Source organism: Falco peregrinus, chromosome 5 (assembly GCF_023634155.1).
Source record: "Falco peregrinus isolate bFalPer1 chromosome 5, bFalPer1.pri, whole genome shotgun sequence".
NCBI lineage: Eukaryota > Metazoa > Chordata > Aves > Falconiformes > Falconidae > Falco > Falco peregrinus.
The window spans coordinates 81,359,884-82,498,882 of NC_073725.1; the positions used below are offsets into that span (position 1 = coordinate 81,359,884).

Consider the following 1,138,999-nt stretch of genomic DNA (forward strand, 5'->3'; position numbering starts at 1 on the left):
CCCCAAACTGCAACAGAAGAGCACTTTCAATTGAGCATTGAAATTAGGTGCTCCTAGCACATGCTGGGCAGGCAGCAGGGCTTGCGTCCACAGGAGACTAGGCACATTGCTGTGTGCTCCTTGCATTGTTTTCAGACATTCTTCTCTGTACCTTCCCCCAAAAAACAAAGAAAAGCTGGAAGCTGTGTTCCCGTGTCCTTCCTCACCCCTATTTTGCCGCCCCTTCAGCTACTTTCTTGTTGCACAAAGCAGTTGGGATGAGGGCAGAAGAGTGCCGTGTTTCTGAGTCATTACTTTGTTTTCATGCTGGGTACTTGCCCTGTGTACTTTGCTCAGCTCCTAAGGGTAGCCTGATACTGCTTGGCACAAAGTCAGTGTATGTTTTTATAGCAAACCATGCCTGAAAGAAGGCAGACCTGTCAGGGTGGAATTGAAGGGCATTAGGAGGACTTGGGAGTCGCTGGGCAGAAGACGTCAAAGCAGGCCTCTCCTAATAAATATTGTGGGTCTGGTAAGTAGGTAATGGTATGTAACAGGGAAAGTGTTGGGGTTTTCACATGATAGATAGGCCTAAGGCAGATCCTAGCGTTTTGAGTCAAGATCTGGAGTTTGAGCTTTTCCCCATGTTGGTACAGCACCAGAACAAATCCCACTTTCTGGAAAGCATGAGAGCATTCTCGTTCTCTGACACTCTCTGTGATTGAGAATGGGTTAAGAGAAAGGTCTCAGGTCTTGCATTCATTCTGGATTTCTGAAGCTAATTCCTGGCAGCCCCACAGATTTCCTGTGTGATTGGGGTAATATTGCTTTGTCTCTCATTATCGAGGTTCCCTTAATAGTTCCATGTTCACGTAGATTGTTTATTTAGATAGCCTGTTTTAAGGAGTAAGACATAAAATATTAGGGCTTTATGGCTTCTCTGTACAGGTGAATGTGCACGTCCCATCTTTAGTCTTTGTGCTGTGGCAATGCAAATGATTACAGCTAATGAGCCAGCTGGTTCAGCATTGTGAACTCAGGTTTGTCACACCCCATGGCAGTGCCTTGCTGCAGGATAGTTTTTCACTGCCCCAGAGGCTGTTTAGTAGCACATCTTCAAAGGGAGCTATTGAGACTGAGGCCAGTGGTTTCCAGATAATGTATCTGGGCTGTGAAGCTCATCGCTCATGAGCGATTCTGTAATTTTCTCCAGGGACTTTAGATGCCTTGATGGTTTGTGGGGGAAAGGAAATCCACAAGTTTTGAGCAAGCCCTTCAGATACACATGGTGACCCTGAATCCAAACTAGAAGGCAGTGAGGATCACTGCAGCAAGATGTGGTTGGGGAGCAGTGTTTCATCTCTGACTTTTTCAGAAGATGCAGTATTGAATGGAAGAGTGTGTTTGCCCTTCTCTTCTGAAGAAGGCTGGTTGTGAAGGTGGTGGGATATCAGAGAGGGAGGTCCAGGACTCTGCTTTGAAGCAGGGGGAAGAAATCCTAACTTACATCTCCTGTATCCTTTGAGTGCCCAAGTTGCTGGCCTTCTTTCTTCATCTCTTCATGAAATTTTTCATGTCGTCTTTCCATTTGGTGTTAGGTTGAAATGCTGAAGTGTGTTGCAATATCTCATTATGATCAGCTCAGCAAGTACTCAGGAAGCTTGGCTGCAAACTCTTCTGACCTGGACATCAAGGTTCTGTGCTTTAAGTCACCTCTTACAAAACTGAGAATAGAGCCTGCCTAAAGTTTTTCTGGTAAATTATTTTTTTCACCAAATTAATGCACCTTCAGAGAGATCAGAACAGTTCATAACTGGAGACTGAATTTGCTAAATAGCCTTTGTCTTTCCACAATTTAGAAGTCAATCTTGCTAAATTTCAACACTTTCAAAAGTGTTTAGAAATCTTAAACATGAAGTTTTCAAGATATTTCTAATGTGATTCTTTTGAAAGTTTTAAAAGTATGTAAAATTTCATAACATTGGTTCAGGATTAATGAAATTTTTAGTATGATCCAAACATGTTTTTAGTTTCATTAAGCTGTTAGTGTATTTTAGGTGGTAGTGGTGGAAAAATACAAGTGTTTTCATTTCAGATTAATCTACATTACTACTACTACTACTGCTGCTTATTACTATTATTATCATTATTGTCATCATCATCCACATTTTGGTAGTGAGGCAAAAAAACAAAATACATGCCCTTCTGCAAAGTTAGGATATTGCCTTAATTTCACATATCCCTTCCAAATACAGAATAGATCAGGGTTTTCAGCTTGTGCCTCTCTCTAATGCCTGCCTCCAAAGGAGTGCTAGTTTGCAAGGTGTTTGTGTAATTTAAGGCTAAGAGAGTGTGTGCACTGCGCTCAGTAAGTGTGACACAGTGAAGCAAGGTCAAGCCCAAGCAGCAGAGACAAAGCTTTTGCTGTCTTATGCAAATTGAGGAGTTTTTCCTACCAGCAAGCTGCTAGGAAATACAGCTCCATGTTGCTGGAGTGGGAAATAATGCAGTGTCTGAACTTTTAGATGGGTAACATCATGAGAATATACCTTTTAGCTTTTGCTTTTTTGGTTTACTTTCCCTAACGTTCAGAGGACCAGACCTTCTAACAAAGTTAGTTACTCAAAAGCTCCCACTAACTTTCTCCCCATGAGGAACAAACATGAACCTAGTAGAAAAACCACAAACTGGCCTCCATTTAATCAAGTGCTTATTTCAGGGAAAGAGTCCAATATAATGCAATTACAGACACCAGTGTTTTTAAAAGACATTCCCTGAAGCCCAAACACTCACAGAGGAGAAATGCCAGGCAGCAAAAACCTCATACAAAGCAATGATGAAAAGGTAAGAGGGAGAAAAACCCTCTCTGATTCTTTTTTTTTTTTTTTTTTTTTTTTTAATACCTATAGTTCCACCCATCACTGCTGCGAAACATGTGTTTGCAAAATAAGGTGATAGAAGCAGAGAATGCCAACTCAGCACTGTGTGTGAGGACCCATCTTATTTGCAGTATCCATCCTATGTAGCAGGCTGGTATTTAACCATCCCCAAAAGGAATAAATTACTGTATTGTACATTAAATTGCATACATGGAGATTTAATGTAATAAATCTCATAATTTATTACATAAATTACATAATGTAAATTACTGTATTTTACATTAAATTACATACATGGAGAAACCCAAAACTGCTAGAGGACAAAGCAACAGTAAAACAAGCATACCCAAGTGCCCCAGCATCAGTCATGCTCTGCAGAGCCATCAGGGTAAGAGGCAGTGGAAAGTGATACTCACAGAACTCCACCAGCAGATACTTAGTTTCATTCAGCGCTCTGTCAAAGTTGCTCTTTTTCAGCAGGAGTACGTTGTTCTCCTTTTTCATTTTGGGGAGTTTGGCTTTCTTTGGATTTGATTTGTTTGGGCTTACGATGTCCGCTGCTGGGAAACCTGTGAAAAACAATAATGGTAGAAGGAAAAAATGTTGTGTCTTCATCTTGTCCTGCCTTTATCCAGTTACCGAGAAAGAAAGAAGCAAAAGAGCACTAAGCAGCAGGGTTTGCTGCTCAAATGGCAGCTGTTCTATCAGCCAAACTAAGAAGGTGATAAGGTTGATAAAGGAGTCTACTACCAGTGGAGCCAACTGTACCTTTCCACAAGATTAATATACTTCCCCATGTTTAGCAGTGTTTGGGGGAAAAAAGTATACGTAGGGTTGGTGGGTTTACTGTTTCTGTAAATAATCAGAACCCTGGGTGAGAGAGCGCAGAAGGAAACACACCTGCAGAAGCACCAGTCCATTCATAGTGTACTTCTCTAATTAGCCTGCTTTTGACACCATTACCCAGCACAGAGTTTCAGACAAAATAGTAAGTGAGATGCCTGGGACAGTATTTGAGGGCTGCTCCTTTGCCTAATACTTGGTTGTCTGTTGCACTTCTGGAGCTATTACTATGGATCTGATTCAGAGGATGCTGTGGTCAGGGAAAACTCTCACTGCTTTGTTTATATAGTTCTAATGTCTTCAGTGCCTTGTCTGTAAGGCTTCCATCTCTGCCTGAGTTCCAAGTTGTAGCTCAAGATACTACTTTGTGGGTTAAACCAGATGATTTTGCCATTGGTTTTCAGTGGTAGCACAATTTCATGCAGCTAATACCTGTACAGTAAACTGAAGGGACCAAATGTACTATTTCATCCTTAGGATAGCTATCAACTGTGTGAACTAGCTAGTCTTTTCAGATCATTTTAAGAAATATCTTACAAAAAGATTAAGAAGGCATAATTTACTAAGAAAATATTATTTCTGTATCTGCCACTCTGTAATTGTAGCAGAAATATCTTTGAGCCTTAAACTGTGCTGAAATTTGTGAACTATACACCCAAAGCTATAGCCTCTCTAGAGGGGACCAAGTATTCTGGTGGTTGTTTTGTCAGCACAGACAAGGACAGAGCTGACTTGAGGACATGTGGGTCCAGATTAGTAAAACTAAACTGATAGTTGAAGAAATTGCCTTCAGTAATGACTTCCGCTTGAGGAGTGGTGAGTGCTGCTTCGTTCCTTCATGCCCTTAGACTAAAGGATGAAAAATCTGTTATCAGGACACTACTGCTGGAAGGGAGTGTTTGTGATGGTGGTTGATGTGGTAGCCTCCATTTTCTTGAGGGTGAAGGATCTTGGCTGGCACATTCCTTCAATTTAGGTTGTTTTCATGCCTGGTGTGAGCGGGGCTGGGTTTCAAGTGAACTCCTTCCTATCAGTCTCAAAGGCTTTGGATTGTAGTGCACCTTGAGCTGTGTTCTGTTAGCACTCCTGGGCAGTGCTTAATGAAATCAGAGGGAGCTGTGTATTCAGGCTGCTTGCAAGATAAGATCGAAGGTAAATACAGATGCAGAAATCAGGTACTGAAAGATAAAAAAAAAAGGCAGAGAGATAAGTCTGCTGTTTGACTTTGTGGTCTTTTTCTCCTCGCAACAGGCTCTTTTCTGAAGATGTCTTTCAAGTAACATCCTAGGAGGGTTAAAAAGCATCTTTCAGAAGTAAAGGAAAAAAACTAACTGGGCCCATTTGATCTGAACAGGCCCGGTTGTAAGCTCAGAACACAGCCTGAGGCTGCCAGAGCACAAGTAGGATGACAAAACCATTTGCTTAGAGAGCTGGTGTTCTCCTGTCTGCCACTGAAACAAATAGGAGTCAATTCAAATCCCTTCTGGAAACCTACCAGGAATTAGGCATCATTTTGGAAAGGGCTTCTGATGTCTATGTTCTGGAAGAAAACTGCAGTAAGAGGAGGATCATACAGCAGTCAGTCCTGCCAGGGCAGATTTACAATGAGGAAAGGAGTGGGATTTAGCAGAACTGAACACAAAATTGAAACTGGTGGAATACAGTGTTTTCTTTCTTTTAGGCATACAGCAGATCAGGTCACAGTTCTGCACGTTTCTTCATCAGTGCTAACTGCTTCTGGCTCTTTCATTTTGTGCTTTACTGTTTGAGAGCTATGAAAAATCTGCCTTCTGCAGAAGTCACAGGCCACAGGAAATGTTGGATGCACGATAAATGTAATTCTTGAGCATTCTGCTTTGTTACCACTCACACCCTGGAGATCCGTTGTGTGGTTGACAGCCATTGACACATGCCTCACGTGTGAGCACCTTCTGTTTACATTTCTCTGGTTTGCCTCACAAATACAATGATTTTAGAGTCATGTCAGTTGCTGTTACTTATTGGCATTGAACGCTTTTAAACTGTCATTACATCTACACTTGCAATACATAATGCTAGAGTGAAAGTAACTGTATTATCCCTGGGAGGTCGGTGTGTACTGTTGGCTATTAAATAAGGAGAAGGTTGTTGCACAGAAAGGTTTAAAAGCAAAGCTGGATCCATTGAATTGAGGGAAAGATTCCCTTAGATTTAATGTGGCGGGTACATTCTTAAGGAATTGATTACACTCAAAACAAGTTTATCAGAAGATTCTGCATCTGTGAGTAAAATCCAGTTTTCTTGACTTCCAAAGCTGGGCTTTAAATAACTGCAGTATCATCCGTTCTGTCTCTTCTGCATGTACCTGTATGTAGCGTAGGAAAGACTAGGAGAAACTGGAAGCGCTGGAATTTTCTTTGCAAGTTTGTTTTACAACATGTATCTTTTTCAAAGTTGCACACTTCAGCTGAAGTGCAAAGGAAATGGAAGTTTTTGGCATTTAACGTTTGCTTGCCTAGTGTTTATTTTGTGTTCATTCCATGCCCCTAGTGAAAAGAGAACTCACAAGGAAATAAAAGTTTGATGAGTTTTATTGGTGTGTAAATTCAGTGTGAATCGCCATCTAGTGTATATTTAAGACATAGCATAATTACAGAGACCATTTTAAATCAAGGTGATAAATAGTGTCCTCAAAGCACTAAGTAGCAGCATTTTATTTTTGTAAAGAGGCAAAGTAAAATACAAAATTTACAGGAATCAAGAGAGAGAGATTTAGAAAAGGACTTTCAAGTGAAAGTTTAGAGATGAGATGCGTTTCATTCATCAGCTGACAAAGATTGTAATGAAAAAACAGTGCACAGTCTCTTTGCTGGAAAAGGAAGAATGCTTATTTTAAGAATCACATAAAATAAGGGGGAAAACTGGAAGAGGTGTGCAAACAACCTATTTATTCAAGCTGATTTGTGTTAATTTATTCAACATCACAAACCAGACAGCATCCAATACCTGGCTGTTTTTAAATGTGTTTTCTTTCATTTCAGATGATAGATTCCTGTAGGTGTGCATCTGATTTTTTGCCCCACTGTCTGATAAAACATCATTTATCATGAGAAAATTTATTAAATCATGGATTCCTCAGTGTCTGTGGATTCTCAGGTCACCTTGCAGATTATTCCATGGGTGCAGCAGGCTTCTGACATCTCAGATTATTTCATATTATGATGCTATAAACCAGTGCAAAAAGGAACGGCCAGAGTATTTCAACTTTGCAAGTGATGTCTTAGATGAGTGGTCACGACTGGAAAAGGTAGTATTTTTCTTTTACTTCATAGACATTGGAACAAATCTCAGATGATACAAATCAGTTTTCCTGATGGATACTAGGTAGTATGAGCTGCGAAGTAGAATGCAATATTTTATTTTCTTTGTCAGAAATATAGGTGTCACTTTAAGAGAGTAGTTGCCAGGGTTGATTTGCCTGGTCTGGAGTTATGTTGGATTGAAATGAAACCTTTCAAGGTTTGTCATCTCATTTTAATACATTCTGCTGCATTCTAGGATGGAAAACAACCAGCAAATCCGGCTTTTTGGTGGGTAAATGATGAGGGAGAGGAGGTGAAGTGGAGCTTTGAAGAGTTGGGATTTCTGTCAAGGAAAGCAGCTAATGTACTTTCTGAGGTGTGTGGTTTGCAGAGAGGAGACAGAGTTAAAGTAGTTCTGCCTCGTGTTCCTGAATGGTGGCTACTGAACATAGCCTGTATGCGAACAGGTAAGTGATCTTACTGATCTCTTGGATGCAGAAAGAAAATAAACAGAAGATACGAAAAATATGCTAAATTAATGTGAAAAAAAATGGGGCAGAAATGTGCTGCTGTGCCCTGTACAATTCAGCTTTTGCGTAGAAGGAGAACTGGCAGCACCCACACAGGAACCAATGAATGCAACATTGTGCTAGGTGCTGAACAGACATGGCCAAGTTAAACAGCATCCTCAGTTGAAGCCAGTGAAGGTTGAATGACTGCAATCTAAGACCAGATTTGACCAGATACATTATCAGTGTGGACACTTTTATTGCAGTAAGTTATGTGTCTAGACTGGTTAATAATTCAATACAATATTATTTTGCTCTGCTGTTACAGTTTTGCAAATTCTTAGGAAGAATTTGACCCATTGCATTTTTAGACTGCTAAACATCCATGATGGAACAGTTCAGTATCAACAGGAACATGATCAAATGTTTTTTGTCCCACTTCTAAGCTCTGTGATTCTTGCAGGTTGTAAATGGAGTTAAGTCTCAGAGAATCCAGTTCTTTTGTATCCAGGATTTACTGGACTATGATGTGGAAGTATCTTTCAGTGTCTCAGTGCCTCAGATTCCCAACTGTAAAATTTGGTAGACACCTGTGAAGGTGCAAGAAGACTGAAATCAGTCTGTAGGTAAAGTCTATTGAAATGCATGGGAAAAGGAGGTATAGAAATGCACTTAGTTGATTTCCACCCCTGAAAATATGATTTCAGTCCAGTGTACTCAGTATCCAAACTTACGTTTGTTCACATTACAAAATGAATCCAAGCTTGAGGGATTTGTTGACTGAGCAGTGTATGTAAGCTACCTGACCTCAATCTGTTTATCCCATACCCGAGTTATTAATTTCTTATTTAAATGAATAATAGCTTTATTCCAGATGAAAATAATCCAAATGAATAATCCTTATATGTATACTTAATTAAGGAGATGGTAATCTCAACGCTTCCTTCCTGAGTTACAAATCATGAAGGAAGTGCTCAAAACCACTCTAAATCTAGATCTTACTCATGATCTAGATACCTTTAATATGGATGACACAAAACTTAACATCCGTGTTTCAGGGTTTGGAAGTCTTTCAGAGCCAGATGATCCCAGGTCATTCCTAGGCCACAAATTCACCCAAACTCTGCCTTCAAACATGAGTTATACTTGACTCCTCCCAAAGCATAAGTTTTTGGCAAGTAGTTCAGCTTTTCTATGGCTGGGGTCATGTCCTGTGAACATAATAAAGAGAAATGGTCAATTTTCTAAATTGCTTGTTGCTTTTTTCCAGGAATTGTCTTTATTCCAGGAACATCCCAATTAACAGCCAAAGACATCTTATACCGACTCCAGGCTTCAAAGGCCAAGTGCATCATTACTAATGATACACTGGCACCCGCAGTGGAATCTGTCATGCGCGAGTGCCAGTTTCTGAAAAGCAAACTAATTGTAGCCAAAGGGAGCAGAGATGGGTGGTTGAACCTCAAAGAACTCCTTGCGTGAGTATCCAGATGTTTTACCATCATCCTGTGAGGTGAAGGAAGCAGTGTCAGTCTGGTGACATTTCTGAGTTTGGGGATTAATTTTCAAACTACAAATAAGTTACATTTTTGCATCCCTCTGCCAACTCATTGTAATCATTGCATTAAGTACTAATCCCTTCAACACAGTTTTTGGGAACTATATTAAGGTCTTTCAGCTTCTTATTCAGCAGCCTGCCAGCTTTTAAAAGCTCTTCTACTGTGATCACAAGACAAGCACGCAGGATGCTAATCTTGCAGTTGTTTTGTGCGTGTCTTCTAGAGCCAAGCCTAATGCCTCTTGAATTCAATGAGAAGATAACCATTGTCAGCTCTTGGTGCTCAGCTAACATAGTATCAATTATTTCTTCCCTTGACTGTCTTGGTAGCCCAGATGATCTGAATTGTTTGTCAGTCTCTTGAATGTAAATGGTATAATACATGTCTAAGACCATCTTATTTATCATAATAGCCTGAATATGGCCCTCATTGACTTCAGATTGGGAGACAGTATGTGTTGAGGCAGAAGTTGCTTTTGCATCTACCTGCTGTTCTGTAACAAGCACCTTGCAAAATAGTTGTGGACAAAGTCACTAGAATATGCTGTAGGTGCTCACACCTTGAAAGTTGTGGCAGACAGAGCGCACTTGTGACTAGCAAAATGTGCTCTCTAACTCTTACCTGTGGTGTCTGATGCAACTGTCTATTTAGTGAGTTCATGTAGTTTTGGGCTGTTTTCCTGTTTATCTCCTAAACCTTAAAAAATACTGCTTCCTTTGAGAAAAACTACACATAGTAACTGTCATATACTGTTTCTTCTGAAGGGTGACATCTGCTGACCATAAATGTGTCAAGACAAAGAGTCATGACCCAATGCTGATCTATTTTACTAGTGGAAGTACAGGCTTTCCAAAAATGGTGGTGCACTCCCACAGCAGTTATGGCATCGGATTTGCAACCAGTGGCAGGTATACCTTGCATTTGCTCCCAGTGTCCTGATGTAAGTGACATGATCACAATTACATTGAAAATATGACCAGAAAAACTCCACTAAATGTAAGCATTTCACGAGTACAGCATCTTGATTCTTCCTCACCATTCCCCCTCACAGTGCAACCCTTGTTATTAAAAACGTTTTGAAGACTTGAGTTGAGATCACTAAACACAGTGTTCTGTTGCTCAGAGAGCTGGCTGCAGAGTAGCCAGTAAGGATAACATCCTTATAGCAAAACCAGATAAAGTCTAGTGCTTTAGTATTATATAAAACTTCCTTGACAATCAAAACAACCTTGAACCATAGCATTATACCTTAAAGGTTACAGTTCAGTTTGAATCTGTGGCTTGGTACTGATTTGTTTTCATTGAACATCTTTTGTTTATGCTTCCCAAGGAGTGAGAAATTTCATGAAGATCAAAGGATATATTTCCCAAGGCATTCAGAGTTGGAAGTTGGTGGTATAGAGTGCAGACAAGTAATGTGGTTAGTTTCCTAGAGAAACAAGGTGTGATTCAGCTGATGTCTCTAATCCACAATGGGGGGAAAGCCTACTCCAAATGATCTGTTCAGATTTTGATCTAGATCCAGATTCTGCAACTTAAGCCAAGGATGTTTTGTGCTGTTCAGGAGAAAAGCAAATGCTGGAAATGTTAAACAGGAAGGAATGAAGGGAAATAAGAGAATGTTTAAGATTCTTCAAAGCTTACAAACTTTCTAAAGAGCAGCCCCACTTGCTGACACCACATCTTCTAATTCATGCCCTTTAATTATGCTGTGACCTGTGCCTGAGTCACTCACTCTATGAAGCATTATTTTTATCTCTGCTTTATCATCAGGTACTGGATGAATTTGACTCCTTCAGATATAATGTGGAATACCTCTGATACTGGCTGGGTAAAATCAGCTTGGAGCAGTGTTTTTGCACCGTGGATCTGTGGATCGTGTGTCTTTGTACACAATATGCCACAGTTTAAACCAGCACTTATTGCTGAGGTAAGAGTAACATTTTATACTGTGAGTTTCATTCCCATTTTGCGTAGATGAAGCAAACAGGCTGGGCTCCAGTGCATGAGTACCCACTGCTCTGTAGCAGTACTTCCCACATCCCAAGTGAACATCCCTCCCTTTGGTGCCCAGTAAGCTAGAGGAACAAGTGTTTTCCCTCCTGGCTAGGCCATGTGACATGGCTGCAGTCTAGAGGAGACGTGGTGAAAGATGCAGGATGAAAAGAACTCGGGATCACTGCAGTCTTGTCCCATGTATAGCCTAAAGTTCACTTCAGATTTCCAGCTACTCTGGGCTCAGAGTGAGCATGGACTAGTAATCAGAGTATGGCATAGACCTGAATAGGGGCCCTGTTATCCTGAATTTTCAATGAGTTGCCAGAATGCCTAGTCCTCCTCTCTACCATTTTGCACCACCAGCCAGCTGGCCTGTTCTCCTCAGTATTGGCCACCTGTGTGGAGAGGAGACCCAGACTTTCTCAAGAACAAAATATGAAAAGCTTTGGCCTAGTGCACTATTGTCACTTAGTCTTGAGCCTGGGACACAGTCACCTTGGGAAGCAGAAAATCTTAATGAGCTGCTACTGTCAAATGTCATTTTTTTACATGAGTGACTGTTGTTGGACAGAAAGTACTATATTTTCTGCAGCAGTGGGCCTGACTGTTTCAGCCGCTCCAGTTAGGATTCATAATCACTAATTCATAGTCATTCTCTGTGTTGAATGTATGTTGCGTTTTTATGGTTTTCATTTTGCAGACATGTGAGCACATAAGTTGTGTTCATCACCTGCACATTTACAAGGTCAGACCCACCATTACGTTTTCTTTTCCACAAAATAACTTTCTATTTTTCTAGACTCTCTCAAGATATCCCATTACTGTCTTTTGCACTGCTCCCACTGCCTACCGCATGCTGGTCCAACATGATCTGAGCAGGTACTGCACCTCTGTTTCTTTCAGGGTTTGCAAAGAGAAGCTGGGATATAATGCTGTGGCTGACTGTTTAGTTCCTTATGTTGCTTATTTTTTTCAATTAAATGAGATCTAATTAGCAAGATTTGCTCTCAGAAGAGAAAGCTACATTCTGAAATATGAGAATAACTAGTTACACCTTAGGCCATTCAAGCTTCAGGAATGGGCCTTTGAAAAGATAGCCCAAGGGAAACAAGTGAGGTTTTTTACGTTGTCATTTCCTCTAAACTTACAGTTCACAGTTAAATTTAAGTGAAGGTTTTGTGCAGCACAGGATCAGGGGTTTACTGGATTTGTTTCCATATGCCTGAGTGAAGTGAGTGGTTAGAGGACTTCCACATGCTGAGAGTTATTCGGCAGCTGTTCCCGCCAGTTTGTTAACACTGCAAAATACTCAGCTTATGAGAAGTAGTGAGTGTGATTTGTAGAGTTCTGACATCTTCAGTAAGGTACTTACTCTTCTTACATAAGTCTTTCATCCCGACAAGAGCCAACCCTGGTTTAGCAGGGAGCTCAGGCTCTGTATTCCTATTCAGCCTTCCTTTTGCTCTAGAAAATTCTGTGTCTTATTTCATCTTGAATGTTGGCACATACTCAGCTTTCCATTAATATCTGATGTGCTTATTGAACTTTGTCCTTTTTTTGTCAGCTCTTCCTAGAAAACACCTTTGCTTACTCTTTTTCCAGAAAAAAAAACCCTACTTCCAGTGGCACAGATAAACCACATTATCTTCAGTGGTAACATGAGCAATCTAGGAGTCCAGTCCAGGTCTGTGTAACAGGACGATTATTGTCATTTCCAAAGTAGCTTGTGAAGTTTTAGGCATACTTACTTCGGAAGTTGAAGGAGACTGTTCAGATAAGATCATTCACTGCTGTTTCCAGTAGTTAAGAAAACTATTTTATTCACAATTCCTCTCAAGCTACAAGTTCATGAGTCTGAAACACTGTGTATCTGGAGGGGAACCACTCAATCCTGAAGTGATGGCAAAGTGGAAAACCCAGACGGGGCTGGATATCTATGAAGGTTATGGCCAGACTGAAACAGTATGTTTGCATTATTTCTTGCAGTATGTCCTTTCAAAGGTAACAATGCTAGAGGCACAGTATGCTTGATAAATTGATGGAAAAGGTGAGAATCATTTGAATGAACTTTTTTTAAAAAAGACGCTATATATAATTATGGTTATACAGTTCCAAAATCAACTAGCTGCATATTTTAGTGTTATAGTAGATCCCTTCATCATCTTTACTTAAAAGGCAAAACTAAAAAAATAATTTGCTCTGGGTATCAATTTGGCCTGTCCAAGATTTTAATGAAAAATATTAAATCAGTTCACATCCCAGACTTCTCTGTAAGTGAACATTAACGAAGCTATTAAGAGTCAGATTTCACGCATTCTCTCCTCTTACCCTTGATATGGTCCCGAATTAATTGTTCCATTATTGAAATAAGATCTGTAATGATTCCACATCTGCTGTCTTGCGAAGTCAAGTGTTTGCAGAAGAACTCACTGGCTCAGACTGAGCACAGGCAAACTCGTTCCACAGGGCTGACCTGAAATGCCTCTCAACCCCTCTCTGATGTGCTTGAGAACCACAATGCTTTAGTCCTGATTCAGCTCTTGTCACAACAGTCATGAAGAGGTGTTGTGCCTAATGCAAACAATAATAAAATTGACAAGATGTTACACAAATTAAAAAAAAAAAAATCTATTATGCAGGTGACAATATGTGCCAATATGAAAGGAATGAAAATTAAACCTGGCTCTTTGGGAAAAGCTGTTCCCCCTTATGATGTGCAGGTATGTTGATACGCCACATCTGAGCTCAGCTGCAGTTGTGGGCACAAGAGTAAGGGAATATTGTCTGTGTCCCTTCTCTGTCCTGTACTGTGCTATAACAGATATTTCACTGAGCTGATCAAAGCAGTAACAATATGTCCTTTCTGCAGATCATAGATGACCATGGGGCTATTCTGCCTGTGGGAGAAGAAGGCAACATTGCCGTCCGAGTTCAACCAACAAGACCATTCTGTCTGTTCTCTGAGTACTTGGTAAGTCTGAGTTGGTCTGTCTGTGCCTGCTGAGGAGCTCAAGAGAGATCCAGGACAAAGTTCTGTTGATTACTCAAAGAGCAGAATTTCATCCAGGATCCACACAAGGTCTCACTAGGTTGCTTGAGGGCTTTGAGCCTGATCAGTCCATTGTTCTGCTATTCCAGGAACAGACTGATTGGCAGAGTAGAACTTCAACAGGTAGAACTGCAACATGAACCGGGGGTACCTTGTTCCAGACCTGTACCCGGTCCTTTGGTTAAGGATTAGTGAAGGAGGCCAATAAAGACTACTCTAATGTGTCAGAAGCTCAGGGAGGCTTTCTGAAAAGCCATGTATCTTATTCCCTCATACCACTGTCAGAGGTACACCAGATTGATCTTTTAAATCTTTAAAAGGGACACATTCCAGCATGCACGTATCTCTGGTGTCAGAGAAACAATTTGTACAGTTGCCTGTCATGTAGATGATGGGCACAAGATCTACAGCACAAAACCCTCAAGTGCAGATGATCATATGGCATACATAGAAGTAGAGGCAGACGTAATCTAACATTATTATTTGAATGGGAATGCTCTGCCCACTGAAAGCAGAACAAGCTTAAAAAAAAAAGTGTCAGAAGAATGGCCATTTTGGTTAAGATCAAAGGTCCATCTAAGCTAGTACTCTGTGATGGTAATGAGTTGTAGTACATACTTAAAAGAAACAGTTAAATATAACGAGTTTCTCCACTGCATTTGAGCCATCATGTTGAATAAGCTTTGGGGAACTTGTCTGTGTTTTTAATACTCTTCTGAACCCCCATGATATTTGGATATTTGTAGCATCCTCAAACAACTTACACGAAATAATTGCTTGCTATATGATAAAATCTTCTTTTGGTTCAGTACTATTACTTCAGGCTTTCATTATGTCTTCTTTTGTCAGGGTGTTTTTTCTGTGTAATCTAGACCCGATAGATCAATGTAGATGATGAAGTTTTTCCTCTAGGTCATCTCATTTGTGTTTTGGCTTTGAAGCTTAGGGGTGAAAGTTTTCCATTGACAGGAGGTTATTGTGACAACCCTTTGCAATGATAAGTCATTTCTCTGAAGAGAGAGAGCGGGTTGTAGAGTTTAGTAATTTCTGATGGATGGGCATTTTGATAGAGCACGGCCTTTTTTCCCTAGAACATGAATCCATATATACACAAATGCTCTTTTCCACCTCACGTATTTCTACCACAAAACTAATTAAAATTAATTGAAGACATAAAATAGTATTGAACATAGTTTGAGAACAACTTAAAAATTGTATTGACCCTTTTTAGCACCACTGCAAAGTAAATGCATTACATTTCACTAACAGTCATATGCATTTTTTTAAATGTTTGATTGTTGTCAGGGTAATTCAGAGAAAACTGCTGCCTCTGTGTGTGGAAATTTTTATGTCACTGGGGACAGAGGGATTATGGATGAAGAAGGATATGTCTGGTTTGTTGGAAGAGCTGACGATATAATTAATTCTTCTGGGTAAGCCAGTTGCTTTTAGATTTGCTCATTTGCCTGTTAAAATTCAGTCTGGAAAGGCAAATTGAATAGGTAGCTTGCTACACAGCTGCATCTACATAAATACTTGCGTTGCCATTATATCTGCATTTTCTCCTAGGTATCGTATTGGCCCATTTGAAGTTGAAAGTGCATTAATCCAGCACCCTGCAGTCTCAGAGTCAGCTGTTGTCAGCAGTCCTGATCCAATTCGAGGGGAGGTAAAAAGAAAAAAAAATTATATATATATATATAAAAATGCACTTTATTCTAAGGATCAGGCTCCCTATACATACCAGGCTTCCTTGGAATTAAATATTTTGCAGATTTTTGAAAACAAAATGGGTTAAAAAATTTTTTAAACTATACCTTGATAGAACTTAGAATTTCAGAATTATTTTCCTCTTTGCTGGGCTTGATGTGGAGAAAAAAAGTTTGGCTCTTCTGACTGACTGTAGCATCTTTTTGTCTAAGAAATAGAATTTGGATTATTTATCTTTTTGTCACTAAGCATGGTGGCAATGATACCCAGAGTGTTTAATTTTTCTTCTTATATTTTTCAACTTTGCAACATTTCTTTGAGGGTGAGATTTTCCGCTGTCTTTTTTGCTGTTAAAATTTTGGAAAGTCTAGTAGTGTATAAAGTTAAGAAGAAAATAAAGTGGAAAAACAGAAAAAAAATCCTGTGCTGCAAAACACATCCTTCATAACACTGTATTCTGTAATAAACAGACAGTGAAAAGGAATATTAAAGAAAAAGCTCAAAATTTTGGATTGTGAGTTTTGATACTCAGTTTTGGCAACAAATATATTCCTTTATTCCCACATCTGGAAGTTAATGGAGTCCCTTAACTTTTGTGGCACAGGTAGTCAAAGCCTTCATTGTTTTAGCTCCTGCTTTTATATCGCATGATCCAGAAAAATTAACTTGTGAGCTTCAGCAACATGTCAAGAAGCTGACTGCACCTTATAAATATCCGAGGAAGGTAAGTACTCCACAAAAAGATGGGTATCAAAAATTGAAGTTTTTGTTCTGCCTTGGCTTCTTTTCAACTGCATTCTGACAAACACTCCAACCATAGTTAAATAAAATAAAATGAAAGTAAATTACAGGGTCTGTTGCAACAGTAGCCTTGGGTTCAATGTATGTCCTAGAAAGGACCGAAAGGGAGGAAATCGTAATGTAACTGATCTTTATCCAGGTCCAGTATTCCTTTTATGAAATCTAGGGTTTTCACAGCCACTCAAATGGGCAAGGCATCCAGCTCTTACCTTGAGCGCTGTTCAGACTCTCAGCCAAAGCAAAGGGGAAATTCCTGCTGGCATCAAAGGGGTTGGAATTTTCATCCCTTACAACCAGAAAAACACAACTCCCTGTCCTGACAGGTGACATGCTTATCTCTTCAGGGTTGTGGTACTTGTCCCCGCAAGTACTGCCTGTGTGGACAGCTAAGATACATAGCAAGGAATTTCACCATCCCAGCCCCAAGCTGTGCAGCTTCGCATTTTTTTTATCCCAGCCATAATAAAAGTGTATCTTTCCTTGCACCTGGGAGATTAATCAGAATGTATTTGGCTAAAAGTGACTATTTTTGCCTTTCAGGTGGAGTTTGTTCAGGATCTGCCGAAGACAGCTACTGGGAAAATCCAGAGAAAGGTTCTAAGGAACAAAGAGTGGGGAAGAGTATAACATGACCTGGAAACGGAGGAGAGAAAATTGCCCTCATCTGTACCAGCTGTAGCTCATTACACTTCACATGTGGTCATGACCCAGAGCACTAGGAGAACATATGGAAAAACAGGCTACAGAAGAAAAAAGATTATACTCATATGTGTGATATTAGAACCACTTTTGCCATCAACATACAAATTTTCAGAATGCAAAAGTGCAAGTAATTAAGAATGAGTAATGGGAAAGAAGGAACAGATTTGGGAGCTTACAAAGGTTTAATATTTTTTTTACTGGAATTAGTATAAATGGCTTCCTTAAAAAAAACAAAAACGTGTAACTGCAACATTTTCATAATTACAAATAAATGAGAAATTAATTAAAATAATCTTTGTCCTGTAGTGGGTATCAGCAGTGAAGTGATTCTCTCTTCAGTAACTCACTGTAACATTCCCAAATTCTTTCTGACTGGAGGGAAAGACATACTCTTTAACTACTTCTCTTCATCTTGATGAATTTGTGATCTACTTGTATAGTTCAAGTGGGGGAAAAGAGAAGATACAAAGTGCTTTAGGTTAAGGTGCAAATTATGCGCAATTAACAACAGTGTAAATGATTACAAGAAAAAGGTTACTTCACAAAAAGAATTGTGCTGCCTGGTCTGTTTTGTGCTATGTTCTGTTCTCCTTGTTTTGAGAGAAGCAAATGATAAAGCAGAAGGGGTTTCATTCCAAATCCTTCCTGACAGAGCATCCAGGTTTCACATCTGCAGATAAAGGCTAAGCTTTACAGTGCCTCATTTGGGATATGCATGTCCTGAAAGCCGAATGAACCAAACGAAGAGGATCTACCCTAGTCAGCTCTCAATCTATGCTGTCCAGAGCAAACAGGTCAGGAAAACATTATTTGTCTGAATTCCTAGTGTTGCTGATCATTGAAAAGAAGCAGATGTTACTCAAATCAGGAAAATAATTTCTGATTCTTGCAGCAGTTTAGAGGACTTTGCCATTACTGGGACTTTTCCTCAATTTCCTTACTTCATTTTCACCTCTGAGTTTGTGGATGAAGAAGTGCTAAAAACTGTTGAAAGCTCTCAAGCAAAACTTTGCAGACTTTTTTTATAGACTACTAGGGAATCCTGGATTTAAAACATTTTTCATCTTGCCAGTCTTGAATACCATTTCCAATCCTGAATACTGTTCCTTAACATTCTTTCTCTCCTCCTTTCTTTAAGGGCTATTGTATAGATTTTGTCATTGCAGTGCTCTGAAATCTGTAGATTATAGCTACATCATAGAATTAGAGCAGACTAAGAAATAAGAAATATCTTGCTATGTTTATTAAAAAGAATAATCTAAATGATGAGGCTTTTCTGTTAAAGGAATGAAAGTGGATCCATGGGGTTTGGCATTAACAGTGGTCACAGCCTCAAAGAAAGGTTACATTTAATGAAAACCTGGCAATCTGGCAATCATTTCCTTAAGTAAGAAAAAGCAATAAAAATTAATGTATATCCCATAATATGACATTAAAACCCTTTATTAACATCCATTTTCTATGGACGTATTTAGGGAATATTTAAAAGACTATTTTTAACAAGTAAAACCTTTTCAGATTATTTTTTTCCACCAGGCCCTGTTAATAGAGGTTTTGATTTAAAACGTAAGTACCATCTGAGTAAGTTTCTGCTCTGTAGTTCTGCTTCTGAAGTGGGTGGCATTTAGGGACATAATAATACCTAATTTTATATCCGTGTCCTATGATTCTTTCTCAGGAGCAAATCATATCCTATAGGATTATTTACAGCTGGTCAGTATTTCTCTACCATATTCTCCATGTAGCATGGAGAACACCGTGAATTAGTTTGTTTTGACAGAATATGTGTTCTGGGGGGGAAAAATCTGCATCCAGATTTTTTATGCTGTCAGATATCAGTGAAAAGATTTAAGTTGTGTAAGTTCTAGGAATTTGAGTTCATTCACCTGATAGGCAGATTAAATATTACTGTAAAAGCTCCTGCTAAGGAATAAGGAAATACTTCCACTGTTAAATAAGTTACTTTTTCTTGGGCAATACAATTTGACCAAAAGTGAGATCCATGCCTCAGAGGTGTAAGGATAAGTGGTTACGGTTGAAGATGTGGGACAAGTGGTAAATGAATGCAAAACAAACTTAAAAACCTGGGACAAAGGGCAAAACTTTGCAGCTTTGCTCAAGCCACAGAAGTTCCACATGGAAAAGAATTTAATCAAGAGTTTACCTATAATTTTGCTCCTAGTTTGTGGATAGCTTCATCCTTTGTAAGAATAGAAAAGAAAATTTACCTGTATTTCAACAGTCACTCACCTAAGCTTGTATTGAGTTTAGTAACTTGTGTTTAGTAGTTGAAAAAGCAAAATCAGTAGAGGGACGCAGGTTTTGGAATTATCATAGGTATCCAGGACTCCGCTGGCTCCTGCTCTGACTGCAGGCTCTTCCAGACACAGGCCAGGGATTTTTTTTCCCATGTTTGATAATCTCCCTGTGCACTTACGAGAAGCCTCCAAACAAGCATTAAATTTTTTAGAGTTGAGCACAGTTCTGAAGCAATCTTCTAGACTGATGAAAATAATAACAACAAAAATAATAGTAATATAAAAAGAGAAGCAATGGGAAGGAAGGAAGGAATGGGACTGGAGAGCTTTTAGGATCATTGTGATAACTACGGATGTAAGAGGGCATTTACAGCGAGCAAATGTAGAAGTGTCTAAATCAAATTTGGGGACCTATATAATTGATTACTGAAGTGAAGATTCTTGGGATCTATGTGGTGAATGGGTATATCAGTCAGGAACTGTTCAAGCTAAACCAGTGAGAATATTGATGGAAGTAGTCTGGAAACATCCTTCAGCTCCATGTGAAAGAATAGAGAATCAGCTACTGAATGCTTCGCTGTAAGAACCAGTAACCTCCTTATAATGCAAACAGTAACATCTGATGTTATGTTTGTCTAAGGAGAGTTGTGAGCGATTAGCAGCCCCAAAGAACACATAGGGAATCTGTAAGGATCAGCTGAGCTACACACAAGATACCGGTTCAGTACAACACATTAGGTCCTTAAAAATCTGGTGGTATAAAAAAAATGAAAGCAAGCAGGATGGAGAATTTCACGTTTAATTGAACTGTTAAAAGCATCACTTTGGCTGTGACTTCAGTTAATAACTCATTAATTCATAACTGAATTGTCTTTGGATAATCTCAAGGTTATTTTTTTGTTTGTTTGTTGCAGGATTCATAGCAAGAGTTCTGATTTTCTTATATAGTCTACAGCATCTACGTACATCGTCTTCTGCCATGAAGCTGTTTAAATTACAGACTCTAAAATCCTTGTGGACCCTGAAGCCTCCTCATAGGACTTTCCATGGACACCCCAGGCTGCTTGCCTCTGATGTATATTCACAGTACAAGTCTGTCAGGCGGGGTGAACAGGAGATACCAAAGTACTTTAACTTTGCAAGTGATGTGCTGGACAAATGGTCTGAGATTGAAAAGGTAGAAGATTTTGTTGTGCAGATGAGATACTTTGATTTGAAATGTCATTGAAATAAGTTGGGGGTTTTTCTTTATCAAAAAAAATCAGTTGCCAAAACTAATTTGCATTAGGAAATTATACAAAATCTCATTCTTTCTTGCTTGATTTTAAAAGTGTCTCTGACCCTTGGTGCTCCCTGTGTAGGCAGAAAAAGCAATGGTGAATCCCTTTGGACTTTGATTTAACCTCAGAATGGCTGCGCTTATTCCTTCTGCATGCTATATTAGATAGTCATATCATAAAAATAGAGGTAACAGAACAGTAACATTGCATGCGAAGGGAAATCCTCTCACCAATGTTTAATTGCCTGCCTCCAAAGTGCATTCTGCATTTGTCCAGATGCCCTGTAGTCAGAGACCACTGAACTCCCCTCTTCCTGAGCTGTCAGACTAGAAGGAGTCCTGGGACTCCCTGTCCTCCTGTTGTTTGATTTTGTCCTCTGCCTGTGCTGCTTCTGTTTAACAGTATTCCACAACTCCTTGCAGAATATCTGGAGTATTATGTGAAGTATTTCATGTCATCCATTATTTTGTAGGAGCATTAATGCTCAGCATAAGGCTTAAACACTGAAATAGGATCCACAGTAGGATTTGAGTCTGGAGACAGTTGGGCTAGTAAACATTTCAGGTTCAGAAAAGGAGAATTTGTTGGGAATATCTGAGCTTGCCATAGCAAATCTTGATTCATTAAGGACAAGGAAAAAATAATTGCTTGTATGTATATGCCAGTTGTGAAATACTCAGATTTTCCATAATCTGCAGATATTTGTGCATTATAATTTCATGGTCTTCCAGAATAAAATTTGTGTTTTGGTTTTAAATCTCTGTGTTTTGTAGGCTGGAAAGAGACCATCAAACCCTGCCTTGTGGTGGGTAAATGGAGAAGGAGAAGAAGTGAAGTGGAGCTTTGAGGAGCTGGGGTTCCTGTCTCGGAAAGTGGCCAATGGGCTGACTAAAGTATGTGGACTGCAGAAGGGGGACAGAATTCTTGTGATCCTGCCACGCATCCCAGAATGGTGGCTGGTGGTTGTGGCTTGCATGCGAGCAGGTCAGTGAGCATACCTGAGACTGGTAAAACTGGCTAACGCAAATTGGTTGAGAGGATCAAGACTTTATATAGCTTATAAAGTTTATAAAGGAAAAGCAATGTAATAATCTAGTGAGTGGCCGAGCTACCAACTATGCAGGCAATCAATGAATACGCAGTAGGTGCCATAGGACAGGTGGCCTGTGCAGCAGGCGTGGAGATGACAGAAGGCAGGGAAGAGTCATGGAAGTCACAAGACAGTTCCACATTTCATTCCTTACAGGAGAGCACAAGCAGCTGCATTACTCCACTATAACTATTTGGCTTGGGAATGTCAGGGCAAATTCATCTCAGAGGTCAGTTTGAGAATAGTTAATAGTTTAGGTTCTTAGAAAAGAATCAGATATAAAAAATGACATCCCATACTGACTTTATTGCTCTTCCAGGAATTGTTTTTATTCCAGGAACATCCCAATTATCAGCCAAAGACATGTTATATCGACTCCAGGCATCAAAGGCCAAGTGCATCATTACTGATGACACACTGGCTCCGGCTGTGGACTCAGTGGCATCTCAGTGTCAGTCTCTGAAAACCAAGCTAATGGTGTCCAAAGGCAGAAGGGAGGGGTGGCTGAACTTCACTCACCTGTACAAGTGAGTATGTTAGTGACACCGCAGTCATGATGCAGAAAGCAAACCTATTCTCCACAAGTGCTCATTTACAACTATCCATCAACTACAAATACTCATCAAATGCCAACATTAAGGTGGTAATAGTGACTACTTGATTGCTGATCCATATCAGAGTTGCATACTAACGGTGATCTTGTTCTGGGAAGTTTCTATCCCGTTCTTCTTAAGGGGGGGGTCTGTCTTTGAGGAAGTGTAACTCCACATGATTTCAGTCTAATCTGGTGAAAACCTTCTGTGGAGCTTTTGGGTGGGAGTTCTGCATTATGCCATACTTCATCACATTGTGAAGCCTGTGTAAAGCAACCACTCATGATTACGTTCTCTGTTTTAAAGACACCAATCTGCTGACCATTCCTGCGTCAAAACAAGGATTCAAGACTCAGTGAGTTTCTACTTTACCAGTGGAACCACAGGTTCTCCAAAGATGACTGAACATTCCCAGGGTAGTCTTGGTTTCAGACCCCTTTTAAGTGAAAGGTATGAAAGGTTTGAGCCTGGTTGAACATGGGATAATTGAAGCTGCGTAGTAGAACTGATGAAAAATTACTGGATAAGAAATACCAATGTATGGCCCCAATGCTTCTTCTTCTGAAATCGGACTAGAAACTCCAGCAGATTTCTAGGGGAGTAGGATTACCCCCAGTGTTACCATTTTTCAATGAATACCTCTTACCCTTTCTTTAGAGTTGTTGAAAGGATAGCTATCAGCTGGGAATACTTTAGAACAAAGAACTAAGAGATACCATGCTGCTTGAGCTGCAAAAGCTTTGTGACATGTGTAGATGAGCAGAGGCTGAGTTTATGTTGGTTGCACAGATCACCCTGGTCCCTCAGCAGCCTTAGAACTGAAATACCTGGTGTCCAACACAGCACCCATGAATGCTGCTGCTACAGCCCTGTCTTCCTACCTAGTGGAAAGTCACTTCACTGAAATTCAGACTGCTCTCTTCCCCTTACTTGGTCCTGTGTTATGACTGACATCATATATGTATGGATGTGTATATATATATATATTTTTTTAATGGAAATGTATAGTTAGATGCCCTTTTGTCCTAGAGCTAGCTCAAAAAATAAACTTTCTCAGAATGCCCAGTGCATCTTGTCAGAAGATCTTGGGCTTGTTTTTTTTGTTTTCTGTTTGAGGTTTGGGCTTTTTTTTTAATCAAAAATTGTTCATTATCTTATCAGTAATATTTTTTTTTCTGCTTTATCAGGTACTGGTTGGATTTGACTCCCTCAGACATGATATGGAGCACAGCAGACACAGGTTGGGTACTAGCTTCACTGACATCTGTTTTTGATCCCTGGGTTTTTGGATCATGCATCTTTATACATAAGCTACCACGGATTGAATCAGCAACCATCCTAAATGTAAGTAAAAACTCATGGAGATGTGTTAATCTGAAGGAAGAGTGCAAAAAGAAAATTCTTAACACCATCTATTAAGTTTTATGAGGGTTGTGTCCATAGTTGTGTTTGAGATGCTGTATCCATTGTGTAAAGCCCCTATTTGCATCTGTAATGTACACAGAAAGGGCCAAACCTGCGGTTCATTCATACATTTTGCTCATAGCTGAAGAGCACGTGAATGCAAATCATCCAAAAGCAGCCCTAATTGCTTGCCTTTTGTTCTGGTGACTGTGGAAGTAATATCAGCTGTTATTAATGCAGACTGAAACTGCAGCATTGCTCTGCCCACACTGGCTAAGATGAAAGCGAAAACCTCACTGTAATGCAGATAGAGACAGCCTTATTCTGGCCGTGCTCCAAACGGTGCCGTCTGGGTGTCACGTAAACGTGTTAGCGTGAGATTTTGTCCGATCAAATATACTGTGAATCTCTGTGTATTACACCAGCTGTAGGAAGGTTTCTTCGCAGCAGAGAGCATGGTGCTTTTTCATATGTCCATCTTGTTGTTTAACTCGCCAGACTCTCTGCAGATTCCCCATTGACGTGCTGGTTGGTGCTCCAACATTGTTCCGCATGCTGGTGCAAAGTGATCTTTCCAAGTATGTAAAGAAATTATTTACTAATATTTAATTTACCCTAACTAAACTTCAGTGAGCTCCCAGATCTAGCTGCTTGACCCAAAATAGGGTAGAAATTTAGTTTAGAATATCCTTTGTGAAAAGATGTCATACAAAAATTGTGAGTTTTGCTGAGTTTTATGATCAAACATGGAGAAACTTGATGCTTTCCCTCAGAAATTTGAGACTTTCACTACTGAACTTCGTGAGCAAATCCCTGAGGGGATGAGTGACTACCTGTTAAATTCTTTATCATAATTTTCAATTACCACATTAATTATCCATGCTTTGGGAAGGAATGTCATCCTAGGAAGTCAGTGTCAACATAAATGTGAGGGAGTGACTTGTGGTAGTTGTACAGCATCCCCTGCTCCAGTTCTCACTGCCAGCCACTGTTCCTTCCTCTCCTCTTGCATTTTCTCACTTGGGCTGTTGCAGAGGGTCAGCAGTTAGGGCCCTGGCTCAGCACATTGCTGTGTGGTTAGTTACAGGCATGTCCTTAAATCCCAGCTGACTTCAGCAAAAATTTTACTTTATTTTTTGTGTGTGTTTGACTGACTACTACTACTCATTTGTATAGTGTTGAGCACAGACTGATATCCTTGCTGTGTCAGGAGCCAAAGGATCAGGAATCCTCAGATTTCTTCACTTCATGGCAGTAACTCTCCTAGTAAACAGCTCTCCAGTATTATTTGTTTATAGTTGGATGCCACTTGTCTTGCCCAGTAGATTGAAGTACTGCCTTCCTTGTTTTTTAACTCCTGCGAAGCTACAAGTTCATGAACCTGAAGCACTGCATGAGTGGAGGAGAGCCACTCAACCCAGAAGTCATGGAGCAGTGGAAAAGCAAGACTGGGCTGGACATCCATGAAATATATGGCCAGACTGAAACGGTATATCTGTGGGGTCAATATTCTATGAAATCTTCATAATTCCTTTTTGCTTTATGATGTTTTAAGGTTTGTTTTGAAAGAACACAGCCTGTTTCTTCCTTCATGTTCTTGTGAATGTTTTGATAATCTCCTTTCCTTGAAAACCTCTGAAAGAACACCCCTACATGGCTCTTCTCACAGAACCTGCCAGAAACGTGGATTGTTGGGTGGAGATGTGATCTAATATTTCCATAAATGTCCTTTAGCAAATTCCAAGTGACAGTGACAGGCAAGAGGGCAGAGTCTGAATCTATGGAAGACAACTGGTTAGCAGAGGGCATGAATTCTTTGCAAATAATGGGACAGGATTCTTTCAGGGAGTTTCTTGAGTTTGCTTATCTGTTCCACACAGCACTGACATATAGAATCCTATTAATTTTAATTCCTTACTTCAATATTATTCTAGAAAATACATTTAATGAATTAAATGTGAATGTAGCAGTTTTCGATTGCAAAACTTTGTTTTGATTTTTACAGGGAATAATCTGCTGTGTTTCTAAAGGAATGAAGATTAAACCTGGATCAATGGGGAAGGCAGTTCCCCTTTATGATGTTCAGGTTTGTTGGCTGCTCTTTAGATTGTTTTGTTGGTTTGTTGGTTGGTTGGGTTTGGTCCATCCTCTGCCCCCATTGGACTAAAATATGTGTTGTTTTCCATTCTAGATCATAGATAAAAATGCTAATATTCTGCCTCCAGGCCAACAGGGGGAAATTGCTGTCAGAAGCAAACCTGTAAGACCACTTGGTTTCTTCGCTGGATATGTAGTAAGGACTTTATTTTATTCCTCACCACCACTAATATCCCCAAAATGTCTCCAATTTCATAGTGGTTCAAAAAGCTGAATATTTTTCACCAGTTTATTATTAGAGGAATTTGTTTGTTTGGATTAATGAGATGTTAGAAAAGGGAAGAGAAGAGTTTGCTCAAGACTGAGTTAAAAATCTTTTTAAAGATTAAAAATGTTTTTCTAAACCTTTTTTATTGTATTTTATAGCAATATTGGTACAATTCTTGAACATCCTTGACTAAAAAATTAAGTTCCAGTGCATTTAACATTATGTGCACTGTAGCATGCTCAAAATCTAAACTACTGTTTGTAAACCACTTTGAGGATAACCCTAAGAAAACTGCAGAAACTGAACGTGGGGATTTTTACGTCACTGGAGACAGAGGGACTGTGGATGAAGATGGATATTTTCAGTATATTGGAAGAGACGATGACATCATCATTTCTTCAGGGTCAGTTTGCACACTTCCTTTCTAAAGCTGCCATTGTATAATCTTACATGTGTTCCTGGTGAGCTTCTAACATAATAGTGCTGTGATGAATGTGTTGACCTCTTGACTTAGGAATACTTACTTTTATTGTTAGCCTTTCATAGACCTGCAGTATCATCTTGGTGATGTCAGTGGCATCTCTGTATCTGCTTCCCCTGCAACATCTCATCTGCTTGGACAAAGAGTAAAGACTTACATTGACAGAGGAGGGATTTTAATCTACTTTGGGTTTTGACTAAAATTTAAGGCTCTCTCTATCGGACTCAAAGAGCATTTGAAACATTTTATTTTTAACATATTGAAATGAAACAATTTAGTGTTTTATGGTGGGATACCATAATGTGGCATCAGCTGGTAGTGCAGACCCCAGCTATCAGGATGGGATGGAGCTCTAGTTAGGAAGCCACAAGGAAAGGGGAGAGGTAGAGAAGTATCCACAGCCCCAGCAATTCTTTACCATGTGACCACAATGAAATGCTCCCGTGTTCTAACACAGCCAACTTTCCCAATCTGCCTGAAGTTTCTGTAGTTGGTTGTTGGTTTGGTTTGTTTTCTGGGATTTCTTCTGCAATATGACAATTAAAAAATATCTGGTACTGGTTTTCCAGCTCATAAAACCAAATTCTGTATTTTTTTTTTCCTTACCTAGATATCGCATTGGGCCATTTGAAGTAGAGAGTGCCCTGATAGAGCACCCAGCAGTAGCAGAAACAGCTGTTGTCAGCAGCCCAGATCCCCTCCGAGGAGAGGTAATGATGCTGAGCAGTGCTAGGGGAAGCAATATGTTTGTTTAAATGTGTAACTATATAAAGCAGTTCCTACTTTATGAATAATGTACAGCTGTAAGGCAGTCATGTCATCATGGATAATCCTACTTGGAGTGATGGGCAAAATCTCTTCCCATTTACATGACTTTGCTCTTCTTAGTTTCTTTTCATCCCAAGAAGGTTGTCTCTGTGGAGAACATTACAATGATATTTACTTTCCCTTTGTTGTTAAGCACTTGCCTAGACAATGGAATTGTCTTTTCTGGCTGTCTTGGTATAGCTGAAGTTATACTATAACTGCCTTAGAATTAGACTTGGGCTACACCTATGGAGAAAGCACAGTCCTGTGCTGGGATGATATGGACCTACTGTCCTCAGTGTGAGCTTGAGAGGGAAACCACATGTCCCTCAGCTTCAGGGAGAACTCTACAGAGACACCTTATTACTCCTAATTCTTGACACCCACTGAGAGGACAGAGCACGTGCTCTTGCTTTGCAGTGAGGACAGGAGAACTGTGCTTTCAACTTTCTTTTCTGTACATGCATGTGCAGAAGCTGGGCATTGTGTTGGTTTCTCTGTTCCTCCCTTTTGCACGTCATGACTGGACTGTGAGCAGTACTGCTCACTGGTAACCTGTATATTAGCTCTTAAAAATGGATGGTGTCAGGTCACTTTTGTTGATATTACCTTACAGGTTGTGAAAGCATTTGTGGTCCTGTCCCCAACCTTTTCATCCAGTGACCTGGAGAGCTTAGCATGTGACTTACAGGAGCACGTCAAGAAAACTACTGCTCCGTATAAATACCCTAGAAAGGTAAAAGCTTCCGAGGAAAAGCTTTAAACCAGGGCATCCTTCCATAAATCTCAGTAGAATTATTATTTGGATTTTGATGATTCACCTGAAAGACAGACATAAAGATTCAGCTAGAGCACTGGCTTCACAAAATCTTTCCTACGTAACATTAGCTTGCATTGTTTATCATGCATTTGAGTAAAGTGTTTAAACCTCTCAAAAATTTCTGGGCTCTGTAGGCTATCCTAGGTAGATCTGCATGTTCTAAGTCAGGCTCACAATCATAATTCTCCACTTTTTATTTAATCTTCAGCCAAGCACTCTCTGGTGACTTAGGGTAGTACCTGGCTGAATTTGAATAAGTTTTTATCTACTGGTCCTCACAGTTGATAAATAAGAGGAAAGCCCAGGAGGATTGTTCAGCCTGGAGAAGAGAAGGCTCTGGGGAGACCTTACAGCAGCCTTCCAGTGCCTGAAGGGGACCTTACAGAAGCTTTCTAGTGCCAGGAAAGCTGGAGAGGGACTTTTTACAAGGACATGTAGCGATAGGAGAAGGGGAAATGGCTTTAAACTGAAGGAGGGTCGATTTAGATTAGATATAATGAAGAAATTCTTCACTGTGAGAGTGGCGAGGCTCTGGGATGGGTTGCCCAGAAAAGCTGTGGATGCCCCATTCCTGCGAGTCCTCAAGGCCAGGTTGGATGTGGCTTTGAGCAACTTGGTCTAGTGGAAGATGTCCCTACCCTTGGCGGGGGAGGGTTGCAACTAGATGATCTTTAATATCCCTTCCAACCCAAACCATTCTGTGATACACTTCAGGTTTCTCAGTAATCCTGGCACTACGGGAAAAGAGCTACTAGCGTGCCTCAGTTCACTTGTGTAGAACTTGTAGGGACTAAGAACCATTGAAGACTTTATGCCAATAACATCCCTTTTTTCTTCTTTTTGTCATTCATCTCTGACCTCAGATACCATTTAGGTATTCATCCTTCTGTTACAGCTGTCATGTTACACAGCTCAGTTTGGTTAGCTGACAGGCAGCTACACAGATAGCCAGAGAAATTGTTTCGCAAGTGGCACAATCTGCTGGCTTCATTTGGCTTGGATGGGATCCAGTAGACAAGCAGTCCTTACTGATAGCAGTCCTTAGTTTTCCACCTATATTGAGAGGCAGTTTTCGAAAACCAACTCTGTAGAACATGCTACATTGTTTTCTGTCTTTATTTAGGTGGAATTTGTCCAAGAGCTGCCAAAGACAAACACTGGGAAGATCAAGAGGCACGAATTAAGAAACAAAGAGTGGGGACGGATGTAATACTGTTTGGAATTTAACAGAACTTCTTTCACTCCATTAACACCATATAAATTTCTCTATATAACTGCCCTCCTTCTGATCTGTTTTTGTTAAATGCCTGTGCATCAAAAACTATAGGTAACACCAAGATGTGATGTTTGTACCTGCTTGCAAAGCATCTAATGTCAGTACCATAGTTGCAGTTACTGAAGCCCTGCTGGGAAAGGGAACAAAATATACACTCCATTCTAGTCTGAATGCCCACAGGTTCACCAGAATTTGGCTGGTGACCCATCTCTTTTAGATGGTATCCAAGATCAGTGAGGAGATACTGCTGATGTTGATTTTCTAAGCTCCAAGCTGGAGAAAAGGCATGCATGGATTTGAGTGGTTCAAATGCTATGTCCTTAAATGCAGCATGTTTAAACTCAGCACAGCCCTCCTATAATCAACTGAAGATGGAAAGACTTCTCTTTATTGATACCACCATATGACCTCCATAAACCTTTCTTGTTTGACATATGTGTTGATGACAGGCAGTGCCAGCTTCTCCCATGCTTTATCCACAAATATTCTGTTGTACAAAGTAGCTTTGTTGCTCACCCCCTGTTCTGATCTTCACACACAATAGACAGAACTCCTGTACCACTTCTGGTGGTCTTTAAAATGAAGTATGCTGTTGGGCAGGTGACCCCATTTGTAGAACAGACCGTGGTTCTTTGCCATAGTAGACACTTGCTATAGGACCAGTCTATTTCTGCAGCCACTTAAAGGTGAAACCAGAAAAAACTCCCTTGACCTGGTTTGGATGGTCACACCTGTTTAACATTTCACTCTTAGCTTTATGAAGCAGCATGTACTGGAGTGTACACACACTTACTTCTTACAGTTGCACATGGAATAGTGGGCCAAACTTTAAGGCTGTATCTGTTCTTAGCTGTTCATCCTCAGGGTTTTTTTTAATTTTGTGTACTCAAAAAAGATTTCATTTTCTGGCATGAATTTTCATTATTTGATAGAAACATCTCCAGCCTTGGAGTCCCCTTCTGTTCATTAAATAAGAAGAAATTGCTGGAGAACAATAGCATCTTCAGGCAGGAAAGAAGGTCTCTTACAGCTCTGTCTCACTGCCTGTAGTTCTGTGTCTATAGCAGCTGTGAAGTGAGATTTGGAGAATTTTAATTCTGAGAAAGTAAAATATTTCATTTCTTAAGAGTAAACACTTTGCTTATGTCAGTGCAACAATTTCTGTACTAGCAACTGCTGAAATGAAAGCAATTGTCAATAAATGTGTTTACTTCATTCTTTTTGACAGTAGCTTCATTTTTTGTAATGCTCCTTAGCGTTTCACAGAGATTTCAGAAAATTTTTCACTATTTCATTCCTAAGGTTTCTAGGAGCATTAGATTACATGATTATAAAACTAATCATTAGTTTCTTGAATGCACTTGTTTGGGCATGCCGCTTGTCACTGCCTTGAGCTCTTTTCTATACCCAGTTCAGTTTTCTTTAAAAGTCACGTACTCCTGGGCCATCCAGGGGCTCTACAGCTTCTACATCTTTCTGCTTGGTTTCAAACAAACAACAACAAAAAAAAAAAGGTGTCTTAAAACAACAAAAAGTCTGCAAAAAGTGGAATGATAAGCAAGTGTACAAACTGGAATTCAGAGCTCCTGGAAATTATCTTTGTCCCTGCAGTTAGCTGTTGTTTGGGCAGTTAAACTCCAGTAATGTCTGAGGACTGGGAGGTTGATTTTTTTTTTTTTTCTTCCCTCACCAAATTTAAGGACCTAAAAATCAAGCAACTAAATTCAGAGTTGGGAAAGTTCAGAGCCTTAAAAAAAAGGTCTGAATGAAATTAAACCACTGAAGACATGAGTTTTACCACTGATTTCAGTGGGGTCATGACTCTAGACACTCTAAATTCTACTGTGGCTCATTAGAATAATTTGCTCCAGGCTTCAACTCTAGAACTGTCACCTACGGTGATCTCTTGCATAGCTGACCTTAGAAATTGGGTTTCTGTTGAGCTTTAGTACCCAGCTTTTTGCATGAATGGGCTGGGATCACAGTAGAGCAGTCTGCCAGGTTATTCATGCCATGTGCTGTGGCTGTAGTCGGTGAAGTGCTCTGCTCTGTGCTGCAGCAACCTCTTATCATTGATATTCAACACACTTTTCTGTCTCATGTCCAAGGTAGATGGTTTGTTTAATTCTCCTTCTTTGCCCAGGATCAGAGAATCACCAAGACATTTCCTCTGATTCATGCAGAATGATTTCAGAGACACAAGCTTGCAGCTACAAGCAGTTGAAAGCAAAATACAGCTCTCTAGCACATGGCTTTCTTTAGGAATCACAAGTTTGGAACTTAATTGGATTGTATCATTCTGGCTGAAAAATAAAATTTTCAATAGACTAGCCTTTCCTTTTGAGACCTCCTCACCATCCCTCTTACGGCCCAGCTTCAATTTGATGTTATTCTGAAAGACAATAGAAAAGGTAATACCTGCATCAGAAAAGGTATTCTGTATCAAATATATTTTGATGCATGATTTCCTGAGAGTTTAGCTTCTCATCCCAAGCCTATGGAAGGGACATGGTGACTTGGGTACATATGGTCTCTATAGTGCAACATCGTGATGAAGTTGCAAAACAGCCTCATTTTTTCTGGTTTGGGTTAGATGGGGGCTGGCAGTTTTGTTGCAGCAAGATTCAAACCCCACATTTTTGGTGGTAGGATGAGAACCATGTGTCAGTGTCCCCTTCTTTTGAAGGCATGCCTCTTCCAACAGTGAGCCAGGAGCGGAATTCTCAGTGCAAGGTTGGGAGTGTTTGGCGTGTTTTTAAACTGAGGCATGTTGTTATGCATAGTATAAACTATGAACTTGCATAAGCAACCTGTATTTATACTGAAGACTGTTCTGAAATAGACATGAAACTAAGACCCCATCTTTTGCTTTAAGAACCCCTCTGAGGTAAATGGAATGAGAATTGAGATTATATTCAGTATGTGAGAAATAATTCTTTCGTATATGATGCTATCATACGTCATGAAAACTAATACTTTCAGAAATTCATAGTACATGCTTAGTGTTGCATGTATGCATATATACTCTGTGTGTGTGTATATAATAGTGTGTATGTATTTTGGCACAAAGAATTGCTCTGCTTGCATTAGTAAGAAAGTTAATATTTAGTTTTATGTCTAGAAATCCTTAATACATTTCCAGAATGTGTTTGGAACTTGGTCTTTCAGATTTGCTGGATGGTGATTTTTGTGACTTTGCATATGTTATTTTAGCCAGTTCATTGAGCTGGAGCATTTTATAAGTGATCGACAACTTCATCTCCTTTCCCACAATACAAACAGTTGGAATAAAGATGTAAGGAAAAACAGAGCAGCCATTAGCAGAGTTTGGCTTCAGTTATTCATAAGGCTTTTCAGATTGTTGATGTAAAACTAATTATTGTGCTATACTTGATCTGAATCTTAATAGTCCCCCTGTAAGATTACAAAAGAACAGTTTACAAATTAAATGGATGTAAGCATATCTGTGTGAGAAGAGTTCATTATTGAAAAGATCAATTAGAGAAGAGGCAATTTGCCAAATTCAGCTTCTAGTGTTAGGTTTAAGGTGCAGACCAGAACTCCCCATCAGTGTCTGAGCTCCCATCAGCTGTGGCAGTGACAGAGTCCAGCAGCAGCTTGCTTCTCACTGGATTCCTTTACAGTCCTAAAATCCAAACTAAAGTTATCTTCAAGCACAATCTCACGTGCTTCTAGTGAGTTCAGAAAATGAAATCTCCCATGAAAGCAAGAAGTTTGTTGAATGGGATTCTACCAGAAGAAAACAAACAAAATAAAGTTGTGGTCAAATCCGGCTGCAGCAGGGCCGATGAGCCGGTGCTGTGCACAGCTCCGTTCTCTCCAGTCAGGTTCCCCTTGAGAGAGGGGAGCTGCCAGCACCATGCTCCTCTGCTTTTTTTAAGGCCTTGTGACTGCCACACATTTTGGATAAATGGACTCAAAAGAAGGTAGCACACTTTGCCTCTTGAATTTGGGTATTTACACTACCTTCCAGTGGGTGATAGAGCATATGGATATGTTTCAGAAAAAATGTTTATCTCAGCCTTTTATGATGCTTTCATAAACGATCAGTATTTGTTTACCTGTGGTACTTCTTAGGCGGTCAGGTGCAGAGGTGAGATTAGGTGCTGGGTTCAGGGTCTAGGCATTCACAGCTGGATTCTTCAGACCTCACTGCCTGTTACTATTGTGCTCAGACTGGCTGGCTCTGGACAGAGCGCATTATTTTCTTAGTAAATGGAATAACAGAAATTTGAAGGAAGCAGAGATTATTTTGTGTCCGTCCCTTAATCAGATTAAATACTTCCACAAGTTTTTTTTCTCTTACCATGCTTATGATCTGCAGCAAAATGATACTAAAGGTAAATCTCTTCTACTAGGTGACATAAAGTTACACTCCTGAGAGATTCCTGAAGGAATCGGGCCTATTAATGAATGGAAAGAGGATTATGTTAATTCACAATGTCCACATCTGCTTAACCCCATTTGTAATTTTTTTTTCCTATTAAATGCTTCATTTATGGTTTTTTTCTCCTCATTACCCAGCTTTGGATGAATTTTAATTCCTCTGATGCACTATGGGATGTGTCTAATAGAGGCTGGATAAAATGTGACTATTCCACCTCATTTTCTCCATGGATTATGGGATCATGCATCTTTTCACATGGCATACTGCAGTATTGCACAGCAACTATTTTAAATGTAAGAATAAAAACAGTGGGTCATTGAAAGCAGAAGTTGTTGCATTAGTGGGTTATTAAGGCAGGGCATGAGGGGAGACAGTGCTGTCAGCAGAGTGGAAATTCAGAAACATAAATTCAATTTTTGTGCCACCCACAGACATGGATTGATCTATGCAATACCACAGATTTTTTCTTTGTAAAAACGAGTAATGAAATCTCCCTCTCCACTGTAAACTATCTTGAGGCATGGCCTGTTCCCACCAAATAACGGTGTCACTGTCTCTTTGATTTTTGCTTGGTGTTTGCCTTTTGGAGTGCCCGTGACAAGAAGTTTCAGCAAGTTCACAGCAAACAGAACTGTTTTTTTAAAGCCCAGATTCTGTCTACATTTTGCATCACTCAGTTTATTGCATGATGTTGCAGCATGATCCTACCAGGTATTCCACCAGATCCAGGCTGGAGCTTTTTGCCTTAGTCCCATGCCACACAGAATGTGTCGTGCACTGTTGGAGAGTGATAATTTCAGAAGCTGGGATCCTCATGGGGACCTGCAAAATTGCCGTTTCTCCTTGTATGCAGCTGGACTATAGATTCAAACCATATCTTTCCTTCAGTGATTCTAATACATTTATTTCTTGAGGGGTTTTTTTCCCAACATATATGAAGTTACAAACTTAAGAGCCTGCAGTACTGCATGGGTGGGGGGAAGTCAAACCACACTGGCGTGATGGCAGAGTAGAAAAATGAGACAGGATTAGATATCTATGAGTGTTATGGCCAGACTGAGTCGGTATGTTTGCAGTCACTGGCATACAGTGAATATATCCTGTGGAAATACCATTACAAATGGCTAGGGTAGAAGTTCTCTGGAGAAAATTCTTAACCGAGACCAGACTGTTCCATGGTGCCGCTTCAGTGGTTCAGATGAGGAGAAACTCTAAATCCCGTAAATCCAAGTTTTTGGATTTGCTCATCCCCCTACAAGAAATATTAGTAGAATGCTAACACTAATGCCAGAACCCTGCTCTGCTGCCTTGCTTACACTGATACAGATCAGAGGACATTTCTGAGAAGTAAGTGGAGCCAAATTACTGTAAAGCAAATCTAAACCAGAAGACTTTCAAGCCCAGTTGATTTAATCTGTAACACCACTTTGAATGAAAACAGGATTTTTCCCACTGAGTAGGATCTTTTACTGATGAGGTCAGTACTGTTGTATGGATTTCTCTTAGCTGTGCTGATTTACACCACTAGATAAATGAGCTGAAAATCACAGTGAGAAAATGTTTTTAAATTAACATTGTATTTCTTCTAGATTTGTAGATCGTTTTGTTAGTTGCAAAATTACCCATTTGTATGGAATAACAAACTATATAAATTCAGTTTTCTTTTACAGAGTATTGTATGTGCAGCTCCTGAGGGGATGCAAATTAAGCCTGGAGCATTAAGAAAAGCAGCATTCAGGTACTTTGATGAGTGTAAAGCATTCCGGTTATTTCAGTCTGAAATAAGATAAGGCCATGGCACGACTGTTCTCTGTTCAACAGCGTATCACCTAACTCCTCGTGAGCGAGCTTTCTTTCGTTTTAAGTAATAGATGAAAATGGTAACATTCTGCCTCCAGGAGAAGGTGGCAACCTTGCCATCCAGATCAAACCAGTAAGGCCATTCTGTCTTTATGCTAGATATGTCGTAAGGAATCAAACACATTTTGGGGAATAAGTTCAGTTCACTGGTGACTTTTGAAGGCATCATAGCTGATCTTGGAAGCGCCGGGTTTGGATTACCACTGAATCAAAGATTTCCAAATTATTTGCCTAGCTCAGCTTATTAATACCAAAGTCTTATTTCCTCTCTAGGTATTGTATTGGGCTGCTTGAAGTAGAGAGGGAGTGTCCTGACGGAGCATCTAGCAGGAGCTGAAACAGCTGCTGTCAGCAGCCCAGGCTCCGTCAGAGGAGAGGTATGGACACTGAAATTAGGAGCTACCTAAAACATTTAATGTATGTGTGTATTGAGAGTAGGTATGTCTGTGAGGGAAATCTTGGCTTGTATTAACATTGTATTGTAAAGATGTAGACTGACATTTTCAAATACATTTGAGGAGATGACGAGGCATCTAACTTCCTTTTGATTTCAAAAAAATTAGGGGTGCCTAGGCCAGTTTGAAACTCTGGCAAAGGCTTCTCTGAATTCCAGTGAGATTCTGTACCTCGATGCGACACTCACTAGCTATTCATCTTAGGAAGGCCGTTAAGTAGATGTGGCCTGTCTGAATCACCTCTCTTCTTGAGCACTGTGAGGACACATGGCTGTCCAGACACCAGTGAAGAATTCCTGTCTGCTGGGAATGCCACTGTGCTCACTATGAGTAGTTTTAAGGCCTATTTGTGGAGCTCAACAAGTGATAAAAACCAGAAAGTTATCCAGTGTCTGTCTTGGAAACTTTTATTTCCACTGCCTTGAAAGAAATTTGATTGTAGAAAATTGCGTTATTCATCTTAGTCTTTCTGTTGAACGTTATTCATCAAGTTAGTGATTGCTGAGTGTTGCCTTACTCTGGCTCTCTCCTGTAGGTGGTAAAAGCTTTTATTGTTCTGTCTCCTGAATTTACATCTCATGATCTTGAAAAATTAATTCTTCAGCATGTGAAAAAAAGTTACAGCACCTTACAAATACCCAAGAAAGGCAAGTATCACTGAGTTTTGAATATACAAAGAGTACCTTGCAATGCACCCTAAAATTAAAACTCCTCTAATCAAACCCAGTAATCAGATTCAAAATCTAATCAGGTTATATTTTAGAATAGTAGAATTCTGCTTTTTTTTTTTCTCTAGTGGAACTTCTTTTAAATCTGACCCCATGCTAACTACATCAGTAAACACTGCTTAAGTAACATCATAGGCCTGTCCTGATGGGATCTGATGTCATCTGCTTACATTGAAAATACAGATGAACCTATATTAGATTTCACTGTGACTATGTACAGGGAAATGAAATGGTCCTTCACCTAATCAAATTGTGTCTATGAGCGTAAATTTGTCCTAATTATTTTAAACAAAAGAATCAGATTTTACAAATTCAATACAGTAATAAAATATAAATGTATTTCTAGACGTTTTTAATTAATAACTGAACAGAGAAAGATAATGCTTGGATGTTACAGTAGCAGAGGGTGTGAATACTGCAGCATGGGTGAAAACCTCAGCTGGCAACAGTCAATAGCCTGTCAAGTTCCTTAGCAGAATGGTCTCAGTTTCCACTGGCTGCAGATTTGTCAGGCTCAAAGGGTATGGCACCTCTGGGGGAATCTTAGCAGGATTTCCACATCTCATTACTGGTGGCAGTAGGCTGTGCAGAGGTAAACAGTACTATAGCCTTTCCAGGTGATGCAGGAATCAAACTCCACTAGCAGACTATCTGGAACGGTTGGAAAGAAAGCCAGGGCACCCCCGTTCAGAGTTAAACATGAATAGCTGATCAGGAGTAGCAGGAGAAGCCCACCTGCTGAAGCAGTGCTGTGCCACCTCCCACCAAAAGCCTTCAGAAAAGGCTTTGCTGCCTTTGGCTTCCCTCAGTTTCTGCACAGGGTTCCAACAACTGTCACACAGGGGTTCAAATTTCCCTTTTCCTGAGTAACAGCTTTGTTCTGGGAGACTAATTTTTCTCTCCTTGATTCAATCAGAACAGAGGGAAAACATGTTGTATATTTTAAAAGTAATCCCATTTTTGGAGTGGAATAACCAGAAATAGGATTAGATTTTTAAGTGCAATCATAAAAACATATTAAATGAAAAATGTCATCTGATCACAATTGCAGAATCTGATTCTTTTTAAGCACATTCAGATTTTAAATGTGAGTAAGTACTTTTTGGTGAAGTAATCCACTTTGAAGTGAACTAATCAGATTGTTCACATAATCTGTTTATTCTAGGTAAGTAATAAGGGTTTTTTAATATCATCTAATTATGACCTTGGGAAGTAATTGTTTTTAAAGCAATCTTAAAAATATAATCCTGAACAGAGTCTTGGGGTTTGGTACTGGTCTATGGTGGGCTTTAAACAGATCTGGTCACATTTTTCCCTGAGCCCCATTCTAGTGGTGTAAATTGCTCGTTACAGCAGGGAAGGTCTTGCTCCGGAGGTTTCCTCTCTGTTGTGGCCAGACTTTCTGTCTATACTTCAGGTCAGTCAGACTCACCAGCATGTTAATGCAGTTTTGTGAGGATACAAAACCTGAACCTGACTAGAAAAAAAATGAAGAAACAGGTGAATCAAAACATTTCTGTTCAGTGTGGGCAGGAGTCCTAGCACTGTCCCACTGGCCAGGGTTTCAAGCAGCCAGGTAAAGCCCTTTATTTGCTCCCTTTGAAGTTCAAGTTGTGCTCACATTCAATGGCACATGATTGTCCTGCACTACTGGTTTGTGGAATCACTGAGTCACTCAACTGATGGGCTCTGTTTCTCTAAAAGGTAACTCACTCTTTTTGTTGTGCACTGGGACTGATGTGCTGCCTGCCTACTTCATCCTCAAAAGACCCTGTAGCTTTTAAAATTGCATGCTTGCCACAGAAAAGGAACACGGCTTGGAATGCAGCTTTGTCAAACTGCAAAGTTACTTCTCTTTACAGATTAGTTGGAGTTTGTTCAACAACTACCAAAGATGATCCCTGGGAAAATCCAAAGGAGGAAACTGAGGAACAAAGAGTGGGGAAGGGCTTAGCTTTGCCGCTGTGCTCCTGGCCAGAACATGCTCATCCTGGACTTGTTTTCTGCCTTCTGGCATCCTGTTCCCTGTCAGTTTTAAGAGGTGCTGAACCACCTTCTGAATAAGAGTAGAAGACCAGTTTTTGTTCTGGTGCTTTGGGGTGTTTCTAAAGCAATATATTCCCTATAATCTTAAATGTATGTGGGAAAAACTGTTTTGAAAGTAATGATAAAAGAGAAGTCAAACTTGCCTTTAGCTTTTGCCTTTATTTTTGTATGTGCATTGTTATCACTGAAAGCCACAACATATGCAACTATGTGTCAAATATTATTTTGTGAGAATATTTTTAAATAATTATTGATGATCAGACTTCCAGCTTTAGCCAGCGCTGGGTCACATATAGTTTTAGGATTAAATATAACCAAGGATTTCCTGGACTGAGTAGTCAGTTCAGACTGTGAGATATTTCCATAACAGTCAAGCACAGTTACATGGGTACAGGTGCAGCAGAGGTTTAGATCATCCCTGTTAGGTCACATCTCACATTTCTTGTTGCCCCTGTGTAGTACTTGCACCTCACACAGTGCTGCTACAGCACAGCCTGTGTACTCTCTATTCTTGCTTCGTAAGATAGAAGTAATAGTTGAACTCTGTGACCAAGGTTGTATTTACTGGGAGCACAAAAACACCACTGAACCAAAAAAAGCCCACAGCTATTTATCTCAAAATTTCCTGGTTCTGCTGTAAACCTACTATGCAGTACCCATGAGCACATCTGCTGTTGCACCAAAAACCTGGGAAAATACCGAATGTGCTGTGTACTAAAGCTGTTGATGACCTTTCAGGACAACTAATTGAGTTATTAACTTGCTCACAAACACAAGTCCTAGGAGAGGCTGTACCAGGAGGGCTCTGAAAGGGATGTATTGCTTTCCTCTCCAGCTACACAGCACGTAATTGAGGTCAAAAACAAAGAGAAAACACATGCACAAAATGCTGCATCCATGTAGATTACATGAATCTAAATGGATCTGGGCTTGCATTTTCAACTATCCCCTGGTTTCAGTAGTGTAGTTCTTTAGGAGCAGAATTAGACCCCCAATGAAAAATAAACCCTGCTCTTTGGAGTATTTGCATGCTGAGAGGATTACGTTTTTTGAGGAAATTACAAAAGTGAGTGAAAGGAGGTGGTTTTGACTTTTTTTTGTTCATCAGTCCTTTGGAGATTCATTCCACAGCTAAAGTCTTTAGGCTGCCTCCTGTCCAAAGTGTTCTATTTGAAGTAAGCAAGACATGCCAGAGAGTAACTGCTTCACCTGCCTTTGGGTAGTTCTCTACTACTTTTGCATCAACAGCTGCTCTGAATTGTACTTTCTGGAAGCAGATGGTTACCTTTTGGTAAGCAAATGAGAAACTTCTCTGGAATTCATTGCTACTGCCATGAAAATCACTGGTCAACTTGCTTTTTTCTGTGTGTGCTGGTAGAAGGGTGCTATAATATGCTCATTTTTTGGGGGTTGTCATACTTTTTATTTGTTTGCTCTAGAACTTTGAGGACAAATTAGGCTGACCCATCTGTGTTTTTATCACCTATCATTATTGCACTGAATAATGGTTAATGACATTTCCAAACAGTAGCAGCTGTGTTGTGTGTCTCAGAATGTATTTACATGGCACAGGCAGCCAGGGGTTGTTGCCGTAAACCCCTGAGTGCTCTTGGAATTTACCCTGTTTTACCTTGGGAAAAGGGCCAAATCTGACAGTCTTGCAAACCTGTGAGCAAACTCACTCATTGCTTTCAGTCTCTCCACGTTGGGTTGAAGATGGGCTTCATACCCTCCCTCTCTTGTACACAGGCTAGAAGCACCATGGCTCTTTGTGTGTGTGTATTACACAGCTTGAAAACCACTTCGCAGCCACAGTAAAATGGGAGAAGTCATCTGCAACATGGGGAGAGGAGATGGAGTATTTTGTGCCCTGTTACAGAGGCTTGAAGTTCCTCAAACCCCAACCCAAACGTTCTTGTTCTGAATCTCACTGTATGTGCTCCTGAAGTGTAAATTCAAAGAACTGAGTGCTGCACTGTGTTTTTCTTCAGGTTTCACTGGGAATTCCATGTGGTTGTCATTGCCCTGTCCGTTCTAGTCTCTCTGACTAAATACATAGGCTTCCAGGCACCTTAAGACATAGTTATCGTTGCTCCCAATCTTGATGGAAAAATGGTAAGAGGAGAAGCAGAACCAGTTAAATAGCAGTCAAATCAGAAAAGCAGGGTAATTCTCTTTTCAGATCACCTTAACATCAGTAAACACTGTCACTTCAGGCAGTCTGCTGTATGCCCTTTTTAAAGAGTGTTAAAGTGAGACAGGTAGCCTATAATTACTTTAGCTTTGAGTATCTGCTTTTTCAGAATACTGTGTGTGATTTGGCAAGCTGGGGAGGGTCATCGAACAGCTTGTGAACCCTGCAGCAGTAGGTCAGGGGAGCTGGCTCTGAGTCCACAGCAAGACCCAGAGAGAGGTTGTACACGACTCGTGCAAAGACACCGATGCCAAATTGCATAGTTTACTTCTGAGTGATTTCAGAGCTTACATTCATTTGCAGAAGTGACTTGAAAGCTTTCAGATACTCCTAACACACAGCAGTTCAGCAGTTTTCCTGGAAGACTGGCCATGCATTGATGCCTGCAGAGATTCCACATGTGGGTTCTACCAGCCTGGTTCTGTCTCTGCATAGTCCGTTACCTCCATGGCTGCTATTCGTGCTTGTTTCTAACAGCATCTCTGACTGTTTCCTGACTCTGATCCTTAATTATACCCTTTGTTGCCTCTCTATAGAATCATTTAGGTTGGAAAAGACCTCATGTCCCAAAGGGCCACATCTACATGTCTTTCAAATACCTGTATTTACATACAGTCTCTATATATTATTTAGCCTATGCATATGCTTATGTGCTATCTTTATTTATCTAGGTCTTAGTTTAAAAATGTGTTCCCCTCGCAGGGCTTACTACCTGTGGTAGCAATACCAGCAGATTGTACCATGACTGTAGTAGAATCACGTAAACCAAGTGTCTTCATAATTGAATTGCTGGAGTTCCTGCATCATGTTGCTGCCCTCCAGAGCATGGATTTTCTGTCTCATCCCTTTGTCACCTTGTTTCGTAGCAATGAGACTGTAGTTTGAGTTTTCGTTGTCCTCCTCAGAGCTGATGGACCATGTCTGAACTGCATGTATTTTTTCCCCAGAAGTGTCCATCAGGTATTACAGATTATATTTATTGGCACCAGGCTTATGAAAATCTTCATATCTTTATCATACCGATTCTCATACTATGTTTAACTCCGAAATCTGAAAATAAAGCCCTACTGTTGCTATTTCCAAAGTCACTGGTGCCATAGAATGGAGTTATATATTAACGTATGGTGGATTATCTATTCTCCAAAGGCAGTGGACCAGAAATGTAGCCATTCATACTCAGTGTTCTTTCCATCTGCTCTCAACTTTTTCAGTGATTGTGCCTTTCTTCAGAAGATAATTGGAGAAATGAAATCTGCCCTCTTGGGCAGAAATAATCCGCGGCATGGAATGTGATGTGTAATACTACTGAAGGGCTACAACCGCTCAGACAACTAGAGTAAGCCAGGCAGAGGCAATACTTGCCAGGTAAGTACTAGGCAAGATACATGAGGAGAAGCTGAAAAATCTCACCCGATCACAAGTAACATCTCCAGGTAAGTATAAACTATTTAAATGCCCTGAGCAATTAGTTTTTATTTAGTAGTTGTCCAAATACTGAGTCTTCTCAAAAATGAAAGATGCTATCTCCTAATGTAAAAAAGAAATATTTGTAATGCCATATTCTATTCCTCTTTTTTCACGTGGTTCTCACTTTTATGAAAGAGGGTAGACTACCACAGAGCAGTTATGCTTTTCTGTTTTGTATCAAGCAGACTGAAGAAGTAGCTTCTTTCTGCAAGAATGTCTTTCTAGGTCTGAGTCTGCAGTCACTCGTTCAGATCTAAAGGAAAAATAAAACAGCAGCAAATTCCACAAAGATTTCACTGATGAGCTGTGAGTTCTAGAATAAGGCTTTTTTTAACGACCCATTAAGGGCAGAGATAAGAAGCCATATATTACAAGTAGACTACATGAAAAAAGAAAAAGCCTTCATCTATATATTTAAGTCTCTGAAGTGGAATGTATCCTGATCACCATGTTCCCATATATACAGCGCTAATTCACTCGGTTGCAAAGTGTTTTCAGGGTAATATACAACTGCAAATGGTATTTTGTGAAACCAAATGCAACTCTGCATATTTAAGGACAAATGCAGATGTGGCAAAAGCATTAGCCTGGTAAAAAAATCAATAACACAATGTAGAAAACCACCTGAGTTATTCACGATACTCTGCTGTCCAACTAATACAAGGTAAATGCTGGGGGGAGGAGGAGGCACAGTCTTTTCTTTGGACAAAAGGAAGGCAAAGCAAACAGCGATGTGGAATGTACTTCTGGTTAATGTTTATTGCTTTAGCAACAAAAACAACAAACAGTAAGGATGTTTATTGCATCTCTTCCATATTGGCTAAATGCACAGACCCTCACCCTTGCTCCTTGCTGGCTGGTGGCTACGCTGGTCTTTGAGTAGTTGTGTGTGATGGTTATATCCTGGATTCTGAGGCAAAAACCGGGAACAGAACATGGCATCCATGCTGCAACCAAACCTGTTTGCCATTACTAGCCTTGTAGGGCTGGGGGAGACAGCTGTGGTGCTGAAAACATGGAAACAGTCGGTACAACTCCTGACAAGTTCTTTTTCTTTTCTTTTTTCTTTTTTTTTTTTTTTAAAAAATCCAGCTGTTCACTTTCAAGCCTTTACTTTGGCTGTACAGAATAGGAATTGTCAGCTGCAAGTGGAATTCTCCGAGAAACGTGTGGATAGATGAAAAACCAGGAGACTTAAGAGGGTTACCAGAGCTCTAGCTTACCCCATAAAAACAGGTGGGATAAAATGGTAACTTGCTGCTCTGTATACATCTATTCCTTTTGGAGCCAACAGCTCATCTGGAAGTGTGCACATCATAATACAGTTATTGATTTTTCTGTCTCTTGTAGGAGGGAAATAATCATTAAAGAATAGTTTTGATAGTTACCATCTCCAAAAGCCCCCATATATCTGCTTTTGTGCCATGAAGATTTTACTTGAATTTCAAGTGTTGCGGTCCCGATGGAGCATCCAGACACTCTGCAGATTACTTCACCAGTATCACAAGACTTTTGCACCTTTGAATTTCTCAGATTATGAAGCTATCAGTCGTTGTGAACAGGAAGTACCCGAGTACTTTAATTTTGCAAGTGATGTGCTGGACAAGTGGTCTCAAATAGAAAAGGTAGCAATTCTGACCCTATAGATGCAGTATTTTTAGTGAAACTGTGTCCCTGTCCCCAAAGTCAAGTCTAAAACCATCACCGGCTTCAGCGGGACCAGATTTTCCTCCTCTATTTCTATTTTAACATAATCTTACATTGCAGAGAAAGGAGAGGGAATTTGCTTTAGCATCAGAGGGGACATGGTGCTTTGTGTCTGTGACGGATTCGGCAGTGTGCGCAGTGCTTGGTTCATAAAAGCCTCCCAAGTAATTTATGAGCATTGCAAATGAGGTAGATACACAGGAACTTATACATGCCTTGGGAAAGGGCTCCTTTAAACAAAACATGCTTAATATCCCTGCCCTAGGATATGTTACACTATCAGATTCCACTGCCTGGAGCATCCCCAAAACCCTGCAAGGAACTACAGGAGTCTCAGAAGTAACCAGCATGCTATTTACACTTGCCTTGTTTATAGGAACGAAAGGGACCATCAAATCCAGCTCTGTGGTGGATAAATGGAAAAGGAGATGAAATTAGATGGAGCTTTGAAGAGCTGGGATTCCTGTCCCAAAAAGTGGCCAACATGCTCTCTGGGCCATGCAGTCTGCAAAGAGGAGACAGAGTTTTAGTGATTCTGCCCCGAATCCCAGAGTGGTGGCTGCTGAACGTGGCTTGCATGCGAACAGGTGAATTGTATCATTCCTAATGGTCTGGAGATTGATTGTCACTTTCTGTGCCAAAAGCTGGTTAACAATTTGTTTAACAATTATATTTCTTATTTGTCTCTGTAGCCTGAACATTTGACAATCGAAGGGGCTGGTGCGGGTGGTCTCTTACAACTGGTGGATTTACCTTCATCACTTTTCTTTCACTTTCTCTGGCTTGTGTTGATTGTGTTAAATCAATTTGATGTAACTTCAACAGGCTTAAGTTAAAGCTGTTAGTGTTTACTGCTCAGAAGTTATACTTTCTCCTTCCATTGTGCCTGGAGCAAAAGATCTTGTAGAAAGAGAAGCTATTTTGTACTTCAGATCAGCACATCTGTATCCAAGTTCAGGTGGGGGGAGGGGTGTCTTGGTTTACCTTCTTGTCATTTCTGGATTGAATGGTGCTGGTATTCAACAAATCAGAAGCTATGAAGTGATCAGGACTGAAAGTGAAAAATACCTAATAAATTTCCAATTTTATTGCACTTTCAGGTGTTATCTTCATCCCAGGGACTACACAACTGACAGCACAAGACATTTGCTATAGATTGCTGGCTTCCAAGGCTAAGTGCATTATTACAACTGATGTGCTTGCTCCTGCAGTGGACTCAGTTGCATCCAAGTGCCAATTTCTGAAAACGAAGCTAATTGTGTCTGAAAGCGGTAGGGCTGAGTGGCTCAACTTCAGTGTTTTGCTCAAGTAAGTGCCTTCTACCTTAACTCCATTCAAAGTCATCTCTAGTGGAAAATATCTCATGTTGTTTAAACACACTTGCGCACTTGTGGTTCATTAATAAACTAGATGCCTTTGAGAGTGTGATAGAGAGGACAATTAGGTTTCTTTTCTATGAAGAAAGGGAATATTTGGGAATAGCTAAACTGCTAATTAAAAAATAAGTACAGTCTTACAATATTTAGGTTTGTTACATATGACTATGAAATAATATGGAAAAATAGACAGAAAAGCCTCTCATATAGACAGCTGTGGCCTATTTACCCTCTAAAGCTCGAAGAAAAATATTCTATACATATTATTCCAATCCACATTCCTAAAACTTGATGATAATAGGGCTAATGTCAATAGGTTTTCACTATGAAAGGCTGGAAGAGGGCACTGCAAAATGAACCTAATGTGTTTAGGAATCCATCTGCCTCACTGCTGAAAAGCAGCTACTAAAGTGCACCCAACAGACAGCTCTTCACTGCAGTGCACGGGACTGTGGAAGGGGTGGAGAGGCAAAGCGTGGAAGGGAAGCAAATACCCTGCTGCAATCTGCTCAGGGCCCAAGGGGTGATTTTACCAGCTGGTATTTTCCTAAAAGCATCTATGTAGCTAAAACCATTCCTTCAAGGTGGGATCCAAGCTCTTCAGTCACTTTAAGAGCTTTATAAGATGTGCCACGTGTTCTCACAACCATGGGTGTCTGAACCAGCATCACCTGTGCAGCTGACTGCACAGTCTCGCTGTATTTCCATCTGCTCCTTCCAACAATTGCCCATTTCAGTCCCTAAACAGGAAGACAGAGGAAGCAGTAACACTGCATTCCCAAACCTTCTAGAGCTACTAAAACATTCAATTTGATGAATCCTCTTTCCTGCTGGGCTAATATTCCATGGCTTAGTTCCATGGTAGAGGGTGAAATTGATTTGATAAAACCTAAATATTGTCTGGAACTGCATCAGTCCTGCAGAGGCTGTCGGTGGCGGTCGGGCAGCTAGGCTGTCTGGTTTCCCTGGATGGCTGCCTTGCAAAGTGCTGGCTGTCTGGCTCCAATCTTGCTCAGCTGTCAGTCTCCCAGTCTTTCCCAGAGTGCTGGGCTGCTGTCCTGCCTGGCTCGCTGTCTTCCCAGAACGCTGGCAGCCTGGCTGCCTCGTGGGCTAATTGCCCAGACTTCCCAGCTCCCCGTGTCCTTGGCTGCCTTAGCCGGCTGCTAGGCTGGCCGGGATGCTGCGGGGCTGTGGAGCGAGGGCTCCCAGGCAGCATGCCTGCCTGCCAGCCAGCACCAGGAGACAGCTGGCCTGGGGAGACAGACCTCCCATGCCCTTGCAGGCATGGGTGATGTTTGCATGCCAAGCAAAACCTTTGTGGACATCAGTCCTGGCAGCGAAAAAGAAACAGGTTTGCTTTCTCATCCTAGTAAGAGATGAGAAATACTTCCCTGTCATGTGCCAGACAAGCAGGAGTTTGAGCCTCCCCGTACTTCCCACGCATGGCAACGATAATTAACTAGTGGGACCACCTACCAAAACAAATGGTGGGTCTTCCCTCAGCTAATCACATTAAGACTAGAAGACATGCTCTCTGAAGGGCCCTGGGGTCAAACACAAGGTGCTGGGCCTTCTGGTGCTTGGTAAGGGAGGCAAATAAAGGAGAGCCAGTCGGCGTTTTTACTCTGGAGAAGGTGCCCACGGAGAACAGTTAACGAGCAGTATCAGCAACACTTTAATACAGAACTAGGAGTGCAAGAGTGAGGGGATCTCAGTAGTTTTATCCCTCACATCTCGCTAGCCAAACAGTCCTGTATATACTGGGCACAGAGGATCCAAGCTAAGTGTGCTGAATAACACCAGCCACTGTTTCGTATTTTTTAAGGGCTGCCCCCGCTGCCCATAGCTGCATGAAGACAAAAAGCCAGGATCCAATGGCAATCTACTTTACCAGCGGCACCTCAGGCTCTCCCAAAATGGTTGAACATTCCTATGGAAGCTTTGGTCTCAGTTTTTTTCTCTGTGGAAGGTAAAGTATTCAACTAATTATGCTTTTACAGCTCTGAAGTAAGCAGAAGAATTTGTGTATGTGATAAAATTAGGATAGATGATGAGGCTTCCAAAATATTGTACGTGTCATTCTTTTTGGTCTCTTCAGCTGAACTGTACCCACAAAGCAAGGATCTTGTTCGATATAGTGTATGGCTTCTTTTTAGAAACTACTTGTCTGTTAATCCAGGCTAAATAATGAGTTAGGATACCGTTTGGTTTTCTTTGCCATCCGTATAAAGGCTAGGCAAAAGGCATTTATTTGAGCTCTTGAATTTCATATCAAATTTACCATGCCTTTCTAAGCAAAAAACCCCACAAAAACAAAACAAAAAAGCTCCCTCACATCCTTAATTTCCGCTTACAGACTCCCTTACATCAGCCACCTTTGTCTTCAACAGGTACTGGATGAATTTGACTCCCTCAGACATCATTTGGAACATATCGGACACTGCTTGGGTAAAGGCAGCTATTGGGAGCGTGTTTGGTCCGTGGTTCCAGGGCACGTGTGTTTTTGTACATGCCATGCCACAGTTTGATCCAAGCGCAATCATAAATGTAAGAACACCATGCTGACAATGAACAGTTACTCATATTTCATGTTGTTTTCCAGGCAGGCCTCGAACGTAAGCCTCTTAGGTTTATGGGATTAGCTGTTTGAAGATGGTGATTGTTCTTCAAACAGGAATATAATACAGGAAGGATTTTGCAGCGTGATTCTTCTGGGCACAGGATATTACCAGCTGCTTCCTATCAGTAGGCGTTACTGGTATTACTTAAACCTCTCCCCTACTGTATTTCACTATTGAAATGATGAATGAGCTGAATTACATGTAAATTAATATTTTAATTACGCTGCTGTGACCCTTAAGAAAGGCAAGCCAGGAGTGGAAAACACTGAAGCTGTGAGATGGGCTTGTTCTTAAAAGAAATTATTTTCAAGCTTCTCGAGCCAATCTGAGGTTTTAATCTATCGCAAAAGGGAAGAGTGCTGTTCCCAAATGGCTCAAAGCACCTACATGGAAAAGTGTACATTCCTAACATGTCGGGGTTATTTGGGGATTTTAATTCCACTTAATTTCCTTTGTAAAATGGTAGTTGCTAGTTTGGGGGTTTTTTTTGTTTCAATTTCTTGGCCTTGCAAACACCTGCTTGCAACGTGCATGGCATTTTACATCTCTGCACAAAATCAAATTTGGTATTAGAGGCTGCTTTACCCATGGTGTGGCTGGAGTGAAGGTTGGTGAATGAGGGGTCTTCTCCTTGCTTTTATTTATCACTGCCTGTACCCTTCCCTGAGCAAATTTTCATTGCAGGCAGAAGTGAAGGTAAAAAAAAAAAAAAAAAAAAAAAAAAAAGGCTTAACTCTACCTGAGTGACTGAATCATCTGCTGGTGTTACAGGTGAGAAGTAAAGGTGTGTCAGAAAACAGACTCAGCTGAGATCTTTATTTTTCTGGCAAGGTACCCATGCCCTGTGTTGTGTCCCAGGTAAAGGAAGATATATAAATTTGCCAGTCCAAATCAACCTTTTAATACAGCATTACTCACAACTCAGCCACAGCTCATGGAGACAGCTCAGGACAGCTGAGGGACTTGCAGCATGTCTAAAGATTTGTGACAGTCTGTTTCAGAAAGTGTAGGGCTAGATAAAAAACTGGCACAAGCAAAATGTTCAAAAGAAACCTGTAATTTTAGGTGTGTCCGTTTTGAAGTGCCTGACTGTCCTAGGGCGAGATGTGGGCTTTACAGAAGTCCCCTGCAAAACTTAACATTGCACCTCCAGGGCCAGGGTCTTACACCAAGGGATGGTTCTTGTGCATCAGGTGAACATCAGGATAAATTAGGTACACCAGTGATTTACCACAGTCAATGTATGACCTCTTCAGCTGATGTTTGGGGCACTCCGTAACATTTTTCCTGAACACTGATGGTGATGGAATTACTTTTCCGTGTAAAGTGAGGTCTTGTAATTTGCATCCTAGTATGGAATAGGAAGTAATAGTAGCAAGGTTTTTTTTCCCCCAAACAATGCTGCCTAACCCTCTTTTTTCCTTTTTTTTTTTTTTATAATTTGTCAGACGTTGTGCAGATATCCGGTGACCACTCTGTGCAGCACCCCAACTGCCTACCGCATGCTGGTACAGCATGACCTCACCAGGTACCACACGTCTGTTAACACGGGACTGTGCTCTGCTTGTTCAAGCTGTTGCCTGGTTCGTTAACAGCGATTTCTGTGAGCCCTCATAGCCACTTAAAACGCTGAGCGCAGTGGAAGTTCTGTGTTGGAGTGGGAGGCAGGGGCTGCGAGGAGGCATGCCCTTTTCTTGGCACTGCAGAGAGGTGTGGAAATCCACCCTGCAGGCACCCCAACCCAGAACCAATTTTGCCCCAGGGCGTTACAGGCAGTAAATATGGAGGGTGGGATTCAACCCTTGAAGACACGTGTGCGGTTGCGCTGCCGTCAGCCCTGCACATCTCCAGTTCACAGCTTTGGCAGCCTGGTTCAAGCCCTACACCAGCTGGAGCCCTAGGCTTTATCTCAACCCTAACCCTAACCCTAAGAGAGTCCAGTCTGTCCTGAGGTCGTGGGGTTGGAAATACGGACGTCAGGGAGAGCAGGATGTGTCCCTTTCTGTCCCCTGATACGCAGCGATATCTTCTGTCTATGAAGGTGTGCATTCAAGGCGCTGAAGCACTGTTTGGCTGGAGGGGAACCACTCAACCCAGAAGTGATGGCACAGTGGAAAAGCCAAACAGGACTGACTATCTACGAAGGCTACGGCCAAACCGAAGTTGTACGTTCGTTCAGCTTTTTTGTAAAGGGTTACACCTCAACTGTCACTTAGGGGACTTGGGTATCTCATTCCTTTTGGTAAATACAGAACTTGGCCATATGTATTTAACCAAAAATAAAGATGGCATGGCAGTTGCCTACAAGAGAATTTATTGCTTTGCTTAGAATGACAGCTTGGTTATGATACTGCTTCTAAGATTACTTAAGTTGTAGAGTATCTTGACCTATTTATCTAAGACTTGTTTTGGCTCATGCAGATGGAAGATGTAGATCTTATGCTAGCTCAGCAGTGGGCATAGTACAAGGACCAGAATAGCCTCAGGAATGACAGTGAATACCTGGGCTCGTTGTTTGTCTTTTCCGACAGGGAATAATATGTGCAAATATGAAAGGAATGAAAATTAAGCCAGGTTCCTTGGGAAAGACAGCTTCCCCCTATGATGTTCAGGTACGTTGGTCCCCTTTTCTGTTTGCTGTTGATTTCACAGGAAGTAATACACAAGAGTACAACATACTGTACAAGTTTTGGTACCATACAGTGGTGTCCAGGGCAGGGTGATTTTTTTTGGTTGAGCTGTTGGCTGCTGAATAGTTTTAGAACACAGCTCTTAAAATGGGAAAGTTATAATCATCCATTTGCCGTTTCTGTTGCAGGTCATAGATGAAAAGGGCAGTGTGCTGCCTCCTGGGAAAGAAGGCGACATTGCTATCAAAATGGGTGCCAAGCGGCCATTTACTTTTTTCACCCGATACGTGGTAAGCCAATAGTGAATTTCCAGACAGACAGTTCAGGCCTGCAGCACGGTATGTATTATTTATATCAACAGGAGCAGATGCAACACCAAAGAGCTGTGGCCCTTGACAGAGTTTTGACTTAAGAAACTTCCATTCTCTCCCCCATTCATCTGCAGAACTGCTGTGTGATCTTCAGTTCTGTATCTGCCCTTCTGATAAATCTTCCCCTCTAGAAGCAAGCACAAGCTCTTGCATTCTTGAGACAGAAAACAAGTAGTGAAAGATACTATGGGTAGCGTCCCAAGAGGCAAAACTCATCTCTAAGCTTAAGGCTTCTCAGGATTTTGAATATTTAATTGTTGCTTGTTCAACAGGACGATCCAGTGAAAACTGCCTCCACAATCCGTGGGAACTTCTATATCACTGGAGACAGAGGGAGCATGGATGAGGATGGATACATATGGTTTATGGGGAGATCTGATGATGTCATCATCTCCTCTGGGTTTGTAGATTTCAGTTAAAATGCCAAGAAATGTCTAAAAAACAACCCTCTACCTTTCACCTCTCAGCATTCAACTCCTCTCCCCTAGGTACCGTATTGGACCATTTGAAATAGAGAGTGCCCTGATACAGCACCCAGCTGTTGTTGAGTCAGCTGTGGTCAGCAGCCCAGATCCCATCAGAGGGGAGGTAATTAGTGGTCCCTCGTATTCATAAAACACCTTGTGTGACAGACCTTACACTAGATTTCCACTGAATTCAGAAGACTTAATATAGCTATACAAACTTTTCCATCACTTTACCCAAAGAGAGGGGAGCAGTAGCTTGTGTATCCTGTATTCCTTTTTCTTTTTTTTAAATGAAAATGACGACTATAAAGGTGACTTTAGTAAGAATTGATGTACACTTTGACCCACTGCCTGGATATATATTCTTTACTTTAACAACATATGTTTACAGAAAAGGCCCTGGCATCTAAGAACTTTTAAGTGAAGCACAGTTTGAAACTTTTATCATGTATCACTTAGGACCTTTACTAATGTAAGGTAGAAACAGTCTTTCATCCTAATTTTAGATTTGCTTACACAAAAGCAAATTTTGCCCTGCTGCACAGGTATGATAAGAGCAAGCCTGCGTCACAGGCTACACTCACCTATTCTCATTTAATTGCCTGATTTGTTAGGTTGCTCCAGTTTAATTAATGCTGTATTTTTTATTTATTTTCCCTTTTTAGGTGGTAAAAGCTTTTGTGGTCTTGTCTCCTTCCTTCAAGTCACAAGATCCAACGAAACTGGCCTGTGAATTGCAAGATCACGTCAAGAAACTCACTGCTCCATACAAGTATCCCAGAAAGGCAAGTAAACATGAGTGTATTTTAAAATCAAAAAATAATCCCAAATACCTATTTTAACCCTGGGGAGGCTAGAAACAGAAAGATTAGACTCAGTTCAAACACAGTAACAATCAAAAAAAGTCTAATATGTACTGTGCAAGAAAATTCACAAGTATTATTTTAAAGATTTTAGAAAATAGGAGATACAACACAATCTAAAACCAAATTAGAATTATTTCCCCAGTCACCAAATTCTTATTTAAGTAGGATGGAAACCTATGCTGTTCTGAAAAAGATTTATACATTAAATCTGCTCATTTTACTTTTTTCCTCTTTTGAATCAGATTGAATTTGTCCAGCAGCTGCCAAAGACAATGACTGGGAAAATCAGACGGAATGAACTGAGGAACAAGGAGTGGGGACGGATTTAGTTTTGATAAGCAATCTAAAAAAGCCTATCCCTATCAACTTCATTCACAATTGACCTTTTTTATTACAAGTGCAAGCACTGACATAGGATTATATTTCACTTGTTAGCCAGTGATTGTGTAATAAGGCACGAGATTTAAAAACTCCAACTGTACTGTTTTTAAATGCTTGTGTTCTTGCTTAACAAAAATCAAGCCTATTAGCAAGGCATATGCAAACAAATCTTCCAGCCACCTAATGCTTTTCAGAATTAGGGTACAAGTAGAAGGAAGTGATTACCAGGTTGAAGAAGCAGCACATTCATTCTTCGAGACCAGATATTTAACTCAAAAGAGGCTTACTAATGTGGAAACGATGGTACTACATAATGAAGTTCCCCAGAATGGCCACAGCTCTTGCATGCATCCAATTTAAGCACTGTGCTTGTATGAATCTTGAAAGCCTCAAGATTTAGAAATTAATGTGTTAAAAATGAGTGTTCAGTAAATGCAAATTATGAAAAATCTGGAAGTAAAAGAATGCAGACATACTTAAGACTGCAGCATAGGCAGCATCTAAATATCAGACATAGGCTTGACAAATGAGTGGTAGCTATTCAGCAGTTTCTTCTGAAGAACTCTAGGTCCTGCAGGAAAGCAAATATGAGGGGGAAGAGGAGGGGAGGAGAGAGGGAAGGGGAGAAATGCAAACAAAAACTCAGAAACTATCCCTGACTCTGTCCTTAGTAAGTTAATTGGACTGTCTTGAATGGCGATCACAAATATCACCTACCAATAAACATTTACAGTTGCCCTCAAATGGTTCTTTCCTATGTGTGACCTAGACGTTGTTGGGTTTAATCCACACACAAAAAGTTTTAAAATTAAAAAAAACACCAATGGAGGTAAGAAAGCAGAGTTTTAATAAATGGGTGGTCAGGGAGACAGGACTAGGGAAAAAAGTCATCTTAATTTTCCAACTGCTATAACAATTTCTGAGATTAGAGGAAAATATAAATTAAACTGTTGAGACACTTGAACACATCCTTTTCATTAGACCAAGACGAGCAGCAAGTGGTGTGCTTGAAGATGAGTCTTTTCCTGTTAGGAAGGGGCTTTTACGCTAGAAATGAAATGCTAAAGCTAGACAGTTGTACAGGAAGCATAGTCAAAACCCTACTGGAAAGCAGGTTATAGCTGCACTGGATTTGGTTGGTTCTTAAAAGTCACTGGGATATCAAAAGAGCTGCTGTAACAGACACCAGAAAGACTCACTAACATTACTTTCAGCCTGAACTAAAATTAATACTGTAAAGCTAAAACTATTACCAAAAAATTCAATTTCATTCCCCTTAACCAGTATAGTATAATGGAGAATTTTTACCTAATAAATTTTCAAGCAGTATTTACATTCAAATTTTGGAGACCTAAGGGGGGGCGGGGGGGGGGGAACCCAAACTAAAACAAAACCCATGACTTCATCACTCACCCACCCCCCACCCCACGCCACCCAAGGATTAAGTCTTTGGAAAGAGCAGGAAAAGGCTATTTACAAGAAATTACTCAAAAGAATTCTGTTCAGTGATACAATATTTTCTTTGAACCAGTAACTGCTGTATGCACAGCTAATGTAAACACACATGTAGTTTTTGCTAAAGCCACCTGCAATGCCTCCACTGTACTTCGACTGTTCCAGAACAGTAAAATCTATCCTCTAAATCATCCCATAGTATTCAAGTATTTTGATCATAGCAGTTCTTCCCATTCACTTTCAAGACTTAGTGTATCCTTGTAGGGCAATGTGTGTGTGTATATATATATATATGTGTAATCCTCCATCATACAGGAAATTATCAGTTTTAGCTCATTCTGTTGTTCATACAGAAAAATGTATCAGAGTTCTGCAGCCACACAAGTTGTCAGATCGCTGCCTTAAAAATCCTCTGCAAGCAACTGTTTTTTCAGATCTCTCGCTTCTCCCAATACTTCCCGATAGAGCTGATTCTGCACTGCCTTTTGGTTTCTGTAGCCATCAGATGTAACAAAGGAGAGTCAATATATGTCAGGATGGTCACATTGACATATGCATGCACACACACACAAGCTTTTTGTGCTAGGTAAAGGCAATTCAGAAGTAAAATGACAGCAAGCTTCACCAGAAAGGTGATGCACTCACATCTGCTGTAACGTCAGCTCCACCTGCAACCAGCATTAAAATTCTTACACATGTGGATTTTAAAAATAAGATTTCAGAACAAAACCCACTCTCCTCTTTAAAATGCCCTTTCAGAACTCTAGGGCAACTTTTTTTAATAGGTTTTGATTGTGTTTACCTTTCCTTTCAACCACATTTCTACACTGTCAGCACATCATTCCTCTTGGGCTCAGCTTGTATTTCACCTTGATTCTTGTTCTCTTGTTTTACTTCTTCTGAGCTCTTCTCCTCCTCCTCAGTTTCTGGTTTTACTACCTTCGAGTTCCGTTCTTCTGTCAGACATGATGGGTTTTGTTGCGTGCTGTCTTTGTTGCTCTTTACCACCTCCTGTAGATTGTATTTTCTGAACAGAACATAGTCTCTCACGACACTCAAGCAACAGACGTTTTTTATTATTTCCACCACAACGGTATATTGTGGGTTATTAAGATCAACTTTGTTTTCTGGATTGAGGCTGCCCACAACTCCTGTAAAACAAGAGGTAGTTTGAAAAACACTGGAAAAAAATGCTTCAGAGCAAAATCGTGCCCTATTGAAATGATAAAAGTTAAGTGAGAGAAGGCAACATCCCCCTTGTTACCAATTACTCATAATTGCTTAAAATAGCACAACAGACCAGGACCCTTAGAATATACCACCAGTAAGACTGAAGTAACTGCACGCTATCCCACTGCAATTACCAAGAAACAAAATACTCTAGTGAGGTGGAGCTATTTTATGAGTTGTATATTCAATGGAAATAGTGACACATTATTTCAATATAGCATCCAGAAAGTCTGATAGCAGTCATTTCAAAGCACATATAACTGACACTCCAAATTACCCACAATGCTGTACTCTCTTCTGCTTGTTGTCTCTTAAGACCTTGACACCAACAAGGAATACTGATGTCAAGCTTTTGTAAGTCTTATAGAAGCTTTTGTGATTCAACGTACAGATTTTAAGCCACAAATACATACACCCATTAAGACCACTTTTAATAATCTGACCTACGTTACGCATGCAGTTGTGGCCTGCTTATACTTGTTCTTAGTTTTGTGTGAAATCCATACATACCTGCCAATTCCTTTATTACTTCTTCCCTACTCATATGACTGTTATTACGCGCTTTGTAAACAATCTGAAAAGTACCCTTATTAGGGGCTTTAAACCAAGGCTCAAAAAACGTTTCTGTGTATTTTTTCATATCCTCCATAAAAGCCTTGCAAGTTCCAGAAACTGGCAGCATGCGCAGAATGACTCGTGTTTTCTTCTTTTTAGTGGCATGCATATCCTTTAATATATGGTGCACCAGGTTCTCGGGTTCTGCAAGAAAAACATCTAAGTGTGAGAAACAAATTGAAGGCGTTTCCTGATTATCTTCCTTCCTCTAATTAACAGGCTGGGGAAACGCACGCTTGGCTGTGCTGCACTGCTGTCAGCCACACATCCTTTTCTGTAAAGAGCTGGTTCACTGTACTAAAATGGGATAATCCATGATTATTTGATCAAAGCAGATTCCTCTACCAGTAGTGGCTCTGCCAATGGCAAAACTCAGTGACAGTGCCAAGGGAAAGAGGAAACCCCGTCTGTCTTCGGTATATGAGTTTCCTGAAGTCACACTCCGTGGCCCATCACCAGCGTCCCAGGGCCGGTCACCAGCGCCACCAGCGCCCCTGGGAGCGGTGTAGCCCCACAGCACCAGCGCCCGTCCCACCTATGCCGCGGGTCCTGATGAAGACCACGTTGTTGGCGCCGCTCTCCACCGACTGGAACCGCTGCAGCTTCTGCTCGGTCGAGGCGCGGATCTGGCCGACCTCCTTCCTCAGGGCCGCCTCCACGTCGTCCTCGTCCTCCTCCCTGTCGCTGCCGGACAGCCGCTCCTCGGGATCTGGGAACTGCACACAAAGCACGTCCCTGCTTCGGGGGTTCGGGGGTACCGGGCCCCGGTGCCCGCAGCCCCGCGGCCGCCGGCGGGGCCCCGGCACGCCCGGGGCTGGGGGTGCCCGCATGGGCCGTTCCTGCCGCCGGCCTGCACGGGGTGGCGCCCCCAGACCCCCCAGCACCGCGCGGCCAACGCCAGCGGGCCTCCTCCGTGCAGAACGGGGGGCGGCCCCGAGCGCTGCCCCGCCCGCGGGAGCCGGGCCCCGAGAGGGCGGGTGATGCCGCGCCGCCGGCCCCGGGCCGCCTCCCGCCCGGCCCCAAGCCACCGGCCGGGCCCGCACGCACCTGCTCGGGGCCGTACAGCAGGTCCCCGTACTCGCCCAGCAGGCTGTAGGCCTCCCCCACGCACTTGCGCTCGTTCATGTTGCAGGTGATGAGGATGCCGCGCATGCCGGCCTCCAGCTGCCGCCCGCCGCCGCGGGGCCGCTTGGCCCGCCCGGCCGCCGCCGCGAAGTGCCCCTTGGGCCGCCGCTTGCGCGCCGACGGCTCCGCCGCGGCCATCGACCGCCACCCGCCGCCGCGCTCCGCGATGGCGTCAGAGCCGCGCCGCCCGCCGCCCCGGCCCTAGCGCCCGCCCGGCCCCAGCGCCCGCCCGCCGCCGCAGCACAGCGCCGCCCCGCGGCAGCCGGCCTGGCACAGCCCCGCCGCCGGGCGCTGAGGGAAGCACGGAGCCCAGGCGGCGGGTGGGGTCCCCGGTGCGCCCCTCGGCCGCCTTCCAGGCCCCGCTGGCAGCCGGTTGCTGCCGCTGGCAGCGCGGTGCCCCTGGAGGCGACAAAAACCGAACCCGCCGCGCCCGACCCGCAGGCCGCCGCTCGCTTCAGGCCTCGCACCTGCCGTGTCGGCGTTCCCCGGGCTCGGTTCTCCGCACTCGAGCTCAGCTGTGGCCAACTCCGGCCGCTCGTAGCCCTTGATGCTTCCTCTTCCCCCCGAACTTCGGCTCCAGCGTTAAAGGCTGGGTTGGTGCGAATGGCTCTGGGACAGGCAGCGGCCCGGGGAGAGGAGGGGCAGGGCGCTGGCTGTGGTGTGGGTCCACGGGTGGCGTGGGGCCTGCAGCTGTGGGGTCTGCAGAGTTGGGCCCAGAGCCGTGGGGCCTGCAGCATCAGGCAGAGCTGCGGGGCCCAGAGCCGTGGGGCCTGCAGCATCAGGCAGAGCCGCGGGGCCCGCAGCCGTGGGGCCCGGTCTCGGACACCAACCCGCAGGCCCCACGGGGGAGAGCTTCCCCAGCTTCCCAGCTTGCTCCTGAAGGCATCACAGTGGAGAGGGACCAGCTGAAACGGAAGCTCTTGACACAGGTAAGTTTAGGCCTGAGACACTAGAGAACACGCACTGACAGAAAAAAATCATGGTCCATAGCGCAGCTTCTAAAGGAAGGTGTCCTGTGCATCCCTGTCCCTGGGGCCCTCTCCGTGCAGTAACTCTGGAGCTTCTTGGGCAATTAAGGATGGGGAGAATTAAGTTCCTCTGCATTTTGTGAGAAGTGGTGGAGGAGACAGCTGAGCAGGCCTCGCTAGGGGCAGGACCATTGTGTTATTCACATGCACGGAATCCACTCAGGCTAAAGCAGGAAAAAAGGAAGCAATTGATGGAAGTATTTATCAGTTATAACCACAAAAGGAGGTGGCATTTACATCTTATCTGAAGTTTTGTTCCTGCAAAGCCTTTGAGGCTCATCTAATTCTACAGCCAGAGTTAGACATTGGTGGGATTATTGACCACACGTACGTTAAAAGGCACTAAATCTTTGCAGGGCTGGGGTTATGTGAAGGACTCAACGTACTGCTGAATTACAGTGATAGTCTCTGGAGCGGGGCGTGTCAGGACATGTTTGAAACACGAATTTCTACAGGCAGCTGTGAGAGGTGCAGGGGAAATCAATTAACCACTCAGAACATAACTGGGATACCTCTGTGGTAAAAAGTGCTGGGGGACTTGGAAATGCCCATTAGTGCTCAGGAAAGTAGTTGTATGCACTACCAAAATAATAGGTTACAAGTTAGGTCCCTGTGGAAGTTGCGAATTTCTTCCTAAAGTGGAAACCTTGCCTACGTATTCCTGGCACATTGCTGACAGTCACTGACAGCCATTGCTGTCATTTTCTCTTAACGTTTGTTTCTTCTCTGGGGTGGTGTGAGCTTCTGGGTAGGGAATCCTGTTAAGGCTGTTCCTCTGCCTCTCCTCTGGGAGGATTTCGCCACATGCATTTCAAAGAGCTGTTTAAAATGTCACTACTGCAGACTGCCTGTAGGTCTCCCTTTCCCACTAGGCAGAGAGCAGCTTTGTTGTTTGGGGGAATCTGTTTTGAATCAGTTTCTTTCTGCTGCAGTGAACATTTCAGGGAGCTGGTTAACATCTCCTTTGAGTGTGCTGTTGACAAACAGATGTGGCAGATCCCCGGGAGGGAGTTCTGGCAAAAGTACATGATCTATGTGCCAGGAAAGGCTGCAGCATCACCCTCAGTCATCACCCAGAGGACTGTTCTGCTCCGAAGATGTAGATGTGTATTAGCAATCTCCCTGCTGACCTGAGAGGCATGGTTTGAGGATGAGATACAGCAGGAGCCATTTAGGACTCTGGCAGCCAAGCTCTTATGAATCTTGATGCTCCAATTTAACCTACAGTGCCACTAGGTCCCTAGTGAGTGACATCCTCGCAGGAGAGAGAGGCGGAAGGTAGAGGCATGCACCAATGCTGCAGCTGTGCCCACAGTGGTGCTGGACTGTGGCCTGCATGGCAGAGGGAACAGCACATGTTCCCTCTTGCCTCTGCCATGGGAGCAGAGCAGAGGAGGCAGCAGTGCTGGAGCACCACATAACTGTGTGCCCTCTGAACATGTGGCAGAGCCCTTACAAAACCTTTCAAGTCACCAGGTATGAACAAAGCTGGTGCAGGCACCAGCTGCAGCATCCCAGGGATCAACACCCACTGTTGTCACAACTGAACTGGTGTGGTTCCTGAGGTACCTGCTGAGCTGTATAGTCACAAAGCCAATCTCACAGGGCTGTTGCTCCCGTGTTGCCCCAGCCAGAGCGTAACAGGTGTGGGTTGCCTGTAGCAAAGTCTTATGACTGTGTTCCTCCATGGGCTGGTGGGTGGGAGGAGGGGAGGAAAAGGAAACAGGAGAGATTTGGGACTCATACTTTCTACTTCCACGCTGAGCTCTGCAGAAACCTATCAGCTTTTCTCACTGTGCTGAACTTGGCTGCCCCTTGTGTGAGTCTAAGTACATGTAAGGAACACAGGAGCCTGTCCCTGGACACGGTAATGGTGCAGGAGCGGGCGTGTGGCCAGGAGCGTGAGATCTGTGTAAGGAGTCAAGAGCTGGGACACATGCAGAGCTGAGAGCGCTCCACTTGGTGGAGGCAGTGCAAGGTGGTGTGAGCTGAGGGGCAGTGAGCTGGGACTGACAGCCTTTTGACAAAGGAACTGACCCTCCACCCACCCCTGCAAGCCGCTGACCAGGATGTTTTCTGGCATGGGAGCGGTGCTGGTCTGCCTCCTGTCTGTCCACATTCCCTCTTCTCTCTGCCCCTCTCTGTCTTTCATTTGGCTGGGTTTATCTCCTGTGTTTTGTCATACACATACTGAATGTTACAGATACAAAAAATGTTGCTTTGCTTCACTAAAATCACATGATTTCACAGCTGGATAGTTATTAATTCAGTAAGAAACTAGCAGGTTTTATATTAATTTGTAAATCAAAGTCAGTTGTCAGTGCATGAGAATAAGTCCTTCAGAGTTTTCAGACCTCCTGCTAAGCTGATTCTTTGAGAAGTAAGGCTTTGCATTTTGGCTCCTTATTCAGGGAGTCTTTTAAAGTTTCTCTGTCTCATAAAGTGATGCTTTTTGCTGATCACACATCAAAATTATGTTTAAAATATCAATACTTAGAATCTTTTCAGGGCTTTGCTATGTTCATTTCATTCCTAGCAACCAATATATCCCCAGTGCTGATAATCTAGAAAAACTGTAAATATCTTTGTACCAAGTGACGCTGTGGTCAGCTGGTAATTAGTGCACCATTGCTGGATTATCTGTGTAATGTCTTGGTGTGCGCTGCTACTTCTGTACTGTCACTCAGCGTCAGAGATTTCATTTCCAGAAGGCAGAGCCAAAGTGCTTGGGTAGCGTTCAGTGCCTCTCTGCTGTATAAGGCAACTGAAACGTGATCTACAAGGTTAGTGGGGCTTATAGAAAGGAAAAGAATGTGAATTATAGGAAAGCTGCCACAATGACAAGGTTGTGTTGCTGGTTGAATGCAGGGTGAGGATCTCAGCTGCGTGATGGTCACTGGAGAGCAGGGACCAGACAATGGCCAACTGGAGCTCTCCTCAGCAGTTACTCCAGTTAACAGCTGGGACTGTTGTTCCAGTGTATTCCACTGTGTAGTAGTAAAAGCTGTTCTGAAAGGGAATGGCTAATACCAGGTTTGTATCTCTATCACTGTAGCATTCCTTGGAGAGGTAATCAGTAAGGAATAACCTTGAAGAGACTATTAGGGCTCTTGTTCCTGTGAATTTTTTACTGAAGATCCCACGTGCTATGTCCCTGCAGGCTTCCCTGAGAAGATCTATCCAGCTTTGCAGCCAGCACTGCCCAGTTCACATCTCTCCAAAGCCAGAAAACAACAGTACAGACCAGAGGTGCCAGAGTACTCCAGCTTTGCAGATGTGCTGGACAGATGGACTGAAGTGGAAAAGGTAACAGTTACTTGGCTTCTCTGATGCCAAAGTATTTAATGCTGGTTGTTAATGCTGATTATCTGACAAATCCAATAACCAAGACTCTGAGGTTATGTTCTGATTGCAATCTGGTGATCATCTCATGCAGTTTGAATCTGTAAATCCCTTAGGCCACATGCTGTCCTGTCCGTGAGTCCCAGTAGTTCTTTGCTTTCATCAGTAACTCCAGTGAGATTGAGCATGAATAAATAGTTGCTTCATAAATGAGACTGTGAACTGAACAACTCTGAACCTTGCATCAGTTCCCATCAGCCATGACATACACCCTACCTGGATGTGCCAGGGACATCGTTTGACCTCTGTGTTTTACTGCCTACCTATAAAATGAATGATAAATACAGTGTAATGTCAAACCTCACCCACTTATCCCAAAGGTTTGCATCAAGGACTTGGAATCTACATAACTGAACAACTTTGAACCCCAAACCAGATGTAAGCTGTATGCAAGGAAGGGAAATGTGGGGGGTGGGGAGAAAGTATAGGTCTATCACCTTTCTTACTACATAGGTCTGAGCTCTGTGGATGTTGGACTGGTTTTGCAGGCTCAAACTGTTCATGATGTGGTGCTAAACGCAGTTACATCCAGCCTGGCAACAAGAACAGAACGGAGGTATCACCTGCCTGACACAATTGTTCCTGTTGCAGGAAAAACAGGTTTAGGCAGGCTGTGAACAAGGAGCAAGCCTCTGGAGAAGGTGTTTTGCCCTCTGAAGTGCACAGATAAAATCTGCTCCCCTGAAAATGAACCTTAGGTTATTTTACCTTCAGACAAATAATAAGGTGTCATATTCTTGCTGCCCCAGTGAAGCTTTTGCTCAGGAGGTGACATACTACACTGCTACTGCTAAATGCATTGGCCCCCTTTAAAGCACATTGCATGCATCCATTTGAGATCACTTCACACATAAATTAGGTGAGATTAAAGGTCACACTGTGTGGGCCTATGCTTTTAAAACTGTGATTTAATTTTCAGAAGTACCAGACAGGCCCAATTCCAGATGAAGTTGAAAATGAGCTCTGAGGGCTCAGGAGACTCTTGAGCACAACCCAGAGGTACTCGCATTCATCAGCTGCTTTGTTGGCATGACCTGAACCAGAAAGATTCTTCTTTCTCTGTGCTGATTACTTTATCACCTCTTCAGAGTGTAAGATGAAGAACTCGGGAGAAGAATACAAATTTAATTTCTTAAATGACATTTACAGTTCTTTCTAAGGGAGAATTCTCTGCGTCGTTTGGAATCAGTGGCAAATTTCTGTTGATTCACAGGTTTCTCCAGCACTGAATAAGTGATGAATGCTTTTCTTCCTCAAATTTAAGGTAAAGGCAATGTGTTTCTAAAATGAAGCATTTGTACTGTACCCTGTTGTCCTATAGGAGGGGAAAAAAGACTAAACCCCCTGCGTTATGGTGGGTAGATGGTGCTGAAGAAGGGCTGAGGTGGATCTTTGAGGAACTGTCCAGGAAAGCAGCAAATGTACCCTCTGATGCCTGCGGCATGCAACAAGGAGACAGTTACTCTCATTCGGCCCGGATCCCAGAGCAGTGGCTGGTGAAGTTGGCTTGCGTGAGAACAGGTCAGTAAAAGCATAGAAATGGTATGGAGGTACAGAAATTGTGACTCAAACTGATCTCTGCCATTTAATACACTCAGAACTACCAACATGCTAATGATGATGAACTAGTGTCATGCTGGTTAAAACCACTCTTCTTCGTGCCAGGTTTTTTCTTCATGGTACCTTTAGGACTTTCATGCGTGCTCTAGCTGTTAAGGAAACCCTGTGAGGCCATGTGCCTCTGTCATTCTCCTCTTCCCAGGCACTTGTGATTCCTCACATATGCACCCTCTTGCTAACTTGCAATGAAATTAGCCCACAATTAACAGAGTGTTTCACATGTTCCCCTGTGGGATCTGTTCAATACTCGGCTCCCCAGCATTTACAGCCCAGAGCATCCTGGTGCCTCACAAACACTAGCAGTATGGCTTGTGAGACAATGGCTATGTTTACCAGCAAAGAAGTCAAGTCCAGAGAGATGGCATGTTCCAGGGGCAGTGTTTTCAGAAAAAGGGAAGTTATTCTGTTATTTTGCTCTCCCATGATCAACAGAGTATTTGCTAGCTTGTGTTAATCCTCATGTAGCATTTAATCCATCAAAGAAATCAGTGTATTTACAAATTTAAGGCCAAGTCCTGCTTTTAGTACAGCTCCGTCCCACTCAAAAGAACAAAATAAATCTGCGTGCAGGTACAGGTGTCATTCGTAGATGTTGAGAATGTTTTTCCATTCCCCTTCCTTCCCTTCAGGAGCTGTCTGGATTCCTGGCACGCAGCAGCTGACAGCAAAGGGCATTCTTCATCGACTGCAGAAATCCGAGGCAAAGTGTGTCATCACTGATAATTCCATGGCACCAACGGTAGACTCAGTGGGGGCCGAATGCCAGTTGCTGAAATTCAAGTTGCTTGGGTCAAAGGGCCACAGAAGAAGGATGGCTGAACTTTTTAAAGATCTACTGAAGTGAGTAAATACCGCTGTGAGAGCACGACAGCAAGAAAGAAAAGCACAATTGTTTGTTTTGAGTAGGAAATGTTGGCACACACCAATATATTATTTTCACTCTTTTAGGCCTGCACAGTGGAAAAATATCAATGTTTATGATACTTTTGTTTGCTGCAGTTATTTTGGCTAAATATTTTTAAAAATGTGTAAGTCACACTTTCAAACCACTTTATTAATCATTTTGCTTATTTAAAAAAATGCTCTTTCTGATCACCAGTGTGTGACCACGAAGTGTCAAGATCCGGTGGGTATTTTACCAGTGGAAATACAGGATCTGCAAAAGTGGCTGAACATTCCCACAGCAGCTATGGCCCTGGCCTCACAGTAAGCGGAAGGTACAGATACCATTTTAAATCAGACATATTTCTGTAGCTGGTCACATAGCAGCAGGAAGAGAAACAAGATTTTTACCAGAAGCTTTTGTTTCAGTAGTTCAAAAAGCAGCAGTTGCTGTACATCCCCAAAAGTGGTGGGTTTTTTTCCTTAAAAAAAGGCAGTTTGAATCCAGCTGCCTTAGTTTATAATGGTAGCAGTCATATAGTCACTAACTTCTTTTTAACATTCATTCAACTTTTGGTAAATCCTTCATTGTGTATAGTTATAGATTGCCCATCAGCACAAGTTTATGAAGTCCACACCATAAAAGGGAGTGAACCCTGGGTCTGTCAGGCTTCTGAATTCATGTGTGTCTGGATTAGACACAGCTCCTGCAGGAACAAAATGCTCATGGTTCAGAATCTTTAAATTTATAAAGCAATGTTGTTTATAAAATTGATATGACAGTGCACTTCACTGTTAACAGGTAAAGAATTAAATAATCAGAAATACCAAACTAGAAGTAAACAAAAAAAAAATCCTCATCCCTAAAAGTAAATTCCACAAAACCCCAGCACTCTCATACATATTCATGCAACACCATGTTCTGAGGTGGTGTTAGCTTGTCTGTCAGAATAATTTTTCCCTTAGAAAAATGCAACATCAGCCTACCCTGATGACACCCTCACTATGCTGTGACTTCGTCCTGCTCAGAAATTCAGCCTTTTCTAATCGCCATTTACCCAAGACATGGATTTGCTTCACTGGCACATCTCTTTGTTATTTTAGTATTTGCCTTGTTCCTGCCAAATAGAGACTGTGGATTGTTTCCTTGTGTTACCAGGTACTGGCTGGACTTGACTTCCTCCGATATATTTTGGAATGTGTCAGCCACAGGCTAGGCAAAGTCAGCTTGGAGCAGCGTTTTTTCACTATGGAGTCGGAGGGCATGTGCATTTGTACATAAGATGCCACACTTTGACCCAAGCATTGTCTTTGAGGTAAGTGAAGCAACAAACAGCACTATACTTCCTGTCTGGTCTTGCCCAGGTTTTCATTTCCCCTGGCACTGCACAGGGGCAGTACTGTCCACCAGGCAGTAACCAACCAGTTAGTTAAGTGGTGAGTGCTGCAAATACGTACCCCAAAAGAAGAGCATATTTGGCATCGGAAGAGTTTCATCATATACTCTGCTCTGGATTTGACTACACAAACCTACAAACATCCATTATTAGGTCTAAAAGCGAAGTATACAAGAAAATGTTTTGGGGTTTGTGGAGCACTTTGGTGGTGTTACTAAAAGAGGTGTCAATAACAGATGAAAGAGAATTTCAGTTCCCTGCACCAATAATTCAAAGTTAAGGAGTGAAGAGGCAGCAAGGTTGAGTATCTTTAACAAAAGGCACCAACATTATATTCTCTTAGATCCTGCACACACAGTTTGTTCGGTATTGCGGTTTCCTCCCTTTCCCAATAGATGGAGTTTGTTCAACAGCTGCCAAAAACTTGGTGGGAGTATTAGAAGAATGACCTGCACCAGAGGGAGTGGAGAAAAGATTAGAAGCCCGTGTTATTTTTTAATAGGAATTTTTAAAAAGTAAGATACTGCAGATTTACACAGTAATGGTGGGTAAAAAACATTATACTATATCCTTCTTAGTTTAGGTTTGAATGAATTCTTACCTGATTCCCACCACCTGGCTGTCTCAGGTGCTATACTAATAGCTAATAGTATAAAAGCAGACAGACTGATACAAATAAAATGGGAAACTCATGTACTCAAGTGCAACAGGTGATGTGTGTTAAATAAAGTATTTAATGAAGCGTCACCAGCATTTTATCTTTATTGTTATTTAAAGGATAAAAACCCCCAGAGTTTAAGAGAACACTATTGCTTCAAGAATCACTTTTGAGAAGTGTGCCAACTTCTACATACATTTTTACAATTTAGTTATCGTTACAAGTATATTTAGAAAAAAAGTTTAAATAAAATCTGTGTCATTAAAATATTATTTAAGGACTGGACTAGTAAAGAATTTAAAATAACATGATAAAGCGGAAATTTAAGTTTTGTAGCAACAGCTGCTCATACTTTAATTTTAGCACTTAGTAGTTTTATCTGTTCACTCACACTTCATTAACAACATACTTTATGACATACATACTTTTGCATGCTTGAGCAATTTCCATTTGTATCCATGTTAACCAAGTGTCATTTTTGTCCCATTCTCAGAACATGTATCTGACCTCATTTGACTGTCCTGATTGTATTAAGATTGGTCAACTTACTGAGTTTAAGATTGGGACAAAATATTATCAATTTTCAAGTTCTCATAGAGGGTCTAAGACACAAATATTTTTTATTGGAAGAAGTTCCTAAATTACTAGCAACAGTTCCAAGAGAGGTCAAAGCACCTGCATTCACGGCGAGACCATTAGATTTCTCTTTCAGAAATGCATATTCCCACTTGAAGTATCCACAGCCTTTCTTACTACCTTCATGCTTGCCAACAGGACAACAAAAAAATGCTTTGTCATGATTTGGACCGGCACTTGACACATACAGTTTTTTAGCTCTTCGACCGCACTTACACAAAGGGGGAGTTGCTTTTCCATTTTTCACAGCTGTTACAGACCGATTTGAATTGACTGCAGAGTTCGGAACGACAGGAGGCACTTGGGGCAACTTTGAACTTCTTAAAGGTAAGGAATGATCAAAAGATGCAGTTTTCTCTTGATATATAGCAAAGGACTGTTTTTTTGCTGGTGGGAATGTTTTTGGACTAGTTGGCTTTCTTTTAGGAACCTCCGAAGGAGTAGAATAATTTCCAGTTAATGCAGATTGTGCTGGAATAGCATTTACTTTTGCAGATGGTAACTTAAAAGCTGAAAAATCTGAAGTCTGCTTTTGTACCATTCCTACATTATAGATCGTAGTATCAGGACTTTTGTAAATAATCGATTTCAGAGGTTCCACGGGTGCTACAGTTTTCTCCAAACTTTGATTATCTGAACTCATTGCAGCTGATTGTTTTGAAGCTGTTTTTTCTTCAAACACTGTTAAAATATCTGTACTTGAGTCATCTTTGAATTGAACACAGTCCGAATTTTGTTCATACTGAGATTCTGGTATTAAAGCGACATCCTCCCAGTCAGTCAGCAGAGATAAGCAATCAGAACTGGTACTGATATCCTCATTGGAGATATTAACTGAGGAGATGGTAGTTGAGAAGAGCACTAGTCCTGATCCATGTCCTGGAGGGCTATATCTGGCTGTGCTCAGAGGCTGCCCTTTGCTCAGTCCTTGCCAAATGCCTGCTGATGCAGTAGCAACATTGGGAGATTGCTGTGCCCGCTCAAGAACAGCAAATCTGCCAGTAGATACGGTTGAAGAGCTTCGGGATTGAGCATTTAACTCAGTCCTTGAGCTGCCACTAGGTACAGCGTGGACATCTGCAGAGGAATCTGTGCAAGTGGTCTGTTGTTCCTCAGTTTGTACATTAGAATTTATCTTAATTCCAGCAACACCATTCTGGTTTTCCTCAGCCAGAGAATTTGTTTTACAAGTTCCAGCTCTAGATGTTTCAGGTCTGCTGTTACTTCCCAGTGGAGTCTTGTCAGTGAAGTTTACAGTCAATGTTCTGGAAATTAAATTGTTCTTTGGATGTACCTAAGGAGTCCATAAACAAAAGGAGATTTTGGAAAGTGAATACTCAGAAGTTTTAGAAATCAACGGACAAAATTAGTAAGTGTAACAGCCTAGGGATGTTCTGTTCAATTCATAGTCAAGATACTGTCTTTATTATTTGAATAGCTCACCTTTCATTGTATTCCAGGCTACAAAGCAAGTGGAAGGGAAGACACGAAGTAGTTACTAACCTTATCCAAAGATTTAGTAACCTTCAGCACACATCCATCACAAATCAGCCTCCAAGCAAGACGGGCAGTATTCCGAGAATCATCCAACCCTTCAAATGTATGTTTATATTAATGTCTTCTTTTTAAACTACTATTGGGGATAGTTCTTATTAGAGGAAAAATGTGATCTAGGTAAGCCTTACATAAATGACAGGGATTCAGAGAACTCTGACAGTTACCTAGTTCAAAAGAGGGAAGCAGAAGTAAAAAATTCCAAAGAATTCCCTGTGTTGAAACATCTGAGGATCAATCCATAGAGCTGAATATTATCCACAATTTTTAAAATCCTTTCTCTGTTTTATTAATCATGTCCCAAAAAAATAACCATATTGTGCTGGTATTCTCTTACACTAATATGCTGTCCAGAGCTATCAGGTAAAACCAAGTTTCCTTATCCATCCCCCACCTCTTTTCTTCTGCACCCTAGCAATTCAGAAATTGATCGTGTTGAACATGCACTTGATAACACTAGGAGAGATTTCAGAAAGCATGAGGTTAGAAATTACAAACTCTGGTCTTTGAAGCATCTAGCCTTTCTTCTTTTGATGTTTTTGCTGCACAGAATATTGCATGACCTGGAAGCAATAGCTACTGTTTAGAGTAATAACTAGCTATTACTAGCTGCTTTAGTTTAACTAACCGAAGCTAAATAGTAGCTATTTAGCTTTATTGAAATACATATATATATATATAAAAATGAGGATCATCATAGCATACTTACCAGAATGTTCCCGTCCTGCAAAAGCTATGCCCAAATCCTGCAAAGCACCACTTAGCCCTTTAGGCTTCCTATTATAGAAGGCCTAAGGAAAAAAATGCAGGTGCTTAAAAAAGCATTTTCAAAACCTCTTCACAGTGAAGTGGAAACCATTTCAGAAGTATCTCCTTCTGAATAATAAATCTCACAAGGCAATTGTACGAGTCAGGTATCTTCATTTTACAGTTGAGATAAATAATCGTCAAACTGTAAGTGACTTACTGTAATAAATTTGAACGGAAAGAACCATGAATCCCTTCTTTCAGTCTTAAACTAATCCAGTCTGTCTTAGCTCTGGAGTCATTTATTTGCACTTTATGGCTTACGTTGATGAAGGCCTTAACAGAGCAGCATTGAAGAATACAACTATAAATAGTATCTTGAGATGTTTAAACTGTTGCATACTGCAAAGTCATGGACATTAATATATTTGGCATAGGTATAAATTCTTTTTAAGTCAGAAAAATACGGTAATGCAACTCACTTGTGGTATCTCATTTGATCACAAGGAAAGGGAAATAGTCATGCTGTATATCTTTAGAGACCTAATCCGCTACCTAGGTTAAGAGCCTAAGCTCTAAGTGTCAGGACAGGTACACTCCTGGATCACCCTTTGAAAGTTAGGTGCTAGCCTGCATGTTAGAACTCTGTTGCAGTGTACACTATGTAAGACAATACACATTCATTTTTTCAGTATTATTCACCCTATTCAGAATACACTTTGTGGTCCAAGTGCAGTTCACATGTTAAACCTTTACATACCTCTAAACAGATGATGATGATGACTACTTTCTACACAGCAATGTAAGGCAGCAATAAGATCACACAAAATGAGGGAGGTTAGGAAGCAAGCAGAGCAAAAGATGTGAGGAAAGGAAGAGCAGTTCAGAAATTCTCCTAGGATTATCATTTGTTTATCTAACAGGAACACCAGGTAGTTTTCATAGCATTAAGATTTCTATTAAAATTCACACAGGTCTAGGGCATGTGGTTTGTTACTGAGTGATAACAGCATGGGAAGAAAACAGAAGGGTTACTCTAGTCACTGGAACAGACAATGTTGGCTTGTAATCTCAGATGCAGTTAGCCTTTGAGATGATAATACAGGTATAAATGTTTCACAGTCTGTCAGTCTTCTCACCCTGTATGTTGCTTTGAGATCAATCCAGGAATTTAAAATGTCAGGTTTTCGTAGCTGCTTCCTTTTACACTCATACTGCAAGCACACACCCAGGTCCCAATCTGCACAGAGAAAACCCACAAATAATCCATCACTAAAGAACTGGCCTAAAATCTACATAAAGGGATGTAACATCAGCATACTAGCAGTGTCCTGTATTGCTGGGCAGGAAGCACAGGCTGATTAAGTCTTTGTACATGAAAAGCAGTAGGGTTGCTGCAGTGGGACATCAGGGTAAGTGAATGCCTGTTGGTAAAAAATTACTTTGGATGGGTAAAGATCTCTGAGACCTCATTAAATCACTTAGACACATTAGGAATGGTGACACAGTTCACTGTATGTAGAGCAGAAAAATGTAACTGTCAGACCCCAGAGACAAAGATGTAGCAAACAGATCAGGTTTCAACAGATTTCGTATTTTCAGTCTTACCCCAATATTGCAGGTATTTAGTATCTAAGGACAGGGGTTTGGCTCACCAGACGTGAGGACGCCATCTCACTAGCGCCACCTAACGTTAGTTTTTTATGTGTATTACTCTGCGGAAAAAAATGAAAATTTTGTTTACCTGTCCAAGTAACAAAGGTACATGCTTTTGCTTCTGGAGTAGCATTACTTTGAATATCTGTAGTGAATATGATTTTCTTCTCCTTTTGCATCTTTTGAACCCATTTCATGAACTGTGATAGACAAATGTTTAGAGGGACCCCTTCATCAACTTGATCCTTCATGAAAGAGAACAAGAAGTATGTATGTGCTAATATACACTGAAATTCATTTGAAGTTCATTTGTTTTTGGCTCTTTAAAAAGCCTTTTTAAATAAAAGAGTAAATGACAATTATACCGGCATAAAATAATGCTAAATAGCAATTATACCTGTGTTATGCCCGTTAGTTCTGTACAAAATTCAGAGAGAATAGGATGCTCCTGGGGCTGGACATACGTGTGGAATTCCGATTCAATCTCTCCCGTCGAAGTGTTTAACAGGACTGCTGGGAATTCGACTGTGACGAAAACAAAAAAAGGAAAACAAAAAAACCCAACAAACCCAAACCACCAAGGAGAAAGGTTGAAGCTGGTGACAGAATTGACTCCGTTTGCTTGAAACCGACGTTGAAATGTCACTTAAAGAGTGACAACCTTCAAAGCTGCCGCCCAGGGGCCGCCCGGCCGTCCCCCGTCCCCCCGCCGCCCCCGTGTCGGGCCTGGGCTGCCCCACCCCCACCCCGTCCCCCCCGCCGGGCCGGGGCCGCCGCCCGCTCACCGATCTCGGGCCCGCGCCGCCGCCCGTCCCGCCAGCAGGTGGCCTCGAAGTCCAGGACGATCAGGTACCCGAAGCGCTGCCCCGCCGCCGGCCGCCCGCCGCTCCGCGCCCGCCCGCTGCTCCGCGCCAGCCCCAGCCGCCTGCGGGGCGCAGCCACCGGCACCGCCTCAGCGGGACCAGCCGCCCCCCGACCCTCCGCTGCGCCGGGCGGCCCGGCCGCCTCAGGGCCTCGCCCGCCTGGACACCCCCGCCCACCCCCGGTGCCGGGGGTCCCCACTGGGGATCCCCCCCCGTACCTGGCCAGGCGCTTGGTGGCCATCTCCGCCCTCAGCCCCGCGCGGCCGGGCAGCCACCAGCCCCGAGCGGCGCCGCGGCCAGGTCAAACCTCCCGCCGGCGGCAGCGGCCCCGCCCCGCCCGCGCAGTCGGCGGATCGGCTGCTCTGGCCTGGCCCGCAGGCAGGCGCGGGTAGCCGCGTGCCGAGGCGGCCGTATCCCTTGCGGCGGGAGAGCCCGGCGTGGCTGAGGTGGGGTCCGCGGCCGAAGGCCCTCCTCGGGGGACCGGGGGAGGAGGGTGCGGCCGGGGATCGGTCCCGCGGCGTCAGGGCTGCGGGCGCTTCCCCCTACCGATGCTGCCCGGGGAGCCCCGGCAGCGGGCAGGCGCTGGGCCCGGCCCGGGGCGCGGCGCCCCCGCTGTGAGGGGCCGTGGCGGCACGGCGCCGCCCTGACCTGCCGTGCTGTCCTGCAGGCCATGGCGAAGGCCGTCTGCGTGAACGGCTACAGGAGGCCCGGCGGCGGCGCCGGGGGGCTGCAGCCGGCCGGGAAGCGGAGGAAGGCGGACGGCGGCGGGCGGTGCACTGAGGTGAGCGGCAGCGCCCGTGGCGGGCGCCGTGAGGGGGGCGGCGGGCCCGGCCCCACGGCCTTGCTCTTCGCGCCGCGTCCCGGTGCCGTTGCGGCGCCGGGGTGCTGGGCACTGCACACGCCTGTTCTGGCGGCCTGGCGGGAGGGTTGGCCGGAGGCGGCACCCGCGGATAACGGCCGGGCTTCTGCTCCAAGCAGTACGGAGGTGCGCTCGTTTGGAGTGTTAGGCCCTTGCGTCCAAGGAATTTTGTTAAAATGTAAACACACTGTCCAATACCGTTTTTTCCTAAACAAATAGGTCTTCAAAGGAGCATTGTGGCTGCTTAGTACACCTGAAGGATGCAAAGCAGCCCCAGCTCAGAGCCTCATGGTAACACCTCGCTCACCCCGTTACACGGGCCAGGAGTGAGCGTGTCTGACCTGTGAGATCGGTCTGGTTGGTACCTGATCAAACTGCAATTCCTGGGTTTGGCAGGCAGCCTGTGCTTTGTGACCTGAAACTCCTGCTGGTTGGGATTTTTTGCAAAGCTCTAATTAGGATGTATTGAAAACAGCAGTGTCGTTTCTTGCTTGTCTAACATAGCACCAGAGATGAGGGAGTGGCAATTACACCACCCTGTGTTATTATTATTATCAGATGATTCTTAACCACTTGAATCTCAGCGTTGTCACCTCTGTTTCGCTCTCTTACCCAAGGACAAATGGCTTCAAAAGTGCACCAGCTCAGTCCCACGTGGGCAGGCTTTCAAATTAATGAGCACAAGGCTTGTTAGCATGGTGGGTGGGGAAAACACAGCTTCTGATAGTTGTTTATGCTGGTTTTTCTTTTCCCCTGTATGCTGTGATGTTTTTTCATCAGATAAAAAAAAAAAGTATTTTTAAAATTTTTACAGGTCAAATGCACACCATTGGAACAGGCCATATGGTCAGTGGAGGTCTCCAAAATCATGCATTTACTTGCTGGTTGGCTTTTAGGAGAATTTGTGCATTTAGGGTTAAAGAACCATTGTGTTGAACTATGTGGTACAGTCTGCTCCATCTCATCCATTTGATGCTTTCTTTCTGCAGTTTTCTTGGAGTTTATGGCACCATCTTTTTTTTTCCCTGCAGGGGTCAGCAAACCCACCTGCCAGAACAGATCAAATAATGTAAATACAGTAAATGGGTTTCAGCAAAACCTGACGTGAAGTGGCTACATATAACACTTGCATAAATACCCAAAGCTCTACTGCAGCAAATGGATGAATGGGTTGAGAGAGCACAACATTGTGTTTGAAAATTGCATAATTTTTAAGTGTCCTTACTGCTTACATCTACTTGCATTACTTTTATTTAATAAATCTTTGAGGTTAGAGTACCAAGGTTACTAAAATATTGATAGTAAATTTAATATTAAAGTATAGCCTGAATGGAAACTTTTGCCCATCATGAGTGGAAAAGTTATTTAAAATGTAGTTGATTGTATCCATATAGTTTCCTTTTACTGTACAATTCACTTAATTTTTTTCCATGAACTTTTGTGATTGCGTTAAACCTTTCTTTACTAGTGTTTCCTGTTTTGCAGAAAAAGTCATCTCGCTTGTCAGCAGCTTTATTTGGTGACGACTGCGAAATCAACCGTGACCAGCTGTATGAGTTGTTAAAGTATGCAGCTTTGGGAAAATGCCACAATGCAACACAACCGAGGTATAATATTCACGTTCAGGAATCAACCCTGTCTCCTGTTCTCACGTGTTGTGAAAAACCATACTGAAAGGCATATAGGCCATGCTGGTTTTGGAATAGCAATGCGGTTACCATAATGACAGCCTGATTACATGGATACAGTTGTTGTTAGACTTGGCCAGAGACCAGAATTCCTCTTCTGACAAAAATTCTACCATTTCATAGTTTTGTTTTATGCAGTTACCAAAAGCTAAACAGTTTTGTGGAAGCAAAGAAGCTTCGCACACTGAGAAACAAAATACCGTGTTAAAAATATTAACACAGCACAAAAAATGTTAACACTTTTTGTGTCAGATATAATTGAAACAGAGTGTTCTAGAGTGTTTTGGGAAAAACATTTTAATCCCTTTTCCCTTTCTCAGGGGAACTTAGCAATGGAAGGGAAAGGCTGAGGAGGGTATATAACCTTGGATGGCAGAAGTATGGTGAAATGTAATGAATCTTGAAATGAAACTCAAGGCAAAAATTATCCCACTTGAGGTTTTTAGTAGTGAATAGAAAATTATTTTGTGAAACTTTTTTTGATGCATTAATTCACTAGACTGCATCATAACAGCTGAAGTTACTCACGTGTATTACATTCCAATGCATATAAATGAGGTGTAAGTATCTTGAAATGGTTCAGCAGCAGGATTTTGCTAAAACTCATTCTTTCTGTCTCCCATATTCTGTTGCTTCCAGGAATATGTGGCTGTTTGAGATAAGCTATAAAGCCTATTCTGATTGAAGTAATTTGGCACTTTGCCATTCATTTAAAGCTGGGCTGGTTCCAAGTTTGTTTTTAAGAGTGCTTGATAATTGTTTTGCTTTTATTTTTTTTTTAAACTGCAGCTGGTGCCGTATTTATCACCAAAGCCACCTGGCTGGTGTTGTAGTTATTGTTCTACATGAAATGAGCCAACTCCATTTCTACAAATTCTATTTGCAGTTCAGACACCTCAGAAAAGTGTTCCAGCATGTAAGTCCTCAAACTGTATTGCCATCTTCTAAACTTGTTCCAGTCCTGAAACAATGTCCCAAGGATTAATTGCTGCAGTGTAATTACTGCATTTTCCAATAGGAAGTGGCCATCTTTGACTCTCAAAGCGAGCTATTAAGAGGATCTATTTGTAGCTGTTGTCAGCTCAGAACAAAGGCCAAGGCTTTGATATTAGAAGCAGGTCTTCAAGCCTTATGTCTTTGAAGCCTTACCAGGTGAAACGTGTATTGATGTTTCAGTCCTCTAGGTGAAATGTGTATTGATGTTTCAGTCCTCTGACTGTTACGCTTCCTGCATCTTCAGGATGCCAGTGAGATTAAAAATATCTCAGTTAATTTTGGAATTCACTCTGATTGGGAGACTCTCAGTAGAGTTATGCTATTCCCACTGGTTGAAAAATCTCACTTCTACTATTTGCATTTTATTTTGCATATTTTACTTTTACTTTATGTCAAGTTTCTCCCATTTCCCAAAAAGATCAGTAAAAAAAATATTTTAATTTTCTGAGTTACAAGCAACGTCTTTGAAAGAAGAAGGAAGGAAGCACTTTTACTCAGACTGCTTGAGAAATAATTGTCCCTGAACTGCAGCAAACGCAAATCACAGCTTAACTGCGAAGTCTGGAACTTGCCTTAGTTTCTATCAAAGAAAGTCTTGAGGTTTGCCTTCTTGATTGTATCAGGCAAGGTTTGGTTTGTGGGTTTTTTTTTTTTTTAACATGGGGAAAACACTAAACGTATTTCCACCCAGCCTCCTCTAAATTTGGCTGGTTTGGGGATCAAGAAAAATCTCATTTGCTTGCTATTTCTGCTTCTGTTTCAAAGGCTCTAACACATCTCTTTTTTTTCAGAGATTCACATTAATACCTTCCACTAATTTCCTAGCCAGCCTGTATGGAGAAGGAGCAAACCTGAAACCTCAAAACACTGCACAAGGTATCTTGTTTGGTTTTGCATTGTCTCTTTCAACCACAGTGATTCACTTTCAACAGCAATTCGTGACTTCGCATCCTGTGCAGTCCCAGCATGCTGCTATGGGAAACTTGTTTACAAAGGAAAACAGTGGCTTAAACCATGAGACTGGTTACCCTAAGTCATTCAGTAACTCTGCTGGGCTTATTGTCTCAAGGAAATGCAAAAAGTAGAGAGCAAGTTTTTAACATGTTTAATCCAAAATTCTGATGCTTCGTTACCCATTTTGTGATTATTTTATTCTAAGAAGTATCTAATAAAAGATTCAGAGATACAAATTAGATTCAAGCTAAGTAGTTAACTCATTTCTTAGTTTTCTTTGTTATACTGAGCAGCAAGTCAAGGTAAAGAACGGGTGTGTTGACGATTGATTTCCTATTTTTACACTCTTTATAGAGGTGATTATAATCCAACAGGCTTGTAGAAAACCTGCAAGAGTCTACAATGCGAACTTCACTGAAATTGTTAAAAGTGTAACAAAGAATCTTGAATTCAAGTCCTAAATGGGAGAACGAACAGCTGTTACTTTCAATGTATTGACAAAGTCCTCTAGCATCCTGACTGTAAACCTACTGCACAGTCACAGATCTGAGATGTCAGGTATATTTTTCTTTTAAGTGCCATCTGCAGAGAATCACCTACAGGATAATTTAACTTTTTACAGCTGTGGATTCTGCTGTCACCTCAGTGCTTGTTTCTTTGCCAGTCACACTTAAGAGTATTATTTTTTCCTGCTAATACTTACGGGAAGGAATTTCACAGAGAAGGCAGAAGAAAAAGAGAACTTGTTTTACAGGTTACATGAAGTAACAGATGATTATGTTGTCATGTTTACGAGGCAAGTTTGTTCTCTCTATTTCTGAAACGAGCATGAGGCAGAGACTTGTGATGTGACTTGCTTCTGAATCAGCCAGCAGTGTCAGTAGCTGCACTGGGGGAAAGATTCAAGTATCCTGAATATCAAGTATATTTTTTAAATAAATAAATAAATATATAGTGTATACATTATATATAGTATTGTTTATATATAATTTTGTATATATAATCTATATTGTGTGTTTATATATATACACACACAATAAATGAGATAGAAACTGGATATTATATATAGAAACGAGGGGGAGAGATTTGTGATTATTTTATTCTAAAAAGATTCTAATAAAAGATACAGAGATATAAATTAGATTCAAGCTAAGTAGTTACTCATTTCTTGGTTTTCTTTGTTATACTGAGCAGCAAGTCAAGGTAAAGAAAAAATCACAAAAGATTATATTTATCTAAAAATAAACTGGAGACAGATAGGCTGTCTGTCTGTCTGCCTGTCTATCTATATCTCCAGTTTGTTGTTCCAGGCAGTGTTTTCCTTTGAAATGGTGTAGCCTCTCAGTGTGCATAATATTGCAGAAAACTGACTGCACGTAGGGAGTGTTACATGAACTTGACAGATGCTTGTGTATTTTACAGGTTTGACTTCCACCAGCAGTGACTGTATTCCTGAAAGCTCACACTTGCAATGTGATCCCATAATTCAGAAATACGGAGAAAAAAAACGGGGCCTTACTAGCTATACTCTAACTTTAGAAGAGCAGGAAAAAAATGACTATCCCATAAAAGGTCAGTTTTTGAGGGCTTTTGTTTGGTTGTTTTGTTTTGTTGGTTTTTTTGTTAATTTTGACAGTGATATGTTTGGTCATATAAGATATATGATGAGTTTTAGAAGAGAGCGATCTGTTTCTTATTCATGGCTATCTTTTCATTCTAGGCTCCCCTGGATGTAAGGACTATATATATACAGAGTGTGATCAGCAGAGGACGGACAGCAGCCCCCTCTTTGGTCTGGATTGTGAAATGGTAAAAAATAAATCTGTGTGGCCTTACAAAATACAGTCAAGCAACCAAACTTCTACCAGCTATTCCAAAGCGATCAAGTGTATTTGGTAAACCACTTCTGACATATTAGTATCTGCTGCCAGTACCTTCATTGATGGTACCAGTGCTAATGCAGGCATGGGAGGGACTCAGGAGGTGATTCTGACAACAAGACAGAAATACTATCTTGAGCAGTGCAGCAGAGAGCTCTGTTCTGCATTGGCTGTCAGAGCAGCAGCTGGATGTGCAGGCCCATCAGCAATGCTGCAGTAACCCCTGAGACTGCTGTGGAATTCCTCCTCCCAGCCCTCCCCAAGGCTTGGGAAAGGGAAGGTATTTCCCTATCACCCATCTGTCTGTTGGCCATCACAGTTTTGGCAACATGCTGTGGCAAGGATTCCTCCTTGAGTGCAGTTTTGACCTTGCAGAGATGCCTCTTTGGCATCAGCATTGAGTAACTAGTGATACAACCTGGGCTCTGCTTTTAGGTTGTACATGTTCTCTGGTGAAGGTGCTGTCAGTGACAGCTGTGCAGTGCGGAGCACAGACTGATTCTGTGAAATCAGCACTTCTTGATAATGGTTTTCTTTGTGCTGTGCTTGCCTCTATGTTTGCTGTGCTGATGGTGGGCATTTAACAATTACAATTAAACGTGCTACAGTATAAAACAACTAGCTATGAGTGGTCGATCTAAGTTGAGTAACTCCTTAGTAGTGATGCTGGCTGCAGCCAAAGCAGATGTTGGCTAAGGTGAGTGCAGCATCACACTGATTCGGCAGCTGCCTCTGCTTCTTCCTGACAGTGCCTGACTGCAAAGGGGAATGAAGTCACTCGTGTCTCTTTGGTGGATGCACAGGGTCAATGCCTCTTGAATGAGCTAGTCAAACCTGAAAGCACAGTACTGAACTACCGCACCAGGTGACTTGCACCTAAGTTTCTTATCTCTTTGTCTTCATGCAGCCCTTCCAAACGAAGCCTGTTACACAGGACCTTTCAGAAGGCTTTGGTTTGCACAGATGCCTACTGCATTTCATTCAGTGTTAAGAATAAAGTTCTTGCTATGTGATTAGAATAATCAACATTATGTATACACTTTCTGCTGCATAATGCCCGTGTGGCTACTAGGCAAAAGCATTACTGTTCTGCAGTGGTCTAGGAAAAGATGTTACAAATCAATGATACACAGTACAAGTTACTCTTCACTGCTGGCTATAAAATAAGATGGAAGGTAAGAGTACAGGAGCAAAGTCTGCGTCTCTCTGCTCTGTAGCTAAGTTTGCTCATCTGTAAGAAATTAATAGAGCAGCTCATTAGTTTGTACACATCTCTAGGGCTGGGCTCAGGATTATAACAAAAGCAGGCAAAACTCAAGCCTTGTCTTCTCCAAAACTGTGCCCAGCTTTATCCAGGAGGTGATGTGCCAATTTCCTCAGGTTGCGTGGAAGCATCTTCCACCATCAGTCTTGCAGTATTTCCTTACTTGTGCTTTTTGATGCTCACTGCATCACCTAAGAATAAGTTATACATGAGAGAGAGAAACTTTTGAAACAGATGTGGTAGCACCATAGCAGTTCAATATACCTGCAGTATATTCTCTTATGTTGGAACAGAAAGCAGTAAATAGCGTTCTGTCATGAGTCAGACTGAGTTTGTATTTTACATGCCCTGCTTGTAATACTCTGCAGTAGGCGCTGTTGCTAATGTGCTGCTTTCACCTCATTTGTTTTGAAGATTCTCAGGAATCACAAAGAAAATGCTTCTTCCAGTGAAAACAACGCTGTCAGACATCCAAACCAGACTAAAAAAATTGCTTCCCAATGATGCAGTATTGGTGGGTCATTCTCTAAATGCTGATCTTCAGGCTTTGGAAGTAAGTATGCTTTTAAGAGTATTTTTCCCAACCCTGTGATACTCATTTCAGACCTGAAAACGCTAAACCATTCCTCCTTTTTTATTAGTGAACACTTGTTAATTGCTTTTTATTATGAATACCCTTATGTCTGCAAGGATTTAAAAGAGAAAGACTCTCCTTACATCTATAAAACTTGCAAGGGGCTGTTCAGAACCTAAAAGGAAGGGAGAAGTCTGCCCAGACATACGTACAGTTGCAGCAGAAGCTTTACCTCTCTGCTTCAGCTAATATGTTTCTATGCTTCTAATAGCTCTGTCACAGGAAGAACTCACGCCCTTCCTATATTTAATTTAACCAACCTAAAATGCTTGAATCATAATTGAACTTTCTAACCCAATCTAGATTTTCCCTAGAGAGTGTTAGAAAGGAGAGTTGGGCTTGCTTCATTATTCCCCTCTGCTTGCTTTTTGTGGACCAGTTATCTATCAGTGAGAAACTGGCAACTGAAATGACAAGGCAGTGGAGTTACTGCCCAGTTCTAAATGACTGCTCTTCTTAAATTAAGCTGGTGATGTTTTCTCTCCTCCAGATGATCCACCCCAGTGTTATTGATACTTCATTGCTTTTTGCCAGGAATGAAGGTCGACGATTTAAACTAAAATTTCTAGCCAAAGCTGTTTTAGGGTAAGATTATTACTGTATTATCATGGGAAATACTAGAAACTGTCGTGGTAGGTCATAGGGTCTTGCTTTTCTACTAGTAGCATCAGAATTACAATTTTTTTTCATTAAAATTCAAAATAAAGGAGCAGGCTGTGCAAATAGACATGATAAAGAAGAATTAACTGCCTGCTTGAAACATCAGGCAGCATAATAAATTGGCTTCTCTTTGGGCTAGCAGGGATGCTGTGACCCAAGCAGATTTGACTCTTAGCAAAACTAGCTTTTCTGCAGGTGTGTAGCGGTACCAGTGTATTGAATGTCTTGCTGTCTGTGTGCAGACTGTGAGTTGGGTCATTGGTCATGGAAGAAGTAAAATTAACAGTCATGCATCAGAGTACCAAGTATTAGCACTGCTTCTGTGAAACCCAGTAAACATATGTTTTGTGTTTTGCTCAACATTGCAAAAACATTTCTTGCAGTAACTTTTAGGAATATTTCACAATAATGCTGCTGCACAGAACTGAAATCCTTTTTGGAGAGGGGAAAGCTATTTTGCCCAGAAAGGAAAAGACGGGATGTTTGTCAGTGTGGAAAAACAGATAACCTGCCTATATGTGTCATTTTGATGCCCTAGGAAGGAGATCCAGTGTGAACAGATGCTTGGGCATGATCCGGTAGAAGATGCCAGAGCTGCTTTGGAATTGGCTCAGTTCTTCATTGAGCAAGGACCAGCAAAGGTAACTATGTCTAATTAAGACTTCTGTCCTTAATTGCAGAATGTACAAGTTGTTGTGCTTATGAAGCAAACCATTCCTGCCCATAGTTTTGTTGATTTGAAAGAGAAAATGGAGCTGTGCTAGAGGCCTCAATTTTGACAGCTTGTTACTTTCAGCACATATCCAGGTATCTTAATGACCTGAGCATTGCCAGTGTTCCAGCACCCAAACACTGACATGAATCCGCATTGCTGCACTGATCGTGAACAGGGGCATTGTGTAAAGAAGGATCGAGACACTTCCAGCCTACAAGAGTGCCTGTCATTTTTCCACATGAAAGAAGTGACAGACCTTGTATGTTGTGGTGGTGATTCAGATGGGTTTATGAGCCTCTTGCTTGTGTCATTGCTTTCTGAGAGAACTTTTTCAGAGATGATTGCTGGTTGATGCTGTGAGTGCCGCATGCTTGAAAATGACAACAGAAAATAATAAGGCAAGAAATTAATGCCTGTGTTTCTTCACTACTGCGGAGTCTGCCTGCATGACTCAGAGAAAGCACATGCTTCTTGGTTAGCTACAATTAGCTGAGATGAAAGCCAGCTACTAATCTTCTTCCTTCCCCAAGGTAGCAGAACTAAACTTGGAGATGCTTCTGACAACTGAAAAACTGGCTGAGGTTCTGCAGAACAAAGCTGCATTACAGCAACAAGGATGTAGGGTCCAGAAACAGTTGAATGAGCCTCCACATTCATCCAAACCATGGTAATGAGGTTCTCAAATAATGTTTTTCCTGAAGTTAAATCCTCAGTAAAATCAAACAAGTGTCTCGTTTTTCAGAAGCCATCAGGATCTTCAGAGAGGCGCAAATAATTGAGCATAACACTGAAAAACATTCAGAAGTTGTATCTTAAATTTCACAAAGCATTTTCTAGGCTTCTTTTGATGCTGAATACATTTCAGATTTCTTTAATGAAGTGTATCATTTTTCTCTGACAAGTACTTCTTGAAAGCTTTTAATTCACCATGTTGGTAAGTACTGTGACTCACAGCTTTCTTCTCTCTGGTAGTTTTTTAGACTGCCTGCAGGTCACTGGCCAAAAACCCCTCCTTTTGGGCAGACTGGACGCTTCTGGCCTGTGTCAGAGTAACCTGAGCACTTCAAACAAACAGGTGACTGGACTTAAGAGTGGGTTGGTCTAAGCAAGCACCAGAGTAGTTCAAAGTTCTCGTTCTGGGGGTGGGAAGAGGAGTCCTATTTTAAAGGGCTGACTGACAGTACTGTTAGCAATACTGTTAATACCAGGTTGGCTAAATCCATTTTAACATTTCGGAAATAAGCTTTGATCCTCTACATCCTTTCATGACTCACTAAGGAAGAATTTTTGCCTGAGGGCTTCCTTGGACAATAATGAAAATTAAAGTTGGGAATTAAGTTCAACTAGTTTTGTTTCTGACCCTTTGCGGTACAATTGTCTTGCACCTCTTTGAGCCTTGTGTACTCTTGTCCCTCCAGATTCTTCAGAGAGCCTTAGAAGATGTTCCCCTGTCTGCATTCAGTATCATTCAGTTCAATTTGGGTCCAGAGTACACTGCATCTCACCTTCTTGCTGGCCTTTGTGAAGAGGTAATTTTTTTTGTGAGAATAGTCTTTATTGCTGAGCTTGGAAAGAGACATTTATCTGGTGGCACCAAGTAGTTAGTTCCTTTGCTTTGTGAAGTTCCTTCTCTCATCTGTGTCCCTACAGGTGAGAGGCAAGCTGACTGACATGCTGACAATTTACGCAGGTCCTTTTGAAGAAGGCATTTGCCTGAAGTCTGTGAAAAAAGAATTTGGGAGGTGTGGACCAATCCAGTCTCTTACAGTGCTAACTGAAACATACCAGGTGAGGAGCCCTCAAAGCATGAAACTTGCTGACAGGCATGGAAGGTCTGAGTAATCTCTTGGAAAGACAGGGATTAGAACCACTGAAATAACTGGTCTGTTTGGGGTTTTTTTCTGGTGGTTTAGTCATCAGCTGCAACAATTCAGGGTATCTAAAAGCTGGTCCACACAATGACAAGAATAAACACAGCTCGTGTAGCTTCACTGTGCTGTTCAAGCTAGAGGACTTTGTGCTGGAGAAGCTGAGATGCTTTTTGTCTCTCAAGAGAACTGATATGCTAAGGCCTTTAATGTAAAAGAAAAAATGTTATTAATTGAAAAGCTAATTGAAGGTTGTTTTTAACAGCTACAGTATATGGAGTGTTACATATATTACGCCCAAACCTTTTTATATTCTGTTTTTAAAAGAAAACATAACGTTATTGAAACCTGACTTTTAAAAAGGGAGGGCTAACGTGTCTTATTGATAAGCCTGAAGTATCTTATCGTTCTTTTTCAAGCCCTATGTCTGTATCCAGTACGAAGTGCTGGAAGCTGCCCAGCTTGCTGTGGAAAGCCTAAACGGAGCAGAGGTAGCAGGATCCTGCATTAAGGTAAACAATGTAAATAGCAAAACAAATTCATGTTGAGCACAGGAACAGTATCCAGTATGTCTCGTTTAACACCTGCTCACAGCATAGCATCTGGGCAGTGTCTGGCAGAAAGGAAATGGTTATAGCCCTCTTTTTCCTGGCAGAAGGGGGTGAGAAACCATTCTGACCTCCAACTGCAGCTTTAAAAGGAAGAGCCAAGTTAACAGGGTATTAAAATGCCATATACAAAGTATGGCATAGTTAATTTTCTAGTGTTTCTGCATTACAAACCTGATCTCTCTTCCTTTTTCATGAATAATTAAGTTAGCCTTCATTAGTTACATATTTTTCAAGGGAGGGAAAATAGCTTGTCAACTTCTGGTAATGGGAGAAAATATTTCAAAATAGAAGCTCAGAGCACAGAGCTGCTTGGGCTGACGTGCTGTTCCCGCTGAATCCACCCCAGGTCCAGAGACCTGTCACTGCAGCAATGCTGGACTGTGATGTTTTGATAAAGGAACTGGAACTGGATGTAGAAAATGAAGGCGTGATTTATGTGGCGGGCCTAAAGAAGTCATTAACGGAGACAGACTTGCAAGAAGAATTCAGCCAGTTGAAAGACCTGGAAACACTGTTCCTGCCAAAGGATCTCCAAAGTGGAAAGCACAGGAACTGCTGTTTCCTCAGTAAGTAGCTTCACATACAGCCTGCTTATTTCCTTCAAATAAGCGCATTCAGCAGCCCTTGGGACTTTGCAGAGACACAGCAAGAGCTACTGAAATGTGTGTATGCTTAAAGTGATGGTATTTAAAATACTCCAGTGAAAGCATGCTTTGTTTGGAGGAGCAGTTTACAGGTAAATATTAGAAAGGGAAAAAAAACCTGCTTTAAAAAAATTATCTTTACTTTGAAAAGTTGTAGGATAATTAATTTGCTCCGGTACTTGAAGCTACTGTGCAGCTTCACACAGGCAAGTAATTGCCCAGAAAAAAAGGTGAGGAGAACAACTGGATGAGTGCTGTTCCAGTTAACAGACATTTCTATAGTCTGATGTTTACCTGTAGCAAAATGAGGATCTGCTTGCTGCAGTGATTCCCGTTTCTCACCTCGGTCCTGCTCCATGCCCTTAGTCCTGACCTACATGTGCCAAGGAACAGGGCAGCAACATCACTGCCAAAGCACCTTCCCCTTCTCTTTGCGTTTCAGAATTCCAGAAACCAGAGAGTGCTGTGGAGGCCCTTGAAGTTATAAATGGATGGATGGCAAAGGGTAGCAGACTAAGAAGTAGAAACGCTCTTGCTTCAGGTCACCTCTGGAGATGGATTTGGCAAATGAATCACAGCCCTGGGAAGCCAGGAAGAAACATCGTACATGAGACAACAGAGCAACTGTCTGACTCTGTGAGTGTAGGGCTGTGCTGACGGTAGTGAGGAGGTACTGCCCTGGGAACCAGGAGTGCTAACTTTGAGCAGACCTGGGTGCAGAGCTGCATGTAACAGAACGGTCTCTTTCTGCTGGAGCGCAGAGGTGGCCAAGGATCCCACGGGGCCGTTTGGAGGAGCAGTATCACATGAGATAAATGCGGTGTTTGCAGGGTACTCTATAAAAGCAGCCTGGCTGCTCAGGGCAGTGAGTGATGCTACGCAGGAACTGAAGCCTGTACCACCTGAGAGCAGACAGAGCAACGTACAGTTGTAGCAAGTGGTATGGGAGTTGGAGGGAGAGAGGACTAGCTGTGCCGCCATACAGGAAAGAGCAGCTCTGTTGGCAGCTCTCATTTTAGCGGAGGAAGCTGCAGTGCCATGTGAGTAGGGCGTGTGGTTCTCCCTGCTGCTGAGCCGCTGCCCTGCCAAATGCCAGCCCCTAACAGAATCACTGCTCTCCTCACCTGTTTGACCTCTGACACTGCCCAAGGGTCAGTCTCGCCACACGCACTTTGAAGTGTGATTGCTACAGGTCTGCAGCTGAATTGGGGGATTTTAATGCTTATATTCTGTTATGCAGGAGCTGGATCTAAGGAAAAAGGTGAAGAAGTTAGACCACCGTATCAAAAAGCTTTATAGAAGTCTGCAGAATAACACCCTCTGCATTGTTCTCTTTCCTGGAGTGAACAGGTAACTTGCCACCTATTTTGCAAAGAGACAAGGAAAATACATAGAATAAGATAAAAATATTTGGCTATTAAAAATTAAAGCCCTGCACAAGGAAGTGAAAGCCTGAGAGACTTACTCAGTTTGACTTTCATGTTCAGCCAGTAAAACCTCAACAGTAAATTCTGCCTGTAAGCCATGTCTGATCCAGAACAAGCGCAAGTGCTGAAACCACTTATGTAGCTGATGGTCCAGAGTAGCAAGGCTGAGGTACACTGAATTATACTGGTTGTCTCAGTTCACCCACCTTCTCCTGCTGGATGTTTCATCGCTAGTGTTGAAGAGGTACATTTTATGTGCCCATGAGACAATAGACCAGAATTTCCACAGCAGCCACTTTTTTGGGGTAGTTTTGTATGTTTATTTTTTTAAAATCACCCAACTACTGCAGCCAAGGCACCATCTGCCCCTTGTTGCCTTGTGGTACCCTGATGTACACACTTCAGCCATAGCTGATGAAGGAGGTGGTTCGTTCCCTCGTGTGAGGGACAGAACTGCAAAAACAATAACACTTCCACTGAGGCCTTCAGCTTTCATAGCAAGTGGCAAGTCTAGAGCAGAGCTGGGCTTCAGCACTAGTATTAGAGATGCTTCTAGATGCGGTGGGCTTCCTGCATTTCAGGCTGTGGGGCCTGAACTGCCCGTCATTCACTGCTTAGTTATTAACCAGAGGTTAAATCTTTCCCAGGCAAGGCGCTAGATGCTGAGTACATACTTATTTCAGCAGCCTTCTGTTCTCTCACTGCGTCACTGTTCAGTCAAATAAAGGTCACGTTTACCCTTGCTTTTCTTCAGTTACCCTTCAACAGAAGGGATACCATTCCTTGTGGGGACAGAAGCCATGCCCTGAAATAGAAGCAGGGAGACAGAATTGCTCAGCAGCATCTCTTCTGCCTGGTTAGGCAGCCAGGCCAGGTTCCCCTCTCTTGCTTGCAAAGCTTCCTGAGAAGGATGGTGGTGCTGTATTATCCTCTGCACCAGTGTCCCTAGAAGGGAGATGCATCCCAAGCCTAGAGTGTGTTTAGGCTTAATGCCAGTGACAAGCTGTTTCAGGCAGGTTGCATGCCAAGGGCTGCTCTTGCTGTCATTTGCTCTAATTGTTCTGTTTCTAATAACTTTTTTAAAAAATTAGGGGTTTTTAAATAATATGTCTTCTTAAATAAAGATCATTAAGCTGTTTCCCACACATGCACCCCAAAGAATAGCATACAAAATGAGACAGTATTAATTCCTACCTTATTAGCTGTGCTGATTGCATGTGGCTGTGTGGCAATGGTGCTTGCACAAGCGCAGTATCTCATACTGCCTCGGTGTGCATCGGCCACGGGGGAGGGCAGAACTGAGGGCAGAACAGGTGGATTCAGGAGTTTGGATCCACAAGGAGCCTACAGGTGCCCACAGAGCCTGGCTCGTGTCCCCCTCAGGCTGCTGCGTGGGTTGGAAGGGAGCTCCATTCCAGCCTTGGAAGAGGTTTCTTGCAAAGGATATTCCTGTATTACCGCTTCCCAGAGGGCTGACAGTCCAGAGGAGGCCTCTTGAGTAAAAAGAACACCGAATAAATGTTGGGTGGGAAAAAAAAAAGGATAAAATAAAGTTTTCAAGCTGCTGACCCTGAGGGTTGCAGGCTTCTCACCACTCGACCAGCAAGCTTCTATGCATCAAGGCTGGTGTGAGCAGAAATAACTCACCTCTTGTTTGTGTTGCAGCACACGTGGATCACAGTCTGGCCTTGGTCTGATGGGAATAAAAGATGACGGAGGGAGGAGTCCTTGTTAAACTGCCAAGTTTTTAAGCAAAGTCTTTTGTTATGATATTTTTAATTACTTTAAATATTGATGTCTTTGTAAAGCTATCTTACCATAAGAACAATAGGCTTTCGCTCCATATCTTTTACAAAGTCTAAAAATAAAAGCTATTCAAAACATCTTAAAGCACAAAACCTTTTCCATTTAACCCTTCTTGTCATGGCAGTTTTCCTTGGCAGTGGGTGAGCGGGAGGAGCTGGGGACAAGCCCCGGGAGTGTTGCGTAAAAGCCTGTAGGATGGTAACTCGGCAAGTACCGGCCGCGTTGCCTTCACTGAACCATTGCAGGCCGTAAGGCAGCAAGCCAGGTTAGTGTCCTACCTGCAGCAGCTGCTCCACAGCTAACAGCTGTTCTCAGGAATTGTGTGGATTTCTGGAAGCGTGCTGTGCCAGCTCCTGCAGCAGAGTCTCTGCCCCCTTTCTGGGAAAGTGCTGTACTTAGTCCATGGTCAGGCACAATTGGTGATTCATGCTTCTTGGACAATCCCCACCCTCTCCTCCCTCCCTGACCACCCCCCACATGCCTCAAATGCAAAAAAAAAAAAAAAAAAAAAATTACAGGGTGGCTGTGGGAGGGGCAGGGGTCATTTTAAGGAAAGCACACACCTGTGTGAATGTCACACTAGCTGGGAGCAGTTGCAGTAAGCCCGTGCGCTACCAGCAGCGGGACGAGCCCATTTGCAACCTGACAGCTTCACAGACCTGTGCTTTGCAGCCATCGGCACCTAAAATAAAGGCTGCTTGAGCATTTCTTGTTAACATACAGAATTTCCAAGCAGGACACCTAGGAGAGCTTTTGGCACTCAGGAAAAAAAACCAAAAAAAAAAAGCAAAATTAAAAGGAAACGTTTGTTACATGGTTCTAACATGAGACAAAGGGATTTTCTTGATCTGAATTAGAATAGGCTGAGATGAAGTTGAAATAGTTACTTCAGAAGTTACTAAATACAGCTGATTGATAGAATATTTACAGCCTCTTACTTTCCACTGCCAAGTTCACTGTGCTGGGCTCGAGGAAAGAGCAGCTTACAGAGCAGAAGTTGGGAGCTGCTGTGTGGAGGAGCAGGGGAACATGAAGGCCGGGGAGAGAAGGGCAAACGCAGCAGTAGCCCACGGGCAGCCCCAGGAAGCAGGCAGTAGCTGCTCCCGTCTGTGGTGGTCACACCCAAATCTAAAGCCTCCAAAAGTCCTGAAATGAAATGTTACTAAGCAAGGTGAACGCAGCCATTTTTTTCTTCTAAAAAGATGCTTTACCCACTCCAAGTGAGCCCGGCATCCTTCCACCGTAGCTATTGGAAACAGGTAAGCATCAACATCGGTGCTACCACAAAATGCAAAAGGGAGTCGCGTCCCTTCACCCAGCGCTGCCGGTGCTCCCCACTGACCCCCAGCCCAGCAGAGACCACGGGGTCAGGCAGCTCAGCGGCAGGGGGCACATGGCAGACCGACCTCAGCACACACCCCGTAAGGGTACGTCACCCAGCATCTTGCGGACGCCTGCACTGCAAAGTTGAAAAAACCCAGCTAGTTTTCCTTCCATGCACGTAAAAATGATGTCGTCACCTCCCTGCAAGGACTAGTCAGGATTTAGAAAGCATCCAGGATTCCTGCTTGAGAAACTCTGGAGATGACAAATAAAACTAGCAAGAGTCCTATTTATAGGCATGAAAAAATAATTAATTTGTCCCCTTTTAATCGAAAATGCAAAAAGGACTTCAGCTTTAAATAAGACATTTTGTACAAAGCTTAAGCACAAAAAAGTGAACACAAACGTGTCATTATGTAAACACCACAAACATCACCCATTTGTCCAGTAACGCGCAGAACAGCGTGCAGGTTCCCTTTCCAGTGGATGAGATGGCTGTAGCTGTTCCTTCCCCGCCCTCCCCTCGGACCTTACCGGAATACAGGAAACCCAGAAGCTTTGGAACATTTACAAAGCTACAGTAGTCAGGATACATTGTGACTAAAGGAATTTTTTTTCTTTTTTTCTTCCTTTAAGGGATCGGTCATTTAAATATACAGAATTACAATAATCTCACAGGTAAATGAATGGCAACTTGGATTAGAAAAAGCACCAAAATATTTAATATACATCTGGCACAAATTCCACAAGAAGTCAGTAATGGACAAACCAATGCTTTGCTTATAAGAAAAGAAAAAAACCTCAGACTGCACTTAATGCTTTTCTTCCAAAAGGGACACGACAAAAACATTGCACTCAGGATTGCTATCAAGTAAAAACAACCTTCGTAGTACATCCTATTTGCATTGTGCCTTAGATTGCACATTCTATAAGATGCTGTTTCCATTCTGTTCCAGACAACAATAGCGAGCAAAATTTAAATACAAGAAAAGTAATTGTAAAACTACAAACCGAATGGGACTCAGTAGATGCATCATCTTGAACTTCTCCCACTTTTAGATGATGATTTCAAATTTGGCTACATCCCTTTAAAAAAAAGATCTGTGTGAAACAGAATTTACTCCAGCCATTTTCAAGCATTACATTTACACAGCACTTCTGATACTGCTGTCTGAAAGAGGAAGCACGTGTCTGCTCCACGACAAACAACACATTCATCGTTTCCCAGAGCGAGAAAATTGGATCATAATCGGTTATCTCTTGGGTAAGTCCAAAAAGGCAAAAACCACTCCCGACACGAATGGCAGATTTGCTCCTACCCACCCTTATGCTCCACTGAGGAACTGATGGAGCAGCTGTACTCGCGGGTGAGCCCCTGACAGCCACGCGAAGTGCGCTCTCGTTACTCCTTAGTCAGAATGAGCCCACTGGGTGCAAACACTCGGAATGCACCCTCTTCCACCGAGGGTGGCCTGAGGCTAACCCGCGGGCTCAAGACCCACAAGCGCGCGCACCGGGAACGCAGCAGCACCAGCCAGCCCGCCCAGGCGGGCCCTTCTCCCGTGCGCAGCCTCCCAGGGGCTTCACGCCCTCAGTACCAGCCGGTACGACCCCATCCAGCTCAGGACCCAATCCTGCCAGTTGCACCCATGGCTCTTGGAACTCAAGTTACTCAACAACCAACAGCACGAGGCCCTCCAACAACTCCTTCCAGCCCACCTTTTTTTTTTTTTTTTTAAAAAAAAGACTATTTTAAACTTATAGATAAGAAAGCAAGCATATTTTTAAGATAACTATGTTTAGCGTGACTCAAAAAGTCACAACTTCAAAATATTAAGCACTATTCTGTGAAGTCCTCTAACACGTAATACATACGGGAGTATAAAAACAGCAGCCAGCCCTCAGCTCCACTGATCCTCTGTGCAGGTTTGCCACCTCTGGTCACACGATCTCCCCTCTCATGGGCCCAGAGAAGAGCAAGAGTCAGCAGTTGTAACTGCATAAAATGGCAACATTCAAGTAAACACACTGGTTCAGCAGTAGGCAACCTTTAGACCAAATATAATTTACGGGGGGGGGGGGACGGGACGGGGGGACGGGGGGGGGGGCGGGACCCACTTTACAGCAAGAACATTGGAGACAGAAGGGTTTTTTCTGTCTGTGTGTGAAATGACATTTTACCCAGAAAGGGCTTATCTGAAGAGTGCAATTACACAAAGACAGAAGCTTTTTAAAAATAATAATAAAAAAATACTGTATAACTTCCAGAACCTGTTGGATTTTAAAACTTAACTACAGAAAGACTGAGGATTGCAAGAGTAGCGAGGAACCGCTGTAACGTCAGTGATTTAAGGCAAGCTGTCAGCAGGGCCAGCACGCACATCCACGTTCCTTTTACCTATTGTCTCACACGCATGCCCCCTGCTCTCTCCAAACACGCGCCCGTGCAGATAGTGCAAGAGGTCACACCCCAAAAGCAGCCCTCAAACTGGAAGAAGAATCTTATAGCAACAGTTGCTACAGCACAGCATCTATTTGGGATTTGCAGTGACAGTAACTGTGTTGTAGTTTTCTTTGGGGGAGGAACGCAAGGGACACAGACGTGTTGCATAAAAGAGACACCACCCAAATGCACTAAGGAATACGTGTGAGCACTGCAGCCACTCTGGCATCTCCAATACACTTGAGGACACTCCAGCTTTACTCAGGCATAAAGGTTTTATCCTAAGCAAGACTCTGGCCTCAGGGAGGAAAAGGATGCTCGTAGCCTTTCCACTTTTGCAGCTCTCATCTTTGCTGGGTGTTTCAGGTCCAGTCCAACATGGAACAAAATGCAGTATTTTTAATCAGAAGAAAAATACACTCCATGGCACTGCATCATGTGGGTTCCTAAAGTTTTTCAAGGGCAAATGAAAAGGCTGATGGCTCCCTCTTGGGGAGCAGCTGCTCCATCTTCAATTTATTGTCAGTACAGGGAGCCTCACCAGGGAAGAAAATGCGTGATGGTGAAAGCCCGAGCCACGTGCACCGTAGCTCCAGTCGGTCACTCTATTGCACTCCAAAACCAGCACCCAGGAGGACCAACACTTGTTTGCAGCTTGACTTGGCTCCCTTTAGAAGGGTTGATTACATGCATATTAAAAGCAGTATACCAAAAAGTATGGCAAATAGATAATACTTAAGTTGGGTCAATTAGGAAAAAAAAGAAAGAAAAGATTATTCATCCGGGCATGAGATCCTGGGAGAAAAGGATGGTAACCTTAAACTATTCAAGTCTGAGAACAAGAGGTAGAGATACCTATGTACTTCATGGTGAAGGAGTTGCAGCCTTCTGTCTTACAATCTCATGTATTTCACTTTAGTTGACAACATAAAACCAAAGATTCAGTCTTCAATAGTCCAGAGAGAAAATTTTAACACTGGTGGTTTTGTTTGCACACAACAAAATTTAAGCAGACACTTAGCTTTCAATACATATTTGAAAAAATATTTATGTTTTGCTGTATATTGAAACACCAGCCTAAAGAATTTTTGAGTTTCAGGTTAAGCATCTTCCTTTTTAATATGAAAGGCTAAATTCACATGCACACATATCGAGCAGAGTGAGCTCAGGGGAAGAACCGGGTGCCCAGTTTACTGAGGATCTTCTAAAAAAGGATCACCCTGCAGAACACAAGGCTGCAAGACCCAGAAGCTCACAATGACCATTATTTTCCAATCTGGGAATGATGTAACCTCAGCCAACAAATTACATCATGACTGAGGTGGCTATTAACTACCACGGTATTTCTTTAACTTTGCTGGGCTTTTTTTGGAAACAAGGCTTAGAACTGTAAGGAAGATACCTATGTTGACAGTGTCATGAAAATACGAAGGTCACTAGTCAGTGCACAGCTATGTCTGGGAACCACAAGTGACAGGCTAGTCCTGGCACCCGTGGGTTCTTCAGGCTCCAACAGACACGCAAGGAGTAAAATAAAAGTCACAAAGGCAAAGCTGCTGCTGCTGCCCCCGGCATGCTGAGCCCCGCACCTGACAGCCCCCCTGCCCGCAGGAAGAGGCGCCGAGTCTATTACCGACCAACCTGGAGCCACTCACCCACCAGCAGAGCGCGGTGAACTTGCTTCATGCTCTTAAACACGCTCAGCTGAAAAGCTGTAGTGGTTCAGAGGGTGATTCACGAGTAGATCAGCCGTGCCAGCCCGGGGAAGCCGGCACTCAGCAGACCGAACTGCCACAGCTTCAGCTGTCTGATTTTCTGCCACCTGCCACACCTTCATTTATTTTTCCTGTGGTTCTTTCATTACAATGGCACAGCATTAAAAAGCTATAATTCTCCATATAGAATAGCACCAGCAGCAAGTAAACTCATAATTCAGCATTCAATTTCAATTAATTTCCTCAGTCGTGTTTTATGGTCAGCATCTTTCAAATCTTTACTTGAATCAATATATAGTCTTTGACCTCAGAAATGCACCCACACAAGTAGAAATTAGCACAACTGAGCCTCCAGCTGATCTGGGAGCCAAATTTTAAAGGTATTGCAAACTATAATATGGTGCAGGTTGGTCAGTGTTTTATTACTAGGGACTGAAGTTTACAGGAGTTGTATTTCTTTGCATATAAAGGAAGGCAATAAAATGCCACAGAGTGTGGATGTCTGACCAGTTTTCCAGTATATTACTATACCTATATATAGTTATTTATCCCAAGTTGCAGCAGAATCACTACATGCATACTCTAATTAAAAAAGAACTTAAATAGTTGCAATGGTTTCAAGGATTTCATTAGCATCACTGCTCACTACAGTCCTGGGCCCTACACAATAAAGATTTAAATGATATAAAAATGAAGAGTGAACGTATTTGGCGTGTTCCACAGATACTCACAGTTTAACCATTAAACAAGCATATTTTCAGAGGCTCCAATATTGTGAAAAGACTTCTAAGAAACACGTACAACCCCCCACTCCCACACAGGTACACCAGCATTACAGTCTATCCTTGCTCAGGACCATAAAATCCTCAGGGAATCCAAGGGAAGGTCGGACACCCACTCTCACTTTCAGCACTGCCAAAGAATTGCACCTTTGGCTCCTGGTTTCAGGTGTTTAAGACTGACACAGGTCTGGTTTGCGTTCTGTAAATGGTCATTAAAACCCTGAAGTTAGGCTAAAAATAAACGGTACTTCGCTAGATAGATCGTTTGGCTGTTTTTGCAAGTATTCTACTCAACGGGTGGAGTTGCGCCTGCTGGGCTGAAAGCAGGGCTGCTCTCTTACACCGAACGGACGGGACCGAAGCCACTGAGAATGGTCTGTCCTTTCCCCAGCAGGAAACAAGATCTTCCCTTCCTGTGTGTTCACCACCACCGTCTTTAAAAAGCAGCTGTATTACATTTACATTTGAAACACTAAGATGGCTAAGCCTTGGTGTGCTACAAATTGCTTTCCTTACTGCCGTCCACATTCAGACCACAAGATAAACACATCCCTCACAGAGGTCTGTCCCTCGCCTCTGGAGCTGCAGTTCAGCACACACACAGCAGCCACCCCCACGATTCTGTGTGTGTTCGAGTAGTTAGGTTTTATACTCTGGACATTTAAAAAAAATAATAAAAGCCATGAACAAAGCATTTAAGAGCTGAATGAGTAGTCTCAAACTTGTAAATACAGTCTTCGTTTACTGTCAAACCAGTCTCCATTTGGAACTTTTGCTAACAAAGCAGCCTCTGTTCGGGAATTTTTTTTCCCCCTTTTTTTAAAATAACGGCACCAGCAAAAGTCTCGCCATAAATTCAATCATACCAGCACCAGTGACTCTGCCTGCTTCGCTCACCGGATCAGAATAAGGTTTTGCTGCCAAACCGCGCTCACGCCGCAATAGCTCGTAAGGTTACAGCAGCAAGGACAACGTTTTGGGGATATTCACCTCTAACGCACAGGTTCAGGGCTCCCCTCCCACAAAGGGACAGGCTCAGCTGCATCTAGAACAGCTCCATTTGTTCTCCACAGCTTAACATGCCTCCCAGCAAGAGCGTGCAGAAGCAGCATGGACCAAACTCTCCTTTTATTAGATGAAAGAGATGCTATCTGTGGCTTGTGGGTTTGCTTCGAAACAGTTTTGAATACCCACATTCTGTTAGTGATTGATGACCTCAGACCCCAGCTATTGCATAGGCTGCACACCAGCAAAGCCAGTGACAGGATTCAGGCAGATCCTCCTCCTCCTCTCCCTGCTAACCCCTCTGGGGCACAGCAGCTGTGCAAAGCACGCCATTCTGGAACCAGTGACAAGCTCGCTGCTTAAAATCTGCTTCCCCTTTAGCTTTAAAACCCTCGTATCACAAAAGCCATTACATGCTATGGATGACTGTTCAGGTTTGGTTTGGTTGGTTTTTAAATTGAAGCCGTTTTACGATCCTGAAATGCAGCTCTGAAAATAAAAGGTGTGCAATGGAAATGTATCAAATTCATTAAGCCAGTACTTAGCTCTATAGAAAGCCTTGGCAATCATCCCTTTTACCAAAAGGTGTAAAAAAGTTGACATACTAAAATTAAAAAAGGTAGCATCAATAACCAAAAGTTTCAACCAGTGTTAATAAAACTCCCTTTAAGTCACAACAGTTTCAACAGGCAAATAGTCCCAATACAGGCATTGTAAAATAATAAATTGACTCCTATCCAAATATTATCAAATCAGTCTAAAAATGACTCATCTACACTGTTGTCATTAAGAACACATTAAGAATTCATTTTGTCATCAGATGCAGATATTGTCACTCCAGCAAGTGTGGAGTATTAACTGCAATTCAGCAATTAAACATAGGTTTTAAAAAACTGGTTCGTCAATATTAATGCAAAAGATAGTTCCTTACATAGAAGTACTGTGCTTGCCAGACAAGTAAGATAATACTTCAGGTATAAATCAAACAAAGCAGAATTATACCACAGTTTTCCTTGAAGACTTAGGGTTTGTGTGTTGCTTCTGTCAATGTTTAGCAAACTAAAGAAGCAGAACCTTTGGTTCTTTTAGTCAAGTAAAAATATTCTCATGTAACCACAAAAATACAACTTCCAGAGAAAATGGAAGTCCATCAAGAAGTCCACTTTCAATAAAACTGAGGTAGTACTGCTCTTTTATTACATGATGTGTAAGAGATTTAGATACAAATCGCCATCTACCACTCAGTTGACTGACAGGTACAGTAATTTTATAAAACAATCCCAACATTAAGTTTGAAACTCCAAAAAAAAGGAATGATCTGGACTCATTCGCTAAGAGTTAGCTTAAAATGGGAATTAGCCGTATTACAAAAAAGCTGTCGCTTATGTTGGTTTTTAGAGCCTTATTTCCAGGGGATTAATGCATTTACAGTTAACACTGCTGTTCATCTTGGTATAAAACCTTAAAATTATTACAGCCTAAAATTTCAACAATGTAAACAGCACTACACACAGTACAGACCTGCCCTGACAGATGTAGTATGAAAAAACTTAATCTGGCACTGTATAATTTAGCAATGTTAATTTAACCTAACTAAAAAGGTCTACATTGTGCAAGAAATATCAGACTTACTTATACTAATCTGAAGTCTTAAAAAAAAACCCCATAAAACGCTTAACTTGTAGCCAGGGTCAAATATTTCAGGGCAAGAGTAAAAGGAATAACCAAAATTAAGAAAGTGCCTAAAACATGATACAGCATTTTAGAGCCCTTTCAAAGACAAGGCAGAAAAAGGTGTAAAGTAGAAAAATCTGGAGCCTCGGTAATTTCCAGAAACATCCAGAGTTTACATTTCATGAAGGGCAACAGGTCACTTTCGTCACTGCCGCTTTGCCGCCGCTAAGTCTGTTCCTCTGCACACAGGCCCTCTGTGTCCGAAGACGAAATACATTTGGTTTCCTCCTCCTTTTTCCTTCGCTCCATTTCCCACTCCACAAAGGTATCGAAGAGACTCGGCCAGGCCTCGTCCTCGCTGTAGTTGCTAAGGTCTGGTCCAATCACCTGAGTAAAATTTAGAAACATGTTCCACGTGTCCCGGGAGATTCCCTTGATTCCTGAGGGGTTCTCAATTAGGAAGTGCAACCACTGGTCCAAAATGGGGGGCTTGTTTTGGGTGAAGACTAATTTCCATAGGGCAATGGCTATTTCCCGATGTAGCGACCTCTGTCCTTCTTCAGAGTCTAGGCCAAACTGGAAGGTGAAACGATAGAGATCCTTGAATTTATCTTCCTGCTTGGCTTCGTTTAAGAGGCTGGGGAACCTTGCACAAATGCCATCAATGCTGTCTGCATTTATTGCTTTGCAGCCTTCGAAAAACTCCTTCCTATTGAGCAAGAGAAGAGAAATTAGCGAGAGCGCTTTGCACCAACCTTGCGTGCTGAACGCTTCCCACCTCCGTTCAGCTACATCAAACCAGAAGAGGGTTATCTGGACAAGACAATCGTGCCCCCAGCCCAGGTGGCACGATTTTGGCATCAGGAGCTACTGGAAAGAGAGTTCCCAGCAGTTCCTTGTGGCCTGGGGAACCACACACCCCCCTCGGACCTGCCGGGGCACCATTAGCATTTGCAAGATTTTTCTATCTGGTGCTCTGAGTACTTGATACTATCACATCCAGCGCCTTTCACATTAAAAAGCGAATAAAATTTACCACAGAAGAAATACCACATCTTTGAAAACACCACATTTACGCGCTGAAGTGCCATATATAAACCAGCTTGATTCGGTATTGCCCGTGTCTAAACGCCCATGCTCCGGATGAGCTGTTCTCACGGGACAGGGCAGTTCACTGGTGGCTTTCCTGTGGTTTTTGGTTGCTCTTCCAGCCTGCAAAATCAAAAGGGTGCCAACAGCGACGGTCAGCAAGGCACCTGCTGAAAAAGTGGAAGAGCGCGGCATCGCACGACAGAGGCGACAGTGCAGTGTATAAACACTGCCTGAAGCACCGGTACTATGCTAATTAGCCTACGAGTGATCTGGCCGAGCGGGTAGATGGTGAGCTCTGATTTCCCTCACACTCATGAGCAAGTGCGGTAGCTGGCGAACATGAAGCAAAGCCAGCAGGCTGACACGGGACAGGCTGGAGGGAAGGCAGGAGACGGGGCAGCGCTCAGGAGAACTGAAGACCACGTCGCTCTCCTTGACGGAAGAAGTCGATCAGCACTGGTATCATGGAGCGTGCCCTTAAACAAAGGTCACCTCTCACCAATAGATTTGTCCTCTCCAAGAAAATCAAAAATGACATTAATAAAGCTCATGGTGTTTGTGCAGCGACACTACTTGCAATTTCTTTACCACATTAGCAAATACCTGTGCCATCAGCCTCCAGTAAATCCACCTTTGCATTCCAGAGTAACTCATTCATTTGACACACACTCACATCTGCAAAAGCTCTGAAGATGCTGGAAAAGCCGTGTTCAGTGCACAGCTGAAGCTTGGTTCAAGGCTCAGCACACCGACGTGATTTTGGAAGTTATAAACCCAGTGAAAATAAACAGCATTACTCAAACCAATCTAGACAGACCCCAAAAAATTAGAAGATCATTCTCTCTTAGCAAGCCCCTGTCGGAAGTCTTTCCTTGCTCTTACCTGGGCATTGATAATCAAGCTGCGGGAGGCTGTTCTAGTCTTGGGTTTGGTTTCAGGTTTGGTTTTTTCCTGTTAAGTTTTAGCCATTCTGTTGTTTCCTGTAGCATCAAGCACGCTACAAGCCTGCTGCCTGACCCACTTGTCCAGAAGAAGAGACAGAACTTTAAATACCAATCACTTGTCAGCCAGTATGAAACAGCTACCAGTGTCAAAACCCTCACATTTCCTTCCCTCGCTATGCTTGAAAAGGATTACTCTTGGAAAAAGACATTAAGTGTAGCTCCGATTGGGCAGGAGTGTTTTTTCCACACAATGATAACAGTTGGTAGCAATTACTAAGGAATCTCACATTACTTTAAAGCAAAAAAATTAATTCCAGTGTCCAATCTCATCACCAAGATAATGCTGGGTACAGTAAAACTGCTTTTGGCAAATTAAGAATAAATTAATGTCTACAGAATCTCCCTACACTGTTCATCCTTAGCCGCATAAGGTCCAAAAAAAATATTTTTGATTCTAAAACCCACTGTGAGGGGAAGGGGAAAGAAGAATACCAAGCTTACCTTCTGCAGTGGGAGGAACTAATCTGACCAAAAGGCAAGTGTTAGAAGAAATAAGTAAGTAAAGCTAATGAGGCTGTTTCTCCAACATACAGATGACAGGATATACTTTAACATATGAAAATAATTACAAGTTCTGCAAGAACTAACCTTGTAAATTTGCACATGGTAGCAGCCTGGAATTTCCAAGCCAAAACTAGCACTTTAAATTCAGTGGGATCAACACAGAGGTCATTGCAAAATCGTTCCATTCCTTCTTCCAGTATGGCATCTTCCCGTTCATCCTTATACCTCCTAAATAACTCCCCAATCCTTTGGAGCGAAGATTCTTCTGCACTGGAAACAGAGTCTTTCTTTGTGTCTCCAGAAAACGTTGGAGGCTGACTAGACTCTACAGCAGTGTCCGTTTTCTTTGTCCCATTCACGAGTATATCTCCTGAAGACTTCCCGCAAGCGGAACCATGGTCATCTTTGTGAACTGCGCTTCTCTTACTATGTGACTTGCTGCCGGATTCCCTTTCCCCATTTTTGCTGCCAAGGGTAGAAGAAGGATTCTTGCACTTCGTGACACACTGGCCCATGATGTTGCAAGCCCAGCTTCTAGAGCAGTTCCCTCGCCGTCAGACACCCTCGCAGCTGCTCTTCAACACATCTCACCATGCCACTAGCGGCAGTCAACTAACCTGAAAAACAGTTTCAGAGTCAATCACCGTTTCTCCACAAAGAATATTGTAAGTATTAAATGCGGGATTACGTTTGCCAGTAAGAGACCGACTTCAGGATATTTAAGTTTTGCGTACTGAAAAGGAGCAGTGTACAGAAGGTTGGCATATGCCATAAATTTCAGGCAATTTCAGGCTGTTTTACCTAGAAATCAATGCAGCTTACTCACTGGCTGCAGTATACTAACGGGTCCTCATAAAGGAAATTCCTAAAATTCTTACTGTAACATAGGTTACAAAGAGGTTGATTCATGTACGGGCTTCATCAAGACAGACTACTCTAACCCAGAAATATTTTAAAGGAAATGGTTTTTAAAACTATACCCACACTTTATATATAGAAAATAAAACACTGAAACAAAGCAGTGGTGGGACGGGGACACTGCTGGGACAACCTGGCAGAGACTCCAGCATTAGATGTAGACTGGACCTTCAGCAAATGGGCAAAAGGGGGTTGGGGTTTTTTTTGTTTTCTTTTCTTTTTGCTGGGGGCAGAGGGGGCTGCTGGGTTTTTTAAATGGAGTTTGGAACCTAGATTTTTGTTCTTAAAACAGAGTGTGTTTGTGGAAGGGGGGCAACAGTCACTTTTCATGCAAGATGGCGTTTAGGAATTATTCATTGTTTCAAGTGGGCTCCTCCCTTCAGGTAACGAGACAGAGGGAGGGGGCCTTTTTAATGAAACTTTTTCAGACAGACACACATGCAGATAAGATGTAGTAATTCTAGTGCAGTTTAAAAAAAAATAATCAAAATTAAAGTGCCAAAATGATTTCATCACACTTTGTTTTCATAAATCACAATGTTCAAGCCTTGTATACTTGGAAAAGGTATTTCACTCACAGAAAAGAGTTCTTAAATTTTCCCTATTAAAACCAAACACTCTGACACTATCCTATCAGCATGCAGCCATGCCGTAAACAGTCCATTTCTCAGAAACATCAACTCCAAGAAAGCAATTGCTTATCATATTCCTCCTTTACCCACTTATTTGCATTTCATCTCTGCTGTCAGTTAGGCAAAAGCCTCAAACATAAAAATGGGGTTTGCCTTCTCTTTTGTTTACTGCTTCCAGGTTACAGAATTAGAACAAGAAAGAAGAGATACAAATTGAAAATGAAGACATGATACAGATGTCATATCAGTTTTTCTGTATTCCTTCTTGCATAAAGCTCTTCTGAGACCAAACCCCTCTTTTTAAGCTGTAAACTAACTTGGAACAGCAGCACCGAGTGCAGAGGAATTCTCCAGATATTAGGATTACAAACATAAATCTTCTCTCAGCCATTATACCTGTTTTGGCAAAACAGCACATATACAGTTTCATGAGCAAAAATAATATTTTTGCCAGTACAACTACAACAGCCAAGATGCTGGTTTCAACTACCTGGCTCCCCTTCCCCTCCCCAATCTCTTAAGCCCACAACCCACAAAACTAACAAAAACCTATTTTTAATCAGCAGAAGGAATAAACATCTGGCAAATCCTTTTGTCAGATTGCTTTAAAGATGAACTTTGTAGCATCATTTTTACAGGCAAGTAAAATACAACTTAATGTATCAAAACATAATCTCTTACTAATTTGTATTTTAAAGGATTTGTTAAAACACACATTTCCACATAAATAATCCAAAAGACAGTTTCACTGCTCCTTAGTACTTCACAGCTCTTTGTGAGCCGCAGAGTACAGCCTGGCACTGGTTCTTGGGCTGCCATGCATCTGAGCAACATCGTCTACTCTACACCAGTCATTTTTTTCATTACACCAAAACAAACAGGATATTATTAGGCAGTGTAAATTACTGCTTTGTGATTAACTCCCAGATACCAGCCTTCCCTCTCCCCCTGTGCCTGCACTCCCCTAAATTAATCAGAATTCAAACGCTCAATCTATACTAATTCCTGTTCTTCCATCAGTTTCTCAAAATCAGCTAGCACTACTTTGGCTAAGTTTTTCTTTAGAGAGAAGCATACAAGTAAAGGAACCAAATGAAAAAAAAATCCCGAGTAGAAACTAGTATTAGAGTTTAAAGTAAAGTTTAGCTAGTTTATAAAACTTATTGTTCAAACACATAACAGCAATTATTAGCTGCTGGGGATCCAGAACAGCTTTTCCCTATGGGCAGGTTAAAGAATAGCTGCCTGTTACTGAATGGCACCTCCCTCTGAAGTAGTTGGTAGTACTCCCATCACACACAGCCTAACAGACAGAGATTAATCCAACTCACTTTAGGAATCCCAATTTAAAGTTAAAAAAAAAAAAAAAAAGACAGTTTGCAAGTTAACTCACATCATCTGTCCATAAATTTTCCTAATGGCAGTGATTCATGCTGTCACGTTTCCTAAGCAACGGCTTGTGTTAATGATGTCAACAATCTAATACTGAAGTCTACAAAGTGACATCAGCAGTCTGATGAAACAGACTGGATTTATTGTCACTTGTGGTCATGAAAAGACAGCATTTTGATACACAGAGGGAAGGTCAGCTGGCATTATCAAACACCTGTATGTGAGCAAGTGTCCCAACAGCTGTTTCCGAAAACCACAGTAACATTAACACACAGAGTGCAAGTTAACAACGTCCCCCACGGTGTATCCCTCTAACAAGCACCTTCTGTACTCCAGCAGACTTGCCTGACAAGGAGCTGAGTGCTGCTCCTCAACAGCCACCGCCTGGGCTCTGCTAGCGCTGCTCTTCCCTGCAGTGCCGGAGTTCCTCCTCCTTCCTCCCTGCCGAGGAGGTTTTCGGAGCACAATCCCACTCGTTATGAACAAACACTAGAAGATACTGAAGTAAAGCTCCTGCAATTCCTCACTTTTCTACTACATGAAACTTGATGCCACATGCCAGATACTTTGAAGCACGCTACCCCAAAAATAGCAAAACCAGCTTGGGGGGAGGAAAAAAAAAAAAAAAAAAAAAAAAAATCAGACTGCATCCGCTGGCAGTTTGTGCATGTATCTGGTTTTGTAAGAGAAAAGTCTTTCAGCACTCCATCAGTTACCCTTTTATAAAATGCCTTCACAGAGCTGGATCCTCTTCATTTACTAGTCACCTCCGCTTCCTACGTGACTCAGGTTTCAAGGCATGAAAGGAACAAGAGCCTCGGAAGGAGATAGAAACAAGTGGGAGAACTCAGTCCTTTTGTTAAGAAAGGCTGGAGAGAGGATCCAATTGCAGTATCAGGAGCTGCACTGTGTAATCAGTGTTCAAGGAGCACAAAAAAGCACTCTCAGGAAAGCGAACAGAGCTACTTACTTAACTGTAGAGCAAAGCAAATGTCACGTCTAGGTCATGCCAATTACAGTCAAGTGAGCACAAGGATGTGCAGGGATATTTCTCCCAGCTAGATTGGGAACTACAAGCATAAAGTTCTCGCATACCCAGAGGTTATACTGGATGGGTGGCAAAGCACCAATTCCCAAAAGAATCATTTCCCAAGAGCAGAATTACTGTAACAGGTTTGTACGATGTACCAGCGACACACAAAAGGCAGCGCTGACCACTAGTTTTGCCATTCTACTAAAAAAGATCAAAATTCAGGGCTAAGGTTGGAATGTGCTCAGTGCTACAGGATGCAGCACTCCCAAAGAAGTCTGATTACTCAGAAAAGTATTGAGCAATAACCTACAGTAAATATGAATCACCAAGATGCCCATGAGGCCATCCTCCACACAGCTGGAACAGCAAAGCAAAGATCGTCAGGGATGCTCTCTGCTCCTTTTGAGAAGGGAGTAAGCAACTGGAAACACAGGAAGACTAGTGCTGGGTGATACAGCCAGCTAAAGGAAAGCCACTCTCTAAGAGCAAAGGATGTGCAGAACCTAATTGCTCAATACATTAAGCAGAAAACTAGGAAATATCGGAAAGACCTTGCTAATGCTTGGTGGGACTTTTTGTTTTGTTTAGAGGGGGCGGGAGGGTGGGGGGGGGTTGGTTTTGTTTGGGGTTTTGGGGGGATTTTTGTGCGGATCTTTTTAAGTGCTGTAAGGAAATTATTTTTTTCTCCAGTTTTACCAGACCACGTAACCCAAGATTTAACGGGAGCAAAACAAAGTGACTCAGTAACAATTCTCTGCCATATAAGCACCCCATGGCACAACTGAAACTGGCAGCACTCAAGTGGGGGAGAGCTGGCAGAAGGAGACAAGATGCAAAGGAGATATTTAAGTAACCCTGTATTTTTCTTTAATGACCAGTGTTATTGCAGTAATAGAAATTATTGGATACATCCAGACAATAACAAAACGCAGCCAAGCATTACGCCATTTAATAGTGTAGCATCAGAAGGTATTTACAATGAGTTTTAAAACATTGAAAGTACCAAGAAAGAAGAGGAAAAAAAATCCTCCAGTCATTCAAGAACAACTCAAAGACATATTTAGGAAATCTCGTAACAAAAGGGGACACAGCTCAGCCAACCATTAAATCCCTTCCCAAGTAGAAGTTAACTAGCTAAGGCAAAGATAACATTGCTAAAGCTCAACTAAGCCTCAACTTCTCACAAACCCTTAAGCACAGCCTGTAAGAATTCTACAGAATTTCACTATGCATTATTTACCTTTTAGCAGACTGGGATGCATGACTTCTAAACTAGCTGGGGGTAGGTAACAGCATCATGGGTGCCCCCCCTTTTTCCAGCTCTGAACAGATACACACAGCTTTCCACTGGGGAGGCACGAGAGGATCATTGCAACTGCTGAACCAGAAGCAATCGCTGCTCAAACAGTTGATGCTGGGCAAGTGATCGTGTAAGCAAACATCTAGTACTTACATAGTTTCAGCTACACAGGGAATCATTCCACTAGCTTCACAGCCTCCTTCAGGTTCCCTGGGTTCCACATGGAACACTGTGAGGCAAAAAACACACAAATCTTTACATTTAGAAGAAACTATGAAAACCATAGAACACACTAAAGCGCTCAGAAGCAACTATGCATTTAATAAAACCCTTCACAGCCCAAATCTATTTGTTGAAAGAGTCATTTTATAAAACTACTTCACTTTTTGACTTATAAAGTAGCATAACACCATTAACTCTTCATTGTCATATAAAGCATAGATCAGGTACGGAATACAACGGACAAGTTCAAATGTTTGTTAGGAGTAAACACACACTTCCGAACACTTTTCTGGCTTTCAGTATGGGAGAGTTAATTCCTCATTTCATGCACTCAGAGCAAAATAGAGGACATGCTACCATTGTCAATGCATGTTAGCTAAGCGGCTGTTTAATCTGTGAATGCCAGACAGCTGCTACCTAGCAAAGCATAATTTGGGTCCAGAAAGTAATTCTCTTTTTTTCATTCTCTAGCACATTCTTTTCCATGTTTGTTTTCCCATGTTCAGAAGAGCTGGCTCAACTTCACCTCTCAAATTCCCAGCTCTGCTATATAACTACGAGGCTCTGAAGAGATGACAGACAAAGGTATGTCTGGTTTGTGTAGCAACAGCTACAACCACAGCACCTAGTCAACACCTCTGTTTGTATCTGATCTAGGCAAAAAAAAAAAAAAAAAAAAAAGATAAACAAGAAAGCTCTGGCAAAGCTCCTCTGCTCTACCAACAGAAACATGAAAACGTCTTGGTTTTACAGCTCACCCGTAACAGACATGGAGCAAAACCATGTCTCCTCTCAACCATTTTTTAGGCATTTACTTTTGAGATGGATAGTCCAAAAAGTCTGCCTCACTTTCGATTTATATCCTCTGCTTCCAAACCTCACCTTCCACACAAACAGCCACCCTTCTGCCCCCCCGACAGCTCTCTCGGCACACGCTCCTGCTGTGCGGGTGTGCAGCCGCGCGTATGGCAGCAGAGCAGCTCCTGCCTCTCTGCGGTGGCAGTACTAGCTTGGATTTCTTTCTATTTGATCGTAGCATCCCATGAGTTTCAAGAATTTAAGAAAATGTAACATCTGGCACTTCTATGTTAATTTCTTCACCCCTCTGCAACCAAGTAATTCTTTTTATAAATCAGGAGGGGAGGAAAGAAGAGAAAGAAGGGAGACAGGGCACCGTGCAGCCTCATCCCCCTGTGACCCTGCTTAAATAGAGGTGAGGCAACATCTTACACTTCACACGTTCAAAACCATATTCATGCCAACTTTATGCAACAAACTACCTTTCAAAGAGATTTGTATTTCTTTGGAAGAAATCTATGATCCACCAGATCTACGTTTCCAGCTGACTACAGCACATGCTGGAAGCAGACACTTATTTCAAGTTCAAAAGAAGCTGAAGCTGATGGAGTTCAGCCGTATCCAGCAAAAACCAAACTTTTCCAGGTTGTTTGAAGTAGTTTCCACGTTGGCTGACCTGTACACACACACTGTCTGGAGCCAGAAGCCAGAAATTTTAACATCTGTTAGAACTGCCAGCTACAGCTCTTCCCCCATTCTTACTCCTTTTTATTCTACCGAGTTGCCCGTTTCACCTTTCTTTAATTTTTAATGCAGTAGCAAGTGTAAACTTCTGTGACAACACAATTACAGGATGTGGAATAAAAAGTTAGCATGAGTTAGCAGTTAAAAAAAACAAGCTCTTCAAGTCTGTATTTAAAGGCTACCATAGCACAGCAATGTGTTGTGGCTGACTTCATCCTAAATCACACCAGGTGACTGCTGCACCGGTAGAAAGAAGCAGCAACACTTTGATGGCACAGGCTTTAATTCGGTCCTGGGGTCGGGGCTGCCAGGCAGAAGCGGTACGCTACCACCACCCAGCATCGCCCTTGCTGGTGCGGGGGGAGCGCCAGGCTACAGCACCCCAGCACAGCCTGCACCGCTCATCAGTGATCCCACCCAGCAGCCCACTGGGAAAATAACTAGATGGTGTGCACCCTCAGGATTACGGAGGCGTTTGTTTTGCTCACCTGCCTATTTTTGCACCTGTGCCTGACTTCCCCCTGTGACTTTGGCTCCCCTAAGCACTGGTGCAGAGGATCACGCTGCAGAACGCTCCGTGCCAAAGCTGCTATCACCCTCAACACTTGTCCTCAGCCGCTCTTCCAGGGGTAAGAGCTGACGGCACTCTCACAAAAGACAACTTTTCTTTGCTTTTCTGTGGGGAACCAGTGAAGCATTAGTGATATCATTTCCCTCTGCAGCAGAAATTGAGAGGATTGACTCAGCTTGTGGAAGAGTTTACCGTGCAGTTAGGACCTCTATACTACAGCACCAAAGCACTTGGTGTATTAAGTGTTAAAGCATAAAGGAAGCTTCGGTCAGCAAAGCCATCACCTTATGGAAACTGCTTATTTCAAGTCATAACATGCCATGAAACTTTCTCAGCAAAAGCACTCTGACTCCAGCACCACGGGCACGTTACGGGCTTTCATCAGCCCAGCAGACACCTCACCACATCCCTAACCAAGCACTGTGCTAGCACCCATCAGCCACGCAGATCTGCTCCGCACCTCTGCTGCAGAAATACACCTATGCAAAGTTACTTAAGAGGAAGTCTAAAAACAGGAAAGTCCTGCTGCAATTAGTTAAAATGAATTATTAGTTTGTCAGGCTTCCTGTAGTTTAAGCACCTTTCAATGAACTACAGCCAGGTTATGATTTTGGGGGCATCCAGATGGCAACTTTGTCAGTCTGTTCCAAATCAGGGTAACAAACTATTTCTGATTAGCCTCACTCTGAGCTTTAGAAACAAACTGGATTTAGAAATCTGATCAAACTGCGTAAAGTTTGTCTCTACAGAATGCACCTGTATCAGAGCAGAAGCTGGTTATACAGATGCACGAAAAGGTACCACGTAGAGTTTTGGCTGCCACTAAATGGCAGTCCATGGGAAAACCAAGCCAGACAACGCGCATGTTGGAAGCCTGAATACTTTCTCAAATGAAATATAGATTTCTTTGAGAAAGACCATACTGGAAAGGCTTAACTAGTTTGGAAGGGAAGACAGGGGCAGGTACAAAAATATCTAATAAAAAATAATTCAAGTAACAATAGATACAGAAATTGCTTCACCAGGTCTACAGTCCACAATGCTGGGCCAGCTCTCAGCGCCAAGAACCAGAGCTGTCACCAATCCTGCTCCTAGAATAAACCCCAGTCACCAAGCAAAAATCTCTTAAACAACTGCACTTTGACACGGTGTGCTGTCACTTCACACCCAGGGCTGGGACATCAGGGGAGATGTTCCCATTCGAGACCCTGGGCAGAAGCAGCCTGCTTTCCTCGCTGTTGAAGGGCACCCTGCTCAGGCCGTAGGACACAACACCACATTTCACCTTCAAACTCCAACAAGTAGCCTTAAGAAAAAATGGAATAGATGTTTCAGATCTGTATAATTAGCAGCGCTGGTGAACTACAAAGTTAGCTTAAGAAAAAATTAATAATAATGTGAAAAATTATAGAGAAAGAGAGACTAAAGGCACCTTACCACTTCTTCTCATGAAAGACACATTCCTTAAGCAGCTTTTTCAGCAGACACCGATGCGTCATCCTCAAATCCCTCCCTTTCTTTTACACTCTCTAACCACACAATACCTTACTTACTGATTACTTCTCATTGTTTTTCCACTTGGCCCCAATAAAAAGTTTTAAATCCTTTGCTATTATGTGCTTCATTCTATTTTATTAGGTGGGTGGAATGATTTGCTAGGATTATGGTGTTTTCACAGAGTGAACCAAAGTCCAGTTAGCTAAATAGCATATAATCTTAGAAGGTGCCTTCAGGTGCTTCTCTAATGTAAATAAATTAATGAACTAATTCACAGAGCAGCAGTACCTCTTTTGAGAATTCTTTCTAGGCTATGAGCAAGACAACAGGTACAGGGGAAATCATGACAGCCAGACAATGTGGCTGTTCAAGATCATGCCACCAGTTTTCAGTAAAGCTGAAACCAGAACCCCAACCAGATTCCATCTGATTCTCTACCTCGTACATACTTAGACATGAACAAACTCGTTTATTTCACTGCACGTAACACAGCCCTGGATGAGTTTGAATCCATCACCTTCAAAAACCAAAGATTCAGTCACTGAACAATTCATCTCTGTCCACTTATAAAATATCAATCTTCCCCCTCTCCCCCGAGATCCCCTTGTCAAAGGCCCTTCAACTTTCAAGGTCCAGCACTTACAAAAAAAGCAAATAATCATCTAATCAGGGGTTGGTGGGTTTTTTCCCTTTAATGTGCAAAGGGTTGTAAAAGAATAACCCTTCTGAATTTTTCCAGGGTACACTGTACCTTTTGCGTAGCATGAGACACCTTTAGCACCTCTATGTATTATGAATAATTAAAGCAGCACATGCCAGGGGAAGAACTACTCTGTGCTCAGACACAACAGGTTCACATCTCTACAGCAAAACTGCAGATTATGGGACCAACAGAAACCATGACCCTCAGGTATCTGACACAGATGCATCCTGCTGTAAGCATCCGAAAGTAGCTGCGCTACAAATATTTACCTTACTCCGCCTGCCAGTTCTGTAAATTAATCTATGAAAAACTGCAGCTATCCTATAGCCAAACACGAATAACTTTATAAAAAACACCTTGATCTACAACCTGCTCTGTAACGGAAAAAAAACATTTAAACTGAGCTAGGTGTGCACAGATTTTCTTTTGCATCAAGTTAGCTAGCAGGCTTCACCTCGAAGCAACCGAAGCACCTTCATCCATTACATTCAGGCAGGAATCACTTGATATCTGTAATAGTAAGATAAGCTTTAGACTAATTGCAATAGGTGAATAATTTTATATTTCTTACTGCTCTCAACAATGAGGAAAACACACCAGTCACACAGGAAAAAAGGAAGTCCTTCCAGCAGCTCTGGTTAACAGTGTCCCATCTCCAGTACAAAGCAGCTGTGGGAACTGTGACCCATCCAGCTGCCTAACAGGGCAGCGAAGGGACAAGTCTAAAGACAAGAGCCAAACCGCCTCGTAAGATCACGCGCTCATAAGGAGTTTCCAGAAGGCCTGCCAGCCACCTCAGCAAGTGTAACAGTTTACAGGTTGCCGGCTGTAGGAATCACTCACTCCATGCAGCTGCGTAGGAACTTCCCCACCAGCTGACCACGTAAATACAGGAATCCTATTTACGTACAAAGAATTGCTCTAAGTGAAAGGACTGATGTCTGAAAGTGCTTTAAGAGTGTATGCTTGGATTTCTAAATTGATTGGAGTTTTTAAAACAGAAAATACATAAATTCATCCGCAGAGACCCTAGTTCTCTTTACTGATTTGAGTCCTGACTTCCCCATTACAGTGAACGACACTGACACTCCTCACTATACAAAGGATGCTGCAGTATTTGGATGTTAACTGGATCAATTGCTTCAGAGGAGCTCCTCTGAGTACTTGAGCTTAGGTCATCAGTTACAACAAAGAGCCTCAGCTTTCCTCAAGAAAACTGGTGGCAGCTTCAACTCACACACACATTTAGTTAATGAGTTTTTGCATATCCTGGATTTCACTTGATGTCCTGTGTCTCACAAGAGGCATAAGGTGCATACATACCTATCCTCTGCTTCACAACAGATAAATCACTAACTCCAACCACAGGTAACTACTTGAAGCTGGTACACGTCAGACCTTTGGTGCTTCCAGACCACCCATTTATGTGCTGATCCAGAGTACCAGAGACTTTCTGTGCAGACTCATTTGCAATGAAAATATTGAACAGTCAGCATATGACCAAAACCAAGTTTTAGGACATTTGTGTTTGTGAGTCTATTACTAAGCTACACACGCCTCTCAATCACAGGCGTGAAGATGATTCTTCTCTCTCCGTTTCAAATTTAATACAAAGGGATAAGACCGACTGCATTAGATGTTTTAAAGGTGCAGAAGGAAAACTTGCATTACACTAAAAAATTTCAGAGTAAGAACTAAAATCTGTCACTTTCTGCTACTACGTGGATGCAAAAATAAGACTGGTATTTTTCAGGGGGACATAACCATTTTGGTTAAAAAAAAAACCACTTACATTCACTAAATAGGAAAAGTAAGGCAACAAGTAACTATGACTGTCATACTGTGGCAGTCTGACTTTCTGGGAATAACAAACTGTGACAGAAGGTCAGTAACAGCATTCTCACATTTTGCTAAGTTTTGTCTTTCACAAAACAGATGTCACAGACAGAACAACATTCGTAACTATTCTTTCTGAGACACCAGAAGATTGTACTAGCTCATTCTCTTCACTGGCATCCTGTCTCATCACCTGTGTATGCTTTTGTGGGTTTCTCTACAGCATTTCTACTTCTGTGAAAGAGTTCTTGAATACCTACAGCTAAGTGGTCCCCTAACCATCACTATTCTAGTAGCAAAACATTGCAATTAAATAGCTTTTACCTAAAATCCAGGTTTTCTGCTTCCTTCGAGCTGCAAGTCATCAGACTGGAGAGATGCCCCCCAAGACACATGGATAAAATGGAGACATAACAAGTCTACATGGGTTAGTTCTCAGATTATCTTTTAGGCAAGCTTTGATTCACTTTCTCTCCCCCTGTTTGCTCTCTTCTGATTAACATGGACATCAGAATGTAAAACCATCACCAAACTGTCACACCAAAGCCACATGTGACAAGGAGAACCTCCCTATGTCACCATAAAAGAATGCTGGCATTTGTGCAAGGGAAGGCAGAGCTCCCCTTGGGTTTGCCAGCCACCACTCGACGGCCAGTTATCGACAGCTGAGCGGGTCCACAAAACCCTCCTGTGAAAGGGTGAAAACAAGGTACAAGCGAACAATGGGAGCACGTCTGCAAGTCTTGGCTTTTTCTGATCACTCCCTGGGAAGGCTTCAACCCAGATCTGTAATTATCTGACTCAAACTAGAGCCAAAAGAAGCTGGTGTGTGCGTGTAGAAAAAATGAGAGATAGCTGACAGTTTCAAAAGACACACTTGAGACAACTTACTATATAGAAAACACCAAGAAAACCAGCACAGACAGTTTAGTTGTGTCATATGTTTACAGGGGGTAAATTGCAGGTGGCTCGTTACCAGAAAGCAACATTTGTCTTGAACATTTGCCACGAAATTACCATTGTTTCAAGTCAAGTTACTATGTCATTACTGCTGAATAACTTTCAGTATACAATTAATCCATGTCACCAATGCAGATAATCTGCAAAACAGCACAGCCATTTAATTTAGTATTTTTACAAGGAGGAAGGGGGAAGAGACAAAAGAAATTATTAGACTTCCAGTAACCAGCAGACAAAGCCTATTAGTCAGAGGCAAATAAGAGGAAAGGAAGCCAGCGAGATAAGATGCAGACCCCTAGGGAGAAGCAGCCAGAGAGAAGGAGCCCAGGCAGGGAATTCTGATGAAGGCTGTTAAGGGGGTTCCCTCTTATCTTCTTGTCACTACCAAGTCCCTCAAGTATTTACAGATTGTTCTTTCAGTCTCCAAGAATTCTGGCTACCAATCTTCAGCTCCTTCTTTATTTTTAAGAATGAGGATGGAAGAAAGGACTGTTTTCCTAACACCCCATGCCTCTACTTTTACAGTCTCCTAGTCAGAGCACAGCTTTCCTGTTACATTCACTATTACAGACCCATTTGCCTAATGGAACAATAACATTGTTTCTGCACTTTGAAAGTTCTTACAAACCACCCAACCCCACCACCACGGATTTTAAGGTGCTCCAAGGCACTAGATTGTATTTATCAACACTTGCCCAGCACCAATGAAGAAAACGGAGTGCTACAGTGTGCGACAGTTCTGAGCACACCTGTACATCGTTCTCTGCCACGAGGAAATGCAAGTTTAGAAGAGTCACATCTATCCCCCATTCTTCCAGCCACTTTATACTCTCCTGCCCCAATACAAAACACGACATACTGGATTTTCTCCTGTTCCTTAAGCTGAACCAAAGAAAGCAGCAGAACCAGGCCTCTTCCTCATCCACACACAAATTTGTCAGAACAAGTCCCTTTGTCTTAGAAGTCTGTCAAACTGTCTGACAGCCCCTCTTGCTCAATATATACTGCTTTAACTAATGTCAATGACAGTCTTTGGTCAGCTGTTCTTAGTTTTCTCTCAAAGCCACCCGTTCAATTAACCTGATCACCTTTTTTTTTTTAATACAATTCATAAGAAATGAAAGCAAGATGTAATTATGAATGAATTTCCAAGATGAACAAATTATAAGAACTACTGACACAAATCAGAATTTGCTATGAACACAACAACGTTAAACTCCAAATTAAAGCAAGAAACTGTGCAGAGAAGGCACCTAGCCCAGCCTTAAAGATCCAGGAGCTGACTACTGATCATATTGCAAGCTATCAGTCTCAAGATGAAAGCAATTTCAAAAGCATCACATCCAGCACTCAAGTAGTATCAAAGCAGTAAGTTTCCCCATTAATAATTTTGTGAAATTTTAAGGATTGTAACCACTCATACCTGCATATAACCTGCTATTACGAAATAATCAGATTTTTAGAAATCATTACAACAGCTGATATTTGCAGCAACCTTGTAAAGCCAGTTGTACTTTGCAAATCTGAACTAATTCAATGCAGATCACAAGCTCTCCTTTTTCTGCTGATAGGCAGAAAATCTTTGCGTTAGACTGCATGCTGCCTTTCATGTAAAGGGCTACGAAGGTTTTCCACAGATGACTAACACACCTGTGTGGGAAAGATTTTAAAGACAGACTACAGAACTGAAAAGAGCATGAAGTCAGACCTCTCTACTTTCACATGAAATCTCAACCAAGGGACTATGTTTCCTTTTCCAAGGATTATCTTTCCCCAGGAAAACACCCAGCGCCGTTCAGATGCACTCGAAAAACAGCAGTACTCCGCCATTCTCGCTCCCTATTGCTAGCCCAAATAAAGCACTAATACCATAGTTACACATTAACTGTTTAACAAAGAGGCTCTCACACAGATAATAAGAGTGTGTTTAGAAGAGATGTCTTTTGATCAACTGTTCTCCCAACAAAAGGGACCAGACCAGGCAGCACAACTGCCACTGCCAGCGAGGCCCATCTGCAGTTTCCAGAAGGGTAAGGCAGCCCTGTGCTGTGTCTGTGCAGCTACACCCCTTCTTCCCACACACTTAACCGATCACCCCTTTAAATGACGCGTCAGACACTGCCATTTAAAAAAGGGGTTACCAGCTGCGGATCGATGCCGTATTCCGATAACTTGGCATCGGACCGCTCAGTTACCACTGTAACGTTCTGAAGGACAGCATTAGCAGCAGCGTTAACTATTTAAAAGATAATCAATGATTCTTTCCAGCAACCGCAGCACTAATAGAAAAGGCATGTTCTTTCCGCCGGTGCGTGCTGGGAGCACTGGCCGTGCCGGCTGTCCCCATCCCGGGGGGCGGCCGGGGGGGACCCGGGCAGGCTGCAGCCTTCCCGGGAGGGGCAACCGCACCCGGGGCAGGGAGCAGAACTGGAGTGAGAAGGAAAGTGGCTGCGCAGAGGTGGTACGTTCGCATTAGGAGAAGCTACCTGGGAGTAAGCGGCTCTACAGCTCCTGTCTCCGCCTGCGCCCGGCCCCCGGCCAGCACCCACCGCCCGGCCCCCGGGCACAGCGCGGCGCCGGACAAAGCGGCCGGTTCTCCAGCGCGGGGCCGCCCGCAGCCCGGCGGTGTCAGGGGACGCGCTGGGACCCCCAGGCGGCACACGGCAAAATAAAAAATATAAACCGGGCGGCGGCGGCAGCAGCGGGGCTCGGGGCAGGCTCGGCCGCGCTGCCCGCCCCACCGCCCCGCCGGCCTGCGCGGAGCGGCACCGGGCACAGCGCCCGCAGCAGCGCCCGGCACCGGACCGGCGGCACCGGGGCAGGCTCCGGCTCCCGGCCGGGCACGCCGGCACCGTCCCAGCGGCTGCCAGCCCCGGCGGCCGGCCGGGTCTGCGGCTCCCGAGGGGGGCTTCGCCGTGAGGGGGCAGCGGCGGCGGCGCGGGGTCCCCGGCGCCCAGCCGGCCCTGGCGGGGCTGAGGGGCAGAGCGGCGGCCCCCGCCACCGCCCAGCCTGCCGGCCGAGCGCCGCAGCCCGGACCGGGCCGAGCCCCGCGCCGTTCCCGCCGCCGTCCCCCCGCCCGCGGCGCCCGCAGCCCGGCGCGGACGGGAAGAGACATGGTCCAAATCACTCACCTCCCCGGCTCCCTGCGAGACTGCCGCCCCCGCCCCGCATCACTTCCGGGGGCGCGCAGTCAGCTGGCGGCGCCGCGCCCTGACGCAGCGGCAGCGTGCCCGACGCCGCACGCACGGTGAGGGCAGGGAGGGCGACGGGCGGCCGCTTCCCTCGCCCACCGGCGCGGGGGGACGGGGCCCAGCGGGGCGGAACCGCCGCGCGAAGGCGGGGAGCGGGGTCCCGGCGCGCTTCTCCCGAAGGTAAGGCGAGGGGGTGGGGAGCCGGCAGGCCCACTCGCGGGGAAGGGGGAGGGGAGGGCAGAGGAGAGGCTGGCGGCTGGGAGCGTTGGCCAACCCCCTCTGCTTCGCGCGTTGGTTCCGCCCCGCTGCAGGGGGCAGTGCTGCCCCGGCCGCCAGGGGGCAGCAGGGTGCCCGCGCCTGCGGCGCCCCCCGGCGGCCGGGCGGCACCGGGCAAAGACGGGGGTGGGGCGGGCAGCGCCATCTTAACACCGCTCCCCCCAGTGGCGCACAGCGTGTGGGGCACTGCCAAGCCCCACGGCCGCCCAGCGCCCGCCCGCATGCTGCTGGCTGAGGCCCTCGCCGGTGTAGGCCTGGCTCCCAGAGCGAGGAAGGTGGCGGCTCCGCTGCCCAGCCCCATCGCGGCTGTGGGGCAGCCCAGCTCCCGGGTGGTGTGGGGAAGGCCCTGTGCGACGTGAGGCCTCAATTGCTGGCCTGGGCCTGCAGCTCATATCAGGGAGGTGTCCTCTGCGCCCCCCCAGGCCTGAGGGCCTTGTCCCCACAGAAACTGGGAGAAGACTCAGGGGCAGATGAAGCGGCGCTTTCCCGGGCCCCACATGCCACTGCCTTCGTGCTGGCTGTGAAGCAGGAGGCCCCAAAGGCAGATCCATGCACCATCGGGGGAGTCTGGTGCAAACACTGTCTGAGGCTTTGCTGGCAAAATTGTGAGTGGGATTCACACACTTGATTTCCAAAAAACAAATCATTTTTTCAATACATGCCCTGCTATAGTTCATGAACAAAGGCTAAAAATCCGATCTATCGATGTCCTGGGACCGAAGCGTTTGGAAACCGAAGCAGTGGGTTCATGAAATGAATTATATTAAATGACCCACAGAATTAAGTAAGAAAGGGGTTAGGGAGGATTGTTTTTCTACTAGCGTTAATATTTATACCTGTCCTCGAGTTTGGGAGCATTTCCAATGCTGGAAAATATTTCTATTCATGCACTCAGTTGCATTTGGCTCAAAGCCAAGATATGAATAAGGTGCATAAATCCATACTGGCTTTTGTGTTCATGTTGTATCTTTGTATGCTTCTGTATTATATAAGTAAGGCCATCCCAGGATAGATGAGACTTCATCTTCTCTGCTAAATTTGTTGTACTGCATTAAAACCTCTTTCTCTGCTTGTAATGGATAGAAAACTAAACACAAAGGAGGAGAAAATGGTTCTAAATGGATGAAAGCATGAGCAATATTGTTGCACAAGACTAGGGACAAGTTCATATAGCTTTAGAGTTTACCTGGACACTGCTTGCTTTTCAGGAGAAAGCTAGGAAATATATAAAGCAATTTTTTTTTTGTTTCCCCTCCTCTTCTCCACGGTCTAAGTCAGCATTTCTGTTCTTCCTGATGCTACTACAGCACAGGAGCACTCCCAGAGCCAGTCTGTATGTCCTACTAAAACTGCGTAACACCTTGACCACCTCAGACTAAGAAGATGAAAACTCTGTGATCAAAAGCAACTAATTAAGGGTTTCCACTTCCATTTATTCAAATGAAGAGAATGCTGTAGAATTCTAATTTTCTGCAATTTCACTTATTTGAAATTACATAGGAAAACCAGCGATAAAATCCAAGTCCTTGCTTTTACTATTTGATTATATTCTCTTTGCATGCAGTTTCCTTTTTCTGATCAAAAGACCACTCCGTAGGGAAGAGAAAGCTTAAAAGAGATCCAGGCTCAGTTAGAAATCCACTAGGATGGCAGAGTTCCCATCCCAGCTGATGAACAGTGTAAGTACAAAGACTTATTCCAAGAGGCTGGTTGAGGTGTTGATCATGGCTTCACATCAGGGTTTCAGATCACTTCAATTTGCCAGCAGAAAGATACTGGCATGACAAAATCCAAAACCATGTGAAAGTCCCTTGCTTTCAGGTATTACTAAATAAAGTGATATAGTAACTTGGTTCTTTTCCACCAAATCTGCACAGATTTATGATTGCAGCTTGTAGATGGAAACAGTGAGAAACATGTGGAGTCAAATTAATCCTTGATGGAAATGTCTTGAAATTTACAGGCTTGTGTCACCGGTGGTAGAAGTGAGGATGTAACACCATCATGGAAGAATATGATCTTTCTTTTTAGTTTGTTTTTCACTACGTGAAGATGGACTATTTTAGCTGTGATTGAAGTTTTGCTATGATTTGGTTTTGGCTGAATCTTAAGTATGAATGTTCGATCAAGAATGAAAATCAAATCAAGTTTTCACTTTGCTAGGTACATACTGCAGCCACATGTGCTCGATGTTTGCAGGGTACTAGCTGTCACAGGGCACTAAGTCCTTGATTTGAGTTAAGGAAGATAAAATTACTTTTGTGGAAACTGGATTTTGAAATTTAGTATCACTGGAAGGCACGTGACCTGCCTGGCTATCACAGGCATCTGTGACCCCTTCTCTTTTCCCTGTGCCACAGGAACTCATTGTTTCAGTAGTTGTCCCTCAAGGAAATGACAGACCAAATTCATTGCTGCCTTAAAAACCACAGACTCATTTTGGCAGACTTGCACGAAAGATGAATATGGATTACTGACCTCTAGTTGCTGTGGATAGCTGTGAAAGGAATGATTGATTATCTGTCGCATTAGCAGCAGGAGAGAGACTGCAAGTCACTCTTCAGCTAAGTAGTGTAATTTAGCTCTTAAAAAAAAACCACAATGGCCAGATGCGAGCAATTTTTTGCATCTCTTTAAATAAACATTAGGCAAAGACTGCATTTGGAAATATGAGATACAGATTGTCATATAGGCTGTAGCTGGTGGTGTTCCATACTTCAATGTTGATACAGTATGCTTTTGAATTGTGTCATTTATTTCCCTAACAGGAATGCGATCATAGTTGGATTCAGAAGGCAGTCAGCCCAGCAGTTTGTTATTGTGTCTTTAGGACTCCTTGCCAGTAGCAAAGCAGCTGTCAAATAGAAGTTGTGTTGCTCCTAAATAAAACATTTTACATCTTGAGAAGTTCAAAGCTGCTTTTTTCAAATTATTTCACACAGAGTTCTGTTCCCCACTGTCTCCTCCCCTGAGCAAATATGGTTTCAGCATCAGCACTAAGTGTGTGTTACTAATGTGTGCCCTAGTTAGCTGGGATGTGGAAGAGGAGATCTATTGTTTTAAAATATCCTTTTTTTCCCCATGGGCTATTACTTTCACCCTTTGTTTCCTAAAATCCTCTATGTACTTGCTGCTGGCAGATTTTATGTTTAAAATGAGTAGCTAATGCTTGACTCAAAAACAAAGGATGAAATAAAGCAGACTTACTGCTTCAGCAAAGGAGCGGTGCAGACAGGAGAGCACTGGACACACATGCTTAGCCAAGCATCCCTGGCTGGGAAGCAGCTCTAGTTTAGCTGCTCCTATATAAGTAGTCAGTCTGTGCAACTTGCCTTCCATCCTAACTGCATTTTCACAGTGCACTATTGGGGTCGCGTTACAGTGCAGTTGACAGATTCCTTTCCTTATAAACTTTTAATTTAAATTCTAAACAAATCTGCAAATAGCAAAAGACAATTGGTGTTTCACTGATTGTTCAGATTATTGAACTTTTAGGTCAACCATCTAAAAATCCAAATGAATTTTTGTGTGTTTGTTTCCTGAAAGAAAAACTTATTACATTTTATAGTCTAAAGGATTATTTGTTTAAATTAATGATGAAAAAAGTTTGCGTCTTCATCATGCAGTAACTCATTAACTGCTCAAGCCTCCTTTGCAAGTTTGGATACAATGGGATATTTCATGTGCTTGATCTGCATGTTGATAACAGGGGTTTGCATGGAGATCAAAAGAACGATACAACCCTGCATTGTCAGAACTCTGCCACAGCATCCAGCAAATGCTTATTTGGGGAGGCAACGCTTGGCTTCCCTCCAAAGGCTTAATTCGAACAATCAGCTCAAAACCAGCCTGCAATCTGCCACTTTTCCCATTGATAAGTCTGTGCGTCCAGACCTACCTTTGACCTCTCCCGGTTTGTTTTGTTGCAGTAAACACCTGAAATTTGCTCAGCTAATACAACAGCCCTGTACTTTTTGTCAGAAACGCCTGTGGTTAACCTCTGTGGGCTGCATTCTGCAATAAAGTGAAGGGTGGTAGAAGTTAAACAATGGGTGTGACTACCACAAGATGAGTGTTAGTGGGAAGGTGGTGTAACATCCATTTAGCATTCCAGAGATGTGAAATATAATTATGATTTAAATGCCGAAGATTTAAGTTGCAAGATGAGTAACTACAAGGACATGAAAGCTTCCCTTATCTTCCTTTCTGTCCTACTCACAATCATTTTGCACACCCACAAAACTAATACAAGTAGTGTCACTTGATGAAGTTACACCTGATACATGACTTGTACCATCACTTACATTTCTGTCGATAAGGGCTCTGTTTATACCAAAGAAAAAAATCCCAATCTCATTTACAACATTTTAAGTTGGAAGTAATTTTGCTCTTGGTGGGATTATTCCCTGTTTATACTCCCACACAGAATCTGACACAGGATTTAAATTTCTTCCTATTTGCTCTCATCCTTTTCCGTGATAGATGGGGGCCTCTGTCTGTGAAGGGCTCCTCACACCTTCATTTATGCATCTTTGCAGAAATGGTTTATAAGCAGGTCTGTAATGTTAGAAATTGTTGACTAAACGAGCCATGGGAGCAGCTGGTTGCTGAATATATTTGAAAAGCTGCTTCATGTCTTTTACATCATTTAGCATATGTGGGAAGGAGAGCAATAATTTGGAAGTGGAGCCTATACCTAGATGAGGGCTACACAGTTCTGTATGAATTCCAACACCAAGAAATGAAAGAAAGAAAAAAAGTTCTAGGTGGGGGACCAGAAGCAACTGACAGGGAAAAAAAATATTGTTGGCTCTGAACTTTTAAACAAAATCTTTATAAACAGGTTCTTGATATGTTTACAATCCAAAAGCAACAGGTATGATTACATCTCCGAGCAAAGGGCATGCACTGTCCCATGTTGTGGCTTTGGAAATTGTCCCAATGCATAGATCAGAATTTAAACCTGTATTTTAAACATTTTTTTTCCCTGACATTATTCCTCTTGTTTTCTTTATGGACTACATGAAAACCTCAACTGAAAGTTTCTAGTGCCGTCAGCTGTTATTAGCTGTCAGCAGGGAACAAAGAGTATTACCAGCTCCGCCAGAGCTGACACCTTCAAATAAAAGTAGAGGGGTGAGGCCAGGAGGGGCTTGAGGTGAGGACGTGATTTAGGACTCAGCCTGTGCTAGGTCAGCCCTTGTAATGGAACTATTTATTATCTTTACAAAATATGCACTTGACAAAGGGGAGCAATGATTTTTCAGATACAGAGACATGTGTAGCTTTGTGCGTGACTAATTTTATTGCCTAAAATGGAGCTGTAGAGCGGATAAAGCGAAGCATTTATTCCAAAGTGTTTGACGAGTTGGGACTACCTAGCTATTTTATTGCAGATATTTGTTTGCTAGAAATACCATAAATATTTACGAAAAATGCTTTCTGCTGGGTAGGAAGAATCATTTTTATACCTGGGGGAAAAAATATGATTGGTTAAACATTTTAAAATACAAAGAGCAAATTAAAAATGTTCTAAGAATCAGAGAAAACCAAGTTTATGTCTGTACTTCTTAAGATCCCTAACAGAGTCATGAATCAACAAAAAGTCTTTAGATAGAGCAACAGTTAAGATAAAAAAGGCTAGGATTTAATAGTTTGGGATTTTTTAGCAAAACGAACTACAGCCCCAATCCTGCCTACAGGTTAGCATCTGTAGTTCTGACTTTGGTGAGGAAAAGATGGTGTGACTGACCGAAGCCACAAGAGACTGTTAGGAAATACCAGTGGAGCTGCTGTGGTGGAGGCAGCCACCTGAGAACTGTATGGCCTGAGAAGACTTTGGTCCAAAACCCTTTTACTACTGGCACTAACAGGAATTGCCACAGACTGCACATTGATGAGCGACAGCCGCATTGCCAAGCTTTCCGCAGCGGTCCGGGTGTCTACAGGTCTGATTTCAGGGTAGATTCAACCACAGTAACTAGAGCTCCAGGGTGGCAAATGGATCCTGTGACAGTCAGAGAATGTCCTGGCCCTGACACTTGTTCCTTGTCATATCCATGTACTTACTTTGCAGTGCTGCTGCATCTTCCATTTGGACAACGAGGTACCTGCGACAGCTGTGGTGTCCCTAAAGTTGAACTCATTGTTTCTGCAAATCTACTCCATGTCAGAAGTGTTGTTACTCCAGCAGTGGAGTTTGTTTCAGGGATATTTGTGGTCTGGCGTGAAACAGTGTCATCACTTACATGATAAAATACTCATTTACATGGAGTAAGAATAGGATTTCATTCTTGATTTCTGACAAAGATTCTTACTGCGCCTGCAGGCTGATTCAGTGGGCTCAGCAGGTACACAGCTCTCTGAAAATCAAGACATTCAGGACTTTCGTAAATCCACAGCTGGTCTGCCTCTCCTGCAGTGCTTAGATAAAATAGCTTTCATCACCTTTTCATCACATCAAACTCCAGCTGAATCATTACTACATACTGTAGTGGTGTCACAAATAAGCTCTGAAATCTACACTGGTTTTCAGCAATATCATGGTGGTTTTATGATGTATTTTTATTCAGAGAGTTCAAGATGCTTTGCAAAGATAGGGTCCGCATTGGTATGACAGCTTCACAGGAAGGGGGATGCTCAGAGTTTCGGTGACTTGCCCAATGTCTGTTGCAAAATAGCAGTGAAATACAACCTGGGCTTTCTTGTACCAGGGTTCTGACTCAGCAGAGCGCTAAAGGAAATGCTTAACTTTGAGCAAGAGCTCAAGCTGTTTGAATGGAGACAGATTTAAGTATCAGTTTAAATACTTTGCTGGACTTTGTCTTCAGCTTTCAACAGCTAATTATTGTTTACAGCTATTTCCGATTTTTTCATATAGCTCAGCATATCTTTAGATGGTAGAAATATTTTTTAACTAATTCAGTTGTGTGGAAAAGTGTACTGCTTGTTGGCCTTTTAGCAACTCAAATGTTAACGCATATGTTTGGGGGTTTGTGTTGCTTTTTTAGATGACACCAGTTACTCGACAAGAAGTTCTTGGCCTTTACCGCAAGATATTCCAGATAGCCAAAAAATGGCAATCGGCATCAGGACAGATAGAAGAAACTATTAAAGAGAAAGAGTACATTAAAAATGAAGCCAAAACATTATTCCGAAAAAACAAAAACGTGAGTGTCCTTACAGTTTTGAATTTCTGAATGGTTCCTCTCTTGCTCTTTGCACTGTCTCAGTGACTGGATACTAAGATATGAACTTAAGAGATGATTGCCCAAAATTTCATTCATCTTAAATGCTGGTGTATTCAGGCAATTGTTCAAATTTCACCCCTGAAATAGTAATAAGAAAACTCAAACCATTTCAGCTCTTCATTAACTACGTAGAAGTCTAAAAGGTACAGAGCTTTCACTAAAAAAATGCCAAGAAAAAATTAAATTCCAAAGATACTGCCTATGTAACTGAAGCAGTTTTTGATCTTTTAGCAAGTTAGCTAAGTGTATCATTACCCATGCTATGGCAAAGCTCAGTAGCTTCTTACACTTTTTTTTTTTCCCCCAAAGCAGCAATTATTGGCACTTCTTTTAAAAGAAGCACTTTTTTTTTTCTTAAGGAAGAAATTTCAAACCTTCAGAACCCTTTTGTAAGGGGCAATACAGACTCTACGGTAATCAAAGGTCCTCCTTGTAATTAAAGATCACAATACCTATTTTGGTCTGGGACTAAATGCAAGTAATGCAAAATCAAGAAGTGAATTTAAGTCCCAATTAGCACCACATTTCTCACTTCAAGGGGAGTTTCTGGATAGGATGATAACAGAATGTAGACTAAGGAGTCTCTTCCCTTTCTCCTCTAGCTACCTTGCAGAGTGACAAATGGGTGAGTGTGGTTTTTCCATGGATGTATTAGTATTTACAAGTGTATTGTCTTTTTACAGAGAAAATACCATGTTTGGGTAAAAACTTCCTTCTGTAGCCTCAGTCATGACAGCCTCTGGGCCTTAATATCCAGTGCCATCAAGCCCAGAACTGTTGAGTCAACACAAATACTAATGTTACCTTTTATGGATGTGAAAAATACAATCATTGTATCCTTGGGATTGCCAAAAAAAGCTAAAGAAAGTCATGTGGCTGTGCATCATTTACGCTTGAGCTTCCAATTGCTAATTGCTGTACTTGGTACAAAAAATTTGTTTGTATGATCTTAGGTAACAGATCCAAAATTGATTAAGCAGTGTATAGAAGAATGTAAGGCAAGAATAGAAATTGGACTTCACTATAACATCCCCTACCCAAGACCTGTGAGTATAAATCTAGTCACAAAGTCTTAAGCTATATCCACTTAGCTCTCACTGGACAATAAAACTGTAAGTTCACATCACTGTCACCACGCTGTGTTTTTTAGATGAGCCAATATTTAAGTGCTGTGCTACATCAGAGCCAAATAAGCCAAATGTATATTGAAATGTTCTCCATCTATCTTACTATGCTGTAAATTGGCTAATTTCTTCTCAAAATAAGAAGTGAAAGCCTAAATAGAGTTGCATGAGCTAAACTTCTAAGGCCTGTGAATATTTAGGCAGTCTTGTCCGACTGATAAATGTAGAAAAAGATTGCAATGGAATCAAATCTGTTAATCTTTCCACATAATAAAAAAGAATGAGAGAATAATATGTCTATCATAGATACAATCATTTTCATAGCCTACATTACTGGTAATTGTTCTCCTGGTCTTATAAAATCAAGTCTTATAAAACCACCTGCCTATGTTGCTGCTTCTTTCCCCCTGTTCCTAGAGAAAAACACGTCCAAGATTACTGACATGCTGGAAGTTGCAGCAGTGTCTTCTATTGCATCATTCAATACAGTTTCCTCACTGCCCAGCCACTTCTGTCTGTAGTACTTTACGCTGCCTCCCATAGAGACTTCCTCTCTACTCCTGTTGATTACATTTTCACACCTATAGTTCCCTTATCAAGGCAGTTATGGTCAAAATTATATTGTATCTTCATCAGATGCTTGACTAGAATATGATCACTGTTAGCATCTGTTTCACACAATAGCTTTTTCTTTTTCTCCAATATACAGAATAACTGCACATCTGGCAAACAGTGCTCCTAGAAATGGGTTTAAAATGTATGCTCTGCAGTGGCTTCAAAATCCCAAAGGATCAGTCTTAGATCAGCTCTCTCAGACAAACTGGATAATCATTATTTTTCAGATTCTAGAAATCTCTATTGCCGCTTGAGTCAGTGTTTTTACCACTGTTTGCACCTAAACAGCTATCTTACAGGCTGACAGCCTCAGCAACAATAACATCTGACTGCTAACACCTACATTTTTCAATCACTTAAGGGGAACACAGCTGCCTGACTCCCACTAACAGTCTGATGAAATACAAAGACTTTGTCAATCAAAGGGAGAGTCTGTCACCTATTGCTCCCTCTGCTTGTAAAGTCAATGACATTGATTGTGCATTTTAATATGGTGTATATAACCATGCCAATAAGGAGGCAGTCTTTCAATACATACAGTTCGGGATTATTTTGTGACTTGTTAGATAGGTATGAAAAAACTGCAGTGCTTTAAGACAATTGTTAGGGTTTTCTAGGTCATACGGTTCTGGAACATTTTCAGGAGTCCTATTTCAATAAGTATTTTATCATTACAGTCTGATATCAAGCTGTAGAACGAGGTTACCAAACCCTAGAATATATAGGATTTCAATAAACACAACATTTAGGGGCTCTAAGTTGTATCACTAATCACTCATAGCACTCCTCTTAGAAATCTAATTTCTAAGAGACAGTACAGTTGCCCCCTCCAAAGTGTGAGGAAATTATTTAAAACTCAGTGAAACCTAATCTGTATATATGCCTTCTTTTTCTTGTAGCTTCTCAGTTTGCACCTAACTGGTGGGATTTTCTTTTCCAGATCCATCTGCCTCCTATGGGTCTTGCCCATAAACAAGGCCGTACATTGCGACATCAGGAAAAGTTAAGGAAGATTTCTAAGCCAATATACCTGAAATCCCATGATGAACTTTCATAACCCTTCATTTAAGCTGTGGACTGCAATCCAGGTGATTTTTGTGCACAACTGTGAATGAAACTGTCTTGGTCACTTGCTGACACATTTCCTGAGGCCAAAAAGCTAATTGATACATTGCATATGATGGATAAGGTTGGTCTAATATTTATTACATTTCAACCACTGACTAATCAATAAAAGTAACACTTTTCAAGGAGTGAGGTGTGATATTAAGATTACTTTGACATCAGGACAAATTACAGCATGTTTTCAAACTCTGTTAATCTATAGCGGCATTCTCTAGTGGTCTGAGGATTATATATGCTCAATTGTGATTCAAGACAGTGCCTCGTGTAAGGGTCAACAAAAACGAAGAAAGTCCAGGAGAAGCAAGCGCAGTGCCTCCTGAGCTTCTACATGCAAGTGCAAATACAGTGACTGCATCATGCAGCTGCACTCCTTTCTCTCTTGTCCCTGCTCTGCCTGTTGTCCCTGGAGAAATGTTCCAGTTTGATGGTATCCTTATGGTGAAGTGTTGTTTCTAAATGGACAGTAGCAAAGAGACAGCAGAAATGCCACCACTCCTTTTGGCTTTTTGCAAACTGCAGAGGAGTGGCCTAGAGCCTCTATGTCAGCTTTTTTTCCCCTTTCCTTTGGAAAGGGTGTGAACATGAAACGCGAAGTTTGGAATGCCATTACACAACTTGGGGTAAAACATTCCAGTCCTGGGTTCCTCAGGTTCCCATGTACAGACTGACTGAAAACTCTCCCTTCAGGGTATCACGATGGGAGCGAGCTTAAGATGCTTTGGGTGTCCGTGGTGCGTTTTTACATGGTTAGCTTTTCCACATAATCACCACACTGGCTTTCTCAACAATTATTGTAATGTTAGGTTTTAACTCTTACATTATGGACAGAACCCCCAACTTTATTCAAGTATCTACAACTATCTCTTCAGTCTCTTAGGTCTGCGGGGTATTTCTGGTTTGCAGATGCCTCGTGAATGGAAGTGAAACAAAATTAATTTCCCCCTCACTGGCCACCAGTCGTTTTGGCTCCTTTTCAGTCCTCTGTTTTTTCCAGGCTGTTTACAAATTCTCTTCAGGGAAGTCAGGGGAGCCTTCTGCCCTTCAGGCTAGAAGTACCACTGAGACCAAGCTGTGGACAAGAGCCACACTGTACTGGGAGACTACATAAGCACAGCCAACAGCTGTGGGTTTAAGGACAGGTGGTAAAAGCAACAAGCTATTCCAGCTAGAAGCTAATGATGACAAAAAAGCAAATTTGGAAAATGCAGTGGATATTATTTCCTGTTAAAGCGGGCAAAACCAATGAAATCTCATTTTCTGAGCTCTCCAACTCACCCTAAACTCTCCAAGTCCTAATAGACAAATGGCAAAGAAATATTCTTGTCTACCTTAAAAATAAGTTAAAACTGGTCATGTGTGGAACAAAATGACAGTTCCTCCCCCAGGAATGTACTTGTAAGAATGAAAAAACTACAAGCAGATGAGAAAGTATGAGGAAAAAAGTGAGAACAGCGAGTCAGCACAACAGGTACCGGCTAGCCCAATTTCTCACTACCCTGTATGGCTCCAGTCCACAAAGGTATCTATTCCCATATAATTATTTCCTGGGAATGCCTCATGTGGGAAGTAATATGTAAAATGCCATTGTTCTGCCTGTCAGTGGGAGCTTTGCAAATTTACTGCTGCCAGGAAGACACAAAACTCCTTTAGCCTAGCAAAAGGGGGATGGAATAAAGACAGTAAAAACTAACATGATTATATACACTGCTTAATCCTTCACTGAAAGAAGTCCAAACACAGTCTTTTCCTGTCATTCTGCTATACCAGGGTAGAGACGTGTCAACTGAGCCAAACCAAACTGTGCAGAGACAAGGGTTTTGAATGGAAGCTTAGGCTCATTCTTTGCCATTAAACTATCATGTGAATCTTTTGGATTGTTAAAATTCATGTGGCTAATGAAGGTACTGATGTTGCGACTCATCAGGTGAATAAACAGTTATGTAAATGAGCAGGCTAAATGTACTGTCTATATTATAGTCACAACTCTGTCCTGAGCACGTATTGTAAGATGCAGATTATTTCAATGGAGCATCCCTGCAATTACAGAAGATTTACACTAAACTGAAATAACAACACAAGTCTGAGTTTATTTCTGAAGGGAAGTATAAATAAGCAATTTTTGAAAGGCTCAAGTAGCCTTAAGTAACTCAAATGAGTATCCACTTGCTTAACTGACAAGCCACTAAGTTGAACTGCAGTAACAGCATCGCATTATTTGAGATGCTTTAACATGCTAGATAGTCCATTAATTTTTCAAAATAAGTGTTTGAGAAATAATTACCTAGTGCCTGATCCTCATTACTTTCCAGCACAAGAAGGAAAAGACTGAAATTTGTTAAAACCTGAGGCTCTTCAGCTAAAAGGAAGAACTGAACCAACTCTTTTGTCAAGTCAGAAGAGCAAACCCCTTCTTTCACAGCTTAAGTTAAACTCTGTATGGAAAGGAGAAACTGAAATAGAGTTATTTGGTTTTGGAGGTCAAACTGGCAAACTACCATTCTGAGGGAGTTTCACAAAAAAATTTTCATCTGCAACTCAGTCCAACAGGTAGGCAGAGATGTCAGCTGGTACTCATTGTATTAAATTCTAACTTCTGTCAAGAAGTATCCCAACGATGGTGCGATATGTCATTCCTACACATTAATTTTAGTTGCAAAAAGATGTCCTAAAAACACTTTGAGTTCTTGAGAGTTTGTAATGCACCAGATCCAAGCACTCACTGTACACTTTCTCCTGCACTTCCTTAACTGTCTCTTACTCCTCTTCCAGTAAATACTGTCCCTTTCCAATTTATCACGCTAGTCAGGAGGTAACAGAAAAACTTAGAATAAAAGGATGACATTAGCTTTATATTCTTTAGAAATAAGTCCTGAGTTGCATGAACTCTCCTGCACGCTAACTGGTAGTAGTAGTAATGTGTTGGCATGATATCTGGCCTTGAATACTTAAATAATACCTCCTCTCTGAAAATTCTGTCCCTAACTCTATTATTAATAAGGTTGTAACTTATGAAGCCATGCACTTATAAACCCAAATTTAACACTAACATTAGCAAGTGCACAATCATTTAAGAAATGGACCCAGCACCTCCTTACTGAATGTGCCCCCTCAGTGTTGTCTAGGAGTGAGGAAATGCTCATTGAGTTGCAACAGTGACCCGATCTATTCCAAGGGAAGTATCACAGGACTGAAACAGGTTAAAATTAATTATCTGATCTATCTTCCTACTAATAGAAGTTTGTTCTTGTAATACCTGTTAGATCTGGAGAAAATAAGCAGCATGGACATCACTCCCTTGGGGCCCTACTGTGTAGTCATCAGAAATGGTATCAGTAATATCCATCTTTTATCCATAGACAGAAAGGTCATTTATGTGATCATACCTATAAATTAATTTCCAAGAATGCTAATTACAGGAGAGAACTACATCTTTCACTAATGTTTCTAATGTGATTAGGCAAAACATTCCAGCTCATAGGAACTCAAAAGTAGAAGAATTTGGGGCCTTTGTGCTGTCTTTTGTTTTTTCATTGTATAACTTTCCCTTTAACAGCCCAGCAGTGTTAAAATCAACAGACATAGTATTTTCTGTTTCTGGAATGGATTTTTGTACGGGTGAGGTAAGAGAAAGGTTTCCATCTCCTAAGAAAATGTACTAACCCTATCTGTCTCACAGCATCCCTAGCTGAAAACATCTCTCTGCTGTTCCTAAGGAAAACATCTCTCTTGCTCCGTAATGTCTATATACTGCATTTTTTGCCATATGCTCTCAGTTATTAGCAAGGCTGTGTATCTATGATTTCCAGTAATTACAGGTATTTTCTGTGATTTGTTTAATGAGAGCTTCTAATTAAGAAACAGAAATACTAAACCCGTAAAGCCAAGAATTCTACTACTACTATTACAAGGTACTTCATTTGTCCAAAAATGTTTCATATTTTTATTATGTCCATCTAACAGCTGAATTATCTTTTTTTTTTAAAAAAAAAATGCATCTCAGCCAAGAAACATTGTGAATTGTAATGTTTAACCAGCTTATCATTCCTCAGGAAGGTCCAGACAATGCTCAGGAAATAAGGTTGGAAAACTCATTTCAAAGAACCACAGAAAAATATCTCTAAGATATATATCCCTCAACAGTAAGTTCCAGTACTTTTTCTCCAATAGTAAGGGCAGCCCAGGAAATCACGTGCTTCAGTAATCATGGACTAAAGCAACTCAGCCATGCCTGATCCCTGCTGAAGGGGCAAGCAACAGATGCATGAAGCCTCTTTTCTCTTTTACAGGCTTCTCTCTTACCTATCTATTTTGGTCACATCTGCAAAAGCTTGAAATACATCTTTAATTACATTCTAAGAGATGCCTTCATTGCAGATCTAAACATTAACACAGAAGAAGCATTTAGAAAATCAACACAGTAACAAGGATATTGTACACAACATAGTACCAAAGCTGCTGTACATTCACAAGAACCACAACTGTGTCATTTAACAACCTATCCATTAGTGCTCGTTCACAAAAAGGCGTTAAAGAGAAACCCACATGGCAAGCTATCCCATCGTATTTTCAAACAGTTTAAAAGTTCCTTATCTTCATAAAATGTAATTTAGCTAGCATATACTAGTGAATCTGTCTTTTCATTTAAAATGGTTTAATTTGGAGGGCTGTGTTTGCAAGACTAGCATTATCTGAAGGATGAAGAAACAGTCCTCAAAGTTTAACTTCTCTTCATTTCAGTATTTTAAGAACGATTACTCTGTTGTCACCAGTCACTTGCATGCATACGCTCAAATCTAAATAGAAAGATCCTTTTGAGAGCAGTGACTGATCTGATCAATCCACAGGGCAGGATCTAATGGGCAGGTCCAGCCCCTTTGGCCTGCATGCAAAGCATCTGCAAAAGGAGGGTCATGACTGGATTGTGCTCTCTGATGCCACAGTGACCTAAATACTGATCTGAACTGCTGATGTAATAACAACAAAAATCAGATGCCACCATTTAAAAACACGGTAATTACCACAATGTAAAATATGTAGTAAATTTCAGTTAATTTTAATTACATGACAAGTACAAAGTATCTATGTTACTCTTACGAGGCTAAGAAAAGACAGGTTTTTTAAAGGACTATTAATCTTAATTTATTTATAGATCTTCTGAAACTTGATTCTCTTCTCAAAAATCATTGTCAGTTTGGGTGACTGGGCTCTAACATGCATAAACAAGTTTTATTTTTGTTATAGGTGCCAAATATCATTTAGTCTAAATTGTTAAGAGTAGTTTCTTCCTATCAGTAAGCTGAGACACCTGCACATCTCTATCCCCTTTATCAAATAAACAAATATCCATTAAGTGTCCTGACATGACACCTTTGCTGTAGTCACCATGTAACAATAAAGATGCACCAAATGCCTGCATACCGTACTGTTAATGAGGCATCAAATATGGTACACATGGTACATGAAGATACTGTACTAATTACCTATGTATATCTTTGTGCAGAGTAGCACTATACAACATACCTGTAACACTTCTTATCTGTTTTTTACCATTCTTAAAAGTTACTATTTTATGAGTATCTGTATAAAACAAACCAGTGGTTAATAAACAAATAATGAATACTGTTTTCAACCAGAAAAGCTAAGCACAACAGATAAATCCTATGACAAGAACCATATGCTTTAACGAGTAGTAGCGGCATCACTTAATGATTGTAGCAGGATACTAGGAATTGCTGAATTATAGCTGCATATCTTGACTTTGTGCGGCCTCGAGCAAGTCATTAAAATGCTGCAATTTGGGTAATGAAAAAAAAATACAAGATTCCAAATTAGTGGATGTTTATGCAGTGGGGTTTTTTTAAATGTTCGCCTTGATCTTTGTGCTTCTCTTGTAATGTGTACACAACAAGTCTAATGATGCATCTTTAGTACCTTCTTGGCATGCTGTGGGGATTAGTTAATGACTGCACAGCTCTTTGAAGATGTTCAGGCTACTTTATTTTTAATTAATGTTTGCAAGATGCTTTGAGCTTCTCTGATGAAAAGGCTTAAACAACTGAAAATTTTAGATGGTTATTAATCCAACATGCAAGAGGGCAAGACGAGGAAGTAAAAAAAGCTATGAGAGAAAGGAAAGAGCTCCATTTATTAGGCACCTGGGATATGTAGGTAAGTAATACTGAAATTAAAAAAGTTAAGAAAATATGAGACAAGCATACCGCTCTGAGAAATGGTAGGATCCCTATGCATGTGCTGTCTAGAAGTTTTCCATGAAAATTCCAAGGCACATCTTTCAAGGAGTGTCAGTTCCTATAGTTTTATAATACAGCTCTGGCAGTTCATTCTAGCTGAGGATTGGGTTTACGTGTTGACAACAGACTATTCTCTTATCCTTGCTCCTTGCCCTACATACTCCTGGGACACAGAAGTAGTAGGCAAATCCACAGAGTCTTAATTACATAAGTTGTGCATTAGATTCCCATTAAAATCAGCAGCAAAACTCTTCGGGCCCAATTTCATGGAACGAAGGAAAAAAAAACACTCTATGATAGCAACTAGGTGGTAATAATAGGATTTCACAAGATTTGTAATGACGTGGGTGGCACAGAGTTTGATGGGAGTTCTGTTCATTCTGATCTATGCAAGGGGATGCCCAGGCCTTTGAATTAAATTTCTGTTTCTAGTGTTCTGTTTTCAGTCATTCTTGCTCAGTGGCTGGGAAGGGCTAAAAACCAAAAGATTTGGGAGCTCCTTTGAAGTCAGTAGGAAATCATGATATAAAAAAAGACTGCAGCCATTGGGGAGTAAAATGTATCTTTTAATAACAAAATGCAAGGGTTTTTTGACTTGCGTACTCTCAGTCGTCTAACTGGCATAGGGCTGCCACACCTCGATTTATCCAGTGTTTCTGGGGCTTGTCTGAAGGGAGTTCAATTGAGAAAACATAGTTGGTTGAGTGGCCAGTAGTGGATAAGACACCTCTTCTTGCACTTGTCTTGTATACAGGGCATGAATAGATGTTCATGTGAAGAAATGTGGAACTTTCTCCAGGTTTCAGCCAAATTATGGGCAAAGAATCATAAAGGACTTTTGGAAGTGATTCTCCAATTACCAAGGATTCTCTATCCCATCGTGCACCTTCCAAATAAAGGCCTCTCACATAAGCCCCGTCTTCTGGAATTTTCTCCATTGTGTGCTCCTGTTTCATCACCTAGAATGATTAAACCATTGTTTGGTTTTATTTTTATCTGGAGTATATTAAATCCTGTAAGTGATAAGTCTGACACTACTCCTTTAAATAAAATTTCTTTTCATTTGAAAACTATTCCTTGCTGCCCCAGAACACGTTTACAGCTGTTCAAGAAAAACAAAATTTCTCTCCATTTTCTTACCTCAAATTCAAATCCAATACGGTCAATTGGGATGGCGTGTTTTCTGGCATAGTTTTGTAAAACACCAGTCAAAAAAGACTGAGTGAAGAAGAATCCTGAGAGCCAAAAGACTGTAGGTGGCCCATTGATGACCCAATCCTGAATTTGGAGAGAAAAAAACAAACGTAAGAAGAAAGACATTTGTGGCTTCACTGTGCCAATTCACCAGAAAAGGGATGTCTTTTCAGATACACTTAAACAGCACAATGAGATCCTAACCTTGGTGGGACCCCCTGGATGCTACCATTTGTTCTATATTTTTCAGAGACAACAAATCACAGATGTCAGTTATTTATGATGACAACAAAAATAATCACTTATTCTGAAACAACCAGAACTTAGTGCTACTGAGAAAGAAATTTCAAAAAGCAGCATAAGCATATTTTGGTAAGTCTAGATACTAGCCAGCAGGAAAAAAATAAAGAAAAATTATTACATTTGGACACTTTTATCAATATATCCTCTTTTGCAGTCTTGTAAACACCAATCTCCTAACATAAAAAAGGGCCAAATTTTCTTACATAGTGCCTTCACCAATCACTGTGAGGGCACTCACTACAGCCAACACGTCGGATCCTAGTAGAGGAAATCATTCCAGTACAAAGATACCAGACAAGGAGATCGCAGGCCAGTATCTTTGCTGGGTATCTCAAAGGAATTAGGAAAAACGAGGCAAGGGCAGAATGTCCCCACACTACTTTAAACCATTTGGAGTCAAAAGAAGCCCATATGCTACTCTGATCCAAAAAATGGAGAACTCTACTGCTTATACAAATCTTTTAGACACATCTTTCTAGCTTTCTCCTCCCCTGACTTGTATGAGATTCCACTATATCTCAGTACCTCATTTAAGGTACATCTGAAATTTTAAGTAATTTGAAGAGAGCACTAAGCATGCAAGTGAAATAACAGAAGGTTGAGTAAAGAATAAAACAACTTGTTCAAAAAGTGTGTAAAGTGGTGTCACTTTTTCTTTAAGTTGAAAGAGATTTACAGGCACATATAAAAAAATTAATAGTGCCTGTTATGAACTGTTTCTAAAGCATTTTCACACCTGGTTCAGTGTCCTTTGAGCAGGGAAGTCATTAAGACATCATTGCAAAGTAAAATGCATCTTCCAGAAACAGAAAAATGGAAATTGCCAAATGCAACACTGGATTAGCACCAAAGGATTATACTCTCAACTCACCCTGCTGAGCAACTGCCTGGCTAATTCCAGTGCTGTTAATGCAGCGTATATTTAGTCATGAGTATGTGCAAGTAGTTCACAATCGAGCTGTAAGGGTACTGCTGAGTGAGGGCAGTACTGACACACGTTTTACCTATTCAGCTTTCAGCTACCAAGGCCTTAGACCTGTCAGTCTCAGTTTAGCACACCTGGAAGAAGGCCAAACGACAGAGGAGATCGGACACATAACTTCCCAGTGGCTTCAGTGATGGATAGGATTTGGCAGCCCACATCGATGGTACTTTTCCCATTAGCATGCTGTTGAAAACATCTTCAAGTTCAGATGACATCAGCACTTGGCCTTTAATGGCTTTGACTAGAGTAATGAGGCTGCTCCGAACAACTTTAGTAAGCCTTCAGATAAAACAAAGAAATCATCATCTCATTATTTACTTCTCTAGCTGGCCAAAGACCTCAGAGTCCAACTTGCATGAAGGGCCAATCAAAGCTGGTGAACATTCTGTCAAAAATTCCTTATTTCACCTGTAGTTATCAGATCACTTACTTAACTTTGAAAAACAAAGAAAAAACACACAGAGAGAAATAAAAGACAGTGAAATTTCCCATTCTAGACAATGGAAATCAAGTGACAAGAGCTTTAAAGACTGTAGCACTAATTAACATAGTGTGCTGTGAGTACTGGGGCCTGGGTATGACTTAAAAAAAATAGGCTGCCCTACCTCAACACACCAAACTCAAATATGATTTAAGTTCATACTCCAAGAATATAGGTACTATTTCTACATTCAGGTAGTCATCCGCAGCTTTCAATCCTTTTCATAAGGTACATCCAAAGCAGAATCTATCACGTTAAGAACAATGTCTTATAAAAGGCTTGTAACTGTTTAAGGCTTGTGAGTGGCTAGCACTGATGAACACAAGCGTATTTCACTATTAGTAGTGCTACACAGAACACTTGGCCATACCTGTTAAATCGAATTATTTCTTGTCTAAGAACTGTATTCATGGACTCTTCGTAAAGTACCGGGTATACCTTCATAACCTCTTTAACATCAAAGCCATCTGGTAATTTGGATAAAATGTCCTGTGCCAAATCTTCAACGATATCCTGAAATCACAAGTTTGCAATGTACATGGAATTTCCCTTTTTTCACCTATTTTTATTCAGTAAATTCCACAAAACCCTATAGATTTTACATTTTTTCTATAAAACCACATAGGTATTTTAGTCCATTTTCCTAAAGAAATAATGCTTACATGCTCTTACTCCCTTTGTGCATCATCTTGTCTATCTCCACATGTGCCTGCTTGCTCCTTTTCCCTTCTCAATAATTTTAAATTTGTTAGGAATTTCATTGGAATTTGTAGAAAGGTTTTAGGTAACTTCTAAGGAAACCGGCAGTAGGGCAGACAAGCATAGTCCTACTGTTGCCACAATGAAGGAAAAGAAAGCATGCAGCATGGGGAAAATGGCAGGAAGACCATATGAATACCCCAGCCATGAGAGCAGCTTTACTTAGAGCATATTAGACACGAGAGAATATGATCACCAGACAACCCTGCCGGAAATGAGACTCCACCAAGTCCACTTTTCAAGAATCCACTTGTGTATAAAATACAGGATGACAAGTCTGAGGGGCTTGCAAGGTCATTTATCTGTGTCTCAAAGGGGCATCCTGAGCTGCCAGGACAGGATGAAGGAAACAAATTCCCAGCATCTTCACAAGCAGGATGAAGAGAAGAAATTCCCAGCATCTTCACAACCAGGTCCCATGAAGGGGTAGATGACAGGGAGGTCCATGTCTAAGTGATTCCATTCTGCCAAACTGCCCCTTTTCTTTGTGCCACGCAAGCCACACACAGAGTTACATGTTTGGGACTGTAAGAACTGAAGCAGCCAAGGGGAAGCAAAAAATCGTATCTCAAAACCCAAGCATTCAGTGAGTAGTAACAGACTGGAAGTGCCGTTATAGCACAGACTTCACCAGGAAGACAACTTCTGCCTCTAGCAGGCTCACATGGCTTGCCTGATAGCTGAATGACTTTATATAATTTCCTGGCACTCTGCAGTTTGTCCCCTAGTGAGAATGGCAGGGATGAAGTCAGGCCAGTGCACAAACCTCATCGCTGGAATGTGTAGACTGGAATGAAATGTCATACTTTAAAACTGCCTAGAGATGAATGTGATTTCAGTTGCTTTACCAACTGCGATTGTTAACTGTGCTCTAACTACCATTCATGACCGAAGCGAAGCACTTCACTGTTATTTGAAGTCATGAAAGGTGAAAGAAACATTCAAACTGCATGCTCTACTCAGCCAGGCGGGGTTGTGTGGTATTAACCTATTTGAATTAAAAGTCATTAGGGTATCTTCCATCTTTAAAGGTCCTTCTATGCCAAATCTGTCTGCTTCTCTTCAGGGACATTCACATCTACTCCCGATGCCACAGCCATGTGATGAGAGTTGTTGGATTACTCAGAGAACTAGAGGGCACACAGGAAAGGGCACATCTCCAGATACAAGTTGATCTTTCTTCCCCAGTTACCTGAGGGGACTTGCCACCTCCCCCTGCTTCTCTAGGCAAAGTCAGGAGCACTCCATGGAAAAGCTGATTAGTCTCCCGGTTATCCTTGGTGATGTCTGCATTTTCATGAAGTCCAAACACTTCAGGGTGTGTTGTAATTGGTAAACTCTGTATGTATTCAATGTAAGACTGTAAAAGAAACATTTAGATACCAGAAATCATGCAAGGATCAGTAAACCCAACTTGGACAGAACCTTCCTGTTTACAATCACATTAGTTCCCAGTTAAATCCATCTAGGAATTGTTCAATCCACAGAGATAAATGCAAAAGTTTTGAATGATTCAAAGACTCACTGAGGAGTTGTTCTTACTGCCTTCATGTAAGTAGCAAGAGAAAGCAAGACAAAGGATGTACATTGGAAATGCACAAGGAGCACTGGTAAGTCACAGAAGAGGGTAGGATGCTGTATGTATCACCCCTACAGCTGCAGGCTAGAGCACATTTGTTATCTCTATGCAGTTGTTAGAAGGGGAAAAGGGGATGAAAACTGAGTATACACACCTGCCATTCCACCTCCTCATCCTGATCACTGCTTTCAAGACAAAAGTGGTTGCCATAGGGTGCAGAGGTACCCTGTAAATTCCTGAAGCCTGACTCCTATTAGCTTTCTAGAACTGTACTGGAAACCAGCATAGGGGTGCATCAACAAACATCAGAATATTGTGTGATCACTACATCTCCATTGCAGTGTGTTAGATATTAAGTACCAGATTGATATTTCATACATAAGATATATTCTGACATGGCTTTGTGATCTCATGGGTTTTCTTTTCTATTTGTTGTATTCAGCAGATAAGGTTTGTATTCAACAGGTAAGGTTAGTTCCAATAAGTCAGTGAGAATCTACATCCATTATCTTCTCACCTCATATGGACCATGCGGTGGTATGTAGTAGTCATCTCCAGCTGCAAGCATATACTTGTCCTGTTCTATGTCCTTGGTATAGACTACAGAAAGTAGGGACAGGAGAAGACGCCTGTCTTTATCATCTGTTACTTTACCTCCGTAGTTACATTCCCCTGGGAAAGGACAAAGAAAACCAGGATGAAAAATTGAAAGTTAATGAACAAATAAAAGTTGTTTTGCAATAAAGTGTAGCTCCAGTAAGTTGAAGTTCCTAAGCTCCAGATCCTCAAAAGTTTTTAGGTCCTATACTTCAATTGATTCAATGGAAATTAGGCACTTTTAACACCTTTGGAACTACGGGGCAAATTTGTGTGCCTTGATGATAAAAAGCTTGAGGGGCACTATGAGCTGGTCTGAAAAACTGCTACTCGTGCCACAGTAAATAGTCTCATGTTTTAAATGACAGCTCTTTTGCTTGAAATTCTCAGAAGAATTTTTAGAACTGGCAAAATCTGAACAGTGCTATATAGCTGATCCTTGTCTTTTCCTTTCACACAAACTTAACCTGATCATAGAATCACAGAATAATTTAGATTGGGAAAGACCTTTAAGATCATCAAGTCCAACTGTTAACCTAGTACTGCCAAGCCCACCACTAAACCAGGTCCCTAAGCACCACATCTACACATCTTTTAAACACCTCCAGGGACAGTGACTCAACCACCTACCTGGACAGACTGTTAAAATGCCTGACGACCCTTTCAGTGAAGCATTTTTTCCCAATATCCAATCTAAACCTCCCCTGGCACAACTTGAGGCCATTTCCTCTTGCCCTCTTGCTTGTTACTTGGGAGAAGAGACTGATCCCCACCTGCCTACAACCTCCTTTCAGGCAGCTGCAGAGAGTGATAACATCTCCCCTAAGCCTCTTTTTCTCCAGGTTAACCAACCTCAGTTCCCTCAGCTGCTCCTCATAAGACTTGTGCTCTTATGTATGTATACAGTAAAAACCAAGGGATTACAAATATGCAACACCCTGTGCAGAAGGGGTTGGAGAGATTTAAGTAATAGGCAAGCAATGAAGGGAGGTTTACACCGATATAAAGTACAGAGAACAGCTAAAAGCTCACAGTTATTCCTTTAATCCTGACTCCCAAAATTCTTTTTCATAAAGTTAATCATAATATTAGCAAAAATCAAGAATGATCTTTATAAGGCTGACAAAGGAGGTGCCAAGAAGCAGCTATCTTTCTGGAGAAAGAGAACTGAACAGGCACAGCAACCAAGTTATTTACACATGTCAACACCTCCTGCTTTAAACTGATGAGTATTATCACACCCTCTGGTAAACTGCCAATGCTTACTGTTTCAGGATCATATTGATCAGCTAAGGTGAAATAAAGGCCATTGATGTTTTTCTTTTACATATATGAAACAAAAACCAGGAGGTTTGCTGGACCATTAGTAATTCTTCTAGCTATAAATGGCCAAGACAGCGATGACATCTGAGGGCTTGGGTTCCCACTTCTCAGTATGTGGAAGGCCAAGGAAGTAAACCTGAATGGAATCCACTCAATTTGTCAAGAATTCACCAGTTTATCACTGTACCAGCTGAAAGTGCCTAGGAAAGTCAATATGTTAGAGGGTGTAATGCCTGTACCTGTTAGATATGTCAGAGCTTCAAATGGGATTTCTTCATATTCATTCAGAAACATCTGGATTTGTTGCATGCTGATTCTGAGGTCAGATTCATTGAACTCATATGGAACATTCCAACCTGTTCAATTCAGAAAAGATACACAGGGTAATGGTGCACTGTCCTGATAACCGTACTCAGGAAATGATGGTATTGGTATTATACTGCAACTGCAGAACTGAAGGTAACAGCTGCCAGACAGTACCTAGTAGCAGCCCCGGAATTTATCAGGCTGTTTATTGCACAAGAGACAATACGACTCCATAACAATACTGTATCCTAAAATAATAGTACCATCTTTGTATTTTGGCATCACATGGTCCTGAAAAATTATATTTTACCTTAAGTAGAACACAGACCTACTCAGTACTTTAAGCTAATCTGTTGCTATCTGGAAATGATGAGAACAGCAGTTTTAATTCATTGATTATTTTAATTTTTAAATCAGTCTGCCCATCTAGTAATGCTTTTTGTATAGGACATTCAGAGTAAAAAAGTAAAATTAAAACAAACCACACAGGAGCATACTTCAGATAAGAAAATCCTTCAGAAAACCTATACTCCTAGAGTAAATAAAAAAATCGGGCTGTTGCTACAACTGTCCTTTCCCCAGACAGCCAGTCACATTAAACAGTAGATCATAGAATCATAAAATCATATAGATTGGAAAAGATTTTTAAGATCATCAAGTCTAACTGTTAACCTAGGACTGCCAAGTCCACCAATAAATCGTGTCCCTAAGCACCACATCTACATGTTTTTAAACGCCTTCAGGGTTGGCGATTCCACCACCTCCCTGAGCAGCCTGTTCCAATGCTTGACCTCTCTTTCAGTGAAGAAAATTTTCCTAATATCTAATCTAAACCTTCACTGGATGTTGCTTTTGAAAATTAACGTCTTTGTCACTTACAAAACCTGTATTTTTACTTTAAAGCAATGAATGAGTATCTTCATACTAGCAGTCTAGTGTTTATTTAAACAGCTGCCTACTAAAATAAGGACAGTTATTTGCAGTCAAAATATAACATTTTGTAACAGTAACCTGTTATGACAAAGAGTGGAAGGCTGAGAACTTAAGTGGAGAGCGTAAGCTTTATATAGCTATAAAAATGGAACCTGTAATTCCATACATTTCTATATTTTATGTGGAAATTCTATCTAGTTTCCTAAATATTTCAAGATTACAGAAAAACCTGAAGCACAAATCTTACAAATATGTATCTTTTCATTGCTGTGCTATGAACAACACAATGCAGCTACAGAAATTTGTTTCACACCAAGTAAGCATATGCACTAGCTTTGTTAAAATGAAGTACACACATAAATAACAAAAGCAGAAAGACAGATCCTTAATTATGAAAATTTAAAACGGAACTGGATTTGATGGTTAGTAAGAACTATGGTAATAAATTAGTAATTTAGTAAGATATAATTTAATGTAACTACTGTATAATGTATTTACTTGGAAAACTGGTACTTTCTAGTCCTCCCCCAGGGTAATACTTTTAGTAGCTTCAAGAGTAGCTTTGTCTGAACAAGAACCCCTGAAAGTAACAGCTTTTAAACTTTACTGTGTTCTGTGCAATACAGATCACACTCTTGTAATATTGCTAACAATACTGCCTTTTTACAGACAGGTTCCAATAATGCATTTCAAAACTACTAATCTTGAAACAACTTGCAAAATAATCTAAACCTTACCCAGTGAGCCAAAGTTTCTCCTTTCCTGCACAACAGCATGAAAAAAGCAAAGGCCAAACAGCAGTTTTTGCCACATTTCTGGCTTTTGGCAGCTGCTAAAGAACACAGGGTCAGAGATGGGGTCATTGAGGTATGATCGAAGAAGGTTCACTCGAATTCCTTTTGGAGGCTCATTCGTCATTTTGATGCCATTCTGGAGGATACTAACAGGAAACTTTTCTGATGGATAACTAGTTAACCACAATCTGAAAAGAATGTTAAAAAGCACATTATAAAAAAAAATAATCAATATTGACAAATCCTCAATATTGATCTGCAGAAGACTGTTTTATTGATTTCTTAACTATATTGATAACATCTACATTTGTTCTAAAATGCAGGCAAAAAGTAGATTATATTGGACAGGTAGAAAAGATAACATCCTAATTAGGTATCTTTATTTTATCACTGCACATAAACAATACAAATGTTATACTTAACTGTTCACACAAAAGAATTTTCATTTCTTTTTACTAATATCTTCAGCAAATGAGAAATACTCCCATTAAAAAGAGCAAAACAAACTCCTACCTGAACTCCTCATTGGTATTCTCAGGCACTATAACTTCCTCGCAGATTTTTTCCAAGGCAGGCATCCAGCTTGTTGCAAGATGGCAGTTCTGTAACACTACCCAGGTTCCATCAGTAATAGCCTGATAAATCATTTTTGCTGCTATTGGGCCCTGTCCCTGTCCAAGCGAAATAGTTTGAATGCTTGTGCCTCCCATGCCAACGTCATCAGCAAATTTTAGCAAACCTATGATGGTAAGTTTCACACATGCAAAGACAAAGTCTATTAGAAAGTAATCTATGTTGTATTGATCATTTTTTATACTATAAAAATTAAAGGGGCAAAAGTCAACAAATATTTTAGTAAATTGGAAAAAAACACCAAAGCACCTCAACAACCCAGAAGTAGGATCAAATGCTGTATCAGTCACTGTGTTTGAGGCATATGGTAAAATTTAGGTGTATAAAGTAACAGTAAAACCCCCACAAAACTAGCCAGGTGAAATGCCTGTTCTCTCCTTTAGCTCCGAGCGCTTAATTCCAGCCTGCATTCTAGTTGCTGTCTACTCTCTCTGTTGCATGGGTACAACTACTTATGGGGGTCGAGCTGTAAATTGGATCTTTAGATCTGGTTAAAAATAACCTTCCAGCTTTGCCATCAAAACCAGTACCTCCTGGAAATACATCCGTATGGTATGGCTCCATATTACAATTCTTTTGGCAGAAAACCAGGTTCACAAATAATCTGGGTGGCTATTGTTTAAAGGACATTTAACAGATGTGCTTTTAAGTGTGGTCATATACACCATTTAATTAGTAACTGAGAGGGAGGAAACTTTCTGGAGGAGGGGTTGCAACAAGACTGAGGCAAGTCCCAAACACCCACTGAAATAGTTGTAATGCATTCATAAATTATAAACTGATCTGGATGTTACAAGCTGTTAGATCCCTAAATTGCTGCTCAGACCTAGACGTTTTCTCCCCACTACATTCATGCTACCCTCTACCAATTTTACTACCATTGTTTATATATGGACACATGCAAATGTTTTATATTCCATTATTGCTGTATTTTACCTTAAAGACACTTTAAAGAACAAATGAAGGGGCCTACACTATTATCAGTTTAGTCACATTCAGTGACATTTAACCAGATTAAAACAATTTTTTTAATACCAATCTCACCTGCCATAGGATCAGCACCTGGTGATAATACAAAAATCAAAGGGGCACAACAATTTGAATCACTGTAACTTCTTCCAAGGTCAAAAGTAGGTGGTTCAATAAACGTTCTTCCCATATTTTCCACAATGAATGCCTGCACTGCTGGAATAATTTTGTCAGGTCTCAAACATCTGAGAATAACCATGCGATCCAACCCCACCAACGTGTTCCATGCATCTGGGAAGGCTTCTTCATGGGGTCTTACAGAGTCATATATTAGTTTCCACTTTGAAAAATTCTCTCTTACGTGTTCCATTAGTCCCTGGAGGTTTTTCAGACTAGATGCACGTACGAGCTCAGCCCATGATTTGTCAGACAGCCAATCTGGAGCTGGATTGGGGTGAGGATTATCAAGAGCAACACCTCCTGTCAGCAGGAAATGCCAAACCTCATCATCTATTTGGTCTTTTCCCTTCATAATGCCTACTGTCAGAAGGAAGGAGAATAACAGCTTATCCTTTTCAAACAGTGAACGACAGATGTTATTATAGATGCTTATAGTGAAATGCTCGGTTATATTTTTAATTCTCTCTTCTAGATCTTCACTTTTTTTGCTTTTAGCAATAGATTGAACATACAAGTTAATGAACCAAATCAATGAATACTGGTACATAGGTTCAATGTTTGCCAGATCAGAAATGCAGAAGAAGACAACAGCTGAATGAATAGCAACTGGCTTATATCCCATTCGAGTAGAATCTATCTGCATCTCAGTAACAGAGGAAATCTTTTGCTTTTCGGAGATTTCTTCAGATAACTCTTTGGATGAAGATAAAACATTAATTGCTGTTTCATCTTCTAAGATGTCTCCTTCTGAATTGGAAAGGATCTCCAGGATTTTATCTTCTATTTCTTTTAATTGTTTTTTGTTGGCTGCGCTTTCTATAATCAGTTTATTTTTCTTTTCTTCTAGCTCAGGCTTTTCCTCTGCAGCTACAATTCCAAGAAGCTGGTCCTGAAGACCAAAAGGTGTAATCATGAAGTTGAGTAGACAAACTTTTACAGCCACTTCAGGAAGATAATGAGGATTTCTTAAGTGGGTTGTCATATAAAACCTGAAATCTCGTGAATATTCAATTATATTTTCCCCTAATTTCATGTATTCTACTCCTTGTTGTTTGAATATTAGCTTTAATAAAATGGGTTCTATGAAAGCATCTAGTTCTTCACCAATATTTTCTAGCAAGACTGGTGTTCCAAGCTGAATAGCATTTTCTAACGTCCTCACATAATGTGTGTCAGATAGTTTGATAACTGACAGCCTGTTAGTTTTCTCCATATTTTTTACCCACTTGTTAGCTTGCCTCTGAGGATCTATCATTAAAGCCCATCTTCTTGAGTTAGAAACAATTATGCCATTGTCAATGGAAAAAGAATCAACTGGCAATCCAGCAATCTGCCACGCACGGATTTTGACTGGATCCCCTAATGTATTAGTTAAGCTAAAATCACTGGAGCATGGTATGTTCTTTTCACGGCACACGACCTGCCACTGCTTTTGACATTTTAGGCGGTAATCAACAGTAAAGGCTCCCAAATAAGCCACAGTTCCTGATGATAACAACACATCTCCTATAAGGTCTACATACCGAATTCCTAATAATCGTGCAGCTTCTGTCCACCTGTCTTTCTCTCCACCAAGACCACTAATTAGCTGTTCAGCTCTCACAAGCTTTTGTGAACAGAGTTCAATATTGTTTTCTAACTCTCTCTTTCGGTCATTCATGTTGTCAAACTCATCATTCAGAGCTTGGAGGCGATCAACTACTTCCTTAAGTTCTGCTTGTTTTGTTTTTAGCTTCTGCATGTGAATGTCCAGTAATCCTTCTGCAGCTCTCAAACGTTCACGCTTTGGGGCAACCACTTTTGCTACACGGTCATACACCTCCATGGCTCGCACCCACTTGCATAGTCCTTCACAGGCAGATGAGACATTTTTAATGACAGCTGGCTGAAAATCTGGATGGTCAATAAACCTCTCTCTAATTCTCTTCACTATAGCGGGAGGAATATTATCCTTGTCATACGTCTTTAAGCTCTCAAGGAATTTCAGATCTCCAAGAATTTTTCTAGATGGCCCCCAGTAGTCTTCTAGCATTTTACCTATATTGCAAATAATACTAAAATCAGACTTAAAAAATGCATGTTCAAACTGAAAAAAATACTTGAAACATAATATGGAGAATTAACATCAGTGATTTTGCAACAAAATTTTTCTATGCGACTACTGTTAACGAGTTTGGGAAAATCATTACCTAAAGAAATTCAGACAGAAATATCAGCATCACTAACCTATGTCATATTTGTTAATTACATATTAATTCTAAATCAACCAAGCAAAATAAGGGAAACAAATCACTATACAGTCTTTCTTAGCGTAGTTTATCAGGTAGGTCAGTAACTATGTGAAAGCATTCCTTCCTAATCTAGATAAAACAGTTTTGGATGAAAGGCATTTATAGAATTCTTATTTTCAGTCATGACGGGTTGAACTGTGGGGGCATAAGGTAGAAGAAAAACGAAAGAAGAAATTCTCTTTCCTACCTTGCAGATACTGTGCAATCCCACAATAACACCACAAACCACACAGAAAGAGCTTGTTAAAGTAATTACTTACGGCAGGGGTATAGCTAGAATTCTCTCTCTAGGCATAACTGATACAGATTGGTAGCAGGGATTAGAGGGGAAAATGCAGGCAAATGGTGCACAGCACACCTCCAGCTCCCAGAGCTCCTCAAGGTGATGCAAATTTCAAGATTAGGTCAAAGCAAGTTGAAGAAATTACTTTGTGCTGGTGACTGGGGTCATACTTACAAAGTCTGTACAACAGTGTCAAGCAAGGGCAGTATGTTACAAGGCAAAAGCAGCTCTTAGCTATGCAGCGTAATTCTAAGTCAGCGCCAGCAAAACGCACTTTTAGTGCACATGGTTGCATTCACACCAGAAGCACTTCACCAGCACAACACAGCAGTACCCCAAGCATTCCTAGGGCAGGGATAACAAATACTGCATCATTACCACTGCCGCTTGGATCAGGCTTTTTCTCTGGTTTAGTTCCCTTCATGACACAGATGCTCTCCATGACAAGCTTAACAGGACCAGGTGGATTCTGCATGGATTTCACAAGAGAGATATCTGAAGGATTCAGGGTATCAAGAGCTGCAAGCGCTGCCTCCAAAGCGGGCATGGCCTCAGCAAGGTCTCCTTCACATTCGTCCTGTGAAGACATTGGGCAGCAGCCTGTAAACCTTCCTACAATACCACATCTGCAACGTGTAGTGACGACCTCTCTACAGCACAGCCGCAAAGAACCTTCTCTGCTCCTAAGTACCTAATAAAAAGACTCTTCACAACATTGTGTTTCTTGGAGAGAAAACTACTTTCACAGTTTGCGCAGTTTAAACAGGGAAGGTTTGTAGAAAAATTACTAACTTCCATAAGCTGAACTGATGGCAGAAAAAGCCAGACAAGCTTCCAAGATCAAAGTCCTTCTGGTCTGACAAGGAGAATTAAAATACTGGTTTTATATGGTTGTTCTTAGTTAAATCTTACAGTGCTGATCAGGTAAAAACTATACACTATGTAGCTTAAATTCTTTATCATGTACTCAGGTCTCAGTAATTATCTATCTTATCTCTCACACACTACCAACTAGTTAAAAAAAAAATACTGAGGAATCCTGCAGCTTCCCATGGGAAATTCTGTGCTACAGAGATCTGGCTGTGGCAGTATCTCTTAGGTGATGCCTAATAGGGCTCCACGCAGCGCTACGCCAAATTACCTCAGCTCACTCTAAACAGTCTTTGGGCCTGGAAACAGTATAACCTCATTATTCAATCTGTTGAGAAGGAGAACATATTACAACAGAAATAAAAGTGATACTGCTTTTGGGATGTGAACTAGTAAGGGAAGCTATGCAGTACTATGAGATATAGTCATACTCCAGCCAAAATTTACCTTGTTTAAATTAGGAATATGTCATTTATCATCTCTTGCAACTTTGTTACTTTAAGTGCTTGAATCATCCCATTAATACATCATCACAACTCCTATTTACTTGCAAAGACTTGGAACCCATCATACTTCAGGCTCAAGCCCTTGTACACTACCTTAATAGCTTTAGCAACAGCTGCTGCTTCATTAGCCTCTTTTTCATCTGCTGACACCAGTTCCTTCTTTGCATCTACTTGAGTTGTTTCCTTTTCAATCTGGATCATCATTTTGTCTGTTTCTGCAGAAGTTCGAATCAGTTCAGGCTGAAGGGCAGTCAGTTCTTTCTGCATCTCTGCAACCTGATGAACATAAAAAGGAAATCAAGAAAGAAATTGTGTAAACATTACATGCAATTCACATCTTGATGTCTTAGAGAGAAAGGTCAGAAGACACTATACTAATACAATCTAAAAAGGGACATGATCTAAATAATTATTTAAATAGTAAAATTAGGCTAGAGAACTAAGAGCTGTTAAAGAAATCCTTTAAAAAAATCTGCCCATTTATCATCCATGTAATATGCTTGCTTTTTTATGATCCACTTAACTTCAATAATGATAAATAAATAAATTAATTGGGTTTTTTTCCCTCATAGTCAGTTTCAGCTTATGGAACCCCAAATAATCCTTTATTGCACAGGTGGAAAACAACATTCAAAAGAAACTCAGAAGGAAACAGAATTAGTGACAGCAACAGCTGCAAACTGGATGCTTTTCTTCATCCAGCAAGTATCTGGAAGCCCCTTTACTTTGCATTTTAGGAAGATCAATACCTGGATCACATGGCTTGAAACAGGGGGTTATTTACCTGCACCCTGATCAATTTCCTACTGGGAATCTACTCAGGAATTAATGTTTGTTATTGCCTTACAATATCCTTCAACTTCTCCATTATTTTGGAACGGGTAATAGGTACTAGGATGCCAAAGCATGGATTCTCCATATAAGGTTTTGCAAAAATATTGAAATTTGTAAGATTTAGTTCTTAAACATTTAAGGAGTACCATCCATTTCTTTTAGCTTTCCATTAAGTGCTATAATCCAAACTTACATACCACAATTTCTTGAAATGACTAAGAAGTAATTTAACTTTGCTGGCTTTCTATAGAAAATTATCAATAGCATCATGAAAATAGTGAAAAGGGAATTTAACAAGTTTTATTTTTATAAGTTTTAATCACCTTATACAGACCCCATACTAAAATATGCATATGGCACATATTCAGTGTTTTCATCTGAAACTTACTTGTGAAGACGCAAAGTCAAGTTTTTGAAGTCCCGTAAGATAACGAGTCCTTATCATGTCAACTTCTTGCCTTTTGCTATTCAGCAGAGTCTTAAAGGTAAGAATCAATTCTAGGTATGAAGTTGGTGTGACATAGTTGTGTCTTCGCAGTGTAGTGTAATAGTTGATGGAGAGCTCTCTCACACTTTCGTGGAAATATTTACACATTGACACAACCCTAGAGAAAATTTTTCCACATTACTACGAAAATACAATCTGTCTTTATGCTAATGATGAGGAAATTACTCTAAGCTTATTAAATTATATTAGTGAATAATTATGTACACATATATGTGTATATAAAAGTGAAGGCAGAATTGGTTTTTCCCCATTATAAGAAATATTTTAGACTCCTTTCAAAGAGTGGCCTGACTTTCAGAAACATCAGATTCATATATCTAGGTATCTCTTAACTTGCACTGAAATCCCAGTGTTGGCTTAGCTTTATCCATTACAAGGACAGTTTCCTGATCAAGTAAGTTGAGGGTGTGACTGGGAGGGGAGATACGTTTGACAGCTAAACTCATACTCTTTTCTAATGTCATCTTCAAGTTCAACTTCCTCTAAAAACTTGTTAGCAACCATTTCCAATGCATCTGTCGGCCAGGTTTGGAACCAATCAATGGTGCAGCAGTTTATCAGTGAAGGGAACATCCGTAATCGATTCCGAAATGCATCTCCAATAGGGCTCATGGCTAGGGAAAAAAAAAACAACCAAAAACCGAATAAAAATAATTGCAATAGTTACCTAAGGTTGTTTGCAGTTAGTAAGCAGAAAACACTAAGTTTAAGAAAAAATATTCTAAGAAATAACACACTGTATACAGACCTAAGACAATATGCAAATTTTTCTTCACCCTTTCAATAAAGAAATTGTACATAGCAAGGGGAGTGGCTTCAATTTTCCTGTTCTCCATCCTTGCTGCACCTTGCATTTTCTCAACAATTTCAGCTTTCTCATCTGCTGCAAAGATATTAGGCACATCACCAGTATTTAAAAGCATATTGATGTCTTCTAAAAATGCTTCATCCTTTATTTGATTATCACAGAACAAAAAGGACACATTCTTGTTACCAACACCTGCTTTCAGCATGGCTCGTTTAACATCATCTTTCCATTCATTGATTCCATAGGACTTCGTAATTTCAATTTGAAAGAGTTCAAAGGTATTCATGTAGGTGGCCAGCTTGGTAGCACTTTGTCGACCACTCCCACCGACCCCCACCAACAACAGATGTCCATTATCCTGTTTCAATACTCTGCATATCCTTGAGATATGCTCAATAGCAAACTTGAACATGACTAAGGACATTGGTGTTTTGCTGATGTTGTTGTATTCCTCAAGGTAGTATTCCATGACAGTTGTCAGTTGCTTTAAATCTGTGATTTCATCATACACTTTTACATTACTGTCTGGCTTCAAATAATCTCCAAAGAACAAGCTGCGAATATTATCATCAGAGATTCTTCCAGTAGGTGAGAGATGACTCAGTACCTAGGGAAAAGACAAGAATCAACAGATATTTCAAACTATTAGAGAATTATTTTCCTTAAAGATATAATCATTCATATCTACATAGTAATAATACTGTGGGAAGCACTGTTTTCCAGCTATTCCAGATATTACCCTAGTCTGGACAAAAAAAAAAAAACCACAACACAAAAAAACACCTAAATGTTGTAGGTTGACAAGCAAGTTTCCACATATGCATACTTCACAGACAGATTTTCTGTCAAATACAGGACAAGTTCCCAGAAGGTTTCTCAAAAAAGTATCCACTACTCCCATCGGCTCATCCAAATATTAACTTAAGGAAAAGCACATATAAATATTGTGCAAGACACTTATTCCAGATAGTCCTCTGTACCAACACAGAATCCTTTTGAAGTTATGAATCATTCTGATATGAAGTGATTTGTATTACCTTGACCACAAATATTCAATACTGAATAGAAGACCTTTCATATCTTTAAAATGCACTAATCGAAATAATTCAAAATGTGTCCAATACTAATGTAATCTCAATGTCTAAGTGCTTCTGCAAATGCATCAGTCTCATTCTTGGTCCCAGACATTATCCGAAAATACCTTATTAAAGCTCTGCTTGAAGCTATTTGATGTTGTCTCTTGTACCATCTGAAAGAATACCTTCCTGTCCTCCTCATCAACTAAGCGATCATAGAAAACTCGGTAAACCTCATGAATCCAAAGTCTGATCAGTTTATCTCCATCCTGAAAAAGCAAATACAAGAAACCAGGTAAATATAGCCCAGGCAGGATTTGTTTAAAAACAAAAGGACAGAAATGTCCATCTGGACCCTGCCATACCTTGTACTAAACTCAGTGGGAATCTTTCAATTCCAAGCCATTCAGCACATGGCTCCGCATCTGCTAACTTAACCAGCTTCCTCATCTAGTTACCACCTTGTCCTTTGTGACCATACAATCTGGGGCTCTTATGTCAAAGCATTTTTCTCTACTGTATCAATTCTCCCCACCCTTCCAAGATAAAGTACAGAATAAATCTTTAAAGATAGGGCTCACAGGCTCTAACTCAAGCCCTGCTCAAAACTGTTGCTGGCTAAGATTTCCTCTGAATAGCTTGTAGCTGTTTTGTTCTGTTTCTGCACCAAAATCATTCCCCTAAAGAAAGGAAATGTTTAATACTCCTTTAACCTGACATTTTACTGAAAATGGATGAAAGGAGGAGGATGAAAATTGTACATATCAGTATCCATTTGTAGTTTATGACAACTGGCGAACTTGGGGCTAAACTATTCAGTCTTGTTCACTGATGAGCTTGTCATTTGTGAAAGAGAGATAGCGAGTCTTCCCACGTTTGTTTCTTCTGTATATTTAGTTTGCAAGTTCAAAAGAAGGGACTGTCTGACTTGATGTACAGGCCTTAACAGATGAGCCTTGGACCTTGGGGCCCAACTGTAACACATGTAAAGAATATTAACAAAAAGGACACCTGTCTCCTTCAGAGACAGACTGAAAATCTATAACAAGGTATTCCAGGACTATCCTGATTTGAAACCTTGTAAATCTGTTGAAATCATAGTTCATTTATTTTGAGATGTTTACTGACTGATATTATAAAAGTAATTTACTTTTTCCATTTCTTTTTCTTACAGCAACATAATTGAACTACAACTTACTTGCAAATGAGTGTGTGGACAGAGGAGCACTCCTTGAATAACCCTGGAAAAATCCCGTAGATTAAAGACATAGTGGGATTTTGAAGGAGTTGGGAGAAAATTATCAACTGCCATTTTATAAATTGACATTGTCGCTTGGACCATCATCTTACCCAGCCTTAAGAAGGAGAAGAGATACAATTTTAACTTTTGAAGATAAACTGCAGGAGAAAAAAACTACAAAGGCATTACAGGAAATATATCACATTACCTTAGAAATACAGGCTCAAAGCCTTTGCTGAAATGCCAATCAGCAACTGCAGTAAAAATCTTGGTTAATATGTCATCATCAAAAGAACATATAGATACAATGTTCAAGTGCCGTGTGAAACGTCCTGTAATACAGACAAAATGATGCAGAAAGATTTAGGAATGTCCAAACATTTGTCCACCTTTCAGCTAGCATATTCTAGGATTGACTGGCACTCAAACAACAACATCTGAATCTGGGTCCAGCTCCATGATCTTGTTTCTGGCAAATTTCTGCTTCAGCAGTGATGCAAAACAAATATAAACACAGTTTATATTTTCTATCAGTATTTCACTTAGAATAACTGGTTTTAATATGAAAAACATAAATCTCCACTACAACAAAGCTGCTATTACCCACATTTAAATTTAAGCTTATATTAGCCCTGTTGACTGTGATATGACACAGTAAAACTTCACAAAATCAAGGATCTTGTTATTGGCTTTCATCTAAAAAAAATATATCAGTCTATACACTAGTAAATTTTACAAATTAACTGTATCAGAATTGTTATTTTAATAAAGCCTCCTTAGAGGACATACAGTAATAACTGTATTAGTGTTTATATGAAACAAAGCAGCATGAAGTGCCTTATTAACGGTGTAGCTGTAGCTACATTAGGGCTTTTACTGGCATAACTTTTTCATTAGAAAATATAATCTCCTTATGGTGATATGACAGGACTCATGGACTTTTGCAGGCAAAACGCTTGTAAGTAAATGCAGGCAGCCTATCTTAGCAGCAGGAGATACATTTTCAGAAGAGAACAGCCAGAAAGACTTGGCAAGAAGATGTACTCCCTCCCTTTTCCAAAGAACAAGAGATAGAAAAAGTGTCCAGTTCTCTAATTTTGGAATTGTCATCATTCAGAGTTTAATCAACATTAAAAACATTGTTTCTAATGTTACTTAAACTGCCCCTGGAAAAGGTACAGATTTGACCTTAAGCATACAGATTTCTACTTTGAACAACCCAGCCAGTGAACATGTCTGTACATCTACAAGTAATAGATAAATGTACAATTAGTCACCAGCAGAACTGAACCTGCCTCTTAACATCAGCCAGTTAAATAACTACTTGGCATAGTAATATATATCCTACCTGTAATATCATTCCTGCCTCCCCCAGGTGGACCCATAGCTGAAACAAGCAGTACATCTATGATATTAATCTTGGATGCATCTTTCTTGTCGTACCAGTGACCGTGATCAATCCATTGTCTGAGAAGCTCAATAGGTGGCTGGGCTCCATACACTTCCTTTGCAGGCATGTTTAGATCATCTATGGAGAACACAGACATGGATTAAAAATCCCTCAGTGTTTAGGAATTACAGTTTCCTTTCAAAGCTAAGAAGAAAAAATAACTGAACTAGAGGCAGAAAAAGGTGGTGTCTTGTTATTCTTGCTTCTCATTAAACTAACCAGAATCGAATGACATTATACTTTACAGGCATACTTATGGGTGAAGTTTTAACTTAATGTGGTTGGGATTTTGTTCTATTTTATTTCATGTCACACTGCAACGCTGAATGCACCATTCTGAAGACAACCGCCACTTAAACAGAAACCTTTCAGCAGAGGGCACTGCTAATCCTTCTTTGGATGCCTGAAAACAGCCAAAGAGCACCGAGGCAATCCAAAATTACTAGTCTGAATGAACCACTTCTTTTGCTTAAATCAGAATTAAATGATATAAAAACCCTGAAAAAGGTATCTTACCCACAAATATTATAGCTTTTTTCCCCGAAGGAGGTCCAAATAATCCTTTTCTTCTTCTCTCCAGCTTGGACATAATAGTATCCTGAGTTTGGTTAGCAGAGGTTCTTGCAGAGAAATTTATGAAGTTTGGGATGCATTTTTCCTTTGGAAGTTGCAATAGAAAATTGTTGGTTATAGCTGATTTTCCAGTGCCAGTGGGACCCACAAAAAGCAAAGGGACATTATGCTCCACATATGTTTTAAGAAAAAACATCTGCCTGGCAGTTTCCATTGTTGGAATGATCAGCTCAGATACCTATTACAGAGAAAAGTAAAACAAGTCCATGAAAATCAAACATCTAAAACATTCAACATGAATATTTGCAAGCAACTACAGGAAGCCTGTAGCACAAAAATTCTTTTACCTGAAAACCTAAGCTATAACAAGGCTCTGGTAGATAGTATGGCCCCACGTCTTGTTCAGTGTTTATACAGTAAATAGCACCACTAGTATTACCTATATTATGGTTCATAGACGCTATATGAAGCCTGGAAGGAGAACTGCAGAGTTAAATATGGCTTATTTCTGTTCCCCTACTGCGCAAGAGGAAAGGAACAGTGCTATGGAAATCTTTTTCTCTTCCTCATCTTCCACTTATCATTAGGAGCTGTACACTAGATAACAATAAAGATTTTAGACAGCAGAATGAAATGTAATCTTACATCTCTCATGTACTTAATAGACAAGGCAGTTGCAACTACAATGGAATGAAAAGCTGAACAAACATCACTTAAGTTATCTTGAAATTTCATCTCCAGAATAGGTACTTTTTGCAGACCTCTGCTGTGCTACACTTCCCTTGAGTTCACAGCTGCCATCAAAATGTGAGTGAGTCTATTTGGAAACGGAGGGGATCCAGGACTGTCAGTACTGCTCTCCATATCCCAAAGAAGTAGTAAGTCTCTTTGCTTGCTTTCTCTGATTAACTCATACTATACCATCATGACATCAACCACGGAAAACAAAAATGAAGGAATGGAAATTCAGGCTTTGGCTTTTTCCCACCAAGATTTCTATAGCATCAGATGCTATTACAGAGAGAAAAGCAGAATCAAAAATTTAAACCCCTAGCCAACCTCAGGCTCCATGTTCACCTGCAGTGCTGAAGTTTCAATATTGATGGTACCAGAATTAAGACATAAGCATGAACAGGAGCCTACAGGAGATTAACAAAATGTTGCAGATCAAACATTAAACGGCCTAATACAGTAGAATCAGAGCTAGCTAAGGCAGTTGATTTCTACGTCTAAATCACTTAATCAAATAATTATTTTCTATAATGAAAGATATCAATGTGAACCTTAGCCCCTGGGGAGATAACTTGCTCTTCTTTTGTGATGTACTCTGTCCACAGATTCCACTGCCCACTGCCATGCTTGTAAAAATAGAAGTCATAAACACTCCCTGTTAATTGAAAAACACAACATAAGAAAACCCACCAATTAAAGAACAAACTTTGATCATTTTAGTGTGAGGCATTGAACACTGTGAGATAATGAAGGCTTTCTAGTACAAAAGATACCCTCCCCCCGCCCCCCACCATTATCATTACCAAATTATTTTAGGTCAGATTCAGCTATGGTGTTCGAGTACAACATGAGGCATATGCTACTCCTGGTTAAAAGAGCCAGGAAAGAGCACCCAACTGTGCAGCCCAAGGCTTGGCAGATGGTGACTCTGCTGCAGACTTAACATCTGCCAGGCACTCTATTCTCCCTTAAAATGCCAAGTTTTCTTATTGCTTCATATAAAGGCCAGGCAAGTACAGTTATGAAGAAGCACCTTTTTCTGGAAAGATATTGTTTCTCGTAAGCTTCACACTTCTAGGGCGTGGGTTTTCCTCATTCATTCCCATTAGCAAGTTGCGGTAAAACAAATCAAATTTCTTTCTGCTGTCTGCATCGATGATCCCACCAACTGTCCAAACCAAAGCAAAAAGGAAAAGCCCCTGCAGCCACAAGGTGATATGCTGACTAGACATGCTTTCCTTCTCTTCTTCCTCGGATTCCTTTATTTCATCTAAAACACATATTTTGAATTTTAGTTAAATACCAGTTACAACCATAAATCCCAATTCAAAATGCATTTTCACAAAAGCATTGAGACAAACTTAGAGCATTGTCTTCAGTGGAACAAAGCCAACCTACAGAGTGAGGATCTTGTCTGTGCAAAATCCTGTTTACAAATAAAAATAAATGAGAAGAAAAAATATTTACCAAATATCCTAATTCTTTTCTTCAGATGCTAGCAAACAGCAAGCAAAACATACGGAATACACTCACATGATCATGTTCAGTTTTGTAATGACGTCAAATTCAAAAGCGCCATACGCTAGTCAAAGAACTATTATTATACTGATCAGGGAGATCACCAAGTGTGTTGTATGATCTCAACAGTATGGAATTCCTTTGGTATTCCCTCGCACCCAATAACCTGCATCTTACCATGGGACACAGCAGGAAAAAAAGAAAAATCAAAATGAGAAGAGTAACGCTTTGGGTACTTACCAAGCAGACAAGTATAGAGTTTCATCAAGCTGTAACTCAAGTGAATAGAGGACGTTTGTACAATGGCTTTGCAATGAAGGTGAATAAACTCTAAACAGGGCTGGACTAGCCACATAAACATGTCATTGACCTACCAGGAGAAAAGGAAATGGCTTTTAAACAATGCAGGAGTGCCACATTTCCCACTGTCACTCAATTCTCTCTCAATAAAACACAAAGCATCAGAAATTCTCCAAGTTGGCAGAGCGGGTTATCAGGAAAGGACCTGTGTCAAGCAGTACTTAAGTGATCACAAAGTCACACACTGTCATTATCTGATGCTGAAAACAATTTGTTTCTACCACAGACAAGTTTTCAGCAGGAATTTTGTTACCCAGACATCAATCCAGACAGCAGAGCAGTAGCGCAGCCTAGGAAGACCACTGCTTTGCTTGGGCAAGAACAAAGTTATTCCAACAGAACCAAAGATAAGGGCTTCATCCTCCCTTAAAAAGGACAGGCCCCTACTAAGGGCCCAGCACAGATACTGTGCCACAGAAGAAATTCCAGAAAGCTGGAACTGACTGGTACCAGCAGCAGTGCCACAGCATGCAGGTAGGTAATGACCATGGCTGGTGGTGTCTGCTCCATGAACTCACACAGGAAACCAGGAGAGGAATCATCACCTAGCCTTTTCACATGGGCTATATGCTGGTTAAAGAATAAACATTTTGCTTTGATGAACTAAGAAATCTATAAAGAGCTCTTCTAGTCTTGGTACTTCTATTGAATTTGGTCCTAATTTCCTGCAAAAACTCAAAGGGGGCCTTGTCAAATCACAGAAATCAAAGTTTTCTCCAGTTTCAAAGCTATTGTAGGCAGATCTTATTCTGATTCTTTTACTATATTTTAATGCCCAATAAAAGGGAATTTTTATTTTGATAAGATTAAAAGCTGATTCCCACCAACTTTTATTTGCATCTACACTGAAGATATACCACAATACACAACATAAAGAGCTCCCATTCATGCAAGCAATCGAGTACACAGAAGACTATTTCACAAGGATTCATGAGGTGACTAACGCTTTGAAGATCAAGCTGTTACTGATAATAATATCATAAGCCTGTTTAAGCTAAACTCTAGATGTCTTAGAAGAAGAATGAGTTCAGAACATTTTGAGTCTTCCAGTTTTCCCCACATTACATTTCTAATACATCACGCTAATACATTAGCATCTCCAGCTCTCAGGCACTTGCAATGACATTTAACATTCTTCACTACAAAATAATTTACAACAGCCTCTAGGAGGTCTGGGACCCTCTAAATCATTAAAGTACTTTAAAAAGTTTTGATTCTGCATGCCTGTCTTCAAGTGGGCAAACTGTGAGCATCACCTTAACATTAATCTTCTGAATTAGACCAATGTAAAAATTAAGTTTCGCACCAGCTCTCGGTGTTCTTCCTGCAGGTTTGAAGGCAATGTCTTCATGTAGGAATCCTTCAGTGGCTTCCAACCTAACTGTTGTGGGTCCATATAGACCATACCACACCTAGGAAGAACAAACTATGGTACAGGAACAGATGTGCAAGGTGGGACAGTTCAAGTTTGAATGCTTTCACATTACCTGCTGACAGTTGCTGGAGATGCCTCCTCCAAGTCTGCCGGCTCAAAGATTAAACTCATTTTTGAATTCATCTGAATTATTTCACCACTCATTAAGCATAGCTAGAAGAAGAGCATCACATAAACATGATCTAGTCATGTCAGTGCTGATCATCCAGTCAAAGTAATGACTGTCATAAAATCACTGAACATTCTACTTACTGCCACTCCTCATTCACTCATTCATATTCTCACAGCACATATTTTCTGACCTTGTCTCAACTTTTCTACATGTTACTGTAATGGCTTGCAGAGACAGAGAACAATGCTCTATCTTTAGATAAATCTGCAAGGATAAGCAGTTATGCCCTACAGCTTTTTTCTTTTTTTTTTTTTTTTTAAATATTTGTTCACTAAGTAATTTAAGCAAGTTCAGTGTTCAGTAACAGAAGTGAGTTTATATATTTCAGTTTCCTAAAGGGTCAATAAAAAACCCTCAGTAAGCAACCTGATTTCAATAAAGCAGGAGCAAGACAAAGCTTCTAGGGGGAAGTAACAGCTTAATATCATCTAATAAACCCACTCGTGTAACTGGGGAAAAAAGCAATGCTTTTAAGCACATCTGCCTTTCCTGAGTCTCACACCTCCTTTGACCAACGTGGTAATAATATTGCTAGTACTAAAATAAAGTATGTATATTAAAGGACAAGGTTACTGGCAAAAGTTAGGCTACCTTTTTATTATCATCCAGCACAGTGTTCAAGTTTTCTATCCAAACTGCATCTACTGGGCCATCAAAAACAATCCACTTCCGATCATCTGTGGTAGAAGATGCTTGTTCCCTGAAGGCATTTGCAAGAACTCCATCTGTCCACTCATGGCTTACAGGATCAAAACCGCCATACAACTGTCCCATAGTAATTGCTTTGGGATTAATAACTTTGTATTCAACAGCATATTCATCCATGGATTTTGCTTTGTAAAAAGACAAATAGATGAGCTTGAGAATTTGATAGGTTAGTTTCATTCAGCAATGAAAGTACAGAACAAGATTCTTGAGGATCCTACTTTAGCTGCCCAAGGCAAAAAAACCCCAGACATTTTGCAGCTAGGTAGCGGTAAGTATGAAATTCCGTTACTTATACAAGGAAAGCACAAAGTCCTATGTGCAAAAGCACATAAAAAAAGAAAAAGCAGAACATAATAGATTTTATATGTTTATGCGAGCTACTTACAATCTTCCTATCAGAGCCAGTTTTTTCAAGAGTATTATGCACAAATACAATGCTTAACAAAATTCAGAAAAGCATAAATACATTAGTATGTTTTACTATTCCAGTAAATGCAGACAAAAACACTTTCACACAAATGTATCAGACAAAAATAGCTCAACGAATAGAAATGTTCCAGTTGAGAAAGCAGAATATAGGACAATTAATAAACTGGGCATATCTCCACAAAGGAAAAACATTAGTCATAGAATTAACTTCATTTAATGTGAAGTTTGTGGCTGAACATTACCTGCACACAAATCGCCAAGGGCTCCAGCCAGCACTTTGTACGCACAGGTCTTTCCACTCAAAGGATCTCCAACAATCATGAAACCATGGCGCACCAGCATCATTTCATATATCTGTATCAGTGACAAGAGACTGGCTCTTTAACATAGAACAAAACCAGGCATTATGTTTATGAAACTTGAGGCATCTCTCCTGCACTCAGATGTGACAGGACAAAATATCAGCCAAATATCTGCACCAAAGCATTAACCCAAATCAGAAGGCAGTGTTATTACGGCAGTTCTCACTGATATAATTTAGGAAGTCACTGCCTCCAGACATCCTCCCTTCCTCCTTGCTAAATGTCATCCCTCAGCTGTAACAGCATCATTGTACAGGGTGTGAATGCACTAACCAGACACTGCAGAACACAGCCCGGTGCAAAAGCCTGAACTGAAATCAACGGTTACCAATGAAGCTAACACAAAGGGACTGAAACTACAGTTCTGAGGATGTGTCATATGACTGGTCCCACAGAGGCTGACTTTGGACTGCAAGAGTGGAAACTTGTTCAGTCACCCCACAAGATCTTGCCAGAACTCAGGTCAAAGCCTTCAGATCACCTTCAAACAGAGCTGTAAGAAGAACCACTAAGAAGATTTAAAATCTCAGGTTAAGGCAGGTATTTTCTGGTTGAGCTTAAATTCCTAATGAGTTAACACTACCCCTATTTAAATGAAAGATAAAGCATGGTTTGCAAAGCAGCATAAACCAAGTCTGAACATAAGCCATGAAATTTGAACTGCTGCTGAAGGGGCCCCTCACGATCCTGCCCCAGGCCATGCGTTTTTGCCCTTGACATTACACTGTCACTATGCTGCACTACTCAAAAGAAAAAAAGTTAAGCATTTTTTTAAAAGGTCACCAATACTAGTAAATGGGAGACCAATGGGAACAAAGAGCTGAAGGTGAAGCATAAGCAAGAGTGCAAAATGTCACCTCTTTCAAGACTTCTCAAGGAGACTATGAGCAGACTGGGAACAGGGCCTGACTCCCAGTCCAGAATTCTGTTCACTAGACTATGCTGCCTCAGCTAGTAATAGACTCAGTTTAATTTTCTGTCCTGAACCATAAGATCTACAATGCAGGTGCACATATTGGCTCCTTCACAGTCTGGCTGAATTAAAAAATTGCTATAAGCAAAGCAAGCTTTTACAGCATGATTTTTACTCAGCAAAAATATGCTGTTTGCAATATTTTATTAACTGATCGTGGAAACCATTAGGTATTCATTCATGTCACAGACAGTTAAGAGTGTTTCTGCTCTCACACTCTTCTTCCCCAGAAGTATGAGAAAATAAACCTGAATAATTTTTCCAATGAACCATGGAACTGGTTGAAGATTCATTTTTTTTATATTTTCAGTTAGTGCCTTGACAAACAGGTCGTAATCTGGTGTAGGAAGAACCACTCCAGGAAACAGGTCAGATATGATGCCCTGATAAGGAAAGGCAGAATAGAACACTATTTAAACACAGATTACAAAAAGGAAAAATTCCAAAAGCATAAAAATCTACAAGTAAAATAACACTCATACAGTTAAGAGAAAAAATCCTCAGCTGGAAAAACTTACTTCTAGGCAAACTGTAGCCACACAAAATTCTGTATGCATAAGACAGAAACGAGTGCCTGCATTTCTTATACACACAATGGTATTGTAAAAAGGAGGCTTAACCTTCTGCAAATTTGCCCCAAAAAGCATTACAGGAAAGGGTGTGAAAGTGACTGAAAGAATTTTAGTGATTAAAGAGAAGGCTATGTGTGCTGAAATTTCAGAGCAATGACTCCGTGTGTGCTTGTAACCTATCTTTTACGTCTTTAATATTGATTGCTGTGTAGCTCAACATAGTCTTTATTTTCTGTCAAAGCCGTATGCAAACAGGAACTTCCTCATTTTCATTCTGGCTTCAAATTTCTAGTTGAACTTAATTTAGTTGCCCACATCTCTTTTGCAACACAAAGCTAGAATTCAAACTCCAAAGAATAGTTTCCATGAATGAAACAGCAAAAATAACTTCTAGCAAGATACCTTGTAAAGTATTTTATAGAATAACTTAAAAAGCACCACTGAAAGTTTGTTTTTCAAAATAATCCCAACAACACCAAAGAGTGCAGACAGATCAGTGGACTGAAATAACTACACTAATGTAGCAGCACCTAGATCAAACTGTTCTAAATTAAGACAATGACCTGTTTCTGAGGCGCTTATAATGGACCTCATCAACACAAAACTGAAACACACCAGCCTGACAGCTTACCTGAAACAATGGCACATCCTGTGCCAAGAATTTGGCCAAGTTAACATCCAGCAAAGCCCGAAGTAACAATACACTTTCATTTTCAGTTGGGTACTTCAGTTTTAAGTTTCCTGCAGCTGTCAGGACAGATTTAACAGCACGCATTCCATAATCATAGTGATGCTGAGATGACAACTGCTCAGAGCACAAACGGTAAGTGGCAACAATTTTCTGGGCAAGACTGTGGATATTAAAATATCACATGTAAAATGAAAATATCTCACCATGCAAGGAAAATAATTTAAGTACCTATATACACACAAAGTAACTGCAGTGATTATCAGACATGTTAGCTGACAAGATGGCCCAAAACACCTAGGAAGTAAAACTGTAGATTCTGCCATGCCAGAGAACGTGTGTGCCATTTAGGAATTCTGTTTGATATTATGATACATTTTGCAAATGATCCTGTGTAGAGGTGCATATCTGTCAACATGAAGTGGTAAATGAGAATTGATGATAAAAGAAATTAAAAAGTACTTTCTGGAGAAACAGAACACGGACAGCCTTCCAGAATGACATGCCTCAAACACACATATATGCCTTATAGAGGAATGAGGTATATCAGACTCAACTGATGTGGAAAATTCAGCATGTCTTACCTCCGAGAGTCCAAAAATCCCATTGAATAAAGTGAAATTTCTCCAATCAAAGCATAATCTGGAACCATCATGGCAACTGTTCGGAACAGTGCCTGTAAGAAAAAAAGATACAAGCTTAGATGATGGAATATGGTAAGACATGTGCTTGCTTTTTAAGAATAGTATCTCTCTATAAATTCATGAGCTTCTAGAATTCAGGAATCATCAGAAATCTATGAGATTGCATTAATATTTTATTCTATTCTATTATGATCTTATCAAGAGGTTCAAGGGGCTGTACTGAGCACTGCAGGAACGAATGTATAGAAAGTCACAATCCTAAAGAACTATTAATAGAAGAAAGGGAGGTGTCATTCATCTCACTTTTATAATAGGCAAACTAGAACATGGTGTGGTTAAAGTCTTGTAAAATGTCACAAAAAAAATGTGGCAAAGCTTGGAAAAGAACTAGGACCACATCAGTCTCTCTACAGTATCTCAGCAACTTGCAAAGTTATAATAAATTTAAATTGGGATTTGGACCGCCAAGCCACTGTAAACCAGGAGAACTTCCACTTAGAGTACAGTTAAAGCTGTGAACTGCTATCAGAATGATTAGACTGAGACCTTTCATCTGTGCATTACGTACAATCCTTAAACGCTAAGGCTTAGCAAAAAGCACAGCAGAATACACTTGAATGGGTTATCAGCATCTGTGGCCATGGAGAAGCCCATGCCAGAGCTGGTACATCTCAAAGCAACTGTGGCTGTGCATAAGTCTATGCTGCAGCAAGCACACCCCTGGGAAGAGATTGTGGCTCATAGATAAGGCTCCACTTGAGGCAGGTACACCCCTAAGGGACTGCAGTCTGTGGCTAAGTCCAAGCCAGAGCAGGGGCAAGGGGAGGAGTTTATTGCAACGTTTTAACATTTGATTTATCCTATTGTCTGGTCCAAAGGGACCAGGCATGGAAACTGTAATGGAAATACCTTTAAATTCTTGTAACCCAGGACTTGAATTTCATGTTACAGGAAACCCCTTGTTACTAGCTAGGTGAGGAGCAACAGGAGGAGTTGTTGCAATCTGAAACCCTACAACCTGGCTCAAAGGGACCAGAAATGAAGACTGTAACAAGAATACTTTTAAATTGTTGTAACCCATTATTTGAGTTGCATGTTATAGGAGTTACTGTAGCAGGAACCACCTGAACCAATGGCAGACAAGCCTTACGAGAAACAGTGTAAGTGCAGCAGTAACCCAACCTGAGCTAAGCCCAGTAACTCCACACAACACACCAGCTCTCCTGTCCTAAGTGACCATCATAACAGATGGAGCCCAAAGTCATGGATTAAATTAACTCAATGGACATTTTGTGGACATTTATGGATATTTTACAGGCATTTCACAAGGGTGGTCCATAGACTAAGGGAATGATATCTGCATCTTATAACAAAGGACAGGAAAGGTGGTGATGAGTAATGAGGATGTACGGGTTCATGTGGGACCACCAGCAGGCAAAGTATTCAGCCATGTCCAGGAAAGCAGGGCTCCATCATCTGTAACAGTTACTTGGGAAGACAAAACGCCAAAACTCCAAACATGCTCTCCTTCCTTCTTCTTCCCCCAGCTTTATATGTGATCATGACATCACCATACGGTATGAAATATCCCTTCGGTCAGCTGGGGTCAGCTGTCCTGGCTTTGTCCCCAGCTAGCTTGCTGTGCACCCCCAGCCTACCTGCTGGTGGTGCTGGGTGAGAAGCAGAAAAGGCCTTGACTCTATGTAAGCACTGCTCAGCAATAACGAAAACATTCCTGAATTATCAACAGTTTCCAGCACAAATCCAAAACACAGCCCCATACCAGCTACTGTGAAGAAAATTAAATCTATTCCAGCCAAAACCAGCACATCACTGTATTATTTGATTGCTGCCTTGCTTTTCTTATTACAATAGATATTACCTACTATGTTAAATATCTACAAAAAAATCAGGATTCCAGATTTACCTTCAGATTATCAGGCAGCTCTGCTCGTCCAGCATACCCAGGATTCATCGTGATAAACACAGCACATGTAGGATTAAGAGAGATCTCTGTCCCTTCAAAGATGAATGTTCTGAGTTTGCGAGTAATAGCTTGCTGGATGCTAAGTATTTGTTGGGCAACTACAGATAATACTTCAGCCTAATACAGACAGAAAGATTGGAAAACATTAGAAACTCCGAGACAATATAAAATGGTTTTGTTTATATATTTTGATGGCTATATTTGCATTCCTCTGGCTCAAAATCACCCTGCAACTGATAACTGAGCCTAAATATTAGCTGCCTATTGAAGCGGTCCTCTGCAAGTTAGTGCAACCATTCCCTACTCAACCAACTAGGCAGGTAGCAGAGGCTTCTAAAAGCCTGCACAGGGAAATATGTGCCTGAATGTTGTAGACATTAAATTAGTGGGCAGGAACTCCCTCTGGAGGCCTCCAAAAGCACTTTCATCTCAGACAACTTAAAGAATTTAGGCTCTTCAGAAAGACTGATTCACTCAGTGCCCCAAATTGAGGGTAAACGTAAAAAATGGGTAACACAGCCTAGCACCAATTCTCAGAGCTTTAAAGTCTCACACGAATTCATTAAAAAACAAGTTACAGCAGACAACTGGAGAAATCAAGGTGTTAAAGATGCTAAAAGTAGAACTCTATGGAATTTCCACTTTTACTAGTACTTAAATCTAATTGCATCAAGATAACAACAAACTCAATCAAAGTCATTAGTCACCAAATTAAAAAAACAAACCCAAAAATTCAGAGTAAGACCAAGGAGGGGATTAGATGTGTCTGGTTATAGAGCCAGTTAACCAGGTCACTCAGTTAGTGACACTTGGCTAGTCACCACAGGAATCCCTCCACTGGGATTTGCCTGTCTTGTGCTGAACACAGACAAAAGCAGCCCCACAGCTTGATTTCTCAAGGAGAAGAGAAGGACAGTTCTCTCTCAACAAATGAGTGTCACATACAAAAGAGGAAATTGCACAGGAACAATTTTTTCAGCTAAAATAACACAGAACACAAGATTTCTGCAACACAGCACAGGTAGGCATGTGCTCCTACAGCAGGCAGCTCAGTACCTATTTCTGTGTCAGTGATCATCAAAACCAAGAAGCTATACTACAACTAAAAGTGGAAGATTAGCAATAATGCTGTCATGTCTGAATCTAAAACTTCTTGTGTCTTAAATTAAAGATTTACCATTTTATTTGTCTGAGTTAACACATTACCTCAATTCTATTGAACTCATCAAAGCAGGACCATGCACCAGACTGCGCCAGTCCCTTAAAGAACTTCCCCATTGCCTTGTAGTCGAGACCATCAGAGCAATTAAAGACCACACACTACAACAAAACCACAAAGAGAACATCTCTCAGTATTAACACAAAGTCCACTATAAAATTCTTAGCATATAAAATGGGAAGGGATTATTATTGCTAACATTGGATTATAACAATAAAATGCCATATAGTCACAGTCCTAAATGTGTGCTTCTTACCAGCTATTTCTATGAATAAAGAATAGGTACCGAACACGTAGTACTTGCTCAAGAATGAAATTTCAAGAAATATCTACATATCCAAACATAAACAATGCAAAGAAAAAAAGTTTGTATTTTGGTACCTGCTTAGCTACTGCTTTTGCTAGATCTTTTGTTGTTTCTGTTTTGCCAGTCCCAGCAGGTCCTTCTGGAGCACCACCAAGATTTAATTTCAAGGCACCCATTAATGTCCTACATAAACAAGAACACAGGCATTAAAAATAGTAAACTTTAACAACAGATTGTTTCTGAAGGGATGGATAAGTATTTTCCGATACGTTCATATACTTCCCAACTTCGTAGCTTGCCCTAAAAATACCCCAGTATTGTCTCATAACCGATTTCCAATTGTGGAAGCTCCATTCACCCACTCTGCCTACAAGGAATGTCAAGGCTTTGTGTTACATGCATCCACCTCATATATCCTGAATTACACAAGCAAATGCACAGTGCCATAAGCAAAATGACAGAGTTTGCATAAAGCACGTTCACCACATGGCACTCCTCACAACAAGAACTTGAAGCTGGCTTCATAAATGAAGTCAATCTTTAGAAATGGCTAAGAAAGTATAAAATTTCTTTCATAAACCTGGGAATCACCTTGCTCTCAAAGTGATTTTCATATTAAAAATGAGATCCCTGTGAACACTGGAGTGGTCTGACTATTTTACAAAGCCTCATTCAAAGCCTTTGCCACCAAAAATAACTTAAATTGTGCTGATTAGAATCTGTTTGCTCATTGCTTGTACTGAAACTGCATCTGGCACAGCTGACTGTGTAGTCTTAGTTTAGATTGAGCTAATCCTAATGAAAACCACCCCAGTTTACAGATAATGCACCAGCCACATGGCTCCTTCAACACAACTGCGAATGCCAAAAGATTAAGCATTTACCAGCACAGGCATTAACATAGGCACTTTACTACAAGTGCCCTCTACATGATGGTGAGTTCACAGCTCACAGCTGACCTTTGTCTCCAGGGCTCACCAGAAGTGAAATACCAAATGCCCTTGAATACTTCAGCCTTGGGGGATGAAGTATTCCCATTTCAACCTCTTGCAAGCAAGGGAAGGAACACGAAGCTAACTGCATTCAAACATCTATGAAGGGCTCTGTAATTACCTAATTTATTTTACAGGCAGGCTGTATGTCTTACTTCAAAGAAATTAATTGACCAGTGCTACTGTATAATTCTTCACAGTTCCAGTACCATCAGCTGCCAACCCTTTTCAGAAGCACATTCTTGGATACAACAGAGACTATTACTCTACTGGTGTAGAAACCTACACATTGTAAATATTTTACCACATTTGGGTAAAGAAGATATGCAAGATTTGGCTCTAAAATCTACAGGAAAATCTTAGCTGCTGAGGTTCCTGTTATTAGTAACTATAACAAATGAAAGTAAATACAGACCAATCAAAAACATGAAAATATTATTCATAGACAACATGGCTTTACCTATAACATCGATCTGTTAGTGGGGTTATCACCAGACGTAGAGAATTGCCCAAATATTCATAACCATATTTAGCTTCTGTTGTAATCATTCGCACTATTACATCCTTCTCTTCCCAGTAGTATCTCAGCTGAGAAATCCACTGGAAGTCATTCAGATCTGTGATTTTGTCTTCAACTAATTTTGCAACCACATCACGAGCTGCAGAGTAAGAGACAAAATCTTTGAAAAATTCTTCTTGAAAAATTGAAAAATACTTCTACTGTATTAGTTTACTTAAAATAATGTGTAAGTAAACTAGCATTTACTTATAGCTATGTAAAAGTAAATCAACACTTAGAGTAGTAGGCTGGCTTTCATGTTAGAAAGGAGTCTGCATCTGTTTTGCATAAAGAATCCGCTTAATTTGATCTAGATTCCAGTGCCTGTTCTAAGTAGACACAAGATGGTTGTGCAGGACTGAGAAATCTCCATTTTCCCGAAGACAATGTGAAATAACTCTGTAAAAGTTGTTTCAAGTTAAAGAAAGCATTTTAGCTGCCTCTTTCAAATAGTTCAACCAATGAATAGCAGCACTGCCCCAGATGTAATGAGAGTACCAGCAACTGCACATTTACCATGCACGTCAATGACAGTAAGAGCTCCAAGTGTCAGCCGGGCTCCACTGGACAGCTTTCCTCTCACCAACTCAACAATGTCCCCAATTTGTAGATTGCTCTGCTCCAAGAAATCCTGTCACAGAAACAGAACATAGGCATTAAGGCAATGCTGTAGCTAGCAGTTCCTCAGCTCCCGTGGGTGCAGTCATTGGAGACAGTCCTTCCAACAAAACAAAATAATGGAAGTCCAGGCGTTACACAAACATTTAAAATTCTTTTTCATATACTGACATTTTATTTTACTATGAAAACTTCAAAAAGCTTTATGGCCTGAAAGTAGTATAAGCAGAAGTCTTATCTTCCTAATAGGAATGACAAAATTCTACGATAGGAGATGAGCAGATTCCCTCTGTTGGGTAAATTTGGATTAGATTTCTTCTGTAAATTAGTAGTAAATTGTAAATTAATAAAATTAATAGAAATCTAAGCTTCTCCTAAATTTACTGTAAAAATTTTAAATTATTTTATTATTATTAAATGAGAAAGTTTAATGAAACAAAAGATTAATTTAGTTTTAATTAATGACCTGGACAACAGGACAGAGTGCACCCTCAGCAAGTCTGCAGAGGATACAAAACCGGGAGGAGTGGTTGACAGACCAGATGGGTGTGCTGCTATTCAGACAGACCTCAACACACTGGAGAAATAGGCAGACAGGAACCTTGTGAAGTTCAACTAAGGGGAAAGTCCTGTATCTGAGAAGGAATAACCCCCCATGTGCCAGTACATGCTAGTGGCCAACCAGCTGGGAAGCAGCTCTGCAGAACACCTGGATGCTGGTGGACACCAAGACAAACAAGCCATCAATGTGCCCTTGAGACAAAGAAGAGCAACAGCATCCTTGGCTGCATCAGGAAAAATATTAGCGGCAGGTCAAGGCAGGTGATCCTTCCCCTCTAGTCAGCACTGCTGACACCACATCTGGAGTACTGGGTCAGTTCTCAGCTCCTCCACAGAAGATGGGCATGGGCATACTGGAGCAAGTCCTCCTTTAGTTGGCCCTGCTTTAAAGAGGGGTTGGACTACATGATGTCCAGAGGTCCCTTATATTATGTGATTCACTGTTCTGTGACTCCTTCTCATTTTTCTTAACCTATGGATTGTTTAGGATATTTTCTTTGAAAGAAATGAGTATTTTCTGACTGGATAAGTGGAGTAAGATCTTCAAATGGTATTAAACAACATAGGCAAGTTAAACCTAAGATATTCAGCAAGGGTACAGAAACAAAGACCTAATATTAAAATGTAGTATTTGGTGTAAAGTTTATTAACACTTTTCTATTTCCACATTTAAAAATAAGCTCAAACACTCTGTTAACTCTGTTGAGAATTAATCCCCAAATAAATCCTCATCCACCTAGCTCAATTAGCATCAGCCAAAAACCCACTGAACGAATCGGAAATTATTTCCATTAATTGAGCATGCATTTGATTAGCCTCAATTAAGTAATACTTAACTGCCGTGATGATAGAGACACTACAAACACATAAAAAAAGTCTCTTGTATGAAACAACAAACTTTGCTGCTGCACCTTTATCACCAGGAAAATCTAGCGATAACAAGACAAATAGCTGCGCCATTCTGTAAAGAGAGATTTCTGCCTGCACGTTTCCCTGGGGCTTCACATGCAAAGACAGGTGTTAGAAATAAAAATACACAGTGTTTAACAACAGTCTATCACTTTTTGTTTGGCACTTTTATTTACACCAGTATCACTTGTAAATGTAGTAATACAATTTCCTTCAGTGGAATTTCTCCTGATACACATCAAGGTAAATGAGACACAAGAAAAAAGGAAACAGAAAATAAAGCACGCTGCATAAGTAAATTGTAGTATGTTGTTGAGTGAGGATCTTCTTTGCTAGAAGCAGCTTTTTATTAATTAATCAAAGTTTAGTGCTCAGAAATAGAAAGGTAGAAGAAAATCTTACCAGTAAAGTTCCTTTCCTTATAGCCTCAGACACTTCTTCTGTCCAGTAAATGGATGAAACACAAATAACCACCTGTCCAGGCCACTGAAGTACCCATGTTTTTCGAGGAACCTTAAACAAAAAGATCCATTCCAGACACAAGAAGTCATATAAACACATTAGATTATAGCACTGATAACAGTTACTTTCCCCAAATTTCTTTTGTCTCATTCTATAAATAAATGAGAATCAGCATGGAAAACTTTAATACTTTTTCTTCAAGAAATTCAAAGTTAAAACTTCAGACTGGTTCTACTGAACAAACACAGCTGTATTCCCACTTAGCTTCAAACATGTTTCCCTGGTTAAGAATTTCAGCAACCTATTCATATACAGTTGCTTATGAAATCTATTTTATACTGTAAATCAGGAACAATTACCTTGACATATCCTTTTATGCCATCTTGAATAATTTGTCTTACACTGGCCAGCATCATTTCCTCTACTTGCAAAAGCCATTTTTCTACCATTCCCTTCAAAAAAAAAAAAAACAGTTAAGAATCAATACACATTTCCTGATTATATTCCTCTTAAAGAACAAATCCTTTGAAATGTGTTAGGCTTCAATATGCTTCCTTCTGATCTGGGTGTGGTATATAGGAGGAAGAAAGGTTTAAATTTCCCAAATTCTGACGGGCAACACAGCAGTTCAACACTGCCTGAAGGCAGGTATATCAAGCTAACTCTAAAGACAATCCAGCTGAAGGAACAGCTGGATATGTTTCATATAAGCATAAACTAAAAATACACATCACAGATTGCATGGTAAGTTAAACTTGATCATTTTAACCCAGGGCATGTTTTCTTCCTGGAGGATTAAGGGAAAAAGGGTATCTAACTCACAACACACCCCACCTTTTATCTCTTTTTGGTTACCATACAGCAATTCAGCTCCATACTTTTACATTGAGAACAGCAGAAAAAGCTGGAACTGAGATAGAGCATTAGTTCAAAAGGGTTCTGAGTAGAAATAGTAGCATTGTAAGTTCTGAAAACTAATTCTTCACTGCCAGGCATTCATTTTTCCCTCATTTCTCTCTGTTTCAGCCATGCTGTGCAATGTTACATATATGTGTGTATATATATGTGTGTGTCTGTGTGTTTATAAATATATATATATTATCTATCTATCCATCTACATCTAAGAAGTAGTAAGTGCATAAAGCTGCGGTAGAGTGCCTAAAGGAATTTACTGCAAAACTGATATGTCGTCAAACTTTTTGTAGGAAATCCTTTTTGTTCTAGAATACCAGTCTGCACTGTCACTTCCTAAACACCTTTCATGATCTGATCCTAAATGTTTTATACCTCCTTCCTTCCAAAACATACACTTTAGGCAATGTATTAATCTAATATCATACAGTAAAAAAGAAAGAAAATTACTTTTGCATTCACTGGATAGATTTTATCTATGAAAGGAACACTTTCTTTCTCTGAACTGATCATGCCTACGATCTCCATATCTTCTGTGAACTCCAGTTTAGCAATTCCTTCAAAACACTTCTTTAAATGCGGTTGTACTCGAAGGGGATCCTTTGTTTCAGACAGTATTTCAAGCAGCTCATCATTAGACAGGAAAAAGAATCTATCAGAAAAGTACAATTAGTGAACTTGCACTTTCCAATCATGAAAACTGTCATTAACAATCTATTAATGCAAGACAGATAGAATCGTTTTTATTGTTGCTTAGGACACTAGTACAACAGAAAAGAAATTGCTATCTCAAATCCCCTTTCTTAAGTATTTTTTTAACATTATAAAACTCATCGCACCTGTTTTTTCAGAATTTCAATATGACCATCCTTTTATGATGAGAAAGACAGACAGGTTCTCAGACTTATTCACGAAAGCCCAGATATATCTATGCAGCCAGTAAGTACCTTGTAAAAGCATAGAATCCTGTTCCTCATAATCATATATAATTCCTACCACACACCTTTGCTCAACTAAAAAGGGTAGGGCAGAGACATAATTGCAAATCAGACATGGGAAGTTAGCAAGTTCCTTTAAAAATGCCCTGTAAGTGATAATGTCTTTCTAATCATAGGTTTATGCTGTGCTAGACAGATTTTGCCTCCCCACCTCTGCCTGTCCCTGGCATTGCAAATTTAACTGCAGCCAAGGCAAATTAATTATGTCTGGAGAAAGGAACAGATTTTTAATTTTTTGTTGCACTGGACTGTCCCCCACGTGCGTTTATAAAATGAGACTTTTCAGTTCAGTAGAAATTATTTGAAATGGCTTTCTGTCTCTAACCTAGGCCTGTTTAATTAATTTACCTTGGGAAAAATAATCTTTTCTTCTCCAAGTAAGTATTCAATCCTTTTTGAATGTCTTCTAAGAGAGTATTTGCTTCCTCAAGTCTGTCTAACAGCATGGGTTGTTCAGTTGCTGCAAGTACCTTTGTGTCTTTCACCTTTGTAAAAACAAATACACAGCAAAAACTGTTAAAAGTTGCAATAGGTTTGTACAGTAACATTGTTATCACCAATCACAAATCTATATATTATTCTCTGTAGTGTGCCTTCATGTTATTAAATATATCTGCATTATTTGATAGGTTTGCTTTCCAGATTGTCAATTTCACCAATTTGAACTTTACAGACAATGATGCAACAAGGAAATATTCACAGGAATTAAAATCTTTGGCACTTGCTCCTGTGTCTTGAGCCTGCTACATTTTTTTCCATTCACAAGTAAGTTCTGTCAAACTGAGCCACAGTACATGACAATTGTTCTCTGTCCTTGCCACCTAGGTTGCATTTTTTCTTTCTGATAACACTACTTGTAATTTGAAAGGACACACCTATTTCAGAACAGGCTTCATCATTCACCAAGTCTGAGATGTTAGATGGGTCTCAAGTTCTATTTAGTTTATTCTGATATTATTCAGATATATTCAGAAATTCAGATAATAATATCTGATTATTTCAACACCTTTAATTCGCAAACACACACCTTTAATTCGCAAACACACACTCCCTATGTTTTTGACAAACACCTCAGCTCACACTACCACTAAGTATCTGGCCTCTTACCCAACTTCTTACTTACAGGGAACAGAACAGGATATGCAATTGCACTTACTATCCCTATTACCTTATCCTGACACACTATCATCTCAGTACGTATTCATCAAAGTTTTGAATAACCATTCCCCCACATATTAGAGAACAATCATAGGCAAAAAAAAAAAAATTAGTTGCTCTAATAATGTGTACACCTTAAAAGCCTAATGCAAAATCTAATCGTATCCAGAGAAGTCTTTCTACAAACTGTTAGTGAACTCTAAAGGAGATCCTGAAAGCACAAACCATCCATCTTTCTACCTAATTCTGATAATTTAACCATACAAAAGCCAGAAAATTTAGAATTAAAATGTTACTTGAACTCTAATTTGTCCTGCAATATCCAGCCTTTACAGAAATCTCAAAGCAATCATGATACAATCTACCAATTTTACTGCAACACTAGATTTTGGTGGGCTGTAGGTAAGGGATTTTCCACTCCATATTATACATTCTTGTGACTTAAACACAAATAATTCAAGCTCCAGAAGAGCTAGTATATCTTCATGATAGTAATAATCATTTTACCAGATGGGGATAAAAACACATGCTTTTTTAAATGCAAGCACTTACCACTTGTGCCATAATATCCTTCCAGTATGAATCCACAACCCCGAACTTTCTGCCCTCTTCAGGCATTTGAGCTATAATGTCTTCTGAACTAAAAATTGGTTCCAAATACAACCATGTTGCCTGACATTTTAACCAGCTATCTAGAATATCCTGCATTAAACACAGCTTATCTTCCCAAGCCTGTAATGAGAACATTTGATATTTAAGCAAAATTGTATCAGTAATTAATCTACGCTGAGGAATCAGAGCACGAGTTGTTTGGTTTCAAATTAAAATAACAAAGAGAGAAAAATACCCACAGTTGAACAATTTTAAAAAACAGAAAAACTTCATTCTTCTAAAAACACTAACAAACACATGAAAATTTCTTATAAACAACAGATGTATTCTTTCACTAGCATGGTCTATGGAAAGTTGTGAGAGAACTGCCTAAATAGTGCAGAGATGACTAGCATGGCAATCCAGAATCTCTTCTTTTAATTCTACTGTTGTACTTTCTACCTCATCATCAATGAAATGATAAAAGCTTAACATGGTATTCAGCAGACTGAGTAAATGTCAGTTCACAGGCCCTATGTGGAGTGGGTTCAATGTTTGGCCCACCAGAAAAAGCTATTTCATGCAACTCTAGCAGTACAAATCAGCAGTAAAAGCAGAGATTCCTTCTGAATAAAGAATCTCAGACTGCATTGCTTTTGTGACTTTGACAGCCCACGCTGTAAGGGATATGCAGGGAATGTACTGCAGGGAGAAAACACAGCCAGCCTTTACTGTTCATTATTCTGCAAGAGGTACATGGAAATTGTTTAAGATAGCTCTGTATCAATCGTTCCTTTTCATTTCACTCAGCTTTACCTATGATTTGGCTAAAGTCCACAGGAAAGGATAGAATTTAGGTCTTAGCATTGCATACAAATCATCACTATTAGGCCAGAAAAAGTGATACTAAATACTGATGGAAAGAAGTCTCTTCTCTCTGCATAATCTTTCTATTAGAAATTCATCATCTTTAAGATCACATCTTTACAAAACAGTAGGACAGCTAAACAAATTTGAAACCTTATGGATCATGCCAATAACAGAGGATTACAAATAAATTCTCTCTCACAGCTGAGACACCTATGTCTTTTTATACAATGCAGCGGGATTTGTTTAAATCAACTGACCCATTCCCAAAACATTCAGCTAAAACCCCATGCTTGCAATGAATAGATTAGCAATGCAATTACCATTTCTTTAGAGGTAAAGCAAGCTTTGCATACCATTGTCTGGAAACCATTAATTCAAAGCTCTTGAAGAAAAATATGAATGTGAGTTCTTAGAAACAGTTAAAAACTATATAACTTCTTATCACGCCAAAACACCTTAAAGCACTTAAGGAAAGCTTATTACAAGACAAACAAGCTCAATCAAACCAGCTTTTCCTTACCTGGCATTCAGCTTCTATTGGTTTGATGAAGGGAGAGCCACACATTGTCTGAGTCTTAACAATGTGATCATCCAGCAAAAGCTGAATGTCATCAATTGCTGACAGGATGCTGGTGTTCTGTAAATACATCACATTTTGATAAGGGAAATACCAGTTGCTTTATTTCACTGCTCTTAAGCCTCACATTCATTTGGCTTCCTGTTCCCCCCTTCCCTATGATGGTTGAAGGTAAGAAAGCAGCAAGGCATTGAGAAAGCCTGCAAGATGTTTGAAGATATGAAATGGTATCTCCACTGTACATCTCTGTTTCGAAGGTCAAGAGATAGATTGTTTTATGAATGAGAAACTAGCCAGGGATGCTAGTGACTTCTCACTCAACCTTTTGCAGTATGATTCTTGTATCTTCAGGGCAAGTTAAAATTTCACTGCTGTCCAACTTTCCATACAACAATGAAGAAGCTCTCAGGCTTACAGTTTTGTTAGATTGAGTATGTTGAGATCACAAGTTACCCAGATACTAAGGACAAAATATAAGGGGATATAGTAATAGATAAATAGTAACAGAGACATTTGCCCAGGCTCTGGGGTATGATACCAGTTTTCATCATGCCACAATGAATCAGGTGTAACTTCCCTTTAATATTTCTCAACTGGTATTCAGAATCAAAGTAATTCTTTTCAACAATATATATGTATTGATTTGGTGTTTACTCACAGTATCCCTGTACTTCACCAGACTGAACTGCATATTGTCCCACTCAAATTTCATTTTCTCTATCGATTTCTCTAAGGAATACTCCTTACTCGCAGCTGCTCCAATAGGTTCCAGCCTAAATTGAAATCAAACATATCTTTGAAATGTTTTTGCAACATAGCCAAAGAGCAAAAAAAAGCAGTTGTAAGTAGAGTTGCATATCAGACTACAATTCATATGAATTTGTTAATAATATCATAGCTTTTATTTCAAGGAATATTTTTTTGCACTTCCAGGGTCACCAAGTTAGAGATATTAATATTAATTTGAAGATAAATATAGACAGAAAATTCTGACTGGGCACATAAAGTGGTTTAGGAATATGACTCTGGTTTTTGGTGCTTTTGTGCTACAAGAACAATTGACAGTTCTATCCATAGCCTGATAAAATACAGCTGATTTTACAGCACATTCTAACTGCACACAAAAAAACCCAAACAAACTATTAGCTGGTATCTGACATATGAAATACAGTGACTATCTAAAAAATGAGAATAAACTTCTTACTGATCAATGTATTTTGAGAGTCCAAATTCCAACATGTTTTTTAGAGTAGTAGTTTCATTAGGTCTGATCTCACATCCTACAATTTCACTAATCTGAAAATAAAATACGAATTAAAATCTATTACCAAGATGCATGTTTGTAACAGACTTCTCAAATGGCAAGAAATAAATGCTGAAGTAGTATTAATGCAACCTCCTAATTTGCTTTTCCACCATAAATTATTAACTCAGAGAAGGTCCTGTCTGTACCACTACAAATTTCAAAACGGGTTCTATCATGTGACAGGATAAAGGCTCTTCTTATTGTGAAATACAGAACTATTACCATATTTCACAGTACGAAATATATAAAGTAGTATAGTGAACGGCCAGTTTCTGTGGTAGAGTACCCTCAGAGTTAAAGCAGAGTTTCAAGTACCTGCTTCCAATGTCTCTCCTTCACTCCACGATTGCAGGCAATTGACAGGACAGGAAGATGCTGTTTAAATTTATCAAGCTTAAACTTCATAGTTTCTGCTAAGCGTCTAGGCCCAGCCAGATCTGGAAAACTCTTACTGAGGTTGTACATAGTCCTCCACATAGTTCCAATTTCTTCATTAATTTCATCAGCATTCAACTTCTGGAGAGATCCTGAATACGACAGCATAAAAAAAGCACAGCAGACACATCAGAATAGGGAGTTTTCCAGGGTGGTTTATCTATCGGTATTTAGAATAATTCTCCTTTAAATGGAAATCAATTGTGTTACAAAAAATGATCTTAATGCAAAATCCAATTCAACAACTGCATTTCACAGTTTAACAGCATTTATTTCTTCAAAATTTTCTCACAATTAATCAACCTCTTCAGCTTCTACTTAACTGACTGAAAAATGACATGTTTCATCAAATCAAATGAAATGAACATCAAAGCCTCACCATTCATCCATTCCTCAGATTTGGTATGGAAATTATATGCTGTAATCCAAAGTTGCTCAAAACGTTGTTTGTTTGCAATTATAGCTTGCAGTTGAGGAAATAGACTCTTCTCCAACCCAAGTAACTCTTCTTCTTTATGAATAGCCTTTAAGGGGAAAAAAATATGTTTTTTAAAAAAACATATCTTATTTTCATCAAAAATTCCTACTGTTTTTTAAACTTTTACATAGGTAATATTGAATACAGTTTTTTAAAATGTCATAAAGACAGCCAGATTTGTAGATTTAGGCCTGCAGAGTTTAGGTAAATAAGACAAATGTGTTCTTGAAAATTCCCCTAGGTATTTGTATCTTTTACTACTCAAATATAAAAGTATGCTTCTATTTTAAAAATAGATAATGCACCATGTCATTCAGTGAAACCAAGGCTCACAAGTCACCAACCCACTTTGAAACGGGGATGTAAGCTCCTCAGTCACATAGGCTTATAGGATGTATTTTTTAACTTGTGATTATTTCTTTCTGTGACAGAAAGATCTGGGAGTTCCAACCAAAACAGATATTAATTGCTGTGCTTATTCATGGTAAGATACTGTCTTTGTCCAAAAGACCTTACAGTATAAATCAATGTGCAAAGATTTAGAGTTAAAAAAAAAAAAAAAGAATTGCCTTCTTCATTTTACAGGTAGGGAGGTGAAGCACAGAGAAATACTGTCTGAAATGCAGACACTGAATTCAGATTGAGTCCCAAGTCTGCGCTTTTACGATGCCAACAGACCTTTCATAAAACTTTTAATCACTCAATGTGAGATGCAGGCAGAGAAACATAAGTATTGACATTCCAAGACAAATTTTAACTTCAAGTATTCACTAAGCTGTTTGTCATGTCATTTAAATTGTGTGGATACACCCTTCATCAGGATCATGTATTGAGAAACTTAATTACTTACCCTGATCTACCTATAACAACATATCAGTGCTGTTAACTGACATTAATTAAATGTACTAGATGCCTTTAAATCAGATTATGAGTGTTCATATGTAGGACTAGCAATTTATCTAAATCCTAAACTCATTTAATTGGTTCAATTTTTTTCTGTTGAACGGGACTTAATTAAAATCTTGATCCTTAAGGCTCCACATATGCAGAAATCTCATTGTCTCACTGTGATTTAGAAGATTAATTAAGCCACACAATGCCTGTGAGATCTCTCGTAAGTAACCATTCTGATTTCCCAGCAGAGGCACAACTAAGACAAACTATTCAACCTAGAACCACACAGTACAAGGGATGGAGAGCCCTAAATAGAATCTAGGAATCCTGGTCTTCAGTTTCCTTCTAGCATCTGAAGCTTCCCTTTTTGTGACACAACACATATCTAACGCCTATAGGCAACTTCTGGAAATGATACAAACAGTTGAAAAACATTTGGTTTTAATTAGAGGACAAGCAGAGGGACTGAAAACACAGCTCCAGCAGCACAAACACAATTCAGGGAAAATACCACTTCCCTAACATCCTGCTCCTGCTAACTCTGCCAGAAGAATTCTGTTTTCCAAGGAGAGCATCCTGCTACTACTGACTGCTTAGAAAAACTGAATGGCAGTATTTCAATTTAAAAAGCTCTCCAAGCTGTTTTCCCAAAAAATATGCTCTTAAGCTCAGTAGTAGGGACAACTCAGCATACAGGGATAAGAAGATATTTGCCACATGTTTGTGACTTTGGAAATTTTAAAGCCATCTTGACAATATATGGCCAGAACTCTGAAAAAAACCCCAAACAGGAACCAAACTTTTGCTCATCCAGCACACTGCAACCCACTCCATACTTGGCTAATCAATACTAACCTCAGATTCTGTTAGTGCATTATCTAGATTCTTATTTAACTCTTTAAATTTCTCAGCGTTGTTCTTCATTTCTTCTATGGTCATGACATCCCGCTTTTTGTAGCTTTCTACTTCTCTATTATAACCTTCAAGAGTTTCCACAAACTGAGAACACCTGAGGTAAAGATAGCTAAGGTAATATGATGTTCTGTTTCACTCCTTTTCAGGTTTCAATTATTTTACTAATTGTAACAGGCACTGACAAATGAAATCTGATTTCAATACTATAGTGTAAAGTAAATACAGATGCCAGTGAAAACCCATTAATCAGTTACATCAATACTATGTAGTTCATACGATTAGAATTCAAGGTTCATTTTCATATCTCCTAATTGATTTAGTTCACTTGTATTTGCTACTTTTTTTACTTGGAGAAAATAAAGGAAGAGTAAAAATAATGTAACAAAATTATGTGTAATGCTGTCCTAAGCAATGTAACAAGATAAGGCTATCAATATTCTACCAACATCCTTAATAATTCCTCCACTCAGACCTATTTAAACATAACAATATTCTAATTTACCCTCATCAACAGTATTTTTCTGAAATCTCCATGATACTGTAAACAGTTTCTTCCTGACTTTCTCATGTCCCTTCCACATTTTTCTTCTTTGACATTATCTCCCTTTAAATGAAAATTAGATTTTTCTTTTTTTTTTAAATACCCAGTGAAAGAAAATGTTTTAACACCATACCTTTCAAGCAAAACCATCTCTGCATGATTCCTCTTCTTACACAACTGATCTCTACTGTTTTCAAAGATTATCTCAATCTGATCAGGCCAATGGAGAACTGTGCTATTCAGGTTTATGTCATCATCTAAAATAAAAAATATGTAGACATATTGAAGAAAATACTTTTAATCAATGAGCTAATAGAATGGCAGTTGTGAAGAGTAGACAAAATAGCTAAAACTGTATCTAGGAATAAGCTGTCTAAGAAGCTACATATTTCAAGTTGCTGGCTGAATTACCTTCATTGCAAAGAGGACTGGTTGCCTAGAACAAGTTAGATTGTTAGCAAAACTCTAAAATCAAGCTAAGAATGTGAAATTCTCTGAATAAGACCTTAGCCAGACAGAGAAAATCAGTAAGAACAGCTATTTCAGAATATAAATTCTGTTCAACTACACACAGAGACAGACCACTCCTAACTAAATATCTGTATCTACATAAGGTGGATAGAAGCAAAGTTTAAACCATTTCTAGTCCACAATGTGTAAATGCTGAACTATTCACAAAAGCTAGAACACAGTAACCACAATGAGCACACATCTTCATATTTTGTCTGTTTGCTGCATGCACTTAGGTCATTATAACTAATTGCAGTCCACATGCTTATAAATCCAGCTACAAAGAATACGTAATTACAAAATACTGCGCATGCGAACACTCCAGTCCAAAATGTAACAGAAAATATCCTGGCTTCCACAGGCATCCTAATTTTTATCAGAAATAAATTCTAATAAACATGGCATATCATAGTTATTTCTATCACTGTCTGTTCTGAGAGTGTATTCTGTTTAAGGAGAAAGGATCATCCTGCCGCTAAAACGAGTATGCATTCATATAACTGCTCTTCACTTTTATGTATGGAAAATAACATACAGCAACTGTGAACGGCACATTTTTGCTTTGAACAGAAGTGCAAACTAAAAGCAACTTTTGCAGATGCTTCTTTCACCTTGGAGATCAGCCTTTATATTAACAAAGAACAGCAAGCTATCATAGCAGAAAAACAAAAGGTCTCCACTGACTTAATACTCAACTGCAGAGATGCAAGTTCTCACACTTTCCAAAAGCTGCCATAGAGTCTTTGAGACACAGCTTTTTAGATGGCTTTCACTGAAGACTTTTTATTGAATAACACAGAGGTGTGACCCCATTTGGCCAGAGTACATGACATGAATCTGATAATGCCTAGGACATTATCCAAAACACAGAAAAAAGCACTGCCTGTGCTGTATGCCATTTCTCTAACCATTCCTTCCTGCATTGCTACATTTTGGTCTCTAAAAAATTCTCTTTATTCCCTGTCTCTTGGAGCTTTCCATCAGCATTCTAGAAGATGCAACATTTATGCATGTCAGGCCCAATATCTATATATAATTATTTTCATATGGAGACTTTTATATTCTTTAATTGAGACATACAAGAAAGATTAGCATAGTCCATGAGGAATTCCAGTCTGTGTGCTGCTTCAGCAACCTCCTGTCTCAGTTTAAAAACAGTAACTTCATTGGATTTCTTTAAGTATGCATCAAATTCCACTAGCTCTTCAGTGTTCAGAGGCACCTCGCTCATTCTCTTCGCAATTAAGTTATATTCATTACAAATTCTACAACAAAAACAAAACAGACATATCACTGTGATCCTAAGTGAAGAGAGATGTAAGATACTATTAATGAAGTTTGCCTTTAAACAAGAATATTAACTTTCTTAATAAATTAACGATTCAGATTGAATACACACAGCAGACAGGCATTTATACAGGATGCCACTTTACTCTGTACAATCAGTCATACAGTCCTACTATGTTTACAAGAACTGATACATAATAGCATGATTGCTCAGTTGGTTACAAATTATAATTACCAGCATATTAACAGTTTCCCTCCTATAGGTTTAGAACTTCCTTTTCAAGAGCCAATCTGTTGCAGAAAGAAAGGTTTGGACTCACAAGAAAGAGCTCATTTCCACAGCAACTAAATCAGCTGCACAGTATGAAACAAAGTTGTAAAGAGAAAAATTATTAAACAATCAAGTTTATTTTACATTGTACACAGTAACAGAAAATAGAGAAAGGAAGAAATCCTGTTATTTTCCTTCTTCCCAGTGATAGATCTTCTTGTTCCAGATCCCAGTTCAGTACTGCAAATACCTATAGAGACGGCAGGCATGCAAACAGCAACCATACACAAAGGATAGGCTCACTTAACATTTCGAAGGCTTGAGTTGGTTTAAGTGTTCAGCATAAGCTCATTGTCTAGATCCCATCCACAGTAAGTGGAGGCAGAGAGGCTCCTTTAGACTGTAGTTCATCTCCACCTGGAGAAGCCCTTTAGACAGGTGGGTTAAATAATTTCTTCTACAGTGACTGTCTCTCTCCATTCACTGTGGAAGCATTCTTTACCTCCCAGAGTGTTTGTTAGTGTGTGTTTGGTTTTTTTGTTGGGGATTTTTTAAAATTATTTTTATTATTTATTAAACTTGCCAAAATATGAGGTCAGGACCATTGTTTCCCTAAGGAAAAAAAAAAAAGGGAAGAAAAGGAAGAAAAGGAAGAAAAGGAAGAAAAAACTCCAACATACTACATTCTTCATGTTGCTTTAGCTGGACATCAGCAAGGGAAGCAAGGACCTCAACCCAAATCCTAGGAGGTCAGTAAAGGAGGAAAAAACAACTGCATATTTCCAGTCTAATCTCTATGTACACCCTATACAAAATAAGTTAGATATCTATTTACAAGTATTGCTGTTCCTGTAAATTTTAAATACTCACTTCGGTTCCCCTGCATGTGTCTGGTCAGGATTAGAAAACACAGCAGATGAATAAAGTTATCTCATGCACAGATATCAGTATTAGTCCATGCAGACAGCAAGAACCACACATGCTAACAACACGTACCTTTTATTTAACTCTCTGTTTTCCATCACTGCAAATTCAATCAATCTATCTTTAAGACTTTGGGTCCGATTGCAGAGTTCCTCATTCAGTTGTACAGCATCCAGACAGAACAACGCCAGAGGGACAGTGACATGCATGGAAGCAATCTCTCTTTTCAGTTTTGTTAAGCTGTCAATCTTCTACAAATGGAAAATAATAAATCTGCTATTTTTCCTTAAAGTCTATAGATGAAAAATGCTACACTACAACTAATTAGTTCCCATCTGGTAAATAGATAATATATACCAAAGAGAAGAAGGAACAGCTATTTTTTATCTTTCCAGAGCTCAATTTGTATCCACAGATTCCACAACTAAAAGCTTTGCACAGCAATATGTCATATTAATAAACACCACAAGTTGCCTAAAGAAGTATTTAGCCATAGGCTGACTCAGGAATACAGAGAGAAAAGTAGACAGGGCTGACTAAGGACAGGACAGTCAAAAGACCAGCAAGCTGATTCACCAGATACTTTGGGTAGCCTTCCACTGGACTTCTACTGAGACTCAATAGACCTATAGAAGAAGGCCACAAAGAAACCTCCCACATTTACACAGCAGCCCTACAGCAAGGAGCTATGTAAACTGAGATGGGTTCCCAAGGGTAAAACAAGCGATTTGAAAGGGAGTTCTTTAGGCATATGTATTAGGAAGTCAAGTGTGGTATGTTAGCTGCTGTATGAACTTGTAACAGTTGTCAGTTACTTATTACCTCTGTTAAAGCTTCTAAAGAATGTCCTCCTTTCAAGAAATCTGTGACATCTTGCTGTGCATTATTGTTCAAAAGATTGCTGTATTTCCTATACATGTTTAAATACCTTAAACACAGAAGATCACAAAAACAAATATAAGACCGCAATGTGAAGATTCTCTATAACAAGAAACAAATCAACTCAAACTGTTTGTTTGAGTCAAATGGATATCGTTATGAACCTGAGGGTTTGGATGGGCAATGGAGTTAACAGCCAAAACTTACTTTTCTGGGCCAAGTATGTTGCTCTCAAAGATCTTTTCAAGTTTGTTCACATACTCTGAAAACAATGATTCATCTGGTTTGACTGTACCAAGAGTGAGATCATCTCTTTTTAATTCTGGAAATAGAAATCTTTCTACCTAAAGGGATTGAAAATACTGTAGTAACACATACAATAGAGGAAATAAGGTATTCTAATATCCATTCACCCACCACCTAAAAAAAATAAAATTGGTAAAAACACTGCAATGTGAAAAGGTTCTATTTGTAATTAACACTTGGTTACACAGTTTGCTTGCCAAAACTACATGAAAATTAAACTAAGGCTTTAATATAACTTGAATTTGAAGAAGAAAAATTCCTACACTCTCTTCTATAATCACAAAGTTCACACAGTTTGTGATACACAACCCTTATCTTGATCTTCTATTTGTCAGTTTCCTGCCTCATTCATAGCTTTTTATACCATAGACAGTTTTTATTCAAATTGTATTTTGCACTCAGCTGTAACTTATCCAGTACCTTTGGAAGCTCCTCAGCACTGTGCAGGATCTCCCTGAAGCAATGACTGATTAGATCCCAACATTCTTTCAGAGGTGGTTCAAAGACAATCTTGGGTTCTTCCACACTGAGACTGACTGTTAGTATCGGAGGTACAAAGAACTGCATTTCTTGATACAGTCCTCTAAAATCACTTCCATCCTTAGGGAAAAGAATGAAAATTGTATGTGCCAAAGAAATCAGCTATAACTCTAATAATTTTTAAAAGATTCAAACTTCCCCAGATCTCTTAACTACACAGCACCAATGGGATCTTCCTTCCCTGATTTTTATTCAAAACACTGATGTCCCAATACACAAGATTTTAAGGTGCCAAATCCTAAATGAATCTATAAAAATTGGAATTAGGAAACTAGATTTAAGCCTAATTGTCTTGATTTTCCCTTAAGTAACAGAAGTAAAGCACTAATTACCATACAGAACAAGTTCTAAAATACAGCCCCAATGCCTATAAAAAATAAAATCTAGAATCAAATGCAAGATGCTGAGTTTTTTCATTGCCTTGTATGGTTAGTAAGAACTGCTCTACCCCAAACTGCCTTTACAGTAATGGAGTCCTAACCCATGACTAGACTTGTAATGTAGATGTTACAGTGATTTAAAAAAAAAAAAAAACCACAAAAAACCCCAACACCCCAAAAACCCAACTCCCCCCCAAAAAAAGAAAAAACAACCCTAAACCCAAACCAACATGCATGACAAAAAAACCTAAAATAAAAACCCCAACCATCAGCAACACCATCATCACCTAGATGCAATGCTTAAGGTAAGGTTTGACAGCATATTGTGTTAAGTGTGATCCCCTGGTTGCAGCGCAGTATTTAAACTGCCTCCATTATTCTGTTTAAATAGATTTAATTTTGTCTTGGTAAATTCTGGGTGGTTTGAAATTTAAAGAATCAATTTCCACTAAGAGGCAACTTTATCATAGCCAAAACAGTGGTAAAAACTCTCATGGTGTAATGCTTATTATTACAATTATGTGCATTACTTGAAATAATACTGGGCACCCGTTTGTGCAGACAGGAACACTACGCAGATAAATTACCCCTGCAAAGGATTACATGCATGGCTATGCACACTTCTGACTTCAAAAGGGATTGATCATGTGCTTTCAGAAAAACATGTTTAAGTGTTTGGCCTGGTTAAGTCCAAGAAAAACAAAACTAAAATTAATTAAAAAACCCCACACACTCACTCAAAACTAGACTAGAAAACTCCCATAAAATTCTTGTTGTAACCCTAAGCCTGCAAAATGATTATTCAAAAAACCAGTTCTTGACCATGTAAAAAGAAGTCCACTGAGAATGCACATCTGTTGGAAGGAACTAGCCATTCCGTTATGAAGGCAAAAGCTACCTGGGATATTTTAACTTTCAAAGAGCATTACATTTTATGGCTATACAAACTATTATCTCTATGTAACACTGAAAACTATAGACATACTTCACAGCATATACCTTGTGGATCATAAAAAACGCAAGAAGATCCTCTAAGGAGTTAACCACCATCTCACGTAATTGTAACGACATTAAAGCTGCCACCGAACGGAAATAGCTTTCAACTCGCTCAGAGGAATCGCAGTCATTTTCAGGAGCAAAATGAAGCCATTTCCTTTTCTGATCAAGGAAAATAGATGCACAAGTTGGAATCCACCTACAATGAAATAATATGGAGACAAAGTTTTTAAAAGCTTGTTAAGTCTTATTTTGCACCTTGCAATGAAATCTAAGCTCAGAATGACACAATGAGCAAAATTCAAAGGGCTAACAGAGGCGCTTAACTAGATGTCAAAGGAATCTGTACCCACCAGGACTTAGAGAAAACCTGAGTTTTAAGCTAAGGATTCTTCTTAGAATGGGTCCCTACTATTAGTTTAAATCAGTATTAACAGACAAAATACTACTGACAATATTAAATTATTAGCATTAAATGGGAAACTTGAGTTTGGAAGAGATCTCAGATGGCAGAATGCAGTCACCTTGTATCATGGGCTATTAGCTCACATAATCTCTTTACTAAATTAATTGATTTCCATAACTTAAAAAGTTAGATTTTCAGTCACTCTTTTTATAGATTCAGACTCCAGTCCTCTCGTAGTTAGAAACCATCTAATCTCCAGTCCACATTTATTCACAGTCAGTTTATTCTCCTTTATTCCCAAGTACTTTTGCAGTTTCAATAGCTCTTCCAGCATCTAGATGTTTATTCCTCTCCACAACTTTCCCCTTTCTTTTGGCAGCCTTGTGGTTGGAACTACTTCATCACAGTCTAAGATCTGTTTTAAATAGGGAGCTTCATGTAAATCAGACCCTAAAATACTCTTATTTATCTACTGTTACTACAGTTGGCACTGACTTGTTCTGAAGAATATTGTGAGCTTCCATACAGTGTCTTCGAACGACCTCCTCAAATTCTGCAGGCAACAGTGGCAGGTCTCTACACAGCATTTCTTCAGTGCGAACAAATCTTAGATGACTATACCTATGGGAGTAAAACAAACAGTAGATATTTTAGGGAATTCTGTTTAAAAAAAATCCATGAAATATAGTCAGAAAGGTCTCATATATATTTATAAACACTAATAACGTAATTTCATTGATGCATATCACTTCATTGCTAAGCTGTCCGACAAGTTAATTCTAATGAATTTTTTTTTGCTATTGGCAAACAATAGGTGTCACAAATTTCATTCTGTACTTCTTATACTTAAAATTGTTTTAAGTTTTTGCTGAAATGATCAGAACAATTTCCTGTCCTTTTCCTAGAGTCACTATTGTATCCAGGCATTAAAGAACATACAGAATGACACCTACTGCTTCTATTCCATATTAATAGCAATATGTATCTTTTCTGGATACCCTGTGGGGAAAAAAATAAAATTTCTTCAGCAAGGCATATATCACAGTCTGCAACATACAACAGCTTAAATTCTTGCAAATGTTACTTAAGCTCTGAGGATTACTATCTACCATATTTATATTTATAAGAATACATATATCAATTTTCAGCAGTTCCCAGAACAATTTACAACCATGGACATTTGAAAGAGACTCAATTTTAAGAGTTAATTTTGCTCATTTCAGGAATCAAGATGAGAATTCCAAATCACTATTTACTTGAGCAGTGAATCTTCGTTTAGGGATAAGACCTTTTAACAAAGGGGGCGATCTTTCCATAGCACAGTTATCCATTCTTTACTGCGGACATGTAAAGCATGCTCATGCCTGCATTCAGAGTCTACAGGAAACAACCATTTTATGTTGAAATTCTTACAGGCTCAGAAAAAAAAATAAAATTGAAAACAGAACAAATTTTGCCACTTTTTCTCTATTGGCTTCCCCAGGATCTCTGTAGCATATGTAGGTAAGTCAGCAGATGCAGTCTAAGCCATAAAAAGAAAACATTCTCAATGTAATTAAGAGCTTATGAACAAGACATCTTACTGAGAAAGCCAGAGCTGTTGCAAAGTGGGCATCAGTGGATTCACTACGAACAGATTCCTTTCATTCCAGCTTTTCACTTCTTCATAACAGCTGTGCCATGGGACTGGTGCACGGACAACTCTCTGGGGAAAAGGGCGTGGGGTACTTGCAATAAACAGTCTCTCTCTTTCAGCTGGATCCATCAAGATGTAATCAACTAGAACAAATCATATATATCATGGTGAGACTGCAGGTATGGTCAAAACTTACAGATGAAAAACACAGTATCTCCATGGTTCAGGAAGTTGTATAATTCCGCCTATTTAAAACTTACACACTGTCATATAGTTACTTGCAAGCTTCTAGGATGAAATACAGGACTATAATCAAATTACCAATTTGACTACAAAATAATTTCAGAAAAAGAAGACAAGAATTGGTCCTGGTTCTCAAAACGGGGGACAGGAGAAACACCTTTTCGTTCTGTTTCCAGTTGAAGCACATTCATTTTGTGCTTCAATTCCTCATACACAAACTAGGGGCAGAACGATCTCCTTTTCAAGGATGCTTTTTAGAAGGCTTCTTAAATGTTTCTGAAACACTCTTACAAATCATCTGTTGCATCTAGGAATGATATTACATTCAAAGGGTTGATCTTGGACCTGCTAAGTGCCCAAATTCATGTGCTACCAGTTCTGATCAATGACCTATACATATGGGATTAACAGAAACTGGGAAGCAGACTCACTACCCCTTGTTGACATTAGCATTACCACCAAAAGCGATGGTAAAATTGTGAATTAATAAAAGGCAAATTAAAGGGTACTTAAAAAGATATCAGAGCCTATAGAAGGCAGAGTGAAAACCAATCAATCTCTCATTTTGATGCTGTCATGAATGAGAGGCCACACCTATTTACTGGTCAACATATTTAAGAAAATTGAAAGCAATTATTTCACATGGGGAAAACCCAATGAAACTGTAAGACTACTAGAAAGCAACTTAAAAAAATCTCATGTTCTACAGAACTTCCTCTTTCACATTCACTTTTAGAGAGGCATTACTGAATTTCAAGGATTATGACATTCTTTTGTATTTATTTATATATGATGATCTTCTATGTGTTGAACATGAGCAATATAATCATGCACATTAATGTGTCATCTAATTTTCCTTAATCCTGTAATGTCTTAAATGAAATTCTTTGAACTTGTGAAACGAACCCAGCGTAACATTGACTTCAGCAGTTATGACACAGATTAATTTGGCTGTTAATGTGTATCACTGACCTACTGCAGAATACAAAAAAGTTTGTCTGGGAAGTATCTGTTAAAATAGCCTAGTTTATCCTCTCCCCACATCAGGATCAACTATACTTACAGTGTTGTTGACTATATTTGTCTATCACGCACTCCAAAGCATCATTCATCAATGAATCAAAGCACATTCATCAATGAATAATCTGTTGCAGTGCTTCACGATCTTTATAGTCACGATCTATTTCTAATTTCTTATCTATTTTTTTTTGCTGCAAATTAAGATGATCAGTCCTTGTCAACCATCATTTGATCAATCACCTTTATACATCTGATGAGGTGATGCAGAATTATGCATTTTGAATGTGATTTGGATTTGAATTAGGAATGGGAAATGGTGTGCGTATGGACAAAATGATTCTATGCACCCAGAACTATAGTAATTTCTAACTTCTGTAGCTAAGTGATGGGATGTAGGGTCTAGCAAACAGGTATTTGTTGAAACTGGAATGTTATCTAGCACGATCACAGATTACATTCTCTCAGGTATCTATTGCAGTTCTACTAACCCCAAAGGGGTGCCAAGAATAGAAAGTAGACTTGCTTTCAAAGGGCAGTGAATGTCTACATACTCTGAATTACTAAGAGATTCTGAGTCTTACCAATGGCTTTCATGAGGCTGATACGATAGTCTGCCTTAACCTCTTCTTTTAAACTTGCAAGTAAATTCTCCAGGTTTGGGTTAGCAATAATGTGAGTTGGAATATGCTTTAAAATTACATTCATCACTTCCTTATCCTGAGGTGCCAGCATGTCTTCCTGCACTCCATTATATATGTAGTAACAGTACCTCTAAAAAATAATGTTCAAAATAATATATTTACTGTATGCATCTTCTGACAGATAATGAATTACTACAAAGTATTTTTAGCTTTTCTATCACTTGAACCTTTTCCGCAATTGAAAGGTGCTTGAATATAATGGATTTGGATATCTCTTGGTTCTTTGTAAACCACTGCAATGCCTGACATTTTTGCAATACTTCTGTTTTGATGTACACATATATACCAACAGAACTGAGTGCAGCATATACTGATCTCTGAAGTACTAGCCAACAATGTGAGAGGTTAAGAATTTTGGCAGATACTTCTACGCGCAAACTCATTAGAACAAAAACCAAGACTAAGCAGGTAGAAACAAATGGGCAAGGTGTAGACAATATTTAACAGCAGTTTGATATATTGAATATTTACAACTTCTAAACCTCATGTACTGCCCTATATATATCTACATATACTGCAGATGATTACTACTTTTATCTTTAAAAGAAATTCTATAAATACCTCTAAATCATTTCCTGAAGGTGGCTTTTCTCGCTTACTTATCTCCTTCTCATGTAAGTGCATAACAACAAATTGTTCTTCTGGGGTCAATGGTTGGTTGTCTGTATAATGTATGACGTGTAATTCTGGCGTATGAGCAGATGCACAGAGTGAAATGGGATCCAAACTGTTTAACAAAGTTGGTGTACTTCTGAAAAAGGAATATAAGTTTAGGGAATAAAGCAGCAGTAATGGATTCTTAAATCAATATGAACAAATGATGAGTATTATATAAACCACTTACACTGCACTGAGGACAAGTATGACCTATGAAGTATTTCAATCACTCATAAAAAACCTCAGTAAAATTGTGTAACATCTGACAGGCAGTACCTTATAAGCAATTTCATCAGACCCTAGACCTACCAGCACTATTATTCAGATTGCCCAAGATCTCCACCTATTTTCAGGTGATTATCTTACCAAAATCTTAACAATTTAAGCCAAAAGTTCAAATTTGCTCATTTGCGTAAGTGTTACACTACAGACTTCTTTTTCATGGTTATAGGCTGTTTTCTATAGGACTTTTGTCCACATTGCTCAGAATGAACAATACTCAGTCAACAAGCTTTTGGCTCCATACTTGATCTACTTCACATTATCAAGTCCTTAGTTGAAGAAAATCTAAATATCCCTTTTGTTTTTTTTCTAGTATTCATCACCATGTTATCTTAACAAGGAGTAAAAAAGTTAGTATCATAGCACTTCCAGAGAGGATTATTTCCTTGTTTTACTGATGAAGAACACAAGCACAAAGAAAATAAAAAGAAATATTTACTACAGCAGAGCACTCAATTTGACACAACTCTAGAAGCATTAGAAAGTATTTAAACCCTCACAGCAAAACTGAGACTTCATTTCTGCAATCTGTATCTCTACCAACTAAACTCTTGAGTTCTTAAGTCAGTAATTATGAAAGCAAGATGTTTCCTTTACCATGCCAAAGACTGAAATTTGTCCTGCCACAAAGAAGTAGTTAAAAGCTGCTGTCACTTCAAACACCACAGAATTTCAGTCTTGATGCACATACATTTTTTTGCAGAGACTTAACATTTCATGCTTGGATGCTTAACATAGCATCCAAGTAAAAAGAAATATTAAATCACAACTCAGATATCTAGACTGATTGTAATATTCTGTATCTTTAGAACATTACAGTACATACCTATCAGAATTCCATTGACTTCTTTGTGTAAGTTTGAGCTTTTTCCTAGAAGGATCAAATTCTTTCGAAGCTTTATGCACCAGTTAAGAAAATCACATACTGGAATATTTTTCAAGTAATGTATTACTTCAGACTGGTGAAAACCAGAGCTAACACAATCAATCAGATAATGAAGTAACAGAAAACTACAATGTTACAAGGAAGCCTTTAGTTTTGACCTAGCGTTTAGCAAGACACTAAAATCATCTGTTAAATAAACTTGCTGATTCTGGGACTATGACAGCATTTAGCTCATGCTGAAGACTTCAGTGCTTACTGACCTCCCTGCACAAACCATATTTTCTGCGCTGGGACTTTCTATCTTGAATAAAGAAAAAAGCACTCCTATAAGATGTATAGTTCCACCAAATATACTGCACATGAAAAATTTGCAAAGTACAAACTACTATTTTGTACTTTGTACAAAAATTTGTACAGAGTACAAACAAATAAACAGGTCTTTTAACAAAATTAACACATCACGCCTCTTCACCAAGAAAAGCACCATGACCTGCTTCCCACATCCCACCCATGTACTGGAGATATACACAGAGTAGAAGAACCAGGCGTATGTAAAAAAACTGTTAGAGATCCAATGAACACAACCAAACCTTTCTTAAATAGCATACAAGGGGACTATGCAGATATTGAAACTATTAAGTCTCATCTATCCCAGGGAAATGAAACAATTTCTAACACTTCAGGGAAGCAAAGCAACTATGCAGCATGAGTATACTCACATGCAGACTGACAGTATATAGAATCAACATGTTGAATCAACAGCATATAATATCTCACATTGTAGTATTTACATATACATGCACAGTTTACTAACCAGTAACATCAATTACATGGTTTAGATGTAAACAGTGTATTAAGCAACATTTCTTAGATTTGATCCTCAGGGAAAGATTTTAATGCCTGTCACCCATCTTGTTTTGCTATGCAAGATTTACGAATATGGACATAACAGGGGTGCACATCTAACTTGTTTCCGTTTTCCTGTTAGTACTAACTTTTACTTAGCAAAACTAAGAACCAACCTGTATTTCGTTCATTTCCTGCTTTGCAAACAATTCCCTCCAAATAATTGCATGTGATTATTTGAAGGGACGAACTTAACTAATTAATCATATATTGGCCTTACCTTTATTACAGTTATTCACGCTTTTGGCAATTTGTCTATGCTGACCCTGAAGTGATAAGCTCATAAGCTTTTATTAGGGATAAGCGATTTTCCCAAGGATGATGCTTTAACAGATAAGCAATTAGACATAAAAAGGTATAGAACAAGCAAGGCTAAACTTATAAACACATTCAAATACGGATACACGGTGAGGCTGTTCTCTGCTCTGCTGAACCCAGTGACGTCCCTGTCATTGAAGAGGACTTTAATTTGTGCACATTTTTCAATTTTAAATCCCGTGCAGTAAGAGTATAGTTATTAGCTATGGAGTCACTCGGGCTTCGGTAGTAACTCTGTTCTTTGAATGGAGCTGCCAAAGTCCATGACGCTCGTTGCATCAAAGGAGGATAACAGCTCCTCTTAACAACAAGCTGAAATTGGAGAAAAAAAAAAAAAAGCAGTAGTTTTACACAGCACAGTAATTTAAAGAGTCTTTTTAGAGCTAGAACTGGGTTAAAGATCAATAACTCTGACTCAAGAGTCATTTGACCCCCAATCTATTTTCAGATCCTGATGCTCCACACATGTATAAGAATAATTTTACACGGTGCTTCAGTAGGAGTACTTGTATGGCTTTTTGAATAATCAAAATATTTAACCCAAAATTTAACAGCAAATAATTAACTATAAATTCAAAAGAACAGATTTAAACTGCCAATGTTTAATGTCCAAATTATAACAGAAGTTGTAATGACACTTTTCTAAATAAAAGCAGCTCTACTGAAGGACCTGACAATCTGCTTAGTACTTTAACTTAGTAATTTAAATTATTTTTCCTGTCTTTACTTCAACTGCCAAAGGCGTAAGATGCCTAAAATCACGCTAGCACATATAATTTAGTGCATACCCTGATGCAAGGGGAGAGCACACATACCTGATACAATTCTGAAGGTGCAGCTGAAGCAGAAGCAGGTAGGGGCGGTAACTCCGGTAACCGTTTTGCATGACTCACGTTATACACAGAATTGTTCTGTGACTACAGAGAAATGAAAAACAACTTCAAAGACATTTATGAAATACACTCTTCTGAAAAATATTCATTCAGAAAGAACAAAGACTTTCCATTTTCATTGAAAATTACATATTGCAACTTTTCCAGTTTTAAGGAAATGGACATTCTGTGGAGTGGGTTCCTCATGAAAACAGGTTTTCAGATGGCACTGTTCTTTGTAGTCATTTGATAAAACTTCTAATCAGCAATATATGTCAGAATTAAAAAAAAAACCCAACATTTTTGTATCACTGAAAACAAATCAAATTATTTTAAATATTTTTACTTATACTAAAATAAACACTGGATGTTAAAACATGAAAGCCCACCAGACTGCCAAATTGACAGTGAAACAGTCCAAGTTCCAGAAGAAGCTATATTGCCAGGATGCCACTGAAAGAACAGATTGCTCACAAGGACTCTGCAAAATGTTTTAATACAAATGTCAGAATGCCTAATACATCTAAGAGCTATGTTCCACTTCCTCAAGATGACAATACTTTGAGGTGGCCTTCCAGGACCCAGTACGAAGTTCTCTAATGACATTTTCTCAGAATTATTTAGCCTCACAAGTGCTTCAAGATGTTTTTGAACAGCACCTTTCCTTAGTACAGGCCAAAACCTCACCCCTAGTTTCCTCTGAGCTCCAAAAAACCCCGAATTTGTTTAGGAGATTCTTGAGAAACAAATTCCCAAATACATAGCGGCACTATCAGAAAAAGGAGGTGGAAGTATGTGGCATCTGAATGCGAGTGAATTAAATCAACATGAAAGAGGAAGTTACTACTCAATATAATTATGTTTGAATAACAAATAATTGTTTACATAATTGTTATTACATTTTTAGCATGTTATTATTGCTTTCTGATATATGAACTGGAAAAGTAGGCAGCTCAAACCTAGTTTTCCAGCAGACAAAATTGTGCCCTCCTCAATACCAAAGTACAGGCCAGCCCATTCAGAAATAAAAATTGAGGACAGCCTGATCTGATTTACCTCCTTGGTATTCCCCAGCATGTCTGCACACAGACACACAGAAATCAAGACATTATCACTGCCAAGTATATTTCACTAAAGACAGCATCAATTGCTCTTGATTAATGACTAAAGGATTGGGCCTTAGGGTACTTTCAAAATGCAGTTTATTAGGAGATTTGTTCATTCTTAAAGGTACAAGGGTTATTAAGAAAGCCATTGTTCATTCTAAAATGGCTCTTGGTTTATTTTTTTTTTTGTATTTCAAAAAGTTAAATGCTTGACTAAAGGGATTCTTAGTAATAAGTATATTATAAAGGCTTAGGTCCAAAGAATATTCAACAAGAACAACTGTATTCAAGTAAGAGTTCTTCCAATGTCAAACCACTAGCCACCAGTAATGGCCAATTTCATCTGAAGTTTTGAAAAAGTTATTGAACTTTCACAGTCACTGCTGAAAAAACTTACCCTCAGGAGCCCCGGGCTCTGTGTTGGCTTCATTCTGCTTTGGGTTTTTTGTTTGCTTAGAAGTTTTTGGTCCTCCCTCTCAATACAAGCACACTTGTCGTTACATGCACTGGAACAGAATTAGAGATCATTTCAGATGCTACAGAAGGTGTCAAAACAATCAGCTTCCTATCCCAGCTGCCAGGAAGAAGAAAAATCTCAGCTCTCCCCTTCCTTGTTTACAACACTAAGCTTTCTTCCCCTCCAAACCACACAATCCCTTTTTCTCCATTCCTCTTCAAGCTCACTTTTCACCTTAATCTTTCAAACTCTCTCCAGATGTCTTTCAAGTAAGATTGTTTCCATCCTGCTTTTCCCATTCTCAAAAAAACTGTTTCTTCCCCACTACCTGTTCTCTCCTAATGCCCCAGGGCCTCTGGGCCCCTAATTATGGTTTACAGCAGATGAGCCATACATTAATTGCCATGACAAATAAGCACACGTCAAAAGGAATGGGAAAAGAGAGAGATGACCAGCATGCCTTACACATCCACGAAGTGCACAAGCGAGCAAGGTAAGAGCAGGTACTACCTGCAGGCGCCCTTGTTACCAGTCCCCCTGCCTGTTGCAGCTTGGTGAACTTCTCCGACACTCTGCCTTTCAGTCCTCAGCTTCGTTGCCCCAGTTACAGCATAGCTGAAGGAGCCTGGAGACAGGAATTCCCTCCTCCCTCTCTTCCCCCTGCAGAGAGAAAACAGCCCCTTTCAGTGCAGTGTTTTGCCAAGCTGTGGTCAGGGAGATTCAATTGTGGAACCAATGAGCAACTGTACAGGTTCATTTTACCTCTGAAAGCTACTGAAAACATAGTCCTAAGACATCTGAGATATTCTGACATTTGTATGAAAACATTGCACACAGCAAGGGAGATCCCAGAGCAATAAAGGCTATATAAAACCCAAATTTACTAAGGAAGAAGGGGGGGGGGGTGGGGGGTAATTATTTAATATTCCAAATCTTGAACTCAAACATCTCCACCACTTTTCCACCATTGTGACTCAAACTCCCTGAAGATCCGCTGACAGCAGGTGGGATACTTGTAGCCACAATTCCTCTAAGTCAGCTTGTACACATCTGCCTCCCACTCACAGTCATCACTATGTCCTGAAAGAGTCCTCTACCAAATTTCTTCAGAAATGGGATTTATTACCATCCAACATGAAATCTCGTGCAGTCTCCTTATACCGACCCTCAAGAGATGCCTTGTACATTTTCTGCCAACATAGTGAGACTTCCATTTTAACTTAAACTCTTTCCCAACATCTCTGGATGCTAATTTTCATCCCATTTTCTGTAAACTGTGAGAATGGCTGATACCCAAGTTAACAGCACCGTTTTCCTTGTATCTTGACCTAATACCAACTACAAGTGGAACATTGTTCCTGCCTGGCCACACATGAAAGCTGCTGCTATAAACTGAGCTGCTCTTTAAACACAAGGCAGCAGCGTGGGGTACAGAACCACTGCTGCTCATGCTGGAGTTGACAGTTGTTTGGCTAGTGTGCAGTAACTTTCCAAATACTTCGGTGCTGGTTTGCAACCTGAGTATTTTCCTACTAATTCGAGCTGATGCTGGCATGAAGACAAGCTCGATTAAGCAACAGTTTTAGTAACTACTGTCCCTCCATGCACAACTTGGATGCTTATATATGCACGCCCTCTGAAGTTAAATAAATTAACTTGTGTTGCTTGGGAAGCATTAAAAACAGTTATTTCATACATAAAGAGATTATATGTGAATGTTTAGCAAAGAAATAATTATGCATAGCAGGAACTAAGTTGTACAAGACTACCTCCAAAACTGCAGCTATGGCTTGTCTCCAGAACAACCACAAATTTTTAACTTTCAATATACTTCTAAACTCGGTGGAGCCATTGAACTTCATAGTGCCATTATCACTGTCACACCCCTTTTAGAAATGCATACAAAATCAACACACTGAAATTGAACTTTACATACACTAGTCTACTAGGCATATCAATACACAAGGCACTTCAATAGTATGATACAAACACTTCAACAGTTCAAGCAAAATAAACTTGCCCTCACCATCCTCTTGTTGCAAGTATCATGTGCTGGGCTTTTAGAACCCATGATCTAAATCTGCATTAATATGGAAATCGCTCTTTTACTCCTGCTTTCCACATAGCCCCTTGTATCTGAAGAGCTCACTGAAACCAGCACCTCAAAGGCACAGAGCTCTGACGGACTGATAGGTTAAAAACCTCAGGCTTTATAAAACCTCTCTTTGTAGTGGAAGACCAGCACACACCAAATTAAACAGGCTATTGATTTTGTTCTCTTTAAAAACGATCATTAAACCATTCACGTTCAGTTTTGCAATACTCTGAGTGGCATCAATCAAAAAGAGTGATTAAAGCAGTCACAAGACACACAAATATTTTACTGATTTCTGACTGTAATTTACAGCGTGAAAAATTCTGTGTAGCCAAACGCAGGAATTCAGTGAAGCTTCACACTGGCATGTAACACCATCACGCCGCCTCTGGAATGGGCCAGGCTGAACCCTCATGCCACACACCTCATCCAGCGCCACTTCCAAGGGGGACAGCCCCAGCCAAATGCTGGGACACCACAGGACGCACCCATCTGGCTGACAACCCAGCTGAATCTTCAAAGCCATTACTCCTCCCGTGGCGCACAGGTCTGCCATGCCACACGGCCACGCAAACACCTGTGGTGGTGGCAGGGCTGGGTGGAAACACGTGGGGACAGGTAACTGGGGGCAGGGGGGACACCACTGAAGCCTTTCACTGCTGCTGTCCCACGACGCCTCACGGCCCAAGTGCCTCAGTCACAGCTCATGGAAGGCTGCTCCTTCGCAGCCCCGGCTCGGCAGGCAGCAGCCCCTCTGCGGGGGACAGTGGGCTTAGAGCCGCCTGTCTGGGTGATGCCGGCCACGCGGGCCCTCAGGTGCAGCTCGAAGTGCGGTGGCACCCCGAAGCCACCCGCAGCCCCCCGCCACCTTGGCCTGCGGCACCCCCAGCGGCCTGCTCCCCTATGCTTCCCCGGGGAGCACCCGGGCGTCCGCATGTCCCCTCCCAAGTTCTCCACGGCTCGAGGCTGCGTCCCCCTCACCGCACATGGCCCTGCGACGCTCCCTGAGGGCACCCAGCACCGAGCTGCTGCGGCGGCGCCCGGGGGCTGAAGGGCAGGGCAGGAAGGGGGACGCGGAAGGGCACAAAGAGAAATGATTAAAAAGCCACTAAAGCTCCGGGTGTCCTGTGGAGACCTTCCCGGCGCCATCCTCGCTAAGTGCCCCGCCGCACCGCCCGCGCCACCTCACGGGTGCCCTGCCCCGGCCCGCTCCCCCCCTCAGCCTCCCCGGCCCTGCCCGCCGCGCCGCCGGCCCCCGCGGGGAGGAGACGGCGGCGGGAGAGGGCGGCGGCGCTTCCCTCAACCCCGGCAGGCCCAGCCCGGGCCGCGCTGGGCGTCGCATCGGGAGGGCGAGGCGCAGAGGCGGGCTGCGGCCCGACGGCCAGCGGCCGCAGGTGAGAGGGACGTCCCCAGCCCGGCGGAGGGAGGGAGGGAGGGAGGGAGGGCGGGGAGCGGCGCCGCCCCGCTCCGCCTGGCCGGGGGCTGCGGGGCGGCCTGTCAGCCCGGGCCGCCGCTCGGTCGCAGCGGGAGGGCGGGCGCCAGCAGCGGCGCGCAGCCCGGCGGGAGCGGGAGCCGCGTCCCCCTTACCTCCCTCGGCTCGGGCGGGCAGCGCGGCCCGGCCCGCGGCCACAGGGCTTCGGTGCCGCGCGGCCTCCGCCCGCCCCGCTCGCTGGGGAGACCCGCGCTGTGCGCGGCGCTACGGCCCGCGCCGGCCGCTGCTGCCCGGGGAGCCGCCGGTAGCGCAAGGGCCGCGTGTAGCGCCGGTGGGGGGGGGGCGGGGGGGCCGTGGCGCGGCTCCTGCCCTCGCTGTGCAGCGTCCGGCGCGGGGTGCAGGCCGCGGTGCCGTGCCGTGCCGTGCCGTGCCGTGCCGGCCGTAACGGGGCGGGCGGGCCCTCGCCAGGGACGGCTGCGTGGGAGCACGGTGCGAACGAGGGAGGGTCCCTGTGTACAGGCGGCGTCTCCGGCGGGAATGCTGACACCGTGCCCCTGGAGCGGTACCAGCAGAACGCTTGTCCTGGCCTTCCGCTGGCAGGGCCCCGCCGGCAGCAGCAGGTGGCATTTTCGTGGGGGAAGGGCTGATGTTGCCAGAGGTGATGTTGCCTTTAAACTGTCACAGTTCGTATCTTCAGAGCATTTGAACGCGTTTTGCCGTCTCACACGGAGCTCTGAAGCTGTCCAGGGTGAGGTTTCATTTCTGAAGGCAAGGCTACGCACAAAAACACCCCTCGGTAACGTGTTTCCAGCTGCCAGCACTAGTAGCGATAAATGGTCCATGTGGATAGTCAGAATTGATGGTCTTAATGGTGATTCAGCACCCTCATGGTTAAATACGGTTAAATATGGGGTTAGTGTTATAAGGGAAGGTGGGAATCACCTTGGATCTTGGTCCTTGGCTTTGGGAGTTTCCTAAGAGTTTTCAGGCACAATCCCCCTACACCAGGTACGCTTTTGTAAAAGTAATGTTTTAGACTCCGTGTATCCCATTAACGCTTGAAATCTACATTCTCTGTTTTTGCAAAAGACATATTTTGTTTTCGAAAAAACTTCTCTATGAGCCTGTTACTAATTGTACCTTAATTTTAAGGAGAATTGGATGGCTGAGTGAGAACTGGTTGTTCAGAAGATTCACAGTCGTGGCTGAGGATTACAACATGTCTAAAGAAATGCAAGAACTGCAGAAGCAATGGCACTCCGTGGTGCAGTCCATCCACAGCAACTCAAATGTCAGTCTGGATTATAATCCTATAAAATACATTCATAAAGTTACTCCTTTCATAACTGTTGAAATACCACACCCCAATTTATTTTATTTACTGGTATAAGCATTTGAGATAATAGAGTGGCATTTTATTGAAATGGTTGTGCTGCTACAAAAAGAACAAAAACTACAGTGCATATTTTTTTAAGAGAAAGGAAGTGTCTTTACTACAGTAAAATTTCAGCGTATAGGTGTGACTGCCTCTGTAAAAGGTAATTATTTTTTTTTTCTACCAGTAACATTAAATTCCTAACAACTTAGTGCGGGCATGTCTGTATCACAGTACTTATGCTCAAGAAATGAACAGGTTGCACATATTACTGAGGCATGGAAAAAAGAAAAATAATTTCTAAATATTATAGGATTTTTTCTTAACAAATACAGTTCTCTAGATCAAAGTCATAGTTGTTGAGACCCCACTGAAATCTGTGCAGCTAAATTAATTTGGATTTTTTACTTGTTTTCAGCTTGTGGTTTGTTTTTGTTTGTGGGGTTTTTTTTAATTTGTACAAGACTGGATGGGAAGTGCAAGAGAAACGTGTCTGTTGCTGGTAGAATTATATTTGCTATAAAGTTATCTACATTTTCAGTAAGTCCTCATGCTTTTGAAATTTAGAGGCAACAGCTGCCCTCTATTCGAGCTGCAGACTTACAAAAAGGTGCTACCTGTAGTTCACTGAGTAGCGGTAATCTTTAAGTTATCTATGACAAGAGATGAAAACAATCTGAAATGTTTTTCTTTCATCCACAGGTTGTTGCATTTATGAATTCTCGTGTTGGCCAATATTTAGATGACCATCCTTTTGTTGCCTTATCACTCCTGGTGTTTATTGCACTGTCTGCTATTCCCGTTGCATTTTTCCTGATTTTTGTTGTTACAACAGCCGTAATGGCCTGTATCGGTGTCATAGTCATGGAAGGTATTGTATGCATGCATGTATGTACTTAATCTGTTTTAAGGCATGTTGTCTTTTTTTTTCTTCTTCTTCTTCCTTCTGGAGTTCCCAGTTCAAGCAATTGAGGATTTCTGGATGTAGTCCTCAGGTCTCAGCAGTAGTGAAACTCAATAGGAGAGTAGTAATCTGATTAGGTGTAGTCTGTACGGGGGAACTCCTACTTCCCTTTCTAATCTCAACCACCAGGATAAACCTAATCCATTTATCTTGACCATGCATAGCTTTTATAGAGGCTAGCTAGTTGATTGCAGGAGACTGTTTTTCCCAAATGGTTTGAAGTTGGGGTTGTGGTAGAATGTCAGCACTTCTAATTTGTATATAAATTTGTGTAAATAACAAACTGATTTTCTTTTATTAGGTATTGTAATAGCCACAGGTGGCATAGCTCTCCTTTGCGTTCTGTGTGGCCTGGGTGCACTTTCACTGGGCGTTTCTGGAGTACTGAGTGTTTGTTATGTCGTCCTTTCGACTCTGGTCAACTACTGGTATGCGTCAAGGTGAGTATTGATGTCTTGATCCATGCCTGAATTTCAAACTGCACGACAGTACTATTGCATTTATTATTTCATTTATTTTAAGTGAGCCACTGTTGCTTAGTTATATAAACATTTCTTGAATGCTAGAGCATCTTTGGCTACCCTGGTGGCTTAATGTGTAGCATATAAATGTCTAGTCATCGATACATATTTTATTGAGAATTAATACGTGCACTCTTTCCTATTTAGGAAAGAGGAAATGTAAATAGTCTTTAAATGGGCATGTGCTAACACAACATGACATCAAGCAATAAAATACACCTTTGTCTCACTCAGAGTATTTGTTGCTTTAAATGTCATTAAAACGTTCCTAAACACTGGACTTTGCTTAGAGGATGAACCTTTTGCCATTCTTTCTGTATGGCGACCCAGCTATCTCTGCTTACCTGCATTTGTAGAGTAACGGACCAAAATTAGTTGTAGATTTGGGATAGGCAGAGAGGTAGTTAAAGGGACAATGTGACCAAAATAGAAGTTACAGGGTTTGCCGGATGCTGCACGCGTGCAGCTTGCCAGTGGTATCTCCCAGTGCTTTAGGCTTGGAGGCCTGTTTCGGCAGCATTACCGGAGCCAAGCTTTTACCAAGCGTCTGTCTGGGAGTAACAGGCGCTAGCAGGTTGCGCTGGAGTGCCACCTGTTGTCCCTTTAAATATCTACCAGGGAATGAATAACGATTATGGCTTTTTAAGCACAGAGAAGAGCAATAAGAAAAATTGCAGCTGCTCCCTCCTAGTCTGCTCCTTCATCACAGCTGTGCTTCCTGCACAGCTCTCAAGGCCACACAGAATTGCCTGTGGAGCCTGTGGTATTGTCAAGATGACAAGATGATGGCGCAAGGCCCAGTGTGCTTGCATTTGTTTCAGGACTTCATACCACTTGTCCAGGGCATGCCATCACATCTGTAATATTGCCCACCGATTCCAGAAAAGACTTCTTTTTTCCATAGCATATCTGAATATGCAACCCAACCTACAGATCAGCCATATTAACTTACAGCTTTGGTGTTAAAACAGGTAATATCTGGTCTTTTTATGTTCCTGTGTCTTTTGAGAGAAGCTCAAGTAGACCTGCAGCAGATGTTCCACAAGTCTCAGACAGGTTTACATCTCACACTGCTCACCTTTTTTGAGCAAAAAGTTAAAAGACTATAATCTTATGGAAGAACACGCTGTAAAACCTTTCTTTCCTTCTGACAGGGGTCAGATAAGGAAGCAAGAAGTTAATGGAAGTTTGCCACAGAAGAGTCCTTCTGTCTTGGATCTTTCTGCCAATAATGGAAAGAATGAATAAGTGGGTTTTTCCACACTTCCCTCATAAGCACTTAACCTTACTCTTCTGACCTTTGCTATGTAATTATTTACTCATCAAGCATTCAGCCTTTGCGCATTCCTTATGGGAACTGAAAAAATCAATAGGCATCTTACATTGGCAATGTAAAACTAATATTAAGAATAACCATTAAGCAGCAGTGTGTTGCAATATTAAGTCTATGTGCATGATGGAATGTTCCACAGAATTTGGTAAAGGGATGTAATAACTGCTACTGTTAAGTCAGTGACAATTGAGAGAAAGGGTAGGTAAATATTTGACTTCCCATTTGTTGCTGGAGTTCTGGATGTACTATCTTTTGAAATTTGTATGCAGCAGTTGGTCATTTTGATACATAAGTGTCAAAGTTCAGAACACGAGAAATGTGTTTTGAAAGTTAAAAAGTATTTTTAAGCCTTAACAGCCTTTGTTAAAATAGTATGAGCACACCATGCTAATGCTTTGTATTTATTATATGAGGAAAGCTGGGGTTTATCATCTGTTAGGTCATAGTATAAGCTTTTATATTATATACCTTAAAATGTTGCATTGTTCTGAAGGGATATTTTCCTTCTTCCTATTGCCTCATCACATCAATGGTATGGTATGCAGTTAGGTCTTGCATTTTTTCATGTTAAGTATTTAATTGCCTGTTTTGCTTCTCAGTTGTAACTCAGTTGTATGTCATTTAAACTTTTCATTTTTGCAAATGCCATATTATTGTTGAGCATTATTAAACTAATAAAGTTAGATGCTTTCTTAAAGTGCTGTTTGTTTAACCAGGTTGTCGTTACTCTTGCTTAGCCTACAGTAAAACCTCTTCCAGATCTACTTCTAGGAAGGCTCCATTTGGAACTGAATTCTTCTCCGTTAAAGTATTTTGGCTGGCCAGTAATGCTGAGCCACAAACTACAGATTACTCCCCTTCTCATGCCTGTAAAGGACATGCAGAATCCTAAGGGCTGAACTAGTGTAATACTCCGGTTTTGCGTGAACCAACACACTGTTTGGCTCCAACATGGAGTCAAAGTTTATCTGAGCCATAATGTGTTCTGCACAGTATGGGTGGTAACACTTCCAGCTGTAGTGATAAGCTGGCACTACACTTCAGCAGTGGAGTAAAATCATCCTTAGTCCTAATCAGTGTTACTCTCTGCAGAAGACAGACAGGACCTGATGCTAATTCATAAAGGGCTTGAGTATTTACTATATTACAGTTAAATGTGAAGGATTTACAGAATGGAGACCATAACAGGAGATCTCTTTCATAATTTACCAAGACAATATTTTTTCACTTGCTTCAAGGCTTTATCCCAGACTTTTTAACTTCTGTGTGGTGGTAGTAGTATACAAGCAGTAAGAAGAAAAAAAGCCACCAACAAACAGAAACAGTACTTTCTCTACTTCCCTTGTAACAAAAGCTAGTGCTGTAATAACTTTACATGACATACAGCCTGGAGATATCTATCTGCAAGGTAGAACAAAGGTTTTTCATGAATATATATACTTTTTTTTTGTGGTTGTTACATTGCCAGTATCCCCACTTCAGGATGAAATCTGCAGCTGCTGTCAATTACAGTAGAGCTCTGCCAGTTTACAGCAGGTGAGGGTCAGTGGTGGGGGATAGAATACTGTTCATAATCGCATGGTGCTGTAGAGTGATGCACATTGCAGCTGTAGGTAATCCAACCTAACACCAAATTCCCCAGTGCATACACTGGACTGCAAAAAACCTGAAAAATACTGCTGGTTGCAAGTGAAGAAACTCCAACAAGGTAGCATGTTGGAGGTGTTGAGGTGAAGGAGGTTTTTTGCACTGGCTGATAAATGGAATACATTACCCCTTGTGCAAATGGACCGGTGCCTGCTCTAAGAGTTGTGCAGTACTGAAATAACTGTTTCTAAGTGCTAGAAATCCTTACAGCTAGCAAAAAGTGAGCCTTGAAATAGCATTCTAGCCGTTACAGAATCCTCCCTGCCTCTCACCAGGCTACGGCCCCCCCACCATCAGGATACAGTTTGAATCTAATCTTACTTTTTCTGGGCAGTAATACCTTCAGTCTAGGAGTTTACAGGCTGCTAAGAGGACTAGTGGTTTTGAGGGAAATAAGGCAGAGGTTAGCATGAATGGATTATAACACAACCACCACCTCATTTACTTCACATTTCCAGTTGTTTGCCTTTTTTACTGCTGAGTTGCTGTAATTTGAAATACACCTTCAAAATAAATCCCATGTTTATCTCCTGTTCTCTTCTATCAGTCTACCTGAAATGAAACATGCATAACTATTACTGTGCTTGAAACCTCCAAATGAATAGGAATGGAAAAGGCACTTCACAGGAGGGAAATAACAATGCTTTTTATCACCCATGTTGCAACTTACCAGGCCAGAAAAACTCTAGCTTTCTGCATACTTATTCACACAGCTTGTACCTTTTCACTTGTAACATGATCTTGCTTCAGAATTAAAACAGATTAACCCCAATCTAAGCTCACAAATCTTGCTGCAATCTTGACTTCAGGTTAACATGGTTCTTTGCAGAATTCTATTGAACTGTTTATACTCAATTAGACCCTAAAACCAAAGCGTGCTCTCAATGCTGGGTATCTATCATTTTGTTTAAAGGATTTTATTTACTTCCAGACCCCGTTTGCCTCTCCAGAGTACAAGTTCATTGCTTAGTCTATTAGTGAATCCTGATCACTGCCTGAAGCACTAAAATGAAATTCTGCTCTCCCTGCAAATGTATTTCCAGCACTCCACTGCCAGCTCGGCAACAGGCACTGCCTTATTACATCCTAGCATCTCTGCCGGGTGGTGGTGCAGGGAGCATAAGAGCTGCTTTTTAACCTGCATTAACGGCTGCTGCTGATGCTCGGAGCAGTGGCTTTGAGCAGCTCCACAGAGCTCCAAGGAATCGGCAGCCTTTTTTCTTACAACATGGAAGATTCTTCAAGCTGCTGCTGGGGACCAATTTTTCCTGAAGGATGGATTTTAAAACAAATCCCAGAGCTTGAATAGCTGCGTCCCCAACAGCTCCAAGGCTGTTCAAAACTTTTCTCTACCTGGTAAGTGCAATAAACAGGTAAGTGAAAATATACATTAGTATGAAAGCTATAAAAGCACAGGCAGGAGGGAAGAAAAATCACTTATGTGAAACAGGTTTGTAGAAAGCCTGAACGTGGATATTATCCATAATCGATCAACATATGTATCAGATATGAATACATGTATCAAAACATACTCATATGTAAGTATGCATTTGAAATTGTGTATATACACATAACATGGAATGACACACACATCGGTGCTCTTCCCTTCTGTTAACGTGTGTTCATACACATGAAAAATGAGTGTGTGCACATTTGATTAGATACATGTTTTATGTAAACATTTATGAAAGCTGCTGAGAAAGCGCCTGCATGCAGCTAGCCACAGCCACACACACAAAGCACTTTCATGTGCCTGAGAAATCTGTTACTTGCATTCAGAGCACTCACTATCTGTTAGAAGCCAGAATATCCCCAAGGCATATCCTCACCAGTGGTCCTGGCACAGGTTTTTCCTGCCCACACCAGTCTCTGCAGGTGACCCCAGCATGAGCTATGGCAGCTTCATCCTGCCCACCCTGTTTGGTATCATCTGTCTGTGGGCATTATTGGTAACAGCCTGGTTATCTGTACAGTCTTAAATCTGGCCCTAGCAGTAGCATCCCAGATACCTTCATTATCAGCCTCTCCATGGTGTATCTGCCCTTCCTCATCCACCAGCTGCTGGGGAGCAGAGCCTGGTGCTTTGGGGAGACAATGTGCAAGTCATCACTTCCCTGGATGCCAACAACCAGTTCACCAGCACCTATATCCTCACCACTATGTCCATTGACTGCTACCTGGCCACCATCTACCCCTTCACCTCCACTTGCTTCAGGAAGCCCCCCCTGTGGCAATCCTTGTCACCTGTGCACCCTGGGTCCTCTCCATCCTCAGCATTACACCTGCTTGGATGTATGCTCAGCTCATCCCTTTGCCTGGAGGTCTACTAGGCTGTGGGATTCATCTGCCAGACCCCCAGAGGAACATTCATTGGTACACTCTCTACCAGTTCTTCCAGGTCTTTGCCATCCCTTTGGCTTCATCACAGTGGCTTACAGGAGGATCCTGCTCAAGATGGCCAGGTCCTCAGAAGCACTGATGGGCCACAGATGCACGAGGGCTCGAGCAAAGAGGCTGACCCATACAGCAACTGCCATTTGCGTCGCCTTCATCTGCTGGGCACCTTTCCACATCCTGCAAGTGGCCCAGCTCACCACGGCCCCACTCTGCTTTTCCACTATGCCTACAATGTGGCTGTTGGCCTGGGGTTTGCCAACAGTTGTCTGAACCCCTTTATATCTTGCTGGGCCAAAATTTCCAGAGGTGGCTCGGTGTTTGTGGAAGGCCATCTACTGCAGGGCTGGCTTCCCCAAATGGGAGCAAAAGCATGTGAGAGGATGCAATTGGGTCAGGACAGCCACTGCTGCATTTGGTGTCCATCTCTGGTAGGTATCAAGACCCACAGGATTTCAGGTGTGCCTCTACAAGCCAGCCACTCCTCTTGCCTGAGGAAACAGTTGGTGGCAGGCAGGTGAGCACCACACTACATCTCCTCTGGAACAGATCTTTACTTGGCCAGGAGTCAAGGCTGTGGCAGCATTTGGGCAGAAGCCCTGTTTAGCAGTGTTTCCTTATTTATATCTTCCCCGACAGCTATTAATTATATTCTCCCCAGAGGGAGATAAAGATCTTTCAAGCCTTTTATTAATTACCCCACATAATATTTTGCTGTAAAACCCCCGACAAGCAGCAACCCACTGCCACCATTTTCAACTTCATAATTTTCTAATTAATTTCTTGCTTTAAGCTCACTAAGAAGGAATTTGGACCATTCTGGATTTTTTTCTTGAAATATGGCTTAGGAACGTAACACACTTTACCATGGTTTTAACAAACTAGGACAATCATGTCTTCATGAATCATTTTCTGTCATTTTAAAGCCAACAAAACTACCCATTTTCCAGAATCAGCAGTTGTCAAGAAGCCCAGCAAGCATTCCAAAATATGTTTACATTAAAAGCAATCAGACTGATTTATTCTCACTCAGACAGTTCCATACCATCTAGGGGACAACAGAAACCCAAGTTAAACAGTAACTGCTTCTAAGTCACCAAGTGGCTTTGCAGTGGGAAGTAATGATTAGATCCTACCTACATTTTGAGAAATAACAGAACAGTTTCTTACCATTTGCAGCATGTCATGTGTGTGTATCATTGTGGCATTTCCTCAGCTGCCAGCAAGCTTTTAGTAAATACACATCTTGAAGCATATTGCTCAGGTTTTTAACCTGATAGTAGGTGGCTCAGTTCCCATGTGCCTATCTTAGGCAATTTTGAAAGGGCTTGACAGCAGCAACCACAGAGCATCCATTCTCTGACAGGCAAACCTCTCTGCTGCACATGGCAGCCAGAATCACTGGGCTTTACTTTCAAACCACTATTATTCTACTAATAGAAGGCACCTACATCCAGATAAACAGATGAAAACACAGGTTCTAAACACTTTCATTTTAAAGGAACATTTGCCTCCACAGTAAATCAAATTAAAGCTGCTTAAAGGATGCTTTTGTACTTCAAGATACTATGAAGGCCAGACCAAATTCTTAATCAAGAATACTCAGTTACTAGAACATACAACCTACTTTAACCTATTAAAATTTAAGTTACTTCCTCACTAGCTTGATTTGTTCCTGCTCTTATAAAGTAACTAAACATCAACACTGCAAATAAACATACATACCTATGATTATTTATATGCACTCTGCAACATGGGGGATCTTTACCTTCATCTCTTTAGATTTCCAGGAGCCATTAATTTTAATGGCACATTAATTCTGCAAACTACTACAAAACCCCATAGCCAGCAATCCCAGAGACAAGACTGCCTCCAGCAGCTTTTCAGGAGGCACTTCCAAGGACAGAGCAATAAAACCCTCACACCTGTCTCCAGTGAAAACACCCAAAAGCTTTAGACCACAGCTCATATATGGTTACACAGCTGAACGACTAATCCTTTCCCCTGAATTTCCTTCAGACCCTCATTTTTTGCTGAAGGGAGCAGGCATTGCCTAATAAATCCAGGATACACGGAAACAAGTACATTTATTCCAGCTCAGAGTCTGGCCCCACACAAACCATATCCTTCTGCATTTTAAATTGATTTTTCATCATGTAGTTCATTCTGTCATTAGCACTTACCAGGAGCTAAAGCTGTCAGCTCTCAGCCACCAGCAGGGAATGATGGAGCAGATCCACTCCTGCTGCCCTGACCTTTGCATGTTTATCAGTCACTGTCTTTTCAAAGCTTCTCACCATATCTTTTTAGTAAGAGCTGCTCTCAGCGCTGTGCCATCACCATATTAGCACGGTTTTGTACAGGGATACACTAAAGAAATAGGACTGGGTCAGCATAAACCAGGTGTTTTTGTTGGCACCAGTAAGGCCACCCCTCAAATGAGGGTGTAGGTTGTTTGGTCATCTGTGGTTTGTGTTGTGGTTTTTTTCTTTAAATTATTAAACACTGCAGTAGAGCTAAGTGGTAAGGGAGACTAGGAAGATGGTGCTAAGGTTCTGTTTTCTCAGCCACTGTCTCGGCTCCCTGCAGAACAACACCAGCCTAGCAGGGAAGCAGCAGGAGCCTTTCCCACCCCAGGAGCGCTATTCCCAATGGATCCCCAGCCTCCCCAGCCCCAAGGATCAGGCTCACTGGCCCTCACTTCAGACATAACAGTACACCAGTGGTCAGCCACTCCTGCAGCCCTAACCCCTACCTCCTAGGGGACCCCAACCGTCCTGTCTCTCCAAGGAGCTTTAGAACCACCAACTTTTGCCACAGTTCCTGCAGCAGCTGCCTGAGCTCAAAGCTGCAGAGACCCCAAGCTGACCCCATATGCAACAGGTTTGATAGCTCTTCTCCTATGCCTCCTCTCACTGCACCCTCATCCACACGCGGCCATCCCACATGGACCAGCAGAGGGACATCAGGCCTGAATGCAGTAAGGGAATCCCTTTATTTGTAAAGTGAGCTTAAAGATTCCACAGTTCAACAGGGGGCTGAGAAAGACCAGAGCTCAGCTCTTACAGGAAGGGAGAAGGAATGCACATGGCTGGGCTCCAAGTTAAATTATTTACAGAGAGAGAGAAATAATTCCTTCCTTTAAATGAGTTACATGAGTCTTCACTCAAACTTCCCCTATGGTATCCACAAATAGAGCACAACACCAGCCTGGGGGAACTATGGAGTTAATCCTCCCAGGAGCTAGTGACAGATCTCCTCTCATATGCCATGCCAGACAGCCTTCCCCTAAGCAGACAGGGTTAGCCAGGGCCAGGAACCAGGCAAGAACAACCTGGATGGCTGTCACTGTGTGTCACCTCCCCAGCTTAATACAAGAGAGAGGTCAGAGCAAGAGTAGAGCTCTTACCTACACTTATTAAAGTGAGGTGTTTTAAACACCCTCACTAAAGCAAATCTCCAGATTCATACAAGCAAGCTATGTATCAATTTATGGGAACGTTAGCTAGCATTTCCAAGTATTCACGGGACAGCCAACAATGTTATTTAGTAAATTCCAACTGCCCAGAGCAGAGGTTCAAACTCTATCCAGCAATAAGAAACAAAGACTTCTCTGCCTGAACATGCACTGATCTCTTCCTACACTTGAGTAAAACGGAGAAGGGGGAACATTAAGAATATCAGCCTTATTTGGCTCAGAAAAGCCAAGAGCCTGTACACTTAAGTACAATGTGCTGTCATATACATAAACTCTCTTCATCAAGCACCACTTTTTGAGCTTTTGCAGAAATACTTCATATTCCATTCAAGTGCTAAGTCAACAGGACTTAAGTACAGTAGGTGGTTTGCTGGATAATAGCCTAAGTAATCACCTCAACCCTAACGCCTACCAGGCTAATAGAAAGTAAGAGCTAGTTGCTCCAACAGTTCTAATGTGAAATTGACAGTTTCATTGTACTACTGTTGGCACTGTAACTGTGATTAACAACAGCATAAAGCCTTCATAATGATTACTCTCAGTACTCCATGCTCTCCTTGCATAAAATCCACATTGGTATTTAGAAAATGTACCCTGAAACCTGTTTTATTAAAAATAGCTTGTTGATAATGCTGTTACATGAAGCAGGGGCTGTGGCAGATGAGCCCCCTGCCCTGTACTATTTATATACAACACACAGGACAACAAGCATCAGCAGAGTCTGTCCACTGACTTGACCTGAAGCCCTACATGCTCAGAGCACATGGAGCTGGAGTGGTGATTATCACCCTCCCTGTTCACACCAAGTTGCCAGACAAAGTTTGACCCAAGAGTGCTACAGTCACAGTGCAGAGCACTCATCTCTTTTCATTCTGCCACATATAGTTGTATTTCCATGCCTCATTCCCTTGACAGTGCATACAGAATACAAAATAAAAAGCATAATTGCATGGCTGACACTGCCTCACTCCAAGTGGACTGTTCTACCTACAGATATTGCTGTCCTGGTCTGTACTGAAAGCTGCAAAGAACAACCACAGTGACATTTTAAGAACACACACTGACCTTTTAAAAAAAAAAGCACTTATTGCCCTGCTGAAGTTCTGAGTGCAACGCCTTTCATGCCAGGTGTCCTGGTTTCAGCTAGGATAGAGGTAATTATCTTCTTATTTGCTGGTATAGTGCTGTGGTTTGGATTTTGTATGAAAATAATGTTGATAGTAACGACTGAATCATCAGTGTGTTAGTAGTGCTTACACAGAGTCAGGAACCTTTGTTTCCCCATGCTCTGCCAGTGAGCAGGTGCCCAAGAAGCTCTGAGGGAGCAGAGCCAGGACCGGGGCATCCCAAAGGGCTATTCCATCCCACAGAACACTATGCTCAGTACATAAACTGGGGGGAGATGGCTGGGGGCCACCATCACTGCTCAGACACTGGCTGGGCATCAGTCAGCAGGTAGTGAGCACCAGCACTGTGCATCATTTAAGGGAGGGGGGGGGGGGAAGTTGCCCTTTGGGTTTTATTCTTCTCTCTCTCCTCTTCATTACAGTTATTTCCATTATTAAACTGTTCTTATCTCAGTCCACAGCTGTTACCTTCCCCCATCCCCCAGTTCTCCTCCCCATCCCACTAGGAGCAGTGGGGAGCAGGTGGCTGCATGGTACTGAGTTGTTGGATAGACAAACCACAACACCAGGTTACATGAAAAGAAGTGTCTTAGGCTCTGTAAAGAGATGCACATACTGCAGATTTTGGCATAACATGGATTTTTTTGAAAATAACTGAATGAAATCAGTCATGAACAAAAGCATCTGATAAGCATTTCAAAAAGGAAAGTGGCTGCAAAGTTCAACAGGAACATAACACAACAATGGGAGATTCAGGAAATTCAATATTATTAGCTCATCACTGAAGATTTTGCTTTAATGATGACTATTAAGAGGACAAGCAGTATTCAGTTTCATACATAGATGAAAGACCAGGAATATGCAATGGTCAATTAATGGAGTAAGCATGCTGCACTGAACTCCCCCTACCCTGACAGGCAGGGGAAAGCCACAAGAAAAGCAGAGGCAACAAACCTGAAGTGGACCCAGTAAACAAAGAAACATTTTTCTGCAGTCCATAATCAGCCTGAAGTATTTATCACTAAAATGACAGAGGCTGGGAGTAGTAGAACCAGAAATAATTTGTTAGTAATTAGCAAACCTATTCATAAGCCTCTTAAGCCCTTGGTTTTAAACCATTGGTTTTCAAAAGCCCCCCATAATCCCCGGCTGACTACTGCTGCAATACAGTATAATCTCATAGAATAAGAAGCATTACAGACTCAAGAAGCCCGAGGTTTAACCTTGACAAAGCGATATTGCTTTTAATGTGGCAGCTGTCTTGGTCTAGAGAAGTCTCAGCAAGAGATCTACTTGTCTTTTATAGCCAGTTGATTCATTTCCACCTTCACTAGCAGTAAACTTAAGACTGGTTGAACCTACACATTGCTCTCCCCACTGCTGCAGCACAGACTCTGTTAGGACATGCCAGAACCAAACTGAAGTGACTGACGCTGCTCTTGAAGGTAAAAGTGATGTGGCATTGAGTACTGCTACACAGATTGCTCTTTATCCATTACAGCCAAGCTACTACATGGAACACACATACTCAAGCACCACACAACATTCACTGAGCAGTTTCCTTTCACCCTATTGAAACCTTTATGTTCACCCACAATTGAATCTAGAGATCTAGAGTTTTTGTGATCTAGGTCATTACCATGAAGTAAATTCACAGCTGGGCTTTGATTCTGTCTAGTAACTGTTATAAGACACTGCTCATTTTCATATAACCCCAGCTAAACTAGTATTAGGTTTATACTATTTGGTTACTGCTGTAAAGGGTCTAGATGATGTCGAGCTACCAACACTAGGCTTAACAACTGCACAGTTAACCTGTGTTAAAGGAGCACTACTTTGTCTTGAACTACTGTTTTTATTCAGTTATATCCTTTTCTACAATCCTAGGAAAAGGCAGGAGAACTCTATGGGATCTTGTATTAAGAAGCCAGTTCTCACAGTATTAAGAGTTAATTATACCCTGTCAGTCATCCTATAACATGATTTAAGAAGCTGAAGAAACTATCCAGGATAGGGGAAACTGTCATTGTCACTTGAGTCTTATCCAAGAGGCTTTGTCTTTTAAGAGCTTCTGTTCTAGTTCTGCTCAGTGCTCTCACTGAAACTACCAATATTGAGAGCAGCATCACTGCTCAGTGAGCCACATGTCATCTTTGTCCAGTCTACTACTTCAAATGTTACCCAGCAACAACTCCACAGCTACACAACTCATCCAGGAGACTTTTACAGTCACGTTTCCACTCCAAGTTTATTTGTAAAAAACAATACACTAACATACCATGTTTACCATGGATGCTCTTCTCTTTAGGCATTTAAGAAAAGCCAAAAATAGTAGCATTGTGGCCGCCACAGAAAGAATACCAACAGCAGTCATTGTAATGACAGTCCATGCCTCCTTGCTCAAGAAAGCAGTCCCTACAAAAGATGCAAAAAAAAAAAGTGTGTGGAGACTGCTTTTCACTAAACCTACACAACATGCATTAGCACCGCACTGCCTCAGTACCTTGGGTTGCAGACCATCCTTCCGGCACGAGCAGAACAGGACCCTGCAAGCTCACCACTGCTGTGTTTACACCTGGCATCCCACTCCCTGCAACAGCAACACAGCAGAGGTTAACCCCAGTGTACAGCAGGTTATCTCGGATCAGTACAACCCAACATCTGCTCTGCCTTACCTCGCTTGCTTCTAGATGGCCTAGGGCATCTTGACACACACAGTGGGGAGTCTGGTTGAAAACGGTCACAGATCAGAACACTGCAGTGGAAGTACACCTAGGACAGAGAATGAGAGGCCCATTCACTTTGAGACAAGAACTGCTCCTACTTACTGCTCTAAGTAGGAGAATAATGTCACCTACTAGGCCAGGGAGGGCTTTGTCACCAGAGACAAAGGCAAAAGTCTTCACTTCCAGCCTTTGACGATAGTTGGCATAGCTGACACCATGCCCCACAGGATGGAACACTGTCCTGTAGCTGTCCAGGTCATATGCACACCTGCCAACAGGTAAGCAGCAAGTCAGGACAACAGGGTAGACAAGATTTGGGGCTTGATTTTCTTAGCAGCAGGCTAAAATTCAAGGTAGGAAGATGGCAGCACCTCTGCAAGTTCCAGCATACCAGGGCAGTACCTGGAGGGCCACCTCAGATGAAGCCCTTGTAGCTGGGGTTCTGCTCCTGAAGTATGGGGGAGAAGCAGCAAATCCTCCCACCCACTACCAAAGGTGGTGTCATTTCTCTGGCAGGGCACTCACCCGTCAACAACAATATTCCACTGAGGAAGCGAACTTGGATTTTGTGAAGCCGTTGCCCAACAGTCATCCAATACCAGATGGAGATTGGGATCATTGCGGTTCAGGACCTGAACTTCCAGGAAGATGGGCTGCTGTAGGTACCTCACAATTGGGTATTGATCATCACGGTATGGTTGCCTGTATGAGTCCTCTGCAATGAGCCAAAGCTTTGTTAGCTAAGTCAGTGTGCAGAGCATCCTGAAGAACATCTGTCAACAGCAGCTGGTCTACCAGCTGCTGTCAGTCCTAGAGCCACAGATTTAAGGCATCTGCCTGAGGTAGCATGAGTGGGAGGGAAGCACATCATTAGAAGCCCGTGCACCAGAACAGTTTGCTCATACATGCTTCCCACCCCCAAGCTCCAGCTGCTTCCCAGTCACCTGAGCCCAGGGTCAGCTTTACCTGGGTAACTTAGAAGAACCAAGGAGAGGGGACCCTGGTTCACTGAAGAAGCCAGAGGAGGAAGGTCATCTGCCCTTATAGTGAGGGAAGCATCACCATTGCTGAAGGAGCACAGAACTGTTAGCCTAGAACAAGGAAGGAGCAGGTAAGTCTTATGTTCATATATAGGATATATGGACTTTGTAAGATGTTTCCAGACACACCTAAGTTCACTGTCCCTTGAGATCCTGCGCAGCGGGAAGTCTGCCCATGATGCCCTCACCTCATTCTCATAAACAATCTTCTCTCCATCAAACTGCAGATGAATAACAGCATTAGTGAGGACATTCCCAGCATGTGAAGCCCTCCCCAAACCTGGCTACACACTTACCCAAAACCTGGTCCCACATCCATTCAGTGGGACATGAAACCAAACCCTGTCATTCAAAGAAGACTTGAAGGCTGGCCGGCACGCAGGATCTCTGAGCCTAAGCATATCCAAATCTAGCAGTGGTGTAGTACTGTCAGCAAGGATTTCAAAATCCATGTACCCATCCTGGGTGCACACAGCAGCTGCAAGAGGTTTACATGAGTTGCCATGCCAGTCAGCAACAGCTCAATCTGCCAAGTGCTGTTGTGTTCTTGCTAGATACATGTCCCTGTGGAGGGCTAGTTCAAGTACAAGTGATGCTGAAGGATTACGCTAGCAGCACACGGGCCGAGTCCGTGGCAGAAGTTGGTCACTTACCTATTGGTGCCTGCTGGTCACAGGGGCACTCTGGGTGCATCACCATTGCCACAGTCTCCCCATGGAAGTGAAAAGACAGTTTCAGAGAGGACATGTAGGACTGAAGTCCTGAGCAGCTCCCCTCACGTCGCTGGAAGACAAGAATTACTCTTCAGTGTAGCTACAAGAGCTCATTTCAACACAGGCACGCATCAGAGCAGTTTCACTTGCCCTGAGGCCATGGTGCTCTTCATACTCAACTCATTTATTAACTTGCACTGCCCCAGGCACAAACACCAACCTGGTCCTAGAGGAGCATTTTCACCACCAGCTGTCCCCCCCGCCCCCCCCCCCCCCCCCCCCCCCCCCGAGACTTCATGAAACCCATTACCTTTGAACGATGCTTACCTATTATAAAGTCGGTTCTCATTGCCCTCAGCAAGCCACAGGGCACATGGCTGGCTTGACAGGTATGTGCCTAGCCACAGTCATAGCTACTGTGCTCTGGCTCTCAGTAAGCAGGAAGGAATTGTGATCACACAAAATCCTGTGACTTGATCAGAACTCACCCTGGACTTCAAGACTCCTCTGTTAATATGTAGCTTGACCCCTCTCCCTGTGTCTAGACTAATCCCATTTTTCTGGAGCTGGTCCATTGGAATGGTATTATCCTCTACACCAACAGCTGTAAGGGTCCCCGGGAAGGCTGGGATGGCAACAGTCATGTGCGTTGCATTACAGATTGCTGGACCTGCAACAATATCCTTGTTAAACATCACACTAGTTCCCTCAGGGCAGAGGCAGGCCAGGTTCTGACCTTCTCCATGTGTTACCTGGTGCACAAATCATTCTTGACTCCACAGCCAGGCCATGTTCAGGGGGGCCATACATGAGCTTGAGTGCTACAGTATAGAGCACCTTATCGTTGTGCTGGCAAAGAAAATACAGAGCTCCATTAGAGTGCTCAGCTCATAGTCCATCGTAAAACCAATGCTGCAGGGCCATATACTGTGTCTGGTTCATCACTGCTACTATTCATACTAGCTTCAACAGCAGCTTCTTCCTATCTCAACACTCTTTCAAAAAGGCTCTGCTCATGAGACTGCCAGTCAGATGGTCACCGGACAGGCTATATCCAGATTCCCACTTCGGCAGATGCCCATCGATGTGCTGCTGTCTGAAGTGCACACTCTGCTTCCCCATTTTATCAGGCTGGGCAGTTCAATGACAGCTATGCCATCAGCCAGCTTTGCAGACACCAGCTAGGCAGAGCACTGCATCAGCTTGACATCAGCTCTGGCCAAGAGTCATCAGTGCTTCCTACAGGCCTACAGGAAGGATATACCCAGCCTCTTAGGGCAGCACTGCCTCCTCAGTGCCAGCTCTTTATTCCCCTACCTTGTAGGAGACAACTCCAGCAGCAGTAAAAGCCACCTGAAGGGTCAGGTTGTGGCCATCAGCTAGAAGATTATAGCCTTGCTGCATGGCTTGCCCAAGGCTCAGCTGATGTGTTCTGGTTCCATCATCAATTGACAGAGTCCAGGTCATTGGAGTTGCTGGAACCTGCAAAGCAGGAGATCCTTGCTTGGGAAGGGAAGGCGCAGCAAGGCATTACACAGTTCTTCACCCTGCAGGACTGCTACCTCACAAGCTCTACATTCAAGGTCCTTATATTGATAGCATAGAATTAGGCTTCCCAACAAGACAAGCACCCCAGAGGGAACTACTCCAGCTTGAAGACATAAGGCTCAGGTTTGGTCCAAAACCCTGGCATTCCCCCACCCTCCCTTTGCAAGGCAGAAGGCACATACCACATGCTCATCACTGAAGCTTGGAATAAGTCTTGGGAAAGTAACCTGGAACACAGCACAAGGGTTAGACCATAGGAACAGACAGCGGTCACAACCCTACAGCTAAGAAAAGTCTCTGCTATGGTTTTCCAGAGCAGACAGCTGGCACCAGCATCCCAGTTCCCCCTGCAAAAGGGCTGGAGCCAGACCATGTACATCATTAATGACTATTTGCAAACTAGCTCTTCAAAGAGCTAGGGTCATGCCAAGAAGAACATGCAGCCAACAGACCTCCCTGAAGCTGGCTGGAGCTTTCCCCAGATCCCAGCCATGCAGTTCCAGGAGACAGCCACCCTGCCTTGCAAGCCTCTAAACAGGATCTATAGCTCTCCTAGTCCCCTACTTACTGCCATCAAGTCTTTTGTACAGTTTGTTGCACCAGCAAAGAAAGGAGTAACGATTGTTGCACCAGCGAAGAAAGGAGTAACGATTTCATCTGCATGAACACTATCACAGTGGGTGCTGTAGGTTATGTTCTTCTCCTCTCCCATAGTGTCATTCACCAGCAGCTTCAATCTTAGCTGGTACTGACCATGCTATGGACAAGAGACATTAGAAAGAGGCAGCAGTACTCAGTACAGCACGAGGACAACTAGAAGTCACTGAAACTAAGCCTTAAAAGTTGTTTTAGAAGTTTGTACCAGACAAACCAAGATAAACTTATTTTGAGAGCCCTATAAAAAAAAATAATGCCAAGTTTTCTAGGAAAGCATGGGGCCACAAGGTTAGGTTGAAAGCAGAAGATACAGAGACAGCTGCAGGAGTCAAGAAAAAGCTCCAAGGGCTAGCAGGTTGCAGTGCCAGAGTAAACTGTTCAAGAAACAAGTTAATAAGTGCCAAAACCAAGACTCTTGCGGTATTTCAAATGCCTAAAAGCAACAGATACCAGTAAAGCCCCTGTTTTTGAGGCTAGTTTGGGTTGGTCTCCCAATTACTGTTCTACCTCAACAGCTATGAGCAACATGTGTTAATTGCTCTGTCAATATAGAGATGTAAACAAAGGGTGCTTTGCAGCTCTTGAGGCTAGTTCCCCTGCGTACAAAACATCCTTTGGAGTAGCTCAATTCCTTTACAGGAGGACACAACATTTCTGGCAGCATCTGAGGGGGTTTAATGCACAGTTGAAAGAAAAAGCATTCTAGTAGTTTTTTTTTCAACTCCTGGCACAAGCTGCTCTTCTAGAAGAGTTTTACATTATCAGAAGTATAATTATTTCTACTCTTTAAGAAAGATAGAGCTAGAAGTCTTATTAAACCCAGTCCCAGCTAGGAAAAAAAAAAATCCATAATCTATCACAGCAACTTCCCAGAACAAAAACCCCTTTACCTCCAGGCTAGTGCAGTTGACAAATGGGACAAAAAGCAACAGCTTCTCATAATAGACAGTGGGGTCACAGGACACAATCTCCTCACCACTCGCATCTGGGGAGGACAGGGAAGGTCAGCCATGCAGGCAAGCAGCTGCTTTCATGCTGCAGCAGGAAGGGCCAGGGCAGCAGTAGTACATACCAACAACATGCACATGCCAGGAGTAGTTGCCAAGCTCTCCAGAAAACTCAACTTCCATCCCATCCTCATGGCAGGTCACACGCTCTGCAGAGGGAAGACCACCATCAGCCTCCTGCAGGCACACCCCCTGCAAGCCCCCCAGCTAGCCAGCCCCCTTCAGAGCTCACTTCCACACCCAGGCAGGAGGAAGCAGCTCCAAGCAAACCCAAAGCTCACATCCACACCACTACCAGCCCAGAGAAGCCTCATTACCCAAGAGATCCTGATCCCCCAGGCCATCAGCACAAGGGGCTAAGGGCAGCAAAAAGCCAAACAGGAGCAGCAACCTGCAAGCAAAAGGACTAAAATGAGAGAGCATCAAGGAAAGGACCCAGCTCCCCATCCCACCCCAAGCCCCACTCACCACATCCTTGAGGTGCTCAAGCACTGCAGCTCCTCAGGCAAGCCCACCACCACAAGCTTGCTTCTTGGTGGCCCAGGGAGGATTATATAGGGCCCGGGGTCAGGCTCCACACAGGTGCAGCCTTTCTGCTGCCCGGGGGACAGAAAGCTTGCACCTGCCCCTCCCTGAGATGCAGCCTCCTCGCTGGGAGGAGGAGAACTCACAGGAGACCTTAAGGTAACAGTAAGCCTTCGGCAGGGGTTGTTATTTCCTTCTGGTTTGAAGGCATCTTTTTCCTTGCTGTGATAATGTACTCCCTTTATTCCCTTGCCAGATGTTGCATGGAAGAATGCACGTCTTTTTGACAGTTATTTTTTTAACGAGGAGATTTGTGTGCCACTTTGATTTTCTGATGATTTAAAATAATTCCACTGGGAGATCTGAATGTAACTGAGAATATTTTGTTCCCTGTATAGGCAAATCTGCAATGCAGATATGGATCTAATTAGGAGGAAAACATGAGTGGCAAGTTAAGGAAGAGAAGTCCTAGATCAGATCTTTAGATTGGAGTATCTCTGGAGGCTTTGGTTGGACTGTCATTGTCAAAAGCTGTGTGGAAGAGGCCTGGAAAGAAAAAAAATCCGAGATTTATATTACCTTTTAGCTACCACAATGCTTTTGATTTCAGACAGACTTGTAAAAAAAACCCCAAAGACTCGTATTTTTAAAAGTAATTGAATTCTTGAGATGGGAGAAAGCAAAAAGATAGATCATAGGAAAAGAGGAAAATTAATAGTATGGATGGTAATTTAGGAATGGGATGTTAAATTTGGCTTCAGGGAATAACAGATTTTGTATTAATGTACCATATATTAATGTAAAATATATCCATTTATATTTCATTTTACAGTTATAGACTGTGCCTAGAGCAGATTTTAGGGTTTCCCAGCCCAAGTGACAGTAGCTTCAGTTCTCTTAAAGACTTCAGAGCTGTGAGACAGAGTTTTCTGTTGTCTGCTGGTGGGTATTGAAGCGCTGGGAACTTGGACGGGACAACAGCATGAGCGGAGGCAGGTACCTGCAAAGCGTGTGGTTGCCATCGGTGCACTGCCTGGCAAAGCAGTAGGATCCATACAGGCAGAGCAGGTGGCTAGTGGAAGTGATTTGAAAATGTACATTCCTTTAACTCTCACCCTTGTGAGAACATGGCAAATGCAGAGATAAAGCCATTAGGCAAGTGGGGATACCAAGGGTGCACGATGCTGCTCACAGCAATAGGCAGGCATTAGCCTGGAGCAGTAACTGCACCCAAGAAACAGTGCCTGATGTTAGCAGCACAAAAAGAAATTACACTTCTGCTTTTGCCATCAATAGTATTAGCATGTGGCCAACCTTCGGCCAACCTTTGGCTAGAAATTAACTTCCCAGAGACTCCTAAATTTGCAAACATGGATCATTTAGTTTTCTTTTTTCCTTTCTTTTCCCCTTTCTTTTCCCCTTTCTTTTCCCCTTTCTTTTCCCCTTTCTTTTCCCCTTTCTTTTCCCCTTTCTTTTCCCCTTTCTTTTTTCCTTTCGTTTTTAATAATGAGATTCATTGTTTTCAAAAGCAATGAGCATACAGAAAACTAACAAAGCAAACTCTGAAGCCAGACACAAGCTGATCATATTATGTATCTATTGTTTAGCTTGGGTTTACCTAACACAGTAGGGGAAAACAAGTGTTTCAGGTATACATCCTTTAAAGAATCACGCAGATGAGTTATTTTCAGGCAAGCAAATCTGATATGAATTTAAATTTACTCGTAACTTCCCTGCCCCCAATTCCTAGTTTCATTGAGTTGTTGGAAAAGCCATAAGTCCCAGGGAGCTTTGGATCACATTCCCAGAGCGTGGCTGACTGGGCTGGTAAAGGCTCCATCCTGCACTATGCTGGAGCGATGCTGCTGGTGTGGGGAGGGTCTGCGGAGGCCGGAGCAGTGGCAGAAGGGCAGCCCCCCCCTCACCTGCTGGAGTCAGCTCAGGGGCTGCCAGCTCCCAGTGCCTCACAACATGCTGGGACTTTGTAGCTGGAAGGTGATGTTGGGCCAGACAACACTGAATGGGTAGGGCAATGCCATTGCCGCGGCCACCACAACTGGGTTTGCCCTGCAGTGTGTGTTAGCAGCTCCTAATATCAGTCTTCGAGTACACAGATTTGTACGATGTAATTCATCAGATTGTGCTAAAAAAATCAGTTGTAGCTTTGCTTAATGTGTCTGAATTTGAGCTTAACCTACAGAGAAAGCGTGACCATTCCCCCTGTTGAACTTGTAACAGTAGCTCTGGCCAGCTAATTCATGCCCTGAGACACAAAACTATCCCCATGGCTTGCTTTTTTTCCTGCTGCAAAAACTTGCAAGGTTTCCTCCTCCGGTTCTCTGCTTTTCTCTCTTACTTGCTTGATTTTCTAGCTTTAGGAGCAAAGGCATTGCTAAACACCCCCGAGCATCAGAGTGTTGCATACCGCCTGCGGGGAGCACAGGAGATGTGCTTTCCTACAGGCTTTGGTTGTCCCTGTCCCTCATGTGCCAGCAGCAGGGCAGTGTTTCCAACACCAGTGAGGCCAGGACAGCGTTTCCGACACCAGTGAGCCCAGCCGGGCTTTCCTCGGGATGTCTGTAGCACTGATGGTGATATCATGGGAAAAAAACCCCACAAAACCAAAAGGCTTTAGCAATGCAAAAAGCCTGAGTGCCACGTCAGGACTTAACTTCTGAGCGCGCCCAGCAAAAAAACTTCTTGCAAATGTCACTGTGATACCACAGATAATGTCACGGCCCCTAGCCCCACAGAAGCCCCACCGCCTGCTTCTATGTGCCCAGTATGGCCAGGCATCAAGGTGTGCAGGTGAGAAGAGAGAGGCCTTTGCTAGAGCTGGCTTTATTGCCTTTCAGTTTTAAGACTTTCCCTGCTGATTAGGGCCTTGATCCCGTACGCAGGCACCAGCGTGGGTGACAACCTCCCTGTGGGAACCGGGCTGCCCAAGAGGGCATCCAGCAACAGCCTCCTCGGGGACAGCCGTTTCCCCTCTCCAAGGAGTGAAGAAATAAGCTTTTATTGTTTAAATGTTGTCGTCATCTCTCAATTGTGTAGCCACAGTTACCCTGTGTGACTAACCTCATTCTTCTCCAAGCCCATTAGTCCCAAGGATCTCATTAGGCAAGCGGAGGCTCACTCGCCTCCCCTCGTATGGCCTTTACCATACCACGTTTGGGGCTTACAACGGTTGCAATGGGGAAATGTTGTGCTGGATAATGCCTCATGCAAAGCAGATGGCACAGCGGCATCGCTGTTCAGACCAGGCTCTGAGTTATCTACAACATACCTGATGATGCTGTAGTCTTTCAATCTAAATAGTTTGTTTAACTGGTAATATTTTATTTAAGACTGTTCTCAAAAAAAAAAAAAAAAGAGCAATAATCATAGACATAGCAAAATCCAATAACAAATCAAAGCTGCTAGTTAAATAATTCATTAGCTTACAACACCACGTACCATCACAACAGCATTTCTCCTGAGCCTGGTAAGACATTTCAATTGAAAGTGGAACAGTTTTGAAGTTCTTTTCAAACTCAGAAAGAAAAGCTTCATTCCAACTACTCAGGGAGTTTAAAAAGTTCACAATTTTGAGCTTTAGTCTCAAAAGAAAAACCTGCATTCAAGCTGAGAAATTTAGCTCATTTGATGTTGAATCATTTATTGCATTTTAAGTTGAGTTTTTTGGAAGGCACAAGGAAGAACAAATGCCAGGAGTTTAGAAACAGATGGAGATTTTGTTTGGTCTTTTCTTTTTTCTTTCTTTTTTGTGATGCCCACTTTTGTGACATAAATAATAATAAAGTGTGCGAAGTCCCAGAGCTTCTCTCCAATTGACCTGGGTTTTGCTTTACCTCTAATTAAAACTTGGAACTATAGTTCCCCACTTAGCATCACGCAGAGTAACTGTCTTTTAAAATCAGTATTTTCAGATGTTAGATGATAAAAATCACGCTGAGATCAACACTTTGTGCGCTGAATTAATTAACAGAAAAGCACTACTACCTCTGTAGTAGAGATTAATAATCTTAAAAATGAAAAGGTCTCTTTTACCACCAACACGCTTTCATGGCTGCAGCTAACAACGTGAAATGTCAACGTGCAAGAAAAATGCTGTCTCCTCTCTTCTACCAGGCGCTGGTGGTATATGCAGTATGTGCCTTGGTCATCATCTTGCACTTTTGAGAGTAAAAATGCTTGCGCTACCCAGTAAAGGAGATAAAATCCAATGGCATCAAGAAACAGCTAATCTTTTACATATATGTATTTATACACACATATATATACATGTACATATATACACACACACACATATGTATACACATGTATTACCTGTCTTTGTACTGCAACAGCTAGTTTTTTCTAGTAGCCGTAAATTTAACTCAGTGCAGAGCCTGGCTAAATAGAAAATGGAATAAATGACTGCATTTTCTATTAGAAAAGCATTAATGGCAGTGCAGGGAACTTGAAAAAGGGCTGAGGGTAAAACTGCCGTCTGATGCCGGGGGGAGGTTACCCTGGGTGAAGCACAGCCTTTCCTCACTGCCCTGCGATCCGCGATGGCACCAGGGATGGCTGTGCCAATGGACAAGGCAAAGGAAAACCAGGACTTTGGTTTGCGCCTACCTGGGCTGGCTTACACAGCGACGCCAGCCTGCCACGGGACCTGACCAGCTCGCCTTGTCCTCATGGAAGAAAAATGTTGGTACAAGTTTGTTCCTGTAAAGCTCTTCAATTCCTGCCTGAGAACATAATTAAGAGAACAAGCCCACTTGGAGGGGTCCCCGGTGTGTCACAGCGGTGGCATTACGGGAGGTAAATGAGGTGCCACTCCGTCCCGCAGCTGCCCCAGCTCCAGGCGATGGGTCGGTTTGCGATTGCTACTGCTTCTGTAATAGGGGCATCATCAGCAACAAAACCTGCCTGCTAATTGCTGAAGGTAGATTCTTTAAGATACAGGTTAATTCAGTTAGCCACAGAAAACAGCTTGATAAAAACTAACATTTATCTGGCAGCTGCTGTGAATGTGACTGGAATAGCAGATAGCCAGCAGCAGGCAGTCTCTCACTGACTTCTCGGCTACTGTTTCAAAACTGATCTTTTACATGGCTCTCTTGATCCGAAAAATTAGAAATACTAATTCTATAAGCTTCCACTGGTAGAGGTAGCCCTTAACACCACTGAAACCAGGGGAAATAATTGCTAAAGCAAGAAGTGGTTATGTAAGATGGGGACCGGACCCATCAGCTCCCCAGCCAGGACCGCAGTGCCCAGGCTGGGGCAGAGGGTACCAGCCCATCATGTTTCCATTTCTTGAATCCCCTGTGCTATCCTGAGGAAAACTTGTACATTTTTGGCACCTAAGATAGAGATTACAATACCCGTTAGAGAAAAGTATATTTGCCACGTGTTTGAAGATGCTCTGGTGGAACACAAGCTGCAGTGAACAGGGTCACACGCTGGGCTGTGGTTTTGCCTGCTGTGACTGGCAGACCTGCTGGCGGTTTGATCCAAATACCACCCTGGTCCTGACAGGTTTCCATCCCCACACCGATGTGTGTAACTGAAATGGCTTCATGGACGTGCCCGATTTGGCAGGGGAGAGGCTTGTTTGCAAATGCAGCAACCCTAAACGATGGGTTACAAAGGACTTCCCCAGCAAAGGTGACTGCTTGCACATTTCATCTTAGCGAAACTCGGCGATACTTTATTATTTAGGGTGAAACCTCGTTGTACTGACATTCACGGCCTTTTGAAGATGTTTTTGAGGGTTTTGAAGTGGGCTTTTTTTGAAGTTCAAGGTCTTTTTGAAGTTCTCCCAGAAGTCAGGGAAAGACACAGGCAGGATGAATGGATCCCCTCTACGTTTAAGTAGTCAGAGATGCGAGAAATGGTGAACAGCAGAGCTACCCTCCAGAAAGTGAAAGCCTTCCCCACCATCCGTGCCTGATTACCCACACAGAGCTCCAGGTCGGCTGTCTGCTAGGATGAACTTTGCCTCCTCCTTTCCATCCTCACGGGGACATCTCAACTTGTAATCATTAACGAACTATCCCCGTGATGGAAGGGTGACTGCGCAGTCTGGGTATCGTTCACAGCTGCTTTGGGCAGCCCGAAGTTGCCAAAAATGTCGAGCAGGTATCACAAAGCAGCAGCTGACAGCAATTTGGACCTCTTGAAAGAAGCCACTAAGAAAGACCTCAACACTTCAGATGAAGACGGGGTAACTCCCACCCTTCTGGCAGCGTACCATGGCTACCTGGAAGCTCTGGAAGTCATATGCCGGAGAGGGTAAGTGAATCAGCTTCCACTGCTTAAAGCTTGCAGCTCAAAACTGTAATTAGTGCTTCACGTTTCTAATGGCCCAATGACCTCAGACCCCAAAGGCTGAAAATCCCGGTCATTTCTTTTGATGCGTTGCCAAGAACTGTTTCTCTCCATCGGCAATGGTTTAGGCGCCGACCCCACAGGCAGGTCGGTACCTGTGGCCGGTGACGCCGCGCTGGCATCAGTGGGACCGTCTCATAGATGGAGCCTGCGGAGGGCAGGTGGCAGGAGCAGGGCCCTTTGCCCCTCTGTAATGGAGGAGCTGGCCAACCTCCTAGATTGGTGAAAACCTATCTTCGAAACAGGCTCCACAGGGAAATGTGACTTTAGCAAAAAATCTCTCCCGTTTGCTTGCAAAGTGCAGTCAGTAGGCACCCATGAAGATTTAATGCTTTCCAGAGGCAAGCCACAACTGATAGATCTGAGACAGGAACAATTAAATTGTTATTTCTCTGCTTTTTATAGTATTAGCAACAACCAGCACGCTAAAAATGATAATACTGTTTCAGAAGCTGTGGTAGGATCCTTGTAAACTTAGGTGGGGGAGACAAAAGGAAAGGAAAGGAAAGTTTTCTACAAGTTTATTTTCTAATAGTAGTATCTCTGGTATCATTTAAGTGTACTACGTGCTTAAAATGTACTATTGAAATGGTAATAGCCTCCTCACCCTCTGTACTCTCTTGCTTGGAGCCTACCTTTTAAGCTGTGATACTCTAAGAAGATCTAATAAAATAAAATCTGCTCTTGTGAACGGATACAGTTCATAAAATGTTCTTTCCGGGCTGAGATGAAGTTGATCTGTATTTTCAATCATAACAGTTTAAAGAAGATTGGATGGAAAAGTTGAGTAAGTATTTGGATGTATCTGAGTTTTCTTTTATGAAAAATAGAATTGAAAATATGGAATAAAAATGGGTTTTTCAAGGATTTGCTTTATAGCTCATTGAGCTCAGGTGTGGCTGTAATAACACAATAAAGCAGACCTTTGGACCGCACGCTTATTGCTGTTCCCTCAGCAGAAACGATAATAGACCAACGGTTTTTCAACTCATATAATTAAGGCAGCTCCAAGAAAATATCTAGAGTCAATAAAGGTTTGTCCCTGAACATCTAGAAGACAGAACAACAGCTAAGGAACAAATAACAAAATATTTTTTCCAAGATTAGAGTAAAAACTATGTCTTCTGCCATATAAGCTGATAGAAGTCACGGTGGATGACACAAAGATCAGAATTTTTATGTATTTGTTATTTAATGTATTTCTAACACTTTTTCTTGGTAGAGGACAGCTTTGGGACAGTATTGCCCTCAAAATCTTCAAACATACGCATTCACCTCTATTTTAATCCAAGATTCCTTGATACAATCAGCAAGCTGTGGCTGTCAGAGGAATGGCCCCACCGGTTTCCTTGGGAGAAGCTGAATTTTGGAAGATGTTCAGTCTGTTCTGCAGTCAATGTTTTCTTGTGAGAAAAGATTTTAATTCTTTTTAACAAATTCATTCTTTCCTTGAAGAGATTTCCTGACAAAGGCACTGAGACACAGGACGGTTTTCTTTAGAGTGGCTGCAGATTTTAGGACTGTGGAGCCTGCAATACATTTGGCCCTTGGGACATCCAGCAATGCTAACAATAAACTCCTTTCACCTTGAAAAAGTTTATCTTCACAGGCATCGAGAGATGTTTTCTCTGCTTGCTTTGCAGGTATGCAAATAAAGGCAAGACCAAGTAGCTCTGCTCTCTTTTGTGTGAGCTTCTTTCTTGGGAAAGCAGGGAAAAGAGGGATATAAGAACCCAAAGTAGATGTCAAACCTTACCCAAAGTCCCATTGAGCCAGAAGCAGACACTCTAGTCTGTCAATTGTTTGAGACTCAAAGGCTGGCAGGCTCCATGGGGACAAGAGACCGCAAACAGCTATGAAGGGACCCAGGGGAGAATGGATGACCCCACACTCCCAAGGCTCAGGATAATGCAGCCTGTTAGCTAATGTGGGAATTCAGGGATCTGGCACGCTTGGCCGCAGTCAGGCAGCTCCCCAGGGCAGAGCCACAAAAGCAGAAATATGTACACATGGCTTCCATATGTCTAAGTGGAGAAACTTTGATCCCCAGCTGCAACCTCCCTGCAGAAGTGCCTGTGCTCCCGCAGCCTGGCGCGCTCAGACCTGCTGCTCTTCCCCCATGTGAGCAGCTCTGTGTTTCAGCTCTGCAAGGGCTCCTGACCTCTCTCCTGCCTATGGCACTTCAGGCTAAAGGATGTTTTCAGGTTTGGCCCTTTAGTGCTTTTCTTCAGAGATACTCAAAGCCAGAGAACCAAGCCTGAAGGAGATTTTGTGATGGGATGTACCATTTTGTTCATAGCACAGCTGCTGTGGACCCAATCTCTGAGACATTGAAATGCTTGAACTCCCAAGAGTAGAATTCTCCTTGTAAATTTTCCCCCTGGCTCTGAAGTTATTAAAGGTTTTGGGATGCTGTGGCTGCCTTGGGTGTGGGTCACAAGATGACTCCAGCTCTGTTCCGAACATTGCTAAAGTTGATCCTGCCAAATAAGTATCAAAAGATTCAAGCTGATTCTCACCTGCAGGCAGCAGTTCAGCGTGAAGGCAGTGCAAGAGTTAAAAACAAAGCAATGTTTTCCACTGGGTTTAAATTAAACTGACAAGATGTGGTACTTTATTTTCAAACGAGCCTCTGCTTTTCAAACCCCATGAGCAAAAGCAGCTTTAGGAGAACAAAAGCGTTGAATTAAAACAAGAGTATCTATCTGAGCTTAATCTAATAGCAATGGAGAAAAATGTGTAATCAGGGCTTTACTAATCATTTACCTATCACCTACCAAAAAGGTTACTGCGTGGCTCATTAAATACGTATCACTGTGGCCAGTGAAGGATCCTCCTCATATTGCCCCTATATTGCAGCGCTATGCTTGGGTACATCCAGCTCACTGTATGCTACTTCCCTTCTCAGAGGTGATCCGGACAAATGTGACATCTGGGGGAACACACCTCTCCACCACGCTGCTTGCAACGGTCACGTCCATTGTGTTTCTTTTCTGATCAACTTTGGTGCCAACATCTTCGCTCTGGACAATGACCTCCGCACCCCCCTGGAGGTGGCTGCCAGCAGGGACCGCAATGAATGTGTCCGAATCCTGGACAAAGCCGCCACCGAGCAGAATATCCTGAATCCAAAGAGGGTCTCCAAACTCAAAGCACAGGCCCAGAGGAACGTGGAGAAACAAATCAAGGAATGTGAGAAGCGTCAAGAGAAACACCAGCATGAAATGAACCGGAATTACATAAAAGAAAAGGTTGGCACAGTAAATTCTTCCAGAGGGACGCACTCCAGGGTGAAGTTGCCCAGCCTCTTTGCTTCAAATACAACAAGTTCTTTCTCCAAAAATCTGAAAGATACCTTCAAACTGAAGGCAAAAAAGACAGCTGACAGCACAAGAAGCCGGGAAACACAAAGCAGTGACCAGCAGGGTGGTACAGGTAGGACAACTGTGATGCATTTGTTTGATGAGAAAGAGGAGGAGGAATTACTGAATGACCTCGAAGAGAAAGACTTTTCAGATAATGACAGTCAGCTTTCCATTTTCAAGCGGCCAGGTCTTGGCAAGATTGTATTTGGAAGGAATTTGGCTGCAGATTTAAATCCTGGAACTGTGTCTTCTGAGAAAGAAGATGTAAGCTTTAAAATGTCCATTGGGCTCTTTCAGTATGAAAATGCTGAGAATGGCAAGGAAGACAATGCTCAAAATGGTGCTGATACCCCTTGGCAGGAGGAGGAAGAAGTTATTTGGGATGACGAGGACGCGGAGAACACACCCCTTGAGGTATTTCTGGCATCACAGATGCTGGATGAGTTTCTTCCAGTCTTCATGAGGGAAAAAATTGATTTAGATGCCCTGATGCTATGTTCTGATGAAGATCTACAGAGCATTCAGATGGAACTTGGGCCAAGAAAGAAAGTCCTGAATGCTGTGAATAAAAGAAAACAGGCACTCCAGAATCCTGGAAAAACCGTAGATACTTGCTTATAAATTAACATACCCATTGCTGTAACCTGCACACAGAATCATTATGGTTTTACTTTCCAAAGAAGACGCGATTCTTTTCAGACGTCTGTTGAAGTGAAAGGCAAAGAGATTACCCATTGCTTTAGAAAGTACAGCAAGGACGAAGACTTTTCTCTCTGGATAGATAGCTGAGGCGAACAGGATGTTAATTGGAATATAATCTGCCAAAAAAAAAAGAATGTGAAGGTAAACCCCCAAAGGCTACAGATTTACAGCTTTTGCTCCCTGAACTCTTTATGGGGATTGGATTTCTTTTGGTCCGAATAACTTAAAATATTAGTGAAGGCCAGCCACATGATATTCCTTAACAAAGCCCTTCCTTTCTTCTCCAAAACCACAATGCAAAGAATATTCTCAAAGCTTGACAGCTTCGGGTTTTCTCCATTGGCTTCTGTTAGATCGTTACAAACTGCTCTTCCTGGTGCTGCTGCTATGTTAGAAATAGCATCTGAATCTTGATTTTGGCTGTGGTTTATTGACTCTAATAGCCTCCGAATTAACCTGAATAAGACTAGTTGACAGCAAGTTTTGTTTTCTTGTCAGTAGACTGTTTTTCTACTGTATTGATACTAATTTTAAAATACATGAACTATCTTGCCAAGAAATGTTCAGTGTGAGTTGTACATTCTTTTCTCTTGTTTTGTTACACTGGGCCCAGTTGCTAGCACCCATCACATCCTAAATGGCATCAAGACTGCAATACTTCCACCTACAAGAAGCTGAGGCTTTATTTTCAACATCTTTCATCTGTTGTGGTATATCCTCAGCTTGGTTCCTATAGGGTGCATTTTCCATTCAAAATCCAAGAAACCAGGATTCTGACCACACAGCACTTTCTGCTGGTTGTTGTCAGCCTTAGCTTGAGAACTGCACGTAACTGGGTACACACACACTCGGTGCATGGAAAGAGAAAGAAAATGAGACTGTGCTTCCATGGAAGCTCCTGCTCTTTGCAGGCTGGAGGCATTCACAGAATGCCTTCATCTCTCTCAGCCCTGTTCCCTTGGGAAGCCAGGACTATCTGATAAGAATTAATCATTCCCGTTGAGTTTTGTGAATCTAGTAAGGTGCTTGTAGCAGCCATGCTCTGGCTAAGACTACAAACTTTATTATTAGCGGGGCATTTACCTGTAAATCTCTTTTCTAGCTCTCCCATTAGTCAGCTATGATTTTTTCCGTAGGAGTACTCTACATTCATGAACGCTAATCCTAGTTAATGACCTATTTTTTTCATGCTTCCTTCTATCCACATCTTTTTGTTACTTCGATTTGTACATTCCTTTTCTTGGGTGGATTTTATACTGCATTCTTTCCTCCTTGGATTCCAGTACTTCCATAGGTTGATATTTTCTTCTATTAAGCAGCCGCATCAAAGTCTGTTCTGTGCAAACATAAATGATTGCTGTACTTAGCTCAGTAATTAAACCAGACAGCATCCCCCACACACACAGGCTGTATGTTACTAACTCACTGGGTTGTTTTCATTTTGGCTAAGAAATTCCAAAATGTTTAACAAAGCAAGGAAGAACTGATGAATTTACACATTTGAATGCATACGAGAGTAGATTTTGAAGGGGCAAATCCTGTAACTCTTAGTCACGCAATTGATGCAAAAATCCAGGGCAGATTGCTTCTCTAGGTCTATAATCCTTCCCTGGATGGGAGGAAATAGGATTTTCTATTTCCCATCCTGGAGATGTGGATGTTTCCTATTCCTCCTAGCAGCCCCAGAAGTGGCAAGCCCAGCCTCATCGCGCTCTGCATCTTCCCCTTGCCGCAGCTGCAGAGCCTGAATTCTACCAGCCCTAACAAAACGGGCTGACACCAGGTCTGTGCTACTCTGACGATTTCTCCCTAGTGCAGTTGTGAGCATAATGCACCTTATCAGGCCAGATTTTAAATAACCGGGTTAAACCCATTTATCCAAAAATTATTTCAAAAATTGCTAAGCATGCAAGTGCCCGTCACGGATGGGAGGTAAGAAAGAAGGCACCTGGTGAAATTACACTTTAGGGGGAATTGGGCCCCAAGTATCTCTACATCTCACCAAAAATGTGCCTCTTTGCACAATCAGCTGTAAATCTGCAACCTCTGACACCATGGATAATAGCAGAGACTATCTGCACATAAATCGATTGACTCCGCTGTCGCAAGCATCCACTGCATTTAGGTACATCCTTAGGTATTCGCAGCACCTCTATGGAGCTAGCAGGTACAGCACAAGATCTGTAGGAGTCCCTTGGCCTTCTGGAACTGCAGTCAGAGACTGAAGAAACCTGAAAGCAGCCCACAGGATGTTTTTAGACAACTGAATCTACCCCAATATATATATCTTCTCAAAATTAAAAAAAAATAAGTGCAATAGTGCTAGCCCTTTTCTTGCAGGGTGGTCCTGGAAATTGGCTTCTGGTATAAAGCAGCCATATGGAACCGAAGGGGGTGTGGAGGATAATAAAACCCCCACATTTCAGTTTTTCCCATCCACTCATGCTTTGTTGTTTTCCAAATTTTTTCCACCAATCCTTTTCTTTCTTCTATAGTTTGGAAGCATTTAAATTAATGAATCCTAGATGTGACTCCTTTGCAACATTTGTATAGCACAGTTCAGTTGAAGACACTTTCTGTATCACATGTGCAATCTTATAGCCTAACCTAAACCATATAACCACAGAATCCCACATGATCACAGTCCTGCCCAGTACAAGATTCTCCTTCCTTAAGGATTTAATACTCCACACTGGACAAACATCAAGAGGAGGGAATGTGCAGGACGGGACAATTGCAAAATTGAGTATCACAGTGGAGCAGAGCAGTCTCAGTTTATTTTTCCTCTTCCCATTCAGTGCTCACATTTACTCAGAGCAGACACTGCAACAACTTTCTTCCTAACCTAAAAAAAAAAAAAACCAAAAAAACACTAAACCCCAAAACCAAAAAAAAAAAAAATCCAACCCCAAAACCAGAAACAGAATCGACAACAAAAGAAAAGTCAAAGACAAGCAGCAGTATCTATTTAATTGTAACATAAATGCAAGTTACAAATTAAAGTCTTAAGAAATTGTGTAAGAGAAGGAAACATGGAAATTAGAGCTATTATTTCCCTTAAAAAAATAAATCTAAAATACAGCATCCAATTAACTCCCATTGTAACTGAACTGAATCCTATTCATGAATTCGGACACCGTGCTGAAGCCAGGCTCCCAGAACCTCCTATTGCCAGGGAAAGCTGAGAACACTGTGGGGTTTCAGAACCAGCTCTTTGGACTGGCTCCATCTATTTTTTAAAGTGCATAGTCTGCAGAAGTGTACATGTGAAAATCAACTGGATTTGTCTTCTTCCCAAACACAAAGCCTCCCTTCAAATTACAAATCTCGTTTTACAGAGGCACAGAACTGGGATAATATTGTCATAAATAGTAGTGCAAGTTTCCACACAGTTCTTGTATTATGGAACATCAATGGCTGTCATGTTTGTTTCAGACTAGTGGAGTTCTCCATCACTGAAGTAACAAGTTAAGTCAACACAAACACTTCAGAAATTACAGAGAAGAAAAAACATGTAAAGACGGAAGGGTAATTTTGCTACAGTTAGAAAATTAAAAAGCTTGAAGATAAATTTCTGTTTGTGTTTCTGCTGATATAAACAAGACCAATGGAGTTACATTTCTATTCACACAAACACATCCTTTGGCTCTACTCACTTACTGGCCTGGTACCCTTCCATGCTAAAACTCTGCATATTACAAACTCTGTCACTTACTGCTATTCCCCCTCCCTCCCCGCAACTACTTTACACCAGGCTTATAATTTGGAGTATAATTTATGTCACACCTGCACTGTACTCATTAACCTCTTCTATACTTACTATGTACCATCAAGGGCTTTAACACTAACTGCTTCTGAAGCTCCTTCTTGATGCTCCACCGTATTCTACTGGCATCATTATAAAATGACCATGTCATCTAATCCCTCCACAGAATTAAATTAACATTTAATAGCCTCCATGAAATATGTAAGTAGAAATAAGTTTTCACAACGCACAACTCCAGCCTGAGAGAGGAATTGGTTTCCAGGACAATAGCTGTTTTTCAGTAGATGTTCAATCTTTTGGAAGGCAATTGCTTAACAGCACAGAACTAGAACTTTTCCTTATGTAAAACATCACTGGGGTCCTCTGCCAAGGAAAGATCATGGAAATTCCTGCCCCAGCTAATACCCACTGGGATAAAAGAACAATTACCAATTGAAGTGTGGTACAGCCAAGCTGAAAATATTTGCCTGTATACTTGAAGTTTATCCTACTGAAACCAGTTTGTGCAGTTCCAACCTTCATGAAGCTTGGAAAAAAAAATATCTTACAAACATCACAGATTAATAAAAAAAAGCTCCCCACAAAATATAGATAAAACAAATAAAAACATGTTTTAGTGCTTACATTTTGGGTGACTCCTTGTAATATGAAAATGGCAGCATCCTACCCAGGAATGTACTAAGGAAGGTATTGAATTTCCTTCCAGTTAAGATGTATATAATATTAGCTCTGATTTGTTGCACTCTTAAGTCTTCCTGCACCAGGTCTTTTAGAGAAAGACAGAAATCTAACTGTATGGAGGTATCATTATTATATAAACTCCCACTCAGGAGCGTGCTATTCAGTGAAAAACTTGTGTCTGACAGCAGGGAAGGGGGAATGTCAGGGTGAAAGCAAGGATGGTGACTTCCAGATCCCCATCCGAGTTGGAAGGGAAGGGGTGTCCAGGAGTCTGAGGCGGGCTGTGTTCCCAGGAGACTGAAGACTGTTACTGTCACTGCAGCACTGAGGCCCACAGTTGCATTTAAAGTACCATCACAGGTAAATATGATGGCAGAGTCCATTCTCCAAATGGATATATTTTACACCAATATGAATTCCCTCTCTAAAAACCACAAAGTCTATCTATAGACTCCTGCTACAGAAATAGTTAAGGAGGAAAGGAATAGATTCCAGAATTATACTAAAATATGTAAAGATACCCTTGCTAGTATCACTGCAAACTTCTAATACTTGCCGTTATGTGAGAGATACATTTATTAGTAATACTGCAGGTATTGATACTTGCCCTTAGAAAAATGCAGAAATTAGTCAATTGCTGAAATTTTACTTTTCATTCTTGAATGTTCTAGAAGGGCCACATTCAGATAGGATTTGTGCCTTTCTTGTTAACAAAGGATCCAAGGAAACTAAGTGCAAACAATTTTCTTGGCCTCATCGGCATTGCAGACTTCTCTCTCTTCAGTTACCAGCTGACCATGAATCATAAACAAATTTTGCTGCTACCGTGTCTTCAACTGCCATACCTGAAAAAGAATTGAAGTCACCTTCAAACAGTTCCTCAGCTGTACAAATACTTCAGCATCAGAAAAGAACAGAAGGACTCAGGAAATTACCCAACTGGACAGGAACATGAATCATTCCCCATCCCAAACACCTAGAGTGTTACATTCAAAATTTATAGCCATTGTGTAACTGTTAGGTGTTCTATATAGTTAACGTAGAGGTATGAATCTAGTTTTCCATGTTCATATCACAGCTTGGCCCTTTTCAGACATATCATGCAGCTCAGACCACAGTAATCCATCACTGCTCCCCCTCTTTACCCGAATGTCAACACCAACCCCCCAGCACACTGTCACATTGTCTGAGGGTCAGACAGACTGCAGGGCCTTAACAGCAGGGCATTTGGGTTGGAGCGGTATTAATGAACGCCGCAGCCGCGCTGAAGGGCTGCAAAGTGGAAGACAGACTTCTTCCTATTGTTGGTTTGCTCTCCTATCACTTTTCATTACATCAGTCCTGCTAGATAAATAAAAAAGGAAAATGCAAATCACATTCTAGCTTCTTGGGGACAGTGCATTGCCACAGCAGTTTTGAAGATGATCAGCAGCTTTCCCACGCATGGGGTCCTAATAAATAACATGGCATTGTTTTCTGTCAGGCTTGTACACAGGAGGGGTTGTTCTTACCCAGCGATTTAAACACTGTTGTTTTCTCAGGCAGGGCTGGTTTTGTACCCTTCACTACCTCTCCCAGCTCAGCAAAAATCTCTGCCTGTGAAACAAATACATATTTATACACAAACGTGATATCCATACATACATTAAGAGAAAGCCATTTTCTGAGTGACTTCAGAAGAAGGAACTCCTGCAGTTCTGCTATTCTAGAACTGATTCCTTTCCATCGTGAAGCAGATCAGTATTCAGTCAAATAACACAGAAACTGGACAGAAATCACAGAGGAATGGAACATTTTTAGAGAAAAACAGCTGGCAGACTTAGGCAAAAAGCTTTGTGGTTTTGGGTTGGTTTTTTTTTTTTGTTTGGGTTGTTGTTTTTTTTTTTAACCACACACAGGTGGATAGCTTGTTACTTATCCCACAAAGCACATGATATTCCACACACTCTACCATATCTAGGCCTCTTATGTGAAATCTCAAAAGTGGAAGTTACGTTTGTTCTGCAAAACCATTCAAAGAAAAAAGAGAACTATTAAACTTAAGAGTCCCTGTCATCGGATTTCTGCAGATCACTGCCTGGCTTCTGTTGTACAACGTACATTATGTTGTACACAGAGGCACGATGTGTTTCAATCATGCCGAAATCTTACGGGAAGAAAGTTACAGGTTTAAATAAGTAATTTGAAAAATATTTAACATAACTACCAAACATTGCAGGAAATTTACGTCTTTCAAGAACAATACATTGTTATTGTACACAAAGGCCAGTGCTGTAAACGTGCTACTGTAATATGGTGTCAGGTACAGAGGTTGCACGGTTTTGGCATAGACACATAGACATCTCAGTCTGAAACCAATTTATCATTGAGCCTGTGCTTGAAAAGTGTCAACAACTGCATGTGATGCTCTAAAATGTGTTTCAGTGCAGCCTATCATTAGTACCAACTCATTTCAAATGCAAGCCAGTTGCCGTAGAACTGAAGATAGTAATTTAAGAAAACCTTACCCCTGACAATATAACATCTCCTGATTCTGTAAGAGCAGCCTCTCTGGAATCCACAAACAGAACAGACTTCTTCATCAGTTCATCGTCCAGTTCCCTCCAGTCTGGTCTGCTTGCTCCAACAGCTAAGACAACAAAAATGATGAACTTAGGAGGAATGTTCATAAATTCAAACCACATTCTGTCCAAAAGACATGTGTGAAGTAACAATGGACACTGTTGTGGAAATTTAATAATACAAACAATCTGATGTTAGCACTGGAAACATGTGCTTGATAAAAAAAAAAAAAGGATGTGCCTGAGCAACTGGGAAAAAGCTTGGATTTCTCTCAACCTGGCCTCAGCTGTAACACTGACATACACGTGGCCTGTTTCTGTAAGATGCCAACCCCCTAAATTTCCACTGATGCTAATGAAGGATGACATTGTGTCCAGCCCTCCAAATTACTCTAGTCATGCAGATGCTGCTGCTGCTAAAAGTCTTACACTCCCCGTAAGCACAGCCAGAACAACTGGAAGCAATTGGCCTTTGCATTTCAACCTGCTGGAGCATTAAACTGCAACTGTTCAGGAAGCAAAAGTGCGATGCTTGCTGGCACTGTTTCCAGCTCTTTGGTGTACCAGTCAAACTGCTCCCTCCAAATAATGCTGACAGAGAACAAAGGGACTTAAGACTGCTTAGCCCTTCATCACCTCATGTTCCCACAAGAAATTTAAAGATACATGTAACTATGTACAGGTATAAAACAAACAAGCCTTTGCCAGCAGCTTTGAAAATGACACCAATAAATAGGTGTGACAATCTTCCCTGCTTACAGAGGCAACTTTAGAATAAACAGCTATACAGACTACAACTTTTCTGCAGACAAACAGTAACCCGTTTCTGTGATTACCAAACTAACAGGGTTTTGTTGCTTTTTGTTTCTTAAACAGAGTTAACTAACATCCAATACAGTTCCTCTAAAACATTCAGTATTTGATTTGTCAGTAGACCACCCTTACAAGCAGACTCTGGGTAGCTAAGGCTTAAGGAAGTCAACTCCCCATGCCCATTATCTTCTCTACCTTTGTCTTTCATCAGAGCATTACCAAACACCCTGAATTTTATAGTCCTTTTATTTGATTTGGGTGTTTCTTATGTGTCTATGGAGAAAAAATAAGATTTGAAGAGTTCCTCAGTTCTCTAAGTATTGTGCAACAAAGACTTGCACATGCAGACAGAGTTCAATGTCACTAGTCAGGATTTTTAAACCTGTAGCCTTCTATTGTTTCCTTGCAACCTCATAAGCAGTACAAGTTGAGCAGATTATGGATTTTCACTTACCTGGAGAAAGTGAAAACAAATCGAGGAACTTTTTAAACACAGCAAGATACCACTAACAACTTGTTATGGGCTAAAAAAACACAAAAACCCACCAACAACCCAATTATACTGTAACCAAATGCTTTAAGTGCCCAATTGTTATGGAATAATAAATTCCATTTCCATGTTGCCTGAATGCCTCTTCAAACAGCATGAATGCCTCAATAAGAGAGGAAGGGGAGAAAAAAAAAAAGCAAAGAAAGGAGAGGGGTCTTTGTGTATGTGTTGCCTCCGTGACTGTAGACCTTAATTGATTTTGGTTGTGCTTCTGGCTTCTATGCCATGACATGAGACAGACAACAACTTTCAATGACAAAGGACTAAATTGAGTCTGAAAAATTGGTAGGATGCTGCTGGAACATGGGACCTTTATCTAAATTGTTCCCTTTGACAAGTTGCTTTTGTCTTATTACCAAGCTATTTGGTAAGTGCATAAGGTTGTCCGAACCAGGCCCACAATTAATAAAATAAACAAATGTGGTCATGTCCAGAGACTCCAAACAAGGCATAAAAAAAATCCTCCCTCAAATCTCACCATAATTAGACGTCGAATTATTAAGCTCTTAACAGAGTTACTGCATCTTTTTTACTCAAGTAAAAAAGTAAATCAATGTGATCAGCCCAAAAAGGACAAAGAGGAGGCTTACAAAATTGGTTGAAGAAAAGATGACAACTACCAAGGGAACATCCCAAAATCACTCTGGAAATAACACGTCTGTATAGGTTATTAAAATGGAGATCCAGGTGAGGTGAGCATCAAGTGACAACATGGTATCAAAGATGATGCACCACCGGGGGAAAAAAGCATATCCCATGCTCTAGCAAACATCCACTCTGGAATAATCAGGAGTTCTGGCTCCAGACAACCAGGAAGACATGGCTGGGGAAAAAGGACCCTCACTAAAGGCAAAAAGTCAAAACAGAAAGAACATTTGTTCCAAGAAGCACAGAATACCGCTTTCAACAGTTTTTGATGTGAAAATGGGATAATAAATGTATTCTTTAAACAATCATAACAAGCATACCATTGATATGGGCACCTGGTTTTACCCAGTCTCCAAATAAAATCGGTGTTGTTGCCATAGTGACTGTTATAATCACATCAGCCCCAGTAACTGCCTCCTGAACAGAAGAGCAGACCTGCACTGGGCCATTAACTGAATTCGCAAACTTCACTGCTTTCTCTTTGGTGCGATTCCATATCCTGACCTTCAAGGAAAGAAAAACAAAAAACAAACCACAAACAGATTAGTTTGGAGAACTTCTCCTTGCTGAAGCAGAACACTGTTCCAGTTTGCAGTGGATAGTTACACACATCCTAAAGGGGGGCGGGGGGTTACCCTTTATTGTTGTCATCATACAAGTGACTAAGTTTCATGTGTGTGCAGCTACATTTGAATGACTGTTTTGTGATGCCAGAAAAACAGCTCCTTGTAGAGTTGTATTTATAAAATACAAATATTTCCAATAACATATATTTAGGGGAAAGTCACAGAAAGCTTATCTAAGTATGGCATACACAGTAAGATTTTCTCAGACAGGGTGAAGAAGTCATCTGAAACAACTTGGTTTCTGCCACACACACCCCTTTTTAAAAAAAAAACAAAACAACAAACATTTGAGCAAGCAATTCTACAGCTTCTCAGAGTATTCTGAGTTCTGTAGAAACAGAATCAAAATACAATTAATCCCACAACTTCTGTGATGGGCTGACCGTGGCTGGACACCAGGTGCCCACCAAGCCACTCTGTCACTCCTCTCCTCTGAAGGGTGAGGGGGGGCAGAGAAAATAAGACTAAAAACCTCGTGGGTCAAGGTAAAGGCAGTTTAATAAAGCAATAACAAAGGCCACGCGCAGAAGCAAAGGAAAACAAAAGATGTTACTCTCTACTTTCTATCAGCAGTCAAGGTCTGGCCACTTCCCAGAAAGCAGTGCTTTAGTATGCTTAGCAGCTGTTCTGGAAGACAAATGCAATAATAAATGTCGTCGCCCCACTCCCGATTTCAATAAAATTGGCTTTTATTGCTGAGCAGCCACCATATGCCATGGAACATCCCTTTGGCCAGCTGGGGTTGGCCATCCTGGCTGAGCCCCCTCCCAAGATCCTGCCCACTCCCAGCCTGCTGGTGAGGGGGAATGTGGCAGAGCCAGCCCTGGTGCTGTGCCAGCCCTGGTGCCGTGCCAGCCCTGGTCAGCAGGAGCCGGAGCACCGGTGTGTTATCAGCACCTCTCTGGCTTCGGGTACAGAGCACAGCACCGTGAGGGCTGCTAGCTGCTTGGCCAGACCAAATACAACTTTACTGGCTATACTTCATTTATAATAAGTGCTCCTGAAACATAATAGAGAAAAATAAATGTATCCTGTTAAGATGTGTCCATTACCTCTTTAAATGCAAACAGTTCTGTGAAGATATCATAATGGCTATATGCTTGAACACCAGCTCCCAAAATGCACAGGACATCTGCAAAAGCTGGCATTAACAGCTAAAAGGTATCAAATATATAAAAAAACAATATGTAAGGACAACATATTTTAACAAATATGACAAATACATATCAAAATACTACAAAAGAAAGCAGCGTCCTTAGTCCTTTTAAACAAGGAAATTAATGCTTTTATCAAAAGTTAGTATTGATTCACACAGAACGATATTCAATTACCAGTATACAATGTATTTTTTTTTTAATGCAAAAGCTAGCATTAATAGCACCAAAGTACATCTTGGCTTAATTCTGATTTTGTGTTGTCCGATTCTTGAGATTCGGACCTAACATGCAACAGCACGAGCCAGTGCAAATTCTGGGGCCTTGGCACACTCAAATATTAGCATAGTACAATGTATTATACCTATGTGACTAAGTGTAAAATGGTAGTGTTTACGTTCTGCACTGGGTGAAAACAGGGCTATCAGTACTGACAGTGGTAGCTGTGTGGGTTAACTGGTCTTGGTAGCCCCACACTAAGCCTTCTATTTCAATTCACTGAAGCCATAAATTATACCACGAGCATATCCCGTCACTCTAAGAGCCATAGTATGTACACATCAGGCATTGTAAAAATAGGGATGGCTCCGAGGAACAAATAATAAAATTCAGTTCTCTAGTTGCTTTTGATTTACTGGTTTAGTTCTTGTCTGTGATTCACCAGTACTTAGCAGAGGAGAAGAGAGGGCTCCTGGAGTCCAGCCCTAAGCTATCCATGCATCTTGTTTATGCATTTGCTGTGGCCAATCACTTCTGTATAAAAAGCTTTAGAATTTTCAAGGCTCTCGACACTTATTCTTCTGCAAATAAATTGAAAAAAATCTCATTAATCCCATTTTTCAGTAGCGAGAACTCTTTTTAACATTCCTTTCAAAGACTCTGAAGCACTGGTTTCAAAGGTTCCTTACATAAAAGCATGGGTCTTTGAAAAGCAAATGCCATAAAGAGGACAGGATGACAGCTATGAGCTAAACTCAAACACTCCTGAAAATTTCTCAGAACAACAGACGACAATGAAGGATCTGATCTTGAAGTCCCTTCAGCAGCCAAGCTCCTTTGAGGCCAGCAGAGCTTTGACTGTGTAAAAATTGTCAGAACTGCCCATGTATAGAATGGCCAAGATGAATGAGGTCCTATAACCTCATGTCCGAGGACTCCATTCTAAATTGTTCTCTCCCTTGGTTCAGGAGAAGCTCTTGGGCATAGGTTCTTCACTCCAATTTTACGTCAGTGTGGCTCTATTGCCATGCATAGAGTCATGCTGGCATGAAGACTGCCACCAACAAAGCGGTGAGATCAGCCTTGATTCTGATACAAGGCTGATGGGTGAAAACCCAAAGTATTTCTCCTCTCTGGCCCTCTTCTTACTGCCTCATCCTTTCAGGCAAAGGCTAAAACCCTGCTGTGCAATGGATGGTGACTTGCTCTCTTCCCACTATTAGTGGCCCAGCCAAATACAGTTTTAAAGAAGTTAAAACCAACAATTTCCAATGAAACTGAAATAATGTAAAGCAACATACAGCAAGATATACCACACCCGTCTTCAGACACTTAAGGCTGTTTAGTCAGGGATAGTCATCTGGACCTCTTCCAGTGAGAACAGGGAAACTAACAGACAGCCACTCCTGGACAAGTCATCCATCTAACCTGGGCATCATCTATCTTAAAACGACCCATGCTGCCCCCTGAAAATGTGCTTTTTCCTCTTTCTGCAGGTCCAGTACAACCCACCTGTCCTGGCCCAACAGCAGAAAACTTACATCTAAACAAAATTGAATTTATCACCACAGCTACATCACCCAAAGCCATAAAGGAGCATGTTAAGACAAAACCAAAAGAAAGAAAATTAAAGGAAGACACCTCAGTAAATTCCCAGAGGAACGTGCAGAACAACAAGCCACAATAACATAGCTCAGATTCCTTCTCCAATCACATACAAAATGTTAAAACCAGACATAACTCACTCAGAACAGAAAATTCCCATTTTAAGTTTTCCCTGAAGGTACCTATGTTACCATAAATCTAATTTAAAGCTGTATTCGATGAAAATTCACGTATACTGAAAGACATTTACATCACGCCTTCCGGTCATTTTTTATACAGTGCCACTAAATCTGTCCTGACTTAAAATACAGAAGACATACCTTGGTAGCAATTGCAGAAACTGCAGCTGTTCGTTTTGCTGTAATGACACTGCCATCTAGAACCTTTAAGAAAAAAAAAGTTCCAACAGAGACAAATGAACACTAAAAATATGAGTAAATACCAAAACTTTTAATCACATTTGTGATTTATTACATGGCATAGCTAAAATATAAGAGTTGATAATTACTATAGCAAGCACAAACCACGTAAAAAAAAAAAAAAATCGCATTTAAACTGAGCAGATTCTCTGTCTATTCCAGTTCTTCCACATCATTCCACCAGCACAAACGGAGTGTAAACTGGCACAGAGTGGAACTACCCCTAACTCACACAGCTCTTAGTGCACTGCATTTCCCTGGCTCTGCAACACAGGAAGCTGATCAACATAGCTGCAATATTCTGCGCTCCAGTAAGACCAGGGACCAGTGCATGCTGGCAGTGGTTCACAAGTCTGCACTGCTTTGGTCTGTACAAATAGACGCCAGGGAAACACAGAATTCCTTTATTGTGTATCACACACAGCGGGGCACTCCTGCCTCAGTGTGGATTAGCTACTGTACACGAATTATGGCACTCAAAAAACTGACAGTTTTGGTCCTTTAATAATCCTTACTACTGAAGTGTGATGCAAGTGGTCAATATTCTTAAAAATTCCCTAAATTATTCAAACAAATAAAAAAAAAAGGAAACAAATAAGACTCTGAATACTGCTCCCCACAATGCCAATTGTAAGCCTCTTTTGATATAGCCTGAATATGGTTTAAGATCAATTCTTCACATGGGAAGGGGTTTTTTTTCCCTTTCAAATACATGGTAAACTTTTTCTGACCGCTTCTTCTAGCCACCCTACGAGCCACCAGAGTCCCTTCAAGACACAGGCAGCAGTGAGTAGCAGACAGCACAGTTTAACACACACGAAAGACCCCAGGCTTTAGGCCAAACACACTTTCATTGACGAGATAGGTAAAACTCAGGCCAATTTACACCAGCTCCAGCTTCCAAGAATCAGAAGGGACAGCTGACAGAGCATCCACAGAGAGGAACGCAGAAGCGCGTGTGAAACTCACAGCTTTTAAAGACCCATTTCTCGGGTCAAAAAGGAGGACCGTGGCCTGGTGGGAAGGGGCAGAGCTGTCCTTCTTGTGCTCGTAGAAAGTCACCAGCTTGGTTGTCAGCGCATCATCCGCGGCGCTGTAAGCGGGCATGACTCCTAGGAAGCTTGTGAGAGAATGACTCGTATTACCGACGTGCCCTTAGCACGGAGCCCACAGCCAGCGGCGCGGTAACACTAACCCGTTAATCGGTAACTCGGCACCAAGCACCTTCCCCGGTGCCCCAGCTCCCCCCACCACGCCGCAGGCCCGGCCCCCCGCTGCCGCTACCCCAGCTCCCCGAGGCGCAGGGCCCGGTCCGGCCCAGCAAGGCCACCCCGCCGCCCCTCGCCTCACCCGCCGTGCCGGTGCACCGGCACCACGGTGCGCACGGGCTGCACGACGCCCCCCGCCGCGCCGGCCGAGAAGTTGCCCAGGGCGGCCTCCAGCGCCGGCAGCAGCAGGCTGGCGCGGGGCAGGTGCTGCTCCACCTCCTCGGCGCCGATAAAGGCGGGCGCGGCCGAGCCCATGGCGGGTCACCGAGCGGACAGGACCTGACGGGACTACAGCACCGTGTTACCGCTCCGCCGGCCCGCCCCGCCGCTAAGTACTCGGCGGGACGCCCCCGCCCCCCGCCGCGCCCCGCCCCGCCGCCGCTACCCCCGCGCTCCCCTCACGGGCACCGGAGCGGCTGAGGGCCGCGCCCCCTCAGAGACCGCCACCCCGCCCCAGCCCCCGCTGCGGGGGCAGGCGGTCCGCGAACGCCGCGGAGCGGCCCCGCCGTGACTCGTTTACGGTTCCCCACAGCCACGAAGGGTGGAGCAGCCGGCCCGGTGACCGGCAGGCGGCGCTGTGCGCATGCGCGCAGCCGCCCCGGGAGCCCGCCGGGTGGCGCTCTGCCCGCAAGGCGTGACGCTCAGCGCGAGCAGTAGAGACAGGCCATTTGCTCGCATTTGCTCGTTAGAAAGTCAGCGCGGCGCGGGGCGTGCCGGGAAGGCAGAGTCTTCCCGCGGGACAGCCATCTTCTCCTCGCGGGGGCTGAGCTGAGGGGCGCGGAAAGATGAAGGGGTTTCCGGTGGTCGCGCGTTCTCTCTCGGTGAGAGCGACCTGGTGGCGTAGTGCGCGGCGGGGGGGAGAAGTGCCGGGGGTGACACAGTGGTCGTTCAGGCCCCGGCGGCTGCTAGGGGGCCTGACCGCAGGCAGCCCAGGGGCGGGCGTGAGGGGGCCGCGTTCCTCTCCACGGGGCCGTCAGCGAGGGCCGCGGGCGGGGTCCGAGGCAGCGGGTTCGTTCCGGTCGGCCGGCCGGGTGGCGGAGCGGCGCGGCGGGCCTGAAGGTCAGGCAGGCCGCGGGCCGGGCCGGAGCGGCCTGTGCTCAGGCTGCGGCCCGAGGGCGGGGGGCGCCGTGGGGGCTGCAGCCGGGGCCTCCCCCGAGAGCCGCCCGTGTGGCTGGAGGCGTGGGGGCGGTCTCTGGGGGGGCCTCTCGGCGGCTTGCGGCGCGGTGGTGCCCTTGGGAAGCGGCTGCGGCTTGTCCCGGAGGCGGGGGGGCAGGGAGCTCGTTCTGCTGCACAGAGGCTGGTGGAGCTGGCGGGCAGCGGGGGTGTAAGTGCTGTTGGGTCTGTGCTGCAAACGGCTCGGGTAGGGTGGTAAAGGGCTTCTAGGCCACAGTGTACTTGTGAGCCAATTTTAGACACGCACTAGTAATTAATAAATAAGTAGGCTTAGAGGTTAAAATGAGGCGTCGAGCCAAATTTGTGGTGGGAGAAGAAAGGAGTTTTTCCTAGACTCATTCATCTAACGGAGTCTGTGCCAAAGCAAGGGGCATTAGGTCATTAGTATCCCTACAACTGAGTGCAGCGGTGTTTGTCACTCAGTTTTTACTTTGAGATGTATGGGAATTAAGTTATTTTTTCAACGTGAAGAGTAATAAATAGCTTATGTTACAAGTATAAAAAAGCTTCCAAAAAGGCTGGAAGGGAGTAGCATTTCAGATTTGAAGTCAATAGTCTTGTCATTTCTGTTGCCAGCTACTGAAGGGAAGGCTCGTGCAGTGTTCACCCCTGCAATTTGAAGACTTCTGGCTATTACTCTACAGTTTAAGGTCTTGCATATGTGTCCTCCTTGTATGCAGCAGTCAGCGTGGGTAGGTTGGTGTTCTGAGAAGTGGCTTTTCAGGAGCTGAACCGCCTACACCCAATAAGTTAGGAAGTTGGCTCCAAAGTTGTGTTCTGTATGTGGGTTGCTGTAGCTGTTTGTGCAGTTAATTGCCATGCAGTGGTCCTAGAGTCAATATATAATCAATAGAGATTCTCACTGCATAACAGCAAAGCTGTGGGGGAGATTTCTTAGAGTGCTGTTTCTTGAACTTCCACAGACCTTATGTAAGTCATTGCACAGGTTCCAACAGTGATGTAAAACGTGATCAGAGGAATTACAAGGGAATCACTGTTTTTATTCTGGGGCTTGAAGTCATCCACTGTATTTCTACTTTAAAATTAGTTCCTTTTTCAGTATATAATGGAACACGTGATGAACTAATTCAAGAAATCCATTCTCTTATGCTTTCTCTTCTAGAAGAGACTTTACTCACTTAAAGTAGCTCCTAAAGTTACAACCTCAGCAACTGCAGAACGAGTGAAATTATCTCTAGAGTCTGAGGATCTTGAGGTCAGTATGAATAGTGGTATTTTTTATTTTCTCCTTTTTATTTTTTTTAAAGCTCAGTCAAAGCAGAACTATGACAGTACTTCAGTGGATGACTAAACCAATATTTTTTTCTTTTTAAAACAGATCACAAAATTACCAAATGGCTTAATTATTGCGTCTCTGGAAAACTTTTCTCCAGCTTCAAGAATTGGTGTGTTTATTAAAGCAGGCAGCAGATACGAAACTGCTAGTAACTTGGGAACTGCTCACTTGCTTCGTCTTGCATCTAATTTGGTAGGTGTTTATTCTCTTTGTTATTATATTGGTGGTGGATGAAATAGTGGAAGGTTTATGATTGCAAAAATAAACCATATTGTAAAAATTAATGTAAGGGATCTTATAAAGTGGAAAACGATGTATTTTGATTCTTGGTTACCTGCTTCAAGTGCAGGAGAAATGACATTACTTGCTGGAAGACAGGAAGCAATATCTATTTAGAATTATGCTCTCTGGTGGTTTCTTAAACTATGTTTACAATATATCTGTGTCAAGCTATGCATGTAACTTATTTAAGCTGCATTAAAAGTTAATTTGGGTGGCTGATACAAACTCAATTTTTTGTGCGTGTAATGCTTCTGAATAGTTTTTCTTGCTACTGCTATCAAGATACTTTAAGCTCCTTGTTTTCCTGTTCTGTGTCTAGCTTCAATTATACAAGATGCTGTGGGGGCACGTGTATATCAGCAGGTTCAAAACAGAATTGGTCAAGTTCATTGATAGCAGGTCCTTAAACAGTTGTTACTGGGAATAACTCCTGTAGGTACTTCAGGAATACCATTAAATGGGTTGTGGGACGTTGTATTTCAACAGCTGCTTCTGTTGCCTCTGTTAGGTACAGAACACTGGGCTAGAGATCCTGTGGGCTTGACCCACTGTGGCCGTTCTCTTGGTCCCTGTTTATCTTCATGGCTGGCTGGCTGTTGCTGCAGGTGTAAACACGACCTCTTTCACACACCAGCCAGGCTGTGACAATTAGAGCTACACAGCATCACTGACATGTCTTTGACTGCTGTTGTGTGGGTTCAATCCACATCAGTTTCAAGCAGACAAAAAAACCCCAACATCCCAGCTGCTTATTATCACTTTTCCAACTGCCACCCGAAGTTACTTTCCCCAGACAGCTGTCAGCGTAATAGTATGTGTAGGCATTCCTGGCCCTGGTTTTGACAAGCTTATCTAATTCAAAGAATGCTATTAAATGCAAACCTGGATCATTCTAGAGTGGGGCTGAGGAGCAAATATGTGAGTAATTATGGTGGAAAATCAGAGATGATAGAAATGATTGGGAGTAGGGATGTAGTAAGCTGGCTCAACTCTTCAAAATGGCTTCCATATAAATGAATAAACAGATACTGTTCCAATGTTGCCTGAGCAATGAACAACATCAGGAAAATCTGTTCTTAAAATAGTTAAAATTCTAAGTTGCTTTTTTTTGTTGTTGTGATAGACTACTAAAGGAGCATCTTCTTTCCGGATTACTCGTGGCATTGAAGCTGTTGGGGGCAGCCTAAGGTTTGTAACCACATGTAATCTGTCTTGGTAAGATGCAAACAAGCTATATGACTAAAGGAAATTTAAAACAATAAGCATAACACGTGGGTCGTAGCTCAGTGTGGTAATGGTACTTGAATGGTGAACATTGACAAGGAACATCTTTTGTCATTCTGTTGAGGTTCAAGAGTGCACCCATGACTTCTATTTTAAAAACACTTTTCAGTTAACAAAACGTAAATGTCATGTACCTGTAAGAAGTATATTTTGTCCAAAAAGCTTAGTGTTCTTTCTGTCTTTTCAGGCTTTCAGATTAAACTTCCTGAAGTCAGTAGATACTTTTTTTTTTTTTTTTTTCCTCCATCTTTTGTGAATAGATACCACTCATCATACTGCAATTTGGGGAACGATTCAGACAGTAGTTGGCTTTTGTGATTTGAGAGTTTAAAGCCTAGAAAACAAGCCTAAGAGAAATAAAAGAGGGATCTTGCTGTGCCTGCTTTCTTGCAGTGTATCTTGAAATCATCCAGTAAGACTGTTTTATATAGAATTTGGTTAAAAGCAGTGTCTTTTATAACTTGAGTCTACCCTTTTCTGTTCCTGTTAATCACAAATTTGTTGAAGCAAGTGGAAAAGACCAACTATGCTTTCTGCCCAAAGAGAATAATTTCTAAATTGCCTTGTTTGATACACATATACATTTTTCTTCAGGTTTTGATATTCAGCCTTACTTGTTGTTTTACCTTGAATCATTATGATATCTTAAATTCTGATGGTCACAAGACACTTGTTATTACTTGAATTCTTGAGATACGAGTTTTAGTTATTTCTGTTTCTGCTCTGTGTGTATTATAGCTCCTTTAACAGTCCCCTTAAGCAGATTTAATGTTAACCAGATATTCTAGTCCATATCTTGCTGACAGATTTGGTCAATGGGAATATGTATGAAAAGCCATTTCTGTCTTCTCTGCTGAAATGGATTTTTTTTTTTTTTTCTTCTAGTGTGTACTCAACAAGAGAGAAAATGATGTACTCTGTTGAATGCCTGCGTGACTATGTGTAGGTATCCAGATGTGCTGTAAATGGAATTACTGCATTCTTTACAAACTGCTCTGTATAAAGTAGAGACCTGTCATTTTACAGGGCAGGAGTAATGCCTATTTTCATGTCTTCATGATAAATCAGTAAATTACTGTATTAATATTCACCTTCTGTATCATGTTACTGAGCATACGAATGCCACAGAACTGAAGTTGAATTCTCATACTTTGTGTAGCAGTGCTAATAACTACTCCGGCTGGAGTGATTTTGTTGTTAATGTGTTGCTTACAGATTAGTTTGAATTGCTTTCAACTTCAAAAGAAATCCTCTTGTGTTTAATGCCTCTTTAACTTTTTTTATCTAGTGATACAGTAATGGAGTACCTTCTTAATGTCACCACAGCACCAGAGTTCAGACCGTGGGAAGTAACTGATCTTCAGTCACAAATAAAAGTTGACAAAGCAATCGCATTTCAGAATCCTCAAGTTGGTAAGTGTATTTCCTGATCCACTGCATTGGCTTAATGGGAGTTTCTTAAAGTTAAAACCTTTGGCAAAAATAGTTTCCCTCTTGCTCTGTCACGTGACCATTTAATTTTTCAGCTTTCCCCTGTTGATAGGTACGGTCTTTCTCTTGTTATGGAAGGGGGTTTTTATAATTACAGAAGTTTTTCCAGCCTGTGCATGACGTTTAGCAAGTAACATGCTGAAGACAGCTTACACTGTTCTCCTTGACAGCTTCCATTTTACCTTTTTAATATTTTTTTTCAGTACAGCCAAAGAATGTGCAAGTCATATTTGCAGCAGCTTGTGTTCTGAAAACAATATTTATGTATTACTCATGGATGTAGAAACAGTATTCTATAAAAGACCTCTTGAATTCGTATGGTTATTTTGGTATAAAACCAATATGTATTTTCATTACACTGAAAATGGATTCCAGCTTTAGGATCATAAATTGAGGTTTGTGGGTTTAAAAAACAAAAAAGCAGCAAGCAAAGCCTTAGCCAAACCAAGCTTATTGCAGTATATCTTGTGTTACTTAACTGTAGTCAGATATCTGAGTTCACTCAGGTAGTTCTACACAATAAACATAATTTGTACTGTTCTGTGAAGTGTGCTCACCTTCATAACCTGTTAAAAGTGACAACATAATGTTAGGCTTTGGAAAATCTCTGGCTTATATTCAAGTCTTACCATTTTTTAAAATTAGAATCGTGAACAGTCTTTGTTTTAAACTTGTATCAACTACAGGTTGCTTTCATAGTAATTTAGTATTTTCAGTTACGGTTACATTCAGAAACGGAACTATGAAGAAAGGAATGTCATCTTTTCTTCTGAGGAGAGAGTATTAACAAATACAAGGAGAATATAAAACTAGGAATGAGTAGAATGCTATTGGATGCAAGAAAAATCTAATGAGCAGGGAACTGAAGACACTAGCATCCTTCATCTAAATAGGGAGACAGATGAAACACCTTACAAAGCTACGAATGGTATTATAAACAGCCTGTTCTTTCTCAAGCTCAAGAACAAGGGGTGCTGACAGTGAAGATGGTGCTTCTGAAACTAAAAGGATGTTGGGGTTTGTTGTTGTTTTCTACTACTCCCCTTCCTCCAAACACTTATTTTATTTATAGCTTGCTGTTGAGGCCAAAAAGTGTTGAGTTTAGGCCAGTTGTCAGATTTTTGATTTATTTTTTTTTAACAAGTTACGAAAGAATGGAAGCCCTCAGGCTAGATTCTGCTGCACGAGAATTTGGATGACATGTCCATGTGTATTGGATTATTCCAGACCTGCTTATGTGGAACTTGGGGTCCTCAGTGGACCACAGCTCTGTTTCACTTGGGTAACATTGTTTCATTCATAATCTTCATTAAAAGTGCTCTTATGTTAATCCTCATGGGTGAAACTCTGTTCCTCTTAGGAGTGCTGGAAAACTTGCATGCTGCAGCTTACAAGAATGTTCTGGCAAACCCCTTATATTGTCCAGATTACAGAATTGGAAAAATTACTTCTGAGCAGGTAGGATTATTTGTGTTGTGTTATAAATCCATTTTCAGTTTCTTTATCAAGGGTAGATGATGACACTTGTGAGAGAAAATTAATTTAGTAAATATAGTCAGTATTTACTACCGTATTAGACTGGTGTTAAAATAATTTATTTCTGTGCAACTTTTAGTATTGGGTACAGAACTTGCATTCACATTTAGGGAGGTGGTTTTCTGTGTCAGTGGCTGTCTGTTGATAGTAAGGCTGTCAATGAAATGCAGATGTTCTTTAGCTGTCACTGGAGAATGCATGAAATGCTATTGTATAGACTATTCCTTTTGGAAGCAGCAGAGTTTGCTGCATTAAGAAGTATAAGGGGGGATGTCAGAAACATGCTTGCCATTTTTGTTCTTTATATAAAATACCCTAAATGTGAATTTACTGTTGCAGCTTCACCATTTTGTACAGAACAATTTCACAAGTGCGAGAATGGCTCTTGTAGGAATAGGTATGTATGTTCCTTAACGGACACTGCAATGCATAAGGGAAAACTACTGTACAAATTTGAGCTCTCTGTATAAGTAAAATGTTACGATATTCTTGAAAAACTTTTATATAACTGCTGTAGTTTTTCAATGCCATTACATGACTTGGAATAACTATTACGTTGCAGGTGTAAAGCACTCTGACTTAAAGCAAGTTGCAGAGCACTTTCTAAATATCCGAGGTGGAGCTGGTATTTCTAGTGCAAAGGCTGTTTATCGAGGGGGTAAGTATGTTTCTTGTATCTGTTCTGAATGACTGATGTTCTGTTTATTATAAATGTAGTAGTATTCAAAATTGCAACCAAAAGCTCTGTAGTTGTACTAAATGCGGTACATGGGAAGTTGACAGTTCAGAGGCATCTCCCATCAAAGCAGAGGATTATTCCCCACCATGGAAAGTTCTGGGATAAAACTGAACCCGTATCTCCAGCAAAACTACCTGCAAGGTCATTTATTCCATAAAGTGAAAAACAAGCAGGCTTATAGTTTCTCTTGGCATTTTTGGGAAGGTTGCTTTAAGTGTAGATTAAGGACTGTCTAGAAGAGGTGGTAGGCTTTCTTTTTAGGGAAGATCTTTGGAATGTTTTAAGGCTTTCATAAAAGACAAAGCAATGCTTAGCTCTTTCAAGAGAAAGCAGTATCTTGTACTAATACCAGTTCTTTAGTTGGAGTATCGGATCATTCTGTAGACACATGCAGGGGAAAAAGTAAGTTTCCAACATTTAATATTCGACTGGAATAACTTCGGTTTCTATAAAACAGGATAAATATTATTATGAACAGAAGGTACGCTATTTTTCTGGATATTTGTTATCTGGAGACTCATTGAGTTTTATAATCTCATACTATGTACGGTTTAGGATCAGGTTCAAATAAGGCGTAGTAAGGTACTGGGTTTGTGCTTGCAAGAAAATGTGTAAATGTAAAATACTTTTTAAATGACCTACAGTTTACTAACATCTTATTGCTGTCTTCCTGAGTGGACATGCAATAACTTCAAACCCTGGCTTCTCTGTCATGAAACTAAGTCCTGGCTAGAAATGTTTGCTTTCCATATCTCTGAATGTACAGTGGTTTCCAACTGTTCACTGTAATACCTTTTATTCTGTTGTATTTTTAGGAGAAATCAGAGAACAGAATGGTGATAGCCTTGTCCATGCTGCTGTTGTAACAGAAGGAGCTGCTGTTGGGAGTGCAGAAGCGGATGCGTTCAGTGTTCTTCAGCATGTTTTAGGTGCTGGGCCCCTTATCAAGAGGGGAAGCAATGTTACCAGCAAATTGTCTCAGGGTATTGCTAAAGCAACTACCCAGCCATTTGATGTAAGTTCAAAGGATTACTGTACTCTGATACTTTAAGTAAAATGCGTATTATCCTTTGAGAGGTTACTATCTCTAGCTAGAACCTTAATTAGTTCATTCTTGCACAAGTTAGAGTATTTCAGAGAAGCCTTCCAATCTGATCTTTCCTCTGCCCAGGTGGAGTTTAGCTTCCTATTTTAGATCCTAATAGTAATTATTTTCCTATGCTTGATGCCGAGTTGTTCTGATCCTTGAAACAATTGACGATAACATTTGTTTTGTAGGCTTCCGCATTTAATGTTAATTACTCTGATTCTGGCCTCTTTGGGATTTATACCATATCCCAGGCTCCAAATGCTGGGGAGGTGAGTTGCCGATTAGAACTTAAGCATTAACAACCCTCAGACTAGTGTGTTGATTTGAAATAGCGGCTGATTAATTTTTAAAAAAGTCAATTCATCTAAAAAAAAAATCAGTCTGGTTTCTTGTATAAGAATGGTGCATGTTGACTTGCTTTCTGGGAAGTAAAAATACCTAATATGAGCTACAGCTAGTAAAATACCTTGAATTGCTGACTGTAATTGCTGATTTACAAGTGTAAGCTTAAATATATTATGAGGAATGAGCTGGGTCTTGAAGCTGGCAGAACTGAATACTCTCATGAAAAACGGTGAGACCATACAAATTAATTTGGTGTTGCAGTTTAAATCCACGCTGGGTTTTGTGTCTCACTCGCGCATTTATTAGAGTGCTTTTAGTTTTGTTATAAGGCTGTTCAGAGTTGAGTTAAGGCAGACAATGCTAACATTACCAGCTGCTCTTCCCTGAAGTTTCTAAGATGTCAGATAATAGAAATAACATGTTGATAATGTGGGAGGAAGTCTTAAATGATTTCATTTTCCTCAGGTCATTAAAGCTGCTTTGAACCAGATAAAGGCAGTTGCTCAGGGTGGCATCACCAATGACGATGTCATAAAGGCAAAGTAAGTACATGAAGAACCATCTTGTGTGTTATAAAGAGAAATTTCTTAACGTGTAGCTGTGTCAAACACTTAAGACAAGCTCTACTGTACAGAATAATCGTTGTCCTGTAATTATTTCCATGGGTTCGCTGCATTAAAACTGAAGCACTGTCAGTACTCTTTTTCCATCCCCCCCCCCACCACCCCCCCCCCAAGCTATACTGATTCTCTGCTAGTGGTATTTCCTCATAAAAAGTTGTTAGATAAATGTCAATGTTTTCTGAAAACTGTTTCTATGTAAGAAACAGGCAAGTGTCAGCAGATGCTGTCATTTTAACCATACTCTGTAATATTAAGATTTATTTAAATTGGAATCCTAAATTGCATTATTTAGGTAATTCCCTTTTACAGTCACATTGCAGTAATTCTCAAAACAATTATATTAAGCAATCTTCTGCGTCTTCAAAGAATAGTAGCAATGAGGGTGTGTGAGTGTAAAGCACTGAATTAGTGATGTTACATCCAAGTGCTCAAAATACATGCCCCTAGGAATGTCTGAGATGAGGGAACATTAGAGATGCAGTCATGCCAACGAAGTTTTAGAGTTTCTAGTTTATAGAGGATTGTGCATATTAGTTAGGGCTTGATCTCCGTGTAGTGTTAAACTGTGCTGAGCCTCTAAAACTGTAGTTGTGCAATACAACAATACAGTATAGATTCTTTCAAGTAGCAAAATAAAAGTATTGTTTGTTGCATGTATAAAATATTTACAAGACTCCACATAAAGCCTATTCACATAAGATGTGATAACCCAGACATGTTTGGTTTGGCCTACTAGTAGCTAAATGGTGAATTTTATACCTTTACCTTTGGCATTATTAGTTGTTTGTTGGGGTTGTTTTGTTTTAGGGTAGTTTTTATTTAATTTTTTGGTAATGAAGCTGCCTAATGTTAGGGAGTTACACACAGTGCAGTGGCCTTCCCCCCCCTCCCCCCTCCAGTTTCCCTTCTGGAATGGCTTCACATATTTTCTATATTGCTCTTTTTTCTTTAGTGACCAAAAAAAAAAACCCAAACCCAATAACGAAATCCAGGGTCAGTGATATTTGCAGAGCCTTTCAATTCAGTCAAAAATACCAAGCTACTTATTCTATTGGAATATTTTCTGCCATTTTGTCTTTTAAAAAGTACCAGGAGAACTAGCTTATAAAAATAAGATCTTTACATGTAGCAGTGAGGCTGCGTGAAGCAGAAAAAACAGAATGGACTTGCTGTCTTTTAACAGAACACGGAACTATTGCACAAGGAGCCTAACCGTTTACATTCATTGCTGCCTTGTTGCTTACAACAAAATAGCTCTGCATACATCTGTTCTTGATGAGAAACTGGAATCTATTGTAAACCTAATTTTTAAACTTGGTAAGATTAGTTCGTCTAATTCCTGGGGTACCTGCACTGGTCACTTTGAACAGAAACAAATTCTGAGCTAAAGATCTTCTGACTCTGTGTGGTGGTGGATTGTTCCAAGGCAGTAGGTGTTCAAGTTTCCCTGTCATTTTCATGGTTGGACTATTTGTGGTGCCTGTTTCCCAACTACAAGAACCCTTCCATTCTTAGAAAGGAAAACCTTTCAAAAAGGAGAGGAATCTTGAAAACTTAAAAAGCACCAAAAACTCATTGCACATATGGGGGCAGTGAGGCAGGTAATAACAGGACTTACATGCTCACTCATCCTTAATGCTTTGTTTGATGGCAGAAATCAGCTGAAAGCTGCCTATTTGATGTCAGTGGAGACTGCAGAAGGGTTACTGAATGAAATTGGCTCAGAGTCATTGGTTTCTGGCACACACACATCGCCATCTGTTGTTGCTCAAAAAATCGACTCTGTAGCCACTGCTGATGTTGTGAATGTAAGTATATGTCAGCATCTACAGGTGTTCCTTAATCACTGGGTAAGTGTTTTTTATACAAAACTGTTGCTCATTTGTGTGTGTTTACAAACACACACATACACTATCCTTAAAAAAAAGAAAAAAAAAAAAAGCACCTCATTTACAAATCCCAGCTGGCTATCTTTTGATGTCTGTCTGTCTTTTTTAACAGAAGACCCTTTAATCCAATACACTGTAAAACTAGTGTAGCTGGGAGTATGTGAAATTCTCATCTGCTTCACTTAAATTTACCAAAACTGCCAACTAGTGTTCATGAAAAACTTGATATTTAGTTCCAGCACGGACACTTACGTGTCAAGGCTTTTAGGATTCCTGAGTCTGGAATATTTGATGTACTTAATAAAACAATTGGGCATTCAATGATAAATTGAATTTATCTATCTATTTGAGATTATCTTGCTGCTTGTACTTGAAGCAAACTTCATACAGAAATCCATCAGAAAGAAATTCTAAGATAGAAAACTTGGTTTTTCAGTCAGCATTAATTTATGTTGCGGTAGCAGTTAGCAATAGCTTTAGTAGTAAAGAGAGATCTTACGTAATTATTCTCGGAATGACTGTTTTCAAAGACCTTAAGCCTTTTATATCCAACTGTCACTGTCTTTCTGCCACTCTTGTTTAGATTATAAAGCAATAAGAAGCCAAATTAGAACCAAGTAAGTTTAGACAGCAAAAGGAAAATTGTGTACTTGTTGCTGTACTATAGTAGTGTTGGGATTTGTTGTTTAATAACTTGAAGTTGAGGCTACAGGCAGCAAGATGAACTGTTGTATCAAATATTTCTTGATATCCATCTTCATGATTTATTTTCAGGCTGCAAAGAAGTTTGTCAATGGGAAGAAATCAATGGCAGCTAGCGGGGATTTGGGGAATACTCCTTTTCTTGATGAGCTGTAAAAACCAAACTGGGATGTGGATTCAAGATGGACCTGAGGTCAAGTCACCTACATTCTAAATAAATTACTACTAACTTGTTATTTATGAATTAATTTCTTTGAGAAAATTAATCTGGAATATTTGTGGGCTTGCACTCATCAAATAAAGTGCTGAGCTCATACAATGTGTGTTGAGTTTTTTTCCACTTAAAATGGTACCCAAGATGCTGATAAGTCTGGCTCTGTACACTGAAGGTAAAACTACAGTGAGAAAATAAGATGACTTCTAGTTGATACAAAAAATAGATACAGGTGCAGACAAATACTGTAATTGCCACTAGTTGTCCACATATTACTGTATGTTCCCGAAAAGTTATTGATAAACTGTCTCCACCATCCTTACATCAAGTAAATGAAGAAACTTACCTTCAGACAAAGGTGAATGTGTTAGATCTTCAAGCTTGCAGATGCTATTTATCTGGGAGTAGCGGAGGTAGTGTTTGTGAATGTCTTCTCCACAAGTAGCATTGATAAAGACCACTTTGAGGGGAGGGAGGGCATTGCTAAAACAGCTTTAATAGAGCTAACATGTAATTTCAGATACCCTAGAACATTTAGATTTTTTGGAAGTCATGGCATGTATTAAATACAATATGACCTCAAAAATCTAGGTTTTGAAGTCAGGTGTTGAGCTATTCTGAAACAAAAGCAAATTCTTCCAGATAAGATGTATCTGATACAGAAGAGCAGGAGGAAGAGGAACTGGTCTCATTGTTTTCCTTAGCCCCGTATGAAGGAGGTCTAACACCACCAGTATCGAACTCAGGATTGCACAATGCCTCAACATCATCATGAAGTACAACATCACAAACATTGCCTGTGCCTACTCTAAGTGTCTGGCTGGTATCAGATATCTGCCAAATTTTGGATGTTGGTGGTAACTTACAAGTGAACTCAGAACAGTATGACTGGGAAGATGTATACTGAAAAGTTTCCAAGTCTACATCGTCATCATCGCTACTGGACCCGGTGTCATCTTCATCCTCAGCATCTTCACTTGTGCTGAAAATACACAGCATGGTATTACTTTAACATGCAATAATTCCTATAGCCATTTAGTTAACAAATTGTGGAGTTTTAAGTTTTTTCAAATACTTGTTCTGAAGTCTGTCAGTTCTGAAGCTTCTTGAATATCAAATTAATACTATTGTCCATAGTCCTTTGTACGCTATTTCCTTTGGACTCTAAAGTAATAGTTAAGTTCTGATTTGTTCAACAGAAAAGCAAGCTATCCTTTTCCAGCTCCTTCAGAATAGCAAATAATTTTATTTATTTAAACATAAGCTTAGAAGTTTAATCTCTTGGAAAGCCCCTTGCTGTGCGAGCTTCCTTTCTACTGTTCTAGCCTAATTATCTCCTTTTAATACTTCTGTTCCTTCCCCTACCTCTGAGGTTTCTTTTCTATTAAAACTTTGTGCCTCAGGAAAACTTCTAACTGCCTTGTATCCCACCTAGATTAATTACACTTGCTATATGAGCCACCTTTAGGATTGAGAGCAGCATACTTTAAAAAGCTTATGTAGTAGCTCTGAGAAGAAGAGTTTATTTTTCCTAAGGTTTCATTTTCAAAGTCATAACCATTAACCATTGTCAGTAGTTAGACTAATTAAGAAACAGATAAGCTTTTTACATGGCTGTGGCAATACTTCCATCTTGGTATCGTCAGCTGCTTGTAATTCTCTAGATCTTTGGCTGTTACAAACCAATATGGCCTCCTTGACTTCACCGGCATTATTACCAGCCAGACTTTTTATGCTCACTGTGGAGGTAGGAAGGGGCATGTCTAAAATTAGTGTTTCTTCTGACCCTGTCTTCATGAGAAAGGTAACTTTTCTGTTGGTATTTGTTTGTTTCAAATCACAGCTTTCTATTTCAGAAAAATAAATGAAAGAAAATCTTTAGACTAGCCTTTCATCCTAAAATATAAATGCTATTACACTACTACTTGTTTCTTGCTAGAATACTAAGCAAGGTGTGAAATTCTAGTTACGTACAATACTTAATACTTACTCAGCTGTCATCACAGGAAGCTTTACTTCAGGAATTAATTCAACTGCACTTTGCCAGTGTTGAGGTATTTCAATAAAATCTCTGTAAACTCTGATCTGTAGAGTAGTTCCTATAGGAACGTTGTGCAGGAGCTGCCCAAGCTCTTGCAGGGTCCATCCTAAAATGTTAGCATGCCCGATTTTTGTTAGAACATCACCTGCCAAGGGAGAAAATAGACAGCAATCCATTTAAGAAACTTTTTCAATTTTTTTTAATGTTTGTATTACAAAATACTTAGTCTTAACCACTGCACTTTCACATTTTTGTGTTTAGCAGCTCTTCAACTGGATGTAAATTTTTGTTGTTTTCTATTTTAATGAAGGGGGGGGTTAGCTCTGTTAAGAACTAACCTTTTCACAACACTAAGGAAAGCTGTGGTTCGCTGGTTTACTTTGGGATTTTTCTGAGTGAACATGCTAAACTTCAGATTGCCTATTCAGTGCTACCTTCCACTTCTGTGAGGTTTTTAGGCAAGATAAAGGTACCGTGGTGAATGCTCTGGTCAGGACTGCTGCTTAGGACCAGACAGCCTCCAGCAAGGTTGAGCTGAGGTTACATCGCTGCACTCCTAACGGTTCTGTTGGCATCTTTCCACTGCTCCCCTGTACCTTTTCACAGCTGGAACACCCTGTATTTTCTATCTGCTACCTACCCTTGTATGTCACCTTGCTGTTCATGTGTTGGTATGGAGCCAAGCGTACCCCTTTCTCCACAGTGGCTAAGTTTACCCAGGTGGAGGCTGGAGAATCTGTGTAACAGCCATGTCACCTGGTATTTGTCTGGGCCCCTGATTTTCAAGGTTTGACACTCTCCAGCTGCTGCCTGTCCCTCCACTCTGAAAACAACAAACACATGGGCACATTGCAAGATGGAGTCAAGCGAGGCCAGGGGAGTAGGAGGTGCCTACAAGAGCTGCTGCAGAATCTGAGGAGTTCCAGCAGAAAGTCTTAGTGATGTTTTTTGTCTTTGTTCTAAGGGATAAGGCTGAAAATAATGTTCTTACTACCCGCTGCTAGTGGAAAGCACTGAGCTGCAGTTTTGCAAAAAGCAGTACCGCATCCAAGAACAGTACAGAAGCCCCAGTACTTGCATATACTATGGGGTATAACAAGATGGGCTTTGAGGGATTGGGGGGAGTTGCAATTACTATGAAAACTTGTAGTTTTTGGAGAGTGCAAAGGGCAAGCAGAATCAATCTGCAGCAGACCACAGCTCTATCAGTAGTCTGGCAGAAACAGTTGAACAGAGGAGCAGTATCCGTGAACGCTATGTATTGAACTGCAACAGAATAGCATAGGGGATTTAAACAAGCAGTATAGCTGCCTGCTGCCGTGTTAGGCAGAGCAAGGAGCCTCTCTCCATCTGCTCTGTTTTGTTCTTAACCCTTTTGGGTTAAAAATGCCTGTAGCAAAAACTTACAGGCTTTAAAACTATTTACCTGAACTACTGACTAACATTTTTTCATTCACTTTTTCCACTAACTACACTTTCTACTCCATCATCATCACACCTTCTCTCCCTTCTAGCTTATCACAAGATACTGGTTCTACTGGCATGCAAAGTAGTTCTGGAACAAGAACCAGGATGGCAAATACCAAAAAAGCAACATAAAACATTTTACCAACAGTTTTATGTAAATTCTCAGTCTCAAACAGAAGGATAAATCACCTAAATTATGTGTTTTAAAATGTATAGACATAAATGTATTTAAGCTGTAAAATATCTGCAAGATATTCTGGGCTTTTAATATATTCTTTCAGGATTCTGTTTTTTCTGCCCGTACTGTCCTGGTAACACTCTTGAGCTGAGTCAAAGCCATCTCTGAACTGCAGATGTAGATAATTTTGCTCCTCTGCTCCAACATCTAGTCTGAACCACCCAGCTTTTCAGCTCATCTATCAGTTTTGTGATTGATGTCCTTCAGTGGCCGCTGAAGATTTATGTGGAGATAACCTCTTGCACTATGAAGGTATTTAGAGGAAACACACATACTAAGCAGCCCTGTATCTTCTTACTAGCATGGAGAATGGGGCATGCATACATACATACAAGTTTGGTGAATCTAACTATGATTTTAAGACATTGGTGCCTCTCACTACTACTGTTAATTTCTGCCTCCTCCCTGTTAAAGTCAGCAGATTAGAGCCAGGTCTTTCAAGCTATAAGCAGTAACAAAATTGTTTTTTGAGGTTTCAGTTTGAAATTGTACAGATAATACTCATCTAAATTAACTGAAGCAGTAAGTCCATAAAGACAAAACCTAATTCACTGGAAGAAAAATTTCTAAGCAGTGCATTCGTGCATCATGTTCTTCTCAAGTCCCATGCTCTGTACATTGTTATTAATGCCAAAATAAGTACACTGCCTGTGGTATCTTTAACAGATGGAGCTTCTATAAAATACTATCTTTTCTGCAAAATTTTACAGCTTTGGTCTTAAACAGAAAGTTTTTGTAAGTTCACTCTAATGTGAATTGAACAAACTCATCTGTTAGGTTTTTTTGTGTGTGTGGAATGTGGTGAGTTAGATCCAGGTGCTCCATGAAGCATGCTCGAATTGTTTCTTTTGGCTCCAAAAAAACAAAGATCAGCTACAAACGGATAATGTTTGTTAGCAGTCCTCAGCCCCCTTTAAACTGTTCAATATTTGCTCCAGTAAATCAAACACATCACATGCCATAAATAACGTGACTCTTTGTAGCCTTTTGAAAATGTTTTTGGAGCTTCCTTTTTTTCAAATTGGTGCAAGTAGAGCTACTCAGTTTCAGTGATTAATAGGCTATATTTTTTACCTTACAGATGTAAGCAACCAAATCAGTATCATATATATCTGCTTTTGTATACCATTGGGGCTTTTTTAGGGAACAGGTGAAAGCTATCAGCTCCTAAAAGAATAATTATTTTTAAAAGTACTCAGTTCAAATCCAAATCAATTTCTATTTTATGCTCAGAATTTTTCCACTGCTTTTTATACTTGGATCAAAAGTGCAAAGCCTTTTCTGAAAAAGAGGTTAAGAACTCCACTCGATGGTTTTTATTTTATCAAACAAGTAGATCTTTCTTAATTCTAAATCTTTCTGAAAGGTGTGAGAAGAAAGGACTGCCCAAATTATAAAGGTAGTGCTGGGAAAATTTTTCTAATTTTAAGATATGCATTTTCACTGTACAGCCAGTAAATGTCTAAATTACTTCATTACACTCAAGTCTTAGCTTCATAGATTTCTACGTTAGAGACAGTTTAATACTTGGTAATAACATAGCACGCTATCGTCCCCAAACTATATTTCATGAGTCTAATGTAATTGGTCTAGGGACCGATATGGAGCAGTCAAATTTACAGAGCTTTCAATTACAAGCTTAATATAGGTGCCTGATGTTCCACAAGAAACCTTAATAACTAGTAATAGTCCGTTAGTACTGATATGGCACATTTCAGGTTTAAGAGTACAGAGATTAGTCCATTGCCATTTTGTAACTATTCTGTATAATAAAGAAATAAAAAGCAAACAATAAGGCAAATTAATCTCAAGCCTTCGGGAAGTTTTGTGTTACTTGTAGAGTGAAATTACTTGAACAATAATGCACTGAAGAAAGAATGATATTATTCAAGTTCAGTTGTTATATAAAGCTAATAGTCAAACTATTTTTGGACAAACCTGCTGATGAATAGGAAATCTGTTTTTGCTGGAGAACAATATATAGACTTAAATCTTGATCTGATTACGAAACAGTCACCCATATAAGCTATTTTGAGATCACAGGTATTTCATTACAATGGAGTGCTGGCACTGAGCTTTATACAGTTTGTGCTAGTTTCTTTTCTCTGTAATTTTAAATTGAGTTTCTTTTGATCTGTGTAAGCATAAATAAATCAGAGACAGGCTCAAAGCATAAATGCAGAACAAAAATACTTTCAATGCTGTTAAATTTGAATATCACTGTTGGTTCTTTTTACCTGGTTTTAGCTTTCCATCGTTAGCTGCAGAGCTTTTCTCAACAAGGCTTGCTATCTGGAGATATGGCCCATTCTGTATGATTATGAGACCTAATCCTTGTTCACCCATTCTAATATTTGCCTTCAGTGTTGCAATCCGTGTGTGCTGAGAGACATCTTCCAGCGCTGGCAACTGCCCTTTGAGAAGTGAGAGGAAAATTTTACTAGTTTAAAGTGTGGCATCATTCTTCAATAAAAGGTTTAAGGAGACATTTGAGCAGATGCTGTACCCATTCTTAATTGTCCAAGCAGTTAAGACTCTCATCCTTAATTGCTTCTCTAGATAGGCACTGCCTGCTGAGTTGCTGCCAAAAAGCTGCAATAGCAATACTTATAAAAAGTTAGTGTACTCCATAAACTAGCTTTCCACAAATAAATATACTGAAGGTAGTTTTTACTTAGAAACTTATTTCTTAAAAAGTCACACATTTTACCAAGAGAAAAAGCAGTACCGCTGTTACTTAAGCATTCATTGCTAATGGCAATATATTCAGGGAAGGTACAGAGCAGCGTACAGAATAACAGAACAGAGGAGTTGTCAGCTATTAAGGACTTCAAGAAAAGATTGAATTCCTATTAAAAATTGATTTTTCAAATAAATATTTATAAAGGAGATTAATTTCTAAATTTTCAGCAGATTGGTTCCACACACTACTGCTGACATGAGGGAAGGGGCTGTACTTGCCACATTTAGCACCTACAGAAATAAAATACTCTTGAGCATCTGCTATCCATTAAAACACACAATACAAGTAATACAATATAAATGACATTATCCCGGTGTCTCCACCAAGAAATATAATAGGGTAATAAATTCTCCATCTCTCAAGCCTGTTCTCATCAAAAGCCAGGAAAAGTTAAGACTGTCACAAAACAAACTGCGTTCTGTTAAAAATTACTTTTTTTTCTCTGTTTTAAGATGTAATCTCTAAATGTAACTTCTGACTAGTAGAGTACCACCAGCGTAACTGCCTGAGACCATCTCCAGCAGTCTGGAATCACTTAATGAAAACTCCCACCACTTTACCCCTCTTTAAAATATGGAAACTTGGTCATCTTTCCAATGGCTTCAGTAAAGTGTTAGATCAGCCTCTAGATGACAGCACAGAATGTCTATAAAAGAACTAAGATTGAAAGTATAGGAACATGAATATTTGACGTATCAATTTGGCTGCAGAACCAAAAAACAGAGAAGGAAGCAGGAATTATTTGAATATTTTTTTCCTTCCCAATGAAAAATGCAGGATTTTTTGTTGTTGAGTAGAATACTACATTTCATTTGGATTAAATACTTAATTTACATGGTCATGCAAGAAAAGCAAAGGAAGACCCACTGTGGAACACACTTTCATAATAACAATTAAAAAAAGCGTACTTTAATTAGAAGGCAGAATCCTGACTTTGTTACTTCTTAGTGCATGAAGTTATCTTGCTGGACATGAGAGATTTAAAACCATGAAAGCTGGGACTAATCCAAAGCCTACAAAATATTTAGGATGAATGCTAATATTCACACTTTTAGACGAGACTCTTGTCTTTTTACTGTTCTTGATATGAGTCTATATAGTCTCCAAGAAAGGTGGATTTTCTCTTTTTTCTGTGCTACAGAAAGTTTAGACACTTAACAGAACTTCCATTACAGTTCCCCTAACACTGTCCCAGTTTTCTCCAACATCACCCTTCAATTCTGCAGTTTCTACAGCCAGCAGCATAGGATCTCATCCAATCCTCTTCTGTTGAAGAAACATCCTTTTCCTCTTTGTCATCTGCCTATGATTCTGTTCCAAATACTCAACCTCAAGAGCAGAAATGCCTCTTGACACTAAGAAAATTTGGGGCACTGGGGGCTCTGTGAAAAAGATAACGTGTTTGGTGGCACAAGGACTTAAAAAGTTTGAGATACTGAAATATAGCACTGGAAGAGTAATGCTGCAGCAGCAGTGAGGAGAAGGAAGTGAACAGAGGAAGAAATGACCAAAAGAGATGGATACTCACTCTTGGGTTCATCTTCAGCCATTGGTGAAGACTCTGTATGTTCCATTGAGTCCAGAGGAAGGGCTTTTTCTAGGAGCCAAAACCCCTGAACAGGTGTGTCCTAGGTAAGCCTCTTGGAAATGTGCTACTGGTCCACGATGGCCTATGGAGGAAAAGTCTACCAGTAGATGAGGAGGCAACAACCCCTAGCAACTGTTCAGAACGCTGGGGCAGGCAGGTTCTGAGCCCCACCAGCACCACACCAGTAACACAGGCACAGGGAAGTCTGGCGCGGGGCAGAGGATGTATCTGCATCTGGTGTATTGTTTCAGCCCAAGAGAAGTAATTTGATTTAGGCTGCCTGTCTGTCAGTACCGCAACCCTGTCTGAGGCCCCAAAGCTTCCTGCAGAACCCATAGCTGGTGGAGTCCTTCCATTTCCTAATAGTCATTTCCTAACAAACCTGAGCAAGATTAAATAACTGACTGTACAGCCTGCAGAGTATGAAGACTGGATTCTGTCCCTGTTTCTGACTTCATACTTGCCTGTGTATGAAAAGCCAATGAAAACCATATCTTCACTTTGTGCACCCTCTCCACCCCTCCTTCCCTTACTCCTTTTGCCATGAAGCTGAGTTATTTGGAGACAAATTCATTTTGAGGCAGACTTTTACATAATGCTTGTATTAAAAGCTATTTAAATACCACTTAAAGCCAGATTATAGGATAGTTGCAGGTGATTCTCAGAAATAACTTCTCAAGGCTGCTGGATTCCCATTGTTAGTGCAATATAGTTTTAAAATCTTTTAAATAAAAAATGGATTGTTCCCTTTCTTCCATGCACCAATTGTTCCCTTTTTAAAGGGAATAATTTCAGCTGTTTTTCATCAAAAGTCTTCCTATTTTCTCCACCCTTAAGAAAATCTGTCAAGACTAGGTGATTTCAGTAGAACCTAAGCACAGCTCTTGTCCTACTGATTGCTGTTGAACACTTTAAGATTACTTTACTAGTATCTCCATTTTGTTTGTATAGTCTCCCATCTACATAAAAGACTTACATAAAAATAAACAGCATGGACAGTCACCCGCTTGGCTTCCCAGTATGTTCTGTGTAGACCAGTTATGCTGCTCTGGAAAAAACAGGTGGGCGCTCACTGTTAGAACGGAAAAAATATGTAAGCTGTTGGGTATTTTTCAAGTATCTGTAAATGTGGGGGCTACTAGATTGATGTAGTTCAGCATTCCCATGCCCAAATCGAATTCCCACGCTACAATATTGAGGCCACAGAGTTACTGTGGCCAAAACTAGGCTGGTTTCCCACATTTGGGGCATTGTTCATTCTCTGCCTGTGGATTCTCCCACACTTCGATATAGCTGAATCCATGGGAAAGCATGTCATCAAAAATCACTCGGTTTGGGCGAGTTTTCCAGTCAAGATTAATTAGGTTTTCTCTCAAACATACAGCATAGACAGCAATGCAATGTAGCGCTTTTGAGGTGCTCCACAGCCAGATAATGTCTGGAGGAACCCCCAGGTTCAGTCCTCCTGCTTCCCCTGTTGTACCTTTGCCACAGAAGAAATTCTGAAATTTAAGCTCCTGCCTGTCCTTTCAAAGGGATGGAGAGCCCCAGCGACGGTCCCTCAGCCCTCTCTTTTACACAGAGCTTGAGCAACTTGCTCGTTCCCGCCCTCCGTGCATCGCTCCCTTTGGGGGCCAGTCAGGCCCTGCCCGGGGGCACCCCGACTGAGGGCACCCCGCCTCAGGGCTCGGGCCCGGGCAGGGGCAACGGGCGGAGCCCCGCGTACCTCGCCTGAAATCCACCTCTGGGGACGCGGGAGGGCGGCCAAGGACCAGTCCGCCGGGCCCCCTCGGGGGAAGGCGGGAGGGGACGAGGCGGAACCGAGTCCCCGCTGCCGGCCTCCCCTCACGGCGGGCCCGCCCCTCACAGCAGGCCCCGCCCCTCACGGCAGGCCCGCTGCTCATAGCAGGCCCCGCCCCTCACGGCAGGCTCGCCCCTCAGCCCCTCGCAGCAGGCCACGCCCCTCGCAGCAGGCCGCGCCCCTCGCAGCAGGCCGCGCCCCTCGCAGCAGGCCGCGCCCCTCGCAGCAGGCCGCGCCCCTCGCAGCAGGCCGCGCCCCTCGCAGCAGGCCGCGCCCCTCGCAGCAGGCCCGCCCTCAGGCGGTGGCGGCCCCGCCCCTGCGTCCGGAGCCCCGTGCGCACCGGCCGGCGGCAGCGCTCACTGCAGCCGCCGCGGAGTGCCCCACCCCTACCCCAGGCTCCGCCTACCGTCCCCACCCCGTCCCGCCCCTCGCCTCCCTTCGCGCTCGGCGCAGGCCGCCCCAGCCCCGCGCCCAGCCGCCTGCCCGCACCCTGCGGGCCAGCCCCGCCTGGCGCCCCGCCCGCTAGCGGCCGGCCCCGCCTCGCCGCACGCCGCTCCCCGGAGACAGCCCGCCGCGGCCTCCAGGCTTCCCCCTCCCCCTGGCGGCGGCGGCCCCGCCCCCCGCGGGAAGCCCCGCCCCGCCTGGGGGTGCGCACGGGGGAGAGTGGGTTTCCCTTCCGGAGTAACTGCCGCCCCCCCCGCCCGCCGGGTTCGCTTCCGGCTCCGTCCGGGGGGCCCGTTCCTGGTGCCGCTGCCGAGGGGAGCGCGGGGCCCATGGAGCCGCGGCTGTGAGGCGCCCCCGGCCCGGGCCCGCTGCGGGAGCCGGGCGGAGGCCGGAGCCGGGAGCCGCCCCAGCCGGAGGAGATGGACAAACTGACCATCATCTCAGGATGCCTCTTCCTGGCCGCCGACATCTTCGCCATCGCCAGCCTGGCGAACCCGGACTGGATCAACACCGGCGAGTCCGCGGGTGAGGGGGGCCGGCGGCGGGGACCCGCCGGGGGGGCGGCAGGCGGCCGGGTGAGGGGCTCCGCCGGCGCCCGAGGAGACGGGGGCGGGCGGGGTGCGTGGCCCGAGGCGGCGGCGGGGACCCGGGGAGGCTCCCCCTGAGGGGCGCTGCTGGGGCGGGGGCCGCGGGGCCCTGGCGCTGGGGCGGGGGGGCTGGCTTGAGGAGAGCGCGGGGGGCTGGCTGGCCGGGGGGTGGCCGGGCCGGGCCCGGGGAGTTGCGGGGGCTGCCCTCGGTGCGGCGAGCGGCGAAGCGGCCGGTCGGAGCTGGCGGGACCTCGCCGCGAGGCAGAGCCGCGGGTGGCCCGGCTGCCGCCCCCGCGGGGGAACGAGCCCCGCCGCCCGGGGAGGGGGGCCTGCAGAGCCACTCACCCCACTCCGCAGCCGGTGGAGCGGCGGGCCGGGGCGCCATCCCCGCCCGCGCCCCCGAGGCTCAGTCACCTTGGACAGGGAATCGGGATCGGCCGCTCCGAGCAGGTGGTGGCAGGTTGTGAATCTGCTGTGCGACACCGACGGTTCCCTTGTGGCAGGGCAGACCTTGCTGGCCTTGTCTCTTTCACTTCCCCCCCCCACCCCCCGATTATTTCCTGCGAGCTGATTTTTATCAGCTTTCAAGCCCAGACCCCATGTGGTTTTTATTTTAGAAAGTGATGTGGGTTTCTTTAAAAGAACAAGGATTTGTGCGCCTGTCTTTTTACTAATGATGTAATTGTATGAACAATTTATTTCAGCCTGTTGATAAGGACCTGCGTGTTCTGATCCATGGAGTGGGGAGAGATAATAGGAGGGCTGCTCTTTGGTCTCGTGTCCCAGAGAAACCTAAATTTCCGTGTCAGGAAAGGAAGCCATCCTTGCTGCAAACAGATGAAACTAACTTAGCCACCTTTTCCTAAACTTCTAAGTTCCAAGCGAACCACAGGTATAGAATAGAGAAAAGTGATCTTGGGGTAAAGGCTTCAGTCATAAATTCTTGCAGAGGGTTTAAAAAATTCTGTTTGTCTGTCTCGCGTGTAAGTGGGTTGAACTGGTTGAAACGGAGTCATATTTTCTTTATTCTGATGAGGCAGAGTATCAAAAATGTTGGATATTAGGGATTGATGACTGGGCATTCCCTTTGACCAGGCTTATGCTTATGGTTTCTTCAAATTGCTTCTAGTTATGTGGTCTAGAACCTGGTCTTTCCTGCACAGTCCAGAGGAGAGGGACAAGTCCTTTCCCAAAGTGCAGCATTCAGGAACTCCCTAGATGACTTCACTGTTCCTCCTGTAGCTATTTGTGATGATCTTGCTGCCTATGGCTATATAAAAAGAGTTGCTTCTTTCTTCTTACAATTCCATCTAGTAGCAGTGCTGCAGTAATGAGCCCTTCTTCAGCAGCTTGAAGTCAAATAAAATAATCTTCATTTTAAGTGTTTAAGTATGGCTTTCTTAGATCCTGCCTCATGTTAACAGATCCTATGCAATGTGCAAGATACTGGATTCTCTCTGCCTGTATAGAAATGAGATAACAAAAACTATTCTGAAGAAATTACTGGTGGAAAGAAAGGTCTTGTGGGATCTAAGCATGCTCCATTACATTCTGCATTAAAGAAGGCTGTTTAATAGCTCTTTATAATACAGGGTTTTTTTCCTGAAATATTACACCTAGAAATCATTAATTCGTAGTTACTTGATGGATGATTATTTAATAATCATCTGACATTTCTGTCCTGTACTCCTTTTAGAGGTGCAAATAACAGTTTTAATTTTAATTAGGCTGGCAAGCATGAAATCTGTATGGATTTTTTTAAAGGACTTCACTAGTCAAATAATGTTTTGACAGACCTAAGCCTTTTTTTTTTTTTTCCCTATTTTGAAGCCAAATTATTTGATAAAATCATAAAGGAGAGCTAACTGTCATCCTTCCTTAATGATTCTTTTGTTGATTTGTATTGATAGAGGATTCGATAGACTCTATCAGACTTCTGGTTAAAAGCAATATAAACTTATATTTGTCATACCTTACACCTGAAACGAGCCTTTTACTCAGACTGTAAAGAAAGGAAGTGTGAGGATGCCCGTTGAATCAAGGACTTCCTGTAGCAAACACTGTAGTATTGCATTGTGAGATAAATGCTTTTATGAGTGCCATTCATTACCCGGAGACTGCAGTGGAGAAGCGTGGCACGGGAGGACACAGCCCTGATGCTAAATCCTGTCCCGGCTGCTAGTGAGGTTCAGGCACTCTCAGCAGATGACCGTACTTGGACCACATTCAAGCCATCCAACTTCCGTATGTGCCACTAAGAAGTAGGGTTTTTTGAAGCATCCTGCTCTCAGCTGGTGAAAGAACCTGTTTGGTGAAAGAAAACACTTCTTTGCTTTACCTCTTGTGTTTTTAGGGTCATCTGTGGGAATTTTTCTAGATTCTGCTTCTACAAGTCAGCCTAGTACCAAGGAGAAAGGGGAGTAATACTGTTTCTCTGCTTGGCTGCTGTCCTTGGGGTTCTGAAAGGCAGCGTGGAACAGCCTGCTTTTCTCAATACTGCAGCTGTTTGAGAATTACATAGAGCAGAGGTCTTGGCAAACCTGGGAAGGCAGCACTGCATTGGCTCATTCAGAGCTGTTTACAGCCATTAAGGTTGGGAACCTGGGTTTACGTTTCAGGGAAAAAAAATGAAATCTGTTCTGATTTGAATGCTAAACAATATGTACATCTTAGTCCTGACATAACGATGATTTTCTGCTACATTGGATAGCAAAATAAATCAGTGGCTTTAATGCTTTTCTGAAAAATCTAGGTTGTTTTAATTTTTTTTGTTGTTGTTTAAAAGGAGCTTATGTTCTGAGGAAATTGATATAGGGGGAGGGCTGATTAGTCTCCTAAGTCTTGCTCTTAAAGGTAAGTTTTAGTAATTTGAAAAATGTTGGCTGTAAAAATTCTTCTCTAGCACTGTAATTAAGAGCAAAGGATTTCAACTGAAATCATTGAAGGTTTCAGATGCTTATCTGTCTTTAGGTCAGAGGAACTACACTTTTGTGGACATGGGTCCAAGTCTCCATTGGGTGCTTTTTCTTTGTGTAGTTTTGTAAGACTTGTTCATTAACTTGGTTTCACGTATTTCATGCACCTTCAAGATTATAAAGGAAAGATGGAATTCAAATGGATTTTTCTTTCAGAGAGTTCTCAGTGAGGTTTTGTTATTCATGCTGTGCGAGTACAGAATACTGATAACTCCAATCTGGAGACCAGCGGCTTCTCAGTATTCTTGCACTGACATCCTTTTCTTATCAAACTAGTATTCTATGTGAGAAATAGGGACAGAGTTGGCTTTAATTTAAGCCAATGCCTAAGCTCCCACTGATTTCAGTAGTAATGAATTTTGTTCCTGTATCTCTACATTGGTTTTGTGATGAACTATAAAAGCTGATAGTTTTGTCTCTATATGTTCCTTTTTTGTGTGGGAGGGTCTTTAATGATTTTGGTATTTTGTCTTCAGTAGGGGGGATAGAAGTTGCTCTAACTTCAGCTCAACCCTTTTGTAGGGAGAAGGGTATGAGTAGTATGAACAGTTGAAATTAGACATGTTAAAAGCTGTACATGTGGGGGGCGTTGACAAATTTCAAAAGCTTTTAGGGTAGGTCAGATAATTCAAGAGGATAATTTAATCAAATAAAATCCCCCTTCAGAAAGCTAAGCTATCAGTTTGTTTATGTGACTTAGTCATCCTTTCCTATGTAGCATGATTGTTCATTTGATTCCAATTTACAGAACAACGTGTACCTTTTTTTATAGCAGTCATTAAGTTAATATAGATGTCAGAATTTAAGGCTGCTCAACTCTGACGGGTAACTTCTAAAGCAAGTATTTATCACATCTTCTTATGTTGATACATCTATCACAACGGGAGACACGGTATAATGTTATGGCCAGGCCACTCGGCATATGCACGACAGTGCTGACTTGGGTGATGTTAGCGTTCAGCAGAGCTTCCAATTCCATCTTGAATCTGTGACCTAAGCGTCAAGGTCACTTACGTTAGAAACTACATTTTTCATTTAAACTGCCTTCTGTAACCATGCTGTGCAGTAACTGTCTGATGGTAAATCATAAATCTACAACATGCCGCTCATTTTGTCTGTTTTGTTTACAAATGCTGCCTTTACATGTATCTTCCAAAGTATTATGTGTAGTTCTTGATTTTGCATACTCAGCTGCTTTTTTATTTGTGAAATATGATTCCAGATTAGATGGTATCTATGGACGTATGGAAGAGCAAGCTAGAACCAGCAGGCCATTCCTCCTGAGGCAGTTAACTCCCTGCTCCTGTGAAATAAGTCATATAGTACTAAGTGGCTAATTACTGCTGTTCAGTATTACTCCTCTGCATGTGATAGCTCTTCTTGAGGAATTTTACTCTGCAGTTGCAACAGGAGTTGGAGCTTTATCAGGATCAGCTTAATGAATTATCACAGGTGATGCAACCAAGCAGTGATTCCCAGCTCCTGCTGAGCTTGAGAACATCTTACCACTGAAATATTTTTCTCTACTAGGAGCATTGACTATACATGGAGTAAACTCAAGACCACATGAAGGTACCTGAATGAACCAGTATATCTAAATAGAGTAGAACAAATAGAATAAACTAAATAAAGCATCAGCAACTTGAAAGAGGGTGTAAACTTGACTTCCAGCTAGCACTATCATTCTAAATACAGTTGACTGCTCAAAAAGTAGTGATATGTAAAAATCAGTATGGCATATTACCACTTCTGGGCTTTAGGGGTTATGCTGAGAAACTGTTAATGCACAGGGCTCCTCTGTGGCGGAATTCATGGTATAGAGCAATCATTGTGCTGTTCACTGAAGTAGATAGTGTTTTGTTTTGTTTCTTTGATGTATGGATAGTTGGCTTTTCAAAAACTCTTGGAAAAAGGGTTCTGGTGATCATTTGCTAAGCACCTTGCAATATACTCAAAATACAGTATGCTTCTCCCAGTTCTTCTCAGTAGAGAATGATGGGACATGATGGGAAGCAATTCTACAAAATTACTCTTTCCTAATGTTTTTTGTACTGTATGATGTGGTGACTGTGACAGGAAAATTTATTTGCCCTTTCATGAACCTGTTTGGATTGCATGCTGAGAATACAACCCCCCACCCCTCCAAAAAAAATTAAAAAAAAAAAAAAACCCAAACAAAAAACCCACTCCACTGATGATACAGAGAAAGAAGAGTTATGTACTATCATGCTCTAGAAAGAAACGACCGCTGAAAAGCAATCTGTAAAGCCATCTGAACATCAGAGTGTTAAAATTAGATTCTGGAATATAATTTCTAGGAAAACACTTTCCTTTTAGTAGATGCCCCCAAGTGTGGGAGCAAGGAGGGAAAGGTGGTGCTTTGTGGTGTGTTACTGATCTGGACAATGAGGGGATTAGGACCTGCGCTAAGATGCAGGCACTAACAGTAGTTGCATCTTAGAGATGTTGCCAGTGCCTTAAAAACAATACAAAACTCAAATAAGAACTAGTAAGGACTGCCAAGGAATCTAAACCCCATATAATCTGAATACTCTTAACAAGAGTAGCCCATTAATAGGTGTGCCTGGACTTGAATAAATTGACAAAGACAATGCTATTGACAAAAAAAAAAAATTGACAAAGACAATGCTATCTTTAAAATTACCATTTCCATTCCACTTCATGACTGTAGATGTCTTTCAAGTGAATGTAAAACTCTTACCAAGCAGAGTGTTTGAATTGTGCCTGGGTTCTGTAATCAACCAGGCCTTCAGGCACAAGGAAAATTAATAGTAAGGCATTGTTGTAATGAATTAATTTTGTGCTTGCTCAACCACTCAACATTGAAACATATGGAACTATTTTATGTGTAGGAAGAATCTCATGAAAGAGAGCTGTGTCAGCCTGGTTACTTGAGCCTGCCAGAGCAGAGATGAGAGAGCCGATTGTTTTTGGCCATAGAGGAACTGATGTTGTACATCTGCTTTTTAACAAACACAAATTAATACTGCTTCTGTTAGGTGACCATTTTGTTTTCTCTTTAGTGTGTGAAGCTACAAAACTGTTAGTTTGCCTTCCGCCAACTCCTGTTGAATTCTTCATTCTCTAATTAGTGTTAAAGAATTAGGTAAGAAGTACCTGATTATAGAGGACAGATCTGGGAGCCAGTAACTTGTATTTACCTTTCAAATCTAGCATCTGGCGTGACTGACTGTGGATGTTGGAAAGTTATTGTGGTAGTACCTCAGTTTCTTCCTCTGTAAAACAGAGGTGGTACTTTAGCGCAGAAATTCTGTTAGTGTTAGCAGCAAAGCTTTAACTGAATTTTTGTTTAAACTTTTCTTTCCTATCACAAACAGGAAAAAAAAATCTAAGAATACCAGGTATTACATTCATCTTTTCTGATAGTAGTTGTTTTTGCTAAGGTACTTGAGTTTCAGGTATTTGGAATAACTTTTTTCTTTAAAGTATTTACTTCACAGCAGTATGTACAGTCACTGTAGAGCAAAATTATATTCAGTATGTGCAGATACAGATTTGTTTTCTGTCTTGTGCTTTACTCAAGAAGAATTTAGTTGTAAATTTGCTTTATAGATGGTATAAACTGGGAGGGGTGCCTTGCTGAGGCTTCAGCTTTGTGGCTTCAGGAACTCTCTGAGTTTCACTAATAGTGATGATTTTGTAAATCAGCTTAGAGCTGATCTTAGGCGTATGTATTACATTTGTTGCCGCAGTATGACACTGAGATTAACAAAAGAATGACTTAAATATATGAGTCTTAAAAGTAAAGATTCAATAGCATGTGTTGCAAAACAAAGATTTAAAACTATCTGAAATAAAAAAAAAGAATCCTGTTAATGATGGAGGCTTATTAAAAACATTTGTATTGTTTAGTTTCCAGTCAGCACTTACATGTCAGCAGCATTATGTAAACTCCATTTGTGCTTTTGCCAAAGCAAAGAAGATGAGTAGGTCAAACTTAAAAGTTTGACCTACTTCTTTTTTTTATAGGTATCTCACAACAGCTCAACTTTTTCCCAATTATTTTTTGCTAGCCTTGAAACAAAGTAGAGAGCACTAACGCTTCTTGTCTGCTGCAGTATGTAGGAATTTTGTCTTACGTAGGAGTTCTTCGCCTAGTTCTTGAATTCTTTTCCAGCAATGGTTGATACCTGTGTATTTCAGAAGAAGGTAACTCATGGGCGAGGAGGAATATTGACCTTTGAAGAGGTTAAATGCTGCTATTAATTTTAAAATCAAATACAAAAAGATGTTTGTAGTATGGAACAAATGCAATGTGGAGGTTGGGTTTAGGTCTTGTACAAAGTAATTTGGGAAAATTATAAATTATTACAGATTTATAGTTTATAAAATTTTAAATGTAAAAATCAATTTCTTATTACACAATTATAGTTGTTACTGTGTTTCACAGTACCTAGAAATTTAGTCATTAACAGAGGTTTGGGGTTTTTTATCTATTGATTAATTTAATTTATGGAGCAGTATATGCAGGAAAAAAGTTCCATGGTGATTTTGCAGCAATCCCCTTATGTGTGCTCCAGCTGCTTTGCTCAATCTCACTTTTCTTTCCGAAGTCTCTGACTGATGGAGATACACACAGATCTGAAAAACTGGAGATATGGCCAAGAAGAGGATCTGTGCAGGGTACGTGTCTGTTCTAAGGAGAGGGGATACAAGCTAAAGCATTTGACTGGCAAAGAAAGCACTTATATTGGCCTCATTCCATATGAATCTGTATAGAGTGAACAGTCATAGGTTATATACTTTCTCAAGGTGAAGCTCTTAGTTTCTTCCTTTTATATCATATTTGATTTCCTATTTGATGTATTGCCTTGTATATGTTTTTTAGATTTTGTAAATAGAGTTGATGACAAGAGTTTGGTCTCTTGGGTACCTTAGGAAACATAATCTGATTGTGATGGTTTGTCTGTGGGACGAGTTAGTCAAGTATGAAACACTAGCTGCTAAGAGTTAGAGGCTCAAAATTCCACAGAGTATATAGAGTCTAGTTCCTCTCTTTGAGCAAAACATACTCTGTCTCTTATGTCTGAGTCCTTGGGATGAACTAAAACGTTCCCTCGTGAAGGCATCAAAAGCCTCCCAGGGATTTACTGCAGTATCAGAGGCCAGCATTTCCTATCCACGCAGTGTAGGGTGGTGAGCAACAGTTGGCTGCCACCCAGGAGTCTCATGGTGGCTGAAGTTCTGTGCCATAAATTAGAAAGCACTTTGGGATTATTAAGGATGACAGTCTCTCAAGGTGTAATGATTAATAACCCACTTACATGTTTAAATATTTGTCCAGTTGAAGATGGTTCATATTAGGCCTTGAACTTGACCATGAGCAATTCTTTGTGCAGTTGTTTGGACACTGCATTAGTAGGGCTGAGCTGTCTGCACTTGGTACATCCAAGAATTTAATGATCAAATGACAGTGTTCATAGGCAGTAAAGTCTAATAGTTTACTTTTATAGTGCTCATCATTGAGCCACCTTCCCAGTTGATAGGGTTGCAGTTCTTACTCCTGGGTTTCCTGTTCTCTTGCTGGTCATTGCCCAAGTTCTTGCCTTGTTTCCACTTCTTTTGCTGTGACTGCTATTGGCAGCAATGCAATTTAATTGTCTCCGAAGGAACAGGTATGGGATTGGAATAAGATGGAATGGGACAACTGATAGTTCATTGTGCCCCAGACAAAAGAGCTGCTTTGCGTCTAGATTCTTTCTACGCTCCTCAAACTGATGGCATATATACTAATGTTATTAAAATATCTCAGTGAAATTGCTTGCTTTCTGCAATAAAATCTTCGTATGCATCTGAAATGAGAGAGATCCTGACTTCCATGATAGGCAGGGAAAATGTACAAGTAAGGGGGAATGGTTTTATCTGTAACTTCATCAGTATGAGCTTAATGTATCAGACGTACACAACATTTAATTGTAATGTCTTTAGACCAAAGCAAAGTGAAGAAAACTGTAGGAGGTTGTCATGGACCTCAAGTTCCCTGAAGGTTGACTTTTGTGTAGAGGGCGACTTGTTTAACTTGAAAATTTGCTCTGATGTTTAGTCTTCTCTGTACAAAATAGAGATACAAATTGCAGTATAAAGAGGTATTTTTTCTTAAGCATAGACAGCAACCAACAGGATTCCCACAGTCAGCGGAAGCATCAGCTCCAGAACTGCCATGGTGGAAGATTCTGATCTCCTTTACTGTAGAGGAGAGAATGCACTGCATCTTCTGTGCCAGTTGATGTGAGGAGTGTTGTAGGTGTTGCGTGCTGTGGGGGAAGAGGAGTCACAAGGGTGAAGAAAACTTCCCTCCCCCCCCAAGTTGAATTCTGTTGTGAAACGAATCATGCACCTGAATTCATGTTTTAATGCTGTAGTTCTCCATTGTAGAAACTTGTGTGAGAAGAAGCATGTTTCACTGTCTTTTGAACCCACACTAAATTAAATTTAAAAACTATGCAACAAGATTGTACAGGAAACCTGAAAAGATTGAATGGCCAAGAATTTCTAATGTGGTCTCATAAATTCTTTCAGTGGAATATTATTGGGTCACTCAGCAATTAAAAGAAGCACGCTGAAGCTTAATAAATGAAAAATGGTGGAATAGAGCAAAGGCCAGGAGTAGTAGTTGCTGTTTCACAAACAGAAGTCTGTTGACTTATGCCCCATGTAATCTGACGTAAATGCTCTCTGTAAGTATATGTTCAGTAAGATGAAGTTGGTGATAGACAGAGCATTTCTCGGCTGTTTATACTGAATCTAAAATTAGAGAGAATTCTGTTTCAGAATGTCAGTATAACAACTGTATAAACATATGTTAACAGATATTCTTTGGAGCACTATATAACATCTGATTGCTTTTTAAGAATAGCCTCACTTGTTCAGAAAGGTCTGAGCCTTGCTGTTATGATAAAGTCCTATTTTATTTCAGTAAAGCACAAATTTAACTGTTCAGGAGGGGTCTGTCTTCTCTTATTCTAGCCAGAAAAGTCTGCAGACTCCTGGAGTCTGTTTTTGTAGATACTGATTTGTGATGAGGGAGAAAGTGTTACCACCACACAGACACCACCTGTTAATTGCCTAAATAATTCAGGCTTAAATTATGCAGGCTTCTAAAACAAGGACTTGCCCTAGCAAAAGGGATAAGAAAATACAACTTCAGGATAAATGCTGCATATGCTCCCTGCCTTCCTATTCATCTTTGCTTTTAATGCTTTTATTGTGATGGGAACAACAAATAAATGCCTAAATTTGAGAATTATTACTGCAGAAGAAGGTTGCTGGTTTTTTTGGTTGTGTGTTTTTTATTTACAAATTTGCCTGAGAAGTTAAAGCTACCTCTTATACTGGGGGGGGGGGGGGGGGGGGGGGGGGCTTAAAATGTTAATCAGCCAGAAAACTAGTGCTGGCTGTCCCTGAGGACAGACTGTATGTAGTTAAGCTATATGTCAGTCTTTCAGCACCTGAAGTGTTACTTCCAGAGAATAAATTCTTTGTTGGCCCTGTACCTAATCCCTCTGTAAAGTGCAGTTTAACCTGTATTGCCAGTTGTTACAAGCATGTCATACACAGATTTGGCAACAGTTAAAAAGTGCCTTTAGGAATAAAAACTAAGGTTAGGTTTTATTCCGCTTGTAATAGTACTCTAGTTGCAATGAAATGTGTCTTGGGACATTTAGGTGCCGTTCTTCAGTTAACCAAGGTGCCTTATGAGTAAAGCAAATCTAGCAGACAGAGATAGGGTCTTTTATATCCCACGTTAGTAGAGTGGGGGGAACTTGGGTGTCCAAGAAGGGTCTTGAAAGACCAGACATGTACTTAATCTTTCCAATTATTCTAGTTGTTCTATAATAGAAGGTATTACTTCTACCTGCAAGCTTCCTTTCTTATGTCCTCATTACTACAAATACAATCCTGCCATCAGTTATGTGATTTAAAGAAATTGCCACCAGATTGTTAGTACATTTTATTTGCTTTTTCAATATTTTGTTCTTTATTTAGCAAGGTCTGTTGTGCTTTCCAGCAATCTGGGCCTAAAATTTGCTCTCAGCAGTGGGCCAGGAGACAGGCTCAGCCGTAAGAAAGCATTCAAGCTTGTAAAGTATGTTTAGGCTGAGTGTTTGCAGGGCAGACACCTAAAATTTGCAAATATGTTTCTAACCATATAAACGCCAAAAGGCATTTCAACACTTGTCTCTTCACCTTTATACCACTGGGTGATTCATAAAGTGGTGGAAGAGCCAGATTGGTGGGTGTCCTTGGAGCATGTCTGACACAGGCTGAGATCAGTGCAAAACACAACAGTTACGGCTGACAGGGGGAGATGATCCTTACTCCTCCTGAATTTCATTTGGTAAAATGCACAAGCAAACTTGAGGGCAGGGCCAGAACTTGAATTTTTTCCCTGCCCTTGAATGCCCTTGTCACTAGGCCAGAGAAATTGCTTTAGACTGTAACACAAAAAGGTTGACAAATATTTCATCTCCATGAATAGAGAGAGAACAATAGGACACTTTATTTGGTGTGACTTGGGGGGTTTGGTGTATCTGTCCTGATCTGCTTGGACATCTATTAAGTTTGAAACTCAACTGACTTGGTGGAAGGGTGCTTTTGTAGTTATGCTGGAGTTAAAAACGGAGAGCTCTGAAGTCCAGTTATTGCCAGCCTGTGAAAGGCCACCTTATAAGACACCTGTGTAGAAGGTGATCCACTAAACTGTGAAGATCCAGAATTTCTGTGTTCTTACTGGTTATGTTGTCTTTGTACCAGGTGGCAAACGGTGGTGCTGCCATTACTGACCCAGCCTGGCCACCTTACGTCACTGGCTCCTATAGATGATGGCCAGCCTTGAAGAGCCTGTAGATCAACCATATGATCGTGAAGTGATTAGTAGACAGTTTCTGAGAAGGTTGGAGTAGGGTTGTGTGTAGTAAGGTTGTGCATTGGGTGGAGAGGTATCATTTTACAGCTCTGTCTGAAGCCAAATATAACTCTGTTAAAAAGAACACAAGCTCATCAGATGTTAAATGGCAGAACAGCTGTAGGTGTCATAGCTTCTGGCTTTCAACTGAACATATGGCATAAAACTGGTGTAGCTGACTAGAAAAAAATCACTTTTAAATATTGACACTGCCTTTGATCTTTCTTTTTTTAGCCAGTGAATTTTGTCAACTTTGAGTAGCTCTGTTTTGGTTGGGGGGGAAATGGAAATAACTATGGATTTTTTGTTTGTTTTTGAAACTAAATAAAACATTAAGTTTTATTCTTTTTTAAAAAAATTCTCTCATTTTTTTCCAGGCCCTTGCCACTTCAGGAACTGTAAAGGTTCTAGCCAGTGACAACACTATCCTATTGTGCAAATGCTTATAGTGTCAGAAAATAAACAACCTGAAGGATGCAACTTATTAGAGATCCTGTTTGCCAGCATTTAATTAATGCTGTCTTTTGAAGCAGGGAAGAATACCTTCAGCATGGGTAGATTTCTTGGCTCTTGGTACGTGAGAACACACAGGCTTTGTTAGGTCCTCAGGAGAGCTGTTCCTGTATTGTTGCCGGAGGACAGCTTTTTCAGTGTGTGGTGGTCCATCTCTTGGGGGGGGAGGTCAAAACAAAACCCAAACATTAAAAAGCCCTACTCCAATACACAAGCAGCATGGGATTGAAACTTGTATGCTGGAATTCAGAAATAAACTTGCTTTTTATTGCTCCAAATATCTGCAGTTTAAACATCACTTACAACTTGTATATCGTAATGATTGTCATCTGTAGTAATAAATTTTCTAATACATGTAAGTCATACGGATCTTTCCCAATATATGGCCCGGATGTTTTTTTCTCTTTCAGGGTGGAAGGAGGGAGGGAGAAGACTCTGTTTTTTGTGGAGGGGGGATTTGGTTTGAATTAGGCACGATACAAACACTGAATTGAAAACTTTTGAGAAAACTCAGGCACCAGATGGTCTTCAGCAGCAAGGCAAGCTTTTCTGCTAATATACCACAAGTCTTTTAACGTTGAGTTTAGACTTTAAAAATGAGAATTGTGCTGTTTAAAAGCCAGTAAGCTTTGGAGTTGTAAAGACTGCCAAAAATGGTACCTAATAAATTAAATTCTGTGGACATTAGATTGTTAAATAGAATGCAGTTGGTAGGTTCCCCATAGCTAGCATAGGATGTTACCTCATCAGCTGTTGCCAGTGTGAGTATTTTTAAGAAAGTCACTTAGTTCCTGAAACAAGAAAACATCCATTATATCTCTAGAGCAAGAAGGATTGTGCATTTCAAAGTCTGTTTGAAAGGAAGCGTTCTGATTTCAGAGAAGGGGATAAATGGAGTAGAAGAGACACAGCAGCTTATATAATAACGTGCTCTATCTTGCATTATTGACTTGAATTGCTCTTAAAAGATGCACACTAGATATAGTAAAGACTGCAAGTGAATCTAGGTCTTTATTAAAACTGACCCTTTTATATTGCATAAATACTTCTTAGGTGTTTGAGGTTTGTACCTATAAATATCCAGGGGGCATATGAATTGATCTTGCATCTAGCCGCTTCAAAGTGAGAAACTCCAAAGGTTTTCTTCCAGGGTTACAATACCTATTAGATTACTTGAGAGACAAATCGGACTGAATGCCAAAACCATAAGATCTGGCATACAAAGGACAGGAAAGAATTCATAATCCCTTTGTTCTGAACTCCTCTGTGTTCTGTGCCTTTGCAGTTAATCCTCTGTTATTCTTTTAAGCCTTTCTCTAGATCATCCTTTAACATTCATAAATCTTATTTTATTAAGTCTGGACTTGGTTGCCTCGTAATCTACTGGCTGAACAACATACTGGAACATCCGCAGTAAAAGAATCAATCTGTCATGCCACATCCTGAATACTGTACTTGCATGGCAACCTTGAAGTTATTTTAGCAGCCTAAGTGCTAAAGAGCATCTATTCAAACTACTCCCATCCCTCACAAAAGAAGTAATTATTTATGCAAGAACAGTAACAGATATGGTACTCTCATACGTGATTGGAAATGGGCAGTTGATCCTATCTTATATTTTGACCCTTTTTTATATTTATTTCGGTAAATCCAGTTATTATGTCGTCCTACAATAAGCAAAAAAAGTAGAGGAAAAGGTGTTTGACTTGTTTACTTAGCAGCAGTTAATTATGTGTATGTGCTATTTTACAAAATGCTCTGATGTGACGTTGGCTTGAGGCTGTAAACATTTTTGAATTGCTTTAATGGGTCAATGGCTGAAAATTCAAATGAGGACTAACTACGTTTCCTTTTACAAGGCTATAAGTCTGAGCAGTTGTAGGTAGAAAAAAATTCTACGAGCTAGCTATGCCTGTGGGCATCATTCAGTGGGACCTTACATACAGAGACCCTATGATGCTGTTTAACTACTATAACATGGACCATGCCTTTTAGAATCAAGAGGTCTTCCCCAGTGTTGTTAACCCTTTTTTCCTACCTGGTTTTGAAGTGCTTTGCAAACCAGCAGGATACTGTATCTTCTTCCTCTTCACACCAGAGGTGGTGCATATCCTGCAAAAGCATAGCTTTTTCCCTAGCCTTCTGTGCTCCTTACTCTAAGCATGACTATCTCATCATAAGAGAGGGTAATAGGGCCTGATTTCTGATGGTTTTACACTGAAATAAGTAGAACTAACTATATGCACCCTGGAGTACCTCCCATGCAATGGTAGAGAAGGATCAGCAGTGTCAGTTCACTGGATTTGGGGAGAGTACTCTGTTTCCAAGGAACTAATCCCTGGAATATAAAATTAACACATTTTCCCCGAAACAAAATACATATGAATAAACCTAAATAACTGATTCTTTCTTCCTCCTTTGTATAGTAACATCACTTAAAGTGCCCGTTGCAGGAAAATAAATTGCATATGTAAGGCTGGGAAACATCTCACTTAAACTGCCAAATTCCTTGGATGACTACAAAAAATTTTCTTCTTGGAAGTACCTCCTCCTTGTTTGCTGTTACGGGTAGTTGCATTGGAACTAATCTTACCGTGCTCTGTTTGTTCCTCTCAGGAATTCCTCGGCTATGCTTCGCTCACTTTGAAAGCGGTCTTCTGTCAGAGAGGCTTGGTTGCAGGCAAGGAGCAGCAGACATGTTAAAGGCAAGGTGGCGGAAGTCAACTTGATGGTTATCCTTAACACTGGTACAGGGAAACAGTCTGCCATGACCAAAACACTGCGTTCTTTTTAGACCTTTAAAGCTTCCACTTGGGTTGGGTAGCAAGCTATAGCTGCACACTAGACAGCTGCAGGTTCTTCCTCCTCTTAGATGGACCTAGCCCTTTTTCCATTCAAGTTTATTAATTGGATAGAACTTTGAAACTTTCCAAGAGCAACTTCATTTCCTCCTGTCCTTGTCTATGGCCCAGTAAGAGTTACAGGGAATGGCTTAACAGAGCTGCCCTATTTTACATGTCGGTCTCTTGCATGTGACTGTTACCTAACCAACAGCAATGAATGTTTTAGTGTGCCCAAATAACATAGCTCCATGTAATGTACTATGCTCATTACTAAAACATAAAACTTATTGGTGTCCTTGCTATATTGGCAGTGCTCTAAGATTTATGTCACCAGCACCTCACTAGGAACCCTGTAAACTGTACTCTTCCCTTAGCAAAGATGGTTTAACAAGTCCACAGTACACTAAAGAAAAGTGTCTTATTTGAGCAGAAATTGTCTGGCAGTCACAACTGGGCTTTCTAGCAGAGCCGTGCCATCTTATCAGGACAGCAAGGGAAGGACGGCGGGCAGGCTGTGTGGGAGCCATTGGATGTTTTAACCTCCACACTAGGCATATTGGCACATAATATTTATTTAATGTTAATAGTAAACATTTTGCTAAGGATGTGGTTGATACGTGGAAGGAGAAGCGAGGAAGCTGTTGTCACGGAATGGAAAGGGTTGCAGATGCATTTAAACCCAAGGAATAGCATTTCCTCTAAAATGAGAGGAAAGAGTAAAGACATTTTCAGCTGCAGACAGTAGGGGAGGACAGAGGAGGAGCAGGTACCCCAAGCTGTGTGATCAAGAGCAGTTCTGAGGATTTGTGGTTTGTATGTTCGTGTGACAGCGTAGCTGCTGGGCTCTTAACACCTTCTAGCGTTTGAGCCCCATCTCATCCTGCATCGTGCATTACCGTACTAGTTGTTTCTTATGCTATGGTAACCTCTTCACGGCAGTGGCACCTCTCTGGTGTTCATCTGGCACACCTGATCCTGTGTGTTCTGGCAGTCAAATAATAGATGAACAGCGAACATCTGAACAGCCCTTGTTATGCTACTGTTTTCCAGCTGTGGTATTGCTGTGCCACTTTTAATAATTCAGAAGTGATGGAGAGGTGGGGGAGTGGAAGGGCTGCAACAGTCTTTGTTTCTCTCTGTAGCATGTGATTCCTCCTTGGTGGCTCTGTAGTTGCCACGGAAACAAGGAGAGGGATGGCAACAGCACCGGGGCTGGAGTGGGACTTGTGGGGTGGGTCGGTGGCAGCTGCACGTCTGCACAAAGGGGAGAAATGAGGGCTGGCCTTTCTTTGGGTTGGTGCCTTTTCCCCTCTTTCCCTCAATGGTTTTGTGAAACTTAATTGTTACACAGGTGATGCTCACAAATGTTGGTGCATTTGTTAAAGACTCTTTTTATTACTGATTCTAGTTTTTATGCAGTGTCAGAAAGTGAGCATTACTGGTGTTCTGGAGGAATTGAGTGAGGTAATATAGGACTATGATCATGAGACCTTTCACTGGTATAAACTGGAGTCCTGGTTATAGTCAGACTGTCACTACTGGAAGATGGTTTAATGTGTTTGAAATGCACTGCCACTTTAGGGAATAGATTTGCTGGAAGAGACTAAAGACGACTTCACTGACATTTGCTCAGTGCAGCATTCTTTGTTTTGATGAAGGCTGAATCTCTTTTTTAATAATTAGAATATATATCCTAATCTCCTCTCGCAGTAGCTGTACTGACCTGCATAATGCCAATCTCAGAAGCTATGGAGGGAGAGGCATACAAGAGAAAGGGAGCAGTCCACTGCACCTCCTGGTTGTCGTCGTAGCTGCTGATGGCTGTGCCGTGCTGGCGTTGGGAGGTGGAGGACAGGGAGGCATGATTGTTCCATTGCACATGTTTTAGAGCTACATCCATCTTTAAGATGCCTAATCTACTAGTATTAGCTGTGCTGTTTGTTTTATACCTGTGTTAGGTGCTTAATTTTTGGCAGTCATGCTGGAATTACTCTGAGGGAACAACTGAAGACCTCTTTTACCTAGGGGCCAGAGTGGAACTAGGTGACTGGCTGGAGATGGACTGTTGGGCTGTTCTCTAACTACAGGTAGAAGGACACTGATTTAGTATCTCTGTCCTTCCTTTCAACAATAGACTAGATACGGTTAAACAAGATTTTCTGTAACAAGTTAGTTTGTTGACAGCTGCCTGGCAACTGTTTGCTTGATTGCTTTAGAATCAGACCAACACAGTAAAATGTCATGTAAACCCACTCTTTTGAATTTTGTGGCAAATAAATACTCTTTTTCCACACCAGAGACTTCTTTTGAAGTCTGAATTCAACAGATCTGTCACTATGGTAGGAAGCTATGAGGTTTAATTTCCTTCTGCTCGGTTTATGTACACAAATGAGGTATCCCTGTACAGTGAACTTAAACTTGAACTTCAGCTAAATTTATGAGCACATAATGAGGTTGTTTCTCCTAGTTACCTTTGTGAAACCTTTAGAAATAGTTGACAGACCTTCTCTTGCCCTCCATTTGCTTCCCTAGAGTCTTCAGACTCCAGGTTCAGAACCTTGAATACAGAGCGTTATCTACTTCAAATCTGTAGTCCATGAAGCAGAGTTAAGTGAAAATACTAAGTATGTGCTAGCAAAAGCTTAACCATGAAATAAAGTTCAGTATTTTTTTCCTCCAGAACATCAGATTCTGAAATCTAATTGCTGACGCTTTAAAACTCTGATTAAAAAAAAAAAAAAAAAAAGAGTGGATCAACACATTTGGGCACCAGAAGTGATGTTTAGGAAACCCTGCTCTAAGCAGTTTCTTGCAACCATCCTTATGTCTTCAAAAGGCATGCTACCCTGATATTCACGATTCAGAGAGTTTTGTTCTCTCTCCCCTCCCCATTTTCAGTTGGGGGTTTGTTGGGGGGTTTTCTGAGAAAATCAGCCTTTGGAGAAATAGATGTTGACAGAAAAAAAAAACCTGCACTGAAAAACAGTAGTTCAAGATGGAGTTCTCTTCTGTTTCCTCTAGATACGGCACAGGTGGGCTTAGCTTTGGTCCTCTCTGAATCTGACATGTTAAATGTGCTCTTGTTAATTGAAAAATGTCTTCAATATGAACTGCAAATTTCATCTGAAAAAGATGAGTTAGTTGTCTTTTTCTAAAACATGCTCAGCTATAGCAGGTATTCTTCAGTTTCAGTTAACACACAAAATGGAAGAGTCCAGCACAGAGGTTCTTATCACTGTTGCTTTTGCCCAACTTAAAAATGCACTAAATTGTTGCCTCTGAATTCAGGAAACATCTATTGAATGCCTGATGTCATTTTTATGAAGTTGTTCTGTAGGTTAGAACTGCAGTTTAAAAAAAACCCTACTTCTACTGTAAGTATAGTAATATTGTTGTTAAATCCTAGCCTTGCAGAGTGATTGGGATTAATTTCCTGTTCTATGATACTGCAGTGAATAGCCTCTTTATCCCCAAACTACAGGAAACTGCTTAGTGTTTCGCATGAGGTTCTGCAATGTGTGTGTGTTTCAAGGAAGGTGACTTTTAAAGACACATGCATATCTCCCCTCTGCCCCAGGAGCTGGTGTAAAATGGAAGCATTGCAGGTGATGGAAAAGCAACTGGGAAGCAGTTCATGTAAAACTGTGTACATTACAGCTATGTGAGCTGTGCAAGATTGCTTGTGTAATTCTGACTCAGTTTTGTGTAATCCCGGTGCACAGCAATGGTGTGATTGCTGTGTAGTTGCAGTAGAAAATGCCAATTTTGTTGGTCTTGTAAACAACACTTTCTGAAATTATTTTACTTCAGCTTTCAGCTGAAAATTCATCTCAGAATCTTTCAGTTGATGAATAGGTAATTAAAAGGATGTATTTGAATAGGGCTAAAATTGGTAGTCTAAACAAAGGTTGCAGGAATGCTTCAACAGAACTGATTCAGTAATGTTTTTGCTCTTGGTTCTTCTCACCCTCTAGGAGTGTATCAGAAGCACCACATTTAATAAAACACGATACTCTGCCTGCTAACCCAGTGGTTCTAAACTCAGAGGCTGATTGTGCTGGTACTCGTTGCTGAGGTGTGAGCAGACAGGATCTGAACACTTGTAGAAATTGGCTCAAGGGTGCTAGGAGGTGCATGCTAGGACTGGTTACCCTTTTGGCTATTGGCTTACTACTTTGTTTCATGCTTTTATGAATTTATTTATTTATTTATTCTCCAAGAAGAAGCCAAAAAGTATGGCAGTTGCTTCTCCTTCCAAAAGGCATGCTAAACCTAAGTCTTACTGTAATTGTTTCAAGTTGCCCTCTTTTTATTTTAAATTGGTCAACTATAGCAAAATTTACAATAATTTGTGGAAGGAGATGTTGACTCTAATGTTACCCGCTGTTGGGTTTTGCTCCTAATTTAGATAAAGGGCAGTTGTGATTATTTAAGAAAACCGCTCAGAAGAAGGGACAAAAGTGAGAAATATAGGACTTAATTGAGACACTGGAAGAAATGGATTTTAACCTTGCCTGTTAATTTTGAGTTGCAATTTTGCAAATAAAGCAAGCTTCACTATTAAAGCTTACTAAAAGCTTCTTTATGAGTCTCAAAAACACTGACTTGGATATTAAATCAGATTTATTTTTTTTATTTAACGGAAGGTACCTCATTTTGTGTAAAAAAATGTATGGTTCCTGTAACAGTCTTGCCCTTTTTCTAGAATCTTTTTGAGAGATGTTTTGCATAGATATCCCGGTTTGTGTGTGTAGTAGCTCTTTGCTGTCAAAAGGGCTGACCAGTCTCTTGCATAGAGGGACTCTTTAAAAGTTAATGTCAAGAAATGTTGATGGGGTTCTTTTAACAAATGTTCTTAAAGTCTTTGTATGAATCAAATGCAGTTTCTGCTGCAAGACTTTGAGGATTAAAGCTGTATTTACAGACAAGGGGGAAAAGGCATTAGACAATTAAAAGCATTTTAGGGGGCTGCAATTCATTTTGTTAGGTTATAGGAGTATTGCATCTTGCACAGATGAGGGAGTGATTCCCTATGCAACTCAGCTACCACTTTAGCTGATACTGGCAGGCTTTATAGGAGTACTTTATCCCTTTGATTAGACCTTGATTGCCACTCAAGAACCAGATACAGCTTGCAGCCATCTCACTTGAACTTGTGCAAGCGTATGATGAAAGAACATGAAGCATGTCCCCCTTATCCACTGTGTTTGAAAGGCTTATTAAGGTTCATCAAAGAAAGAATCCCTTATTTTTGGACGATTCTGAGCTTTGGTTTGCAGTTGAGCGCCCCTCAGAGAGGATTTTGAAAGTTTACTTGCCTCTCTGCTATGTATTTTCAGGTGCTCTCACAGTTGGCCTTGTGCGACAGTGTCAAACCATCCATGGACGTGACAGGACCTGTATTCCTCCACGGCTGCCTCCTGAGTGGGTCACTACGTTATTTTTCATCATTATGGGAATCATTTCACTAACTGTCACATGTGGTTTGCTGGTGGCTTCCCACTGGCGAAGAGAAGCTACTAAATATGCCCGCTGGATAGCTTTCACTGGAAGTAAGTGACCTCAACTACACAGTTGACCTGTATGCAGGATAAACTGGTGGACTCTAAAATAACAGTATAGTGTTGTCAAGGAGTGATGCTTAGGGCTAGACAAAACATTCCTTCTCTTTAAATACCATGTCTGAAGGGAAAAAAAAATCTGCAAAAAACACAGTTGGTATGTTAAGACACTGAGAGGGAATAATAGTTTGTGGGCCCAAGGGGAGAGAAAGGAAGGCCTGACCCCTTTACCTTCCTTGGGCAGTGACCTTAACTGACCTAAGAAAATGAGCAGGCATAGAAGAGGTCCGTCCTGAGTTGTGTGTCTGATGGTCTTTCATACTTCCCCACTCCCATATTTCCAGGACTTATTCCTAGCAGAATGGAATGACTGAAAATTCCCTCCCTGAGGAAGAGGAGGCAGTTGATACGTCTGAGACATTACAGTCTGAAATCCATCCGTGCTTCAGGTGTCTCATGAATACCTCATTCAGGGTTGATGCTGGTTCAGTCCTGCTTCATGCTGACAGCGGGTGTTTTATTCAGAATATCTGCATTCTAATTGGCTATGCAGGAGGATTGCCCACTGCAGAGCATCTGCTGTGCTTCACAGCACTGAGACTTTTGCTTCCCTAAGTGACCCGCAGCAGTGCTTTAGCTGGAGGGAGGAGTACCAGCGTTTTTCTGCCTCCCTCGATTCTGTTCTGTCTGAGCACCAGCCTAACTCCTCGCAGCTGAGCCTTCCCTAGCAGTCCCGTGTTTCTGCACAGGGAAACATATCCTATGGCTACTTTGGTGCAAAAGAAAAACAGTTATAACAAGTAAGGGGAATAACTTTCAAACTTCCTTTTCTTGGTGTGTGTTACAGGCTTAGCCCAACTGTGAAATGGTGCCTTAATGGTGGGGATGACAGCATGAAAAAACTCAAAACCTGAGGGCTTTTAAATTGACTTGAATTATGACATACCACTAAAGGTAGTGTGAACACTAACTAGAAAATGCAAGTTTGTGGTTTACACAGGCATAAATAAGGTTTAATGGAATTCTTTGACATCTAATGATATCTAATATGAATGAGATTTAACCTTGTTTTGGGGAAGGGAATAATATAAACTGCTGAGCTTCAACAAAAGTACTTCAGTGAGGCACTTGTACAATCAAAGCCATCCTTCTGACAACTTTGCTACACAGCATATTAAATTAATAGTGCAGCTCTTGCAGACAATGGAGCTATCAAAATGCTGTATCTGTTGTGATTGACTTTTTATTTTCCGGTGAATGATTTAAATAGCAGACATGAGTAGTACTGAATATTCCACCCCAACTTTTCCAGTGCCCTTGTTTATGTATACATATTTCATGTATATCTAGTGTATGCAGGGAGGGTTTAAACTCAGAATTAAGATATTTACAGTAAGTAAATGTCTTATGTATGTACTATGTATTAATAGTTGATACCACAGTTTATTTATTGAGGGTTTTTTCTTAATTCAGAGCTTGTATTTTGGGCATTATGTATTTTAATGGTGGGGTTTTTTTAGTATCTTCAATTGTCATATCCGTGCATCTTTAGTTTTCTACAACTGTGATGGTTAGTTCAGCCAAAAAATCTGATACCCTAAAGCTGGTTTTTTCCCTGTAGATTTCTTTAAGCTTGCAACAGGTCCATTATTTGAAGTCTAAATATAGAAGGACACTTTTATTTCAGCACTTGCCTTTTTGTTATGAGATGTTTAATAATGAAACATACTAATTTGTTCTTTTGCAAGTCAGAAGTATTCATAATTCTATTAAGATATGATCACTGCATTGCCACATTCTAAACCTCAGCATCTTTGATGCTCTTCTCCAGTACATAGGGCGCTGTGACCTTTGCATTCCTGATAACAATGATGATGGGAAATTTTATTGCTTAACTCACTTGTCAGAAAAATCACTTGTGAAGAAAAGGAACGAATAGGAGAAAGAGTTCTGGGGGATTGGGAGATTTTTTTGTTGTTGGTTTGGTTTGATTGGTTGTTTTCCAAAAAGTTGATGAGTGACTTCTGTGGTTCATTGGATGGCAGCGCAAGTTAGTAACTTATTTGTAGATTAGTATTAGGAAACATGCAGCCATGTGGAATCAACTTGGAATACTATGAACAGGTCCTTCCTGTGAAGTGCCTGTGCTGTAAGATGAAAACCTGTGTAACTTATTAGAAGGGGTGGGGAAAACTTCATAGTTGTATTACATCTCTTCTGCAAGCAATTTCAAGACTCCACAGCCTCGTACAGGCTGCTAACAGATACTCTTCTCTCAGAACTTTCTGAACACAGCATAGGGCATGCTGTCTTAGGCAGGCGAGGGAGTCTGCTGGGACTGCTAAGGGCAGCTCTGGCGCTGGCAGCTCCTTTCTCTGCAAATGCAAGGGTGTCTAGAGTAAATCGTCTAAGGCCAAAGGAATCCTCTTGCTCAGCTCTTTCCTTCCGACTCTTGACAGCAGCAAGGAGAGCCTGGTAAGAGGTCACTCTTGCCCAGTTCATGCTGAAATGTGTATATATATGTATAGCTTATATTTTTCATGGAATTTTTGCTTTTAATCTTGTCATCTTGGATGACTCTGGATTTTTTCGACTTACACCTATAAATATGAATTATTGCTGAGAGTGGTCTTGTCTATCTCGTTTAGCTAAGGGACACACAAAGGACAAAAGTTTGATCTGTCAGTTCTCTTTCTTGTATGTACCCGGAAGAGTATTTACTAGCACAGCACTTGCATCCTTTTCCAGTCATCGGTGATTTTTCCTGCACAGAAACTTGTCTTTCTGGCTTCTCCGCAAAACAGCTTTGGGGAGAGTAGAGATATTTTCCTCCTCCAGGTCATACTGCACGAGTGACAAAAGTTTCTAAAGGCAAATGTGAAAGTTTTCCTTCACCTTCTGTAGAGTCTTTCAAGAATCACAGTATTCCTTCTGATGTGATAGGTATTGTCACTTTGGGCATAGATACTATCAAAACTATCACTAACATTTGAGTCCCGTTAACTGTAGTACCGAATTCATACAACGTAATGGAGACTGGATTTTTTCTTGGTGTTTGTTTATGCACTGCCCAGGTCTTTGTGGTGTTTTTCAGTGAACGAAAGTGTTGCAAACTCAGCTGTGTGTGTGTTTTGATAGCAGCCAAAGATCTGATCAGCTATTCTTTTGCATGGTATTATTTACCAGTTGCTCAAGTGTGAGCTAACTGCCTGTTACCATTCCAGCTTCTATACCACTTCATCGCTAATTATGCCCTGTGACACAGTGGCACAAGTTGGTGGCAAAAAAGTAACCTGGCTTTGGTATTTTTCCATGTATCACTGAAACTGCTTTTTTGCTAGCCGTACTTCAAATTTATGTAACCCCCTTGCCTTTTCAGGGTGCTTATTGTGCCCTTTTCTGGTTTAGAAGATAGAATGAATCTATGGTAAATCTCAAATGTAATTTCCATGGTCCTTGAACAGATACTGTTAAGCTCTGAACATTGTTTCTAATTACGGAAACTTATTCTCTGCAGAAGCTACCTAGGTGGTCTTCTGTATACTATAACAGTCTTGGCTACTGCAGGAAATCACGGAGCTCTCACAAGATCTGTTTACATCTTACACAGATTCAGGTCTTTCACAAGCTGCAACTACTAGAAAGGGAATTTGTTCTGTGTCTGAGGTGCTTCTCTGAAATGTACGAAGGGAGGAGATGCTGGACAGAAAAATCATATTTCTGCCATTTTTCCAGCAGTTACCAAAGAGTCTGTCATTTCTTTTCACCTAAAAATTCAAGTGTTCATGAGCGTAATGGACTTGCTTTTTGGAATGCAAGTAAAAATGGGGCAGAATAATCACATTCTTAACTCACAGTAGCCATACTGCAAATGTCTGTCCCTGGTGTTCTGCAGTGAAGAAAGTGCTGCTTGAGTTATTAAAGATTTGTACCAGGTGCTGCTTTCTATGTTATGCATCTCTAAAGAGGCAAGCAGGTATTACAATGAGCCCTCTAAAGACTAGACCATAGCTTTTTCCTCCTTTTAATATGCCGTATCTTGGATTTTTTGAAGTTGTCATTGGATGCTCAAAACGATTTCAAGCTAAAGAATTACAGGAACTGTCTTTTTTTAACAGCCACCATTCAGAAGCAGACTAGAAATAATTGTGTTTTGTTACCTAAATATTTTTGTTAGTAGAAATTGTACTCATTAAGTGTCTTTTCTGGAAATTTTCCTACCCAGGGAAGAATTTGAAATCAAAAGTATGTACTCTTGAGGGAGAAGTTCTTTATGGGTTGCTGGAAATGTTGCTGGAAATTCATTGAGTTGACGCTACCAGATATGGAGAGTTGTGTTTGGGCTACAACCTGTATAAGAGATTTGTTTCCTTTAGCTTACAAATCTCCTTCTAAAAGAATACACACAAAGTTAACTGAGCACTTCATATATTGGATTTTCTCCTTACTTTCTTCTTTTTTTAAAATAAATTTGTCATGCAGACTTTTCTTAATGAAGTCTCAAAACTTTGCCATCATTCTTCTGCGAGGCTTCCTAATTTGAGGTAGGCTTTGATGAATACTTTTTTTATTTGCTATTTCAGTAGACTAAAAATTCAGACCACACTAAGAAGATTGCTTGGACACCCTCACAGCAGACCATGTGCACTGCAGTATGTGCAGTGGAAGAGGAAAGATGGCTGGTTAATGCTGTAGTAAATGTTTGAAATGTGTATGCGCATCAGCATTCTGCACACTGCCTGCATGCGCAGGATTTATTTTTTCTCCTGCTGTGGACTGAGGGAATGTTGAGCTACCTGCACCCTCCCGTCCTGCAGTGGGAACACTGGGAGACCCCGGGCACACTCCACTCAGCAGTACAGTGCTACTAGCAGGTCTCAGACCTAGGAGCACTGGTGCATGTATATACAACATGCCTCAAAGAACAAAGGTTTAGTAGAGAGGGATCTGTTCTTCAACTGTACCCATGAGGCCATCAGAATTTTTCCAGCTGTGTTGTACTTAAATATAATAAATTTAATCTTGAAAGTGCAGGTTGCTTTCAGAATCCTAAAGCTAGAAGTGTGTTATTGTTAAAATACTACAGAAGTTTTGTAAAGAACTGGAATGCTCATCAGAGACAAACTGGATGTAATGGAGTAATACTGGATGTAATGTAACAATACTCCTCAGAGTATTGTTCAAACTGTTACTAATCGTATGTTGCGTTACTAATTGCACATCAACCACTGTTTTCTGGACCACTCGAGTACGGAGATCTTCTGTGCTTGCACAAGTCTGCTCAAGAAACACATACCCAAGCTTTGTCTCCTCAGATGGACCAGCTGTTGGTTAAGATTAATTAAAAAAGGGGGAACATTCTTTAAGGATTAGATTGTGTAGTGTGGAATTACATGGACTGATATCATGTAGATTAAAACTTTCTAGTTTATTTAATGTTTAACGTCTGGTTGCTGGTTCTTTGGTTGTGTTTTAATAGATAGCCTAACGAAGGTAGCACTGTCCAAGAATGTAGTAACTATGCAGTTGCCAGATGTTTTTTGTTTGTGCTCTTTTTTTTATGTTTTAAAAAATAATCCGCCGGCTGCGGTTGCATTAAAAGCGAGAGACGAGCTCCCTCTAGTGCATTCTTTCCTGCTCAGTGTTGTCAGCTGAAAGGCAGGTTGATCCGAGGGGTAGCAGCTCTTGACTCAAAGTGTTGTGAAAGTTGCACATGTTTAGGAAAGCAAGGAGCGGCTGATGTTCTGATGTGGATCACGGTTTATGAAACTGTCCTTTTTTTGTTTCTGCCCAAGTCCTACTTGAACACTTCTTGAGTTCAGAATCATCATGCCCATACTAGTCTCTTTTGTAGCACAGGAGTGATTTTTTTCCTCAAAGCTGAAACCTGTGCTATGCAAATCATAAGCTTTGAGCATCAAGATATAAAATATATTATAAACTCTTAATCTTGGATAAACACAGAGTCCATTAAAAAAAAAAAGGTTTTAGTATGGGCGTGTAACACTGTAGCTGGGTAAATGGGAGCATGTGTATTTAGTCAGGAAAAGCAGTAGTGAAGTTACATTGAAAAATACTGAGGCTGCTCCAGCCCATCATGTTCTCATTTGGAAAAACTGGAGACTTTGTCCTGGTAAGGCCAAAGGGGACAGGCAAGCTTCTGAATTTATGTACCTTTGGAAAAGCAGCTGCAGCACTGCTGACTTGCACAGCAACCAGTGATCAAGATGATGGCTATTACTGTTGCTAGAGTGTTTTACTGTTGCTTGTTTGACTTGTGGGGAAGCTTAAGGAGGGAACAGCATCCCCAGTTTGTTCTGTCTCTTAGTGGTAGGGAAAGGGGAGACAAGGACAGCACCTGTGACCCTTACTAACAAACAAAAAGCAGCAGTCTGTTAACTGAGAGAAGACTGAAAAAATCAGCGTGTAATGCACTTTATTCATGTAGGAGCATTGTAACTTGGCTTGGATTTTCTTTTTCATGTGGCTGTGTTTATAGGTGCACTTTGAGGACTAGGAGAAGCTTCAGTGGTAGCCAGTGCATCATGTTAGGAGATGTCAGTATGTGGATTTTTGGGCTTGGTGGGAGAACAGAGCAGGTTCAGCCCCTTCCCCCCCCCCACCCCCCCCCCCCCCCCGATATAATTTAGATTTGGTTGAATAATGGGTATTGGGATGCCATGCTCCACTCATAATAAATTATGTTTGAAACAAAGTTGAAATACATAGAAGTGAAATAAGAGTAAAGCACTAGTAGTTGACTGAACTGGTAGAATGAGATAAAATTGTGTTCTTCTAATACTGATTAAAAACCTAATTGTATATTCTTGCATATACAATCAAACCGATTCAAAAGTGAATCCTTTTTATTATGAAGAATGTCTTGCCTCTTAGAGGGACCATATTTGGAAGGCGTTCCTTTGGTCAAGCATATTGCTACATTTGAACTAAACAGAGTTACTTATCCAAAGGGAAGGATAACAACCCTGGATGTGCCCTCCTGGATTTGATCAGTGTACTGAAATGTGCTGTGAGGAATGTTAGCCACTCTTGATACCTGAAGCCTTTGAAATCCATAATGTAATTCTAATTAATGGCTTTAATAGGAGTTCTGGTTTCTTTTTTGTACATCCACACAGAGTCAGTTGTAAGCATGAACCACGTACATAAGTCTAACTGTTCAGGTGAAATAAAAAACCTCATTGCTTGGTTCTCTTTGTTCATGGAGTCTGAATTTGAAGTTTTTCACTAAGAAGCTTAGATTAAACTGAATCAGAAAACATTCTTTGTATTCTGGTAGAAAATCTTAAAGATAATTAATTACATAAGGAAACATCCATATAACTAGGAAACTGGCATCTTTTAATCTAAAAGAAACTGTAATGACAACCTGTGTTTTCTATTTGTAGCAAACTTACAGAAAAGGAATTTGTGTGGAAGAATGGGAGAGGGCAACTACAGTTGGAAAAAAGACAACTCTTGACAGTAGAAAAGGAGTTTCTTCAATGTTGAATGTTAGTTTACCTTTACTTTGGGGAAAAATTAACTGAAGAAATAATGAACTCTGTGACTAAATTTGTGGATGATGGTAGAGGTACATCCACCAAATTTTTATTCTGTAAAGACAGTTCATGATCTAGTGAGCAGGACTGAAATTACAGTGAAAATTGGGGGTTTTTAGTTTTTCTTGGGAATAGATGGGGGATGTTTTAAAAGCATGATAATGCCTACTCAGTCCTTTCAAGCAAGTTAGGTAGTAGAATATCTCAGCTGTTCAGTTTGGTCAGAATACTTTGCTTGCTTGTCTGGACTGCTCTAGGAATGGATAAATATTCTCACTTTAACACAGCAGTGACTCTTTTTTTCTCTTCTTTCTTTGCAGTGATTCTATTCTGTATGGCAGCCCTAATATTTCCAATTGGATTTTACATCAATGAAGTTGGAGGTCAACCATATAAATTACCCAATAACACAGTGGTTGGGTCTTCGTATGTACTGTTTGTCTTATCCATTTTCTTTACAATAGTGGGACTTCTATTTGCTGGCAAAGTTTGTTTACCTGGCTGATGAATGTCTGAACTGCAGGACTATTTTGGAAAAGAGCAAGACATCGGAATTGCATTCTCAGGAGGATGCTTAAATCAGACTATGAAACACTTACTGAAAAGAAGAATGCTTTGACTTGTTCTCACTATGCACTTTGGATAAAAAAAAGGAGAGCCTTTCCCGTAACCAAATACAGACAACGTCAACTAATCTCCTGAGCATATTTTAATGCAGTCGGGTCTGCACTGTGATAGGAACTAGTGAAGAATGCTTTACACTGAGAAGCATAATGCCCCATGTTACTGTATTGTTCCTGTTTTTAACGTCTAATGATTTGGAAGTCAAAGTATTTATGAACTTTGTGGTAGACCAGAGGGTTGCAGAGGAATTCAAGTGAGGCTGGCCTCGCTGTTTAGGAGATTAGTATTTTACATCTTCCTTCTGATGAGCAAAGCCTTCGGCACCAATGTGGATCAATCTTGCATTACTGCACCAAGAAGCCAATAGATCAAATCATGTTCTCTAAATGTATGTAATGGCGAGAAGACATACATCCCCTCCTCCCCCATAAGTTCTAGAAAAACACTAAGGAACATTTTAGAGGGGGATTTCTTCCTTATATTTATATAAATATATATATAAATATATATATATATTTTGCTGATGCAGTATACAGTGTGTGTGTATGTGTGTGTGTGTATATACACATATATGTATATATATGTATATACACACAAATGGTTCCTGGAAAAGAACTCAGAACGCTTTGCTAGCAAAACACTGTGGTGTGCAAAACTAGAACTCAATAGAAAAAAGCCATTTCTCTGAAGGCCACATAGCTGAGAGTCTTCAGTTTACCTCATTCTTTGTAGCAGCCCTTGATTTTAACAGTTTTTGTAATAGGTACAAACGATCCCATGCCTTTCTAGGTGCAATTTTAAGTTAAGCTAAAATTCTTTTTATGGTAATTTATTTGTATATGAGGGTAGAAGGTGAGATCATGTCATACCTTAAAGTTAAAATCCTGATTTTGGGAAACTGACACTATTTAAATTATTAGCAACTGTTGTACAGAAAGTCTCTTTTTCTACTGCATTGTTACATTAGCATTCATACATGGTCAAGCACAGCATTTTACTATAGGTTAGCATTTCTCTAGCACATGTAAAATGCAATCTTTAAAGTCATACAAACACTATTCCACTGCAAAGATGGAAGAACTTATTTTTATTTTGAGTATTAATTCATCTTTACCAAAAAAAAAATGAGCAATATAATTGTTTAAATAATATATGCCTTGTTTACTAAAGCTGTAATTTTAAATGTGCATTTAAGGGCCACCCAAATTTGGAGTAAATATTCCTCACTAAAGGTAGTTTTATTTTTCAACACAAGGATAAACATTTGAATCCACAGATATCTTAATTCACTACTTAATCTAACCTTGCAGAAAGTACAGTTTAGTGTCCCAGGAAAGCTTCCTGCACCATCAGTATTTGTTTTCCAGTTAATACGTGGTTTACCTGAGATTCATTATGAACACAAAAAAATGGTATTTGTCAAGTGCTGTTTCATTGAGCTTATTAGAACTGCATTACTGAATAGACATTTTCCTAAAACGTTAGCGAAAGAGTATTTTGGAATGAGATTGTTGATAAAATATAATCAGTTCCCAAAATAATCACTTATCTGATAAGCTTAAATGTTTGAAATAAGATAATTTGCACAATTCTTTTAAACTGTGTGCCATTCAGACCCTAATGGGTCCCTGTCCTCCTCCACCTCTTCCCTCTCCCCCTCCCCAGGTATTTTAATATGAAAAGGTTATTTGCTGAATTAAGTTTGTTCAAAAATTTCAAATGAAAAGCAAACTTGTCACTGGAATGGCCTATAAGTGAACTTTTTTTTCCAGTCAGCTCACTCACAGGTAGAAGGGAGTGTTTAGGGCTCACTAAATTTTTTTTAAAGCATACTTGTCTGTAAATACAGCTGAGCACCTCCTTGGAAGTGATGGATTAAATATGATTTGGTTCCTAATTTAAGCCTTTATCTGCATGAGCAGTGTGAGGTCCCTAGTGATGTTGGCCCCTAGTGATGTGAGACAAAGTGCAGGGTTCATCAGCTGGTTGTGTGTCTAAATTTTTGGTGTTATCACTGTTGTATCCTAAGCTGAAGTATTCACTTTAAAAAAATAAATCATAAATTATGTTGGGGGGGAGCTCTTTATTTTCAGAAATGCCACTTGTAAATAGTTCTAGGAGATTTTTTTAACAAACACAGGTGGTGGCGGTGGGAGTTCCTCAGTTGCTAAGATTTCTTCTCCCCTTCGCAGCTTATTTCAGTTATAGTAACATCATGTATACAGTGGATTTAGGCTTAGATTAAATGGATCATAATTTAATAAAAAAAAAAAAAACAACACTTATTTTGGAGCATACCAAGACTGTGGCTGGCTGGCTGGAAATATATCTGATCTGCCAATGCTATTGCTATGAATTATGAAATGATAGCAGAGATTTAACAAGTAGATAGTTTAATTAAATATTTGAGCATTTTAAGTCCAGAAATAGATGCAGCCAACTGCATTTAAAATAAAAGCACCCGGTAATTAAGAGACAGCTGTCAACAGTTGCTTTTAATAAGGTCACTAAGTACTATATAGTACAGTATTAATTTATAGCAGAAAATCATATCTTGTAAACTGTATATAAAACACTGTTTTATGGTGCAATCATTTGTCAAACTTATGTCTGTTACTTTTATTTTAAAGTTGTGTGCATTCTTTTCATACCTAAGAGCATCACTGTAAGATCTGCTGAAGACTATTTATAGGTTTTATTTGCACAAGATTTTGTTTTAAACTACGGGAAGTTCGTATTGAACATGCCTAAACATCTGTAGACTTTTTCAGTTCATGAAAAGCAAATGTTTCCATGTGTATCTTCTCCAAAGGTAATCCCATATTTGTGTTGAGTGTTTACATAAACTTTTCTGATTCTGCCAGCCATTAATTGTAACTTTTAGAAGGACAGCTCATTTCATATGTCACTAAAGATTCTTATTTAGTCTTTTGCTTCAGAATTCCCCCAAAGGTTTGACATCCCATCGTAATGTAATTTGTGCACACTATGTTGTTGCACACTATGTTGTTTGTTTGGCCAACAAAATGTAAGATCAGAAGCTTGAAATACCTTCAGAAAGAAAACTAGTGGATTTGTCTGTATAAATCTTGCATTGAGCTCAGCTGAAATATTTGCCTGGAAGCTGTTTGTCTCAGACCTGGGGAGGGTGTGCTTCCCTGAACACACCAGTCTATTGAACGTCGCTTTCCGTTGTTAATCTTGCTGGCCAGTGATACCAGTTTCCCGAAGGTGCTGGTAGCCTGCACCACCACCTGAGCCTGGTCCTCTGGCTGGAGTGAAGCAGCCGAGGGCCCTCCTGTCATACCTGTGTTTCAGAGCCATCGTTTAACCACTTCGGAACACGACTGTAGATTACTGTTTGCCCCAACACACACACACACGATAAAAATGAAAGCTGTCCTTTAAAACCTTTGTGAAGGATGAAAATAATGAAGGAAACGGTGTCTGCAAGGGGTTGTCCTGCCTGGGCATCGTGTCGCTCGCAGCTTGACACCCAACCGCCTGCGTCCCCTGCCCCGGCCTTTACTGAGGATTGTTTTCTAATTGGTTTAGAACATTTTTCAATTAATGATTTCCAAACAAATGTTAATACAAACTGTATAAAATGAACATAATTTTCTTCACTTGTATTTTTGTTATTGAGCAAGTTTATCAAAATAAATTGTCTACTAAAGCGACTGGCCCCGGCTGCGCTGACTGGAACTGGCCCCGGGCCTCGCGCCCGGGTGGCTCCTCGCGCCCCCCGCGGACCCGCCCGCCGCCGCCGCCCGCTCCCGCCCGCCGCTGGGGCCGGCCTGTCTCCACCGGCAACGCCGCAACGCGGCGGGCCCAGCGGGGCGTGGGGCTGGGCTGCCCCGGGCCCGCACGGGGGAAGGGTCGGGTCGGCTGAGTGCCGGCAGGCACCTTCGCCAGAAGGGGCTTAGGGGAAACCCTGTCACGGGCGCGGTGGGAGCCCGGGCTTTCGGGACGTGTCCGGGCTGGGGGCGCGGGGGCAACGGGGGAGGCTTTTCCTCGTGAGGTGAGGAGAGGAGAAGCCCAGCGGGCGGGACGCGCGGGGTCGGGGAGCCGAGGGGCCTTTCCCTCATGAGGTGAGAGGCACCAGCGGGCGGGACGCGCGGGGTCGGGGCGCCGAGGGGCCTTTCCCCTGTGAGGTGAGGTGAGGCGACGAGAGGCAAGTCTGGGAGGGCCGGGAGGCTGCGGGGAGAGGGCTCCGCTGACACCCTTTGGTGAGCGAAAGGGCGCGGGTGGTTGGGGACGGCATGAGGCAGCGCAGCCCTGCCAAGTGAAAAACAGCATTTTATGATCGTTTTTGCCTTGACGTTGCTGCGGCTAAACCCGAGGGGCAGCTCACCTACACGGCCCCATCCCCGCCGCAGCCCCGTGGCGGCTCACACTCGTTCGGAGACCGCTGTTTTGCTTTGGTTAATCTTTCCTTCTGTCTGAGCTGTGTGGCTAGTCTCCCGGCAGCTGTGCGTACATAATTAACTGCAAAAAAAACCTTTAACAAATAGCTCTTGCAGGGTAGTTCCTAAATGTGTTTTCTATAGGTGGATAATTGTAACTCCTCTTTGCAGCTGTTGTTTAATTGCCTGTTGTCCCACATGCAGTGTAATTATCATATAAGTTGCTGACTATTAATACCTTTTAAAATAGTATGTATTCCTGAGGGTTTAAGCTTTTTACTCTAATACTTTTGTCTTTTTGCATTTTTTGAACAAGGCTAAGTTTATTCATCTAATGGATACACACATCAGGAAAATGGCACCGTTGTTGGACAATGATCAGGTTTTGGCAAAAGTTGGGTGAGGATACTGTTAAAAAGTCTTCTTGGGTTTTCATATATAGCTATAGAGTAAAAACTGTAGCTTGTATAAACTATGTTCTATGTCCTTTCAGAACGTTTGTCATGCATCAAATAGAGTGTGTAAACAAATGTCAAAGCATAAAAACTTCCTACTGAAAAAAACTTGTAAAGAGTTTATGATAATACGAGAATGTTGTAAGTAATCCCATGAAATTAATTGTCTTGTAGCGTGACCACAAAATCCAGTCTACAGGGTGATCATCCACCATGGCAAGATTTTACTATGCCTCATCTAGGACCAGATGATGGATTGCTGGTAATGTATATCACCAAGACACAAGATCTGCTGGTAGGCATGTTAGTTTTCCTGCTAAATGGAGTAACTAGAAAAGTAACACATACCCACCATAAAATACAGAATGGGGAATAAATAAGCTGATAGACAACTGATATGTTTCCTTACATATATTTACATATACACACAGACAATTTGATAGATAAAATCACTAAAGTCATTAAACTACGTATAATTTCTCTGCAGAGTTTAATCAGTCCATGAACACACAAAACAATAAAGGTACATCAACTGTTGGTACTGATTTTTTCTTCAGAAAAGCAGAAACCAATATATACCCCTTCAAACTCTGTGAGGCAGGTTTTGGAAATGCTTAATTTTTCTCCCTCCCTTGTAACTCATTGGGGTATTTATTTTAATTCTTTTACTAAACTCTCCTGTTTCTTGTCTTCCTGTCTCCTCCAGACTAACCTCTTCTTACCCTTTCTTTAGCTCACAATCAGGGAATATTCTGAAAGCTTCTTTTCCTTTGCATCCCACATCCAAAAGTGTATGCCAGTACCTAAAATTATGTTGTTCTTGGATATGCATTGCCTACTAGCAGCTGTCCTTGGGACTTAAATTTTTGTCACGTTGGAACAGCACATTTCATTTCTCATGCTGCATTTGATTTTTTCTATTTCATCTATAGGGAGTACAGATGAAGAAAATACAGTCTAAAAAGGTGCAAACCACAGAGGAATGGCTAAGAAACCACAGTTTAGAATCCTTGAAATTAACATTAGAGCATCTGGTAAATGAAGGCAATATTATTTTGTAAGTACACCACTGCCCTTTCTTTAGTCAGTTGTAATTGTGTGCATCTTTGATGTTAATTATACATAGTGTTCCAGGAACTCAGGAAATTGTGTTGAAGAGATAGAGTTTACAGAAGAGACGGTTACTGATTTTGAATCCAGACTTTCTGAGTAAGTATCCACCTTGTTTATGATTTTGGTGCATGACCTTCTATATCCCTATCCCCCGTGACTGCAGGTACTGCCTTCAATTTAATTTGTTACCTTTGGGAACTTCAGCATATCTCAGCATTAAATCCTTTCTGCTGAAATTTAGGGTAGGTGATAATTATATGTCACTACAGCTGAGGTTTTTTTAATGAAGATGCCTATTAACCAGGTTTTGAACTGAAGCAGTTAGCTCATTTTAGAAAGCTAGCTAGTAAATGGTTGGGTTTTCACAGGTAATACTGCATATTTGTGGGTTATGTTTACTGTAACTTGGATTAGTTTCAAGTCATGGATCTAGTCATGATCTGTGGAAATTAGAAGTTTTCTAAGTGAATTTTAAATTTATAAAATTAAGGAAACTTAAATTGAGGGGGGAAAAAGCTGTAATCGTGTTTTTGCTGGTTTTCACTCCTAGACTGTTCCTAGGTGTGCCACTACTTCAGCATACCTCACTGTGTTAGTTATGAAGATCCAAAATCTTGAGAAGGTCCACCTTTGGTACTTGGGCCCTGCACCATCTAAGCAAACTGTCTGCAAATCTGGTTTAAAAAAGTAGCTTTAGCACTTTGAAAAAGCAGAAAGGTGTTCCCCTTTATTGATTTAAACTTTATTTGCCAAATTGTAAAAACTGTGCTCATGGTATTAAAAATAAGTTGGTTGAACTAAAACAATTTTAGAGGACAGCAAGCATATTGTTTTAGCTCAGGTTATACCTGTTTTGAAATGGAATTATTAAAAGTTGTGCTGCATTTAGTCCGGTACTTCAATGAGTGTGCTGCCTTTCAATGACAAGATTGTATTTCATGACTGTTTTAAGCAATAGGGTAGTTTGTGTTAAACGCATCTGCTGCTGCTAACCTGTGTGTGATGAACTAAACTTAGTTTTGCCTGAGCTTCTGTCACTCACACATACACATGGTGAATACCCCTCTCCTATCTCTGAACAGAATAAGCCAGCAACTAAGGAGGAAACATTTCAGTGATCCAGTTTTCAAGACAGCTTCATATCTAATCAGTCAAACAGCTTTAAGGGAAGAAGTTTTTAAATGGTTAGCCCTGCCACAACCACTTGTGTGAGAACACTGAAAACAGTATTTTTAAATACTGTTTCTCACAGATTTTGCATATGTGAGAGAAAGGATGTGATGAAGACAGGTGGTTGATTGTTACATCAGTGTACAATGCAAGAAAATGCCTTAGCTAAATGTGTGCTATGCCTTTTGTCAGAGTGATCGAACTTTATCAGCAGCGAATTCAGTGGCTGTTGCAGGACAGCAGAAAGGTAACTTTAACTTTGCAGTATATTTTTACACTGGAACTGTATATGGCATTAAAGAATAAATTAACTTTTGAATGCTAGTGAAAAGTAGCTTCCAGAAAGCTTATGTATTTTCGTTATTTACTGGGAGTTATACATCATGCAGTGATACATATCTTGAAAATGGATTGGTTTTCTTGAACTTTCATTGGTATGCAGTTTTCTGCTTCCTAGATCCAGTCTTTTTCTTTCTCTTAGCAGTCTTAATCATCAGGACCTCTCTGCGATTTAGATGGGAGCAGACAACGCTGAGCTTAAGCTCTGACTGGAGTGGAGCTGTCTTGTAGTCCGTTGTGCCCTCTCTTGCAGAGCTGGTTAATCGCTTACTGTGCCTAGTCGTGCTAATGCTCAGGAGTGGGAAAGGGACAAAACTGCCTCTCAAAGGGGATAGAGAAAGAAGCAGCATTCCAGAATCTGGCTTCCACAAAGTTGCTTGGTTTAATGTGAAGGAGATTCTGTAGACAAAGTTATTTTTATCCTCTCAAATAACAAATAGTTTGTCTTGGGAAGGAGGTAATGTGATTCACTGGTAAGCATAAACTGGGAGTCAGGAGGCATCTCTTTTTTTTCTTTTTCTTTTTTTTCTTTTTTTTTTCTTCTTTTTTTTTCCTGTTTTTTTTTTCTTTCCCTTGGCTTTGTCACTGTGTTATCTTTATGCTAAAAAGTTTAAAGTGAAAATAAATACCTAATATTTGATTTTTAAATAGTGTTGTACAGAATAAACAGTAAAACTATTAAACTTTCAATAAGCTTAGTATTTACAGTAACTTTTCTCTTTTAAGGTGTTTGGCCTCATAAAAGGGACCAAAGTTGGACTTATGGTTGATGTGTCTCATATGAGTTATGGACCTCAACTACTGGATTTTCAGAAGGACCTCTTGGTAAGTAATAATAAGCAGACTTTGACAATTGTAACTTACTAATTAAGCTTTTGTGTAACTACAAGTCAGGAACTTAGTAGAAAAAAACTGCTTAAATTCAAAATATACAATACAATAGTTTTCTGTTGGAAAAAAGTATGTTCTAAATGTCTTTGAATGCTAATGTCTAGATAAAAACAAACTTCTCTATGTACTATAATAATAATACTCTCCTTATTAATATCTTGAAATTTCTCAATTCTTGTACTAGCATTCTCAATTGAATAAACTTGCCTAACAAGCAGCTGTAAGAGATATAAACAAGTTGCACATAGAGCTATTTATAGTAAATATTGTTTCCTTATGCTTTTATGTTTTGTGGCAACAAGGCACACTTCAGAATTTTGGTCAGAACCTTGGCTCCTGAAGTCCCAAAAGAAGCTTTTTCTTTATTCTGCTCTTTATTTCTATAAAGCTTTTGTATTAAGGAAGGAAGGTATAACGTAGCTGGTTTACTATCTAACTTTGAAACTTTGTACAATTTCATTTTCTGCATTCAGGAATTATTTTACATCAATTTCTATTACCTGCATTTTTCATTTGTGTGTTTTAAATAAAACTCCTTCAAGAAAACTTGATTTCCACATAGTCTGGCTTGCCTAGCCTTAATATCTGAACTGTTGTTTAGCCCTAACCATGAATATATATTAAACATTTTTAGTAATTGCTTTGTGGGTGAATATGCCCATTCTAGATCAGTATGTTGTTTCACATGCCCATCAGCTAAGAAGAAAAAGTGACAACAGTACAACAAATATTCCCCGTTTCCTGCCCCATTAACAAATTGGCTGGATCACCCCAGGTTTGCAGGTTCTGTCTCTGTACTCCTTAACAAATATTTGAATCTGTATGGCTTTTTATTGGAAGCTTTTCTCTGTGGTAGCTGAAGATATTGCTGTCAACTATTTTTAGGGAATTGCTATTTTTAGTCTTTTACATAATAACCCTGCTAGAAGCAGCATGGATAATAATGCATTAACAATTTTTTATTTATTAGTGCTTAATAGATGAACAGCTATGTTACAAGAAGCAATTGTACTGCCTCTCATTCAGTACAGAAATTTCATCTCTGTGGGAGAGTCCAAAAAATATCAATGTTCATGTGTAAGTAAGTTGATTTCTCTGAAAAATAAAAGTGTTTCAAACAAGATCCCCATTTAATTAGAGCAATTTTTTGTAGATAATAGCAGTTTTTCATCTTGTGCCTGTAGTGATTTGTAAGAGGGGGGAAAAAAGCAATGAATTTTAAGTGCATTTCAAGCTAGTTGTTCAAGCATGAAATATCTTAGTAGCTCCTGTGATTTGTAGTAATCTTCATGATCTATCTTATTTAACACCTGCAAATTAAGTGTACATATTCCTTTTTCTCCCCTCCTGCCCATCCCCATCCTCCTGCCCTCTCCTGCAGGCTACATGAAGCAAGACAGTGGATACAACAGCTGGAACCTGGTCAAGGCTGCAATTTGCTGAAAGCCTTAAAACATGTCTTTATGATGAAAGAACTGAATTCTCTGGTTTTTATTGTAGGAAGCTGGTAAATTCATTATGTGTCAACCAACTTTAGCTGGCATAAAGAATTGGTACAAGAATCTGAACTTGATGCAAAAATAAATAGAAAATTTAAGATCCAGGGTTTTCGTACTACTGAATTCCTGTATTGCTTCCCTTTTTTACTATTTATAAATCTTTTCTGATATGAAGCTACATTTTTTTGCTTTGCAGATCAGCTATCGCTTAATCCATTGAGAGTCTGCTAGCTCTAATTTTGCACCAATAAAAATCCTTCAGCATCATTAAGGGTGTCATGGAAAGGGTCCACATGTCTGGGAAGATTATATGATGAGCTAGATTTTGCTGTAAAATAGCATTAAGCATTTAAAGATAGTCTTCTGTCTGTGATCTTACTGGTGCTGATGGAAAACTTGACATGTCTGATTAAATAAATGAAACCAGGCTGAGACAGATAAATTATGGACTTAAATTCTGTAGTTCTACTGTCATCATTTGAAAAGTTGCGGTACTGGAGTCAGGATTATAAGAAAAAGACTACAGTAAGGATTCTGGAAGCGTTACCCTACTCCTAATTTATTTTGGGGTTTTTTTATTTTAAATATGCAAATAAGGGATGGTGCAAGTTTGGCAAGCTTGGTATTTAGTGTGATGGAGATTACGTTTCAGCTAATTTCCTGAACACAACGGTGTTCAGTTAAAAGGTTCCAAGTTTTGCTTAGGTCTGCTTTGAACAGAAAGCAAAACTTTATAGATAATGTGTGCAAGTGAAAACTTCCTTAATTTCTGTCCCTGGCCAAAGTGTAGCTGGAAGGAAAACTTTCTACTAACCATGAAGAACCCTCAAAACTCAGGGAATGAAAGCTCTGTGGGTTGCAAAGTTCTAAGCACAAAGTTTTACGTTCTTTGGTGCCTTTGGAAGACAGTGCACATCCTTACATACATTGAAGATCTGATTCAAAATCTTTTATATTGCCATTTGTCACAGGGGGAAAACCCACGATTCCTGATTTTTAGCTTCCAGGGCTATCAGAGAATAATTTAGAACATTTCATGCACAAGCTGTTAAGAACTGGAATAGAATCTTAGTGCTTTTATTGTCATTCAGGTTTTCAGGACAGGACCAAACCCCAGTAGTGGTACTTCAGTAATGGCTGAAAGAGAGAGGCAGTTAAGTTATGCTAAATGACTGGATTACATTCCCATGACCGATTATTTCTTTCCCACTTAGTTTACCTCCCTGTCTTCTTCAGTATGACCTTTTTCCCCCATTTGATTACTGCCATTGTTAATTCTTTTTTTTTTCCCCTTATTTATTTATTTATATCAGCCCTGACCAGCCTTTGGAAATATTGTCTGACTATGCTCAGCAGTGTATGCTGGGGAGAAAACTGCAGACTCATGCTGTTACATATGATTGCAGCAATCCTGCTTCTCTTGTAAGTAATTGTTTTAAAACTTACTTCCGTAAGTGTCCTGTCATTTGTTTCCTATTCAGCTGCAACATCTTCTCTCATAAACTTGAGGGGAAGCTAACATACTCATTAAAGAGTTCTTGATCTAGCATTGTATTTTCTTTAGAGCAGTTTTGCATACAAGAAAAGATTTGTTTGGAGCATTCATCTTGGTTCATACCGAAGCCAGAAGTGGCAACCAAGTGGTGTCAGCTGGCTTGGCAGCTGAAGGGAAGCAATTATTTCCAGATAATCATCCTTTGTGTTTACAGAGAAGACTTTAGGGCTAAGAGCTCTTTTGCAGGTGAAAGTGAAAGATGGGACCTCAGGTAGGCAATATTGCAGTAAGGACAAGTGGGTAGGGAGAAGGATCATAGGAGACAGAAAGGCAGGGAATTGGGAGTGAGATCATATGAGCATGGCAGTATGGGATAGGAATATTTTGGTATGGAATAGCATCAGGGCAAGACCTAGAAGCCTTGCTCAGATTATAGTGTTGATCATGAACGGTGGTTTAGATCTTAGCAGTGACTCCCTGAAGGAAGAGGACAGAAGGACAAGCAGTTACTTTTGATGAGCTTCTGCATAGGAGCTTGGGTTTAGGTGTTGATCGCTTGTTTAAGCTTATCCCTAAGGCATGTAGTGGCTTCAGTGGCAGGGAAGACGCCACTGAAATCCTGGTTTGAAGAGAAGATTGAATGCAGTAAGGGCATTGCAGTCATGGGGAAGGGGATTGTAGTGGTAGATGGTAGGAGAGAAGGAGATGGGGGAGGTGAAAACAGAAAAGGATTTAAGAGGTAATTACGAGCAAGGGAAGGATAGCCTAACATTTATACTTGTAGACTTCAGTGATATGCCTTTGATCTGCCTAGCACAAGCCTGCGTTCAAAGGAAGAGAAAGTGCCTGGCATTTTAACACAAGGTGAATGAACTTGACCCGTATTGCCTGTTTCACAAATTTCTTTACTGAATTAGTTTTTCAGCCTTACTAAAATAAGACTGGTAAGGAAACAATGGAAACATAGTTACTTTGGCTTTCTCATGACATGTACCTCAAAGATTCTTTCTGTCTCTAATTAAGAATTGAATACCAAAACTGAAATCAAAGTAACTCTTTTTCTTCCTATTTATATATGTAGGCAGTTCTAAAGAACTTTGCAGAAGCTGTAAGAGGCCGTTATCATTGCTACTCTTCAAAGGGAGAGGTAGGTGACAGCTAGAGAGGCAAAGCATTTTTCTCTTTTTGATGATTCTTCACGTTGAGAAGGTAAACTAATTATCATCTGTGTGGAAGTTTATAGCAAGACTTGGTGCTGAAAGTCTGTGTCATAGAAGTGCTAAGGATGTGTTCAGTAAACCTGTAGTTAATTTTTTCTCTGCAAGTGAAAATGCTTTCCTAAAAGTGCAATAAATTTTGCAGATACTGTTCGCTGACATAAAGCTGATTAATAGGATCAAAGCAGTGGCTTATGGTAGACCAATTCAAAATAATAAAATATTATCTTGTTTATAAAATGATGACTAACTTACATGCAGTGCATTAGATATATTTACACTCAATTCTGCTGTGCCAGGCAGTCTTGTATAGACGTACACACATCAGAGTAAGAAAGCTCTGTTTAGTTAGTGTTTGAATAGTAGTTAACTTTTTTCCCCCCTTTTTTTTATATGTACAGAATTTTGATAGCAGTGATTTTCGTCTGCTACTTCAGGAATCCCAGAAGGCTAAGGACCTACTCAAGACCATCAAGCAGAGTTTTCAAAGAAGAATTGGTGGTTCTCTTGTTAGTAGATTAGCAGATGTATGTATCTTTTTATTTTTAGGTGTACTTTGAAGTATCAAGGGTAGAAGGTTTTAGTGTTCACAGTATGAAAAAAAAATTATATGACTAATCAGGTATTTTGATAAGTGAACTTCGTATATTATATATTGGCCATCCATTGTAAGAACAAACGAAGGCCAAAACCAGTAGAGACATTTTGCTAGATGTTCTCCAAAATGCAGCAAGTTTTATAAACCAACCAAAATGCGATAAAAAGAACATTGTACCATGATCATAATGGAAATCTAAGAGAATAGCTACCCTAACAGTATGCATGGTCATTTGAATGAAGTTCCAACAGTCCTTTAAATGGGAAAAAGATACTTACTCCTACATGATTCAGATGGACACTTAAATCATCTGCAAAATCCTAAGGGCTTGTCTAGATCTATTAGTAGCATGGAAGTTGGGAAGCTACAGTCTGTCTGTTAGACATCTGTCTCTATGTTGGTCCTGTCTTATTTTGAGGATTTGGCACCCTTGGTAATGTTTCTATTTTTATGCCTTATTTGACCAACATACCAGAGGTTCTTACCTTGTTTGTCTTTTCCCCAATGAAGTAACTTCTAAGTGCTTTTGATGAAATATGGGTGTGGAAGAAAGAGAACCTCCTGTGATTCTGTGAAAGAGGGACTGAGAGCTTTCATTGGGTATCCTCCTGTATCTGGTCATCTGACCTGAGGCATCCTAGACAGGAGGAAAACTGGTTATTTGTGAATAATATTTCTAATTTTGTTTTCCCTCACCCTCCCTATTCTGTATATATAGAATTCTTTAATCTCTCTTCCAACCTTACAATTACGAAGGACCATGTAGACTACATACTGAGCAGAAGTCACCCTGAAATGACTTGGAAGGTTCTATATCCCTCAATAAAAGCATGTCATTTCAGAAACTTATTAGTCAAACCTTCTGTATGAAAAAACATCTCCACAAACTTCTTTCCATTCATAAAACAAAGGTCTCTTACCCCTTTTTGAAATAAAGGAATGCTAGTGCCCTATAGTAGATTTTATCAACTTGTTTCCATTGGTGTGAATGAAGGTAGAATGTGGTTCATTTGACTCTGTGCTCAGTGCAGGCAGAAAATGGAACAGTCAAGATTTGGTCTGTGTGTAATGGCGATCCTTTTGAGACTTACTTTTCTTAGAGAAACGATTGGCTGTTTTCATGCCAGTATGCATAACCACAATATTTTAATTTCCCCGTGGGTTTTTGCATTGTGGCAAGCATAGTGAAGTTAGTGGAACGTTGTCCCCCAAAACTGTTTTGCTTGTTGAAATCCCAGCACTTTAGTGAACATAAGTAAAACTATATTCCACGTTGAGTATTTTGGATTGAGGGTAAAAAAAAATTAATGCTAAAATTCGCAAGAGTTTTTCTTAAAATCTCTTTTAGGTTTCCATAGAATTTGCAAATACAACACCTTCCAACTTCTTACCAAAGCCTCCAAATCATGAAGGACCGTTAGTTATTCAAACACCATGTGTCCTGGCCAAAACCTCAGCGGACTGGTTGAAGACATATGGATTGAAAGGTAACACAGAAAGAAAAGCTTAACAGGTGTAGAACGTGAATTAAAGGCAAAGCATGTGTTTTGTTTAATTTCTTTGTTTCTTACTATAGCTAAAAAGTTAAACCTATATCAAGTTTTGGCTCCTAATGCTTTCTCTCCTGTGGAAGAATTTATACCTATTCTTAAAAAAACAGTATCATCAACTCTGCATGAGGTAAGTAATGAGGGCCCTTTATTTTTCTTGGGTTTGTTGGGGTTTGGGTTTTTTTTCTTTCTATTGCTACATTTTCCTAATTAAAATCAGTACTTTATAAGTTAGTGAAAGCCTGTAGAAAGAATTTAACTGAAATTTGAGTCATAGATTGAAATGAAATACTTAGACCATTCTTAAGAATGATTCTGGAAGGAATTTCACATTAGTGTAGCTTATATAGGCTTCTGTAAACACATAACTAAATTATTCATCCTTCTAGAAAGCAATGATGCAGTTTGAATGGTATGACGGAACTGTGAAAAATATCCATGTTGACCTGCCAGTGTTACACAACTATCAGGTGAGTTGTCTGTAGTGATGTGGCCTTGTCAGGGCTAGATTACCATCTAACTATTCCACATTAATTGTTCTGTTACATATGGACTGCAGAAATTCATGTGCATATAGCTGTCCATGTAAGTCTGAAGTGATTTGGTCAAACTTGGGGCCCAGATTCTTAAGGTAGTGAGGAAGGAGGCTAAATAAGAGAGTCTATCAGTGATGCTTATAAATACAGCAGTATGCATTTTGCAATCTATGTTTAAGAATGTACGTACATTATTTTACTCGTGTATGTATGAGTGCTTTAGCCTGTACATTGAAAGGATACAACACAATAAAGTACTGCTTGCTTTAAGAGAACTGTCTTGTTTCATCTTGGTTTAGCCATTAAAAAAAAAGTTTTGTTTTTTGTCTTATTTCTTTGAAAGACAAACAAGTTTTATGAAGAATGTCTAATTGTTACTGGCTAGACCAAGAAAGACTCGAGGCATAGCAAGAATGTTCTAGGAAGTAGTGTGGGAGTGCATTTGGTCTGGCTGAGATGGCGTTAATTTTCCCCATAGCAGCCATCAAAGCTGTGATTTGTATTGGTAGCCAGAGAGGTGCTGATAACACACCGGTGCTCCGGCTCCTGCTGACCAGGGCTGGCACAGCACCAGGGCTGGCACAGCACCAGGGCTGGCACAGCACCAGGGCTGGCTCTGCCACATTCCCCCTCGCCAGCAGGCTGGGAGTGGGTAGGATCTTGGGAGGGGGCACAGCCAGGACAGCTGACCCACACTAACCAAAGGGATATTCCGTGGCATATGACATCTGCTCAACAATAAAGTGAAGAGAAAGGAGGAGGAAGGAAGGGCATTTATTATTTACATTTGTCTTCTGGAGCAACCACTAGGCATACTAAACCTCTGCTTCCTGGGAAGTGACTGAACATCACCTGCTAATGGGAAGCAGAGAATAACATCTCTTATTTTCCTTTGCTTCTGTGCATGGCCTTTGTTTTTGCTTTATTAAACTGCCTTTATCTTGACCCATGAGGTTTTTTTCATCTTATTTTCTCCCCCTTCCCCTGCCCTGCCAAGGAGGAGAGTGATAGAGCTGCCTGGTGTCCAGCCAAGGTCAGGCCACCACAGCCTTTTTTTGATGCCCAACATGCACACAAGACAATGGCAGTTTTATATTAAGTGTGCTAATAGCTATAGTATTTATGAAGTGGCAAGCTCCTGTGCAGGTCATGGAGTCTGTTGGCAGCACTGCTTATCTCTTTATTTTGCTGAGCTTGGGAACAAAATACAAATGATGGCTGTGTGCTTTACCCTGGCATTAATGCCCTTGCTGTGCTGGGGGAGCTGCCTTCTGGAGAAGATGAGGGAATACATTTCCCTTTCTCTACCCAGGATTGATGTGGATGGTTTTATTACGCAGGCTTCTGAGGTCCTTGTTCACCCTTGTTACTTTCTTCTTGTTACCTTGTTCACCTGTTACTGCTGATTGGAAGTTGGGTGGTGTGGCTGGAGCACTTGCTAGTAAAGATCAAGGTGAAAAAGGTTATTGAGTACCTCAACTTCCTCCATGTCCTGGGTAACCAGGTCTCCCATTTCCTTCTGGAGAGGGCCCATGTTTTCCCTAGTCTTCCTTTTATCACTGACACACTTATAGAAACCTTTTTTTATTGCCTTTGATGTCCCTGGCCAGATGTAATTCAATCAGGGCTTTAGCTTTCCTAACCTGATCCCTGGCTGCACGGACAGTTTCTCTGCATTCTTCCCAGGCTATATGTCCTTGCTTCCACCCCCTGTAGGTTTCCTTCTTGTGTGTTATTTTGTCCTGGTGCTCCTTGTTCATCCATGCAGATCTCCTGGTGCTTTTGCCCAGCTTCATCTTTGTTGGGACACATCGCTGCTGACCTTGAAGGAGGTGATCCTTGAATACTAACCAGCTTTCTTGGGCACCTTGTCCCTCCAGGGCTCTGTCTCATGGTACTCCACCAAGCAGATCCCTGAAGAGGCTGAAGTCTGTTCTCCTGAAGTCCAGGGTAGTGATCTTGCTATAGGCTCTCCTCACTGTCCTAAGGATCTTAAACTCCACCATTTTGTGGTCACTGCAGCCAAGGCCACCCTTAAGCTTCACATTCCCCACCAGCCCCGCCCTGTTGGTGAGAACAAGGTCCAGCATGACACCTCTCCTTGATGGCTCTTCTGTCACTTGGAGAAGGAAGTTACTATCAATGCATTCCAAGAACCTCCTGGATTGCCTATGCCCTGCTGTGTTGTTCCTCCAACAGGTATTGAGGTGGTTGAAGTCCCCCAGGAGGACCAGGACTTGTGAATATGAGGCAGCTCCTCTCTGCCTATAAAGGGCCTCATCCACTCAGTCTTCCTAGTCAGGTGGCCTGTGTCAGACCTTCACTATAATCACCTGTCTCTGTCCTCCCTTTAATCCTGACCTATAAGCTCTCGGCCGGCTCCTCATCCATCCCCGAACGCAGGTCTGTGCACTCCAGCTGGGTGTTGACGTAGAGGGTGACACCCCCCTCGTCTCCTCTAACTGTCCTTCATAAAGGGCTTGCATCCTTCCATTCCAACACTCCAGCCATAAGAGTTATCCCACCATGTCCCCATGATGCCAGTAAGGTTGTAGCCCTGCAGGTGCATGCATGTCTCATAACTCCTGTTGTTTATTTCCCATGCTCCGTGCATTTGCATAGAACTGTTTAAGTTGGGCCCCCAATGAATCTGATTTACTGGCTGGAGCAGCTGGAATTCCCTTTTGTTGCTCTTCAGGTGCTCATGTTCTGTAGAATTCAGACATCACCTTAAGGTCTTCAAATTGATAATGCAGTAAAGAATGAGAAGTGTTTGAAAATATCATGTTTGTTTTATATGTTTTGTTATGAACAATACCAAAAAATGCTACTGAAGAAATGGTAAGCTTGCAAAAACTGTATTGTTGAAGCTTTTTTCCTTCTTTTTTTAATATGCTTGATCACTATTTTGGGACATGCTAGCAAGGAGAAAAGTGAAGAGGAAAGTTTATACCTTTAGACCCTTTGTTGCATTTTTATTATTGTATGTTTTTCCCATGGACTGTATTCTTTTATCTTTACCAAGAATGAAATACTGCAGCTCAAAATGAATGAAAATCATTATTTTTTTCATTACTGTGCTGTCACTTCTGCATTAAACATTTGGCAGTAAAAGACTTACTTGAAGTTTTTAACTTAGATTTTCGAATTTTTATCCATAGAAACTCCTTGCTAAAATGGTAAGAATCTATGAGAAAAGAATTGACTGGCTCTCTGTTGCTAGCAGAAGAATATGGGGAAATGTTATCGAAAGGAGGTATTGTACTTCAGTAGCCCTTTTTTTTGTGTATTGGTGATGATTCTGGTTTGACAGCCTTTGCTTCGTGTGTAAGTCAGCACCAAGGGATACAGGACAGAAAACAGTCAGATGTAGATGAAACAATTGCAGATATGACCAGTGTAAGCAATCCACTTTTGTAAAACAGATACTGATATTCAGCCTTTTTAATGATCCGGTGAATTTAATGAATCCAGTGGATCATTGGTCAACACAAAACTGCAATTTCCAGGAGACAGGCTTTTAAATTTGAGTTATCTAGCAAGAAAGCCTTTAGGGAATGTTCTGTTTTAAATTGCACATAAACAGAACCTGATGTTTCTGGCCAAAGGTAGTGTTTACAGGCAGCTTTCCAAGCCCATCCTATTAGTATTTATGCCTAGGGTTTTTCTGCACAGCCTCTCGTGGGTTCTTGTCAGAAGATGAGATTTGACCTATCACCTACCTTCTGCCTCCACTACTTGTTGAATTGCATTCTAGTGCCAGATGACAAATGTCACTGTAGACACACTCAAAAACCTAAGGTGTTTTTTTTTTACCCTGCATGAAGTTTGAGGTCTGACACATCTAATTATGTGTTTGAGGATTATGTTTGTTTACATTGTGTCTGAGACCGTATCCAACCTCAGTTGCACAGTTGCTCTTTTTGTCCCGTTTCTAAACCTTGAATATGAAGTTTCAGACCAAAGGAAGATAGCTGAGGCCACTGTTACTAGAGACCTTCTTGCTCATTGATCATGGATTTAATTAGCCCATCTGGCCACTGTATTGTGTTGGGAACTCACGTCCCACTGACTGTCCATCACATCTGCGATTCTTTTCATGACCACTGCTCCCAAGATATTCCCTGTCTATTATCTGTAACCATCCTGTATTGTCTCTTAAGCAAGGCTTAATACTGACCATACTGAAGAAGGCCATCATTAATACTTTTTCTCAAAGCAGGTAACGTGCTAGATAACGTCAGTCAGTTCGTAACTGAGCAACCAGTCTGTCACTGACTTGCTGGGAGAAAACTTAAGATTTATCTTTGGAGTAATACTACATGTCTTGCTGGAATGATGGCTGGGGAAAGGACAATGAACTATCCAACAGTTCTCCTTGGACATTCACACATTCCAGGCGTGTTTTGGATATTAGAGTATGGAGAAGAAAGAGGAGCTGTTTAGGGCTCAGCAGCCGCTATGGCACTACATGTGCCAGTACCCTGATTATTGCAGAGCTTAAGAAAGATAGAATTTTCTGTTATTTTTACTATTTTTTAAAAAAATCTCACCTTAGGTTTTGCAGATTCTTTTTCTTTTTAAAAATATAGATTCAGTGTTTATACATTCTGGTACATAGCTAGAAGATACTTGCCCTGGCAAGTTAGAGTACAGTGAAGATAAGAACGCGTAAGATTTTTATTCTTTTTTTAAAAAAATTAATAACATTTCTTATATAGGGTGGTTATACTTGTTGATATATCAGCAACAAACTCCATGTGCATCATCAATATCCAGCATTCTTTGCGACTTTTGCTTGAGGAACAAATGTCAAATAAGGATTACTTCAATATTATAGCGTAAGCAACTATTTAAGATTCTTTTAAAATAATTGTAACGCATTGCAATGAAAGAAGCATGCTGAGAGACGGTTGTTACTGATGGATACATTTTAGACTTTTTGAATTGTATTTAACATTTTGTGTTGAAGTAATTGCAAGAGTAGCACTGATTTATTGTTATTGGATAAGTGCACAAATCAGATGTATGGAGACCAGATTAGTAATTAGAAATCACTGGTTTGGGTGAGGCTTACTGGAACTCATTGCATCATGCCTGTAACAAATTGTCACCCTTCTGCATTGTTCATAACAGTATTAATTCACGAGTCAGAAGCTTTTATTGGAACTCAAGATGCCATCTCTGAGAATGTGCTTCAAATTTTACAGTTAACTGCAATACTTTTTAAATATAGTATTAAATTCTGTACTCAGCGCTGGTAGTCAGAAACATATGGCACAGGTGCTGAACAGCAGCTGGGCAGGTTTCTGACTGGCACGTAAAAGCAAGAGACAGCAGCTCATGGAGTTCTAAGCCTGGTGGGAGAAGAGAGCCCTTACCTCACTGGAGAGGTACAGGCAGTGTTGAGGGTTAGGGGGGGTTCATTGTGATCCTTCTGCTGAGTTTTTACCAGCTTTTGTTTAAGATCCTGTCCAGGAAAGAAGAATGAAGTCTGGCTCACTACCTTGAAAAACACTGAGTGATGGATAGATGTGAACAACTAAATGGTTTGAAATAGAAAATAGTTTGAATCAGCCTAACTAGATCTGTAATATCTCAAATGAGATTTTTCTTTCTCAGTGAATTTATTCTAACTCTTAGCTTGTTCTAAAGCATAATCTGAAAATTAATTGCTGTTATTTTTCTCTGAAAGATTTGGGAGTGACGTTGTGCCTTGGCAGCAGGAACTAGTTCCTTCCCAACCAGAAAACTTAGAAAATGCTTGGAGGTAGGATAAATAACTTTTCCGTACGTCCATATTAGGTGATCACAGGTACTGTGAAACGGATAAAATGGAGAAGCAGATTTGAACGGTATTGTGAGCAATTTAGAAAATTGATGTTTATCATATTGCAAAAATAGATTGCCACGAACTGTGTTCTACACTGATTGTTAATGATGGTTTGTCGTGAAAAAAACATTGTAAAGTTTAATATGTCTTAGTGACTTTGTATTTCACATGTATACAGAATATAAATGTGGACAGATATAGAATTGTCTGTGTAAGAAATGCACAGGTTACATAAAGAATTGAAAACTGCTTCAAATTCAACTGGGATGTGAAAGCTAAACTATGTTTTTCCCCACATACACTGGAAACAAATTCCAAGTTTCTGTTTGTGAGTCGCACCCTCAGCAGTTTTGTTACACCTCTATGGTTCATTGTTATTCCTGTAAATTCTACTATATTACAATTTTTCCACATAAAATTACGAGAGAATTCTTTCATCTCTGTGCTCTGAATCTTGCCTAAAACCTAGTTCAACCATGGTGGCAATACAGAAGGTAGAACAAAAATTTGGATTATTATATAATCTGGTTTGCTCTCTGTCAAAAATTTTAGACTCCAGTGCAATGTTATTTAAGATTCTTAGTTCTCTTTATTGCTCTAAGCAGAAACAAAAGGTTTTGTTGCTTCATTCTTTGAACTGTAAACATCCTTTTTTAGGTGGGTGTTGAGGCTGCAGTGCAAAGGAAGTAGAAATTTCATGTGTGCGCTTAGGAGAGCTGTGGAAGTAGACTTCAAAGACAAAGATAAACACAAATCACAAGGACTTTACCTGCTGACGACTGGAATACCTGATCAGGAAACAGTAAGTATCATCACAGGTTTTCCAGCTCTTCTGTAAGTTCCTATCAGAGTTAATCTCAATTTAATTATTCTCTTTTATTTTTCTTTTCCCTTTTTTTTTTTTTCCTTTTGGCTAGTCATCATAGCTTATTGGCAGAATACTTCTCCTTTACATATCTAAGACAGCACAGCTGTCAGGATCTCAAATTTCCATTTCTGTGATTGCTGTTCCTGTGTTGAAGGTAGAAATTATTAATGATGTGTGAATCAGAAAATTCAAGAGATGGTTTTGGGATTCCTTCCCCACTCTTTCTCTCCAGCTGTGGCCATCATTTCACTGCAAGTTTCTGAGTTTGAACAAACCAACTTGCATTTTTCATGTCATTTCCATACAATTCATGAGAACAACCCCACAAATGATTTTACAGTTGAACTCCATAGCACATTGTGTAGACACAGTTCCTGTTTCTAAGAACAGTAATCCATTGCTTGGATACATGTTCGTGGTGCATCTGCTCTGTGGCGGTTAAGCCACGTGAACAGCCTAGAGCTTCTGAACATACGGTAATCCAGCTGGAGTAACTATGCATGTACGGTAGGGTGTCTCTCTCTGGCTGTTGTTATCAAAATTCTGGGCAAACCTAAGGAATCATTAAAAGTCCATGTGGATAACAAGGAAAAAAGGATGCATACAAAAAGCCAAATGGATAGTTCCATCCCTACTTCTTTTTTTCAGTGCATGGCTAACTTGAAGTCCATGACCTGTGTCTTTGATTCTCAGAGCTACCCCACCTCACTACTTGGTTGCAGTATTGCTGTTGCTATTGTCACTGGTAATAGTGACAGGTTTTGTGTATATGCATGAATTGAAGAGGCATTCAGCTAATGGGGGTATGTTCCTGTACTGACTTGCTCAGGTTGGGAGTGTTCGAAGCTCATCTGAGGTAGAGGGTCACTACCGAGTTTTTATTTTCTTTTTTTTTTTCTCTCTCTGTCTTACAGCACACAATCAGTGCTTATGTGGCTGAGGTTTGCAGAGGTTTTGATTTGCAGCTTCATGTCTGTCTGTTCAGTTTAATGGAGGATGTTGACTCCAATGGAATTATTCCAGCCCGCTATGCCAGCCAAACTGAAACTGCCATTGCTTTTAAAGAAATAGTACAGGCAGCCAATGGGAGATTTCATTGGTTTGGAGAAGCAGGTATGTGAAAAGGAAAGTCAGCACATACTTGTTTTTCATTAATGAAATAATATTTATTAATGCTTTTCTCCACCCCTCACCCCCCCCAATCAAGTAATTAACTTTTTTAGGATGTGGTAATGCTATACTAGCACTGGGATGTAAACAGAGGTCCAGTTTGATGGAGGCTTTCAATTTTATTGCAAAGTATTATGATGCATTCTTAATGCAGTGATTTGATTTTTTTTTTTTAATTTGAATTCACTGTTTTCTGTTAGATATTTTAAAGATGCACTTTTAAAATATAATTACTACTGTGCTAGGTGCAGACTGCTTGGCTTACAGGAAACAAAGGCTTTTTTATTCTTTTCATTGATATTTGGCATGCTCTACAAATTGTTGTATGCTCTTAAAGCAGATATATTTTGTACTTTTAAAAACCCTGGCTGATTAGCATATATTTGATTACCAGATATTTTTGAAAGTGATGATGTCACTATTATTGTGTCTGAAATGGAAAAGGCAAACAACTACTCTCAAAAGGTACGAATTATATGTATCTTTTTAAGTTCTGTCTTTCTTCAGAAAATAATTCAACTGTGTTTGTTCAGCTGACAATGCAGAAGATTGGACAAGATGAAAATCCTTGTAAGATGGGTAGGAATGCTCTAGAATGTGAGAATAGTCACTGTAGAGTAGGTATGGACTAGAAAGCAGTTGTACAATAGGATTGCAGTGATTGGTGTTGGAGTAGCCATGGTTCCTTATCAAATACAAGGAGTTTACAACTGAAATTATTCTCTTTTTTGTTGCCAATCCTATGACGAATTCTTCTCAAGTAGAATTAACTGTCATTATAATTATGTACATATATAAATAAATACATTTTAAAGTTATAAATATTATATAACAAAGATATAATGTTGTGTTCCTATCAGTCACAGTGGAGGGAGGGATTGTCATTGGCACAATACTTTTGTTCAATTCTAAAACAATTGTTTTCTGAAGTATACTTAAGGGTGTAGAACTAGACCGTATCTCTCCATATTACATGCACATGAATTTTTTCCAAAGATACCACCTAATAAAGTGCCTGATTCCGTATAACCAGCCTGGCAGTACTGTTGTTGTTTCTTAAAAAAGTGTGACTAGAAAGATATGTGCAGTGAAATATATGTCCAGAGGTCTGAGCACCTTGTTGCATGCAAGCCTGAGTCACAGAAGTGTTTTTAAAAAGAAGAGTTGGTGATTATTAATTGGAATTTTAAAATATTTTGTTATCATTTAATAGTTGCATATACTTGGTTCATCATCTTCCAATTTGTTCTGGTCATGATATGCATACTGATGCTTTTTCTTTTAGAACATTTGCTCACAGCAGGAAGAATTTCCCTCCTATGTGTTTGAGCAAGCACAGTACAAAGGGATTTCTATTCAGTTAGAGGTTTTAAGCATTAACAGATTAATAAATTTGGTATTAATTTTATTTATTATTCAAGTAGTAAATACAGAATGCCTGTCTTTGAAATGGCATTTACTTAAATTTCATGGATATGAATTACTAAACAACGTGAACTTCCATTTCAGTGTGCATTCCTAGTGGAATCCTTAAAGCAACGTTCAGTAAATCAGTCTGTTAATCTATCTATACCAGAAGGAGACGCAAATGTGCTTACGAAGAAAGAGAAAAGAAGGCCACAGAAGCTGCCATCTCCTAAACCCACAGCTCTGAGTCTGGCTAGAATGGTTTGAAATGGTCCCATTTTTAATATGCTCTGTGTTTTAATTAAATACCCTACCCAACTATCAGATGCTGCTCTTTGTGAGAGAAGTGCTCAGGCTGAAAATTTGGAGAAATTAAAACAGGACTGTGATAGTACTCTGAATTTATATTTTAATTTGCATTCAAAATGCTACATATACCAAAATGTACAACTTATTAACTTCTGCTAAGTAACTAATTATAACGGAACCACACTGTAGTGTCTAAAGTTGCCTAAATAATCCCTCCTCTGACCTTAAACATTTAGCATTTAATGAAAGCAAAAGCAAAGCAGAAATGTGCTTTACCAAATTACATCTGTTTTACAAGTCCTTCTGGAAAGTACTGCATTTTACGGTATTCTACTCATTTACAGATGAGACAGCTGCAGCCGAGTAGCATGCATTTGGCCACACAGAGAGCCAGCATAAAACAAGAAATAGGATTTAGGATTTGTTTCCTGTCTGCTGTGCTCATTTCCATGGAGTTACACTACTGAGTCCTTTGGGACTTTGCTAATGTTTTCCTTCTTAATTTTGACTGGATATGCATCTGTTTCAAGTGGGTGTGCAAATCTGTAATAAATGTCCAGTGCCAGGGCATACCACTTTGTATATAAATGACTAGATACAGGACTTCCTATTGCAGAGGAGGTATTTAACTTCTGACCTGGAATTTTCAGGTCTCATCTTTGCAATGGGAATGGCACTCTTAAGTGTAGGTGTATTCATGTTGCAAAGACCTTTGTAGGTAAGCTCAAACAGGTCTTCCATGCTATCTTATCAGAACCAGCATATTCTCAACACCTCTTCACAAATGTAGGAAAAAAGTAATCACTCAGAGATATGACTACATAGCATAGTTTTACAGGGATTAAACTTGTAGAAAACTGACACTGGTTTGTCTATAGATGTTTGGTGACATTTATAGTAGAGCTCTATGGTAAATTAGATGTCAATTACTTGAAGGCTCTGTGGCACAGCAAAAGTCTGATCTTACAGTAGGGTTCAGCAGGTGTGCATGTTGTTTAGCAGACTGCTTGGCCCCTAGAGGACTGAGCCGAACCTAAATGAAAAACTACTGTTCTCGGCACTGGGTTTCCAAAAGTCAATACAACTCTGAGGAAAATACTACATAGTATATTGTATAAAACAGTGCCATTACCCTAATAGACTACTTATTCCAGTGGCAAAAACAGTCTAAACTTGTCTGCCTGTAGATGTTAGTCTTCAGTTTTATGGCAGCAGGTGAAATTGGCAAGATAATTAAAACAGAGCAATTAGAATTACTTAACCTAGCAAGAAATGGCAAATTAACAAGTCGTCATGGCAATCTTCTGATTTGTCAGAAGAGACAGAGTAAAACAAGAGTTAGAGAATAATGAAGTATAAGTTCCAGTTTTGAATAATGCAGTTATGATCCGACTGAAACACTTTATAATACTGTTTTATTATATGTGCTTGTAGCATAGTAAAGACAACCATGGTGGAGAGAGAAATGCTTCTGTAAGAGTGCCGGCATGGCGTCCTACTAGTGCCAAAGCAGAAATTCCACCAGGTCTGTATAGATCAGGGGCTTTTTGTCTTCATTTTTTTTTCTTTTGTTTCGCTTAAAAGACAGTATTAAATTAGAGATATAATTTAAGTTTTAGAAACACTTGTAATGTTAATCTTTAATCAGACTGATAGAAAACAATGTGGTTGCTTTGAAGTTACTTCTGTATGAGTTTTAGTTGTAATGTATCTAGCTTGCAAGAGGAAGGAATGCTGCACTTCTTTATAACTATTTCCAGGTCATATGATTAAATACTCATCCTATATCAGGAAATGTCAAATGTGTGTGGTAGAAAGTAGAGCTCCACTTTGTCCCATGCCTGAAGCTGTAATCAGAACTTCACTTCTCTTGGTTTTCTGTTCATACTTCATTTTTTTTCAAAGGCTCAACAATTCAGAGATTTATTATGTTACTAGTTCTATATATATATTTCTGCCAGTACTGTTAGATCCCATTGTAATCAATATGCTGTTCCATTGACTTATTTATGATCCAGTAAATGTCTGGTTATCTGAAGTGCTGACTCTTTCAACTGCTCCTGATATATGAAACAGCTCTTAAATTGATCCCAGTCACTGTTGGTCCCTTAAAGTCCAGTCGTTTCTCCTCCATTTTTGTAATTTTCCTGTGTTTTTACTTTGCATCTCTGCTAAAATCTGCAAATACTTTTTTTTTTTTTTTGCATTACATTTGAGTCTTGAAATCTACTGATTTGTTGAAATTAGATTGTGATATGTGGCAGCCCTTAAAAATCTGGATTTGTATTTGCATATGAGCTGCTTCATACAAAGTTTATTGGCTTTTCCAACAAATATTATGCTTATTCTAAATCTGTAATGTTTTCAAATTATGCCTCGTGACGTTCTTCCTGACTGTAATTTATAAATTTGTAAAGCTTTTGGTTCCATTTCTATGAAAATAGCATAAGTAGTTCTATAATATCGATTTTTCTTAACCAGTATGTAAGAAAATCAAGTATTTGTAATTGTCCAATAGGAAATTACAAACTGAAGAACAGGATTCCTAGTAAGAATTTTATCAAGCTGAAGTAAGTCAACTTTTTTTTTTTTTCAGCACAAGCAATTAAAGAATTGCCTCAGACTGAGAATAAAAGAAAACATAAACCAAGGAAGAAGCCAGAGTGTTCTGTGTCAGTGTTTTATACTGATGAAGGAAGAAATGTGGGTATGTGTTACCAGGAAGTGATGGGTAAAGCCTTTTTATTATCAGTGGTTTTATTATAAAACTGAGGATGTTAAGTCACTGACAATCAGTGTGCTTTAAATAGTGGGTGCAAGTAAGTTTAACTTACCAAATGGGGGGGGGGGGGGGGGGGCAGGGGGTTGGTGGGGGTGTGTGGTTCGTTTCGGTTTTTGGGGTGTTTCATAATTTGGGTTTGGGGGTTTGGTTTGGGTTTGGGTTGGTGTTCTGTTTTTTTGAAGTCATTCAGGATCTTTTGGCCAAAGACGCTCTAAGCAATAATGCTGTCGTCATACTTCAGGTGATTACTTTAGAATTTAGAAGATATGTTTGGAATTTTTTGAAGGTGACAATTGTTAAAAATAAGTATTTTTTTAAGTTTTAAACTTAGAGCTCCCAATATTACTTTTTTCATTTTCTTAACTAGGTACAATATACAGAAAGTATCAAAAAACAATGTGCGTAAGAAAGTCTGTTCCCTCTGTTACATTGCCAAAAAAAGAGGAAATCTGTTCAAGCAAAGAGGTATTTTGCTCCTTACTAATAAATTGCCATTTTAGAATTATCCATATGAATTAATATGAACATGTTAATCGTGATTCTGTACAATGTATTATTTAAACTGTTCTAATACTTACTAACAAACAGTTGCTCCATCTGTTTGTCTTAAAAGTGGTTGACCAAGTACAGTATTAAAAAGCTTAAACTGGAATTGCCCAGACTGATGTTTGGACCAAGCTGTACTCACCGAAAGAAAACTGTGGAGTCTCTGCACAAGAAAGTATCGGCAAAATACTGTACTATCTTCCCTAGTGTGGAAATCAATGTAAGCTTCTGCATATGTCACATACCTACATCATTGAAAGGCTTTGTATTTGTCTAAGACAACGCATGTTGATCAACGTTTGCGGCTTGCTAGTGTGATGTTCCCTTCACTCTTCCCTGGTCTTTCTAAATCTTCTGGTAGAAAGCTAGAGAAGGTCACTTATTCACCACAAAAAATATTTAGTATGTTTGAAGTGCAAACTGCGTGGGATCTTTAGAATGTATAGCATCTCCTCTGCTCGTACAGTGTGAAAAATAATTTTTAAATTAAAGTAAAGCTTTTAAAAATAATGTGTGAGTTGAAACTGGGAAAAGGTTAGATCTTGATTGTTTTGGTTTGTGTGATGGCTGGAGACAAGCCTAGAAAGTTAAGCCCAGGATATTATTGATCTGTTGTATCTATAAAACTGTCAGAAATAATGCAGAACGTGCACCTATCTGGTCAAATTATGTAATTTTGTTGCCCAGCACAACTGGCTGAGATGAGAACTAGACTTTCCTATTTTGGATAAATAAGTTATTTAGTAGCAACAGAGTTGCAGAAAATTTTTTTGCACTGTTTCATAGAGGTAAAGATGAAAAACCTAATCTGCCTATTTCTAATGCAGAAATTGCATATATAGCAGCTGAGCTCAAATCTCTTTAAAGTAAGATGCTCTTGTACAAACTGAATTTTTCCAGGGGGTTGTGAAACATCTGCAGGTTCAACCTAAAGAACTGGAAATCTACACTGAACAACTGGAGAAAGTGTTGCAGCGCTATGTAGAAAGAATACAGTGGCTCCTGTCAGGTACTGGTGTGCATCTGTTTTCCTATAAAGCACAACTTTAACATAAAATCTTATTGTTTACTATTTCTAATATAATAAGTCTAAACATAAATCTGAACCTCAAATATGAATAAAGGTCATCCGTTTTGCATTTCAGTGAAATTATAAGACATATTTCTATGAATGCAAGAATACAAGAGAATTCAGCATCTGTGTAGCTGATAAACATTTAGCTTGCTGTTAAATAATTAGGGTTGTAATGCAAGTTTTTCCTTTTTGTATGTTGTGTTCATGAATACAAGTTTCCTGGCAGAGTTTTCTATCAACAGAATATATGCAGTAACATACAGAAGCAAAATTAGCTTTTCTGTTTCTTTTGCTAAGAATGTGCCCTATTTAGAAGTTCAGCATCACTGCTGGTGAAAATTATTTTGGTCCCTCTGTTGCTCATAAAGATCTTTTTGGGGAAACAGTTTAATATTTTGCTGGATTGTAAAGTAGGAGCTACAAATTGTTTAATGCAAGTTACTACAATTGGCTAGTAATTAATGCTTGATAGTGCTAGATTTGAAATGGCAGAGGACTTTTCTATTGTTAACCTTTGAATTACCTAGTTGCCACACAGATAAGAATTTATTGTGTAGAAATGTGCCCAGAATAATCCCTAAAGACTGAAGATTTTACAGTATGCTCAGTAAAATAATATGTTCAATAAAATTAAGCCTATGTAATGACACTGAATTAATTTTAATGTTCTATCCCAGGCAGCCGAAGATTGTTTGGTACCATTTTAGAAGCAAATGTCTGTGTTTTGATTGATGCATCTGGTTCCATGGAGCCATATTTGCCACATATCACAAAAGAACTTACCTCTCTTATCTGGGAACAGCTGAGAAAAAATGAAGTCAGGTGTGATGAACTACTGATAAAGACGGAAATCTGCACTACTTCATATTATATAATAAGATTACTTAATTATTACAATAATACAGTACTGAAACACAAGTAATTATTATACGTTAGTGCATGATATGGATGTGACATGAACTGCTTTTCCTGTTCTTCTTTTCAACCAGCTTTTAATTCTGAGCTCTCTAAGGTTTGAACCTTATTTGCCATAGTCTAATGCTGTTTATACTTTTGGGCTCATCATTCCCATAGATTTCTGTTCATGTGGAGTGAGATGTGGTTTCTGACTCTTTCAAAGCTGAAGATTTTAATCCAATACTAGGCTCCTGGGTTTTGTTGTGGGGTGGGGTTTTTTTCTGTCGGGTTTTGTTTTGAGTTTGTGTTTTTGGGGTTTTTTACTTCAAAACTGGCTTAACCCAAGTGACTGATAGTATTGGTTAGGGTGAAATGTGGTCCGTCTTCCTCCTCAGGTTTAACCTGCTGAGATTCGCAAAAGATACAGAGAGTTGGAAGGAGTGTCTTGTAGGGGCAACTGATGAAACATGTCATGATGCTGTGCAGTGGGTGTCCAAGTTCCACGCTCATGGCAATACATGCATCCTTACGGCTTTACGGGTTAGTAAATTGTGTACCACATTTTGCAGAAGACATCATGTCTTGTGGTGATAAAACACTTACGGTTGATCGATAATGGAAAATTATTTGGTCAAAGTGTACAACATTTTTATGTGCAGAACACTGAACAGATCTGGAATCAATCCACTGTTTCTGTCCTCAGGGCTCGTAGACAGTAGAATTCAGTGCTCATACTGAGTTTAATAAAAATGTGAAATATCAATAGTTGCATTAGTATTTGTGTTCAAAGAATACTGGAGGGAGAAAGTAGCCAGTTGCTTAAAATGTTGCTTATGTACAACTGTGACTGTGGTATATTTGCCCTGAGCCAAACAGGTTTTTTAAAGAAGCAGTGTTTGTTGGAATCACATGAGTATTGAGTACAATTCTTAAACTTCAGTAACAGGTGACAAAACTTTTCTCTTATAAAAAAACCTCAGTATAAAAATTAACTAGTTAAAATAATCTAAAACAGACACTGGAAGTACTTGCAATTTCATGAGACTTAAAATTTGAATAAGGAAAAAAGACGTTGCCTTATAATGAATGATTCTTCTTCCAGACACTCTTGCAGAATCTTCTTATAAATTTTATGGAATTCATCATGAACTAAGTCCAATAAAACTGTAAGGCATGTCTGTATTACAAAAATGTCCACTGAGTCAATTACTGTAGCAAGTTTTTATAATACAAAAAGTCTAAACCCTAATGAGCCTGAGTTGCAGACATTAAGCATTTTTAACTCCCACAAAATGTGATGTAAAAGTCTTTGGTCAGCAGCAAAACCAGTTAATTTGCTTATTTCAGTGAGTCAGATTTTGGTGATGCCCTGCCTATGAATATATTGTCTTATGCTACAAATTATCTACTTGGTTTTTTCAAACTTGGATCTTCAGTCTCTTTCATACTTAGTGAGAATGAAAAAACAATACTAGCTTGATTAATCACGTGGTAAATACAAAACCATCTTAAATCATTGAAATAGTGTAAGTGTAACTTTTTGTATAAATGTACTAGTTATTTAAGCTTACTTTTTGTTTTTCAGAAGGCTCTCAGTTTCCAAGGTATAGAGGCATTGTATTTATTAACTGATGGAAAACCAGACACCAGTTGCAGTCTGATTTTGAAAGAAACTGAAAGACTGAGAAAGAAACAAGATATTAAAATCCACACCATTTCTTTTAGCTGTACAGACAGGTATATGTTCCTTTGCAAGAACAACAAACTCTTTAAATTAAAATTACTTAGTTTGTTTATTGTCAAAGAAGTTGTGTTATCAAGAAGGGCCATGTGCTCCGTTCACCAAACACCAGGACTGAGTTAGATATTCATGCATGTGGGAACTAGGAGCACTGTTCTGACACAGGTGATTGCCACATGGCCTGCATCTCCCACAGCTTATGTCCTTGAGAGAGTGGCCTTCACACACACACAGAAGTGATATGCATCGCTAGTCTGCAGCACTGAGGTCATTCCTGTAGAAGAATTTTTGACCCCCTCGTAGCACAAACTGACAGGCAGTGTTATTTCTGTTAGGTCCTAGGTTGCATCCCACTGAACTGTGAGATGGATGTTGCCACAACAATGGAATAGAGCTGTAAAAAGAGATCAAAAATTAAAAGAAATAAAAGGATCAGGAAGGTTAACGTACAACAGAAAATATGGTAATAGGAAAGGCAAATGATTTCAAAGCAGGATCTCAGAAGTGTGAGAGATGATACTCATGTCCTCCGAAGTATTTGTTTTGGTGTCTGATTTTTTGAGGCATACTTAGAAATTCTTTTTCTATAGCTGTTGTTTTCAGAAAAATAATTTTCATAAGTAAATTACTACTTTGTTGTTAACAGAGGAGCTAATGAATTCCTGAAGAAGCTTGCTTATCAAACAGGAGGGCGCTACCATTGCAGTTCTGGAGATGTGGATGGACAATTAGCAGCACACAGAATGTTGACAGAGGGGCTTGACGATGAAGACGTATGTTAAATAGATTGGTTCTGTTGTGTTTGGTTTTGTTTCATTTCAATTTAGTTCTTCATCAGTAGTCAAACTGCATTTAAAAAAAGGAAAATCATGAGAAAAATTAGTACAAGACTCCTAAGATACTTCACATTGACACCCAAAGAAGAAACCTTAATATTTGTCTTACCCTCTTTGCTAGTTGCCTTGGTCAAGTGACCAAACCCATGAAAGAAGCGTACAATGCAATACAGTTTTTGAAAGAGAAGCAAAAGAAAACATTGTATCTGGACACTGTGGGGTTTAAGCTAACGTTAGCTTTTAGTGTCCCTTCTTATCCTTATCATCTTGTATTTCATTAAGTAATTGTAAAATGCTTATACAGTGTTTAGCATGTTAATGCTTCAGCAGGATACCTCAGGGATTGCCACAGCAAAAAAATAGGTTAGTGAACAGAACCATATGCAATCCAGAGTTAATCTCTCTCCTTGTAAGACCAAGACCACCTCTGCAAGTAGATAGGAGTTGGGAGATTACAGCTTAGACTCAGTTAACCAAGTTGGTAGAAACTGAATGTAATGAATAGGTGTGAGTTTAAGTAGAATATTTTAATTCTGTTTTCAGGATCCAGTTTTCCCTTACTTTGAAGGAGATGATTTAAAGAAACTTACTGAAGAAATAGCAAAAGCTAGAAGTTTCTTAAAGCAGGCAAAATCTTTGAGGTGAGTATTTATCAAGAATCTTTCAATAATTTCTTTTTTATTTCATGGAGGGAAGACAAGAATATCTTGACTTTCAGTGTCTGCTATTTAAAAAAAGAATGGCTGTTTCTTTCCTTGTACTGTAAATTTTAGTGATTTTTTTGAGGCTTGCAAAATGATGTGCAAGCAAGCTGTCTGCTTCAGAGGGATTCGGTTTTACAGTCTTATACAGTTATCTACCATCATGGTAAAGGATCTGAGCAGATTCTGACAGTGTGTTAAACTTCAGGACTTCCGTTTTCTGTCAGTAGTTGTCTCTCCATTTCTTATGTCAAAGAGAAATTACATTAAGTTGTTCCTCTCCTTGCTAAGTTCTGTCATCTGCCAAATCAATATATTTATCTTCATATATATTATTAAAAGAGAAAATTTACTCTTGTTAATGTGATGCAGTGTTGTTTAGCACCTCTTCCTTTAATATGACCTCTTACTCAGAAATGTAAATTACATTTATTTTCCAAAATCTGTATGGGCTCCTATCCTACTTCATTCTGACTTCTCTTAACTGCATCGTCATCCATTCTCTGCTAGAATTATGTTCTCTGCATGGAGTAATGTGAGATTTTTCTTCTGTTCTCAAACAATCCTGTCTCAACCCATTTACTTTTCAAGTTACCATCAATCTCCCTTTCTTTTTGCCTCTAAAGACCTGTAAAGTTCTACTAGCCTTTTTCTGGTAAGATTCCCTAAGCCTTCCTCTTCACTCTTCTTACATTTCCTGATGTACTGAAGAATCTGAAAAAAATCATTCTCCTCACAAAGATCGCATCTCTCAATCTCAGTCTTTCTGCTTTCCTAAATAATTTGACTCTTAATCTTTTTGCTTACCTTATTAAATCTTGTGTCCACTGCTTGTCCTGTGTCTTCCCCTCTTTCCTTCTTTACTATGATTTGCAGCTTCCTTCTCTCTCCATAGAATAAGACTGTTCTGCAAAACTCTTCAGGTTTGTCTCCCCTTTTTTTTTTTCTTTTTCTCATCTTCTCTTCAGTGTCCTCCCTCAACAAAAGTTTCTTTTTCCCTTTTCTGTTAACAGTTATATAACAGATAACAGTACAATATGATGCCAGGCAAAGGTGTTCCAGTGGACTGCAAACAATCTAAGCATTTCTTGGAAGCAGCATAGCCCTGCTTCATGCCATCTGTATCTCAGTAGAATGAATTGGCTCGGCTGGCACACCTCCCTGCTGCTTCTGGTATCATTCAAAGCTAGTTTTCATACTTGCCTAGAACTGGAGTGAATAGTTAAATTGTATTGATCCTTATGTTTCTTCATGGTTACACTTCCTAACTGCCAATCCAGAACAAGAAATCACCATTTCAGTAGTAATAGCAGGCAAAAGTACTTGTGAAGTGCTTTAAAATTCATTATAACTCCTCAGTGAAAAGATTTTCTGTCACTCAAGGACACGGCTAAACAAAGATACAAAGGTACTATATGTCTCTGTGAAAAGCTGCTGTAATTATTTGGGTTTTGTTTTTCTTTCAAACAGGTTATTACTTCAAAAATGGAGTATAAACCAAAAAGACAATTCTGGCTTTCAAAAAAGTGCTCAGGTAAATAGTCATCAGAAACAGATCATGGTTTCTATATAGTTCACATATTTCAGTAGAAGGATAGTATTTCATAGGCGTAATATAAGATGTATTAATTTCCAGCAGTGACTTTGTCCAAAGCTGAAAACATCTGTAATTATTTTAGTTCTTACCTGAGCTAGTCCACAGCATAACCTAAGTTACACAAAGAATGATTCGAAGAGATCAGTATTTGGGTGAAAGGAGCAAGGCAGGCTGAGTATTTGTAGTTATTAATGGTTAAACAGCTAAACACATTAGAGGGTTAGGACCAGATGTAATGGCTGTAATAAAAATTTCTACATGGGCTGCATGATTTATCAGTTAAATGAACAAGACTGACTTGAAAAAGACCCCACTAACAGTAAAGACAGCCTCAGCAAACACTGGACTATTGTTACAAGCTTGTGGGAGAGGCAGCTGAATAAACTAAACCTCTCACAGAGCCAGCCTGCTGCTTTTAAACTGGCAAAGGAAAAAATACAGACAAGAGAAATTGCTTGGTGGAAGTACTTTCTCAGGGTTAAACAAGGCAGAAGCATTTGTCACAGAGCTGTTTGAGGGGAAAAAGTGGACATGCAGGCAGCTGCAGAGTTGCACTAGAGAATTTAGGCTTGCCAAGGTATTCATCAAGAAAATGGGTAAGGCAGATATATAGTGAGACTGGTTTTTAAATCCTTGTCTCTATAGCTGTAGTTTATATTTTGATTTACAAACATTGCCCAGTCATTCAAGGTGGGAGTGGGAGTGTGTGTGGAATCCAGTCAGACCCGCTAGTTAAGAGTGCTTGCTCCATGGAGAATGGAACCTGAGGCCTGTCAAGTATGGGTAGAATTCACTGTATAAGTGCTGATCACTGAAAAGAGATGCTTGGAGAGGAAACGGATATATAACCATCCTGTAGTAGTAAGAAAGTTGTTACAGGCATGTAGAGACAGAGGCCAGTGTTCCACAGCCACCTCTGTCTTTCAGCCTTCCCAGGTAAACTGTATTGCTTGTAAAATGTATAGGAAGAAGTTCCTGTTAATGTACGTTAGAAAGTATGTTAGAAAGCATTGTAGCACGATTGAACGTGTAATTAAGGAACATTGATAGTTAATCAAGTTCATTTATATTGTTTTTTCCATTACCATTTTGTCAAGGGTGATGGTGAGCCCATGCAGTTTATATATTTTGAATTGTATTTTAAAAACTATTCATGTGCTTGACTTCTAGGATGAAATTTTAGACAAAAGATGCTGAAGAGCTTTGCAATGGTCCCACTGCTTCTTTTCAGAGTGTGCTTAAAACTTCCAGCTTCAAGAAGAAAGAGGGAAGATGTATTCTTTGTTGTCTCAACTTCTGGCAAGAGAAGTTACAGACGATAAGTGCTGATGACTTGCTCCACTTGCAGACTTTGCAGGACTGCAAGTAATTCAAGCCCTGAACTCTCCAAAGTTTAAACATAAGTAGAGGATATTTTTCAATATAGCTAATACAAATTTTAATGTATGTATTTCTAATATAATTAGTAGTTATACAGGGTCACAACTTTTGTCTCTCTTCTGTTCTACTGCATCTTACTAGTAATTGCTTCAGTCAGTTGGTGGTATGTCCAAGATGATTTTTGGCAGTTGGTTTGAGACTTCTTTGCTGGTGCTCATTATCCGTAACAGATGGGACAGATGGCTGTGATACTAGAAAGAGGATTCTTTATGTCAGTTTTGCGTAGGAAGTCCAAGAAATAACCTTAGTGCAGAAAACAAAGCTTGGAATGAATGTTTTTGCCAAAAGAAGTTTGCTTATAATGATTTTGACTCTTTGCTTTTTATGTTGCCAGTAAAGAAAGATTTAGAGTTGACGACTGAGAAAACATCAGACATGCAAACAAGTAATACCTTATAAAGTCTGGTTATGTTTGTGTAACCAAACACTGCTAGTCTTCTAAGCCATTCTGTTAAATTCTTACATGTTTCCTGTCCTAGAAAGATTAAAATACGTTTTCAGAACCATATTAGAAAATCCAGTTTAAGCTAACTGCAGTAATGAGGCATATATTTTTCCAGTTGATTTATGAAATACAGTTGGCTTTTTTTACTGAGAAACTCTGCAATGACAGCTCATTAGTATTTTGTAGGTGTTTTACTGTTGTCTTTCAGAGGGTTAGGAATTCATCTCAGGTGTTTAATATATGTAATATTTAATAAAAATGGATTTAGACTGAAAAATTCAGATACTTGACCTGAGTTTATTCAGCAGCCATTTGCATCTCCTGAGTGCCAGCTGATGGGAATGACCATATATACTTTGATATGGGAGATACTATCTTTTCTGTCCCTCCATCTGTTTTCTCTCCATAAAGAATTAAAAATTCTTTCTGTCATAAATGTCTCTTTTTAGTGTTTTATGCTTGCACCAGCTGACTCCTGCATTCCATGTTAGTACCAGCCTACTGTGCAATACTGTAGTTAAAATGGTGCTTTGTGCTATGCATCACTTCTGTGTGATTTTATTAGTATATGTGTGGGTACGTGTGTAACTGCTGAGGTGCTTTGATATGAAATGTTAATTGTAAATTAATAGGTTTAGTTATATTCTTATTTGGGGTATGGAAATGTTAAATAATGGTCATGATAAAACGGGTGAATTTGTACTAACAGAAATGTTAAAACAGTAAATCCAGATAGAAAGGATGAGGTTTCTATATTGCCAAAAAGAGACTCCTATTTATTCCTCAGAGGGTTTAAGAAATACCACAATACTGTAGCATAGATTCTGAAATTCCTATAAAGGTCCTTTAAAAGAACCTTAAAAGGAAATATACTTATGCAGGTACATTAAATGATGTCAGAGACTCTGTGAAATAAGATAGTAATGCATGTCAGACTTGTAAGCGTGGATAAGCATCAGAATATTTTGGTATATTGTGTTAGATTGTAATCTGTCAAACCTCTCATTTACAACCTTTTTTTACCCTGTATAACATTCAGTGTTCAGATTTTACTTATTCAAAACAATTCTGTTTCACAGCATCTCTACAGACTGATCATCAGTGGATCCATGTAATCCTAAATTCACAGCAACTGGCACTAATGCTCATCTCATCACTCAGCTGTTGGTTTTGGTTTAGACTGGTCACTTGTTTCTGTGGGCAAAGCATAGCAAGTTTGTCTGGCTTGCTTGAGCACACTCCCTAACTTAAAGTAGGTGTTAGGAATTCAAGAGTCTTCTCTTTGCTGGTGGTGTGAGCTAAGGGTTTCTAAGTCTCCTGTTCAAGAAAAATGCAGCAGAAAAGTAAGGAGCAAATGTTGACATGAGAATCTGTGAGACCACAGAACCTATAGAATAGCCAGGAGTTACAGTATTTAGCCATTACATCCCATCCAGCTTCACTGCTTTTATGTGTTTTCGGGCTGTTGCAGCCTCTCTCCATACATCCTTGTCTTGCAGGTTGGTCAGTCCTGCTATCTACTCAGAGCAGCTCTTTCCTTTAAAATATAGTTCCTGTTTCCTGCTTATTACCTACCTGGAAACTCCTGCCCTACCTGCTCCCATCAGTCCGAGGGCTACTTAGTCTGGAAAGCATTTTAAGGAGATGGTTCAGCTGTGGCGACCTGATTGAGTGCTCTGTTAATGACTTTTCAATGTTGATCTGTCAGGTGTATGTCATTTGCTTTCCTGGTTTATGCTTCCCGGAATGCAATTCACTGTATTCAAGGCATAATAAAGGAGGAGTTTTATAATTGATAAAGTTGTATGTTTTTCTGCCAGCTTGTTTGTAAGTCATGTCATTGCTGTGACTCACTGACTGTGTTGATTTGCATACAATGAATTGAAGACAAACAGCTAAACCAGTTGCTACCTTGAAGTATGTGCTCTACCCCCAGTCAGAAGGGTGCTGTTTTTGTAGCAAGAGTGGGCAACTTCCATGTGGAACAGCTCATGGACTGCCATAATTTACAGTCAGCTTTCAGCTGCTAGTGCAGATGTTTATAAAACCTTAGTATGGACTGGCAGTTAGGAGCTTCTTTGTGCGTGGTTCAGCCATACTTGCTTCAGGGGACAACAGCCTTCAGAAGAAGGGTGGGACAGCTTGGCTCAGTACAAATTCCTCCATCTAAATATGCTTGAATCCGAGTCAACCCCAGGAAGTTCATGGTGCTTCTAAGGAAGATAACAGCAATAAGTGGGTATTATGCTGTGTCCTTTAGAGTTCTGTTCAGTCAGAATTTCTCTGTGCCTTATGAGCATGTTATCTACTATTAGTGTGTATCTAGATTTGTAACTACAAAGTTCCAAGACTTCAGACACCCAGAGATGTTTGTACAACTAAATCACAATAATTTTCCATCTCAAACAGATGCTTCTTAGATGTTTGCTTTCAGAATAGTTTGGTTTGTTTAGGGTTTTGTTTTGTTTTAAGAGAGAGGAAGAAGGGAAAATCCAGTTCCAGAAACCTGACAGAGTCAGAAAACACCCTGTTGCTTCACTGTCTTTGTTACAATAAAGAGGATCTAGGTTTTAGGTAACTATATTGAATGCACTAGTGGAACCACCGTATGAGGTGATTGATAATCTCTGACTCATATCATGTGAGACTTCATTGGTTAAATCTTAAACTCAGAATTTGATAGGTAGATTAGGCTGACCACATAAGCCACTAGTTTACATGCTTTCAGTGGTACAGGCTGTCTCTGTCATCATGGCCACATTTAATGTGGTATCGAGGCTCTTTCTTAACAGAGAAATAACTAGAAAATAAACTTAATGTATTTTAGAGGGTTTTTCTTTCTTCCTTTCCTACTTGGAAAGGTCTGCAGCTTGTGGTACGATTTGTGGGTTAACAACAGAGGAACTTTGGAATGGAACAATGGAACTTTGTAAATGAAACTTGGTACAAATTATGACAAGTTTTAAATGATACCTGACTGGCATAGCGCAAAACAGATCCTCCTCTTCTATCCATGCTAATCCACCTCCTATGCCTGTGTAACTCCTCCAATGGTTTTGGGGTATGAAAACAAACCACATAGTAGTAGTAATGATGAATGATGATTATTCTTCTCTCTTCGAGTGCAATAACCATTAGAAAACCTTTGAATTAAAAGGGATTGGTCTTCAAGAATCTTTTTTAAACCTGCACGCATATATATATATATATATATATATATATATATATATATCTTCTGTGGCTTTTTTTTTTCCTTTGCAATTCCTATATATAAGAAGCCAAGCTGTCATCCCAGCTCATTATACAGAAACATGGCTTTATTCAGTACAAGTTAATGCAGTAGTTTTATTCATGATGTGTTTATATTCCTTCCCTTCAAATATTACAAAAACTGACCCCTTTTCTAACAAGACCTAAGAGCTGATAAAGGGCACATTCATTGTTGCTATTAGGTTGCTTTATTTCTTCCTGTAATTCCACCCTGACTTGGCAATGCAGTCTCACAGTTATCATTTCATTTGACCTGTAAATCAATCTGTGTCACATGCAAAGCAACCATGAATCCAAAGTAAATGAGAACAATGTGACTTGAAAAGCATTTTATATGACACACTCCAAGGCTGTCGTTTGAAGTATTCGTGTGTGCTTTATTCCTTCCATGAGGAAATGGTGAAATATGCAGAACTGTAACAGAAATAAATACAGAAAGACACAGGAAAAAGGATGGAATAGAGTGAGAATGTTTATGTATGGTAATGAAGAACTGAGAGATTTAAGAAGAATCTTATCTCTTAGCTTTGCAGCTAGCTGTCTGAAAAGTATAGTAGAAAATCTTAAATTTTAAGACTTTTTTTTGGAGGAAAAACATGTTTAAAGTACTATGTATCATTGGTTTTAGAAACACTGTATCTGATAGTATTAAAAAGAAAAAGCCATTAACAGATGACAGGGGGTGAGAAAACCAGAAAAAGCATAGTATCTCTACTAAATGTGTATTTGTGACTTTCTTCTTTTGTTGTTGTTATATTGTACAGAAATGTATTACACTGTTATACAGAAAAAATGTTTTTACAAAGGACAAGCTGTTGAAATGCATAGTGATGAATGCTTAATATCTTTGCCTAACAAAAAATCAGAGGGCACTTACTGCCCAAAGTATCTTAACTTAGCCCTAGCATACAGTTGTTCTTTTTCTGTATTAGGCACCAAAAATATGCCTTTTGTCTAATAACAGGAATAAGGATCTGCATCCTCTTTTCCCTTCCAGCATGGACTTACAGCACGACATGGTTAAGTTGCTTTGCCTCTGTATCTTACTTTTCTAACTTAGCAAGGAATATGAACAGCGTATTATCTTGAAGTATTTAATATTGCATTTGAATGAAGCATACTTTGGGTATTAAATTAAATCTGTTGTTGCATTAATAGTATGTTGGAAAAATATTTTTAAGGATGACTTAATTCCTTAGAAATACTTGATATCTACCAATGCTTAGCATTTGATTATATGAAAAATATTCTTGTTTCCTTTCCCAAATTCAGATCCCATGATTTCTCATTTCAAAGCAAAAATTTTAAGCACAGCAATGTTTGATCAGTTGTTTAGGTTGGAAAAGACCTGGTGTTTAGACGAGACTTCCATTCTTCTCATGTCCATTAGCATGGCGAGACCTTCTGATTTAAATGCTTTTTAAGATTTTCTGTGAATGCCTCACCATTGTCACTTCTGTCGGCGTTCTGTTGCTTTAGACTCAATCCTTGTTATGAGGATGATTGGTTTTGTAGTCACAAATAACTAAATACCTTTAGTCAAAGTACTTACACCCTACAGCAGATCTGTCCGGTCTTCTTTGGGTTTGCAGAGAGGATCGGCAATGGTATGCTGTCCAAACGAGTCTCGCCACTCTGAGTTCATATGATTGTGTCAGTACATGTGACTGGGCATCTGGATGTGAACAAGTGCACGTGGGGGTGTTCAAACACATGATGAGCCTGGACGACTTTACTAATTCAGGGCTTAGATACAAAATTTTTAGTAAGTCAAATGAAGAGATGGTATTTTTATGCCACAGTTATTTCAGCAAAACCTTATCCTTGAGAGAGCTCAGTCTCTTGAGCTTTTCTGCTATTCTTCTGCCCTTGGGCACTGCAGAACATCCCATCCTGCCTATGACTCAGGCCAAACACCCAGCTGTCATTTTAACTCAGACCTCTGTCTAGCTCTTCATGCTTTGGTCACGACTCTGTTAAAGGCTCCTTTCTGTATGGTTTCTTCCACACAATTAAAAACCCTCATTCAGATTCCTATTACCTCACAGCTGGAGCATTACTCCTGTTCTGTGGCCTGGAAATGAAGATCTATGAAGTTAATGGGCCGTGCTGAATGAAAGATGCAAAGCCCCAGTCTCCGCACATCTATCTCCTAGGCCATATCTCTCTGTGGTCCAGCACCCAGCTCTGATGCCCACAGAACCAGCATGGGGCCAAGAGTGTACCTTTCTGTACCGGAGACGTGCAGTGTCTTGTCTGGCTTATGCCAAGTTGTTCTTACTCAAAAAAATCAGGTTTATCAGTGGATCTGTCAGCGTGTGATTTGAAATCGGCTTGTGTGAGGTTACTGGGTTCCTCTATGAAACACTTCAATTACATTTCAGCATTGCTTTACCGTCTGGGTGTGAGTAACGTTTTGATAAGGCAACATTTCAGAAACGTGGACCTTCTCCACACTTCTCTTTAAATAAACGGGCAAACTGTCTGACACCTTCCTGTTGTATTTTACGCAGTCATCTCCTAGAAGTACTGGGTGCTTTATTTATTTCTGTGTGCCTACATGAATTGTGAGTGGTTATAGGAGAAAAAGTAGAAAAGGGCAGTATAGAGTGATTCTAGACCAAAATGAAGCTTAAATCTTAATGCAGCCACTTTTATCTCTGTAACTTTATCTTCTGTTTCTTTCCAAAGTGCTTAGCAGGATGCAGTGAATAAACTTGGCCACCTCTTTTCTTCATTAAAAATGGGAGAATAAGTGTGACAGAAGAGGTACCAAATAGCAGTTCTGAAAGCTCTTCTGAGGTGTCTGCTTTTGGCTAGAGTGGAACCCAAAGCCAAGTTAAAATATTCTTTGTTGCTTTCACTGGGCAGTGAGGGATTGATAAACTAGGAATAAGCTGACCAGCTGCTTTGACTTGTGGAGTTCTGTAGTAGTCCAAGGATAGAACAGGCACTTCTTCTCCTGGATTAAATAGTAAAAGCTATCAGTGTTGTGGACAGCTCAAAAGAGAGGATCTGAGCTGGGTTTCGCACTCATCCGGCAGTCTGAGAAGTGCAGATTGGTGTGACAGGTTTAAAGTTTCTAGTTCTAACGCAGACTACAGGGACCCAAATATCTATATACTATGCTAAAATGTATTCACCTAGGTGTCAGTTTGAGTTCTTGTCAGCGCATGAACATTGTTATGTTTAAATTGCAAAGTCACCTATGAACTTGAGATATTTCTAACATGCAAACATTTTAAATTGTAGTCATTTATATTTAGATTTGGGAGTGTTTCTTTAGCATCTTAACTATGGCTTTGAGACCTAATTTTAGACACACCCATCTAAAAATGTTGGCCTTGATTTCTCATTGTTTTATTTTCAAAAGGATATGTGGTTTTGAAGTGCTTTAAAATCTTAGAATCAGAGAACTTCTATAATTATTAATCATTTACTTCGTTATTTATTTTAAATGTATTATTTAATAGTAAATCACCTTTCACCAGTTAATTTGCTGCATGTACTTCATTCATCTTGGAGGCTGGAGAACAACCCTTTTACCTGCAAAGTTAAGCATCTTTGCAAATACATCATTGGGCTGGGGAGGAAGACGGGGAAGTCAGGATGAAAGTGCAAAGTACCACTGCCAAACAAGATTTTGGTTTCTCTATCCAAATTTACATCAAAAACCATAGGTAGGAGGAGGAAGTATTTCCATTCACTCTGCTGCTAGATGAGATGTATCCTACCAAAGTTTCACACAACTGTGAGAGAGGTTCACTTTTAAACTTTAGCATTAAGAATTTCTTTCCTGGGTTTTTTTGTTTGTTTGTGTTTTGGGTTTTTTTAGTAGAGAACCCTTTTCTCCGTACTTCCTAAAAACGGTGTGAGATATTTTAGTAATCTAGTGCAATGCATCTACAGAGTGATGGTACCAATAGTATGTTTGTGTTGTCTAGCAACTCATCAATACTCTTACCAGGTAACAGTAAGAGACACCATCTTATCTAGAAGGGTCTGATGTGGACAAAATATTTAATTTTTTCCTGAAAAGGAACGTAAATTATGTACAAATTAAGCCCTGCCCTTTTCTGGCTCCTAGCCCAGCCACCAGCTACAAAGGAGCAGGAGCAGCAAAAGGGCCTGAGCACACGTGACCATCTCTCTGTCTGAGAGTACCTGATGCCCTTGTGTACTAGTTGTCCAGCAAAGAGAAATCTCACCGTCTTACTTGGACAGGAAGGACTGGGAGAACGCCGACATCCAGGATTCTACCAAGGGTACTTACTACTTCTTCACTATTTTAAAAAAACTAAAATGTTTGACTCAACTTTTTATGGGAGTTAATTTCTCATTTCTAATATTTGAAAGAATGGGAGCTAAGAGCAACTCGCACCACGTGCACTCCATAAGAGAGAACTATGCTCATCACACAGAATACATTAATAAATCAGAATAGCTCCCATAAATTTAGAGGAACAAGTAAGTTACTGATTTGGGAAATAAGTATTTTCTTACAGGAGATGTTTTACATTCAAAACTTGATAATAATTTTCTAATTCCATGAAACATTAATATATTAATGCTATTAGTGCTTTTTAAGAAAGAGATTTCTAGCAAAATCTTTAAATTATTTTTATACAACCTCCAGCTTACCTAAAATTTAAGGAGGTATTAATGACAAGTATTCAAATATAGACCATATTTCAAATATGTGTTTTTGTGGTATATGTGACAAACTTTGTTTTCCTTACAGTGTATAAAAATGTGCTTTTTCATAGAAGATGAGGCAAAAGAATTTTATATGGCTTAAAACTACTGTGTAGCATAATACAGAGATGCAAATATAGATTTCCTTGATTGAACAAGAGAGCATACTTGTTTTAGTTTTATTATATTAGCTCTAATTTAAATTTTGTTTGGAAATGAGGATTATTTTTCATTTTTGAAATGTCAGCATATTTTTCAATAGAAGGAACTTGTATTTTCCACTGTTATGCCACTGACACTGGTGTTAAAAACATGCAATAGCATGGAGAATCTGGTACTTACTTCCCTGTGTCTGCAATCTAAAAAACAACGTATAAAATAAGAAAAATATCACTAAAAAACTAAGCACTGGTAAAAATAGTCCGTAACTGCGTACTGTGGGCTGCGTTTTCTGTTGCTTTTTTAGTACTTTCTTTGTCACCCTGGAAGTGAGGCAGCTGCCAGTTACCAATCACCCCCAGTTTCTGCATAATCTCTGCTGAAGCCTGGTGTAAATGACTGAGAGCAAACTATGCTTAACTACCTACGCGCAGCTGGTGGACAGTGGTGTACACTCATGCGTAGGGATGTTGCTATGAGGACCCCCTCCAATTATGAGAAAACGATAATGATCCGCAGGAATTGGGTCTATATTCCAACATTAGACTGACGGGTGCCCAGTTTGGCTCTCACAGTACAGTGACTTAATTTGACTGATTTCAGACGTATTTATTCTGGATTTCTATTTGGGGACATAAGAGCCTAGATCCTAATGTGCAAAGGCCATGCAAGGAATCAGGACAACAGGGGCTGTCCATGTGGGAAAATTAACTGGACTAGTTTCTCAGAGTATATTGTGACCTGGAATACCAGTCACTTTAATTGCAGAATATGGGTGAACTTCTAAAAAGAATGATTATTATAGAATAAACTCATTTTTGATACAGAACAAAGTGTACAGATGGGCAACTCCTGTGGAATTCCTTATCACAGAATATTCTAATTAGTTTTCCCAAGTAGATGAACCCAGAGGGCAGAGGGCTTATCTCTTCTGTTCTTTGTCAATTTAGCTGTATATGAATGCCCTGATAGAACGATATGGACAAAAGTTAGTAAGAACTGGACAGAAAACTAAATATATTTAGCGTGTAACCAGAGAACTTTAAAATGGCAACAGATTCTTACTATTACTGAAGAAGTGTGACCCAAATGTGAAATAGTGTGGAATATGAAAGTAGAATCAAGCCTTTCTTATATTCCTTAGCTTATGTGTTTTTTTCCTGACTAGTAAGCTAATATCTGTTTGGCATTAATGTATCGGAAGTCAGTGAGTTTTCAAGGATAAAATGTTTGATGTACAAAGCATTGAAAAATGTAATCATACCCGTTAAGTTCAGGTAATTATAAAGTCTCTAAAATCCTGTAATTTCTCTTCATTTCTATACAATAAGAAACTTGTGGGTATGAGGAAAAGACTAAATCTTGAAATATAGAAATATTCAGACTCGTTACTCATTGTACATAGAAAACTCATCACCAAAATTATGAATGTATACATTTAAAACATGTTAAGATACTAAAAATATAGTGAAGTCACAAAAGGAGCATCATAACATTAAAGTTACTGCAATTACCCAGATCTGAGAGATGCAGGAATTTTCAGGAGCTCTTCTGTCTTGCAGTCGTGATGCAAGAAGGATCCACAGAAGAGCTCCACAGCAGCCAACCTTGTGAAAGCAAACTAAACGAGCATGCTGGACTACTGGTTGACAGAAGCAGGAAGACAGTGGTGACAGGAGGTGGAGGCTACCTGGGATACAATCTGGGATGTGCTCTTGTAAGGTCAGGAATTGCTGTGGTTCTGTTTGATGTACGGAAACCTAAATGGGCAATTCCAAATGGAGCAGATTTTGTCAAGGTATGTTGAAATTCCATGTTTAACAGCAGTGAAATAAAGTTTTACTACTTTTATGCATGTTAGTGAGGCTTCCTCTTAGGGATTTTTGATAAAAGCCTTTAAGGACAATAAGAAGTCATGGTAGAAGGTCCTCACACGCATAACTGATTAAGAGGTAGCAAACAGAGTGCAAGTGATGAGTTCCCTCAGTGTCACCAGTGAAGTTCTGGAGTCCTGTGTTGGGAGGTGCTTTTCAGCACATTCGTAGCTCACCTAGGTGAAGGAGTGAACAGTGAAGTGACAAAGTTTCCTGCTCAGGGAAATCCTTTTGAGTAAAAAGGTGAGAGCAAGACAGGACAATCAAAGTGACCACAAATTTAGAATGTCTGCCATGCAGAGAATGATGGAGAAAACAAAGACCTTCCAGTCCTTGGGAGCAGGAGAGCTCTACGTGTGGCATTGAGGCAGGTAGGGATTCACTGCTCATTGCCATTTGCAGGACAGGAAGGAAGGGCCATCAGGTGAAATGAGGAGGAGTCAGTTCAGTACAAATAAAAAGACGTTTTTTCATGCAGTGGATAAAAGGCGTGTACAAAGCCTCACCAAAAATGTACTTCCATTGGAGATTACTAAATAGGTAAGCTGCATGCGGCTCAAGAGATCCTCTGGATGAAAGTACTCGGAGACTGGACAAGTATTCTGGGGGAAAGTGTCACATACATCTGCCCTGTTCATGCTCTTCCCAGGGTACCCATTTATGAATACTGATTCGTTTTGATTCTTAACAATTCAAGGAATTTATTATGTCTGCAAAAGGGGGAGCAAAAGAGACCTCAAATTTTTAATGGTTCACAGCCATCTATGGAGGACAGCACCCCCCGCTGCTCCCTGATGTGAGGGGCACCAGCTCCTTACAGCTGCTTCACCCACTCAGTTCCGGGGCTCTGGGTGCACAGGGGCACGCTAGCACTTTCTGCACGCTCCTGTTATCTTGCACAAGTTCTAGCTAGACGTGGCTATCGTTCAGCTGATCTTGTCTGAGCATTCAGTGTAAGAACTCTTTGACACCACCACTAGATCTAGGAAGTTGAGGGCAAAGCTGAAGGTGATCACGGGATCTTTGTCCCAGGGGCTATCGAGGTGATGCCAGATCTTCTCCTGGCTACATCACCACATGGGACAGGCAGTAAGGGAGGCAAAGGGCGTGCATAATACTGCTCTGCATGGCTGTGCAGTGGGCAGAATACCAGATCAAGCAGATCTTTAATCTGACCCAGGATGTTTATTCTTAAGTTCAACTTGATAAACAGATTTTACAGAATATGGAAGAGAGAGATAAAGAATTATGGAGGAACCATTCAAAACCCATAAGCTTGATTTGTTAATGATATAAACCCACATAATCTGATTTATGTTGGTGGATTGATGGCAATTTACGTCTTCTAAAGGAGACTCATGAGATCTGACAAATGATCTTCTGTGAACAGGTTTTTTGTAATTCAATTTAAAAAGAATAAATATTACAAAGCATGGGTGAGTTACCTAGAAAATGGAACTAAGGAGTCCTAGTAAATAAAGTAATGTCACTTCAGAGATCTGAGTGACATTGATCAGTGATTTGGAGATCGCTAATATCATTTATACTGGTTAGTAATTTTAGCATTTGATTGAAGGTAAAAGTGTAAGGCAGCCATATTTGTGAAATACTTTGACAGCCTCAGAAGAAAAAAGTTGAGAGTTAACGACTGATAAGATTACCTCCTAATATTATCTCCAGCCATTTCCTTTGTGATTATTCTATCAATTTCAGTAAATTAAATATATAATATTTAGAAATACCATATTTCTGAAAAGAAAGGTATTATATTTTTATTGATATCTGTATGCATGTGGAGTATTATTCATATAGTTTTAGCTGGTATACAAAAATGCGATAAAATATTCTAAGCACAGCATAGGATTTGATACTAGATATAATGTGTGTGTGTTTTTAATAAAGAACAACATTCAGCAGTATACAGCATTTCATATAATGTGATCACAATACACTAATGTATACTAATACAGTATTAAATGCATATAGTGTTTACTTTTTTTGTTTTAATCTTGTACAAAACTGTAATTAAATTTACCATAAAGTGCACCTAAAATAAAGCTTAGATGTGCAATCTGGCAAATGTCTTTTTGCCCAAGTCAGATCTTAAGGGGATAACAGAAAAGGGATTCTCTTATTTGGTGATTCCATGGCAAACAGCTGAACCCTTCCTGCCGTGCTTTGTTGTCCCTGGGGCTTGACTCTCCAGCCTTCAAGCATATGCTGCTCCCATTCAAGCCAAACAAGTTTTGCCAGCCTGCAGGCTGCAGGACTAAGTGTGAAAATACGCATTATAATTGAAGCCAACAAGAGTCATTATTTGTTTTGCAACAAAATACTGACAAAATTCTTAATTGTGGATTTTTCTCCAAATTTATAATGTTTTATATAATGTTAGCTAAGTATTGTGAAAAACAGATCAGAATTATTTTAGGTTTTCTTAATAGCTATAGTTAATACTAATTCTATAGAGAATGTAATGAGCTCTACCAGTCAAAAATCCATTATTTTCTCATTTTACAGGGTGATGTGAGGGATTATGATGCAGTGTTCCAAGCATGTGATGGGGCTGACTGTGTTTTTCACGTGGCTGCATGTGGAATGTCAGGATTAGAACAAGCAAGTACAATTTTCATAACATTTCTTTTGTTATTCTTGTGAAAGCAAAAATTTATATGCATGTAGCAAAGAATGTAATTACATTATATTTATGTCAGACAGAAGTTATTCATAAAAGTCCAATCATCCATACGGGCAACAAGGGAGGTATTTGTTAAACAATAAATGTCAAAACATGAGACTAATGTACCACACAATATACTCTAGAAAAATGAGATCATAGATTTGAGATCTTGGATAAGAAGGCATATCATTTTTCTCTAGCCTGAAAAAGTGTGACAGTATTGCTCTGGAACTAATGTTGATGCATTTTCTTCTTGTGAACTCATAGTTGTGAGGAAACAGACCAGCAACTCCATATAGTTATGCTAAATAACAGTAAATTCACAGAGAGTATTATCAAAAAAGTAATGAAACGACTAATTTATTTCTAGGAACGGGACAGGTTGCCACTGGAACAAGAATTTGTGAAAGCTTTCAGGGAGCATAACCCTGGCCTGTTATTCCTGTTTCTATATCATGGATTATCTGGGGCGTGACAAAAAATTGAAGCATTATAATTTCCTTTAAGATGCATTTTATCTTTCATTTTTCAGCTTTATTTATTCATACACTGAACAATACAATGAACATGAGAACTACTAGAAATCACTGTATGTCAGAGGACAGAGAATTCTAACACGTGTCACAAAAAGACCACAGCTGTTCTAGATCTGGCAGTTGTATTGTGAATGTGACTTGTTCAATTAATTAGATATTCTGCAAACTCTATTTCTAGCTTCAAAAGAAAGATCAGATTGAATCCATAAATGTCGGAGGCACAAAAATAATAATTGATGGTATGTACCTAGTTTTTTTTTTCTTTGCGTCTGATCCAAACCATGAATTAAAAAAAATGTCTATTTGGATGTTTCCTCTGTTGATTTGGCTATAAAACGAGGCTCTTCTCTCCCTCCTGTCGGAGTATGATGTAAAACTAGGTGTACAGGTCCCGTTCAAACTGGTAGATTTGCCGCTGGTTTGAACTGGGGATAGGTTTTCACCCAGGACCTCATTCCTTGGCAGACCATCTTAAACTCTCCTCCATGTACTGGTTATCTTTTTCTCTTTACTCTGTGTAATAGAGAAGTGTTGTCCTTTTTCCTCATAGAAATAACATGAGAGATACCATAGTGTTTGTTGTGTTGTAAACATTTGATAACAGGATCCATAGATGTGCTAAGTATATTTAACTATTATTTTATCACATTAATATAAAAAATTTTCTATCCTTTCTGATCATCTGTCTGAATGTGATCCCTTTTTATTATATACTGATTTTTAACTACTGTCTCTGGAAAGTGTTAGTAGATTTCTTTCTGTATGAAAGAATGTCCAGAAAGAACATTTCGAAATGTATTGTAAATACCAAAGCTACTTTCTCTTTGCTTTTCCCTGAAAAACCAAATGGCAAGAAAATCAAAGAGAAAAATGGTAGAATCCATTTTTATTTAGGTACATTTTCATGCTGCCTGTGGGTTATTACTGGAAAAAGCAGAAATAATGAGAGTGAAATGGTATGCAAGTAAAACTCTAAATGAGTTAGAGGGAAGAGGTTGCCGCATATTCCCTTCTTCTTAGCCCAACCTCTGAACCCACAGAAACAGGTTCCCAACAAAGCAAGAATCTGGGAGGAGCATGAACCTGTTAATTTACATTTTAATAATAGATTTTTTTATTGTATTTTGTCCCAGATATTTACAATGCAGTAATTACATTCATTATTTTCAAAATGAAAAGCAAATGAGCCAACTGGACTGACTGCTCTGTAGATTCTAAAAATTCCTGACTTCGAATATTAATTCACTTAAACTTTAAAAGTATTGTTAAATCAAAAGAAAATTTATGCTATTAAAGTTTGCAATGACATATATGCAGCAGAATTTAGACATAGTAACTTAAGACCCAACTGGAATCCATATGAAGACTTTGTTTGGTAAATAATATTAATTTTGTTTGTATTTAAGGTACTGCTGGTTGGTTATATGCTAACGGCATGTTTTCTGCTAACATGTCATTTGTCACTTATGAACAGACTGAGACGTATGCATTTTTGTCATACGCCAGAGAGAGCTAGCACATTTTCTTACGTGACTTTACTTACCTGCACAGGCATGCATGAAACTGGTGCAAGAAGCCGTTCTGCTTACTGCTCGCTGCAGAAATAAGGGCAAAAATAACAGTCCACAGACAGGCTGCTCTCTGCAGTACTACCCGTATGGAAAGAAGCAGGGAGTTTTCAGTGCTACTGATCACAAGAAATGGTCTTACTTATTTTATTCGATTTGTAAAATGAATGTAAAATGTAAAATTCAGAAATGTTTCTGAAGTAAAGGAGGAATTTTTTCCCCCTCGCCAAGATAATTCCTCTGTCCAGCTGATTACCACAATCCAGTGGTGATATGACAGTTGCAGGTACCTAATCATAAAACACATGGTGACCACAATATGTAATATTTACATAACAGATATTTGGGATGAAAAATTCCAGCTGAATGAAAGATAATATTATATTGAAAGTTACTGTTATATTAAATAAGTTAATGTTAAAATTAAAATATTACTTTTTCTATAAGTGTAATGTTTGTTTTCAAAAAGAGAAGCTGCCAGTTTATGTGTTGTTTCTTTCTCTCTGTTTTTGTTTTAAAATAATTTATTTTGTATGCCATTGTAGTCTGCAAACAAAGAAATATCCCTAGACTGATATATACCAGCACGGTGAATGTGGTATTTGGAGGGAATCCGATTGAAGAAGGAGATGAAGAAACGGTGCCATATTTTCCACTGGAAAAGGTACGTTGTTCGTGTGATGGCGTGGCACTTACTGTGCTCTAAAGGACAGGTTATGTGAAGGCTGTTCTGAGAGCAGAAGCTGTTTTACTGTAGATCACATCAATTCCATTAAATTATTCTTCATTAATGGAAACTGACTCATGATCAGTGAAGAAATACTCAAATAATGCCTTTAATCTGCTATAACTAGACAGATGTGAGGTGACAAAACGTCTATAAATGCCTAAGAAAAGTGGAATATGACATTTAACAAGAATATTTTAAAAGGAAGGGCTTTCAGGGGAACTTCTGCTGTGTAAATACTGAATATTGAAGCCCCTGTGAGCTTTTTAATTGAAAAATATTGTTAACTATCAAATTCTAAGTCTTTATCTCACACATTTTTGCTTCTTTGAATTTCCCAAACCTTGCTTTCTTGCTGCAGGCCAGGCAGTAGTTACAGTCACCTCAGGGCTGCTCTGAAATACCATTTCCTTCTTTACTGTGATCATTTAGGAAATATTTTCTAGCTGCAATCTGAAGTCAGTGCATTCTGGCCACTCTTCCCACTTGTTCTTTCCTGCTCCCAGGGCACCACTTGCAGTTAAAAGCTGTAATTTTAGAACGTACACTTTGCGTCCAGGAATCCTAAATAGGACTGACTGCTACCTTGTTGGTGCCTCCTGAGACACTTAGTTGGATACGTCAGTTTGTGCACAGCCTGCACAGCACCTCAGACTTCTGAGAAAGCATTTCAGGAATTTGCAATTAATTGGATGTGTCTGAGCCCTAATCATACATTTTCTGTAATGGTGATCATGTAATAGCAAGCAGCAGAGGTAGGTGGGGCATGGAGGGAGGTGGAGCAGGTGGATTAAGCCACCTAAGAGTAGAAAAAATGTCCACGGTGGGATTTTTAGGTATAGCTTTTCGTATAAAGTATGGCAGTACAGAACTCAATAGATACGTAAATAGCCTCACGTGGATAAGTAATCACTAAACCAGCATGTACTAACTGTGTCCAGAATCCTGTTGTTTAAATACACCTGAGTGCCATTTTAAAAGTTGATTTATTTATAACTTTTAATAACTATTTATTTATAGCTTCCCAAATAGCTTCAACAAGAAATGGAAACGTTTTTAGGAAAGCCTAAATTTCTAATTTCATATTTAACTTACTGTTTTAAAAAACTTTTTTTCCAATTAGAAATTGAATGTTTTTCTCAAAATTATTTTATCTGACACATCAGAACATTTGGCTTGCTATTAATTTTTTCAGTACATCCAGTACAAAAAGTGAGTTAAGTAAATACTAGTGGACTTAAATTCAGTCTGAAGCTGAGCTTGTGCAACTAAAATATAGGTCTCATAAGTTTCTTTGTCATAAATAAAGTATGTATTTCCTAAATCTTGTCATTATTTCTCGTTTGGTTTTACTCGGCTGATGTCTACAAGCTGGCTAGATTTAAATGTTATCAGACATAAACAGTAAGTTTGCCTTTACAGATGCAATAATGTGGTTAAAATGTTGATCATATTCTGCCTTTCTTTATAGCAATTTAATCATTATTCTAGAACAAAGGCAATTGCAGACCAAATGGTTCTTGCTGCTAATGGAACTTTACTCAAAGGTACATATAAAACATTTGGGGTTTTCCTGTCATTAGTAGTGTTAAAGGGTATTCCATTCTCTGGTTACTCAGTTTCAATAAATAGTATACTTTAACTAAAATAAGGATTTATTTTGTTTGTTTCTACTCCTCCCTTTGGTGGATGATCAATTTTTTTATGTGTATACCCAGACAGATATGAGATTACATGCAGACAATAGATAGGAGAATTCAGAAAGTTTAACCTTACTTGTTCAAATCATCTTAGAAGTTTACCAATGTTACAATAGATACAGGATTTGTGCTTTTATTCTCCATTCAGTCTATCACTTTGAGCTTCTCTGATAACACCAATCTCTAAGCACTGTCCAATAGGTCATTCTCCTAACCCCCAAAGGCTTGCAGGTGTCTGGCAAGAATAATTGCAGTTTCTTAAACAGATTTGGCAACGTCAGGGTCATGTTAACTTCTAAAGTCACACACGCATGAACAGCTGTGTGTAAAAACCTGTCTGTACTTGACAAGGGAAATACTTTGCTTTTTCATACATATTTTGCTATTCCTACTGATCTCTCTGAACTGAAAAGTTGGCAAGCATAAATTAGGAGGGGATTCAATTTTAGCATCCTTAACTACTGAGCAAATGCCTACCACCTAACTTGCCAACGTAAAAGGTGTAATTGTGCCTTTTCTCAGGAGTCAGAGGAGCCTGCGTACTGATCACATGTAAAGCTTAAAAGCATTCATTTTGAAAGCCTCTGTTTAAGAGACCTCTTCCATTCCTTTGTGATGCCATTGAGCTGCAAGCAAGCAAGGTATCTAAATATACAAATTGAATTATCTTCCAGTACTGCATGTGTCTAGAATGATGGACAAATATGTACATTATAAACTTTTATCTATAATAAATAGCAAAACTCGGTCAAGCAGGAGGCATATCTGTAGGACAGCTTGGTTTGTCCTGTCCCTGTTCAAACTCTTCTGTGGTCAGAGGGATTCAGTTTTTCAGACTGCAAAGATCTGAAAAGTAGGTCTTTCACTACTATTGAATTCAGTTTTTTCCAGAAATGAAAACAAGTTACTAGGAAACTGAATCACATAGAATGGTCAGACTGATCCTTTACTTTCACAGTGTAAAATTCAGACAGTATACGTTGTCTGCTGATATCAAAGCTATCTGAAAATCCCATTTTGTTCTCTCTCCAAGGAGGGGATAAGCTCCATACCTGCGTGCTTCGTCCACCAGGCATATATGGACCAGAAGAGCCGCGCCACCTGCCACGAGTAGCCGTATGTGTTATGTAGTCAGCTGTGGAGAACACTACAAGTAGTTGTAAGGGCATAACAAAAGTGGAAGTACCTTGATTACAGTTTTTAACAATTCCTCCAGGATTTTTTTTTTTTGTTGCGAAAGCTTGGTGACAGGTCATATGATGCAAGATATAGCATGACGTGAGCATTGCAGAAATGGCAAGGATCAAGCTGTACTTCTAAGTGAAAAGAAAAAAATGCAAGGTTGAAACGCCATGGTAGAAAGCTTGCATTCCTGATCATTTAATGGAAATATTGTCTTTTAAATGTGCACTTTAGTTTCAGCCAAACATGATAATGTCACCATATTTTTACCACTGCTTATCAGTGCAACAGCACTTGATTTATAAAAGCATTGACTAGTCAGGTGGGTTTTTGTTTCTTGTGACACATTTCTTGTGTTATAATTGTACACAAATACAGCAAATTAAGTATTCAGGCTGAGCCAAAATGACTACATTATACTGTTTAATAAAGAAATAATGTATTTATTTCATGTTTTCTGTTTCTACAGCTAAATATCCAGCGGAGACTATTTAACTTCAAGTTTGGGAATCACAAAGTTCAGATGAACTGGGTTCACATAGGCAACCTAGTACAAGCTCACTTACTAGCTGCTGAGGCTCTCACCTCTGAGAAGGGCTATGTAGCTGTAAGTAAACAATAGAAACATTGTGTCCCAGTAGCTTTAGCTCTCCAATAGGTTTAGGTTTTGGTGCTTTTAGATCAAAAGTTCTCTGAAAGGTTGTGCGCTAAATCCTCAGAAATGGTGTATGGCTCTACAAGCACATAGACAGTGCAAATGCAAATAAATTCTGCTAATATTTTGATGTTATTTTTTTCTCTTGAAAATATTTCATTTCCTGTTTGATTGGAGGAAATAGAATTTTTAACCGGGTTAATTTCACCATCATACAAATCTATAGATTCTGCTATTCTTTTGAAAATAGATTCTGATTCTAGATGCATAAAGTTCCGAGCAACCAATTTAGGCATTCCAGTTTAATTTTCAGGGTTGAAAATTCCAAAATGAGATGTACAAAACGAATGGACAATTTTAAAAGGTTTTTTCTTTTTCTTCTACTGGTCATAATTGCAACAACAATTTTAGGACTGTGAAGCATTAGAGAACCGATAGTATTGCAGCAGCTGGTACATTCAAAGCTCCCAAAGGCTCCAGCTTCATTTGTATTGGTAGGAACATATAGATAGCAGGTACAGATATATCTGAACATCCCTCCATGGGCTGTCAACTAGTTAAGAGCTTGGAAGCTGTGCAGCTGTTTTAGAATGACATAATGCACAAACTCCCAGGGTCTGCTTGGGTGCTCAGGTGTTCATAGCGCTCACAGTTGGATGGGCTCCTCACCCACAGCACAGCTGTCAAGGAAATATTGCCTGCACATTTAGAAGGCTGGAAGAAGATAGACTGGAAGCCAGAAGTGGATTCAGGCACTGTGACGTGTCCCATGGAATGTAGATACTGAAATTGGTTTAATCAGAAAATTATCCAGAGTTGGAACTTGACCTCAAAAAGCTGTGTGTATTAAATGCTGTCAGCAGTGTTACTTCTGTTGGTCTCATGAAGGTAATTCCGTCCCCTGCACATCACCAAGAACTTAACACTCTGACAGTTGGGCTACTACATGGTGAAATCAAGCTCTGATCTACGTTACACCATGGTTAATCGTAATTAGCTCTACTACCCCCACGGGGTTACCCAAAAGCATGAGGCATGTTTGAGATCACAGTGAAGCCCAGTGAAGGTGGGTTGCTGATCTGATCTGTGTGCATTCACCGTCTGCACGCTGGTGTGTTACTCACAAAGTCAAGCAAGATATGTAAGTATGAGAGAGAAAGAAAATGCCTTCCTATGCATACTGGTTTTCTAATTGTGTTTCTTTGCTTCTTTAACAGAGTGGTCAGGCGTATTACATACATGATGGTGAAAACGTCATATTTTCTGAATGGATAGTCCCTTTAGTATGTATTGCACATACATTTAGCTCTAATGTACCATATGGGCCCTATTCATATCGTTAACTAAATGAAGTCTGGTGCACATTAATTACTCAATTATTTAACATTCAAATGAGTCCTGTCCTCCCTGCATACCTCAAAGTTCCGCTGGCTTTAAGGGAAGTTTTGGATATGCATAACTGTGAGTTTGGCCCTTCTTGTTCTGACAGAATTCAGCCGAGGGGTACAGAACCTGTCACAGTGTAAAGCAAGCTTACTGTGCGCAGGAAGTCCTGCTGTTAGCATCTGGCAGGCCTTTTATAACCATTGCTTATTTCTTTGTTCTGCCATCAACTGCAGCACAAAAGGGAAGGCCATTTAGAATCGTTTGTTAAAAGCTAAAAAGAGGCAACATTATATTTTCATAAATATCAGTCCGGGATTTCAGCAGCATGCTAAAGTTTTGATCCTGCCATGCCAACACAGAAAAGTCTTCCAGGAAAATTACTGCAGTAGAGTGATGTGCTTGTATCTAAATATAGTTAAGTGTATTATATATATATATATATAACATTAAGTATTCCAGCCTCGGTCACTTGCTACTTGGAAACAGCAAAATAGCAATGTTTCCCCTTCACCATCCAATTCCATTTGAAGGGCAGGAGGTGGGCACCAGAGAATGAGAAGTGGGCTTCAGTTGTAATTCTTGCTACCAGTACCGATAGGAAGATTAGCTGGAAAAAAGTTTAGATATGTGTTTTATAAACATTCTTTTTTCTATTTTCATGCTTCATTGACACCCTCAATTTGGTATAAATTCTCTTATTCTTTCCTTTTATACCCCTTCTAGTTTGAAAAATTAGGCTACAGGAAACCCTGGATACATATTCCTGTTCTCCTGGTTCATATAGCAGGTAAAGATAACAAAATACATACTTAATTATCGTGATATTTATTTTTTTGTTTTCTTATTCCTATAAAGCTACATAATAGTTTTATTAATGCAGGGACCCAAAATGTAGGAATTGTATAACTTAACATTATTCTGATCAATAATAACTGCTTATGCCATTTGGCATTAATTATACCAGATCAAGTTTAAAGACTGAGTCTGTGGTGTACTTTATAAATTAAATGCTGCCTTCTAGCACCTTAATTGCATCCTCTGGTAGGATCAGTAGGAATCACAGGATGTGCAATGTCAGCATTGTCTCAGTTTATTGTTATCCAGCTGTGTCTCATTAAGTAACTTTCTGTTTCACAGCCACTGTGATGGAGTATCTGCACCTGATACTAAAGCCAGTTTTTAGCTTTACACCTTTCTTGACGAGGAATGAGGTAAATATATAAAAAAATGTTTGTGTATTTCTGCCTAAAACTCTCATGAAGTATGTGGTACACCCTTTGGATGCAGACAGGATTGTCTGCATTAGAGCTCTGTTTTTCTGTTCAGGGCTTACACAGCCGTCTTGTAGCCTGATTTTTCCGTGCCATCCTAGCCACCCCTTATAAAATTGTCAGAAATTAATCCTTCCTTGAGGATTAGATGATCCAGAAGAAACACCCTAGAGGCGTACGACAGAGCAACTGATGTGGAGCTGGCACAGAGACGAAAATGGGCACTATATTGTTGTTTCCAGCAGGCTGTCCTATGTTGTGGAACTACTTGTTAAAGGAAGGTGGTCCAAAAGTACAGAGCAAGAGTCTCGGGTCAAAGTGCTGCCAGTTATCATAACACCAGGCTAACCAATAATTAGAAAACCCACTAAAAATAATTCTACATTGGAATGAAAAGCCAATTTTCTGCAAAAAGTCCCCCAGCTTCTGGACAAATTAATTTTGATCTAACATGTTTTGTACAATATTATAATTTATAATATAAGACAAAATTCTTTAAATTATCATCTAGTCTCTTACTGTGTTGCAGCATGTGACATACTGGGACACTGAAGGGACTGAATGGACCTCATTAACTTCTGCTGTAGCTTTTCACTTATTGCACAATTTATCTTTTTTTACACTTAGTTCTACATCTGAAGCAGAAATCATTGAGACTATGCAACTTAAGCACTTTCACAGGTACCATGCATTCAGAGGTGGAGGAGGTAACTCTCCAAAGTGCATGTTTCCCACTCCTTAGTGCGTTTCTGCAAAGCTGAGAGGCCATGCTGCTGTCCTCCAGTACACTGACCCAGTCCCATTCCGCATTTCTCTGCACAGAAGCGCCAGTCTGAGGAAAGCGTGCTGCTCTGTTGCATGGGATTTCCTTTGTTCTTTATCTCACATGCACAAGTGAGAAATGAGTGTCCTAAACTCCTGCACCCCATCCGCTGAGCTTTGGCTCTTCACCTGTCAGCTGCATCAACTCATTCTGTTAGCTCTGGACAGAATTCAGCTCCAAAATGTATACATTTTTGCATGCCTATATTAATGTTTTTAATTCCATTGTAATATCTTTGATGTATTTTCATCCAAGTTCTAGAAAATCAGATACTGAAGTCACTTTCGTAACTGTCCTTTTGGATTTTAGGTGTGGAACGTGACTGTAACTCACACTTTCCGGATAGACAAAGCACGAAGTCAGCTTGGTTACAAACCAAAGAAATTCTCATTCGCTGATTCCGTGGATCATTACCTTAAAACAAGACCTACTTGCCAAGAAGATCACATGTCCCTTAAAATGGTGCTTGCTTTTGGCTTTTTGTTAAGTTTGATCATTCTTTCTTTCTTCTAATATCAAATAACTACCCACCTGTTCCAGAAAACCTGATTTTATTTCCAAGTATTAATGATCTGGTCACAGTAGGTTCCTCAGTCACTGTGGACTTTATTATTATTACAATGACATCTCTCTGATCTCACTCAAAACAAAACAACAAAAAAATGAGTAAAAACACATCAGGGAATGTTTCCAAAGAACAATGCAGTGTCACAAAATCAAAGGAGTTCACTGCTAATGGGTGCAAGAATGGATCTTCGTTAATTGATTGCTTCCTGCTGAGAATGTCTAAAGATGATAACTCAGGAGGGTAAGAAATTGGAAGCAGAGGAACCACTGCAGGACTGCAGTGCTGTAACAAGTACAGTAGCTCCGATGAAGAAAAAGTTGACTAAACAACTCCTCTGATGAAGCCACGTGCTACAGCTGCTGCATGTTAGCATGAGAACGATGAAGACCTGGGAAATGGCACCAAAAATATGAAAAGTAGATGTTTATAAATAACAGGTGATGAGAGGACGGAAAAAATATTTATGTAAAATATTTTTATTGTTCAAAAGCTTTGTAAAAATGTAATAAATAACATTATGTGCATTTGTAAATCAAATTATATCCTTTCAATGCAATAATAAATAATAACAGAACCAAATGCTGGTTTTAAGGAGCCTGTGGGAAGGGGGGAGGGAGGAGGGCACGTAAGAAGACCTTGGAGTTCAGCAAGCTGTTACTGCTGCCTTGCCTTGTAACTGCAGCTAGCCACGATCCCGTGCTGCGCTGGCATGCTCTGTGCTTTCAGTGAATTGCCATCTCAGGGGGAGCAGGCAAGCCCAGCACCGAGACCTGAGTGAGGATCCAGCCTCTCTCTCTTCTCTCTTCTTAAGGCTTACTTGCATTGCTTCTTGGGTGGATTGTGCTACATGAGCTACACGTGTGAGTGCACTACAGGTACACATACTACCTGTAGCCCAGAGAAATTTTCATGAGGTTACCTGTTGCAAGGATGTTCTCAGAGAGCAGCTTTGCTCCCAGCAGGGAGCAGCTGCTCCCTCTCTTGCATCCCACATGGATCAGGAGAGCTGCACTTCGCAGGGTGGGCCACAGAAGAGTGACGGAAAAGCTCTGCTATCTTATTAGTTCCACTCTGTTGTGGTTTTATTGCCTTTGTGTCAGCATTTTACAGGATTTTTGAGACCAGTAGGTTTATGGAGCCTCTCTCATTGTATCTTTACATTTACAAGTACGCGGGTAACAGCAAGCCTACAAGAATAAAGCATTCTAACTGAATGACAATACACCGTGACAGGAAAATGTGCGAGCAACCACAATTACCACTGCAGCTTCTGTGAGCAAAGATTTGGTTTACTTTATTATTTTTTTTCTTTAAACAGACAGTTCTGTGTGCAGCAAAAGCACTAAAGCCTTGTCTCTGTCATATTTATATGTGGAGATTGTCCTGGTCTGTACGAGTGCAGCTCACCCTGTGCATCTTCCCTTAGCAGGGGCACTGCACAGCCCTCTCTCCTGTTCCTGACTACCTACTGTCAGGAAACTTAAAGAAACTCCGTATATAGCAGACCTTTTTCCAAGTTTGATTAGTTAGTTCACCATTTATCGATACAGAAGTGCCGCTGACTGACAGGCAAGCAAGCGCTGCAGGAGGTGCTGTGTCAGCCTTTTTCCCCTAGAAATGCAGAATAGAAACCTGCAAGAGTAAAGTTACTTTCCAGCTTGAGCATTTTAACTGTATTCAAACATTCTATTTGCTTTAAACTTAGTTGTGTACAAATCTTTCATATATTGCTTTTATTAGCCTAACAGCTCAGGAGCGCATCCCGGATGACAGCAGCACTTTTCAGAAGAGACGCTGGGCAGCTGACTGCAGCCCGGTGAGGAGTGCAGGTTGAGGCATTTTTTGGGATGCTTCTCAGGAAGGACTAACAGAGAAATTTTCTGGCTTTGTGTTTGCAAGTTCCCGTGGAGTCCCATCGTCCTGGTCCTGTAATGCCAAACCTCTGATTTGTTATTTCAGGTAAGATCCTCTTTACATCGCTGTTCTAACAGTGCTGATTGGTACTAACTGGCTTCATTCAATTGGTTTAGCGTTATTACAAATCAAGTATTTGAAGCTTTAAGACAACTTTAAGCATCAGTTCGGAACAGCCAGCTGTCTCATTTCTGTCAGTCTTTAACAAGCCTTAGTTTAAGCTGGCTGTTGTTCCAGTTACTTCTGCTCTAACATAATTGCAAGTGTGTCTTTAAATGATTAAAATTTAATACAAACATTCAGACACAGCACAGCTAAAATGGAAGAGGTAAACGTGTTCAAACTTTAATTTTTGCCTGGAACAGGTGTCTCTGAAACTCTGCAGCCCCTGACCCTTCCCACATCCTCCAGGCACGAGTGACCAGGAGCTGCACAGAGTCCCGCAGCCGGCTCAGAAGAGCAGGGACCTTCACGCCTCTTTGTTTATGGCTGTATTTCTTCTCTAGGGACTCCTGCTGCTTTGCAGGTGTTCCTGATGCTCTGTGTCTCTCTGCGCCATGTCCCGCCACCAATCCTCCTACCGGTAATCAAGAGACAGTGGTTTTATCCTGAACAACCTGTTCAACAAGTATCTCCGTGTGGACGAGCCCTTGATACCGACAGGAGACAGGATGCTTTCGTGCAGTGGTCGCAGCTGGGTGAAGACACATGGAGGTAAGAGCCACCATCGGATGCTGTGGGATTCCAGGGATGCTCTGGAAACCCCGGGATGCCGTGGGATGAGCAATATCCTAGGAAGGTTGTGGGATCCCAAAGATACTGCAGGATGAGCAATATCCCAGGAAGGCTGTGGGATCCCAAAGATGCTGCAAGATGAGTGAGGGGTGCAGCAGGCCCCCAGGGGATTGCGGGAGCCTGGGAGTGCTTGGGATGCCAGAGATGCTGCGGGATGAGCATGACCCCCGGGGTGCTGCAGGACCTCAGGAGCCCGATGTGGCTCACGTGCAGGAGGGGCGGCCGCTCGGGGCCGCACCTCGGGGTGGTGGGGGATGGTGGTGGGGCTGGGGGGGGGGGCACTGTGGACCTGATCGGGCTGCTGGTGAGGGGCGCAGGGGCCACTGCCCACAGCACAGGCCCCCTTGGTGCCCAGCCCCGTGCTCCCCTGGCAAATTTGCAAGTGAGATGCAGACGATGCCTGCGGGAGCTCGGGTGACTTTTAATCTTTTATTGTGGCACAGGGCAGGGATGTGGGTAATGGAGGAAAAGGGTTGCTACAGCCTCTAAAATGCCTTGTCGCTCAGTGACAAACCCTCAACCACTGCATAGATGGGAAAGAACCTCCATGTTTAAGTGATTCAGTATTACTTTTTGCTTAATGTACTCATTGACCCTGTCTGTCACACAGCAATTCTTTTATTCCAGTTCCCCTTGAAAGGGAGGGATTTGATAGCCTTGGTCTCTGATGACCCTCTAAAGATAAAAAGTAACTAGCAGGCATTCCACTTTCCTTCTGAAATCCTCACGTATCTCATTTCCATCACTGCCAATGAGAAAAACACAGTGTATGCTTGAGTCACATTCAGCTGCTGCGACTTCTCTCAGATGTTTGTCTTTGAGATAAACCGGGGACAAGGGGAAGGAACATTAACGGTTTCTTTTGCTCTAGGGTACGTTTTGTTCTGCTGCTGTTCTGCTTGGCCCTGCTTGCCTGGTTTTTAAGCACAGAAACTTAAATGCAATTTGTTTATCTATAGAGTTTTCCTAACCATTCAAGATTTCACGTTCAGGTATGGCCCTATATCACATCTGACCCCTAAAGGCCATCTTTGGGCTTGTGGTACAGACCAGAATGAACTAAGACCAGGGAGATACATTTCACATAGGCAGCAATTTCTCTTCTGCTATTTAATGTTATGGCCTGTACCATTATTGTAATTTTGACCCATTTGTGGAAAACATTTTAATTCATATTCTCTGTGTTAGGGAAATTTTTTTTGTTTTGTTTTTCTTTTATTATTCTGGATACTATTGGCAAATAAACATTTGGTCCAAAACATTAAACCTTTACTAACTGTTTTCAGGATGCTGTCTTTAATAGTATACAGACATTTTACATGTTTGTAAAATGTGAAAATTACGATTAAATAAACTCTTAAATAATCTAAGCAGAAAATTTAAATGGGTCTTTTAAAAGAAATCTTTGAAATCTGGAAATTTTGTAGCTAGTGTTTTGATTTTGTCTTTATCTCTCCTAAACAGGTTGCATTAAAATAAAACCTTGCTGCTGTGAGTAGAGCTTCATGTTAACATGAAACTCACTGGAATCGTCTGCATACAGGAGCACTATGGAGCAATTTTCAACATGGAGGAAAAATTGTTTCATGTGTCTGGTAACAGAAGACAGTATTTCACTGACAGAAAAGTTACACTGAGTGGAGTAGCAACACCCTGGCGCCAAAACTCTAACTCCAAGGTGAATGGAAATGCTGGAGCACTGAATGAAAACAATATGAGAGCAGTGGTGACAGGAGGCGGAGGCTATTTTGGATACAAGCTGGGATGTGCTCTTGCCAGCGCAGGAGCTTCTGTTGTTCTGTATGACATACACAAGCCTATCTGGGAAATTCCCAACGGAGTAGTGTGTATCCAGGTATGATAAATTATATTTTCACAACAGTTAAAGTCAATCCATTTGCCTTTTCTATATGTCTTACTAGTTTTCACAGAATCCAAATACCTAATTGTATACTGCAAATTTCAATAACCTTTGTAACTGTGTGAATATCCCACATGATTTTGCATCAACTGATTTTATTATATCTGAAATAAATGAAATAATGTGTAATACATAGCACAGAGAGCCCGCCTCTCCTCCTGGCTCTGTAGTACTCCTCAGGACCCAGTCACTGACCTCATCTGTGCCTTAGTATAATCACCCGTAGAATGAACGTTAGAGTATTATGAGGCTTAATGAATGTTTCTAAAGTCCTTTGATGTCTATGGAAGAAAAGTATGATTACCAGCAAGTACTAAAATAGGCCTAGTTTTCAGTCCCAGGATGTACAGTAAATACAATTTTATCTATGCATTCCCTCTGTGCTAACCCACCATGTGACAAATGCGAACCTGCAGCTTTCATTTCAAGTCCAAATATCTTTGCTTCTGTATTACAGGCAGATGTCAGGGATTATGATGCCATATTTGCAGCCTGTGAAGGAGCTGACTGTGTGTTTCATGTAGCTTCATATGGAATGTCAGGAAGAGAGCAAGTGAGTCCAAATAGTTTGGGTTTTTTTTCTGTGTATTGCCCACATTGAGGACGAAAGACTTGATGCTGTAACAATGCATGTTAGATTTTCTCTCTTCAAACTGTCCTGAGAGCCTGAATCCATGTCCATGCTGTTTTGGTTAATTGCTCTGCACAAACTGGTGCGCTAGCTGCAAGCAGCCTGCTTACAGTACTGTTTTCCTAATTGTGAAATTATTTCCTCCCCATTAGAGGCTCCACCAGCACCCTGGGAGGGCTTTTGAGCTTGAAATAGCATGGAAGAGTTCTTCAACAATGTGAGGACAAAAGGAAAACCAAGGAAGGCTGGTTCCCTCTAAAACTCTGATCCTTCCCTAAACTTTTCACGTGGAACTCCTAGGTGTAAGGTCACTGGGAGGAATAAAACCTGAACCAAATTATAAATTATTTTATAGAACTAAATTTTAACAACTGCTGTATTTAAAGTTTTGCCATTGGGTAAAAAGCTGTAAGGATACATTTGACGTAGGACTCTGAGCCACAGTTTTTATTATTAGAGTTATAAATATACACACACCCCTTGTTTTACCTTATTTAATAAAATGAACTTTAATAATTATCTTAGCTGAATAGAATAGCTCATTCAAAGATGTTTGCAACTGAGCAATGCATACTTGGAATTTCTTAGGGTAGAGGCAAGTGAAGTGCTTCTGAAACATGGGTATTCAGCATATTGCTGCAAGAGGTATAATAACTGGAAATGTATCTTCAGAAGCACCACAATTCTCTTTGCTTCAAGCAGGCTACTCTGTAAAAATACAGGCATAGTTTAAAAATAATGCTTTGACTTCTTGAAGTCTGAAACAGCAGCCTAAATTATCTTTTTTATAATTAAAGCACTAAACCCATTGCCTTTATTTGGGGACATTTATAACATCCCCCTGATGAATTTAAAAGGTATTATTACTTAAAAATGCACAATTTCTTTATTTTCCTAGTTGCACAGAGAAGAGATTGAAACTGTAAACATTCATGGAACAAGATTCATCATTGATGGTATGTCTCTAACCTGGCCTTTAGGTGTTAGTATAGCATATCAAGACATTATACCACTTAGAAAAAGCCAGTTAGCTTTTTTGTTACACACTGTTTTTTACCAAATACTTTACATGGTTGGAAGGTGAGGAAACATGTCATTGGGGCTTTTTATGCTCAGTTCTGCTATGGGGTGTGATGTGAGAGCCAGCACTGTAGCTCAACTGTTCCAGCTTTTCATAACTATCTTTGACCTGATGTCAGAATCCGTACCCCTGTAAGGAGTTATCGATTCCTCTGTGTATTCTGTAGCGGTAAACCCCAGTGGTACCAATAGCGTGTGCACAGGTAGTGGGCAGCCCTTGAAGCAGGGGGACCGGTAGCCACCTGCCTGGCTAGAGCTGAAGCCTGGCGCAGCAGGCTGGTCACCGCCCCCCTCCCCCCAGAAGCACAGAGCTACCTTACAGCACCCGAATTACGATGTGCCAGATTATGAAGCACTTGGTTTCGCACTGATGTTTTCCCTTTAAATATGCTTTGCATTTTAAATCAACTAGTCATAAAATGGAAAGTTTTGCTCTTTGAAGATTTGACAGTTTCTCTGAAAAAGGTCATGCAAACTTTTTTCCCGTATCGTTTCATTTTCCACAAAACTAATTTACTTTATGCATTGCCGCAGCCTGCAAACAAAGGAACATCACTAGACTGATATACACCAGTACAGTAAATGTTGTGTTTGGTGGGCTTCCTATTGAAGATGGCGATGAGGAAACCGTGCCATATTTTCCAATTGAAAAGGTATTTTGGTTGTATTATATTTTTAAGTTTCTCCTTTGTTTACTTTCTTGTTTCTGAAAAAGCCTGGAGTTTTCACAACCATGTTTTGCCTGACGCCAGAATCCAGGTACAAGAAGAAAGAAAACTCTTTACACTCTGTAGGTGCTATTCACAACCTTGACACATCAGGTTTACATACATTGTAGTGCCTATTTTTTTGTTTCCTATTTTGATTTTGGAAAGTAACTCATACAGTGTCCCATTAACATTAATGAAATTCCACCTGGACATAGGGATTGTGTTATATGGCTTGGTGCCTCTTTAGCCATTTGTTATTTAGATGATTTTTCTGTTTCTCCCTTCTTGAACACCATGTATATTCAGTGCAGAGCTGATATGGAAAAGCAGCCTATTTTTATATGGTTTTGTTGCATTTAATTAAAAAGGAGAAGTACTTCTGGGTGCTTTGCATACACAGTTGGCTTTTGTGTCACTCCTCTCTCCATCAAGTACTTCACAGTCTTTCAAGAAGTAGAGATGGATAGAGAAAACACTGAATATTATTTTGGAAAATATATCAAATAACATTTTCTCTGGGACAGTGCCAAAAGAAAGTGAACAAGATAATTCAGACCAATCATAATGCCTTCGAAACTTGGCTTTTGACTTTTCCGTTACCTGAAAAAGAAATCCAGATTACAAAGTAGTGATCAATTACATTCTTGGCAGCATTCAAAGCATACATATATTTATTGCTTCTCAAATGTGCTGAAATTAATTAACTGGATTTGCATAAACAAAAATGCTTGCCTACCTTAGCAATATGCATGTGTTTTATCCTAAACTAATACCCCACAGCTTCTGTATTCTGAGGTATTTGTTGCCATCTGTTAAGTAAAAACTACTGGAAAAGAGATGCCCCTCTGCCCTGTCATTTCAAGCATAGATAAAAACATATCTGCTTTTTCTCTGTAGCATGTTGATCATTATTCCAGAACCAAATCAATTGCAGAACAAATGGTACTAGCAGCTAATGGAGCTCCACTAGCAGGTACTTTTGTCTTAGCATGAATTCATAGCAGAATTTACTCCTTCTCTTCTTGTTCCTCACTAACATCCTATGTCCTCTATCAATCCTTAGTGGACCAGATTGTCCAGCAATTATGAAATCAAGTCATCTACCCCCTCTCACAAACTGAAATATTTTCACTTAAAAATAACTTTTAATTGTCTTTAAGTTCCTACAGTGTCTGTAAAATGTTTTAGCATGGTAACAATGAGTTTAGTATGTTAACTGAAAACATGAAGACAGCTATAAATTAAAAACAAGTGTTTAATGTCACTGTATTATGCAACATAAGTAAAACATGACTGCTGATTAAATTGTTACACCACCCCCACCCCCAGTTATATATTAATATCTGAAGAAGCCACCTGATACTAGAGCCTGGAATTATTTATTAGTGCTTCCCAAAGTTTTCCATGTTGAGGAAGCCAGTTACACACTTGAACACTTAAGCTCACCTGTGAGATACTATAACTGCCAGTGTAAAACCAATTAATGTAAAGTGCAACATGACTCTATGTGACCAAGTGATACTGAGCTAAATTTAGCTGTAGGCAACTTACAGAAAACTCTCTTCAGTTGATACTTGCAGAGGGCTATAGAGAGATATAAAGCCATTGATGGGCATTCCATCCCAACAGAATTATTTTGTTTTAAAAAATAATCCCCCCCCGCCTTATTTCCTCATCAGCTTTTCACATCAAAGACCCTCTTAATTTTAGGAGCATTACACAGTTCTGTGTTGGTCAATGAAACTAGAACCAGTCAGTGTTCCAAACACCCCATTTTGATCCTGTGACTGGGGCAGGATTGAATATTTTGCATGTTTTCAAGGACTGTTAAGAACAGTTGTTCGCAGAGGATGAACTGGCCAACTGACATATTTGGGAAGTGACTGGATTTTTATGATGTCCTCACTTTGTTCCACTGAAGTTATCAAGAGCTTCTACAGTGGTTCTAGTGGGAGCTGGCTGTGCCTACTGCTGAGGGGACCCTTTCAGCTCTGTAGCTGTAACTGTAGCGAGTTACTGTTTCCTATTGATAATTTTGTATGAGATTCGTTGGTTTAATTCCACTTTCCTACTGATAACTTGCTCACTTCAGCAAATTCATCACCACAGTTGGCACATTCATTGACTGCTTTGGCACCGAGACAAAGGACTGGCTAGAAAGAAGTTTTGAAGTATCCAGTAATTTCTAGGAATCCAGCTATGCTGGCAGGACTTCTCTGAATCTTCTCTTGCTATTTTGCATGTTCTGATTCTCCCAGCTACTAATTCAACACTTTTTGGTATGTATTATTTTTTAAGATAGTGAAGTTAATTTATTTCAGTGTTAGTTCTGCTGCCACAGTCTTTGGTTCATACAAAGACAGAAAGTAGTCATGTGAAAGTCACTTAAGAACAGTCTTACCAATTCTTCCAGGAGGTGGAATACTCTATACATGTGTTCTTCGCCCACCAGGAATCTATGGACCAGAAGAGCAAAGACACTTGCCAAGGCTAGCAGTATGTATTTTAATTTTTTAATCAGCAGAATTTCCTATGATATACCACAGTGTCACTTATTTGTGTTATAAATTGACCGACCTTCTTATTGGGCAGCAATTCAACACTTCAATTGCCTGCTGAGGATATTACAGCTTTTGTCAACAGGCATGATATTCTGTCTGTAAAGAATGTATAGTAAGTTAAAAAAGCCTTTTTAAAACACATGTAACTCCAGCTTCATAATTTAATGCTTACTATAATTATAAGATTCAGGCCAATCTATGATTTTTCAAATGTCTGCTTGCATGCAGCTTACACCAAATGGTTTAAAATATTAATGAAAAGGGATAGGACAAAATATCTTATTTCCAGTCTCAACTATTAACAGCTTTCACTAACCAATGAAACAAGTTAAGGAGTCCAAAGTGTGTTCTGGTACAATAGGTTACTAAAGGGCAAACAGCTGAGGTGCTCACATTTTACTCTTTTGCACTTGCTGTCTTTTAAACTGTAGGACTAGCACAGTGTTTGGAATATGATCCCTGTAGAATTATACGAGTCAGTTATTTTAAAAGCATTAGTACTATATAAAGTTACGCACAGCTTTGAGGAAAGAATAAATTTAAGCTTACCCCACAATAAATTCTTCTGTTTTATGGCTGAGGTAGGGAATTATATTTAAGTCAGCCAAGGTATAATTTATCATCTCCTAAATAAAATAATTTATAAAAATGGCAAGTGTCATTTTAGTTAAAACTGATATGTTCGCTTAGGCCCTGAAAAAAGGATAGTCTTTAAAAAATTCCACTTAAAATTTTAAGTTTATTTGTTATGAGCCCATTATGCCACTGTAACCTTTTGCAGTTTCTAAAATATAGCTGTTAAATGAAAAATGTGACACTTGGCTTTACCTTCCATTTTTTCCCAGCCAAAGCTATTTGTTAAATTTAATCCTATTTTGTGAATACTTCTGATCCACTCAGAACTGTATCTTACCTTTCCATACAATATTTTACTTATCCTTAGAAGAAACTTGTATTTTTTGTAAATTCAGGACATATTGTTTTCAATATGTTCTTTGATCTGTCAACATGAGCAATATTTTCAGAGGTCTCTGCACTTCTCTTGATTCTTTTTAATTGATTACTGGGGGGGGGGGGGGGGCGGGTTGGTTTTGTTAAGTAGAGACAAACCTACATTTAGCTGGACAAGAAAATGCACTGTACCTCACTTTAAAACCCATTTTGCTTTGGTTTCATGCTTATTTATGTCTACAGAAGAATATTGAGAGAGGGCTACTTAGCTTCAAGTTTGGGGACCCTTCTGCTAAAATGAACTGGGTGCACGCAGAGAATCTTGTACAAGCTCAAATACTAGCTGCTAAAGCTCTCACCCCTGAAAAGAACTACATAGCTGTAAGTAAACAATAAAAGCATCACAGTAGATTTCACTTGATAGTGGATCCTGCCACTGTATCCTGTACTATAGTAACTACTGTAGTAACAGTAATTAATGTTTTAGCTTCTGTTGTTGTCTGAGGGTTTAGTTGACAAATGTGCTATGAACAATGTGGGACACAGCAGCATTGGCTGTGCAGTGTGTTAAGAGTTGGAATATTCAATTCTGTAAGGGTATCTCCATCGCTGCATTTCTGTAATTTACTATTTGCCATTTCTGGAAGACGAGCAAAGGATGTTTGCTACGTCAGAAATGGAATTGGAAGTTCAGGCAGATTTATCCTCTGTTCCTCTGTATATATAGATGCATAGATAATGTTCTGAACTGTGATAACCAGGTCTTCCCGCACCATACGCAAATAAAAGCACACTTCATTTGGATTCATTGATCTAAATAATAGTTACAACTGTTTTCCTCCTTGTAAACAGTTTTTTATTTGACCTAGAAGCACTACCCTTAAAGTATATTAGAAAGATCTTTAAAGTAGATTAAAACACTTTTTCTAAACCCGTAAAAGCAAAAGGGAAAGAGATAACTTACGCCTTGGTTACACAGATGGAGGCTTACGGATTTCAGTAAGTCTTAACTAGACCAAGATCAGAACATGTCCCACCGTTTGGTGAATACATGTTAACAGCGCAAGTCAGATATGGCACCTTGCCATGCATTTAGTAATCTCCATATAGTCAGTATAGCCATCCTGTATAGGCACCTGTCCACCAATTTCATTGCACACTTTAGTGCACAACTGATTGAAACACGTGTAGAGAGTTTGTTGACTTGTATGTACATCCAAGAATATTTTATTTTGCTGTATTATTTTAAGCTATTCATACAGAATGAGATACAGAAAAAGAAGTAAATATATATGCATTATTATTTTTACTAACTTGTCTCTTCTCTACCTCTTTAACAGAGCGGCCAGGTGTATTTCATTAATGATGGTGAAAAATTCAACCTTTTTGAATGGTTAACTCCACTTGTACGTGCAGTATATACTTTATCTCCAAATACATTAATTTCCTTGACTATACAACTCCAGGTCTTGTGTGCATGTTACATTTGGTATGTTTGCTTTGGGTGTAAGAGTTCCATTCTGAATGTGGGTTTAATTCCTGCTTGAAGTCCCATGGGATTACCGCTGTAACAAAGCCTACCTAAAATACTGCATTAAAGCAACTTTCTTCACTGAGACCAAAAGACCATCTAAACCAGTATCCTCTTTGGAGCTGCCATTATCTTAATCTCTGGAGCGCACATCTGTTAATGGCGGATATTTTGGGTAGACAAAAACCATAAATCTTAATTATTAAACTGTAATATAAATTCTTTTCAAAAGATCATTTTATTGTTAACGATGGGCTCAAAACCATAAATGTGTTGCAATGCTAAATTAGGTATCAGGACATTGTGACATTTTGATCAACTAGTATGAACTTTTTTTTTTTTTTAAGACTGTCACTTGAAAATTACATCACATCTGCATGTGGCATTTAAGTAGAATCCCCTGAAAAATTGAAAACTCAAAATAGTAACAGCAATGATGAATTTTTCTGTTTTATCAGTAAATATTTCCACAAACATCTTATGTATTGAAACTTTAAAACCTTGTTGGAGGTTTCTGGTTTTTTCAGTCTTTTTTTAAATCTCTTTCAGTTTGAAAGATTAGGTTGCAGTAAGCCATGGATACGTATTCCTACTTCCTTAGTTTATGCATCAGGTAAAAATATTTTATCAACGTTTCTCTTTCCTGTCCACACTACCCTTATTCCTAATTGTAACAGAATGTTGTGGTTTTTTTAATTTGCCCACAGTTTTCATGTATAAAAATAATATGCTGTGGGCTCATAGAGTGTGCAACAGTTAGGGGTAAAGTTCAGTCTATCCAGTGTGTTCAAAACAGAATGATTTCTTATTTAAGTCCCACAAAGACAGAGTTTATGTAGGACTTCACAGATGTGTAACTTTGTATAAATATGAAAGGTTAAATGTAAAAATCCATGACTTCAGAGATACGCTGAAGAATATCTCCTTTGCAGCACGGGCAATTTCTGGTTCTCCTGTATCCCATGCTCTCTCCAGATTCAACCCCCATGTGCAGCCAAGACAGAATCCAACTTCGAGTATTGTTACCACATTTTTTATGAAGTCTCATGATCTTTTCACTAGACCTGTGACAAACCCTCCAAACCCTTTTCACACAAGCACCCTAATTCAGGCTGACTAAAGTATTAAGATTAAATCCAGCCCCTTGTGGCAAGTAGTCCCACTGATGCTGGTAACAGTGTCCTGAGCTCTTAGGTATGTGATTATCCTTCACTATTATATATGGTGCGAGATATGCTAAAATCATAGTAGCATAGCAATGTACTGTTCTTACCTCAAGTATAAATCTTTTGTTGTGCAGCCATGATAATGGAATACCTTCATCTGATGCTGAAACCATTTGTTGAACTGTCCCCACTGCTGACCAGAAATGAGGTAAAGTCTCTGTTTGTAAACTCCCCTTAATTCTCACAGGATGCATACATACCTGTTAATACTGAGCGATGATGTAAGGTTAAGTCAGTAGAGAATAAAATCCACCCAGTACTACTTCAGCCTCCAGTTTTCAGGGCAAATGCATGTTTTGTACATTTTAACCAATATATTCTGCTCCTGACCATGATCTTTGAAAAGATACGAGCTTATGCTTGCCATCTGGGAGAGGCTGCTTCGGCCCCTTCCTTCCAAGGCCCAGTATCCTGTATGGCTCTGGCTGTGCGGTTGGGCCCTAATTTCTGAAGAAATTTAGGCATCTAAGAGATGGCTTTCATCTGCCTCCTTAGGTACATAAACAAGAGTGCCAAACATTTTTTGAGGGTGTTTTCAAGATGGCGGATTCTGTTTTGCAGCTTTTACTGCCTATTTGGGCTTTCAAGATTCTCTTTTTGAGTGAACAACTTTAAAAATAATGTGACATAATGTCAATAGGACGTTGATATAATGTTGGGGGGGGTTATTTTACATTTCCTTTAACTGTGTTTTTGCTACCATTTACAGACTTTGTTCCAACTTCCTATGTATTCATATCTTTGTATGTTGACTCTTTTGCCCTATAGGTACAGAACATTTCTATAACTCATACGTTTCGAATAGACAAGGCACGGAGTCAGCTGGGGTACAGCCCAGAGAAGTTTGCATTTGCTGATTCCGTGGACCATTACATTAAAACCAGACCAGAAGCCCAGAATCATCATATCTTCTTCAAAGTGTTGCTTTCTTTAATTGTTAGTTCAAGTTTGATCTTTTTTTCTCTAAGATTTGATGGCCTTTCAGTTTTGCATTTTTTTAAAGAAACACAACACTGACTTGCAGGAAGTGCACGTACTCAGTCACAGTACTGCTAGCTGGATCATTCTAATCTCCACAATAGTTACTGGCCCCAATGCAACAAACAGGCAGTTATTTTTAAATTTAAAACCAAAATTCTAATGTATCAGTAGCTGTACTCAAGAAATTAAAATACAGTAAACAATTATGGCCAAATCACTGAAACACAGTAGACTCCAGATTGTTGCCTCTGTTTATTTCACAACAAAAAACCAACTTTCCAAGTTGGTTGCTGAAGTAAATGAGAACCTGCAGAAAGAACAAGAGCTACAGCCAGCCTACCATGCTTCACTGGTGAAGAAAAATGGTTAAAATAAGAAGAAGGTTTGACCACAGCTGCTGCCATGGCTCACTACCTTGGGGAACTGTGGAACAAGCAAAGGGACAGACAGAGCAGGTTACTGTAAATAACACCAGCTGTACGGAGAGAATTCACTGTGTACATTTCTTTGGTGAATTAGCTGTATCACTGCATATGAGGGAAAATAAAAGCATACTTGAAACTTCCCTGAAGTCAGTCCTGTGCCTCCGTGCACGCTGTTCCAGAACGGCTCCCTGCCCTGCCCCTGGGGTGCAGAGCCACCTCTGACAGCACCTCAACAGCTCAGCGGCGCAGGCGATACATGCAGGTAAGGTTTTTCACAAGTGTAAATGGTGTATTTAGTTAAATTATAAGTTATTAACTAAGTTACATTAGTTAAGTGTATTTGTGTCCAGTACTGAGAGGAACCTGCCGCTCTGAGTTTGCAGTAATCTCTGTACTGCTTCCTTTACCTTCCCTAGTTACTGAGGTCAACAACTAACAACGTAGTTGCATATCAGCTGAACTCGAGTTACAACTACGTTTTTGCAACTAATTTCTAAAGCGTCGCAATCCTACTGAGCAACGCCCTGCATTAGCTAAAGTGAACCATGTGCTTTTAGAATTAACTGTTAATGGGCCTAAAGCAGATGGGGTCTGGAACTGACCACTCCCTGCTCCCCGGCTGCTCATGCTGCCCCTTTTCCAGCCTGTAACATGGGGAGGGAACCATGGAGAGCATGGAGCTTGGGAAAGGAGACAGTGCCGGGGAAGAGGCAGGAGTTCTACGGGGATCAATGGCGGGGGGCGGGTGTAACCACAGATGGATTTGAGAATTCCGGAGGCGCGCAGAGCTCGCTCAGCCGCCTCAGTGCAGGGCGGGCAGCAACGGGCAGGGGCACTGCCCGTGGGCGCAGTAAGCCCAGCACAGCACGGGAGAGCAGAACTACCGACGCTAGAGTGGCTGGATGTGTTTCTAAGCCGAAAGGCAGGCGTGGCACGGCGGCCCCTTTCCCCCGCGCATTCCACAACTTCGCATCACTCGACGTTGACGCCCGTGATCAGCACCCCCTGCACCCCGAGGCGCGGTGCCCGGGCCGCCCCCGCTGGCCGCCCCCACGGCCTCGCTGGCCGGGCGGCGAAAAGGAGCCGCCGCCGCGGCAGGTACAAAACAGCTTGGCAGCGGTGGGATTCGAACCCACGCCATCGAAATGACTGGAGCCTAAATCCAGCGCCTTAGACCACTCGGCCACGCTACCGCCTGGGTGCTGATCCGCCCTCCAGGCCTCTTTCTGCGAGGCGGCGCCGCCGCGCTCCCCACCCAGCCCCGCGCGTCGCCCACCCGCTGCCTGCGCTATCATGACGCCCTCCGGCGCGGCCGCCCGGCGCCCTCCCTGCCCGGGAAACGCAACTACTGCGGACCGCCGCGCTCGCCGGCGGAGCGCTCCGTGCCCCAGGCCCCCGCCCCAGGCCCCGCCGGCCCCCCGCGCCCGACAGGTGGCGCCGCTGCCGCACGCCCGCAGCTGGCTGCACACGTGTCCCGGCCGCCGCCCGCGCTGACCCCCGGCCGCCGCCTGGGCAGGCCAGAGCGCGGCCCTCGCCCTCCCCCGGGGCCCGGCCGGCCGCCAGGGCCGGCCCCCGTCTCCTCCCGCCCCGCTCCCCCGGGGATTAGGCCGTCGGGCCGCGCCTCGGGGCGCTCTGACCGCGGCGGGCGCAGGCCGGCACCGCGACAGGCGCTGTTCCCCGCGGCGGAGCGCTGCCCCTCGGGCGGGCGCTGCCCCTCCAGAGGGCGCGGACCCCGAGAGGGCGCGGACCCGCTGCCCCAGGCTGCCCACGCTGCGGCCACGCAGTGAGGGCAGCCCTTCGCGGCTGTCTCGGCCCGCACACAGTCCTCGGCCTCCCAGGCAGGACCCCCTGCCTTCACCCCTGGCTTCTGCCGGCCCTCCCGGCGCAAGGGCTAGCGGCCTCCCCGCCAGCGGCTGGCTTTGGCAGCACAGCGGCCCTGGCTGCGCCATCTCCCCGGGCCAGAAGGCCCCTGGCTGCCTGTACCGCGGTGCGGCTCAGCATGGAGCGGCAGAGGCCGGTGGCAAGTGCAGCTGGTGGCCAGGGCTGCCTGCCTACTGCTGGCCCTGCCGCCCCGCAGCCTGGCTTACCTGCTGCTGCCAGCACGGGCATGGCGTGAGCCACGCTACTCCTGTCCACCTCGCTGGGGGAGCTGGGTTTGGCAGCCGGGGCCAGATTCAAGCTGTTGCTGGCGAGCAGAAAAACCGAATTATCTTACTCAGGGAGGCCTGCAGGAGGAATTTGTATAATTAGTTTGTGGACAGAGCTAAAACATTAGGACTAAATGCAGTGGAATTAAAACAATACAGAGAAATTGTCTACCACTGCTCTTCCCATAGGAAGTCATCCACTGGTGCTCCAAGAAGTTTTACGCATGCATACTATACGCACCTACCATATGGCTGAAGCGAGTTTTATGACCAACTGGATTTACCTTGTAGGAAGGGACTGGCACAGGAGTGTATAGGCACAAATTGTCAGAGAGTTAATTGATTTACAGGCAATTTTTCATCTGCATTTTCAAATGAATGCAGAACAAAATTGCTCTGAAGTTAGTGTTGTCTGGGGCGTGCTTTCCTTTTTCCTTTCAAAAACCACAGTTCCCTAGAACAGCAATTTCTAAACAACCTCATTTAACACAAGCATGCTGGAACTTTACAGGCTTCAGTGTCTCGGAAAATATATGTATGCATTGCTGAATGTACAAAATGAACAATATACTAGACATGCAAGCCACTAACTTCCTAGGTTTCCATTTTAAATTTATTTTTTACTATTTTCAAACAAAAAAAAAAGTGATTCAAACTCCTTAAGTGTTAAGAATACAATAGGTAACGTCTAAATAGAAAACTAAAACTAGAAGATGCAGCATGTCTGGGCTAATGTCTAATATCAATATACATCTTTAGTATTTCTTCAAATGCTTTTTTGTAGTCACCAGTTGTTCTTTTAAGAAAATGTTACAGAGAAGCCCCAGGCTTAATCTGGAAAATAAGTATGCCCTTGCATATGGGTACCAGAACTGGCTTATTTTAAAGCATGAGAAATGTGTAGCTCAAGATGGTATAACCTAATTATGTTCCGAATATAGCAGAACACTCTCCATGAGGATATATAGCATCATACAGCTGTATGCCACTGGTTGCCTTTTAGTCCACAACAGCGTTGTGTGTTTGCGTGAGTTTAAAGCCAGTTACTCTTGTGACTTGTTCTGTTGTGCTCAGGTACCATGCCGGTAACAGTATTCCAGTGTTATCAGTACCCTGTGATAGCAGATGGTTACTTTTTTTAACCATTATCAACAAATTTTCATGCAGTGGGAACCAGACATCTGGCTTCCACCGGGCCTTCAGAATTAATTTGACAAGTCTGCCCCCTTCTCAGGCCCTGCTGCCAGGCATCCTGATGGCAGCCCTGCCGGGTGCTGCTCTCCCCAGGGAGCTCAGCTGGGCTGCCTGCAGAAACGAGAAAAGGGGAGATGCACATTCTGGTGCTAATGGGGCAAAAGCGCTCAGTTTTCGATAGCTGTTAATATTTACAACAGTGATTTGCAGCTGGGCTATTAATAGCACCTCAGAGATTTTCTGCACAATCCACGAACACTGTAAATGTGTTGAATTTGAGCTTAAACTCTGCAGGAATTTGAGGCTACCCAGAAATGTGCCTTCAGGAAGCAGCATTGAAAGAGGGCTCAGTCAAGTCTCCACTTAACGTTCTCAAAGGAGCGCTGCGCCCTCAGCATAGTGCTGGAAATCACTGCCAAAATGTCAGGTACCCTTGAACTGCAGACAGCGTTCCTGTACACACATGCTGCTCCCTCCAGTGCCTAAACTAAAATGCAGTTTAATCTATGCAAGTAATGGCAGTAGCAGGCAGGTGTTCCTGGCAGAGAGCCAGAGCATCTGCTCAGTGTGTTTTTAATTAAATATTACTAATCTTCCTCCTGAAGATTATCTCAGCACTAGCATTGCAGCAGCATTTATCTCTCTGTTGCCTTCCTCTTTGGAGAGCACAGGGATTGTGCATTCTTCTGTCAGTGCTGTCACGAGTGGCAGTCACAAAGGACACACTCACATCTTCCAGTCTCGGTTTTATAACCCTTACTCATGGTAAAAAGCACTAATGAGGATTATTTACACAAGAGAGAGATTCAACAACAGTCAGAAGTGGCCGGCTCTTTGCAGGCTTCCAAGCAATACAATTCAACCGGAACCTATTTACATTTATTTCCATGTAACCCATGAAAGGATAAGGAGTTTGTTTAAATTTCCCACAATTTGTAACTTGGGAGAAAAGCTGAAACATAAGCGTTTTCAATCCAGAAGGCCAGTGTTTCAGGAAGAATGCTAATGTGGGTGCTTTGAGGAAACATGGTCTTTGGAACTTGCATTCTGATGCATAATTCTGCCATTTTTCACGGGGAAGTGGAGCACTGTGCCATTTAATTTAGCTGACGAGGCCAACCTGAAGTGCACAGTGCCCCCGAAGGCCCCCCCAGCCTACTCCCTCTGCCTTCCCCTTGTGCTGGGGTCCTGGAAGGCTGCCGTGCAGTGGGCCTTTCCCCTGGGACCACCTGCCCAGGGAAACCCACCTCTTGGCTCCAAATCCAAAGGAAGGAGAAACGAAAGGAAGCTCAGGCGCGGCTCCCGTGAGCCGCGCTCCGAGCCCTGGCTTCACGCGGGTCTCCAGCGCACCCGCTTCCCCCTTGCCCCGGGATCCCTGCATTTCTAACACCTAACGCTGCCAATCTGTGAGTTTCTTCTCACATTTTCATAGGTTTCCTCACAGGAATACAGTATCAGGAGACTCCCGCCGTCGCTACGAGCGGATGGCGCCCGCCCCGCGCAGCCGCTGAGGAGAGGGTGAGGTGCCGCCCGCCCGCGCGCTGGGCGGGAAAGCCGCGGAGGCGAGAGGCAGTGGAGGGGGGGGCGGGAAGGCGGTGGCGGGGGGCGGTGGCGGCGTTGCCCGCCTCCCCTCAGCAGGGCGGCTGCGCGCCCGCCTGCCGTGGGCAGGGCAGCGGCGGCAGCGGAATCGCTCGGCAGCGGAATCGCTCGGCACCGGGCTGGGCGGCGGGGCTGCGCCGCGCTGAGACGGTAGGTGCCTTCACGGGGCGGGGGCCGACAGCGGCGGGGGGTCGGGTCCGCCGAGGCTGCTGCTGGCGGCGCGAACGTACCGAGGGCGGAATGGGCGTTTTTAATTACAGAAAACGATGACTGGCTTGGCGGTTCGAGCTTGTAAAGGGCCGGTGGCCAAGCCGTGAGCTTATGAGGTGACCGAAAAATAACCTTATATAGTTGTTGTATTGGGCAGCACTCCTGCACTTTACGCCTGGAGGTAATGGCTCCATCCGTATATGTTACTAGGGCTGTGCAGTTAATTTTAGGGCACACCGAATTTAAAAGTGTGGAAATACTGTTTGTAACTCTAGAACCGGGGGGGGGGGGGGGGGGGGGGGGAAGGTCGTGGTGTGTGGGGGGCTGCAGGCAGGGTGGCGGGCTGCTGGCGGGGTGACAGGCCGGACTCCTGGCAGGGTGACAGGCCACAGGCAGGGTGATGGGCCAGCCAGCCGTGGGGTGACAGGCCAGACCCCCAGCGGAGTGACAAGCTGCCAGTGGACAGGGTGACAGGCCACCTGCGGGCAGGGTGACAGGCTGGACCCCCAGCAGGGTGACAGGCCGCAGGCAGGGTGACAGGCTGCTGGCGGGGTGACGGGCTGGCTCCCCTCCGGGACTGATCGTGTTTGGGTAGTTTTCCAAATGCCTCTGTAGGCGTACAGCATGGGTTCAATTAACAGCGCGGAGTACTGACCTTACAGAAAGTCGGTGATTGTTACTTGTCGGTGCATTAAAAGCCAGTTGAAATGACAGGGCTATTAAAGACAATGGAAGGACATTTTCAAGTTATCTTGAAAGTTCCTTTTATATCCTTGTGTTTTGGCTGCTGCTAACATAGTATTTGCTGGTGTGTTTGGCAGAAGGGTGGACTTGGCTTAGAAGGGTTGTTTCTGTGCCTTTATCGCTTGCAACTCTAAAATCCGTTGGCATGTTCGAAGCCACAGTGTGGTTCCTTGCACAGGGTTTTGAGTCTCAAATGCTTCGTACTCGGCTGGCATAGATGCACTCTCCCATTTGCTTCATGAATTTTGCATTGCTGCTCTCTAACACGCTCAGGCAAGTGCCATGTGTTATCCCAGCTGTGCTTGCAGACAAACTGAATGTCATTTGTGTCCTGCCGTTTGCAGTGATGACACACTGGAAGGGACCTGAAGTAAATGCTTACCATTAGAAGATCTGTACTTGGTAAAACCAAGTTTGTCAAAAGTAGCCAGTAAGCTGAGACATCTCTTTTTTTAATCTTGTTTTTTATCACAGCTGTTAACCTTGACTCGCTAAACCTGTTTTCTTGCCGGTATGCAGTGCAGATGGGAATAGATGTTTGTGTCACAAGGGTCAGCTGGGTGTTTGGAAAGCACAGTAGTTCTGAACGTGCTATGGGATGTTAACATAGCTAGTGGGATTGTTCCGGACCATGTTATATAGTTTTGTGTCTATAGTTTCTAAAGATGATAATGGTATTTTGTAAGGCACACAGCCTGCATAGTTGTTGAGGTTAAATTTCAAGTCAGTATTTTATAAGAATATTAATCTGAGAAGTGATTTCTCTCTTAAAGAAAAAAATAGCTTGCTACTGTTACAGGTATCCTACTAGATGGCTTTAGCTGATGGTGGTATTAAAAGGGGATTTAGTATTACACCAGTGAGAGCTGGGTCATTCTTGCTTTAATGCTTCTTTACAAGAGAAGATGGGACTTCTGTTCTAGGGTAGTTCCTGTTCCCCTGTCCTGTGCTAAAGAGGGGCAAAGGGCCGTTTCTGAGCTGAAACAGCCACTAAGAAGTAGTGGGAGATGCTCCAGTTGTCCCTTCCTTTGCTCACTAGAGCATTCCTATCGCTTAGCTCTTTGGGATGAATTAAGGCAGGTTTTGATGCTGAGGCAGCTGTGGGGCCTTGCTCAAGGGTCCCACCAAACCCAGCAGTGTTTTGTAACAACAGATACCTACAAGAAACAAGTCATATTCTGACAGCACTGTGATGTGAATTTTCCCCTCTGTTTATCTGTGTTTGCATATGCACTGCACGTGACAACACAGTGGATTGTCCTTGCAACACACCTGCTTCTCCTGGTGGTGTGACTCTTGGATATAAAGAGAAGAGGAGAAAAGTACTTTAGACAGGCATTGGAAAACCCCAAAATTAATAGACTTGAACAGATTTAATAACCAACTGTATCATAAATTATCTTCATTTTGAATCACGTAGTACAAAGTTGATTAAAAACATGGAATAAATTTTCCAAGTGGATTGGAGTGGGTAGTTTAAATTATAGGTTGTGTGTGATAATGCATGCTTGTAGGCTACATCCTGTTCAGTCTGCCTCTCTTTGCTGCTTAGCCCTAGGAAAGTTTCTGTAGTTCATATTAAAGGCTAGGTGATCAAAACATAGCAAAAATAACAGCAATTCCTAGATAGTACAGCTTTATGCCATAATGTAAAAAGTAGAGAATATAAGATGTGGGATGAAGCTCAGGCTGTTTTTGTAGGGCTTTTTGTTGAATAAACTGTGAAGTTTAAAGTAGTGTTTATGTAGTTTAAAGTTTGATTATTGAATTCTGTTTCAAAGAGCATGCTGTGTGAGGGCAGTTTTTAGTTAATACGCTTCCAAAGTAAACACCGCAAGTCCTTTACAAGAAGTGTGATTCTAAGAAAAACACAGAGAGTTTAATAAACACCATTAGCTTTAAATACAAACTGATTTGTGTGATGATTTTCCATTTACACAGCAAGTCACAGGGATCATGAATGCTTGCAATCCTTGCTGCATACACCTGCATTCTTGTTGCTGCTTCTTCTCAGTGTTTGCATGACCCAGTGGGTCTGCTGATGCATGTGCGACTGCAGCAGTAGAAATGAGTGCAGGACAGCAGTTGTGGGTAATGAGGCTAGTCCGGTGCTACAGTATATCCTGGAGTTAGTCCCAGATTTGAAGCATCGTTTTACATCTGCTGTTTGTGTGTGCTGACAAGTAGTAGAGGTTAATGTTCTCGAATACTCATTAGACACTGCTAGGATGATTGCAGTAAAAATGAGGGTAAGGTAGTGGCAGCTGAGGATACCTTCCCCTTCCAGTTATGTGCTACTGCCTCTTTCCCGAAATTACAGCTGTCATGTAGTCTTTGCTAGAAGAGCTGGTCATATGCATGTTCCAAATCTGCTTTGGTGCAAAGTCAGATGAGTTGGCTCAGACCTCTTTCAGCAGTGGTTTGCTGTAGGTGATGCTGCCTGATGTAGGTGGAGTGCTGGTATTACCTGTGGTGCTAGCTGAGCTGTGAGAATGCTACCACCATAGAAAGGCAGTAACCAACAACATAATATTGCTGGTGAAAGCTGCCATACAATAAGGCATTGTTTCTGTGGTGACCATGTTTTGGTAGCCATGGTGTAAGACCTGCAGCTATGAATACTGCTGTAGGAGTGTATCTATCTGTTAATATTTAATGGAGAAAGAAGGCTGAATATGCACAGGGCTGAGGACTAACAGTGAAGCAAAGCTGCAAACCTTCTTCTATAGTTGCCTTTTTGGGCTAGCTATGTGAAAATCCCTGATTTAGCTGGTTGGGTGAGGTTCCTCTAGAGCTAAGCTATTGATGGGACACTTAGAAGTGTCTGCTTGAAGTTGCATGTTGTTGCACAGCCAGTGTTGGGGCCAAATTTTGAAAATTCTAACTAATCCTCTCTTTTGTAGGTGCAGGTATTTTCAAAGTATCTATGTAGACTTCCACCTCTTGCAAGGGCTTTGATCATTACTACATTTCATTTTTCTAGCTTGGAAAACAAATGATACTTCCATTAGATAGATGTCGTAAGTAAGGGTGATACTTATATAATATTGAGAACAAATTAAGTGCAATACTCTGTAAGCTCAAATAGTTGTTTTCAGGGCTCCAGGACCAAATGTCTTTTAAGCTCTATCTCACGTGAAACAAATGAATATATGCTGCTTTTTGTAGTCTACTTCTGCCCTCTAATCAAGAACAAAACAAGGCAGACCTGACTGTAATGCTCACAGTACCCATTTGGACAGCCAGCAAAATTCAGTGGCAGACTTGCCAGCAAATATTTGTTTAAACTTGGCTCAATCTGTGTGAAGATTTGTATGATTATTTTGCATTCATCTAACCCTTTCCTGTTTTTCATGCAGCAGAGCAATGTGAATAATGAAAGCTAAAATGAAGAGAAAATGTTCCTATTAATTGGAGTGTGCCTGGAAGTTTGTGCTTGTGCTACTGGTTTCCAATTGCTTCAAAGAAAAACTCTTAAGCACTGATAGTGGTTTAAGAGCCATGATGCAGTTAGAACAGCCGCTTTATTATTCTTAAGGAGGGAAAGTACAGTAAAATCAAGCAGTAGCCCAGTCCCTTGTGTGTCTGTCCCTTTCCAGCCTTCCCGTGGGTAAGCCTATGCTGGCTTTTTATTCTAATCAGAGAAGTGCTTCTGAAGGGAGTCTCCTGATCATTTCAGCTCATTGCACTTTGAGTCATGTTGAAAAGCAGTCTCAGAGCTGGCAAACTAAACTCCTTGTACATGAAACTTAACTGGAGAACGTAGTGCAGCCACTGGTGGTATCCACTCCCTGAGATCGGACTAGGGTTAGTCTGAAGTAAATCCCTGAGAGGCGGATGGTGAGGATGTCAGACTCAATACAAACCGTCCTGCTCTTCACACCTGCCCCCAGTTCACCGCAGTATTTGTGGTGTGGAGGAAGCTGTGCTGTGTTGGTGCCCACTGGGTTCTTGCCCAGGTGTTGCATTCTCCTGGTCAGTTTTAATGAGTCAGGTTATTCTTTTCTGTGAGCTTGGCTGCGATCAGATTTGCCGATGGACCTCAGAATTGAATAAAAATGCAACAAGAAATAGTGGAGTGACCTGGAAAGCTGCAAGCAGGATACAGTTATAGGGGAATCAGATGTATGTTTTACTCTCAATAGAAGAAACAATTAACAGAAGTGTATAGCAGAAAGGTAATTTCACTTTGGTCTGTGTGTTCACTTTAATGTGGTCTGAGCTTTTGATGTGATTGGGTATTAAAGTCTTCACAGAAAGTCATTAAATTTGGCAGAGACAGGTGTTAGAGACTTCAGGAAATGACTCTGAAACCTAGTGATAGTGCAGTTAATGAGAATAGCGTTTCGGAAAATGTGAGCTGTGACCAATTATAAATACATGTGATAGGGGCGGATTATTGTTCTGTGAAGGTTTCTTTGCTTTTCGAAGCAGCAGCGCATATTAGATGAATCGTGGACCTGCTCCACTCTGGCTGTTTGTATCTTCCTCAATAGCTGGAAACCTCCGTAGATGTGTACTTGATCACGTGAGTGGGCTCAGCAGGAAAAGGACAAGAGTTCAGAGGAAGAAAAGAGCTTTAAGTGCAAGAGTGTCTGGGAAATAGCCTGGCAGTGTGGAAAAGGAGCCTCAGCTATGGAGAAGCACTCTGAAGCAAAGGCACCACGCTGAACAGGAGGCAGGGATGCTGGCAGGTAGCAGCTGTTTCCTACTTGGGCATATATCCCTAGCCGCCTGCTTGGCAGCATATGTTATACATGATAGACTAAAATGAGCTTTTGCCCAGAAGATGTAAAGTTACCCTATTCCAGGGGTGTCACAGCCACCTGCCCCCTTGTGTTTCAGAGGCCTCTTTGCTGAAGCTGTGTTGTGGGGGGGAAGGGGAGACAAGGTCTAGAAATGGGCAACATACCGCTGAAAGTAAATGTTGGTGTCCTACTGCTGATGGCTCTGGACTGTAAAATGTGGAAGAATACAAACTGTTTGCATCTGTATGGCTGGTAATGTGTGAAAGACACAATGCTGACCTTCTGTAGCTTGGGACTGTAGGAATTTAGTTTTGAGTTGTGCTGAATCATCACAAGCTGTTTCTAAGGTGGAGGCTGTTGGGCATGTTCCCACTGCAGTATCTCCAGGAGTGAAACCCAAGTGCCAGGAAAAGTACTTCCATGATTCACTTTTTTATATATATATATAACATATGTCTATTGCAGCAGTTGGGCTGTAGTGTCTGTGCTGTGCTCTGCCTCCCTGAAACTGGTGTCACTAATTTGGAAAAGCTACAGTAAGAGAGGAGACTTGGCAGAGCTGCAGTTCCCATACCCATATGGAACTTCCCATATTGTTTACCGTGTTTAATATTGTTTACATTGTTTAACGTGTCAGAAGACATTCTAGGTAAATATTTCACTGAGGCCACATTCTGGGTGTAGAAATAGTTGAACAGATTTTAGTAAAACCCCATGACCTGCCTGTCTCACATTGTTGCTTTTACTTTCAATTTGCATAGTTTACTTCTAAGCTAGGACCCAGGAGAAGCCAAACCCTACCTATTCTGTTCTCTCACAGTCTGGCTACTAAAAAGTTGTAAGAACCAATGTCAAAATCAAGCTTTCTGACTTCTTTGGAAAAGGACTGTTAACCAGGGAGAATGTTTTCTTCTTTTAAGCTCTATATGTAAAGCAAACACAGCTCAGAGACTTGATGCTGTTGAGCAGACTGCCGTATCTGCTGTCTTTAGAGTTGGAAGAGGATTGTTTAGATCGCACAAGACTGGTCCAAAGTGAAATCCTTTTACAGAGTGTGAAAGACAGAAGGGTTGAAGTACTTGTTACACATACCTCCTCTTGTCTCTGTGGTCTGCTGGTGAGTGCACTTGGGCAGCAGCAGTGGCATGGCAGGCCTGCTTTTTTTGCCTCTTTTGTACTTTGTCCTTCTGGGGATGTCCTGGATAGCCTGGGCAATGTGCTGCGCTTTTACTAGCATGCTTTCCACTGTGAACTGCTGGCAACAAGTGAGCTAAAAGCCAACTTAAGTCTCAGCAGCAGAGGCACAGTCTTCTATGTTGTCCTAATAATACTCCCTTCATTGGCATATATGTATGCAATATCCTTGAGAAGACTTGTATTGAAAAAAATTTAAAACCTGTCTGTAATGCTTGATGTAAAACTCCCTTGAGTTTCTAAGACCAGTATTGTGAAACTCAGCATTTCAGATAAGGAAGAATAAAAACATTCAGAGGAGAAGATAGGAGCATTAACAAATGTCAGTCATAAGCGGCAGGTGGTGTTCGTGGTCTCTCAGATTTTATAGAACTGTTCTGTACTTGATTATTTAATTTTCTCAGTCCTGTAGCAATTTAAAAACCTTACAAATTAAAAACCAAACAAAATTAAAAAACTGTTTGGAAACCCAGATCTAGCACTGAAGTGTTCAAAGCCACATGTAAGTATTTAGGTACTTCAGGATCATTTTTACAGAGCCATATGCAAATGATTCTTTTTCTACCAGTGTGCTGACATGAGTTTCATGCATCATTTGTTCTTTTATAACAACCCTTTTTTGTTTGTTTTTCTCTCCCACCCAGCTTCTTCCCTCCATTTGCATGTGCATTGGAGTAGTGGTTGTTTTAATCATTGCAGGAGTTAAACTGACCTCCTACAAACATGGCAGACGAAGACCTTATTTTTCGTATGGAAGGGATTGATAATGCTAGATCGACTACAGAGAACTCTGGAAATTATCTTGATGCTCATAGTGATGATGAAGACAATTATTTTATCTGTCCAATAACTGATGATCCAGTTTCTAACAAGTCTACTGGTATCAAAGTTGACAATTATTATAGCAACTTAGCGAAAACTGAGCAGTACAGTTCAAGCTCTTCTCCTAGAAACTCCTTTAGCTTTAAGGTAAGTATTGGCTCCAGCCTTCAATAAGTTTTTGGTTTTACTTAGTTGGCATGAGGCATTCTCTTAACTGCTTCATCTCTTGTAACTAACACTTCTCAACAACAATAACAACAAATCTTTTTTTTTTTCCAGACCTGCCAGTAATTCCATTAAGCCAATAGTCTGACACTGCCATGGAATTCCTTACTGTCCCTTTTGGTTCAGTGGGAGATCTTCATCTAGCGATCTTTGATCTAACAAACAATTCACTGCTATTATGATTAAACCATTTAAAAAGCAATATGGTGATTGGGAGGTTTGCAAGATGATACTTGTAAGCTAAATTGGGACCTGGCAGAAGATACTTTATTATGGATTTTGCCGAGCAGAGTTAACAATCCATAATGTTTTTATTTGTACATAAAATTATAAATTATAAAATTTTTATATAGAGAGGGTTTTTTATAGACGTTTAGGTTATAGCTCTTTCTGGGGCAGCTTTTAACATGTTGACTCTTGTGCTTGGGCATGAAGTGTAACACCGGCAGTAGTTCCTGACAGTGTACTTGAGCAGTGTCTGACCTTTTTGAAATGAATGGCAGTCACAACATTGCAGAGAGGTCAAAGGGGATGTAGATGGTGTGTCCTTGGCAGTGTGTCCTGTTCCACTCGACTGGCTCCCTTTGCACAGATCAGGTCAGGGAATGGAGCCTCAGGAATGGAAGTGAGTCACTCTATAGGTTAGATATTCCAAATATGCACCATTTGTGGTAAACTGACATGTCTCTTAGATTTTGTCTAGACTAGGATTTAATATATTTTATTAACACACTTCTTGTTATAAATATTAACATATGTTTAATAGATACTCTAAAATCTTGGTTATGCCTAATGCATGCTTTATTTCTGGAGAGATACCAGAGGGTTTATTTCAGTCAGCTGACATACTAAGTAACTCATTAAAAGTGAAATTGTCTTGTCTGCAGTAAAATTTTTACCAGGGCTAGTTAATAGAAACATTGAAAGGTAGATATTCCTAAGGAAGGTGAAGAGTAAGTATAGACAAGAGGACAGATTTTAGTGTGCGCTGTACCAAGCAAGTTAAGACCTGATAGGGAGCTTAGTCTTCGTTTGTGTGTACATTTTAGCATATACTAAATATTTGCCTCTGGATTTGCAGTGTGAGTTCTGAGTCATGTGGCCTGAGATAAAACTGATGAGGACTTAAGAAATAGCAATTATTTCCTCCTTACTAAGCTATCATATTGTTTCTGCAGAATACATGTGCCCATGCTTTGGTGTCCACAATGTCTAGTTTGGCATTTTAGCCCCTATCACAGATAAAATGCATTGAGTTGAGATGTGGAGCCAGCAATCTCCTTCTGCTGCTTAAGCTGCAGAAATGTTGGATTTCCAACACCATGAAGCAGACAGCCAGGACTGATAATATTTTAAACCACCACAGCCTGGTCTAGTCAGAGTCTACCTGTCGGACCCCAAAGCTAATGGCAGTGTGGGCTATTGATAGTTGCTATTAAGTCTCTGCCTTTAAACAGGACTCAGCAATGTTTAATTAGCTAGTTAATAGACAGGACTCTTTTAATGCATGTTTTCCAATTTAAAAAAATTACCAACTTACCTCAGTAGGTTTGTTTACAAATGTTCTAAGAATGAACTTAAATCGAAGAGTGGCTTTTCAGTGGAATTTTTAAAAAAAAAGTTAACAAAGAGAACAGAGACTCTTTGCCAATCATTTGTCTTATCACGTATATTTTCCTACTTTTATGTTTCTCATGCATCCTTTAGAATGACACACAGCATCGTTCTAAGATTGGCTCTGTGGTTGACCATAGTCGGGTAGGTCAAAAAGAAAATGTGAACACCATCTCTGATAGTTGCATTAAGATTTTTTGTGGTGTGGTTTTTTTTTTTTCCTTTTATGGCCTTTTTTTGTTCATTATTGTCTGGGAGAACTGCTTGCCTCAGTCTATAAAAGTCATCAAGTCAAAACTGGAAAAGATATCTGTTGAATGAAATAATACCCATCTTTAGATCTCTACTCTGAAATATCACTTCTTTTAAAGTGCGTATCTGTAGTTGTTTCTTCACAGTGTTCCCTACTGTGGATGAGAATAGAATGGATGCAAGACATCTGCTTAGTCTGTATGGCAGCCGTGTGCCTACAGCAGCAGAAAAACTGCACTGTTAGCACCGTTTCCATGAAGTCCAGCTTCTGTTTGTTTGAAGATTAGAATACAACTTTTGTTCAAAGCACCTCACAAGATCAAGCACAAGTAATTGATTTACTTAAATCATTACCTAGCATGGACACATACCACCTTTTGGAGAGGGACCCTACTCAAGAATGATTTGATATAGATAACTGACCAAGCAATTCTACTTGTTTCTGTCTCTTCCTATTTCTTTCATATATATCCAAGTATGGAATTCCCCAGTTCCATATGAAATGTGTATCATCACATGATCTGAGACAACTTCCTTTTCTTATGAAACATGTATGAAATCTTTTTCAGTATGTCTTTTAAACTTGTTTCATTTATTGTAATACTGTGTTCATTTTGTAGTTTTGTTGTCAGAAAGGGGAGCATTTAAGTTGTTTGCAAGATATGAAGAACTACAGCTGAAATAAATGAACAATTTAAAAGCTCAGCTGCTTCAGAAACTTGCTTGATGTCATTGCTAACGTGAATTTACACTGTATTTTTAAAAAGTTTTGACATAGATTTCAATTCAGAGAATTTAAAGAAAAAAGAAAAATAAAAAAAAAATAATTAAAAAAAGCCCTCTAATATTGTAAAAGTTACTGTTTCTGCATACCTGAGATTCAGAGAGACAGTAACAAAACCTCAGACCACAGTATTTCTTTACTAGTGGGGGTGCAGTGGCCTTTTCTTCTGCTCACCTTGCAGAAGGCATTTGAGACGTCACAGGATGATATCTTCAGTTCTCTCGGAACAGTACAGTGTAAAAAGAGGGAGATCAAAATGTTAAGTGAAAGCATCTAAATTGGCTGGTAGAGGAAGTTTCTTTATATTCCAGAAAACTCCTTTGGTATTTTTACTATTGACTTGGTGGAGATTGAAATAGCTACTTGTCTGGAATTGTTATAATCATCCATTTTTACAACATTCTAATTTCTTCTTTCCTATGCTGAGCACAGTTTGGGGGCCTTGGGTTTATTTTGCTTTGTTCATATTGCTCTATTGCTAATGGACTTTTTTATGCTTACACATATGCATACACACAACAGCATATGCTGTTAGTTACAAAAAGTTAAAAATCAAACCAATAAAAGTGAGTTAATGTCCTCTAGGTGTGCCTCATCACTATTTGCAGTGTATGTTAGAGATATTTGCAAATTACAACAGGTCTTACAAATTGTATTTGGGATATACTAGACCAGATTCTGTTCTCATAACTTTACAGTGGTGCAAATTAAACTGAGGCCTGATGCTTTATATTTCTGAACTGTGTTTCATTATACTTAAAGCTATAAAACATCAGAGTGTTCTTCTGTACTGCTTGGTCAGTGCTCTGAAGAGTGCTTTGGGGGCTTATGTAGTTGCATATCTTTGTAGCATTGGGATCCTGATGTGCTCTACAAAATGCTGTTGTTGTGAGTTGCTGCTGATTATAAATAACCTGCCAGTTTGTAACTTCTTCAGGAAACCTGGAAACATGCTATTCAGAAAGCCAAGCACATGCCTGATCCGTGGGCAGAATTTCATCTTGAGGACATTGAGACGGAACATGCCACTCGTTACAGGTCTGTGGGTCTTTCTGCTTTTAATGCTGATGTTAAACAGAATGTGCTGGTTTATGCAAGGACTGTGTTTGTGTAGTGCAGAATATGTGTAATTACATGAATGAAGAGCTGTCAGTAATGTCCAAGGTGAGTGTCTTAACTGAATCTCCCAGGAACATGTAAATACTGCACATCATAAAAAAAAATATATTTCAGAAAACCAGTGTCACACTCTTTCTCTCCCACCTTAGTAGTATTTATGAGTTTCGTCATGTATACAGGAAACAAGGCTGAAAAGTATTTTCTACTTGATTTATTAATGCTGTAAACTTAATCTAATAAGGAAATGAATTCCAATAAAGAGGCAGCATATTTAGTTTAAGTAGTTTAGGAAAAAAAGCAACATAATACTCTGTGCCTTTCCCAAAATAGCAGTTTCACTGTTGCCTGTTTATGCAGTATTGCTTTATGTGGCTGGAATTTAAATCCTTATAAAGCCCAGAATAGCTCAGCATGGTGTACGTGCTAAGACTGAGTTTGGCCCTTAAAGTATTCTCAGTGCTTTAGCACAGGCTTTGCCAAAACATTTACCCTACTGACACAGGTTTCTGGGTGGAAGGGGTAGGAGTTAGAGGCCAGTTAATTACCACTTAGCATCAGTGTTTGGGGAGGCCTCCCTTCCAATCACATAATGCTGTCAGGCAGTGCTTTTCTTCCCCATAGACTGCATCTGTCCCTGGTCAGCCACACAGTCCTGAAATAGTTTGCATATTTTGAAATACAAATAAGTGATAATACTGGTTTAGGGCTACTCGAATACTTAAAAAGAGATGGCTCTGATAATCCTATCTCCAGCACTTTTATCTGCTGCAGGCTGGGGTGGTACAGAATATATAAGGGGACATATGGGTGTCTGTATGCATGAAGTACTTGGTGCAAGTCAGGGGAAACAGGCTGGAAACAATCATGTGTTGGTGACTCAACCACTGTGGTTGTCGATTTGGCTTTTACTGTGTTGGGAATTAAGGGATGGGGAGTCTATATTATCATAGGGTTGTGCAGACTTGCTCCTCCCTTTGTGCAGTGTTGGGCAGTTCTTGGCCCTGCTGCTTTTCACAGCCACAGTTGGTGCTGTGTTCTGCTCACATCCTCTGCAGCCCTGTGGCAGATACCCAGCCAGAACCAGGTTTCTGCAAGCACAGGGTTGGAGGAGACAACCTGTCCAGTGTGTAGGGCATGGTAAGGCTCTTTCTGCCCTGTCATGGTTTAATCCCAGCCAGCAATTAATTACTACCCAGCTGCTCACTCACTCCCCACACAGTGGGATGGGGGAGAGAATCAGAACTCGTGGGTTGAGATAAAGACAGTTTAATAGTTAAAGCAAAAGCCATGCACACAAGCCAAGCAAAACAAGGAATTCATTCACCACTTCCCGTTGGCAGGCAGGTGTTCAGCCATGCCCAAGAAAGCATGGATCCATCATGCATAATGGTTACTTGGGCAGATAAATGTCATCACTCCAAATGTCCCCCTCTTCCTCCTTCTTCCCCTGGTTTTATATGCTAAACATGATGGCATGTGGTATGGAATATCCCTTTGGTCAGTTGGGGTCAGCCATCCCACTGTGTCCCCTTCCAAGTTCTTATGCACCCCTAGCTTACTCACTGATGGGATGGTGTGAGAAGCAGAAAAGGCCTTATTGACTCTGTGCAAGCATGGCTCAGCAATAATGAAAACATCTCTGAATTATTAACACTATTTCTAGCACAAGTCCAAAACACAGCCCCATACCAACTACTGTGAAGAAAATTAATACTGCCCCAGCCAAAACCAGCATGTGCCCCTAGTGTAACGCCTAGGCATCACAGAGGAGATTTCACGTCCAAGCAGATAAAGCCTAATTTGTAGTGTTGCAAAAGTTTTGCTTCTGTAGTAGGATCTGTTCATTGTCAACAGGATTCAGTGTCTTTTCAAAGAGCTATACATTTTCTTTTCCACCTGAAGTAAAGAGGGGAGGAGTGTGGTAGAAAGACAAGAAGTTTTTGTGTTGGAGTGGCAGCAACGCTTTGCAACAATCAGCCAGAGATAAGGAAGGATAGGCACTGGGGGTGGGAGGATTTGGGTTCCCTCTGCATTTTTCTAAGAGGTACATCTCCTGATTTTGCAGGTACAATGCAGTTACTGGGGACTGGGTTGAAGATGAAGTCCTTATCAAGATGGCTTCACAAGTAAGATCACTCTGTCCTTCATATTTATTAGCGGCCAATTTCCCACTTCCTGTTACTGAATAGTGGCAGCAATATGTTTTCCTCATACAGAAGTTTTGAAGTCTCAGTGTAGTTCTTTTCTCCTGCCTTTCTTTTTCCTCGGCTCATCCAGTATGTTTTGGTGTCCCAACAGCTTTTTCTCCCCAGAGTAGAGCAGACCATGGAGTCAGCCCTTCCCCATCAACAACATGAGGCTTTTGTTTGCTTCCCAGTGACCTCCCTCCCATTTCCTGCTGGCCTCATCTCTCTGCCTGCCAATAGTCCTCTATGTTGAGTGCTTCCAAATAATTTCTGCTCATAGGATGAACACAGACTGAATTTTTGGTATGTGAGGGTGGAAGCTACTGTCACTTTGCAATTAAATCATGGAGTTAGTGGTGTGTTGGAGTCACAGAATCATAGAATGGTCAGGGTTGGAAGGGACCTCTGGAGATCATTTAGTCCACCCCCCTGCTAAAGCAGGTTCTCCTAGAGCAGGTTGCACAAAGTCACATCCAGATGGGTTTTCAACGTTTCCAGAGAAGGAGACTGCACAGCCTCTCCAGGCAGCCTGTGCTAGTGCTCTGAGTTACCTTGCTCTGTGCTACTGAGGTGGCATCTGGGGAGGTGATGCTGTGTTTGGCATGTCCTGTATGGAAGCCTAAATGTGGAGAGCATGAGGTCTGCGGAGCCAGCTTCTCTAGGCAGTCACAACAGAGCTGACTCCAAACTAGAGAGAGAATTAAAACAGCTTCTTCAAAAGACATACCATGTCTGCCTCATGGGATATTGAGGGGTGGCTTATTCTCAGTGTCTTTTCCCCAGGTTTGTTCTTACACTGGCAGTGGGTTTTCACTTTGAGGAGATAGATATTGTATAGAGCCTGTTTGAGAACTGCTTTCTGCAGGATGTAAAGGGGGAAGACATGCTTGTGTCTCTGGTTAGATATTAACACTGTGGAAATGGCAATGCTGAAGTGTTTGGTTTTTTTCCCCCTAGCCTTTTGGCCGTGGAGCAATGCGAGAGTGTTTCAGAACGTAAGTATCTGCTGCCTTTATCTTTGTTGGCCTCCATGCAGTATTTTCTTCTGTGGTGACTGGAATTTCACTTGGGTGTGGTGGAAATTGTGTAAAGTGTGGCTCCCCTTTGGCTCCCCATTAGCTCCCTGTGGTGCCTTTCTGAAAGGCATAGCTGAGGGTTTTATTCCTGTTTGTGTGACTCTGGCCTCAGCGCAGCGAATGGGGTTCAGAAAGCAGAACATTCTTGTAAAGGAAGTACAAGCAAGCGTCATGCAGGTATCCAGTGAGCTTGCTTTGGAAAGTCAAGCCTTTGCCTGTACTGGAACTGCAGTGGGATGGATAATGTGCAATCATGTCTAGTTCCAGCAAGTATAAGACTACTCAATTAGCACTTTATAAATTTACGCTATTTTCACCATCTCTTGGAAGCAAAATACTGATAAAAGTACAGAGCTACTTGAAAAAAAGTACAGAACTACTACAAAAGCCAGTTCATTTCTGTGTTCCTGGTGTGCTAAAATATCTTTGATTTTGATATGGGGCCATAGGCGTGTACAGCCTGAGGGCAAACTCGAGGCTTAGTTAGGCAGAGAAAAGGGGAAGGAGTAGCTGGATGGTGCGGTTTCAACTTGGAAAGCCTCCCTCAGGTTATCCTTCCAGGGTTTACTTTGGGTCATGTATACCAGAGTAATCCTGACTACGGCAGAGCTTGAGCACTAACAGTTACTCTTTCCAGAACGGTAAAGCGTGGAGGAGGAACTTTGATTTCCTCACAGAGTGTTAGCAAATATGGTTGCGGGCATCAGCATCTAGCTATAAATCAGTTTGTGCTAGAAAAGTACCCCACCCTTTCCAGTCTCTGGAAATGAGTGTTTCCTGGAAAATATGCAAGTGTGTGTTTAAGGTCCTTCCCCCTTCTTTCCAGCTGTGGAATCCAGAGAAACTGGATTTCGTGTCTGGTTTCACTTCCGGAAAGAGAGAAACTCCTGAATAGTAGAAACATGATGTTTTGAACCTGAGCAAAAAGGAGGAAAAGTAACCAACTCTGTCCTCCAGTTTGGCAGTTTCAGTATCAGTTCGTGCTAGTGGTTGTGTTCTTGCAAAGCCAGATAGACACAGCAGTGAGTGAAGCCTAGGAAGTAACAAATCTTAGCCTGCTGACATTGCTGCTGACGTTGCTTTTAGCTCTTGTTATTTACCAAATTCCCCTTTACACAGTATCTTGAGTAGTGCCATAAACACAAATTTGTCTTTGCAGCTTTGCTTTAACCTCTTGTATAAAGAACGTGTAACTCATATGTCTGCTTCCTACTGCTGGATTTTCCGTAACTCTCAGCGGTGTACTGGTATTTCCCATCAGGAGTGCTCTCTTCTAGATTTTTTGCAACTCTGCAAGTTATTAGTCATGACAGTGACAGTGTTACCTGCACTTTGCTCAACGAACTTCAGAGAGTATTGGCTTTAGAAGAGCACATGAACTGGCTTGTTTTATGTGGAGAAATGTGTTTCTTCAGAGAACTGGAAAGGTTTCCAATCCTGGCTGAAATTCTTACCTCACTTGCTTGTTCCTTCTTTCCAAAGCCTCTCTTACAGCGACTGCCTGTCCATTTCTGCAGGAGGACAGATAATCTGAAGTTGCTTTGCCTTTAGGGTGTCCCCTGTACCAAGACCTCTGCACTGAGGTCTTGGAGAGGAAAGGAAGGAGGGGGGAGGGTTGAGAGTTTGAGTGCTGCTAGTAGTTCCTCAAAATCTACAGTTTGCCGTGGCACCGAGAAATGCTCGCAGAACCATTGTTACTGAGCAGAGTATGAGAACTACTCAGTAGCCATCTGTGCCTTATGCTAGATACTCTTCTTCATACTTCTCCTCCTTCAGACTGGCTTGGCATTGCTTTGGTCTCCAGCAATACCACTGCAGCCACAGTGGAGGAGCTTTATACCTTTTTGCTATCTTCTCTGGTGAATTAAGTTCTTGGGAGAGGGGGGCATGCGTGGGGGAAGTGCTTTCCCCCTTGTGTTCCATATAAATGGGTGAGGCTGCTCTAGGAAAGAAGACCATGTCTGCTTTGGAATTCTTGATAACTTGTGGGCTTTTTTTCCCATTTGACTTGAATGCTGGCATCTTCTGTAAACAGTGAGTACCTGCTTAATCCATTTGTTGGCAGCCAGCAGATCCTCTGTTGTCAAAGTTTTCCCTCCCCTGCCCCCCGCACTTTTGAGGGATCTATGGATTAAAGATTTGCACATCAACAAAAGTTAAAGGCTACATCATAAGAATTATCAGGTGCAGTTTTCCTTCTGGGAGCACAGAGGATACTTAGTCACCCCTGTGTGTTGAGAAGGCAGCAGTTTGCTGTTATCATAGGAGAGGCTTTTCTCCTCAGTTCACGTTGGAAAGGCACTCCCTGTTAATTTATGCAGGAAATAATTGTTGACATTAGAACAGGGTGTTGAGGTGGCACCAACCCCTCATGCTCTGGGGTTGAGGGGAGTGGAGAGGGAAAGGCAATGAGAAAAGGAGGAAGTTCAGAGCAGTAGCTGCAGTGCAACCAGATACTTTGGCATGTCCCAGTCACTCTTAGGGCATGTTGCTTTTTCCCTTGCCCCCTACCTGTGCTTTGCTTTTCACCTAGAATATCTGGTAAATGACTGAAGAATGCTTATCGCAGGGCCTGGCTCTGTCCACATGGGCAAAGGAATAGGAAAGATTGAATTAAAATTCATAGTTTTCTTTTCATCAGCAATTGATTTGTCTTTCAGGAAAAAGCTGTCCAACTTCTTACACACACAGAACTGGAAAGGTGCTTATAACTATGTTGCCAAGCAATACATAGAGAGCGTGGGTAGGGATGTGTATTTTGAGGATGTCCGACTTCAGATGGAAGCAAAACTCTGGGGAGAAGAGTACAACCGGCACAAGCCACCAAAACAGGTACATTCAAATATCTTGCTAAGCAAAAATGCAGTCTTGCTTTCCTATTAGATTAGTTTTCAGATTAGAGGGAATTACTTGTCTCACATTCCATTAAATTTAATTGTTTAGATAGATTCTTCTGCCCTACTGTGTTTTCCCTTTAAATGATAACTGATTTTTAATGAAGTAAATGCAGAAATTGCTTTATATTTCCAGCATTAGGAGCTATGTGTTTGTGAATGTCTGACTGTTCTCAGCTGTTGACCAAAGACCAAAATAAAATGGTGTTTGTATTGCTCCTTTTGATATTTACGCAGCTGCTTTTGAGATAACCAGAGATGTGACAGAATTTATTGCCAGCAGCAGTCTTAGTAAGCACTTAACTGTTAGTGCTCCAGGAAGGTAGAGGCTTAAATCTTGTAAACCTATCTAAACACCTAACTAGTGTTGATTTTTAAGAGCAGCTGCAAACATGAATAAATTTATGAAGCTATTCAAATACAGATTTCTGAGGGGTGGTCAAGAATTTTTCCAGAAAATGAAGATACTGTGGATTTCTTTCCTTCAGGTGTCTCGGTGACAATACTAGCACATTGTGTTAAGTGCAAAGCATTAAGATGTATGAAAGTCCTGGATGGATCAAATACCACACTAGGCTCAGGGTATCAAGAGAAGTCCCATCCTCTGTGCTAGGGATGTCCATAAACACATCAGATTGAGGAAGAAGTGGTTTTACTGCTTTGCTGGCTGTATTTCTGGTTTTTTGCAGTCCATGCTAAATGTTTTGTACAGCCAGCACAGCTTCGCGCTTTTCCATGCTAGTAAATTGGATAGCTGCTGATAAAAGCTGGCCATTGCATCCTGGGGAAAAACACCTCAAGCAGCAACAATCAGCTTCTTAAAAGACAAGAAACTAAAGTGCAGGGATGAAGGACTGCAGCTGTCTTTCACTCCCAGCCAGTAGAGCCTTTTTGTTGAGTACATGCACTGTATGTACCAACAAAGCATCCAAGCCCCTTTAATCCATGGCTAGTACTGGATGCCTGAGTGTAACTGGCTTCAAATGAGTGCAAGAGGCAGCTTGTAGGAAGGGTGCTGTACATGCACTGTGGTATCTTGGTTCCTGCTCTTGGCTCTACCACAGACTGTGTGTGATGTGACAAGATGCTTGGGTCAAGAAGTATACCTCAGTGTGGGGGCCTTAACAATGTAATAGCCAAAATGAGCGCTTCTGGGTATGCGGACTGTGTGCGTTGCCTCCCAAATGAGCGTTAGTTAAGAACTACCTGTCTCACAACAGCAAGGTGAGGTTATAGAGTGAAGTGCACAGAGAGGAATCTAGAAATCTGGAAGTTTAAAACGGCACGTGGGGGAAAAGATGTAAACAAAGCGAGAGTTGTGATGGTTTCTCCTTTAGGAATGTGTCTGGGTCAGAGGAAGGAGATGAGGCAGGGTACAGAAATACCTGAATGGTAGATGTCTTCAGTCCTCTGAAAAGGCATTTCTTCAAGTTGTGCAGTAGTTACTGTATGTTTTGCTCTCTGGGTATAGACTATTTGCAGTGTACTCTTAAGGTGCCCAGAAAAATAAAATAGAAAAGCAACACTTACTAAGAATTTTCAGAAGGATTTGTTGCAGAAGTGAGCTGTTTTGAAGTGACTGCTTTTAATTTATGGAATTCCTCCAATAGCCTAATGAGCATGTGACTCTTCCACCACCCCCTTGTCAACAGACAGATCTTTGCAATTGTTCAGCATTTTTCATTGGGAAAGTTTTCACAGCTGGGGGATTCACAGACACTTTGATCTGAAGACAGTATTCTGTTAGTCATTGTTTATCTTCTTTCCCTCCCCAGGTGGATATAGTACAGACCTGTATTATTGAAATGAAGAACAGACCTGGAAAGCCTCTCTTTCATTTGGAACACTACATTGAGGGCAAATACATCAAATATAACTCAAATTCTGGTTTTGTGCGAGACGACAACATTCGTCTTACTCCGCAAGTGAGTCTTTGTTCAGTGCTTTCCATAAAGTCTGCTGAAGGGAATTTCTTGGCTCTATTTAGAGGTCTTGCATTACTGCCAAGAAAGGAAACTGCAGGCTTTCCAGTACAATGCCAAATTAATTTCTCTTTTTGCAGTACATCTGCCCCTAATTTGGGGCCTGCTTTTTCAAGTGCTGAGTGCTTTCTTATTGCATTTCACTGTCTTGATTTTAGTTGAGACAAACATGGTTAATACTCTTTGGAAACCTTAAGCTCTTTGACTCTAATCATAATTGCAGACATCGACATATTTCAAACTCTCAGATTAAGGGGGGAAAGAGACTTCTCATGTAATATGTACTAAGTAGTCTTCTGGTGCCTCATGTAATATGCAAAAGGAGGTGGCAGATATCCAAGTCATGTAAATAAGAAATCTAGTCCATTTGCATGTAAAAATCTGGTTTTTTTCACTTATAACCTCTGAAAAGATCATACTGAGATTGCATGTAGAAATACAAGTACATATTTCATGTGATTCTTGGATTTTGTGCGAGAACTTTAAAATACTGGTGAAAAAATGCAGTGGTAAGCATAGCAACGGAGTGTTTTTACTGGGGTTTGAAGGTTTTGTTCTTTTCCTTTTTTTTCATGTATTTTTAAGGTATTCATCATGATGCTTAATGTAAGCAGAGGGTTTATGTTCTGGGCTGTCTTTTGTACACTGAATCAGTGCTATGCTTTCACAGGTTGGGAACAAAATGTTCCATGAGATTTGCTGCAGTTAAAAATGTTTGTATATCACCACCAGTCACCTCCCCCAGGCCTGGCAGTACTTTTTTGGAGGGCTTCCCAGAAGATTCCTAATGTCTCAGCTTCATGCCAAAGAGAAGGGTGCTTTATACCTGATTCTTGAAACACTGCTTTTAACAGTACAAATGTACATTTCGTTATCTGATACATGGATGTAGAGCCAGATCAGCCATTCAGGGGACCTCCCAGAGGGCATAATAGGGGAAAGAATTTGTGGGGATGCTCATGTTTACTTTTCTTTAAAAAATGTGGCAGAGCTTTGCCTGTTGCCAGAAGGAACCAGTGTCCCAGGACTGCAGAGCTTGGAGATCCACAGGCATGGCCAGGATGTTTATGCAGAAGTTACTCTGCAATGGCTTCAGAGCGCATTGTTGTTTCTTCTGCCAGGCAGCTCCCCACTTAAGCTGAAGACTATAGTGGAAAACAGAATCCCCAGTACAGGAAGGAGAAATAGAGCAATCTCCTCTCCCCTGCATGTTCCCACTGCTGCTTTTCACCTTACCACTTTTAGCCCATCTCTGAAGTGGTGGCAGATTAGAGAAGGTCTTAGTCTTTCGTTGCTTCCATCATGATGTTTATACCAGTTATATTTCACCAATAGGGTTATCAGACTTCTTTCTCCATTTATAAAAGGTGAATATCTGTTGCTGTTTTCAGTAGATCTCAGACATCTTCTGTGTTCTTCCAGGCCTTTAGTCACTTCACCTTTGAACGCTCAGGACACCAACTCATTATTGTTGATATCCAGGGAGTTGGAGATCTTTACACAGACCCTCAGATCCATACAGAGAACGGTACAGATTTTGGAGATGGCAACCTAGGTAAAATCCGTGATCCTGTTTCACATGCTAATGGATGCTTATTTTCTGTTCCTAGCTGTCTGCTGAGTAGCCATTACATGACTGGGTGAGCAGGCACATTTCTGAGGGCCTTGAAAACAGCTGGGGAAAGTTTATTGGAAGGGGTCCCTGAGCAGGGCCATTGTCATGCAAGGGCACATCTAAAATGAGAGCTAATCCTGGCTCATGTCTCCTGGTCTACTCTTAAACAAGTAATGAAATGAATGAAATTTCTTACAATGTAAGAGCAATAATTATGGCCTTTAATTTCCTTGCCACATTGCAGGAATGGATACAGCTGAATGTGGAGAGAGAAGCCTTGCAAATTTTTAAAGCTCCAAGTGTCCATGCATGTAGTTGTTCATAGGACACAGCAAGTTTTGTAAGCAGGATCAAATTTAGGCATGTCTCTCATGATGCAGCCAAATTAATTTTTTATTATATCCTGTGCGTCTCTTGCAGAGAGTAAAAAGCCCTTACAGGTGTTAAAATAAAAGGGAAATGGGTTGAGCTGTGTCTGTTATAAAGGACTTTTTCTTTCTCTTTTGATTTTTTAGGAAATGCTTTGGGACTTCTAGCTTTTGATAAGTAAACCATCATATAAACTTCAAGTAAACCCTTTATTCCCCTTTTTTTTTTTTTTTACGCTGTAGGTGTTCGAGGTATGGCCTTGTTCTTTCATTCTCATTTCTGCAACAAGATTTGCAAAAGCATGGGTCTTGCACAATTTGATCTTTCATCCAAAGAGAAAGATGCCTTGGATTGTAATAAAAAATTGATTGTAAGTGCTTGATCAAGAAAGTATAACTAAGCAGTATAGCTGGTTTATTCTAACTTTAAAAGTCCTGTAAATAAAAATAAAATATGCTATTTACATGGCAAATAAAGCCACCTTAGTCACTAATATTGCAGTTTAAAATACAGCAGTTTAAAGCTGACTTATCCATACTTCTCTCTGAGTTAATACTGTAGCTTTAATTAATAGAAAACCACGTAACATGTATATTTAGGACGAAGTATATCTTTGAATGCTGAAATCATTAGTAAGTTTAGTATCTCAAACTTAATTTGGGGAGAAAAAAGAATAGAAATGCTCGTCTTTAACTGATTTCAGTTTCAACTGATATTAGTGGGAATGGGATTTGATGAAATGTTTTGAATGAAATTCAGTTGTAAACAGAACTCTCTCTGACTGGAACAATGCCAGGACTTGATATTTTGTGGGAGTAGAACTTTTCAAAGCAATAGTTACATATAGATGTGTGTATTTATACCCACTCTTTTGTAGAGAACTCCTAATAAACATTCATGTTGGTTTATGTGGCATGCTTAGAATACAGAGAAGCATTATTCATGGGACTTCCTTGTTATTTTGCCAAGGAATCCGCTCAAACGATTCTCCGTGGCACAGAGGAAAAATGTGGCAGCAGCCGGGTGAGAACTGTCTCTGGTAGTCGGCCTCCTCTGCTCTTCCGCCTGTCTGAAAACTCTGGAGATGAAAGCATGAGCGACATAGCATTTGACTCTCTACCCTGCTCTCCTTCCTCAGCAACTCCTCACAGCCAGAAGATGGACATGCTTAGTGAGTGAGCCTCATACGTAACTTACTTGGGGGTTCCTGAATGCTTGACAGTGATTTGTTTTGTTGGTTTTGAATACAACAGTGTGTTGTATTTAGTCCAGAATACTTGTCTGTTGCATTCCTCTTTGAGCAGAAATAAAACTAAAAGAACTATGTAGATAATTTATGCACAGATGCTTCTGTGAAAAAACTGCAGTAAAATGATAGTATCTAGTGCTTTCTCCTCAAGCATGTTATTCTTACAATAAGAAACAAATACTTTTCTTCCTAGATTGGCCTGTGTTCAATGAAGTAGATAACTTGGTTCACAAAGACTATGATCAGCTTGATAACCAAAGGGTGAGTGCCTTTCCAACAGAAAATGACATTGCAGTTCTTTAATGAATGTGTTTTTAAAAGACTGCTTGAAGGCTTTGTTCAGTAAAAGCACATAAAGGTGCTCTGCCTGCTTTCATTGATGCAGGTCATGTTACCTGCATGCATTTGCTGTTTCTAATAAAGGAAGAACATTTAATTTTAAAATAGTATTCATTATTTTTTCTCCTCCAGAAACGTATTTGCATCTGGTGTATTTTAACAGATAATTAAAGTGTGTGTCTGTTACCATGCATGCATGTTGTGACTTTGGCACTTGTGCCAGCTGCTGTGGTATGAAAGCTAAACAGAATCCCCATTGATTGGGTCTCTGCAAATACTGGTACTGTGGGATGTTAGAGCACCTCACCTGAGGAGGCTGCAGTACATTTGCAATGGGCATTTTCCAACACTAGGACCTTAGTACCAGGGGCTGTTGGTTACTGTTTTAACTGGCTACCACTGAAGACTGAGAACTATTCAGTGGACTCTTGGTTTGATAAAGTGAGTCCTTAATGTTTTTTCTTTTTATGTATCTAAGAGAACACAAACTTCAAGAGTACCTTCTGAGTCATTAACTCTTGATCTGTCTGTCAGAGGTACATACCACACAACATACCATCATTTCCATCCAGTGTATCCATCTGACATATCTGATTGAACCAGCAGAAGGTTTAGCAAATGACAAGCTGAAATCCTTACAAAGGGTAGGGCTAATGCTGTGATGTTTTCTTCTTATCTCCTCTAGGATTCTGAAAATGGTGGAGACAGTGGGTATCCCAGTGAAAAAAGAAGTGAACTAGAAGATCTGGATCATAGAGAGAGGGTAAGAACCTGACTGTGGGTTTGGCAGAGTTGGACCTGTTAGTACTTAAACTGTTTCCATAAAAGAATCTTATTTCTTATCCCTCTTGATCTAGACTTTGTAAACAGAGGAAACAGTTGGGAAAATTCCCACATGTTGTAAAATTACTTGTTCATCTTGGGAATGTTAATGATGCTTCTACAGGAAAAAGACAATTTGTAACGAGGAGCTTAATTTCAAACATTACATTTGATTGCTTATTTTTCTGGGGTTTTTTTAAGATTCTGTATTGCATTTGAGAAATGTAGGTAGCTTCTTGTCATATGGAATCCATGAATATGATCTACTTTCGGATTAGTTTACGATTTACTTTCTATGACTCTATATGTCTTGAGATATTATAGAATTTAATGTTGTTGTTAGTTAATATGCAACTTTAAAATTCCTGTACGTTGGTTGGTTACTCCTTTAAAATACAAAATTAAATAAAAACTTTTTGACCTGAAGATCTTAACTAGATATTTCATTAGAAAATGAGAAAGAGAATACTGCTTCCAAAGATACCACTCCTTTTGTCACGTCTGAAGCAGCAAGGTCTTTGTCATGGGATATCCTGTTTACAGGATTAAAGCCTGGGTGTGCCATATTCTTTACCATTTCAGTATGTTTCTTTTTATACTGTGGTATCACTGAGAGGAAAGGATCCAGTGGAAGCTATTTTGGTCATCACTATTAATTTTGATGGATAGGAATAGTTTAGAGGGATAACTGGCACACATCAGTCACTGCAAATTAAATGATGCCAATCTTTACATTAATGTAGGGCCATTCAAACAACAACCGAAGACATGAATCTGATGAAGACAGTTTGGGAAGCTGTGCAAGGGTAAATCAGAAATGTTCATAGATGATGAGTTTGCCACTCTGTTTATCCTTTGTTCCATTCATCTGCCATCTAACTTCACATCACTAAATCAGATGTCAGTTTTCCTTCCTTTCCAGCTAAAGAATGTTTATTATATATTAACTTACCACTCTGTGTTGTTTTCTTTTTTATTTTGTCTTTATTTTCCACTTAAACAAGTACTGTTATAAACAAATTTTCACCTCGGTAACTAATCCCTGACATAAGTCAGTGATTATGCATGGGTTTTTCACTGAAAAAAAATTATATGGATTTTTTTTCTGCCTAACTAAATTATATTTCCTTTCTGCACTCTGTTTTTGGAATTATGTCCCATATGTGGTTGAGCGACTTTGTTTTAAAAACGTGCCATGTTTGAAATAACCTGATGGTAGCTCTCTTCAGTGTGTATCTAACTGAACTAGGGAAGACCAGACCTTCTTTTATGTTTTTACAAAATGTAGCTTCTGTGATACTTAGTTTCTGTGGCTATAAACTTAAACAACTCTATTCTGCAGGGAATTAGTAATTATTCTACAACCATTAGTAATTTAGTTACAGATTTCAGAATTTCCTTGTAGTGATTGTATGTTGCTGTTTCAGGAAATTGAAACAGCTTTAACATATTGAAAGTTAGGTGCCAGCATCCTTCCCTGTTGTGTTTCCTCTGTGTACCTCCAAAGGCTTTCATTTTGATGGGGTTGTTTCTGGCTACTGTTTCCCATTCTCCCATTATGTTGAAGAGTTGTTTGTTCTCAGTTGTGTTGGATGACCTGAGAAACACCAATGCATGTATTGCCTATCATCTTCTGCATTGTTGCTTTTAATTTTTCTAGAGTTGTAGAATGCAAGCAGCATTTAAAATGTTTTGAACTGAAATTCTGACCAGAAAAGTATGGGTTTAATTTTTTTTGTGCATTGATGACTTCAGTGCTTGCAATGTGCCTATTCAGGTGCTTCTTTTTAAAAGTACCTTTTTTGTTGATTCAGAACTTAAAGATAATGTTTTGCTTTGCTGATGTCATTTATGGAAGATATTTAATGTTTGGATTAGAAATAGAGGGCTTTACTCTTGTTTCTTTAGGGAAGAATAATAAACATTTATTCAGCTACTAACATGACTTTTGAAAGCTATGTCTTAAATTACAGTATTTACTAATAAGTAATAATATTAATGGAGGCTTTGATTTCTGGATAGTAATCCATATGAATAGTGTGGAAATTCTAATTTTGGATAGAAATAATAGTATATTCCCTATTTCAGGTCAGTGTGGAGAAATGGAATCTCTACAACTCTTCCAGAGTCCACATCCACAGACCATCCTGTGTTGCCCAAGAAATTCAGAGGCTCAATGCACTAGAACTTGAAAAGAAAATTGGGAGGTCAGTCCTTGGGAAGGTAAGATGGGTCTAGTGGTCCTGTTCTTGCCAGCTGGAAAGAAACGTCTTGTATTTATTACTTACGCAGAGGTGTTGCCCAGCATAAGTTATTTGTGTAAGTGAAAGTAAGTAACATGTCTATAGCTTTCTGTCACCTACTGATACTTTATAAGGGACATCTAAGCTTAGGAACCCATTAATTCCATCTGGTTTTGGACTTGCAACATCTAGACTCTTTTGGGAAGGACCCTGCTGTTGGTTCATCTGCCTTTCCAGAGGCATCACGCAAGATAGTGGGATAGATACGGTGTGCCTGACCCACATACCTTGCAAACAGGCAAGGTTGAGCTCCTGAAAAATGGCAGCACTGACCAACCCCTTTTTCTCCAGACTATCTCAGATGATTCAAATGTGAATGAAGTTTGGGTTCATATATGGGCTTAAGCCCACACTCAAAACGCACGGTGTAGATCTTCCTGAACATCATGAAAGCCTCAGATGCTCAAACCTTTTGGTTTGAGGAGACCTGCCTTTCCCTTGGGCATAGGAGGAAAAAACGCCCTCAAAATCCCATGGAATGTTTGGAATGAAATGCTGCCCCCACTAATGATAAGGATTTCAGCGATATGACGATTTTATCCTGGATAACCACCTTGATTTTCTATGCCTCAGGTTAATTCCTTTTCTGTGAGGGCTCTTGCTGTACATAAGTCTGTGACCCTTAGTCATGCCGTTTACCCTGCTGGCTGGCATGTTAGGCAGTTGTAGGCTGGGTGCTTTTAACTATGACTCCCTCCTAAAGGTCTCCAAGGCTCTAGCAGATATGCTGGGACATGCCCTTAAGACCTGGTGCACTGATGTGGCAACCTACTGGGATACTGCTTGGGGCACACTAATGTGGGAAAATGTTGTGGCAGCTACTGTCTTGCTGAATTAGCTCTTTTATCCCTAGTAGTCAAGTTTGTAAAGCTTGTATCTGAGCTTACAGAACTGGAGAGGGCAGCTACACTGTGTATAATCATCACTTTTTGTCTGTTTAATCTGCTCAGGCACAAGTCAGGCTCCAAGTCTGTGTGTTATCAAACTAGTCCTCTGTTCAGTCACAGAGGCACACAATTAGCTTTAATTAACTAGTCACCTCAGAGAGGTATTTTTGTGCCTTAGTATGGGCACAGGGCTTTTGAAGAATCAGATCTACGTTTAATATTTGTGTCCTTTCCTGTTCAATTGTGTTCTAGGTTCATTTGGCCATGGTTCGCTATCATGAAGCTGGGCGTTTCTGTGAGAAGGACAAGGAATGGGATCAGGAGTCAGCCCTGTTTCACCTCGAGCGTGCTGCAGACTGTGGGGAGCTGGAAGCCATCGTGGGATTAGGACTCATGTGCTCTCAGCTGCCACATCACATTCTTTCTGAGGTCACTCTGGAGGTAAACAGAAAGTTCAAAGAAAATTCCAAAATGCAGAATTGTGGTCCATTGTAAAAATAACATGAGAATAGCAGGAAATGGAGACAAAACAATACCCATAGCCAGGTGTTCTGTAGCCTTTTCAGAGAAAATAGATAACTTTGTAATTAAGCACTTGGACAAAGCAGCAAAAAACTGCTGCCTGTACCTGGTTTTGCCAGCAAATGACTGCATGCTTTTGGAAGTTTTTGAAGTGATCTTCACTGTTCAGCTTCTTCATTTCTTGTGTCTGGGTATGTTTCTCAGATGTACTAAACACTTGCAGCCATTACTAACTTGCAGAAACTGTTTTAAAGTGTGTCAAGTGTTAAAGGAAGGGATATTTTTACTTAGAAACATGCACTTTAAAGGTCTTGTTTGTTTTACTAGGACACGAGGGAGAACAGAAATAAAGGATTTGATTACTTGATGAGAGCAGCAGAAGCTGGAGACCGACCTTCCATGATTCTGGTGGCAAGAGCATACGATACAGGCATAAATCTTGGTTCAGACAGGTACTGTGCATGACTGAGTAACTTCACCAGTGGAGTACCACCAAGTTAGGGGGAGCAGGGGGAGAAGCCCTTGCTGTATGTCTTTCATATAAAAAGCTGTTTTGTCCTAAGTAAAACTATGAAGTAGTGTTTTGGAGTTACTTCAGGCTTGCCCAGGTATGAATAAAAGCAGGGTTTAGGCCATGATATATTACAGACAGAAAGTCAGAGATCATTTCCTCTGTTCGACACCTGCATGTGTGTTGGATCCACCTACGTGTTTGAGTTTAGCCCTTGTACCAAGGTTGCCCCATGATACCCAAGGTTTTTTTGCTCTGAAGTTGGTGGTAAAATTCCCCTTTACTTCACTGGGAGTTGCATACTGGAAGATCCTGGGGAAAAATGAACAGAAGAGTTATTCTAGAGATGTGGTACTCTAAAAATAAGTTAAAAGTATTTACAACTGCCATGTCTCCTCCTTAGTGATTTTTTGAAAGCACAGGGTTTTTTTTTAAATGTGAGGTTGTTTTTCTAATAAACCTTTGAAAGATGCTGTAGAAGAGGAGAAATAGGTGAAGTTGTAAAGTGGCTACAGGTGGGATGCAGTCAGATGAACAAAGTATTTGTCACAGTTGTAGTCTTTCAGTGCTCTTCATAACGAAAGTATGAATGGAAATTTCACAGGAACATTGTCTTAATGCTGAGGGTGTTACTTTTAGTTAAGGATGATTTTAAGCTTTAAAATGTTTAAAAATGCTTTTACCTCAGTAAGTCTTTTTCAATTTGGCCAGCACTGCTATCTTGGTAGGAGGGGTAGGAGCAACATTCTGACGAAGAAATAGATTGTGATTTGCCAAAAGGCCACACAGTGTATTGGTTTGATATTTTTTTTTCTAGCATTTTAGATGAGCTTTTAGAAGTGGCCAAATATTAATTTCCTTAGGTACCAAATATAATAGGTGGTGATAGTGGTTTTTCTGCTTTTGTATTGTAGCATGTCTTTGTTATTTGAGTTTTCTGTTTTACACAACAGTGAAACTCTCGGCAATTATGAAATTTAAAATAAAATTAATCTTCTCATTGAAGTGCACTGAGTGTTCTCAATATGAAAATCGTTGGGTTTAAGGTTATTAAACAAGACTCTCTGCAACTTCAGATTGTTTCCAAATAAGTTATCTTCACAAATATAAATGCCAGATGGAAACCATACAGCTAGTAATGAAGCTCAGACTCTGGAGTTGAGCAAGACACTTTAGTCTGATTCTTTCTCCTCTGTAATTACTGCATAAAGTGACCCCAGCCTAATTTTGATATAGTCATCTGATGCTGCAGTGTGGAGTTAGTGAGCCTCCATAAGAACATTTGCTTTCTTGGAGAACATCAAGGCTCTGAGAAGGTAGTGCAAAATTGAATTCTGAATCTCCAATGCAAAGTACATACGTTTTGTAATGCAACCATCTTCAAAAATTATTTTTAACTTCAGAGTACAGGATTGGAAGGAGGCGCTGTACTGGTACAACGCTGCACTGAACATGACCGACTACGATGAGGGAGGTGAATATGATGGCACTCAGGACGAGCCCCGGTATCTGCTCCTGGCCAGGGAAGCAGAGATGTTAATGACGGGAGGGTTCCAATTGAATAAGGATCCACAGAGATCAGGTGAGGCCTCATTCTGTTTCTATAACCAGTACTCCTGTTTTTTCCTTCCCTTTTCACCCAGCATGTACCCCCAAAATACATTTCCTACTTTCAGCTGTTATACAGAGGGTCAGTACCCTCAGATTTGTGGATGAAGCTGTAATGATGCTGGGTGATACAAGGCTGGAAGCAGTGAAAACAAGATCTTGCCAATGACTGGGGTGGTGGGTGGTGCCAGGTCCAATCCTGTGACACAATGAGTCACTAGGAAGCAACCTTCACTCCCTGTGAGGCCACTGAACTGCAGTTTGCTGCTTGTATTTTCAGTTACACCCATGACTCCCAGGCCCTATGTGACATTGTCTTAGTTGTTTGTGTAATCTGTGTGTCAGGCATCTAAGTCTTAGAATCGTCTTGGGGGATCCTACAGGCCAGTCCTTCCAAATAGAAGAGCCATCAGCAGCCAGTCATACAACTTTCAATTTGAAGAGCAAAAGCCAGATTCCCAGCTGATGTAACTCTGCTGATGGCTATTAAAATACACCCAAACATCCGGCCCTCTAGTTTGACCTCAGTTTCTCTTTTTGTCCTTTAAATGCTTCAGAATAAAGAGATGGTTTTTGTTTAACCACGATACTATTTCCTCCTCTAGGTGAGCTGTACACAGAGGCAGCAGAAGCAGCGATGGAAGCCATGAAAGGCAGACTGGCAAATCAGTACTACCAAAAAGCAGAAGAGGCTTGGGCGATGATGGAAGAATAACACTGCAATTAAGCAGTTCTTGTATATAATTTTTTTTATAGACTTGCTGCATTTGCAGCTAAAAAGATCTATTTTTATGTCACGTTACCAGGTTCTTTTTTCATATTTTAGTTTTCTAATTTTTCTTTAATGGGAGAAATCCAAATGTAAGTGGTATGTAGGGTGCCATAGCATACTTCTGCTAGTGTTTTAAAGCTGTAATACAGACACTTGTGCTTTTGTGCTTTTTTAGCTGTTTAGAACTGAGGGGCCTAGTTTTCCTGAAAAAAAAAAAAAAAATATTTGAAGCTGATGTTTAGGTTTCACATGTTCTGTTTTTTACAGAGCAAATGATTGGTGTGTTTACATTTTTCTTCTCCTCCTTGCATACAGAAAAACACCTTCCTAAATTTTCACTGTTTCTTCATCGGTTTTGGTGTATCTCACCAAGTTTGCATGTGAATGTACATTTTAAATTTAAGCATGCAGCTACTAATTTTAATAAGTAGTCCCAGTCTAGGGACATTTCTGTTACTCTTCTCAAACAAATTCCAGATAGAATCCTTACAGTTTGGGGAGGGCCTGGATGATGCTTCAGATTGCAGTGAGGATAATCAGGGTGGAATATGTTTTATCCATTACCAAGATGGCACATTTTTCCATCAGAAAATTGCTGATGTTCCTGGTGAGGCATCCAGCTACCTCTCATTTTCACATTTTGCACCATATAAGCAGCTAGTTGTATAAAATTCTACTGATCTTATGTGATATTTGTTCAATGATGTACAGTACCAAGATCTGTAATATGTGGGTAATTTGAAGTTACTTTTACAGTGACATCTCAATTCTCACTGAAGCTAGATAATCTCACTTAAAATGAAAATATACTTTCTACTTTCTACCATTTCCAGAGGGATGTTTGAAAAGCTTAGAGGATGTTGATTCAGCAATTTCTATGTATAGAAAATAATTTATCTGGTTTAAATAGCTTTTAAAATAGTGTTTTATCTGCAAATGGTATCAAACACTAGTTAGAAAAAATCGCTGTTTAAAAAATGCAGTATTATCCCCAAACACTTGAATTTCTGTGTCCTGTTTGCATAATCCTAACCAGTAACGGGAGGACAAATACATGGTGATGGTTGAATTATCATTGCATAGAGGTAAGTTTCTTCCAAATCCAGTGTTTTATTCCAAAGCGGCTGTGCCATCTGTATGGATAGTACAGAAGCTATTCCTATTTCTTGGTCATGGTTAACAGTCATGTTTTGCAGGAGATTAAGATGGAAGCTTTTGCCCTCTTGGCCTTACAGTCTCCTGGGGGTGTAAATTGATCTGAATAAGGGGCAGCCCCTGTGAATTGCTGAATGACCTGTAATGCTCACCAGCCTCACTTTAGCTGAGCTTTTAAAAGCATGCTTAAAACAATGCAGCCTGCTAGATGATGCAGTTGATTTCATTGGGACTTCTTGGATGCATAGCCCAGTAATACTAAGTTCTTGTAAAATCTAGAAACGGTTCAAGGAACAGAAATCAGTTCTTTCTTACCTGGATGAGTACCCACCACTGGGCTCCAAACTCGTGCTCCCCATTTACTCTTTCTGACAAGTGGATCTTGAATTAATTGTTTAAACAGCATGATGTTAGTAACAACTGCCACCATCTCCAAGGGGTGATATCCTGGTGGTTAAGGACATGAGGTGGGAAGATTTGAATCCTTTCTAGGAGAGAAGGAAAAGTTATCCTTGGGTGTTGTACTTCTAGGTGGGTGCTATAACCACCAGGTAGTTGTAGCCATGAGTAGCTTTGCAACACATGGCCGCATCTTCTTGTGGTATGATGTAGGGTGTGTGGGAAAGTAGTGCTCATGACCTTTTTATTTTGTTTTTTGTTTTGAGAGTGAAGGTGAAGGTCTTCACCTGTTAATGGAGGAATGCCTGATTTCTAGATCTTAGTTGGGCTTAGGTAGGTATTAAGCTAGGTACTGAAAGAACCAAATCCCTGCACCTAATATGCTAAAACAGAACTAGAGTTTGTAAGACAGCAAGTGAGGTGGATGTTTTAAGTGCCTAGCCAAAGTTCTGGTTTAGGTGCCTAAGGCCTCTTTTGGATGTGGCCTTTTTGCTTTTTCAGTTCATAGCATTAAAATATCAGCTCTTAATGAAAGGTGAATGTGCCATTCGCCTCTGAAGACAGCTGAATAGTCAGTGTTTTGTGCAGAACCAATACAGTGTAGGCCCTACAAAAAATTCAGACACAAGGATCTGTTTTCCTCATAATGTATCGATGCCAACTCTTTTGAGATCTTCTTTGATGAGAAAACATGTTTAACACTACCACCAACCATGTAAGGAGGAGAGGAGTGTGCCCATCCAAAATGTACACGTAAAGGATGTAGAGTGTAATTATTGATACTTTTTGTTGTAGGTTAATTTGCTAAATTCAGTAGTTGCTAAAGCTGCTGACAGTTCGCTGTAGATCTGATATGTAAATATGCATGCAGCCCAGTGAAAAAATTATGATTAATTCTTTGTTTGCAAATACTACTTTTTTAGTGATGAAGACTACCTTCTGTCCTAAGGTGGTATCGTTAGTTAGCTATACAACAGAAATGTCAATAATTTGAAAATGTAAATTGTTTACAGAAATATGCACAACTTATTCTATTACATTTTTTTGAAGAGGAAAAAGTAAATATTTGACATACGTTTGGAATTATATTGCTATATGCTATTGCTGTATTTTTAACCTATTCACAATGAATAAATAAAAATCTGTATTTTTAAAAAATGTTAAAATAAATCTGAGACTTGGCCTGCCAGAATTTACCCAGTTTCAGAGTTTCAGGATGTCAGTGGGAATATCGCTTGGGTAAGGACAGTGAGATAGAAGCCTTTGTTTGTATGTCAGACATGCAAATACTGATTGCCTGCATCACTCGGTTATCTCATTCACTTTGTCTGGTTTCATTATGGCTAGTCAATAAAGTTACTCTTTTTGCCACTTTTCTCAGTTGGAATTTTAGTTATTGGATATGGGGAGTTGTGGGTTTTTTTCTTTATCATTTTCCAAAATTCAATCCTACTATTACAAGCTTCCAGAAATCCTCTGTGTTGTTTTTGTTATTCTGTCCCTGATTTTATTTGCTTTCAACAGTCAGAAGTAACGAACTGGAAGGGAAAAACTAGATGTGTACCAACATAATCTGCTTTCCTCAAGAAAATGAAATGGTTGATGTGCTGTTCTATTTGCATTCAATTACACATGCAGAGTCTTTAAATAATATGGGACAAGATGTAAGGACTGAAAGTGCTCGTCTGCAGGACTGCTATGGAGGCATCCTTATGCCTTCGGTCTTTGCTTAGTCCTGAGAAAAGAATGGAAGTACTTGGCTTTCTGTGATTTGAGGTGGGAGAGTTTTTTGTCATGGCTACAATATCTAATGATACACTGTCATCTTCAGTATTATTTATTCCCTTTTCTGTTCAAGAATAAACTGTCTGATACCCTTTTAAGCTGTTAAAAATGGAGCTCTTACTGTTGCTTTTTTATTGCTTTGTTTAAACAGGTATAATTTATTTTTATATATTATTTATATATTATAATTTATAAGTATATAATTTAACAGGTATAATTGTGAAATTGTTCTTTAGCAAAAGCCCTTTGAAATAGCAGAATCTCTTAACAAAAAAGCCCCTGCAGGGCCTCTGCGCAGCAGTGACACTAAGATGAAAAATGACAAAATTTGGCCCTGCTATAGTTTGTCTTTAGCTATAGTTGCTGTCACTGAGAGCTGGAGTGCTTGGCAAGTGTAACAAAGGAAGTGGGAATAGCATCCATCAGAAAGCATGGACACAGCCAACACTTAGAGCTTATAAAGTGTAAATAAGAATATTTCCTGTTTATTAATTACTGGTCTGTTGGACTAATTTGAATCATCGCTCTTCCCCACAGGTACAGTTTCACTTCTGAGAGTAGAGTGACCACTGACAGACACAGGTGGGGCTTAGGTGGGCCAAATCAGAACTTCTCATCTAAATTTTAAAAGGGAGGATTTTGCTTGAACCTCAGGTTGGATTCAGGGCCAGTGCTTCTGGTGGTGAGTCAGGCTCTTCTCAGGCTGAAGTTCAGGGGCAGCTCTCCTGTGCGTTCCACTGCTGGGGACCGGAATATGGGGATGGCTCACGGGTGTGTGACCATCAGGCCTGGTCCCTAGTCGGGGATCTGTAACTGATGGAAGTGTTGGGTCCTTGCGCTATGGCTAACTCCTGTGCCAGGAAACCAATACAAAGAGGCTTGGTAGCTTGGGTTATATTGTGAGTTCTCCTCTAAGTTTTGGTGGGGTGTTTTTATAATTTGGAAAAGGTCTCATAATTACCATCTTACTTTGTACTGGTAAAATGAGAAACCTGGTGACTCAACTGCTACCCCCAAAGGGCAACTTGTGATCTTATCCCCTGTGTCACACATGGCTGATGTGAATCATCCTGGGTATGCAGATTTCCTTCAGTGTTCAGACATGTCTCTGTGGCCAGGCACACAAATATTTTGGGACCGGAGGCTTAAGCTCACCGACGGCCGGGCAGAAAAGCACTTCTCTGGGTGGGTGTTGGCAAAGGGACCTGCGGTGCTGAGCAGCCCTTCCAGTAAGGAAACCAGTTGTAAGATGTGCTCTGTGCAGCCTCGCATCTTCCCTCCTGCATGCCCCAAAGGACGGTACCCCATGTCCAGTGCTGCACAGGCGACACCTGGGAGGCCGCTCCATCAGGCTGCTGCCTGACACTGTACTGCCAGAACAGCTTCCAGGGGATTTGCTGTGTGAAGCCCATCCAGGTCTGCCCACCTTCTCTCCCTGCACCTCCCCCATGCTGCTCTGAAAAGCCAGGGCCATGGGAGGGGGATCAGCTCCCCCTGCTCTCAACAACCCCCCATCCTTCTGGAAGGCGCTGAGCCAGGGGTGGGAAATTGGAGCAGGGTCCCGTTGATGCTCACGCGTGTTTGCCGCTGTCCCCAGCACTCGGCGGCAGGGAACGTCATGAATGCCATCTTTTGTAGGGCGGTGCAAAGCTGCAGCCGCTTGGCAGACCCCCGTCCAGCCGCTCCCCAGGGACCCTGCGGGAGGTGCCAAAGGAAGGGGGGCAACTGGGGCTGCCCGCAGGGTTGCAGCAGGTTTATTGTCCCCTACCCTGTTTAAACCGGCTGCCACGGCTACAGCATGGAACCCGAGCTGGGGTAAGGCTTTGTAGCCTTCCCCTAGAGAAACTGGGATTTTTCTCCAACCCTCCCGCTCTAATGAAGGGGTGAGGGTAACATTAATACCTTCAGAAAACTTGGCAGACTTTCAGGCAAACAAGGGCCCCTCCACGTGCCACCAGGCAGCCGCGGTGTGCTGCTGCTGCGCCTTCGCACAGCGCTTGCACCGCTGCCGCGGCTGCCCCGCAACCTGCCCCAGGCAGAACGCCCCCCGCCGTAAAGCCCGCTGACCTTCCGCTTTGCCAGTTCAGTGAGCCGTAGCTCTGCACCAGAAAATTAAAATGCATCGTTCTTAGGTATATTTTTTCTTTTTTAGACCTTCGGAGGGGGTGCGCAGGGCCCGCCCGTACCGCAAAGGCGACTGTGCGGCTCCGTGGCACCCACGTGGCAGCGGGGCGGGGCGGTGACCCCGGCCCTGCTCTCTGTCCCGCGGTGTCCCCGTGCCCCCCGCGGCGTGGGGGCGCGCAGGGCGCTGCGCCCTCCCTGGTTGTTTCGCACCGCTGAAATTGCGCCTGCTTGGAGACTTTGGAGACAGGGATAAAAAAAACCAACCCCAAACCTGCAGTATTATATTTTTAAGGTAGAAGGGATATGTAGTAACAGGTCGCTGGGACTACCGCTTGGAGATAGCGGGGATGGGGGCTGCTGAAGGGGAGAGAAAAGGAAAGAAAAAAAAGGTGGCGTGGGGGGCTGTTCTGGAGTAAAAACGGTGGCGAAGGGAGCCATGGCACGGCGGTAGCGTGGCCGAGCGGTCTAAGGCGCTGGATTAAGGCTCCAGTCTCTTCGGGGGCGTGGGTTCGAATCCCACCGCTGCCAGGTGTCTTTTTCTTCCTCGGCGCCGCTGCGGCGCCCCCTAGCGGCTTCCCGCCGCCCGGGAGAGCATTGTGGGTAGGAGGAGGGCCGCGTCCCCACGTGCCGGCCGGAGTGACACCAACATGGCCGCTGCCTGAGCGCTGCCCGCCGCGCCGCGCACCGCCACCGGGGAGCCGGCGGCCCCGCTGCCCGCGCCGGCCCTCCGCCAGGTAGGCGGTGGCGGCGCCGATTTTGCTCCTCCCGGGGTCGCGGGGGCGGCGGGACCGCGGTGGGCGGTGGAGGGGGAGGAGCGCGGCCTGGGCTGAGGTGGGCTCTGCCTCTCCGGGGAGGGCGGTGGGGACGAGACCCTCAGAGGGGCTTGATACCGTGGCGAGTAGCGGGGCCGCGGCCGGCGGGGCCCTGACGGAACCGGCGCGGGTCGCGGGCGCCGCGGCGAGGCCCTTGAGAGGAGCGGGCGGGGGTCCGGTCACAGGCCGAGGCCCCTCGGCTCCCCTCACCGGCGGGCGGGGGGTGCCGGCCGCCCCTCACGGGGCTGTAGAGCGGCGGCACCGGCCGGCCCGCGGCCCTGCCCCCGGGTGGCAGCGCCGCGCCTCCCGCCCAGGACGGGCGCCGCTCACGCTGAAAATGCAGCTGGCTGCCCCTGGCACCGGCGGTACGGGGCGCCCGGGGGGGCTCGCTGCCCCCCGCGCTGCCTGCGTGGTTGTGCGTGGCCGTGACCCCCGCCTCAGCCCCCTCCCCCCCCCCCGCTGCCAGGCTGCTGTGTCAGGAGCAGGGAGGCTCGCAGGCTGCCAGGAACGAGGGAGCCGCTGACAGCAGGAGCGGTGGGGTGCGCAGGGCCCGCAGCTGAGCCTCTGCCCCGGGGAGCTGCCTGCGGGGTAGGGGGGGGCTTGGGGGGGGGGCACGGTGAGGGGCAGCGAGCGGCTGCATCCCCGCGCCTGGCAAAGCAGGCCCAGCGCTTTGCTATGCTACAGAAATATTGGAGGTGTTAAAGAAAGGGTCATGCTTAATGCATAATCTCTTAAATCCTGAAGAGATCTCCCGTGACATCTCCTCCAAAGAGAGGTCCTGGTGCAGAGGAGCCCTCTTTGGCTTCACCACCAGAAGATGACTGTGCAAAGCTGCTTGCAGACGAGCAAAGGCAGGAGAAATTTAAGCAAATAATTGGGTCAAAATTATAATTATCATAAATGCTTGGGAGGTGCTTCAGCTTTTTTTGCAGCTTCCATTTTGCTGTGTGCCGTGGGCTGCCCTGAGCAAAAGGATTGCGGCCAGGGCTGGAGTGAGAGACCCCTGCAGAGGAATGTCCAGGTGCCAGAGGAAATTAATGGTAGTGATTCAGGAGATGGTACTTTTCTCACTTTGCTGGTTCATTACCCATGCTTTAAGGCACTGATGTGGCAGGAGTTTTTGGCCTTTCCTGCACTGCATAATTATATGAAGACTTTCAAGTTTCAGTGTTGGCGCTTTAGGGGTCTGTTATTACTACACAATTTTAGGTATCAGTGAAATGCTGGAGCATTTGTTGCAGGCCTGGCTGAAAGTCTGTCTGTGTCAGGTGACATGCAGTTTTGCAGTTTTCCTTTTTACAGTTATATTAAACTACTTGGTAACAAAAACTGAAAGAAAGATAGCTCTAGTACCCAAGTGCTTCTAAGCTCAAACTTAGAGATAGGATTCAGTTGCTTTCATCACTGATTTTTACAGTTCTTTAACCACAATATTTTTCTTTGTTGGTTCTAAATTGGTGGTGTTACGGTCAGCTAATGAGTGGTTTCATTGGTCCTAGCATTGGTCACATTGCAGGACAAAAGAGAAGATTTATGTCACTTGCCCTCCTGCAAGCTGTTCTAAAGTTTGATGAGTTGTACTAATAACTCACATTATATTTTGACTTGCACCTTCAAAGAAAGTACCTTTTAAAAGAGAAAAAAATCTATCAAAAGGAAATTTGAAACTGCTGGCCATGTTTGCAATCTTCTGATGTTTATTTCCATTCTATAACTTTTGCAGTGTCATATATATGAAAAATGTAGAAATTAACACCATTGTGTATGTGTGTATATGATAAATGTAGAAATGAACACCACCGTATATGTATACATACTTTAGATGTAGAATTAGGTCTGCGTGCCTTCAGTGAAAGCTTCATTTTGATTCAGAAGATTCCTTCGAGTTGCATGAATATTATAAATTGTGCTGGGACACACTGCTGCTTATTTATAGACCTGTCATTCTGATATGCCAATAAAAGGAACTGTAGTCATTCTTTATCCTTAAGTGAATAAGAAAAAAACATAATCTCTGTAATATGTTTTCCTCGAGTACTGATGGCTGGATTCTAGATGAGATTTCATGTGTAATTGCGTAGGCAGCATTATAAGAGGGACTAGAGACCAGGTCCTTCAGGCAAAGTTTCTCTCCTTAGCTGAGGGAATCACAATTTCTGTTCTTGAAAGCAGAATAACTTTCTCAGGAGAGAGGGAGCAAGCTAGCAAGTACTTGACATTCAGGATGTGGAGAAGGGCAGGATGGTTCCCCAGCCCTCTCAGGGGAGTGAGGAAGGAGGGTTTGGACCCAAATCTCCCACCTGGGTGTTATCACATGTTCTCACACATCTTGGGCATCCTCCCATCATCAGCTCTGTTCTGAATGAAAACCACCATTGTTCCATTTTGTGCAGAGCTATCAGGCTGGCTTTACGTGAGCTTGCTGTATCAGGCTGCCCAGGGGGTGCGAGCGGGGAAAGCAAAATTGGAGCTGACAAATCTCATTTCTTTAAAACAACATATCTATGCATGTATTTCTGGGAAGAACTGAGTGCCTGCTTGCAGAAAACACTCTGATATCAATCAGATATCACATGCTTACAGTTGTGCAGTAACAGCCTCAGCCTGTAGTTAAGATACTGGCTTTTTGCTGTGAAGGTTTCACGTTTCTGCAAAATCGTGTCAAATATCAATCGGAAACGTTATTAAGTGGTGACTTTTCAAATACAGATGTATGGTGGGAAGAGCCAGGGATATGCTGGTGCATAAAGAAATGGAAAATTCCAGTTCAGTACTGGGAGGGGCACTTTTTTGGTAGTGGAGAACCTGTAAGTGAAAAATATGGAAGCATATTTCTAGGTGGAATGGCAGAAACAGTGTAAGTAAACCAGAGGTATTGCCTGATGGAAGTTTGTCCATTTGATGTTAATAACGCTCATATCCAGAATGCCTATCCAGCTGCTGTGAAGGGTTTCTTTGGTAACTGCGTGTACGTTAACGTGGTGTTTTGAGAAACCTGCACTTCTGTTGAAAAATACTGAGCTGCTTAAATTGTGTGGTGGCTTGTGTATTTGGAAAAAAAAAAGCCACTGTCTTGGATGTAACGTGAATGCTAGTTTCCTTCTTTTATAACCTCTCTGTTGCCAGTTGATCCTGGATGCTGCCTCTTTCTCTTCCTCCATAGGAGGTCCAGCAAAGAAACAAGCTGGCATCGAGGAATAGCAGACAGTGAGGGAGAGTTCCCAAACACAGATTGTATTTCTTTGCCTGATCATCTTTGTTGTTAAAACTTTCTTTGGTCAATTTGTGAGAGGTCTTTTTTTTTTTTTTTTAAATTTTATGCCTATCTTGACCAGTACTGGCTGATTATCAGTGTTTTCAGTGATCTGGACTAATAACACCATTGCAGTGGCATCCCAAATAATTTGTAAATCCTTTTGTCTTATTTCAGCAGGGAAAAACTAGTGTTGCTTTAGCTGAGGGATCATTTTTTATTCAAAGATCTGAACGAGGCATGACACTGACTCCAGCTCTGCGTTGAACATCATGACGCTTTGTTCAAGAGCACCTAGTCCCCAGTTAATATCAAACCCTTATTTTATTTGGGGTTGGTGTAGTTACGAAGTAAAATCTGTTGTTCTGATGGTTTGAAAGGACTTGAAGACAGGTCGAGGTGTGTATTTTGGAGCTCTCAGCCATACAGTCTGAAGGTGGTGGGTCAGGAGACAAGGCTGCAGCACGTCTACTGCAGGTAGATGAAATCAAGGTCAGCACATTCACAGATGAGAATATTGTCTGGTCCCAAGCGCAGGGTTTACACAGGCTTTTCTCTTCTCCCAGCTCTTAGCTGGGAGCTTTCTCCGTTACCTGCTTTCAAGGAATTTTTCTGAGAAGGGAAACAAATGAACAGTATGGCACTGTCCTTAGTGACGCTGGTGACTGTGTGTGGCAGTTGCAGAGCTCGCACGTGCTGGCTGGAAAGCCAGCTGCTATCTGCGTGTTACAGTTACACAGTATATAAAAGATATACGTTATTCAAGTACAAAAGGTCTGTCTTTCCTTCCCTAGAGCAGTGATTTAGTGCTCGCTTTCTTACTGCTGGCTTTCAGAAAAGGTACAAGAACTTGCCTATTTTTGAGACATTTGCTTGTCTCTTAGATTTGGTGGCAGTTGGTCAAGATTGTGGAGTGTTAGGGACCTGATCATGCAAACATGTACACTCCTTCGAAAAACAGATTACACTGAAAAGAACCGAGTTAGCTTGAACTAATACTTCAGGCTACATGGGGTACGTGGCACAGATGTTATGACTCATAGGACATTTCTGTTTTCTTTCAGGTTGTGCCAAGGAGTAAGCCAAGAAAAAGCTTTTTGTATCCTAGCATGGCAAATGAAGAAGATGATCCAATTATACAAGAGGTAAAAGTGCATTGTGGCAACAGTGACTGTACGTGAGGCTTTATTTATTTATTTACAATTATTGCAGTTCCCAGTGTTACATTGCTGAAACAGCGTGTCATCACCATCAGGGGTTGTCTTGCAACCAATGGCTTGCTTTGTGCAAGGAAACATGCTGTGTGGGCAAAGTATATGGCTTGCAGTATCTATTTTGCCAAAATAGTCTTGTCCATGTTGGCAGATCCAGCTTAGATTTTTCACCCTTTGTAATCTTTTTATGTCAGAATAGAAACATAGGTGGCAAACTTGCTTGTGCTGCTGTGTGTTTCCAGTGACCCTATTGCATGTCTCTGAAAGCTGTAAAAAACTGGAATGATTTTGATGAGTTAAATATGTTAATATTTAATATTATTACTATGATTATTATTATTATTATTATTATTATAAATCTGTTAAATATGAAGCTAAAATGTTTCATGCTTTCTGCTGAAACAAGCAGTTGTGTTCTGGTTCGGGACTTCTAAAAGACTGCTGTGTCCCAAAGAGCAGCCACAGTGTCCGCTTTATGTCTGAATTTACACATCAGAAGTACAAGGAAGGGCAAGCTCATAAGAAGGAGAAAAGCCATGAGAAAAGGAGTGGGAATTGTCAGGAGTATATATAAAGGTATCCAAGATAGCAGCTTCCATATGTGATGTGCATGAAACATCTGTAGATTTTCAGTGCTGGTGGCAAAATACTAATATTAAATCAGATTTGGTATGTGGGTGTGTCTTTGTCTAATTTGGAAAGATTTTATGACAAAATACTAGTACTGACGTTACCTTTCAGTCATTACTGCAAAAAAGAGAACTTCCACTTGCTTCAATTGTGATAACAGATTCACTTCAGCCATTTAGAAAAAGTTTTCCTCTTTCATTTCAGTTTTGGTTTGCCAAGCTTCCTTAGAGAGAAAAACCAGCTAGAGCCACTGTGTGCTGCCTCATCACAGTGGAGTTTTTTGTTTGTTTTTTTAAAAGACCAACTTCAGAATTTCATGTCAAATTCAGCAGAGAGAAGACCTTTGACTAAAGAGTCATGGATGTGTTTTATGTTATAAGAGTTTATAATGAAAAGCTAAAATTGTCAGTATTTGACCTCTGGGGATGGTGCTTTTTTCTGAGGCTCCATCAATTACAGCTGGCTTCTAATGAAGGTTGTTTGGTTTGCTTTTTAGATTGACGTGTTCCTGGCCAGAAGTCTACTGGAGAAGCTGTATCTGTTTCAGGTATTTCAGTTAACTTCTGTGCAGTGACAGTTTGTTTAAAATAAATTCGAAGAGCAGTTAACTTTCCTTACTTCTCTGGTGTGCCAAGATCTTGGATACAGGCAAGCCTGTTTGGGTCTCAGTCAGCTGAAATACTTAGTATTAAATCATTGCCAAGAGAGGAGTGGTCATTTATGGCACAGACTTGTCATTAAATCACTCCCTTTAACCACGCTAACAGAGTACTTTCAGTAGATTATGTCTTTTTTATCATGGTTTGGATAAATCTGCAGTCTTAGCCATCTTCTGTCATCACTGATTCTGTCATCTTAACTAAACAAATACTTATTTAGGACTGGCCCTATTTAAAATGTCATCAGTATTCATAAATTAGTGCGAGTCATCAGAAGAGCCCCCTTATGTTGTGGAGATAAAGCTAACTAGGGACTGAAGGTGGAAATAGGAAGGTAGAGGTCTGTTTTCCATTCTGCCACTGAATTTCTCTAATTATTTTACCTTTGTGATTCACTTTTCCCATCTGCAAAATGGAGAGTCTTGAGGCTGTTGGATGAAATCACAAAATCACAGAGTGGTTGGGGTTGGAAGGGACCTCTGGAGATCATCTAGTCCAACCACCTACTAAAGCAGGGTCATCTGGAGCAGGTTGCACAGGATTGTGTGTTTTGAGCATCTCCAGAGACGGAGATTCCACAGCCACTCTGGGCAGCCTGTTCCAGTGCTCTTTCACACTCAGAGTGAAGTTTTGCCTTGTATTCAGATGGAGCTTCCAGTGCTGCACTTTGTGCCCGTTGTCCCTTGTCCTGTCACTGGGCACCGCTGAAAAGAGCCCGGCCCCATCCTCTTGGCACTTGCCCTTAAGATACTTAGATGCATCAATAAGATCTCCTCTCAGTCTTCTCCAGACTGAACAGGCCCAGCTTTCTATGTTGTTCATGACAAATCAGTGATGCCCACTGGCAAGCCTGCTGCCTCCTGTACAGATCCTCTGTGTGGCATGTGCCAGCAGAGCACAAGTGGAGACAGCCAGACATGCTGGACTGGGCTGTGCAGCCTTGTCTCTGGGATACCCACAGTTGCCCCATGTCAGGAGCGAGCACTGGTCAGTGATGGGGCCCGCGGGTGTTCTGGAGAAATGTCAGCTCTGAGCAGGATGCTGCTATGGCTGGAAGATTTTATTTGGATACCGCTCAGCATGCCCAAATGGTTCAGAAGAGAGACCCATATGGCTAAACGCGGCTCTGGTGTCCTGACTAGCTAGCTACGTGTGCCCCATGTCCTGTAAGCTAACACTACTTGTATAAACCCACAAATATTTTACTTTTAGGTAATAAATGTCCAGAGAGTGAACGGTGAGGGATGGGGTTTTAATTGCTTCTAACATTGCCTTTTTTCTGCTGGACTAATGTGTGGTACCATTTTCCTGTGTTATAGTTTATTGTGACATGTGAGGGGCAGGGAGGGTGTTGTGTAGTGATGAAAGCAGAGGACTGGAGGGGAAGCAACAGGCTTTCTGGGTCATGCTCCCAAACCTGATGACTGACAGATCAGATCGGTCAAGTAATTTCTTTTCTTGATGTCTTGTACCTGTCTGCCAACTGGATCTACATGTGGGACAGGGAAGACTGAGTTAGTTTCTGTCAAGTTCTTTGATCTTTAAATGAAGAGGGTTTTATGAAATTGATTTGTTTTCCAGTATCCTATTCGTCCAGCTTCCATGACATATGATGATGTTACACATTTATCAGCGAAGATAAAACCAAAGCAGCAAAAGGTTGGTCATCATTTGAATCCACTCTGTAAAAGGTGTTTTATGTTGGGCAGAATGTACTTAAGCACATTGCGCTATTAAGCTGATATAACTATGCAGCTACTTGCAAGACCAAAAGTCTGTGCTTGGAGCTGTGGGGGAGTCTCGCAGTTGTGTCTGTAGGGTTGAGTTTACAATAAGAGTAGTTTATAAAGAGAATAATTAAAGCTGTGATGGAAAAGCCACTCAATATAGAGTCTCTCAGGGAAATGTAGTTACTGACGCTAATTCGGTCTGTAGGTGCTTGTACTAATACAACTTGATTTAAAAGGTCTTTACAATATACAGAACAGGTTGAGCTTTGGAGGCACACTCTGTCGTCTTAGTGTCAGTGCGGATCTTGATTTCTCCCTTGCCTGACTGTGAATTATCAGTAGTCTTTTTGAAATCAGTGGGATTGTATAGGTAGTGAAAATACAGCCAAAGCTAGAATGAGGCACTTGCTTGCAAATGTATCCCAGAACTGTGGCTATGATTTTAAAATGCCTTATTTAAAACCCACAGAAATAGATGGCTGTGATACTAGGATTTTGCTCTGGGAAATGGTTAAGGAGAGTGCTCGTGTGAACTTTGGAGTCAGGATCATGTTGTGTCAGGAAGTCTTCTATTAAAATCAGCAAACATTTGCATTGTAAACCCTGCACAGACTTGTAAATCTACCGTCTCATTCAGGCACTTGTAAGTAGTTCAGTTTACAAGTAAAAATAAAGGGGAATCAAAAATGAGGCAGTAGCTGTGATATACAAATTTATAAGGGCTTTGGCACACCCTGAGGACATATGCTGTGTTGTTATATAAAGAGAAATGCACTGCAGGAAAACGCTTATTTTTTAACATTTGTCTGAATTTTAGTTTGCGGGGGCAGGGGGGAATAGTTCTCTTTGTAACTAAAAGCTTGGAACTTGTTTCTGTGCTTCAACCAGCTTAAATTAGGAGTAACTACAAAGTCAGTGGTAAGTGCTGCAGTCTCAAACTAAACAGAATCAAGGCATTTACCTCTGAAGAGGATGTAGTTACTTTATATTCCTCAGTACCCAAATTAGAAGGCAACATGTCTCAGGTTTGAGACTCTGAATTGATGCTCAGTGATGGGGAGTCTTGAAGGATATTGCTCGTGCCTGATCTGTACTGATAAGTAAACTAGACTGATAATGTGGTGAGGGTATCCAACGAAGTGAAGGTGTATTTCAAGTCTGCCTAAAGAACTCTCATTTCTCTGCTGCCATTCATTTACGTGGGAGTTTGTGTATCTCTAGCTTATTGTTAAAAATGTCCCCATCCTAGAAAAACACATACATACACTCAACTTTATGTGTGAGATTTGCCCTGTGGATTTGAATGACACTTACTTATTTAAATTTGCTGTAAAGCTATGGAAATGTTAGCAAGCATGGGATTTTAATTTATGTGTTTGGGGTTCTGCCGTGGTAATTAGCTGTCTTTCATATTGTTTAGGTTGAACTTGAAATGGCAATTGATACTTTGAATCCGAACTACTGTCGCAGCAAGGGAGAACAGATTGCTCTCAATGTAGATGGCACATGTACAGACGAAACAAGTACCTATTCCTCGTAGGTGTCCTCTTTGCCTTCGTTTCCTTTTTGTGGTGAGCATAAAGATGTGTATGTCCACCAGGGCTTCAGGGAAAGGTGAGAGCACGTGGCTGTACAGTCTCAGGGGGTGCTTTGAACACTGTTACGTAGTAAGTATTCTTGGAAGTAACCTACATTTTTTGGTGTGCTTCATGAATTCTGAATTGCAAACAGAAAGATGAGTGTATGTATTTGTTGCAGTTGTTGATACTCCATTTTGAGAACTGCTGCTTTCATACCTGTAACATCTGTATGCCACATTGCCTGTAGAATACAATCTCACAGCGTTCATCTGTCTGCAGGAAGCTGATGGACAAGCAAACTTTCTGCTCTTCGCAAGCTGCAAGTAATGTTTCCCGGTATGCAGCTGCTGTTTATAAAAAAGGCAAGTTTCTTTTGCTTACCCCTCACAGCAGTGACACGCTCGTTTCAGGGTTAAAATAAGACCTGTTTGTTCTTTTGTTTCCAGCCTGTGTTTTAATTGACTGATGCCTCTTTAAAGAAAGGAAATTATTTCCTTATCAGTGTCCCTAGAGTCTTTCAGAAGGTCTAGCAAAATTGTAGATACTATATAAGAACACAGTGGGTTTGTCGCTGCCTCCAGGATCTTAACAGTGCATGCTGGCCTGAAGTAATACACATTTATAGCGTTAATTTATCATTGTTATTTGTATTACTATCTCCATCTAATTGTGTCTATCTCATTTTCCTGTTCAGCACTTCTTGCCCCCTCTTGTCTCCTAATGTCATCACAGGGTTTTGATCTGATGATCATTTGAAATGGAAATACATAAAATGTCTTCGGTGATGACTACTTTATTAGGAGTCTCCTGAACTATAGGTCAGGTCTGAGCCAGGTTGAGGCTCTCTGCAGGATCTGGTTGCAACACAAAAAGGAAAGTAACAGAAATAGGTCTTGGTCTTTCATATTCCTCTGAAATCCTGAGCACTGGATGAATTTTTCACTTCAATCTCTTTTTATGTTTTACTGTATTAAATACTTATGTTCAATTGTAGCTGTGCCCTTAACAGAGAGAGGGAGATAATGAAAAGTGCTGTCCTTGTGCAGTGGAAAAAAACAAATCTTAACTGATGTTAATTCTCTTTTTCAGGTGAACTTCACCTGACTCCACTACATGGAATTCTTCAGCTGAGGCCAAGCTTCACGTACTTGGACAAGGCTGATGCAAAACACCGAGAAAGAGAAGCTGCTAATGAAGGTAAATGCTCCGTAAGTTGCATTTTTCTGGGGGAGGTGAGATACAAGTTCTCTCTGTAATTTTACCTGTGAGAGTCATTATATTCTGAAGGTGTTTATTCTCACATATTGATTATAAGTGCATTTCTTGGATTGTTTTGCTGATCTTATTTTCAGTGTAGCTGCATAAATACCTTTGTGGGCAGACTGTTGGGATCAGCAGAGGGATGGGAGGTGGGTGCTTAGTGTCCAAGGGCAGCAGCAGGGAGGTGTGTCATCACTGCCACTGAAAAATTGCACTGCAGGAAACAGTATCTCCTCTCACAGCAGCAGTGTGGTGCTGTAATACTTGCATAGTTTGGCAAGCTGGGATTGAACTTGTGGTTATGTAGTTCCTAGTACTGCTTGCTTCCTGCATGGGCCCTCAGACAGTGGCACGTTGGCTTTGGGGTTTTTACTGCTGTGGTGTGTTTTATTCTGTTGTATTTTCTGACAGGTGGTGATTCATCCCAGGATGAAGCTGAAGATGATGTTAAGCAAATTACTGTATGTCCAGATTTCCTTTTTATGATAGTTCAGGCAACAGTTCATAAGAAAGCATGACAATTCATACAGGAATAAAAGGACAGGAAACCTCAGCTAGTCCTGATGACACAGGGTTTGGGAAGGGGGAAGCAAGACGGACTTGCCCTTGTTGCACAAGCATAAATATGGCACTGACAGCAAGGGGTGATTCACTGGATCCTGGGCCCTAGTTTCTGTTACTTATGTACCAAAAAAATAATGCAGGTGTTTTGTTTCCGCGGTTTCAGGGCTGTATTTAATGATGCCCAAATCTTCTAGGTACGATTCTCCCGCCCTGAGACGGAACAAGCTCGTCAACGACGTGTTCAGTCCTATGAGTTCCTGCAGAAGAGACAGGCAGAAGAGCACTGGGTTCATTTACATTATTATGGCTTGAAGGTAGGTGTATGTAGGCTGGCTGCTGAGGTGGCCACCTGGGCGTGAAGGCTCAGCCAGGTCTAGAACTATTTTTACATCTGGGCCCATGGGAATCATGAGAAGGTAATGAAGAAAATCAGGTTTGTAGGCTTGAACAGACCCTGCAGTGCTCTGTGCTTCCTCTGCTGGATAGTGCTTTGGGGTCTCTGTGTTGGAAAAGGTTTAGAACTGGGAGCTGGACGAACATGAAGAGGGATCCAAGTAGAATAATTGCTCAGGTCTTGGATTATGAACTGGTCTTTATGGAAAACTTGGGGAACCCAGTCAGTTGAGTGTCAGAAATTCTGTCTGTCTGACCCACATGCATCTCTGCCAGATTTCTAAGTCACGGCAACAGAAATGTCCCACATAATGTGACCATTGTTCGAGAAAATGAAAGCAGAACATCAGTTAGTGAGGTGGAACGCTTGAATAGTGCAGTAATGACAGGGTGGTCACAATTTGGAATGAGGAATCCAGCTCTCTGGCATTTTGTATGTTTTCAGTATGTGGTAGTGACTTTTTTTTTCCGTATTTCCAGGATAGCCGTTCTGAACACGAGCGCCAGTATTTATTTAGTCAAGGTCATGGCCTTGCTGAAAACACAGAATTAATTAAATCTCCCAGGTAATGGTTTGATGGTTTCCTACAGAAATTGCAGTAATTTGTTGGGATTGTTTTCAGAGTAATAAGCAGGTATATTCTTTAGAAGTCTGCTCGTTGGTAAGTCTATCCATGATAAAAATTGAATTGTTTAAAAAAATACAGAAATAAACTAGCCTTCAACTTACTCAGGTTGCTTGCTTTGTTTCCCTGTACTCTGAGATTAAAACTTGTTTTGACTTGGGATTGTAGCGTTTTGTTCGTTGTCACAACCCTGCATAATTGGGACTATAAATACTGTAAAGGAAAAGTAAAACAAAAGCTCCTTCTGGTTGAAATAAATTAAAACTCTGAAACCAATAACTTCGGTTGTTAGCAAATCTTATAAAACTTTCCTTTGTGATTTGTGAGACACACCTGAAACTACTTGAAATTTGTTCAGTTTTGTGCAGTCTTGGTGACTGCAGCCCTACAGGAGTCTTCCTGTGATGCAGTCAGTGCTTTGCTGTACTCTGATACAGCCATGGCTCAGGTACTGGTAAAGTGGCAGACTCTCCTCTCTGTTTAGTGGTGTGAGTGTATTTTTCTTAATATCTAAATTACATAGGTGGAAAACACTTTTTGCTTGTTGTGGGCCTGATTCTCTGTGTCACAGGACTTCACGTGACCCCTTACTCTTGCAGTTCCTCTGTTTGGATGCCTCTGTACAGAAGAGCTGGGATTCTGACTCCCATTTATTTCATACCTTCTCTTTGAGTAGATGAATGTCAGTAGCTTTTACTGGCATTGAATTTACAGAGGAAGATGGGAAAGGGGAGAGCTGTCTTTTCAGGCTAATGTTTATTTTTAGGTTCACGCAAGTAGGAATGCTCTAAGCAAGAAATAACAGTACTTAAACTTGGGAAGTCCCAAGACAAGCGTTTTAAGGATTTTCTTTTATTTTCTTTTTTTCCAGTGAATATTTAATGATGCTGATGCCTCCAAGCGTAGAGGAAGAGAAGTAAGTGTTTGTACAGAATGTTCAAAGTCCATGTTGGCTGGATGCTCTTTTTCATGGTCTGCAAATCTGCTTGTTTACCTGCAGTGACAAACCGATGGCTCCAAGCAATGTGCTTTCTATGGCCCAGCTGAGAACTTTACCCCTTGCTGATCAGATTAAGATCTTGATGAAGAATGGTTTGTAGCTTTTGTAGTACATTTGCACTTTGTGACTTCTAATTGCCTCAGATAAGGTACCTTTCCTAGTAGTACCAGTTCTGTTACCTCACCGGACAGTCTGTCTGGCTCTCTGATTCTGTGAAGAATCCAAATCCCAAGCCTTTCCTTAAGAACACCTGCTGTGCAGAGAAGAGCAGTAACAGCAGATCTGACTGCTGATGTATGTTTGCAGCCAACTTACTCTTAGAATAATTTCTGATCTCATGGTAGCTTTCTGGATACATCTGTTTCAGCAGGTATTACCTGGAATGTGGGGTCTGAGTATGAATCAGAAGTTGAAAGTTAATGCAACAAGCTGCACTTTGGCATTTTCTGGGAAGTTTTCAGTTGCACGCACTTCATGAATGTCATCTAGGAATTTTATTTTGTCTCTTCAGAGTTACTATCTGATGAGAGCAAATCCTGAGGACTTTGCCTCAGGAGTTTCCTGTCTTGTGAGGTATCTCTGTTTCCAAATATTGTCCAAGGCGTAGAATTTTGAAGTGTTATTAATGAATTAATTTGGGACCAGTTAAGCTAATCAGGTGAAACACTAACAGGTATTTTTAGAACAGATGATGACTGTAGGGCGAGGGGAGACTTAGTAGAACTTAGGTTTGGGGTTTTTTTTTAAGATATAGCTTTAACCATGAACTTCAACATAAATCATAGTATCCTAGATTTATAAATCTATGTCTTTACCTTGTGCACTGAAGAAACCCGTAATCTGGTGTGTATTTTGCCTTTCAGTGAAGGTGATGCCATTTGCAAATCTGATGAGTTTGCTAGGCTCTGGGACTGACTCTACGGCAGTTCTCCGCTGTATACAGCAGGTGGCAATGCTGGTCCAGGGAAACTGGGTGGTGAAGAGGTACGGCTAGTCTTTGTTACTGGGACATGGTTTTCTGCTTTAAGGAGAGGATCAGAACAATGGATTTTATATGCTCCTCTTCCTTGTGTCCAGAAGTAGCCGTGTTTGTAACTCACATTACTGTAAAACCTTGATTTAATGTTTGGTGGTTTTTAGTGCAGTCAGATATTCAAAATTTGCAGGGCTGATGTTAAACCTACCCCAGCTAAAATTATGGCCGAGCAGTGATGTAATCTGTATTTGCATTTAATTTATGTCAGGTTTTTGATGTTGTCTTTACTCATGTTCTTTTGTGAGAGGACTGTCCTAAATTCTTCCAGAGATTAGTGTCAAATACAAACACAGAAAATAAAACCAAAGTCAGCTACAGTATTTCTAAGCTAAATTCAGTCAAAGAAAGATCTTTGTGCAGTCACCTCGCTGTTCATCAGTGGATGCTGCTCTTGTCAGCTGAAAGCTACCCTCTGGAAGGCATTACCTGCTTAATAAATCAAGTGTGGGGTACTGAGTGTACCACATGAAATGGATTCTGTATCATTCTCCTGTTTTATCAGGATAAAACATCCCACTGGGAATTGAAGTCTGAAGTGCAGTATGGTGGTTTTTTTTTACCTGGGTGGAGCACTGCATGCGGAGACCTACAGTCTCTGAAGTAGCTGTGTGAAGATGGGTGGCACCAGCTACCAATTCAAGTGTGTTAGCAGGATGTGTTTCAGTTACTGATAGAGGCCTGCACTAGCAACATTCCTAGCAAGTAGTAACAACCGTCCTTCCAGCCATTCCAGAAGGAAGCTGGAAGCAAGTTAAAACACAGCTATTAGCATTCAGACTTTTTTTATGTTATAGCTGGTATTATATATACATATATATAATATAATAATTTTACATATTGTATATAATGTTTCTTTTCTACTAGTCCGAGGAGGATGTTTATACAGTACATGTGGCATGTTTGGGATGGTTGGGCACAGAGCAGCACATGCACTGTGGATTAAATGGAGAGGGGACGCATTTCTTTGGCCTGGGTTGAATCAAGATCATGAACCTGGGTTGCCTTAAAGCTTTGGAGACCATGCTAACAATGCCATCCAGTTGGTCTTGCAAGCAAGCAAGGACTCAGGGTAATGTTGGTCTCAGGGCTGTTTGGTTCGAGTGTGACATTTTGTAGTACTGTTCTCTTAAGCCGTTGATTGCTGGGAAGGAAAAAAAAAACACCTTATGCCCATACATCAGCATTTTGGCTAAATGCTGCCTTCAAGGCTGCGTGCCAGGTTAGCCTAAGCATTTCTTAGGATTATTCTGGTGTTGTTTACACCAGTCCAAGGGAGGATAGGTTTTGCAAGAACAAAGCAGAGCTTCTACCTGTGTTGCACATATCTGCTCACCACAAGGCTTTGCTTTGCTGGTGTAAGCCTTTTTGCACTAATGTAATTGCAGTGGCGTCATTGCACCAATATTAATTACTTTAATGAAAACCATGCTTTGGATAAAGGTGTAATTTAACTGCAGAACAGGGAGGATGTGCTTGTTATGTTAATCTTCACCAATGCCATTTTTCTGGAGTACCTAGTAACTAATCCGTCTTCCTTTTTAATCAACAGTGATGTCCTCTACCCGAAAGATAGCTCTAGCCCACATAGTGGAGTCCCTGCAGAAGTGCTCTGTAGGGGAAGAGACTTTGTTGTAAGTATGAAAGTGTTTGTTGTTTGTAAAGGGAAAATGCAGGTGGAGTTTGCCTCAGAGGTTGCAGCACTGCAAAACTTTACTGCTGTACTGCAGTAAGGTGTTTCCTCCAAAGAAATTACTTGTATTTTAATCCTGAAGGTGTGTTACAAGTCTGTCGTAGGAGTGTTGGCATAGATTGACATTGTGGCTGACTGGCAGGTTCGGATCATCTGTCGTTAACAGTATTCATCCCTTTCTAATACATGCTGTGGAGCCGCTATCACATAGCCCCCACAATGCAGGGCTTACAAGCAGCCAGGACTGGATAATAAAGTGCTTGTTTCTTCGGATGTATTTCTGTGGGCTCAGGACTGTGAGGTCTTCGGAGGGCAGTGTGGGTAAGCCCTCTGCTCCCTGAGCATGCACTGTTGATCTTTAAAAAGGACTTTATTCCCCAGAGCTGCTAATCAGTGAAAGGCCTTTGTTCCCAGGCACCTTTTGTGAGCAGTAGCTGCACATGGAAGTTGAAATGAATACAGGTCTTATAAACAAATAACCACAGCAAAAAGGAACAACCTCTGCATTGTTTATTTTCGCTAGCTATGGGAATAATTAAATTCCTAAGTGGTTCCTAAGTTCATATTCAGTTTATGGTTTCCACTTCATCAAAGAGAAGCTGACGAAGTGTACTGCTCTCATTTTTTTCAGTTAGACCTGACTGTTCCCCTTTTTTTGCAAATTTTGTTTGAGATTTAGCTCTGAATAGGAGCATGCTGTGCAAAAGACTTTAAGGATATTACAGTACCAGTGTAAGATAAAACTGATGGTGATTGGAACTGACTTGCTGTTGTGTCCTGATGACTGCCCAAGACACTGCCATATGGAGACCTGGATTCAGGTGTGACCCAGTGACTTAAGTCTTTAGGACACAGTAGATTAGGTGACACGTCATGCATAAACTTCTAGGGACCAGAAATTACTATGCTCAGTTAAGTAAGCGGTAGCGTTGTAGCGATTAAGATGTAAAGATAAATTATTTTCATTTGGATTGTTTCAAATATACATTGCATGAGAAATGGATCTGTGTTGATCTTAAAGGCTAATAATTTGCTGATCAGCTTTACAACAGGGAAAAAGTTAAGATGTTAGAAAATGGCATCAATGTTTCTGGCTTCCAGACAAAGTGAAATGCTTGGTCATGAGGTTCAGAAGGAGTATGTAATGCAGTATTGCATATGTGGAGAAAGTGTGTTCTAGCTTAAAAAGTGAGCTTTATTTCCATGTATGCATTTGTGTAAAGTAATTAATGAGGTTAAAAAATATTTATGGCCAGTAGTGACTTCTAGTGTCCACCTGTTCTGTGCTGTACTTTGGGGAGGAGGAGAAAGTAATTTGTGTCTTTTTTGAAAGCTGATGTTTTTTCCCCAGTTTCTTACGCAATTAATTCAGAGGACATAAGTGCCGTTGGCTCCAGTTGAGGGTATAGCTGCCTCAGTTGTGTGCAGATGCAGAGAGCTGACAGATCTGCTTCCTTTGGACTGCAGTTTCTTGTGCTTTAAAACAGAAATGCCCTGTGCCCTAAAGTGAGCATGGTGGGTTTGTGTGTTTGTGGGCTGAGAGAAGGATGCATGGATGACGTAGAGCAGGAAGAAATTTGCAGTAATGAGATTTTGAATTCTTCGCATTATTAATACACACAGACTGAAAGAGGTCATAGCCTACTTAAATGGAGACAGGAAGAAATCGAAGGTCATGTTCAGACAGTGTTCTGCCCGAGTCCTCGTGTATCCTGTTAGCCAGCTCCCAGCAGCTGCCTCTCAGGATGCTAGACCTTGGGAGGTGCTGTGCAGAGCACCTAGCTTTTCCATTACCTGGGAACAAGTATGTAAGTGACAGGCCATCTTGGCATAACTGTAAGCGACTGTGATAGACATTGAAGAAGGGAACAGGAACTTTATACGGGGCTGTGCACTGCAGAAAGGTAACAGTCATCAGCCTCTACAAGCCCCCACGTTAACAGAACTGGATGAAGAGTTTTTTAGGTTGGTGATTAGGTATGTGAGAAGCTGAGCCTCAGGTGTGACTCCTGGAGTCCCAGCATCACTGCAGTGATCTTTTGGGGTATTTTTTTAGAAGCTAAATGGAATTTGAGTTCAGGAGATTCTTTATAGCTTTTGTTGTAGTCACAGGTTCACTAAGGCAAACCATGGACTCTCAAAGCTTTGGTTACTGTGTTCATGGCTGTTTGAGGCCAGAAGGTGTTTTCCCACTAACCTGGCCAAGAATCTCCTAATTCCACATTCTTGAAAGAAATGGGGTTTCTGTTTTTTGTGGTAACATCATTGAACAGGATCTTTACTACAACTTCAGTAAAGTAACTGCCAAATACAGTTACTCAGTTTTTCTCCTTTTGTTCCCTTCCTAGATGTGGAAGTTCACACAGGACCGCTGGGTTGTGAGAAAGGAAGTGGCAGCAGTTACAAAAGTGAGTGATTTTTTTTCTTCCTAAATCAGAAGCTGGTAGTTAGTGTTGGGCATTGTCTCTACGTTGGTAGTGGATGCTGCTGCAAGCCTTTCCTCAGGTTCTCAGCATCTGCGTTACTGCTGACTTGCAGTGCTGCTCACCAGGCATGCCTTGGCTTTGGAACAGGTGTGTAGATACATACTCTTTTTAGAAATGTATCGGGCAACTCCCACAGTTACCAGGACTCCTCAGGGTATGAGTGGCCTTGTGGCTGAGCTGCTGGAATGCATCTTGTTTTCTCATCTGTCTCAGTGGAAAGCTGGACGCGGTTGGAATTAAGCTGACCGGTCGTGCACCCAAGCATACCAGCGCTTGTGCAGTCCAGGCTAGCTACTCTGCTTGTGGGGTGTTACAAAATAGCAACTCTTCTGCCAGCATTTTCCACTTGTCAGTATTGAAGAAAAGCTTTAAAGCAACTGGGGTACCTGAATAGTCTGTTAAAACTGACGAATAAGAAACATTTAAGTAAAAAGGACCAAAAAATTATTTCCTTAAAATGCAGTAAAATGGTAAAACACGAGTCAGTTTATGCACAGACCATCTGCTTGTGAAATGTAAGACCGAGTGCTGCTTGAATGCTGTGCATGTGTAGGTGCAGCACATCTGACCTGCAGCTCTAAACTAAGATTAACATTGTAGAATATGCTTCTCTTCACAACAGAGTCTTTTCATCTCAGTTTGGAAACTCCCTTTTCACAAAACATGCCGTGAGCTATTTGACACTCAGGTGATTAATCACCACTGCTCTCTGAAGTCCTGTGCTTTTAACATCGTGTGAAAGTGTTGGTGCAGCAGAGAAGGATGAGTATCTCTGACGTAGCTGGGTGTGTGTTCATGGAGGTGCCCCGTATGTGCCAAGACAGCCCAGCTATTCCTGTCTCGTGGAACAATGCCCATTGCTGCATGGCTGAGTATGTCCTATGGAAATTGACTGCCGTGTTATTTATGCTTTTTCTTTTTCTTTTAGCTTTGCCCAGAAGATGTGAAAGACTTCCTAGAGCACATGTCTGTGGCAAGGATAAACAAAGGTTGGGAGTTCATGCTCCCTTATGATGAAGACTTTGTTAAGAAGCATCCAGATATAGTCCAGAGGCAACATATGCTGTGGATGGGCATTCAGGCCAAGTAAATGACTTCTTTTATTTTGGGGATTAAGCTAAAACCAGAGAACTGTCTAGTACAAACTAAGTTCCGGTAGACATTGATGTATAATTTGATCTATATTGCCTCGAAGGTTTCCCCCTCACGGTGACCAGGCAGTGGTGTGGTGGGGGGTGTCAATACATCGTTCAAGTCATTCCTGTTCATTGGCTCCCTGGAGAAACTGGGTGTTCTAGGTGATGGCTAAAGCTGGCATGGCTGCATGCAGGCACAACAACTAAAAGTTTCCTGGTGTATTTTATCTTTGTCTTTCAGATTAGAAAAGGTCTATAATCTCTTAAAGGAGCACTTGACACCAAAGAAACAAGAGGCACAATCAGGTAAATGGAATTGTGCTTGGATCATCTTGAAGCACACGTGTCCCTCCATATTCCTGGGGGATGTTTTGGAGTTCCTCTCTGGTTTTGAATGTGGTGGGGACTGGTCTGGTCTTGTTTAATATTTTTCCTTCCTTGCAATTTCCTCTCTATTATTCGAGACAGACCTTGGTCTGTACTAACATAACTGATGTTGGGGTGAGACAAGCTTACTGTAGCACCCTTGTAGCAGAGCCGGGAGAGTTCCTTGGCAGTGGGGACTTGCTGTTTGATAGTGTAAAATCGGCTAGTTCTGTTACCCACTTCTTCATTTAAGGCAGCTTGCATGGTGTGAAGGGTGTAAGCAGCCCCTGAAGAGAGGACAGGGCCAGTGCACAAGCCTCACCTCTCAGTTCGCAAGCAAATACGCATGAGGTGATTTTTTTATTTTCCCTGATTTGCACAAGGCTCTCTGGGGGGTGGTTAAGGGCTGACCTGTTGATCAAGAAGGTGTTTGGCAGGGAGCTGTGAGAAGGTGTGTAGCTGTCTCTTTTTGACATCCTTCTCCACCATGGATTCAAGTGAGAATATTAAAGTAGCTGCTCCTAATCCTAAAAGATTGTGAAAACTTGAGATTCCAGAGAGCTTTAACTAGGTATTTGGCTTGCTGCCAGATGCTGGAGCCAGTGAAGACTATAAGCAGAACTGACAAACGAGCCTATGAATCCATTTCAATACCCTGTGTCTGATCTGCTTGGAAGAATTAGGTGTTGGGTTATTTGGAGAGGATTAGCAAGCCTAACAGCAGAGAAGCTAACAGCCTGTGTGCTGGGCATGCTTTTGCTTTAGACGCAGCACTCCTTCCTTTGGCATTGAGACTGGATTCCTCTGCCACCAGCACACCCCTTCCTTTCAGCTTGGGATAGCTGTGTGGGGAGAGGACACGGGCAAGAGGTGCAGGAAGCATGGAAAAGGGCTCCCTCCTGTCCCTTCCAGTGAGGATGAGGATTACCCCCATCACTGGGTAATAATACTAAGAGGGTCTCAGGCTTTCATACTGTGCACCTCATGCTAAAAGGGTGTTCAGGTTCACTGTTAGCCCCTTCACTCCCCTCGCTGTACCTAAAGGACATCCTTGTGCTGCCTCTGGCAGTTGCTGCAGCAGGCCCCATCAGCCTCTAGGTACTCTTAAAAAAAAAAAAAAAAAAAAGTTGATGGGCAAAGAAGCACTTGAGTCGCAAGTAGGGATGTATAAACAGTCTGTGCCTTGGGTTCCTGATTTGTGGAAAAGGCCCTAGTGACCAAACAAGCGGGCTTTGTCCTTGCTTCAGGTTCCTCAGCTGGAACACCCTTCCCCAAGCATTTGGCTTACAATTGTCAACATGTTTATCTTTAAAAAGAAAACAAACACCACACTCCACCAAAAAAAAGCCCACCCAAACTAAAGTAAAATTAATCAACAAACTGGGTTTATGCCTTACATTTCACAAGCAGATGTTTCCTTCTTTTCATTTCACTGTAAGCCCTTCAAGAAGCATTCTGCGAGACTGGAGGCCTGGTTATGGTGAGTTTTATGCTATCTTTTGTTTCTTCCTAGCTCATCCGTTTCTGGTTTCTGGGGAGCAAAGGGTCAATATGGCTAAAGCAAAAGTCAAGCAGAACTATGGGCAGCTGGAGAAGGAGTTGCAGAAGCAAAAGGCAGAGATGAAATCAAACGATGCCTCAGCCAAGATGGATGTTTCCAATATCCGCATTAAAGAGGAGCCTGTGAGTGACGAGGAGCCGATGGATACCTCGGCATATGAGGGCATGAACAACGGCATTGTCAATGGCCTCCATGCGGAGGACGACTCCATGGACTCTTTAAATGGCCACTTGCCTGGAGGCTGCATTGACCGGGTAGCCCAAGAACTGAAGGCATTTGTGTCCTCAACGTTTAAGAAACAATTTGTACTCACCCTGAGTGAGCTTAAACGGTTATTTAACCTTCACTTAGCCAGTCTGCCTCCAGGACATACATTGTTCAGTGGCATTTCGGACAAAATGTTACAGGACATGGTGTTGGACACTGGCTGCAAACAGATTTTGGTGCCTGTAAGTACGCTTTCCCCTTGGTGTGCTTTGGGGAGGAGGGGCTGGGGGGCGGTGAAGCATCCGAGCTGTGAAGCGTTTGTGTCCTGTGCTGGTGGACTGGAAGAACAGATGTGCTCTGAGTAACTGTCCAATATTGCATATGTTGAAGCTGCTGGAGGTTTGTCTGGCATCCTGCTTCTGGCAGGCCCTGCCCTCTGCTTGCTTCGCTCTGTGGTGAGCTGCGTACCTTAGTTATCTTGGGGGCTCTGTTTCCCCATCGAAGCTGCTGAGCTGCAGTGACTCACTGCCCCAACTTGCTCCTGTTAACATGATCTAAGGCAGTCCCAGATTCCCATCAGCTGTCCTGGAGCTGCACAAGCTCCTTCTCTCAGGGACAGGGACGCGGAGAAGGGAAGGTGGCACTGACTGCCTGGGAGCGGCACGGCACACCCAGCAGAGCCCTCTGGGAAGCAACAAACCGTATCTGCAGCAGGTTTCTTCGGTCAGTCTTTTTCCTCCTAGGCTGTGCAGAGGTGTCTTTGTTTCTTTGTCTTTATGGAAATTACATGTGTGATTGCATGAGACGGAGCAGGTTTGTGTGACAGTAGATCGCTTAGGAAAGGAAAAGGAATTGGCATCATGGGAGAAAGCCTGAAAGGAAATTAATTTTACAAGACATCTGGCAGTGCTGATTGGGTTGTAACCAGAAAGAGCTTGCGAGGCTGCTGCCTTTGGGGAGAGAGGAAAAGACACGTGTGAACTGCTCGAAAGAGCAGGCAAGGCAGAAGGAGCAGGAAGCAGGCAGGCTGATGAGACAGAGCCTGGAGCATGGGAGTTGAAACTCAGCTAAGGAGTAGGGGTTGCTAGGGGCTAGGGGGGTGTGTGCAGAAATAACACGTTCAGTCATGTGTAAAGTACATGTTGTGGCACCTGGGAACCCAGTAACAGACTTGAGGTGCCACTAGGTAGACCACCGATCGTGGTACTTTCTGCTTTCTCTCCTGACTGCTTCCAAGTCCTAGGGTAGTAATTTTTGCTTGGAACTGCCTGAGCGCTGGCCAGGCTCACCTTTGTACATGGTGTAATGTGTGCCTTCGCCATGCTGATGGTAAATAGCTGAGGTCATTGCTGCTCTGTTACTTGGGACTGGGACTTGCATGCTTTGGAAATTTGGGGATTTTGGAAATTATTCCATCCACTGTTTAAAGGCTGTGAGGAGTGAAAGTGGGATAGTTTCTTTTTTCAAAAAACAACTAAGATAAAATCCTCCTGAAGAGAGGTGATTGGGAACTTCCTTCTGTTCAGAAAAGCCTGTCATGGGAGAGCTGCAGAGGTGCAGAAGTCTGGAATGTCTCTTGTTGGAGGTCTGCTGTTCAGTTTTAGTTCTGCTGACCCAGAATTTACTGCAAAAGTTGAGGTCTTGTACAGGAGCCTGTATAAGCCTGTACCGTTATCAGCAATGTAAATCATTACCCCCAAGCCTCCCCCTGATGCTCCTTGCAGATGGCAAATGTGCTGGGGCTGGTTTTACTCTTTGCATGGGCTCATCCGCTTTGGTATTTCTTGATTGTTCCCCTGGACCATTTTGTCAGAACCTGACGAGGGTGCCTGAGCTCACGGAAAGCCTGGAGGGTTGTTTAGCGTGGGATTTCATAGATGCTCATTAGTTTTCTGTAATTGAAAGTGTTTTGGTGATAAAAATCAATGATCTGAGGTAATTAAAATGATGTTCTGTGGGGGGTAAAGACACTCTTGGCTTGCACGCTGCCCTATTACAGAAAACATGTTGCTGAAAATGACAATTGGAAACTTACCAGGGGGATGCAGGGTTTATTATAAAGCTGACCGACTACACCCAGGGTATGAGAAAAATCAGATTTGTGGGGAGCCAGAAGAGATGCCGCTCCAGCTGCAAATGAGGCCGTGGGGATGCCTCCAGGGCGCTGTGCTCGCCTGCGCTTTGTAGCATTCTCCCAAGTGGGAGGGAAAGCACATGGAAAGAAATAGTGAATTCTGGGCAGAAGCACCCAAGTGCAGTAGGCTGCTGCTGCCGTCACAAGAGCGGGGAAGCAGAGGTGTCCTCAGCAGACGCTGGCGTGGTGCTTGTGTCCAGAGCTTGCACAGGCTGAGCCTGCGTTTAGCTCCACGGGAAACGTTTGCGCAGGAATCTGCCTCCTGAGTATCTACACCCATTTCCTGCAGACTGGTGGGGGTGCACGGGGGTGGCTGGCTCCTGCTGGCTCCCTTCCAGTGGTCCATGCAGTGGCAAAGTTCTGCCCAACACTTGAGGATATTTTTGAGGCATCAGGAAATGATGTAACCGTGGCCAGCATCCTGCCTGGCTCCCGGTAACAGGAGAGGAATGCAGCCTTGCTCTTAATGGTGAGCCTTTTGGGCTAGCACCAATGCCAGGCTCCTGGAGACGTAAGCTCACCAGTTTACCTCTAGGATTATTCCAGCTGATAAGTTTTTTCTGGCAGACTTGGCCCCTTTCAGTCTGGTTTTGCTATGATGAGGCTATGATGTAGCCTGGTGGTGGCTATTTTTAGGGCGTGCTCAGTGCTTGCGTGAGACATCCCAAAGCCCAGGGCTCCTCCCCAGGAGCTTCCCTTTTAACGTGGCAGCCCTGGGGGCATGGGGCAGCAGTTCATCTCCTAAAAGCCCTGCACTAGTGCTGGAGGCTTAGAGCAGGGAGGGGCACAGGGCAAACGTTTTAAAGAAGGATTTTAAGACGGTGGAGAGCTGTTTCTAGGTGAGGCTGGGGAGATTAAGATAACAAACATAAAATGGCAAAGGGACGGCGAATGGCAAGAAGTAAGGCTGTTCGGACAGAGCAGCATGTCTCTTGAAGAGTCACTGATGGCATTTCCCACTCCTGTAGATGGACTGTATGACAGCAGCAAGCAAGCAGGGTGCTGTTGACAGCAGCGTTTGCAACAGTTTGCAGAGTAAGGCTGGATGGGAGGAGGAGATGCTGTGGGTTTTTCTTCCCAAGTAAGTATTGTGTTGGTTTGGAAGCTGTTTCCTCACAAATGGCCAGATAAACACAGCTGTATTTCAGACACGTGGCTGAAGCAGGCAGAGTTTGCACTCTGGGTCTGTGTTGAGTGACTTTTTCAGTGGGGCAGCTTGTGGCTGTGTGCTCCTGGTGCCCTGCATCCTGCTTTTCCTGCTGCAGCTGTTCGCTGGAGGGAGGCTGAAGTATTGGATTTTGTCTGCGCTGCAAGCATACAAAAGATACTGTTCCTCAAAGGCAGGTGTCCTTATGAGAAGAGAATTATGTCAGGTGTTACAAGCCTAATAAACCTGAATCCTGGCTCTAAACCAAGTGTAGAGCCTTGTTATATTCCAGCCATTTGGACCAATGTGAGAGCCAAAGCTGCTAATCCCACCAGGCAGCTCCCACTGGACAAAACTCTTCCCCTTTGCACTACGATCAGAGGCAAAGCATGAAAGGGAAGGCTGATCTTTCGCTCTGCGATGCACAAGTCTTGGCATGGTGTGAGAGCGACTGGGAAGAAAGGCTTGGTTCGTGCCAGCAGCCAGGATTGAGGGATACTGGAACAATCAGGACTGGCTTGTTAGCTTTTCATAGATGATTGATTTAGGTCGCCTGGGCGGTTAGCAGGGAATAAATTGTTAGTGACAGACAGGAGGAGACATGTCAGGAGTGGAGGCATACTCCAGCATTGCTCATTAGTCACTGCTCCAAGGGAAAGTGTTAAGGCAAATGCATGGTATTTTACTTTTTTAGGAATTTGGGGCATGGAGGGGGGGAAGGCAGCTGTGTTCCTTCCTGTGTGCAGGGGTGTGAGACTGCTGCCTCAGAAAAAAAAAAAAATTACTCCTCTAGCTTGGCGCATGGAAAAAAGAAACAAACCCACTTAGTTTTGGGAGCCTGAAATGGGCAAGTGTCTGGTTTACTGTCCATCAGTGTTCAGTCTTCTGGAGTCCTGTAGTCTGCCCCAAAACAGAGCTGACAAATACAGCAGAAGCACAGTGCTTGTCAGAAATGCTCACTTGGGATTTGTGAAGCAGGTAAACACAGGATAGAGTCTGAATCTCTAAGACCTGCCACTGTAAATGTGAAAACCTCCAGAAAGACCCTGCGGTGCACTTGGTGCTCTCAGTTGAATGTTGCTTTGGATGATCTGGAAGTAAATGCTGCTGACAGGAAAAATCTGGACACCTTGCCATGAAATACCGGCTAACATCCAGGCCCTGGGATTGTTCTGGTAGTGGGAAACTGTCACCATGCAAAATTCACAGGATTCCAGTATGCCTAGCAGTTCCCTTTTAAAGCTATGAAATAGCAGGTGGTGTGCCAGACATGGCCCCAGCTTACCCCACTGTGACCGTCAAACATGGTGCGGGCGTATCAAGGCACATGTCAGGGTGCCATGGGGCTTGTCCTCTGATCTGCGCGCTGCAGGGTCACCCAGCAGGGCAGGTTTGGGACAAATAATGTTTCTGTTGAAGTCATGAGCCTGCGAGAAGGTGTCTGCCCCGTGGCTGCGGGAGGGGCCACATCTCAGCAGGCACAGGGGCTGCCCCAGCGAAGTTACCCCTTCAGGTGTGGAATGGGAGAGGAGCTTGTGTTGTTTCAGTAGTTACTACGTGGCAGCAACGGTTTTGATGCAGTAATGGGTGTCCGGGGATACTGTATCATAGAATCGTTAAGCAGAACTCATTAAATAGATGGTTATTTTTAACAGCCTCTTGTTCTCAAGTTTCCTCCACAGACTGCTGCTTCACCAGATGAACTAAAGGTCTATGCACTTTGGGAAGCCGGTGACACTTATGATCAGGTAAAGATAAAAATGAGTGACATTCCCAAACAGATGTTTATTGAGCATTTGACATTGTTTGAATTTGTGTTTCTGGAACTGGTACAGCAGGTAGTTTTCCTGTTTCCCTATTGAAGCATCCAGTTCTCAGTAGTAATCTGTGTCCAGCTGAGAGGAAGCCCTTAGCTCGCAGGGTGATTGTTGCTGTGTCAAGACAAGGCAGTGTGCACAGAAACAACTTACGATGGTAATACATGTCAGTAACTAGCTCGATGGAACAAATAATTTTGAACCTGTGAGGAGAAAGGATTCTCCGATGCAGGCCTCACACGAGGATCCGGTCCAATATTATTATTTTTTCCTTTTGATGTTAACGTGACATTAACCAGAGATGAAATGATGCTGTTACCTGATGTATCTGTTTATATTTAGAACAGGAAATTATTTCAGCATATGTAAGCATCTCCTGAGTTGTTATTGCTATCAGAGCAATATATGCAAAATATGAAGTGAAAGGGAAGGCACCTGGAATGTGGATGGACAATATAACTCCTGTGTCCATGAACTAAATAATTTTTTATAGGGAAGAGTCAAGTAGTGTCCAGCCTCCTGGCTGGAGTGGACCAGGTGAACTCCCGTGGGAAGCATTTGAGAGGAGAATGTTGCAGGCCCTTCTTCAGCATGTTCTTGGACCTTTGGAGGTGCCCCAGGTGCAGGTCTGGCCACGGGGTATGGAAAGATCACTGAGGAGCCCTCAGAGGCTTGGGCACTGCTGGAGAGAGGTATACGGGACAGATTTGGGATTGTGAAGCCAGAATCCTCTAATGTAGTTCAGTGACTGTTCCATACAGACTAAGGCACGTGCAGTTTTGATCTGTAGAAAGACAGGAATAATTATTCTTCTCTTCGTATTTATGATACATTTTCTTTTAAAGCATCGCCAAGTTTTGCTTGAAATCTTTTCGAAAAACTATCGAGTGCGCAGGAACGTCATCCAGAATCAGTTGAGTCAGGAATGTGGAGAAGATCTAAACAAGCAGGAGGTGGATAGAGTGTTAAAGGTAAATTTCTATTCCATTGTGGGTTTGATCAAATTAATGCATGATTTTTTAATGCTTGGTTCGAGCAAAGGATCATACTTTTCCTTGAATTGACAAATGCTGAGGATGATAGAACAGTTGTTGTTGAAATGTGGACAAAACCTGTTTTCCAGCTTGTTTTCTTAAAAATAACACTTGTCTTCTCCTACCTTCTTTCCCTCCAAGAAGTAGTGATTGTGACTCACACATTGTTTTGTGTTATTGCAACAAATCAGTATTTGTCATCTTGGACCAGCAGAGAATAGAGTGTAGTAAATGAGATACTTCAGAGTTATTTTTAAATAATGTGGAGTTAAACGTGGCGGAGGCGGGAGGGTTCTGCACAGTGTTCCGAGTTTACCAGCGGACTGATGTTGGTTAAGGCTGGAAGAGCACAGGTGCCAGAGATTCAGAAGGAAATGCATTTCCTTCACGTAGCAGGGCGCTAAGCAGTGTACCAGCCGAACTCTAGCCACAACAAGCAGGCAAAGTAGGTGTTAACACATTTCATTGTGAATGTTTATTTGAATCCTTTCATCTCTGTCTTTGAAGGTGCACCATTTACTCTCTAAAGAAGTTTAAGATGTAAAGTACCACAGAGGCCATGATTGGCAAGCTTTAAAAGCCATGCAGTATGGCTAAGGAGAAAGTTGCCAGCTAATGTAATACTTTATAATCGGTGCTGGGCCTTTGGTCACTGTCACAATAAGACAAGTGCTTAAGTACTTTATTACATTGGGATCTGCAAATGGAATTTGCACATTGGAAAAATTACAGATCTCTTGCTGTGATAATAAGCAAACTGGTCTTGCTTGAAAGAACGTAGTTGTCTTCGCGTTAAAATAAGCTCAGACATTTCTGCCTGCTAGACAGTGTTTCATGTGGCTTGCCTGTGCTTGGGAGATTTGTCAGGTGACTAGATGAGCTCAGATATCAGCTCTCCTGGACTGCCTAGACAATGTACTGGCATTAGTTTTTCATGATGCTGTTGCTATTTAACAGATAACCTGTTTCTAGAAAAAAAACCTTCCCCTCCAAACCTGGGTACTGTTTGTATGTAAGTCACGAAGCCATTGTGTTGCATCAGGCTTCTTTGCCTTGAATGCATTTGTTGCAGAAGTAGGTGAACTTGTTTCTGAAATAAAATTTAGAAGTATGATTTAATGAAATAGGAACATTCTCTGGCTTCTTTAGCCACAAGAGATTGGGTTTCTCTTTGAATGAAATGGGATTTCTTGGCTCCTGTTTCCCCATCTGTGTGTGCTCCCTTTTTATACGCAATGGAACAGACTGACAGGGTTTGTATTTTTGCATCTGCAAATCAAGTCTGCAAACCCTCTTTCTAGCCCCCACAATTTATTTGTTTTTGCAATGTGCAAGTCCCAGGACTTTGGGGGAAAAGAAAGATATTATTCTCCCTTTAAGCTCCACAGCGTCAGTTCTGTAGCAGTACTTAAGCCTGTGTCAAATGCCCTGAGTGGGAGGGTGGGAGCAGAAGAGAAGCCGTTAGAACCCGAGAGACTTGGTGCTCATCTAACAGAAATAACACAAGGAGCCACAAGGAAGCCCACTTAGGAACTCCTTCGCTGTGGTGCTGACTGGCTGTGAGCTGGGCAGACGTGTGGTCAGAATACCAAAGCCCCGTTCTGAGCTCTGACATTTCATTATTGTAGAATGTTGTTTCTTAAAAGGCTTCGTTCGGATCCGGCGGCTGCTTTTGCGCTCCAGCACGTTCCTGCTGCTCCCTTCAGCCTGTGTTTGCCCCTTGGTTCCTTGTTCTCAGCCTCCCCGCAACCTTTCCTAAGCTGGCTTCTGCTCAATCCCCATCTTCTCCCCGCCCCTGGCCCGGTTTCTTGCTGCCATTGCCCTGTTTGTCCTCCTGTGGCCTCTCAACCTCTTGTGTTTGCCGTCTTCATTTAAGCTGGATGGTCTTCAGGGCGGGGATAACCCGCTGCTCTGGGTTCGTGCTCTCTCCCGTGCGCTGGAGAGGAGACTTCCCTTACTGATCCCATTGATGGTCCCAGAGCCAGAGGGTGGTTCCCAAGACCTTACAGACTTTCCCTTTCTCCCCAGGACTGCTGCGTGAGCTACGGGGGCATGTGGTATCTTAAGGGGACGGTGCAGTCTTGACAGTGGTGGTAGTCGCTCCCAGTGATCTCTAGGACAAAAGAGAAAACCTGCAGCGGGCGGCAGCGGCAGAGCCACGCCGCAGCCGTGGGAGCGTGGGGCAGGCTCTGACCTACTTTGGGGCACGTGGGCGTTGCGGACAGTCCTTGCCATCCCACCACACTCACACACGTTTGCATGGCCGCCTGGGCACAAGAGCAACTAGGAGGACAACGTGGGACCCTGTCTGCAGCTTGATTAATCGGGGATTTCTAATGTATTTCCATTCTCGTTCTGTTTCGTTATAAAAAATAAAACCATATACTGACACAGACGTGATGGAAAATCATGGTCTAATACTTTATTTTGTAAGTAATGCCAATAAATTAAATTTGTTTACAAACATCCCGGGTTTTGTTAAATACCTAGATGCTCGCACTTTAGTCTGAGCATTGCCACAGCCCTGTTTATGAAGGGAAGGTAAGCCGTGGTCACGGACGCGTTGGGCCAGGGAGGGGGGACAATCCAGTCTCTGCCCTTCGTACTGCATAGCCATGGGGCTCACCCTCGTCTGTGAGATATTTGGAAGAAGACCCGCGCTTGAAACTGATGTGGAATCACTGCTGGATTTCTTTGGGCGGCGCAGGGTGTGTTGAGGCATTTCTTGCATTGCTGTATGCAAACACAGCGAGGTAAGTAACTGAATGCGCAGTCCAGAAGGCATCCAGCTGTAGTTATCACACAGCAACAATGTGAAGCTTCTATTTTGTGTAAATTTTTTAATAAAATTTTATCTTGAAGGTCCGTTTTACTGCACTTTGTATTTGTCCAAGAAGAAACGGAGGCTGCACCCGCTGCTTTTATAGCCTCAAGGCTTACGGAGGAAGGAAAGGCCAGAACATTACAGCAGAGGTTAGAGGCAGCTGGTAAATGCTTTACATCGTGCAGCTTGTGTGATGGGGCGGCCGGGGGAGCTGCCAGGCTGCATGAGGTGCAGCAACAGGCCTTTTCCCTGCAGCCCAGCTGCGTGTGCGGCAAGGGCCAGGGGATGTGGTTACCTTACTGGTCCCGGTCCTTGCTGTGATTTCCGTCACATGAGAAGCTCAAGGGGATTCTGTTCATTTCATCTACTTATGCTCAGAAAAGGCCAAGGGGTTGTGGACTAAAATAAGCAGATTAAGGTAGTTAATCCAGGTAAGATCGACTAAGAATATTGTTACCATACTTACAGCATTTCACATTTCCGTGGAAAAGGCCTATTTTTAAACTGCTAAAACTACCTTAATTAATACACTAGTGTAGTTTATTGACTACATCGACATAATTGGGAGGTACTTTCGGTTCAGGCAGCTTTTGCTGCCTTTGTCTTGGCCTGCTGCATGCAGGGAGGGTGGATGCTTACCTGGTACAGCCCTGTTGTAGCGCTACCTACAGCTGCACCTAGAAAGCTGCTCTGGGAAGGCCACAGCACGAGAAGTTAGGGAAGAGCCCAGCCTTGGAGTTCTTTATTGCACAGTACGTACAGTTGAGCGTTATAGCACAGCCAGAGCTCAGCAATGGCACAGGTAGTAGCCAAGGGGAAGTTACATTACAGAAGAATCAAGTAGTTCTGTGGAAATCTGAGAATATTTTTGATATTTTTAAAGCACAAAAATTATATATATGAAAGTGCTCTAAGTTAGCCAACAGTAACAAACCACTGAAGATCACAGATTTAACCAAAAATTCTGAATTGCTTTTCCATGTCTCCTGGTCCAGCAGGTGTGGATTCTCTTAAAGTGGTGAGAAACAGTAGTAGTAAACCATTTGTGACTAACCGTGTCATGCTTTTCTCATTTAAGGTTACTGCTTCCCAGTACCTGACCTCCAGGTGCCGAGGCTCCAAGTGCTGGGGAAGCAGCGACGCTACAGTTACCCTGACGGCAGAACAGCAGCTTTTCTGCCTTTCCCCTCCTCCCCGCTCCATTTTGAAGAGCACAGGCAACCACCGCAAGTGAGGAGAAACGACTTAGTTCCCTCTGGATTTCTATCTTAGACAGGCATTTTCCATGTAGCATTAACTTTCAAATACAAACGTAATGGGAAAAAGGGCAAGACTAGATAACACAGGCGCCATCTGCACCACGTTTCCTGATCAGCAGAGGGGCGTGATTGCTAGTTACACACATAGCTTGACTGGATTATTTATTTACTTAGAAAAATACAAGATTCAGATTCCCATTTTTAAATAATTTTCATAATGCAATACGTGTTTTAGAGAAACTCCCACGATACGAAGTCTTAATGCCGCAACAGGAGGACAGCTACGCACAAGCTTCCCCGGGCACAACATAAGGCAGACGGAACTGCAACAGGAGCAGGTGAACTAAAGCTGAGAAACTGCCAACACTCTGTGTCAACTGTTTGGTATATCGCAGCAGCGCGGGCAGGGAGGTGATTCCCCCAGAGCTGCTGGCCAAATTAAGCTGAGACCCTTTATAAAGATAAGGATGTCACCTTTCATTGTGCCTCCGCCGCCTAATCTCTCAGCCTTTGTTTTATTCACACTTTGAAGCAGTTTTAAAGAACATACTTCATGTTCTTTGTTTTTCAGAGTTTGAATACAATTTATTATTATTAAGGAGTGGAGAAGGAGAGGAAGAGCAGGAACACAGTCCCGTTTTCAGTCAGGTGTGTCCTGGCAGTGTTGTGTCCATCCTCCCACCCCCAGGCAGCACGGAACAGGGCCACAGAGGCTGACACTGGAAGCAACAGACAGAACAACACAAGGTTTTACCTTCCTGTCTCCTTCAAGGACCTGGAGTTTGTGGTACATAAGATTAAAAGCTATTCCACTACATCAGTGCTACTACTAAAGTTAAATACCTAAACTGCAACTTTCTATCTTACCAAATACACATAAAAACGGACTTTGCAGACATTCCACCAAAGAACAGTAGATCCCAAATAACATACATCATCAATTCACAGTATCTTGCCTTAAGACAAAGTGCCCTACATAAGAAACCATACCTAAAAAGCCACGCAAACTTTACATCAAATCCTTTCTTAGTAGGAAGACAGTTCTACTAATCTGGGGGAGAGCTTAGTGCATGTGAGAACATGGTATTAGCTTAAACCAAGCACAGTGCAGGCTGCTAGGCCAGCTCTCCGCCTCCCTGCCACCGCGAGTGCAGCTAGACCGCTAATGTAATACTCAAGAAGCAAGGAACGGCTGCCTGTGATGCTTGTCAGGGGCTTTGTTCTTGTTCATCTTCTACATAGATGTAGTTACAGGGCTAGGTCATCGCTGCGAACCAAAGGAAAGCTTTATTCTCGTCCCTTGTGAGAAATACAGTACAGATTGCTTACGTCTGGTATTTTTGAAGTGGGCTAAGGAAACTAGTGTCAGTTACTGCTCTGGCCAGAGATTAAGTGTAGGACAAAGTAGTAGTGTAGTATTAAACTATGATGTTTGTTTGCCTTACAACCACTAGTTTGTGTGACGGTGCTAAAACATTAAATCTATTGCTACATAGGTACAGGGAGACTAACTGCTAACTAACGAGCTTGTTAACTACAGGTCTACAAGCCAATTTCAAAACATTCATTTTGAGTGCTCAAGAAATACATTGGTGCAAAGGGGCCCTCTGACATTTGTATCAAGTTTTTCCCCTTCTAGACTAACAGATTACCCATTCAAAGAAAATGCGTCATCATTGTGTCCAGCATTAGGGTTGAGAGGAGAGGGACTTGTACTTAGCTCTGTGTTCATCTATTTCTTCCTTTGTTTTTCTGATACAGCTAAAAATTTCCTGGAAGAGTGCTTTATATTCAGGAAGAGCATTTGTGGGAGAGTCACTTAGCTCCAGATTTGTGAATTCTTGATTGCTAGCTGAAAGATCATACTGGGTATTCCCCACATTTAGGTCTTTGGAATACTGCGTCAGTGTTTGTACGGCCTTGTGTTTAAAAGAATCTTCATCCATTTGACACTTCTTCAAAAGTTCCTCATACTTCACTTTCAGAGCATTATACTGAGCATCGACTTCATTAAGCACAGAGATTCCTCGCTGCTTCACAGCTTCAGCTCTCCTAATACATGTTTCTTCATGGCCCCTTAGGATGTCTCCCCCTGCAGCACTGCTTAAGAAAGTTTCGCTGTTGCTCCGTTTCAGTGCCTTCTTCTCAAGCTCAGATACAGTCAGAAATCCATCATCTGCCGGGCTCTGACCAAGTTCCCTTTCCAAAGACTCCTTGAATGAAATGAAGAAGGATTCTGGCACCAATTTCTCTGCGTTATGGAATGTGTTTTCAGACTGAAGAATCTGTCGCATTTCAGCTACCTCCACTTCTAACTCCTCTGCACGAGCCCGATACGAGTCACTATCAACAAGCCTCTGTTCAAGGTCACAGTTTTCCTTTACCATAAGACTATATTCCTCCTCCATTGTTACCCTCTTCTCTTTTTCTAGATTAAGCTGGGCTTGCAGAACTGTAACTGCCTTTTTTAAGTTCTCATTTTCTTCTTCTAGAGGACTTAGCTGACTATCCATCGAAGTAATCTTTTCTGCAAACACATGATCATAAACAAAATACCTGCAGAAACAAAATAAGTATTATCAGATGTAGGAAGCACAGCTGATAACACCTCCTCATTTTCCTGACCTGGGCAACTAATGACAGAATTAATCTGTGTGCTACCATACCTCCAAGTATACATAGCAGTCATTCGCCTAACCTATCAGTCCATTTAATAATCAGAACAGAGTTTGTAAATACTTATATGCCATCAAAGCAAGCCTCCAGGCTTAAGCAGAATGGCAGCTCATTAAAAGTTTCAAGTTACAGACGAGGTTATTGAATAACTAGACCTACAATTTAAGTTTAAATAAACATTCCCTCCATGTATCATCCAATACTTTCCTACACTCAAGATTTTTTCTGCAGCACTCCACTCTTGTAACTTTTGTCACTATTGATTGTGGAAACAAGCTGCAGTACTGACTAGGCAGTTCTGTAGGCTGGTATTGCCACAAGCCTTTGGCAGTCTGAAGGAACCCACTTATCTTTTGATTTGTCAAAAAAAATAACTTCTCTTTGGATGCATGAATTTATTCTACAGTTCTACTTCCATGTAGTGCTGAAACCCAGACACAAAAGCATGTTCTGCCTATCTGAGGAGGTGCTTCACTTACAAAATTATCTTCTAGGATTGAAGCTAGTCTGAGCTTTTACCCCAGGCAATTGCCCCGATGGCCATACTAATGCAGTTCAGCTGGGTAAAACTGCTCTAAATTACAAAAGCAGCCCACGGCTCCAGGCACCATTTCACCAGCTTAAGCGTCTTTTTAACCAACTTAAGTTCAGGAAAGCTATTGCAGAAATCCTGCCTTCCTTGAAAAGAAGCTACCCACAGACATCCAAGGAAAAGGTAAGTTACAGAAAATAGGCTGCATTTAGGATGTTTGTCTTTCAGGTTATCTGTGTGTGGGCTTTTATCTGACTGAGAACAGCGGGGTGCAAATTCCTGTAAGCTTTCTAGGCTACAATTTAATATGGTTGGAAACGCTGGGAGAGAAGCTTTCAAGATAGAAAGTGAAACCTGCTGCTCCTCTAGCACGAAGACTGCTGCGGTCTAGAAGCATGCCAGAAGCTGTGGCAACACCACACAGTGCAGAACTGCAGATGCTTTGCTAGTTGTGAACATTAGATATCTTTCTGCTAGTTTGTTTGACATCTATGCCTTAGTTTTTAAAGCTTTGCTTAAAATAATTTCAGGGTGCTCTTTGCTATGCAAGGAAAGTGTCTTACTGGCGAAGGTCATACAGCTCCTTCAAACATGAGAAACTGTGCATTGATCTCGGCTGGTCAGAACTCTCATGGCTTATCCGGCCTCGTCCAGACTTTTTCAATTCTTCTACTTGTCGTTGCAGGTCATCTATGTGTGTTTGCAGATTTTCAATAGTCTCTGTCAAGCTGAAAGGTGAAGGACTTCTGTTAAAAGCGTCTGAGTGTTTAGTCAAGGACAGGAGAATTTCCCGTCCCCTTATATTGTAGTTTCTCCTCCGAAGGCTGTGCTTTGGCCCCCAAAGACCTTTAAATAGAACTATCCTTTCAATTTAGCGGTATTGTAGGACACCACTAGACAAGAGGCAGCCACCCAATAGTGACACAAGCACACTTGGGCTGCTCTTTTTCATATTATCAACAGGGAGGGTGGTGGGGATCTACTGTAAGTTTGTTACCTTAGTATCTTCTGTTGTGAAGCTCTACTCTCTGCAACTAGTTTTTGATTAGTGTCTTCTAGTTCTCTTGCTGTCACATCCAGCTGTTCATAGACTTTGGCGTGCTGATCATTCATCTGACGCAAGAGCTCCACTTGCTTGGTGAGGTACTGCAAGACAGTATCGCAGTTACTCATTTACACTTGAGACACAGAGGCAGAACTACTAGCCCGCATTTTTATTCACATTCACAGAGAAACCGTAAGTTTCAGAAAAGGAGGTTCCAGTGGCTGCTTTGCTAAGTGTTCAGCTGAAAAGGTGCTGTCAGTAACTCGGTGAGCCAGCTCGTCTCTGTCGTGGAGGTCAACCCAGGCTTTTACCCAGAGGAGCCGGGCTTGCTGGTGCAGGCTGTGTGTCTGCCCTTGCTGCAGCTAGGCTTTGCCAGCAGCCGACCCTTCTGTTTGTCTGTACTGCAGTCACTGATGCAGCCTCACATCCAGACTTCAACAGTGCCCTTAACTATCCACCGAGTCCTTCTACAAGTCACCAACAGAAATTTTCTAAGTGTTGACCCAACAGGATTTTTTTAGCCTTAAAACTGAAATATTGGGTAGCACCATCCATAATTAAATTTATTTTCAGCTGACCTGAGTTTTTCCAGTCTGAAACAGCATTAGGTTCAGCAGAACAGAATTTAGGTTGTGATCACACTTAAGACAGCAGGGGGGCTACTATGTTTCAGGAAGGATCATCAAGTTATTGAGTTCAATCTTTAATTACTCACAGGGAGCTATTCCAGTTACGGTATTCCTAAACAAAGGTCTCCTGCCTCTTTTAAAAATTAAAACTCCACATGAAGTATTCTCATTTTAATCCTCTTTAGTTTTACAATTAACAACATAAATTGTTAAATTTCTTGAATAATGTCAGAAAGGTTGGAATTCTTGGTCTAAGAGCAAGGAACTCTTATATTGTCCCACCCAGGATAGGACTGATCCAGTTCTAAAAATCTACACAAGAATTTGCATCAGACTTGAACCAAAACCCTAAACTTTTAAATCTGAAATAATTTCTATATAAGAACAAAGTATTTCTTGATATATATTCTGTGTTTCTACATGCTACTCACTGAGAAGTAAACTTCAAGTAGGAATATCCAACAGACTTTTAGGCAGAATTACTTCTCTTTATATAGGCCTGTTACATATTCCAAACTTCTAATATTCTACTTAACCTTTTACCTCATTAAAAGATTGGTGGGTTTACATTTTAGGCAATGTAAGAACAGATAATAAGTTAATCTAGGACTAGTAACTGCTACATACAGACTTCTAGAAGATCAACACTATCGCAGTTGGCTAGATCCTTTTGTAGCCTGTGCACACATGACAGAGGATTTACACAAAAATAGTATATGGATTAGCAGCAGAATCTCAATGTGACCCATCTCTGATTAACTTTCCCTATTGGTTATTCTCAAAAGGAGCCAGAGATCTTCAGACTTTCTTCAGCAATACGAGTGTGGCTAAGCACAGAAGCCAAGGCTTTGGCGCCAGAATTGGATGTTACCACTTATTACAATGGGCTTTTGCAGAAGTTTTAGATTAATGGAAGAGGTGAAGCACTATTTTCTCCACCTTGTGTCTCCAATAGCCTCAGTGCTGGCATCAAATTGGCCTGGTTATAACCAGGCCACCAAAACAAAGTATAGATGCGGTAATCAGTGGTTCAGAAGTTCACATTTATTCCACTTCCCCTGCAACTAAGCACCTAACATGAAGAACAGTTGAGCCTTCTTATGTTCTACCACATGATAAAAGGAAAGTGTCAGTATTTCTGAAGTCTGACTGCTGAGATCAGATTCAGACAGGAATCAAGTTGCCCTTTCCATCCAGCATTTATTACATCTACAGTGACTAGTTAGTGGCACACGTGTCAGCACAGAGGTCAGATATAATGATCCAAGGCTGTAAAACACTTAATATGTTAGCGTTTAATATATTAGATGCAATCTTAAGCATCCAAAAGCCTTTGACCCTTCCTTTCCAGTGCAGGCAAGATAGTTTGAAATACGGTACTGATTTCTTGGCCAGTTCTAGACTTTGCCACCCATAAGATGTGAATTAATAGGGAAAAAAGCCACAAAAGATTTACAGTGATACACTGCACTGAAGAAAAGCTAGTAAAAAATGCAGAGCAGCTACAGCTCAAAGATCACCTTTAAGTTACAGAGGCAAGCACTTGAAAATTAGGGGGAAGGAAAAAAAAACAAACATCAGGCACACAGACTGGATATGCCACTTGCACATATATCCTGTGCAGTGGGGTAGCCTGTGTTCCCACAAAAGACAGAAATACAGGTATGAAAATAACTGACTGAACTGCTTTTACTAGCTAAAAAGCACTGCACCTTGCATATACTAACTTTATTCCCATTTGTTTCAATGAATTCCTATAACAATCCCTTGTGCCAGCAAGCTTATACATTCAGTTCCTTCTTGAGGTTCTCTCTGGGTATTTGAAGAAGGGGTTCATTTGATTTTTCCCCTTTTCTACTAGAAACTCAGATGCAAGAAAGACTACTATGAAGAAATAAATGTTTTGCGCTGCTAGTACACTTTTAAACTACACTGGGAAAATACAGATTAAGACAGGTGGTGGAACCAAGACTACAGCACGTTATTACAGCAGATACAAATATAGTCTACAGGTTCTTTGACTCAACACAGTTAAGCTGGGCAAATAAAGGTGCAGGCACTATATGACTTATATGTCAGAAGCATCACAAAAACTGTTCTCCCACCTCTCTGCCTCCTCTTGAAGGGAACTAATAGGACAACCCAAAATAAATTCCCACCCTGGTTGGCGGAGAGGAGGAAAGAGAAGAGAGGTATTAGATAAAGCCTTCAAAAAGTAGCATTGCACAAGTCTGGATTTGTTTTTTTGATTGGCTACGGAAAGCAAGATATTGAGAGAACAAATTAGTCTGTCACTGTCTGAGGTTGTCTGAACATACGAGTACTTGACCCTGCAACACACCAACTGTAGATCACTGCTGGAAGGACACTTCTGACCACTTCCTGGTGCTGAAGCTCTCTTCTGCAGTCAATAAATACAAACCCACCAAGACAGCTTAAGCAAATAAAGTGGCTTAAACCAAAAGGATATTACATCCTTAATGGCACTTTTCTATATGGCCTTAATGGCACTATTTCTATAAATTAAACGCAATTAGCAATAATATATTTTCCATTATTTCAAGACAGCGTTAAAATGCAGCTGCTTATTAAGTAGCTACACTCAATGATCCAGGCTAGTTATCCATAGCAAAGTTATTCTGTGTTATTTCAAAAAGCATGTAGTTACTGTGTTAAACACTTCTTAAACATGGTTGTTCATACAGGTGTTGAACCTTAAGTAGAACAGTATTTGTATAGCACCTTGAAGTGTTTGTCTTCTCTAGATCTTCAGAATTTATCTTTCTATAAAAACCATTCTCAGCAATGAGTTAAGTCTGCATAAGTAAATACATTTTTTTGTAATACTGTGGCACTAACATAAATATCAGCCATTCCAACCATTTTATCACAGAATGAATAGGATAACAAAGATGACATTTAGCACTTAATAGAGGAAAGAGCCAAGCATGAGGTACAAACCAGAAGTATCTTATTAAAAAACCCTGCACCCAGAAATCATGCACCACCTAACAAAAATGCTGGATTTATGTTAACATGAATAACTTTCAAGACACCTATAGATCTATAAGTATTAAGCTTAAGATTCTTTAAGTTACCTGTTACCACTACAATGATAAATGTTTATAAGGCTTAAGCTGCAACTGTACAAAATCCACGCACCATCTGTAACTGCATAAGTACTGCTTGCACAAAGGAACTCTGATTTTGTGAAAATCTAGCATATACTAGTCACAGTCCTGTGATTTGTACCAGAACCAAACTGAAATGCTGACTACATTTCCAATATGTTATCAAAGTACTGAATATTTAATAATTTAATTATTGGAGACCACACATTGTCCTCTAATAGCTGAAAAAAATTCATTATGCTGACAAATGGTAGGTCTGCAAGAACGTAGGCAGTATTAAAAAAAAAAATATCAAAAAAGAAATTGCCAAAAATGACCAGGTTTTTACACCAAGTAACACAAAGATGAGTGGCTTTGAAAGGATGGTTATGTTGGGGGGGGTGTGGGTGTGTGTGTGCTCCTTCCTGGAAAATACAGAATAATATATCTGCTACATCTTTATTTAGATGTTTGGTTTTGCTGGATTTTTTTGAGGTTTTTAAGCTGAACTAGACTGTAGCCCCCTTTACCATAGCAGTGTAGTGGAAGTGCATATCCTCAGATATTACTTAAATCTCTCCTGCACTTATCAGCACTTCAATTTCAATCCTGTAACCACTAACGTTTTCATATAATTTTTAAAATGATTGATTTATTTATCATCATATAATAGCATTTTACCTGGCAAGATCAGCAAAGTTTAGCAATAAAATAACTGAAGTAACTTTTCTGTACAAGAAGAAAAATACCAGTTATTTGTGATTAAACAAGCCAAATCCAACAGGAAATTGAACAGCACAAAGGTTCCTGTAATCAGACAAACAGTAATTAACTATGATCAAGCCTATACAGGTTCTCAATGTAGCAGAAATGGTTGAAGATTGTTCAGTGGTTTTCTTTAAAGTGTCCATCAGATGACAAGGAATTCAGATCGCAACTAAGTGCTATTATGTTGCAGGCCTCGATGCTTTAACACTTGGATCACTTAAACATTTACCTCGATCTCCTGCAGTTGCTCTTGATTTGTTGCATACATTTGCTGTAAAGATTCTTCTAGTTCAGTGTTACGGTCCAGCAGTGTCTTCCCAAGCTCAGCAGCAAGGTGAAGATCTAAACAAAGAAATCATGTTTGCATGTAAGTTCAAGCCAGTAATATAACTAATTTTAAAGCATTTCGATCAAATACATGAGGGTTTTTTAATTGTTGTTATAATTGCTTTAAGTTATTTTCAGTACCCAAATGGAAGTTAGCTTATACTTAAGTAGAACATTAATGTACCATCTATAATTCAAGTTTAAGCCAGTCCTGAAACCTAGAAGATACTCTTATATCATGAAGCTTCCTTAGTTCCTCCTTCAGTCCTTCAGCCACAGGTTAGCCACATCCAGCCATCTTCTCTTTACTTCCCACAACCTGCCTAGTACTATACCAGCATCTCTACCCAAGGTGTCTGTTAGCTACACTTCAGCATGTTTACAGCACTCATATTTTGGAAGAATAAGCATAAAAAACCCTGTCCGTGTTCTTCACCAAAGTGCTTAGGTCATTCAGGATCAAAGTGCTAAATAAAAGTTTCAGATGCTTTTTATGGTGAAACAATAATATCAAAAGATATAAAACTGATACAGAAATGTAGCTATTCTGCTTTTCAAGCTCATAAACCTAAAAGACAAGAACTGTTTTATGTGCTCCAAAACCTCATTTTATATGTCATTTGTTCTCAGGCACTTAATCTCAATTTCACTTCAGTCATCTTCAATCACCTCTGGGTGCAGTGACTGTAGTTGTTTCAAATTAAGAAGTCAGTCATCTGAACACTCAGTTTCTTTCTAGAGGGAAGCTTGATAATTCGTTCAACACCATCAGTAATGCTAGATATTCTATATAATTCTGTTTAAAGACATGTATAATTTAAAAGCTAACATAATGCAACAAAGAAATAAACCTTGGTGTTATTGCTAAAATTCTAAATACTCTGCACAGGGTATTATAGGTTAAGAATCCAACAGATTTCTAAAAATCTCAAATTTTCCACCTCCTTCCCATCACCTGGACCATGACCAGGTTGTCTCCTGCATACATGCAATATAATCTTGTTGTTTTCACATAGAGCTGTTATCACTAATGGGAGAGAGACAGAAGGAAAGTCAAGAAAAACTTAGATTAACTTCAAGAAGACTTAAATTAATATGAGACATGCATTGCATCATCAGTAGTTATAGCTAGATGAGAAAAAAAAAATTCCATTTTCATTTGATTAAGATGCCCTTGTTTTAACATGTTATCTTAGCTCTTTCCTGCCCTTTCCCAATTATCTTATCAGCTAGTCATTGTAATAGAACACTGTTCCAGGATTGTTTTGTGCTAACCTTCAGTTTGGCAGCCTGTCCAAAGTGATTACTCCATCTACATACATCAGCCAACGACCAGATTCAGACTTACAAGGACAAGTGAGTAGGAGCATTTGTCTAATAAGTTGTAGATGTCCAATTCTGGCAAAACAACAGCTGTGGTATTCTTTACACATTCTTTACAGCTACAGCACATTGCTTCCTACCTTAAGGTCAGATTCTTTGAATAAATGCCACAAAAATTATTTAAAACAAATCACACTGCATGGGAGTTCTTCTAAGTTTCAAAAGACGTATGGCTAGGAGCCACACGGCATTCATCTATACTTAGGAGTTTACACTCACATAACTTTTTCATTGTAACACCACTTGTTAAGAAACAGCCTGTTCTAGAACTGAGATTTAAAGTATTTGGATAAGGAAAACCTTAAGGCATCCTGCTTAAGTGTCTCCCATTTTTAAACAGACATTGTACATTCTTTACCCATGGACATAATAACTCCCAGTCAAACACCAAGCCATTTGTTCTATCACATTACAGAATACTGTAGTCTTCAAATCCAGTGAATCCATCGTCCTGTATAAAATGGAGCCCTGATTCACAAGTTCTCATACTACACAATTCTTTAGTGGGAGCCACAACCATTAAAACTATCAACAATACTAGCATCATTCAAGGCAAAGACTAAACAGTCCATTCTTTTATTTTAATAGAGTAGAATAAGAGCTTTAGAGAGGATTTAGGATTATGTTAAAGACATAATACATAATAGAATTACTTGCTGCCATTTCTCTTCCCAAAGTGAAAGTTTGTTTTGAAGTTTAAGTACATTTAGGAATTGATAGTTTCATTCTTAAATGCTCCTTCATATACTAGATCAAGTAGCACATACCACACAGTACTTTGAATACAATGTGAATAATAGAATTCATGTAATTATACTTACACACTCATTTTGTTCATTAAAACGGCAGAAGCACAAATGAGTTACTATGGGGAGAAGCATGCTATTTTCTAATTAAGGCAATTTGTTTCTGAGGGGGAGGAGACAAGTAGAAGAGCTAGAATTGTGCAATAAAATCTTAACTCCTACCCACAGAGAAAGCAAGAACTGGAACAATTACACCTCTTCTAAAAATTAAGAATTTGCTTTGCATCCATTTGTTAAGTACCTGTAAGTCCTATAAAGAACTAATTTTAAGAGTGAGATGTGCAATATGTTTTCCAGATACACCAGGAAAACAGTTAATTTCCACTTCTGTTAGAGAGTTACTGTACAATGGAAGAAGCATACTGCATTTTCTGTTGTAAATTTATGTAAAGTAACAAGTTCTGCCACAGACATGTATTTTTCCTTTTCACCATGAAGATGTAAGCAGAGAGGTTTTTAATAATGCAAACTGCATACCTGCAGATCTTCAGATCTTCATTTTAGTAAATCTGATCAGCTGTACTGGTGTTACAAGCACCATCACAAATCTCTAAACCAAAACAAGACTTCAAGGATAGGTCTTCTGTGATGCCAAACAGCCCCCACTTACTAGCACTTCTCCCCAATCTCTTCTGACAGTGTTACTATTATTGAGAAAAAGATAAAGAACAGTACCAAAATCCTTCTCTTCTACTTTTTCATAACCCACCTAACAAAATGGATCAGAGAATTTCCAGTCTAAAAATAAGCCTGTTCTTTGCAACAACAAAAGGTACTAGTAGTGCAAGACACATACGTAAGCCTGGTTGAAGTTTAGGTTAACTGTAAAATTAACACACACACACACCCCTTAGCTTATTTCCTACTCCATGTTCAGATTGCCCTCTGTTCTGTTACAGTAACAACAAAATATAAAAAGAACACTCTTATAAAAGAATTGTTTTTCGAAGGTCAGCATACTCCAGCAAAACATGGATGTTGCAGAAGGAAGGATGGCTGTTCCCATTCTTAAAAGAATTTCATGAGCATTCTCTTTTCATGGACAGCATGCCAGAAAAGCCCACCTCCATTGTCAAGGCAAAAACTTTTGGCGCATACAAAGACTGTCAAAGTTTTTACAAAACCCTACCCTAATTGTAAGTTTCAAAGACTGGCTGACAAAGACCACATGCTTGTTTCAGGGTGCTTCCTGATGTTTTACAACCTAGGTTCTCATAAAATTACTCCTCAGTTTTTAAACGTGCACTGATTTGGTTTGTGAAGTTTTAAGAGATGATCTTACTCCTCTGTTTACATGTATTAGTATTGCTTAGTCTTCAGAGAAGGAAGAGTATTTTTCAGATTCTAGAAATAAACTGTAAAAAAGATCTACAACAACATTCCTGTAAGGAATTTAGTCTTTGCATTTTAACATGCCCATCACTTTATTTTCCTCTCTTCCCTTTTAGCAAGGCTATTAGTCACTTCCATTTAGACTTGTAAAGAGAGAATCCCCAGAAAAAGATTGTTCAAATGTTGAAAGAGCCCTCAGAACACACTAACCTCTGGAACGGAATACCATTTCTTAAAAGCTCACAGCAGAAAGCCAAATGTTGACTAAAATACGAAATCAAAGAAACATCTGTAAGGCAAGAAGTCAGTTCTTCTGCATAGTGAGGTCTCTTTGTAGGTCTTCTACCACATAAACACTGACATAGTAAAAACATTGCTAAATCATGTCTTCAAATTTTCAGCTCTCTTCCTTTCGACAGTAAACTACAGTTTCAGGACCTTAGTGATTGGTTTGTATCATAGAGCAACAAAAACATCAAGAAGGGTACCTAAATACAGCTTTCAGTTAGCTATTTTATCATCAAAGTGTACAATTAGAGACCTATTCCTGTCTCAAAAAAAGTTTCTGCTGTTAGATGCCTGATCTCAGCGTGCAAACTGCTTAGCTAGGAAGAGCTTTCGAAAGTGTCTTTCTTTATGGTTTATAATACGGTAGCACCTACCAATCCCAAGAATTAACGTACTTCAACGTAAAATCAAAAAGCACAAGGCTGGAGCAGATTTGCAGGAAGCCACTTCACAGCTTTGAGCTGGCCTTTTAAAACGAACTCAGGATTAATATCAGAAAGTACAACCAAGTAAATACCAGTTATAAATGCCACTAAGCTCTTAAGGAAATTGCACGTTCTTTCCATATCATGCCTGTAGAAGATTTTTAGTGCAATTATACTTGGTGTATTCCTGAGACTCCTTGTGAGACAAGAATAGCATTTACCTCTTGCACATAGCGTTTGAGGACCTACTGACAGAACGACATACAGGAGCTGGATAGAATTCTGATGCACAGTGGAGTTATTCGTATATTTTAAGAAGGAAACTTAGCAAGCTTTTAATAATGGACCCGCAATTCACGGAGCACGGCTACATTTACAACTTCATCGACTGGGAAGCCCTTACAAAAGGGCTCAACAGGGCGCAATCCAGACACCCGCCGCGGTGCTTCCAGCGCCTGCCCTGAATCCTGCGTTCCGTCCTGTCAAGGTGCAACTTCCCAGCGAGCCGCGTCCCCCCGAGGCGGAGGGGGCCCGGGCACAATCCCGCTGGGCTGCAGCAACCCCTTCCGTCAAACAAAGACGGTGCAATCTTTATCGATAAAGCGATCCCCCTGCCTACACGCCCAAGGCGGCGGGAAGCACGGCCGTGAGGGGAGCCCGGCAGCCACAGCCGCCGGGCGGCAGCAGCCCCGCTCCAGCCGCCGCCCCGCGACCCCCGCCGCCGGCTCCAGCCCCCTCACGCCCTTCCCGCCGCCGCGCCCCGCGTCCCAACGGGCTGCGCGCCGCCCGCCGCACCTTCCCTCACACGCCCGGCCCGCCGCAGCCCCCTTCCCTCACACGCCCGGCCCGCCGCACCTTCCCTCACACGCCCGGCCCGCCGCAGACCCCTTCCCTCACACGCCCGGCCCGCCGCAGACCCCTTCCCTCACACGCCCGGCCCGCCGCTGCCCCGCTCTGCCCCGTCCCGGCTCACCTTGCTGCAGGTCCTGCTGGTCGTACCAGGGCTCATCCTCACGGATCTCGAACTCCTCCACCAGGCTGTCCGCCAGCATCGCGTCCCTGCCCCTCGCGGCGCGGCGGGGGGACGAGGCGACAGCGCTCACACAGCGAGTCCGCTCACGCCGAGCGACGGCGGGGCAGGGCAAGCCGGCAGCCGCTCCTCTCCTTAAAAGCCGCCTCCGGCCATTGCCGAGCGTTTCCGGACTTTGCCGAACCTCTCCCCCTTCTGGTCGGGCTGAGCGAGGCTGCCGCCGGCAACGTGGCAAGCTACGGCCACCCGCCCACCGCCTCCCCGCGATTCAAACACAACACCCTCACCTCCCCTGAGCGGAGCCAATGGGAAGCCGCTCGCCGGATAGATCGAAAGGAATCTTCACCAATCACAAAGCTACTTCATATCAAGCCGCCAATAAGAGCGAAGAGAGGGTTGGCCCGGGCTAATTACGCCCCGCCCCAGCAGGCGGTTGCGCAGCCTCCAGTCAGCGGAGGTGGGTCGGTGGCCGGGGAAGGGGCGGTGGTTGCCGGGGCTCGCAGGGGTTAATGGCGGGGAGCGGCTGCTGTGGGGTATTCCGGTACGGCTGCGGCAGAGCAGAGCTGGCTCAGCCCGGGGTGGGGCAGCGGACCAGGCATATGGAAGGCTGCGGCTCCTCGTCCCCCTGTGTTGGGACCGCGGGGAGCGCTGAGGGAAGAGCCTGTGAGGAGGGGCTCGGCCCCCGAGCCGCGGCTCCGTACCGGTGTCACGCCCAGGTGCGGGCCGCCTTCCCGCTCCCCCGGGGGGGCCTTGCTGCGGAGCGGAGAACGCGGCCCCGCCGGAGCGTGCGGCCGCTGCTGTCCCGGCTGGAAACGGCCGCCTGCGTCCCCGCGCCTGCTGGCGCTCGGGCGGCCGCCGCTCGCTCCCTCATGAGGAAGAGGGAGCCGTGTCCCCTGTCTGGCGACCTCCTGAGAAAAATCTACCATGACTTGCCCAGTTTTAGCAGGCGAACGCTTCCAAACTTCCAGTCCTGCAAGTTCCCAGTCTCCTGCCTCCCAGGAGCCGCAGCCTGGCCGCGCTCGGGCAGCCATACCTGCTGCCGGTACCTCCAGTGCGCATCTCCCCTCTGCTTCAGCAGCACTCCCCCCTGGCGTTACCCCTGGGGGCTGGGAAAGCCTTTATTCTTAGTTCTACCCTGTCTTAATGTGGCTCAAGTCATGGAGGAAGGATGAGGAAGGTAGTTGTGCCCAACCAGTTTGTCCAACCAGTTGTGCCCAACCAGGGTCATGTGCGTTACGCTGCAGCTCAGCACCAGGCACAGCAAGAGTGTGGTGTCAGCTCGGGCACTTCAGTCAAAATTTGTTACTGTTCAGGAATCCACTTTTCTTCTTTGGACTCATGCTCTAGTTTCTTTTTGTGAGTGTCATCCAGTGCTGGGAGAAATGCAATTAATACCATCATGTGTCTGGCTGGCTTAAGCAGTCTGTTCTTTTGGCTCATCTGTATTAACACGGTTGTAACCACTCAAAATTTCTCAAACTGATCGGCCCTCTGTGAGTCACAAAATGTCAACACCTGTGCTTTTAACCAGTTCAATATAGAAGCTGGCTATTAAGAAGAGGGAGGGAATACTCATGCATGATTTCATTGTAGTACAATTAAAGAGCGGGTCTTCTGGGAAAGGAAGTGTGGTACCTCAACTTCTAATTGAACCTATTTCATAAACAAGGTACAAGGCCAGATGTACCAATTAGTGTAAAGAGTTGTGTCAGATCCTGTGTATTATCATTAGTCATGGCACTAGATGCCTGTTTGCACATTGTTAGAAGGTTTTTGTTGAAGAAATCTCAAATTTCTTCTTTCTTTAAAATTTTCCAAAGCTGACAAGACCTTTGTTTTTTAAATCATGTAGGAAGGAATTGAGTCAAACATGATTTGAGAAACGACTGTTAGTTTGCTGGTAATGTTAGCGTGAAGCACGTTTATTCTTGGTACTTGTGGAATTTGGAGGAGATTCTCCTAATTCAAAGACTCATGCAGGGGGCTCCAAGGAGAAATAGAGATGAAAAGTCTGCCTTTCCAAAAGCACTAGTATCTGCTGCATAAATCACTTCATCAAGTATATTTGTGAAGGCTTGAATGTGCGCTACTTCAAAAAAAGTGACACTTGTCAGTAACATACTTGCTGTAACAACTTTCATAGTTGGTAATATCAAACTTACTTTTTAAAAGAAATGTTTCAAATAGGCATCTTTTCAATAACTTTATTCTTCACTCGAAGTTTCTTACTAAAAGCTTGTGAAACCAAACTTGGTACAAAAATGCAAAATTTCACCACCTGAAAATGGAATTGTCTCTACAGCTAGAGCTCTGTGAAAACTAAACTTGAAAATATACATCACAATGATGCTCAAGTATCTAAAAAATCAGTCATATTCTTACAAATAAATTTGCTTTAGAAAAAAGAAAACAATTCAAGTTGTCAGCTTGATTTTTTTTTTATATCTATAAAGTTATCTACTCTTTGCATCTTGTTTCATATTAGACCATCTTATATATATAGGCAAAAATGCACCCACATTTTATTTGCTCTTCAAGAGTTCATGCTTTGTGTTGAGGGGTGGAAAAACTGCCATTCCATCACCTGCCTCAGCCAGAATAGACACTTCTCCGGTCCCTACCTGATTGCAGCTTTTGCCTGGCCCTCGCCTGGTGATGGGGAAGTTGCCTTCTTCCCTCACAGCAGCCGATCTTCATCCACTTTGTAAATCACAGGAAGATTGGAAACAGCCTTGGTTTTCGTTTCCTGTGTCTTCATGGTCCTTTTTATGAGGAGTTCAGGCAGCTGCATATAGATCTGGTTATCAAGCTGAACAAGCAGATATTTAAACTAAGTACTTTGATGGCTATTGGAAAACTGCATTTAGGATAAAATTGTTAATATGCAGAGGAGCAAAGTGTGGACTATTGACAAAAAGCAGGTTGGAAAGCTCTGGAATTAAGTGTGTTTAGTAAGGCTGGATTAGAACCTTCAAACAGATATAAAGGTGAATGAAGTCTCAGTTAAAAACAGGTACGTGGGAGAAGTATTTTTGTATTAGGCTTATTAAATCAAATGTGGTCAAGGAGTAACTTTAGGTAGTCATTACTCTGCTTTTAAAAGTACAGGTTCCCTGGAGCTAGCTGGTTTCATAGGACAGTTTACACCAAACATGCTTAAGTTAATTGCTAGATAGATGGACAAAGTCAGCATCTTAAAGATCGTTGGCTGAAGATCTGCTTGATATCTTAAGGAAGTCTGTATTCTTGGGCTGAATCTGTTATTTGGACATATTTAAAATGCTGTACATGTGTTACTAGATTTTATTTACGTGCAGTCTTATACAATGAACATGTTTAAACTATTAAAAGGGGTTTTGATTGTTTTATGGTTTCTGTTCATATCTCCTTAGTTTATTAGGTGAAAGTAATGCTTCCATGGCCTGTTAAAAATTAACATTTAAAAATGCAAGGATAAAACTTGGGTTTTTTTTAAAGATATATCCATCTAAGTGCATGCTGCATTTGACATTCATAGCAATGAAATACATAAGGATATGAATTGAGTCACTTAATTCCTACACAGTCCATAATTTTAAAACTACGTAGCTAGCAAGAAAGATGTAAAATGTATGCAATTACTTTGAACTGTACACCAAGATCAGTGTTTGCAATAGCAGATATTTTATATTGAGTCTGTGCACCAGTTAGGAAAGTATTCTTTTACATTTTTGTCTACTTGTTCCATTGTCTTTTAAGTACTGATTATACTTAGAAATGTCACTGACTTTTTAATATTTTGCATCTGTTAAGTTTTGGTCTCTGTGTCTTAGAACTCAGTAAAATGTGTTTCTCATTTTTAAAAAAGGAAGTAAGAATGGGGAAGTTTTCCTCTAACACTCTGTTTCTACACCTCTGAAACAAGCAAATGTCCCATGTCATTTTAATTCAGAAAATTATTCTACTAAGTGTTGTAATTATTTTTGTAGCTTGAGGAAGAAGAGAGTTGTACCTGTGGAAGATGAAGTTCATTTTGGGAATTCATCCTAATGCACTGGCATATTCCATGACTACGTTAGGTGCTGGAATGATGAACAGTATCTTTAATTTCTACTACGTTAAGCTTTTCCTAAACCGATACAAAATTTCAGAAGTAGCATTTCATCAAGCACAGGTATTGTACAATGGATTATTGATTACCATATTGTGCTATGTCTCTGTGTAACCACAACAAAGTAATTGTTTTTACTTACTAATTACTTTCAGACGCACTGCAAATAGTTGTACAGTAAATTCATTTTAAATGTAGTTAATCTGTAAGCAACTGAAGGTACACATAAAGCACATTGTTTACAGTCTTTAGATTAAAAATGTCCAGACTTTAATGGCTGAAAAGATTTTAACCATTGATAGCTTGAAGTAATTTTCTAAACTAATCTTGCACCTCAGCTCCATAGATACATTTAACATTGGTGTTTTCCTATGGACTGTTTAAGTACCTAAATACTGCCTTTATTTTGCAAGTCATTATCCATGTGAGCAACTCTTGTCGTAAATGGTCTCCTGAAAGTAATGGGCCAGGTCATGTTTTGAATTACTTGCTGTGAGAGTAATATCAGGACTTTACACATCTGGGCTTTCATCTTGTAAGCTTCTGAGAGAGTGAAGTCTTGGACATGTGTAGCTGTGCACCTGCCTACTTACTCATCTTGCTTTTCAAAATTACTATAAACCTCTAAATACCTTTAAGAATTTGGCCTGGAGTCTGTTTTGACCTGAGAAGCTTTCATCTTTTTTTTTTGTTCTTTGAATAGAGATTTCTTTTAAATAAATATGGTGTATATTACTTCTGTGGTTGTATAAACTCTGCAGAAAAATCACACTAATGATAAATTCTGTTGTGTTTCTTAATTGTTTGTTGCAGGTGGTATTTATGATATGGAATGCCGTTAATGATCCTCTTTTTGGGTATATTCAAGATAACTCCAAATTTGCATGCTGCTCAAGACGCCAGTTTTCAATTTTATATGGAGCTCCTTTATATGCGTTAGCCTTTTTGCTTCCTTGGTTTCCTTGGAAACATTATGAAGAAGGTGACTGGCTAAGTGGTCTTCACCTCATTGTTGCATTATGTGCTTTTGATGGTTTGCTTACATTTGTGCTTCTAGCGCAGTGCGCGCTCTTTGCAGAAATTTCAACAAGACATGAAAGTAGGCTTCAGCTTATTAAATATAACCAAGTAGCAACACTAATTGGATCAACAAGCATTCTCTTTTGTGGTCTCATATCAGATAATATGGAAAATTTTGCCTGTTTTCAGGCTTTCACTGTTTTGGTCGCAGCATTAGCAACAGCTTGTATGTGTTACACAGGCAAATACAGTACTAGTCAATATGAGCAGAGGGAAATTTGCACAGAGAATGCTGATCAGGAAAACAGTGATGGAGCTCTGTCCTTGTCCTTGGTAATTTCATTGACCAAACAGATTATGACAGAGAAAAACTTTTTATTTTTTGTAACAATGAATTTCTTTCAAGTCTTCCACCTAGCCTTCTGCAACAATTTTATGATGATCTTTGCGGATAATCTTATTCCCAAGGATGTTCTTTCTTCCTTAATAAGAAGTATCATGTACGGAGCAGGCTTTATTTGTCCTCAGGTAGGCCGTTACGGTTCTTTATTTCAAAATATGAAAACATGGTGGTTTACTAGTTTTCATTAGTTTAAGGTATCCATTTACACTCTTTCTTGAAAAAACGCTGTATCTGGCATAAGCCATTGGCTGTACCAAAAAACAAATCCAGCTCACCTGTGCCCTACAAGGAGAAAGTGCCTCTGTGCACTGGCTAACCAAGCGTAAGGGTAGGGTAGCAAGAATGCACAAGCAGGCAGGCTTGCAGAGTATCTGTTTACAAGAATATGAGATGTGAATATGCAAAGAGTGAATGTTTTGTATCCTACAGGGTTTATAATACCAAAGTGTAAAGGAATGAAAAACATGATCAAGATAAAAAGTTTCTAAAAGCAAAACCTATAGAATTAGGATTTCTCTCCTCTTTGGTTTTGATTTGTAATAGGTGATGAAAGAATAATCTCTTATTCAGGAAGTTTCTGAGATAAACTGCACACAACAAGAGAAAAATCATTAGGTATTAAAAACATTGTTGAAATATGTGGTATCTCAGTCATGGGAACCAAGCAAAAGTCTAAATAACTGCTTTTGGGGAATAATATGTTCTCATTTATTTTGTTTGCTGGTTTTGGGCAGCTACATTTACTGGGTAGAGAGAGACATACTTTCAAGACCCCAGTCAGGGTTGGGGGAGGAGTAATGAACTGGAAAAAAAAAGAGAACCTAAACAAGTAATGTGTAAGAACAAGAAAAGCAGCAAAAATGTCCCACAGAATGTAAACATACTTGTCTGTAGTGAATAAAAAAGTTTTCTTGTTCATTCCCTTCTAACTTCTTTCACTGGATCTTTTAAAACTTTCACGTTGTTTACTTATTGGATGATGAAATTCAGGATACTCAAAATCTATGTATCCTGACTTTCATCATAGGTGCTGATGATGTTCAGAATTTCTGAAAATCAGGCTGTTAAATTCATTAAATTGCAATGTTTTTCAGTAGGTAATATGTAAAAGAAGATATGTGAAAGTGCAACTGGAATTCACAGCTCAATTTCAGTTACTCCTTTAGCTTCTGCATATATAACATACAAATCCTAAACGTACCTTCTCGTTCCCCTAACTCCTAAGTATCTATCATTTCAATTTTTATCATTCCCACAGGTTTAACTTTTTTTTTTCCTGTAACTCAAACAGCTGATGAACTTTGGAAATAACTTAGAAACAACAGAAATCAGGAAAGCTTAAATAATTTTACACTCAATATACAGCAGTCACTTTAGTTGATAAAATCAGTGTGACAGTGTGAAACGAACAATCTTTCAGAAAATGCATCTGTCTCTGCTCCCCAGAGACTCTTTGTCTTGAAGGTCACTGAACCATAGAGAGTTTGCTGTGACCTTATTTTTCTCAGGTTTTGTCCCTTTGAGCTCAAGATAGAATAAGAATTCTCTGGTGGCAATGTCCTGAACTTCATTTACTGGAAAAATACCCAACCCATGTAAAATAAAGCCCCTTCTTATGAACTGTGCTTCAGTGGCCTGTACTAAACTAGATTTCAGCTTCTGTCTTAGGTTCCGTTTAGTAGTGGGTGTGAAGAGTAAAACCTGCCTGCAAGGGAAACCTTGTTGCTGAAACAAACAAATTTAAATTTGTGTCATTAAGGTAGTATTTTTCTTAGAAATATGCAGTCTTAGAAACATGCACGTAACAAGGAATTTTCTAAATTACAAGTACTTCCTGAGACAGGGTTATTTCTCAATTATAGGGAGACATGGTCATGGTTTTTACAATAACAGACATTACATAATCTCTTATCGTTTCTAGTGCAAACACTTTTCTGCAAAATGCCTGAGAACAAGCAGGGGGAGGAGTATGTTTTAAGTTTCTTACAACCAGATTTTTTTCTTACATCAACTTTCCAGATTTGTTTTACCTTCTTGATCATTGGTTTAAGTAGAAAACTTGAGCTTCTTTAAAATAGCATTTGCTGCAGTAATCTTTCTCTGGTTTTGTTCTTTATGTTAAGGCATTTAAATGTGGGAACAAATGTACAATGAGAATTCTCTCCTGTTCTGTTTATTTCTGTAACACAGAAAGAGAAAATGTGTATTGCTATTGTGAGTATTTTTTGTGACAGTGTTGAGGACCACATACATGTAGGTGGTGACATAGGCTCATATAAAAAGAACATAATGCATTACAAAATGTCCTCTTTAAAGTGGAAAGCAAGGAGCAATAGAGAAGAGCTTACACTTTGTTCATACTATAATCAGCCCTTAATACCACTTTTATGAGTTTACTTGTCACTAGCTTCTTGTGTGGATTACTGCTGGTTAAGATTGGTGGAACTGAAATACACATTGTCCACTGGCATCTGCCTTCCTCTACTTGCTATTAAAGTCTCTAACTTGCTTCGATCAGCTGTCATGGTGAACTTGCTTTATCCACTTAGAAGTCATGCTTTATTTCTATAAATGTCAGTTAAAACAGTAATATTAATGAAAAAACAATTACTGAAAATATTTTTGATCAGCAGTTAAAATTCAAATGGCAAGGTGCTTGGTTTACAGTTAACATACTGTCAACAAAATTGATATTTAAGGGCTATCAAACATAAAAATCATGAGCATTAAATAATAGATGGGCAATGTGGGAAACAGTATTTTTCTCAGGATATAGTAGTTCTCAGCTGGCCAGTTTGAGTGAAAGGAGACCATTATTACCTGGTAGAGGTAGCATAGAGTGGGCCAGTAAACAGTTCTCTTTGTTCAATTCCTATTTTTTTTATTTTTCCTATTTTTTCTTTGGATTGAACTTTTTAGAAAGGGTTGGGTTTTGTTGTGCTTTTTTTTTTTTCCTTTAGTGGGTAGTAAAATTTATGTCTGGTCTGTGCTTTATAACTTTAATGCTGAGATAGTGTACTGTATCTTTTCATCATATATGTGTATGTATTATCTTTTCAGTGCCTTGTTCTTCTCAGTCACGCTTCATTGAAGAAGTTTGGTTATTACAGAATCATCTTGTTTTCCTTTTACTTGGAAGGAGTAGCTGCTGCTGTCATGTTTGTTCTAGGGCCAGAACACTATTATCTGTTGGCATTTTATCTCACGACAAACATGTAAGTAAATACACTTCCCTATTCATAGATACAGCTTAAATAATTCTAATAGAATGGACACTTACTTTTCATAGTGTGAAGATTTTGCTACTGCTTTTATGGTTTTCTTTCTGTTCTACTTGTCAGAAAAGTTGAGACTCCAGTTACAACTTCTTTTTCAGCTTTCATTTTATTCTGCTTCAGCTTTTTATTTCTGCTTAAAAAGAAAAAAAGGCTTAAATATGAACAGTAATTAAGGTTTGCAGCCACATGCCTCCAGCTGCTTATTGCTTTAACATGAGATTCAAGGGAAGCAGAAGCTCTTCTCATCCACATAGACCCAGAAGATTTTGGTAGAGGAACTCTTCGGAGACTATTTGGTAGGAAAGCCCAGACGTCATTTTGTATTGCATGAATACTTGTGTGTTGCACTGCAAAACAAATATCGGTAAGTCAGGTATCAGTTAGGTAACCAATACTCAGTGGTGCCAGGTAAGTATGATGCCAAGAAGTAGTATTTTCATGGAAGAAGTATATTGTGGTACATGGAGAACCTTATGTAAAAATAAAGACCTGTTTTTATCTGAATATTGTTATAGCAGTTCATTTTTATTTCTTTATTTTCTATTTCATTGCTTGCTTGCTTTCTACATGTTCCTTCCTACCCTCCTGTTCTTCATCTTTTTTTTTCCCCCGTTTCCATTCTTATTTTCAGTATTTCATTCACGGGCTACTGTAACACTGTGAACAATAAATTAAATTTCATTACCTGCATACTTCAAATGATGAAGATACATGTTGATTTCCCCAGGAAAAAATGTCTAAGGTACCTAAAGAGTGTATGTTTAAAGTGCTAATTGTTCAAAGCCTCTTGTAAGTAAAAGATAATCTCAGCCAAAATTTAATACCACATAGAAATCGTAATATTTGAGTTTATGGCTTCACTTAGCAGTTTGTTAACAGCTTTCTCTGTTTGTGTTTAAATGTATGTGTATATATATAAATACATACATAGGAATGCATATACAATCTGTTTACTATTCTAATTCTCCCACTTTGAAGTTTGTCTTCCATGTAGTCTCTCCAGTAATGCTCATGTCCTTTTCAGATTTCAAGAGAAAATTTTCAGTTCTTCTTTCTTCTAAGGTGTTTCTTTTCTCCATGTCTTTTTAAATTACTGATAATCTCAAGCATGTGTTTATGACCTTTTGCGCCAGTGTCCAGGAAGAAAGGCAAACCCCTCCCCCACCTTTTAGGTTTGCATATCAATTTCTAATTCTCAATTAAGAGCAGATCTAGTAATGCTTTCAGAACTGCTGTTTAAACAGACAAATCACCATGTTTTAAAGAACATCTCAGCTTTCTGTGTTTGCAGATATGTCCATTGTGAAAGTGTATATAAGAACTATGAACTTCTTAAATATTTTGTCTTTCTTTAGGGTAATTGTACAAGCTTCATTTAGTTTGTTCAATTTGCCTTTGGCAGATATTGTTGATGCAGATTTAATAAAGCACAAGCGGAGGTATGTCAATCGTAGCTGTTTTTCTTTAAATATGCTATCTATTTGCCACGTTACTGTTTCCTAAGTTAGATTGTGTCAAAGTAAAGACAGTAACGATCTTTGATCCTTGACACAGAAGTACTTTCGGTAAAAGCAACTTAGGATAAGTAGAGATAAGAACTTGAATAAAGTTTCCTGCAGTTAACTTCAGTAGTGTAATTTAAACAGATTATTAGGTCATTTCTAGTTTTAGTTATACTACAGTATAAGCCAAGTCCTTCAGGTTTTTGTGTTTTCATTTTTGTTAGCTTCAACAGAATTATTTTGTAACCATATACATCTACTGTCATGTATGGAATTTTCTGAATAAGGTCTTTCTAACATGGAAAAAGCATTTAGAAAGCTTTAGCAATGCTACGTGAAGTGCAGATTTCAAAGTCTAACTGGTTGCTGTTATCTCTCTGAAATAAAAATTGATAAAACCTGCTGTGACGTAGCATATTACAACTCATGGATCTTTTGGATGATTATCACAGTGCAGATAACTTTCTGTTGGTTCCATAAATATTTATGTCAGTGCAGATTCAGGTCTGGTCAGGTCACTGTATTAAAGAACTTGCCCCTCAAAGGTGAGAGCTATTGCTTTCATGAAGAAAAAAAAAAAAAGCCTCCTTTTTTGGTCTCATGCATGTAAAGTCTTAAGTTGTAATTAATTCTTCATGTACTGTTCAGTCTTAACTTCAGTAATTACTCAGTGTGCACAAAGTCAAACTTGAATCCAAGTAATTTCAGAATTGGGGCCAACCGATAGATATACCCCAGAGGTTTATTACCTTTCATTTCCAAAGAAATTTAAATTTCTTTGTGATAGCTGATCTGTTTGCTATAATGTATGAACTTTATAAAGCTAAGGATCATGATAGTTAGCATTTGCATAGTAACAAGATTTTTATGATCACTAATTAATACACTAATAAGTTTGTGTTTTGCATTCATTTGGTTTTTTCCCTAAATATATTAGATCACCACTTTCCTCTATGGTTTTTGGTACCAATGCTTTATTTACCAAGCCTGCCCAATCTTTGGCTCCAATGCTTGTGGTTACAATACTAAATCAATTTGGATATGAGAACCTGAATAATGAAGTTGCTCGACCTGATCTGAGGTGAGTTCAAAAGGAGTACTTTAAATCATATAAATTAACATGAAATAATCGTGTCATCTAAAAAGCAAATTAATCTGCAATAGTTTGCATCAACGGCCCTTCAAAAATATGAGTGCTTTAAAAATATTTTCCAGTTGGTTTATGTCTGGAAATAGAAATGTTTTTTAAAGAATAAATCATTTATTGAACAATTCGCAAGGATTTCTACCTAATTTTGAAAAACAAAGGATTTATTTCACTAGTTAACCATCTCCTGTTCTATTGCAAAAAAGAAAAAAAAGTTTGAGAACGCCTAATTCCTCTTACTACGATACATGTTGTCCTGACTCCTGTGTTTTGATTTGTAAACCTGCTTCCTTAAAATGTATAATCCTAATAGGCTTGCGTTTAAGATACATTTTTGTTTGAGAGACAGCAGTATAATCACTGAGGGAGGGAATTTGCCTCAAGTAGGAGTATAATTTTGGCTTCAATGCTACTTACTATTCTAATGGTAATGATTTCACTGCAGTCCCTGGAGACCTTAATACACAGCATAAAGCTGTGGTTGCTAGTTAGCACATTGGAAATGCATGGGCTTTTATAAAAACAAATTAACAGGGACTCAGTACACTGAAAGGGTCATAGGCTGTTTATTTATGACCAACAAGAGGAAGTGGCAACATGAGGAATAACTGAAGTCAGGACTAAAAGGTAAAAATTAGTCCTGATCACGATTTGCTTGAGAGAACAACATGAATATTCTGAGAACTATATAGCTCTCCTAAATTTTGAGTGGAAACCTTAAAAAGTACATAGAATACAATTGTATATGAACTTTTGTGGAGACAGGAAAGGACTGGTATATGTCACCTAATGCTAGAGGAATGTTGCCTATTTGAGGAATTTTCTAAAAAAATGTACGAGGAAAAGCGTGACATAAAAGGACAACAGGTGGTCTTCAGAAAAGCATCCTGACACAAGCAAAGAAGGCTTAACTTTGAGGATATGTGTGAGAACAGTTAATTCTATTTTAATACATTCTGTAGATAGCCAGCCAATGAGATGATGTGAAGAGGACGTGAACCTCATTATAATGTCAGATAAGATGAGTGATTTTTGCAGAGGAGTAGTAGGTTGAACTGGATGTGGATATGAGAGGGCTGAATATATTCATCTTGATGATTCAGAGAAATTAAGATTTGAATTCTGATCCCTTTTGATCAAAGAAATGATCCTTTTCTGGATGGATTTTAAATCACAGTAGTTATAAATCTCTTCCCCACACACCCCCCCACCCACACCCCCAGTAAGTAGCCTCTGGACTATAGCAACAATAAATTTCTTGAATATAGAGTTGTAATACTTTGAATGCTTAATCTCTAAAACCTCTATTTCCACTTGAGTCACACTGCGATTTGATCTACTTCACTAGGACAGGGAACAACATAAAAGTACAAAGCTGAGATCAGTTAATCAAAGAGCACCTGAAATATACTACATATTTCTCTTGCCCATCTCTTCAAAAATAATTTCTTAAATATAAAGCAGTCTGCATGTGTTTTTTGTATATGTATGTGTGAATGTGCATGTCCTTCACTTTGCAAATGGACTGCAGCATGGACATACAGTCCACAAAGACCAGACTACTCAAGATTGTTTCTAGGGAATCAGTTTGCCCATGGCAATGTACTCAGACCATTGACTGAGCTAAAATTACTTATACATATTAAAACCTTATCAGCTGATCTCAGATTTCAGCCATAGGCAGACGGCTAAAATATACTTGTCTCAGGACAAAGTTGTTGGAGGACAAACAGAAACTGAATATAGGAGATTGCTTAAAATATGTTCAAACTGTTTGGGGAAAAAAAAAACACAATTTCACATATGTGAATTATATGTAATGAAGTGTTATGACCCATGTCAATACAATCTCAGCTGTGTCCTTCCTTTTTCTCCAAAGCTGGCAATATCACGTGTTCTGGAAAGTGTTTACTTTATTAGGTGTAGTGGTAGTGAATTATGAAGATAGCACAGAGGACCTTTATTTTGCATTAACAAAATGTTTGGACCCTGAATAAACGTGTCTGAAGAGTTTCCAGCAATGTTGTTTACTGGGAGAAGATGCAGTCAAAGCCCATAAACTATTTGCTGAATTCTAAATAACTTATTTTTTCTTAAATTGAAAACTAAGCCATAGCAATAATGATGGAGCAGCTAATCCTGGAAACCATTTCCAGGCACATTAAGGACAATAAAATAATCAGTAGTAGTCAGCATAACTTCAAGGGGAAGTCACGCTTGACCAACTTGATAAACTTCTACAATGAAATGTCTAACCTGGTAGATAAAGGAAGGGCTGTGGATATTGTCTACCTGGACTTCAGTACGGCTGTTGACACTGCTTCCCATAAGATCTTCATAGGAAACCTTTGGTACAGGGGCTGGATGAGTGTACAGTGAGATGGGTTGAAAGCTGGCTGAATGGCTGGGCCCAGAGAGTGGTGACCAGTGGTAAGTCTAGTTGAGGCCCGTGACTAGTAGTGTACCCTAGGGGTCTGTGCTGGCTCCAGTCCTGTTTAACATCTTCATTAATGATGTGGATGACAGGGCAGGATGTTTGGTGGTGACACAGAGCTGGGAGGTGTGGCTGCTGATAATGTCAGAGGGTCATGCTGCCAGCCCGAGGAATCTTGACAGGCTGGAGAAATGGGCTGACAGGAGCCTCATGGTTCAACAAGGAGAAGTACAAAGTCCTGCAGCTGGGGAGGAACAGCTCCGTGCACCAGTATATACTGGGGGGCACCCAGCTGAAAAACAGCTTGACAGAAAAGGACCTGGGGGTCCTGGTAAGCACCACACTGAACGTGAGCCAGCAATATGCTCTTGTGGCAAAGAAGGCAAAAGGTATCTTGAGCTGCATTAGACAAAGTATTGCCAGCAGATCAAAGGAGGTGAGCCTTCCCCTCTGCTCAGCGCTGGTCCAGCCCACAGGGGAAGGGTATGTCTTTTTTTCCCCTTCTTCATTTATGTTATACATTCAATGGCATTTTATTAATAGCATATTGCCTTCAGAATGGGCTTCACAGATATTCTGTCTTTGGTGCTCATTTTACATTGTATCAAAAAAAATGATCTATCAAAAGCTATCTGCTGTGACAAATCATATATCTTCTGATTCTTATGCCTCCAGCAAAATTCTGTAAGATGACACTTCACCTGTACCTCCTCATTGTTCCAGTGATTACATTTTGGTTCTTCAGCTATGTGATATTATGACTCCTTGACATCCTCCGTGATCAGGATATTTCATTAGAGTACCAAAACTCCGTTAAGAGTACCAACCAACTATAAGTTGCCAGATTTTAAGCTTTGCCTGTCTTTTCTTGCCATCATGCGGTTGAGTAATTCACACATATATATTCCCTGCCTCAGTAAAGCCTACATTTCCGAGCAGCTTATTAGGGCAACTGGCATGTTACGAGTGAAATTCTTTTCCCAGAAGACCTTTTGAGACAATAATGCATCTTTGTCTTGGTGGCTTCTGTTACACTTGTATTCTGCAGACGCTCAAGCTGGTAAGATGCTGGTGAGGTTTTATACAGAGGGTAAAATTCTAGAAGAAAGGAAAATTTAGTCCCCTCTTTCTTTCATCTGTGAGGTATCATAGCACCTCCAGGTGGATGCTTAAGATTCATCAGAAATGAGAAAATGCTTATGAATGGTGATCCCAGTACTGTATTAGACCAGGCATTCCAAAGACCTAGCCTGTCTGTCTTTTCCTCTGTATTGAAGCCCTTGAACTGACCGTTAACATCATCAGCTGTTTACTTACCAGTACCAGTATTTACTTCTGCCTCAACGTGACTTCTTAGTCACAGTGATGCCTTCTTTCTTAGGAGCAATCTGGGTTCTCCTGGTTTTGCCTCTGGTATCCTAACTCTGAAGTGTGACATTTGCTGTGAATAGTGTATCTCTTTTCCAGAAGTTGTTTTTGCTTTTTGGTGTAACCTTTTTCACACGTGATGTTGGCCTGTATATTGTACACAATTCTGTATGTGTCACACAGGATTCTGTATGCATTAATATACACATTATACCACATTCTTAGGGAATGTGGTCACTACACATCAGTTAAGCATTTTGCAGTTAATACTAGCTTAAGTATTTTTAAATATCCTTAAAATTTGAGCAATAGCTTGCAGAATGGATGGACCTGGTTTGGTTTTTTCCTTTTGGTCTGTCATCACAGCAAAGCATTACCTGCCTCATATGGCTTGGGTTTTTTGGTGGGATTTTTTTTTTTTTTGGGTGGTGGTGGTGGTTTTTTTTTGTTTGTTTTGGTTGCTTGCTTGCTTTGCTTTGCTTTGCTTTTTTTTTTTTTTTTTCTTTTGCTCTTTGGTTTGGGGTATTTTAGTTTGGGGTTTGAATTTCTTTTTTTTTTTTTTTTTTCCTGTAGAAAAGATACCTAGTTTAAAATCTCCCTCTTCTGGAGAGCCACTGCAACTACAGCTAACTTCCCTTGAAGGTGTGCTCCGAATTAGTTCTTCAGAATGAAGCTTTTTTACAGTAACTTTACTTATTGGAGGCACCTCAAACTGTTAATGCTTTCGTACTGAATTACTGGACTACATCACATTCTATTCAGAGTGATATTAGGGCTGTTTAGTGAAAGATTCTATGTTTTATTCCTGCATATGCAAAAAATGTAGACATGGAAATTTCTGAAGTTACTGGTCCAGCTGTTACTAGGATAAAATCTGAGCTCTGCTCTTCATTTGTCCTAGTCCCTTAATGAAATATTTTCCTATTCCTTGTTCTGTGTACTATAGATATTTTTCATAATTCCTGGAGTAACTTAAGGTCTTACAGTACAATAAGTAATACTATTTTCTTAAACCAATACTGTTCCAGTGAGACCAAATCAGGATTGCACAGGTATGAGTGATTTGGTAATGTTCTTTCTTTTTTTTTTGTCCTTCCTGAGGTCCATGTATAAAGACAGAATAATTTTAGTACTGAAAACTGCAGTCCTCTTTAGTGTGCAGAACAAGCCAAGTACAGCCCCAGCATCCTGTTAACTGTGTCTTAGTCCTGTTTTCATCTTCAGATAGGTAATTTGTCTGTGGCCTCTCTGTTGAGTACAGTTAACTGTTGGCAGTTGTGATGTTGGTGTACATGATGGGAGCCTTTGTTTACTTGTAGGTGGACTGAAAATGCAATTGAATGCAGGCCAGTAAACAACATCCAAATAGTAAATTATTGTCACTGCCAATAAACATTGGCTATGGACCAGTGACCTGCTAGTGAATACCTCCAGTCTTAAATGCCATCGCCCAAGTGGTTAAGTAATTCACTTGTAACCCTCTGTTTTTTTGTTTCCTTTAGTAGCATTAGCGTGACTCCAGATAAATTGTGATCGTTGTGTGAGTGTGTCTGCTAAGGAATAAATCTAGGCTGCTTTGGAGGTTGCAAGCACTGTTTCTGTTTAATGCAGGGAGATAGGAATTGATTCTTTTATGATTCAGAGAAACTCTTAGGTTTTGTTCGAAAGCCTGCTCAAGTTTTCTTCACAGGTTTCAGGTTTTTTGGATCATGTCTGTAGCTTTTTCGTGAGTCTCCTGTCTTGTCCCTGAATGCTAAGGGAAAAAAGTAGAAAATAACATAAACTGCCCCATGGAGAGAAAGTTCATTTAGGGTCTGTTTCTCAGCTTGAGTTGACTTTCCTAATATTTAAGTAATTAGAATGCAAGAATTAACAGAATGCCAGTAGATAATGATTCTAGCTACTAGATGAATGCCTAAATGTATGCTTTGAGTTGTCAGAAAACATACTGTTTGTAAAAGGGAACTCATTCAACTCCTTATTTTATATTTTCTTTTTTGGTTCATATTTGTTGATGTTTTTACCTCTTATTCCATAGAGAAGATTTAGATGAGGAAATACCATGCATCCATGAGAATAAATGAGAATGACTGTTAATTTCACGTGTATTCTTTTTATAGTTTATATTATCTTGTAATAATTCATTTTAAACCAAATGCTACTTTTAAACAGCCCTTTACACCATACCTGAATTTATGCATTAATCACGACTTCCATCTAGCAGCAATAACAACAGACTATGGTGATTGCTAATAGCACAGATTATAACTTCATAAAATATTTTTTAATTAAAATGTTTGCTTCCATTTTCTGCTTTTCTTTCACTTCCTAATTTTTCAATCTTACTAAAGCTCTGTTCTAAAATTGGATTATATTACTTAAATTGATTTCTATATTATGTAATACAGATGGGTACTAAAGCAGTGAACAGGATTTCTTAGGTTGCTTACAGTGTATTAAAATTAACTCGAGTGCTAATTTTCTAATTTCCTCTCAGCTATTACGAAAGGAGCAAACAACAAAATACATATTTGTATGTAGAATTAGAAAATACGATTGAAGTACATCTGATATCTGAGATATTTATATTTCTTTTAATTATAATTGATTGGACACAGTAACATGTATATGCTGTATATATGTATACAATGTGAATGCTTTAAAAATAATTTGTTGTGAATTGACCGTGAAAGTTAATTTTCCTCTTCTTGAAAGCTGTTTTTCCCTCCTCTTCCCCAGTTTGTTTTTAGGTCTTCATGATGCCATGTTCTATTTGATCTGTCTGGTTCCACTTTGCATTGCAGTCATACAAATCCTGACGTGGACTCCCTTTTCAATCCAGAATAGTCATATGACAGCTGCGCACTAAATATGTAACTGTTGGCCAGTCAATTTTCTGCTGAACTGTACCACAAAAGAGTTTGTATGTTTTAAATGTGAAAAAGCAAGATCACATTAAATGGACTATTAGGCCAAACACAGTCTGAGCCATTTTGATAAAGTTTCATCCTTCAGTCTATATAGACTATAATGAAGATCACATTCAGCCTTATTGCTGAGCCTGCACAGTTTTTTTCTAGTGTCATTTACCTGTAATGGCTTTATCCTTAATTACTAAATAAAGTCTTTTCTGGTATATACTGGTCACTGTTAACTCATTTTAAGAATGGATATGGCAGAAAGGAGTCCCAACCCAGCACCTGGAATTCAAGGGAACTGTATTCTCTTAAGCTTACTGAAAGATGGTGGATTAATTTTGCCATACTGCTAAAATGGCAGATCTCTGAAGTTAATCTGGAAGAGCCTGGTGGATATCCCTCATGGATAGCAGGGAGATGAAGAGAAAAACATAAACAGTATCTAGCTGACCGATATCAAGACAAATCTGACAGCTACCACAGGAAGAGCCAAGAGTAATTAACTACGCTGTAAAAGTCTGCATAAAGCTAAAGAAGAAAAAGATTAAAATGCTGTTCAATGAAATGTTGCTGGATATGGAAAAGCCCCGTATGTCCTCACTGGCTTCCTGAATATCTGTGGTTGGTGGTAGGTAGATCAGTTTTCTGGCTTTAAATGGGAAAATTATTCTGAAGGTATCATATTGTTAGTACTTCGTACCGAATGTCATTGTGGTAAGAAAAATATTAGCATATGGATGTAGTAGTGTTCAGTTAGTTGGACAGATCTAAGCACACATATTGAATCTACCCACTTGGTAGTGTTACGTTGGCAAACTCATTTGATGTGCTGCCAGTTGAAGTTAATTTCTGATTAATCAAGATGAAATTAGTTAAATTCTGATTAATTCTTATCAAAATCTTTTCAGTTAAGCTTTTAAATGAATCCTGTGATTTTTATAAATTAAAGGGTTTTTGACAAAATTTCAGAAACCTCGAATCCTCTCTTCATTTCACATATGTTGTATGATAATATTAGCATGTTTGTAGTACTCCTGTTTAATAGTCTTTTTCCTCCAGTATATCCAGTGTGTAATTGTGTAATTGCTTAAGTATAATATAATCACTTCATTTTTATTCTTTGTTTTGCCTGGACAAACATAATTTTAGAAGCACCTCTCTTACAGGGTGCCAGTCACTTGGAAGTACAAGAAGATGCATTGTAGGTATCCTGATACTAAGGCTTTACATGTACTGTGAGAGGTAACTTGGAAAAGAAAGGAGTGTAAGAAGTTGCCTTGCATTTTGCATTTAATGAAGAGGTTTGAGATTTGAAATACCAGTGTTGAAAAACATAGGTTTTTTGTGCCTCAGTTTTTACATTTGCAGAGCAGAAACATTGTTTCCTTGCTTTTTTGAAGGGCAAAGTGCTTTCAAAGTGATGAGTGAAAAAGTAGGATAGTATTGTTAAATATTTAGAAATCCAAATGAGCTCTTTGATAGGAATATGAAGATTTATGTTAAAATGTAAGAAGCCAGAAGTGTGATGAAGTTTTAAGCTGCATTATCTGTTTTTTATCTCTGTCTTGTCAGAGATACCATTATTCATTTGCACTGTACATGCTAACAGCATTATGTACACATACTAGTGTCACTTGTATTTACATACCCAAAGAAATATTTACACAAATACCAGAGCAGATACGGACTGTGTGTTTAGATTCTGAATTTTAAAAGACTTACTGCATTGTATGTATGAAAGGCAGAAGGAGCAAAAGCCAAAGGACAAAAATCTGAAGAAATTTAAGTTAATGTGATCTTTGGTTCATTATATGAAACAGTCTTCTCCTTGACAATTCCTTTAAAATGGTAATAAATAAAATAATTTTCTTTTTCTTTACTGTTTCTGTTATTTCCTAAATCTCCTATCCTCATAGAATATGTATTTTGATAGATGAAAATGTTATTGTTCCACAAATAGGGTTTCTTAGATGACTGTTTGTTACTTAGTTCTAACATTAAGTTGTACAACTGGGAGAGTACTGTGCTATACAGCAGGAAAGCTAATAAGTGGTTTTACGAGTCCAAATTGTATCAAGAATTCTTTGCAATGATCAGGATTATTTTTTCTGAAAAATGTTTGGTAAAGGTACCATTTTATTTGCTGAAATTAGAAAGGAGTAAGGGGTGATATGACTGAAGGCAGTTTGAATAGCCACTATAAACTGCTGCATCTTTAGAATTAAGACAGGAAAAGTAAATTTTCAAAGTTTTCTAAGCAAGACAGCCTTCAGATACAAGAGGTTAACTGTGTAGAATAAGCTAGTTTAGAAAACTGATCTGAGAAATACAAATTATTTAATAGGTAAAATATTAATAATTTTCCAAATTTATTATTTATTTTTCTCTCATTTGTGTGTCCTATTTCTTTGGCTCTCAGGGCAGGAAAAAAAGTGTCTTTCATTGCACCAGTAGCCATTCCAAAAGAGGACTGGAAAACTGCTTTAAATTCAGGTGGTGGTCTTAATTAGAAGAATAGAAGGTTGGCGGTATGTTATGATTGACATCACTTTTTCTCCATTCCTCTGTCACCTACTAAACTTTGTTATCCTCTGCTAAACCTACATGATTGGTTTTGGCCATGAATCAAGTAAAGGATGATCAAAGGCAAAAGTTCAGTGTCTAGCAACAGCTGGTTTGTCTGCTTTCTCTCCTTATTAGCTAATAGTATTTGAGCTTTAAGTCCTGCTGTTGGAAAAATGCCCCAATTTAATCTTGATAATTTCAATGTCTAAAACAGTCTTATAACTGAAAAAGAGGATTTAAGTGTGTATAATATAAAATACGAAATGCTGTGATAACTTCACAGAATGAGAAATTTGATGCTTGAATCCCATTCTTAGAGTTTCTCTATAAATTCTGAGCATTTGGATTTTAATACACTGAATGAATTTTATATATTGAAAATCAATAGGTAAAAGTGTCTACTAGATTTAAAAGGATGTAATCCAATAGACCTTAAAGAATGTTAGTTTAATATAATAGTAATGTATCGTTAGAGTGAAAACATTGAATAAACTACAACAAAGTATATTTAATTTTAGAGTAGGAAAAAATGAAATTTATGTTTTATGGAGCTTACAGGCCTGCCTCTGTTGTACAACATGACCTTTCCAGTCTCCTGCTGTGCTGATTTTGGAACTGCTCAGTAATTCATGAATATACTATGTTGACATGGCTAGTAGGATGTTTACATTTGAATAGGGTTGTAAACTTAATGGGTGCTGTCAGGAAAGACAAGCAGGAAGGGAAGGAACAGTTAAGATAAGCCACATCTCCACGAATACTTCTGAGCTCTTGTAGAATTAAGCCAGCTCAGGGAAAAGCTCAGTGGTACATGCAGCCAAAAGAATTCTAGCTGGTTTTGTAAAAGAACATACAACTGAGGGGAAGTTGTCTTAGAGTGCTGGATAGACCCACAAGCTGGGCTTCCAGGGTTGCCTTTGGGGGAGAGGATTTTAGATCACAGGCTCCCAGAAGGTCAGGGGTGGAAGGGACCTCTGGGGATCATCCAGCCCAGCCCCCGCCACAGTAGGGTCGCCTGGGGCAGGTCACACAGAGCCACATCCAGGCGGGTTCTGAACGTCTCCAGAGGAGGAGACAGCGCAGCCTCTGCGGGCAGCCTGTGCCCGTGCTCCGGCACCCTCCAGGGAAAGGAGTTCTGCCTCGTGTTCAGGTGGAGCTTCCAGTGCCGCACCTTGTGCCTGTTGCCCCTTGTCCTGCCGCTGGGCACCACCGCAAAGAGCCCGGCCCCGTCCTCCCGGCACCTGCCCTTAAGGTGTTTGTAGACCTTGAGAAGCTCCCCTCAGCCTTCCCTGCTCCGGGCTGAACAGGCCCAGCTCTCTCAGCCTCCCCTCACAGGGGAGATGCTCCGGGCCCCCCATCACCTCCGCAGCCCCCGCTGGCCCCTCTCCAGCAGCTCCCTGTCTCTCCTGACCTGGGGAGCCCAGCACCGGACACCGCACTCCAGACACGGCCTCACCAGGGCAGAGCAGAGGGGGGGGATCCCCTCCCCCGTCCTGCTGGCCACGCTCCTCCTCGTGCACCCCGGGACACCACTGGCCTTCTGGGCCACACGGGCACGCTGCTGGCCCATGGGCAACGTGCTGCCCACCAGCACTGCCAGGCCCTTCTCCGCAGAGCTGCCCCCCAGCAGCTCAGCCCCAGCCTGCACTGGCTGGTGTGTGGGATGGTTCCTCCCTTACCTATCTATCTAGATTTGTTTAGCTTGAAGACCTCTTTCTAGTAATCACTTTCTTACTAGAAGGGAAAGTTGTTTTATCGCTGTACTTGATTGGGAATATTGCAGATTTACATCTTGGAATACATGAGGCTGTGCAGCCAGCCCTGTCACTGCAAGTTCTGCTCCAGAAGACCAGGCTCCATGTGATCCTCACAAAACAAAGGCAGGCTGTGTTAAAACCTTTGGGCATGTTTTGGACCTTTTGGACTCTAGGTAGCCAATCGATTATAGAAATTTTCCATCAAGAGAAAGAAGAAACACTATATAAATTGTTGAGGAGAAAGTAGAAAAAGAGTGATTCCTTTTTTTCTGGAAATCCTCTCCCAGCACACTAATTGCTTTGAGTGATGTATACATACACTTACAAAAAATATAGTTTTCTGAGGTTGTCCAGCAATTGGTTACAATTCCACCAACCTATATGCAAATGACAATACATCAAAATTATTACCCAAATATGCATGGATAGTGCGTTCTTTATAGCCTGTCAAGAAAAATATGCTTAGTATACAACTACTGCAGCAAAATATTAATGACAAATATAACACTGGGTAGGAATTTTGAAAAAAAATATTAAAACATACTCAGGTTGTATACTAACAATACAAAGACAAAAACTAGTGTATTTCTTAATTTATTTGGTATGCAATTCTTTATCTGTATTTTACACATGATGAAATTTAGATATGTTTTCCTGTGAACAACATGTAACTAACCTGAAGCAATTTTATTTATTGGTTTACACATCGTGAGCAGATGTCTGTTTAAAAAGCAGCAAATTTAGCTTTTGTCATTTTGGATTTTGATTATAAAGTTGTTTTATTCCTGGAGGGAAAAAATAAGCTAATCTGTCTTTACAAACAAGAACATACATAGAAAGAAGAGTCCTAATCCAAAGCCAAATAAAAAGAAATAGACCAAAAAGGCATCTTAGCCCATCTAGCTATTGGAGGAAAAAAAAAATCTTTGTGTGGAAAACTGTCTAAAGCTCTCATGTCAAAAACTTTCCTCAAGGATATTAAACATCAGTGAAAATGAACTGAACAGAAAAATCCTCTGGCAATATTTTGTTGTTGCCCTGGTTTTGCTGATTTCCCAGAATAAGCAAGGTTGGATGTGATCAGTGCTTGTTCAAAGGATCTTCCAAGTAGAAGCCATGATCCCACGGTGGCCTGACTTCCAGTGTCATCCTTACCAGGAAAGTAAGAGATGAGATTCCAGCCTTTCAAATCTGATCTAAAGGAAGGATATGGATTGCTTGTGGTTGTTAAGAAACATTTTCCTGAGATTAGAGATGATAACACTGATGCCATACTCTGCTGGAATTTGATTAATGAGATCGGCTTTGTCTAGATTTTCTTTCAGTTCCAGTGGTACCCAGTATTCCTCACTTTCTATGCTATTACCACAAACCCCCCGTGTTTATTAGAGTATACATGAGAACAGCAGTACCTAACCCAAACCCACGGCTTTTGTTCTAGCAAAGGCACGTGCTGCCGGATGAAAAGCCAAAAGATGTTTATTAAACTTAACCTGTCCAAGATTAAAATGTTCCAATAAACCCTGCCTGTTCTAGCCTAGCCTTCCTCTGTAGGGCATTAATTGCGTTAAGGATACATTTGTACCCACTAGCCTCCCTTACAGCCCGCTGCATCCCCATGCGTAGAAATAGGATGCGGGAGGCTGAAGCTCCTTGTTTCCCTGCCCACACGATGACTTCTACTTCCTCTGCATGCACATCCCACAGCTTCAGCAAAGAAAATCCTGGCCCAAGGGCCTTAGATCCTCCTGTGCAGTGACCCATGCTCCTGCTGCAGAGCCCAGGCCGTGAGCTTTGTAAAGGCTTTATAAAATAAAATGTTGCGGAAATTCCACATGAGCAGTAAGGTTTAACTGAGCCATTGCAAAATAGTTATTTACAAGAATAGCAATGTCTGAGGGTGTGAAGGCAAATTTTGTGTTTCAGCTGTAGCCTTTCATCTGCAGGTAGAAGTCCCTTTTAAAGGGTAAACCCTGTAATGACCCAATTTATCCTTAAATGACCGTGGTTTAGGTTTTTTTAGGAATCTCATTGCCTCTGTGCTTATTGGCCTTAAATGTCTGTGTACAGGGAAAACCTGAAGATCATGGAAACCAAGCACAGCTCAAGGCCAAGCACCACCTCCATCCTCCAGCATTTACTGCTGCAGCAGCCCAGAGTTTCTCTGGTTGGTGAACTCTTCGCAAAATTTTGAAATGAACGGCACTAATTCCAGGGAGGCCCTTTGGACTAAGGTTAACCTGAGCTACCAAGGCGGTGAGCGGGCGATGCCAAATTAGGAGCCGGGAGCGCGGCAGGCACAGCGAGCGCCCACCGGGACCGGCCGCCCTTCCCTCAGCGCCGCGGCCGCCGCGCCCCGCGCTCCCGCCCAGGGCACTCTGCGCACGCGCAGCGCGTGTGGCAGGGCGGCGCCAAGCACGTGCCCGCTGAGAGCGCGGCGGAGCCCCGCTGAGGGGGTGCCCGTGGGCGGCCGCCGCCGGTGACCGGAGCGGGGCGGGAGGAGGGTGCCGACGGCGGGGGCGGGCAGCTGCCGCCGCCAGCTGCCCCGCTCGGGTTTGAAAGCGGCGCCCCACGGCCCCGCCCGCTCCGTGATTGGCGAGAGAAAGGGAGGGAGCGGGTGCGCGCCAGGCCCCGGCGTGTCGCAGTGAAGCCGTCCGGCCGGGCCCCGCTGCCGCGGCGCCGCGCGTTCCGCCCCGAGCGTGTGTGCGGGGCCCCGGAGGGGAGCCGTGCCGAGCTGGGCGAGTTGCGTGCTGCCGGCGCCGCCGCTGCCATGGAGAGGGGAGGCGGCGGCAGCGGGAGGGGGTGACTCCGCGCCCCTTCCCCGATGAGACTGTGGCTGGGCTGGCTGGGCTGCTACACCCTGTTCCTGTGGGTGCTGAGGAGGAGGATGTGGTCTGGCCCTGCCAGGTACCTGAGGAGCCCTTTATCCAGGTCCCTCTACGTGAATATGATGGGCAGCCACAGCCAGCCAGCCCCGGGCGCCAGGGAGAACCACCAGGTACAGCCCCAGAGGCAGCCGCCCTTCCCGCCCCTCCCCTCCCCCACCCCGCCTTCCCTCCCCGTGCCCGCGGGGCCGGGCTGGGCGGGGGGTCCCCGGGTCCCCCCCACACCCCCCACACCCCGGGCGCTCCGCCGCGGGCACCGGGCCGGGGCTCCTCGTTCGCCGGGGCGCCCTGAGGTACCGTCCGCCGCGGGGCGGGGGATCGGGGCGGGCTGCGGGCTGAGGGGGGCACCGCGCCGGGCAGCGCCAGACAAAGAGAGGGAACGGCTCGGTCCTGCCGCGGAAAAGTTGCCGTGTTGCCCGCCCTGCGGGACGCGGCCGGGGGCGCTGAGGTGCCGGGGGCGCCCAGCCGCGGGGGGCCGGCGGCCGGGACGGGGGGCTCGGGTGCCTGCCGCGGGGGGGTGTCGCAGCGAGCCAGGCGAGACGGGTGGCAGCGCCGTGTCCCCACACCGGCCTCGGGGGGTGTCGGGACGGCTGCCGGGGCTGCCCGCCGCCGGTTTGCCTTCTCCTGGCGGGCTCTGGCCGGATGAAGTTTGCAGGTGGTGGGGAGTGGGGGTAGTAATCGCAGAGGCGGTTTTAATTAGTGCTGGTGTGTCTAGAGGAAATTAAAAGTGAGCAGCCGGGAAGCTGCGAAGCTTACGGCGGCCTGGGAACGGTGTTAGGTGGCAAACTGGAGATGAGTTTGCGATGTGATACGGCGCGGTGAAAGGTTAGTGCTATGTTTGGCCGGTGTAGGCACATGGATTAGTACTTTGTGGCGGAGTTAGGGACTGTACCCTGGCAGTGTCATGGGGGTGCGATAGGGCTGCATCGGGAACGTGTTCAGAGGTGCGCTACATTTTACCAAAATGCTGCTGAAACTCTTGACAGGAGTTCAGAAGGGCTGATAAAAACACCTAGTGCTGACAGAAGATACTGACTTAGTATAAGTAAAATATACAGAGCCGAGCTAATGAAGAAGACATAGCATAAATACTTGAGAACTGCTCTACAGGGGAAGAACATATTTATGCACCATAATTCTTCAGCTTTTCCCTTACTCAAGCTTTTTAGTGTTCTGGGTGGGCACTGACACCCAGAATCTTGATACTGATTCTTGTGTTTGCTGGGATTTAATGACCACAGTTTGGATCGTTCAGTACCTAAGTACAAAGAGATGCAGAATTTAGATTTACAGAAAGAACTTCTGGTGAACGAAGAAAATCTGAAAGTCTTTTGTCTTGTTTAAAAGCTGTACTAGAAAGATAAGTTCAACCAAGGAAATGTGTTATGGAGATGATAATGTCATTCACAGGTGGATGGTCTGTATACTTTATACTTATATACTGTATACTTATACATACTCTCCTTTTCTAATTTATTTGATCTATATTTTAACCCTAAAGTATTGATTATTTAGTAAGATTTTATGATTACTGAGTTTCTGGGGTTACTTGTAAGTGTTGAGGCCCAGGTACTTTCCACAGTTCTACTGACTTCATCAGTTTTACATAAATTATCTAAAAGAACATTTTCTTCCTTTCACTAATATTAAGCAAGAGTTGTCAATAATTGTAATCTTTATTATAACGAAGTTCTTAATTTCTTTCAAGATTTTTCTGCTGTAGGTTTTCTACTGTTATGCTGTAAGGCATTGATACACTTTCTGTCATGAAGCTGGTGGTCTGAAAAGGGTTCTTCATATATTGTACATGGAAGAAAATTCTGGAAGTAGTTCCAGAACTAAGCTGTTTTGCACAGGTTTTGTCATTTGAAATTTGCATTGGTTTTGTCCTGTGTTGCCTTTTCTTTTGATTTTTCACTTTTTATAGTTTGCTATTATTTCTGTTATTATTATGTATATCTATTGTTATGTAGGTAGTTGCCAATAAACTTACTGGCAAGATTAACCATGAAGAAGTTAAAGGAGGTCAGTGAGCAGTACGTTATTTCTGGGAACAAGCTTCTTTTCTCACAGTTATCACCATCATCATTCTGCCAGTGGTTATGGCAAGATACATCAATATTTAGGTGTCTTAAAAGACATGTAGAACTGTTGGTTTCCATGGTCTGATCCTGGAACAACAGATGACAGTTCAGGGCAGAGCCAAGGTGTATGAGCTCAGGTACAGCATACCTATAGTCATATTGCTAATGGAAACAAAGCCTGTGTTTCCCAAAGCTTTGATAGTTGGATACATTTTCTTCTGGATTGAAAATGACAATACACTGGAAAAGGTAGATCATTTGAGCCACCCCAAACGTGTTCGGTGTAACAAGGCAGCAGCCTCACAAATTAACCAGATACCTATCCTGGTGTTCTCCTCAGCTCCTCTGGATTGTTCACTTCTGCCAGGCTCTTGAAATTGGCTTCTGAAGATGTGTAGACAAAGTATGCAGGCTGGTGGTTTTTCATGACTCACCAGGGATCCCTTTTAGGTATCCCTGGACTATGCAGCTTCATATAACTAGCACTGCGCTACAGTGAGAAAAGAAAATGGGTAAATCAGCAGTCTTGGGGATCCTTGTGCCAGGCTCTATCATGTGGTACAGACTAGCTCAAAATCAGGTTTTTAGAGGAAAGGCTGACTGACTTGTGCTACCTACCACTGTGTTTGAAAGTGCAGTTGAGAGCCTGATTCTGCCAGAAATGTACCCATTAGAAAGTGGGTTTCAAAGTAAACCTAAGCAGGCGTATGTTCGCTCCTTGGCTGAAGGGTCTTGATGTCCCTTGCTACTTTGGGTCAGTGTTTAATGGAGCCCCTGTTTTATGAATCTGTCATAATGATCTTGGTGCGGCTGTGTACTCCCCTCTGCTTGTTGGCACTGTCACTGTGAAGCAGCAGGACACTGGAATTACAATCCTGTCCCATTATTATTTGAATTACAGTAGTGACTGGAAGTCCCATTGTGCTGAACACTGTGCAAACATGCATTAAGTGACTGTTCCTCCCCTGACAAGGTACAACAAATGTGAACGGATCAGGGTGTCAGCATGCATTTTGCATAGTATTGCTATAGACACAGTCCTCGGTCTTAAAAGTTCTTAAAAGTGTTGGGGAGTTCGTCCACCTGACTGCTGTCCTTCTACATGCATTTTTACAAGATGCTGTTAAAACTCTCCGTTTCTCTTTAAGATACTTACAACTCCCTATCTACACAATAAACACATGCAGCCAGATTAAGGAACATCATTGCAAGATCTGAGGGGGAGATACGAGAGTGTTAGCTGTAGGGAATAATTCTTGATATTAGAACACAGACAGAATGGCATTAGAGATTCTGTGAGAAGGTCTGACAATAACTCTGCGTAGGTGTAGGAGAGTGAAAAATAATAGCAATGTTCTTAATTAAAATTGCATTTAAAACTTTTTCGTGTAACTTTTGCATGTTGAGTGGAGGGGATTTTTAGCTTGGCATTGCAAGCTAGTAATGAACAACCTTTTGAATTTTATTATCACTGCTAATATTCCAGAATCCTGCAGCATTAGAAGCATTTGCTGGAGGTGCAGAGGGTGGCTGTGAGGGTTCTAAAATACCAGAATTTCTAAACGTTTGCCTTGTTTTGCACAAGTCTTTTGCATTTAAAATTATGTAAAGCAAGTATTAAAAAAGGAGTTTAGGTATGCCTTACACATGGGTAGTAAAATAGTAGGATATTGTATGGTTTATTACTTTTCCAGCTACATTTGATACCAAGAAGGAGTGTTCACTTTCTTTAGAATTAATTGAACAATAGCTTGTATACCAAAGTTAGGTTAGTTTGTATAGGAGTGGTTGTTACCAGGTAACACAAGCTGAAGGGAATAATTGGCTCCTTTTGGCTTGGGCTTTAGATTTTACCAATATGAAAATATAGAACTGCCTTTCAGCTGATACTGATGGCTTCCTAGATGTGGGAACCTGCTCCTTTGTTTAGTAGAGATGCTGGGAGGCAGCCACATAAACATAATTGTTTTGAAAGACTTGTGGACCTGCTTGTTGGTACTGGTAAGTGAAGAAACGTAGTCCAGCAGTGCTGTAAGACAGACAAGCAGTGGTATAAAGTATTGATTGGATTCTTTATCTCCTTTCCTGGAAAAATATTGCAAATACTCTCGCTGATTTCTTTCCAGAGGATGCCTAGGGAAAAGTTGAGAATGAGTTGGTAGAGAGAAAACAATGTTATCCCGCTTAATACTATTTTATTAGCATGGTGCTGTTCCACAGAGGACCTGTGTTTGCTTTCTAGGGAATTTACTCTGTAGAGTTCTTCAAAGTACAGGGTAGTAATTGAGACAAAAATTAAAAGCATTGTTTCTTAGCAAGTAATCAGTCCTCACTTGATTACAATTCAATTCTAAGTTAAATTAATCCAGGAGCTTGTTAAAAAGTCTGTAGGTAAACCTAAATTTTTGTATTTATGGAAATTAATAATAGCCTTCCATGTATTCAATTTGTTTTAACTACTTCTGGTTTTATATTGCTGAACTTCTTAATGATCCTTTATCTCTTTCTCTAGTGGTATGTCTGCAACACAGAACAGTTGTCTGAATCCCTTCAGCCTATTTTTGTCCAGAGTTACCTTGACCAAGGAACACAGATCTTCTTAAACAACAGCATTGAGAAATCAGGCTGGCTGTTTATCCAGCTCTATCACTCTTTTGTGTCCTCAATTTTTAGCCTCTTTATGTCTAGAACATCTATCAATGGGTAAGTGAAAACTCAATCTTAGGTAAACTAAATAGAGTTTGGATTTAGAGTTCTCAAGTCTTTAGTCCTACCCCTTGATCTGTCAGCTTTTCTTAAATATGTAGTTTTCCCTTTGCCAGCCTAACAGATCTGAAATGCCCTACTGTGCTCTTCACACCTAACCCTTTGAATTGAAGAATACCATTTCCAGTATGGGGGCACAGAGGAGGTAATGGCAATTAATAAGAGACAGTCAGAGGACTCTAATTGTATTTTATAACCATTACCTGTATTAATTTCCTTCTGAGTAAGAGTGTTCTCTTTGTCTCTTTCTCTGCTTTCTTTCCTCACCCTCCTCCCCGACCTTGCCCTTTACCTACTGCCTTGGTTGCTGTTGCGATTGTCCTCGTTGAAGGTGGCAGTATCCAGTCAGTTTTGTATTGCATCTAAAACTCTTCTACTAGAGAGTGTGTGCACAACCACTAGCAAACCTAGGCGGATTTCTAAACAGTGCAGAAGCTGGCTGAGTGTTGTGTCTGATAACACTAATGTGGAACAGAATTTTGTCCTTTCTCTTACTCTGTAAAACTTAAGTTCACCTCAATTTGTGTGTAAGCTGTACTTGAACAGGTAACTTCTGATGTAGCGTGTTTGAGTGATGAAACATCAGGAAGGCAGGAAAAGAGAAGCTTATAAACCAATATTCTCCTAGTGTTATTGCATCCATCTCTTTTGTGACTGCAGGGGAGTTTAGCTGTTTGTGGGTGCTTTAGTATTTCTTCCAAAAAACAGTGCCTTTTTTTTGCTCGTGTCAACCCATTCAGACGTATGTTTAACAGCTTATCAATTTTGACCTTAGGAAGTATGCATTTTGTTACATTTACCTGATTTCTCCACCATCCCCACCTCTGCGCACACTACATACTTCTGCACAGTCTGATATGAGGATAGTAGCTGTCTGCTAAGGCTAGAAAAATAATCTTTTCCCTTATTTTCTAACCAGATGATTTCATGAGCTTCCCTGCGGTGTTCTTCATTACTTGTAGCTTTATATAAAGGTTTCTTTGGTCTCCTCTTCCTCCTTTCTCTTCTATTTTTTTTCAAAGGCTCTCCAGTGCTTTGAATAACACCTCATAGTGCTGTTAGGAATAATAGCTATGAGCCAATTATGCAGTGTGGACTGACACAACTGTGCTGCAAGGGGGCCCTACTTAAATTGGCTGTATTCTGTTTATTTTTATACATTTAATATCCTGCGTTAGTTTTTTCTGTATGGCTTTTGTATACTCTGTTTTATGTATTTGTTTCTTTGTTTTTTAGTATGGTCAATCTTTCCTAGGCTGCCTCCTTTTCACAGTTTTTTTTATTCCTTGATTCTTTTTATCTTTGTTTACCTTTTTTTTTTTTTTTTTTTGCCTCCTTGAATGTAAAAGATTTCTGTTTGTTGTCTTTAACCTGCCATCCAACATTAGTTTAAATAATAGTATTTACCTACCTTCAGTCTATTACTGACCAGTTCTTCTTCCTCTGCTTGTTCTCCTAATTCTTTCATCCTCTGAAGTCTGCTATGACAGCTGAAATCTGTCACTGTGTAGTCTTCTAACAGTTACGGGCAGGTATGTCACTGACTTGATCCGTAAGGAATCCAACTGTCACCTCTACCCCATTCCTTAATGAGTTGCCTGTTTTCTATTCCACAGCTCTTCATGTTGAATGCAGGATCTGCAGATAGCAGCAAAAGCTGTTGTAATATAAAATTAAAAACAATCTTTTGATACTCCAGCAGTGTTACCTCCATTCTTTCTTTAAATCTGTTCCCTTGCTTCCCTCCTAGTTCTACATCCTATTCCTCATTCATTGTGCATAGTTCTGCATCTGCAGCCATTTTATTTCTTCTGTTATTTTATCTTTTTTCTTTTTCAAGGTAGGTGGCAGAGATTCAAATCTGCAAATGTGACAAATAAGGTTCAGCCTTTATCTTTCCCTCCCTTTCTCTCCCTCCTCCTCTCTTTTTTTTTTTTTTTTTTTTATGTGATCATTTTCTTGAGCTGCACCCCATGAGCTCTTCCTTACCTAATCACATTCCTCCTGAAGTCTTAACCACTGTAACTGCATGTGGCTATGTGTTTGATCTCTGACAAGTGCAAGGCAAGTTGAACTAGATTTAAAATTTATCTGGGCAGTGACCTTGTCTACTATTATGTGTGACTGGTTGCTGCCAAAGCACATTCTAAATCGCTTCATTGTCCTTCCCGTTAAAGTTCGTACAAAATTGGTCATTTCTTGTTTTTACATTTCAGGTTGCTTGGAAGGGGTTCAATGTTTGTGTTTTCCCCAGAACAATTTCAAAGACTGCTTAAAATAAATCCAGAATGGAAGTCCCACAGACTTCTTGATTTAGGGGCTGGGGATGGAGAAGTCACAAAAGTCATGAGTCCTCACTTTGAAGAAATCTATGCCACTGAATTGTCTGAAACTATGATATGGCAGCTTCAGAAGAAGAAATACAGGTATTGTACTGAATGCTTCCTACATCCTTTATATCAGACATTACAGCATGGTAATCTATTAGTAATATTTAATGCATGTTCAGTATTTTCAGTCAGTTCTTCTATTGTGTGATCATTATGGAAAAGGTTATCTTGTAGAAAAGCAGGAAAACAAACACATCTGATGTTCCCTCTTACCAGTACTTTTGTTACGTGGATATTCCCTATATCAGTTAAGACAAAATAGGTAATAACAGTTTTGAAATCTCTTTCTTCATAGCTTGCATAAATTGCTTTAATCGAGGGAGTCAGAAAGATGAAATTCCGATGAACAGTCTATCTGAACTGTCCAAAATTCTAAGAGGAAGACACAGGTACTGCAGAAAAAGCAAACTAAATCCTGGTAATAGGGATACCTCAATAATCTGTGTCTGTCTAATCCCACAGTACAGACAATCTTTATTCTTGCTATGCTTAGCTCCAGCTGTTAAGACTGAATTAATACTTAATAACAAAAACCTCAGCACTTTCAGAACTTTGTTCATGTACTCGTCGCAGCTCCTGGAGGTTCCTGCAGGCAGTAAATCTAGTCTTGTTGAGTAATGGTGAGTATTTCAGGCACTATATCCCTAGATTTCAACCCAAAGAATGAAGAAACTATAGGTTTCTTTTCTTCAGCTGTCTTTGAGTGGAAACATAACAGCTGCTTTGCAGTCCAGGTTTGCACAGTGGTAAGTCAGAGTGGATAGAATGCAAGCCATTTATCCTATTGCACCTTTGTTGTTCCTTGAATAAAACCGAAAATTCTTCTCTAGGACAACACGTCTTTTTAAAATACTTAGCGTTTTGATTTTTGTCTCCTTTTATTGACTGGTGATTGTAAGACAATATGAAGGTTCATAAGGCTGGATATATAGCCATGCCCATTGTTGATTTAGTTTTCTTTTCCAAAAGACCAGAAGCATCATGTCTGTCTCTTCTCGCTGCCTAGGTAGCTGACCTTACCTGTACTATCAACATATCCACACGGAATTTTTGTTTTCAGTGGTTCTCTCTGAACTTAGCTTGTGTTTAAGACTGTATCTCTTTCTTTTTCCCTTTGTAGGGTGCTTGGTATAAATGAGTGGCAAAACACAGGATTTCAGTATGATGTTATCAGCTGTTTGAATTTGCTGGATCGCTGTGATCAACCACTGACTGTATTAAAAGATATTAGAAGTGTACTGGAGCCAACTAGAGGCAGAGTCATTCTAGCATTAGTTCTGCCATTTCACCCCTATGTGGAAAATGGTAAGTACACAGATTAATAGCTGTTTAGGTAGGTAAAGAAAAAAACTTGTAGGATATAGTATCCCAAATTAAATGTATAATAAGTAATTGGCATGTTTGTATTTGTGCATGTTCAGAAGTCTGAATTTATAGGTAAATAGGCCACATGATGTCAGCAGTTTTCTTAATTCCCCAACATAGGTTGTTGGCACCAACAAAAAGCTCAAATATTGAAGTTACATATCCTGTTCTGCAGATTGCCACATTCGAGCTGTGTTGGAGCAACATGGGAAAACTGATCTCTGATTAGGGCCCTCTGCTGCTGTCATATAGGTAACCCCAGTTGTCTCTAGTGACTGACTCAGGAAAACCATCAGAACTGTCTGTAATGCTGAATAGAGCAGTTCAGGTCAAGCTGTGTCAAGTGTTCCAGATGAACCGCACCTAAAAATTCATAGGGAGATAATGTTCACTTTCCAACATGAGCTCTCAAAGTAAACTGTAGACCCCTGTGGTCATGGTTTAACCCCAGCCAACAACTAAGTACCACACAGCTGCTTGCTCACTCACTCCCACAGTGTGCCACCACCCCCCCTGCAGTGGGATGGGGAGGAGAATCAGGAAAAAGGTAAAACTTGTGGGTTGAGTTAAGAACAATTTAATAATGAAAATTAAATAAAATAAAAATAATTGTAATGAGGAGGAGAGAAGAATAAAACCTAAAGGGAAAAAAACCAGGCGATGCACAATGCAACTACCTGCCACCTGCTGACCAATGCCCAGCCAGACCCTGAGCAGCGATCAGCAGGCCCTCGCCATCTCCCCCCAGTTTATGTGCTGAGCGTGACATTCTGTGGTATGGAATATCCCTCTGGCTAGTTTGGGTCCTGGCTCTGCTCCATCTCAGCTTCTTGTGCACCTGCTCACTGGCAGAGCATGGGAAACTTGAAAAGTCCTTGATTTAGAGTAAGCACTACTTGGCAACAGCTAAAGCATCATTCTGTTATCAATATTATTCTCATGCTAAATCCAAATCACAGCGTTGTACCAGCTACTAAGAAGAAAAGTAACTATCCCAGTGGAAACCAGGACAGTCTAGTAATACAAAGCATCAGCCACTATTTATATTGTATTAGTAGCTGGAATAAAAAAGTAAAATTAGTGCCAAAACTCCCATTATTTCCCCTAGTTGCATTTTAAAGAAGCATATGAGAGATTTGCAAATGAATCTGTCCTTACAACTAAGCTTCAAAAGAGCCTAGAAACCTTTTTTTACGTGTCTGTCTATGATTGTGGATTCAGGCTGAGGCACTGTGAAGGTAGTTTGAATTCCAGAAGGCTGGTGTTCATCAGTCATCATTTGGACACTGGCTCTCCTTGAGTATTAAGACTTGTCTGTGGCAAGGCATGTATGCCTAGAAAATACAGAACTAATAACCTTAACATTTGGGCAATCAAAAATGCACCAAATCTCTTTTTCTCTTTTTATACACCAGTGGTGATTTGGTGGGAAGAGGAAGAGGGGGAGGTTTTAAGTACAGAAACAGTGCTGTCAGATGAAGAATTGCTTAAAGTACAGTGTTTGAGCATATAATTTTGTAACTGTTCTGAAAAGTAGTAAGTCTTAAATGAGATGGGGGGGTTGACTTAACACATCTGTGTAGTATATCAGGCATATTTAGTTATAGCTTCTTGTTCCTATAATGTGGAACAATATGGCTTCCTCTTTCTAAAATTTATAATTCCAAATAACAGCAGTATCATTCTAGCCTTTCGTTGGCATATCAGAAGTAGAAATTGTGAAATTATTTGGGTGGCTTTCTTGTGTGTGTGCCTTCAAACTATGTGCCATTGTGTTTTGCAACCGCTATTGCACCCAACATCCACTTTTCTGTGTGTTGCTGGGTAACCATGTGATAGACCACGTGCGACTTCCTGGCTCAACAGGAGGTAGATAAATTAAGGAAGAAACTACTTTTAAGTGCACTTAATCTTTCATCATTGATCTCCTACAGTATGCTGGGAGGAGAATAGTGTGTTAAATTTCTAAATCCCAAGGGACTGGGAACCTGTTCTGTGATTGTTGAACTCTGTCATTGCTATTGTTGAAAGTTGAAATGTGTTGTAAGATGTCTTGTAAACCAAAGTCATACTTTTGTTTGTGATGGTGAATTGTAGCAGATTAGTCATTTTGCTTAAGGTAGTTTTGTTCCCTTAATATGTTCTGAAACTTAAAAACATACTCAGTTTATCTGTTTACTACTGTTACGGGTATGGGCCCATATGAGTTAGCACACACAAAAGTTACTGTCATTCCACTGAAGCTTTCCCACTTAAGATCTGTTTAACTCTAGTCTAAAGAAGTAGACTGCCAGACTGTCTTAATGATGTACAAAATGATTTTGGAATTTCATTATTTTCATTCAGCCTTTCTACACGATGATACATTTTGAAAAGTGTTAGATATGTACATATGCTTTATATTTAACAAAAAAAATAGTTGGAACACTCAAAGAGGAGAACATTTCATGGCTCAAGTAACTTCTTGTAGCAGCTAATTAAAAACAGTTTGGACCTGCCTAGAGAGACTTATGAATTTTAGAGGGGGGAACAAATGGAGAAGAGATGAGGCAGGTAACACGTTTGATCAGTGCATAGATCAGTTTCTAGAAATGGAGGAATAGCTTTAATTAAAACAAGATATTTGAGTTATTGCATGTAACGTAATGGGAGGGTAATTGTTAGAAGTGTCTGTGTGACTGGTTAAGAGAACAAAGCAAGGTGGAGGAGGAGGTGAAATATATTTCTGTGCTTACTGTTTCTGGAATTACAGTGACACCTAGAGTCCAGAGTAGCTTAATCATAGACTTTCTGGGGCTCTTCAGAATTTTATTTTCAACATCCACAACAAAAAGTAGTGCACTTATTGCACATGTCTAAATTTGATAAGTAAGCCAGATGAAGCATATTAGACTAGTCACATAAAGAACATGTATTATTATAACAATATTTTTGGTAGGTATCCCATAAAATCCTTTGTATTTCCTAATATAGACATCATTTATATAAAGGCATTATTAGATAATATATGACTAGACTGGTTTAAGTTTCTCTAGAATAAAAAAGTCAAGAGAGGCCATACTTCAGAAGTAGTAAACCCTAGCAGCCTGGGATTGTGAAAATTTCTTGTTGAGCATGTTAATGTCCTTGTGATTGATTAGAAGGGTTAAGAAAAGAAAAGTGTTGATTCTGTCTTCCCAGAAATACTTGCTGCTAAATTGAGCTGGAAACATGGTACTATGCTAGATGGACCCTTGCTTTGTCTCAGTTGTCAGTTCTCATCTCGCTGAAGTGAGAAATGCTGTTTCATTTGTTAAACAAAGCCTTGCTTTATTTAAATGATGATAACAATAGTATACTACCTATTCAAGGTATGGAATATCTGTGTTTGTGTTTGTATCTGTGTTGAACAGGGATGTAGAGGCAAAAGTTGGTGTTCCAGGTAGTCTTGACTTCAGATAATAGGACTGGAAGATGGGGGTTTCTGTCTAGCAAGTGAATTTTAGTATAGCAGGAGCAACCTTCTTACTATGACCACTACTTTCCTTCTATAAATAGGCTAGGAAGGAACTCCCATCCCAAACGAGCTTTACCATGATAGTAAATGCCTCTCTACTGTCTGTTTTTTCTGTTTGCTTGTCTATAGAACACGTAAGTTTTGCTCTGTTTAAGCTGCTCAGTAATGATCTGTGTACCTGTACATCGATAACTATCACACTAACATGACTAAAACCAGAATTTCACCTATGAAATGAGTTTATTTTCTGTTGCTGTCAATCATCATACATCTTTCACAAATGCTCAATTCATGTAAAAGGAATACATGTAAATTTATGTAAAGAGAAAAAGACATAGAATTAAATCTAAACTGAAAAAGGAAACTTTTGTGAAGCATTAGCAGTCATCTTATGAAAGATGAAGTCTTTTCCCATGGTTCTTGTTCTTGCAGAATGGAAAATTGAAGTAATATATAATGTAAATGTAATGTACAGTGCACTTGGTTTTGGGTGAAGAACACTGCCCTGCAAGCTTTTCTCCTCTCCCTTTAAAGCAAAGGAAGTCTGTAAAGAAGCTTAACTTTTTCATCTGCCCCTTTTGCTTGCATGAAGAGTACTGAACAAATCTGAACTGCCACACATGCTCATCTGTTCTGATAAACAGTGTTATCTTCCACATCATCCTAGGGGAAAAATATAGAAGTATTTTGTTAGTGATGTGAACTTTTTTTTTATAAAGACAGAATTTCCTTTTTGAGGCAAACTCCATCCCTTTACTGTTTCAGTAAACTCCTTTCTCCCCGTTTAATCCAGTTGCTTTTGTCCACATGTCATCTACAGGATTCAAAATGTATTTCTTTTCCTCTTGGTTTTTCCTAATTTCCAGGGAACACAGAGGCAGTAAAACATAGCCCTTATTTTCACTGTGTTCATATCTGATGCTCAAACCAAGAATCGGGTCACGTCAACAGGGTCTTGGAAGTCTTTAAAGGGGTAATCATAGAGGAAAACAATAGGGGCTATATGGAAATAAATGAAGTAAAAATGTATAAAAATGTTTGACTTTGTTCTATTTCTTTTGTTTCTCCTTGCATCTCTGAAGTGGTGTGGTGCATGCTCAGAACAGGGGAAAATTTATACTGTTCCTCAAGAAAAGCAACATTTTTGAAGCAGGATTTTGAAGCCATTTTCTTTGCTTGCAAATACACAACTGCTAAAGTGAGGGGTTTTTTGTAACTTAGATGGCACGTGCAAAATTATTGTCATATAGTCATATAAGACTCATGGACATAAATTTGATGAAATAAGTTGTGTGGCTTTACCTGGTGAGGTTGAATGCTTAGTTTAGGCTCTGTATGTTGAAGGAGGGGGAAATATGTCGAAGAATGTTGTAGAGCTTTTACAACAGTTTTGTTACGTTTCTGTCAGCTAGTTACTCTGGGCTAAGGGAGCAAGGGGAACTACAATTGCAGTATTTTTCAAAAGCAAACTCTTAATAACTCTATGCATTTTACCAGACGGTCCAGAATCACTTGTTGAGACATCTTCTTGGCAAAACACAAATCAATAGAACATTTAATTTCTAAATGTACATATTCTATAAGGTATATAGTATCATATATATATATGCAATTTTAAATGTATGGGCATTTAGAATGCTTTATAATATCTTTGACTGTTGTGCAGAGTATTTTGTTTAGACCTGTGTCAACTTTAAAAAAAGAAAAATGTATTTCTAGAGGAAGTAGAAATGGTATACTCCTAAAAACTCAGCTTCTGTTTTTACCAATATTGAAATTTAGGAGAGATAGGTACTCACAGGCTGTTGGCAGTGTTCAGCGTACCTCTGCTTTTGAAGTTCTTGGGCTATTGCTTGAAAAATTTTTCGTCCGCTACAGATTTTCTGCAAATTATTTAAAATATTTTAGGTCAGTGCTACATTTGAAGTGGGGGGAGACATCCTTTTTTACCTTTTATAATTCTGATTTTTTTCCCTGTGTATGTCTTTGGGAATGTTATTTAATAACACTTTAAGAACATTGGCCTTGGCAGGCAGTAGGGTTTAAAATTGCATTAATATTACATCTCTTAACATATATACCTTCTGTACTGGATATTTAAAAGTGTAACTTCTGATTTTTATTCAAGAATACATGGTGATAGAGGTTCTTAATAGACTTGTTTTAAATACATGAGGGCTTACCTGAATGCACCATTTCAACAAACAAAAAATTAATAGCAAAACTTGTTATTTTCAGAAGTTCTAACAGAATTTACTTAAAACCTAAAGGAAGATGGTATTAGATATGGCCTTTACATAGACTGACTTTGTCCTGTATCCAATTCATTAAAAATAAATTATCAGTTAAAATTGGTTAAATGTAGATTTATTAACTAGTTTTGTGCAAATCTGAGGTGAAGCCTTAACAGCTCTGAATGTCTCTTTAACTGAATCATCGATTAATCACAAAATTGATGCCCAGTATACTTTAAAACAGCAGGGTGGAAAAAAAGCTCCGAATCGCTAAAAAAGCAAACAAAGTGATGACATACACTGTTCTCTGGTCTTTGGTCTTCATTCCCGCTTCTCTTTAGCAGCTTTGGTTTTAACTGGAGGGAGGGATAATAAAATGAAAAATTATTAAAACATAAGATGAGAAGCCAACTGCTAAGGTGGTAGAATAGTTAAAAGCATTGCTCTTCTACAACATCAGTTGGTAGGTAAAAGTCTTTCATTAGATCAGCGTATACCATTGGAAAAATTGCAGAAGTTTTCCAAGCATGTAAAGCCTTTTTCAGCTTCTGGTACTAGAAGTTTCAAGTATTTTTGCTTTGAGTACAGTGGGACCTGCCTGAAGCACTACCCAATTCTCAAAAATAAACCAATGGCATCATGGATACCAGTTTTTAATTTTTAAAGATTTTTCCCACATACTACTCGACCCCATTTAAAGAAAAGCAAAAATGAAAAAGACTGTTCTGTCTGTATGCTCAGACAGTGATCACTACAGCAAAGAACCATTTCACCATATTATAGCACTTAGTCCTCATTCTCATGTCAGCATCTCATTATTATGTAAAGATTCCAGTTGCAGCTTTGGATGTTTGTTTTTAACTAAACACAAATTTTGTTCAAGATTAAAAATAAATAGATACAATTTTAGAAAATAAATTCAGTAGTTATGTAACTTTTAATGAGGCACATTTTAATGTGTTTGTTTTCTATAAGCATAAAACTTCTTCCAAATCTCTGATATTTTAAATTTTACCAAGGTCTCTCATCTGTATATGTGTGGTATATGAGTAGAATTTCATTACACAAGCAAAGTCAGTCTGCAGTAACTTTACTGCAGCTCTCACAGATACTTTGACATTAAATATAAATTACCTTTACTGGAAACAAAGAGTTGATGACTTACGATGGTACTTCCTAGGTTTGCTTTTTGAGCGTGCTGTGATAGATAATCTCCAACTTGCTGGTTAGTACTCTCAGGATAATTTTAACTTTAGAATACCTAGTCTTTTAGACACTTTACTGAAAAAAGAAAGTTTGGTTGCTATTGGGAGTACAGGTATGTGCCACACAAGAGTTTGCAGATGCGTGCAGCATATGAACTTCAACTAGCCACTGTTTTAAAACTTAAATCATAAAAATTATGGAATCTAGGAATGTCTTTTTATTCTCCTTATGGAGATGTAAATCTAAGCAGTTTAAAAAATGAACAAAATCAGAAAAATCACTTTGAGCCTACCTTGTAGACTACAAAGAATGTGAATACAGTAGTGCTGTAGAGAAACAGTAAGGATGAGGCGATGATCATGAAGATGAGTTTTCCATTGCTGATCTGCTTCTCTGCTCCTTCATTAAAAGTGAGTGTTAGAATAAAGGACAGTTCTTCTGATTCACATAACTTTCTTAAAATTCTGCATTTCAGCCCCCTTCCTCTGAGGAATTAAAGACCTGACACCCATCAGTATTTTTCTGGTTCATTTTCAGTCCAAATTCCTCGGTGAGATCACTTGTTTCCTGGAATGTTTGCAAGGGCAATGGAGACTTGTTATTTTTGATTATGAACCATTCCTTTAGGGGTAGACAGAGAATGGAATCCAGTTTTCTGCTCTTGTAAAGGAATATCTGAATAAAGCTTTTGTTCAGAAACGCAATTAGATGAAGGAAGGAAGGAATATAGGGAAAGTAATAATCCAGCTAGGGTTTTGTTTTGGTTTTTTGCTATTTTAGGTATGTAGAACTGAAATGTAGTTAATGAAGTTTCATCACTTTTTTTAACTAGAAGGCAAATGATGCAAAGGTTCAGAACTAAAACTTTTTTCAGGTTGGCCCAGTGAATCCCCAGTTCTGAGACCCTGTACTCTGCTGCATCTATTTCCACTAAAAGTCAGTTTCTCTACTTCCCATTTTTCTGTTGATACTTCCTTCCTGATAGCCATTAAAGTCTTTTATGTAAGAGGATGTAGAGTGTGGTTAGATAACATGAGTACAAAACTTCTTTTGTAGAATTCTAGAGTCGTTTGCATCATATGACAGAACAGTCTAATTAGCAAATGAGGTTAAGATCCTTATTTGTAGAATCCCTCCATGGTTTTACTATTGATATTTTGATACAGACATACTACTCCTAACGGTTTTGTTGGTATTTCCATCTTAAATGCCATTCTTGAAAGTGTAAATAATGACAATATTTAGGAAAGAGAATTTATTTCTTAGAGTACTTCACTAAGAAGGAATGATCAACTGACCTGTCTTCGTTAGTACTGTTCCATCTCCTGTTTGTTTAGAATGGGGTGAACTTGAATCTAGAAATGCTATTCCACAGATATAAACAGCATTGTCATCTACAGTTAGATCATTGATCTGAAGTGAACTATTATTTCCTGATAAATGTACTGTGTACTTCTGATGATTTGTGCATCCAGGAGTACACAAATCCTGATGTTCATTAGTTAAAAAGCGAAACCATAGAACTTGAGGTGGGGTTGAGGAGCATCCAGAAGCAGAGAAAGCGCATGTGAGGAACACGGTGTGCATGGAGTAGTCAGCTTCCTGATATCTGGGTTGTGTTACAGTCACTCGGCAGATATCTGTAGCACCTGTTGAGAGTAAACAATTGGCAATGTGAGGGACAGTTATAAAGCAGGGCACAATGTAAAAGAAAATAAGATACTTCTGGTTCATTCAAGAAAAGGTGGGAGGAAAGGAGGAAAAACAACTGTGTTTCAAACTTGAAATTTTTAAGGTTGTTTCCAGCAAACTTTTCTTTTAGCCAATACCTACAGCTTGCCCATGTGTTCATTTAACAGTTTTGCCTATGTGGTAATGTGCTTAGGTTTCTGTTTTTCTGAGTAAGTGGAGAGAAGATTCACGTATCTGAAATAATGTGCATGTCGTCTTGGGCTCTGGAGAAGACCGAAAGAGTACTTTGTGTAGTTCCCTGCCTCAGATTTAGTCCTGAGTGTTTTGGGAGTTTAGGGGGGTAATGGACAGTGTGTGTGTATCATGTGCCATAACTGTAGATGCTCCATGGAGTAGTTCTGCAAGGGTTTCGCTCTCCTCTACTGATGCTGATCTGAGTCAAGTGAGACAGCCTGATGACAGGCAGTGGAAATGACATAGAGACATTTCTAATTTAGGAGTTTCATAACATTGATTAGAATTCATAATAGTTTCCTAGACAGTCTTCCACTTAATCACATACATTGACTCTGGGTTTCTAAGGATAATAATATTGCTTGTTAGTTCTGACATTTAAAAATGTGTGCAGAAAAAATGGGAAGGTTAATCAGAGAAGAGAATACTAATTAAGGAACTGAAATGTAATGTTTAATGTGACTGGTCTGGGATTATTTTTTTCCAAGTCCTTATTGAAATCCATATTTTAAATATTGTTTTAGTATATTTAATTTTATTCAAATAAACCGCTTAATCATTTAAACAAGGAGATTGAGATTACCGCAGTGAAAATGAAGGTAGTAGCTCAACAGCACCTTTTTCTACTTCCTAAAAAATAACAAATAAAAAGAAAAATAAACTGAAGTCTCTTAATCTACTGCTGATACACAATTTATAAGCCTGTCCATGGTAGACAATCAGCCTTGGCCCTGCATTTTTCTCACTGAGCGTTTTATGGACCAACTCCAAGCAGATTCAGTGTCTGTGACTTCTACAGGAACAAAATGAAGCTCTACTACTCTGTCAGATCAACATCAGAACCATTCCATAGTAGCTACAGCAATCTGAAGATTGTGGTAATATAGGTTGTTGGTGTACTTGCGCCCTGTACAGTGAAAGGCAGTTAGCTTGTGCTCCTGCAGTTGATCTTCTTTCCTACCTTACTCTAGGGCTCTGGGTGGCTTTGCAGAGCAGACCTCATGGCTTCAGTTCATGTAGATACTGTCTGCTGGACTTCCCAAACCCTCCCAAACAAGCACAGCTGCACTGAAACCATGCTGCTGGAGCATTCTTTGCAGGGAAGTGCAGTAGTATTTGACCCAGAAATCATAGCTTACAGGAGCGTTTCAGGCTTTTGGAAGAAAAAGCATTTGCTAACAGTTGCTTAATTTGGAAGTTGTATGAAGATAGCAGAAGTTAGCTTGATTCTCAGCAAAACTTTTCACCACTCTTACTTTGTGGCTATGCTGCAAATCATAACCACAGCATTTTCAATCTTGTTTAACTGCTATCACATGGGAAAACAGAAGAAGTTTAAAAAAAAGTCTTACCAGCACCGTACAGAATCCAGTCAAATGCCAGCATTATCACATTTTTTAACTGGCGCAAAGATGCCATTTCTCGTGTGTCTCTTGAAATGATTCTGCTTGAAGGAAGAGGAACTTAGGAAATCTCTGGAGTTGCAGAACCATCTGCATCACAAGATTTAGAACTTCCTGTTTAGAAGGGTGTTTACTATTGCATTTAGCAAATTGCTTAAAGGTACAGACCAAACCAGGTAACATTTGTTATTTGCGGATGACATTACTCAGAAAATGAGTGAAGCATTTTAGATTTTGAACTTCTGAGAGTTGCACCTGTAATCCTTCAGGTTATTCTGTTGGATATAACAAATGACAACATGGCTTTTAGCATGCTACGAGTGTTGGGCTTCTTAGTTTTATATGACCCTAAGCAGTCTTTACTGTGTCAGCTAGTATGTGGCCACTGGAGGAACAAATACTCTGTAGCAACCCATTATAATGTGGTGGTCTACTAATGGAAGCTTCACAGCTAATCATGATTTTCAACTTGCTGGCTTTATTTGCTATAATTACCTGAAGCCATCTTTGGCCAAACAGGGGACATAAAGAAGAGATTTTATAATGCTGGAAAATATCTTCATTAAATTGTCTGTCTGTCCATGTCTGCTGAACACCAGCCTCACTAGTGGAAATTACTTTTCAGCCAGTCTTGGAACTGCTAATTAAAAATGTAACAAAAGATAATCTTAAGAAGGAGCTGCTTGTGAACAATAGGCAAAAACTTGAACTGATCTTACTCTACAATTGGCTTGCCGACATCCTATCTGGAGTGGAATCGAATACAATCTGTGTAATCTGCTTTCTGTAAGAAAATGCAACGCACAATAAAGTTGGGTTTTTTAATAATTTAAACAAAACTGTTCTGTTTTCTCAGTAGGTGGCAAGTGGGAAAAACCCTCAGAAGTTTTGGAAATCAAAGGGCACACTTGGGAAGAACAAGTGAATAGCCTGCCAGAAGTTTTCAGTAAAGCTGGTTTTGCCATAGAGGCTTTCACCAGACTGCCATACCTCTGTGAAGGTGACATGTATAATGACTACTATGTACTAGATGATGCTGTTTTTGTCCTCAAGCCAGTGTAAGCGTGTATGAAGTGAATCTTCAGAATCTAACACAAGAACCAGCCTCTGAAAGAGGGGTTTGATTTATGGTTACTTAAAGGGAGGGAATTCGGGGACTGCCATGCTAAATAAATACCATGTAAGAAATTTAAAGGCCAAAATACTAATGTATTTCTTTGTAGTGCGATTAGGAAAAAAAGGTTGTTTTTTAAACAGACTCTTCAGTTGAGAGTTTCTTTTTTACCAGCTCTTAAACCAACAATGCATTTTGCAATCCAGCAGTAATGGGGGATATTTTTTTTTATACTTACCTGCAACAGGGATCAGATCCAAACAAAAGCAATAGTCCTAATAATGATGAAACTGATACAATGTGAACTGTTGTTAAAGAAATCAAGAGAAATCTGGCAATAAAGTTACCCATTCAGTTCAAGCCTTGTTGAATATAAACTGTTGAAATGGATGTTCTTCCATGCTGTTACTTTCTCTCTTACTGTCATTCTTCACATGTTTTTAATCATGCTAATAAACTTTTTTTGAGATGATGTTTTGCATTAACTTTTGTGTTCGTGTTTGTAACCAGTCATGCTTGTCTGCAGCAACTGCTCTTTGTGTTGAGAGTCAAGCTCTCAGTAGCAGCACAACCTTGTGTTTATTTAAAAGCATTTAAGTATTGTTTGAAGGGATAATAGTCCACAAAAAATGTATCACTTTTGATTGGGTTTCCTTCATGTTCTTCTCAAAGCCTCATAAATCCTCATTGCTTTTGCATATGCCATTTTCCAGCTAAAGGGATGATGGTAGAACTTGCCAAAACTGCACTTGGAACTGGTGGATTTAGTAACAAACTTTCTAACCAAGTTGTTTCCAAAGGCTTTCAGCTTAAAAAACTTGCAGGCAGTTTCTTGCAAATTTTGTGGGTCAAACTGCCTCTGAGGATCAGGCTATAGCAACCTGATTTTGAAGGCTTTGCTAGCTTGGGACATGTTCTTTTCTTCAGGAACACTAAATGTCATTTATTTTAATATGTCTTTTTTTGAAAACTCTGTTTAAAATGGATAATTTCTGGAAGTTGGGATGTAACCTTCCATTAAAGCATCAAGCGGCATCATAAGTAGTACAGAACTGGCAGGTGTCTATCTTATGTTGCTTGGAATGTAAGTGTGAGAGAGCAAAGAAACTTCAGCTTGTGTATCAGCTGGTAAGTAAAGAAAGAACCGACTTATCTTTTGCTTTTGAAGTCTAAAAAAGTTGTGTATGTTTTGGGTTTTTTTTTTTTTTGATTGGTGATCTTATGCCAGGTAGGGTGCTTCAGCGTATCTTTTTAGGTTTACCTTGGACTTCCTTTGCTTGATGGTTAGTGATTTCTCTTGCTAATTTAATAGCCTTTTATTCTCAGTTATCTATCTCTCTCTCTATATATACACACTAATTCTAAGTATTCTTTAGTATGGGGTGAGGGGTTTGACTGTTGTGGGGGTTTTTTCCCAACAGTAATTCAGGCCCAGTAATCGTCTCGTTTCAGCATGTGCTGTTGAATTTTGGCACAAAGTAGAGTCAGATTTATCTGTTGGAAAAATGAGCGATGTATGCTCTGGAGTGAATCCTTAATTATTTTTTTGTTGGTTTGGTTTTGGATTTTTTTTTGTTATGCTCTTTTGTACTCATCTAATAGTGGGGAAATATGTTACTTAATGTTAAATGAATTTAGCTTCATCTAGCACATATGTAGTAAGACAAACTTCTTCAAAGGTACTTAAGTGTTTTAGTGCTGCAGGTTAAGAATCACACAAGAGACTGTGCATTTCATGTCTCATATCTTTTAGTCCTGTCACTTAGGTCTTTAGTTTGTAATAGCTTTGGGAGGTTTTAGGACAGAAGATGCAATGTAAATATAGGGGGGAGTGTTCCCTATGATTTCCTGGTTTGTTCCCTCTATTTAAACAAGTATTCTTACAGTTGAGTAGGGAATTAAAATACTAAAACATGAGCAGTAACAGGAAAAGCTGTGAACAGAGTAAGCTTAAATTCAACAGGGTCAAAAATCTGCTTAGTCCTGTTGAACATTCGGAGTAGCCCCAAGGGACTGTACCTACACCTGTACTTACAAAATTGGAGCTCCTTGCGAAGGAAGGGGTGCAGCATGGCTCATTGCATCAGGGAAAGGATTTCATCTTCTCCAGACCTTGAGAGTGCAGTTGCGTGCAGTTAGTGTCTGCTTGTACAGCCGGTGCAAATCTTGAGCCTGGTAGTTGACTAAATTGCCTGAAACACCTTAAGATGTCCTCCAAGGGGGCAAGTGTTTGCTGGAGGTCAAATGTCCAAGTTTGTTTGTCGCAGGCCTGGGGACCCTGCCTTGTCCCTGTGCTGTCCCTGTCCTAAGGCACACTTTGTGGTCTCACTAACGTGCAGTGCTTTGCCCTGGAGAGTAACTAAACTGTCTGTTCTGTCGAGGTGTGGCACTGGATGTATTGCATCGCAGGAGAAAAAGGCTGTGCAAGGGCATGATCTAATCGGAAACTTTCAGCACAAAGGTGGAACAACTTCATCTCACAGAAACCACAGCCCCCTTTTGCTGGGTGGTCCCAGGTACAGTCCGTTCATTTCTGCTCCGAGGAGCCCAGGGCCACCTGCCTGTGCTCAGGGTGGGGAGGTGGGAGCAGGGTGCTGGGTACCACCAGCCTGGCCCCGTGTTCTCCTCACACAACTCGTTGAGCTCTCACCACCTCGGGAGGGGATGCATCCTTGCAGTCCCCCACCCTCCGAGCCCCCCAGCAGAGGAGACGTCTCCCCTCCCTCTGGCTGAAGGCCGGTGCTGTTGGGCAGGCACCTGCGCTGCGAGGCGGTGCTGGTCCCAGTCCCTGCCCCCTGCGCTGGGGTCCCTGGCTGGAGCCGCCCAGCTGTTGCACTGCCTGTGCGGGAAGGCAGCACGCAGCAGAGGCAGGTAACGTGCTGTGGGGTCCTGGGTCTTCCCAAGAACCCACCATCTCTTTCTTCTCTTCTGCCATCCCCTTGCTTTCCTCTCCCTTTCCAGCCTGACCCCCTCGAGGGGTCCTTCAGTATATATATTGCTTTTTTTCAGAGGTGCTGGGAGGCTGGCTGGAAGGGGGAGGATGGGCATTGGCTGTGCAAGGGCTTATCAGCAAGGCTTCTGATTATGAGGTTAGCTTTCTGGTTATCAAGCTTCAGATAAGGCAGCAACTGCATCGGAGTGAGTGATAAAAAGTCCAGGATTTCTTTACATGGAAGAGCGGCTGTTTAGGGAGCAAGAGAAGGTAATCTGGGAGCTCCTCATAACTCGAAAGTTTGTAGAAGGGTGACATCTCAGAGATCCGATTGCAGCATATGCTGCCATGGTGCAAGGAACAATCTGGGCAGGTGCTGGATGGGATCTGCAACAGATCCCCACACAGTGATTTGGGATTATCTAAAAGCTGCAGTGAACTTCTGCAAACAGACTGATTTCACTGGCAAAAGGAACTATTTCATCCTACAGGTTGTTTTATCAAGCAGGTTGATTTCACAGCAGATTTTTTCTGCACCTGGTAATTTTCTATTGGAGTTAGTCAGGATGAAAAAGCACTTTCCTTAGCATTTAATCTTATTACATAAGAATTTAGCATGCTGTAATCAAAACCCACTCCCTAATCAAAGTGAATGAGCTGGAATAAACAAATCGGGATTGACTTTGGTAGCATGATTTAAACTATGCAAAGTAATCAAACCTTACTGCAAAATTAATAGGGCAAAGGCAGAAACAAACACAAGAAACTTCATTGTCTAGGAAACCAGATACGTCTGAGTGAGAGACATGTACTGTAGTGCTCCCAAAAGAATAGCTGAAAAAGGTTTCAGTGTGTGCAAGAACAGGACAGAGGCAATAGCTTCTTAAAGTCTAATGTTTAAATTTTTCATCGTCTGTCAGTTTGAGTCACTCCTGTTACAAGACTGGAGTTAAGTATTTGTGATACTGAAGTGTTGCTAGAGGCTGTTGAAAGACGTTTTCATAAAAGAGTACCTTGCTGATATGTGAGATTAAGCAATCTGAAAAGGTGTTTGTATTTATCAAATGTTCAGATCTGTAACTCAAGCCACAGCAAAGAACTTTTTTTTTTAAAAAAAAAAAAAAAAAGGAGAGAATGAGTCCAAATTCAGCAACAAAAAGAAATGCAGAAATTGTGTTGCAGATAAACCCTTGAAATGAAGGAAAGGGAGAGAAAACCTAACAAAGTCATCTCAGGGTCAGAGCGTAGTTGGCCAACAGGGCTCTAAAATCAGAGACTAATCCTAGTGTAAGAAGCTGCAATCTGTAGAGCAGGGTATCATCTAATATCTCAGATTAATTAATTGTTTTACCTGTGGGGATGGTAACTCTCATGGCTGGGCAGAGTGCCAGGCCGAGGGTGCAGAGGCAGAAAATCCCCTCTGCAGTAAACTTGCTGCAACGTGGATTAAAGCAGCTCATGGTCCTCAGTGCTGCAGAGGGGACATAGCTGCAGGAACACGTGTGTGAGCGAGACCACCTCGGTCTCAGCTTCCTTTCCATCCCATTGCCTTATGGCAATGTTATCCTTGTCCTTCAGGAGCTAGATAGAAAGCAACACATTCATTTCATATAGGACAACTGTGAGACTGTCAGATCTTTTCTGATGAGAATCTGTGGTGCCCTGGTGAAAAGCTCTGGGTATCCTATTACTGCCCTTCCAGCTATTTTATCTTTCCGTGATCTTTATGCCTCATAGCACAGGGATAGGAAGACCTACTAAAACACATATTTCCATAGAAACCGTGTCCTAGCTGATGGGGAAAAATTGATGGTACGCTTCTCATGAGTACAGACCAGAGCTTTGATTTGTCTAAATGAAGTGGCATGGTCTTGAACCTGGTTTCTCAAATGTGTTGCTTTCTCTCTGCTTCAGGAGGGTATAAGGACATTTTTCCCCTTTCGGCAGAGTGATGGCAGCAGGGAAGGGGGGTGCTTCTTCACCCTCCCTGGAGCACTCTGCACTGGCACAGGGCAAGCAGGAGGGCTAGGGCATCCCACGGTTTGAATGCAGGTTCAGGAAACTTAACGAGCTAGAAAAAGCTTAGGGTTTTTTTGGAGCTTCTTTGCTATTTCCTTTTTCACTCCTTCTATTTCTTTTCTCTTTTATCTGAGTTTAAAAGGATTTGTTTGTTTGCTTTAACAAAACTGCATTTAAGTCATATTTAGGTGGAGTGTGGCTTAGTAAATAAATGATGCTACTAGGGGGAAATTAAGAGCTACTTGGTAAAAGGGAAATAAATCTGGCTGTACATGCACACTTGCAGACTTGTGTTTGCATAAAATTCCTGTCCTGGAAAAAGATCTAAATTAAAAATTTGGGAGCAAGCACTTCTAGATGATTCTGATTTCTATCTGTACTCCGTAGCTTAGGCTGTCTCTGATTTATGGCTCTGAAAGTTTTGGGTGAATATTGCCTTTTGACTTTGTTCTTTTAATTTTCCTTTTCAATCCAAATATCTTCTGATTCTAATAAACACTAGAAGAAATGTCCAGACTTTTGAAGATATGTTTCTTATTGATATCAGTGAATCATGCTGAGATTACACGCAGTCAGAACTCTGAAGGTAAGACCAGAACTCCTGTATGAGGGATGTATTTTGTGTGGATGGAAAAAGCTATGTGTAGTAAAATAGACGCAGTACTGTTTAGTAACTAGGACCATAGTCTCTGCTTTCTTGAATTCATGGAGCTATGCCAGCAAAGAATTTAACCAAGCTTGCTTATTTTTTAACAGCATTTTATTTTCACTGCTTTTTTGTAAATACGTTTAATCAAAACTGCATTAAATGCTTATAAATAAATTGTATGTCTATATATAGCTTTGATTTCTGCATACAATACAGCATTTTTGTAGAACAGTTGAATGGTGAAACATTAAATCAACTTTCAGTAATGGAATAATCTTTTACAGATTTGCCTCCATTATTACACAAAGCTGTGGTTAGTATTTTTATTTGATCTCTTTACTAGCATTTTATATTATAATTAAAAATAATATTTTGCTACATATATTTATAATTTTTTCCTTAGGATGAAGTAATAACTGGGAAGTATCTGAATGGTAATGTACAAAATTGTTCCCACTTGTGCTTCTAAAAGGAATTAAAACTCAATATCTCACCATAACTTTTTGTGTTCCATTTTTCATGTGCAGCTCTCCTTGATATACTTCATTTTCAAAGGTAATGTGTTACTCTCACCATCCTGGTTTTTTGGTATTATCTTGCACTTTAGATATGATCTGTTTCATTTCCACAGAAACAGGAACATTATGGATGGAATGAAATTGGCACATATGATTACTTTGATTTAGATCTCCTGTGAGTAGTATTTCCTCTTAACAAGGAAAAAGCTGTTTCTCACGATGAAGCAAAAAACATGCATAGAATGAGGCTGAGAATAAATGGCTGCTACAGTTTTCAAAAGTTTTGATAACTAACTTTGTTCATATGTTTCAGAATAACTTCTTAAGGAAATTAGGTGCAGTTCCAGCTTTCTGCCCATCTCCCTTTTTCAGTTCTGCTCCATCCCCCATCCATCCCACTTCCTTCAGCTCCTGGTGACTTTTGAATTATTTGCTAATTTTGTCTGGATTTGAAAGAGCAGTATAAGCCTCAAAGGCAATTCCACTCCTACATATTTTGAGAAAATCAATGGCTGTGTAAAGAAGACACCCTGTAATTAATGGCTCTGCTGAGGGAAAGGCAGCAGACGTTAGTCACCGCACTTCCCTTCTACAAGCAGATCAGAACAGGTATAATGGGGTACCAGGAAGCACATGTATCGCACTGGACTAGCCACAGCACAGCTTGTCTCATGCCTGGAGATGGTACTAATGGCAACACATTGGAAAATTGAGATTATTGTGGGTTGTTGTGGAGCTAGATGAAAAAAATCTATAACTAATTAATTCCGTTCCTCACTGAACCACGTGTTTTCATTGCATTAAATAGGTCAGCTGTTAGTCTCATTAGGCCAGAAAGCCGAATATTCATGTCATTGTGGTATTAGTAGCAGTGTTTGTTCTTCTTATTCTTGTTTTGTCTTGTAATGCGCTATTTTACATGTTATACTATTTTACTGGCATTATTGGTCCTGTTTTCTGTTACAGTTCTAATGTCTGGACAGCAGATATGCTTTCAAAAGTCATGGCATATTTTAATGCCCAGGAAGTTATGTTTACTCTTAGCAGCCTACAGGTTTGTGCCATTTAAAATGCATTAAAAAATTTATTTGAAAAACAACCTCTCTGCCAAAACTAGGTTGTCAGTGATAGAGATGACTAACAGACCTACAATGTAGCAGATGAGTAGGAAATAGGCATAGGATTGTCTTTTTTTCCCCTGAGATTGCAGGGGTGTGCAAGGCAGTAATAATAATGAAGCAGACCTTTTTGCTTTTCCTCTGATGGAAAGCAGACACTATAGAAGTTTTCAGGCTTAGTGATTGTTTCTGAATTGAGTATATTCCCGTGCTGTTTCTCCACAAAATGGCAGGTTTCTCCCAGATTTTGACTGTGGCTGTAGTTTTGCACTCTTTCTAATGGAATGAGAGGCTCCAGAGCATCCTACAAAATGCATCCACCTTTTCAAGCTCCTCTGAACTCTGTTTTTGTAAATTATAAATGTGGAAGTGATATAGGAAAAAGTCATTGTTCTTTATGCCTGGTCGTTATGATTAGTTATGAGCTGGCTTAAGTGGAGCTGTAGCCTGCTAATCAAAACCTGAGCCCCTCCCTCCTTCCTACGCGCGTGCGCACACACACACACACAAAGATTAAAAAAGGCAAGCGTCAAGTGTGCGATCTCTGAGCCTCAGGCATTCCCAAAAGCCCACGGCCATGTAGCTCCACAGCGCTTGAACCTTTTCCCAAGCTCCGTTTCACTGTCACAGCTAATCCAAACCTACGTGAGACTAATGCTGCCTCTTCCCATTTGATTAGATTTATTAACACTTTAATGCTGTAAGCAGGTGTGGATGCCCTAGACAACAAGGACCTAACTATGTTAATATTTGCTGGTGGCAATGCAAGCTAAGCAAAACCAACAAAGAACAGTTTCAATTCAAATTCCAAACCAATTCTGAAATAATTCTGTCAGGAATTAGAAGGGATTTTACTCCAGTCTGGTGCTAATGAGCCTTACAATGCTTTCTGTTCCAATGTTATAATTCCCCTTAGATTTTCAAAACAGGCCTGAGATTGTTAACGGGTAATGCAGTTTGATGTGAGAGAGAATATTTTTTGCCTTACTACCTGGTACAGACTTTTCCTCCCATCTAATTGCATATTTCCTTCCCTTTTTTAAGTAATAATATGCACACGGTACCTGATTTTTTTGAGCTCTTTAAAAGTTGCATTTTCACAGCTCTGCTGTGTGAAGCTGAAAAGCGTTATTACTCTTCTTTATGAAGTGAGAAACCGAGGCATCTTTCTTAAGTGGCTCACTGGAGAATGGCTCCCTCGCAAAGCCAAGAATAGGCTTTAAAAATCATTGCGTTTCAGAATTACATTTAGGTTATTTTTGTTTACAGTTAGTGTTGAGTATAGTTATTCTAGTTGTTGACAACACAGACAGTACAGGAGCTAAGCACTTATCTCTCCTTAAGCGGAGGTTTTCAGGGAGTAAAATGCCCCTACTACAATAGTACAAGTTTTGTGTATATTCTGCATATTTTTCTGTACTTCAGATGTCCATAAAAAGTTACCTGAAGAACCTTTTATACCAGCCTAGGCAACTACTATCCGAATTCCAACAGCTTGATCAGCAGCAGTTCCGAACTGCAATGAAGTATCTCTTCAACAGCAGAAAGGACCATCTTGTAAGTCACTTTGCACTTGGTAGAAAGACAAGCTGCTGTCAGTGGTTTGGATAAATGAGAGAGGGCCAGACTGGGGGTCTCGCAGTGCACACCGTGTGGTTCCTTAGCTGGCTTGGATTAGATTCCAGGAGCCCCTCTCGTTAGCTTGGATTTACTTAACGTAATTCTTGCTGTCTGAAAGTTTGGTGCCAAGTCCAAGTCAGTCATTGGGATTTTCTCTGTAATCAGTGGAGAGAAATGCATCTCCAGAGAATGATCTACCTTCCTGAGCAAGTTTCTACGGTAGGTCAGACCAGTTGTTCTCGGGGAATATCTGCTTCTCTTCAGTGGCTAGAAAGAGAGCCAAGATGACTAAAGAAGGTGAAATTAGTTATCTTCTTGATTAGTTACAGAAGTGTGCAAGCAAACTGTTGGGCAGTTTGGAGGAGAGGTAGCATAACGTCATTTGCTTGCCACTGTGGTGTGTTCCCTATGTGGCCCATCATAAAAAGTCCGGCTTAAAGTCTGTGAGTGCCACGCCAGGAGGATCACTCCTGCAGAGAGGACCTCCACCGCAGGGGTAGGATCGTAGCCTGGTGTAGGAGAGCACTTAGCATCTTCCCTGCCGCAAGAAAGGGCCTCCTGCATGGGTAGTGCTGAGAGGATGGAGATTAATATGGGAGAAAAGGGAGATTGACTGGCCAGAATAAACGGTGTGTAATCCACTATTCAGACAGTGGTGGTGCAGCTCCTGCTGCCCGAGCACACGGGATAGGTGTGCAGCATGCACTGGAAGACAGAGCAGTAGAGCATAAGCACTTTCAACAAACTACATTTTGTCTTCTCAGACAGCATACCCAGTTCTTCCAGGACTGATAATACTGCCTGAACAAATCACCAAGCCCAGGACTATCAGCTCTGAACAGGCTGTCCTAGACATGTTGATTTGAGAGACAGAGCAACCTAATAATCCATCCCTAACCAGGATGACGTTCCCTGGGCTTGGTTCTTTGACGTTACCCCATCTTCTGGAGGGGATGTGTGTAGTAATAGCTGCAAGAAATACTGCATGGGAAAATGTCTATTCTAGAGATGTCTATGTATTCAATTATGTATAAAATAATAACCTTTTGATTCCGATATACTTTCAATTTCCAAGTAACTAGTGCTTTCATGAGAGCACATGCTATAACTTCAGCCATTTGGATTATTTTTCTGTTTTTCATTTTGTCAAAAGATTCAAGCTGGTCTCTGGCCAGTGCCAGAAAGGAATTATCTGAAGTAATGCAACCAGACAGTATTTTGCAGCTATTTTTCATGAGAACAGCACCATATCTTTTGTAGAGTGCTTTCTGTCAGGCCTCAAAATGAACAATGTATTGAATTAATCAGAGAGACATTCTTTTAATGCTTTTTTGCTTGCAGGAAATGGGAAATGTTATTCTTGATTGGGGCAAGACTAGAGAGAGAATTTTTCAAAGCCCAGGAGTAAACAGGACCTTGTTCCTTATAACACTGGATAAATGCTTTCTGGCTCTGAGTGCTTTGGACTGTGTGGATATCCTAAGCCAGGTTTTGCGTCTGTCAGCAGTGAACTATCTCCAACCTGATGTCATTGGGAACCTCCCAAACGTTCTGCTGGAGGATGCTTTCAGAAACTTGTAAGCCATTTATTTTCCAGATGCAATTAATACTATGTAGTATTTTCTGACTATATATACCTTTAAAAAGAGGTTACTATATGGTCTCAGTCTCTTTTCCAGATAGAGCTTTCGGCTTCTGTGTTGCTCTTTCTAAAAACATTTGTCCATGTGTGTAATTTAAAAAAAAATAGTTAACTCATTAGTGAACTAAAATTCCCTTGTATCACTTAGATCAACAGTATTCAAGGACCTCTATGACAAAACCTCAGCAAATACACAGAAAGCTCTGTATGGCTGGATGAAGCAGATGCTACAAAAATCCTATAACAGGAGTGGTATGTTATGTACAAAGTATTTTCTTCTTGCTTATCATAAGAGAAAAACAGTCAGCAAAAGACCTACCCATTGTATTGAATTGTTTCCCAAATTCAACACAGGTCTGTTTAAGAGGAGCTGTCTTGAATAGCTTTGCTCCAGAATACAGTAAACATAATATTTTTGTTATTCACAGCAAATAGTTCTGAAAAGATGCTTGCCCTTCATCTCTTCTGCACAGAGCTATATGTGAAATCTTTGCACTGAAGTCCTTTTTCTAAGATTTAAATAGGATACAATTGTCAGGTACTCTGCACAGGCATGTTGTTCACTTCTAAACTCCTATTCAGTCTAGAAAAACAGATCTGTCTCAGAATACATTATCCAATGCACTGTTTAAAAATAAAAAAGAAATGCAGACGTTGAAGTTCTACTGCACGTGGCACTATATAATTCAGAAAAGGGATGAGATAAAACCAAAGGTAATTAATTCTGATTTTATGCATTTTGCCACATCTGTTTGCCTTGTTAATGTGCCTTAACCAGATGTGCCACAGCTGGGACAGTGCAGGACAGGCTCCACAAGGGGGCTGTAAAGTGGCAGCAGCACTGACACATCCCAGCAGTGCTGTCATGGGAGCATTTTACACTTTTAGATGTGTATGTTCTTCCTTTTTCCCTTCACATCAAAGGCAGAATGCCCACTTTGCTTCAGAGGAGCTAAATTTGGTTCCTGGGACTTATGCCATTTCAAAACATCAGACTAACCTATGAAGTTGAGAGAAGAAGTTCATGACACTGCTAGGAGGTGGCATCCCTGCCAGTGCATTACCGGGGAAGCAAAGATGCAGAACTTGCCTGATGATACTCAGCAGCCCTGGGAAAGTCCCACAGCATCAGACATGCTGAGTTACGTCTGAAGCATTAGTGAACCCTCAGCCTGTAAATGGTCACCCAGCTCAGAAGGGACTGAGTATTGCCGTACCTCTGGTACCTCCTGGTTGCTGCTTCAAATGCAAAGCAGCGTAGATAAGGTGATTCACTGGGTGCGGACTGATGGCCGGCTAGTTCTGGTAGTATGAGCTGCAGGAGCCATCAACCCTGAGCAGGTACAGCTGGACTGCTACCACCATCCAGGCTGTTGTCTAAAACAATCTAAAGCTCACTCAGGTGTATCTGCACACCATGTGTCACAGCATGGAGTGTGGGACAACAGAAGAGTCCTGCAATAGTCTGATTTATTCACTTCCTATGTGGCTAGCACTGGGACCACCTGGGAAAAGGGATCAGCGATCTGCAGAAGCAGCACCTTCCTCATTGAAGCTCAGCAGAAAAGAAACTTGAAAGAAGCTTCATATTTGTGGTGTTGATGGGGCCACCTTCCAAGCGTTTTTTGATGGTTTTGGTGACAGAGAGCTCATTGCTGTGCCTCTGTTGTGCCTGCAGGAAGGCAGAGGGGGCTTCTCCAGCATTGCCCCAGTGTGTCGGGCAGCCCCCGCCGCTGCTGGGTGAGCAAGTGATGACATGGCCAGTGCTGGGTCCTGCAGCTGGGGAGGAACCATCCCACACACCAGCCAGTGCAGGCTGGGGCTGAGCTGCTGGGGGCAGCTCTGCGGAGAAGGGCCTGGCAGTGCTGGTGGGCAGCACGTTGCCCATGGGCCAGCAGCGTGCCCGTGTGGCCCAGAAGGCCAGTGGTGTCCCGGGGTGCACGAGGAGGAGCGTGGCCAGCAGGACGGGGGAGGGGATCCCCCCCCTCTGCTCTGCCCTGGTGAGGCCGTGTCTGGAGTGCGGTGTCCGGTGCTGGGCTCCCCAGGTCAGGAGAGACAGGGAGCTGCTGGAGAGGGGCCAGCGGGGGCTGCGGAGGTGATGGGGGGCCCGGAGCATCTCCCCTGTGAGGGGAGGCTGAGAGAGCTGGGCCTGTTCAGCCCGGAGCAGGGAAGGCTGAGGGGAGCTTCTCAAGGTCTACAAACACCTTAAGGGCAGGTGCCGGGAGGACGGGGCCGGGCTCTTTGCGGTGGTGCCCAGCGGCAGGACAAGGGGCAACGGGCACAAGGTGCGGCACTGGAAGCTCCACCTGAACACGAGGCAGAACTCCTTTCCCTGGAGGGTGCCGGAGCACGGGCACAGGCTGCCCGCAGAGGCTGCGCTGTCTCCTCCGCTGGAGACGTTCAGAACCCGCCTGGATGTGGCTCTGTGTGACCTGCCCCAGGCGACCCTACTGTGGCGGGGGCTGGGCTGGATGATCCCCAGAGGTCCCTTCCAGAGCCTGTGTCATCTGGCTTCTTATGTCTTAGAGTCAAACCTTTTAAGAAATGTCTTTGTCGCTCAGCCAGTTAGTGCGTTCCATGTATTAACAGCCCTGAGGTGCTGAGGGATGAAGCATGCTTGTAGCCCTTACAAAAACAAGAGGCTGGAACTTCCAAATTTTGTACCTTATTTAAAAATAACAAAACAGGTTTTGGGGATCACATCTACCATGCTTAGTAATTGCCAGTCTGTTTCACTGAAGGCCACAGTCAGCATCCTTAAATTGTGCTAGTTCTTTTGTTTAATTTTGCTGTCCTATCTTTCAACTCTCTTAATATTCCTGAGGTAATATCACTTAAAAAAAAAAAGGCCTGACAGTTCTGCTGGGAGCATCATCGTCTCAGCTAAGGAGCTTAGATCTGTGTTTGCAAAAAATCACTTACTAAATGGGATTCTTCTGCTTCTGATATTTATAGGCTGGGGCTTTTTGGATACTGAAAACTCTTCAAAGTGCACAGATGATTTTATTCTAACAGAGTTGTGATTATCAGCGCTGCTGAGGAATGTGTTCAGAGGTATCACATGCTGAGCCATCCAAATTATGACACCTTGGAGAAAATACTTATTTTGTGGCTCCAAGTACCTGTCTAGTCAATAAATATTTTCTTGTCAGGGATATTTGGATCTTGATTTCATTTTCAGTCCTTGGGAGAATGTTACTAAACGAATGACATTTTTTAACTGTTACACAGTACTTTGTATTTTGCCAACCTATTTTTATATAGGTACGTAAATGATTTTTCATTTTCTCCATTATTGCTATTGCATATTGCTGAAATAAGTGGTATCATTAATTATAATATATAAGATATATAAAATGTTACAAAGTATCATGACTTCCTGATGTTCTTAAATAATACATTTGATTAGGAGAACTGAATTTTAAAAATGCTGCTCCATATTTAATACTATTGGTTTCATTTTTCCTGTCCCATCCATTTTATATTTTGACATCATAAAACATTAATCATTTTCATATGAGAAAACTTCAGACATTTGAAACACTTTCATTTTCATCAAAAAATATATGGGCTCATAAAAATGTAGTACTAAAATCCAGCTGATGGAGGGAACCTGACTCTCTCTGCTAAGGATTTTTCTGATTTGCAGATTTTTGTAAAATTATTTACCAATAACAGGTTACTGGGTACAATGTATTTGAAAAATAACAGCTTTCTTAACATTGTAGTGATTATTTATTTGTACAAAACAGAGTTCAATGAATCAACTTCTTGGGTCAGTGCAGAAAACTTATGGATTTTGGGAAGATATATGGTCCATCTCCCGTTAGAAGATATTCTGAAAATTAGTCTCGATGAAGTAAGTAATTTCATTGTTCTTCAGGTAACTGCGGTTGGATATATCATTGTCAAGTGATGTCAGCTACTAACAACGTGAACACAAATGCAAACTCAAACATGAAAAATAGGTTTATATATTTTAATTACTTAAATATGATGTGAATCCAAATCCATTGTCAACCAAATATTCTTCTCTTTTTGGAATTTGAAAGTGCCTATCATTAATATGTAATTATTTATCTGTATCAGAATTCTGTGACTTGTACTGAAAGATAGGGACCAATGACAGAAGAACCTCAAATTATTTGACAGTTTGGCAGAGAATTGCTCACTCAGCTTTGCCTTCAAAAATTCTGTATTATCCAAATCTATCTTCTACCTTTCTCTATAACATGAATGGAATAAGTTATTATAGAGCATCAAATATATTTTATTGAATGCAATTGTGTCATAATCCTGACACATGATTTTGTTTGCACTGGTCAGATAAGACTATTCATTAGCTATGACAATGCCACGAAACAGTTGGACACGGTGTATGACATCACACCAGAGCTTGCACAAGCTTTCCTGGAAAGAATAAACTCATCAGGATTTGATATGAGAAACACTTCAACTATCTACAGGCAAGTGTGTTAGATCTACTGCTTTTCTTTTGCTTTTATGGCTGTGTGTGGAGAGGATGAACAAGGAAGGAGGAAAGAGAGGAGCAATAAGTAGCTGATGGAAGTGTTGGTGTGGCATAACTTTTCCCTTCCAGCAGAAAAATCTAGGCTGAAATCCAACCCTGTTTAGCAACAGTGAAGAACTGCTACTTTATGAATTTTTGGAGGTGTGCCTGATTAGCTAATGCTTTGTCTCCTGCTGCGCAGTGAGGAGTTGGCTGTAGTATTAGTAGGAGAACTACAGCAGTATCTGGGGGACCCAGTCGAAGCTCCATCACATTGCACAGTGCCGCAATAAAACAGAGACATGAGTTGCCTTGGCTGTTTGAATCACAGAAGATAGGTGTTTTGTGGAAATCATGTTAGTTAGGTTTGAAGGAGGAAATTGTAACTCATGCCAGCCAGGTGTGCAAGTGGTTTTTCGTTGATGTGGGTGTCACCAGAGAGGTCACAAAGCTCATCCTGCTGTCCTCTTTGTCCTGCAGGGCAGAGACAAGCCATGCTTAAACACTTGAGACTGTTAGCATATAAGCAGAAAACTGCATCTTCAGGGCTGTCAAATCAGCACTGAACTTACTTTAACAATAATAAACGAAAATAAACTGCTCTTACTCATAAATATACAGTGAACATGAGCTATCTGCAAGAGTGCTGTACTCCACGTTTACATTTACACTGTTGTGTCAATGGATGTATTTAGTCCCAAGACACCACTGTCTGAAGTTATTTGTAGTCTCCTTGGGGGATACCTTGGAGTTTTAAACTAATGGAGAATATGCTTTATGGCTTCAGAGCTCCTGTCATTATTGCAATGTAACTCACTGACTTTCGTGAAGTATTGCTGATTGTTGGAGGTGTAAGTGGGAGAAGAATTATGCCCGCACTCCAAATTTCGATGTCAGAAATCTTAAAAATGATTTTACCACTCCAGAGAGGTGTCACATTCTCACAGATGAGAGAAATGCCATGCTCCATAATCCTTAATATATTCCATTTTTACAACACACTTATTTTATATTACTCATTTTAACCATACTGATGATTTAAATGCACTTTTACTTTTAAGGAGTAGTATTATTCATTGGTGTTAATCCCAAAGGAGATGAAGAGCCCTTGGTGGCTATGCAATAATGCATCAGAGAGTAATTATTTGTTATAAAAATGCTGTTATAGATGTTCTTTGATTTGTATGTTAGTTTGATGATGTCCATGAATTCAGATGGGCTGCTGAAGCAGTATTTTGTGATACTGCTAAGCAGGTTGTTGTTGAGGGACTAGAGGAACTAACAGCTAAGCCTTTCTGCGCTGCAGAATTTTACTGTTTGTGATAGTGCTGCAGTGTTGTCCACTGTTGATTTAAATCACATCCAGACATTATTGCCTAGACTCTGCCTACGCCTGCATCGTTGAATTGCTAAAAAACAGAGTGTAGCAGGAAAGCTGGGTTTTGGCCACATCTTTGTAGGTTCTTGTTCTGTGTAAATTATGAAAACAAAGGCTGAGAGTTCACAGGGACAGGGGATTGATTCAGGCTTCATACAAACAAATTAAATCACCGTCACTATAAAGTTTAAAGTCCAGAGGGAGTGATACACAGTTCAGACCTCTTTCTTTGCAGGGCTGCAGGTAATGACAGTAAATATGTGCAGGGGTTAAGTCAGAAGGACACTTACAGCAGGCGCTTACCCTTGGTGGTATGACTGCTTCTCCCCACCAGCTATGGTTGTGGTTGTGCTTTACAGAGGTTAATGGAAAAGCTGTCTTAAATAATACGGCACAGGTACTGTGAAGACAAATCAGCTCCACATCTGGTTCACGACACTGCCTTGCAAACTGCGGTGCTGGCACAGCTGAGCTAGTGAACCTCAACGCATTTTCTCCTAACCGGTGTTGAACAGGACAGGTCTCCAGCCATTTGCCAGTCATATGTTTGATGTGAAATACAGCAGGCTTTGTTTAAACCTGAAACAATAAAGAGGCTGTGTCAGGCTCTAGCTGCTGCTCTGACGCATGAATGAGTTACGTTGCATGTGAAACCCAAGTGGGATTGAGAGTTCAAAACATCCAATCAATCCAGAAAAGAACTCCGCAAGCCACTCTAGAAACCTATTAATAACTCTCCACCCTTTTCAAAGCAGAGATTATACTGCGAATTCTGTCAAGGGGAGTGAAGTCATTAGCTGGGAAAATCCAGCCATGGGCAGATGGAACCTGGAAAGTTAAATTTTTGACAGCACAAGCAATCTGGGTCAGGTTCAGCTGAATACAGAGAACAGTGCGTGTGTCTCATACCCCGGTTTCAGGCTGTGTGGAGTTGTAAAGATTGCAGTTTAAGGCACTAATGACAAATTACTCAAGTTTTGAGCACAAGTAGGGTATACCATGCTGTATTTCTGTTTCCTCAGAGTGACACCTTTTATGCCAGAAGTTAGCTAATGTATTTCTTCTGTATAGGCTGGGTTTATTGGTTTGCTTTTATGATGACATGGAACAGATGGATGCAGCTGTGGCCCGGGCTTTACTTCATCAAATGATTAAGTGCAATCACTTGAGAGGTTTCCAGGCTGAGGTTCAGAAGGTAAGTACAGTATTTTCTCTTCTTGCCTAACTTAATCCTAAAAACAGGGGAGGAGGGACTCTTCTTGAATATGGAAAGAAAAGAGTGAAAAATGACTGGGATTAAGAAATAAGTGAAAATAGTTCTCGAGCATATCATGCAAAGAATAAAAGCCAATTTTGTTTTTTTTCTTTTACAGTGCTCATTCTTTTCTTGTTCTGTTTCCTCCTGTTCCATACTCCTTTCACAACTGCGGTTCTATTTCTGAATTTTTATGAAGTGTGTGGTCACTAAATGGTTGCCAATGTCTATTCCAGAAACTTCAGCTAAAGTTTTGGGTGCTAATGGAAATTAGCTCTTGGCAGATATTTTTTTCCCCCATCTGCTTTTTTTGTTTGCTTTAGCTCAAATCTCAGCTACTGAACACTGCCATGCAAAACCAGACATTGAATGATATCGTTGGATCTCTGTCAGATGCTGTGGTTGGACTAACTTCAAGTCAGCTGGAATCTTTGTCACCTAAAGCGGTGCATAATGCTATTGCAACATTAAACCAAGTCTCTGGGTGGGCAAAAAGCCAAGTTATGATTTTATCCAGTAAATACCTCTCTTATGAAAAGGTATCTCTGATAACAGCTTTCCTACCTTCTCTTTTTAAAAGTGATTTTTTTTTTTTAACGATAACCATAGATTTTGAAAAGTTTAGTACAAGATTTCTTTTTAGTACTTAGTGGTCTGAAAATTTTGTTTGAATCAAATAAAACCATCCAAGACTGTACCTCCCAAAGTAATCCTCAAGTAACAGAGAGAATGACTATTTGTATTTGGCAGTTGTATATATTATTTTTTCTGTGTCACTGCCCTAAGCAGAATTTGCATGATCAGAGATCCCAGATTCAAATATATTGTAATGGAAGGAATCAGGGTCCTCTCTGAAGTTTCAAAATAATAGTGTTGATTTATTTGTTAACTTTTGCTTTTGAATGAGTCTACTGTTCACAAGCCAGAAAACTTTCTTTTTGTGCTGTTATCTCTGCAGGTCTTATCATTTTATAATGTTAGTCAAATGGGCGCGTTGGTAACTGGTATTAGCACCCAGTCATTCTACAGCATGAACCCGAAGGAGCTTTCTCAGATTATTCGAGGCACAACATCCCAGTACTTATCTGACTTGTCGCCTGCGCAACAGCAAGGGATCCTCAGGAAGGTGATCATGAACTCGAGGGTGTAGCAGGTTCTTTCTGTACAAGGGCACAACAACCAGATATGCACAGCACGATTTAAAATATTGTCACTGAGACGTGTGGTTTGGCTCGATGGTCCATATTTCTAATGTTATTTTCTGAACACCGAGTATATTTTGAAGGCTCTCTCTTGCTTAGTTCCATGGCAGTTTTAATACTGACATGTTTTTCCTTTATCCTCTTAAGAAAAATATTACACAGAGTAGAAAGAAGGGCAAATCCTGTAAATCTAAGCATCAGTTCTGAAATGCCATGTGTTTATCTGTTCCTCTCTTTAGATAGCTGCATCTGGAGATTTTTCTTCATCAGTCAAAGACATACAAGGAGCTTTCTTTAAAGAAATATCTCTTTCTGGGTTATGGAAGCAGACTGAATATAATTCTTCAATGATGAAAGAAAAAGAACTCAGAAGAAGCCAGGTAAAAATTGCTATACAGTTCCCATTCCACTGCAATTTAGTATGATGGAAGAATCAGAAAAGTGTAATACATGTATGTTCAAGGAGCATAGGTGAAAGGAAGGAACTGCCCCAAAATGTGTCTTGACATAAACAACAGGAGGACATTTAGAGCCTAGGCAGCATTATGAGACAATGCTGCAGAAAGGGGAGCATTAATATGCTGTTTAAAAGTCTTCAAAATTCTGCCACATACATTCTTGCTTTCCAGTACCGTATAGTAGACATTTACACGTACAATCGGCCCTTTGACTGTTCAGAGATGAAAGAGGACCAAGTGATATCCAGAGGTCCCTTCAAACCTAAATCGAATTCAGTGGTTGTGTGCCGTGGACATCTTTAACATCATCCCATAATGCCAGACAGTGATGTCTTGTCTTGTGAAGAAGGAATTCAGCACTGGATGCCAAACCTTTTGGTTGGCCAAGCTGGCTTTAGAGTGCATAAGAGTTAAGTGTACAAAAACCTTGCAGTAGTTATTGTATCTTCCAACTGGATTACCTAAGCTTAACTTTAATGTGGTGAGTTTTATTTCAGGCTTTGTATCTGTATGAATTGCTGTCTAAGAAAAACTATCCTGTTGACCTTCTAAGGTATGGATGAGAGTCTCTCTTGCAACGGGGTTTAAGTCTAGTTTTGTGATGAGAGCAACTCTGAGGTAAACAGTATGTGGTTATTTTGTGCTCTCTTATGTTTATTCATTCCTTGATACCACAGGATAATTCACCTTCCTCATTAAAAAGGGTCTCCAAATCAAAAATCAGAGTCAAAGCATTGCAGAGGTTTGGGTATTTTAAGGCTCAGTGGCTAATTTTCAATTTGATTACATTTTTACTTTCAATTACAAGAAATGGGAGAGGTGGTCAAGAAACTGTATCTTAGGACATGGTTGTGAGGAGTAAGGACTAAATCCTGCTCAAATATTCAAAAGATTGAACTTTGCTTTTCCTATCAGCACAGGACAGCTTGTGAAAGGAGTAACTTGTCAAGTCATTGAAAGTATGGGCACAGACATTTTTTTAAACAACTTTAAATTCTTTGAAATGAATCTTCATCTGCTTTCTCCATATCAGGTAAAACTAAAAGAAGACTTTGTGTCCATAAATATAACTACCCAATATCTAAATTGTAGTTAAATTAAAATTTGGTTAATTCTGTTTTTATTTTTTCAAAATCTTTTGTATGTGAACATGTCTGTTAAGATACTTTATTTAAGTCTTTTAGGTGTGAATTTGTCTGTTATCATACTTCATTTTGACAACCTAATTTGTCACTTACAAACTGCAAGAAATTCCTACAGTCCTTCTAACTTGCTAATTCATGAGTAATCTGTTTGGAAATGTATATATAAGTTTCAAAACCATACAAATGCTCTCATGCACCCAAATATAGGATGCTTCTTCTCTAATGTCTACAAAAAGAAAGCTCTAAACTACTTTAAAAAAAAACCAAAAAAGAAAACCAAAGAAAAATGCTCTCTAAAGAGATAATATGCAGTTTTGTATATACTAAACTATAAGCTGTAATAAACAAACTAAATTTTCATTCTTCCTCAAAATTTCTAAATGTTTATGATCTTGAATTTTTGTTGGTTTTAGGTTAATTGTTTGGCTTGGAAGTTTTGGAAAGTCTCCAATGCATCTATTCCTCCTTTCCTCTTACTGGTGCTTCCGTGAGTTACATCTTAACTACTTTATGTTACTGCATTCATAGCAGTACGTTGAGTAGTCCTGAGAGCACTTCTTTAATAATCTCTTCAATGCTAAGAAAACTGGTGATCCATAATTTATAAAAAGTGGTTGCTAACTGTAGCCAAAATCTGTGTCAAGTGAAAGCTGGTAATACTTGGTGTCTTTTAATATAGCCCATTTTTATCACAATTGTGGATTCCTTTTCATCCTTGAAATCAGTCCCCCTCGAAGCACTCTGTGCGCACACTGAATCACAGTGTGGTGGTGTGGCAGCAATGAAAAAGCTTGAAGTGTTGCTGCTTATACTGTTGCTGATGTCTGCTAAAATAAAGGTGTTAGTTCATTGGGCTTTCTTAAACATGTTCAGAATCAAAAAACTAACATAAATGTAGGTTTTGCTAGTTTGTTTTGGTTTGTTTGTTTCTTGATTGTTTTGGAGTTCCCCCCCTCTAGGTTGTGAGACTTGGTTTGTTTATTTTTTTAGGAATTTTTTTGAGAGTGGATATGTAAGACAAAGCCATTGGGTACCTCCCAAGCATACTGCTCTGTATGCTTAAAAATATTTCAGTGTGTTTAAAGACATTTTTGTAAGTTAGAAAAACTTTGCATTATGTAAATAGCCAAGTAATATTCAGTGACGCCTTTTTTCCTTAAAAAAAAAAAAATAATTGTACCTTAATAGGAACTCCTGAATTGTACAAATTGTTCATTCCTCTTTTTCTTAACATTTCTTTCTTCCTACGTGCTTAAAGGGATAAAAGGGAACGAGAACTATCATTTTCCTGAAATATTTTTAATTGAAAAGAAGTAAGAAAATGGAAGAATTCCATTTGAAAAGGCATTACTCTCTTTAAAAAGCAATGAAATAATAATAGAAAGGCTTTAATGCAAGGCTTTCTACATGCTACAGCACCAAGTTGTTTGGCCAACAGTTGCATGTTGCTTGTTGAGGGTCATCAGAAGTCACTGGTGCTCTTGCCTACAAACCCTGGTAAGGCTGGGCTGGCGCAGCTGTGGGATACGGCTTTACATGCAACGGCTGCCTGCTGCTCTGGGTGGAGAAGAACAGCATTTTGTTTAATATGGCAAGCCTTCTTGGACTTTGATAAAAAGGAGGCCTACTTTAAAACTACTTCTTGTCCTTAACCCACCCACCGCGTCTTCACTCATCACAGAATTATTCCTAAATAAAAGGAGGAAGGGGAAAAGTTTGTAAACTGTTGACAGTCTTGTTTCATACAGTGTTAAAGCATCTCAGAGCACTTCCATCTGCTTGCAGCTATTTATAACCCTCAGCCACTTTTTGAAGTAAAGTTCATGTGCTGATGAACTGGAAGAAGATGTAAGTTAAAGTGTGTATTAATTGCAACTTTTCTGGCCTGGCCAATTTATAATTTTTCAGATCCAGACTTGTCTTTAAATTCTTCTGTCATCATAGATTTTATGGGTGTGGTTATGCATGTATGAAGATCAGGTTTATATTCTGACACTGTTTAAATTCTTTCTGCAGGACTGAGTACCTGGAGTATGTTTCAGGCCCTTTGTGTGTCCCTTTCATTGGAAGTCTGGGGAAGATTGAGATGGACCTTTTCAATCCAAGCCTTCACAAAAAGAACGCTGTCCTGCAAAAAGTACAGGAGTGCTTGGTAGGTATAGCTGGGAGGGGTCAGCAGGGGAGGGGGAACTGCAGAAACAGTAATCTGTAACTAGCCACTGACAATTCCAAACTGAGTGAAGTGGTTGATTGGTTTTCTCTCCCTGTATTGTAATGTGGTGCATCACAAAGTTATCCTGCCTACTTGTACTGTCTGGTCCACACACACGCCCATGGTCTCCTGTGTAGAGACAGCAACCTGATACACAGGCTCTCCTGCTCTGTGGTTGTGTGCTGAAACTGTAGCTGGTGGATGCTGAGAGCCCAAAAGGCAACACACAGCGTGATGATTTCTTATTTAGACTATCACCTAGCTCCGATAAGCTTAGTGTCAAGGCCCCAAGCAACCTGGTGTAGCTGACCTGCTTTGAGCAGAGGGGGTGGACTAGGCAACCTCCAGCGGTCTCTTCCAAACTTAGCTGTTCTGTGGTTCTGTTATACACATACGTATTGCTGCACTGCGTTTTGTCCAGTAATATCAGTCACCACCTACATAAGGTCTTGACTTACCCATCTGTATTCTTATGAGTTTTTTGTGTACTGTTTCAGTTTTATTGTTCCCTGCTTAAGGAAACCTTTTTATAGCTTCCTTAAGAATTTTCCTTGACTCCATGCATGTTACGAAGTGTTCTTATGAAATGGCATTACTGACCATGGTGAACTGGCTGGGACAGCCTGGAGCTGACCCATTTGCACCTGGAGTTGTTCTCCCCTGCTCCAAGTGTTGCTAGTCCTGTAGAGCTGCGCGTGGCACAGGAGGCTCTATGGGAGAGGTGGTGGTACCAGCAGGATTTTGTGACTGCTGCTGTCTAGGAGCTGCAGCAGTCACACCAGTTTTTAGGTGGAACTTGTTCTTTGATGTAGCTGCAAATATTCATGTCCTTATACATATTAACCAGCTGTATAATCCCTTGTGTTTTGGCAGCTGCTTGAGAAACCCCTAGAGCTAAGCCTTCTGACAGCAAGAGCTTGTGGCCCCTTTGTCACAAGGGGCCATGTGAGGGCTCTGCTGCCAGGCAGAACTGCACCACCTCTGCAGGTGGAGATTGTGGCAGGAGATTTAGTTTTAACTAATTTTTTATGTGTGCTTCAATATGGAATAAAGAATACACTGAAAGCTCCGACAAGTGTTTGTTAGATATCACCAGTTGCATCGGTAAAAGAAAAATTATGAAGCAGTCTCAGCAGAAATCATAGATTAGGTTGCCAGTGCAAACTGTTGTCTCTTTGTTCCTTAAAGGGTCACAGAGCTTAAATGTGTTGTGGTGCAGTTGAGTGATAGAGGGCAAGAGCCAAGATGAGCTCTGCCAACAAGGTAAATGCTTCTTGTTTCAGAACGGCTCTGTTGCTGATGAATATGATGTTGACCTACTTGGAAATCTAATCTGCCACTTACCTCCAGACTTTCTGCACGACAGAATGTCCCTGAAGGCAATGGCAACAGCCCTTCATCAATTCAAACTCTGCCAAGAGCTCAGCCACGAGCAGAAGACTGAAATTAAATACAAACTCCTTGAGTTATATGGGTAAGATATTAGATATACCACCTTGCTTATGCTGAGGGTTAAACCATGCAAATACCAACCGTTTGCTTTGCCCAGATAGAACTTCAATGAAAACAACACAAAACAACTTCTATCACTGCCCAAGCTTGGGGTCTCTGTCCACTAGAATGACATTTCTGTTCTTGTGAGTAACGTGATAACTGCAGAACAAAATACATCCCCAGGGACACCCTGCATGACTTAATTCCCAGAGGAAAAGGTGAGAAAATATAATGTTAAGAGGAGGGGCAGGCAAACAGACTCTCTGGCATAGCAAGAGAAAGGGTGTTAGAGGCAAAAAATGGTGCAGGAATACAAAGAATGGGAAAATGGAAGTGGGATACTCAGTGTGCTGGTGTGAGGAGAGAAATAAAGAGGACTGCAAGCACCGGTTGTAATGGGAGACAGCTAGAGAAGAAGCAGAAAGATATAAAGTTCAACCAACTGAAAGAACAAAGCAGACGGCGTGTTAGATGTCATTAATGAGTCAGTTCAGGAGGCTGGTTGGAACCACACTGCTGTATCAGTCATGCAAAGAACAGAGCCATCCTCTCTCTGGCAAGAATATACTGTTTCTCTCGGCATTGTCTCTTTAGAAGTATCTTGCATTTGAAAAGGGAGACAGAATGCGTGGCTTCTAACCATCCGTCCCTTCAGCCCCAAAGTCTGTCACTTGATCATTTTAGTTGCTCATTCAGCTTCCTCCTAGTCAGTATTTTTCTAGTAATGGAACAGCTATATTTTCACCAGATCCCATCCCTACGTTAATCTTGACGCAGATCCATTTTATTGAATTGTGACACGCTGTGCTAAAAAATATATTTTATTTAGAAAATATTTGTCTAGTCAAACATCCTCGTAGTGCAGCAACAAACCAAATAAAGTTTTCTGTGAGAACATGCACGAGTAACAGATTTCTTACTACCATCTTCTTCTGGCTCTTGCAGGCTGAAAATCACTTACCCAAGTGTTTTAAGTCAACCACCAGCTGGGTTGGCTGATGTTTGTCAGATTTGTATAAAACAAATAGGCCAAACCTGCACAAAGCTAAGCTACATGCATTTTGAAACCCAGCACCACTCAGAACTGAACCTGAACTTCATTTTTAAGACACATAAATAATTTTAGCGTGTTATTTCAAGAGAGATGGTACCTGTCATAGAATTGATTTCTCATACAGCAACAGCAGTGGCATAGGTGTCATTAGATGTGGCTCTCCAAGGTGTTTGATCTGCCTTCCATACCTCTTGATGTTGCAGATGAATGAAATAGCAGACAGTAAAACCAGGGAGCTAATAAGGTATGGATTGAAATCTTCTGTTCCATCACCTGAGATTCGTGTTTCTGTCCCTTAATTTTAAAAGGCAGCATTAGCAGCAGACTGGTGGCACACCGAGTTACTTCCCGAAGTTGCTGAGTTTCAGAATGAGGGGAAAACTGTCCACTTCTCCTAAGTGTGCATGGACCTGTTACTCAGAAATGTTGACCACCCATAGCTGCTGCTGACATCAGGGAAGGTTACAGTTGCCCAACACTAATCAAAAACAGCCCCTGTGCCACTGCGAGTAGTTAAGCATTAGAATAGAGGAGGGTGGGATTTTTTTTATAAGCAAGTATGGGCAAGTATTGCGTGCTTGAAGTATCATTGGTATATAAGGACAAAACATTGGTCCTTAGGATAAGATTCCTGTAAAAAGAATGGGTTTGATTTTGGTTATGAGGTTTCTACTTCTCTTTTGATATAATCTTGCAGGTTATGTTGCTGTATGAACCTGATAGAAAATGGTAAATTTTCTTCTTAAAAAAGAATTATTTCTCCTCGCTTAATGCTGTAATGCTAAGAATACTATTGAGGGAGAGAGTCCTATTACCACAATATTTGAAGGCTTTTTGTGAATATATTGAGAATTCCACTAATGCCCTATACAGAGAGATGAGAAAATGCAATCTGATGTTAACAAGCATAAATCATCACATTGGCATAGAAATGTGTTTTCTATATGATACAGTATAAGAAAACCTGTGAAATTTTAGTATTTAGTATAATTTTGATTGCAAACATTCCTCATTAATACAATTTTCTGAATTATTTCTTCAGCTCCCCAAACGACTGGACAGCTGAAACAACATTAGATGTTGGACCATTCATAGCTCTGCTGTCAAAAGCAGAATTAAATGCCCTTGCTGAAAAGGTATGCTTTTATTATAATTTTTTAATTTGTAAAAGGTAATGTTAGAATTTGGATTTGTGAATATCATAACGCGGTCTAAATTATGTAACCTGAATGCTAAACAAGGTAAATAATTCTCTTGGCAGGGAACCATGGGTTAATGTTTCACACATTCTTGACTCCATCATAATGTCTTGAGATTTCTTCTTGAAAGTAATGGTAGTATAAGCAATTTATTTTCACATACACAATGATAATTGTACATTGTCACCTAGATAAAAAAAACAGTGCGTTTATAGTGACGCAGACTCAAAACATTTTTAGTACTTTACACCTTGCAGTGTTGTTTCCTCCATTCCCCTGCCTTCTAACCATAAAAGTATGTTTCTTATCTTGTTAATAACGGGATCATACTGATCACATTTTCATTTACTCATGTGGCCCTTTGCCCTAGGGGCAGCATAGCACACATAACAATAACTGATAGCCTCAGCATTGCACTTTGTAGTTTCTTTGCCCTCTTTAGTTCTTATAATCTTGTAATTTTTATGTATAGGAGTAATCTATACTGGAATGAGGATTTCATTCTTCAGCAGAAATATGTGAGCCCAGTCAGCAGCTTTTCCTCAGGAGATAATTCTCATAATTGACCATATAGTATAGGACTCAACTGAAATGAAGGTGTCTAGCAAGGTGGAGGAGAGGGGTCAAAAAGCCTGAAAAGGGTGAACAGGTTAAAGTTATTTTTCATAATTTAATTGGGTTTCTATCCTCAATTCTTACACTTATCTGGCAAATTTAAGATAAACAAAATAAGGTACTTTCTGTACTGTGCATAGTAAAATGGTGGAACTCATTGCTACAGGAGGGTCTGGACAGATTCCAGTCAGGCAGCGCTCAGGTGTTGCCAGAAGCTGAGAGGGCATACAAGAGAGAGAATCGCACAGAATTTGCTTTGTTTCTAAATTTTTCCCCCCCAAAACGTATACTGTTGACCTTTCAGTAGCAGCCAATTTACTCTCCTGAACATCTGCACTAATAGGAAGGAGGCTGAGCTGTTACTAACCCCTGCTTTGCTGAGGTCAGCACAAGTCTTTCTCTGCAAATTGATTTCTTTTAAAAGGGAGAAATAAGTCTTACTTACTCTTTCTTTCCTTTTGAAGTTCCCAGGTACCATTTTACAAATAGCAAAGACAATAGGACCAATTTCTTCATCTGAAGATCTTCTGTCAACTGTTTTTGAATCTGTCTCCAATGCCACTGCCGACACTGAATCATCTCTCACCAGACCTGGTCAGTATTGCACCTGGTATCTGTAAAGTGCGGCATTTAGAATGGTGTCAATTTGGGCTGTGATGGTGCAGTTCAAACACACTTTTTGTTTCACCTTGTCATCAAATACATTCTGAGAAGCCAAACAATAAAAAGTGAAGCACTGAGTAACTTTAGAGCTTCAGACTTTTAGCAAAAACAGTGAGTCTTCATTCTGTTGCCTGTAGTTGTCTTATGCATTGACCAATGCTGAAACAATTTCATTACAGAACTGCATGGTTAAGCATCTCCTGGAACATTCCTGAATGCATAAAGGAAAAAGACAAATTATTTGAATTAGATGTTTTTATTTTTACTTTTTGTTTATTTTTACTTTTCTTTGTAATATTAGTGAAAATCCTTGAATTAAAAACCTGTGAAGGTGACAAGCTGCTGTCATGCCAAAAGATTGTGCATAGTTAATCCTTTGCCAGACATGAGCATATGTTGATTTGGCTGTTCTTAAATCTGAAGTCGATGGCACTGTGTTTTGTCTGTCCAAATGGACAAAGTTTGTTACAATCTAAAAGGTATTTTAATTAGCAACCAAACTAACTATTACAACCTCTGGTGACAAATGGATCATTTTCTTTTGTATGAGGTACATACTTGGACTATATTCTATTATTACAATAACTGTATTCTTTCTTTTACTTGAAATTCACCCAGGCAGAATTTTTAAGATATGCCATCCTGTGCTGTGGAACACAACACTGCTGTGGGGCAGAGTTTTGGAAAGCATTAATGGGAGTTTAGACCCCGACAATAATTTCAAGGAGTTTGATATTGTCTGCCTTTACATCTTTGAAAATCTCCCCATTGGTTCTCTGCCTAACAGAATACAGGTCCAAGCTCCCGGCAAACCTTGAGCCACCATGGAAATCCATCTGCTTGTATAACAGCAACTCTGAATGACAGCTGTGTGTCTCTGGAAATGAATTTGCTTGTGATAGTGCTGTATTCTTATACAGAGACAGACAGAGGGTGTTCTACAGTTGTATTTTTGCGTAGCCTGAAAAAAAACATGACCTCTGTTGATCAGAGGAGTCATTACAGAATTATCATGCTCTAAAAAAGCAGAATCCAGCTGGTGTAATAGCAGAGTATTAGTCCATCTGTATGTATGGAGTTCACTCCTCCTTGAACAAGTAAACCACCAGATCATAAATCATATTTCTTTAGACATGGGCCACAGGACTAAAGGTTCAGCATCAGGTATTTCAGTGTGCTTGTGTCCTTATGTGTACTTTTTTGGCCTCTGGACCAGAGCAAAGTGAATCCCAAAGACTTCTCTAATCAGACTAATTCATGTCCAGTGCAGATGCAGAGCTGTCTCATCTGCACTGCAATATAAACCTGCTAGCGAAGCTGATGATCTTTGTAAAAGGGTAACTTGACTCAAAGGCTATGGAGGCTCGTCATTCTTCACTTGGGGTGCGTGAACTCAGCTAGGGGGGGGAGTCTGGGAGATGAAAAATTGAAGGGCTGTTTGTGCTAGTCTAAGAAATATTTCTGCAGTCCAAACATGATATTGAAGTTCTCTTACCAAGCATAATCTAATCCGCTCCACACAACTCACACGGTGGTTTCAATAAGGAATGAAGTTTTATGACTGGTTTGTAAATCACTAGAAAATTGCGTATATGAAAATGGCTCTAGAATAACACCAGGGTTCTTCATACTACCAACCCAGTGGTTTATATTTCCCACAGTCCAGTTGTGAGCTAATATTAATAACAGTAACAATTACCATTGACAGAGTTCTTAACATCTGTGTCTCCATCAAGATAAAAACAAAGGTGGTGCTTAAGGCAAGATGGAACATAGGAGGCAAAACTCAGGAATCGCGTGCTTGAGATGCTACCAGAAAGCAGTGGCAGTGCTGGAAAAAGAATTCAAGTTGCCTATCTCAAGCACTGAGATGTTACAATGTATTATATATATAATAGGTTCTTCATCAAACTAAATGTGATTATATAGCAAAAAGAAGAGTGAAGTAGCATCAAATACAGGAAGCAAAGCCAGGAGTCTAATGCGCATTTCCCGCTGTAATCGCGCCAATGTATCTGGTGTGTTACAAATAATAAAATCAATGTTTTTTCCAAGAACACAAAATATTAGGTTTTCGTGACTTGGGGAAGGGAACTGCATTGTGTCTGGATGGGTAGTATTTGCATGACAAAAGCTGACCTTTTGTAGCAGGGGAAAGTGAAACAATGCAGTTTCACAAGAGGGCGGTGTAAATGGAGAGCAGAACATCAGCTGGTACAGTGGAAGCCGAACATTTTCGTTTGCTCAACAGATTCAATCTTTTCAGTGTCCTACCCACTACTGCAGCTTCCTTTGATGCAAATAAATCCCTCCTCTGCCTCCTTTCAAAGTACAAATCTACTTTGTACATCCTCGCTTTAATTTATTTATCTGGGGGAGCTTAGCTCAGGCACAGCGTCTGTGAAATTCCTGCTTTTTACTGGTAATGACCGTATCTGAAGACATGTAGGGATTATTTGGTTTAGATAATTATTTAATAAGGTTTTCCTAAATAAGTGACAGGAGAGAGAGCAGTAAGAAACCACATTAGGATTCTAATTTCCGCTTTCCATCAATTTTGGAGATTATGTCAACAAAGACCAAGATGTGTTAAAACACACAATGGAAGCTGTCTCATTTGATCATGCATGGGGCCAGAACCTAAATAAGATTTTTAAATGGAGTTTGTCTGTCCAAACAGTTCTGTTGTAAGTGAACAGCCCTCTCTCGATCTTGACATTTTAACAACATGCTGGACTTAAAGAACAAGCACCATGTTTCTCTGACACATCCAGCTTCTGTCTTCACCTTGTTTAAATGTCAGGCAAGTCTTACCAGTCATACATCTTTGTCAGGGTATTTCAGAGTAAAAGGACCTTTCATGTCTGTTACTTTCCCGTTGAGCTGGATTCACACGTGTGCTGTTTAAACGTGAAGTTTATTCAGCTGCAACGTCTTTTTGTGAACAATGACATAGCTATATGGAGACTTCCACCAAGGTCATCCCAAAGATTTGCATTTGATTCTTACCACAAACAGTGGTTTTACCTCAGAATAAGCCCTTGCCTGGGTTTTGATGCCTTTAGGGAATTGGACTGTAAAGAAACTTGCAAGATATTTATTATTACTACACATATTCAGATTTTAGTTTTATTGTGGCATCCTGTATTGTAACTGTTCCAAAACATGTCTGCTCTTTTCTTTTCCAGCATGCACTGCCTTTGGAAGACAAAGAATATAACCCACTTCTTGCAAGTCAGGCAAATTCTAGTTTTACATCCAGGATGTTAATGATGTAAATATTTAAAGAAATTATTCCATTGCAAGATAATTAATCAATATCACATCGACTGCAGTGAATTAATAGTCTGTCACCCTCTTAAATCTCTGTATTGCTTTGATTTTCTTATTTTCAGTCTCCTTGAAGAAAACTCTTGCGATCTGACTTTTTTTCCAGATTGCATGGGAACCAGAGCTCCTTCTTCAGATGAAATTATTAAATTAGCGGAAGCAAATGTCTTTTGGTCAGTTCAGGAACTGGAATGCATGGATGCAGAAACTTTTGACAAGAATGTGGAACTTCTTGGGACTGTCTCTGGTTTTAACAGCTCCCAGCTTGTTGCCTTGAAGGAAAAAGCCAAGCAGGTAACTATCTTGTCTGTGAAGGAAAATTAAATCCATAATTTGATTTGTTGTTATTGAACTATGCAGTTCTAAAATAACTGTGCTATGGCAATGTCACTACTGCTGCAAGAATATCTATTGTTTATCGGAAAAATAATGTGAGACGGTGATACTCTATTGCCCTTGCTTTAGAGTCAACAGGCAAGTAGTTGTGAGCTATGAGCAGCTGAAAAACTTAAGTGCTTTTACTTTTGAATTGCTTTTCAGTTGCTCCTTGCTTTTCTTTCATGAATGAAAGATGAGCAAGCAGTACTACAGCTGTTGATTTGCCTGCTGAGAATTAAGCTCAGTGTGTTAAACTGTTTACATCAATGTTAAATATAGTTTACAGCAGTGTAAAACTCAACTGACTGAAAGAGACTTGTTATTAGCCGAATAAAGCTCGTTCTTCTGCCATCTTGTCATGGGCAGGGACAAACCCATCAGTGGGAAAATCTGGGGAGAGAAGAGACCCGCGTGCATTTAGTCTGTCTTTACTAGGGTGTTACTGGTGAGTGCAAGTTACGGGAAGACAGCAGAAAGACGACCTTTGTCTTTGCCAGTCCGTAGATTCGTGGACAGGCACAAGGCTGTAGTCTCGTCACCACTCCTGCAGCACCGCTGGCACCTCTTTCTTTCAGAGTGCAGCAATGCAGCTCCTCGAGCTCCTCGGGGAGGTCTCTGCCCTGGGCTCAGCCCATACGTGATGCCCATGCTGCAGCAGCAGTGTGGGAGGCTGGGACTAAAGCTTCTCCCTGTCTGGCACTGCAGCGCAGGCTGTGTGCCAGGATACTGAGGGCAGAGTGCTGTGCCGGGTGCTGTTCAGCACGCCGTGCCTAGGGCAGAGCATCAGCGAGGTGTGTGAGCTCCAAGCAGTGGGCGGACGTTGCTCCATCCCTGTTGGTGGTGGTGCACTCCTCCCTGGGGTGACCTCCTCCTGCTGCTGCTTCGTGGTTGCCGGCACTGCCAGGGAACAGGTAGCATCCCCTACATGCTTACATTTCAGCAGGGAAAAGCCTTAGGGTGCAGTAAGACAAGCTGTTTTGTTTGCAGAAAACCCAGAGGTGAAGAGGCTGCCATCCCCAGCCTGTCTTCAGCTTCCAGTCACCAGCATCTGCTGGAGGTTATCTGCTTCTATCTCTGCACAGTTAGCAACTCTGTAATCCTGTTCCATCAAAATGATCCTACATTTTAAAAGTGCTTTTAAGGCTCCATCAGCTCATTCTGACAGAATGAGGTTAGGAAGCATCTACAAGGGCAGTTGGTTGCAAGTAGTACGAGTGCAGATGCTTGGAGACCTGAGGCCTGTGACCTTCGGAGGAAAGCAGGAGCAGGGGACAAGGCACACCTGGGCACCATCTCCTTAAACCAGCAGCTGCAGACAAAGTGGTGTAGCTGACTGATGTTTGGGTGGATAAGGCCAACAGTGTGGGTTTTAGCAGTGAAGCTCAGCTTTTAAAATGCCTGAATTGCAGGTGCTCAAAGAGAAGGGGCACTAACCACATTTCTGAAGGCAGGTGGTGACTCTCTGCAATTCTGTCTCTGCTGCCTTGTTGCAGTAGGACAACAGCCCACTGCATCAAATGCATTCTTCTCAAGACAGCTTTTCTCTGTCAGCACAGACATGTGGGTAGGAAAAGGGGAAAAAAAGAAAAATCCTAGAAGAAATTAAATCCAGTGCTTGTCTGAAATAGTGGGAACTGAAATATTTTACAGCAGTGCAACATAATGGTATACTTACGGAGTGGTATCTGTTGTAGTGAAATTGCCAACAAGGTTAGTACACTCATATCCCAGCTATGTTCAGTTTGAAGATACACAGATCTGTAGTGTTCTGAACAGAAGTATATTCTGTCCGTGTGAGTGTTGTAAGATTGATTACTCCTAGACAAAGACAGACTTCCTATATATTAATTTGCAAAATACAACATGGTGTTACACTGAACGTGAAGCATGAGAAATCAGACTGTACAGGCAGATCTTTGACATTTTATGCATAATATGCTGCTATATTGTAAGCTAAAGGGCATCTGTGATTAAAGGTTTGATTAAGCTAGCTTTAATTTCTCCTAACTTGATTGATTTCCCCTAAAAGAAACTGCGTACTACTCGTGGTCCCAAACTAATTCAGAAAGTCTAGTTATCAGATTGTGTCTTAATGAAAGTAAGAAGCTTAGCTCACTTGTAAGTGGAAGGTTTCCAAGCTCTGTGATAGTAACAGATGTACGGATCTGTAGTCTCTAGGTGAATGAGGACAAAGGAGTGTTTCAGTTTCATGTGTTGTGTTAATTTATATCATGATGGCTGAGATTTCATCCAGCACTGTCAGATAATACTGTTTATGAAGTACTTCAAATTCTGTAGTTTATGACCTAGATCAGACACACATTTTTAACTCCATGTGTTTCATGTATCTGTTAAGCTAGAGAATTAAGAGCTTTAAAATTGGGCTAATGCTTTTTACTATCTATTTTCTTTGGAAAAGATTGAAATTTCCCAGGCTTAGACTCTTTTTCTGTTTCTTTATGACATTGTAAAACCAACATAAAAGATCCTGTGGAAACTCAGTCAGGGGGTACAAATGCAGCAAAGCATCTCTTAAACAAATCCTTAACCTGAGGGTCACAGTTGAGAAGAGCGCCTTGGCAGTCCTGAGGCCGCTCCGTGTTGGATGTGCACATTGGTATGAACAGCAGGTAGTCTGCAACTCTGTGTAAGGAATATCTTATTCTAGATATCTGGCCCTTTATTTTATGCAAGTTGTACAGCTTCGTATGTATCTGAAGATGCCAACACTATTTAGTAGGCAACTGCAGAGATACTTCATCAGCAAGTCCTTACTAGCTTTGACCTTTCTAATTTTTTGAACAGAAGTTAAATTGTAGCTATCCTGAAAATGGAATGAGTATTTCCATGAATCAGACAGCATGAATGATCAGCTTAGCCCAGGACTGGGCTTTTTGTTTTAATTTTATGTGTGGAGATAGCAGCACAATCGTGTACTAGAAAACTGTCATTTATTGACTGACATAAAGCAAAATTGCTGAATACATGCTGCCTTTAAAGGGAGCTTTTTTTTTTCTTTTTTAATGTATGCCTGTATTGTTCAAGTCATTTCCTCGAGCCAAAACGCAGTGTCTTTTTTTTTCTGTAAAGACAACGGGCCATATCTTGAGAGATACTGACCGCTGACTACTGCCTTCTGTCATTTCCAGCTGAATGTAATTGACAGTTCTAGCCTCTGCAAATTCAGCTTTTGATGGACTTTTGTTACTCTTCATTCAGGCAGACCTTTTCCTGAAATCACAATTTTCTCAGGACTGATCTGTGACAGCTTTTGGATCACTGTTACTATATCTCAGATAAAATTAAAAGCAGTGGAACATGTCAGTTGAAATACATTGGTACTGATTTTTACAGAGCTTTACATATTTAACTGTGTACAAACACATTTAAATGATTATATGAGGTTTTTTTAATATTGTACGTGCACAAACTAGAGATCAGTACTTTAGGAACTGGCTATTGTCTGTATTACCTGATTCCCTACTTTGATTTCTGTTTTCCTTGTCCATGACTGGGCCAGCATGACTGGTCACAAAAGCAATTTAAAGTCACCACTGCAGTGATTGCAGCTGGTGTAGAAGCCTGGGTAGTCCAGGTGCTGCTGTTGTGGTAGCAGTGTAACAGTGTGGATCTCAGCCCAGATTTGCATTTTTATTGGTTTTAGTGGTACTTGCTCCTACAACAACACTTCCAGCAGTCCCTGTGCTGACTTAGCAACAATCTCAAGCTGTAAAAATTGCAGCACTTTCAGGTAAACTAACGGTTATTAGTGCAGAACCTTGAAAACCTTCACAATACCCAAGTTCTACCTTTTGTGTTTAAAAGGGCATACTTTGAGTATTGGGACTTTTAAAAGCAAGGGGTTTGAGAATGGTGTATATAGAGGTAGATTCATAATGATCTAACGAACATTAATGAATTTCTTCTAAAGGTTTGGGGATCGCTGGCAGGCTGGAAGAGTTATCATATTGTTTCTCTGGGCCGCATTGCTCTGGCACTCACCGAACATGAAATCGAAGAGCTGGATTTACATTCTGTCGACACCATTTCTGTCCTTAGTCAGCAAACAGGATGGACTGTTACCCAGGTAAGTGTGTGCTCCTGGTGAAAGGTTCTGGATTCACACCCTTCGGGACTGAACTCCTGGAATCACCTAGGAAGCAGATGCAGCAATCCACACTACTCCCTGCTGCTTGTCTGTGGCTGTGACCCTGGGGAAAGTGGGCAGGTAGGTCAGCACTGCTGTCTGCCTGGCTGCTGGCTTTTTCTGTTGAGGTGGCCAAGAGGACATCAATCACTGTTAATTGTGGTGGTGATGGGTGTATTCTTTAGCACTTGCCCACTAAGTAGTAGAAAGAGGTCAGCAGCTCCTCTCACACTGGCCCCAGAATAAACACTACTGCTAGGAGATACTAGCCCTTCCTAACTAAGAGCGCTCACTGATGAGGTAGTGTGCCCCACAACCCAGCATCCATTGCCCTAGAAGCCTAAGTTATTAGCAGATATGCTCCTCTCAACTTGCTTCCCTTGACTAACTTCTAGTTATGTCAATGGGATTTTCATAATAAGAGTTAAAAGCTTCTATTTGTGTATGCAGATGGCAGCATGTTTCTGACTTTGTGACCCATACCATCAGGACTCCTCGGCTGCACAGATGCTGTCGTGGTGGCAGCCAGCTTTGGCAGAATATCATAAATCTGTTTAATAGTTTCTTGTTCTGAAGAGCACCGTCAGAAGGAAGCACTTGAGAGGCTTTTATACAGTGCTAGTTGGCTTTTGAGGCTTCCTGCTGTCAGTAAGAATAGTTAAAAGAGATTCATCCTGCCTACCTAACTTAAGTTGTCTAAAAATTAGGTGGGTAGTTTAAGCTAGTCATTTGAGGCTCGGAGTTGTGGATAGATTAGGAAATCTTGGAAGATGCTTGTTTCTTTCACTTTGTGTGAAACCCTTTGGAGGATGCCTTGGTGGCAGGCTGAGGCTAGACACACAGGTTTTAAATGGTTAGTTTAGGATGAGCACCATCCTAAATGACTTAGTCTTGCGAAGGCATTCTGATACTAACATCCTACTCATATCTGAAAACTAATCCTAAACACAGGTCACCACCTGTCTACGACAAATAAGACAAGACAACCTGACTACTAGAAAAACCAAAAAATTTATATTGATTCCCTTGAGTAATTTATGTTGTCTTTTAGTAATTTAATTTAATTGGTCAGTTTTGCTAGACAACTCAACGACTGTTTCTTCTGGTGAAGTGTTGCCTTGTGACCCGGCAGAAAAGGTACAGAATGCCTTCAAATCATTTGCCCTTGGGAAGTGGTTGTGTAATGGTGTCCTGTTTAAGTGTCACAAATGGGTTGTGACAGTGCTCCTTCTGAAGGCCATGGCAAAACTCCATTTAATTACATTGGGGAGGCATGGGATTTTATGTGGTAAATAGCTTCTGGTAAGATTTTGAGCTTCTAGTAACAAAATTTTCAATTATATTTATTCTGTTCATGGATGATATCTCACTACTTTTGTAGGCAAGATCTGTTTTGCAAGGTTTTCTAGAAGACTCTGGCCAGGCAATCAGTACACTAAAAAGCTTTGATTTAGTTGGATTGGGAGCTATTCTCTGTGCTTTGAACTCCACGGAAATCATGTCCATAAAGACCGCTGAATTCAGGTACTGCATTTAGTACTTAATGAAATATTAACTAGTATTTCAACTGATAAAATTTATTGTGCAGTTTGTTTCTCTTCAAGATTTCCAGAGCCTAAAGTACACTTTTTTACATTTTAAATGCTTTTAGAAAGGCAGTAGCTGTTACGGAAGGCATACACAAGTCGCTTAAAATATATTCTGTTTCAGGTTTCCTCTGCCATTTATATCCCACCGTTCACCTATTGCATTGAGAAACCCGGGTTTTTGCTCAATGTATTAAACATTTGCATGTAGTTTATGTACATGTATTTTAAACTGAAAATGGGTTTACAGTGTTATTACAACAGACTAAGTGTATTCCAGGCATATTTAGTATTGCAGGTAATCGCAGCCTGTAACGTTAACCTTGTTGCCTTTTGCAGTGCTGCTGTTGCAAGAATTGGCCTGTTGTTTTGCAGCACCCCTGTTCTGAGGCAGTTTAAGGTGATGACAGAATCTGTGTTTGGTACCACTACGAGCTGGAACAACTCTGTTTTACAGGAAATTGGTACTATAGCAGGTAACAAAACTCAGACTCCAGGTGTGATGGTTCTGAAGCAGTTGTTAAGCATTAAGAGACAGGTTAATGTAGCAGTGCATTTTTCTAGACTGGTGAAAGACATTTGTTTGTGAGAGTCGCCTGCAGGGACAGACATCCAGCAATTTCATTAGTGCTATGGAAAAGTGGTGGTATTCTCCATAAGGTTCTATGAATCAGCTCAAACCGACCTTGGGGAGCACAGCCTGAAGTCATTTGGGTCCTGTAAGTTGGAAAGGGTACATCAAAGAGGGCAAAACCAACCAGATTCAGACCCATTCACTATTTGTAAACCATGCTACTACAAGAGGTGCTGTACTGGGTCAGAGTGATGCTCTAGCTGACCAAGCACCCTGCATCCAACAGTGGGATAAATGGGCTGCCCAAGGAAGAGCAAAAGAGCAGAGTTAGCCTGGAGTGATACTTTTCCACAGTGTTCTCACAGCCTTGGGGACTTCCTGAACCAGAGGTCACACACAGTTTTGTTCATGGATTATTTTTTTTTCCCCCATGGTCATTTAACTGCACATTGAACTCTCAGAAATTTTAGCATCCCCTGTGCCTGAGGCAATGATTCCATGCTGTAAATGCCTAATGGGTGAAGAAGTAACTCCCATTGCATGCTTATGCTCCCTGATCTTGCATCAGAAGAGGCTGTGAACAAGCATTCCCTAATAACACTGTTTACAATTTTATTGATTTTTACCATTGTCTCTTTTCCAAGATAAAGTAACTCAGGTAGAGTACATTCCATACCAATGATTAAGGTCAGATGATTTCTAATGTTGGAATATAATGAAAGAAACAAAACAAAACCAGAACCAGTATCTCTCCATAAAGCACTGGAGTAAACCATTTATTAGATACTTTGTATAAATGCTTAGAATTTGTATTAGCTTAAAAATAAATCTAATAAAAAAATACTAACTTATTTTTGTTCCTATTGTGGGGGGGGTTTAGGTGGTTTGAATGAGGATGAATTAAAAGCTTTTGATAAAAACTTGATGCCGTATTTCCAGCCAACAGCAGTAAGACGTATACCTCCTGAAATTTTCCAAGTAAGAGCCTGATTACTGAAGAAGTAACCAAATTGCTATTGGTTTTACTCTACTATAAATAAACTGCAGCAGAGTTATAGTTTGGGTTTGGGTTTCAGCAAGAATATTTCTCTGTTCTGTTAAGTGAGAAGCTGTCAAGGATCTGAAGCATTAACTTACAGCTATATCATCTGTATTTGTGATGCCCATAAAATACGCTAGACAACCTTTATTCTTCAGACTGCATCCCAAGGAAAAAGCAAAGATCTAGGGTCAGAAAGCAGGGAGTGGGCACTCTTTCATCCATCACTGTATTTAGACCTGAGCTTTCTTCTCTGTTTATTAACATTTGCAAGGATGTTCTCTGTTGACTATGTAAGAGCTTTTTTATTATCCTAAAATCTGGCAACATTCTCCTGAGTTAGCTCTGGAAAACAGATTGTACAGGCAGATACAGATCGGAAAGGAATTATATCTAATTAGAGCAGTTCTGAATGTGGACCAGAAATTAGAACATGGATCTTGAGATCGTTGCCCCAGACTTTATTTGACTTAGTGACAAGATTAATATTCTGCCTAGGCTGGTCTCTTTCAGCTGCTGGGGCAAGCAATGTACTTATGGATAGATGAGCTAAACAGATAGTTAACTGTGTCAGCTTCTGTAAAAGGGAAAAACTCCTTGAACACTGTTCTGCACAGTACCACTGACAGTTTAGATAAGCCTGAAATGTCCTTAGGAAAACTATTTCTTTGAAAAACAAATCTTGTAGAATTTATTTTAAATAGCGTACATTTTTGTTAGTAAAGTGCGTTAAGTAGAGGCTTAATACAAAATTTCGGGGCCTGTAGGCATTCACATAAGTTTACTCAATTTAAAATATCACGCCGTTTGGCAGACAATGGAAAATCGAGAAATGTTTGCTCCATTGTCTGACCTCCTTGAAAGGGGAATTTAGTCTTTCTAAAGTAGAACCTGGATATAAATTGTTGCAGCAAAGAAAGCTTGTTGTGTAGGAGGGCTAAAATTCTTGTGACTGCAGAATGTTAACTAGAATCAAAGCAATCCAGCATGCTCAATGCATGCAGGCTTTACAAACTGGTTAATTGCTATGTGATATGATTACTGTGAGATTATGATTGCCATGTTTCATTTTTAAACACAAGGTTTAATATGACCAAACTTGGAAGATTTTCAATCTAAAAGAGAAAATTGAATAATGAGGTTAAAGCATGGGTTTGTTTCATCTCACTGTTCTGTTGCTAACTATAATCAAAGGTCAAACAGGTTCAAGTGAGGTTACTTGGGAGCAAATCTAAGAGGAAATAAATGAAAACACAAGAGGATGCACATTGTCATTAGTCTTTGAACAAATCAGAGAAGGAATGGCTGGAAAATTAAACTCTAGCAATATACTGAAGAAGTGTCCCAACACAGTGTCAGCATAGAAAGCTTCTCAAGCTGTCAGATCCCAGCAGCAAAGAGAAGGTGAAAGATAAATGAGTGGTCAGTGAAGTAAATGAATGCAGAGGATTTTTTCTAAGCTCTGTTGAGCTCTTTTATAGCAATGCTTTGTCGAAGGCTACTTCCCTTTATTCGAAATCTAAGACAGTGATGACTTTTGATTCCTTACCTGCTGTATATAATTGACAGCCTAAACCAATTTTTTCTGGGTTTTATTCCTCCTAGGCATTGTCCTCGGAACAGATAGCAAACCTGGGCCCTGAAAATGCTGCCGTGGTTACCAGATCACAGCGTGAGCATCTGGATGCATCACAGCTCCAGAGCCTTCAGCTGGCGCTGGATGGAGCCAGGACAAGCACCCTAGAGTCACCAGATGGTGCAAGCACTACCCAGGCAGGTCACACCCCAGCTCCAAGTGGTGAGTAGAGTCACTCCCTCCTCCTGCTTAGCCAGGAAGGACACACACACACACCAGTGGGGTAGATGGTCTTGCAGCATCCACCAGGATCAGACCTGTATTTTGAAGGTGTGCTACAGTGAATTTTCTAATCAGCTTTTAAATTTATGCCTCAAATCACACGCATGACCAAAAAAACCAGTAAGGTTCCTGTTGGATTTACCCACAGCAAGAGGTAATGTAGAAAGACCGTCAGATGGCATTAGCAGCTACGTGCTGCTAGTAGCATTACGTTGTGCTAAGCACTAGCTTGTGTAAAATGTAGTCTGAAACAGCTTTCCCCTCTCCTTTCCAATATTCTTTGCCTAAATTTAGGGCAGGACTGTCCATCTCTAGACCTTCAGATCACAACCTTTATCTGCAGCAGCAATGTGTTTGCAGAGCCACAAGTGGGAAAGGAAGGTAGCACTGGGGTGGATTAGCATCTTTATCCAAACTGTAGGACCCCCTTGGACAGTTTTTCCTGCTGTTCCCATCCTGTCTGAAATTAAAGCCTATTAGTACCTATGCTTCACTGGTTTAACATTTTGTTTCTCCATATTGCAGTTTATACTGGGCAAGTTGTCCCAGCAAGTATGCTAATAGACATTTTACAATGAGTGAGAGTTTGCACATAGGCAAGCCGACGTTGAGAACTTAACCCTATCAGACAGAAAATATTGTTGTTTCCAGTGACTCAGTGAGGTATAAGCTGTTGAAGAAGAGAGGCATGTTGAGGTGCTAAAATAGGAGTAAGGGGGACTAAATTGCTATGATGCCCTTGCTGGAATTAGAGCAGACCTTCCTAGAAGCACCTGAGCGGTGCTCTCAGCCTAGCTCCCTGCACGTATGACCTGTTCCCTCTGTAGATATGTCATAGGGAGGAGTCTTCTGGGTAGAGATCACCTGAGTTCTTGAGCTTCTTCATTATCCCTCTCTCAAGTGAGTACCACCCCTCTGAAACGCTTCTCTTCAGAGCTGTGTATGTCAAACTGGAAGTGACCATTCTGACCAGGGTCATCTTTTGAGCAGCTGAATGTAATTAGGATTCTAATGTTGGACGTGCTGCACCTCTTCGGGGTGGTGTAGGTAAGACTGTACTAGATCTGAACTGTATCGTGACACTAAGACGCAATGCTTTCTGCTTTTCAGGCGCTCCTTGTTTGAGTAGCTTTGGCATCTGGTTGTGCTCTGTGTTTACACTGCACCTGCCTTTCTGAATCCACGGCTGTTAAGTTTGAGGTGAGTTTCAGTAAAAGGTAGCTCTATCACAGAAACATAGGTCACCTGGAACAGTGAAAACCATCAGGGTGAAGGACTGTGGGGACCCCGTTCCTGCTTTGAATACAGAGAGAACAGTTTCTGAACAATTTTTCTGTATTACAAAGGTGTCTTGTACTTCTGTTAAACTATCTTAGAATCTAATCAGTGGGAAAGCACTTTATCTTATCTTTAGTGTAAAGCCAGCCTTAACAAAAGTATATTTAAAATTCCATGTAACACCAATCTATTACTGCATTGTTTCTTGCCATGTTGTTGGTATAATACAAAACATGTATTTTGCCTGTTCCAGTCTATTGATAAGAATTTATTCCCTGACTGCTTTTATAATCTCCAGTTAAAAGCACGTTGCCATTAACTTTCATTGGATTTTACCATTTTGACAGGCTAAAAATTAACGACAGCACTGGTGGGTTTAAGGTGTAAAGTCCAATTAAGCACACTAAATGCTTAAGTGTCCTATTTAGTCTTTAACACTGCAAATCAAGGTATGTCAAAAGACTTGATATTTTTCTTTGCTTTTTGATTTTCAGTGTCCTGGAGCTTACAGAGGAGATGCTAGAGATAAAGAGTTGCAGCTCAGCATGAATAGTAGAATCAAGAGGAGGCTCCGAGATGCCCGAGTGCAAAGTAGTTAATTTCTTAAAAGCAACACCTCCATCTGCCATCATGATGTGAAGTGTCCCCTTTCCTTACCTTTACTATTAACAAGTAACACAGTGTCCCTCCAAACTTCAGACAAATTTCAAACTGGAAATGGCTTACTGGTCTCATGAGAAAGTCACTGAAAGATAGGCTTATGTGTTAGGGAGGACCCTGAATGACCTAGGGGACAGGTAGCAGGTGACTGTTATTTGAAGGCTGTCGAATTGTACCCAGTGCTTTTTACATTGGCTAATTTGGTCACACTTGTTTTCATCTGTTGGATTTTCTTCTTATACTGTGAGTGTTCACTGCTCTGGTCAGAGGCTATTTTTCTGTGTGAGGTAGTAAAAACCATATTAAAAATTACTGCTGTTGCAGTAAAATAACTGCATCTCTGGGCTGCTGGTTTAAATGCTGCTCAGATAAGAAGTAATGACACGTTCTTCTAAGCATCTGTGAAAAATGTAGTTCCCTGTGACCATATGTATTTGACACAGAAGGCAAATGCACCATGGAAACCTGCTTGTGTTCATCATGAGATAGTCCCTTCACTTCAGGCGGGGTTGAAGCATACACCTGGCAGTAGTAAGGGAAAACTGTTCACTGGGTCTGCATACTACTAGGACTGTCAAGCCAGTACGTTCCACAAGCTGTATAATAACTAATGTTTCATAATTATAAACCACAAATATTTTCATGTGTTTTACCAACATATGGCTTACGTGTTTAATGTTTTTCATGCTGTGCCTGAGTATTTAAACAGTGGAAAAAAAAGAGACATTAAAAATCCTCTGCATGTGAACACACATTTTGATGTCATTCAACATGATTTTATGCCAAGAATGCATGATACAGTTTTCCATTTTGCCATTGCAAAGGTCTTTTATCTTTCCTAGAGTAAAAAGGGCAATGCCTAGACTTAAAAGTTTAGCTTTTTCATTTAGAGCTGTACTGTTGTAAATGCCTTTAAAACTTTTGGTTTTCTTTCTTTATGGCAAACATTACATCTAGCTTCTCGGCACTGAAAGCAGAATTGAAATTTTGCTACAGGTGGGGAAACAATAGGAGTGGGGCTCAGAGGGAGGGCTGGAAGGAAGAGGCTCGCTGCTTTTGCTGCTGCTGGGGAAGGGTGAATGTTAGCTGTTGCTGCTGTTGGTAATAACAGCTTCCACCACAGTCCCATATATTCTGTAATTCCTGCAGCAGCAGGAGCCAACCCGATTTTCAGGGCTCTGTTATTGGCGAAGTAGGCAGTGAGAGCATGGCTGGTTTTCACCCCCTTCTGCTCCCTGTCCCCCTTTAGCAATCTGCTGCTCTCGGAATTGCCTTTGCCTATAACTAACCCTGGCAAGCGTGACATGATGTTACAGATAACAGTATGTGCTTTAGTTTTGCATTTTATGAGCAAAGAACTACTATGGCTGTGAACTGCCTTGCACCTCATTCTCTAATTCTAAAAGATTCCAGCTTTTTCTGCTGCATTTCCTTTTCTGCCTGTAAACAGTAGATTGCGACATTTATTTAAAAGGAAAAAAAAAGTTTTATCAATCCCAGCAAATACATGCAAAGGCCCACTAAAACCGAAAAATGCTTCAATGGATCAAATATGTTATAAAGATTTATCTGTTTTTTCACATTAAAAAGTTCTGCCTCATTTCGATGTGAGAGTACTAAAAGGATGTTTGATTTCTAGAAACTGCCTGACTTGAAATCTGTGTGCACTTCAGTGAAGATGCAGGAGAGTATTTTCATAGTCAAGAAGACAGTCAGCATTTCCAGTTCAGCTGTTTAAGTCAGATACGTGACTTAGTATACCAAGCACTTCAAAAAAATCTATATGAGCTGAAAATGATCTTCTTCTGTCAATGTACCTGGGAGTGATTCCGTCTGCAATTATCTGAGTCAGAGTTTAGCTTTTAATTGGAGCAGGAGTGAGCTCTTTGTATTGTGCCATCTGTGCTGTAATTTTTCAAGCACAAGTGCTTTTAAATAGCTGAACTCCTTGATTATTTATTTATTTTATTAAATTAATAATTATGTTAATAACTTTGGCATTGCATGTACATTTGGTCAAAGACATATCTGTTTCTTACAAGAGTAGTGTAGGAAGGGTAAATGTGGAGCATGCACTTAATGTTGTACTTCATGGTGAGATTACAAATCCTACTCTATTCATAAGATGGTGTAAGCATCTTGGATGGTGAGTATTGTAGAAAAGCAATTTTATTTTTGCCGATGTACCTCTTGTAAAGGTCACTGATGGAAAAACCCATTCTACAAAAACTGATTCATGAGATACCTCCCTCAAAAATGTTGAAACTGAATTTCTGTGGGAAGAATAAATGGAAAGGAGAGAAGGAGATGGAGAGCACTAGTATGCATGGTATGTAATCCACTATGTAACCTGCTATCCATTCATGATCTAGCACACTTCCATTGCTAACAGGAAGCTGAAACCTGTACCCTTCCCTTTTTACTCCTGTGAAGCAAACCACGAAACCCCTTGATGCAGGCATCCATGCATAGGATACTGCTAGTCCTATGGATCTGTCCCCTGTGCATATGTATATTACATACAAAGTGCACATTGATCACTTTCACTGGAATGCATTCATGGGAAAAATGTCCTGCAGTCCCTCTCCTTTCACACCATCAGGATTTTGGAGAAGGATATACTAGAGAGAGATGTTGTGTAAAGATTTCTTTGATCCTTAAAAGAAATGTTGCTGTTTGTTGTAGGTGTGGGTAACACTTGTCTAAACTAAGCTTAATTTTTCCTATATCCTTTTAGTTCTAACATTTATATTTGAAAATGAAAAAAAAAATCAGATTAATGCATAAATCTGCTGCTGAATATATATCATGACAATCATTTTCTTATCTGCATACTGTGAGAATTGCAGCTCTTCTCTCCACTTGTCGCTACCCAGATGGTTGCTAGGCACTGCCGTACATGCTGCAAGATACGCATCCGACTGTTAACAGCCTGACATAACTGGTGTAGGCCTAGCTCTTCTGAGTGTTGTGAACCATGTGACAGCTGCCCCTGTCCAGCACTATGCACGAGGAGGTATTTAATTAATTTGATTGGATGTAGGATTCTTAAGGGGTTAACAGACAGGAAGAAATACTTGGTTGGCTTATTCTTTCAGTGCCTGACACCTTTATATTCAGAATCATGTTTAGAAAAGAGAAAGGGGCTGCTAGTTCTGTCTGGATCACCAACAGAGAAAATATGCCTACCACCTGGTACTGAGGAAATGCCATGTTTATGGTATCTTGAAATCCCTGAAGAAAAGAAAACAACTACCCATCCACAGTGTCTGAAAACAGTCTCTTGTTAAAGCAGCTTTTGTACAGTACATGCAATGTTTGACTCCCAGTGATCTTAATCTGTCACATCAGAGCTAACCAACTCCTATCAGTGTGAGACTCTACAGATACTTTTGTTTTTTTTTTTAAAAAAGCATCCTTCCTTAATTTTAAGCAGCCCTTTATGCTTCTGTATAATCTGCTGGAATATTCCAGAGGCAATTACGTACTGTGTTATGGTGGATTTAATTTACCACTTGACTGCTGCACCTATTTTACAGTCACCACCACCCAATTTAACTTCCCATAATGGATTGCAGCCCCATCATATTAGACTGGGACCTTGTTAGGGTCCCGCTGTCTGCCCATGTTGAAGCAGATGTGAGATGTGCCTCCCAGGTGTGCCAGCCAAACGTACCTGCGGTTGCGGAGGAGGTCTGACTAACTCCAGTGACACTCACAAATAAGCAAGGAATAGAACGGTCGCCTGAAATGTGTCACTTGTCAGGTAATCCCATAGTGCTGGCCATAGTGCACTTGCTGGTATTCTGGCTCTTACTGTGTTGCAGTTATAGATACCACATGCTGCTTCTGAGTCTGCACAGAGTCAATTATGGCATATCAGTCGAGGAACGGTAACTTGTTAAGCTCTGGTACCTTGTTCGCTTCTGATAGGCAGTCTTCCTTAGAAAGTAGAAATTAAATTTCAAATAATCTCTTCCTCTTCTTCCCCTTCCCCCCCCCCCCCAAAAAAAAAAAAAAAAAAAAAAAAAGCTGATATTCTAGGCTGGTACACAACTTTAAGCAGTGTGGTCTCTTTATCTCAGTGAAAATGTTTTTGGCAAGTATGAGGTTTTGGTTGGTTGGGTTTTGGTTGGTTTTTTTTTAAAGTAAGATCTGTAGATACATGGGCCTAAGGAGGACTAAGAACCTTGTTTTACTCCTTTACAGTTCTGATGAGTAGAATGTTATGTCCTGTGTCATATGATGCTTGCTCCACTGCTGTTGAGGTGAGGGATCCGACTTCCCTTTCCAGGGAAAAAACAGGAAGGAAACTGGATAGAAAAGACAGGTCTGCAAAGAATAAACACAAACTGCAGTGTAAGTTAAATTTCTTTTATTGGTATCCCAGAACATCTGAAACTGCACCTTAGAAACAGTATTTTGTGCACTGTTATACAGCATGCTTTTAAAAGTGCAGATAAATGACAAACCTTTCAGAGAACAAAATAAATCTGTATACCATCCAGGTATCAAGAACTTCATATTTTAGTAAAGTGTCTGATCCATTATCAGACTATCTTTGCATATTGTATCTACTCGGTCCCTGAACAGAGAAATTATGAGACTAGCTCATACACCCCACCTGACCTTCTGGTATCAGGACCTGTAGCAGTTTTGTACCATAGGATATTTTTATCAAAATTCACATCTGGTTCTTTAATTGTACCCAGAAATAGGTATCTAAAAATGGATTACATTTTTTCTGCAACAAATAGGAGGCAGCCCCATGTCCATCTGTCTCTTCCTGCCCCTTCCTGTTCAGCATGGGTCTGCTTTCCCAATCCGGATTAACGAGAGGATATTCTTGCCCTCATGATGCAGGAACACAAGGCATGTTCGCAGCTTACAGTCCAAGTGACTATACATTGGAGCATTAAATGGAGGAGCTGGGACTGCTGGATTTCTTGCTTTGCCGGCAACAGTGCAACATTTATTTTCTAGTGTTTTAACTGCTATTAATTAGCCTTTAAAATATTTAACAGCATCTCACTTAATATCTTGTGATCTTCTCTTTGGGGAACAAGGAGAAAAGAAAGACAGGCCAGGAGTAAATTCCTAGAGGACAAATATGAAAATAGTGGAAAATAGTAATCTTGTCACAAATACAGCAGGATAATATTTTCTAGTACTCCCTTTCCCCAATAATTTTAAACTGTTGTATAGAAAGGAACTGTATTAATTTATCAAAGAATAGCCATTGCTACATTTAAAATCATGTGTTGGTTTGATGCACAAGCTGAAGCTGCCCTAGGTTACCTTTAACTGGGGCCTGACGTGTTTCAATATTTAATCAGATGTCAAAAAACAACTTAGATCACAAACAAGGTCTGAACGTATCCTGCATGAACTGAAAAAGGGGTTGAGAGAGAAGGGATGTCAGCTCTCTGCCTTTAATGTATCTATTGAAACAGATTCCAGATATGCATCTGTCCATGTTTTTATTAGCTACTTTTGTTCCAATATTCATCCTTTTAGAAGTGTTTACATCTAACATACTAAATGTACGTGTTTCAATCAAGCCTGTGTCAAACAGCTGATCTGGCTAGTTCAGCCAGTGCTCTTTAAAACATACCTTCTGTGTTCAGACCTTACTGTTACACTTGTGTATAGTGACAGAAGTGCCACAGCACTGCAACCGCAGAAGTCGTACTTAACGTAGTTGCACTTTCTCCTCCACTGCTGCAGTCTATACCATGACGTGGGGAGCTCTGTCGTCTTCAGTACAAATTCTCAAATTACTGGATTGGGGTTAGGAACCTCAAGTAAGTTATCCTCAAGTAAGCAACTTGCTGGTAATTACATCAAATGTTATTTGATGACTAAAGTTATTCAATAGCTTTTCAAAGTTGCACTTTCTCCTCCACTGCTGCAGTCTATACCATGACGTGGGGAGCTCTGTCGTGTTCAGTACAAATTCTCAAATTACTGGATTGGGGTTCCTAACATGTATCCTCAAGTAAGCAACTTGCTGGTAATTACATCAAATGTTATTTGATGACTGAAGTTATTCAATAGCTTTTCAAAATAATTAGTCTATTAGAGTTCAAATCTATTGAACTTTTCAAATGTCAACATATAACCTCTTCTCTTGGGGCACTGTAAGATAAGAGGTCCTGTGGAGTGTGTCAAGGAGTTGTATTGCTGTATTTGTAAACAGTGATTTAAGCAGACAGGCTTTGATTCTTAATCTCTGAAAATAAGTAAATCTGTTTCTGTCACACTGTGGGTACTTATTAAAAAAAAGATAAGCTTGATAGGAGGTACTAATCAGTTTCCTTTTCTTTCAGGAAATGTGTAAGCCCTTTAAAGATTTTAAAGTTTACGCTACAATTTAAACAAGAAAATGAAAAGATTGGTTAGGTTCTTTTTCATTAGTTTTCAAGCAATACATAACCTTCTGCTGCAGGAAATTTTCTGCAGATGGTTGTGTACATCGTTCTGAAACAGTAAAGTCCTCGTGCTATTTCCTCAAACAGGGTGTGAAATGATGCGAACCATGAGATTTTTAAGAAGTAACTTGCTATAAAAAAGCAAAGCACCGCTGTTGAGCTGGGATAACCCGTTACCTATTTTCCGCAGTCCTTGGAAATCATATTCCTGTGGGGCTATTCCCACCGTGCTTTATTTTGCTGGCTGTCGGTTGCAGAGCGCTGGGGGTTGGGGCCCGGCCGGGGCGGGAAAGCCGCCCCTCACGGCGGGGGCTCCAGGCAGGGCTGGGCGCGGCGGGGGAGGAAGGCTACCGGGAACGCCTCGCCGCTGCAAGGGGCGATTCCTGGTCTGCCGGGAGGTTTGCCTGCTCTGGGGCTACTGGGCACCGATCAGTTAGCTGCTCGTTTTCACAAAACACGCCAACAGCTATTAAATACCAACTGCTCCGGTAGGCGAACGTCCGACGGCTGCACTACCGGCCGGGGCCCGCTGCCGGGACCCGCCCGCGCCGCCCCAGCTGTTCTCCGCTTCCAGCCGGTTAACAAAGGCCTCGAATTTATTCATCCAAAAGGGCTTGTGAAGAGTTAACGGCGAGACGGGGGCCGGGGCCTACTCGGCGCGGCGCGCGAGCGCGCGAAGCCCGCGCTTCCCTGCCCCGGGCGCGGCGGGGAGCCAGGCCCCGTCAGCGTTGGGCCCGGACGGGCCGGTGCCCTCGGTGCCGGGGGCGGGAGGGCTGAGGGAGCCCGTGGGCCGCCCCCGGCCCGGCACCCGCCCGAAGGCCCGCGGCCCCGCCACCCCAGTCAGGAGGCGGTGCGGGGCGGCCCCGGCGGCGGCGGCAGCGGGGCGGGGCCGGGCCGCTCCCTCCCGTTTCCCAGGGTGCACCGGGCGCGGTGGCTGTCTGGCCACGTCCCCGGGCCACGTCGCTCGGTGCCCGCTGAGCTTACGCCATCTTCGCTCCCCGGCTCCGGGCTGCGCCGCCGCCTCTGCCGCCGCCATGAACATCTTCCGCCTTACCGGGGACTTGTCCCACCTGGCGGCCATCATCATCCTGCTGCTCAAGATCTGGAAGAGCCGCTCCTGCGCGGGTGCGTGCGGAAGGCCGCTGGGCGGGCGAGGGCGGCGGGACCGGCCGGGCAGCTCCGGGCCGCGGTGCCTGAGGGGAGCCTGGCAGGGGGTTGGGCGCGATCGCCGCCTGCTCGCCGCGGCGGGGGGGCGGGGGGGTGGCGGGAATGGGTGTGTTGTGTGTGGTGCGATCGCCTCTGCCGTCCTCTCGCCACCGCTCCCCGAGGGGGGCTCAGCGCAGCCGGGGGAGGGGGGTCACCGCGGGGGGGTCTCACCTGCCCCGCTTGCCCGGGGGCGGCTGTAGTAAAGGGGGAGAGGCGGGGGAGGGGGGGATTGGCCCCCACCTGCGGCGGCCGCCAGGGCGGGAGGGCAGAGCTTGCCCGGGCAGGTGAAAAGCAACGATCGCTCCCTTCAGCGCGGGGGGACCGGCCTCGCATCTAACTCGCCCCTCTCCAAACCCAGGCTGGGGGGGAGGGCGGGTGGGCAGCTCGGGGAGGGGGAAGCCGCATCCCCCCCGCCGGGGGTGGTGGTGTGTGTGCACCCGCGGGCGCTGCGATTCCGTTAAAGCTTTAGCAGTTGCTATTTGTACTTGAGTCGCCGAACACCGCCACTTCGGCTGTCCCCGGGAGGGTCGCTCCTTCCTTATGTAACGGCCCGGCGGCGGGCGAATGAATGGGGAGGCAGGTTCGGGGGGGGGGGGGGTGGGGGACGCGTCCCCCGCGGGGCGGGCAGCCTCCTTGCCTCCCTCCCTCCCTGCCTGCCTGCCTCCCTCCCTGCGCCCGGCCGCTGGCAGAGGAGACGGAGCTCACTCCCTCGCCTTCCCAGACAGCGCACAGCCTTCCGATTGTGTGTTTACTGGGCAGCTCAGCGCCGCTCTGCTGCCTGAAAGCCGCTCTGGTGCAGCGCCGGGAGTAGCTGACTTGCACTTTGCAGATCCTGAAGTTTCCCTGGCTCTCCCCGCTCCCCTTCGCGCACCGGTCTGCGTTGCCGGCTGACCCCGACGCCCCCTCCTTCGCTTCTGTTTCCCGCTCCCGCCGCGGCAGTCACCGCGCTAATCACTCTGCTTCGTGCCGGTTTTAAAGCTCGTGGGGTGTTTTCTTGTTCGCACTCCCAGCTGCAGTAGGAAGCCGTAGGGGAGAGCCTGCAGGCGGCTGTGAACGGGCGTTCAGCCGGGATCCTGGCCTGCCCTGACGTGGCAGAGGTGTGGCGGGGGGGGGGGGGGGGGCTGGGTGCCGTCTGCCCCGCGGTCTGGGCGCTGGGGAGAAGCCCCTCACCCGCGGCCAGCCCGGCTGAGGAACGCCGCCGCTGCCTCCCCTGCTCTGTACCTGCTTGCTCGAGGTCCCTGTGATGTGGTTTGCTTTTTGGCTTCTACTGTACGGTTTGGTGGTGGTTGGAGGGAATTGCAGGCAGTTGGTATAGCTGCGGCATAGCTCGTTCTTTTCAGAAAGCTAGGAGTTGTTGTAATTCAAAAATGGCATTTCGGAGCGCTGCGGCTTATGTGGAGCAGGCTGCTGGCCCTGGAAATGTCGCTTCTGCTCTGGACTGGGGTTTGACTGTGAGCTTGACTTTGCCTTCTCTCCAGCGATCTTCTCCTTCGTTAGTAAGAGTGATTATTCTTGAAATTGGTTTGCCGTGTGTCCAAATACCGTTCAAATACCAAGTTACTGTGGAACAGATGTATCTGTAAAGTCTTCAGTTAAGAGCATGAAGAATTAGTTTAAGCTGCAACCTGAAAGGACTGAGAATGGGGAAAGAGATTTATGCTACAGGTAAGAGGAAGTACAGGTTCTGTATGTTTTCATATCAACTCACTGTTTGCTACTCGCTTGATTGTGCAAAAGAAGAAAAAATAGTAAATTAATAGCTTTGGTTTTAAACACACCTAAAGTAAAAACTGTGCTTAACTTTACAAAACAGTTCAAGCAACTGACTCAATGGTCCAAATGCAGTGGTAGCGCAGAACTATTGTTTCTGAGGTCATGGAGCGCAACAGCTCCTTCCTAATGAACTTTTCCTGGCTCAGGCGGTAGTGGAGCAGGAATTCTGTCTGGATCTGGCAGCAGAGGGCCTGGCCTTCTCCAACTCTTCTGTAGAGTTGTGTCTTCCACCTTACTTGAGAAATGCAGTCAAGATGGCAACAGGAGATTTAATGATCTAAAAACTGTATCTCTGGCTGTCTGAAGATGACAGAGGAGAAATTCTAGTGCAAGGCTAAAATTCAAATAGGGTTTTAACCAGGAGATTCTTAAGTGACCTTTGGACAGGAGGTTATTTACACAGTATAATACAATACAACCTAGTCCCATCTTTCCGCTTAAAGCAATCTGGTGTTGTTTTCCTTAAGTCAGTTGTGATTGAGGATCTCTTGTTACTGTGGATTTACTTATAAGAATGTAGACTCATACCAATCATTTTCTTTGATACTGCTTTCTCCAACACAGAAAAGTAAATGGGCCTGTATTATGTAGGGTCCTCAACTATTCCCTTCACTAGATTAATCAACATCCCTGAACACATACATGCATGGGCTCTTTCAGCAGAAAACATCTGCTTTGTTCATTTTCCTGAGCAAAAAAATGAAATGGGGATGCGTTTGTCTGGGATTGTTATCTTTGTGTCTTCCAGTTCTGAACCCTTAGGAGTAAATCCAGATCCATGTTACTTGTAGGAGATCAGTGTCTGAGGCCTAACAAGTCTTGTCTAGAACAAGAAGAGCACCTCAGAGGAGCATCGGACTGTATTTTTGGGGCTCCATCCTGTTCCTTGTAGTGGTTTGTTGTTGTCAGTTGTGGTATCTACTAATAAAAATTTTGTAAATACGTATTTTTGCATAAAACAAGTTGATAAAGTTGAATGCAACAATAACCCCCAGCTGCTAAATGCCTCTTATTAGAGGGCTTTCTGTGATTCCTTTACATTGCACGGTTATTAGAGCAGTTTATAAATTAAATAAACTTGTACCTCATGGTTATTGGTGACTAGGAAAATGCAGGCAATGCAAAATGCAGCTGCTTCTTTAACTGTGCACTTTTGAAGCAGCAGCAGCTTAGAAAATAAATAAAGGCTTCTAACTGATTGCTAAACTGTGGGCTGTGATCCATGAAGAGCTGGCAAACCACATGGTGCAGACTCCTCTCTTCTGGTTGCATCTGTGTGTGTCTGAGGCCTTTGTTCCAAGAGGAGCTCAGAGGCCTGTAAAAGCAGCTGGAAACGAGAGGGAGACAGCCTGTGTACCTCTGCTGCAACCTACTGTTTTCTGAAGACACATCGTTACCCGTTTTCTTTCCTAAGAAGTGGCTCCTCTAATTGCGGAAAATAGGTGAGGCTAGGATAATCTGCATTATTGAGCAGTCAGTATTTTCATTGTTTGACAAAGAATTTTAATTTTTTTTCCTAATTTAGTCAATACGTTGAAAAGAGAACAAAGGGGAAAGCAAATCAAGCTATGATTTCAGAGCTGGCAGGAAAACAGTTTTTTGCGTGACTGGTTATTTGGGTTTCCAAATTTAGAATTTGGAAAAATGTTTGCCACTCCAAGTAACAGCTCAAAAATAATTACTAGGAGCTGTGGAGAATGTAGCAGGTAACTCCATTATTGACTTCATGTCATAATTAGGAAATTCATGAGACTTGAAGAATCCTGTGCTTTCAAATACTGTCATGTCCAGACTGTATTTTCTAATCCATTCCAAGTCAAATTAGATTGTTTGCACTGCGAATTACTGCCTGAAAATTGATTTGCTTTTCTCAGTGTCATTTGTCAAGTGTTAAAGGTGACCTGCAGTTGCAAGGGTGTCAAATTATGTGCTGAATACTCTTAAAAAAAAGTAGTGTAGGTAATAAATGTATAATATTTTTGCTAGGTAATGTAGCTGTGTCTCATGTCTACTATGGACCAGATCATACGCTGTGTTGGAAGACTTCAGGCAGTACTTGGCCATAGGCTGCCACCAATTTGTATTTTCTCAAAAAAATGCCGGTTTATGTATGTTCGGAATTTTTTCTTTGAAGGAAAATTTTGCCTTTCTCAGTGGACAAATTTGTGTTTAGAGTTAGGTTGGGGATTTTTTAATTGAAAGTACAGGATTCTTAATGTTAGTATTTTATTAGCAGAACCGAAGAAGTTGTAGCTGATGGGGACCTCATATGAAACAAAACCTTTTTTTTTTTATTAAATACTTCAAAAGCCTGTGATGTTTCCATGATGAAGTCTTTCCTTAGAAGAATTTCCATTTGTAGATTTTATGGTTGTGATACACAGTTCATAGTAAGTAGTGTACACACTCCACAGCCAGGCTGATTGCATGCCTCTGCTTCTGCCCATTGCTCTTGACCTAACTCACAATAGCAAAATGAGGTTGATGAGAAAGTACTGCAATTTCAGCTCTGCTGTCTTCCCTGACTGAAAATGAGCTGAGCTTCTGAATTAAAGTTTCATGCTATTGCTTTTAGCCGGGCTAGTGTGCAGAAGTTGAAGGAGTTTTTTCACATGTGAGGATGAAACAAAATTGAGATGTTTGACTCTTCAAAACTTGAGCCCAGAGCTTGGGAGGAAGAAATAAAAACGCATTTGTTTAGCTCAAGAACTTAGTAATGTTTGTGGGAGTAAAAGGAAAGGGAGAAGGATGAGAATAACAGCTATGTAGTCTTAGTATATGGCAGTTGCCAAACCATGAGCCAGGGTCAGCGCTGTGGCAGGTATGTTGATACATTTCCTAAAGTTTTGAAATGCATCACATTCGTACAGCAGTGTTTACCCCGTTTCCTCGCCCCGTTTTTGCTAGGGTTACAGGTACTACTTGCTCCCATTTTGCCTGTCTCTCCATAGGTCTTTGATTTAAACTTTGAACCTTGCCTGGTCTAGCCTACTTAACTTCAAAATTAGTTTAAACTTGGCTTTAGGATGTGTTTCAGGAACATTTGACTATTACAAAGATTGGAAATTCAGTGAGAAGTACTGAAGGCCTTAATAAAAATTACAGCTTTGGGCTTGGGGGATGATGTGAGGCTGGCAATGGCTTTGGGCAATTTGTCAAGCATATTACATGTGTTTATGTGACAGTACATCCAGGTCCAAATTTATAGCCATTATCAATAATTAATGGATCTTATATGCTTTTTTGCTCTTCACAGCTATTTACTAAAAGAAAATAGCCTGCTAAATAATGTAACATAATTATAACTGTAGTGTGATGCTGTACTGTATCTGTACAGGTGGATTTCTTTGTCCTGTAGGTTTTGACCTTAGGACAGTGTTGGCTTGCTGGGAGGTTTTATTGGTACGAGAGTAGGGCACTGTCAAGTGTTGTAATGTCAGTGACCACACCTGGGATGCAACTGAGTGAGAGTGCTGCTTCAGCTGTCTTTGCAACGTAGCTCTACTTCAAGAAATGTCGTGTATTCTTTTTCTAAACTTTGGGAAGTGGTTTTTTTTGTGGGGTTTGGGAGTTTTTTGTTGTTGTTTTGGTTTGGGTTTGTAATACAGCTTTTGTTTTATAGTTTTACAGTCTGCATAACTGTAGGTTTTGAAGCATTGCTGTTTCCTGCTCTATTGTTGCTTGTGGGCAGTTGGGTTGTTCTGCAGGTAGTACATGAGGCTCACCTTGTAGACATTCACATATGAAAGCTGCAAACAAAACCCTCTTTTCATTGTTTCAGCCATTCCTGTACTTCATGTATAAACATAAAGTCCCTTCATTAGGGGCAGCTTCTTCAGCATTTCTGAGGCCAGAGTGAAAAAGGAGTTCAGTATAGCCTTTCTTCCAATTGCTTTATGGCACTGTTAATAAAAACCTTTATCAGAAATATCTCTGTATAAAGGGACAAGAATTTTAAGCCTTGCATCTTAACGATCTCCTAGAGAGTATTTTTCCCCTCACGTTTTTTGAACAGTATTTGCATGCTTAGCTGAACAGATTCAAATATTTTCACTCTGGATGACTGAAAACAAGAATAATTGGAATAACAAGATAGAGGCGCAGGCTAGGTTGTTTTGTCCTTCTGTTGTGACTCACCGCTACGTCAGAATGATGCTTCACCTCAATTTTCAGAAGCTTTTAGTGGCTGATAGTGCAAAGCTTTTATGCTTCTAACTCTCCTGTAGTGGCTGAAGTTAAGTGCAAGCAAATATTTTGAGTTTGGGGCTTTGGTCTGAAATTGAAAGTTACTTTGAAGATGCAGTGTAGATGTCTGTCATGTTAGCTCACTTCTCGCTTTTTTTTGTTTTGTTATACATAGCAACATCTGGTTTTGACTGACAGTAATTTTTTTCCCCACCGTGTGGTCAGTTAAGTTTCTGAATTTAATTGCCTTATGGTTTAAAATCAATGTATTCCTTTAAAGTCATGTTATTGGTGCTTGCATACTTTCTGATTATCACTGGGTCTGTAGTATCTGTTGCCCTTGGACCTTTCCAGCTATTCAGCATCTAAAGAATGCACTGAGGCATGTGACAGCACGCTGAGAATTGAAAGCTAATGCAGCCTGGCTGCATGGTGCCCAATGATAACACAGAACAGATAGTGTAATCTCCAAAAATACCACCTGTAAGCTATCTGCTGTGATGAACTTCTAAATCTTGTGTAGTGCTAGCACCTCCTCTAGTACAAGGTAACTTAAATTCACATTACTGAGCTATATGAACTTACAGTTCTGTTTGGACATCTTGGAAGCCTGGATTTTGTCCCAATTTTGTAATCAGCTTGCTTAGAAATAAAGGATATATATCCTTTCTCATCCTTGGCATCAAGTATTTTAAAGCACATCATCACTTTTTGAATAATTAATTATTTCCTTTATCACTTTAGGTATTTCTGGGAAAAGCCAGCTTCTGTTTGCACTGGTCTTCACTACCCGTTATCTGGACCTCTTCACTTCATTCATTTCATTGTATAACACATCTATGAAGGTAGAGTATACTGAAGAGTTAGAAAAGCTAGTAATGTTGCATGCAGAGTGCATAATTTCATTATTAAAAGCTTGTTTAAATGGCCCACTGCACAGTTATTACAAAACAAGTTCTAGACGGGCTTTGGATAAAGAATGTGGAAGATGGACTCAAAATCCTACTTTTTTCTACACTCTACATGCAATTTTTAAAAACTGTTTGGGGACTGTGACATTTAGAACAACTGCCATTTTGGTTATTGAAAATAAAAGCTTTGGGGAGAATGGTTCAAATAAATTGTATTTCTCAATTGAGACACTAGAGCTTAAGTAAATCTCTTTTTTATCCACTACAAGGTAAATTAGTATTCAAAATGCATTGCCAGAATTGCAGCTAGTCTCTGGGCAGAGGCTGATAAAAAGTTGACAGGAGTATACTTTTAGGAATGTAGCTTCCATTAGGTTATAGACCATGTTTGCTTACCTGCTGAATGTTAATGAGCTCAGATTTGGTTTTGTTGTTTCTTTATTCCTGCAATTTCTGGTGCTGAGTACAAGAAAATAAAGCGGTAGGCTGGGAGAGTGCAGCATGTCTGCGGCACCAGAACAGACACTTCTTTAATCCAGTTCCTTTATTCTTCAATTTTCTTGATGGTCTTCAACTTTAGTTTAGAGGATAGTATAACTTTGCCAGGAGAAAAGACTAGACAGTCAGCAATGCAAAATGCACTGAAGAATTAGGGGAATGATACTGTAAAACAGAATTTTAGATTTTAAACTCAGTCATGCTGTTGTCTTCTAACAAGTCAAACATGTATGCTTAAGTTTTAATATTGACAGTCTACATGAATAACTGTGGATTAAGTAAAATATTCTTGAAACACAAGCTTTTCCCCCCCATGTGATTTCTGAGAATATTAAAAGCCACTGTTGTGTGCACTAAAGGAGCAGCTAGGGTTTTCTTGTAATTTATGTGTATTGATTGTGATTCAGGGTCATGACCATGTCTTTTTGCTGCAGCCCTCCTACCCAAAAAAGGAATTAACATGACACTTGTGATACTCAACTTGATAGTAAACTTGAGTCTTGCCAGAAATGAAAGGGTCATCTTCTGCTCAAATCCAGTATTAACTTGCAGAATGGAAACCTCTGTTACAATTTCAAAGGTTACTGCCTGGAGAGACTGTTAGATGTAATTGGCTTTTCAGCCCATTATTGTAGTACCAAGACAAAGCTGCTTGAGTGTCCCAACGCAGCTTCTTGTCCTGTCTGCATATATTGAGGAACATACAACATTACTCACTTGTAGAGAACAGGAACTACTATACAAATAAACTAACCCAGAGCATAACTAGATGAACTTCCTAATCTGAGGAAAATGCTGTAATTTGCAGCAAAAAAAGTTTTTCATTTCTGTAGAGTTAGGATTTTCTTCAGTATTTTTAGAGAAATATTAATTAAACTACAGTTGATATCTTGCTGTATTTTTCTGTCAGTGATCATCAGATATTTAGGAAAATTAGTTTCTTCTGAGTTCCAGGAATGTATGCAGCAGTACACAAATTGGCACTATCTGCCTGCCTTAATGACCTGCAGACTAATTTTTGTGATTTATTGCATTCTGTAGCTTACAGTTTCTTTTTTGTGGTACCTGTATCTGGATATTGGATGCATTTCTGCTGGTGCACTCTGCAGTCATTTTTCTACCGTTCTTTTATTTTGGTATTTTTAAAAATGAAAATTTTTTGAGTGTCCCAAAACATGCTATAGTTCTCACGAAGAAATCTTTAATAAGGAGTTGGGGTTCATTCACACTTTCTTGGTATCTCCTATGACCATACCAATTCTGATCAGTTTACACTTGTAATACGAATTCCATATATCTGAAATCCTGTCCTGTGGTCCTTTATCTCCAGTCAGCTGGGGTGCTAGTGTAGTAGAGACTGTTTTGGATTCTGAGCTCCTTATTACAGTATTTGTAGTGTTTTGTATCTGTGAACAGTGCTTTTTTAGTGATAGGTATCATCTGCAAACAGTGGGTTTTTTAAATCTTAGTTTTCAGTTGTGAAGAATCTATATTTAATGTGATAAATGGTTTGGAATATTTAATCTTTGTGATGAAACTGAGGCAGAAGCTAATGTCTAGTCTGCTGTACTATGTTGTCTCCAGGACAATGAGCTCTGTCCTGATGATGGCAGATTGACCTTTAGAAAGGCATATGTTCTCTGTGATTCCGTTTTCTCATCTGTAAAAATAAGGCTATTTGCCCAGTCCACAGGGAAGAGCGATGAAGTCAACTGTACCATAACAAGTAAAAATGGTAACGTTAGACATCAGCTGAAACCAAAACCAAGTTCTGGTTCAGTGCTTCTAGCAGTCTGTTAGTTTCACAGCTTTTATGGCCTGTTGGTTGGTGAAGAACACTGTCCACTTGCCCCTCTTCAGATTTTAGAGGTGTTTAAAGGTCTAAATCAAATCAGCTAATTTGTGGTATGCTAAATGACTGAGTCTGGATGGGGTTTATTGAATAGGTTTTTAACTGCCACGTGAGCCACACCAGTCGCAGACTTTTTGAATGTAAAAAGACCACTCCCATCATTATTGCATGTATGCACATGCACATTTTTAACATAAATTTTGGGCCAGTGCTTCCCCTGCAATAGCAGAAGGGGTATTGCTTCTCCAGTCAGCTCCTTAGTTCTGTCTGCTCAGGGAAGTGTCCTTAAAGGAGCTTTGGGCAGTCACTTCAGCCAGGTGCAAGGTGATGCTTTTAAAGCAACAAAACCAGTAGAGCCCAGAGTCACTGGTTTTGAATTATTACTCTGCTGAGAAAAGTTAAATACCACGACATAGCCTGGAACTGCAAAAGCATGTAAACAAACAATACAAACAACAAAAAAAAGCAGCACTTACTCCTTTTAGTGCCTGGGAATATCTTTCTTCATTGAGTTTGATCTAATCCTGCAACCTCTGTGGGTTGTTTTGTTTTTATTTCCTTACTCTTCAGCTTATCTACATTGCTTGCTCGTACGCCACTGTGTATCTGATCTACATGAAATTTAAGGCTACCTATGATGGAAACCATGATACATTCAGAGTGGAGTTTCTGATAGTTCCTGTTGGTGGACTCTCATTTCTTGTCAATCATGACTTCTCTCCTCTGGAGGTGAGTTGATTGTGGGCAGGAGGTTATTATTTTTTTTCCAAAACATTTGGCACATGGAAATGAGAGTTTTTAGGCTGAGGAGTGCTTGAAAGATGCCCGTGTTTAGCAGGTTCAAGCTAATCCTGTTTCCTCAGTGCATCTCCACAGTGTAGATTTCTGTGAAAATGCAAGGTACTTCAGGAGACAGGCATTACTATCAACATCAGTTATTTTAAAGCAGAAGACTTATCATTTTCCCAGTACACTCTGATGGTTGTATTAATTCAAAAGTATCATTCCTTTTGTTGTTTGTTAAAGAAATGCCCCAGAATGCAGTTTGAATAGTTGGTGCCACCTGGTGAAAACAAAAGAAATTACAATAATTTTAAAATTTTGTAGAATCATAAATGGTCTAGAGTATTAGAAAGAATTGCATTGTATGTGAAATGCAGCTGTGTTCCTATCAGAAAAAAAATACTTTGAACTCCCTATAGTTACATTTTAAACGGGTGATTTTTTTCCCACGAAATAAGAGAATTAACTGTAGATGCTTACTTTAAGTGGACTGAGTTGTATTTTTATATTTATTAGAGTAAAGGAATTTTTATTGCAACACTTTGAGACATAATTTTAAATTTTGTTCTGTACTAACTCATTCTTTAAAAACCAATAGATTAAAAAAGTTGCAAGAACGTCAACTGATGGGTGCACTGATAAGCTTCCTCACGAGTAAACCTATGCCTGCCAGCTCGCTAGACAGGTGGTTTGGGGTGTTTGTTGTCTACTAAGAGAGTTGTTCCCTTGTACCATCCCATGGTTGATTATGAAACTTTCACTTAGTTTTTCCTGTACCAAGGATAGTTTGCCAAATACTGTACGTATTCATAACTTTGTTAGAGGGTGAAAAGTCAAGTCAAATCAAATTTCTTCTGTGTTTCTGTTATCTAAGACAGTTGAATATACCTGTGGTTGTTTTTTTCCCTTCAGATACTGTGGACCTTCTCCATCTATCTTGAATCGGTTGCTATTCTCCCTCAGCTTTTTATGATCAGCAAAACTGGCGAAGCAGAGACCATCACTACTCACTATCTCTTCTTCTTGGGTCTGTACCGTGCCTTGTACTTAGTCAACTGGATTTGGCGCTACTATTTTGAGGGATTTTTTGACCTCATAGCTGTTGTTGCTGGTGTGGTCCAGACCGTTCTTTACTGTGACTTCTTCTATTTGTATGTTACAAAAGGTAAGTAGTGCAGTAACTTCCAGCTTCAGGCTGCGGAATGTAGCAATTAACAGGTTCTGAGGGATCTGCTGTATCAGTATTACTAGGCTGTTAATTGTGTGCAAATTATTGCTGAAATCTTGATTTATCAAGTATGCTTTCTGCTAGTGTGGCATTTCTGAGGATTGCTTTTGAGTATAGATAGAATATAAACATGTAAATGGTCTGATTAAATTAGTGGACAAATTTACAGTAAGTATGGCTAAATACATGTTACTGTTGTCTTCCATTGATAACAGTGATCCTTATGCTTCTGACAACGTACACCATTTTGTGCAGATTCCATGCTTACAGATATCTTTCTCAGTGTTTTAAATACTTTTAAGAGTCCAGATGATTTTTGATCTGTTTATGCTAAGTGTAGAAGCAGTCATTTCTGCTGGGTGCATAGTAATTTTGCCCTCGTTCACATTCTACCTTCCATCATGTAACTACAAAGCTATATGGATGGGGCTGTGTTATTTTAGTCATAACTCTTAAGAAAGCACTGTCATAGCCTAGTATGTCCTATGGGGATGAAAAGTGAGAATTGCAGGGTGCCACAGTAGGGCAGGATCAGAATAGTTGTTTGTTCGTCATAGTTTTACCAGTATGTATTGAAAAGAGAGAGGCAAGCCCATTTCGTGACAGAGTGATTTTATGTGGTAGGTTTTGGTCCCTTTGAAGTTTTAGCAGCATGTGTTTCTCCTAGATCACATCTCTGCTTTGCTAACCATTTCCTTTCCTGCTTTTCCTTACAGTACTCAAGGGAAAGAAGCTCAGTTTGCCAGCATAAGTGCCAAAAAACATCACCAGCATCTGTCCTTTTGGATGCTTGGACAGAACAATCCTTATCACAAGCAAAGGCGAAGATGCTTGAGACAGAAAGTCAGAAACACAGCTCTTTATAGTGCAGGTAGTCATCAGCGGCTCTGTAAGAACGGAGGAAAAACAACCAGCAGATTTCTGTTTGATGCATCTTGCCTTTATCTTTTTTATTACTATGTATAAAGATTTTTTACATGAAGAAACTTATACTGTATTAATAAATTCAGTGTATGGTTTCAATTGGAATAGTTCCAAAAGTGAGATTTTTTGTGAGATTGTTTATGACCAGGAACAAGTGCAAACTTTTTTTTAATTTTCAAGGATTTCTTTGAAATGACTGATTATTTTTTTTTTTTCTGTTTGGTTTTTTTTTTCCAGTGCACAGGTATGTGCATCCTTGATGGATGGTAGTCATCTGTTCTTTCCCTTTTGATTCAATTTTCATTCCACTATATTTATTTTTTTTTTCCAAAAGGTGAATATATGTCAACTCTAAATCTGAAACCACCGATGTTTGATGTGATGTGCTGGTGCCCAGTCTTTGTGCCATCTGCTGACATGGAGTTCCTTATTTAAAATATATGTTGGTGCCAGAAGGGGAACAGTCACATCTTGTAGCTGTTCCCCTTCTAAAACAGGCTGGTGGCAAGAGGACGGTGAGGAAATCCCTCGGGGCCACAGGGATGGGCCCTTTTCTGTTTTGCCATGATATTTGGGAGGGTAATCCCAATAACGAAAGCACTTGGCAGTGCGGGTCGTGAAGGGCAAGAGATGTGGTTGTGTTGCTTAGTAGCAAATGCTTGGGACTGTAGTCTTTATTCAGGAAAAGAAGGTTAAATATCTTGGATGTGCTGCCCTGCTACACCATTACAGCTACAGAAATGGGAGACTTGTAAGTTGATTACGGTAATCCGTAGGTGATCACTTTTAAACAATAACTACATTTTCTTTTTAACAAATGCGTTATAAGCAACTTCCATGTTCGGCTTCATGTGGTTTTTGATGTCACTTTTGGACAATTAGGTTGGGTTTTTTTTTACAAACTTTTCAAAATCAGCAGCACCAGTTACCATTCTTTATCCTTTAAATGATTCCCCTTTTTTTACTGAGCTGTTGCATGATTTATCCTGTGTTACCATCCTCAATAAACACTTTATGAAATGGTGAAAATGATTCGGGTTTGGTTTTCATTCCTGAGTTAGAAGGTTTCTATTAGGCTGGGACCAGGTGATAAGTTGTGGTAAGGACGAGTCGCTTGACGTCATTCGTGCTGTCACTCGGTATGAAATATGAACTTGTTAAGGCGGTGAAGGATGGTTACCGCTGAACAGTGATGGTGACTGAGTTGCTTGTTCTGTAAGCTCAGCTCCAGCCCAGTGCAGGTGAGGGTTTGGTGCTTGTATCTATTTTTATCTTCAAGAAATAATTTACCTTCTCTAACTTAGTCTACCATCGGTAACCGTCACTAACTAGGGGCAGATACTATTCCTAGCCCCAAATGCGAATACTGCTTTTTGCGTGCGCAAAGCTAGCGCGCTGTAATGCTCAGGTGCTGCGCCGAGCGTCCCTCCCCGGCCTGTCCCCGCAGTGACACGCAAGAGCCGCCCGGTGCTGGCGGTAGCCGCAGGGCTTGTGAGCAGAGGTGGGAGCCCCGGTGCCTGGGGTGGTAATTTGCTTCCCCGGTGTTCGCTTTGTCCTTGGATTCAGTGGCAGCGTCCCTCTTGGCCGTGCTGTCCCGGCCCGTGCTCGGGAGGGGGCAGGCGCGGAGGGGCCGGGGGGAGAAGGCAGGGGGGCTGGGACGCGTCGGTGCTCGGCCCCGCCTTGGCCGCAGGCGCTCAGCGGTTCTGCTGGGCTGGTGGCGCCGGCGGGGCCGGGCACAGCCGGTGCTCCCAACGGCCCGGTGCCGGCCCGCCCCCGCTGCAGCATCGGGCGCCTGCGGCCGCCGCGCCACGGGCCGCCCCGCCCCGCGGGCCGCGCGCGCCGAGGGGCCGCCGCGCAGGCGCCCGGGTGCAGCGCCCCGCCTCGGCCAGCCCCGCACGCGCGGGCGGCGGGAAGGGCCGGGGCCGCCCAGGGCGCGTGCGCGGCGCGGCCCGGAACAGCGCGGGCGGGACGGGGGGGAACGACACACGCCGCCGTGACGCCACCGTGACGCCGCGTTCCCGTGACGTAGCGCCGGCCCCCGGGCTGGGCGGCGCGGCCGGGGGGCGAGGGGCGGGCGCAGGGTCCTGGGCTGGCCGTGACGGGCCGGCGCCGACGGCGCGGCGCGGCCCCGCAGGATGCCGGGGCTGGTGGTGTTCGGCCGGCGCTGGGCCATCGGCAGCGACGACTTCGTGCTCCCGGGGGCCTTCGAGCTCTTCGTCCGGCTGGTGTGGTGAGGCGGGGACGGGGCCGCCTCCCCTCAGGGGCCGCTCGCGCGCGCGGCCGGGGCCCGCCGGCGGGTGACTGGCGGTGGCGGCGCCCCCTCGCCTGAGGCGCGGTGGGGCCGGGGCGGGCGCGGCGGGGCTGGGGGAGCCCCTGGGCTCCTGCGGCCGAACGCTCCCGGTGCCTTGGCCGCCGCCGGCACGGAGCCCTCGGCGCCTGGTTGTATCTGTTCGCAGCTCGGCGCTAATGCGGCTTCCTTCCCTCAGGAGTTAATGGGATAATTCCTTTGTCTGGATCAGCCTTTGGAGCTGGGGAGATGAGCAGCAGCGCGCGGGGAGCCTCTTGCTCGGTCTGCGGGCGGCTTTGCTGTGGTGACTGCCGAGTGTTCGTGGGGTCCTTGTGTAACGGCTCCCTTTCTGTTCGCCCCTGTGCTCGGGTGGAAACTGTTCCTCAGGCGATCGCTTTGCAGGATGCACTTTCCCCTTCCAACTGTGACTTTTTATCATCTCACTTTCCTGTAGGTGGATTGGAATTCTTGTGCTTTACGCGGTTCATAAGGGGCAGTTCAGCTGTCCTGGGGGAGGATTACTCCACAGCTACTTGCTTGTCCTCCTCATTCTCCTGGCTTCTATAATATGTGCGTTATCTGCTCTTGTATACGTCAGTATGCAAGGTAAATAGTTAATAGTAATATTTTATATTACTGTAGTATGATTGTAATATATACTTTTTTTAATCTGGAGTTGACATTAAAAGAAATGCAAAAAAAATCAAGTGCTTTAATGGTAGTCAAACTTAAGAAACCACCTACCAGCATTAATATATTGGCTTTAATAGTATTATCTCCGTTAGTCAGGAATCTAATATAATAAACGGACACAGTAGCGTAGTGCAGCTAATGGTGATATGTTCCTTACCATCAGAGCATCTTGAAAACTTCATCTGCGTTCACCATTAATACGTGACCTCAAACAGAATGCTGCTCAACCTCTCTGACAGGAATTTAGGGGAATTTCTCCAAAATTGATTCCTCATCTGAAGTATCGTTAGCTTTGCCTCGCAAAGGAAGATTTGGTCATGTCATGTGGAAGTTCATCTGCTGCAGTGGGTTGCTTAGAAAAAATACAAATAGGAAAGGGTTCCATGTCAATGTCATAGTGAAACCAGTGCAGTAAGTACTGTTAAATAGAACAGGACCTACAGTTTGAAGTGAATTGAACAGAAGGATGGACCCCAAAGCAACTTCGAGTTATTTGTATAAACGTTTCATTTTGGGTTAAAAAATGCTAGGAAGGCCTTTTGCCCTGGATAGGCGCCTCGTTATCAAAGTAATGCTAGGAGGATGGATTTGAAATATGTGTGTGGTCTCTGGAGTAATAGATGAGACCCCACAATTTCTAATATATTGGTCCTCACAACACACTGTAAATAAAAGAGTATTTAAATCATTTAAGTGGGAAGAGTACGTGAAGAGAAACTATGATAGAGCAGAGATGTGGATGATAATCCTGGCCTTGACTCTATAACCACTGGATTTCCTACAGTTTCCAGAGGAGTGAAAGGAAAATTAGCCAAGTTATGCTATTTGTATCAAAGTTGAGGAGGTGAGAGATGTAACTGTAGATAGCAGGGAGAAAAGACCTTTGTTTACTATAGAAATACAGCTATAAGGCCATTATAACTAAGAAATGGAAGGATTCTGAGGGTGAATTACCAAGAAAATTGATGGTGAGGTGTCTTGGACTGTGGTTATAGTGTGTGGGTTTGGGAGCAATGGTTCTTGCACATCCTTTGCACTGTGCTGACATTGGCGTTAGTGATGCCAGTGGTGAACCTGACTGGAGAACTCACACACTGTTTTCTGGTGCTGGGAAAGGGAAAAAAGTTGGTTTTAGGAATCACATTCCATCTGGTTACAGCTGTGTAAGCAACCATGCTGCTGCAGTACAGGTTACAACCTGGGAACGGGAATAAGCCAGGGCTTTTTAAAACAGCTTTGTCACTGGATGTGAACCGCAGCTTTACAATTGGAGAATAGTTTCCAAAGTTGTTTTTGTTCTGCAGTGGTTTAAGCCTTTACAAATTATCCTGCCTACACGTGAACACGTGCACTCCACCATCTCATCACCCTGCACTCAACAAACTGGTTTAAGGAGCTGAGCTGATGAAAAATCACTCCCTTTTTTCTTGCCTAAGAGTGCTAAAAGGATTGAAGTTATTACTAAGCTAACAATACAGCAAATAGTCTGAGTATTATTTGTCCTGGTAATGGTCCTATTTTTGTTCTCCTGAATAAAAATGTGAATTAACTTATTATTTAGTGACTCAGTAAACAGAACTTCATTGCAGCCCAGCAAAGTAGCATCTAAAAATGAAATATTCAGCAAACTAAAAGTTAAATAGAATAATAATAAAAGCAGGCACCAAAAGTTATAAGGAGCTGTAGGTGAGCCAACACTCTGGTATGCCGCTCTGGCTTATGCTGAGCACAGCAGTACTGCCTCAGGTTTACTGCAGAACTGTCTCTGACTAGACAGCAATTTTGGGTATTAGTAGAGTAGATTCTAGGAATCATGACTATAAACCCATTGTTGTTTTTCTTTTCTCAGCTTCAGTGATGGCTTTCCATTACTGTGAAAATATTTCATAGTTTCAGTTAAGTTTTCTGCTTTCTGTAAAGCTCAGAAAGCTCGTATATCTGGGTAGGATCTTATGTACTTAAAATGCATTCACAAACAGTTCTTGTTTTAAATTCTCCCGGCAATTTCAGGAACAATTTCTAATCCAGGCCCAAGAAAATCACTTCCCAAGCTACTTTATACTCGCCTACTTCTCTATTTGCCTGAGTTCATCTGGGCTGTCGTAGGAGCTGTATGGGTGTCAGACAGCAGCGTGCAGTGTGAGAAGACTGTGATAAATGTCATCATTGGGACAGTTATTGCAAGGTAAAGGTGCCTCCCGCCTGGAATCTAAGCTTGATACTGTGAGTGAAATGGAAAGTGCTGCTTGTATGGTTTTTGTATGTCTTTATTGAAGGCTTTTCCAGCAGTTGGAGACTTCAGTATTTCTTACAAATTATTGTGGGTTTTCATATAAGGGTTTTCATTGTGAAAAGAGAAGAAATTTTAGATCTAGACAGCTAGAATGAGTTGATATCCTTTCCTAAACAGGCTTGAGCTACTTGCCTTGAGAGAGCACGTTAGAGTGAAGGAAAGGAGGTGAAGATCACAAAGGGTAAGATGGATAGATGGGAAGTTAGAAAACTGGATAAATGTGAAGAGGTTAGTAACTAGTTCACTTAACTGATAGTGAGAAATGGAGCCTTCACACCTCTGTGTTGCTGTTTCCAAAGCACAGGGCTGTGACTTTTGAGGTTGGTGCCCTGTATGGAGTGGGCTGACAGCCTTGTTCTTGTGCCTAGTGGGCTGAAAGCCCAATAACAAAACATGCACCCTGAACACGGTAACAGATGGTGTTCATACAGTATTTCATACCTAACTTTGTTTTCTGTCTGTCAAGATCTATAGTTGTGTTTTCTTGCATACTTGTCAGAAGTATCTGGGTTTACAGTCTTTTTATCCCACTTCCTTCTGTTTTGCAGCTGGGTTATCATCGTCTTTACCATCATTGGAGTTGTAATTGTCTTTGATCCGCTTGGGGGGAAGAAGACTTTTTACCTCACCAATGGTGTAAATCGGAACCTGGAAAGCAGTCAGTCAGGGCAGTTGCTGTATAATGTGAAGAACACTGCCACCAGGGTCTGGGAAAAAAGAATCAGGTTACTGTGCTGTTGCATTGTGCAAGACGATGACCATCGAGTGGCTTTTACCAGTATCGCAGAGCTTTTCCGCGCCTACTTTTCAGTAAGATAGAAAGCCTTTTTTGTGTTCTCTTTGAACTGACTCTGAATTTGCAGACGTTGCAACACAAGTGCACCTTTGTTCAGCCAGAGGTTCCTGCTACCTTGTGTGTTGAAATCAGGTTTTGAATATGCAGATTTCAAAAATAAGGTGATTCTCATACAAGGTATACAACACTGATTCTTCCCTTCCTTTAACAAAGGTTTCTTTCCCTTCACAAGCATGAAGGGCTGTGAGAAAACAGTATTCTTTCTCCTTAGGTATCTAGTCAGGAGAACAGGGGTGGGTTTCTTTTCCTCAGTATGTGAAGATCCAGGCTTTTTTTCCCACTGATGATAATGATGAGTCATACCCATAGCAAAGAATTGCACTGCTGTCTGACTGTTGAAGAAATGAGCCCCACAGTACGTTAAGGCAGTCTTCCCATTCCGAGCACTTCTGAGCATGTGCCAGACCAGAGTTTGCACATGCAGGAAGTTGCTTTTTGGAAACAGAGAACATTTGCCAAATCAGAGTTTACATAGTGCTGATTTAGCTCAAGTTCATGTCACCTACTGCTTGGGTTACTCGTAGTTCAGTGTGGACTTTGAAAACTGTTCATGATATCAAGACTAGTAGTTCTTGTTTATTGAGCAGTACTGGGTGATGTATAGCTACAGCCTCAGTGGTTTATAGGGTAAAGGTAATAAGTCTTTAAGCTGAGAGAGCTGCCCCAGATGGCTGAATAAAACACTTCAGCCTTCTCCTGTGCAAAATCCTTCTTGGTTGTTCTCAGTATAGAGGACTTAGAAAGCTTTTAACACAGTGATGCAGAACAGTGATCAACAATGTCTGGATCATTATTTGCTATATGGCTGAGCAGGTCCTCTGTCAGGTGTTAAGTGTAAAGTTCATATGTGGAATTGTCATTGGTCTTACTGAAGAAAACATTAAATATCTACAGGAGGGATGGGAGGTTAGATGCTGCTGTGACCTGTTTCTCCAATGCACTTGTCTCAGAGTAAAATGTATTTATATAAACTGAAAAAAAAAATTCCATGTGTGTTTTCTTATGAGATAGTTTTGTCGTGTTGAGGTGTGGGATGGTTTTAAGTGCTCTTTCATTTCTTTGTACAGGACACTGATCTGGTGCCAAGTGATATAGCAGCTGGTTTGACTCTGCTCCACCAAGAGCAAGATAAAATGGAAAGTTGCCCAAAAGAGCCTGAAGAAGTCCTCTGTCATTCTCCATCATCTCTTGTGGTAAGAAAGGGTTGTTGCAGCCTCTGGTGCTGTTACTCTGGGAGATGGTGCCAAATCAAATTAAAATGCACTTCTTTGTGCGGTGGTTTTCTGGTTTTGTTTTTTTTTTAACAAAATTAAACACTACTATAAAGATTCACAATTTAAATTATTAATAAATGCAGTGAAAACGTCTTGGTGAGTTTGCAGTCAAAACATTTCTCTGCTTTTGCATAAGTAGAACTTACATACGCATGGGGAATTAAGTGCAAAAAAAGGAACTGTTTAGGACATTTGAGTATTATTGAAGAGCTGGGAGAGAAAAGGAACAGAGAGAAAATTAATACTTAGTACTATTAGCATAGAACTGAAAAGCTAGTCTTTTAGTATTGTGGTCTGTTTAAATTATGTCTGCTGCAAATACCCAGACAAGGTAAGAAGCAAAAATAGCATCTTTTAAATGCTTGCAGATCATGGATTACAGTTTGCTAATTGGTTTTTGCTAGTCTTCTGTGGTAAAATGCCTTATAAATTGTTTTACCTTCTTTTGGTCTGTGCTTCATAGACGTATGTAATTCTACTTCAACCGATGCATTTCTGTCAATATCCTTTTGAATCCAGCCAGTATGACAGGGTCATGCTTTAAAAGCCTTTACCAGAGGGATCTGCTAGAGTGTTTAGTCCTTGCTTTGACATTCTTAAGTAATGTATTTGGAGTGAATGTTGTTTTCAGTGCTGAGCTTATCAGTGTGTAAGTATTGGAAGAAACTGATTTAATGAGAGCTTTTCAAGATACTTGAGCTGTGTAGCTATACAAATAAACACAGACTTTTCCTGGAATGAGTGGGTATTTTTAGTTCCTCTTAGACTTTGAGGTTTTCCTTTCAGATAGTGCATATTTCATTATGCCTTGATTTTTACTAGTCTGTGTTCAGGTTTTATTCTGGGGCAGCCTAACACACCTATTTTCCTCTCTCTCTCCTTCGTTTTCTTTCCCCGTGTCCTTTCAGACAGATGATTTGGATATTGAACTGGAGAATGCTGCTCACTATATGCTGTTTGCTGCAGCTGCTTATGGCTGGCCCTACTACATATACACCAACCCATTTACTGCACTCTGTAAGCTCAATGGTGACTGGTAGGTTTGATCAGGAGCTTAAAAACACATAGCTTCCTTTTATTTAACTAGCATCAGCAGAAATAAAGTAGTTTCAATAGCAATATTTTTGTTGCATTAAATTGTATCACTCTTGGAGTACATGGGCTTGACTATGAAGAGTTATTTTGAACAAACTCAGTAGAAGCAAAATTCCAACCTCTTTCCACCCTCAGAAACAGATTAGCTGTTTTTCTTTAAAAAAAATGCGATTGAGATAACTAAAATTATTTAGCAGAATGACAAAGGAAGAATTGGAGTTAAACCAAACATTTTAAAATGAGGCTTTTTAGATTTGCCTTCTGGGCACATATGTATGTATAGAAATAAAAGTATATCAGCAGTTTTCCCTGTCTTAAAGGAATTAGCAAGAGTTACCTGTCTCTCCAGCTTCTATTTTACTCCCTTTGCCTCCTTAACACAAAAAACTGTTTATAGTCAGTGCTGAAGTACACATAATGCCATGTAGGATTACTGTGTATTTAAGTGAGCACTGACATTTTTGACTGTAGCCATGATTTTCTTAATTAGTAACATGAAATACTGATGTAACCTACTGAAATATAAATTACTTGGAAAAAAAATATCACATGATAAAATGGATAAAACATGAGATAAGCCCGCTCTGCAGAATTTGTTTCGAATTTCCTTTTTTGCTTGTTTGTATTTTCTGTCATTGGCCTGTAGTTGTAAGAATTCTTTTCTTACTGCATTGTTTGCTCTGCTGATAGTCCTGTAGCAATGGTGTATTTGCCAGTCCTTGAACTGAAAATGCATGGCATGCTGCTCCAGCAAAACAACCAGGGGTGTGGTTAGAGGTAATACCTTGTACTAGAGTATTGGTACTATTGCAAAAAAAAAAAGCTTTTGATTCCTGGCAGAAGTCCTTAATCCTTCTGCAAATGTAACTGAGTTTGATTCCTTGAAAGGAAACCTAAAAAACTGGAACATGAAGGTTTTTTCTCTCCTGTGTTTGTTAGTTGCGGAAATAGACCAACAGATCCTGATATAACTGGCAGTGATCATCATAACTTTCACTTTGGATCCATCCTAAAAATAACAGGACTGCAGTACAGAGACTTCATTCATATCAGTTTTCATAACAAGGTAAACAATCTGGACAGGCATTCAGAAAAAAAACTTAGCGATTGATTCAGTGAAAGCAAGGGGTGAAGCTTCTAGTTTGCTTTCAGCATTTATAAAGTGCAAGATGCAAAGCCAAGTGAAAACTGGCCCTGAAACAGTCAGTTCTGATTTCTGATTTTTTTTTTTTTTTTTTGGTAAAGGAACAGCCACAAAACCATTGACATAAATCTGTCTCAGTATTGCAAAAAAGGCACTTGTAATGACTTGATAAGGAAATAATTTACCTTCTTTCCATAATGTAATAAAGAGCTCAATAAGAGAGCTTTCAGAAGGTGAGAACAAATGCTTGCTCTTATAAAAAGTTGGTGGCTTTACTGATTACATTTTTCCTCTCCAGATCTATGAGATTCCATTTTTTGTTGCTTTGGATCACAAAAAAGAAGCTATTGTGGTTGCAGTGAGAGGAACCTTGTCTTTTGAGGTATCATCCATCTGATATAAATAATAAGCTTTACAGAAATGAGTGAACTCCTGGAATCTAGAGGAAATTGTGTTATGCTGGCGCATGTTAAAAATACCTCACTCGCAGGGATGAGTTTTCCAGGCTTAAGTTGTAAGCCCTCCTGTCCTTGGATGGGTAATATTCCCTGTGCCACTGGAAGAGGGTATGGAAGGCAGGTGGTGGTAATTCCTTTTCGCTGTGAGTGGAGGTGTGTTGGTAATGTGTGTGTTTGCAGCTTGGAAATAATAGCTGAGATCAGAATTGTGATTGCTCTGTGTTTGCCTGGGGGTGGTGGTTTATGGTGGGTTGTGTTTTGTTGCTTACACAGTTGGAAGTCAGCTCCTTGATGTCCCCGAGTAGCAGAGGTGAGCCATGAAGCTCTGCAGAGAGGTCTGACAAAAGCTGTCTTGTTTGCAGGACATTCTCACTGATCTGTCAGCAGATTGTGAAGACTTGACACTGGAGGATGTCCTGGAGAATGGTTTTGTGCATAAGGTGTGTGGGTTTGCAGCTGTTGATAGATCATCTCAGCAGTAAGAAAACTATAAACACCTTTACAGAGTTTATATATAAACCCTATATAGGTTATATAGTTTATAAAGGGATCCCGTAGTTAAACAAGAGTATTCTCCTTGTGAGACAGATTGCACAAATTATTTCAGTGGCTTGGTTGTTGCATCAAATACTGCCTCTGGAACCACAGGGCAGAATTTGTAATCCTCTTGTCAAGACTTCATGTCCTTATTAAATATTCCAAAAACTTTTTAACCATTACGTACCAGATCACTTGGTTATAACTAGATCTCTGTCAGGAGCATGTTGAAAGAGAAGACCAGCTTTGCAAAAAGGGGGTTGTTCTGTGATGGTGTTGAATTTGAAGTATATATGTGTCACGCTTCAGATTAGATATACCCTTCTAACTTTAAGTGCTGTTTTGTAGGGAATAACTCAAGCTGCAAATTACATCTATCGAAAGCTAATAAATGATGGAATTTTAAACCAGGCTTTCACAATTGCTCCAGTAAGTTACCTTCCAAATAATGTTGTTTGCCAGAAAAATTACACAAAGCTTTTTCTGTGTCCATGTCTCAGTCTTCTCTTTCTGTGTATAGGAATACAAGCTTGTGGTAGTTGGTCACAGTTTGGGAGGTGGAACAGCTTCTATATTGGCGATCATGCTCAGGAACTCTTTCCCAACATTAAGATGTTACGCCTTTTCTCCTCCAGGAGGACTGTTAAGGTAAGAGAGCTGTTACTTGGTTCTGTGTCTCAGGTGCAAAAATTGTCAAGGTAGTTGGCAAATACGTTAGATGGTAACTCTGGGCTTGGCGGTATAAGAGTTTGTTTATACATTCTCCACTGGAATTAGATTTGGTCCTTTAGTTACAGCCAAGTTCTTGGGGGAATGTTACAGAATGAAATATATCTAGGGAATTCTGTCAGATAGTATAATTAGAGTTTAAATGTTTCAGAAATAGAATGCTCACCTGACTAGCCTACCTTGGCCTGTTTAACGTGCACAAACCCATACAGTCAGTGTTGAAGTTACTCTGTAGCAGGTAGGTCTGAAAGCCTGCAGAAGAACTGACTGCAAGTGCTGCAGCTGCTGCCATGTACTTGGATTTTTATTGAACGTGATGATCATCATAAGACTGAAGTGTGCATATCTCTTTAGTGTATCTAAAGTGCCTTTTTTTTTTTTTTAAAGCAAATCACTTGCAGATTATACTAAGTGCTTCATTGTTTCAGTCATTGTTGGAAAGGACCTTGTTGCAAGGTGAGATGGAAATATTTTGGAAATGATTGTCCTTCTGGGGATGTGTTAGATTGCAGAGAATAGGAGGCTTTGCTTTACTTTGTTCTGTGTGTGTTTAAACAGGTTAAGTATGCCCAACATGGAGGATTTAAAGAGGAGAATAGTGAGAATTGTGGCAAACTGCAGCAGACCCAAGGTAACTAGATGCAATTCCTGGTTAAAAGTCAGTGGAATTGTTACCTGAGTTAAGCCCCAACTTTAACAAAGTGACAATTGGTGTGTGTATTTTTGATCTTAGTGATTGGAGTTAAAATTGTGTTTTGGAACAAAAGCATGTGTTTTTAATTTGGCAACATTTGTGTTAGTCTCTTATCCTGTCAAGCTGTCTTGTTGGAAATTAAGATTCAACAAGACCTGGAAGATAACTGTGCACAACATTCAAGACCTGAAATTATCTGTTTGCTATTTTGCTGATAAAGGAAGCTATTAAAATACAAAAGTGGGGAGGCAGAAACAACAAAACAGCCAAAATTGTGAAATATCGGTAAGATTACTTTAATAACCATTTAGTACCAGTAAGTAAACAAATTGGCAGTTTCACTTAAATTTTACCTTGAGAATTCATTTGGAAAACAAGTATTTCTCTTGTTATGCTGTTAATTGCTTATCTCTTTTATACCATTAGTGAGAAACACTTCAGAAAGTGCTGGAACAGTGTGGTGTCAGGCAGGGTGATACTAGTGGTAGAGAGGAGTGGCTTAAACATTCAAAACTGCCATTTCTGAACATCTAAAGTTGAATCTGCCGTACCCACAAGATTTCCACGTAGTCCCAGGATAAGGAGTCACATAGAGGGCCTGGGTGACGTCATAAATGCAGAATAAGATAACAGACAGAAGTTACAGGTGCAAGAAAACTTACCTTCAGAGCAGAATCCACAGAGTAATTCAACTGGTAAAGATTGTGATGTTTTTCGTAGTGTTACTAGTGGCTTGGGTTAGGTATTGGTGAAGTAGACATTACTGTGGGGAAAACTCAGTAGGGATTTTATCAAAGAAGTTAGGGGAGTGCGTGCATACAGTCATTTTTAATCTTATAATAGTAGTTTCAGGTGGTGTGTGTGCAAGCGCACAGCTAAAGTTACTTGAAGAGATGCCAAACCTCAGTTTGACTGTGTTTCTTTCTGGATTCAGTACCAGATTTTGCTGCATGGATGTTGGTACGAAGTATTTGGAGGAGATCCAGATAACTTCCCAACTGAGCTGGATGGCAGAAGCCAAGATGCCCTCACCCAGCCGCTTCTAGCTGAGGAGAGTTTAATGGTTCATCGGTCACCTTCATACAACACCCTTGAGGATGAATCGCATTTAAATTCACCCCCTCAATATCCTCGTCTGTATCTTCCTGGAAAGATTATCCATATTGTAGAAGAATCCAGCTCAAGGAGGTAAGTAGAATAACAAACACCACTGGCCTGGTTTCCTGAAGTCGGCTTAAAAGCCGCTTCTCACTTGCAAAGTATGTGGTGTTTCCAGCTCTGTGTCTCAGCTGCGTCTCCAATACCCGTCTTTGGTTATTACGCATTAGCCAGCCTTTCAGTTTTTATTCTGTGTCTCCCTGCTGCTTTCTGTTTCACTTCAAGCCCTGTTCCTCTGTGCCTGTGTGCCTTTTTCTGCCCGCTCAGGTGATGATTTTAAATAGCAAGACTGTTCAGTCTGACTTTGGCATGCTGCAGCTCCTACATGAGGCAGCAGGTCTTGCACTCTCACGTCCTGGTAGCAGTCTTTGAGCAGCAGCATTCGATAGCTGCTTTCACTGTTAAGGTGCAGCGTATTTGGCGTAGTTCTGCCTGCAGGCACATTTAATTGCAGCGTTTCCAGCTGTTTGCTGCGGGTCAGAGGTGTAGCTCCTTGGGAGCCCGCCTCATCCTGTGAGAACATTCTGGTTCCTGAGCAAGGTCAGAAGTCTTCAGGTTCTCTGTTCCAGGCTTGGCATCAAGCACCAGTTCTGACAATTTCAGCCATTGTTTTTTGTGGTGTGGTTTGGTTTTTTTAGGTTGTGCTCTTCAGATACTAAATATACGGCAAGATGGTCAAATGAAACTGTCTTCAGCAGCATTTTAATAAGTCCCAAGATGATAACAGACCACATGCCAGATGTTGTGCTCAAAGCGCTGAACAGTTTGACTCAGGAACATGGATCGTGCATTTCTTGTCAGGCACGAGAATGTAACACCGATGTGGTGTAACCCAAGCTCGAAGATGAGGTGTGGGGGTTTTTTATTGCAGGTTTCAAGTATTCAGGACACATTCCACTTCCATTCCTAAGTGGATTTCAGTACTTTTCTCACATTGCATAAAATAAACAGGGGTGGTGATGCCCTTGCCTCTGCAGCAACCTCGAGTGACATTGTGCTGGTTAAAGCACAGATTCTCCATTTATGCTGAAAGTTGAACTTTTACAGAATGGAGCAGTGTGACAGGCTCCAGCCACGCCTGCGTACACTGGCACGGGCTGCGGCCTCGACGGAATACTTGCCCAGCACAGGTGCATGTGTGAGGACAGCTTGGCCTGTGTGTTAGAGCAGAGCTCTGTCCGACCTGGCATTTTAAGCGCTGGTTCTGCTTTGAATTCACTTCACAACGTTGTCTCTGCACCCCGTGACCCACCTTTGCAAAGCCTGGCAGGTGCTGCGGGACAGGAGTGCTGTGACCACACTGCTGCAGCACGTGAGGTGGCACCCGTGCAGTGGCTGGAGGTGGGTAAGTGAGCGAGCTGGTGGCAGCGGGCAGGCCACCCATGCTGGTTTTTAATCAGGCAGTTCTGATTGATTGCACTGTTTTTCTTACAGATAGGGGCGTGGCAGGGATGGTGTTGTGAAATGCTGCTCGGATATACATGTGCAATATTCTTTAATCTACCCGTCTTTTGTATTTGTTGATCCACATGATTATTTTTATTGATTTCAAACTAATCTCGTAACTACTTATAATGAGAAGGAAAAAAAAATTGTATTGTTCATATATATTAGTCACTAGCTCTAGCTCCAACTGTTGAGAGCGCCTACCTAATTCTGCCAAAAATGTACAACCAGTTGTACGGATTTTAAAAATGAATTTCTCATTTCTAGTGTACAACTATCTTAACTCTTTTTGTTTTAAGGCTCAGCAGCATTTCTTATTAATATGATGTGATGTGAGTGGGTGTTCTTGCTGTGATACTTAATGTGGAGACAAAATAAAATGCACTCTAAAAATTTGTCTTCTTACATTCAGGTATGCTGCTTACTATTTTATAGCTGTTCAGAGCTAGATGCAGTGCAGCAAGGTAAGTCCACACCAGCAGCAAAGGGCGTGGCAGCACCCCAGGCAGGCCCCAGTGGTGCTGCGGTGTCCCCTGCCACTGCCTGTGGAGCAGGACCAGCCTCTAGGGAGAGGAGAGAGCAGCAGGACTGCCTGCAGCTAACAAACACAGAGCATGGCTATCAGATTTAAACGGCTAAAATCTGAGGCATTTAAGCACAAGCTGTACTGCACCAGCGCCATCATTTTACAAACCATTAAAGTAACAGTTTAAGAAGAAAAGCACTTTTGTTTGCATACAATAGTGAAACAGGTGGGGGTTTTCTCCCCTGGCTCTCAGCAGCAGCTAGTAACAACTCAAATAGTGCAGGGCCTCTGAAAAAATGTGGCTGCGTACTGTATTTAATTCTTGTTCTTGTCAGGGCAGCACCGCAGGAGCTTGTGGTTAATCACACACGGCCCTGAGGAGACAAGCACACCACACTGCTGCTGGCTCCGGGAGAACATGCACTCATAGCAGTACAGGAATGAGAATGCTTGCTCAGAAACTCAGACGTCACCACACATGTGATTCAAGGATTTATTAAGTCATACATGCAAAACATACTGCTAATTGCATTAGCAAAAGATCAATGTAAAAATGTCACAATTTCGCAACTTTTAAATTTTGCTTTAGTGGTTGAAGGGTGTAGTTCAACATCATATTCCTGCCAGTTTAGAACATACAGAACATTAGCACTAATTTACAGAACCTCACAGACCCAAGTTACCATTATTCAATCTATGCTGCACACAGACATGTAGTGACATAAAGAACACTCATCTGCATTAGTCATGTTACAGTGGTGGGGATGTCTTGCAAATAATATTTGAGAAGATTCATGGTTTGTAGAGGTTTAAAATATAAAAATTACTAAAATGTGTAAAGCTGCTTCACATGATTTTTACACCTAGTTAATAAGACTAAAAGCACCTCAGAAAGCATATAACTTACTTACTGGGTCAGAAGTAACAGGAAAATGAGGATATGCTTGAATGTTCTACTCTACACAAAAAAAAAAAGAGCAAATTTCTATCACCAGAAAGGTTTTAAAATACAAGTTATATTGCTCAGTAAGAAGAGATTCTACAAGAAAAGCATTTACCACACAACAGTTGTGGGAGTGGCTGGTTCAGAGTTGTACATAAATGAATGCCCTCCTTGAAATTCAAAGGAATTTACCTATGGACACCAACCTCTCTTCCACTACTCCACCTCTGGGAAAACAGTCACCAACTTCAACCTGCACTAAAAAAATCAACTAATTCCATGTAACTACCCTGGCAGTGTAGTGTAAGTCATCTGTACAGTGTGGAAATACTGTCTGGCACTAGCATCGGCTCCAACCCACTATTTCATTAATCCACCACAATACAATGCTGTCAAAAGGACTAGATACACTTCAGTAAGAATAGTTATTTATTTATTTTTAAAATCACAGCAGCAAGAACTAGATTGCAACCAAGCCCTTACCAACGATAAAGCATTTTACACTGTGACTCGAGAGTGTCAGTCATTGTCAGAGATCCAGGTTTGATACACAACGCTAGGCAATGACTAGGTTGAGAAAACATTTAATAAGAAAACACATTAGAGTGCAGTGTTTTGCTAATTACCCGGTACTGTTACTTACTGTGAAAAACTAGAAAGTGTTTTTGCATTTCCTACCAGAAATTAGAGTCATCTTCAAGAAGAATCTTTAAAAAAGTTTAGTGCTTAGTGTTCGTAGCACAACAATGCAACTTAGTTCAGCAAATAGTTTGGCAACACTTAATTGAGCAAGAACAGGATTTTAAAAATAAGGCTTTACATAGGTTTGACTTTTCCGGAGTTTGCTTTTAGAAGAATGCAAGGTGACTTCCACACTTTTAAACAAATGAAACAAATTGTTGATTGGTTCTAGAATTTATGGAAGAGAACTAATTTATAACAGAAAAACTTGGCATTGAGTGTGAATGCTCCATTGTTCCGAGCAAAGCACAGGGTTTGGAGTGGGGTGGGGGAGGGTAACGTTTACAGCAGCAGACATTTTCTCTTCCTCTTCTTTACAGGAGGGGGGCACAGAACTGCTCGGATAGCTTCATCAAACACTGTCTTGAGGCCTCGCTGCGTAAGTGCTGAGCATTCCAGGTATTTCACTGCACCTGTGGAAAGCAAAAGGCAGTTTACAAAGCAGTTTTCCAGTTAGAGCAGTACCACTTCTAGCTAACTCCGCAACAAAAGCCAGGCCTTTATTTTAATTAAGGGTACAGCATCTTCCACAAGCAAAATTTGGATTAAGTCAACAATAACGCGCCATCACCATCATACCGATCTCTTTTGCCATGGCAAGGCCCTGTGGGTAGGTGATAGGAGTCAGCTTCTTCTCCTTCAGTTTTTCAATAGTGTCCTTATCATCCCGGAGATCGAGTTTGGTACCCACTAAGATGATGGGGGTGTTGGGACAATGGTGCCGCACCTCAGGATACCACTGCAAAAAAACAGGGGGGGGGGGGGGGGGGGCAGGTTTCCGTGAAGGCTCTGGACAGAAAGGCTCGGCGTCCTTCATGGTAGTCAAAGAGTAAAGGGAATGTAAGACCTCGTAAGGCAGTAGTAGGAAAGAACATACAACTGCAGCGAGTTTTAGTGAAGCCAACAGGTATTTTGACTGTGAAAATCCACCCTATTAAGGGCTGTATTTTCTCCACACATCACAGAACCCCCCACCCTGCACTTCCCTAGCCCTTGGAGACTACTCCTAATTGTGAAGTCTCCACCGTGCCGTACAGATGAGTTGTCTAAGGACATGAAAGACTGCAACAGCAGCAGCATATGTGGTAGAATGCTGGCTGATGCAAGAAACAAGTGTATCAACCTGATTCTTAGATGCGTTTGCTTTTTAATATTTTTTTTTAAAGTGCATTGAAAGGAAAGGTGCTGGTTGCAATTTTAGCACCTTGCTGGCTGAACACTCTTGAATTACTGTTATCCCATCAATGCATCAAGGATTCATCAATCCAATTCATACTTGGGAGTGTTTCACATGCCCTGAACTTCCACAGCTTATCAGTTAGGTAAATAGATTTCTGTCTTTTCAAACTAAATTTCAAATTGCCTGCCAAAAAAAGAATTTTTTTAAAACCACCTAATATTTTCCAGCCACTGTTGTAAAGCAAACAGTATGTCGAATGCTTATAGAAATAACACGATAGCAGCTCGTACTTACCTTAGCACGGACATTTTCAAAGGAAGCGGGACTCACAAGGGAAAAGCAGATTAAGAAGACATCCTACAAAACAAGGTGGTAGAAGTCAGCCCAGCAGAGCAACCCTTACAAAAATGGCATGAAAAGGCCGATAACCCCAGCACCTGTATCACACTTGCCACAGGCAAGGTCAGCGATACAGCTGCACACGACAGAGGGGCTTTCCCAGTGGGAAATCCATTCCCAGGCAGCTACAAGCAGACACAAAAGGGGGGACGACGCCAACAGACAGATCATAGTCAAGTTCATAACCAGCTATTGCAGTGGCCAGCCACTAAGATGCTTACACTGTTGCATTCCAAAAACTTTTTTTCCCCCTAAGTGTCACTTCTTCTCCCTCACCAACATTCAGAAAAAAAACCCCACAAAATACTTCAGATCCCTGACAAAACACAGGGAGCAATGAGGAGCCACCAGACTGGCTCCTAACCCAGGGCTGGATGCTCTCTGCAGACCCTAGAGTGATTTAAGCCTTTACGTGTAACTCATCAGCACAGGATGTTGCAAACACGTTAACCACTGGCACTGATTTTTAAAATTATGAATAGACTATTAACGTACTACTCTAGTCTTGACTTGCAGAGGCAAAGTATACAGTATAGAATTAAAAAAAAAAACAAACTATGATAATGTCTACAATTATTACTTCCATGCCCAAATCAGAATAATCTTGTAGAACTGTCACTTCTTCTGAATATCAGTAGAAAGATTTCAGAATTTCTCTATAACTAGATTAGGAGTGAGAAGGGTATTAAAAACCTCAAAGCTCCCTCCTTCCCCTTCTAAATAATGAGAAAGAAGAGAGAAAAGCGGGCATTTTTAGGGATCTTGCACATCTCCCTTTTCAACTGAAGGCAAAAGATCCTTAAGAGTAAATGTAGCTTAGAGCACATGTTTACACTAACTGCTGTACAGTGTACACTTCAACCTTCATACATGACACACTGCACTCTACAAGCACACAGAATAACTACAAAATTAATTGCCTAAGCTGATGAAGACTTATCATCTTACCGTATGACCCTGAGCTCAATAAGCATCTCTCGAACAAGCCCAGCTTCCCCCCACGTACCTCTGCATCCGTACTTATGCCGGTACCAAATGTGTTAAAGAATCAGATGTTTCAGAATGTTAGTTGATTGTGCTGCATTTCAAGGCATTTTGTTAGGTCAGCATCTGACATCTGCACTGCTAAGCACTTGCAACCCAGTTGTTCATGCATCACCCCAACAAGTTTCCGTAGCAGCGTCCCAGAAGAAGAAAGAAACAACATCAAATAAGGTGATACTATGGCCACTACTTCTGTTTTCCAATTCTGCAGGTTTGTGGTGACTGAAGGTCGGTCTGCGCATTATGCAGACTCTCTCCTTCACTGGCTCCAGAGATCAAAAAATCCAGTGTAACCACGTGGAATTATTCGTAGATTTCAGGTGTCTTTCACACTACCAATCTTCATAAATAGGAGGAAAAGGTATTTATTTGTAAGAAATGGTTTAGTCTTGACAACTCACAAGGAGATTTGGTAACAGAGTTCTCAGACTTGCAACTCGATAGTTCCAAGAAAAGTAGTTGTTTAAAAAATAGGGGCCAATTTATCACTATCATAGGCAAGACAAGATGACAGAACTTGGAACTGAAGTTTATTTAAAGTTTTACATACGGCAATGGGTTGATCTGTCAGACTGGAAGATATATTCTTACCATTGGTTCCTCCAACCTAATAACAGTAGGAGATAAAGTTACTCCTAAAATGGATTTAAGGGAAAAGGTTCTCAGGCAGCAATTTGTGCTCACAAGTACTCGCAATGTGGCTTTTCTTCTTAAGAGAGACGCTGCCCTGTTACTCGGCACAACCAACCACCTGCACCCAGACCAGACCACCAGGCTTCCCCAGAAACCCGTCGATGCCTGCCTGCACTGGCAGAGGGAACTTGCAAGAGCAAACCTCCAGGGGAAGCATCCTCCTAACTGAATTTTCTTTTTGCTTTGGTCTCCTGAACAAACACAGTTAACCACCCTTTCTCCCAACTGCTTCCTTCCCCAAATACTTTGAGACACTGGTAGATTTCAAATACATTCAGGAGAAGGTATTAAATTCCTGTATATTTTAAGGAGGGGGAAGAGAGATACAAATTAACTCCTCCACTAAGGCAAAGTCCTTCCTGTGAAGTTACCAGCTGCTGAACTGCTGGGTGACCAACTGAGGTACACCTACTGGCCACGTCACCAGCAACACCTGCTTTCACCCTGCCCAGAAGGTCCTTCAAGTGCACAAGAAACAGAGGGCCCCAAGAACATGTGAGGGGCGAGTTTCAAACAGCACAGTGAAGGAAGAGGGAGGCCGAACGCAGATCCTAAAACCTCGGGCTTCATCATCAGCTCCACCCTCCTCCTCTATGCTTTGTTCGTTTCATGGGGTTTTTGTCCTGTAAGTGATGATGGGTCTTGCATGTTGCGCAATCTAGAATCTGAAGACTGCTCCATTAGAAGTTAAAGACTTACCACCCTGTTTCATCCTCTGCTGTATAAAACAATCCAAATAACTGGAAATACTTCAGACCTTAACAGTTACACATGCTTGTACAGAAGCAATTTTTTTCCCCAAAAATATGCTTAGATTGACATAGAATTCTTTTGGAGTCTATCAGAAAGCCACAGTTATTTTAGCAGGCTTAAGACACGCACATGCATATCTTTTTATACCCTGAGACACTTTTTAAAAAATATTTTTATGATGTTAAGTAAAGCTTAAGTTCTAAGTATCCTATAAATGTTTAAGTATTGGAGAAAAACAGCCTTCCATCGTCTCTCTTCCTAGGAAAGATATATTTCGCATTTCTAGCAGAGATGCCTATAACTGACGAGTTCATATCTATCTTGGGTATCGTAACTGATGGGAAAGCCTAACTGTAAGAGTTAGTGAGCAGCGAATTAAGGAAAATTGTGAATTAAGACAGTTCTCTAAAAAAGCACCAGAGCTCCTTAAATGAGATATGTATTATTCAAGAAAGCAGTTATGCTGTGCAGTAACTGGCACAATTCTGCATTTTACATTATCAGCATTGAACATATATTTGACCATTAACAACAACAGTAATTAATGCAAAAAAAAAAAGGCCTTTACTTAAAGCATAGCCCCACCAGATATATAAGCAACAGCTCTGGAGACTAGAAAACCAGCGTCTACAAAGATTAACTGTAGCGAAGTCAAACTGGGAAGAAAAGAGCGGATTACTTCAGCATTTTCCTTACACAAGGAAAGATGCAGCGCACAGACAGGACTTAACCAGTTGCAAGCACAGAAGACAGAAGCACATTTGTAGTGATGTTACAGCACAGACTACAGTAAATAATAAAATAACCACGGGCTTAAGTACATTTGAAAGCTCCGAGCAGCCTCTGTCAATACCAATAATATCTTCATTCACTACTGCCTCTTTCATATTTGCAGCATCTTCACAGAGACTAAACAATATCAAGTGCTTAGCAGTGACAGTGTCAGGTTGCAGCCAAACATTAGCCTAAAAACAAAAACAAACCCTGCTTTTGGCAGACAGACCTTAACATCAATGGACTAGCTGATGGGACTATTCACCAAGGGGTTTTGGTTTTGTCTGGGGGGGTGTTACATTTAACAACAAGCATTCTAGCTGCTTCTGAGGCTGCAACTACACAAAAGCCAACAAGTATCAGTGCACGCAAATATGCAAGCATGCAGATTTTAACATTTGTACAACTGTACACACATCAAAAATTTAACACTACAGCTACAGCACACAGGACGAAGGAAGGTAGCTTGCAGTGAGTCACTAAGAAATCCAACTCCAGATGTGACAACATTGGCCTTGCGTTCAAAAAATAAACTTTACGTTAGACAAAGCTGTACAGATTCTTTCTAGTTTCACACTGTAGTTCTTACTGTTTGCGGATAGGAGAGCGGACGTAGTCTGTCATAGTCCTCTTGACCAGCTGTATCCCACAAACCCAGGTTGACCGGTTTTCCATCAACCATTACATTAGCAGAGTAGTTGTCAAAGCTAAATAATAAAATAAATTAAAAAAAGTTAGCTGCATCAGACTTGCAGTAAAACAGGGCACCCAAGGACTTTTTCCTACAGAGTTCTAATTGGGAACACTACAAACGGAAACATTTTTATTGCATCTTTCTGCTCCCCAGAAACAGTAAAGTTGTTCTTTAAATACTGAGCCTGGTTGGGGTAATGGAAGGAAAAAATAAGCACAGCAGACTTGGTCCAGCCTGTGCCGAAGTCATCTATTTCACCGCTCTTCCAAAGGAAGTGCTAATCTCAGTAACTGGGGGGAAGCAAGTGATGCACTTTGCAAACACTTTCCAGTCTTAGTGGGACATTCAACAAGTTAATCTGTCTCGTTTTGTAAGACTTAAAATAGAAGATACATGAGCAACAACCAAGGAATTCTCAATGCCAACAGCAGGTAATAAAAAAACCTGCTTACTAATGCTGCTAATCAAAACCCCCTCCAATGAAATACCAAAGTTAATTACCAGTGGCCAGTACAGGTGTAATTTTTATCTCACTGCTACTGCAGGCACAGAGGTTTTAATGACTTGTTAAGGCTAAATGAATGAAGTTCACTGGGAACACAAGCATACTATAATGCAAAAATCTGAATTTAAGACCAAAATAAGGAAACAGGAGTAATTACGACAAGGCCTTGGAAAGGTAATGCGAGTCATCTGTAAATCCCATTAGAATGTATTGTGTTATCTGAAAAACTCACCAATACTTAACAAACAGCAAGATAGCCAGATAAGCATAGACATATCCAAACAGGGCAAAGCAGCTGCTCATGTACAGAACCCTCCCCACACCAGGCACTCAAAAAGAGAACTACACTAATACTGATACTGACAAATCCTTACATGCAGGAAAGTGGGAAGCACCAAAATAAATGAGTCCCCACAATCTTGTCTAAGGAGCTACAGAGCTGTGGCTGGCTTAGCACAGGATGGGCAGTAGCACAAAAAAGTAGAAGGAACAAATAAAACAAAAAATCTCTAGTCATATAAGCAACCATTTCTGATGATACGATGTTTTCCAAGCTGTTCAGCCTTGGGACTGCTTATTATGAATGATACTGAAGACAGAAATAACACAGAATTTTAAAGAGAACAGCATCTGATAAAATGTTAGTAAATATTAGTCCCCAATAAACTCAGAGTCCCCAGCAGGCCTAGAGAGCAGAGGCGCAAAGCTGATGGAGCATGAACAAGCACTGCTATGACTGTGCTGAGCAGTAAAAGCCCAAAGTGCTTCTCCTTACACACACAGAGACACTCAGTTAAACACTGAAGATGAATCTGGGGGGTGCTCGCAGCCAATTCAAATAAGGAATATGGAACGGCAGTAACCACGGAGGAGTTGACAAAAATGAGTTCTTGGGATTTTATAAATACTTACACAGTGGGTATATATTCTCCAGGAAATGCATTGGTTGTGTAACTGATGAGTAGGCATGTTTTACCTACAGCACTGTAAAAAAGAGAAAGTTTACATGTAAAACACATTCACCTTGAACAATGAGAAATAATATTGCTTTTAGGGAAGAAGACCGATTACATCCAGCCACCCAAGGAACAACTGACTGTCAGTAGTCACTATTGTGCAAGAAAACAGCTAAGAGACTGTAGCCTTAAAACTGCTGGCAATACAAACACACCTAATATAAACATCCATTTTTAAAACTAGTAAATTACCAAATTTTGTTAATCTTTAGACAAAAAGAACCCACAAGTATTAATGATACTATTCAGTCAGATGACTTGCAGGTATTAGTACTCAACACTGCCTTACTCCAGCTCCCTGAATTTAAAGATGACCCTGAAAAGTATTTCCAGATACCTTTTACACAATACCAAAACTGTTATCTTTTCCAGGAAATGGTATACTTTCACATAAGTAAAGTTTGAAAAAGCTTGAAAATACTATTTCCCAACACACTGTTACTTTTGAGTATTTGAGGAGCAAATAAAAAAATAAGTATAATCCTCACAATATTTATTGCTATTGCAAAATTACCCCCCACATGCATTCATCAACTATTCAAACATTTCATTAACTGATTTATCTATAAATTACATTCCAATATTGGAGAGCTTGGAACACAAAACCTTTCCCCACCAATCCAACTCTGAACAGCCTCAAATGGGGGCAGGAGAAGGTTCTGTTCCAGGTTTCCATCAAAACTCTGGCAGCCAGCTCCTTCCCTCCCCGCATCTTATATCTCAAGTCAAACATTAGATTAACGACACCACTGAATTTGTGTTAGTTTCAGTCAAAGGGTTGGAAGACACAAGAGCGGACATTTCTTTTTTAAAATAGACCCTACAAAGTGTGTTTCTAACACTGCAGACGGGTTCCCAGGCTGGCTTCTCACTTGAAGCGCATAATCCTTTTAACAGTGCGAGAGATTCCAGGGGTGAGTGTGCAACTAGTTCCTCAAAAGCAATAGTGCCCAGCTAGCCTTACAGTCTTCCCTGATCACTCCTGATCCAGACAAACTCCCATACAAGGAAAAATGCATTGTCTTGCAGATGTTTTATCATACAAGGATTTGCTCAAAGCAAGTCAGCAGTAACTGTGAAACCATACTGTACTCACACATATAATCTTGCCATTAGTGTTAGGCTTGACTCACGAGCCTCCTGAACAAAATCTTTCACAAGCTGAAGGAACTCATTACAGTTTTAGTCTAGAACTACAGTTAATATAAAACCAAAACAAACAAAAAACCCCCGAGAACTAAATGCTATTACTAAAAATACCCTATTAACCTTTAGCTTCTGCAGAAGAAAAAAAAAAAAAGTAACTCAGCAATAAGCTTTAGTGAAGGGCTTTCTCCAGCTGCAAGCGTTTTGAGGCATTCCTATCTGAATTTTACTAGGTAACATCCACTTAAGTCACTGCATTTCTTCTCTTTATTTGGAAGCACGTGAACTGTCCCTTCCCAAAGGGCGTCTTTAAAACATTTAAAATGATTTCACACTCAATATTAACCAACCACCCTTGCCTAGTGACTCACAGTTTAAGCCAGGTTAAGTAAATTTGAGCTTTGTCACAACCACAAGTTAGCCCGTACGTTGTAGCTCAATCTGTAACAAGTGTCCATTAAACTTCAAGCAGTTCCATACTGCCTTAGCCCAAGACATTACTTGATAGCAGCATCTGACAACATCAGCTTAAATGCCTGAGCTATGGAAAAGTTGCTTCAGTGTGCAAAATTACCTAGGATTTTATCTTACAAGCCCATTTTTTAATTGTAATTTTATGTTTCTCATCTGACACCTAGCTTAACAACCCATCTGCTGCAGCTCACTCTGATCATACCAGGCAGTTTTCCACATTACTTTTCACAGCTGCTTCTAAGGAAACTAGATGTCAGCTCCTTGCACAGTCTGAGGCATTTGGTTTGGATTATTTTTTTTTCCTTTCAGCATGCACTCTCTTTTACCAAGACACAACAAGAGGGGGCATTTAACTCTGTTCTTGAGAAGCACAATCTCTGAAGGTTCTCCTGTAGTAACAGCCTTAAGACACACTTGTGTTCAAAAGCAGGGGAGGGATTTGCCCTTCAAAAACTTCTGTGGGAAAGAATCAGGGAGCAGAGAATGCAACTAACTAATTTAAACAGCTGTCAAAAGAGAAGATGCCATCTTATCTCTTGCACTAGCACTCACTGAATCTGTAACAAGCTGGAACTAGGAGTTAAGGGAAGCTACTCACTCCGCCTCCCCCATAAGGACAACTTGCTATTTTAGCTCCCTGAGCTATCAGTTAGATCGTTTGAATATATTGCTGAACTGCACTCACGACGCTATAAAGCAGGTTACTCTGGTCCAGCTTACAAAGGACAATGTGAAAACCTTCAAAATCCCAAGAGGGGCAAAAGCCATCAGCTTCTTTGGGAAATTTCTTTAGGCACAGAGGTTACGTGTTCTCACACTTCTAGAACCTGTTGGTCTGACGCTTCATTTTCCAGTAAGTTCATTACAGGTCATCTAAGCTGCTAACAAATTAATGTTGAACTCAACCGTTTTCAGCAGTGGATCAAGAACTTTTCTCTGCACCCAGGCTCCTTTGCTCACCTTGCACTGAAACTGGTGAGTCTGCTCTGGCTAATCAGAACAGCGCAGGAAGGAGGTGGCGAGAGATTTCATTCCAAGCCTGGAAGTGCCTGTAGTGTGTTTCTGCAGCACCAATCGGCCAGAGTAATTTAAACAAGAACAAACACGTTCAACAACCCTGTTTCAGACTTGCTCCATCTAGGTTTCCTGTTTCCCTTGCCTTTTGGCTCACCGCCCTACAAATCAGATCATTATGGTCACCGGCCTTAAAAATAAACACCAATGCCTACCATTATAAATAAAGTACATCCTCTAAGTATTTTATCAACTTTTTGATACTTTCAACTTCTGTATTAAAGCAACTCCCCTAAAGAGAGTTCCAACTGTTTGGCAAAATATAAATCTCTGTATGTAAAGGCCAAGACTAAGAAACTAAAATAACACCAAACCGAGATTAGTCATAACAAGATTTCTAGCAACTACTTAATCATAGCTCTGTCCACCCACTATTACATAAATGAAACTAGTAACATTTGACTGTAATTTAAAATATGGCCTACAGAAATCCAGTGTTTTAACCACTTAATAAGCAAAAGGCTTACAAAAGACGGTACCGAGTCTCTTACTGCTTGCAGGTACCATCCAGGAATTAATGTATTTATATAACTGCATATGTATTAATTCTTGAAAGTAAAACATGTCATCTCTTTCCTGGCCTTATTTACACTAACAAGCTTTATGAAGTTTCCCCACTGCATTAGAGCTGCCGGGAGCCACAAGACGCAATGAAAATGCCATTGGAGGACCTGCACCAGCATTTCTTCCACCATAAACGCACCAGAGCTGCACAGATCATTGAGAACCTCCTACCACTAAAAACTGCTTGGGAGAATTTAGTTCCCATTTGCAGCCATGGTAGTGGAGGCCAGCTAAAGTACTGACTGGTTTAATTCTGGAAACACCGATACCTGCAAACAGGCAGCAGCCTTCATAAAAAGCTTTATGTCATTTTTCTTTCTCTGATCCACGCGAACTACCTCCCTTAGCAGACACCATGCACAACAGCCCAGGTCTTCACTCAAATATTAAACAGTAGCTGAGATTCCTCTAGTAGCACCCTCAGATCAAAAAGTTCAGTATTCTTGCTAGAGTAGGTTTAGTTACATACAGCTCTGCCAGATAAGTTGTTTTACTCGCTGTGACACACCCTCTCCTAAATATGCTGTTCAGTACCTACAATGCTGCCTTTTTTTTTTTTTTACTTTACAAGTTTGGTAACAGAAGTTCCTAAATTTCAAGTCACTGTACTCTCTACAGATTGCACTGGAGGGACTTGATGTGTCCAGCATCTTACACAAACACTGCACTACATTCAACAAGGAGTCGATTACCCTACCCCCCGGCTTCTCAACAAATCTATCAAATCAAAGCTATCTCAACAAGCTATCAAATCAAATAGAGTATGGCTTTAGCAGGTAAGGCCTCAAGTTAAGCAGAATTCCCAACAGGGACTCTTAGTTCACTGCTCTTGTTCTTACAGTATTTCTATAATTAAAAAATGCCTACAAAAGAGTGCAAAGTGTGACCATTTCTAGTCACATCTAGTAACCGTTTCTCAAAAACGCAGAACTTCCCCGACATCACTGGAGACTTCACACCACTTAACAGCTGCCTTTTCAGAGTGAAAACAAAAGCTGCTAAAAATAACTTACACCAATGCTTTTTCTCAACTGTCAATCAACAGCAATTCCTGCAGTTACTCAAGTGGAGTACTCTTCATTTCTCCTGCACATTCCTACTGCTCTGTATCATCAAGAAGTCAAAGCAACAGTTGCCATTTATTTTTCCCCAACACCACCCTCACAGTGAAGAAAAAAGGGTATGATAGCCAACTAACACACATGCCATGTTTTTCTAGTCAAATTAATTGCCTAAACAGATACTAACCAAAGCTGTAAGAACAAACATGAGTTACCTATGAGAAAGCCTACACATTGACAAATTAAGAGAAGAATAATCACACAGGTACTTCTACAGCTTTATTTTGTTCCTAGCAGATCTTTGTGCAGGGTACATAAAACAATACCCAAGTTTTATATTACGTGAGCAAATCTTTAACTTGCATTGTTTTACAGAAACACTAAGGCTTTAGCCTTATCTAAGCCAAACACTACACATCTCCTAGAATACCTGTAATGGTTGAACTTTTGAAGCAGCGGCGCAGAGAAACATAGTTAAGTATGTTTTAAAAACACTGAATGGAGAATGATACAAAGCTACCAAAAATGAGCAACTGTACCTGAATGGAGCCTTAAGAGATACTTGCTTCTAACTAAGGAAGAAGGAAAACAAATTGAACCACTGTATTTTGTTCACACATATGTACAAAACTCAGGCAGAATTACACTGCTTTCATTTCCAAGACAAACAGCAATAAACATGTTAGGAACTGGGATGGTTTACAAAGCAAATGATGTAAAGAACTCTTTCGTTGAATGCATTACTGAATATTATACAGTTTGTCTGTGCTGAGTTCTCAAATCTAGTGGAGGAAGTAGACTGAACTTTTTTCCCCCACCCAAAATGATGCATTGCATTTATTTACAGCATTGCCACAAACACAGTTCAGTTGAATTAAGAAAAAAAAAAGTCGAAAAGCAAATTTGTTGGTTTTAAAAATCAATATAACCATAGTTATCCTATCTGGAATCAAAGAATTACTTTACTATGAAAAGTCTTCATTTGTCAAGATACCACTTCAAGTTCATATTGCTCAAAATCTTACACAGCAAGTCAAAACAAATCGGTCACACAGAGTAAATTTATCTTTCAACCATACTTTTTAGGAAAGGTACATCTTAAAAAACAAACCACAAAAAAAAAACCCCACACACAAATAATTTGAAGATTAAGCCACCACGTGAAATTGCAGGCAGTGGCAAGACCATTTAGCTACACTTCACTCCTCTGTCATCTACAGGAGTTTGCTGTGATACCAATTATGCTCAGCCTACACTGGCATTTTTGTTTCTCCTAAGGGGGGAAAAAAAACCAAAACCTCTCAAACTGTGTAAGACAAGTCTTGTTTTCCAGCTGGCCTATGATGCTCCCCTGAGCTCTAGCATCCAGTAAGAGAAAGAACGCCTCTGACTTGGGGGGAATAGCATCATGGAGGATATTCAAAAGTAGCAAACACACAAACTCTTTCCTCGCCACAATTCCAGCATTCCTCGCGTTGAAATCCAACAGCTAAACTTAAGTTACCTCTATCCTACAAAGCATCCTCGAGTTGTTTCACATATTAGCAACACCATATTAGAACGCTGTAGGTCTAACAGTTCTTTGCAGCAAGTAAACCGCTGATTATTCGTATTCCAAGTGCTTTATTAGCCCCCTTTAGGCAGGAGCCCCCAAGACCAGCCGCACACACTCAGAAAGCAGCCCCTGCTCACAAGCGTTTCTGACCCGCTTAGAGTTCAGCGCATTTCGCTTAGTTTTACTGCAAGAATCGGATGCCAAAAATTAAGCTACAAACAGCAGCGTGTTACTTTCACAAACGGTATTTCAAATCCATATGAAATTTCTCCTATCGTTAAAGCGCGGTAAGTTTTTTCCCCAGCACACCCGGCCCGCTCCGGCGCGCCCAGCGCTGCGCGGGACGGGTGCGGGGGGGGGGAGGGGGCGCCCCGCCGCCCAGGCCTCGCACACCCCCCGCCCGCGGCAGCCGCTCCCCTCAGCGCCAGCGAGTCACCCGGCCCCCGCCACAGCGCCCACCCCCGGGGCGCCATCCCCAGCCGCCACCCGGGGCTCGGGGGGAAGCCAGCACCGGGGGCCCCGCCGCCCCGGGACACCCCAGCGGCGGCCCCCGCCGCCCGCTGCCGCGGCGGCCACCATTTGCTCGCAGCGCTCCCCGCCGTGCCCCACGCTTCCCTCCCCTCCCCCGCCACCGGCAGGAAGCCGCGGCCGCCACCCACTCGCCCCCACCCCCCGCCTCGCCGCCGACCCCGGCCAGCCCCCGCGCCCCTCAGGGGCCGCACGGCCGCGCCCGAGCCCCGCCGCGGGGGCGCCCGCAACTTGCGGCGGGGCCCGGGCGTCCCGCGCCGCTCCCGGCCCCACGGGCCCCCCCTCCAGCCCCCGGGAGCCGGCGGAGCTCCTCATGGCGAGGGCCCGACCGAGGGATCCCCTCAGACTTACCCGTCGCCCACCACCACACACTTGATGGCCTGCATCGGGGCTGCGCCGCGGCGGCGGGTGCTGCTGCTGAGCGGGGCGGGGAGGGCCGCGCAAGAAGGGAGCCGGCGGCGGTCTCCGCACCGGGTCGCGGCCGCCTCCGCCCTGTGCCTGGCAGCGGGGACGAGGCAGCGGCCACCACCCAAGGCGGGGAGAGGGAGGACTGCGGGGAAACAGGAAGCGGCGGCTCCACTCACATCCGGCCGGGCTGCGCTCGGCCCCCGCGGCCCCGCCTCCGGCCCTGCTCGCCGACACCCCGCCCTCACGGGGAGCCGCTTCGGTGCCGCCGCTTCGGGCCTCTTCGGCCAGACGGCGCGCTGAGCCGAGCGGGCTTCGGACCGCTTCGGCAGCGCTCGGGTTTCTCCGTCGCGCAGGGAGGGCTTCGGGAGGGTTTCGGGCGCGCTCGGCACCGCTCACCTCCGAGCAGCAGCGGCCGCCATGCTTGTGCTACTAACCCAGTCCGGCAGTGGGGGCCTGCCTCCGGCTTCTCCGCCTCAGCACCGGGGAGGCCCCCAGGGTGACACCCCCTCCCCTTTTTTTTTTTCTTCTTTAATCAGTCAGAGCCGTACTGAAACGTGATGTCATGTGCTGGCGCTGCTGAGGCAGCAGGCAGCCCCGTGCGGCGAGCAGGGCTGGTGGCGGCTGCAGGCCGCGGGGAGCAGCCCCCTCAGCGGGGAGGCCGCGCTGCCGTCTCCGCCGGCGCCCGGCCGTGGGTGCGAGTCAGGGCATCACCCCGCACCAGCCGCCTGCACCGCTCGCTGCTGGTGTACTGACCCGGCAGCCACCCTGTCGCATCGCGACAAACCCCTCTCAAAACAAAAAGCGGCCTTCTGACACCTTCCGGCAGAACCCGATAGCATCGACCCGCAACCTAATTCTTCACATCTCATGAAGCACGTTAATGCACAATTAGGTTTGCCCTACAGATGTACTGAGCTGACGTAACTCAAGTCACCGGAGACGACCCGCAGCGTTCCTGCTGTGCTGCTGTGGGTAGATGCTCATTTGCCCCAGGCAGCCATGGGACCGTCCATCTCACCCAGTGTGCCAGCACAGCGTGCAGCCAAAACGCTTCCCTTCATCGACGGATCTTCACTCTGCCCTCCCTGCTCCCGACGTGCTATGACATTAATTAACTGCTGGCAAGTTTTAGACCAGATCACTCCACAGTCATTCTTCACAAGATGGGACAGCCCACTGACTGTCAGGCTACACGGAGCCTTGGGTTTCTTTTTTCCCCAAGCAAACCAGTTATTTTCAGGAAATACTGAAGTAAAAGTCAAGCAGAGCAGGTGTGATCATCCCAGGAGTCTTTTTAATTTCTACAGTTAGTTCTTGCCATAATTCTACTTAGCAAAGAAGCTTCTGGTTGGACTGATGCACACAGCCACTATTCCCTTTGTTTGCACTGCCACCCATTCCTCAAAGAAAGTATGAGGAAGGGGCCCGTGCACATGCTGCTTCTGCAAAGTGATGCTGAATTCACTGAAATTTATATAGTGTACCATAACAGGTGGTTTTCTAGTGATTTGATCTCCTAGTAATTTCAGAACATTTCTAAATTATTTTGATACCACACAGCAACCTGATCAGTGGACAGAGCATTCCCCAATATTTACTTCCATTTTTCTTTCGCGGAGCAAAGATAACTGTCAGATGGTTCACATCAGTGAGGAAAACATTGTAACTGTTGCTGTGAACTGAAAGGCTATTTTTGGAACACTTGAATATCCATGTTCCCTCATACAGATGGAAGCCGAAATGACTTGTCATTTCAGCTACGTATCCTTAAAGCCAAGACTGCCGCTGTCAATGACCTGGCAACTGTTCTCTACCCGGCAGCCAGGAGCTGCGGAAGAGAGGTGTGGGCAGTATCGCGCAGTGCTCCTGCTGTTCTTGGCTGCCACCACTGCTTTTGGGGCCTTTGAGATACTGCACAGAAATAGAGCAGACATGAAGACTGTCTAATTTTTGTTACAGTCCTGGGGAGACCCATCGCATGGGAGATTCAAGGCACATGCAAAACTGCTTCTTATTTTCCCACCACCTACCTATTCCTCCACTGTTTTTTGTTTTGTTTTGTTTTTAATCTAGCGTAAAACAAATGGATTATTAGTTTTTTACATGAAAAAGAGGCACAACAAAATTTACAATACTGTTACAAAATAGCATACAAAACCAGGGATGAAGGCTATAGTAGAGAAAATACATTGGCACAAACTGCTTTTATGATCTGTCATGAGACAAGCAATGTTTCAGTGCTCCTCCATCCCATTCTTTTGGGACTAATTGTTTTGCATTGTCAAAAAAATACTTGAGTTAAAACTCAAGCGTATACTTTGAATTTTTTTTTAAATTGACAGTTTTATACCCAATTGAATTTATAATCACCAACATTAGAAAATACCTAGACAAATATTTACTGTTACTCATTATAAACCATATTACAGTTTGGATAGATGATGATGGTAACAGATTTATAAATTTTTTCACCACACATTTGTAAATCTTTATTTCCTCAAATATGATAAAAAGGAGCCTTTAGGAATTGCTCAAAATTGTGTATTTGCAATCCTAGTTGGTATCTCTTTTAAAGTAACTTTCCTTATTTGCCCTGGAAGACAAATTGTTACTCGTGTGTATGCTCCTTAGAATACATGATGTGTTAATTATTCTATTATTAAATTTTACTATAGTTCACTATATATATATAGTGTGTATATATATATACACACTATATCTTACTATATAAGCATATACTTATTCTTGCATCTTTTTTAACTAGTATGTAGTGTATTTGTTTTTAAACAAACAAATAACTTCAATGGTGCTACAAATGCTTAACACTTAACAGCAGGTATGTTTTTTTCCCTGAGAACAGAGAGGAGAGTGTGACACGGGGAACATATTGAAACATTAGTTTGACAAAAAAGAAACTTAGAGAGCAGTATGAAAGGCAGGGCAAGGGAATGAGAAGTTAATAACAAACACCGTTGTATTATATATAATAGTTACAAATGCACTACACAGAGATGTGAAAAATAAATAATGAATGGCAGTAACAATAACCAATTATAAATCTTTCCATAATTCTGATAAGATCATGAATCATAAAGTTGAGGCTTAGATCAGTCCTAATATTGCTCCACAACCTTATTTTCTCTCATCCATTACAATTGTTGAAAGTCTTTTTCTTAGACACTAAGAGGAAATCATTATTTTAAATTGTTTTGGATACTGTCTGAATGTGTTCATTGTGTATGTGCTGGCACTGAAGGAGCATTTTTCTCCTTTGTGGATGGGGAGTGGCAGGGTAATCACGCTGATGCAATACTGGAAAGTTCTACTCACTATGACACAGACTATCAGCATTACAGAGACAATAATTATTTGCACTTTTATAGTATCTTTCATCCCAACTATTACTGTCTTCTTTAACATGTTAGTTCATTGATAAAGCCACAAACAAATGCACAGAGCGGTAGTGAGGGACCAGTATACACATTGTAGATACAGGGAAACATGTCAGTGAAATGAACAGAACACCTAAGAGTGATTCACAGGTCTGTTCTCTGACTTCTAGATGACACTTCCTGCTGACACCAGTTCTGTTCAGTCACCTTCAGGAAACAGCATGCTACAGTATCTAGAACAAAAGTAACAGCCTGTCTTTACCAATAGCATAAAAACTTCTAGGCACAAAAAGTTGTAATCTTAATTCACAGCTACTTGAAACTAGGGGGTGGACTGAAGTGCAAGAGCCAATTTTGCATGAAGCACAAGCATATCACAAAGTGTCAGAGGGTGGAATAAGGTTTTTGACATACTGCACTCTTCTCTCTTTAGATATTTGTAATAAAATCAGAAGCAAAAGACCCCACCCAAAACAACTGAAGAGAGATTTCTCTTACTGGAGAAAAATGGTGTTTTCAGATGCTTTTGCATCTTAAAATAGCTAAAAGAATTGTCTTTAAAAAGTTTCACTTAACGCTTGGTTTTATACTAATTTTAGATGGTGGTAAAAGTCAGGTGATTGATGATGTAGTATTAGGGGTATAGTAAATGGTAGAAAGCAATCTTAATGCACAGCACTAGGCACACAAAATTCCTTCCTGGACTCTAGTTCCACCTGTGGTGTTACCTGCCTTTCTGGCCTGTCACTCACTGAGCCCCTCTGCCTTCCTGCTTTTAAAAAATCAGGATAGCAGTACTTACTCAAGCTGTTTGGGTAGTAACTAGCACTTAAAGAATCACACCTAAAAGTTGCCTGAGATTCTGAAGTTTTTTGCTTAATGATCTTTGAATTCTTTAGTTACGTGTCTTCATCAAGCTAATGGAGCACACAGTTTTAATTAGGAAAGTGACACTATCACTGTGAAGGAAATTCAGAACACCTTCACTGAAGTTGGGGAGATACTGTGACATAAAATTCATGTTTGAAAATAACATAATCCACAAGCAGTGGTCTGCAATTTTTAGATATTCCAGGCAGACATTTTTTGCATGATGAGTTTCCTGAGTGTTGGAAAAAACCTGTACTAGCATGTGATACGTACGTTGTTCAAATATAGTACTCAGTCTGCTCTAGAGGAACCAAAGCCAGCAATAAAAAAGGAACCACAACTTTTAAATGTCAGCATTTGCTGCATCAAAGAGAACAAATTAAAGAAGCGTAACAATAAAATGTTAGTATATAAATCACTACATTAATAATGAAGCAGTGTAAAATAAATTCATCACATTCATGTGATATTAGCATAGATGATTTAACTCATAACATATACAACAGAAACAACTCCTGTATTTTCTTTAGGTAACTTCTGATAAATACCTCTTCTGTCAAGAATTTCAGTTATAAAAACCACATAAGGCTTTGCATTCACTTACGTCAACCCTCAGGTTTAGCAAGCAGCAACAGACAGTGCTTACTACAGTGAGAACCGTTGTTGAAAGCAGTGGGACTATGCACAGTAATCCCTGTATGTGGCTGTAAGCTTTCTGGAATAGAGACATCATTATATATTTATAAACAAGGACCTGAGACTTCTCTGTGTCACTTCATTTTTTTATCGCTGTAACTCCCTCAGCAGAAATATGGGAATAAGCCTTTTTATAACTGTCCACATCACATCATGCCTTGAGGTGAGGCATTGCTGAAGTACACAATGCGTAAGCTGCAAGTTCCCCTCAACTTCTACCTACCTTGATATCAAGCATTTCACAGAAATGAGCCTTAAAATATTAAGGAAAAGGATAAAGGTTTAACTATTACATAAGCCCCTTCAGTATTACTTCAGTATTTACTGCCTTCCACTGTCCAATCATTTTTCACATGAATAAAGACCAAAGGCTACAAGCTTTGACCTGGCCACTGGATTTGCTTAGAAAGATTTCCTGTTTCTTTTGCTCCAGGCTTGCAGAGCAGCTTATGGACTTTAGGAGAGCTAGCACCTAAAACGACCAAGTCTTCTATGGTCAGTTTGTGTGAGGACAGATGGATGGGCAAGAAGCCTGCTTCCCTCTGTCCTGCTGCACAGCTGTGACTCACATCCCAGCTAACAACTGCTCTTGGAGTGGAAAGCAAGGCGATAACCAGACAGCTTCAAAACCACATTAGATCAAAGCCAGAAATTAAAATCAGTGGTTCCTCATATAGCACAGTCAGCATTCGGAACAGAAATGCACATTTATTACAGAAATAAGACAACTGTCAAAAAGTGATGATATATTCTGGAACGTATTCCTCACTAGAACCATTTGTAGAAATTCTGAAGAACTTTTAAGAGGAATAAATAAGTTTAAACTAGCTTATTTTAGCATAAGTAGAATATAGAAATTGTATGAAAAAAATTACGTTTTTTTTTCTCAGTTATTGTATACTGATAAGCTGCTATGTAACAATTTCTGTGAAGAGGAAGACTTCCCAAAAACGTTTGATTTATCCTCCATTTCCTAAATATAGAAATTACAGAACTGTCCTGTTTGCAAAACAATCGAGGTCAATGACCTTTCTGTTTTACCAGGAGATGCAGTTGGGTGGCTGGTATTTCTGCTTACTTCTGGCAGCTAGGTATTTTGATATAATGTTAGACCCTGCTTTTATTAAACTGATGACAAATACCCGTTCCAATGAGGTCTTGTGCCTTTTTAATATTGCCTGTGTTGGAGTACCAATGCTCCTCAGTGCCAGCTGTGTGCAACAGGGTTATAACACAACAGCTTCTGCAAGAGTTCCTACTATTGGTAGCCTTCCATGTATCTATAACTTGCCAACACTGTGTTGTGAGAATCCAGTGTGTTGCACACTGAATTTTCTGACAGATTTTAGAGAGAGGGGGCTCTAAGCTTGACATTGTCACAAACCAAAAGAGTAAACTGAATACTTTTGTCACCAGGGTCAACAAGCTCTCTGAGGGGCGCCTGGGATTCCAGAATGCCAAGGCAGATCACTGCTGGGGAAGGAAAGCATGGCGTCAGCAGATGGGCTGCCACAGCTGATGACAAGTTTCCTTGCAGTCCTAAAAAACCCACTCACAAGAAGGGGTTTGTTAGGAACCATCTGGGTTGTTTTTAACTGAACAAAAAAGTACAGATCACAGGAGCTGAAGAGGACAAAATGTTTTATTGTTTAGGATGTTTTTACTTTTCCTCCTTCTCAAGTTTCTGTTATGATCTCGGTCTTTTGCAATCATTTTATCAATCATTTTATGCAATTTTTGCATACATAGGAATGGATATAAAAAGGCAACAGAAGGAAAGAACTGCAAGCATATATAACGCTAAACTCTGTCCCATATAAATACTGAGTGTTTGTAGTTTATGTTGTTATTTGTTCTTACAGAGAGTCCTGGAGACTTGATCACAAGCATAAGGATTACTCTGTGTTGTGCTCCAGAGCAAAGAGAGTTCCCTCCCCAAAAGCGGTCTATCCCAAGCAGAGGGCAGACAGGCACAGTTAAACAGGGGAATGCAATGAGATCATGTTGGTCCATGTGGTAGGCACGTCAAGGGCCTCATTTTCCATTCTTGTGGAAATACGGTAACTTAAGATCCCTGAAGGAGAACAGAGGAATCTTTGCACAACCTATGAGGAATTACTTTTAAATATAATGGATATACGTTGAGAATACTTACAAGAACATTTTGAAAATGTAACAAGTCAGTAATGTTGACTAGCAACATTTTTTCTTTGAATAGAGGAATATTTCAATATCTGAGAAGAAATTTCAGGTAAAATGAAATAAAACATGAAAAGACTTGAAAAGATAAGGATGTGCTTGCCTGATGCAACAGAGAAAGACGAGTCAGGGTTAGAAAGCAAAAATGGGATGATAGCATTAAAGTGATGGAAAAAGATCTCTGCAGCCATCAGCCATGGATTGCATGTCAATAGTTTTGAACTTCTGCACATTAATCAGTGTTATAGCTCAATTGAAAATGATTTTACCACCATGACAGAGCTGAAATCAAAGGAGGAAGTGTGGGATGGATTTGAGGTTTAGTTTCACTGTCAAAATAATTAGCTAATTTCCAAATCTTGATGTGACAAAATCTGGTGAATCTCTTCAATTGGTATTCAACTGCATTATCTGCTACTTTCTTTGTTGGAAAGCTAAAGAGTGTTTTATCAATCTCACTATTTAATTAAATAGATCCAAATCAATACCAATGCTAACTTGTTATTATGACCTAATTTATTAATTACATTGCCTATTTTAGTGTAAAGAGTAATTTATGGTTAATCAAGATTTTAAAATTGATACCATGTCATATCTATTTTGATGTGCAACATGAGCCAGAACTAATAAGAATCTGGCAGATATCTACTGATAAATATAAAATCTAATCAGTTTCCTGATTTAACCTTTATGTATCACATCACATTCCAATTTAAAAAAGCAGCTAAATGTCCTGTGGCAGCTAAATCACATTTGTGCATAGCTGTTGAGAAGACGGTCTCAGTATGCATAATAGAGAAGGGAATGGAGACGATCGGGAATTCAAATTACCTTGGAATTCCAGTGACGTCTCAGTCCTGTGCCTCCACTACCAACAGGATTATTAAAAACTTCAGATGAGGAGGAAAAAAGATACATCACTGTCTTCACAAACTGGACCTGCTAAGCTGACACAGAAGGGAGACTGGGGACACCACTGACACCCCACACAGTGGTAAAACTACTGCTGTGTATGTTATTTTCCTGCTTGCAGAAGCACTATACCTGTCTTTAGAAAACTGTGACAGAGGTTAAACCACTATGGAATCGGAAGCTGTTGCATGAACTTTAGGGATAATACACATAACTTCCAGTTTCTGTGTTTGTTTTTGTTTTTTTTTTTTTTTTAATAACTTGCTGTAATAACAACTTGAGGGATATTTTTTGAATGAACTTATGGGGAAAATGAGGGTATTATTTCAAGTTATCCACAACAAAAACAGTGCAGATAAGGTCCTTTGAAATGTTTGCTCTTTGGAATAGTACAGTTAGGCTCAAGACAACCAGGCACACAGAAGATACAAAATCATACATCAATCCTGGTGACAGAAAGGATCGTTGATTAAAGAACTAACAGAAGTCTGTGGCTAAAGAGGGATCTGAAGAGCTCTGAACCTGGTAGGATGCCCTGTGGAAGGTGGACAAATTCCTGAGAAAGCAGGTTTTAAGATACATTTTCCTTGAGATCTTTTTAATGGGAAAAAGTGGTGTTTTGCTTTGTAAAAGTCAATAAGATAATTGTAACTCTGAGACATTTAACTCCACAGCCTGAAATTCAGTCAGATCTACTTAATGACCTGCAGCTGTCCAAAGTTGGAGAACTGCGTCTGAAGGAAGTAGATCAGGGATTTTCGCACTAAGAAGGAGCTATCTAAGGGCCTGACATCCAAATGGATCCCTTCAAATCTTTTCAGAGGCTGGATGGGGTTAAAAACTGCGTTAAGGACAGCTCCACTCACAGGTTCTGCCATTTAAAACGCTGTTCTGCCCCTTCTGGGGCTAGAAGAGCCTGTAGCACCTCCTCACCCCCAACACTCACAAGCTCACAAAACACCCTGTATCCTTAAAATAGTCACATTCTCGAGAGCACAAGCTAGTGCCTGCAGTTTCCTTAATTGGGCTATTTACAATTTCCAGACACCCACAGGGGGTTTCTGCTCCATTATGCAACTAATGGGTTACAGACAGAGGGATTGCAGATAAACCCAGGAAGGCGCCCACTTTTGCTCTGGAATTATTCCTTCTCTGTGCACCAGCTTGATTTTCTGGCAAGAAAACAGCATTTTACAAGGAGTTTAGATCAAAATATTGATTTTTCTGTTTCATTTTAGAGTTATTAAAAGCCGATTGAATGGAAACCATTAGGGGGAGAAAGATGGGGCCGTCTTCATATATGCTAGTGGTCATCTATTCATCTTTTGGGGCATTTTCCCCTACCTGCAAGGCAAGTGTCATGATAATTTACCTCAGAGCATCCCCGGAAACATTTGCAAAACGTTTAAGAAATGTTAGGTATCACCTGTACTTGAACACTGCGTTGTAAATTCGAAGTCACTTCAGTATTGCTTGAAAAGCATAGGGAGTGACTCCTTGTGGAGGCAGGGGGCTTGCAGAGTTACCACCTAGCTGCGGAAACAACATTGCGGCCTCCCCGCTCAAACGCGGAGCTCGGTACCAGTATCGACGGGCCCACTGGGAATATCACTGAGGCGGAGGAGCGCGGCCCTGGCCTCGGCCCGCGGGCGCCTCCTCCCCGGCTGCCAGCGCAGCGAGAAGCGGATTTCAGGATCCCAGCGGCTCTCCGGTGCTCCCGGAATGACTTCGCGCCTGCGGAGGGGGCTGGGCCGTGAGGCGAAGGCCCTGGGGCGGGCCGGGCCGCGAGGGGAGGCGACCGGGCCGTGACGGGGGGCGCTGGGGCGGGCCGGGCCGCGAGGGGAGGCGACCGGGCCGTGACGGGAGGCGCTGGGGGGGGGCCGGGACGCGAGGGGAGGGCCCTGGGGCGGGCCGGGCCGTGAGGGGAGGCGACCGGGCCGTGACGGGGGGCGCTGGGGCGGGCCGGGCCGTGAGGGGAGGTGGCCGGGCCCCGGTGCCGCCCCTGTGTGCATGCGCGGCGGGGGCGGGCGGGGCTCGTGCGCTGCGGCATCCCGGCGCGAGCCGCCCCGACGTAGGGCGAGGGGTGGCGGCCCCGCCCGCGCCTGGCCGGCGGAGGGCAGCTCCCCGCTGGCGACAGCCGCCGCCGGGCGCGGGGAGGGGGCGGCGGCGGGGCCCGGCGGGGCCGCGGGCGGGTTTATATGGCGGCGGTTCTGTCCGTCCTGGCTGCCAGGCTCTCCCAGTCGGCCGCGGCCAGGTCCTACGGGGTGTTCTGCAAGGGGCTGACCAGGACCCTCCTCATCTTCTTCGACCTGGCCTGGAAGCTCCGCATCAACTTCCCCTACCTCTACATCGTCGCCTCCATGATGCTGAACGTGCGACTGCAGGTGGGCGGCGCGGGGCTGGGGGGGTGTCGGGGCAGGGCCTCTTAGTGCGGGGCGGGGGGGCTGGGCTGGCGCTGCCCCCTGAGCAGCGGTGACGCGTCCCCTCCCGGGGCTGGAGGGGCCGCGCTCCCTTGTGTCACCCGGGGGCATGTCGGAGCCCCCTTGCCGCTTTGCCACCTCCAGCGGGCTGCTGTCACCCAGCCGCGGTGACCTTAAAGGCAGACCATAAACTGCCAGTACGTGCGCTTTGATAGTCCGTTCTCGACGCCCTGCGAGGAGTGAAGAAAACCATTCCCTTCATCGGTTTGGTGGTTGGTTGGGTCTTTTTCTAAAGTCAACAATAATTGTAGCAGGGAGAACGTAGTGGTAGTTTTAAATAATAATGTCATTGCATGAAAATGACAGTTCAAATTGAATTTGCATCTCTCCCATCATGAGCCCGTTTCTACAAAACATGGAACTCCTAAAACAGCTCCGACCTAAAGACAGCAGGCACTTTCACCCTTGGTAGGGGTGAAGTTTCACAGGCACTGTGATGAAACAAAAGCTGTACTTTTAACTGAACTGGCAGCAGCAGCAGGCTGTGGGCCATGACAACAAACATCTGGTCTGGCCACAGATTTGACACTCTTTCTCCTCATAAACATAGCTGCCATGGCAGTTTGGGCATCTGGCTAGTGGCCAAGTGCTGAAAGAGAAGCCTGGTTGCAGTTTGTGACTTGTGAAAGGTAAGTTGAAATAGGAAGAGGTCAAAATGTGGTGTCTCTGTTTTATTTTTGGGACTCGTCCTACAGTTCTGAAGCTTGAAATTGAGCCAGAAGTTGTACACATAGCCGAGTAACCTTGGTGGCTGGGAACGCCTTGCCTTTGCTCGTTATCTGTGTTGCTACATAATAGTTCTCTTGTAAAAACATCAGCTTCTCATTTGACTGCAGTATAGCCAATACCCTCCAACTGCTGGTGCAGCCAGTCTGACCAGTTCCCTTTGGGGACCTGTGTGTGGTACATTGCTGATTTCCAGTGTTGTGTGCCTGATTTCAGCATGGGCTTCAGTTTACAGGGAGATTACTTAAATATCTCCCTTTAATGTTAAGCCTCTAATCGGGTGCAGTCTGCATTTCTATTGGTGAAGGGAAATGGTACTGTTACGCAGCAAATCCTCCTAGCTGCTGTTTGCTGACTCACTTTGATGCCTGTTAGCAAAAGAGAGTTTGTAGCAGACTAAATTGAAACTACAGCAGAAAGTTTCTATTTGGGTGTATTCCTACCCCTTCGGATGTGCTCAAGCAGCCTGTAGGGAGACTTGTCTGTTTGGATTACTGGTACTTTCTGCAGTTGGGTTATTCTTTTTCTTTATGTTATTTTTTTTCTGTATATACTGGGCACCAAGAAACTCAAATATCAGTGTAGTAACTTTCTGCATTCTTTCTCTTTAGGTCCACATTGAGATCCACTGACTTGTGACTTGGTGTGCTGCTTGCACTGTATGCTGCAACTAGAGTCCATTGCACTCTTCTTCAAACTCAGCCTGTCGTGAAACAGCAAAGCTATGCTCATTGTCTCTAGGAGTATGAAGAAAGAAGATTTAAAGCAGAAACAAGTACATGACAGTGGCCCAAATCATCACAAGGCAGCAGCTCACCTGACACACATGCATTCCATGTTGAACAATTCTCAAAATCATAGTAGCAGTTTACAAGAATTATTTTATTTTAACACCAGGAATTGTTCTCTCTTTACTACTATACCTCTGCCTTCTGTTGGCAAGGAAATGCCTCTGAGTTTGAGTGAATCAGCAGGGGGGAACTCGAGTGCAGCTGCTCATTGGAAGGATTCATTTCATCTGCATTTTTCTCCTGGGAAAGACAGTCTTAATGGGGTTTCTCACTGCATCAATAGTATTTCAGTAATGGGCTGGCTGGAGAAAGCTTGTAGTTCTGCTGGAGACTTTAGCCCATGCTGTCCAGGAGACAACTCTGTATGTTTTGCACACTTCTGGCTGGGAAGCTTGCAGTATAATAAAACACTGCAGTTTCTGGAATTAGAAATGAGCAGTAGTGAAGAGAATGAATTGCAGCTTGCATTTCTTAAAGAGTTGGAGTTTGGTGGACTTCCTGATCTCGATTCTATTCCAGTTGCCTCATGGAATGAATACTCTATGGGACTCTTAAACAACCAGAAACCGTGGTTTTTTCTTTGTTACTTAAACCTTGTATCTTCAGAGCAAACATTTGGATACAAGCAAATGCTTTCAAATATACAATATGTGACTAATCATTTTTACATCATACAGATAGTAATTTCTGTGCTAGCTTTTGCACTAGCAGGTCTCTGGTATGCAGTAGTGAAGGTAAAAAAGTACTAAGATTTTAGTAATTACTATTTTTAACATTAATAGAAAGTTAAATAATGGAGACAAGGTTGCAGTTCAGGTTTTAGTGAGAAGTAGACAACTAAAGTAAAAATTATACTTGTGTAATTGCTAGTAAAACTGGCTGTTGGAAGAATAGGGACTTTTTTTGTAAAGAATATCTGCATCTGGGTGGAGAGGACTGTGTAATCTCAAAACTCTGGGACTTCTGCAGGTCTGCCATTAACACTAGACTAGAACCCAATGTGATAGTTCAGCACAGATCCTTTGTTTTCTCTAGGGTTTGTATTAGTGGAGTAGTTTGGCTACTATTTACAACCATTTCCAATTAAACTGTTTCTTAGAGAACTGAACTCCTGCTCTGAATCCAACAGTAACTAATGTATCGGACCTTAAAACACTTCGAACTGGAAGGCTGTTCAGCAGTGTTTCTTTTCAGGGATGGTACTGCTCTAATTTAAAGGTTATCTCATGAGCTTTATTGAGGTACAACAGACACTATAAACAATTTTCTAAAAGAATGTTTTCTTCCCTTGAAAAAGTTACTGTTATCACTGAAGCATAGTAATAATTTCTGGGCCTGTTGACTTTGGCTTTGGGACAGACTTCTGACAACAGGGTTTGGCAAAGAATGGAGCAAGAATGTTGGAATCGATAGAGCCTGTGAATAAGAATTTGCAGGAATAAGCTCATGTCGGCACTTAGATGGAGAAGCTCATTGTGCAGTAGGTCAAAATTTGAACTTGGTGTCCAAAATTCTCAACATGGGAGCTGGTGGGCTTATGTGCTCTAGGGGTTTACCTAAAGAGGAAGGTATTTATATGGTAAGTTAGGATGTGTTTTCAGCTCACCTTTCACTCCAAGTTAAAATTTAGGACTTGATGCAGAGTAAAGTCATGCCAGTGATTCATGCACCAAGTATCCTTTTTGCTAGCTAGCTTGGTTCATTTTGGAAAGTGAGTAAGTGATGTTGCATTCAGTTTGAACTGAATTCACCTGGAAAGCCAGTAGAGTTTCTAACATGATGTTTAGTTGGGTGTTAGCACATTTGCATGGAGAAGTCCTTGATTATGAAGATGAGATGCTGGTTATCAGTTTTATGGGGAGAAATGTTGGAGTTTCTTAATCTTATTTGAGTGCTGGAAGTAAGATATACTGCTTTTTATGTTAAATCGTATGTTATGTTTTTGTTCCCATTGGCTGGCTATTTCTTCTGGATGTTAGATAAAAATCCATTTCCTTTAATTTAGAAAATAACTTTCCCTGGTGTGTACTTTTATTAATTGTTTAACTTCTAGAATTTTGATGATGATTACCTGTCACAAAATTATCAAAAACCTCAAAATAATAATGGATTACATGTTGTAAGTAATTATTTTGACAACAGTTTCCTCTTAAGCCATTCATACTATTCACTGCCATCTCCACTGCTGCAGTTTATCAGCCTTGCAGTGGTATTGACACAAGTGTTTGTGGATCAAGATTGCTGAAGTGATGTAGATCTGAAACCCCAAAACACCACAAAGACACTTCTGCAAAAGTCTGTGGCTTATTTGAGTTACGGTGTTGGGCTGTTGTCTGCATACAGCTTGACCCAAAAAAACACTTGGCAGAGCTGAGGGTAGAGGAATGAAGGTGGGGAGGGGTTACAGCCCATTTAAGCTGGCTTGATGGCTAAAGAAAACATGGTGCAACTGCATCTTAATCTCTGTAACTAGCTGTACAGGTAAAGAAATACCCTTTTCCTGTATGGTGAGCTGCTTTTTTAAAGTTGCACATGAACACAACCCTGCATCCACAACTGAATGCCTGAACTTTACAGATTGGCACAGCTGTATCTGTAGTTGTTACTTGAGACTTTGTTCAGCTAAATGGTTTGACCTGGAAGATTCTCTGCTTGGCAAACCATTTGGTAACCACATATTTAGGGAACTACAGTTACATACAACAAAAACTTGTAGGCGATATTGTCAGGTTAATAGGCAAGAGGAGTAGCTAAAGGCATAAAAGAATTAATCCAGTTTTTAACACTCCTAGTCTTCATGGTGATTTTAAAGGGCGGAAAAAAGAGGGGGACAGGAAACAATAACAAAACATGAGAGAAACCACCTGTAAATTAGAATTTAAATGTGTGTACAGTGGGGTGCCAAGGGCTATCTCTATTGATGACAAGTCTGTGCAGGAGTGGATCTTGGAATGCTGAATCATGCTATGTATCACTGTATGTCCAGTTTTAAGCAAAATTTGCCTTGAGTGGCCTTTAATCACTTACTACAGGATCACTTTAAATAGATACAATACAGCTAAGCGAAATGATGGATTTTTTTGTATATTATATGTAAATTGAACATAAAATATAAATAATGTCTTGAGTGGATTTAATCCATTTTAATGTACTTTGCCTTGGATTTTATTGCTTAAAACCTAAAAGGTAACTTTCTAACTTGAACATTCCTTCTGAAATTCAAATAAAGGATAGTTTGGTATGTTAAAATCTCATGTAATATACTGCACTTTAAACATGGGGAGGCCATAAATTGAAAGCGCTGTTCTTGCACTAATAGAAATGTTTGACTGGTGGCGACAATGCTCAAATGGCTTTTACTGTCTGGGGGGAGAACAGTGAACCAGAAGGATGGGCAATCCTTTGAAACTATGTATAAATCAAATGCTACGCGGTTTAGGCTACTGTTCTCTTCCTACAAATGCTTTGATATTAACTCATCTCAGAAGATGGAAGGTGTCTCAGCTAAAAACCAGTTCGTATGGATTTTCGTGGCTTCAGTAAATCAGGTGTGGAAAGCCTTTCTGAGCAAACGTGCTGTTAGGGCTGAGACTGTCTTGGATGATTATTACAGCATGGAAGAAAAACATTTTTAGTAAGGGACCTTTATACTGAACCAGGAGTTGCCTTTGTATTTCCAGTTCCTCTCTCATTTTGCTCCTCCTGTTGATGTTGGAAAGAGGTGTCTCAAAGCAATATGTCAGGGTTCTACTGAACACACTCACACTTTCTAAAATTTCCTTGATCCGTATCCAGACCCTTCCCGTGCTACATAGCGAAGAGTTCTATTTCTGCTATTAGAAAAGGAATTAAGTAAGAAAATATTCAATATTTAGAGAATTGCCTAGTAGTTTCCCTTAAATGTACACTTGAGTGGAAATTTACTATATGGTGTACTGCTTTGAAAAAGAAAATATACTTTTAAATGTATGTGTGCAGACCTCTGCATGTAGATAGAAAGTGGTTTATCACAGTATAATGTTGGAATGCTTTTGCAAATGCGTATTTACTTTCTGACATTACAATGCAAAATGCAGTAGAGATGCTGTTGTACTTCTCTGTGATATTAGCTAGTGCAATCTTGGAAACTGTGTGTTTGCATCATCATGCACCATGAGACAGTTTTACATGTAGACTTTTTTTAGCCTTTTGCTTTTTCAGTGTTGGACTGTTGGGGTTTTTCTTGTTATTTTATCGTTTTGTTTTGTTTGGGATTTGGTGTTTTTGTTTGTTGGGTTTTTTTTGGTGTTGGTTTTTTAGAACTGTAAAGACTGCACTTTCTTAAACTTTGCCAAAGTTCGCTTTCTTTCTCCTTTTCTTCTCCATCGCCCCTCCTTATAGGTATACACACTTAATTTTTGGAAGAAGCAAGCTTTTACATACTCTCCTGATAATATCATCTTATTGTAGAGTTGTTCCTTTTGGTTTTATGGCCTGGTCTTACCTGTATTTTCCTTCTCTTCGCCATCATTTCTCAGCATAAGCATATGCTGATACTATATTCCATTTCAGAAACTCTCCCCTGTAATTATGCATAACAAATTGACAAAAACCAAGTAGAGATGTGAGCATCCATAGTCTGCCATCAGGGTGTATGACAAGCGGTATATCTGACAGAGCAACAGGTAGTCAATGTGACATTATTTCTGCTTTTCCCCTTCAAAACAGGTGCTCTGATTAAAATCCAATATTTAATTCCAATTTGTAGTACCTCTGTCAGCTGAGAATAGCAGCTAGAATTCGGGGCTTATCAAACACTGAGGTCAAAACTTACAGGTACCCCAGCTTCAATACTCCTTAGGTTTTTAAGTTATTAGTTTAACTTTGAAAAATTCACAGGGATGTACTTTTGACATTTTGAAATACTTCCCCCCCCCCCCCCCCCCCCCCCCCAAGAGTGCATAGAATGAAATGTGTTCTGACATTTGTTTCTGTGATGCATAGTCAAAAACTGGGGGGGAACTTTCTAGGATTTTTAAAAATACTGGCGATGAATCCCCTTTCAATGTTTCAGCCTTCAAATCCTCTAACCTTCAAGGAAGATCTGCATTCGGTAGAATTTTCAAATAAACAAATTCTTGCCTATGAAAACACTAATATTTATGATCAGCTCATGTATACTTAAATACAAGGACATGGTTATCAATCTGCTGACAGTGTGACAACAAGAATAATACAGAAGTGCTAGAATAATGATATCCTTTACCACCCTGCACTAAGTAAATCCTGTTGGTGTGTATTTTGAAATTAATCCTATATTGCATTCCAAAATCTCAGTTATTGTAGTCTTTTTGGAATTGGTGATACAAGATTCAGACCAAGTAGATGACTATTTCATTGTTAATGATTAAATAAATTTAGAAGCGACAATATTTTAGAAAACAGCCAGAGGGACTTCCAGAAAGAAAATCTGTTTTGAAAAGAGCCAGTTTATTTAGATATTTAAGATCTCAATATATGTTTGCAAATCTCTTTTCTTCCTTATTTGTGGAAGATCTGTATAAACCTGTAGCAAAATGGTTAAAACCCCAACTTGTAAAAGTATTGTTGTTCTTTAATTTTCTGTTTGTAGTCAATTTTACCTGTTATCACATATAAAAGTACCTAGATGTAATTTAAGCTTTTGTTCTTAAAAGTAGGTATATTTAATGCTTAGTGCCTGATCCATCACTTCGAGTGTACCATGAACTTCCTTGAAAATGGGTTCTGCTACCTGCTGGTGACTAACACCAATTTTAAATGCTGACACTTAATGCATCCTGTAAACTGTGCTAATATCCACACAGAACAACTGTAGTCTATGGCCTTGGTCTTTGGCCCTGATTTTTTTTTATTATTATTATTATTGCATTGTGGGAGATGGAGAAGGCTGGTGCAAACCATTTTTGTTTGTTCCAGAGAAAGATGTTTACAACTTAGTACGAATTTTAGAAATTTATTGTAACACTTTTTAATTTGTGAGATGAGTTTCCGTAGTAAACTTGAAACCCATTGTCCTAATGAGGTCAATACAGACTTTTTGAATAATATAGAGTGCTATTTAAGCTTCCAGAAGCTGTTGATTGTGATGCTGCTCACTTTACCACAGGAGGGAGTTAAACATCAGTCTTTTAAATATTTTCAGTTACAGCATTGTTTTTTCTTAGTACAGTGCATTTCAGTTCATAAATACGCTGACTTTGACTTGTCTTACGGATTTTCACTGCAAATAGGCTAATGTACAAAATCAATACGCAGTGGTAATGTATTGTAACTGTTTACAATTGAACTCTTGAGTACCAACTGATGGGTTTTATCAAGCTATTTAAAAAAAAAAGAAATAAAAATCTTTCTAAAAATTATCTTCTGTCTGTGCTTAACCAAAGCGCTAGTTTTGGTGCTGCTTATTCCAATTTTTCACTGTATAAATTGTACAGATGTACTTAAAGAGATCATGTTTCTGACAACACAGTCAGACAGCGAGTGCTCTTTCAGAGATGCAATTTGAGAGATGTGTTTTACTGAACACCAAACAAATTTAAAACCTGTGTGAGAAGAGCTAAATGCTTTATATTTGGCCTTGGAAACTTGGTATCTGAGGTCTAGGCTAGCTTAATCACATTAAGCCACCAATATTCATTCATTGGCATCCTTTGCAAGCTTTTCTTTTTGTGACACACCTTAACAAGCCAGTTATGTTCAATCTAGTCCCAAGGTATTTCCTAAATAACTAGCTCTAATCTTGCAACATGGTTTGCTTTCCCCTTCTAACTGAAACTATGCTAAATATGTAGAATGGCCATAGCAACTCTCTTGCAAAGTCAGGATAACATTGCTGGATGTTTCTTTTCAGGGTTAAAATCACCTTGGTATTAACAGATATGTCACACCTTTTTGCTGATTAAAATATTCACATTAAAGGAGTGGAATAAACATGTATCACCTGCTTAATGCAGAGTAATTAAAAAAAACTAACAGAAACCACTCACTTTTCAGCTCTCTCTTCACAAAGTTGGTATCAATGACTTTTTGATTCTAGACTCAAAAGACATAATTAACTTAGTTTTTGTTTGATTTCAGGGTTCCTTGGTGCCACAAGTGATACTTTTTGATGAAGTATGTTGTTATGTGGTCTATTTATTCTGAAAAGAAATGTCATTGACAACCCTGAAAAAATGGCTGATACCTTGAGTACAAAATTAACGTGTAGTGTTTTTCTTAATCATGAATGCAGAAAGCGTATTTTCATTTAAAGCATGCATTTAAACATAAAAAAGGAAGGAGGAGGCAGAGAAAAGTGACTGTAATCATCTAAAGATCTGTGAAGTTTTAGCAGATGGTTAGACATCCACAGTTAAGAAAGGGCTATCAGTGCGCTCTCTGCTTCACTGTAGATTCCTCATTGCTTCTGGAATTCGCAGCACGCAATGAAGTAAGTTTCTAACCTCTTTGGCTGCCCATGATCTTCCAGCTACCTCGCTGATGTGATCTGGCCTTAATTACTCATGTTGTCATCACTTTCAGCTGGTTTACCTGTAGTTTTATATATATTTATTTATATAAATAGGCGTGATACCTGCAGTACATGGGGAACTTCAAGGAACTCCAAAAACTTTTGCAAATAAACTCAGGAACAAACATGCTACCACGTGCATATCCAGATCTCTTCCTGTTAAGCTTTGAAGTGTTTTGAAGTCAGATTCCAGTTGGTGGCCTACTATGCTACTTTGTGGTAGTCCGTCTTTGTTCATCTCCTAAGTACAGAACTCTGCAAAAGCAGCTTCTCTGTACAGGAGCCCAGATTTCCTGTACGCAAGTAAGAGATTGCCAGAAGAACCTTTTAGCAATTTAGACCCATCACAATATTTACCTCTTCAGTATGTTTCTTGGCTCTTCCCTATTCTGGCAGATATGATAGCAGCTTAAAATTGAAAGGAAAAACCCTACCAAAATCTCAAACCAAATACAAATACCAGATTCTGCTGAAGATACTCACATTTCTTAAAGAGATGATTTTTAAAAAGTGGATGGAGTCCTTTACCTTCCATTAAAAAAAGAAAATATTGGATAGGCGGCTTGTTATCAAGAACTGCAGTGTGCTTTTAAGTCTTTTCAGCTTTAGAAGTGCTATGTCTACTATAACAAATATTTTCTAGACATATCAACATACTTCTTTAGTTATCTTTAACCTCATAGTTCAAAGAAAGGAGAGGGGAAAAAAAGCAACAACCAAACCCAAACACATTTTGGAATTCTTTCAAGTATTATGTATTGTTGAAAGTATCCCCAAGGGCAGAGGACCAAAACGAACACAGAAGTCAAATGCTCACTTCTTGCTTGTTGAACAAAAAGCCAGCACCAATGACAAGCAGGACGTTTTTGATGCTCTTTTTTTGGGCCTAGAGGCTGGAGCCCTTAATCACTTTAGCTGGAAGTTACTCACAAATAACCCTTCTGAGCTCAGTAATCCTGTCTTGCTTCATATAATAAAAACAGTCTACAGCAGAGATTCCTAAATTGCCTGTCAGATTTTAGCCTTGCATTCCAAGTATTGTGCACTGCCTGCAAGCACGTATGACCTGCTCCCGAGTTAGAATAATTAAGTTTCCAATTTCTGGTCTTTGCTCCCCTCCTTTGATATAAAAGCATTTAAGATTAAAAAAAACCAAACCCAACAACAAAAAATTATGTTACTGTATAGCACCTTTCTAAGAGCTTGCCTGTACACCTTGTGGTGTCTGTCATTTTAGGTCAGGTTTGTAGATGCTGAATTTTCTATCAGGCTGAAAATCAGCCTACCACAAAAACTAGACTTACTCGTCAAGACAGAATAAAAATTCAAACCTTTTGCAAAGTTGGACAGCCTTCTTTTATCTTCTGTTCACTCTAGCTGGTTTCTGAGTGAGAACATCTGTACAGACTACAGCAGGTTTCAAGTCCTTCGATTTGCTATATGGTGTGTGTTCCCAACAATCTGTTAGTTAAAATAAAAGCTGTCTGGTCTGTGTTGTCACTGTCAGACATAATTTACAGAGCTCTGTCTCACATTTTCTTTCTGGTTTACAATCATTCCTTTCCAGCTGATAAGTGTATCTTCTGATTTCTTTCTATGTAGCTAAACTACTTACTTGCCAGTGCCAGCAAGCAAGAAGTCTGTAGAGATTTTCATTGCTGGATGTTTTGTTATGGTCAGTTCATCAACCTTCTTCACTACGTGCTCAATTTACAGTTAATTTTAATATATTTTCATAAAGTATTCATAAGGCATTGTAGCTGTTCCTGAATGGATGATTTAGCAGTTTCTCTTTCCTCACATAGGAAGTGTTTTTCCTGAAGGCCCCTATTGAAACAGCATTATTCAAATGTTTGATTCAATTTTCTATATTGCAATTGTTCCTTTAGTTACCATAAAATAATGCTTTTATTCGTGAAAATACCTCAGGTAAATCTTTTTACTCACATGTGCCTGTTAAATTCAGCAGCTGATCTGCCTGGGAGGGAACTGCACTTCTGCCTCCTAGCAGGTACTCTGGCTGTGATAGATAATGACATCGACAAGCTGACTCTTCTCAACCTAACATAGAAAACCTAAGAGGCAGGGAATAAATTCAAGGAGAAAAAACAAAAGACTAACCAAGAAAAAAAAAGTGCTTTGAACATTTTCCGGTCATTTTGCCGGAAACATGGGAAGAGATGATGTGAATCACAACTTCAGGCAAGACAGATAGGATCTGATTTTCATTTGTAACAGGAACTCTGTCAAATAGTTCAAATCCCACGGAGGGGGTGGGGTTAAATAAGGACTGAGAATGGGCTCAGAGGAAATGAAAAAGCACAGATATTTTACATTCATTTTATGGAAAAGGAAAATGACAATTTTACTGTTTTCCCCCAGAGTTATTTCTGTTGTCCTTCCAGCCTGTATACACCTTACAGTAACGCACAACTAGAAGGTGAAATAGTCCCGTAAAGACGTGGAGAAAGGAAGCAAGGTTTTCGTGTGGGTTTTTTTTTCCATTTCAGAAAGTGTAATAAGAAAAGAAATCTGATAGTAGGATTCATCTGTTTAAGTAACTTAAAGTGGTTTTAGTAGGACAAATCACAGCTTCAATCCTGTAATCCAATCACACAAGATCAGTACTGATGTCCAGCCTGGTCAACTTAATCAGAGCTCTGTAAGCATGAAAATCTCCCTATCTGAATGAAACTACAAGGTCTGGACTTGTGTGTTTAAGGGGAATATCCTTAAGTTTAGGACAGGTTAAATGTCCAGGCCTGTTGACAGTACAGCCAATATATTGTCAACAGCCAATTATCCTAGCAATTCAAATGGAGACAATACCATGTTCCTGAAATGCTCTGAAATTCATTGCATACTTTCCAAATACAGTACTCCTCGTAGAAAACCAATCTTAAAATATATGTGTATTATTTTGAAACAAAGAGTCAGCATTTACCAAGTGAGAGCTATAAAAATAAAATACACAATGTCCACAGTTAGAGCATATTGGATGGTGTTCTCAAACAGAGAAAACTCCTAGGAATTCCAGTTTATAAAATGGTATAATTTGCTACTTTATAAACTGATAACAGATTTTGCTAAGAATTTTTACATAGCTTTAGTCACTTCTTTTTTAATCTTGGATATTCTCATATGAACTGCACAAAGTCATTGTTAACAAAGTTATTACAGCTTATGTGAAGTAAGTATTACTTTGTTTTGGGTTTTTTTCCCCTGAAGTATTAAATGTTAATTTTTTTGTTTCTCCACTACACTTTGCTCACCTGTGATCTGCTGGCTCTTTCATTACTTTGTTTAGTTCAGCTGCTTGATGTAGGTGCTGCAGTTAAAGAAATAAAGTTTAGTATTTTTATCTACTACTAATGATCAAGAAAATATACTGGGCTATCTTCTTAAAACGGTGAGTTAATGAAGTCACACAATTTACATTAATTAGAAAGTCCTTACAATAAATTAGGCTGTTACAAGAAATGGGTATAAAAAAATATTTTCAGAGGTCTTTTTCTTTTCACAGTTTAAATCACAACAAATTATTTCAAATTGATCTGACAAACATTGTTATGTTGTAGTAATTTCTTATTACAGTAAGGAAGAATCCATAGTCAGTTTCTCCCAGTTATTCTAAAGGGCGTTGTGACTGACACACACATCAGCATAGTAGTAACAGAGTGTCTCCTTGTAATTTCCACTTACAACAGAAGACACCCCAACTAACATTGAACTAAATTCAATAATTCAGTGAGATTTTACATGACATTTTTTAAATTTGCTGTTATTACCGGTGGCTTTATCAAAGAAGTACTACAGAAGTGTTAAACAATTGCTGATTGTTAGCAGAAGGGGAGGAAAAATTATTTTAATGAGGCAGACTCCAAACTCAGGTGGAGTCTGCATCTAAACTTCTGCTAATGGGCTCTGTAAGGACATAAAAAAGGAGTTTCCATTATTCAACCAATTATTGAACATGAGTGGACATGCCTCTGTTCAAAACTGGACTGAAACCGATGCAGTATATCCACACCAACTTTGTAGCAACATTCAGAGAATCTCTTGCTCATCATACTCCCAGCATACCTCTGACCCTGTGATCTAGAGATAAAATACCATTTCATTAACATAAAATATGAAATTGTAGTTTTCTGACTGCATGTATATAACCATACAAAAATATTTACATATAAACATAGACATGCATGAATATCTTTGCTTGTTTAGCTCAAGGATAAATTTCTGCTTAAGTACTTTCCATAAATGATAAAATGTCCAGTAGCAAAGAATGGAAATGCATCCCCAAGAGCTACACGAAGCATGGTAAAAGCATACCTTTCTTTTCTGTTGGATTATTCTAAAATTAATATGGATCTTCCAAAGTCCCAGTGTGATAAAGATACTGCCTTACTCATTCCTATTGCCTACGGTCAGCATTCTGGAAGAACATCTTTAATTGATTAGCAGTTTAGATTTCTGAGAAGACTGCCTTATCTGCATTTATCTGTCATTACTTGCAGTTTCATAAACTAATAGAAACAATATTATCTCCTTTCTAATAGTTTCAAGAGAGCTTTTCATTATTTTAGCTGAAGAATTTGAAGAATAATTTATCTTTTTTTAACTCATATCTGTATATCTCAGCTTTACTAAAACAGAATGAAATACAACATTTATAGAAAGGAAAGCTTTGTACAAGTTATGCAGAAAGTCCAGACCATTTCAGGAAAAAGCAGCAGCTAGAAAAAGAACTGCCAGGCTACTGTTCTTCATAAAGAATGAATCTGGAAATTCTGCAGAAGCAATCAGGGCACTGAAGATTCAAATATAAGAAATGCCTAAAAATACTTCATGGAATAATTTAATCTATGAGGGAGATTAACGATTCTTGTCAACAAAAGTTCAAAAAGGTTTTCACTGAGAGAGAGAGAGAGATTATTTAAGAATATAAATAGGACTCAGATAACAGTCTATTTATCTTGCAAATGTGATGAAGATGTTGAAAAAATTATCTGTTTGTTTTAATTGAAGTTATCTGCCATCTTGTTTTTCAGGTTTGCAGCCCTCCATACATGCTAAGTTCTGGAAAAGCCTTACAGGTGGGAATAAAGAGCAAGGGCATGATTTTGTTAGTCATGATAATTTAGCTGTGCTTATTCTCCATCTTCTAGTGAAACGGCTTCTCTTATAGCTGGAATACCAGAATGCAGGCCTTATCAGGCCAGAGAGGAGAAAACACCCTTGCAGAAAAGAAGTCACTTGTTCTCAGCTGGTACAATAACTGAACTAAATACCCGAGATTCTCATGCATTTGAAGTGTTCTCAGTCAACAGAAGATCTAAAAAACTTTTATGTGAAAGTCTTTCAGGTATAAATGTACTGTTATTTCCTAAAGCTTTTGATTTTTCCCCACAAACATATAAGGAAATGGAGAAGATACTAGGTTAAAAAAAATAATTCTTTATCTAGTGTGAAAATGCTGAGCAGTACACATTTACTTGAGTAGCTTTATGGATTAAAATTGTGCAGTAGCTATATTAAATATGTGAATCATTTTTTCTATAAAACATGCTTTAATAGTGGTGCTAATTTGAAAGCAAATCTTCCACTTTCAAAATGTTTCTTCACCATCTTTATTTAATTTTGGATATTTGGAAATTTTCTACATTCTGCTGAATGGCATACCTGATCTAGACACCTTTAAAGGAGAGCTTGCATCTGTACAACTGAGATTGCTGGAAACTGAAAATATAACGAAGCTTTTAAAGACACACATAAAAAAAGGAAACAAAAATTATCTAATTGATTTACTTTCTAGGACATTAGTTTTCCAAATGTGTCTATTGTATTTTGTACACTAAGTAAATATTTTTTTTTACATTACATTGCTTGTTTTATCTGAAGCATGGCAATTTGCCAACCTTAGCTTTTAGTGATAAATTCTGCTATACAAAGAAAAAATTTTTATATCTGAGGCCACTTCCTTCTGCTATTTTATCATCTTCCTGGTTTTGTCCATTTTCAATAAATGCCTTTGTATTTTCACATCTTTATAAGCATGTATACACAGATCCTTTCCTCTGTATTAAAACTGATAGTTGCATGTTGGTAACGATCAAAAAGACATAGACTGTTGACTTCAATTTCACTGCACTAATATACTATATGGATGCTCTTATATTACAGGATTAAAACATTTTATTTAACATACTGATATTAAAAGTATTTCCTGAATTTTGGAGTGAGGTAGGGAGGCAGGTGTTAATGTTTCATAAGAAGGTCTTAAAATGGCAATAATCTCTGGATTCAGCTATATTTGAGTACTACAGATTGACACAGGGAGGCTGGGTTCTCACAGTGAAAATGCATTATTTTAAGGCATCTCAAATTTAAGCATATTGAAATTTAAAATTAAAAAGAAATTATGGTGGAGGCCAAACATCTCTCCCTTATCTGTCCCAAGAGGTTGAATATTTCTGCCCGAGGAGAAAAATTTGGAAAACTCAGCAGTAAGGAGAAGCCACAGAGATCCTTGCACACACAGTGGAACCCAAAAAAACTAGAGGGAAAGGAGAACTGAATTAGGGTTGGTCAGGGGAGAAGAATGAGATCAGAGGGAAAAAGTTAAAGTTGCAATGCAGCAAACTGGAGAAAAGCTTTTGGAACTTAGAAGAAAGAGAAGCTGTCCCTGATGTCACTGCCCATTTTAGCAGTCTGTCATGAATTCCTCTTTCCCACAAAAAAGTTACTAAGGATGTAAGCTGCAAATCATCATGTACTAATCTTTTTATGAAGATTAATTTGTTGTTGTTCTGCAGACTTATTGTTCTTTTACAATTATATTAATAGTCTAAAAATAATAAGGGCAGTTCTATCAGACAAACTACAAATTTGTTTCTTAAGAATGATTATTTTATACTGCAATGATTGAGATCGCAGAAATCCTTTTCTGACCTCAGAGGTATTAGGTACCAAATTAATCCTTCATGTAACTGCACTGAGGTAAATGGAGTTACATAAGGATTTAATTTGACCTGTCTCTTCCATTTCCTTGGAAAAATTCTTTGTTTTAGTGCTTGCCAAGTTTTAGCTTTGAGTCTCCCTTGCTTAACATCTTCTTGTACTTAAGAGACAGTTTTTCTTTCTTTAAGACTATAAAGAGAAATACAGCAGGAGAAAGACAATTAAGGTGAAGATCTGCTTTTTAAATTGAAAGTACACTTCGATTATGGTAAGAAAATACCAAATCCTTTTTGTTTTCGTATAGAAGCGTATGGGATTATCCCTACATCCATGAGGATATGAAAGGAATAAAACCAGTACGTATAGCCGTGACAGGGAAATTATTTAAGGGACCTTTTTCTTTCTCAAAAACAGGGACCTTTCTTGGTTAGAGACAGCAAGAATTTAAAATATATGTCACCTTTTAATGAAGAGTCACCTCCCCTTTTCAACTGTACTCAACAGGAGCTATGTAACCAGAAACAACCCACATGAGAAGCTGAAGGCATACCCTCACCAGTATACAACTGCAATTTCATGACACAACAAATGTAGTTTTTGGATGGTGACATGGCATAAAATTCTTTGTACAAGTTCAACCCACCAGTACAAAGTTATTTAAAAAACAAAACCCTCATGAAACAAGGAATGGAGAGCTGTTTACTCCCAATGACTTTATGTTAAGAGTTGGTATCATCTGTCTTCTGCTGCCTGTATAAAGCCCAGTATAAAGCTTGGTCTAAACACTGTACATCATGGCTGGCTAATCTTGATAGGAACGCAATTACATGCTCATCTTTGATCTTGATCAATTTATTACCATTAGATGATCTAATAATGCACAGATCAGACATTAACAGGCACAAAACTCTGACTATAGGCACAGTTTGTGAAGGGCTTGAGCATGAGGGGTAAGAAAGTGAAACTGATGGAGAGTCTGTGCTTCAGAGTAAGGTTGGAATTAGACAGGGATATTGTCCCCACTGACAAAGTAACTATCCAGCAGCCTGCCTTCCCTCTTTCCACACCATCTGTGTGTCACAGTCTACCAATGCTGCAATTGTGCCAACACAACTGTTTGTGGGACCAGAGTGTGAACTTAATAAATGGAATAATTCTGGTCTAACATTATTATAGACAGAATTTTTAAAATCTAGATTGACTGATCTCATTTACAGCATGGCTTCACAAACGGTTGCATGAACAGCTGAGAGGGCACTAAAAGTCACAATCATTACTTGCCAGTTCCTGCTCCTGTCTAAATTTATGGTTCCATATTTATTAAACCCAGGTTTGTGCACTGCTGACTAGCCAGCAGCAAGATTTGAGCCAGCTCACGTGGAGATATGCAATTGCATTTCAGACGCGCACTGGTGAATCGACACGAGCACCTGGTCTAACCCTTCTAACACTGTATGTCATGAGTGAGTCCAGCTTGTCACTTGGCTGCCGTATGGACCATGGGATGCCAGCACTGTTACACTGTGGAGTTAAGGCTTCACTGGGTGAGGAGGAGGAAGGAACTGTGGGGGCCTCCCCTGTTATCAGCACTACTACAATAAATCCTTCGACTGCTGCTATATGCTAAAGCAGGACTCTTGTACGGTCTGCAGCCCAGCTACAGCTCCCAGTGTAGGATGAATTAGGAATTTCAAATTCCCAGGCCTTGCTGAGACTGGAGAGTCCTACGTGATAACACATTTAACCATCTCAGGCTGGAGTTAGCCAGCAAAGGTGAATTCACAGACTGTGGCTACTTCTCAGGGCGGGAACAGAGTCTGGTCTTAATCAGTGCACTCTCCTTTGAGAATTACTTTACATCAAGTTCTTTCACTTTCCTGAGATAGAAGAACCCCCTCCAACTTCATGCAAAATTCCACTCACAATCTGCCTCAGCCCATGTCCTTTGAATGCAAGTCCTCTTTTTCTGTTATTTTAGGCACAGCTTTCATGCTATAAAGCATCCTGTTTGTGTCTAGTACTATGCATAATTGATACAGGTAGAACAAGTTCTAATGCAAAGCATATTTCAGATCATAAGCAGTACAAAGCTGGTGGACCTCCACAATCTTTAATGCATTTGGTTTTCCTCACTGGGACATTCTGGTGTTCTTTACTCAATGACTCGCCACTGCCCCTATCAGTATTACACAATGGAAACAAGCAGTGACCTCCAAAACCAGTAATATTTGATGCTAATTTGATTAAGCTCATTTGGAAGTCTTAAAAAAAACTCCACAACCTCAACACATGTCAAGAACTGGAATAAAAAAAAATAAGCTGCAAATAAAGTTCAGGATATGATTTAAAAGTTCACCTGGAGAAAAAAACCATGCAAAATTCTTAAAAGCCTCTTTTAATTTTGAGGGTTTTTACTATTTTTAAGGGAACAAGCTTCCTACCCATACAAAAAAGCACCATTCATAAAAGATGTTTGACTTGCTAAGCTTCAGCTTTTATGTTCCCCAAAGCAATATAAAATACTTGCATGTATTTTTTTTTTTTTATTAAATGAAAGATGCAAGCACTTTTGAAACCATTAAGACAACCAGCAAACAGGATTTTCTGTAAATGTGTTTTTCCAGCTGAGACAAATATGATATGTGTGACAGCATAAGAAACAATACATGGCTAAAACCCGTCTGCCAGACAGAGGAAGTCAAGGAGTTTGCCTTAGGGGTTTAAGAATACCAGCTTATTCAAGTACTGATAAATAAAAAAAAAAAGGGAGGGGGTAGAAAAAAAACACATCACGATGGACTAAGACTTTCCTGCCTGGAAACTATTAGGCAATGCTTCTTAAAAAATAAAAATTGTTTGATCATCCAGATTTGAAACAAAAGCATTCTTTAATACAATGGCTTGAGTATTGGTGACTGATTCTATCAACAAGTTACTGTCTTAGGAAATGTAACACTTGCACCATTTTTCTAAAAATGTGAGCATCTATGTGAGGAAACAGTAAAATAACCAAATAGTTCTAGTTACAAAATGTTGTACAACATCTGTATTCTTTAAGATGTATCTATATTCTTTGAGATATAGCTATATTCTTTAAGACATATCTACATTATTTAAGAATGTATTCTTAAGACTATACAGATGTTAGTGCATTTAAGATTAACAGCACTCCTTAAGGGTAACTATAAAATCCTTCTTACCAAATCTAACAGAAGTCACAATACGCCAGACTGGGAAATTAATGATGTCTTGACTGAACAAATAAAATGGGAACACCTGCATGCTGTATGACTACCTCCTTATAAGATTTCAAAGATTCTTTCTTCTTTCCGACAGTAAGGTGCATTATTCCATCTCTGTATCTGATACCGAGGTCTAGCTAGTCTGATGGCACAACGGCAGTTTACCTCTTTCCGCTTTGAGAAAAATTCAGAATTTTATTTCTTGCCTTTGAATACAATGTTACTATCTATTTTCCAATTACTGTTCACGTAATGAACACCATCATAGTTCATGCTTTTGATTAGAAATAAAAATTTACAAAATCTATCATCATAAAATGGTTACATCACTTAAACATTTACATTACTGAAAGAGGGAACTTACCAAAGTAAGATTAAGCTTATTTCTTTCTAAAACTGAAGAGGAATAATGAAGATGTTTTTTTCAGAATTTCCATTAACTTCCAATAAAGAGCAATCCAGAAAAAAGGGAATCCATTCTGGCTGAGGAAAGGATGTGATAATCAGTGGGCTTTCCTACTCCTGAATTCTTTAATTGTTAAAAAATAAAATTAAAAAAGGGAGGTGTTAAGGGTAATTTTCATTTTCATTCACTATTGCTTGGCATCTGGTTCAAACTGAAATGCATAGAAATGGCTTATTATTTTATGAGCTTTTAAGACTGCAAAAATTGATGTAAGGAATTCAGTTGTCTTCACTAACTCTCTGTGTAGGAACAAACGTTGTAACAGATGTGCTCCTAACCCCGTAAAATGAAAAATGACATGATAAATTACTACTTAGTAGAAACAGAATCAAAACAGATAACAGATACTAAACCATCCAAAGAGGGAAAAAAAAAAGTGTATTACCTGAAAATTCAGCAAATAACCAGATTTATCATTAAGGAACCAACCCTGTCAACAGCAGTTTTTTGAGAGAACCCAATCTTCCCCTAAAAATAATTTCAACAGACCAGCTATTAGACTACTATTTACACAAATGACAGACTATGAAGTTCTTCCAAGACAGAAGATTAGACTTGTGGATTTAAAACTGGCAAACCACACTTGCGGTAAAAATAGAGCTTCGACTACAGAAGGGAGTGCAAGAAAGAAAAAAGAGATCAAGCAATTTTTAGAAAACTGTTGATTGAAATGCTTATTAATACGGAGAGAAGAACAAAACTCATATATATTTCAAACAAGAGAATGATCAAAGCTCCAGGAAACAAAGCAGATGCAAGAGAATTATTCACATCAGTAAGAATAGTTTACTGGAGTGTATCCTAAAATTTGCCGATATTGTAACCTGTCTTGCTACCTGGCATTTTTGTGGGTAAGGAACTACCCGATATTAAATTATAGTGGCATTGTTACTGTTGAATTACCAAGAACTATAAAATAGTTCTGCTATGGCAGAACTACTATAGCTACGATGTAGAACTCTGACTGTAATTCTTTAGTTGATTTTGTACATTTTCAAAAAAGTCTTTTCCTGACCTAGTTAGGTTTATATCCAGACATAAGACATTTTATACACAGGAAAATGAGACAAGGTAAAAGGTTTGATCTTAAAAGTTTCTATGACACATCTCACCTGAAGATTTAACAGCTTTGTCCAGTAAGCACCTTGTACTCAGAATTAACAGTTTTATGCCTAGAACACTTGTAGGATCAGGTCCATGCAAAAGCAAGCCTATTTACAATACACACAGCATGTATGAAAATTTCAAGTTTTAAGGAGTATCTGTCACCACTTCAGAGACAGGCAGCCTTGAAGAATACACTAGAATTTCAATACTCTTTTGTACTATGTATCATTACCAAGTCATCCTACTAAAACAGGACTGGAAAGAACAGATTCTCCAGAGAATGCAGAATGACATATATTTCAAAGTTACAACAGAGTAAGCTATATATCCAATAATGTGAAACACTGAAAATATATCTGGTTGATAATTAAGTTCTATCTGATTTCAGCATGAAGTTTATATAAAATATCCCAACTGATCACTTTTTTTCAAATCTTGCTTGCATCACAAAGTAATTTTTATCTTTGCTATTAACTTGGAGAATTTTAAAACCTAGTTCTGCTTCCATGAAGTCAACAGGAATTTTGTACTGAATTGGTGGGGGGAGGACTGTTCTCCACAACTTGTTCTCTGCTATTAGAATTAGTGATCAGGCTGTCTAGCAAAAGTCTTAGAAATGAAATACAGGAAGGAAGGAAAAAAATGATACTTACAATCTAAAGCAGCAAAAGAAAGGAATATATTTTATAAAAAGGTGTAAAAACAACACAGATGACATGAAAGCAATCTGTGATCAATTATAAAATTAGAACTTTTCTCATGAACCAGATTCCCTTCTAATGTAAATTAACAGTTTGTTCAGTGTGCAAAAATATTCAAAGCCCACTATCAGTTCATCTGCATTCAGACTTATTTTAAAACCATCTTGTAATTGCACTTTATAGACACAGATTTCAAAATAAATCTCTTACCAAGATGCTTCTGGTTTATGTAATCATATCCTTTCCATGCACTAACTTACTAAACTTACGACAACGTCTAATTTAAAATATGAATTACAGAGGGGTGTTTTAAAGGTTTGTGATGTTTATGATTTGTAGGTGAGGTAAAACGCTTTATCACCAGTGCAGCTGTCAGAGCCAGACCTCAGCTCTCAGCAAAGCGGGCTGTACGGTGCTCCATCCCATGCCAGCCCGCCAGAGGAAAATCAAAAACCCCGATATTTTCCTGTTGGCTGACCCTTTCCTCCCACAGCTTCCCTTCTGAAAAAAATTGTGACACCAAAGGTTTAAAAAAAAAAAAAAAAAAAAAAAAAAAAAGAGGGGTGGTGCCTGGGAAGGAAGGAAGGTGAGGGGAAGGGGAAGGGGTGAGGGGAAGGGGTGAGGGGAAGGGGTGAGGGGAAGGGGTGAGGGGAAGGGGTGAGGGGAAGGGGTGAGGGGAAGGGGTGAGGCGTCTGTACCAGCACACTTCTGCTTACCTTCACAGACTGTGGAGGCTGCTGGCTCCTGTGGTATCCCGCTGAAGATCTTCAGCGAGGACTTCAGAGCCCCCACGGCTGCTCTGACTCCTAGGGCAGCAAGTAGGCACATGGTTTCTGTTACCGACACTGACAAACCCGGCACCCCCGTCCGTCCGCACTGCTCCCCCCGACCCCTGTGGCAGGGGGAGCGCCCAAGAGCAAGGAGCACACAGGAACCGGAGAACACGCAGCAACATGGCAAATCTCGGAGTCCTTTTCGGAGACCGCAACCCACCTCGTTCCCCTTCAGGACGCAGCCTCAGGCGAGCTCGGCCCTGGCCCTCCCGCCGCCTCCCGCTCTCCTCCCCCCTCCCCGCCGCATTTAGACCCCCCCAAAAAGTCAGCGGTTCCGCAGACATCTTGGGCTACCGCAGCCCCCAGGAGACGACCCCAACCGACACGGAGCCCCTCAGCCCCGACGGCTCCCCTCAGCCCCTCCCGCCGGACCCCAGCGACACCGCCGCGGGCCAGGCTTCTCCCGCCCCCCGGCCGCCGCCAGCGCCCCCTGCCCGCCCCAGCGGCCCCGGGCAGCCCTCGGTGGAGTCGATTTAGGGGCTTCCGCGGTGCCAGGCCGGGCCATGCGGAGCCTGCCGGGGAGGGAGCACCGAAAAGGCGAGGCAGGCAGGCGGGAGGGGAGCTTCCCACTCCACCGCAGGGAGCAGCCGGGGAGCTGCCGCCCCTGGAGGGGAGGAGGCAGGGCACCGGTGACCGGCGACCCTGTGGCGGCGGCGGGGGTGGCGCAGGGCCGGCCGGGCCTGCCTTCCCCCCCCGCCCCTCCGCGGGTCACATGAGAGGGGCGGGCGGCTGGGCCGAGGCGGCGGCTGCCGCTGGAGCTGAGGCAGGGCTAGGCGGACGGCGGCGGGGCAGAGCAGCGCGGCGGCGGAGCGCGGCAGTGGAGGGAAGGAGAAGCGGCCGCCAGGCGCCGAGCGAGCGGAGCGAGCGCCGGGCCTCTCTCAGCAGCCGCCGCCGCTGCGGAGCGCCCTGCCTGCGGCCCCAACATGGACGAAGAGGGCGGCGGGGGTGGCGGCGGTGAGTGGCGGGGGTGGCGCGGGCGGGAGACGCGGCCCCTCACCTGGCCGCCGCGGCCGTGAGGAGAGGCTTTCGCCCCGCTGTCGGGAGCGGGGGGGGTCGCCCGCCGCCGCCGCGGCCGTGATATTTGTTGCCGCCTCCGCGCCCTTCGCTCGGTGAGAGCTGCCCACCGGTGCCGTGCCCGCGTCCTGCCCCCGTCCCGCCCGGGCGGAGCGGCCGGCGCGGGCAGCACCCAGCAGCGCTCCGGGAGCGGGGAGCGTGGCGGCGGGGGCTGGCCCTGGCGGCGGCGGCCACAATGGGGCTCTGTGCCCCGCGGCGGGGCCCGGCAGGGGTCAGGCGCGGCGGGGGCGGCGGGGCTGGGGCACAAAGCGGGCGGCGGGGCAGGGCAGGGGGTCCCCGTGCCCCCGCGGCAGCCCCGCGCTCCCTGCCGGCAGCCCCTCGCCCGCTGGCGGAGGGGACGGGGGGGAAACAACAAAAAGGAAAAAAAAGTACGTGTCTCGCAGTGTGCGAGCGGTGAAAAGAATAATTAGGCTCTTCCAGGGCTCTGCGTGTGTGTCGTCTTAATGGAGGCTCGGTGATAATCACGGGGTGGTTCGTCCACTTTGAACGCGGGGAACTGTCTCGAAAGCCGGTCGCCGGATTCTACTTTTAGGAAATCGGGACTCGCATCTTGGGGGAGCTTTTATTTTTAATTTTTCCCTTTGGGAGACCGGCTGGCGCACCATCCTGGTTCGAGGCGCTGCGGGCTTGCGACACGCTCCCCTCCTTTTAATTTATCATGTGTTTTGCGAGTGCGTGTGTAAAGCTGCTCCTGCCTGAAATAACCAGTTCTTGTGTCTCATCAGCGATAATGGTGGCTGTGGTGGAGCTGAGCCTGCCTTGGGGCAGAGGGATTGAATGGCCTGCCCTATATTCTGTGTCCCTGCCAGCCTGTGGCGGTGGCGGTGGGACGGAATGGAGCGATGAGGGTAGATCTGAAATAAAACGCTATAAACAGGCTGCATTTGAATGCATTGGCTGATTTCTAAATAGGTAAAGTCAGGGCTAAACCTTCTATGATTAATAGTTGCACGGTGCTGGCTAATTCTAAATATAATTACCCAGAACTCGGAAATCAAGTGGGTGTGGTGTTTGTTGTGACAACTTGAAAAAAAAAAAAAAGTGCTGTGATGAATCAGAAAAATAATTCTTCAAGCAGTTGCCTGGATGTGGCCATTTCTCAGGAGGCGTTTCTGCGCATTTTGTCAGTGGTAGACTTTTTAGTGATAGACTAACTCTTAAAAAAAATAAATCTGAAAATGGAAGACAAAAAACAAGCCAGACCTGAAAAGTTATTATTCAAAACAGTTGAGCACTGTAATTGTTAAGAGCAGAGACCTGCTTCAGCTCAAAATACATTATTTTCACAGTATTATGGACTTGCATCTGGAATTAAGGGAAATGAGCACGCTTGTTGCTGTGTAATATAGTATTTAATCACATGCAAGATGTAAACTAAAAAGTGGACATATTGTGAACCAATCTTTCATAAGGTGTTAAGCATTTCGAAGTTGGATTTTCATGGTAGGAAAAATAACTCATGACCTCGGAAGGGGACATTCTATATTTAGTTAAAGGCTGGCTCTATAGGTGAAGTCAGATTTTTACCTAGCATGCAAGTGAAACAATTATTTATAACTTCATATCACGTTAATAAATATATGGCTTTTTTGGGGTCAAATTGTGGTATAGTTAATGTTCTGCCTTACTTGGCTTCATTGTAAAACAACTGTAGACTAATGAGACTGGAAATTTTTTTGCCATCGGTGTATTTGACATTTTACACTGGCTTCTTGTGAGCATGGCACTTTTCTTGAATAGATAGCCAGTCTGGCCTTTTCTTGTGGACTGCTGGCCATTTGGAGCACCAGAGTTAGTTAGGTCATTTCCAGTTAATGAATTGGTATGTTGAATTGAAACTAATTTTATTTAAACAATAGAAAGCATGTGAAAAGTGTAGATTTCACAGCCAATCTTAAAATCCTTATTGCTGCTGGGTAGCGAGACTTGTGGGGTACCAAGGGAGTCTAACCAGGGCAGTCTAGTGTTTTGAAGCTCTGCAGGACATTTGCAATGTCAAAAACCTGACGTTATGGAGTGGGAAACCCATAGAAATAAGCATATCGCTGTGCACAGGTACTTCAGGAAGTATGCAAAATTTAGGACTGCACAGAATCACCCTAATTAGAGACTTGAACTAGATAAGCATCTAAATATCTAGGACATTAAACTGTGATTCAGACGGTAAACTGCTATTCCCAGTTCAGTTCTGCCTGCTGCCCTGCTCTTCAGTTTAATTTGCATCCTGTGCTTCAGTTCTCTTATTTGTCAAATGGGGTCAGTTGTTTTACCACCTCTAATAAAAACTGCAAATGAAAACAGAGCTGTGTAAAGTTAGGATTTATTATTTTAGAAGCGTTTGATGGAAGAGAAATGTTAACAACGGGAATTGTTCTTAGTACCTCTTTCTCTTTTGTATGTGGAGCCCTTAAATAGGGGCATGGGTTTATATTATACAACCCACTTAGGCACAAGCCTCCCATTGATTTCAGCAGAGGCTCTGTGCATGGATTATTGATGCGATATGATCCGAGTCAGTTGGTGTTTGCCTCAGTCTTCTTTTGTGTTCTGATTAAAATATCTCTGTGGTTCACTTAATCCAGGAAATTTCTCCTCCTCCCTCTCCTCACTTGGGTAAAACCCGCGTCTTTTGTGGTTTGACTGAAGCTTTTCTTACAGGCTGTTGTTTAGGTGGTGGTGGTACCAGTGAACCGAGCTCCTCGTGTTGAATGGTGCTGTTGGCAGCTTGTGGTGTAGTTGCTTACTGCTAAACAGTAACCAATCTTATGTATAAGGTCAAAACATATAAACAGTCTGTGCTGGAGGTGCAGAATAGTACTTCTCTTTGTTTTTCTAAATTGGAGTCTAGTCATACAGCAGCTTTGTAGTCCCCCAAATTCAACTCCGTGCCATGCCTCTTGGCAAGTGCTGAGTACTTACCAACTTCTGCGTGTATGTTTGTTTTAAGGTGTCCCTATGAAGGGGTCTAAACAGACATGCCAAAGGGTTAAAAACCTGCTTCTGCCTGACAAATAGACCAGATTATAGCACTAATTATGGTATTGAGGTTTCCCTACTGTTCCCTAAACTCTGTGCTTTATTTCGGAATTTTGAATCTTTTTTGGGGAAAGAGAGCAGTTCAGTTGCCAAGCTTTGTTAGTTGTTGGCTGTACTTGCAAGCAATGGTGCCAGGTAGCACGTTGATTCTGTTATGTAGACAGCCGACCGAGAGACCAGATCGTCTTGCAGAGGACTCAGAAGAATGGGTTTGCTGCCAAATCAGATATAGCAAGATTACTTCTGTTCTTCTGCAGGGCAAAGCAGTTACCCATTTATAGGTAAAAGCTGTTAAATGTAACACATACATACACTGCCCCCCCCCCCCCCCCCTTTTTCTTAGAAAAAATGTTTTACAATTGATTAAATATATATATATCACTTCTAGACATAAGCAGCCTGATCTCTTCGGGTTTTTTCACATTGTAATATCTTTCAAAGGTTGACTATAAAGATGGAAGAGTCCATGTGGCCTCCTCATGGTTATAGACATTTGGTCTGCATTTAAGACTAGATCTGTGTGTTTTGTTTGTAATAAAAGAAACTCATAAAATAAGAAATGTATTTTAACACAGAAGAATGTTAAATATGTTTCACTCCTTACTCATCAAAGTGGATAACTTGTACTGGTAGTTTTGAAAAGTTGTCCCAAAAGTTCTTTGGAGGAGGGCTTGTAAGTTTAAATAGCATGCTAGTGAAACGTCAGGAATATAAAAACACACCTGAGTCTTCACTAACCACACAAATTGATTCTAGGGAGAGAAAAAGAGCAGATACAGAGAGAGAACACAAAAAACCTAAATGACATAAATATGACTTTTATCAGCCCGCAGAGCTTCACACTGAGTGTCTTTTTGCTAAATAAGTATTTCTTCATGGTAAACTAATCTCATACTTGTGCAGATTACCTATCAGTTCAGTAGTATCTTAATTTGTAGCTCAAAAATAATTTAATGTTATCACTAATAAAAAATTCTATCATAAAATATTAATTATGTTGTAAATATTAGTTATTTCTGGTGATATCAGAAAATGGGCTTGTTAATTGCAGTAGGACATTTAAGTTTTTTTCTTAACGCATTAACATTTTTCTTAATGTTCAGTATTTTTAGCTGTGACTTGCAAGAACACATGATTTATTTTTTTTTTTGCTGTTGAAGTTTCCAGAGGTTGTTGGTTGCTAAACTTGATGTATAGTTATATAATGGTATTTGGTTACTTGCGCTCAGCAATGTAAGCCTGCCATGGATTTAGGGGAGCAGTATGCCTGTAGCGTAGCATCCGTGTGTATTGTTTCATCTAGGAAAGCAAGACGTAGCATTTACTTACAGGAAGGAGCGTGCTTTTCAGAACAGTGCCTGGAAATCATAGCAGTAGCCATGTGGAAGTGGGCTCCCCACGTGCTACTTTTCCTAAATGGATAATGCAATCTTCTAGTATCGCAGGAGTTGTGAGAGCTTTTCCCAGTTGAGGGACGGCAGATAGTGAGGCAGCACACTGTTTTCCAAGATACATTCTGCAGTTCACGTTGAATTTCTCAATCCTATCATATTTATTGCCTTCTCTTCTTTCTTTATAGGATTTTTAACAGTTTTTTTAAGGGAAAATGAATGAAATAAGTCTTGGCTTTCCTCTGGTTTCTTCTGCTTGCCGCCTTTTTGTGCTGCCAGGGTCTCATTTCCTAGTACAACAGAAAGGTTTTAAAGGCTTTAAACTCTTTTAATTCTCCTGTAGCGCCATCTTAACCTGCTGCTATCTTTTACTCCCTCCCTTTCCCTCCCAACACAAACGTGCTTTAGTCTGTTGCTTTTTACACCCCATCTTTGGCCCCATTTACTTAATGGACTAGTGCCCCATCTCGTTTTCACGTGTAAAGTTGGATGAGCTGTTTGCAGTCACTGTCTGAAGAGTATATCCTCCAGGTTCATCACAGGGCCTTTCCACACTTGTTCTGACCCCTTGTCCACAGTACATTCCCTTCCTCCTCTTATCCTGCCAGCTGCCTCTAGTGCTGTTTACTATAGTTTTCTTTTTGAAATACTGCTCTCTTTTTGGCTTCTTTGACTGTTCTCTCCTCGTTCCCCTCCTGTTTTGTTAATTGCTTTTTCATTTGGAAGGTGATCTTTCTGCTTCCAACATTTTTGTGAATATTTACAGGACCCTGCACTTGGTTTAATGCTGTCTTCTCTACATCTTGTGTTTGGATAATCAAATTTGCAAATAAAAAAGGAGCTATCGTATTTAAACGGATGACTCACAGCATATACTGTGTGCTCTGGATCCAGTACCATCTGTTCCAGCTAAAATGGCTTGTTTGACATCCTAAGATTGCGTAATTGTCATCTTAAGCTTGATTAGTCTAAAACAGAGCTCTTAATACTGATTCCACCCGCTTCCTTTTTTTGATGTCAGTGAATGTGCACACTGGTGCCCTGAGTGGTTATTGACAAGTAAATAGTGAGATGTTATAATTTATTCTTTCTTAAAAAATAGTCTGTAGAAAAGTTGTTACAAAAATGGCAGTGAAAGCACAATGCAAAAATATTGGAACACTTTTGCAACCTTAAAGTTATGAAATAAATTACGTTTTCCTATGCAATATTAATTTTCCTGTTTGAACACACAAATAGATTTAATCTGGTTATGGGATCACACGTGACATGTTCTGTAGACTTCTGCATGTGTCTAGCCAGCATGTAGGATAGTGTTTTGTGATGATTGAGTGAATCTTATGTGATTTTTTTTTTCCTCCTTTTTAAAGTAAAGCAATAGTTAATGTTGTCTGCTTCCTTTGAGTCCCTGTAGTTCATGAGTACTTAAAAAAAATGTAGGGAAGGATCACACTTATTTTAGTGGAGTTGACCATGTGCTTCATTCATAGAGGATAAAAATAAGTACTTAGCAGCTGGTTTATTAGAAAAACCTTTCAACTTCTAGAACTGTAAGGCAGGAATTCCATGGAAGTGAGGAACACATATTTTACTTTTAAGATTTACAGAACCAAAGGGAAAACCGTGTGAGCAGACATAACACTGGTGTTTTGACTTCTTCACTGTGGATTCTTTTAAGGCAGTATGTTTTATAGGAAAGGTATGTGACTTAGGTAGTAGAAGTGTATTTATTTATGCCATTTGTCTAACTTTAACATCTAGCAAATTGTTTTTAATTGCATATGACTTCCTTCTTTTAATTCCAACAGTTTCATGGGAAAACTAAGTATTGCAAATTTTTTGGACAGCAGTATTTCCTCTTAGTGGGATAGACACACAAAATCTACTAGAAAACCATGTGTTTTGTGGTCCTCTGAGATTTGCCTGAAGAAGGAAATGGTTTGACCTATTTGGTTGCTACGAAGTAAAAACATTCTTGTTCTTTTTTTTTTTTTTTTTTGTGAACATCTGTGTCACATTTATTTCATTACTTTCTGAGGTTCTTTAAACCCATTATTTGGTAACAAAAAGTTTTATTTAAGGAAAATAAAGCGATGCATAGCTGCGTCCACAATTTCATTGAAGTTCTGATATCTGCTTTTATGTAGGTATGGTATAAGTGGGTAGGTTTTCCAATAAAAGTTGACATGTTAAAAGGCCAACACAAACATTATCTAGTATTTCCTAGGAAAAGTGTGCTGGACAAATTCAATAGGATCTCATGGAATTAACAGGAAATTTTGCATGCTGGAGGCTTGTGGAGTACTGAAAACATTTGATCTAATTTTTCAACAGGTTGGGCTTCTTGACATGGTTTTTCAAATTAGCCTTGTTTTCAGATGTTCTGTTTATTATAGAAAGGAGTAGTTATCCTATGCCATGTGTATGGAAGAACTGTGAAGCTGAAACTGTTTTGTAGCCACCCAGTGGAAATGGTACCAACAAGGATAGATTTTACTGCAAGAATATTAATGAATAGTTCTTCTGAATTCCGTAAGAAAATTCTTCAACAAGAATTGAAGATCAGTTCATTTGTGAAAGTTTAATCTGGATTCAAGCCTGGCTTTCACTGTCATGTCCAAGAGCTCAGTTGAATTTTGAGGAGCTGCTGCTGTTCTTTGCGGATGTGCATCCTTCATACAAAAGGAGGAACTGTTGATTTTTAGATGAAATGCCTTGAGTTTCTTAACAAACACACAAAAAAAGCTGTGTGAAAATGATGAAACACAAGTCTGCTGACTGTCAGGGTATGGAAGAGGCTGAACTGTAACTGTGGGAATTAATTTTAGTGGCTGTTCTACCCAGCTACTGGTTCTCACGCAGCTCCTAGGAGTATCTACTCCTCAGTCAAATTAGATTGAAATTGAATGCTGTGCTAGGGGTACTTTGGCAGGAGGAGTTGATGGGTAGGAAAAGAAACGTCCAGTATCTTGTGCTCACTCTCATTCTCACATACATGCACACACAAAAAAAGGCTGAAAAAATTGGCATGTGCAAGTAAGGGGACTGCCTCTTACTGTTTTCTGTAAGAGGAGCTGTGAGATGTAATCATTTCATGAGTCACCTTTGCGTTTTTACACAACTGCCTCATTAATAGTGTAACTTCTAGCATGGAGATGTGTGGTTTGGTGTTGGGTTTTTGGTGTGGTGTGGTGGTTTTTTGTTTGGTGTGGTTTTTTTTTTTTTTTTTTTTTTTTTTTTTACTATCTGATTCATATTGCAAAATACCATTCAGGCTGTTTTCTTGTTCAATTCCAAGTATTCAGGAGTCTTATTTGCTGTTACGTTTTCACTTTCACATACTGTAGATATCACGTTCCTTCAGATCCTTGTTTAGCTCATAAGCAGTGTTGTCTGTAGGGTCAAATTCCAACATAAACCAGATCCTGTTGCCTTACTACAAGAGAAGGGGAATTGTCAAAAGGCACATTTGTAATTGCACTGGATATTATAACATAAGGAATTGTGGTCGCTCGAAGCAGTATTTCTTGTATTCAATAGTCAGACTCTAACTGCTTTTTTTTTTTTTTTTTTTTTTTTTCTTCCTTTGCTCATCTGAGTTTGGACTAATGAACTTCCTGCCTCGTCATTCTAATACATGGAGGAGGAATTTTCCCACCAGGGTGTGTACTCTGAGTACAACTTTGGCCACTTGCAAATGCGATTTTTGAATTCGTAAAGCTGCTGTGTGTTTTTGTTTCAGTATCTCACCAGTGGCTAGTTAGGGGACGTGAAGGAAAGTTTTCCCAGGAAGTTGAGGTTAAACCAAGTGGCTGTAAGAAGAGATGGTGACTTTGTTACGGAGAAACTCTGTTTGCTGGGAAGAACCTTGCAAGTTAAATGCATTCTCTAACCATGAAACTCCTAGCATATGCGGGATGGGGCTTGGTCCTGCATAGGGCCATTCTAAGTCCTTCTTGAGAAGACCAAATGAACTTGACACTTTTCTTGTACACACAGAGTGCTCATCTGTTTCTGATTGCCCACACAGGAGCTACTGTGTACAAACCGTGCAGGCTGATGATTCATTAGGTGAATATGTGTCTGTATATTGTTTTGTGGTTCTCCCTTTACTTTTTTCTTAATTTTGGTTCTATTTTTTTCAGTTTCTGGGTTTTTTTATGTTTAACTGAAAGAGTTCTTCTTGGGACCCGCCCAAACTGAACGATATTTCAGGAGTATACCTTCAAGAGCCTCTGTCACGCTGAAGTAATCCTTGGTTTAGTCTCATATTTTGCAGCCCCAGTATATACTAATTGGGGAAAACTCATTTTGCATGAGGTATCTCCATCATGTAAACGCCTAAATGGGTAGTCCATGTTAGGGATGTATATGTTTATAATCTCAAAAGTAACTTTTTTATTTTGTAGACCTTTATTATTTAACTTGCTCTTCTTCAAGTCAATTTTGACCTACTGTACCACACTTCTAGTTACTAAAATGATCTTATTATGTGCTTGCAACACTTTTAAGCAGCATCCAGCATTCATCTGGGGACAGGGAGAATATCTCTGCTTGTTTTCTCACCATCTCTTGTAATTTGTGCTGCTATTCCTAAATTGCAGTTTGTATAGAAACTGTTGTTGAAGTGGAAGTTGAAACTGGTGCTAAAGTTATAGGCAAAGTTTAGAGAAACGGCTGTTACGTTTATGAAAACGTTTGCAGTCACAGAAGGGAGAGATTGAAAGGTTTCAGGTATGTGACTAGTTTGTTCTTTGTGTAGATGTTGCTGATTCAGTAGGTAATCTCCGACTGGGTCTTAAGCCTGTCTTCTATGTATTACATGAGGTCAGCCTTTCTAGGCAGCTTGTGACATTTCAGTTTGCTTGTAGATGTTTTAGCAAGGACAGATAAATGGAGCATATGGAGCTGATTATTTTTTTGGCTATAGGAAGTGGATTTTTCTGCATTAAATATAGTAACTTTCTTTTTTTAAATATCTGAGAGGAAGCTTCCCCACCCCTAGTGATTTTTTTAAAAAAATCAAAATACATGTAACTCCCTTCGCTCTCATTTTGCACAAAGTAAGTTGGAAAGACTGCAGTGTTTGGTCTTGTACCAATAAATGACATAGTATCCCATGAATGTTTTAAAAGATCAGGTGGTATTTTGTAAGAGCAAACATAAGAAGAAAACTAGTGTAAGTCCTTCCGCTGTGAATTCACTGATATCCAAAGTAAAAAGAGTATATGTTATATTATTGTTCTTATTTTGCTGAAAACTTTTTTTCCTTTTATATCTTCTACCTGTGTTGTAAGCCTGAAAAAGTAACATGTTATGAAGGGGAAAGGTTGGGTGAAATTGGTAATCCAAATTATATACAAATAATACTCTAAAGTTTATGGAGCCTGTGGGTGGGTGGATGAACTTGGCAGATATATCCATTGTGGTATGTTAGACTTGAAAGACCATATGGAGATGATTATTTTCTGGCATTTTGTAGTAAAGGTTTTTGAAGAAGGAATTTTTAAAAATTTTTTTTTAGAAAAGGCGTGAATGATAGGAAGAATAACTTCAGTTTGCATTGAATGGTAAAATAGTTCATTGTAGTAGCATATGGAAAATGAATTTATTCAAAAGTAAGCTGCTAAAAGAAGTTATCCTACTGCTTTCTTACTAGCTTTCTTGTTTTCTGAAGGCAGCCAAAGATCCTGTGCAGCTGGGACTAATACAGGATCCAGCTGTAACTTTTTTTATTGTTGTTCAGATGTCCGGTGATGGTCAAATCTAAGTTATTGTGTGGAAATTCAGTAAAGGAAAAGGGTAGGGTGGGAAAAAAAGTGACTCTCTATAAAAAAATATTCCAGTAAAAGCAACAGGAACTAGGAGTATCCATTTCAGAACTCTGACATAAATCCCATCCTGAAATACTTGAACGCCTTCAGATTTTGCTGTAGACTTTAAGTCATCTGAGAGTTCTTGGTTTATTTTTTAAGCAGAAATGAAGTTAGCTGATTGGAGTGGGAAGGTGGCCATTCTTTCAGACTGCTTATGGAGGAAGATATCAGTTTCTTATTCATAGTACAAGGTTTTAGTAAAATTCTTTACTTTCTCTGTATTGGTACAATATGTAATGCTACAATGTGGAGGATATAAAAAAGTTCTGTATTTACTAATTTCACTTACGTTGTGTTTCACTAGTCATTGTTTTACAGAGCCTAAGTATGTAAGGAGAGGAGAAGTCTTAATATTTTTCTGTAGAGTTTGGTTTACTTTTGGTATCTTCGGTGCTTCCAAATCTGTAGACAATGCCTTGGATTGAGCTTAAACAAAATAAGTAGCAATACATCAGGTGTATGGAATGGTGAGAATACTTGATGATGATCAAAACAATGCATCCTTTTATTTTTCAATACAGTTTGTTGGGTTTTTTCCTTGTTGAAAAGGTTATATTTCTCAAGTTTCTTTATAATTGCAGCCAGTCATCCTGTTAGTTATTTGAGTCTAAGGATGCCAGTGTAGAAATGTGCTGTCCCCCAGTTATCTGCTTCCTTTCCAAATCTTCCTTCCAAATCTAACTCGCTAATGGAGTCCCATCAAATGGCTACCTGAATTCTGGAGTTCTTTTACTATTATTCTGAGTCTTTAATTTTGAATGTTGTTACTGTAATTACGCTAGTCTAATTTAGTGAGTTTAATAACAATAGTATACAAATTGTAAGTCCTAATTGACTAGAAGACTTAGCTTGAAATACTGTAAGTTATTTCCATTACTGGTGACAGTGAAAGGAATTTTAACACAAACTTATTGTCTCGAGCATAATCCTGGACAGTATTAGTACATTCCTTTCCATGCATCTTAATTGGTTGTTGATATTAATTCTTTTATTGGAGGGAAGAAAAAAAAGAAAGATTTGTGGTTGGTCTGTTGGCTGCCGGACAGCCTGGCATTCTGCCCCACAGTGCTAGAACATAACAACAACAGCGATTTATTTTCCTTCCTGAGCAGTAGGAGCTGATGTGTGACTTCAGAGTGGAAGTGAAATGTGGACAGAACACTGCTTTGAAGGCAGAACACTTCTAACACAAATCAGTTGCAAAATGCAAAAATATCTATGATCTCCGTATAGCAATGTAAAATGTAACAATTTTTGGAGTTCTTGTATGTGGTCACCAATACCAGTGGTAAGAATGAGGATTTTGTTTTGGTGGCAGGACTGCTGTGGTCTGTGGATGAGTGACAATAACAGTTGATACTATTTGCATGAATTAATTCATTGTCAATGTGTTTTGTAAAGATGGCACTTATTTTGCTCTATTACTGCATTGGGTGAAGTGTATTTTGCACCTATGTTTGGGCTTTGGTCAGATTGTTTCCTCTCCCAAACTGTTGTATTTTATATTTTATTTTTTTTTAATGCAGTATTATAAACTAATACTAGGCAAATAATTTGCTTTCCCTCCTTTTTTTTTTTTTTTTTTTTTGCATTGCAGTGATTAAATAAGCAGTACTGCTTCAGTTTATCCTTGTTTCGCAAGAATGGTAGTCAGAGTTCTTTCTCCCAATTTTTAAGGGTTATAATCTTTATTTGCATTGTGAACAGCCTAAAGGAATCTCTTTCAGTTTAATTGCTTTCTTGAAATGCAGATGAACTTACAGTGTATTTTGCAAAATTGGTGGGTGTAGACTCTGCCAATGTCAAAGACCATTAAAATACAGCAACTAGAGTAAGAAACTGTTTACAGATTTGCTTTAAGATGCTTTGGCTGTATTCATGACATATTATAAGGAAAATTCAGAAAATATTCATGGCTTGAGAATAAAATCTGCCAGCTAAATTGAAGAAACTATAATAATGTCTTGCATCTTTGAGAGAGAGAACGCCACATTTCAACTGTTACTGCATTGTATTTTTCTCTAGAGCTCATATGGACCTAGGAGATTACTTTTTTTAATGCGATGGGAGAACATCAAAAGTTCCTTCTTGCATTTTAGAAATAATATGACAATTCTAGCCAAGTTTTGGCTTTTCACTACCTCATTTTACATTTTGAAGAAAGGCTTTCCTGCTGAACAAACACATGTTAGCCTGATAGCATTTTCCTGTATTTGAATTGTGAACAGTCGAATGACCCCCCCAAAATTTATGTTATAGTAGATACAGGGTTTTAACATAGAATATATGCATACAATAAATCTGTTCAACTAATCAGTCTGCTTCCTTTCCCTCCCACCCCCTTGCAGCTGGAAGTTCATCAGCTTCTGCTACTATATCTAGCTTCCTCTTGAGACTTTCTAGAACAGATTTAACAGTGGTGGCAGGCATTAATGAACAATGTCGTGATTATATGCTATGGGTCTGTATAAGCTGTCATTTTCCATTGCTACTAATTCTTAATGGAAACTATGTCATCTGTTTAGTATGAGCACATTACATGTGCCATACAAAGCTGCATGCTGCAGTATTTAATGAAAGCATGTATCATCATTTAATCAGTAGAAAATATTTTTAGATTTCATTAGTGACTAGTCTGGCATTTAAAATGGAAAATTTATGATACGATTTTACTTTCATAAGTTCCTATCTAGGATGATAATGCAGGATAGCTAGACTTCCACTGATAGTTGTTAGTAATTAATTATGCTCTGAGTTCTTTGGTGTATGAGAAGACATTTTTTAAAGTACAACTGTGGAAGATTTCAAGGAAAAGAAAAATTAGGTGCTTCTATTTGTTTTAGCAGTTGTAAACTTTCATGATAAAATACTTCCAGTCAGATCTAATGGAATTGAACAGTCTAATTAAAAACTTGTCTAATGGTGATTTTTGTTGACCTTTTTTCTTTAAAGGATCAAAATGTAGTCTTTCAGAACTAGCTTCTGGACATTTAGGGATACTGGCTGAACATCTGCCGCTTCAGTTGTGTATGGCACTCAGGTGTTCTGGTCAAGCTCCAAATAGCAAAGTTTTAAGGTCCAGTTGATTAAGACATTGAAGACATGGTAGGACAGATGCTGTAATTGAAGGGTCTTTTAGAACTGATTTTTGTATAAATGCAAAGTAGACTGTAGGCTGTTCCTGTCTAGATGTATGCTGTCAGGATTAGGTAATTTTTTGGTGACAAAAATCTATGCTTAATACTGCCACCAGTTTTCTTACCAACCACTTTTCTCAGTGGTTGAGGAAGAAAACAATAAAGAGTTTATCTGTGAATGGTATTCTCCAGCTGTTTTGTACTCATTGCTGTATTGTCCACATTTGTGAAATATGGAAGAATCTCTAAACTGCATTAACAAGTTTTCTCACTACTTACTGAGCGAGCTGTGTTGGCAGAGTTGCAGACACTGCTGCTACAGACTGCTTAACAGAAGTTACAACTTGGTATTCCTGGTTGCTCTAAGGTTGCAAGTATGTTAACATGAGTCAGATTTTTTTCAGCTTTACACAAAGTTTGTGTTAGTATAGTGAAAGCTTGTGCCGGGTAGAGCACTGTTCGGAAGAAGACATCTCTTTGGAAATGTGCTCAGCAGAGGCTACATATAACCACACTGGAGCTGGTATCTGCAGGTAAAAATGTCATGATTTGCTGTAGGTTTTTCTCATTTAGGAAGTGATACCTTTTATTGTTACCTTTTGTGTCATATTGAGGGGTGGCAGAACCTAAAGCATTTTGTCCCACTCCATTGTTTCCCAGTCAACAAAAATGTTTCCTGTTTGAGCATGGCAGGATGAAGTGGAAATCTGAGAAAGAATGTTTATTAATAGGAGCAGCAGGAGCTGATGGATTTAAAAAGAAATTGAGAGTTGAATGCCAGTTACTTGCTTGAAGTTTTTAAATCTCTATTCGTTTTCAGGGAAAAGCTTAATTTTATATGCTGTAAGTCAGAGACATCGAGAGTAATAAAACTAAATTGCTTAGATCATGAATTTGTAGGGGTATTATTTTTTTTCTTGTTAAGTACTTGCCTGAGAAAAAAAGATTAAATTATTTGAAAGTAAAGTACAAAAGATTATATGTTTAGGTTATTTTTCACTGATCTCTGGAAGGAATGCAGTGATCTTGCCAGTATTGGGCAGCAAAAACAGCTTAGAAAGGGCAATGTAATATTTTAGCAGATCTGGCTGAAACCGTTAGGGAAAGTTTAAATAGGAAGAATGTATTTATTCAAATGAGTTTTTGATCAGAATGCCAAAAGGTCTGCTTGCAGTATGAAAAAGCTTTCTTATTGTAACATAGAACTTCTGTCTGCGCTTACAAGGATTCAAGCATATGCTGAATGTTCTCTGTTTTGGAAGTATGGCGAGCCAGATTTGGTACAAACTGCTGATGGTCTTTTGCCAAGCAAATAGGAGACCAGGGGTTTAACTTTAAGGTAAGTGGATCCATCCAGCAAACTTCTTATCAGTGGACCAGATAAAAAGCTCTTTTATATCTGGATTAATGACTTGTCAAGCTAATTGTTTCATGGTGTGATGACAACCAGCAAGTCACAAAGGCTAAATACACTCTTTTCTGAGGATCTGAAAATGCTTTATAGTCTTAAACTAAGCCTTACTGTTACTTTACTAACAAATCAATGAATAAATTCGTGACCTCTCTTAGTGCCCTCTCAGGCTGTACAGGGCAGCACATGGCCAGTGGGCTTGTTGATGCAGTAGCAAGAAGCTGGAGCAGTTTGAGCCTAAGAAGCAATATATTGTATTACCTATAGCACATTTCCGTCCAAGTACAGCTCAGTGGTTTCCATAGTAGGTATTAGGGTTAGGTTTTTTGGAGGAGACTGCAGGAATATCAAAGGCTTTCACAACATGGCGTTGTGCACAGTGTTCTGCATCCTGGAATTTGTGTTGTTTTGGGAGAAAGTAAATGCTACTTGAGCAGTTATTTAATAGGTGCGCACTGCTGTATGGCACTTTGTAGCTGCCTCTTGGAGACAACCTTCAGAGAATGAAGATTGCTTTCGAATCTGGTGGTCGTTCCACCTCCTTCAGTGAGCAGCTGATCTTGGAAAATGAATAAATAGAAAGCTTCTGCAATAAATACTGCTTCTGAAATCTAACTCCAGAGCTGTGTCAGGCGGGGATGGGGGAAGGGGAAAGATGAACTTTGCCTTGGTTTTTCTGAAAATTTCATTTGTGTGCTTTATAAAAAGCCAGCAATCCTAAGTAACTGGTTAATGCTCTCCCCTAATGAGTGAAGTACAGTGAGCAGCTTCCTTATTGCCAAGAGTAGATGTTACTGGAAATCCGTGACACAGAGACTGTCTGAGCCCCAACTGTTTTGCTGGGCATACAGTAGGTCTGATGAGCTGTGCCTGAATCTCGAGCAGGATTTGAGGGTATTGCTGGCGGCCGGCTGGAGGGGCTGGGCCCTGGGACCCCCCTGCAGCTGCTCAACAACATTCCTGTCAATTTTCCGTGCTGCTACTTGAAATGGATCTGATGGGAATGTCTGCTACTACTCTGGTGTGTTTGCTTTTTGAGTCTTTTTTTCCAGGGTCTATCCTAGGAAGAAATGTAGGTGCAGACCAGCCAACCATTTCCTCTTCTCAGTAACTGGGGGTGCTGTGGGAAACACAGTGGTTTTGTAAGGGCAAAGCTGAAACACATTGCTACAATTTTTATTTTCCCTTCTAACATTTCAAAAGCTGAAGGGATCAGTATGTTCTTGTTTGCTTCCTCCTTACCCAAGAGATGATGAAATGATCTCTGTTTTCAGAAGGAGTTGTCCTACACTTGGTCCAAGATGACTGCTTTCAGCTCCAGGATCCAGGCTAGGTTGGCAGCAGGACATCTGTGGTTAGTCCAGCTGTTCATGGGGACTCCTGGGAGTTGTGTGCCGATGGGAGATAGGTATCCCTGCTTTGCTTTTTATCTACACATACTCCTTGGGATTGTTGGGAGAGAAACCTGTCCTGGTTGACAAGGGAAAGGAGTCAACTGAGGGGGATTTGCTCTCCTGTCAGCAGCTTAAACTTTGGCTCACATTCAGCGGAGTTGCTAGGAAGCATTACAAACCCTTTGAAGTGAACACAAGAGCCCAGTTCTGGTCAGTGGTGGCAGTAGTTTGAGCGATCCAGCTTCCTAGTCTGTATGGGCTTCCACTTGCTCGACTTTCCATCAGCAGTCTGTGCTGATCACTCTTCTGTGCTGGTCAGCTGAAGATTACATACAGGACCACTTTTGTTCCCTTAGAGAAGTCAGCTCTAGTGATGGTGGATGGACTGGACATAGTCCAGTGCTAACCATTTCCAATTTTACATGAGAAGGGAATGTAGTATAACTCACAAAGGTGGATTCTTTGCGAATTTTCTGATCTGGATTTGAACTAGATAATGTCTTCATATTATATGGCATAATGTCAGTCTGCTGAAGACTTAGGAGAAGTCTGCTAAAGCTTGCTTACCTGAAGTGTTGTCATCTTGCAGTTTTTTAAAACTGAAGTGTTTTTTAATTACTGTCAGCATGGCTTGTATGTTGGCTCAATGAGAAGTGAATTGCACTGTTGTAGAAATTGATCATGGGACCATCCAGTCCCTTTCCATCCCGTTCTTTGTATAATTCTGTGTAGCAATACACTACACTTTTGTTGGGCAAAATCATAGATGCCCCAAGTTAAAAGGTATGTGCTGCTTCTATTCTATAGCTTAAAAATCTTACTTTTGGAAAGCTATTGCATCTATGCTTTTTGATTTCAGAATTTTCTCTTCCTGTTGCAGGCAAGCAAAATCCACTCTTCTTTTGCTGCCCTTTCTTTGCACTGTAGTGAATGAAGGGTTTCAGTTAAATATATGATATTTTTAATGTGTCAGCTATGTTGTGCCTACTTGGCATGGTGATCTCTTCCTTTCACCTCCTAGATAATGCCGAGGGGGAACCCTGATTTCCTTCCTGAGACTCCCACTTAAAATGTGGTTGTTGTTTTGCATTGCAAGTGGATCCATTATGTGCTATCAGCTGTTACCCATAGTTTCTCCTGGCATTGTTGCTGGGTCATTCTCTCTCTGAGGTGCTAAAATTTCTTGTGGCCTGGATCTTGCTATGAAAGCAAACAAGACATTGAGAATTTGCAGACTTCTACTATAACACAAAATTTAGCCTTTCTAATGCTTACTGTAATATAATATACTATAAGCAAAGGCTTTCAAATGCAAACCAGAGAAAATTCATCTGATTTCAGCTGTAGCACTACATAACCTACCTATTTGTTTCTCCAGTTTTGCACATTAAGTGCTCCTTAGGGAGAAAATTATTACTGAGTTGTCCCAAAATTGTTTATCTGAACTCTGCCTTGCAGCATACATATTGGGGTGGGGGAAATTTGATTCTGTTTGACAATGTTTTGTTGATGTGATGCAGTGTAAAGAAAAGGCTTGAGGCCTCTTTATTTTCGGAAGGGTAATATCTGTATTTATACAGCTTTTACTTTGTGTTATACACAAAGCTGGTTCAGATCACCCCTCCCCATTATTCACTGTGGGGAAGAGGAATGAGATGCAGTCATTTTGTTAAAAGGCTGAAAGCGAAGTAAGAAAATTTTAAGGCAATATAAATGCACCACTGTCCCTAAACCAGCAAGACAATGCAAGACTGTGCATCTTTACTTACGGTGCTTGGCACTGTGAAGTAGTACGTTTGTCTCTCATTACTTTGATGTTACTGTTTTCCCTGTTGAAAGAGGACTATAATGTTAAGATGGTAGTATAAGTGACAGTGTATAGCTGTAGCACTGTAATCAAAATGGTGATTCACCAGATGTCTTGAATAGTGATTGGTAACTGATGCTAATGAAGGCATGTGTTATATTGGATAGTACTTCCTGTATCTGTGCTAATCTGTTCGTAACCCTCCCCGAAACACGTACCACTATGGTGTGGCCAACATCTCCCTTTATAATGTCCACATTAGCTAGCATAAAATTTTTCTGTACTTCTTAAATATGTGTGGGCATGCATATTTTAACACTTTGTTATTAATGCAAGTATTAACGTATTTGAGTAAGAGAATGTTAAGTTAAACTCAGGTTTCTTTTCATATTCAGTAATCTGTATTTACATATTTTAGAAAGAAAAGTTGGCCTAGAAGCATCTTCTGATCTTGAAGCAAGTGTAGAGCAACTTAAAAAGAAAAATACTTCTAAAAGGAAATCCACAGTTATCTATTTTTAATATCAGGTTGAACTACTTCTGGGATTTAGAGAACACAGCAAGGGTGGCGTTTTGGGGTCTGAGCTAAGCTGGTTTTAGGGCTGGCTGGTGTCAAGGGGTTTGCTGTCCTCTGTACATCCCAGCTGCCAGGGGGTTTCTGCTGGCCTCTTGTGTTGGCTTGGGCAATTCTGTGATCTCTGTGTAACCATTTGGCCCACTAAACTGGGAAGAGACAAACCCGGAAAAACAGGATGCGGGCAGGATCGTGTATCTGGGAGCAGCAAGCGGCAAAGTGATGCAGGAACATACAGGAGCCGGTACCAGCTTGCTACCTGTGAAATCTTGCTCAGAGCTGGTCCCTGTGTGTTTTTTCTTTCTCCCCAGGTAATGCTTCTTTATTTGCTTGAAGGTGGTTCTTTGTTGTTGCAAAACACTTGGTTTCCTAATGAAAATATATCAAAATGGTGAAATAAGATACATTGATGAATGGAAGATGTAAGGGAGGTAAATAAAATGTTAATTGTGGCCTTCAGTACTGCCTGTTCATAAAAATAACAGCATGAACAGTAAAAAAGAAGTATTCATTAACGTAAATACACACTGCTTTCAAAGGGCAAGTATCTGTGTCAGTGGCATCATTAGGAGCTAAATAGCAAGGTAGATGTCTCTCCAGTTCTTCCTTTGGGTGTATCTGTGTGGCAAGGTGAAGATGTGAAAGTTGTGAAGTACCTATTTGTGCTTCAGTGCCATTAAGAAGGGCAACTAACAGTTAGCAGCTCATGCAAGAACTATGAAAGGCCTTCATACTTTTTTCTTTCACTACACAGCTGTTGCTGCTCATGTTATCTATCTACATACGCAGTTTTGCAGTTGTTCGCTGCGAGCTCCTGTCAGGTTCAAGAAATGCATTTACTGTGGTCTGTACTTTATAGACAGAAGCATATTTATTTGCAGGTACCATGGTGAGGCAGCACTCTTCCATGTGTGACAGCTGAAATTAAATGTGTTTTGGGAGGCGGGTAAAATGTGTGGATTGGATCCCCTGCTTTAAATCACCGTTATCTGGACCCTGGTTTGGCACAGCTTTGGAACTGCATACTTTCTGCTTGGCTAGCAATGTTAGCACTTACTGAATTATATATGGTTATTTCTGACCAGGACAAACACAAAATCTTGCATTACTTGAAGTCATTCTTATGGATTATAATAAATACTGTTTGTTTTTCACGAGATGATTTCACGCTTGGCAGTGCAGTTACCCTGCTGTCTCTTTTCCTGTATAGAATAAAAATGTATTTCATAGTTCCAATTGTTTATGCTTTTATTCTTTAAAAAAAAAAACCAACAACAAAAAAAAAACCCACACACACTTGAATCTACCTTGCAGCGGAAGTAAAAAAAAAAACTTAAAACCCTGGAAGATTTAGTGGGTTATGTCAGAGGGAAACTGTTTCCTCTAAATTCCTGAAAACATTTTAATGGGGTAAGAGGATTAATATTGTTAGGGTTGTTGTGTCCCCCACCCCTGTATTAGAAGTGCAGAAGGACAGTATCTTCACTATAACTTGCCTGTAAGGTATCTCCTTATCCTAGAGTGAAAAATGCTGCAGGAACATCTTGCGATGGTGTGATTTCCAGCAGCTAAACAATGAGAATGATGGAAGTGAGTTTGAGGTTCTCGTCTGGGTTTGGCCACTAACGTGCTTTCTGGCCATAGTGTCCCTTGTGACTGAAAACTCTCAAAATAACTCTGCAAGCCATGGACTCGGTCCTAAATTCCTCGTACCACTGACTGGTCATTTTTTGTATGTGAAAGGATACTGTGTGCAGGATTATTTCCCCTCTTAATGGAAGTGTGATCGCTCCTATGCTAGAACATATTCAGCAGTGACTGAATAGCAGAGCTTAATGCAGTAAGGTAGTTGAAAGAAGGAAGCAATCAAATCCAGCTAGTTTTACTGATTGAATTTAATGCAGATATAGTTTGTTTTTGCACTGTGAAATAAATCTGTTGAGGAGGACGTCCTCCTACAAAAACTTCTATGGAATTTTTAATAGTCACAAGTGGTCACAGCTTTGTTTATATATCTCATCTCAAAGCTGGAAAATGTTCCTATAATTAAGTTTTAAAAAAGGGACCGTGTAGGGGGAAAGGAAGAGAGACTAGCCTGAGAATGTCCTTTGAGGCAGATGTCCTGAGACAATCACATTTGTTCTCAGAGATGAATGTGTGTTATTTTAAAGGCCAGAAGAAACATGTCTACCCATTCTGTGTATGGGTGACGATAGGTTTGTTTAGTTTTAAGCCTTGTGTTGTATAAATTATCTTTACACTTGCAAGATTCTTTAGTTGCAGCAAAATTAAATTCCATCTAATTGTTCTTTGCTTGGAATGGAAATACTTGAGACCAGCAATTTGGGGCAGACATGGAAGAAGGAAAATATTTGTCTTTATGAAATCAAGTTAGTTGAGCAATGAGAGTCAGGGATTTATGTTGCTTCATAAGTGGGGTTACAGGATTAGTGTTTTGTCTATTCTTAGATACTGCTAGATGTTTGCTTTCTGCTGGCTGTCATTTTTACTGTGTCCTCTTGAGAGATTCAACTCTGAAGTCAGTTGAAGTGGTGGAATGAGATCGCTCTACACCTTGGCTGGTGACTGCTGGTGGAAAGGGTAGTAAGTAAAAGAAATTCAAACGCATGAGTTTTGGTTCATACAGTACCATTGGAGAGCTGAAAAGGATTTAATTTTTGCTACTGAAAAAGATGAAGGTATCAGTGGTACGGACTTGGAAAGTACTAGATTTGTCTCCTGTCACAGGATTTGCTCCTAATTTTCACTAACCTGTAGGACTTTTATTTGCAAGTCTATCTGTTGCAGTTCTTTCTCAATCTGGAAAAGGCTTTTCTTTTTTTGGTGCCTGCGTGCTCAAAAATGCCTCTTACATGTTGGTAAATGTCACGGTTATGGGCTAATGCTCCTGTTTGGATACTGTACTTGGGTTATCAGTAGTGGGAAATTATTTACCGAAGTGACATCACAAGCTCAGGACGATATACTGATTTCTATGACAAGCTACAGGTTGGTTTTTGTTTGGATTTGTTTCCTAACACATTTAGAGTAAACAAACCTGTATTAAACGTGTATTCCAACAAGTGTGTGTTCACACAAAATTCATTTAAGTATGTTTAGATCTGTTACAGTAATTGAAGAGAAGTTGGAATATATTTTATTTTTTTGAAGGCCAAGTTGGAATATATTAATTTTATTTTTTTTTGTTGGTAGCAGCAGGAGTAGCAACATATATGGTGGTGTGTTTTCATCTCTTAATACTTGGCCAAGAGCATTTCTCTTCAATTGTTGAAGTACTTCCAACAACTTTTTTCCTCTTTAAATAAAATATCAGTCTGTATATTGTATATTCTGTTTAGTAGTAGCTGAAACTGAAGTTTTAGAAAAAGGAAGCACTCTCCCTGTAAGCTAAAAAGTTTTCACGCAAGTATTAGAACATTGTCTTTATTTAAAGATTAGAAGATAGCATGACAGCATGCTGCAGCTGCAGTTTGTTCACTATACTGAAATGCTTTTGTTCTTTTTTAGTATTTAAATGTTCCTGCTAACTCCTCCCATCCTGTCTACTTTGTGTTTAGATTGGTGAAGGACAAAAGACTTGGAAATGACTCAGGGCAGCTATAAAATCTGTCTTAATGAACAAATATGCACTCTATGAGGTCTTCTGTGTGAGGATTATGTTAGGAAAAGCAGAAGTGTTCTAGCTGCTGAGGTCAAAAAGGTGGCTTATGGATGGGGTCTTGCCAGGGCAGATAGTCACTCACCATCTGCAATATTCGCTTACAGCTGTAAAGATGTTTTAATGCATTGTTGTTGTTCATCAGCCATTTTCGATCTCCTGTTTGCTTGCCGTGAATCTAACATCAGCCTTGATAAACTCAATGGTGTTTTTCAAATTTTTTAAATAAAAAAAATGAATATTTTTCTTTTCAAGATGGAAATACTCAATGTGCTTATTCAGTTTTCTAGGAATACCTGGGCACCACAACTCCCTTTGCTTCCAAAGAAAATTATCTTCAGGCTCTCACTGTTGTTCTCTGTGTTTCAGGTTGCATAAGGCACCTCATGCTCGTTAAAAGGACTGATTGCCGTTTGAGTCTGACACTGAGGAAACACTGTCTATGTAGAAATAGGATTGTAGGGGTTTTAATGTTTTCGAGGTGTTCTTGAATCATTAGGGACCCGTGAAAAGCAAAGAATGGTTGAAATGAAAAATGCAGAGTCAGTCAGTACTTCTCCTTACTTGTAAGGAAAAGGTTTAACTAATGGTGGATGCCCTTTAGTGTTAGCAGAGGTTTTTTTTGGGCGATGTGTGTTGTTTTGTTTTTAGCTGCAGTCAAGTATCTTCCATTCTCTCCTTCCTTTCAGGTAAGGTAGACTCATCTTCCAGTGTTAGTATTTCAGAAGCCTTCATTGAAACACAGAGATATTATTAAAATTTGTTTCAAGACAGAGAATTGAAACAACATGGACAATAGACATAGTTGTGTAGCCTCCTGGAGCAGACGCCATCACCCTCTGAATTTGCAAGCTGTAACGCCACATATAGTCTCTTAAGAACCTTTTTTTTTTTTTTTTTTTTTTTTTTTTGGCGAGTTCATGTTCCCATTTGTAAGTTTTCATATCAGCGTAAACAGCAATGCTGTAGAAGGGAGGCAGTGATGATACACAACCGATAGAAGGATGAGACTAGGGCAAACGTCTTCGTGTATCACACACATGCCAATTTGTGGTGATGATTAGACAGTGCACTTAGGAGTCATCCTGACAAGTCAATCATTCTTTCTCTCTACTGGTGGTGTGAGTAGAAGTAAAATATTGACTATACTGATAGTTTCTGGGAGCTGAGCAGTACTGTAACCCTGACTCTGTTGTATACTGGTTCTTTTATTCTTATCAAAAGTACTGGAATATTTTGCCTCTGATATCAATACTGTTATTTAAAGATGTTGTGTTAATGTGCAGTTTTCTCTGAAGTGCTGTCTTCCAAGTTCTCTCCAAGTGCAGAATCTTCTTTCCTAGCAGGCTTTTCTTGTCTTGTACCTGGCAGATAGATACTTGGCATTATTTCCTAATGCAAAAGGCAGTCTGACTCCCATTTAGTTTATTTCCTTTTTGTTCTAACAGCATCATTAATTGTACTGTGAGGGTTGTTGTCTGCTGCAGCTGTCATCAGAGGAAAGGAAAAACCCAGCAGACAGTCTTTGGGTGCTGTGGGAAAAAGATAGAGGTGTTTTGATTTCTTTTCTTTGGTGGGTTGCTTGACCATAGAAGACTGTCACAATTAGTGTTGATTCCATATAGCAATTTCACTTCTGGTAGGTATTCAAAACCTGTCCCAAGGAGCTTTCACTGGACGCTAATGTAAGGGAGGTAAAACCGCAGTACCACTCGCTGCCGTTCCGCTTTGGGAAGAGTTTGTGATAACAGCTAATACAGAGATTTTGTAACTCAACTTGAAGAAAAATCAAGCACCATCTATGAATTCTAAATATTTAGGACTCTAAAGATTACTTTCTGTTTGAGTTCTGATGAAGTATTTCCAACTGCCAGTGAAGGTGAGAGTTAACAAAACGTGTGCAGTGGCAAAAAGTTAAAAATTTAAGAACTCTTAGTAATACTGCTGCTGCAAAATTTTAATCTAATTTCATCTACTGATGTAACACTGCAAATGTGCTTTAAGGATATTTGAGTGTATTTCTTAGCTAAGAGAGTGATTGATTACACACAGTTTGCCTTTTTATTAAATGCTGGGTAACAGTCTTTTTTATTGTCAGTCCTCAGTTAACTAATTGAAGTATTTGCGGTATGTGTATGTACATAGTGTGCGTAGTCATACAATCTCTTGAGTTTTTGATAGTTTAAGATCTTAGAGTATACATATAAGACGAAGATTTGGTGTAGGCATGTGTATTCATAAGGTTTGATGTGAAAAGAATCTTACCAGTATTTGCATGCAAAGAAGTTTTAGGAGTGGGTGGGTTTCTGATGAGACGAAGGCAAAAAGTAGGTGAACGTCCTGAAGTCTGGTATTCATTCAACAGAAGACTGCATTTCCTAAACTGGAAGTAATTTAATCATGTTTGTATCTGGAGTAGTTAAATGAGCTCATTTTCCATAATTACTTCATGTCTAACAGGCCTGTTGCCATTTGGATTTGATGTTATGATTTGTATCCTGAAAGGAAAGGAGCTTAACCACTGGACGTTGAAAATAATCAATATATTTCATTGTTAAGATTTGAACAGAGGCTGTGTTTCAGATGTGTCTTTAAAAAAACATCCTGTCGGGCTGAACCTTTTGCTTGCGATCGTATTGCTGTGGCCTGTTAACATGTGTATGTGACATGAGGAAACCGCTTTTGCCATCCCAAATGACTGCATCTGTTCTGTGTTGCTGTTGGGACAGAACCATCTGAATATCTTAATCATTATTTTTGTTGTTCCCTTTTACTGAGCTAGAAGGAAAAGCTGTTCTATAATTAAGGAGCTATTTCCAGAAAGTGGGTAGCATTAGAACTGGTGCTGTAGGATCATTGCAAAGGAGGCGAATAGTTGTGGTTCATGTCTAGTGCCGTACGAGTGAGTGAGAGTAATCTCTGTTCAAAGTAGTTTCTTGCTAGGGAAAATATAATTGCTCAAGAAAAGCAGAGATTTCGTGCGAATAACTTCTCGTGTTTGCTGGTTGTCAGGCAGAGACTATGGAGTGAGTGAGTGACAGCCATAGCTGTATATAGAAACATGTTTACATCTTCAGTAGCAACTAATTTTTATCAACAGGGTAACATTTGTTTTAGCATAGCCAAGAAGAGACCTAGTGTTGACTTAAATACTTCAGACTCACTTAAATGATGGTATACAAAACCAGATGGTTGTGATAAACTGTGTTAAATAACTGATTCTGACTTTATTTATTCGTATATCCTACTGATGGAAAGTAGCTGGTGTTAGTAGCATTGCATCTCTACTCTACAAAGCAACCAAATGAAGGGGTACTGCCAAAATGATGATGTCTGAAATCAGCACCAGGATACACATCTTGCATTTAGCTTTAGCTATTCTTTGGCTTTTCCCCCTGAAAGATAATAATGTCTTCTGAATCATAATTCATTTACATAATTCAGTAACATGGTCTGTTACTGAAATCATTGGAATGATATCGGAATTGAATTTGGCAATTAAGCTGTAGATCCCAGTTTTTCCACATACTATATGATAACAAGTTTCCTTTGATTGTCTAGCTTTCTTTTTAAAGATAGGTTCTGTCCTAAGTCATTCAATTACGTTACTTATGATTCTGTAAAGTAGAATTCCAATAAATTAGGTTTGGGGTTTTTTTGGGGTGTTCCCCCCTCTTCCTTTCCTGAAAATGATCCCAGCTAAAAAAATACTGCCCTGATGTTTCAAGTAAATTTACTTTTCTTAATCAGGTTTATTCAGTTTTCTGTGATGAGGTATGTTTGCAAATGCTAAAAGTCTGTACATTTTCCTCTATTCTAGTGCCTGATGACCTCTCCATAGAAGAAAGAGAAGAGCTTTTAAATATTCGTCGCAGGAAAAAAGAATTGATTGATGATATTGAGGTAACTGATTTATCTGTAAAGATCCCTAGATGACTGCTTCAGTAGATTAAATTATAGTAAACTGCATACCTAGGTATGAATTCCAGGTAATGGTTTTAAAAGCATATAAATGGCTTAAGCTAAATAGTACTGATAATAAATAGGATTTGTGCATCATTTTTGTACTTTTAAAAATTGTAACTTCTGTATTTATGTAACATAATTTGTGCACATGTACACATCTGATTTGTGTAATCAGGAACTCATGAAACAGCAGATTTACAGGATAGGAGTGAGTGAGAAATCTGGGTAAAGGAATCTTACACTGAAATTGGTAATGGCAGTTTGGTCTTGGTGCTCTGACGTGAGCACACACTGGGAGTTAGATCCATGTGTTCAAGTCATTCAGCTGTGGTAAAATCTTTAAGCTAAATATCTAAGGAACCTGCAAGACTCATCACTTTTCTTCAGGTGACTAGCAAATACTAAAAACCAAAATCTAATTTATCATATTAACGTATGATAGATGATTTCAAAAAGTGTTTTAATGTAGGTTAACGTATTGTCTTTCCTTCTTTTGGCAGAGATTAAAATTTGAAATTGCTGAGGTTATGACAGAAATTGATAATCTGACTAGTGTAGAAGAAAGGTAAGTAATAGTACCATATGGTCACGATTGAGTAAGACCTTGGAACAGGTCTTCCAGGAATAACAAATAAAAATAGCTTTATAAGGCTAAACAAACATTGGATTGCCTTTATTCAGTCTGTTACAAAGTCTATAAAGCCTGACTTGATCCTGTTCAGGTGTGTCATTTATTTGAATAGAGAGTATGTTGGATGGAATGTAATATTTTAGACTGTCCAGTTGATAATGATTTATCTCAGTATGATAATGAGTTCTCTGAAGCTGCAATCACTTGAAGGAATTGAAAAAGAGTAACAGAATTCTCCCCCTTATAAAAAGTGAATGTCTTGGTTTTGTAATAGAAAATACAAAGCAGCCAAAATACAAATTGAGAGAAGCTCATCCAACAGTTGAAAGAGCAACTGATAACTGCTTATTGTTTCTTCCTTTTCTCCCTGTGTAGCAAAACTACACAAAGAAATAAGCAAATAGCCATGGGAAGGAAGAAGTTCAACATGGACCCTAAGAAGGTAGAGAATTTTTATTTTCCACTTGTCAGGGATGAAGTTCCTGCTTGTAATGTGATCTATGACAAATACAGTCATGTTTTAAGAAGGTATCTCTGATAATGCAAGTTCACAGGCCTTCTTTGTACATCCTGTAACACACTGAGCAGAGGGTTAAATTAGCAGCAGTCATTAGTCATTTGCCAGTCGTGTACTTTTTTCACTTAAGCAAATCTTTTTGGATAATGGAGGTTATTTATCGATAATCAGATAGGTCAGGTATTGATTGAACTGGCTTGCAGAAAGATTACTTGTATTTGATAGAGGTGTTCTATGTTGATATCTCAAATATCATTCTAAAAACATTGTGATGTTTGGTTATTAGTGTGGCCATACATATTATTTTTTTTAGTGCCCTATTTTTATTTCTTCCAGAATATCTTTAACATGTTTTTTTAATTTGTTCCGATACAGACTTTTATATTTGCATATCTAAATTATTTGTGAAAAAGGCATGTATGAACATCTGTATGTTTGTATACATATATATGTGTACTTATATGACTGTACTTAACACCTGCAGGTAGAAACTCGGTACCAGTTTCAAGAAGTTTACTGTGCATTTAGCCAAGTAGTAGTTCGTATCTCTGGAGTGCCTCTGTTTTTCTTAAATAATTGTTAATTTTCTGGACAATTCATGGACCTGCACATTCTCTTACAGACCTCCCCTGAGATATTGAAAAGAGATGCTTTGATATATTTGACCTTTTGCCTTTACTTTTCATTTTACAGCTTCCTTGCTTTGTTTTACTGCCTTCTGTTGTTTGTAATTGAGAGTCCATTTTAAATTTGTGAAGAGTGTTCTTTAAGGTCTTTTTGGAAACTGTTTAGCGTATTTTTTTCCTGTGTTCTTTACGTGTTTTCTTTCCAATTGCATTGAATTCAATTACATTTTGGTGGCTTTTCTGTAATGTTCCAAGTACAGTGATGACTATTATTTTTCAGGCTGTTTTCAGTTTACCAGAAACACTCAAATACTTTGATATATAGAACCCTTTTTAAGCTGCTGACCATGTCTTTTATTTTTATTTTTCCATTTTGCTGACTGTCTAACTGCTGTTCTGTTGATGGCAGAATACCCCCAAATATCCTGGTAGTTTGCTGTTGTCCTCCAACTCTTTTGTGTCCTAGAAGTTGGTGGCAAAGTCGCTGCATGATGTCAGATGCCTTTATTCCAGTATTAACTATTATTTGTTACTGTCCTTGCTGGGTGAGATAGTTTCTATGAATAGATGCTGTGGCTGCATTGCTATTGTAACATAATTTAAATGTGGTAAACAGACTTACAGTAGTAATTTCTTAGTCATGTCTGTGAATCAGTGGTGGCCTGCAGTAGCTGACTGCAGTAAAGCTAGATCATCTTGTTGTTCGCAGCTGCTACTTTAAATTACAGGCAGCTAAAACATATATCCCTCTAATGTTGAGAGAATTAACTTGGAGTCATTGCAAAAGGGATGTTTCGCATTCATAAATGGGAGGGAAGATGGTCTCTGGAGTTAGGAATGTGAAAGAACTGGGGTAATAATACATGCACTGAATTCCCCAAGTTTTCTTCTTTAAGTAACAGAGATCTAGTGTTTTCATTTTAGCAGGAACACAGTGAGGTAATTTTCTTTTACCCCTTTCATTTGAAGACCTTTATGTGTTCTAGTGTGTATGTAGAGCAATTCTCCCTGCCCCCGCCCAGAAAACCCTCATTCAAAATAGCTGTGTTTAACGAAGCTACGTGGTGTAGTATCACGTACCTTGTTGTTTGGATTTGGTTAGCTAGTGTGGGAAGGGCTGTAATGGTGAAGTTTGTAAAAACACGTCAGGAATCCCTCTGCAGAGGACATAAAGCTGTGCTGGAAATTCGCAGCAGTGGAATTCAGCAGCGCCTGTGTTGACCCCAGAAAATTAATTCTCTGACAAAGGCAGGGTTTAAACAACTGCAAAATTTGGGATTATGTTACTGTAAAAATGATGAAATCCAAAGCAGATTTCATTACACTGACTTAAAATAATTATGCAGCATTTATAGTGAATATTGAATATTTCTGTAGCTGTGAATCTTGTGTGGGGAGGTCAAACTAGTACAGCTGTCTTCCCTCTCCTGTTAGTCTATAGAAAGAAAATTTGCATCAAGACAAAAGATAGCGTAGGAGTTGACGAGGGTTTGACTGGCCTATTTTACCATTTGTTCCAGCCACTGGAGTTGTCCCAGACAAATTCATTTTCCTGTCTATTTGGCTTCTGGTTCTTTCAGTTCTTAAGAATAATTAAAAAAAGACTACCAAGAAAAAAAAAATCCAGAAAAAGGAAAATTAATTTGATTTTTGTAGTATGTTAAAGTATCTGTTTCAGTGCACAGAAATTTGTTTTCCAGGCTTCTAGTCAAGTCCGTTATCTTTGTCAGTAACTTGTACAAGTTTTTAGAAACTCCTCTGTCAGTCCGTTGACACTGAGTGTGAATAACGGGGTCCAAGTGTTGGAAAACGGAATCCGCGACCGCCATTTCTGATGTTTGTTGGAAGGAAGGTTCTCTGTTGGTTGACAGAGCCTGAGAGCTTTTTCAGTAACTTGGTATAGGGAAAAACACATTATGCTTCATAGTCAAATGAATTTTTTGTACAAATACTTAGTTATCAAATAAGCTTTGAAGGGATGGTTTTTGAGGAATGCTGAGCTATTTCTGGTTCCAGATAAAATGGATATATTCTTTGCAACTAAATCATGTCTGTTCTGAAATGACTTATCAAAATATTAAGATGTCAGAGTCAGAATACCAGTCTGTTACTGAAATGAAGTTTTCAAAGGAGGATAAAATTATTTTGAGAGAATTGCATTCCAGACTTCTTTTTAAGAGCTTCAAGCCTTATAACATCACAGTTCATTTTCTTTGTTAAATTAGGTCAGAAAATTGACTTTTTTTTGTCAGGCAGGTAATGATTTCATTATAAAAAAACCAAAATCAACCAAACAGAAGCATAATTACTTTCTTGAATGTTACTGCAGAGCCTTCTATGCTATATCAAGAAGTAATGTAAGTTTTCCCAGTTGTAGTGAAATAAAGAAATACATTGCATTTGCAGAAATTGAAAAACTTCCAGTGTTTTTCAGATTATGAAATATTCTAGTAGAAAAGGCTTGGAATAATTTATTAAGCTGTTCTGTACGTATTTGGAATCCAGGGTTACTTACGCTTGCTATTTCTGCTTTTCTCTGGGATGCTGTTAACAGTTTTATGAAATCAGCAGGTACAGCAACATCTTTGTTGGGGTGTGTGGTGGGGAGAAAGGGTGCCATCTCCTCATGGCCTGCTGAACGTTGGAATGACATCCCTTCCATCCTTTGCGTAACCTTTATATAACTCTCAGTCTCCTCTCTTTACCGCTTTGCAGAAAGTTCTCTGGGCATCCCTAGAGTGTGCCAGTTATAGGGCCAGTAATTTATGGAGGCATAGGAGCCCAGGGGCTTGATCAAGTACCTACTGAGGGACAGGGTAAGACTCTCCTCCTGGCTTTGTTAGAAGCTCCATGGTAGAAGCTTGACTGGTCTGTGAACAGTCCTTTGTGAATAGTCTAGTTCAAGTCCTTTGTGAATAGTTTAGTTCCAGCACAACCAGAAGTCACTGATAAATCCCGGTGTCAGCATCAATTCTTTTAAACCAGTTTCAGTATCTTCAGCCATGACTTCCACTGCAAGTAGTGGCTTGATGTATTGGGTTGCAGTTTGTAGGTTCTAACAGGTGCTTTATTTTGTGTCATGGTGGTAATTAAGTTATGCCTATGTACCTCTTCATTACATGATTTTACAGATTATGTCCCTGCAGACATTTATGCAATATTGCGAACAAGCCATCTTGCACGTTAACTCTGAAGAGCAACATGGAATCATTATTCAATGAATATTTGATGCTTCTATTTTTGAGGGATTCAAACTGCCACCTAGTACTTCTAGCCTTAAAAATATGCCCTTGTTTGAATCTTTAAACCAGTACTAAATAGTGCTTATCTAACTGAAAAACATTGTTTACCATTTCATTAAAAAAATAATCTGTAGACTAATGTAATTTTCAATGTGCTATGTATATGTCTGTGTCATTACATTAATACCAAAAGTTATGAGCAGTATTTACATAAAGGCTTGTGAAAGAAAATATAACATTCCTTTTCCTCTGGAATTGCTCTTCCTAGGGAATACAGTTTCTGATAGAAAATGACCTCCTGCAGAACACTGCGGAAGACATTGCACAGTTCCTTTATAAAGGAGAAGGATTAAATAAAACGGTAATTGGAGATTACCTCGGTGAAAGGTAAAATAAAAATATTGAAACTTTTTTCTTGAGTTTACAGAGCACACTCATAGGTTTTAGTAACTACCTTCACAGGCTGCATGGGAGAGCTGCTCTACTATCTTGACATCTATAAAAGCTTCAGCAGGACATAAAACTACTACGATATTGTGGCAGGTTTTTTGTTCTCTTAGGTGGTTGTTCTTTTTAAATGGATACACTGTGGAATGATATTTAATTCATTGATACTTACTGTTTTGAGAAAGTACTCTTACATTTGACTGTAGCGCAGAATTTAATACCATAAGCTTTTGGAATGTCTAAGACTTGTATTGCAACAGTTCCGGTAAGTCTTGATACTGTGCCCAGACAAGGAGTGATTTACAATTACCAATAATTGGATAGTAAAGAAATTCCTTATTAAAATAGGACAATAGTTAAAAGCAGGTTTTACTGTTGTAGTCTCCCTGACCGTAGACTTCCCATTACTAAGTAGGGTCTCGAAGGGCAGCCACACTGTATCCTTATCAATCCTAGTACAATAAACATGCAACAAGCGTATTTATGCATGCTGCTGCAAAACATGGTCAAAATGCAAATTACTTCCATTGCTGTGCAACCCAGGAGCTGATTTTTGAAAATGGCAGCAGAAAGAGACAGAAGTGAAGAGTGGGTTGGAGTATGTGTATCTGCGTGCTTGCACATGTTCCATTTCAGATGCCAGATATGGATGTTTAAAAGTTGACTCATTTAGGATAATACTCCTGTAGTGATATGTTCTGGCAGGTCCTTTTTGAGGCAGCCATAATCTGTTTACAGCATCAACGGCTCAGTTTGTGCTCAGCAATTTCCTCTTGACTTTAACAGTTTTAATGAAAGTTCTTACTGTAATACATATATTTTGAAAATAAATCTTCACTATGAAGTTTCTGTACAGTGTATGTAGACATTTCCACAGGTTTTTTATACATCAGCATTATGTTGTTTCTCTTGAATATTTGGGCAGTCAGCATTATAAAATCACATGTTAACGTGCATAATTGCAAAATTGTAACAAAGTTTGTGTAAAGCAGTCTGTGTTCATTTTTGAAAGCTGCGTTCTATCGTGGTATTATTTTCTGAAATACTTCAGTTTTTCTAGCCCTATTCTCAGAACCCCTGTGCTCATGCAGAGAAAGGTCTTACCCATGTCCAGGCCCACTGGAGTCATTAATATTTCTGTGACTATTCATCAGTTCACATTTAAAACTAAAAAAATTATTACTTGTTCTTTTGTATTCCTGGCAGGGATGCTGCTGGGCAGCCCTATGGTCTAATCTGAAAACATAGGGCAACCTTTTTTAATACTGAATATGTATACAGATAAATAGACAATTCAGTTATACCCTCTGAATTTTTCAAGACTTTAAATAGACAAATGTAGTGGTCATACCAAATAGCAAATATGATCAGGAAATTTTGTATAAATCTATCAAGTGGATAATAAAATCTTAAGTGGAAAAAAAATTAACATACCGCTCCTATTTTGCCACAAGGCAGAAGCAGCCTATCCATTTTAAGCAGCTGAAGTCAAAAAGAAATTAATTTTTTTTGTACTTTAAAACGAGCTTTTATTCAGCGTACCTAGTCAGTCTACTTTAATTTTTTTTTTTTTTTGCATATTTCTTAATTTCTGTGGCGGGTATAATATATTAATACAAAAGCTAATGGTATTTCTGTATTTTTTTTCTTCACTTTTATCAATTAGTAATGGAGGTGGAGATGAAGAGATGATAGTCTGATTTTCAGGAATGTGTATGGAAGTTTCAAGGTAGTCAGGTCTTGAATGGGGAGTTTGTTCATCATACTCCTTCGAACTGCAACATTAATTTCCTAGAATCCTAATAATTTTTATTCATGTTCCTCTGAAGGGAATATATTAGGCCTTTAGGTCCTGAGGTAAAATAAATACCCTGGGATAAAATAAAATGTGACAATTGAGATGGGTCTTAAGCTGCTAGGTTTTGCTTTTGTGACTACCTCAGAAATAAGCTGTTATTTGTGCTATGCAAATGGCAGTGCATATTATAGATGAGTTTTTGTTATGTGCGATCTTTTATCAAGGCATTTGGAGTCTGAGGACATTCTCTTTGACTTTGCCACTCCCTCTCTGGGCCCATCACGAATTACGTCTGCATTCTAGCTAAATATAGCTGAAGATGAGACCAGGATAGTCAACAGAATGAAATATTTGTGTAACATTCTGCCATAAAGCAGCATTATAAATTATTAACTTTTATGGTGTTACAGCACTCAGCAAACTGAAAAAAGTGCATGGTAAAATGGAACAAGAGAATACTAAAAATGTAGAAAAATTAAGGGGTGAGCTACATCCTATGAAAGTTTTAAGATTTCTTTATATGTGGGTAAGTCTTTCAATTTTTCAAGTGGCTTCCTAGACCTTTCCTGATACTTGGCTTGTGTCTTTGGAACTGTACCTGGCACAGATAGCACTATTAATCCAGTCTGCATTAAAACCTAGAAGAGCAAAAATTAGAGTGTAAATCTAATATATCTTAGAATCATTTAGGCTGGAAAAGACCTTTAAGATCATCAAGTCCAACTGTTAAAATTATGAATTACTGCAGCTTTATGTATATATAAGCAAAATCAATATTTGGCTTAGAGTAGCAAAGTACCCCCCATGAAGTGCTCTCTTTTACTATACTATTACACCACACCACTGTAGCATAAAGTAGTCCTGCAGTTGCATTGGGCATTACTCAATTTGATGAGAATCTCTCCGTTTTGCTTGAGAGAGCTGATGTGTTCTTCTGTAAACAACATGGGGACATCCTAATGAATGAGTAGTTTGTTTTGAGGTATTTACTTGTGAGTGTTACAGGTTAGTCTGACTATGCAGTCAGTAATGCAAAGACAGTTCTTCGTGGGTGCGCACCTTTCTATTTTCAGGTGGAGGCTGATACGCAACATTCTGCCTTGGTGATGTATTTAAAGCACACCCTGAGGATTATATATACCTTTATGCTTCTGGTATATGAACTTGGGGATGGTGTAGGCTCAATTCTGTCTGCATCCAAATAGTTTTGTGTTCATTAATGTTTAAATGGTAACTTCTGCATTTAAACACCTTTGTATCAAACAAAGCATAATTTTGATTTACATAGCAATGTAAAAGATAGGTGAGAAGAAGTCCGTTCAAAACGTATTCTGATTTTAGTAAACTTTCATTGTAACAATTTTGGAGAATGGAGTAAGAATATAATACATACTAAGTAAACCCTTGAAAAAGCTGTTATTTTTCTTAGGTACAATCAGTTGAAGCATTTCTGTTCCTTATCTTTGTACATAAATTAATATGCCACTTTAATATTTTCTGTTCTTAAAGGAAAGAAATGGGTAGTTTGTTTTTCATGTTACATGGCTAAAGAAATGAATCTTGTATCAACTGTTGTTTTAAGAGTTCATGACAATTTCTGCAAAAGACTTTTTACTGGGTAAATTTATCGGGTATCATCCCATATCAAGGCAGGTTCAGTAATAATAAATGCAAAGCAAAGAAGGCCAGGCTGGTTTTGGGTCATTTAAATAAGCAGTGCTAAAATCAGTTCAAGTGCACTGGCTCTTGCTAACCTACCAGCAAAAGTGGGCAAAATACTAGTCTTACATATTAAAATACCTCTCAAATGAATGTTTCTGATATCTTAGATTTGATCAGTATATAATTTATTTCCTTGCTTATTCTCAGAAGCAAATAGGGATAACTAACAAGTCCTTAAAGCTCAAAACTGTAATTGTCTATTTCCATTTTTGTCTTTTATAGAGACGAATTTAATATTAAAGTTCTTCAGGCTTTTGTTGAACTCCATGAGTTCGCTGATCTCAATCTTGTACAAGCCTTAAGGTGAGCAAATTCTTTTTTTTTTCCTTTTTTTTTTTTTTTTGACCTGAGCTTCCTTTATCGAATTGCACGTACATATGAGTCACTGTGTTGATTTATTCGTCAGAAAGCTGATCTACGGCTCGGCATAATTATACGCATTACTGTGCAAGTTAGCAGAGACAGCTCTGTTTTAACCCTTCCAACTGCTTGCGTGTGTGCTGCCTTTGAAGGTGAAAACTTACAGTTACTTCAAACAAATAGAAGCAGCCAACGCACAGCCATGACTCTTTGGTATGCCTGCCATATGTGGACATTTGAAGATCTGATTTATGTCTTAGCATAGAGATAGGCAAAACCCAAACAAACTCCTAAGCCAAACAAATAAACAGTTTTCTTTGCTGCCAGGGTTCTCCTTTCCTCCCACCTCAGCTTGTTCCTTGTGGGGTGGGTGGAGTGGGCTGGAATTCCACTGGCCATAATCAGTGATGATACTCAAGTGCAAAAATGTAAACTTTGGACCAAGTAATTTCTTTCTGCATCCCTCAGAGTTTCCCACTTTTCATGTGAAAGAAAGTGTGGTATCTTAGTGTACTTTTTTCCCATGCAAAGTGAACAGTTTACTTGATTTCTCTGGGATGCTAGCATAGTGTCCTTGTGAACTCCCTTCTCATCTTGGTGGAAATCTGTAATAGATCCAGCAAATTAAGTTGATTTAGACAGTTCTGCCAGTTTAGTTGCCACAAGTGACTCCCTCCTGACACCAGATAAATTGAAATGTCTGTGTGATCTTTGTCTCTGGTGCAGTGCCTTGTGATACGGAGTCAGAACAGTTTTGCTATGATTGAGTGATGTGATGATAACATGAGCTGCCTGAGGCTTGAGCTAAGGAAGCCTTTTCTCTGGCTACTGAAGCTTGTCTGGGAGGCTTCATACTCCTCTCTTACCCAATTTAACATTAGGTTTGACTTTATTCTTCCTTAGCAGTCGCTACTATTAAATGTTTGTATTTTGGTAGCTTACAAAATTCGTGATCTGGGTTGGAACCTTGCATGAGGTGAGTAAAAGACAGTACATAGAGCTGACAAACTAAAGATGGCCTGCAACACTTTAATATAATGTACTAAAAATGAAAACTGATGAAGACAGGAATAAATGGTTATTATATCGGCACCCAGTGTACAGGGACTATCGAGAACTTGTTTTGCATGGCAGAGCATGTAACTTTGCTGGTTTAGATACTGTTTTCATTCAGATAATTCTTTTGCTAAAAAAGAAAAGAATAAATGATGAAATTCATTGGAGCTTTTTAGCGTCACAATGTGCCAAAAGTGAATTTGTGAAGACTTCTGTCCTGTATGCATTCCAGTGTACCTATATGTAGAAATAGTAAGTTACGAAAGCAGAAGCTGTGCCAGTTCATGGTGCTAAACAGCAGCACAGATCTCCTGTGTATATCACAAAATTCCTGAGATAATACCATGAGTCTTTAAGAACTAGGTCTGATTCTTGTAGGGTGGACTTACACTAAACAGGCAGCACCTCTCTAAGCGCTGGGCATTTTCTTGTTGTTACTATTTTTAAAATGTTTTCAATGAGTTTAAATAAAGATGTTAAGTGTGTTTGTATTCCTTGCTTCTCTCCCCTACCAGAAATATTTTATGTAATGTGTCTTTTCACATTGTAAGTAAAGTCTGTCTGAGGGCTTATTGCTTTTAGTAGCCAGGAAACTCAGGGAGGGTTGAGCTGATTGTTTCCCCGTAGCATTCTCATGACAAAAATGGGATGCATACAGAAAATTGTTTACTAGTCTGGAAAAAAGAAAGAGTCTCAGAATATGAACGGCCGTATTATCTTGCCTGATAGCATGCAGTGTTGCTGGCTGAATTACTGGGCTAGCCATCTGTGCATGTTGCTTTATAATAGCTCCTGACTTGTGTGTTGAGAGATTCAGAACATCTTTCTAGGACGTTTTATATAGACATTGCTGATTTTTTTGTTTGTTTGTTTTGTTCTGATTATTAGTAATATATGCTTAATAGATAAGTATTGAAATGAGTCTTAACAACTGTCCTTCCCTTCTGTAGGCAGTTTCTGTGGAGCTTCAGACTCCCAGGAGAGGCTCAAAAAATTGATCGTATGATGGAAGCTTTTGCTTCACGCTATTGCCTTTGTAACCCAGGAGTCTTCCAGTCTACAGGTTAGTCACAGGAAACAATAGGAATTCTTAAGTGTATGTATATTTTTATTTATTTATCTATTTATTTGATCATCTGTGTTCTTCTACATCTGATGCAAGGAGATGATCACCAGTTTGGAAGTTCAGGATAAAATAGTATGTGAAATAAGACATTTTCTGAGAACTGAGAATATGCAACTGTCTAATCCTACGCTTTGTTTCCAGGAGCAAGTTTATGGTCAGAATGTGTTTCCATTTATAAAAACATCAGCATTCATACATACCTAAGCAATTAAAGTATAAAACACACTTTAGAAATGTCATCAAAGATTTTGGCTGGGAATTGGAAAAGAAAGATTCTCAGGGGCTTAAAGGCAGAAGAGGTGTGTAGGTTGGGTAATCTTGTTTATCAGTTGCAGGGACTTTACACCTCGTTATCTGTGTATCAAGTCCACCTGTATGTGGCTACAGTGTGTTATCTAGAAAGTAATCCATTTTTGTTGTGAGGATCATATCCTTACTCTTTAGCAGTCTGCTCAGCAATAATTTAATCTTAGAAATGCAAATCAGTTTTCCATTGAATGCCTTGGTTTAGAATTACTCAAGTCATAAAAGCTAACAAAACTTTGTGACAGGGCACAGAATGCCCTACTGTTATGGCATTGTTGGTCTGTTTCATTATATACACAGTTGATCACTTGGTTCGAGGAACAGATAGGCTAGGAAAAGGCTGATGTAAAGCAGGTCTGCAGCAGCTAGAGAGGAAAATACTTAGTGAAAACAAAATGCTGACTGAAGATGGAAACACATTTTTCTTCCATGTAGTGGAGAGGTTTCAATCCTGCTTTTTCTTACGCAGGATCTTGTACTTGAATTCTCCCAGAATTTGCTATAATCATAACCATGGCAAGAGACATGATAAGATCTCCTTTGTCATCTCTTAGTATTACTCAGTGATACTAGCCATGTCATATATGCCAAGAAATGGAGTCCATGTCATTTTCAGTTTGTTTAAACGCAGTTCTGATACTATTTTGAAGACACGGTTCTTTCTCTTTCTCAAAAGCTTTGGAAGTACTTTGAGTAGGAGTTCAATTCACCAAGTCTAATACAGGATCTACCAATATGGTCTAGGCAGAATCTCTGTGCAGAGAATGTTTTGCCCAACACCACTTCACGGTTTCAAGTAAAATGTTAATTCAAGGTGATGCAATGATTTCGAAGAGTTAAGAAAACTTTCTGGATTCTCTTGTACTGTTTTTCTCATACTGGCTTTTAATTTGAATGGTTACATATTTTTTTCTTTTTGGGCTTATTTCAACAGTCTTAAGAAAAAAATTGAGACTTTTCTGTCTTGTATAGTGTTCAGGATTTTTTGACTACCTGTTTCTTTATCAGTCATGATGAGCTATATATTAATTTTACAGGTTTGCGCTACAACACATAGGAAGATAAATAATTTTTCAAATCTAATTTCAGATACATGCTATGTGCTTTCATTTGCGATCATTATGTTAAATACCAGTCTGCACAACCACAACGTAAGAGATAAACCAACAGTAGAGAGGTTTATTTCTATGAATCGTGGAATTAATGAAGGTGGAGACCTTCCAGAAGAATTACTAAGGGTAAGTTAGACTGGGTAAGACACAGCGTTGCTTTGTGTTTTTAATAGGAAACTTAGAAGCATGTACAACAGATCTCAGGCAAATTTGTCAAGAGAAAGTAAGAACATTTGCTAGCATGTGTAACATTTGAGTAGCTGAAAGAAGCATTTTCTGATATTCACAGCTGCTTTGAGCTAGTTCTCCGTATATTCAGTCTTTTGAGGAGAAGAGATTCCAGAGAAAACACTCTGTATATCTCTCAGTAGTTTGCTGATGGCAAAATTCTTGTGGTATTGGTTTCTTATGAAAAGAAGTAGTATTTCTGGGTAAGTCAGAGAAAGATGGAAAAAAACAATAAAAATCATTGTTTCATTATTGCTTCTCATGTCTTTCCATGTGTCTTGTGGAGCTTCCTGCTGTCCCTCGAGATATCAGTAAAAGTACTTATTTCTCTAAGACAGTGTGATGGTCTGAATAGTTTTCTGAAAACCCAGATTCATTTGGCAAAACTTGTACTAAATGAGACCTGAAGGTGAAACCTTTGAAATACTGAATGCTGAAGTTAAAGAAAAAAATGTCTTTGCTAGGAGTGCTTATAAAAATCTGTAAAAAGAAGCACTTGTTTATAGATGAAGTAGTTAAAAATCAATTGTAATCAAAGGAGTAAACAAAGATTGAGAAGGGGGTGGTCCAGGATTTTACGGAGAGTATTTCCTATGTTTTTTTATGCAAATAGTCTGAGAAGCAGTACGATGTCCTGGTTGCATTTGCTGTTAGGCATTTATTAATGAGGTCTTTTTCCTTTTTTTTTTATTCTTCTAGAATTTATATGAAAGTATTAAGAATGAGCCGTTTAAAATTCCAGAGGATGATGGAAATGATCTAACGCATACATTTTTTAATCCAGATAGAGAAGGTTGGCTGCTGAAATTAGGTTAGTTATAAGGGCAGTTTCACTGCTATGTGTTTGTTCGCTGTTAGCATGTTTGCTGCTTCTGTGTCTTATCTGCTTTCTTGTGAAGGTAATAGGATTAACTTTGTAATATGTATTTTAAAATGTATGAGCCAAAATAAGTTAACTCCTTTACATCTGAAAGTTCTTACTTTTTGTTTTATGTATCCAAATTAGCAATCTTGGTCCAAACTTTTTGAGTTTTATTTCTGATATATGAGAAATATAAACTCGGTGACAAAAAGGAAACACCATATGGTATTTACCACATGCTGTGACTGATAAATAACAACTAAGTCTCCATAAGGTCATTTCAGAAAACTGTGTGATGTTTCAACAGTTTTCTGTGCACAAAAAAAAGGATTTCTCTTCAAATAGTTATTTTCGTATGTCTTTATTTTTCCATATTATTTGTGAGTTTCTCTTGGTTTGGTTTTGGCTATGATTTTTAATGAGTGGTTTAAATGTGCCTTCTTGTTTTCCTTATGGCCTATGACCTATCACCTTTCTGTTCTGTGACTGGCTGTCTCTGCTTATTCTGCATTAGGAGGTACGTATCTGATTGCTTTCCAGTGCCCTCTTCTTCAGTTGCTCATTCTTTTATTTTCTTCCTCCTTCCTCCTGTTTTTTTCCTTTTTATTTTTTTTTTTTAAATCAAATTTATTGTAGCATTTTGCTTTTTCACTCAGTGTCACTAACAGTATCATCAGCTGTACTCTGAAACAGAGTGGCATGTCAGTGTCTAGCTCACATGCGAGTGTGTTCTGCAAAAGAAGAAAGTGTTTACATGTAAAGCAGAAAAAGATGACTATTCAGCATACTTTTCTTCACTGAAGAACTTAACCAGGGAAGAATAATTTCTACTGGGAGAAAACAAAATGTCTTACTCTTGTAATAGAATTCCAGAGTGATTTTGTTACTTTTATATCAGTTATATTAGATTATTGAAAGATGGATTACATTTGAGCTATGCATTTATAAAGCTCTTCTTTCCTGCTTGTTTTCTTCTGTAAATAATATATTTAGCTTATGCAACAGAATTTTAAATGAGCCCCAGATTTAGGGCTGTAGAAGCCTCAGGTCATTTGCAGTCTCCTGGCACTGCAAGATGCCCTCGTTTACAGACTTCTACAGTTGGTGGGATTCACTTTTTCAATTGGGCTTAGGGAATTTTTTTCCTATATAAAGGAGACTGACATTTTATTTTAACATTTGTTTTTCAATTAAATAATCCTCTTTTCTATAAAACACCAGTATATGCTTTAATAGAGCCAGTTGTTGGCCACTTCAGTGTATAACTGCCTCTTAAAGTAGAAAGAAGTCTGCACCTGGAGAACAGTGACTGAAGTGTGAAAAGGGATGTGTGTGGGGGGGGGGGGGGGGGGCACGTGGGGGTGAGTACGATGAAAGAAAAGCCTTGTTAGAGCCATGGGCCTGCTGTGCTGATTGCACCTGGAAATCGGTGGTCATGCTAGTGCTGGAAGGAAATAGAGGCGAAAAGGAAGCATTTGGAATTCATACACTTGCTCTCCAATATCTTATTTTGACCTCTGCGCTACAGATGCTATAGTGCTCTTTGACTTTCTAACCACAAAAAAGCAAAGCTCTTGCTTTTTGTCGTGTTTTGGCTCAGCTGGCACAATTTCAAAGATGACTTTACAGCTTCTCTTCATTCTGTAGCGTGAGGCGATAGCTGGCTTAACTGGAAAAGCTTCCAAGGTGCTGTAGATAGATGCGCTTTCTGGACACGAGGCTGGGTATAAGCCCATGCTGTGCGGGTTTCTCGTCCTGTTGCCAGGGCTCTCATATGCAGAGCTGAGAGTGCAAGCAAGTGTGTGTGTGTAGAGAAGTGACAGCATCCCTTGTGGAAGAAGCTGTCAATAAAAGACATAAGAGATCTAATAAAATATAAAGGGACAAAGAAACTGAAGAAAAAAAGGTGACTGGGAGTCGGTGAGAGGTACCCTGTACTTCTACTCAGTCCAGCTCTGGCGCACAGTCAGTAACACCAGCTTTTCGTTACGTACTGTGTAGGTGAGACAGTGCACAGAAAACCCAACAGGAAAAGGCTGTGTGTAACACTACCACGGCATGAGGGTTATTTGAATAAAGAAATGAAACATGTCCAGAAGCCTCCAGTGAATTGGCCCGTAAATGCATGAAGCTGCGCTTCCATGAAAGACTTTTTTTTCCTGCAGACCTGGACTGGTACAAATACATTTTGCTAGCTTAGATGCATTGACCAGAAATAAACCTGGTGGGTTTTTATTTTTTTTTATTTATTATTTTCTTTCTTTCGTTGTCTCTTCTTTCCTTTTTGGAGTTTCTTATTTGCCAGGAGGCCTAAACTGTGTGTTGAAGGTGCTGTCTTGATCCATGTTGTTTGCGTTTTTACAATAAGTTTTCTGTTGGGAAGCAGTTCTTGTGAAATGGGTAGCATATCTTTCAGTTCTGGAAGATACTGATACTAAAAATTTCAGTATTATTGAAATACTAAGGAGGCTATTCCTGCATGAGCGTTTAAGTGCTCAGTTGTGGTAATACTGAAAAGTTGACAGACAGTTTTATGTAGAACTACAAGTATGACTAAGACAACTTGCAAACCCTGAGTATATCAAGACAGTGTCTTGTATTTGGTATTTCTTATAATCAGCTCTTCCCATTTATCTACTTGTGCCTCTCTTTATTGAGGCACCATATTGATTGTCCTTTGGGCAGGAGATGGATATAATGAAACTTACACGTATTGTAAAATATGTGTGCCTTAAAGACCACCCTAGCTCTCCAGCCTGGCGTTGGATTTTAGAAAGCTGGGAGGGTGCAAAATGCTTTTTGGACAATTTGCTGCTCCGAATTGTTTGGAGGTGACTGTTTAAGTCCAAGTGCCAAACCAGGCAGCCAGACAGAAATTCTGGTTTTATCTATCTAGACTCAGCTGGTACCTTTACATAGACACCTTTATCTTAGTAAAACTAAATTATCTTTCAGTTCTACGTTGTTCGAAGCATGATGTAAGGAGAATGAATGCTACAAGTGAAAAACTGAAAGCTGCTGAGTGCTAATGAATCCTTGCTTGCAGCTACTTGAGACATTATGAGCTTTTAGATTTTTCTGTGTCATAATTATTAGTGGTGTTGATACCGTGAAATTTTCTGCCATCCACTTTTAAGGTAATTTGAAATCTGTCCTAATGCCCAAGTTACGATCGTTTTGCACAGAGAAGCGTTTCCTTGCCTAGAACAGCTGCTTTTGGCAAACAGCTTGTTTTGCACAATATTTTCTTCTCATCGGAGCGAAACTGTGACATTATTCCACCAAACTGGAGAGGAAATGATTCAGGCCAGACACGTGATCGTGGTAATTTTTTTTTCTGCCAGTCAGGCAGTTACTGAGAGCTTGGAGATTGTCCAAAGCTTCACATCGGGACCTGCCCCGCCAGTGGCGCTTATCCCAGCACCTCTGTCCTTGAGGGGGTGTCGGAACCCGGTACCTGCCTGGCTCTCCTGGTACCTGATGCACTTCAAGGTTGAAGTGGTTCATGTTGTGGTCCAGGGAAGCTCCTTCAAAGAAACCCAAACTTTGATCCAATCCTCTGTGTAACTGCACAGTTCTGAGTCCATTCTGCCTAGTGGCATCTATGTGAACTGAGAAGAAGAAAATGGTGTTGATGGATGTGTGCCTCTCTTGCCCCTCTAAAACTTTATATAAACATGCTGAAGATCTGGGTAGAATTTTCTAACCTTAGATACATTGCTTCCTTTAGTCTTAAGGTCTTTTTTAATTTTGAAATTAATTTTTCCTAAGCCATTGCCAGTTGTTTTCCCCCTTTTAGTATCAGTGGTTTCTTTTACCTTGTTCTCTAGTTTGTACTTTGGCCAGAGTTGAAAAAACATAATCCCATGTTGGATTACGTAGGCAAAGAGGGTTTTTATTCTTCTTCCTGTACATTTTGCCTTGTTGTGGCCTTTTCTTGTAGTTTCCCTAGATTTCCACCTACAAGATACCATGCTGCTTAGTTTTGTTGTTTGAGATGCCTGCATTTTAGCTACTGGGCTAGATCTTTCAGAAGTACGTCGTTTCTATCTCTCCATTTCTGTAAATGTGCACAGATTTCATACTCTTGATTGCCTTGATCGTCTTCTGCTAACTTAATTCCTTCCAGTTTTAATCTTTAAAAGGCCAGGAGTTGGAATACGTTATGAAGTATGGTACTAAACCCTTTGTTTAGCAATCTCTGCCAAGGAAAAGAATGTTATCACAAATTCTTACCCATTAATCTTGCACACAGTGTTTACAGGCTGCAAAACCTTATCAGCTGACTTCTTGGGTTTTAGCCCGTTGTAAAGGCATATGAAGTGCATGTTGTATAGTGACCCTTGCAAACTTGATGAGTACAGATTAGATTGCCTTTCAAGCCTTATTAGTTTCTGTGCTGTTGACAGCTGCAACTAAGTAATGGGGTGGGGAGGCAGGAACTTATATGTGAGAACAGTTCTTTATCCCACCAAAAAATCCTGCCTCGCTGCTTATTTTTTCTGGAAGAGTTAACTCCTAGCTTGATGGAGCAGGAACTTAGGGTCTGTTCCCATGCCTCACCTGCGTCCTGTAACCTGATGAGCTACTGGCTGTTGTAGGGAGAAGGGAGCAATAAGAGGGACGGTGCTGGAAATATTTAATCTTCCTTCTGGCTTCAACATCTATACTATCCTGGAGCTGAGAAATGTTTCATGACAAAAGCTTAATCAAAACTGCAACATGATTACAAAAGGTTTCAGGTTTAGGAAATCAGGCTTTTCCAAAGAGAGGAGGTGGTTTCAGGAAAAATTTCAGCAAACTTGACTGTCATTTGCTACTTGGAACTTTGTGTTGTTCTAGGCAGCGTGTGTTGTAAGTCCGTCATTTCTGCCTTAAATTATAAGCAGACCTTCTTTTGAAGATACGATTATTACCTGATTGTTGCTTTCTTGTGTTTTGACGTGATACTGTAGTTTGAGAAACATCTTTGCTCAGTTTAAGCTGCATCTGTGATAAGTAAACAACTCGCCTGTTTGATTCATCCCGTCTCCTGCCAAATTGTTTTTCTACTAGAACTGGGCAAGCCACGGCACTTGGCGCTGGGTGGTGCTTGTGACCTGTTAGCCTGAAAAAGGTTTTTGTGCTGTTAAATGATGTCAGCCTCAGAGAGCAGAGCGTGACTTTAAGTCACAGCAGTGAAGGCTGGGGTTGTATGAAAACACATCCTGTTACGGCAGGAGCAAGGTCTGCCCTGGCGGTGGCCTCGGCCCAGCTGCTGCCTGTTCGGTGGCGTGGAAGTGACTCAACCCAAAGTTCGTCGGCTTTCCATTCCTAGCCCAAATACTTCCTGATACCTGACCCAGCTCTCAGTCAAGGTGATGGGAATTTTTCTAATGACTTAACGTGCCCGTTTGAATGTTTCTGCAATGACTTATTTAAGGATCTGTCACAGTGGTTGTACTAAAATGCCACCAGTTCTTCCCTCACTTGTCTCCCGTTCACGCAACCATTCATTCTGTCACGGCTTCTGCATCTTGCACTATTTTGCCTTATTTCACCGCACCTGCTTGCAGATTAAATTTTTCTTAAGATATGTGTGTGCATAGTGGAAACGTGAGTACGTTGAACAGTGCAGTGTGTTAGCACTGGGTTATCGTGTAGGTCATGAAACCAAGAAGAAGGAAGATACGACCTGCGCTGTACTTGGTCTGCAATGCAAACACGTAGTAGGCTGGTATCGAGAAATTTCATGGTACTCCTTGAATTGTTCTTTAATGTAATACGATTTGGATTTCTGTATTAAAACAAAACTCCAGCTATCTCAAGTAGAACAAAAAGATCAAATTATGGTCATGTGTTAGATTTAGCTATATGACTTGGATTAAACTGGGGGCCTTGTGTGTATTAATGGTACTCTTTTATGCACGGGTGTTCAATAGCAAGATCAGTTATTTTGAAATGTTGGGTTAATGAGATCAAATTAGTGCTGAATGGATGATGCACAGGTGGTGACATAATCCTGAAGTCAGATAACTATGGTGGAACTAAGCCTGTATATTAGTAACGTGAATGCTTTATCTACAATTGTCTTTCCTGGAAATGAGGTTTAAAAATAATGTAACTGTGGAATGCTAAACATGTTATGAAGTAGGTGATGGCAGAAAACCAGCTGAAAAGGCTGAGACAATAATGTGCCTTTCTAAAAGGGACTGTTTCCTGCAGTGTGACGCTAGCAGGTGGCAGAAAGAGCTTTGTGGTTGCTGTTGTCTAAACTGATAACGCAGGAATAATTGGCATTTTTTGGAGCAGTAGATATTTCTTCTGTCAGGTGTACTCAATGCTATGTTAACCTGTAAACAGAACATGTTTTTAAAATACTAAATGATGAAAAGGACTAAACCTGGTACGTTTTGGCATCGGATTTTCTCATTTTTGACACGTGATACTTGTTTTGCTAATAATGTGTTTAAGCATCTTAACGCACTTGATGTTAAATCTGGAAGTAGAGATGGGTTCTTAATCACATGTATGCTCACGAGTTGAGCGAAAGGAAGGAGATAAAATGCCCTTAACTATTGATAGGACCCTTTGCTTGTACAAACAGGTTGTGGAGAGGGTTGGTTCTGTGGCTGGAACCCAATTACTGTTTTTGGAGCCAGTTAGGTGGTGGGTCCCAGAGTGAGCGAGTGGCCGTGTGGTGGTCAGCCACCTGCCAGGTGACACCATGGCCCTGGCACCGGCCCCCCTTGGCCACAGCAGCACCGGCTGCACGCCTGAGGGCTCCATGTATCTGGATTTTTGATGCAGTAAACAACTGTGGTGGCATGGACAGAGGGAGCGGGTCTGCCTGCTCAACTGTCACATCTGTCCCCTGTAAGAGAGGAGGTACTGGCAGCGTTAGAGCAAACGGCTTGTGTGGCTGGTCAGCAACACCATAGTTATTGCTGTCTCGGGAATTGGGTCTTAATACAAGAGTGACATCAGCGTGTTCCTCTAACCTCAGCTCATCTGTGCCTGATCCATTTACAATTAAGCTGTATTTTGAAAACTAAGCAAAACTAAATTACTTTCATATCCATTGTTAAGCTTCGGCAGCAACAGACATTTAATTCAGCTATACCTTTTTATTGTAGGGGGAAGAGTAAAAACATGGAAACGAAGATGGTTTATTCTGACTGATAATTGCCTGTATTACTTTGAATACACCACAGTAAGTATATATTGGAGTGAACTTAATTTGTAATTAAGATCTTTAAGTGGCTAATGATGCGATATTTTCCTAATTTTTTAGGACAAAGAACCTAGAGGAATTATTCCGTTAGAAAATCTTAGCATAAGAGAAGTTGAAGACCCTAGAAAACCAGTAAGATACTTTCATAGTTGTTTTTTTTAATGAAGTAAACCATATAGAACTTAGATATAGTGTTAAATGAAGATACTTGCCAGATGTGTTTTTTTAAATTTATTTCCTTATTTCTATCCTCCAGAACTGCTTTGAGCTCTATAACCCCAGTCATAAAGGTCAAGTAATTAAAGCATGTAAAACTGAAGCTGATGGTAGAGTGGTGGAAGGCAACCATGTAGTGTATAGAATATCTGCTCCCACTCCGGAAGAAAAGGAAGAGTGGATTAAATCTATCAAGTGAGTTTAAAGTCTTAAATTTTGTCATTCAGAAATGGAGTGTAAGCTTTTTTTGAGTAATCCATTAAGAGAATTTGTTTGAAGAGTTCTGATGTGGCAATGTCCTTCAGGATTAACGACAAGCTACATGGGATTGACATGTCAAGATACAAGTCTCCTGTTACTGTCTGGTTCTAAGGAAATAGTTGTACTAACTCAAATGAGGAAAATGGACTTTTTTTTTTTTTTTAAAGCAAATGTAAAGCCTCATGGGAATTGTCTTTAACCCTAATTTTATTAGATACTTACTTCACCTAATAATTAACCATAGTGACGTGTATCTTAAGCATGTTCACAGTGCAGCTTTAAACTTCACAACTTGACTTTATCTTGGAAGGTTTATAAAGCAGACCCCAAAGAAATAAATAATGGTCAATATGAAGATACAAACTCTCAATAGATTACAGCTGAATAACATTTTTTCTAAAGAAATATTTGTGATGCCTAGAAGTCAGCCATCCATTATATTATTAAGAGCATGGAGTCATCCACAGGGAACAGAGAACAGTAAGTTTCAGTTTTCAAAAACACATATATGTTAACCAACCTTATGATTCTTTTGGTTTTTTTTCCTTCTAGAGCAAGTATCAGCAGGGATCCCTTTTACGATATGCTGGCAACGAGGAAACGAAGAATTGCAAATAAGAAATAGAATATGATCAGCAACTTAGATACCTGTGTCAGTCTATAAATGAGCATACAGTTGAGTGATAATGTAAAAATTGGACATACTAAATGAAGACGATAACTGTAAATTATACCTATATATATATACATACACACACTTTACTATGATATAAGAACTTGGCAAGACCTTTCAGGGTAAATAGCTATTGGCATATACTTTGAAGCAAGCTTCAAATCCCAGAGGACGATTATATTGGAACTTAATTCAACTCAAGACACGGAAGCCTTGTTTTCACTTATGTTAGTTACAACTCCAGTTTACTTGTGTGGGAGGCAGTTGAGGCCAATAGTAAAATGTCCTGTACCTGTTCCTTGAGCACATTTCTCCTAAAAGGAGGAGTGATTGTAAGACTTTCACCTCTCACTAAAATGTAGCACCAAAAGTGGAGTGCAGCGTGATCTAGCACTTAATTTTTCTGTAATCATAAAGCCTACAATCTCAGTACTGGTTTTTGAGTCTTGTGTGTTTTGCAGTAAGTGAGCAGCCAAGTGTAGCTTTCATTTAGGGTTCACTCTCCTACCTTTATGGAAATAGCTTTTCTTCTTCTTTAGAAATGCAACTCAGCATAGACTGGCAGCTGCGTAGTTAACTAGTTGTGCCAAAGGGTTTGGTTGATATGCACTGAAATATATGCAGGTCCCAACAGCAAAGGTTTGAGTCTGTAGACATGACGCTAAGGACAGACGTGGTTTGATATTTGCCAGTAGGCCAAAACTCATTCCTGTCTGCTCATACACTCACAATAAGTAGTAAGATTTAATGACTGGTTTAATCTGCTTTTTATATAGTAACATCCTTCTTATGTTTTAGATGTGTTGTAGTTTAACACTTAAGTTATGACTAAAGGAGTAAGATGACAGGGCTTGCATGAGTTCAGGTTTTGCACGTGAAAACACCCCCAGATAATTTCACATGCATGCAGTGTTTTTAAAGGAAAAAACCAGGAAGGTGAAACCTTTTCTGTAAGGTACAGCCCTAGATAGTTAAGCAAGCAGGATTCATTCCTTGGCTTGCTAATGAACTTCTAATGAGAAGTTCAGTATTTTTATTGCATTCTTAAAGGCGATTTTTCAGGTCTGTGCTTCAGCAGTTGAGATTGAAAAAATGAATAGACATCCTTATTGTTACTTAAAAAAAAAAATCGCACACGTTGGTTACCTAGTGCAACTTAACTCCCCCACAAGCATGTTGGGTTTTGGTTTAGTTTAGTTTTGATTGTAATTTCTGGGAGAACTTTCTGTGGTCCTACTGATAAGTCTGTCAGTAACGTGTAAGCTGCTATGGCAGATTGTACTACAATGCTTTTCCGTTGATAGCACACGTACCATTCTTAAGGTGAAGCCCCCAACGCCACAATGGGGGCAGAAAATGTTTTTTTGGACCCTCCTGCTTCTGTTAGTACTCAGTTTTTCACAACCTTGTTGAACCTGAGCCGTGCCTACTGTGCCAGTGAATGCTTTGGAGACCCAACACTTTGTCAAAGCAGTTTTGCTTCTTGTTGTTGCAGAAGCATCTCTGGATACATTATAGGGAGACGCGCTGCACTGACAAAGCCACAGTCGTAAGGTGACCTGTTTCAAATCTCCTTTTAACTGTAAGGGAGAGTCTGTTTTCGTTGTTCCCGTCTTACTGATTTGCCACATTTTGCCTGGGTATGGTTTGCTTTGTTGCATGTTTGCAAAAAAGGCCGAGAGGGGAAGAAGAAAGTAAACTTTTCTACGCCTTAGATTTTCCCCTGAGCATGTGAGATGACAGTCTGCTTGGATGGATGTACAAATCAGAGTACTTCCAAGGGAGAAAAACTCAGAGGAGGTAGAAACCTTGAATAAGCATCATTGTGGGGACATCTTTGCTTAATGGAACACACTTAAAGTCTTTATAGAAATTAAGTTGTATGTCCTGTATTTGCAGAGCAGCATGATTATAGAGTGGCTACCGTCACTTGTTACCGAGTCTTCTGTTTTGCAGCATCAAGTTTTGTTTTCAAGCAATGCATTACAACAGTTCTAGCTTTGGACAAGTAGATTTGTAATGTAAATAGTGATAAGCCAGAATCAGTGGTACTAACGAGTGTAAAGGGTGAAAAGCAGCAAATAAAGTATTTCTGGAGAAATGTGACATTACAAAAGCGTTAATAAGCCATGAAGCACTTTTGTATCCATTCTTATCTTCTGAAATATCCCCTTCAAGAAAACCTATTTATTTAACCAGGTGAAGATGTCTGCCTGTAAGCATGAAGGAAATGCCTTGAGAGTTCATTTGCTGTATTTAGTTTGAAGTCCTTATATCCGGCAGAAATAATTATATAGAGTAACATGTAAGTGAGGATATTATAGCAGGAAATATATTATTTCTTAGCATTAAAATGCGACATCTTAAACGGCTATTTGTGGTGCTCAATATATGTATTTAATTTACCAAAGCTAATGGAATAGCATTCTTGTGTGTGATAATATTTGATTTCAAATGTCCTTTGTAACAGTATTAACAGGGAGTGAAACTGGCCCAAAATTTCCACTGGTCACGAGGCCAGTAAAACACAGTGGCTTGTGCAAATTTTGGCCAAATCAGGTACTATCTATGAGGGTAAAGAAAAAAATCTCTCAACCTTTCCCTTTTTTTTTTTTTTTTTTTTTTTTTTTTTTTTTAATTGGGCTTCAAGTCCAGGGGTAGCTACTACGACTAGCTGCTCGGTGGCCTAAAGCAGCGTCTGTTATGGTTTGGCCATGCTGAGAAAAAGTCCTCTGGGGACACCAGCCTTCTCCCGTCCTGTTGCACTGAAACTCGCGTCATTCTTCAGCTCCCTTTGTTTTGAACGTTGCCCGTCACAACTACGGAGGCCAGCAAGAGCCACTGCAGCTCCTGCCGTGCGCTTCGCTCTATGCCCACTAACATCAGCCACGTTGCCAGTGCAATTTAGGGAGAGAACTGTATATAAGACTTAAGCTCAGCTGGACTGACTTAAATTTTACAATATTCTGACAAAATAAGCTCTGCGTCACTTCACATTTTGAACGGTTTTAAACTGGTACAAAACTGAACCTTTGTAAACTGAGCAGCATTTATAATGCTTCATATATAAAAACAATGCATATTTTTAAGATTTATTACGTATCTATGTAGATATGCTTGCTGGAAAAGCTAGGTCTGTTGTAGGCCAAATGCTACAAATTAAGACTTGTGGCTTACCAGTTTCATTTCTATATTTTCTTGGAAAATGTTTCTAGCTAGAGTTTAAACATAAAATGTAAATACTGTACAGATATGTATTGATTAAAAGTATTACTTGGTGTACACAAGTGATCTGCATGACAAATACTCTGTATCAATCATTGTTAAAAATGTGATGTTCTATGTAAATCCACTGCAATATTAATGTTTTCATTTATCATTACGACCCATTGCTTAAATCTGGAGATTTTCTCAAAAATAAAGCGTGAAACTATAGTATCGTATAGCTCCTCATTTACCAAGAATGGCTGGGAGGCAATGGCTGATTTTATTTTTTTTAAGAGATCAAGGTTCAATTTCACAACTGCTCTTGTAAGTAAAAGGCCCCTTTTCCCTAGCTTTAGGCACGCTAACTGAAATTACCAGGTTTAATTTTTCAGAGAGAAAAACCTTCAACTGCAAAACAGATTGTTTTGGTAAAGTACGCTGCAACTGTGAGTATTCCATCAAGAGCTCATTTCCCTCGAGAGCCACCCTAAAGTAAAGAGGTTTTATCAGTTCCCTTCCATGAGTTTCAGCCAAATGTAAGGGGGGCAGGGGCAGGACTGGATCTCTGCTCCTCAAGTAGATTAATTAGACCTCCCCCAATTAGAACTAGCACTGCTGCAGTTGCCATCTGCTTCTCCGTAGCTCTAACCTGAAGCTGTCACTAACTGCCCTCCCTCCATTTACTGCTTATTAGCCCATTCAGGCAGTTGTTGCTTCTGGCGTTCTTCAAGGTACAGCAGTTAACTTTTAAACTCCTTTTATACATTTATGCCGGAGTTAGTCATCAGACAAAAGACAAAACACCAAATCTTGGAGCCAGAGGACAAAAGAGGAAAAAAAAGCCAGATACAGGAAAGGTAGGTGGTTTCTTTGTCATGTTACTTTATGTAACTTCACATAACTGTTGCCATAGGAACATTATGCAGGGTACACTTATGGTTTGGCTTTATGGTGTTCTCCATGTACCAAAGTATTACTGTAAGTACTTAGTAAGACATTAACCTTGCTCCTTTTTTTGTGTGTCACACAGCAGAAAGCTACTGCTGAGCTTTCCAACCTGTTGCCTGGTTTTGGAAGCTTTTAACGTCAAAGGAGAAAGCCTTCTGCATTCTTGTCTAGGCAGCTGATGTCCCAAGTTACTTATCTTCTCTGGGTCACATCGACAGCATCTTCTCACCTACCACTGAAAGGAAGGTCTGATTTCTCGAGTATCAAACACGCTCTGAAAGCTGTCAATTCACATGACATACTGCATGTTAAATAACTCAAGTAAAACTCAAGTAAAACTCCATTTTAACTTTGCTGTATTTATATACTATATAAATTTTACATGCTATATATTTACAGTGGGGCAAGTGCTTTTTATCTTTAAAAAAACAAAGATCAAACTTTAGACATCTCTGAACAACACAGCTTGTATAAACCAGACAGATTATTCAGATGAACTGTATTTAATACAGGTTCCCCACTCATCTCCTGATGCAGGACCAGTGAATAATAAGTGCATCACAGTTTGATAGCATTTAATAATAAAAATAAAAATCACAGTATGAATTTGTCTGTAACTAGACACTTTTTAGAGAGACAAAACAGACAACTGAGACTTAAGACAAGTGACAGTATATTAAGAAAATGTAATAAAAACATATGGAAGAGTATACAAATCTTCTTGAGAGATACATTCAGAACTGCATATTCATTGTTTCACAATGCTGAAAACCAGAAGATTTTCTTCAGATCTTGAATATAGCTCATGTGAAGTAAATTAGTTTCTAGTGTCAGACATCACAGAAAAAAGATGACGCTCTTTCAGAACTCTAGTTATTTGAGAGCTTGTGAAATTTTAAATAAGTCTTTAAATTAAATATACAGACTGTCAGTTGCAATTTTTTTAATTCCTGGTCGCTCTTGCACCAGATGTCTAACTTGGAGTAACATTACATGAATAACATAAAGTCAACCTGAGTCTGTAATTAAGCAGCATTTGAGATGGTCTATTCCAGGGCATTTATCTCACATCAGTGAGATATTTATGTGGTAATTTACAATGTTCAGCAGTTGTAAAAAGTTTCCACCCTTTTGGATTAGAAGTATACTTTAAAAAAGAAAGTCTCAAGTTAAAAACTAAAAAAAAGTTCTTTTATGGTAAAATTCTGTACAGAAATGTTAAGCACCACTTATGACTGGATTTTGTCTTGATGGTAATTGTTCTGATAATAGATTTTAAGTTTTGGTGGCCAGATACTGGTGGTGATGTCGGGCTTGGTGGCCAGATACTGGTGGTGATGTCGGGCTTGGTGGCCAGACACTGGTGGTGATGTCGGGCTTGGTGGTGATGTCGGGCTTGGTGGTGATGTCGGGCTTGGTGGCCAGATATTGGTGGTGATGTCGGGCTTGGTGGCCAGATATTGGTGGTGATGTCGGGCTTGGTGGCCAGATATTGGTGGTGATGTCGGGCTTGGTGGCCAGATATTGGTGGTGATGTCGGGCTTGGGGGCCAGATATTGGTCAGGTTTGATGGTCAAAAACTGGTGATGTCGGGCTTGGTGGCCAGATATTGGTCAGGTTTGATGGTCAAAAACTGGTGATGTCGGGCTTGGTGGCCAGATATTGGTCAGGTTTGATGGTCAAAAACTGGTGATGTCAGGTTTAGTGGGAAAAAGTTGTTGGTTTTGATGGTAGGTTTAGTTTAAGCATGGAAGGCTTACATCAGTAAGCTCTGCATCTGAAAGACAAAAAGGAAACAATTTCACATAAAACTATAGAATCATTGACATTAGCAAGTCCAACCATTAACCCAGGACTGCCAAGTCCATAACTAAACCCTGTCGCTAAGCACAGCATCTATGCATTCTTTTAAATACCACCCTGGGCAGCCTGATCCAATGCTTGACCACTTTCAGTCAAGAAATTTTTCCTAACACCCAACCTAAACCTCCCCTGGTGCAACTTGAGGCTGTTTCCTCTTGTCTGGTTGCTTGTTACCTGGGAGAAGAGCCCTATCCCCACCTGCCTACAGCCCCTGTCAGGCAGCTGTAGAGACCAATAAGGTTCCCCCCGAGCCTTCTCCTCTCCGGACTAAAACACCCAGTTCCCTGCATAGCTTCCCAATGTCCTTATAGTCCACTAGAGTTGCCTGCTCGTTCTTCCAAAGGTCATAAACTCTCCTTTTTCCCCCGCTGAGTTCCCCTCAAAGCTCTGTCCAGCCAGGCCAGTCTTCCTTCCCACCAGCTTGTCTTTCAGCACATGGGCACAGCCTGCTCCCGTGCCTTTAAGCTTCCTTCTTTAAGAATGCCCAGCCTTCCTGCAGCCCTCGGCCCTTGGGGACTGTCTCCCAAGGGACTGCTGACCAGGCTCCTAAACAGGCCAAAGTCAACCCTCCAGAAGTCCAAGGTAGCAGCTCTGCTGCCCCCTCTCCTCAGAGAATCAAAAACTATAATCTTGTGATCACTGTGTGTAAGATGTCTCCGACCATCACATCACCCACCAGTCCTCCTCTGTGAACAACAGGTCCAGGGAGGCACCTTCCCTCGTTGGCTCACTGGCCAGCTGCGTCAGTTATTTTCCACGCAGTCCAGGAACCTCCTGGACTGTGTCCTCTCTGCCATGTTGTACTTCAGTGGATAGCTGGTAGGCTGAAGTCCCCCACAAGAACAAGGGCTAGTGATCTTGAGACTTCTCCCAGCTGTCTGCAGAATGTTTCATCTGCCTCTTCATCCTGTCTGGGCGGTCTGTGACAGGCTCCCACCAGGATATCTGCCTTGTTGGCCCTCCTCCTAAACACTCAACCCTGCTGTCCCCATCATCCAGCTCTGGGCAGCTGGAACGTTCCCTGACACACAGAGCTACCCCACTGCCTCTCCTTCCTCACCTCTCCCTTCTGGAGAGTTTGTGGCCATCTGCTGCTGCACACCCACGGTGCCAGCCATCCCACCACACTTCTGTGATGGTGACTATGTCATAGGCTTCCTGCTGTGTGATGGCTTCCAGCTCCTCCTTTTGGTTGCCCATCCTTTGGGCATTGGCACAGATGCACTTCAGCTGTGCTGCTGACCTCGCCTGCGGCCCTGCCATGCTTCCCCTAGGCTCATCTCTAACCAGCTTTGGTTTGTTCCCTTCCTGCTTCAAATCTAGTTTGAAGCCCTCTGGCTGAGCCCTGCTAGCTCCTGACCTAGGAGCCTTTTCCCCTGTGGGGCAGGTGAAGCCCAGCTGTCACCAGCAGGCCTGCTGCCATCATTTTGACCCATGGTCAAAAAACCCCAAAATTTAGCTGGTGATACTAGGCCTGGAGCCAGGTATGGATCTGTGTCATCTTCTGATGACACATCGCATCATTCCCTGCAACTAGCAGGATAGAAGAACACACCACTTGTGCTCCTGAGCCCTCAGCCAGTCGCCCCAAGGCCCTGAGGTCTCTTGATTGCCCTCAGGCTTCTTGTCTGGATGTCAGCACTGCCCCCCTGGAAGCCAGCAGCAGCAACAGGCAGAGGGCAAGGGCTCCCTTGCGGGTTCGGTCTGCTCGGCGCATCAGGCCCTCCACTTCTCTCAGAGCGGAGTCAACCATGACAACCACCTTTTTTTTTTTTTTTTTTTTCCTTAGCAGAGCTGGCCATGATGCACAGGGGTGGCCGCCTCTCCCTAGATGACTCCTCCAGCCTGGCCAGGGTTTCTTCACACTGCCATTTTCCCGGCCCTCAGGCTCCAGAGCTGCAGTGCTGTTGTATGGGGGTACCTCAAGGCAGGCCAGGGGGCGATTCCCGGCTTCTATTCTTCCTCATCTCTTAGGACCCCTCCATCTGCCTGGAGGCGAGTAGGCAGGGGACCCTCCGCTCCTTGTGATGTGCCCACCCGATGCATTTGGCTCTGTGATGGTAGAGAGCAGCTCCACCAGCCTGTACCCCTCTCACGCTCCCTGATACTCCTTAACCTTTCCCCGGCCTCAGTCCTCAGGCTGAGCAGATCATCCACTGGTTGCGCCTCATGCAGGTGTTACCCCTGCCACCCTCCGGCAGCAGCAACAGGCTCAGGCAGTGCCTGCAGCCCCCAACCTGGGCAGCTGCATCTGTCTGTGGGCTCTGCCTGGGTCACCACAGGCCTTCTGGTGCTGCCTTTGGGCAGAGTGGAAGCCACAGCTAGGTTTCTTCTAGGGGGGGCAATGACCACCTACTGAATGACCGCTTCTGGAGCACGCCTCTGAGCCATTAGGATGACTATTGTGCACACTGCCGTGCTGTGACATGTAGGAATATAGGAAATTAACTGCTCTAAACCAGCTCCTTCTCCCCTCCTATCTGGGTTTTTCTTAAATCACAAGTTAGCACTAACCATTTTCATCATTATTAATGAATGCAAAGTAAAGTGAGTCCTGGTAAGAAGGCACAACCTAGCAGTTCCTTCTCTGTTGTTCCTGGTCTGCCTCTGGCTTGTTTGAGAGGTTCAGTACTCTCTAAAAATGCACTGACAAAGCAGCTTTTGTTTGAGATTAGATTCCATCATTCAGAAAATCCTACTCGAGAGCCATTTTTTCCAAAAAAGGCTAACTAACCTTCCACAAGATGACACTAACGAACATCCACAGACTTGATGAAATACTAAAATTCTCAAGACAAGAAAATTGCTTTCCACAGCTGTCCTAGCCCGCTTGTGTCACAAGTAGTATATCAAAGTGGGGTACTGTCCTATTTATCAATGAACACCCCTTTCACCTACACAGCCCAGTAATCTTAATGCTCCTGACTTCCGTAATGAGATGCCAGACATTTACTTTCTTACTGTACTTTTGACTGGTTTAATAAAAAAAAAAAAAAACAACCAAAAACGAGTTTGCCATCTGCTGGCCAGAGAATTCAAGAAAGCCAAATCAGTGTTGGAGCAGATGTCTTCCTTCTGTTTGATTCCTGATTTATCAGCTACAACTGAGACACTTTTAGTGCAATAAGGATTATTTTGACATTAGTATCATTAAAAAAAGTCTATTTTTACAACAATAGTATTTGAAAGACCTCAATTCAGTTGTCCTTAAATTTTCCCTGTTAGAGAGATAAATAACATATGAAATTTTACAAGAAGAATGTGTGAACTTCCTCTTTGCCTTAAGCAAACTTTTTGGTGGAAGAATCTACTGACTGTGGCAGTCTACCTCAATATGGAACGCACATGAAATTTTTAAAAATTAAAATCTCTTCCAAGATTAAACTTCTCCAAATTGTGAAATGCATTCAGCTATAATGCAAGAAGATAAAATTCTTTTGTTTTCTATGGCAGAATGACATTTTCAACATTGGGCTATTAATGAACAGGATTGTCACTGACTATTAACCCAATTCTTCAATTCTGGGTAGGTATAAAATGTAGAAAATTTAAAAACAAAACTTCCTTTTGGATAGTGAGCTGTCATCTTCAGGGATTATCTCTAAGGAGCAAAATAGATGTGGAGGGAGGGACTGGTGCTTTATTAAAATACCTGAGTAACTGAGACTGGCTTTATGTCAGATAATGAGTATTTAAGAAGGTTGTATTTTTGTTATAAACACTTCTGTTCAGAAAACTTTCAAGGAAAGTGTTGCCAAATTCGATTTTAGATGTTGAATTTGTTGCAGTGTGCGATCTTCTCTGCAGAATTCTAAAGTTAATTAATTTAAACCATATTATCTGCTGAGAGCCCAAGTCAGGTTTAATGACCGACAGTTCAGTGTAAATTCATCAGGCACTCAAGTCTATATTTAGTTCTTTTTATAAGAAGCATCAAATGGACTTTTTTAATATTCAAAATTGGGAAAAAGCCGTTTCATCAGCCCACTTCTCTGTGTTTTTAAGCCTATGATAACAGGAAAACACCCACAAGTAAATAAAACAATAGCAGGAATTTAACAAACTCCAGTGTTAAACTGAAGTGTCCTTGGGAGGGTTAACAACTGCACTTAGAGGAAGGCAGAACTACATCTGAAACAACAATATTTCAGTATCATCACCAACTTAAATTGCTTATTCGGAGTAATCGGCACTGTTTCTATGTTACGAAATAGCTGACGGTAGAATTTTATTTACGTCAACTACTCTGGTAGTCTTTTTTAGGAAGATGGTGTTTCACTACAATATTACTAGCCTGGAAGTTTCACTCCATCATCTTTGATCTTGACTACTGAACCTCCTGTCTAACTACTAGATTCTTTTTTGAGATACAGCTGCCCAAGGTTTTTTTTCCTAGTTAGTTGGACTGAATTTAATAAAGCATCTTGCATCTCCCCACTTGTCACTTCACCGTCAGATCAAATTACAATTATTTGCCCTCCAACCCCTTCACAGTTTTACTTCAGATTTTCTTTCCTAGCAGTCATTTGAAAATGGAAAAAAAAAAAAGACTATCAACTTTTTTTTTATATTAATGCAGACTGTTCAGACGCCATCATATCAAAGCAGAGGTTTCATTACCCAAGCATTTAAAGATTGTTTTAAATATCATAGTCTATGTAAATAAAAAGCAGTCCTGCAAACATCCTGTGGTCCCTTACCTTTAACATACTCATTGGATTTGACGGAACTGTAGTTCTTGCAGTCGCCTGCAGCAGAAAGCTTCCCTTCCTTGCAGAGTTCTTTACTGCCCTGGTTTCTGTATTGCTCACGTAAATAGTCGCCTGGAGGACAGGACTCTGCCTTCTCCCATGTTTTCTTCTGGAAGCGATGATCTAAACACTCCAACAAGTCTTTCAGTTTCCTCACATGTTTCTTCTTTTTCTTCTTCTTCTTATGTTTGCGATTGTCATTATCAAAGTGGAGCACAGAGACATCCACATCATTAAGTCTGAAGAAAACATGCAAGTTAAAAACAGAAAAACAGATGTGGCACTTGATGCATATATGAAACATTACTTAATTTACCACAGGTGATGACTTGCAGAGTGTCAGCTATTTTGTGGCAATTTCTGCACATCTAACTTAATTTAGATGCAGGAAACTTAAGCCCTCAGATCGAAGGACAATAGGTCCTGGTTTGTACACAAATCATTAACAGAGGCTACATGTGGAACATGTGGCATTAAAAAAATAAAAATTGTAACCTAATCAAGAACAGTGTGCAGATGTGATTCTAACTACATGGCCCAGATCTAGTGTTCTAACACAATTCAGCAATATCTTTCTTATCTTCACTTGACTACCCTAATGACATGATCCCAGCCAGATTATGCTATATCAGTAATTTAGAAACAATTTTTAAAAGACAGACATGAGAAACACCCAAAAAAGAATTAGGAAAAACTGATTATGCTGGAATCCTGGCTTACTTGTAATCCTTGTCTCGATGTTTGTCTTTGGACTTCTTTTTCTTCTTGACCTTCTTGTATTTTTTCATTCTTTGGTCATCTGTCTTTCGGCATTTCTTTTCTATTTCGCTTCCGCTTCCTTCTGTGTCGGTATATTTTCTTTTGCCATTTCTCAGTTTTTCCTTCTCATTTTCCCGGGAAAAGTCCTCAAAATTTGCATGAGCTGACACGGGTGGAAATGCATGCCTTTCACGAGAATATTTTTCAGGTTGCTGCGGAGGGACTGAACAGTGATGCAAGCTCGCCCTGTGGCTGCTGAAGTGATGTGCGTCTTCCTCCCTAGAAGGTGTGTTGTGAGCCCATCTGCTTTTGCAATGATAATCCTTGTGTGACCTGCTGTTGTAAGCTTGACTTGATTTGTCAAAGTCTTTATCACAATGAGAGGACTTCCTCTCTCTACCCTCTCTTGTTCCATGAGAGGAATAATAATCGTAGTATCGACATTTTTCCCATCTCCGTGGTTCATCTTGATAATATCTTTCTCTGCTCCAAGTTCTCTCTCCTTTGGAATGATAATACCTATTCCTGTCTTGTTCTGTTCTCTCTCTGCTTCGGGATCTATAACGAGGATATTTTCCTGAGCTTTTGCCATTATTTGGACTGCTTCTTTCATTATGGGAAGATCTGTACTTGCTTTCATTGCAATACTCCTGCTTATGACGATTTTGCTTATGTGTTTCCACACTGCGAGAGCACCTCCTCTTGTGGGAACGATCGTCTGATCTGCTTCTGGATTGCTTCTCCTTCTCTTCAGTGTCAGAGTACTGTCTCTTCTTTCGGTAGTGCTCTTTGTCAGTTTTTTTAGTCTCGTGCATTTTTTTCTTATATTTTTTCCTATGTTTATCATCTTCACAGTTTTTATTACTCAGTCCCTCATTTTCTCTAGAAAATTGACTCTCCAAAACTTTATCCAGCTTTGTAATAGAAGAGTCATTAACAGGTGGTACCTCTACATAGTTATTAGAGATGTCCTTTGTATCTTGGCATTTATCTGTAATATCCAGAGATGCAACAGGTTTTTGAGAACTACATTCGATGTCAGACTTTATAGAGGACATTTGGCCTAATTTCTCTTCGCTCTCAGGAGACTCTTTGATGTATGAAGGATTTTCTTTTGAAATGAGTTCAGGTTCTTTTGCTCTTGTTGGTTTGTCTTTGTCTCTACTGTCTTCAGATTCACACTGCCCAAGGAATTCATCTTCAGCATCCAAAGATTTTTTCCTGACCTTGTGCTGACCATTGATATTGGGATGCGCATTATCAACTTTTGTTATAACACTTTCAGCAACTTCTTCTTTGGTAGAAAAGGTTTCAGAATCTGATTGAGTAAAAAGTTTCTCAACATCACAGCTAAAATTGGAAGAAATCTTCCTGGATTCTTCATAGGCAAACAGTGCTTCCATCACTACACTTTCCATAAGAGCATCATTCTCAGAAGGTTTCTGAGGTCCAGGGACACTGCACAAAATAAAAACATGTCTTTCACTTGAAAAAGTCCACTTAAAGGATGAATATTAAGAGTAAAATCCCCTTAAGAATTGGTGGCTACTGGAAAACTCTGACATTCTCTTTAGAAACCTATTTCTCACACTTTCATCAGCTCCCAGAAAAGGTGTTTTTCTTCTCTTGATTCTGCAAGTATTGCATTAAAAAGAACCCACACCCAACGTATCTGTCTCCCTCTACTTGCTGCTCTGAAACACAGCAATAACCAAACCCACTATATTTGCTCTTCCCCTAGCTAGGAAAAAGTAAACGTGGATTTCACTCTCTCCCCAAAATTGGAGAGCAGATGGTGGGAATTTACATTCACACATCCTAGAATGGAAAAGAGGGAAAGAGGAATAGAAAAAGTAACCCAGGCAACTGAAAAAAAATACATTGAAAAACATTTTATGAAGAAATGAACATTTTCAAAGAGGCATTTGCCTGTATTTAATAACAGAGTAATATATGCTCAATACTCATGTCTGCAACACTAGAGGTACAGTGTGGAATTCTTTGTGCCCATTTAAATCTTCTTATTAAATAGTATTAATAGACAGGTAAAACAAACTTGTATGAAATCTTGTATTAATCAGTGTACTCGTTTTACCTTATTTGCTCTGATAAGCTGTGCAGCTGGCTGTATGCAATAGATTCTAAGATTACTTCTTGAGGAATTGGTGACAAAGCTACAGGTATCTACAATTAAAACACAGAAGGTAACAGGCAGAAAAAAAAATACTATCTTTAGCAGAAAACTAATTTTCTACTTTTTTTTTGTTTGCAGAATTGCTACATTAGATAGGAATCAAGATCAGTTCTAAGTTATAGGTGCTAGCCCCCTTTTACATGTCACCCACTCACACCCCCAAATATATTTCTGAAACTTACGAAGTATTATCTCAGCTGAACTCTTAAAGTTGACACACAATTATATGTCAGCTCAGCTCTGCAAATTCTTATGGCGTAACAGCATAAAGCATTACAATGAAAACTGCACTGTGTGTTTTTTCGGTATTTCACACAAATAAGGGATGTTATAATACATCATAGGCAAGAAATTCTAGATGGAAAAAAACATAACTCACTGTTTCGAAAAATCCATTTGTGTTAGAGAAGAAAATCTCAGAAGGTTGAACAGGTTGGACTTGGCAAAGGGAATCATCAAGTTTCAGTCCATTTGCTTTAGATTCATTATCTAAACTAATAGCACCATTTAGTGAATCATTTTTTGGCAGCTCACGCTGGGATCTTTCTTCTTCAGCGCTTTGAGAGGAAGAATGGGAATTCTGCAACGCACAGACCATCTTTCCAGTCAAAATTCCATTAGAAGATACTATGTTGCAATTCCTTTTAAACAAGCCCTTCAACTCCTCAGACTTTCCTGAAGATTCCGCACTGTAAGGGACTGCGTTCTCAGAGCTGAGTTTAGGATTTCCATTCATTGCTGGCTCAACAAAAATTTCATTAGGAGCTTCCTGTTTGGACATGTTAGTGACAACTGACATTGTAGATGCATTTGAGGTAGACTCTGCTGCAGAAGAATTTGTAATTGTGGATGAAGGAACAGGCTTGCTTAGATCCTCATTTTCCAAAGAACTGGTACTAGTGTCAGAGTGTGACACACTCTGACACACAGGCATTTTGTTATGAATACTGATAGTGATCTTCTGGTTTTTTGATGGCTCTGTAATTGAAGGCCTGTTAATTGACCAGTTTTGAATACAAGCTGTTGGTGGAGCTGAAGATGGTCTCTTTAGGGTGATATTAACAGTATCCTCTTTTAGGGGTCCATTTCCATTTAAACGACTTGAATTCTGTATTTAAAAAGATGACATTGTAAGATGGATATGTGCAGACACACAGCCTTTAAAAGTTTTAAAAGATGAGATTCTCCTACTGAGTATTTCAACATATAGCCTCAACACGTAAGTTTGTATTGGAAGGGGGGTGTTCTTTCTTCTTAAGTCCAACAAGTGTGTTTAATTACTGCTTTTGGTTCACTGCATATCAGTATCAAATGAGCATTACTTTTGAAACCCACCCAAACAATTTAACATTGACTAAATCTACTCCCAAATATATTTATTTTCCTCTTTAAACACTCCCTGAAAACACTGGAATAATTGTTGTGGTACTCAGGTACAAGACAATTTGTCTTCACTGTCTCTGCTCAAGTGACGGGGTGGGGAGTATCTTAACTTTTATATTATTATTCTTTAAGCATTAATAGACTACTTTAATTGTCTCAAGAGCGTAGCTTTTAGTGCTTTAGAAAGCCGAGTTGAAAGCATAAAGTAATGGAGTAGCAACAAAAAAATCCCACACCAAACCCCACTATCAATTTGGTGCCATTATCTGCCCCCTTCAAATTACCTTAATCATATGAGGAGGAAGTCGTGGTCCCATATATCCAGCCTGCTTACTATTAGACCCTCGCTGACCAAGGAATGAACGGGGATAAGACGGTGCTGGTAAGTAAAAAGTACGATCTCCAAGTGTCAAATCATAGCGCCTTGGGAAAAGAGCAGTGATGTTAGTAGAGTTTTTCTTTCAGCCTATTCTTGGATTATATAGAGCCCCATCCTATAATTTTATAGGAACAGTTTATATGACACAGAAGACATATACAGATGACTTTACCCAGACTACAAACTGCAAATTGTCTGCCTACAATGACTACCCTTTCCAGAGCAATAAACCATCTATGGCCTTAATTTCTCCTCTTTTCTAAATTAGCCAGCCAGCTACCGAGAGCAGATATGTAGCAACGTACACAAGTGCAGCAGTTTAAGGCCAAGCAACAAAAGATAATAAATGACATGGGGAATTTCAGGTTAGACGGAACTGAATTATACAAATAGTAATCTTCTCCCAGGACAGAAAGAAAAACACTTGAAAAGAGGAAAAATATCAATAACAGGAAAGTAAATATATTCTGAACACATTCAGTATTTGTTATTACCTGATATAAAAAAGTACATAAGCTTGCTGATTGAGGACTGTTTTGATATCAGAAAGCTCAACTGAGGCATCGTTCATTCGATACCAAAGTCCATTACCGGCCTGCAAATAAAGACAATGATATCTTCAGATGAATTGTATGTTTTCCAAATGACATTACAGATAGAACACTACAGAACAAAACAAATCAAGACATACAATGCAACCTTTTCCCCTAAAACCACTGGTTACCAGTAACATTTTAATTTCTTTGTCAGCACAGATTTTACTCTGTTAGAAATCAAGCTGATGCCTACCTTTATGAAGCAGAGATAGTGTCCTGCATTACAGTTGAAACCACTATGTACGAGAACTGCATATAAAGCATAGAAGAGTGGATCTCCAATCGACTGGGACATATATGCTCGAAGATCCAAATATTCAGGGTATTTTACCTCCTAAACACAGACCAAGAAGATTAAAAAATTATCCTGATATACTTCATCGAGTAGCCAGAGAAAAACACTACTAAGACTGCAGACTAATATTATAGGATTCTTTTAATTTATTAATTTTAAAATACTTATAAACAACACTTAATTAAGTTGCAGAGAACTGTTTTCTACAGAATTGGCTCTTCAAGAGTAAGGCAGATGCTTATAGTCACATAGGAACTTCATTTTTTTAAAAAAGAAAGGAGTCGCCATAGTTATTATATCAACTTTTCTTAGACTACAGTTATTATTCTATAGTTATTGGCTGCAAACGTTAACAACTTTTAAATGAGTAACCGTCTTTGGGAAATCTCCCATTCCAAGAAGATGAAGTTACATTACAGCTGTAAATATACCTTGTTGATCTTTCCACCTGTGAAATTTGCAAATCTTTTCAGCGATATTGTAAGAACATTGGAAGAACGATGTATCGTGTATCTCTTTGATGCAGGAACCATCTTTTTACACCTTAAAAACAAGCACAGACAAATGTTTTAACAGCATATTCTTTTTGCCCTCCCCAAAGTCAAACAAGTTTTCATCTCTCACACATGCTTATGCTATTTGAATGATATTTACTTGCATAATATTTTTTCTTTTCATAAATCCATACACTGCATTTCAGGTTTGTTAATAGAGAGAAGATAGCAGGATATAAGAGGACAGCTCTACAGAACAAAGAATAAAGGATTTAGAGCATTATATTTTAATAGCCAAACAAGTGTCTGAACATGTATTTTTATTATGCCAAAAAAGCAAGGCTTCCCAATAACTCAGAATGAAGGAGGACTAGGAATCTCTCACATCACCAAAATGTAAGGCAAGATACCATCTCTTGTTATACCAAAGTGGCTATTTCGAGCATTGTCCTGGGCACATTCTTTCAACTTTCTGCAGGAATACCAATATTAAAAGTGGAACAAGACAGTCTCAGTCCTCAGAACTAGACACTGCAAATAATTCCCCAAATGCATCATTATCAATGTAAAAAAAAATTACTGGAAGGAAACAGTCATTCTGTAGGATGGAGGCATTGGACAGTAATAAGTCTTCATGTCCTTTGAAACAAAATTGTTAATTCTAAGTTTGTTGCATTGTACACTCAAAGGGCAGAGGTACAGAGTAATGAAATTCAACCACTAAGCACAGCCAATGACTGAAACATGCCAGCTTACATCATCCAGGAAAATGCTGTTGACAGTTAACAAACAGAATTAATTTTTTCAAATTCTGATGTCAAAATACAAGGCAGAGGCATTCTCCATCAGTTTGGAATTCTATGAACAAAGAAGAGACCCACCCAGACTAAGAAAACAAAAGTTCTATAAAATTCTATGAAACTTGTAATTAGATACAAAGTTTTGAGGCAGTAATCTTCATTAGAAAGATTAATTTTTAAATTCACTAAAGGACTGAAACTTCTGGTTTTGTGTGGGACTAAACTGATCACACCCACATCAGTGAAGGATCATACGATTCAGATGTGAAGTGCTCACCACAGCCACATTACTCTTCCTCAGCCATAATCTGTAAACTATGAGAATTCTTCCTACATTACATGTTGCTTGCTAGGATCCACAAACTAAAATGAACCTGGGATCAAACTGTTGCAATAGCCTATTGGATGCTCTTTATTCAATATCTACATTCAAATGTACTAATTAACTTACAGTTTTCCAACAACAAAGAGCAGTTTATCATTTAGAAGGATTGAACAAGAAATGTTACAGAACTGAGCCTGGCAGTCTGCTTTTCTGAGTTTGAATAACAACTAGTTTTGCCAAAATATCTTATGCAAACGTTCAATGCTGTTACATATGTAGAAACATTTTACATATTGATCAGCATATAGGATATCTTCACTCCATATGCTTTCACGAAGCATAGGTTACATTTAGAGTGGCTCATTTTAGACAACAGCAGTCTGTTCACATTCACTGACACCTAACTAAGACCTTCAGGAAGCCGATGTTGCCTTCCACACCAAATTGTCCATAGCTCCATGCTTCAGCTCACCACTACTTATCAGACATGCCCTTTTAACTTCTGGCTGTATAAATACTTCAGCATGCACCTTCACACTTAGGAAGGCTGACAAGCCCCAGTGTAGACAATACTAGGAATAAGAGTCTAATATGAGCTAACGGCCACAATTCTTATAATATATTTCCAAATATTCAAACAGAAACACAAAAATTACTCACTTAGAACCAAATGTATTATTTCCCAAGCTTTGAATGATTTCAAAGTATTAGTTGTAGAAACAAAACTAAATGAAAGAACAGAGAGCTGTGTCTTGTTATTTCTAAACAAAGTAAAAAAAAAACCACCTTACGCTTTAAGTCATGCAATATGTTAAATCTGTATCTTGTATTAAGATGTAATTAGTAATAATCTTACTTGCTACATTTATAGCTATTTTCACCGTCCAGTTGTTCTGGTTTCACAAATTGTTCTAGAGCTTTGGTGACAGATGTAACTGCCTAGATGAGTAAGAAAGTAGAGCACTAAGTCACTGGAAATGCAAAATTTCAAACACTTACTAGTAGGTTACAAGAGAACCTTGCTAATTCATACTTAAGTGACCTACTGTGAACCGGCAAACACTATGAAGTAGGCAACAACAGAATACACTGAGCATTTACCTCATTTGAAAATGACTACTTTGAAATAAATTTTGCAGTGCCACAGACGGCATCTGTATGGTATGCTTTAGCATCAATAAAGAGAACAATCAAACCCAACAGTCTAACAACAGATGTATACTGAAGTAGAATAATTGAGAAGTATGATAGTATCATTGTTTATGTACATATAACTACTGTTTTTTCAGCTTAAATCCAACAGCAAATGTTGAGACCATTTACATGGCTCCTACCAAAGTACAAATCCTATCCACTCCCAACCACCACCAAACTCTTTTTGTTTTAACAGTGTAAGTTTTTAAGTAACATGACTTTTTTTTTTTTTAGAAAGCTCTAAAGTCTTTACACATCTCAACACATATTCACATAACATCTTACCTTTATATCCAAAGTAATATCAAGGAATGGCTCGTACGTATCTGAAACTGCTTTGCAGTTCAAGCACTTTACTGGAATGAAAACACAAATGCTTAACAATATGCAAAGGAGACTGACTAAAGTAATATGCATGAATAATTTAAATTTGCACAGTTAAACTACAAACTCCTTTACTACAGACAGACAAAAAGACACAGACCAGTTTGAAGGACACTAAGATTTTTAGGAAGTACCTCGGGATCTAAGATATCCTCCAAATATTTGATAAATAAGTGTGGTGGCTTGAGAAGATCGATCCAATCTGGAAAAAAAAAAAAAATAAAATAATCAGACCTCAGAAGATTTAAGGCACAAAGTTAACTCTTCAAACAGTTTTTCTTTTCATGAAAACAAAGGACAGATTTTAATTTATGATAGTAAATAAAGGAGTAAGAGGGGCTAGAGAACATTTAAAAGTTAATTAGTTTATGCTTACTTGGTGCTTCCATTCAAGCAAGCTTTCTGCAAAGCATCAACAGTGAAGCATAAGAATTCATGTGCATCCTCTTGACTGCCAAAATGGAAATGTTTTCCTATTCCTAATAAATGAGAAGGTGGTTATATTTATCTCATATAAAACTAAAGAAAACTCACATTTCTAAAATCTCTCTTTAAAGTATCAAAATAAGTTTATATGCATCAAACAATTCTTTGAATTTTTTTTTTTTAAATCAAAAGATAAAACCATCTAAAATTACTTACTTTTAAGGCCATTAATAACAGATGTAGGTTTGATGGCATTATTAGAGCAACACAGGACCTGGTTAATGTGAGTTTCCATCGTGCACATCATACAGAAGCCTTCTTCATGACCTGAAGAGTAACAGAAGAAAGCATTCCAGTCTAGTCAAATACACATTGCTACAAAAAATACCCAAACAAAACCAACACAACAAAACACCACCAAACTAAAACAAAGAAAAAAAATCTTTAAATTATAGGTACAATGTCCACTCTCCATCCTACATTCCCTTCTCCCAAGCTGTTAAAACCCCAACAGGTTTGTGACATTTTATTACTCAGAACTGTATAAAACAAAAATGTTAGTAAAGTCTGTATAAGTAACTATTGCAATGTCATTTTTTTTTTGCAGGCTGACAGGAATGTGAACTCCACGACTGCAGATTATATGAGGAAACAATATTGAATTGATGATACAGCACTAAGAGAAAATGTGTTATTTTCAGCACACTGCTGTCAGGTGAGTTACATGACAGAGCTAAGAATCCTCTGGGAGAAAGGAAAGATTTAAGTATGTGTTAGTATTTCTGCCCTCCTTTTTTCAACAGAATTCTTAACCAAAATGATTTTTATATATGGTAAGAAAACACAGTTAAATTTCTAAGAATAAATACTAATATACCAGACTAGAAACCATACAGGTGCCTTTGTAAAGACGCATACATATGAACATGAGAAGAGGCTCCTAGGCTTAAATTCAAGTAAATTTGATAAAAATGAAATTCAAAGAACACAAATTCAAGGGTTTAACACCCACAAACTTATTTAGGCTATAATCAGTCTAAATTTTAATACAGTCTCACACAAGTTTCTACTTGAGTTCATAAGAGATAAGCTTGTAGTGCTTTCTAGGGTGTTATTTTTTTAATGGGTCAACAGCAAACATATGCTTTATCACAATATTAATGTATTACTGTATCCAGGCTCTGACAACTAAGACTCTATGATGCCAACATCCTAAATTTTATCACCTTTCTACTAGCAGGAAACCCAAATGCCAAATGTTCATCAAAAGCATTACTTTACAATGCACTTCATTGATCACATTAAAAAAAAATAATATATGTATAATTTCTTGTTTCAAGTTTTACCATAGTGCAATAAATGAACAAATGCACTTAATATGCTCTTCTGAGACCCCTGTTAATATAATCATAGGCTCATTTAGGTTAGATATGACCTTTAAGATCATGTTCAAAGCCACCTTCTACAGATAAAATAGGACAACTAAGAGTTTTCTTCCCAGAATCACCATTGTTCTTTCTTCTTTACAGCTGTCCAACAGATTTATAATGATGTTTGAAAGTACTCACATGACTGGGTGTGTTCAAGAGAAAGCATGTAATTGGCGAGAGGAGGCGTGTAAGTCAAACACTGTAGAGTAGAATTAAGAAAACACGTGTTGCCGAGATTCAGCAGCCCAACTCCAACACTTTGTTTTTGTTGCCAATCCATGCATATTTTCTCAGGTGGAAAAAGAATCCTCTGTGGCGGGGCAATTCCATCGTTAACAACTGCAGGAAAATTGTATTTTAAAAGAGATGTATTGCTTTTGTTTTAAAAAGGCTATTTAAAAAGCAGCATTCTGCAGAAGCACCCAGAGCAACCAGCTATACTCCAAAACACAAAAACATATGATGCACAGTTTTAGCACCACCACTTGAATTTGCTTGTCAACACACTGTTTTGGACAATGGTTTATTCATCTGTTTTAATTCTTGTAATGCATGACAAAGTACCACTCCGACTTCAGTAACTGTTGCCAGGTTTCTTTCCCTCTCTAGTCCTTAATCTGATTATTAATTCAATTATTGTTCTTTTCCTTATTGTAACTTAAGCCACAAACTTACACTTCTAATTATACAGTAATAAATATAAGAACCAAGACAGAAAAATGAGCAAGTAACTAGAACAGAAGGTAACCCTATAGATATCAGATCTCTTCCTATGCAGTGTTACCATTCAAAGACTTGCAAATAATGGAAGCCATGAAGTGCAATAGTAAAATGTACTTTTCTCTGCCTAACAGAGAAGACCTAGGTAAATCTGTGTATTATAAAAAGCTCCCCATAATTGATGGTAACTAGACCAAAACTAAGTTACAAATAGATTGTAACTAGATAAAACTAAGTTTTGCAACACCAGTCCCTTCAGTTGCCTTAGGGGATTCACAAAACTGATGTCTTTATTTGTCATAGTCCCATTTTATAGCAATGTAACAAATAAGAACTGCATTTTCTACTTCTGTTTTAAGAAAAAGGGGGGAGGGCCAAAGACACACTTACCTAGATCTCTTTGGGCAAAATGCTTAGATTTTTGAGATGATCTACAATAAATAGCACCTCCACGTCCTTTGTCCGCAGATACTTTGTTTGGATCTTCTCCAGGTGGTACCCGGCCCAGATTTGCAGTGCGTGATGACATGATTCTAATATGGGGCTTCTTAGGTTTATCAGATTGCCCTGATGAGGGTTTTTTAGGTTTTGAAGATTTTGGCTTGTTAACTATGGTCATTGTTCATCTGTAACAGAGGCAAAAGTGCTGGTTGACATATGAACGTCAAAAAGCATTCCAAAAAGAAAACAACAGGATAAATCCTATCACTTAGTCTCAATGAAATAACTTGAAGAACTAAATAACTAATAAGAATTAAAGAAACCAATCAAACAAACAAAAAACCCCAAACCCAACACCAAGCCAAAGCTAAACGCACAAAGCAGAATTTTCCATCAAAACAGTACCAATGTTACTTTTAACTTCTGCAGAGCTGGGGACTGATGACACTGCTTACACTTTCATGGGATTTAAATCCATCACAGTTATGAAGACCTTTTTTTTATTATTATTTTTAAAGGAGCTGTGAGAAGTGCTGGCCTGTTGAGATCCAGGAGGAGTTGTTTTCACTCCTGGGAACCACACACCACTAAGACACAGAGGATGGGATATAGCTCTGAGAAATCCTGGGAAAGGAGAGCAAGAAAACACTTGTAAATTTATTTCTGCCTAGGTTTCCTCTGCCCCTCCAAGAAATACTTGTTTGGATACAGTTTTGGTAGCAGTACTTGTGGTTATTTTGCATCTATCATGTTTACAACTCTTACTATCAACCAAAAAGTTGAACCAAAAAGCATCTTTTTCAATTCTACTTATGTGAAGCTGTACATTTTTCCCCTGACAAAATGACAGGTGAATGCAAGCCTTAAAAAGGGAATGCTGAATGTAAAAGAAATCAAAACAAGCCCTCAGCCCTCAAGGACAAAGGCAGTAACTAATATTAAATCCTTTTTAAAATACTGATTAGGTGTCAAGATGATACCACTTTAAATACCTGTAATTGCATGTACATAGTAAGACACTGAATAATTGCATGATCAATTACCAATTTCTATATGCACATTTTTGCTACTACCTTACTATAGTACATAGGGCCTTTTTAAGTTTAGGGAAACTATAAACTTAACTGAGGGCTTAAAGCATAAGCTGCTTTGTTATACTGGAATAACTGAGAACAAAGCATAAAGCAGTTTCTGCTTTATGGCCCAACTTGATTGCTACTGATAAAACTTAAGGTAGATGAAACAAAATACAGTAAATTAGAGAACTTACAGTCCCACAAAAGACAAATTATCTGTGAAGCCTTTAATTATATCTTCTTCCCTTTAAATTTTCAAGTTAAAATGCACTCTATAAACATTTTCCATTTCTGAGAAGTTAATACACAGAAGTGGAAAATTCTCTTTCATTTTACTGGGAAATGAACATCTTTGTCTATTTGGAAGACTAAGATGACAGTTCTTGGGCCCAGTGATTTTCAGGTAAAATCCAGTCCTCAAATTGCCAGTGGCACCTCCGATTGAAAGGGAAAGTGTTTCAGCAACATATTTAAAACATATTTGCGAGACAAAAACCAGAAGCAAGCTTGCAGTGAAAGGCAAACATGAATGTCGTCACAAAAAAGTCAGAGCGGTATATAAACCAATGTGGTAAGCCTTATGTATTCTTAAATTTATTTTTGACAACTGACTGATACATTACCAGGTTATCAGGCACTGTACAACAACAAATACCAGCGCTAGTAAGAATAACTCAGAGCCACCGCTTTTTCAAAATATGCCAACATCATTCTTAATCCCGATGTAACACCTCTTTGACAAAGAAGTACAAGAACTACACACACCGATATTTTTTTCCCCTCTCGTTGTTTAACATACATAGAGATGCTGTTCCTATACCACTGCTGAGTATAAATGTACACCGTCATGTGTACGGAGCATTCATTTCCCCATGTCAATGGCCAAAAGAGACTTTTCCCGGTACGATATGGAAAAGTAAAGCAAACAGAACAGTTACTTTCCTCCCATGTGGAGTTCTGTAGCAGCATCGTTTAGTTTTTTTCAGCCACCTCATCACAAAACACATCAGTTACGACACGGATCTAAATATTTATGTTTGGTCTCGGCTTTGCATGCAGTAAATCACAGCTCCGGAAGATTTCATACAAGATCCCATTCACAAAAACGCGTTTAGGCAGGGAGCAGCGATTACACGCTTATCTCATTACAAAACAAACATTTTCAGCAGCGATTGTAAAATAATAATACACACAGGGGAAAAAAAAAAAAAAAAAAAAGCTAGGTGGAAATAAGGAGTAATAAGAAACTACTATGGCATATATATGAAGACCAGGACGTTTACGCCTCTGGATTACAAACTACACTGCCACACGGCAACACTACTGCAAGGAAAATGATAAAAAGATGGAGAAAACCCCAAGCGCAGCCCCGCCGCGCCAGTTTGACTTTCATTACAAAATAACCCAGCCACTAAGGCAGGAACGGCGGCATTAATCCTCACTTTACCTTTAACTGGGAGCCAGTTGGAGAGGGAAAGGCAGGGAACCTCCTGGCCGCACTCGGCTCGCCCCCCGCAGCCTGGTTCCCAACGTCCCCGCCTGCCCTGGGTCACCACGGTTACCCCCCTTTGTAACGGAACAACCCAGCTCCAACGGCCGCCCGGTCCCGGCGCTACAGCACCACCCGGACACCCCCCCGCCCGGCCTTTCCGCAGGGTCCCGGCAACGCTGCGGCACCCGAGGCCGGGGGCTGCGCCCCAAGGCTGGGCACAGCGCTCCTGCACCCAACACGTCCGCGCTGGTGAGCGGCAGGAGCCCAACGACACAAACCCAAACCGACAGGCAGGCGAGAGGGGCCGGGAAGCGGCGCCGGGGGAGCCGCCGCTCCGCTTCGCCCGGCCTCGTCCTCCTCCCTCCGCCTCACCGGGCAGCCTCTCGGCCGCCGGCCCGGCTGGGGGAGGCCCGCGCCGCCTCAGCGCCCGCCCTGCTCGCCCTCCCCGCCCCGCGTTACCTTTCGGAGCCCTGACCCGCGTTATCTTTCGGAGCCCCGACCCGCGCACCGCTGTCGGCCCGGAGGCAGGACCGCTACTGGCATCGCCGAACGGCGACTCCGTACCCATGGCAACGCGCCGGGGGGGGCGGAGCGGGGGGGGCGGGGGGCAGGAAGGGGAGACGAATCGAACCCCGACCCTCCGAGCGCGAGGCGGCAGGCCCCGCGGGGAGCCGCCGCCTCGCCGAGCGGGGAACGACGCCGCGGGACCCGGGGCAAGGGCATCCTGGCCGCCCCCTCCCCCCGCCGGCACCGGGACGTGGGAAAGCAACGCCGAGCCCCCGCGCCGGCAAGAGGAGGAGGGAAGAGGCAGGCGGCGGGCGGGCGCCGGCGGGACCCCGGCGCCTAACGGAGGAGGCGGGCGCGGAGCCGAGGCATCGCGCCGGGCACCGCCGCCCCGCGCCGCGCCGGGAGGGGGGCCGGGCCCGCCGGCCCAGGGGGTGGCGGTGGCGCCGGGGCTGGGTCCCTCCGCCGCGTGCTGGGGACGGCGCCCCGCCCCGCCCGGGGGTCCCACCCCCTCCGGCTGCCCGCCAGCCAGGAGGGCAGCGGCCGAGTGCCCGGCCGGCGCCCCGGCGGGGTGGGCTGGGCTGGGCTGAGCCGGCTGCTCCCGCCGGTCGCTTTCCCTTCCCTTTCCCGGGCCGGCCCCTCCCCCCGGCCCATTGATTTCCAGGCAGGGAAGCGCACGCCGCGCTGCCGGGGTCTGCCAGGCCGCCGCCAGGCCCGGCTCTCCCCCCCCCGGCTCCATTACCTGGCTCGGCCCCGCTTGACTCGGCGCTGCCGGGTCCCCCTCGCCGCAGCCCCCGCCTCAGCCCGGCCCGCTCCGCCTACTGTTACAGCCCGTCGGGGAACAATGACGTCCCTCCGCCGGCCTCTTGCATCCGGGGCCCGGCGCCGGCCGGGCAGGCGGGCGGGGGGAGGAAAGGAGGCGGCGGCGGCGGCGGCGGGGGGGAGAAGCGAGCTCCTCCGGGTCACACGGGGACCAGCACCGCCCCTGTGCCGCTGCCGGGAGCCGCTAGAGGGGGCTCGGCGACCCCCGGTCAGGGCGAGGGGCCGGGGGGCGCGGCGGCGAGGGGGTCCCCCGCGGGGCTGAGGGAGCCCCGCCGGGCGCTGGGCGGGCGGTGCGGGGAGCCAGGTCTCCACGCGGGGCTGAGGGCGCTCCGCCAGCCCCGCTGTCCAGGGGGGCACCTCAGCTGCCCGCCGCGACGCCCGGGGACGAGCCCCTGCCTCGGCCGTAGCGTTCCCGCCCGCCTCTGCCCTCCGGGCCGCGTTCACCCCTCGCCGATTTCACTCCCTCCCCTTAATGTTTTATCGCCCTGCGCTCAAAGAGCGCCCGTAAGCTCTGGCCCGGCCCCCCCGGAGCCGCCCACAGGGAGGCGGGCAGGCCCGGCCGGCGGCGCCCGAGGCCGGGACCCCAGCGCCCGGCATGTGGCGGGGCGGGCTCCCGCTGAGGGCCGCGGGCCCCGGCGCGCCGCCGCCCGCCATCGAGTTTCCAGAGGAGAGCCCGGAGCCGCGCTTTGACGGTAAGTGGGGCCCGGGGGCATTCCTGTCCTCGGCGGGAGGGGCGGGGGCGCAGGGAGGTCCCGTCCCCCCTTCCCGGGCTGTCGGCGGGGCCCCGGCTCCCCCCGGCCGGCGGGCGGGAAGCAGGAAGGCGGCGGTTCCCTTCATCCCTCCCTCCCTTCCCCGCCGCCCTGAGGAGGCGGCAGCCGCGAGGGATGATGCAAGAGCGGGCAGGCCCCGGGGCCGCAGCGGCAGCTCCCTCTGCCCCGGGCAGCGCCTCGGCCTCTCTGCTCAGCTCCTTTCCCTATGCACTTACAAAAATTAATTTGGTTCCTAATTAGTGTCTTAAGCTTCTCGCTCAGTGGCAGCTCCGCGTGGTGCCTTTTTGTGAGCCAGGGTGGTGTGGGAGCTGTGTGGCTTGGTAACGTGGTTGGTATTTTTGGTCAACGGGCATATACCGAGACCTAAATCCATTCGTTTTTTTCCAGAATCCGATGTGCCGGCAGAGCTCCGAGTTGCAAACGGGTCGCAAAAGTTTGTGAATTTTACTTCCACCATCCAAAACCAGCTGCTGCTTGTGTCACTGCTGGAGCATCTCTGCCACATGTACACACACAACCCCGTTCATTCGAAGTGTTTGTTCCGAAGTTAGTAAGAATAGTTCTTTCCTGTCTCTTAAACTGCCTTTCTGCAATGTATACAAGAGTCTTCCACGCAGATTTACAGTGTAATATCAATACAAAGCTATAGGTCCCATCCCACTGGGACAAGAGTAGTTCTGAGAAGAAAATTAACACCCTGAATTAACTTAACTGGGAATGAGGACCTGCCGTATTTTTCAGAACAGCAGCAAAATTTTGTTGTCGATGCAAAGAGCAGTTCTGTTCCAGCTAAATCTCATGCATCATGAGAAGGGTAGCAGGGTATGTTATCTAACTGTTAAACCTGATCTAAAAACACAGAAGAGGAATTTAATAAAAATATTTATCAAGAAATTGCTGTAGCATAGTCTTCACTAAAACTTTCAAAATTATAGTTTGTGAAAATCAGAGTGAATACCTTGATAAGTCTATATTTTCCCGTAAAGTCTTTTGATATAATTCAGGGAGGTTGCATTTTTAGGTGTGAGGTGTTTCTTTTGAAATCCTTTTGGTATGTGACTTACCTTAGGAGTTTTGTTCATTTAGGCACATTCTTAATGCATTTGAGAAACAATCTCCAAGGTTTTTGTCTCTTGCTATGCATGATTGCAGGGAATAAAACATAGTATGTTGCTTCTACTTAAAATTGAAGGCATTTATAGCATCCAGTAACAATAGCGCAGACAACTGTCATTTTTTTGTTCTTGATGTCTGATGTAGATATTTGGCCCTGGGTCTTACTATTAGCTCTATCAAACCCGAAAATAGCAGGGAAAAAAACCCAACCAAATTTCCCCCTTTTGGGAGAGGAAGAAAAAAACCTCCAACTTGGGCATCTTCCAAAGCATGTGGCTGCTCAGCTTCCCAGTGTGGTTCTGTGGAAAAAGACGTTCTTCCACCGATACAGTTTAGATCAGTTTCCCAAGGGGAATAAAACTAATGAGTAAAAGAAAACCATACGGCAGTAATCATATCTTCTTGCAGTTTTGGCTGCTACATTCATGTTGGCAGGGGTGGGGTTTTCCCACTTTTCTGATATGAATCACTGTCCATAAGGCTCATATAGCAAAATTCCTGGTTTCTTACATGTTCACTTGGAATAAATTTGTACCTCCTTTAAAAGACAAAAGTAATAGGTTGATTTTTTAAATACTGCTACCAAAGAAACATATTTAAAAAAAAACTCTTACAAGGAGGTTTGTTTTAAGATCTTGGAATTCCTAAAACTTTTAAGTACGTTTTTCTAGCATCTTCAGTTTTTGTTAGGTTTTTGGCTGCCACAGCCTTGTTTTACTTCAGCTGAGAAAGATGCGGTGCTTGGGGGGGGGTGGGGGGGGTGGGAGTGACTTCATTCTTTACTATGAGTACATGCACTAATGGGTGAGTTTATATGTGAGTTAGAAAAATCTTGACATTACTACTTCTTATTATTAATGCCTGCTCATAATTATGAACATGCCTTGAATTTCTCTTTTTGCTGATCAAAATTAGTCCAAGGGTAACAAGTAAGTGAATGGGTGGCTGTATAATTCATCCGCTGGGATAAGGAAGAGAAGGAGATGCAGTTGTGACCATGAAGGGCACAGCAAATAACTGTATTATGCAAAAGGATTTCCACAGAGCAGCTCTAGTTAGGATTTAATTAGGGTTTTTTGCTAAGTCTATGGGAAATGGCATTAGAGTAAGAGTGACTGTTCAGTTTTTTAGATGCACTATCTTTCCATTAAAGTTTCTCATTTAAAAAACAGCTGTTTACATGGTCTTATTGGCAGGGTTTATTTAACGTGACCTGTCTCTGTTCCTTTGTACAGTACTTCGTCAGGCTTTCACAAGAACAGGGTTGCTCTCCCCTTTTGCCTTCTGTGATGAATTTAGTACTGTAAGACTGCAGCATAATAGCGCCATTACTGAACTAATGAAAGCAGCTAGTCGACAAATACTTAATGGGGTAAGCTTTGTTAAATTTCTTTGGCAGCCTCTGCATTAAGGAGTTAACACGTCATTGCATCCAAAAAAGCTTTTGTTTGGGGGTTCTTTTAATACTGGATTGGGTCTTTTTAATAATTATATGAAATGGTACTCCCATTCTGCCTTAGCTGTTTGGGATGGCATGTTCTGGTTCTGTAGGTGCAAACCGAAGCTTCTGAAGCCAGCAATATTTTGTTCCTTATTAATATAGTAAAAGAAAGATTTAAGAAAATCTTCGTAAACACAGGCAAGGTGTTTTAAGTATTGCTGCGGCTTTTTTCGACAATGGACAGACATTCATTTTCAGCTTTTAACTGTTTCAGCTGATTATGTTAACACGCTCATGTTTATATTAGTGGAGGGCATAATTTGTATACTGTGTAATGTGCTTCAGGCTTCAGAGCAGTTTGCTTATCTTGCTGCTTGAAGTAAGCTAGTTAATTTTGTCTTTAAGCACATTTTAGAGCCCTCATTTTATCCTGTTTGCCAGCAGAACTCTAAAAGGGCAGTAATCTTTCTGGCAGAGGGATGTTAGCAGATTACTGGTGAGCTAGTAATACTTCAGTGTGGTGAAGCTCTTTGCAGAACGTGAATGACTATCAGTAACCTCATTTTCTTCTAAGAATGTAGTTGTAGTTTGTGTTGTGATTAAGCTGTCTGTGCTGATGGTGTGGTAGACCTGTTATTCTGTTTGGCATGTTTTGGCCTGTTTTTATGTTGGATTTTGTTGTTTTGTAGGAACTTGATAATGGAGATTCTCATGCAATTGGGTATGTATTCAAAGCATTTAGAAATACTAAACTTGACTCCCTCCCTAAAAGTTCTGTGTTCCACTCTGAATTTAATTAATACTGCATTTCTTATTTTGGGTCTGAAATGTAGAAAAAAAGTAGAAATTTCTCCAAACTGTCGAAACGATCTAGTGAAAATTCCTTCTTCAGTACAACTGTTATGGTTAGTGCCACCATTCAGGAAAAAAAGATTTATCAGACGTAAATTTAGAGAAATCATCTTAGTAGTTCTGTTAACACACAAAGTGTGGATTTTAAGCATGTGTGCATGCTGTTGCAGTCTGCTGGTTTTCAGTATTCACTGAAACAGTGAATGGTACCGCATGGTAATGTCAAAGTATTTTCTTCAGATTTTCATAACATAAATACTATTTCTAGATTGTGTACACCTGTAGCCTATATAATACCTTACTTATAAGTTGTAATTTAGTTTAATGCAGCCTAACCTTTTTTTTTAATCAGGGAAAAAGAAGTTCTCTTTGAAACACAGACTTCACGATACTTGCATGAATTTGATGAGGTTGCAAGGCTAGGAAAAGGAGGATATGGTAAAGTATACAAGGTATTCTTCACCTTCTGTTTATAACGAATTGTTTTATATCTAGTTTGTCTTTGAAATTTAGAGTTACTGTTTTGGCTGCTTTATTTTTCTAACAGAAAACCAAAAATCCTCATTTCCCAATAGAACAGGTGCAAACCAGCACATGTGAAGGCAAGATATATCAGATGCTTTACTTTGCGTCTTTTGACCCTTTTAAAGCAAAGGAAAACTCCTTATTTCTCATGTGAAACACCATGATATATTGACTTAAAACGGCCACAGGAACTGATTAGTCTGCACACCCCAATGTTCCAGTTGTGATTGCTTGAAAAAAAGCAGCCTTAATAGGAATGGAAACTGTCCAACCTAGTGTTGATTTGTATTAAATATTTGTAGCGTATGGCCAGCCTAAGCTTCCCCACGTGGTATGTGCTGCGTGCAGATGAGAGTTGTGGTCTCACAAATTTATTGAGAACCTGGTCCTTTATGAGGACCTAGCAGCATTTTTTTTATTGATGAAAAGATGGCTGTAAAGGTAAGTATTTCACAGAGACTGGATTAGATGTTTGTAGTCCTGAAAGAAGGCAGAAGTAGCATATCCTTATCCTAGGCAGTTGCGGCCTAATCCCGGTTTCATTCTGTGATACTGGGAGAGTTATGTGAATGGAGTGCCAAAATTCATTTTTAGAAAATAGTTAGTTCTAAAGGATTTAATAATTCATTAATCTGAACACATTAACATCTAATTTCATCCTATTATAATTATTTTCAGGTCAGAAACAAGTTAGATGGTCAGTTCTACGCTATTAAAAAAATTGGCATTAAGAAGGCTACAAGAAGAGATTGCATGAAGGTATTTTTTCCTGTGTTTCATCTCTGTTTTAACTCCCTGTCTCTGCTAGCTGATTCTGATTTGATTTAGTAATGCAGTTAATGTTTCCCAAAACATCAAAAATGTTAATAATGCTTTTTATGCATTCCAACTTTCTAAAGATTTGACCCTATCAATACCTAGTAGAAAAAAGTGAATGAGAAATATTTAAGCCCATTGAAAGAAACATATTTTTAACTTGAATTTGATCTTCTCTGCAACTATGAAAATATTAATTTGTTTTAAAGCTTCCAATTTTTCTCTATTACTGTAATAATTTTATCTGTTCTTTCTCTGTCAGAAACTGTTATTTTCAGTATCTTTTGGGTTTTCTAAGCACTCAGTATAAAGGACAGTCATCCTGTTTTGGTCTTTCTAGGTGCTACGAGAAGTTAAAGTACTGGCTGGGCTGCAGCATCCTAATATTGTAGGCTACCACACTGCTTGGATGGAGCAAGTTCAAAGCATACGCCCAAAAGGAAAGTACAGCATATTTGGAATTCCTGCATGCATCCTGCTTATAACCTCTGTACTGTTATTTGCAGAAGAGTATTACTTCTCTGATAAAGTAACTATTTTTCCCCTCCCTAAAACAACCAAAAAAAACCAAGCTACAGGTGACCACCAGGTCTTCGTGTCCCTCTGTGCTCTTCAGTCTCTTGCCTAGTAACTTACCTGTTAACTTAATGATGAATTTGGAACTATGGAAGTATTAGCTTCACTTCTGGTAATATGTAAGGTTTTAAAGTTGTGTGAAGTTCAGTGGAATGCAATGAAGATCTTTTAATGCAAAAAGGAGTGAGTTGAAAAGAAGAAGAATGATTACTGGGGAATGAGCCACTTTAGATATTAGGGGGAAAGTGATGAATAGGGGAAAAAAACCCACAAATTTGCTACTGTGTTTTGAAATCCCAGAGTTGTAGCAAAACTAGAAATGTCACCCACTATGCTTCTCTTCCTATTTGGAAAAGAGTTTAGAAGAACTGAAAGAACCTGGAAATAAAGACTTTAATGGGGAAACCCCCCCACAAACCTTATTATTTTATTTGGCATAGGAGAGTGTTTAAAATTGATGAATTGCCTGTTACAGTTCTCCAGTGACAAAGCAATCTGGTTTTTTGTGTATCAGCTACTGTCTGTCACTGTTGAGAATTTATCTAGTTCTATGTTCATTTTACACCTTACCGTGCCCCCTGTTTTTTTCTCTTTAGTTTCTCTGTTCTCGGCTCTTCCCACAGTTTGTCCTTTGGTCCCTTTGTAACCCTAATTTGTTGGTCCCTTTCCTTTCTTATCCTTTTCCGGAATGACTTTAGCAATTAAATCTTTTGATCCTCTCTTAGTGGGAGGTTTGCTTATGCTCTATATGACTTTATTGCTTTCCAAGTCAGTGACTTGATGCCCCGTCAGCTATAAGCACAAAAGAAAATGCATAGGAAGTTGACAGTCTAGCAAAACAAACAAGACTTTTTAACCAATGATACTGAGAATCTTGAAGGATGCAACTTTTTAGTGCTAGGAGTACCTCACATGTATTTAATGGTGATAATGTAACTAGAACTTTAGGTAGGTCCTGTGGTACTTAACAATTTTCTTTGGCTTACAAGATTGGTGTTTTGTATTTGCTTCTGTGTGCAAAAACAAAACTGCTTTTTTCACATAAATACACAATTTTAATGAAAATTATTTCCAAATTTATAAAGTACCTTCAAAACAGCAGCAGGGTGACACAAAGGCTTGTGCCTTGTGGAATAGTTTCTTTAACTGTGCATTATCATATACGTTATAAGCCCTAATTCTGAACAGGCTAACTTCTTAAAGGTGAAATCTAGAGGAACATCTAAGACAGCCCTGTACAACCCTTTCCATGATCTCGTACAGCATGTGATTTCTTTTCATTTAGAGAAAAATGAGAAGCATGATAGGGTTGCTTCTTAGTAGGCTAACAAGCACCTTTTGCAGCAGCAGAAATAGAGAAAAAGCTATCTACAGGTAATGAAGTTAAATGCAGTAAGATGCTGTAGCTTAAATGTTAATTTAAGGTAAATATTTGCATGCTTGGATTTGTAAAATACCATATTTATCTTCTCTTCCAATAGATAAAACAATAATGGAGTTGCAGCCATTATCTTTGGAGCAAGAGAGTAGCAAGTAAGTATTATAAATCTCAATGATAACATTTATTTGGCTTTAACAAAAGGGTTTTTTTTAAAGTTGAATGAGTACAGAATTTGGCGTATATTGAACAAGTGCTTTGTGCTTTTTGCTCCCAAATTATAACCCAAAAAAGTTAATTATCCGTGTCATTGATTCCCTTCTTGTTGTGTAAGCTGGAAAATACTACTGGATACATCTACCTTCTTTGGATCTCTCAGTTTCTGAGTGCCTGAATGTAGTACTGGGCTTCAGGTTTACTTCAAATGTTCTGTGCCAGTCAGCAACACTGATTAGCACTGTGGGGTCTTACTAGAGTGATGGGGCCTTCTGTTTCTCAGAAGTGTTGATTAGCCCTTTCAATAAAGAGATGGAGTGTCCTGTGAGAAGGACAGCGTAACTTCCTAAGTTTAAAGGAATGGAGATACATCATAGTTCTGTCCAGTAACGCTGTGTCCTAGGACCGTCTGTATCTATGGGCTGTCTGGGTCAGCTGTCAGAAATCCCTCCTGGGGGAAGGTATTAAAAAGGCTGGAGCCTGCACTGCCTGTTACGTAAATTTTTACGTGGGGAAGCAGCTGAACTCTTACTCTGCAATGCAGATTGCAATTGCAAAAAAAAAAAGGAAAAAGTCTTCAGAACAGTGTGTCACAAATAGACGGTATAAAACTGTACATATTTTGATTTCTCTCCCTTACTTGATTATTTTCAGTGATCACTGTCACATCCGGAGTGTGGGAAGTGATAGTTCAATTATCTTTGCTGACCTTACTTCACAAGAAAAGAAGTCCTGTGACATTACTGGTCTCAGAAGTCTGGGTAGTGAATCAGTGCAGAATATGGATGTAAGGAATGATACTACAAACAGCAATAGTAAACAGTGTATGAAACCAAATAAATGTGAATTATCCATAGGATTACAAGACGACTCTGTAAATAGTGTTAGCAGTAGGTCAAGCGATGTAAAAAATCATGCATCACGGGGATCTCATTCTAGTCTGGATCAAGATGCTAGCACTGGCACTAAGTCCTACACTGAAGAATGCTCCAGGAATGATGTAGCACTCTGTGGAGACTTTGAGGTAAATACAATTGTCTTTAAGTATACTTAACTGCTGTCTAATTTAATGATGTTTGTAAAGTAGCATTTGGTAGACAGAGGAATGATTTATAATGATAAATTAAAAAATATGAAATGACTGCTATTACAGCCAAAAATACAGACAATTTTTTCTTCAGTGGGTAACACCATTACAAGGAAGCTGACCAGAGGAGCTGGCAAAACTCAGCATACAAGAAAGTTTCCATGTGTTAGTCATCTTGGGTCCTTTCAAAGTACCTACATGAATAAAAACTGCTACTCTTGCATAAAAAAAAAAATAAATCAAACTGGAAAATCTTCAGCATTCAGTAATGGTGGCTAATTCAGATATTATTGATGAAAGTGTCTAGGTATGTAATGTGGTGCCTATACAGTGTAGGATTACATGTGAAAAAGAGAGAATCAGATTTGGGCAGGGAATCACCACTCTACCTATGCTTCTAAAACTTTGCTTGTATTCATACCACTGAAATGTTTTGTATAACACAGCCAGCTCTGGAATGCTTCAAGCTTTTGCTATCATTTGGAGTTCCTTCTTGCAAGAAATCCAAGATTTTAAAGGTGTTAGCTTGAGTTGTCCAGGTTATCAAATGGACTAGTACATTATCAGAAACCGAGGATGAAATTACATGTTACTGTTAATAAATCATAAAATTCCATATCAAGAGGTGGAATTTTTTTGCTATTTTATATTAGTTTACACTATTTTCTTAAGCCAGAATGAACTTCTGTTCAGTATGTCTAGAAGCTTTTAAATGCTAATTTGAATATTAAGTAGCTGGCTGTTCTGTTAGCTTTTATCATATAGCAATGGTTAAAATTTGAAGAACAAGCAAAAAAAAACCCAACAAAACTAGATAGCATTGTGGTATCTGCTTTTTGAATGCAGTAGGTTAATAATAGTGTATTCAATGTCATTTTGGTATCTAACTCTTTTTAATTTAATAAAAAAATTTTTTGTTTACTCACTAAAAATAACTAGAGGAAATACTGTTTATAATATAGTGGCGCAATCGTGGACCATTATTTTTCTGTTAGGTGGAGTATCGTTTGATGCTTCATATACAAATGCAACTGTGTGAAATATCCTTGTGGGATTGGATTGTTGACCGTAATAAAAGATGCGATGAGAGAACAGAGGAGAATTCCAGTAAGATTCATCACTATCTTAAAAATTTACTTATTCATTATTAAGCAAATACTTATGTGTTCCTAATTGGAAGTCCACTTGCCTGATTTTATGTTTTACTTGAGCAGCTTATAATATGGATCATCTTCATTAGATTTTTTTATTCACTTAATCAGATGGCAGCTAGTATTGAATATTTGTGTGATGAATGTTGGGAAAAGGTATTTTAAGTTCGTGAGTTTCAGACAGCTCTTCAAAAAAGAGGGAATGTACGCCTGAGGCATAGTTGTTACTTGAAGAGATCTGAGCCTGGACAGTACTACTTATTTGGAGCAGAGTTTTTTTTATTGAGAGAATCTGCTTTTTCTCAGTAAGCTGTTTAAATAATTGAACTTTTGCTTTGGTAATAGTCTTGCTGCTACAAAATAGAGCTTTTCACAGGCTAATTTATCAGTTGTGCAAAATACAAATACATCTTTTGCTTCAGACAGGTTACAACATACTTGAAAGCTTTTAAGTTTGTTTATAAGAATCAAAACTTCTATGCAGCCTAATTTGTCATTGTTCTAAAGAATCTTAACATTTATTTTACTTCAGTGGCCAGAGGAGTTCTCATGCCCTGATACCAAACTGTCTTCAATAATTGTTGACATTGGGAAGAACAAGTCTAATGCTCTTAAAGCATTACAGACATGGTCCTTTCTCTGGGGTATAAAAAAAGCATATGCTTAACAGATTGTAAGACATAAACTGTATGATTAATGTTTAATCTTAGTTTTAATCACTATGAAGATAAATCTGTTGTTCTCTTTAGTCATGGAGTCAGGTTTACCAGCTAACTATCAGCTGACTTCCACTAATCTCTCCTGTAAGCATTGGCTTTTACCTTTCATAAGCTAATTTCATAATGACATTCCTCATCAGGAAGTGAGAGAATCACTAGAGCATTTGACCTTGCAAAACACCGTTTACAGACATTTTCACAGGCAACAGGAGAGGAAAGGTGAATTCAATCATAGGTTAGACATTAAGAAACATAAATCCAAGTCAGAGTAAATGGTGAGTGTTTGAAGTGGCAACAGACATGTTAGACCTGGGTCATTAGAGGAGAAAGACAATGCAGTTCAATAAAATAATAATGTGGGAAATGGTAAAAACAGAGAGATGGTAAATTTACTTAGGACAGCTACAGCCAGAGGAGAATGGGGTAATTTCAGAGGGTAGCACAACAGCAGGATTAGGATCCAAAAAGGAAGGGTGCAAATCAATACAGAAAACATGTAATTACATAAGTTAGTAAGCTTTTATCTGGAACTGTATTTTTCATTCGAATCCAGCACTTATATGGAAGTAAGGAGTTTGCTAAATTCATAATCAAATAGCTGTCTGATAGGGATTGGAGGAATCTTTTCAGGCAAACATGTTCATGTCCCCTGAACTTTCCTTTTTGGGATTTTGAGATTAGTAACTTTGCTATTTCAAAAATACTATCTTAGGAGAAGCATGGGAAATTCCATTTTTAAACTGCTCATTCTGTTAAAAATTTCTTCCACATCATAAACAAACAGAATTCAACAAGATATACCACCATAAACTTAAATAACTCAGTAAAATTAGCTGAAATAATTTAGATTTAAAATTTTATTAAGGTCCATATCATCTTGTGGATGTCAGCTGGACAATGAAAATTTTTCAAGAGTTATTAGAAGGAGTATGCTATATTCACAGCGTGGGAGTGATGCATCGAGACATTAAAGTAAGTTCATGGAATTATTACTTGAGGTTGGAGAAAACAGATAATTTCCATTATGGGAGAATGGAAGCAACTTCGTAGTTAAATTTGAGATGACCTAGGCTCTTAAGAATTTAGCTATGTTACATACAAAAAAATACATTGTCTCCTCTATACCAGTATCATGCTTTCTTTACTATAAGCATAGTACTCAATTACATTGACTTACAAGTGAATTACGATTAAGCTCTGGAAATGTTTTCTCCTTTGTGAAGCCATTTTCTTGTCCTAAATGGGGATGGTAAGATTGGTTTTGTTTTGTCTTGGTCTTTCCTTAACAAGGGTAGGACCTAAATTACCTAATTACCTTAAAAAAATTTCTTCTAGATAATTATATCAATAAGCAAAGCTCCTTCACTGCATCTCAGTTTGCTAACTGCATACCAGTTAGCTTTTCAAATTATGTTCAAGTTATATGTACTTGATATAAAAAAAAATAGAAATCCTTCAGTTGCACATAATTGCTGTCTTTCAAAATGGTTGCTATCTCCTCAAAGGGACTGAAATTAATTACAGGTGATGTTACTGGGTGAATGCAAATTTTTTGTTTAATTTCTGTTAAAAGTAATGAAGACAAGACTTACAAAAATAACACTTTGAATGATTAGAATAGGATGCCCTTTATATGTTCCTATGGCGTTTTTTTTTTATTCTAATCATAAGAATAGTTTTGACTTAGTGGCTGGCTTGGATGTGAGTCATAGGTAGGTATCTCTTTGCTTCCTGCCTGCACCCCACCCTTAAACTGATAAGACTTGAATAGCAGGGAATTGGATGTGTATTTTCCTACTCTACTTTCTACAGAGGTTCTCTACATCTAATATGGTAGCTATATGAGGAAATCAGTGTAAAAATCATCTTAATTATTAAAACTCCACATGTGGAAACTTGGAACTAGTTGAAAGCACACAAATCTTTGTTCTCGATTAATTTTAAAAAAATGCCAACTGTTTCAGGGTCAGCAGTTTTTCAGTTTGCTGTAAATACTAGACAAATTTCGTAGGAGAATTTGAAGTGCTGTGTAGCCTCTTGTTTTTCCTGTAGCATAAAACATTGTTTTAAGTTAATCTCTTTTTGTAGATAAAGTCACTTTTTAAGATAAAATTACTTAGACTAAAAGTTCTGGACTGGTAGGGTATAACATAGTAACAGGTCCTAAAACTTTAGTTGTCAGAACAAACTTTGAGTTGCCATGATGTAACAGAAGCTTGATCATTAAATATTTGTTAACCACAGCTTTTTTGTGCCTGTCAGGAGTGCATAGGATGGTGTTAATGCCTTCAGTTCCTCTATTTCCTAGTTTTAGAGCATGAGAAATGAGCCATAGTTCAGCTTCAGGCTGGTGAAGCTCACAGAAGTGTGAGCAAGCAGAAGTTCCATCTCATCTGTACATACAGAGTCTGGCAGTGCTTGGCCCTCTAGATTGTAAAATCATAGCATGGGTTGGGTTGGAAGGAACCTTTAAAGACAATCATTACAACCCTCCTTGCCACGGGCAGGGACACCTCCCACCAGCCCAGGGTGCTCCCAGCCCCATCCAGCCTGGCCTTGAGCACTGCCAGGGATGGGGCACCCACAGCTGCTCTCGGCAGCCTGGGCCAGCACCTCACCACCCTCACAGTAAAAAATGTCATCGTTCTATCCAGTCTAAATGTACCTTCTTTTGGTTTAAAACTCTTGCCACTTGTTCTGTCACTACTGGCCCTAGTAAAAAGTGTCTGTCTTAGGTTTTTTTTGTTTTTGTTGTTTCTTTTTTTTTATAAGCCCCTACTATATATTGAAAGACACAGTATGGTTTCCCTGGAGCCTTCTTTTTTCCAGGCTGAACAACCCCAACTCTTTCAGCCTTGCTTCACAGGAGAGGTGTTCCAGCCCTCAGACTATTTTTGTGACCGTCCTCTGGACCTGCTCTAACAGGTCCATGTGTGTCTTGTGCTGAGGACCCCAAGGCTGGATGCAGAGCTCCAGGTGGGGTCTCCACAAGAGCAGGGTAGAGGGGGAGCATCACCTCTCTCAACCTGCTGGCCACGCTGCTTTTGATGCAGCCCAAAACATGATTTGCTTTCTGGGCTGCAAGCACACGTTGCCAGCTCATACCCGATTTTTCATCCATCAGGACCCCCAAGTCCTCCTCTGCAGGGCTGTTTGCAGCTTAGGAAGTACGTTCAACAATGATCGGTGTTGTGTGTCCAAGTCAAGAGATAGTACTTCTGGTTATGGTTTCTCTTTGTATTGAGTAAAACAAAATTCACATTCAAAATTATCAATAGATGTGATTCTGCCATATGTTGTATTAGGTCAGGTGTACAGTGATTTGGGGAAATGAATTTATATGATTGCTTGAACTATATGTAGCACCTAACTTAAAATAGCTATTTATGGATATTTCTAGAATTTTTCTTTTTAAAACTCGTGTGAGTGTTAATTAGCCATGCTACAGCAGTGTCTCTACAGAGTTCAACTGTGCTGTGAGTGTGAATGAATAGCCCTAGTTTTGAGTTACCACCAATGATTTAATTTGATATTGCCTATTTCATTTATTGGAAGAAATGCTGAATAGTGTTTCACACTCTTCTCCCATTCTCTGTGTGATTTAATTTCTGTTTTAAACTTGACAGTTTGTCTTGTGTTTTGTATTTAGTGATTCCTTGAACAGAAGCCATTCCAAGTTTTCGCACTCGTTTCACCTGTTTATACAAAATTTTTCAGTTCTCTTATGTGCTTTTTGAGATGGGAGACTCAGAACTGCAGGTGGTAGTGAAGATGGCAGTGTATGAATTCACCTGGTGTCACAATGTTTTCTTCTTTACCTTCCTCTCCCCACCAATAATGTACAGTTTGGTTTATGGACTGCTATTGAGCATTTTCAGAGCAGCCTGTTGCCATGCTTAAAGCTGTAGTAGTCAATTTACAGACAGTTGTTACATATTTAAAATTGGGATTGTTTTCTTCATTTACATTTTCATGTTTACTTTTACAGAATTCCTTTTGTCATTATACTTCCTGCAATATCCTTCCAGAGTTCTTCGCGTTCAGACCTCATTCTGATTCCTCTGAACAACACCATACTGCCAGAAAACTCTCTCATCTCTCTGTTCACCCTCCGTTTTCTAACCATTTACAAACACGTTGTTCAGCATAGTTCCCTTCATGGGGAAATGCTGACCATTTATCGCTGTCCTTTCTTTTCTGTCTTGTTAAATTAGTTATCTATGTGGGGACCTTCCTTCTTTCCCTCTTTTTTTTTTTTTAAAAAGCGTAGCATTTCTTAATCTAAAAGCATTTGTAATCAGAAATTATAATCTTGATCAAATGGTTACCTGGAGGGCGAGCAGGGCTGTGAGTTGTAGGGTGTGATCAGCTAGTAAAGCTTCAACAGTGCTACTGTCATCTTCCATTATTGCTTCATACAGTGTTTGTGGCCTGGATTTTATTTCCTTTACCCACAGGAAAACATTGTGGCAGGCCTGCTGGCTCCTTTGGTTATATTCCTTGTAGACCAGGGAATTTTAATTTTTGTAATGAAAATCCATAATCAGAAATGGAATTTCTGGCATTTGAATTTCAGGATTTGGAATCTGGCATTTGAACAGTGCCATTCTTTGGGACGTTACAAGACGTTTGGTTCCAGAATAGCTTTGAAGTAACGGCATTATTCAGTGTAGCATTAAGAGTACTATAAAACCAGAAAAAGCTTAAGAATGTGAAAAAAGGCTCAAGTTGCCTTTGCTTTCTTGCTAGTAGTTGTTTAGTAGAAAATAAAACCCTGTACTAAGCAATAGTGCTTTCACTTCTTACCCAAATGTAGCTAAGCTCAGAAACCTGGTGATACAGGCTAAGTAAAACCAGTAATTTCATATTCTGTTTTCTTTTATCTGGCAAGTTGTCCTGGTTTCAGCTGGGATAGAGGTGATTTTCTTCTTAGTAGCTGGTGCACTGATGTGCTTTGCATTTGCTGCGAGATCAATGTTATAACACTGATGGGTTTAGTTGTTGCTAGCTAACGTTTATACTAAGTCAAGGAATATTCAGTTTCTCAGGCCCTGCAGCAAGAGTCCTGGAGGGGCACAGGAAACTGGGAGGGGACACAGCCAGGACAGCTGACCCGAACTAGCCAAAGGGGTGTTCTATACCACAGAACTCATACCATACTCATACATACTCATACCATGCTCTGTATATAAAGCAGGGGGAGTTGGCCGAGGCCTGCCGATGGCTGCTCGAGGGCTGGCTGGGCATCGGTCAGCAGGTGGTGAAGCAGTTGTGCTGTGCGTCACTTGTTTTCTTTTCTCCATTCCCTTTGGATTTTGTTCCTCTCCCCTTCTTCCTCCTTTTCATTATAATGGTTGTTGTTAATGTTTTTATTTTATTTCTAATATTAAATTGTTCTTATCTCAACCCTCAAGTTTTACATTCCTTCCTGATTCTTCTCCCCATCCCTCTGCGGGGTTGGGGGGTGAGTGAGTGGCTGTCTGGTTACCGGCTGGGATTAAACCACAACCCAAGTGTGTCTTTTTATTTTATTTTTTTTTAGAGACACAATGCTAGCATTTCTCTTCCTTAGTGGTCCTAAACCCAAAATATATGGATACAACTATTTCAGTTTTTCCAGTCAGTGCTCTCTAGTCAAGTCTCTCGTAATTTGGGGGTTTTTCATAGCAACTTCCCAGAACCAAGTAGCATGTTGCAGCTTTGCTTATCATTTAGAAAAGTGTATTTTGTTTTACATGATGTCTAGCCCAAAGATGATAATTTATTCCTCCTTCCTGCTACATCAGTTGGTCTAATTTCCTGTCTGCTCTTGCCTATTCCTGTTAACATTACTGTTCTGGAAATTTCCCACTTTTGGTTGGGGGAAAAAGAAAAGAAAAAAAAAGTATCTTTCCACTAAACCGTTGTCTTTCCTGTTTTGCTTTTCTTCATTTTTTTAAAGATCTTTACTATGTGGTCTTTCTGCCCAAATGCGATAGCTAACACATGATTTAGTATCAGCTACGACTTTTTTTTCTCTTACTAACGAAAGTTTTAAGTAATTATTATACCTGTGAAGCACTGGATTTTATAGATTTTGAAACAGCTGAAATTTCAGGTTTGTATTTACGTTTTATATGGTCTTGTTTTGTAGCCCAGAAATATCTTTCTACATGGATCAGATCATCATGTAAAAATAGGAGACTTTGGATTAGCCTGCAAAGACCTTCTTTGGGATGATGCAGACCAGTGGTTTAAGACAGAAAGGATAAAAGGTAAGAGAAAAAAGCCTAATAGGTTTCAGTGTCTTTAAGTTTCTATGCTATAAAAACCTTAAATTCTTAAGTGAAATGGTAACAATGTAACATAAGGTTGAGTACCTCGAAATTGCCTTTTTAAAGGACTGACACATACTTCAGGAGTGGGAACTTGCCTCTACGCCTCACCAGAACAATTGCAGGGCTCTCACTATGATGTCAAGGTAGGGAGTTTTGTTTTTTTTTTTCTATTAACACATGATGATAGATAATAGGAATAAAACAAGCCTTTCAGTAGGTAAATACATAATATTTGGTAAATACACAAACATTCCTCCTGCTGTTACTCTTTATGGATTTCAACTTTGTCTTCTAGTTTGCTACTAATGTGAAAATTACTTGTTTCTAAGATCATCTTGAGGAATGTATATAGATTAATTTGTGTTTCTTTAGTGGTGTCATATACTTCTCATATCATCATGCACCTTCAGTGTTGTGAAACTCTTTCATACCATGATTTTTGCAAGGAAAAGAAATCTATTAAGTAATTAAAAATAGCAGTTATCCCAGAACTTTTTCTTCACCCTGTTACCAGTCAGACATGTACAGCATGGGTGTTATCCTGCTAGAACTCTTCCAACCATTTGGAACAGAAATGGAAAGAACAGAAGTTCTTACACAGTTAAGGAATGGCCAAATTCCTCACGCTTTCTACAAAAAATGGCCTATTCAAGCCAAGTACGTTAAACTCCTCACCAGTCAGAGATCTACAGAAAGACCGACTGCCGCTCAGCTTCGTGAAAGCGAACTGTTTCATACCACAGAACATGTAAGTTATGCCAGTAACTTCAACCTTTACAGGATAAAGAAATATAAAAGGAAAATTCCATTTGTTTCCCTGCCTGTATTATGGGATTTTTTTATTTTTAACTTTAGAGGATTGTGTGATTGAGACTTTTTTTTGTAATCCCGATTACAGTATTCAACATGCTCTATTAATGTTCCTGGTGTCTTTGCAATGAGATAAATGGTCATTAAGTATAGGTAACTTTAAGCTGGACAGTTGATTTACGTACAGCTGGAGGTATTTTTACAGGTCAGAAAAGCTTCTGAAGCTTTCAGTCAGCTCTGCAGAATCTTTTTATCATTTTCCCTCTCCTCACCACAATTCTTTGTTGATGGATTAAGTTCTGGCATCAAATACCCAGAATTGCTGTGGCGCTGCAGAATGTGTGTGGATTGAAAACCACTCAAATAGGTTAATAAGGCTTTATCTTTGCTTGTCTATAAATGAAGTAAACTGACTGTCATTATCAGGTTATTTCTAACCTACAACAGAAGGTGAGAGAACAAGAGGAAGAAATAGAGAAACTGAGAGAGACAATACGACTGCTTTCTGAAGAAAGAGATGAACATACGCAACTCGGTTCTCCTGTTTAAGTACAGGAAGAACTAACCTCTATTGCATGATAAGTTATATAAAAATGTTTCTTTTTTTACATAAAAATATTGCAATGCATTTTGATTCTCCTGTCTGTTCTTTAAAGGTATTAATCTTTTTGTCTTAGTTTGGATGTCGCCGGTCAACAGAAAGGATTCACATTACGCTTAGCCTCAGCACAATTTAACCTGTGTAAATTACCATTTGGGTTACAGGGAAGAATATACAGAAAAACTGAAACTGCAGTTTGTATTTACCTAGGACTATTTTAGATGCTTTATAATCATAAAGCAAATATGCATCTTGTGCATTAGTTACAGAAGAGGAATGTCACACCCAAAAGGTAGCTGTAACATTTTTATTGACTTTAGAATTCTGTCCAACTGTAGTACTTGAATACATCTCCAAAATGACTCACACCACTACAGCAGGCAGGAGGTGGAGTAAGGTTAAAATTACACCATTATGAAGAGTACAGGCTTACTTCAGTAGCTTCATAACAGAGCCAAAAGGTGCCAAGTTCTCACATGACTTCATCCATTTTTGCACATTGGCTGGGGCAGCATTTGCACTACCTGTCTGCTGAAGCGCACACCACGCAACAATGTCTGCTACGGTGAGTTCATTTCCCACCAGCCACGCTGTCTTGCCCAGAGCAGCATTCATAGAGCGCAAGACTGCTCCTTTTTCCTTACTGCTACCTTCTTTTAGCTGGAAGATGGCGGTATCGACCCAGCTGTCAATCAAAGTTGAAGTAACTGCGTTGTACTTCTGGCCAAACAGGGAAAAGAGAAATCTAGCGATGTTCCCTTCTCCTTCAATAGGGCACATTGTTTGAACGCTAAACTTCATCTGGGGTTTTGGAACTGAAATTAAGAAAAGAAAAAACTGAATACCACATGGTAGAGAAGTTAAGTCTAATGGTAATTCTGTGATATATTTTATTTGTGATGCCAGTGACACTGTTAACATCATTAATCTGATAGACAATTTTCAGTTTTCTTAGTCTAAATACTTAGACTAAGGCAGGAACCTGGGATACTGGTTTTCATAAACTTCACTCAAATCTCCCACTTAACTTCTACCTAACTTATTTGTAGAAACTGAAAAACACTTCTATAAAAAAAATCCTGTGGGTACAACCAACTGTGTAAATGCCACATGTATTTTAATAGCAGGAACCACAAAAAAGAGTCTTCTTCATCCTCTGTCCCCATCATTGCTGACAGCTATAAAAAGAGAGCAGAAACGCTTTTTCTGCTGTATGTATCCTTTATGTGTCAGCACAAAGACAACAAAGCATCTGTTGTCAAGGTTTTATAGCCCAAGTTGCAATTTTTTCACCTACTGTAAAATATTGGTCTACAAGTTAACTTCATTCTTACCATCCTTCCAAATAAGAGTAAAGCCCAACTGATACTCATGACGTGGCTGCTTCGTAGTCTGCTCTCCAAAGCATTTCATGAGGTTTTCTGGCACACTTTTCACAGATGAATGCGTGTGAACTGCTGATAGTATTTTAAAGCGTTCACAAAGCAGACTGTGCAGTACTAGTAATGATAGTGGAGGTAGAGAAGGGTTGGCGTTGATTACAACATCTTTCAGGGCACCATAATCCTGAACAGAAAGGAAAACATTCAGCAGGTGAGACACGTTCCAGATCAGACTCTGAAGTAGCGGTGGTTTCATTTGACACCAAAACGTACCTACCCCTGCATGCGTAGGTCTGAAATTCTAATGATATTTACATAAATCAATTAAATCAAGTTTGGATGTTTAAAACTTGCTTAAACATTTAATCATCTTCCTCAACAAATAATTCAAGAACATGACTGAGGTAAAGACTAGTCCAATCTGAAGCCACAGTTAAAATTTCCAGTTTGTAACAAACAAGAGAACAACTGTCATAATTTCAAAATTAACCGTTCTAGCTTGGAATTATATCCAAATAGGAATATGTAGGATTTAGTATTTAATCAATGTCTGGATCTATAATCTGGATGCCCACAATGAAATGGTGGTTGTAGGTTATTTTACGGCTATAAGACTTGTATACTGAGTTCTGAGTATCCCAGGGTTTAATGCCACCCTTCCAATCCTGAAAATCTGAGAGCAAAGAAAGTATCTCTCAGTGTGTATGTTCAACTAAACTTACCTTCCCAAGCATCAAATCTAAGTCTGCTCCATTTGCTGTCAAAGGGGAACCTTCATCGGTTTGAATGATATTAGTTACATCAAAATCAGCATCTGGGGTTTGGATCATCTTTGAGAGACCATCAACAGCACTCTTCAGTTCATACAAGCGTTTTAGAATCTCTTCCTGGCGGGATTCAAGTGCTTGAAGTGATGGGTCAACTTCTTCCTACAGGAGAGGAAAAAACAACGTCACATAAACCTTTGCTCAGCTCAGTGTCAAAAAAGCCTATGGCTCACTTGACAGTAAGTTCTGAAAGACTTCAAACACATTCAAATCATGAGAACACCGTGGAGTAGTGTCATGGTCTTAATGTCTTACTAGTTCCCTCTCTTGTCTGTACAAATGTCATGAGAAATGGGTTATCTAATCAAGTCTCTGGAATCTTCCTGCCTAACATATTTTTTTGAACTACTAGCTACAGAAAACTCTGCAATATAGTAAAAATCAGATCACAAACACAGAAACTTAAAAGTTGGCAGTGAAATGCTAAATTAAAACCTGAAAAAACAAAGTTAGCTTGTCACGATTCTCCTTGGCCCAGAAGAACAGACTGGTAGAAGTATATGCTGAGGCTGCTGAACAAGTAAACTTTTTGACAATTCAGGTAGTTAATAAAAGTAAAAAAACCCTGCAGGTTTAGATGGATGGTGTATCATACGAAATCATTCTTGGTAGTCATTCTTGTTTCAGAGAATATATAGAAAAAAGGACCATAGACTTTGCTACATGTTAATCCCAGCGCATGTTTCTGTTATTTCAGTTACCTTACGCTATCCCTTTTAAAAGAGGAAAATCCTGTAGGAGGTTTTAAGTCTACAAACATACAATAATGTTAAAGAAAAATCTTTACAGAGATAATCCATTTCTAAGCATCCTGAATAAGGATTAACAAAACCCAAGCTATCAACCAAGCTTCCTTCTTGCAGCCTAATGGCTAAAGAGAGACGAGCAAGGTACCAAGTGAAATCTTGATACCCACTTATACAACAGTCACAAAGACAAGACAGAAAAACACCTCTGAAGTGACCGTTATTTGGCTAGTACACACCTCCGAAATAAAAACCACTCTCAGAGGACACCAGTACGTAATACTTTGCTGTTGCAATGGGAGGGCATCACAGTAAGCATTCCTGTGAAGTCCTGCCCCAAGCCTGCTCCTACCCAGTGCTTCCCCCAGCAGCCTGGCACAGCAAGCACTCACAGGGAAGATAGGAGGCATCAAGCTAAAAATGGCCACGAGCACCCTGGAAGAATTCCAAGCATTGCTGACACTGGAGAGAGGCTGGCGTCAACTCCATGTATGTAACGTAGTATTCTGAGTTTTTCTCTTATTGAAAACACCTAAGGGAGCCGAAAAGCAGCGGCTGTGTGGCTGGCTGGCTCCGTCCCAAGCGCCACAGGGCCGAGAGCCCGCAGCCGGCAGCGCGCTGCAGCGGGCAGGGCCGAGGCCTGCGAGCCCCGCACCGGCCCCGGGCTGGCTCGGCCCCGCTCAGCCCGCCGCGCCCAGGGCGGCAGAGCCCCTGACACCGCGCTGAGCATTACCGACGGCTTGAAATATATCCAGAGAAACTCCCGGCGCAGCTAAGCTCATTGAAGCGGGCGTCGCGCTGCGGCAGTGCCCAGGCTGGAAGTGCGGACCGCGGCCTGTACCGGCCTCCCCCCGCCCGGGCCCGGCCCTCCCGCCGCCCCACGGCTCCTACCTGCGGCGGCGGCGAGGCTGCGGGTGAGGGGCGGCGGTGCAGGCTGGGCAGGCGGTACATGCAGGTGGGCAGCTGCTCCGCCAGCACCTCCCCGCCCACCCTGTGGAAGGGCCTCAGCCGGTACATGGGCATGGCGCCTGTCGCCCGCACCGCGCACCCGCGCCCGGCCCACCGCCGGTCCCGCCCGCCCGCGGCGCCCATTGGGCCATACGGGGAGCACTCGCCTTACTGACTCACCCGCGATCCAATGAGCGCTGGGGGATGCCGCACCGTCTCCTTGTCTTCTTGCTATTGGCCAGCGTGAGCCACGGATTCGTTAAGCGATAGGGCGAAAGGCGCAGCTGTCGGTGCTGACTAGGTTGCCTTACTGGCCAATTGATGTCAAGGGAGGTGCTAATTTGTTCAGGACTGGCGGGCTCTTTTTTCCAGCGGCCAATGAGCGCGCGGGGGCGGAGCCTGCGGGAAGGTGATGCTGAGGGGAGCGCGGCGCGGCCCGCTGGGTCCCGATGGATGCGGCTGCGCCCTGGTGAGCCCCGGCCCCTCTAGCGGCGGTGGGTGCGGGCTGCCCCTCGCCGCGCTCCCTCCCCTCCCTTTCCCCTCCCCTGCCCGGGCTGCCTCTCCCCACGGGAGGCTCGGGGCCCCGCTCCCCCGCGGTGGGCCGTGCCCTGGCCACCGGCGCCGCTGCGGCCTCCTGGGCCCGGCTGGCTTTTCGCTTCCCGCCCTGCCCCCCGACTTGCTCGGGGCAGCCCGTGGGCCTTCCCGGCAGTTCCGCACTGGATGCGGCCACCCGGGGTGGGGGTCGGTGTTGGAGCCCCGCCTCGCCCCTGGGTGCCGGGGCCAAGCGAGGGGTGGCTGGGCGAGACCAGGCTCTGACACCCCGTTACGCTGCCGTGTCTCCCCCCCGCCACTTCTCTCTTTCAAGCCTGCAGCCGGCCGGAGCCATCAAGCCCATCGACCGCAAGTCCGTCCATCGGATCTGTTCGGGGCAGGTGGTGCTGAGTCTCGGCACTGCCGTGAAAGAGCTAGTGGAAAACAGCCTGGATGCTGGAGCCACCAACATCGGTAACCTCATCTCATCGTAACTTCATAAAGCTTCGTAGACTTCTGAAGTACTTGTTCTTCCTCTAAACAGAGCCCATAGTAACAAATCTGTGCAAATACCATCTGGGCCACGCATGTTTGTGGTGGTTCTACACTTCAGGCAGATAAAGCATTTTGAATCTCCAGCTGGGCACTTAGAAGCATATGATTTTGTCTTTGTTATTTTATTTGTAGCCAGTTTTGATGTTAAATAAGGTGTGTGGCCTGTACAGGAGTGGTGACTGGGCTTTACGAGCCGGTGGCCTCATGAAAGCAGTTAAGGCAGGGCTGCAGTTTCCAGAGGTTCCCAGAGGTGCCAGGGTGATAGCTGGCATAGCTGGGAAAACTGTTCAGACAGAAGTGCAATGAATCTGAGCTGTCTGCAAGCACAGGCTGGTTGCACTGGATTGTCCTGACTTGACAGCTACGGGGATTTTTTGCTGCTGTTGTTCAAACTTGACATGGAAAAACCATTATCTGGTAAAGTTATTTCTAAGTACAAAGCTATTACTGAATACTGCGTGTGAGCATACAGAATTAAAAGAATAAAGCATACAGAATAAAATACTTGTTACTCAATTTTGTAGATATAAAACTTAAAGATCATGGAGCAGAACTGATAGAGGTTTCAGATAATGGAGGTGGAGTGGAAGAGGAGAACTTTGAAGGCTTGAGTAAGTTGAACCTTTTTCATAATTTATATTTGGACATTTTGAAAGAATATTTTCAGTGAGAAAGCTGCTTTTTTTTCTTAAACAAATGTCCTAAGTTTAATGGATACTCAGCTTTTACATAATGCACACATGACCTGCAAGACTTGGGCAAAACGAGACTGGACTTCTGTAATGCTATCATGGTTATAGTTCTTGTAGGTGAGAAGTAGACTTTGATTTGATTGCTTATTTAAGTGGAACAAATAATGCAAATAGAAGACAAAGTCCTATAAATGTTAATTTAGATTCATTCATGTTGAGTCATCAGTCATTACTGAGGGAGTAAAAGCTTTGTGAAAGTGACTGCTTTTGAGAGGTGAATTTTAACCTTGAATATTTGCTGAAAGTGAACTGCCTGGCTCTCAGATTTTCCATTTGCTTTGCAAGTTGCACAAAATGGGAGCAGAAACAATACTATATGATAAATGTAACAAGCCATTGCAACAGAAAGCTCTTTCTTTTTTTCATATAATGACTAGGGATCACTTTCACTATAAGCTATTAGTGACTTTGTGTGTTCATGGTATGTATTTGGTACATCAGAAACACACTCTGCTACTGTTCCAGGACAGGGAAAGCTCAGGGGTGCTGCTGCTAACAGTTTGTTACCTGGTGACTAGGCTGCACTGATCATGTAGGTTGAGGCCTCGTCAGCGGTGGTTGTGGCGGAAAAGGGTTATGCCTCTCCGCTATGTGCCGTGCACAGCACTGCAGCTGCCTTCTTGCAGGGCAAAATCTGTGAAAGGTGTATCGGTAGCAGGGGCAGGTACTGTGTACTGCTCTGAGGCATCTCGGAATGTAAATACCCATTGTGCTGTATGAATTTTGGGTGTAAGTATGGAGTAACAGGTGTATCTGAGGATTTTAAAGAGTTCTTGCTTATAGGAAAAGGGAACATTGAATTATTTATTTGGTCTCTAATAATTATGTAAAATGCAATGAACAATACAGAAGGTTTTTTTGCTTCTTGATATGTATGCAAAATCTTCTTGCATAGACCACTGTCACTTTGAAGTGAAATATATATTCTAAATATCTTTTTCCAGCTCTGAAACATTATACATCAAAGATGCAAGATTTTTCTGATCTAATACATGTTGAAACATTTGGGTTTCGAGGTGAAGCGCTGAGTTCACTGTGTGCATTAAGGTATTAATATTAACCTTCTTATTAGTAGAAAGTTAGTATGCACAAAAATAACTGAAGTCAGCTTTTCGGTTTACCATTATTGATAAAATGAGGCTTTGGAAACTTCCAATTCCTTAATGTTAGGTTAGTTTTGAGTGGTAGATTGCAATACATCCTGAGCCCTTTCCAACCAATATTACTCTATGATTCTAAGCACCTGATTGGTCCTTTTATGTACAAAATTTAGTGTTGCTTAAGTATCCAAATCTTTACAGGATGGAACTGTATACTTGCTTTACATCTGAGGATCAGACACTTATGCACTGTAATTTCTAAGTGCTGTTTGCTAGGCTATAACTCATAAAAACTGTAATTAAATTTCTCCCAGACAAACTATACATTAGAAATAACACAGCTTTTATACTCAGCTCTGTGCATCAGGAATATCCTGCTGTTACGTGTTAGTATAAGGAACAGAGTGTCTAACAAAACCAGACTTTAACGTTGCGTTTTATGGGAGAACAATGAAAGGGGTATGAATTAAAAATGTTTGCGTCGTACCTATGAAAATGTTACAGTACTCATCAGGTATGTTTTTAGTTGTTTGTGGTGAAGAATTAGTTTTAATTAAAGGAATAGTATTGGTGTAGTTTCTATGACTGATTAGGTCATGAGGAATGGATAAGAAAATACAGTGCTCAGTAAATAATTTTGTTGCCTCTTTCTTTCCATTAGTGATGTCACCATTTTTACCTGTCATAAGTCAGCAAAGGTTGGGACTCGTTTGGTATTTGATCACAATGGTAAAATTGCTCAGAAAACTCCTTTTCCACGACAACAAGGAACAACAGTTAACATACAGCAGTTGTTTTATACTTTGCCAGTGCGGCATAAGGAATTTCAAAGAAACATTAAAAAGGTAGGTTAGATCAGAAATTATTAATTCAAGTGAGTGTCATACCCCGGGATTTATTCACGGATGGATGATATATGGTTCTATGTAGAAGACATTAATTGTGTCAAACTATTCCATGCCTGTCATATATATTAATTAAATAAGAAAACAGTCTTCCTGTGTACTTTCCTCTTCTGTTTTGTAGTGATTGGTTTTAGAAGTACGTTCTCAAATTTTCAGATTTTTGAAAAGAATCAATATCATGATCACTTTTGTGTATCTTAAAACTAGGGACTGCTGTTTTATGGCTAAATATCAATGGCGTAAACATGCTGTTTGTTTTTAAAGCACTGTTTTTCATATGTGTGTACATAGTTTATTGAGTTTATAAAGATTCTTAAAAATATTACTCTCTCTCCAATCCACTTTTTGTGTTACCTGCAAATATTGTATATTTTGTTTATACATTTTTGTTTCAAAAAGAGACATTTCACATAAATGTGAACTTTCTTTTTTCTTTAATAGGAATATGCAAAAATGGTCCAGCTATTGCAGGCATACTGTATTGTTTCAAAAGGAGTGCGGATTAACTGCACTAATCAAGTTGGCCAAGGAAAAAAAAGCCCTGTGGTATCCACTGCTGGAAGTTCTAGTTTGAAGGAAAACATTGGAGCAGTATTTGGGCAAAAACAGGTATTACTTTTATTACTGAAAAGGGAGATAATAGAGCTTTATAGAGAGATTTTTAATACCTAATAAATAGAGGGGCTGTAGGAAACCTTTAAACTGTAGGATGGAGCATGTGTTGACTTCTAGCACGCCCTACAGGTTGAAAAAGGAGGAACAGCGCAGCCTCCACAGATTTCCTTGATGTTTCTAAATCTGCTTAGAGATGTTTTGATGGAAGAGAAATTATTTAAGAGACAGGGTTATTGCGTAATATCATTTCGAAGCCAGTTTTATGAGCTGTTGTGCCAGCAAGCCTCTGAACGTTTGTGCTTTTGAAAAACAGTATGGGCACCAAGGTCTGTAAGTCACTAGAAGAAGCAATTTCAAAAATACCCTAAAAATGGTGTGATGCGAAAGCCTTAATTGGGAAACAGAAAACTGAGGTGTTTCTAGCTTTTGCAGCCTCTTCCTATGAAGCTTAAGTTTCATTAGTGTTCTGGTTAACCTTTAAATGGGATTGCGTCAGCCCCTGTAGAGGTATAGACTGTGACACTTTCTACGTAATAGTTATAAAAATAATTGTTATCCTCTAGGAGGGAAGTAAAGATGAAAAAAAGCATGAAAACATCCTTCCTACAGCTGTATTTTACAAGGAGTATTGAGTGGTTAGTAGTTGCTGGTTGTTGATAAGCACTTTCTCCCTTTGCAGTGGGAATGTAGAGATTTCAAAGCCTGTTCATGCTGTGGCTGAAAGAAGAGATGAAAGATGTAACTCTGTCTTGCCCCATAGCAACAAGCATCGCTGAAAATTCAGTGTTACCTGAATAGAATGTTTAGCTTATAGCCTGCTTAGATATTATCAAATACTTAAATGTAAAACCAGTACATAATGCTCTAATGACAGAAAAATAATAGTGGCATGACTAGAAAAATATTTGTGGTAAACAGATCTGTACTTAGGCAGCTTGTGATTCAAATAATATATCTTTTCTAATAGTTTTGTTGCTCTTTCAAAAGAAATTTCTGTTACTCTTTTTGCCTTTTGTTTTTGCATAGAACTTGATTAGGTCAATGTATGTAGCTGGAGAGTCCAAACTGTGTCAATCATGTTGTTGTTCTGTCTACATATATTTTAAATTAAGGGTCTGGAGTGATATCAGAGGATGAGCACAGCCATTCATTAAGGCGTTGTTTCTGTTTCTCAGTAAGCAGTGCTACTGTCTTCTAGTAAGTTTGGATATTTTGAGTATTTGCCTTTCAGCACACTTGAAAAAACCCACGATTTTATCAAATGGATTTTAAGGCTAATAAATAATAAAATAGAAGGAAAGAATCTATTAATTTTTAATGTTTCACTTCCTTTTTTTTTAGTTGCAGAGCCTCATTCCTTTTGTTCAGCTACCTCCTAATGACGCTGTTTGTGAAGAATATGGACTCAACACCACTGACATGCCACAACATCTTTACAGGTAATCAGAAAAGTACAAACCTCTGTTGGCAGTGCAATCTTACCATAACCAAAAATGAAAAAAAAAAAAAAAGTCTGGTGGTTAACAGTATTAAAAATAACTAAGAATAGCATAGTAGATATTAGTGTACAGTTTGGGAAAGAGCATGACTTGATTCATAAAGTTAATTCAGGACCAAGATTTTGCTAGTCAGATGAGTGGGAAGATCAAAATGACTACTCCTTGTGTCCTAGTTAGTTACATATCACCGTAGTCTTCTGCTGAATGTCACTTTTGTCAGTTTCTTGAGTAACTGGATGGATAAATTGTATCAGTTGTTTTTATATGTATATACTGTATTTCTTCATTAGTGTTACTGTGAAATGGTGCAAGATGAATGTAAATCAGTTTGTGTAAGTAAATTGCCCTTTACTTAGCGTGTACTTTTTGTTCTCACTGTACATGAGATCAGCAAGTGAATGTATCAATATCTGCCCAATGACAGTTCACAACTCACTTCTGCTTTCAGAGCAGGAGAATTACAAATGCCATTTCTTTTGAAATCAGAGTGAGCAACTTTCTCAGTTGTCTGATGCCTTTTAGGAGCTGAATGTCTAGCCTTTGTCGAATAAGGAATTGGGAGAGGAAATACGTATACGTATTTACTGAAACTAATAGTGTTCTAGCCCCTTATAAAATACTCTTCCATTGAATATGCTCAGAGTCAGAAACATTTATTTTGCTTTGCTCCTCCATTTTACCTTACTGTTATGTTATTATTATTCAACAGTATTACAGGCTTCATTTCTCGCTGTGATCATGGTGTTGGAAGGAGTGCAACAGACAGACAGTTTTTCTTTATCAACCAACGTCCATGTGATCCAGCAAGGGTGAGGTTTTTGCTTTTCTAACATCACCAGCACTGACTTGTTTGATGTTCTCTGAAAACCTCTGGATTAGTAGCAGATACGTGTATTTTTGGCTTGATCCTGCAAGTTCCTGTGTCTCAGGTTTTTGTCTTCATTGTGTCTATTTGTGTGAACAAAAGCTTGATCATACAAGGTATGATTTAATTCATTAATTGTTTTGGAGAGGGTTAAATAACACTCTGGTGGGAAATAGAAGATAATAGTATAGATATCTATTGTTTTTTCACCATCTCTGCAGGTTGTCAAGCTTGTGAATGAAGTTTATCACTTATACAATAAACACCAGTATCCATTTGTTGTCCTTAATATTTGTGTAGATTCTGGTAAGTTATGAATAATTTTCAGTAACTTCAGTAAAGGCCATAACTTCATTGAAGAATAAATTATATTTATTTAGAGAATATTGTAACTTTTAGCTGTATGACTTCCTGTACTGTGACAATTTTTTGACCTACAGTTGGCGAGGGAGAGAGATGGTATAGCTGTGGTTCCACCTTTTTTCCCCTCCACTTTTTGTATACTCAGAAGTAATTTCGTATCTCGGGTAATGAGAAAAAGGCAGTCTTGTGGTTAGCTTAAATACAGGAAAACTTGTATCATGTTATTGTACAGAACTGGCTTCTGTTTTGTTTGCTGGAATGCTGAGAAAGTTCAAAATTTCCTTTGGGGACATACTGTGAATGTTAACTGTGGCTTTGGTTTTAATCCTGTGAAGTAAAAATGGAGGGTAAAAGGGCAGAGAACTGATCTAAGAGTGGAAATGATTTTTTTTTTTCATTTATAATGTGATTGTTTTTCTTTGTTTTTTTAGAGTGTGTTGACATCAATGTAACTCCAGACAAAAGACAAATTTTACTTCAGGAGGAAAAGCTTTTATTAGCAATTTTAAAAACGTCTCTGATGGCGATGTTTGGTAGTGATATTAACAAACTGAATGTCAATCAGACACTTCTTAACATTGCAGGTAGGACACAAAATGTGAAAGTTTTGTGTATGACATATGGTAGAGAATTGAAAATGGAAAAATGTGCTTGCAAAAATCTAAAGAAGAAATGAAAAATATGTCTGGCTGTTAATTGATAGACCTTTCAGGGCAGATTTTTTTATGTAGTAGCTTAAATTGAAAGATTGTTGTTGACATCAAATAATAAAGAAGGACCCTAAGCTGTTAAGTGATCGTTACGGGAATTATGCATGCCAGCACATGATTTACAGTCAACTTTATGGGGAAAACATTAATACTAAATTAATAATGCTTGAAAAAGATTTCTTCCAAGATATTGGAAGAAATCTGTGTTTCCTTTATTTAAATGTCCTTGAGAAAGAATGGTTAAGGTCTCATAAATAAAATCTAAGATTTGAAAATGAGTTTATTGGATTTTGAAATTTGATTCTTTACGATAACTACAGAAATTGCTGCTAACTCTTGTGACTATATAATCTTTCAAAATTGGTTTTCACTGTTAACACCACCACATCTTCCTCACTTCTTTCAACAGGACCCCTTCTAATTTTCTTTTTTACTGATGTATAGAATCAGTTGAAGCCTGATTCTTACTGTTATTTTAAATTAATCTTTAGTAAAATACATGTCAGCCTGACATTTGTGAGGGTGAAGTCCTCTCATTCAAGTCCTCTACAAGTCACATACAGAACAAATGTCTATTATGCCAGCTCCTTAAGCAATGGATTTTTGTAGCGACCATTAAAGTGTAAGAGCTGTTGACTCTTCATTGTCATTCGGTTGTTAAACTCCTGATAATATAAATAAGCGTGCTGATTGGCCTTATTGCAGTTCCAGTTTAAAAAGATTACAAATTCATTCATACAAGTACTATTAAGTTTCTTAAAGATGTAACTGCCTGTCTGTTAGATATTAATGCATTTCAGCCCCATACTCAGTTATTGTCTGAAGCTTAAGGGCTCCATTGAGGAGTTTACTATTTTTATACCTCTTTTGCATTCCCTCTACTAAAGCAAATAACTTAATTCATGTTTCCAGCTAACTTAGAATCTTGAAATGTTCTTTATTCTGGTTTTATTAGGCAACCTGATGAAGACACTTCCTGAAGAGAGAGAAAAGCCTCAGGCAGAAATGCTGCCTGATTCTAAGACTGAAAATCCAAGTGGTGAAGGAAAAAGATTAATGAGTCTTGCCAGATTAAGGGAGTCATTCTCTCTCCATCAAATGACAGAGAGTAATTTTCAGAGCCCTAAAAAGGTAAAACAGCAGCAGAGCTCCCGTAGACAAATGTCACTTGATACCACTTTGAGTACTGTAAAGACTCAAAAGTCTGCCTTGACTAAGGAGCCTGAGAGTTGTCATGAGATGGACTCAAAGATGTCAATTCCCAGCAGATGCTTGAGAAAATCAGAAGATAATGCAGATTCTGGATTCTGTAGCATTTCTGAGTCAGATGCCAGATGTAGTACACCAGAAGCTGGGAGTTGCACCAGTATTGAAAGTGTAATTAATTCTTCTGAAGAATTCTGTAGCTCGGAAGAACAACCTCAAAATGAATGTCTTAAAACTGTTGGATGTAGTGAGCAGTCATTGGAATGTGATGTTCAGGTCTTGGGTGCTGAACATAAGTTAAATCAAGTGAATGACTGGACTAATCAAAATCAGTTATCTCAAGAAGCCAGTAGCTCTTTCCCAAGAGTAAGATGTTTGAAAAGCAGAAGCTTTAAAAGTGAAGCATGTGACTTCAAGGCAGGTAAATGTCCTGAAGCGAAGAATACCGTGAACGATATGCCAACTGTTGATGTACTGGTAGAAGTTAAAAAGAAAACTGTGCCACTTGAATTCTCTATGAAGGTTTTAACAGAAAAGGTAAAAAAGGTAATAAGGCAAAAACAGAAAAGTACAGAAACACAAAATTACAGAAGATTTAAAGCAAAAATTAGTCCTGGAGAAAATAAAGTAGCAGAAGATGAATTGAGAAAAGAGATCAGGTACTTTCACCTTCTTAACATATTCTGTTCATCAATTAATAAAAGTACTTAAGGAAAAGTATAAGACCTGTCTTGGGGGTGGGCAGAGGCTTACATCCACCTGTTAGTTTTGAACATATCTTTTATTTAACATACGCCATTATAATGTCCATTTAACAAGTTACTTTACCTGACAGACCAGCTGTTTGAACTAAGTGCAAACAGAATGTGGAAAAAGACACCAAAAAGGCCACAGGCACCATAATTTGGCTTAGTTCAGACTTGTAATTTGCAGTGCGGTCAGAGAAACACCAAATGTCATGATGGATGAAAACACTCTGAAAAGACTGCATAAATCATATTTCTCTCTAGTGCAAATTTGAAATTTGGTGAGACATGGCTGTGAAAATAAGTTACATTCAGGTGGTCACTGGACAGTAAAAGTCTATGATTTTGGATTTAAAAAAAAAAAGTGTTACAAAAGCCTTCTAATTGCAAAAAGAAGGCAAATACGTCAGCTGCCTTAATTCAAAACCATAATGCTGCCTCCAGTGTTACTCACTTGGACTATCATCATGCTGCCCGTTTCTAATTTTATTATGACTAGTGGCTGTATTTAAAATGGAGAATCCCAAATGAATCCTGTCTTAGTGATGGATTGTGTTCTGCCAGAAATGGCTTCATTAGTCAATGGTAGATTTCAGATAACTGTACTTCACATTCATATTCTGCTTAAATGAGATTATTTTTTCTTTTTTCTTTAAAGTGTGTTCTGCAGGGGAGAAAAGGATCTTTTCGAGTTTTACAGTCTAACATGGTAACTGATGAGGTGTAACTCATAATCTGTTTATATTTTCTATATGCAGTAAAGAAATGTTTGCAAAAATGGAAATCATTGGCCAGTTCAATTTAGGGTTTATAATAGCAAAGTTGAATTCTGATCTTTTCATAATTGACCAGCATGCTACTGATGAGAAATACAACTTTGAGATGTTACAGCAACACACTGTTCTTCAAGGTCAGAAGCTGATGGTGTAAGTATTTTCAGTGTTTTAACAATAATTAAGTTTAATTCAGTGTTTCAGAGGGATATCTATATGTAGTATTTCACACATTCAAAATATTTAAGACAAAAGTTGTTTTTATGCTCTGTGTTTCAAAGAGTCAATCTTTGTGTGAAAAATAAATTCCAGATAGTCTTGTAGCTATGCAGCAAGTCAGTGGTCAAACAGATCTCACAGTGGGCTTACATGGCAGCCCACAGTTTGGTAAGCGTGGTCATATAGTGAGGGTGCAGGACACTGTGATTGCAACAAGGAGTGCTGCCCAACCAAGTTCATTCTGCTGAGTAACACTTGGAAGTGATCTGCTCAGGAGTGAGATTTTTAACAAAGCTAAGCGAGATGTTTTAATCGGGTTCAGAAGCAATCTAGAGATACTAATATAAAGCTCTCTATCTTAAGTAGTTTGTACTATGTATCTATGCAATACTGTATTTTCCTCTTTCAGGCCTCAAAATCTCAATTTAACAGCTGTAAATGAAACTGTATTGATTGAAAACCTGGAAATATTCAGAAAAAATGGGTTTGATTTTGTCATAAATGAAAATGGTGAGTTTCGGCCAGAATTGCTGGGATTAGTTCAACTGTTTCATATCATCTATTATGCCAAAATCCCTGTTGGTAGTTATTAGAAACTTGGAAATTATGTGCATTGTAGTATATGGTTGGTTTGGTTTTTAAGACTTGGGAGTTTGTGGTCTCTACGCTATTTAACAGAACATTGTAGAGTATTTATCTCACCAGCTTTTTACAGAAGTTTCTGAATACTCTTTGGACTCACTATTTGATTATATAACTGGATGTGTATTTTCAGGATGTGTTACGTCCTTTTGGTTTTTTATTAGTACAGTTGCTGGTCCCAGCAGGGTTACATGCAGGCAAATGATAAATCTAGTAATTTTAAATTAATAGATACATTGGTAAAGTATGTTCTTTGGTTGTCTTTGTACTTCTGAGCAAACTGCATAACCGCAAGCTCCTTATTCTTTTCCTTATACAGCAAGAGTAATGCAAGTGCCATGTATTAGCCATTTTGGTATTTGGGAAGACACTACAGGTTTTTTCCACATCCTTCCTTCCAGAATCTCCTTTTTTTTTTTTTGTCTAAAATGTTATTAATTATCAATCTCTTACCAACAAAAAATCTTTAATTATTTTGTAGTCACGTAACCTCAAAATAGCTTCATTAAACCATTTGTCTTTGAAATTGAAGGGTTTGTCAGAAATTGGATCCATCTGCTTTTTAAGTTTGCAAGCAAATTTTTTTTGTTAATGTTAAAAGGGCATTTGTTGTAGTTACCACTCTGGTTAGTAACATCCATTAAAAGACTAAATTTAAACCTTAGCATATATGCAGATCACATCATATTAATGTATCAAAGTAGCTTCTCAATTTTCCTCTCAAGAAGTAATTTCCTGTAGTGTTCTGTTTATTAATTATTGCAAATCTTTCAGCTCCTGTAACACAAAGAATTAAATTAATATCATTGCCAACAAGCAAAAACTGGACTTTTGGTCCACAAGACATAGATGAGCTGATCTTCATGTTGAGTGACTGCCCTGGAGTCATGTGTAGGCCCTCCAGGGTCAGACAGATGTTTGCTTCTCGAGCTTGCAGGAAGTCTGTAAGTACTGCACTTGATGTTTGTTTTCAAATAAATACTGGATTTTCTGTTGTATTTTAGGTGGCTGTATTTCTATATATGTTGCAGGGAAAGTTCATTTACTGTTGAGTGTCAACAGCTAATATCCTTCCTTTTGTTCCTTGTGTTTTTGTGTAGCGTAACTTGGGAATATTTTCTGGTAGTTTTATATTTTGTTTCAAACTAGTACACTTACGAACATACTTAGCTGTATTTTGTCTTCTGATCATCTTGTAGGTCTTTCTGCTTTTAATGCCTTGCACAGTATTTATATGCTTTAGTAGCTGAAGTACTGTTCTTATCTGTGTCAGTTGTCAATATGCAGAAAGAAAACAATTGGGTTTTTTGCTTTGACTTGCAGGTGATGATTGGAACTGCACTGAACGTGCAGGAAATGAGAAAACTGATCAACCATATGGGTGAGATTGAGCATCCCTGGAACTGCCCCCATGGAAGGCCTACTATGAGACACATAGTCAGTTTAGACTTGATTTCACCAGAATAAGTCAGTTTGTTTATTATCATTTTCGATTTTAATTCTTGGCGGTATTTTGAGCTTTTATCCTGACTCCTTTGAGTAAAGAAAATTTTAGCCAGTGTTCAAGAAGACAGTAACACTTCAAGGCGTTCAGCAGGGTTTCATCGTTACTCCTATCAAGTCAACAGTATCAACGTGCTGGATTGAATTTGTATGTAAATAACGTTTCTTTTATTGCAATTTACTGTGTGTATTACTTATTTTTGCAATCAAGTCTTTTAAAAAATAAATACAAAATGTTTATATATAAGAGTAGATGAATGTCACAGCAAATACACTGATTTTTAAAAATAAGTGGAATGTGAATTTGTCTCTAGCGACGCCATAAAACAGACATTACCTTTCTGGTTTTATACAACCTGTATATGAAAATTTTGAAGAAAACATAAATGATGCACAAGTGAAAATACTTCTTTCTTTTACCATATATATATTTTATACTAAAGCTGGGGTTTATTATCTAATCACTTCAACCGTTAATATGGCATTGAATAGTTAACTTACTGGTATCGGTTTAAGGCTTGAATAGAATAATTTATCTGGTGTATTTACTTTTAATTAGCGTTGTTCCCATCTGTATTCCAAACAATTTTTATTTTTCAAGGACAGGGATTCCTTTTCTAAGAATGAATGGGGAAAAAAGATGTGTCATGAGGCACTGCCCACAGGTCCGTCCAAATTCTATCTCAGAATCAAAATAGTTAGAAAACTGTCTTTTTGAATCAGGAATCTATTGCACTCTTCCACTTCTGTAGGACCAAGATTTGATGTAAGAAATCTTTTTATTGATGCCATTTCCTTGGCACCTCCATGTGCTGCTGCCAGAGCGGGCGGGGGCAGAGGCTGGATGCGCCTCATCCATAACTCGCACCAAGGAGCACAAGTGGGCCAAGCGCCATGGATAAACGGCGCTGTGTGGAACCTGCATGGCAGCTGCTGAGCCCTCTTCTCCATCCACCATTTCTCTGGATGAAAATGCACCCAGATAAGGCAGTAGCCGTCCGCTTCCGTGCAACGCTGAATGAATCTCCGGCCCTGGAGCAAGGCCAGGGGCTGGCCTCCCTCAAGGGCTGGGGCCTGGCTCCCCTCAGGGGCCGCGGGGAGGCCGCTCCCCCTGGCGGCAGCGTGGGGCGTGCCCGGGCGGGGTGACGGCAGCCGGCGCCGCGCTGCGGCTGTGCGGCGCGGGGCCCGCGGCTGTGAGGCGAGGGGCGGCGGAGCGAGGGTGCGGGCGGCTGCTGCGGGCGGGGAGGGCTTCCAGCGCCCGGGCTGCACTCGCCGGCCCGCTCGGGCCCTTGGTTCATCTGTTAATTGCCGGAGAGGAAGGAGGCGCGGGCTGGAAGCGAGCGGTGGTGAGAACATGGCGGCTGCCCCAGCCCTTCGCTGCCGGCCCGCGCCACTGCGGCACGGGGGTTTGGTTCTGAGTGACAGAGGGTGATGATCCGGCTGAAGTGAGAGGGAATTGTGATTGCAGCGGTTCAAGCAGCCCTGTAATCTTCAAGTAGTTTTTACCTTTATAAGCTATAGTGGTTATTCTGTGTTGTAGTTCAGTCTGCAACTCGTAACTTTGAAAGCGAGTAACAGTAAAGCCCTAAGTCTGGAGAAACCTGCCAAACTCACTTGTGAAAAATGGTTTTCAGCATTTCCCCATGGTTAAATCTAGACACCTAAAAACTAGTAAAGCTGGAGACCTCCGTGTAGAAAAAACAGGTCTATGGACAGTGGTTTGGTATGTACTGGGAGGTGAGTCACAAGTGTTGCTTCCCATTAGCCGTGTGGTCCGCCTACCACAAGCTAAAACCACTGCCTTGAGGAACTATTATTACAGGAATAACTTTAAAATCCATGCAAGTGTAATAATTAAGGAAAGATAGCTAACTACACGAAAAACTAGCAGGGTTTTGATCTTTCATTTCTTTAATTGATTGGATTATAGGGGGAAAATCTTCACGTGTAGACACACAGAAGGAAAATAGATGTTGCGACAATTCAGTAGTTATGGCAAAGGATAAGAAGAAAGATGGCAAGAAGGCAGAAAAACCTGTGCATCCTCCTATTCCTGCACAAGATACTGCAGCTGAGAGTAGGGCAACAAAGCCAACAGAATTGCAAACCGTGGTGAAAGGAGTGGAAGAGACGCAGGCAATTCCAGTGATAGCAGATAAAGAGTCAGAGGGGGTAAAGGAACCTCCGATCCAAGATGTTCCTCAATACTATGAGGAGGCTGTTCTTACTCAAGTGGTTGTAAAAAGGTATGCTTGTTACAAATACATCAGTGAAGTCAAGAATTCTTATTTGTCATACAAACATGAATTTGACTCTTGATTCGAGGCAGTGAATTGGGTTATTCAGACCCAGTAGCAATGATACCTTACAATGATACATGTGGAGTTCTGCTGCCTTCTTGCATTCTAGTGGTGTTGGTTCTGCCTGCCAAAAAGCCTCATTCTTTTAGTTTGTTCACCTATGGTGAAGTTTTGTTTAAGTGTACAGACTGTTGATGAAGAAAATGTAGCTAGTCCCTTAGTGTTGGGCTGCTCATACCTTGTAAGAATATCCTAAACTGAGGAAGCAGGTGAATGGCAGTGTTAACCAAATCCTTTGGTAGTTCAAGGGAACTAAATATAATGTTTCCCATACTGACCAGATTCCCTGGTTGTAAGCTAGTAAATGGCACCAATGTGATTTGTTTTTGTAATTGAAAGAAATACGGGTCTGAAGCAACACACAATTACATAAAATGTTACAAGGAAGGAGCAAAGAATTGGAAATTTTGTCATAGCTCCTTTCCGTACACAAGATGCAACCAGTGTGTATGTAGACTGTGGTAAATCAAAAGTAATTTATTGTATGTCTGTTGTGATTTAGGTCTACTGGCAGTGGCTTGAAATCTTCATCTTTAGTTTGTTTTCTTTGTAGCTATGAAGGTGAAAAAGTCCATGGATTGTATGAGGGTGAAGGATTTGCATATTTTGAGGGGGGAAATACATACAAGGTGAGTGTATAAATTAGAAAAAAAAAGTAGTGGATCAAGTTCTTTCTTTAGAACAGGCAGGCTATTTCTTTCAATGTAGGTGGAGGTTAAGCAGTCCGAATACGTAAGCGCTGAAAGCTCTGTTGGTTTCTGGCATTAAAACTCTTCTTTTGAAACTAGTATTCGGAGGGGAATTAATATGTTGTTCTTTTGAAATCTTACAGTCACCATAGACTTCAGTTGTGGTAAGAATAAATTTAAAAACAATGCTGTTCTCTTCATTTGAAGGGCATGTTTTCTGAAGGGCTTATGCATGGACAAGGGACTTACACGTGGGCTGATGGTGTGAAGTACGAGGTAAAGTGCAATTTAATTTACAACTGAACACAATTTTAGCCAATTAGGTGTGCAAATTCAAGGAAAGTTGATAAGTTGCAGTAATTGGTACAGTACAGGTAGCAGCTGCAGAACTATGGCAGTGATGTCAGTCACAAGCCTGACTTGTCCCAGATAGCTGCAGAACAGTAAACCTGAATTGTTGCAATTTACTTTTTTTAGGGAACATTTGTTAAGAATGTGCAGATGTTTAGTGGCTGTTATACATGGAATGATGGCAGCATTTATGAAGGATCTATCAAGAATGGAGTTAGACATGGATTTGGATTTTTCAGGAGTGGTACTCGTCCCGTTTCTTACATTGGCTATTGGTGTAAAGGCAAAAGACATGGAAAGGTAAGAACACCAAATGAGACCCTGGTCTTGGGTGACTGCCTTCTAAAACAGCAAGCGTTTTTGTAGTTTTGCAAAATGTTAAGTGCTGTTGCATGGTCTTATACTATGTAGAGATTTGTTTTTCCTAAAGATCTTCCCCGAAGTTCTGAATGCTAATTAAAACAATTAGGGTAGGATTTGTTTGTGGTAGAAAGGATGAACAGTATCCTAGAAAAGTAATTTTGGTTGGTTCTTTGTGCTGCTCCAAGTAGATGATGACAAAGTCAAAACTGACAACAGCATCAGTAACCACATAATAATGAGAGAACAATTAGGTTCCAGTAGTGATAAAGCAATCCTACCTCCCAAATGTTTTTAGCTGACCAAATATGATAATTACAATTAAGACTGACTTACCTCGTGTAAGTGAAATGTAGTTCCAACTTTTTAAAGGCAAGTAGTGGTTTTTTTTGTCTGGTTTTATGCATCCAGATTGAGATGCTCTTTTTGGGCCTGACATTTGAAGATTGATGCTCCGCATGTGAGGAAAATCCATTCAAATCATATGGGTTATTTTTTCCTGTGTCACTAATGAGATACTAAAATCACACAGGTTGCTGTGGATGGTCACCCATGCAGTGGTCTGTCCAGTTTGTTCTGAGAGGAAGCCATCAGATAAAGACAGAACAATTAACTGTAGACCTACTGTTGGAAGTTGAATTCTGAATGAGTTAGAAAATTGATGTACCTCAGAGTGACTACTGTGATTAACTCTGAAAGCATTTCAGAGTGGTTTGAAAAACGTGGTAGACTTCAATGTAAGATGTATTTTTTTAAAAACTTGGCCTTTTTTAAGGTCTTCACTAATATTCATCAAAGAGGTTATTATTTAACTTTATCATGTCAGTTGCTTTCAGTACAGTGGTTCAAAGTGACTATAAGTAAGAGTGTGATTATGTTTGTCATAATTTATGTGATGTTTTATTAATGTAGATTAATACTGAGGTATTTAAATTGACTCTACTGTTTGTTTCAGGGTATTGTTTATTATGATCAGGAACATACTTCTTGGTATTCAGGCAACTGGGTAAATAACATCAAAGAAGGATGGGGAATGAGATGGTAAACATGTTAACACTTCTTCATATCTTCTTTTTCATGTTTTATCATTCAGTTTCTCCTGTTGTGTAAAATGGATACAAATGCTGCTATTTCATGGTCACATGCACTTTCTGCAGTAGAATAAATAATTGTACAAAGTGCTTTGTAATAATGAAATAGACCTTCTCTATAACTTTCATTTTTAATATTGGTATATTTCTACCAATCATTCCACAAAAGAATGTCTAAAGACAAAATCCAAAATCAGCTTTGGTAAATCACACATTGACATTTAAAACAAATAAACTCAATTTAATTTGAACAGATGGAGCTGCTTTCATGAATAAATGATTTATTTGTGGAACTTTATATGAAAGAATATTTTGGTTAGCTGTGGTGAAGACTCTTCAGAAAAAAAGAACTGGTTAATTTCTTCTCAGTGACCTTTTAAGTTAAAAATAGGTAAACAGTGGGTACAATCAAACCTCTGTATCCATGTCAGTGTGAGCCACCTTTCAAATTAATGCATATATTCAGCATTAATAAATGCTAAATTTATTAGCAATGAGGCAATGAGGTTGCTAGTAAAATATAAATATATAAAATAAAATGCTTTTGTAGGATCCACTTAGAATTCAGTATGAATGAGTCATTAACTTTTATTGTTTTCTTGTAGCTATAAGTCTGGAAATATCTATGAAGGTCAGTGGGAGAAAAATGTACGTCATGGAAAAGGAAGAATGAGATGGTTGACAGCTAATCAAGAGTATATGGGACAGTGGGTGTATGGCGTACAGGTATTAAATTCTTCCCCAGCGACCTCTTTAATTCAGCGTTTTGTCTGTTACTCTAGTAAAACTAGGTAGGCAGTTTTGTGCAATATCAAAGGAGCTTTGTATGATTTTTGCCGGTTGAGATAGTGGAAATATGCTGTTTATTTTAAGTTGATTCGCATGTTAGCAACATCCGAATTGTTAAAAGGCTTTTGACTTAGTCTTAAAAAGTCATAATATAATTCTCTAATGAAAAATATAAACCTTTTTCATAAAAAAAAAAGTTTACAAAGTTACATGTTTGTGACTAAGCTTGAGGTAGGACTTCAGCAGTGAGTATACATTGCAATTTACTTCTCTGTCACCTGTGAAATATTAGACCACACTGTTCCCTCTTGTACAAATTTTATGAAGGAAGGAGAAGATTTCTGGCATTTTCTGTTCCTTCCATTTATTATTCTGTTGGGAAAAGAATGTGAGTGACTGTCTTTTCACTCTGTATAAAATTGTGGAGAAATCCAGCTTCTGGAACATCATGATTTTCTGTTTGGCCTGGTGTTCCTTGCCTCGCTCTTCAGCATTACAGTCAAAAGGCTTCAGGCAGGCAGGATGTCTTTAGGAGTCCTGCTGGTAGAGCTTGCTCAAGTTGGTATTGATTTGGTGTATTCTTTTGAGTGCTTCTCCCTCAGACCTTTGTAGAATATAGTTCTGTGGGTGGTTTGAAGTACTGCAGCTATCAGCTAGGTGCTTTTATTTGAGACATTTGCCAACAGTGACTCTTAAAGATGCCTAGGTGGTGCTCCTTTTTGAAAGTCTCGACCTATAGCAATCGCAGCTCTTCTGGAGATGTTTTTTTCTAATCACACATCTTTTTCAGCATGGATGTGGCACCCACATATGGTTTTTGAAGAGAATGCCAGCATCTCAGTATCCTTTAAGGAATGAATACATAGGTGATTTTGTAAATGGGGAACGACATGGACGTGGGAAGTTCATATATGCCAGTGGAGCAGTGTACGATGGTGAATGGGTTTGTAATAAGAAGCAAGGCAAGGTGAGTATTGATAAGTAGGAAGACAAAACTACAGACAACACCAGAGGAGACTGCTCTGCTCTGTATGGTGGATCTCTAGTTTTCTGTATAGAAAACTACATTTGATTTGCATTGTGGATGGAGTCCCAGCATGAAGGGCAGAGTCCACTGCAAGAAGCAGGAGTCCTTCCAAGGACCTTGCCGAGGCACAGATTTGACTTTGTGATTAGATGTGTGTTGTGCATATAAAGAAAGAAGTTGAACTGTAGAGATTTTAAGTGCAATAGATTTATCTTGGTTTTTGCAGTGGTTGGTCAGTATTTCACTCTTACACTGTGAGCTAATGGGTATCAAGCTATCCTTGCACAGAGATGTTCTCATATTAACAGACTTAAAAAAACCTGTGAGTGGAGTGCCACATGTGCAAACAATGGATTGTAAACAAGTCTTTCTATATGGGGGGAAATGTTATTTCCTGAAAATACTTTTCAAAATCAAACAGCCACATGGGCAGTTTTTAAGCCAAGCAGTGTACTTTAATTAACAGATGACAAAGTATTTTATGAAAGCGGGTAGGAAAAATTTATTTTGTTTTATTTTATCTCATATATTCAGTTTTAGGCAAGATTCTTAAAAGGAAATTTGATTAAGAGCATTACTGGGTTTTTATTATCTTTGATTTTTATTTATATTGAAATTAATCACGTTAATCTGTTTATAGGGCAAGTTTGTCTTCAAGAATGGTCATGTTTATGAAGGAGAGTTCATAGATGATCGTATAGCACAATATCCTAATTTTCGAGTGGATGCAATGAATACAAAAGAGCTGAATGCCATTTGCACGGGAGGTAATTTTGGCACTGGTAAGCAGCTTAAGAAAGGAAATTCTGCTCAGTTCACATTTTGTTGTTCCTTTTTACTATAGTGTGAAGCTGTTCATACTTACTCAAGAGCCAGAGCTATTTCTCCAAAGAACTTTGATAAATATGGGAGTTATCTTAATAATTAATGAGTTTTGCTCCCATGCTTCTTGTTTCCTGTGCCTGACACTTTGACTCATCCACACTATGTCTTGTAATGCTTTTGGAACACTGTTTACTGAAAGTTTCATAACTTGTGTAATTTCTGCATTTCCTTTTGGCTAGGGGTTGAATTTGACAAAAGTACTCTTCAGATGTTACGCTGTTACTATGAAATCTCTACTCCTCACTGTAAAGGAGTCTGTTATTCTCAGTTTGAAGTCGGGAAGATAAGAAGGAATAATAAATGTTTTATTTTCCATGTGTGTGTATATATGTGTCTTTTTAACTTCATTTAATTTGTTCTGATTTATTTTCTTTGCATGGTAAAAAATACCACAGTCATCAATGGCTCAGAAAATACTTCTATTCTGGGATCAGATATTGAGTTGGACATATCTTCAGTGCTTGACTTGTTGCCAAGGGAAGAGAGACATGAAGAGCTGAAACAAGTAAGAGTCTAGTGTTTGGTATTTTCAGCTTTCCCTTGTGGTGTGTTTCATGTTATTTTATTTCTGGTTTATTTGCCATGAAGTGACTCTTTCTATTAAAGAATGATTTGAAAACCTGAAGGCCATGAAAACAGAAAAGCTATAAGAATGAATAGACAGTATTGCCTCTTCCTGAGCTTCCACTAGAAATGTTAACATACCTGGAAGCGCGTTCAGCAACTACCTTTAGCTGTTGTGAGGTTTGTCTTCTGACAGAGACTAATTCACTTTTATCAGTCGCCAAAAAACACATATTTATTATAACTACATTTGAGTAATGCTGTCATGAACACAACCAGGGATGTGCTGTTCAAAGTTACAAGATGAAAAGCATTATATGCCCCATTACAGGATCAATACAAGATGATCCCTGCTCTCTGTGAGATGATGCTGAAAACATACCCTGCTTTATTTAGGTAGAATTTGCAGTGTTGAGGCAGATTACAGAACTGAGAAGAGTTTACACCTTCTACAGTGGCTTAGGCTGCGATCATTCTCTTGACAACGCCTTCCTCATGACTAAGCTTCAGTTTTGGAGATTTCTGAAGGACTGCCAGTTTCATCACTCCACCCTAACTCTTGCTGAAATGGATCGGCTATTGAGTGGTTTGTATTTCTGTCAATCGGTGTCTAGAACCTAGGAATAGTAAGCTGCAGAGAGTTCGAGTGGCAAGTTTACTCATAGCTCAACCGTGGTAGATAGGTGGCCCCTATCTACATAGTACCTCTGTGCCTGTGAGTTAACAATGGATGCATTAACACTGCTCCAGGCATTTCAGTTGCTTAGGCAAGAAAACGCAAAATTAAAATACCACTTAAAAAACCGTTCTAAAGAGCCATCTGTTCAAAAATTGTATTCATCCCTGGTCTTGCCATTACTGTTACATGTAGTTCTAAAGAGGTCTGAGAAAGAGAAGTAGAAGAAACAAATACTTTTCTTTTCTTTTTTTTTTTTTTTCTTCCCAGTGCTCTTAGCTTTGGTTTGCATGTAGTATGTTTTGGTGGGTTTTTTTCTTCCATAGAGCCAGCTAATCAATCAGTTCCATTTAGACCAGCAGTATCCCTGGTATGCAAAGGGTTTAACTCCATTTTTACTTCCCCCTTCATTCTTATATGCTGTGTATCTAAGTGGATGTATATCTAGTAGGAGAGAATTTGATAAGATACAATAAGATAGGTGGATGGTTCTCCCTTGACCTGCTTGTTTGAAAGTGATGCTGTGTCTAGGTGGATTCTTCCAGGACTTGTTAAACTGTGATAGGTAGAGATGGAGAGGATAAAAAAGGCTGACGACTCAGTATGCCTATAAGCATTATGTATGTGATAGAATACAGGTTTATTTTTTCAAAATTTTTAGGTGATAAAACACCACTTGAGGAGATACATTGCCCACATGGGAGTTTACTGTTCAGAACATTTTTATCTTACGTTATTCGCCTAGCATTTCATATCTATCATGAAGAACACAGGTAAGTTTCATCTTTTAGCAAAATATATTTCAGTATACTCAGTTTGAGTCTTCCTAGACAAGAGTTATTTTTGTTTCAACTGTAGAGAGAAAGGTTCTTGTCTGCATAAGTGTTTCTTAGAAATGATGTCCAGGAATGTTATTCCCGCTGCCTGTCATATCCAGGGTAAGTAATGGTATTTCTTCTCTGCTGTACAGAATTCATTAACTAGTACCACATACATCACAGTTTTATTGTAATGGTTATTTTTTCCCAATCAATTTTTAAAGGTACCTTATTTTCTGAAGAGCGATGTACAGTTTTTGCCTTGAGCTACATTGACAAATGCTGGGAAATATACAGAGCTTTTTGTAGACCAAGTACCAAACCTCCATTTGAACCCACAATGAAAATGAGGCACTTCCTTTGGATGTTGAATGTAATGATATTTTATTTTTTTAATTTTGTGTGATTGGATATGCTTTTTGTTCAGTTTATATGAGCATATTAAAATACTCTGCACACTTGAAAAAGTAGGAGCAATGTTATTTGTACAAACTGTCCAACAAACATTAAAGGGACAGTTGTTCTACAGACATTATTAGTGCACTTTTGCAGGATTGAATTCTGATTCTGTAGTTGGTCATTCCAAATAACCAAATTTTAGACAGATGTGTTCTAAGGGAATATAAATATTTTTGCTGGCTTCCAAAATGTCTTATTGGTAGAAGTAAAAGACTAGCAGCTTTTGAAATAGTACGGTAATACATTGAAATAAAATTTAAATAATCAATAACATGTATTTTAATAGATGTTTATGTAATTAAATAACAAATATTATAAAATATTTATTATTTTAATAATGTATTAATATAATGCAAGATGAACATCAGGTTCTTTACTAGAATTCAGTAATTCAGGGACAGATCTGAAGGCAGGGAACAGTTCCTTTGATATGCCTGTGTTTTGGGTCACTGTTTAAATTCAAGCCTTTTTAAATGAAAAAAAAAAAATATCAGATGGAAAAATTGTAATTTAAAAATATTTTTATTTCTGTGCTTTCACAAGTTCTTAGTGTTTTTGCAGTCTAGGAAAAATTGCCATTGACTTTAGTCTGGCCAGAATTTCACTCTGTTGTTAATTATGTGTGTGGAAGTATTGTTTGAAACCACTAGAAATTCTGACACAGACTTCAAAGGGAGTTAGATTAGGTCCATGTGGGAATGCCTTAAGTGCTGTTAACATGTAACATATACTCTTTACCCAGGATTTTAAACTTCTCAGCAAACAATTAACTGCTTCAAAACTTGTGGAAATACTTGTCAAAGACAGTCCCTCTCTACACGATAGCAACAGTACCAATCTGGAGCCAGAGGTGTGTATGGGCAAAAAACCAGAGTTCGTTGCTATAGGAACAATTACAATTACTTTCCAAAAATGCTGCAAATGCTGCCTATCTCCTAGAACAGCAGGAAAATTAAGTAATTTATTTAAAAAAAAAAGAGGGTACAAACAAAACCCCTATTTTTGTCTTCCTTTCTTCTGCCTGTATCTTCTAATTTAGCTCATGTACTTCTATGTTATTATCTTATTCTTCTTAGTACAGTGTCAGCATACCTGACCATACAGATAACTGCCGAAGAGAGCCATAACCCGGAGGGTCAAATACCATTTTAGGAGCCTGCTGCTAGTAATAGCTATGTCTGTGGGGCAGTTTATATATATATATATATATATATATATATATATATATATATATATATATAGTGATTATGCAGGGATGAATCTCAGCACATTCAGCTACCAAGGCATGCACTGGAAATGTTAAGATGGGTCAATAATTAAGAAGTGAACCCACTGATCCTGAAAATCTGGTGATCCAAGAAGCCTGATTAGTGATGTGTGAAGGAGGCATTGCCTCCTCAGTGAGATAGAGCAGTGACTGTAGAAGACTCTTGTGCTACCTGATGGCTGGCCTGCTATTGAGGGTCCTTCACCTTTAAAGAATTAGCTCTTACTCAGCAATGGTCTTATTTTAAATGACATAATTGAGTTTACTGTTTTAAACAGTATCTGATAAACTGAACACACAGCGCAAGTCTTACTGAGATTAATTACATGCCCATTCTTTCGGTTTCTGGAAGCGCTGTGTGCAATTAAGTGTTTTAGGTAATGGCAATAGTTATGTTATTTAACAGAGAAATTTCCTGTAGCTCCAGATACAGCAAAAATCTATGTAGTGTTTTATTTCAATATGACTTGTATAATGCATAACACAGTATTTCACTGGCTGAATTTTTTGAGCTTTGGCTGTTTTCAGTTTTTCTTCAGAAGAAGGGATGTTTGACTAGGTAAATGAGGCCAGCAAGGCTTCACAATCACTTCCGAGTTCTTCGCTTGCTTGGGTACATATGCCTGTTAATGAAGGGAGTTTGCAAATACTAATTAATCACTGTGTTTGTTTTACTCTAGTTGGTTTTTCTTGAATTTGTTGAAGCTCTTCTTGATTGTGCATCAGTGTATGTTACCAGCAACATGATTAAGGAGCAAGTAGCTCGTGATAATGAGAAAAGAAGTAGCTTTAGAATTGAGAGTCTGTCAGAGGGAACCACAAATGTGTCTCCATACCCAGAATATTCTCTGTCCCAGGTAAAGTTGATGCAGACCTGTTAAATATTATTATATGAGGGTGAAGTCAGGCCCTGCAAATGTACTGTGCTTCCTGAACACAGAAAAACTAATTTCCTCTTTTTGCATAAACAGTCATTTGATTGGCTCCTCCTGCTTTTTCTGTTTGTTGCTACCTTAGATTGTAACACCAATATAGACAGTTTTAACACATTTGCACGTTATCCTAAATAACTATAAATACCCATAAAGTACTTTTAAATCCTTCTGGTGTTTGAAAGAGAATTGACAGATTGGTTGACTGGTAGAAGATACGCCTCTCCTGCTTTAAGTCAAATGTCTATTGCCCTGTAAAAATGGCATTGCAGTTGTTGTATGTAGTAAGACTTGCTGTTCCCCAGCAGATAAGTTAGGCTCTTTTCTTTTTGCTGTACTTTTGAATAAGGATTTTATAGGTTGTAAGACGCTGCCTGTGACACTGCAGTGCAATACACCGCGTGGATAGTTGAAGGCATGAATTGGAAATTATTTGGAATTATGCACAAGATGAAAGTATTCTATTTATTCAAAGAGTATTCACAAACACCTAATTTCACAGCCTTTGTAAGCTGGTAGTGCCACTGAACACCACCACTTTCCATTCTCTGGCCAGTTATTACATCATATGAAACCCATTCCCTTGCATTACTGCAAAGATTAATGCAGTTGCACAGTGAAACGGTCCAGTTAAAACAGATTTTCCAAGAGCAAAAGAAAATCTTATTTTAAAATGTACCGTATGTAAAATTCTTCTTGTGCTTTTTATTAATGCATGTACAGCAGAAGTATAATTGTTACAAAAAATGATGACATTTCTGAGGCATCTGAGCTTTATGCTTGCTCATGGTTGTGTTCAAGCGAAAGTGTCATATCACAAGACAAAATAAAGAAGCATGAGATATGTAAAAAGCTCACTCTAAAAGATGGAGCAAAGGGTTTGCAATTCATGAGTGACGGAGTAGCCAATTAGGCTTTGAAAGAGACTAGAATTTCATCTAATATTAAATATAGTGTGTTCCCATGTCTGGATGTGTGTATGAGCCTAGAAGTGGTGCGTTTCCATTGCTAATAAAAGCATTTTCTCCCACACATACAATCAGCTATTGTTATATAGAATATTGGGTGGTGTCTTCCAATGAACTGAAGCGGTGAAGAAAGCTACAGTTTTATCTTTATTTGCAAGGGGGAGAGTGAGAGTCTGAGAAGTGTGTTGAGATTTAGAAGCACTGGGGAAGGTAACTCCTAAAACACTTTTCAGAATTATTCCAGCAAACTTTTCACCTTCACTGCCTTTACAGTTTTGTACCCAGTGTATGACTATAATGAGATTTTTGATATTCCAAGAACAAATATATTTTGTTTGATCTCTATGATTTTAGGGTAAGGTAGTAAGGATTACTGTTTTGTACTGGAATTGTGGAAATCAGACAGAGAATTTGGAAACTCCCTGACTTCTAGAAAATACACCAGCTTAAAAACAGAATTGTATTTGAGCTGAGTTTTTGTGAGATTTACTGTCACTTGTCTGGAAGGAGTGACATCATCATGCTGCAGAAGGAGCTTGGGATGACAGTTGGAAAGATTTTAAAGCATCATTCTCAGATGCACTCTTGAGTGGTGTTCTCTCCTTTTCACTCAGTGTAATTCTGGAGTATATTCCTATAGTGAGGAATAGAAATTAATTATTGTTTCCTCAGGAGCAGATGAATAATAGTAGTAGTAGAGAAGCACGTAAGAACAGAGGACATGTCTAAGAACAGGAGCTTTTGTTCTCTGTGCTGATGTCTTTCCCTAGCTCTGAGATAGGATAATGCCAGTTCCCTGGCTGCTATCAAAGGTAAAGTGTTATGACCGATTTGCATACTTGAAAGCGTGAAACACTGTTGCAATTTAAATGTTTTGAAATAAGCATAACGGCAGAATGCATTCGGTTGTCAGGATGCTTTGGAGATAGGAATTTGCATGACTCAGACACGTGATTTCACTTGTTAATTTGAACACAAGTCCTGGCATTTAATAACTGAATTTAAAACTTCTTGCCAGCCACTGAGACCTTGTGAAGACAGAGGGCATCCTCTTCAAGGATTTCTACTGGGTGAGTACTGTAGTTACCATAAGCATCTTTAAGCAGTCGTGCTAGAAGAGTTTCGCTCTTTTCACAGCTTTAAAAATTACTAAAATGGTAGCTGATTAGTGATTGAAACAGCTGGATGTAATGCAATTACAGAGGGTGGCTGCATTCGCTTTGGCAGTTATGACAAGGTTTACATTTAGCATTCTACACCTGCTATGGACAGGCAGCTGGGCATGTTCGAATCTCTGAACTCTTGTGCTTTTTAGTTACAAGCTATCACATTTTCCTTAAAAATAACATAAAGCCTTTTAAAAACTGAATTCTTCCTGTTCTGTCCCACTCATTTGAGCATGGAAACGGGAGACTAAACTCTGCACTGTGCCTTCATTATAAATGAACTTTTCATCAGTACAGAAGTATTTCAACCACAGGTCTAACTGTAAGGTCAGATGACAGTTTATATTTGTTTGTGCTGAAGGATCGAACCTGATATTTAATGCACAGAATTATACTGTCCTCTTATTTCACACAACTCCAGGAGATACCAAAGATGTTCCATCATTGTTCAACTGGGATGCAGAAAGAGGACAAGATTTCTGTCCAGCAACAGAATTGACAGGTAAAGCAGTCCTTTTGTTTTAAGACTAACAAACAAAATCCCTCCTAGCTCTCGAACTGCAAGATTTTTTAATTGTATATGCAGATTTCAGCTTGTCACAAGAGGGCAGTAAGTGAACATTAATTCTGGAGGAAGATTTGTAAAGAAATTTTCTAAAAGAAATGTTTTAAAGAAAATGAAATTTGAGACATATAAGTACCAATTTAATAGGTTCCCCAATTTTAAAATGCCACATTTTATTTGTAGGGCACCTACAAGCTGTAATTTGTATTTACTCTTGAGAAGTTCAATTTGCAAGCTTGCCTATTTTTTTTTTTTAACATCTTGGATAAATAAAAGATACTACTATGTCTTGCTTCTTTTACGTAATAAAAGAATTAATGGTGTGGCACCATTAGCTGGGATAAGGTGTTTATGTTATGACAGGCCAACATTCATGCAGAAGAGAAATTGGTAAAAGCATTTTCATATGTTGAGGCTAGTAACATTTTTTTTATACTATCTCCCTTCTGGCTGATTAGGACATCTTACCAGGGTTGTCTTTTGTGCTTGTTAAATGTTTTCTCCAGATAGAGAACCCAAATCCAAGAATGCAGCTAGGCAAGGATCTTCGTGTAGTCATCAGCTCTTTCACTGAAATCTGATGACTGCTGACTTACAGATCTGAAAAAAATGTCGTTTGTCAAAGAACCAGCAGATAGATGGGCTCTAGACTATTTTTTTGACAGTCATGATAATTGGATACTTGCATGTGATTCTTTCAGGTAGTCACGTTTGTTCCTCTGCTTATCTGTGCACAGGAGTCATGGATACTGAACTGTCATTAGATTACTGCAGGAGAAATTTATGGTGTGATTTAAGGGGAAGTTCATATTCTTTTGATGCCATTCCCAGCGATATGTCACTCTGAAGACCCACAAAAGGGTCACCCCTTTCCCATGCATCGGTTACAAGTTTTACACAGTCGTCATCTTCCATACCATGCAGAAGCCAGACCTTCCCCTTGCAGTATCATATCTGAAATATTGTAGTCCAAACCATGTTTGAAATAGAAGTGCCCTGCTAAACAGATGTTTAATTTACCTGTTGCAGATGAACCAAAAAAAGCCAAACCTGAACAAGATGAGGAATTTAGCCTGTGGATGTGTCAGGTGCAGATCTTTTTTACAACTAAGTTCTTTCCTGCTTACCAGCATGAAAAAGTGCTAAGGGAAAAAATAAAAGAAAATCAAACACAGGATGCTGAATTAGCTGAGCTGAGAAAGATCAAGGATGAGGAACTGGCGAAGTAAGTGTTGTGTCTTACCTTTAATACTGTTACCTCTTATCTCCTACTAACAAAATTATTGAAAATGAGAAGTGTGCTTTAATAAAGTTGTATAGCATACTGTAACTGGAAAACAAACTCATCCAGGTATAATAAGTAATATACAGAATGTAACTCCTGACTTCTGTTACTGTTGGGAATAACAAATACAGGCTGCTTTCAGGTTACAGAATTCTTTGCGCTCTATTATTTCCTGGCACTTGAGTCCTGCTCTCTGTAAAGGCAATTAAGACTTTTTTTTTAAAAAAAAAATCATGCTGTAAATTAGACTTGAAGTAGTAACTAGACAGGTTTTCTGCTTCTCTACAATATGACAGTTTATATTGTATATACTGTGAATATAGCTGTAGTTGCGTAGCCATTGTGTCTCCTTTCTTGCTGTACATTACATTTAAACTTTGTTCACTCAGACTTATTGCTGGAAGAGAAGCAGAAAAGGCAATAAGACAAGAAGCAGCTGCAGCAGAAAAAACATTTGACTCCAAGAGTGTGGATTTTAAGGAGTTAGAGGAGCCTGTCACACAGTTAGTACCCCCTCTGAAGGAAGAGGCACCCATTGTAGCACGCCCAGGTGTTACGAAGGTGCCTGCTGGCAAAAAGAAAAAGAAGAAAGAAATCTTCTGATGAGAACTACTGAAGCTCTAGGTAAGTACTCTTTGAATAAGAAAAAATCCAAGTCTTGCTGGTTCCAGAAGGAAACTCTGCTCTTACACCAAAGGTCTTGGGAAAAAGCATCTAGTCATGAGTGTAAACCCTTTAAACAAAACTATTCCAGAAGTCAGTATTTGACTTGTATCAATACCAAGGGAATTTTTAGGTACAACTGATATCTTGTCATCATTGTATGTCCTAATTAAATGTTTCTGCTTAAAACCTAGTTTATTTGACTGAAATACTGCATAAGCAAGTACGTAACAATTTGACGAAGAATGTAAATCAGGCTGAAGCACGAGCTGCAAAGAACAGGTCACCTAGAAAGTGCTTTGTCCAGGTGTCTCTTGTAACCAATCTAGTTTGATATTGTAAAAAATTAGCAGAAAGTGACACAGAAATGGAAATGAACACAGGAAAACAAAAAGATGCCCTTAAAAGTGTAACAATTAGTTTTATTTTCCAGTAAAATATTCACATAACAATATCGGAATGGAATGGTACAGGTGAATTCAGACTGGTTTTTAATTAGTTTGCACATAAACCTTTTTAAAATCTAAAAATTTTATGATCAGTTTACAGATTTTAGTAGAAATTTTGATTCTTACAAAGCAAGTATTGCTTTACTAATTGTCATTATTCCAGTCAATAATATGACTAATAACTCTTCATGTTGAACAAGTGTCTGACATTGACATCTTCAATAAATCAGCCCTTTCAGATCAATCCAAGAAGAAAATATTATTAAACTGTGTTGCACAAAGTTTCTTTACTTCTTCTGTAAATAAATAAATAAATAAATGAAATTCAGTATGATGCCTTACAGGAACCTCTGCAAGAAAAATCCCGCATATTGGAGAATATAACAGAATTCAAACGGAAAACTCCCTAGGAGTTTCTAATGTAGACTACTGGACAGCATAACATTAAGAGAAAGTTGAGTCAAGTCTGATGTTTCACACTGAAAGATGAGTTGTATTTTAAGTGGTTAAAGTGTAAATGATGGTTCGAGTCTGTCGCTGGGCCATTCATCTTGTCAAATTTCTACACTGCCAACAGCAGAAGCTTTAGCTTCAACACAAGGAAGTATACTGAAACCCCTTTTCGGGGCAAGGAGGGATTAGTTTGTTACAGTAAATCAAGTCAGCAAGGCTTTTGCTTTGTGCTGCCTGAGGTACACCACTTCCTACACTTATCAGGCACAGAAACACTCATTTACTATTTCTGTATGGCAGGTTTGATCCTGAAAGACAATTAGAAATCATGAGAAGTCATGTAACTCATTTGTCTTTTCAAAAGTTAGGTTGCTAGGCTTTGGTCTTGGAAAAGTATTAATTTTTCCCCCTTGTCCAAGTGAGCACGCTTCCTCCTATTAAAAGAGGGTGCCCTAAAATCGCTGTAAATAAGACTCTTGACAGACTTTTAAGAGAAACTCATTTAAAAGCTTTTTGCATCTTATTGCTAATTTGCACTCTTAGTCAAGGTAAATAATTCTCAAACAGCATTAAAAACAAATTAACAATGGAATGAGGATCACTGACAGGACAGACAATGTCTAAGTAATCTACCCATGGATCACTGACAAATAAAACCTAATTCAGATGTAAGTATGTTCATCTCTCAACTGTATATAATATAACTTCATTAATTACTCCTAAACTAAGCTCACAGAGCTCTCCTGTATTATTTGAAGGAAGAAGAATGACTGATTAATAATTAAGAAAGTCTGCTGAATATTTATGCTGTTCTTTCACAGCTGGTGGAAGGCAGACTTAAAGCCTTATGCAAACTTACCTGGTCTATCATAGATCAATCCCTCTGTAGACTTCTTGCGAGATGAGCTTTATTACTTCTTCAGGGACATACATTTTAGTAGTAACTGTATTTAAAGGTAATAAAAACTAATCCTTACTTACCATTAACTTCAATCAGATTTGCATTTTTTTGATTCAAAATAACATACAGTTCTCGCTGGTCAGACTTTTTCCCAACTACCCAGTAATCACTCATTGCCTTCACAATAATTTCCTCATCTTCATCAACTCTGAAAGAAATTTTAGAATGTAAAAAATGTGGCAAAAAGTTTAATCTTCAACAACTTTATTGTAATGAGTGGGACAGTTTACTGTCATAAATTTTTGTGGTTGTGCAGTATCTAAGAGACTACCAATACTAACTTCGACATAATCCAGGGTGAAGGCTTCATAAATGGCTGCTTACGACAATGATTTACTTATCTGGGGATGTAATTAACTTGTCCATCAGCCAAACACTCTAGTGCTCCAAAGAAAACACGTATGCTCCATACTGTTAAGGACACACTGCATAGAATTTGCTACACAGTGACCAAAAAAATGGAAGCTGGAGAGGGTATGGTGATAAGCTTTCACGTATCTCATTGTTAAACCTAGAACTGAACTATGCTCAACGACTAGAGAAATTATATAAAGCTGCCACTCACCCAGTACTTCCAAAATATACTGAAACATTCTTTTTTGCATTTACAGAAAAATGAATGCCTCATCCTTAAGCAGAGTGGGAAAATTGCTAGTTGCCGATTAGTTATAGACATGACAATAATTCAGCATTTTCATGTTCTTTATTAATTTGAATTAATAAGGGTCTCTCCCAACTTGTAGCACAATACCCTTTGACAAGAAGTCAGTCATCTTTATCAGCAGTAATGTAGTAACTGCAGGGTTGGCATTTCATCTGTTGTCTAATCCCTAAAAGCAGCCAGCTCTTTCAGAGGAGGTATAATATAGGCAGAAGACAGGTTTCCCTGTCCTTTACACTACTTATCCAGAGATTAGACAGACTTAAGTGGAAAAGCGCTAGGCTTTACATCCCCTTCAAATTTGTTACGACTACTCTGAAGCTTCAAATAGATTACAGATATTTTCTTGGATAGACCCCCTCACTCTTCTATAAATTATTTTGTTATTAAAGGACAACAGAAGTTTTGTTTAAGACAGACTACTTCTAAACCAACACAAAATACCAAATATGATCCATGTTGCACCATTTTTGTCACAGAGCTATGAATAGCCATCCATGAACAAAAAGACATGAAATCTTCTCTCATTTGAAAAAATCTTGATACAAGGAATTACAGACTATTTAATAGTTAAGCATTACCTGGAGAAGTCGCTGTTGATGTCACCGAGAATCTTCATGAGGTCAGGGTGAACAGATGCAAGTGATACACTGGGTGTTTTCCTCATGTGAATGGTACTTTTCTCTGCCAAGTTCATGTGATTGAAATAGATAAACTTGAACTGAGGCTCCTTCTCAGCCCTAGGAAGTTTTTTTTGAAAAAAAAAAAAAAAAAAAAAAAAAAGAAAGTACTTGTGAATACTGTCATGTTCTATAAGCACAGGCTTCACACAGAACAGGTAACTAGCCAGTGAAAGACTTACTCAGACATCCTGAAGTTATCTTCACATTGAAAAGACCCAAGTAGGTTAAGACTCATGTTAAAATGAAGTGTGATCACGCCACACTTTAAAAAAACAAAACCACCCAAAATGCCAGCCTGCAACACCAACCAGTTTTTCCCCTTCTGCTGCTTTGGCTGCTAGTAAATAGACACAGGGGAGTGTAAAGGCCTTGTCCCACTTCGCAGTGCTAGTTTGTTTGCATTTTTCTGAGTTGTTTTTTCTCTGTCCCCATTTTACTTCCTTGCTGCTCTTCCCTGTGCCAGTCCAGCCTGGTTTGAATGGATGCTAGGTTTTTAATTTGATCAATAAGTAATCTTCCACTCACATCTTTGTTACACTCAGAGAACTCTTCCTTGATCCAGGTGATTAGATCTCCCTCCATCATTTGTGTGGGCCAAGCAAGAGACTATTTTCAAATTCTTGCCTTGGCAGTCTTCCTCCATTTCCTCTTTTATTGAGTTAACAAAATCTGTCACTTGGAGTTGCAGTTTTGGTAGCAGTCACCAGCAAATTCAGACTAGCTATAGCGGTTGCTACTTCGGGCTATGTATTATTTAGAATCAAGGAGATACTGTGATGACACCACTCACCTTAGCAAACAACTAGATACCCTTGCTCTCTTGTCACCTAGATGCATTAGCGTCAAGAAACCATATCATGTTTTCAGGACACCATAGCATTAAACTTTTAAAGAGTTAAAGCTGCCAAAGCCAGACCCAGATGGCATTAAAAAACCCCAAGTTTAATGATTTAGTAGATTGGCTCAGTTTCAAGCACATCCTATTCTATACCCTGCGATTTTGCTGATTTGGCATGCTACCACTAAACAAGTTCAGTCACACACCTATCTTTGGTTTAATTCCTTTTTTTTTCCACCATACGCGATGCTATTCGTGCTTCCCTGAGAAATCTATCTAAATAAATAAATACAATTTTATGGAAAGTCAGCTATAATTTTAAGCAAAGTAGATTTTCCAAAGCATTAACATCCCTTTTTATTTGACTTTTTTTTAACCCCTCAAGCAGTTACTTTGTCCTGCAAAACCAAAAATAAGAGACTTTTTTCTTTACCTAGCATACACAGCAACATTTCCAAGGAGCAGTAATTCTGGCAAGAAGTACTCGGCTGTAAAACTTGCATCATAACCAAATAATCCACTCACTAAAGTCCCCATTTCAAACTCTTAAACAGAAGTTGTTCTGGTACGTAGACCTTCATTTTCCTTTTCCAATTGTAACAGAATTAAGAGTTACATACACTCTGTCCAGCCTGTAAGTCCTTGTGTCTAAGGTAATACTCAGAGCTTAGTGGTGTCAGTGTCCACTTGATATGAAAAATACAGTTCTTTTAGCATTACACAAACCAGCAGCCTAGGAAAGCAGAAGTCAAAGGAAATCAGCACAAAAGACATGGCCAAAGATAGTGACAATTTTTTAAAAAACTCAAATGTTCTACTAGCCCAAGGGCTGTCTGTGAACATTATGAGATTGTTTTCCTCGAGCAAACGTAGAAAGTATAAACTAAAGTTAAGATTAACTGCTGCTTCTCTGCTTCAGCATGGGGGACAGTGAGAGAAGACTGCCACTTACGCTGGCATTTCTGCCATCTTGTATATACTTCTGCCAGCACAGTGATCTTAGAACTCATCATCCCCACGGGTCAGCTAGTTTCATACATGGAAGCAGCAAAACTTAGGAGTTTCACTTCTTGTGTCTGAATAATCTGCTAGGGGATGAGGAGGCAGAATCTCGATTGATACACTGAGATTCATCTTCTATATTTACGTGATTTTTCCTGCAACAATTATGCAGAGAGGAAAAAGGTTTCAGCCACTAATAAACATTCATGCCTAAATTAACAACATATATGTTGTTACTTCAGGGAAATCTCAATATGCAACAACAGGCACTATATAAGCTTAAGATGCAGAAATGTAGACAAACATCATTTAAAGTACACTGTTAATGCTTTCAACATTTGGGCTCATGTTACCATTATTTAAGCAGTTCATTAAACCTAATTTTTAGCCAACTAATGAGGGACTGCAACAGGAACAGAAACATGGTACAAACCCTGATATTCTCTTGTTGATGTTGTATTGTTCACATATGTCTGATGCCAACACAGTGAGTTGAGGCCCAACAATGCTGTCCAGTTTACGGCAAAACTCCAGCGTAGGTGGAATTGAAGCTAGGTGGTGGGTAAAGAAAAGGGAGAGATGAGGTTCTCTTCCCACAGTTGAAGGTACAGTTTTTGTAGTAGTTTTCTTTAAACATCAGTGAGAGTCCTGGGGAAATTTTCACTCTTAATTATAATCTTATGGATGATTTTGAAAGTGCATAGCTAATGGAAGTGATATTTAGTAATTTTATTGTGTAACTTGAGTTACTTACACCACTGGAACAAAAGCCAAGACTGATAGAAGCACTCACAAAGACGACGCTCAAGTAACAAATTAACTGAGTATTGTTCAAGAGTAAAGCAAGTTGCACATAATAGCTTTCTGTACTGTCTTGCCAAGTGAGTGATGTACTTACCATCAATCATAAAGCAGACAGCTGCACTCATGGCCTAGAACAAAAAAGTTAGAGCAAAAAAAACCATTTACAACAGGTTACCTCAACTACCTCAAATAAATGACAGATACTTCACTGAAGCCACACACAGGTAAACCAGTTAAACCAAAAAAAAACCAAACCAAAAAAAAACCAAACCAAAAAAAAACCAAACCAAAAAAAAACCAAGTTACTGTAAAGGTAACACTTCAATAGGATAACCTCTTTGCAGACCTGACAACACAGGACAGTTAATGATTTTAAAATTCAGCCCAGTTAACATTTTTTACATTCTAGAGGAAAGGTAAAATTTGCTAAAAATGCATTTTATGCAAGGATATATGTCTACAAGAAACATCCATTTAATTAGAAAAACATTAGTTTTTATGTTTTACTGATTAATGCTACATAAATCCAGGTATGAAACTACTTAAAAGTATCTGAAGGCTGGTATTTTGTTTTACTAAAACAACTGTCTATTTTGGGGAAGGTACAGAAAGAGGATTCAGGCTTTCAAGCTTGTTGCCAGAACCATGAAAAGGAGTTTTCTGTCTCTTTGCTTTAACCTGGTCGTATCAATGCATCCTTCTATACAATGCATAAGTACTTCACATCATTGTCGTCTTCATTGCATATAGATTCCTACCTCTGTGGAGTAATTGCAGAGGAAATCTTAATACCTTATAAACAATTAAATGAAGCTCTTCATAAGTGTCATCAGTATTAACAAATATTTTGGGGAAACGGCATTTTGCTTCCGGATCGTTAAGATTTAAAGGTCCAGTAAGAAACCTAGAAAATAATTCAAGAGGTCAGTTGCGATGAATTCTTGTATTTTAGTTTCTCCTATTTAAACTAGCAATTACTTGAATGTATGAATATATTTAAATAAATGAGTTTTCAGCTATTCAGATAGGCGTAGAGCCCTTTACATTTTATCTCAACACTTATTACAGTTTACAAAGTATTATTTGCATATATGCTCCAAAGAGTTACAGAAACAGGATCAGAAAGCCATAATAATGCTAAGGAAATAAATTGTGCAGATTATCAAAGGAACACCAAAACGCTTTCCACATTCAAGTTGTGACTTATCTTTATAAACCCTTTTTTTGTTGCTGTTGGGAAAACACTCTTCCTTTGCTTTCCGACAGGACATTAAAATTAGTTTTATGTAGAACAGTGGTGTATTAGAAGCACCTAAACTTGGGGGGGGTGCAGAACAGGAACTGAGTGTCGGTGCCTTGATCCCAAAAGAATACAATAAATCAGGCAAGAGGAATTACTGTGATAAAGATGTCCAGTCCCACAATTATTCAAAATAATGTTGCCCAGTCTTAAGTACAGAATTCCCCACTCTGACATGGTGAGTACAGAGGAAAAATAAATAGATATATCCCTAGATTAAATCTAAACCTTTGTCTGAAGTGCCCAACCAAAAAGAAATAACGAGCAGCTCCAAAATTTTCCATGCAGTGCATTAAGAACAGTGGGAAAGAAAAATATGCAGTAATGTTAATGAAGCCTTTTCTGTTTTTTTCCAGAGGTCAAGTTTAACATTGCACCAACTACTGTGCAACCCTCTGGAATGAACTGTGTGTGGAATGTGTATCTTCCCAAACATTCTGCCCTTGAGGGAATAAGGTGACAGTAAACAAGAGCTACCTTCCATAGTGTTGTAGATTTCCTGGCATTTCAGCACGTATTGGAGAATCTCTTCCTGCTAACTGAAGCAAAAAACACACAAAAGAAAAAAACAGCTTAGAGGTATTTTCTGTTACATTTTGTGGACTGTCAAAACAAAGCAAACCATTTGCAGAAATTACCACTCATGAAGATATATACTATTTGTATAACATGAAGGAGATAAAGTGCAAGAGATGCTTATAGAACAGGGCGTTCTGATTTTGCATTTATTAATTTTAAAACTATTGAGGTTTTTGATGGGGGAAGAATAATTAACTCCATGCAGTCTTTTGGCACTCCATGCAGCATTTAGCCATTAAGCTGAAGTGATTCATATGCAGTACTGAGCAGTCATCAGGTATCAACATTCAGTAAACTAGCTCCCTATCACCTTCTCATATTCAAATTATCAGCACAATTCATATTATAAGTGTTAGGTGCAAATACTACTGAGTTTACTAAAGTGCCCCAAAAGCAATACATCTCAGAATTCCTAAACTAACATTTAAGGGGTGGAGGGTGGAAGTGAGAGAGACTCTTCTTTGGTATTTCACCCATTAGCAGTACCAGACAAACAGAAAGAAAAGAAGAAAAACACCCCGCAAACACAAAACCAAGTAACACCCACCACCACCATACCTCAGGCTCCATGTGCCTTGGAAACAGAGATGTCGTGAGATATTTGTACAAAATTCTCATGTCATCTTGTTCCAGTCCACTCCTAGAACATCAGGGAGAAAACAAACCTAAGTGGTTTGTGCTGCAGTTCAGATCACGTTTTCCAAAACTCAGGCAAAGCACATACTGAACTAGGGTAGCAACATTTCAGGGTCTCAGTAGAATCAATCCCAGAACATTAATTTTTAATAAAATGTTAGTTTATTTGCTAAATACAAAAGACATCTAAATTAGCTGTAAACTAGAAATATTAACAATATTGAAACAAAAAAAGATCAAGTTTGCTATTCTCAAGTCAATTTTTAAGTAGAACTCTTCACAAGCATTGCAACTTCCTGGTTCAGAACCATATAAAACCCAATCCTTTGATTAGCCTTCTCTGCTGAAGTCCTACAGAGGAACCTGCATACAAGCGCAGAGGCTCTTGCAATAGAAATGACAAAGACACTTGCACTAGCTGCTCCCCAGGCCAACTTGGAAGTAATCATTTGGTACAGGTTAGAGATTTTAAAGCCAAAGACCAATGCATTTCTCAGTTCTCTCATTTTCATGCAACTGTTTCACTGATTCAGAAGCTTTGCTATTACGGCATTAATTTATAGGATGAGAAACCGAAGACACGCAAAAGAATTATTGAAGTACCTACCAGATAAGCTGATCATTGTAGAGAAATGCAGTATATTTGACTATGTTGAGGCTTTCTTCCATCCTGTTAATAAACGACTGAATTTTCAAGTAAGTCATTTTATCCAGTGGAAAGAAGCTGATTCCACAAAACACATCCAGCAGATCACAAGACTGTAAATGCAGTGTCTGCAAGTACTAAGAGAATAATGACAGTTGTTTTTTTAGAATTCAAAAAACTTCCAGTGTGTAGATTGAAATGACAAATTTGAGTCTAATCCCCAGCAATCTAGACTAACGATGAAAAAAACCAAACCCCTTCCAGTTCTGCTTTTATGTCATATTCCTTCATGTGGGAACAGACTTTTTAGTAGGGCCTGCAGCAGTAGGACAGGGGCTAATGGTTTTACACAAAAAGAAAGTAGATTCAGAGTAGATGTAAGGAAGAGATTTTGTTACTGTGAGGGTGGTGAAACAGTGGAACAGGTTGTCCAAAGAGGTGGTAGATGCCCCATCCCTGGAAACATTCAAGATCAGGTGGGATGGGGCTTTGAACAACCTGATGTAGTTGAAGATGTCTGTGCTTATTGCAGGGTGGTTGGACTAGATGGCTTTTAAAGGTCCCTTCCAACCCAAACTGTTCTATGATTCTATGTAGGAGTGTGTAAATGTGATTCCAGGTGTCAGCCTGCTATTCTTTAATCGTAGTGACAACAGCTCTTAAGGCTAGCTCAAGACCTTCTGAATGTATAAGAACGAACAGCCTATCTTACTAGTATTCTAATTTCAAAACTAGAAATATTAGCAGATAAATCCATTAGCTTTCAATGTGTAAAGTAAAAGATAATTTATATTATTCTCTTTCTTGATAGACTGTAACCTTTACCAAGAGATATCAAATGCACTATTAAATGCTCTGCTTGGTGAAAGACGAGTTATCCAATGGCTCCCTCTACAGTCATTTCATATTACCAAAAAACCCTCAAGAAGTAAAATACATACAAATACTATGACAGATCTCTGTTACGTTTTATAATCAAAGTCTCATTTCCTTTCAGAGTTTCAGTGCAGTTCAAGCCTGCCAGCAACACATAGCAAATTTGTTCAATAGGGTTATAACAGAACAACTTGCATGACCAAACTTTTTAAGCATTTCCAATTCCCCAGCAAAACAGGGAAACAACTTTTCCTTGGATTTCTCAATTATACAGATCTATAGCGAATACTGTTTTATCTTCAATAGGAACTTAAAAGAAAAACAATGTTTTAAAGATAAAAATCTATTACTTTGTTTTTTGCCATGCTCTATTTTTCAGTCTAGATAGAAGTATACAGCAGCTAATCAAACATAGTGCTTATGCCAGTGTTTATTCTAGACTCTACAAGTCTTACAAAAGACCAGCAAAAAACCCCCCAAACCCACAAGCAAAGCCTGTATTTCTGTTTACACTGTCACAGTATTGTGTTATTTTAAAGAACTGTTGAGAACAAAATTTTAAACACCAGTATAGTGTCTACACTCCATCATTATCAGAGATGTCAGTGTTCACATCTCTACCCCAAGTGAATTAACCGTTGACAGCAGTCTTCTGTTTGCTTCCACGCAAATGAGAAAAATGGGGGCAGACAGACACTTGGTTGCCATCTTTTAAAACTACCTTGATTAAACTTTTCTGTAGGAACTCAAAATTCTGCCAGACATAACTACAAAGTCAGTTACTTTATGCAAGAAATACCTGAATAATATTTGAGTGATTTCTTGCTCAGAAATAGGTTTTGCTTTCCATACTTTCCCTAAAACATTAGCTTTTGAAGACTGAAATCAAATTATGAATACTACTTATATAACAAAGACGTTACTTCCTGAAACCTTATCAGGCATGATTAATTCCACATGGGCAGTGGAGATGGGTGGGGGGGAAGTTAAAAGTTACAACTCTCCATTACTTCACAGTACTATGGGGCTTGAAGCTGGTGCATGCAGGTTGTGGAATCTCCATCCCTGGGTATTTTCAAGACTCAACCAGCCAAAGCCCTATGCAGTCTAGTTTGAATTCAGTGTTACCCTACTTTGAGTAGGAGGCTGAACTGGATGACGTCTCCGCATTCCTCCCAACCTATATGATTCTTGCAACAGTTACTCAAATAGGCCTGCATGGATTGTTAGCGCACTAACCAATTCAAACGTTAACACAGGATTTCCAGAGAAGAAATGTGATTCCATCAGAAAAAATCTCCAACAGCTAAGCTGGTCCATCAAGCCATAACCCTGCTTGTGGTTCAACTCCACCTAAAGAACCTACCACCTTAGTAAGAAGTATTTGAAGAAATGAGTAACCCGATTTTTTGTGTTGCCACTACACCTTTCCACTGCCTATATTTTAGTCACATGGCAGCCACTTAAGATTTTTGCATTTTATTTCCAATGCAGAATCACACTTTATGTGCCTGAAAAATAAGGTCTTACCCGATGGAAGAACTTCTCTAGTCTCTCCTTTAGAACTTTTACACCTCCATCTTCCATGGCTTTCAGGAATGTGCCATTGAAAAGCTAACAGTTAAAAAAATAAAAATCAGTCAGTTGAGTAATCATTTACAGTACTTTCTTACAACTCTGCCATGGATATAGCTAGTATACAATCAAGCTTCTGTTTCTCAGTATTTGGACTCCAAGTAGATCCAAATGTACCCCTTCTTTATTGAAAAAACATCTCTCAGATTTGCAGGGTCCAGGTATATATGGCAGCAGAAGCAGAATTAGAAAAGGAAGCTAAATTCTTTAATGGTAGAGAAATTATTAATCTGTGTCATTTAAGTATCTTATACTCTTGTTTTTCAAAAGCCAGATTGATGGCCTTTATCCAGTATTGTTTCTCCAACAGGTAATATATGACACCATCAAAATCAAATGCTTCATGGTGTAACTGCACTTGAAAGAAGAAATTTGAACTTCATAGAAATTAGAAGGCTTTTGTTTGTGTAATAAGCTAATGAACCAGCACAGATAACTGCAAAAGCTTTATTTTTCTCTTCCATCAACATTATTAGAGCTTCAGGAAGAGAGCAGACAATAGTAATGAGGCAATATCAAAGCAATGATGAGCTTGCACATCCAAATGGTACCACGAGCATCTCTTCCTCTGCCCAGAAGAGGAGCCTCTAGTATTAACTCTACCTTGTACATGCTGTAGCACTGCTGTAGGACCGAACTATAAACCTTATCCTGCAGAAAAGAGAGGAGGACATTAATATAAGCAGAGGCAGAATTTCAAATATTTTGGCTGAGCTACACATAACATCTTACCAGAGAGCCAGCAAACACAAATTAGAGAAATCAATCTCTGAAAAGTTAAAAGAACATTTCCAGTCAGCATCTAGACATTTCTTTGTACTTACAAAGTACTGTTTCAGTAAAGGGAGTCCCTTTGTCCCTTACATTTAATATTAAAAGCACCTTAACAACTCACGCACAAGAGAGCAGTTACAAATAGTGCCCTACCCTAAGGCCAGTGGTCAGTGAAAATGAACTTATTTCTGACAAGTTTTCTTTTCATCCAGGTCAAAGGCTAAAGGAGGTGGGACATCATAGCAGGTTTTTATTGGGCTAGGACCTTAACCCAGATTAAAAAAAAAAAAAAAAAAAAAGAAAAAAGACTTTTATTGTTTGTCTGGCAAAACGGAGTGCCTATGACACCAGCCCTTTTCTTAGAACACAGCAAGGAAAAGAAGTAGTACACACTGTAATGAAAGGAGGCAGCATAAGCAATCAGCTTTTAAAATATCCTACCCAGCCAAATACCCTTTCTGCATACAATTAAATTGACCTAATGATGCTGCAGTTTGGACAAGAAATCCCATGACAGTTATGAGCTGTTTGTTTTTCCAGATCATTAGTAAGGATTACTAGCAGTCTTAAGAAAGTAGTAACACATACACTTAAACCTAATAAAAATACATGGATTTAAAATCTTGTAAGAACTCTATTAAACAGACAGATCCTAAGAACTATTCACCTATTCCAAGCTAAAAGTCTCACAGCTGTATAGTTCATTGATGTTTATTGGGTGATCTTGAACTGCTTCTTGCTTTCTTCTTTAAACTTTGGAAAAAGGGCAAAGTACTTTTCAATATCTATGGAGATACATATATATATTAAAAAATCAGTTTGGCAGCAGTTCAAGAAACAAACCAAGACATTTCTGGAGGTACTCCTGAAATGCAATATAACCCCATTAAAAAAAAAGGAAAAGAAAAGAAAAAAGTTCAGCATTACCAGTAATTCTTCTTCCTGATATTCATAGACTGGCTTTCCATCTTTGTGTTTTTCTATTATGGGATTCCGTACAACCTAGGAAGTGGAACAGGCTGGTATTAGACAATGCAGAATGCATTGAGAACATTGCGATATGATGTTTTAGAAATATGCATATCACATGCATAAGTACCATGACCATCCAGAAGTTTTCTTCAGGTTCATGGAAAAATTGTCTATTCTTCTGCGTATGTAGGGATTTTGCAGGTTTTGTTGGACTAAAGGTCCTGGAAAGAAAACACAGATATTTATACACATGCACAAAAAGACAACATATGATTGGGAAATTTAAAATACATTGCTTGTGCTAATACAATGAACCTTGCAATCAGACTTCGTACCTTGTGAATTGTACTATAGCTTCACACAGTCCCACGTTTCTAATTTTTTCATTCTTTTCCACTTCATTTGGGTGATAGAAGAGAATCTTCTTTTCTTCCTAAAATTTGAAAAAAGAATCAAAGTGAATGTATTTAACAGAATTAACGTTAAAGAATACCAAGTTCATGGCTTGCTTGGTTTTTAACTTTAATCCCTTAATTTCCTAGGCAGAATTTTATCTTGTACCTAAATGGGCTTCTGTAATAATGGATAAAAGGCATATTTAAGCACACTTAAGCAGTCAGTCATCCCAAGATATGTTGAAATGCTTTATAAATTGAAGGCTATTGAAATCATAGGCCCTAGTCTCTTCACAGCTAGTTCAAAGCAAGCGTAGCTTCAAAGCCAGATCAAAGCATGGCTAGCTTTAAAGGTAGGTCAGATTGCTCGCAGCCTTGTCCAGTCAAGTTTTGAGTATCTCCAAAGACAGAGATTCCATAACCTTTCCAGGCCCTGCTCTGCTGTTTGACCATTTCACTACGAAGAATTTTTTCTTCTATCTCATCAGAATTTCCCTTGCTGGAACTTCTTCCATTACCTCATCCTTTCATTTCAAGAGCCTGACTCCATCCTCTATAACCACCCTTCAGGCAGGTGAAGATAGCCATCAGACCCTCTTCTGCACCGTCTCTTCTTCAGGCTGCACAACTCCAGATTTCTAAGGCTGTCTAGTACATCACTGACCATGGCCCCCTGACCGACTCGGGGCCCTCCACTGTGTTTGCTTCAGTTTGTCGGTATTTTTCCTACTCCAGGCAGCCCCAGAAGAACACAGTGCCCACCAGCAGCCTCCCAAACCCAGAGCACAGGGGAAGCAATCACTTCACTTGACTAGTGACCACACTCACTAACCCAGCCTGTACGCTGTTTTCACTGCCACAAGGGCACACTGCTGATTCATGTAGGACCTGTTGTTCACTAGGACTCCCTGGCCCTGTTTTGCAAATCTGCTTTCTAACCAGTCAGCCCCTGGCCTAACATGGTGCACGAGATCATTTCATCCCACACACAGGACTTTGCATTTGCCTTCATCGAGCTCCATGAGGTTTCTGCTAGCCTGTTTCCCCAGCTCGCTGAGGGTCCCTCTGAACAGCAGCCCTGCCTTCCAGTATATCAGCAGCTTCCCCAGTTTGGAGTTGCCCACAGACTTGAGGACACGTGCAGTCTCATCACCCTGGTCATTAACACGTACATAAGTACACCGCCCTGTTCAAAACCGATTAAAACTGAAGATTATCACATGAACCATACAAGGTGCTTCTCTCTAAAAACAGACTATAGCTTCTTAAGTTTACTTATTAAAGATCACAACGGCAAGAAAATACTAGCAATAAGTTGAATTTAACTAAGTTAAACACTAAGCTTTCTGCTGCGTTCTATCTACCTGGAGAAAATTATTTTTAGAAATATTTACTGCATCAGTAAAACATAGTTACTAACAGACCAGCTCCCCACGTACAGTATTTTACATGCAAGTGTTAAACCGCCCTCGGTTACTGTTCCTTTTTCGTCCGAAGTAGAGCCGGCTGCGGATGCAGGTGGCCCTGTCCCCGGCCCCACCGAGGCTGCCAGCACACAGGCCCTCGGTGGCTCTGTGCCCGGAGGCCGCCTTTGTCCGGGGATGCTCCGCAAGGGGAAGCGCTAATCCCGCGGGGGCCCAGCCACGGAGAGGGTCAGCACAGCCCAGCCAGCCGCCCCGCAGCCCCCTGCAGCAACCAAGGCCGGGCCGGGGGTGCCCTCCGCTCCCCGCAGCCCCGGGACGCAACGCCCCCCTCGGTACCTCTCCCTCTTTGGGCCCCAGCTTGGGGTTGTAGATGAAGAAACTGAGCAGGGTGGGAGCGAGCTGCTTCTCCTGGCCGGCTCCCGCCGCCGCCGCCATACCGAGCCTGGAGCGAGCGCGCCTGGGGCCGGCAGCCGCCACACACCATCGGGGAGCAGCCCGGGGCCCTGCGCCGGCACCGGCCCCGCACCACTTCCGCCTTCCCCCCGCCCCGGAAGAGCACGGCGCGGGGCAGGAAGCGCGCCCGGCGCGGGGCAGCGTTCCTGCGGGCGGGGCGAAGAGCGCCAGGTGGCGGGCCGAGCGCCGCGCGGCCCGGGCTGGCGCCGGCACCGCCTGAGGGCAGGAGCTCGCCGGAGGCGGGGGACCGAGGCGGGCCTGGCCTTTCCTCTGCAAGAGGGAGTGCGGCGGCAGGGGACTGCTGGCCGTACCGCCGGGTGCTGCAGGGCCCGATCGTTCCATGGCCAAAACGCCCCTTTTCTGCAGGGCAAACACAGCGCAGTTCATTTCATTTCCGATTCGTTCAGAGCTGCCTGGCAGCTGAACAGCGTAGTGACTTGAAGAATCAGTTACCAATATTCGAGTGAGCGGAGGTTATCTTTATTGGGCAGCGCTGGGTGCATGGGGGATTGCTCCACCAAAATCATGCACGCCGAGAGAACCTTTCAGCCCACTCTTTATACAAGTCACTCATGCCTATTCATTAACTTTCCGGGAACTCATTAACATATCTCACACCTGGACAATTAGCACATTCCATTCAAGGACCTAGTATATCTTCAAGTTAACAACATTAACATATCTTGTGCCTGGACAATGTCCTTGAGGAGTTGTCTCTATGCAGACTCTATTCCTTAGTGGTCATGTTTAAAGTCTCCATCTTCGCCATGTTGCATGTACAACAGGAATCTAAGACCAAACGTCCCTTCTAAAGATAACCAACCCAAGGACTTAGCAGTCTGTGCATCCGTCATGTGGCAATAAGGGTCCTTGGACATCTCCCGACTTTTAACTAAACATCGGTGCGTCATCCTTTAGATAAGTGGTACAGCATTCACTATTCAGTAGAAACGCTTTATTTTTAGAGGTAAACCCCGAGATTTGAAAGAGGAGATGTACGAGTTGAAGGAAGAGTCAGCCAGCATCACATAGTGCAGGTAATCCTTTCTGCATAAACAGATACATTACGTTTATTCTGATTATTTTTTGGCTTTTTTGTCTGCCACATCTGACAGTTTCGTTTAACTAAAAAAATATATAAGAAGCTTCTCTGTTACTTTCCAGTTCTCATTTTAGTCAAAACACAGTGTGAACTAAATGGTAAGTAAAACCAGCTACGTGGCAAAAAAAATGTATCACTTTGCTTCTCTATAGGAGTATGAACTTTAGGAATCTGACCCAACTACATTACAGAATTGCTTAAATAAACACCGAGGTAAGGTATAAAAAATACAGTTGAACATCTCATTCCAGCAGGTCATTTAGAAAAATGTACCAGTAAGCTGAAAGAGTATTTCTTGAGGATTTTTTCACTTTTGTTATTGCTTTGGTTCCTATAATCACTCAGTGTATATTTACTTTCAGTGCTAGTAGTGTCATTCTGGATAGTCCTCACCAGCCTCAGCAGTTGATGGCTTACTTCAGGAGCCAATTCAGTACTGCAGGAGGACTGTGTGGAATAAAGATGCAGTAAGATTGCAGTAATTTAATATTTTATATCTGTACTCGAAAAATGAATGGTGTAAGCAAGAGAGAGACGACTACTATTTCCCCCTAGGCTGGTTGAGTCAGTGTGCGGCTCTGTCAGTCCCTGCGGCCATGCCATGGCTGCAAACCCTCTGGGTACCTGGCCTGATGGACTGCCTTCAGTGAGAGAGGGGAGGCACAAAATGGAGGGGGCAGCCTCCGATCAGGGAGAGAAGGCACAATATAGTGGAGATGACCTGCTATGATGGAAGGGAGGCACAAAATGGAGAAGACTGCTTCGTGTCAGGGAGTTGAGGCACAAAATGGTGACGATAGCCTCCTATGAAGGAAGGGAGGCACAAAATGGCGGAAGCAGCCTCCCATGAAGGAGAGGAGGCACAAAATGGAGGGGGCTCCTTCTTGTGAGAGACGGCAGGCACAGAATGGAGGGGGCTGCTTCTTGTGAGAGGGAGGAGGCACAAAATTGTGGAAATGGCCTCCTATAAGGCAGGGGAGGCACAAAATGGCAGGGGCTGCTTCTTCTGAGGGAGGGGAGGCACAAAATGGTGGAGATGGCCTCCTATGAGGGAGCTGAGGCACAAAATGGTGAAGGATGCTTCTTGTGAGAAAGAGGAGGCACAAAATGGTGGCAACGGCCACCTATGAAGCAGGGGAGGCACAAAATGGTGGGGACTGCTTCCTGTGAGGGAGAGGAGACACAAAATGCTGGAGATGGGCTGCTATGAGGGTGGGGAGGCACAAAATGCAGAGGGCAGCCCTCTGTGAGGGAGAAGAGGTGGCCTCCTGTGAGAGAGGGGAGGCACAAAATGGGGGGGCTGCTTCTTGTCAGGGAGGGGAGGCACAAAATGGTGGGGGCTGCTTCTTCTGAGGGAGGGGAGGCACAGAATGGTGGAAATGGCCTCCTATGAGGCGTGGGAGGCACAAAATGGAGGAGACTGATTCTTGTGTGGGAGGGGAGGCACAAAATGGCGGAAATGGCCTCCTATGAGGCACAGGAGGCACAAAATGGAGGGAGCAGCCTCCTGTGAGGGAGAGGAGTCACAAAATGGTGGGGGCTGCTTCTTCTGAGTGAGGGGAGGCACAAAATGGCAGGGGCTGCTTCTTGTGAGGCAGAGACACAAAATTGAGGGAGCCACCTTTTGGGAAGGAGGTGAGGTACAAAATGGTGGACATAGCTGCCTGTAACGGAGGGGAAAAATAAAAAGGTGGCAACGGCCTCCTGTGAGGGAGGAGAGGCACCAAATGGCAGGGGCTGCTTCTTTTGAGGGAGGTGAGGCACAAAATGGTGGGGATGGCCTCCTGTGAGGGAGCAGAGGCACAAAATGGAAGGAGTAGCCTCCTGTGTGGGAGGGGAGGCACAAAATGGTGAAGATGGCAGCCTGGGAGGGAGAGGAAGCACAAAATGGGGGAGGGCAGCCTTCTGTGTGGTAGGAGGCTGCCTCCTGTGTGGGAGGTAAGGCACAAAATGGTGGTGATGGCCTTCTGTGAGGGTGGGGAGGCACACAATGGAGGGAGCTGCTTGTTGTGAGGGAGGGGAGGCACAAACTGGAGGGAGGTAATGCTTGTGGGGCACAAAATGGAGGTTCTGGCTGGCTGTGAAGTCTGGTGAGCCATGTGGGCAGCCATGTTGAAACCCTGTCTGGCAGTTTGATTTGGAGTTTGAATATGTGAATTCGTGTGAATGTGGAATGTTTGTGCAGAGCTCATCACCATATCTGGGTGTGATCTTTCCTGCCTGAACGCATGGTGTTGAACCCAAACCTCTGAAGAGCTGCGCAGCTCCTCACGTGTGGACTGCACAGTAGGAGCAACACAGCAGGCTGTACCACAGCAGCAGACAGAGCATTTCTAGTCAGTGCCAGCCAGGTCTCAAACAGCTGTAGGAAATATTCCCAAAGCTGCAGAGAGAATCTGATTTATAATTTAATGTAGGTGTTTTCAGAGAGGTCACAGCGGAAGGTGACTCCTGCCTTTTGCCAGGACAAGAAAGCAGGATGGGGCAAGCCCCTGCAGTGCTTAGCTCCATGGGGTTTTCCTGAGAAGAGGCTGAGTAACTATCAGGCCAAATGTGTCGGGATGAGGCATCCAAATACAGTAATTCTTGCTTCCTATGCAACAGCTGAGTTAAAATTCATCAGTGTGCACAGATCAGCCCTTTAGAGTTAAAAGTCTGTCCCTTTGAAGGCTGCAACCCAGATGAAACAATTTCTGGAAACATCTGGTGAGGATTGAATGTATCAAATAAAAATGGCAAAGTCCCTCTTCTTGCTTGTGCTGTACTATGAGGGTAGGGGGTGATCAGGACTGCAGGCCAGAGGGGAAGTTTAATTTCTTTATACTACTCACTTAAAGCAAAACATAGAAATTCTTAAAACTGGTGGTATTTATGGTCAAATTAATTAATTTCTTACCTAAGGAATTATAAAACTGCAGTGACTGGATTTGGTTTGTGTTGGGTTAAACCTTTAGGTATGTGTTTGTTCAGGACACGGACATCCTGCTCTGTGACTAGGATGCCTATTTACTGCTGTAATACAAATACTGTTGCAAGGGATATATTGTGGTGGCACGTATGGTTGGACAGTAAACACTTAACTGTAATTGGTGATTGCTAAGGAAGGTGTTCCTGTGCCAGATTTTCCCTAGGAAGGGAATTAATGTATATGTAGTGATTGCTAAAATATAATTCTGCTCAATGCAACTTCATTTGTAGCTTGACATCCTTTTTTTGTGGAGGTATTTATGAGAATCTACAAAGAATATGTGATAACAGATTCAATTAAATTATTATGTTTCTAGTGTACAGGGCAGGAAGAAACTTCATTTGTGGTTCCAATTTCATCCCATCCTCTTAATTGTATGTGCAGTAACACCACACCTTGACATTTGCAAAGTGGCATCAGATCACCCCTGAGTTTGAAATGTGATTCCTAGCCCATGATTACGTAAAATTAAACTGCTGCATAAGTACATTGGGAATTTGACAGGACAACCCTTGCTTCAAGAGACAAATGATTAATAACTTTATGAGTGCTTTCCAATTTATTAAAAAAAATTACATAGGAGTAAGAAATGGTATCGTGTGGTCATACATTTTGGTTCGTTGAGCCTATTTCTAGGTACTATTTTGAGCATTTCCGTCAGCTTAGAGTGGCAGACTTAACAAAAAAGTATAGTATAAATCATTCTGGGTGTTAGAGCTGGCAGCTCTAAATAAATACAGCTGACAGCTCAAATAGCTGTTCCATTGACAGTATGTGGTCTAAATGTGTTAACAAATGTGTAGACTCAGCAGTTTGGGATTAGTTTAGCAAATAAATTACAAAATAGCGCTGTGATCCAGCAAAAAGTACAATGCTTGTGTATCCCTGGCCTGCACGCTTTGTTAATACTGTAACAGGCCTTTGTAGCTCTATGTGAAAATACAACACTGCAGCTAGATGCAGGGGTCCTGTTAAGAGTATCATTCATCTCCCTCGAATTTCTTCTTAGTATGATGTCAAGGAATATGAGCAACTGTCTGTGTATCGTGGTGAGTAGAGATGGGTTAGTAATGGATGTATTTGCTTTGCAGGATCAGAGATTTCATAAAAGAAGGTAGCAACTGTACACTAGCTCTGTTTATGATTAAGGATGCAAAGTTACTGAAGAGCAATAAAACCGGACTTTCATGCAAAACTTGAGACATTTAAATGCTTTGATTTGTATAATGTGTTTAGCAGGAATGCCTAGTGTTGTTACTAGCCAAGAACACATTTCATTTTTTGTGAATGTCCTGTGACATTCATATTATGCTTTGAGAATCTCCACAGGTCTGATCCTCAGCTTGTGTACATCTGAGTAACTCTGTTTAAGTTGCTGATACTCTAGTGATTTATGCCACGTGAGCATATTTCATAATGCTAAGAAATATTGTTAAAATTCAGTCAGTTTGTATTATTTTTGCACAATAAAAGGAAAAATGTGATGACCATATTAAATTCTCATGTGCACTGAGTATACCAGCTAGAAACAACTTGTACGCCAAATTAAGCTACTAGAAAACATTTTGAAATGGGACAAAAATTCTGTTTTCAATCATCAACTGTTAAGAATTGTGGATTTATATATATATATATATGTTATTTTTCAAAGCGGTAGATGTTCCTTGGCTGGCTCTCCAGTACTTGGCTCCCAGAAGTGTAGATGGCTGCAGAGAAGTTGTAGAGGTGAGTACTCAGGGATGAATCATTATAGATTTTGCAGCTGTCTAGAGTGTCTTGGAGGATGGCACTCCATGAACTTTTCTCCACACTGAGTAAAGGAGAATTTTAATTTATTTAACTGCTTTTGCTTCAGTGATGAACATGCTTGAAGCCAACAGGAATTTTTCAATTACTGTTTTGTTAGGTTTGCAAAATACAGGTTGGGAGAGAGAAAAGGGCCTAGCATATCTGAACATTAGCTACGTGGACTCTGTCTTTGTTGCTCTGAAAGATAATATAGCCCTTCTTGCAAGTGCATTCAGATTCTTTAATCTTTTCCCCAGAAACAGCTGGTTATCTCATAAGCAGTGCATCTCTGGTTTTGGGTTGGTTGTTTTTTTTCTGCACAATTACCAGTATTTACCAAGACTTTTGAAAAGAAAAAAATGCAGTTAAATTTGAATGTAGTCATTTGCAGCAAAGGAAGAAATGCATTGAAACTGCGGTAACTAAAACCATTCACTTTGCTTAACAGGCTTCTGTTGTGTTCTACTGACTCCTACAAGCTGCGTGTGTATGAACTACAATATATAGCACTTGTTAATGTTGAAATCAAGTGAATATATAAATATTCCTTCAGAGGATCTGAACGTATTTCTTTTCTAATGACTGAATTGTTTGTTCATAAGAAGACGTTTCTTCAGCATCCCCACAGATGGATGCCTTTGTGAAGGACATTTTTAATATGGCAGACATAGCCCAGAAATACTGGGTAGAGTACACCGGAGCTTTCTCAGCATGCATTTCCTCAAATTCTTCCTCCACATTTTTAGTCCTCTGTATTGAGAAAACTAGAAAATACCACCAAGAAAGTATCTTTTGCTTCCCCTCTGCTTTTTAAAGCCTCACAGTTATCTGAAACGTAAGTTCACATAGACTTCCCTTTTAATCCTTTCTGCAGGAAAGCATGTGTTTTTTACTTTCGTGTTCTCTTAATTGGCTACTGTAAAATAAGCAGTGTGAAGATGCAACAATCTCATGCAGATACACATATGACTGCTTTTCACTTGGAAGTTAGTGAGAAGTTTTATCCTCACTTACCTCACAACTGTATCTGAGCTCCTAGTCTTTGACAAAGACCTGAGTGTTTTGAGAACTTCAAGCTTAATCCAGAAGGCCTATTGTAAACAGAACTCACACTGATTTCAAAAGATGTTCCATATATGAAGATCTGATAAGATCAAGATCATGGAAGGATTAACACTTTTAGTTGAAAAATTCATGTTTCAGTGTAGCAGTCAGAAAACCAGACACAAGCTACATTATATAATTAATTTTTATTGGATATTTTTAAGGGAATTGTCTGCTAAAGTAGAGTTTAGAATATGGTAAATGGTCCACACAATGAAAAAAATCAGTCAGTGTTTCATTATGTTGCTAAGGCAATGAACAGATACTGTCAAGATAAATAAGGGGCTCCTGATTTTCAAGGTTTTGGAGTGTCTCTTGCAGATTCATCTCAATTCTATCTTGTTTGGTCCTTTTGAACCTCTAAGACTGCACCATTTCCTGGAATTCTGTGGAAGATAGGAGAATATTTACAAAAGAAATATTAAAATGAAAGGATTAGGAGTTAAAGATTAGTGGTTTGTCAAGACATTTAGAATATGAGTGAACAGAAAACAGTTACCTGATAGATGACTATAGGGCAAGAAACATGTATGGAAGAGAGATTGCCTAGGCTTCCTCTTCTAAACAACAGATGGAAAGGCAGTGGTTTGCTGATATTTATGAGGAATAATAAAATATTCAGGGTAGTTTTAGCCTTTTTTCTGCATAATAATGATCTTAGGCAAAAATAATGGAATGGCTAATACGGAATTTGAGTAAGAAGTAGTTAGGAGCTGAAGTAAAAGAGTTAGAAATGAGTCCATGTGTCTTATTAGCTTATTAATGCTTCAGCAGTTGAGAAGTGTTTATTTAGAGCTCAGTCTGAAGCCATAAACATTGTGCAGTTCTATGTGTATGATAGTGAAGTATTGTGTTGTACAAGAAGACATTGTTTGGAAGAGCTTTTAAATATTTGGCTTCTGTGAGTTAGAGTATCTGATCAGTCCCGTCCCTGAATGAGTGTGTCAGTATATAGATTGCTTCATAAATCATGTCTGTTTATTCTGGCACATTTCCTAAGGAACTGGATTTAATTCCTTTCAAAGAAAGAAACAGAAGAGTTCTGTCTTCCTAAGTGCAGTGAGCTAGGGAATCTGCACACCAGCACATTCCCTGCATGCTATTCCCTAAGCCCCTTTCATGCTTGTCTAGGCAGCTTGCTTCTCTCATGGGGTGAATTGCCATTCGCTGCAATGCTTTTGTCTGAGTGCGTGCTTCCTGTTCAAAATGGGACACAGAAATATGGAATTACGAGATCAGGAGGTTTCTGCACTGAGCAGCCATTAAATCACACCGGTATTTCCACAGGGTGAGTGCAATATGCTGCTTCCTAAAACAGCTGCTTCTTCCTATCTGGTCCTTAACCTGCCACTGAAGATAAATAGCATGCATCCCCATGTGGAGAGCCTGTTGTGGGATCTTCTGTCGGGGTAGTGACACTTGATCATTCTGTTCTCCTTATTATGCGAAACAGATACTGAGCTACATGCTGCTAGCTCTTGCATATTGTGAATTATTTCACTGACTAGTGGAATTTCTGTTGGGAAATAACTGCTGTAAATGACCCAACATATATGCTGTTGATTCTCCTGTGCAGAGCTGGTTCTTTTGTCTTTGATTTTACATTTGTGTATTACAAGTGATGCTAGTGCTGCCTTAAATCAGAGCAAGTGGGAGGAGAAATAAGGGGCAGTCCCTTTCAAAACAATTGGAAATCTATGAGTGGCAATGGGAAAGTTCCTTAGAGCAGCTTAGATGGGTTTTTTTGACTTGCTTATGCAAAAGAGTTGCAGAGATGAACCTGTAAGATCGGGGACTGATTCTGCCCTTAAACAGGTTGCTACTGCAAGGGTTTCAGTAAAATTGCTGGAGGTGCACTAATGTACGTACCATTGACATAAAAGAGAATCATGAATCATTACAACACATCCTGAGAAGTCTTATTCTATCTATAAATAAGTTAATACCTTCAGCCCCAATTTTACCATCCCCATCATGATCTGCAGCTGCCAAGAAGGTCTTGGTTTCTGAGGTGGTTAACACTCTGGCTCCACACTCAAACCTCTGAAGGAAATACCTAGGAAGAAAACAACTTTGATTATGATTTTCACAGAATATTATTCTTTCATGCTGTCTGTATAATAAAACTGATAGCTATCTATAAATAAATAATTTAAGATAAATCTTAGCCATAAACTTTTCTGCTTTTTAAACCTAGCCCTGATACAATTGATTCTGCCCACTAACAAAATCCAGCCCTGGGCATTATTTTTTTATATGCGGAGCATTAAATGGAGGTGTTTATTAATTTGTTTTTCTCTGTCAGGATTGTCTACTTAAATATACCTTTCACAATCTGCTGAAGGTTTTATCAACTTTTAGCATAACTTGTGCTCTCATTTACAGAACAGTTACAGAAAGAAAAAAGTGCTGATTTTGCATAGCCTCTAAATAGTTAACAAAATCCTTACTTGAGCTCATCTTCCTCAATAAAGCCACTTTGATCATTGTCGAGAATCCGGAAGATCTCCTTGATTTGGCTGCTACTCTTTTTAGACATCCCACTGATCTGAAAGAATTTTTTGGGACTAAAGGAATCTGGAGCTGAAAATAAATTAATAAATAAATTAACCCCAGACCATTGCATTCACTGTTCCTAAATGGTCTGAGGATACTGCTTTGTTACATTTTAATTGTTCTAAACATGAACGATAGATAAAGGCTGCAGAGAATGAATTTTGCCACACTGCATCATACCCTCCTAAACATTAAAAAAAAAAAAATCACCTGGGCATAAATTACAAGCTGACATTATAAACTGATCATGAACAAATATACTGTGACAGCTAAATAGAGAGACTACAGAAATCTGTTTACAGTATGCACTTGTTCAGTATTCCTTTGGGACTGAATTAAACTTGCCATGTTTATAGATTCTTAGAGTTTTAATTGTTTTCTCACCTTGGCAGTCCCGCAGAGCAGCAGCAATATCAGAAGGGCTTAGATAGTCTGTAAGGCTCATTTTAAACCTGTGCAAAATAGTATATTGCAAACAGATTTGTGAAATGCAAATGTGTTTCAAAGAATACTATATGGATAACAAGACTTCTAAAGGTAGAGGAATCTAATTGATTAAACCAACATCGCTGCTATTCCTAAACAAATTAGAAGGTCTAGTACATTACCTCCTTAAAAACAGCAGTGCTGAAATAATACTTTTTAATTACATGGATTATGTAAATGATATTGTGAGTCCATGATCAATTTTTTATCATTTACCTGCATCCTATTTAAGTACAGCACATTTTTAAACTCGTTAATGTAATCGTTAATCTAATAACTAGTTTAGCTGGAAGGCATAGCATCTGGCAATACAAATAACAGTATATGCAGTAGAAAAAAGAAAGTCAGGAAGGTTTGCTTCTGTTTTCTCCCCCAACAGCTCTGAAGAATAAAAAGAAAACTGATACTTATCTATGTAAGATCCATCCGTATATAATACCAGCAATTAAAATAAGAATCTTAGAACAATGGTGTTCTAAGCTCTGCACAGCTGCTCACCTTTATAGTTTTCTCAGCTAGGTAAAGGAAAAATAGCTGAGGAGATTCCAGGTAAAATAGTAATGTTGGCTCTGGGTTGCCACTCTGTCTTATAAAGGATTCAAAAGGTGACAATAACCACTACTTAGGTTACTGTTTCATGGATCAAATGTTTGCTTTGAGACCTAGCTCAAATTTCTTCCTCAACTAATTAAACTTTTCTTTCTATTTTTATCCTAAGATAATATGGACAAGAAGAACAGTCTTTCTAATAAATCTACTTGTGCTTAATTAAGTACAACTCTGCCATTAAAACATAGCCTTTCGATCTCCAAGTATGCTTAAGATTTTCAGTTAACCTCTGGACCTTAAAGTCACTCATTGGAAGGTGACTCCAGCAGTCAAATCCTTATAAAAAGAAACTAGGTTGGTTACCCTAAGTCTGTTGATCCTTCGGAATGTAGAAAGGAAGTTGGAGATGAAAGATCAGAGGTGACAATGTGCCATTCTGACAAAGATAACTTGTCACTAGGATAGGGGAAAGCATGCTATGGTTTGGGCTGATCTTTGTACGATAAGCTTCATTTCATATTTCCTGACCATTTTCTAAATTATAGTGCTGTCCCTAAGCAAGGGTAGAACAGAAACTAAGGCCTTCAGCAACAGCAAAACTCTGAAACTAGATAAAGCTGAATAAGGTAATCTTCTTGTCTGTATTCCTTGTAAGATTATGTATAATCAGATGGCCTACTTAATAATTTATTTTGAATATTTTAAATTACATGAAATCAATAATAGACTTACTACTTGAAGTTACAGGAATCAGACTGTGCTAGTGTGGAGATAAAGTTATATACATTTTACGGCACACACTCACAATCTATTTCCTTATTATGAAATTAAAATTGTAGCTGTAAATAAGTGGGGGGTTATTATATGTTTCAAGAGCATTATTTTGGGGGAAAAAAACCCTTAAGAAATTTGCTTCTCAGACAAAAATCTATTTCCATCTTTAAGGGGGTTTATGTGGACAGAATTCTAGAATGAAGACCAATAAAAAACACATGTATTTTGGTTAGAGTTTATTGTACAACAGTCTATTATGGTGTTAAGTAATGTTCTCCTAATATATGAGAATTGTTTTATTTCTTAATGAACAGAAGTAACATGGTATGCTGAACAAGTAATATTATTTACAGTAGCAAAAGTTACAAATTATGCTGTGGAGTAGAGTAGTAATACCTCTAAGCCTTGGTGTAAGCTCATGAACTACAGTGAGTTTACTCCTGATTGGTTTAATAACAGTGAAAAAAGTATCAAACACAGCAGTTCCATAGCACCTGTTTGTCTGAATTTGTATAGAGAAATACAAAGTATAATTAACATGAGAAAGCAGAATAATTCAGTGATACGTTTACCTTTTTTGCCATCTCTTTTTGTATGCAAAAGAAGGTGGCATAAGTCACAAATAACCGTTAATCCCAAATATCAGCTGTCTAGTAATGAAATAATGTTCTCTTTACTCTTTCAGTAGGAAAACTGTTTATAGTAATGTGAAAGAACACTTTCCTGTTAAACCTAAGAACTGTGGGCTGTTGTAAATTACTATTGTCTGATTAAAACAAATTGAACAATGCTGATTTGTACAAGTTGAGATCTGATCTCAGGTTTTGTGGTGTTCTTTCTGTTTATCTTCTTCATGCTGTACTATATATTCGTATTGCTTTCTGTCTGAGATTTGCATGGTATTATGTTCTATCAGACAGCAGCAGTGGGAATGGAGCACATACTGTGCTTTCTACAGAATCATCCTGAAAAAGCTTTCATCCTTTTAGGTAACTTTTTGCACTCTGCTGTGAAATTTGTCCTTTATGGTCATCTCAAATTGATAAGAGTTTTTTAACAGAAGGGATTTTTTTTTTACTGATTCCTTTTGATGTTTTTACTGCCAAGATCTTTCTAGAGAAAAGGGTTTTTTTAGACCTCTGTGATAGTGCCATAGATGTTAAAGCAGGCTTCCTTTATTTCTGCTTGTTTCTACATGCTGCTTATTGAATTGCTTGCGTAATTTAAATTTTTGATTTGCCGTACAACACTAATCATTAAAAGCTAATGAGAATGAGGAAATTGAAATGAAGTAGAGGAAAATGAGATCAAGGGGAGCATATAATACTCAAGCTCAAATATGTCTACAACTGATTTGGGCATTGTATTAAAATATAAGCACCAAATGCTCAAAGAATAGCATCTGGTTACCTCGTCATACACTCTGCCATGGCACACAGGGTGCTGAACTGTTTTTACATGTATTGAACAGTAGTAAAGTAGCCAGAATTAGTATTATATTAAAATATGTTCTCAAATAAAAGTGAGCTAATCGCTACAATAACTTCACTATTATTGCTTACGAACAGGTCTTTTAATGTTTGAAATTCAACACTGACAACAAAAGTGATGCTAATCCTGGCTGAAAGATGGTTTACAAAAGCCCAAAAGAGCTGAATTTCAGAATCAAGTTGATGTCACTGTATATTGATACAGGTGGGAATCTAGGGTTACTGCTTTTTATTTATTTATTAATGACACTTCATCTGAAGTACAGGTTTCCCTCCACTACAATTAGAATGAAATCATCAGGGATAAGTACAGTATATAAGGGGATGTTTTAAATAGATAATCTATTTTACAGCTAAATTATCTGCCTGTTTTCCTTACTTCTGGGGTATGTGTTAGTGTAGGTGATTGCAATCACTTTAGGGGTTTGAAAACTGAGCTCTATAAAACAAATTTTCTAAAAATTATTATGCAAGCAATGCAGTGCTATAAAGAAAATACCTAATAATTCAGCCAGAACAACAGCTGCTAGATAATGGACAGTTAACAATAGTGCAAAATCTGGCACAGAACCTGAGCATTACACAGTTTTCAGGAATGTTTAGCACTTGTACCTAGGAAATTCAAGAAAAATTATTATTTTTGTTTGTTTATTTGGTTTTGGGTTTTTGCTCTACTAAGGATCATCTGAAAGTGCTATTGAGTTGTTCATCTGAAGATTTATGTACTTGTATAACTTTAGTTTTGTTGTTTTCTAGCAAGGTGTCTTTATGCACAGTATATACAGGAATATTAAAGCCTTTTTTTTGTTTCAAACTTCCAGAACTAAACTTGAAGGTGTAGTTCTTAGAAATACAGAACATTCCAAGTTCTTGCTAGGAATCTAAACATATAAACCAACTGTTTTCAAATCAAGTACTGTTCACTTCTCTAATAAGCAAAGTTGTATTTTGGTAAATCATTGTCAGATTGTAGACTAGTCTTGTACTCTTTGAGTTCTGTTTAGAATAAAGAACAGAGTTAATTAGCAGTGGCAATCAACCAAATACATGACTTCAAGCAGATGCAAAAGAAACATCAGCAGTTGTCTCAGGTGAGATCAGAGGAGAGGTGTTAACCTGAGACCAACTACAATAGTGTAAAGAGATGCTGTAGCAGCTGTTCTAAAACCCACGCAACTCCCATCTTTCAGCTCTGGTTGTGTTAGGGCCAGAACAATTGTATCATGATCCTGGGTAACAGGTTCTGCCTTTGTAATGAGTTTGGAAGTAACTAAAATAGATACTCAGTAACCTATGTGGTTGATCATTAATATTGATATCTCAATGGTGATGGCAGAGAATCTTGGTCTTAATATACCTATAATCATTGAAAAGGGCCTTTACAACAAAATGAGTTGTATTCTGCCACTTCAAGTAATCTCTTAGGGCATGTGCTTGAATCATACAGAAATAATTACAGAATCTGATTTGAATGGTTGCTTGGGCCATAGTTTTTTACCATATTTAACACAGAACATGGGTTAGCATGTGACTTTTTTGATACTGTGCATTATTACAGTGAATGATGAAATACAGGACTTGGAAGCCTCAGTGACAAAGCTTTCTTTCCCTGCAGCAGGGATAGGATATTACCCAGGGCACCAAGCAGAGATCTGGACTGTAGAATCCAAGATACATTCTGCAGCACTGTGGGTCTGGAACTAAACAAAGACAGGTACTTCTCTCACCTTAGCAGAAATGTCTTGTGTACTTTCCTCAGTTTAAATTATGTCCTTATCATTCTGTGTAAATGAGATTGATTTCTGTTTGAAAATGATAGCAGAATAGACTAGCAACTGATCAATAGCATAACTAATTCATAGAGATTGGTCTGATCAGGATATTTTCTCACTTAAAAAGCTGTCCTGGAAGACTGCTAGCATTTGATATACTCTGTTTGTCTTTAAATGCACTTGCAAGTGCTTCTGTGACTCTTAACACAATTTTCTGTCTCTGACCCTAAATGTAATTGTCTAAGATGTTTCTGTCTTCTGTCAGCGTTATTGACAGCGTCAGATTGAGTGATTTTTAAACGTCTAAATTGTTCATGTTTTCTGTGTATTTTAAGAATAACTGTGCCCTAAGGTTGGAGGCTGTGAAATGATCTGGATGCTGCTTTTTGTGGCATGTAAAAGATATGCACAGTGGTACTATACTGTTACCAAAGGCTTTTTGCACATGGCTGTATTTCACTGTGACCCACGGTGTAAGAAGCCATGGTAAAATAAAACAAATAGCACTGAATTGGTTCCAACTATTTCTGTATTCACTGAGTATCCTCATTGGTGTCAGTGGGATTTCTGCCATTAATTTCAGGAGTAGGAGGATGTATAAAGTAAAAATACCCTATAATTAATCTTATCATCATAAGTAATCATCAGAAGTCACTTGTTTAACAGAAATGGCCTTCTGAATAAAGGAGAAGCAGGTGTCTAGATCCAGACAAGTGCTTAAAACACGTGCATAAAGCATGTGACAAAATTCCATTGACAAAAGGTAACCACGTACTTAGGGACTCTGGTGGAAAGGATTGGACGGAAACGTTTGCAGAATACAGACCATGGTCTCAGACCTCCAAATTTATGGTTCCAGAAGTGTGTTCTTCACTTTAAGGGAGCTGTGAGGCTATGTATGTTTTATGATCATGCAGCAGTCTTTCCAGCTGTGGCCTTACAGGCACAATTTGAAGAGTAAACAGTTACAGAAATCGCACAGTACCTGACAGCCTGTGTGAGAGACAGAGAGGAGAACAAAGTGAGTGTATTTTTCTAGACAGAAAACAGCATTTTCTCTACCAATCTGCTTAGCGGTAGTACTGAAAGAAGGAAAAGGTCTAAAAATGTCTCTAGTCACAAGCTCTTCTTAACTTTCTGGAGTGATCAGTGAAGCTGATATCAGACTTACCTTGTCATTAATTTTTTACTGTTCTTAATGGAATGGTAAGTGCTGAAATTGTCTTAGATTTGTAGACCTAGCAGGCTAATCAGTGTGGAAGTAAGTGCAGTTAAATAAAGGAGCTGCCTACTAACTCAAAAGTTACCTGGGCTGTCTCTGCCTTCCTCTCTCATTTAAGGCATTAATATTGGTACGATGCTTGAAGATTTTCAGGTGACCCATATTTCATGGTGAAAATATAAAACGTGGTATCAGCTGAGATACATAGCACTTCCTGACAGTAATGAGAGCTTTTAGCCCTGTAGTTGGACTGCAGTTACTACTTCGTCAGAATTTCCTTTGTTTATTGCTCTCCTGAGATGGTATTGAAATAATGTGAATGTATTTGATGGATAATTATTTTTTTTACTGTTAAGGAAAATTCTACAGTATTAGGGCCCAATTAATTCATTAGAGTTAATGGAAATATATTTTTGGCTAATGTATAAGGCATGAACACATTATTGAGTATTCATTAAAGTCCTGTAGATTGTATTAATTTTGTGTAATATGATTCTCCAACGTTGTATTGGTGTTTCCTTTCATCTCCATAATGTCTTATCATAAATGTGTTATGCATCAGCACCACTATAGCATTAACAGATAATTTTGAAATGAAGATTTTTGATCTGCAAATACTGAAACGTCTTCTTAAATAATTCCAACAAATACAGTACGAGACAGTTGTGCAGGTTTTTGCAAAATCAATGCCCAAGAACAGATTTTCTCAGGAGTTCCAAGTTTTTCAAAAAGAGTACATAAGAGTAACTATCATATTGGAAGTATAATGTTCTGGATGGTTAAAGCCATCTAGATTTTTAAGGGGCTGTTTGGATGTCAGTTTATTTTTATCATATATGTAAGACTAAAAAAACCCCCACACCGTAGTGTCTAGATAGGAACCATTAGCAACTAGTTCATTTTTGTAACCTAATATCATTGCTGTGTGTGTTTGTATTATGACAAAACCACGATGACGTCATCACACTTAATTTTCAACCAGAACCCTGACTTCGTTACTAACTTAACTGTTTTAACTTCCTGTAAGTGGAACAATAGTGCCATCAGGTGGGCAGGAAGGCGAGTGATTTCTTGGAGAATTTGAAATGTATTGCTATTTCAGTAATTAGATTAATCTTGGATCTGGTTGATTTTATATTAATTATATAATAATTATAATTGTATAATATAATTATATAGTATCTTTAATGCCCAAAATTCAGATAAGCAGAATGGATTCCAGTTCAGTCTCCCACTGGTATAAAGATCTTCTGCTTAAAACATTGAGGAATGTGGTTTAAGTAGTCCTTGCACTACTTCAGATGTTTACCAGCAATATGAAATCACTTGCCAGCAATTGTTCATGACCTTCCAGGGTACAAAATATATAAACAAATAGTAGGCTTACAATAGGAAAGATTGTTAATGGCACAGATATCTTGGTCTGTATCTTGACTGCTTGTTAAGATTTGACCAGAACTTGAAACTCTGAAAAAGAAATAACAGAACAATGAAATGGGACCATATTTTGTAATTTCACAGTCAAAAAAGTACTTTCTTAATTTTAAACGTACTGTAAAACTACCACAGCTCACATTGTACCATAGTTCAATAGTAAAAAAACAGTGAAATTATATACTGAAATCTTATAAATACATTACTTTAGATTCCAGTCCTGAAAACAATCTCTGTAGATAAAAAAGGGACTGACCACCTGTAGCTAAGGGCAAAATATAGACCAGCTGCTATGTTAGATCCTTTCTACAATACAGAGCAGATCTGAGCACCTCAGAATCAGTTCCATAACATCCAATGTATGGAGTAGGGCAGCTGTCTAGAGCTAGCCATTAGGAAGTCTCAGAGGCAGGTATTACTCTGTTTAATAAAGGCAGTCTTACCATCCACTCCAATTTTACCATCTCCATCGCTGTCACCTGCTGCCAGGAATGCCTTGGTCTCAGCATCAGTCAAAGCTCTGGCACGGGCTGATAAACTCTGCAGGAAAAATCTGTTAAAGGTGAGAGCACAAATGAGTGAGCTATACTCAGTACCAAAAGCATTGAGAGTTTGGTATTGGTAATAGCTGTAAAATTCTGAGCCTGATTCAATTCTTGAGACTATTTCGAAAGCTCTTTGTAAATAATTTTGAATTAAATGGCAAAACTTCCTCTAACTTCAGTGAGAATAAGGGTAAGAAAGTAAGAGGTTATGGCATCACAACATGTGAAAATCCTTGGTGACATTTTGGTTTCATTGAATTAAAAAGGCAAAAATAAAACTGACTCCATAGTGGCAGTATTCATCTTCCCTTCTCTGTTATCTTCCTTCTTTTCTCCTAAGATGTAGACTTTTGAGAGTGGTAGACTTTTGAGAGCGGCAAGAATTTTTCTAACCTTGCTTTTTAACTTCAGTCAGATTAATATGAACTGTAAGATAGAATTCATGTGATAGAAAGATGAGAGAAAAAAGCTCTTTGAATTCAGTTAGTAAAAAATCTTACAATAATAAAAAGCAGACTCTAGCAGAACTGCTATTTTTATCTTCACAGTCCGTCAGTTATCCCTACATGGAACAAGTACTTTCAGTGCTATCAGAGTGTTTTCTCGTTGAGATCTAGCCTTTCCTTTGTTATTTGTCTTGCGGCTCCTTCAGCCCAAGTGTGTGCACAGAGGCACACAATTGTCTCTCATCCAAAGAGACAGAAGGAAAGGGAATAGTTCTGATGTTATCCTGCATTTTTAGACAATAAAACACAAGCCTGTTGGTAACTCGTTTATTTACTTACTTCAGTTCATCTTCCTCCATAAAGCCACTCCTGTCCCAGTTAAGAATTCGGAAGGCTTTTGTGAGCTGGTCTTTGGATTTGGAGTTGAGACCAACTTTGACAAAAAAGTTTTTGTAACTGAATGAATCAGCAGCTGAAATAAGCAGGAAGAGATGAAGGAAAGTAGTTAAAGATCTGGAACAAAAGAAATATGAGGCTTTTGGTCAAAAAGCAGTGAACTGTTCTGCAGTACATTGAGGGTCATTACAAACCTCAGTCAACAAATCTTTGGTTTTCCTGAGTTTATTTCAGACTAATGGGATTTTTCCATTAATGATCTCTCAAACCTAGGAAGATAAATATTGACTGTGGTCTTCATTATGCAAGTACAGACATTTGTAAATAGATACTTCACTCAAACATAAATTCATAGAACTTGATGTTAAATACTGTGTCTGTATTGAAATCAGCAGGAATTTTATTATTATTCTCTGAAAAAAACAGTATTTCAGCCTCTAGATTTTTTTATATATAAGATTGCTACAATGCATAAGTAATGATGGGTACCTGTACCGTGGCTGGCAAAGATTAAAACTTGCATGTATTCCATTACCTTGCATCCTTTTTCTCTTTTTGATAAGACAATTAAAACATAATTAGCAAATAAACATAACAAGAACATTTTACCACGTACTCTGGAGAAGAAATCGACATTATACTGTCTAGTTCATCCTTTCAGCCTTTTCTGTTTCCATTGGAATTGGGATGTTGGGTAGTGACGACAAAGGAATTTGCTAGATAAACTGAAAAGCCAAATGTAAAACATAAATGTTACCTTGACAGCTTTGTAGGCAAGCCACAATTTCAGCTTCTGTCAGGATACCAGAAAGAGCCATGTCAAAGCTACTGTAAAATGAAAAATAATATTGGGTAGAGTTCATGTTGGTCTTGCTCTGTCAGCCTTTAATGCTGCCCGGTGAGGACAGCCAGGTTTGATTAGTGGGGCAGTTGAAACATAGGTCCCAGGGCAAACCAGAGGAGCTGCTCTGCAGGAGCTAACTGGCTTATTATTTCTAGTTAAGTCTTCAGGTGCACAAGCTGAGGACAAAATACATGTATTCAGCATCTGGGGATTTTTGGTTCTTGCCATGCATTTTTTGTGTGGGTTATTGTGATGTGTTCAAAAGCTCCAGAGGAAAGCTGGTACTCACCTTGGCACTCTAGTTTTCCCCAAGCCAAGAACAGAAAAAAACGTAAGGTAAAAGATCTGCAGAGTCCTCTTGACTTAATTCTTTTTCAAATGACAGAGATAATGACTTACACGGACCTTAGTAAAGTCCTCTTGACCTTCTACAGATGTCCTAGAGCCACGTGATGGCTCAGATGCCCCAGGGGATAAGTTACTGTGGCTGACAAGACTTGCTAGCTAATCAGATTGGTAGTTATATCCCAAAGGAATGTGCATGGTGTCTTAGACAATATGTAAGGTTTAGTGCCATACAAAGTAAATGCTCTTAGCTTGCATCTATTTTTAGTCTAGTGATTGATATTTGATCTGTGAATGAAAAATAAAATTATTTTTTAATATTGCATAATGATAGCAACAAATGGACAGCTCCATGGTAGACTTTGACTTTCAAAGGCCTGATCCTGATGGCATTACCCATGAAACATTTCTCCTGCCCAAATAATCTTCAAATAATACTAATAGTGATACATTTGTGATAGGTATATCTTGACATACAAGTAGAATGTCACAGATAAAAATTTTAATTTTAAATTAGCCCAAAGTATTTTTAATAAGCTGATATATAAGCTTTGGCTACCCAATTACTGAAATAGGTACTTTAGGCTATAAAAGTGTAATATTGAAGACATTTGCTTGGTATTAATCCATTGCATGGTGCACATTTTAAATCATGAAAAGAAATGTGTCCATTTATAGAATGAAGGTTGTTGGTTGTTCGTCAGCACACAGCAGTATGCATCAATTAATAGTAAGGAATGAAAATGAGCAGTGAAATCTGTGGTATTTGGTTCTTTCTGTAGTGAAAAAATAAACTCCTGTAAAGATTCCGATAATAGCTAAACTCCAGCTGCAGCTTTTCTCTTACTAGTTATTAATAGGATCCTCCACTTGGCTGTCTCATGAAATCTGTTAGGACCTAATGGCCTCAAGAATGGCTGAAATTGGCCAATGGTGTAAAAGCCATTAGGAGAACATTTCACACTGACACATACATAAATGTGCACAGACTAGCATTGTAGATTTAAATAATATGTGAGTAATGCCATTACATTTAAAATGAAGCCTAACACTTGGTCAATATAACATAAAATTGCTGTCTTTCAAAAATTATATAAGTGAAAATACAGACAAAACCTCATCTTGTACATCCTAAGTTTCCCTTGATCATTTCTTTAAGAGAAGAATGCTTAGGAGAAGCGCTAATCATATTATTCCAAACCTATGCTGTGTGGTAAATTCTATCTTGTGAAAAAAAAATTGTTTTGTTTTTGTTTTACATTTTACATTTCTGGACTATATAAGATCAAGTGAGCAAGTTACTTTTAAGGACGTTCTGTTCTCAGCTGGTGGATATATAAACTAAGTGATCCAGCCTTCCCATGTGGGAATCTAGCTTTGTCTGTGCTTCAGATTCCTAGGAAGTAATTGAGAGTATGGCCTGAGATCAGACAGCATCTGATAGTTGTGTTGGAATTACTGGACATTCAAGAAATAATCCTTGTGAGAAGACCACCTTGAGTTTACAAAGCATTATCGATAAAAAGTTTGAGTATTTCTGTGGCAAACCAGAACTTGCCTGTAGATGGCACCAAAGACAGTCAAGTCCAGCCATGAAATCTCTCCGGGATTACTTGGGGTGCGAGAAAACCAAGGAACTGAGAATGAGAACACGTTAGCAGGTGGGCGCTCATGAGCAAGGAAGAAAAGAGGAAGGAAAAGATATTTAAAAGAAAAAAAGTCTAGTCTACCAAATCACTTGAAAGACTGGAATATAAACAGACTAGATTGAAAACTCTGAAAGAATTCCAGAGGATTTTTCTTTAATGATGATTAGGAAGAACAGGTTGTTTTGTCTGTCTAACAAAGCCAGGTTTTACTGTGTTTATTTTTATGCTGGCTAAGTGTTGCAGTCTGTTAGGGAGATAATTGCAAATACAAGATCAGCTTGTTCTGGAGGCCTGGGAGTTAGAGCAGAAAGTTAGTATCTACGAAAAACCAGCTGATAATATCTAGTTGTGATGAAACTGATGGGATTCCCTTTGAGTTAAGTATTTGCATATTCTGCTTTGACATAAGTTCCCCTTTGAACTTGGGGTCAGTAATATCTCTGTAACTGTAGGGTACTGCATTGTCTAGGGGTACCTTCTTTCCATATTATAACTGATGTGATGATCTGATTTTCTTTTCTGGAGCTTGATACACAAACACTCTGATTTTCTTGTTTTCATGAGCATAGGACATGCTGACAAACAAATCCAAAGTTATGGAGCAGCCATATCACAACTGCTAGATATATAGGACTTTAGTGCTGAAAATGTACCAGAAAGTCCATACCAATGTAATGGTATCTTTCTGTGCTTGCAAGGAAAAGTAATGTGGAAATTAAATTTTAAAAAAATGTGAACACTTTACATTAGTTCATATTCCACAGCATCCACTTATTAAAATGTTTTAAAATATATGAACAATTAAACATGAAAATGTTAGGTATGTATCTCTTCAGGGATTTAATCAAGATGTATCTATTTCAGTAACCCATTCCAGGAAATGAATCCAGCCTTGGCCTCCTCTGCCCACACTGTTTGTGTGAAGAGCTCCAGGGGCCTCTGATGATGCTGCATCAAAGATTTTCCACATGGGCTGGCTGCTAACTCAAGGGAGAAACTTTACCAGTCGATGTGTGCGATGAATGTTCTGACATCCCCTTGCCCTTTCTGTGCTGTCTTACTTGTTAGAAGATGACTGTGAGATTTCAAACAGTTGGAGAGCTGAAATTGAATCTGAAGTTTACAAATGGCTCTAGGTTGGGATTTCCAAAGGAACATGAAGTTAGGAGGCAGCCAGCTTCCATTAAATACCAGGAGATCTTGTGCATGATTCTGCTGATTTATTCAGGACAACCCAAAGTTTCGGTTTAAGTGAGATGATTGATTCAGTGGCTAGAATGTTAGGGTGGGTTTGGGATATTGGGTTCGACACCCTGGCCCTCTAATATGCTTTTTTCTAAGAGCTTATGTAGGACAATCAATTTCTTTGTGTTTCATTCCCACTTAAAGAGATCATAGTACATCTTTATTTCACAAGAAGTGTTGGGAGGATAAGAGTTTAAACTGCTCATACAGGGTAATGGGGGAACTGAAGCGTGTCTGAGAACTCAGGTTTTGGGCTCATTGGCGTTCAGATCTGCCACTCACTTTTTGGGTTGCTCTTTAATTGATACAGTAAAGGTAAAATACATAAACAACATTTCCTTTATCCTGGGAATTATGAAGCAATATTATACTGAGTATTATACTGATTAGGATGGTCTTACTCTAAACCTGAGAACAAGTTATCAGTGTGATAATACAGAGTGTTTTTAGATCTTTTCTGATTTGATGTTGCACAAACAGTTTCTAACAGAGTTTTGGTTTTTAATGGTGTACTCAGCAGTGTTTTATTTGTGTACTTCATTCATAAAAGCTTAATGCAGAAGATTTAATCCTTACTTATTAGGTGGCCCGGAGAAGCTATAGAACCTACATCCTTGAAGATGCTCAAACTCAGAGCAATTTGCCTTCTGATGAAGTGATTGGGACACTTTCAGAGATCCTTTCCAGCATGAATTACTCTTGTGATTCTATACCTTAATTTTGGTAAAATTGTGATATCACTATTTGTTTCTCTACTACTTCAGATGGCATCCAACAGACATCCTGCAATCAAAGATTTTCTCTAGAGCAATGACATTGTCAAGTTCAGAGAACACTCTGTGCTATTCCCTAAGAAAATTGAAGGCTGCCACTGGCTGAACTTAAATTCATTGAAATGAACCTTCCAAGAAAACTTTTCATTTTTGACATTTGTTTCCTTTAGGTGCGAAATATTCCTCTCTAGTTTGATTAGCTCTAAAAATGTGGAACCTTGTGCCGACAGAAGACTAGTCACAATAGTGACTAGGCATTGGTTTTGCTGAACAGTCTATGGGCTTTTTGTGAAATTGGAGACTTTTTGGAGTTTTATTGTAATTCTTTAAAACAAATTGGCTGGATGGTTTTAATAAGATTAAACTCATCTTCTTGCCACGAGTTACTGTTTAAGAAGAACAGATTTTCTCATAAACAAAATACTCTTGAAACTGTATGTAAAGTTGCAACATACGCCTGATCCTCAGAAGTACTTAGTTCCCCCTTGTGGCATCAGAAGGCAGGGACACACAGTTATTTAGCATCTCTGAAATACAGGATAGGCCACTATGCAGTCTTGCATGTCTTGCATTCCACATGAGACTTTCAGATGCGCAAGGAATGCAGTATCAGGTCTGTCACTTATGGTATTTTGTGTGCCATCTGCTTGTGAACTAGTGACGTGATATTTTAGGGATTAGCAGCATGAAGAGCTAATGTATATATTAGATCTGTATATTGCTGCAGATCTGGATTGCTCTGGGTTTTCTTCTTCAGCAGATAGGAAAAAGGAACCAACAGAGTGTCATCATTATGCAAAATATTTCAGTGCTGCAATTAACAGCAGCTATAATTTAAGCCCATATTTAACATCAAAGGCGGTGGGGATAGAATTAGGATTTATATTCGTTATAATTCTGCCAAGGCTTCAGTGAGTTTGATTGCTAGAATTCCTCTTTTGCATTAGCCATCTTAAATCTGCCGAACAGCTCTCTTCCATGCCTGGGTATGAGTGAGCTGTACTTGCCTCACATAATCATCTCACAATTCATGGAAATGCCAACACTGAGTGTTATATAAAAGTTCCAGAAGGCTTTGTTTCTGCTCTTCTTCGAAACAGCTGCCAAATTATGTTATAATTATCATCCAGTTTCAGCAGGGAGTATTAAAATGACAGTCTACTTGTGAGCTGGAACCACATCATGGTAGCTGGGAAAGGAGACAACTAAATGTTGGTGGGGAAATTTCCAACCCACTCAGCCAGAAATGCACATCTACTCAGTCTGTTGAGCTCTGCATTTCACCATGAACATTATTTACTTAGTCCATTAAAGAAGACAATGTTATAACTTGCTCTGAATCCTGTAAGACACTTATTAAAGGAAAGACTTGCTCTTAGAAATTTTCAGACTTAAGAAAATTTGCTAATATTATGAATTATATAGATGATTATTCATATTATAAATGAAAGAATTGAGTAAAAGCCATTATTTAGCATTGTAACAGAGCTTTAAGGTAATCAAACAGCAAGACTGGCCATTGTTTTGTCTGTAGGAAATACAGACATTCACAAATGTGGCAAAGTGTTATTGTCTTGTATATATTAAGAAATAATAAGCGACATGTTCATGATTCACAAGGAAGACCTCCAGGCCTGTGGCCCATGTTGTCAGGGGACTGTGACTTGTGACAGTGTCAGAGTTGGGATTAGACCCTTCTCTTCTATCTCACAGTTGCCTTAGATTTCATGAAAGATAAATCTTCTTAAAGGAGAGTTACATTTTAAGCCATAAATACTTTCTGACGATGCATACTGTAGCCTAGTACTTAATTTTGTAAAATCACACACAAATTTATTCCATGATTTAAGCTATGTGTCAACTCCTCTAAATTTTTGTTCTCATATTCTCAGGGTTGGGTCTTAATATAGGTTATTTTTAGCTGTCTTGTTAGCATTGCTTTTTCTCAAGGATCAGAGAATTAAGCAGAAATAAAACTCAATGAAATCAGTACAGTTAAGCCTTAAAAGATGTCATATTGTTTAAGATCTTCAGAACTGCATCTGGTGATTCAGCATGGTCAAGTATGATGATGGAAAACCTAAACAAAATTTTAAAAGCAGCTTTTTCCCCCTAAGTTGTTTTGTTAAAAATTTTTTTCTCCCTTCTTCCTGACACAGTTTCAACATTATGAGTGGCTGAAAATCACAAAGTGCCTTCTTTACAATGGAAATGTAACAATACCACATGACCAAAACATCTGTACATTGCAAGATTTCTCAGCAATCCAGTGTGTGAACTTCATGTATGGGGAATTGTTAATGGCTGAAACAATATAAAAAATGTACAAACACATGCTGAGTGCGAAGTGCTTGTTGGACGAGGTAATTGGAAGAGTCAGTCCAAGGTTGCCTTTGGCCTAATGCTGTTTATGCCTTCACCAGAGACTGGAATTCTGTCAAGGAAGAAAATAAGAAAGGCAGGGAATAAAACTAGATGCAAGTGGTTTTAAACATCTTTAGAAAAGATAGATAAAAATGACTTAAACTCCTAGCCATGGAGGGCTCCCAAAGTTATTATAACACTGCACAACCTACTGCTAAACTGAGATTCTGGGGGCGTAACAGATTTTTCACTCCTTAAAAAAAGTAAGTGCAGAGAGGAGTGCATCTGTAAATTCATATTTGTGGGAAATCCTGACTTAAAGGTAAACTAACCCATTACAAACTCTGATAATAGCCAAGGAAGCAGAGAGTTAATTAGGTCAAGCCTGTAGCTTTCAATATGAGGGATTTTTTTGGTTTTGTTATTCCACAATTAAAGATATCAGTAGTGATGTGATTTCAGAATGGGAGATTCAATGGTTAAGGGCTAAGATCTGCATAATATAATGCCCTATTTGGGGCTTATAAACAGAAGCTGCAAAATCTGCTGCTAAAGCAAATTCCTCCAACAGTGTATCTCTCTCCCCTCCCAAACTCTGGCTAAGATTAGCACGTGTGTCTGTTAGAGTTATTGCCACCTGTCCTAGTTCAGCTGAGACAGCCCCGTTTTCAGTGACTTCATCTCTAATACATGATGCATAATGTCCTATTTTCCTTTGCTGCAATTTCTAAAAGAAATATCCTGGCCAGTTCACATCATCCCTGTGAGGTTTTCTTTAGGAATTGGATTTAGTTTCTCATAGAGGGACTGCCTAGTGAAATTTGCACTGATCAAGTAACTCTCCAGCACAAAATTCTGTGCTGCATTGCAGCAGTTCTAGCTTTGAAAAACAACACCAGTCTGATTTTACTTTGTTGAATTGACCACTTAGTAATATTGGCCAGTGTTTGATAGTGGTAAATGAAGAAATAAATTTGTTTAGGTGGAAGTGTGTTTTAAAATGAAAGCGTTATATGGCCAGAAGTGCAGAGCATCCACTGCCAAAATGGAAATTCAAATAACAAATAGGTGTTCAAGATGTTTTAAAAATCTGGCACATTGGGTCTATGGATCAAACCCATGGCAGAATTGACCCCCAAGCTATTATTATTGATTGGAAGAACAGGCTCTATACTGGGCCTAAATATGCTATTGCTGCAACAGAGACCAAATGGGAATAAAGCTATGAAAATAAAGGAGTATTCGCTAGTATAAAAATTGTGGAGAAATTACCAGGCCAAAGTACTTGGATGTATTCTTCATGACACAGTTTAAATTCAGTCCTAAATGCATGCATTTTAAAACACAAATTTTATGAAGTTTCCAAAAGTCTCACCTTCCACTCCAATTTTGCCATCACCATCAGAATCACCTGCAGCCAGAAAAGCCTTGGTCTCCGCAGAGGTGAGGACTCTGGCACTCGAAGAGAAATTCTTCAGAAACAGCCTGAAATAGAAGAGGATAGAGTACTGTGCTTCAGTTTTATTCTCTGAAATATCCTTGGCATATTTGTATTTCTGGTTTTCTGAAACCCATGCCAAAACCCCCATAAGGTAGTGCCTGCTTTTACTATCTGAGGAAATCCACACAGATTCAAGGAAAGACAAAGAACTATGTTTTATTTTTTAAATAACAGCAAGTTTCTTCTAGGACACCAAGTGAGTTCAAAGGTTTACATTTTTAAAAGAAATAATCAGCTGAACAGTACTTACTGAAGCTCTTCTTCTTCAATGAAACCACTCTTGTCCTGATCAAGGATTCCAAAAACTTTCTTTATCTGGTCAGGGCTTTTGCTGGATAAACCAACCGTGGAGAAGAAAGACTTGTAGTTGAAAGAATCATCAGCTGAAAGAAACATAAGTAGTTTAAATTGTTTTCCCTTGAAGTTGCTCCTACTGTATGTATTCCTTCAGAATGTGTATGTCTTTTCTTAAGCATCAGCCTGCTCCTCTTTCCCTTGTTTCCCAGTGTAGCAGAAAAGAAGATGGAGTGGATAATTTCCCTTTCTAACCACTCCGTGCCTGTGGTGATATATCCTTTTAGCCAGTTTGAAGTTTTCTGCTACAATGCACATTCTGCTAAAGCATGCTTTATTAAAAATAACAAACACTATTAATATTTATTATTAACACACAATTAATAATAAATATTTAGTGTGCCACTGTGTTTTACAGACCAACTCTTAAAATTTTTACTTCATTTTCACGTAGTCCTTACTTTGGTGAAGAATTTGGTAGAAAAGTAAGTATTTCACAGTCAAAATAACTCCTGAGCATTTGGAAAATTGGCTTGATCTTGCCAAGGAACTCTTGAGAGAACTGAGACTGGTCATTACTTCAGAAATGACATTTTGATTCTGCAAGCTGAGGGGTTTTTTTTTGACATTTGGAAGGAAAAGGCCAACTATTGACAAAAATTGACAGAGTTTAGAGTTAAGCCAGCCCTAACTGAAACCGAGGCCTTTTAATTGCAGTTCTGTGTTTTGGGGAATGTTACCCAGCAAGTAACCATTTGTGAGACATTCTGAATTCAAGGGGCTACACTGTAATGTAGCTAGAAAGAGATCTCACGGGGAAGGAATCTAAGGGGAAAATGATAGGCATGTCATCTTAAGACATAAAAATGATATGCATCTTCTGGCTGCAGAGAGACCATTCCTTACCCTGGCAGCTGGAGAGAGCAGATTCAATATCTTTAGCAGAAAGGATGTCAGTGATGGCCATTGTTGAACTGTAAAATAAATTAAATGTGAGCTACTTAGTCATTAAAATGACTTCTCTACCTCTTTCATGGTTCTATTTGAAGTTGCTGCTGTGACAGTATATGATAGGGGAGACATTATTCATTTAATTGTAAGCGGAGCATACTGTAACAGATGTCTACAGCAGGTGCTTCCACTTAAAGCTGGGTAATGAGGGAGGAATTCTGCATGCCGGAGTGTGGGGCTTCAGGAAGATCTGATGCCTGTACTGCACTGGGAGAGCAAATCAAAGGTGTCTAGCACCACAAAACTTCATGACTTCTGTGTAGGTTTGCCTGGAGGTGGATTATTACTCAATTAAAATTAGCATATATTTACAGCATACATAAAAATTATGGCTTAGTATGTGGTCTAGGACTATATCTGGGATAAATGTTGTTGGAATTTAGAAAATCTAGTATTATTATCAATAAATGTAGTGATCTTTTCAAAGAATGAAAATAGTATAGGATAAGTAATAATAATTTTACTCATTTCAAGGAAATTAAATTTGGAGAGTAAGTTCCTCCTTTGTTTAGTTGCAACAATAAACATAACTACACTATAAATGTGGCTTGCTGGGCTGCTGCATCATTAAAAGACTACATTTCATGATAGCTTTATAACAAAGTTTTCTTAGGTATGCTGTGAGTGGGGGGGTTGTTTGTTTGTTTTTAATTCCATGTAGGTGATAATAAACCAGATTTTTGTCCAGGTTTTGGCATTTCAGTATATTGATGTGCTTAGAACAGAGGTATTGAGACTTAATATTCATTCCTAGTAGAGTGAAGGAGGGATTTTCTTCTGATACAGCAGCATTTGACAAAAGATACTTTTTGTCCCATTCAGCCACCAACAGCTGCAGTAGTTTGGCAATGTAATATGTATCACTTAAGAAAATGCTACCAGGTCTGAATTTCTAGTCAATTTTTTGTGTGAACATACAATACATTTTTACAGTTTGGTAAACTGCACACAGCAGTGTGGACTGGTTACAATTTAAAACTTACGACATTACTGTAAAGTAGCTTCATGTTAATGAAAGGAGGGGAACTAAGGCATAGAAAAGTTATTCTTGAAACCCATAAGAGAACAGAAATATATTTTCATGAATCCCTAACTGATCTTCAACAACATCATTCTTTTGTCTAAGCATGGAAAGCAGCATTCATGAGAAAGAAACCAGTGCTGGTAACCATTTATAGTCTGTGTGCTGGTTTGAGATCTACACACAGGTTTAAACTTTGCATAAAATATGAAATGGCTGCCTCTTTACCCACTGGTTTGCAGCAGAGAAAATAGTCAATCATTTCAGTTCCTTTATGAGTATCTCAGAAGGTGTAAGGAGACAATGGGACAAAATCATGCTGATGACAATGGGTACTTCTCCAGCTAAGGCACATGAGTTACTTTTGTTCTGCTAGCAATTATTTTGTCCCAGCGGCTTCCTGTGTAAAGTACTCCCCCCTCTCAGCACTAGGCAAGATAATTTGGAGCTCTGCCATTTACCTAATTCTCACTGCTGACAGGATTAAAAATGGGGAAGAGTTGAAGGAAAACCTAAAAATTGCAGCATTTTTCACAAGGGGCATCGTTCCTGTCTTTTTCCATCCTGTGATCTGAATGCTGATTCTGTTCTATGTTAGCTTGTAAAGATACGACATACTGGCATCTGATATAAGAACAGATATTTTAATTGCATAGGTGCTTTCCATTTAGGGAGCATTTTGCTTTTGTGTTTCTTTTTCTGAAAGCAGAGGATCTAATCAGCTTACCTTTGTGGTCTTCTTGACTGGATAAGGAAGCAGTCTGGTTGGAAGGAACGTACTTGCTGTGTGTCTCCAGCAGAGCTGAGCTTGCATATATATACTTTAAGTTGTATACCATATACAGATTTTAGATTTCAGCGTCACGAAGCGGGAATGGTGTCAAATGAACTTGCCTAACTAATCATCTTGCACTATTTTTATCTCAAGAGAATGCATATGATATTTGCAAACGAAACAAGATAAGTGGCCAGATAGGTGAAAAGGACAGAGTCATATTAAATTTCTTCTGATTTAAGCAGAAAATACTAAGTCTCCATATGATGTAGGGCAGGAGAAAACCCACTATCTGATATGCTTGATACAAGGAGTCAGATGAAATGAAGCACTACTAACTTCTGAAAAGATGCCTTTAATGAATGTTTTAATGTGATAACTTGTTACGTGTAGATGCTACATGTGATTAAGTTTCATCATTGGATGATGAAAAAAATATTTTAAAATATCCTGCTCAAATATTGTTTGTGTAGCAAACCATTTAGGGAAAATAATAGTCGTGTTGTCTCCCAGAATGTCTGGTCTGTTGTTGTTTTGAAAAAAACCCTAACACACAGTGAATTTGTTGCTACAGGAGGTAAAATAATATTATGTCAATCCATTGGAACAGTTGGTTGGGGGAGGGTATTTTGTCTGGTATGTTTCCAGGGAAAATCTTACAATTCTGCAAGGTTCTGACATCCTGTTTAGTCGCATGTATATGAAGCAAAGCGGTTGTGATCTACCCAGCTGTCTCTGAGACAAAAGCCCCTGAGCCCTGCATGAAATAACTTTGCTTTCAGAATAGAGAGAAAAATTTCGATAGCAGCATCACTGCAGGAAATGTGAAGAGTGTCTTTACAATTTTGTAGCCTACCTTCTGATCTGTTTTAGACAAGTGATTATTTTTTCTCATGTTTTGGCCAGTGCTGTGTCCAAGTGTTCCTTTGTGCTAGTAACTTTTTTTTTTTTTTTAACTAGCACAGAAACAATTTGATCATCTCAGTTTTCTTTCACGAATGTCGTAGCCTAACTGGGTGAGGAGCCTGTCAGCTTGACTCTCACTTGTGGCTTGAGGCAGCAGAACAGCAAAAGACAAGTCATATGGATGACAGCACAAGGTAGTGTTATGGCCAGGGGTAAGGGATGGCAAGGGATGACAGCGCAATTGGCATCACAGCTTGAGGTGGTGGCACAGTAAGAGGTGACAGTGCAGAGACTTGTCTCATTGTCAGAGAGTATCAAGGCATCTTTTTTTCAAAGCATTTCTCTGTAAGGTGGAAGAGAAACCTAGCCAAACACTGAAGCCAATGACTAATAAATCATCGTGTGAGGCAGAAAAAGTGACAAATGAGGTACCTATGAGACCTTGATGCACCCAGCATTGACAGCAGCTGATGAAAAAGCAACAAAAGACTATTGCAAAAGATACCGTGTATGGTAGGGGTATTACTTCACTTACTGCATCTAAACATAAGAAAAATTATTGCTAGAAGTTTGGGTTTTTCTTTTTACAAATCCTGCATGTTTGTCCTCCATGAAAAAGTTTCAGACACAGATAATTCTTGTGAGGGAAAGTACCATTGGTTAAGAATGACTATGGAAGATTGCAGCTTTCCCAGTTTTCTGAATGGGTTGTTGACCAGCTGACGCTGAAAAGTTTCAAGAAGAATTTGCTGGATAGATATTTAATACTGGCTGCTGTTGCCACTGGTGACATCTGGTAGAAAGGATACAAATATCACTTACCCCCCTCAAACTCTCCCGGGAAATTACTTTTATTCTACATGAGAACAAACTTCTCTTTTGTGCACACACCACCCTTTTCTCCCCCTCCAATTCGGAAAATTGCCTACATAGTGCCAACAACTGATGTGAAGTAACTAGAGGGTCCAACATAAAAACTGATGGCATGATATGACCTAATGAAGCTAAGTTAAGAGGAAGGCCAAATTCTGCTGAAACTCTTGGACCGCAGGAGTCTACATGGGAATTTGGTCTCTGGTGTCTGTTTCAGAGAATGCATTTGATTTTAGATGCAATGGCTTCTCATTTTGCCCAGAGCTAATTCCACATATGTTAACCCCTCGCCCCCACTCTTCCCTTTAAAAATAGCATTGATTGCTGTTATTTCCCTTAATGCCTGTGGACTGTTGCCATTAGTTTGAACTTTTGTATGTGAATCACATAAGGATGCAGTCTTTAAAAGTGTGCTTTGTTTTCTAAGAGGCTTCAACAAGATGATTCCTTCTGTTCTCTGAAATTTTAAGAATAAAGCATGAACATCAAATGATTTATGGCTCTAGTCTGTTGAGCTGCATTCAGACCAGCAAATTTTGGAGTCACTTTTGCAGTGAGATTGGAGGCACTAGAGATCCAGAACACGTGCACTGGCTGGCAGGATGAAATGCACAAGGATCATGTAACTCTATTTACAACCAGCCTCCAGCAACCATTTTATTTTCAAGCCCTACATTAGAGATTGCAAAAACATCTGTCTGGTCATTTTTACTTTCTTAAATCAAATACTGTTAGGAACTTTCCAGCTGCCATCCAACTTGGCAGGGAGAGGAACTGGGGAAGCATTAAAATGTAAGGAGAATATATCCCTTTGAGATTGTCAGGTTACTGCTAAAAGCGATTTTAAACCCTGGGACTTGAGCATTTCACTTTGCCTTCCAGAGGACTCTTTAATGGAATGCTCCTCTATTGTTATTTTATTCCTATATTTTAGGTCATCATAAGTTCTGTGATTGTTCTACAATATATTCTTGGCATTCTTCTTCGAGTGCTGACATGAATCATGTGTGCAGTAGAATAACAAAAATACACTAAACAGTTGTGAATGCCTACTTTAATTTAAATAAGTGTGATTTCCTGCCCTTGTATATACCTGAGATCACTTTCCCTGAATTCTTATGATAAACTTATCCATAGTCACCAGTCAAGGAACAGAAATCACCTTATATAATGTTTAACTTATAGTTAAATGACATTTGAATAGGGAAAGTGGAATGTTCATTCAGCTTTAATTTGCTTTGGGAATATATGAGATGAAAGAAATGGTATGAATGTAATTTAGTGTAATTGTATTAATGCATCATGCTTCTGTCATTTGAGGAACGTAACTCTTGAGGTGATCTGGAAATATTTGTGAGTGGTTTTAAGTTTATATTACTTAACCTAATATCTACAAATACATATATAGTAACTCCCCCCAGTAAAATGCTGAAAAAGGAAAATGCTAGAACAGTTGCTATGGGGTGAGGAAGCTGTACATGGTAATTACACCAAATAACATTGTTTTATTTTTGAAAAATTTAATGAATCACAAAAAGTAAGTAATTCATTCTTCAGCTGCTATCATTCTTGTATGAAGTGGCTTCAACCTCTGGGGTAGATTTTCAGAGATTCTAAGAATTTACAATGTAACTTTTCAACTTTAAAGTTGAAAGGTGTCCTTCAAAGTGCTAATGTACACATTTTTTCAGTCATAATTTTCTTAGATGTGTAAAACATAATTTTTAAGCCAGTTGGATTGTTTACATAAATCAGACAATTGCTGGTTTTGCATATCTGAAACTTGTAAGAGAGAGTTTCAATTCTGATTCCCAAATTTGAAAGGAGTATGGTCCAGATGTGAAATCTATGTCATTTCTCTAGCTGTAGCTTGAGATTTTTGTTTCTGAATTCAAACTTTACAGTTCACTTCCATTTCTGTTTCTTGTTCATGCATTGATGCAGAAAGAAAAGGGTTTTTTTCCTCCAGAAATAAATTCACACAAATAAATTTTGAAATTACAGATTCCTGAGACATTTAAATCAGATACAATCATTAATAAATGGACAAAATACTTGAATCTCCAGATAACTCTATTCATACTTTACAAATTACATGCAGCAAGTGTCAGAAAGCCTGCAGAATAAATAATTTGCCTGCTTTAATTCTGAAGCAAAAAGCTTACAATTTTTGGAAATGTCCTAATAAAATTGCCAGTGAAAAGGTATGTGTAGGATAATAATGTTTTTTTGAGTAGAAAATAAAATCAGGTCTGTCAAGGCGATCTTCTCTAGCTAAGCTGGAAGTGAAGATACACGCTGGAAACAAGTTCTATTCAGTATTTGATCTACTATATTCTGTTCTTGAGCTCTGTTCTTCAAGTCCAGTCTGATAACATCCCTAAAGAGGGTCCCTGTTACAGGATTTGTAACATCAGTCTGCATGTTTACACTGTATAGCCCAATGCAGTCCTGCTCCGTGACTGTGGTTTATAAGCACTATAAATAATCATCAGTTGCATCAGGCTTTCAAATATAGCTATGTTTGAAATGAACTCAGATGTTTTTGAGCCTGTCTGTATATTCTTGTATAGTCCTTATCATACTGTGTAAACAGTGTATCCCACTATAAACAGAAACAACTCCTTGCAGTTATGTAATTGCAGGAGCGTGAAATAAGAATTGGGTCATTATTCATGCATATACTAATCTAGTACTGATATTGCTGAATAGAGCAGCGCCTTTGATTTTTTCTGGTAGAGTTGCTTGTCAAGGATATATATATATATTTCAAGGGTATATGGGTTTCAAAAAACCCAAATGCTAACTGACATAAAGTCGACTCTTTGAGTCCTGTGTACAAAGCCCATACACAATCTGATTTGTAGGTGCCTGGTGAGGTGTGACTTAACTCCCTCCTCCTCCATTTACTGAGGTCCAGAAACCGTCAAAACTCATCACAGCTCCAGTCCAGGCTGTGTGCTTGCACTTCTTTTCTATGGAAACTAGAGCGTGATAAGGGGCTGATGTGTGTTTGGGTATTGTCCCAATGTGGAGTTCATGTCTCCAGGGCATGCACCCAGGCTCAGGAACTCAGAAGCATTCCTTCGTCCCTCATTAGACATTGCCAACAACACTGACAATAATTAGAGTGAGGGCTACAGAAAAGTAAGCCGAATTAATATGGAAATTGGTACTAGAGACATAACGGCATCAGATATGAAAGCATAAAGTCTTTACAAACAAGAATTCATGGAGTGTTTGAGAGATAGGCCTGGTTTAATCAAATGGTGCATCAATGAAGTGATTCCACTGTTCAAATGTTTGAAGGGTCAGTGGGATGAAAAGACAGAAGCGGGTATTGTTCTTCCTATACAGTGCTCCTGGGTAATACTAGTGTCCAGATAGTCCAGTGATTTCAAGCTTTATTGTATAGTATAGAACCTATATATATATACAGACAGAAAATGTAAGTTCTTATTATTCATTGATGGACAAACTGCATTATATTCACCATGGACCCTGTTAGCAAATTGCTGTAGTCAGGTGTAAAGTAAATCACTTCAGATCTGTTGCTCTGAAAGAAAAAATACATTTACTGTATTCTAGTGATAAATTCACATAGCAGTCTTTCCTTGAATTGTAATGGCTTCCACCCGAGCTGAATTATAGCACTGATTGCACTTTATTAAAAGGGTACATTTTAAAAGGAATTTTACTAACCTGGAAACTTCAGGAGGAAAAGGCTAGGTGAATTCATTCATCAGTGACCTGGATAAAGGGACTGAGCGCACCCTCAGCAGGTTCGCTGATGATACCAAACTGGAAGGGGTGGCTGATACACCGGGAGGCTGCGCTGCCATTCAGTGAGACCTGGGCAGGCTGGAGAGCTGGGTGGAGAAGGAACCTCATGAAGTTCATGAACAAAGGCAAGTGTTGGGTCCTGCAGCTGGGGAGGAACCATCCCACACACCAGCCAGCGCAGGCTGGGGCTGAGCTGCTGGGGGCAGCTCTGCGGAGAAGGGCCTGGCAGTGCTGGTGGGCAGCACGTTGCCCATGGGCCAGCAGCGTGCCCGTGTGGCCCAGAAGGCCAGTGGTGTCCCGGGGTGCACGAGGAGGAGCGTGGCCAGCAGGACAGGGGAGGGGATCCCCCCCTCTGCTCTGCCCTGGTGAGGCCGCGTCTGGAGTGCGGTGTCCGGTGCTGGGCTCCCCAGGTCAGGAGAGACAGGGAGCCGCTGGAGAGGGGCCAGCGGGGGCTGCGGAGGTGATGGGGTCCCGGAGCATCTCCCCTGTGAGGGGAGGCTGAGAGAGCTGGGCCTGTTCAGCCCGGAGCAGGGAAGGCTGAGGGGAGCTTCTCAAGGTCTACAAACACCTTAAGGGCAGGTGCCGGGAGGACGGGGCCGGGCTCTTTGCGGTGGTGCCCAGCGGCAGGACAAGGGGCAACGGGCACAAGGTGCGGCACTGGAAGCTCCACCTGAACACGAGGCAGAACTCCTTTCCCTGGAGGGTGCCGGAGCACGGGCACAGGCTGCCCGCAGAGGCTGCGCTGTCTCCTCCTCTGGAGACGTTCAGAACCCGCCTGGATGTGGCTCTGTGTGACCTGCCCCAGGCGACCCTGCTATGTCAGGGGCTGGGCTGGATGATCCCCAGAGGTCCCTCCCAACCCCGACCTTCTGTGATTCTGTGATTCTCTAGGGCAGGAGGCCTGTCTCCTCTTAACAAGAATTCAGGTCTGGCTGTGACTGGTTAGCTGTTACAGCAGAAAATGTCCTTGAACTGTTACAAAACTGACCATGAGCTCTTGCTCACACAAGACAAGGCCTGCCAACTGTAGATGTGGAGATGCTTGATTGCATCTGTTATTCTCTGAGATAACTTGCAGAGTAGCATTATAACACATGGACAACAAATAGGTGATTCTTGGATCAATCTTAAAATTTTTGAAGGATTTGACTCATTATTTTTTAACTTTTGCATTTGAATATACTGTGTAGTGACCTCCAGATCTGAAAATCCAGAAAGTGAGAGCAGAAGATGTCTTGCTGATTCCTGAATTCTCCATATTGGCTTGACCTTTTCTGAGTAGAGGTGGCTGGAAGCAGGTGTTAAGCAGGATATATGCTTAACTGCTTTGCTGAACTCAAAAAGTAAGACCATTTTGCAAATGTATTGTTTGTGCTACACAATGCTGAGCTGGGCTGTACAAGCTGTAGTTCTGGGCAAAATTTGGCACTCATCGTTTTTGCTGGAATGTTAATTACTTCTGTGCACAATGCGATGTTACTGAAATCTGATTATCATATGAAATGTGAAGCCTTTACTAAGCAGTGCTTCAAAGGTTGTATCTCAGAATGCCATGGTAAGGTAATTCCAGAATACCAAATCCCAGCTATTTCCTGAAAGTTACAGCTATATAAAACTTTGTTGAAAAATGCATGCTAATCTGTGCAGATCTTTCCTATCACATAACCTTATAATAGATGGTGTCATCAACAGCAGAGACAGCCATTTAAATTATGAATGCTTCTGGTTATGAATGATGGAATTTTTTGTCACAGGAATTGAAGTGTATGCATTATTAGAACTAATAGAAGAATTCAAGTCATGCTTTGGAGAAAAGTACAAAGTTAGACATGGTTTAATGTCCATGAGTATTGGGGTAACCAAGCATATTTTTTTATTAAATATGTAGGTATTACAAAACAGAGCAGCTTCCATTGAATAATGTTTGGAAGTTTTTCTAAGCCTTGTCGAAGTTGGGATATAAGGCCACATCCCTTAAATTACAATATCTATGAGCAGTTATGTCAGTGCCGTGCCTTTATGGATGCAGGCAGCTGAAATGATCAGCTTAATCTTTCTCAGTCTGTTCCATTTTGACGTAGCTAGTCTAGGGAGTCTAGGGAGCTTTCTGATGAGCAGTGGCTTTGATGGGTCTGAGGGAGAGTGACTTCCTATGTAGGGGTGACCTGCGGATCTGGGGTGTTTGCTTGAACACCTACGATCACCCTTATTTTCAGAACACACTGCTATTTAGACCCTGGGTATATGGACAGCATCTAGCTAACTGTTATTAACAAAACAAATTAAAATATGAGAACTCATCCTCTGCCAATATGGCCAGCAGTTCATCTTCCAAAAGGAGGATTTCTTTTGGGAAAGTAGAATTGGATTTCACCCACTCTTTAAACTAGAAGTATGAAAAACACAATCTGATAATCAGGCATCACTTTCACTGTGTCTTGGTGTCCTCATTCTGCCAGTTCTTCAGCAACCCCCTAGAGTTTTCCAAGGAAAACTGTGTAAACAACAATGGCAAAAATAGCAAGACAGCTATTAGAGAAAAAAAAACCAATCAGTAAAATGGAAAATAAAAGTGCAATCTTTAGAAGTTAAAATGCTGTAACCCCTTTCCACAGTTGCTTTTATGCTATATTGAAGGAAACATCCATAAACCTCCTGGAGGCTGTACCCTGGAGTATCCCCTGTGTTGGGATATTGCCTGGGAGGTGGGATATGAGAGTGCTGACTCTGGGGTGAGGCCATGGTGCTTTGGCCCTTGTTATCTCAGCTTCTTCAGTAAGCCTGGTTAGAGCCCATGGCAGCTCGTGGAGATTGCAGGTGGCTGTGGGCAGCGCAGAAGCCATCGTTACATAGCCTAACTCACATTGCACAGCTATGCAATGTGCCTCTAGGAAGAATAATAGCCTGAAATTCAGCTTTCTCAATAGAGCAAAATCTGTTTTGAGATACTGTCTCATTACATATACCAAAGGAGAGTTTGAGTTTTCTCTTGTTTATATAAAATAGTCTGGGTAAACCCCATTGAAACAGAGCAGCAATTTGTTTCCCTAAAGTGATTTTACAGCATGTACTTCAAAGAGCAAGCAGTGGACTGTGGGCCATTTGCTACAATTGTACAGCCCTGCTATCAGTAGGAGTAAGACTAAATATCCTAACCTACTTGCTTGTAATGACATGGGCTTGATGTAAGAAATTCAGAACTGAGCTAATATAGTTACTGAACTGTCTTTGTCCAGAGAATGCTGAACACATGCGGAGCAGATGGAAGAGATTAAAAAAGCATAGAATTATAGATGAGAAATGTTCACAATTAAAGTGACAAACATGAGTTTCTGTGTATGTCTCTTCCCTGATTATTTTGAAAGGCGTTAGGGTGAAAAAGTCTTGACATACAAGAATTATTGTTAACTCCGTTTAGAATCAAATTCATTTGACTCAATGCTTTTCAAAATGATCTTTGTTTTCCTGCACTCCAGCCTAGCAAAAGCAAATGTTTAACTCCACCACTTAATTTAGGACCATTTAAAGTTGTCTGATGAATTTGATAATTCAGCTTGTCCTCTACTGTTTCAGCTACTAAGGAAATTCCAGTTTGGATCTGCTAGATCAGATATCCTATGTCTCAGCTGACCCAAAATCTCCATGATGGCTTTAGCACCATTCTTAAGAGAGCCATGCAGACTTAGTGACTAACAGACTTGTTTACCTGATCATGGCAGAGGATTTAATTTAAAAGATAATGGCATAAATATCAGAAACCTCAGAATTAAAGGATGGTGACTTGAATATTCTTATTTTTTTGCTATTATTTAGGCAATTCATTAATAACGAGTTAAGTAGAAAATAAAAAGAGCTTAATGGATCCCTTTTGTTGGTGGGAAATTCTCTCCACTAAAATTGTAAGTGAAAAGTAGAAATCTTTGTAGGACCCTTAAATGATTTTTTTCAAAATTCTAGTCCCTAAGGATCATGTATCTTACTGCCACTGTGCTTATACAGAGCAAAGCTGAGTAATGCTGTAGTAAGAACTATCTAGCTTGTCTGCTGCTCACAGTACTAATGGGGTGCTGTTGGTGCAAAAGCAACAGTACAAAATTGAAAAAAGACCATGAATTTTACTCTAGCCCCAGGGTTTTCTAAAAGGGCAGTCTCTCAGTGAGCTAAACAGAGCTAGTTTGTGTTAAGACTGTTTTTACAGATCCCTGACAGGGTGTAAAATTACAGACTGGTCAATGCAGATAAAGCTGACACATACTTTCAAGCATAGCGAGAGTTTAAGGCTATATTTAACAAAAACACTGAGTTCTGTTTGGGTAATACACTCTGCCTCCGTACCCAAAAGAGTCACTGGAATCCAAATTCTCCCTAGCTTCTCCTGTTGATTACATCCCACGTACTGGTTTCAAATTTCATCAGATTGTGCTTGTTTGGGGAAGGTGATACGGTTTTGAGGTGAATACATGGGAGACATTTTCTTTATATGAATCCAATTTTTTACTACTCTCAAGGACTTAGTCTCTTTTCTCCTTAGCATTGGTAAAAATGCAGCATCGTATTTCCTTTCTTTTCATGCAGGTGAAAAAGTGCGATCTTGACAAGCTAGGGAGAAGGGACATACTTTCTGATGATGCCTAGAGCACATCTTTGCAACTGAGCTAACAGTGTGTCTCCTGCACAATATGGACAAAACACCTAATTTTGCCTTTATCTCATGGTTGAAAATATTAGACTACTAGAGTAAGGTTTTTGGAAGAGCTGCATACTGAATGCTGAGTTTTAAAAATCTGTCTGCAACTATTGTAGTAGAAGCTGCTGGTACAGTGTAAAACCTGGGCAAAATGACTCCTCTTAACATTGAAATTTAGGCCACCAGGCCACCTCCCCAAACAAATGTAATGCACTGTCTGCATTGTGTTGACTTTAAAATACATGCAATTAACGTTCTAAAGTCCATTTCTTTGAATCATATGTGACAGGAATTTTACCCTGATGATAATGGCTATTTCATTTCTGCAGAACGCTGAGCACTTTCCAGATCTTTCTGAGATATTTTGCTTCATCTGACATTTCTGCAGGCAGCACTTGCTCAGTGGTGAATTGGATTGTAAATTCTACAGCTGTGAAGTTTTAGGAAACAGAAGATTTTGCAAATTTCTAATCAGAGCTCTGGTAAGGAGTGAGTGGGAATTTAATGAATACAGATTGTGGAATCAATCTCTTAATTTGTTTTGATTAGGGTAAAGTGCCTATATAATAGCATTTTTTATATTGCATTAGTGAGTATGACAACACTGAAATTTATTACCTGCTCCTGTTTGTATTATTTTTCTTTGCTTTTCATTCTTATAGAACTTTTGAGTTTCTCAGCATTGGGATTGTGGCCTCTTAGCTTAGTATTTGTATTTAAATCCCCCCAGCTGAACAACTTATAAAGAAATAATCTTTTCAAGTTGGTAGCACTTGGAAAGGATTTTCCCCTGTGCCTGGAAAGGCAGACTCTGTATTTGTGTGGTAGCTCTGTCAAACTTTTCTTTATGCTTTTTTGTATTTATAACTTTATAAGATGAGGATGCTCAGAGAATTGCACTTCGTAACAACTGATAGTAATTAGGTGGTTTTATCCTTCATTAAGGAATCCCTCTGACCAGCAATACTTTTTCTGGGCAAATGAATCTAGTTAAAGTCTCAGGGCATCTCACCCTGGGTATCCCTGTAGTCTGTCCGAGGCCAGTGATACCCCTGTGTCCTACCTCTTTAGTCTTGCTGGTTCATATAGGACAGTGACTGTCACTTTGGCTGATGAGAGCTGGGCATAGCTCTTTCAGAGGCTGCTGCTGTCATTTCTGTTTTGGCTAGAGAACAGATGAGATTGCAGAATGAAATTAACTTTCCCTTACAGGAATGAATACAATACACAGCCTACACACTGTTCCTGGGTCCAAGACAAGGAAATTCCATGGCTTTTTACAGGGACTGGAGTAAGATTCAGTCTTCCAAGCAGAGCAATCATTTATAAATTATAGGGACAAACATATGATACTTATAAATGCCTACTATACAGAGACTTCCTGTTTCCATTGAAGTCAATGGCAAAATTCCTATTGATTTCAGTGCCAAAAGAATCTGGACCACAATAAGACAAATGTTGCCCATTAAAATTATGATGTAATTAGCATTGGGAAGCTGCTTAATGAGAGGAGGATCTGATAGCTACAGAAGCTGTGAATCTTTCTTTGTTACTCTACTACTTTGATTTAAAATTAAATAGTGTTCTTGTTTTTATCAAGCTCTTTAAATTTTTCATCCTATAGCTCATTGTGGTTAAAGCCATCATAGTAGTATTATTAGTGAAACCTACTTTGTGGACTCTGTCAAAATAAATGGAAGTTTCTGTTAAGGCAATGTGGTTATAATCAGTCACATTCTTCAGAATATTAGCCATATTCTTAAATTTACTTTCCAGTCAAAAGAGGAATATTTCAACATGTGGCCAAAGAAGAATGGTAATTTTTAGTAGAAGGAGGAAACAGATACTCTTGAAACAGCAATGGTTGCAGGATCCCCAGGAATGGCAGCAGGCTGGTATTTGGAGTAAGGATCTACTCTGTTAGGGATCAACAGCAAGTACAGGACTGGACCCCACTACTGTACATGCTGTAGTTCTTCCACCAGGTTACTTCTGTCTTTCTATTCACATCATTTACATTTATCAGGGAGACACATGCAAAACCCAGGACAGGATATCTGAATTCTAATTCTGATGTTGATGTTGAGTGTCCCTGTGGGCCTGGACAGTTAATATTTATTGTGTGCTTTGTGTCGGTACCTCCCTGTGCAGTTGGCCACTCATGCATTTAAGCGATAGGCTTTGTCCCTAAAAGAGAGAGAAAGAAAGAGGGCAAAGCCAAAAGGGAAATTCTGGTATCACCTCAGTGTATGTTGAATAGATTCTTGTGCTATAAAATGCTTCATTACAGGATGGGTGAGTCTGACAGTAAGATCAGTGTAAGCGTATCACAAAGTTGTTCCTATATGTTAAGATGCTGTTTCCCTATAAGTAAAACATGGGTAATCTCTTCTGTGATTTAAAAAGTGACTTAAAAAGGTGTTGTATGAGCTTGCAAGTTACCATTAATTAATTCTAGCGATGGAAAATTGTCCTTAAATACAGGTGAGTTCTTTTTTCTTTTTAAGTTTTTCTATATGCTATTCGTTTTGGTAAAAAAAGAATTTGACTTACATTAGTCCTGAGTCCTTGCTTATCCCTACATTGACAAAGCTTCTGCTTCTATGGGAAGTAATTTGAAATTTTGGCTGTTTTAGGGCTGCTTTATGGTAGATTTGGTCTGTGTATGAATTTTCCCAGTTATCAGGTTTTATTCTAAACTGAAACAGTCCCATCTGATTTGCTATGCAAGACAATAATAAATGGCATAGTAGTGAATTCAGGAAAATAAAATTACTGGTATTTTTTCTATACTTCCTATATTTCATGTAGTACAGTTCATCTTGGGTTGGGGAGTGAAAGAAATATTGTTATGGAGAGCAAAGAAACAGTACAAATATATTTATGTATTTCTAATTTTGTCTTTGGGTGTTGAATTGCCCTGGGTTAAGTTGCATAATGATAAGTAAAGCAACTGGACACAATCCAGTACAAAGTGATGCATGAAACCAGCACTTTTCCCCCCTAGCGTGTGAAAATTTGTATCAGCAAGAAACAGATAGTCTAACTTGTATGTAGTTGGAGAACTGCCTGCATTTTGATACCTACATTCTTTTAAAATGAATCATTCCTCAGTGCAGACACAAGATCCCCAGCTTACTGAAGCTAAGAAGTGACATGCTGACACTGGACTACATTAACCCTCCATCTTCACTAATTTACATGTACTAACGTGACCCTTGTAAGTGGTGGCTAAAGAGGAGCTGTGGTCTAGGCTGTGGCAAAAGTGGTTACTGTGTGGTATTACAGCACAATACTGTGCTTTGCAAATCCATATTGGAGCCAGGGTTAGAGCCTGGGTTAGATCTGAAATCTGCTAAATTCTTGTCACAAACTCAGTACACTAAGCTCCTCATCACTGGGACTTTAGTGTATGATTGCGTGGAGTGGCCTGGCTGCAAAACTGGCCATCCTGTTCAGCCACTTTTTGTCCAGAAGATGGAGCAAAGTGCTTCCTTTTTAAGGAAAGGGCCAGTCACTGCTTTTCTACTGGTAGTCACATATATTAGTTGTTACAGGCTCAACAATTATCATAAAAGTAAATGCTTATGGTCATGATTTTGTTCTTTAAGCATCTTTCACACTGAAAACCTGATGTGACTTTCTACCACCTATGTACCTCGTGTATATACATATACACCTCATATAAAAAAGCCTTTAGTGTTAAGAGGAAATGACATTTTTCAATCAATAACTTACTTCCAAAAGAAAAGCATCAGAAAGAGAGTAATCAGAGAATAATTTCTCTGTTTTGCCTTTTTTTTTTAAAGCAAAAAATGTAAAGCTTTCTATTTTTAGACAGCTGCACAACAGCTACTTTTATAAAGCACGGATTAACAGTATTTGTGTGAAAGAGGGAGGGAAGGAGTCAATCATAGAATGAAACTCCTATCTAGATCTGATTTTGTGTGGTTTTTTTCCAAAATTCACATTCTTTGGGAGGTAATTGTTGTACAGGGGTTTGGAGCAGTGCAAGAATAAATATGTAAATCAGTCAGATTAGTCTGAGGAGTAGAGAATGTTTTAAGTAATGTTACAGACCAAGCCAGTGTAAAAATGTGGGTAAAGATCATGCGAATTTTAGCTGTTGTTCCATCAGTCAGCAATTCTGCACTGAAATTTTTCTTGGTGTGTCTCCTTTAAATAAGGCACAAACATATAAACACATTGCAGATTTATCTTACTTTGGTGGGTGAACATCTGGATCTTAATTGTAAATAAAAGTAGCTGTTTATGGCTGGCTTACAGACACCCCCCCAAAGCTAAAACTAGCAATGGGAAAGCAAGCATATCTTTCTCTACTGTGATAGATACTGCCATCCTTTGAATGTTCAGCAGGCCTTTTCCAAACTTTTGGAAAAGGAAAGGTAACTTTGATTGTTTTAATTGACAAAGGGGCAACTGAACAAATGGTAAATCATCATGGATACGGTAATGCATCTCTGTGATCTCTGAATGGCATTTAAAGTTCAAGACTTGTTTTGAAGTGGCTGAAGCAGCAGGATGGGAATTGAGGTCTTCCAGCTTTTTGTAGCAGATGTGCAGTACTTTGCTTTTGGATGAAATATAACTTAAACTATGCTGTTGGAGCAGTCAGCTGTGGAGTATTCTGCTCCTATAATGGTCAAAGGAATGCTGTATCTTGGGTAATTATTGCTGGAGCAGTAGAGGGATCAAGCTGGGCAAATTGACTTGTCTAACTAAAACCGAAGCGGAAGGATAAATACTGTTCCTCTAGCTTAGTTGAGGCGTTCAGCAGTCGCTCAAAGCTGTCTCACCAGGGCCAATGGGCACAGTGCCACCAGAGGCTTTTTAATGGCTCTGATGTTGCTTTGATGCTCCTGGAGGGTGATACAGAGCAGTGGCAGTGGATTTTTATTTATTCCAAACATGCACCTTGCGCTCCATTACACTTTCTAGGTATGTAACAGTCAACAACCGTGGAACTAGTCTTTGCAAAGGATGTAGCCACTGTGCATGGACTCTGTTAAATTCTACACCCACTTGGCAGTCAGTCCTTGCAGATTAGATTATTTCTGGAGTCCTCTGTGTTCACGGAGCAGGCAGGATTTGCCTAAGAGGAAATGTCATAATAATAGGATGGAAAAGAAGAGTGAATTCTGTTGCTTAAAGGCTGGTCCTAGAAGAATAGAAGGGGTAATGCGCTAATCAAATTCTGACAAGGTATTAAGGAGAAAAGAAAGGAAGGCATTTTTGAGCTGCCTGCACTAAAGCTGGATGCCTGAAAAATAAAGCAGTTCTTATGCATAAACATAATTTTGATGTAGTTGGCATTACCCAGAGATAAGTCATACAACTATAGCAGCCATAGACGTCAGTGCATGCAAGAATGGGCCTCACACATGTTGGTGATGCCAAGAAATCAGGGAGACCACCTGTTCCAAGATGAAGTACAATATAAATAAATACAGATACCTAATCTTGCCCAGTTAGTATCACCACAGGTAGCACACAGTGCATGTGATGCATGTTGACATGATTATGTGAATAAAGCATACATGGCCTGACCTTTTACAGGAAAAATAAAAGGAACAGAGGGTGTGATCACAGTAACGATTTAGGGAGAGCTTTTTATTGTCATCAGTGAGGTCTAGCAGTCTTTCCTTCACTCTGATCCATCAGATCCCCAGATCCACAGATCCATCTCTGAATTGCCCCCTGCAGTACGGCTTTGCTGCAGCCATGATGGCAAGATGTCAGTCAGGGGTTGGCTTACTGAGTCTTCTTCCTTTGTGTTTTCTGAGAAACTGTACAGTAGAAGCAGAGAATGGAGACTGAAGAGAAATAAATAGGCAGGGAGAAGGGAATGAGACAGGAAAATAACAAGAGTGAAAATGTGAACAAGATCTTGCCTTTTACTACACACCTCGGGCTGTCTTGCCCTTCCTGCTTTTGCTAGCATTGGCTGAACTTGGCAGAAAGAATAGGACAAGTGTGTTAAGGCTGCAAATACCAAGTTACAAGCTCTGGTAGGAGTGACGTCAGGAAGTTAGGATGTCTCTTGGCTACCCCAATTTTCTTTCCCTTCCTATCTTACCTTAATATGTTTGTTACACTTCCTAGGACTTCTTAAAATGTAAAGCCGTTAGACGTGGAGAATTTGCAAATACTGATGTAGGAAACATTTGCTCAAGGAGCTAAGCGTGTGAAGTACTCGCCCAGCTTGGCTCCCAGCCCCGAGGCAGCCTCTAGCCCAGCTCAGCATCTCGCCGTTCAGACGGCCGGGCGCAGCGCCCGCAGCCGGGGTTGCTGAGCGCCACCTTGTGGCTGTGGGGCCACCGGCAGGGTCCCCAGGGCTGCTGCGGCAAAGGGGGGGTGTCGAGGGGTGCCTCCGTGCCAGGAGGCAGCAGCATCAGGTTGTGAGTTAAACCGCGTTCCCGCAGAACTTAATCTCTTGTCGGCATGCTGTTGGGTTCTACAATGTGCATGCAAGCTACACAGACAAGCTGACGCTGTAAGTATGTAAAAAATCAAGCCTGTAAAAAAACTTGTAATCATACTTCAGGGAAAAATCTACCCCTCTTACACTGCTGAGTTAGCTGGCAGGATGAATAGGACCGTTTATTGATTAGTCACTAAATCCTGCCCTGCGGTGTGAAAATCAAGAGACAAAATGTCAGCAGCAAAGTCAAGGAAGTTTCCAGTGCTGCCCCTTCCAGCTGCTCTGTTTTGTGTCCCCTCTGGTTCCTGCAGGTGAGCGTAGAGCTGCTCTGAGGTAAGCCAAACCTCTTCCATCCTGCCAGGGTATGTTGTGCATGAGCCTTCATCCCGCTGCCATCTTTCCTAGTGCATTTCTCCACAGTGGAGGTTTAGCTCTCCAGAAAGATTTTCCCCCTATAGTCTTGATTCTCTCATCAGGCTATGAATAGCTCCCATTGGCATCACTACCTGAATCATATCCACCCATGCTATATCTTACATAGATGCCTTGTAGTATGTAGAAACCTCAGAAAGTGGATCCTCAAATGAATAAAAGACCTAGTTTCAAACAAAGCAGTCCTTTGGGATTTGAAATATCCTGCAGTGCTATATCCATTGGGATGCAGAAGTGTCTAAAGTGCACAGTCAGAGCCTATTGGAATTACACTTGTTCTAAGAGAATAAACCAGTTTATACCGACAGGCTACAAGTTACAGAGTATTTTGTGATTAGATCAGAATTAGTCATACCAATTTCACATGTTCAAAAAGCCAGAAAATAAGAAAAGATTTCGTGATGGACAACCTGAGTGCTCTATGTGAGAGCTCTAGAGACAGATTATATTACCATCAGGAAAGAGCTTAAAAGGAATATTAGTGAGTTCAAACCATGGTAAATGTGTTGTTGTTGTTACTGCTATTAATACCATTCCCACAAATGTTTGAGATGGCATAGGTATTTCTGAGACATATAAGAAGGGATTATATTTGGCTAGGTAGTTCACAGCAGGATATAAGCTTTTTTTCAGTTTGACATGCAAACAAATAAAAACTATATTGACAATTACTTTGCTTCCTGTTGAGAACATGTTATGTAACTATTCTGTTTTTCTTTCCTCACTAAATAGGGTGGGGAAGATGATAGCTGTAGAGAAAAGAATAACATAAAGACATTCAGCCATCCTGCTGTAGTTCAGAGACTCACCTTTGGCAGGCACAGAAGTGTTGTCCTTGAACTTACACAGTATCACAGTAAAAGTTCTTTATCGCATACCATACTTTGATAAAAGAAAGAAGAATCAATAAAACAGAGAATGTAGACTGAACAGGTGATGCTAATAGAATTCTTAGGAGGCAGAGGGTACTTGAAAATAATATAATAAGCAATCCAAGTTTCTCAAGTCTTCTGTAATAACCCATGTCCAATTTCAATTACCAAGGGGAGGGGGGGCAGCATACAGGAGGGTTACTCCTGATTTATACCAAGATAAATAAGAATAGAAAAAGCAAGCACTTAAGGAATGAAAATTCAGCCATAAGATTGTTGAGGATAAAATGTCAACCAATAATTAGTTTAGGCAGTAGAAGAGAGTGCATTACATTTGAAAAGGGAGAGCCAGACTGTACTATTAGGTGACATGTACTGCACTGAGCTAGTGCAGCAGAAAGGGACTGGAGAGGAGGAGCTGGTCCAGTGAGGTCCCATCGTGTGTGTGTCCTTCCATACATCAGTACACCCAGGTACAAATCACAGCTGTCTGGGATGAGAACTAGATCATTAGCTATGTCTCATCCAATGCAACGTGCACTTCCCAGGCAGATGTCTTCTTTCAGGGGTGAAACTGAACAGTTGGCAAAGCTCCAGTGTTTCAAAGAAATGTGAAAAAACCTCAGAAGCTAACTTGTGCAGCAGTGGCGATGTGTTGGGAGGGACACCCTGGTTCCCTCTTGATGGATGGAACCTTTTAGCAATCAGAAAGCTCTGTGAAGCATGGGATCCATACATAGGAAATACAGAGCAAGAGAGATCTAGTCCTGTTTCAGGCCTCTTTAGGTATATCTAAAATATTTATTGACCGCAGACTCATTTGCTGACTTAGTTATACAACTCTTCTATGGCTATATCAAACGCCATTTTAAGACTAGTACGTTCCTTGCCCTTACTGGTCTCTTTCAAAGATCATGCTAATGTGTAATCTCCTTGGAATAGTTAGAAATGTTTTCTTTAGTTTTCAGTCTAAACATACTGCTGATCATATGATAAGAATTTGATCTCACAGTCATGTTAACCTTTAACTTAGTTCTTTTTCCATGATATTTATCTCAAAATCTATTTATAAAGGACTTTCATATTGTTTCTCCACTGTCACCCTGAACAAATCATGCTCTTTTTATCTCTCCCTAAAACTGATATTTCTGTAATCATTTTAATAGCTAGTCTGCACTGATTCCAGTTTAAGCTAATATTTTTTAGCACTGTTGACTGGAACTGTATAAATACTTCACATAAAATCTTACCAGGGCCTTGTCTAAAAGTCCCAATATTTCCTTCTCTACTAAAAATCTCACCTAACCCATCTGAACATTACATTATGTGTTTCTACAGCTGTGCCATACTGGGAGCTCTGGCACACTGACAATCTATCAGAACACTCAGGTCTTTTTCCTTCGCTGTTGCTTCCAGCTGATGAATCCCAAGAACATGACTTTGCAGTTCACATTATTAAATTTCTATCACTGAAGGCAAGAAGGTCATCTAATTCCAGTGTGATGATCTGGTCCTCCTCAGCATTGGCAATACCTTCCAGCTTTGCATCACATACAAATTTTTTGAGGCTGCGCCTGATCATTATTCCTAATTCATGGAAGTATACATTAAATGATGTTGCTCCAAAGACTGATCCGTGAGGAACACTGTCAGGTAATTTGCTCCAGTCTTACAACTCCTTTTTTGTTGTAACCTGTTGCTCCTTGTTCACATTGCTTTTGTATTAGTCCCTATCATCTCCACTTTCAGTGATGATTTCCTATGGAGCACTGCATCAAATGATATGTTTCAACTTCAGTAGATGGAGTTCGTGGCATTATTCAGTTCTGAAAAGGCAGTTATCTTACTCAAAATATACTAGCTCAGTCTGACATCCTCTACTTCGTAAACCAGGCATTTTTTCTACACATTCTGTTTGCTTCCTTATGATTAATTGTCCTTTCTTTCAAAATTTGTTCTAAGACTTAGCATTATACTGAATGTAAAAAAATACATTTTAGAATATATATACTTTCTAAAAATACTTTTTAGAATATAAACATATTTGCCATACTGAAACCCTAGGCTAGCTTTCATTCAAATTCATTAAACACTGTCTGCTTTTACTTGTAATTTCATACACCAGTTATTTCAATATGCTTGGGAAGAGATTGTAGGTATCCCTCAATGTTTTTTGCATTAAGAAATATAGCTTGTTTCTCCTAAGATATTCTATTATCATACTCTTTCCTTTATATATCATTCCCATCTGTCATTAGCCTTACGTAAATCAAAGCAAAGGTCCTCTTTGCTTCCTCTGAAGTAATGCAATCTTTTGTTATTTAATTGATTATTGTAGAAAACTATCTTTTACCACCCCTATGTCTTTGATGGAGCTCTGCCACCATTGGTAGCATTTCTTTTCTGGTTTATGTCTAGGAAGTTAGTCTTCCATAAACAAGAAATTATATTTATTATTTTCCTGTAGTTTTATATCCCTTATAATTTATACCCAAGCTTGAATAGAGGAAGGAGGCTGTAAAAGATCCTCAACAGCATCCTTCTGGGGCAGTTTGTGCCATCTCTTATCCCAGAGAGGGGACACCCAAACAGAATCTATTTCATCAATGTGATTACAGATTTCTTTACACTCAGCCATTTCCTTAACATTCAGTGATACCCTTCCTCCCCTGCTCTCATTTCTGTCTTTCATAAGAAGCTCGCTATGTAGTGCATTAGTGGGAATATTTTGTCCCCAGCTGAAGCGCAGGAGGCATCTCCATGCACCAGCAGAGTTGTATATAGACCTGGGAGCTTCTGATTTCTAACAGCCTTTGGCATTGCCATTCTGTCTATGCAAGACAATTTTCAGAAGAGATGGAGCACGTCCTGCCTGAGGCATGCAGAAGAGAAGCTGTGCACTGCCAGTGGTCAGCTGGTAATTGGATACTTTTCACAGTCAAAGATGGTCTGAAATAGACGTTTGATAATTTAGCTGCCTGTCTAAACACCCTGACTCCATAGGTCCTCAGGCCCTAACTACCCACTCACGGTTATCAGAGAGAAGTATTAATATGAAGTTAAGAGTACAGAAACTGATTTTCAGGCTTATTGATTTGTTCCCCTGTGGATGCCATTTTTTCAGTATTTTTCTGGCATCCAAAGCCAATGAGAGAATAGTCACGGCAGTTCCTATTGAGAGATCTATTTGAGCTAACAAGTCATGTGTATGTCTTACTTGATCTTTAGTTCTTCAGAGAACTTATTTTAGCTACATCATAAAAGTATTCACTGAGATTATAAATTTCAGCCAGGGGAGCAATGCACTCCCACATATCTGATCCCAGAGATTTTCTTCTTGGCAGTGAGTGCAACATCAAACAAACAAAAAAAAAGACTTGTTGAAAAATTACATTGCTCAAGTTCTTTTCACCCCAGTCACTCATGGTGGCACACACCCAAATGCTGTTGTTGGGGGCGCCTCCAGACAGAGCTGGATGATGCAAAGCATTTTTCAAATATTTGCACAATGAAGAATTGCCATCATACGGTCAGGAGCAACTGTTTTCAGAAAGTAAATATTGTGCATTTCAATGTTGAATAATAGCTAAGGCCAGAATGTGTTGTAGCTGGAGCCTGAAGGGAAGGGATGACAGTGAGTCGAAAGAGATATTCTTGTCTCCTGAATCAGGACGAGACTTCTACTGTGTGGTTCAGGTAATGTTTTCCCTTTCATCTGTTACTATGGGCTGCAGTGCATCATGCTTAGTTTTTCAGAGATGTAAAATTACATTAGAAAGGGGGAGTGCAGCAAAAGATTCAGTGAATTGGAGAAAGAGTTATAATTTTATATCTGACTCATCTTCAACCAGTCCATCAGATCAAAAATAGCTCAAATCCTCTTCAAAGGTAAGTGCCAGCAACAGCATCCCAGCAGTTTCACAATGTTTACAGTTTAGCAGCTCTGGTCAGGACTACTGCATTTCTCTGTGTAGCAATAACAGCCTTCATTAACTGCAATTATTAATTCAGCTACAGTAACTCTCCTGCCTGTTATCTATACTTTTTGACTACTGCTTTCACTACTCCTGTTCACATGCCTTTCCACCGTAGTATGTTACTTACAGATAGGATTGGTGCTTACCTGGCATGTTGTATCTGCAAAAGTTTTTAGTGGGTCTTAATTCGTAGTTTTCAGAGTATATGAGGAGGTCATCTCTAAACAGAAAGAACAGGAACAGCAAATTTAGTATTGGAATGTCCCACTGGTATTTCTGTGGGCTCTGTTTGGTGCTCAGAATAATTTTTGAACAGATGAGTAGTTTGGGGACTGACTGCTGCAAAATTCTGGCTGAATGGCAGAGCTCAGAGGCCTGTGACCAGCGGCGAGTTCTGGCTGGGGGCCTGTAGCTCACGGTGTTCCCCCGGGGTCAGTGCTGGGCCCAGTCCCGTTCAGCTTGTTCATCAGTGACCTGGATAAAGGGACTGAGCGCACCCTCAGCAGGTTCGCTGAAGATACCAAACTGGGAGGAGTGGTTGATACACCGGGAGGCTGCGCTGCCATTCAGTGAGACCTGGGCAGGCTGGAGAGCTGGGTGGAGAAGGAACCTCATGAAGTTCATGAACAAAGGCAAGTGTTGGGTCCTGCAGCTGGGGAGGAACCATCCCACACACCAGCCAGCGCAGGCTGGGGCTGAGCTGCTGGGGGCAGCTCTGCGGAGAAGGGCCTGGCAGTGCTGGTGGGCAGCACGTTGCCCATGGGCCAGCAGCGTGCCCGTGTGGCCCAGAAGGCCAGTGGTGTCCCGGGGTGCACGAGGAGGAGCGTGGCCAGCAGGACAGGGGAGGGGATCCCCCCCTCTGCTCTGCCCTGGTGAGGCCGCGTCTGGAGTGCGGTGTCCGGTGCTGGGCTCCCCAGGTCAGGAGAGACAGGGAGCTGCTGGAGAGGGGCCAGCGGGGGCTGCGGAGGTGATGGGGTCCCGGAGCATCTCCCCTGTGAGGGGAGGCTGAGAGAGCTGGGCCTGTTCAGCCCGGAGAAGACTAAGACAGGATCTTATCAATGCATATAAACACCTTAAGGGCAGGTGCCAGGAGGACGGGGCCGGGCTCTTTGCGGTGGTGCCCAGCGGCAGGACAAGGGGCAACGGGCACAAGGTGCGGCACTGGAAGCTCCACCTGAACACGAGGCAGAACTCCTTTCCCTGGAGGGTGCCGGAGCACGGGCACAGGCTGCCCGCAGAGGCTGTGCTGTTGTTCAAAACCTGCCTGGATGCGACTGTGCAACCTGATCTAGTATTTGATAGTACCAATATTTGCTACATTGCACAGTGTTATTCTAAGCTTGCTTCTGTCTGGTTGGGAGAGCCAAAGGGGAATTTATACTTCCAGTGAATGAGACTGTAGGTGATGTAGATATGAAATGGTTAATGTGAGGAAGCAATGGAATCCATCTAGAATAGGACAAAGCCAGCATCCTTCCTCATTCTAACTTAATTAGGAACTGAAACATCTTTTGCCTGTTGTAACTCCATTGAAGTCAAGAGATTTGCAGGCAAGGGTTTGGAGCAGACCGGTATGCTTTCTGTTGCCAGTTCTTTTTGCGTGCCTCAGCTGATAGGTGGGTGAGACAGGAGAGTTGTTTCATATGGGGGAAGAATTACAGGTGGGAAACGACAGCTGAAATAAACACCTGATCTTGTGCCTGCAGTTTTAGGATGGAGAGTGAACATGAGTCTTGCTTGAGGTTGGTGAGCAGATCCAGCTTGAGGTATTCATATGAGTAATTCCATGCAGTCTGTATAGTACTGCTTGGGTTGTAAGCTCCATTGGGTAGATATGATTTTGTTTATTACTTCAGCTCTTAGGCAGTATGTCACTGCAAACACAACCATCATTAAATGCTGATGAAGAAAATTGGGCAAATGTGTGCTGTTTCTGAACTTAATCTTTCAGCTCCAACCGAGGTGGAGTTTTGTACATGCAGCAGTATGTGTGATAGCTTAATAGAGATGACAAAACAAACCTGAAACATTGATTGTTCTATGGGCATAACTGCATGGTATGTATCATGTTTCTTAGAGGTACCAGTGCAAGTATATGATAGTATTAATGAAACTATTGTTAATACTATTTGTATTTCAGTAGTACCTATCTCCCAATATATGTCCCAGGTCCAATTAGGGATGACTGAATGGTTTGGAAAAACAAGTAGTTTTTGTGCCTTCACGGTCAAGGCAGTTACCAGTTCAGCTATTTATAGCCTACAGCATCAATCCAGGTCTTTCCAAAGCATTATATTCACATTATGGTTTCAATAAAAAGCTTTACAATGGGAACTTTCATTGTGATTGTAACTCTTTCAGGCAGTATTACCAAATCAGGATTGTGATGCTCTGAGATGCACACAGGTCAACATTAGGACCCATACAGTTGAAGTTCTTCTGACTGCAGAATCAAAGTGAAAAGATTCAATTGTCTTGTGTGATAGAGAAGCCTTACTCAGTATCTCACATCTTATTCTATAATCTGGAGATTCATACTATGAGTTTCCAGGGGATGTTTGTTTGAGGATTGGGCAGAATGGAAGATCCCAACATCCTAGCCTGTTATCTTGTTTAAACACATATTCATTAGAAGTTAGGGAAAATGTTTTATAAGTGATCGCATATTTGTTTGTTCAAAACTTCATTGTAATGTGAATAACATGCCAGTGAAAGTACAGAATAATCTTTCCTGTTTACAGAACCAAAGCTGCACAGTCTAGACCTCAATTTCTCCAAAGTCTGTGGTATTTATTTAAAGCTTCAGTTTTGACCTAGATCCAGTTCTCATTTCTGAAAGCTACATAAAGTTCTGGCTTGCAGCAGTTTTCTTCTTAAGGTCATTAATGCATATGTATGTAAAAGCAAGAATTCCAGCCTCTTATCACATTAACTGTATAATATTTTCAAGAATAGTCATTGTTTCTGCATAAAGATAAGCACAGGATATTGCAGGCAGGGGAAAAAAAAATGTGGTCTCTATATATTTGTTATTAACTGCTTTAACTTGACTTATCTGGTTTTGTAAGTGGCATTGTCAAGGGAATTAATTGCATCAGAGCCGGTGGAGAGAAAAATCAAGGGAGAGTTCTACTCACAACAAATTAAGCTTTAATACCGTAAAGTTGTCATTATGTGTATCAAACACTGTTGAAAGTCATGTTGCTGGGAATAACTAGGAGGCTTGTTAATGCAGTCATGATCATCTTTCTGACAGAAGCTTACTTTTGGGAAGTGAAATTTTCCTTAGGTTCTCATCTTATTCCCATACTGTATTTGTTCCACTCTTGGTGTGCTTCCTTTTTAATTTCTCAGGTAGGGACTAATTTTTCAGCATCTACAGAACTGTATGATGAGTGATGAAAGGAGTTTTAAATGAATGTATGTTATATCTTCTTTTCCTAGTCTTGGTAATGGGAGGTAACTAATTTGAGTTGAGGCCCTTGCATAAATAAGGTCATATTGTGCTTCTAAACATAGCCATAATACAAGGCAGATCCCTAATTTCGGCTTCTTGTAGTTCCATTCTGAAAGACACTGTTTTCTTCCTAGCATATTTTTTTTTAGGAGAGTAAGCCCTAAGTGGGTGTATTTCTTCCTTTCTAGCAATCTCTACAGTATCTTGTCAGTCTCTTAGGGGCTGACCCTTCATTCTGTGAATGGCTGGAACTGCTATTGAAGTCTGTAGCAGTTAAAAAAAGTGCAGAATCAGGTATTCTGGAGCAGCTTAAAGGCTTACAGAATTTGTAGCGCTAATGTAGACATTGTTTCTTCAGCATTCTATGTGCATTCTGATGTATGTCTGTCACCTGCAAATCTATCTGTGGAATTCCTTTTCTGTCCTTCCTCAGTTATTCTTGTTTTTTTAAGATTAGGCAGGAGCCCGAGTTCTTTTGCCAAATATAGTAGCATGAAGCAAAAAGCAAAAGCATATCAATGATAATGCAGTAAGCAGAGAACACATGAATGCCTGTTCTACTTGAAATCCATTTGACTATGTCTCACATGCTAAGATCGCTATACACTGATCATGCAGGAAACCATGCAAGCCCAGCGTCGCAGTCCCTCTTTCTTTTCCAGAGTGCTGTATCATGACTATACATAATAGCTTTCCCCAAGTATTTCCTGGGCCAGCTGATGAATTGGACTCAAAATTACATACACAAAATGCACAACCAATTGCATATTTAAATTTGTAATTATCACAAGTGCATATGCTAATTGTTTGTTATGCAGTAGCAGTGAAAAAAAAAACCTATTTAAATTTTTATTGTCAATACATTTTCAGTGTACAACAGCTAATGGATTGGTCCTCTGAATGTAATGAATACTCTTTTTCTATACGGATTTTATATATATATATATATATATATATGTAAAAGTCCTTAATGTAAGATTCCTTCAGCACAGTGTCAGCAAATCCTTACGTTATCATGGACCTGCTGTGTTCCAAATAATGACCTTCATATCTAGGTCTTAATTAGTTTTTAGCCTCTTTAACAGTGGGCTGAGCATTGTGCTTTCCTTGTACAGCACTAAGCATACTTTCTCTGATAGTCTGTAATGTCTTGCAATTCTATACAGCAGTACAAAACTCTGCTTAAAGGAGGAAAATATCCATCTGGAGGTGTACTTAATTTCTCAGTGGTGGACAAAACTGTATTTCATACAAGGACAGGAATGACAGTTAGAGCACATATGGGTAGCAATATCCACTGGTGGGCTCTTTGGACACTAAACCAATCCATGGTGGAACTCCTGCGTGTTTCTTATGCAGAGTTTACTCTAAGGAGAACTGTGCACATTAACCGAGCCACCTGTGTTAGTGCCACAGCACAAGAGCCTACAGAGGTTAGTCTGGGTTCCAGCTTTAACTGGTGCGGTTCAGATCTCTGTGGGAGTCATTGGCAGTGGGGCACAGGATCGCCTGCCTTTCAGTGATCATCCTGGTGTTCTAGAGACTTTCCTTCTTGTGGTTTAACCCCAGCCAGCGACGCAGCCCCACACAGCTGCTCACTTACTCCCCCTCAGTGGGTTGGGAGAGAGAATCAGAAGGGTAAAGGTGAGAAAACCTATGGGTTGAGATAAAGACAATTTAACAGGTAAAGCAAAAGCTGTGCACACATGCAAAGCAAAACAAGGAATTAATGCAGCACTTCCCATGGGCAGGCAGGTGTTCAGCCACCTCCAGGACAGCAGGGCTCCATCACACATAATGGTTACTTGGGAAGACAAATGCTGTAACTCTGAATGTCCCCCCATTTCCTTCTTCTTCTCCCAGCTTTATATGCTGAGCATGATGTCATATCGTATGGAATATCCCTTGGGTCAGCTGGGGTTAGCCATCCTGGCTGTGTCCTCTCCGAACTCCTTGTGCCCCCCCAAGCCTACTCACTGGTGGGGTGGGGAGCGGAAAGGACCTTGACTCTGTGTAAGCACTGCTCAGCAATAATGAAAACATCCCCGTATGATCCACAGTTTTCAGCACAAATCTAAAATATAGCCCCATACCAGCTGCTATGAAGAAAATTAACTCTATCCCAGCCAAAACCAGCACACTTTACTTTCTTTCCTATTAGCACCTCCTCTACAGGATGAGGCTTCCAGTAGACAAGACAAGGAATCCTTAGCACAGACATTTCCACTCCAGTGGGTCTGCCCGGGCAGGGAAAGTACATCAGCATGGAGAATGCTAATAGATTGTTGCCAGGCTTGTGTTTGCCAGCTGCAGCAAAGCACCTTGCAGCAAGGACGTGTGTACGAGCCCATTCCCAGTGATGAGACCAGCTAATTGTTCAACCCTGCCAGTGAAGAGGAAAGCTTTTGTAACTATCCTGATCTCCAACAACTGTAATCAAATACTATGCAGAGGAAAAATCAGTCATGATACACGGGTGTTTCTGCTTATGCACAAAGAACAGTGGAAGATTTTCATGCAAGACAGAGGTATTTAACGTGTAGGAATGTAATAAGGATTGTGTTAATTTACTTGAGAAAAAGAACATTTTATGTTACCTACGTTCAGTGATTCAGCATTTTTGAGACACATCTTGACAAAAATAAATGTGTCTAGAGGTTTGTGTGGGATGAAGATTATATTTGGGTCAAATTAAAAAATGGTCCATACTATGTTGGATGGTTATGCTGTAAAATTTAACCAATGAAAGGGTAAAAGTGATAATCTTGCTTTTGCCAGCTCAGCAGTAAACAGAGCAGGTGCAAGCCATGTTTAATCCATGAGCCCTGGGAAATGGTAATGTTAATTTCTGTTGTCTTCCTGTGCCAGGTGCCAGGCTCTCTGAATTTCTAACTGAGAGCACTAGCTAGAAAGACTGATAAGGCACAACTGAGCACCTGGCTCATATCAAAAGGAGAATAGCTCTGTTAACTGCTGCTTATTGTAATATCCCACTGTAGGCAACACCTGTGGTATGACCTTATAAACAGATAACCTGAGCTGTGTTCACAGAAGGTTAATTCAGAGTTGTCAGCTTGTTAGGCAGCTTTCCAGCCATGTGCTGATGGTGCATGCTCATAACGCAAGAGGAAATCATGTTTTATGTTTATCTGGTACCTTATGACATAGAGTTGGCGTTTTTTCATTATCTTTAAAATCCTAGTCTGCTTCTGCATTAAAAGGAAGTTTAGTTTCAAATAGATGTGGTTTTTAACATTTTCTAATGTTTTGGAGTAGGTACATCACCTGCCATGTTCTAAAAACATTTAGATGGTCAAAAATTACTTAGCGCTGGTAACATGCACTTGCAGAGGAATTAAAAATTTGGCAAAGGTGCTGTTAACTGTTTCTTCATCTAGTATTATCTCTTATGATGTTTTTTTCTCAGTTTACAGTGATAGTCACTGTACCCTACCCCAGCACATCCTTTTGGTATTGTGTACAGATCTGAATAAGAGATCCTCTTGCTGAACATCCTACAGCCCTTGGATTTTGATTAGCTTTGGAATTTCCTTCATGTTCAAATACCTTACATTCAGAAATTATGTTAAAAAAATGCACCTTGTCAGCCACCACTTCTTCCCAATTACTCAGTGTATATAGAGGTTGATTCACAAGATTCATAGTCGGCAATTTATTGTCCGATGCCTTTCTACTGTTCAGAAGTCATTTAGATTCTGTGTTGTCTGATATACTATAAACATCCCAACATCCCGCTAAGGTATATTTATTGGTTCCTACATTACTTTGATAGCAAAAGAAAACACCAGTTCTCTCATAAAGATAAATGCATTTTTGATTTGGACAAATTTTTCCTTTCCTGGATTGGAGAAGAAAAGTGAAACTACTGACATTTATTGAATGAAGTTAGACCTTTTCAATTTAGTCAAAGCTTTGAAAAATAGCAAAGAGGTGAGTGTTTTGAAAAATGTCTTTTGTGCTCAGGTAGCTACTTCTCATACAGGATGGGATCATTCCTTGGATTCTCCTAGAGTTCATCAGTAAAAATATGAGGCATATTTCTGCATATGCTAGTGCCCGTAAGTATCAGCAATCACATAAGCAGCCCTACTTCCTTGTAGGATATGGCCAAAACAATATAGTGCAGAATTAAAGGGCATGCGATACTCCTATGATACTGTAACAAGGAGGGGAAAATAATATTCTACACAGCCAGTTGAGCTCATTAAGTTGTTACTTTGGAGATGAAAAAACAGTTGCAGTAAGTATGATCCTTGCTTAAATTGTCACTATCTTTTTGTCTGTCTCTATTTTATAATCCTGCTGGCAAAGCAAATTCACCTGTAAGACTCCAAACCTTTAAATAATTTTGTCAACCAGTTTCTGTTGAAATAGTTTTATTAAAAAGATGAGGAAGGGATTCTGGAAGATAGGAGGTCTTTAATTCTTGGATGATCTTTAGACTCTCAGACTGCAAGGATAAGGAAAATAGGCTACATATTTCAGGTCTGTGTGTTTATTGTAAGTAACCAGTTAAAATTAATAAGTAAACTTTTAAAATAAGATACTGTCCTTAATATTGCCAAGGTTTTTTAAAATGCATCTGCAATTTGTTTCTAGTGAGTTGTTCCTTCTCTGTGGAATAAACTTTGCTCATTGGTTTTCATTGCTTTCTCTGTAAGAAATTTTCACTGAGGTATTTTATACCTCCTTCTGTTCTGATTACCATAGTACAGAAATTTCCGTCTGATTAGTGCCTTTGATAAATGGTTCTTGTTCTGAATTTGGTCTTTTGAACCCATACCTATTTAAAAATAAATGAAAGTAAAAAAAAATATGTCTTCCAGTGTACATGTGCTGGATATATTGGTCTGTGCTCATTGCTCAGTTGCCAAGATTCTTCCTGATACTGCTTAATTTGTCTTGATTCACCTTGACTCTTTTCTGCCTAATTGGTCATGTTGAAATTTCAGTGCTTTGGAAGGCAAAATTCATTCATAGAAGAAGAATAAGTGGAATTGCAAAGCATCAGCATTTCAGTACAAGGTAGATCCTTTCTTCCCTTACAGTGCTTCAATCAGCTTTGCCTTCCTCTAAATCTTCAATCCTTGTGGTTTTCTTCCAAGTGTGCACTTCAGCTGAAAGCATCCAGAACACCTGTTTTCTGTACGTTAGCAGCTTGCTTGCTCCGTTTTACTTATCCCCTTCTGGGTCTGGGTTCTAGATCCAAGTGCTTCTTTCAAAAATTCCTTTTGTCAGTATCGCATTTTTTTTTCGAAATTGGGATAATCTTCCCACACACACAGAGTGGTCCTTGGCCTGAAGTCTTTGCTTATGCTTTCACTAAAACTAAGTGTGGGAGCCAATGAGAGACTGTTGAAGGGGAATGCAAGTAGTCTTAAGATAATTTCTGGTTTAATTTTGGATCAGTTACTTGGGATCAGGTTCTTAAAGATACTTGAGAGGTGAGTGCCTACATATGTAAAAAAATATTGTTCTTTAATCTTCCCTGAGCTTCTGCTTTCTCAATGTTAATGAAACTAGTACTTGTATGACGTTTTTTCTTAATTCTTTCTTATCAAGTTAGGTATAAAGTGGTATGGAAATGGAAAGTATTACATTAATAGGCAGGTTGATCAAGAATACCCTTTTTGAAAGGACTCAAAACAATTTTTCAACAGGTGACACATTCAAGTGGTAATGTATGATATTTATCAAAATTTAGTATTAGAACTACTTTTTAGAGAGACATGCAAATCATATTTTATCTTCTGCTCAAATGTTTGCCTTCCTTTATTGAAAGGATTTGTGATGAAGAGATTCCTGCTGATCTAGAAGTCAAGAAAGAGGTAACGCTTTTTCGGCAAGCTTGTGTGAACAGAGATTACACCAGTGAGATACTTATTTAACATGGCTAATTACAGGACTGTTCACTGCAGCCTGTAGATTGTTTGTTTTCAAAGAGGCACTGGTTCTGTAACTTGTAGGTAGTGCTACTAAACCCTTGCACTTAGGCTGAAATGTTACTGAACTATTCCTGTGCAGGAGTGCTGTTCTTGTCATATTACACCTACAGTGTAAAAACACATGAAGCCTTTAGCAGCAACACTTGCTTATTTGAGTAATCTCAGATGGGACAAGTTTTTAAGAGTTGCTGAGCAGCTTCCACAACTATTGCCTTAATGAAAGCATTGCACGATGAAAGACTGAATTGCACCCTCATCGTTTGATCTATTGCATCTTACTCGGTCTGTTTCTGAGAATACTCTTTCTGTTTTGGTTGGGTTTTTTTTTTCCCTTGACACACATATAATGTATATTTAGACCAGTACTGCTTTAAACACTCATTTGGCTAAATGGTTTCTCACTGTATTCAGTACTGTGTTGCTGCAGCTGGAGCAAAATTTAATGGAGTACACAGTTTAGTGTTGGCTAAAAGGAAATAGGAGAGGGTGGCAAGGAACTTCTAATGTAGCTATGAAAGTTTTACAACAGCTTCTTTACACAGGTGTCATCATTTTGCATTTCCTTTTGTGTTAAAGGAAATTAATTTATTAAATCTCCTATACCGGTGGAGAGAATAGACACACATCATTTCTCTCTTAAAATACTAGTGAAAGGTTCTATAGGAAGCTTCAAGATACAGATCTATCACCACAGATAGATCTTTTAGTCTAGCATTAGACAGTTGTCAGTGGCATAAAAACCAGTTTCAAAATTGGCATGAATTGGCATTTTAGCTGGCAACATCGTCAGAGAGTAATATGTGGGGAAAGAAATTTGCCCACTCATGACTCTATTTCTTGTAAGCCAGGATGGAATCCCGTCGAGGAGAAATTTACACTGATGTTGGCACTTCTTGTGCTTTTTTGAGAGAGTACTTAAATGCTCTTTCACAAAAATTCATTCATATTATTGACTCCATTGGTTCCATAGGATGGTTTAGTGGACTAAGGTGAAATGAATTTGATTTAATAAAGTAAATAAATTTAGATGAATTGAGTAAGATACACTTACAATTATGATCCATCTTCATATCTTAATGTTAAAACCTCTTCAAAGTACACCTGTTTGAAGCCAAAGTAGGTAGTGCCCTTCCAGATCAGACCCATCAAAATACAGTAGCGATTCCTGAGTCAACAGAAATGAAATTTGTACTAAATTTTCCAGGACTTTAGTGGCAGATGCAAATCCACATATGAAATACTTCCCAAGAAGAATGCAATTCCTTAATGGATTTACAAGGAATGGATTAACAAGAGCTGCTGGATCTTTATTTAACACATTTTAAAATTAGTACAAACTGAATTTTCTACCAGTGATTCAAAATATGCCCAGCCATATTTTTCAGAGTTTTGTTTCTCCATGTGCAAGCTTAAGCATTTGTGGGAAGAAATCAGAGAATTCTGTTCTAAGCCCATTTTCGAGTGACAGTAAGGGGAAAACATTTGACTCAAATAAGCAAATGTCCTTTACTGATTGTTTTATACCCAGTTTTCTTTAGGCAATTTTCCTTGGGAGCTATGAAAAATCATTTTGGATGCTGTAGTATTGGAACTGAGGAAGATGCCTCCAGTTATATAAAAACACGATTAGATCACTTATGACTGAAAGTGGAGGTGAAAATCAGTGATATTTATTTTGTCTCTATCACAGGGAGAAGCAAATCACTTCATTAAGTATAAAAAGACACCACTGACAGGGAAAGAGAAGGTTAAATATGAAAGGATGAGACATTCTTTCGGGAGAAGGCAGAGCGGGATGTGTGTCTCAGCATTCATATATATGGAAACAGATCTTTATGTTTAAAACAGTAACCTGGAATAAACACCTTGGTTCTTTCATCAGCTATGTTCCTGATGCACAGTGATACTCTGTTTTGTAGTAAGCAAAGTGTGAATCTTTTGGGGCTTTATCCACAGTTACATTGAAGACCTTTCAACCCCTCTGGCAACTTGCTCAGTCTGCTAGACAATATTCTTTCTGCACCAATAATGTTATCAAAAATATTGAAGAAAACCGACTGAAAATAAAACCATCAACATCCTTTAGTTGATCCAATTATCTGTCTCTAAAAAAAGGTTTTAACACCTCCCACACAGAACAGCAGCTTCAGTAATTTGGCAACGATAACAGCACATAATCAAGAAACACGAGGCTGTGATATGTGGTAATACATCCCATTTTGTGTACAGGAAGAGTTTTGTTTAAGTAAATATATATTTTTAAGTACCTTTTGGATTAGTTGCTATTAGGTTGCTCATCCCATTAGTCTCATGTAGTTACTACAAATGTTTAACTGCAGAAATGTCAGTGGGTGAATGGGAACATTCCTGATGATGGCAGATAGGAGATTAGGCTTTGCATCTTCGGTTTTTTTGTGATGTTCGTGGTGTTTTAGAAGATAGGGAGCAACTGTGACTAACACGGAGAACAAAGGATTGGAAGGTTTGGTTATTTAGCTTCTACCAGTGACTAATTCACAGCTAACCTTAAGTGTACCATCATTACAGAATAATGCTCTGACAAGTCCTTTTAATGGTATGCTGCCATAACTTCCCTGATGATATTGCAACATGATTTTTTATCAGAAAATTACATCAAAAACCTAACATTCAATTATGATAGGGTGAGTTGGGAAATAAAGCTGTGTGCTCTGTTTAAAACGCAGTGAATTGTTTTCACTATTGAAATGAGAACACCCTTGCATTGTAAACCTACTGATAGGCTACAATTGAAGTTCTAAGCTTTATGTCTGTAGCTGCTATGAACCTCAAAATCATTTACATATGGAATTTGCCTAAAGTCAGTGATGGATCTCAGAAGTACTTCAGACCCTAGATACGGTGGTGTTAGGTCCACTAGGTTTGCCCATGTAGTTATACCACAATAGTGCAGTGTAGTTTGAATAACCATCATTTAAAAGTGTGACTGTAATGCCAACTAGGAGACATGTTCACATCCAGAGGCCCCAGCCCTGATGTTCATACTCAGTGGAAGGAGATTTATATAGGATATAGGGAAGATATATAAAGGACTAACCTTGAAGTTTCCACTGAATATTTATGGTATACACAGAGAAAGACCTGGCTGCACGCTTGTCACCATCATCAGTTTTACATCAGTACAGAGCTATTTAAATTGAGATGGTGGCTGTTTGTACATGGCAATTAAAAAATCATGTGTCACATATTGCATATTACTTATCACTGATTTTAAAGGGAAAGGACCACATTTTGCTGTTCTGTGAGTCCATAAAATCTAGACAGTCAGACAAGAAATACTTTGGGACTATTTATTGTTTTATATTGCTTTTAAAAAATAATTCACAAGAAGCAACATAATGCATTAATAATAGTTTAGTAAAACAAAAAAAGACTAAGATTGTCTTCCATATTGTTATTCAAGTACAATATTTCCCCCGGAAGAAAAACTAATTAGAACATTTAAAAAAATATGGGTCATTTGGTAATACAATCAGCGTCTTCAAGCCAGAGAGAGGGTATCTGGGGGTAGGCACAGGCTTGGTAAGAGGCAAGGGGGTTGATTGAAGTACATCCCCAGGGTGGGAGAACGCCCAGAAAAAAATTGCAGGGACAGAGGGGGGGTTAGGTTTATGTTGTGTCTTCCTGGGTATCACGTTCCAACTACTACTCTGAGCACAAAACTGTCCTTTGGGAAGTCCCAGCGGTGCACTCCTATGTGTCTTTGGACGATCAGTGCTCCCAAAATCACTGTACAATCTTGACATAATTGGCCTTTTTGCTAAATTATTTGGAAAATGGGAACCTGTTTTTTTAGTTGTAGGGTATTTCCCTGTTTCCTCACTATATTGAGCCCCTGATTCCTTAGGATTAACACTTCTATTTATGCTACTTAAAACTGTCACCTCGTTTTCACATACTCTAAATTAAGCAAATTGCCGGCCTGAAACAGAATAATCTGTATTTCAGAATCCTGCTTGTACATTAATTTAACGAGGTCACTTCCAGCCGTGGCAGCGCACAGGCAGCAGAGGGTCGCTGACGCCCATCGCCGTGCTGGGCCGACCCTCGCACACTCCCGCCGCGGCGCGGGCGGCCCGGGCCCAGCCCGGAGGTGGGAGAAGGAGCGCGGCGAGGCGGGGCCGCTGCCGCTCCTCGGGGACGCTCCGCCGCAGGGTGCCGGGGCTCTGCTGCCTTTTACCGGTTCTCTCGGGTTTCCGCGGTCGGTCCCCGGCACAGTGCGGGACAGCCGAGCAGGGCCTGGCGGGCGGGTAGCTCGGCCACGCTGGCTCAGTCCCCGCGGGAGTCCCCGGGCCCAGGCTGGCCTGAAACACCCGAGGGCACAGGCAGGGGCTGTGCTCCCCAGCGTGGGGGCGGCCCTCCTGTGGCCACGGGCCCCTCGCTCCGCAGGGCCGCCCTGCTTCAGCCGCACCGACGTTAAGCGCGGCCCCGTCGAGGTCCCCGAGCGCGCCGCGGTGAGGCGCCCCGCCTGCAGGCGGCGCTGTTCTGCACGCCCGCGTGTCCTTCGCACGGGCTCAGCCAAGCCCCGCCTCCTGCTCCCGCCCCGACCTGGGGAGCCGCGCCTTCACGCAGAGGGTAGCCCCGCCCTCCTGCCGGCTCCCCGAGTGCGGCTTGATTGGCAAACGCGCTCCGTGGCTCTCGCGCCGCAGCCTTCGCCCTGCGCGGAGTGACTGGCTGACCTGGCTGTCAATCAAGGATTAGCCCCGTCCCAGCCAGTGATCCCCCTCCTGAGGGCGAGGCGCGGGCTGATTGGCGCGTTGGGCTGTCAGTCAGCAAAGCGCTCCACCCCCTCCCGGTCAGGTAGCCCGGAAGATGGCGGCGGCGGTGGCGTCCGCAGGGGCTAGCGGGGTTTTGTGAGGGGAGCGGGGCGGCGGGGGCCGATGCCGCGGGCAGCCGCGCCGCGAAGGCGGGGAGCAGCGGCTGCCGCGGGGGCTCGCCGGAGACGCTGAGAACCTTTGGCCCCTCGTTCGGCACCGAGCCTCGGGGCGGGAGCGGAGGGCATGCAGCAGCGCGGGGGGTTCGGCGGGGGCGCCGGGCGGCAGGGGGGCGGCCCGCTGCCCCTCGGACCCCGGCGCCCGCTCGGTCTCGTCCTCCTGCTGTCGCTTCTCGTGGGGAGCGGCGGGGCGGCTCCGCTTCCGCGGGCAGGTGCAGGTGAGGCGCGGGAGGCGGCGGAGCGGAGCGGGGTTGGGGGAGGGGGCGGCGCCGCGGCGGGGCCTGCGGGGGGACGCCCGGGCAGCGGCGGGGGCTCGGCGCTCCCGCTTGGGGCGCGGGGGGCGCGGTGGCGGTGAGGCGAGGGGACTGCGGCTGCCCGAAGCCCCGTCCTTCCCCCGTGCTGCGGGCAGGGCTCGGCGCTCGCCCCTCGGCGAAGCGTCGGGAAGGGCGCGGCGGGTGGATGGGGTACGGCGGCTGCGGCTCCATCCTGGAGGTCACGTCTCGTACCGGTGGCACTGAGCCCCGCTCCGGGTGACTCGGTCTCGTGGGGCTGAACTACGTGCCTCTTCGGTGGGCTTGCCGACATGCGCGCTTTCTGTAGCGGCTGCCGGTTTAGCCTATAGACACCTCAGCGGGATTATTTTCCTTATTCTGACCGTGAATCACCGGGACTCCCGTTCCTGGGTGGCGGCTCTTCAGGGCAGACGGCGTTTCCCTCCTTTCCGGTCAGATTAGTTCGATCCCCCGCCCCGTCCACTCTCTAAATAGTCGTGTAGTGCACATCTATTTGTCTCTTATATTAGGTAATGCTAACTTCCTTCTATTTTTTTGCTTATTTTCCTGTTTGTCTTAAAAGCACAAACTAAAAAACGTCAACTCAATCGTATGTGTTACTCATCAGAGGTTTATTATTAGATAGGTAACAACCATCTTTTTTATTTAGGCTATTTTGGGGCGTATTTCATTGGGGCTTGCAAACATAACATTGTATTGAGACTGAATTTTGTTAGGTTTGATTTGAATGTCTACTGAGATGCATTTCTAGCCGTGAAGAGTTGAACAGCTGAAATAGACAATATGTTCAGAGAGGAGGAGGAGGAGAAGCAGCGGGGAGGGAGAGATCTGAAGCACAGAGATTAGGTAATTTGGCTGCTGTTCCACAGAAAATATCAAAACTGGGAGTGGAACCCATACTTCTTTTATTTTGGGACCTATGCCTCTTTCCCAGTTTTTTTCTTCCCAAGAGCATTTCTGAATTGTTCGTAAGTTACTCCCTCCATCAGCCTTCTTTGAGGTCATTCTTAGTTTCTATAAAAGTAAACTTCTGAGAAAGAGAAAACTATCAGTCAAATCTCTATGTCCTTTGAGACTAAACGATAGTTTTCTCATTTATGAAATACCTGAAGTTTGTCCAAATAATGTTAACTTGTCATTAAGCCGTAAGGTAGGACAGCTGAATCAGTTCTGTATGGAGGTCTTTTCTGCCTTTTTCTGGTTTTGCTGGTAAGGCTTCCTACTGTATGAAGTAATGTGTGCAAATGGGTTTGCATGCAACATAATCTCTGTCTGCAGTGTGTCTTGTATCATCACAGCAACAGTAAGCAGTTGGAAAACTACAAGGGCTTCCCCCCTCCCCTATGAAGGGTTTAGCAGTGGATGTCAGTGAGACTGTTTTGTCTTGAACCTTCTCTGTTATACTAGGCAAATCTTATAACCTGTCTAGAAGGCAAACCTGTGACTTTATTTTGCTGGATTAAGAATCGGGAGTTGTGCTTAAACAGCTTCAGCTATGTTGTGAATTTCTCTCATATGTCCAATGACAGGTTGCTTTGATTTCCTGTATTGGGATTGGCAATTACTGATGGTCTCTGTTCTGGGATTTGGTGGTTTTTGCAGTTCACTGTAACACTCAGACTGATACATACAACTTGATAATCTTGTGAAGAATTTAGTGGGCTTTTCATAAAATAATTAGTAACTGGTTTCAGAATTATTTCAGGATTCCACAATTCTTCACCTAGCAAGTAGGGTTGCTTCTTTGGCAATGGAGAAATGTTTTGATGTGTGTTGCCCTGAGCTTGTTACAGGAAAGGTGAGAATCCACAGAAAAAGGAGGATGACTGTAGCTGTTTTGGTGAACTTTTGCGGAATAGTTCATGGAATATACCCATAATAAATTAACTTGTTTTTTGAGGAAGCCGGAGAGCAGGAAGTGGTGTTGGGCAGGTTCTAGCAAGACTAGATTGGATTCCTTGTTCAAAAATGCTTCATTTTGTGGAACTGCTGTGGAAGTCTGCCAGACAGTATGACTGGGGAAGTGTCAAGTTCCCAGGGCCTTGATCGAGGTGAATGACGACGCTCTTTTTAAGTATGGCTTTACAGTGTTTGCAGATGAAGGTGTGCATTGATGATGTGTTCTATTATTTGTCTTGCATGTTTGAGGTTATATTTCTAAAACTCATTTAATTTTTTTATTTCCTTTCAGCAATAAGAAGAGGAGGTAAAGGAAATAAGGTTTTAGGTGTTTCCTTGGAAGAGTTCACAGCAATTACTGTAGGAAATAGGAAAAACAAGATGTTGAAGAGGCTACTAGCTAAAAATACTTTTACCAACTTATATTTAATTTATTCTGTGAATGGAAGAGGAGGACACTGACATGTACGGTGATAGTTCTGAATTTAAGGTTTCCCTTTATACTGGAGGTGAGAGCTGGGTGCAGGTCTGCTAGAAAGGAGTTCATGAAGTGCTGTAGTAGTTTTGAGCCTGTGGAGGACTGATGATTTTACCTGAATGCATCAGGCTGAGATGACTTCCACTTTTTGTATTGTGTGGCTGAAATAAGGGCATTTGGGAACTACTCTTTAGCAGCAGTATTCTGCAGCCAGACGTAGTGCATTATAACAGTAGACATCTGCTTTACTGTGCTAAAGCTTTACATTCAGGCTCTCTCTCTGTTCCTTTGACTTGATTTCCATACTTGACCTTAATTCAGCTGTCTCTTCAAGAAAGCTGAAAATCTGAAGCAAGGGTTTGTGTGTAATGTCAGACAGTATTTCTGTCATCTCTGTGCTCTATGAAGTCTTTGCAAATACAACAGGAGCTCCAAAATACTCTTATTTTCCTGTAAAACTTGAATGGGTGGTAGCTTTTTTGACAGGTGTGTTTAGTTTTACGTTTGTGATGAATTAGAGTCTATTCACTTGAATTGAAGCTGCTGGACTGGTGCCTGTGTGCTTTCTTGGTTTGTGCTGAGAACCTCAGTCATGGGAGTGAAAGGACCAGTTGAAAGTCATGGCGATGAGTCCTTGCTGATGATCTTGGCCGTATGCAATCCAGGCAAAGATGCTTAGAAATTGATGTATAGTATCCAGAGACATCCATCTAGAGTATAGAGATGTTTGTACAGCTGTATCTAATATAGTCAGCTCGCCATAGATGAAAAATTAAATGGAGAATAAGTAATTATTTTTTACTAAGGCGAGTTCTGTAGCATATGTATACTCTGGGGAAAACTGTTGCTTTTCAGTTGCTTTGGCTTGATGTTTCACTTGGAGTTCTGTCAGGCTGAGGCCCAAATGTTGAGGTGGCGTGTGGTTTAGTGTGATGTAAAATGCCTGACACTTGCATATACTTAGAAAATCGCTTTTCTTATTACGGGTGAGTTAACAGCTCGGATCACTTGAAGTTAAGAAAAACCCTGCTTGTTAAGTGGGGATTTTAATTTATGGTATATACTTTTCTTGGGAGTGGTCTGTCTTTCCTCCCCCTTTCAAGCGCTAAACTTGTTTACTTCAGCCTGTATTTCTTTTTCTAGCTTCTGTCTCAGACGCCTAATAATTTTAGAGCTAGAGCTGCTAAGTTGTCTTTTATCTTTTGTTTCTATCTGTGAGTTTGTGACTCTGAGGTAAGAAGCCAACTCTTGGGCCTGCAGGGATGTTCCACACCAGGCTTTGTTCACAGGCTTGGTCTGCTTTCTCTGCCTCTGGCTGTAAAGTGTCTGGACTTTGCTCCAGCTAAAGAGGTCCTTATAGGAGGAGGTTGCTTTCTGAGGGCACTTCTCACATCTTGAATGCTTGGGTATATTTGATAATTCCTCAGGTAGCACTGCAGTGTATTAAGTTAGCAGTGATCAGAGACAGCCTAAAGGTACGTTGTCATAGCATCAGGTGCAGGTCGTTGGTTTGGAAGGGCCTGTTTGTTAGTGCTCGTTTTGCCCCAGATCATGTATAAAAAAAAGTGTGTGTTACATAGTGAGATCAGCATTCTAGTTGAAAATCACAGAAGACGAAATCATATTTGAGGGGCTACTGAACAACTGTCAAGCAAATGGGAATAGAGGTAATTTGCTGGATGTTTGCTGTAGTCTGGTTTCAGTCACTACCCGCGCGTGGTTTACCTGTGCAGGATAAAGGGGCCCTCAGGTATTATAATGCCAGGGGATACAGAAATTGTAGTTCTCTGTTTCAATTCTTATGCTCCAGTTCTGCAGCAGAAGGACAGCACAGGGAGTCCTGGAGTCTTCCTTAGATGTTATTTTGGGTCTGCCTTCCTATTTGATGTGTGCATCTACTATCTGCAGCTTGATACATTTCTGGATACAATTTACCATAGCTTCAGTCCTTTTATTGCTCTGTATAAGCTCTTTGTTTTCATTGTGCTGCTGTTATGAAAGGTCTTGAGCAACATCAGTGACACTAGAAACATTTCTGTAGAGGCTTTTATAACCAGAAATTTGGAAAGTGTGTCAGGATAGCTGTTACAGTCTACATGCGTAGTTTAAGCACAGCCTGTAGCAAGGTGTTGTGCCACATGTCACTTAGGCAAGATGATGGTGTGAAGCAAGTTAGGTCAGTGAATTTCTTCTGAGGGATCGTTAGTATGAAATGCTGGTCCAAAGTAACACCTTGTCCAACACTACTGCACTTACAAAAGTTTCCTTAATGGTAAGGAAACACTGCAGTGACTTAAGTGAGGTGACTTTTTCAGGAACTACCATTGCACCCTGAGACCTCTTTAGTATGAGAGAGTTGTAGGAAATTGTAACCGTAGAATTTTGAGTGCCATCTTACAAGCTTTTAGCCTGTAGATCAGATCCAGTTTTCCAAAATCAGTCAGTCATTCTATGGCCCATTCTTCATAGGGATCTTTCAGCTATGAATAGCGATGAGAAATAGAGCTGAATAAGCTCTTTTGGTGAAATGCTGCTTCTTTCTTTTTTTTTCCTGCATTTCTTAATCCAGTTATACGTTGGAGTTGGAAATGCATCTACTGTAAAATCAAGATTCTAGAAAATCTGGTCATGTGAAGGTTGCAGGTATGGGTTCCTTTCACATGAACAACAACAACAAAAATTAGTCTCTTCAAAACCAGTATATCTTAATAGGCTGTATTCCTGTCAAATGGTGGAAGAGATAACTTGTTTTGGTTTCAGTGCTGCTGATACTTCTGATGGTTTGAGATACCATGATGTTTAATTTTCTCATGCTGCTTTAAATGGTTGTGGTCTGCCCTGTTTCAAAAAGAAAAATCTGTAACTCCTGTGGTGCACCATTGGAGAAATGGTATAGCAGATAAAAGCATACTGTACTTGAGCAGGAATTAATTGTCGAAACCAACATCTAGCAGTGTAAAGTATGCTCAGCAGAATTTTTATTTTTGTGTGTGTATATATATATATACGTACACACTTAAGAATCAGACGGTACCTTTGCAAGATAATAATGCTACCCAGATTTTCCAGAAACACTGCCATGAAGGCATAAGGTATGTGATTATTTAGCATGTATATTTTTTACCTTGTCTTAAGATGCCTTTGTGCAAACATGAGATTCTAACACTGAAACTTCAAACAGATCTTGCTCTGTAAATGCTTGAAGTACTAGCCTATATTTAGTCCATATTAAAATTGAGCAGTATGCTGTTGTGTGAGTAATTCTTTGACATTACTTGGAAGCTTTGTAGGGTAATAGAATAAGGACACAAATGTAAAACTAACCCCACCTCACAGTTTCACTAGTTACCAGCTGCTCAGGCAACACTCGGGCCAGGACAAGTGTTCAGAGAAAATGAGGATCAGAGCTGAGTGGTTCCGAGGGTGCTGTACTACATGAGAATCCAGCATTGCCCCAGATATTCTTACCTTAGGATATGTAACCTGTGCCACTGTTGTGTCCTCGTGGGGGACTTAAATAATAGAGTTCTAGGAGAAAATCAGGATCATAACGGACAAGTTGAGTAGAGGGGTGAAATGTTTCAATTTATATCTAGAAGAATATAGCGACAGAGTAACTTGTATGTGACTTGATTTTTTAATTTTTTAAAAATTTTTTCCCCTGCTACTGTTGAAAGTCTTGTCATCTTACTTGCATCTTTTTCTAAACATGAGACTGATTTAGGTCTTGTAACAGTTTGGATTTAGGCAGGAAATAGTTTTATTGACAAACTGTAAATTACTGCTGCTTGTATTCCGAAAGATTAAATGCAAGTGTATGCAAGTAACTCCTTAACATCTTTAAGAGGTTTTTTTCTTGAGACTGTATCTAGGAATCAGGATTTTCCATAGTTGTAAGGAAGAAGGGAAAAGAAAATCAGGTGATAAAGTGGTTTTGCATAAAGATGCATTTGTAATATCCATACTGAAGGTTACTTCTGTTATACAAACTTTGCATTATCCAATATAAGGGCAGTAATAGTGTCATGAGAGGATAGGCTTTTGAACTAACTTTCTTCCATTAATGAAATTTTCAATAGTTTGTTCCAGATAATTTTGATTGTTTTAAAACTAAAAAATTTTGTTTTCTTTGAATGGCAAGAAGTACTAAAAATCTGAAAGCTGAAAAGTTCAGGGGTGGGTGTCTGTGTGTACAAATATATATATATATAAAAAGCCCTGAGAACCTCTTTAAAGTCTCTTAAGGAGTATTTTTCATATATATATATATATATATATATGTTCTTGGGGATTTGCTCAGTGAAGGAACATTTCCAGTCTCCGCCTGAAATACTTTGGGCATTTGAAGACAGTTCCAGATTTCACTAAGGTGCTGGAATTGTGTTGAGGACATCAAGTCAATGAAAGTCACCTGGCATCTTGGGAATGTTTCTTCCTGTTGTACTGGTGATGGTCATTCAAATCAAAGGGCTGAGTGGAATTTGGAGTGCCTCTCATCCTAAAATTCTCTTCTTCTCCCTGCCCCTCCCCTCCCCCCCCCCCCCGACTGTCTGAAGTGCAAATAACACTCCTTCAGAACTTGGGTTAAGTTTTTGTTTGTGTTGTATCTTAGTTGAAGGTTGATGGTGATTTGACTGCTGTTCTAATATAGTATTTTAAAGCCTGTTGTAATACGGCATTGCACAACTGAATGATGGTACTGCACACATTTCTGCTGAAACTTACTCTTAAAACTGATGCGTTTTTTTTAGCTCAGTTGTTAAATGGGGCATAGCAGGAAAAATTTAACATTACAGGAATGCAGTAACTAATGGAATGTGCTCTTGAGCTGGTTGGGGTTTTTTTGTGAAATAACAATGCATGTTGTGCTTTACCTTGTCATACAAATCAGACATTACGCAATAGATGTGTCTAAAATTGTTTTGAATAGGCTTTTGGTTTAGTATTCTACCTGTTACCTGTAGGCTTTCAGAATTTATAGGCCTGGTTATATCTGTTTTGGTTTTGTGCCTATTTAGTAGCAAACATCTGAAGATTTCAGGCAGTAAGTAAATGCAGGAGAAACCATTTGTGAGGAAAAGATAATGATCCGAATCTGTCTTATGAAGAACTGGGTAGGAGTCAGGAACACTTTCCCACTTAATTGCTAGCATAGAAGAGAATGACAGCATTATTTAGGAAAGTTGGTATAGCTTTTTCTTAAAACCACTCTAAATGAGGGTAATGTTACACTTTCTAATCTGGTTACATTAATGTGTATTAAATGCAGAGTAAGTAAACTGATTAAGTTTATGAAAGATGCTGTGGAAGTAGCTAGGTAGCGAGGTTGCTTTGGTCATTCATTAGTATTTTAAGGGCTGCTCTGTTCCGATTTGGTGTCGTAAAAGTAGCATCTCAGTTCATGATCATGTAATTTGAGGGTGTCCAAGAGACGGTTTAAGTGACTGCTGTCATGCTAGATTTGTGCTGGAAATAGTTATAGCTATTAGTGCAGAACTGCCGTTTATATGGCTGCTCTTGGAAGAAAAGAGGCTCTTGCTTATGCAGTGGGACTGTTGTCGCATAGCAACTACTGTGCTGAAAGCTTAAAATCAGATGCTCCCTTGAAATTCATGGTGCCCTAATAATGCTTAATTTATCTGGGCCTTGCACTGCCTTTATCGAAGTAGTGAATGTCTTTTATTAGTCTACTCAGTAATGCCTGTCATGTACATTTTTCTTTGTACCCCCAAGCTTAGAACTGTGTGTTGTCATGCATTTTTTTAGCCCAGTTTCCTGAAGGTTGAGATCTTAATAACATGATTAATCATGCTGAACCAAATTTGTGAGAGGCAGAGTTCAAACGTTATGGCCTTTCTTAATCTGCTAGTAGAAGAAAAGCAAGCCTGCCATCCCTCGTAGGGACAGGCAGTTATGTCTTGTCCTGTATCGTTTTGAGTGGTGGCTGTTGGTTGGCGAGTGAGCATGGATGGAACATGTGGCTAGCTGGCATGCCTGTTGCTCCTAATTAACGGTAGTAAAGGATGCCACAGGTGGATGACGTGGGTATTTAAGAATATTGTGGGAAGACTGGGAAATGGGATAGAGAAGTAAACCAGTTCTAGTGAGAAATAAAATTGTTTGCTCAGTTGTTGCGTTTGTAGTCAGTGAACTATCTTATGAACAAAGTAGACTTGAAAGAAACTTAGGGGAAGGTATAGAGAATCCTGACCTATATAAGTTGCTTTGAAATGTGCTTTGTATGAAAATAACATCTTTCTACCCCTTGAAACATTCTAATACGTAGTGAAGGATATATTCTCATGTCTATACTTGATCCTGAGAATGCCAGCATAGTTTGTCATCATTGTTTTTTCAGTGAACCTGTTCATGTACTTGCCTGTGTACAGGGTTTGACATCAGATGTACTGTGCTCAAATTTAGACTTTAGTGTAAAATTTCCTTATGAAATGGCAGGCTTTGGAGGTGCTGAAGAATCTGCTTCAATAGCTGTTAATTAAATACCTGCCTCAGCCAGGGCATTGAATTGTTTATGATACCATGTGCTTTTAAAAAGTGCGTAAGTAACAGCATAGAATCAGTATTTAATACTGTGATGCTTTGAAAAAAGACCTTATTTTCTGTGTTGATAATTTAGGACCATCTAGATGCCATTTTGAGATGGAACATTTACTAGCACAGAGTTCTTAGTAAAGCATGTTGTGTTAACCTTGCAGTAACACATATAGTAACACAGACACACTGCATCTCCTGCTTATTTTAATATAGTAGTGATATAATCCAGTCCTCTTCCCCCTGCTTAAGTAGTTTGGATATACCAGACCAAAGTAGTCTAGACTGTTTATATTAACTGACAGGAACCCTTATATTGTTGGCATTTTATAGACAGTATTTTGTGGATCTCTTTTGCAGTTCCTTTCATAAAGAACAAATTCTGACTTCTGGATAGGTATTAAGATGTAGTTGGTTGGTACTGTGTAGGGTTTCATTAGATGTGGTAGGTTTTTAAACTGAGATGATAATGCTGTGTAAATTTATTAAGTTCACTGCTTTTAGAATATATTATATTAAGACTCTTAAATTCTGCATTCATTATGAAATTGTGAGTGATATTTATTGGATTTTACCTAGGTTTCGATTAAAACTAATTAAATTTACAGTGTATTGTAAATTTTTAAAAAAAAAATGCAAAAGAGGTTACACTGCAGCAGATTTTTTCAGCACTTTGTCAAACGCCAGTTCCAATACTTAATAAGTGACTTCCATCACTGAGTATGTATTTATGCAAGCTATTAAAATAACTTATAATAAATTTTAGGCCAATTACAGGTTGCCATCATTTCATACTTAATTTTACATTCATTTTTTTAAAAAAGTGGAAATTAAAAAATGCTACTTATTAATGACTGTGAGAGACTTCAAAGTTTATCTGAAGAGAAATGGATTCTGCAATTCTTAGTAAGTAGCTCTTGTATGAGTCATCTGAGATGCTGTTCTTTAAGTGTTGCAGAAACTTGCCCGTGACGATGGGTGGTTTTCTTCTATTAAAGCATCTTTCTATGACTTTGTATGTGAAATTTGCCTTGCTTTTGGAAGTTTAGACTATTTCCATCTTCTTAATGAACTGTTAATGGTTAGCTGCCTTTTCAAAGGAGATCTTTCATTATTTATTTTTTTTTTTTAGAAAAAAAGCAACAAAACTTCATTACCTTCTCCAATTTATTACTGTTAGTTCACACAGTTTCTTTTTTGGGAATTAGAAAAGGTCTGTAAGGTTAGGAAGTAACATAATGAACAGCAGCAGTATTTTTTTTTTCTGTGTTCGTTCCAGGACGCTTAAAGGAGATGGTTACATTATGGAAAAAAGTATAACTTATAGAAAACACTTCAGATTTTTAGGCTTGATAAACGTGCAGTTTGCTTTACAGAAGGAATTCCAACCAAAATATGTTGCCTTTTTCATATAAAATAAAGTGCACATGTATTCAGCTGTCTAATGTACAATACATGCAGTTTATGATTGTTAGTGCTTGTTATGCCTTGTTGTGAGTTAAATAAACTAGAAAACTTGGCATAAGACCACCAGGAGCTTGAATCCTCCTAGTTGTTTTTGCTGTGGCAATTTGTAACACCTGGGAGGTCAAAAGTGGGATCCTAAGTTGGAGTGAGCACGATAATGTTTATGCAAATACATGTTGTGGTCAAGCTGTTATAGTTGTGCCCCATGTAGGGCATAGGTGGGAAGCTCATAGGTGGAGAAAACATCTTGTGCTAAAGCACCTAATAAAATTGTGGTTTTTCAATTCAAGACCTTGTCATGTCTCTGAAAGCAGCAGTAAGATTGAAAGCAGTAAAGCAAATTTTAAAGAATTGCTCAAAGGTTTGGTAGAGGGTGGTCAAAAAGAGCATCTAGAAGAAGCGATGGTATTTGGAGCAAGGGAGGGTGCTCGTCTCCTGTAGGGAACAGGAAGAGGCTGTGAAATTCATGTCAGCCATGTGGGCATCAAAAAGGAAATGACTGTACCATAAATAACCAACAAAAAAATATGATAGATTTTTTTGGCGCGTTTCATGCATCTGACAGCTGAGGTGCCTTATACCTCCCTCTTAAGGATCTGGTCTGAAGTTAGTCTTCAAATAGCAGTCTCTTAAGATGTGCTAGTAATGTGTTCCGTGAATAATAAAAAATGCTCTTGGTGTCCAAGTTCATCATGTACTGATTTACTTTTGCTTGGCTAACTTTCCCAATTTCCCTGTCCAGTACACAGGATGAAACTTCTAGGGGATTCAGGAGTCTTGATCTCCTACTGGGAGGAATATATATTGTAATTGTGGTGGTGAGTTCCGGGGTGTTCATTAGTCAGGGAAATCTGCGTCTGTGGTGAGCTGACTTTCCATTTCAGTGAAGTTGGTGGTGAAGGTGAGGAAATTGTCTGGAAATTAAGTGGGGAGGTTTTGGAAAAATGTCTGCTATTTCAACTAGTAATACCTGGTAACAGAAATAGGTTTACTTTTTTTTGTAGTAAAATTACCTTTTACTGCTTGGCTTCAGTTAGAAGTTCAAAGGAATAATTTAAATTTTATCTAACTTAATGTGTGTGTGTTACAGTAATTTAGCTAATGACTTCACAGAATGCTTATATTTGTGGTTTAGTTATTTTTCAGTCTACTTGGATTACTGAACATCTGAAGGAAGTAAACATAAATCGGCTGTTACCTTCCCTTTTTTCTTGTTGATGCTTACAAATGGAAAAATATATGGGTGTTATGTAGGCGTCTTGATTTAAATTAATATAAATTATTCTATTGAGCACCCTTTTCAGAGATTTTTTTTCTTTTTCCTCTTCAAAATTTTGACTAAAAGGTGGTGAGTTGCCTCACGTCATGGTTGATGAGTGTTTGAACAGTACAGAACATCTACAAATGGCATATTCGTATCCTCTAATGAGGTTAGAATGCCAGAGCTGTTGTGGAGACTGGAAACTACTAGTATCACTTATTTGAAAACCTTCTGGGTTTTGGTTAACTTTTATTGCTGTGTAGACAATATTCCTAATTGTACAGAAAATGTGTGATCTTCCAAAAGTATGCTAGCATTCTTTAAAGCAGTCTTTTGATTATATCAATTTATGCTTTACATGTAATTAAAATAACTATTTTGTGAGTTTTCTGTGGAACATGATGAAAAGCTTTTTCTGGAAATCTTATTCCTTTTTGTAGCTTTTTTGAAGGTTTAAAAGGTGTGTGGACAACGTTTGTATGTCCCTTAACTAGTGATCAGCTTCTGATTTTCTTTAGTTTTGAGGCCTCATTCATACTGTATTCTGTTGCCAGACATTCCCATTGATACTCAGACATTCCCATGAAATCCAGTCAGTCCAAGTCACCTGACATTATTAAACTCTAACATGGATATAATATCTAAATATATTTTAATCAGATAAGGTCCAACTACTCTTCCAGTCCCAATGGCAGTACCTGTAAAAAGAGGTTTAAAATGAACCACCACCAAAAACCTAGGGAACTACGTATCTTTGTTCTCTACTTAAGATGAAAACAGGGATGAAAATCAGTTTAATTCCCCTGGCAAAGACTTAAGATTTTTATAAATGCCATTTGAGGCTTTTAATCTTGTGTGAGTAACCTGACATAATCATAGAAAATGTGTTGTAGAATACTCATATATAAAATTCTGGAAAATTATTTGGAAGTATTTGCAAAATGGTTAGGGATCTAAAATTCTTGAAATGGAGGCAAATCATTTAATGAATCAGAAGAAATAGAAATTGGGGTGGAGCTGATTAGATCTGTTGCACTTGTGAAAGCAGCTTTTATATTTAGCAGACTGTCATGAACGTGTTTATTGAAAGAGACAGTACTGCCTTATAGAAATATATTTTAAATTTGTATGCAGTTTAAGTGAAAATTTCTTCTAGCTGCCTTTTCTTCTAGGACAGGTTTTTTAGCTCATGGGAAGTGTCTTCAAAAAGACCAGATTTCTAAGATCTGTGTTTAGACACCTATATAAATTTGTAGATTTAAACAGAATCCTGGGGCTTGGGAGTGGCACTGTTATCAGCTACTTCAGTAAATCATGTTGGTTGAGGCCTCTTAGCTTGAATCAAGTAAGTCCAGAATGGTGCAGGCAGGTGGTAGAGCACAGATATATTTTTCCGGTGTGTCCTTTCTATTTAGTTTCCTCTTATTTTTTATCATATCCGCAGGGTTAAATGTTCAAACACCACCTTTTAAATAAATGCAGACTGGAAATATGTTTTGAAGGAACTGCTTTAAATGTTAAACATCTATATAATACTACATACTGTTTATTTCTAGGTGAAGGAGCTACAGCTCAAGTTCCCTCATCTTTTGTGATTCTGTCTATGTGTACTCTAATAGTACTGATAATACTGCTTGCAAACTGTGTCTCCTGCTGTAAAGACCCTGAGATAGATTTCAAGGTAAGCATCTGAACTTAAAAAGGTGTATGCGAGTGGCATTCTTAGCTGTATTCTGGGATCCAGAATGCTTGATTATTTGTGCTAATACTCTGCAGTTATTGACACTTCAGTGTCACTGTAGATTCTCTCTTCTGAAATAGCCAGCCACTGTGTTTATACATGCTGTGAAGTCTTGCTGCAACCATTTAAGTACTTGGTCCGTGCTGCAGTAAGGATCTTTAATGTCTTTTCAGAGTCATTACTAGCTATTGGGATTAGTAGTAAAAGTATACCCTTGAGACAGTTTTGCTGTAGAGAATGTTTGTTGCTTTTCTGTCTATTCTTTTGATTTGTTTTCCTTAGCCTGCTGATAGGGTTTAAAGACACTATTGAAAAAAAATACTGAATATACATATCCACTGCAGCAAAACTTGAGAAATTGTCAAAATCGGAGAAGAGTTACTTTTGGAACATTGGTTATCAGTGTTCCTAAAATGGAGTTTTACTCTCATTTCTAAATGGAGAGTATTTGGCCTCAGCAGTTCATGTTTATTCATTTAAAGCTAGATAGCATTTAAAATAAAATAAAAAAAACCCAAACAAAAATCCAAAATAAACCCTTTTTGTTAAAAGCAATACTTGATACTTTAGTTTCTTTAAAACAATAATAAATTGAAAATAAGGAATAGAAAACTACCAGCCTGTCAGTGTCCTTGGAAAAAAGTTAAGCTTCCTTAACGTTGCTCATTCAAACTAAAAGAAATGTATTAGTGCTAATTTTAAGAAAAAGATCAGCTTGTTTACTAAGATACTTTCCTGCCCCCCCCCCCCCCCCCCCCCCAGGAATTTGAAGATAACTTTGATGATGAAATAGATTTTACACCTCCAGCAGAAGATACTCCATCTGTTCAGTCTCCAGCAGAAGTGTTTACTCTTTCAGTTCCCAATATTACTTTACCAACTCCCTCCCAGTTTCCGTCTCGTACAGGTAAATTACTGCTTTTTAATGAAAAAACAAAAGTAGGCAATTTCAGTGTCAAAAATGAAGTGTAGCTGATTGATTGACTTTACTGTAAGAAATTATTACAAACTTACATAAACTGAGTAAAAAAGTATTTTGTAGGGTGTAGGATGAAATGTGAAATATTATTTCATAAATGTTAACTTATGGCAGGGTGCCACATAAGGTAGGTAACTTAAAAGAATGAAAAGTAGCTTAAATAAATCTCTCTAGAGTGCTTTTATTATGCCTCTATATACGTAAAAGGTTTGAAGTACTCTAGGATGTTAGTGACTTCTGCTTTTCAGTGGTTTTCTTCATGGCTAAGTCGTCATTGGATTTTAGCCATTAGCCTTGAGTGGAGCTAAGAGTGAATCTCTAACTTGACAGCAGAGCTGCTATTTCAGCTGCATCAGTTTCTTAATGTCACTGTAGACTTTTCGTGCTGTAAATGTGTATATTGGTCATACAGAGCATTAGGTTTCTTTTCCTTGTGTGAAAGGTTTTTTGGAGTGTGTTATTTAAAATACAATTTTTGTAAGAGAAAACTTAGGCATCTTAAATATTACAAGCATGGCTTAGCATAAAGTAGTTGTTCTCATACTACTTCATGTGCAACTTATACATATATTGCTTGTGTTGGTTAACCATTAGATATTCAGGGAAGCTTCTAGTAAATTTCTGTACCTACAAATTTCCAGAAACTGTCAATGTGCCTTTAATACAGAAGAAATGTTACTCCTCAGTGTTTTAATGAGTGAGGGAAAATTATCTGAAGAATTTTGTCAGCTCTCCTACATTGCTGTAATTGTTAAAACTATACCTTCTGTCACTAGAAGTTATTTTGCCACTAGTGAGGCAGTGTACTTGAGTAAGGTATACTGGTAAAATTGTAGTTGTGCTATTACAGCCTTCTCCATGCTTAGGAGCACATTGACAATATACTATACAGCTATGGTTGTTCCAGTAAAATAATACTGGTGTAAATGTGGCTTATGAAAACAAAAATGTGGGCTAGAATTCTCAATCAGACAAGTAGTAATGATGGAAAGTTTTTGTGTACATCTATTCATTGGTGTTCCTGACCAATTAAGCAGCAGAGGGATAAACACTGCTGAATCTTTTCTGTAGTGTAGAGTCTGCCATTGTAACTGTCCATCCTCTGCCAAGATCTGGGTCTTGTTTTCTGTCCTCTCCCTCTCTGGACTCTTTACGTGAAGTATTTTTAGTCAGAAAATGTCCTCTTTCCAGATGGTAGCTATAAGTAGGGCAGTTGGGCTGAAGAATAAAGCAGTCTAACCCTTTCCCTTAAAATGGTAACTCTCTATATAACTATAAATGTTAAGATCTATAAGCCATGAGTGTTGTCTTGGTTTTCAACTCTTATTTACATAGGAAACTTTTGAAAGTAGGTTATTTGCTCTACCCAACTACAGTGTATGATACACTTTTATATTAGGATTAGAACTTAGCCTTTTTGCTTTCTTACTGAATGTGTTAAAAAAAGGAAAGTTTACATTTCATAAGGAGAATCAATGTGTAGGGGGTGCATTCTAGTATGGTTTAGAAGCTGGAGTTGAGAAAAAGTTTCATTTGGGTGCTATTGTCAGAACGTTACCTTTGTACTTTATCTATGTCTAGCTAGGTTTTGTTGCTTGGTCTGAATGTATGCATGTAATTGGGAATAAATGTCGTAGAAGCTTGCATTATTTCCTCGACAGTCGATAACTTTGGCCATCTGAGTGGTTTGATATGTGCTATGTTTGTTCTGTTGTGTGTGACAGATGGATCAAAGTCTCAAGTTTCACGTCAGAGTCTAAACTACATCCAGGAAATTGGAAATGGTTGGTTTGGAAAGGTGAGAAGTTACATTTTAATACTGTACTGCTGTTTTGAGTCTTACTCCTAACTGACTAGGCTACTGTATTTCCTTTAAAATGGTACTCAAAAAAAAAAAAAATAGTAAAAGCATAAGAAAACCTGGAGTTGAAATTAGATGTTTCCTTGCATGCACTCTTTAGCAGTAGTCACAGTGCTGAGCAGTGCTTCTTTAATTTACGTGTAGTTTCTTACTAGAGTCACTTACTAGGTAGACATTCCATTTCTGTGGATATGAATTAATACATTCCTGTTATTACCAATTCTCTCTAGAAAAAACCCCACCCTTAAGTAAATAAGTGGTCTTTGCTAGAAAACATGTTTTCTGAAAGTTGATGTGTACATCAGTTGTCAAGATATATTAAGTATGGGTGTTTAATTATCAAAGCTCTGCATGCGTTGACAAAAAAAGCCAGAAAATCTTTCTTACAGTGTGGTTTTAGCTCTTGTTTTTCCTTGAATAGATACTTAAAGTTTTTTCTCTCTGTTTAAAGACACAATGGTTATCTTTTTTCAGGTTCTGCTAGGAGAGATCTACACTGGCACTAGTGTAGCAAGGGTAATAGTGAAGGAGTTGAAGGCAAGTGCAGGTCCCAAGGAGCAAGAACAATTTTTAAGAAATGGAGAGCCATATTAGTAAGTAATGTTTCACACTTGGTTAACTTACACACTTCATATGAATTATGGGTGTTTCTTTTGTTCAGTGTTACTGTCTCTGCTTGCCCTCCCTTATAAGTGAAATTAAAACTGTAATTCAATTCAAAGTGAGAAAAAGTTGAGTTTGCTTAGAAATAAAAATAAGGTCTTCGCTTAAATGCGTTTGGTAGTTATTGCTCATGACTTGAGAACACACTTGGTTTGCTTTATCTCATTTTCTTCTATAGCTGTTTGGAGCAAAGTCCTGATGTTGCCAAGTAACTTCATGTGTAATTACTTGCCCCTGAGAAATGAGGTTTAACTCCTGTACTTGGCTTTCCTGCTAGAAGCAGGGGAACTGGCAACACTTTGTTATCAGATACTCATTCATTTCTTTGAAGTTACCTTTTTCAAAAAATTAAATACAACATCGTAGTAAACTAATTTGTTCAGGTAGGCTTGCAAGGAGGTTTGTGCACCCGACCTTGCCCCGAGAATCATACAAACTTCAGTCCAGTAGTACTCTACCATTGAGAAATCATTGATCTGACTGGAAATGTCAATAAAACATGATTGTTTGGTGTTCTCTTCCTCTTGTGTTATGCTTGGAGGATACTTGCTTCTAGGTCTTTATGTACTGGAAATGAATTTGGTATATTAAAGGGAGTGTAATTTCTCTTCCTGTATTTTTGGAATAGTGAGAATTCTCTGAAGAGCTAACTGCCACAGGTTAATGGCTTTAGTAGATGACTGGAAAAGGTAGGCATATTGTAGTCCACTAGTCATACCTCACCGAGTGGATTACCTTACCTGAATATGGTACAATGAGTGATCATAGAGAGCTTTCTGTTCTTAATGCTTTCTGATGTCCTAGTTATATTTGCATTTAGGTTTAGATTGTTGGCAGCTGTCAGAAGAAGAAATTTTGTGCCTTCTGCTGCATTGGCACAAGTGTTTTTGAAGCAATTTAGAAAAAGTAACTGATCTGGCTGGGAGCTATCCTGGCTACAAAAGGTTTAGCTTTTAGCCAGATCAGCTCCTTGGTGTAGTTCACAAACCAGTTGCATGCACTTATTTTTGGTATAAGGGATGGTGGGAGGGCGGGTGTGACTTTTTCTTGTGGCAGTGCTGGCTTTCATGGTTTTGACATCCTCTGAGTTTCAGCTGCCTTCAGTGATATGCTGCAGCAATACGAAGGAGTTTTAAAGGTGCAAATGGAATCTGTGGCCTTGGATAATTGTACCTTCCGTTTGTGCTGCCCCCGCCCGCCAATGTTATGTGTTGAAACTTCTGGTAGGGATTTCTGGTAGGGATTTGCATTATCCTGCAAATAATGTATAGTGTGATCTTTCTGGCTTTAACTGTTATCTTTTCACTCCAGCATTCTTCAGCATCCAAATGTTCTCCAGTGTATTGGGCAATGTGTGGAAGCTATTCCTTATCTCCTAGTTTTTGAGTTCTGTGACTTGGTAAGTACACTTACACAAAAGGCTACCGTTGTTTTTCCATTGGTGTAAATTCTGTAGTATATTGCCCTTCACTCATGAAATAATTCTTTTTCTTTCTGGGGCATTTTTTGAATAAACAGAATTTCACAAGACAGGCTTGTTTGTTTTACCTCAAGTGTAATTTTTTGTTTATATTCTTTTCAATTCATCATGTAAATTCTAGGTGCTTGTGAATGTTCTGAAGAGGAAAATAGCTGTTTGTTCTTTGATAACAGAATTACTGGTCTGTCTGGGTCTGCCTACATCATATAACAGGGAGCTTGGAGGGGAAGGAAGGTCATAGGAGGAAGCTTTTTATTGTGGTCCAGTATCACATGCTCACATCACCTCCTAAATTCTATTTTCTGTCTGTGCAATCTTAATGTGCTTTTATTACCATTTCCATAAAAATGTTAGTTGAACAAAATTGAGGAAAGAATTTCCTCCCTGCTGCCTCCCTGCCTCGAGAGCACGCAAATTTTACGCGTGATGTGCAGCTTTGACCTAAAATACAATTGTGGGCTCACTTGCAGATTGGGTAGTGTGTATTCTAATGGATAGAATTTTCAGTATCATCCTATTGTCATCCTGTTCTCTTACTGATCTTTTCTGTTACTGTGTTCTTCTCTTCCCTACTTCTTAACATTCTTTTTTCCCTTCCCACCCAAAGGAACAGCCTTATTATGCTTCCTGAACACCAGCAGAAATGTGAAGAGCACAGTGAAAGGTGTTCTCACTGCTTTCTGCTCTACTGTTAGTGCCACAAAGGCCACTGAAGATGGGAAGGGTAGTCACGCAGAAACCTTGCTCAGCCACTGCATTCCTGGGCATGTGTTGGAATTCATGTGAATGCTGTGAGAAAGAGGGTGTTACACATGTATAGACGCTTTGAACTGTGCCCAGTATACAACAGAGTCTCCAGAGACTAAAATTTGGATATGGCCATGGAGCCATGGTCTGGAAAGACTTGAGTTGCTTTATCGAAACATAACACATTATTAAAAACCAGACAAACCCAGAACTCCAGGTGGCTATCAGAACATTGGTTCAATAGCTGCTTCTAAAGTTTGTGATCTAGATATCATTCCTTGGAAAACGTCAAGGCAAATTAACTCAAAGTGCATGTATGTTATTAGGAAACAAGTCTTTCAGAACAAAAATAGTTTGCATTTATAAAATTCAGTAAGATCTTTTACCAGCTTCACTGCTACTGAATTTTCCTTTAAACTCAGGTGCACAAATATGGTTCTAGTTACGTCACTTGCCTCAAGCAATTTAAATGGGTTAACACTAAACTTTTGAGTTTTCTTGAGAAGCATCAGTTAATCTGTGACCTTAAATAACTATCTTTGTCATTACTGCTCTTTCACTCAGATTTATTAGCTGTGGTAAATTAATGAGGCAGAAGTGCTGATAAGATAATTCTTTTCTAAATGGAAGAAACGCCTGAACGTTTTAAGTGACTGATCAAAGTGAAATGTTCTGGTTTTGCTAAGAATTAAAAAGTAGGTGCCTAAGGTTAACCAGATAATGTTTTTTATAGCGTTTCAATATGTAGAAATAGAATATTTCTTACCAGTTTTTAAATGTGCTACTCAGATTGGAGGTTCTTTAAAATACCCTTGAAAGAGAATTGTGTTTTACAGAGTCTTAACAGATATGCATCCATATCAGATTTAGTTGCTGCCACGTTTTTAAATAGGTATACTATTTAATCCAACTTTGAATTTGAAGATGGAGTAACTTTTAAAGATTGCCCTACTTTAAGTATACAGGAAAAAAAATATCCTTGTTTGATGCCTGATGATTAATGCCAGAAATTTTCATGATCCTGTAGAGTAATCTGGAGAGGATTTTACTTAAGGGGATAAAAGAGATTTTCACTTTAACAGGGGGCACTAAGCTTGACAGCTGAAGTGGTAGTTTTATAAATTCAAATATAGTTGGGTGATTTCTTTGGAATGGAAAATAAATGTCTGTGCGGATTTCAATTCCAAGTGAATTGGAACTTGTTTTTAGAAAATTGTGTACTGTAGTGAGTTAAACATGACTTTCACACTGGAAGTCTGGCTCACTTAAAGAGCTCTTACTTGTTAGAGCTGAGTAACGCTTCGACATCGTAGTATTTTATTCACTGTGCACACAAATATGCAGGGGCTAGGCAGACAAAACTGTGTTCACTTTAACAGTTTTATGCAGATGGAGATAAGTGCGGTAAGTTAGCTCAGTATTGCTGTATGTCACTAATTCTTCTTGTAGTCCCAGGGCCTAGTGTGGGAGGTAGCAGTATCAGAGTGAGGGGAGAGGAGAGACATGAAGAAGGGAGAAATGTGAAGGAAGCCAGACGGCACCATTTGGAATAGAAGGTATGGCTGGATAGCTTTTTTTTAGTAGACAGGTTTTTAGTGGAGTGTCAGTAGGCTGATATTCTAGAAGCTGCTTTTTATCACTGTGGCTGGGGTAGCAGTTACTCACACTTTTCAGGCATTCTGTAAGTGATCTCAAAAGCTGGTAGCTTCTTTTGTACCTTTTTTTTCTGAATTGGGTAGATGAGTGGTATGGAGGTGCTTCCAAAACAGGCAAGAGTCTTGATTCTTCAGCACAGACCGCAGGGGCAGATGCAGTTGAAGTGGTTGACCAAAGGTTCTAGTATCTGTGGTGACTATGTATTGTTCAAATAGGAAGGATGAGAAACATGTTCCTGTTTTGCTAGCAGTAGCATAACGCTATGCTAAAGCTCTTTGCCTTGCGTTACTGGTGCTGTATATGTATATACAGCAAAGAATAATTTGTTTTAATCCCTTGTATTTATGTGATTAAGAGTTTGATGGTTAAGAAAAAAGTGGCAAATCAGCTGTGTTGGATTTGAAATTTAAATATCTTCAGGGGACAAGTTCTTTTGAAGCTCTTTTCAGTGGTGTAGACCTCATTTTGCAAGTTTGGCATATTAAGTAATGAAAAACATGGCTATTCTACTGACGAGCGCAGACTAGAGTGTATAGCAGTTGTTTTCTCTGCACTCCATCAAATTCATAGTCTATCACAGCATGTCCCTCTTCTGCAACTTTTCATACTAGGATTTAGAGCCTTTTTAGGGCTGCTTGACCTTGGCTGCTCAGGCAGCCCTGTTGGATTATCAGTTCCCAGGCTCCTTGGCACTTTCAGTGGTGCTGAATGTCATGCAGGCTGGCTTACTTGTTTTCTTGGCTGTATAAACTACTTGTACTTTTCTGTTACCTGAGATTGCTTGGTTGTACATGCAGTAACTGTATTTGTTAAAATTTAGCCTGTTTTATAACGTAATCCAAGTTACTCTATGTCCCTGGCTCTGCAGAGCTGGGCAAGAAATGTCAGCAGCACATAAGTGATTTAAGCTTTTAAATCCTAATTTTCCTTTACCTGTGTTAGAATTGTTTAAAAATGGTAAATAAAAGAAATGCTCAATAAATTCTTAAGCACACACACACCCCCCCCATATTAGTTTGCTTAGTGTGTTGGTGCTGTCCTCTATGAATAGTTAACTGTTCACTGTTAAACATTGTAGAATGATGCCAGGTTAAAAATAGTGGTAGCTGGCTTATAACTTTAATATATTACTCAGCCATGTGTGGCCAGCGTTTTGTCAGTATAGCAAATCCCCTAATGAATTGACATAATTTATGAGTAAAGGAAAGTTATTCAAATGTGGAAGTTTTATGTATATTGTAAGCCTGATTTGCCTATCAAATTCTTACAGAAATTCTTCACGTCTTGCAATTCCCTGAGCAGATGAGATCAGCAGGATGCAGTATTTGCCTGGAATGCCCTGTAGCTTGCTTTAGGGATGTTGCTGTTAGTGGAAGATGCCTGCCTGTAGTGGTTGGTTGTCTCCTCTGTTTGGGCTTTTTCTGATTACTGCCACTTGAAAACATTATCTTCAAATCAACAAAGAATCTTTGCACTGAAAACTTCTTAACTGAAGAGTCCAACAAATCTGTTTAATAATCATAGTCAATATTGATATGAGGCAAATGGGTATCTCTGGTGTGTGTTTTTAAAAAAGAAAAAGGAGGTTGAAGAAAAGAAAAAGGGGGTTGACAATTCATGAAAACTTCAGAAATCATGTCTGTTGGGTTCAAAGACTGTGCTCTCAGAACTGTTTAATAGTTCTTAAATGTACGTATGTCTAAACAACTTTCTGATGGTATAGGTGCTCTATACCATACACCAGTTTGAGGCATTTTAATGGTATTGACTGCAGGTACTTACAATGTGAAGCAACATTGGAGGGAGGAGGCAGGGGTAGTATTTTCAGTTGTCTTAAGAACTTCAGAAGGGGTGATTATGTGGTATTGTGTGACTTGGCAGGTAGCTTTCCAGCTTGGTAGAAATTGTTAGTCAACATAATTTGGTAACCTCTTTATACTTTTAAAACCCTACCATCTGTACCTACTGGTTTAAAAAGTCATGTCAGCTATTTGTTTGGGTGCTCATGTGAACCAAATGCAGAATTTGCACAAACAAGAGAACTATCAAAGAGACTGCATGTAAATACGCCCCCGGCTTCTGGCTGCTACAGAGAAAAAGCATGGGAAGACTGACTTACAGAGATGGCTGAGCTGATCCTGACTAGAACTGAGAAGGATGCGAGGAAAGGCGGAATGTAGTTCTTCATGTAGTCCCAGGAGAGGAGGGAAGAGGCAGAGTGGCAGAGGAAGTTGGAGAGAAAGCAGAGCCTTCCTCAAACATGATTCTTGAGCTTTTTATACTTGGGTCTCTGCAAGTGAATTTTGTAGAACTGTATTTATTCAGATATGTTTAACCTTTCATATTTACTGTGTTTAAAAGTCTGTCTTATAAAGGGCTGGGTTTTGGCTCATTAAATAGTATGGGAATAGTATTTGATGTATTGCTACTGTCTGCTTATAGGCAGGGAAGCATCAGAGGATAATTCAGGCTAGCAAGGAGTTTAGGAGGTCTCCACTCCAACCTCCTGCTCAAAGCAGTGTCAGCCTGAGGGCAGACCAGATTTCTCAGGGTTTTGTCCAGTTAGATCCTGAAAGTGTCCATGGATGGTAACTGCGCAGTCTGTCTGGGCAACCTGGGCTTCTGCTCCAGTGTCCTCATGTGGAAAACAGTTTTCCATATACGCAGTCTGAACTTTTTGTGTTTCAACTCATGCCTGTTGTCTCTCATCTTCCCTCCATGCTCCACAGCAAAGAGCCTGGCTCAGTCTTTAAGAACTTCATACGTACTGGACAGCTGCTAATAGGTGCTCCCTAAGTCTTCCTTTCTCCAGGCTGAGTGAACCCAGTTCCCTTAGCCTCTCCTCATGGTGAAGTGCTCTGACCCCGTGATTGTCTTGGTGCCCCTCTGCTGAACTTGTTCCAGTTTGTTGTCTGTGTTGTTTTGGGGCTGCCAATACCAGACACAGGATCTAAATGCGGTCTGACAGATGCTGAGTAGAAGGGCATAATACCTTCCCTTGGTCTGCTGGCTATGGTCCTGTTTATGCGGTTCAGGATGCTGCTTGTGGTCTTTGCTGGCAGGGCACATAGGTGAGCAGATGTTCAGCTTGCGGTCTGCCAAGATCCCCAGGTCCCTTACTGCAGAGCTGCTGCCCACCTGGTCAGTCCTCAGCTTGTATTGCTGCAAGGGGATTTTACCTTCCCCAGGTGCTTTTGTCCTTCTGGAGTTTCCTAAGGTTCCTGTTGGACCTTTCTCCCAGCCTGCCCAGGTCCCTCTGGATGGCAGTCCAGCACTTGAATGTGTGCATTGGTTCCCGCAGTTTGGTATAAGCAATGTCCCTTTAAAGCATTATCAAACCCACCTGGTTTATATTTTTAACCTTGATTGTAGCCTTAATTAGAATAGAATGAGAAAATGGAACCAGCATGTTTCAAGGTGCTGGATTTAATAGAAGCTGTATTTTCTACAAAAATATATGCCTACATGAATTGTTTAGTAAGTAAGGGATGCCACACAGCACTACTGTTACTAATGCATTTAAAAATTAAAAAGTAATTCCTTGGTGCGTTTCAGGCATCCTAGGAACTTAATCCACCTGGGACAAACCCAAAGTAACCGGTTGCTGTTTTAATGAATGACAATTTTGGAGAGTTTGACTTCAGGCACTTGCTGCCACCTACAGTCAGTTAAGCTTGGTGTTGTGTGCTGGTATTGGGCTGCGCGGTTGGGAACGTGTAGGTTATGGACACGGTTCTTTGGAACTCTGCTGTAGTAAATCTTCTCTGGCAAGGTAGAATGGGGTGCGTGTGTTGATATATAATATTTACACATATATATGTGAGCCAGTATGATATGAAAGCTGTAATTGTAAATCAGAAGAATCTTTGGGGAAACATTTTTTTTAAATGTAATTCTGTAGGATGCAAGTATGTAAATGTTGCCTAATTAGTAGCTAAAAACAGGATAAAGAGAACCTAATGAAGGCTTCTACAACATTAAATAGTATTAGAAATTATGCATGCTTTCTCACAAGGTGGTACAGCTACTTGCAGCATAAGCAGTACATATAAAGCAGATGAAGATACAATAGCTGCTTTCGAGTACTGTAGAATATATTAATATTTTTAAAAATTAAAAAGAAGCTGTTTTACACAGGAGTAGTATCTGCTTTCAAGTAGACTTTGTCCCATTGCTTCTTACTTTATTAAGTAGAACGCAGGTTTGTGACTGTCCAGCCAGTCACCTCGGCTATCGCTGCACTGTTAGGTTTTAATGCTCCACACAGACACCTACTGCTTGAACTATTAGAATTGTAAATTGTCGTCATCAATTAACCATGTTAAGGAGGAATGAGATGCTTCAGTTGTAGCTCACTAATGTACCTGCGCACCAGAGAAATGGGGAGTTTAGTGATCTTCAGTCTTTTGTGAACGTCAGAGAGCTTTTTATCTAGTTCAGACTGCCTTCGTGCCTGCTCAGTCTCAAGACTTGAGTTCAGTCTGCTTCCTGGCTCGAGATTTAGGGACACAGTGGACATGGACAGTTAGAGCCAGTTTGTTACGCTGGTAAAATACATTGTGATCTAATATGTTGTGAGGTCTCATTACAAAAATACCCTCTGTAGTTATTTGCTAAACTTACAGAAAGACTGTATTTTAAATAACAAAATTACAGGAGTGCTAGGTTAAAAGTCCAGCTGTGAAAGTAGGAACAGTAATGCCATGAGAAACTTGTTCTCTTCTCTTGCTTGGGTTCACTTACTTTTCCTGAATGTTGGACAACTTTTAGTTATTTTCCCTCTATTTCAAAACTGTTTTGTTTTTTTGGTTTTTTGGTTTTTTTTGGTTTTTTTTGTTTTTAAGTAATGTATGGAGTGCTTCTGTGGGCTCATTAATTACATGTCTGTTGCTCAGCTTTGCCTAGGTTTGGTGAAACTGCTGCCATAATCACAATTCTTTGACTGGAATGGGGTCTGTTAACCGTGGGTTTTATATCTAAAGCTCCGGTGAGCTAGCAGTGTCTGAAACCCTTTTCTCTGGTTTCTCCCTTCCATCCCCTTGGAAATTCCAGACAGTCAACTTTGCTAATTTGGAGCACTTCAAAACTCATGTAATTTAAAAAGAGAAGCTCATCAAACTGTCTTGTAATGGCAAATATTATTGTATGACAGGTTTTACGTGGCAGTCTGATCTAGGTTGTTAATCATTAAACAATTTGATTAAAAACCCTTAAAAGGACAGTACCATATGCCTTAGATGACTTCTGTAAGAATCCATATGGAGACTGGAAACTTGAGATTTTTAATTAAGCACAAATATGTCTAATCAATAATGTGGTTAGTGGGTTCTTCATTAAGTATTTTTCAGATTCAACCAATATACAAGGCTGATAAGTATTTTCAACTTCTTTTACAGGGTGACCTAAAAACGTATATCTGCAATGAGCAGGAACACGTTAAAGGAGATTCACAAATAATGCTGCTACAGAGAATGGCGTGTGAGATTGCTGCTGGACTTGCTGTAATGCATAAACACAATTTTGTGCATAGGTATGCTTTCCAGATAAATTGCTTTTAGTTATGATGCACTCTAAAATTCATGCAGGTATTTTCATTAAAATCCGTGTTTACTGAAGATTGTGTTTAACAAACTTCCGTCTAACTTCCATATCCTAAGTCATGAAGGTGTGATGCTTAGGAAGATGCTCATTCAACTGCAGTGGTGTGGTGATACAGCTCCAGCCTGGCTGAAAGCCAAGCACCTGCTTTTTAGGTTTGAAGCCCACAGAACACAACCTACTGCTAAGCCACTCCAGAAGCTGTAGTGTTGATGAATTCTGAGCCAAGTTAAACTTGCTTTGTTTGTTGTGGGGAGAGGGATGTTAGAATTTTGTTAGAATGAGTCTTATACCTGCTGTGTGGTTTTAATAATTGTAGCAAATTAGAACTTCTGTTTGGTAATCTGTTACCTTTGTTACTAAAAATGGGGGGGAACCCCAAAACGAAAATGCTGCCTTTCTAATGCAATAAGGGAGAAGCTAGAAGCTGACTTTAAATGAAAAATTGATTGAAGCAGATACTTTCTCACTGAATTATTGTTCATGTAACCTTTTAATCTTCAGTAACAGAGGTAGTCAGATTTAGAAGATCATGATGGGAGAATAATTTTGTTTTAATTGGGGGGAAAAATGCTAGATTTCTTTAAGGTTGGCACAGCTGATACTGAAAAAATGGCAGTAGTTGTAAAATGCGGGAGAAAAGAATGTGTTCGTGAAACTAATTGCTCAGAAATATGCCAAAATACATTTTTTTGGCTTTAAATGGAAAGGTGTTAAGGAACTGGAAGACATCAACTTTAGATCTGTAATGACTAAAATAGTAAAGCATGCTTGTTCCACAAACGTGGCTTACCTGATGAAACCTTGGCTATCACAAGATAGTTTGATTTTATGTTGGATCAGTCTGTTCTTTGCCATAGAAACAGTGCTTGTATCATCCCTTTCAGCAAGCTAGAAACTTGGGCTAGAGCTTATTGGTGCACATCTTGCTACCTAGAGAAAGCAGAGACCTTGTGTTCAGGAAGAAGCTGAACTATCCGACTGAAGTCTTGAAAGGCGCAGGTGTAAAATGACAGCAAGACCCTGCGAAAACACCAAAGCCTGGACTCTGGTGGTGGCTGATGGGCAGAGCTATTCCTTTAACCCCTTTAACATTTCGAGTGACTTGAAGGTAGTACCAGTGGTACCTGCCAGACGGATTGATCACTGTTTCTTGTGTTGCAGCAGTATGGCTCCGTAGGTATTAAATGTAACAGTACGCTCTCAGTGAAATAGTTAAACTTGATCATTAATCTGTGGATCTGCAAGTTTCTCACTGTAAATGTTTACTTCTAGCAACACTATCCTGATGCTGTCAGAGTAAGTGGTAAAGCTCCAGCATCAGCGATTTTGTTGTTAGTGGTAAATTCAAGCAGCCAAAATTTCTATTTTCTCTTCCAGGATATTTATTTAAATAGTATAAAACAAGCTGGAAAGTTTGGGACATACCTGAGGCTTACAAATGTGTTTGACCTGTGTATTTCGGTGACTCTGGACAGGAAAACATTTTCTTACTGCTTTGAAGTAGGAAAGGTGTGTGGTTTTCAGACTGTTTGTACATTAGAGACTTCTTTTTTAGCCACACAGAAGCAATCGTGGAGTTCTTCCAGTGCACTTAATTGCCTTGTACCCTTCTGTGAAACTGAGAAGCAAAATATTTGAGCAATTAGTCTGCTGAGCTCTTTGCTGTCACAGCTACAGTTCTGTAGTAAGCACATGGCTTCATTAAACTTGCATAAATTTCTGAGTTTGCATGATGAGTTTTCTGAAACGCCTTCTTGGTATTATTACAGCAGCACTGCTGGCTATAAGTACTTGTCTGATTTATGGTGGGAGCTGGAAACTACTTCTGTGTGTATTCAAGAGCTTTGTGATTTGTTTATTAAAGAACTTTATGAAATACTTTTTCTGATGGTCTTTTTCAAGGACTGCCTGTAGTTCTAGTTCATGTGTAATATATGGTTTTGTTATTTAGAGGCACTTAACTTTAGGTGTAAAATGCTACTAGTTGCTTAGTATTATACTGTAAGTATTTAAACCTGATCTGAATTGTTGATGGTGCCTGCTTGTGACAATTGAAATGCAAGACATGTAGTGATAGGTGTCGGGTAAAGAGGGACCTACATCACTAGAGCATGTGAACAGCATAGGTAACTACATTATAGGATTATTAATAGAATTAAATAATCGCATATAAACTGTGTCGTTTGAATGCTTAGGAGTATACTTCACTACTCTAGAGTAAAGTGACTACATTTTGAACTTTTTATAAAGGACAGTATAATAGTCTAGGGGTTTTTGCATAAAATCTTTAAATGCAATTGCTTTGCCACTATGTTTAGTTTTCTTTGATTCCAGAACACAGGTTCTGCTTGGTTTTGTGGCTCTAAACTGGTGCTCTTTTGAAAATGTGGGAGGGCCTAAGGGCAGTCATATCCTTGTGGCCACAAAACAGATGTTGTCTGATGAGTCTGTCATGACGAGAGACCCTGTCAGTGTTTGGTTTTTTCTGAAAGTGCTGAGTGTTTCTATAGAACTATGGTGTCCGCAGTATTCCAGTGAGGTATGGGATCAATTATTGGCTTGTACAGGTTCTAAAACTTAATGAAAATGTAAGCAGCAAAAGAACTATCCTAACATTTAGTTTGGATCAAAATCGTGCTTTTTACATTAATAACTCCAGTTACTGTGCCTGGCTTTGCATTATGAGTTGGTCTTTTGGAAGGCATGGACTGGTTTAATTTTGTCCAAAGAGAATCAGGAGGGTACCTCCAAAGCACACCTTTCTTGCAGCTGGCTTGCTTCAGCCTTTAGGAGGATGTAGGTCTATGGGATCAGACTACAGCTCATGCAGATAAAATTGTTGGATAAAATCAATGGATAAAAATTGTAGTGTGGATGTTGAATCCGTAGCACCTAAGTAGTGTCACTTTTGTTAACCCACTTGTTTTAATTTGCATTGAAGATTCCTTGGTTTGGTCTCATTGTTTATTTGTTTTCTTTTTCAGTGACTTGGCCTTACGGAATTGCTTGCTTACATCAGATTTAAATGTCAAAGTAGGAGATTATGGTATAGGATTCAGTAGGTATAAGGTAAGTTAATATAGTCATGTACCACTTTTTTTAAAGGGTTTGGGGCCTAAGGTTACAACAAGCATACTTTAAAGTTATAAACTAGATTGTCCTTTATTTGAATAACTTTTGAAGTGTAACTGGGAAATAACTGTGGCAAGCTCATGTAACAGAATAGGTGGTCTTTCTAGAGACAAGTGGAGTTCATGCTTGTACAAGAAAGCTTCTACTTATATCTACCAGGTTTTAGGTCCTATTTACAGTAGTCCTAAAATATGCACAAATTCATTTTAATGTTTTAAGAAAGGAAAAATTCAAATTTCTTAATGAAAATGTTCAGAGTATTTAAGTGTGATAAAAATTAAGAAAGTGGAAAAAATCAAGGCATTAATTAAAAATGTTTTTTGAGTACTGATCCTTACAACAGTTTATTTGTTGTGGTAAGGAGTGAGTGTCTTTCCTCCATAGCATTATTCTTTACTACTTGGGGAAAATGGGATTAATTTTTTACATTCTAATTTTTTGCATAGGGATCACATAAAACCATGTTAAGGAAACTACTGTCAACTTCTGGAAGTTGATCCAATGTTTGTTCAGTCTTTTTCTGCTTTTTATCAATAATTTAGGAAGATTATATTGAGACAGATGAGAAGAAACTTATTCCTCTTCGATGGACTGCACCTGAGTTAGTAACAAGTTTCCAAGACAGACTGTTATCAGCAGAGCAAAATAGATACAGTAACATATGGTATGTAGCAGTCTTTAAAATAATTTCAATGAGAGATTTGTGAACATATTTTCAAATGTTACACAAACGAGTAAATAATATTTATGGTTAAATTGAATATTGGCTTGATACACTGCTTTTTTATTTAATCAGATGTACAGTAGGTTAATCTCTACAAACCTGAAGCTATATCTTGCTGTGGAAGGATGCTTAGGCATCTGTTGAGAGCACAGTTATGCTAAGAAAAAAAGTTTAGCAGAATAGGTGTTTATACTAATAAACATCATTACTGTATGTTTGCCAGTTGCCTTCAAATGTTTATAAAGGAAGGAAATGGTAAATTATTTTTCCAGTAATGTAATAGCTGTGGATGACAAGTTGATCCCACTAAAGCCTGATTAAGTTCCATTGGCAGAACCCTAGCATTTTAATTGCTGCAGCATTTGAGGGCTGCAATGAACTGTTTGTCTCTGCTACCAGAGAGCTTACAGACAATGGATGGTGAAAATCTTGATGAACTTTTTTGAAATCACCAAGTTCCATTGCAGTTCTCAAGTCCTAAGAAATTTGGATAATGGAAATTAGGACTTAGGCTAACATTTCTGAAAACATTGTAGTTAAATTCCTGCTTTTATATTCTAAGGGTATTAAATAGTAAACTAGGTTTTATTTGCTAATTTAAAAGTAGGGCTGCAGAAAGCAAGTGGGATAGATAGAAATTGCCTAAATACTGATTTCCTTGCAGACTTCCTCAGATCATACTGTTCACCTAAACTACAAGCAGCCAGGGTCTTAAGGTTGCAAACTTGAATTTTGGTGCCTCTGTATACAGAGCTGCTTTGAACAGATCTGGACTAGATGACTTCCAGAGACCCCCTTCCAGTCTAAATTATTATAATACATGCAGTCTCCATTAATTTACATTTTGAGCAAGGAAAGTTGCTCAAAGATCAGGATCAAGGTTAATAGCTGAAAATGTGATTAGTGATGTATATGATACGTATACAGCACTGAGGAAAGGGGTGGCTTCTGACTACTGCAGGTTAAAAGGAAGTAATTTTATGAAAACTGGAACAAAGATTAGTTTTCTAGCAGTTGGACCCGTAACTGCAATTCCTGATGAAAGTTTTTCCTGTTGTTAACCGTAAAGTTTTTTTATCTTCTCTAAATAGGCATTTTCTATTTTTTTTTAATGTGTGTGGGGTTCTTCCGTAGTTGAATCATTTGAGGCCTGTTGCATCTTGCTGCCTTAAGGCAACTTTATTCTTGAGGCTTCTAGTGTTCTGTCAAAATGAGTTAACAGATTCTGCATAGAGCCAATGGGAGAGTGATATTTGTTCTTATTAGTTATGCTTTGCTCAATCCTTACAGTCTTAGAAAGCAACTTTAAAATAGTTCTTGGAACGCACAGTCATTTGCTGCTCTTTTTCAGGTCCCTGGGTGTAACATTATGGGAGCTGTTTGAGAATGCTGCTCAGCCTTACTCAGACTTTTCTGACAGGGAGGTCTTAACCCATGTCATAAGGGAGAAGCAGGTCAAGCTCTTCAAGCCACGTCTGGAGCAGCCATACTCTGATAGATGGTAAACTTTAGATGTTTTTATTTATTCTTAAAGCTGCTGAAGTAGTTTCTCAGAATACTCTGTTCTCTTAAATATATTGAAATCGCTATGTGATATCAAGCTCTTGGCAAAGAAACCCTAGGTAAAAGGATTAAAAGCAGTTGCTATAGATGGAAAGTCCTGCCTGTGATATTAATTGTTACTCCTTAGCTTGCTAGATATCTGAATTTTGTAAGTTCCTTTTCAGTGTGAAACCTATTGAAACATGTTTCTTATTTGTATAGGTATGAAGTTCTGCAGTTCTGCTGGCTACCTCCAGAAAAGAGACCAACAGCAGAAGAAGTGCATAGACTCTTAACTTACCTTCGCATGCAAAGCCAAAGGGACTCGGAGATTGATTTTGAACAGCAGTGGAACGCTCTTAAACCGAACACCTCAAATAGAGAAACAAATAATTCTGCATTTCCAATCTTAGATCACTTCACAGGAGATAGACTTGGCCATGAGATGGAGGAAGTTCTTACTGTAACTGAAACAAGCCAGGGTCTCAGCTTTGAATATATCTGGGAGGCAGCTAAACATGATCATTTTGATGAATGTGGTCATGTGAATCCTGAGGATGCAATGACGTACACAAGTATTTTCTTTCCAGTGGAGGTTTTTGAGAGGTCACTTTCAGAGCAAGGGTCGGGAGCACAGGATGGAAGCGGTCAAGAAGCATCGCTTGCTGTCCCTGGGGTGTTACCTGTGTTTGATGCACACAAGCTTTCTGTTGGAAATGACTACTATATCCAATTAGAGGAAAAAGGAAGTGGCTGCAGCATGAATTTTGATAACCAATCAGTTGTCCTAACTACAGAAGTTGATCGTCAAGAAGCTGTACAAGAAAAAAGTTGTCATTTCACAGTTCTCAGGGATCTTGATGTTGAGGAATCTAGCACTGATGGGGACTTCTTCCACTACAATACAGATCCGAAAGAGGAATTTTTGCCTGCTACTGGTAGTCCAGAAAGTCCTTTCCAGAATGTGTTTAATGACATTGACAGATCAGAAGAATTGACAAACAGAAAAATACTTGGTTTTGCTGAAACAAATGATACTCCTAAAGACTTTAAAGTAGCTGTTTTGAATGCAAACACAGATGCTAGAAAGGCAGTAGGCCTTTCTGAGAAGGAACATTCTAGTCATGCTTCTGAAAACGAAACAGTTCCCTTATGTGAAAATATCTCTAACCAGTCTGACTTGGTAACTTTAGAAGAACTTTCTGATAACTTCTTATTTCTTCAAGAGAAAAACTTATTAACAGGGTTATTGTCTAACAAAACCAGCAGTGATTTTGCGCAGAAACCAGATGTTCTAAAACGTGTATTAGAAACCTCAAATAGAAACTCTGTAGAGCCTGAGCCTGTGCTGGCTGAAAATGCACAGGTCTTTTCTTTAATACGTGAAAGTCTTAGAACAGTGAAAGATGAAAATTTTAACCCTGTGACAATGAATAAAGATCTGAATTCTCAGTCTCACACTACTGTAGAGATGCAGGCATCCTCTAGTCCATCTGCAGGACATAAGTCACGTGATAAATGTGCAAATCTTCCTTATTTGAAGGATGAGGGAAAACTTAGAAATGTGGAATTGAATGAAGTTGTGTCCTGTAACATTGATACTGTCTGTCAGGAAGAGCTATCCAATAATGCCAAAAATAATGATGTTGGCAACAATCCATATTACAACATTGCTGTTGAAACAGATGAGTGTGGTGCACAAATAAAGCAGGGAATGCTTTTCAAACCTGATGAAGTAGCTTTTAATAGAGAAAAAAGTAGTGATCAGGAAGATATGAAAAGAAACTTGCAAGATAAGTCTCCCATATTAAAAGATGAATGTTTATTGGAGGAAAGACAAGAAACATCAAATAGTTTTGAGAACTGTAAGGATATTCCAGAAGAGATGACCTTAATTTCTGTTGCTACTTCAGATTGTACAAGCCAGGATAGTCTTCTGGATGACAGCCCGTCTCCTTTACAAACTGTAGAACAAGCCTTAGAGACACCCGATTCTTTGGATTCTTTAGATGTAAATGAGGTTTTGGAATCTTTACAGGTTCAAAGTCCTCAGAAACTGTTGCCACCTGATAAACCAGCTGACAGTGGCTATGAAACAGAGAACCTGGAATCTCCGGAGTGGACTTCCCACATCACTGTTGACGATGCTTCTAGTGTAGAGACTACTCTCTGTGTTGTCAGTGAGGGCAATGTCAGTGCTTTACCTTCTAATCCAGTCATAATCGTTTCAGAAGCAGCAGCTTGTTTAGATGCAGTGAACAGCAATTTTGAAATAACCCCAAAGGTTTTTCTGGGTGGAAATCAAAACTCATATAGAGACTCTGCCTATTTCTCTGATAATGATTCTGAGCCAGATAAAAAAGCAGAAGAGACTGTGAATCTGTCAAGAGAGACTGCATGTGTTGTCTCTTCAAATATAGGAGACGATAATACTGAAGAGGATTACAGTTTGGAAGAGAGGCAGCAAAAGTGTGGTGTAAGGAATTACCAGGATACCAATAATCAAAATGCAGAACTAGAACTAAATCATAACTTGGAGATCCAAGAGATGGATGTAGGGATGCAGGGGTGTCCTGATGAGTGGGCAGAGGCAACTCTGAATTCCCTGGAAATATCGATGGAAAGTAACCTGTCTGAGACTTCCCATAAAAGTGTCTCTTGTGTTGGCACTAACACTTCAGAACTTCTTTCACACAGAGACTTGAAGTCTGTGCATAACATACATAGTCATTTAGATCTGAGTAACAGTGATAAGTCCTTCTATCACACTGAAGGGCAAAAACTGAAAGAGCCAGATATTGAAGGAAAATACCTCGGCAAACTCAGTGTTTCTGGAATGCTGGATTTAGAAGATGGTGATGATGCGGATGAGGAAGATGAAAACAGTGATTCTGAGGATGATATGAGGACTTTTCATATGCATAGTCTGAGTTCTGACAGTGAAGATGAAACTGTTCATCAAGTACCTGAGATACTTACTGACAAGGATGATGGAAAAAATCTGAGAAGCTTGTTGAAACTTCCAAAACCTCTTGATGAAAGGCAACATGAGCATTGGAAAAATGAGAAAAAGGCTGTAACATTCTTTGATGATGTGACAGTCTATTTGTTTGATCAGGTATCCTTTTTTTATTTACTAAGTAAAGTTTTTGTTGCTTTGGGTTTTCTTAAAAAAGACGTGGTAGAATATCTTAATATTTGTGGACACACTGTTACAAGCTCACCTTTCTTTTTTGGCAGGGTTAGATTTTGTTTGTGATGTGGGTTATTTTTTATTTTTATTTAAAGAGAAAAGAAAACCTTTCTTTGCTAGGTGCAGTTGTGTGCTGCTGGTAGAATACCAGCACTAATTTGAAGTGAAGGAGGGCTTTGCTTTGGGCAGCGTGAGTTGTTAAGTCCTGAATCTCCATTGCTTTTGGACACTTGACTGCAGCACTGAATGAAATGGTGGTTTTTAGCGATGTCTTTCTGGTATTTATAATTAATTGAATATGTGAGACAGCATTGTTGTGGACCAGATTTGATTAATTCATTTTACCAGAATGTTGTTGTAACTTTATAGAAGCAGTTTATCTGTTTAACAAGTTTGAGGACTTTTTAAGTTCAAATGCCTTTATAAAAGGAAAGAAAAAACCACACCCAAATAAAAAAAACAAACCACCAAAACCAAACAAAAACCAAAAAAACCCAGACTGCAACCTAAGTCTGAATCTTGTGTTAGTTACTGTTAAAGTAAATTTACCTTAAACCGTAATCAAAGATGAGAATGCTATTTAGATGGTGATGCTACTTTTTATTAATCCTATGATTCAGGTTCAGTGGAATACTGATCTGCTTATAAAATTCAAGGTTACCTTTGTTTCCCGATCTGCTTTATCAATTTTTAACTTCTGTAACTTGATATGGAGGGGATTGTATTTTAACATTTTGGCAACTAAACTAGCACAGTGAGTTTAAAAGAACAGTCATACTGTCAAGCTTTGGAAATGTTGCTTATAATGACGCACATAAATATTGGAGTTTTGTAATAGAAAACATAGGTGATATATTTGTGTTGGGGCAGCCTGTAGAATAGTAATCCTTTTGTCAGAAAGGGAAAAAAATTAGCTGTGTTTAAACTAGTTGTCTTTATTGTTACAGTAACTGATAACATGTTGGCTGCTTCAAATACCAGTCATACAAAGTCTGTCTCTTTATCCTGAAGCATGATTAAGGGGTAAAAAAAACCCCCAAAAATGTTGGGAGATGGGATAAGGCTTTATTAAAAAGGAGCGTCAGGCTGATAAGGGAACCGTTTTCAATTGAAAGTTGTTTTAGCTTTCTTCCTACAAATATGAAACCACCTTATATATAATATAGAAACAGTCATTTCCTACATGGTTTTTGAATGCGTGCATGGATACATTGTGTGTACAAGAGTGTTAAATTTTGTTTCTCTTAGGAAACGCCAACTAAGGAGCTGGGAAACCGTGCAGTAGACGTGAATGGGGAAGACTCTCACAGCACTCCTGTTCCATCTTCAAGTTTTAGTTACTTAAACAGATTTGCAAATTCAGAAAGCTCAACAGATGAAGAAGGTACTTGAGTATATTTATATACAGCAGGGGCTGAGACAGAATGATAGTCTTTAATGAAATGTCATTTGAAATTACATGTGATTTGTAAATTCACTGTACCATAATTGGGTTTTGGTTTGCATCTGAAGTGTACGCTTCAGCTAGGCTCAGATACTGGTGTTACTGGCTATCAGAACCTCCGGTGTAATACTGGGGGGTAGTATATTGAGGTGTCTAGGGTATCTTGAGAGGTCAGCCAAACTATGGGTGACAAATGTTTGTGACTTGCAGGGCTAAAACAGAAAAGCTGGAAGTTTTGTTTTGGGTTAATGCAGTCTTCCAGGGGTTTGCTTTTAAAATTGTACATGACTTTACATTAATGTAAATGGCCTCTTTTTTTTTTTTTTTCTTCTTTCCTTCCCTGCCACACCCCACACACACCCCCCCCCCCAAGGTGGGGGTTTTGAGTGGGATGATGACTTCTCTTCTCCAGAGCCATCCTTTATATCAAAGGCAGCTAATAGTCTTATTAGTTCTAAACCACCTCTTCAATCATCAAAGTACTTCTCTCCACCTCCACCTTCCCGGACTGTTGATCAGAACTGGTCACATTCATCCCCTTATTCCAGATTCTCTATCTCTCCTGCAAACATGGCAAGCTTTTCTCTTACACATCTTACAGATTCAGATATAGAGCAAGGAGGTAAGTGACTTAGTTATAATTATTTTTAAACTAAAAATTATGCAAAGGTGTAAGTGATAGATATGGCAAATCTAATTCTAATTTAGATAGTTTAGAAACACATTTTTAATGCTATAAAAGTAATGTCTGGTCTTGTATTTCAGTTAAGACATAGCTTTCCATTTAAATTGAGATTATTTGCATCCAAGTGCAAGTACAGCCTTGTGGCTGAATGTTCTACAGAACATTTACAGGAGAAGGTCAAAATTTTTCTGTTCAAAAAGCTAATGCTATATTTATATAAATCTATGCAGTCCTTAAGCACTTCTGTATAGCTGCCACACTATAGCAGTTGAGCAGTTCTTGTTGTTGCACTAACCTAAGTCACAATTTTATTTTCATTGCGCAGGGTGAGGATGCTAAGTGATGTTTCTGCCACTGTTATCTAAGCTAATTTTACAGTTCAGTTTCTTTTCATATTGCTCTTCAGAAAGTGCGTTCTTGACACTCAAGAATTGCAGCATGTTTTCTAGAGCTGTGAGTAGGATAGTTTCTGTTAGGAGAGCCAAACAATCTGTTCATAGCAATATTGAGTACTAATGGTATTTATTAATAGAAGCTTTCTTGTCTGTATCAGAAGCTTTTTTTTAAGCTTTGATAAATTTTTGAGGGTTAAGAGAAGCAAGAGTAAGCAGACTTGGATCAGTTCAGCGTATTATTAATCTTGATAAAATGTTGCATAATTAAATATTGCTGACTGCTAAGCCTTGCTAATGTTCAATGTCTATAAATATGTAATTGGTGTTATATAGAGTTGTATTGTTCCTGTATTGAGCTTATTGATTAGATAATGTTTGCTGCTTAGTAACTTACAGATAAGAGATTATTTTGGAGATCCTGCATTGCCTTATGTGTCCTAAGAAGTGACATTGAACTGTGCAATTCAGGCAGATGTCTATCTACAAACGTACCAAATGTTTGCAGTAGTTGAAAGCTGTAGGGAAAGATTAACCAAAACTTGGAAGTGCAAAACAGCAGACCGCCAAGTTCTAAGGGGAGTCTTACAAAGGAGTGAGGGTTATGCAGAAGAATCTCACTGTACTTTATGACCTTTCCTCTACTAATAGGAAGCAGTGAAGATGGAGAGAAAGATTAAACTAATGAAAACTTCCTTGGACTGCATACATAAAACACACAGACTTTGTGTCTGAAACTACTTTATCTAAACTCTGGATCCTCCTGGAGTAACGCAGGTAATCAAGAAGTACTAAGAAGTGAAAGTAAACACTGAAAGCAATGTTAAATCAGGACGTTAATTTGAATGTGTATTTAACTTTGTAATGTATTTTTAAATCAGTGCAATTCTGCTTTTCATTGAAAGATGATTCTGCCGCTGTTTTCAAGTACTTGAAGTATTTTTCAGATAACTTAAGAAACAAGTAAAGCAATTACACTACAGTCTGGTTTATGTATGAGATTGTATAATATTCTTTTTATATTTTTCCATGTAGTTCATTATCTATTTGAACATACACCTGTTGTAGAATTGTGTATAACTGTCCTGTGCAACAGGTGACTGTGTTGCTGAAACTGTATGAATGATAGTTGATCAGTAGTGAGCCATATTTATTCAGAAAGATATCACTACATATTACTTTGCTTATTACAATTGCACTATGGATTATTCTTCCTTTATTTCCTGATGTACAGAGTCAAAATCTTAAATCTTTCAAGGAAAATAAGACAAGTTGAATTGGCCCAGTTATCCAGTTTAATTTGTCCTTTTTGTAGCCTTTGCTATGCACGGTACTTGTAAAACGTACATAACTTCTGAGTGTTATGTTAGACTTGCTGAAATCTTATATTCAGTACCATTTCTAAATGATAATGATTATAGATTGATTGTTAAGTGTTCATGTTTTATAGGAAACTGGAAAAGAATATGTGATACTCTGAAATTTTTAGATGAAAGAGATAATGTCTCTTAATTCCTGAATATGATCCTACTGACTGCTTAAACTGTAATAGCATCTGACTATATCATAATCAAGGGCCTTCCAGTTTTTACTACATTTTCTGCCTTGGAGAGAGAAGAGGAAAAATTGGCTGTACAAAACTGGAATTTACGAATCTTATAAAAAGACTGATTTCAATAGACTGGATTTGGGCACACTTGACTCTTCAGTTGTACATTCTGTGACTTCTGAGGCTCACTCTTCTGCTGACTGCAGGTTGGGGCTGCCATTCAGAGGCCTGTGGTAAATCTACCTCTCAGTGATGTTACGACAATTAAGAATTAGATCAATGGTTAATGCCCAGTTTTGCACCCTTTATAAGGCCAAACCTGTTTTAAGATTTCTGCAAGGCTCCGTGGTACAACTTGAAATGCATACTGACCAAAAGCTGCAGTGTAGTAAAGTTTGCTCTGAGGCTGTCTGTAGGGAAGGGAATACAATGTAGGGGGTTTTAACCTTTATGCTCCACCATGCATTTAGCTAGTTTAATCCTTTAAACTGCTTGGGGGGGGAAGTAAAAATCCTTAATTATTACTCCAGAGTGAGTTCACTTGAGAAGCAAATCCCTGACCTCTTGACATGCCTTATGCAGCTGTGGATCTGCAGGGAACACTGATAGGAACAGTTTACCTGGCTTTGTATTTTAGTGTCCTAAAATACAAAAGTACGAAGTACTTTGTATTTTAGTGGCTATTTTGGCAAGGCTTCAGATCATGGTGGTCCAAGCACTCTGTGTCCAGATCCAGTCACCAGAGAATTTTCATTACATGAAGTATGGGAGGACTAGATATTTTCAGATGTGTAAAGTTTGTTTTGGTATACCTCTATATACATTTTGATTTTTAAGTATGTTTTTAAATGACAAGAATATGTTAATTTCTTTTTTTCCAGCATTATTTAGTCCTTAACCAGAATGGTTTCCATACCGATCAAAAGGGAATGATTTAGCTATAATGTTATTTAAAGTTGCTAATGTATTGTTGAGGTAACTTTTTTCTGATGAGGCACTCAGGTTCAGAGTTAGTCAGAACTATTCTTCAGTATGAAGTGAGGAACTGAATTTTTCACTGACTTTTCCCAAAACGTGGTTTAAGAGGCAAAGCCAAGCAGTTACTAATACAGGCTTACAGCATATACTGTAGAGGGTTTAAGCAAGCTGTGCGCTACTCAGTATTTTAAAATATAGGTTATAGACTTTGTGCACAAATTACTGCTTAGAAATTCCAATGTTAAACTCTTTGATACAGCTAGTTTAAGGTACCTCATCTGTTGTCTTTAATTCTTACCGTAGTAAGAATGGAACTCCATAACAGTCTGCAAAGAATGTGTGGGCTTACCTGCCTTGCATGGTGAAAAAAAATCCATCAGACCTGGAGTTCAGCCTTAATTTTGAATAATTTGGTATAAAATACAGTCCAAGGTTAAATAAAAGCTTATGCTCCAGAATGTTACAATTTGGTTATATGTTTTGTTTCTTCTAATTCTGGAAAAAGCAGATGTTTATCTTTTACATCAGGAATTTCCTTTGCTTGATGGAAATCTAAGATTTTTTTGCTCTTTACCCAGGTTTAAAGAAAATTTTACATAAGTGAAAGTTTACTACTTTGTCCAAATGGACTTACTGCTAATAAATTGCCAAAGGAGCATTTTTTCCAAAACAAGCTGGGATGTGTATGATATTAAACAACGTAATGCCCTTTTTAGCTGTACAATGAAGAGAAAGAAATATTTAAAGTTGAGTCACCTCACTTAAACATGAATTCTAATTTCAGTAATCCAGTAGGCTGGATTGCAATAATATAGAAGGTCTTTTGTGGAAAAATTTATAGTAAAAAATCTGATCAACTACTAGCAATATTTCACTAGCTTCCTAGCAGTCAGTGGCACAATGAAGATGAATCAATAATTCCAACTTGTTACATTATAATAAGGGGATTTGTTACCAATCATTCATTAAACTACATGTAATTTCTTGCACTAGCTACTTAAGCACGGTTTCTGTTTTAAAAATACATGTATCTATTTTCAATGGTTTATTATGAGGACTGGTTACATTTTAATTCCTTCTCTAGTAGAATACCTTGATTATTTGAATAATGAAGGCATTGTCTCAATTTGGCTATTAAAGTTATTTAAAAGATCTGATTTTTCCCACCTAAGGAAGTTTGTTTAAAAATGAGAATCTGTAGTGAGAAGCCAACAGAGTGAGAAGAGTGTCCAGTTTTAATGGCAACACCTGTACTCTCCCAAATCCTGAAGCTGCAGATATGTTGTGTGTATAACTGCATTTATGGAAACTGCCATTTTCATGGAAATGAGCGGATTAAACATTTTTTCATATCCTTGTTGATGCACTAATGAAAGCCATTTAAGCCTCATTCTTTTTATCAGTATTTTTAGCAGATTTTTATGTAGTACTCAATCTTTTTCATGAGGAGGCTGGTTGGTAGAAAGACTTTTTTTTTTTTATGATGAAGCACTATGCTAAAATGTCAGCATTGTCAGGTGTTAGTTACATGGCTATTTTTGTTGGAGTTGGTGAAAGGTGGAATCCAAGTATATTAGCCTTATAAGAAATAGCCTTAAATAACAATGGAGTGTACAAAATTACTTCAGCTTTAAGTCATACAGAAATATCCTTGTATGTTAATGGTTTTGGTACAAGACTGGAAAAAATCTAGAGGAGAGTCAAACATCATATAAACTTATTGAAAATAAGTATTTGTAATACCAGCAGCCTGTTTTTCAGAAACTTGAATATGACTTACAGTTAGTTTTGTTTATGAAATTGTTTGAACTTGCACAGATGTAGGTGTAACTTAAATGGTACTGATGTGTGTGTATATATAATGTTTAATTCTATTTGTAAATGAGAAACTATGTAACAAAATCATAGGTATGAGGTTTTCCTATTGTAATTTAATACAGGTATGAGGTTTATGGCAATATATCATAGTTAATGAAATTTCAGGTCAAAATGTCTTTAAATTGTGTACATTTTTAAATTGTAATTTCTACTGTATATTGATTATCATGCATAGTGTGATTCAAGAAACTGCTTGTAATTTAAAAATATTTAATATTAAAAATAAAATACAGTTATATATTTATAATCTTTTTGTCGGTTTGTTCATTCTTGACCAGATGCCAGCAATGGAACAGGTCCACAATATAGTTCTAATCTAAGATACATTTGTTAGTGTCCAGAGGTTGAGAAGGTACTAAATGCTGAAAGCTACAGTCCCAGCAGTTGAGTCTCCACCAAATAGCATAGTCACCTGTAATTTCTTCTAATATCACCATTGTGTGAACTTCAGGTAACGTATGTATGCAGTCAGTAGAGCCGCAGTACTTCTGAAAGCTGAATATTGCTTTTAATCTTAGAATGAAGCATCTATAGGAAGAATGGAGACTTGAAAATTTCTAAGTACCCTTCAGAGAACAGGTTTATGTTATGTTTTCTCAGTATTCATTGAATTGTTTCTAGAAGATTATTTTCTTGGGTTTTTTTAATCTTAAGTGCATGTGCTGAATGGACCTAAGATCTCCAGGTAAATGTAGTACTTGTGTGATTTGGTAGCTTCTTTCACATGAGATTGAGACTGTTCCAGCCTGTGCACTCTGAGAGGCAGGAGAGTGCTGTTTTTTCCTCTTAACCTGTTAACTGTTAAGGTGGTGATGAGAGGTCGCAGCAATGTCAGTGGTTAATGGAGACTGTTGTGGAAGCCCCCACATCGTATCGCAGCTGTTCTGAGTCCTGGCAACTGTTGAGACCTGGGAATGAGAAACTGATATCCAGATGACTTAATTTCATTAGGTAAAATATAACTTCTGAGCTGACATTTGACCAAGACAGTGGTCATTATTGAGAACAGATGTAAAAGATCCCATGGCACAAGACTTGTCATCTTATGTAGAACTGATTTTCAAAGAGTTGGAGCACTTGCCATAGTTATCATCAACAGCTGTCTTGTGAGGGATGGCCATGCTTTGTAACGCAGGTGGTATGGCAACCTGCACAGCCCTTGGCAGTACAGCGTCGAGACAGACTTTCCTCCTCCAACTACTGAAGAACTAGACTGACCCCTCCTGCAGCGACCTTGATTTGCCCGGCTTAGCGTCCATGGCTCTGGTGGCAGCGCCTGGACACGTACGCAGCAGCAGTGCTGGCAATGAGTGCTGCCCCCCCTGCCATTTTATTGTCCCCGAGAGCCCTGCGACCACCCAGAACCCAGGAGCCCTGCGCTGGCTGCTGTCTCTGGGCTCAGCCCCGCGCCCACCCCGTGTGGGTGTGTGGTAAGAGCCGGGGGTCCTGTGCCCCCGCGTGATTCCGTTGCTTAGGCCTGGCGCTCGCGCGGCAGCAGCGCCACCGCCGCCCGCCCCGGGCCCGCCCCGCCGCTAAAGCAACGTGTCGCGGCAGCGCAGCCACCTGCGGCGGGGCCGGGGCGGGCGGGCCGCGGGGGCGGCCACCGCTCCAGCCGGGGCTCCGCGCCGGGGCGCCGCGGGGCAGCGCCTGCCCGCTTGGGCCCTGCGGCTCTGCTCGGGTGAGGCAGGGCCTGGTCCTTCAGTGGCTCCCGCCGGCAGCCGCTGGCTCAGCCCGGAGGACAGACGGTGGTGCCCCTGTTGCCCCCACAGACCCTTCTGCTGCTCCTGGCGTCCTGCAGGTCTCTGCTGTCACCCCTCGGGCCCTAGGCACCTTCTCCGCAGCTGGTGGCAGCGGTAAGTCATGGAGGAGGGATGCCAGCCCCGATGGATGGATGCATAGGGTGGAATACTTGGTGTTTGGCTGCTTGCTCTCTGGTTTCTGTTGACCACTGCAGTCTGTTGCTCCTGATCCCCTCTCTGTCTCCATTTCTTCCTTGTGCACCCATGCCATCTCCCTAGGGGTCCCGGCAGCCTAGCTGTGACTCCCTGAGCGGGTTTCTCAGGGTTACAGCAGTGTGCAGCAGCCTGAAAGCAAACCTCTACCAGCTAAGCACCCTCTTTTCCCGCGTCATCCCATTTGCTTTCCCCTAGCCTGCAGTTTTAAGGGCTACTTTGCTCCCACAGTTTGCTGAAGCTTCCTTTCTTGATTTTTTTCCAGCTTTCTCTGCTGGCTGCCTCCATGGACTTCCCTCTTCACCAAGTCCTGTTTCCCTTTCAAACATCAGCTGCTCATTTCTCTGCTTTGCCGGACGGTGCTTTCTGCATTGAGGGGGAAGTTGATGGTCTCCTTTGTGCCCACCTTTACTTTTTCTGTCCTGCAATTATGCTTTTTCTGCCAAGTAAATTAGACTGACTGTTCAGAACAAACCCAGTGCTTGGTTTTAGTCCTGTTTTCTTGCATAAGATACTTGTGTGTCTCTAGCATTTCTTCAAGGGTCTCACAACACAAGCTATTCAGTACTGTCTCTCTCCGCATTCATCACCTGGCTGCTACCCTAGCCAAACTGCTTGGGAAATTTCTCTTTTTCTGGCAAAGTTACCTCCCTGGTAGTAAGGAACCCAGGGATGGCCAGGATACCCTCACAAGTGGAGAACTGAGTCACTGCAAATGCTGAGCAGCTGAAGATGTCTCTAAAGAAATGAGAGAGGAAGTGATATTTACTGCAGCATGCCCAGAAACTGCTTGCCACCTGCTCTGGCTAAGGTTGATGGTCTGTAATGGGATGGTCAAGCTTCTGCGGCTAGGTTTTGAGGGTTTTTTTTGTTGGCTCACCAACTGTCTAACTGCTCTTACATAACAGCATCATCATAAAAATATTTTATTTTTTTTTTAGACTGAACTTTTCTATGGCTACATGAACTGGAAGAAAGTGGAAGGAAGCATTTTGGAAATAGAGTCTCAGTTACACTGATCCTTGGTGTTAGAGGCAGGGTTGCTCTGAAGCTGCTGTCTTCAGATGTAGGGTTGGCACAGAATCTGAGCTGAGGGAGGGTAAAATTTCAGTGCTGTCATCTGCCTTGCCTAACTTGTGAGGAAGGAACATCACTGTGTCTTTTTGGATAACCTGGAGAATAAATACTGCGCTGCTGCTGTTCAGCTGGGGGAGAAACTGCAGTTGAGCCCCACTGTTTTTTGATTGTTGTTGGAAGAGGGAAGTGCTGCTTTGTGTGCGTGTGGCGAGGACTAGCCCAGAATGCAAGAAATGCTGTGGGCGAAAATGTGCTCCTGGCTAGGAGTTTCTGAGCTTCGGTATGAGTTGGTGTGTCATGTTGCCCTCTAGTGGACTGCTCAAAAATACAGCGGAAACCTGTTCTTACAAAAAGCAATTACCCGGAGTTCAAGGAAAAGTTAATTCCTGAGTAAGACCCTGAGGGTTCTGTCTAATACCCTAAATGTAAGCCTGCATGTGTACGATGAAGTGATGTATGGGTTTATTATAACTTGTGGTAACTAGAGGTGGGAGAAGACAGAGGCATGTGCGATCAAAAACAGAGGCAATGTGTTATTAAACCTAACTGACCGTTGTACTCCTGATATACTTTTGAGTTGTGGTTCACTTTTCCCACGGGAAGATCAGCATGGAGAGCATTTTCTATGTGCAGTGAGAGAAGTCTCTCCAGTTTGAGGCCTATTATAAGAAAGTAGAGGGGTGTCTTATTTTTTCACTTGGTTTCCCATACATGAGGACACCAGTAGATGATTCACTGCATCTTTATTTCAGTGGTTCTACTCATTTGGCCTCTGCTCCCTGTGTAACCTCTTCCTTCCAGCTGAAGAAGGATCTGTTCTCTAAAAAATGATTTTCTCCTCTGTTCGTCTGTGTAGATCGTCCTGAGCAATCACGTTCACAACTTGAAAGCCAATGATGGTTTTCCAGTAGTGAACAAGTAAACAAATGAATCAAACAAACCTGCATCAGATTACTTGTTCAGCATGGAGTTGTGCAACAGTTAAAGATATTGGTGTCATGTTTTTACAGCACATTGATGCTTAATGCCAGTACATCTACCAAAAAATGAAGACTAAAACCAAAGGAAAGAAGCAAAGGCATACTGTTGACAAAGAAGCATTTTCTGAGGAGTCGGCAATGAGAAAAAAAGAACTGGTGAAATGTTTGCGACACAAAGAAAGGAGAAGTGGGGGAAACAAGGAGAGCAGCAAGATCACTACAGCCAGAGCCAAGCATTCCTGGAGTAATAAGGACAGGCATTTGAGGAGACTGGAAAGCAATGAGCGGGAGAGGCAGAGAATGCACAAGCTCAACAATGCATTCCAGGCTTTGAGAGAGGTCATCCCTCATGTGAGAGCTGAGAATAAACTTTCCAAAATAGAGACACTCACACTGGCCAAAAATTACATTAAATCCTTGACCTCCATTATACTCAATATGTCCAATGGACACTTCCCAGCAGCAGAAGGTATGGGGGGAGCCTGGGGGTCCAAATTGTACCAGCATTATCAACAGCAACATGGGGATGATGATCATGATGAACATCTACCAAAATATTCTCCATAGATTCAAAGCTTCAGCCAAAACACCTACAGTTAGCTACTACCATCATTCTTTTTCTTTCTTGTGTGATAATACCTGTCAGTACATAGAGATTTTAAGAGACTATTTTTGCCTCCAGCTATCCCCCATTTTTTCTTAGAAAGACAAACAGGTAACACTCATGGCTATAGCTTGTAAGGCACATTTTAAAAATGACCTTAAATTGTAAGAATTTTTCAGAGCTTAGTGGATATATTTGTGTGGTGCATCAGGTTTGACTTAAGTAAAGATTTAGTAACTCCTGAAAATTACCCTCACTGGAAGGGTTGTGAGTTAAGCATGTAAGGCCTGTGGCATGTGAGTTCACTAGAGCTTGTTGAGAATCTTGGCTGTAGCGCTGTTCACCAGACTGTCAGTGACTGTTCTTACGTCTGCTACAGAGGAAATTAAAATTGATGGCAACATTTGACTAACTTGAGTGAAGTAGTGTGTGTGAGGGTGAATTGGCCACCAAATATGAGTGTTTGCCTTGAGTGGTTTGGATCTGCTCTGGTAATTTTGAGCCTTGAAAAGCATAAAATCTTTTAAAGTACTTGTTAATGTAAACATCTACAAAGCTTTCTTAGATTGTAAGCTCTCTAGAGTAAGGACGTTTTCTGGTCTGTATTTCCAGAGCATCTAGTCTCATGGAGCTTTTTGTTAGTGGGTGTCTGAGTGCCATTTTAATGCAAATAATAAATAAGAGACAAATGACTTATTTTTGCTAAAACTATGATAAAAATGCTTTAGTATTGGCATAAGTTAGCAATCTATCCAATTACAAATTATTTGCTAATGAAGCTTGTAATGGGATCAGGATTCTTTCTGGGTTAGTGGTAGATTCTGGTATTGTAAAACACAATAAAATGAAGCAGGAACTCTTCAAAAAGGAAAATAAGCTGCTTTTTTTCTTTCTCTCCCCTCATTTCCCATCTTAGTTTAAAAAGTTTTATGTCACTGAGGAACCTTCATTTCCTCTTGTATTCTCATACCTGGAGAACAAACTGAGGTGCCTTCTGCTGGAGCTGCTGCCTGTGGAGCCCCTGCGTTACAGCCCTTCCTACCCACGTCCCCAGCATCCCGCACTGGCAGGACCGCTGTTGCTCTGTGGCGTGGGTAGCAAAGGTGTAGAATCTGGCATTTCATGTGCTGGCGGGATTGATAGTCCTGTGTGGCATGGTCCTCCCTGCACAGCAGGGCCATCCAAGGAGTGGTGGCTGAGAATTTATCTGGTCCATCACTGGAGGGTGATGGTTCATAACATGGTATTTATTTTGCTCCAGCAGGGCTGATCGTGTGACAGTTTCATTCAGACTAAAAGGTAAGATTTTCCAGACAGGCCTAAGGGCTGCGAGTTATTTTTCTTCACCGTAGCTGTATTTGCATCCTGACTTGACTTGGGACTTTCTTAGGTTATATAACTAACATATTAGTATATGTTGGCAAATTCCATTTGATATCAGTAAAGCTATTTTCACACTAAAATAGTTGTGATTAGACCTCGAAGTATTCAAATGCTAATGAAGGTATCGGCTAGTGTCTTTAAGATTTGACTTGCTGTAACAGCGCTCTGCCTTGCTTTATTCAAGAGCTGCTCCTTATTGGTAAAGCCCTTACTGTATTTGTGTGTTACCAGATTATAACAGGAGAAATCTGTATCACCGAGGCATTTTTTTTCAGTTGTTTCAGTTACTCCCTTGCCCGCAGAGGTGCTGGGTTGATGATGGCGGCACAGAGGCCCTGCTGGGCAACTGGTGGCGGCAGGCAGGTGTGGGTGTGAGGCATGGCAGGGTGCAGGGCCTGGGGTGCCTGGCCATGCTGCGTGGGCTAAATAGGTGCATTAATCGGGTCCGTGCAACTTCGCAGGTTACTTCTGCGGCGGTGCTGGGGAGCGGCGGCCAGGGGAGGGTGGCGCTTTTTGCTGCGTCCTTGCCCCGCTGGCAGTCCCCGGAGGCTGGGGAATGACCCGGGCCCTTGCGCAGGGCCGGGGGGACCCTCCAAGCCTCGGGGGAGCTGCCCCGGACAGGTCGCGCCGCCAGAAGAAAGGGCGCGGTGGAGGCCAGGCACGGCGGCCGCGGGTGGGCTGCCCCGGCTCTGGGGGCGGTTGTGGCGAGGTACACGGGAAGGGGCGCGGCTGGGGCTTGGCGCGACGCTGCTGTGGTGCGAGCGAGCAGGCACCGGGCGGCAGCACTGAGGGGCCGCTGCCGTGAGGCGTTTCGGCGGGCTCGTCCTGTCCTGAGAGGAGCTGAGGGGCAGCGGCCGTGAGGCGTTTCGGCGGGCTCGTCCTGTCCTGAGAGGAGCTGAGGGGCAGCGGCCGTGAGGCGTTTCGGCGGGCTCGTCCTGTCCTGAGAGGAGCTGAGGGGCAGCGGCCGTGAGGCGTTTCGGCGGGCTCGTTCTCTCCTGAGAGGAGCTGAGGGGCAGCGGCCGTGAGGCGTTTCGGCGGGCTCGTCCTGTCCTGAGAGGAGCTGAGGGGCAGCGGCCGTGAAGCGTTTCGGCGGGCTCGTCCTGTCCTGAGAGGAGCTGAGGGCGGAGAGGCGAGGCTGCGGGGTCCCCTTACCTGCTGCGGCTCCCACCGTAGCACCACACGTGGTCTGGCACTGTCGGCTGTGCTTGCTGCTGGGAGAGGCCGGTGGTGAGAGGGACAGGTGCTGGGGCTGAGCGGCAGCCCTGCTGAGGACAGCTTGGAGCCTGTATGAAGGCCCCACAAGGCCAGAGACCGGGCACTGTGTTGCAGCAGGTACCTCCACCTCGGGGGGAAGACATTACAGCCCGGGTGTGGGCTGCGGATAGAGCCTGGGGCCTCTGCCATGGGCTGCAGCAGCCGTCAAACACCAGTGCCAGCTGCTTGTGGTGGAGCCTCCGGCATCGTCATCGGGGTGTTCGGGCATTGACTAGGCACGGCTGGGAGCCACCTGGCTGTGTTAGCCCCGCAGGGGCTGGGCCAGGTGGCTTCCTCTGGGCCATCCAGCCTGAATGCTGTGGTTCTGTCTATTAGATAGTAAGTGAGGACTAAGCACCTGTAGGTAATAGTCTTTTTTTTTGTACAATTCTTTAAAGGTCATTAGTCTGCTAGAACAGTGCGTTTTAAGGTCATACGTAGGTTTATACTAAATGTCATGTCTGCAATGTTTTTATGGGATAGATGGGTTTAAATTGCTATTTGGTTACTTTAGCAGAGGATGGAAACCAATGAGTTTGAAAAACTTTCAACAGTGTCATTGGTGAAGAATTGCACATCACTTTGAGAACCAATTACACTGATATTACTGTTACAAATATAAAGTTTAAAAGCTTATGGCAGTGTATTTCTGACAGGACTTCCTGAAAACAGAGGCATTTCAAATATGAAGCCCCAGACGGCATGTAACACCTAGCTGCAAGTACAGTAGCAGAGGAGACGTGAAGGTTACCCCTTCTCTGAAAGCAGCCATCCACAGTGAATAGTTGGGCACAGGACATAACGTGTTTTAATGGAATGGCAACTGCTAGTTCCACAATGTACTTTGCTACGAAGTACTGCATTTCTTGGACATGTCAAAAGGGATTTCGTAAGAAGCATTTTTTTCTGATAAATTACTTTTATTTTTGAAAACTGCTTCAATTTAAAGTCACTTTTCCTTATTTTAACTAGCCACAACAATGACATTACATTTTTAAATTAAATAAATAGATTTCTAAATAATAGTTTCAGAAGGCAAATATTTAGTACTCGAGCATAAACAACTTACCTCTTGTTCACTTAAACCCAGCTTTTACAGTAAAGTAAGTGAAACTTGGCAATGTAGGGAAAGACTTAAAGGTACATTATAAAGCTTATTGTATGAAATCAGTTTGATTGTTGGATATGTAAACACTATTAAAATATTTTTCATACGATGCAGAGAAAATACAGTCCTAATAATTATCCACAAATACATGTAATAAAGTTATTTATTTGGACAAGACACTGTGCAAGTTATGCAAAACTTATTATGGTAATTAATGCAAACATGTTATTCACGGTAATCCCACAATGTATGTATAAACCAGAAATTTCTAATCACATACTGGAAAGATCAACAGTTTCTTTTAAACAGTAAAGCATCTTGAATCTTCTTTCACATTTGGACTTGGAAACAGTGCTCTCCTTGGCATTAAAATGCCAAATGTATTCCTTAAATACGTGCAAACATGTTTTACTTCTACAAATACAGTACTGAGACCACACCACACTGCTCATCATATAAAAATAACTCCATATACAGTCACACACAGAGAGGAAAAATCAATGTAAACTGCTGCCAGGGGAAAAACAGTGCTTTCCTGAAGCTACTGGGAGAGGCTTTTTCAGCACAAGGACTGGATTTCAAATAAGGATTTCACATCACGGTCCAATTATGATAAGTAAGACAGGAAAAAAAGCTTTTTTTGAGAATAAAAAGTGGTTTCTTGTTGAAAGAAGGGATGAATCAATCATGTATTAAAAACAAAGAGCAGAGCTTCATTCTGAACCCATGTTAGCGTACATTGGCAAATTCCACTTGATACCAGTAAAGCTGTTTAGCACTCCTACCACTTGTGAAGTCAGAATCTTACTTAAGACCTCCTCTTTTCTTTTAGGCTATGAAAGCATGATTTGCGATGATTTGGAATGCAGCCTAACTCCTCAAGTGTCTGACGCCTTCCAACCACATTAGGTAGGCATCTGTATACTTCAGTTATTGTGGGGTTCCAGTTAAGATGAAGACAAAACATGATTTATCACCATTTAGGCGGACAATTTAGAATGAAGCTTTGTCACTTAGACTGAATAGGACTGTGCTCTCTACACAGTCCTGCTGAAACCAGTGGTTCCATTCTTGATTAAGATATTGCTCACTGTGAGCAAAAATTGGCTCTTACTGGTAGCTGCACCCTGTTGAGCTGTATACAGTTTAATATCGCTGATGGGAGCAAGACCCAAGCAAGGTACACATGCTGATATAAGCAGGACTCACCTGAACAGTTACATGCATGTGTCAATGCTTGTATAGTCAGGACAGTTATGTTTGCCTGTAATTCATTTAAATTTATACTACACCTTCACCTCTGCTCAAACATGAATCTGGAGAATAATTTGCAAGGTGTGTGGATATGAAATATAGGGAAGAGAACTGTAATATTCACAGAAAAATAAGTAAATGTAGTAATCATCTGTGAAGATACCCACATTTGTATGGTTGTATAGCAGCTATGGCAAAGGGTCAGAAATACATTGTGGCTAAAAAGCCTGCCTGCTTTGACAAAGCCAATTAGCTCTATCAAGTCACGTTTTACACATGATGTAGTAGATTAAGTCAGTATTTAAAATACCCCATTGCAAACTCCAGTTCAGTAAAAAGTATTAGTAGCACAAAAAGGCCATGTTTTTCTCTCCAGGCAATAGACACTTAGTTTCTTTTTAAATTATACTGACTACTGCTTGTCTGCAACATGTAGATGGCGACAACTTAACAATTAACAGTATTTCTGTCCAATTCCTGACTGTCACTGACCATCAGAGGGGTTTTAGAGTGTTCTGTTTTCCCTTTACTCTCCTCATCTTCTAAATCCTTTGATACCGCAAGGCTTTCCTCGGAAGTGTCATGCATAGCAACCCTAGATGCTTCAGTTGTGTTTCCTCTGACTGTAATGTGCTCCCACCCACCCTGTAAAAGATTGATAAAGAAATAAAAAAGGAGAAATGTCACCTTGCAAGTACCATATCTAATGCGATGCTTTATGTGCACTACCAGTTTTATACTGTTTACTCATGAGGAAAGTAATCCTGCTCTGGGCTGAATCAGAAAAAAGGCTCCTTGTTAAACAAAACAAAACACAAGGTATCGTCCTGACAGGGAGGTATAGAGGTAGTAAACTTGAGGATTATTTTTATTACAAGGAATTAAGATTATTAGGGTCAGGCATTCATAATAGAGCCATAGCAGGTTTTCCACCAACTTAAAAGGGGCCAAAACCATGAAACAGTCTTTCTTCAAACATTGAGGGTAATATAGGGAACAACACAGAGGAATAATAACCTGCAGACTAGGAAAAATTCCACTTCTTAAAAACAGCACTTACTTTACTAATTTTTCCATTATAACTTTTTAATTACCTGTTTAAAATGAATGCTTATCAAATGCAAATACATTACTTCCCAGCTATAATTGCATAACCTGTAGTATTAACTTAAAAAAGGAACATAAAACTGAAGAACGAAGGTCAGTTTCCTGCAGGTATATGCAAGCTGTAGGAAGCTTGCCAGCTGGAGCAGGACGGCACTTTCCTTTCTACACGTGCCCACAGGTATTTGGATACGCAGCTTTTAGGCAGTTTTATGCCCCCAGCACTTACCCCAATACCATAATCCCATGAGAGGCCTTTAGGTTCCATTGGCTGAACACCGGTGCGATGGCAGACTGTCCCACAGCTCAAACTATGACTTCCTTGCACTTTGTCAGCTATCACCCAGACCTCAAGAAAACAAAGGGAGGCAGTAGCATGTGCTCTTGGTGCTGCTCTTCCCAGGTGCAGTCTGTTTGACCTCTTTCAGACATCAGTCTTGATCTTGAATTGGCCAAACCTGCTCTAATTTAGTCAGAGGCACACCCAAACAACCAACTAGATAGCAGTGTTATAATTAAAACTGCCAGATAGTAAGACTTGGCAGGAAAGAGATTAAATATATAGAATAGTCTTGTTAACTGAAAATTAACAAGGCTTTTTACAGCAAAGGGCTGGCTGTATCACTATTTCATTGGCATGACTTTTGTGTTGGTATCAGTATTCTAGCATTTAGACAATGACCTTGGAGAATAAATAAAGTTAAACACAAATAATTATGAAGAACATTTAATTACAAAAGGATGTTAAGTCACTAATAAACTAACATTTAAACAAGGAAGCTTAATACACACCTGGTCCAGGGGCCCTACAGACATTTTACGGATATTATTTGAAACGTGATCCCACGTAGATCCTTGAGGGTAGCTTGGTGTAATACCTTGCCGGTACCAAAGATTGCCTATAAAATAACCAGTCCTGGTAACAATTTATCTGCTTTGTATAAAGTGTTAGTAAACAAGATAACAAATCAGTAGTTCATGCTTTGTGTTCTGTGGATATGTATTATGGTTTTGACTAATGTGTTACAGTGAAGGACAATGAAGTTCCTACTTTGGAATTTGTGTTTCTACAGTTCTTCTTTCTAGCTTTTCTGGAAAACAGAAAATACTCTGTTCTGTAAAACTTCTTTGGGAAAAATGTTCATACAAGGAACTATGCACTAGAGCACTAAAGCAAATGAGATAAAGATCTCTGAAGGAGACTGGTGTTGAAGACTTGTTTATTTTACAAAAGGATGCTTCGTAATTTATCTTGCAATGGTGGTGCCATTTCTAGGTTTTGCAACAACAAAATATTCCTCTTCAGTTTTGTACGTTCTAGGGTTTCGGACAAAATCCTGCCATACAATTCTTTTCTTTGACATTCATTTACTCCCCCCCCCCCCCCCCAAGAACAGTGTAGATGCTGGACTGTTGCTACCTAGGGCACTATCAGATGTAACAAAAAACAGGTACACCATCTCTTTCAATATGAAATATTACTCGTCTTGAAGCAACAGTAATTGTCTGTCCAAGCAGAAGCTCTAACTTAGCCTCTGCTTTTTAAATCGGTCTGATGTATACTGATTTGTTTTTTGTAACATTGATAAATAATTTTTAAAGATCCTTACCATTTTTATCCAACACAAACACAGACGTTCGTCCTACTGAGACTTGTTTTAACTTTTGTTTTTGAGGTGAAGGAATATGGTACCAACAGTCACCTAAAGGTCAGAAATACTTGAGTAAAATTTTGAGAAGACAAAATTATGTATGACAAGTCTTGGAAATGCCTGCAGTTGAAATACATAGCTGAGGAGAAAGCTGTGAATGACATTACACTTAATAGATTCTTACTAGCTTGTTTATAGAAGCAAACACTTTAAATCACACAAGTGAAGAGCAAATTAACTGCTATAATTATCAATCAGTATTATTCATATGCACTGTGTTTTGCACAGCTATTGGAAAGCCGTCTGCTAAACTGACTTGTCTTGTTCAGATGTCGCAGTGTAGTAAAGCTTACACAATGTGTAAAATGAAGACTGTGCTCAAAAAGGGCAAGTACTTACCTGCAGGTTTTTTTGGAGACACTGAACCCCGATAGAAGGCAGAACCATCTCTAGCAATAGCCCACACTTGGTAAAATGCTCCAATTGAGATGGAAATGAAGGGCTGATCTGTTCCCACGTGCAGCCAGGACGTTCCCTAACAAATCACGTAAGATGAATTGTAAAGCAATGGTTAAAAACTCCATGACAAATACTGTTGATAATTCCCAAATGGGAAAAGCCCTACATAGTGAAAAAGATTCTGAAGAATAATTCTTACATAATTTTACAGCTGAACAGAAACAAGGTCCCTGATTGTCAAAGATATTTGGATATAAAACTCTTTGAAAATAGCTACACTGGACTATAACAGAGCCTTTCTGTTGAAATCACCAGAATTTAGGCACCTACATGTCTCTGAATAGCTGGGCTAGAGCCTTCTTTTTTCAAATAATCCCTTGGTTTTGATTACATAGAACAACAGTCTCACAAAAATCGGATATGGAGCTTCAGATTCCAGACATGGTATTTCAGTTCTTGCTGTTGCACTGCCTTACAGATCTGTGCTATTGTAACTGATTGAACAGCAAGAAAAAAAAAATTTAAAAACCCATTCCTATAGATTTTCAACTGGCAGTTCTTCTCCAAACTCCACTAAAGTATATTGTTAAGATTCCCCGCCTCCGACCCCCCATTGTAAATACGGTTTAAAATCAGTGCCTATCAACCCTAATCTGGTGTTTCAGCATATGTCTATTAGTAGGAAATAACTATTCCTATTGAACTTGCTGGGACTATTTGTTCCTTTCTGCATATTTTACTGGATATTCACTCATTACTTCTGTCACGGTCCATAAAAAAAAAGTTAAATCCATAGGTTAGTCCAGGCCCACCTGTCTTAAATAAGCAGCCAGTTCCAGGCCCAGAAAAGTCAAACGACAAACTCGTAGTGGTATCAGTGGGCATTAGACTGGGACCATACTTCAGAGAAATTCTGATCCTCAGCAGTTCATTTAAATGGGATATGCATATTATCAACAATTAAAAAAAAAAAAAAAAAAGGAACTAAGCTTCAGTGCAGAAGGTGGAAGTCAAATGCCTCACAAGAAGACCTACAGGAGCTGACATTAAGTTCCTGCGAGTGACGTGGCACAAGCTAAGGTAGATTATGCAAGGGAAGTGCTGTTGTAAGAACTGTGGGCAGCAAACTGTTTCAGTTGATGGACAAGGACCTTCAAATCTGGGACATAAAAGTGAAAAAAAATTACAAGGTGCTTTGAGAGAGTACACTGCATGACTGTATGTACTTCCATAATTACATTAAGTATGTCAATAAGGCAGTAAAAACAGGGAGCCTTACAGCTGGATTTTGCTGTGTCACTCCAAGCCTGCAGAGCACGTCTCCTTTGTCACTGATTGCCCACAGTGCTACTGCTTCTTCATCGTCTGCATCTGAACTGGGAATTATGGAGATGTCCCACAGGGTAACAGGAGGCACTTCCAGCCACGGCCCGTTGGTGACTATCTTACATTTTCTGAAGCAGAAAAAACCCATGCCCATCAGAAGTATGTACTTTCTATAACTGAATTTGTTTCCTGGTCCATTGTTGACTTCAGTGCAAACAATCCTGAAGTCTTTTCATTAAGTAGGTACAGTAAGTATTAGCATTTTTCATTTCAAAGAGATTTATAACAATCATTAGTGTTTTGCATCAGGTTTTAACTTTTGACGTATTACTGATTTCTCAAAGCTTCTGTGGTTTTTTTTTAGAAAAGTTACTTTATAAAACCAAGGCCAACCAAGAAGTCTGCAGCTTGTGCTACACTGCTCTCTAGTTCTCTAAAACTCACAGTGGGCAACAGCTGGATAATGAATATTTGACCCCAGCTGAGAATCCCATTGCGGAACTCCACACCTGGTCCATTCCTGCCTCTGTCTTGGTTAAGGTAATTGTTTTTCAATTAGTTTTTTTGGTGGGGCTTGTTATAAAGTTATGTAGGTAGGCAGAGATAAGGCAGCTTTATATAAAGAGTTGGAGGTAGGTCATTCTGGGAATTGGTGTATTTTTTCTGTGGAAACTGCAACAAAGTAGTGCTGTCTATTAAAGAAATTATGTTAGATTCCATCATCACAAAAGTAACTTCTGTGTATGAAGAATGTCCTGAAAAACTCAGGACATTCCTCCATTCTCCAGTTCTGCAACACTGGATCCAGCCCTGAGCTGTTCCCTATTTGTTTTCGATTTTCAACTGACAATTAAAACTGATAGTTTAAAAAAAGAGAAATATTTAGACTTGAGGGTATTTCTCAAGTTGCCTTTTTTTATTTCAAGTCACCATTTTGATTGACTGGATGTTGTTTGTTTTGTTGCGTATCCTGGAACAACAACAGTTTGATGCTTTGGGACCTTCCGTTAAAGATTTTTGTACAAGGGCCAAAGTACTAGCTTTGTAGCATCAGTAACAATGAGTGTACTGTGTAACAATATAGTGTACTGTGACTTAAATGGGGTTGGTATTATCTGTGGCCTAGTACACAGTATGTGGAACTCCTATGTTAAAACTATTAATACAAAAGACGTATTACCAGTTGTTACAAGTGACCTAGTATGTACTAATATACCTAGACTCTACTATTCCTTAATCAATTACCATAAGGAAAATCAGATACAGAGAATAACTACCTAGCTGACTTTTATCTACAGATCCCACAAAACACAATAGGGTATCCACCTGTAAAGGCTTAAAATTAAAGCCACAATGCTAAAGATCATCAGCTTCTCCATTGCAGACATGTTATTTACTGCATGTTTACTAATGCTTTTGTTGATTTGGTGACAAGACTCTTCCCCTCATAACTAAATGAGACTTCTAAAAACGTTTATTTATATCTTAGTTCCTCACCTTGCCCAGCGCCTCCGTCGGACAAAGTCTTTCATTGTCTTGTGACCATGGTAGGACCTATGAAAACAGATTTAAGTAAGTGTTCATGAGGATGTCAGAGCATCTCCAATGTCCGTGCCAGCCTAAGAGCACTGTCTATGTATCTGCCCACCAGACACGCCTGCTGACTTTAAAAGACTTGAAACTACAGTTTCCAGTTCACCTTGCTGCCCTACCTCCCCAGCAAATTTCAGTGTTAACATCCCCACAAAAAGGGAGAAATCAAGACACACCTGCCCCTGTTAAAGCACAGTTACTGTGCAAAACAACAAACAAGAAGAAATGAGGACTTAAGTATCACATTTGCTTGCCAGTATTTTAGGTAGAAGAAGGTATCTCCTTACGCTGGAAAGTCTGCTGCATACTGCCAGCCTTCCCGGTCAGTGCCGCCTGAAGTATTAAAATCAATATACCAATCGGATACCTATTGTCAAAAGAAGACAATAACAAGCGCAATCAACACCTAATGTATAATAAAAATAACCTCTTCTCTATTTCTCTCCACCTTTTGGAGTGCAACGATGTGCTAGAAACCTTCTAATACTTGCAATATAAATTCATACAGAGGTTCCCAAGTCTTTTTAATTCAGTTGAAGGGATCAGTGCAGCAGTCAAAGTGCCACTAAACAAAAAATCCCACTCAATGCTTAATGTTCTTTTGACTGTGGAAGATTATTGCTGTTGTATAAATGGGGAAATCAAGGTTAAATATTATGACAAATCCAGGAAGAAAATCTGGGTCACTTGAGCCCAAGTCTTGTATCCTACTTGCTAAGCCTTGCCTTCTTAGTAAAAAGACTTTTAAGACAAAATTTACCCAAGACCACTGCGGAGAAGGAGGCTTGGTATTGATTTTTGTACATTCCTGCAGGCCAGATGCATCGCTCCACATGTATCTGTCTGTGGGCAGACCTCTGTGGTGAAACAGTGTACAAGGAATGCAAGGTCATTTACAACACAGAATTTAAAAGGCAAGGGAAGAAAAGCCTGTTTGTAGCACTTCCTACTTTCATACATGGAACAGTACTCTCATTAATCTCTGTATTTAGAAATATCATGCAAGTGATGAGGATAGTGGGAAAGAATCTGTACAATTGCTTCCAGTTACACCAAACTTGAGGACCATGTAAATTTTCCTCTGTAGTGTGAAATTCCTCACTACTATTTAAAATTGGAAGGTGGACCCTGAGTTTCTCTGGCATAGACACCCATATATATGAATGCTTTTTCAATACTTCTGTTCAAATGTACTATTCAAGGACCCAATGTATCTAGCATAATATGTATACGAATATATAGATCCTAGTAAGAACTTTGCTGTACGGCCCTTATGAAAGATGTTGCAAGTAGGCACACTTTGTGCACTCACAAAGCACAAATCTGCAATGTTTTGTTATACATGCGTTTTGAATGGATAATTCCAAATCTATAAAATTGAGACACACTGCTGTGTCCATCTCAGGTTAACAGTAAATGTTGGAGGACATTGAAGATACAATAACTGAAATTACTATTCAGAAAAGCTAGAACAAACGCTTTGTTTCATTTGACAGTATTAAAACATTACAGTAAATAAATACAATAAATTAAGTAAATAACCTGCTGCTATATCCAGTGACTGGGTTCCACCGTTGGTTCTCATAAATGTAAATACATTTCACATCTGACTGCATGTAAATGTTATCAGCACTGCTGGCCAGTCCTGTGAGAAATAAACGATTTGGATTATAGTAAAGCTAAACCTTAAAGATGCTACATTTTAAATTCCAATACCCACAGTAATATTGCAGTCTCTATTTCTCACTCTTCAGCTGAAAATATAAAACTGCAATACCAATTCTTTCCTAACGTGTGGCCTGTTCACTGCATTGCCCTACGTGTTTGTAAGGCTAAAGGAAGGACAGCTGCAATAGCTTTAACAGCTGACCCAGTCAGGAAGAGAAGCGAGAGATGTGCACACTGCAGCAGACCTACTGTCCTTACCTTGAATGAAGCCACCTCCGTATCCGCCAGTATAAACCCAAGCTGTGTGATCATATCCTATGCCCCACACTATGCCTCGGTTATTGCACTCTATCAGTCGAAGATGACCTCCAACTTGACGCCAAAACCTGCCAGAAAAAGAACAGCATGTTACATTTACTCTACGCCACATCCATCAGGAATGTATGCTTTCTTCTCCTACAACTCAACAACCTGAAGGACAGGCAACTTCATATGGTTTTGTTCAACCTCTGTGCAATCTGGAAGTGAAGGCAGTTGCCAACTGAAAGCACTTCCCTCTGAACAACTACTGAAGAACAGATGGAAGGAACCTGTCTGCCCCACCACTTGGAATTGTCAAGCTTTGAAGTATTTTACTTCCCTTTTATTTTATGGCTTATATTATATATATTTAAACACTAGTTAGGATGGTCTTGCTTGTGTCTTTACATCTTAGTGGCCATCAACTACCTCAGCTTTAACTTCATCCTAATTTATTTTTTTTTTTTACATCTAGGAATTGCCTTTATCTGACAAGAAGACAAATTATTTATATATTTGCTATGGAGCTTGGTAAAAACAGGTGTTTAATTCTTCCTATTTTCTGGGGCTTTACACAGCCAGTTGGCCATGGCACTTTTCTGGGGAGGAACAGGGAAAATAAAGGGATTGCAGAGGAGTATTTTAGATATCAGAAAGGCAGGAGATGATCTAGGTCACAGATCCCCCAAACTAAGATGCAAGAGCACATCAGCTTTGTGATTTGCCACATGTTGAAAGTGCTCTACCCTGAAGAAAAAGGGCTAAAGGTATTATTCAAAGAAACTGGGGGTATTTTTTAAATTGAAGGTTGGCCTTTAACCCACCAGTTCTGAGCCTGGTATTTTGTTGCTTGAAGACTTTGCAGTACTATATTGCTGTACTTGTAATAGAAACTGTAACGGAGCTGCTCCTGGACTGTAGTGACTATGGAGGACTAAGAATTTCAGATTTCCTTATTCAGATAAAACTGAGAACTGAAATTACATTACAATGACAGTGATTAGGTTTACTTCTAGTCTAGGCCATCTCTTCATTTACGTAATTATGGCATTAAAGATGCAATCACAAACAAGTAGGATCTCAGTAAGAAAGGCTTTTGAAATCACATGAATAGCTCCAGCACCCAAGAATTAAAATATGATTTGGCAAATTTCTTCACATGCATTCATGAATATGAAGGCAGCCATTAAGCTTGTCATTGACAGATATCTGCAGGGTACTGTACACTCCGACAGCCCATCAAAGTCACGGAACTGACATGGAAGACAGACTTTGCTGGGTGGCATCCCATGCAGAAAGAACAGCTTCTGAAACCTCTTACATTTGATCACATGGCATCAGGAGTGGTCCGGCCTCCAGTTCAGGACTTGGCTCACTAACAAAGATGTCTCCTTTACAAGTAACCGACCAAATGGCATGGTGAGAAGGAGGGCCTTGAATCCGTCTGCTTTCACAACAGGACATGTTCAGCAAAGACAGCTACAAAACCAGAAGCAGAGAACCAAAAGCTCCATTTACAGTGAGAAAAAAAATTTCCATATAGAAGCTTCAGTATTATAAAACAAAGTTTTTCTTTTGCATGTTCTTGCAAATCAGCAAAGTGAATTTGCAGCTTTTTCTCAAAGGCACTGGAATTCAGTGTTTTAAAAATTAACACCACAATTGCTGGAACCAACGTGGTTTGCAGTATTTGATCATCATGAAGTATCTTTCAGGTTTTCCATTGCTTCAGCGTATATATGCCTGTTTGCCTACACATAAGGCTCTCTACAACAGTGGCAACAGGTAACAGTTCTACCAATACAGACAAATAGACTAGCTCAATTAAACTCCTACCTCATTTGCAACCTGATCTATATCTGGAGATAAGAAGGGAAGGAAAAACAGTATTGGTTTTACTGTACAAGACTGCAGCATCAGAAAACGTGCGAAATCCAGAGGAGGTAAGAAGCCTCAAGTGCCTCTGAGTAGGTTTGAACGGACTTTTTAAATACCTAAACTGTGAAAATAAATAAGTAGCCTAGATACTGTTAATGTAATGCTGAGGTTTCAGAGACTAGCTTTTATGGTTTATTTCAGATATTGCCCGCTTGAAACGAAAAATCCACAGAATTACCCAGTCATGCATTTCTTGCTCTGTTGCGGCTGCCAGGCGGATTGGCCATCGCTGCTTTGTCTTCTCAGGTGTATAGAGTGCAAAGGAATGTTTGGCTTCATTCAGAACTTCAACTATAATAGTGACTTCATTCAGGAACACATGGATATACTAAGACAAGAGAAAAAAATAATTGCAACTGAAGCAAACTCAGATGTGCCATCCTCAGAGTAAGCATTTTTGCACTTCAGGACTATGAATGAGGCATTCCTGCCAAGGATAGCAAAGAATCAGTTCTTGGCGCAGAAGGGATGGGGCTCAATTCCAGTCCTGCACTACCTCTGATTCCTATTGCCCATATGCATTAACCAAATTCATGAAGACCCTGGCCAGCCAAGCTTGGTCTGTCTTCACAATCAATAACATTTTGAACTTCCAAAAGAATCCTAGTTCATGCAAAGCTGATAGTTTCAGCAATGTGGATGGTTGCTGACTGGTTATTTCTGACACTGTATTAACATAGCTACAGCTTAGAAAAGCTTGGAATTTGCTATTGCACTCAGCTACATTTGAATTGGTTCCCAAAACTCCCTTGAGAAAACTTTTCCCTTTGAAGGTTTTCCTTTGCCAAATGCAACTCTCTCAAGGGTCTCAAGCTGAACACACCTTTTTCTCCTCATGATACATGTAATAGATGAACAGGATGCTGTCACGCATTCCATCGCTCCCAGTGAACTGCTCAAGTGTGACTCGAACATCCATCCATTTATGAGGCTTCCAATTCCTCCACCATTGCAAGGTTCCAGTTTTAACCCAAACTGACTGCAATGCAAACACAAATTTATAGCAGTAAGGAAACCGCATGACTCCCTACCTGTCTGTCAAATAGTATTTTTTGTGACCACAAGAAATGTCTGCTGCAGGTTAGTCTGTACCATATCAGTTAATTCTGACACGGAGTGCACCAGGGTGTTCAGGAAGCTGAAGGCAAAATGGAAACTGACAAAAGTGGATAGAAAGGCGCCAAAATAGTACATGTACAACAGTATTAACATTTTACCTCTGCCAGAATGCAGTAACACAGAGATACTAATTGACTCTAGTGTGCTCCTGTTGTAACACAACTTCTGTTTGGACTTTAAAGGTTTTTGACGTAATCTTTTTAATTTTGATTAAACCTGTGGACTTCAAGTGCTTTTAATCAAATGAATTCCAGATGTCACTTGGCAATTAGCAATGAAGGGACCAAAAATGTGAATGAATCTGAAAAGAGCCAAGAGGTCATAACAAAGGGAACATCAAGCAAAAGTGCTGCTGTTTAAGTGCTGCTATTGATGTTTGCATCATTATTTTAGTTATGCAAGTTACATTAATCCCTTAATGTTCACGGAGAGGGAAAGTTCACTTGAGCCACTGCTTCAATTAGGAAGCCTAATTTTGTGGTGGAATAATTCATACAATGTTCCACTGTTGCAAATGTTTCTCTATGGATTTGAGGTTTCAGTGTACTCTAATGCTGACCAATGCTTCATTTGGTCCTACACAAAACTATCAGCTCATGCTTTTAGATAAAGATTGCTGCTCCATGTTTGATAAGCTGCTAGCTTCCCACAGGGAGCTCAGACAGTGATAATCCAGGAAAGTTGTCATAGACAGAAGTAAGGATAAGAATATAAAGGTGACAGTAAGTTCAGATCAATACCTCAGAAATGTATTATGGATGCCCAGTATTGATAGATGTGTGTAGTAGATAAGAGGTAAGTGTCCTCACTGCTTACTTGCTCAATAGCCTGTTCGTAATGCCTAAAATTCTCCAGTTCCCGCTTTGTCCTTTCACTCAGCTGCTGAAAAATCTGCTTTCGCCATGCTGCTGTCTGTGCTGGAGTGACAGACAGAGAGAGAGATTGCACAGAGGACGACAAACCTACAACAGAACCAAAACCAATAAATTCCAGTGAGCTTTGAATACAGTTCTGTGAAAGGTAAAACACGATGCAGCTTTGAACACTGCACTGAATCAACCCAGTCTAATGTAATTTTTCTAATTATTATACTTCAGAATCAATGTATTACAGCCAAACTTTGTAAACTGTGTAGAAATGGAATCTCTAGGTGATTATATAGTCTTGCAAAAAGAACAAACTGACATTTTTCTTAAAGAGCATACTGAACTGTGATTGAGAATTAAGGTCGGTTGTGGTGACTGGATAGTACCTGAGGGCACAGTGAACCATTTCAGCGGGCTGTGCAAATCTACCAGACAGCCTCCCCCAGACACCCAGGCCCACAGTGGGTGCTCATCGGCTCCGTACTGTTCTTCAGCTCCCACCGAGAACATGCCAAGGGAGGACAGGCTGGATGTTTCTGCAAAGGTGCTGATGGAGAGGACTGGTTGCTTTTGGGCCTCCTTCAAGTCAATGTTTGTCCACTGCAGTTCTGCAGAAGGATTTGGGTTTCTAGATTTCTGCATTTCAAAATCAGCTTTCTCATTACTAGTTGAAGCAACAGTGGCTTCTCCCTGATGACAGTCCAGAGGATCCACAGTCAAATTTGTACATACTTCTGCTGCCTGGTGGCCTGTGCTGTTACCACCGCTGCTGGCTGCAGCTCCCAGTGGGGGAGTGTTGGCAAGGTTCACGGGTACACTCGGAAGCTCTGTGTCAGAGGAAGTATCTGCATCACCCTGAATGATCGCGTTCGTTTGGTTCTGAATATCATCAGTAAAGAAACAGCCAGCACTGAAGGACAAATAGATAATTAACTATCACTTAAAGCATTATACATTAGTACAGGCCTTAGGCCACAGGCATACAGAAATCAGCCTAGCATTTCAGCTTGAGGAGAGAAACAGCGGACTTCTTTTTTAAAGGTCAAACTCTATCATCAGGGGAAAGAGTCTAACACAAATCTGGCAGACCAGTGAAACACTGGAAGATATTTCACAGATCTTTTCAAACAATCGGTGGTGTCAGTTGCCTACAACTCTCAGGAAAACACTAAAGCAATGTCACATTTTCTGGATATGAAATAATGAATAGGATTTTTTTAAAACCCATTATTAACTTTATGATTTTTGTCCTAGCTAAAGCGGGCTTCTACTCAGAGCACGCTCTGACTCAAACAAGTAGCTTTTGCAGCACTCCCAGCTTCATTGGCATGTCTTGCACAGCCAAGAGGCCAGCAGTCAGCGGGGAGTTACCAATTTAATCTCTCTAGGAAAGGAAACGTACAGTGACACTCAGGCAAAGGATAATTCCTAAGCAGAGTTGACACTCCTTCATGATATTTCACAGGTAAACTTTTCTCTTGTTAGAGACTAGTTCCAGATAGGGATAGTAAAGCCCAGAGAAACACATTTTATTGCAAGCACGTAGTGAATTCCAAAATGGGAGCTTCAGATTCTACTCCAAGTGCAGCAACTGCTGCTTATTGTGAATTTTAATGGCAAAAAACACAAATGCTTTTTGGCATATATAATGATTAAAGATGCCTTCCCTGCTCCTCCCTGTCTGTACCATTTGAATATAAAGAAATATCGCAAAGCATTGAAACTCTTGGCGTACAAAGTCTCGAGCAGGTATTTTACTAAGTACCTGAGCAGACTTGTTGAGCTCCCGGTCTGAGATCTGTCACTCTCTCGGCCAGATACAATCGCCTTCCATGTCTTCCCACTGAGCTCACTTGGTGTGACACCTTGACGAAAGTAAATTGCTCTGTCATCGCAGCTGATTCCCCAAACCTAGGGAAGGAAAGGGCTTGGTGAAAGAAATGGCACGGAATGCAGGTAGCTACACAAAAGGTGCAGTGGTGGAAAATTCAGCACAAAAATCTGCTGGACACAGCGTTTTCCTTTTGTGTTCCTCCCTAATGCTGATACTCTAGATGCAGTATAAAATTCTGTTCCATCAAGAGAAAACTGTTTGCACCTGAATGTGCCATACGAGACATGCTGACTGTTACCTGCTGGTGAAGAAAGCAGCCATGCATTCCTGCCTAGCAGTTCAAGCACATGGACCTCTTGTTCAGCTGTCTGTACTGGCACTGCTGACAGACCTCGCCACAAGTGAGTACTGCCTGTAGGATATTCACTGTACATAATATCCTCACAACGGGTATACAGCTGTCTTACCTGGTTATTTAAGCCTACAGTTACCATCATCATTTCTCCGACCATTTCAATCCAGCTTGTCCCACAAGGATTATGTGAGTTCACTCCTCTTCTAAACCACACCTACAACAACAACAGCAGGAAGACTAAATTTTGCTCTTTCTGCATTAGCAGGCAAACAGCTGGAATTTAGTTTCTTTAGTGGATAAGTCATAATCTCCAATAACGATATGCCACACTGCCTTAAGAAGTCACTTACCTCCTTGGTTCTTTTTCTTTATCAGGTAAAGATATAACAATTCCCTTAATAGTACCCAGAATCTGGTGATAACTACAGCCAGAACAGCCCACAAGGAGACCTTCTGTGACAGTTAGTTTCTCTGCCATTGGAAAAATACTTCTTATTAATACGTGTCGACTGTAGGTTATTTTTGGTCACTCTGAATATGCTTCTACATAGTGTTCTTATGTTCAAACCCCAGAAGCCAGGCTGACGGACAGAACGGTCAAAGGGTTCTTCTCAGTAGTACAGCTCTTGAAATTGTCTCCCCTTAGATTAGTTTTTACCAATCCGAAAGTGCCTGTGGGCTGGCTACCTGGAAAAACTTCCACCTGTATTTAGCATGTAGTCATATAGTGACAAGCAGCTACTTTAGGAGTTGTTGGCTTTATCACAACACAGTGTACTTGACTATCTTGTGGCAGATCTGATGAAAACTATGCTAGCTTATCTACATTTATTATAGTGGTTTTATTTGGCGGATGGAGCAGGCTGGACAAGTCTGTTACTATGGCTCAGTTGACACGTAGTAACTCTTAAACCAGAGTAACTCAATTACTTAAAACTGCTATATATGCACAGAATTCACCTGTGTTTTTGAATTCAGTATGAGGGGATGTGATTGCAACCAGCACAAGAGCATTCTAGTACATTCTTCAAGACTTTCAAGTCTTGCTGTGAGGAGCAGGGAGTTGGACTTGATGATCCTTATAGGTCCCTCCCAACTTGAGATATTCTATGATTCTGAGGTAAAACCCCAGTAAGAAAGTAATCACACATACATGTAACAGATATGCCACTTAATAAATACAAAAAGCTACATTAAAAGGCTGATGAAGAGGGAACAGTTCCAGTAGGAAGATAAACAAATAGGATCATATAGAAAAGTGTAGATGAAAATATTCCCCATACTGGTTTTGATGTAACCTTCAGACCATGTAGAAACAAGACCGAGCAACTAGGAGTGCCTTCAATTTTGATGCTTAATAGCCCTTATTACATCCCCACCCACCTACCCACATCTGTCTGACTTAGGTTTAGAAAATTCCTTCTAAGGGAAAAACTGAAAGTATTCCTTTACTTAAATGCAACTATGTATATCAGAAACAATGGTGCATTCCTGTAACAGCAAGGGGAGGCAGAATTCCCCAAGCCACAGGGATACTAAGTCCAAATTACCAATGTTTCCTAAGAAAGTTACGTGCCTGTTTGAGAAAAGCAGAAGGAAAATGGGAATAAAAAACCAGAATCAGAATATGACACCTCTTACTTTTCTATCCTTTGTAACACACCACACCACATCAACACCCACAGAGACATGCATAATCCCATTTTCAGAGCTTGGAGACTCCACAGTACTCCAGGAAATTCCTGCAAGAAACAAAACCCAGACGGCATTTTAGGTTAGTTTTCTAATAAACACTATAAAAATCAAAGGGGCTTCCAGCTAAATTTAACAAACTTTACCTTGAGGGTTATTCCTATCGATTCCTTCTCTCACAATAGCTTGCCCTTCCCAAAGAGTTGCCCAAAGGAGGTCATACGGTCCACAGCTGATCTGTACAACTTCACCAGGAGTGGTGATTAAGGACCACATGGAACCTTCTGGATTGTGATGGCAGACATTTTCTCTGTACCATACCTAGACAAGTTTAAAAAAAAGCCCAAACAAATAAAACTTAGAAAAATATCACTACAACAATGAAACCATTGACACAGACGTGAAGACAAACTGGGCAGAACAGTCCTCCTTTAACAACAGAAATCTTTTACACAGTGTATGCACTCTGACTTTAAAGGCATTTTTTTTAATGTTGATTATGCAGTTGAAGCTATTTCCTTATATACTAAGGGAGGAGGCTTTTCTACAGATTAGCTTTTGTCGTGGAAGCAGCTCTGGACTGGGTACAGTAACCTATTGCTACAAGTTGTGTGTATATTTCAACATTTAAAAAAACACTTCAGTGTATGTCAGGACATGTTACATAAACCAAGAACGAACAAATATATAAAACAAAAATGTTACTGTTAGGTGACAGCCTGACCTCACTTTCAAACAGAGCTTGCCACAATATGGGTAAAAAATTCCATTCTCTGTGCAGCCTTCAGTGACATCCAGCCCATTTGCTAGTCTTGGTCCTACTGTCTGTAAACTTTTCTATAGATCACGGTCAAAATAGGTCAAAAATAGAAAGCATCCTGTGGTAGTCGTATGAGGACTCTAAAACATGACTGCTGAGTGCTAAATCCTCATTTTTAGAAATACTTTACTTCTCTGGGGACTTTTACTTGGGAAATTAAAGCATTTTATAATGTCAGTCAAGTAAGCCTGTAGAGTTGGGATGCTTGTCACTTACTACTGGGAAGTATGAGGCATAGGGAATTTTACTTTAAACAATTTAAGCAAGAGTGCTTGCCTCTCCAGGCAGTGCCAAGCGTGACAGAAACCTCAGGCTATCTGTTAAAAGTATTACATTCCTCCCTGTGAGACCACAAATTAGAAATTTTCTAGAAACAAAGGAATGTCAGATACATGGTGTAAGGATGAAAGAAGGAAAGTAAGAATCAAATCTTTACAGCACTGAGCAAAAGAGAAGAGACTGACCGTAGGCCTAAAAACAGTAACAACAAAAAGAAAGTTGTATAATTTTCAATAGAAAATAAATGGAAAACATTCCAGAGCTGGATTCCATATTGCCAAGTGAGGTTACCATTTTCTGATCAGTAAGTCTTAGAAAACCATTTTGTAAACTCTTTCTCGACTCATACCTGACTCATCCCCACGGGGACACGGCACAATGCTTTGCAAGAATCTTTACCAGGTTTTAAGGCTTCTTCTCTTTGTCACCTGTGCCAGTCATCATTCTGGGCATTTTTCAGGATATAAGATGCTACTCAGCCCAAGTTGTTAAGATTCACCTGTTTATAGAGGTTTAAGGCTTCCATAAAACAGCAACCCTGTAAGATACTAAGCCTTGCCATTTCCAACACAGGTTGTTACACAACGTAGTCCCAAAGCAGCTTTTACACCTACTGCCAGACACACAAGCAGCGTATTTTCTTAAGGACGGGACACTACCAAACCTGCCTTGATTTAAAAGCATTGAACCCCTTTTCAGTAGTAATCTACATTAGAAAACTTAGGGAACATGCACATACCCTTCCTTGTAAAGAAACCGCCCATACTGATAAACGGCCAAGAGGCTCATCGGTGATCTCCCATCCTCCAACCGAGATATCATTGAAAGGGTCTGGCAACTGATCTGGATCATCACGGGATACAATCTGAAGCAAAGCAAAGCAAGACTGAGAAGAGGAGACACTGCAAACAGACAGGTGATTCGGCTGGTGGCCTAACTTGTTTCTTGCAGACTGGTTAAGGTATTGCTCACTAAAGCAGTGAGCATGGAAAGTCTTCCTCTCATTCAAGGCTGCTCTATGCAGAGAGAGGGGAAGCGCTGCCAATGCAGCACGAAGAAGTCTGTGTTTCATCCCCTAACTAAAGGGGACTTTTACTCACAGAACTGCGCATACAGACGTTCTTTGAATGGGAAAGCTGGAACAACAGTTTTTTAAAGAACAGTTATTCATACAGATAAAGGACACAGCTGGTGAATGATGCTAGACAGGTGCCACCTTGAAGGACAGTGTTTTGTCAAACAACCAAAGGAGGTTAAAAAGTTGATTTGAAATTTGCAAAGGAGCAAATCTGCAAAGCATCCACCTCCAACTGCATTCCCATGAGATTTGGCACCTTATTACCACAGGTTTCTATGAAAAATCCCAGCCTTCCATTTATGCTTACAAGAATTACAAGTTTGAAGTCAAGGAATCCAGGTCCAGCCTACAGAGCGGTGATAAAAGGCAAACTTCCCTGCACTTATAATTATTTCAGAAGATCAGTTTATTTTATATTTAAAAGAAATCCAGAACCTTCGCCCAAATGTCCCGTGATTTGTATCTCCTGTATCTGATCCACCTCCTGCGTCTGACACAAGAATTCCATTTCTTATCCTTTGTGTAGGTGCTGGGGAAGTCTATGGCGTAAGTCCAGCCCTGCAAACAGAGGTTTTCTTGTATGAAAATCAGGGCCAAGGAAAGCTTGAAATTGTAACTTGGAGCAATTCTGCACAACTCACTCCTACAAATACAGTGCAAGTTACTGTGCATGTCTCAACAGCCCTGATTAACAGATCAGCTAATTCCACAAATGATTTTTGCATCATATCCAAATTCTTCTGCATGATATACACAGAGCAAACAAGACACAGTAAAGCATTTTACTTTCTTTATAGTGAAGCTCTTGAATAACAATGGCATCCAGTTGCCAGCATTTCATGGCCTGATAAAAAGAAAAAAGCTTCTATAGAAGCTCCTATAGACTTCAAAAGCCTTCAAAGAAGATCCTTCCTTGTGTTGTATTATAGTTGAGCTATTGCCCAGAAAAGAAGTAGCTATAAAAAGTTAAGTGCCTTTTATTTTTACAGACCTTTTATACTTCTATAAAAGTGTCTTTTATTTTACAGATTAAGGATTCCCAGAATAGATCTCTTTTTGGTATTGTTCACCTACCCCTTTCTCTGTTGGTTCCCCTCCAATATTTTCATCCACATACCAGTCAGACTCCCACTCCCAGTGTGGTGAAGGCAGCGTGAAACTATCAAGCTGCTGATGTTTTAGCCCGCTCACATCACTCCATTGCCAGCGGTCACTGGGGAGTAATTTCTCACAAAAGCCACCAACTGGATTCCAGCGCTGCCAGAAATAGTAAATAAAATATTTTATTGGAGATCACATCATCTCACTGGACATCTACAGGGAGACATAAATGATATATCTCTTATTTTCTGCAGTAGAAGGGAAATAAATTCCTGAGGTGAACAAGAAAGTGTTCACACTGTAAGCTCCTGCCTAACATAGTCATTGGAGGAAGCTTTTTTAACTATCAAAGAAGGGCTGACTACACAGCTAGTCCCAACCAAGTCATTTTCAGCTACATAAATAGGAATGTCTGATGATATACTTTACTACTAACAGTACTTTTTCTTTGGTGATGTACGGCACCATGATACTCCAGCATTAGGATAACGCTGTATAGACGGCCTGGGATCCCTAATCTGCTCCCCATGAGAAAGATTATTAGTATCTTGCCTGCGCTACAAAAATAGCATAGCTTCTGTGCCAGAAATTATGTCAAGATAACTGTATCAGTAAATCTTCCCTGTATCTTACGCTATACCAAGAGAGGTTTTTTTTCCAACTCTGGCTTTAATCAGTTACAGAACAAATAACTTACTAGGGTTTTTGCCAACGCAGCTGTGATTTTTCTCTCTGCCCCCCCTCCCCCCCCTTACCTACTACAGAAATACTGGCAAAGTGTGTCATATATTACCGTCTTACATTTTAGGGCACATGGAAAATCAGTGGTTCAAAATCCTTTTACAATTCTATGCAAAATATTATGTACTTCTACTAGGAATCTGCCTAAATTGCTTTGCACTTTATCTGTAAACTATTTGAGTTTAATTTTGTTGTTGTTAGATCTTGCAGAATGTTCCCTTTTGAGCTTTCTAGTATTTTGTTTTCCATTTTTTCATAGCCTAGAACAAACAAAACAGAAGTTTTAAACTAACAAACAAAATCTAAAGTTTTGCATTTTTAAAGAACATGCTTCACACAACAAAAGGAACATTCTTAAATGGCTGGAAAGTTATATCAATGTTAAATAATGTATAAAATGAATTTGTTGTATTTTTACCCATGCAGATAAGTTAATGTCTTTTCTCAACTTGTATTTAGCCCATTAGAAATCAGAGAAATGTGCTCAAGAAAATAATTTTTTGCTCTCAAATAACTTCTAGTTAACTTAAAGTCAAAATAGATACATTTCATTTTAAATAGTATTTTAAAGACATTCTTTGGAAGTATGTCACATAGGAAGGCTCATCTTAACACTTTAATGCAGAAAAGCTGGAAACATTGCGCTTCAATGGAAAGTTATGTCTTTATTGGAGAAGTTTTCGAAACACTAAAAACCAGCATTTTCTTAGGAATAATTTATTTCTAATAATGTAGCTTTGCTGCCTGGAAGTTACGCTGGATGTGTATTTGTCACTAAGGAAACTAAAACATCAGGTGAAAATGGTGAATGTTCCAGTCTGAAGTGCCTTGCATAACACAGGCCGTAGCACACACTGGTGTCACTTTTGGTAAGAGCAGGGAAGCATAACCTTCCTTTGGGAATCAAAATATTAAAAGAATAACCTGCTATTTGGCACATGTACACTCTTCAGGAACATCAGGTGAAAAATGAAAACAAATGAAACCAACCTTCCCGTGAGAAAAACATGCAGAGACAGCTGATGTACGGATTTACTGACAAATTTACAGATTTACATTTCTGACACATGTGGCAGTGTACAGAGGTACCCAAAACACATCATACCTGATTCTCATAGGTTTCTTCCTGGTATCTAATAGGAACATCGCCCGAGAACACGTAGGTGTATACTTGATGATCACAGGCTATTCCCCAGCAGCACTGTTTGACAGCAGAGACCCGTTTGAATTCCAGCTGTGTGTCCTTACAGAGCTCCCAGTACTGGCCAACAGTAGACAGCGTGTAAACCCTCCCAAAAATGTCAACAGCCCACAAAAGGGAACTGGGCATAGCCATGTCTGAAAGGCAAAATGGAGGTATTAATGGAAATGACAGTTTTAAAAAATGGATCTTGAGCCTACTGTAGATCAGTCCGGCTCCGAGACATCATCAGTCAAATTAAATAAAGATGTAAAGAATTATCTTTTAAAAAGAGCCCATGCAAAGCTAGCAGATCTCTTTCAGTCAGAGCCGTGCATTTACACCTCTGAAAAGCCACATCAGAGACCTTGCTACTGGCACACGATTGTCCATCCTGCAAGAGCTCACATCAATAGGACACCTTTGGCAGGCGTCAACACTGAACTGAAACAAAGCAGCACGGAGCATTTTATAGCAGAAGGCTTCACTCTCAAGAGCTGGTAATGCTGGTGGTGCTGCACACACTGCTCATCTCAGCCCACAAAGCCATGACATCTTACGACATGTCCTTCCCAGCCTCCTCTTGGTGTGTGCCAGCATAGCTACACAGGTTCAAGGAAAAGACGTGAAAGGGAGCTTCTCCGCAAGCACACATCTAGTTTCAATCCATGGACATATTACCTACTGTTGCCAGGATACCTCTTTCCAGATCTTTAGGATCTGATCTTTATTTAATATACATAGGTGTGAATTTAAGTGTACATAGAGCATGATTTGACAGCAGACACCTGGTTGAGTTCCATTCCAGTTTTATCACTTAATAACCTGCTACATGCTGGGCACCGCAGCCCTACCCTTCACAGAAGGGTCAGCATTTTATGTGAGGTAGGTGTACACCAGTCCTTTCAGAAATCAGGAAAGGTCAGAGTATTTCTGCCACTTGGCCTTCTGGGTGCCGTTAAACTGAATAAATTTCAGTTATTCTGTATGTCTGACAGTCAGAACTACTGATGAGTATTTTGAACTTTGCCTCCCGTTCTATTAACTATGTGGTGGGGGACCAGGAGGGAAAAAGCAGGAAAAAGGACTCGGATCTAACACCATGAAAGAAAAGAGGAATCCTTGCCCGGATTCAGCATGGAACACTGCTGCTTTGCAGCCAAAACAGCAACTGTGATTTCAACACAAGAGCCTCAGGAGACTTGGCTGCCTGCTTTCTGACCGACAGTAGGCGGGGGTACAGAGGGACCGACTTGAATGGTGTATTTGAATGGTGGAGGTGAAACTGCCGAGGATCTGGAAACAGCCAGGCCAGTGCCAAAGAACAGCACAGCAGTCACATGGGATCCCAGGGAGGATGTTTCTGAATTCTCTGCTGCTGCTGACAAGTACCTAAAAACCTGGATCCACCAGATGAGTAACAGGCAACAGTGAGAAGAAAATTTATAGTGGCAGAGAACAAGCGAGGCCAGGGGAAGCTCACAAGCAAAATTCTCCTATTAGCTGTGACAGCATAAATATGATGAATCCTCTAGTTTTGACTTCCCCCCCCCCCGCCCCCCCCCCCCATTGCTGGGAGTACGAAGGCAGGTATTGCTGCCTTGGTCCGCTCTTACACAAGCCATTTATCTTCTTTATATCCTTCTTTATACCCTGCCTTTCTATGTTAGGATAGTACAGAAGGACATAATACAGAAAACACGGAATGGAACAAAGCGAAGATGAGGTAAAAATTATAAGGTGTGTACCACTGGGAAAATAAAGGCCACGAAAACAAGCCTTTCAGTATTAGCACTTAAAATTCTGCAAAACAGTCTTTCTTAAGCAACCAGAATGCCAGTGAGTCTGGAGTAAAGGAAGCATTATGGATAAAGCAATGAAGATAGCTACCTGGGCAGATAATAAAGCAATGCTCAGGTGTGTTAAAGGTGGGCAAATATACAAATGAAGGCCGGTTCCTGAAAAGTACCTGGAACAGTTCAGAAAAAGGTAGCCAAAGCTCCAAAGATTATGAAGTTAGGAAAAACAGAGATGGGACAGAATTAAAATAATCCAGACAGATGCAACTGGATTAAAGTACTCAAGGCAGCCAAGATAAGTGAGATTCTGCATATTCTTCTGAACTTTTGAGATGGACTGTTTGGAGATACGTGCGAAAATCCCAAATATATCTGGGATTATAAACTACTGGTAAGCCTTCAGTTTGGGCCCCTTTGTGCAGGTTGCGCTGTAGAAGATGAAGACAGGTGTTGCTTGATTTTGAAGGATGCTCAGCACTGCGGCTCACAAGCATTTGGGCGGATGCAGAAATTGCCTGGTGTCCTCAGGGGGCCGGGAAGCATCTGCTCCGGCCCTGCTAAGTTCCTCCCCGTCCTTCAGCTCGGCCAGGTCAGTTCTGATACAACTAAACCTGTTTCACTGAAGGCGGTACGTTGTGGGGACTCCCGGCTGCCTGGCGCAACACCCCCCGCCGCGCAGCTCAGCACTCCGACGCCCTGCACACGATAAAGGTAACCAGGCCTCCCAGGAGAGGGGCCGTGCCCTGTCCCCAGGCCGTGGGGGGCCGGGCCCCCCCCGCCCCCGCTGTACCGGCGGGGCCCGCACACCTGCCCGGGCCCCAGACCGCGCCGGCGCTCGCTGCCGCCGCTCCGCGCCCCGGCGTTAAGCCCCAAGATCGGCTTAACGGCGCGGCGGAGCCGGCCCTGGGCAGCGCGACATGGCGGCCGGTCAGGGCGCCCGCGCCCCGCGGAGGGGGCGGACGGCTGCGGGCCCGGGGTCTCCGGCGGCGCCGCCGCCCCGCCGCCCGAAAGCGCCTCCCGCAGCGCCCCGCACCGCCTTCCCGGGGGGCTGCGCTGAGCCGCCGGCACCTGCCGCGGCGCCGCTCGCCTCGCACGCCGGCACGGGAGCCCCCGGGAAGGGCGGCGGCCCGATCTCCAGCCGCGCCCCGTTGCCCCGCCCCGCTGCCGGCGGCGGGAGGGCTGGCAGCGAGCGGCCCGGCCCGGGCTCGGCCCCCCGGGGTCGCCCCTCACCTGCCTCGCGCCGGCCGCGCCTCTCCCCGCCGCCGCCGCCGCTCCCGGCGGAAGGAGCCCCCGCGCCGCGCTCCGCCAGAGCGGCACCGCAGCACCGCGGAGGCGGCGGCCGGCGGAGAGCGCCCCGCCCCCACTGGCTACGCCGCCACCATTGGGCGAGGGGGCGCCGCGGCGGCCGCGTCACAGCGCGCGGGACGGGGGGCGGCACCGCGCCGTGCGGGAGAGCGGAGGGAGCGGCGGGGCAGGGCCGGGCCGGGCCGGGCCGGGGGGGGCGCGGCGGGGCCGCCCGGGGGAGCGGCGCGGGGGTGGCCCGGGCTCCGCGGGGGAGCGGCCGTGGGGGGCGGCGGGCGGCTCGTCCGGGGGAGCGGCGGCGGGGGCGGCCCGGCCTCCGCGGGGGAGCGGTGCGGGAGCGGCGCCGCCAGGGCCCCTGGCCTCGGGGAAGCGCCGGGGCCGGCTTCGGCTGGAAACGCCAGGGCAAGAGGCTGCTGCAGGCAGAGCGCCCCCGGCGGGGCGGTCACTGCAGCCGCAGCTAGGAGAAGCAGCCTTTGCCCGCAATTAGCGTTTACTCTTGATGCATCAGTAAATGCCTTGCCTGAGGTGTGAGGAGGGAGGTGGCTTTTACTGCCACGGCTTGTAGCAGTGTAGTAGTAGCATAGTAGCGGGCCTTGCCAGAAGGGCTCCGGAGGAGCTGCTTAACATCTGTTGCAGGACACCATGCACCTGCCCTGCTGCAAAATGGTAAACTCCCTTTGGAAGCACTTGCCTATAAACCTCAGGTTTTGCCATCACATTCCAGTTTGTTCTGAAGTGAGTCAGAAAACCTAACAAGATAGGCAAGAACTTCCATGCCTGTCTATTCAAATAACCAAACGTGAAAGAGTTCTGCAAACAACAAGTATCTTGGATCTCTGTGTATCTCAAAGGCATGGTAGAGGAGGGTGGAGAAGCATTCGTCTTGCGTTTCAGGCAGTTTTCAAAGGGAACTGGCAGATCCATTGTGATTCCAGCCTTAGGAGTTTCTAGTTGCTGGTTAAAGAGAATACGTCAGCCTTGCTCTTATTCTGTGGCCTGTAGGTTCAGCTGGTTTCAATGGGCAGAGGGTTGTGGTTCGGAGGGTTGATGGTGCACATTAAATTCTTTAGAATTTAATTTCGCCTGCATGAGGCGAAACCATCCTGTTTGGGTTGTTTCCTTCTAAGCCCCAGGGACACTTGACTCGCGCTGCTGTGATTTGGCCCCTTGCACAGATTGGTGCATACTTCAACACAGCATTTCTGCATCCCAGTAGCGTTTTGATGATTTGATCATTGTAGCATTATAAAGACCAAGTACTCTTGGGATCCTAGGAAATTAATTTTGCAAGATTTGTAGTGGTTGTGACTGACACATTTAATGTGTATTCAATCCAGTTGCCATTTTAAGCAGGTGGAAACAAGACTTTTGTTGTTTTCCATGGGAACCGGATTGCAGAATAATTTAAGGATCATTTTCTGGGATGTTCTCAGTTTGGATTTTGAACCACAGTCCTGTAACCTTACAGGATGGCAGTGTGAATGATAAGATTATGCAAGGAGTTTGCACAAGTCATTTACAACCAGTACAGTTCTTTTCATGCTTATTTTAAAAAGGACCTTACCTGTGAAACCAAATGAACATTTTTCCATAGCACTGGCAGCACATAACTTTTTTGCGGTTGGTGGCTCTGCTACATCTGTAATTTGATGTAAAAGTTAGGAATAAATTGATGTCTTATGGAAACTTTTGCTCATTTTGGGTGTCTGATGCTGAGCCCTGTTCAGCTGCTGTTGTTGCAACAGAGATTTCCATTCTGTAAGGAGCTAACAAGAGAAAGGTTTTGCAAAATCAAACAGCCAAATGTAAACCGATTTTCATTTTGCCATTGATTTGAACGGGGAATTTGCTTTATAATCCTGGGGCACTGGGTTGATGTGAACCTCGCCTCTAGGCTGTGGCCTGCGAAGGGTGCACCCCGGGTTGTCCCTGAACTGGGCTCTGAGGCCTTGTGAAAGAGAAAGAAAACATCCAGGTATCCTTTCCTACTTCTGTCCTTCAGGGTTATGGTTACTGCGTGACTTGGGAGGAAGGAGTTACCATCAGCGAACCAGGTCTCGCTCAGTTACAGTTGCTAGCCCTTGCTGGCTGGGAGATTTCCCTCAGTTTTGCCCATAATTGTAGCTGTCTAAATACAACCTGCAGCATACCACAGCAAAGCCATGGTTTGTGTGGAACATGCAGTTAGGGGAGGTCTACCCCTGTGACTAGGACACATCCCTGACCTCGGTAAGGCTAGAGCGCTCCAAAATTAACTTTGTGAGCCTTTAAATCTGTTGTTATTATGAAAAACTTTGCTCTGTCCAAAGCATAGTCAAGATGCTTTAAGTCCTGTCTCACTATTTTGCAGCCGTTGTCCTAATGCAGTGGGAGACAGTTCGTACAGGTAGCTTCCCTGCTGTCTGCACTGTCCCAAATCTCGCTTCTTTAAAAGGGGGATTTTTCCTGTCACTTGACATTCGTTTTAGGGAAGTATCTTTCCCCTAATAAGGAAGTACTGCATTGCTTTAAGATTTGTGCTTTTAAGATTTTTCTTTCAAAACCCTCACGTGATAAAAGCTTTCCTCAGAGCAGGAGCGGTCTTTAAATGTCGCTGCAAACCAGGAGCGGTGCCCCTTCCAGATGAGTCAGGCACTGCAACCGGAGGGAGGGGACAGAAGGCGAGAGGGCAGTGATCCTCTCACCATCATGTGGTGCTGGCACTGGCTTGGAATGTGGGTCGTGTAATCTGCGTCCCTGTTTCCAAATTTGTTGATTTTAAGGCGAATTGTTTAATCGCATTCCTCTTTCCATGTTGCCCCCCCCCCATTTATGATGTGAAATGGGGCTAAACCTTCCCTAGTGCACGGGGCGCTATCGCGGGAGTCGCTCGGCGTTTGCTGTGGCGGTAGGGGCCGTGTTGGTACGTGTGGTGAAAGGCAAACCCGGGCGTATTTCAAACCCAAAAGAATTGGTGAACGGGACAGCTCAAGCGATGAGGGTATGGAGGGAAGAGGCCAGACTTTTAACTGCAATAAAGACATGAAGACCCTTTCAGCCATGGGCCTGACCTGCCCGACCACTGAGCGATCCTGGATTTCCCAAAGGAGCTGAGCCTGGAAGCGCCGCTGGACCCGTTCCTTTAGTTTGCTGTGCAGGAGAAAGCAGCATCCCCCTTGCTTTCCCCTGCCTTTCTTTAGTGTTTTTCTAACTTCAGCATTTCTTTGAACCGTGTGAGTTTGCTTCTGCTTTTTCCTCAATCTCTCTTCAGAAGCTTTCCCTCTGCCCGACACTCCCGTCTGCGCCGCCCCCCCCGACGTCTCGCTCTCCCGTTAACACACAGCGCGGCTTTTCCCGGCGGGAACGTGGAACTTCGCAGAAGTCACTGCGGGGCGCAGCACCGTTTCCTGATGATTTTTGCCTTTTCCTGAGACCGCGGGTTCTGCGTACACGTCAACAGCCGCGCGGGATGTATGTACCTATGCACACCCGCACGCGCTCACACACGCGGTCACACGCCGACCCCCCCCAGCCCTCCCCCCTCCCGGCGCTCAGCTGGAGTCGTTTGGCTCCCGGATGGTTTGGAGCGGGTCCCGGCGTTGTCCTCCCAGGTGCGGCACCGGCAGCTCCCGCGCCCCTCTGCCGAGCTCGGGCGCTCCCCGGGCGGGGCTGCGCGGGGCCGTGCTCGCCCTGCTCGGGCCGCCGGCTTCCCGCGGGGCGATGCCCAGAAGGGTCTCTGAGCCCCGCCGCCGGCCCGGTTGCGAACAGCCCGGCAAGCTGGCGGCAGCAGCGGGAAGCGGCGGCCGAGCGGGGCGGGCGGCGCGGCCCCTTTAAGGCCGAGGGTTCCCGGCGCCTCCCGGCGGGCCGCCCCGCGCCGCTGGGGAGCGGCGTCACGTGGGGCGCAGTCTTGTGACCGGCCGCGCGCGCGGTGCGGGGCGCTGGGGGAGGGGCCGCCCGCGCGCTCAGCGGCCGCTCAGCCGCTTCCCGCCTCCGCCGGCCCCCTCGCGCCCGGCCCCGAATGCGCGGGGCGCCGCCGCCGGGGCGCTCGCGCCGCCGCTGAGCTCCGGCGCCCCCGGGCGGGGCGGAGGGCGGCGCCCGCCAAGTTGGGCGCGGAGGCGAGGGCGCCGCTTCCTCCTCGCCCTCCCGGCCGCGCTCGGCTCCGCGGGCAGCGCCGCGCCGCCGCCCCAGCATGGACAGCAAGCCCCTGCTGCAGGAGCGGCCCCCCGCCTACAGCCCCGCCGCCCCGGGCGCGGGCTACGACTACGGGCAGAGCAACTACGGCGCCATCCCCGCCCCGCAGCCCGGCTTCCAGCCGCCCCCGCCCTACCCCTACCCGGCCGCCGCGGCCGCCGCAGGTGGGTCTGAGGCGGCGGGGGAGGGCCGGCCGGCCGCCCCGGGCGCGGCGGGCGGGGGAGGGCTTGCGCCCCCCGGCTCCCCTTCCCCGGGCCGGGGGGCGGCTCGGGGGGGCTCCCCCGCCGGGAGCGAGGGGGCGGGCGGCACCCGGGGGGGCTGCAGGCCGCGGGGAGGGGCCTGCGTCGCGGCGGGGCTGCCTGTGGGGTCGAGGGGAGCGGAGAAGCCCCTACCCCCTCGCCTGAGGGGCTGCTGCCGCCGGTCTCTCGCCTAAAACCAGCGCGGGGGGCCCAGGTGTTCCCAAGCGCCACCTCCCCTTCCCCTCCTCCCCTCGGCGCCTTAGGTGTAACGGGGTTGTGGTTCACTACCCACTCCCCCCCGCCCCCCCCCCCAAATACTGCCCCAGTTTGCACGCACTCCTGGGGTGCGGGGGTTTTCCGCCTCAGAATAGTGGCAAGGAGGCGCAGGACATACCCCGAGCTTGCCTTTTTCCTTGCATGCGCCTCACGGTTCTCTGGTTAATGTTGTTTTGTCCTGGTACGCTTCAGTAGTCTTGGAGAGACTTAGGCAGGTGAGTAGACGCGGTGCTTCTGTTAACTGGGTTAATGCTGACCTCCATCAAAGGAGGAGTTAGTCCCTCAAGAAAGACTGTAGAGTTAAGGGAATGCTTCAAAAGTTACAAAAAAATATGCAGCGAACCCAGACTCTAGTCATCAAGCATTGGGTTGAGTTTTGAGGCTGTAAATTGATTTCCTACTAATAACTTGGAGTTTATTTTCCTGTATTAGAAGTATTACTCATTACTTTCAGTTTAATTTTAAGTAGTGAGGTTGCTGGGCTTTACAGATGAATAACTTGAAGCTGAAAATGGGCGAAATGTATCCTGACTGTACGTACAATCGCACTGCATGCATCTAACCATCCCTTTTAAAATCTTTAATTTTTTTTTGTTTTAAAATTTTTCAGTGTTAATGCAGTAGTTAATGACTTGTCTTTTCTACCTACAGCTGTTAAAATGATACATTCGCTAGCCAACAACATGGGTTTCCTGAAAAGTTCTTGGTTTTTTTTATTTCTATGCCATGCAGCCTGCTTCCTTTCCACTTGCTTCCTACCACTCCTACCTCTCTCTCCAGATAATAAACTTCGTATGTGAAAGTGAAGCTGGAAACCAGAGGAAGATTAGTTTTGTTTCAACTAGTTTGTCTGCTGGAGTGGGGCATACCTGGTACATAACATCCAGAAGTGAAAGTTGTGGTCGCTGGTCATTCTCAAAGTTAATTAATAGCTCAGTGTCCTTTTTAGATGGTTAAATTGTGCTAGATACTTGGGTTTATGAAGTGGCTTTGCTGTTAGGTGTGCTGAGTAGTGTGTTCCAATGCTGATTTTGATAGAGCTTCCTAAAGTGCTCAATCAAGACTACATTTCTATTTATTTTTTGTGTGTTCTTTTTTTTTCCATGCTTTTTAATTATTACCATTGTTCTTTGTGCCTTATGTGTGGTGATTGAAGTTTTTTCTTATTTTAGGGTATGCTGTTCCTCCACCGACATCACAGCCAAACTATTCGAGCACGTACACCATTATTCAACAGCCTGCTACCACCACTTCTGTAGTAGTAGTTGGTGGCTGTCCTGCCTGCAGGTAAAATAGCTCTCCAGTTGTGAAATAAACTCAGTCTTGGGTTTTATTTTTTAAATTACAGGTGTCCATATATAGTTCCTTGGTTTTCAATTGTTTCTCTTGGTGTGTGTATTAGAAGTGGATTAATTGAAAAAGCACTAAAATTTAGCAGTGGAGTGCTTTAGGTTATGGCAGTATGAGCTTGTCCTAATGGGCTTGTGACAGCCACTGTAATTAATATAATAGACCTTATATAAAAACATGAATCTGTTCTTTATGATGGAGGAAGATCTGGAAGTGGTATTTTTAATGAAAGGGCACTTCAGTAACAGATGTAAAGGGTCATTTCTTGGGGGAGAGGATGACAGGAAGTCCTTTCTGATGTGTTTATGTCTGGTGACAGTGAGTAGCATGATTTTATTGTGAAACTTTCTGTAATATTTGACCATAGTCATTTCTGGTTGTCTGGCGGTCCAGGCAGAAGGGCTTCCGCTGCTGTGGTGTCCCCCCCATGTTCCCAGCATCCCGACTATGCAAAGCCAGGCAGGGTGATTGGCAGTATTGGTTGAAAACATCAGTATCTTAAAGCTTTAAAAAGTCTTTCTTTTAAAGACCTCTTACTGCAGAAGAACAGGGCGTTTAATAGATTTGATTCCAAGTGTTAATCTGATGAAGTGGTGAAAACCAGAAGTGGTCAGCTATTGGAGTTGCAACAAAAGAACAACTTCTCCCTCAGACATCAACAGCCATAGAAAAAGGGAAGGAGGCACTCTGTTTCCACATCAGTGCTGCAAGTCAGCTGTGTGCTCCCTTTCACTTCTCAGTTCTTCTCATCCTAGGATATTAACTAATGGGTGAGGGCAGCCAGATTGCTGCTGGTGTGCCTGGCCAGCTCTGACTCAAATGCAGAATCATCTCCTTTCTGTTAAAATGTATGGGAGTTACCCTTGTGGTGTCTTGCGAGGAGGCACGCAATATTCTGCAAGTCCAAGCCCTCATCCGTTTCAAAACACATAGGAAATGGACTTGCTAGAATAGCTGACACAATAGCAGGTTTCAGCACCATGAATGTGATGGAGATTGTCACAGTGGCAGAGGCTGTCCCCCTTTTGGTTTTGTTAAGAGTTGGTGTTTGGGAGTCAGTACCTGTCTTCAAAGGTGGAGTCAAATAAGCACTATGTCGTGGTGCTATGTAAAACCAGGTGCCTGCTGAAAGGCCACTAGTTAAGGCTGAAGAACTTGTTGTTAGACCTATTGATTTAGAAGATGTATGTTGTAGACAGCAAGAGAAAGTAAGCGCTGACCTGTTCAGGGGATGTGGTAGATCCTGCCACCTGAGTAATTGCATTAAAATGCTTACGCTTTAGCTCAACCAGAAGGCAGGAAAGATGTTATTGCTTGGTAAAAGGCAGGCAGTGTCTTTATACAGGCCTTCTGGCCCTAAACCCAACAAATCTCAAAATATTTTACTGTGGAAGTGGTCTTTGCAATAACTTAAGGTTGGCAGACTTTTGCTGCTATTCTTAGGAATTATGCCCCCCCCCCCCCCCCCCCCCCGAAGTTACCCTAGGATGCTCTAGGAAACACCTTTGAAACAATCATATGCAAGTATAACTTCAGCCAAATTTGGGAAAATGAGCAATCTTTTGTAAGGTGTTTTCTAAGTGACCTCACTTGCATAGTTTTGTAAGTCATCAGACTTGCTCTGCTGCAGGTGCCCATCATGGACTCCTTCCTAAAGCAAAATACAGTCCAAAAAAACTTGTTTACTCTTGCATCCTCGGGTTTTGTTCTAGGCTGGGGGCGGGGGAAGAGTTGTGAGGAGAACTATGACATGTTGATTACTTGAGGCATAATACTGCACTGCTTAAATTGTAGGACTCTTCTCTGCACTTCTGAAATACTCTTGATCAGGGAATCCCAAGAATGAGTCACTGTATCTAGTGATGGTGTGTCATAGTCATCTTTGCGGTGTCACTATGTTTTTCCCTAATTATCTTTAGAGGAAGAGTGAAGTGTCAAGGAAGGAGGGGAGAATCTCAGGTTGCTTGTCTTTTGACTAGTTAAGGAACTGATAGTCTGGTACATCAAGAGAAAGGACAGGGAGGCTGGTTGGGAAGCACACATCAGAAATATTCGGGGGAACCTGAAGGGTCAGGGTTCATGGCCTGGAAGGTTACACTAGCTGCTCCTCTTAGAGGAAGAGGTCACAATCCTCTTAGACTTCTCTAGACCTTAAACATAGTTCTAGTTTACTTCCTTGGCCTGGAAACCTATTTTATGAAGAATGCAACATGCAGCTACTCTGAATACAACACTGAACAGAAAAGTTGTTGAAAGGGCATTGATAAACGTAAAAAGTTATTAGTGGCACATAAGAAACTTCCTTACTAAACTGCCAGGTCAGTTGCCGTGTTGCTCTTCTGATTTGATGCTGTGCATGATCGCTGGAGAAGTCACTGCTTCAGCTCATGAGGAAAAATCCTTGTTTGCGGCTGTGGAGTCATGTAACTGGTGGAGTAGGCTAAAGCCCATGGAGAGGATTTCTACCATCAGAAATACAAACTAGTCTTTTGCACTACGGCATGTATGGATGTTGCTTATTGAAATCAAACCCATTTCCAACTTAAAATATATGGTGTTGAGCAGAAATACCCAGTATTGGTCCGTTATTGGGGGAGGAGTCTGTTTTACTGCAGTCCCAAATGATCTTGGGATTAATAAGCTAGCCTAACTGGTTACAGTTGATCTTTAAGCTTGATTTATGGTATGAAGCCAGAAAAAGTACGAAGTATCTTCAGAGGTAGCCTCTCTACAAGCAGGTAGCATGCCCATGGTCACTATGTAATTGCATCTTTTTTCTTCTATCTCTGAAGTGTTGCTGCACCTGAGGGATGACTCTCCTGTCTTGCAGGCTGTACCTCTTGCTTAGAGTTGTGCATTAGTCAGATCATTCCTTATTCATCATTGGCCAGTGTTGCCTTCTAATTACAGACTTCAGTATTAATGTGCATTCCATCCTTCCTTGCATTATTAAAATATCTGGGGTGGTTGTAGTCTTGTTGTCTCGGTGTGAGTTCTTCTCCCAACCCTGATGTACAGAGAATTAAACTGAGTTGCAAAATCTTGTCAGCTTTACTGCTTGTAGTTGACATCTAAGGATTGGCCAAGTCCTGCTTTTCAACTATTTTATGCTCCCAAGTACAGATTGACTCATTACAGCCACGAACTTTAGAGATCCTGTCACGTAGTCTTAGCTTGGATAATGCAGCCTGGCTGCTTTTCTTGTGGTCACTTTCATTTTCTTTTTCTCAATCTTGTGTTGTTGGGTAGAAAAAATCTGCGAAGGAATGTTTACTTTCCTATTACTTAACAGAAGAAAGACTCCTTTAAAACTTGTGAAAACACTCTGTTGTTCTGATGTTTGCAAAAGCTGGTTCTTTCAAAATCTGGGACAGAGCCTGTGATGGGCCCTGCTGGGTTTTTATTGTCCTGTTCGACAAATAGTCAGTTCCTTGGAAGAAAGGGTGAGAGAAAGGACGTAACGCTGCTGCTTTGTGGTGGCTTTATCTTCTGACAATTACAAAATATCTGCTTGAGAAGTTTTATAGTGGGTCCCAAATTACAATACTGAAGCTTCTTCTAGGACTGGAAGATGATACAAGTTTGATTAAAGCTGTATTATTTTCACATCTCTTACAGCCTTCTCCATGCCACAGGTGTTTGGGTTTTTTTGTTGTTGTATTTGTTTGGTTTGGTGGTTGTTTTTTTTTTTTTCTCTGGCTGGTGGGGGTTTGGGGTGGGGGGTGTGTGTGTGTTGTGGGGTTTTTTTTGGGTTGGTTTTTTTTTTTTTACTTAGCTTGACAAAGTAGTGAGTTCACAGGTTTTGGTTGAAATTTTTTTTTTCTTCAATTAAGTGTCTGTCTTCTGAAAGAATGGACTCTGCGAAAATTGCATTTAGGTGATCAAGTTCTTCAAAATGTCAGTCTTCTGGTTTTCAGTTATTTCAATCCCAAGTGCTGCGTGTGGTTTGATAAAAGTCCTTCAGGATATCAGTTTTTCTATAGTTATTTATAACAACTATATTTAAACTTTATGTAAATACTCATAATATAATTTCATAATATGTACTGGTTAAATATGCAAGGAATTAAAAAAAAACAACACACCACCTAGCTATTTGGAGAGCATATCTGATACACTGAGGAAAGCCTGCAGATTTTCAGTTTCTAACAGCAGGCTGACATGCTAGCGATCCTTTTGAATTTTGTGAGTGAAGCCAACTTTGAAGTACCTTTTCAAGAGTGCTGTAAAGAGGAATAGCTATAATACTGCAGCAGCTCCTGACACTGCTTTTTGTCATAAAATTCCCCCTGTGTTGGGAATTGGTGTAGCTCCCTTATACTACAGCACGCAGCTTTTTGTAAGCGTGTGCTATTCAGGCAGGCTGGGGCGTTCATCCCTGCTGCGCTGTAATTTGGTGGCTGGAGCAGTTAGGGCATGAAATTCAGCAACGACTTAGGCACGTGACTGCAAAGAAGAAAGCCTTGATATAGCAGACTTGAGCAGATGCCGAGTCTGCCATTTGGAATTACCGACTAGGATACCTGTAACGTCTTTATTTATTTTTTTTCCTCCTGCCTAACAGCAGAGACATGCAGCTGCTTAGCAGGAAGTCTGTTACCTAAGCCCAGCAGAGAGGAGGTGGTAAGCCTGTTAACAGGGTCCCAAGTGAGAACAGCATAGCTCTTGTTGCTTCTGAGGATTTTTGTTCTACTGGTCTGAACTGATTTGTGGACAACAATAAAAACAGATTTTTCTACTACAGGCGAGTTTACGCCGAGTTTACGCCATGAATAAGATACAGCAGGAAGTATTCCCTGGTGGGACTGTGTAAAAATTATAATCTGGTCCCTAATGCCCGGTCTGTCATAGGGACTGAGTTGATAGCATTTTTTTTTTTTTTATTGATGTCACCATTTATCTTGGTGTCTGTATTTTGATAATTAGGATTTATTTGTAGCATTGAGTTATTCTGGGTGTTTGGCTGTGTATGCAGATAAGTGAGGAAAAAACACACCAGATCTCAGTCTAGTTTGTCATGGATAGATTTCTGCCATCTACAGAGAATTTTAACTGGCATGCTTAGCCTCCTTTGTGAGGCTAGGCTGTTGGTGTGAAGCCATGAAGCTTGTCTCTTAATTAGTGTGTTCTCAGAACTGGAATTCAAGTCATGGTGCTACTGCATTAGAGAAGGCTGGTGATTTGTAGGCATTTCAAGAAAGACAACAGCTAGATACAGGCTGTTCCCACTGCCAGCATTTCTCTGGCTCTGCAGCCAGCCCTCTGTATAGGAAGTGGGGCCTAAAGCATAAGGAAGTTCAGATAAATCTGCAGATACTATGGTGTCTCTTACTGGGAGGTGACTTTTAAGGATAATTCCATTTACATATATGCACAGCTTGTGTTGAGGAGGGGAAGCCCACGGTGATGTATAGATCCGGGCTCCTTTCCGTGAATACTGTGGATCAGCAGCTGTTCAATATGCCTTCAGGCTGAGGCTAGAGGAGCTGGCACCTCTCTTTGTGGAAATTAAAACTGTAAACATCCCATGCGTACTCAGTAGTTGCATACGTAATTGTCAATTCCTTTTCTTCTGCTGCTTGCAGGTAAAATTTAAACATGCTTAACCTAGCAGTTGCATTAGCTAGGACAGACACAAAGAAAAGCTGTCCATGTTTGTTTTAGTGTTCAGAATTTAGATTTAGCGTGCAGCCTCTGAAGTCCACGCTTGCTGCTGGTCTGATGTTTCCACTGAAACAGAGACCCAACCAACCCCAGTGGCAGGAGAGATGGGATACTGGTTTGAAAGATCCACTTGCTTGATCAGTGAGGGAGTATCTGTGTAGAAGACAGCAGCTGCCTTAAGTGCAGATTCTTTTCAGGTGTTGCAGGGCTTGTCATACAACTAAACTGTCTCCGATTACCTGGGATAACCCTTTGACTTTTATTTGTAAGGGATGAAAAATGCTGACCAGCACACATTTAAATACTGTGATGTAGTGTTAAGTCTAAAAACGCATGTGTTAAATTGTACTGGTGCTGTGTGTGCAGATCTTGCTATTGGCCCTCTGATCCTAAGCATATGACTTAAGATATTGATGTTTTTAAGACTTATTTTGAAGAAGGAGGTTATCTGAAAAGTAATTTGGTTTTAAATACTTGTTGGTGGGAATAATTGACCTTACTTTATGGAGCTGGCAGCTGCAGTTATAGCTTAAATCCAAGACGCTGCTTGCAGTATAAATAAAACTTTGCACTTTATTTTTAGATTGGGAGTGGTGCAGTTATAATCAGCTTTTATGTGGTTTATGCTGTAGAACAAAATTTGTTTGGTTACATTAGTGAATCTACAGTTTGAATATGGAGTCTCTAATTACTCTGCAGCTCAGGTAAGATACACAAGCAAAAACTAAAATATTCATAGTCTGCCTTATAAATGTTTTTTTCCTCCTTTTAAATTTAGTAACTGGCTAAGCAGTGATTGGATAAGTGTTCATCTAAAATTAGGTGGTGACACAAATCAACAGAAGCCAGAAAGTGTTTGTGTAGTTAATGCTGTCATAGTAATTGCAGGGCTATAGATGTGACGGGAGCTGGCCCTGAAGTAACAGGTATGTTGTGGTGGAGGTCAGGCAGATATGGCTCTGATAGGCTTCCCAAATGGGTGTCACTTGTCGGTGACTTGGCCTGCTGCTGGCTGCACTGCCCCTGGTCTTCCTCTGCTGCTGCCCCAGCACTGCTCCCTGTGGCTTGCCTTGTTCCGCACTGGTCCTTTTCCGTAGGTCCGGTGTTGCATACAGGTGGCCATTATTTTTTTTAATTGGCATTCTGCATTACCACAGAACACTTCGTGAATAACTCTGTTGAGGGGGAAAGGAGTTTAAAATAAATTCTGTTTAAAGTGTCAGGGACATCTACTGACCAATAGACTTGGGCCTTGCAAGCTGATTAGGAGGGTTGATTGTAATGGCTCTGACAGCAGTCATCTATGCTTGGGTTTGCAGCTGCTCGGGGATGACCAGAAGTACCCTGATTGATCCCTCTCTACTGTTTAATTAGTGTGTTTATTCTTTAAGGTCAGATCAAAATTAGGCTGCTTATACTCTTAACTAAACACACTGGCTTACTTGTCACAAAGGTATACTTCAGGGCAGGAACTGAGTATGGAATTCATAGGAGAGAAGGAGAAGATTTAAAAACATTAACAAAGCATGAGTTGAATGCCTGCAGGAGAGGAATGCTCAATGTGTGTGACTGGAAAAGATGCCATTGGTGTAATAGCTAACCAAGGCAGGAAATACAATAGCCTTAACGTGATGTGTGCCGCACTTGGTATGCATTTCCCAAAGTAATGTTATTTTTGGTGTCACTGAAATGCCTGGAAAAGGGACTGCCTCTCTTGGATGGATCTGTAGTACTGAAAACTACCTAAATCTTCTGTTACTCAGAAACATGTAGATTGTGTCTGAGCCAGCCTCTCGGTACATACAGTATGTTACTGGGTTAACCTGTGGAGGCAGAAAATGGAGAGGCCTCACCTCCTGAGCTGCTTCTGCTGATTTTTATTTGGTCTGAGGGTGCTCAGCATTTCATGCGTTTCCACAAGTACAAATTGCCATATTCAGCTTCTGCATCTAGGCTTGCCGGTTTGGGTTGAGCACTAGTGTCCTTTCTGTCACTGTGTCTAACCAGTCTGGTGCTCTAAACAGTTTTGAATCGCTTTGTATTTCAGACCTATTAGCAGATGCTTCCCAGGAGATGGCACTTCTAGTAGCACATCTTTTCCCCAGTGAATGAAGTCGACAGCCTTGTTTACTGATTTGTTTCTTTAATTGCAGTCTTAATTTTGAGGGTCGCTTGCAATGTGATATTACAGTTCTAATGTCCACATGTGCCCTCGGCAAAGAGGTTGTACAGCAAAGAAATGATGCTGAAGCCTTAAGCCATGTTACACAACACCCCCCTCAAACACAGTAATATGCTCAGGTAGGACAACTAGTTGGAAATCTCTGGAAGCAAGGGTTAACATGAGGCTCTTCAACTCTGTTTTAAAAGTCAGTCTTGATGTAAGCATCTCTGCTTGTGTTAGTACGCTCTGAACTTGGCCAAGCAAGCAGAATTTGATGTTTCCTGGTATGGGCTAATGGTGTAACGACTGGTTTGGGATTAGGATGTGAAAGTTGGGTAGCAAGGGTAAATTGATAGGAGCTACATTTTCTTTATTTTTCTTTCCTTTTGACTCTCATTAATTCACATACTGGTTGGTTTGTTTGTTTTTTTTAAAATGCGGACCAGGCTGTATGCAGTGGTCTGTATGAAGTATTCATAATCCAGAGTATATGGGGGAAAATTACTTCACAATACGCCCCTGGATGATATTTGCCTCTTTTCTAGTAGTGGCAGTGACTGCTGTTTGGTTCATAATTTTTTCAGTAACTCCTTCTGTATTTCTTTCCATGGCAGTACTATTCCCTCTGACTGTTTTCTGCATCAGTATTTCACTTTGGGGAATGCTCTGTGGTGAGAGGGAAGGGGAAGCAGGCAGTGCTCCGATGGGCTGATGAGAGTCCAGGGCTAAAGTTCTTTGTAGCAGAAGACTAGACACTGACTAAAAAGAAATATTAACCAAGCTGAGCAAATCTAGCACCTGTAGTTTCTCTGAGTGCTGCTTGCTGAGGTGGTGCAGGGCAAGTACTGTGAGTCAGTGACTAACGCACCAAGACAAGGGTGAGTTTCTGCTTTGCAGCAGAAATGGCCTGGCTTCTTCTTGTCTGCTGGCACATGGTGTCATTTTTGTCAGCACTTTTGCTGTAGAGGTAGAAATGCATTGCATGCCAGGTGGGGGGTACGTGATGCCTTTCTCTCTGATCCTCGTACACCCACTGGACGTAGCTGTCATCAGGTCAGCAGAAGTGTAAAGGCAAGTTGACAGCGCACAGAACTGCTTGTTGTGCCCACAAGAAACACTCGCAGTATCAGCTGGGCAGATGCAGGCGTTGCCAAACCTGACCTACAGGAGAGAGCTCTGGGAAACTGCATCACAATCGGCAGCGCTGTTTCCAAGAAACTTGCTCTTGCTGCTGCTGAGTGTGGCTGTAGTTGATGGGTCAGTATTGGAACTTGGAGTAGAAATACCAGAAATGAAAGTGGGATTCTGTGTGTGAAGTCCATCCATTCTGTAAGTCGGCAACTCATTGCAGCAAGAATAATTTGAATCAAATGCAAAACCCCCATAGGTAAGCTGGACCAGTGGTCTGGTATGGCACTCTGTCTGTTGGAGTCTCATCGATGGGACTGTCATATCCTTTTGGAGATATAAAGAAATCTATCTATAAAGTTCCATTGTTACCTCATGCTTGGTTCCTTAAACATCACTTTTGCTTCAGTTGGAGAGGAAGATATTACTGATACCACAACTATTGTACAAAGTACTCGGTAGGTGTTAGGCTTTTTTAGTACTTTTAATACTAACAATATTATCTGTGGGTGACACACCAGAACCATTGTGCTTTAGAGCATGTGCTGACTGCATCAGTGCACTGAATATGGCAGCTCCATCTGGAGAAAGGTGGTTTTATCAATTTGGGCAGCACCAGGGATACCTTTAAAGTTTTATTTTAGGCCAGCGTTGATATCTGGATTTGTGATTTGGTGATACAGGTATGGGAATAGGAGCTAAAAGGTATTGGAGAGAGAGGTGAAACTTTTTCCATGTTTGAGGAGGCTTTCCTGAAGTCCTTTGGAGCCATGGGAGAAAAAAGGAGGTACCTGCGCCACTGAAACTAACTCTGCAAAATTTGTTCCAGCTCTGGGAAAAATGGTTGGATCCAAAGTCCTGGAGAGTTTGTCACAAAAGCAGAACACTGCTGCAGAGCTCATCTTACTGTTCTTATCTCTCTGGACACACAGCTGTCGGTGTTCAAGAGTATTCTTACATTGTTATGGCAAAATAAAGTACTTGCACTGACAGGTGGAACTCTGATAGTGCGCGTGCCGGACTTGCAAGGAACAGGGGGGTGATGTTACACCGAGTGCGTAAGGAGTAGCCACAAAGAACAGCATAGGCTACAAAAGTCTGAGCTCCGGGACACTTGTGTGCTGAGACTAGGGTCTGTACGATGACTTGAACATTAGTCTGCATCTTTTAACTTGTCGTCTTAAAGGAATGTTATTTGAGGATATGAGATCATAAAACTACTCCTGGGATCAACTGTACCGTGACAATACCTTTATACCAAATATAAAGTCAACTTCTATTAACAAGAACTTTGTAAACAGAATAAAGTAAGTTCGTCAAAGGGAGGGGACTGCTGTTGAACGCTTGAGCTGAGCATGAAGTTGCACCAGCAGCAGAGTATTAAGAGCACTTTGAAAAGCCTTTGGGTTGTTGTGATGGCTGCGGGGAAGGGGAATGGTTCTTAAGTTTAATCAAGTTGTAATGTTTTAGCCAGCTGCAGTAAGGAAATGGTCTCTGAGTCTGCGTCTTCCTTCACTCTATTTATGTGCAGAATAGATTGTCTGTGAACTGCTTTGTAGGGAAACAAGGACTTGTTGGCCTTGGCACCTTGCTTGTAGCATGTATTTCAAGGTCACTTAGCTCTGTTTTTGTTGACTTTCGCTGTACCAGGGACTTAAGAGGAGACATCTTGTTCAAGTGTTTTGCTAAACCCCAAATTCTGACTGTTTAGTATAGCTGCTCAAACATCTTAAGTCTGAATACTCAGGCTGGCTTTACTGTCCATCTTCATTTTTGGGGATGTTTAGACACAGCAGTTCAGAAAAGTTGGGGAGTGAAATTTGGGTAAATTTCTGCTCGCACAACTCTGCTGAAACACTTTTCCACATAGGGTGGTCATTCAGCTGGGACTCAGCTGGAGCCAGATGACATCAATAGCAGATTCTCCTGCAGTTCTAAAGGGACATCAGTTTTTGGAAGTGGAAACTGGGAACACCACTGAAGGTTATTTCAATAACGATGTGTGTTTGGCCTTTGGCCTTTTCTAGCTACCAGAAATAAACTTGTTAAACAGCTTAGACAGTAGTGCTGCACCTCTGAGCTGTTTTAGTGACTTAGGAGTCTGAATGTGAGTAGTTGGCATAGTGCTCTGCACAGTTACTTATATTGGCACCTTCCACAACAAAGTGCTGAAATTTAAAGTATTCTTTCACTGTAAATCTACAGTTGTAAGTTTTAAAGTCCTCCTTATCCTGCGAAATTGGTCAGAGCCCTAAATACTCGGTGCACTTAGCCCTCTGCATGTTAATTATTGACTTGTGCTCTCTGAAGAAAGGTATGCCAGCACATCTGAGAGAATGTGCTGGCAACTGCAGGAACCAAGCCTTGCCGAGTTGTGTATGAATTTGAAGTAACAAACTGAAACAAGCCTGTTTGCATCTCACTGTCTGCAGGGATTTTAACTTGCTTAGTGAAAGCGTGAGCTGGATGTTTCACCAGAAACCTTTAACTAGGGTTACACAATATTCTGCCCATTCAAACCTTTCTCTTAGGAAGAAACTGAGAAAAAGCACCAAATCATCAGATCAAAACATTCAGAAAACAAGGGTTAATTTTTCTGAGAGCTCTAGTGCACATACACCGTGGGAGACTTGAGGTTGAACGGACTGAGAGGGTTCACCCCAGGATAACGGTGGAAACTAGGCAGGCAAAGCATATGAGGCAAGTATGGCTGCTGCCTGTTGTGAAAGACCTAAAAAGCTGAGAAATGGAGTTGTTTGGTGTGCAATGACCAGTGTAACAACACTGGTATGGTTAAATCTTTAGCACTGTATTGTTCCAGAAGACTCAGTAAATTATTTTAAAAGCAGTCTTCCATTTTTATGAGAGTAAACTTCAGTGGCGCTAAGGTTTAGTTCTAGAAAAATGTATCTTTACCAATACGCAAAAACCTGACCCCAGGAAGGGCTAGCAAGGAACAAAGTTGGCTACTTGCTTACAGTCTCTGTCCTAAATGTGTGGTCTTTTATACCTCGCAAGGTTGGTTGAGCTAGGATGCAAGAATCCAGGAGAAAAGCTGTGACTTTCGGATTCTTTAGGGAGCAGAGATGGCTCTAGAGGCGCAGGCTTTCATGTTGAAGCTTTCTGAAGTGCAAGTGTGTGATGCTTGGTGTACCTGCATTAACCAGTGTTGGGAGTTGACAGAGCAGCTCAGAGCTGTGGTGGCTGTTTTGATCTAAGTACCAGTTGTGAACTGCAGTGATGGAGAAATAGTTGCTGCCTAGGACGAAACAGCTAGTTTGAATTAAATCTTTTAGGCTTCTTATCTACAGTCTGATCACCTCCAACTTTCCTGGGTTTTTTGTTTGTTTGTTTGTTTTTAAGTGTTACGATTCAAAACCTTCTGCTGCAAGCTATGAAAAGAAGGGCCTTTTAAAGGGGAAAAAAAAAAAAGCAAACCCAAAACATCTTTGTACTTTTATCTTGCTGTATAAAATGGTGGGTTTTTTAGTGACTGCCAGATCAAAGTGGTAACTTCGGGGTGAACCTGGATGTCCTTGACTGAGTCTGTTTTCTGTTTTTACAGGGTTGGCGTGTTGGAGGACACCTTCACCTGTCTTGGTGTTTTGTGTGCCATTGTATTCTTTCCAATTGGGATTCTGTTCTGTCTTGCACTGAGGCAGAGAAGATGCCCTAATTGTGGGGCAGCTTTTGGCTAAGGGGATGAACATGGATGTGCTTATGGAAGCTACAACTGTTAGCATACTCTTTCTAATGTAAATGTCATGTACAATCATTTTATTTGCTTCAGACCTGTTTTGTAAAGTGTGAAGAAATTTAGTCTCTTGCATGTAATTTAATCTTTTATGAGCATGTGCATTGCAAAACATGAAAACCCAACTTGTTTTCCATGTTTAGTGGCACCTGTTGAAAACTAAATAAAACTGCTTTTCCTTTTGCAATCCTCAACTTGTGGCTGGATTATTAAGTATGTGACTAATGTGTATGATAACATGCAGTCTGAAAGTAGAGTTACTACAAAGGAGGAGAAATATTTGCCAGAATCCTTGTGATTAGAAAAAAAATACGTGGTTTAGGGCTGTACTTGTTTAACATCTGATGTGCTTATTGAGGAAAGTGTTACAAGTGCCGTGTGTGCTACCGGTGTGCTAATGGACCCTCTGCCTTCTGAAGGCACTAGTAGTAACAAACAATAATAAAAAGTGAGCCTTACTTTATTTAGTGAAGGTTTCGCTTATATAGGGACACCTGTGACCTCCAAGGGCTGCAGCAGGGCACTCTGCTTGGGGCAGGTCATATGTGGCAGTGCCACAGCCTCTGTTTCCAGAGCAAAGATTTTTGCATTTCAGACTAACTTAATTCTGACATGGAATTAGTGAAAGGTTATACAGTCCACCTTGACTTACCCCTAATATGCTTTAGAAAATGGGGTCAGGTATAAGTTTCTGAAAAGTTGGTGTTTCAAAATGGAATAATGCATATTTATGCAAAGTTTCATAGCAAATGAAGCGTCCTCAGCCTTGAATGTGAAAGGGCAGTGTGAGAGGAGGCAGAATGAGTGGACTCTACCTCTGCTGCCATCATACGCTCATATACTATTTTTTGATATTAAGTAACTGAAAGGCATTTCACATGACTTGATTTCACTGTTTATGGTGGTAGAAGCAGGCACAGCAAAATGAATTCTCCATGGGAGGCTGTAGGAAGCATGGACATACATAAAGTAGAATGATTTAGAATAAGGATTAATCACTGGCAGCAGTCACAATACAGGCTTCGTGCAGCAGGTGGGAAGCACCACCTAACCCGTATGGTGGTAAAGCAAAGCACCCACCGCTGGTGCGGAGTGAGGGCTCAGTGTCTAACATTCTAGGCCAGTTGCTGAGATGGTTCCTGTAGGAGATGTCTTCCAGACAAGCTAGCTCCACCGGAGGTAACAAACTGCAACTCTGCTTGTGACTGAAGTTAAAAGCTGTATTTCACTTAACTGTTACTACACTGTGACAGCATTTATGCCAGTGCTAGGCTCCTTAATTAAAAATTCTCAAGCTTAATCTGTTTTGCTTTTGTGAAAAGTTGCAGTAATGGAGTAACTTCAAAGGCAGCTGTTTATATTGGCATTTGAGAAAAAATCATGGCACTTTTATTACGACTTTTTATAAGACTAAAGTTTGACAACATGTTTTAAAGAAAAGATGATCATTGAAGAATGTGTTGACAGTACAACATTAGACTTAACATGGGTTTATGTTAACGCTTGAAAATTTGTATCTGAACATTAAGCAAAGCATTACAAATTGTCTATTCTTAAAGGATAAATATTTATTTATAACCTAGGGTGTATATCTTAAAATAATGTAAAATCACTTTATACAGGCAATTCTCTATTCTGGAATAAAGCAGTTGTTACATTGTTCTGTTTGGGAAAAAAAAAAAAATCTTTTTCTTAAGTGACATATGCAGGCTTATATTCTAGAACTTACCCTTGCAGTTTCCAAATAATAAATGCCAAAGATTCAGATCTGTGAGCTGTTAGTTACACTGACTTACTAGAGTATCCAAACTGTCTCCAGTATTTTCACAATTCCTACTACAAAAAAGGCATACTGTGAAATCAAGCCAAAGTGCTCAAACATTAGCCCAAAGCAATTACCTCATTACAAGTTTTAAAAAAAAAGAGCAGAAATCTATTCCAGTATGCTTCTATTGTACAGTAATTACATTTTAAATAATTTTTTAGAACAAGTTTAGATAGTAATTGTCTGTCATTACTGAAAATGGTGTTTATAAGGAGGAAGGACATATGTATGTTATTCATCGAATAATTGGTGCTGATCTGTCATTTGTTACTGTTGGTCTGAGTTTCACAGTTGCAAAAGGATTTTCTCCACTGAAAAGAAATGCATAAAGTTACTAGAAGGCTTGCTGCAACACACAACCAAATTTAAGCCATGCAGTTTCTTCATCCAAGTTGTTAGAAGACTAAGTTATGGTTTTAGACTGTAGGATTCTGTGCAACTCTTGGTGTAACTCAATTTTTCAAACAAGCTTCATATGAAAACTCACTTTGCAGTGATTCAAAATTTGGAAAATCAATGCCCAGCTACATCTGGACATTTTTTAAACAGCTCCCACGTTTCAAAGATTTTTGTTTTTAACCCTCAAAGACATAGTTTAAGTCCTGCTTCCTGTCAAACTACTGGAAAAACAATCATTTTTCTGAGAAGGGCCTATGCCTTGTATTGTGCTTGATGCCACTCTTGAGAGAAGTGCAACCAATTTTAGCTGTGTTTTACCAATGCCTAGGAAAGGTTGCACAGTAATTTGGGAAGAACATCCTTACTTCCCCTCACAATCAATACAATAATACAAGCCCATATAAAAAATAACGTAACTACATTAGTATAAAAGCTTTTTTAAAAAAAATTACCTTAGAAAAGGTGGTTTTATAATGCCATTCATATCAGGTTTCTGTAAAAGAAAAAACATTTACACAGATTTACAAAAACATGCTACAGGTGATTTTGCTATCCTGCTAAGGAAAACGGCATACCATTCAAGCAGGCTAAAATATTTAGCCATTTAGGATAATTATTGTGTAGTTCAGTTAAGCTGTGGAGGGTAGAATTCTCTCAGAACATAAAATTGCAAAGTTAAAAAAAAATGGTGTTAGCATTAACTGGTGGTGGCTTTTTGGCGGTGTCCACCGCCCCCTCAACTCCCCCAGGTTTAAGATCAGTGATCACCTGAGGTCTGGCTGGGCATTTCACACCTTAACATAGCAAATGAAGTGTCACCGCCACAGCCATCAACCAAAAGAAAGAGGACAGAGCTACTTGCAGCACAAATACACCATACTGTTTCTATAGCATAATTTGTAAACCGCTAGTTGTCACAGCGTAATGCCAAAACTAGGCTTGGATCAGATCCTACCGAGTGAACACAGCCAGTGTATCTTCATGTAACTGTAAAGTCCTGCCGGTAAAGGCAGCAGCCAGCACAACGACACTGAAATACCAGAAGCCTGAAGTGAGGGCACATTTCTGATACAGAGGGTGCTGTGGATTTGGATTTGTTTGGTTGGTTTTTGGTTTTTTATACAAGCCTACTGTGTTTAGCTATTGTTGATTTACAAAGTACAAGTTCAGGTATCTCCCGTGACTTTTGTGAGTAGTGGCGGTGAGTAAAGAAAGCAGGCAAACAGCTGATGGCACATACATATATGATTGGTGTTTGTATGGCAGTGATACAAAAGGAGTAGTTTGCATAGCTGTTGCTGATGTTTCATTGTAACGAAGCTGTCATGTGTAGGTGTACAATCTGAACAAAGACTTGGTTTCGTAGCTACAGTTTGCACAGGACTTCTGTGACGAAACGTTACTTCGTTCTTGTGAAGTTAGAGTAACCCAAAAGATGGCAGTGTCGCTCTGCTACACTGCTACTACGGGATGCACTGTTTCACGGGGGTAACCCTTCCCAAGCCTTTTGTGCTACATGGAAGTTTAGGCAAATAGTTAATTTCTGCTTTTTTTCCCCCCTCTAACTTTTCGTAGTAATACCGGATGACATATTTTAAACGGCAAACTAATTGTTGCTTCTAATAGATGTCAGATAAAGTTCAAAGTGAAAATTTGAATATATTCCTGCATGTAGAAGCAAGAATATGCAAGTCAGCCTTTGTATAGCAGCTTGACTTGTACTAATCATTCACTCTATACGGCTGTTTTGTTTTTAATACTTAAAATTTCACTGCTGAACAAAGGGGCCTGTAAGCCTTTCCTATTCAGGTACACCATCTACTGTACCAGTTGTTCCTAGCTACCGTGTTCGTGATACTGTGATGCAGGTGAAGAAATCTGCTTATTTAGGACCTCATTCAGCTGGGTTCTTAAGGCTGTGCTTGACTTGTGATTCCAATGAAATTACTGGGGTACATCAGTTGTAAATATACTTAGACCTTAGAATTAGGCCTAATGAACCCTTAAAATTAATTAGAATGAACAAATGCCTGGATTACATGCATCTTACTGAACCCCAACCCTCAAAGCGCCATCAACTACTAAATCTTTTTTAGTTGATAAGTTCTGCATAGTACTGTCCTACATAACACAGCATGAACAACTTAACTTGCAAGAACCATTCCTCATTTTTCCTTCTTGAAATCCTGAGCTATTTTTTCTGTGTATTCTGAAACAAAAATAATATGCCCCAATGAATCATTTCCTGCTTCTGCATAAACCGTACTGTAAGCATACTGTTTTTAGGTGTATGTAAATTCTGTATGAGTCTACAAACCAGCCTGGTATGATCTTGAGCTCATTTCCAAAGCCTTGTGGTGGTGTGGGGATTGGTGACTTGCACAGAAGCGGGAAAGACAAGGAAGCTCTGCAACTTTCCAAAAGAACAAAAGTAAACGGTGACTTTGGAGCGAAACACTGGGGTGCAAGTGCAGCGACTCTCCTCTACAGCTCTCTCCCTTATTTTGTATGGTAACAGGTAAGAATAATCACGGGGTCACAGTAAAAAGGTAGCTGCTATGAATTATTAGGTACCTCAACAAGAGGAGTCATGATTTTATATTCCAGAATTCCTAATTTATTTTTTTCATCTTCCTTTTCCCAGTGGAAATTTAGAATCTTAAAAGACATTTGTTTTCCACTCCTAAGAGGCTTCCATTCTGCCCTCCAAAGAGAGTATGTACTGTTCTAACTAGAATTCTGGCCTTGGCTGTCAACTCCCTAGACTAGATCTGCCATTCCTCTTGGTTTTCAGTTCAACAAGGACATCTGTCCACAAGCCTTAAGTTTATTCCTAACCGCCCTGAACTAATGCCACAGGACAAACAAAACAACCCTTAAGGTGACTGCTCTTGAGAACCGGCTGTGGACAGTTACCACACTAGAGACAGCAGCATAGTGCAGTGATTCTGACAGAATGAATGGATGCAATAATTTCTAAACTATACTCAGTCACCTTTTACTTGTCCCAGGGCAAAGAACTCACTGTACTGCTTGCTTGGCAACTTCCACAGGCTGATACATCTTTTAACTATTGCAAACATTATTACATTTGAAGGACATGTCGGTCCCATAGGACTCAACAGCTAACCGTACAGTAAGTGAACCAGTGTTAAGTCTGACATTACATCATTGTTAAGACTCATTGCTTCTTTATCCAAAAATGAAAATCACAAATGTGTCAAAATATAGATGCTCGTTTTCATAATAATTTTAGAAGTTCCCAGACATGCAGTTTGAAAAAGTGACTGAACGCTAAAATTTAGATGTTATTTCTTGATACTGATTTCATGCATTGGAAAAGCTTTATTCCTCATAGAGAAACATTGTGCTAGAAACACATCACTGCACACATTACACACAACAAGGTTCATCACCAATAAATAAAACCACTTACTTGAATAGAGCATATTTGAATTCACATTGAAGTATATATATGCTAATATTAGACTCTTCTGACAAAAAAAAAAAAGAGATCTAATCTTTTAATAGGAGTATTCAGAGGGGGATAAAAATATCCCAAACCATTACTAGTCAGTCTAGTCTAAACGGGGTGAGATCTGTGACTGAGAGGAGAGCTTCACCAGGTCGCAGGACTTGTGAAAGCAACTTTCATCCTTTTTGTTACGAAAGACTTTGCTCCGCTTCTAGTTTTTCATGCATTTTAAGGAATGCAGATTTTTCTGTAATGGGAAGCAGTAGCCCTTTTCCCCCTCCCCGCCAGGGAAAAGATGCTTTGTTTCAATTTCTGCATCTGCAAGAGACATTTTGGCAACAGTTAGAGGAGGCGTCTCTTGTGTTGTATCTGTAGCTGCTCTTCTGAAATAGCTGTAGAGTGGCTTTACAATGCCAAGTACAGCTGCAGGGAACATTTCTGAAAGGACTGTATAGCTGAACCTCCAGCAATTTCCCCCTTTTTTTATGTTTGTAAAATTGGGGTGAACTATTCTAAGAACTGGATACAACTCTATATTACAGAAGTGGTTTCTTTGAAGACACAGTATTCACTTAAGAAAGAAAATTAGTAAGAAGTTTCACTTCCTTTCCTCCCGTTTGTTAGAATTCTTTGTCCATGCTTCTGAAATGCAGGTAAAAGTTTAAAATTTAGATGTTACTGACTATTTCTGTTATTTGTGTCATGCTTGTGTCTTTCCAATGGTAGGGTATTTTTCCTAGAGTTCTGGAGTGATGTATTGGAAGGTAGTTGTATTTTTGTTATTAAGTGAATATTTCTATTTTTACTTATTTTAAATACAGTTCATTCTCTTTGCTTGTCAGTATAACAAAGACCTGTTAACCCTCTCCAATGCCTAAGACCTCAAAGTAAAAAATGTTGTAGATACACCTGACATCCTCGTAGTAGACTGAAATGAAACAGCAGAGGAGGCTTCTTTAAAGACAACCCTTGTTTCGTGATGCCTTTCTATTTTACAGGAGTACCATTATAAATATTCGGTCATTCTTTGACCTGAAATGGACTCTTTCAACATTAGTCAGTGTGCAACAAACTTTCGCCTCCTGTTTTTTAAGTTTCTTCAGTTAATTTTACTTCCATAAAGTACAAATTTGCAAAAGCCACCTCAGTTTCTACTGTATGATTCCACAGATTACTTAGAAAGCAGAAACATCTGTCAGAAGGACAACCCAGAATTTGTTTAGATATTATATTGATATACAAAATAATTTAGTTGTACCAATAAATAATAAAATGTACATTTTTTAGCTACTGGCAGCTTACTACAAGAATCCTGACTTCTGAGAAGTTTGCTATGGTACCTACTAATGGAACTTTGCATCTTACCCTAGCACAGTCTCTCAAATTTAGCATTTATATATATATAAAAAACAACATTATTTTTATTTATATATATAAAAATATATAAAAATATTTACATAATATATATTGATATATATTTAATACATATATAGAAACTTCCTTGCCATCAAAATGTAATCTCTTCAAGAGGCTTTTTGAAGAAGGTCTCAAAAACTTTTATCGCTATTAGATACACATCAACAAAATACTTAAACAAGCAGCAAGATGACTAGTAATTGCTAAATTTGATTAGATTAGTCTTCATTTTGAATCAGTTTGCTGACTTAATAGCAGAAATGCTAGGTTTGTATGTCATTGTCTATTAATAAAACTGTATTTTCGCTCAGCTGTGTTTTTGCTGAATATAGCCATCAGTTAGTACACATACCTCTCAGCAACATCCACAAAACCAACACGAACTTGCACAGGGTTGTGTAAAGCATTCCTGAATACAGAGTTTAAGGTGCTTTAAGCCCCCTGTCCCCCTATAGCTCTAAATCACTTAAGATGATTAGTACTACTTTCTGTAAGACTTTCTTTTCGTGTTTGACAGATGCCGTTCTGGGGCAGTTTGCTATGCAGAGTAAGTCTCCTAGTACTCTTAGTTATAGCCCTGAACAATTCTCCCTTCCTATTACTACAGATGGATTGAAATGCCAAGAAAACATGATACTCCTGAGGACAGCTACATCAAAGTCAAGCACAAGCGGGTAAGGTAGAATGTTCCAGGGCCTCATTTAAGAGCTCAGCTAAGTAGGTCAAGAAAAGTAAGCAGGGCAGAACATTGGGATTCATGGTATTGATTACTTACCGGACCTGCATTTTCTGGTCTGTCGGTTGTTGTTTTAACAGTAGTACCTTTGGAAGACTCCACTCTTTTATCTGTTTGCAAAGACCCCAGATAATCTGGTGGTGGGAGGACAACATCACCTTTTTCCACAAGATTTACAGAACTAATACTTCGGATTGGTGCAGGGCTGCAAGACAGAACCCAACAAATAACATTTTCAGTTCCTATAATACATCCCTCTCACTTAACCTTTAGCAATAACCAGGAAAACACAAAAGAGCATAAGCTGAAAGTTAATAAAGGCATACAATCCCATTGAAGTCAGTGGGACTGTCAACTAAAATTGGGCTGAAACCAGTTCTTGGGTCTTTGTGTAACCATTAAAACATTTTAATGTAATCAAGGCATCACACTGTAGGCTGTTAGGAAGTATTTACTGTATATGTTACTAAACAACAAAGAACACAAGCAGATTTTTTTTTTTTTTTTAAATAAATGTTAAGAAAAGATTTGGGCATTTCTGCAAATCACCCAAAATGTTACCTTGGCACTGGGACAAACGCTTTTTCTTCTGCTGGTTCTTCTAGTGGTCTAGTATACGACGATGGAAACCATCCTTTTCTGTAACGGGAAAGTTTTTCAATTTTATATTATATAAAATTGGAAAGATCTTTCAAAAAACAGCGAACCACACAGTGGACTCAAACTGAGATTTAACTTTTAAAGACCTGATTTCTGATGATACCAAATGAGTGCACAAAACATCCCTAAAATAAGTGCAGTGAGTTACCTTACAGAAGGACTCCATGTCCCCAGTCAGCGACAGCCAGCAGAAAAGGTGGAAAACCATTTACTAGTATCTGCTAACAAAATCTTGTGAGACACGCTTTCCCTTCGTGTTCAAATTGGGTAATATATTGATTATCTTACACTTTAGTTGCGTCATGTTCCCCATAAAGCCAGCCGTCCTTTTCTTCAGCTACAAGGAGCGTGATGATATCCCCCTGCGCAAAGCTAAGCAACGTCTTGTTACTGCCAGCAGTATGTGGGAAGATTGTCTTTACTTTTTGCCTTTTCATTATATTTAGCCCCGTGGCAACGGAAGTTGAACGTGATAAACTGGCATCATCTGAATTCTCTGTCAAAAAAGGAAACCCAAAGTAAACCAAAGCAAAACTAGCCACAGACTAACAAATTAAATACAATTAGTGGTCTGACAGGAAAAATAAAATAGAGGAATACTCAAGTGCAAACCAAGTTCTGAGACTTTGTACTGCTTTGGTTTCCACTTAGACACCTCAATTGTCTGCCAATGTTTCTTATCACCATGAAGTTCTTAATAGCATGTGCATTTATATACGCATTCACCCACCCCTATCACAAAGTTGAACCAGAGGTAAAAAGTTATGTAAGTTTTAACTTGCTACTTCTTTCCCCTTCTGGCATGAAACGTGCCACACGTTCACAGCCGTAAAAGACCTTTGAAAATTTTCCATTTAAAAAAACAGAGAAGTCCAAGATTTCCTTTTCAAATGTGCCTAGCACTCAACTTCAACTGAATCAATGGCAGTTGCAGATACTTGGCACTTCACAGACACCAGATGTTTACCAGAAGACAACGTAAAGGAGATCTCAAAACTGTACGGTATTTGACCAGTACAATACATTGTAAATGTGTTTTTAAGGAAGAAATGCTGGAATTGCTATTATCACACTGTAGGAGTCCTGCATTTCTTACGTTGTGATCTAAGTTTAGTTCTTTCCCTTCCTTTTGTATAGCAGAGAAAGTAAAAAAAAATAATAAATCCATATATTAGAAAAACTTAGAAAAAAATCTTATATTTCAGGAAAGAAATACAAGACTGTGCTTGTTTTGTCCCATGTGCATTCTTCCCTAATGGCTAAATGCCCTTAAAGGAAATGAAAGCAAGACTGTAATAGTAGTTTATGTTTATTTATGTGCACTGAAATAATCACTCCAAGTGTATCTTGTTCAAAATTATAGAATGTATTCTCCTGATAAGACTGGAAGTCATAACAGCACTTAACCTGGGTTAATCAGGGACACGCAGAAAGTGATTAAAACAGAATCTACCTATCTTGGCCTGCATTTTACTGCAAACAGTTCTTCTCTTCTTATAATGCATACTTCTCCTGCTAGGTAACTTACATAAATATTATGTAAAGACCATTTTCTGCTCCTCTGTGTGCCCTGGAATTCACATCAGAGTAGTCACAAAGTCTTAAGATAATTTTGAACAGTACAGTATGTCATTTACCCTTACATAGTTTGCAACAAAGTGACACTCACCTGCTGAATTACTTAGTTTTTCAGACGATGTCTTTGGAACCGTTGCAGGATTGTTAAACATATCAACTAGTGGACTAGTGTACGCCCTACCTGTAGGAGCAGGGGGCACCTTTGATGCATTTTCATGATGAGGATAAAAATTATTTCCAATCTAGAGTCACAGAAACAACAGTATCACAATACTGAGGAGCCAGTGACAATTAACTTGCAACACTGAATTCTAGAAAGCAATGCTTAAATATTCCCAAACAATACATATTTAGACCCATCAGAAAGTTTTCATGGTCCTATGAAATTGCTGGTAAAATAGTTTTTAAGAGGCCTATGTCCCTTGATAAAAGTGTCCCTTGATTTGTTGGTGGAAATGCTATGATAGCCTTTTTTACCACAAATAGCACAGTTACACCTAGATAATCTCCAGATTATTTTTTTTCAGACATTTACTAATATAATTTAGAAATTCAACAACTAATGGTGACACAACATACAAATAGGCAGAATTTATAATTTAAGCTGTACTCTAATAAGCTAATAATCACAGATGGAAGAAAGAAAATAGAAAATAATATTTTAAGTTTATATTGAACTAAGTATGTAATTACTGTTACTTACAGATAAGAACATAAGAAATTGAATGGTTAGAACAAAAGTAGTCCTGAGGCTGGGCTCTGCAGAAAAAGTCCTTGGCACTCAGCTGAAAACTGAGCCTTGTGTGGATATGTGTTTCTGCCTCCTATACTGTGTATTCTTCTAGTAGCTGAGCTTCAGCTTAAGGATTCTGCTTTCATACCCAAGCCCAGTATATTCCAACTGAAGTACGTTACAGAACTGATCCCAAATGCTTATGTACAAAAGAAGCCAGTGAAACCACCCTACTCACATCTGAGAGAGAACCTCCAGCCGCTAAAGAACAACATACCGTGGTATTTCTCTCTATCATTGGTGAAGGCTGTGGAGTTCCTGACACTGGAGTGGAACCAGGTGTCCTTATTTCATCTATCATCATTCTGACTTTTTCGGGTACTTTGGTGGCATCACTACAGATTTCCTGCCATCCAGGCAGCTTGGATTTCAGGAAGTCCGCACACTGCATCCAAGTTCAAAAAGTACTTGTCAAAGATAGGTTTTTTCATAACATTGCATGGACTTACTTGTTAATTTGCATTACACCGAAATGGTAACACCAGCAAAATGAAAGTCTTTCTGAAGATTTTTGTAAGTAATACCTCTCTGAAACAAATAACATATGGTAGGAAGAAACTGTCCTTTTTCAGTGTCAGATACTAGAAATACCTGATCAGTCCAGATGTTTTTCTCTTAATATGATTCTAAAAAAGTCACAGTAACCGTTTATTGTTGCTACAATACATTTAAGAGAATACTGCATTGTAAACATTTTCTATGAACTGATCACAACACTTGCCTGGCACTACAGTGTTCCTTAGCTGTTTATGGCAGTCTGATCTATGTACTGCAGGAGATACTTAAGATCTCCAATATGATTAGATTTCAGGAGTTTTATTTCTGTTTACATTCATGCCACTGACCTGAACGTGATAGAAGTGCATGTGCTGGGTAAAGCTGCAGTGCTTGTCAACCAGGAAACAGAATCTTCTTTTTTCTTCAAGAAGAGCTTCTCTGCAGCCTTCTGCAATAAATCGCTGAATATCACTCTGCCGAGAGGTCACAGTTTCTAAATACTAAGGGAAAAAAAGAAGAAAATTACATACAGTATCTGTATTTTATTTCATACTATATCCAATTACCGAAGCAAACTCCAAGAGCCTTAGAAAAGGCTTTGGAAAAGGCAGGCTGGCGTAGGGTGGCTCTGCTTCCAAGTCTTTCTCTTTTCCTGCACACACCTACCTTCCCTAATCTCATCAGGTAAATGTATATTCTTATTACAGGCAATCAATAATCTGTTCAGGGGGTGGGGGAAGCAAAACAAGAAACAGTCTTTGAGCCTCTAAATAAACTGCTGCAGTAAATAAGAATACGGCATCACAGCAGCAACTGTGCTGAGCAATTTTAAGACCACAGGTGTTCCAATTAGACTAATTACCTTCATCTGTTCCATAGCAGTTACAGTTACTCTCACAAAGCTATCATGAAATTCTACTTCATTTCAGAGGGGAAAAAGAATTATTACAAAGACTAAAATATATTTATCTGAGGTTATGAGGACTGATGGCTAAACTGTGATTAAATGCTAACTAATCCTTGAATTCTCAGTCCAACACCTTAAAAAAAAGAAATGTTATGAACATAGGTTAAAAGGTAGTAAGAAATAGGAGCTAGTACTATTTGTTTGCTATACTATGTTACAAACAAAGCTTTCTCTGGAAAGAAAATAAAAATAGAAAAATATGGACGAAAGAAATACATAAGCTAGAACAAAGTATTGTGCAAATGAAAAGATCAATGGCAAGGATTTTCTGAGACACACATGACAACCAGAATGTGACTTACTAATCTAAAACAGTTTGTCTTCATTGCCTTGCCATTTCTTACTTTGCCTCAAGATGACATTGCTGTTCTAGGATCAGTAGGAAAGGTAATAATAAGTGGTAAAAGAAGTTGGCATTTATCTACTTTGGGAAATTCCTTTATAGCAAATTATTACTGAATTTGCATAGCATAGCTGACTCCCTGTGCAAACCTCTGCATAATGGTGTAGTTACAGGGGGACTTAAAAAAAATAAATCAAGTAGTGGTCCAGAAACTGAAGCAGAAGTGTCTGTACATTTACAGCAGAACAGTCCAGAGCTGAATTTAAACTGGAATACCTACTCGAGGAGTGCCTTTAATATAAACCAACTCTGATGAACCAAAAAAGCATGTTCTCTGAAACTGCAGTTTAACTGCAGCCAAACAACTTAACAGAGGAGTTATGTGTATTAACTAATAACATTGCATATACAAAAATTGTGGTAAGCTTCAGAAGTCAAGTTCTAAAACAGACTCAGATGTGGCCTGTAATAGCTTAACATTTTCTGTTGACCACTTCTCATACAAGGAAAGAAACAAGTAAGAGACAATACACTGACCTCCATTTCTTTATGTTCATATTTCATTACATTTCGTGCTCCTTGGCTTTTCCTTCTGATTTTTTTCAGCTCAGCCTGAGACTTCTCTAAAGAATCTAATTTGCTTCTGTGCTCAGTTTGGTACCTCTTTAAAGTTGCCTGCAATCAAAGCATGTAAAACATCTTACAATGCATTCAGCCATGTAACTGGGTAAGTCACTAAAAAGCGCTACCATAAATTATGAGATATCACTAATACATGCCAAATGAGTCAGGCATGAGAGCTGCCTTTCTCAACTTTAGTTTAAAAATGCTATTAAGTTTTCATTGGTTTCCTTTTAAACTCAAAATATGCATGAAATTTTTTGCCATATTTATGTACCTAAAGCTCAGTTTGAACATATTGATTAATTAACTGTTAGGGAAGATTTCCTGAAAAATTCTTTTAACTAGCAATAGATAAATAAAATATGACTTTTAGAATTTAATGTACTTACATTCATATATTTTACATCCAGGTCTGTTTTCTTCTCCAGTTCAGATATAATGTCTTTATGAAATTTTTTGAACTTTAAAAGCAAATGAATGAATGGTTATTAAAAATTGGCAAAAGTAATTTATGATTTCAAAAGGAAAATAAATTTAAAAAGGAATTGTTTAACTTACACTCTCCTCTAGACTGTCATTAAGTTTCTTGTGTGTTCTTGACATTTCTACCAGAACTTGGCCTGTTGATAAACATACAACCATATTTGTTTCTCTCGTAGAATTCTGAAGTTAGTTAACAAAAAGCAGTAATAAAAAATACTTAACCAATACATCTATTAACTAGAATATATTTAAGAGGGATAGGAAACTTCTTGCTGTTGCTCATCACAGCAGTTTAAATAAATAACTAGATCTGGCCACAGACAAACCAAGAAGCTCATAAGTGACAGAAGAATAATTAATTATGTATTATCATGCAAAAGGGACGTGGAGTGCCAGACAAAACAAATACTTCCTTCTCTCCAGAATAGCTCATACCGATTTAGTAACAGCCTCTTTTCTTGCCAAGTCAATAGCACACAAGAGCTGGAGGTAGTTGTTACTATCCAAATAGCCACTATCTGGTTTTCAGTCTGAAAGATTAAACTTCAATGTTTATTAACTAAGTGCACCTTCAGAATTAACAAAGTAACCTTTACACTTTCATTCACAGCACACCTACTAAAACAGATCCCATAGGTACGCTGATCAGTTGCCCATGCTGTTTTGTCAGTGATTACAGCCTGACTGTATGCCACTAACAGCCAAGAAGCAGCAGATTTCTCAGCATCCTCTCAAGAGATTCTAAATATGTCTGTTATGCTCTGCTGTCTTCCAGTGCAAAGTTACACAGCTTACTTGTGAGTAGTTAAAAGCTGAACTGTTTCATTTTGCTTTAGGAGGATATAGAGAAAAAAAATACCTCAATCCTTTGGGTGTGGTTCTATGTGCAAACCAATGTAAACTGTGCCTGCTGCAGTCCTGCCCTGTGTGCAGCCAGCCGCTCATCCTGCTCTGGGTACAGATGGCCACATCATCCCCACTCCCTTCTTTGCGCTGGCACTGACGAACTGCGCGTGTGCCAGTCTTGTCTGGGAGATTGCAACACAGTGCTGAGAAGAGCAGCTGCAAGTGTCCTGAAGTGCCCAGTTTGGCTTCACCCAAATTAGACCTGTAGACAGTTACCGGGTCTCAACCAGGAGCTATTACAGAAAACTGGAAGTTCTGGGGGCCACGATCAGATTCCCAAACTTTCGCATCTGAAAGTCTTGACTAGAGATGTGTTTCCCTGTCACTCCATTCCCATGGCAAGAACGGCAGGTTCAGTTCCACAGCTGGTTCACTGGCGTGCCTCCTCTGGTCATCTGTCTATTCCTCAACCATCTTTCAGTTATCCTGCCGTGAAGTATTTGCCATGCAGATGCTTGCAGTATTAAACCTGCAATAGCGCTGTCCAAATGTACGGGCAGGGCTTACAAAGCTACACACAATTGTGTAATTCTGATTACCTATCACTGCCAGAGTCACTGCAAAGGACTGCTCTGCGTGCCCCCTCCTATTTGTTATGTGATTCTCAGCTTCCTTTTTTCAAGGGAAAAAAAATAATAAAAATGCATTAAGTTCTCAACACACTACTTTGCAAATCTTGTTTTCTACCATCCATATTCTTTGAGAACCCCTCCTGAGTTAGTCAGCAAAGACCTGAGGCTTCAGTTCCTTCAGGTGCACACAAAAGCTCCCAAAAGGTGCAGATAATTAAAAAATTTGGCTAACTAAAGTGAATGACAGAACTTTTAATGAGAATCTTCTCATCTTTGCCTTTCTCAGCATCTCCCCAGACATCAAAACCTGTCTCCCCATAATGCATCTTAGTGATTTGGTAACAATCTCCTATAACACAGATATATATTCCCATAGTGCCTGGGTATGTATTATCACCTGTCTCCCTTGTTATCTGTCATTCTCAAGTTATATCACCTCAAAATTTTAGTTTGAAACAGGAACTGTATCGCCTGTCCTGTGAACCAGTATGACCCAGCAGGTCTTTAACTAAATAATGTAAAATGTGGGTCTGCATCATCATTTATGGGGAAACACAAAGCAGTTCAGAAGAAACATGTGTCTCCTGACTTCTCATGAAGCCCTTTTCATGCCCCAGTCCCCATCTCTATGTCTGTACAACAGGCTAGAGGAGACTTGGAAAAAGGAATTAAGAGTACAATGAGAACAGTCAACCCCTTGATTAGCAAGAAAAAAAGAATTTGCATTCTGGATGGTAGATGTGAGAATCAGAGGGGTGCTGTATTTTATATATATATATATATATATATATATATATATACATATAATTTTTTTCCTCCGAAGTCCTTCTGTACAGCCTAGAGAGTGCTATGCTTTTTTTTGTTGTTAGAGTTGCTAGTGGCTACAGCAATACAAATACCATGAGAAATGAGAGGTGCTATAGTAATTAGTTGCTCATATGCTATACAGAAATACAATGTAGTTACATGAACACTTGAAGTAAGGACATGAGTAAGCTGCCTTGTTATTTTAAGGCTGTAGAAACAAACACGCTTCAGTCTGTAGTGTTTCTGTTTCACCGAACTCAACTGAAAATACACAGTTTAGACTGTAACAGGCTTTTACAATTAGAAGTTTTGTAAACACTTATCTGCAGCTTAAAAAGGAAAATAGTTTTAAAAGAAATCAGGAAAAATGATCAAGAAATACAAATAAAATTATGATGTTTGTTTGGTTTTAAATTTGCACGCTAGAAAGCTATTTGGGAAGTTACAGAAACCCAGGGTGAGTGTTGAAATGGCTCTCAAAATAATTGCCCTTATAGATTTTTGTTCTTTTGAAAATTAACTTATTCTCCCTCTTTGTAAAAAGTAGGTTCTGAGCATCTGCTGCCAAAGCAGCACACTTAGCTAATACTTGGCAACGCTAAGGGGGCCAACCCTAGCGCTCCAAGTACTGACAGACATCCAACAACATCGGGTATTGACTCAGCTCTCACATCGCTCTTTCACACTCCCTTCCTCTGGCCTGCCCTGCTACCACAGTGTAAATGCTCAATAAAACAACCCATTCACCTGGTGTGTCAAGAATGGAAAACCTGACGCTTGGAGGTTGTTATTTTTGTCTCACGCAGCACTTGAACTGACTGCAGCCTTCAAGTCTTAGTTCTGAATGCTTGGTTAGAAACAGGCTTTTTCATCTTTCTTACAAAAAATACTGCCAAAACATGTCCTGAAATCAAGAGAACTTTAAAAACAACACTTCTTTCTAAGTGGTTTGTGCTGGATTTATTTTACAAGTTTATTTTAGAGTGTTCTGGAACACTTCTAAATGGTATTTTTAGATATCAGTGACTGTATCTCTAATTGCATTTTCTTATTTCTCTCAGCCAAAGACTCCCTGCATGCTACGCATCAGGCAAAAGCCATTCTATGCTGCAATCTCCTTGCTGCCACCGGTAATCCACAGGCACTGTATGTACTGGCCTACCCATTTAAGTTCCTCTTTCACGTTTTGAAGAGAACCCATATTAAGCATACTCTGACCTATTCAGATTTAAATTGTAGTTTAAATTAGAGGTCAGATTCTGCACTTTGAATAAATAGAGAAATTTTTTACACTGAACAGATACCATGTTTCTTTATTGCCAGTTTAAGATAATGGGTTAGCCACATTTTGATAGCCTTCCCAAATAAAGTTTATACAAGGGGACAAGTTTTTGTAGAAAACTGATTCAGGGAAAACAAAACAACCCCTAGCCTACATGTGACAGTGTCCAAATGGAATGGAAACTCAACAACTTGAGTAAAATGTTTTGGTTTTAATTACAATGGTGAATTATAGAATAGCTCTAATGAAGACAGTGGGTTACTCTGGATTAATAACAGCATAACCTAAGGCCAGGCTCTAATGTTCAATCATTATTTCTCCTGTAAAAAGGTACAGAAAACTACTTCAGGTGAAGACAAACATGTTTCTCACACTGAGTAAAAATATTTTGCTATATATTAATAAGAGGTCATAATACACAATGACCAAGTACACAATGACCTCATCGTCATTTATTGGCAAACCCCAAACCTATGAAACATAATGACACGGCTAGAGTGCATGGTAAGAGACCACTTAAGTCCAACTTGTGGCAAACATACTGTAAACTTGAACCAGTTTTAGGTATCATATTATCCAATAAATTTATAAACCAAACCCCTGGTCTTGATGATAAATGTAACAATTAAAATACTGGCCTTTCAAAGATACTTCTGCTTTTCACTCACCCACACCCAAACGTAAAGTCTTTGGGACTAAAAGAGTATATGTACATTAAATATTCCCACATTTTGTTTTAGAAAATAAAAATGTAGTTGCACATGTTTATAGATACTTGTTCTGTTATTTTGCTGTTACCTTATAAGTGCACTACAGGGAAGAGAAGAAACAATCTCTTTCAGGTAGGGATTTTGGGGGAACATCTCAAATAACTTCAACATTTCTCATGTATGGTTCTTGAAACCATGCTGCATAATACAGCTGTAATGACCATGAGATATGACCATGAACAGTAACACCAAGTTCTCTGGTAAATTTATTTTAGTTTCAAGTAGGTTCAATGTACAGGTAGAAAGTTCTTTTAAGCTGAAACTCCAGGAATTTGTGGAATATTTTTAGGCTTAACCAAGGCTGCTGGTCGTATCTCTATTTTCTATTGAGAAAATAAGACAGACTAAAATCCCATTAATGCTGTTGGTTTTGTTAAAAAAAAAATAATCACTGACACAAAATGTGTTACAGTTATTTCTCTATACACAGCATCCCATCCTTAAAAGACTGCCTTCACAGTAGATGAAAACCAAGAAAAGATTTCTAACAGAAATACTTGTTGTAAGGCCAGAATACAGAGCTTCTGCAGCGGTTACACTTCAGCCTCACTGTTTGTGCTGGGTGACTGTACTGGTTATTTATCTTTTTAACTTATGTTAACTGTTCTTATGAATAGAAGACTAGAAGAATTAGTTCAAGTTAGAAACAAAAACTGAACTCCATCAATAAAGTTCTGTATAGAAACAAATATTAACAGCCACCAACAAAATCACTTAAACTTTCAATACACTAACTGGCTATATTAGAATAAATAAAAGTATTAATTGCATCACCTTACTTGATACATACTTCAATTTTGTTTTATTTAGAGCAGGTCACTCTTGAAAAAATTCAAGTCTTTTAGAGAGACTTTCTTAGATGTCTGGGAATGGACAAAGCACTTCATTAGATCACTCATTTATCTCCTGTTGCCCTGTTTACATTCAGGGCAGGTCCAGTAACTTAATGTCTTAAAGATGAAACCACATAATTATTTACATTAAACAAGAGAATGAAAGGCTGAGTCAAAGCTACACATGGAGACAAGAGAGTTCAGGTGTATCATTAGATGCCATTTCTGTCAAGATGCTCACTCTCTTTCTTCCAAGTTACCCTCTGCCCAGAAGAAAGGCATTTCTGACAAGGGAAAGTTAGAAACAAAGTCCTTTGAAGCCAGTAGCCCCTAAAAGGTAGTCAAAATAAAAAGTTTCAAAGGAATACAGTATAACAAATAAGTATGATTCAACAAAACATCTGTTAAGGTTCAAATGTGTTAAATTTATCATTCTGTCATAGGAAGGACTTATTGCAGGAGGATTTAATTGTGCAACAGATGCTTTAAAGAAGGCAAAAAAAAAAATCTTAATGGAACTTAATGTGAAAGAATAAAATCATAAAGAAGGGCAAAGTAATGTAAAACTTCCTAAGCTCTAACTGTACTTTGCTTCTAATACAATTTGTCCAGAATGCTTTAAAAAAGCCCACGATCTGTAGAATTAATACTAATATGCACATAAATCAATAGGACTAGGTCAAGTCTGCCTTTCCTTACTGCATGAATGAACATGAAATAGGAGGCAAGGAGTGAGCCTCTGTAGTTCATTTCATAAAATGGCATTGACACATGGCCTTTCAATGCCATTTTATGAAGGTCACTGCAGAAGGTGAAGGGGAAGAATAACAAAATGAATAAAACCTACAACAGAGAAAAGGGGAGGAGATATCAGAGTACAATAAAGTATTTTAAGTCCACTATACATGCTAGATGTGCTCTGAAGCAGTACCTCCAAACAGATAGTTGTTTTGCTAGATCAGCAAATAAATAAAAATTGATCCAAGAATGCCATGTAGAATGTAGAGTTCCTCTTTGCTTCTATTTCTGCTTGATGTCTGCATTTAGTTTTAAAATATAGACAGTTCTCACTAAGGCTGTGAACAACAGATACGTTTCTATGATATAACAAGCAAATAGGTTAATTAATATAAACCAGATTAAACACAGGTTAAAGGAAATAAAAAAACCCCCACACCGTGCCACAATGGCTGAAATCTCTGTATTCATGTACTAGTCCAGTACAGTAAAATGCAAAAGTGGTATTGGTTATGGACCACGAGGAATGAAACTGGACAAAATGATATTACTGGACCTGTAAAGATTAAATTTAAAGTACTATACAGTTAAAAGATATATAAAGATATAAAAATGTAGTCCTGTTAACAGCATGTGGTGCCAAAGTTGTTTGCATTAGGCTCCGGCACAAAATAAATTGCAGCAATTATTCATTTAGCATACAAATAGTCTCATGCTTTCAGCTCCCCTTATGTAAGCATTTTATATGAAGTTGCTTTCAAAGCACCTTTTCTCATCTAAAGTTAGCTCACAATATTTCAAGTAATTACCTGAAACTGATATAACGCTCAGAGTTAAGAAGTTTCAGTTTCCCTATAGCTCAATTTTATCACTACTTTCTCCACAAGTTCCATGCCTTCTAAATATATTTAAAATCTTTTTAGATGTTTTACAGTCTCATTGATACAGAAGAGATAAACAGTCCTCCAAAGTTTGTATGACCCTGGAAGATGCCCAACTCTAAGTATCTTGCCCACATGTCCAGACAAAACCAGTAAGCAATAAATAGCATTGTACAAGGCACTTGCTTATTGCGTGAGCTGGGCAGCTATGGTGTTAGGTGGTGACAAACTCAAGTGCTCTACTTTCTCCTTCTCATAGGGCTCATATAGCTCCCTAGTGAAAAAATACAACCTAGCCCACTCACAGAGGTTTTATGTATGTTTGACCATAGTCAAAACTGCATCTACTTGAAATTCAAAATCAAGGGGGGGATGGGAGAGAACACCACCAAAAAGTATACGGCCTGTTTTTATCCAGTCAAGATATTTCTTTCCAGCTACATCATAGGCACCATGCTTTAAGAGGAGTCCACAGCTGTTTTAATCAGCTGACACTACTTTCTAGGTACAACATACCTCTATTGGAAGCAAAGAACCTTTTACTGCAAATACTAAGTTCTGTGCTTCCCAAAATATTTGCTTTATTTTGATATGTACATATATAGCATATATGTACAAATACCTATCTATACATTTCACTGACAGCTTGTTCCCTCTGCATCAGAGCCAAATAGCATCAGGGGAAAAAACAGATAACAAAGGTGGCTAGTAGCAGGCTGCCACTGCTGTTTTCTCTTGGTCATCCTCCTATCAAGCTTCTTGGATCCAGCCAGGAGCATCTGGCCGATGGGATTAAGTGTGGTGACAGCCCAACTGTGGCTGCCGTCTTCACAAGGACCTCCATCTTCTAGCCACAGGCTTATTAGGTTGAGGAACTGGCTGGAAAAATGCATTCAGGACCAGTTATAAGATGAAGCTGGGGTTTTACCCAAAATGAATTTGTCTCTAAAGGGAAAACCAAAAAGCCTAACCACCAATTCTCAAGCTTAGCTGTATATTATTTAGAATAAAATTTGCTAGAACACATACTTGGCAATACTCTCTTAACACCTCGATTACACATTACTCTCTGCGTGAGGAATATAATCAAAGAATCTTGCTATTCAAAAATCCTTTTCGCATTTCATAATCAGACCAACAGTGAAGGTACGGATCACAGTTCGCTTCTACTGTAGTAGCCTAGCACCTCTTATTTATGATAGTATTTTCTTGTAGTTCAGGATCAAAATTACGTAGTAATCTTTTCCTTATCTTAAAAATTTCTCGATGATAATGTGAAAGAAAATAGTTTAAGACTGCATAATGAGGAACTTTCCCAATACATAAGACAGAATTAAAGTTACTTGAATTAAAATTATGGGTTTTTTTAAAACTCTGGAATATTTAAGCATTACAGGATACAAATAACTCAGCTCTTTACACCTCAGAAAGTCTATGACTGTTTATAAAAAAAGCCATATTCAGGTTAAGCCCAAGGATCAACATGCTTTTTAAATATAATTTACTTAAGACTAAAATTAATGCCAAATTCTTTCAGCTTGACACAAGTGATTTTAAAAAGTGCTACAAAATTCATACCATGCACTACATGCTGTAAAGTGGGCAGTGAACTGTTCCTAAATTAGCTATTCCCACATAAGACTTTACTGGAGTGAATATTTAAGAAATTATCAAGACCATTACAATTTCCAGTTACTCTGAGTCTGTTCTTGATGTGATGCTCCTATTTCACAACTTTAAACAGAACAAAAGTATTTGCTTACATTATATTTTAAAGAGGAATGTGACTTTATTGCAGTTTTAGTAAAGCTCAGTCTGGTAGTCTAATTCCCCTTTCTCTCCCAAGTTGTTTTGATCTCTTAGTCAAAAGAATTCAGATTAGGATTTTTTAAACGTACTATATCACTGAACAGATGTTAATTAACATGAAATATTAATCTTGTTTCAGATGATTGGTAAGCATAGTAACTAAATTTTAATGTTCAAAAAAGGAAAGGAAAAGCATATGCCACATAAATAATGCATGAAAAATGGCAAACTTGTTTTTCCACCTGTTACTCCATTACTAGTATATATGAAGACTGCTGCAGGCATTTTTTTTTTTTTTTTACACAAACATATAAACCCACAATATATTAAGGTACGTATGCCAGAGACTGATCTTTCATAGGGCCTTGAAAGCCTTACATACAATAGCTTTTCAGGCTTGAGCTGCAGTGGTATCAGGCAAGTGAGTTGTAATCCTTGCACAAGTCAGGTGCAAAGAAAAGTTGCAATACAACCACAAGCCTGAACTTGCCCGTACGAAGCTCTGCTGTTTTTAGGCAGATTAGTTAGGAAAGATCATAAAACAGAGCTAATTTTTATTTTCCAGCAGGACTGGAACACACAAATCATGCTAAACAGCAAAACCTGAGGTTCTTTACAGGTTCCAGTACTAGAAAGGATATATATTTAAGATACTGTAAACATTGTATTAAATTTGATAAAATGCAAGAAATCACTGCAATTTTTATTACAGCACTTTGGAACTGACACCAAGTTTCACAGTATTAATAGGGTCAAAAAAAAAATAATTGCCCAAATTGTTAGTTGTGTCACCTTCCCCCCCCCCCCCCCCCCCCCCCCCCTTAGGAATGTTAAGGACATCTACAACTGATAGTGGATATTTTTTTTTTTGTTTTGTTTAGAAATAATTCATCAGGAAGAGCTGGCTGTACATACAAAATATTGTTATACTTTCAGTTAAAAAGATTTACAAGGTAGTTATATACACGATGTCATTTTCTTCATAATGTTGTCATTTACTTTCCATTTATTTCTCTTACTATGAAGACAACTAAACATATTTTCTTTTCACCAGCTTTTAGGCTTATTTCTTTGCCAACAGACATGCCTGGGGGTAGTGGTGAAGAAACACTAAGATTGCTAAGCATCAGCCGAGAGGGAGCAGCCTGCTGCACTAGCCCTAACACCTTCTGATCATACTATGCTCAGCCAGGTTCAAAGAGCTGCCAGGGAAGACGTGCCTGCTGTGCACGCACAATGCCTGCTGTCACACTTCAGGTTACTCTTTTCTAGGCAGACACTAGCCACAATCTAGAAAACACTGCACGTACACACTGGTGAAGTTCAGGGTGCCCTTGCCAGGGTTTCCACTGCAAGATGGAAGATGTCTTCGCTATGTGTGAGACTCATCTGAAATTTAGCTGTTCCAATACAGTTAGAACATCTTTAAGGATGCCCTTCAGGGTATTTTCACTATTTTCTCAGGCCTTTGAGGCACAGTGTGAAGATATCGAGGAGGCGCACACTCGCTGTGTTTTGAATATCTAATTTTTCCCACGAGGGTGCGTGGTCACATGTATCATTACGGATGTTCTGTGCTAAACTCCAGAATCACGGTACAGAAGTAGGTGTACTTACAGCAGCAGCTGCAAAGACACTTGCACTGCTGTCACAGCTCTAACACTAACCGTAACACTGTAAGGGTGCACCACAAGGAACAGTACTGCCAGTGCTACCTATGAACAGTTAACCACCCTGAGAAATTCAGGGCTATATACTGGAAGAGTGTTACACCTGTATCTTATCACTGACTACAATCAGGAGAGTCTGCATCAGTTTACAGGTTGCTGTAAGGTCAGGGCAGGGCAAGAATAAAATATCTATACTGGACAGAAAAATGCGACCAAGTATCTAGAATTTAATCTGAAAAAATAACTGGAAGTCCTACGAATATCAGTCTTCTTTTCTTCCCCTGGTGCTACTGCAATCGTTCCCAAAAAGCCTTGTGTATTTTCATATTCTGCTCCTCCCTTCAGCCATTTGAACCAGAACATTTTCACCTTATCTACAAGTCTTCCTAACAGGAGTTACAACATGACTGTACACAGAACAAACTTTTTTTTTGGGTAGTCCTGTAAGGACAAGGTGCAATATCAATTTTTAAGCATTTACATGATTTATGTTTAATAACAAACCCACCTCTTCTTCACCCCATTTCTTGGTAAGATTTGTATTTTAGCAGGGAAGGATTACAGAATTTAAACCCACCAAAAGATCTTGAGCTAACAACTTTGTTCAGCTTCACTGTATGATGCCACATGATCACTCATTGTCCAAGACATGTTTTGTGGCAACCCTCTTCACTAATTATTTATTGTTTTGTGATTTTTGTTCATTTGTTAATTATAGGTCTGGATATCAACATGGTAACAGGTTTCTCTTGCCTTTCTTTTTGGTTTATTAATGGCACAGTGCCAAATATTCACCACCACTCATTAACATAAACTTGCAGGAGCTTTTGTCAGGCCATTGGCAGGGCACATGCTTGTGTATGAATATCTGAATAGTTAAATTGATTTATAAATCAGTGAATATATACAGCTTCCGATAGCTCTACAATAGATGATCAAGCAAATTATTAGATGTGGAGTTAAGCTGTTCATATTTAAGAGTCTAAGACTGAAGTTCTTCTTCCAGCAGACTTTTGTTAAAAGTTTACATGCAGAATACTGAACATCAAAAGCCACAATACTGATTCTAGAGGGGGAAAAAATTGTCACTATGATTGTTTGGCTCATTTTGACCTTATAAAGTAGAACTATAAATAGCAGAAGGTTTCCACTAATCCAGTCACTATTTTCATCAGTAGAAACATATCTAGACAGGCTGGCACATCTCCTTCCATCTTTCTTTAGCAGATTGGTGGTACTTATAGCACAAGCCCAGAATGTTACTGTAAAATTAGAAGACACAAAAACCTCACTCCTGTATAAACACAGACTCCTTTGTATTTTCAAGGTAGCTGTCTGTGTACTTTTGACAAGAAAAGAATGAAGTGGCTTCTTCCAATGCAACTTCATTATAAATATAGTAGAAGAGTGTTTTATTAATGCTCCATAGCAAAAGCTGGCCTGATTCTAACTACTTGACTGCAGCCTTTACGCTAATTTCCCAGAAGTTTCCACCAGATGAGGTGCTAAAGGGGTTCTGTTGCTGCTGGCACACTTCCCTTTCTATCCATCACCTATTCCAAAAGCAGAACATTTCTACTATAGAAGAGAAGACACTGATGCAGTAAGTAAGATGGGACAAGATGACAGATCTCTTCTTTAGTTTAAATGAGCAGGTGAAGAGAAGGATGCTCGGTGTCATCTTTCCAAGACAAGTGAAATATGATTCCAGCTGAAAGGGTCAATTTAATGTTATTGTAAGCCAACAACACTGCCCCCCTCCCCTTTTTTTTTTTAATTGATGTGCAGCTAGCTACATTCATCCTAAATTATGGAATTTTCTCATTTTCTGCTTGGCTTTCTCAACAGTGAGAGTGCCACTTAAGTGCTATATCACAGAAGTAGAAAGAGCGCTACAGCTTTGAAAAGTACCTGCTCAAGTGGCAATTTTGCTTATTAATCAGGAAGGAAATAGACTGGTTTGAATGACAAATACTTGCAAGATAGTGTTTAAAAAAGGTGGTGTTGCCTTACATTACAGTCCAATTAGAAATTTTTCATCAAGGAGGTATGTTCTTTTTAGCAAAAACAGACTTTTCCAATTCAGTTCCAAAAATTTTTCAATACAAGTTGTCCACTTAAAGCTCAGTTTCTGATATCTAAAATATCTCATTTCTGCAAATAGAAATGGGGGGGGGGCGGGGGCGGGGAAGAGAGTGAGAGAGGAAGAAAGAAGTCCACAGGGTTTCTCTTAGTTGGAAATGTAAAATGAAGTGGTTATCATTAACAAAAATAATCAGACAGAACTCTCTATAGATTGAACTTCACACTAATCACATTTGTATTAAATTTACATTATCAAATTGTTAATCATTAACTTGCTTTTAAAAAAAGCTAGAAAAATTATCAAAGGATCTCTATGCTCCTGTAAGACATTATTGAAGAGCTCTAACTTACTAGCTTACTCACATAGATTCATAAGAAATACTAACTATTGAATAAATTGCAGGTCTATTCACTAACCATTAGCTTATTTTCTTAACTGACTAATGGTTTATCAGCCTTGACTCTCAACCTAACGTGCAGTTACCCCAATAACTATAGACATTTGGCTGAGGAGAAACGTAAGGGGTCTCAAAAAAAGGAAACATGCATCTAAAGAACCCCTGCCCCAGTTATCCGTATCACAGTATTACTGTAATTACTTTTATTACTATGTGTATTACTCTAACACTTCACAATTGAGATTTTGCCATGCTTTGTCAAATACAAAGTCAGAGACCTTTAAAAATCCCACCACTTTATGAGCAAACCTGCACCGCATGAATATGTTCAAATACTGTCTTTTAGACCTGAAGAACAGCCCTTTCTTTTGTGCACAAGAGAAATATCAAGTTCAGGGCTCATCCTCCATCAGGCAGAAATTCCACCTACTGTGTGCACCATTAGAAGTTTTTGGGTTTTCTTCTCCACAGCTCTCCCTATCTCATGAGTACCACAACACAGAAATCTTTCAGTCCAATACTTGCTTCTCTAGATTACCCGTAGTGGTTTTTAAACAGAAAATTTCTCCTGAAAAGAACTCAATTTTTTTCTGAATTCTTGCATTTCAGACTGTAGATGAGCATAAGCTTTTGCATACCTGTTTCCAGATAATTTTGAACAGAATGAGACTATGAAAAAAAAGCCTATAACAGAGTAATCTTTAAATAAACTATCACTCTTGGTTAGATTAGGGAAGAGATTTTATCTCCTCTGATTTTTTTTTAACGTGCTGAATTTCTACATTTTAGTTTCACTGGTCAAGAGCATGCAATATAGTATTTTTCTTACAATTTGGCTTTTAATATTTTGACAAACAATGAACAGTTTACACTTAATAGTTCTTGAGGCATAAGCTCTAGGTACAGACCCATAATGTAATTGTGACTGCTATAGATACAGTTGCCACACAACAAACAAATTGGGACTTTACACCCACAATATAATACATGAGTGTAGCTAAAATAACTGGCAGGAGCTGAACAGGATAGTTAGGAAGATATGAGGAGGAGTATAAAAATGGGTGAGCAGCAAAAAACTTCCTGATTCCTTGAGGAAGAGAAGGCCACAAAGACTGTGTTACTAGAAGAGAGTTATTATAAGCACTATAAATTGCTAAGACAAAGCCTCATAGACCTGTATTTTTGGCAAGAAAAAAGACATTTCCAACACATCATGAAAGTTACTATTTTAACACCATCAGTGGTATAGTAGCTACATGAAATTATTTTTAGTGCATTACTCAAACCCAAAATTTTCTTGTGCTGATGTGGTATGCTGAAATTTAAAATGTTAATAATTAATACTATTCAAAGTGTGCAGTTTCTCATTTCCTATCTTTTTTTTCCTAGTAGGATTTCCAAAAGGTGCCTAGGAAAGAGATAAGCAAATTCCGTATTGCAGAATAACTTGAACTCAAAATTCAGGTTACATTCCTAAAAGCTCATAGCCAAGTCTGAGGAACTACAAGCTGAGAAATTTAGGGGAATAAAAAATTAGAAAGAACATTGACCTAAACTGACTTATCTCTTATATTGCACTCATAATACAATCCTTATGGATATTACTCCCTCAACTTACTCATATTAAGTTATTCTGTATTGAAACAATTCAGAGAGCTCCAACCACACTTGGAAGATACAAACACTTAGTACAAGAGCTTGAAACAGCTGGAATATCTAGATTTCCATTTCATACTTGTGTTTCCTCCTTCTGCTCCAATCTAATTCGACAGAAGAAAGCACTCTGGCATTTTTACTTGATTCTTTTTGCCCCACTAATTCTCTGCCCACTATGCATTTTACCTTCTACTTCAAAAATTTTCTTCCCCGTTTCTTTTCCATTTCTACCCTGCTGTGGGGTTGGTATCCATTTTACTGTCCCATTACAGGAAGACCATGCTCTGTGTTTCCTTATGAGAAGGAAGGATTTACTGTGGTTTTGATACAGATCTTTACATTACACTTGGCAGTAAATATGCTCTAGGTCACCCAGCAAGTTTGGGTTTGAACTGTAAAATGACTCAGTGCAATATTCCAGTAACGACGCCACATAAATTCTAAGGAATACTGTGTTTTAGCTATCCGAGCCTCACAGTCCGTTCATAATTACGTGTAAGAAGTTTAATGCAACACAACTGAGTTTAGCATAATGCATTATTTTTCATCTGCCACTACTAAGGTGAAGCAGCTACAGGAAAGACCTGAAAACTTGGTTCCTGCCTCATTCCTCTGTTCATTATTCAGAAAACTGATTTTAGTATGAACTGTGTCTGCAAGAGTTACAGCTTGATATACTAACTATTGGAGAAAGGGGGCAAAATCTTTTCTAACACCTTGTTAAACAGCCAAAAAGCACCTAGTGGCTGATGGGTAAAATGCAGAGCTAACTGAGGAGGCATGTACATTTAAGACTAGTCAAATCATTAATTGGCAGATCTGCTTTCCCTTCATTTCTGCTGTAGATGATACAATGAGGTAAAAAAACAGGACTGTGGATTTCTGACCACTATGAAGTCTTGCTATCCATACACCAGTTGTCCTTACTGTGGTTAAATTGGTAAACCATGGAGGGGAGGAGCTTGTTTGTTTCTCAAATATTAAAGCATTCCAAAACACTTTAGATCTTGGTCATTGCTGGCTGATCTAATTGATTGTGAAGAGCCAGGATAATCTATTAAGTATCAAAAATTATAATTATCTTCTACTGACCTCTCTGGGAATGTTGCTATTGATTTCAGTTAACACAGGATACAGGAAGAGGCCTTACAATGTAATTTCAAACAAGGGAAAAGTAAAAAGTTACAGAAATATTCCAGATAACACAAACACATCAAGTTATGGAAATCACTCCTCTGCTTCTTTGCCAGACACCTTTAGACTGTCGCTCTTGTAAACAAACTAGTGTGCCAGCTTCATGCTAGATGCCAAAAAAAGCAGTTCACAGATCTATCACAAAACTCAACTGATGACTACTGACCTCTTTTTTGGCAAAGATAACAGAAGTATTATGCACAATAGAGCTGTCAGTGGTCAGTAATGTGTCTTTTGGCAAGTCTGAAGGAACTCATAGAAGAGACAATTCTAGTGGGCTGTGCCCACAGTAACTCCACTGGGGTTAATAGGGTCCACAAATGAGCAAACTGCAGCAGGTTTGATTTGGTTGTTACACATCTGATACTGCTAGCATGCATCTTTAATATTTTTAAAATACAAAAAGGTGCAGTAAATTGGTTTTTTTCTTTTTAAGCAAAGATATTTTTAGAGACATCTGGGGTATATCATATTTCTTTGCTAAATAGTTCAGTATTGTAGCCCAGCTTTAGAACAATTAAAGACTTTTTCAAGAAAATGAAAGTGATCTCTCACAGACTCCTAACCACATTATGCTGCCTTTTCCAATGTTAATTGACTTTCCTTATCTCTAAATTAAGTATTCTATCAGAGGGTAAGCAGGAAAAAAGCCAGTTGCTGGTTTCCTTAAGAAGAAAAGTTTTTTTTTGCAGTTACAGTTTAAGTAGAAGATCAACAGTGTTAGAGGGCTGCCCCTGAAGATGTCCATGTGTCTCAATACAGCGTATCTAGAAAAAAGCTTATAATTACAGGGAAGAATCCATAGTTAAACAAAAAATATATTTTCAATCACAATTCTGTATTGTCCCCAATAATAGGGAAACCCAGTTATTTTCAGAATTCAGCTCAAGGCTACCCAGTGATAATGTTTTCAAACAAGCAGACAATATCCCATACTCATAACAAAGTTCAGTAGATTACTTCCATGCATTTCACCAACTGCTTGATTGCAAAAGTTATAAAAGTATCAACAAATGCATAATACAAGACCACACATGGTTATTATTTTTAACTTTCTTATACTTCTGTTCTGTAGTTTGAAACCAGCAACTCTGCTTTCTGTAATCAACCTGCAAGGCAAATACAGAGCAGGACTGCATTAAGACTGTTTGCTTTGTACTGTTTGCTGTTCTGCCGCTCCCAACTTTCAACACAGAATGTTAACACTCACAGAGAAGTGGTTTCAGAACAAATCATAAAAATGTATGGAAGGCACCTAGAAACCAGTGGCCACTATTCAGGAAGAGTCTTTGTCCTCAATTCTGCTTCAGCATGATCATTAAAAATCCCCAACTTTTACTGAAAACATCCTTTTTAATCAGATAATTAACATACTATTGTGAGTTACAGGAGCAGATGCATGTTACATCATGGAAAGATTCCTACGTTGCCCATACTCAAAAATTCAGATAAGACACTTTATCAAGTTATTTTTGTCAAAAAACAAATGAAGGCTTCAAACAAATGTTTCCTCTTTACAGTTCCCACTTCTTTGTTTTTTGTAGTGACATTATAGACTCTTTTGTCAGAAATATTACAAATACTTTGATGACAACTTCACTTCTGTAGACTGAGCAGTATCATTTCAATGCTAGCCAAAGGAGTACAAAATGAAGCTGCTGCTGCTCTTTCAAAAATTCAGAAATTATTTTCAGGAAAGTACAGAATTTGGATTAATTTTACATTAATTTAAATATACTACCTCTTTGACTCTACAGTTTCTCTTTTCAAAGGCTTAACTAGGAAATAAATAATGCATCTGAGAACTTTTAGTTATATTCATCATCAAAAACAGTGAAGTAGAACTAGACTCTTTACAGTGGAACTCATCCAGAAAATTGCTTTAGTTTAGAACTGCTGTCATATACTAGGACTTCTCATACCAATATTCTGTTGCAGAAATACTTCAGTATTCATCTCTGTACTAATGAAGCCATTTTTTTCCATGCTTATTTATTTTAGAATCATGTGAATTTAAAAAAATACATGCTTTTGAATGCATAGGCAGAACTATATTCACAAAAATAAAAAAAGTGATTTTGTCGAAACATAAGTGTCTTGAGAAATAATATACCTTGAAGGAATCTAATTCCTTCCACCTATGTGTTATTTAAAACAAAGCACACTTCTCCTGATCCTTCTCTACTTCACATTAGTTCTGTGAACTGCCAGCAGGAAAACAAGAATATAGTTTATATTTTGAAGTAATTTTAAAAAATGAAATTTCACTTACCTAATTCTTTAGAAACTGGAGAATCAGCTGATATATCCCCAATCTTTGCAAGGCTATCATAATATGCTCTTCCAGCTACTACCATAGCTTGGGGGTGGGAGGAAAAAAACCACAAAAGTGTTAAAAAAATACAAGGTATTTCCCTTTTTCATTAATCTATGATCCTATGAAACCTCACAATCCAGAACACATATTAAGAGAGGGGTATGTGGCAATAAGGAAATCCCGCTATCGAGAAAGTTACGCAAGTCCCTATGTTACCTGCTAATTTGTGAAACTAGGCAACAAAGAACACCAGAATATATTAATGAAATTTCAGCCTGTTATTCAGCTCGAACTTTCATGCATATCCAGCAGCAATCAGCATCAAGTGGGTAGGTTTAGCCATAAGCCATTGGTCATGACATAAAAATATTCCTCGGTACAGATAAAGCTGTTGGATAAATGCAAAATCCAATCCCAAGCTTACTAGAAATGGCAAGGTCTCTGCCCCGTGCTGGCCAGCCAGCCCGCTGATCTGAGAAATGGCTACTGGCCGCGAGACAATGGACCTACAGTTGCAACCAGGAGACATGGAGCCCTTCAAAAGCAAATAATCTTTTACTGTCTAAGTTAGCTTTTTATGAAGCAAGTTACTGTTTCAGCTATGATTAAATACAATTTGCCAGGCGTGATATATTTAAAAGTGTGAAAAGTTCAATACATCTGATACAGCCGCTCCTGGAAATTACCATTATGCAGTCATCATATACTGCAATGAAAATTATGATTTCTTGTCAAAACAATACATTGAAATCTGAGAATCCTACATATGAACACCAATTTTTCCATTTAAAAAACATTTTAGGCCTTAAATGCTAGAACTTCAAAAACTAAGTCTCTGAAAGATGATGTTCAGGTTATGGCGATAACCTATTGGTATTCTTTTCTCAATTTTCAATGTACCATCAATGTTCCCGCTATTATTATCAATTACATTCTTCAGCAATTTAATGAGCTTAAATGTTGGAAGATCTCTGGTTTCTTGGACAGACATGGAAAATTAACATCGCAATATACAGTTTGCGCATGGTTATTTTGACACTCCAGGAAAGCACCTACTTCTGTCTTTGTCACTGAACTCGGGACGGCAGAGAAATCTGTATTGCAAATTATTTAAGCAATGAAAACCTCAGGCAACAGATGCATATACAGTATAAGAAGAAACTTGAATGTTTAACATTCCCAACCAAAAAGACAGACCCTAGTTAATACTTGGATGCTCGTCTTCCCCACCCCCCAGGACAGTTCCCCCCCTTTTATTGTTCATAGTGCAATTCCAGTTTTACAGGAACCAATAACCTCTTTATATATATCACTGAGGTTTCAGTTATTCTCAGTTAATCATTTCCTGGTTATAGCTGATTTAAACAGCAAAGCCAGTTTTGCTAGAATGAACACAGAATCATCAAGATTCAAACTGCAGGGAGGCCAGTAGTGAGAAACACGTTATGTATGTAGTAGATCTACAGTGGTTGCCTTGCACGTTCACAGTATCTGGAATTGATCTGCACACCACAAAGAAAAGAAGTAACAAGGACAATCTGGCAAGCCTTTGTTGTAGAAGGCAGTGAAAGTGAAGTCTTTGTAATATTTTTGTAGTGGTACATTCTTAACCTGAAGTGGAAGCCAAGCAGACTCTCACTGTTGACTTTAGAATACTTTTTTTCTGAGGAATATAATTGGTAATTGCCATGATAGTATTTTAGCTCTGTATTTTATAGGTTTTACTAGCAAAGGTGACATCTTTCGTTGCCTAACAGTATATTCACTGAGAAGCCTGAAATTCTTCCAAATGAAACAGATTCTTTTTGAGGCTCTGTGCATTAGACAAGAGTAATTTCTATCTAAGCTGTGTCTCATAGGTGCTCTATAGTCAAACTTTATGAACAGATGAATTATACTGGTGCTACTGATAGAGCAGCATGCCACCTGTATGTGAAGATTTTATGCAATTCCAACTCTTACTATCTACTGTTTTTTCGAGAGAGCCCCAGGTCAATCTTTTATCCTAATACAGACACTACAAACCTGTGCTAATCAAGCTAAAGCAAGAACTCCACTTGCATAGTCTCTTTCAGTAGTACCATGGCTAGTAAACTACTTCTGCATCCTCAAAAATGTATACAGATATAAATATATCAGAAGTTCTTGTAAGTTTTATGTTCTTTGTCAGCCTATTCTGACTTGTTTGGAAAGCTGCAAAATATTTGTTTAGCAACAACTCCTTGTTACAGGTATATTTATACCACTGAGAATTTATGGAGAACAGCTTAACGATTTATGAGAGTCCAAAGATGACTTTAATGTAGTTTCTCAACAGTTGTTGAAAAACAATTGTAAACATTTATTATTTTTGAAATTAAGCATTTATGCTAGATATGCTTTATCAGCCAGTCTTAAAAGGCAAACTTGCTGGTACAAAATACCTGCCAGCCTCTCCAGTGTTGCTGTGCACAGTTACATTGTGAATTACTAATGACAAATTGAATTAAAGAAGAGACACAATGTAATGTACCAACAGTAAAGTATGCGGAAAGCAGAACCCTCAGAAACTGGTAAAAAAAAAATAAATATCTTTCAGCCAAACATGAAAGCACTTGTTATTAATTCTGGTAATAAAACTACCTATAATCCCTAAGGTTAGATATTAGGTAACACATTGTTAATCCATCAGGTTAGGCATTACTGCAATTAAGTCAACATTTCCCTATTTTTGTCTCCAGCAGGCTTTGGTTTTATCTTTTTCCCAAGCCTTGTCTAAAATTTGCATGAAGAGACATTTCAGTGTCTATTTGGCTATGCACTACTGCAGTGTCACATTTCTCAGAGTACTAGATTACATGTAAGGGAAAGATATGCAACGGACTTGAATGAAGCAAAATTAAGAGAGATTTTACACTGCTTTAATATGGTATCAGGCAGCTCAACAGGTCTGCAGTGGTGAAATGGAGCAAGCTCAAACAGGTCTTACAATATAAGCTTTGGGAACCTAGAGCCCAGTCTTGGAAACCCATTCTTAGATAGTTTCTCTGAAGTCAATAATAGAAGTACACAACCACATTACAAAAAGTTTGAGAGGCTGGGTCCTTAGATTCAAATTTATTCATTCTCATTTTGATGCCATTAAAAAGGTACCATCAGGTTTAGAACAGACAAGAAAAAAGTAAGATTAATCCACTCCTGCAGCTCTTATTCATTCAAGTTGTTCTGTTACAGGGTTACTTAGGTAGCAATGTGTATAGGTGAGCAGGAACACATCTAAGAATATGAAATACCTTTAGAAGATATTTCCAGAAAAAAGGGACAAAATCTACTTTACAAAAAAATTTTGGGTTTTTTTCCATTTTTATGATTATTCTAATGTGGATTATTTACAGTTTATGTCCAGTTTATTTTGCAGCAGCTCTGTGCCTGAGCATTTGGGATGCAACTTCTGCAGAACACTAAGAAAAAAGAGGGGAGGGAGAAGGTACGCAAGTTTGGTGTTTGCGCTTGTGCTAGTTTTTGTTTCCTCATTAAACATCCAAAGTTCAACACGGAAATGAAGCTTTTACGCAACCCTCACATCCCATATATATATATTTAAATGAAAATGAAACATTATTTCTAAAATTAGCACCTGGAAGACTTACCGTTAACAGCTTTTTCATAATTCTTCCCCAGATTTATTAAATTCCTCAGTCCTGGATTGAACTGCTCCATAACATTCTAGTCAACAGAGAACAAAATCTGTGTTATAACCAAGGCAATTCAACAGTGGATGAAATTATTTATCTCAGTGTCACTCAGGTCTAGTTTTATGTTTCATAGGTACTGCATACATCTGGCAAGTCTGTGGATGGATGAAAAACAGAAGCGTTGGGAGGAAGAAGAGAGCAAAGGATGGAAAGGAGAAGAAACTGAGCATTTATAAATCAAATTAAAAAAGATAAACTATTTCAATAGGCGTAAAAAGGAATCTGGCTGTTAGTAATAAAAAAGGATGTTACATATGTCATCAAATTTTGCACAGATCCTTCTTTTATGGTAGGTGATAGTGAAATAACAATGAGGGAAAAACCTTTATCCACTGATTTTTTTCTGAAGTCAGACAATAAAAAGAACTTTCTGACAATGGTTCAAGATTTTCAGTTCTTAACCCCCTGCCTCACACCAAAAAAACTAATGCTGGGAAAAGGAAAAAATAAAAGAAAATAAATTCACCAGATATCTGATTAGGGGAAAATTAAGCACTTTATTCAACTTTACTTTTCTAAGTTACAGATAGCATTTAGGGAAATTACTTGGGCTTTTTGTTTGTTTGTTTGAAAATGCTGCATTTTCTTGTGAGAAGCTGTAGTTCTTCCAGAAAGAAAATGATGACTTTATTTAAGCAGAAGGAGAAAAAAACAAACACCACTGCAGCTGCTTTGAGCGTTAAATACAATTATTGGCCGAAATAACCAGAATCTGAAATCCAGCAGCTCCAAGCATGACTACTCTCATACCCAGCAAATTTTATAAACTGATGAAGTGGTAGAAATTATGACTGGCAGTTTCATAGTGCAAGAAAACAGCTACACCATTAAACAGAAGTTTCAAGCTATTGCAGAAAGTAGAAAATAAGTTAAGCCATGAAGCATGAATGCAAATTTGAATTTGCCCAAATTTTGGGGGTGAAGACGACAGGAAAAGAAGCTTTTGCCCACTCTGAAAAGGAAAATCACTCACAAAGCTTGAGTTGTGCCCAACAAGAAAGCTTCAGTTTCCCTCTTTCTGGGTCAAAGACAGTAACTCTTTCCTCTCCTTCCCAAATCAACATTCCCAAATTACTTTTATCCTGTTACAAGCACTGAAAAAAGAAAAAGGCTGACATGCTGATATAAACACAGTAGTTATTCACTCTTCAGAATCAGGCCCTTTAAGATGCCTTGAACACATGTAGCATAAATAGCTGTATTCCAAAATACTGGGTGTTGCAATTAACTTTTGAACAATGCTAAGTCTGAAAGAGACCTCTCTGAGCTTCACTTATTTGGTGACTTCTTAGTTTCTTCAGGTAGAATCACTACCTGAATTAAAGACACAGCGTGTTTAACAAAACCCCCTTTGTTTGTATGTAGATAACAGTAAATTCTAGAATACTTGTTCAGAGGTAGTTATGTGCCTGGTCATTTAATAGTCAATTAACCACAATGTTCTATCCTTTCTTTTTTCTCTTTCATACAAGATACGATTTCATACAACACCAGCTCAGGAACAATTTGGTAATGAGAATATATGTATATAAATAAATAATATAAGCTCTGTATTTCCACAGAGGAGAACCTTAAAAGTTTTTGTAGATTCTAGACCTTCTTTTCCCAGAATTTTCCTAACAAAACTACAGCTGTGACATTACTCTAAAATTTTATCATGAAAGGAAGATCATGAAATACCTGAAGACACCATTCTGTTATGCTTACTATTTTTATGACAATATTTTTGTGACACAACTCACATTTTTCTAGATACTGTTCACACAGCAGAATTTTCAAGTTCAAAAAATTCAAAACAGACTCTTTCTGTTTATAAGAAATACAGGGCACAAGACAAGTGAAACAGTATCAAGCTTCTGTCTGTTATCCTACTAACAGAGTGAAAATATTTATATTTAGTACATATGTGGACCCAGAAAAAACAGGATACCATCACATTTGTCTCATTGTCAGGCAAGGTCATTCAGACAGAACTGTATTATTATTTTTCAAATCCAGCACTGTACCCAAACTCCAGTTAATTTAAAAAGTGAAGAAAAGAATTAACTCCAGATTTCACCAATAATACTTTAACAGTCATGTTCAGTAAAAAATTATAGATATTAAAAAAAGATATAAAACTATCAGGTTCTGATACTAGTGCAGTGTATAGGACATCAGAAGCAGACACAGTACAACACCTAACCCCACTGCCTTTATTTGTACAAATTAAATGCATCTGGGATTGTTTTCTGGTCTACACCATTAAACTCTTACGCACCCAAACACGATCACCGCAAGCAAACTACCTATCGTCCCCAGGCCCTTGATTTGTGTTAACTCACAAACCACATCCAGAAATCATTTGGGAAAGCGTGTTTCAGGTTGGGCCAACAATGCCAAGGGCTATTCTAACAACTTAACAGTATGGACTTTCAAGCTCTAGTGTCTGGGAACATCCCTCCTCCTGCCCCAACTCTTTAATTTCCTACTGTAAATGTTGCTGCTGTGCCTCTGTTGCCCTCCCTGTAGCTGAGGGCTTTTGCTCCAAGGTGTAAGCTGTCTCCTCCTACTCCAGTTTTTTTGCCATTTCTTCCCAGCAGTATACTAAAAAGATGATGTCTGTTGGTATATATGGAGCCAGTGAATCACAAGAAAAAAATAATGGGTAATTTAGAGGATTGTGTTAGGATAGAGTCCTCTATCTCTAGGATATGGGGGAGAAGAAAGGTGTACGTGACATAGAAAACGTGCGTATCCCGGGCACATAAGAATCCAAATGCCTTGAATTGCCATGCTATACTGAAAAGAATTTTCTTGGAAGACAGATCCTGCCCCTGCTTACCCTGCTCCTCGCAACAAGAACTTACAGACTAAAACCCTTACTGCCACCTACCCCAAAATTCTAACAGTAACATGATAATTACTGGACTTGAAATACTGATATTTGGAAGGACTGTCTTAAGAGGTTAAGATTCCAGCTTTCTTGAAATCTTCTATTTCATATTTCAAACAGAGAACAGTGATTACAGCTGTGTTTTCGTGTAGGAGAAAGTAAACAAAACCCAACAGAAATGCCCTCAACAGCTCCCCTCTCTGAAGCCAGACCCCACTGCCCTTTACTTTCACTAGCCCACTTGATATATATTGGGTGTTTATGTATAGCAGATAAAGACCACACTGTGGAAACACAACAGGTCCACTGAAACACAGAGAATTCCGAGGAAGAGCTCCAGTACATCACATCTGCTCAACATATATGTAAAACTGCTGGGAAAGATGAAGAAACAATTTATAGCTCAGTGCCTTCAGTAGCTGGAAGGCATACAACTAATGAATCTTTTCTCCATCAGACCAAGCAGCCTCTGGAAGTTTGTCAGTGTTTGCACTGCCACAGTGGTTGATTGTTAGCAGAAGCGTCTGCACCAGTCTCTAGACGTGAACGCCCGAGAAGCAGCAAAAACCTTCGCAATGGAAACTCCCCTTTGGAATTTGCTTGGTTTAACACAGTGTATGGTTAGCTGACCCTTGCAGTACTGTGCAAGGCTCATCTACTTTCCTACTAAGGGTTCGTGTTTGATAGACAGACTTAGCTTCCCCCCTTCCACCCCCCTGCTGGCACTCCAAGATGATTTAATGAAATATTCTTAGATTTTCCTCTCTTCAACATTAGAAAGAAGCATAATATGTCTTTTTTTTTTTCTTTCTACTGAAGACTAGATTCTCAAAGGAAGCAAAAGCCTGGCTGTGCTTCTAGTGCTCTTTTTTACAGTTAACCACTGTTGGCTGTCTTTGAAGTACTGTCCAGGAAGAAGTATCTGGAACACTTTTTCAAGAAGGGAAACTGTCACTGGCAACTCCCTCTTCAGGATCAGGTATAAATTTAATATTGCCAAGACATTTCACATCAGTTAAAGTGACTGTCGAGGTGGTTTTTTTTCAGTTTCAGAATTTATAGGGGAAAAGAGCCACTCTGTAATCAATCTGTACAGCTATTTTTTCTTATGATGTCTTACAGTTTTATAGCTTCTCTTACTTGCAGTTTAAGGAAAAGGTCATGAAAATTAGTGGGACTGAACACCAGTGCAAAATTGCAAGTCATACATGAAAGCCAGATCTCAAAACTTCTAAAGAAGGATAGACAGAGGAACAAAGAAGAATTTCTGGTCAAGAGAACCACTGATTTAAAATTGTCAAAAGTCTCAGAAAATTTCACAGTCTTGGTTTCTGCCACGCTGTACAAAGACATAAGAATAAAACTTCTATCTTAATCCAAACAGACATCACAAAGCAAGAAAAAACCTGGGAGAGACAAAGTGGTTTATAACACATCATTTGCCTGTACAGTGAGTGACACAAACTTGGCCTCCTAATTGTCAATCTAGTGTCCTATATTCTAGTGACACACTACCTCTCATGAACAGAATAATTAACTAGAAGAGGAGGCATGTGATCAGACCCTACAGCTTTCTATTATTTAGGATGAATGGAAATAAAGGGAAACACTTTCAACACAGGCAATTGGAAACATCATCTTATGCGGAGAGTTTTAGAGATGGCAAAAGTGACCTTCCAAGAAAAAGCATAAGAGAAACCTATTCTGGTCACTTGAGTTATTAAATCCTGATACAATCCGGTGTAAGAGTTGCAATGTGCCTTTCATCACATGAAATCAATGTGAATTAACCAGCCTGGCAGCACAGAGATGACTGAAGAGGAACAAGCCTTGCATTTCCACTTCTTGTGTACAGGCATCACATCTTCCGCAGTTCCTGGTAGTCTTATAAACAATGTTAATCTTCAAAACAAATGACAACCATTGTAGAAGTGCCTTCCTGTAAATGTTCAGCTTTGCTTTTTATTGAAAGACACACCTTGCAGAACAATAGCTCAGCAGGTATGAATACAACTAAACAATGCATAGACTCCCTGTAGTTTCAAGTTTACATCCTGCAGGCACTTTTGCTAGGGTGGATAACAATGTATTTGGGTAGAAATCTGGAATGTTGGCACAGAAAAATAGATATTGATGTCTCACATTACTGACATTACCATCTCTATAGCTATTCACAGCTAACCTTTGTATAGCTACTAATAATTTAAATTGTTCTTCAATTTGGAGAACAGTAAAATTAAGATTTTGGAAAAAGTCTTGAGTGTCGCTACATTATGTCCAAGAACCCACTTGAGAAGATTCAAAAAGCCATACAGAAAATAAATCATGCTGTACTTTACTGTACATAAAGCATTTTATACTTTATTGCATTTCAACTCCTCCTTTCAGAAGGGCACGATTAAGCCCTTAACACATCACATGTTAAGCTATCTCAGTTGTAAGTTAGCTTAACAGTGGTTTAAAACAGGTTCAATAGAATGGAAAAAATAAATCCAAATGCCAGTGTTTATTCAAAAAGACTAATTCTTACGACTAATTATTAGTCAGCCTGATGGAACATGTCCTGTTTAAGAGAAACATTAATACATCATCCATCAGTGTGTTTCAAATACAAACTTTTTCAGGTTATGAACCTGAAAATATGACCCAGGATAGACTCTAAGTAGGTATAAGTCTAAGTAAGATCAAAAGAGATAATTTCCACTAAGACAGACCTGGACTTTATACACACACAAACTCTCAAAGGCTCCTCTTCCCTCAAGTTAGATTTGTATTTCAGTGATGCAAAACAACAGCCTTACTGCAGCATGCGCTCGGATCATCAGTGAATTTTAATTTTGGTAAGTCAGTCCTGTAGTTTAATCTAATTGCAAGTCTTTTTAAAATATGGAAACATGGAATTCAGGGCTTTAACTGAATTTATCAGATAAGTTCCCATGATAAAACAATATAGCCTACCAAAATAATTCTGCATGCCCCTATAAAGAACACATGCCTCTCAGAACACAGAACTCCATTGAACAAATATTATTTCAAATTAAATTTTGGTTGATAATCAAAATTTCTGAGTAAGATTTACTTGAATACAGAGGAAATATATATCTTTAAAATCCAAGATTACCAACAGCAATAAATTTCAGTTATCATCAAGAGCTCAAACCTCAAACTACAGGAGCAATAGGCGAGCTGCCTGCCCAGCCCTTAGCCCATACAGACAGAACGGCAGGTCTGCAACTCAGTACTTTCCTGTTTTTTCCCCTTTCCCCTGCACAGTGTGTATCATAGCCAGATGCCAAAGAGTTTTCCCCCACATGAAGCAGATAAAATGAAACTGTATGAGCTGCGGTGACACACCAACACATAACAACTTTCGCAGGGCTACTGTATGACATAGTCTGTGTCAGAGGGGGTCATACAACGTCCCCTCACAGCACGCCCCATCACTGCAGTGAGTTACAAGGGCAGGGCAATGTCATACCAGTGAACCTCTCAGCAGCTCCTCAGTAAAAGGGAGGCTCTTTAGTCATAGGTGCCCACACCCTTAGGCTTCATTTTGCACGTGCCATTCCTATCATGCATTAAAGTGATTCTTCAGGTATTACATAAAGAGTAAATGTCAGCCTTTATTTTTGTGTGCACACATACACGTATTTGTGGATTATGTTGTTTATTTAGTCAGGTTAGCTAAAAAATGTTGAGGTATTCACTTTCCGATGTTGTTGCCAACAAAAAGGACAAACAAGATAAAAATACAAGGGCATTACTTAGCCACCTGATGACTTCTGAAAGTATATTCTGAAGCTTTGTATAACACAAGTTACTATGTATTTAATAAATCCAATGGATTAGCACTGTAAGAAAGGACAAAAAAATCCCAAAACCAGAACAGACTAGCAAGGCATTCAACTTCATTTTCTATTATTTTTCCAGGTCACCCAAAAGTAGACTTTTTTTTTTTCTTTTTTTTTCCAGAAATTGAAAGCCTGTGTTTGGTCCTGCAGCACACAGATGCCATCGCTACACTACATCAAATTTGTTTCCCCAGACCAAGCCTTACTGGTAGGTGAAACGAAAACACTGCTCCTGATTTTATCAATACTAGCATGGTGCTTTAAGCACTGTATTGCTAGGATAGCACACAGCAAAAGTATAAGTTACATGAGCATTATCAAACAAAAGGAGAGCATGCTCACCGAGCAGTCCAAAGCATGGCACAAAGAGGTGTTCGTTTGTTTTAGATGAGGGAGCTGTGATTACAGTCACAGCAAATGCTGACTACACAGCCTAGCGCTCTCTGCCCTTAAGAAGAGCTATTTTCAAGTCTTCAATTTTGATATAGAAATAACTGCTTTAAAGTAGACCCAGAATTCACTCTCTATCTGAAGCAGCCTTTATACCTTATCTGGATAAGGTTTCAATTTTTAATGAGGGCAGGGCAGGAGGGTTTCCAGGCCCGTGAGTACTAGCTATGTGATGCAACATACCAGACCTCTCAAAATACCCACACAGAAGACATTTCACCACACTATCAACATTAACTTTGTATTCCTGTGTTTTTGCTGGGTGTTTCAGTCTTAACTATCCCTTTGAATTAGTTTTAAAAAGAAAACAAAAGGGTAAACTTTCCCAGGAAATAAGTACTGAATAACAGGGAAGGTTTTGTTTATTTAGAGATCTGTCATTCCTTTAAAGCCTATTTTATATTATATCCATTAAAACACACAAGAGATTTTCTTTCCTCTCCTCTGTAAAACTGATTTAGCTATATTCTGGAAGTCAATAGACAGGGAAGGACATTACTTTGTCAACACAGCCCTGGCCAGTCAGCTTCCCAGGTTTCTCCTCTGTGAGCCTGTATTTACAGGCAGCTTTTCTGAGAAAAAAAGAATTTATGTTTGCTTATGGCCTTGCCATGAATGTAACTGATATCAAAAAGCACCAGACCATTTAAGATGACCTGCACTGATTCTAGAAGACAAAATTTATAGTCAAGTAATATTATTTTTCAGTGGTTTTGCATGAATTTGTGTCCAAGTCCAAAGAAAGTAAACAGCAAATGCAATGTGATACCAATATGACTACCTGAAGGAGTAAAGTTGACTTAAGTGTGCTGGAGAACAACAAAACTAACAGCAAAGCACTCTAGTAAATATTTTGAGACCTTTAAATGACAATCGAGTGTTTTCATATTTCTGAAGATGTTGTTAATAAACCCATAAGATTTAGTGAACAGTAAAAAAAAAAAATCTTCCAGAAAGCTTTTCTTTGGGGTCAAAGCTGCAAATGCATCGCAGCTGGAAGTTCATTTGCATGATTAAACGCACTTGCAGGTTTAACTGCTTTCTCTAGTACAATACACTGTACAGAAGATTACGGATCCAACAGTGCCACTGCAATACCAAAAGTATGATTCTTAAGGGTATTCTGCCCAATTAGATATGCAAAATGTTTTTCATTCTACAAATAACGAGGCATTTTGGAAAGTTTAAAAGTCTACCGACATAAATGGGACAACCCTCACCAGTCGGTGGTCTGAGGCAGTGCTAGGGTGTACCATCATAAATTCAATTAGCAGCTGGGTTCACGAGCAAGCAACTGAATTCAGCGTTAAGCCGCGTTTAGGCTCTGGCCTGCATGAAGAAACGGTTCAAGCACAGGACCACAAGCACCAGGATCCCCACCTCATCACTATCAAAACACGCCGAGGGAATTAATGGCTCGCTGGAGAGCTGATCCTGCTGCAGAGGGAGAAGCCAGCCTTAACGCCTGCCTTGTCCCGCAGCCGCCGCTCCCGGCTGCACAGCGGCCCGGCCCGCCGTGCCCGCGGCCGTGCCCCGCCGGGGTGAGGCACAGCCCCGCCGCCAGGGCCACGCCGCCGGGGGGGCGCCAGGCCTCCCCCCGAGCCCCTCCGGATTACGCACAAGCCACCCAGCTCCCACTCTGTGACACACTGGGACGGGCGAGATTACTCACACGGGAGGGAAAGAGGGCGGGAAAAGGGCAAAAAAAAAAGTTTGCTCCCTTTCTGCGTGAGGAGCCGTGGCTGTCCCGAGCCTCCCGCCGGCCTCATCTGTGGAGAGGCGGGCAGCGGCCCCCGCCTCAGCCGCCGGCGGTGCCGGCCAGCGGGGGCAAAGGTGGCCGCCGCCTCTCCTCAGGCGCGGCGGGCAGCCGCCTCGCCGGCCCGTACTCACTTTGTAAGTGCTCTCCGTCAGCTTGTTCACCTCCTCAGGGTCCCGAGACATGGTGCCGGCGGGGAGGCGGCTGGTGGGCAGAGCTTCGTCCTCCGGAGAGCGCCTCGGCCCTAGCCCCGCGCCACCGCAGCTAGCTCGACTTCTCCCTCCGCCGCTAAGAAACTGTCAAAAACTTGTGGAACCAGCCGGGCAGCGCCGCCGGGGCGGGGCCTGCGGGGCCGCGGCTGCCTGACGCGGCAGGACTGGCTCGGCGGGCGGGGAGCGCCTCGCCTCAGCGGGGAGGGCCAGCGGGCGGGAGGGCCAGCGGGCGGGACGGCCGCTTCGCTTCCACCTGAGCCGCCGCCTGCTTCGTGCCGCCGCTCCCGCGGCGGTAGGCGCTGCCGGGCTTCCCCTGCGCGGCCTCGGCAGCCCACGGAGCAGCCGGTGCCTGGGCCGTGTGGAGGCCTCTTCAAGCGGCAGCGCTGCTGCGGGAGCTCAGCGAAGTCGGGGGTGAACTGTTCCTCCCGACAACTAAGCGACTGTTCTGTAAGAATTAATTCATTAGTCTTGTCAGAGTTAATTAGCGTAGCCGTAGCAGTGCTGGTGAGGCTGGGGATGGTCCCCTTTCTCCCTTCCACAGCAGCCCCCCGTGAGGGAGAGGCGGAGAGGTTTCCTCAGGGCCTCTCGGGCCAGGACAAAACTGTCTTTCTCCTGAATCCTGGAGCAGTGTGCCACCCGAGCTTTGTGCTGCGCGCTCAAGTTTTCTATTTCTTTTAAATATATAGCAATAAAACAGTGCCCACAGTCATCTTTCCTCTGTGAAATGACTCATGAGGCCTCCAGGGGCGGGGGGAAGGAAGGCTGGGGGGTGCTATAAATTTTTGTGGCCCATAAATTATCCAGAGATGGTGAGATTAATTTAAAGTACGCTAGCCGGAATATCTTTCTGATAATGTAATACCAGCACTATCTTGAAGGACTTGGTGGGAATTCCATAACCTTGGGTATTTACAACTTGGGCACAGTGCTAGGTATTGAGTGTGTGAGGCGTAATCGCCATCCTTAAACACTGGACATCCTTCTCTTGGTCGCTTTCTCTCCATTTCCCCTGCTTTATTGTAGCAATAAAATCATGGCAGGCATGCAACAAAAAGTGGACTTGGAAGAGAACCCTAGATGTTGGACTCTGGTGTGGGAGGAGGTTGTTATCAGGTTTCGAGAGTTGTAAAAATGTTTTCGTTCAAGCATGTGGAGACGTTTACAACGGCAGTTTACCTTCCGGGGAAAAAAGTGGGCACTTAAGAGTGTTATCTTGAATACAGCTAAAATGCTGGGCAGAGAGGGAGACTTCATGCTCCTAGGTAAAGTCTTTGGAGGCTTCCAGTGTTTATGGTGTTAGTTGCCTTTCTGTAATAATCCAATCTATGATGCTGTCCTATAGGTATAGTGAATTATTTTGGGGCCAAGTCTGCAATTTACATTCCTATTAAGCAGTGCTTGCTTATACAAGCAGCCCTCTTGAATGTGACATGGCTGCTTGCCTGAGCATGGGATGAAGAATTGCACAGTTTATTCCTAAGTCTTTTGTCTGAAGAGTTCTTTACAACTCTGGAAACACACTGTGCCTCGGTACTACTGCTTTTGTGTTACCTTATGCCAATGAAAGGATATTCCTCCCTAACAGGCTGGCATTCAGATTTGAGGGAGCAGATACCCAAAGGAATATGTAGAAAAGGAGTTTTTCTTCCCTGACTCCTGCTAAAGGAGCTGGGCGTATGTTGTGTAGCAGGGAGTGTAGTATTCCCGTTGGGGGCAAAGCTTATTTCCTCTGAACGTTATGGAGCTCTAGGAGCTCACCTAGGATTCAGTGTGTTTGTTTCCAGTTGGTGTGCTAAGTTCAGTCATAGTAAGCGACAGTATAAGCATTGATGAAATATGAATATCAGAAAGAAATGACATGGATGATTAATGTAGGCGGGATTGGTTAAAAATGTTGATACTTATATTGTGGGAATGCTCAGCATTTCACAATATACATTTCTAAAGGTCTTTTTACTTCATAAGCAGATGTAAATATTTTAAAGGTCTACTGAACTTCATATTTTCTTGTGTTCTTGACCTTTGGTGTTAGTTTCTGCAGTTGTCCTGTATATACAATTTTTAGAGTTTTTATGTAAACTTTTCCAAGTTTTTAGTGCTGTAAACTATTTTAAAAAAGGAAAATAAAGATTGAAATTAATAATACAATTATGAAGTAGTGGAGAAAAAAAAAGACAAGAAGAAAAAGCAGTTTTTAAACTGCTTTTAAGATTTTAAGATTTTTGGATTAAAGAATCCGAAGTGGGAAATCAAGTTAGCAAGGAAGAATCCTCAGTTTGGGGTAATGTTTCTATTAACTCTTCTACATACAGGTTAAAATAAAAATGACCATGAATAGTTGAGGCAATTAACATAGAGGCAAGTGTTAACAGATGGAAAAAAGCAGGACTGACCTCTCATTAAAAGTAAAAGAATTAGGAATGGTTTCTTCCAATTTCTGAAATAAGCATTAGAAGTAATAACTGAAAGAATCATTATAAGAGTATGTTGTGTGTTTATTGAGGAAAAAAGCAACAACATGCTTTATTATTGAAATTAGATGCAAGTATAAAAACTATAGTGTAAAAAATAATTTTAATGTCTTTATTCATGTTTTCCTTTGTCACCATAGTTTTCTATTGTTTTTCCCAAATCTTGAGAATCTTAAAAATGTGTACAGCATTTGGAAACATCTGTTTTCTTTCTGTTGTGGTGTTAGAAATATTTTATGTATCAAACATAATAATTAGTAGTGTTATTGTGTTCTAGTTTAGTGTTGTGTTTTACTGTGTGACTGAAAAACTTAAATCTTGACAGGCAAATCCAATTCTCAGTTACAAGTACCTGGACTTTTGCTGTAAATCATAAATTTTCAAATTCACTCAGAAGAAAAGTCTGCTTGGGTTTGTAATATAAATACAAATATTTTATTCTCTTAATAGGGAGGTTTTGATCTTGCATTATATTAAGGTTAATGTTATGTTACTAACTTAGCTGGAATTAATCCTGATGTGTGCAAACAACATGAACTTAGAACGGTTGAATGAGATCTTATTTTTGCAAGTTACTTAAGGATGCTCTTGCATTTAAATGTGAGTGCAGTAGCCCTCTAGAAACATACCAAAGTGTTTTGTCTGATCAGGACAGAATATTTAATAGCCTGCAAAACCGAAACCTTAAGGAATACATCTTTATACTCTGTTGCCTACATGCTACTTTAAGCGTTTATAATAACTAATATGAGATATTTTGGGTTTATCATATTCATCAATAGCACTGAATTTTGGGTGCAGCAGTGTTTGAGTGCTCAGGGTTGTGCAATCTGGAATATTCTTAGACTCTAAAGAGTACTTGCTAACTTTGCTCTGGGGAGGAGTTCAGAGCAGAAGTCTAGCTGTGATCAGTAATCATAAATGCTGTCTGAACTGATTTGAACTAAAATTGATTACCTTTTTTTGACACTTTTAACATACTGTTTTGTTGGCCAGAAAAGACAAAGAAGGAAATATTCTTACTTTGGTGGTGAAGCTGTCTTGTGGTATAATTATGTCTGTTGACGCTGGCTTTGTACTGCACCTCAAGCAATAACTGCACCTCAGGAGTAATTCAGATTAGAGGGAACCTGGCAGGGTAGTAGCTTACCTGATCCAGTCTCCCATCAGAGTAGGGTTAATTTCAGCATTAGGTTGCTCAGGGCTTTGTCCAGTCGAATTTCAAAGCAAAACTTGAGGAACAGAACTGTAATAGCTCTGTTTGAAACAACATGTAACTCGGCAAATAACAAATACAACACTATAGAGCGTTTTCTTTATGTTTTTTTTATGTGGGGCTACCCCCTGAGCTATGTTACCCATCCAGCCGAGTTGCCTATTCTTAACAGACATCCTCCATGTTGTAACTAGAGCTTTGGTATTTGACTGTAACATGTTGCCTATAGAGAAAAAAAACCTTCTCTCCATCCTCACTACTCATCATTCTGCCTCACATAACACTTTCCTGTTGTCAAACAAAGATTTGTAGGCCTATAATTACAGTCTCCAGCAGACCCCTTGATAGTGGCAGTTTAAAAGAGATGACTTGGACTTCAGCATCTCCTGCTCTAGTCCTTGCAATGGGTAAGGTGCTCCTGGCCTTCCACAGGTACATAGCTAACAGGAGCAGCCAGGCGCAGGGACTGGCTTGGAGCCAAGGCCGTCTGGATCTGAACTTACCTTCCTGCATGTATTTCTGTGAAGTGCAATCTCTGGGCCTGAATCTAGCAGTTGATTCCATGTTGGCCAAAGGCAGAATTGCATAGGTTTGTTAGCAAAACTGCCGGCAAGGGACTAACCCGAAGTAAGTGCTTGTATTTATTCCATACAGAAGACCAGTTCTCCTCTGGAGCGTTTAAGCTTTGGAACATGAGTTCCAATAAAAATCTCCCCATGCATTGTCAGCTTTACAGAATTGAAACTGTAATGACAAAAAGGTATTGTTAATATATTGTTAATATATCTTTTGAAAAAATACATACTCAGAAATATTCCTGTGAATAAATGTATGTATTTCTTTAAAATAAGTAATATTTTGATGTATGATTGTTTTCTGTAAGTGTCCTATTTGCATCTCAGTGGCATATTTAAATATTATTTGGAAATTATTTAAGCATGCTGTAATGACCCATTAATGTCACCTCATCATTAGATCTTTAACACGTGTTTCAAATAGCTTAATATGACTGTAACTAATTACATAGATTGTGGCTAAGCAGCAATCACATATGCATGATATTAGCCAGCTGTGGCCTATTTCATTCCCTGTGGTCATTAGCAGACGTTTAACTTGATTAAGAAAAAAAACCACAACACAAAGGTACACAGCATGTTATTTAGTCATAACAAAAATCGTTCAGAATCAGAATAAAATTGCCTTAACAGGAAATTGAAGTGACTCTACCAGCTTGTTTTTCTGATTGATATATATATTTTGTCCTGTGTTGACACTGATAAGGAATTTTTCGAGCATTTTAGCATTTTAATCCCCTTCAAGCTGACAATACAAAAGCACACCAAAACTTACAGAAACTCTCACAAAAATTTGAAATAATTTATATAAAACTTTTGAAGCCTTCCTGAAGCTTTTGGTCTGATTCAGCTCTAGTTAGTTAAATAGATTTACTCCATTTTTAAACTGATGCAAGCACACACAAAATCATTTATTTCCCTGCTGTTCATTGTCCTGGGCTGGTTTCAAAGCAAATGAGCTGTAACTCAGACCCACAGGTCAATTCAATAAGATACTTAGCTCTCTGATCAAGGAAGACACTTGATTACATGCTTAATTGAAACATGTAATTAATTCGCTGTACTTTAGTGAGGGTGGTGGGTGGGAATCAAAGAGGTCCAAAATGCTTTTTATGAACTCTTCTTTCTCCAGACTGAAAAAGGGATGATGGTTTTGTCTTGGGACATGAATGCTTTGGATGCTTGTATTTTGTGTCTTAATTGTCCCATGTTGCAAATTATTTTGACAATATTATAAGAGTAATTATAATCTGATTTCTTCATTATGGTTTATTTTTTGAGATTTGAAAGTATATATGGTATAGAAGAATGCATTTTTAAAGTTTACTTGGAAGATTGCTTAGGATTTAGACAAAATTTAGCATTCAAGGGAATTTAATGGGCAGTATTGTTAGCAATGCTAATCTTTTTCTGCTGCTAATTGAAATATTTATCAAAAACTTGTTATACCCTCACATTTTGTAAACGGCTCATTTTTTTGCTGAAAGATCTGCTTACTTGAATTCGTGTGCTGTATCCACTAGATGGCAAGCAAGCTATGCACCATGGGACAAAATAAACGCGTAATCTGTACTCTAGGCTTTCTTGAAGTGCTTTATAATGTAACAAGATAGATACTAGTGGTAAGTAAATGCAGCAGCCTTTATATTGCTCATACGCAGCCTTGGAATTTTGTCTCAAGAGTGTAACTGCTGTTAGGATGTTCATGTTATTGAAATCTAAATATGCCTTGGGATCTGTAACTTTATTTTGAAGTCAACACTAGTAGCAAGCCAGCATTCTGGTGAAACTCATGTTACAAACTTCTAATCCATTTAGGTTCCAGATGACTCATTCCAAAAACACAGTATTTTAAATAACTGCATATTTGTTATTTTCTCTTTTGTAATTTGTCAGCTGGGGATTAACTAACAACAGGTGTACTCTCTTCTAAATGGATAAACTGGTTTTGCCTGAGGCTGAGTGTAGAGTACTGCTGCTAAACATAGCATCTGCACATTGCTGATTTTAGTAATATAAATAGATTGAGTATTATAACCAGAGTAAGAATGATCAGTGTTTGCCATGGGCTAGAATATAAAGACCTTAACTGGAATGTGATACTGTTGCTGGGCTGGGAACTAAACATGCACCAGGTGTTAAGTAGCATGTCTGTGAGTATTTTCAGAGAAGTCAAATGTGAATTTTGATGCTGTCCTTACCTCTTCCTTTTCACAGCTAGAAAAGGATAGAACAAGTACATGATACTGGTAATTTGATTGTACTTGAAAAATGGCAAAAATCCTAGAACTGCGTTTCCATACTGAAAAGAAACTTGTAGCTTATTAACCCCTCTCTTTCATGCAGCCTTACTGTAATGGGGAATTACTAGAAAAATGTTCAGGGAAAAGTGTATTAATAGTAAACAATTCAAAGAAAATACCATTACGTTCTTCCTGTAACTTGACCATTTAGTTATGAACATTTTTTAGAAGCTGTGCTGATATCAAAAAAAGGAATCAGTTTTTATTTTGTGGTAATAAAAATACGATGATTCCAAACCCATACATGGATATTTTTGGATTGAACCATACTGAAGTTTCTTTGTATGGACTCCTTATGAGCCTGCCTTCTCATCTTATGTTCAGTTGCCGTTCCAGGAAGCTGCTCAAGTAGAATGTAACACTGCTGTGCCTGCCCACTCCTTGTTTCTAGACACCCACTGGCTAGTGGCAATACTAGCAATGCTTTCTAGAAAATGTATGGGCAGTGACGGTTGATGCTCAACAATGCAAACCTTGGGAGCGATCCATGCAGCCTATGATGATGGATTTTCCTAATCATGCCTATCACAAGCGTGTGGGCAACCTGATGGTGTGTACTGAGTGTGCCTCCACAGCAGACTCCAAAGCAGATGCTGACAGTTACTGTCTCCTCTTGAGGTCTTGCCTCTGGCATGCAAACCATCTGAGAAGGTAGATGGTTGGAGTCAGTGGGGTGTTCTACAAAGATGAGAAGATGATGATTAGATTAGACTGGTGAATGCAGCCTTGGAGGTTTTGACAAAGAGGATGATTAATCTGGTTGTCTGAAAGATGGTAGCTCCAGGATCAAACTACCTCACTTCTAGTCACATTGAGATTGGGAAAATAGCATGGTTAGGGAAGTTATGGTGATTACAAGTGGCTTTTCAGCTTCTGATTAACAGTCTTAATTGTAGTCAATATAGTTCCTGTGGATTTGCTGAAAGTTTGGCTTGACATTCATAATTTCTGCTCAGTTTTCCCATTTGAAAATAAAAAATGTGGGCTGTATCAGCAGGAGTGATTCCTAGCCTCAAGGCAAAGTGGTGTGGGATGGCTCAAATCCACGTGGTTCTTGGTGGGGTTGCTCTAGGGCATACTGACTGCATCCATGCTGGCCAGCACTTGGTTTGGGTCACCGCTGGGCTCCACCCATAGGGCTGTAAACCCTTAACCATTACTTTGTTTTGTGTTTTTCAGTTCAAAGGGTCTGCACTGATCAGGGGGCTGTGTTGTAGCTTGCCTGAGTACCATTTGCGTGGGATGATACTGCAGGTACAAAGTGCATGCCCTGGGGCTTGGCAGGAGGGCTGTGAGAGTCTGAGGGTGGATGCTCCACTGTGTGCTGAGTGGAGGCAGCTAAATCCAATGTGATTGTATTTGTTTGGCCTTTAAGGTGGGTCCCTGCAATGAGCTTTACTCAGGGTGCAGCTCAAATTTAATTTTAAACGTAAGGTAACAGCAAAAGAGATCCTGCATGTAAAGTAACACGTGTTATGTAGATAATCAAGGAGACTGATATCTAGGAGTGAACTAAGGAGCTTATGTGTCAGCCTCACCTGACATGCGAGGAAAAAAGAGCACTTGGCTTCTGATAACTGTGCAGTGTGCCACTGACTTTGTGTAGGGTTCGAAGGCATAATTCTTCCATAATATTAAGCCAGTGGATTATTAGAGTTGTACATACATTATTAGGTAAGAATTGTTTGAGTTATGAAACAATATAGACAGCTGCTCAGTTGTATGGCTTCTGAGGAGGAAGCTTTTTACTATTTCTTTTGTCCTTCTCACATAAGGACTGTAGTTTCAGGGATTCCTGGGGATCTTTTAGAACTAACTGCCCTGGAACCAGAGAGCCTTGCACCTGGATGCAGGAGATAAATGGAGTTGCTCCTGTGCTGCATATTACTGCCACTCCACCCTAGAATTCACTGAATCAAATATCTAGATTTTAATTAACTTCAAGGGTTTCTAATTGGATGATATGTTAAATTTCTTTTTTGTATAGAAAGCCTGTACAATACTGCTTGTCCAAACTAGGAAAGAAGGCGTGTAGTAGATATTTTTTGACCAATCTTATCTGTGAGATTCATGTCATTCTGTTAAATTTAGGACAAAATTTTGGTTAAACTAGAATCAATGGAGTTTTTGATGTATTTCATTGAAGCTCAGCTTTCATTTTTATTCTCTTGATTTGTGTTAAACTAAGTAATGTGAACTTTTAAGACAGAAAATAGTTCCTCAGGAACTTACAGTGATAGGATTTGTGAAACATACTTTGATACTATTTTCTCCTTTGACTCTTAAAAAATCAGGAGACAGCTGTTGTACACGCAACATTTTTATTGCCTGCTTTTCATCAATTGGTTGTGCTATGTATGGAGATGGAATTTCTTTGTAAAGCTGTTTTTCATTAGTATGAAGAAATACATATACTTTGCAGCTAAAGCCTTATATAAAGTTTTATCTCTCTGCCCACGTTGTTACTATTGTAATACTGCTTAGCAACTAAAAGTAAATCAAAAGAACAGCAATGAAGAACCACTCAAATCCCCTCTTTACGATACAGAGAAGGGCCTAAGCTGCAAAATTCAGATATCAATTTGGATCTGAAATTTTCAGAAGTTCAGGGATCTGCCATTGGTTTTATACTTTGAAGTGAGAAAAGTGGTCAGAGTGACCTGGTTCTGCTTTTGCCCAAGACACAAGGTTGGAACAAAAGTATTACCATATATAGTAGCGAATTAAAAAACCCCAATTACGGTTGTCCCCTTTTTTGGAATCCCCAGAGAAGATGCAATATTTTACTGGGTGCTTATTCCAGATCAGTATCCTAAGTCCCCTTCCTCCCCCAGCTGACAGAACAGATGGCTCATCTCCTACAATTTCTGCATCTTTCAAAATCGATGCTGTGAGGAACTGGGGATAGATCTTTCTTTCAAGAAGTTCTATACCTCTAGGCCATTTTAATTCTCAACTTCATGGCTAGCACTTCAAGTAACACTTGAAGTATTAACCTGTTTTGTTGAATTTTCTGGAAATTCCTAAGGAATGAGGTGGTGTGTAGAATTAATACTGCTGATGAAAAAAATATCAATAGAAGTAGTACTTCTTCAGCACTGCGGGGGAAATGTGCAGGGAGAGTATCTACAACTTCTTTTCCTGAAATTTTATTATATAAGCGTGTAGCCTTTCAGCAGCAGAACTGTATTATTGGGAGACCTGTGGGGAGCGTGACCAGTTTGGGTCTGTCTATTTCCCGCAGATGGCTGTTTAGGCAAAAAAGAACATTGCAAATTATAAAGGTGAGATAAGAGCTGTAACAGTGCAACAATTACAACATCACAAGGTCTGCTTGTCCTCAAGGAGAGGGCTGAAATCTGGGTTTATTATGGTTGGCTATGTATGCATAATGGAATAATGCTTATAAAAGAATAAAAGCATCCTTGACAGTCAAGGACCAAAATCTGTACTCATGGAAAACAAAAAGGTGAAAGATAAACAGCACTGTAGCAAATGGACAGGGAGATCTTGAACACCTTCATTAGTAGCAACAATGAAACTAAGTACTGGAATAACTGCAGGCAAGGAGGAGGAAAAAGGATAGCTAATATCTTTTGATTTTCTTTCACTGTGGGGAATTTTCAAGACTTTGGGAGAACTATGGCAACTACCTAGCATCATCTCAGGAAAGACGTCAAAATGACCAAGTCAAATGGGCTGTGTAATTGGGAATTTAAACCTATGCATTGCTTACACTGATAGGTAACTTTTTAGAGAGAGAAATGAACATTTTGTTATGGTGATTCACCAGCTAGCAACTGGATATTTTCCCCAAAATACTCAGAAATATTCAGCTGCTAAGTGCAGCCAGCAGTTCGTGCTGTTTGGGTAATGTCGATGGGCTAATATAAAAATGTGTAATATTTTGTTAGCTCTTAGTTTCTAGACAATGTGGGCCAAAATCACATCTTGCCTTCAGCAGCAGCACAAAGTAGTTGAAAAGGCAGCCAAAGCAGCTAGGTAGGATTTCCACTTACATAGGAGGAATCCCTCAATAACAGACAAGTACCACAGCAGCTTAATGTAAACTCTTCCCAAGTGTCCAATCTGTTGAAATTCCTGAGCAAAAGAGGTGGAGGTTTGTTTCTGAGTTACTCAGTTATCAGCACTGTCCACCAAAAAGGTGGGTAGCAGCACACGAGTTAGGGCAACACTGTAGCCTGAATTCTGTTTGATGTTAATGTTGGTCTGACTCACCATGTGGTGTAGATTCTACCTCAGCTGCAGTGAAGTTTGAGGTCTGAAAAGGGAGCTTCCCGGCAGCCACCCAGCCAGTAGTGTCAGATGCAGCTGGAATCAGGTATGCTTCAAATTCTGAGCTGCTTCTGCTTTGCCAATTTTTAGTCAGTCTCTCACTTTGTTTCTTTAATTTTCAATTTGTCCTGGCCCACCTACAGGTACTATTTGCCAATATAATAAAATGAAAATACTGTATGAAATAAACCACATACAAACTAAAAGAAGTCCTGTTCCCCCTTTTCAGATCTCTTAACATTGTGTTCCCTTTCTCCTTGCCTTTCCTGTTCATTTTACAGCTCTTTCCCATTTCAAATTCTCTCTTCGGTTGTTGATTACAGATACAGTATTTCCTATATCAAATTCAGAGCTATAAAAATAGGCCACAACGCAGAAAATACTTTAGAGAGGGACTGGTTTAGTTGAGTTAGTGAGGTTATATGTTGAAGAATATTGATAAATAAATAACATATCTGCAGGGAATTGTTAGTGAAGTTTCTTGTTTATACCCTCTCACTCTTTCTGGTGACTCATGCTCACTTGTTTCCTGACATTGTAGTGACCATGTAGAAATATAATGTGACCTAAATAGCTCAAATTCATTACAACACGATTATCATGAAGCAAGAGGGCTAGCAGATATATTTTAAATGAGAATGTAATATAGATAGGTAGTTCTTTATTAAATGAAAGTGCAAAACTCTGAGCTACGTTGTTATTAAGTTAAGGCAACTAGGTTTTCAGCATGATTTGTGTACCTGCTGTACATGCAGTGATGTGAAATAAGCTGGAAGCATCATCCTTCCCACTACTGCCTCCTGCTTTTATTGATTTAAGTAAGGCTCTTGGGTATCTGATCCTGTCTTGATGCCTGAAGATTTATTCATATAACTCCCCATGCATGAGCGTGATATTATACCACTTGTTCTCTAGAGAAAATAATTAAGTGAATTACTAACGCATAAAATGCTCAAGTTAAAATGCTTAAATATTCCATTTGATGCAGTTATATATAGCTTAATGTAATAAGTGCAGTATCCTCTTAGTCAGAATGCCTTGTGTGGTATCCTCTTAGTCAGAATGCTTTGACTTTCATCTCCATTAAATGGAATACTAATTAACAGTTGATTCTAATTTTGTCGAGGTTGCTGTGGTGTTATATTCTTTGACAAGACCAGAAGGTGAAAAAGGACTAACCTGTATATAAATTAAAAGTAATCATCAGAGGTCAGTGCAATAGTGTTATTACTGTATATAAATGCAGACTTTTGGATCCCACTTACAAATACTGTGATGTCACACAGGGTATAATGAGACAGGAACTTAATCTATTGACTGCCTTGTAGCTGAAGTTGCTCCTGGGGAAGGCAAGTTAGTTTAGCTTAAGTACAGTTATTGCAAAGAAAGTGACAATAATAACCAAATACAACCAGTGATGAAGCAGGTAATAGAATTCAGGCTTTCATTGAATGAACAAGCGTGAAAATGCAATTCTAGAAGAGCTGCATGTAACACGCAGCAGCTAGTAGATGCACATGAAATCCCCAGTATGTTGGCCAAGAAAGCCATCAAATAACTGCCAATTATGTATAAGCTACTGATAGCTGGAACAGTTAATTATTTTTTCTGATTGCCTTTTTGTTGTTGTTTGTTTTTGTTAGAAAGCCTAATGAATTCAAATTGAACTTTTACATGAGAGAGAGTTTAATTTTTGGAAAAAAAATAAAATAATTGTTTTAGTCCTGAAATTGCTTAGATGTCATTTATTACAGTGAAACAAAATCTTTCTATGTTTGCATTTCTCCATCTTCTTTAAAAAAAGATAAAAACCTGAAATAAATATTTTGAAACATTTAGTGTTACCTACTTCAAAAGCTTTTGCTGGATACAGTTCTGTTTGGTTGGGAAGAGACTGGTTTTTTTCTGAATTTTTGCCTTTTTGTCTTGTTTCGCTATGGAAACAGGCATTTTAAGCCCCAAAGTCTCTAGTGAAAATACAGCTGAAATTCTCCTTTTTATTGCAAAACATGTATGTGTGTGTCTGTGTATGCTGACTGTAATCAAATAAGCCATTGCTGAACACAAAATCCACTTCAAGGACCACATCCTAATATTCATCCAACTTCATGATTCCTGCTATATCCTTTTCCATCTATACTTAGACATTTATATAACAACTGTATTGTACTGGAAGTTGAATGCTGACTGCATATGGGAGAGGGACATGAAGATGAGGAGACAGAATTTTTCCAGTAGAGTGGTGTGCCTGTAGATTTCATGGTGCAGGTGCCCACTTCCTTCACCACATTCATTGAGCATGAAGAGTTTCATTCATTTTTGCTAATTCTACAAACTGAAATAGTGTCTAAACACAAAACTCATCTTTTGGAATTAACTTTCCTTTGGGTCCTGGTAAGAAAATTCAACATATAGTGGCTCTGTTTCTTTGTATTGCTTGCTGAGAAGGAGAATAGATCATCAAAGCTTGCTGATGTATTGGCAGCGTTGCCTTCCTATAGTGATCATAAAGCTCTATGTACTTTATAAGTAAATTGTATTGAAGCTAACAGTGTTGGCATTTGCTCCAAATCATACAGTTTTATGCTTTGGTTCAGAGAGGAAAATGAAAAATAGATGAAGCTATAGTATATTGTTACACTTCCTTTTTACCTAGTCACCATATAACAGAGATTTTGAACAGATTCTATGCTATGACAGTTTCACAGCTTGAGTCAATTTAGCAGGTCTGCACAAAATGTGAGAAACTAGTAAGTTTTGTTCATCTTTTAAGCAGCTTTTGCATCATTCTGTCTGTCCCCCTCTCTAATACTTTTCTCACCTTGATGCAAATGATGGGCTTTAGATCAGAGAAACCTAATGCTAATTAACATTTCTGGTCATAGAGAGATGTGCACATGTAAGAAGAAAATTGATATGCCAATGTTGATGTACAATGTAGAAAGTAGTGATGCATTGCTAAGATGCCTTTCATCTGAATAAAAAGGAGGACCTTTGATTTTATCTAAAAATGAAATGGATAGACCTTCTGACACCTGGAATCGCAGTTTAAAAGTATTATGCAACTTGCATGTTTGTGTAAAATATGAATATTATTTGTGTAAGATAAGACGTTCCAGTGTTTTCAGACTATAAATTGAAAACACTGAAAAATACTGCAGGATAACAAAAATACATTGTGATAATGATCTATACGTTGTTTCTTGTTATTTGCCAAAGCTGACAATTTGTTGTTTGTTAACTAGGAAGTCCTTAATCTCTGAACCCACTTACGTTTTTGTGATGCTTACTTCTGTGGTTGTCTGTACATATAGTGAGTTCACTTTGCATGGAATCAGCTCTGAAGTTAGAGGCAGATTGTTCTGCTTTGGCAAAGACAGATGTAAGGCGCAGCTCCTAGTCATGGTTGCCTGGAGCCTTTCTTCAGGATACTGTTTTGTCTTGCAGTTTTGTCCGGGATATGGAATCTGTCTGCTGTACTCTTTCAGTCAGTGGCTCTGATCGACACATTCCCAGTGTTGTGACAGGAAGGCAGGAGGAAGGGGCGCAGACCTATACCCAGTTAGAAGATCACATTCACTGTAACCTGCCCTTTATCTCTTGTTTGTACTTTTCAATCTCTATTATAAAGTTAAATATAAGTATCCACATAAGTATAAATACATGCATAAGTATTGGCATGATGTAGATTAAAACACATAGGTGGCGTTTGAGCGTGAGATAGAATCTTCTGTCTACAGCAAGAAAATAACATAGTAAATGTCTAATGTGTGGTTTATTTCTAGAAGATCCTGTACCGAGATGGTTTGATCCCACCTGAGTCAGTGTTGTACTGTTTCCCACTGGTTTGCTTAAGGTGGCTTCCTACTCAAAGCTTTACCTGGGCTCTGCATTGCTTTTTGGAGGTGACTAGGCACTGAAATTTAGATGTCACTTAATCTACCTGAATGTACTTACTACAATAATATATTATCTTTTATTTCTTCAGGAACTGCTGGTGCTTTTTGCTGTGCTATTTCTCATCAACATATTAAACCTCTTCTTCACATGCCTTATTCATCTGTTGTACGAATAGCCTTCTAGGTGGTATAAATTCATGGGAGTTTGGTTTGGGGAAAAGTTTGCAAAATGAAGCTATAAATTGTTGGGAAGCATTTAAACTGAGAACAGTGTTGCAAGTTTCCCATGGAGATTTAAGTCTGATTAACTTACGGAACTGAAATATATTTTTAAATTTATATTCAAATAATGTTCATTGTTATTTTCTTTATTATGAATTTTTAAGAACCCCGAGGAGAACATTTTACTACAGATATCTGTCGTCTTTACAATAAACCCAAGCATTGCCATTGACCTTGATTATTTTCACGAGAGGAGAGCAGGGGAGGCAAATAAGTGCAATTTCAGCCCCCATTTACCAGCCGTCTTTCAGCATGCCAAATGTCACAACTTCTACTAACTTTGAGGAACTCTAGTCTTCAAATGATATGAAGTCTAGATATGACATATATTTTGATTGTGTTATAAAATGACAGTTAATGTATTTCAGTTATTCAGGAATGTAATGTCAGAGCCAAAAAAGGTTCTAAGCTGAGTAAATTTAGCTATAGTGTAGGCTCTCCTGTCTAAAATTGTCGTCTTAAAACTTTGAGGCCTCAACTTTAGGACACCTGATGTTGTGGTTCTTTGATCAGAAGTGTGCTGCTATGCATGAAAAATATTTGAGATTTATTATTACTGAACATAAGGATGGGATGAACTAGATTGTAATATTCTAATGATGCATGAAGTCAGCTATGGGAGGAAAGGCTTTCAGTCTAGATCTTATTACTAGAGATGTTTCTATATTTTGTCTAGTTAACACTTATCCAGTAACTGTTTTATGTGAAATACAGAAACAGTTGATACTCTAATTGAGCATAATAATTTTTCCATGGGAGATGTCAGCTATAGGTTTGAGTTACTCCACCTTGAGGCAGGACTTGAACCTGGGTCTCTTGTATGTTGGGTAAAAGCTGTAAAAGTGGAAGTGGAATGAGCACAGCATTTCCAACTTTTTTTTGGAAGGATGTACATAGCCCTTTTTTCTAATCTTTTTTTTTTGAAAGAAAACCAGCAGGATTTAGGTGATGGCAGTTCTTTCAAAGCATGGGAGAAGTACCTCAGTATCTATAACCTTTATATTAATTTTTCATTAATACTATGTAATGTCATGTCCCTATTATAAATAAGGTTGCAGCTAGTGTTTTGCAGCCCCCTTACTTACACAGGGATTGCACCTATCCTTATGGATCCCAATTTTTTGGTCTAGACAACTGCTTCAAGCGTTTACTTTAGTCATCTCTGTGTTTAGCATATTGCTGCTCTGCATGCTGTTTCAAGTGTTTTGATTTTCCTTGTATTTTTTATGTAGGACACAGGTCATCCCTTAAAGCCAGCTGTGCTTAGGTTTTATGTTCCTGAGTCCTTTATTGCATCTTTTCTCCTTTATTGTAGCTTGTTTCATAAAAGTGAACCCTGTCATATTTTCTAGTTACTCAGTCTTAGAATGAGTATAGCATCTGTCATATTTGTTGTTCTGAGGATTTCACTAACAGGCTTTTATAGTGTTTAAAGCCAAGTAAATGTGTTTTCCAGTGCTGACCAGCATGTGTAGGCATCTGTCTGGTGTTATGGAAGAATCTTATCTGTGCTGCAGACATGCTGTTTTCTAGGAAGATAGTGGTTTGCCTTTCCATATTTAATTGCAGTTTAATTTAAAAGTAAAAAAAAAAAAAACCAAAACCAAAACCAAACCAGCATGACCCGTTACAGTAGTGTTGGATTTATTTGAAGGTAGTTTTGTGTTTCAGTTAATGACAATGTGTTGGCACATCAACAGAGACATTCTGACACAGGTAATGCAGTTGTTCTTTGGGCCAAAACTGTTATAACTGCTGGTGAGAGTATACTGTAATTCATTACAAGTCTATATTTTAGGTAAGAAATGGTTGTCCCCTCTCACTGGAATTTGTAAGATAGCTTTGTTCCCGATCCATTTATTTGTATTAATTCAAAAACACTCCATTATTATCGATAGAAAAAAATGATTCTTTACACTGCTGTAGTATCTTTTAACTACAAATGCAGATGTTTTCAGTCAAAAACTGACAAAAGAAGGGAGGGGAAAAGTGAAGAAATCAGGCCTCAAATCTATATTGTGGTAAATTTTCTAGCAGAAGTTTTGATGGAAATCTTACAGAGCTTTTTAGAATAATAGTTATAGCAAGACCATAGTTTTCTATTACCAGTTGTGCCTATGCCAGAGATTGATGAGTACTCAGGTTTGTAGTCATCCCTTTAGAAGATAACAGTTTGTCCTAGAAGAATATGAGGAATTGTTGTTCAGAGCCAGAAAAGCATTTGAGAAGATCATAAAAGGTAGCATATATATATTACATATGTATTTATAAGTGGTATTATATAAAGTAATTCAAGGGAAAAATCCACATGGTTTCCTAAAAGTTAAATGACATCTTTTCAACTGCTACAAATTCTCGAAGGATTTAATGAAACATAGAATAAAAGATAACTGAAACGTATAATATATTTAGACATTTGAAAGGTTTTTGCTGAAGTAATTAATACAAAAATTATTGAGGAAAATTTGAGCAACTAAGGCAAAGGGAAAGTTTTGCCAGTCATGCAAAATGCATGAAGAGGTAGGAAACATAAAGGGCAAGATCTCTGACTGGGAAGGACTAGAAATAAACCAAACACTGGAGTTATCTGGGGCTTTGTACACCAACTGATATATTACTACATTATCTGCCTAGAGTCATGGTGAAAAGCAGGACGTCAGTACATGGTAATGTCATAAATTTGTTTAAATTAGGCAATATTAGAAAGATTACTAAAAGCTCCAGGAGAATGTAATAGAACTTGGTAATAAAAGTCAGATTAAATTCAATTTAGATGAGTGCATGGGAATTGAAATATAAATCACTTCAGAGAGCACAGTTCTAAATTAGTCCTTAAGAAAAGTACATGTTATTATATTGGATTATTTGAGAAACAATGTTTTGATTATGTAAGTAAAGATTATAGAAAAAGTACAATAAAGGCATAGATATTTTAAAATTGTATGAGCTGTATATTTGCACTTCTTGATTGTTGATCATTGATTATAGTGATTCTATAAAGTGTTCCAGGTGCATGAGGCCGTGCCAGATTCAAGTGGCTTGGTACAAACACAGAAGTCCCATTCACAATGGACTGCTTGACAAGCTGATATCTGGCTTGCAGTTTTAAAAGTAAAGATTCAGATTTTAATGTAAATTTTGGGTCTTTTTCCCCTAAAAAAAGGGAATTTTTTCATGGATTTTCCAGACCTTGTTGTTTTGACACCAGACCTGTGTAATTTGGGGAGAGGTCTCTCATTTCAGACACGGACTCAGTTCTTGGCTCCTGAGTGGACAGAAGGACGTTAGACCTTTCAGTCTGTAGACTTCCAAAGCTAAATAGAATATATATCACCTCTCCGGTAAAAGCCTTAAATGCAGAGATTGTTGTAATCTTTAAACCAGAAAAATAGGTCTGTTCTGAAAAAGATATTTATGGTTTTCTGTTATGCTAACTAGGTACAGTAATAGGCTATTTTACAGCTCCCCAAAATGCAAAATTAAGATCCAGATGAGGGATGTTGCCATCACAGGCTGTGGGCAGTGTGGTGAGCAGCCCACAGGGTTGTTGTCCTCAGTCTCCTGAAGCTGCACTGCGATGCAAAATGGGCACAGAAAGAAAGCATGAATAGGAGCACCTGACTCTGCAGTCAATTTATTTCGGAATTACGTGGACAGGGAATTCATTGGTCTGGAAGCACAAATAATCCAGGCATCTGGGAGTGCAACCAACATCTTTCTCTTCCTAGCTGTTTCAGTGTGAAGGGGACTACTGCTGTATTTGGCTTCCGCAGAGATACATAGGCAGTGGCAGCATCTTTACATACCATTTCTGAATTGTAATTAGCTAGGAATAGGTACTGAAATGCTTCTGAGCCTATTTGAGTGTTGATGTTCAAAACATGGGTGTTGGTTGAGTTTAGGTGCTTATATTTTTTAAATATTTCTGAGTTGTATTGGATTTAACCAAGCTTGGGGAAGCTATTTGTGTAAAGATGTGCAAGTTCCATGGGCAGAGTATAGCCTTATAAGTATGTGGTAAAACTGTAAGCATCATTTTTCACTTTCCATAATGAAAAGATGGTTGAATTTGTATGTCCTAATGTTTAAAAATAACAGTTCTCAATTGGAACCAAGACTGGGAAATTTCAGCCTACCTGATGAAAATCAATATTTTTCAGCCTTGTTTAACTCTGCTTTCCTCAAACCACTGGAAACTCTGCTGCAGATGGTAAGCACAAGTTATCACCTGCAAGATTCAGACACCTGTGTGTTATAATGAAAATTCTGTTGTAATCTGTATATTGTGGCTGCTATCAGTTATTTGCAGTAAGACCTCTTACAACTAAGTTGTTGCAGATTTGACCCTAATTCTTTTCTAAGTTCTCTGCTAGTATATAGTGTAGCTCCTCTGGAGACCAAAGGCAAATCCAGTTTAAAATCTTGTCTGTGGAATAATCTTCTCTTAAAAAAAACAAACCAATATAAAGAGATTTAGATAAAATTTAGCCTTGTGCTTTCTTATTTATGACGCTTGTTGCTGCTTGCTACATTAGATATTTATATAATGAGGAAATTGTTTTTAGGTGAACCAAAACAAATTTGACTGGACTACAATTTCCCTTCAGGTTTCAAAAGCAAATTTTGCTATTACATATACATATGTAGTCATTATATACACGGGTATTTGCCATTTGGCTCTTTCTGGCTTTTTAAAATATCCTTTAAAAGGAGCAAAAGTTGCAGGATTGGGAACCACAGCCAAACATAAATAATGAAATGATACAATCTTGTTTTTAAAAAAAATAGTCATTCAGTCAGTTATGTATTCTCTTTGATTTCTTGTTTGCCATTGTAGGATCATAGAACCATTGAACAGTTCGGGTTGGAAGGGACCTTTAAAGGCCATCTAGTCCAACCTGCCCAGTAGTGAGCAGGGACATCTTCAATTACATCAGGTTGCTCAGAGCCCCATCCAACCTGACCTTGAGTATTTCCAGGGATGGGGCATCTACCACCTCTCTGTGCAACCTGTTCTAGTGTTTTGCCACCCTCATTGTAAAGTATTTGTTCCTTACATCTAGTCTAAATCTACCCTTTTATAGTTGATAGCCATTACCCCTTATTCTATTGCAACAGGCCCTACTAAAAAGTTTCTCCCCATCTTTCTTAGAAATCCCCTTTAGGACTGGGAGCTGCTTTAAGGTCTCCTTGGTGCCTGCCCTTCTCCAGGCTGAACAACCCCAACTCTCTCAGCCTGTCCTCACAGCAGAGGGGCTCCAGCCCTCTCATCATCTTTGTGGCCTCCTCTGAGCGCACTCCAACAGGTCCATGTCCTTCTTACATTGTGGGCCCAGGGCTAGACGCAGTTTTCCAGGTGGGCTCTCACGAGAGTGGAGTAGAGGGGGAGAATCACCTCCCTTGACCTGCGGGCCACACTGCTTTTGATGCACCCTGGGATATGGTTGGCTTTCTGATACAGATCTTTTCTAGGATACAGATCTTTTCTAGGTTTTTCCCTACCTATCACTTATTTATATGAAAATAACTCATGGTAAACCTAAAAAGTGCAAAGTATGGAAAAAATTTATATTATTGCCCATGTTTTGTTACTGTCTTTCATATTTAATAATTTAATCTACTAATATCAAACACAGTCTATAGAAATAAAGCACAGCTGATATTACCATGACGATAGAGAAAAAAGCCATAATAAAGGAATTTAAAATATCATTACTTTGAGAATTAATGTTATTAAACCTACAGTGATTTACGTGGTAGAAAAGTAAATTTTTGCTTGTCTTTAAAGATATTTCTATCCAACAAACTCTGTATATCATACTGCCGATGAAAATCTGAGTAATTTCAAATAGCATTTGCTTTTGGTAGAACCTTCAAATCCAAAACTTCAGGGAAAGAAGAGCTTCCCAATTTGTAAGAAGAATGGGAAGAAGCTATGCTGCTGACCTGATTCATCACAGGTAGCATAAGGGAGCAGAGCTAAATAGAAATAACAGTACTTCTAAACATTAAAGCAACAGCTCCAAAAGGAGGAACAAATTTTGATGTTTCTGCAATGAAAGAAATAATGACTGTTTAAAAAATACTCATGCAAAATCATGCAATCAGAATAAAGTTGTGACCATTTATAGAAATTTGGCTGAGTAGAAATTACAATCTTATGTTTGCAAAATCTAGGACAGGAGCTGTAACTCTTTTCTGGCATTAAGCATAGAATTTAACTGCCAGCTCAGTTTTTCCATCTGATGCAATACTGTTGGATTATGCATAATGCTTATGTTGGTAGCGTATATCAAAACAGTAGTGCATGGTCCAAGTGTAGTACTGCCAGTCTCAGGCATTCTGAAGCCCGACTTACCTCCTGAAAATCATAGGATTGGCTTAAAATAAGACATGAGATTTTAAAATTGTTCGGGGTTATTCTGATTTTAGTTTTAAAACTGAATGTCACAAAACAGATTCTTAACAATGCTAAGATGAGACTGCATGTTGAATTTAATTTCTGGAATCTTACATAAAGGCTGGTTTGGCCTAGTTTACTTCAGAAGTTGCTGAGTTTAGATTTAAATCTAGGGAAAAGGTTTTTCAGAATCAATATCAGGTTCACATGTAGACCTGTAGACAAATCTGTAGACGTGGCATACATTTTTTCAAGTTTCAAGAGTATGTAATGCTGCAGGAACATACATAGTTGAAATTATAAATGTAATATGGAGTATGTCACAATTTTTGTAGAAACTTTTAATGCGTTTCATCTGTTGATACTTTATTCAGTAGCTGTGATTTTATACATTTTAAGCAACATAATATATATCATCTATACATATGAAATTAATTAAACTCAAGAGGGGAGCAATCCTAGTGAGATGATGATGGGTTTAAAAAGGAAGGCCAAAACATACAGTTATGAACAAATACTGGGAAATTCCCTATATATTCATGTAATTCTGTTGCTGCAATGTTTTCCAAAACTTTCAATCTTTAAGCAAGGATAATAGCACCTTTGATAATGTGACTCTTAAATCGTGCAGCCTTGTACATATGTTGATTTGTTGCCAATGGAAGAAGTCATAGTCCGCTTGTTATGTTTGTTGATGATTCTGACATTGTGGACATTTACTTCGCTGTTTTATCAATCCCTGCTACTGTGTAAAAGTCTTGGTGAGGACTTCTGCTCTCTGCAACTCTTCAGCAGTCTTCGTGTCGTCCTTGCAGTTCATGTTCAGTGTGAAATATTGCCTTTCAGTATCCATTTATACTTGGGCTCCAGTGAATTGGTCAGCTTGTCAATTGAAAAATTCTGTATTTTAGAGAAAGGACACTGATCACTTGAGTTCTGTGTTAATAATAACTGTTCTCAAATCATCATGGATAAAGGTTGTCTTTTTTTTTTTTTTTTTTTTTCCCCATTGCTGGCAAGACAAGTATGCCTAGTCACAGATAATTTTGGCTGTGGTTCCACAGCCGTATAATGAATAAGTTCAGTCTCTATTTTTGGTTGTCTCTGGATATTTGAAAAAATTTGGAACAGTTTTTAAAGTGAGGTTTTGATGCCATCTTAAATGACATTGGTTGCCTTTTCACATAATTTTGATGGAATTCTTTGCTGTTGTACTTTGTTTCTCCAGTACAGCTAAATCTGTCATTCACTACCAAATAATACATGACCAGCTTGCTTTGCAAGGATTAATATAGACGGCTTACTGTTATATGTTATAATACTATCTGGGAAAAAAATATTTCTTCTCTATCTGTTTTCAGAAGCATTAAAATGTTTTACAATTTCAGTCCTTTTACAATGTCTTCAATAAATCTGTTGTAAAATTATGGAAGCAATAAATCCTGTCTATCTTTAATTGAAATCCTTTAATGTCACTTTTTAGGGCGGTCTGAGTTTTGCAGTTATTTGCACATATCTAGTAGGAAATGTGCGTCCTTGTAGTTTCAACAGTCTTTGTCCTTCAACATAGTTCATCTCATGACCCACAAATGTTTTCCATGTTGTGTGGTCTCTGTTCATACCCTTTTAATTTGCTGCACAGAGCTTATATTGCATCCTTTTTGTATTTGGACCCCACAGAAATAATTTTTGTGCCCATTCAAATCATGAGGGTCAAATCAGTCTTACACTGAGTTCCTTGCCTTGCTAACTCTAGTGTCTGGGTCTAGCTCCATGCAAATTAAACCAGCATTACCACTGAAAGCCCTGCTTTAACTTCTGTTCCAGCTGTGCGATCCCAGCTTCTTGCCTCTCCCTCTCTGGTGGTAGGATACAATGTTCAGGTGGTAAATGGGATCAGGGAGCAGATTCAGCTCATTAGTTATAACCTGTCATGTGGCTGTGTTTTACTTGTACAGGTATTTGTGTCAGCGTGAAGGGTGATTACAGGCACAGGTATTAGTACTTGGGACTGGGAGGTGCAGCCTCTTTCCATCAGCATTGCAGTTTGAAATTGTCAATGGATTTGTAAGGCTGGCCAGTGAGGACATGTTCTCCAATCAAGGAGGCTGCAGAAGCAGCCAGAGCCTGGTAGAGTGCTTGTGCTAGTGGTTGCATGTTCATCTGTCTAACTGGTTCCATACTGGTTCCACACTGTCAGTCTTCCACATACACTGTCTTTGGCCATGGGTCAAGGTGTGGCATCTTTTGCAGATGCAGAGCTTTTCTGTAGGGAAGTGTTGCCAGTTTAGAAAAAGTATGTGTTTTTCCCCCGAGTTTCTGAGGAGAACCTTGTGTGGGCTTTTTTAGATTTTTAAGAGTTGTTCAGTATTTGTACCTGTAAAGTTTTTCCAATGGCAACAGTTAGGCTTACTCTTTCATATTTATTTTTTTTTAATAAAGGTAGGGCTGCTGTAATAAGATATGGCATGTGCATGATATCTTGCTATGGAGCCATTATAGCACTACAGTTTAGGCAGGGAAGGAATTTCTTTCCCTTTGCACTCTCTTTCAGTTTGTTTGTGGTTTTTTGTTTGTTAGTCTTTTTTTTTTTTTTTTTTTTAGCACAGAAGTATAGCTCTATTCATAACCAAAACATGTTGTACCAACATTGTCTATGCAGTAATGGTAGTTTGGATGTTGTATAAACCCCTGAGCAATAACTTTGCTATTCATGTGCTACTTATCCTTTGCAAGTTTCTTTTCCTATTAAAAAAAACAACACACACACACACACACACACACACCCATAGAACATTGTAAGAAATAAAGTACAGTAAAGTACCCAGTAACTGGGATGGATATGACTGCACTGAGAAAAAGATGCCATGGTCATTTGGGAATTACTCAGTTTATGTTGCTGTTAATCACTGAACATGTCCATGTTGAAATATAGACTTATATTTACAGAACTCTGAACAGTGTCTAACTGAGTTTCAGACTTATGTAGTTAATAAAAGAGCCAATTCTCTTCAGACAGCCTTGAATTCTTATTAGATGTATAAGTTTCATTTTAGGCAGCAGGTTTCTACATACTGGAAGTCTCAGGCTAAAGCAAAAAGAAAAGGGAACTTGTAGATGTTTGTAAGTATAGTGCAGAAAGGAAAACTGCTGTTTCTGCTGCCAGGGCTTCAACCAACTTAGTTGTAAGGTGTTTTTTTCCCCTATAAGAAGGGCAGGTAAGAAATACAACTTGAGAAGAACATAATTTTATTTCTAGTGCTCTCAAGTAGCTAATGTATTTTTAATTAGAAAAAGCATTGAAGGGGGAAAGCAACTGCTGTTTCTTAATAAAAAATTTTCTATGTCCTACAAAAAGAGCAATACAAGTCCACCTGAGAATTTTCACTAGAATTAATGGGGCTAGTTGTCGAAATGGCATGTGCTGCAAGGAATGAAAAAACAAGGTTTGAATTAATGAAGCCTTACAGTAGTACCGTGTAGTAAGTGCAGAAAGTTCTTCTTTCTTTCACAGCTTGAAACCTAATGCAAAGAGAAGTCATATGACTTGAATTCACTTCCTCGCTCTAACACAAGAACTATGCTATCATTAGCATAGTGTTAGAGCGAGGAAGTGAATCCAAATTCTTGACGATGTCTTCCATCCCACTTAGAAAACAGCTTTTTTTTGACACTTGAAGGCAATAAAATCATTGACATATTTGTGATAAAAGTCCATGTAGACAACATTCTCTTTTTTCAAAAGCAGAACTGAACCAAATGAAATAACACAATAAAAGCTGCATTTTAAGTAGGGTGCTCTTCATAGCCATACAGTGTACTTGTAAAACTTTAACTAAAATCAGATATTTTTTTTCTTTAGCTGAATTCAGGTAGTGCATCACTGAGAAGATATTCTCATAAATGAATGGCTGCTGTGGGCTTTGCCATTCAACTTAATTGCTTCCATTTCCAGGCAAAGTGGCTCTCCTGAATTCTGCATTGTTTTCTTATGCCTAACGGAAGGCTATTAATGCTTCCTCATGGAGGCAACCCCCTATAGCAGAAGGTCAGAGGGCATGTGGAGATGGATGTTTTAAAACTGCTCAGCTTACCTGCTGGCAGGTGGTAGAAGTGACAGCAAATTTAACATCAAAGAAGTAGGAAATATGTATCACTGACACTTCTGTTTAAGGCTGAATACTTCTAGGTGCCCAACACAACAGTAATGCTTGAAGCAGCTGCTGCTGTGAATAAACATATGTGAGTGTATTGATCTAGAATGTGAAGCTTAAAAAGTATTTTGGAACCGTATCATGGACATATGGTACAACACGGGATGAGCAGAATCATTGTTCTGATACAGACTTTAGAGATAACAGCAGCAGAAGAACGAAAACTCATGAAAGGTGCAGAGCCTTATGGAGTGATTTACAGAGAAGCTGGATGTGACAACACTAGTCAGTCTAAAAAAAATAAAAAAGCCCCCAAGTTAAAACGTTGGAGCAACTTTTCCTTAAAGTGAAATGATGAAGACAAACAGACAAATGTGGGAGGAATAAAACAAATCAGCTGTTAACACCCTCTTTGAAAACACTTCTAAAAGAGAATAAAAATACTCTTTAGTGCTTTATAGAAATATTTTAAACTTTTCATCCTTTTAAAGAAGAAATTAAAGTAGCTCTTGATTCTCTACATATTAAGAATGAAGTGTTGCCCAATTCTGTGAGCACTTCCACATCATAAAAAGTGTTATGTCAAAATGACAACTGTTAGTTGTGAGAACAGATATCCTTCAAACCATATTTTTAACAAGTGCAATAAGATGACTTAACTGCCATCAGCTATCACGACTTTGGCCTCCAGTCCAAATCCATTTCGTGCAAAATTCTAGGGAGGAAATGGGCTTCATGCTGGGAAGAGAAAATTAAGAAATTTGGGTTAGAGAGTGTTCCAAGTTCGGTGGTTCTGTGCCAAAAACAGTCTTTAACTTTCTGCCTAGACTTGACAAATCAACAGCAGCATCTATAATTGTACTTCCAAGCAAAAAAGAGGACAGCATAAATACTGCTGATATATGATGCTCAGTAATGTCAGTTCACCTAAGTAAACGATCCCATCGTCCCTTCCAAATCCTGACAGAATGTTTCTGACCTTATCTCCATCCTATTTCTACAAAAACTACTTTTCTTTTGGTTTTGATTAGGACTTACAAACTTGATTTACTGGGTCTTAAGCATTTGCAGCAAGATTAAAGTTTCTTTAGGTCTGTCTTTCCATGAAAATACTCTGTGCAGTATTTAAAATTATAATCATAAAATTGAAATTAATGATGTAGACTCTAGTTCTGAAGAAATGTAGTACAAATTAAGTAACTAGAGTGGCTCAAAGCAGAATCAAGACTTCCCTGAAGTTCAGAATGTGTATGCTGGTAAGGTCTTTTTTCTTCAGCTGTGATGACAGTACATTTTTTGTTTTAGAATAGATAATACTGTTAAGTTGTATTTTTTGCAACACACCACTGAAAATTGAGTATTGGAAAGTGATCTACTTTTTTGTTCTATGTCCTAATCTCACAGGTTGATATTTAACTTTGCAACAACTGCCAAATCATTAAGTAGCGGAGTATTTTTACCTGCCTGTCCTGATAAAAGGGGATAGATTTTAAGCATCTCACCATACATAACTGCTGCAAACAGTTCTGTTGCTACAGCCTACCGGGTGCTTAAAAAACTTGAGCAGCTTAAAATTACTTCTATCTTCTTCATGTGTTGGGTTTTTTGGAGGTAAAGTCTCTTGTTTAAGTTTCTTTTCAGTGCAGTGTAAGACACTTTACAGAATCATTTTACAACTTTGGGTATTTTAGAGTGTTCCTTCCTGCATCCATTTTTTTCTCAGAATAGTTAAAGAGGGAATACTAATATTTAGAATAAATGCCTTTTAAATGGTATTGTAGACTTAATTTTCAGAGGATGTGGCTAAACAAATTAATGTTAAGGCATAAATGACCAAAAATTTATTTTTATCATCAGAATCACTGAAACTAGAACATCATAGACCAGACTGAACAATGACGAAGGTTTGGAAAAGGAAGGATCAATTTGTTTGTCTCCACACTGTGGACATGGCAGTGGGTATTACATAGGATGATCCTCACATGCTTACTTTATTAGTATGGAAACTTTAGGGGAACCCCAGCTTGGTTTCCTGGCTACAGGACACGTATATGAGCAGGACTGCTATGCAGCCACCCATCCCACAGCCAGTTCTTACCAATAATTCCCCTCTGAATCTAACCTACTTACAGACTGCATGAAAAACTTGACACTCAATCTTTATATTTGTATAGTCTACTTAAACATCCATATTTATAAATTAGGTTCTGCACGTTGTACTGTTTTATCTTCTTTTTTTTTTTTTTCCTTGTGATTTGCCATTTTAATGTAGATTTTCAAATCCATGAATACGTTCTGGTAGTTTCAGCAAAATTTATTCCTTAGTAGTTAAGATGATGTATATTTGATCATTGCATGGTGGATGAGGTAAAATCAAATGCCCCTGTGGCATATATTCTAAATATTTATGTAGATGTTTTATTTGATAACTGCCATTCTGCTTTAGCTATTTAATAGGGGTTTATTGCTTATTTTGCAATCAAATACTGAGACCCAGGTGTACCAGAGGGCACTGAGGTATGTTGTATATGGTTTCACAGAACCATATTAGCGTTCCTTCATAATTTACATTGTGGTCATAGATCTTTTAAAATAACACACATGATTATAGGTCAGAAATGCATTAAGAAACTTAAACATAAATTAGGTGCGTGAACACATTGTTTAGAAGATCTTGCGGACTCCATTCCATTGCGAACACTTGTTATTAATGGTGGGAAAGGACAATTCTTACAGTGCTTTCTGTCTGTGGATTTAAAAAACGGTTTTACAAAGGATTGTTGTACCTATTTGCAGATGAGAAGATTGAGACAGAGAGAAAAGAAGCAATTTATCCAAGGTCACCTGGAAAGTTAATGATACAGCTGGAAGGAAATCTGATAAATTCGGAGGTCTGGGCCAGTTCTCTATTCAAGTGTTGTACTGCCTGCTTTGTTTCCAACTGTTCCTAGTTTCCTGAAGAAAACAAACATGCCCACTACAGTTTCCAGCCAGAATGTGGTAAGCATTCTGAAACTTCTGCTATAAATTTCTAGTTTTATTGTTTGTTTCTATCAACATTATACTATTAACCTCATTGAGTCCAATTTTTTTACCTAGTTGATACCACTGTAATTCCAATGTTGTTTTTTGAAATGGAGTTATTGTATATCTTTACCAATATAAATCAAGGTACTTTAGCCTAAATTTTCTACATGAGAATTCCTAATGTTCTGTCTTTAGAGAGATGCCTCCTGCTGCAATATATCTCATAATCTGTTTATATAAGCAGAAATTGTACCAAAAGCAAAGTTAGAGGAAAGGCCTTAACTTTACATTAAGTAAAGTTCTTATTCAGATTTAAGTTATTAAAAAAGCAGGTGTGTGTGTGTGTTAAGGAAAAATAGTATTATTTTTCTTATAATCCTTGACTATACATGAAACTGTTCAGTTTATTTCTGTGATTGGTATCCTGCTCCTTGGTGAATTCCTAGGACTGCCATTACAAATCTTAACTTCACAAGGTCTGTTTCTTCAAGACCATGCTGTTCTTGCTATGACATTAACAAACCCTGCATTTATATTTTAAACTTTCTGATGGAAACATTGCTGGTTAGAGTTGTTTGAAAATCTTTTAACAAATCATTTTCACCTATCTGGTAGAGCTGGTAACTTTTAGCTAGTCTCTCCATCTCCAGGTCTACCAAGGCTATTTAGCTATGGCCCTGTGGTTCATGAGCAGGATGTGTTAATGGGCTCGTGGAGGACTTTACGAGGAAGCAGGTAAGGTTGTCCCTCTGCACTGACCTCTCGGCTGTTGTAAGCAGCGTTACAGAGGTCTGTGGACTTTCAAGCAGGATTTAATATGACTAATCATGATCCCACTGGATCTGACTGACATTTGGTAATGGCTTCAGTGCAGCAGGAGTAAGTCTTTAAGAATCAAACATTTTATGTATTAAAAGGATAGTCTTCATATTACTGCAAGCCTAACAATGAGGAATGGTTATTTTGTGCACTAAAAGAAGAGATCATGTGAAAAGCAAGGTAACAACCCAGGGTTTCAGCATATACACAAGAATTTGCTAAACTGAATAAACACAGATGGATCTAATTCTGATGCTAACTGGTGCATACTTGACTTTACAACTTAATAATACTTTTCAAGACAGACTTTGCGTACGTTATCTGAAATTGAATAGGTACCTTTCTTTCTCTGGTTAGAAGTTTTTTTCATGAGGCAATGTAATAATAATCACAGAAGTGTCTGGACTTGTTAAAATGTATACTTTTTCCTGAAATTTGAAAATTATGTATTGTATATGCTTTGAAAATATTAATGCTAATTTTTTCTATGAAACATAAGAACATGATGTTTTTTGACATCCAGATACAACCTTTAATTTCTTTGAAAAACAAGCTTCCAACTTCAGGACTCTGTGATGTAATGTGTCCTGCTCATTAAGGGAGGAGATCTTAGCCTATTTTCTCTTCTGAAATCCAAATATTTGTACTTAAATTTCAATCCATAAAATTAATGTAAGAAGAACTTTGGTTCCAAGATCACAGTTAGTTACATGTGTTCAGACTCTTAATTTTTATTCATCATAATTTTATTGGTATTTTGTTCCTTGAATTCCTGGCTAAAATCAGTCACACCACATCATTTCGTGTGGCCTTTTCAGAGGTGGTGTTTGTTCTGTCTCAGAGTTTCCTTTTTCATATTATTCAGTAACATATGTTATCCCGAGATCTATTTTCTACAGCAAACTTTTTTTTTTTTAGCATTCTGGTACAATAAATGGCAATAAAATGAGGTGAGTTTTCTAAGTCATATAAGAAAATTGTGTCTTTCATGGTTTTTATTGAAAAAACCATTTAATTACTTTTTAATGCTTTTTTAGTCATCTTGGCAATGTGCAGTGCATAGAAGCTAAGAATATGTGACTTGAGAAAATGTGTTGATACTCATTTTGGAAAAAAAATCCAGTTGTATTCATACAGAGCCTGAGCTGAGACCCAGGGGAGCAAACAGAACACTGTTCATTACATACCAGAGAAAATCTGTAGCTGATGTAAATTTTCACAACTCAGTTGACTTTAGTGAAGCTATGCTGATTTATAGGAGCTAAGTATTTTTTTTTTTTTTTTTGCATAGTGGTGGTATTTGTTTACTTAAAAAACAGCTGTGCTTAATATTGGACAGAAGAGCAAAATAATATTCCCTGACATGTATCCCTATCCTCAGTGAAGTTTTTCTGGATTTACATTAATCAAACTAGGATCAGAATCAGGTTCAATATATGCAAAATACTGAGAGGCATATCTATTTTATTATTTTTTTCCCCCTTATTGCTTTGAGCCACTTTGTTGGATCAAAGATAGTTGAAAGCTAAGCTAACCAGATGGTTGGGTATTTCCCTGTGGAAGACTGTCGTGGGGAGACACAGAACTAGAATAGGGGATTACTTGATTGCAGAGGTACTGAAAAACATTTGGCTAGAGTATTGTTGAGCACAGGTGATTGTAAACCGCTAGTGACCTGGGGGTTTGGCATAATACAGAGCACCATTAAAGCTGTCCTTTATTGCACTGGGTTTGAGATGGCTGTGGGATTAGTGGAAAGAGGAGGTAATGTGCCCCCTCTTCTCCTAGCTATATGGGGTGCATCTCGGCTTCAATGAAAAATTCAGTCTGTGAATTTTAATGTTTACTTGAGAAACCAGAGGTTTATCTTTTTATTTTGACGAATACTGTTTTGTATGCAAACCTTCTCAGGCATCAAGCTGAGAGTATTCTCTGAGGTGTGTTGCTGCTGCTTCAATTACACAGTTTTGCAATTCATTAAACTCTGCTCTCTTGCATGAAAATGTTAGTTCATATAAAAACCTGTAATGTACATTTATAAAATGGCATGCATAACCATGTTGCAGTACATCTCCATTAATTACATTTCAGTTGCTATGCAATTTGCAAATTTAACAAGTGTTACAGAACAAAGAATGTCCCTTTAGTGCTATTGAGAGAAACCTAGAATGTTTCAAATTATGACTATTTCTGTTTTATTATAATATTCCTACAACCATTTCCAATACAATAAAGAATTTTTTAGGAGTCCTTCATATTATTTTCTAATGGTTAAACCCATTAAATCTCTTAAGTCACAGTACGAATTTGATCTATAATGACCCAAAAGTCTCGACTGTGTCTACCCAAGGCACCACCTTGTTCTCCAGGGAACATCGTGACAGCTGAAATCTTTTAATAGTCTGAGCAAGTAATTACCACATGCGAATGGATGACAGCTAACTTTTCAGTCAGAAGCCCATTGCAGCTGAATTGATGATGTATGTCATATTGTGGGATGATACAAGAAAATACATCAAACACAGAATTGACATATTTACAAAAATTTATTGTCATACCATTTGAATCTTTAAAAATTGTGCCTAAATTTAGATGCAATCAGCCTGTACTTCTGTTGTTTATATGAGTGTGAATTGGCACAGATGTGATGGCCCTACCCTATGCACAATTAACAGAAGAAGAAAGAACTGGGTGTTTTGCAATTTAAGTAAATGTGATTTATGAAAGTTACAAAAAAATGTAATCCCTTTGGCTTCTGCAAATATTTAGAGGAAATCTTGGCCACGCGTCTTACTTGATGGTGGAAGATCACCCTTAGAATAAGGATTAATGTACATTTCAATTTTTATTCATGTGGGCTTTTCGTTTTCGTTTCAGTCATAGTTGCTTTCAGTCAAAACATCTGTCTTAAATGTGAGTGCTTCTGGTTGTTAAGAAAACAATTTTATGAAATGTGAGGATAGAATAATCATCTCTCTAATGCAACATTAAGAAATTCCCTGCATGGGGAAAGACAGATTTACATTTGCTTTGTCTTATGTGGGTGTAAGAGATAATGAGAGTATAAATCTCTGTAGGATAATAAAATGTATAATTTAGAATCTTTTCATGAGATTAATGCCACACAGGTTTGTTTTTTTGGTTGTGTGTTTTTTTCTTTTTTTTACTTCATGAGATCAATATTTTCATGGGGTTACAGTTGCCTTATGAATAAAAATAAACAATTGAACATAACCTAATGATAGGATTTTGCAATTTAAAAAAAATTTCTTAGGAATAAAAATTTTCCTTAATTTTAGTGTAGACTCTTAAAACTCAAATTTTATTCATTTCTCAGGGACTTTTTATTAGGTATATTTTATGGTACTGTTCAGGAACTGATGCTTTCTAGAAATATGGTACATTGTGATAATGAAAAAGTGGACATATAAGAAGAAAAAGTAATATGTAAAGAAGGAACAGTTTCTAGTGTGGATGTTGGCACTGGTTACCAACATGCAATAAAAATAAAGTAATTTTCTGAGGTACTTTGTATTACTAAGCCTATTACCAGATGCTCATGCTTCTAAAAATAAAAACTATTGTGTTAATGAACTCTGTTCAGAGAGAATGAACATCAGAAGCCTCTTAAAGCCCTTTGTTACTGCTTTGTAAGAAGTGTTGGAAGGCAGCATAATTAAGAGTTTGGTTACTAAACTAAAACAGAGGTCACTACTCCTGGCTCTCCTGAGTGGTTTGGCATTTCACCTCATTTTCTGTGTTTTAGTTTACTAAGTGAAAGTGAGGGTAGCAGTACAAAGCTGGTGAAGATCCCAGTTGATCCTGGCAAGAATATAAGTGTTACAGGATGCTGTTCTAAAATTCCATTGCTAGGAGTTGCTATGTTCAAAATACTTGTTCTAATAAAACCTCATTCTGTTCTTGTTAATCTACTTTGAAATACTGCTTCTTGTTGCATGAGAATACCTTCAGACAAATGATTCTTCTGATCATTTTGTCTTTTTAAACTTTGAATTGCTTATTGTATAACTTTTTTTTAATGCTTTGCAATTGGATTGGATCAGATCAGTTCTCTTTTTTAGAGATTGAAAATGGTTTCTCTTTGAGGTTAAACTTTCACATTCAATCTATAATTACACCTATTCTGGAATTTAGTTTTTATTTCTGAGTTGATGATAATTTAAGGATCTCATCCTGTATGCTTTTTACGTGCCTCTTAACATGTTCATTTAAGCTACTCGAACAAAAGAAATGCTTCAGTATTTTCTGGAATTCGATGAGATTTAAACATTTGTTGTTGGTATTGGTGTGGAGTGTGCTGTGGTACTCTTTCCCAAAATCTTTTGCTGTAAGATCAGAATTTAAGCTATTTAGTTTTAGAACTTAGTAGAAGTATTTCTTACATATCCTTCAGTAGGAATGGGGGTGTGAAACATGCTGCAAAGCTTCAGTGATTCCAGCTGTTAAAGTACATTTTGCTCTGTCCAAGAAATCATTACTCGGTTATTACTCGTATTTCCAAGCTCTAGAGAGTACACTGAGCCTTACCTGACAGTAGCCTCTCCCCTCCACTCTACCTTGTACCGCCTTTGTTCATCATGTGACAGCAATAATGCCGCTATTTTAGAAACCAGTTCTTTACAAAATTAACCATTATAATCTGGTTACAGAGAAAAGAAAGGCCCTGAATAGTCTGTTTTTCCATTTAACAAAGATAGTCTTTTATAACTTTAGCCAATGCTCCAAAGTGAACAGTTTTGTGTACTTCGCAGAAAATAGTCATGGTTTGCCTTTGATCCTGAGAAACATACAAAATCAGCAAAAAAGAGTGAGGTGGAATTGGACAGAAGTGATGTGCCTGGGAAAATGCTTTGGAAATCCCTGGCACGTTGTGCACGCTGCTTTATTACAAAGACAAACATTTACTCCTTGTGAGCTTATGTTATATATCACTTCTGGTAGAGCTCAGTTAATAGAATTAGAAAAAGTGGAGATGCCATTGGAGGCAAACAAATCCCTTTAGCCTGTTCCTGAAATGGAAGATGACGGTACTCTGATCTGCTTTTTAAACATTACCACTGTACATTGTACCCTGTGTCCAGGAAAAAGAACAGACTTGCTTTGGATCATCATTCCAAATGTCTACTATAATATGAAATATTACCAGACAGATGCTTCCAAAATCTTCAGGGTTTGAACGTGCTTCCCCGCCCGCCCGTAATTTTTCAATCCATCTCTGTTTTACAAATGCAAATTGTAGAGCTTGGTCTTTTAATCTCTGTTTCTTTTATAAACGTGTCAGAAAATTGCTGTACGTTCTTTCCTCAATCTGATACAAATTCTGCAGCATTTTATTCTTTAGTAATCTTAAACCTGAATAATAGTAATAGCTAGCTTTTATGTTGTACTTTACTGGGTAAGAAAAAGATGTGTAAAAAATTAATTAGGGAAGGTTTAACGAATACCATTGTTTTTCCTTCTGCCTCTCATTGTGATAATTAAAAAGGATTTTATTTTTGTACTGTGAGAAGCCACACTGCATCAAGGCCAACGCAGTGTTTACAAAGAAGCGACAGATGAGTTCTGTGTAGCCATAAAATGTAATGAAGTAAGCTGACATTGACTTGGCTCCTGTAAGTTTCTGTTATTACAGTTTTGTAATTTTACTTGGAAAATTGTGAAAGTTTTTTTATATAAATGCTAGTGAGGTTGTTAATAATTGTGTCCAGGATCAGCATAGTACATCATTGATCAAACCCATTGCAGCTTTGCTCTGAATCAAATGTGAGAAACTTGACAAGCCCATAGCTGTCTACTATAGATTTTTTACTGATATGCTCCAGGTATCAAAGTCAGAATTGCAACAATATTGAAGAACAAACTCCAATTTATGAATCTGTCAATAATGGCAGAAGAAGCATTATGATTGATGTGATAGAAGATTACATGGGGGAAACAGCACAAATTATTTCTGTAGAACTTGTTACTTACAGATTTTACAAGTAGTAACATTTAAAATAATGATTATCTAATATGCTTCTCTACAAAACCACAGATCGTAAATTTCAGCTATTGGTTCAACTTCCAAATTGGTAGCTCGTATTCAGATACTTACTGTTGACAATTCTTTAAGTCCTTTTAAGAGTCAGGGGTTACAGGGTTTAATTGTGACATTGCAAGCCTTGTATTTGACCGTTTAGAAGAATGTTTCAAGTCCAGTTTACCAAGCTAACTGTATTGTTGTGTTGTTGTTCATGGTTTTCTATTCTATCGAATCCTTGTTCCTTTTGCAAACATTATCAGCTTTAATTCCATATTTATAGTAAAAGAATACATTGTGTCATGGGCTGAGAATCAGTCCTCTGGGTTGCTTTTTACCCTAAATAATTGGTAATTACTTAGTAAGAAATGTAGTATCAAGAAAGTATTTTCCAATTTGGTATTGTCATATAACTGCTGAGTATTTCTGTCTCTCAGAATCAGAATTGTGTGTGGTATTGAGTTCAAAGCTTAAAACACATCCAGAAATACGTTGTGAACAGTTTCTGTCATTTGTTAGTGGGAGTATTTGATCTGACAAGACTTACCTTCCCCCCAAACTTGTTGGGTGCCATAAAACATAATTAATCCTTTAAGAGTAAGTAATGGTCTTTAAACAGATATTGCATGATTTTCCTTGGAGTCAATATTGAGGTGGATGACTCATAGCAGTATAAAGTCACACTATTTACTCTTTTGAAATATTGACAAAGCAATGAAATTCTTTTAGTCCTCTGGATTTTTCCAAGATAGTTTTATTCTAAGAGAAGTATATCTGTTTTCTCAAATTGAATAAACAGGAAAAAATATATTTTGAGACATGTCTAAGATGCTGTCTGTCTCTGGATGGCATTCTGCAACAGCAGAGAGAATTGGATTGGATTTGGCATAAGTAAGTTTGACTAGGAAAGGATTATTCATGGGAGTTTGCTGATAGTGCTCTAGTACTTGGAACTTACTGTTTCTTTGGAGATGCCTTAACAATCTTGTGACTTTTTTGAAATGCAGCAATGCATACCTATTCAACTGGGCTCACAGAGCAATGTGAACTGTTTCCTTCCCTTTTGAACGGATTTGAATATTAATGGATTAATAGATTTTTAATATGAATGTTGGAGGTTTATATTGCCATAATCTCGATTGTCAGGGTGCCTTTTTATAGGCAATGAAAACAAAATCTGGGGAAGAAATCTGGCATTATATACTTGTGCTTCTGGATTGTCAACAGTGATTGAAGCTGAAGTTTGAAACACAGAGATATAGACCTCCCTACATATGTCAGTCACTGCTGACTTCCCTAGAATATCCAGCTGCCCTAGATTTCCCATGTCCTCCATCTTTTTAATGTGTTATAAAAAAAAAAAAAAAAGTTCCTTACATACTATATTCTTTCCTATAGATGAGTAAAAAATCCTCAAACTGGAAAGTCAACTACCTTTCTTCACTGGTGAGAAATGTTATACACCAAGCTGCTAAAACCTTGGCATCTATTATTGTGCCAGACTTGAGCATAGCTGTGGTGGGACCCTCAACGGATTGATCTGTGAACTCTGCTCAGCACTCTTGAGACAGTACAGAAGGAAGCTTTAAATTAGAGTCATAGTCCATGATCCTGAAGGTATTCTAGTGTCAAACCTTTTGTCCCCTGACAAGAAGACTGTCGTAATTTGTACTAGTGTCAAAAGTCCCATATAGGGATTGCAGGGTTTAGGAATACTTTTCCCAGCTCTCTACACCATGTTCACTTCCCGCTCAGCAAAATGCAGGAGGCTTCTTATATTGGAGAAGTTGTCCTCTGCAAAGATCCTTGGGACAGTTTTTGGTTTTGTACCATAGAAAATTTACTAAGTTTTGAGGCACAGTGTTTTTCACAAAGGTCTGATAAAACTGGATGGTGGGAAACCGATAATCAATATCCATCTTAACATTAATATTTGATAAAACTGGATGGTTGTAAACCTGTAATCAACATCCATCCTAATATTAATATTGTGATCCAACATTAGCAAATACATATCCCTGTTCATACCTGCACTACATTGCTTTGATGCAATAGTCAATTGAGTTGTAGAGAATAATCTTGTGCCTGACCTCAGTACTTGGGGAGTACTTAGAAACATTTAATCAGATTTGTCAGATCAATGGAAAGAAGTTTGCATAATGCAGTGTAAAGAACTTGTAGTAGTATTAGTTAAATCAGATAGAGGAGTTTAAATTGATTCTTATTTGTTGTTTACTATTTCAGCTTTATTAAGCTCTTATCTCTTTCTAGCATTATTTAAAGAAGATGCTGTCTTCTGACTTGTCCTTTTTAAATATAATTTTTTCCTATTTTAAGCATTCTTACTCTAATTTGTCTTTAGTCTTCTAACCTGGGTATTTCCCTCCATTTTCTGTGTTTCAGAAAATTTTGGCTCATAACTTATTTCCCAGGTTAGAAGTTAACTCCTTACAGCCCCACAGTTGGCCAACTAGATGCTTGTCTCCTTACATCCACCCTTGGGACCCAGCTATATATTGATGTGTATTAATTATTCAGCATCTGTCAAAATGCTTACATCCATCCTAATGTGAATATACACCTTTCTTTTATACTCAGGGATGCCCAGAATATTCAGTGCTTTGTCTTTATACTTGCTGGACTAGAGATTAGGGGACCCAATTCAAGTGCTGAAGTTGATTTTTTTATTCTTCCCCCTCACCCCCTGCCATTTAGTGATCGGTAATAGAAGCCTGTCTTCAAACGTATGCACACATACATATGTCCATGTGCTTTCCCCCAACAAGTCGCCTAAAAACTGCATTGAGATCATGAGCATAACACAGTCTGGTAGCTTCTGGTCCAGTAAAAAGTCCTGTGGTATTTATAATTACTTGAACTCAGTGTGCTATTTGGGAGATGACTGTTCCAGCCAGTGGCTGGTGTGGATCTGACAGAGGGAAGAGCAGTACTTCATAGATGCTGCTAGTTCTTACAGCCCTGTGATTATTTTTTTATCTTCTATGGTCTTCTACACATCTATGAACTTTTCAAGGATGATCCTGCTTAGTTTGTGAGATCGTAAGTCATACTGTGACTTTTCCTGAGTTGATGTGTCTGGTTTTAAGGCCAGTATTTATAAGCAATTTGGAAGGAAGTCACATCTATTACAATTCTAATTTGTAAATGGTTTGGTTTTCTTCTTATTATGTGCTAATGAAGTGAATGCTAAAAAGTCTGTAAATGATATCCAAGGATTCACCAGGGTTTATTATTCAAGGGTTCATCAGTGTTACATTTAATGTGTAACTGCAAGCTGCTTCCAAATTCCCCTGTTTTTTGTTTTTATCTGTGCATTGCTCTTGCATGCCTTACGTGACCATACAGCATCTGGGGGATGATGGTGCATGGGCCAAGGGCAGCACAGGACCACCTTTTCACTGACAGTTCACTATTTAGCTTGGATTAAGTACATAGAGCCCTAATCTTAACGTTGATTGTTGTTAATGTGTGGTGTAATGTTAAGGTGAACTGCCTTACCTTGGTATGGTGTGAACTGTGAACCGAACCATGATGAGCCACTTTTTAAAATTAACTGGACTGAACTGTTTTTCTCAGAAGTGCATTACATCTGTTTAGGCTAGCTTTTCTGTTCTGGTGAATGAGTATCTGTGTTGGTGTATACAAAGACATGATGTGTGAGGAAGGAAGTCCGTGTGCGTGGAGGGGAGTACAATTGGTGTACCAAGTGAGACCATTCCAAGTACCAGCTGGCTTGGTAAGCTCTGAGGCATGGTGGTACACGCAGATTTGTTGTGCCAGAAGCAGGCTGGAGACACAGACATGTCTCTCACAGTTGCAGTTCTTTGCTAACTCACTGTTTTCCGCAGAGCAAACCCATCTGCACTGAGCCTATTCAGTGTTACAGGTTACTCCTTTATTGTAGCTTGTCTGCCAGTAATGGTTGCTGCTAACAGGACTGAGGTCCACCAGCTCTTTTCCCCTTGGCTCTTTCCTCCTTGCCTGCATCAGCGAGAGAGTAATGACCATGGGAAAAGTCCTCTTTTCCTGCACCTTGAGCCCTTTTAGATAGACAATGTGAGCTACAGACACCTTCTGATAGCAAATTATATTTGGAGGCAGTCTTTTTCTTCCACTGCTTGTGCAATGGAGGTAGTTGTTTCTGAGCACTAATGAAGCCAAACACAGTGTGTTCTCTTTTTTAGAACACGTATTTCCTTCCCCTCACCCCCTGCTGCCCTAAGGAAGTATTTCAGCTACATCTTTAAGTTAGTCCCTGATGCCCAGCGTAGACTTTGCTTTCCAGCTAAGTATAAATTGGTATTTTGCCAGGAGCATAGAAATCTGTAAAGTACAGACTGACTTTTTAAAGAGATGCTTTGGGATTGTTTTTATCAGATTTGGGGAAAACATACCTTATTAAGTGGGGTGGTTTTTTCCCCTGCCTGAAGGCTGCAATTTTTTTTTTCTGAAGTACATCAAAAGTAGAACATGACAGGGCAATTAATTTTTTTTAATTTATTCAGTAGTAATCAGTAAACAGATACTTTCTCATACCCACTCAGCATGCTTTGTATACGCAGTTTGGTTTTGTGGAGGCAGATTGCTGTCAAGTTAGAAGCTTCAACACAATTAGTAGGATCTCTTCATTAGTATCTATTGACAGGAATTTGATCATATGCTATTAGCTGAAGCTGGGACTGAGTATTGGCTCTGGCAATGTTATTATTTGTTCCTCCAGCTGATATGTTAGTTTGGCTGTGCATGATAAATAGCCAATGGCAAAATGGTTTCAGATTTCTATTCAATAATTTATATGAATAATAGCATTACATTTGCTTTTTTACTTTCATCTGTGAATCTTGCATCCTTTCTGTGCAGCAGAGCAATTGCAGGAGGAGGCTGCCTGCTCTCCAGAGCAATCACAGACTGGAAGCTTTTCCTGGGACAGTGGGAGATATAGTTTGCAGGCTTTCAGGCTGAAGAGGAAATTGAATCTAGGTCTCCCACTACATCAAAGAGTTTTCTGATTGCCAGGTTATTATTAAAATACACATATCAACACAAGCACCTGTAACTCAGAAGAAAAACTTAACAACTCTGTTATCCTGGCCACAGGATGTCTTGAACATGCCCTGAGATGAGACCCCTCAGCAAACTAAGTTTTAGAACTGCTCAGAGTGGGTGATTGGAGCTGTGCATCGAGGAGAAGCTCCAAGCGTTCAGGGAGCTTCAAGGTCAGGAGTGCTTGGGAAGCAGAGGCTTATCACTGGTTGGGATGCAGCTGTGCAAAGGCTGTTTGTTTGTAGTTTGAGATGTACATGCAGAAATTGTTCCAAATAGTATAAATTCCTTTTACAGTAATTGAGGTATTCCAGTACTGTCTTAAGGGTCACGGGATAATTTGCATTTTTACAGTGTGAAATAAGGTGAAGACTAGATGACAAGTGCTTTTCAGCAAAGCCATTTTCTCCACTGAGGGATAGCTGAATGGTTCTCAACAGCTTGTTGAGATGTTGAAATGCTATTTTCTGTGCATGTAAGTACATCTGTAGTTGCAGTGCATGATTGCTGTGTCTGATAAAAGAGTAACATAATACAAATTATGCAGGCAGATTTTAAAGTACCTGTGTGGTTTTGCAAGTTTGGTAACTTTTTATACTGTTGACTTAGAATGGTGCTCTGAACAGTCGCTTGCCACGTGTGCACAGTCAAAAATCCCAGACAGCTTTTGTGTCAAAAATACATGCTCAGTATTTTGGACCAGCAGTTACATGGATAGAAGTAAAAAGTGTTACGGTTGTTTTTCTGTGGTAGAATGCAATACGTAATTCATGAAACCAACCTGCCTTGGCAGGCTCAAATGTATTTCTAGTGCTTAACCTCAGCTATATGTCCAAATCCATAAATTATAGTGTGACATAGCAGCTACCACTTTGATCCAAGCATATCTTAATAAGCCTCCCACATCTCAGTCAGTCATTAGGAAGAATGTCAGTGGCTAGCCTGAATGTTACTAGATTTGAAGTTTATTGGGGGGAAAAGTCTTTGGCCGTTGCCTTGCTAATTCATCCTCATTTCAAATGGTAAACATGTTGGTAGATGTGAATGAAAAGCCTCCAGAGTATAAATAATAAATGCTTCTTCCAGCTGTACAGAGCACTTTATGTTTTTGAAATGGTGCCAGGTTGTGGGGTTTTTTTTCCCTTTTAAATGGATTACATTGTTACATAGTAGTGCATTTTCTGCTAGACTCTGTGAAGGTCTTTATCCATGTTCATAACTGTTGATTTTATATAATTACTACCATAAAATGTCATATGCTGCAAATTAAACACAAACAAATGAATATTCAGGGAATTCTTAGTAATTTGTAGTATTTTGTATGAGCTCAGTGCAGATGTTAAGGAGTTTCTCAGTTCTTGACAAGTAATAGATTATTTTGTTCAAAATGTCTGAATTATGAATATATTTATGTGTTTTCTTACTAGGATAATGTTTATGAATTTATCTTACCTGAGTTACAATTATTCCATCAAATCCACACTAATGACAACACTTGAAATCAAAATGCATCCCTTCCCTCCACCCCCCCTCCCCATCCCCCAAATAATTGAAGACATGTTGTGGCACTGTTCCTTTAGGAGACCTTCATCCTCTCCAGTTTGGCTTCCTTAATGTACAAGGTTCATGTTAGTGTACCTTAGGCACAAGACAAAAGTATAAATTAGCCATCCATAAATTTCTTTGAAAAATCACGGTATGAATCTTTATAAGGTTTCAGCTCTCACTTAGGAGGCAAAGACTGACTTGTCTAGCAGTGATGAAGGTAATGCCTATCAGAAAACCACAAAGTGAAGTCTTGGGAGCAAAGATTGAGTTAACCTTGGATTTCTTGGCAGTTGTAGTATACTTTCTTTGCATAGATCTGGGAGCTGGTCAGTAGTGGAAGCAACTCATCTTTATATTTCATAGTAGTGATATCAGTACATAATACTGAATATACATATAAAGCATTCAGATAAGATGGTATGGTGGGTCTATAGTGTATAAAAATAAAAACACGGGCATTGCACATTTTAATAAAAGTTATTTTCCCAGCGTAGTCAATTTGTATGACTAGTATTTCCAGAAAGAATTTCCATTTGAGCACTAGAAACTAGTATTTATTGCCTGTCAGCATCCTGTTGAGATATAGTTCAAAACAAAGCATATAAACCCAATGATGAGTCTCTGTGCTGAACTGCTGTTTATTCTTTGGATGAAGTGAAAAGAGGTAAGAGAAAAATGCTGTGTGTTGAAGAGTATTTTGTGGGAGTCATAAAGTAACCAAGTCATACCAAGCATTAGCTGTTGCATGGTTTTCTCTTTTTAATGAGAATGAATCTATTGCTAAACCACTGTCTGCAGTTTCTTTCCTGTATTGTCCCTGCTTTAATACATGGATGACATTCCAGTCAGAGACAGTCGCCTTCATTTCCTGAATGCCTGGTCTTATAATAGGACTCTGTATTAAATAGTATCTGCAGATAAAAATTAGATAATGGCACATGAAAGATTACTGTCCCGTGGAAGTAAATGGCTGTTGGAGACATCTGTGTGATTAAGGCAAAAGTGCATGAAGATTTTCAAAGGCGGCAAAGCTTTAGTGACGAATGAAGGATCTTGGCTGTCAGAAAGCATTTGATATACAACAGTATGGTGAATTCAGAGCAGAGATTTGATCTCTGATTTGATTATATTTCCTTTAAAAGAAAAAGCTTCCTTCTCTCTTTAGGTATAGGGAAATCTCAGGAGAAATTGGTCATACTTAGACTGCAGAATGAGGTGCTTAGCTGCTGTTTTGCTGTATTTGCCACTCTCTGGACATGTATTGCCTCAGGCTGTTCATTCTCAGCTCACCAAGACGTTGCAGCTCTCACAATTTCTTATGCTTCTTTTAAGGGCAAATGTATTTGATCTCTACTTTGTGCAGTGCAGTGTTCTGGCCCTGTTTCATCATCGTGAGTTAAATCCTCTTCAGACTTCTTCAAAACCTCAAAGAGTCTTGACACAGCAGAACTTTTGCAGCTGAACTGTATTGTGCACCGGGAGTGCATCCCTCGCTCTCTGCAGGAGCTTTCTGTTTTCCAGTGTGCGGAAGTCTGGAGAAGTAGTCTGCTCCTGAGCCGTATCAGAAGAGAGCTCAGGAGTTACTGGAAGCAAGTGGCAACTGCAGAATAAAAACACGCAGTCAGTAGACTTGGGCAATAAAAGAATAGTCGCTGAATCTGTGAACTCATTTAGGATTTGGCTCAACAGTAGCAGTAAGTGGAAGCAGATGATAATCAGCTTCTGCACTGTTGGTGCAGAGGGTAATGAATGAACATTTACTGCTTCTGTTCCGAGAAGCCATACTGAGTTAGCAGCAGCATTTGGCTGGCTTGGCTTTGATTTTATTACAAGTGTCAGGAGCTAGTGTCTAGACGGGTGCTTTGGCAGCTAATTGATCTCCAGCATTTGATATGCTAATTATTTCTTTCATAATATGCTAATATGTGTACAGTGAAAAAACACCTTTTAAATGCTAGAAGGATATCTGAGGCATATTTTGAAATGGCAAGTGAGACTTGTAAATCTTGATTTATATCAGTACAATATAAAAGTGACTGAGTGCTTATAGCTGTGGGAATTGAGCTTGAAAATGGGGTTCATACAGTGACTGTACAGGGCATGTGTAACAGGCTATCCTGTGCAGCCCCAACAGCTAGAAAACTGGTATGGATTAGGGAATATACTACTCAGTTCAACACACTTAATAGACCCTGGCAGCTATTTTGCAGCTACTACATGAATGTTCTTTTTGTGAGATCAGTAATCTGGCCATCATAGTTTTTATCGTATTTCCTGCAGTTGGACAATGAAAAACTAGTGGTAGAGAAGTGTAGTTGTGTCACCTCCCGGTTCTCCAGGATAGCACGTACCTCTCTACATTAAGATTACTGCTCCAGGTAACTGAATTACTTGCTGGCTCTCTGAATTCCTAACATTTGACCATTCAAAAGTAGATTTACTTGACTGCTTTGAGATGTGCTCATATGCTAGATAGTTCATTCCCAATTTTTTTGTCCTTTTCCTTTTTGGATTTTCCTTGCAGTCTGAGTACTTTAAAATACAATCTGATGTGGCTCAGTCATTAGCTTTCTGTAGTTCCATGTGGAATTTTAATTGTACGTGTTCTTCAAACTTTGAAAGAAAGGTGCCATCAGGGAGAGTTTTCATGCACATTTTCTGTTGTCTGTCACTACTCAGCTATTTTAAAAAATACTTTTATTAAATACATAAAACCATAAATTTTTTTGAAAGCTATCAAAGCAAGTCTGCAGAAGGATAACTATTGAGCAGCTTTCCTAGGACAGAGCTGCAAGAACACATTTTTAATGTAGTACAGAGCCAGAGGCAGAACCAGGATCCTTACTGACCTTTAGAGATCAGCCACATTTGGCAAGTGAACAATTTAATTTCTTTCAATATTTTTAAAGGAAACCTGCTAGATTTTCTTCTGTACAGACACCTTTTGCATAGACTAATAGTCTGTCCCAGTGCCATTAGGTAGATAGTAATTAGATTACCAATATGTACTTAAAGTTTTAAATAATAGGAAAATGTCTGATCTACGTTTGGCTTCAGTCCCTGGCAGCAGATCAGCTGAACACCTATCAGTGTTACAAGTCCATGAGCAGATTCTACAGCTGTGACTGGAAACAGATTCCATGTCTGCTGTAATAAGCTTATCTGTATGCTCAAAGCCCTAATCACCTTCTTGTTGCCTCAAGAGGACTTCGATTTTATCTACAGGGGTATAAGAAACTGATTATTTAGCTCTGCAGACCAAACCAACCAAAGTAAAACCACCCATTCATTTTACAGCAGAAAGTTAGTGAACTGATTGCTGAAAATGAAGTTAATGGAGCTATGCTTACTAAAGGCCAAAGCAGTAAGTCAAAATGTTTTCTTATGTCAAGAATTTTTATGTACAGTGAAATTCATCCAACTACAAAATCCTGCAAATGATGTGGAATCACAACAGTGTTCTGGGCAAAGAGGGTTATATTTTTATATCAAAATGTAGTGTGTTATATTTAGTTTCACTTTGAGTTTCTTCAGAACTGATATAAAGCTGGTGACAAAGTAGAACAACTCGTCCTGATATGAGTGCAAATGATAAAAGGATCTGGTCTTCCATAGATGACATACATTCCTTCTTGTTCTAGCTTACTTTTCAAACGTTTAATTTTCTTCACTTGCAAAACTGATTTTTGGAAGCACCAAGTATCTGACATTCTGAATCTCCCTCTTAAGCTGGGGTTCTCAAAGGAATAATTTTAATTGAAATTGAAGGATAAAATATTTTTGCATCAACACAAGGACTTCCTGATAGATTTTATTTGTGGCCTTTTACTTCTGTTTCAGGAAATGATTTCCTGGATGCATTTGAACACTACAGCAGTAGACTTGAGAATTAATACTTGTCATACATTGTGGGTCTTTTTATCTTTTAGCCCAAAGAATTACATCTGGTTGAGACTATGTAGTTATATGGTAACTGCTCCTTTGAGGCTTCATTGATGAGGGTAAAATCTTTGCCACTTTCATCTATGCACATAATATTACAGATGCCACATAAAATAATGTCTTAATATGCTTACAGATTATTCAAACATAGCACACAGGCATGTTATTGATACAGCTTTAATAAGGGACATGTTTGGACTGGTTAGATTATTGAAATACAGCTTTAATAAAGGCAATAATTAAAACTTGTGATTTAAACAAGTGTAGTGACTTCACTATAAAGAAATCTAACATGCTTCAGAAGTGTCCCTTGCAGCTAAGTAGACTTCAAACAAATGTATTTTGCGACTGTTTGTTTCAATGTTGAGTTGAATTTATTTTAGCTGTGTTGCTGCTTCTTGCATTTGCTTTCTAGAAATATTCTTAGGGAATAGGATTTATGAGTGGGAGTGTTCACAGAAAAAATCACAGCATAACCTTTGTAAGCACAACAGTCTCCATAAGATACAGCATCCACACAGAAGATTTGATGTTATAAATTTCATCCTATCCACAAGAAAAAGAAAATATATCATTGAAGAATTAAGTCAGTGAGTCAAATTTATGATGCTAACAACTTGGAAGAAAATTCTAAATATGTCCCACAAATAAATCAGTGGGGAGGAGGAAAGCTGACATATAAATAATACCACATGAGACCAGTGAATGGTCAGGAAGAAAGAAATCACGAGTAGAGCATGAATTCCAGATAAGCTTGTGTATAGAAGAGTTAGAAAATTAACAAAAGTATAAAGGGATTTCAATTAAATGTTTAAAATTATTTTCCAGAAAGCTAATGTGGAAAATATATGTTCCTTAATATGACATCTATTTGCTTTCAAATATAAACATGCCCTATTAAAATTATACCAGTTATCTCATGCGGTCACATCATTATGCTCAAATGCAAGGTGCTGTTTCCAAAGTATTTGTTATGCAAGCAGTACACACACATCGGCAGTTGGATTAATGGTACTCGATGGATTAATTAGAGGCTGCCACTGCAGTACATTCAGTACTTTCTGACAATTCAGTAATGCACCTAGGATACATCAGCTTGTATCCTGTGAAACAAATTATTCCAAAGTAATTTTCTCACGTGTGATTTTTTTAAATAGTAGTTGCTAACTTGTACTCGTACTCCTGTGAGTATTCACCGAGTTTGAATGAGTACAGTTTAGAGATAAATACACCTTCCATTTTTACGTAGTTCTTCTGGACATTAGTGTCCCCTTTGGCAGTATTCATGATTATTGATCAAACTGAAAATAAACATCTTCAGTAATGAAAACCAAAGCTCAGGAGAATAATGTTGAAGTGAGAGTGCACGCCTGTTAAGATTCCGAATTTTGAGCTGTGATATTTCCTCTCTGTTACTAAATATCTCGGAAATTTTGCCCAACCTTTTTAGCAAACACAAAGAACTGTGCTGTAGATAAAAAGTCTTGATGGTAATTGCTTTTTAAGTGGTTCTTCCTGGAATAATCTACTTGTCATAATCTAGAGCCCTCTGGTTGCTGCTCAACAATCCTTTTTGTATCAAAGTTACGCGTACTATGAAGATCAAGCCATTTATTCAAGAGTCCCAGAGCTGCAGCCAGTAATGATATGCTCATACAAATCTTGCCTTTACTGCATTGGTGGAAAACTGTGCAGCAAATCTGATTTTGTAATGAGCCTCATTCACAAGAGCTCCCTCCCTCTGCCTTGCTTTGGAGTATGCTTACACTTGTTCTCATTCTGTTTTACTTTCTCTTTGTAGATCCTAAGCATCAAGACCTTGTATCAAAACTAACCAGGAGAACACTTAAAAATCAGTTACCAATAAGTAATTCTACACTTGAACTTTCTTTCCAACAAAGCAGAAATATTACAACCTCTAACAAGTGTTCCTTAATCATCAGAAGAGAAGATGTTTAGTTTCCCCAGCAATTAGTTTCATCACTGTTGCATTAACTCCATCTTCTACCTTGGCAAATGGAGGAACAGGCTTGGTGATTGAGCACAGTGCAGTATGTTATAAATCACAACTCTGAGTTGTAGCACAGTGGCAAGTAAGTCAGACAAGATTTTAAGAATATTCCCTTACTTTTCCCTTTATTTTTAGAATATTCCTTTTAGGGACTTTCATTCATAAACAATATTTTATGTAAGTATGACAAGACAACACTAAAAATTAAATGTGGATGCAAATTAGTAAATCTTGCAGCCTAATGTTTGTGGCGCTTACAAAAACATTAAAAATATTCTTGCCAAAAAAATATATATTTGCAATTTCTTCATATATTAGGGAAGAGATTCCAAAATCTCCTCCTGGTTTTAAGAATTTCACTCATCTCTTCACAGCATGGTGATGGCACATTGAGGTAGACGTATCTGTAACTTGTTGCACGCTACTGTGGCTGGCGCCTTTGACTTTCCAGCTCAAACAGCTGAGTACTCTTTTACCCCTGCTCTGACTGAGTGTGGTCTTTAGCACACAACCCAGGATCAGGATTTGAACGTACACTTCTGGGTTTGTAGCACTTCCTTGAACAGCTCTGCCACTAAGCCCTCTATCAGGTGAAACAACAGAAAAGAAATTCCTTATTTGACTGTGGTAGCTGCATGGCTGTGTATTGAATTAATTGCCATTGATCCAGACTAAAACAGCATCATACATAAGCTCACATGTGCTGAATAACTTCCAAGTCATAGTTTTTGGAAGGTAGCTGGTTGCAGTCATTTTACAAGCAGAAAGAAGCTAAGGTGATTCTCTCAGTCTCATCCTTACAATTTTAACAGTCTGTGAAATAATATCATACTTCCATAATCACAGATAAAAATTAGTTTGGTGTATGCTTAATGATGCACAGAGTTAGTGAAATAAATAGATGACTAAGCCTGTTAGCATTGTACAAACAGATTGATTGGATTTTGATGTATAGACATCTAATTATTTTGAAAATTTGTATGTAAGTGCTCTACTTCATCTCTGTTTATCATCACTATTAACATTTTGGATAGTTTTATGAGGGCTTGGATTTTGGTGCTTTAATCCTCAGTTGTTTTTCAATCATTTCATTTAGAAGGGGTTTATCTTCATAAGAACTGCTGCGAAAGTGAGCTTTAGTTAAACCTGTGAAGTGTGAAAATCATCTGTCAAAGCAGATGTACAGCGTGTCTACTGTTAATATCTCGTTGGCCTTTAATCCTGTTTTTCCGGTTTGTGTGGGCACTGACAGTTAACTCAAGTTTCCATTAAACCTAGCCGAATAGGATTCTTTCCTGCCCTACAGTCAGCTAGTCAGACAATCAGTGATTTTTTTCACACTATTCACAAACTCATTAGACCTTTGTTCAGACTGGCTGAGGCACAGCAAGGATGTAGAACATACTTTTTCATAGTCCAGGATATTTTTCACAGGCTGAAGATTAAGGATTTAAGGGCAAAATATTTTCCATTTTATTTGAAAATTGAATCGATGTAATTTGCAACTCAAATTTTTGACATGAGTTATAGAATGAAAACATGGGAGTGGGATCTGTTTCACCGATAAATTGCTTTAACGCCATTCAATTGATAATACTTAAAATATTTCTAACCACTTAAATGCAAAGTATTGAAAAATTTTGCATTGCATTACTGCTGTTTTGGTATATGTTTTCTAATGAACATCCACTGGTCTGCAAAGAAAGAAAAAAGGTCTGTGACATCATTTCATGATGGCATACTGTGTGAAAGATACTGAACAAAGCCATTAAATATAAAACTACCAGTGAATTCCGATCTTAGATAATGAAGATATAAGTGAGGGTAATACCATTACAATACTGAGTATTTGTATTTGATATTATGGGGGGTGATTATGAAGAGTTAGATGGGTACTATAAAACACGTAGAAAATAGAAAATCATTTCCCCAAAGATCTTGTCATCTTAAATGATGAAAAGCTACAGGATAAATCAAAATGAAACTGTGCAAGTGACAGGAAGGGTAAGAAGGTAAATCTGTTAAGAGCACTAAAATCAAGTAAGTTTATTTAGATCTACCACTCTGAAAATATGATTGCAGCCTGGCCAAATCGAGTTAGTACCATGACAAGTAAATGCATTTTTGACGATTATAATCTGAAAAGATTTCGACTGGTTAACTCTTCTGACACACAAGTATCTCCTAGTACAAACAACCTTACCAGAGCTAGGGAGCAAAGTACCCTACACAGGTCCATACTGGAGCTGCTATTGATTACAGCAGAGCCAAAATACTTCAGAATCTAACCGCCAGTGTAAATAAATGAATCTCCAGATTCAGTATCAAATCTACAGCCTGGCCCCAGGTGTTTTGTCTGAAACATACTTGGTGCAGAATCCTTACCTAAATTTTGTAATACCCTTTATTTTGTAATTTTCTTGTGTTAATTTTCTTCCATCTGCGTCCATTCTAGTTCTTGCAAAAACTGTCTCCACAATGACTTTTTTTTTTTTTTGTGGCCTATCAGAACCCTATGGAGCCTCTCCATGGATCATTACTTTGTCACACTCATTAGAACTTGAGATGAAACCTATTGAGGTGACTTACATTGTCTCAGAACACCAGGTGCTTTGGCATTTCACATGTTGTTTGTGTCAAGACATAATATCATTTCTAATTGTCAGCCACAGAATGAGACACAAAAATAGTGAGAGAAGGAGGGAAATCCCTGTAGGGAGAACTCAAGGTTTTCACTCCACTTCTGACAGAACTGAAAAACTTAACTCACCAACATGAAAGACCTGAGCTTCTCCTATAGTAATGTTTTCTAATGGAAAGGCACTGAGAGTTCTGCCTTTTGTCCTGGATTTCTAATCTCTCATGTGTTCTTTTCTGTCATTTGTTGTCACAAGGTGGGTGCATTACATTCTCTTCTGTGAATTCTAGCTCTAAATCCAGGTGTGTATTTCTGGCGTGGTGACTTCAAAAAACCATTTAATTTAAGATATACATGTGAATGTGTGCATGCGTCTAGTACACACATACAGTAATATAAATGACCGATACCAACATATATTTGTGGTTTATGTAACTGTATCACAGAAAGAAAACTGAACTTTCCAATACCATAATGACAGTGAACCATCTGGTCAAAGGACACCATTTCCTAGCCAGCAACAGGGGAATTAGAACTAAAAGGATTTCAGGGGACTCTGGTAAGCTTATTGACTCTAGAAACCCACCAAAGCAGGCCCAAGTGTGGACTGTAATAGTTATCCATACTGCGGTATTTGGAGATGTAACAGGAGGGAATTTATCCCCCTCCTGCGCAAAGCACTGAGACGTCTACAATGGAGTTTAATAACTGTATCACAGCTATTGCACTGAAATCTATAGTCCATGTGGGAAGTGGTCCCTGTGGAGTTAGTAGAGAGAAAATGCATCTCACTTGCTAGAGAAAGAAGTGCAGTGTTAGGTCTTTTCACACTAGCATCTTATTTTGCAAAACCACCAAATCTAAGTGGACTAAGAGTTTTGAAAAGAAACTTGAGCAATAAATATCCAGATCTGAACATGTAAAAGCATTTGATGCTTTGCAATATATTTTATATATATGGAGACTTTAAAATATATCAACATGTACTTTGCATATCTCTAGCCAAATTCTGTGTTCTGCATTGCACTTGGAACTGGGCAAAATTCTTCCAACTTCAGGAAGACAGGCATTAATAGGAATTGAGTAATAAAGGGGAAGGTCTCAGGGTTTGATCTCCATGCAGCTAACCTATTTCACTTCTCAAATTTATCTCTAAGCCTGGCATTTTGGGCTAAATGTCTGTAGAATACCAGGAAGGTAATAGGTCCTGCAGTGGCTGACCCCATGTTTCGCTGACTGGTGATGGACAGGCAGCTTGTAGGTAGTCCTGGAAAAGTCTCCTATTCCTGTCCTTTAGTCACTGGCAGCATATGGGAATACCAGAGGCAGAGAGTTCTCTTTCAAGTATCTGATGTTCTTTGAAAGTTCCTGCAGTGAATCTCTCTGACAAAGTTTTTACAGTGAGTACCTCTACGGTAAGTTCTGTTTTCCTTCTGCTAGAAGGAAGATAATCCTAGCTGGTGATTCACAGGAAAGTAATGTATCATTTAGACGATCTAGAGAAATTCTGACTTTATTCAGATCAGTGGCAAAAATCCTCTTGACTTAAAAGGGAATACATTTTCCATTTATGATTTTCGTAGACCAGCCTAGGATATGGAAAGAAAAAGGGAGTATGTCTCTTAATGATTCGTTTCTTCTAATATTCTATTTGTATTTTATCCATAAAAACTATATAAGATGGGATTATTAAGAACATCTAAAGTATGTTGAACAAAATCCTCATGCTGCAGTATCCCTGGATGCCATGACTTTTAACTTCTGTAGGCAAACCCAAGTTTCGTAATTTTTTTTCTCTGTAACTGGCTAATTGTCTCTGTTCCCCCCTAGATTTCCTGATACTAACACTTGCAGACACCAAGTTTCTTGACACATGCTTAAAAAATTTTGAGTTTAGTTTTGCAGCACATCTCTAATCAGTAGCCAGGAGACTTTTATGCTGTCAGAAGTAGCTATTAAAGATTAAGTGAAGAGCCTGTTCATATCTGATAACTTCAGCAAACGTGAAAAAGGATACCAAACAAAATTCATAATTTCAGGCTTCATTGCTGGTGAATAGTTTTATAGTTTTGCTAGACTTGTTATGATACAAGTGAAACTGGTCTTTTTTTGACAAAGTGATACATGCTTAAGGAATGACTCAAATTATTATTAGTTTTTATAAACTTCTGGGAGTTGTAAATAGCAGCCCAAGTAGCATTTCTTAGAAGCAAATTGATTAAATAAACTAGTATAACCCAGCTAATATAAACATTACTCTGATACAAATAATAAGCATCAGGTGAGACTATGTCCCATTGTGATGCACAGACATAGAGAAATAGATTTCTGCCTGGTAAGAGTTTATAATATGAGAAAGGCTAGAGAGGAAAGGGAATAAATAATATGTTATTTTTATAAACAGAGAAATGAGGAATGGAAAAATTAAAGATACTTTTTGCAAACATCCCTAGGGCCGGGCTGTAAAATTTATGTACTTACTGACAAAAGTTGGACAGTTATAACTTTTGAAAATTTCATTAGGCAGCTAAATGCTTAACTTCCATTACAATAAGACCTGATTTTCACGTACAAAAAGGATTTAAACCTGGATCTGTAGGTCTAGGCTAAGTTGAGCCTTTCTGATAATGAGGCCAATATTTCACTGAACATCTGGACAATAATGAGTGGAACATCAAAAAAAGAAAAAGAAGCCTACTTTTCCTCTAAAGTCACTTGTATATGGCCTTTCACGTGCTTAAGCTACACTTTAAAAATGAGACAGTCTCCTAATTTATTTAAATTTTTCTGCAAGATTGTGTTACTGATAATGGCGAGACACAAGCATGTTAGCAAAGTGTTATGTCAGATCTGAATTCCAGACCTTCATACTAAACGCAAACCCCTTATATTATTGAGAATCCGAATGCATTTTACATACATATTGAAGTTTCAGTATCAGATCTCACAGTTGTGCATCAAAGATAAAGACAGATAGCAGCTAGCATGCAAATGCTATTTCCAAAGAGAATAAAGCCCTTTTGAAGGCAGTAGAAACTGTCAAAGTTAAATTAAAAATTAAAAAAACATTCTGTGGGCTGCAGAGATGCTAAGCTGCCTGACAGCCACAGAGCCAGAAGTTTTAAAAACCTCTCAAATACAATAGTAAGTCATCTGTACTCGCTGTGCTTCTCCCTCTACCCCATCAACTTTATGCTACAGTGAAACATAATCACTGTGTCTATGAACTGTTCCTCTTGGTCATAAGGAAAAAAACACTTCCTTTTTTAAACATCTCAAATTATCAAGCATTCAGCTTGGTTATGCCTTAACATGTAATATACTGGTGTGAAGATGATTGACCTTCTAATTTTTTTAATGGTATGTGATTTATTATTTATGATAATGTCCTGCTACATGTTAGTCACTCAAAATGGAGGCCTTCCAACATGAAAAAATACTGGCTACAGTCAGTGTTTCAATGAACTAATTATATGCATTAAATTTAGGTCTCAGAATCTGGAAGTGGGGTAAAGTGGGGTAATTTGTGTTATTTGGGCATTTTTTTTTTTGAAAGCGCTGAAGTACCATAGAAAAATATTAAGGGTGTTAAGAAGGACAATGAATAATCCCTGGCTTTCTCCACATCTGTCCACCCTTCCTCCACATTTATGCCCCCACTGTGCGGTAACTGACATTTCTGAGTGTCTTTGTTGGGATTCTTGCCTGTTTTACTGACCTCCCCTGTCAAAAAGAAACAGTATAGTAATAAAGAACAATAATTCCGTTGTCATGAGCAATTTACCACCATATACCTTACAGAACTTTGGAAGTCAGATGTTTATTGCTTGCTGCTGCTTGTATTACTTCTCAGCTTGCCTGAATAAGAGATTATGACAAAAATCTATCTATAATTAAGAAAAACCTTCAAGCTATACATTGCCTGAATTTAAAAAGAAGCAACACCTTTGTCGCTGTTGTGCATCGAGTCAAAAATCCATTTGAGAACAACTCTGAATTGTGTAGTGGGTTTTAAAATCAGGATCAGAATTTTATTTTTAGTAATGTGAGGTCATTTTCATAGGGTGCCATCACAGTTCACATTAGAGAGGATGGAATCAAGCTGTATAAAAGCAGTAGACTACTGTTGTCCTACAGTAGTGTCAGAGGACAGGCAAACCTATTATTGTAGAGTTACGAAGTTTTTTTCATACTTTTTCATGAGACATTCAGGAGAAATGAGCTGTAATGTGGTGCAGATGTGACTGCATGATCTTACATGTAGGGCAGAAATTTTGGTATGTTATTGCATATGGGCTTTAATATTTCTTGGACTTATGTGAACTGGAAAGACACTGTGTTGACAGATGAGGTGCTCCTAGTGTACTTGCATGGTCCTCCTCATTGCAGCACCCTGAACTTTAATCAGCAAAATAATTAAGCAGTGATATCCTGTTGATCTCGATGGGAGTTAAGTCTCTGACCAGGAATCACTCCGAGCCTCTGTACCTGAGTGGGTATTTCTTTGCCATTCAACCGGGATGCAGTATAGTCTCTTGAGACCTGGTTTCCAGGCAAAAGAAGTTCAGACAGAAATCAAAGCTTCTAGTCCCTTGTTGAACTCTGTTCTCTCCCCTGGAATAAGCAACATAAGCTTCATCTCTCACTTGTGTGGTTTAACAGTGTCTGCAGTGAGCGTTGGCTGACGTGGCTTTCAAATGGGACGTTGCTGGAGGAGAAACTGGACTTCAGGAAACCATTTCACTATTGCTGTGATACACACTCCTTCAAACTTGCAAACTCATGCGGTAACAAGGCAATTCACATGTTGACTGAAAAAAACAGCTAAAAATCTTTTCAATTAAGTATTCTTTATTCCTTTTTTTAATTCATTATTACTAAAAACAGTTACTACGAAATACGTAAGAGCTACTCACCCTACGGTAAAATGTCTTTAATTTCCATATATATAAAATTCTACAATTCTGAAATTTTACTCGAAGGTTTTGGAGTCCCAAGAGCAGCCTCTGCTGATGCGTAAGGAAACTGTTTCCCTGGTTTTCCAGTAGAGGTAACAGTTTCCTTTGTGTATCTCTTAGAAGTTTGCAAGAACTGTTTGGCTGATGTTTGTATGGCACTTGGGAAAAATATACGAGCCCTCACAGATGATAAATGTGAAGTCATTGTGAACAGCATTAAAAATACTGGATACCACAAACAATATAGCTAAACCCACAGTGGTCTTACGGTCCCACAGCAGGCTTAGTGTACTCTGCCAAAATTTCTTAAAGCATCCCTGTCCCTTTCCATCATAAATCCCAGTACTGAGCTAGACCTTGACCGTACCTGGTGTGTGTGTGACAGCAGTGTCCCGGCCTCGTTAGCAGGAGCGCAGTTGGAGGGCGGGGAGAGATGGTCCCCTTTGGCCGGCACGGGCTGGGTCATATCGCGATACGGTGTCCCGTGCTGCACGCCCCCCACCCCCCCCCAGCACAGGGAGAGCTCGACAGGCCGGAGCGATCTCGGGAGGGGAGCCCGTCCAGCCGGAGCCGTGCAGCGCGCCGCGTGCGGGAGGGCAAGGGACAACGGGAGCGCGTTGAAGCGGGAGCGGTTCACGCGGGGCACAGGGAGAAGCTTGCTCGCCGTGGGGCCACCGGACCAGAGGCCGAGGTTGCCCAGGGAGGCCGCGCAGCTGCCACCCCTGGCGACGTCCAGGACCCGACTGGACGAAGCCCCGGCCCCCCCGGGCGGGCAGGCAGGACCGCGGGGCGCCCGGCGGCACACGGCGGACGGGGCAGCACCGCCCCGGGGTCGCGCTGCCGCCGCCGTGCCCCGCCCCCCCCCCCCCCCGCCACTCCGCCCCGCCGGTCCCCCCCGGTGCCCCCCCCCGCCCCGGTGCCGCGTGGCGTCAGCGCCGGCCGCAGCCAACCAGCGCGCGCGGCGCGAGCAGGGCGCCCCCCCACCCCCGCCGCGCGCGCCCTGCCGATAAAAGCCGCGGGCCGGCGGCGAGCGCGGGAGCGGGACGGGACGGGGCGGCGGGGCTGGCCTCCTGTCGGCGCGGCGGGGCTGGCCTCCTGTCGGCGCGGCGGCCCCCGCCCCGGCGTCCCCTCCGAGCCGTCGTGCCGCTTCGCTCACCGGCCGGGATGTTGCCGGTGGTCGCCGGGCTCCTGCTGGCCGTAGCCGCGGGCGGCCGGGGGTCGGCGGCGGGGGACCAGGAGAGCCCGCCGGGGAGCCGCTTCGTGTGCACCTCGCTGCCGCTGGACACCGCCGGCGCGGGCTGCCCCATGCCCCCCGTGCCCATGCAGGGCGGCGCGCTGCCCCCCGAGGAGGAGCTGAAGGCCACGGTGCTGCAGCTGCGGGAGACCGTCCTGCAGCAGAAGGAGACCATCGGGAGCCAGCGGGAGGCCATCCGGGAGCTCACCGGCAAGCTGAGTCGCTGCGAGGGCGCCGACGGCAAGTCCGCCGCGGGGACCTGGAAGCCCGAGCTGGGCAAGGGCAAGGACACCATGGGCGACCTGCCGCGGGACCCGGCGCAGGTCATCGACCAGCTGAGCCGCACTATGCAGACCCTGAAGGACCGGCTGGAGAGCCTGGAGGTAGGGCCAGCCCCCCGCCCGCCCGCCCGGCACTTGGGACGGCTTCAGGTGTGACAGGGTGACAGTGGCCTCGGCGCCCTGGGTGGGCACAGCCAGCGCGTGTGTCTGCGCCAAGCTTAAACCAGCCTGGCCGAGCCCGGGGAGCGAGCTGCTTGCCTGTCTTGTCTTGTCTCGGTTGTTTACCTGCTCGCTTTAACGGTAAAACCCCCGGAGGGCTTGGCTGTGATGTGTTCTCCCGCTGCGTGGGGGGAGATTATGGTTTTCCTGTCACCAGCTTAGTTTCTGTATTAATATGACTAAATCTCTCCGGGAGTGTGACTCCATGGGGTTTGAGGTATAAAGCTGACGTCTTGGGCAGTAAGACCTTGGCATATGGTGCTGAACATGCCAGTGGTAATGAGGAGATTGTGTTGGACAGATTGTGAAGATAAGATGATGTATTTAGAGCTGACATAGAGTAAAAAGAACCTGATTCTGTATGCCTGTGAATAGGAAGGGGGCTTGGTCCAAACCTACTGGTAAGTAATTTCCATCAGCCTTTGGACTGTGCCGTGGTTGAGTGGCACTCACAGAAATATTTTATAGAGTATTCACACAGGAGTAATGCTGGATGTTCTTTTGCTTTCCACACCCTGTGAGCGACATGTGTCTCCTCCTGCTGTCCTCCAAACAGTCGCTGGTGGTGTGAGGGTGGCGAGTAACTTCCTAAAGGTTATTCTATGAGGTTTAAACACTCTTTTTAAACTGCCTTTCAAGTACAGTTTTGAATAATCTGGTACTGTAACATCATTTTTTACTGTTGCTGTCTTGTTGAGGCATTTTTTTTAGGGTTGTAGAAGACAAACTCCACTAGAATAGTAGGTGGAACCATTGGTTTCTTAGTATCCCTAAAGATAACAGTTTTATTTGTGAAAGAGTGTGGGGTTTTTTGAGCGGGATTTATTTTTTTTTTTTTTGTTTACATAAAAATACTTTCACTGGCTAACACCATTGCTCTAAAGAGCATCTGACTTCTTTACTCTGCAAATCAAAACTGAGGAAACTTTCATTTGGTAAATTTGCTTTCAAAGTAGCTTGATTTTTGTTTTAAAATGAAATAATAGTTTTTACTTATATTGGCAATGTCACTTGCAATACTTAAAGCAAAATCTGACTACTATTTTCACATGTACCTATACTAATGGAAGTGCATCACACCTGGCTCCCTACATTGATTATTTTGAACTTAAATGTATGAAGGCTCCTTCGTATGGAACATGGAAGCCTCTAACAAAAGTGCTCTTTTGTTTCAGGAGCTGGTTAGCTACAGTGCTAGTAAGAGCACTGAACATGGCAAGTGTAAAAAGCAATGCCTCTTTTGTACTTGCTGGAGAATGTGGTGATCTTGCTTTCTTCCCTTTGAATCAGGAGCATATCTGCATTTTGCAGTTTCTGTTTTAGAAATGACAATTTTTTTTTCCTTCTCATTTCCCCTGAAGCACCAACTCCGAGCCAACGTGTCATATGCCGCACTGCCTAATGACCTTCGAGAGATGCTTCAACGGAGGCTTGGAGACCTGGAGCGCCAACTCCTGAGCAAAGTGGCTGAGCTTGAGGATGAAAAGTCTTTGCTTCATAATGAAACGTCAGCCCATCGGCAGAAGACAGAGACAGCCTTGAATGCATTGCTAGAAAGAGTGTCTGAATTAGAAAAAGGTAACCTGCACAGAATCTAAACATTTCCCCATCAACTTAATTTTGTTTACTCCCTCCTTCTAGTGCAGTAGCCTAAACGTGGGCCTTGAGGGAAAGACAGTTAAGGTGCTGGACTATATAGTAGGTGGCAGCACAAATACTTGGATTCTCTTTTTGCATTTGTCACAAGCTTCCTGCTTGACAGGCCTCTGCATGGCTTTGGCTTCCTGTCTCTTAATTTGGCATGTGTGGGTGGTTAGGATGAAACTTAGTGTTTGTGGGGATGGAAAGATTCTATAAGGAGGCAAGTAGAAATAAGAAGTATTACACTGGTGTCAGGTAAATACCTGCATAATGTCAAGTATGCATCTAAGTAGAGCCACTTTTTTTTTTTTATGTGGACTGAAAATCATATAGGCTAAATTTAATTAGCACAACTGCCTTTGATGTAACGAATGGCCTTTTGTACCAGAACAGTTTCCTGCTGCTTTGGAAGTATTGCTGGTGGTCTTTCCTTTCATTGCTGCTTATGACTTTGAGTAACTGCAGATACTTGAATTGTGTTCTATCCCAAGCATATAGCCTTCAGAGTTTACAGCAGATTACACATGGTGCCACTGGGGGACACTCTCTTAATCCTAGTCATTTATTCAGATGCTTAGATTAATTATTACTGAGATCTCTATGCTTGAGTAGAATCTGTTTATCTGAATTACAAATGCCCATGGAAGTGAGCTAAAGAACAGAGCTATCTTTCTGTATTGATTACATACACCTACAGAGTGGACTGTGGAGCACTAGAGTGCCAGTAAATACCACTGCCTAGTCTTTAAATGATTTTCCAAGGTGAATCGGCTCTCTGCTTAAAAGCAGCTTAATGGACATGCTTTCAAAATGGTGCAAACATACATATCTCATGAATTTTAAAATGTGACCTAATGGAATCATTTGTGTAATATTGTATCTATTTTTTTTCATTTCAAAAGTGTGAAGGAGGGCAAAAGGGAAGGAGGAAGAGATCTTCTACTGGCTGTGTCATTTAGTGTTCCCTGAGAGCCAAGATAAAGCCTAAACTGCAACTAAAGTTCTGGAGAGTTAGTGGCCTGTTAATGTCTTATGTAGCAAGTATTGCTAGTCCTTGTCTCTGAAAGATGTGACTCATATCAGCAAGTCAGAATGAGAAAGGGAGTGGTGGGAGAAGGAGAATGTGTAGTTTAGTTAGGTTAAAAATAGCCTGTTCCCACCTTTATTTTTTGTGTGGGGAGAGAGCTGTCTTAACTCACCAGGGAAGTAAAGAATTCGGGCCAGGAACCAAGACACAGGCTTTCTTTTAGTTGTGTAATTTGTTCTCTATTACAGTGCAGTTTAGCTGTTCTGTGCCTTTGGTTCCTCTGTCAAATCAAAGTGATGGTAATAATGATCTAAAAACTTTTTAATGATTTTTTTGGATTAAATACAGACAATATTTGAAGCGATCTGACCTCTTTTGAAAATAGTATTTCTATTGTGCTTTTATTTTGAATGCCATATTGTTCAGCATCAATTCCTGACAACTAACTAGAGTGTCACAAGCTCCCCATCCTCGGACTAAGTAAATTGAGGAAAAAACTAACGTTGTAAGGTGACACCATGAACTTTGGGTTTATTTTTATCTGTAGTTGTGACAGCTATCTTTACCAGTGGGACTGAAGATTTTGAAGTTTGTACAACTGTTGTGATTCGAAAAGGCTTCTGGTAATTCCTTCACCAGTTGTCTCCATCAACAGCATTAAATGCGTTAAAAAGCAGTAGTGGGTGGAGGAATAATCTTGCAATGAATAGTGCCTGGACTTAAATTGATTCCTAGCTTTACTGGAGACATGAACAGGTCACTTGCTACGTCAAAATCCATTTTCTTCATCTGTGAAAGGGAGTAACAATATTTCTTGCCCATCTTGTCCAAAAATAATTCGGATCCTTTAGGAAAAGGATTGTCTTATCCTGCGCATGTGCCCATTGCCCAGAACAGGAGGATCTTGTTATCATTTGGAGTTCTGGATGTTTCCAAGTCATGAGAACAAACCAAAAAATATAAAAAGATTAATATTGTTTGTTCTTTTTGAACCCATTATTGCTTCCTTAAGTTCTTTCACAGAGTGACTAATGCCCTTAATGGAGTATGCTTCTTTTTTTCATACATGAGATTGGTTGTACCAGCCTTGTGGAGCTTGCTCAGTGTTAGCCCTAAGACACTGAGAGGTTTTTTTCTGAGAATTTAGAATATTTCAGGTTTTGGTCTGTAAGTTCCTCAAGACAGATGCAAGCATCAGACAAGCTTTTTCTTCTTCCACCCCCTTGTTCTGTGAAAAATACAGTCAAAACACTTCAGTTGCTTCTGGGATTGGGAACTGAGAGAATGCAAATGGTTTAAAAATTACATATGAGAATTGTGGCAACCTTTTGTGACAACAGCTCTTCATTTGGATTGGAATGTGAAGCTTGGCAAGGGGATTGAATTTGTTTCAGGAATGTGAGTAAAGGAAATGAGTGGGACTCAGAAGAACAGGTTGCTGAAAGGTTGAGGGTGACACTCTACTACAGAACTGTGGGGTTTTATTTTGTGGCACAATGTGGGATTTCTCTTTTCTTTAATTCTAGAAAATTACTTGTAAGCAACTACATTAGAACTATACACAAACTATAATAGAGAGTATTGCAACTTTAGAAAGTTTTGGTCATAAGCGTTCTCAATTTCATAAACATTTCTGGAATAACTTGCTGGGTTTTATCACATCTTTTAGAAAAAGCTAAACAATAGTTTCTTTTATATTAAAACAAATATCTAATGTTTTTGTAGTTCATAACTTTATATTGCATTTTTCTTAGGTCACTTTGTACTTCAGTTGTATGTTTTTGTTCAGATCTCCTCCTAATTTGTCTGTGGGGCAGAAATCAGTTCTTCTGAATTTAACTCTGCTTTCTGGAATATGTCATCTTTTTCTTATATCAGAGTGGCCATCCAAAATGAGACCATCAACCTGTTTCTCAGCCTGCTATCTGTAAAATGGGGACACTGCTGCTAGCTCCCTGTGTAGCAGTAGTAGGAAAAGAAATACTGTTTCTGAAGCACTGTGATACTTTCATAATGAGCATACCAGAGAATCCATGTTTAGTAACAGTAAATATATTTTAAAATGGTTTGGATTGTTTGAAATAGGCAGGCCTCCAGCCATGAACTAAGCAATGAAGGAAGAAAATATTTAACACCCTCTCATTAGTTGTCTGCCATGTATGTATTCTTCTGCTCTAAATGAGCAGGAAAAGTAAATGAAGTAATTAGCATGATGTGTATAAAATCTAGTTATATTTTTCTGCTGCAAAATCAACATTCAGTAATACTACTTCAGTATATTTTTGTGTGACTCTCTAAAGTGATGAAAATTCCCAAGATTCTTGATACCAATTGTATGGTTTCTTAACCTGACTTACAAATACATTGTTTTGTTTAATGTTAAAGGTTTTTCTTCCTCAATGTAATTCTAGGTAACAGTGCATTTAAATCACCTGATGAATTCAAAGTCTCCCTTCCTCTTCGCACAAACTACTTATACGGGAAGATCAAGAAGACTCTGCCAGAGCTGTATGCTTTTACTGTATGCTTGTGGTTGAGATCAAGTGCTTCTCCTGGAATTGGTACTCCATTCTCATATGCTGTTCCTGGGCAGGCTAATGAAATTGTCCTCATAGAATGGGGGAATAATCCAATTGAACTGTTAATTAATGATAAGGTGAGAATCAACTAACTCTTCTTTATTGTCTGCATAATCAGAATATGGCCCAAACCCATGATACCTTTCTAGCAACAATTTTTATTCTCCCTGAGAGAAGCCAGCTCTGGACCTGTGAGATGGTAGTGTCTACTTGTTGGTTGTTGTAGGTTCATAAAAGTACTCGAAACAAAGTCAAATGGTACATACATTTTGTGTGTTGAGACAAAGCAGCATGACATCAAGATGTGCACACACTTATGTACGTCCTTTGAGTTTACAAGCAGGTCTTGGCTTCTATTTTTTTTTTTTTGGTTTGTTTGTTTTGTGAAACAGAAGCAGTATTTGAAGGCACAGTATCGCAAAACCAGTGAGATCTGAGCCAGCTGCAGTATTTCTCTTTCCAATCCTAGAAGATCAGATACGTTAAAATGAATTTTGCAGAAGGCAGAGAGCAAAAGGCATGTAATTGTGGCTGGTTTTGTTATGCTTAATAACTAAACATCAGCTTAAATAGATTTTTTCCAGACTTTAGATACAAAAAGCAACAGTTGTCTTACACTACTTCATACCACTGATGGCTTCTGACAAGCTTCAGAATGAGGCTTGAAGGAAAACAGGACTTGCTGAAAGTTGGCATTAAAACAGGTTATAAATAGTTCCTTTCACCCCACCTTCAGTTAGGTCTCCTAGTAACTTGCTAGGGATCAGGTGTTTACAGATCTACAACACAACTCAGGTGGTTTAGTCATGTGGCTAGTTAAGGACTTCTAACAGTCCTGTCATCCTCCCAAATCAATAAAAATGAAAAGCTGATTATTTTTAATGGTTTGAGGAAGAGAAGGAAGCTTGAGTCTGTTTATCTGTAGTGATAACTTTTTCTCATCAATCTTATGTCAGTACTATTAATGTTCTGTAAGGCTATTCTTTCTACCACATCACAGGCGTTCAATAGCCTGCTGCTTTTGTGTCTTTATGTTGACTTAGTAAGTTTTCAGGTTAGATTCCTAAAGGAGCATAAATCCTCCTTGTTCGGAGCCCTATGTTGACAGTTCCCACAAGTTTTACTGGAAGCAGGCAGATCCATTTGTCAGAGTTGTTAATGCAAATGGTGCAGGCAAACGCCAGATTTTAAGAAAAACTTAACATGAACACTAGATGGAAAGTTAGAACCAAGTACTGAGATTAAAATGCAGGATGAGTGCATTGATAGCAGCTTAGACTGTAGTACTTGTGTCACTTTATTCTAGATGAAATGAAGGCTCATATCTAGAATAAAAAGTGTGGCTGTATTTCTCAGTACAGGAGAGTTGGAACAACGTAGAAAGATGTGGACTGACTTCTGTCTTTGAAATTTTACTTCGGAGGGCAGAGTAAATATTGTCCATTTTCAAATGTTGTGCTTGAACTGATAGACTTGGTTTACAACATGCATTATTCTTTGGTTTTTGTAGGTTGCCCAGCTCCCGCTTTTCATTAGTGATGGAAAATGGCATCATATCTGTATAACATGGACAACCAGAGATGGAATGTGGGAGGCTTTTCAGGATGGAGAGAAGCTTGGCATGGGGGAGAATCTGGCTCCTTGGCACCCAATTAAACCTGGAGGTGTCTTGATCCTGGGTCAGGAACAGGTGAGTGAATGACGGTGTTCCAGGGTTTGAACTCCCCAAGCAAACAGCAGCTGTGGGAAAACTGTCTTTGTTAAACACTTGGTCTTGTTGTATACCCAGTATCAGAAAGATGAAAACAAGGCAATAAATACTTAATGCAATCACACATTGGTAGGTTTTATTTAATTTATTAAATATTCAGAATATTCATGTTATAGCTGTTCCTATTCCCACTCTTAATGCTACAGCGTGCAACTTTGTTAGTGACCTGAATAATGCCTTCAATTAAATCCTTTGAGCTAGATCACTGGTAACTAGCAATGTGGCCACTGAAGTTACAGAAAAGGACAGATCTAGTGAGTACTCTTGTATGAGCAGTGCTGAAAGTGGACCAAGTATAATTGCTTTGATTTGTTTTAATTTCTTTTTAATTGAAGCCAGATTGACTGTTCCCTGTAACAGTTTACTGGTTTTCACCCTCCCTTTCCTCTTTATCCCAAGAATAGCCAGAATGTTAGTGATCAAGCCCTGGGACAGACCAAGGAAAGTGTGTGTTTGGGGGTAGGGGACCAGCAACTATGGGCACTGGAGTGCTTGTGGGTATATCAGGATCTTTTATAATTTGGGCTGCTATGGAGAGCTCCCTCTAGACTGAATTAGGATAGTGGAGCCTGTCACTCATTCAGAATTTGATGTCTACTTTAAAGATGAGTCTGAAGTCAAAGGGACAAACTCTAAATCAGACATTTGGTTTCCCATTAAAGATGGAGGTAAATAAATCTCCTAATGGAAATGCTAATAAAGTTTGAATATTAGTGCTGCCAACAGAAAGCAGTCGTAAGGTTAAGTCCTTTTTGAATATTGAAAAAACCAAAGGATTTTGAATCTCGCTTTTCTTAGTTAAGATCTCATTAAGTTATTGCCTATGAATTGTGTGGCTCTTCACATTTTTTCTGTACCTGTTCTTTGTATGGTTATACATATACTAAAAAAAAAATTGTAATGCGTAGCAGGAAACAGCCTTTCTCCAGGATTCCCAGGTTCACAATGAAAAACTAGTTTTGTCCTGATACTGATTTTAGTAGTTATTTATCCATGACGTAAGTGACAGAATGGGAATTTCAGAATCCTAATACACTCTGCATAGCAGATACTCCAGTTTACTATTAGGTGGCTGGCAGGTTTTCTCTCGTACCATTTGCCTGTACTATGCTTGGTTCTATCTTTTGCTACCAGTTTCATGTTAGTGTGATCGCACAAAATTTGTGATTTCTGTCCTTGAGCAGTGGATGGAGCAAGCAAACACTTTTAGGCTTATGCAGTAGCAGTTTGAATTACTCATTTGGTATAACCAGAAGCAGCCTATGTATTAAGATCTAAATGTTGCATCTTATAGCTCCTAGACAATTGGTCAAGGGCTGCAGTTACAGTTTAATCTATAGCCATAAAGTTTTTGGAGTAATCCTACATATCTATGCAGTTCTTGCTGAAGCTGTCCTGTACCAAGCTTGCAAAATGGCTCCTAAATTAGCCTCTGTCTAAAGCTGCCTTCTTGTTCTGCTGCTTGGGGGCAGGGTTATTTATGTGTAGCCTTTGTGTGACGGTATATGGTCACTACTGCTTGCTTTGAATTGTTTTGACGCATTTCAACTTAGAGCTTTTAACTCTTCCATAGAACATCTCGTTCAAAGTAGCCCTTCTAGAAACTTGAAGTTGTCTGTGTCTGTGATCCAGCTCTGCATCTTCTTCTAGCAGTGTGCCTGGGGGGGAGAGGGTGTTCAAATCTGAGGAGGAAAATGCTGAAATAACCTTATCTAATCCTAACTCTTGCTGCCTGAAGGACACAGTAGGAGGAAGATTTGATGCAACTCAAGCCTTCGTCGGGGAGATGAGCCAGTTCAATATATGGGACAGAGTCTTAAAAGCTGAAGACATCATGAATATTGCTAACTGCTCTACCAACATGCCTGGCAACATCATACCCTGGGTTGATAACAATGTTGATGTGTTTGGAGGTGCTACTAAATGGCCTGTGGAGACATGTGAAGAGCGTCTGCTAGACTTATAGCTGCAATTGTTTCCCATTCAAGTGCCCCATTTAGTAGGACAATCTTCTGTGCAATCTAAAGCACTTATTTTTCTCTCTGCCCTTCCCCAATCTTAACTCCTCAAAAGAATAAAAAATTGACTGAACCGCCTCAGTGCAAAGACAGCTGCTAGTTTTGGGGCACTGAGCCTGACAATGAAAGAAGCACTTCTTGGCTAGAGCAGCCCTTGCTTTCTTATGGCCTGATCCAAAACCATGCTTTAGCCTGCAGCAGCCTTCGGTTAGGCCTGCGTTTAGTACATCAGTTCTTCTGGCAGGGAGGGGAAACAGCTGCCCACGTGTTAATGATAGTGCGCCTTCTGGTAATGTGCAGTGCTGACAAAGCGCTAAATGTGAATCCTTCCTTCCAGGCTATGGTCTCCCCTTTGAATTAAAGCCATTCTTTTTTAGCCCTTTTTAAAGAAATCACTTAATCCTTACACTACAGTGGTTATGGTGCAACTATGATGGGTAGAGCAGAACAGCCACTGTCTGAGTGCAAGGGTCTTGCTTTTTAATTTGCAGATTAGAAATCCTTATTTTATGGTAAGGAGGCAACGTATTTGAGACATGCTATTCTAGTTCTGTTTGAAGAAAGGGCTGTGTAATTAGCTCAGCTCCATTGAAACAGAGATGCTTCAGGTAAGGTTCTGTCCCAAAGCCTGTCTTTCTCTAGCCAGGATCCCAGAGTAGATGGACGGATGAAAGATTATATTTGTAATTTCTGTAGGCTGAATGTGCTGAATTCAGTGACCTGGCTTGTAAACTTTTCTCTATTGTTTCTCTTGCTTTGGTCAATGTCTTTTATTTTTTTTAAATATACAGGCTGTGATTAAGTGAATTTACGTTCTGTTTTGCTTTGAAAGGCCTTTTTATGAGCAAGTGCCAAAGTTCAGTTTCTGCTTGCTGAGAATTGTTATATATTTTTCCAGCATAAGTCTTCTGCACTGTTTTCTATGTTATTATAATGGTCCTATGTAATATGAAAATGTGTGCTGTTTTTTCAATTCTTGTTGACTGTCTCTTTGGTAAGCACTGGGCTGACTACTATATTTTTTTATCATTTTCTCTCAATATTTTGCAAATAATGTTGCTGTTTCCTTGGCATTGATGTGACTACTTGGTTTGTGGCTCGCAGATAGCAAATGCACTGTACTGGGGAAGAGTTAATACTTTTGTTATTTAAAAGAAAAATTATTTAAAGGGGGGAAGGGGGAATTTATAAAGCTAAATATCATATTTTATTTTTCATATGTTTGAATTGTAAGAATAATATGGTGACAGTCCCGTTTGTAGGATAAAGTTACATATTTCCATTAATATGTAGTATGCTGTTCTTAAAAGAAAATTCTTATAATGAACTTTTAATTAAAATGCACTGTAAAATGAGTCTTTTAATTCCTTTATAGTCACGCAAGACACTGAATGTTCTCTTTCATAGCTGCTATGAGTTCAGCTACCGTCTCTGTAGACTGGTGGAAGTACAGTTCTGTAAGAAGTTATCCTTATTCCCTAAATGTCTTAAATCACCATCTTCAATGGAAAGGGGCTTGCGTGTGTGTGTAACCTTAACTAGGGAGAGGGCTTCTACGTTTGGATGGGATGGAGTGTCTGAAGCTTAGGCAGACACCTGCCTTCTGCCACTGCAGTTTTGCTGGCACCAGTCTATAGCATGACCTGGGACGTGGCAGTTTCATTGGGGTGGGATGGGACATAGAACATATGTTCATGTTTATTTTTACAGTCACGAGAAACTGAAAGTATGACCCCTTCTGAGTGAAAGTACCTGTTGTAGGCAACTGGCAAACCAGTGTGAAAAGAGCTGCTCAACAGTGACGTGACTGGCTGAAGTACAATAGCAGAGGCACTACGCTGGTGCAAGTTGTGCAGCGCCCCGGGGGGTGTGACAGTAAACCAAATGCTCTGCTCAGTAAACTAACAAGTTGATAGTGCTCTGTGGAAGAGAACAACCAGCTGTGGCAGAAATACACCCAGCTCTGACATCCTTCTGTGGCCGTGGAGGGTTTGAGATGTCTATGAAACATCATGTAACTGTTTCAAATGTTGTCATTCTGATTGGCCTTAAAACAGACACCTTCCCCTGCCCTGAGGAAAAAAAAAACAACCCAAACCACCAGAAAACCCATCAATATCCAAAAAAATCTGTGTCCTAAGATCAGGGAGAGTGCAAAATTCACATCTCACATGGGCCTAGAGACCAGCAGAGGCATCAGCCCTCTGGTCAATCCACCTTTATCACCTTTTTAAAAATAAACCAAAGGAACTGAATTCCTGAGTTACCTGTGCTAGGTCTGCCCTTGCAGGAAACACGTTTTGCATATTTCACTCTGTTCTGAAAAGGTGAAATTGTTTTGGATACCTTCCTGTGTGGGTATGAGCCTGTGTGGTGACATGCTCTGTCATTTTAAACACTATTTCGGTGTTTGGATTTATTTGTTGGTTGAGGGAAGCAGGGGGTCTTCACACTTCAGTTGGCCACGTTGATCTATTTAGTTACTTAAACACCCCCAATCCTAGGTCTGTCTTTAGCGCTGACTGTAACAACAAACACCTGAGTAGGCAGCCCCACCTGGACGGGGGTGGGGGGGTGGGGTGTGTTTGCGGCTGGGGGCTGCGGTTGCTGTGCTTGGTGCAGAGTGGGAGCACCTGCTCTGGGGGCTGGTGTGGGGCTGGCCCTGCCCAGGTTCTGGTCGCTTGCTTCCTCGCTCTCTGCTCGGGCTGTGTGACGGAGGAGTGCAATGGAGCTTCTCTTCGGTGTGGAAATCAATATTGAAGGTTGGGGTGTTTCTAAGGTATGTCATGATGCTCAGGTGACAGGGTGTGTGGGCATGTTTATCCTGTTGTAGCCTGACTTGGAGTGGGGATGGATCTGTTCTTCTGAACAACTTAGTTCTTTGGTTTTAGGATGGTTTGGTTTTTTTAACTGATCACATAATGAAGATGGTAGGGATTTGGGGTGAGGGTTTGTGGTGGTTGGTTTTAGCCACCAGCTCTTTAGTAAAATATCAAAGCTAAGCAGTATGTATTCTGTCGAAAACTTGGGGGTTTAAAATTTTTTCTTTACTGTATACTTCTATGCAATAGTACCTTTTTCATTAAAAAGAAAAGATGTGTATTGATTTTTGTACCTTTATCTTGCAAAGAAAAGCTACGGCTGTTACTCTGCTGCTCCAGATTCTGGGAGTCACATGTTTTTTGTGCATATATAAGCAGATGGCAAAACAGGAGTAAATATTACCATATTCCAGCATCTATACTGTTTATGGAGCGTGGAAGTGACAAGACAACCTTCAGTTCCCAAACTGCTCTGAATACACAGCAGTAATAACTTGTGGGAAGCTGACTGAGAGCTACAGCACTTGGAACATGCAGTAATGCAGATTTCTAAAAAATCTGTTTCTGTTTAAAAACAGACAGAGCTAGGACTCCTGAAAGTGCTATCAGCGATCCTAACAAGTCAACTTCTTGGGAGCTGGGAGCTGGCTGTGTCTCCGGATGACTTGGGTGTGAATGCTGTTGGTTTCTGTACTGCACTGTGCTGTTTGTGTCTACTGCATGCATTTAATGGTTGTCGAGCAACAAAGGATCCAGCGTTTGGTGTGTTTAAATCTAGGTTCTGTTTCTTCAAAGGCAAAGGTTTTTGACTAATTGGCTGGCCATTAGAAAATGTAGATCATATGGTATGTTTGGTATTTGATTTAAGGCTTTAGCTACGCGCTTGCTGTGTGACTAGGGCCCGATGTTGCTGTGGGGAGGGCTCAGGCCACTGAGGTGCCATCGTGCAGGCCTTGTGCAGGCCTCGTGCAGGCAACTGCTGGGCAGTGCTTGCTCGTTCAACTGTTAGTTTAGGTCTCAGAAGTGCAAAGAAGACCACAGAGTAAAGCTCTACCCTGATTTTTACACGCACTTCTCCAGTGTTTCGACTATGTGAGACTGCCGGGGAGAAGCTGATTCCGTTTTGCTCCAGGAACCTGGTTTCCCTCAGGCCTTTCCTCAAGGCAAAATGCAGGCCAGCAGCGAGGCTGGTGCGTGGCGTTAGGTGATTAAAGCTCAGTCGGGGTAACTGTTGTTCTAAAAAAATGTTTGCCTAACTACAGATTGGACTCATTTCTTGTTTGCTAATGGCACCTGTCCCTGAGTGTAAGGGTTCTTCACCCAGCTGATTTCAGTTATCCAGATTGGGAGGGAAGACCAGCAGTCTTCTGCGGCACCGTGGTTGAGGGCACCTGCATCCTGCTAGGAGTGCAGAGCCAGGAGAAGATGGCCTGACTGAGGCTGTTGCTGTAGATGATATTTCCTTGGTGCTGCTTTAGGAACCTGAGGCTAGGCACAGTGAAACAGAGACCTGCTGATGGAAGGAATCAGCTATTGCCAAACTCACTGCAGAAACAGAAGATCTCTATTGGTAGCTGGGGAACCTGGGGTTTTGAAGGTGTTGCAGGATTTTTCCAGAGAACTTTCACCAAAATGTCTTTTTTTCTTTTTTTTTTCTTTCGTACAAAGAAGCTGGACCTTGGTAATGTTCATGGTTTAGCTGTAAGTCTTAAATAATACATGAGTTTTACAGAGCTAAAAATCTTCTGGAAAGAATTGAATTAATTGCACCCCTGGCTATAGCCATTTCTGAAAGCCTGCACTTAGAAAAGTATAAATTTGCACAAGGAGTTCAAAGGTCCATTTCTTTCTCTGCAGGAGGACTGGGCTGATGTTTTGGCAAAGCTTCAAATACATAAGCGCCCTGATGGCTCAATGCCACTGCGAAAAACTGTTTTATTTATTAAAACTGCTTTGATGTTTCACCTGAGGTGGTTTGCAGCACATGTTTGTCCAAGCAGTTGAGCTCCTAGCAGTGCTGTTCCCAGGTGCTCCTGCCACGTGAAGGATACTGAGCAGTCGACTTTGCGGTACCCACTTGTTCCATCACTGCCAGTCAGCTTGTACTGCATCACAGGGAGCAGAGCTTACCTCGCAAAGGGCGGTCTTAAGCGCCTGTGGCCCGGTGTGTGCTTTTTCTTCTGTATTAAAAGACCTTTGCAAACGGTTTGCCCTGTTTTATAGACCATGAGCGGTTTTGGAGTGCTTATCAAGAGAAGTATTCAGAAAGGTAACAAATGACTATTTCCAGGGAGGGTTTAGGTGGTTTTTAAGGTACTAGATGCTCTTTAACTTTGTGTCTTTCAAAACATCTAAACCAGTTTATGAGTAACTGTGTGAATCCTTGTGCTACTGCCACATAATGCCTCACCTAGACATACCTCCACAGCAAAGAGGTTGCTTTCCTGACCTCACCTGACAAAAAGAAACCCATTTAAAGGACAGCCTCACATGTTAAAAGGAGTATGCTAAAACCTTCTGGGTAATGACACTAGCTAAGTCGGTGATCTATAACTTTTTCTTTTTTTTTTTTTTTTTGTTATAACTGGTGTTCAGTGCTGATTTGCAGTGGGAAGTCTGCCTTGCCATCATGCTGTGGCCCCAGATGCAGCTATTTTTTCTGCAACAGAAAGCAATTGGTTTTCCTCCCATTTCAGAAAGCACAGAGGCAGTTGCCTCCTCTCTGGCTCAGAGCTGGGAAGAAGTTGTTCTGTGCAGCCACCTTTTATCCCTGTAACTGCAAAAGGGTCTGGGAGAAATGATCTGCACTGACTCTGAATTTTGTGTGAGATTTCCCTGCAGGAGATATTTGTGTCTGACAAAGCAGGACAGACCTAGATTTGCTTTCTAGGGATGGTGTAGCTTGCAGGAACATGCAGTGTTTTAGGCTAGGGTTTCTCTTTTTTCTTTTCTGCTTGCTTTATGGCAAATTATAAATGGTTGATAAACACTTGTAATAAAATATAGATATGCATTGGTAAATCATCCTTTTTTTCCATTAAAGAAAGCTGTTACTGTGTGGAGAGTACATACGCTCCTAAGAGATCAAATTATTTATGGCAGTGCATTAATTAGCTTTTTCAAGGCTTCTAAGATCTTGGAGATACTTCTGCCTCCAGGGATAATTGCAGCAGGTAAATACCTCTCTGCATCAAGCGTAGTTTAATGTAACTGGAAAACAACTGTCAGTATGTGCTTCTGGCTTCTGGCCTGTTGGGGGCTCTTGTTAAGGGGAAAATTAGCACCTACAGGGCTTTTGGGAGGGAGTGACCCAACTTTTTGCTAGTTGGGTAACTGGTGGCCGCAGCTATCCGGACAATTCAGGGGGCTTCCACAGCTGGTGTGGTCACCAGTTTTACTGGTATATATCTGTGCTGTCATTTTAATTCTGAGGCTATACTAGCACTCTCTCTTGCCTGTTGTGACTCCCATTTTGGTCTTGATACAACAGCAGATCTAACCATGCTCTCCTGTTCATCAGCAGCTCCAGTGCTTTTTCTAGTGGCTGTTCTGCTTTTTACTGAGATCCACGCTTTGTGCGTTCCACCTCTTGAATTTGAGTGTGTCTGTTCACAAGTATTTGGCATTGTTCAAATATGCTGCTATGGTTACTCAGTCACCATAGACTGCACAGGTCAGCTTGGAAGAGCTTTAAACAAAGTATTTGGGACAGAATGCAGCTCTTGCTTGTTAATTTAAGACCTGGCACATCAGTTTGAACAAAATACATAGAAGATAATGTCTGTCTTTTTTTCCCCGATGCTTGGGATTTGGAAAAAAACGTAAGAAAAACATTGCCTTGACGTGAGTCCAAGCAATGACAGTGGCTCCTGCTGAAAATAGAAACCAGTCTATTTGTTCTGGGAATTGCCTGAAGGCCAGCAGGGCTTTGTGTGCACAAGTGGAAGCAGGATGTTCAAAACAGAGCAACCTATTGAAGAGTACAGGCTTCCTCAGCTGCATCAGTGCCCATCAGGCATAGCTCCGCTGATACGAGTAGGGCTGACTGCAGATCTCCACCACAGCATGACACCTGTGCAGACATTTAAGGGCCATGTTTTACAGCCCTTGGGAAGTGGAAGGGGCTGATACATACATGAGTCTTGGACCTCAGGTTGCCATCTGATGGTTTAGGGATAAGGTGCTGCTTGCTCCTGGAGGCTGGGATTTTCCGAGTGATGAAGACAGAGTGTACTGCAAGGGTGACCTGTTAAGGGCTGTAGCCATGATTTTAAGTGAATCCTGATTGAATCTGTGAGCTGAATTGGCATGTAGTGGTGTTTAGTTTTCAGAAATTTAGTAAGTTCAGTTCTGTACTGCCCCGTGGGCAGAACTTGAAAAAGGAGCATGGTAAAGCGACGTTACAGACATCCAGTTGTGCCCACAATAGGCTGTGCCCTTTAATGCCTTTCTGGTTAATTTACCCTGGAGAAATGAATATGACGGAATTTCCTCTTCTGATTACACTGAAGGCAAAATTCCCATAGACTTGAATGGGAGAAGAACAGGAAACTGAGACAAGTCTGAGCATGCCGGTAAAAATGAAACAGAAAATTCTGGTGTGACTTGAAAGCTATTTTTAAAAGCACAGGCTGGAGTAGGTTACTCTGAATCACTGGAGTCTGTTATGTCCCTTTTTAAATTTTTTTTTTTTTTATTTCCACTCAGTAATTTTCAGGACTCAGTGAGAAGTCTTTAGAGATGGGTTATATGTGTTAAAGGGGGGGATGTGCTAGCATTTGCTGAGCACAATAAATATCACTGCCAAAGGAGCAGTCCCTTTTCTGATATGGCAAAAATATTGTCGACAAGAATTTATATCAAACCATTTCAGAAAACAAGACAAGGTAGCTGATTTATTGTTTTAATTGAAATATTAACTTTGCTTCCTTGTTTGTTTGTTTCTGTGGCATACTGGATGATGCTTGGCATTTGCTTAGTAAATCTTGAGGCCACCTCTTTGGTGGGTGGGTTGTGTTGGAGGTTTCTTTGTCCCCTTGTTTTCTTCCCCCTTGTGCCAGCCCCTGGGGGCAAGTTCCCTGCAGCTGAGGATGGGGACTAAAAATAAAAATCATCTGCCTTCATTGTCATAAGTAACAGCAGAATGTTACTGACGTTGGTTGGATTGGGTCCTGGTTTTCCATTTGGTGCTTGAATTCAAAGGCTGGTCAGTCATATACTTGTGTTTCACATGAGGGATGCAAATTTCAGTGGTGTTTGTTGAGCTAAGAAGTGGCAGTTCTCTTCATGTAACTATTTTCCCCTGTTTATGGTAGCAGACTTGCACTGAAGGGAGGAAGGTGAAACAGCATAAATCGTTTGAGAGGAGAAGTGGAAGGAAACAGTGACCATTGCAACATGTGTGGTAAGGGGACAGTTGTCTCAGAATTCAGCAGTAGAAATTGGGAATAATGTCTGTTGTGATCATTGCAGATATGGAAAGAACCATCTTCCCCCTTGGACTTTGCCCAAAAGTCAAGTTTGTACTTCTGGGAGGCTGGACTGCATCAACTGGCTTCAAACATGCTTGTTTTCATCCTACTGTCCTGTGGGGTGTATGTGTATATGTATCAAACCCCTTTTCATTACTAGAAATACAATAATTTATTTTTCCAGATGCAGACAGGAGTGCTCTAGAGCAGTCAATTCTGCCAGGGTGAAAGCGGGTTGCTGTAGAAACCCATCTCAGACTTGCAAATGGTTCTTGTGCGCTTCTGGGGCTATGTTAGCCATAAAGACTCTTCAGCTGTGTTTATTTTTTTAGTGGTATTAAGAAACGATTCTTCACTACTGAAAAAACCCTGGAACTAGCAGAAGGTGGATGCTACAGTTCAGAAAGGCAGGGAACTAGACTGTATGAAGGGCTGATCAGGAATCTGCTAAAGCCTTGGGAGCCATCCATTGGCTTTAGTGGACTTCGGATAAAGTGTCCCTGTTCACTGGAGTCTATGCAATATGCAACATACTGTGTCCCAGGTTTTTTTTTAACTTTCAATAAGGGCTTGTTGATGTGCGGGGGAAACTCCCAGAAAACTGTTCTACAGCGCTGCCTTCTCTTTTCTCTCCCAAGCATAAAAGGCCATTGTAATTGTATGTAAAATGTGTGTCTTGAAAAGCTGACAGACACGACTTGATTCTGAAGCATTGCTGTGGCTTTTCCTCAGCATCTCTTTGATACCTCTGCATCTTCTTGGATTAGCAATGCTGCTATAATAATGCATGGCACAAATCGAATTACATGAGCTTTTTGTTATTTGACTGTATTCTGAGCACCATTTCAGACATTAGTAAAACACTTCTGTATGCTTTTTGGCTTTGAAAAATACAAATTTGAAACAAAAGCCCATAAATCTTTGTTTAATCAAATTATGCCTCTAAGAACAGTCTACGTGGATATTGTATAATGAGGAGGGTGAATTCCAAGTAGGACTTTGAAAATCCAGCTGGGGCAGAAAATCCAGGCTGGTGGGAGATTTTTAGAGCACCTCTCTTTCTTCCTGGAAAAAATCATTGTAATGTGTTGCATTATCAATGCCTAAACAATGACTGCAAGTTGATTTAATTAAGAGCCGTGCTAAGGTATATTGCATTTGCTAACGTATAGTGTATCTCTGCAGCTGTAAATGTGCCTGGCTCACTGAAGCTGTGTCGGTTTCACTGACTGAAACTTGCCTGTTGACAGTCTTGTCAGCTGTAAGCATTAGAAGAGAATGAAATTACATTCTGGGCCTTGCCCCAGATGGGAATTGCTGTAGTATTTTAAACCTCAAAAAAGGATGGGAGTGTAACAGAACAACATGACCACAGTAAGATTTATTAGTACTGCTTTCATCTTGGCTTCGGGCCATCCCCTGTCTGCAAAATTCCTGTTGATGTCCCATCTGGATATATGTAGAAATTGATGGTAGTGTAAAGCTCTCTGATCCTATCAGTTCACATTTGCGTCACTTTTTGTTCTGGATGTGCTATGAAGGGCTGGAAGCACCACTTGTTAAACTCTAATTAGCAGGCAAGCAGAGGAGAAGGCAAGGTCAGTTTAGCACTTGTGGAATTTAAATTATTTTCTGAGTTAGCAGGGTGGGGGGAAGAGGTTTAAGCCCATGCCTCTGAGTTCAGCTGTCTTTCTGAAGCAGCCCCTTAAGAGATAAATGCTACTTGTATAGAGCCTTTAAGCTCTAGTCTGGTCTATATTTTGCTGTCATAATTGTCGCAGGGGCCGTACTTCAATGCACAGATTTGGGTTTGATGTCTGCCTTCCTCTAAAACACACAGCGGATGGGAGAAAGGAACCTTCACTGTGACTATTGATTGCTTCCATTAGAGCAAGTGGGTGAGGTTTCCAAATCTTAGTTGAACATCTCCTCTGGATATGTCTGCCCAAAGGCTTTGTACCTCTGGAAAGACTTTGTTACCCCAGCGCTTGCTACTGGTACAAAAATCATGATGGTGGTACCTGGTTCTATGTTTTCCTTCCCTCCCTATTTGAGCTAGGTGTGTTATCATAGCCTTTAACCACAGCAGGTGGCAAGAACTTAAACTAGGAGGAAGCTACATGCAGACTAACAGTAGGAAGGGGAAGCAGTAAGAGCCCTTGAGTAGGATGTGCTCAAGACATGGACATGCAGCCCACCCCAAGACTGACGTTTTTGGTGCAGATCACAAAAATTAATTTCCAACCAGGAAGGCTGTGTGTGTTGGGCATCCTCCAGAGAGCTCTATCCAGTGAGTTTGCTGGCTGCTTTGCTCAGTTGTCCTTCAGAGGATGTCCCCTTGCTGCCTTCTGACTGTTGACAGGACAAACAGGTTCATAAAGCTGGAGTGAGTTCTTGCTAGCTTTAATCGGGTGCTCCACCAAAGAAACTGGCATTCAGGTAGTGTGCTGCTCCATTCAGCTGCAAGCTGAATTAGTTTGCATTATTGCCCATTATTTTCAGACTTACACAAACTGTTTACGTGTATCCTGGGTCACTGATGCAAACAGACTATTATTACAGGTCTGAATCAACATTGTGGTGCAATCGTCGGCAGCCCTGGTCTCCTTGTGCATACCAATTTGTTCTGTAGATGAAGCCATAGTGAGTGAAGTCTTGTTCTCCAGTAAAGGTGATTGAATGCAGCTGGTTGATTAAACTGAACGAAGAGAAACACTCATGTGTCACTCAGCACACTCTGCTACATGAAACAAGGGGATTAGATATGGTGAATTTCTAGTAATGAAAGCAGGCAATCGGGTTCATCATAAAATCAGCTTAAAAGAGCTTTCTAGATTCCAGAGAGAACTAAAATAACTTGACCTACCTTGGTCCTGTAATCTTTAAATGCTGCTTAACATCTGCTCATCAGCACTTGGCAATATTTATTATGAAATTTTTAATAGCAGACACTGTCTTGTGTTGAAATTAATAATGCAGAGGGTGCACTGTGGAGGAAAAAATTGTCATTATACAAGGGTTAAAAATGAAACAGGAGCATTTGACTTCAGTTAGAAAAAGGTTTGGAAAAAGTTGCGGTTATAGAACCTTAGTGAGGTCACCGGGCTGGTCCAAGCATGGCCTGGTGGCCTGGGGCACGGTGAAACGTGCTGTTAGTCCCCTGCAGGTAGTTAGCATTGGAACTGATTCCTCTTAAGGGATCCAAGTTAGTGATGCAGTCATCGCAGGAACTCTCCTTAATGGGTGGAAGAGAGAGGTGTGCTGAAGATGCCTTTACCATTTGAGCTGTTATTTGGAAATGACTTTCTCCTGCTGAGACTGGCAATTCTGAGCATGGTCTTAACTTCGGTGGTACAGAAGGCACCTAACATTAGGTGGACTGGATTTGAGCTGTTGTAGGAGAGAGGAAGGAGTTTGAAGGGCTACATTCCTTATTTTATTCTGTGTACTCCTGAAAAGCGTAGCATGGGAATATAAGAACTCCTTATTCCCAACAGCTACCAAAGAAAAGTAAATTACAATTCTCAGCGTGAAACATTTTCCAAGTAACAAGCTCTATAGACCCTCACAGGTCCTGGTTATTTCTTTACTGAGCCTGTAATCTGCTCTATAAAATGGATTCCCTGGAAAAGGGTCTAACGACGTCAGCAGGCTCTGAGAACACATCTCCCTCTGCAGTGTGTTTCAGCCAGTTCTCTCGGGGTTAAGGCAGCACACCTTTTTTTCCTAATTTGATTTTGTCTGCTTCAGGTTTCACTTGTTGGTCCTTGCCATGCTTATCTCTTTTAGGCACCTTCCTTGCAAGTCAGCTGTGGCCATCTTCTGCCCGTTGCACAACTAGGAGCAATTCTGGGTATTTCTTGCAGCCCTTGACAGTTCTGTGGCTTTTTTTTTTCTGCTATCATGAGTCTTCAACATCAGGGCTGAGGCAGGAATTGGTTATTGCCAATGCTATGTAAAGAAGTCAAATACCATCTCTGCTCCCAGATGCTGTTCTTGGATTCATTTATTCAGGGATGATATTAGATAGCTTTGCCACTGGGAATGCCTAACAAATTCTTGTTCTTTATGTTGTCCAAATCCTTTATTCAGTCTGCTTTCTAGGATGCAGCTTCTCATGCTGAATGCTTGTTGTTCCTAGACATATAGCTTTGTGTCTTGGCTCTATTGAAACCTGTTTTGTTGGAAAGAGCCCAATCTATTAAGCCATCTGGGCCACTCTATTGGCCTCTTTCCATTCTTATTTACTACTGTGTTGTCCTTTGTGTAGTCTGTAAGTTTGCTGCTAGTAGAATGTATATTTATTTCAGTATCATAAATGACAGTGGTGAGTATGCCACCATACAGTTGTTTGCTGATACTTCCCTGTGGACATCTGCTTTTGGAGATCTGCCACTTCCCCTGCTCTTAATTCATTTAACATTGGCTTTGATTGAAACTACAAAGTGGTACAATAAATATCTCAAAAATTGAGATGCCAGTAGTCTTCAGCTGCCTAATTTGTGTGTGGTTTTCCTCCCAGCACTTCCCTAGAGCTGGTCAATACCTGTTTGCTTCTTACTTTCTCTCTTTTGTTCCACACCCACCCCTGCCCCTTTATTTACAGGCTGGATCTCTTGGACTGTTCAATAGAGTGTATACTGTTTCCCTACAAATAGGTGGTTCTTGACATTAACATTCTGATGAGACCTCTGCAGCAAGCTCAGGTTTTAGCATTGAATTCCTCTTTAATATGTCTCTGAACTGTTCTATCCATTTATTTTTTTTAAATTCCTGTGATGTACATGTTAACTTTGTCTTTCATGGGAGTTGAGATAGGAGGATTTTCTTTGCACTTCTAGTAAACAGCCCCAGCCTCATTCAGGGAAACACTTCAGCATGTTCTTAACTGTAAAATAGAACTGGAGACTGGTATTTTGTTAGGGTGAATGCATAATTTCCCAGGTGTTTTGGTTTCTTTTTTTTTTTTTGGGTGGATTTTTTTCCCCTTTCTCTGTGAATCATAGCAGTATGAGGGGGAGAAGAAAGTGATTCAAGTCCAGTGTAGGTTTGTGGGTTTTGCATTGTGGTTTTTTTTGTTTTTTTGTGGTTTTGGGTTTTTTTAGCTTGAAGGACCAACCTGGATTTTTGCTCTGCAAAACAGCGCAAGTTCTATGCACAGCAACTGTTTTGCAGAGTAATTCCACCAAGGAAGACAACTTGTCATTTCGTGCTGCGTTTCCTACCCCCGCAATGTGTGCTATCTGGTTGTTGTCCCTTACTCCAGAGGCAGCTGTGTTAAAGTGCTATTGTGTGTATTTATTTAAAAAAAAAAAAAATCAGGGGTCAATAATAATAGTGTTGACTGCTATATATGGGTATGTTTTTCTTACATGTGCATTTATTTGTTAAATGAGGTTTGTAGAAAATCTGAGGCTTATGGGATGGGGAAGATGACTGGCCTGTATCCCCTGTGCTGTGTAAGTTGCGGGGACTTTGCCGTCCAAACAAAGGCCCTCTCCCTTGGCCCACGGGCAGTTCCTACATCTTTCCTCCCTGCCAGGCATCTCTCCATGGCTGCATCTAACCAGGACTAGGCTGGCCACCCACCTTGGGGAAGACAGAAGCACGCTCAGGGAGGGAGATGCTGCTGTATCAGGTGAAAGCTAATGTCTGTCACTTGGACCACCACCAAGCACGTGCCTCCCTGGGTTTTACAAGGAGCTACTTGACAGATCAATTATTTTAACAGCTGTGCTATCTTCATTTATATGCTTGGAGAAGTATTATTTTGACCTCCCTCTTAAAAGTGAATATTTCTTTCTTTGCTTTATCTTTGTGCACAGCATGTCTTGTTGTTACATTTAAGTTGCTATAAACTCTAAATCGATAATCCAGTTAAGAAGCAAAAAGGGGTCTAGTAGCAATAAGTACAATTGCAGAGTTAATCAGATCATCTTTATTCGAGTTGTAGACTCTGTTTCCTAAAGATGATCTAGCTCTACAAAATCAATATGGGCACGATGAAGTACGTTTATTTTCTGGGTGTCAGCGGTACAAGGGTGGGGGCTGGATGCCTGGAGGGAACTAAGGGGTTTTGCAGCCGGTGAGCACAGTAGCTGTGGAAAAGGAACAGTTGCTGCCATGGAATCAAGTAACAAAGTAGTGTATATTTTAGGCACTCAAATGTCTGGGGGAGGTAGAGATCCAAGAATTTCTCCCTTTTTTTATTCCATCCTCACCAACTTCACAAACAAAATAAGTCTAAAATTACAGTGCGTTTTAAATATAGCATTTTGAGTTGATAACTACTTGTTTTACAGTGTAAAAACCACCCCATTTTACAAACATATTCTTCAGAAGAGCTGGATTATGTCTTTCTTACCTCCTCTTTCCATCACAAATGTGATCCTCACTGCTGATCTCTGTGCTAGTTTTATGCCACGCAGCTATAAAGACTTTAGTGGAGTTGCACCTGGCTAGGCTGGGCAGGTTACAATGAGATTTAATCTTTCCTAAACCAGGCTTTGCACAACTTCTTTGAAGTACAGCTGAACCCTCTTCTCCACAACCACTACCCTGTAAACAGCTATTGAAGACAATAAAATTGAAGCCACAAAAACGATGGGCTTCCTTGTTGGTTCATTATTGTTAAATATGATCTCTGCTGGGTTGTGGAATAACCGGTGCCTAGCGCTGCTGTATCCTGACTGTTAATCAATGATCCTTTAAGCTGAACCAAGCTGTATGTTCAACAGATCAGTGTACTGCTTTCTCTTTGCACTGTACATTAAGCAATAGATCGTTTAACTGTGCCTTAAATATTTAGTATGCTTGCATTTGCTAATAAAGATCTTTTTATTATTGGGGTTTTTTTAGGCAAAATGATGTTTCATGTTGACACTCAGGCTAATAATCAAGTCCAGCTGGCTGAAAATGTATTTCAGCATGGCTCAGTGATGCCTATCCTATTTGGCAATGATGTAGCTGTAGCACAAGCTCCAGTTGTGAGAGCAGGAGCATGGTCAGAGGCAGTGAGCTGCTGGACACGTAGATGTTGTCCAGTGAGTGCTGCAGAGTGAGAGGGGCTTAATGCACCCTCATACAGAAGGAGAGGAGCAAAGCTTTCCAAGGGCAGCCTTAATTCAGCTGGACCTGTTGTGCTGTTGGTAGTGAAGTGCCTGTCTGAGCTGGCTGGGCAGCAGCTCGTGTTCGTGAAGAGCTGGCCTGTGTTACGCGGTCTCAGCTAGGCTTTGTGCAGTGGGAAACTCAAAGACATCCCTGCAGTGAGGACTGGGCTTCCTTCTAGTCGGCTTAGGTCTTAAAATTTCCTCTTGGTTTCATCAAGACAAGCGAGATCTTAATTAACTTCATTCTGAAAACCCATACTGTCTTTGACTATCAAATTGGTTTTAAAATATCATTAATTCCTTAATGATGATTTTAAACTCCGATAATGTTCAGGAAGGCGTTCACGTGCTGTTCTCACCAGCTGGTCTTTCTGGATGTGATGGTTTGCTTGAACATCCCCAGACCTGATTTTCCTCCAGTTAAACTACCTGACACTGAAATGACTTGTAGCATCAATCAGCTCTGCTGAATTTGTGTACACGCTGGCACTCTGCTCACACAGAGAAGTGTGTGAAAGAGCACGGTTAAGAGTAAATGTTCATAACTATGCACCTTTTACATGAGACTTGGAAAGTTTTGAGTGCTTCTAGAAGAAAAAGCATTTCAATGAGATACATACTCCTTTTGAAATTGGCTTAAACAAATAGACCTTTTCCAACAAAATGGGAAGTCGTATATGAGTGAGAGTCTACTTGGAGCGAGACTTAGGGCTCAGTGGATTTATTTTTGTTCAGGTCTTTACAGTTCTCTACCCAGTTTGAACTCTGCCTAAAATTTAAGTATCTAGAAGGTTGGTTTTGTTGATGTGAATGCTCTGGTCTGTGCTGATGTGAGAGGTGGGAGGCGAGTCCAAATCTTTAAGAACTTCTCAGTGGCAGTTTTGGCTTTCAACCATATTATTGTTTATAATTTTGTACATTCCTATTTTCAGTTTATTTGCAACCTGCTCCTAAGATTTCTACTAAATATGCTAGAACAAACACAAATCCAAATAACTGGCTGTTACACGTTCCCAAAATGCAATCTGAAAAGAAATGCTACAAAAATGAGACCATTTATAAATGTTACTGTATAACAACGATATGATCAAATATAGTATTTTATAATATATAAAATATATACATATATTGTGTGTGTACATATATATACATGCACATATACTTTCATCATCCCTTTGACACTTGTGGCTGACCAAATTTGAGACTTTAGCCAAAGAGACCGTGAAGTTCCTGAAGCAGAGTTCCTAAATAGCTGAAAAAGTGCCATGATTAAAATGAACTTTCTGAAGCTGTAAAGAGCTATTGCTGCATAACCAAGGCTTGAGAGTACAGAAATAAAGTGTGCATCTCTTAATAAGGTTAAGTTGTAATGACTTAACCCTATTACTGCATAAAACTTTCAAAATATTAAGTTTCCTCCTCAGCACAAGAGAGGCTGGATATGTTTATATAATATATATAATATATTATATATATAATTATATAATAATATAGGCTGGATAGAAAACTAAAAAAATGAAAGACGAGCCCGTAAATGCCAAAGAAATTGCTGGTTGATTGTGGTCGTTATCTTGGAAGTTGGTGCCATTTTGAGGAGAGATAAACTGACTACTTTGGATTTGCAAAATGTTGTGGGGTTGGTTGGTTGGGGTGGTGGGTGTGTTTGGTTGGGTGTGTTTTTGTGTTGGTTTTTTTTTATTCATCACAAGTATTTTTTCCTTCACCCAGGGAAAATAATTTTATGTGTATACAAACATTGTGTGTATATATACTTGTCTTGTATGAACACGTTTCATACATACCCATGTATGTACACACACATATCTAAAATTGCTTGTGTACAGACAAATATGCAGATAATTCCTCACCCCTGTGGGAAGAGGGAGTGACTGAAACCGAGAATTGGTATCTGCTTTAAACTGCTCTGACAGTGCAAACCCACCCACAGAGCTGTGGAAACTTAGAGGAATGTTTCCAAGTAACCACAGGGACTCTGTCCTTTACTGTGGTGGATTTTCTGATACTGGCATATACTTTGCGTCTGTGCATGTGTAAATACTTCATGTATACAGCATAAAACCTTTCACCTTATTTCAGATTTACAGCTGGAGCTGTACCAATTGTGTAGAGGTGTCTGTGCACTACAGTCACTTGATCAGCAACATAATATGTAGAATGAATAATGTATATTCTTGAAGAAAAACACTGATGGTGCTAAGAATCGTACTGAATCTTGGGAACAAGGAGGTGAATCCTTGGTTGGATCATATTTTTTCTGAAGTGCTTTGAGGTGGTCAGGTGGCTGGAACAGAGCTAGTAAAGTGCCCAAATGTTGTATCTCAGAGCAACATTTAATGTGGATCTTGCCCACTGTCACTTCAAGCACGTGGACATGTGGAGCAAAAGGACGGTTAATCTTGCGTGGCATAAATTAGTCAGTGCAGTGCAAAGGAACTTTTCAAAGACTTGCTTGCTAAATAAATTACTGGTCATGTTTTATTTAAAATGCTCACACTGCCAGCAGAGAACATAGCAAACAAGCACACTTTCAATTAAAGTAACAGCTAGGATTTTCCTTCTGGCACTCCCATGACTTCTTGCACTTGTTCAGCAGTTGCTTGCAACATGCAACAAAGAGCAGAACCACATGTACACACATGGTTCACATGTGCACGTGGCATTGTATGATCAAGCAGTTTATCTCCTTTTACTTGCAAAAGTGCTTTTGGTAAACATATAGAGGACATCCAGCCTAACCCAGAGCCTGTTTGCTTAGATCCTATAATATGGATGGCAGCCTGGGTTTGCATTAGCAATATTGGGCTGTGCCTAATGCTATGCATTACCCAAAATCCAGTGTGGAGCTGATTGCTGTGACAGGGGCTCAGGCTGTTCCCTGTGCCTGCCCACGTGCTGCAGGAGCTGAGGGTGGATCAGTGCCAGGCTGCAGAGTGGCAGGGGGTGGGTATGGAGGTTTTGCATTTCTAGCAGGACAGATGTTTGCTTGCTTTTCTCCGAAACATCTGCTCACACGCTCTATTTTTGGGAAGTTGTGAACGCTGCTTTAAGGGCAAGACAGAGGTTACAGTAGGTTATCAGCTTTATGCCATGAGAGGCCATCACAGGATTTCTGGCTTTTGTCGGTTCAAGGCTAATGAAGGAAATGTGTGGAGAAGATGTTTTCTTGATTTTTCTTGATGTTTCAAGGGTGCTTGAACTTTCTTGGAAAAAGTTGTCTATTGCAGGACAGCCTATAGCACCCTCTGTTACCCTGGTGACAAAACCCTTTTCTTTGGGTGATGACCAGGCTTCATATCCAGAGATGGTTGCCTTGTCACAGGAGAGAGCCTTAATGTTAAGGTTTGTCCATTTGTAGGTCGTTTGTGTTGGTTTTTTTTTTCCCCTCAGCTACTCAGCTACTCACATGCAACATCCAAACAGCTTACTGCCATCAGTGCTGGGAAGTGTCTGTGCTGTTTTCAGTAGGTTATATATATTAGGTCTCTGATGCTATTACCTTGAGCATAACACCGACTAGTTCATATCCCAGCTTCTCTCTGAAAATCAAATACAAGGGCTTGTTGAAATGACTGGCAGGGGATAGTGTACAGGAATTTCATAGGAGCTGGGTGGAGAGTCTAAGTGTAGCTAGATGGTGTGTTCCTTTGTGCCCAAGATGCTTCTTTTTAGAAATATCTCCCAAGGGATGGACAGCTTTCCTGGGCTAAAGGAACAGTATTTTCAAACTGTGTAAAACTTCATCTGGGACTGATAAAGAAAACCTGAATGAGCAAAAGATGAATACCTGTGGCAAAAAGAGCGGGGTTCTGAACATTTGATAGGATGTTGACAGCTTCTTTTCCTAGAAATTTTTGAATTATTTAGCATTAAATGCAATGGAAAGGAAAGCTACCAGTCTGTAAGCACAGTGAGATGAACAACTGCTATGACTGTGACTTTCTTGGGATGAAAAACAACAGATCACCAGTAAGCAGAAAGTTCTGGATTTAACCCTTCAAGTGCCTAGGGAGGTGGGAGTGATCTTTGCAGTGTGGTCCATAATCCTGTGCGGCAGGCACACTTATTTCCTTGGAAAACCAAATTTGACCCTGTGAATGGTAATCAGAATGGAGACAGTGTTTGTAAGATTAGCAAAACTGGAGATGCCGTGATGCCTATTTTAATTTCACATGTTGAACCAAATCAGAGGTAGCTAACCTAGAACTATGTATGGATTTTCCTCCTTTACTGATCATGTTCTGTTGATGAGCTATGCAGAGCAGCTCTCTTGAATTCTCTCCTGTTGGTCATATCCCCGGGAGCTGGGCTTCTGTTCAGGTTCATCTAACTTACAGGTAAAATTAGGTGCTCTTCCATGAGACTGTGATGAGGAAAAAAAAGAGTTCTTTGTGACCAGCCTCTGTTGTTGTGAAATCTTTATTGGTGCCTTTTGCAAATGCACTGGGGAACATGATTGCATCAGTTTCCAAGTGGTTTTGTATGTAATTCACAACCTCAAAATCTGAAAAGCATGTTGGATAGTCTGAATTATTGCCTGTAGGGTAGGGCGCAACCATCCATTCACACTCACTTAATTAGACAATCAAACCTTTGGGTACTATTTTTGCATCCTGCACAGAATGGTTTGGGCTAACCTCTCTGAGGTTTTAGCCTGCTGAGTGTCGATGTAATCCAGCAGAACAATGAAGTGTTGATGTCTCTTCCCCCATACTGCCTCTTTTTTTTTTTTTTTTTTTTTCTTTTCTTCCTTCTCCCCTGTAGAAAGAATCCCAGAGAGGCTGTTGTAGCAGCTCTGGGACTTCTGAAGCACAACAGCACCTGAGGTGTGTTCTTTTTCCTCTGGGCTGCGACAGTCATCCTGCGCTTAGGGAGTTCTGAGGCAGAGAATCAGAGTTGCTTTTTTGCCTCTTGGGTTGGGAAGTTGCATCACTGGGGTCAAATCCAGCCCCTCTGCTGTCTTAGTGATAGGAGAACCTAAGTTGAGATTGTACTGATGGAGGTTGTTCCCCTGTAAAACTGAGTCCTTTGACTGGAAACCCTTCTGAACGTGTTTCCTCAAATTCAGGCTCTAACAACTGAGCTGTCATGGAAAACTAGGATACTTAATACAGCCACTTAGCTAGTAACACAGGTGAAACGTGCATTCTTCTAAAGCTTTATCATGAATATGAATAAAACTTTTTCTGGTGTTATTAAAACAGCCTGGACTAAAGCAGTGAGAATGACAGCATTGAGGGGTGATATCCATGTCATGCCTGTCTGCTCCAAAATAGTATTGCAGTAGTGGCAGTGGTGTCAGTTGTGCTTTATCTTTCATATGATAGAAGTTGGAGTCCTCCTTGGGAAGCCCAGTCAGATAATTAGATTTAAGGAGAGATATGATACTGCTTTTTGTGCAGGGATTTAACATACGACAGTCCCTTTCTATGCTCCTTATACTAATATCTAAAGTGCTATATGAGAGAAGTCATATGCACAACAAAGAAATCTGTGTCCAGTGATCTGTGGTCCTGGCATGAATCTTTCAGTAACGTCTTTTAGTATGTGTTGAGAAAGCCTTCAAAATCGTTGAATGCTTTTGGATTACATATGATTTTTGTGTTCTCAGCATTAGGTACTCTAAGGAAATCACAAATTTGGTTTAAAATGCAAATATGCACTCTATATATACATATAGTTATTTTGCAGGGTTTCTTCCTTCAGATTTTTCACCATTTGGCTGTTATCTGAGGTCTCTTCCCAGCTAGAAATGCATTTTCCTTTAAAGGAAATTTAAAAGGCAATTTTTATATAACCACATGTGCCTGTTGAGTTTGCGTCCTGGTTAAGCATGTTGGGATTAGTCTTGGTAGTGACTGAGAGAACTGTACTCTACTGAAAATGTCTTGTATCTACAAAGCTTTACAAACCAATATCTTAACAGTCCACTAATTAATCCAGATAAATTAACTTTAACTAGACAGTACCTCGTTAATATTTTTCAAGTTTGTTGTAGTTTGTTGTCTTGTTTTTCTGGGGCACAGTTTATTTTAAATGCTCCCAGAACCATTCTAAGATCACACAGTCATTTGGAAGACAACGTGTTTTTAATTACATTTCAAAAGCTTCAGTGCTTTACTCCTTCCATCCCTTCAGCAGTAAGGAGATTAGGTTCATTGCCAGGAAACTTGCATCACCCTATATCATGGGATGTGATGGGTCTTAGCAGTCCAACAAAATGATTCACCAGGACAGTGTGGTTTCATGGGGATGCAAGTACATAATGCACAGCCTTGTGCAGGTAAAGGTGAAAGCTTGGAGCAGAGCTCTGGCTCAGGCTGCTGACAGCTAGTCTGTCCACTAAAATACTGCATGGGAATGGAAGCTGTGGTCTAGGTTGAGTTGATTGTAGAAAATAGCTCCATGTATTTACCAGCATCCTATCCATCCTTGTCTTGACGCTTCTAGAAGCTTTCCTACTTTTCCAGTACTTAAAGAGTGTGATTATGTTGTACAAAGATCTGATCCTTTAGTCCAGACAAATATTGGTAAATATTCATGGCAATTTCTATGCATGGTTGCTCAATAGTGTGTGTGTCTGACAGACATCTCTGGATAGTGAACCTACCATGCTTCCTACTGGATATTTTAGTCTGGTATTCAGTCTGGTTTTTTACATGTTGAAATTCAGTCCCCTGAATCTTCATTATACCTAGCAACAGTTTTCCTTCTAAGTATTTTTATATTGCAATGCCCAGTGTTAAGTAGGCGTACTTTACAAAAATGGGAATGCATCTCTACTATTCCAGCTGTGTTCCAAGGAACAGCTCTATACCTACAAAGCTGCACATTGAATACACTTGAGGACAATGCACAAATGATTTCTGGTGCACTGGCTTTAGCTGGTGCAGCTGTGCTGGTCAGACACTCTGCAACTTGCTTACTGAATCGACCTGTACAAACTGCAGGAGTTGAGATGATTCAAAACAAGGAAAACCACAAGAAACTAAGTAGTAGAGTAGCCTGCACTCAGTATTTGTAGGGGAAAACATGCTGTTTAGGGTAGTACCTTCAATTTTAACTAATAAATCAAGAGAAATCTTTGTTTTACCAGTATGAAGCACCTCTAGTGTACAGCAATATAGCAGTTTATTGCTAGCACTGAAACGAACCTGCTTTGGACAGGCAAAGGGCACCTATCTCTCGAACGCCGCTGTGCGCAGACTTTGGTTAGAGGACAAGTAGAGGAGTGAGCTTTAAACTTTGCTTTCATCTAATGCTCATTTTAATGCTAGTTCTAATGCTGCAGCTGTCAGTCTGGCTTCTACAGATGATGGAGGTGGCATATCTCGCCATTATGGTTTGGGAGGCATGACTGTTATTTGTGTTACAAAATGCAGCTGACAGGTAACCACATGTTCCAGTTAATCTTAGCTGGGATATAAGTAGATCCTGTATCAAATGTAATGACTCAGTTACTGAGCCTGATGCTAATGTCAGTGACATCTGCTTCAGCCTCTGTGTTCCTTAAAAATGGATTGGGATCAGGCTTATGAGTGGGTTTGTATTAGGGTAACCCGCACTTAAATACTATAGGTCACGTTGATCTCTGATGCTAGCAGAGGTGCACTGGGAGAGATTTGTCCCACTGTGTATTTGTTGTTTGCCCATATCAAAGGACACAGCTGCAAAAGATTGGAATGGGTTTTCCGATGCATTAAGAGACTTATCTATTATTTACACTGGGAATAGCAGTCTTGTTTAATATTAAACTCCAAATTTCCTTTAGGTGTTTACCAACTGACCAGAAGATTAGGTGCACTAAATTAGTGACTGTCCCTTTTTCATGAGTCATCTACCTCTCTTAGTTTGTGAATAATGGAGTCGACCATCTTGCACCCCCTGCCCCTAGTGCTGTACCTACCCAGGTCTAGCATATTCTTCTGTTTTTTTTTCAATAACCTTTCAGGAATCTGCAAACCCAAACCAGATTTTTAAAAGCAGGCCAAGCCTATCCAATTATGAAGAACCATATTCATGTGGGAGGGGGTGCAGCCTAACTTTCTGCTCTGTGGAACAGTGTCTTTTAGTATTACTGATTTTTTTTTTCAGACAGATGACAAAGCTGAAAAGCAAACACGCGTGTCAGTCTTCAAAAATGTGCATTATTTAATTATTGATAGTGACAATGAGTCAAGATGTGACTTCAGCTGTTTCCATTTACAGAGAGTGTGGGATCTTTGCTCTGTTAACCAAACTCACGTCCTATTTACTCTGTCTGGCTTCTCCCTTCGGACTGTGGTCTCAGGTACTGGGCTTAGTCCATATGTGACCTGGAGGGAAAACTAAGGGTAAGTGTTATCAGGAGACTGGATGTTTAGGCTTTTAGGATGATCTAAATGAGGCTCTGAAACCAGGACACTGTCCCAGCTCCTCTCTAGCAGTAACCCAGATTAAACCATTTTGTTGGAGACTGTCAGCTGGCAGTCGTGTTATAACTATGAATTACCATTGTGACTTGGTTGGAACCAGCTCCCAAAAGCTTGGGATATAAAGGGAGCAAGCCAGATGCAAACCTCTGGTGCCTGGGAATCTCCTGACACCAGATGCTTGTGAGCCATTTCTCCAGGTTTTCTGTAGCTTTCAGGTCCCCTGCCAGACTTGTGACTAACCGTAGAAGTGATGCAACCTATTCTTATCTATAAAATTATGTAAAGATAAGAGATTTTATAGATAGATACATATATATAGACACACTACTATAGCCTATGTCTTATGTGTCTAACACCATCTGTCATGTATGTGTGTGGGTTCTGTTTAAGGGAAGATCTTTAAAATCTGAATCATTCTTTTCTGCAACCAACTCAAAATGTTAAAAAAATTTCAGCAGTGGACTTTGACTAATCATTTGGTACATTAGGGGAAAGATATAGCTTTGGACCCAGACTTTCAATCACAGACAATGGAATTTGATTGGCATCAACATCAAATATTAAAACAACCTTATCAAGCTTCAGAAAGGGCTATATAGCTTTAAGAGCTTGCAGAAAGTATCCCCTCGTGCTTTTGCCAAGATCCTGTTACAGATTTCTCAGCTTCCCTCATTCTTAATGATTTCAGTGGGAATTATGATGGATAACTGAAATAAGATCATTCTATTTCCAGTGAAAGCTTTACTACATTGATTTCTTTTTTTCTGTGCTGCTGTTTGTCAAAAGCAGCTGATGTACAGAATTCAGGTGTCACTGGGAATTAAACCTGTCGCTTCTGTTAAATTTACTGCTTATAACATAAAAAACTTAGGTTCTGTAAAAGGTAATTTACTGTTACTATAATGGCTGATTATTATTTGACATAGTAGAAATCTACACAGCATTAAAATAAAATACCTTTGTATAACTCTAATAACATTTAGTACTTCTATTGCTGTAACAACATATCATTATACTATACTTTGTGCTCGTATCACTTTTTATTGTGGGATCTGAAGTGTTAAACAATATTATTCATGCTTCATAACAGCTCAATAAGTGCTTTATATTGGCTTATTAGAGGTAAGCTGGAACAAAGCAGAGATTTGCACAGAGGTGTAAAATACTCAGCCTTGCAAAGTACTATCTATATGCACAACCTGAAGCACATGCTTAATTCTAGCCCTGTTCAGGCACTCGGGTATTTTGCCAAATCTGGATCTGTGTAACCAAAATTCCTGGTCAACTTGATTAACCTTCTGATGATCCTTCCTAAAATTCACTAGAAATCAGCAGGGTTTACATACCTGCTTATGCTGAGCTCCAGGTTAGCAGTTTTGCTGGATGGGGGCACTGATCAGTGCACAGATGAGGGCATGTCCTTGAAAGCAGCTTATGGTGCACTGAGCAGAATACCTGCCCGCTGCCATTGTCAGGCTGTCATTTTAGACAGCAGCTTTCATGAGCTTTAAACTCACCTACTAATGGGGAAATACCTATTTTTGAACTACCTAGTGCAGCTGCTGCATCAAGCGTGCCTCTAGAGCTCTAACCTTGCAAACAAAGTAAATATTACCTGTGGGCTGTTGTTAATAAAAGAATCCTTCCAACCGTGTTTACACTGGAAGTGCACACTGTAATTTGGTTGACAGGTTTTGAATGCTCTTTATTAATTTTACTATGAAAGGTCTATGTGCATGGCAGCCAAGACAGCAGGGAAGACGGTCATTCAGCAAACTGTTGTTAATTTATTTACCTGTCTTCCTGGAGTGTTGGTTTGCTGGTTTTGTTTTTGAAAATACTGGAGATCTATACAAAATAAATAATTCATTGTGCAAAGATCACATTTCTGTGGGAATGCTAGCATGAAAATCACTAAATATGCATTTAATTTAAGCTTGATTAGGCAACTGATTTTGTTCTAACGCAGTCATAATTAAAATGTAGTCTTGTGAGGTTTGAGCTGTTACAGGTACGGTGTGCTCCACGTGCAGCATAGCTAATGAGGAAGGGTCCTCTTCAAGCTGTCAGGCGGGGGCCAGTGACCCTGCTTGCAAGTGGGGGCCTTGGAAGGTTGTTGGACAAAGAGTGGTTGATACAATGAGAGAGATGAAGTATTGCAGAGGCAAACAAGGCATCCCCTTCTGTTCTGCTTGCTATACTGCAAGAGCTGCCTTAGCCTACCTATGGGTTGTGGAACGACTGCTGCACGTCTCTGTGCATCATTTCCCTGCCCTGTTGGGAATTTCTGCTGCCTGCTCAAACCAGGGTGGGAGAAGCAGACTGGGAAGCAGCTGAAATGAATCTGGGGATGGAGAAATGTGATGGGAACTGCAGGCTGGATCCTCTGCAATGGCTTCAGCAGAAGATGCGCTGTGGACCTTGCTATCAGACCCACCAGTGTTGCGAATTGAGTGCTGTTGGGAGTAAACAGAAAAAAAAAAAAAACAAAACAAAAACAGAAAAAAACAAAAAGGGAAAGCAATTTCCTAAAATTTACGTGGGCAGAGTCATGGGACTAGTGAGATTCTTCTGTGTTCAAGGATGTTCTTGTTCCGGACCTCAGTTTACCTAAGAGAAATTGTCAATAGTAATATTTTTGATGTGAAGCTAAAACGAAGGCTATGTCCTGTAACCCATCCACAGCTGAGACTGAAGGTGTGCCCTGGAAGTGCAAGTCACATTGCACAGCTGGGTCACTGAGCCTCTTCTCTGGCTGGTAGAAAGGCAAGCCCTGCAACCAGAGATGGCTGTGGGTGAAATCCATATGTCCTCCTCTTGCTCTGGCATCGTCTTGGAGGCTCTGTCACCAAGGCCATCGCTGGGTCTGGCTGGGTGAAGCAGGGACAGGCGTCCTGCACGGTACAAATGCACAGTCAGCCTGAGGCTGGTGCTTTCAAACTCCTGTTTGGGTTTTTGTTTGCTTGTTCTTTGGGTTTTGGTTGTGGTTTTATTTTTTTCCCCTCTTCCCTCTCTTTAATCAGCACAGCTACCTGCTGACTGCAATTTGTCTGGGCAGCTCTGAGCCATGGTGAACATGTCTGACAAAGCTTAAATCTTGATCTGAGCAAATCTCTTGTAGGCTTTCTCATTCCAACAAAGCCCTTGTTCAGCTGCATTAATTCCAAGGAGTGCCAGTCCACTGCTCGGTGCATTATCTGGAGGCCTGGTTGCCTTTAGCACACACAGAGTTTTGACGTATCCCTGATTCATAATGTAAAAGCAAACTCTCTTGGGATGAGGTGAGAGATTCAGGCCGAGACCAAACAACAAATCCTGGGCGCTGCCCACGAGCACGCCCACAAACTCCAAAGGGTCTCCTCTGTGTCTGCAGTTCACCTTCACTGAACTTCATCTCCTTCTTTTCTGGTGTCTTGTACAAGCAGGAGCTGGTTGCTCACTTCTGGCGAGCCCTGCTTTAACTGGGGCCGCTGGTAATGAGGCATCTTCCCTGTGCTGCTGCAGACCCACCTGGCCATGGAGCCCACGGCAGCACTTGTGTTCTCTCCGTGATGGGCATCACCCCTATCAGGGCAGTGGTGCTCTCCAGCCAGCCAAGCTGAGCCGAGCAGGCTCCCAGGGCAGGACACAGTCTGTTTCTCCTCATTCTAGTTGCTGATTTTTCCTCCTTTGTTCCATGGCCTGAAATCTTATTTTCTGAGTGCCAGTATATTTAATGGAAGGTTTTGTATGCCAGCTTACTGTGAGGGTTTTGTGTGTATGTACAAACATCAGGTGACGAAAGGTATATTTGTAATTTGAATTTGTAAGCAAAGTGGGTTGGTTTTCTCTCCCGGTGGCTAATCTGTTCCTGCACATCCACTGCTACATCTTACACAATTTGGAAGTGATCTCTTAAAGCAAAGATGCTTTTCTTTGCAGACTGTGTATTGTAACATACTATATCATATAACATCATTCTGTTCAACATCACTCTGTTCTGTTGTGCAAACACCAGCAACAAAAGGAGGAGGGAAGGGGAATAAATAAGCAGACACACCAACAGAAATTTTCCTTTGCTGGTACCTGAATTGCTCTCAGGGAAGCTGACACATTTGTATTCTGTCACTGCTACTGTGACCAAAGAGATCCCCTAGTCTCAGAGCTCCAATTTATAAAAACTTGCTGTATAGTGTTTTGAAGAAAAAGTGTTTCTCAAACAAAAAAACAGTGATTGTGGAAATGAGTGGCTGGTGCCACTGTTGGGGCACTCTGACACCAGCATGTGACATGGGGTCCAGCCTGGGAGCCCTGGGGCTCACCTCCCTGGGCAGGGCAGGCACCCTGGGGGCTGCCTCCCCTTCCTCTCCTGCGCGCTGTGCTCTCCTGCCACGCCGTGTTGGTGCTAGCACAATGCCTTAGGGTTCAAGCGGGTTGCATTTCTGCTTCGCACCGGTGTAAGCATGTGAACACAGAGCAGAATGAGAGTGCCAGCCATGGTGACCCGGCAGGTGCAGGCTCCAGGCTGTGCAGCTTCCGAGATGCTTCCCTGGGATGTGGCCATCCATTCTGCAGCTGTGTGCAGCTGAACACAGAGCAAGAGCAGGAGGAAGGGAAGTAGCTGCTTTCTGCAGTGTAATCCTGCAGCCCCTGTAGATGTGTACTTCTACCCGGTGCAGAACTTGTTCAGTGATACTGAACTGGGTGTCTGTAGCCGTGCCCCTGTGATCTGGTACTGTGCATTTGGGCGTAAGTATGCCACTTCCCTGCTATCCAGCATTAAAGAATCATACCTGACTTTAAACTAATGTTAACCTCAGTTCCCCAAGTCATCTTGTGTTTCAGGCTTACAAATTATTTAAACAAGAAGGCAGCTTGAACAATAATGTGGGCAAATGCTGTTTATGCTAAAGGAACAGATGCCTGTCACACGCCTAGAATTTACAGAGATATTTGCATACATTGCCACATTTTTTTTTTCTGTCTGAAAAGGTGGCATAATTGTGAGTCAGTATTGTGATATGTCTGGTCCCAAGGTCCTCACATGATGTGCTCTGAAAAGAGGACAGTCCCGATTCATGTTTTGCCAGTGTTCCTGTGACTTTTTTTAAAATGCAATCTTCGCTCCCCCCCCCCCCCCCCCCCCCCCCCCCCCCCCCCCCCGGCAGCTAGTTTTTCTTTTAAACAGAATTATCACCTATTTCCTCGGCACTGTAGAAACAATTCCCACACCTGCCCCAAAGAATGTGCCCCTGCTGTGTGCCAGTGTCAGAGCCGTGATTAGAGTTCAGGTGTCCTCATTTCCAGCTCTTACTGATTGCCAGCAGCTCCCTGATATTGCGTGCATGCTAGGACACATTCGTGCAGTGATGGATGAACAATAAAAATTCAAGAAACCTAGCTGAAACTAAGCCATTTCCCTGGACTTTTTGTTGAATAATGGTAAAAAAAGAGGTGCTAGATTCAGTGATGTCAGAAAATGTGAAACCAGCCAGCAGCTGCTAGGGAGCCTGAGAATATGCAATCTCCAGTGGGCTGCAGTATAGCCAGCTCTTTTTTTGATGGCAAAGAAAGATGAAACACTACAACGATATTCCCAGAGAGAAAATAGATGTCATACAACATTTAAATAGTTCCTTTCAAGAAGGAGAGCTACAGAAACCTTTATAACTAGCTCACAAGTGTGAACCTGCTGGGTTTTTGTTTTTTGGTTTTTTTTGAAAGCTGGTAGGACAGATAGCATGCTTTAAATATATGGCTCTGTTGTCTTGATAGCTTAATTCTATTGTTCAGCTTTTGCCTGAATATACCAGTTAATAGTAAAAGCAGTACAGGAAGCAGATCCGTACCTACAAAATGAATGTTTAAAAAAGCTTTGTACTCTACAAAGCAAGACATTTTGAAATAGAGATCTGGTTAAAATGGAGGTTTTAAGGACTGCATAGGCATCCATGGCAATAGAGGAAACACAAGCAGCAAAGAAACTTCTGATGTAGTGGAACTGAAATATTGATAACTGGGAGATGGGAGGGGAATACAAGAAATGAAGAGAAAGCCTAGAAATAGTGATTTCCTTCCTAGAAAGCGATATACACTATGGAATGAGGGAAGCTGGGCACTTTTAAATCAGGAAAGATTTAAATTTGACCTGTTTGTAGCAAAAGGCAGATCAGTATCTTTCCATTAAGGATCAGAAAAATTTATTAACTAAAAGGTCCTCCTGATCCTGAAACATGTATACATTGGGAAACATAGCTCTTTTGAGCCAGAGTCTCCTTTTTCTTGTGGCAGAAAACACTAGCTAAGTGTACAGAAGGAAGGAGAGGACTGTCTATAACTTCCCCTTAGTGCTTCCTACCTCATCACAGTCATCTCCTTGCGCCCCAAAGGGTGGCTTTGCTGCTTTGATGCTCTTTGGTGGTGCCCAGTCCCAGCCCAGGGTCCTTCCCTGCTCTTGCCTGCAGCAGGACCTGAGATCTTTGCAGGGAGCCAACAACTTACTGAGCCCTTTATTTTTTCCAGCAAGTCTGTGCGAACAAGTTGCCCTGTTCCTTGCAGCACTGCTGCTGCACCTGCCCCAGCCTACCTCTGTGCTTCGCTTTCACCCTCCTCCCTCAAATGCTGCTTATGTTCATTCCTCGGTGGCTGCTGGTGAGTGAACACATATTGAAAGGACACCATCAAGCAACCTTCTGCTTAAGCTGGTTCTTGCCAGAAAAGAAAAATCCAGCTGGATAACTCCTGATGTGGAGTAGTTACACTGGATTTACTGTGGACTTAGAGCTGAACTCTCATTCATTAGTATGTGCTGATGAAATTGATAAGAGCTGGCCTATGTACTAGAAAATGTTGATAATTTTAGGCTTCAGTAGTTCTGGGAGTTACAAAGGTGATCTGTCTTCCTCTATTTATTTACTGCATTCATCTTGGGAAAGGAAGGGTTAAATCCAAACGAGGCTGTTAACAGCTCTGTGTGCCTTGGACCAGTGGATGCAGGTGCCCATGATGGTACAAATGACTCATCTCCAGAGGTGCTGTCAAAGACTGACTTCCTTCAAGTTCATACACAAATATCATTTATATTCCTCTGTCAAGGTGATTTCAAAGTATCTGTTGACTGTGGTGGAAGCAAACATTTTGTGACTTTAGAATTTTTCTGCTGATTGTAAGGAGGAAAAGGAAAGAGGTTTTCTTGCACAAATTGTCAATAGTTATGGCAGCTTTTATACCATTGTATGAAATACTTTCTGTATCATAATGCAGACTTAAAAGAAAGATATAAGGCAAAAAATACAAAGGAGAGCTTTCCTATGAATTGTTCTGCCTTTACTGTGTCAGTCACTACATATAAAAGTTAAGTTCTTTAAAGCAGAATATTAATTAATGCAACATCGTTGTTGAACCCTACTTGACACAGATAATGCAAAGCCTTTGTCTGGGGCTCACAGCTGCCTTCTCTTCCCATTTAATGTTTCCTGAGGATGGATTTTTATTCAAAGCTTGCACTGACATTGGTACAGAGTCAGGACTATCTGATCCTGCAAAAGTATAAGGGGGGAATAAAAGGATTGCTGCTGAGTTTAGGGAGGTTATAAGACACGTTGGTACTGGCAGTGTGGAAAGAGGCAGCTCGCTGATGACCCACTTCTGAGTACCTGTGTCCCTTTTCTGCACAGAGGTCTTATTTCTCATGAAACACCTACAAAAGGGACACAGCCACACTGGTGCTGAGCTGGGGATCTTCAAGCTGGTTGCAAGCTGGGTTCACACTGGGGAGGACTGGGCTGCTCGGAGGCTCCTCTTCGCTGTCAGTATCTTTGCAAATCAACCCTTGGGTACCCAGAACTTGTGTGTAAAAAATCTGCAGTGGCTTTTGGAAGCAAAAAGGGCATCTTTTCTGTGAACGTAAGCATAGCCATGTTACAATCAATAGGGAAAATCTACTGTTGATGAAGGGACCTGGAGGACGAAAGCAACTGCTTGCTTGCTTGCTTGCACTGGTGTGCTTAAAATATGTCTCTTCTTATTGGAAAGCTGATAAAATTTTGAGCGGTTTCTTGTACTTAAACAGCCTCAGCTGAGCAGATTAAACATTACATAATGTGCCTCTCAGGGGCACTACATGATTAATGAATGCCTGCAAAGTGCTTTGTTAAATATGACATAGTACTAATGTCTCTCTTGTAAAAGAAAAACTGAGGAGGTGTTAGTAGAAATTGTCTTCCCTGAAAAGGCCTTCTCTTCAGTTTTTGTTTGGTTTTTTTTTCCCCCTAAAGTAATCTACTGAATGAAGAAAAATAAACTGTGAATGATATGCACGATAAAGCAAACCTCCAGATTTCTCTTCTTGTGTTGGAAAAGCGACTTAGTTGCTCAGGAAATTGGCCATAAAGTCATACAAACTTTAGAAAAGGCAATGTAGAAGCCAGTAATTTAACTGACAGCTTCCCTGTGCCATAAGCATAAAGAAGGAATATAACCTGAAGCTAAAAGGAGTTGAAATGAGTTTCTTGAAATGAGTACTACCATGATAGCTCAGCTCTGATTTATTTTTATTTTGCATTGACAAATGAATCCAGGTGGAGCTTTGGCTTTCAAATTTCTCTTCAATAAAAGAAAAATACTTCCTATGTAATAATTCTAAGAACTCCATTTTGGGAAAGTGGGAACAGTTAAAGAAAAACTGTTCCAAGGTGTATGTATGTCTCTGAAGCTGGAATACCAATTAAAGTCCTATTCAGTTAAATGCCAGTATTTATAAAGGACTTGCTGGGACTAATTGCATAGGGCTAGACTGATGGCTGCTGCAGATCAGCATGGTGGTTTTTGCTTTCATTTTTGACAGCTGAAGACCTGGCCTTCAGTTTTGGTGCCTCTTATTTAAATTCTGGGAAACCTATTGTGGGTGTTAGATGTGTCTTTCTGTACCTTCTCCCAGAGAGAATACTCTTGGTATTGAGAGGAAAAAAATCAGTATAGATTCACGTTTTGTATCTTCATGACACTTTCTTGCAGTGGTTGTCACTGAGAGTAACAAGGGACTGAGATCAGAGGCAGAGGGATGGCAGATTAGTTCTGTTAAGGACTTAAAAAATTGACCCTGTCCATGTGGATTTCCAGATCTTCACTACTCTCTTCCAAGGAGATGCTATTACTACTCTATTTTTTTCCAGGTGCTTCGGTTTTTGATTGTGTTCCAGATTTTTTAAATTTTCTGTTTTAAAAACTTACTTTTTCTTCTTAAAAGGAGAAGGGAAAAAAAGAAGATTATGTCTTTGGTAAAGTGAGAGATTTAAAATGTTAACATTTTTCTTTGCTTGGTAATTTTAGACTGAAAGGGTAAAATTCCAGTATGGTGGTATTTTGCATCATCTTTCACTGAGATGAGTGAGGACATGTGGTGCAATGTCATGGAGAAACAAACCCAGAGGCTGACATCAGACCAGGCTCTGGGCTGCGTTACTCCATCACTTCCCTCCTGTAGTCCTGTACATGTTCCAAGTCTGGGACCAAAACTTCAGCCAAGCTAAATTTTGTCACCAGCCTTTCAAGGTACTTCAAACCTGACTTGCTGTACGTAGTTTGGACAGAAGATCAAGTCTTTCATTGCTGTCATACATATTGTGTCCTGAAAATGAGCTGAGTGACTTACTACTGTGAGTTTCTTCTTAGAGAAGGGATGGAGCATTTGCTTATGGTAAGGCTACGATTAGTGGAAGCTCATTCCTGAAAAACCAAACTTTCCTTTTGCTAGCTGGGTGGGAACAAATGGACTGGTCAAATGCCAGGAGTTTGCAAACAGAAAAGTGGCTGATGGCAATTTATCTTCAGCTAGGAATTTGCCAGAAGAGTTCAGAATGTGAGGGCTTGGGTATACTTTCCTTTAGACATCGTTCAGAATAAAGAGGGAATTACATATATATGTATGTACACATGCATATGTGATCATGGGCCTGGAGCATCCAAGAATTCTTAAAAGCTTAAAAAGACAAGCAAAACTGGCAATGATGGCAAAAATCTTCCCTGGGCCACGTTTTCATCCAAGGTAAATGAGGAACTTTTCTGAGTTTGCAGTTGTTTGCAAGTTCCACGCCGTAAGATTTCTTTATGATTTATATGTTATGAATATAAGTTTCTGTGGTACTTGTATTCATTTCATATCATATATTATTGCCCCCAATGCTAAGCAGTGTATATTTTACTGCCTGTATAAACTATCCAACTGCAATAATTTATTTTGTACATATTTCTTAAAAAGTAGCAAAACTTCATTCAATTAAAAAAACCCCAACAAAACACCACCACAGAACCCTTGAAATTATCATGTGCAGATTTTGTGGCATATTTTCCTAGAAAAACAAATTGCATGTTCCTGAATATTTCATCTTTTTCAAGTGTCATATACAAAGCCAAGTAGTTATCTGACATTTGGATTATAATTATGGAATGCTGTGCAGCATAAAAAAATGCGGTAGTGTTTCTGGTGTACTGTGTCCGGGTCCCTCAAAGATCTTACATGTACAAATAACTGCTGTAAAACCTTACACCCCTGTGTAAGTCTTGTGGGACCAAAACTTTAATAACTAAAAATCGGTTAGTGATTGTGGTGTTAATGCTTTCAAAATGAAAAAGGGCTTAATTTTGCTTTGCTTGAAGGTATTAATGGCCACTGTTACGTAGGGTGTATTTTTTTTGTTCATTTGCAATGCTGGTTAAAGTTGATGGATATACTAACCTCTTTCATTTACGGTAAATAGAAAGACCAATTAAGTGCTCCTTTGTGTGGTGATAGATGGAACAACAGCCCGTTGGTACCCCAGGCAATGAGCTGCGCAAAATTAATGAACAACTGAGCTGAATGGAGAAGGGTTTTCCTGCAGATTAATTGCAGGCTCTGATTTAACAGGTTGATGCTATATCCTTCCATCTTTTTGAGAAGTAAAAATTAAGGGAAAAACCTACAAAAAGATATGCAGTGCTTAGCCTGGGAGAAAGCCAAGAGCAAGAGCCCCTAGTGGGAATAGCACTCACTGGGAAGACAGGCGTGGATTTCTGAACAGAAAGCATATTCCTGTTGCTTTTTTTTGTGTGTGTGTTTGTTTTTTTTTTTCTTGTGTGTTGAGGAAGCAGTGTTGTGTGTCCCTCTGTTGTTGTTATTGTCATTGTCATCTTGTTTTGTTGTTGGTAGATAGGCAGAACTGCACCAAAGAAATGTTTGATTTGTCTCAGTTTGTTTTCTTCCCATTGGGAAGCAAGTGAGGTAGCTAGACCTGCCCCCTCCTTGTGCAACACCTTGGGAAGAAAAGGAAGCAACAATACACTGAAAAATGGAGAGTTGTTTTTTTTCTTTGTATTTCCACATGTCACAACCTAGACCATCCTTCTGTGATAGGCATGGTGGGAATCAGGAGGGGAATCATCAAAGGTGGGGATGTTTATGGCTGGATTTAGTGTCTTACAAACAAAACTACTTGTTTTGATTATTTACGGTAGTTACAAGCAATGCTGGTGCACTGTGAGTGGAGCCTGCGTGCAGCTGATGGCTTGATTCATGTAGGGCTTGGTAGACGTATTAAAAATGAGGTGCTATAACATTTCAGTGTTGTTATTTTACTGATACTGCTGAAAAATAGGTGCAAGGATTTCTAGGATGAGGATGCAAACGGTTCCCTGCAGGGGAAAAAAGTCTCAAAGGACTTTTTCTGACATTGACGAGAGCAAGTTGGACACTTGGGATTTATGGTAACCTCCTGACAGCAAGATGATGCCTTCAGGAGGTGGGCTAAAAATTGCCAACACACTTGTCGTTAAGAATACGGGATTGTGTGAGTCATCAGGGATGACTGGTATTCATTTTCAGACAGCAACATATCACTGCCCACCAAATAGGTTTAATCTCTACCCTATTGTAAGATTTTCTTCTTTACTCACGGATTTGAGAACATCTTGTTCACTACAACTTAGTCACAGATGTGTCCTGGTACAGTGACTACAAATGTCCAGTTGGAAGAGCTGGTGGCTGTATCCATTGATAATCATGTTGCAACATGATTATTTTATTTTTAATAGGGGTCATTGTTATGAAATGTTAAGCACTTGTGAGTGTTAGGCTGTTCTTGTTTCTTCAGAAATGTCATTGATGGGGAAAATTGATGGAAAAAATATATAATATTTTGCTTTTTCTATGGAGTGGTCTGTCTTAACTGGTGTATTAGTTACATCACCACATGTGGGTGTTCAGTTAAGTTGTGACAGTATAAAGGTGTACAGAGCACTATGGCAAGTTTTCCCTTCCGATTTGTACAATTTCTCTGGATGTCTATTTATGTGATTTTCTATTTATATGATTTCTCTTCCACTAGTAGTGGAAGGACTCCAAAATTTTAGGATGAGCAAGCCAGAGATGCCTAAACCTGGGGGTAAAACTCTTGGAAGAATATGATGTCTTGCGATCCTGATAATGAAACAGAAAAAGAGCTGCTTTCATCTGACAACTGGTAAAGATTTTTGTTTAGCATAAGGAAAATGGACACTGCCCCTTTCCTCGGAGAAGGGGGTTCAAGGATAGAATAACCTTTTTGTGTACTTCTTTGTACCCTTCTTGTGAACAGAAAGAAAAAGAAACTGCTGCTAAGCACTTTACATAGACCTTGTATGTCCTGTTTGTTTAAATGCTAAAAGTTAACCTGACTGAAGGTTTCAATCCATCTTCACAACGGGATTTCAGGACAAAGTGATCCAGGATGCTGGTGGGAACTAGAATAAAGAAAAAGAGCAGTGATTCTGTAGTTGCTGGTTTTGTTTAAAAGGCAAACAAATGCTACTTCAAGAGAATACTGGTTTTCTTCCTTCTTAACGGAAACAACACTGGCATGTCTTGCCTCCCTTTCTGTGCTTGCATTTGCCTGCATTTTCCATATGCAGTCATGCTGCAGCTCTGTGCCCCAAACCCTGCAACCAGAATGTGTGTCCCAATCCTGCCGGTGGCAGGGATGGATCCTCGCGCTCGCTGCAGCCTCTCTGACATGGGCGTTGACCTATGAGGAGATCAAGGCTGCAGTATTCATAAAGTTCTGGGCTGTGCTGGTTTGCTTTGAGCTCTGCCATGTAGGGAGATATTACCGAGAAGCGAGGGAAGGGATTTTTGTTACCAGGCTACAAGAAGTCTTGTGCGTGCCTTCAAGAAGAAAAGGCAGCTAAAGTCAGGTACTCGGAAGGGCAGCCACCTACTGCAGGGGAACGATTCTGGGTACTCCTTCCCCTCGTACATGTGAATTCTGAATACACCCCCCCCACCCCATTGTATAATATTTAGGTCTGACTTCACTACGCTGGAGACAAAGTCGAGGCCGTAGGCCAAAAATCCCATCTGGCCACTCGGCCCTGGCTGGGCTGCAGTGAGGAGCTGGCAAGGCTGACCCGTGAGGATCTGCAGGCTGGGTGGGTTTTACACAGAAGCAGAGCGGAGTCTGATCTCTGCTGGTGCAGCTCCAGTGTAAGGGCATCGCTTAGTGGTGTAAGTGGCTGCGTGGGAGGCTGGGGGGCTCCTGGGGTCAACCTGTTTTAATGAGTTTTGGCTGTGCGGTGGTGATCCCCAGCAGAAAGCACAGGGGAAAGAATTGCTGCTGAAAAGTTAAATTGCACCTGTGGAAGGCCTAAGGTTCGAGTGAGATTTCACAGGTAACAGCCATTGCTCAGTATGTATTCCTGCTTCTGAGGGCTTGAAACAAATTCTTCCATCCTTCACAAAACCTTGCTATAGATAGAGGTGCTCCCTGTTATTGTGGCTAGATGTTGTTCCTTCAGCAGGGTGTTGAGAGGGGTGAAGAACAAAGATGTTCTATTTGGAGTGAATTTTTGGTGTCCCAGCTTGAACCATGTCTGTTGGACCATGGAAGGTTGCCCTTTGCTCCCAGCAGTGCCACATCACATGGTCTCAACCTGCTCAGTGGGTTGTGAAGTGCCTTTTCTGAAGCACGAAATCGAGTCAATACGTGCAAATCTCGCCTTTCGCTTTGCAGGAGAGCAGAGAGAGGAGGTGGGAGGGAAGAGCATGCTTTTAAACTGGCTAAAAATATCAATCAAAGTGAATTAAAAAAAAATCCCCCAAACTTTGTATTTTTAAACTACGTGGCTTTTTAATCCAGCCACATGACTTTGGGGAGGGCGGGAGACTGACTCATAATATTTGAATACTACAGATACTGAGCCTCACTGTTTTCCGGGCGGGCATAATTACTGTTAGAGAGTGAATCGCCTCCCTTGGATCTTGGAAGGGAGTAGTAGAGCAGAGGAGTAGCTGTGACTCAGATGTGGGGATGGGTGTGAGTCACCGTGACTCTTGGGTTGGTAATAGCTTGCTTAGGGCAGCATTTAAAATCTCGCAGTCCATCCCCACAGCAAGGTGGGTATTTGCAGCAGAGACAGATACAACTTTAAAAGCAATACCATTGACGGCTTGGGAAAAGAACGATTCGTGGTATTTTGCTGTCTTACAGATGAATTAGTAATTAAATGGAAATGCTTTGATTCCTTTCCCATCACATAGGCTGATTTCAGTATTTAAATGTACTCTAACCCCTAAGGGCTTCGGAGCTCCAAGTATTTGAGAAACACACACCAACACAGTTTAGATGAGGAGGAAAGTTTGAAGAGTAATGATAGTTTGCAAGCTTGAGGTTTTTGTTGTTATTTTCATTGCTTTCATAAAGTATTTGTCAGTCATGTTTGCAGAGCGGGAACTCTAATGAGCAATTGGCGTTGCTATTGTTTATTGCTTTCATATGAAATCTATTTTATTTATTTGTTTGGAATTCAGCCCAGCAGTGGATTACTGGTTTATCCATGTCCGGTTTAAAATATTTGATTTAAGCTTTCAGCATGCAAATTAATCTTGATGTATTTGTAAATGGAGAAACTGTGTGCAGGTTTCTATTTATATGATATTAAAAGATAAGGGACAAGAAGCAATGAAAATGAAACCAAATATTTATAGTTGGGAAAAAGAGGAACAGCAACATCTAAAATGACATTCTACGCGAACCAAGCTAGAGAAAAAAGGGCTGTAAGAACATAAAAGTCTTTGTCTTTGCCTGCCTCTAGGAGGTATTTATAGATGTAGCAGAGTATAAATTGAAATTCAGTTTGAATAAATTCTAGGTATGGGCTTCACAACAATACAGATAGGAAGCTCTGTGGTATTTTCTGTATGTTGGAGAAGTTTGTATATGAAACGGGAATTGTCCTGTCTGTGACTTCCACCAGGGAGTGGGTGGGAGCACGCTGGGGAAGGCAGCAGTGCTGCTGCAGAGATCCGCCGTGAGCAGCTGCGGCAGGCGATGCACTGCGGCACTGGTGGTAGGGCTGGGGACCACGGCTGGGGGAAAAGGGACAGGGCTGCACCTCTGAGACCCTGAGAAAACATTGTGCAGGAGTGTCTGGACCCTGCATTGCTGGTAGTCTTGGTGGAGTGGTTGCTTGTTTTTTCTATAGCATCTGGGTTTGTGTTGGCCCCAAAGAAATCCAGAGCTGCTGCTTGGAGCATCTGGTGTGCTTATTTCTGTGCTTCCAGACAAGCATGAGCTGCTGGGCTTCAAGGACATCCTAGCTGGCTACAAAACTCCTTGATAAGCCTGGCCAGCTCCCCGGGTTTTATTTCAGTGAAATTTCACATTTCGGTTTTATGTGTGTCTGAAATGGAGTCGAAAGCCGTAGACTTGAGTGACATTTTGTGGAGGAAATTGCACGGCTCTTAATTTGAGTAGCATTGCACAGATGCTTTCGAGAGCAAACTGGTGCCCTTGGCTGGCAGGAGCTCAGCAGCCAGGGCTGTGCCACTGCAGCTCCCACTGGTCCCACTCCCAACACTAACAGCAAAGTGCAGAAAAGAGACCAGAAGAGGGGAGGGCATCTCCTCAGCTGTATTTCCTGCTCCTCAATTAGGAATATCTCACTTGTTACAATTCCTTGGTGAAATCACTGTCATAGTCAATGAAATTGTTGTCAAATTGGTCTATCCCCAAGTGATTCAATGATGTTTCAAGACTAGAAGACAGTTGAGGGAATTTAGAGGAGAGGATTTACTGTCAAAGGGATTCTGATCTTTTTAAAGGTTTTGTTGCTTTAAAAGCCATTAGAAAACACTGTCATCCGAATGCTGTATCATAAGATTGCTTGATTTGATGGTTGCAAAGGATGAGTTGGGGAGCAAAATTTGTGTCTTGGAAATGAACAGAAGACACTGAGTGCCTTCCTCCTGGCTGATCATATTGCGGTCTATATTCTCTTATTTTTAGTAGAAATACCAGTTCTATCTGAGACGAGATATCATGGTTACTGTAGTGACACTGAGAGGGGGGAAAAGGTCTCTGTTTCCTTCTAAGCCTGTTAATTTAGAGAGGTCTAAAAATACGTTTTCTCAAAAAGTCTGATGTTTGGGTGGTTGCACTACTGCTCCTCTTCTGTTTTCTCTATTTGTCTGCCCTTTGTGTATTTTAATAGCATAGTATTGTGCTTGTTTCTTCATGCCTTGTTCATGCTGTACTCGGCATAATTAAAATGAGCTATGTAGTTATTTTGGTAATACTTGTGCATTGGGAATCTCCTGCGTGCCTAGTTATCCATAGCCAAATGCGCTTGCTCAGTGGCCCTAAATTAAAATCTTGTCAGCCTTAAAATCTGACCAGGGTCCTTGTGAAGTTTGGTGGCCCAGCATTTAATTTCACCAGGAGAAAGTTACACTGGCAACTGTTGATCCCATCAATGTTCTGCTTTTCCCTAATTTGATGATAACCTATGGGCTGTGGAGATCCCTTGAACAAGGAGTTCCCAGCCCTTTGGGATCTTGCACATCAGTTAAACCTCCGATTATTAATGCTGGCAGCTCTGACTGACCTCAGCCACATCAGTAAGAGCTGACACTGGAATAGTGAGCACTGGGTGCCTTGGAAAACTGAGTTTCAGGTGTTTTCCTGTCTGTCTTTGAGGTTTTGTTCATTTCTTGGCCACCCTTGTCCCAGTGAGCTCCAGCTCCATCACATTGCATTTTGTCAGAGCCAAATAAAGTCCTCGTGTCTGGAGCCAAATTAACCTCAAAGCACATCGCTGACTCTGAAGTACAGTTTGTAACATCTGCTGGATTGTGCCTAACTAAATATGTAATGTGTTCAACAGTCCTTCACCAAAACTTAATTGTATCCAAAGAAATAACAATGCTTTCCTATACAGTAATAAGTTTGGCTAAAATCAGTGCTGTAAATATGGACCTCACCATTAATTGCTTCTCTCCTATAAACTTTAAAGTACACTTTAAAAATAGAAGTGCTTTGTTGATTGATGGCTGTCCTTTCTATGCCATTTTGAGGGTGACCCTGGTCTGGTTTGACACACAAGCAGCTTAGAGTTTGCTCTGGAGTAAAATCAACTTTTATAGGCAATATTGTTTTAGAGTTTTCATTTTTATTTGAATTAAGCTAGGCCTCCTTTCCCGAGGCAGCTGTCTGATGCACAGTGAAACCACCAAGCCACTTAAAGAGGATGAGCCTTGTCAGGAATACATCTACCAGTGTAAGCCAGAGCAGAGTTAATGACACTTCAGTTAATAAGGTTCCTTAATCAGTGCATTCAAAATGCAATGCTGCTGGACACTGGCTTAGTTTTCTGTGTCCCAGGTTACTGTATTGTTGCATTTTCACATCTTAAAACGTCTGAGCTGTTTCCATGCTATGCTACAGTTCAGTATGCAGAGAAAACAGGTTCCTGCTTGACAAAGGAATATCTGCATTATATTCACTAGCACAGTGTCCCTGGCATCTGCACTGGATATTCATGACTGAGGGAAGGGGTTTGGTACGAGAGAGTTTCTTATCTCATGTGATGAGCCGCCGTCTGGGAAAGCCAAGTGATGACGTTGTCCCTGGGGCACCCAGCCTGACTGCAGCTTCCAGGGTTCGTTCCTCACTCCTCCCAGGCTGGGACAGGCTCACCCCCTCTTCTGCACTTTCCACTTTGTGCTCACTTGTTATCATTCTGCGTGGGCGCTTGACTGGAGCAGGCAACTCAGAAAATACTCAAAAGGAAAATATATTGTTGAAGACCAAGATAAAGTTTTAAGGCCTTGGAGAATATCCCAATGGCTTTTACATCAATGCACTCTGAGCTCTGGCAGGAGAGCTGGGGTATTTTTCCTCTTGCTTTGGCAGCGTGGGCATTAAGGAGGTGAGCTGACTGGCTTGCACAAGGAGGGAGATCGCAGTCTCCAAGATGAAATGGTTCTCTTGGGTGTCATGTAACAGGTCAATAATAAATAAGCTGTTGCTCCTGAGATTGAGCTGGTTTTGAACCCAGGCTCCCCTGCAGTCCTGTTCTCCCATCTGGAGACTGGGGAAATAGGAGGTAGAGAAGGTTTGGCAAGGTCTGCTCCTCTCAACTAATGGATGGTTCTTAGCCCCAATGTGTAGGCAAAGTGATTGTGCAGAGCTAAAGAGGCAGTTTTGACAGATGACAAGGAAAATCTGTGGCTTTTTAAATTTTTATTTTACTGCATTTTTATTTAAAAAAAATAATAAAAAATTGTACCCTGATTACCCCAGGGAGGTAGCAAGGCTGGAAGAGCACATGTTGCTGCAAGGGCAGCTCTGCCATGGTCCCCCACCTGCTGAATCTCAGCCTTGGCTCTGTTGTGCTTGGTACACGGTCTGCCGGTACCATGTGGTCCATGAAACTCGCACTGCCCTGTTGTAGATCCGCAACAACTCAAGCTGAGTTTAGTGGAATTAATTTGGATTTGCTCCAGGATAGTTGGCAGAATAATTTGGTCTAAAATAGCATCATTGTTACCACCTATGGCACAGTTTATTGGATACAGGGCTAATTTGGATACAGAGCTTAATATGGACCTGAGTAGGGAAGGGTTTTCCTGTCCCAAAAACTCATGGTGATTTCCACCCCTTTCCCAATATCCTTTGGTTAGACCTTTTAAAGGTATTTTCTGGGAGCAGTGGGACGCATGAGAGGACAGTGGAAGAAGGGTGAGACATCACCAAGCAGGAAAATGCAAGTGTGAGGCTTGGACACTGTGGTCCCAGTCTGTGCCTTGCCCCTCTCCAGCATTCAAGCTTCATTGTTATTGCAGGGTTGGTTGCTCAGACTTCACCATCCCACTTGGAATTACTGACTCATCCAGGATGAAATAAATATTTCCTAATGGAGATTTATAAAAAACGCAATCAGTCCTTCTGAAAAAATCTAGCAAGTTGGCATGTCTAACGGAGGCAAAAAAGCCTCATCAGAAACTTTCTGCCATCTGTGGTTTGTTACCCCTACATAAAATGTATATTAGCTACTTGTTTACTTCTGCTGTTTTGGGATTTATAATGAAAAGTGATGCCAACACCTTACCCTCTTGTAAGTAGAGGCTGATTGTCAGCGATAGCAGGTTGATGCAGGATTTCAGGTACCTTTAGTGCTACTTACTGTTGTAATTTATGACCGACATCTTTCTGTTAGTTAATACAGGGATGGAGATATAAAATACCAACTTAAATATTTATGTAGGTAGCATATCTTCGTGAATATTTCTTCATGGTAAGGAAATGCTGTTTAAAGAGTAATACATTGCAATTCAGTGGGAATAACTATGTGAAAGCTGTCAGTGTTTTGAACAAAATCTGTGGATGCCATAAAGTGGTAGAATTACTCATTCACCAAATCTGTGCTTTGGGAGGGAGCAAAATGTGTTAGTTAATGATACTTCAGTAGTGACAAAGAACTTGTCTAGAAAATTGGCACATCAATCGAGAATAACTGGTTATTGAGATTAAGCATTTAGGGGTTCATTGTTTCTTCAGTGCATGGCATTTAATTCCAGCTAAAGGGACAGAACTTGTGCATGCAAGCTGAATAAAAACCAGACAGTGACTATTTATCTTGCTATCATATATAACATGGGGATCTGATGATGCTCGAGTTTTCTCATTTGCCAAATCTGACAATTACAATTACAAATGTCTTTGCAAAAGATTCCATTTCCTTCCTACAGTGGCCCAGTGGATTTGCATGCATAAATCCATTTCGCGTGCAAACACTTTGGATAAAAAAGAAAGTGTTTCTGCAAAAATTTTGGATATACGGCATGGCAAGAGTTGCAAAAACTGATTTGTATCTCTGCTCTCTTTTGCCCCGCTTACTATAAAAATAGCTAACAAAAGGAGAGGAATACAGTTTAATAAAGTCTTGTGAAAAAGATAAGAACAAAATTAATCTGGAAAATTATCTGCCTGCTACAGGTTTTATTGACACTTAATTTTTTTCAAAGACATTGAATTACTACATACTGATTGCATAATATTAAAGTTTAAGAATATATTAAAATTTAATTAAAATGTCTTAAACAGCAAGCTGAAGAGCCAATGCTATCTAATTTTTTTTTGTCTGATGCATCTGCAGCTGAAATCTCTGCAGGTCTCTCCCTTGTCTTCAATAGATATCTCGGCAGACTTTTGAAGGAGCAGGTCTATTTACTAAAGGTCAGTCACATTTGTAATGAAAATTCCATTCATCAAGATGCATTTATATCGTGAAAACAGCTTACGGCATTAGAATGGATTTTTCTCCTTCCCTTGTCCCTCCTGGAAAAAACCCAAACACCCTTGAAAAGAATGACGGCAATGTTTCTTACGGCACTCAAAGGTCAATTCATAATATAATAATAGCCCTGAGGGCTTACTCAGCTGGACGAGGAAGCTGTGCTCTTGGGAACTGCCAATATACGGAGAGGTACGTAGGCATTACTATCTGTTTGAAATAACCCACCAAAGGTGGCCTTTATGTTTTTGATAGTAAAATGAATCTGGTGCTGAAGAACCTTGTAGAGAAAAGCTTACTGGTGGGTTGTCTGCTTTGGGGGTTGAGGAGGTCTGGCCTTGTCTCTCCTGGTGTCTGTAGAATCAAGTAGTTATTGCAGTTTTTCCCCAGAAATGGGTTTTTTGAGTTTTAGAAATGCTTCCCCCCACTCCACTGGAGAAAAATGCTGTTATTGTGTTTTGATTTAAACAAATAAAATTTCAAAAAAATCAAAGCTCACAACTGTCAGAGCCTTTCAGAGTTCAAATAGCATCTAGACACTCCTCTTAGTCATATTGACTTAGTTTTAGGTAGTCCTGCAAGGAGCAGGGAGCTGGACTCAACGAATCTTACAGGTCCCTTCCAACCCAAGGTATTCCATGATTCTAACTCCCAGAATACTTCAGCAAAACCCTGGAACCCCTCAAAGGACTTGCAGCTGGGCATTTTTATTTTATTTTATTTTACCGCCCTGCCCCACTGCTCGTGTTCCCTTTGCATGCTGTCTCTCCAGCTGATGGGAACGGGACGGACTGTGGGAGATGTAGTCAGAGGAGGTGACGTGGTGTTTTGGGTAGAATTAACAAATTAAGCTCAAAGTACAGCTACTAAATGTGGTAATTGTATTTCTAAATTATATTTATTTATGATAGCCAAACTAACTGTGTCACTACTGTAGGTGAAACAGAAGGTTTTCAGTGGTGTTTTATAGGTAGCTGGGGGAAGAGGAATCCAATTTACACTTATCCTGCACTAAGCAGTTATTAAGGAACATGAAGCTGTGCTGCTCTGCCAGTCCCCGCTGCTGCTGGCACCAGCTTTGGTCCTTGCTAACAAAGCATCTTGTTTGTTGTAATGGTTTCAGGTTTTGAACCTGCTACCAGTATTGCCCAGAGAGATGATGCTATGGCATTAAAACCAAAGTCTGCCCTGAGAGCATCCTGCCTCATGTGAGCTGGGTGAGGTCTGTGCTATTTTTATAAACATTTACTTTGTGTCTGATTTGGAACATGCTTCCACGCGCAAGCGGCTGCCCTTTTTCCTTTGGGGACATATTCTGCACAGCAGCAGTGAGAGCTGGTGATAAACAGAACAGCAGTTGAAAGCAAACTCCCAGCTTGTGCCCCAGAGGTGTCCCCTGCCTCCTGCTGGGGGCTTGGCTGCTGGTGTCAACATCGCAGGGTCAGTCTCCTGCACGAGAGTATGTATATATGCAAGGTGGGGATGCACAGCTTTTGCAGGCAAAGAGAGCCACACGTCTCCTTCCTTGCATGTGTGTGCAGCTCATGTGCGTGCCTGCATGGGAGAGCGAGTTTCTTCTGTAACAAGCTAAATAATGCTCTAGAATATAGCTGAGCCTGCCGATGCTGTGAGCTGGGGTAGGAGGGGAGCACAGAGTAGTCGGCTACTTCAAAGCTCTCTGAGATAACGTTCTTACCAAAGGCGTTGGTGCTGGTGGTACACTGAAGCTATTTGTTTTAATGCTGTGCATCTTGAAAGGCACTCCTCCCCCTTGTAAAGAGAGTATTTGTTATGCATTTTATAGTCTCAGGCATGGCCATCTGCTAATATAGTCAAGTAGACACAATAAAGGAGGTTTATATCATTTTAGGTTGTTACTTCAGGTTCTATTTTTGATGCAGTAGGAGCCGGCGCAGCTGAGCTGAAAGACTCCAGTAACATGCCATGCATTTTATAGTGAATGTGACTAAAGAAAATTTGCTGAAGGACTAGAATTAAAGCCAGCACGTAACAGAGAATTTGAATTTGCTGTTGCCCTGCCTTTAGCCAGGGGTAGTTTGGAAGCTCTTTTTTATGTAAGACACTCGACACACTTTTCCTCTGACATGATATAGTCTGTGCAGTGCAAATCTGTGTGTGTGAACTGCACTGAGATGCGAATGGTCGATACCAGAATGCCTTTTACCAATATAGGCATGAAAAGCTTTTAATTGCAGTCTGGAGGAGGGTCTGTCATGTTCAATTTGTCTCCTGACACATGGTAGACTCATTTGCATTAAATAAAGAAATAAAGCACAGCAGTAATTTTGTGTAGAAATGAAACTTTGGCTGTCCAGAGGTTCAGTTTCTTTGCCTTTGCTGTAGGTGTCTCTTGTCAAAGTTGGGAGCTCCAGGCTGGAAGGGACTGGTGGGCAAATGAGCTGTTTATTCTGCATTTGTCTGAGCATAAGTTGCGCTCAAATCCGAGGTGTTTCTTGCTTTCCAGAGGACTCACAGTGGAACTTTCTCCCAGTATTCAGCCCAGTGTGGGACAGGTCCATGGGAACGTGGGCCCTTCCAGAGCCCACGGCACGCTGGGGTTGCCTGGGCTGGGCAAAGCCATGCAGCCATCCACAGGCAGCACCGGTGGCAGGAGGAGGGACCGAGTGGCTGTCAGTGGATTAGCTCTCATCTCTGTCTTTGCTGCCTTATGTCCTTGGGGTCTTTGGGTATGGGTTGTTTTTTTATTTATTTCCACCTTTCAACCTGCACGCATCGCTTCTAGTTACTTGTTTTAAACTCTCTTGCAAGGTCTGATTCAGCTGGACCTTTTGCAGTTCCCTCCTGCAAAGTCAGAAAGCAACTGTAGTGGGATGGTGCCCTCCCGCTTTGACTGGCGTAAACTGCGGAGCGGTGGGACCGTGGTGCCTGGCTCGCAACACTGCGGCGTTATGAAGTTCAGCAAGTTGATTATGTATGACCAGTTCTCCCTGCCATGTTTCTAATTAGCTGTGGTTTATGCCAAGGCTTTCCCTATCTTAATCCTTCGCTTCTACTGTTTTGAGACTTCCCTGATAACCAAAACAGATGAGCTGGTGTGTCTTGTGATATCTGCATCACTGCATGTTTTCTTTTCTTTTCCCTCATCCCCTGAACAGCACAGAAGGAAGCGGGGCTCTGAAACGAGGAATGGCAAAGAAAAATGAGCACAGAAAGTTGCCCTCTCCTTGCTGATGCTCGATCAGAGTTTCTATGGGCTTGGGACACATTCTCATTTACCCCACTTTCTTGTTTTTCTCATTGTTTCCTAGCAAGCAGTTGGCTTGGGCATTTTTCTGAATTCTACACGCATCTATGTGACAGATTCCTGTGATTCTCTGTAGTATTAATTTGCTGGTTTATCCTGTGTTTTTCATGTTTATGTAGCTTTTGCTTTCAGTTGTGTGGTCATCAAAATGCTCTGCAGTATTCAACTTCTTATTCCACAACAGTTACATGATTAGATAGCAAGGGTTTAATTAGACTTTGGCTAGTTCGCTATGTATTTATGTATCTGTAATAGGTGCCTGGTCACAATTAATAAAAGGGAATATACCCATGTAATTATATAATCTTGTTTAAAAATCTGGGACCATAAGCAACAGTAATAAGCAGCTAAATAAGAGTATTAGGGTATTACCTCTGTGGGTGGAAGGATCTTCTTGGAATTACACGGAACAATTTGGCATTGCTAACATTACTAGCACAGTCTGTGATTTTGCAATGAAAACTTTGCATAATAATTGGTCTATTTGTCCTCTTTAGCTAATGCATTTTACAGCAAGTGCAATAAATACTTGCAATTTATAGCACATGTTCAGGAGAAAATCTCTGGTAATAGAAGCTATTCCATTATCATATGCTTCAGATATTTTTAAAATCCCCATGCAAGGTAAGTACGTTTACTGAAGTCACAGCGTAAATGAATAATCACGGTGAAACCAAAATAGCAGGAGTGTCCTCAGGTGATGCAGTAGTCCCCTACAATATTACAATGTAATTCCTTTGGATACCACTGTGTATAGAAACAGCAGTTGGAAAACCAAGCATACAATTCTGGCATTGGAAAAACAGTACCGTTATGACAACCTGTGGAGAGATCTTGAAATGGTTATGCTTTCTTTTTGTTTCCCCTCTGTCCTCTATCTCCCATTTCCTTTGGAGGCATCCCAGAGCATCCTCAGATGCAAACAGTTACTGCTTTTTGAGTAGCGCCTATGTTCTGGAAAGCTCATAAAAATGTATAAACTTTGCTAGGAGTATTGCTGGATGAAGGGACAATTGTTGCAGTTTTTGTTTGGTCTGGTGAGAGACATGTGAAGGCATGAATGAGGGTGGGCACTGATGGGCAAGCACCTCAAATGAAGTTTTGCCTGTACCCAAATGCAACCTGTACTCAGACCTGGTTGACCTCCTGATTTCTGTTTCCCCATTACCTGAGAAAACTCCACCTGAGAATTTTACAGGTGTAAGGAGAGGGGCTTTGGAGGGCAGATAAGAACAAAGTGTATTTAAAAGGTCTGATCTGAGATTTCGTATGGAATAAGAAAAGTGTCTGTTCCAGAAGGCTCAATTGGTTTATTATTAGGAGCATGTGACTGGAGTAAGTATAGTCTTGGCAGAAGAGCTGGCTGGAAAAACACCATTTCATTGAAGCCCAGGTTGTGGGGATTTCTTTGTGAGTTTAACTATTTTGACATATTTTTCTGAGGGGAGAGGATTACCCATACAGAACATACTTGCTTTGAAATAGCACTGAATTCTGGCTTGAGGAGTTCCACCTGCTTTCGATCCTGAAGATGTGAGATAGCTCTGAATTCTGTTAAAAGGCAACTCTGAGGGGGAAAATGGGCCCCAAATTAGTTTCCACTGACAAGAAGAAAGGATTCAATGTGAAACTGCATGACACAGTCAGAGGGTCTATCCAGAGGAGATGGCTTTGCTGGGAGGGACACAGGGATCACCAGGCTGTGGGAGAGATGAGAGGGGAAAAAAGAGCAAAAAGAAAGCTATAAATCACAGTGAAGTGTGTGCTGTGGTTGAAAAACAGAAAAAAACCTTGTGCTATGGTTTCTCTTGTAGTGATCCTCTTCCTGATAACTTTTTTCCGGTGGGATGTGCACAGGGCTAAGGGATGGGTCTGTCATTCATTTTCACAACACCGGTTCTGTTCTGCAATCCCTCCTCTTCAGATTTTGGTGCAATAGCATCACTCTTACACAAGGCATTTACATTTCTGTGTATCTTGTGCGTGTTTCTGTGAAAGGAAGTACATACAGGTAACTTTGTGCATAATTAAAAAAAAACTAAAAATATTACCTTTGTGTCCTTACAGTGAATTTAAATTGAAAACTCTGCTGGCATATTTCAGCTTCAAAAGGAAAATGTTGACCCAGTTGGTGTGTGGGGTTTTTTGTTGTTGTTTGGGGTTTTCTGGTTTTTTTTGTGTGTGAAATCCCATATTCTTTTTTGTAAGTAGCAGCTCCAATACTTCAGATAGCTGGGCTGGGCTCCCGTGTCCCCATCCTGCTCCACCACCTTTGCATGGATCCTCCAGATCTTCTAAAGGAAGCAAAGGCACTTTATGGCACGCTGAGCTCTTCCAGTTGAGGTCTCTGCCTCATCTGCTTGAAACGTTCTCTCCGGCTGTCTGAAGATCACTCTCAGCCTTGAAATCCACTTGGGTATTTCCTCCTACTCGGAGCTGTGCATCCTCACATCCTTTGTTTTTGTCTCATTGTTTCAGATCTTCCTGGGGGAGTTCTTAGCTTTTTTCTGTAGATGTTTTCTTTAATTTTGTTTTGCATTAATAATACTGGAAGGGGTCGCAGAGTGGGGGGAAGGAAGCTTCAATTCTGCTGGAGTTTTTCCAAATCAGTTCATCATCATTAATCTTCCAATGTTATTTCCCTCCCTTAAAGCTTCTTGGTTCATTATTGCCGCAGAAAAAAAGAGGAACCCTTTGTTCAGTAACAAGGGAATTTGTGTCTGTCAATGCAGCAGCTTTTTGCTCCAAATTCCATATCTAATTTTGCAGAAAAATATTGTCAGCAAATTGCTTGAGGTATTGCAGTGAAACACAGAGCTTGTTACCCGCAGACATTCATGCTATTATGTAAATCTTTGCAGAGCGATATTATCAGAAAAATAAATAAACGGACTGACCAGAAAATATACCTGAAATCAGGCTGCGATGGGCACAAAGAAGAGCTGGCTAGTGACACCATAAACCAATTAGCTGTCTGCTTAAACGACGCTTCCATTTCATTATACACAGAGAATTTAGCTTTATTCATTAATTATTGAAAAATAACTTTGAACAGAAGAATAATGCTTTCCCCATTTGTGTAATCTGTGCTTGCAAAGCAAAAAATCCCAGCGGTTCAAAATGGAAATGTGTTTATTGGCATGCTTAGTCGCTGTCTTCTGCCAATGTGTGGAGTACTCAATGTTTGATTTCCTACATCTGGGCTCACCAGCTTGGTTTGCTTAGGAACTGCCAGCAGCGGTGTGTGCAGCAGCAGCACCTCACTGAGTGCTTGTGGCTCTTAAGGTGCCTCCACACCAGAGGAGCTGGTGCATGGTACCCACGGTGACATGCACGGCGACCCTGTGATGCTTTACTCTAGGCTTCGTTTAGCCAGGGCTGAGGCATGGGTACTCAGAAGTATCTGGTTTCTAACCGGAGGCCAATAACTGCAAAAGATAGACAAGCTGGAGGGAAGAGGTGGTGTCCAGAGGGACCTTGACAGACTTGAGAGGTGGGCTTGTGTGAACCTTATGGAGTTCAGCAAGGCCAAGTGCAAAGTCCTGTACCTGGGACAGGGCAACCCCCATTATCAGTAGAGGCTGGGCAGGGAATGGATTGAGAGCAGCCTGAGGAGAAAGACTTGGGTGTGCTGGTGGATGAGAAGCTCAACATGGCCCGACAATGCACGCTTGCAGCCCAGGATTCGGTTGGCTTTCTGGGCTGCATCGCCAGCAGCGTGGCCAGCAGGGCAGGGGAGGTGATTCTGCCCCTCTGCTCTGCTCTGATGAGACCCCACCTGGAGCACACTGTTCAGCTCTGGGGCCCCCAACATGAGAAGGACATGGACCTGTTGGAGCAAGCCCAGAGGAGGCCACAAAGGTGACCAGAGGGCTGGAGCACCTTCCCTGTGAAGACAGGCTGAGAGAGTTGGGGCTGTTCTGCCTGGACAAGAGCAGGCTCCTCTTATAGTGGCCTTCTAGTGTCTGAAGGGGGGTTAGAAGAAAGATGGGGACAGATTTTTTAGTAGGGCCTGTAGTGACAGGACAAGAGGGAACGGCTTTAAGCTGAAAGAGGGCAGATTTAGATGAGGTATCAGGAAGAAATTCTTTACTGTGAGGGTGGTGAAGCACTGGAGCAGGTGGCCCAGAGAAGCTGTGGGTGCCCCATCCCTGGGAGTGCTCAAGGCCAGGCTGGATGGAAGTTGGAGCAACCTGGGCTGGTGGAAGGTGTCCCTGCCCATGGCAGGGGGTTTGGAACTGGATGATCTTTAAGGTCCCTTCCAACCCAAACCATTCTGCGATTCTGTGATTATTTTTGGTTGCACAGAGATAGATACCACTGTTCTGAAGCTCACATTTTCTCCAGCTTCTAGAAAATAATTCTGTGACCATATCTCTGTTCCAAATGTTGCTACGTTTATCATAATTGGCATTATATTTAGAAACTGGGTTGTCATGTTCTAACATTTTGAACTGTTTGTCTTTAAGTCTTTTAGAATATTGCACAGTTCCCTGGAAAGTCCTGGTTATAGATAAATGAATTAAAATCCCCCAACATCATTTCTGTACCACCAAAGTTCCCCAAAAAATAGTTTCTGAGTTGCATTTGGGTTCTTCTTCAATTATTTCTTACTGCATGGGGCCCAAAGAGCCTAGTGTCCTGAGGACTTCACAAATCCAGTAAAATACTCACTTGGTACAGCCTACGTGCTACCAACTGCCTCCCCCAGACATATGGCTATGTTTTTTGCCTATCACTATATAAGGTTAGAGTAGGGCAGAAATGCTTCCCCCTCCTGCTCAACGGAATAAGTGTGATAGTTTTTTCTAAATTAAAACAAAAACAAGTTATACTCAGGAGCATGACTAATGCAATGTAACCCAAGTGACTTCTAAGATATGCCAGTGGAGTAGTCGCTTCATTGACTTCACTATGTTGTGCGGTAGCTGACTATGACTTGCATTTCTGTCTCTGTGGTTCAGGCGTGTCTAGAAGCTTCCATCAAAGGTCAGGTATTTCAGTGCACGTGATGAGACGTGACTGTGTAAGGTGGAGACCAATTATCACAACTCTTCATGAAATTCAGTGTTGAGCTTCCAGTACATGTTGCTGTTGCCTGGGGTGGAAGTCTCTCATCTTCCCTAGCATAGAAATTCTTCCGATGCCTGCCAGTGCTTTGTCTGCCACACTGAGTGGCTGAACCAGTGAGATGGCAAGGATGATGTTTACAGTAAAACTTTTGCACTGTTTTTCTCCTTTCAGACATTTCTTTGTTCTAGTCTTACCTTGAGAAGTCTCATATGCTTCAGAAATGCTCTGTGCAGAGATTGTCACTACTGCTATTTAAATCCTTTTGCTGCTGGGAATGAAAAGGACAATTGCAACAACACTGCTGTATTATTGGCAAAAAAATATTGTCTCTGGATTCAGCAACGATGGGCAGAGGGCATGTGGAAAGGGTTTGCATAGCAGGGCAGAAACATGGCCTTGTTGCCTTCGGAAAGGCACTGTCTGCTGGTTTCTGAGCTCAGCTGAAGCTGGGAGGTTTTGCCTTGAGATGGGACAGAATAACATTGCTTGGCTGCATGGAGGCTTTTCATTCACAGGAGCTGCGTCTCCAGGCCCTGCTGAGTTTCTCCTAGTGCACTTACTTCCTTGATACGGAAAAGAATAAACATTGTGCTCCATACTGCCTCTGCAAAACTCCTTACTTCTATGCTGTTTAATGAAACTGAACCGATGAGCTGATGTGTCCAAAGCAACGTGCTTGCAAAGGACAGCTAGATCATTGGAGACTTAGAAATAAACAGAAATTGTAGGAAGAGATTGAGCCTACCATCAGAGCAAATACTGCTGCTGTCACCCTGGAGAGTGAGTGGCACTGTTCTCTGCAGGTTTCATGACTTGGCTCTGCTCCTTCAGCAGTATTTCAAATATTTGGTCTTTTACAGTTACTGGGCACAGGCTCGTTCTTGCAAGCTTTGGGAGCAAATGGTTGAAGAGAGACAGTGTTGTGATGAAGAGGATTTAGGACTGGGCTTGAAGATTTGCATTCTTATTCAGCCAGGATCTTCCCATGCAAACTACAGAAGGTCACTTGATCTCTCTGTCTTGATTCAGCTTTGTAGAAAACAGATAATGGTCCTTTATCTTGTCTATACAGATCATAAATGAGAAGGACGTAGACTTATGTATGTATTTACCTAGTAATGCAGATTTCCTAGTCGTGGCTGGGACTTCTGGTTGCTAATGTCCTACAAAGAAATAACAGGGTAGCAATTTCTCTTGCATGGCTGTAATGAGATCCCAGATGTAATTTTCATAAAAAAAACATTTTGGGGTTCAGTTTTAGTTTTTGCATGCTAGTCATTAAGCAGGATAATGTTTCCTAGTTGGTGCTGTCCTACTTGAATCTTGAAAGCATTATATTCATTGGGGGCTGGGTGGGAGGGGGAGGAAGAGGGATTTAAAACTTTTATACTTAACTGGTCATGTATAAGTCTCATAGGTTTTACTCAAAACTCTTCATTGATTTTAATAGATCTGCTTAACAAGTGTTAGTCTGAAATGCCTCAGGGTAATTAATGCTAATTCTTACATGGCCTTGACAGTTCTGCAAGAATTCCTTCTAAAAGGAATAATCAAGGGATAAGTTATTATTTTAGCATACATAACGATGCGTTCCAGGAATTAGGGTGTTAGAAACTAGATAACTAAGTTAAGAGGAATTTCTTATAAGATTAAAGCACTTGTGAATGTGTCTTTCTAACTAACCAGATGTCTTTCTAACTAACCTTCCAAAAATGTAGCCCATGAAGCAAAGTAAAGATGGTTGAAAGAAAATACTCAGCTCCCTTCCCTGTTGCTGATAAACATGGATCACATTAGGAAAGCATTGAAGCATGCACTTAGAAGAACGCTTAAGTGTTTTCATCAGGGCCTAAAGTAGTGAATTAGAGCAACTCTTACCCTTCCTCCAACCACACTGATGTCAGTTGAAAGACTCTCATTAACCTCTGAGGATTTTGCATTAGGTCTGTGGGTAAAATTCTGGTTCCTTTGAAGTTAGAGGCAAAGCTTCCATTAACCTGTGCCTGGGACTTCATTTATTTCACAAAAGGAATGTTCCCAGCATAAAACATATTAACATGTCCTGATAAATATAAAGAAAATTGATGCTCTTCATTTAAGAATATCCAGCACTACCAATTAGTAGGACGTTTGAATACAGAAAAAGCTAATCTAATTATGTGAGAATCCTTGCTGTGTAATAAAATAGCAATGGTTTCTGCGTGTCTTACTACAAATGAGAGATCAGTATTCAGAAACATGTTTGAATTTATTGTAATACGTATTGAAAATACTTCTTGCTTTCAACCTACTTGGTAACCATTGTAGTCTATTTTTACCAGCCATAAAGCTTCATTTGCCTTGCAGTCTTTAGTTGTTTCTCTATTCCTAGTAATGTTTTAGAGGCAACCTGTTCACATTTTGTAAGGTGTTATAATGAAACCTGGAAGTTCTGTTCATTCTGTGTTTCTGAGTCATTTTATGTGAAAAGCTGTGAAAAAGAAAAGGAGTCTGAGACTTTGAGGACAGATAAAATTGGTCTTCAAAAGTTCAGGAAAAGCAGTTGCATCCATCTGGAAGAACATGGTTAGGGTTAGAGTTTGCAAATACAGACTGAAAGAAATGAGGTGTTTAGCCTAAAGAAGCCACAGTGAAGTTATGAAAAGGCACCTTGATTTATCATTTTCCTTCTGAGGTAAAAAGAAGTAAATAGTAAGTACCAGTATAACAATAGAAAATGTATCAAGGGCTGTAAAAATATTACGTAGTGAATAGAAAAACTTTCTGAAGTGGGTTCTAGAGGGTGGCTAAATTATGGACAGGTATGCTAAATTATACTGTAAGGAAACTGAATTATATATATTCCAAATTTATTTTAAACTGTATTCAATTAATTTTCCTAATGGAGAAAATGCTATTTTATCTAAGAAGTTTGATTAAAGAAAAAAACCCAAAACAATCCAGTAAAAATAGCCAACCCTCAGAGATTAGCAGTTTCCACTCTGAAAAGTATATCTAGAGGATGATATTTTTTGAAAGCCTATAAAGGTTTGGTAATCTTAAATGTAAATATAAATTTAATCTTAAAAATAAATGGAGCTTAATATTCAAAAGGGCTTTTAACCAAAGTTTCTGGAGGAAGCCAAAGGGCAGCTGGCAGAGATCTCCAAGAGGGGTTTGAGGAGACTTGTAACGTTGCCTCCTCGCTTATGGAATGTTTATGGAGGACGGTGCTGCCGATGCTGGGAGCAGGTCTGCAGCCTCCAGAGTGGCAAGTCCACACGGCAGCTTGGCTGTGAGCATAGGCCTTCAAGTGAACATATTCTATAAAATGCAAGCAATCATATCAAGTCATGGCATGCTTTGCCTCATTTTCTACATGTACTCTGTTTCAAATGGGATGATACACTTTGCAGGTAACTCAGCAGCACTGCACAAAGCATTAATGCAGTTGCTGAACTGGAAAACTCATCCGCTATGTCTTATGAGTCACATACCCTGAGGTTTGGGAGCTGCCGAGTATCCTAAGCTGATATGAAATTTATTAGGAATTGAGAGTACAACAACCCCAGAGATCTTGTCAGGATGATATCTTGACAGAGTGACGGCATGGCAAGGTTCTGTGATAGCTTTCTGACTTTCATTGCCAGCTCTGCGTTCCCTAGTGACTGTGGTTAGGAAACCTGCATCCAAACAGATGACATCATGTGACATCACATACTTGAAAATGTAATATATTTATGCACGTGACTTTGAAACAGTGCATTTTTTTTTTAAGATGATGAACATTATCTCCCTGTGAGAACTGGAGCCTTTTGTACTGAGAGATCTCCCTGTAACTCTTCCTCATGTGTCTAATAAAATCACAAATGAAGACATAAATGCAGGTCTTGAGAGAAGCCAAACAACTAAAACAAGACAGCCAATTAATCTGAATGCACATTTACCAGTTAACGAAGTGTTCCTGAGTTCTTGAGTGCTGACAGGGAATCTATGTTGGGAAGTATTTCTTGCTCCAAGGTATCCATTTGCCACAAAAGCCCTGAATGGCAGCATCAGTGCTAAAGAGCTGCTCAGTGTATCCTCCCAGTTCAATTGTATATTGTTCATAGTATGTTCCCTTGACCTGGCTACAGTAAATGTATCTAGACTATATTTCCCAAGGTTGCTTATGAACTGTCAAGTAAAACAACGTGAAGAAGTGTCAGAGAAAAGGAAATTATATTTGCGTCATGTACTTGTTCTGCACAAATCCATGTTGGCTATTACTCATCTTCACATCATCTTCTGGTTTCCTACAGGTTATTTATTTCTGTATTTCCCTGTATACTGAATGATGTATACATCCCTGGATCCTCCCTTGCTTATTTTCTAGCAATCTGGATTCTCATGTATCTCAACTTCTGCTCCAAAACCTACACAACTAGTTCCCTCAATACCCCTTCGATTATTTTTTTTTCCTGACCAACAGATATAAACCCCTCCAACTTCGCCAAGTATTCTTCCATCTCTTCTGATTTTTGTCGTAGTTCATACAGTAATCTCTCTGAGCCAGCCTCAATTTTATAATCCATCTGATCACAATTAACCTTTTTAGTGAGGACTGAGGCAGAAGAGGGAGTAAATGCTTTGGTCTGCTCAGCACCATTTATTGAGATATTCTTTCCTGCTGAATAGCAGGCTGACTTTCTTTGACCTTCCCCTTCCTACTAATATAGCCTGTTTTCTTGTTTCGTTTTGTGTCTTGTTAGCTGTGCCTTTGTCTTTTTCTCTTCTTTACACACTGCAGCAGTTCTTGGACACGCTCTCAGAAATTAGATGAGTAAATTGTATGTTTTCTGACACCTCTTGAAAGGACTCAAAGTCTTTGCAGAACTCTAGAAATAAAGCTGCAGCTTTAGTTGTAGTCTACTGTAAAATCTTATGCATTAACATTTAGAAGGAATAATAATCAGAGGATCAAGTAGCATTTGATTACTCTTTTATGCAATATTTACTGTAATGGTTAGGGTGCTACAATAACTTGCTAGGCCACTAAAGGACATACCCTTTCCTGGATTTCTAAACAGTATTTATAATTCAAGAGAGATACCTATTGTATCTGAATATATATTAGGCTTACCTGAAAGAATATCCTAGCTGGCAGACTTTAGACTTTCTTTTTGACAGATTTCACTGATTGGGAGATTTTTGAAAACACTGATTTTTATTTTTTTTTATTCTTTTAATCTGATTTTATCCTTTCTTTATCCTTTTGTTACTGCTGTGCTTGAAAAAGCTTCTTCAAATGTTGTCTATCACCATTATTTTGGTTTTATAACAAGCATTGTAAAGCCACAAAGCTGCAATGCTCATACAACAGAAATAATTGATACTGCGTACATATAAACATTAAAAATTATTTCCCTAAATGTAATGGTAGCTTGACTGGGGCTCAGAGGGATATTGGCTCTCATGTCACCTGTGGTTCCAGAGGGATTCTAGCGGCCCGGCTGCCGTTGCTTTACCTTCCTCCTGCCCAAAGCAGGGATGTTGGAAGTTACACACTGTCAGACTCACTGTGACACCAGCCACGTGCTGTTGACAGTTCTGGCCTCTCCCCCTGTTGACACCATCTGGATTATTTGGTTATTGTCAGTTGCAGAAGTAAATGCTGTATAACTATGAATAGCAGAATGTCTCTATACCCCCATGGGCTGATCAAAATTAAAGGTAGCACTATTTTTATGTTGAGCTGCCTGTGATGAGAGGTTTTTTTGGGGGGTTAAATGATCAATTGTTTTTCGAAAGCTGAAAGCACCATTTATATGGCCATTAAGAGCTAGTGCCCCAATCCTACTAAAACTCATCCAATACTCCTTTGTGATAGTTAAAATCTTGAAGCAGAAATATTGATGATGGTATAATGAAATAATATTTACCTGCTTCTGATTTAGGTTTGGAAGACTTTACTCTCCTCTACCTGTCCAGCCAGGGGCTCCAAACACCTGAACTAATCCAGTATTTATTTGCTGCTCTATGTCTGTCCTTTAGATGCAAATTTTTTAGTAAAGTTATTAGTACATAGAATGCTGATGTTTATTTAAATGCAGCTTCCTTCAACAGTGTACTTTCAGCTTCTCTTTGGTGTTCTAACACCACATTTTTGCATTGTAAATCTTCTGTGAGCTTTTTAAATGTAAAGGTATTACTTGCAGATGAACTGATGTGAAGTTTAGACTTTATTATCATTATACGAGAACCAAAATAGCATCTATTTTTTTCCTAAGCACGTGGTTAGTCTTTGTAAATACCGAGGACTAAACTGTGCTGTTTGAACAGGAAGGATGTTTAACCAATTTAAATTAGTTGTATTGGCAGCAGCCTAAGATATGAGGTATGTGGGGCTGGCTCCAGCAGCGCTGGTGTGTAGTGCTGTGCGGTGTGTAGCTGTATACGTGCACGCTGGGGGCACCGGGTCTGGGCTGCTGTACTTCATCCACCAAGGACTTTCCTCATCAGTGGTCTCCTGCCACAGTGCTGATCCATGGTCCATCAGTGGTGGTTAGCCCCATGGCTGTGTGACTCTGCTAGTATCAGTGTGGTTTAAAATGCTAACCTGCAGTAGTGGGGTGCCTGCAAAGAATTGCTTTTGGAAAGAGCTGGTGATGTTTGCTGAGAATGTAAGTATGTGGCATTATTGCCGACAACCCTTTTTGTACTCCGGGGTCTGTGGGGAGGGCTTCACGCCAGCGCCTGCGCAGTTTGGCCTGGGGTGTTTGACCTCTGCTAAAATAAATAAAGAAAAAAAGGGTCTAGGACTGAATCCAGCAGAAATAATCACCTCCATGAAAATGAGAGCCCTCAGGTACCCCTTTGACTGCTGTTGAAAGGATGATGGCTTTGGGTAATAAAAACTATAGTGCTCTTTCCCCCCTCCTGTTGCTGCCTTACCGCTGACATTTAATGCATAGAACAGGACCTGTGCCATAGTGAAATATCACTCCTGTCACTTAGGCAAGTGACATGACCGGTGCTGGGGGACAGTGGGCTGTGAAAGCACCAGGCAGAAGAGTCATCCTTCCCAGGTGATGAAAGAAAAGTTAAAAGGGGATGCATAATTAGGGAAAGAGGCTTCTCAGAGACCAGGGGTGGAAAGAGTGACAAAGAAAGCGCTCATGTTGAAAGGCACGCAGATGGATGTGCGCAGCCCTACGTGACACTGTGGCTCTTTCATGGCTCTTGTGTGCCCCTCCACTTGATTAGAGTTTCTGTAGCTGGAATCAAGACCCTCTCCACTCATCAAAAGCTACGTGCTGATTTTAATAGGCAAGATGAAACAGAAGACAGCTCAGTATGGGTTTAGATTGAGTCATGGTTATTGAATTTGTCCAAGGTACAAAGGTGCTGTTTGCAGCAAAATGAAATAAGTGATAAAAAAAAAAATCCACAAAGAACAAAGGGACTGGAGAGTAATATTTGTCACACTCTCAACAGTCTTCTGCTGTTTCCGAAAGATTTATATGAGAGAAAAAAAGAGTAAGAAACATTCTGCAAACTTGCAACAGTGAAGTGCCTGAAAATTAAAAAAAGTTTAATGAAAAGCAAGCATTGTTTTTACTCAACTTTACAAAAGCTTGGGGGAGGTAGGTATATGGAACTGAAAAATAACCCCACAGGCAACAAACAAAAAAAGGAGGGATGAGGGGCAGTGAAGGAGCCCTCACAGCCCCCGTGTGGAAACCCTATAGATGTGCTTGCTTGGTCTACCTGGATGCAGCAGTGGCTGGTTCAGTCGTTGTTGTATGAGTGTCCTTGTAATGTTGAGTTGGGAGTTGTACCTCCGGGCATGAGGCTCCTACCCATCTGCTTGTGTGTGCCTCTGAACCTTTTCTGCTTTTTGATTTGCAAAGAAACACGTTTGTGTAAGTACTTAAACATCTGAGGCTTGGTCTGTCTTTTTTAGTTCTTAAAGATAGGAATAGGGTTTTTTTGTCTGTCATAAGCATCTGTGGTGATGAATAAGTGATAGGTGATTAGTCACTGTGATAAGTGGAGACTGGTAGGAAGGTGCTTCCATGGTAAGAGTGTTGTGATGGGTTGAGGACATAGGCACAGAAGGAGGACTTGTAGGTAGAAATGTCCTGTGGGAAGTATGCGGTAAAGTATAGTTACTTTATATGAGTACTCCAGACTTCTGTGCACAGCCTTCCCATAATTTGGCTCTTACATAGGTGATTCAATCTTTTATTTAACATTTATGTCAAAAGAAAATGACAATATTGCAAGAGAATGGGACAGAAATCAAATGAGAGGTACTTAGAGATGAAACCTTTGCCCTCTTTTCTTTAAATGGGTATCTAATCGACCTCTGCTAACCTTTACCATTCAATTTCTCAGCTGTGGTTGTTTTTCCAGCCATGTGTAGAAGGCTCTTGGGCAGGTGTGTGCCTTTGCTTGGTGCCTGTAGGAGTGCAGCATCTCTGGAGTGACCCAGCAGGCTGCTGTCGTCCGCATGTGCCAGCCAGTGTCAATTATGCAGCATCAGCTTTTGTTTCAGCTGCTGTCTGGAATTGGTAGAAATGAATAAGCCTTATCAGGAAGGAGCAGCAGAATGAAAAGCCAGCTGGAGGGAAATAAATTTTTTTTTTTCTCTCTCTCTGTCAGTTCTTCCATGTGAAGTGCCACCATCCCTCATTAATGCACAGACTGCAAGAGTGCTGTGTTGCTCCCTAACTCTGTTGCCAAAGCTACGAAATCACATGCTCTGGCTGTGAATGAAAGAGAACGGTCTCTACTTTCCTCGTAATTTACAATGGGTTTGGTTCCATGGTCCAGGCACCACAGCTGAATCCTAATCTGATCAGCTCTTGCTGACTCCTCTCTGTTTTGATTCATTGATTTTTGGGATTTTTCCCCCCACTCAAAATCCCCCACCAGCAAACAGGGTCATCAGGGGTGGGTTTACTTCTTGTCACAAAGCTCTGTAAACACTGTCACTGAGAGAGTCCTTAGTGAGGGAGGAAGCTCCTAGAAGGAGGTATGGTGCTAACCTTTAGCGATTGCTCTTGGCTGTGCTAAAACTGCATTTAACTTGACAGATCTGCTCTGGAACATCTTGAGGACTCACTCGTTTGACTTGATGCTCCACTACAAATTTGTGTTTCCATTCTTCCCCGGGGGCTGCCAAGTCTTTCTGCTCCAGCACAGTCCTCCAGCACCTGCGCCCAGACTTGTTTGCACGAAAGCAGTTTCAGGGGGGATTCTGTTGTCTTGGTGCAAGTTGTACTTATTTACTTTCAGAGCAAAGGTTTGACATTCAGATTTAACTAATGCATTTTTTTACTGATGTAATCAAAAGCTAACCGCGCATTTTCCAAAATAACTGTCTGTATCTTGGACTGTGTTGGGGTAATAGGAAAGTCAAACTAGTCCTGCTGTTACAGCACCATTTTTGTCAGTAAATCAGCTGCAACTGTGTTTCTGTCTGGTCTATTATTTTTATTCCAATATTATAGACCTGAAATTCTCTGTTCTTTCTCCAGGGAAGCAAATGACAATTCTATGCTATAACTTTTAGTTAAATCTTTTCTTACTGAGCCATCACACTGTTGCTCACTGGTTAAATGCGTTTGGCGAGACATTTGCTGTGTGCATTTCTCAAGCTGTCATTGCTTAATGTAAATCAAGGCTTGAAAAATGAAGGCAATACAGCTCTGCTGTTTTGCATGATTTTCATTTGTATGTCCTAACCCTTGTAAGGACAGCAAAGTTGGGTCACGTTTTCTGTCTATGTAGTTGTACGATCACTGTACCGCTGTGGTGGCCAAGAATTGGCCATCCTTTCACCCGGCTTTCCTGTCTGCATTGCCCTCACTGTGTTAGCGGAGGAGGCAAGTATAAAATAACTTCAGAAGCTTTTTGGTAAAACATCAGCTACCAGTATCATTTTTCCTGCAAAATGCAGGATCTGGATTACTAAAATTATTTGGGAATAGGTTTTGCCAGACAAAAAGAGGGGGAAAGTTTAAGTGTTTTCTTTTGATATTTCAAAATGCAGGTTTTATTTCCTTCTGGGTAAACAAGTGATTAGAGGTGCAAGGAGTTAGCTGTAAAAGAAGTATCTCCAATGAAATGTTTGTGAGAACACAGCTGAAATAAATGTAAATTTCTGTAACTGAAGATTAAACATCTGCTTCTTTATCTTGGGTTTGCTCTGGTTAGTTTTTATGGCGGTATTATAAAGGCAATATGTCCATTACCCTTCAGAGGTTTAATTTGCCTTCATGGTCCCAAGTTTACTTGTATAATTAGTTCTCAGGATGAATGAAGTTTCTAAGCAACTTGAGGATCAACAACTTCAGTCTCCACTGGGTCTTTCCAAGAAGCATTTGCTGGTTTTGGTTTTTTGATATTTTTTTGGTAAGAATACAGTGTTTAAAAAAAAACAAAACAACAAACAAAACAACAAAGAACAAACAAACAAAAACCCCAAGCAAAAACAAAGACCCAAACAAAATAAATGAAACTGCTTTCCCACCAGCCTCTCAGCCAGAACAGATTCATAAGTTAAGGGCTTTCTCCAGAGTCTTGTGCTTTTCGTTCTTCACAATAATTAAATTTTCCAGGTTCAAGTCAGATTTCATGCTGTGTCTTGGGTGATGAGAATCTACAAATACATTCCCCTTATGCTGAGGATTTTAGGAATTTTTTATAAGAAAGATATATTTTTGAACTTCAAAGTACAACCTAAAATTCCTCTTTGTTGGATCTCATAACTTTTACTGACATTTAGTTACTTTTTTTATGTAGGGAAAATAAGCCTATACTAGAAGGGCACAGACCTCTCTCTTCAGCATAAGGATGCCTGGAAATCTGGCTGCTATGCTGGGGTCTGCATTTGCTCTTCCAGTTCCCTTTTGAAGATGTGCTACGTGATAGCCACCCATAAATTCTGAGAGACACACACAATGTTTTTTCTTTTACCTATTAACAGTGCTTTTCCAGCAGAAATTTCTTACAAAATTAGGACTTAATTGTTCTTGCAAAATGTAATGTGATACATTAGTTTGTATAATAGGAAGTATTATCACACTGTAAATAATTGAAGAAACCATAAATTACTGTTGACAGTCTAAATGAAGCAAGTACGTTTTCTGATGCTTTTTTCTGTGAGCTGCCTTGCTGAACTCTGCAAATTAGCAAGTAATTTGTAATGGTTATCCTGAACATTATGTGAATTAGTGAAGGTCCATTGTAATTAGATTTTTTTTTTAAACCAATTAGCAAGTGAGAATGTTCTCATCATTTACTTAGAATTACTCAGAAAAAAGAAGTATAATTTTATTTGTACTGTATTTTTAAAACATTTTAATACTTTCATTTCCTCCTAATGAAAGAACTTGCACCAGGACAAGGAGATGTGGAATGGTGAAATCAAAAGTTATATTCTTTCCTGCTAGATAAGTAGTCTCCTTCTGTTCTCAAAAGATTCTGGATCAGACCCAGCATCATATATGTAGTATTCTACAGGGCAAGGAAATAATTCTGTTTTCTGCAGATGCAGTCTAGTGCCTTCACCATAAGATCATTCTCTTTCTGCATGTCTTTGCACACATCCCATTAGAATATTTTTAATTTCCATTTTAACAGAAGTGGAACTTCATTTTTCATTTCTTTTTCATTTTGTAGTAACTGAACTGTAATAGAAATGAAATTTCATGAAATTTTCAATCCTGTTCAAGGACATCTCTAGTTTTGTTTTATTTTTCTGTGAAGAATCTTATGATAAGGGCAAAACCTTGTTTTCCTTTGCTGTTGCCTCATAAAGTCAAAGGGAAAAGAGATTTGGCTGCTGCATATTCATGAGCTACTATGGGAGATGGGATGAAGTACTTGGCAGAGTTTCATGTAACAGCTGAGATGTTGACTTTTGGCTAGTGCAAGAATAATACGGACACTACACCAGTTTGCACAGCAGGTCTGCAGTCATCAGCACTGAGAATAACTATTTTCTATCGCTTCAGAGTAGAGGGGTCAGTCATTTCCTTCTGTCATGTTGCTGTGCACTAGAACGCTAGGTGATAATTGGAATCTCTGGGTGCTGAAGGACTGGTGATCTTTTATGTGCAAGATGTGACCTGTGTTTGAGGTACAGTGTAGTGAAGCCTTTCAAGTGGCAGTGCATCTGTTTGCACTGGAAAGGCAAGACCAGCTGATGGTTCCCATTATTCATTTACAAGCTCCTCTGTGGATGCAAGTGTCTGCTGCGTTGCAGCACAAAGCCTTTTTTATAATCTTCTTTTTAGTCCGATCTTATTTCCTGAGATCTATAATGATATGAAGTCCTAGGGATTTTATGTGCATTTTTCAGCTGCAGAAGTATTCTCCTTTAAGCAAGGTATTTTCTTCCTCTTTGTAGTTCTATTGTTTTCTATTTATCCTTTGCAAAATATATGCTTTGCAGTTCAGTTGTAGTTGCACGGTCTGCGTGTGCCCTCCTTTCTGCTTTTACTTAGTTCTTCTCTTCTTGGATCTTCTACCATGGTGAACAAGTCAGTGGAAGGATTCAGAACAAAGATGCTTTGTAATTTACAAGCAGTTTAGCTTGATGATTGGTCCAAGATTATTAAAAATCAAGAAACAAAACAAAGTAAATGTTGCTTGAGTAGACATCGGGGGAGTGGAGAGACCCCGGCTGTTTGCTGGAAGCACTTGGAGCTGCCCCAGCCCAAGTCTAGCCCCTGACCAGGAGCTCTGCGGCTGATCAGCGCAGCTGCTGAAGGCAGGGGTTTCAGGGGTATGAGTCAGGCAGTTCAACCAATCTGCTAATTCTGACTATAAAAATCCAGAAACAAGTGATGGAAAGCTGTGGTGAATCCGCTCTTCCCCAGTCAGAGCGTCTGTAAGAACAGGCATTAACTGACAACAGAAAATCACAGGAGGCTGCATAAAATTGTAACCTAGGGCAGATGCATATAAAAAAACCCCAAACAAACCCAGGTTAGAGCAAGGTGAACAATGACTGCTGTAGCATTTAACATGTTTAATTGCAAGCTGACTTACTGACATGGCTTCTTGAGATTCCTTCAACAGTGAGACTTAAGCAAGTGGCTGCATTTGAACATCTTGCATGTTTGTAATGGTGGGGTTTTTTTGTACTCTGACATGGAGTTCTCCCCCCCCCCCCCTTTTTTTTTTTTTTTAAGCTTAACTTTTCTTGTGGGTGATACAGATAATACTTTTCTTTCTCCAGTATTCTTTGAAACACTCACCAAAAGTTCTAAGTAGTTTTGGTCAAGGAAAAGAAGTCTGCTATGTCAGTCACAGTAATAGCTGTAAGCCTTGGTCAGCTTTGGGAGGGAAGAACAGAGGGCTTGAAAATAGCTAGTTGTATGGCATATATAGTATCTGGCAGAAAATTCTAGTAATTTTCTGCTCTGATAGACACTTAGGAATAAATATCTTCAAGTTAACCAGCTCTGGGCTACTTCTTGCTCTGTGTATAGGTAACATCTGGCTTAAATAAGAGGAGGAAATAAAATGAGTGAATTAACCATAAAGTAATATTTATTTCCTTCCATTTTCCAAAATAGAAGCTTTTTCACCTTTAGTAGGAAGCTTAAATTGAATGGCAAGTATTTAAAATACTTTCTGAAACAGGAATTTTAAAAAACTAAGCAATGCATGAAAATTTTAAAGACAGGAAAAGTGTTTCACTTCGGTTTCTGAGCTCCAAATTACTCCTGTGATTGTTCTGATTCTTAAAAGGGAAATCAAAAGACCAAAACACCTCAGCAACGTTGGTAAGATGTGTGTCCCCTGGTACCACTAAGCAAACCAAGAGATTTCACATTACATTAATTTGCGTGGTTTGCAAATATTTCTGAAGTAGCTTGTTGATTAGATTTCCCATTATTGAGTAACTGGTACCTTGCAGTGCCCTTAAAAAAGGCATTAATGAAAATAATACCTTAAATTAGTTGTTTATGCAGATGAAAGCAACTATTGACAGAATATGGACTTGGTCTAAATATTAACTGGGGGTATATGGGTAGGAATTTGTGTCTGAGAACAAGACTCCTCCGTGCTTACTGCTTTTAAAAAGGGATTTATGCTTCTCATGTCACATTGATAATAGTGGCAGTCTCTTCCTCCTTCTCAGCGGGCATAGCCATCAAAGATGAAAGTATCTTTGTAGGCTGGCATGAACTGATTTCCTTAGTTCTGTGCATGATAATATTTTAATTAGGCAATTCATTGTGGTGGAAACTAGCTTTTCAATTAAGCATTTTTTTAAAGCCTTCTCACTTTCTCTAATTACATTACTTTAATTTCTTAGTGAAGGAATAAATCTCAACAGGCAGGAATTCATTCACCTGAATTTTTGGGTGCTAAAAATCTGTAGAAAATCCAGAAAGCAATATGCAGTGGATGAAATATTAATGACCACTGTTTTTTATGCAGGTTATTTGTGATTAGGAAAATGGGTGATGCACAGTGTGATATGTGGAATTTCTTGCTCTTTAGAAGAGTGAAATAGGAAACATTTATATTTGAAAATACTGTGATGTCTGTTCCTCAGATCACCATCAAGTAACTTGCCAGTTCAGGCCTTGAAGAACCAAATTAATTCCTGATCAATGAAATAAAACCTAATATAGGAGCAGTCAAAAAGTTTAACTGAAGATAATTTCCATTATAATTTTAGTAACATTTCATAGAAGTTACGTAGGGATTAATAAGTTACTAAGAGATGCTACCAGCATTTTACTACAGTCACGTATGTATTCAAGCGCTGGGAGCATCACAGACGTTGAAGGAGGCTATAGGTGAATGAAACTGCTTGGTTTATATATAAACTGCTTTAGTTTATAGGTAGCTGTAGGTCAATGAAACTGCTTAGACTGTGGCTATTTCATCACAAATCTATGAAACAGACATTTTATACACTATTTAACTAAAACTTAACTGCCTCTTTTTCTGTTCTAGTTCTATCAGAGTAAGTATTTCCGTTGTTTCTGCTTTCAGATGCACGTAGCAGCTTAATTACTGTTTTGAAACCAAGGAACGTTTCAGAGGAGATGAAATTAAAACCAAGTATTCTTATCCCAATGGTTAGTGAACCTTTTAGTATTGAAGAAACTGTCCACTGATGAGAAAAATCTCATCAAGCAGATTCATAAGCAATTGAACATGGTTCAGATATTCTTCACAAAAAGAAAAAACTCTTGAGATATTCAGATAATTATTAGTTCATGGTTGTCCAAAGAGCCAGTGTCTAACTCTGGCCATAGCTAGAATCTAATTAATTCCTTATTTTTTTATTTTAACCTTTAGTTCTCATAACTTTTCTGAAAGATATGAAATATAGCTTGTCTTTTTTATAGGTTGTAAAGGGGAGAGTGGAGAATGTGAGGACCTGATAACAGGATACCCAAACTAGACCTAGTTGGAAATACTTCAGTGGAACAGTTTTTCCTCTAAAAAAATCTATCTTGAGAGCTGAGGATGGGGATTAAATATTAATTAGAACATGTTGATAGTTGACCAAGAGGTCTAATAAGGAAAACCCAGAATAAATATAAAATATTTATTTTATTTTATTGATGTAATTAATTGTATCACAAATTATATTTTAAATAATATAATAAAATATGTATTTCAAACCTTTAATAATAGTAATGTTATTTTACGAAGTTTTGACACTTTTCTAGTTGGTAACAAATTATTTTATCAGAATTCCCACTTTGCAGGTACATAAAAATTTTTACTTTATGTTCCAATTCAAGATAAAACCAGATTTTTTTCCCGCAGAAGGAAAATCTGCCTTTCTAAACAGATGTACATGCGTCTTAATATAGTTTCAATATCACAAAGATTTTCACTGCAATTGACACTAATTGAAGGGGACAGGTGGTGGTGGCAGTGGGGAGGAAAATTCTCCAGGATTGTGTAGAATTGATAACAGGAGACACAGAACTAGAGCTGGTTAAGAAACGCATAAATCTTAGTTATGTTAGAAATTGATTAGCTGAGAAAAAAAAAAAAAACCACAAAAAAAACCAACAAAAAAAAAGAAGAAACTGCAATATAATGTAAAACTAACAGGAAAGATAAAAGAAAGATATTACTACTTCTGTGTCTTCACGAAGAATCCCTAGAAGTGTAACTCAAAATAACTAATGGTCTTCCCATAGCTGCTGCTAAACACTTCCCAACTAAGGGAAGTTAACACAATGGAAAAAATGGAGAGTATTTGTGGTGAGGTGGCATCAGAGGAGATTCATCACTTGATGGTTATAGATACATGTGTTTGTGTTTGCATAGAAATAACTGAATCTCTTTCCATCTCAGAAGCTGAATCTTTGGGTAGCAATAGAAAAAAATCAGAGTTCAAGGTGGCTATAAATGCAGCTGGTCAGCAGTCGTTTTATAAAATTATCAATAGATTTCTGAGTACAAAGACTCGTGCTCATTGAGGGAGAAAGCTCTATATCGAGGGACGCTCAGCTAGGTGGGAGCTTGCCAAGTCTGAGCTCCTGTAGCCTACATTAACACGAGAGGGAGTCTGAGAAAGGTCTGTAGCACGTGTGCTATGGTAAAGTCTGTATACCATAACTGACCAAGTGAAAATATTTTTCCCATTAAGGTACAGGCTGTGAGAAACTAGTGGAAGAATAAATTTAAGGCGGCTAAATTGACTTCACTTACTTTGAGGATCCACTGGTTTTGCCAAAGGAAAATGTGAACTACTGAGTTCTCAGGCTTGTAAACTGATGGACTGATTCAACAGAAACAAGTAGACATTGATAAAAAGCCATGATAATTAACTTTAAAAAGTGAATATTTACTACCCAAAATCAGGTCATGTTTTCGTTGGTGTTTAATACTCATAAACCAAGATGCAATTGAAAATGTTCACAATACTAAATCTTTTTCATACTGCAAATACTTGTCTGTAGAGAGCTTAAAAATGGAATAGATAAAAGAAGTATGTAAAGTCATATGAGGAACTGAAATAAAAGTGCAGTGGCCTAGAAACCACAAATAGAGAAGGGTTGCTTGATGCCCCATGGCTTGAAAAACAGCTGCTTTCTAAACATGAAACTCAGCTTTCCTTCCCATAACCACTGCCTTTCCTCCAGGCACTTGCTCAAAGTGAATCAGCTCGAGGATTAATACTTTTGCACAACGCTTTTGACAAAGTGTGTAATACCAGACTGTACGAGCTTGAGCAATGCTGAGAAAGGGAGTTTACAGAGGAGCAATAGAGCACCTTGGAACATCAGTTCCATCCATGGAAATACTTCAGACTCTTTGAAAAACAGCTCTGAAAACAGAAGTGACGTCTCTACCTGAAATGCTGGAGGGGAAGGCAAAGAGAAAGGGTCAAACCATTTTCCAGCAGAGGGTTCTCAGTGTTCTGGGTTTCCCTCGGTTTCAGCAGTGTTGCTGAGATTGGACTTGGTGTATCTGTGGTTCCAGCAAAAATAACAGAGCTGTACAGCCAGTTGCTGGTGCTGATCTGGAGTGATCTGAGTTTGTTAAGGCCAGTTTCCAGTTGCAATGTGTGTAGGTGGAGCAGATGCAATGGTTTAGAAGACTCTCTGAGCCTAAATCTTGTCCCTGCCAGCTCTTTTGGGGTGAGACGTGGCTAAACCCCATGGTTAAAAGTGTCTGAGGAGCCTGCCTGTGGTGGGGAGACACTTGTTATTCCCCCAGGGACCCCTGCCGAAAAAGGGCTGCCCTGCAGCAAGCCCACGGCCAGAGCCCTTGATTTATTTGACTTTTTGTTGGCAGCTGGATCAGGACAAGGACTCAGGTGTAGGTGAGGCAGGATGGAGCCTGGTGCAGTGGCATACTGCAGTTATTTATCACTGCTGTATATAACCTGCAGTACTGAAACATTATTTCTGACTTATCTAGGGATTGCATTGTTATAATGCTTCCATTTTACGTACTGCAAATGAGAAGTTGATAGGAAAAAGAGAATCATGCAATAGGCTTTCCAAAGCAGAATTGGCGGGCTGCTGTTCCTGCAGGGGTACATCTCCCAGCAGCAGCTTCCTATTGCATAAGGAAGAGACGATGATCTATCGGTGACTCACTGAATACTTTTCACTTTATCATAGGAAATGATTAAAAAAAAAATAAGAAAGAGGGAAAAAATACAATTTCCATGGCCTTATAAATGCGATAGGAGCCTGTGATTAAAAGTAAGCAGCTTAGCATGTGAAGGGTAAGAGCACGGCAGCGGGAGCAGCAGGTTAGATGTTATTGCTGTTATTGAAATGGAGCACAGGGGTGACCACACTTTACAAGAGCTTTATTGCTTCACTCTAGTAAAAATGAATCACATTTCTCTCTCTCAGCTCCTCATCTTTCCTCTCAAAAGACCGATAGGAAGGAAAGATGATAAAAAGCTCCAACATGAAAAAAAAGTTCAACTTTACACGTCAATGCTGTGTACAGATGGATGATTCACCAGAACCCATCTCTGTGTTTTTAAGCTGGTGTTTTGTTTGAACTGTAAACATGTCAGACTTTGTAAAAATTCCAGGTTTGGGCCTATGCTAATACTTGCTTTTATCAGGTAAAATGTTATGTGATGGCATAGAAGGGACTCCTGCTGCAAGCACTCCCCTTTGCTAGTTGGGGAAAATAAAGAGAAATATATATGAAGTATCCTTTTCTGTGCACTGGAAGTTTATTTCCATGGAGGTTTGTACTGGGTACTTAAATGGCATCTAGATGTGCTTTTCAATATTGGACGCCATCCTCTGCCGTATTGGAGGGGGTGAACTAGATGCTTCTCCAACTGTGAATCAATTTTGTGACTGTCCAGTTTCCATTAGAGCAGCTTTTAACTTTTGCTGCCATTACAGTCTTGGGAGTTGCGGGCAGCAGAAGGCTCCGGCTATACACCATTCAGCAGGCTCAAGGCTTTATGTCAGTAGTGCAGGGACTGAAAGTCATTATTTAGGAAGCCATATCATCAAAGTACTTGCAGATGTACAAAGGACAGGGCACCAGCCTGCAAGCAGAAAAAAAAAATAATTGAGTTTATAGTCCTGTAATATGTGCTTATAAGCTACATATCTTGTTGTTCCTCCTTGCAACAAACCCAAACTAGTCAATGTTCAGTCTGCAGCAGCGCAGCTTGCCAAAGCTGAGCCGTGCTGTCTGTGATAGGAACACTTTGCTATCTGCATGCTTGGCATCTGGCAGTGCTGAAGCATTTTGCAGTACAAATGTTAATTAAGCTTTACAACAGCTTTGTGAGGTAGGTAAATACTATTAACAGACATTTCAGCTAAGGCGCAGGGCTGCCGCTCCGGTGGAAGGGTGTCAGGTGTGAGTGGTACGCGGGGTGGGTAGCCCGGTGTTTGGGGCCAGACATGCACTCAGGAGAGCCAGTCTTCAATTGCTGTGTGACTTTTTGTGTTAGCAAACTGGGACCCACAGCACAGCTGGGACCTCTGCTACTATTGCAGCAGGACAACTAATGACGGTAATAGAAATGCTCTATAGACTGGAATAGCACTGTGGTCTGTCTGCCAGGGAATGATTTTGGATTTCCCTCCAAATGAGACTAGGATCTGGCTTTTGATATGGGTAAAAGCTCCTCTTGTTCCCACTTAACACGAAGCTTTTACTCGTTCCAGAAGCGTGACCTTGTACCTCAGCTGTGGCAGTGCCACGTTGTGTGGGCTTGCTGTCTGCAGCGCTCACCGAGCAGCAGCCGCGTGCCCTCTGCTCTGTCGTGTAAGCCTTCATTTTGTTCACATGCTGGTGAATCGTTAGCAGTCTGCGCGCAGCCTGTCAGCCCTTTGTGTTCTCCCTTCAGTGCTCTTGGTTTCCTAGCAGGAGGAAAAAATGCTCCTGGCTTGTAGCTGAAACCCTTTGCTGTCACATGCCCTTGCCCAGAGCCTGTCCTCCGAAGGGTGAACGCTCTGCCCGGCAGCCCGCCTCCGAGCTCCGATCTGACGTCCAAGGGTTATGCCGGGTGTTATTTAGACCCATCTGATTCTTACAGGTAAATACTACAGAATCTCTTTGCAATCTCTTTCAGGAGGGAGGAGGAGGCAGACATAGCGCCCAGTGCCCTACTTAACAAACACCTAAAATTGGCCCGCTGCATCGCTTTGCCAGATGCTGTATGCTGATCAAAATTAGAAAAAAGTAACATGTTGGGGCCAGAAATTGCCCAGTTCAATGTTAACATTGTGTAAACAGTCGCCAACTGACAAAATTCGAGCAGCTCCAAAAGTTGCCAGAAGCATTTTAGTGCTTTCCCTTTCTGCTAAAGCTGAAATGGCAACTCTAGCTACAGCGCTGTCTCCCTGGGACTCATTAGCATGGCGCCATCGCTCCTGCCAGCGGTAGGAAGCCACAGGGGATAGTGTCACACGTGCAGCTAGTGGCAACCTTCACACAGGAACAAAACTATGAAGCAAAACTGCAGTTGAGGGGAAGGATCATGCTTAATAATATGCAAATCAATGTAGCATCTCACAAAGATTTGATTTGCGTTTTGAGGCAGCTGCTAAAAATGTTGTTTTAACCCCTCCTGGGAGTGTAAGTATATCCAGTAGACACAGACTAGATGGAGGGTGATTACATTTTCTAATAACTTTAATTTCACAAGGTAGAACATTTGAAAGCTGCTGTGTCTTTCATCCTTGGACTGAATTTGTTGGGGAGATGTCCACATCAGGGTATTCATACCAATGTTAATACGGCAGAACCCTGCCAACTCATGCAAAAAATTGCAGTAAGAAATGCCCTGCAGATTTGTCAGGACATGAGAAAGTTTTGCTATACATAATGAAATGTGAAATATAATTTTCAATGCGCAAAGGACTTGATTTCTCCTTGCTTTTTATTGTTTCATCCCAGGCAGCCCAATACCCAGCGGTGCTGCCTGGGCTCAGCTATTACACCATCAGGCTGCGGATCCTCTTTGCTGAATCAAGTGCTTACGTGCTAACCGGAGAAAGGCAGTCAAGCCTAGTTGTTTGCCCATTTGTTAGGGCAAATGATTGGGATCCTTTGCCTTCCTGTAACCAATTCCACACTTTGTTAAGCTTCCATACATCAGGTGGCTTCTTACTGCCTGTGTCTTGCAGAAAGCAGCACTAGGCTTTAAGCAGTTGATTCGACGTGACACAGCTGTAAGAGAAAGAGTAATATTATGGCCCAGTGCAGGTGAGAAGCAGAGAGGTGCTTCAGGAGGCACAGACCTACATGAAAGCTGAGGCCCTGGTGCCAGGAAATGAATAAATGAGCAGCACACTGCTGTGCGAGCACTTGGGGAAGAGTTGTTTGTGTCCTGCTCTGCTAAGCTGTTGCTCAGGAAATAGCAAATTGGTATTTCTGTGGCTTGGATCCATTTTGATTTGTTTTCCAGTATTCAAATCATCTGTCTCCAGCTGCTTGCTTGGGTTGAGTTTGACAAAGGATGCCCAAATGGACTTATGGCTCATCATCTTCTAAGGAACATCTGTAATTCTCCACCCTTTGGTTTTCGGTTTGGGCATTTGGATAGCAGTGCCACTGTAATGGGCAAGGATTCCTGGCTCTGCAAAAAACCAAAAGGCAGTCTTGGGCTCTGGGAGTTTCCAGGCATTATTTTGTTTAGAGACGCGTCGCTGATTGCAAGTACGAAGTACAAGTATTGATGGACTTCACTGTACTTTGGTACTGCCCTTGACAAAACCTTCTTAACTATAAAATAAGGCCCTGTTAAATCAGAAAAGGGATGCCCAAAGGCTTTGCCATACTCAGGCAACCTTTATGGCAGTAGACCAGCAGCCCATTTCATTTCAGCCCTTGTCTCCTCCTCCTCCTGCAGCAGGCAGCAGTGCAGGGTGGTGTGCCCAGCTGCAGGGTTTGAGCCACTCTCTGATTGACACCCGGTGCCTTCAGCACCTCTCCATCACGTGAGGGAGGGAGATTGTATCACCCTGAGACAATCTACTGCTTCTCTGATGTTTGCTCCAACATTTAATCATTCCCTATATTACATGTCTTTCAGGGCACCCACCCATTCTGAATTTGCCCAGACTCATCTAGATTAAGTAACCTTTTATTAACATCTCTTCCCCTTCTGCCTTTCCTTCTCCTCCGAGGTCTCCATGCGTTGTAAACCAGGCAGCCCTTGATCTCTGTTTTGAGCTTTTTGTCTTCCAAAACCAGGCATTTTCTCTGATCCTCTAAGAAATTCTGTCGGTTCTCACCTTTCTTGGTTTTCGATGTTACTTTCAAAGCTGGGGTACCAGGGGATTATAGAATATTTCATCATCGGCCTCACAAGTGCTGTAAATGGAAGTAAATTTACCTCCCTAGTTTATATTTACTTGTTTATACATCCAAGGATCATTTTCTAGGTTATCGTCCCTTATTCTGTAGGTGTGCCTAGGCACACCTCTTGTTCCTAGATATATAACCACAAATTTAGCTTTAAATGAACCTGGTGAAAATGAATGGATTTCCCTGAGATATCAAGGTTTATTAAAAATTAAAAAGATCTCATCTGACTCTGCTCCAGCTCTTCTGTGCAAGCTTTTCTTAACTGCCTTAAAATGTTTATACCTAGATCTTTAACATCCTCTTTAGTTACTCAAGGATTGGAAGACATTTCATTTTCCTACTGCCCTTTTCACATATGGAATAGAAATATGTATTGCATAATTTTACCTCTTCTGCATTATTATTGAAAACTGCTAGCTGTACAACTGCTGTGCTGCCAAGGTTCTTTTGCTCTGTTTAAACTCTTTGTCCTCAGCCAGGCCCGCAATGGCTTTTTCTCTGTCCTTTTTAGCTTTCCTAATAAATATTTAATCTTTTCTAATTTTGTTTACAGTAATTCCTATTGATTTCCTCCTTTTCAGTCATTTTATATTGGCTTTTTGTTCCTATTTGCCTCCTTCCCTTTGCACCACAAGAGAATGTGCTTTTAGCCAAACTTGTTCTTTGTTTTTTAATTGTGGTATTGTGGCTCTTGGCCATCTCATGAATTGTTCCCCAAGAACTCCCAATTCTCATCCGGTCTACTTTTTCTTTTCAGTCATTTTTGGGGAATTGTATGTTCTTGAGGTTTTGAGCAACAGTCCTTTTGAAGTCCTGGATATAAAATTATATATGTCACATTTGCTGCTCTTCTTTTTGTTCGGTCCTCATTTTTTAATACCTTTTGAAATTTTGTTTTGCATAGTATATTAAACTGCAATATCTGGATCAGCAGCCGTCTTACCAATATGTTTGAATAGCACTTGGAAAATCATGTCCTATATCTTTGTGTTCCAGAGTCTTTGCAGAGACAGCTTTCTGTTCCATCCTTTTCTCAATTAGCACAATGAAGTTGTGAAGAACTCTGAGCAGTTTGTTCTCAGTTTGTTGATTCCATTTCAGTCCTGAAGAAGTACCCATATTCTTCAGGCTGTATCTGCGGGGTTTTTTCTACATATGTTAATTGGCATAATAAAGGATCTTCCTCCTCCTACAAACCTTGCTTGCATTCCTAGATTCCTACAGCAACACTGTTGGAAAATAGGTTTTGGTTATAATCCTTTTTAGGAGACCACTTTAAATAAGGTCTCCTGGCAGTAGAAATATACTCCTACAATGATAATTTTATATGTGCAAGAGACTATCGCAGGGATAAAACTTCTTGTTGTGGGTGCTGATTTATGAGACCTGTTGCTGTGAGATGCTGGGAGCTGGCATAAAACCAGCATATGCGCCTAGATCTTCATCCAAAGCCACTGCTGCACCAATGGCTGTGAAACAATTTGCTCCTGCTGTGGCAGCAATTTTGGATAGGATTTGGCAGCTCGAGCTGCCAGAACAATCTTGTTTTTATTGCATGGGTGTCCAGTGAGCTGTGCAGCAAGCCATAAAGCTAAAAATTCACTGTTTTGCAAGAACACGGCAGTTTGAGTTTGCATTCCTAATCAGTCCCTTACTGAATCACTTTGCCTTGTCATGGCTCTGAATCACTGGCACTTAATTGATGAAAACATTTTTCTTACGCAACAGATGTCAGGCCTGGTGAGTGATCCCAGACTCCAGGTGACTTGATTGGGAAGGTCCTTCAAGTCAAACCGATGTACAGAGAGACAGCCTTACTTCTTCCATACTGTGCCTGGCCATGCACCGCAAAGGATGCTTTAATGGCTGAGCATGGTCAGGTTGAACACCATGATCATAATTTCCTGCAGCAGCCCCCCAGAAGTGCCTCTTTTGAGAACCTTCTGTGGGATTAGAGAGGGCAACATGATTTTTCATGTGACAGAGGACATCTGGTAGCTCCCAAGATGCAAGTGAGGTCATTGTGCTGTGTTGCATGAGGTATAAACCTACCCACCGGGGATCCTGAAGCACAAACAGTCTGTATCTGTGAGGCTGACAACAGCCAGCTCAGGCATACAGAGCATTCATAATGCCATTTTTGATGCCTGGGAGAGCTCGCTCTTCCACAGAAAATTTCTTGGAGCCCCAGCCTTGATGAGTGTCCCTGGTTAAGGTCTGCTGTCACTGAGCTTCTCTTCTCCCCCTTTCCTACTGCGTAGCCATAACTGGAGAGGCAGAATCTGGCCGTTCTTGCCTGTGCTGATACTGTCTTCTGCTTGGCATTTGTGCAATATCTCCCCATGCTTTCTTCCCTCTCTCAAAGCGCATGTCCCTAGATATCTAAACACATCCTACCAGGAGCGCTCAGCGAGCACGGAGCAGATTGACTACGAGCCCTTCTGATGCTGAATTCAGCTGACAATCAGCTCCTAATGCCAGCAGCTATTCCTGTTCTGTATCCTCTTCCTTCAATCCGATGTCAACAAGGTCCAGTCTAGAAACTTCTACCAAATGTTACTTTCTCATTAACAGACAGCCTGTGGGGTGGCAACTTCTGCTTTGTATATGCCAATTGCCATTTTAATCAGCTCTCTCTTCTGTAAGCGTCGCTTTTGAATAGCTGGTAATGCCAGAGTGGTGAATGGCATAAGAGCCAGCAGGTCTCTCTGCATATGTTGTTTAGCTCTTCATATTTTTATAGCAATTAGTATTTGAATCACATTTTCTGAGTGACCCTGTTTTCTGCTCTCTGAGGAGGAAAGGATGAGGTGGCCGAGCAGGGGGCATCAGGGGAGGGAGGGATGGATGGAGAGCATCATGAATGGATTGCAGCTTGTCCACGGAACTGTGCTGTTAAAGGGAAACTTCTTCCACATGGAGGAGTCCTGGTTCCAGATCCCACGATTCTAGTTTTCCTATATTGCATCTTCAGCATCCTCCACTAATCCCCTGTTGGCTAAGGGCTGTTGAAGTTTGCTAGGGACTCTAACTTGTCTAAGTACCTGAAAGTTGTAGATCCTGCACAGTAAGGAAAATGAACTCCCAGGTGTATTGGTTTTAGAGAACAGGCTGAAGTGAGAGCCTTGCCTTATCGTGACTTGAATGATGGCTCTTCTCATCTCATTACCGCTCTGATCTCTAACCTAGTGCTGCAGGCATGGATTCAGGTACGTGCTGATAGCAATTATATAAGTGAATGAATCAAATATATAAATATGGTAATTTATAATTGTATTGCAAAGATGTTTATGAAGACTTACAGTTTGAATAAAATCCCTTTTGAATCATGGACAACCTTCTTCTTAAGGATTTGCCTTCATTACTGAAAGTTACACAGCGTATGCCTTCTTACGAAGGGTTTGGGGCTGTCAAGTCCTGCCTGATGTTCTCTCTGAATGATGGTACTGGAAGTTAATGTCTGTTAGTGGTGCAGTAAGGTGCGTGAGATTGTTCTTTCAGTCTTGCTGAGGGGCAAAGTTGGGGCTGTTTAAGGATGGAAGAGGGTTGGAAGGAGAATCTCCAGCAGAGAGTTCTTGCCCAGTATGCTTCGGGATTGATACCTGGCATCAGCTGCAATGAAATGGCCTCTCATTAACACTACTCACACTCACCTCTTACTTTTCATATTGGATAATGAACACAGTTATATACTGGGAAGCCTGCTCTCCCTTTTTCTGCTGTGACAGCATTGGATTGCTGTGATTTATACTCTTCATATAGCTAGTAATATGACTATTCAGTTAATCTATTATTCATTTCACTCATGATCTATTCTTTTTACATTCTTATTCTGTGAGTCAATTTCTCTCTCTGCTATTTTAATAGAGTAGCATTTTAAATTGTGAGAACACCACATTAAACATGTATAAGATTTAATCTAATTTGAAATGCTTTCTTCTAGCAGGATATGCCTAATAAGCATAAAACCAATAATGTTCAAAATGCTATGGCATATTAACATGACACATTGTGAAGGATGCATTTTTCAAATAAAGCTAAGCTCTAATTAATGAATATGTAAAAAACTTTTTTATCCCTTATCCTGAAACTGTATGATTGACATGGAAAAAGATCTTTTGACAGAACAGTATTGCACGCAGTACTGCCTTGAAGTTTACAAATAATATTTCTTGTTGCCTAATGTGATACCTTTAAAGTAATACAAAATCAGCGATATCTCACAGTATTAATGTTACGTGGACACTGAAGCGTTTGTGAATAATTAATCTGCACTTGATTTAGTGCTGGATGTGTGTGTGTGACCCACTGGTTGAAATGGACTTTGTTTCCTATCTGCATTTTTCTGCAGAGATCACGAGTCTGTTCCAGCCTGCAGTGGCACAGCTTGGCTGTTGCTTCTTATGCTTCTAGTTTTAGAGACTCCTGCTGGATTTTAATTACCTGGGCAATAATGATTTTTGCTAATAATTTGTTTGACAGAAAAATGAAATTTTGGGTTGATGGAAAACTTGTTTGAAACAAATTCAGCCTTCTACCTGCCACCTGAGAACTGAGTAATTTTTATGTGGATTTACATGAAACACTTTTTTCTTGCTTTGAAATTACGCTTCCTTTTAGAAAGTTAGGTCAGTGCACTCTTGTGAAAATGTAAAACCCACCCAGATGCAAAACAACTATTTTAGTCTTGATTGCACAAATACTTAGTCTAACTAAACTGAAATGATCTATTTTTCTGTTTCATTGGATGTTTTCATGACTCCTTTTAATGCTCAGGTTTTGACCACGCAAGCAGCTCCCCTGTGAGGATCCAGCAAGCAGTAAAGCCCTGGCCCTACAGAAAGTTGTGCACAAACCCAGGGTTTGCCACGGCAGCACTGCTTCCCATGCATCCCACAGGAGCCTGTTTTTCCCTTCTGTACTGAGCAAGGCAGAGGGAAGGCAGGCAGCAGAGCCCGGTCCCATACTATGAGGCTGGGTTGTGGCCAGGACGAGCCCCCCACCGTGCAGATTTGGAAGCTTTCTCAGCTCTGTCATATTAGACAAAGCCAGTGGAAGCTGCTTTGTAATACCCGGTGGGATAACTCATATAATTAAGCACGTCTCTATGTCTCTGCAGCTCATGAGTCTGCTTTTTTAAATCTCCTATTCATTATCATTATATCAGTTTAATTATAGATTTTCAGCAGAGGCTGACATGCAACAGGAGGTCTAATTGTGCATTCGGTTTCCGGGATTGCTCATTCCCAGCAGGAAACTCCAGGCGCATATGGTGGAATTAGCCATTTGCTCGCACTGCTGACCTTCTCCGTGTGCACGATCTCGGCGGCTGCGAGCTGCTGCACTCCCACACTTTCAGAAGCATGTGTCTAAAGTGATGAGAAAGGAGACTTGGACAGTCACATGAAGATCACCGAGACAGCTTGCTGTAAGCTGTGCCTGCAATGATGCAGAAAAATGACTAATACTGCAAGTTCCAGAATACAAACTCCTGTGATATCAGGAGAGCTTACAAAAAAACCACAAAAACTTTCTGACAACAGGTCAGAAGGATATTGGTTCTGAGCGTGGCTTGGATTCAGCAGTGTTTTTCCTTAAGCGCGTTTAAGAGCTTTGCTGAATATTTCTATTTATTATTTGTATCTCTCTAGTTGCTAGGTACTCCAGTTTTAGTCCAGGATCTATTGTGCTGGTGGTGTTTGAACGTAAGAGAAAAATGAGAGTGCTTTGTGTCTGAGGAATGTATTAGGAGTGTACTTAACACTACATATCTCTGTCCTGGAATTCACACAAAGTAAACTTTTATGGGAAAATGATGTTTCTGAACGTTACAAAACTAGTAGTTGAGAACGCGTGTGCATGTGTGGCATTTGTTTTAAACCGAGGAGGCACAACTCCCCTTTGTAATTCTTTGTCCTAGGAGGAGTTTGTAGAAACTGTATTACAGGGGTTCAAGAAATCCAGACTTAGATGCTGGAATTTCAGTAGATGGTTCTTGGCATGCTGGAGAGACAGATCAGTAAACTATGGTCATTCTTGCAGACATGCAAAGTAAAAGCAATCCCCACTTTCAGAATCAGGAAGCATTTTTTCCTATGTATTCCCCAAGTACTGTTAGGTGCTGCAGATCCTCCTGCTGCCCACCCCTCTGTTTCGCTAACCCTGCGACCCCAGGGAACTCAGGAAAAAAAATCAGGTAGATGGTTCAGTTTTCTGTGGCTGCTGGTGAATGGCACAAGTGGATCTCGGTCCTTCTGCCACCAAGACCGTGTCTCTGCAATTCCATCTGCACCTCTGCAGCACCAGGAAATGAGGTGGGTAGCCGATCTCCTCTGCCCCGTGCTCCACGCAGCAACCTGCCCACAAACCTGCCCAGAAACTCCCAGCAATGAGAAATGCTATTGCTACATTGCTTAGTTTTACAAAATACTACCCCGTAGGTGACACCCTTCAGACAGTTAAAAGAGCAGGCTTTGATCTATAAAGCCTTCCCTGCTTAGGATCCGGGATGCCTCAGCGCTGACATCTCTCAAGCTGACAGTTGGCGTCAGGGACTGTTTGGGAACCTCAGGCCCTGGGCACACAACGATGCAGCCCTTTCTTTTTGCCCGTGTCTATCTCTCCTCGCATCCATCCATCTTAATAGAGATGTTCTTTCTAGACCTTGTTGTTTTGTTTCTGCTTTCAGCAAATAACATAGGAGGAAGGTCTGTGACCATTTTGGGAGGCTTTATAGAAAAAGGTTATTGATGGCTGCTACTTCTCCTATGGGCATTTGGAAAAATCCTTGAAATGATGTTTGATGGCTTGCTGAATCCAATTATTACTATGGTAACAGCTGCTGAAATGTGACAGAAAAGTTTATCTCTTCTTTTCTTTTCTTTTTTTGTTTTTGTTTTTATGCTGACATGAAATCATGTGGCCTTAGTGCTGAGATGGTGGCATGAACATGTCTGTAATATTTGTTATGCAGCTCAAAAAAAGAGAAAGGAACGAGCATGTCAAAATTTTTGTATTCAGGATCTGAGCACAGCAGTGGAAATAAACATCATCTTACCAAAATAACCTGAGAAATTAGGAAGAAAAATCTGTGCACATCAACTGGAGGAATCTTATTTTAAATGCTAGCAATTTTAAAAATGAAAATATTATTTTTTTACTGGATTTATATAATAATTCCACAGTTATAGCTGCTATTGAGTTGCCCAAAAATTGCCTTTACAGTAGAAATTTCATATTTCTGCCAGCATGCCCCAATCTATGTTATGGCAGCTGAGTAAGTTGTAGAGAAGGAAGAGCCTGCCCTGGGGTTGATTTGGCATGAAGTGTCATATCCACCTGGCTAGAATAAATGGCTTTAAATTATCAAAAGAGTAAATGTCTGCATGGCCGTGCAAAACAGAACAAGAAAGTAAGCTCTGGGCCTGAGTGTAGAAGTCTCAGTTCAGTTGTCGCAGTGGACACTAAAGGACGTGGAATTGTGAAACTCTGAGTTAAAAAGGGCTGCAATAAACTTTTAATAACTTTAAGGGGGAAAAAAGAGTTTTCTTGTTCAGTTCAGTGTAAATGATGAGGACACTGAAGAGTCACTACTGGTTGACAGTATAGGTGGACACAAAAGTAAATGGGCAGGAAATATGGGGGTTTTGCCAACGTCCTCAGAATCCATCTGGATTGTCCGTCACTGATAGATACTCCAGCCCTCACAGGTCATCTTATTGTAGGGCTGAAAGGGCCCTTGCCAGGTCAGTCATTCATTTATCTGCTGTGAGGCAGAGTCTGCACTTAAGTACATCCTCTGGGCTCGGGAAAAATTTAGCACCAGCTCAGCTGTCAAAGTAGCCTGAGAAATACAGAGCTGTTTTTCCATATGAGATTGGAAAAGCTTTGTAATAAAAGAAATAACTTTGCTGGGTAATTTCAAGCTCTGCACAGTGGCTTGCACCACTCATTCTGAAATGAAAGTCGAATCCAAGTCAAGGGCAAGAGCTCTTTTTAGCACAGTGATTACTGATGCTGGTGCTCATGACCAAAAGAAGGTGCTGGTGTCTTAGGTTTTTCCCAGGACACTTGAATAATTATGTACTAATTGTGTTGTGGGAAAGCCTTGAAACAAATCCATGTGCCTGAACAAGATGAAACATCACAGACTCTGAGGTTTAAAACCCAAGGGTGGGACCAGCCCAAGTGTTGGATGTGATACCAAGCCAGAAGCCCTTGTTCAGGTGTTTCCAGTCCTGGGTTGCTCCAGAGGCTGGGACCAGACGAAACTGTGTCTCTAGGCTGTGTATTACTTGCACTGCTGCTGTGTGTGTGTGTGTAAAGCCTGCCATGTACAGCAGGATGTGCAATGAGGTACCGTTCAACTTTTTTTCTTTCCTTACTTTTTGATATTCTTGGATTATGACAATGAAAGAGAGGAAGATGTTAGTGAAGACACAGTAGAGAAGTGAGGGCAGCTGTAGCTGTAGTCAGTGTGAGCACGGTCCTACTGCTGAACCATGGGCTTGGGAGAGAAGCCTGGAAGTCGTTTGAAGATCTAAACCCAGGTTTGAAACAGAGATTTGTCACGTCAAGGGGGAGAGAGGCAGGTTGGAATCTGCTCCCTGCGGTGGTCTCCTGAAATTGTGGGCAAGCTGATGCACAACTTCATGTCATGTATCACGTGAGGCTCATGCCCTGGCATCAGTGGCCTGACCCTGACATGCTAAAATGTTATTAAGGTGTTTTATCATTTAACTCCTCTTTGAAATTCCAGCCAGACTTACCATATACGCAAGTACCAGACAGGTGGAGGGCTTGATGTCAAGGAATGACTTCTGCTCCGTCCTTTTCAAAAACCTGCCTTTAGTGTGCTTTTAGAGATTAAACCTTTGGTGGTGGTGAAGATGATAGGCTCTGTTCTGAGCCACAGTCACTTAGAAATAGTTGATTTGAAATGACACCTGGAAAACTTTGGAATATTACCGTCAATTTTATTCCTGTATTTGGGATCTTAGTCTTCCTGCAGCAGCATGGTATTTCAGGTAATTTTATTTTGTGTAGCGGTGGCTGGTTGGGGCTGCCTGGCTGCTGCTAATTTAAGAAATGGATTGGGGAATTTTGTGGAAAATGAAAAGCCACAAGTGGATCAGACGGTTGGAGGAAAGTGGGTTTGCATTTGCAAACACCCACTCAGCCCTGAAGAGCTGGCATCCAAGATGTTTTTTGACAAATCCTGATTCTTATCCTGTATATATCAGTGGCAATTAGGAGCAACTCTTCTGAAGTGAATGGCATTATCCATGTAAATAGAGATGAGATCATATTTATGCTTTCATGCAACCAGTCTTAGCAGGGAGTAGATCCTGAGCGGAACTAGAAGACTCAGGTTTGAATGCATTTTAATTTTTTTTTTTTAATAAACTATCCTCCCCATTGCTCCTGCCTCTTTAAATCCAAAATAAAATATCACATGGAGCACTTTCATAAATAATTTACTTTCTGCCTGACACCAGTCAGGGAGGCGTAAAGCTTCATGTGTGTACATGCTGCTTGTAGAGTTCAGCAGTAACTGGATCTGAATTTAAAACAAGAAATCTGAAGATTTTAATTTTTCTATGAGGATGGAAGAGGTTCAAGGGCTCTGAAAGAGTCAATTCAGGCCCTACCACATCAAACACTCTCTGTGGTGTTTGAAAAGGCACTGTTCATTCATCCTGACACCCCCCGCCCCCCGCCCCCCCCAGAGGGAAGAGGGATGACGTGGGGAGAACTGCCCTTGTGGTTAAAGGAAATGGGTGGAACTCCTGGGATTTTGGCTCAGGTCTCTGCCCTGCTCTAGGTGACGCTGACCGGGTACAATGCAGCCCTGTGCTGAGGTTTCCCAGCTACCTCCAAACAAGCTGGGAAGCACAATAGTTGCATTGATCGGTTGTGTCCAGGCAAAGGTACCTGCTGCCTGTCGGGGTTAGCTAGCACAACAGGTGGGTCTTGTTTTCCCAAATGACCTTGCAAAATTGCCAAATTTCCACCTTTAGGAGTGACAGTAATTATTGAGCAAGCTGTGGAATTTGGAGCTGTTTTTCCAAATGTCCTGCATGACCTTGGTCAAATCGGTTAGGTAGAAATTTAGTGAAGTATTAAAACATTTCAGTCCTATTGAGGGCTTATCTCTGGTTCATTTCAGTGGGATTTAGGCTTCTACTTTCTACTTAAGTACTAAATCTCTTTGTGATCCACACAGATCTTAAAGTTTCTCTTTGAAAAAAGGGGATCATAAAATGTCTCGTCTCACAGGGATGCTTTGAGGAGAAATTAAAGATTGTGAAATAAACAAAAGGATTGACTATGAGGCTATGTAGACGTGATAGAGAGAATGATCACGCATTCCCTAAAACAAAATCCAGACTACATGCTTGGCATGAGTGTTGCACAAGTGTTTCCAAGCTGGTAAGAGCACCCAGTCTCCATATTGCACAAAGATAATTCTGTAATTTACAAAAAGCCTCTGGAAAAAGTTTCTTTCAATCAAAAAAAAAAAGTACAGAAAAATTCTGCCTGTGGCATGGCATCTGTAACATGCTTAGCAAGCAGCATGAGCTCTTTATAATTCATCAAAAAGGCCACACAGATAATGAGACAAGACTCCTCACTGTAGCTAAATGTTTCTTCCCAGTGCTGCTTCAAAATAGAAAGTTCCAGGATGATGGGCTTGGAGAAGACTGGCTCCAGCACCAGGACCCAGTGTGTCCCAGGAACAAGCAGTGCACAGAGCTGCACCCGTGTTTGGGGACATCATCTGTTGCCCCGCTCCAGGGTTTCTCCAGCCCAAAGCACCAAACCATAAACCTCTCCTGCCCAGCTCTGGCACAAAATTTGGGCTAAAATGTCTCCAAGCTGAGGCTAAATGAGCTTCAAAGAGCTGTCAGAGCTGCCCTGGTAGCACTGGTGCTGCTGTCTGCCATCACTGTGCCTTCAGCTGGGGCTGGGATGGGAGAATTTTCTGGCACTGGGCAGACCCAGAAAATGTTGCTGGAAGAGAGGGAGAGCTGGGGTTTGGGCTTGTTTTGTTTCCAGATGACACTCAGCAGGGCTGAGCTGAGCGTGCCTGTGGCCCTGGGGAAAGAAATGTCCATGGGAAACGGTTCTTTTGCTTGGCTGTTTCCAGTGGGAATCAGTGAGGATTTCAAAGATGTTCCCCCTGATGTGCTAAAGCTTAGCTTAAAAAAACACAGAGATGAAAGGGCAGCCTCCTCTGGCGCGCAATGCGATGTGACAGGGTGAGCGGCTGCTGTTGCAATGAGCTGTAATGAGTTCCTGCAAGGGGAGTCATAAGCGCTAAAAAGTCAAATGAACAGAAATGGCTGTGTGCAGGGTGATTTCAGCAACACCTGTGCTGCCTGTACACGGGGTGCAGTCAGCCCTGCTCCTTTCCATGGCTGTGTCATTCCCTGGGGCTCTGGGGACACCTCTGAGGTGTATGGAAAGAGGAGAGCTGCTGCATGTATAGGTTTGTTCTGCATTCTGGCCAGCTCCCTCGCTCACTGTTTTGGTGGGTTTTTTTCCCCCTTTGTCTTTAAGCGTAGACTGCAGAGGCTTTGATAGTATAACCGGAGGAGAGTTAGGTGACTGTACTCTACTGAAAAGCTGTTAGGTTGTTTCCTAGTCTTACAGCAGTCTTTTCTAGGCTACTGTGACCGTAGCTGAAGCTGTAATGCAGAGATACGGCATTTTCCATCATGTTGCGTGAATCTGGGGGGGTTGTCAGGCTCTGTAATTCTGCAGACCTTTAGAAGCACAATCTCTGTTTGGGGTCTGCATTCTCCCACATACATTGTGGCAAACTTGTAGGTGTAATGTGTGTGTTTATATCAGTGAATCCATTGTTTCCTTCTCCCTTCTCTCCTCTTCAGTTTCATGAATCTGCCAGAAATTAGTAAGGCAGACTAGAAAATGATACCCCCATCCCTCTGGCTGTGGGATGCAAAGTCAAATGGAATAGGGCACTGAAGGAGAAAGCACCACAGTAAAGATGTGCACAGGATGGAAGTGCTTCCACCTGCTCTGCTCTTCCTGCGTAAGCTCTGCATTTAATTGCAAACTAAAGAATGAGAGAGGGAATATTAGAGAGTGGTGTACGAAGGATTTGCTAATAGTTATAAGCAGAGGTCCGCTTTACCTCTCCCCTTCTTCAGTCTGGAGTGTGCCCTATGGCCTCCGCAACACACTGACTGAGTGACCAGCACTTCTGCCTAGCGAGTGATACACGGCGCGCAGTGAGCAGCTGTGACTAGGAATGGCACTGCCTGCATCCGCTTCCTAAGTGAAGTAAGCAACCAGGCTAACTCTGTACACAGTGGAGATGTAGGAGTTATTGTGGCAATAACCTGTTGAGTCACTATGTTTTATTGTACAATTATTTGTGTTCAGATCTGACGCCTAAATAATGCGCAACACTGAAACTCTGCAGAAAAGGAAATGAATGCAGGGAGCATTGTTCCATACGGCAGAATGTCCCTGTTGAATAAAATCTATAGCTATTTCCCTTAAGCTCTAGTTAATAAGGTTCTAAAAATGATGGGTGTACTCCTCAGGGGCTGGTGTCTGAGTGCAGTTCAGAGGAATAGCCCGAAGTTCATACACTTCTGTAAAGCTCCTCTCATCCATTTGAATGTCACGAATCTTGAAACCTGGGCTGAAACCCCTGTGAGGACACATTTCTCAGCAGTATTTCAACTTCTCAGGCTCCCACTGGAGAACAGAACTGCAAAGGTACACAAAAATCACACCATTTCAAGCCTGAAAACAGAAGTTGGTGGTGCACTGGAAACAGGCAGAGATGTAGGTTGGAGAAGCATCTTTGTGACCATTTTCAAACAATGGAAAATCTCATCTTTTTTTGATGTACGGAGTGTGGGAAGCCTCCAGATGACAAATGGGGGAGGGCTTTGCAACCTGTCCCTATTTACTCCATGTTCATCTTGCTTATGAAATATTCTGTCTAGTGTAAGCGAGGTTAACGTAGCCCAGCCCACTGTCATCACAGAGGCTGTTTGAACTGCTGGGATTCCTCCTGTAGCAAAAATAGCATGGGCAGATCCTTTCCCACACAGAGCCCCAGGGCTCAGTCCCTTTACATGGACTGAGAAACAGGCAGGGCCTTCTTCCAGGGCAGCAATCCGTCAGCACCCATCCAGCTCCCACCAGCACCATTTGGATGTGGTGCCTGTGTCCCTGCGTGATGTGTCCTGGTCACACACAGATCTGGGCTGTGGGTTTCCATAAGGCAGCACCCTCAGGAGGGACAGCAGGTTTCTATAACAGATACAGTTTCAGTAGGTACTTCCTATTCTTAAGATAAATACTCTTTTTTTTCTTTTTTGATAGAGCGTGAGTGAGCCACTCAGAGCCTAGCAACTCTGCATTTCTGGATTGCATCCCTTAGCACGAGAGCTGGCAACCGTCAAGGACAGTCTTTCAGAATACATATATATATTTTTGCAAATTGGACATTAAGCACGTCAGCGGAAACCTGGTATAAGTAGGAGATGTTTCCAATCAAATGTCAACGTGCTGCTGATCTGGATCAGCATGGTATCTTGCCCCTGGGGAGGCAGCAGGCTGCAGTTCCTGGATCCATGAAACGACGGATAAGGGAACCAGGGGTCAGGGAGCACTACTCGTTCACACATGTGCCTCTCAAGGTCGTGTGGTTCTTCATGTGCCCAGAGCAGCCCAGCAACTTGCTGTCCAAAATACCAGCTTTATCCTCATTGTCACCCTGGGTTTACCTTGCTGACCACCAGTCTTCTGTCTTTTGAGCCTTTTGACGTCAGTGTGAGTTCTGAAAAATCTAATTTTGTCTGAACCACACAAGGCTAGTTAGAAATTGTGTGACTACAATGATGTGTCACGTTGGTGAATGCCGTCTGTTTTGGGCTTTGCAGGAAAGTACATATGAAGGAGCGAGGAGGAAGTGTATGAAATTCCCTGACTTGGTTTAAACAATAATGACTAACGTTTGTCCACACAGGATTTTCCTGTGCGATGAGGCAGGTTTTGAAGTAAAGTGCTTTACTTAGCTGCTATTTCCATCTGCGATGTCTGGATCCATTGTATCCCTCCTACAGGCTTCTGAGGCAATAGCATAGCTGAGTTAGTCAGGACGAGAGACAGGGGGACCTAAGGTCTCTTTTAATGCAGACTTTGCAGAGTGTATGGAAAGCTGGACCTTCATATTCTTGCTTACAGGTCCATATCATTTAGAGTATTGCAGAAAAATCTCTGTGTTCCCTTGAATGTTGGAACAGAGACTGGGAGAGTTCATCTGCAGTGCTTATGGAGTAGTGAGAGATAGGTAGAACATGTGCTATATCATATACCTATAAATGTTTGGATGCATGTATGTGACTGAGTGACTGGCAGACCTGCATGGCCTCTAAATGCCTGAAAAGATACAGCTAGCACGGTGTTCTGGCAAACTTTTAAAACCAGATTTGTTACAAAACTCCCAACAAGGACAAATAACTGCAAAGGTGCACTGAATGTAAGTGAAATTCTGGCAGTGATTCAGTCCTGGGTTGCTCAGTTCATAAAAGCCACCTTGATAAGCAGGAGTCTAGAAGGACAGCCTTCAGAGGCAGAGGCAGGATTGTTCCTAGCAGGACCGATCCTGCTTCCTTGGCTTTCAGTAGCACCCACAGCCTTGCTAGCTCTCTGGGCTTCTGAAAATGCCCAGGCACTGTTGGCATGGTTTTGCAAGAAAAGCTAGAAATGCTCTATTGTGTGCATTTTTCTCTTAAACCACCTATAATACAGCCACTTACTTGTCTTCTTGTCAGATTACCAGTGTGGCAGTTGCCTTTGGGGCTGTGATGGTGAACCTGGCATTAAATGCCATATTGAAGTATAAGAGGAGAATAAGGTAAAGCATAGTCAGCAGAGCTTTGGCTTTCAGAGTGTTTTGCGAGTTTGCAGGCAAACTGCCTTTAAGGCATTGAAATGTGAGGACTCTTGTTCTCTTCCCTCCCCTCCTGGTGTCTCTGACTCCTCCAGAGCACCAGAGCTCATCCTCCTCAAATCCATGGAGAGAAGCCGGGGAGCGGTTTCAGTGCAGCTTACTGGATCCTGGATGCACTCTTGAAGGCTTTTTGATTGCAATGTTATTTCCTCTCAGAGCCAATGTGATTCCCTCTGTGCCACAATAAAACCACTTAACAATCTTTCTTCCCTTTCAGGAGAAAGGAAGCAATTTTTAAAAATATATAGCCACATATACCTCCAGCATTTCTAGTCTAAAAAATATATCACATCTAAAATATTGTGGCCACAGCTCTGCAGGCTCTCCCACATCCAAACAATGAAACGTCATGCTCCAGAACTTCATGCCTTGTAAGATTCAGTACTGGGCTGGTAACATACATTGCATTTTTTTAAAGTTACAGTGCTGCATGTCATTAGAAGAAAAAATACTTATTTGTCCTCTGTTATTGAGCGCTGATTAGTAGCCATTTCAAATCTGAATTAGAAATAACTTAAACTGTGGCACTCACCAGCAAATAAAAGGCATATTAGATTATTTCAGAATGCTTTTATGGCTCCATGTGAGTAATTAGACAGATGGTACTCAGGCACTTGGTTATAATGCTAAAGGAATACAAAAAACCTGTCTTGCTTAAAATAAGAAAGAAAAGTCTCAAAAAATTCTACAATAGTTTCAAAAGTGTTATATGTGCAGCGTGGATAAAGTAGTGAATGTGAATCCTTAATGCCATAGCCTGCCTTAAAACCCCCAACAAAAATCTCACGCAAGGAGTAATGCTGTCCCACATGCACATTAATGAAACATTTGCATTTCGTGGTTCTGTATCTGTCTTGAAGATAGGTGCATGTGTGTAGGTACAGGCTGTGTTTGCAGAGCGTACGAATTAAGGAAACATATCCAGCTACTGTGAAATCATGCGAACTTTGTAGTATAAATGAGGTGGAAATTTTCCAGATTTGTATTTAAAAATGGCATACTCAAGAGCTTTGGAACTAAACAAGCCCCATCTGTTTTAAAAAGTATACAGCACTAAGAATATGCCCCAGTATACATCAGAATTAGGGATGTTGTATAAGAAGCAGCAATTTGTAGGGTAGCAGGAAGATTTGCAAAAAAATACTTTGTGTGTCTATTCTCTATGCAATTGGTTCAATGCACTCATTGCCTAAAACCACTAAGTTTTTAGTATTAATTATGAACTATCTTCAAGCCTGATTTTCTGATGGAAGTGTTTCATTATGTCTTATGATACCGAACCGTATTAGTTGGCAGGTCCCACTCAGCTAGGGGCTGACCACAGCAGAGGCAGACCAGCATGTATGAGAATGGGGTCTGGTATTTCAAG

The 1,138,999-nt window shown here is 40.5% G+C and overlaps 48 protein-coding genes, 1 long non-coding RNA gene and 2 other non-coding genes across 111 annotated transcripts; 31 read left to right on the forward strand and 20 right to left on the reverse strand.

Annotated features, from left to right (window-relative positions):
* The first annotated feature begins 335 nt into the window (after window positions 1-335).
* On the forward strand, window positions 336-17,615 carry LOC101910320 (acyl-coenzyme A synthetase ACSM3, mitochondrial-like). 10 transcript variants are annotated; one of them, XM_055805394.1, is made up of 14 exons: window positions 336-511; window positions 6,722-6,987; window positions 7,239-7,449; window positions 8,762-8,969; window positions 9,815-9,958; window positions 10,824-10,980; window positions 11,848-11,927; window positions 12,887-13,010; window positions 13,688-13,768; window positions 13,918-14,019; window positions 15,403-15,530; window positions 15,667-15,766; window positions 16,412-16,531; window positions 17,149-17,615. In XM_055805394.1, the coding sequence occupies exons 2-14, from the start codon at window positions 6,787-6,789 to the stop codon at window positions 17,233-17,235; spliced, it is 1,743 nt and encodes a 580-aa protein (XP_055661369.1). In that variant the 5' UTR covers window positions 336-511; window positions 6,722-6,786; the 3' UTR covers window positions 17,236-17,615. The 10 variants fall into 10 exon arrangements, with proteins under 10 accessions (XP_055661369.1, XP_027634474.1, XP_027634483.1 ...); XM_027778673.2 differs by lacking the exon at window positions 6,722-6,987 and adding an exon at window positions 1,578-1,673 and having other exon boundaries at window positions 352-511; XM_027778668.2 differs by lacking the exon at window positions 6,722-6,987 and adding an exon at window positions 1,578-1,673 and having other exon boundaries at window positions 468-525.
* Window positions 17,616-17,711: 96 nt separating this feature from the next.
* On the forward strand, window positions 17,712-30,899 carry LOC101918246 (acyl-coenzyme A synthetase ACSM4, mitochondrial-like). Of its 3 annotated transcripts, XM_005228935.3 has the most exons (14): window positions 17,712-18,104; window positions 20,483-20,745; window positions 21,622-21,832; window positions 22,258-22,465; window positions 22,838-22,981; window positions 23,719-23,875; window positions 24,434-24,513; window positions 25,301-25,424; window positions 25,941-26,021; window positions 26,127-26,228; window positions 26,576-26,703; window positions 27,392-27,491; window positions 28,205-28,324; window positions 29,532-30,899. In XM_005228935.3, the coding sequence occupies exons 2-14, from the start codon at window positions 20,548-20,550 to the stop codon at window positions 29,616-29,618; spliced, it is 1,740 nt and encodes a 579-aa protein (XP_005228992.1). In that variant the 5' UTR covers window positions 17,712-18,104; window positions 20,483-20,547; the 3' UTR covers window positions 29,619-30,899. The 3 variants fall into 3 exon arrangements, with proteins under 3 accessions (XP_005228992.1, XP_055661373.1, XP_055661374.1); XM_055805398.1 differs by having other exon boundaries at window positions 17,712-20,745; window positions 22,276-22,465; XM_055805399.1 differs by lacking the exons at window positions 27,392-27,491; window positions 28,205-28,324; window positions 29,532-30,899 and having other exon boundaries at window positions 17,712-20,745; window positions 26,161-26,228; window positions 26,576-26,677.
* Window positions 30,900-44,202: 13,303 nt separating this feature from the next.
* LOC101918428 (acyl-coenzyme A synthetase ACSM4, mitochondrial-like) lies at window positions 44,203-54,073 on the forward strand. The gene is made up of 13 exons (XM_027778730.2): window positions 44,203-44,467; window positions 44,926-45,136; window positions 45,650-45,857; window positions 47,751-47,894; window positions 48,316-48,472; window positions 49,995-50,074; window positions 50,588-50,711; window positions 51,078-51,158; window positions 51,365-51,466; window positions 51,820-51,947; window positions 52,036-52,135; window positions 52,680-52,799; window positions 53,123-54,073. The coding sequence occupies exons 1-13, from the start codon at window positions 44,267-44,269 to the stop codon at window positions 53,207-53,209; spliced, it is 1,743 nt and encodes a 580-aa protein (XP_027634531.2). The 5' UTR covers window positions 44,203-44,266; the 3' UTR covers window positions 53,210-54,073.
* A 12-nt stretch (window positions 54,074-54,085) lies between these two features.
* Window positions 54,086-57,862, reverse strand: THUMPD1 (THUMP domain containing 1). Its single transcript, XM_055806244.1, has 4 exons — window positions 57,609-57,862; window positions 57,097-57,277; window positions 56,457-56,705; window positions 54,086-55,867 (listed from the first exon to the last, which is right to left on the reverse strand). The coding sequence occupies exons 1-4, from the start codon at window positions 57,822-57,824 to the stop codon at window positions 55,539-55,541; spliced, it is 975 nt and encodes a 324-aa protein (XP_055662219.1). The 5' UTR covers window positions 57,825-57,862; the 3' UTR covers window positions 54,086-55,538.
* Window positions 57,863-57,968: 106 nt separating this feature from the next.
* Window positions 57,969-65,935, forward strand: LOC101910669 (acyl-coenzyme A synthetase ACSM3, mitochondrial). Of its 5 annotated transcripts, none has more exons than XM_055806223.1 (6): window positions 57,969-58,615; window positions 61,875-62,020; window positions 63,438-63,637; window positions 64,366-64,576; window positions 64,851-64,942; window positions 65,778-65,935. In XM_055806223.1, exons 2-5 carry the CDS (start codon window positions 61,989-61,991, stop codon window positions 64,906-64,908), a joined length of 501 nt encoding a protein of 166 aa, XP_055662198.1. In that variant the 5' UTR covers window positions 57,969-58,615; window positions 61,875-61,988; the 3' UTR covers window positions 64,909-64,942; window positions 65,778-65,935. The 5 variants fall into 5 exon arrangements, 3 of the variants coding, with proteins under 3 accessions (XP_055662198.1, XP_055662197.1, XP_027634542.2); XM_055806222.1 differs by having other exon boundaries at window positions 57,970-58,615; window positions 64,851-64,953; XR_003552049.2 differs by having other exon boundaries at window positions 57,973-58,615; window positions 64,836-64,942; window positions 65,778-65,831.
* Window positions 65,936-66,759: 824 nt separating this feature from the next.
* Window positions 66,760-72,479, reverse strand: ERI2 (ERI1 exoribonuclease family member 2). Of its 4 annotated transcripts, none has more exons than XM_055806216.1 (8): window positions 72,348-72,479; window positions 72,052-72,191; window positions 71,664-71,776; window positions 71,355-71,511; window positions 70,750-70,850; window positions 69,573-69,654; window positions 68,813-68,901; window positions 66,760-68,603 (listed from the first exon to the last, which is right to left on the reverse strand). In XM_055806216.1, exons 1-8 carry the CDS (start codon window positions 72,368-72,370, stop codon window positions 67,257-67,259), a joined length of 2,052 nt encoding a protein of 683 aa, XP_055662191.1. In that variant the 5' UTR covers window positions 72,371-72,479; the 3' UTR covers window positions 66,760-67,256. The 4 variants fall into 4 exon arrangements, with proteins under 4 accessions (XP_055662191.1, XP_055662192.1, XP_055662188.1 ...); XM_055806217.1 differs by having other exon boundaries at window positions 71,355-71,466; window positions 71,664-71,791; XM_055806213.1 differs by having other exon boundaries at window positions 71,664-71,791.
* REXO5 (RNA exonuclease 5) lies at window positions 72,470-88,212 on the forward strand. Of its 3 annotated transcripts, XM_055806210.1 has the most exons (20): window positions 72,470-72,575; window positions 72,797-72,910; window positions 74,474-74,595; window positions 75,466-75,592; window positions 76,464-76,548; window positions 78,049-78,198; window positions 78,347-78,435; window positions 79,256-79,371; window positions 80,185-80,323; window positions 80,895-80,989; window positions 81,603-81,705; window positions 82,310-82,446; window positions 82,752-82,854; window positions 83,198-83,308; window positions 83,430-83,567; window positions 84,067-84,159; window positions 84,605-84,824; window positions 85,345-85,538; window positions 86,143-86,252; window positions 87,995-88,212. In XM_055806210.1, exons 2-20 carry the CDS (start codon window positions 72,800-72,802, stop codon window positions 88,062-88,064), a joined length of 2,313 nt encoding a protein of 770 aa, XP_055662185.1. In that variant the 5' UTR covers window positions 72,470-72,575; window positions 72,797-72,799; the 3' UTR covers window positions 88,065-88,212. The 3 variants fall into 3 exon arrangements, with proteins under 3 accessions (XP_055662185.1, XP_055662186.1, XP_055662187.1); XM_055806211.1 differs by lacking the exons at window positions 72,470-72,575; window positions 72,797-72,910; window positions 74,474-74,595; window positions 75,466-75,592 and adding an exon at window positions 77,001-77,184; XM_055806212.1 differs by lacking the exons at window positions 72,470-72,575; window positions 72,797-72,910; window positions 74,474-74,595; window positions 75,466-75,592 and adding an exon at window positions 76,981-77,184 and having other exon boundaries at window positions 76,465-76,548.
* A 7,626-nt stretch (window positions 88,213-95,838) lies between these two features.
* On the reverse strand, window positions 95,839-115,550 carry DCUN1D3 (defective in cullin neddylation 1 domain containing 3). Of its 4 annotated transcripts, none has more exons than XM_055806219.1 (4): window positions 115,415-115,550; window positions 105,106-105,181; window positions 99,762-100,294; window positions 95,839-97,786 (listed from the first exon to the last, which is right to left on the reverse strand). In XM_055806219.1, exons 3-4 carry the CDS (start codon window positions 100,190-100,192, stop codon window positions 97,303-97,305), a joined length of 915 nt encoding a protein of 304 aa, XP_055662194.1. In that variant the 5' UTR covers window positions 100,193-100,294; window positions 105,106-105,181; window positions 115,415-115,550; the 3' UTR covers window positions 95,839-97,302. The 4 variants fall into 4 exon arrangements, with proteins under 4 accessions (XP_055662194.1, XP_027634557.1, XP_055662195.1 ...); XM_027778756.2 differs by lacking the exon at window positions 115,415-115,550 and adding an exon at window positions 114,770-115,338; XM_055806220.1 differs by lacking the exon at window positions 115,415-115,550 and adding an exon at window positions 105,701-105,725.
* On the forward strand, window positions 115,503-125,992 carry LYRM1 (LYR motif containing 1). Of its 2 annotated transcripts, XM_055806225.1 has the most exons (5): window positions 115,513-115,654; window positions 117,315-117,429; window positions 122,761-122,919; window positions 123,954-124,046; window positions 125,680-125,992. In XM_055806225.1, the coding sequence occupies exons 2-5, from the start codon at window positions 117,397-117,399 to the stop codon at window positions 125,794-125,796; spliced, it is 402 nt and encodes a 133-aa protein (XP_055662200.1). In that variant the 5' UTR covers window positions 115,513-115,654; window positions 117,315-117,396; the 3' UTR covers window positions 125,797-125,992. The 2 variants fall into 2 exon arrangements, with proteins under 2 accessions (XP_055662201.1, XP_055662200.1); XM_055806226.1 differs by lacking the exon at window positions 117,315-117,429 and having other exon boundaries at window positions 115,503-115,654.
* A 2,895-nt stretch (window positions 125,993-128,887) lies between these two features.
* DNAH3 (dynein axonemal heavy chain 3) lies at window positions 128,888-195,921 on the reverse strand. The gene is made up of 62 exons (XM_005228940.4): window positions 195,566-195,921; window positions 194,996-195,104; window positions 193,436-193,537; window positions 192,707-192,932; window positions 191,337-191,406; window positions 190,133-190,322; window positions 189,452-189,641; window positions 187,555-187,750; window positions 186,467-186,592; window positions 185,569-185,764; window positions 184,070-184,249; window positions 183,551-183,687; window positions 183,287-183,392; window positions 182,537-182,715; window positions 181,063-181,247; window positions 179,606-179,729; window positions 178,872-179,025; window positions 177,024-177,168; window positions 176,525-176,736; window positions 176,108-176,199; window positions 175,562-175,676; window positions 174,847-174,963; window positions 173,418-173,597; window positions 172,056-172,192; window positions 171,160-171,361; window positions 170,157-170,249; window positions 169,738-169,848; window positions 167,764-167,878; window positions 167,149-167,347; window positions 165,771-165,879; window positions 165,377-165,490; window positions 164,111-164,287; window positions 162,124-162,215; window positions 161,483-161,702; window positions 160,528-160,662; window positions 159,187-159,298; window positions 158,399-158,640; window positions 157,688-157,788; window positions 157,507-157,612; window positions 156,081-156,210; window positions 155,356-155,592; window positions 154,874-154,977; window positions 153,534-153,828; window positions 152,916-153,095; window positions 151,776-151,899; window positions 151,526-151,682; window positions 150,453-150,596; window positions 149,192-149,858; window positions 148,892-149,057; window positions 148,324-148,540; window positions 147,195-147,377; window positions 146,104-146,302; window positions 143,047-145,188; window positions 141,883-142,108; window positions 141,313-141,557; window positions 139,576-139,692; window positions 137,934-138,088; window positions 137,030-137,197; window positions 135,449-135,591; window positions 134,672-134,876; window positions 133,256-133,393; window positions 128,888-133,074 (listed from the first exon to the last, which is right to left on the reverse strand). The coding sequence occupies exons 2-62, from the start codon at window positions 195,026-195,028 to the stop codon at window positions 132,721-132,723; spliced, it is 12,216 nt and encodes a 4,071-aa protein (XP_005228997.3). The 5' UTR covers window positions 195,029-195,104; window positions 195,566-195,921; the 3' UTR covers window positions 128,888-132,720.
* Window positions 195,922-198,387: 2,466 nt separating this feature from the next.
* Window positions 198,388-203,460, forward strand: LDAF1 (lipid droplet assembly factor 1). 3 transcript variants are annotated; one of them, XM_055806553.1, is made up of 5 exons: window positions 198,388-198,544; window positions 199,735-199,873; window positions 200,660-200,828; window positions 201,223-201,361; window positions 202,597-203,460. In XM_055806553.1, exons 2-5 carry the CDS (start codon window positions 199,802-199,804, stop codon window positions 202,688-202,690), a joined length of 474 nt encoding a protein of 157 aa, XP_055662528.1. In that variant the 5' UTR covers window positions 198,388-198,544; window positions 199,735-199,801; the 3' UTR covers window positions 202,691-203,460. The 3 variants fall into 3 exon arrangements, with proteins under 3 accessions (XP_055662528.1, XP_005228998.1, XP_027634591.1); XM_005228941.3 differs by lacking the exon at window positions 198,388-198,544 and adding an exon at window positions 198,944-199,378; XM_027778790.2 differs by lacking the exon at window positions 198,388-198,544 and adding an exon at window positions 198,944-199,330.
* Window positions 203,461-206,308: 2,848 nt separating this feature from the next.
* LOC106112103 (melanin-concentrating hormone receptor 1-like) lies at window positions 206,309-207,337 on the forward strand. Its single transcript, XM_055805190.1, is given in 7 exon segments — window positions 206,309-206,357; window positions 206,360-206,407; window positions 206,410-206,520; window positions 206,523-206,641; window positions 206,644-206,827; window positions 206,830-207,018; window positions 207,021-207,337. Coding segments are annotated over 7 exon segments (1,017 nt in total).
* A 5,930-nt stretch (window positions 207,338-213,267) lies between these two features.
* On the reverse strand, window positions 213,268-221,676 carry ZP2 (zona pellucida glycoprotein 2). The gene is made up of 18 exons (XM_013294645.3): window positions 221,606-221,676; window positions 219,430-219,503; window positions 219,178-219,261; window positions 218,996-219,090; window positions 218,017-218,205; window positions 217,631-217,675; window positions 217,218-217,382; window positions 216,653-216,749; window positions 216,389-216,570; window positions 215,841-215,970; window positions 215,484-215,665; window positions 215,317-215,408; window positions 215,114-215,238; window positions 214,673-214,862; window positions 214,280-214,415; window positions 214,097-214,193; window positions 213,925-214,011; window positions 213,268-213,836 (listed from the first exon to the last, which is right to left on the reverse strand). The coding sequence occupies exons 1-18, from the start codon at window positions 221,674-221,676 to the stop codon at window positions 213,691-213,693; spliced, it is 2,187 nt and encodes a 728-aa protein (XP_013150099.1). The 3' UTR covers window positions 213,268-213,690.
* A 4,020-nt stretch (window positions 221,677-225,696) lies between these two features.
* ANKS4B (ankyrin repeat and sterile alpha motif domain containing 4B) lies at window positions 225,697-230,643 on the forward strand. The gene is made up of 2 exons (XM_005228942.3): window positions 225,697-225,925; window positions 228,930-230,643. The coding sequence occupies exons 1-2, from the start codon at window positions 225,762-225,764 to the stop codon at window positions 230,005-230,007; spliced, it is 1,242 nt and encodes a 413-aa protein (XP_005228999.2). The 5' UTR covers window positions 225,697-225,761; the 3' UTR covers window positions 230,008-230,643.
* A 2,389-nt stretch (window positions 230,644-233,032) lies between these two features.
* CRYM (crystallin mu) lies at window positions 233,033-244,928 on the reverse strand. Of its 2 annotated transcripts, none has more exons than XM_055804158.1 (8): window positions 244,807-244,928; window positions 244,100-244,250; window positions 243,032-243,094; window positions 240,786-240,887; window positions 239,428-239,611; window positions 237,043-237,164; window positions 236,047-236,131; window positions 233,033-235,380 (listed from the first exon to the last, which is right to left on the reverse strand). In XM_055804158.1, exons 2-8 carry the CDS (start codon window positions 244,235-244,237, stop codon window positions 235,316-235,318), a joined length of 759 nt encoding a protein of 252 aa, XP_055660133.1. In that variant the 5' UTR covers window positions 244,238-244,250; window positions 244,807-244,928; the 3' UTR covers window positions 233,033-235,315. The 2 variants fall into 2 exon arrangements, with proteins under 2 accessions (XP_055660133.1, XP_055660132.1); XM_055804157.1 differs by lacking the exon at window positions 244,807-244,928 and adding an exon at window positions 244,481-244,741.
* Window positions 244,929-245,060: 132 nt separating this feature from the next.
* On the forward strand, window positions 245,061-257,168 carry LOC101919627 (cytochrome b-c1 complex subunit 2, mitochondrial). The gene is made up of 14 exons (XM_005228943.4): window positions 245,061-245,219; window positions 246,695-246,787; window positions 246,911-247,060; window positions 248,274-248,338; window positions 249,320-249,376; window positions 249,723-249,847; window positions 251,286-251,383; window positions 251,801-251,858; window positions 252,024-252,119; window positions 253,016-253,215; window positions 253,479-253,559; window positions 254,101-254,177; window positions 255,913-256,066; window positions 256,922-257,168. The coding sequence occupies exons 1-14, from the start codon at window positions 245,184-245,186 to the stop codon at window positions 257,003-257,005; spliced, it is 1,374 nt and encodes a 457-aa protein (XP_005229000.2). The 5' UTR covers window positions 245,061-245,183; the 3' UTR covers window positions 257,006-257,168.
* Window positions 257,169-257,307: 139 nt separating this feature from the next.
* Window positions 257,308-268,560, reverse strand: PDZD9 (PDZ domain containing 9). Its single transcript, XM_055804159.1, has 6 exons — window positions 268,387-268,560; window positions 266,117-266,212; window positions 265,081-265,222; window positions 263,047-263,223; window positions 259,054-259,249; window positions 257,308-258,045 (listed from the first exon to the last, which is right to left on the reverse strand). The coding sequence occupies exons 3-6, from the start codon at window positions 265,124-265,126 to the stop codon at window positions 257,676-257,678; spliced, it is 789 nt and encodes a 262-aa protein (XP_055660134.1). The 5' UTR covers window positions 265,127-265,222; window positions 266,117-266,212; window positions 268,387-268,560; the 3' UTR covers window positions 257,308-257,675.
* Window positions 267,565-300,677, forward strand: MOSMO (modulator of smoothened). Its single transcript, XM_055804160.1, has 3 exons — window positions 267,565-267,910; window positions 288,590-288,802; window positions 296,694-300,677. Exons 1-3 carry the CDS (start codon window positions 267,805-267,807, stop codon window positions 296,876-296,878), a joined length of 504 nt encoding a protein of 167 aa, XP_055660135.1. The 5' UTR covers window positions 267,565-267,804; the 3' UTR covers window positions 296,879-300,677.
* Window positions 300,678-302,087: 1,410 nt separating this feature from the next.
* On the forward strand, window positions 302,088-336,006 carry VWA3A (von Willebrand factor A domain containing 3A). Its single transcript, XM_027778825.2, has 32 exons — window positions 302,088-302,153; window positions 302,791-302,915; window positions 302,993-303,067; window positions 304,334-304,388; window positions 305,207-305,305; window positions 306,342-306,448; window positions 306,753-306,878; window positions 308,184-308,292; window positions 309,447-309,512; window positions 309,984-310,109; window positions 311,529-311,667; window positions 311,757-311,860; window positions 312,120-312,200; window positions 315,428-315,522; window positions 316,988-317,107; window positions 317,962-318,036; window positions 318,757-318,901; window positions 319,882-320,080; window positions 320,532-320,602; window positions 321,647-321,805; window positions 323,288-323,378; window positions 324,450-324,560; window positions 325,003-325,100; window positions 325,249-325,401; window positions 326,082-326,190; window positions 326,934-327,078; window positions 327,549-327,693; window positions 328,739-328,890; window positions 329,541-329,667; window positions 330,274-330,371; window positions 331,902-331,965; window positions 333,199-336,006. The coding sequence occupies exons 1-32, from the start codon at window positions 302,088-302,090 to the stop codon at window positions 333,223-333,225; spliced, it is 3,462 nt and encodes a 1,153-aa protein (XP_027634626.2). The 3' UTR covers window positions 333,226-336,006.
* Window positions 336,007-343,392: 7,386 nt separating this feature from the next.
* LOC101919917 (putative short-chain dehydrogenase/reductase family 42E member 2) lies at window positions 343,393-356,960 on the forward strand. The gene is made up of 11 exons (XM_005228945.3): window positions 343,393-343,835; window positions 346,432-346,527; window positions 347,306-347,366; window positions 349,241-349,359; window positions 350,894-350,969; window positions 352,156-352,238; window positions 352,774-352,911; window positions 354,177-354,242; window positions 355,069-355,132; window positions 355,483-355,556; window positions 356,749-356,960. The coding sequence occupies exons 1-11, from the start codon at window positions 343,605-343,607 to the stop codon at window positions 356,950-356,952; spliced, it is 1,212 nt and encodes a 403-aa protein (XP_005229002.1). The 5' UTR covers window positions 343,393-343,604; the 3' UTR covers window positions 356,953-356,960.
* Window positions 356,961-358,418: 1,458 nt separating this feature from the next.
* Window positions 358,419-371,852, forward strand: LOC101920093 (putative short-chain dehydrogenase/reductase family 42E member 2). The gene is made up of 12 exons (XM_055806749.1): window positions 358,419-359,635; window positions 361,181-361,571; window positions 362,095-362,190; window positions 363,167-363,224; window positions 363,883-364,001; window positions 364,956-365,031; window positions 366,472-366,554; window positions 367,814-367,951; window positions 368,911-368,976; window positions 369,651-369,714; window positions 370,402-370,475; window positions 371,096-371,852. Exons 2-12 carry the CDS (start codon window positions 361,230-361,232, stop codon window positions 371,342-371,344), a joined length of 1,365 nt encoding a protein of 454 aa, XP_055662724.1. The 5' UTR covers window positions 358,419-359,635; window positions 361,181-361,229; the 3' UTR covers window positions 371,345-371,852.
* A 992-nt stretch (window positions 371,853-372,844) lies between these two features.
* TRNAL-UAG (transfer RNA leucine (anticodon UAG)) lies at window positions 372,845-372,926 on the reverse strand. The gene has a single exon. It is a non-coding gene; the product is annotated as a tRNA-Leu (tRNA).
* Window positions 372,927-376,684: 3,758 nt separating this feature from the next.
* On the forward strand, window positions 376,685-410,445 carry EEF2K (eukaryotic elongation factor 2 kinase). 7 transcript variants are annotated; one of them, XM_055805054.1, is made up of 20 exons: window positions 376,699-376,823; window positions 382,124-382,321; window positions 384,214-384,538; window positions 386,324-386,374; window positions 388,204-388,304; window positions 390,451-390,511; window positions 391,529-391,566; window positions 394,308-394,479; window positions 396,317-396,466; window positions 397,946-398,078; window positions 398,750-398,877; window positions 399,477-399,678; window positions 399,950-400,017; window positions 400,781-400,858; window positions 401,661-401,723; window positions 403,006-403,140; window positions 404,360-404,548; window positions 404,957-405,081; window positions 406,544-406,722; window positions 407,354-410,445. In XM_055805054.1, exons 3-20 carry the CDS (start codon window positions 384,293-384,295, stop codon window positions 407,461-407,463), a joined length of 2,229 nt encoding a protein of 742 aa, XP_055661029.1. In that variant the 5' UTR covers window positions 376,699-376,823; window positions 382,124-382,321; window positions 384,214-384,292; the 3' UTR covers window positions 407,464-410,445. The 7 variants fall into 7 exon arrangements, 6 of the variants coding, with proteins under 6 accessions (XP_055661028.1, XP_055661031.1, XP_055661030.1 ...); XM_055805053.1 differs by lacking the exon at window positions 382,124-382,321 and having other exon boundaries at window positions 376,685-376,823; XM_055805056.1 differs by lacking the exons at window positions 382,124-382,321; window positions 401,661-401,723 and having other exon boundaries at window positions 376,685-376,823.
* A 2,984-nt stretch (window positions 410,446-413,429) lies between these two features.
* On the forward strand, window positions 413,430-413,511 carry TRNAL-AAG (transfer RNA leucine (anticodon AAG)). Its single transcript has one exon. It is a non-coding gene; the product is annotated as a tRNA-Leu (tRNA).
* Window positions 413,512-413,598: 87 nt separating this feature from the next.
* On the forward strand, window positions 413,599-443,784 carry POLR3E (RNA polymerase III subunit E). Of its 3 annotated transcripts, none has more exons than XM_055804084.1 (21): window positions 413,599-413,717; window positions 418,113-418,193; window positions 419,389-419,439; window positions 421,133-421,210; window positions 422,702-422,817; window positions 423,141-423,223; window positions 423,951-424,058; window positions 424,533-424,582; window positions 424,880-424,999; window positions 425,559-425,644; window positions 426,576-426,620; window positions 426,705-426,796; window positions 427,568-427,688; window positions 429,290-429,371; window positions 431,779-431,838; window positions 432,845-433,002; window positions 433,294-433,358; window positions 434,932-435,428; window positions 440,123-440,215; window positions 441,130-441,255; window positions 443,347-443,784. In XM_055804084.1, exons 2-21 carry the CDS (start codon window positions 418,158-418,160, stop codon window positions 443,401-443,403), a joined length of 2,124 nt encoding a protein of 707 aa, XP_055660059.1. In that variant the 5' UTR covers window positions 413,599-413,717; window positions 418,113-418,157; the 3' UTR covers window positions 443,404-443,784. The 3 variants fall into 3 exon arrangements, with proteins under 3 accessions (XP_055660059.1, XP_055660060.1, XP_055660061.1); XM_055804085.1 differs by having other exon boundaries at window positions 440,138-440,215; XM_055804086.1 differs by lacking the exon at window positions 443,347-443,784 and adding an exon at window positions 438,289-438,401 and having other exon boundaries at window positions 440,138-440,215.
* On the reverse strand, window positions 443,716-460,004 carry CDR2 (cerebellar degeneration related protein 2). Its single transcript, XM_055804087.1, has 5 exons — window positions 459,696-460,004; window positions 454,391-454,503; window positions 449,607-449,755; window positions 449,173-449,337; window positions 443,716-447,957 (listed from the first exon to the last, which is right to left on the reverse strand). Exons 1-5 carry the CDS (start codon window positions 459,772-459,774, stop codon window positions 447,090-447,092), a joined length of 1,374 nt encoding a protein of 457 aa, XP_055660062.1. The 5' UTR covers window positions 459,775-460,004; the 3' UTR covers window positions 443,716-447,089.
* Window positions 460,005-460,097: 93 nt separating this feature from the next.
* Window positions 460,098-479,791, forward strand: LOC101920970 (transmembrane protein 180). Of its 2 annotated transcripts, XM_027778901.2 has the most exons (8): window positions 460,098-460,209; window positions 463,721-463,905; window positions 464,656-465,390; window positions 468,326-468,480; window positions 469,175-469,285; window positions 469,899-469,982; window positions 470,983-471,126; window positions 477,734-479,791. In XM_027778901.2, exons 2-8 carry the CDS (start codon window positions 463,753-463,755, stop codon window positions 477,861-477,863), a joined length of 1,512 nt encoding a protein of 503 aa, XP_027634702.1. In that variant the 5' UTR covers window positions 460,098-460,209; window positions 463,721-463,752; the 3' UTR covers window positions 477,864-479,791. The 2 variants fall into 2 exon arrangements, with proteins under 2 accessions (XP_027634702.1, XP_027634708.1); XM_027778907.2 differs by lacking the exon at window positions 469,175-469,285.
* A 4,862-nt stretch (window positions 479,792-484,653) lies between these two features.
* On the forward strand, window positions 484,654-505,575 carry METTL9 (methyltransferase 9, His-X-His N1-histidine). The gene is made up of 5 exons (XM_055805897.1): window positions 484,654-485,232; window positions 489,716-489,906; window positions 492,186-492,395; window positions 493,480-493,664; window positions 504,846-505,575. Exons 1-5 carry the CDS (start codon window positions 485,059-485,061, stop codon window positions 505,049-505,051), a joined length of 966 nt encoding a protein of 321 aa, XP_055661872.1. The 5' UTR covers window positions 484,654-485,058; the 3' UTR covers window positions 505,052-505,575.
* IGSF6 (immunoglobulin superfamily member 6) lies at window positions 486,533-504,778 on the reverse strand. Of its 5 annotated transcripts, none has more exons than XR_008747463.1 (7): window positions 503,939-504,768; window positions 501,959-502,309; window positions 500,953-501,059; window positions 499,754-499,810; window positions 499,020-499,103; window positions 491,381-491,607; window positions 486,533-489,336 (listed from the first exon to the last, which is right to left on the reverse strand). XR_008747463.1 is itself a non-coding variant. In XM_055805896.1 (6 exons), exons 1-6 carry the CDS (start codon window positions 504,003-504,005, stop codon window positions 491,590-491,592), a joined length of 684 nt encoding a protein of 227 aa, XP_055661871.1. In that variant the 5' UTR covers window positions 504,006-504,768; the 3' UTR covers window positions 490,018-491,589. The 5 variants fall into 5 exon arrangements, 3 of the variants coding, with proteins under 3 accessions (XP_055661871.1, XP_027634719.2, XP_013150767.2); XR_008747462.1 differs by lacking the exon at window positions 486,533-489,336 and adding an exon at window positions 490,018-490,331 and having other exon boundaries at window positions 490,377-491,607; XM_055805896.1 differs by lacking the exon at window positions 486,533-489,336 and having other exon boundaries at window positions 490,018-491,607.
* Window positions 505,576-507,484: 1,909 nt separating the features above from the next.
* OTOA (otoancorin) lies at window positions 507,485-548,384 on the forward strand. Of its 9 annotated transcripts, none has more exons than XM_027778958.2 (30): window positions 507,485-507,619; window positions 510,560-510,640; window positions 510,988-511,016; window positions 511,107-511,137; window positions 511,231-511,258; window positions 512,188-512,275; window positions 513,765-513,896; window positions 515,301-515,536; window positions 515,750-515,853; window positions 519,354-519,460; window positions 519,928-520,067; window positions 522,561-522,684; window positions 523,068-523,283; window positions 523,703-523,870; window positions 524,186-524,326; window positions 524,902-524,957; window positions 525,320-525,437; window positions 525,963-526,036; window positions 527,566-527,701; window positions 529,045-529,235; window positions 531,352-531,445; window positions 532,588-532,717; window positions 536,223-536,410; window positions 540,426-540,581; window positions 542,023-542,165; window positions 542,567-542,703; window positions 543,682-543,779; window positions 545,446-545,638; window positions 546,809-546,898; window positions 547,471-548,384. In XM_027778958.2, the coding sequence occupies exons 2-29, from the start codon at window positions 510,562-510,564 to the stop codon at window positions 546,874-546,876; spliced, it is 3,405 nt and encodes a 1,134-aa protein (XP_027634759.1). In that variant the 5' UTR covers window positions 507,485-507,619; window positions 510,560-510,561; the 3' UTR covers window positions 546,877-546,898; window positions 547,471-548,384. The 9 variants fall into 9 exon arrangements, with proteins under 9 accessions (XP_027634759.1, XP_027634771.1, XP_027634780.1 ...); XM_027778943.2 differs by lacking the exon at window positions 507,485-507,619 and adding an exon at window positions 507,650-507,974 and having other exon boundaries at window positions 510,557-510,640; XM_027778970.2 differs by lacking the exon at window positions 510,988-511,016.
* A 6,676-nt stretch (window positions 548,385-555,060) lies between these two features.
* On the forward strand, window positions 555,061-568,459 carry KDELR2 (KDEL endoplasmic reticulum protein retention receptor 2). Its single transcript, XM_055804706.1, has 5 exons — window positions 555,061-555,192; window positions 561,976-562,076; window positions 565,063-565,221; window positions 566,188-566,440; window positions 567,220-568,459. Exons 1-5 carry the CDS (start codon window positions 555,102-555,104, stop codon window positions 567,252-567,254), a joined length of 639 nt encoding a protein of 212 aa, XP_055660681.1. The 5' UTR covers window positions 555,061-555,101; the 3' UTR covers window positions 567,255-568,459.
* Window positions 568,460-569,460: 1,001 nt separating this feature from the next.
* Window positions 569,461-583,599, forward strand: DAGLB (diacylglycerol lipase beta). Of its 2 annotated transcripts, none has more exons than XM_055804139.1 (15): window positions 569,461-569,657; window positions 570,169-570,320; window positions 572,418-572,592; window positions 573,249-573,510; window positions 574,624-574,749; window positions 575,739-575,866; window positions 576,865-576,991; window positions 577,368-577,451; window positions 577,890-577,967; window positions 578,413-578,493; window positions 578,585-578,712; window positions 579,181-579,249; window positions 579,352-579,424; window positions 580,422-580,675; window positions 581,284-583,599. In XM_055804139.1, exons 1-15 carry the CDS (start codon window positions 569,563-569,565, stop codon window positions 581,474-581,476), a joined length of 2,025 nt encoding a protein of 674 aa, XP_055660114.1. In that variant the 5' UTR covers window positions 569,461-569,562; the 3' UTR covers window positions 581,477-583,599. The 2 variants fall into 2 exon arrangements, with proteins under 2 accessions (XP_055660114.1, XP_055660115.1); XM_055804140.1 differs by having other exon boundaries at window positions 569,548-569,657; window positions 569,914-570,320.
* Window positions 583,097-598,341, reverse strand: RAC1 (Rac family small GTPase 1). Of its 2 annotated transcripts, XM_055804141.1 has the most exons (7): window positions 598,113-598,341; window positions 591,256-591,327; window positions 589,734-589,851; window positions 587,475-587,531; window positions 585,776-585,838; window positions 584,881-585,040; window positions 583,097-584,714 (listed from the first exon to the last, which is right to left on the reverse strand). In XM_055804141.1, exons 1-7 carry the CDS (start codon window positions 598,145-598,147, stop codon window positions 584,584-584,586), a joined length of 636 nt encoding a protein of 211 aa, XP_055660116.1. In that variant the 5' UTR covers window positions 598,148-598,341; the 3' UTR covers window positions 583,097-584,583. The 2 variants fall into 2 exon arrangements, with proteins under 2 accessions (XP_055660116.1, XP_055660117.1); XM_055804142.1 differs by lacking the exon at window positions 587,475-587,531.
* Window positions 598,342-608,251: 9,910 nt separating this feature from the next.
* On the forward strand, window positions 608,252-613,484 carry LOC114010624 (small integral membrane protein 10-like protein 2A). Its single transcript, XM_055805305.1, has 2 exons — window positions 608,252-608,622; window positions 610,056-613,484. Exons 1-2 carry the CDS (start codon window positions 608,437-608,439, stop codon window positions 610,074-610,076), a joined length of 207 nt encoding a protein of 68 aa, XP_055661280.1. The 5' UTR covers window positions 608,252-608,436; the 3' UTR covers window positions 610,077-613,484.
* LOC114010618 (uncharacterized) lies at window positions 610,306-628,326 on the reverse strand. Its single transcript, XR_008747387.1, has 3 exons — window positions 627,927-628,326; window positions 621,039-625,292; window positions 610,306-610,654 (listed from the first exon to the last, which is right to left on the reverse strand). It is a non-coding gene; the product is annotated as an uncharacterized LOC114010618 (long non-coding RNA).
* A 3,493-nt stretch (window positions 628,327-631,819) lies between these two features.
* CYTH3 (cytohesin 3) lies at window positions 631,820-684,251 on the forward strand. 2 transcript variants are annotated; one of them, XM_055805303.1, is made up of 13 exons: window positions 631,820-632,029; window positions 658,275-658,357; window positions 658,921-658,985; window positions 659,427-659,493; window positions 663,705-663,823; window positions 667,626-667,706; window positions 669,770-669,882; window positions 671,341-671,489; window positions 672,291-672,402; window positions 679,569-679,645; window positions 679,727-679,798; window positions 679,923-680,077; window positions 680,696-684,251. In XM_055805303.1, the coding sequence occupies exons 1-13, from the start codon at window positions 631,999-632,001 to the stop codon at window positions 680,766-680,768; spliced, it is 1,197 nt and encodes a 398-aa protein (XP_055661278.1). In that variant the 5' UTR covers window positions 631,820-631,998; the 3' UTR covers window positions 680,769-684,251. The 2 variants fall into 2 exon arrangements, with proteins under 2 accessions (XP_055661278.1, XP_005229012.4); XM_005228955.4 differs by lacking the exon at window positions 631,820-632,029 and having other exon boundaries at window positions 658,210-658,357.
* Window positions 684,252-684,885: 634 nt separating this feature from the next.
* USP42 (ubiquitin specific peptidase 42) lies at window positions 684,886-707,376 on the reverse strand. Its single transcript, XM_055805298.1, has 17 exons — window positions 707,220-707,376; window positions 703,355-703,590; window positions 702,383-702,583; window positions 701,031-701,141; window positions 700,765-700,867; window positions 700,523-700,590; window positions 700,290-700,360; window positions 699,667-699,749; window positions 697,623-697,734; window positions 697,090-697,230; window positions 696,795-696,895; window positions 696,206-696,344; window positions 694,918-695,646; window positions 694,440-694,528; window positions 692,306-693,802; window positions 691,535-691,824; window positions 684,886-686,748 (listed from the first exon to the last, which is right to left on the reverse strand). The coding sequence occupies exons 2-17, from the start codon at window positions 703,581-703,583 to the stop codon at window positions 686,708-686,710; spliced, it is 4,005 nt and encodes a 1,334-aa protein (XP_055661273.1). The 5' UTR covers window positions 703,584-703,590; window positions 707,220-707,376; the 3' UTR covers window positions 684,886-686,707.
* Window positions 707,377-707,576: 200 nt separating this feature from the next.
* Window positions 707,577-725,701, forward strand: EIF2AK1 (eukaryotic translation initiation factor 2 alpha kinase 1). 3 transcript variants are annotated; one of them, XM_055805300.1, is made up of 15 exons: window positions 707,584-707,991; window positions 708,457-708,615; window positions 710,421-710,557; window positions 711,316-711,347; window positions 711,831-711,930; window positions 712,682-712,762; window positions 713,160-713,257; window positions 714,875-714,928; window positions 715,644-716,013; window positions 717,072-717,183; window positions 718,812-718,918; window positions 724,080-724,200; window positions 724,327-724,406; window positions 724,778-725,011; window positions 725,500-725,701. In XM_055805300.1, the coding sequence occupies exons 1-15, from the start codon at window positions 707,895-707,897 to the stop codon at window positions 725,620-725,622; spliced, it is 1,905 nt and encodes a 634-aa protein (XP_055661275.1). In that variant the 5' UTR covers window positions 707,584-707,894; the 3' UTR covers window positions 725,623-725,701. The 3 variants fall into 3 exon arrangements, with proteins under 3 accessions (XP_055661277.1, XP_055661275.1, XP_055661276.1); XM_055805301.1 differs by having other exon boundaries at window positions 715,929-716,013; XM_055805302.1 differs by lacking the exon at window positions 725,500-725,701 and having other exon boundaries at window positions 707,577-707,991; window positions 724,782-724,953.
* A 266-nt stretch (window positions 725,702-725,967) lies between these two features.
* AIMP2 (aminoacyl tRNA synthetase complex interacting multifunctional protein 2) lies at window positions 725,968-729,703 on the reverse strand. Its single transcript, XM_055805304.1, has 4 exons — window positions 729,521-729,703; window positions 727,779-727,985; window positions 727,009-727,240; window positions 725,968-726,489 (listed from the first exon to the last, which is right to left on the reverse strand). The coding sequence occupies exons 1-4, from the start codon at window positions 729,650-729,652 to the stop codon at window positions 726,104-726,106; spliced, it is 957 nt and encodes a 318-aa protein (XP_055661279.1). The 5' UTR covers window positions 729,653-729,703; the 3' UTR covers window positions 725,968-726,103.
* Window positions 729,704-729,961: 258 nt separating this feature from the next.
* PMS2 (PMS1 homolog 2, mismatch repair system component) lies at window positions 729,962-742,808 on the forward strand. Of its 3 annotated transcripts, none has more exons than XM_027779061.2 (15): window positions 729,962-730,046; window positions 730,443-730,582; window positions 731,188-731,274; window positions 732,360-732,462; window positions 733,177-733,360; window positions 733,862-734,029; window positions 735,377-735,474; window positions 736,244-736,343; window positions 736,621-736,705; window positions 737,194-737,346; window positions 738,428-739,337; window positions 740,183-740,350; window positions 740,826-740,926; window positions 741,833-742,002; window positions 742,382-742,808. In XM_027779061.2, the coding sequence occupies exons 1-15, from the start codon at window positions 730,027-730,029 to the stop codon at window positions 742,523-742,525; spliced, it is 2,631 nt and encodes an 876-aa protein (XP_027634862.1). In that variant the 5' UTR covers window positions 729,962-730,026; the 3' UTR covers window positions 742,526-742,808. The 3 variants fall into 3 exon arrangements, 2 of the variants coding, with proteins under 2 accessions (XP_027634862.1, XP_027634872.1); XM_027779071.2 differs by having other exon boundaries at window positions 738,428-738,603; window positions 740,277-740,350; XR_008747386.1 differs by lacking the exon at window positions 742,382-742,808 and having other exon boundaries at window positions 740,277-740,350; window positions 741,833-741,872.
* An 884-nt stretch (window positions 742,809-743,692) lies between these two features.
* On the forward strand, window positions 743,693-768,745 carry LOC106112110 (radial spoke head 10 homolog B2-like). Of its 3 annotated transcripts, none has more exons than XM_055805333.1 (21): window positions 743,693-743,907; window positions 744,492-744,807; window positions 745,475-745,550; window positions 745,818-745,886; window positions 746,088-746,261; window positions 747,277-747,362; window positions 748,018-748,138; window positions 748,992-749,168; window positions 749,869-750,010; window positions 750,509-750,618; window positions 751,074-751,263; window positions 752,015-752,126; window positions 752,212-752,291; window positions 752,396-752,544; window positions 753,373-753,480; window positions 754,578-754,754; window positions 756,816-756,867; window positions 757,385-757,465; window positions 758,558-758,753; window positions 759,203-759,437; window positions 766,984-768,745. In XM_055805333.1, the coding sequence occupies exons 2-20, from the start codon at window positions 744,554-744,556 to the stop codon at window positions 759,414-759,416; spliced, it is 2,568 nt and encodes an 855-aa protein (XP_055661308.1). In that variant the 5' UTR covers window positions 743,693-743,907; window positions 744,492-744,553; the 3' UTR covers window positions 759,417-759,437; window positions 766,984-768,745. The 3 variants fall into 3 exon arrangements, with proteins under 3 accessions (XP_055661308.1, XP_055661309.1, XP_055661310.1); XM_055805334.1 differs by having other exon boundaries at window positions 749,869-749,995; XM_055805335.1 differs by lacking the exons at window positions 759,203-759,437; window positions 766,984-768,745 and having other exon boundaries at window positions 758,659-758,753.
* On the reverse strand, window positions 759,878-775,128 carry CCZ1 (CCZ1 homolog, vacuolar protein trafficking and biogenesis associated). Its single transcript, XM_013296195.3, has 15 exons — window positions 774,901-775,128; window positions 773,081-773,178; window positions 772,873-772,966; window positions 772,701-772,775; window positions 771,603-771,650; window positions 770,895-770,978; window positions 768,450-768,625; window positions 767,765-767,846; window positions 767,105-767,166; window positions 766,120-766,231; window positions 765,422-765,455; window positions 764,957-765,074; window positions 762,582-762,740; window positions 761,360-761,487; window positions 759,878-760,221 (listed from the first exon to the last, which is right to left on the reverse strand). Exons 1-15 carry the CDS (start codon window positions 774,997-774,999, stop codon window positions 760,166-760,168), a joined length of 1,425 nt encoding a protein of 474 aa, XP_013151649.2. The 5' UTR covers window positions 775,000-775,128; the 3' UTR covers window positions 759,878-760,165.
* A 6,989-nt stretch (window positions 775,129-782,117) lies between these two features.
* Window positions 782,118-785,626, reverse strand: LOC101921818 (parvalbumin, thymic CPV3). Its single transcript, XM_005228957.3, has 5 exons — window positions 785,520-785,626; window positions 784,920-784,987; window positions 784,430-784,562; window positions 783,926-784,035; window positions 782,118-782,365 (listed from the first exon to the last, which is right to left on the reverse strand). The coding sequence occupies exons 2-5, from the start codon at window positions 784,978-784,980 to the stop codon at window positions 782,340-782,342; spliced, it is 330 nt and encodes a 109-aa protein (XP_005229014.1). The 5' UTR covers window positions 784,981-784,987; window positions 785,520-785,626; the 3' UTR covers window positions 782,118-782,339.
* Window positions 785,627-792,269: 6,643 nt separating this feature from the next.
* On the reverse strand, window positions 792,270-794,503 carry LOC114011035 (parvalbumin beta 3-like). The gene is made up of 4 exons (XM_055805892.1): window positions 794,407-794,503; window positions 793,593-793,725; window positions 792,706-792,815; window positions 792,270-792,295 (listed from the first exon to the last, which is right to left on the reverse strand). Exons 1-4 carry the CDS (start codon window positions 794,465-794,467, stop codon window positions 792,270-792,272), a joined length of 330 nt encoding a protein of 109 aa, XP_055661867.1. The 5' UTR covers window positions 794,468-794,503.
* Window positions 794,504-797,562: 3,059 nt separating this feature from the next.
* On the reverse strand, window positions 797,563-805,497 carry LOC101921986 (parvalbumin, thymic). Its single transcript, XM_005228958.3, has 5 exons — window positions 805,424-805,497; window positions 803,571-803,638; window positions 802,621-802,753; window positions 802,245-802,354; window positions 797,563-800,939 (listed from the first exon to the last, which is right to left on the reverse strand). The coding sequence occupies exons 2-5, from the start codon at window positions 803,629-803,631 to the stop codon at window positions 800,914-800,916; spliced, it is 330 nt and encodes a 109-aa protein (XP_005229015.1). The 5' UTR covers window positions 803,632-803,638; window positions 805,424-805,497; the 3' UTR covers window positions 797,563-800,913.
* Window positions 805,498-841,713: 36,216 nt separating this feature from the next.
* LMTK2 (lemur tyrosine kinase 2) lies at window positions 841,714-884,280 on the forward strand. 2 transcript variants are annotated; one of them, XR_008747395.1, is made up of 15 exons: window positions 841,714-842,056; window positions 855,345-855,469; window positions 856,292-856,436; window positions 858,233-858,306; window positions 858,844-858,962; window positions 860,344-860,431; window positions 868,312-868,445; window positions 871,501-871,585; window positions 872,191-872,312; window positions 873,724-873,873; window positions 874,137-877,032; window positions 878,356-878,491; window positions 878,925-879,173; window positions 880,280-880,405; window positions 881,079-884,280. XR_008747395.1 is itself a non-coding variant. In XM_055805525.1 (14 exons), the coding sequence occupies exons 1-14, from the start codon at window positions 841,906-841,908 to the stop codon at window positions 880,306-880,308; spliced, it is 4,503 nt and encodes a 1,500-aa protein (XP_055661500.1). In that variant the 5' UTR covers window positions 841,714-841,905; the 3' UTR covers window positions 880,309-884,280. The 2 variants fall into 2 exon arrangements, 1 of the variants encoding a protein (XP_055661500.1); XM_055805525.1 differs by having other exon boundaries at window positions 880,280-884,280.
* Window positions 884,281-885,583: 1,303 nt separating this feature from the next.
* On the forward strand, window positions 885,584-889,541 carry BHLHA15 (basic helix-loop-helix family member a15). 2 transcript variants are annotated; one of them, XM_027779149.2, is made up of 3 exons: window positions 885,584-885,886; window positions 886,927-887,019; window positions 888,073-889,541. In XM_027779149.2, the coding sequence occupies exon 3, from the start codon at window positions 888,109-888,111 to the stop codon at window positions 888,607-888,609; it is 501 nt and encodes a 166-aa protein (XP_027634950.1). In that variant the 5' UTR covers window positions 885,584-885,886; window positions 886,927-887,019; window positions 888,073-888,108; the 3' UTR covers window positions 888,610-889,541. The 2 variants fall into 2 exon arrangements, with proteins under 2 accessions (XP_027634950.1, XP_027634945.1); XM_027779144.2 differs by lacking the exon at window positions 886,927-887,019.
* Window positions 889,542-892,536: 2,995 nt separating this feature from the next.
* TECPR1 (tectonin beta-propeller repeat containing 1) lies at window positions 892,537-917,911 on the reverse strand. 2 transcript variants are annotated; one of them, XM_055803524.1, is made up of 25 exons: window positions 917,780-917,911; window positions 914,676-914,908; window positions 912,803-912,985; window positions 912,164-912,286; window positions 911,390-911,515; window positions 909,698-909,872; window positions 909,501-909,601; window positions 907,972-908,073; window positions 907,436-907,581; window positions 906,057-906,580; window positions 905,621-905,766; window positions 904,509-904,664; window positions 903,864-904,013; window positions 903,069-903,226; window positions 901,706-901,833; window positions 901,322-901,424; window positions 900,540-900,636; window positions 900,067-900,146; window positions 899,684-899,740; window positions 898,140-898,314; window positions 896,801-896,936; window positions 896,360-896,452; window positions 895,542-895,648; window positions 894,979-895,098; window positions 892,537-894,290 (listed from the first exon to the last, which is right to left on the reverse strand). In XM_055803524.1, the coding sequence occupies exons 2-25, from the start codon at window positions 914,904-914,906 to the stop codon at window positions 894,093-894,095; spliced, it is 3,615 nt and encodes a 1,204-aa protein (XP_055659499.1). In that variant the 5' UTR covers window positions 914,907-914,908; window positions 917,780-917,911; the 3' UTR covers window positions 892,537-894,092. The 2 variants fall into 2 exon arrangements, with proteins under 2 accessions (XP_055659499.1, XP_055659500.1); XM_055803525.1 differs by lacking the exons at window positions 892,537-894,290; window positions 894,979-895,098; window positions 898,140-898,314.
* A 3,834-nt stretch (window positions 917,912-921,745) lies between these two features.
* BRI3 (brain protein I3) lies at window positions 921,746-936,790 on the forward strand. Its single transcript, XM_055803527.1, has 3 exons — window positions 921,746-922,185; window positions 923,709-923,823; window positions 936,408-936,790. The coding sequence occupies exons 1-3, from the start codon at window positions 922,020-922,022 to the stop codon at window positions 936,538-936,540; spliced, it is 414 nt and encodes a 137-aa protein (XP_055659502.1). The 5' UTR covers window positions 921,746-922,019; the 3' UTR covers window positions 936,541-936,790.
* Window positions 936,791-937,962: 1,172 nt separating this feature from the next.
* Window positions 937,963-981,318, reverse strand: BAIAP2L1 (BAR/IMD domain containing adaptor protein 2 like 1). The gene is made up of 14 exons (XM_055803526.1): window positions 981,112-981,318; window positions 971,941-972,016; window positions 968,267-968,353; window positions 950,469-950,530; window positions 950,300-950,371; window positions 949,824-949,961; window positions 948,324-948,476; window positions 947,696-947,863; window positions 946,777-946,927; window positions 945,396-945,603; window positions 945,009-945,086; window positions 944,487-944,652; window positions 939,273-939,313; window positions 937,963-938,732 (listed from the first exon to the last, which is right to left on the reverse strand). Exons 1-14 carry the CDS (start codon window positions 981,160-981,162, stop codon window positions 938,657-938,659), a joined length of 1,527 nt encoding a protein of 508 aa, XP_055659501.1. The 5' UTR covers window positions 981,163-981,318; the 3' UTR covers window positions 937,963-938,656.
* Window positions 981,319-1,037,858: 56,540 nt separating this feature from the next.
* NPTX2 (neuronal pentraxin 2) lies at window positions 1,037,859-1,048,957 on the forward strand. The gene is made up of 5 exons (XM_055806676.1): window positions 1,037,859-1,038,449; window positions 1,039,928-1,040,144; window positions 1,043,646-1,043,890; window positions 1,045,324-1,045,503; window positions 1,047,323-1,048,957. The coding sequence occupies exons 1-5, from the start codon at window positions 1,037,997-1,037,999 to the stop codon at window positions 1,047,548-1,047,550; spliced, it is 1,323 nt and encodes a 440-aa protein (XP_055662651.1). The 5' UTR covers window positions 1,037,859-1,037,996; the 3' UTR covers window positions 1,047,551-1,048,957.
* The last annotated feature ends 90,042 nt before the right edge of the window (window positions 1,048,958-1,138,999 follow it).

Excerpts from the sequence above, each read along its gene's own strand:
- LOC101910320 (XM_055805394.1), top strand. The coding sequence starts at position 6,787 with ATGAGAAAATTTATTAAATCATGGATTCCTCAGTGTCTGTGGATTCTC. Across the intron at positions 13,011-13,687 it reads GTTATGGCCAGACTGAAACA|GTGACAATATGTGCCAATAT; the intron begins GTATGTTTGCAT and ends TCTATTATGCAG. Across the intron at positions 14,020-15,402 it reads GTCTGTTCTCTGAGTACTTG|GGTAATTCAGAGAAAACTGC; the intron begins GTAAGTCTGAGT and ends GATTGTTGTCAG.
- LOC101918246 (XM_005228935.3), top strand. The coding sequence starts at position 20,548 with ATGAAGCTGTTTAAATTACAGACTCTAAAATCCTTGTGGACCCTGAAG. Across the intron at positions 20,746-21,621 it reads AATGGTCTGAGATTGAAAAG|GCTGGAAAGAGACCATCAAA; the intron begins GTAGAAGATTTT and ends TGTGTTTTGTAG. Across the intron at positions 27,492-28,204 it reads CAGATCCCCTCCGAGGAGAG|GTTGTGAAAGCATTTGTGGT; the intron begins GTAATGATGCTG and ends ATTACCTTACAG.
- LOC101918428 (XM_027778730.2), top strand. The coding sequence starts at position 44,267 with ATGAAGATTTTACTTGAATTTCAAGTGTTGCGGTCCCGATGGAGCATC. Across the intron at positions 45,137-45,649 it reads CGTGGCTTGCATGCGAACAG|GTGTTATCTTCATCCCAGGG; the intron begins GTGAATTGTATC and ends TTGCACTTTCAG. Across the intron at positions 48,473-49,994 it reads ATCCAAGCGCAATCATAAAT|ACGTTGTGCAGATATCCGGT; the intron begins GTAAGAACACCA and ends ATAATTTGTCAG.
- THUMPD1 (XM_055806244.1), bottom strand. The coding sequence starts at position 57,824 with ATGGCCGCGGCGGAGCCGTCGGCGCGCAAGCGGCGGCCCAAGGGGCAC. Across the intron at positions 57,278-57,608 it reads TGCTGTACGGCCCCGAGCAG|TTCCCAGATCCCGAGGAGCG; the intron begins GTGCGTGCGGGC and ends CTTTGTGTGCAG. Across the intron at positions 55,868-56,456 it reads AGTAATAAAGGAATTGGCAG|GAGTTGTGGGCAGCCTCAAT; the intron begins GTATGTATGGAT and ends CTTGTTTTACAG.
- LOC101910669 (XM_055806223.1), top strand. The coding sequence starts at position 61,989 with ATGTGCTGGACAGATGGACTGAAGTGGAAAAG. Across the intron at positions 63,638-64,365 it reads GTTGGCTTGCGTGAGAACAG|GAGCTGTCTGGATTCCTGGC; the intron begins GTCAGTAAAAGC and ends CCTTCCCTTCAG. Across the intron at positions 64,577-64,850 it reads CTTTTTAAAGATCTACTGAA|TGTCAAGATCCGGTGGGTAT; the intron begins GTGAGTAAATAC and ends GTGACCACGAAG.
- ERI2 (XM_055806213.1), bottom strand. The coding sequence starts at position 72,370 with ATGGCCACCAAGCGCCTGGCCAG. Across the intron at positions 71,512-71,663 it reads AACTAACGGGCATAACACAG|GATCAAGTTGATGAAGGGGT; the intron begins GTATAATTGCTA and ends TCTTTCATGAAG. Across the intron at positions 69,655-70,749 it reads ATCTCAAAGCAACATACAGG|GCCTTCTATAATAGGAAGCC; the intron begins GTGAGAAGACTG and ends TTTTTTCCTTAG.
- REXO5 (XM_055806210.1), top strand. The coding sequence starts at position 72,800 with ATGGCGAAGGCCGTCTGCGTGAACGGCTACAGGAGGCCCGGCGGCGGC. Across the intron at positions 82,447-82,751 it reads CCACATTCATCCAAACCATG|TTTTTTAGACTGCCTGCAGG; the intron begins GTAATGAGGTTC and ends TCTCTCTGGTAG. Across the intron at positions 82,855-83,197 it reads TGAGCACTTCAAACAAACAG|ATTCTTCAGAGAGCCTTAGA; the intron begins GTGACTGGACTT and ends TTGTCCCTCCAG.
- DCUN1D3 (XM_055806219.1), bottom strand. The coding sequence starts at position 100,192 with ATGGGCCAGTGTGTCACGAAGTGCAAGAATCCTTCTTCTACCCTTGGC. Across the intron at positions 97,787-99,761 it reads ACCATGTGCAAATTTACAAG|GAAGGAGTTTTTCGAAGGCT; the intron begins GTTAGTTCTTGC and ends CTTGCTCAATAG.
- LYRM1 (XM_055806225.1), top strand. The coding sequence starts at position 117,397 with ATGGCAGAGTTCCCATCCCAGCTGATGAACAGT. Across the intron at positions 117,430-122,760 it reads CATCCCAGCTGATGAACAGT|ATGACACCAGTTACTCGACA; the intron begins GTAAGTACAAAG and ends TTGCTTTTTTAG. Across the intron at positions 122,920-123,953 it reads TATTCCGAAAAAACAAAAAC|GTAACAGATCCAAAATTGAT; the intron begins GTGAGTGTCCTT and ends GTATGATCTTAG.
- DNAH3 (XM_005228940.4), bottom strand. The coding sequence starts at position 195,028 with ATGAAGCCAACACAGAGCCCGGGGCTCCTGAGG. Across the intron at positions 160,663-161,482 it reads AGGATGTGCCATTGTTTCAG|GGCATCATATCTGACCTGTT; the intron begins GTAAGCTGTCAG and ends TTTCCTTATCAG. Across the intron at positions 158,641-159,186 it reads CCTTGGCGATTTGTGTGCAG|CAAAATCCATGGATGAATAT; the intron begins GTAATGTTCAGC and ends CTTTTTACAAAG.
- LDAF1 (XM_055806553.1), top strand. The coding sequence starts at position 199,802 with ATGTCTAAAGAAATGCAAGAACTGCAGAAGCAATGGCACTCCGTGGTG. Across the intron at positions 199,874-200,659 it reads CCATCCACAGCAACTCAAAT|GTTGTTGCATTTATGAATTC; the intron begins GTCAGTCTGGAT and ends TTTCATCCACAG. Across the intron at positions 201,362-202,596 it reads AACTACTGGTATGCGTCAAG|GGGTCAGATAAGGAAGCAAG; the intron begins GTGAGTATTGAT and ends TCCTTCTGACAG.
- ZP2 (XM_013294645.3), bottom strand. The coding sequence starts at position 221,676 with ATGGCATTGCCCTACCCATTCAGTGTTGTCTGGCCCAACATCACCTTC. Across the intron at positions 217,383-217,630 it reads GCTTCAGTGATGAGCATGTG|GTTCCAGCAACTCCAATGAC; the intron begins GTATGTGCCTTC and ends CCTGCTTTGCAG. Across the intron at positions 214,194-214,279 it reads ACAAAGCCCTCCCTGGCCTA|GTGTACTTCCACTGCAGTGT; the intron begins GTAGGTGACATT and ends TCTCTGTCCTAG.
- ANKS4B (XM_005228942.3), top strand. The coding sequence starts at position 225,762 with ATGTCGAGCAGGTATCACAAAGCAGCAGCTGACAGCAATTTGGACCTC. Across the intron at positions 225,926-228,929 it reads GAAGTCATATGCCGGAGAGG|AGGTGATCCGGACAAATGTG; the intron begins GTAAGTGAATCA and ends TTCCCTTCTCAG.
- CRYM (XM_055804157.1), bottom strand. The coding sequence starts at position 244,653 with ATGGGCTCGGCCGCGCCCGCCTTTATCGGCGCCGAGGAGGTGGAGCAG. Across the intron at positions 244,251-244,480 it reads CCGGTGCACCGGCACGGCGG|CTTCCTAGGAGTCATGCCCG; the intron begins GTGAGGCGAGGG and ends TTCTCTCACAAG. Across the intron at positions 243,095-244,099 it reads GAAATGGGTCTTTAAAAGCT|GTTCTAGATGGCAGTGTCAT; the intron begins GTGAGTTTCACA and ends TTTTTCTTAAAG.
- LOC101919627 (XM_005228943.4), top strand. The coding sequence starts at position 245,184 with ATGAAGGGGTTTCCGGTGGTCGCGCGTTCTCTCTCG. Across the intron at positions 253,560-254,100 it reads AGGCTCCAAATGCTGGGGAG|GTCATTAAAGCTGCTTTGAA; the intron begins GTGAGTTGCCGA and ends CATTTTCCTCAG. Across the intron at positions 254,178-255,912 it reads GACGATGTCATAAAGGCAAA|AAATCAGCTGAAAGCTGCCT; the intron begins GTAAGTACATGA and ends GTTTGATGGCAG.
- PDZD9 (XM_055804159.1), bottom strand. The coding sequence starts at position 265,126 with ATGGAACATACAGAGTCTTCACCAATGGCTGAAGATGAACCCAAGA. Across the intron at positions 259,250-263,046 it reads CGATGGAAAGCTAAAACCAG|GTGATGTTCTAACAAAAATC; the intron begins GTAAAAAGAACC and ends CTCCCTTGGCAG. Across the intron at positions 258,046-259,053 it reads CTTCCTGTGATGACAGCTGA|CACAAGTGAAGATGCTGAGG; the intron begins GTAAGTATTAAG and ends GTGTATTTTCAG.
- MOSMO (XM_055804160.1), top strand. The coding sequence starts at position 267,805 with ATGGACAAACTGACCATCATCTCAGGATGCCTCTTCCTGGCCGCCGAC. Across the intron at positions 267,911-288,589 it reads CAACACCGGCGAGTCCGCGG|GTGCTCTCACAGTTGGCCTT; the intron begins GTGAGGGGGGCC and ends ATGTATTTTCAG. Across the intron at positions 288,803-296,693 it reads CTGGATAGCTTTCACTGGAA|TGATTCTATTCTGTATGGCA; the intron begins GTAAGTGACCTC and ends CTTTCTTTGCAG.
- VWA3A (XM_027778825.2), top strand. The coding sequence starts at position 302,088 with ATGCCTCATCTAGGACCAGATGATGGATTGCTGGTAATGTATATCACC. Across the intron at positions 312,201-315,427 it reads CAGTGTTACACAACTATCAG|AAACTCCTTGCTAAAATGGT; the intron begins GTGAGTTGTCTG and ends TTTTATCCATAG. Across the intron at positions 325,402-326,081 it reads TCCCTAGTGTGGAAATCAAT|GGGGTTGTGAAACATCTGCA; the intron begins GTAAGCTTCTGC and ends GAATTTTTCCAG.
- LOC101919917 (XM_005228945.3), top strand. The coding sequence starts at position 343,605 with ATGCAAGAAGGATCCACAGAAGAGCTCCACAGCAGCCAACCTTGTGAA. Across the intron at positions 343,836-346,431 it reads ATGGAGCAGATTTTGTCAAG|GGTGATGTGAGGGATTATGA; the intron begins GTATGTTGAAAT and ends CTCATTTTACAG. Across the intron at positions 349,360-350,893 it reads CATATTTTCCACTGGAAAAG|CAATTTAATCATTATTCTAG; the intron begins GTACGTTGTTCG and ends CTTTCTTTATAG.
- LOC101920093 (XM_055806749.1), top strand. The coding sequence starts at position 361,230 with ATGAAACTCACTGGAATCGTCTGCATACAGGAGCACTATGGAGCAATT. Across the intron at positions 361,572-362,094 it reads ACGGAGTAGTGTGTATCCAG|GCAGATGTCAGGGATTATGA; the intron begins GTATGATAAATT and ends TCTGTATTACAG. Across the intron at positions 370,476-371,095 it reads CACTGCTGACCAGAAATGAG|GTACAGAACATTTCTATAAC; the intron begins GTAAAGTCTCTG and ends TTTGCCCTATAG.
- EEF2K (XM_055805053.1), top strand. The coding sequence starts at position 384,293 with ATGGCAGACGAAGACCTTATTTTTCGTATGGAAGGGATTGATAATGCT. Across the intron at positions 401,724-403,005 it reads GTTTGGGAAGCTGTGCAAGG|GTCAGTGTGGAGAAATGGAA; the intron begins GTAAATCAGAAA and ends TCCCTATTTCAG. Across the intron at positions 404,549-404,956 it reads TTTCTGAGGTCACTCTGGAG|GACACGAGGGAGAACAGAAA; the intron begins GTAAACAGAAAG and ends TTGTTTTACTAG.
- POLR3E (XM_055804084.1), top strand. The coding sequence starts at position 418,158 with ATGGCAAATGAAGAAGATGATCCAATTATACAAGAG. Across the intron at positions 429,372-431,778 it reads GTAGGGGAAGAGACTTTGTT|ATGTGGAAGTTCACACAGGA; the intron begins GTAAGTATGAAA and ends TTCCCTTCCTAG. Across the intron at positions 433,359-434,931 it reads GAAACAAGAGGCACAATCAG|CTCATCCGTTTCTGGTTTCT; the intron begins GTAAATGGAATT and ends GTTTCTTCCTAG.
- CDR2 (XM_055804087.1), bottom strand. The coding sequence starts at position 459,774 with ATGCTGGCGGACAGCCTGGTGGAGGAGTTCGAGATCCGTGAGGATGAG. Across the intron at positions 454,504-459,695 it reads CCAGCAGGACCTGCAGCAAG|ATCTTCACCTTGCTGCTGAG; the intron begins GTGAGCCGGGAC and ends TTCTTTGTTTAG. Across the intron at positions 449,338-449,606 it reads TCACAACAGAAGATACTAAG|CTTGACAGAGACTATTGAAA; the intron begins GTAACAAACTTA and ends TTCACCTTTCAG.
- LOC101920970 (XM_027778901.2), top strand. The coding sequence starts at position 463,753 with ATGAAGTTCATTTTGGGAATTCATCCTAATGCACTGGCATATTCCATG. Across the intron at positions 463,906-464,655 it reads TAGCATTTCATCAAGCACAG|GTGGTATTTATGATATGGAA; the intron begins GTATTGTACAAT and ends TGTTTGTTGCAG. Across the intron at positions 465,391-468,325 it reads CAGGCTTTATTTGTCCTCAG|TGCCTTGTTCTTCTCAGTCA; the intron begins GTAGGCCGTTAC and ends TTATCTTTTCAG.
- METTL9 (XM_055805897.1), top strand. The coding sequence starts at position 485,059 with ATGAGACTGTGGCTGGGCTGGCTGGGCTGCTACACCCTGTTCCTGTGG. Across the intron at positions 489,907-492,185 it reads TCTAGAACATCTATCAATGG|GTTGCTTGGAAGGGGTTCAA; the intron begins GTAAGTGAAAAC and ends TTTACATTTCAG. Across the intron at positions 493,665-504,845 it reads TCACCCCTATGTGGAAAATG|TAGGTGGCAAGTGGGAAAAA; the intron begins GTAAGTACACAG and ends CTGTTTTCTCAG.
- IGSF6 (XM_027778918.2), bottom strand. The coding sequence starts at position 504,005 with ATGGCATCTTTGCGCCAGTTAAAAAATGTGATAATGCTGGCATTTGAC. Across the intron at positions 502,310-503,938 it reads CTGGATTCTGTACGGTGCTG|GTGCTACAGATATCTGCCGA; the intron begins GTAAGACTTTTT and ends TACTCTCAACAG. Across the intron at positions 499,811-500,952 it reads CATTCTTTGTAGTCTACAAG|TTAAAACCAAAGCTGCTAAA; the intron begins GTAGGCTCAAAG and ends CCCTCCCTCCAG.
- OTOA (XM_027778958.2), top strand. The coding sequence starts at position 510,562 with ATGTCCAGACTTTTGAAGATATGTTTCTTATTGATATCAGTGAATCAT. Across the intron at positions 515,537-515,749 it reads GAGGATGCTTTCAGAAACTT|ATCAACAGTATTCAAGGACC; the intron begins GTAAGCCATTTA and ends TGTATCACTTAG. Across the intron at positions 526,037-527,565 it reads TTCCTCTTACTGGTGCTTCC|GACTGAGTACCTGGAGTATG; the intron begins GTGAGTTACATC and ends TTCTTTCTGCAG.
- KDELR2 (XM_055804706.1), top strand. The coding sequence starts at position 555,102 with ATGAACATCTTCCGCCTTACCGGGGACTTGTCCCACCTGGCGGCCATC. Across the intron at positions 555,193-561,975 it reads GAAGAGCCGCTCCTGCGCGG|GTATTTCTGGGAAAAGCCAG; the intron begins GTGCGTGCGGAA and ends TTATCACTTTAG. Across the intron at positions 562,077-565,062 it reads TGTATAACACATCTATGAAG|CTTATCTACATTGCTTGCTC; the intron begins GTAGAGTATACT and ends CTTACTCTTCAG.
- DAGLB (XM_055804139.1), top strand. The coding sequence starts at position 569,563 with ATGCCGGGGCTGGTGGTGTTCGGCCGGCGCTGGGCCATCGGCAGCGAC. Across the intron at positions 569,658-570,168 it reads CTCTTCGTCCGGCTGGTGTG|GTGGATTGGAATTCTTGTGC; the intron begins GTGAGGCGGGGA and ends ACTTTCCTGTAG. Across the intron at positions 578,713-579,180 it reads CCTCCAGGAGGACTGTTAAG|CAAATCACTTGCAGATTATA; the intron begins GTAAGAGAGCTG and ends TTTTTTTTAAAG.
- RAC1 (XM_055804141.1), bottom strand. The coding sequence starts at position 598,147 with ATGCAGGCCATCAAGTGTGTGGTGGTGGGCGACGG. Across the intron at positions 591,328-598,112 it reads TGTGTGGTGGTGGGCGACGG|TGCTGTAGGTAAAACATGCC; the intron begins GTAAGTCTGAGG and ends TCTTTTTTACAG. Across the intron at positions 584,715-584,880 it reads TGCCATGGCAAAAGAGATCG|GTGCAGTGAAATACCTGGAA; the intron begins GTATGATGGTGA and ends TGCTTTCCACAG.
- LOC114010624 (XM_055805305.1), top strand. The coding sequence starts at position 608,437 with ATGGCGGCGGTTCTGTCCGTCCTGGCTGCCAGGCTCTCCCAGTCGGCC. Across the intron at positions 608,623-610,055 it reads TGCTGAACGTGCGACTGCAG|GTCCACATTGAGATCCACTG; the intron begins GTGGGCGGCGCG and ends CTTTCTCTTTAG.
- CYTH3 (XM_005228955.4), top strand. The coding sequence starts at position 658,241 with ATGCTAAAAGTCTGTACATTTTCCTCTATTCTAGTGCCTGATGACCTC. Across the intron at positions 663,824-667,625 it reads GGAGATTACCTCGGTGAAAG|AGACGAATTTAATATTAAAG; the intron begins GTAAAATAAAAA and ends TGTCTTTTATAG. Across the intron at positions 679,799-679,922 it reads TTGAAGACCCTAGAAAACCA|AACTGCTTTGAGCTCTATAA; the intron begins GTAAGATACTTT and ends TCTATCCTCCAG.
- USP42 (XM_055805298.1), bottom strand. The coding sequence starts at position 703,583 with ATGACCATAGTTAACAAGCCAAAATCTTCAAAACCTAAAAAACCCTCA. Across the intron at positions 702,584-703,354 it reads TTTTGCCCAAAGAGATCTAG|TTGTTAACGATGGAATTGCC; the intron begins GTAAGTGTGTCT and ends ATTTTCCTGCAG. Across the intron at positions 695,647-696,205 it reads TTCCTCCTCATATGATTAAG|AATTCAAGTCGTTTAAATGG; the intron begins GTAATTTGAAGG and ends TTTTAAATACAG.
- EIF2AK1 (XM_055805300.1), top strand. The coding sequence starts at position 707,895 with ATGTGGCGGGGCGGGCTCCCGCTGAGGGCCGCGGGCCCCGGCGCGCCG. Across the intron at positions 710,558-711,315 it reads GTCGACAAATACTTAATGGG|GAACTTGATAATGGAGATTC; the intron begins GTAAGCTTTGTT and ends GTTGTTTTGTAG. Across the intron at positions 714,929-715,643 it reads TTGGAGCAAGAGAGTAGCAA|TGATCACTGTCACATCCGGA; the intron begins GTAAGTATTATA and ends GATTATTTTCAG.
- AIMP2 (XM_055805304.1), bottom strand. The coding sequence starts at position 729,652 with ATGCCCATGTACCGGCTGAGGCCCTTCCACAGGGTGGGCGGGGAGGTG. Across the intron at positions 727,986-729,520 it reads CAGCCTCGCCGCCGCCGCAG|GAAGAAGTTGACCCATCACT; the intron begins GTAGGAGCCGTG and ends CCTCTCCTGTAG. Across the intron at positions 727,241-727,778 it reads TAGATTTGATGCTTGGGAAG|GATTATGGTGCCCTGAAAGA; the intron begins GTAAGTTTAGTT and ends CTTTCTGTTCAG.
- PMS2 (XM_027779061.2), top strand. The coding sequence starts at position 730,027 with ATGGATGCGGCTGCGCCCTG. Across the intron at positions 730,047-730,442 it reads ATGGATGCGGCTGCGCCCTG|CCTGCAGCCGGCCGGAGCCA; the intron begins GTGAGCCCCGGC and ends CTCTCTTTCAAG. Across the intron at positions 731,275-732,359 it reads GGAGAACTTTGAAGGCTTGA|CTCTGAAACATTATACATCA; the intron begins GTAAGTTGAACC and ends ATCTTTTTCCAG.
- LOC106112110 (XM_055805333.1), top strand. The coding sequence starts at position 744,554 with ATGGCAAAGGATAAGAAGAAAGATGGCAAGAAGGCAGAAAAACCTGTG. Across the intron at positions 750,619-751,073 it reads GACATGAAGAGCTGAAACAA|GTAGAATTTGCAGTGTTGAG; the intron begins GTAAGAGTCTAG and ends TGCTTTATTTAG. Across the intron at positions 751,264-752,014 it reads AATGGATCGGCTATTGAGTG|GTGATAAAACACCACTTGAG; the intron begins GTTTGTATTTCT and ends CAAAATTTTTAG.
- CCZ1 (XM_013296195.3), bottom strand. The coding sequence starts at position 774,999 with ATGGCGGCGGCGGCGGGAGCCGGCCAGGAGAAGCAGCTCGCTCCCACC. Across the intron at positions 767,167-767,764 it reads CAAGGCACATGGAGCCTGAG|TTAGCAGGAAGAGATTCTCC; the intron begins GTATGGTGGTGG and ends TTTTTGCTTCAG. Across the intron at positions 765,075-765,421 it reads TGTCTGCTTTATGATTGATG|CTTCAATTCCACCTACGCTG; the intron begins GTAAGTACATCA and ends CCCACCACCTAG.
- LOC101921818 (XM_005228957.3), bottom strand. The coding sequence starts at position 784,980 with ATGAGCCTTACAGACTATCTAAGCCCTTCTGATATTGCTGCTGCTCTG. Across the intron at positions 784,036-784,429 it reads ATTGAGGAAGATGAGCTCAA|GTATTTCCTTCAGAGGTTTG; the intron begins GTAAGGATTTTG and ends TTTTCTTCCTAG. Across the intron at positions 782,366-783,925 it reads TGGTAAAATTGGGGCTGAAG|AATTCCAGGAAATGGTGCAG; the intron begins GTATTAACTTAT and ends TATCTTCCACAG.
- LOC114011035 (XM_055805892.1), bottom strand. The coding sequence starts at position 794,467 with ATGGCTCTTTCTGGTATCCTGACAGAAGCTGAAATTGTGGCTTGCCTA. Across the intron at positions 792,816-793,592 it reads ATGGAGGAAGATGAACTGAA|ATTTTTCCTGCAGAGTTTAT; the intron begins GTAAGTAAATAA and ends CACCTTTAACAG. Across the intron at positions 792,296-792,705 it reads TGGTAAAATTGGAGTGGATG|AGTTTCAAGTTCTGGTCAAA; the intron begins GTAAGACTGCCT and ends TTTCTTTTTCAG.
- LOC101921986 (XM_005228958.3), bottom strand. The coding sequence starts at position 803,631 with ATGGCCATCACTGACATCCTTTCTGCTAAAGATATTGAATCTGCTCTC. Across the intron at positions 802,754-803,570 it reads TGCTCTCTCCAGCTGCCAGG|CTGATGATTCTTTCAACTAC; the intron begins GTAAGGAATGGT and ends TGTTTCTTTCAG. Across the intron at positions 802,355-802,620 it reads ATTGAAGAAGAAGAGCTTCA|GCTGTTTCTGAAGAATTTCT; the intron begins GTAAGTACTGTT and ends CTTCTATTTCAG.
- LMTK2 (XM_055805525.1), top strand. The coding sequence starts at position 841,906 with ATGCAGCAGCGCGGGGGGTTCGGCGGGGGCGCCGGGCGGCAGGGGGGC. Across the intron at positions 858,307-858,843 it reads GAAATGGTTGGTTTGGAAAG|GTTCTGCTAGGAGAGATCTA; the intron begins GTGAGAAGTTAC and ends ATCTTTTTTCAG. Across the intron at positions 871,586-872,190 it reads TAGGATTCAGTAGGTATAAG|GAAGATTATATTGAGACAGA; the intron begins GTAAGTTAATAT and ends TCAATAATTTAG.
- BHLHA15 (XM_027779149.2), top strand. The coding sequence starts at position 888,109 with ATGAAGACTAAAACCAAAGGAAAGAAGCAAAGGCATACTGTTGACAAA.
- TECPR1 (XM_055803524.1), bottom strand. The coding sequence starts at position 914,906 with ATGGCTATGCCCAGTTCCCTTTTGTGGGCTGTTGACATTTTTGGGAGG. Across the intron at positions 904,014-904,508 it reads TGTATCATGAGGAGAAAAAG|TATATCCATGTGTTCCTGAA; the intron begins GTGTGTTCAGCT and ends CTCTTGTCTTAG. Across the intron at positions 901,834-903,068 it reads CTGATGCCATGTGATCAAAT|GTTTTGGCGTCAAGTTGGAG; the intron begins GTAAGAGGTTTC and ends TTTTTCTGGCAG.
- BRI3 (XM_055803527.1), top strand. The coding sequence starts at position 922,020 with ATGGACAGCAAGCCCCTGCTGCAGGAGCGGCCCCCCGCCTACAGCCCC. Across the intron at positions 922,186-923,708 it reads GGCCGCCGCGGCCGCCGCAG|GGTATGCTGTTCCTCCACCG; the intron begins GTGGGTCTGAGG and ends TTCTTATTTTAG. Across the intron at positions 923,824-936,407 it reads GGTGGCTGTCCTGCCTGCAG|GGTTGGCGTGTTGGAGGACA; the intron begins GTAAAATAGCTC and ends CTGTTTTTACAG.
- BAIAP2L1 (XM_055803526.1), bottom strand. The coding sequence starts at position 981,162 with ATGTCTCGGGACCCTGAGGAGGTGAACAAGCTGACGGAGAGCACTTAC. Across the intron at positions 944,653-945,008 it reads GCGTTTGTCCCAGTGCCAAG|CCCTGCACCAATCCGAAGTA; the intron begins GTAACATTTTGG and ends TCTGTCTTGCAG. Across the intron at positions 939,314-944,486 it reads GACCAGAAAATGCAGGTCCG|AAACCTGATATGAATGGCAT; the intron begins GTAAGTAATCAA and ends TTTCTTTTACAG.
- NPTX2 (XM_055806676.1), top strand. The coding sequence starts at position 1,037,997 with ATGTTGCCGGTGGTCGCCGGGCTCCTGCTGGCCGTAGCCGCGGGCGGC. Across the intron at positions 1,038,450-1,039,927 it reads ACCGGCTGGAGAGCCTGGAG|CACCAACTCCGAGCCAACGT; the intron begins GTAGGGCCAGCC and ends TTTCCCCTGAAG. Across the intron at positions 1,045,504-1,047,322 it reads TGATCCTGGGTCAGGAACAG|GACACAGTAGGAGGAAGATT; the intron begins GTGAGTGAATGA and ends TGCTGCCTGAAG.